The sequence below is a fragment of the Lissotriton helveticus genome, chromosome 3_1 (assembly GCF_964261635.1).
Source record: "Lissotriton helveticus chromosome 3_1, aLisHel1.1, whole genome shotgun sequence".
Classification (NCBI taxonomy): domain Eukaryota; kingdom Metazoa; phylum Chordata; class Amphibia; order Caudata; family Salamandridae; genus Lissotriton; species Lissotriton helveticus.
Genome location: NC_136061.1, coordinates 1,982,528,042 through 1,983,681,474, shown reverse-complemented (window position 1 = coordinate 1,983,681,474; position 1,153,433 = coordinate 1,982,528,042). Strand labels below are relative to the sequence as shown.

At 44.8% G+C, this 1,153,433-nt stretch overlaps 2 protein-coding genes across 13 annotated transcripts; one reads left to right on the top strand and one right to left on the bottom strand.

Moving 5' to 3' along the window:
* Positions 1-332,153: 332,153 nt before the first annotated feature.
* Positions 332,154-807,713, top strand: MEF2A (myocyte enhancer factor 2A). Of its 11 annotated transcripts, XM_078683126.1 has the most exons (12): positions 332,154-332,474; positions 485,635-485,834; positions 504,484-504,687; positions 691,673-691,804; positions 691,872-692,009; positions 698,839-699,061; positions 710,762-710,821; positions 756,792-756,976; positions 764,680-764,703; positions 774,794-774,920; positions 792,164-792,290; positions 804,634-807,713. In XM_078683126.1, exons 2-12 carry the CDS (start codon positions 485,781-485,783, stop codon positions 805,016-805,018), a joined length of 1,659 nt encoding a protein of 552 aa, XP_078539252.1. In that variant the 5' UTR covers positions 332,154-332,474; positions 485,635-485,780; the 3' UTR covers positions 805,019-807,713. The 11 variants fall into 11 exon arrangements, with proteins under 11 accessions (XP_078539252.1, XP_078539243.1, XP_078539242.1 ...); XM_078683117.1 differs by lacking the exon at positions 691,673-691,804; XM_078683116.1 differs by lacking the exon at positions 691,673-691,804 and having other exon boundaries at positions 710,759-710,821.
* Positions 807,714-965,076: 157,363 nt separating this feature from the next.
* LYSMD4 (LysM domain containing 4) lies at positions 965,077-1,061,144 on the bottom strand. Of its 2 annotated transcripts, none has more exons than XM_078683114.1 (3): positions 1,060,953-1,061,144; positions 1,046,437-1,046,724; positions 965,077-968,474 (listed from the first exon to the last, which is right to left on the bottom strand). In XM_078683114.1, the coding sequence occupies exons 2-3, from the start codon at positions 1,046,707-1,046,709 to the stop codon at positions 967,923-967,925; spliced, it is 825 nt and encodes a 274-aa protein (XP_078539240.1). In that variant the 5' UTR covers positions 1,046,710-1,046,724; positions 1,060,953-1,061,144; the 3' UTR covers positions 965,077-967,922. The 2 variants fall into 2 exon arrangements, with proteins under 2 accessions (XP_078539240.1, XP_078539241.1); XM_078683115.1 differs by lacking the exon at positions 1,060,953-1,061,144 and adding an exon at positions 1,060,597-1,060,670.
* Between the last annotated feature and the right edge of the window lie 92,289 nt (positions 1,061,145-1,153,433).

Here is a 1,153,433-nt window from a genome sequence, read left to right as displayed (position 1 = left end):
GCCTTTGCAGAATCCTCACATCCCAAAGGGATGCGCTACGCTAAGCAACTGAATAAATCTGAGAAGGACTACGTGTCTCATGGATATACCAGGCTCTCACAAGACTTGCAGATGTGGCAGCCATTTTGAATGTCTAGGTTGGGTTCTCCTTCTATTCTCTGAACGTTTGGAATCCCTGGACATCAGGAGAATAGCAGGAACTTTGCGATGCTGGGTTCTGGCGGGGGATGGTTGGAACGGAGATGCTGTGTGGAGCGGACGACTGTCCTCACGGTCCTGTTGACTTGTAAATAAAATACTTATCTCTTACCTGTGTATGCGCCTCCTTACAGCCTACAGTAGAAGTTCCTAGTAGATCATAGCATTCTAGCTAGACAATTGTGACACATAGTAGCTGTAGTCGGGACTTGCTATGTAGAAGCTGGAATCCTCCTAACCTGTTCTGAGAAGTTAACAAAAAACATCTTGCAATCAGTAGTATTCTTGCACCTCTTCTGTATCTAGATATATAGTTAGATTTTATATCTTTCTGCTAGCTTTCCATCAGGATGGCAAACTCGTATTTTGTACTTTGTTAGTTTCCAGATGGAGTCTAAAACATTTGCCCTCTGCCAGCTGTCACAAGAAATCTTTCATCAGGACTACCAACAGTATTTGAAATTATTTAATGCCAGGGCACCCTTTTGGGTAGTAGTACACTCTATCAGCCAATTTAACATAACATTTATTTCTCAAGGATACATCCGTTAGGATTAAGTACTCAGTATTCATTTACATTGCCTTTATGTTAGAAGCAGATGGTATATCATCTGACAAGAAATGTATGGTATTGATTAAAAATATAATTGTTGGAGTATGTAGGAGAACCACATGATATTATTGAATTATTTTCCTATTATAGTATTCAGCCGTTGCATTGAATGTAATTTGGATTACAAGGTTAGTGCATATTGGCACAGAACAAGCAAAGTACAGGTTGCAAGAAAGTCATGAACTCCCCTCCAGCAGCTGCAGAGGGGGTTATCATTGTTCCAAAACAGGCCAGATGCTGCAGTTCTGTGATACATTTAACCTATCATCAGAGAAGTAGGTCTCCAATTATAAGATGCTAAATAACACGCAAGAAAACATTATCAAAGAACTTTCAGGTGGGAGTCGTGAGATATTTAAGTAGCCGGACACAATGGCAGATTGTGAGAGAGAGGGAAGGAAAGAAAGTGAGAAAGAAATGAAGTGAGTGAGTGCAAGTGAAAAAAAATGTTGAAACAGTAGGATAAAATGATGGAAAGGATTAAATAATGAATGAAAGGAAGAAAGATAAAAGAAATGAAAGAGAATGAAAAGATTAAGGACGAAAAGGGATGAAAGGAGTAAAGAAAAAAGAAGCAAAGAAGGAAAGAACATGAAAATGTATCAAAGAAAGGAGCTAAGATGAACGAAATGATACAAGGCAGGAAGAAAGGAGATAAAGAAGGATGGAAAAAGAAGAGATGATGGATTACATATGGAAACAAGGAAACAGATGAAGAGAGAGATGCTTGAAAAGAAAGAATGAAATATGGAACAATAGGAATAGGACAACATAGGAAACAAGCAACAAAAAAAATGCTTAAAAAGGAAATATGAAAAGAAGAAAGATGGGAAGAAGGAAAGGAAGATGGACAGCCAACATACAAAAAAACTTCTAATTAGGAAGAAATGTATGTTTTTCAGAATGAATCAAGCTGATATTTTGGGAACAAAATTAGGGTACTGCCATAGTATATTTAGAACCGATAATTGCTAGACCATGTTGTTGGGGGCAGTGCAATCTAGACACCTTAGAGAAAGCGGAGAACACTTTTATAAAGTCATTATTAAATATCCCTCCAAGCGTTCCAACCTTTCAATTCGCTTGGACTTAAACCTTTGACCCATCTCGGACAAAACTGCATTCAGGCCATCAAATACTGGACAAGACTGTGATCCACCAAGGACTTAGAGCCCTAAAGGGAATGGACATTCGGGCTCCTGGCAGTCCTTCATGCGGAAAAGATCTCCTGGCTTGCCCATATAAAAATCTGGCTATTTAAGCTAGGTTTGGAGGCTTTTTGGTTACATCCCTTGGAGCTTACATGACAGGCAGATGAAAAGTTAAAACTGTCCTATTGGAATTTTGTCCTGAGGGTGGCAGCCTGGCAGGACTTCAAGGGCTGCCTCAGGCAGCTTAACAGACTCCTTTTTAACATTCAAATGTTCATTTGAGTTGGATTTTCCTCTAAACATGGTGTCCAAACCCTTTGCATGTGCACTTTATGTCAAATTCAGACTGGAGATTCTACCGTTAGCTGATTTTACTTGCTCATGGAATAAGAAGAAAGACAACAACACAAGCACCTGCCTAATAAGATGTGGGGTAGCAGAGACCCACGAACATGTTTTATTCTTTTGCAGGGCCTACAAAAGGCAACGTTCATGTTAAATCAAACCTCTCTGCACATTATATGGTTTCAGGGAACAACATCTAGCCCTGAGGGAATGCACACCTACACAAGTGGCCATATTGTATTCTCAAATGTGATTTTTTTTATTGGGGATATGGTATATTAGATCAAAAGCTTCTGCCTAGAGATGAGACTGTAGTCCTGTGATATATTTATAGGTTTTACTATATTTGGTGATCTGTCATTTAAATATGTTTAAAAAAATGATTAAACCTTTATAAAGTAATATTTTAAACATCAGCTTTGTAATTGGATTGCATGTATTATGTGTTTATATGAGTGCATGTGTGATGCCTTTTATGGCCTTATTTGAGCTGAAATAAAGGAAACATGATGATGATTGAGCATGTTATGTCGACACATAGCTGATGCTATTTCCTTAGAACCAGAGGACACACGCTGCTATAGTTATTATTTCATGGTTTATGGGGAGGTACTTCCTCATACAAAATGATAACCTTGTTTACGCCATTATCATCAGCAATGCCCTGTGCAAGTTTAATTTAACTTTAAGGATATATCTGCTGTTTGTGCCTGTAACACTTCTGTAGCCTCAGTGGCAACTCTGGGTTCTGAGCCTGTGAAATCTGCCTAACTCAAGGAGTAGCCATGCTTTCTACTGATTTGGCATAACTTCATTTTCCACCCTGCCATTTGCCAGTAGATTCTCAGTTTAATAATTTTTGACTGGAAACTTATTTGGAAAGGACTTGGTGCGAAAATGAAAGGAAATGCAAGTCAGAAATGAAGGAAAATTAAAAATCATATCCGTTCCACCCTGAAAATGGTAGGAGACCATGTCAAATTGCAGACCAAGCTTATTGAACTACCTACAACTTTGTAGGCAATTTCTATGGAAACTGGACTGAAATTGCTTCAATTGTCACGTTTTCTTTTGGTGGTTATGACAGCAAGCGTTTCTATGGAGGATGAGACTTTATTTTTATATTTTTTATTGATCAGAGCAGCAGGAACAATAATAAAAAAATCACCTTTGATCATAACATAATAGTCGCGGTAAAACCATGCCTGACAAGCACATAAGAAACGTGATAATGATACAAGGATTTACATAGGCCAAGCGTTCAATTGATGTAAAACAGCCGTTAAAAGATCTTGAAAGAAAAATTAAGAACATATTCATATCGTAAGCTGGCCAGCAGTACATTCCTCAAATGGATTTAACTTATCCCCCATAACCATCTAAAATGCAATTCCCTGGTTTGTTAAAGAACTAAAGTGCTAAAGTGCAGCAATTGACCTGGCAGCAACACCATCTTCATTTTCGAGAGCAATTAAGTATTTCCAAGTCGCAGTAAACTTTTTAGTTGCGCCCACACGCTTTGCATAAGCTTCTTCAAAAGACCTAGTATGCTTCAGCTTGTTTAACCATTTTTCATAAGAAGGCACGTCTACCGATCTCCAATTTTGAAGAACTAAGGAGCGGGCGACAAGAGTCAAAATAGCTCAAAAAAAGGCCCCTCTGATTTAGACAAATTTGCCCCCCAACTCATTATACTAAAGAGGGCAGCCCCTGCTGTTGGATCTAACGATTTCAAGAGTGCCCGACTTATGGTCGTGAAAATCCTGCCCCAAAACACCCCTAACTTTAAACAGGTGAAAAATATATGCAGCCATCCCCCTTCCCCAACAGCCTGGCAGTGGAAACGTCTATTCTCCACCTCAGGATACATTTTATTCAGCGCTTTAGGGGTCAAATGAGCCATCCAGCGGGACAAGAACGCCATTCTTTTGAAATTGGCGGCTCTTAAAGCCCTACTACCTATCCGGGATAAGGCCTGCCACTCGTGGCTGGAGAACGAGCATTGAGTCTCCAGAGTTACTCTCTCCAAAAAACTCCCCAACAACGGCGACTTGTTTTGGATGCGCAACAGCAGATATCAGTTGCCCATCCCTTCGATGTTTTCTTTAAAAAGCGCATTCGCTAATTTGGTTGGTGAACAACAGGACAAAAGATTACACTTGTTCACAAAATATATAATTTGTAAATATTAAAAAAAACAGGCTATTATGATTGCCACATCTATATCTTACTTCTTGCCAGGTAATCACTCTTTACTGTATAAGTAAATTCCCTAATTCTTCTAAACCACAATCCTTCTAGGTCTTAAGATGGTTAGAATGAATATCGAGGGCTAAAATTTTACACGTACTTAAATTTAACACTTGAAACCCAGAAAAAGCACTTCTTTGAAGATAAGCTGTGGTCTACTAGAAAATTCCAGGAGGGTCTTATATCTGGTCTTTTTGGGGAGTTTTGAAATTTTAAGAAATGTCGAGATCTGCGAGCCCGCTTCTTGTACCATTCTCTCTTAATAAAAAGGAATCATTGTCAAAATATCGACCTACAAAATATCGACCTACAGGAATATCGATGCAGAAATATCGAAGGCAAGAATATCGACATCCTATCTACAACATGGTAAGTACAAAAATATCGAAAAAAATATATAGATGTTAAAAATATTGATGTTAAAAAGATCGTTTTTTTCTGTAAAAATATAAATGTAAAATAAAGTAAATAACACTAATAAATGAAATAAACATAATTCAAAATATCTAATAATGTTTAAAATTAATAAATAATACATATATAATAATAATACCTTAATTAAACATATACATGAAATATATAATATATACATACTTAATAGGTTGTACTAATTAATTTATTAATTTATAAATTCATAAAAAATATTATAAATTACAAATACATTTACAAACATAAAACAAAAACATAAATAAAAAGTAAAGAATTACGTTAAATAAATTAAAAAAAATAAATATACCTTTAATATTTTTAAAATTAAATATATACTACATTATCTAAATTTATACAAAAAAATTAAATAACTAAATAAATAAAAATACTATTCAAAATCAATAAGTAAAAAAAATACAGTAATAAAAATGTTGGATAGCATAGAACTTATAATTACCATTCCCACTCCAGAGAGTGCAACAGTAGAGAAACCGTTGTATAGCGTAGAGGTAAAAATTACTCTTTCAACTCCAAAAAGTGCAACAGTAGGGAAAGCGTTGGATAGCGTAGGGGTAAAAATTACTATTCCAACTCCAAAAAGTGCAACAGTAGGGAAAGCGTTGGATAGCGTAGGGGTAAAAATTACTATTCCAACTCCAGAGAGTGCAACAGTAGGGAAAGCGTTGGATAGCGTAGGGGTAAAAATTACTATTCCAACTCTAGAGAGTGCAACAGTAGGGAAAACATTGGATAGCGTAGGGGTAAAAATTACTATACCAAGGTTTCGCCCATAAAGAGACTTGCTTCTACTTCACCCTCTCAAAATAAACCGTAATGCACTAATAAACATGTTTTGCCTTACTAACAATGCACCACATGACATTTCTAGTAAGTTGGGGAAGCTTAACAATGTGCTTCTTACTAACCGTAACCCGAGTGACCTAATATGGCAGCCGCAACGCGGGAACGTTTCTGTGCATGCGTCTGTCACACTCACGTGACATGACGTACTTTCTGCTTTGGTGGGAAAACTTTGCTTCTGCGCACTAGAACTAAAGATGGCTACTCTATGTTTTCATGTGCTAACGCTTGCATTGCAGCTTTTATTAAATTGTTCGTTCTGCCTAAATTCCTAACGCTGTAGTTAAAATCAATCAATCAATCATTCAATTTGTATAGCGCGCTACTCACCCGCTAGGGTCTCAAGGCGCTGGGGGGGAGGGGTCCGTTATTGCTCGAAAAGCCAGGTCTTGAGTTGCATCCTGAAGGAGAGATGGTCCTGGGTCAGCCGTAGGTGGATGGGGAGGGAGTTCCATGTCTTGGCCGCCAGGTAGGAGAAGGATCTTCCTCCGGCGGTGGCTCTGTGAATGCGTGGTACGGTGGCGAGGGCGAGGCTGGTCGATCGCAGCTGGCGGGTGGGCGTGTAGAAAATGAGGCGGTTGTTGAGGTACTTGGGGCCCAGGTCGTGGAGCGCCTTGGGTGCGTGGGTGAGGAGTCTGAACGTGATCCTCTTGCTGACGGGGAGCCAGTGCAGGTCTCTCAGGTGGGCAAAGATGTGGTTGTGGCGGGGGATGTCCAGGACGAGTCGTGCGGAGGCGTTCTGTATGTGCTGGAGTCTTTTCTGTAGTTTGGCTGTGGTTCCCGCGTAGAGGGTGTTCCCGTAGTCCAGTCGGCTGGTGACGAGTGCCTGGGTGACCGTCTTCCTGGTTTCGGTGGGGATCCATCGGAAGATCTTTCGGAGCATACGCAGGGTGTTGAAACAGGATGACGAGACAGCGTTGACTTGTTTGGTAATCGAGAGGGAGGAGTCCAGGATGAAGCCCAGGTTTTGTGCGTGGTCCGTTGGCTTGGGGTGGTGCCCAGGGCAGGGGGCCACCAGGAGTCATCCCTGGCGGAGGGGGATGATCCCAGGATGAGGACTTCCGTCTTGTCTGAGTTCAGTTTCAGGCGGCTGTTCTTCATCCACTTGGCGACGTCTTTCATTCCTTCGTGTAGGCTGGCTCTGGCGGTGGCGGGGTCGTTGGTGAGAGAGAGGATCAGCTGGGTGTCGTCGGCGTAGGAAATGATGTTAAGGTTGTGTTGGCGTGCGATGGCCACGAGGGGGCTCATGTAGACCTTGAAGAGGGTGGGGCTGAGCGAGGATCCTTGAGGTACGCCGCAGATGACTTCGGTGGCTGCGGATCAGAACGGGGGGAGGCGGACTCTCTGGGTTCTTCCGGCGAGGAAGGAGATGATCCACTCCAGTGCCTTGTCTTGGATTCCGGTGTTGCTGAGGCGCTGTATTAGTGTGCGGTGGCCAACTGTGTCGAACGCTGCAGAGAGGTCCAGGAGGATGAGGGCAGCTGTTTCCCCATTGTCGAGCAGGGATCTGATGTTGTCGGTGGCTGCGATGAGGGCGGTTTCGGTGCTGTGCTTGGCTCGGAAACCGGGCTGTGAGGGGTCGAGGGATCCGTTCGTCTCGAGGAAGGCAGCGAGCTGTTTGTTGACGGTCTTCTCGATGACTTTGGCAGGAAAAGGGAGGAGCGAGATGGGGCGGAAGTTCTTGAGGTCGGTGGGGTCCGCTGTCGGTTTCTTCAGGAGGGCGCTGAGCTCGGCATGTTTCCAGCTCTCTGGGAAGGTGGCAGGGGAGAAGGAGATGTTGATGATGTCCCGGAGTTGGGGTGCGATGATGGAGTCGGCCTTGTTGAAGACGTGGTAGGGGCAGGGGTCGGTAGGGGATCCGGAGTGGATGGTGTTCATCGTGCGGGTGGTGGCTTCGGTGCTGACCGGGGTCCAGTTGCAGAGGGTGGTGGTGGGGGGCGTTGGTTCGGTGGGTGGGTGCGTGGTCTGTGCGTCGAAGCTGTTGTGTATGTCAGTGATCTTGCGGTGGAAGAATGAGGCGAGTGAGTCACAGAGGTCTTGCGAGGGTGTGATGTCGTTGTTTCCGGCGCTGGGGTTGGAGAGCTCTTTGATGATGCTGAAGAGTTCCTTGCTGTTGTGGGTGTTGTTGTCCAGTCGTTCTTTGAATGTTGTTCTTTTGGTGGTGCGGATCAGCTGGTGGTGTATGCGGGTGGCTTTCTCTGAGGGCTGTCATGTTTTCTGTAGTGTGGTCGTGGCGCCAGGCTTTTTCAAATTAATGGGAATAGAGTAGAGATAAGTGGTATACAGTGCATTCATTTATCCTTTGTTCTAAAACTGTTTTTCTTTGACTTTGCTAGTAGCTCGTGTTTGGACCAATCAAGTACAGTGTGTTTCCTGAATAGAAGCTATATCTATGTTATGCCTCTATAGGTATGCTGAGACTTTCCTGACCTTACGATAGTCATTAAACCCTCTCACATTCCATGATATTGACCTCTCTGTGCATTGGCCATAGACCTCTCTACATCTTAATGATTTGTTACTGAATCTTACTATGAAGATTGTATCTTCAATCCATACCACTAGAGTTGTATAAAGAAAGCTCACCCATGTGAACCTGTTAGACCCCCTACTCACCTCCCACCCACACTGTTCTCCACAACTGACAATTTATTTGCCCCTCCCTCCCCTTTCAACTCTAAACTTCACATGTACCACCCTCATTCAGGTGAAGCGAATCAGGCTCCGGGCTAAGCAAGTTGATTCCATCTCCAATGATCATAGCATGGTGGTGTACGCTGCATTAGCATAAAGTCTGATCACAACTCCCGCCTCCCTCTGAAGTTATGCATAAGTGATTTGTGTTTATCACACTGCCCTACATGGCACATAAAGACAATTATCAGCAATAATGTCTGTATGTAGGTGTGTGCAGGTAGGTCAGCCATTCCAATGAGCACCTTAAGAGTGTTGTTAGTTTCAGAAAAAAGAGGGAGTTGGTAGAATTAAAATAGTTGTAGTCAAAATAATAACCAAAACTCCCAACAAATGTAATCATTATCGTCCATGTCGTTCTCTAGTTCTACAGACCGACATGCCCTTCCTTCCCTTCGTGTGTTTCTTGAGGAACTTAAATGACAGCTGTGGGTCTCCGAAGACCAGAAGCTTACCTTCAGAGGTGAATTTTCATCAAGCTGGATACACTCTGCTGTATGCGATCTTCCAGGATTGCAACTCTTGTTTAACAGAAGTGAATGGGGACATGTCCCCTGCTCTGCAGCTGGAAAATGTGCTATGGAGACTACTGAGTAGGTAAGGTCACGTTTCTCATGTATCAATGCCATATCATGATCTTTGTAAGTCAACAGCCGGGTGATAATCGCATCTAGGAGACCCCCAAATATTGTCCTAAGACTCGAGGTCTAAGTGCTTAGCCTATGATGAAAGTTGATGAGAAACTGTCCCATTCAAGGATGTCGAGCAGGAGAGCGTCAACAAATGTTTCCATATTTTCTCTGTTGGTAGACCCAGGGAGGCCTTCTATTTTGTCTGGCCTTAAGGTCCTCATTCTTATAACCTAGGACCTCAAGTATTTTTTCCATCATGAGGATCTTTTCATTCCTTGTTGCATTGACGTCCTCAATCTCTGAGATATGAAACTCACCCGGATCCAGTTCAGTACCGTGTTTATGATGCTCCTTCTTTCGGTCGGTTCGGGAGGGCAACATGTCTATCTTACCCTCTTTTGTTCAGAGATTGTGCCTTATATCCTATACAATGGTTGTAATGTCATTTAAGGGTACCAGAGGTTGAGAGTTTGACGCTCCGAGTGAGCTTTGATCTCTATCCATAATAAATGGACTTTCCGAATAGAAATGAGATTTTGAGCTTTTTTTGATCTGTTTTACCCATATCTGGGCCCCTTTTCCACGGTGGTTACCGAGAACTACTAGGTCCCCAGGTATATAAATCACTGCAGAGTAAATTTCCACTTGGTTAGTTGACTGTCTCTCTCATTCATAGTGTGATTGACTCATCTGTCATCCCAATGGTCTTCCAGATACAGGGCGCCTGCCTAGGTCTGGCAGGCTCGCTCTGTTTCCACTCAGCAGGTGGAGCGTATCTGTAGTTTTACATGGGTGTTTGACAGTTCTATCCTGCACCAAATGTTTTTAGTTATCTAGGTTCACTTTTTTTTTAACAGGCAACCTGAGAGAATGGGCCAATACCTGCAGCCCTCCCCCCTTGCTGAGTCATTTTGTCTATCTCTGGTGGGCTCGCTCAGACCAGCATTCAGCCCCAGAATTGTTTTCTCAGAGCCCGACCTGTAGACCTCCAGGGGCAGCAGTTGCCAGTGGCAGCAGTTTCATGTCCCATTTAGCCTCACTGTACAAAAATATGATATCCCAACTGGTATTAGTTAAAGACAATTTATAATGGACATGTTGAAAAACATTATCAGTAAGGACAAAGGAGACTCATATGTTAGTTATAGATGTGCCAGTGGCATCATATTTATCCAAAACAAGGGTAAAAACAAATTACAGTTGTAGCAGCACTGTAACAATTGGTACAACCCTAATTGTACTTGGTGCTCAATAGGTGCAAGTGGTGTGCACGGTGGCGACGCAAGTGACAATAGCAACAGCAAAAATAAGGTGGCGCAAGGTGACTGGTGCAAAAATATATACAGTGAGTTATTGCAATACTGTGGTTCCATATAAACAAGGGGCCTAGCTCCACCTGGGCAACTAGGACTCTAACATGCAACAACTATGACGCATTTGCTCCATATGGTACATTAGAGTTTAATGCAACTTTATGCATGTTCCTTTTAACAAAAAAGATATTTTACATTGTGTATGTAAATGACATAATCATGAATTTCATTAATATCATACAATTAGGTTTTGCTCATTAATACAATGTGAAGTTCATTTCTAAATATTTGAGATTCCAACCCTATGCATTTCGGGACTGAGTCCCTTCCTCAGGGGTCTCTCTGTGACAGCAAGAAACAATAAAATAAAAGATTACAAAATCTAAGGATGCAAAATATCAGTGCCTTAAATTTTAAACATTACTATTCACAATCTTCGTTAAAGACTACACAATTGTAATTCACACAAGCACCCATGTGCAATACAAAATCCCCAGAACTAAGCTAGAAATCACTAGGTAGTCCTGCTGCCTACTTCGAACTAAATCAAACAAACTAATCATGAGTCACAATCTCGATGAGATATATAAATGAACCAGTTTTCAAAGTGCATAATCTCAACATACCTCAAAAAGGAAAAGGCTACTACATCAAGTGTAGCCACTGTTATCTGTTCTGTAAATGAAATGACGCTGTTAGATTCCATACATTTTAGGTTGTTCCCTAATCTTAGACAAAAATTAAATGCTCACCAGAAGAAACAGGAATATCGTCTTCAAATAACACGATCCTAATCCATAGATGCTGCAATATAAAGCACATCGTTGCTGCCTTGCACTAAGTTAAAGCATCGTTCTACTCGTGAAACGGAATGCTCATAAAGTATACACTCACCTGATGGTCTATTCAAAAAAACGTCATATACGACGTGCTGTCAATCTGAAAAAATGATCAGAGTGTAACCATTACTTAACGCAAAGTCTCTGACATAAACATGTGGCGCCATAATTTAAAAGGCCAACTAATATCTTACCAGAAATTGAAGCAAACGGATGCTCTTTCTAAAACGATTCCCGCGGAAATATCGCCTTGTGGACAGACTCTAGCGGTAGTGAAAAAAATACTGACGTAGGGCAACACGTGATGCGCTAATAACAATACTGGAAGAAAAACTGTCTCCGATGCCGAAACTAACCAGAAACAAAATTAATGTTTCATAAATGTGATTCATGTATTCAAATCACAATAAAGAAATTTAGTTGAGCAGTAAAGACTCAAAACTCTATATGCGCAGCTCTATGTCTAATAACAGAACTGGAGAAGAAACTATCACCGACGCCGAAAATAACAGGAAACAAAAGTATTCATAATGAATGTTTCTTAAATATATTAGCTGTATTCAACTAACAGTAGAGACATTTAGTTGAGCATTGAAGACTCAAAACTCAGTCTATGCGGCTCTATGTCAAAAACATAGAAAGCAAAGAACTCGATCAATGCAGCTCTGTATCGGGAACATAGAAGACGGACTAAAAAGTAAACATCACCAGAAACTCAATGCACTTCAAAGGAATTTTCGTCTCAAGGACAAAGATGACGGACTAGCAATCAACAAAACAATGTGACTTTTGATCATAAAAACAAGACTCTCCTACCTACCATATTTTGTGATTCCAAAAAACATCATAACCCACTGTAATGATCTGTGACTCTAGATCTCAAGCTCGATCCTATTTCTACGCATAGTATTAAGTAAATACATTACCAAACACATTTAAAAAAATTACCATTATACAAAGTTCAACATTTAACAAATCTACTCAAAATATCATCATACACATTACTTAAAATAAATGAATAACCCACATTGTGTGTGTCTACATTTAATGTTGTGTGAAAAATTGTGTGTATCTATCTCTCAGTGTTCTAAATGAGGACTGTGAATGGATACATTTAGAGGAAACACGACATTTCCAATTTGTTGTTCAATCCTGATGGAGTAGGGGTCCGCAATTTTTTTATCCAATAAATTTCTCTCTGCAAAAGTTTTTTTGCATTATTCGCCCCTGGTACTTGGACAACCTGTTTGATTATCTGAAATTTAAGTTGAGCTATCTTGTGACGTTGTTCAATCCAATGAGTTGCAAGTGGGGAAGTCAAATTTCCAGTCCTTATCCTGCTTCTATGTTCTGAAAGACGAGTTTTCATTTTTCTTTCTGTTTTCCCCACCTATAGGAGTCCGCAGGGGCATTTGATCATATATACCACGTGCTCAGAATCACAGGTGGTATAATTCTGTAATTTAATTTTACTTCCTGTTTGGGGATGCAGGAGGATGTTCCCTAGAATGGTATTGTTGCAATGTATACAGTTCCAACATTTGAAAGTGCCAGGTTTTACAGAATTTGTATCCGTTTTTTTACTACCCTTATTTGAGAGAATTTCTTTAAGGTTTTGAGCTCTGGTGTATGCGAAGAGTGGTTTATTCTTGAATAGTTCTCCAAAATCCTCTTCAGTTTCCAGTAGTTCCCAGCGTTTCATTATAATCTGTTTAATATCTCTCGATGCTGTAGAATATTTAGAAACGAACACCGATATTTTTACAGGCAATCCTTTAGTTTTTTCCAATAATTTTTGTCTCGATGTCAATCTCGCTTTTTCCATTTTACTTTGTACTAGATTTTCAGGATACCCTCTGTCTAGGTAGTTTTGTTTTTGTTGAAGACAGGTTTCTTCACAAGATCTCGAATCTGATGAGATACGGCAAATGCGATAGAACTGTGATAAAGGTAAGTTATTTACAAGAGATGGAGGATGAAAGCTGCTGTACAGTAGAGCGTTGTTTTTGTCAGTAGGTTTTTTTGTAAACTCTTGTGTGTATAGCGCCAGCTTTATGTTCTATCTGAACATCAAGAAAAGACAGTGACTTTTTATCTATGTGATGGGTAAATTGAATTCTTGGATCAACAAGATTCAACGAACGTATGTTGTTAAGTAATGTGGCTTCCGAGCCCTTCCAAATTAAAAATACATCATCCATGTAGCTTCGAAGAAAAATCAAACCTTCTCTCCATGTCTCGTCAGATAAGATGAAGTCATTTTCGAACTTGGCCATAAATGTGTTAGCATAGGCAGGCGCTCCCGGAAATCCCATACATGTTCCGTTCAACTGAATAAAAAATGTATCTTTCCAAATTAAATACCTGTTTTGTAAACAGAATTCAAGAAGTTGAAGAATAAAACATTTAGGTGCTTCAGAATTCTCTTGGTTTAATAGTGCCCATTCTACTGCTTCCAAGCCACTCGGATGGGGAATAGAGGTATACAAAGCAACCACATCGATTGTACAGAGTATCCACTCGTCTGAAACAGATTCATTGATGTTGTTTAAACTCCTTAAAAAATCTGTGGTATCCTCAGTATAGCTAATCCATTGTTGGACAAATGGTTGTAGATAATGATCTATGAATCTCCCCGGATTTTCAAATAAAGATTCACAACCTGATACGATGGGCCTAAAGGGAGGGTCTGTTTGACTTTTGTGAATTTTAGGTAAGAAATAAATCCTTGGTCTTCTTGGAAATCAATTTATTACAAACCTTTCTGTTGAAGAATCAATCCAATTCAATTCTTCTGCTTTGTCAAGAATTTCTCTAAGATTCTCTGCAATCTCATTGGTTGGATCTCTGTTTAAGTTTCCATATGTCGTAGTATCATTGACATGTTCCATGGCTTTTATATCATAGTACTCTGTGTCCATAATTACGAGTCCGTCTCCATTATCCGCTTTTTGAATCGTTATCTTTGTGTTCTTTGCCAAGGTGTTTAATGCGCTATATTCCGCCCTGCTTAAGTTTTTTTGTTTTCTTCTGTATTTCAATTTCTTTATGTCTTGTTTGATGAGTATCTCAAAAGTGTCCAACGTCTTGTGGGAAACCGGCGCCATAAAGGTACTTTTAGCTTTGAAGATAGCTGTTTCCTTGTTTGGATCATGTGGACAAACGTTTGTGAAAAAATTCCTTAATCTCAGTGTCCTCATGAATTTAAAGATGGCTATTTCTGTTTCTAGTTCCGATGAGTTATAGGTGTTTACAAATGATATACTTTTGTTGAGTACTGTGATTTCAAATTTTGAGAGTTGCAATTTAGACATATTCACTACCAAACTCATTTCTGTGTTTGACTTCGTAGACCTTTCTTTGGTTTGTCTTTTTCTTTCTCTTTTTCCTTTTCCTTTTCCTCTCCTTGTTTTTTGTCTAAAGGTTTTTCTGATGGTTGTCCCGTTATTACTTCTGGTGGTCGGACTGTATCTGTACTCCCCTCTAAAAAAGACACACTTGGAGATGATCCTGATGGTATCTCAAGTGATTCCTTACGTATATCCGTACCCGTTATTGAGCGACGTACTGGTTGTCTGGATGTATAACGGTCTCGATCCGAATCAACACATTCCTCAGATGAAGTTTGAATATTTTGTTTGGTGAATCTACGTTGGGCGTATACCTCTGCTCAAGTATACGCCTCATTTAATTTATAATCAATAGTGTCTCTTTTGAATTTCCTAAGTTTTGTCTCTTGTTACTCTTTGCCGTATTTGTCAAGTTTTGAATTTAGTTCCTCCAAAAATTTGTCCCAGGGTTCAGTTTCCATTCGTTTGGATAAATCATTAAAAAATTCAATTTACGCATCACATAGATAAAAAGTCACTGTCTTTTCTTGATGTTCAGATAGAACTTAAAGCTGGCTCTATACACACAAGAGTTTACAAAAAACCTACTGACAAAAAGAACGCTCTACTGTACAGCAGCTTTCATCCTCCATCTCTTGTAAATAACTTACCTTTATCACAGTTCTATCGCATTTGCCGTATCTCATCAGATTCGAGATCTTGTGAAGAAGCCTGTGTTCAACAAAAACAAAACTACCTAGACAGAGGGTATCCTGAAAATCTAGTACAAAGTAAAATGGAAAAAGCGAGATTGACATCGAGACAAAAATTATTGGAAAAGACTAAAAGATTGCCTGTAAAAAGATCGGTGTTAGTTTCTAAATATTCTACAGCATCGAGAGATATAAAACAGATTATAATGAAACGCTGGGAACTACTGGAAACTGAAGAGGATTTTGGAGAACTATTCAAGAATAAACCACTCTTCGCATACACCAGAGCTCAAAACCTTAAAGAAATTCTCTCAAATAAGGGTAGTAAAAAACGGATAAAAATTCTGTAAAACCTGGCACTTTCAAATGTTGGAACTGTATACATTGCAACAATGCCATTCTAGGGGACATCCTCCTGCATCCCCAAACAGGAAGTAAAATTAAATTACAGAATTATACCATCTGTGATTCTGAGCACGTGGTATATATGATCAAATGCCCCTGCGGACTCCTATACGTGGGGAAAACAGAAAGAAAAATGAAAACTCGTCTTTCAGAACATAGAAGCAGGATAAGGACTGGAAATTTGACTTTCCCACTTGCAACTCATTGGATTGAACAACTTTACATGATAGCTCAACTTAAATTCCAGATAATCAAACAGGTTGTCCAAGTACCAGGGGCGAATAATGCAAAAAAACTTTTGCAGTGAGAAGTTTATTGGATAAAAAAAGTGCGGACCCTTACTCCATCAGGATTGAACGACAAATAGGAAATGTCGTGTTTCCTCTAAATGTATCCATTCACAGTCCTCATTTAGAACACTTACAGATAGATACACACCATTTTTCACACAACATTAAATGTAGACACACACAATTATTATTATTATTAGTGTATCTTATATAGCGCGCAGCTACCCCAACGGGGTGTCCCGGAGCACCTTTGTGTGTGCTGAGACTTACTTAGGTGACCATTTTATTAGCAGAAGAGGAAAGTTTTCAGTGCTCTGCGAAATGGAGGTTCTTCATGAATCAACCTGATGGAGAGTGGGAGTTTGTTCCAGAGGGAGGAGGCGCATACTTGAAAGGTTTTAACACCGGAGCTTACCTTTTTAAATCTCGGGGTGGCGAAGAGATTTTTTGAGCTGGATCACAGGGATCTGGCATTTCTATAGGGGCGAAGGCAAAAGGAGAGGTGTGCAGAGCCCTTCCCCTTGATTGCCCGGTGCGCCAGTGTGAGGGCTTTAAATTCGGCCCTTTTTTGTACTGGGAGCCAATGAAGCCTTCGTCGATGTGGGGGATATGTTCTCTGAGAGAGATGCCACAGACCAGTCGGACTGCAGCATTTTGGACCATTTGCAGCTGGTGGCAAAGGCCAGAGGAGAGTCCAGTGTACAGGCCGTTGGCGTAGTCTAAATGAGAAGTTATAAGCGCCTTGTCGATGGTTTTCCTGGTGTTGCTAGGAAGGAAATTAATAATTTTTTTGACCATCCTTATCTTAGAGAAACAGGCAGCAGAGACCGTCTGTAGTTGATTGTGGAAAGAGAGGCTAGAATCCCATCTAACCCCTAAGTATTTTACTGATTCCTTGGGGGGGGGGGGTCGAACTCAGGTCGAGTGGCCACCACTGGTTTGAGTCTAGTGGGGACGGCTGGTGGAAAAAGAGGACCTCAGTCTTTCCAGCATTAAGCCGGAGACACTATTGTTGTCCATCCAACGGGCGATGTTGCGGAGACAGTCTTTTAGTGGATCAAAAGTAGACTGGGAAGGCTTATCATAGGAGAATAGGAGCAGAATGTCAAAAGCATATGTGGTTGCTTTAATTCCAGACTGGGCAATCAGCTCTGCCAGGGGGGGGAAAGTAGACACTGAACAGGAGAGGACTTAAGGAGGAGCCCTGAGGGACTCCCCACTTAAGTGGGCGGCTATCTGAGGTAAAGGGAGGGGTGAACACTGCCTGTGTCCGTTTGGCTAGAAATGAAGACAGCCACTCCAAGGCCTTGCCTTGAATGCCCTTGGAATGGAGGCAATCGAGTATCCACAATGTGGGTTATTCATTTATTTTAAGTAATGTGTATAATGATATTTTGAGTAGAATTGTTAAATGTTGAACATTGTATAATGGCAAAGTTTTTTTTTATGTGTTTGGTAATGTATTTCCTTAATACTATGTGTAGAAATAGGATCGAGCTTGGGATCTAGAGTCACAGATCATTACAGTGGGTTATGATGTTTTCTGGAATCACGAATTATGGTAGGTAGGAGAGTCTTGTTTTCATGATCAAAAGTCACATTGTTTTGTTGATTGCTAGTACGTCATCTTTGTCCTTGAGACGAAAATTCCTTTGAAGTGCATTGAGTTTCTGGTGATGGTTACTTTTTAGTCCGTCTTCTATGTTCCCGATACAGAGCTGCATTGATCGAGTTCTTTGCTTTCTATGTTTTCGACATAGAGCCGCATAGACTGAGTTTTGAGTCTTCAATGCTCAACTAAATGTCTCTACTGTTAGTTGAATACAGCTAACATATTTAAGAAACATTCATTATGAATACTTTTGTTTCCGGTTATTTTCGGCGTCGGTGATAGTTTCTTCTCCAGTTCTGTTATTAGACATAGAGCTGCACATATTGATTTTTGAGTCTTTACTGCTCAACTAAATTTCTTTATTGTGATTTGAATACATGAATCACATTTATGAAACATTAATTTTGTTTCTGGTTAGTTTTGGCGTCGGAGACAGTCTTTCTTCCAGTATTGTTATTAGCGCATCACGTGATGCCCTACGTCAGTATTTTTTTCACTACCGCTAGAGTCTGTCCACAAGGCGATATTTCCGCGGGAATCGTTTTAGAAAGAGCATCCGTTTGCTTCAATTTCTGGTAAGATATTAGTTGGCCTTTTAAATTATGGCGCCACATGTTTATGTCAGAGACTATGCGTTAAGTAATGGTAACATTCCGATCATTTTTTCAGATTGACAGCACGTCGTATATGACGTTTTTTTTAATAGACCATCAGGTGAGTGTATACTTTATGAGCATTCCGTTTCACGAGTAGAACGATGCTTTAACTTAGTGCAAGGCAGCAACGATGTGCTTTATATTGCAGCATCTATTGATTAGGATCGTGTTATTTGAAGACGATATTCCCGTTTCTTCTGGTGAGCATTACATTTTTGTCTAAGATTAGGGAACAACATAAAATGTGTGGAATCTAACAGTGTCATTTCATTTACAGAACAGATAACAGTGGCTACACTTGATGTAGTAGCCTTTTTAAGACTATCGATTCCTTTTTGAGGTATGTTGAGATTATGCACATTGAAAACTGGTTCATTTATAGATCTCATCGAGATTGTGACTCATGATTAGTTTGTTTGATTTAGTTCGAAGTGGGCAGCGGGACTACCTAGTGATTTCTAGCTTAGTTCTGGGGATTTTGTATTGCACATGGGTGCTTGTGTGAATTACAATTGTGTGGTCTTTAACGAAGATTGTGAATAGTAATGTTAAAAATTTAAGGCACTGATATTTTGCATCTTTAGATTTTGTAATCTTTTATTTTATTGTTTCTTGCTTTCACAGAGAGACCCCTGAGGAAGGAACTCAGTCCCGAAATGCATAGGGTTGGAATCTCAAAGATTTAGAAATGAACTTATCATTCTATTAATGAGCAAAACCGAATTGTATGATATTAATGTAATTTATGAATATGTCATTTACATACACAATGTAAAATATCTTTTTTGTTAAAAAGAAACATGCATAAAGTTGCATTAAACTTGAATGTACCATATGAAGCAAATGCGTCATAGTTGTTGCATGTTAGAGGCGTATTTGCCCAGGTGGAGCTAGGCCCCTTGTTTATATAGTTTGACATATGCTCAGTAGGCATAGTTCTAACATTGCACACATACCTGGTGAAACTCAGTTTAAAGTTCTAAACAGAATGCGCTTTACACCCACTCTCATCAATACTGTAGTTCCAGCTGAATTATGGTACATTTGGAGGCTGGCAATATTCTTAGGTGAACCACATTGCATGTTCGCGCCATCAATTGCGCTGTATGGTCGACGGCGTTTCGATCCTCCTAATTCGGGATCTTCCTCAGGACTGGGTCGGTTAATGGACAGTGCTGTACAGGGGGGGAAGGGGGTCAAGGTTAGAGGGGTGGACAAGGGGATGTGGGTGCTGGGTGGAGCGGTTGGTAGGAGAGGTGGAGAGCAAGTGAGGGCAATGGAGGGTATGTGTATGGACCGGGGTAAAAATCTAGATGGTTCGATTTGCTAGTGAATACGCTAGTTCATTCCGGGGATGAAGAAATGATTTAGGATGGTTGCTAGATTACAAGGGTGGACCGATAACGTGAGGTCCATGATGGCAATTCGGGCTTGGTCATAACGCGGTTGGAGCCGCTGTTAAAGTTGGTGGTAGTCTGAGGGTGATACATATCGCTTGCACCTACTGATGTGGTGTATAATGTGCTTTGCGGTCTAAGACAGGGAAAAGCCACTGGGAAAGGCCACTCTAGAGCGCTGAGTGCGGTTGTAGGGCCTACATCCCCATGTCCACCCCTCTAACCTTGACCCCCTTCACCCCTGTACAGCACTGTCCATTAACCAACCCAATCCTGATGAAGATCCCAAATGCAATGTGGTTCACCTAAGAATATTGCCAGCCTCCAAATGTACCCTAATTCAGCTGGAACCACAGTATTGCCATAACTCACTGTATATATTTTTGCACCAGTCACCTTGCGCCGCCTTTTTTTTGCTGTTTCTATTGTCACTTGCGTCGCCACCGTGCACACCACTTGCACCTATTGAGCACCAAGAACAATTAGGGTTGTACCAATTTTTACAGTGCTGCTACAACTATAATTTATTTTTACCCTTTTTTTGGATAAATATGATGCCACTGGCAAATCTATAACTAACATATGAGTCTCCTTTGTCCTTCCTGATAATGTTTTTCACCATGTCCATTATAAATTGTCTTTAACTAATACCAGTTGGGATATCATATTTTTGTACAATACTATTTACCCCAATCCCAAGGTAGTTGATGGGTTTTGCTTCTGTAGAACATACAAAACCATTTAGTCTCACAGCACGATGGATAGCTCACCTTCTTATGCTCTCTTTCTTAGAGTTTTGTGCTGCGTTCGTCTCCACTTTTTAGGTCTCGCATAGCGTTGCAGCGCAACACGCTGTTCACTTTGCGAGGCATGCAGTATACTGTATAGTGGTGGAAGCTCCGCCCACTTTCCGTCCATGTTTTTCTTTGGCTTAAATCGGAAATGATGGCTTCTGATTTGTTTTCGGCTTGTTTGTCCCTCCTCCTGACGGCCATGTCGTCATTTTTCTCCTTCCATGGCTATCGGCCTCTTTACTTTGCAAACTCTTTTGTTCCTCTGCATCCCCCTCCCTCCCGAAGTCCGTAACTTCTCTGCCCACCACCCTACCCCCCACTACCGCACTTTTGTTTATAATGCAATAGGTCTCGTGTAGTACGAGTCCTGTTACATTTTTAAATGCTTGTTTCTCCTGGGATTGGCTGGCTGAGTCTTGTACTTTATTTTGCCTGTCCTTTCCTGACGTCTATGTTACGCATGCGTCCAGCAGTAGCTATACAGACACTCCTGCGCATGAAGAGGAAGGTGTTTGCCAGGACCCATGCAGCCACCCAGCAGAGCAGGAAGAGAAGCGTGCTGCGCCTGAACACTCACAGCTGCAGCTTCTTCAGCAGCCCCGGGGGTCACGTAGTGATCTGCGAAGATCACAGAAGCGTCAGTGATGCATGGCAGACTAGGAGCTGCACCGCGTTCTCCCCTGAACAGCTCCAGCACACAGCTCTGCTACCGCCCGCCTGCTTCGCTGGTTGCATCGCGGCTGTCTCCTGCCTACTCGTCCTTAGAAAGTGCAGTGTGGTACTGCACCAAAGTGAACATTCCTTTACGTTTAAGCCGCATAGTTCTGCCTTTATTTATGTGCTGTGAACTCAGCCTCCCGGTCACCAGGCAGCCCGCATTCCTCTCCCTGTCCACCAGCTCCTTCTGTGAGTTTATGCGCAGGAATAAAGGGATTTTCAGTCCGCAAGTTGAGCTGCTCCCTGAGTTCTCTCAGTGTAGGTGGCTGCCGTAGGGCAGCACTGTTGGGGGCAGGGTCCAAGGAAGTATTTGTTCGTGGACGAGGCTCAGAAATCTCCCGGCTCCACACATCTCTCAGGCCATGTCAGCCCATTAAATTCGACATGTGATGAGGCCACAGCAAACTGGGCGCTTCCATTTTTCTTTTAGGTGCTTATTTGTAGGAGCAGCACAGGAGAGACGAGGTGGCAAGGGTGGATTACGCTCACTTAAGGAAAAAAAGAAAAAACTCAGCAGTGACAGACAGGGAATTAGTACAGCGTTTTATTTAGATCCCAATGAGATGGCCACTGCTTCAAACCAATCGAAATAATTTTGATAGTGTCAGATAATTTCGACTCCTAGCGAACCAGGAAGTGGCACATCTAGGTCTCAGAATGTCCCTTCTTAGACACTGACAGGCGATTCAGTCATATATCGATAGGTTGCCTACTGTGAAACGGTTTCGAAAATACACTATAACATAAGATGGTGTCATGTGTACACTAAAGCGAACAATACTTTTGATTGCTCAGCATCCCTACAAATATCCACTAGATGGCCTTCATTGGCAAAGAAAGAAATTATGAATGCTTGATGAGAGTGGGGTTCTGGCCCGTGGCCATTGCCTGAAGCCCCGAAGGGGGTCTGCCTAATAAATAACGCTGGCACCACCTGATTGTGTGTTACATTTCCCATTGACCTCTAGTCATCCACATGAAAATCACTAAGAACAAGTAGATCACTAGGCACTAGCTTGGAGGCGCCTTGAAGTGATCCATTTCATGTTGAAATGCTATACATAGCTCATTTTATTGGAGTGGCACAACTGGCGTTTATGTTTGTTATCCGATGGCGAGAGTTCAGATCAACAGGGAGAATAGGGGCATGGGTTAGCTAGCACGAGAGACTCTGTGCTCCTGTGAGAGGCAATACAAATAGTCAGTTATGGAAGGTGAAGGGGGAGTCTGGTTCCAATGTATCATCATTTGATGCCTGAAGCTGGTGGAACAGGGAAAGTCTAGTCGAGCGCTAGAAAGCCAGAGGCATGCTCCCAGGTATTTCGACCACTGCAGATGTATTTCTTATTCTGTGGTATTTGACTCAACTGAAACTCACTGTTTGCCCCTCAAACTCACTTTGTCTGTCTCATGCGCAGTCCCTTTAAACCCCACGTGCTTCCCTCCACGACAAAACTCTGCCTGTCTCTGTTTTTTAAACTCTCTCTCCCTCACATGCATGCTCCTCCGACTATTCTCCCACCCAAAACTCTGTCCCTCTCGTTCTTCTAGTTCCTCCTCTCCTTCACTCCTAACTCTGTGTTTATCTCTTATAAACTGACTGCTATCCTCCAAACTCTCTGTTGGTCTCTATCTATGCTATCCCATTGTCCCCCACTTTCGGTCCTTCTGCAGAACTGTCTCCTCTGCCTCTGTCACACTGCCCCAAACACTATCCTTAAAGTCTGCCCAAACTTTGTTAGCTTTTTATTCAACACAGCTGGTCTCTCCATTTCATTCTCCTACCCTAAATGTGCTGAATCACTAAATAGGTATAAGGTCCAAAGGCGAGACTGATTGCATTGCAAATGCTTGTTTATGGGGTACCCGTTTGGTCTTCCACTGATGAAGAATACTCCGACTGATTCTTGCCGCTTGTTGCAATTGTGCAACCATTGTCGTATATCACCTAGTTCCCTGACTTGGGACCTTGGATTGCTTTGTTTGGGAGTTATCACATACCCACTCGTCCTTCTTCTGTCAGATTAAAGGCGCTAACTGAATCTTAAACTTAATACATTTAGGACGCAAGCAACTGTTCACTCCACAATTGGCTTATCATGCGGTTCATTTTCCAGTGTTGACAGTATAAAAGACTCATCTTGCCCTGAAGAAGTCCTTTTGATAAGGACGAAACATGTTGGTTGTGTCTTGATCATCCTGATCATGTTTTAAAAAATCTTCATTGAAATAAAGAAGAACTTTGGAAAAATACTTTTGGAAGTGGATTTGATAAAATTCTCAGTCTAAGCTTTTTTGTGGTGCACCTGTGCTGTTGTTTCTAAATTGTTACATTCCTGTATTGGAATTACACCGTGACAGTGGGTGTTTCTCAGTGTGCACACATGTTTCTGGGTATATAGTTAGGGATAGCAAGTTAGGTGCAGAGGCCTATAGGGTTCAACTGTCCAGCCTCTCTTAACTGCCTCTCTTAACTGCTTGTTTATGGGGCTCTGGCTTCCCAGGCCACAGCTGCATTTCCTCCAGGGACCACCACAGACCCCGATGTTAATCTCTTTTTCATCCAGGCACCATTTATCTATGCTGCAGCCTTTTCTTGGTAGGGACGCACCAGGTAGACCACAGACCTCGGCAAAAGCCTGTATATCAACATCAACTGGTTTTCTTTTCCCATGTCAAATATGTTTGGCAGCAGGGTGTCATGGTTTGTGACTCACCTACTTTCAGAGGTGGGATGCATCTTCCAATGCAGGAGGTTTGCACAAATATTGGTGTGGCTGAAAGATCCCCATTCGAGTGTGGTTATCTTTGAAGCCCCGCTGGCTCCGACCCATCCCACTACAGTGGTGGTAGGGTGCTCCCCAACTTTGTCCTGCAGCCTACTCCTATCTCCAACTCATTTCATAGTTACATGATTAAGCCCTGATTTTCTTTACTCATCTGCATTTGTCATTTTGCCCCTGGGCTTTGTGCCTGAAGTACCTCTACAGTGAACTCACACCTGCACTGAAAACGGCACATTAGTCAAAGGTGTACAGACTGTTTGAACATGTCTGTCTGCCTTTTACACAGGTTGTTATCTACTGGCCAACATCATCTGCGCACTCAACATCAACATCCTCTCATTCACTGACGAACACAACTCATAATTTCCTTCTCGGATAAAACTCCAGATACGAGGCACAGATTCATCTCCTGCATGACCGAAGTCACCAACTGGGTGAAGTTCAACTGCCTCAAGCTCAACACCGACAAGACAGAAGTAGTTATCTTCTGCAAGAAACCCTCACCATGGGACTCCACCTGCTTGCTGACCGAACTTGGATTGACGCCCACTCCCAGAACCAGTGCTGGATCATCATTGACAACAAACTGGGCATGATGTTGCAACCAACACTATCGCTGTCTTGGGTTTCTTCTCCCAGAAGGCTCTGAGGAAGAACTCCAAATGGCTTCCATTTAACACCAGTAGAACCATCACTCATGCCCTGCCCTTGTCACATTTAAGTTGGACACAAGAACATCCTCCATTCCAGCATTACCAAGCATCTCACCACAAGACTGCGAATCACCCAGAACTCAGAAGTCAGACTCAATCTCAACCTCCCACACAGAACACATATCACTCCATAGCTCAGTGAGCTCCCGATACACAAATACACTCAGTTCAAACTGCTCACATACACATTAAAGGCACTACACAAAATAGGTCCTTCCTATCTGAACAATAGCATCTTCTTCCACCAGCCATCCAGACACCTCCGCTTTGCCGAACCCCAACTCGCACACGTCCCACACACCCTAAAGCATCAAACAACCTCCCACTACACATCAGTGCCTACTACTCTCTTCTTCAATTTCGCAAAAACCTGAAGGCCTGGCTTTTCGAATAGCCCCCACTCTAAGTTAGGCTAGGCACAACCCTCAGCACAAGGGTACCCTCACGGGTGAAAGCGATCTTTACAAATAAATATAACATAACATAACAGGTGGTAGACCTGGCCTCAGATTCATGGGGGGGTTTCCCCACATGCACGGCTGTGTTTATTGCACACGCCTGTGGGGGAGTGTGCCTGTTTCATCCTTGGAACTAGCATACCCTATCTAAAGATGCTCCCAGAGGGGCACACCTAGCTGATATGTGTTGCATAAGCAGTGTGCATCTCGACTAAACCTGGGCGGTTAAATCTGCTCTGCTTGCGAAGTTTGCGGATTTTTAGCAACTCCGCGTTACGTGTTGAATGCAGAGTTACCAAAAACTCTGTGATCCGCGGCGTAGCGGAGTTTTTCCCTTGTTTGCGCTTTCAAAATGCCTTTTTGCATGCGCCGTAGCGACTTACCGGGATCCCTGCATTCGCCGACGAGATTTTGGTAGCGGCCGCTCGATCCCGCAAGAGTGTGCGATCGCAAACACGTCATTCGTACGCGCCTTCGATATCTGGCAGAAGTTTGGTGAAGCTCGTGATGCAGCGCCCATTTGCGACCGCATGGGCAAGTTTGCAAAGTATTTCCCCATCAGCATGCAAACAGAGTCCCGAACACACAATACACGTTCCTGAACAGGAAAAACGCATCGCGAACGGGCAGAACACGCAACTCCGCATGCATGCGGAATTCTGCGCAGCCAGCTGAGTTTTTTTACCACTTCGCGCAAATCCGTGTAGCGCGACTCCGCGAACTCCGCCCAGGCCTAATCCTGACGTCTTATTTAAGCCCTCAAAGTACCATGTGGTCAAAGTGATCACAGTGAGCAAGGGACAAGCTATAAATCTGCATTATTTGCCCCTGGCGCTCAGTGAATGTAGTGATTTGCGTTCTTCACTACTACTTATGATACACCATACCCACATTGTTCTGTTGGCCTAGAGGTCAAATGAGGCAAGCTGTACCCTCTGATGGAGGCTCCCGGTAGCTATAACTTCTGGGCATTCTATATTATGTGATCTGACCCAATAGGCTAGATGATAAACCCTAGAGACCTGGATTGCCCAAATGAAACTTAGCACAATAAGTTTAAGCAAGGTTCAAGCTTCTCCTAAGAAATGGTGATATACCTGAAGATTAATAAGGTTATCTTTAAGATACAATTGTCTGTCCATCCAGTTCTTAGTTTTCATTCATGCATCTGGTGTGATTTTTCTTTTATAGATGCTGCCACAAGACTCGGGACTTCCACCAAAAAAGGGGTCATAAACATTTTCGAAGATTATATACTGCTGCATTCGAAGCATCAGTGCCAAAGGGAATAGAGCATATAATAGCTGGTGGGCATTTTTGTTTGACCTGATATATCTGCAAAGTTAGCAGGAGGCAAAGTGTATTTAAGCAAATGTGAAGAAGATATTTAGTGATATCCATAAAATAATTTTTTCAATATGCTCTTTTCTGGAAACATAAGTAACAGTGCAATCTTTCTTTGTATGAAAGAGTTTCAAATAGGGATAATATTAACAATTATTTCCTTTTATATGTATCGCCTTGCTTTTTCCCATTTTCTGTAGAATTCAATGAAATGAACAAAGGTGTTATTAAATCATCTTCTTAATATTATGGCATGTTGACAAACTTTGAGACCTCCAATCACGAAAATTCGGAGGGTGAGCCAGGGAAAGCAAACCTATTTAGTTCACCAAATTTAGAGGTGGCATTTGTATTTAAGAGACAGTGAAAACATCACATAATTTAAAACATAAAGGGCTAGATGTACGACCTGCCAAATAGCGACTTGCAAATTGTGTTGCTTTTGTGACACGCAATTTGCAACTCGCTATTTGGCATGCACAACAGTGTCTTGGACACTTTTGCTATTCCAAATGGGGTCGCAAAATGAGAGGCTCATGAATATTATAGAGCCACTCGCATTTTGGGCCCCATTTGGAATGGAAGGCCCTCCCATAGATGGTGGCCTGCAGACCACCATGTCTGGGACTGTTTTTTAAATAAAGCAGCTTTTTAAGGAAAACAGGATACATAAAAAAAAAACGTTGTTGTTTCATTTTTTAAGGGCAGGCAGTTGCCTGCTCTTAAAAAATATTTTAGCATGCATTTGCAAAGGGGCAGGGGTCCCCTGAGGACCCCTTCCCATTTGAAAATGCATTATCATCTACTTGAAGTAGGTGGTAATTTGCGAATGTTTTGCGTGGCTATGGAGTCGCTATTTGGAAGGAAACACTCCTTACAAATACTGAGTGGCAAAACAGTATTTTGCAAGTTGCAATTTATTTGCGACCCGCAAAATACTGTTTGTACATGGGCCCATGGTTTTGAGCTTGCACAAACGTGTCTAAGACCGTTTTCGTATGCTAAAAACCGTCGTACATCTGACCCCTAGAAACTCCAAGCAAAATAGACAAAATCAGCTGTTAGATTTCAAAATCATATTTTCTACACACAATCATTTGTCTATCATAGAACTTTATATGTGAAAATGAATGTACTCTATTTTTTTTTACTTCTTTAGCACATCGGATGGGAGAGCCATGGTGCTTTGTATAGTTGAAAACAGAAACACTGTACGTGATGAGGTTCATTCCGAATGTAATTCCTCAGAATAAATGAAGCAATGAATAATACAAGCGGTAGCCTAGAAAGAATGCCTAGGCTCCTGGTGCAGGCAATGAAACTGACCCCTTTGACTGCTTTTGGGGTAGTAAATACAGTCACTATTTCAGTTCAATGAGCCCCTCAGACCACAATGGCCGCCATCCATGGACTCAGCTCCCTTCCTCACCAGAGCCATGTTTCCTGCCCTATCTGATTTCCCATTTTGTGATGCCTTTTCATCTGTTTTCTGTTTGTACTATTTCTTTTGATAACGACAATAAAGAAGTAATACGTTCAGCATATTAAATGGAAAATAAAAATAAACGTTTGTTTTGATTAGTTGATCTTTCAGTTGGATGGTGAAAAAGATGGTGGGTTGTGGCCTTGAGTGGGCTGTATGTCTATTTGAAAGACAGATGCTATAAATTAATGAACAATGGTTGTAGGATACGGAGGCGGTCACGGCCTTTCAACCCACTCCGGGTATTAGTTTTATGATTACCAAATATCATCTTAGTTTTATTAGCTTAAGATCTAAGAAGGAGCTCCCTGTTGAGTTTGATCTCCTGGCAGCTGAGTATGGTCAGGGCAACTGATTTTAAGCAGCAGCTTTCCAACCTGAAGGGCCCCACAAAGGGGCTTTTATGCAGTCCCTTTTAATATTTACTGAGAAAATATTTTTCGAATTACACATTAGCCACTGATATAAATGCATCTTTTATGTGCGACTCCAGCCCTTAATTTAATTTTCAAAGGGTGAAGATATGAGCTGCAATGCAGGAGACCAGTGTCCTCACAGGGTGCAGTGAGGTCAGTGCTCGCTCCAAGGTTCTATGCCTGCATCTCTAGTACTTGGAGAGAGAGAGAAGGCCCAGGCATGGACGTCATTTAGGGGTCGCCAGGGGGTCGCTGCTGTGACCCCTGGAATGGCACTTGTGACCCATGGCACTACCTATGCAACCCCTAGTGTCAGCAGTGGCCAAATCAGTGCCAGGAACAGAAGCAGCTCGTGCTTATGGGCGTCGGTGGGGCTTCACTGCCCTCGTGTTTTGTCAAATTGTTATTATACTAATAGGAATAATATAATAATAGGAATAATAGGAATAATATTACAATGTTTGCTATTAGTTTAATAAAAAATGGAATACAAATAACTGGAATATGACTTTCCCTAGCAGCTGAGGTAAGTAAAAAAATGCTTTTAAATGTATGTATGTAGTGTGTGTACTTGCAGGTGAGAGTGTTTATGTAAGAGAGTGTGTGTATGTGTAGGCAGAGTGTGTCTTCGTAAACGTGTGTATGTGCAAGCATGTGTATGTGTGAGTGAAAGTGAAAGTGAAGGTCAAAGGGCATGTAAAGTTACTTCCCCTACCCCTCGCATTTTGGTGAATTGACGTCCATGGGCCCAGGGTAGAAAACCCTCAGAGTGTGGCAGTAATAATGGCGGTCACTTCCACTGCAAGGTCAAGGTCAAGAACGACCAGTTTGAAGGTTAACCCTTCCTGGGAGACTTAGCACTTGTGACCCAAAGTATGGTAGCAACCAACAGACGGATAGTTGCAAAGGTAACAAGGTATGCTTAAAAGACCCCAAACGTGGCACAAAAGAGAAACCGAGCAGACTCAAAGTCAGCAGTAGTAACAGTCTTTATTAGTGATTATGTTAATAAATTGCTTCGAGTTAATGTTTTGCATGATGATGAGCCACCTGCCAGCCGAGAAGCAAAAATAAATAATAAACTGCCGCCTTCTACCTCCAGCAGAGAGTCTTCACTGATTTATTAAAGGAAGGGGAGGGGACTTGAGGGGTGAGTCAGGGAGAAGGTCCAGGCAGGAAAGCGGGCATCAAGGGGCTGTCTTGTAAGCATGGTTCCTTCACTCCTCCTACTTTGAGGGTTGTCTGGGCTGAGGCTGGAGAGAAAGTCCACAACGGCTGTCGCCGGTGACAAGCACAGGAGCCTCTGGGGTTTGCCTTGGGTGGTCTTAAAAAGGTCCCCGCCAAACCCTCGACTCCAGTTGCCTCAAGGGGAAGTTTGAACCAACCCCTTAGGCTGCAGCAGTATGGGGGACATATGTCGCAGGCGCCCTGGTAATAACGGCAGTCAACCCTCCACCCCGCAAGACTAAGGACAATGTCGCAGAAACGACAAGATGGAAGGTCACTTCTACCTTTGGGCTTGAGAGGTCAAAGGTCAGATCTACCTGGGGAGACCGGAAGCGAAGCTGTGAGTGGCCGCAGTGAGGACATGGCACGCCTGACCCGAAGTGCCGCAGGAAAACAGTTGCAAAGATAGCAAGTTTGGCCTATAATATCACAAACAGTCACCCCCTTACCACACTTCAAAAGACACACCAAACAGAATCAAAGTCAGCAGTGCTCTCATTCCTTTATTAATGATTATGTAAATACACTGGTTCAAGTTAATGTTTTGCATGATAATGACCCACCTCGGATTGGAGAAATGGATAATAACCTGCGGCCCAGTCTTCACTGATTTATTAAAGGAAGGGGGGGCGGTTGGGATGACAAGAGCGGACTTTGCAAGCACAGAAGGGCGATGAGCAGCGACCTGGCCTCTGGGTGGAAACCATTCTACAGTGCATATAAGGGAATCCCTCTAACCTGCTTGAGTCAGCCTTCATTCGTAAGAGGGTGCCACGCTGTTGAAACACTGGCTTGTGAGAGTAGTCTTTGGAGACAACAGCTGGGAGCTTCACAAGTCAGGAAATGTGAGCACTTCACCTCCCCATGAAGGTGTTGATAATAGCATCTCTGTAGCACAAAGAGACAACTGCTGCAACCTGTTCCTTTAGGGAAACAGCACATCACGGATAGCTGGTTATATGCGGCGGGTTATCGGATTGACACGTGTGATCCGTTAGAAGATCTAAGATTCCTGTTGCCTCATTTATGCTGATTTCATTTAACTCCATCTCTGTGTTTAACAATGACTCCATATTTTCAAAGATGGCAAGGTGTGCAGAGCGCCACCTGCCTACTTCTTTTCTCAGGTAAAAAGAAGACAGCCAGCAGTCCTGGAGGCCAGATGTTATTGGCTTATCCATGCTTACAATGTTTGAGGAAGCGACCAATTCGCCACCGGATGATCAAGCCCGAACACAGCCATCTCACAGCTAAGAAGTGCTTGCCACAAATTGATGCATTTTGGCCATTGCAACTCTGGTTGTGCAACACTCTGGCTTTGCACAATAATAAACTAAGCAGCGCTACCAGGTGTGGGTCGCCAGCCTCATGGCGTTCCTCGTCACCTCGCAGAGACTATGGACCAAACATGGTATGAAAGGATGGAGAAATGCCACAGGGAGTTTGCGGAGGGGGGGGTAAATGTTTATAGTCCCTGTTTTTGATCGGGCTAAGGAAATGCAGAGAACCCTGCATATTATCAGACAGACACTATCCCCATCTGTGCATAAAACGGATCTTGTGATTCATTCAATATATTATCAGGAAATCTTCAATCACTTGCAATACCCTCGTGTGGCCCATAAATAATAAGCAGAAGACTACAAAACTGGCGCAAAGAACTTCACGCCATATGTGTTCGACCAACAGCATGACCCCGGACGCAACGATCAACCATCCTTTGATCTGACAGAAAATAAAATGGTAAAATGATAACGTTTTATATTCTGTAACGATTAAATTCACCAGTTAGACGGAACAACTTGTATGTCTCTGTTCTCTCTTCATGCCCCAAATCAATTGAAGAAGTTTGGGTTATACTTATAAAAATATTAAATAGTGGCTTAGAGATTTATTATCCACACAATTATTTTTAAGTGCCTCAAACCTTTCAGTGACCAGTAACCTGGTTTACGCATTCATGTAAATCCAAGGCCATTCAGGAACCAGCGCCTGGATCTTCTGGCTCTGTAGCAGCCTGAAGAAGCAATTAGGACCTAGAGTCTGTTTTTCTGCCCTTCATAGTGAGTCCTTATCCTCAAAGCTACAACATAAGCACAGTAAGTGCACTCACAAACAAAAGCGGAAACCTCACTGCCATCCATAACATTTTATGGTCTTACATAATAAAAAAACTTTCCAACTTCTCTTCTTTTGTACTTGCAGCTTTACCACTTGGCATCACAAACAATCAATTTAAGCTATATATATCTCTTTACCACCGTCAATTCCTTGAATGCATATCCAGGCGCAGACACAGACCTCAAAGTATGCTTAAAGGATTTAATGCAGTTGCATATGTCATCGTAATGCGTTACGGCTGCAGCAGTGGCCTTGATCACACAAACACGGTGGCGCCATTGTTGGAGGCTATATACATATGGTAAGCATGACACTAAAGAAAATACTATTTCTTCTCTTTTTTTTCAAAGACTTTCTTTGGTGTGTGTGCAATTGGTTTTTTGTGTTAAGTTTTTTTAGCCACATTGTTTATTATGCCATTAAAAGAAAGAAAAAAAAGAATATATATATATATATATATATATATATATATATATATATATATATATATATATATATATATATATATATATATATATATAATCATGCATTTCTGTAAACATTGTAATTTCAATGAACATTAACTTGCATATGTTTTGCATATGTTATATATGTTTCAATATTTACTGTGATTCACATTTATGTATCATTGCCACACATAACAATTTCCTAGTTTATGCTTATCGCTAATTTGGCAGATTCGTTACTTCACGAACAGACATAATTACTTGGCACAGTGTCTTGTATTCTCATCCTTAAACAGGACCTGTTTACTTATATTGCCTCATACTTCTGTACAAGTAGGACTTATAGACATTTTCAATTAATCTAAACTAAGTTGTGGGATGTAGATCACTTAAACACTCAGCAATGTGAACAGAACATAATTTTCCAATAAGGTAATTGGAAAGAAATTAGACAACCCCCCACTCAATGCCTCAAAAACAGTGAAGTCTATTCTCTATGTTCTTTTTTTATTAGAATTTATGTAAATCCTCTTCCATATTCAATCCATTAGGGAATTTGGAATCTAAATTGAGGATACACATGCTCTCCAGCCATTGGAGGGCTTTTACCCTGGCCCATCCTCTGATAGAGTTGGGTATGGTGTCAATCACAAAATAGGACATTTGGGTTACATCACTCTGATGAATTTCGGCACAGTGCCTAGCCACTCGGTACGTCAAATCCTAGTTTTTTGTAGCACGTATATGTTGTAAAATTAGTTTGTCTACCTATAAAACTGTGCTGCCAATATATCTCTTATTGCAGGTACACGTTAACACATAAATGGCAAACTCGTTTTTGCAACTGTATCTACCTTTAATGGGTATTGGGATGTGTGATGTTACAACGCGATCATTTAGATCGCGGTACATTACATCGCTGTTTTTACAACGCAAGTCGTTACAACGACTTACGATGTGGGGCGCAGGACTTAGGAATAGTATGATTTACTATTTCAACTCCAGCCTACGTACAGTAGGGAAGGTGTTTTTTAAAAAACATCCATGTAAACACTTATTTAAACATTTATTCTTCCATCAACTTTTACATATACATATATAACACATATTTATTTTTTAAAAAGACACACATTCACTGGATGGTGTCATCAGTGATGTCATGAGTGATGTCATTGACCATGTCATGAGTGATGTAATATGTGACGTCATCAGCAGTGCATTGCACGCGCAAGTTATAGTGAGTCCAACTAACTATAACGTGGGAATTTCAATGGTTTTATGCGAGTAAAACTTCCAGCTAGGAGGAGGAGCCAAGCTCGCGAGCGTGATGGTCGCCTTTTAGCTCGGCTCCGTCAGTCCTCCGGCCTGACCCGTAGATCCTGATTCATATCCTGTCCAAAGACGACACGTTTTCGAGGAACTATGATCGTGACATTTCGCTCTCACTTACCATCTGATCTGGAAGCTCCGGCGAGCTGAGAATCCGAAGTTGTGCCCCTCCGAAGGGACCGGGGCCTCCGTGGGGCTGCGGCCGGGGCCTCGCCTATGAGATCCGGCCAGGCGTTGTTGAGACCACAGGCCCCGGCCGAGAGAGTGAACCGCTGGTGAGAGCCATTGTGCGAGCATCCGGTTGCCCTGATCCGGGCCTGCCCTGGTGGCGGTGAGGCTGTGCGGGGCGCGGTGCTCCGGGGACTGATCGCGTGCAGGGGACCCCCCGCCGCTGCTCCGTCCGGCGGCCCTGGCCCCGCGCGCTCCGACTCTAATCGTGGGGAGCGCCGGTGGTGGTACAGGCGGCCCCCCGTGTTGGGCGGTGCTCCTCTTTGTGCCAGGGCCGCTATTGCCGGGACCCCCGGGACATCTGTAAAGTCCTGCATTTGTGCACTGTCCCGAGAGTTGCCGGGGGTGGTGAGGAGGCTTAATTTATAAAATGGCTGCCGCAGATTTGGGCTGTCGATCTCCTCGCGATGGCGGACTTGGGTCATTGTATTGCACGGGGGCTGGGACGTGTGCACGAAACTTTACTATTGGAGACGTTCTTTGTGCCTTGCGATCCTGGCGCGCGTCCTTGGCCCCCGGTGCCCCTGGAGACTCGTTGCGATCCGCCGCCATTTTGGGTGGACGCTTCTTCATGACCCCTTCTTGTCCCGGTGATGCCGCTGCCTCGCCCCCCTCGGACGCCGCGAAGCTTGCTGCCGCTGTTCGCCAACGGGATTGTGGGCCGGTGGCTTTGGAACTTCCTGCTCTTCAGTGGTTGGAGTTGGGGGACCTGGATGTGGAGCGGAGGCCCGTTCCTCCCCGGATGCTGGAGAACTATGGTGGACTGCTTCCTGTTGCTGCCTTGACGGAGTTGTTTTTTTCCTTTGCAAGTACACCACTGCTTTTCCGATCTACGAGACTGGCCTCCTATTTCTTGCTGTTTGTGTTACTATTGCTGAGACGTTCGAACTACCTATCTGCACTTTTGTCTACTTGCAGATCAACTGCCCTCCCTGGTCTACGTCTTGCTCATACTTTCTTTCAATTGTGTGCTTGCCTCGCATTGTGTTGCTCATATCAATTTGTCCTGTGGCGGGTGGGAATTGTGGTTAAGAAAGGATTGGGGTGAGACGCATGGCTCCCGGTGGATTATTGGTGTACGGATTCATGGCGCAGTTGTTTATATTCATGGCGCTGTGGGAGACCCCCTGTTAGTCTTTATGGCGCTCGAGATCGTGACGTTCTGGTTTTCACGTAATATGTTTATGGTTGGGCGGAGGGCTGTGGCCGACCGTATTTGTTTCTGCCCTTTTGCTCCTCCCCCACGTACATTTCTTTGTTTTTTCTCTCCTTCTTTTTGTCTCCTTATTCCTTTTCTCTCTTCTCTCTACTGTATTTCGGGTTCAGGTTTAGGGCGACAGGCACGCTGTTTGGAGGGTAGGCCGTAGCCTTCTGCAGGGGTGCAGGGTGGGTTGGGTGGGATGGGTTTTCTATGATGTTTCTTTTTCCTCAGTTCTATGGCCCTTTTGTATTTCTTTCTTGGAGTGCTGCGTCTGTCCTGCCTTCCGGGGCGTGTTTGGGTGGGGTCTGTCCTGTCGCTGTTCTTTTTCTTATAATTGCTGCTTCCTGTCGCGACTCCCGTACCCCCCTCGTTGTTAATATTCCTGCTCTCTTCTGTATCCCTCGCTACGGGATGCTTTTCTGCGCGGCACTCCTTCTTTCTTTCGTTTGTGTTTTTCTTTTCCTTTCTTCTTTCTTTCCCTCCCCTTCCCTTCCCCCTCCCCCCCCCCTTTTTTCTCTTCCTAGGTTCGTATGATGGGCTAGGTTTGGTGAATTCGCTCCTCCGGCCCCTCTGTTCTGGTTCCGCTGTACTTTTGGGTGGTGGGCCGACGAAGTTGTTAATCCTTGCATATTGATTGTATTTATTGCACCTGTTTTTCATATCGATGTATACAGTGCTGACACTCCTGTACTATGGCCCCTTCCCCTCTTTGTTGCCAATGGTTTATTTGGGGACTCCGGATCCTTCTATGTTGTCACTAAGCCTGTCATGCCCCTTATCCCTATATTATAAAATTAACCTTCTTTGCTCCTGTTTGCAGGCCGTGTCGTACTTCCTTTCTCCTTCTCCCCCCTTTTTAAGATTGTATTGCTCATGCTCCTTTCTGATTGATTCTGTATTGCTCTCATTGGATTTTTCGTCTGATTTTCGTATTGTGGCCGGCCAGTTTGGTTGTAGGCCTTGACCTGTATCTCCTTTTTGTACAAATAAAGGTTTTAAAAAATTAAAAAAAAAAAAAACTTCCAGCTAACTATAACTGGTGTGAAACCTATGTTTTTTTCAGTGAATTTAATAGGTTTTTTAAATGCTAATTCCTAACTATAACTGGTGTGAAACCTATGGTTTTTTCAGTGAATTTCGTAGGTTTTTTAAATGCTAATTCCTAACTATAACTGGTGTGAAACCTATGGTTTTTTCAGTGAATTTCATAGGTTTTGTAAATGCTAATTCCTAACTATATATAGGGCCTCAAACCTATGTTTTTTTCAGTGAATTTCATAGGTTTTTGTTAGTTAATTTCTATGGCTATGAAATATAATATTTTTATAATAAATCCTATATTGTATATTTATGTAATACTATTTTTTTTATGTATATTTTTCCCTTTTTTTCTGCCTTGGTAGGCTCCCGGTGCGCGTACCGGTGAACGCACCGGTAAGCGCAGTGTTATGGCGCACCCCGGTGCGCGTACCGGTGAGTGTCCCGTTAGCGCCATTGCCGCGAACGAAAACATCATCGTGACGTATCGCGTAGTCGCGTGATGCGTCTTATGACGCGCGGCGTAAGCACACCCGGAAGCGCCCGAGCGCATACGATCGCGCAACGTAAGCGTCGCCGGGCGCGTAGCGTAAGTGCGTCGGGTCATGTGACCTAAATAACTCTTTTCATTGGTTGCTAACAGTTTTTTTTTTAAGAAGGAATGAAATCCCCACCCATTTCCTTCACTTCTTCTTTCACTTTTGTGACTGCAAGACCTCTCTTTTTGCTGCCAGCTCTTTGCTGAATTAATATCTTGCATTACCATGGCTGTCAGAGCATCCAGCAGTGAAGATGAGTCAGAGGGATTTCTGGATGAAGAGGTTCCTCAGCCGAAAATAAAAGAACACTTCATATGGACGTTTTTTTCCATTCCACCTGATCAGAAAAAAGTAAATGCTCCAAAGGTGGAGTGCAGGATTTGTAAAACTGTCCTGTCACGGGGTGACCCCAGAAAGAAGTATTCATTCGGAAACTCGACGATGATTCGACATGTCGAGAGGAGGCACCCCCAGAACTTTGCCTAAGAGAGTGTCAGGGCTCTGGCACGAGAGGCTCCCAGTGATGGGTCCTCTACTTCAACCGGAGGACAAATTGCATCAGGGAGGAAGCAATCACAAGAACAGATTCCCAACATCCAGCCTGCTTTTAATAAAGGCGTTATTAAATGCAGATATTGCGATAAGTTTCTTTGCTATGGGGAACAAAGTGTTCTGCTCATGGTTCGAGCATTGGATAACCATCGCTGCCGTTCCCAGCCCTAATTTTGTTTTGTTTTTTTGCTCCTGTTGAGCAGTTTCCCATTCACTGTTTTTGTTTTTGTTCTAAAAAAGAAAAAAAGAAGAAAAAAAAAGTTATTTTCAGAACTACCTCCAATTCTCATCAAAGAGCTGTGTTCTTAAAAAAATGAAAAAGTGTAAGTGAAGTGGAGTGCATTGATAAACGAGAAGAAAATGAGTGAGAAAGCACAGAAAGGGACGAGAGGAGAAGGGAAGTGAACTAGGGGGACTGAAAGAAGGTGAGTGTGGGGAAGGAGAGTGAGGAGAAGGAGAGTGAACATGGGGAATGTGGATATGCGAAGAAAATGTAGTAAAGGAACGGGGGTGTGGAAGGGTAAGAAAAGAGCAGTGGCTTAAATTATTATTTTACTGTTTCACTGGGTTTTCCCCATGGTACGCTCCCCGGTACGCTCCCCGGTGCGCGTAGCGGGCGCTGCCCCGCGAAGCCCTTTTATGGCCCCCACATCAAACCTATGGAGTCAGGGGAGGTCTACCCTGCCCCCTTATAGTCATTTCCCCCTTTGCTTTTGCCACCTCTTGTGTCTCGATCCTACCGAGACACAAGATGGCGGCCGCTCCGGACTGTTTGGAATGTTGACAGACACCCGAGAGCCAATCAGCTTTCCGCTCGCGAACTCGCGTAGCGCGCTGGTACGCGCCCCGGTGCGCGTACCGGGGCGCACATATATAGATATATATTTTTTTTGAACCTCAATTACTCAAAACCCACTGGAGCACATATCTTGAGACGTACTGTGATGTCAGCTGACACGCTGTGAGATCGGGAGGCGGCAGCAACAGAAATGTTTAGTGACACGCCATCATCAATCTCGATAGGGCGAGGTAGCAATACAATACCTAGCAGTATTACCAATAACATCAAGGATAAAATGAAAAAACTGGAAAAACTCATGAGGCAGGAGCAAAGCAAATGGTGGGAGACAAGATCCCTGCAGCGATACATAGACGTAGGTAGAATACCAAGAGGGCTTAGAATACTAATTGCATCCAGTTATGAGAACCCAAATCCAAGCATGATGAAGGAATGGGCAGAGTGTAATTTGAACTCATCAAAAAGAATAGTGCAAATTCTAATTAAATATGCTGATACTCACCAATTTGAGCAACAGAGGCAAATTGATAAAAAAAACAATAGAAGGCATTAACAGACAGATGAGACAATCAAACTGCGCAAAGAAATGACAACAAGATTGCGGAAGAAGGAAGACAAAATAAAAGAAAGAAAAACGTACAAGTTTCAAAGGGACAAGGCAGACTGCGAATCAGGACAGATATTCACATTTTCAAAGAGGTACGACTCGCTAAAAATATCAAAGTTTAAACCCAAGGAGGATCAGGTTGCCAGTACATCCACCAACAGAGAACGTTTTATTAATACATCCAATTCCGGTCTAAGTTCAGCTGTTGAAAGCGAATCTGAATCTGACCTAATTCATCCCAGAGATGGTCAACTGCCACAGAAGCTCTCACTTGCGGAGGAATTGGATTTTTTTATGCCAAGATCGGAGGCAAACCCTCCGTCCAAGAACCCAGAGAAACAGAGCAGATCAAAAAGAAACTGTAAACGCTGGCAGAAGAGGAAAGCAAATAGGAAACTAAACCAACGCAAAAAAACAGACAACTGGCAGGTGGAAATGCAAGTGTAAGAAAACGACAAGTAAAACAATCATCAACGTGGCCAATATTGATTTATCTAAAGCTGACGAACAACTTCTAAGTCTGGGCTTGTCCTACTGCCCTGAGAGCAATTTTGACTATGCGTACACAACAATGGACATTTATAGACGTGTCAGAAAATTTAAACTAAAAAAGTATCACCTACTGATGAACAAAGTTCAAACGACAAACAAAGCAGAGGAAGCAAATGCTGAACTATCAGTATTGAACTTGTCTATGTCAGATATACCTCCCCTAAAGGATTTGCAAGATCTAATGGGAGAGCCAGACACAGTATAGACACAATGGGCGGAACCTAACAATGCAAGACTCAATAGTCCAAATGCCACGCCAGCAAATCCAATATCTAATAATAATACTGAATATACACTGTTTAAACCAAAATCAATGTTCAATCCCATCACCCCAAGGGATTCTATAAATATTTTTAATGAGCAGGTGACGTTTCAAATCAAACAACTCAATCGCAAAGTTCAAAATATACCAAGACCAAATATAATAGGTGTGATAATCAATCCCATCAATTGATGACAAAACTACAGACCAACAATCAGATAGTAATTCAAAACTCTGACAAAGGAGGCAACATTGTGATTTGGTCAAAGGAGGAATATACCAAAGAAGTGCTTTCTCAGCTCAAAAACAAGACATGCTACATAAAGAGCAATGCACTAAATTTGAAAGTTATGTATAACGATTTTACACCAAGTTACTGTCCTGGAAGAGCATGGGTCTAATCAGTATGCAGGAGTACAAATTCATAAAAAAGGAAAGCCCAACTGTACCCACTATCTACTTTATCCCAAAAGTGCACCAAAACTCTTTGAAGCCACCTGGGAGACCAATTATCTCTGCAAGAGACAGCCTACTGGAACATACTTCGCAGTACGTGGACTACTTTTTGCAGGAATGTGTACAGTCACTACCATCGTACATAAAAGACACTATTGATTTTTTAAGAAAGCTGAGCAACTTTGAGTGGAAAAATTACTATCTTCTCATAGCTCTCAAAGTAACGTCATTATACACAAGTATAAAGCGATGGAGTGAAGGCATTTGAACATTACTTGTGTAAGAGACCGGCACAAATGCCACAGCACAGCAAATTGTTGGTTGAGATGGTTAATTTTTATCTCAACAACAATGTCTTTATCGTCAAGAATGGTCTTTACCAACAAACTTGACATGCAAAACAGACCACGTCATTTATGTGCTACAGTGCCTGTGTGACCTACAATATTTAGAGAGTACTAAACTTCAAGCACACAGAAGGGTACTCCAACACATGAGTGCAATAGCGAATCAAGATAATACATATCCAGTAGCTCGTCATTTTAAGGATTATCATAATGCAAATATTCAAGACCTAAGCTATTACCTCATTGATGCTGTTCCACCTAGCAGAAGAGGGGTAACAGAGAAACCAAGCCAAGGAAATTGGAGAAACGTTATATCTTAGAGCACGACTCCAAACACCCCGGGGGGCTTAATACATCGGAGGACCTTTACACATTCCTCTAAAATCAGTGTAAATATGATAAATGAATTCTGTCGTAGAATGATAGAGAGAACTCCAGTTTTAGAATCTTTTGTAGCTGTATTGGTCTTAAACATTGGAGTAGGGAGGAACACCTACTTGCAAAGCGAACAATCAAATGATGGAAGTGAAAGAGAATAAAGCTAGGTTCTCGTACTCAACAACGACAGTGTCTAATATAATAGATTGCAACATTAAGCTTTAAAGTTATTCATTGATGGCGGATAACAGGTATTTCAACCAACATTGAGTCACATACAAATAAATTATTAAACTGCCAAAAAGGAATACACGAAAATAAGAAACTATTTTTATAAAAAAATAATAATAAGACAAGGAACAGGAAGTGCTATTATTGTAGGATCTTATTCAGTAACAGTTCAATTTTGAAGTTATTATACATTGCACTTATGCACTTTGACACTAAACTAAAGGGTGATAATATGAGAGGCACTTTCATAAAATTATGTTACATGCACTTGCACTTTATGTGGTCATTTTGCACATGTTCAGTAAACCTGACGGGCTACCGGAAAAGTGCAAACTACGAACACCGACGTTGGTATTTGTGATAGTAAAGACACCTGGGAATTATCCTATTTCACAGATACTCCAAAATGTAACTTGAATGATGTTTTTTTTTTTTGAGCCGATTTGCAGAAAGCAAACAGTGAACAATAATGTGTTACAGATATTTTTAACGCGATGTTCATGCTTTTAGATTTTTACAACATCAGTGTAATGAATGAATTAATAATGCCCCAAAGTTTCTTCTATGTCTATGACTGCGTATTGTTTGCATGTTGCACTTTGCACCTGTCACTTTAAAAAGATCAAATCAAAGCTGCAGCGCTTGTCAAGTGATCAAGGCTTGCAACAGACGAAACGCGTAATGGCTGCATCTGAATAAATAATTGTATGCACTGATTTGGTGGTCCGTGCCCATTTGTAGGAGGAATTGATGATATATATATCTATACTAATATAATAAAGAGAGAGCCCAAACCTTTGAGGCGGGTAATCTCAGGAACCACAGCACCAATCACAACACCCAATACAGCGTTGGAAAGGGCAGTTGCAGGAGAAGGACATAGGCTATGCAGACGCCCACCATATACATTTAAAAGGTAAAAGAACCGTGCCAGCAAAGTAGTCCCTTGTGGGCGTGTCTGCATTGTGCTGTGGGCGTGTGCTGGAGGCGTGACAAATGCTGGGGGCATGTGGTACGTTCCGCCCTTCATGCCATGTCTCATATCGTGTGCTAATCCCACCCTGCTCCCTTTAAATACCCCTGCACCCCATAATCATAACCCACCCTTACTCCTTAAAATACCCCAACACCCTTAAACACTAACCCATCTTAACCCTATAAATATACCCTGTACCCCAAAACCCAAACCTATCCCTAAACCCTAAAAATACCCCTGTACCCCAAAACCCAAACCTAGCCCTAAACCCTTTAAATACCCCTGTACCTCAAAACCCAAACTTATCCCTGAACCCTAAAAATGCCCCTATACCCCAAAACCCATACCTAGCCCTGAACTCTAAAAATACCACTGTACCCCAAAACCACCCCTGAACCCTAAAATACCCCTGTACCCCTAAACCCAAACCTAGCCCTGAACCCTTAAAATACCCCTGTACCCCAAAACCCAAACCTACCACTGAACCCTAAAAATACCCCTGTACCCCAAAACCCAAACCTAGCCCTGAACCCTAAAAATAACCCTGTACCCCAAAACCCAAACCTACCCCTGACCCCTAAAATACCCCTGTGCCCCAAAACCCAAACCTAGCCCTGAACCCTAAAAATACCCCTGTACCCCAAAACCCAAACCTAGCCCTGAACCCTAAAAATAACCCTGTACCCCAAAACCCAAACCTGCCCCTGAACCCTAAAAATACCCCTGTACCCCAAAACCCATACCTATCCCTAAACCGTAAAACTAACCCTGTACCCCATAACCCAAAACGAAATCTGAAACCTTAAAATTCCCAAACACCCCAAAACATATACCCCAGTACCCCAAAACATATACCCATATACCCATACTTACCTTATCCAAACATTAAAAAAAACATGCTTTTACCATTCATGCATTTACAACGAATTTCGTTGTAAATGTATCCCTGTAAAAGCATATAAAATGTTATGCCATGCGTTATAATGGCATTGCGGAGTCATGGTACTTTCGTAATGAAAGTATGTGGAGTGATGTTATGCAGAAAGAAAGTTGCGGAATAATGGGTGTTTACCCTCTCCCGGTAAGTACATTGGTGGCACGGCGGCCCACATCTCCAGCAACATACTCATATTTTTTCACCACCCATTTGAAAAATGCACAGGTCTCTCTCATTGATGGCCAGCACCGACATACACTTTTAGACACACCTTCCGCTACAAGTTCTAAAATTGCGAACTTTAGAGCTGGGGAGCTACGTTCGAAAATCGGCATCAGCTCAACATCCTGTGATTCCAGGCAAATCGCTTTGTCTCCCCGTGCCTACCACAAATGAATGTGTTCTTCTGTAATGTAAATTGTGCTCATGCCATGTTGTCGAGTTCGCGCTATATAATTTGCAAGGAAAAATAAAGTAGGGAAACTCGAATTCACACACTACTGAACGCCCACTCTTAAGTGCCTCAGCAGTGCACTGCGAATCGGAGCGTTTCACAAGCATGTCACAGATAGGAAATGCTATCAAAACAAAATCCTACAAAACAATATACTACTGGCTGGCAGCAATTCATACCCGGACAACGTCAGGACGGGCTTCTGGTATATATATATAACTATATATGCAAAAAATGTCTTCTCCGCCCTCACTTCCAACCATCCTCTTACCCGCTGGCAGCGTACCTGGAGGTGCTAATTCAAGTAACTGCGTCTCTCCATATAGTATGGACTGTCGATGACAACAGGTTTACTGCTTCCTGGGGATGGCCGGCGATCCAGGTAAATTGCCATTGACACCTAGGATACTTGAGGAAGGGTCCCGTTTGCTTGTCACTGGCTGCACACTAAATATGCAAAAAAATCTCTTTCCGTGAAAGTAGACGAGGGGACACGGCGGGGCATAGAAGACTCCATTTATTTAATAACCCGGCATAACGCGTTTCGCCGACTGCCTTTTTCAAATGCCTCGGTTAATTTGGGGTTTCAATTCACTCGTGTAAGCCCATCCTCCTAAGGAAGCGTGGGACACACCTGAATCTCATTACTTCAAAGAGTGCTCAAGCTGTTCAGTGTTCAAAGACTGCAAGTTCCAGCATGCAGTTGGTCCGTGGCACTCATGAGTGTCTATGTCAGCCTTGTTGTTTCATTACACCAATTGAGAGGCTGAATAATGTGATTCAGGCTGAAACCTTGACACAGTGCTGGACGATGAACGGCTTCTCCGCCCTCACTTCCAACCGTCCTCTTCCGCGCTGGCAGCGTACCTGGTGGTGCTATTTCAAGTAACTGCGTCTCTCCATATAGAAAGGACTGTTGATGACAACAGGGTCACTGCTTCCTGGGGACAGTCGGTGATCTAGGTAAATTGCCATTGACACCTAGGATAGGGTCATCTTTGCGTTCACTGGCTGCACGCTATATATAAATGTGTCACACAGGGGAAATAGAAAATAAGCCCAGCGATATTTCTCAGATCCCTGTTACCCCTACAGGAAAGAGTCCATATGTTCCACTTTGATTAATGTTATGAGAAGGACACACGTAGCACTATAAAAGTCCATATAAAGTCTTTATTTCCAAAGTTTCTTCACGTTAAACATTTTTCCAATATTCCCAATGTAAACACATATATTTGACAGCCTAGCCATATATTCGGCAGCCAAGCCAACACGTGTTTTGCGAGTGTCTCGTTTCTTCAGGGCTTCTAATATTGAACTTCAAGTAAGAACTTCCAGTGTTCGATTCTTCCTGTTATCTTGACCAAATCATTTAAAGTGACATTTATCAACATATCTCGGCTGTTTCCATGATCTATTTCCTCTGACGTCCGTGACCACTCACACCACCACTCAATTACCCATTCTGCCACTGAAACACCCACTCACTCACAAATACAGCCACTCACACACATCTCACTCACCCACACAGCTATTCCCACACCCATTTATACACCCATACAGCAACTCACACACACATACACACAAGGATATATATAGTCACACAGCCACTCACATATGTTAAACATAGTATCACTCAGTAGTAGTGCATCGAGTATACTAATTTAACAGTTATAGTTAGCTGGAAGTTTTACTCGCATAAAACCATTGAAATTCCCACGTTATAGTTAGTTGGACTCACTATAACTTGCGCGTGCAATGCACTGCTGATGACGTCACATATTACATCACTCATGACATAGTCAGTGACATCACTCATGACATCACTGATGACACCAGCCAGTGAATGTGTGTCTTTTTAAAAAATACATATTTGTTATATATGTATATGTAAAAGTTGATGGAAGAATAAATGTTTAAATAAGTGTTTACATGGATGTTTTTAAAAAAAATTGATTGGTTAACTGGTTTATTAAGTGTATCTTAGTGAATAAATATATTAGAGAGTAATGTGTAAATATTTAAATACATGTATTAGTGTTTCACTTTGTGTATAAGTGGCTGCATGGGTTGGTGAGTAGCTACATGTGTATGTATATGGGTTATTAGATGTTTTTCTTAGTATCAGTATGAGTGTTTGTATGGTTTGGTGGGGGTATTACTTAGCACATAGATGCATGAATGACTGACTCTCTCTTTGTATGTGTTTTGAAGACAGCATATGTGCAGGACTGTATGGGTGGATGAGTGTGTATATGTGTGTGTTAGTGAGTGAATGACTGTCTCACTAGTGTCTTTATCAGTAACTACATATGTTTTAATGTAGTATATGTGAATATTGATGTATATAACTGAGTATATGTGAGGGTGAGGGATTGTAAGAGTTCCTGCTTAAATAAGTATGTGTTTCTATAAGTGATTGTTTAAGAGAGTAAGTATGTGTAAGTTTCCTTAGAAGTAAGGTGGTAGTGTGTGTATAGCTGCATATGCAAATACATGGATGTTCAATAGTTTATTTGCATGTGTGAGTATGTGTGAGAGTATCTTGTGGATGACTGTCGGTGTGTAACAGGATGTATAGGTGTATCACTACATATGATGAGTGAGTATATGTATGAGTGACTATATAGAACTGTTGGTGAATGAGTGGATGTGTATATAGATGGTGAAATTATTGAATTGGTTGTTGTAACTGGTATGGGTATCTCCATTTTTTTGAAAATTTTACTTTCTATTATTGAATATGTGTTTCAAGGGTTACATTACAGTGAAAGGAGGTCTGTCACTCTGTCACAAGGATGGTGTCATCAGTGATGTCATGAGTGATGTCACTGACCATGTCATCAGTGATGTAATATGTGACGTCATCAGCAGTGCATTGCACGCGCAAGTTATAGTGAGTCCAACTAACTATAACGTGGGAATTTCAATGGTTTTATGCGAGTAAAACTTCCAGCTAACTATAACTGGTGTGAAACCTATGTTTTTTTCAGTGAATTTAATAGGTTTTTTAAATGCTAATTCCTAACTATAACTGGTGTGAAACCTATGGTTTTTTCAGTGAATTTCATAGGTTTTGTAAATGCTAATTCCTAACTATATATAGGGCCTCAAACCTATGTTTTTTTTAGTGAATTTCATAGGTTTTTTTTAATAGCTAATTTCTGAAGCTATGAAATATAATATTTTTTATAATAAATCCTATATTGTATATTTATGTGATACTATTTTTTTAATGTATATTTTCCCTTTTTTTTTTTTTTGCCTTGGTGCGCTCCCGGTGCGCGTACCGGTGAATGCACCGGTAAGCGCAGTGTTATGGCGCGCCCCGGTGCGCGTACCGGTGAGCGTCCCGTTAGCGCCATTGCCGCGAACGAAAACATCATCGTGACGTATCACGTAGTCGCGTGATGTGTCTTATGACGCACGGCGTAAGCGCACCCGGAAGCGTCCGAGCGCATACAATCGTGCAACGTAAGCGTCGCCCCGGGGCGCGCCCCAGGGCACGCACCGGGGCGCGTAGCGTAAGCGCGTCGGGTCATGTGACCTGAAAATAACTCTTTTCATTGGTTGCTAACAGTTTTTTTTTAAGAAGGAATGAAATCCCCACCCATTGCCTTCACTTCTTCTTTCACTTTTGTGACTGCAAGACCTCTCTTTTTGCTGTCAGCTCTTTGCTGAATTAATATCTTGCATTACCATGGCTGCCAGAGCATCCAGCAGTGAAGATGAGTCAGCCGAAAATAAAAGAACACTTCATATGGAAGTTTTTTCCATTCCACCTGATCAGAAAAAAGTAAATGCTCCAAAGGTGGAGTGCAGGATTTGTAAAACTGTCCTGTCACGGGGTGACCCCAGAAAGAAGTATTCATTTGGAAACTCGACGATGATTCGACATGTCGAGAACAGGCACCCCCAGAACTTTGCCCTGCATCAGGGAGAAGCAATCACAAGAACAGATTCCCAACATCCAGCCTGCTTTTAATAAAGGCGTTATTAAATGCAGATATTGCGATAAGTTACTTTGCTATGGGGAACAAAGTGTTCTGCTCATGGTTCGAGCATTGGATAACCATCGCTGCCGTTCCCAGCCCTAATTTTGTTTTGTTTTTTTGCTCCTGTTGAGCAGTTTCCCATTCACTGTTTTTGTTTTTGTTCTAAAAAAAGAAAAAAAGAAAAAAAAAAAAGTTATTTTCAGAACTACCTCCAATTCTCATCAAAGAGCTGTGTTCTTAAAAAAATGAAAAAGAGTAAGTGAAGTGGAGTGCATTGATAACCGAGAAGAAAATGAGTGAGAAAGCACAGAAAGGGACGAGAGGAGAAGGGAAGTGAACTAGGGGGACTGAAAGAAGGTGAGTGTGGGGAAGGAGAGTGAGGAGAAGGAGAGTGAACATGGGGAATGTGGATATGCGAAGAAAATGTAGTAAAGGAAGGGTAGGAAGGGTGTGGAAGGGTAAGAAAAGAGCAGTGGCTTAAATTATTATTTTACTGTTTCACTGGGTTTTCCCCATGGTACGCTCCCCGGTACGCTCCCCGGTGCGCGTATCGGGCGCTACCCCGCGAAAATCGGAAAAAAAAATGTATTTTTCCCCGCGAAGCCTTTTTATGGCCCCCACATCAAACCTATGGGGTATGGGGGGGTCTACCCTGCCCCCTTTTGGTCATTTCCCCCTTTGTTTTTGCCACCTCTTGTGTCTCGATCCTACCGAGACACAAGATGGCGGCCGCTCCGGACTGTTTGGAATGTTGACAGACACCAGAGAGCCAATCAGCTTTCCACTCGCGAACTCGCGTGGCGCGCTGGTACGCGCCCCGGTGCGCGTACCGGGGCGCGCATATAGATATATATTTTTTTTTTAACCTCAATTACTCAAAATCCACTGGAGCACATATCTTGAGAAATAGCAAAGGCACATCGGGCTACCAGTCCCTACAATTTTGCCAAGTTTGGTGGAAATCCATTCAGCCGTTCGGGCTAAAAGTGAGTCCAACCGCCCTATGGAAATTAACATGGGGAAAACACGTTTTGGGACCCCCCCAAATATCTCGGCTCCCGCTTCAAGAATCCCCTCCAAACTTTCAGGGAAGGAGCAGAGCGGAGCGGCCATCTTCTTTGAGAAATTCGCGAAGATTCGTCCACCGGCGCCAAAGTTATTCCCAATAGAATGTTGCGGATTTCCTATGGAAAATAATCCTAACTATAACTACCTACTGACGACCGCCAGTAGGTAATATATATATATATGTGTGTGTGTGTGTATGTATATATATATATATATATATATATATATATATATATATATATATATATATATATATATTGAGAGAGAGAGAGAGAAAACTCCTTCCTCCAAAAAGAAAAGCAGAGGCCAGAGGGGAATCCTTTGAAGACTCTTTATTACATTGGTGCAACAATCAGTGGCGGCGAATGCCTTTCGGCATTTGGTTAGTGCCTTCCTCAGCGCCCTGCACTGACTGGGACCCATCAACATAGACCAATAGTCCTGCTTCTCTCTTTGTATTGTTGAGAGCACTGAGCTCCTCCCCCAAGCAATGTCTGCTCACCTGTTGGTGATTGCGTACCGTGAGCAAAGTCCAACTCCCAGAATGCAACATGTTAATGCATCTGGGTCGGCGGTGTGGGTGGTGGTACCGGAATGGCACAAGCTTCAATGTCTGTGCAGGCTATGGTGAAGTGCCCCCTGGAATCAGACCAAAGTTCAAAAGCGCCTCCTCGGGTCCCCTCGTGCTGATGCAGCCCTTCCGTCCAGGAAGCAATTAAACTGGGGCAGCCATGCAGCAAGATAACGCCCTACCGGAGGTAAAATACCTCTCACCGCTTTGGCCATCCCGGGCATTGTGGCGGACACCGGTTCTCTCGATCCCTCGAGCCTCCAAAGCGCTGCGAAGCAGTGCGGTGCCAGAGTCATCCGGGTCACTTGCGCATCAGGGCCATCTGTACTGCGCTTCTGGCTGGCGCAGAATATATAGAAAACACCTTCCTCCAAAAAGAAAAGCAGAGGCCAGAGGGGAATCCTTTGAAGACTCTTTATTACATCGGTGCAACAATCAGTGGCGGCGATTCCTCAGCGCCCTGCATATATGAAAACCACTCCCGCTTCCTTTCCAAAAAGGAGGCCTGACACAGCTGGGGTCTTGATTAAACAGGGCTTTAATTCCACCTTAAAACACAAAGATTAAGCGTATCTTCAATAATTCTTGCACCTGGGACGCGTTTCGGCGATTGCCTTCTTCTTGCCAGTGCAGTGCTTGACTGTAAGATGTTTAAAATTTCGCTAGGGTTTTTGTTACTTACGGAGGCTTCTGATTGGAGCAGCGCTGACGTCACAGAAAGAGGGCGTGGAAAGTTCCCAAAGTAAATACTGTCCCTCTATCTCTCCTCCGTAATGCCCCTTTGTGTCTATCCTGCCTGTAGAGAATCCCATGCAGTCCACGTTTGTAGGCTAAGGTAAGTACCCTGCCACAGCGTCTAATAGCGCCTACGACTTCGTCGTCCATGGAGCGCTTTGTTCCTCTCTCAGGCAGGAATGCAGGCGGTCTGCCCAATTGCTCATCGACCCTCTCAGCGGTAAATCCACTGCTTTCTCCCCGATGCCCAAACAAGATTTAGGTCGGGGGGAGGGTGTGCCGCGTATATGCATCCCTGCATTCCACCAACAGCTGTTGGCTACTACGGAGCTCCAGAACGAAAGGCGTACCATGGAGCTCCAGAACGAAAGGCGTGCCAGGAAATGCGGAGCCGACCTCTGCCAACATGAACACCACTCCCACTTCCTTTCCAAAAAGCTGCCTGACACAGCAGTATATATATATATATTATACTGTGATGTCAGCCGACACGCTGTGAGACCGGGAGGCGGCAGCAACAGAAATGTTTAGTGACACGCCATCATCAATCTCGATAGGGCGAGGTAGCAATACAATACCTAGCAGTAATACCAATAACATCAAGGATAAAATGAAAAAACTGGAAAAACTCATGAGGCAGGAGCAAAGCAAATGGTGGGAGACAAGATCCCTGCAGCGATACATAGACGTAAGTAGAATACCAAGAGGGCTTAGAATACTAATTGCATCCAGTTATGAGAACCCAAATCCAAGCATGATGAAGGAATGGGCAGAGTGTAATTTGAACTCATCAAAAAGATTAGTGCAAATTCTAATTAAATATGCTGATACTCACCAATTTGAGCAACAGAGGCAAATTGATAAACAAAATAGAAGGCATTAACAGACAGATGAGACAATCAAACTGCGCAAAGAAATGACAACAAGATTGCGGAAGGAAGAAGACAAAATAAAAGAAAGAAAAACTTACAAGTTTCAAAGGGACAAGGCAGACTACGAATCAGGACAGATATTCACATTTTCAAAGAGGTACGACTCGCTAAAAATATCAAAGTTTAAACCCAAGGAGGATCAGGTTGCCAGTACATCCACCAACAGAGAACGTTTTATTAATACATCCAATTCCGGTCTAAGTTCAGCTGTTGAAAGCGAATCTGAATCTGACCTAAGTCATCCCAGAAATGGTCAACTGCCACAGAAGCTCTCACTTGCGGAGGAATTGGATTTTTTATGCCAAGATCGGAGGCAAACTCTCCGTCCAAGAACCCAGAGAAACAGAGCAGATCAAATAGAAACTGTAAACCCTGGCAGAAGAGGAAAGCAAATAGGAAACTAAACCAACGCAAAAAAACAGACAACTGGCAGGTGGAAATGCAAGTGTAAGAAAACATAATGACAAGTAAAACAATCATCAACGTGGCCAATATTGATTTATCTAAAGCTGACGAACAACTTCTAAGTCTGGGCTTGTCCTACTGCCCTGAGAGCAATTTTGACTATGCGTACACAACAATGGACATTTATAGACGTGTCAGAAAATTGAAACTAAAAAAGTATCACCTACTGATGAACAAAGTTCAAACGACAAACAAAGCAGAGGAAGCAAATGCTGAACTATCAGTATTGAACTTGTCTATGTCAGATATACCTCTCCTAAAGGATTTGCAAGATCTAATGGGAGAGGAAGACACAGTATGCACACAATGGGCGGAACCTAACAATGCAAGACTCAATAGTCCACATGCCACGCCAGCAAATCCAATATCTAATAATAATACTGAATATACACTGTTTAAACCAAAATCAACATTCAATCCCATCACCCCAAAGGATTCTATAAATATTTTTAATGAGCAGATGACGTTTCAAATCAAACAACTCAATCGCAAAGTTCAAAATATACCAAGACCAAATATAATAGGTGTGATAATCAATCCCATCAATTGATGACAAAACTACAGACCAACAATCAGATAGTAATTCAAAACTCTGACAAAGGAGGCAACATTGTGATTTGGTCAAAGGAGGAATATACCAAAGAAGTGCTTTCTCAGCTCAAAAACAAGACATGCTACATAAAGAGCAATGCACTAAATTTGAAAGTTATGTATAACGATTTTACACCAAGTTACTGGCCTGGAAGAGCATGTGTCTAATCAGTATGCAGGAGTACAAATTCATAAAAAAGGAAAGCCCAACTGTACCAACTATCTACTTTATCCCAAAAGTGCACAAAATTTCTTTGAAGCCACCTGGGAGACCAATTATCTCTGCAAGAGACAGCCTACTGGAACATACTTCGCAGTACGTGGACTACTTTTTGCAGGAATGTGTACAGTCACTACCATCGTACATAAAAGACACTATTGATTTTTTACGAAAGCTGAGCAACTTTGAGTGGAAAAATTACTATCTTCTCATAGCTCTCAAAGTAACCTCATTATACACAAGTATAAAGCGATGGAGTGAAGGCATTTGAACATTACTTGTGTAAGAGACCGGCACAAATGCCACAGCACAGCAAATTGTTGGTTGAGATGGTTAATTTTTATCTCAACAACAATGTCTTTATCGTCAAGAATGGTCTTTACCAACAAACTTGACATGCAAAACAGACCACGTCATTTATGTGCTACAGTGCCTGTGTGACCTACAATATTTAGAGAGTACTAAACTTCAAGCACACAGAAGGGTACTCCAACACATGAGTGCAATAGCGAATCAAGATAATACATATCCAGTAGCTCGTCATTTTAAGGATTATCATAATGCAAATATTCAAGACCTAAGTTATTACCTCATTGATGCTGTTCCACCTAGCAGAAGAGGGGGTAACAGAGAAACCAAGCCAAGGAAATTGGAGAAACGTTATATCTTAGAGCACGACTCCAAACACCCAGGGGGGCTTAATACATCGGAGGACCTTTACACATTCCTCTAAAATCTGTGTAAATATGATAAATGAATTCTGTCGTAGAATGATGGAGAGAACTCCAGTTTTAAAATCTTTTGTAGCTGTATTGGTCTTAAACATTGGAGTAGGGAGGAACACCTACTTGCAAAGCGAACAATCAAATGATGGAAGTGAAAGAGAATAAAGCTAGGTTCTCGTACTCAACAACGACAGTGTCTAATATAATAGATTGCAACATTAAGCTTTAAAGTTATTCATTGATGGCGGATAACAGGTATTTCAACCAACATTGAGTCACATACAAATAAATTATTAAACTGCCAAAAAGGAATACACGAATATAAGAAACTATTTTTTATAAAAAATTAATAATAAGACAAGGAACAGGAAGTGCTATTATTGTAGGATCTTATTCAGTAATAGTTCAATTTTGAAGGTATTTTACATTGCACTTATGCTCTTTGACACTAAACTAAAGGGTGATAATATGAGAGGCACTTTCATAAAATTATGTTACATGCACTTGCACTTTATGTGGTAATTTTGCACATGTTCAGTAAACCTGACGGACTACCGGAAAAGTGCAAACTACGAACACCGAAGTTGGTATTTGTGATAGTAAAGACACCTGGGAATTATCCTATTTCACAGATACTCCAAAATGTAACTTGAACGATTTTTTTTTCTTTGAACCGATTTGCAGAAAGCAAACAGTGAACAATAATGTGTTACAGATATTTTTAACGCGATGTTCATGCTTTTAGATTTTTACAACATCAGTGTAATGAATGAATTAATAATGCCCCAAAGTTTCTTCTATGTCTAGGACTGCGTATTGTGTGCATGTTGCACTTTGCACCTGTCACTTTAAAAAGATCAAATCAAAGCTGCAGCGCTTGTCAAGTGATCAAGGCTTGCAACAGACGAAACGCGTAATGGCTGCATCTGAATAAATAATTGTTTGCACTGATTTGGTGGTCCGTGCCCATTTGTAGGAGGAATTGATGATATATATATCTATACTAATATAATAAAGAGAGAGCCCAAACCGTTGAGGCGGGTAATCTCAGGAACCACAGCACCAATCACAACACCCAATACAGCGTTGGAAAGGGCAGTTGCAGGAGAAGGACATAGGCTATGCAGACGCCCACCATATACATTTAAAAGGTAAAAGAACCGTGCCAGCAAAGTAGTCCCTTGTGGGCGTGTCTGCGTTGTGCTGTGGGCGTGTGCTGGAGGCGTGACAAATGCTGGGGGCATGTGGTACGTTCCGCCCTTCATGCCATGTCTCATATCGTGTGCTAATCCCACCCTGCTCCCTTTAAATACCCCTGCACCCCATAATCATAACCCACCCTTACTCCTTAAAATACCCCAACACCCTTAAACACTAACCCATCTTAACCCTATAAATATACCCTGTACCCCTAAACCCAAACCTAGCCCTGAACCCTTAAAATACCCCTGTACCCCAAACTCAAACCTGCCACTGAACCCTAAAAATACCCCTGTACCCCAAAACCCAAACCTAGCCCTGAACCCTAAAAATAACCCTGTACCCCAAAACCCAAACCTACCCCTGACCCCTAAAATACCCCTGTACCCCAAAACCCAAACCCAGCCCTGAACCCTAAAAATACCCCTGTACCCCAAAACCCAAACCTAGCCCTGAACCCTTAAAATACCCCTGTACCACTGTACCCCAAAACCCAAACCTACCCCTGAACCCTAAAAATACCCCTATACCCCAAAATTCAAAGCTAGCCCTGAACCCTAAAAATACCCCTGTACCCCAAAACACATACCTATCCCTAAACCCTAAAACTAACCCTGTACCCCATAACCCAAAACTAAATCTGAAACCTTAAAATTCCCAAACACCCCAAAACATATACCCCAGTACCCCAAAACATATACCCCTATACCCATACTTACCTTATCCAAACATTAAAAAAAACATGCTTTTACCATTCATGCATTTACAACGAATTTCGTTGTAAATGTATCCCTGGTAAAAGCATATAAAATGTTATGCCATGCGTTATAATGGCATTGCGGAGTCATGGTACTTTCGTAATGAAAGTATGCGGAGTGATGGTACGCGGAAAGAAAGTTGCGGAATAATGGGTGTTTACCCTCTCCCGGTAAGTACATTGGTGGCACGGCGGCCCACATCTCCAGCAACATACTCATATTTTTTCACCACCCATTTGAAAAATGCACAGGTCTCTCTCATTGATGGCCAGCACCGACATACACTTTTAGACACACCTCCCGCTACAAGTTCTAGAATTGCGAACTTTAGAGCTGGGGAGCTACGTTCGAAAATCGGCATCAGCTCAACATCCTGTGATTCCAGGCAAATCGCTTTGTCTCCCCGTGCCTACCACAAATGAATGTGTTATTCTGTAATGTAAATTGTGCCCATGCCATGTTGTCGAGTTCGCGCTATATAATTTGCAAGGAAAAATAAAGTAGGGAAACTCGAGTTCACACACTACTGAACGCGCACTCTTAAGTGCCTCAGCAGTGCACTGTGAATCGGAGCGTTTCACTAGCCTGTCACAGATAATTCATACCCGGACAACGTCAGGACGGGCTGCTAGTATATATATATAACTATATATGCAAAAAATGTCTTCTCCGCCCTCACTTCCAACCATCCTCTTACCGGCTGGCAGCGTACCTGGAGGTGCTAATTCAAGTAACTGCGTCTCTCCATATAGTATGGACTGTCGATGACAACAGGTTCACTGCTTCCTGGGGACGGCCGGCGATCCAGGTAAATTGCCATTGACACCTAAAATACTTGAGGAAGGGTCCCGTTTGCTTGTCACTGGCTACACGCTAAATATGCAAAAAAATCTCTTTCTGTGAAAGTAGACGAGGGGACACAGCGGGGCATAGAACACTCCATTTATTTAAAAACCCGGCATAACGCGTTTCGCCGACTGCCTTTTTCAAATGCCTCGGTTAATTTGGGGTTTCAATTCACTCGTGTAAGCCCATCCTCCTAAGGAAGCGTGGGACACACCTGAATCTCATTACTTCAAAGAGTGCTCAAGCTGTTCAGTGTTCAAAGACTGCAAGTTCCAGCATGCAGTTAGTCCGTGGCACTCATGAGTGTCTATGTCAGCCTTGTTGTTTCATTACTCCAAGTGAGAGGCTGAATAATGTGATTCAGGCTGAAACCTTGACACAATGCTGGACGGTGAACGGCTTCTCCGCCCTCACTTCCAACCGTCCTCTTCCGCGCTGGCAGCGTACCTGGTGGTGCTATTTCAAGTAACTGCGTCTCTCCATATAGAAAGGACTGTCGATGACAACAGGTTCACTGCTTCCTGGGGACAGCCGGTGATCTAGTTAAATTGCCATTGACACCTAGGATAGGGTCATCTTTGCGTTCACTGGCTGCACGCTATATATAAATGTGTCACACAGGGGAAATAGAAAATTAGCCCAGCGATATTTCTCAGATCCCTGTTACCCCTACAGGAAAGAGTCCATATGGTCCACTTTGATTAATGTTATGAGAAGGACACACGTAGCACTATAAAAGTCCATATAAAGTCTTTATTTACAAAGTTTCTTCACGTTAAACATTTTTCCAATATTCCCAATGTAAACACATATATTTGACAGCCTAGCCATATATTCGGCAGCCAAGCCAACACGTGTTTTGCGAGTGTCTCGTTTCTTCAGGGCTTCTAATATTGAACTTCAAGTAAGAACTTCCAGTGTTCGATTCTTCCTGTTATCTTGACCAAATCATTTAAAGTGACATTTATCAACATATCTCGGCTGTTTCCATCATCTATTTCCTCTGACGTCCGTGACCACTCACACCACCACTCAATTACCCATTCTGCCACTGAAACACCCACTCACTCACCAATACAGCCACTCACACACATCTCACTCACCCACACAGCTATTCCCACACCCATTTATACACCCATACAGCAACTCACACACGCATACACACAAGGATATATATAGTCACACAGCCACTCACATATGTTAAAAATAGTATCACTCAGTAGTAGTGCATCAAGTATACTAATTTAACTTTTGTACTCACACTCACATTCACTTGATAATGTTATCAGTAATATCATTTGAGATGTCATCAGATATATCATTAGTGATATCACTGACCATGACATGAGTGATGTGAAATCTGACGTCATACGCAGTGCATTGCGGGGGAGTAAGTTATAGTTAGCCCAGGTAATTATAACTGCTGAATTTCAGTGGTTTTGCACAAGTCAAATCTGAGCCTAACTCTAATGTCCCTGTAACCTTTGTTTATTTCAGTGAATTTCTAAGGTTTTTTAAATTCTATTTCCTAACTATAACAACCATGTAACCCTTGTTATTTTTAATTAATTTTTAAGGGTTTTCAAATGTTTTTTTTCAATAGTAGTTACATTTGCAGAGTGGTGGAGAAAGGGGGTGCGCCTCCAATCAGCTCTCAGGAATGCTGCTGTGTCAAACTTGCTGGAGGTAGAAGGAGGTTTCGGGACCCCCAAGAACACTCAGCATCCAAGAGGACTTCATTTCCCAACCAGGAGTGCACCAGGAGGTGCCTCTGCAGAGTGGTGGAGAAAGGGGGCATGGCCTCGAAGACCTCTCAGCAATTCCATTGTGTGGGACTTACTGTAAGTATCAGGAGAGCTTGTTGTCCCCCCAGGACACTCTAGAGCCAAGGGGAGTTCATCCCCATCCAGCAGTGCACCAGAAGGCGCATTTGCAGAGTGGTGGAGAAAGGGGGCATGGGCTTCAAAGTCACTGAGTTAGTCCAGCTCCACAGGAGTTATTCATGTGGACAGCGTGCTACAGAACCAGTGGGGCTGGACTAAGCCAGTGACCAATATGTTGTTTCCAATTTACTAAAGTCGACGGACAGTTTATTCATGAATAAAAGCCTGTAATTATGTGATCTACTAGCACTGATGTTTAAGCCTTTTGCCAATTATCTTGGCTCTTCATTCTACAGTCATTTTCCGGGCGGACTCCATACGATCGTTGTACCTTCGGTTGGGTCTACTTTAACAATATATGTTTTATGGAAACTGGTACGGACACTCATATAATTACTGTTTGTCCTAATGATGACCATTTAGTTTTACTATGGTCGAAACGCCGTTGAAGCACATATGTGGCTGAAATAGGTCTTTTTTTGTGTATTGTGTTGAGCGCCTTTTGTCTTATATGTTTTAAGATTGAATTCTTTATCATTGTTAATAAAAAGAAATTCTATGAATTGTATATATTTATACCGGGCTTTTTTTAGCTTTTTTCTCCTTTATCTCTATTCTTTTTCTGTGTGTCCATTGATAAATGTTTCCATATTTTTCATATTACAATGTTTTCTTTAGGTTTTTCGATTTTTTGTTTAAAATTTGATGCACATATTGTATTTACTTGAACCCTTGTTAGGATTCTAGTATTGTTTGCCCCTGGCTCAGGTTTTCAGGGATGCCTCTGTTGTTGATAACTAAACTGAGGAATAGTATAATTTACTATTCCAACACACACCCTGGAGTAGGAATCGTAAATGATACTATTCCTAAGTCCAGCGCGCCCCCTGCAGCAAGTCGATCTAATGACTTGCGATGTAAAGGCATTGAGTTCTAACAACACGGTTGTTTTAACAACCGTCTTGTAATAGGATGCGATGTAATAGCATGCATAGTAACATGCTATATTCGGTACACCTCTTCTGGGACCTCTTACAGATTCGGGCCTGGTCAGGTTGGACCTATGCGATGCGTATCTCACGATCCCTATCTTCCCGCTGCATCAGCGTTTTCTCCAGTTCCAGTGGCAGTCACAGGTTTTCGAGTTTGCATCCCTTGCTTTTGGTCTTTCTTCTACTCCTTGGTGCTTTACGAAGGTGATAAAGCCGGTGGTGGAGCATCTACGCTTACAGGGGATACGGATGATAGTCTATCTAGACGACATCCTGCTCATGAATCAGTGTCCTCCGCGCCTGATTTCCCAGTTGCGTCTGACATTCAGAGCTTTGCTGAGCCTTCCTTCACGGAAACTTTCCAAGATCAAGCACAAACTCAGGTAAATTCTCTCCAAATCCACAATTTCTTTGCACCATCTGGCAAGGATTGTAGGCTTCTCCCCTCATCGATACAGGCCATCTTTCCAAGATTTATCACCTCCACAAGGGCCTGACTTACTCTCAAGTCGTTCCTCTTCCGGCGGAGGCGAGAAGTAAATTCAATGGTGGATTGTGAATATGGAGGCCTGGAACATGCGTGCGATTTTCGGGTCCCAACCTGATATACTAATAGAGTCGGAAGCCAGCGGCTCGGGTTGGGCCACTTGTTAAGGGGAGTTTTACACAGAAGGAACATGGTCCTCCGCCGAGCGTTCCATTCACATAAATTGTCAAGAACTCTTAGTAGGGTCGTTTGTAGTGAAATGCTGGACCAAGGATAGCGCTAAGTGATACGTACTTCCCAAGATGGACAATGTGGCGGCGGTCGGTTATGTCAGTCATTTAGGAGGAACACAGTCTCAGAACTTATCAGATCTGGCTCAGGATATTTGGGAATACTGCCTGACCAACCAGATTGTGTTGTCAGCGGAATATCTTCCGGGAGCTTCCAATCAGGTGGCAGACTGGCACTCCTGTCATTGGTCCTATTCAAGTCTCTAGAAACTTCATCTGAGAGTGTTTCAAAGTCTCCAGAGTCGATGGGGCCCATTTTCGATTGACCTCTTTGCCTCTCATCTGGACAATCAACTGGAGAGGTATTGCAGTTGGCAGCAGGATCCAATCCCTCTACTCCTGTTTCAGGATCTCCTTCTGAATCCCCAGGGGAACGTCCTTTGCCTTCTGCTAATGAGCTCACTCCGACTTATTGCATGGCAAGTTACAGTCAATGCTGGGCAGTGCCAGGAGTTTCAGCAGAAGCTGCCACCTTACATACAAAGGCTTGGGAAGAGAGTACCAACAAGAGGTATCGGTCAGCCTGGACAAGATGGGGGAGTAGGTGCTATCACCAACAGATGGATCCCATGAGGGTAGGAGATGTTCCCATCTTGAATTTTTGGGCGTCTTTAGCATCAGAGGGATTAGCTTACAGGACAATCAATAAGTTTTGTTCAGCTATATCGGCAGGGCACATGCCTGTGGTAAGACACCCAGTGTGAGAACATCCCCTGATGTGCAAACTTCTTAGAGGTATTAGACTGTCTTGTCCCCCGGAACTCGATATTCCGAGTTATGGGACCTGAATACGATCTTACACTTGTTTAAGTCTTGGCACGCAAATACGTACCTTTCTCGAAAGCAAATGTCAGCTAAACTGGCTACCTTGTTGTGACTGATCTCCTGCTGTAGAGTTTCAGACATAAGAGTGCTGGATTTGACAGGTAGACTATTTACTTCTGAAGGGGTTACTTTTCATATTTTTAGGAGAACGAAATATAACTCTAAGACAGTGTCTTATCCTTCCTTTCCAGATGTTCCAAAACTATGTGTGTTGATAGCTCATGAAGCCAATGAGGCTATGACAGATGATGTGCGCCCACATGAAAGTCATCTCTTCATTGCCCTTATGAAAACGCACAAGGCTGTATCTTCACCTACTATAGCCCGCTGGGCTATTCAGGAAGCATGGATCCATGTCTCCAAATGTGGGGCTCATTCAGTACAAGAGGCAATAACCTCTAAAGCCTTCACGCTGGGAGTTCATTTGGAAGATATTTTAAATGCAGCGGATTGGTTGTCAGACTTTACCTTTAAGACGTTTTATTTTAAGCTGGACATTAATCTGGCTTCACTAGTGGTGGTTAAGCTTTAAACGTAATCCTCCGGTCCTGACATTTTTTCCCGAAGTTTTATACAGCGCAAACTTGACCCAAAATCGGGTATCAGAGCACTTTACATGAGCACCAGTTGCTTTACATGAGGACGCATTCATTTTTTTTGTTAGGCACAGGGAGATTAAGTGGTTTGCCCAGAATCACAGAATGTTGAGCGTCATTGCCGAGACTCGAACCCGGTTCCCCAGAGTTGAGGTTGACAGCCCTAGCCGTTAGACTATATCCTCTCCATAGAATGAAAAATGTCCGCGCTTTCGTAAAGGAACGTTTCAATTCTATTAAGGACTCAGAGGCGAGGATTAACCCCCTCTAGTTTGGGAACTACCCTCCCAGAACTGTCCATGTTGAGACTGTCAGTAACCTGTTTTCCTTTTGAGTACCATGCTACTAAGCTATGTTTCGCTCTCTATAGAAATATTGACTTGTTTTTCCAAACAGAATAAAAGATTTTTAAGGCCTGTACTTCTTTCCTGAGGTTAAAGTTTTTCTATTTCTTCTCAGGGACCGAATCGGGCAAGCAGGACAGAAATGAACAATTCCCGGCTGTATTTGTACTCGGGGGACGTCATAGGAGCAGACCAGCACTGATTGGCTGTTGGACTGTATTCTATTACCGGAAGCATCGTGGGAGATGTTGTTTTGTTGACTTATATATGCTTTTAATGGCTGCTGATTGCAAATAAATGAAGAAAGATATGTCTAATCCTCGCCTCCGAGTCCTTAATAGGAATGAAACGTACCTTTACGATAGCTAGGACATTTTTCATTCCTGAGCTTTATTTATTCAGCAACTTGTTCTTAAATGTAGATACGCTGTATTGCTACCTGGAAGGCGATAGGAGGTGGATCCGAATGATTTAACCCAAGAGCTAAAGCACTTCATGTCTAATTCTGAGTTTAACATTCCAGAATTGATCAATTCTATGCCACTTCCCAACGTCAAGAAAATGCTGAATGTAAGGGGTCCCGAAGTCGGAAAGAGCAAAAACAGGAGTTATCAGTCATCTAAAACCTCAGCACAGCACTTTTATAACTGGAGGGTCACAGATGATACTTTCCCTTATTCTCTTGAGATACCTCATAAATTGATATAGCAATTTATATAAAAAAATAGAATTGAGATAGACTCTTCCTGCATAATTAGGGTCTTTAGGGGCAAACTGACTTCAAACAATGGCCAATGCATGTGTGATCTGATGTAAATTGACTGTAGTCTCTTTTTAAAAGAGAGCGAAAAAGTGCTGCACCCTCTACTTTTAAACGGTGACTCTTTTACACAGGATGAAGCATTATCTACTTTATTTTTTAATAAAATTGCCTGATATTGGAGTAGTGTTAGCTAATTACACTGAGATGGCTCAAATAAGGATGTTTTCTTCTGACAGATGCAGGTTCAAATGTAGCCCAGGAACTATACTGATTATTTCCTTTCTGTAGTTGCTGCAGCACAGACACGTTGGTTGTTTCTATCATTTTAAACGCTGTATCACATTGAGTTTGGGAATCAATGTTTGAATGAAATTACTAATGGAATGTGTCTGTGGAATTTCCTTAAACTGGTTGTCTTTTTATTGAGATAAGAAGCTCTTTATTTATTTTCTTTCTTATTGCACTTTACTCTTTCCTCTGATGGTCCGTTTTTACGTATTTGCGCTGTGAAAACAGTCCTTAAATGAAAATGTTTTATTGCATTGAATTGCTTGGAAGCGTTTACACATGTATTAAGGATTAATTTCATTCAGACTATGATTTGAAAATTGGCTAAATAAACAAAAACAAAAATATTTTCCTACAAGTTAAATGAAAGAATTAACCAACCTCTGCTAGTATTGTATCTCTGAGCACTGCCTGGAAAGACCTTTGTCACTGCAGTCGTCATTCTCCATAACCTTACAAAAGCCTCCTTCATCCTTGCTCCCATACATTCTCTAACGTGGTTGATGCAAGTGCAACCAACACACCAACAAAATCTTAATTTCCAGCAGACTACAGTACTTAAAAATATGCTTGGATTCTTACAATCACATTTATGTAGGCCTCTAACCCAAGACCATGGGCAAAGTTCAAAGGGCCAAAAACATCACTACCTGCGTCTCCTTTGGACTGCGTTTCTGTGATCACATCACCGAATTGATAGCTTGGCATTGACCACCGAACAAAGAGATCCTATTTCCAAACACTGTCCTGTATACAAAGCGTGATGAGGAAGCACACTGGTTTTTCTTAATAAGGATGTCTATCTATACAAGAGCACAGATTCCTAGGTACAACCTTTGGGAACACTTTAACCAAACAACACTGCAGAAGCAGAGTAACAGAATATTTTTCAGAGAACAGAGCTATGGAATTGTGACATTACACTCACAGGACACATCCTGAGATTCCAGAGAGGGCTGAAGACCCACATCTTTACCTCTGCCAACTGAAACTGAAAAGCTCCAAAGATCTAAGGGCCATATGTATCAAGCCGTTTTTGAATCGCAAAGGCCGAAATTACGACTCGCAAACGGCCGTTTTGCATGTTTTGGGATGTATGAAACATTCCCAAAATAAGGAATTGCAAAGTTGTGTGATTCCTTATTTTGCCATAGCATTTAGGGAATCGCAATTTTGCGATTCCTTAAATGCTAGTATGTAGCATTTTTGGCTAGCGAAATATGGTTAAGAATTCACAAATTACCACCAACTTTTAGTTGATGGTAACTTGCGAATTCTTAAAAAAATGCATATTTTGGCATTTTTTTATGGTGGCATGTGATGCACACACATGCCCATAGGGCATGTATATGCGCCATATGCACACACATGTATATTTCAGGGGTGCAGCAGGGTGTCTTTGAGACACCCCTGCACCCTTGAAATAATTCTCAAATTGCGAATAGCAAATTGCGAATTCGCAATTTGAGAATTATTTCCAAATCATTCCTATGGGCCTCCTGGCCCATAGGAATGCATTGGAAATTATTCCTTAATTGCGAATTTGCAAAATGCGAATTCGCAAATAAGGAATTTTAAGGAAACGCTAAAAAATTGTGATTTTTTTCATACATACCATTTTGCAATTCCTAAATAGCGATTCCTTAAAATTCGCTATTTAGGAAATGCAAAATAGTTTGTTGATACATATGGCCCTAAAACCTTTGCAAGGGAAGGTTGGAATGTACTCCCTCTTTGCCCTTGTGTCCCATTGCTTGATGCGCTGTGTTCCAGTTCTGGTTGTGACTTTTCGGAGAGTCGCGACTCAGGAATCTACATCGGAACTTCGAGCCTTGAGGGGCTGCGTCGGAGTTGCGACTTGGCTGTGTGTATCCTTGTGGCTCTGGCCTGCTGTCGGGTCGAGCTCTTCCTGCAGCTGCCCAGTGGTGCTCAGTCCGAGATTAGGTGCAGCTTGCGGAGGGGCTGCACACGCTCTGCTCATTAGCTTGTTTGCTTCGCCTGGGACTGCTCCGGCTCCAGCTGCAGGCATCAGGCTGTAGTGAGCATGGGGCGGAGTGGAGAGGAGCTGGGCTGCATCATTTCTTCGCTGCTTTTTCATCTGCCCAGCTGGAACAAGCGATATCAACTGCAGTCGACTGTGACGTTTAAAGCCAGGTGAGCCCCTTGCAGGCAGGCGCAAGGAAGACCAGGTGGGGCCAGTGGCCGGCGTCCAGTCCAGTGTCCGTGGTCACTGTGCCCTGAGGAAAAAAAAGAAACAAGCATTGGAAATGCAATAGGTCTCGCATTAGAAACGTTGGAGCTATTGGTTTTGTAAATGACAATTTTTTTATGTGTTGGTCTTGAAAATAGAAAAATTAATAGCTTTGTCATTTACAATGGCAATACTTTTAACTTTTTCAAATTTGACACCTATAGCATTTGTAATGCAACATGTTTTGTATGTACGTGACTTACATGTATTCATATAACAAATACAAATGGCTTTTAATTTTTTTAAATAATTAATACTTAAATAAAAGTTCTTGTAATTTATAATAGCAATAGCTTAAACTATTGTAAATAACTTTTGTGAAGAATATGTTCAGTGTATTTTATTGTGACGAAAATGCAAGAACAGAGGTGAAATATTAATTGATTTTACAAATAAAAATGGCTTTTAATTTTTTTTCGAATAATTAATACTTAAATGAAAGTTATTGTAATTTATAAAGGCACTAGCTTAAAGTAAATCCTCAAAAACAAGCATTGGGGTTTATTAGTCAAACAAAGATGCATGCACAGTGTGAGGGTGAGGGGGCAACGCAGGGGGCAGGATTACAAACGCCACGGGAGAGGGGAGTAATTGGAGTGCGGCGGAAGCATCAAAGGGCTGGGAATGCGTGGGGGGAAGGGGCACAACACGGTGACATGGAGCAAGCTGGCACTGCGCGCGTTCAAGCTTGCAGCCAGGGAAAACAGGGATAGCAATTTGAAAAGCCCCTGTACCAAATGTCGAGCAAGCTCGACCTAAAAAGATGAGGCAAATTAGTATGCTGCCGCCATGACTATGAAGCAGTGGCCGCCATGCTTGTGCCGGGTGCGGCTGGCTGAGTGGTGGAGAAAGTTGATATGGGCGAGCCCCGCAGAACCAAAGAAAGGCACAAGGCTGCCATTGTAAAAGTTAAAACCTGGCATGGCGCTGGGAGGTCGCGGCCACATGATGTTTTTGCTGCACGGCGACTGTTGATACATCTCGGTGTACTGTGTGTGTGTGCAGTGTTTCTGCTCCTACCTGCCGTAGACACACGCTCTAAAGTGGTGGGGGGAGGGGAGGTGAGGCGAGGAGAGGCACCCAGAATGGCCATCACGTGCGTGCAACAGCTATAAAGAGCGTGCAAGGGATAAATCCTAATCTTAATGGTGGAGAAAGTTGATTTGCGCAAGCCGGCCAGAACCAGAGAAAGGCACGCAGCCGCCATTGTAAAAGTTAAAGCCTGGCATGGCGCTGGGAGCTCTCAGGTCACATGATGTTTTCACTGCATTGCAACTGGTAATGATGTCGGGAGCAAAACAGCAGTGACCTCGGAAGGGTGGTGGGGGCTTGGAGCAGGATTGTAAAAGTTAAAGCCCTGCATGAGTTAAAGCCCAGCATGGCGCAGGGAGGCCATGGCTCACATGATGTTTTTGTCACATAGCAACTGTTAATTATGTTGGGGACAAAACAGCAGTCACGCGGTGGGGACGGAAACATGCTAGAAATGACAAGCAGGGAGAGAATAAAACAGATGTGGAGAAGAGAAGGGGTTTACGCAGGAAGAGGGGAAGTAGGATGCTGCAAGGCGAGGAAAGAACATCGGAAGATGAGAAAAAGAGGGGTGGGGAGAACAGAAGGAGATGAGGACGGATAAGCCATGCTGTGGGGAGGGGGGTAGGGGGGAGGGGGGAGGATTAACGCGAGACACGGCCTGGTGGCCGTGAAAGTGAAAGTACGGCGGGCCGGCCGTGAATAATTAGGGGAGGAGAAATGCCTGAGGCAGAGCGCACGCTGGGGGAAGCTTGTGGTAGGGAGGCTGGTGGCTTTGATGCGTGCACGCGCTTTTCACGGGCACTGCATGAAATCACCTGTTTGGTTAAGCTCTGGTTAAGCCCCTATATGTCTCGCCAGCAATGCGCAAGTGCATTAGCAGGCGAGACCTAAAAAACGAACTAACTAACCAAGAGCAGCAACCCGCCTGGAGTAGAGTGGTTAGAGCACTGGTGCCTGCGATGTGCGTGCTCCCCAGAGCCCCCTCAGATCCTCAGTCTACCCAGTAGGCGCTCCCCAGCGCTACTCAGGACGCAGCTCTAAAACAACCCGAGCAAAGCTTTGAGGGGGGACAGGACAGTCAGGGTCATAGTGCCATTATCGGCAACATCTCCCACCCCCGGTCTGAGCTTGCAGGAATAAATAAATACATAAGACAACTTTGTTATGGGAAACTACTGCTGCAGGTTTATTCCATACAAGAGTATGCAATATGAGGGATATCTTACGAGCGATCCAGTGGGGGGCAGCTGTGCCAACCTATGCTGCCCCCTTCCCGCCTGGTGAGCCAGCACTGTGGGACACCCCATCAGTGCTACCTTTGCTGATCCACTTCCGGATCATGTGACATGTTGGTCTCTTCTACTCACGCCCTTTTCAGAGCGGAGAGTAGCAGGGCAAACCCCCCAGTTGGTCAGGCTGCCAACCACCCGAAGGACTAGCGGGGCTGTGTCGCGGGTTTCCAGGAACCTGCCCTGAGGCTGCTAGTCTTTGGCTCTGGCAGCCCTGCTGTGCCATGCAGGGGTACCCTTATTGTACCGGTCTGCCGCAGAGGTACCCTTACTGTACCCGTCTGCTTCCAGATTGCCCTGTAACTCCGCCACAGCTCTGGAGGCAGATACCATAGATGCCAGAGCCCCCCCACATGCGAGCTATACTGTCACCTACAACCTACTATCTCCAGTGCCTCCTGCAAGTCAAGCAGGAACAGGTCCATCCCCACCGGAGATAAGTGGACCCCATCCCTCTCAAAGTATCCCTCGACTCTGGACTGGATCAGCTTGTGCCTGATGAAACCCAGGCCCCTCTGGTCTGTGAACTTATGCATGGCATCATTGACTCTCTTACGCAAATGTTCGACCGCCTCACTAGACCTGGCCCCGTGTCAATTTCTGCGATGGATGATTTCTGACCACCAGAGTTCGCATTGTCCCATACATTTTCTGATTTCCCCATGGTCAGACTTCATGGTTTGCAAAAGTGCCTTCTTCCCCATGGGAATACGGTCATTGTCCCCCAAATAGATCACCAGGATGCTGGGGAGGGTGCCCTCTAGAGCTAACTGTTGCTCCAGTCTGTTCCTGTTGCTGGTCCATCTCATTTCCGGGTAGCCCATCCAGACAAACTGCGTTTGTGTAAACCCCTACATCCAATTTCTGCGTGCAGCCCACTGAGCCATCCTGTCAATGTATGAATGGCCTGACACCCACACTCGGGAACCTGGTGAATAAACGGACGCCATCTTTTGCAAACTTGTTTAATATCTATTTAATCACACTTTATCAAGAACACTACAAACCACGGCACTCATATTATATTTACATGCTGAGCCTTCATGGGTGAATGTAACGCTCAAAACAGCGTGATTGCCAGCACCCAACCCTCTTTATGCCTTCCTGCTCCATGCCCGCCTTGTATGCCGCTGTAGCCGCCCCAATTCTGAATGAGTGGCTGGAATACTTTTTGTCGGGGCAGGCAAGGCCCGTGTGACCCAGGCAAGCGGCCATGATCCGGTCAGTCTGGAATTTAGTCAGGGGGCCCAAGTCTGCATGAATCAGGAAGTACCCTTGTGCCGCAGGACGCACGGACATGTACTCCCTAACTATGGCCAAAGGGCAATACCTGGGTTCTCCTAGCAGTTCTAAAACTACATCCGCCCCACTCCCTGTCTGATCGGTCTTGGACCTCCTGATACGTATCACTAGCTTGTCCGTCAGTTTGACATCCTGGCTGCTCAAGGCGGCACCAGACTTGTCTGTTTTTGACCTGGCTACCAGCACGCCCATCCTAAGTGCCCCAAAGAATGCCAGGCAGAAGGCTGCCGAGAATAGCTTGGCCTCAAATTGCGAGTCGGTGACCTGGTGTACTACATCTAGCATCCCCTGTAGGGTGGGAAAGTCGATGGGGACCCTAGAGTCCGGGGTCCTAACCTCCTCTCTGGCCCATCCCGTGAGAGCCGCTCTGATCAAGAAGGACTTGGTTGGGTCCTACCCCCTGCTTCAGCTTGGTATCATGACTCACCGCTTCCAGGTGGCCACAGACCCACGAGTGGCTCTTCCCCTGGTCTTTGGCCCATAAACAAACACTTGAACCTGCTGGTCCAAGGCCAGCGAGCCTGTGTTCAGGCTCTCTGTAACGCTTAGAAATGTGTCAAGCTGGGCCTTGTACTTCTTCCTGGTTCCTGGTGCCAAGGAATATTCCCCCAGCGATCCCAGCCACTGCTCCACTGCAGGATGTGCCATTGGTGTACTGGGAAGGGTGTCATCTCCGCTCGCGGCCAGGCCTCCCGGAAACGGAGCCACGGAAAACAAGAGAGAGTGACAGCTGCCACATTTTTGACCCCCTCAATGTGCCTGGCCCTAAACTCGATGTTGCTGCGCAAGCCGGCCCTTACCAATTCTCTCAATAAGCACAGCACTAGGGGGCAACTTGCTGACTGCCAAATGATCGCCTGCACGACCGCCATGTTGTCAGACCAGAAAATTACCTTCCTGGTCCACAAGTGCAGGGCAATCACAATGGAGAACAGCTTGAGTACCGTTATGTCCAAGGTTATCGTACGAGGCCACCATGCATTGGGCCACTTCTGTGCACACCATTCCTCCCCCATTATTGCACCAAAACCCTGTCTCCCTGAAGCGTCTGTGAAAAGGCACAGCTCAGGGTTACCGTGCAGCCCATGGGCATGCAGTGATCAAAGAAAAACTCGGCCTGCCATTTGAACCCTAGGAGGTGCTGACTAGCCGGGTGAACCGAGAGTAGGCGGAAGGCAGACTCAATGTCAGCCTTGGCCAGCCAGGTCCCCTTCCCTGCTCTCCTGACCATGTCCACTGCCATGTTTAGGGAGCAGTAGGAGACTAAACAAGACCCCTCCTCTAACCAGTGGTTCACAGAGTCACCCTCAGGGAAAGACAGGTGGTGGGTCAATCGGTAGGCCCCAGGCTGCTTCTTGGGGACCACCCCCAGCAGGGAGATAAGGAAGTGCTCCTGGGGGGGGTTGAAGGGACCCACTACCCTGCCCAGGGCCACCTCCTTCCAGACCTTCTCCCTCACTACTCCCGGAAAATCCCTGGCTGACTTGAGATTCTCAGCATCCCTGCAACCCAAGGGGCCCTGGTATGGAATCCTAAACCCTTCTATGAAGCGGTGAGCCAAGAGCAATCTGTATTTGTGGATGGGATAGCACCTGAGCAGGGGAGAATGTTCTGTAAGATGATTGGGTAGGGCCCCTTAACATTTGAGGTTAGCAGGCTTGCGCTCGCCGGCATAGGGGTGATGCGCGGGGGTTGGGTGAGAATTCATGGGCGGTTCTGTCTCCTCTATGTAACTGGTTATCTTGTCTGCCAGTGTGAGGCGGGGGTCCATCTCGCCTGACAGTGCATGGCACGGCCGGGTGCGTGGCCCACACTTGCTGCAGCTGTGGGCAAACTTGCAGGCCTTGCCCCAGGAGCAGGACCCCACATTAAACAGCCTGCAGGCACCGGAGTTAATTTTCCTACTCCCTTGCTTCTGTCCCGTTCCCTGGCTCCGTCGAAAAGGCTGTTTGAATGGGCATTTCCCAGACTGCTTAGTCCCTTTCTGATTATCCCAATCCTTCTGAGTCTTGCTCGTCCCCTCGTGTGCTCAGCGGTGAATTTACACGTGTTGCACCCAGAGCTGTATCTCTTTTTGATCCCACCCTAACTCCAGGCATTTGGACATCCTTTTACTGAAGTCCTGATCATAGTTGAACCACCTGACCCCTCCAGTCCCTTTAGCCTCCTGATTTATGGTGTGGGAATACTGCATTAACGCCTCCCCCTGCTCTGGATACTTCTCCTTAATTACTGCTGACAGTATGGTGAACGCCTCAACCCAGTTCTCAATAGTTTGCTTTGGCCAGTGTTGCTATCTCACCTTTTTCTCCTCCTCTTTCCCCCCATTTTCCTAGTATCTGCCCCGTGCATGAGTAAAGTCAGCATATCAATGTATTCCCGTCTCCATATCCCCTCTTTGGTCACCTGGGGCACTTGCCAAGACAGTGAGCAATGCTCCGAGTCTAGGGGTGCCACGGTGACGAGTGGCCGGGGTGTCATCCCCGCTGCTGCTTTGAGGAGTTTGGTGGGGGAGGAGATGGTGCTGGGCTGAGGGTGAGTGGTCGTAACTGCCCCCGGGCCGCTAGTCGGTGGGGGACTCGTTGCGGCAATTTGATTAGTATTTGATGGGGGTGCCACCAGTTGGCTGCCCCTTTGACCGGTGGCAGAAATGGCTGTTGCTGAGGTGTCAGGTACCAACGCTGCGTCGGACCCTAACACTGTAGTGACTCCAGATCCCACCACCCTGGGTGCAGTATTCGCGCAACTTGCCAGGCCCCCCTAAACCCGCAGTATTGTGGGTGCCCCTGGTGCCGCGGGCACTGCAGCCAGCAAAGGAGGCATTGATGCTGTGACGTCTAGCCGCATCTCAAATTGACCCATCAAAATCAGCATATTGTACATCACCTTATCCATTTTCACAAAGTTCTTAGCGCCTGCAGTAGTGTACGGCACGGCCGCCGGTACCCCTGTGGGTTCTGGGTCTGGCAGGGTGGTCACTACCCTGGCTTTCACTCGCTGGTACCTGATCAACAAGTCCCGCCTGTGTCACAGGTGGAATGTCAGTCACCACCCTGGAATCCTCCTGCCCTCTAGCGTCGAGGAATCCTTGAGCATATTCCATCCTTTAGCCTTGGCCATGGCCATGAAGTTTTCCCACAGTCCCTCCTGCGACGTGCTTGGCTGGGACTCATCTACACAGCTGATTTGTGAGAACAGTGGGGCGGGCGTTCCCTGGCTGTCTATGGCTCCAGATTGTCAAATTCACTGTCATGGGCGTGCTCTGAGGGTGCCACCACACTGCTGGGCTGCAAAGAGCCATGTGTCCCCGTCCCCAACGTGTGTCCAACCCACTCATTCCCCAGTACTTACTTCACTTATTGTTCCTCACACCCTAAACTCTTGAACGGTCGCGGGAAGAACGGATCGAAGTGGTGGGTGGTCGGCGCGCTTGTGGGGGTATGACGTCAATGACAACTTCCTGAAAGAAGAACAATTAGCAAAGGCATTCCACGGCGGCTGTTAACCACACCAACCCCCGCCCTGCTCCCGCAGCCGCAGCTGACCCGCCTCCACAACTCACTGATTCCGACGCTTGCGTGGTCTGGTGGGCTCCGTCCGTCCTCCTGATTGAGGCTTGAGCAATTTATCTGTAACCTTGGTGAGAAAATTGACAAAGGTTATGTCCCTACAGGTGTCACCAAGGTGCCCCCCTGTTTTCACGCACCCTTGCATGAAATTTTACGCCGTGGCCCAGTCCACACCTTGTGCCCTCAACCCCACAACGTGCCCCCCACTCTGCCTGTCACCCCAAATACCTCTATGTGTCTGCCACCCAGTCCCGCTTTCTACCTTGCCTTCTGTTGGCCTGCACCTGGAGCTTCCACTCGCTGCACCTGACCAGAATCTCTGGGGAGTGGCAAAGACAGCAGTAAGTTAGGCATTGCAGCATCCTGGACTCCCTCTTGAGTCATGTAAAACAGGTGGCACCACAGAAATATGATTGAAACATCATTTCGGGGGGGGGCCTAGATATCTAACAACCTGGCCACCCTGGACCAGACCCATAATGGGAGGGGGGCATACCTACCCCACCAAGGGGTATGGGATCACCACTAATGCCCTCTGCATACTTCAATCACCGGCTCCCTGGCCCGGCGCGGAGCACAGCCCACACCCCGGAGAAGCCGTCAAGGGTCCAGGTCGTGCCCATCCGAGCCACGGCCCAGACTGTCATCCTGCATGTCACTGTCAGGCACCCAGGGCAAGCGGCTGACCCATCAGGCTGCACCCGCAGCAAGGAGGCCCTGACTGCCGCATGGCTTGTGTCCGACCCTACCCTCGGGGTCTCACCATGAGGTCATGCACACCAAGCTGCGACCTGCCCCGGCCAGTAAGAAACCGGGGGCATGCGTGGCAAAACGCAGGAGAACCCGAAGTGCTCATCCACTACGGCTGACCCGGCAGGCCCGCCCAGCCTGTGGCCAGTCGACTGCCCACAGCCCTCCCTCTCTCTCCCGACCCACGGCATGGCCCCCCACCATACAAAATAACCGGGACGTTGCCCAGTTATAACCAGTATTGGCTGCGGAGCCCCCTTAAAGTGATTGGCATACCAACACGCTACCCGCGCCTGATTCCCCGCTCTGTGTGTGGGCAAAATAGGGGGGGCAGAGGTGATCGGGGGTAAGGCCCTGCGGGTGGACGGGCCAACTACCAGATCCCCACTTCCACCCAGGTATTCACCGGGTATTACGCTACGGTGTGTACCATAAAGGCAGACCCCAGTGGCAAGGCCGCCACCTCGACCACGCCAGGCCAAGCCGCCAGACTCCCCCCTGCCCCTTGTCCCACCCCCAGTAGCAGGACCCCCCCCCCCCGGTCGACGAGCAACCTCGCGAGGACGAGCCCGGGCCCTGTATTGGCACACGGTCCCTCCCGGGCATGGCCCACAAGGCGGGACCCCAGGGGGTGGGGGGTGGACAGGGCAGCAAGTGGTAGAGAACTATCCTTATCACAACAAAGTCTGCCGCAGCACAGTGACAACTTCTTTAGCTGCTCTGTGCCGGACATTGTGTAGAAATGAGAAGCGCCGCTAAAACCTGCAGCCCCCACTAGAGTGCCAGTGCTAGAGTGCCGTGGATCGCGAACTGGCCAGCACTCCAGGGCCCTCCCCACCCATAGTCACCCCCCAGGGTACCCATGCTGTATGGGGTAGATATGGGGTGGTGGGAACGACTAACCTTAAATTCTCACCTCCGACCGACGACACGAGTAGGGTCGTGGCAGCGATCCAACGGCACGATCTGCAAGACGGCGAGGCTGGTGAACAGAGAACGCCAGGAGGGGCGGGGGAGGCTTATATGCCTTCCCCCAACCTGGCGCACCGGAAGGATGCCACAGTGGCGACCTGGCTAGAGGAGTCCTACAGGAGCCCCCAACGACTAGAGCGGCGGTGGGCAGTGCCAAAATGGCACTAAAGGTCCGTAGGGACAGCCGCATTCCGCACTTGCTCCCCCTCCTTAGCTGGCACCTCTGCCCCCCTGCTTATCCCATTTTCAACAGCTCTCAACAGCTTAAGTCATCAACTAGTGAAATTGATAACAATTGGGAACAAAAGTATAAGAACAATAAGGGCACAACAGAGACTGGAAACGGAGAACAGACAAGGGAAACACATAAGGGCAAAAGGCAACAAGCAAGGCAAAGGCAACACAACAAAGCAAAGTCAAAGGCAAATTGTAAAAGAAAACAGTAAGGATCTAAAAGGATAACCGGATAAAAGCTGAAGAAAGGGAACAAGCAGCCTCAATCTACTCCAGCCAAAAACATCAACGCATTACTAACAAAAGAATCTCAAGATCCACAAGGAACTGTAGGGAAACTACAGGAGTTCAAGGGCTACAGGGAGATGAGATCAGGCAAAGAGAGATGGACTGTAACATCTATAATTAACAAAAGGTAAAAAAAAAGAATAGGCTGAGATGAAGCGGTCAGCGAGAGGAAATTATTAATGGAAGAAAACATACACCTTAACCAAACTATAGTAGACGTAGGGCCAAAGCAGAACGGAAGAACCACAAAATGTAGCTACCATTCGAAGATATATACAAAATTCACATTCATTAGGGACGCAGGTGCAGCCTTCTGCACAAGCAACGAAAGCCTTACTGGCCTCCCCTCCCCTTGTGCCCAACTGTACCAGAACATCAACGCCTTAAGACAGACAAGCCAGACCAATGTAAAGAAGAAATTAAAATCAGAGTTAGTAGTACTCAATGACCAGATGGTCAACAAGGGGGGCTAGTCCCCATGTAGAAAACAACTGACTGAAAAGTGGAGACCGTACCAGCTCTCATAATGGCAGAAGCATCTGAGGGCAATCAGTCAATATTATCAAGTGCACTCTCTGTCCGGATTGTGCCGGGGACAAGTCTACCACTTGAACCAAATGTCATCATTTGTCCTGGAAGAACAAATTTGATCCCAACGCTTTTGACAACAACTCTGTAAACATCAAAATAGTGCCAACAACTGCCTCTGGCTTAACCCTCTTATCCATAACTAGCAACAAGGTGCTTGCAGAGCCTCCAGCAACCCTGGTACATGCTCCCATGCTACCACATAATGATGCTATTCATAATGAGAAACAGAAATGAACCGATCATTCAGTGCCACTGTCCTAAAAGGCACTGGAGCTGAAGGACCCAAGCAACTCCAACATGCAGACAGGTCTGGAAACACGGTGCACCCGAATTAGCCCCAGCGGGACAACGAGCATAGGGAACAACGACAATGGTGGGCCACAGGGGGGAACACCAACCATTACCAATTGCTTTAGCACTGAAAGCAACGACTCCCTTGGTTCCCCGAACACACAACTCAAGCAATTTCCTAGTTGCTCAAAAGCCAGCATTATAGTCTTGGGAGCAGGAACCTCGGAGGATTCCAACAGCAGCCGAGGGGATAACTGAAACATGTCTTGAGCAAGGATGGCAAGTACCCCCCCACCCCACACACTTCTGGCTCCAAGCAGGCTAAAGCCAATCCTGTCCATCAAAACTACATCAAAGGTGCAATCCGATTAGACCCAGATAGGCTCTGGGAATCTTAACTGGACACCTTGCAGCTATGGATCTAGTCAATGCAGAATCACTCTGACAAAATGGACATTAATTTACCATTCTTAATTTGGTGGCCAACCATGTTTCAAATATCGACAGCAGACTAGCAGACATGAATAACCTGATCAAAATGGCTAAGGCAGATATGCTTCACTATAGTCAACAAACTTTCCACCATTCCAGTGGTAATGGGGGACAGCCTAGCAGACATCAGGAAAAAATCAATAAATCCAAGCGTAACACCCCAAGAGGCCCATATAAATGGTCCTACAAAAGGATCAATCAGCAGCAACAACGAAATTGGCAATAAAGAATGGGGAGAAGCCCCCAAATCACTTCTCACAACAAAATGTGGACATCTAACCACTCAAACACAAGATGGGCAAACCGTGCCAAAAAGGTGGATGATCTAACAAGCATGGAAGCTGGGAAAGAAGGATACAATGAATCCCACAATACTATAGAACAAAAGAGGGACCCAGAGCATAGCGATAACCTCCACCTGCAGGAAGCATCTCCAATAAAATTACCAATAGAATCCTCCGAGCAATCCCATACTGCGAGAAAAGATGATCCAAAACCTAGCAGCAAACAGAGGAGAAAAGGAAGAAAGAAGAATAAAAAAGTGATGAATTACTTCCAAACAGGAAGCACAACATTTGGGATACAAAGACAAGGTGCCAGTAAAACCACGGAAGTGCCTTCTCCAGAAGGCGCACACAAGGCAAGCGAACTGGCTATTTCTAACTTAGGGGGCCCAGCCCCTAAACTGGATAGGGCAGTGGACGATTCATCTGAGACATCTATAAAAGCATTAGATGAAAGCGTGATGAACGCAAGTAACGCCACTCCAGCTATTGCCACCATGATCAGTCATGCAGAGCCAGCCACTAAAAGAATAACAATCACAACCGCCAGGGTTGACCCCAGAACCCAAGTGGACTTTCTCAATCCCCATCTTCAAGAGGATTCAACCACCCAGACAAACCTTTGAACTGCCAATCATCAAGAATCCAAAAACTGCTCTATCCTGTTTATACCAGAATACAAGTCTAGAGGATGAGGAGACAATTTGAACAGAGGGAATATTTTACAACTAATTCAAGCAATCAGGAGCTTGGCGGATATAAGCACACTGGATCTTGAAAGGATAGAATTTAAAAACATCAAGGAACTCTCTAACAGAGAAATAACAAAGACAACCTGATCCACAGAGGAAACAGTGAGAAGGATTCTCTGTCAAAAGCTGGGCTACCCAGATCCAATGATACCAAAGAAAAGAAAACAAGTAAACCCATTTACCACATCATCAAACACAATCTGTGCTTAACGGCGCCCGCAGCACGGACGCACGACCAACTGAACAAAAAGAACAACAACGAGACCGGAAGACTGAATTTGGTTAGCAAGAACAATACCCAAAAACAAACAACTTCAATCAGGCAATCATCACCTATGAATCTGCTCCTGGAACATAAATGGGTTAGGCAATAAAACATCGGATAGAGACCTTGTAAACTATCTACAAGGTTTTGACCTCATCCTACTACAAGAGACTTGGCTATAAGAACCCTTTCTTCTACTTGGCTTTAAGACACATCACACTCCCGCAGTGAAAGGCTCTAAATTTGGGCACTCAAAGGGCAGTCTGACAATTTACACATCAATAAGTACCATATCTGCAACCAAAGATGTAGACATTATCACTACTTCTACAAATGCAATTAAAGCAATCCGAGTGACCATACAGAATGGTAACACCAAACAACAAATACTATTCCTAAACATCTACATACATCCGCGTGACAAAGTCAAAGGAGTCAAAATGGTGGGAGCAGAATTAATCAGAGTGCTCTCAGAAGAATCTTCATCCAACCTACTGCTGACAGGCAACTTTAACATGCAATTTACTTGGGCCACAGAAGAGGGATGAGCTACTGGAGGACCAACGCACGGCCTAGAATATTCTGCGTCAGGAGCAGAGTAACAAGAAGCAACTATCAGTACTCACAAGGAACTTTGTAAATGATCCGGAACTTCTACGTTTGGTGGCATTAAAGGGGTGCTTCCAGGATGATCAGCCCCTGGGGGCTACATTTCATAGCGCTATCGCAATTAGATTAATAGATTTCACTTTCGCAACATTACCACTTTTCAGCAAGATTGCAAAACCAACCACCCAGAAGAACTGCTGGCTTCAGCAAAGTCATTATGGGGAAATTAGGAAGAGTACGGCTCAGACGTGATAACGCGGTGGGAATCATTCATCAAAACATTTGGAGAAAAGCATACAACAAGCGTTGTTACAGCTCTAACGTCTAGCGGCTCATCTAACCATCTAGTGAACCACTTTTCTATCTCCAAAATTCCCAACCTTCGAAAGCTCAAGAATGCAATAAATAAAACACTACGCAGACTTCGGCATACAGGTCAAGATCCCATTATGCTTAAGGAGTTAACACAACTAAAATCAAAAAAGAAAAAAGTAATTTGGCAGGCGAAAAGGGAATCAGATGAAAATCTGAGGGCTAGACTCCTGGGTGACTCAAAATCGCACAACAGCGCAATATTCTGGCGAACAATAAACAGTCTAAACAACCCAAACGTACAAAGAGTTAATTCACACCTGACAGAGGAAGCATGGGCCTCCTATAGAAGAATGGGTATAAGAACCTAGGAAACAGCTACAGGCTTGTAGCTTTAATCGACATTGAGGCCAAATATTATGCTGGCCTCCTTCTTGATGACCTCACCGCCTGGGCAAAAGAAAAATCAATTATCCCCTTCAATCAAACTGGGTTTTTGCAAAGGCATGGGAACAGCAATGAAGATACTTGCCCTGTCCCTTGTAGCAGATGGTGCAAAATCAGCACAACACCCACTTTTTCTGTGCTTTACTGACTATTCATCAGCCTTCGACAAAATCAATAGGAACAAACTTTGGCAAAAACTGGAGGAAAAGAAAATGCCATCTGTTCTTTTAAATCAGTTAGTACTTCTACACACCAAGACATGGGTCCAAGTAGAGCTGGGAAGTGGAAACATCCTGTTGAGGAAAATTCCAACAACCATGGGGATTAAGACAGGGGTGCGTGCTGGCCCCGTATGCTCTTCAACTTGTACATGGCCTATCTATCGACTTCACTGGACACTTGCAATTCACATGCACCAAGGATGGGAGGGCTCCTACTTTGCAACCTGCTGTACGCAGATGACCTCATGCTAATAAGCCAAACTTCCATCATTCTTCAACACCTACTAGATATGACTAGTAGATACTCAGCAACCAACGGTCTAACTATCAATTATGACAAAACAAAGGTAATGCGATTACATCCCAAAAAGACATCCTGCAATTTCCACTGGCAATTGGCTGACACAACAATAGAATTAGTTGAAGAATACAAATACTTGGGAGTGATATTAGACAACAAAGGCACATTTAACAGGCAAAAAGAAGTGATCAATAGAGAGGCAACTCAATTGCGGCTGCTTTAAAATCTATTAAACACAAAACTGCCGGCCTAAGCCTTATCCCACTGGTATGAGTCTGGCAAGCAAAACTCATCCCTGCCATTAATTATGGGAGTGAGTGTCTGAGGGGAAAAGATGCAGACATTTTAGATAGAATTGTCTCTAGAGCGACTAGGATGATTTTCAATCTACCTAAGTCACCAGCCCAAATAAGGCTGGAATTTGGCTTGCAGGGCCAACAAATCGCCTGCAAAGGAGTCTACGACAAATGCTGGCACAAGATCAAAAAGCCCGAAGCAGGTACACTGAACTCCCACCTATGGAATGAAATTCACTCAAAGAAGGAGTGTGTAGCAATGAGCTACCTGACAGAATCAGTAGACCGTCTGGGCCTTGAGGATCTCTGGGTGGCCTCAGGGAACCATCAATGTTTTAAACAACTGGTAAACAAGACTGCGAAAAAGCGATCCCTACTAGAAGATAATGCGTCTCTCTCCAAAAGGGCCCATGGATGGTTTTCGTTCAGAGTTACGTCAAGTCTTCTCCGCAATTCTATCTAGGTGCAGGATTCAACAGGAGGAAGAAAGAAAAATATCTTCATCTACGAATGGGCATTCTACCATCCCTGCTGCATCTTCCTCCCTGGAAGCGATCTCCAGCCCAGCCTATATGCCGCTTATGCAAAGAAGCTGATGAGAGTGTATTACACAGTATGCATCTGCAGAGCACTGCAAATAGAACGGCGGCAGCTATTAAAGCCCATCTTTCTAAACAGGGAGACAAGAGCCTGCAGACAAGCAGTGAAGGCATGCATTGGAGGTGGGGACGTACAGTTGTTGTGCCGCTTTGTACGATTTATGGAAGCGGCAGGGGAAAAAAACTCTTGCATTAAGTGACCAGCAATCCTCACCACTGCGACCAAAAGACTCTCGTAGGCCCATCTGTCAGTGAACATCATTTATCCAGCTCAAATCCATTCTGAAGATAGAAGTTGGAGTACAACCTGCATCAGAATTACATTACTAGTGCTGTTCTTAAATCATTCCAACATTAGACATTCTTCAGTATTACCCCAATGTTGATGCTTCCAAAATATCCGAAAATAGTCTTGCTCTTCCCTAATAGAGGTCTACACATTGGCTTGTTTTTAGTCTTCGTGATCCATGTTCCTTTCCTAATTCTTTCTAGCTACCCTAAGCGACAGTATCAGTAGATATCTTGGATAGCTGTTTGTACAAAGAATGGTCAATAGACTTTGCCAACTCATGGGATCTGACAAAAATTTACTGATTACTGTACCAATTATTTTTATTTAATGAACAAATGTTTTATGATATGTTCTTTGGATTTTTAACGATGAATGTTTTATGATATGCTCTTTCGATTTTTAATCATAAACGTTTGTTGCTATATCTTTTTTCTTTTTTTTATGGAAATTGTAAAGGTTTTTATTAACCAAACAACAAATCATTCCTTCCTTCCTTCCTTCCTTCCTTCCTTCCTTCCTTCCTTCCTTCCTTCCTTCCTTCCTTCCTTCCTTCCTTCCTTCCTTCCTTCCTTCCTTCCTTCCTTCCTTCCTTCCTTCCTTCCTTCCTTCCTTCCTTCCTTTGTCCCTGAATGAGCTACAAAGGCAGGTAAGCACAATGTGCAAAGAAGCAATGGCAATGCCAATAGATTTGACTAATACATTAAAGTTCCTATTCAGGCACAGATGTGTTCAGGTACTCAACAGATCATCCTGCATGCACTCTGTCACTCATCCTTGCATTTGTGCATCCATTTATACACCTACTGACTCCACGAAATCACCCACTCACCCATCCACAAAAACCACGCACAACTCAACCAGCATATATAAGATAAATTAAAAGAATAAAAGGGGAAATTGAATAAGTAAAAAGTTAAACAAATGTTTTCCCTGTATCTTGCCATTGGTTCTTCTTTTGAAATAAATAAACACATGTGTAGTGGCTTACTATGGTTGATGCCTTGTTCTCCCAGCATCCGTAGTTAGAACCCCATCTGATGTATGTTCTAGATTCTATGTTGGAATGTGGCTGGTTGTCAGTTGCGTGGTTGCTCGGAACTGATGTCACTGCTTCGCAGTACCTGTTCGTAACAATAAATTTTCTAAACAACTTGAGAAGTTTATTCTACTTACTACAATTATGATGGCGACGATCTTCAGGTACTGCAGAACCCATGGAGCAAATGTCACTGAGCAGCGGGTATTTAAGTATGAATTTCCGACCGACAATCTCGACGTGGCAGTCATGGAGCGAGTTCAAGGAAGGTTTGCTGGCGACTACTGAGAATCGTTGTGAGGAGATAAGTAGATTCAAGGAGGAGCATGCGCTCTACTTGAAACATGCAGGACGAGCAGTCAAAGTGCTAGAAATGCTAGCTATGGGCAGCCGAACAAAGGTCAGAGCAGTTCTGTTGGTGGGGCAAATGTATCTGACGCTGACAATAATGAATGTGAAAATATACTAAACAACCAAGATGACTTGAGAGAAATGGTTATGGTCTTATATGGCGGTCAAGTCATTATTGGGGATGCTTCCAATTGTGTTAATCCATACGTTTAGATTGGAGTGGGAGATAAGAAACTTCAGTTATTGGGGGATTCAGGCGCAAGAATAACTATGATTACTCAAGAGTTATTCGCAAAAACTTGGTGTGATCATTCTTTAGAACCCCCTGACAGTGCACCAGTTTCCTATGAAGGGAAGAAACTTGAATTAGTTGGTTTCTTTGAGGACATACTAGAATTTAAAGGAAGAAAAATCCTAGGCAAGGTATACGTTGCTATCAAAGGGTTGTCTATTTTAGACTGGTTTCACCAGTCTTTGTTTCAGATGGTTCTCTGACCTGGTACGAAAGAACAAGTTAGTGTAGTTGATTCATTGGATTACACTGAAAACCTGATTCATGAATACCCCATGGTTTTTGGTGGGGGTTTGGGTAAAATCAAAGGGTTTACACATGGGATAAGAGTGAAGGATGGTGCTATCCCTGTGAAACACAAATTAAGGAGTGTTCCTTTTAGTGATAGAGAGGGCTTGGAAAAAGAACTTTCAGCCACATGCATCAACAGAAGCAATTCGATTCCTAAATAGCGATTTTTAAGGAATCGCTATTTAGGAATTGCAAAAGCCTATGCATGTAGGAATCGCTATAAAAATAGCGATTCCTACACATTCCTTAATTGCTATTCGTAAATTGCGAGTCGCAATTAAGGAATGCTGTCCCATTCATTCCTATGAACTTCCAGGTCCATAGGAATGAATTGGAGATTGCATGAGCAATTTGCGAGTACCAGTAGGTACTCGCAAATTGCTCATGCAATTTCAAGTGTACAAGGGTGTCAAAATGACACCCTGTTGCACCCCTGAAGTTGATCTGTGCACATATGTTGCACACACACATGCCCTAAGGGCATGTGTGTGCGCAAAATGAAACTTTGAAAAATGCACAAAAGTGCAATTTTCAAAGTTTTTGCAAATTACCATGAAGTTTAACTTCATGGTAATTTTCTACTCCTATTGGCGAAATCGCTAATTTTTTTACTTTGATGCATTGCATTTAAGGAATCTCAATTTTGGATTCCTTAAATGCAATCGCAATTTAAGGAATCTCAATTTAGAGATTCCTTAAATTGCGATTTTTGCATTTGGGATGATGCATCCCAAATGCAAAAATACTGGTCGCAGAGGGGCAGATTCTGAGAATCTGCCCGTTTGCGACGGTTTTTTAGCTTGATGCATGTGGCTGTTAAGGAATTGTGTATAAAAGGAATTATTGAGCTAATTGAATATTCTTTGTGGCTTTCACCCTTGGTTGTGGCAAGAAAGAAAAATATTGAATTGAGTGTCTGTGTGGATTTACGCAGTTTAAATAAGAACATTTGCAATGAAGCTGTGTTCATATACAAATCCAATGCATCTTTTCCTAGCCACCGGCCCCAGTGGTTGTAGGCGAATGGCTGTGTATATTTGTTGGTATGCATTCTAAAATGAATACAATGATCTGTTCCATAAATAAGAACATTTGGATTTACTCACATCCTTTACCAAAAATAACTGAATTATTGGCATTGACCAAAGGGTCTCAATGGTTCACAAAATTGGATCTTGCTTCTGCATACCACCAGGTGGTATTAGATCCTTCTTCAAGACATTTAACAGCTTTTGTGTCACCTAATGTAACTTATCAATATTGCAGAATGCGGCAGCTGTTTTTCAAAGGTTGATGAGACATATTTTGAAGTGTGTCTCAGGAGTTGCGGTTTTCCTAGACGATCTCTTGATTTTTGGTGAGACTAGAGAAAGCCATAACAAGAATCTTAAACAGGTTTTGGGAATCATGCAGGACAAAGGGGTTGTTCTTAAAAGTGGGAAGTGTTTTTTTCTCAAGGAGAAATTGGAATATCTGGGTCATGTGGTGTCGCAACACGGTGTGGAGCCAAGATCAGGGTTAGTTAAGGCAATTGTGGATGCGTGTCCACCTACTGATAAGACAGGTTTGAAGTCTTTCATTGGACTTTGTGACTTCTACTCAAAATTACTCAAAGATTATGCATCAAAAGTTCAACCGTTAACAAACATGTTGAAGAAGAGTGTTTCTTTCAGATGGGACAAGAGCTGTCAAGAGGTTTTTGATTGGATCAAATCACAGTTGGTTGGTGACAGGATCCTTAAGCCATTTGATCCAAACAAAAAATTTACCATCACTGTTGATGAAAGTGGTTTTGGGCTGGGAGCTATTCTCACTCAGGCCATTGCTGACACTGATAACACGTTGGGTTATGCCTCCAGGGTACTGTGGGGTGCAGAAACAAACTTTTCAGTTATTGAAAAAGAATTGTTAGCCTGTTGGTGGACTATCAGGAAATTCAATCCCTTCATTTGGGGAAACCATTTTGTTTTGAGGACAGATCATAGTCTATTAGTTTCCATCCAGTCAGGTGAGAAAATTAAAGAGCACACACCTAGAATTGCAAGACTTTCAACTAAATTGCTGTAGTACAATCTTGATGTTGTGTATTTACCTGGCCCTAAGAATGTTGGAGCAGATTTTCTGTCCTGTTTCCCGGTGTCAGAGTCCGACTCAGAATTGGAAAAAGATGATGATCAAGATGACAGTTTTGTTGCCGCAATTGATGTAGAAGATATGTGAGTAAATCTGAATGGAGGAGAGAAATGGCGAGAGATTATGTTCTTGTACAAGTCATGAATTATGTTGAAAAAGGGTAGCCAAAAGAAAGGAATGTTACTTAAGAATTCACAGTAGAAGATGGTATTCTTTTACGGGGAGAGAGGTTGATACCTTGTTATTTATTTATTTATATATTTAGTTCAATTTATAATGCGCGTAGCTACCCAAATAGGGTTTTCCGGCACCAAGGGACAGCCTAAAAGAGGGAACAGAGAGACAAACTGAGTTTACTGCGTGAAAAGCCATGTCTTAAGGTTCTTCCGGAAGCTAGTGTAAGTAGAGGCATTTTTCAGGAAAATAGGTAGCGAGTTCCACATCTTAGGACTTAAATGGGAGAAGGAACGACCACCCATTCTCACTAGTTTAAATCGAGTGATCACAAAGTCCCCGTGAGTGGAAGAACGGAGAGTACGAGCTGGGACGTAAGGATGAACAAGTTCTTCAAGATATGATGGCGCAGAGCCTTGTTTTATTTTAAAAATATAACAGAGAGCTTTAAACTTAATTCTACTGGTGATCCCGAGTCAGTGTAAGTCAAGGAGAGACTGAGAAATGGAGGCACTATTCGATACATGGCAGAGGATGCGAGCCGCGGAATTCTGCACAACCTGAAACTTTCTTAAAACCTCCTGGCATGCAACCAAATAAAGAACATTGCCATAGTCCAAGCGAGAGGTGATCAACGCCTGGACCACAGTTCTTTGGGAGGTGGCAGGAAGCATACAAATGATCTTGCGAAGCCATTTCAGGATGGCAAAACATGTCGCGGCCACTCTCACTACCTGCGGCCGCATGGAGAGGTTTTCGCCGATTATGAAGCCCAGGTTTCGAACCTGCGTGACAGGCATAGGAAAAGGGCCCATTTCCTGAGGCCAGTGTTTGGGGCCCCATAGGTCCCTATGTTTTCCCAGTATTAAAACCTCTGTCTTGTCCCCATTCAACTTCAGGATGGAATGAGAAACAGTATCAAAAGCAGCACTCAAATCAAGCAGAATGAGTGCCATTGTCTCCCCTCGGTCCAGACCGTGACGCAACCTTTCCGTCACTCCAAGGAGAGAAGTCTCAGTGGAGAATTTGGCCCTGAACCCTGACTGAGAGGGGTGCAAGATACCAGAACTCTCCACAAAGTGTGTCAGCTGGTTATTTACATGTTTCTCTAGAATCTTCGAGAAGACTGGAAGCAGAGAAATAGGCCTGAAATTTGACAAATTAGAAGGGTCAGCACCGGCCTTCTTCAGTAGGGGAATAATCATGGCACGTTTCCACTCTGGAGGAATCCAAGCCTCTCTTAATGATAGATTGATAAGTTCCCTGATGATTCCTAATGATTTAGGGAGGAGTTGGCGAAAAATATTTATGGGTAGCGGGTCACGCTGGGAACTGGATTTGATACTGGCTAAGCATTCCAGAAAGGAGTCTGCATCAAGAGGAAGCCAGAGACAAAGCTTTGCCGAAGAATAGGGCTCTCCTCTACAAGTGGAATCAGGACATAGATTAAGTCGACCAGCGGAGGGAGTAGTTTCTAATGTGCTATAAAGAAGTTCTACTTTCTCAATAAAAAAGGCAGCGATGCTGTTACATTGAGTCACATCAAGTATAGGAGGAACAGGAGCAGTGTCCGAGCATGTCAGTTTCTTCACTACAGAAAATAAAGTGTGAGGACAGTTTTGGGCATGCACAATGGTATTTGTAACGTAAATGGCTCTAGCTGTCTTACATAGAGCATGATAATAATTGTGGGCTTTCTTGTAGTCAGATTTACAGGTTGGCGAATAAGATTTTCGCCATCTCCTCTCAAGGGTTTTGCATTTAGATTTTACAACTTTAAGATCCTCTGTGAACCACGGGGCCAGAGGGCGGTGAGGGAGCTTATATTTAATGTTAAGAGGCAGACTAGAATTAACAGTATTAGTAAGGCAATCTGACACAGCATCATCAAACTGCGAGAGGGGCAGGGTAGAATCCGGCAGGATCGTTAATAGAAAGGTATTAAAGGATTACATATTCAGCTTGCCCCAACGTCTAAAGCTACCAAGGTCCTCAGGGGGAACCGTAGCCTTCTCGGAGATTTCTAAATTAAATTGAACCGCAAAGTGGCTGAGCAGTAGGTGGTGCTGTTGTGCAGAACTCGAGAGAACCAGAGAGTCGGAACGGAGCGAGCAGTGTCTGGCGTTTGGAGGAGCTTTCCGTCATCCGCTATACTACCTTTTCACCACCCTCGAGAGAGCGGCTGAAGAGCGGCCACGGCGGGTCCCGCAGTGGCAAGAAGCGGGAGAGCCGGTGAGCCGTGACCCGTGACAAGGGGTGAATCTCAGCAGTGGTCCAGCAAAGCAAAGCACAGCACAGTTACCAGGAGCTGTGTTGTGTTGTGTTGTGACGCGCTGTGCCGTGAAGAGGTAGTGAGGGAGAGGCACAGGCATAGGCACAGGCATAATAATGGTCCGGTAAGCTCTGGGAGCCGGGGCACAGGAGTCGACCGTGCTGAACTATCGCTGAGCTACCACGGCCACTGTGTTAACAATGCTCTAGGGACTACTCCAGGAGACAAGGAGCAGCGAGTGGGAAGGGGGAGTTCGGGCCACACCCCGCCGCCATTCGCACCGTGCCCCCAAGTTCCCCACTACCCTTTAGTGCGTCAAAGGTGCAAGAGGAGCACAGCCCAGGAAGATCAGAGTCTAGACAGAACATCGCCTAAAAACACCAAACACCAAACTGGAGCCAAACTGGAGCTAAAGTGAGAATCCAGAGAGAGCGGCAAGTTCCCAGGTTCTCAAAAAGAGTCTTTACTGTGGGAGTGAGTGCCGTCCACGAGTGGACTGAAGCAGTGGAGGAGTGGCTCTGACTACTACAGACTATAGTCTACGGCCTACAGTAGCTGCTGCGGGGAGCCAGTTGTGAGCTGTTTGGTAACCGTTTGGTAGCCGTTTGGGAACCTCTTTGGTAGTTTTTACTGTTGTGATTCATTCCTGTGAAAGGATTAGGCCTTAAAATATCTTTAACAATTCGAGAAATATTAACAATATTATTGACTAAATTAATTTTACCGACTTCACCAACTTTACCAACTCTAAACTTCTATTTTAAGTTTAAACTGTCTGTGGCCGATAGTGCCGCTGCTGTTGACTACCAGGCCGGGAGGGCTGTCTCACTGATGCAAAGCTGCCTCTCCCTGACGGCAGATGCTCCAGCATTTTAATCTTGCTTACTCCGCCCCACCCTGTACCGCCTTGTATCACATCATAGCTTGAGGCCGTCGGTGGTGGTGGATAGTAGGCGTACACCGGACACAGAGGGAGCAGACAGGCTTGGGAGGCCTGGGAGGTTTTGTGCTCTCAGGCACGAGCAGCAAGCAGCGTGTGAGCGGTGCACCCACAGACTGCCGCCGGTAGGGTGTGGCAGCCTTTAGCCACTGTGATCAGACAAGGTAACACTGTGCCCGGTGTGTACCTATTTTGGGGAGTTGGTTGATGATGATGAGATCTGGTCGTCAGCGCAGGGCTTTGCCTGAGCTAAAACAAAGTCTAAAGTCAGTAGTATCCACCAATGTGGGGTCTTATGAAAAGCAAGCTGAAAATGAGGGGTTTAGAGGGACAAGGAGTACAAGCAGTGTCTGCGTCTCATCAAGGGAACTCCTGAGTGAGTCAGTAGAGTCGTGTTCTACACCTTTACCCCCCATATCTCCCACACCCCTAGGGAAGATCCCAAAAATCTCCAAGACCCATGCTCAACCGTCGATTAAGAGTTTCTTTTTTAAGTATCATAATAGTCAGAACCAAAAACAAAAGTCAAATATAACTGAGAACATTGACTCTATTACAGAATGTGGAGGATTTGACTCATCAGCTTTGGCTCAATGTCCAAAAAATGGTCCGGCTTGTGTATCTACTAAGTGTAAAACTGGCACGGAATGTAAGCGGCATGAAGTAAGTGTTCTTATGGAGAGGGGGCTAAAATCAGACAATGAGGAACAGGATTCAGTACCCCTTGTACTTGAATGTTTTTTGAGGCAGCCTAGTAGGCTGCAGACGCTGACGCAAGCCCAAATCCACTGCCAAATGTCTGTGGAAGACGCAGCAGGGTTAAACCCGGTGGCGGTCCCACAGACTAACAAATCAGTGGAGATTTGCAAACAAAGTACTGAGAGTGCAACTGTTGCTGATCCAGTAATAGATATCTCGTCTGGCCTATTCCAAAAGAGTGCTAGTGATATAGCAGTTGTGCTGGACCTTAATGCTGACAGTTCAGTTCAAATAATAATGGTGGTGTGGTTGATTTAGTGTCAAGTCCTATTGAACAACCTCTGCCAACTGGTGATGCTCGTCCTTTTAATTTCGACCAGTCCAGTATATAGTCTTCCTTTAAATAAGTCTATTCTGATTCCAGGTACGGCTAGCAGGCGTACCAACCCTATGGCAAATACAAACGACCAATGCCAATCCCTTTATGCAACTGACTTATCTTTGTTAACAAAATTTGATGAAAATTTTCAGATAAGATCTAGTGTAGTTGAAAACAATTCCAACAAGCCTGAGCGTGGTGTATGGGACTGTATGCTAAACACTATGGATGCTATAACAAACTCACTTAATTGTCACTCAGACAAACTAGACATGCAGGTGGACATTTTAAATACTTTAGCATCACATGTTGTAGGGATCGATGAAAAGTTATTTCAGCTAACTAAACTGATATCTAATGTTCAAGCAGATAAAGAGAATCAGCTAATATCCTGCACATGTGCTCAATTAATCGATAACATTTCTGACCTGCCTTCAATTGTGGGCTCTATGGTCCACGAAGTAAAATTGTTGTCAGGTAGAAAATCTGAGGGGTGCGATAAAACAGTGATTCCGGGAAATAAAGCTAATAATCCTCAAGTCCGGAAAATTACCCCCGCATCGATTAATAGTGATACAAATACAGGTCCGCCAATGGTAGTTGGTAATATTTGTGTACCTGCTGAGTCTGATCAATCCTCTAATTTGATAGAAAAAGTGGTGGCAAAAGAGGAGCCTGTGGTTTTATCAAAAAGGGCTAGAAAAAGGTTAAGGAAGACTCATAATAAAGCAGCAAAGATCAAAAAAAAACAGAGTGTGAAAGTAATTATGAGTCCCCTTTTAACCACTATTCCTAAACCCGTGGCACTCTTTCCTATTTTTAGATCAACAAAAATCTCTGGACTTAATAAAAAGGAAAATCAATCTTCTAAAGATGGCAGGAGTTTGATAATCGAAGAGTCTGAGCTTATTGTGGGTCTTAAAAACCAGCCCCAAGTATTCTCAGGGACAATAGGTGGGCTAGGCCAGCGAACCGATGAATCGGGCCCCCTGCATGGTAAGCTCCATTCTTCTAACCAGAATTTGACCGGTACCATTCAAGAAATAGTAGGTCCCAAAAATAATTCGCCAAAAATTGCAGGCAAAATTGAGCCAGTCCGACCAATTGATGTTGGAATAACTTCTCAGGGAGACCACTATTCGGATATTGTGAAAAGTGTTAACGCCATCTGTTTACATAATAATCAGTACAGTCTGAGTGAACAGCCTTGTAGCCAAGATCAAAACCCACCTAATGGAAAATCATTAAAACCCGATATGAATGACGAGGTGGATTGGCGTAGCATCCAGGTCCAACCACCCATAAAGCAGGGTGAATATATAAACTTACAGGCTTTGAACCTGCCAACGAATGATAGAGTGATGTTACCAGGCGATTCAACAGTAAGGGGAGACATAGATCACCCCGTAGTAATGGCCGAAGAGAGAAAAGTGGTCTTTTGTCCGCTCTACTCTACGCGAGGCACTCATGATATTTTGAATAGGGGTAACATCCTGAAACTATTAAAAATAATCCCAGATTTAAAGGACGTAGTATCTGCTGACCTGGACTCTGTTGAGTTCAAAATTGATGGTGGTAATAGGGAATCAACTATCACGACTTGGCTAAATAATGATATTGTGATAAAAATATTAGACAATGCCCAAAAAAATTTGAAAGTTGGGGGATTAAGGTAAGGAAACCACAAGGTCTCCAATACCCCACCCCATTAATTCCAACTAAAGCATTGTGCGGTCCAGTAATGAAGAAGGTTGCCCTAAAACCAATTGAGGTTGACCAATTTAGAGTATTGAAAGGCGCTTCAGGGCCAACTTCAGATTTAAACAAGTTATGTGGCATTAAAATTAAAAGTAATCAGCCTGGATCACGTGTGTGTGAGGAGTTAAAGAGGGTCATCGAGCCGGTGGACGATTGGAGTTGGCTCCCATCCACACTTTCAAGAAAAAATACAGTAAAGACAGACTGAAGTCGGGGTACTTTAACTAATGTTCCTTTCTTCAAACTGTGCTCCTGGAATACGAATGGTTTTAACTCACTTATAGATGACGTAAATGTTATAGGCTTTCTAAAATCATTTGATGTGTTAATTTTGCAGGAAACTTGGAATATGTGTAGTACGCCACTGATTGGCTATCAGGAATACTTGAATGCGGCATTTAGGGATGCTGCTTTTGGTCGACCAAGTGGTGGTCTTTCTATATATATTTCCTTAAGTCTTGATGCTAAACACTATGAGATTGACCTACACGTTAAATGGATACAGTGCGTTAAATTGATTGCTAGACATTCGTTAATCCTTATAAATGTGTATTTAAGCTCGAAAAAAAAGGTTCGATCACTACAATTTATCCAGTTATGGGAAATGGTAAAGGTGCTTTATTACGAACATATGGACTCCCACTTAATTATTTCTGGGGATTTTAATACTCATCTTGTGTGTTTTAAAAAGCGAAACATTGAATCAGATCTCCTTACTAAATGGTCTAATTGTGAGTTTATTAAATACAATTTAAAGATCCTGTTCGACAGAGATAATAATCCAACATTTAATAGAACTGATAGTTCATCGATTATTGATTATACAATATTGTCAGATAAACTTTGTAATCTAGTTCAAAACTATGAGGTGATCCCAAGGATCGAGAGTGACCACAATCCCCAAACTATTACTTTTAGTTTTGCCTTTAAGAATCTGCCAGAAGCGAGAATATTAAGAGCTGCCCCCGTCGCTTATAACCTTAAAAGGCTAATATGGAGTGATAAAACCGAGAAGGATATTATTGAGTTTCTTTCTCTCTCAATTCCAGAAGCCTTGGTTTCAGCTCATAAAGGAAACTCGATCGTTGCCCTTTGGCCCTCCCTGTGTGATTCCCTCGTGGATAAATGTTCTAAGCGGAAATGCACAGGGGGCGTTATGTTGAATCCTAGGAACCCGGGCTGGTTTTCTCATCGTTTATTATATTTGAAAAAATCCCTTAATAAAACAATAAGATCTTTTTACAGAAAGGCAAAAGGGACCACCAACTTCTTATTGTCACTTAAAATCAGAGACCTAAAGAGGGGGTATAAGAAGGAAATCTGGAGAGCTAAACAATCATATTACGAAGAAACTTGGGCTAAACTTTATTTTGCTTGCAAATCTAGGGATTTACGACTGTTCTGGGGTATTATTAATAATTTAGAAAACGGACATTCTAGAAGTAATAGTGCCAATATAGATGAATCAAGTTGGATAAGCTTTTTTAAGAAATCAAAAACTGGACTCGCATTTGATGCCTCTTTGGAGCCAGTAGGTTGGTGTGACCCCCCAAGTGTCAGTGACCCTTTAACTTGGAATGATTTAGAGTCTTGGTCAGTGGACACAGTTAAAAAAGTCTTACTTAAGATTAGGTCTAATGGAGCTCCAGGCCCCAATGGCCTGCCGAATTGTATTTTTAAAGCTAAACTTATAAATTGGCCAGAGTTACTAACGTTCCTTTTTAACGAGGTTCTTAAAACCAGTCGTATCCCGGACTCATGGCGGGGAAGCATTATACAGCCGATTTATAAAAATGGCCCTCAGGACAACCCGGCAAATTATCGATTAATAACCCTCACAGATGTTGAGGCGAAAATTTTTGCAAGTTGTCTGTTAGATGAGTTGGAATCCTGGGCGCTAAGAGAAGAATTGATTCCCATTTTTCAAACAGGTTTTAGGAAGGGTGAACCGACTCTGACAAATTTAATTTTATTAACATTGTTAGGCGAAAGAGCAAAATGTAGGAAACAAAAACTGTACATATGTTTTATCGACCTAAAAGTCGCCTTTGATTCCGTTCCCAGGAATATTCTCTGGAAGAAGCTTCTTAATTGGGGTATATCTAAAACTCTTCTAAAAAATGATTAATTTATTGTACTCCAACACTTAGGTCCAGATTAAAATCGGCGACGGCAGACACACCACCCGTCGACTCGATACAAATGTCGGCTTGAAACAGGGGTGTGTGCCCGCCCCTTGCCTTTTTAACTTATTTATGGCCGATCTCCCAGCCCATTTTAATAATGTAATTTCGCACTCACCCAGTGTGATGGGTAAAGAAATTAAATATTTACAGTATGCAGATGATACTATATTACTCAGTCATACTATAATAGGCTTGAAAAGACTAATACATTCATTTAACATATATGTTACCCAAAATGGTTTAACAATTAACGGAAAAAAACCAAAAATAATGTTAATAGGAAAGGGTAAATTAGGGGTAAAGGATTTGACTATTAATGGTCTAACGATAGACTGTGTAAAATCCTACAAGTATTTGGGAATTACATTTGATGATGGACTGTCATTTAGACAGCATTTTAATAATTTGGAGGCTAAAGGAACTTCTCTTGCCTTTGCCTTTCGAAAACTGCGAGATAAGTTACTATGTCCTAATCATGATCATTTACTTAAAGTTATGAGAGCAAAGCTCATTCCCTCCCTGGACTATGGATCAATCATTTTTAAGGGTAAGGACGTAAAGATGTTAGAGGACATAGTTATAAGGACCTACAAATCAGTTTTTAGGATACCCAGACATATCCCGCGTGCTAATTTAAGACTGGAATATGGCTTAAGGAACCAGATTTTGGTCCGCCAAGCCGCATTTTTAAAAACTTTACTGGTATTAGCTCGAGCGGAGGAGGGCACGTTAGCGAGTCTGTGCTGGTGTGAGATCTCGAAGGGCCAATGTTCGAGAAGCTGGCAGGATTACCTATCTGAGTGCCTTTTACGTTTTGAATGCCCAAATCTAGTCGAAGAAGTGAGGAGCATCATGGCATATAAAAAGATGTTGAATACAACTGTTGCTCTTCTGTCAGAAATTATGGATAAAGATGAGCTAAGAAAAAGAACCCACTTCTGGACTATAGCAAATTCTTTTGAGAAATTGTGTGCTCAACCATATTTACTTTTTCATTTAAAACCCTTGCTTAAAGAGAAATTTATGCTCTTACGGTTTGGAATTTATCCAACCAAAGATGGAACCCCTAAGTGGGAGTACAAATGGTCATCAAACATCTGTAGGCTGTGCGGGCTGTTTGAGGAAACGTTGCTGCACATTGTCACACTATGCCCAAAAATGTGTCAGGAAAGGAAGCTAATTTTAAAACCTATCTTTAAAGAATTAGGAGTTAGAACTTGTAGATCTGCATTAATATCCTGTTTAAGTGGCGTTAATTTCTATAATACACAGCAATTTGTACAATTTATCTTTAAAGCTGAAAAGAAATTATGTAAAGCTGATTCCTAAAGTAATTGTTAAATCTGTTGGGTGCGAGGTAATGATTTTATAGTTTTTAGGGAGTATGTGGGCAATTTTAAGGCACTTTTAAAACATTCTAAAACCTTGCGATATTTTAATGTTGTTCGGTAACTTTTGTACCTTTGATCGATTCAATGATTTTAAATATTTGAGTATGGTGCTATAACGTACAGATGAGTTCTAAAATGTATTAGTAACTATGTTATTGTCAACACGCAGCACTTTAGTTTTGCCAGTGGAAATTGTATTGTATTCTTTAGTTGCTGCTGAAAGCACAGGCCACCTTAGTATTGATGTCGGGATACTATTGTATCGCTGTTGCTAATAGTTATAGTCATTTTAGAAATCTAGTCATATTGGTTGCTTGTTTTTAGCATGTTAATCTTAATTTTTATTATGTGAGCTCATTGCACTTTAACTGGAAATTATAAGTTGCTATCATATGTACTTATGCACTTTACCTCCAAAACTGGAAAACGGTTAATCTGATGTTGGGCAAGTTATTTTTAACTGGAAATTATAAGCTGCTATCACATGTACTTATGCACTTTACCTCCAAAACTGGAAAACGGTTAATCTGATGTCAGGCATGTCATATCTTGGCATTGTATTTATATTAGTGCAATCAGACTTTGTCCTTGTTATGAAGAGCAGCTGGCATGCAACCAGGTCTCTGCGAGAAATAGGGCATCGGGTTACTCAGAACTTATCAAATCAAAGATGTCCTTATGTCTGGGGATGGACCGACAATTAATATTCCAAAAGTGAAGGCAGGTCACAGCATTGTAAGAAGTTGGCGTCGATGCAAATATGGAGGTAGGCCAATCCAAAGAACCATCTTTACAAACAATCTTACTGCAGCTCGGAGTACCCAGTGAAAAAGCACAGTGAGGGCATTTGAAGCCATTCGTTGGAAGAATACAAGTGGAACATTTAAAATAGTGAGTATGTCTCAGTTGCTTTAAGTGGGCAGCAGTATAACTCTCAGTTGCTTTAAGTGGGCAGCAGTATAACTCACAGTATAGTCGTTACTCACACAATTTTGTGTAGGGTGTCTGGCCGATGGTCGCGTCAGGGCGCGGACGGGCGCAGACCGGCATGCCTCTGGCGCGCTTGCATTCGCCTTGCATAAATAGGGAATGCTCAAGCACGACTAGGGCGCTAACCTCAAGGAGGTATGGCCCCGGTGTTACCCAAGAAAGTGAGGAGGGACAACCAAACTCGGAGCACGCAATATAGACAGTGCAGGTAATGGCATGAAAACAGTAGAGGAAAAAAAAAACACACGTTAAAAACAAATTAGGAGCGAGTGACAGAATGTAAAAGGGATAAAAAGAATCCCCTGCTTCAATTTTAAGGAGCGAGTGAGAGGGCAGATAAAAAAGTGTCCTACGAAAATCTTAAAAACAGTATAGCAGCAGTACAAAGAGTTGTAATTACAGCAGTCTCAAGTCTCCTGAAAGTCTAAGGATGCGTTTGCTGTATGGTGCGCGTGAAGGGCATTTAGGAAAAACTCTAACTAAACACAGATTGAGAGAGGTGTTCTGGTGGCCACAGATGGACATGGGAGTTGATGAGCTTATTGAAAAATGTGTTCTTTGTGGAAGTGCGGAAAAAGGCTTCAAAGTGAGGACTCCTCCCATGCAACCTGTTGATTTCCCGAGTAGACTGTGGGAAAAAATTGTCATTGATCTTATTGGCCCTTTCAATCTACTTCCTGTGTCTTCTAGGTTTGTCGTGGGGCTATGGATTACTACGCCAATTGCCCTGAAGTTTGGTTCATAAGTGAACCAACCTCTAAGAACATCATTCATTTTCTAAAAGATGTTTTCTTAAGAGAAGGATTTGCGTCTTCTATCGTTTCAGGCAACGGTGTCCAATTTGTCAGTACCGAGTTTCAACATTTTCTGAAACAAGGGGGAATTGTGCACCACAAAAGTTTGCTTTACCAACCCCAAGCTAATAGGCTGGTTGAGCGTATGAATAGTGTTTTGAACAATTTTGTCCAATGGGCCATTGCCCGCAAGTGTTTGGTGCAAAATGCAGTATGTTCCATGCTTTGGTTTTACCGCACTACTCCACATTCTTCTACTAGAATCTCACCTTTGAACTTTTGAGAGGGAGGAAGCCTTCCTCAAAACTTTTCCCAGGTTGGATGTCTAAATGGGTCAAGATGAATATTATGGATGATGTGGATGAGTTAGTCAGGTTGAATGGTAACAAGGCTCAAGGACAGCAGAAAAACTATTTCGATGAGAGGAAGAAAGTTATTTCTCAGAAAATCTGTGTGGGTGATGTGGTGCACATTAAAAGTCCTATTCACATACCTAAGGGGCTAATTAATTTTTCAGAACTTGTTTTCGTTGACAAGGTATGTGGCAATGCCATTAGGGTTAATAATAAGAACTGGTGAAACATTGCCATAGTGGTTACGTTGAAGAATCAGCTGGTGCTTGACAAAAGAGCCGATGTCGATGGGTTTCATGGTTTCTCTGTCAAGAATGATCGTTTGGATTCAGCTTCCAAAAGAATGAATGAAAGTTGCTCTGTTCTTCCTAGAAGTAGCAAGCGACATTGCAATGTTCCACTGAGATTTCGATGACTATATGTATTGTATATTTTACCTGCAATTGTTTCATGTTTTCATGCTAGTTTCTTTTTATAGGGTTTTCTTTTTTTTTAACTCTGCTTAGTGGTTATCCTGTTAGTTTAGTTTTGTTTTATTAAACTTCTGTAAGGAGAATATAATGGAGTGGCTTACTATGGTTGATGCCTTGTTCTCCCAGCATCTGTAGTTTGAACCCCATTTGATATATGTTCTAGATTCTATGTTGGAAAGTGGCTGGTTGTCAGCTGTGTGGTTGCTGGGAACGGATGTGACTGCTGCGCAATACCTGTTCGTAACAATAAACTTTCTAAACAACTTGAGAAGTTTATTCTACTTACTACAAAATGTTGCAAAAACAAATGAAACATATCAGTGGGCCGTGATTTTGGAATTATATTGAACATAGTGTATCATTGTTTTAACATGGCTGTTACATTTAGACTCAAGAGGTAGGCATCGTAGAATGGTAAACAATTATACATTATGCACAATATTAATGCAGGACAGCCCCATGGTAAACATTGCTCTGGGCAGGCATTATTGAATGGTGCGGTGCATAATTTATCATGTAGTAATTATCCAAGGTGGCAACACTTGCTTCCGTTTGCTGTGGTCATCTCTGTACAGTAAAGCAATGATAGACTAGGCACAATAACATTTCAGGATGGCTGTGAATAAATGCTTATGCATTGTGTGGGGCAATACAGATAGAATAAGCAGCAAGTGAGCAGCTGAGTAGCACTGTTTGGGGAGCTGCTGAGTGCTCTAACAAGAAAAGAAAAGGAAAAATAAGGAAAGAGAAGAAAAGGCACTTATAAAGGGAGAAAGAGGTAAACTAAAGGACTGCCCCAGCAGCCATGGCAATGAAGCACACTCATATTCAGGCAGAGGTCCACATGTGATCAGGCTTAATGCTGTCATTTGGACATTCATCTGAAAAATAGTGCACTTCTGTGCCAGTGTTTCCCGGGACAGTCCTTTAGTTTTGTCAATGATGTCCTTTTTCTGCATGTAGATGTGTTGAAATGTGATGGACTGACTTACTTATGTATGCCCCCTACACCTCTTGGGGTATAGGACATCAACCAGCACTCTCCAGCCACCTCTGTCCTGGGCTTTCCTTTCAATTTGACCCCATCTTCTTGCACAGTAGAAAATAAATTCCTAGGCAATTTACATATAATGAAACATCACAGATTGATATATTGAACAATAGTAGTAAGCTCAGTGTACAAGATCAAAAATGTACTGAAAAGACTTAATTTCTGCCACTTTTTGGGTTTTGACTTTAATTTTATGAATATAAATGATGTACTGAATAATTATTAAAATATTGTTTTTAATGTCACCATATATGTATTTGAAAACAATGAATGTTTTCAGATGAATATTGAATTTGATGATTAGAGATTACGTTATTTCATTCAAACATATCTGTGCATTTTTGATCTTTTACACTAAGTTTACAACTATTTTTCAATATATCAATCTGTGATGTTTTATTATATGTAAATTGCCTAGGAATGTATTTTCTACTGTGTATTTACCCTGTTCTAGGAATTGTCTTACCAATTCATCAGGGGGTCCTTGTTACTCACATTCGTTTTAACCATCTCCTTGCAGTCAGCCTCAAAGCCTCGGGCCAGGAGTCTCTTGACCTTCCTCCTTAGCTTTTCCCTTGAAAGTTCCAGGTCAAGGCTTGCCTGGTGGTGTTTGATGCAGGCATGTGAGGAGGTACACTGAGTTGGGACTCACGTGTTTACCTAAGGCAACCAGAAGGACTTATTCATGACAGTCAAGGCTCCTCCCTTCTTATGTGAGCAGCTTTCACAATAAATCCACTGACCTGTGGAAACAAGAATGTCTAGAATGTCAGAGGATGTCAGAGTTAACCATGTTTCTCAGATAAATAGCATGGCAAGCTTGTGATAGGTGATAAGGTTTGTGATGTCTGGAGTACTACAGATTGAGCATCAGTTGGCATGATTGTTCAGCAGTCTGAGGGTGTGTGCTAATTAGTGGGATGCCTATGAGGATGGGGCTTTGCATTGTGAGGATGCTATGCAAGTATTTGTGTGGTCTTGTCTGTGTGTAATTGTGGGGATGCCTATGATGTTAGGTATATGAGTTGTGAGGATGCTATGCAAGTGTTTGTGTGATTTTGTCTAGATGTGATTGTGGGGATGGGCAATGTGTGGTGTTAGTTGAGGCACCTTATTGTAAATATGGTTGTCCTTTGTAGCCAGATGTAATGTAGATAAATAAGGTAGATTTATTGTTAATATAGTTTACATCAGTTAATTACAGGAAGATGGTAAATCCATATAACGCCCCACCAGGAGCAGCCTCTGTCCTGCTCAGCCTGCCACCAACTGACACTCCACAGTTCCTCAAGCACCTAACATTCCATGACTGCATCATACCTCCAACATTCCAGTCACCTTCAGGTACATCCATGCACACACTGGCTGAGCAGTAGGTAGAGGAACCATAGAGAAGGGAAATGTAGCAATAGATTATAACACATCCCCCTCCCTAAGGAATCTAAACATAATGAAGAATAAATAAAGATGCATGAAAATACACTGAACAATTGAATCAAGTACATATAACAAAATGAAAATGTAATCCAATTCAAATGTCAATGAAATCACACACCTTAAGTCACAATAAAAGAGTTTTCGGAAATCATTAGATACAAACAGTATTAATGTAATCAATCCAACTCAACGTAGGTAAAACAAGAAAACCACAAAAAGATTCATAACCAGGTAAAACCTAGGATTGTTTCTACTCAAACATTTTATGGTAAGAAGCAGTGAAAATCCATAAGAATGTGTCATATGTAACACAGTCAAACTTAGGATACTACTTAAAGAAAGTACCGGAAAAACCATATACCCACCAACCAAACAGTGAGTGTAAGCGTAGAGAACTTCATGTGAAGATGTTTACTCCATGCAGACCAAACCACAATAACTAATCAGGAAAACCATTCACTCACCAACCAAACAGTGAGTGTGAACGTAGAGAACTTCATGTGAAGATGTTTACTCTACGCAGACCAAACTACAATATACTCTACGCAGACCAAACTATAATCATTCACCAACCAAACGGTGAGCGACACTTAAAGAAGTGCAGGAAAACCATTCATTCACCAACCATACGGTGAGCAACACTTAAAGAAAGTGTAGGAAAAACTATTCACTCACCAACCAAACAGTGAGCGTACATGTAAAGAAACTTCAAGTGGGAGTGTTATCCCATACGCAGTCCAAATCACATGAACATTCTTTCACCCAAACTAAAGGTGAAGTAGATTGGCAACAAAAAGTCAACCAAATAACACATTAAATGTGAATCGTAACACACAAAATGTAAATCTAGGAAAAACCAGTAATGAGTACTACACCCCAAACTTAGGGCAACCCATAACGGAAAACCACGCCAGACCAAGTACACACCAACCCAAGTATGCAAGTAAGAACAATAAACACAACACATACTCTCCTTCTCTCTTCTCTATAAATTCTTAAACTAACATATAAAATCTTGCAACACTTGCAATATGTCCACATTATAAAACTAAAAACACCCAGAAGTTACTAGGACAAAGCAACTGTAACATAACAAATTAAAACAAAGAACGTGGTCACCGTAGTCTAGGATTGATGAGCGATTTCTCACCCGAAATCCTTGAAAGCTCTCACCCGAAGTCCATGTGGTACAGGTTAGATACAGTGTTTCCATGCAATTGCGTCACCAGTACCACAGTCCAAGTCTTGACAGTAACATCCCAATAAACATCCATCGTTTGAGTGACTTCCAATAACCTTCTTTGGATGAATACAAGATCTCCCAATATAAAGTTCACAAAAGTGGTTTCTATCAGTCTTCAAGGTAGAAGCTCATAAAGTCCAGTGTCGAGTAATGGTAGAATAGGACTACTGTCAATTTACAAGGGACTGAAAAACATCGTGGTTAAAGTTGAAATATCCAATGGCTCGATGACGTTCATAGAACAAACGTCGCGATCCTCAGTAAAACAAAAAGATCTTTCCCAAAGTGAAAAGATGGCCGCCACAGCGTCGTTCTGCGTCGTTTTCTAAGGGAGAAAGGTCACGTTTCCATCTTTATCTTGAAGACACTTCGGAATACCCTCGAATCCTTACGTCAAAGGAATCGCCAATACTCAGGAGAATTCCTACAACGTCATCAGATGGACGCTAGCAGGGGAATTGTAAAGAGCTCCGTTGATCAACCGCCACAACCGTCACAGGTGCAGCATACGGTGAGTTGATTCTCATTGTAAAATGTATTAGTTTATTTAAAATGTCCCAAAACACGTTGCTAGAAGACACTCAGCTCTCGACTTTGCTTTTACAGTCGCAGTTAGTGCGCTTCACTCTTTTGTAGTGCAAAAAGAAAATCTCACCAGCTGTTGCCTGTCAGTTAGATCTCCACAGTCCGCTTTACCATGAACGCCGCCTCCGGTCCCAAGTCAAATCTACACACATGCAGCAAGTCAATTTCTTTATTCACAGCCAGTCCGTTTCACTCGTGTCGCCTCTGATCCCAGGTCAAATTTTAACGGGCAGCGGGACAGTTTGCATGTGAAAGCCATAAATAGTAAAGAGCAGGTTTGTTAAATCCAATTGTAAGGCTGATAAATCCAAATGCAAGGTTGATAAGTCCAAATCTTTAATTCCTTGGAAAACTAACAACTTTAAACGCTCTGGCTGCAGGTTGTTCTGTTAACTAAGAACACTGGTGGGGCTTACCAGAGCGCTTGTTTCAGGTTTCCTTTTTCTTTCTCTTTAAAATTCCTGTAGTTTCTCAAGTCCTTTGTTTTATGGTAATCCAGGGTATCCAGGGTAATGTAGGGTAATCCTTCTCCAACTCTTAGGTAGTTCCTTTGACCTCGTCGCCAGTATTGTAAATATGGTTGCCCTTTGTAGCCAGATGTGATGTAGATAAATAAGGTAGATTTATTGTTAAGACAGTTTACATCAGTTAATTACAGGAAGATGGTAAATCCATATAACGCCCCACCAGGAGCAGCCTCTGTCCTGCTCAGCCTGCCACCAACTGACACTCCACAGTTCCTCAAGCACCTAACATTCCATGACTGCATCATACCTCCAACATTCCAGTCACCTTCAGGTACATCCATGCACACACTGGCTGAGCAGTAGGTAGAGGAACCATAGAGAAGGGAAATGTAGCAATAGATTATAACACACCTCATTAGATCTTAACTTGTAGGTTGTAGAGGAATAGAGGTTCTAAACCAAGGCTCTTACTGGTTAAAAAAAATGCCCAGATCTTTGTCTTTCCTTTGCTCAAACTCCAGGCCGATGGGACATCCTGAGGAGATGATTGAAGTAGGGCGAAGAAGTTATGTCACTTCCTGAAGAAATGGATGCTGGGAAATTCAGTGATACCAATTCCTGTAGAGGTAAATGCTGGGAAATACAATGATGTCACTTCTTGTGGAGATGTATTATAAAGAATAAAGTACTCTTAACTAATTTATTCTTTTAAAGAGGGTTTCAGCGAGAAACCAGTGATGTCTCTTCTTGAAGAGGTGGATGCTGGGAAATGCAGTGATGTCACTTCCTGTGGCGATGGATGTTAGAGAACACCCCGGTCACTTATCGGTAAAATGTATTACCCTTAATCCATCCCATCATCATCACAGTCATAGCAAATGAGGTGATGTCACCTCACAGCAGGAACAAAACAGGAGAAATCTTGAAAGCGGCACCTCTACCAAACCTGGGTACCATAAAGGGCACCCAGAGGATAAAGATGAGTTAAAGGATTGAAAGGAGGGAGGTTGGTGTGCTGTAATGACAGTAGTGAGGAGGGATGGCTAAGGGTAATGAAGATTACCGGTAATTAACCAGGGCATTACCCCCATGTGCCTCGTCCCAGTCATAACAAATGAGGAATACCAAAATTGAAGTCCTTTGACTCATCTCAAAAACATAACAGAGTCATAAAAATGTAAACTCACCAAACTTTAATATATTCAAAAAAGACCAAAGACAGTCACTTTATTCACCATAATGCTGAACTCAACAAGCCTTTTTCCAAATTTCGCTAAGAACCTGAAACAGAACTATGGTGATAAAGCTTCACGAAAGTGTGCTCTGAAGCTCATGTTGCAGCTCTACAGATTTCTTGAATTAATTCTCCCAGGAAGCAGCCATCATTCTTGTGGTTCTCCCCTCGATATAAAGATCCGAAGTATGGTCCTGTAATGCCACAAGGATAATAGACTTGATCCATCTGCTGAGGATCAAGTCTTACCCATTCCACATTGTCCAAATGTCATAAACAAGCTAACAGTTTTTTCGTATTCTTGCATCCTGTCAACATAAATCAAAAGAACCCTTATAACAACAGCTCGGCAACTGTTCCTCAGCATTAGCAGGGGAAGGAAAGAAAGAAAAACATTTCTTAAGACTTATGAAATGTAGAGTTTACATTTGGAACAAATGTAAGGTCAGGTTTCAAAACAACGTCATCATTCATGAATCTAATGTAAGGGGGGAAATGTCTCAGAGACCCCAACTCCCAATCGTATCAGCAGATGTAATGACAATCTGTGGCGAAGACCTTAAATTATAGAAGTTTCAGGCTCAATACGTTCCAACGGCCCAAAAGGATGAAAATGTCATGCATTTATTACTGTAGGACGATCCCAAGAAGGGAAAATTGGATTCTTTATACATCTAGCCACCACAAACTTCTCAAATAGCATAGAAATAAGAGGGTGCATCAGAGATAAAGGCTCAGAAAATGCCATATGATAACAAACCATTGATACTTTAGAGTTGAGACAGAAAGGTTCAAGTGAAAATCATCCAAAAGAAATTGTTACACCAAAGAGAAATTACAAATAGGTGCAGACAGATTTTTTTGAGGAAGACTGCCAGTGCTTTGTAAAGGTCTGCAAAGTGTAAGACCTGCTAGACCTCTGAATCACCTCCACCAAAGCAATAAGTGCTTTGCAAAGAGATTACCTTTTCAACTGCGGCCAAACATCACCAAACTGCCACAAAAATAACCACAAGTGCTCAATCTCATCAATGCCACAAGAAAAGCTCGTACTTTATACTGACAGAAGGGCGCGCTACACACTGCATCCAAAACCAAGTCCATGCATGCGCAAAGCGTACCCGTCCTTCTGCAGATGTGCAAACACTCACACGTCCTCCTACAGCTCCCTCTGCACACCCAGGGCACAGAAGGAGAAAAAAATAGCTATTTCCCCCTGATCCTCAGCCAACTGAGGGATGAAAAACAGCCATTCATCTGAGAAGAGGACGCCTTCAGAATCCTCTCTGCATGTAACGAAGCGTTGGAGGCCTGTACCAGCCCAGGTACTGCAAGGAAAGATAACAAAGGCCCACAAAAAGGCCCAAGCCAGTCAGAGACCTCACACGTCCTGTTTGAGTTATGCAGGAAAACAAAACAGGAGTAGCCAGGAGTACCAGCCCCCTTTCTGGCACCAGAGTGGGGTGGGCAGTGCTGGCTTTCAAAGTTCCTCCTGCTTACCTGGTCCTGTAGTGGAGTGACATCACCTCATTTGTAATGACGAGGAGGAGGGACGTAGGGATAGTAAGGTCTGCTTCTCTAGATTCCCCTTTTTAAAATGGTTCTAGCAGGAAACCAGCCATGTGACTTCCTGTAGAGGTAGATGCACGAAGATACAGTGATGCCACCTCCTGTAGAGGTGGAGGAAGTAAAATGAAGTTTGCTTGTCTGGCTTCTTCCTTTAAGGAGAGTTTTAGTGGGAAACTAGTGATAGCACTTCCTGTAAAGGTGGATGCTGGGAAATGCAGTAATCTCACATCCTTTTGAGCTCGAGGATGGAGAATGAAGTCCACTTGTCTGCCTTCTTGGTTTAAAGAAGGATTTGTCTGTCTCAAGCGTGCTGTGCTATTGGCTGTGGTGCTCTTGTTCTCTCTTCAGGGGTGCTTTAGGAGCCGTCTCACAATGCCTCATTGGGGAGACTAGTATCACCTGTGAAGAGTCTTTCACTGTATGCAAGCCAAAGCAACTGGCTTTACCAATGCTTGTTTAATAGTTTTTCTTTCTTTCTATTTTTGTATAAATCTGCCCTTGATATAAACACATTTCCTTGGAAGGTAAACTGCAAGACTGCCGTGGTAACTTCTTTCATTTTCAGACCAATATGATTTATGACATGCAAATTTGTTTAGCATTAAAAAAAAATGGAGCAGGTACAAGACACACCTCGCCCCCCTGCGGAGCCCTTGCTGGGATTTCATTAATCATCGCAGACATAACAGGTTTGATCCGAGAGGCTGCGGCGTGATGTGCGGATTTATCACGCGGAGCCGGAGAGCAGGTGCCAGCGATCCGCCGTGCCCTTAATTAGACACACATCCGCAGACAGTAAAGGAAGGTTGGAGGAAACCCGAGCTCTCATCACCTTCCCCGCCTTCTGCTGCGGTGTAAAAAAATACACCGAACGAAGCAACTAACACTGTCCAAAGGCTTGCAGGCTTTCTGAATGCTTCTTTTTATTTATACTTTTCATTTGTTTTGTTGGGGTCTGGGTTGCTTTTTCAACCACTGGTCTGTTCCTCAAATGAACATAATAACCATCAAGTGGGCCCATCTCATGTGAGACACCTACCAGATCTTGCACCTGAGGCATTTGTTCACGCACCTGAGGCACATCAACTCCTTTAAGCCCCAGAGTACAGCCAACAGTGCAGTACATACAGCCACTTTAAGCTATAGAGGGATTTGGTGATTCATAATAGAAATGTGTACCTTTTAATAGCACTAACAGGCCATATATTCAACCCATCTAATCTTGTCACCGTAGTTCCTAAGCTTTGGAACTCTCTGCCACCTGAATTGGTGGGATTGCCCTCTCTGGCGCGTTTTCGCAAAGAATTGAAAACTTGTTTTTTCTGTTAGTCGTATTCTTAGATATGTACTCGGTGAATTTGAGACGATCTGTTTAGTTTGTGCGCCTTGATGCCCTTGGGCTAAGTTGCGCGGTATAAATTCCCAATCAATCAATCAATCATTTGTTGTACTTTCTTTGCACAGCTGTGGTAGCGTGCCTCACCCCTTTACTGTCAGCATTATGAGACTTGTAGTTTCTTTGCAGTTTTCCAAAGAATTAGGGTTGCCACGTTGTCCCATGCCTGTAGATCACCATGTATACAATCCTTAAGTCTGATCCTGGTTCTGTTGAAGGAAACAAAGATGTATTAAAGTCTCAGATTGCACTTGTTTCTTGAAAGACGACCTATAGCTGGAAACAGATTATCCTGCTGATACAGTGTTCTACAGCTAAGCCCCCCAGTATGCACACTGGTTAGAAACTAGTGCCCTCTGACACGTGTCACACATGCCACGGGGCCTTTATCTCGATATGTGCTGGTTATTTTTTTTCAACACCACATTTTATTTTTATGCATGGTGGATGCTGGGTTGCATCCCGGAGGATACATATTGATGGATACATGTAATATTACAGATCACTGATTGTAGTTTCTGAAAAACTATTGTAAATAACAAAAACAACATTGCGCAGATCCACCCAAATCCCCTCAAATTATAAATATATTATTGGATATGTAGTCTGAGGGGTTCACGTAGCTCCCCCCACCTGAATAAAGTCCAGTCTCGATACGGGGTCACAATTTATCAGGGGTCTGAGGTGATGCTGGGGGGTAATTCTATGCCACGGTAATCCGCGCGCCCACCGCAGTCATATTTTCTTGTGTATCTGGGGGCATCCCCGAGCTTGAAACACAGCTATCTCTGCATTCATACATTCATCTATGGCCTCATTTGTCGATCTTCGAAGGAGACTCACTTTTTCATTGCTGAGCAATATCCCATTTAGGGATGGTAACCGCTAAAATAAGTGCTGTTTGTATCCCCATTACTAATGTGCTGGTTATTTAATTGGAGAACCGAAGCAGGTGTATGTATTTCAATAAAGACGATGCAGCCATAATGTTTCCCAACTCCCTGCAACGGGGATGGTCATCAATGCAGGCACTGGTGGTGTGAAGAGATCTGCCTGCATAGCTCCCGGAGTCCTCTAGTTCCGGTTCATCAGGGTGACTTTAGCCAGTCCTGGTTCATCATCCATCTGCTTGTAAGCATGCTGGGCTTGCCGTCTCACCCAGGAGCACCTCAAGAGTGAGTTAACCTACCCATAACAACATTAATGTGAATTGGGCCAAGGAATCAATTGAGTGGCGGTCGAACATGCTCCGGCTTTACCCATGCTCTCCCTTTCCAAAATGGCTCTGATACAAAACTTAACGCGTTACTTTTTAGGCAATAATGCATCAATTACTTTGTATATAATGATCTTCTGCTTGTTTAAGCATATGGCCCGGGAATACCGAACATCCCACTCCCCCGCCTTGCGTTTAACCAAGATTTATTAAAGATGGACATGAGAGGGATTTCTTTGGAGGCGGGGGTCATACAACCCCCGGACGGATTTATTAAAACATAAAATCAAATAAAAATTGAAATAAACAATATTTACACATTTTTACACAGAAAACTTAGTATGACATTTGATTACAATAAATATATACAGATATCAGATGGCTAACCTTAACATACTTCTACTACAAGGTATTTCCTATCCGAATCTAACATCTTCATCATAATCATACATTAATTACTTTTCTGCGTATCCTATTTGGGCCTACGGCAAGGTCACTAACTGGTGCCAGATTCTTATCAATTAGCCTGCCCTCCTGTAGGAGTGCGCATGCGCAGAGGGCCTGTTTACCGTGAGGGTCCTTCCCCCCCCCGGTTACCCCCGAATGCTCTATTAACTCCATTAAAGGGGGGCCGTTGCACTCTGGGCTGTTTAGTGATGTCATATGCACGTGCGGGGTGGCCAACCAGCCTGAAGAAAGCGTGACTCCCCCTTCCCCGCACCCATCCAGCCTACCGGCTGTACCGCCCCTGGAGTTCTAGGAGAGACCACTTGTCTCTCTCCTAGGGCGACCCCATTCAAGAATGGTGCCGCCCTCTAAGGACCTTAAATTTACTGCTCACCAATCATGAGCATACCGCCTGAACAAGGAATAGCAATAAATACGACGATTGATGACCTGTAAACGGGAAAAAGTTCTAAGGAACAAAAATAATCGTACGAAACACACGTCACAACCTTCATAACACAAGAACCAATATCTGCCTTAGGGGATGGTGTGTGGGGAAAAAGATTACAGCCTCCTAGAGGCTGGGTGAGGAAGACCAGGGAGCGCAGGTAAAAGAGGCCGACTCCTGCGCTCGCCGGCCTTTTAAACCCCCCTTACTGGCCTGGTTGGTTCTAACCGGCCTGACATCTGCTCCCCCAGTGACCCGGAAGCGATTCAATCGCTTCCGGGCTACTTAGGAGCCCTCTTGGCAAATCCCTGATGAGGCGCACCCAATGCATCATAATGATGCGATGGGGTGCGCCCCACCACGGAGAGCAGGCGGGGGAAGGGGGGCCGGTGCCCCGCCATACTTGCGGCGAGGTGAGGTTCTTTAATTTTGACTCCATCCTACATTTGTCGTCAATTTGTGTTGCCTTTGTGTTGGCCAACTTTTGATTTGTCTGGATTTGATATGCAAATTGCAATTTGTGTAGACAGGTAATGAGGAGATTTTTCTCTATTTGGTTTTGTTGAACGGTGCACGTACAAAAAGTACATTAAGCACCACTTTGATTATAATATTGTATAGTCTGCAATATTTTTGGCATGCCAGTTTCAAAGCTCACATAGAGGAATGTGTTGCTTTATTTGGAAGGTACCATGTTGTGATGTGAAATTAATTAGCCGGCTCTCCTAGAAGGAATACCTAAATAGGTTTAGGTATACAAACATATTTCTTCCTTGGTGATTCTGTATCCCCAGGGAATTAAAATATGGACATAATACATACAAGGATCCTTTGTTCTGTGCAATTTTATGAATGAAGATATGCAGACCGATTTTTGGTGTTCTGCCAGCCAAAGCTAGTGAATTGAGTGTGTTTTGGCTTCTTGGATATGTAGCAGTCTGTTTTTGTAGTCTTTTGGAACACAATTGAGAATCGTTTCTTGTAAATATGACTTACAACTAGTATTTACAAATGGTTTAGTTTAAGTACAGTATGTGGGCTGTCCTTTGTTTCAGGCCTAAGTATTGGTTTGTGGGTTAAATGTGTGTTTAAATGTCTATGTGGTTTTCCCATTAGTGCAATTTCTGTAAGTGAATAGCGTTGGCACTATTTATGAAATGCATGGCTAAAGCGCGCCGTATTGTGTGTCCTGAGTGTTTGACCCCTTTCTGTTTATGTCTGAAATGAGCTCAAATGTGTGTTTGTGTTTCTTTTTGATGTTTTCAGTCGATTAAGCAAAATGTCTAAATGCTTAAAAACTAAAATGTAAATTCACATTCACTAGGAATAAAAAAGCCCCAAAACCGAAATTGGGTGTTTTGTGAAAAATAAATAAACTTACAGCATTTTCCTTAGATACATTGTATTAGATATTAACAGGCAAACACATCATCTGAATACATTGGACCTTGCTGTATTGCAGAAGCATTTTGAAACTTGAAATATCTTAGTTTTAGTTTTAAATAGACAGCCACCGTGCTTATGTTACAAACATTGAGAGACAAGCTACATAAACAGGAATATTTATTCAGCTAGGACTTTGCCCTCAGTTGCACGGGTGAAACTTTGCATTTCAGAATGTTGTTTTAAAAAGGTTCCAAAATTAAGGTTCATTATTTTGTATTATAGGAAGACATTTCAATTAAGGGTTTTCCTCTCTTTAAGCATTTCTGTAAGCATATTCTTGGCTCTGTTGCTAAATAATAATTAACCCATGTAATGAAGAAACATTTAAAAAGAAAGAAACAGTAACAGATGCTGAAACAAGATAAGGCAAGTGCAAGGAAACTAAAAAGTTAACGATGTCTTGAACATTGATTGGCAATTTCAGATAAAGATCAATCAGGGAAATTGCTTTTGCGAGGTCAGTTTCGGGTGAAGAGGTCAGTTTCTTACAGTTTATTTCAGAGTAAATCTGGTTAATGTGTACCACCTTGTTCGCCAGGCTATCTTTGCAGGCCTACGTGGCACAGACAAAAAAAAAGAAAGAAAATGAAGTCAGAATCGAGGAATTACAGAACCTTAATATGTGTAACTATCAAAAATGATTGGGTTATAAAAATAAGTGCTACTAAATTTGTTTTTTACTATTCATGAAGCTTAATACTTATACTGTGACCTCCTAGCATTATAATTTAATTTAAGTTATGTTATACTGCATAATGAGGACATTAGCATATAGAATTTCACTTGGCGCAGGCGTGAAAAACTCATTTTTCTCAGGATTTGCTTGAGATATGTCTAATATCCAATCTCTGCAATTTGTAAAGAACATTCTGAGGATGATTAATAAGTAATGCAATTGTAGGATCTTTATTTTTAAGTGCCCCAAATATCAAGTCGAATTTGGGTAAAATTTGGGCATTTTTGCCATTTACAATAGCTTTAAAATACTTTAGGCTTCAGTAAATGCATACATTTAGGTATAATACAAATTTGCAGGTTGTTCCCATTTGGGTTTGCTTTTAAATGGCTCAGTGAGCCAATGTGCCTGGTGCAGAGGTTTGAGTTTAATATCAGGGTGGAAGGTTTTAACTTTGGCTGGACCTAACTGAGACCTTCATCCATTTAAGGTTGATGAGGTGAGTACCATTGCAAACAAGCATTTGTTCTAAAAACTGGTATGTGTGTTATTGTGTTCTGCGAATTATTCACAGTAACTGTTTTAATAATCTAAGTATAGAAATAAATGGTAGCCCCTAACAGGAGTAATATATATCATGTGTTTTTAAGTAGGGCTGGTTATTGCAGGTTAGAAAGAGTTGGGAAGGTTTTTTGTCTTTTTCAGCCTTAGAGTGAGGAAGAGATAGAGGGCTGAGGAGCCAGCAAGGCAGAATTTGACCTTAAGGTCATTGAGGTAGGATAGGAGTAAGTGTAAACAGATGGAGAAATCATTGCTTGGAAAAGCAGGGCCTCACAGGGTGTTGGCGCACAGGACACGCAGAGTGTCTGTGAAAGAGTTTTTGGGACGTCACAATTAAGGTGGTTTAGCATGTTTTCAAAAGATGGTTGCTTACAGTTGATATTTTGCGTGTTATGCGCAGTGTCAGCAGTATGTTGAAAAAGATGTGGTTTTTTTTATTATGACTTCTTTTGAAAATAAATTTTCGTGTGTTTTACATATTTTTGCATTTTATCCTTTTATGAATTGTTCCTGCTGGTTCTGTGTGTCAGAAGTGACACAGTAAGTTGTGTTTGACAGCCAAATCTCCACTAACTGGTGATCTGCTGTCAAAAGGAGGGTGAGGATTTTAAGCCTGACAAATTAAGCAGGCCTATTCTGTTTTGGGCTGCAGGTTCACAGTGCATAAAGTGCATGCAATGGTGTTGTGTGTTACCGCTTATTTACATATGCTATTGTACTTTGTCTATGCTTTTTGTGCTTGATATACAGCGCGTATATCTGATGGCTTGGCATGTGTGTGTTTTTTTTATTTTATGCATCTTTTTGTTTTATGTTGCTGCTTTAGATACTATTTCAAGTTCACCTGTGTTGTGAAGGGATGTATATCGCTGCACAACAGTTGGGTGAATTTGCGCTGATACTAAATTTCACAGATATGATTTTTCGTGCTGTGAACAAGACCGACAACCCTTCACCAGTGTATGTCAAATTTGGCTATATAGTATGGAAGTAAAATAAAAGAGATATACAGGATCAAAGTGTGTCACCAGCTGTTAGTCACGATACTGTCCTCTTCCCTGAAGGAACAGACAGCCCTAAATTTATGTATCCTGATTGGACGTAAGGATAAATTATAGATTTGTGACTCTTGTACATGGTGACCTAATTTCTATATTACATTAGTCAGTTTTGTTCTGCTTCCTAAGTAGTATATGGCTTTGTACCATAAAGGAAACAAGGCTTCATTTTTCCCTGAAGAAGGAACTGGAACATTAGCTGAGATTACCGTATATGGTTTAGCGGCCAGTGGTAGAGTTAAAATGTGTGAACTATTTTTGATTTTTGTTCACCCAAGTAATTCCTTGTTCTTCCTATAGATTTTTCTTTTGTTACTTCTCCCCTGACCGATGTCGCATCGTGCCTAGATATTGGGGATTTTAGCTGTGTCCTAGTTCCATTTCTCTTTTCCATATTCCTTTCACCAGTTAGCCCTTTTATTATTTTTGTATTGTTCAGGTTCACACTTCCAGATTGCAGTAATGTACCAGAGACACCCATATTATGTATAATTCCCTTTTGTATGACCAGACTGGTTTTCAAGAATTTTCTTTAGGCCTACTCTGATGTTTTCCAGTCTGACTGTCAGGGTAGTGATGGACTGGTTAACTGACTCAATACTATAGTAAGACACGTTTTCCACCTCAATAGGAGACACCTTATGTTTTTTTGACTATGACAAATTCAATGCCTATTCTAATTTGGTTTTTAGTTCTTTTTTTCTGCTGCTTTAATTTTTGGTGGATTAGATGAGTTCCAAATCATGGAAATACCAGGACTCTCTAGTTCTTGTCTTTTGTTTCCACATTTTGATCATTAGCTTTTGTATTGCATAGTCTACCTGATGCACAATTATTAAAGGGAGGTATCTACATGTCCCTGATAATATGTATTATGCGATTTCTCTTTTGAGGTGTTGTAGATAAGGAATTTAGGAACACCTAGACGTAATCATTGAGGGAAAGAAATGTTTGCCCCATTAGACAATGCCACCATGTGTGAGGACATCCATTCAGATAGAATTCCCATGTCGCTATCTACCCTTAGATGGTAGAGGATATGCTCTCACATGGAAACCCAATTAAAGAGGCTAGAGGCACTGTTTTGCCTACTGCCTTTGTCTTTGTATTGCCTTTGAGAATGACAGTGTATTTTAGATCACAATAGTCCCATGGCGTATGGCCATTCCTTTGAAGATTGCAGGCCACTTGCTTGCAGTCCCCTTGTTATACAATGAACTGTTTTTGTACTAAATTGAAGGAAACTAACAACTGTGTCACATTTCTTACGTCACTAGGTTCTGCGGGATTAAGTCATAATAACCTGCGGAACTCACCCCCAATCCCATCAGTGATAGCTAACAGATGAAAAGTCCCAGCACCCAGACAGCGATCGCCAGCGTGCCATCAATGGTATCTCCAAAGTATTGTGCTTGCTTCATCAGAAGGCGTTGAACATCAGAAAAGAAGGAGGAGCTGGTTTTGCCACAAAACCAGAGTTTCAGTGCAAAAGAGCGAAAGAATTGAGGCTTCAGTTTTCCACCTGTCATGTGCTGGTAACCTCTGACAGTGTGCAGTCCCTTGAGCCCCTTGGCCAGAGTTTTGGCCACACACCCCCTTTTCTTTGCTCCAACGGAAGTGCAGTGCACCGGAGGATCCAGGATTGGCAAAAGGCACTACATTGTGGTACCTATGATTAAATGAAAGAGATGCCCGAGCATCCTCTGACACTGAATAGAGAGTGTTGGAGCCTGAAAGTGTTGCTGAGTGTGACAGTCTGTTGCTCTTTCCCGATTAATAGTACTTGGGTCTGTATGAGATGATCTGTGCCCATGACTAATGAAGAGCACAATATCTGTAGTGCCTGCAGCACAGGAAATATTGGTGCACTGCATTGAGACATTGAGACTTTTAAGTGAGCTGTGAGTGTTTGCCAGGAAGGCACTCCAATGGATACTGAAAAGCACCATGTTCATGAAAGGCCTGAATGAAGAGGCCCATTCAGAAGAAAACAACAGAAGCAGATTTGATGGACAATAGAAGCCTGCCAGAGAGGCTTCAACGGACTCTGGGTATTTCCCGTGCGATTGCATAGAATGGGTGTTTGGAGACTGATTCTTATTGTTTTACTGGCATTGTCAATAGTCACTGAAATAACTAGGAGCCCTGAAAATGTTTGCAAAATAATTTTAGGATTTGCTTTTGCCTAGGGTTGTGAAAAAATATGATAAACGTGTTTGTAATAGTGGTCATTACTTTCTTTTGCTATCTGAATGTTAAATGCTTTGTTCTCTTTGTATTCCTGCTGATAGTTTATATATACCTGTTTGTATAAAATGAGTAGAATGCTCACCTAGCAATGAATTAGGATTTGCCTGTGTAATGGCAAAAGGAGGGTCTGAGGTTCTTTAATATTGACTCCATCTTACATTTGTCGTCAATTTGTGTTGCCTTTACACAGGCTGCTCTATTCATGAAGTGTCTCTGCCCTTTGGACTGCAACGTGTTGAAAACCCCCCTCTGTCCTTGCTTTGAAAGCAATCTCAGACACCAGCTGGCCTAACTGCATACAGACATGTTCTGCTATTACTGATTGACCTATAGGTGCTGTAGTTAATTTACTTGTGGGTTGGGCAGAAACACGACGTAAGGGGGACGTTCTGATTATATGATGCTTTTTTTTTAATGTTCTCCTATTGGCTAATATTTTGCAGATCTTGTATGTCCATATTAGGTATTTTGCATGCTTGCAGAAGCTAGGACTGCCCCTTTCTTTTATGTTGAGTTTGTAACCCTAAGCATATAAAAGGCCTCTGTGTTTTGTACTCTTTAGAGTGCCTCATTCAGTTGCTAAAGGCTTCTGTGTGACGTAGTCTCACTTAATTAAGTTTAATAAAGATGTCTTTTCATATTTCAGCTTCTGTGCCAAGTTCTTTGTATTAGTGAGACCACTGAGAATGAAGATTACAGTTCTTCAGAGGCCGATGCCGGCCCCGCCTTTCTCTATGGCCCGGGTCTACTGAACATCCCCCTCCTCCCGCCTTGTGTTTAACAACATTTATTAAAGATGGACATGAGAGGGATTTCTTTGGAGGCGGGGGTCGTACAACCCCTGCCGAATTTATTAAAACATAAAATCAAATAAAAATTTAAATAAACAATATTTACACATTTTTACGCAGAAAAAGTAGCATGACATTTGATTACAATTAATATTACAATTAATATATACAGATGGCTAACCTTAACATACTTCTAGTACAAGGTATTTCTTATCCGATTCTAACATCTGCATCATAATCATACATTAATTACTTTTCTGCGTATCTTATTTGGGCCTACGGCAAGGTCGCTAACTGGCGTCAGAACCTTATCAATTAGCCACGCCCTCCCGTAGGAGTGCGCATGCGCAGAGGGCCCGTTTACCGTGGGGGTCCTTCCCCCCTGGTTACCCCCGTACGCTCTATTAACTCCATTAAAGGGGGGCCCTTGCACTCTGCGCAGTTTAGTGATTGCGCACGTGCGGGGTGGGCAAACAGCCTGAAGAAAGCGTGACTCCCCCCTCCCCCGCACCCATCCAGCCTACCTGCTGTACTGCTCCTGGAGTTCTAGGAAAGACCACTTGTCTCTCCCCTTGGGCGACCCCATTCAAGAATGGCGCCGCCCTCTAAGGACCTTAAATTTACTGCTCACCAATCATGACTTTATCGCCACAGGTCAGCGTAGTTGACCGACTATCTGGCCCCCCTCCCCTCCTACACTGAAAGGTCAAACTTTGCCTGAAAACTAACTAGCCACGCAATTATATTTTCCAACATGATTTCGTTACCTGACCTAGTCAGGTGGACCCCGTCTTTTAAGAAGCACAGTTCCCCCCTGACACACCCATTTGCTATGTTTTGGAGATGAGGGGACCTGAACAATTTCCCTATTTTATTGTTGATCCTGCTTACCGAGTGATTCAACGCCTTCAAAGTCTCCCCCACTCCATTTCAATCTGGGTACCATCTGAGCCCAAACTATCGTGCAGCCCTGGCAAGCCTTAGCTAACCAACCCACTTCTGAGATTATGTCCTCCATCAGGCCCCTTCTACCCAGATTCACCAGATCTTTCCCACCCAAATGCAGGATAACTTTCGTGGGTGGAGGATTGTGTCTACTCAACAGCTCTGTCACGAAAACCCTAAACTGACTGAGGCAGAGACCCCCCTTTACCATGGAAAGAAATCTTGAAACCATCCTGCTCAGCTCTTTGTCTGTAAGTACCTGAAAGAAAAACAGATTTCATACGCCGTACATAGGAATGACCAATGAATGGTTATCAGCAAAGTGTCGCACTGTATCCTTGCATGGTCAAGCTGGAGCCCACCCTGCACATCCTGTTTATTGTGCGCCACCAGTTCCTCAACCCTAAAGGCGCCATAAAAGGCCAGTGAACAGGCGGCTCTGAATAGCAATGCTTCGCCTGTTGAAATGCAGATGCCACCCAGGGCTGCCAGCAGTGATGACAGCCGCTCTAAATCAATTGGGCGTCTTGTGTCCGGAGCAGCCCCTTGGAGGTGCCGCCACCCCTTCAGTGCCTTCCTCACAATGAAACTATTAGTTTGGGTCCCTGGTGTACTTGATTTGTGCGAAGAAAGACACGGCTGCGACATGGCGCCTGGCTGTTGCCGCAGAGCACCCTTCCTTATTCAAAGTGTCTCAATAACGGATGAATGCCCCTGACTGCTGCCAGCTATCCTCCCAATCCTGACCCAAAAAAGCGCAGTAAGACCAAAACACTGCTTCATAAGCCTGTCTGGTCCTGGGTGCTAGGCTAGCTGCCACGAGGTTCTGTAGCTGGGGGCAAAAATCAGCCAGAATACTTCCGGGAAGAGTGTTGGTGTCGCCTCTGAAGAGGGTAGGTGTTCCCTGAAAACCTGCATCTTGAAGCGAGAGGGTGCGTCAACACCCTTATTCAGCACCCCCGGGATATGTTTAGCCTTAAACTGTATGTTCAGCTTTATACACAACAGCACTATCTCTTTTGAGGCATTTTGTTTCTGGGTGAGAAAGGTGGTAACATATGGAGCATGCATGCCTGAATTTACAAGTGCCTTGGGCCCTTGTGCATGTCCATCTATTAAAATCCCAGCATGCCCCTTTTCTTCCCCCACTGTTTCCTGGACTAGGGGCAGCGCCCGCGGTTTGTGGTGGCCGAAAGGACTGAGGCGCTTGGGAAGTGTGACCCTTGTTCCAGTTTTGAACTGCATTGCCCGGCTGTCCTGGGCCAAACTGATCAAACCACGAGATTGAATCGACCCGGTCCCAGGTAAGTGATGGGTCAAATTCCTTAGCCGTCCTGAAATTCATGTCATATTCCTTCCACCCTACGCCCCCATATTTATCATGAGTCATAGTAACCCTGCTCTGGTAACACGCCATTTCTGCTTGCAGATTAGGCAAACGCTCAGCTATTATAGCCATAAATACAGTTGTTCAAGGTCTCCTCCACCCTGAATCTCAACATTTCAACACGCCGTTCACTAGGAAGCATCCAATCCTTCTGTTTCTTGGCATACTCCATTTCACTGTTATCCACAAGCAAGGAGAACATATTGATGTAAGCACCAGACCATACCAATTCCTTCACCTCGCGTGATACATGCCTGGCCAAATGCTCCCTCCTAGAGGGTATACACCCGCGCCCAGCAGTGGCAATGACACTTCCTTAACTATTGCCCCAACTCCAGCTGGCTCCGTCACCTTGTCTTTTCAATTGCCGCTCTCCTGTACCGCTGGTTGGGGTAAAATAGAAGTCCCTGGCCCTTCGCCTGGCTCCCCGCTTGGGGCTGCAATAATCTTAGCCACCATCCTCTGTGCCTCCGCTAATGGGTCCTCCCCTACTTCCTTTGCACCCACCGAAGTTGGTAACATTCCCCCCTTCCTAGCCAAGGGAGAACTGCCGCTATCTGAGCCACTAGCTCCTGTGGAACCTGATTAACAACAATTGGTGCTGAGACTGGAGTGGGGGCCCCTGGATTCAGAACCGGGACCACCGGTAACGATACGGGGCTAGGTGTGGGCACCACAGGAATTATCGCTGGGACCACTGGGATTGATGAGGGAGGCACCAGACTTGGTGTAGGCACGAGAGGGGTATTGATGAGGGAGGCACCGGACTTGGTGTAGGCACGAGAGGGGTAAGAGCGGGGGCCATTGGGACACTTACAGGGATCACTGGTATAGGTGTAGGGCTCACCGGTATCACTGGAACCCCTGAGGGCCCCCCACCCGAAGGAATCTCCCCTAAAGGCTGACTTGGCATGGGAACCTGGTTCTTCCCCTTTGGGCCTAGCCCACCTGGGTGGTGGGTCCAATTCCCCCCTGGGTTTTGGAGGCACTATAGTTCGCTTAGGCCTGTCTGCTGCCCCGCTCTGCCCATCTACTCTTTGTCCGAGTTCTGCTAGGCTCTGCCCCATTTGCTCTACCTTTCCCCATCTCCTAGCCATTGTCGCCATCCTACGCATCATTGATTCCAACATATGTTTCATGCGGGAACGCTTTGCGCCACGTTTACTAGCCATAGTTCCTGGGACAACAATTGGAAGGTAACCAAGGCACTGATATGTAATAACACCGCGAGCACAATGTTACGTGATACCTAAAAGGGACCTGTCCAGGTCCTTACCTGCGCACGTTGGGGACACACAACTGGCCATAAGCACCACGCAACTGGAGCCACGCCACACCAGCTAACCTAGGTGTTGGGCGAACTCTAGCCCGGCAGCCCACAGAAGCAGTTAAGTGCAGGCCTGACTGTGTCCCCTTAAAGCGATGTTCAATGTATCACCTCTGGCTGACCTGGCGTGATGAGTATCCCTGCGTGCACTCCTATAATGAGAAGTAAAAGATTATCATAAGCCCTAGGTACATCAACAATAAAAAAGCACCTGCATTAAACTGGAATCCACACAGTGAGTAGTCGACCAAAAGTGCCCCTCTAATGCAGAGCACATGTATGTTGTAGCCCTATAGCGTTCGCTATGTTTTAATATTTGGCTGGTATGGGGATCCAACTCGCAACCTTGCTGTTATTAACACCACGCTGATCCAACCAGCCAACTGTAGTAAAATGCAGAAAAAATTGGCGCGATAATGACCTCAGACTCCCCGGGCTATACCTGAGGCCTTCCTAAAGCTGTTTTCCGCTCTCCCTCCAGAGATATTGCTGCCTGTCCCACTGATGCAGGCACCCCCCTCCAATACCGGATTTTAAGTCCCTCGCCCGGTCACCGCACCCACATAGCAGAAAGCAGCCTTACCCGGAGCTCTTTTGCGCTGCCTCCTTCCCCTCTCGCACAACCTAGAGTGCGCGCTTCAGATTCCTTCAGCTCCGGCTGGAAGTAGCCCCACACGGAGATCCTGTGCACACGCGCTCACACCCTGTACCTGTACACCGCGCGACAGCACGTGAGCTTCACGATCTCGCCATCCCCCTGCCCACAGATGTATCCTCAGCTGCCGCTCCGGTCCTCCCAGCACACTGTAATCCGAAAGGGGGCGAGAAGCACCGCCGACGAAACCTGCAGAGGGATAACAAACAAACCACCGCGTTGTCGTGATCCTGCTTTCCTCGCACTGGTCCTCATTGGCAAAACGACCTGTAGAGGAAAAGAAAAAGAAAAAGATTACAGCCTCCTAGAGGCTGCGTGGGGCAGACAGGGAGCACGGGTAAAAGAGGCCGACTCCAGCACTCCCCGGCCTTTTAAACCCACCTTGGCCAGGCTGGTTCTAACCGGCCTGACATCTGCTCCCCCAGTGACCCAGAAGCGATTCAATCATTTAGGAGCCCTCTTGGCCAATCCCTGATGAGGCGCACCCAACGCATAATAATGATGCGACGGGGCACGCCCCACCACAGAGAGCAGGAGGGGGAAGGGGGGCCGGTGTCCCACCATACTTGCGGCAAGGCCGATGCCTGCCCCGCCTTTCTCTCCGTTGTGTTGTCTTCTACAGCGCCAAGAAGCTGCAGTGTACGTATGTAATACAAATATCAAACATATATCACTAACATAACCTGTTTTCACGAGCACTCCGAGGCTATTAATTTCACTCTGTAGGCCACACATGAAGACACGTTGGAACACGATACAGTCTTTTGATACGGGCATATTATGAAGCAGCCTCGTGTTCACTGGAAAGACACTGACGCTTTGTTCCTGCTTTTCATGCCCATTGGAAGCATTCCACTCGCGTCCTCATCGGGATCGGTTCGGCATCTCACTTAAAAACACGATTTTCCCTTCAAAGTAGGATAAATCACATTTGGGGCTGGCACAAGGACAAGAGAAAACACCAAAGCCTTGAAGTAACACCGAGAGTGAAAACCATACCTCGAGAGAGAGAGAGAGAGAGAGAGAGAGAGAGAGAGAGCAAACCATACCCCGAGAGAGCACCCTATTTTGTAAATGTGCTGTAAGTATCAATAATGCTAAGTAATTAATTAACTGAAGGCCTCAGATTAGGGCAAGATATGTTTAGGAATAATGCAAACAGGGGTAGATTAATGACTCCAGTCGACAATAAGGTGGACTGCCATACCTTGGCTCCCGAAGGGATGACTGGAGAGGAGCCAGATGTAAACAGTGTTCTCAAATACACATGCCCTGTGTTAAGCGCAGTATGTGGGGGAGATGTGGTTGTGTTCGCTTCATTGACATAGTTCGCCATGTAAGTCATATCTCTACCATTAAAACAAGCATTGATAAATGCTGTAGGTTTCGTCTATATGATTATTAATAATTTTTGGGGTTGTAACTTTTAGCGTGGTCAGCAGGTGTAAAACTGATATGGTAAACTAATATTTGAACGTCGATACCTGAATGCTAGAAGGTGACATACAAATGTTTGTGCATGCCCACTATACATTTAAAGAAAATAATGTTAGCGTACTCTTTGTGGGACACTGTAGGAGAATAACCGAATAGCACAGGGACAATAGAGAGAATGAAGAGGCAAGATAGGCGACTGGTGATAGGAGTGTGTTGGGCGGTAGTACCAGACAGAGGGGGAGATAGGTAGGACAGAGATATACAAGTGAAAAAAAATAGTAAAACAGAGTGTGGTGGTAAAAAGAAATAGGGAAAGAAGGCACTATGTTGTGAGGAGAGAGAAAGGGATAAATAACAAGAAAATTAATAAATGAAAGCACAAGAGAAGGAGGGACTGAGGAAGGAAATAAGAAGATAAGTAAGGATTTAAGAAAAAAGAAAGTGAGGGTCATCGAGCAAGTAAAAAATCAAAGAGAAAAGAAATGAGTGAAATCTGGGTAGTGAAAAAGTAAGAACAGAAATGTGGAGTTTTGGATTAATCAAATATAGGTTTAGGATATTCTGGTCACAGCACCTACTCTCTGGGCAAGATAGCTGCAACCAAGAAGAGCCACTCGCTAGTGCAGCTAGAAACATGCTGCAGCGAAACTGGGCTGTTACGTCGAGCAGAAAAAATGTCAAGCAAGGATGAAGGAAAATCAGATGTTTAGACATCCGAGTAAGTGTGGGGGTAGGAGGGGTACAGCCTTTGGAAGTAGAGACATCAGGGCTACAACCTAAGCACTGTAGAGATGCTGCCCGCACAGGTACAAAGAGCAGTAGTATAAACAAGCGGAGGCACATGCCATAATGCTACAGTGTGCAGAGTTACAGCCAGCAGACTTACATGAGCAGTTGTATATCCAAGTATGTATACACGCAACAAATGTACAGCCCAGCACAGGCGCATAAAAGTATAGATACAAATAGGAGAGGTACAGAATGCAGAGTTACAAATGAGTCAGGATCAGAGGTACCAGAACCACTGGTGATGTCAGTAGAGGTACACAGAGGAGGGTACAACTAAGAAAAGGTAGGCCATGAAGAGGAACTTCCAAACTTTGATACGAGCAACACAGTAAATGTAGGTGATTTTCAGGTAGCAGAGGTGCCATCTAGCAAAGGTACTACCAGACATTGATACAGGCAACAGAGGTTCTGTGCACATATGCACAATGAGCACAGTGCAAGGAAAACTGACTGACCTCATTAGTAATACTGTGACCAATAGTTAAAAATACCTTTGATATGGCCGCAAGCGGAGTCTCTGTAAGTGCAGACCTCTGAGTTGCTCGGTTTGCAAACAAAAATGAGCACTAGAATGCATCCCTGCTACAGCCTGGGGGTCACTGATGAGTGCACTGCTCAGTTTGCAAACAAAAGGTAGCACTAGAGTGGGCACCTACTTTGGTCCTGGGGGAACTGGTGAGTGTGCTGCTCAGTTTGCAAACAAAAGTGAGCACTAGAGTGGGTTCCTGCTTCAGCCTCGGGGGGACTGGTGAGCGCGCTTTGCGAAACCCGAGCGTTGGTTTCCCACAAGGCATGCAGAGGTGCTGACACGCTTTAAAGAAGTTCCATCAAAGCGGATGACACCAGTACTTGGGCATTGGGACACTGATAAGAGAAACACTTGAGGGTCAACAGCAAATAGTATGCAATAGCCAACAGAAACAGAGTAAAAGTAAGTGGGAAGCACTGGAACCAAGAAAAGGTAAGAGCGGGATGTAAGCCCCTTTTAAGATTTATATTAAATACAATACATTTTGCGTCTGCGAAACCTAAAAATGTTCTAGGTCTCCAGCTTAATTTCTACTAAGTCAAAGAAACACTGTGACTGGCAAATTAATACACTAAACAGTTCTATCTAAAAAAGGGACCAAAGCAGTAAATTTTCCTCGCCATTACAGTTTTGTGAGGAGAAAGTTAGAGTAATGTAGAGCATTGTAAGGTGGGAGACAATCAAGGCAAAGTGGTACAATTCATCAGGAGACAAAGATGTGGTAATGACCAAAAATGGAGTATTGATATTCTGGTGATTCTGCTCACTGCATAAGACTCTCCCTGCTGCTGGATGCTATGTCTGTTTAAAGAAAAATTGTGACCCCAATATACCCTTGTAGGCTTGGGCAATAAAATCAATCAAAGTAAAAAGTGTCTACATAGGATTTCACTTGTTCTCCAAGTATTTTTAGTTCCAAATTATATTGTGAGTCAGTTGAATGCAATCAGACTCCTAGGTGTCCCACTAGACAACCAAAGTAAATATAGTTAACAAAGCACAAAGAAAAACAAAGCACACGGATGATCCTAGTCATAGAAAATTAATTTATCTGATTTAGACATGTTAAAATTGAGAAGGGTACAGTTGAATAAAGTAAATATCAGCAAATAAAGTTATGACAAAGATATACAAATGAATTTGAAAACACAATTCATAACCTACGTCAGCTCCTAAATATAACAAAGCAAATATTATCCCAACATCAATAAATATTGCTTAAGAAAAAACATTTTTCTTGGTGTTGGCGGGACTGTCGACGTTTCGGTCTATGTGGCTTCGCTACGCTATGCCACGTTCTACTTTCCTTACACATCTCTACCTCAAACTAGAAGGATACCGGGGGCTGATCACAGAAAATTTGAAATTCGCTGTTTACACTGAATCGGTGTCGGGTTCCCCACAAGTACCTGTTTCTTGTGGAGGATTCTCGCAGACAACGACACGAGCTATCGCCCCCACAACCACCCTACCCTATTCTGGATAAGGAACCAAAACCAGGATAAGGATGGGAGTGAGGAAGGTAGCCAATAATTAGGATCAGGATGGCTTCGGGTAGGTAGTAGCGGATGTCCTTCTGGATAGTCCTTGGGCGCCAGCTAGACGGAAGACAAGGGAACACTGGTTACCAACAATATGCTAACCCAGCATTCACTCACAAACATTCACTCATGTGGGAAAACAGCTCACCTCCTATTAAGCCTCAGGAGCAGTGCTACCATCAAATTATAAAAGGAAGGATAGTTCCAAGCGCGCCTGCGCTAGATGCCAAATGAACCCAGAAGCGCTCCTGCACTAGAACCAAGAGAACGAATATTCCAGCGCTCCTGCGCTATACACATAGGAAAGAATACTATCAGCGCTCCTGCGCTATGCACCAAGGAAAGACTGTCACACGCGCTCCTGCGCTAGAACCAAAGAAAGACTGTCACAGGCGCTCCTGCTCTATGCACCAAGAAACAGAGTAAAAGTAAGTGGGAAGCACTGGAACCAATAAAAAGTAAGAGCGGGATGTAAGCCCCTTTTAAGATTTATATTAAATACAATACATTTTGCGTCTGCGAAACCAAAAATGTTCTAGGTCTCCGGGTTAATTTCTACTAAGTCAAAGAAACACTGTGACTGGCAAATTAATATACCAAACAGTTCTATCTATAAAAGGGACCAAAGCAGTGCATTTTCCTCACCATTACAGTTTTGTGAGGAGAAAGTTAGAGTCATGTAGAGCATTGTAAGGTGGGAGACAATCAGGGCAAAGTGGTACAATTCATCAGGAGACAAAGATGTGGTAATGACCAAAAATGGAGTATTGATATTCTGGTGATTCTGCTCACTGCATAAGACTCTCCCTGCTGCTGGATGCTATGTCTGTTTAAAGAAAAATGGTGACCCCAATATACCCTTGTAGGCTTGGGCAATAAAATCAATCAAAGTAAAAAGTGTCTACAAGGGATTTCACTTGTTCTCCAAGTATTTTTAGTTCCAAATTATATTGTGAGTCAGTTGAATGCAATCAGACTCCTAGGTGTCCCACTAGACAACCAAAGTAAATATAGTTAACAAAGCACAAAGAAAAACAAAGCACACGGATGATCCTAGTCATAGAAAATTAATTTATCTGATTTAGACATGTTAAAATTGAGAAGGGTACAGTTGAATAAAGTAAATATCAGCAAATAAAGTTATGACAAAGATATACAAATGAATTTGAAAACACAATTCATAACCTATGTCAGCTCCTAAATATAACAAAGCAAATATTATCCCAACATCAATAAATATTGCTTAAGAAAAAACATTTTTCTTGGTGTTGGCGGGACTGTCGACGTTTCGGTCTATGTGGCTTCGCTACGCTATGCCACGTTCTACTTTCCTTACACGTCTCTACCTCAAACTAGAAGGATACCGGGGGCTGATCACAGAAAATTTGAAATTCGCTGTTTACACTGAATCGGTGTCGGGTTCCCCACAAGTACCTGTTTCTTGTGGAGGATTCTCGCAGAGACGACACGAGCTATCGCCCCCACAACCACCCTACCCTATTCTGGATAAGGAACCAAAACCAGGATAAGGATGGGAGTGAGGAAGGTAGCCAATAATTAGGATCAGGATGGCTTCGGGTAGGTAGTAGCGGATGTCCTTCTGGATAGTCCTTGGGCGCCAGCTGGACGGAAGACAAGCGAACACTGGTTACCATCAATAGGCTAACCCAGCATTCACTCACAAACATTCACTCATGTGGGAAAACAGCTCACCTCCTATTTAGCCTCAGGAGCAGTGCTACCATCAAATTATAAAAGGAAGGATAGTTCCAAGCGCGCCTGCGCTAGATGCCAAATGAACCCAGAAGCGCTCCTGCACTAGAACCAAGAGAACGAATATTCCAGCGCTCCTGCGCTATACACAAAGGAAAGAATACTATCAGCGCTCCTGCGCTATGCACCAAGGAAAGACTGTCACACGCGCTCCTGCGCTAGAAACAAAGAAAGACTGTAACACGCGCTCCTGCGCTATAACTAAAGAAAGACTGTCACAGGCGCTCCTGCTCTATGCACCAAGAAAAGAATGTCATAAGCGCTCCTGCGCTAGAACCAAAGAAAGACTGTCACACGCGCTCCTGCGCTATGCATCAAGTAAAGAATGTCATAAGCGCACTTGCATTAAACATAAGATAACCCCCATAAGCGCTCCTGCGCCATATACCCTAGCGTGCTGCTCGCTGGTACCTGGGAAGCATGGAGTTCAAGTGCAAGGAATCAGAAGTAACAAGCGCTCCTGCGCTGCTGGAGTGTCCGCGGCTGGAACGGAGATAGGCTACCAAGGCAGGCGCTCCGGCGTCGTTGGGATGGTTCTCGATAGGAAGGAATCCGGGGGCTGGAAACAGGACGAAGATGGTATACGAAGCGCTGTAACCGGGGGAAGCCGCATCTGATAAGCGGGCTTCCCCGGAAGCGCTGATGACGCTACAGTACTTCCGGCCATAGGCTGAAACGCTAACCTGCCGAGGCCGGAAGCGAGGGTGCGTCCCACACGAGTGACGGTATCCACACACACACACAACAGGTAAACGGGAGGGGGAGCCCAGAAACCATGACAATCAGGAGCCTCCAGAAAACTAATAACACTTTTTTACGCTCTCACGATTTGCGGAGAGTTTTACTTGGCCCTTACGTACGGAACCTAGCTATAGCCCTGAAGAAGTCTATGGTTAAATCTTACCAAGACGAAACACGTGTTGGCGGCTAGTGTGTTTTATGAAGAATAACATCAACAATAAAAGACGATATGAAGATTACTCATCTTTCGAAATTTATTTGAAGAATCTTTATTGATGTACTTGCTTAGCTCAGGATATATTCTTATCTCTTCCCTTAAGTCTTGCCTATAGCTGTCTTTTTTTAAATTGGAAAAAAAAACTGAAAAACATACCAAGAAGCTACAAACAATATTTTGTAAGTGTTCGGACAGACAGCATATATCTCTACTGCTGGATCTAACGTGTCGTAATTATGTTGATATCCATAAAGTCTATTGTTGTCAGTGGCAATGTTGTTTTAAAAAATTTGGCAATTCCTTACCTCACTGCACCACTCCTGGACTGAATAAGAGTGTTTCATTAGTCAGCGATGTGCCATAATCATTTTTACAATGTTTAAGGCATAATACATCAGTCTGTCCTGGCACACCATTGCAAGTACAAAAATGATATTTGCTCAGGAAGCAGATTGTAACTTACCATTATACCACCAAGCAATTAACAATGCCATACACATAGGTTTCCAATGCTAGGCATGCGCAAACCAATGCAGTTTATCTGTGTCAGCACTGGCTCATCTGGGACTATAGCTGGTTACACCAGACCATTTGGATATTTTGGCCTAATTGTAATGAAAAAGATACACCAACATATTGCTGTGGAGTGCTTTGTATTTGTAACCGTGACAAACAGGATGCCTATTACATAGCCATTTGATGATTGTATCAGAGTATATGCATGCAATCCATTTCAATAATTTTGTTGCCCAGGAGTAAAGATTGTCTTTCCTTACGATTAATAAGGATAAAGAAAGTAAAGAGAAGGGTGGTATACGCCTGTCCCCTAAATGGTTCGAATAAAACAGTGAACCTCAAGATTTTGACGAATGAGCGATTTTGCTCAAAATAACCAGTAATTTGGTAGAATGTATGTGCTATTTTCTGGAAGACATATTCTTTAACCAACTGTGAAAACAATGACTTTAGCATTGATGAATAATTGATGGCTGCTGTAAATGTGTTTGTACCTAGTTCAAGCAGAGATCAACAAGAAACAGCATGGGAAGCAGAGAAGGGTCCCAGATGGCCGACGGACCTGGCAACATTGGAACAGGGCAGATATTTACATTAGCAATCATCACTTGAAAAATATGCATTCATTTGCCCTTAAGAACCCCAGTGCTTCCCTTCTTCATTAGAACATCGCCTGTTATAGAGCATACAATATATCTAAACAAAGAGAAGGCAGAATTCAATCTTTTAAACAAGAAAGCATGTAGGTGTAAAAGTAAAGCCTGGGCAAGAAGAATCGAGGTCAAAAGAGTAATTTCAGGAACGACCTGCCGAAATTTACAGTGGGAGTGTGTGTGTGGGGGGGGGGGGGGGACGATAGACAGACAACAAGACATGCAGATTGTAGTATATTCAGCAAACAATCTGCATCTTAAGGTCCATTTCAGGGTCAGTATATAGGGCTATTTATCACAGCTGATAAATATCATAGTATTTTCCGGGTTTACTGCACAGTTCAGTTAAAACGCCTGCAGCACCGCTGAGAAGAGGTAATGTCCTACATGGTCAGTGACTGGCTGCCGCCCCCTCCCTATGAAACCACACCAACCCCAGGACACATGGACATGAGACCTGGATATCTTTGGAAGGCGGGGGGCAAAACCCCCCGGCCGTATTTATTAAGATATAAAACAATACATTTTTAATTTCACGATAAACAATTTATACAAAATCCGCAGGACATTAGATACAATATTGTCAACAGGTGTGAGAGACTAGCCTTAACAAAAACTCTAATACAAGTTGTTTCCTAACCGAATCTAACATCCTCATCTGAATTTTGTATACTAACATTTCTGGCATTATGGCAAGGTTGCTAACCGGTGTCAGGTCCTAATAGCTGCGCCTCCCCTAAAGATGTGCGCATGCATAGCCGAGCCCGGTAATTACTCGGTCCACGCCGTGAACTCCATTTACCCACTAAAGGAGGGCCCTTACTCTGCGCCATACGCTGACGTCATGAGTACGCACGCGCAGGGTGGCTACCAGCCTAGGGAAAGCGTGACTACTCCCCAACCCGCGCCCCTTTGAAGCACCAGTTACCTTGCCCCTGAAGTTCTAGGAGGGGCCATTGACCCCTCACCCTGGGCGGGAACCTCCTAGGATGATGCCCGCCCCCTCAGACCTTAAAATAGCTGCTCACCGGTCATGACCTTACCGCATACCCTATTCCTAATAAATACGACGACCTGTGGAAAAAATTCTAAAGGACAGCTACACTGACTAAATTATACATCATGACATAACACCGCAAAGCTACAATGGAAAAAGGCCCTAAACATAATTGCAACATCAATATCATATATCAGTACCAGTATCTAAATGGGAAAAAGGCCTAGGAGAAACATCGCCAACAATATACACAAACTAATACCAATTTTTCTACACAGGTAAAAAGGGGCCTAAATCAAAACATCATTAGCAAATTACACACTACATCAGAATCATAATGCAATAAACCGCGTTGTTCCAGGGATGGTGGGTGGGAAAAACAAGAAGCCCCGAGCACGGGGCACGACCGGTGTGGGGGAGCGTCCAGGCAACAAGGGGGTCACCTGGGCGTGCCCCGCTTCTTTATTTCCGAGGGGCGTGGGAGGGGGCGGCACGCCGCCTCACCCGGCCCCTCCGCAGCACGCCCCTCTGACCCGGATGTCGACTTGATAACATCCGGGTCAGAGAGGGCGCCCGTCAATCGGTGGTAGGGCGCGTCCCCCCCCCCCCGACGTCATCACTGGACGCCGGGAGGACACGCCCCACCACCGAGAGGCACTGGGGGAGGGGGCGGTCGCCGCACCGCCATGCGTGCGGGGGGCCAAGGGATGGACTGGGAGGAGGCGGAAAGCAGATTCAATGTCCGATTTTGCCATCAGTGCCCCTGGCCCCAGTACTCGCAATAAGTCAACAGCCTGGTCAAAAGAAGCATACTTTACACTACAAATACCTTCATCAATCGCATCATTCAAAGACGCCCCTCTTGGCGCCGACAGGTTGTGAATTAGTCTAAACTGGCCTTTTTCTTTCTTGGGAACTACACCCAGCGGTGAACACACAAAGTTGGGGACAGGTACATCATGCCCAGGGACAGTTCCTTCCTAATCTTAGCAGCAACCACTGCAGAATTATGTTTCACCGACATTTGGTTAATGCAATGCGCGCTGCCCGTGTACCCCTCAGCCGGGATCCTAAAACCCTGGGAGAAACCTTCCTGAAGTAGGGTGGCTGCTGTGTGGTCCGGGTATCTATTCAACCATGGTATCATTGCCAAGACATCAATTGGCGTGGGGCCACCCAAGTTGACCACACTACTCTGGCTTTCCCCTCCCCCTCTGACCGTGATTGCCGTTCTTGGACCTGCAAGTTGACTCGGGGTGGGAGGGGTGACCGCAGATTGCACAAGCATGTCTAAATCTACAGGTGCCCGGCGCCCTCGTGCAGGAGCGCTTATTGAAATCCCAGCATACCCCCTTTCGCTCTGACCCCCCATGCCTATTCTTCCCCGGGACCTCACTCCCCTGGGCTGACCGAAAGGGCTGCTGGGGCCTGGCGGAGAACACCCTGACTGCACTGGTGGACTGGGATGGGGCAGTGTTTCCTGAGAACTGCTTATGCCAGGACATAGAGTCAACCTTGTCCCAAGACAATGATGTGTCAAATTCCTTGGCTTTCCTAAAATTGACATCATACTCCTTCCAAGCATCCCCCGAGTACTGTTCGCTCCACCCCACAATCCTGCTCTGGTAGCAAGCCATTGCTGCCAGCACATTAGGGGGGCGTTCGACCGTGATAGCCATCAATACCGAGAAAGCCCTGATCCAGTTGCCCAATGTTTCTTCTACCCTGAACTTAGAACACTGTGCTCGCCATTCACTCGGATGCATCCACTCCTTTTGTAATTTAGCCTGCTCCATTTCCCTATTATCTAGTAACAATGAAAAGATGTAAACATACTTTCCGGCCCAAATCATTTCTTTCACCGCCTGGGACACATGTTGTGCTAAATTTTCACTCCTGGATGGCACTGAGCCGTCACCCAAGAGGGGCAGAGCCACCTCCTTACCATTTCCGGGCACCTGGGTCGGTAGACCACCATCTCCGTTCGGTTGGGCGGGACTGGAACCTGTAAGTGAAGAAGATGAGGGCACTGCAGCACCATCAGCCGCCGTTGCTGCTTTAATCTTTTCGACCAACTTTGCTGCCTCTGCAGCATGGTCTAATGAAGCAGGCCACACACCCCCCTTTTGCAGCCAAGGCAATAAGGCCGCTATCTGCGATACCAGCTCGGCAGGGACCGCAGCATCAGGTTCCTGTGTAAGTGCTGGCACCATTGGCCCCCCTGGGGGCACACCCGGCGGCGCTGGTGGGGTAGGTAAGGGAGCGGCCGGCGGCGGCGGACCCGGGACTGGTATTGGTACCACGGGCGGGGGGTCAGGCCCCGCAGGAGGGGGCGCTGGTGGCAAGGCAGGAGCTGGTGCCACAGGTGCCGGAACTACAGGCACGGGTGTAAGAGGGGCCGCCGGGGGAGCTGGGGCACTGCTCCTAGGCCTCTTGGCCTTAGACCTCTTAGGTGGGGTAGCGAAATCCCCCCTCGACAACGGTGCCATTGTCTGCCGCTTGGGCCTACCTGATGGGCCAGGGGGATCAGCAAACCTCTCATTCATGCGAGCCTCTAAATCATCAATCTTACCCAACCTCTTATCCATGTTGGTCATCCTACGCATCATGGCCCGCATCATAACCTCCATACTGGACCCCTTACCACCCCTTGACCCCGGCATGCCTGCAGACCAATACCCTACACTCTTATTGTTCAAACACAAGTGTACGTGTGCTCGGTACCTTCAGCAGATGGAGGATGCGCAGGGGGCTGTAAGCACCATGCGACCGTAACCGCAATGCAACGGCTTATCCGATTCGTCAGGGGTGAGTAAACTCTAACGTAGACCCACCCGGCGGCCACAAGAAGCAATGAAATGCCAGCCCCCCGCTCTACCCTTACCGACCCAATCCTGCGTGCTCTACCGCCGATATCGGATATGTGACCACCTCTGTCGTCCCCCACTCTGGGCTCACCGTGCACGCGATGCTGAGACCTTGTATTGTTTTGCCTGTAATAGAAAATTTTTTAATATCTAGGAGTGGCAAAGTCAAGCAGCTGCTGAAAACTGGAAGCAAAATTACTCGTGATAGGAGGCTCGAACCCTCGTTGACCACGCCTAAACCACACCTGACTGCTTAATTTAAACTAAATAGAGGAGAAACCTCACCTGGAATTCAGGGATGCCAAGACAGTTGTATGTCCCCTACAGGTCTCCGACCCTGCTTCGCCACCCACACCACTGAGCCTCTCGAGCACCGGTATCCGAGCGCTCGCACAGGCCGGAGAAAAGTGCCCACTAATTATTGTGAGACGGCGAGGGAGGGCAGTGCTAAACCCGCTATAATTCCCTTGCCGATTCCCCTTGCCGATGTGTTGCCCCGGTTGGATGGCTCGCGATTGCCGCTTTGTACTGACAAATTATCACGTTTTTTTCATTACTCAGTGAGGCCGCCGCGGGTGAGTACGACCCTGATCCACAGAGCCCAGGAGCGGCAGCCGCGGGTGAATATGCCCCGGTTGTGCTTTGTGTCGCACCCGCCCCGCAAAATACCTTTGTGTAGGGCAATGCACTCGTCCCTCAGTCCAGACCACTCCGCTGGTGAACGCCGACTCCGGACACAAAGAGGATCGCCTCGATGACCCGAAGACCCGCTGGATCCTAGCACCATACAACTTTGCCCGCACCTCGGCTCCGCGCTCGTATCCCCGACGCCTGATAGGAAAATTTGTCGATACCTGCTAAAGAAAAAGTAAAGAATTACAAAAACAAGAAGCCCCGAGCGCGGGGCACGACCGGTGTGGGGGAGCGTCCAGGCAACAAGGGGGTCACCTGGGCGCTCCCCGCTTCTTTATTTCCCAGGGGCGTGGGAGGGGGCGGCACGCCCCCTCACCCAGCCCCACCGCAGCACGCCCCTCCGACCCGGATGTCGACTTGATAACATCCGGGTCAGAGAGGGCGCCCGCCAATCGGTGGTAGGGCGCCTCCCCCCCCCCCCCGACGTCATCACTGGACGCCGGGAGGACACGCCCCACCACCGAGAGGCACTGGGGGAGGGGGCGGTCGCCGCACCGCCATGCTTGCGGGGGGGCCAAGAGCCCCCCCTTTTCATTTCATGTAAACAGTGGCGTAGGAAGGGGGTGCGGTGGGTACGCCCCCCCCCTGTCAGCACTGAGGGGGGTGACAAAAAGGTAAAAATATGTGTAATATTTTTTTTCCCTTATTTTAATAATTTTAATGTGGGCTGGGGGTGACATGAAATTTTACGCACTGGGTACCACCTGACCTTGCTACTCCACTGCATGTAAAGCCGCTCTGATGAGGCTGGAGTGCTCTTCCATTCTTTCAAAGTAAAGTAATCCGGGCCTTAGTGCGTTCCCCCAGTTAAAGGTAATGGAGAGATATTACATGGAATTGGTTACCCTAACATCTTGGTAGGGCTTATACTTGTAACCTAATCCTTTAATTAAAGATTGTCAAGCAGAAGAGATCTATGTGTACGCCATCAAGTAATTAGAATTAGAATACAATCATTGCTGTCAGGAAGGGTCAGTTATTTCAGTCAAGCATACAAACACTACAAGTCCCAGAATCCCCTAACCTGTTAAACGAAAGCCACGAACGGCATAAGGATTAAGGTTACCAGATGACTCCACACAAGCGCAAGTATGTGTGTCTGCTCTCCAACAAGATCCAAACAACTTTCCGGTGTAAATAGGATACACAACATTGGGTGCAAACAGGAGATTCAAACTAGTGGAGGAAGGTATTGGAAGCCAAACTAGAGCTGGACATTCTAGGCTAGGTGTAAGCTACAAGTTCAAGACTAGGTGTAAACTAGATATTCAAGGCTAATTGTAAACTAGATAGGCTAGGTGTAAGTTGTATAGTCTAGGCTAGGTGTACACTGTATATTCAAGGCTAAGTGTACGCTGGTTAGTGTAGGCTAAGTGTAAGCTGGATAGTGTAGGCTAAGTGTAAGCTTGATATTCAAGGCCAATTGTAAACTGGATAGTCTAGGAGAGGTGAAAACTGGAAAGCTAGGTGGAAAGGGGATATTCAAGGCTAGGTGTAAACTGGATATTCAAGGATAGGTGTAAACTGTATATTTAAGGCTAGATGCAAATTGGATATTCAAGGATTGGTGTAAGCTGTAGTTTAAGGCTAGGTGCAAACTGGATATTCAAGTCTACGTGTAAACTGGATATTCAAGGCAAGGTGTAAGCGGGATCGTCTGGGGTAGGTATACACTAGATATTCAAGGCTAGGTGTAGACTGATATTCAAGGCTAGGAGTAAATTGGATATGCAAGGCTAATTGTAAACTAGATAGTCTAGGCTAGGAGTAAGTGTATTGTCTAGGCCAGGTGTTCACTGTATATTCTAGGCTAAGTGTACGCTGGATAGTGTAGGCTAAGTGTAAGCTGGATAGTATTGGCTAAGTGTAAAGTTAATATTCAAGGCCAATTGTAAACTGGATAGTCTAGGAGAGGTGTAAACTGGAAAGTGTAGGCTAGGTGGAAAGGGGATATTCAAGGCTAGGTGTAAGCTGTATATTTAAGTCTAGGTGGAAACTGGATAATCAAGTCTACGTGTAAACTGGATATTCAAGGCTCGGTGTAAACTGGATAGTCTGGGGTAGGTACACAGTAGATATTCATGGCCAGGTGTAAACTGGATAGAATAGGCCACATGTAAGCTGGATAATCAATGCTAGGTGTAAACTGGAGATTCAGGGCTAGGTGTAAACTGGGTAATCTACCCTAGGTGTATGCTGGATAGTGTAGGTTGGGTGGAAAACGAAATAGTCTAGCCTAGGAGTAAGTTGGATATTCAAGGCTAGGTGTAACTGGATATTCAAGGCGTGGTGTATACTAGATAGTCTGGGGTAGGTATACACTAGATATTCAAGGCTAGGTGTAAACTGGATAGAATAGGCTACATGTAAGCTGGATAATCAATGCTAGGTGTAAACTGGATATTCAGGGCTAGGTATAAACTGGATAGTCTACCCTAGGTGTAAGCTGGATAGTGTAGGTTTGGTAGAAAACTAAATAGTGTAGCCTAGGTGTAAGTTGGGTATTCAAGACTAGGTGTACGTTGGATAGTCTAGGGTAGATATACACTAGATATTCATGGCTAGGTGTAAGCAGGATAGTGTAGGGTAGGTATACACTAGATATTCATGGCCAGGTGTAAACTGGATAGTGTAGGCTAGGTGCAAATTGGAAATGCAAGGCTAGGTGTAAACTGGATATGCAAGGCTAGGTGTAAACTGGGCCGTCTAGGCTAGGTGTAAACTGGGCAGTATAGGCTAGGTGTAAACTGGATATGCAAGGCTAGGTGTAAACTGGGCAGTCTAGGCTAGGTGTAAATTGGATAATGAGCGCCTGATGTACTCGGCATAACCAGGGCCAAGTAAGGGACGTGCACTCAAGGTAAGGTGTAGGCTGGAGATTCGAGGCTTTATGCTCTGCAAGCTGCTTGGAAAAGGATGCTGATCAGCCACCGAGTCTGCTGATGACAATAACCTAGCTTTCATTTGCTTAGCACCAGCGACCTGGCCAGACACAGACTTTAATGAGGTACAAACTGCTACCAGCAAACAACAGATGGTACCTGGTCCCTATTAGAACCCGAACTGAGAGGATCTGTCTTTGCAGGAGGCGCGAGGAAGAGATAATAACTCTACACAGAATATTTCACGCCCAGCAGTCGGCGCAGCTGTTTAAATGCTCTGGCGAGTCTCTAATGCCCGGGTGTAGATGATAGATGATAGATGATCCCAGTTATGGTTTATCAGATTACAGGGCGCTGTGTGTTTGTCAACGTCTGGAATATCAGATACAGTGTGTGTATTCCTTTGGTGGCCCCTCCCCCTTTCTGATCAGCTGTGTTAGAGGGCCCCTGCAGCAGCTGGCAATCTCAGGACTAAACTTACAATGGAAACCTTTTCCTTCCAATGCTGGGAAATACTGTTCGTTATCAGTGAAAGTGAAAGAAGGCTTCACAGACAGTGTGCAAAGTGCCCTCCTCTCACCAGTCTCTTCAATGCAGTGTTCACTCCTTCCGTTTCATTCCCGTGTGTGAAGTCATAAGCAGTGAATACAGCACAAATCTATACGTATGACATCACACACCATCAATGGGGTTCTGTAAGATTCTCCTTTCATGACATCACAGTACGGGGCATATGAATAGACAAACGGAGACGTCAGAAACACAAAAGATGACCCTGGAAGGATTCGAGCGCCCTTATTTTATTTCCGTTTTCAGAAAATCTGCTCTTAACCTCTGACACAGCTGAAAGCCCACACAGCCAAGGAAGGATATGTCTAGGCACCTGGAAAACACACCGGTTTCTTGCATTGCTTAATGAATATATATGTTTTGCGTTTGGAGGTTTGTGGGCGAAACAGATAGAGAATGCAATAAAATATAACACTGAATATTCCAATCAAATAAGATATCAAAACCTCACATTTTCCATGCATTTTTATAAATACTTACACATTATCCGCAGACAGTGAGATCACTGTTGTAAGGTGATATATTTATTGTATAACTAAAATACTTCATCTTGCTCGCGCTTGTATGACTAATATGCCTATACCATCGTGCCCGCATTGATAAAGTCTCTACTGTAATATGCAACGTAATCTTTTGAAAATGCTAATAAAATAGATTTGACAAAAAAAAAAAATTTCATCTTGGAATAGTATTTTCACAAAACAATTGGTTATAGTGTATATGTAAGATTCTGATGAGTCTCCCTACTAGGCCTTCAACTTGCAAATCACGAGTATGATTTTCTGTTCATTACCCCACGGCCTCCATTGACGAGCACCGCACGTGGAATGAGGCTTAAGCATGGATTCTGGCTCGCAAAGAGCAGTCATTGTCGTGGCATGGCTTCCTCCATCGGTGACCATTCAACGAAAGAAGGAGAGCCAATCCTCAACATAGAAAGGAACAGGGTGAAGGCACATTATGCAGGAATGTGTTGCAGAAACACGATGAATCACAGCAGCCAATGAGATTATCATATACATCATATGACTAAAAGAAAGACGGTGATGTTTCTGCATGTGATCCACTCCACGGGCAGCATCCTGTCAAGTTTTGAGCCTTTGCGAGAAGCAGCAACTGCATGCCTAGATTGTGAACTTCTGACTCGTGTTGCAAATGAGACTAGATGCCGATATAATAGGAGGCAAGAGCAGATGTTGAGAATGGAGCAAACAATAGACTGGATCATCTTTGAATCACTTCATGAAGTGACTGGACAATTATTACTTACATCTATACAACAATAGCATCTATCCTGCATTTCTTTGGCTGTCTTGAAGAACTCAACTCTGGACAATAAGCCTTGCATCCACTCATTCTGAACAGAATGTGTAATGCCTTCAGGCTACCCAGACTGCTACAGGTAGAATTACTGAGTAGAGCCTTGTGGCTCATGTCATTCCCATCTCGAGGTTTTTACAATAAAACCCCATCACTTTCTAGCAGGCCCTCCCTGATCCCACATTCTATTATGCATAACATAGCAGGTCACTGTCGTCTCCTCCACTGTTTTGTCCCTCACTTCTTTCCACTTTCCACTGTAGACCCATCAAGAACATGAAGAAATATGACCACCTCACCCAACCCTGATGGAGCCTCCTTGCCGACCTGCGCAGTCTTCAGAACAGCAACATAATTTACAAAGACATCACAACCAGAATCTATCCCCCATCTGGCTGGCAGCTCACCATCTCCAGTGGTTCTTGGCACACCTGCAGCAAGGACATCATGATACTGGAAACAAGTTAGAGTAAAAATAAGAAGAAAATAAGTCAGCAGGCCTTCCCTGTCAATGCATTCCCTGATCTAGAGTGACTTCCCCATACCCATTTGGACTGGCTCAACCTGCTCTAATCTAGGAAAGAGCTGAAGATGTGGTTCACGAAAGAACACTACATGATGTTGCACTAAAAATAAACTTCCACTCTCTGTAAAGATTTCTTCCTTACCTTGGTCCCGCCCCACGCCGGCTCCGCCACCGTGGTTTCCACCTGTGGCTTTGGGTTTCCGACCACGCAAAGGAGTATGAGTGGTTTTCCCTGCTTGCCTCCTTTTGGAAGGTGTCTGATGGTGGAGAACGCATTTACCTATTTTTAAAGAACTCTGATTAGGGGTTTAATTACTGGACTACAGCTTTATCCCTGAACATTACAGTTACATACACATTGCATTGTATTGTTTCTTATCATTCTTTTCCCAATACAACATGGCCGAACCTTCTCTAGGATGATGTCATCTCCTGTTTTCCACTATAAAAGGAGGTCCTGTAAGAAGTCCAGTTGCGTCACAATTGTTCTCGAATCACTGCTTGCTTCTCGGACTCTGTTGGCTCTCTGGTTCCTGTTACTATTCTTCTGTTACATTCCCTGCTGCTGGGTCTGGCGTGCTAGAAGGTTTCTTCTGGTCTCAGTTTTTCTCCTTCTTGCTGGATTATTTTCTGGAGCATTGCTAGACTACGTGTACCATCTGGAACTGCCACTGGAGAGAAGCGGTCATTTCTACGAACCAAAAAGAAATCTCCAAGCGTCACGAAGAAGACCTCCACTGGGGAACAACCTTTATGACGCAACTTTTAGCACGCAGTGCTATTACAACGCAGACTTTAAAACGAAAACCATTACAACGCATTAAACTGGGGGGCGCTCTAGGATAGGGAATAGTTTTAATTTACTATCCAACACCTTCCCTAGTGTCCACGGGGACTGGTGTTGGAATAGTAAATTAAACTATTCACTATCCAGCACCCCCCAGTGTAATGCGTTGTAATGGAATGCGTTTTAAAGCTTGCGTTGTTACAGCATGCGCGGTAAAAGCATGTGTTGTAACAACGTACATCCCCTCCACTTGGCACTCTCATAACTCACTTCCCTCTTGTAACCTTTGTTGAATGTACCTTTGCCTTTGACCCTGCACAGCACATTGCGGACTTTAAAATGTGCTTGTTTCCCATACATACTATATAATTTGCTTGTCAGCATATGAAGATAATTTTATCTTTAAAAAGTTAAAAAAATTCTCTTTTCAGATTCCCGAAAAACTAATATGTAATCAATGTTCATTAGAGCTATTAACAACTCTTTGCTGTTAGTGCCCTCCCTTTTCCTTTCCCTTCATCAGCATATTTTTGTAAGGTGGATGGTTTCCCATAACTCTTTAAATTACATGTCAGGGTGAAGTAGCACCATAAGCAACAAACAACAAAAAAATGGTTTGAGAGCAGTGAACAGCCACAGTCACTCTAACAACCCTAGTGAGATATTGTCCAGTTTGAACACATGTCAAGATTAGTATAGCAGTTTTTTTACTTGGGATAACTTATTCCAACATATTCACACTAAGGCACAAGCTGAAACATGGTGGTGACCAGCATCACACAGTTTAATCAAGTGGGAAAGTCAGTGCACGGGGCTCCTGTTGGCACAGTTATTTGGATGCTAGAATAAGTGTCCTCTCTCTCAGGAGTTTCCAGAGTGCTCAAAGAATTCCTTAAAGAGGACACCAGGTCCAGTGACTTCGACTTTCTTCCAGATGTCATATTGGGTTGCTTCTTCCAGCAACCCCGAGCAAGGCACAAGCAAACCCCTTGGGATTTGTAGCAGGATTTCCCCCAAAAATACTTATAGAAGTGTTACTTCCTGTTCCTTCACATCACATATCAGAAGAATCTTGTTGTTACTCTCCATTATTATTTGTAGCAAACTCTCAGCAACTATCAATGCCATGTCCCTTTTATAACCCATTCATTCCAGCATTAACACGTTGATGGAGACTGCAAGTAACACCCTTGAAATAAGCCTGTTCCCTGAAGTAACTGTTGAAATGTTACTCAATTCGTGGGCCACTCAAATGCAGTGGTTCATATACTGTTTTCTCCCCTCTATGTCACAGATGCTTGTCCCCCATGCACCACTATTTCAACGCACCTGCTCAGCCTTAAACCTCATTGCACAAGAGCTATGTGACCTGTCTAGTCTGCTACTGCCCAGGCCAGGGTCTCCCTCAGTGTAAATTAAGTCAAGGTGTGCCTCCTGTACAAAGTTTGTAAGCCTGTGAATTGCAAAAAGACGGATCTGGCGACTGCAAAGCACTTTTTGAGAATGTATCAAAGTCCTTTTGCATGTTGGAAAAGTGTTTCCAACTCGTCAAAGCCATTTTGTGATCCATTACGAATCGAGGAATTTGGGATTTGCAATGGAATGTATTAGATGTTTGTGACAGCAATTGAGATTACAAACCATTGATCAGTTACCACCCCAAGCTGGGGTGGTAACTGATTTGCAAAAGGGAAGCTGTCCCAGTGTGGCAGATTGCCCTCTGGGAACTGTGTTGCAGCTGCAGGGTGAGTAGGCAGTGCTCTCTCAAGGCATTCCCATAAAGGAAACAAATATGTTTTTAAAACAAATTTATTGAGCTTTATTGATTTAAAAACAGTACAATAAGACACGTCATGTTATGTTAAAATCTTTTATATAGCGCACGTACACCAAACGGTTTCATGGCGCTGATGAGGCAGAAAGAAGGTGGCAGGGAACAGGGATTAAATGTTATATGATTGAGCAACAAACGACTCTTGAGCAGTTTTCTGGACTGTGCGTAATGAGTAATCAGTCTCATCTCCACAGGGAGAGAGTTCCAAAGTTGTGGAGCTGGGACAGCAAATCGTGAGCCTACATGCTTTTTACGTTTAAAAGAGGGAGCGGTCAATGAGTTTAGATGAGAGGAACGCAAATCCTGGGAGGGGATATATCTGTGAATCCTAGACGAAATAAAAGCAGGGCAGTTGCCATGAAGGGCTTTAAAGATGGAGTATCCCAGCTTGAAAACACACCTTTTGGCCAGGGTGGGCGGCTTATCGGTCAACCAATGTAAAGCAATGTCACGCTTAGCCACCAGTAGGGGAGTCCATAGGAAGGACCTCTGCCCCCTTGTTCCTCCAATCCCCTGAAATACCCCAAGAGTATGACAATCACATGCCCAAATCATGTAATAAAAATCTGCAGAGTCAGTGTCACATCGTGGGCAGGTGGAGTTATGCTATAAGCCAGCCCTATGCAGGCGGTGTGAGGAAAGGTAAACTACGGGAGGTAATTGATTTGAATGAAGGGCAGCTTGTCTGAGGGTAATAGTTCTCCTGGAGCCATTAGTGCATCACTCCAGTCCTCATCCCCATTGGTCCCACCCAGCCCTCCTATCGATTGCCGAGGTGGTCTAGTGTCCCTGGAGAGTCAATAATGAGTGTACAGTAGATCTGTGAAATGCCTCCTCTGCTCATGTGATACATCAATAGTTTAGCTTCCCATGGGCTAAATTCTGGCAGGGAATCCAACGGAAGGGAGTGTGTGGAGAAGGTGTGTTTGAGTTGGAGGTATTTGTAAAACTGTGAGTGGCTATATGTCTGTTGCAGCTCATGAAAGGACCATATATGACTCCCCGACCAGATATCTCCCAACCTTGTGATGCCAATACTGTCCCAGCAGCGAAAGCCACTCTGAGACACAGTTTCATTTAACCAGGTGCCCTGCAACAGTGGAGTTTGCCTCATAAGTCTGGTCTCCCAGCGCACGTGCCCCATAGCCGCTCTCCACGCCAGAAATACTGCCTGGGTCACCATAGGAAGTGAAAGGGGGATTGGCACACTGTAAAGCATATTCTGAATCTGGGAGAAGTCCGGCAGTATGTTCCTCGCTGGCAATGTACGAGGACGATACGTGGTCCGGAGTCTTTCTACAGGAATGCTGTCGCAGTCCTATCTAGGGCAGAGAACCAGGTTCGGGGCTACTGAAGGGGCAGATTTTGAAAGGTGTATAGAAATCGTAGAAAAATCATAACTTTATAAAGGACGATACGGCCTAAAGTGGTGAGGGGGAGGGAGCACCACTTGGTAAGATCAGACTTGGCCTTTCGAACCAGAGGCTGGAGGTTCAGAGTCCAAGTGAGTTCGGGAAGTAGAGTGACCCATACGCCCAGGTATTTGAAGTTAAGTCTGCACAAGGGGTTCATGTCCTGCCAAACAAAGCAGTCCCTGGGTGGTGCTAAGGGAACTAAGACAGACTTAGTGAGGTTGAGTCGCAAGCCGGATGCCTCCTCGAACCGCCTGAGTAGTTGGAGACAATGAGGTTCACTCACTGCCGGATGGGCCAAGTACAGCAGGACATCATCTGCGTATAGCCGTACAGCCAATACGGTCTTCGTGTCCTGTCCCCCACTTCCACCCAGTGAATTGGGGGTCCAAGCGGATGAGTGCAGCCAGTGGCGTCATAGCCAGGGCGAAGAGAAGGGGGACAGGGGTAGCCCTGTCTGGTCCCCCTTTCAATGGGGAAGATTGCTGAAAGGGCTCCATTTACCCGAACCTGTGCCGTGGGGTTGGTGTAAAGGACCATCACCATGCCCTGGAATTTAGGTCCGAAACCGGCTTGTTTCAGCACCAATTGCAGGAAGACCCAATTCACTGATTTAAATGCCTTTTCAAAGTCGAGAAGAAGTAAGGCAATGTCGGGGCAGATGGTGTTGGTGCGCCAGGGCCACATGCAGTCATCTGATACAGTGCTTTGTGCTAGGGAGCTCTTAAAAAAAATCAGGGTTTGCCCTGATACTCCTACCGCATCTGGGCAAGGAATCAAATATAGAAACAAAATAATGTGTAGGAACCAATAACAAAACATATATTTCAGTAAGGAAAAAATAAATGAATCCTTATTAATGAGTATTAGATATCTAAACCTTCTTTTATTTTTTGTGACTCAGATACCAACTCCAAGTGTAATATGCAAAAAATACTTTATCTTTTTTTAAATATGTCAAAAAACACAAGCAAAACATATACACAAGTAAATACATACATATACATATTACAAATCCTTACTACCCATTCTTACTTAGTACGGATGCTAGTTACAAAACAAAGAAACTTCATTCAAAGAGCAATCCGAAGAAAGGAAGTAGTCCAGTACACAATCTTGAGGGAAAAACACAACCCTCCACAAAGTACAAAAAGTGAGTAATCAATTTTGTTTTTAAATCAATCATGGTCTGTGCGATTCCTCCATTCTGTAGAATCGACGCATTTTGGCCCATTAATTCGGACCTCAAGAGGACAAGGGCAAAAGGAGTACAACGCCATTTTTTTCGGAAAGATTCAACACTTCATATAAATACTATGGGAAAATTCTCCTCTGAGATGTCTGAATAATGGCACTAAGACTGTAATATGAAGCGTAACAACACTGCTCAGCGAGTGGTGAGGCCTGCTAATTTGGAACATCTATCCCATAGGGGAATACCGAACACTTGGGAAGAATTATTTACAGCTGCTCTTCTTGCGCTGTGATACTACACAATCGAACATGCAGTGGTAAGGCTGGCAGGATTACAAAAACCTTTCATTGGCATCCTAGGTGCCGGGAATCTGCATGAAGCCACACTGGTCTGGGTGCACCAAGATTTTAACTTCCCCGTAGAGGAGCGAGATTAAAGTGGATCGGGACTGCGAATTGGGCATCACCGCTACGGTTGCGGAATCAACCTCAGCCGGGAATGCCCCAACCTGCATAGTCTCATGAAACAATTGCAAGAGATACAGGGTTAGAGTCTCTTGGAATGTGCTATAATATTCCATTGGAAAGCTGTAGAGACCTGTTTTTTTGCCAGGCTCCATTCCGGACAATGAATCTCTGATTTCTTCCGCCATGAGGGGTTTGTCTAGAGCACTGATGTGAAGGGGAGACAGGCTGGGAAGCGGGAGTGAATCAAGGGATGGCACAGGCTGTTGCCACGTCCCTAGTAGTGGTTCTGGCATTTAGGGTTTGGTAGTAGGAAACAAAAATCTGAGCTATCTCTGGTAGGGAGCGCTGAACTTGGCCGTGGATGTCAAGTACCTCCAGGACAATCCAGTTGGCCTGCAGGTGGGAGGCAAACCAGTAAAGTAGTTTCCCATTTTTGCCCTGATCCATATATTCTGGCCGATGTGGCCCGCCATAGGCGTTTGGCTGCCTCAATAAAGTGTCCCTGGATATCTTCCCTGATGAGGCCCAGGCAGCGAGTGGCATCCCCATGTTGGCCCATTGCCAGTTGTTGTTCCAACCGGAGAGCCTTGGCCTCCAGCTGGGTGATCAAAGGTGGCCGGTAGCGTTCCTTTCCTCTGATGTATAGTTTAACTAAGCAGTGTAGTATCACTTTGCTGGCAGACCATAGCGTGCTTATCTTAGCCATGGAACCTACAATGATCGTAAATAACGACTGGAGTTCCGACCGGAAGCTGTGTGTAAACTCTTTGTCCTAAAGGTACCAGGCATTCATGCGCCATACAGGTTGCTGGTTTGACGTCGATGTGTCCCAGGCGAAACAATAGAAGGGAGTGATCCGAAATGCCTCGGCCAGAATCTGGATCTGGGCCAGCTTAATTCAGTCAGGGACGGGTAAAAAGATCATGTCCATCCGGGTATGGGTGTGGTGGGTGGCGGAGGTATGCGTGAATTGCTGTAATCGAGGGTGCCAGGACCTCCAGGGATCACAGACCCCCAAGCCGCTGCACAGTTGACCAGACGGTTGGCCCTGATCTTGCGAGAACTCGTGGGCAGGGGCTGGAGCAGTCTAATTCGAAATTAGGGACAGCATTAAAGTCGCCCCCTATTACCGTGAGCCCTTGTGGGAGACGGTTAAGGAGCTGAGAGAGGTCTGAAGACCTGCCGCGAGGGATGTGGTTGGCATATAGACGCAGATCAGTAGTACGGTTTGACCTTCTAATTGGCCTTCCAGCCCGAGTTAACGACCCTCTGGGTCTTGCGTGATAAGCGTAACTACCAGTGGGAGGGTACAGTGCAGCAAGATAGCGACCCCTTTGGCCCCACGAGAAAACCCCACATGATATACCCTGTGGTAGGTCCTCTGTGCCAAGAAGGGGTAGATATCTCCCATGCGGTGGGTCTCCTGCAACAGGAGAGCTTCCAGGCAATGTCGGTGTGCAAAGGCGAGGGTGGCTGAGCATTTCACTCTATCCAACAGCCCGTTAACAGGTTATGTCCATGACATAACCTGAAAGGTCCTATGTGTGGAAGGGAAAGGTTTCTGTGGGGAGCGCAAGGTAGTGAACCCATGTGGGGATCCTCCCCGGGGTCCAAGGAGGCCCTACCAGGTGCGGCATATCTATGTGTCTTAACCGGAGAGGATGTAAAACAAGGTTAACCGGAAGAGCAACAAACAATGCATAAATATAACCCCGCTCCCAACCCCCACCCCTACCCATACTTCTGCCCCAGAAGCATCTGCCTCCCTACACAAAATGAACACATAAGTAACCAATGTATTCCTTAACATTTTCTGTGTCACAATGACTTTACAAGCAGTCGTTCAAGGTTGGGGCTGCGGGACAGGTCCAAGACGGAGTAGGGAGCAGTCAGGCCCGGACTCTGCAAATTCCATTCCTCCACCACAGGGCTGTTCCCCCCCCCCCTCCGGCGACAGTGTACAGCGATCGCCCGGGTGGTGACAAAGAGATCTCCCAAGTGGTCCCCGAGGAAGATAGTGAGAGGCCCCTCCTCAATCTGTTGCGCAGCCTATATGGTTTAGGGGATTTTGTGACTCCAGGGCCCCAGGAGCATCCTGCCACCGGGTGGGAGAAGTGGCTGTTCCACACGGTGGGCGCTCCTCTGTGAGCCATTGCCAAGCAGATTTGTGTGTATCAAAGAAAAGGGATTTACCCATGTGGAGGACCCAAAGGTGTGCTGGAAAAAGCAGGCAGTATTGGATTTCCATCGCCCTCAGCTTCTGCTTTCCCTCCACTGCTGGACCTCACGTTAATAATCCGGGAAGAGGAGAACTTTGGCACCATCGAATAGGAGGCCTGTCTGCCTTCTACTTCATGCAGGAGGGTGTCCCTGTCTTGGAAGTTCAGGATGCGAGCGATGATGGGGAAAGTTGGAGAGCCCGGTAGAGGCCTGGAGATAAATGCCCGGTGTGCCCTTTCAATGGCAAACCATGAGGACAGTTGGCATCCATGATTTTACCCATCAGTCTACTCGGTCCACCACCTGCCTGGGGTCACCGCCGCCTGCACCGGGACCCCTATGAGGCGGATGAGGCGGATGTTGTTTTGCTAGGATTGGTTTTAAGCATCCACCGCCCGCTTGTGAAGATCTGCCATTCTTATAAGGAGAGTGGAGACCTGTTTTTGGAGGGTGGAAGTGTCATCTTCTGCAGACGAGATCTGGGTTTCCACTTCGGTTATTCTTGCTGTAGCGTTACGGAGATCCTGTTGCAGCAAGACCACATCCATCCGCACCTCCCCTACCTTATTTTCGACTGCCAACTGCTTGGTTTGAATGGCCTGTAATATAGTGGTGAGGTCTGGTTGGGAGGGGCTCAGTCCGATTCCCCTGGGAGGATCTGAGAAGTTTGCAGAGAAACCCGCAGTATATTGATCCATCTTCATCTGTGTGGAGCCTGTGCCGGCCGGCCTGTCCTTGCCCATCATGACGATGCGGGAGACGGAGCGGGCTAGGGGATCGGAGTCGACCCAGGTGCCACCAAGTTCCCTGACCTCTGTGTTCCTGGAAAAGGTGGGGGAGGGGAGCAGGACCCAGGTGCTCACCCCATCAGATCAGGCGTCCGGGGGGGGGGTCGCAAGCGGTGGGGCACCGGAGTCCCCGGGCTAGTGAGGAGTCCCCGCGGGGCATGGATAGAGATTATGCAGCAGTGTCCCCCCAAGAGCCAGCAGAGGGTGTGGTGCGAGAACCGGTTCCCCCGCCGGTCGTCCAGTGGCAATGGAACCCCGTGGCCACCATTTGGGGGGACCAAAGGTGATACTCAGGTGAGTCATGTGGGGAGGCATGCGCAGTTTTGATGAAGAAGTCACGATGAAGGAGGAAGAGGGAGCCCCGAGATGCCGCAGCTAAGGTAAGCTGTTTTCCTTACTTTTAAATTGTTTTTAAAGCTTGTACTTTAATTGTTAATAGGGCGGGAAGGAGGTGGGTGGCACGTAGTGGGGCTACGCGGAGTGTGCAGAGTTTGCTTTCCACTTCGTGGCACTCCGCGTAGCCCCACTATGCCCACCCTTAACTGTGATGAGGCTCTGTGGCAGAACCCGAGAGGAGGAACAAGAAGAAAAGGGGGGCCCAAGGAGTCAGTAGCCACCCCCCTGCTGTGAACAGGGCTCCCGGTCAGGGCACGGGTGGGACAATTGGTAGTTCAGACCGTACTGCCCATCTATGACAAGCGGACGTAAGGCCAAGTTCTCAGGGGCCCCTATGTGGGACTCCGGCACTGGGCCACCCCCTCAGGTGGCAGAGGACAGGGGTGTCCTCATGCACGAGGCCCCAGGGGCTTCCAAATGTTTCCCAGTCAAGCAGCAGAGAGGGAGGGTTGGGAGCCCGCCACCAATGAACGAGCCACAGGCAGGCCCCGCCCCCGGGACCCCACGGACCCACAGTACATCAGTGTTTGGGCCCGACCGGCCCATGTGTGTCTCCTCTCCTCATGAGCCTCCTCTCCGCATCCGCTGCCCGGGCCTCCAAGGTAAAGGGGGAGGGAGTGCACCTCCCCATCCGGTTGGCAGCAATCCATGGGGGGTTGTAACAAGGCCGATCCAGTATCAATGTGGCACTCCCACGGCCACCCGAGGCTGTAGAGAGGGCAGCCCCGCGAGGGCGCTAAGCTCATGAGGCGACGGCCTCGGTTCCCTCTACGGCCGTCTCAGAGTCGCTCAACTGGGCCGAACGCCGAAGTCCAAGGGTGATGAGTGGGGATCCCCCTGCAACGTTCTCCACGCTGCTCACAGTCGCCTCAGCCGCCTCAGCACCAGCTCCAGTCGCCACTCAGTCTCCGGTGAGTGAGTACGGGTCGTCCCACCACTGCCCCCGCCCGGACATGAGATTGGCCTGTAGCTCACTCCCTCGCCTTAGCACGGCCGGGAGACTCTGGGTGGAGCGTCTCCACCTCCGGCACCACTGCTCCCGGGACCAGGTCCAAAAGGGTTAAAGGAGCCGCACCGGACCTCTATGGCTCACAGTCAGACATCGGGACCGCTGGTATGGCTCACTCAATCCTGATTATGTGCATATCTCAGGGATTGAGCTTGGGGCGATGTTAGGGTGCGCCTGCCATGTTGGCCACCTTGTCCACACCCAGCGACTGTCCCTTTAATGGACTTAAGCTGCTTTTTTGTTATTTAAAATAAGTTGCTCATTTGGGAATACAAATGTAGAGATGGATGCACTCTTTTTAGGTTGAGCCTGCCAAACGGCAAAAGCAGTCTGGTTGCAAAAGGCAAATTGAGGACTTACCATGTAGAAGCTTGCAGCCTGTCCATTGCTAACCATGGGTTGGCTTTATTGTTACTCTTATTTGCTCGCTTTCTCTAAGATGACTTTCTTGTTTCAGCCTGTCCATCTTGTGTTTGGCTCAGCAATGGAGTATAGCCTCTTTGCCATCTCTTTTATTGGCTGACTTCTATGCTTCCTCTGTGTGCTTTTGGGGAACTAACTTTGTATTTTTGTTTAAGCAGTCCATGAAAGTGCAGGTGTTTTATAGCTGTCTCCTTCATGTACTTTTCTCCCACATTCACATTGCTTTCTCTAACCCATTTGCTTCTCTCTTTCACCTACACCTGTGTTGCTCTCTTGACGTAAATTCCCTAAGGTCCAACTCCATCTTATGTAGGCCCGACTCCATCTTTGTCCATGGAAGTCGCCATCTTCCTCAACTTAGACAATGGACACCGCCATTATCCCTGATTTATGCAGATTCATTGTCTGGTCTGACTGTAGACTCATATGTCGCCAGACCTTTTCTTTCTAGGAACTGTGGTAGCATAAAAGTTGTTCAGTTAATGACATAGATACAACATCTAATGCAACATTTGTCCGGGTCAAATGTCTACTCCTCATTATGTCAAGGTTAAATAAAAACACAGCAAACGCAAGGAGATGACCTGGCTTGGCATTTCGGGCTGGACTGTTCCCATGAGGAACAGAGTCAAGACTGATTTGCACATGGCTAGGTCTGAACTGGGGTGGCAAAGTGAGCTAAAGAACGATGATAGAGTAAACCCAGATCTGTGACTGCGGGTGAGTGTCTGTAAAGTTTCAGTGCTCTGTCCATCTTCCCCTTGTGTTTGCTTTGTTTGCTCTAAGTTGGCAGGGTATGCCCAGACGTGGATCTCTTGATCACTATGCCACTGGATTCAAGCTAGCCTGACTGATGAGAGGTATTGCCCAGAAACCGGTCCTAGATGCTTGTTTGCAGCTAAAGAATGATGATGTTTTCAACCCGGATCTGTGACTGATTGGGTGATGTCTGAAAAGTTTCAGCGCTCCGTCCATCATCTCCTTGTGTTAGCTTTGTTTGCTCTAAGTTGGCAGGGTAAGACCAGACGTGGGTCCCTTGCTCACTTTCTCACTGGATTCAAACTAGTGGGGCTGATGAGTGGTTTTACCCCAAAACCGGTCCCAGGAAGACATGGCTTGGCATTTTGGGCTGGATTGTTCCCATGAGAAACAGGGTCATGACTGATTTACATATGGCTAGGTCAGAACTGGGGTGACAAAGTGAGCTAAAGAATGATGATGGATTCAACCCAGATATGTTTGCTTGAAAAGTTTCAGCGCTGTTTAATCATCTCCTTGTGATGGCTTAAATAAGAACGCATACAGACATATAAACAAAATAATGTAGTCGGAAATGACATCATTTTACCTTGTATGTTCATAAGAAAACATCTAGGACGCATAGCTTGATGCACATAATCTATGTCAGATATTCCTAAACTTATATCAGAAATCCCAATTTCTTATAAGATTTAGAATATAAGTACTGCCACTTGACCGCTTGTCAGGAGAGTCCCTTTGCCCAGATAATTTTATTTTATTTATTTATTTATTTGTTTATTTATTTAGGGTGTTTTATAAAGCGCGAACATTGCCCAAGGGTATCAGAGCACTGTTCAAAAGATTGAATAAGCATACATATAAACAAAGAAATTGAAAATAAGGAAGAAATAGAAACATTAATAAAAACCTTGATCCAAGCTAAAGATTCTAGTAGTATATGGTGTATAATGTAGAGATACTGAGAAACATCTATCCTTAGTTTACGAGGCACTGTGTTTGATTCTCCAAGATGGTTTCCTGAGATGGTTTCCAAGATTCTGTCAGAGACAGTCTCACCTGCTGCCATTTTACTTCACACTTCATGGATGTTACATCTCCACTGATGAAAGAGGAAGACCGACTGATTGCTGCCGCAGGGGGTGTTTGCCCTTTGTGGGAAACGCTGTCTTCACGCCTCCACTGATAAAGAGAGCCTTTGCTGTCAACAAGGTATGCAGTGCATCTCGTTTTCCTAAGAAACTCTAGACAGCAAGTTTCTCTGCCTTTCATGCTCTCATAGTATATAGCATAGAAGTAGGCATTATGGTATTAGGTTCTATATAAACCTTTATGGGAATGTTAGTAGACCAAAAGCAATACTTCTATATCAATTACACATTGAATAGTGTTTTGTGGTGTCTTTCCCATTCATCTCTGGTGCATTCGACCAAGTTCACCCGTGTCACCCGTGGGTGGGAAAGCACCCCTTGTAGAGTTGTGCAAAAGTCATAACTTACACAAAGCTCTCTCACCTGGGTCTTCTCCACCCACGCTCCATGTTGATCTCTTTCGCCTGTCTATTTCTCCCTTTGTCCCTGTGTTCTCTCCCTCATAATGCTTCTCCTTTGCCTGCTATGTTGCTTCTCCCCACCCGACATGTTGCTTCACCTCGCTCCCGCAACCCACTAACCTGTTTTATTTCTATATATACATATATTTATTTTTTTATCGCTTTCATGATACGTTTTTTAAAAGTGTTTCAGTGCAATTTGTTTTTTACTGATTTATCTCAGATTGGTAAATAAAAAAAAAAACCTGTGTCTTTTTTTAGGCATGCACAGCCTACAATGCTGTATAGCATGGCTAAAAAAAATAGCATCAAATACAATAAGTTACATAGTCAAAACATATTATCATTGTTTATACTTGTTGCTACACTGCTGTCAAAACCGATTTAGTGCTACCTGTGAATCAGACAGTTGACTCGTAGGCAGATAGTTGAGGCAAAGACAGTGATGCTACAGTGCCTTCTGAGTCTGGTTTCTTTGTTCCAAAGAAGGTTGCCACCACTGACTGCTGACCAAGAGAAGCTTGAATATGCCTGAAAAATTAAGAGCTAATTTGTTTCAGGTCTGGCCTAGAGACTGCTTTTTACATACTTAGAAGGGCTTTTAGTTAACCCTCTTCATCCATTGTCTAAGTGTCACTTCGTCCATTGCCGAAGTGTCACTTCATCCATTGTCTAAATGTCATTTCATCCATTATCTAAGTGCCATTCACATTTTGGTGCCTCTACTTGCAGCATACAGCATGTGGGCAATGGGTCAGCCCAGTTCATCTAGTGGCTATTTTGCAATTTGAGTGAGGGCATTTTGTCTGCTCATATTTGTAAAGCACCCTGAAAAGGAGTGAACTTCATTGCCGTGTATGGGGTGCCTGGGCTGCTAAGCCACTCTTTTATATGTATATATATATATTTGTGTGTTTGACAATTATTTTGTATATGTTTACAAAAAAAAGGTGCATGCTTGCCAAGGCCGAACTTGTTTTTGTTTGACTACGACTTTGCAAAGCCGACCTGGGCGATTATGTCCTCTTTTCTGGGGAATTATAGATGTGGACTTTTTAAAAAAGCAAGATAAGTTGTTTGGGTCCCAAAACACGAAATGGCAAAGCATGTATATTTTCTTGGCAGGTAAACAGGGTGGTCAGAGAAGTACTGACAATCAATCAATCATATATTTATGTAGCGCGGCAAATCACCTCCGAGGGGTATTGAGGCACTGGAACTGTTTGCTGCTGTGTGGAGGTTTGATCATTCAAATATCCAGGTCTTTAGTTCTCTTCTGAATTGTTGGAGTGACAGTGCAGCCTTGAGGTGCACGGGGAGGTTCTTCCGGGCTTTCGCAGCCAGATGCAAAAAGGAGCGTCCTCCACTGTTGGCTCGCCGGATCCTTTGGGTGTCTGCGAGGGAGAGGAAAGCTGAGCGAAGGTGTCTGGTTGGTTGGTGGAAGTTTGTTTGTTTGTTGATGTATGCTGCTCCTTCGTTAGGCAAGGCCTTGAATGTGTGGGTCTGCATCTTGAACTGGTATCTCTTCGGAATTACGAGCCTATGTACTTTCTTAAGATTGGGTGTTATGTAGGTCCTTCTGAGGAGTCGAGCATGAGTCTTGTCGCTGAGTTCTGTGTTGTCTGGAGTCTCTTCAGGAGGCGTTTGGTGATTCCTACATAGATCGTATTTAAGTAGTCTAGTCTACTGGTGATGAGGGCCTGCATCACGGTCCGTCTGGTGTTTACTGGGAGCCACATGAAGATCTTGCAGAGTATGCAAAGGGTGTGGAAGCAGGCGCATGGGACTGTGTTAACTTGTTTCTTCATGGATAGCTTTCTTTCCAGGATGATGCAGAGGTTGCGGGCCTATTCTGTTGGGGCTGGATGGTGGCCAGGATCCGTGGGCCACCACGTGTCATTCCATGGCGAGGGGTTGTTCCCAAAGATGAGGACTTCAGTTTTGTCCGTACTGAGTTTAAGACAGGTGTCCTTCATCCAGGATGTGACATTCATCATACATCTATGTAAGCTGGCTTCTTTAATGGTGGAGGGGCCTTCGAGCAGGGAGAAGATGAGCTGGGTGTCATCGGGGTCGGAGATGATGTTGAGTCCGTGTGATCTGATGGTATCAGCCGGAGGGTCATCGACATCAGCTTCTCAGGAATTCTTGGTAATACAACAATGTTAGTATCGCTGCTTACAATGGGCCTGTGTCCCTGTGCCTTATTCACCAGATTTCTCAATTAGTTGGATGAAATTGGTGGCTCATGTAGGTGCGTTAGGAGGACTTGAGAGGTGGACTGATTATGGGGTTAATTGTGTGGGTGATTTATACCAGGATGGAATTTTACTTTTATTTGAGAAATTTTGTGAAGAATTTAATGTTCCTGCTGGACAATTTTTTTTACATACAGCTGTGGTCACCATGATTGAGAGTAATTTGGGGAATGGAGGGAATAAGCCTATAACACACCAAGCGTGCAAACTACTCTGTATGACGACGGCCCGTGTAAATATGATTTCATGCTTATATCATGCAATACATGCGGGTTTCCTTGCTCCCCTCGCTGAATTCAAAATGAAATGGGAAACAGATCTAGAACTCCGGATTGCAGCTATGGACTGAGAGAGGATTCTAGTACATACACCTGGTGTCTCGTGAAATGCCAGAATTAAATTAATACATTTTTACATCTTACAAGATTAATCGGTTTTATGTGACTGTTGCTGCGAAGTGTCCGAGATGTAGAAAATTAGGGACAGAATTGTACCATATGATTTGGTCCTGCCCAGTTTTAGCTGGATCCTCTGAAGCAGGTATTTATTGTATTCATTGTGTAACTTTTCAGGCAATTCCATGTAGTCCCTTAGCCTGCCTCCTTGGGGGATATCCTCATCCTAAAAAGAAGAAAATCACTACCAGATTTATCGATTTGGAATTGATTCTGGTTAAACATGAATTGACAATGCATTGGAAATCTGTGCATGGACCTCGATCCATTAGATGGGGAAAATAACTGGTTAAATTGACTGGACTGGAGAGTGTTGTGTTGTTTCAGAAATTGAAGAGAGGGTGAGAAAAGAGATGAAAGTGCATGAGCATGGGAACGCCTTGTGGACTGTTTGCTAATCCCAGACACAGACTTAGATACGCATAATAGCTTCTAGTTCTCTGATATCTGTGGAGGATTTGGAGATAGAATTTTTTTTTTTATTATTGATGGTTTTATTAATTTCACAGTAATAGATGTCACATACATATTCCAATCGACATTATGGCAATTTACACAGTACAGTAAAGCCAGTAGGGAAGAAATAACAGTTACAGTCATGGTGCAATCATGTGTCGCTCCACGTTGCGTTGCATTTCTATTTCTACTGTAGGGGAAATACAAAAGTCACCCCGGTAGGCATTCCATTTTCCCCATTTCTTGTCCCATTTTTGGGGCATCTTCTTGCTTTAAACACCTCTTTTTCTGCTATCATGTCATATTCTTTAATCCACAGTCTGAGTAAAGGTCTATCCGCTACCCCCCATCTCCTCACAATCTCCTGTTTAACTAAAGTGTATCCCAGTGTTGTCAGTTGCTGTTCAACCTCCGTTAAGTCTGTCTGTTCCCACATGTTAAGGAGCCCCAATTTTGGCGTAAGGGTAAGCTCCTTACCCAGGGCATTCAGAATATGACCCGTGGTCCCTTCCAACACCCGTCGCACACCCCCGGGCAGTCCTAGATCGTATAATAAAAGGTTGCGTCTTGTTTGCAGCCCCGAAGGCAGAGCGCACTCAGGCTTGAACCCATCCTCGCTAGTGGTAGTCTGATCAGGTAAGATCTATGTAAGATCTTGAGTTGGATAAGTTGGTAGCGAAGGGTGATGGCCGCCTCTCGGGGGGACATTAGTGCCGCCTGCAAGTTGTCGTCTTCAATGTGCCCACGGTCCACTTGCCACTTCTCCCGAAGTTTATGGAACGTGTTAGGTAGGTTGTTACATAGTTTTTGTAAGTTAGTGATATGGCTTTAGTGAGCAACGGTCCGTCACGTAGCCTACCTTCCAGGGGGACGACTCCGGTATGTCCGTCATGTCAGGAAGAGCAGTGGTGAGGGCGTGTCGGACTTGTAGATATCTAAATACTTCTCCGTGTGCCATGTCATATTTCTTTCTTAATTCTCCAAATTTGAGGAGCGTGCCCTTCTTTACCAAGTCTCCTATAGTGGAAATCCCAATGAGATCCCACTTATCAAACCCGGGTTGGTTACACAGAAGTCCCAGTTGTTGGGTGGACCACAGTGGCGTGGCTTTGGTGAGGACATTTAGCCAACAAAGACGAGAGCTTGCCTGGTGCCATATTGCCACTGTGTGGGCTGTGAGCCTGAAGTATTGCCCTTTTCAAGCCTTCAAGTATAGTGCTCCCAGGTATCCCACACTCCCCACTTGGTATTTGTCTAACAAGTATGCTGGGTCAACTGGGGAGCGATAGATCCAATGATTCACTACCATCAGCTGCGATGCCCAATAATAGAGTCTGATATCTGGAAGGGCAATGCCCCCATCGTACCACACCTTGGTTAACTTGTTCAAGGCTATAAGAGGGGTTCTACCATCCCATAGCAGTGTCTTGACTTCACTCTCCACCCTTCAGAAGTAAGCGTCTGGGACCGTATGAGGACAGTTCTGCAGGATATAAGGAATTGTGGAAGGGCCAGCATTTCAAAGAGAGCAGCTCGACCCACTAAGGATAGGGGCAGAGATCACAAATGCTGAACATCTGAATGTAGCCGGGCAAGAGGAGTGGCTAAGTTGCGATCATAAAAGAGTTGGGAGCCTGGGGTTATAAAGAAGCATAAATATCGAAAGCCCTCCGTGGTTACCTCTACTGTGCATCCCGGGGGTAGCCGGGGAGCCTCGCCCTTGAGGAAAAACAGTACTGACTTGCTCCAATTTATAGCACAGCCGGAGTATCTCCTGAAATTCATGGAAATATTTAATACCCCATGTATGGATCTGTAAGGGGATGCGAGGTAAAGTAGTATATCATCGGCATATAGCGATAGGTGATCATCATGTCCTTCCGCCCACTTCAACCCTCTCACTATAACGCCACGTCTGACCCATGAGACCTGCGGTTCCAGCACTATGGAGAAAATTAGAGGGGATACAGGACAGCCTTGTCTACTGCCCATTTTTAGGGAGACAATGCTAGATGTATAGTTGTTTACCTGGACTTGCCCCCAAATATCTGTATTTAGCAGCTTTACCGAATCCATGAACTTCGTATCAAAGTCCAGACGTCTCAGAACTTCGAATAAGTATGCCCATTCGATAGAATCAAATGCCATTGAGGCATCAAGGAACAGTACCACTGCGTCTTCCTCAATAAACTCTCGGCGCGCGAGCACGTTATGAAGACGTCCGATATTGAGCGCCGTATTTCTCTCTGGCATAAAGCCCGACTGATCCGGGGTGACTAGCGATGAAATAACCTTGACCAAGCGTAGGGCTAGCACTTTCGCAAGTATTTTCGCTTCCACTTTGATCAGAGAAATGGGTCTGTAGGAGCAGCAATCGACAGCGTGTTTCCCTGGCTTCCGGATCTCCACAATAGAAGCTAATCGCTGATCTTCTGGTAGGATCCCCGTCTCATAACTCTCATTGTACATGGCCCGTAAATGAGGCACCGTCTGGGTGGCAACCATTTTCAGGAATTCTATGGGGGTCCCATTAGGCCCCATCACCTTCCCGGATTGAATTTTACTCATAGCCTGTTGGATTTCAGTGTCTGTCAAGTCTTCGTCTAAAGCTTCTCTGTCGCTATCAGAGAGTGTTGGTAGGTCACTAACCGAGAGGAGTTGATGAGAGTCCTCCGTCGTGTATGAGGTGGATGGGGTGTAAATGCATTCCAGGTGGTCCACGAAGGCTTCCGCTATGTCTCTTGGGTGCGTGATCTGTGACCCATCTCTAAGAGTTGACCTAGGTACCTATCTATCACCCTGCTCTTTCTTCTCCAACCTCTTGTTTAAGCGTCAGGCGATGCGTGGCCTCCTCCGAGAGGGGTTGTAATACTGTTGCCTCCGAGTTGTTGGAGTTCTTCTTCTAAACAGGCTATTTGTTGTTGCCTTTTTCTAGTATACTCAACCTTAAGGGCCAGGGCTTGTCCCTTCACTCCCACCTTAAAGGTTTCCCAAACTATCTTTGCTGAATATACTGACCCTACATTTCCCTTGAAATAGTAGAAGGTCTGTGAGAGTAATTCCTCTTTGATATCAGGGACCATTAGTAACCAAGGGTTGAACGTTATTGTGGCCCGTGACTGGCAATCAAAATTTGCAAGTTCAACCCTCACTGGGGAGTGGTCCAAAATACCTCTTGGTAGAACATGGGGATTGTGGTAGTGACCAATAGATGTCGACTGTGTTAGGAAATAGTCACTGCTGGATGAGCTCTCGTGGGCATTGGAGTAGTAAGTATATTGAATTCCATCCGGCTGCAGTGTACGCCACACATCAGTGAGACCCATGGCTGTGGCAAAGTCCTCCATATACGTATGGGGTCAGGATAGTGGCCATTGAGGATATATGTACCTCTGATTGTCCATAGTCATCTTAAATTCTCCACCAAGTATTAGGGTGCCCATGGGGAGGTCGGCTGAAATCTTCCCAAATCCGCCAGTGCCTCTTTACCCAGCCCCGGTGGGAGGTACACCAAGACATATTTAGCACCCTTCCCTCCCATTGCGCTTCCAATACTGCAAACCTGCCCCGCGGGTCCGCCCATGTGTGTGTCGATGTGAATGCAAGGTTTTTTCTGACCAGGATACCCATCCCACAGGATCCAGAAATATATTCCGCTTGTATCAATAGTTTATATCCCCACCATGTAAGGGCTTTACATTTATTGCCCACCATGTGTGTCTCTTGCAATAACACCAGATCAGGGGCTTGTCATTTTAAGTATTGCTGCACTATACCCCGTTTGATTTTGTCCCCCATTCCATTTACATTCCAGGTCAGCACAGAGTGAAGTTTCCCTATTAACCCCGGTCATCTGGTGTCAGTGAAGATGGACCTGAGTATCCCAGAGCACTCTAGGGCTTGGTGTTTGCAACTCGGAGGTGTGGCCCCACCTGCTCATAATTGCCAAAACAGATGCACTCATATATAGCAACACAGTTTGCATCTAATGTCCCACTTAGGTTACTGTTGATAGTAAAAATGAAACACGACGTCATTTGACTTCTGACTTGCATATTCAAACAATCAAAAGTCCCAACTCCCGCCACCCCAAACTTCCATCCCACCCTCCTCCCTGCCCCCCTGCCAGTGGATTTAGAACTACCCACACCCCAACAAGGCAGAGTGCCTCGTTCCCCCCCCCCCAGATTACTCGTAGGTGCTGGCTAGCAGCTCTCCCTCCCCCGCCTTAGGCGAAATCTATCAAGTCACTCAATACGATAACTAAGGCCCGCTATCCGGCCTCACCCAGGTCACCGCTTAACTCCGCGGTGCATTTAGTACAAACTTTCAAATCAATCATGTCTATCTCCTCACCTGTATCGGCCCTTCACACAAAAGAGGCAGTCAGGAATCACCCCTCTTTCCCCAACCCCAAAAGGTCAGTTATCTGCAAACAGTACAAATCTGTCCAGTCCAAGGCTCAATCTGATCCACTGCGCGTCGTTTCGCCCTTTTCCACCAGGGACGGGCCTTCTCCCTGTTCTGTTCCCAGAGAGGAGTTGTTCGGTCGGAGTCCACCATTGCGCCCCCTTCGCGGGCTGCCAACTCTGCTCCAACCCTCCAACCAGTCCCATGCGTCGTCCAGTGAGGTGAAGATCCACGTCCTACCCTCCGACTCAACCCGGAGTGCCGCCGGAAACAGCATGGCATATTTCACTTTCCGATCTCGAAGCTCCTTTTTCACCACCAGGAAACTACGTAGTTGGGCTTGGACCTTGGCTGTGAAGTCAGGGAAGAATGTGACTACGCTATTGTCCAGTTTGAGCAGAGGATTAGCTCGTGCCATCTGTAGTATAATATCTCGGTCTCTATAATTGAAAACACGGGCGATGATTGGACGTGGGGGGGGCCCTAGTTTAGGGCACCCTCCTGGGACCCGGTTGGCTCTTTCAATGGAAAAGTAGCTCGAAAGTCTTTTAGGCTGCAGCTGCAGATGATTCATTATCAGATCTTCCACATAGAGGTCCGCCGCAGGCCCCTCTGCGTGTTCCGGGAACACACCTAGGAGGCGTATGTTATTCCGACGCGCCCTCTCTTCATAATCGTCGAGTTGTTGTGCCATCACTGCTTGTTGGGATTGTAGTTCGCTCACTTGTTGGGATGTAGGGCAGCCGTCGGGTCCCCTAGATCTTTGACTTTGGCATCCATTTTGCAGAAATCTGCATGGAGTAGGGACACTTCCACTTTCAGTGAGTCAATACGGGCTTCCAGGGAGGTACGTACCCCTGTGATAGCTTCCATTATATCATGGAGCGTGAGATCTTGCTGCATTTAATGGCTGATCTTTTAACTTGAGCTTCCGTCGGTCCTCCATCTTGTTCGTTCCCCGCCTTATTCCAGGCAAATTTTGCCAGCTTAGTTTGGGCCGACGTCTTGGGTCCCTTGCCACTTGACATGATCAACTGTCACACGACGACTGTATTCCTTCAACCGAGACCTGCCCCGGTAGTCTCAGCCGCCTGCCCAGGGGAAAGGACGATCTCATTGGCGGCCTGTCTGCTTTCCCAGGGGCTGACAGCAAAAGGATATTATTGGGGGTAGTTTGCTTATTATATCATCGTTGACCCTCTTTCATCGTTTTGCGTTGCAGAGTGATATGACCCCAGAGCATGCCAATACTCAGTGAAATCTCGAGTGCCTCCTTTAGCATGCAGCAGGGCCCTTGTGTTGTAAATGGGAGGCCTAAGCTCCCGGTCGTCTTCCTCACCTTGTCAGTATGACCGTGTCCCTGGCAGTAAGGTCAGTCCCGTGCCCCCCCCACTTCCAGAAGCATCCAGTCTTTCCCGGGGCCCTCATCAATTGGTGTCTTGAAGTATCAGGCCCGTAATGGCCTCCAGGTCGTCACCTCCTTCGCGCTTGCAATCGCAGTGGTGTCATAGGGATGGGGGCGAACTCCGAGGCTCCTCTGCAAGCACTCTATTTGCGTGCAGTGGTTACAGACGAGCGGCGGTGCTGGCATTGCCCGGTGCCCGTTGCGGGCACCGGGCAATCCCCCGGTGCGCCAAACGGGCGGGGGACGGTTTTGGGCCCCTGGGGGCTGTTTTTGTTACAGGGCCGTTTTTGCAGCAAAATCGGCCCTGTAACAAAATCGGCCGAAAACCGTCCCTGGCAAACAACTCGGCAGCATCCCCAGCCCCCCGGAGGGGGGCCGGTCGGGCACTTTGCAAGAACTGGTTTTGGTTCCCAGTCCGGCCCTGCCGGTGTTCCGGGTCCACAGTGTGATCAAGGGGGGGAGCAATGCACAGGGCCCGTGCCACCTTACACTATACTCATAGGCCCAGCAGGCCGCCTCCGCCGGGGCCTCAATTTTGGCCGGCCGCTCGCGCCCTGCTCCGCTTTCTTCCAGTCACCGCCTCGTTGGCCCGATGATCACACACCACCTACCAGGCTGCCGTCTCTTCATACGCCCCATGATTGTTTAACAGGATCATCAGGGTGCTAGCTTTGGGCATAGAGGCTCCGGAGCTTCCCCACCGCTTCACTCCACTGCCGCCATCTTCACCGCCGGTCTGCCCCGGTCACCTGTCTCTGCAGCGATTTTGAGCACAACAGAGTCTTGCCGCTCAGCATTCCAGGTCCGATGAGTGCAGCGACCTATGGACCCCTTGAGCCCAGGGTCAGTATGCCATTTTAAACAGGATATATGCCGGATTAGTGGCGAGGGTTAGGGAGCCTCGCCAGAGAGCCACCATCCTCCTTGGCTGCTAGCCACGCCCCCCGAGATAGAATTAACTGTCCTTGCATGGATTCTCCGGAATGGGACTATGAGCTACTGAGATGAACTTTAGGGGACTTTGGGCTACTGAGGTGTATATTGAAATTCTGGCCATTAGGGTGTTCTTTATTTGGCTGCTTGACATGGGGCAACTATAGGTAGGGATGTTAGTTATTCATTGCTAGTTGGAGGCTGGAATGATCTAGAGCATGGGTACTCACAAACTTTCTCTCTGGGGCCAAATTTACTGAGTGGTTTCTGTCCAAGGGCCGCACCGGTGGGGGGGGGGGGGGAGGTCAGTGGGGGAGGGGATGAGGCTAGAGCAATAAAAAAAACTGTGACCATGAGGTTGAACACAGACCCCTGCAGCGGACGCCTTCGTCCACTGAGACACCAGACCCGGCATACACATCTCTCTCTCTCTCTCTCTCTCTCTCTCTCTCTCTCTCTGTATCCCTCCCTCTCTCTCCCTCTCCCTCCCTCTCTCTACCTCTCTTTCCCTCCCTCCCTCTTTCCCCTCTCTCCCTCTGTCTCTCTGTCTCCCTCTGTCTCACTCACTCTGACTGTCTCGCTCCCTCTCACTCCCTCTCTCCCTCTGTCTCACTCACTCTGACTGTCTCACTCCCTCTCTCCCTCTGTCTCACTCACTCTGACTGTCTCCCTCTCTCCCTCTCTCTGTCTCCGTCTCTATCTCTCTCTGTGTCTCCCCCTCTCTCACTGTTTCCCTCTCCCTCTCTCTGTTTCCCTCTCCCTCACTCTGTCTCCCTCTCTCTCCTTCCCTCTCCCTCCTTCCCTCTGTCTCCCTCTCTCTCCTTCCCTCTCCCTCCTTCCCTCTGTCTCCCTCTCTCTCCTCCACTCTCCCTCACTCTGAGGTCTCCCTCACTCTGAGGTCTTCCTCCCTCACTCTGTCTCCTTCCCTCTCTCTCCTTCCCTCTGTCTCCTGCTATCTCCTTCTCTCTGTCTCTCCTCCCCTCTCCCTCACTCTGAGGTCCCCCTCACTCTGAGGTCTCCCTCTCTCTCCCTCACTCTGAGGTATCCCTCACTCTCCTTCACTCTGTCTCCCTCACTCTGAGGTCTCCCTCACTCTCCTTCCGTCTCCCTCACTCTGAGGTCTCCCTCTCTCTCCTTCCCTCTCCCTCACTCTGAGGTCTCCCTCTCTCTCCTTCCCTCACTCTGAGGTCTCCCTCACTCTGAGGTCTCCCTCTCTCTCCTTCCCTCACTCTGAGGTCTCCCTCACTCTGAGGTCTCCCTCTCTCTCCTTCCCTCTCCCTCACTCTGAGGTCTCCCTCACTCTGAGGTCTCCCTCCCTCTCCTTTCCTCTCCCTCACTCTGTGGTCTCCCTCACTCTGAGGTCTCCCTCACTCTGTCTCCCTCACTCTGTCTCCCTCACTCTGTCTCCCCCCTCTCCCTCCCTCCCTCTCCCTCCCTTTCCCTCCCTCCTTCTCCCTCTGTCTCCCTCTCCCCCCTCCCTCTGTCTCCCTCTTCCTCCCTCTCCCCCCTCCCTCTGTCTCCCTCTCCCTCCCTTTCCCTGCCTCGGTCTCCCTCTCCCTCCCTTTCCCTCGGCCTCCCTCTCCCTTTCCCTCACTCCCTCTGTCTCCCTCTCCCTCCCTTTCCCTCCCTCTGTCTCCTTCCCCCCTCCCTCTGCCTCCCTTCCTCCCTCTCCCTCTGTCTCCCTCTCCCTCCCTTTCCCTCCCTCTGTTTCCCTTCCTTTCCCTTCCTCCCTCTCGCTCTGTCTCCTTCCCTCTCCCTCCTTCCCTCTGTCTCCCTCCCTCCCTTTCCCCCCTCTGTCTCCCTCCCTTTCCCTCCCCCTCTCCCTTCCTCTCCCTCTGTCTCCCTCCCTTGCCCTCCCTCGCTCGCTCTACCTCCCTCCCTCTCCATCCCTTTCCCTCCCTCTCTCCCTCTCCCTCCCTTTCACTCTCTCCCTCTGTCTCCATCCCTCTACCTCCCTCCCTCGCTCTCCCTCTATCTGCCTCCCTTTCCCTCCCTCGCTCTCCCTCCCTCTCCCTCCCTCCCTCGCTCTCCCTCCCTCTTCCTCCCTTTCCCTCCCTCCCTCCCTCGCTCTCCCTCTGTCTCCTTCCCTTTCCCTCCCTCCCTCGCTCTCCCTCCCCCTCCCTTTCCCTCCCTCCCTCGCTCTCCATCCCTCTCCCTCCCTCCCTCGCTCTCCCTCTGTCTGCCTCTGTCTCCCTCCCTTTCCCTCCCTCCCTCTGTCTCCTCCCTCTACCTCCCTCTGTCACCCTCTGTCTTCTCACCCTGCCTGTGTGTGCCCGGGCTGAGACAGCTTCCTGGGTGCACATACACACACACAGCCACACCGGAGCACTTCACAGGTCTTTAAAAGACCATTTTCATGTTAATGAGGCTTTGTTCACCACTTAGAGCCCCTGCAGCCCCACTCTAACTATGGCGGGAATCGCCCGGCCCCCACATAGCAGCAGAGTCTCTGAGTTGCGCTGCCGCAGGGGTATTTGCTGACACTCTTTAAAAAAACATACATTAAAACACAGGGATGTCTGCAAGGTCCGCGGGCCGCCAGGGAAGACTTGCCGTACTATGAGTACCCGTGATCTAAAGGGATGCTGCAATATATTTAACACTATGATTGTATTTATTGTATGTACTTGTTTTTTATTTATTTATTAAGGCATATGTGTACTTGTCAATTTAAAACTGCATTCTAAATTGTTATTTATAACCAATTTATTATATGCAATTGATTGAACAATCTTATTTTTCTGGACACTTGCAGCTTCTGTTTTCTGTTGTATATTGAAAATAATGAAATTCTTTTAAAAATAAAATTTAGGTGTAGAAGAGGTTGGGGCTGAGGGACAATCCTTGGAGCACTCCGCAAATAATCTTCTTTGGCTCAGAGGTGAACGGTGGGAGATGGATCGTTTTGGTTTTGCGGGTGATGTTTAAGACGATTAATTTGAGACCATCTTCTTGGATCCCACTGTGGTGGAGTCTGTTGATAAGAATGTGATGGGAGACGGTGTCAAACGCGGCGAACAGGTCAGGAGGATGAAGCATGCTGTTTCTTAGCAGTCCAGGAGTGATCTAATGCCATCGCTGTCTGTAATCAGGGCTGTCTCAGTGCTGTGGTTAACTCGAAATCCAGATTGGGAGGGATCCAGGGGGTTGTGGTCTTCTAGGTTTTGGGTGAGTTGCTGGTTGATTGCCTTCTTGAGGACTTTAGTTGGAAAGGGGAGCAGCAAGATGGGCCAGTAGTTCTTCAGTTTGGCTGAGTCTGCAGATGTATTTTGCAGGTGGGGTCTCACTTCAGCATGTTTCCAGTTCTTCAGGATGGACCCCACGGTAATGGTGATGTGCAGGACCTTCCTGAGCTAGTCGCCAATAGTCTTGCATCCGAGGGTAAAGATGGGGTGGGAGCAAAGGCCCGTGGGTGCTCCAGAGTGCACAGAGCTCATGAAAGAGATGGTGTCTTGAGTGTTGAGGGGGCCCCAGTGAGTAAGCAGGACTTATGGCTTTGAGTTCATGGGTGTGAGCTGGTTGATGCTTTTGGTGGCGGAGGGTTAGCAAAGAGAAGGAACAAGGGGAATAAAGCAGGAGAATTCAGGAGAAGAGGTAGAAGAAAAACTTGAAAGCGCAGCTAGGAAAAGAAGGAATAAGTCAAGACGTGGGTGAGAGTACCTGGAGTGGTACAGGAAGGAGTATAGAAGCTACTTTATAATGGTATTTTAATGAGCTCACTACCAAGTGGCTTGTCTCGTAGATGGCCAAGATCTTATCATGGAAAAAGTCAGCAAGGTTGTCACACAATTCCTGGGAGGGTGTTTTTTCGTTCTCTGTGGCTGGGTGACTGGGAAGTCCCTCACGATTGTGAAGAGTTCCTTATTGTAGTTTGTGCTAGCTTTGATGTGGTTTGCTAGGGCGTTCTTCTTGGTGTCTTTCAGTAGGTGGTGGTACTGGTCGAGAATGGTCTTGAAGACGTGCAGTCTTCTGTCTTTTTACTGATGTGTCACTTACTTTCTAGTTGCCGCAGTTGTATTTGGTGGTGTGCAGTTCCTCACAGAACCACAGAATCTCTTGATTGGTCCTTTGGTCTTGACTGTCTTGGTGGGGGTGATGGTGTCAGCGCTTTCTGTGATCCACTGGGAGAAGTGTTTTGCTGCTTGTTCCGGGTCGAACATAGTGTCTGGGAGGCGGGAGCCGAGAGAGTTGGTCCACTGGTTTTCTGGTACCTTGTTCCAGTCTGTGTGTGTGGTTCTGCTGGGCACGGTGTAGGTGAGTCCTGAGATGGTGAAGTGGGCGCTGTAGTGGTTGGACCAGGTGAGTTGTGGGGCATGGCTCTTTCTGACCTGTTGCTGGAGGTGAAGATGGGGTCTAGCGTGCATACTGTGATGTGGGTATGGCTTGTGACGAGTTGCTTGAGGCCGGTGTTGCTCATGCTCTCCAGAAGGTCGATGGTGTTGGCGTCGCTGGGGTCATTGAGGTCCCCCTAGGAAGATGTAGTGCATGGAGTCGACTGTGAATGGGGTGATGAGGTCCTGAATGGCGTCGCGGAATCTGGGGCGTTGTTCTGGTGGTCTGTAGGCAAGGTTGTCTCTGATGGTGCTTCTTCCGTCTGTGTGCAGTTGGAAGTTGAGGTGTTCCATTATTGGGGTTGGATCGTCTGGAATGTATGACATAATATCGACAGACATAATATAGACATACAAAAATATCGACACAAAAATATCGACATCAAAAATATCGAAGTTGTATCTACATAAAGGTAAGTACAAAAATATCAGAAAAAAATATCGTAGTACAAAAATATCGAAGAAAAAAATTCTTTTTTTAAAGTGTTTAAATAATAATGTAAAAATAATTTTAAAATACATATAATTAAAAAAATTATAGATATAAACATTAAAACATATTTAAAAAATAATAACGAATACAAATACATTTAAAATAAATTAAAAACTCTACACATAAATTAATATATATACTTACTCCACATTTTGCATGAGTAGGGAAAGCGTTGGATAGTGTAGGGGTAAAAATTACTATTCCCACTCCAGAGGGTGCAACAGTAGGGAAAACGCTGGATAGCGAAGGGGTAAAAATTACTATTCCCACTCCAGAGGGTGCAACAGTAGGGAAAACGCTGGATAGCGTAGGGGTAAAAATTACTATTCCCACTCCAGAGGGTGCAACAGTAGGGAAAGCGCTGGATAGCGTAGTGGAAAAAATTACTATTCCCACTCCAGAGGGTGCAACAGTAGGGAAAGCGTTGGAGAGCGTAGGGGTAAAAATTACTATTCCCACTCCAGAGGGTGCAACAGTAGGGAAAGCGTTGGATAGCATAAGCATTATATTAACATACTTATCAATTACATATTTAAAAAAAAAAAAAATTTAATATTTTATTTACAAAAATATATTACTAAATACCAAATATTTATAAATAATATTTACTTAAATAACAAAATATTACTTCACACGCTACTCCCCCTTTAACACACAACACACTACACATACAAACAAAATTAATCAAAATATCAATTAATAAATTAATAACAATATTTTTAAATTGATATAATTATAATTTATAAATTAAGTAATTAACAAATATTAATTACCAATTAATAATTAATTTCCAATAATAATTAACAAAAACATTACAATAAGAATAAACAATATTTATTAACACATTATTTATCATTATTATTATGAAATACTTTAAAAAATACGAATTACCAATTAATTAATTAACAATTAATTAATAATAAATACCAATAAATAAATACAATCTCTTTAATTAATTTAATTTAATTATTTCACACCCTATTCCCCTATAAACCCACAACACATAAATAAATCACATCAAAATATTAATTATCATTTAATCACTTAATAATAATTTGATTACCAATTAATTATTGATTAACAATAACAACAAATTAAAAATATTAATACATTAAATCTAATTAATATAGTTAACTAATTAACAATAATTAATTACCAATAAATTATTACAATTAATTATTAATCAATAATATTAAAAACATATTAATTAATTAATTATAATTAAATTACTTTCCACCCTATTCCCCTATAAACCCACAACCCGCTCTGATACTAAAACGCAAAATGTAAACAAAATTACTCATTTCTAAACATTCATTAAAAAACATGTTTAACAAACATATAAAATACATATAAAAATACATAACACTAAACAAAATTTCGATATTAGTAACATCAATATATTTGATATCAATATTACTAACTTCGATATTACTTACCTTAAAGTCGATATTCTGTCCATCGATATTACTGCACACCGATATTCTGTACCATCGAAATTAAAACATCGATATTGTTGTATATCGATATTTTAAACTCGATATTTTGGCTACTCAACGGTCATCTGGGGATGTCGCGCAGCGGATAGTGTCCTTGTAAACGATGTCGATTCCACCTCTCTGTTTGGTTTGGTCGCAGTGTGTCATCTTGTAGCCTTCAGGGGTGGCTGAGGATATGTCAGCTGTGTGGGCGGGGTTTAACAATGTTTCCGTGAAGATGGCACCCGGGGTAAGGGATGAGATTATGTCCCAGATCTCCGTGGCGTGCTTAAAGAGTGATTGAGAGTTGAGTGGGATGCACTGGAGTTGTGTCACGGTGGTCTTGTCGACGTGGCAGATGTAGTCACATTTGTGGTGTGTGTAGTGTTGTTGGTTGCTTCGGTGCTGAAGGTTAGGCGGCAGAACGGTCCTCTGGTGGTGTGGGGGGATGTGTGGCAGCAGAGGTTGCTGGTGAGTCTGGGGTCCAGGACTCGGAGATCAGTGTTGGTGTACTTTTGTGGGGTGGAAGGGTCAGGGGTCCTGGCTCTGGGCACGGTCCAGGATTGGATGGGCGTGGACGTGCTTGCCTTTGGTGTGCCTTCGGCGCAGCTGCGCAGGAGCCTCCATAAGCGCCCTGAAAGGTGGGAGGGGCTGGCAGGGAGAAGGGGGAGGGGCGCCAAACCTGCATCAGCTCAGCTGTCAGTGCGTTCAGCAAAGAAGAACAAGCATTTACAATGCAACGGTTTTGCCTTTGTAAAAGTTAGAGCTATTGGCATTGTAAATGACAACATTTTTATTTATGTGTTCGTTTTGAAAACAGATAAATAAATGGCATTGTCATTTACAATGGCAATAGCCTAATCTCTCGCAAATGCCACCCACACACCCACAGAGAGCCCCCCCACACAGAGCCCCTCCACACAGAGCCTCCCCACACACACACAGGCCCCCCCCCACACACACCCACACAGGGCCCCCCACACCCACACCCACACAGGGCCCCCCCACACAGAGCCCCCCCACACAGCCACACAGAGCCCCCCCCACACAGAGCACCCCCTCACACTGCGAGCCCCCATCCACACACTGCGAGCCCCTAGAGAGTACAATACATAGGACCTGTGTAATGAGTAAACAACACCAACTCCCCCTTCCAGAAAGATGCCACGGAGGTGTTAACTGTTATCAAATACCCCGATCGAACCAGGGACCGTGGCTCTAAAAGAAAACGCTTTCCTTGGCTGATTTCTGCGGCCATCAGAGAGCTCAGGCTGGGCTAATGCAGGTGCGACCTGGAGGAGAAACCCATTAAAGTCCATTAGTAGGAGCAAGAGCTGCTCCCAGGAGAGGCTGCAATGTCTGTGGGAGGAGGCGGGGTCTGAACACTGGTGGTGGACGGGGAGAAAGGAGTGGATAGACAGTTTTTATATAGCGCATTGTCTGACATTTACACTGCCTCGTGGAGCTGTTCTTTCTTAGCCAGGCTGGGGACAGGTTGCCCCAGTTTAAGGTGCTGCTATGGGAAGGGGAGGGGGGGGGGTGGAGGTCTGAGTCCGCACTTTTTTTCTCTTATTATTGTGTTGTAGAAGCCTGGAGTCCTCTTTGACCTCAGGTGTCCTTCCACCCGTTGTCATTGACTTGCTAAACACCCACAACTAAAAACGCAGCGGCAAAAGAGAGAGAGCATCTATTCTAAGCTTGTGAGGACATCTCAGAAAACAATTAGCAGCAATGGACTAGTAAAAAGGTGTGCGTAGTGAAAGCCGAATGATAACCAAGGAACTTTAGATTCACAATCATACATAATAAGCTAGGGCAAATCTGGAGACCAAACATGCTCCACCGCCTGAGGTCAACGACCCCACCAATAATGCAAATGACTGACAAAGGAGGGCACCGAGTAGGCAGGGGAGTTGATGGAGCACAAAGGCATGCCAGAGTCCGAGCTGTCAAAGACCTGGGAGGCCGGCGGAGACAGGAATGCGTGCAGAGAGGTAACGCTGGAAGCATAATGGGGTGGCAGGAATGGGCAGACTGGCTAAGAAGTGGGCCAGCAGGGAGGCAGCAGCACTGAGCAGGCATGGGTAAGGCTGGAGACCGCGGAGAGTCGGGTAGATGTGGCGAGCCGGCAGCAGCCACAGGGGAGGGGTGGGTCTGTGTGCAGTGCCCTGGTGGGTCTGTGTGCAGTGACGTGTCCCTAGCCGGCACACCGTCATCTTTGGGTGTAACATTCAGGGTCATCCAGGGGTGAGGGCTCTCCTGTCAGAGGGGCAGATGTCCAGCTGTGCAAGGGGGGGCTCTCCTGTCAGAGGGGCAGATGTCCAGCTGTGCAAGGGGGGCTCTCGCTGTCAGAGGGACAGATGTCCAGCTGTGCAGGGGGGGCTCTCGCTGTCAGAGGGGCAGATATCCAGCTGTGCAGGGGGGGGCTCTCGCTGTCAGAGGGGCAGATGTCTAGCTGTGCAGGGGAGGGGGGGGGGGTCGGTTTCAGAAAAACAATACAAGGATGAGCAGGGGGTGTCCCCTGACGGCATGGACCTCCAACACCAAGGCTGAGCTACCACCCTCTGCACTTACACTCTCTCCCTGCAAAGAGGGGGGGGGGCTCGTCGTGTGGCACAGAGCGCAACATAAAGAGATGCCATTTTACACACCCTGCATTTACACCCTCTCCCTGCAAGGTGAGGCAGGTGTCATCATACGGAGGGGGGGGGGCATCTCGGGGCACAGAGGGCAACATGAAGAGGTGCCATTTTACACACCCTGCATTTTCACCCTCTCCCTCCAAGGGGGGGGGGCTGTTTTGGGGTACAGGAGCAACATGAAGAGATGTAGTTTTACACACTCTAATATAGAGGCAGACTCCCATATTAGAGAAGGGAGAGGTGTGTGTGTGGGGGGGGGGATGAGGGTGCAATGCCATTTTACACCCCTGACTTTCATAACCACCTACTTCTCCTCAAAATGTTTCCCAGACTTAATGACCAACCCGGGCCAAAAGCACATCCATCAATGGAAACTTTTGGGGCACCTCAGAGGCCCCGTGTGACTTCCGTTTTTTTAAAAAAACAATGACAATCAGCCCGCAGCCAATCAGTGGCTATCTATCCGGACACACGCCGGCTAGATTAGCACGCGGGCTAATGACGCTGCTTAAAGGCACAATGGTCATCTGTTTAGAAACAGGGGTGATACAAGCTCTCCTGCCCCAGTCATCTGCACGTGCGCGCGCACACATCCAGAAATGCACGCGCACGGAAGCCACAAACAGAAGCACACAGATCCTCACACACAGACAAGCACACATAGAAACGCACACATTCGGAATCAAGCACACCTAATAACACAAATTGTATTCATGTGGCGCTTACAAACCGTTGAGGATGCGTTGAAACACACACACACACACGGAATCGGGCACACTAAAACATACACATAGAATCACTCACGGAAACACACACCCACATAATCACAATCACGCACATACACAGATGCACACATACAGAGAATCACACACAGAAGTACCTATACACACTCACAGAAACACAGGCACACATAGAAGTACACACACCTACGCGCACACAGACAAAAACACACATTGTAAATTGTAATACACAAGCTTGTACACACAGAAACACACACACGAAACCACAAACACTGAAACACAAAAACTGCACCCACAAAAAAAAGCAAAATCACGATTACGCACATACAGATAATCACACAGACAGAAACACACACAGAAGCACACATACAGAGAAAGTATCACACACACAGGCGTATATATGCTCAGACAAGCACGCATAAAAACACAAGCACAGAAAGAAGCACACGCGCAAACACAAAACAAAGACAAAAAAAACACACTCTGTACCACACTTGCTCGCACACACAGAAAACGCACAGGTAAAAATGTACCACTCCACAAGGTGTGTGCGACTTTATGTTTTAAAGAGTATTTACTTACATATTGCGTGCAAGTACATTCTGTGCAGCTGGCAGGAGTGCACGGAAGGATGGGTAAAGCTCTGCGAAGCAGCCGTGAGTGCGTTGTATTTTACGCATCCCTTTTATCGAGGACGTAAATGTGCTGCTGATTTACAAACATCACCACCTAAAAAAAAATCTCATCTCCTTACAAATACTAATGTCGGAGCACGCAAAACTACAAATGTTTTTAAAACCCTACCCCAAACTCAGATCCTTCTCGAGTGCTGTGGCCACGAGTTTTTGCAGAATTTCAGAAAATAAATGCTCAAATAAAAAAACACCTTTATACATTTTTATTTTACCGTATGCCACATTATCGATTGTGTGTTTGTTCGGAGACATCTACGTTTCCTTTGCCCCTGCCGTGCTTCGATTATTTGAAATATCGGCGGCGAGCTTTTTATTGCCTCCATCGGGGAATTGTCCGAGCGCTGCCTTCCAACGCATATTATTAATGCTGTCAATACTGTCAAACCTGTCCATTGGTGGGACAGTGCCGATATTTCGCAAAACCACTGCAGTTCATTTGAGGGACAGTACCAGCTGCTGACAGTAAACCTGCTGTGCAGTAGCCGGTCCTAGCGACGCTCTGCCTCATGCTCGTACATTAAGTGGACTCTTTTTAACGCTTCACTACACAATAGCAGCTCTTCCAGGCGCCGGATCGCTGAATGGCTGTTACCAGTACCACCCCTTCTGAACAGAGTTACTACACGTAATAGGACAGTAGCACCACACTCCAACATGCATTGGGCAGTTCCAGCCCTTCCCAGCGGAGCCGCCGTGCAGTACTGGGGCAGCACAGCTGGTCCATCCCAGGGCAGTGGCGACGGCAGTGTGCAGCGGCACAGGGGCAGTGCCTGCGAGCTAAGCGCGTGCACGGCTGGCACGGCTAGTCTGGGACGCCCGGGCTATCTCTCGCGGTCCTGCCCGCCGTGGCTTGGCGGAGGCGTCCAGCGATTCATTTCCAACCCTGACGAATTATTGCAGCATTTCTTCTCGCCCTCTGCCCGAAGGGGGAGGGGCGGCAGTACGGAAGGCAGTCCTGTGACAACGCCCATCAATGGGTGCACATGAAAGACAGAGCGTCTTTGGGTGTGATGGTTAACTTGTAGCGGGGCGGATGTCTAGGAATGCAGCTTGAAGTCCTCCGCAGTGTGGTCGGGGTATGATGGGTGGGGGAGGGGGTGAACCGAGGGTCTGGGGATGGCAGCCTGGCCGTGGCGTTGGAGAGGGGGGGGGTGCGGTTGGGTGAAGGTCTGAGGATTCCAGCCTGACCGTGACACGGGGGGGGGGGGGTTGGTGACGGTCTGAGGTAGCCAGTCTGACCATGGCCCAGCAGGTACGGTGGGGATGCGGTGAAGGTAGAGCCACAGGCCTACCATGGCATAGTGGTTGCGTGTCGATGGAACCCGGCCTAGCCGCGGTGGAGAGGTGACGGGACGCGGATGAGGCTGTGCCAACCTGACCTTGACGTGGGGGGTGACAGGTAAAGGGGATTGCACCGTGCACGGCAGGCAGGGCGCGGAGGGGGGTGGGGCCGGGGCGTCAAGTGAGGATCGGGTGAGCCTGCCTGACCGCCTCAGAGCAGGGAGACGGGCTGAGGCACACCACCACACTGTGCGTCCGCTGCAGGTCTGGGGAGGCTGACCTGAGTACGGGAGAGCAGGGAGGGGGGGCATAGCGTGGGGGTCTGGCCGTAGTAAAGGAGGCGAGATGTTTTGAGGGAGTATTTGAGGAAGTGAGGCTGGGGTACATCATAACACGGGAGGAGAGAACGTGCAGTCGGTTAGAGCCATATCACATAGTATGGGCGGGGCGGTGTCCTGGGGGGTCTCTGAGGAGGTTTGCCAGGCCATGACAATGTATATTTTCTTAATGATTTCACGGAACGATCGATTGATCTGTTTATCTGTTCGGTCCAGTCTGTGGTAGAGTTGGGGTGTGGCGCGTGGGCTCGTTGCACTTTCAGCCCCCCCCCTTCCTTCCCCCTCTTACCCCAGCAGACAGAGCGCACGCGGTGTTGTAAGGTGGATGATTTGTTTACCTCAGGGCGGATTCCTTGACATTCCCAGCGCTCCCATCTCTTATCTGTTTCTAAACAGTTGGTTTAACAGACCTGGAACCGAAAGCATTGATTTATAGCTAGATTTTGAGCTCTGACTGTCATGGGGGTTTATAGGAAGTGGGGAGGGCGGAGCTGAGACTTGTAAGATGTGTGCAGCGTCCTCATCACTGCGCCAGTGACTCAGTCTTTACAACAAAGCCTGCATGAAGCAGAAAACATGCTTTCTGGAAACTCCACATCTTATGCGAAAGCCATTAAAGCGAACAGTGCCGCTTGTAGATTGTCCGTGGGGGAAGGCGGGTGCCCTCAATCCCGGACCAGATTCGGGGGCGTTCCCGGCTTTCGGCTGACGTCGCGTGACGTCGGCAAAAGCCAAAGAATCGCGGGAACGCCCCCGAATCTGGTCCGGCATTGACGGACAGGCCCCTCGTCCAATGGCTAGGCTCCATTTATGGAGCCAGCCAATAAATGACGAGGGCCGACCCAAACCCCACTACAGTTCTCATCAGGTTTTCGCCTGCGCGAAAAAGATGCGCAGAGCGCATCTTTTCGCCAGGCAAAACCTAAAAAGCTCAACGGTGCAAAAAAAAGGGGACAGGGAGAGTTATTGAATAAACTGGTCATCAATACAAGTGATGATCTTTTCTTCTGAACGTTATGTTTTCTAATTTTAATTATGTTGATTGCTTAGAATTGGAATTATAATTTGTGTCTGCTTTCTAAAATTCATAAAATCATCACAACTCATTAAATACCATGCCTGTTCTAATAAGTTTTACAATCTAGAAGAACTTGTTTTCCCTTGACCTATTCCATTTTTATTTATATATGTTTCTGTGTTCAACACTATGAAATCTGCAAAGAAAAGTTACGCATGATTAAGTAGCTTTTAACTTTCTACTTTCGTTCAGTTTGAATGTGTGTTTCTAATATCCCTCTTGGCTCAGACAATGTTTTGCCCTGTGCCACAGAACTGTAATAGCCCAGAGACTGAAACCGAGCCCCGTGCACCACAGGGAGTCCGTTTTTAGTGCGTTAGTTGCATTAAAGCATCACTTATCCCGAGTGTTATTCTCAGCTGACAAGCGACATCACACACCGCTGGAATGGGAGTGGGGGAGCCAGGAAGATGCCTGAGTGGGAAGAGAAACCGGAGAGCCTGGGGACCCATCTCTTCCCATCATCTGCAGCTGCCGAAGGATGAGGCGCGTGCGCTGCGCTCAGCGGCTCTCACAAGCCCCCGGTGACGAACCTGACGTGTGGGAAGGAAACCGAAGGCGCGAATGATAAGCTCCACTTCCGCTCTGCGAAGGATGCAGGTGATACTGCATGAGACGGGGCACGTGAAGCAGAGGGAGCACAAATGGGTTTCCTTCTTCGTTTTTAATGTATTTTTGGTATTCCATGAAGTTCTGTGAAGCGCTCTGACACCTTCGGGTAAAGTCCGCGCTATATAAAATTGCATAAATAAATAAATAAATAAATAAGTTCCAACCTGCCCCTTGCGGATACTTCAAAGAGCTTGGAAAACTTGGAGAAGGAAAGAGGGGAATAAAGCAGGAGACTTCAGGAGAAGAGGAGAAGAAATACTTGAAAGCGCAGCTAGAGAAAGTAGGGATAAATCAAGACGTGTGTGGGAGTACCTGGAATGGTACAGGAAGGAGTATAGAAGCTACTTTATGATGGTATTTTTGATGCGCTCACTACCAAGTGGCTTGTCTCTTGGCAAGGAGGAGATCTTCAGAGCTTGGGCGTAATTAGAAGCAAACTCAAGAATGTCTTATCACAGTAGCAGAGAGTAGTGAAAGTACAACAGCAACAAACAAGCATTGGCATTGCCAATAGGTCTCGCTTGTGGGACCTTATAAGTATTTAGTTTTGCAGCACAATATGATGAGTGGCGTTGCGTGTGTGAGTGGCGTTGCGTGTGTGAGTGGCGTTGCGTGTGTGAGTGGCGTTGCGTGTGTGAGAGGCGTTGCGTGTGTGAGTGGCGTTGATTGTGTGAGTGGTGTTGCGCGTGTGAGTGGCGTTGCGTGTGAGTGGCGTTGCGTGTGTGAGTGGCGTTGCGTGTGGCGTTGCATGTGTGAGTGGCGTTGCGTGTGTGAGTGGCGTTGCGTGTGTGAGTGGCGTTGCGTGTGTGAGTGGTGTTGCGTGTGTGAGTGGCGTTGCGTGTGTGAGTGGCGTTGCATGTGTGAGTGGCGTTGCATGTGTGAGTGGCGTTGCATGTGTGAGTGGCGTTGCGTGTGTGAGTGGCGTTGCATGTGTGAGTGGCGTTGCGTGGATGAGTGGGGTTGCGTGGATGAATGGGGTTGCGTGGATGAGTTGCGTGTGTGAGTGCCGTTGCGTGTGTGAGTGGCGTTGCGTGTGTGAGTGGCGTTGCGTGTGTGAGTGGCATTGCGTGTGTGAGTGGCGTTGCGTGTGTGAGTGGTGTTGCGTGTGTGAGTGGCGTTGCGTGTGTGAGTGGCGTTGCGTGTGTGAGTGGCGTTGCGTGTGTGAGTGGCGTTGCGTGGGTGAGTGGCGTTGCGTGGGTGAGTGGCGTTGCGTGTGTGAGTGGGGTTGCGTGTGTGAGTGGGGTTGCGTGGGTGAGTGGGGTTGCGTGGGTGAGTGGCGTTGCGTGGGTCAGTGGCGTTGCGTGTGTGAGTGGCATTGCGTGTGTGAGTGGCGTTGCGTGTGTGAGTGGCGTTGCGTGTGTGAGTGGCGTTGCGTGTGTGAGTGGCGTTGCATGTGTGAGTGGCGTTGCGTGTGTGAGTGGCGTTGCGTGTGTGAGTGGCATTGCGTGTGAGTGGCGTTGCGTGTGTGAGTGGCGTTGCGTGTGTGAGTGGCATTGTGTGTGTGAGTGGCGTTGCGTGTGTGAGTGGCGTTGCGTGTGTGAGTGGCGTTGCGTGTGTGAGTGGCGTTGCGTCGATGAGTGGGGTTGCGTCGATGAGTGGGGTTGCGTGGATGAGTTGCGTTGCGTGTGTGAGTGGCGTTGCTGTGTGTGAATTGCTGGTTGGGGGAGTGGGGGGGGTGGGCGGGGGAGCAGCAGGCAGATGCGAGTGGAGCGCGCGCTGGAGAGGGAGGGGGTGGGAGGACTAGGCAGCGGGAGAGAGGGAGAAAGGAGCGCGAGGGAGGCGTTTTTAGATACATGAAGCCAAAATTACAAGTGAGCATGTTACAAAAGCAAACGTTACGTTACATGAGACAATAGTGACAGTTGTGCAAGTATCAAGAGCAACAAAATACAAGAGGTAGCAAACGATATGCAATAGCATATCTGAGGGAACACGGCCTGGAGGTAGCAAACGATATGTTCTTAGAGGAAACAAGCTTCTCGGCATTGCTGGTTGGGGGAGTGGGGGGGTGGGCGGGGGAGCAGCAGGCAGATGCGAGTGGAGCGCGCGCTGGAGAGGGAGGGGGTGGGAGGACTAGGCAGCGGGAGAGAGGGAGAAAGGAGCGCGAGGGAGGCGTTTTTAGATACATGAAGCCAAAATTACAAGTGAGCATGTTACAAAAGCAAACGTTACGTTACATGAGACAATAGTGACAGTTGTGCAAGTATCAAGAGCAACAAAATACAAGAGGTAGCAAATGATATGCAATAGCATATCTGAGGGAACACGGCCTGGGGGAAGCTGGCTGGGGAGGGGGAGGGGGAGGAGAAATGAAAGGAAGGCTGTGTTTGCGGGGAGAGAGAGGGGAGGTGCTGGTGTGGGAGGGGGGAGGTGCTGGTGTGGGAGGAGTGCTGCTACGGCAAGGCTGTGTTTGCGGGGAGAGAGAGGGGAGGTGCTGGTGTGGGAGGGGGGAGTTGCTGGTGTGGGAGGAGTGCTGCTAGGGGAGGAGAAGCCCTGGCCGTGAATGCTCGTGCATGTTCACGTGAACTGCAAGAAAACGCCGGGCTGAAACCCCTTAGTTTGAAGAGGATTTTGCCGACCTGAATTCGATCCTATCCATTCCTGCGGAATGGGACAGGCTCGACCTAAAAAGTCGACTCAAGACTTTTACATTCAGAGAAAACCAGGAGGTAGTGACATCCAGCCCCCATATTGGTTGAACTTTCAATGTAAAAGGAACATTTCCATATATTATTTTTAAAATATTCTTTTTTTGTTTTTCACAGCTTCTCGTATACATACTCCAGGATCCATTTCTAACATAGCGAGTATCTTCATAACACAGCATCTAATAGGATAATACTACATCACCCCATTCAGTCCTATAACTGCTGTGTTATGCTTGTAAGTCAAAATACATGATCCACCCTAACTATCATTCATCTATCCATTGTTTCACTTGTCCATCCATCCACCCTCCCTTTCACTAATCCATCCATCTTTTCACTCATCCATGCTTACATTTATCATTCTTTCACTCACACACCCACCCATATGTCCTTTCACTCACTCAATAATTTCAAGTTATTTATGAGTCTTTGTCTGTCCAGTTGCAGACAGAAGAGGCCCATCAAGACCTCCACCCCCTCTATAGCTGCTAAAGCAAGGGGCTGGCCCCTGTACATAAGTACGACCCAGGTAAAAACTATGTACTACAAATTACATCAACGGACGTATTAACATATAGGAAGGGAACAAGAAGGAGGAATATGTTCCAAGGGCAGATAATTATATTCCAAAAGCCGCAAACCACTTACTTCATAGTGACAACAGGAGTGACCATAAAATGATCCCAGTACCACAAACCTACCACCGAATGCAGTCCCACCATACTCACTGGGAACAACCTGTAATCAGCCAGTGAGACCCCCATAGGATTATCAAGCTACACTCCAGCACCCGCACGTAGTGTAACATTCCATGCCAGCCATGAAATCCCTGACGTAGACTCTGATATTGGCTGACTTTGTCCTCTGGACGGTCTTTTATCTGTTTTTGCCTGCAATTTTAGGAGATTTGTGCCATATATTGTGGCAGCTACCGTCTTACCCACACTTGTAGCTGATGAGACATGGGTATCTGCTTGTGCCTTCGCATATGGGCCCATTTCACAAAGGGAAACCTATGCTTTTTTGTAAGTTTACACATTTTTTGGTAGTCTCGAACTATGAGTTTAATCTTACTAATAAAAATTGTATAATTGAGGGGAGGAGAATTCCTCACAGAAAAATATAGGGCGCCTATCTTTTTATGTGCAGAGTCTCTGCCTCAAGTGCGTAGTCTCCACATTCATAAAATTACTATTGTACGAAACAAATCGTAAAATTACATAAAGTGTAAGACACATATTTTACATTTACCTACTGTTTATTTAACTGTCTAGGATGATATTTCATTGTGTTTTACCCTGTCCTAGAAATTACAAGACGTCAGGGGTCCTCGTTACTTTCATATATAGCCCCATCCATGCCAGAGGTCGGATTTCCTCTATCTCTCAGCACAAATTGATACGAGAATCTTTTGTAGATCTCCGAGGTATTGGTGAAACCTCTGCTCAAGGCCTAATAATTGTAGCGCTTTTTGTTTGGATATTATTCCTTAAGAAATCTCATCTGGAAAGATTTCTTGTTTACGAGGACGCAAATGAGGACACGCCTTGTCTATGGATTCACTTGATCCATCACCTTATATGGCATCACGAGGAGGGGTGTTGTTTCTGCATGTTGATGCTACTACCTTGACCGGGCTGTATTTACTCTCTCTAGTCCTGAGGAAGATCCGTTGTGATGTTTTTATGAACACGCTTTGTTGAAAGGGGCGAAACGTCGCCGACATGAATAGGCGTTGCGTAGTATTGTCTTAAATATCTACCATCAAGAAATTAGGAAATATGTTTGAGTATACTGAAGAGTTGTAAACGGACGCCCAATTGAATATTTTTATGTTTTCTGTATACTGTCATGTGTTTTGTATTATGTTACAAGGGCGTAGTGAAGCACCCGCTATGCCAGCTTGAGCGGAGGCGTCACTGGACAGATTTAATTGTTTTTTATGGCTCTTATTTACTTTGAACTGCAAATTCTAGGCCACAAGTCTGAAGCAGAAGCCAATAAATCACACTGCAAGACAGACAATGACACAGTTGTCTGAGGGGGCTTAGAGTGGCACACAAACTAAACCTGGTTACAGTGACACACAACATGTAAATGAGGCAAATGGAATGAAAGTACAAATGAAGGAAGGAAAGAATCCAAGCAAAGAAAGAAATATGGAAGGACAACAGAAAGCAGGAGGTAAAGTAGGCTGGAAGGAACAAAAGGAAAAACAGAAATTAGGAAAGAAAACTAGATCGGAGAAAAGAGAAGGAAGGATATTTTCCTTAGCGAAATAGGAACAACTCCTGCAGACTTTCCTTGAGGGTCAGGATTGCATGAGCCATACACAGAGCCAGGCCAGCGGCAGCCATATAGTTTAAAGTGTATGTGTGAGGGGTTATTTCTTTGGCTACTCCATTGTTATGTTAAATGTGAAGCACACCTTGTATGGCCCCAATTTGTGTTATTTATGTTACATAACAGTCCTGTGTTTTTTTATATGTAACATTTGTGTCTACCACAATATATGAAAATGAATATACCATGCAAAGTACAGCTTTTGTGTCAGTATTGATTATTCTTTATTTCGTTAGATAATATATATGTGTGTCCCTAGTGAGCAGCTTGAGGTGTGAGCGGTCGAGCAGTCGAGTTGTGGCCAGGAGACCACGGAGCCCAGTTGCGGCTGTAACGGCGTCTTTCGGCATACCGCGCTCGTGCGACACCGTGTATACCGCAGTGCCGCAGTACCGTAGTGCCTCTGAGTCCCGGTATTGGTCCTGGCCCATCGCCCCCCCCCCACCCCCCGCGACCTCTCAAGGCTCTCGGAGCGGACGGCTACGGTGCAGGCAAGAGAGAAGTAGAGGGCGGGAGAGGAGGGAGCTGAGGAAGAAAACCGCCAGCCGCGGTTTGGCTGGCCGCCCCTTGCCACCTCTTCTTCTATCCCCATCTGGGAAAAGCTCGACCCACGGAGCGCAGCAGAAAAGCGGGAGAGTGAGCTGAGCTGAGCTGAGCTGAGGAGTGAGTCGACTGACGGACTTACGGAGCTCAGCGGAAGACTCCCAAGTCTTGTCAGTAGCTGCGGAGTGTGAAATGAGGCCTGGCAGCAGCAGACCTGCCCTTCCCTGTATAGGAGTGGAGGAAGCAGAGCGGCGAGGGTGAGTCTTGATCTGCGAGTGCCAAGCCCCTTTAGGAGCTCCTCCCTCTGGAACAGATCATAAAGGGAAAGAGCAAGGGAATAAAGGGGAATAGAAGGAATTGAAATACCCATAGGAGGTGAAGAGACAATTTGAGCTTGACTATATTGACTGTGTACCTTAGCCAGGCCAACTGCATAGGACCTAAGGCCCTCCGCTATCAGTCTCCGACGGCAGGTGCTTTATACCCCTGTAATGGCCCTTATTGTCCCAGAGCTGAGTGATTTACACGACTGCTTGCTTCATTCTGTGCTGAGCTGTGTTGACATTGGCAACGATTCTGAGCAGCCTAGTGATAGTGGCACCAGCGACATTAGCACTGGAGCAGGCATCCCCAATAAATTGTGTGACGGGATCTGGGCATTGGGGTTTGGGCTTACAGAGTAAACAAGCATACAGGCTGGAGCAAGTGGAGGGAACCTAATAAGGGTGTGCTACGACGGTGCTACGGCAGAGTGGGCCTAGAGGGATACAGGAACCAAGTGTGGAACCACACCATTTGGATAACTCCCTCTCAGGCTCAAAGTGAATAAACGGGGTATTGGTCATGAGACTAGCACAAGTGAGTGGCTAAAGAGTTACCACTATTATAAAAACGGTTTTCATTGAATCATTTTGTGTTGACATACCAACTATATTATCAACGGGACAGAATTTCTTGGCAAGCATAATAATAAAAAAGTTAACTGAGGATGCGTTCTGGGAAGGAAAGAACAACTGGTCCCCTGACAAAGCGGACGCTTAAAACTCAAGCACCTAAGGTACAAAAAAAAGTAAAAGCACAGTTAAAAGGATTAAACCAAACCCTAATCTCACCGATTGCTCGGATGTTCGAAAAATCGACAAAAATACCACAGAAATTCGACTTCCTGGTAGATCCGGCCGGAGTACTCATGTCAATGGAATCAGACACATCCAAAAAACAATTACAGACCCCAATTGAACCAATAAATATCTTAGAAGGAAGAAAAAGGGAAATATTAGAAACCAGTGACGAAAATAATATCATAAGTAAGCTAAAACAAAAGGACTCATTTTGTGAAATCATAGAACTAAAAAGGGAACTACTAGATCATAGCCCATCGCAGCCAACACAAGCAGAAGAAATGAATATGGATAAAATTGTGACGGAAGAGATAATACAAAACTTGCAACTACAAGAACATTTTACAGGAACAGCAACTAGGGATATTCCAATACCTTTAGAAGTTAAAATTGAGATAACGAAAAAGCGGAAACTAGTAGATGCAATTAATACCGACACAATGTATGCGGTAGTAGTTGAATCCACACCATTAAAAAAACTTGGAAAAGGCAATGAACTAATAGATGGAAATCTAGAACGTCTCACCCCAAAACTTTTCAAAAAGATGGGGACCTGAATTATGTAAAAACAGATTGTACCATCTCAAAGGGAACAAATGTTGAACGTATAGGCCAATGTGAACACACTGCATATGGTATAGGTAATTATGATCATTTGGCTAAGAAGAAAAAGTTGGAAGGAGTTCATCACATTAATGAAATGGATAATAAAAACCATCCTACTAAGACAAATTTTGATCAAAATACAAAAAATACAATAAGTCAAGATCTAGGAGCCACATGGGATATATTTTATCAAACATCAACCTTAACATTAGAGGCATTGACATATCAGTCAAACAAAATGGACACACAAATTGAAATACTTGGAGTAATGGCCAATGCAGCTAGCGGAATTGACTGAAAATTGTCAAAGTTAAACAACTTAATTAACAAAGCCCAAAAAAATGCAGCTTCCAACTACTTTGAATGCGCTTGCAAACCAATTATAAACAAACTTTCAACTATCCCAGAAGTAGTAAACACCATACTGGAAGATATTAAAGACTTAGTACTCAAAACAAACGATAATAAAAAAGATGAGGTATCTCACTCTCCGGACAATAAACCTGAACATCTTAATAATTCTGGAAGAAACCAATTAGAACTAGTGAAAGGTAACGAATCAATGCAAAAAGAAAAAAGAATAGTCCAGAATGTGGAAATTGAATTGAGAACTAAAACCAAGCAAGAGACCCATGGAAAGATAAATATAAATAAGGAAAATTATCAAGTTAATAAAATAACGAAGAGACAAAGGAAAAAAATGTGTAAGGGAAGAAATAAGGTAAACAATGAAAATATAGTAAAAGTATATCCTAATTTGGAGCAGTCAGGAGAAATGAACCATGAAGGTTCAATACAAGAATAATCAGGAATATAAAATATTGAGGTACTTGGGACCCAGTCCGAAAAGGTGGAGAGTAATGAAAAATATTATGACATCTTTAATAGGTTGGCAAAAGTCCAGATAGATAATAAACTACATGCAACCAATACAACTATGTTAATAGACACTATGGATCAACACCAGCTGACCCAAAGGCAAACCAAATGTAATAAAAGACAACACCTAGATGAAAGAATTCAAGACGGAAAAGTAATAAGAGGTCAAGAAAGGAAACGGATGTATATCTTGGAGCGATGTAAGTGATATCCAAAGTAAGCTGATGGAAAAAAAGAACGAGTTGACCTCAGTAGAATCTAAGACTCTATTAAAGGGGGAAAAAAATCGCTCAGATTTAAGTCTACAGAGAAAAATTTGACAAGATCAAAATAACTCGTTGAATCCAACCACAAATTTCTTGCAACAAAGAAATCATTCAGATCCCATAGAACAACAGTCGGTTGAGCCTGTGGCTAATACTGTTCCAACGGAAAGAAAAAAGACCGACATTAAAGGCCACAAATGTAGCAAGGAAGAACTAATTATTACAAAAGTTGGTCAAGAAAAGCAAATTATCTATAAAAGCTATCAAAATGGTGACATAAAAAAGACAGACTTGTTACCTTTAAAGATGACGCCTCAAATAATTTTTACACCACTATACGACTCAAGAGGCAAAGACGGCATTCTGAATAGAAGTAATATTCTACAACTAATGAAATCAATACCTTCCTTAGAAAAAGTAACAACAAAAGATATTGAAACTGTAGGCTTTGTACAAAATCCGGAAGGCACCCAACCGCTTACACTCTTAACTGTAAAAACAGTCTCCCTAGTGGATCAGATCATGCAGGAACAAGAAGTTTTTCAAAGTTGGGGGATAAAAGTCAGTCAACCTGTATCCAAACCATATCCGAGTCCGTTTATAAAGGAAGAACTTCCAACAAAAAACGGTAAAGAGATAAAGAACAAACCAGTGTATTCAATATTTAAAAAAACCCTAGGTACCACACATCAGGATGATGAAAAATGGATAGAAGAAATAAAAGTTGAAGAAACAAAACAAATAAACGAAAATTGGATTAGGGTAGCACTACATGAGCACTGACAGGATAGAAACCAACAAAAAATAGATCAAGGGAGGGACGATCTGCAACCGATAGGAATATGTTCCTGGAACATAAATGGGTTATGCAAAAAAACTAAAAATGCTCAAATAGATTCCTTGTCAAATCTCTATCAAATCATATTATTGCAGGAGACATGGGAAATTGACCCTTTCTTTTTACAAGGATACAAAGGGTACTATGTGCCTGCAATTAGATATTGCAAATTTGGACGTTCTTGCGGAGGATTGGCAATATTTAATATGATTGACTTGCAAATTGAACATGAACAGTTGGATACAAATAACCCAAATATTCAAGCAGTTAAGATAAAATATGTAACCAGTGAGCAAAAAAATAGAAATACGTTAATATTACTTAACATATATATTCCACCAAGGCATTCATCACGGAAGAATATAAGTGTAGCTCTTGCAGGATTTCTATTGGAGCAAATAATACTCGACCAGACTGTTAACTTTCATGTGACAGGGGACTTTAATATAAACTTGCTGATACAATTAACACGGGACGATTTCATCCAGTCCCAAAATTACGAATGGTCAATCCCGGAACAAGCGCTCGACCTTAGCATGAATACTAAACAAAATCCAATTGGAACAAAACTATTGAAAGATTTGGAAGCACTGGAACTAAGAGTACTAAATGGCAGGTTCCCAACCGATCAACCTGCTGGCTGGTCATTTCAAACGCAAAAATCAAAATCAAGAATAGATTTTACATTGTTATCGGTAAATATTTTTGAAAAAATTGTATCTTATAGATTAAAAAAAAGTGAATGAGAAATGGAAATGGCACTTTCAAAACACCAAAAGTATTCAGCTACATATGGCCAGATCGATACGATCAACCATAGGAAAAATTATTTGGAAACCGGACAATAAAGATGACATGGAAAAAAAGGCCCAAAAATTAGTTCAAGAGTGCTTTAAAGAACAGTCTACGCAGTCTGCACTTAAGCAATGGGAACAATTTACACAGAAGGTAGTCCAATTGAATGAGGTTACTTCAAGTAGTAGGAAAAATCAACAGATTACAATGGAAAAAAGAGACACTGGTATTAACCTTCCGTATACAATTAAAAAAGTCAGGCGGATTCGTAATAAACTGAGAAAGCAGTTAACCACGCTCCCGAATAAGGAAGAAATTCGAAACCAACTTAAAAGCACCAACAGTAACTTGAGGAAATTATTGTGGAATGAAAAAAATAAAATCCGGCAGGAGTTATGGACAAAAATCTTTCACGCAAGTAATCAAGCAAATTCCAGGGAATTTTGGAAAATTATCAATGGCCTGAATAGACCTAATAAACTTGTGGTAGCTTCACCAATAACGGAAGAGGACTGGATAGAATTCCTCAAAAAGACCGTAGACGCTGAATCGCAACCTACGCCTCAGGGTGACAAACAGACTATGAAGGTCGATAAAAATCAAGAAATTGAACTGGCAATTGCTTTCTCGAACACTGAAGTAGCTAATTTAATAAACAAAATAGACAAAAGGGTGGAGCACCTGGTCCTAATGGGATTCCATTTGCACTGTATAAGGATGATCCTGATTTATGGGCTACCTATCTGACAAAGGTGTATAATGTAGTTGTCAGAACAGGACAAATACCGGAATCTTGGAGAGGATCATTAATATCTCCCATTTACAAAAAGGGTAATTGGCAACTACCCGAGAACTACCGTTTGATTACTCTCCAGGACACGGACGCAAAGCTATTCGCAAGTATTTTATTAGCAAATTTATCAGGTTGGGTCGAAGGAAACCAAATACTACCCCCAAACCAAACGGGGTTCATTAAAGGATTAGGAATTTCAACAAATATATTAACCCTATCTGTATTAATGGATAAAGCTCTTCTAGCAAAACAGTCCCTCTATTTTTGTTTCGTCGATTTCAAATCGGCTTTTGATCTTGTAAATAGGAATCTTCTATGGAAAAAACTTGAGGACTATGGAATTCCGGACTCACTTCTAAACCTTATCCAATTATTATATTCCAAAAACTGGGTCCGGGTGAGGATTGGTGATGGCCGAACATTATCCAATAAAATACCGGTGACACAAGGATTAAAGCAGGGTTGTGTCCTTGCCCCACTACTTTTTAACCTATTTATAGCCGACCTCACCATTGCACTAAATGAAGTTAACTCACATCCACTGAGGCTAGCAGGAAAACATATGTCAAATTTGCTGTATGCGGATAACGTTGTGCTGCTGAGTCAGACCAAAGTGGGGCTGCAAAGACTAATTGATCGAACATCGAGATACGCAAAAGACAACAAATGGTAATGAATAAGGCAAAGACAAAAATAATGGTAGTTACAAAGAACAGAAAACAAAAAAACAAATGGATGTTTGAACAAACTCAGCTGGAGCAGGTTGAAAATTATCGGTATCTCGGCGTCTTATTTAATGATAGTGGAAGTTTTCTCCCACAGAGGAAAGACATCACTAGGAAAACAAACAGTTTGGTGAGTGCATTTAGAACCATACAAAAGAAGTTAACTACACTGTCATATGGTCCTTTATTAAAGATCATATCTGCTAAATTATTACCAACTTTGACATATGGCTCCGAAGTCTTAAATGGTAAAGATGCACAGACAATTAACAACGCAGTGGCGAAAACCTACAAGATATTATTCCACTTACCAGGTAATGCCTTGCAAGCACAGGTGAGGTTGGAGTTTGGGATAAATAATTAACAATATGCCCGGAAAGGTCAAATTCTCAAAGTCTGGTATCGCATAAAAAATGACCGCAACAATCAATTATCTCGAACATTGTGGCAAGAAGTAAAAGACAACCGGAAGCTACAAGCTTGGGCATATCTAAATGAAGCAAAAGAAGAATTAGGAATAATACCAATTTGGGAAAACACAATTACCCAGGAAAGTTTCAAAAGCACAATTAAGAAGTTGACTATTCGTCTATCACTGATAAAAGACAAAGAATTATTGGTAAAAAGAAGGCATGCATGCCAATTATAAATGGATACAAAAAAAAGCAAGTCCAAAATTATCTTGAAACTCCTTGGTCACAGCAAAGCAAACAAACTTTTATAAGAGTACGTTTTGGTCTTTGGCCTGGTTTGTGCCATCGGCCACTATGGAAGACTATTGAGGACAATACGATATGTAGGTTATGTAAATGTGGTCAAGAAGAAATTTTACATCTGCTATGTCTGTGCCCTGCAATAGAGGTGGAAAGGAAAGTTACCCTTAAGAGATTATTTAATGCTCGAGGAGTAAGAACATGCAGACAAGCGCTAATGGCATGTCTAAACCCAAATGATGTATTAATGAATTCTGCTTTTGTAAAATTTTTATCTGTGATTGACAAAAATCTTAAGGAAAACATTATTTAGGTTTCTCCTTTTTAAATTATATAATACTAGAATAATTATGCGCATGGTGTTTTAAGGTTTTTACTGCTGATGATATTTTTAAAATGTATTTTTGTAAGATTTTAATTAATCAAACAAATAAACTTGACTATGACTATGACTATATGTGTGTCCCTTCATTCTTTGGTATTTCCTAGGTAATCAGGATGTAAATGGTCTAACCTGAAAGAAAACTGCACCACCCTACAGAACAGATTTGTAAGAGGGCAGAGTTGCAACATTTGGGAATTCAAAAACCTTTACAGAAGCATACTTTGAAAGCTGCTAATTCCTGTTTTTGCATGTGTACTAGCACTTCCACCTATATAAGTGTACATGTTGTACAATTACTAAAGCTGAAATGCCATTATCCTTGTAAAAAATAAAGGTTTGTCCTGTGATGACACCCATACACCTACATCACCAACATTTTTGGGTATGATGCCTTTCCTTTCTAAGCTGATAAGGAATTTGATTCTGCCCTTTGCAGAAGTACATCTCTGACCATTTCCCGATTGGGAATGCTTTGTAGAGGTGATTCAGAATACCTACAAATTCCTAAGTTTGTTTATGTTCCCAAACTTATGATGAAAATCACACCTAGAAATGCCTACTGTCCTCCCCTTGAATAATATATATATATATATATATATATATATATATATATATTCATGCACTCATATACTCATGCACAATATTACAACATCATGGAGGAATATTGTGGGTGAATGAAACAATTTGTGCATTTAAGTCAAACCCATATGTGTATTTAGAGAGGAAGGAACTGTGTGGCTGGACCTTAACAAGGAGGTTATTTAGACAGAATATGGTAAACAAAAATATTGTAGGACAAAATATTGTGTCAAGAATATCAAGGACAAAAACTTTGTGACAGTACATTTCTATAAGTAAGCAATGTTTTAATATATATCTTCAAGGTATGTAGATTTGGAGTTAACAATATTAAATCTATATTTACCTATTTGCACTTACCTTCTCGATATTTTGATCCTCCATATTTTTGACACAATATTCTGTCGCCACAGTATCTTTGCTTCAGATATTCTGTCACTGATCCGCAAGGAGTTAAACACTGTTTACAATTTCTTTAGCCCTTAAAAAAAATGCCCCCACAGTTCTGTACTACAGGAAGGAGCAAGCCACTGTTTGGACTTTTCTTTTACTCAGACACAATCCTAACAGCAATTTACTTCTCTCTGGGGCACAGACCCAATTCTGCATCCCCACACGGAACCAAGATAGTGTTTGGATATTTTTTCTTATGCTCAGATAAAATGAACACTATGCATGGCTCCTTACTGGTGTGTTGACACATCGAGTTCTGCACGTTGTTCCTTGCTGGAGTGGGCATGTATAGTTCTGTGTCCCAGCAAGGAGCCCACCGCTATTTGGATTTTTTTCGTATCTTTAGAAGAAATGCAAACTGTGAAGAAAGTCGTTTATTATATGGTGTGGTTGTACGGCCTCACCATGTAATGAAGTCACAATTTCATATCAGGTACTGTCAGGGTTGTTTGTAAAACCTTAGATCAGTCCTGGGTAGCTGTGGCTCAGAGCAGTCAGGCTACATCGAAGGAACAAGTGTAAAGAATTAGGAAGTACCAAAGCAGTTGAGTACGAAGAAAGAGCAACACCAATTCATAAAAAATGTAGATCATCGGAATCAATAGAATGGTCCTGATGCAAGGCATATAGGATGCTGCAGATGCTCTAGGATGCTGAGGATTCTGAGCCGGTGTGGAGAGATCTTCCTGTGGCCACTCCTCAGTCTCCGATTCCAATGGGGTGTCTTTGGCTTCAGGGGTTGATGTCCCTTGAAGCTCTTGTGAAGTCCAGCCAAAAAGCAGTTGGCACTGGTCTTCAGTTACAGCGCAACCAGCAATTTCCTCTAGCTTGCAGTAACTTCTGTGCTGTGGGACCAAACTGAACTTTAGCAACTCTCTTGGGTCCAGCAGACTCGCATGCAACTTTAGAGAGTTGGGACTTTGTCTCCCAGGCTGCATTTCGGTGGTTAGCAGCAATCTGGCCTTCTTGGCTAACAACTCACCAAGGCAGGCTTCTTCAGCTTTTATGGCCCTGTGGATTTAACAGGGAGTCAGCCAACTGACTCTTGAAGTTACCATCTCTGTCTGGGGCTCAGGGAGGATGTTACCTTGATTGAGGCCCACCAGGCACAGTCATATCTTTGCATAAAGCAGCAGGTGCAGTCCATTCTTTAGTGCAGCCTCATTTTGCTGAGTCCAGGGGACAAAAGGGCTGTCCTTCTTCGATCCTCTCTCTAGTTCAGACGTGATTTCAGGTCTGGCTGTAACTTTGATGCACATTTCTTGTCCTCTGAGGATGTGGCAACCACTAGCCAATAGACTACTTAGGCATAGATGCATCAAGCTAAACACCGCTCGCAAAGGGGCAGATTCTCAGAATCTGCCCCTTTGCGACCAGTATTTTTGCATTTGGGATGCATCATCCCAAATGCAAAAATCGCAATTAAAGAATTCGCAAAATTGCGATTACTTATATTGCCATTGCATTTAAGGAATCTCAAATTGAGATTCCTTAAATGCAATGCATTAAAGTTAAAAAAATTAGCGATTTCGCTAATAGGGGGAGCAAATTACCATGAAGTTGAACTTCATGGTAATTTGCAAAAACTTTGAAAAATGCACTAAAGTGCATTTTTCAAAGTTCCATCTTACACACAAACATGCCCTTAGGGCATGTGTATGTGCAAGATGTACCCATATGCAGATTTCAGGGGTGCAACAGGGTGTAATGCACTTTGTTAAATAATGCATGTGTTAAAGATTGCAAGTGATACTACAGATCCCTTGGTGTATCCTTTCTGTGGGACTGTATGTATATATGTTACCTCGTTTTTCTTCCACAATAATGTGATTGGAACGAGTCTTGATCATTGTTTAGTGACTAACAACTGATTAGCTCAACCATGTACATATTGTACCCTCGATGTTACACTATTTAGGATTTTGTATTCATAGGTCAATTTCAAGGCACTACATATTCTAAGATGGATCTATTCTATTTATGGTTTGACTTTTATCATTCATATTACAACTCTTTTTATGTCACTATGGGCCATATGTAGGTAGCTAAATACCGGTTGGTAACGGCCGAAAATCGGTAATTTTCCCGTTACCGACCGGTATTTAGCCCTTTCTAATGTAGGAGGCAGATTTTAAGGATTCGGTAATTTACCGATTTCTTATTTTAAGGAATCGGTAAAATACCGAATCCTTATTTTAAGGAATCAGTAAATTGCCGAATCCTTAAAAGCTATGTAGGTGGCACTCAAGTGAGTGCATTTTTGCATTCAGGATTCGTTATTTACCACCAACTACAAGTTGGTGGTAAATACCGAATACCTTTAGAAAAGCAATAATTTGCTTTTTTCAAAGTGCCATGTGGCACGCATACATGCCCTTAGGGCATGTATGTGCGCCACATATGCACACATGCACGATTCAGGGGTGCAACAGGGTGTCAATGTTACACCCTGCCACCCTTGAATATGCTCCCGCTATTACCGATTTGGTAAATACCGAATTGGTAATAGTGAATGGCTTCCCATTCATTCCTATGGGCCTCCAGGCTCATAGGAATGAATGGGAAGGTAATCACTATTACCGATTCGGTATTTATCGAATCGGTAATAAGGAATATTACCAAATCGGTAAATATTACTGATTTTTAACATACATCATATTTACCGATTCCTAAATACCGAATCGGTAAAATTCGGTATTTAGGAATCGGTAAAATGAGATTAGCTACATCGGGCCCTATATCCCTTATTGTGAATTTCTTTAATGGCCCTCATGATATACCTTTCAATTGTCAATTAGTTACATTTTTCACTGAAACGCCCCGGTGCCCCCCCCCCCCCCCCCCCTCCTTCAAGGATGTATAATTATTGATTTATATACTTTCTGGGAAAGCTGGGCCCTGAGTGTATACATCTGTTGCACATGACCAGTACTGGTGCTGCCCATGCTGACCATATGCGGGCTAGGGTCACGTGGATTCCATTTGTTGCTCACAGAGTCCTCAATTCAGCTTCTTGCCTTTCTACCGGGGAAACCAGTGGAATTAGTCCTTGTAGGACATAACAATGAATTGTTCCCCATTACATGGTTGTCCTTTGGCTTGATTTAATAACCAGTTGGGCTCTACACTAGAGCCTCCTTGCAAAAAGGGTGAAAGCTTCACCTCGCATTTGCAAGCCCTTAGGTTCTCAACCATATGAATTTTCCATCGGGTGATTTTATGAATGGACAGTCACCTCAATTTCTTTCACTTTCTATTATTTGTACTTTGCAGGATTTGTTTCTTATCAGCCTTATTATTTTTAGTTTAGACCCTTTCCAAGTCAGTTCAATGTAAGTATAAAACGTGTGATTCACACGTGGTTCACCCAGAATAATAGTTTACCACATATATTTATATGCAATATTTCACCGCCTTTTTTCCTGTCAGAGTTCCCTAAAAGTGCTTCACTTGAATGATTGCCCCACTGTAGAGTGAGTACTATGATACCCTACACCTAGGTTACTCACATATGTCTGACATGGTTGTAACCCACTGATATTAATTTGTTTTCCCCTTCTTTGTTACTTTTTTTCAGTTACCAATCAGTTTTGGTTATTTCAAGTAATACTCCCATGCTACTTCTCAGCCTACTGTAGCCACTTGCTTCTACAATTAGTTCCTAATGCTGGCCATTCCCCCTCTTTGTCTCATTCATGAACTGCCCCCTCCACCTTACAGGTTCAGTTCTCTTCCAATTATTCTCTGTCCTGATGATGACCTCAACATCTGCACAGAGATCGAAACGCTGACAACTGTAAAATAATGAGACTCATATCACTATACCTGTCCTGGATCCGCCTGAACTAGAGCCTCTGTTTTATTTATACGCATTGCTCATTGCATCGGGTTTGCTACACTGTGTGATCACTTCTTCTTGAGCACTCAAGGATGAATACATAATTCTAGTGACTGTACAATGGATATGTATTGATTGCACTTGTGTGGCCATGATTGCTTATTTTCCTATATTTTAATGTAATAAGTGAGATAATTGTGAATGATTCTAACATCCACCGTAATTATTGCTTCCTAAAAAGAGTCTACTGTGAAACTTGTCTTCTGTATTACAGTTAATTGCCCATGCTTCCTGGTTGCGTGTTCAGTATCCCTTGTTGTTTACCAGCTCCAGTTTTACGGCATCCCAACGTTAAGTTACCTTTTATTTAGGAAAATGATGCTTTAGCCAAAGCTGTTGGTGCTGTTCTCTCTCGGAGACTTGTAAACACAGAAGCGTTACATCCCGTTGTTTTCTATTCAAGAATAGTATCCCCATTTTAATATTCGTTCAAACTTGGGCGACATTACATAGAAGATGCAAATCATGAAATCACAGTCTAAGCTGAACTTAAAAACATAGGTTTCCTGACATGACTGAGACGTGGAAACCACAGACATGCCAGATGGATGCTTTTTTCCTATTATGTTTTTCGCATCAAGTAAAGCACCTTGACCCTGATTACCGACATGGGAAGGATGATGCTCTTTCCTGTGATTCCCAGGCCTGTAAAGACTTTGAAGCACCTTTGATTTCAGCGCCTACACCTCAAGGGTGTAAGTCTGCGAGTGCAGGTTTGTAACTGTTTTCTGGTGCTGGGCCAGGGGTCCACAAAGAAATCGAAGTATTATGATTAAGGCTCCCTGTTTTCCATATTTACGGATTTTTACAGATCAATAGGGTGTAAGTCTGCGAGTGCAGGTGTGTAACTGTTTTCTGGTGCTGGGCCCAGGAGCCCACAAAGAAATCGAAGTATTATGATTAAGGCTCCCTGTTTTCCATATTTACGGATTTTTACAGATAAATACAGACAGAAAACTCCATGTGTTTTCTATCGGCATTTAATTTTAAAAGTGGATAAATACAGAAAATTGTGGGAGGTTTTAAGTGACTCTCCAAGATGTCTTTCATGATTTGTAGCCTAATAGATGAGCAGATGGACAGCATGGGAAATTGAAAAACAGGATGACATTTCTTTGAATAATGTCATATATCAAAATACATTTGGGGTAAAATTCTAATATTTAGTGGATATGTTGTTACATAGTGTTTCTCTTCCTAAATACCTAAATCATGACAGACCTCAAAGTATGAGTGTGTGTCCTAGCAGTTAAATAAATATTATACAGAAAACAAAATATGGATAATTACAGATAAAATGGCTCAAAAATAAATTTGGATAAATACAGATGGAAATGTCAAAAAATAAATACCATAAATCCGGGAGCCCTAAATTATGATATTGGGCAGCACCAGCCATGTCTGAGTTCTGAACATGTCTGTGACTGTGTTTCACAATATGAGGTTGCGGGCAGCTGAAGACTGAGCCACATGGTAGCGCCTTCATTAAAAACAATCTATACTATGGTAGGTCCGCAATTTTCAAAATGGTGGTGCTCCCTCGTCTGGTCTATCAACTCCAAAATCATCCGTATCGGATTCCGCCCCGTTGGTTTCAGCAGGTCAAGTCGGCGCTGGGGGGGTTTCTGTGGGCCGGGGGACTGGTGCGCGTGGCGCTGCAAACGTGCTTTCTGTCCTCCTTTACTGGGGCGCTGGCTACTTCCGATGTGCTCTCTTACTACCAAGCGGCACTCAATGATTGGTGGTATGGTGATAGGAATGATCCGGCCTATGCGGTTGAGTGGTTTCTCATGGGTTCTGCGTCCGTGCATACTCTGCTGTATTCGGCACCGCTGAGAGGGTGCCTTCCTGCGGCCACCCAAGTGGTGTTTCATGTTTGGAGAGCTGCGCTACGCAGAATAGGATGGTGGAATGTGCTCACTCAGGAGACCCCCCTCTGGCGCAATGGTCGCCTGCCCCACCTGGATGCCCTGTTGGGCTTCGGAGGGTGGGATGCGATAGGTATCTCCACATTAGGGGACGTGATGTCAGGCCTTTCCCTGAAGTCATTTCAAAATTTCCAGGATGAATTTGGGATGCCCCGCTCATAGTTCTTTAAATACCTTCTGTTCCGGCATGCTTTGAAACCTCACTTGGCGGATCTGGAGAGCCTCCCTGAGTTCAGTCCTCTAGAGGCCAAGCTGTGTATTGGAAAACTGCCAGATAAGAAGCTCTCCCGTATTTACCAGTCGTTAGTACACCACTGCACTTCTGACTTACATAGACTTAAGTCCGCGTGGGAGGGGGACATGGGTGAATTGGAGGGAGAGGATTGGGCAGAGGCCCTGGCAAGCCCGAAGGGGGCTGCAATTTCTACACGCCTGCGACGTATTCAGTTTAAGTACCTACATCGCACTTACTTCACCAGGCAGCGTTTGTGGAGGGCGGGAATGATTGGTTCCCCTGCCTGTCTCCGTTGTGGATCGGAGGTGGGTACGTTGTTACACACTGTATGGGGGTGCACTGCGCTATCCAGATTCTGGGCCGGAGTGTTTAGCTGCCTATCTGAGGTGCTGGTCTGGGAGCTTCCCCGGGACCCCAAATTGGCCTTGCTGCATGTCATGGCAGGGATTGGGGGCAACCTGTACAAACGTCACCTCTTACTCTTGGGACTTACCCTGGCCAAGCGAGACATCGCCAGGGCTTGGAAGGCACCCATCGCCCCGCCGCTGGCTGCCTGGAGGAACGGCATGGACTTTTGAATGGGATTGGAGCAGCCTGTGTTTTTGGCCAGAGGGTGCCTTCGCAAACACTTTAAAATTTGGAAGAGGTGGGCAGATTACCTGGGGCTGGACCTGGATCCTCCGCCCGAGAGGGATGCCCTCCCGACGCTTTGATAACTGGAACAATGGTCAACTTGAGAAGTGTCCTACCGAACTTGGTATGCTTTGCATAGATTCTTTCCTTTATATGTGCATTGGCAGCGGCGCACTTGGGGGGGTGGGAGGGGAGGGGTGTTAGTGTTTTAGTATAAGTCTGCTGCAATTATTATTGTCTCCCATTGTTGCTGACGACTCCGGGTCTTGGAGCTCTGCATGATATGTACTTACAGACAAATAAAATCTGTTAAAAAAAAAAATCTATATATATAAAAACGAAGGTATGTCTGTCTGTCTGTCTGTTTGTCCTTTATGCATTACTACACCATTCATCCGATAACCATGAAACTTTGGGAAGTTGTTGAGTACACTCCCGCGAAGGTTTCTGGCATAACATTTTTTTAAACATCGGGCCCCCAGGGCCCTCATAATCTTTCGAATACTGATGTACGCACCAGACGGAAAAACAACAAATTGTGTATCCACAAGCACTCGCATAAATAAATAGAATTAAAACACCATTCATCCGATCGACATGAAACTCTGGGAAGTTGTTGAGTACACTCCCGCAAAGGTTTCTGGCATAACATTTTTTTAAATATCAGCCCCCCAGGGCCCTTATAATCTTTCAAATACTGATGTACGCACAAGACGGAAAAACAAAAAATCGTGTATCCCCAAGCACTCGAATAAATAAATAGAATTAATACAGCATTCATCTGATCGCCAGGAAACTTTGGTAAGTTGTTGAGTACACTCCGCGAAGGTTTCTGGCATACATTTTTTTTAAATATCGGCCCCCCAAGTGCCTCATAATCTTTTGAATACTGATGTACGCACCGGACGGAAAAACAAAAAATTGTGTATCCACAAGCACTCAAATAAATAAATAGAATTAAAACGACACAAATGTTTTCCATATTAAAATGAATAAGTTTCAATAAAAATGACACAATGTAAATTGAATGTTATCATAACGAGTTTCCTTGAATTTCCTTTCTTCGGAGATTGCAGCAACGCACGACGGGTAAGTTAGTTGTATATAAATGATACAGTCACCTATGTTAGTAAATCTTGCACTTATTGTGGGGTTTCTAACTTCAATGATGTAAATTACTGTCACATCATTTATTTGAAAGGTTGGGTCAAGGGTCATATGATGTCACTTCCACTGGCAATTTAGTGAACTGATGTCCATGGTATGTGCCAGCAGAACATTTACTCTCAGATAATTAAAAGTATAATAGAAAACACACCATTTTCGTGTGGATAAGAAGGCCTAAAAGTACAACTGCATATGGAGCCAGCGAGATTTCAAAAGCAATCGGAGATCCCAGGCGTACAGGTGTGTGTGTTAGGCGTAATGTTGCTTGAAATCAGTGTGTTAGGCGTAATATTGCTTGCAATCAGTGTGTTAGGCGTAATATTGCTTGAAGAGGCTTCTAGTTATATCGCTGTTGACACGGAAGACTTTCCCGACTGATAAAAGTAAAAATGCGTAGACAACAGTACACAGATGAAAACCCCTTCTCTGGCCAGAGATGTTCCTTTAGTGAGTGGATTATTCATAAGACATTGCCTTTAATGCTGTCACGAGAAGGGCCTGGAGGGAGACAGGGTGGCAAAGGGAGATCAGCCGGGGCCGACTGAATTCGTCGGGCACTTTACTTTTCTGCCAGGGAGTTGCCGAGGCAGCTTGGCTGAGGCTGTGATATGTGCAGCTCGGGCCTGAAGGGCAGCGCGCCCTTCGCAGGGACTGGTGATGTGCACCGAGGACTAGGTGTGCCGAGAGATGTGACAGCGCTGAGAACAAATGGCATGCCCAGACTCTGGGAGGAGGGGGAGGAGGGGGTGGTGGGCATCTCTGAATCCCGGCTCACTGCAGCTGTCCTCCCTCCATACCCTCGCCCCCATGGCTGCACTTTCATTTATCCAAATGTTTCCGACAGCGCAATGTCTCGACTTAAAAAGATGGAGCGTCTCCAAGCTCAGCTAACAACATCTGAAATCATGGCAATGAACACCCCCAAAAAACCTGAAACTGATAAAAGTAACCCTAAATCTGCCTGATTTTTAAAAAAGGCTCACACCAAACTGGCAACGAGATGTATACAAATGTTAGCAATGTGGGAAAGCAGCTATTTCCTATTGGATTGACACCACGCAGCATGGCTGCATGAGAGAACTGAGTGCACAGAAAGGAGGTTTTTAAAAAAAAATTAATCGTTTAGGGAAGATTTCTCAGCAAGCTTCATACACTAAAAATACAAGAACATTGTGAAATGGAAACGGTGAGATTAAAGAAAAAATGTGCGCTTGAAAAGAGGAATGAGCAAAATGAACAAATGATAAGACGGGATGCTGAACAAAGCAAACATTCCCCCCTAGTCACAAAGATCTGGGTTTAATCCATTGCTATGGCGTCCCAGTTTTGACCCAGCCAATAGGCTAATCAGACTTGACCCTGCTCCTCACGGCAACAGTCCAGCCCAAACAGCCAAGCTAGGTCATCCTTGAACCGGAAACAAGCGTCCTGGGACCGATTTCGGTTTATCACCCCCCATCAGCCAGGTTTAAAATTGTTAAATCTTATTTAATCCCTGGATCATGTAACCCGCCTATCAGTGCCTCGGACAAGCTCTGCGAGCAATTATCCTCTTTCATTGAGGATAAGATATTAAAGATTCATGATGGCCCCACCCCCGTTACCAATTTATTGGAAGTAGCAGCATCCAGTATAAATCTCACTGTGTCTTGCTCCCTGAATAAACTGGAGCGCTTCTCCTTCGCCGAAACTCCATCTGCCCTATTTCATTGCACCTCTGGCTCCCCTCTGGTCCAGGTTCCTCTAGCCCTGTTTAGACTATTCTGCACTTATTTTGCCCCAGTATTAAATAAGCTTTTCAGCTATTCTTTGGAGTCAGCATCTGTCCCAGTTTGCATGAAAAGGGCCAGCGAGATCCCCCATTTAAAAAAAGTCTCTTGCTGATCCAGCTGTTCTGTTTAGCTATCAGCCTATTTCCTTGTTCCCTGCAGACACTAAAATACAAGAGAAAGGTGTTAAATATCCAGCTGTCTAAATACTTGGAGGCCCTTAAGCTTCTCCTTAGTACTCATTTAGGATTTTGGCTGCAGCACAGTATGGAATCTGCCCTTCTCATAATCATCAAGTCCACTTTGGATGGAGGGAAAAGTACTGCTTTAATACTGCTTGATATATATGTGGCCTTCAACCCCATATCCCTGCTCATGCTGTTGCTGCAGGAGAACAGACGTAGGGGCCAGTCCAGTCAGAGGAGGGTGCAGACGGAGCTGCTAAATTAGTGCTACAAGCAGATTTTGAAGTAGTGTGGGGACTGGCATAGGTTTATCTCTCAGCTATTCCACTGCACCCTCCTATACTCATCTACTCACAGAGCTGCATCAGATGTATAAGCTCCACAGGCATCCCTTCATGCGATGCATGTTGGAACCATGACTACCATGACAACCAATGGCTTTACAATCGAGGTATTACAACAAAAATACCTTTACCACTAAAGTCTTATAAAACAAGTTGTTTTTACGATATGCCTTTACAGCGGATTCCTTTACCTCGGAAATGTAAGTATTGTACAGGTAAGTACAACCCCTTTTTTAAAATAATAAAAAAGTGTATATATATATATATATATATATATGTATATATATATATCAAAACAAAACCCTTTCAGGCATAGAGTGACGCATAAACTATGCAAAAAAGAAGGAGAGAACTCTGGGTAGATCTCAAGTTTACGTGGAAAGCAGCTCCTGTTAGAGCACTCTGAACACCAGCGACACTCTAGATCTGCTCACCTCAAATGTCTGTTTTTCTATCAAAGTTTTTAAGCATAGGATTAGCACAGTGCTATCCACGCCGAGATAGAAAATGACAAAGTCTTTTGCCATTTAAACAGCAAAGTTTTTAAGCATAGGACTAGTACAGTGCTGTCCTTGCCGAGCTGTAAATGACAAAAGCCATTTATCACTCCAGGCACAATATTAAAGCTTTGAATTAGTAAAATACCAACTCAAGCCAACCTGAAATGAGTAAAAGCAACCCCTGACGGGAAACACCCATTACATCGATGTAAATACATCGCGGCGCTATCGCACCGCGACGTTTACATCGCATGGGCGTTCATATCGCAGCCTATTACTCCGCATGCTACTACGGCGCGATTGCATTAACATCGCATGCAATGACAACGCATGCGATGTTAGAATGCCATTACATCGTAAAAAAAGTAGAACACACACGGGCGAATAACTTGATAATGATGATGCCACTTTAAAAACGGTCGATTACATGGCAAAAAAATCGAACACAAACGGACGAATAAGTTTAAAAAATGATGCAAGTTGTTATGATAATGATGCAACTTTAAAAACGGGCGATGACAAACGGGCGAATAACTTTAACAAATGATGCAAGTTGTTATGATAATGATGCAACTTTAAAAACGGCCTGCAACTTTAAAAAATGGTGCATGATGTTATTATTTGATGTATCTAAGAAATAACGCATCGATGACACAGAAAGGATGTGGTCTGGCGGATAAGTCTGCCGACTTTGGTGCTGACAACCAGGGTTCGAGCCTCCTATCAAGTCGCCACACTTACAAGTGCAGCGCTACCTTCACTTTTTATGTATGTTATAATGGCGTGGGTGGATGAATGCATGAATTAAGAATGGGGATGGATGGGGAAGTGTGGATGGGTGCATGGCGGCGGATGGATGAATGGGTGGGTGCCTTATGGCGGACTGTATAATGAATGGATGGCTGTATGGATGGATGCATGGATGGGTGTATGGATGGATGCATGGATGGGTGCTGGGTGGGTGGATAGATCGATGGATGCATGGTTGGGGAAGTGTGGATGGGTGCATGGCGGCGGATGGATGAATGGGTGGGTGCCTTATGGCGGACTGTATAATGAATGGATGGCTGTATGGATGGATGCATGGATGGGTGTATGGATGGATGCATGGATGGGTGCTGGGTGGGTGGATAGATCGATGGATGCATGGATGGGGAAGTGTGGATGGGTGCATGGCGGCGGATGGATGAATGGGTGGGTGCCTTATGGCGGACTGTATAATGAATGGATGGCTGTATGGATGGATGGATGCATGGATGGGTGTATGGATGGATGCATGGATGGGTGCTGGGTGGGTGGATGGCTCGATGGATGCATGGATGGGGAAGTGTGGATGGGTGCATTGCGGCGGATGGATGAATGGGTGCCTGATGGCGGACCGTATAAAGAATGGATGGCTGTATGGATTGATGCATTGTCCGCAAAATGTGTTACTTCTTTGTATCATCCTGTGATTGTTAATGTTTTCCCGGGTTGAAGGCCTCCCATAGCAAACAATCCTGCCTGCCTGTCACTGAGGCACAATGCGCTCTCACAGCCTGTACACAGATGGAGCTGTGCAACGGGCCGCCTTAAATTATCAGGAAGTCCGGAATTAATGGATTCTTCCTGGTACTGGAGAACGCCTGGAATGTCCCATAAATAGAAATACATTTCTGCTCATATCAGTTTCAAACATATTTCGCCGGGAGGCGCTCCAGCACTTCGGTTCTGAAATGAATTATAACTTAAATAACGAGGCGCTACAAAAATACATCTCTCATACACATATACAAGGCGCTATGAAAAACATTCATATTTCTGGCTTCTTGTGCACACGGGCGTTAAACACAGATACGGAGATGGGGTCCAACGCGCCGGTTCTGGTAGGAAGCTATAATGAACATATTCAGTGATATAAGGACACATCATGAAGCGCTATAAAAACATGTTTCTTCGCTCTAGTAGCACAAGCATCGGATGGATGCACACGGCCCCCAGGGGTCCAACTCTTTGATTCTGTGATGTGTGTGAGTTCATGCCAATCTTTGATGACAGAACAGACAGCCCCGAGGAGATTACTTGCAGGTGACTAGTTTCAGAGAAGGAGAGGTTGTGGTCCATAAAACGAGGAGCGGCAAATGTGCGGAAATACAGAAAACAACAGACAAAGGCTTCATCTATTTTTTATTTTGTTTATTTTTGTGTGTCTGAAGGTTGTGTTTACAGCAGCCCATAAACATGTTTATTAATAGAGCCTTACACATCTCTTACATTATAAAATATTTAGGTTATGACTAGAGACTGGAACCGGAGACTTGGACGATGAGCACGTGTCTGTCCCATGCCTTTGTTTACCAGCGCCCAGAAACCCCGTCGGTTAATAGCGCCTTGTACAAAGTGTCCGTTTATTATGTGGAATATTTGACATTTAACGTTCGAAAAGTGTGAAACGCGCTTTTTCATTGGAATATCTAGATGTAAAAACCCGGTCTTTTACACAGGCACAAATGGGTGCAGACACGGTGTGCAACACAATATATACAATAACATCGCGTTGTCATGTCGTGCGATGTCATGTCGCCGATGTGACACGCGATCCTAGTTTGTGGGCGCATTTGTGTCGCAACGACGTGCGATGCCAAAATGGCCGGTGTAATTGCATTTGCGATGTATTGGCCGCGATGCGAACGCCCGCGAGGACGTTGCGGCCGATGGATCGTCATACAACCCCCCTGACACAGTGTTTCGCTCTAATTAGAGCTCTTCAGAGAGGTATAGATTTGTCCAGACACAAGGGAGCACCCAGTATTAAATCAAAACAAAACCCTTTCAGGCACAGAGGGATGCATAAATTATGCAAAAAAGAAGGCGAGAACTCTGGGTAGATTTTAAGCTTAGGTGGAAAGCAGCTTCTGTTAGAGCACTCTCAACACCAGCGACACTCTAGATCTGCTCACCTCAAATGTCTGTTTTTCTATCAAAGTTTTTAAGCATAGGATTAGCACAGTGCTATCCACGCCGAGATAGAAAATGACAAAGTCTTTTGCCATTTAAACAGCAACGTTTTTAAGCATAGGACTAGTACAGTGCTGTCCTTGCCGAGCTGTAAATGACAAAAGCCATTTATCACTCCAGCTGTAATATTGTGCCTGGTAACTCCAGTTACGTCATATACATATAATATCACGTGGTGTGCGCGATTGGTATGCGACCGGCGTGTGACTCCTTCTCCCGCGTATTCATGACATATGCGCATTACGGTATGCAACATTTGCACGGTGGCAGGCCCCACATGACGTCATAGACGTGCTGGGGCGCGCTGGGTGCGCGACTCCAGTGAAAGTTTTTATATTCTAAAATGATATGTATTTGTCTTTAATGTACATATTAGGACAAGAGATTATCTAAGGTATTCATAAAAATCATATATTTCAACTTGTTATAAACTTATATTATTTTTAAATATATTTTCGCGGAGTCGCGTGGGAGCGTTCTTCGTGCGCTTTGGGTGCGCGACTTGTGACCTAAAAAAAAGGATTTGATTGGTTCATAACATTTCCCACTGTAACTATTGAATTACCCCACCCATTTTAATCATTCTTGTTGGAGCATCTCCGAGGGACATCTCTTCTTCTACAAGAACCTCTTTGGCTTTTTTTTGGTGTTTTTCCAAAACTTTAATGGAAAATGGCATCAGGACAGCAGCAGCAGGTGCATGTATCTTCAGATGAAGAACTGTTGGAGGAGGCACCACCTAAACAGAGGCCAGAATCTGTTGTCTGGAAGTTCTTCACTTTTCCCGCAGATGAAAAAAAGTGAATGACAGGAAGGTGACCTGCACAAGGTCCTCTCAAGAGGGAGTGACAAAAAGTATTCATGCAGCACTGCCAGCAATTACAAGCATCTGCGTACTCTCCATCCTCACAATCTTGCTCGGGACGAAATGAGGCGAGCTGCTCAAAATCCACCAGCAGCTGTAGCAAGCACATCAGGAGTGTCGTCAGCACAACCTCCTATGGACATAAGACCAGAATTTGCCTTCCTGGAGCAGCACTGTGTAAAGTGCACAAAAAACATCTGCTATGGTGAACAGTCAGTGGATACTGTTTGTGCTGACCATAGAAACCACTGCTGTTAATTTTTTTGTTTGTTTTTTGTTTTTGGAATGATGTTTAATTCCAAAAGTTACCTGTTTACTTTGTTCCTTTTTTTGATCAGTTTTTCGAAAATACCATAACAAAATACAAAATTGTTCAAAAACTACAAAACAAATACAAAGCAATAAAGAAGAAAACAAAAGTTCTGGTCAGAACTACTTTATCTGGTTAAAAAAAAGAACTATAATTGCATGGTAATGTCTGAAAGTTTGGTTGAATATATGCGTAGAGCATGATTGATTGAAAGAATGCATTAGTAGTGTATGGTGAATTTATAAGTGCTGAGGTATTGACGAAGTGATACGATAAGAACATAGTGCTGGATGGGTGATTGAGGAAGTGCATGAGACTGACAGGAGGAATCATAGGCTGCATGGGTACTGCTTCAGTATTTACTGGAGTGTACCAATAGTATGTATCTGGTTACAGGGTTGTAGGCATTGTGCACAGAATATTGTAGGTGTACTTGTGTTAGTGCCTAGGCTATTCCATAAGAACATCACTAGTAATTGGAATGATTACAGTGCTGCAAACAGAGTGCATGGTTAATTTATAAGTGCTTATGTATTAGCAAAGTGATAGGATAAGTAGATAGTGCTGGAGGTGTGATTGGAGAAGTGCATGGGAGTGACAGGAAGATTGCTAGGCTGTCTGGGTAGCAAGTGGGTATTTGCTAGAGTGTATGAATACTATATACCTGGTTGGAGGTCTGCATGCATACTGCACAGAATATTGTAGGCGCACTTGTTTTGGTGGCTAGGCAATTCCATAAGTACATAACTAGTAACTAAAATGATTACTGTGCTGCAAACAGAGTGCATAATCAATTTATAAGTGCTAAGGTATTGACGGAGTGATAGGATAAGTAGTTAGTGCTGGATGGGTGATAGGAAAAGTGCATAGGACAGTCAAGAGGATTCCTAGGCTGCATGTGTACTAACTGGCTATTTAGAAGACTGTTGCAATAGTATGTATGTGGTTAGAGGTCTGCATGCATTGTGCACAGAATATTGTAGGTGTAGTTGTGTTAGTGGCTAGGCCATTCTATAAATACATGACTAGTAACTAGTATAATGACAGTGCTGTTAACAGAGTGCCTAGTAAATTTATAAGTGTTTAGGTATTGATTGAGTGATAAGATAAGTAGATAGTATTGGATGGATTGAAGAAGTGCTTGGGACTAACAGGAGGATTTCTAGGCTGTATGGGTACTACCTGGGTATTTAGTGCAGTGTAGCAATAGTATGTATCTGGTTAGAGGTGTACATGTATTCTGCACAGAATATTGTAGGCGTACTTGTGTTAGTGGCTAGGCCATTCCAGAAGTACATGACTAGTAAATGGAATGATTACAGTGCTACAAACAGGGTGTCTGGTGAATTTATAAGTGGATAGATATTAGCAAAGTGCTAGCATAAGTAGATAGTGGTGGATGGGTGATTGGAGAAGTGCATGGGACTGACAGGAGGATTCCTAGTTTGCATGGGTAGTATCTTAGTATTTACAAGAGTGTTCCAATAATATGTAGCTGGTTAGAGGTCTGGGACCATAGTGCATAGAATATTGTAGGTGTACTTGTGTTAGTGGCTAGGCCATTCCATAAATACATCACTGGTAATTGGAATAATGACAGTGCTGTAAACAGAGTGTCTGGTCAATTTATAAATGCTTAGGTATTGGCAGAGGGATAGAATAAGAAGATAGTGCTGGATGGGTGATTGGAGAAGTGCATGGGTTCGACAGCAGGATTGCTAGGCTGCATGGGTAGTATATTAGTATTTACAAGAGTGTTTCAATAGTATGTACCTGGTTAGAGGTGTGCATACACAGTGCACATAATATTGTAGGTGTACTTGTGTTAGTGGCTAGGCCATTCTATAAATATATGATTAGTAACTAATATGATTATAGTGCTGTAAACAGAGTGCCTGCTGAATTTATAAGTGTTTATGCATAGTGTTTAGGCATTGGCACAGTGACAGGATAAGTAGATAGTGGTGAATAAGTGATTGGAGAAGTACATGGGACTGACAGGGTTCCTAGGCAGCATGGGTACTACTTCGGTATTTATTGGAATGTACCAATAGTATGTATCTGGTTAGATGTCTGCACTAGTAATTGGAATGATTACAGTGCTGCAAACAGACTGCATGGTGATGTTATAAGTGCTTAGGTATTGGCGGAGTGATAGGATAAGTAGATAGTGCTGGATGAGTGATTCGAGAAGTGCATGGGACAGACAGGAGGATTCATAGACTGCATGGATACTAACTGGGTATTTACAAGAGTGTATCAATAGTATGTACCTGGTTACAGGTCTACATGCATTGTGTACAGAATATTGTACATGTACTTGTGTTACTGGCTACACCATTCCATCAGTACATGACTAGTAACTAGAATGATTACAGTGCTGCAAACAGAGTGCATGGCAAATGTATAAGCGCTTAGGTTTTGGCGGAGTAATAGGATAAGTAGATAGTGGTGGATAAGTGATTGGAGAAGTGCATGGGATAGACAGGAGGATATCTAGACTGCATAGTTAGAGTGGTGGTAGTTAACAGCAGGGTGAGTTTATAAGTGCTTGTGTTTTAACAGAGTGATTAGATAAGGACATGGTTCTGTCAAGATGATTGCAGGAGTGGACAGAAAGAGAGTGAGTGTGATTGCTGAACTGCATGGCTACTACCTGGCTTTTTGCAGGAGTGAATCAGTAGTCTGCAGGGGGTTAGGGGACTGCATAGATTGTGAACATTTGATTATAGCACTGCGTCTCTTAATACCTGAGGCATTGTACAAGTGCATGAATAGTGACTGTATAGTTAGAGTGCTAGTAGTTGACAGCAGGGTGAGTTTATAAGTGGTTGTGTTTTGGCACAGTGATTAGATAAGGACATTGTTCTGGCTGAATGATTACAGTATTGCAAGGAGATCACCTGAGGAAATGCATAACTGCTTGGGTATTGACAGAGGTATTGAATGTGTTCATGCTACTAGTAGATGACTGAAGAACTGTATTAGCAGTAACATACTAATTAGTGGACTTTATTGTTAGTAACTGAGGTATTTTAAATATTGATGAGCAGTAAGTAGGTGGTTAGAGGTTTAGATAGATAGTGCACAGGTGAATGTAGTAGTGGATGGATAGTATTTGGATTACTTAATCTTACCATTAAAGTAGTAGATATAAAAATATTCTAAACATTTTTAGCAGTTGTTTTTAAAAGTTAAATTTTTTTTAATTCAAATCGTTTTTATTGAAAAAGAATATATGCAAAGGAATACACACAAGAGTAACATGTACATGAAATAAGTTCACATGCGCTGTCTTAAAAGGAAAGTACATAATCACATAATAATTTAAAATTGCCATTTTAAAGCATTTGGAACTTTAGAATTAGGATCTGTGAAAGAGAAGAAAAAATACAGATATAATATAATTTTTCTGATGATGATGATGATGATGATGAATATATCTTTATTCGGTAAAATTGCTCACCATAAAAGAGTACATTTTACCCAATAAACAATGATTACAATCAGCATTAAAACTCATGGTTAAAACCTACACAATATACATTACAAAATCATTACTACGGACCCCAGTCACACATACTCATCAGTTCATTATATCCTAGTGGTTGGGACCGTCAGTTGCCTCTGATCTGATCAATTGGTAACCTAGAGTGCAACTTCAATATCCTCGAACGCGTCAGCCATGCACTACTCAGATATTTAGCCACCCCACAAACCATAACAGGAGATGTTGAATCTGTAGAGAGCATTCGTAGGGCCAGTCTGTGGCACCTCAGCCCCAACCCCCTGCATACTGGTTTCAGCCAGATCTTCCGTGCCACTTTGTAAGCGGGGCAAGCAAAGAGTAGATGGGCCACAGACTCATTAGGAGCCGCACACCCAGGGCAGGGTCGCGATGGGCCGCCAGAATTAGATCACCTCGCAGTGAATTCGTGCACCGGGAGGGTTCCATATCTTAATTTTAAATAGAGGGCTCTATCTAGCGGCTTAGTTATGAGATCAAGGAAGGGTTCCAGCTTTCTAACCCACTTGAACTCTAAAAACCGTTCGGTGAGTGAACCCCCAGCCCCGATACGTGTTGCCTCAGCCTGCACCCAATCCCAGTATAGCTTCTTGATCACTGATTTGGGCGGCGGCATTTGGGTCTCCCACACATCGCTCAAACCCACTTGGAAAACCAGGTGTCTCACATTGTTCAGCCATCCAATCCTGTTACCAGTGTCAAGCAGTATTAGGTCATCCAACTCTGCAGCATATTTTGCAAGTTCCTTGGTCCTTCTCAGGCGTACCCAAAAGAGCAGTGGGCGCAGCCGCACTAGATCCTTTAGGGCTCGTCTGCCCAAATCTAGCCGCAAAGGGATCAACGGAGTAGAAACAGGGAGAGCGACCACATCCCTCAAAAACTTGTTTTCCGCCTAGGTTAGCTCAGAAACATTTTCGAACCCCCATAGCTCGGAGCCATATGATGCAGCCGGGAGTATCTGGCCCTCATAAATGGCCATGACCGGTGTCACTGGTTTGCTTGTTGACTCCCGATGCTTCCCTCAATGTCACCCCAGAAACTCTTTTGTGGCCAAGTAACATTTTGGCCAGATGGTCCTTCCAATTCGTCCGACTGTTTAACCGCACCCCTAAATAGTCGAATGAATCAACCATCTCCAGGGGGGCCCCATTGAGCGTAAAGTTATTTTTAAATCTATTGGAGGGCGAAAGAGCCATCAGCTTGGTTTTCGAGGTATTGATGGTTAGGCCTCTATCTATGCAAAACGTGCTAAATCGATGTAAGAGCTTTTGCAATCCTACCGGGGATTTGGAGATCAGTATGGTATCATCCGCGAAGAGTAGAGTGGGGATTCTTTCCCCCGCCAGGGATGGTGCATCCGTCTCTTCCCCTCTCAGATGGTCCACCACTCCATTCACAAACAAGGAGAAGAGGGTCGGAGCCATAACACATCCCTGTCGGACTCCACTCCTCACGGGCACCCTATCTGTCAGCTGTCCCTGGGAACCCCATCTGATCCTCGCATAATTCCCCTCGTGGAGCCTTGTAATTAGGCTCAAGAGTGATCCGGGGAAGCCCATTCTCTCTAGTATCATCCACAATTTTACTCGAGGGACCAGGTCAAAAGCCGTTTTGAGATCTATGAAGGCCATGTAAAGGCTGCCCTTTTTGATGGTAACTGTCTTCCAATAGATAACAAATAAGCAAAAGACCTGGTCCATCGTACCCACCTTACGGCGGATCCCTGCTTGGAGGTGGGAGAGGATGCTTTCTTCTTCCATCCAATCGCCAACCCTTGAGATGATGACCCTGCCAACCACTTTCTGGATTACATCTATCAAGCTGATAGGTCTGTAATTGGCAGGATCCTCTCTTGTCCCCTTCTTATAAACAGTGACCACCTCTGCCCCCTTCCAGGAATCTGGCACAGGATGCCCCCTGGCAATCAAATTCATTATAGTGGCAATTAAGTTGGCCCAAGCCAATGGTTCCGCAATCAAGAGGTCCCCTGGGATCCCATCCGGACTGGCCGCTTTCTTTGGGGTCAAGTGTCTAATAGCCACCACTAATTCTGAGGCCGAGAATGGGTAGTCAAACTCCCCTGAGGATTCCTCACCCCCACCACTGGCTACCGTGGGACAAATGGTAACTTCACTTCCGCCATACAAAGCCGAGAAGTGGTTAAACCATTGCTGGCTTGTTATATGGACGGCTAAAGGTTGGGATCTCCCCTGTCTGGCTCTATTGATTAAGTCCCAGAATAACATCGGGTTCCTCGTGCTCACAGCATCTTTTAAGTCCTGCCAATGTTGTTCCTCCCACTAATATAATTTTATAAACACAACATAATTTTAGCATTATATAAATTATTTAGTTTGCCTTTTCTGCTGTTCTCAGAATATATTGAATTTACTTTTATCAGTTCTCAATTTTCCAAAAATAGAATGCAACAAGGAACAAAACCTTTTTTCTCGATTCTCCATAATTTACTGTTGCAGATTTTGTAGAAAAAATACATTTACCACTACATTAGCATAGAAGTTGATACCTGAACTCTTTTCTAACTGATATTCTACAATCTCTTCAATAGTGTCCTTTTTCTTTTTGCTTGGAATCTCAACATTATCTTGATTTTTTTTCTTCTCTTTAACTTCACTACAGATATTCACATATCTTCTTTTTCGACCTACTACACACTTTTCATATACAGGATATGCACCTTAATTGGGAGCATACAGTCTTCTTAACCGATTATACTCTCTTACACAATTTGCATCTGCACTAATCTTTCTCTCATTAAAATCAATCAAATGCAATCCAGATACATTTCTGACTCGGGACAAAGCAACATACGCCATACCCTCTTTAAATACGGTACTTCCAATGTTTACCAAAGCACTGTCTACACTTAATCCTTGAGATTTATGAATAGTTACTGCATATGCCAAAGAAAGAGGAAACTGTTTTCTACGAACATACAAATCTTTAACAAGCAAAAAACAAACTGAACAACGACCAATTTGTTTTACTTCTTCAATTTGATCAAATTCAATTTAAAAAAATTAAATTCCAGCTCTTTTTTGATAATTAACAAAATCAACAACTTTACCCATTGCTCAATTTACTAAACCTTTTTCCACATCCAAATTATGCCGTAAAATTACCCGACAGTTTACACATAGATTTAAATTCTTTTCTAAACCAGCAGTTTTAGATATAGATTTGTCTAAAGAATCCAATTTTGTTTTTAGTTTTTCCTTCAAAATAATAGTGATTCCTCCATGCTCTATTTTATCAATGGCTTCCATTTTTATTATTTGTTCATTTTCCAGCTTTCAAAGTTCTTCATTGAATGTAGAACTCTCTCGCGGTCTCTAGGCAGATTATAGATTTATTTTCTGCAATTATTTTGTATATTTTTTTCAGAAACTATATTTTCATTTGGAAACAAGTTTGTAAGTAGCCGACTTTGCAAAGCTTGTTTGCCATGTTCTGTCAATACTCCAATTCTTGGAGTTCTTTGTTTTCAAAATATGACCAAATGTTAACGTTTCCAACACTTCCGAAAGACTTTCTGGTGTCTTCATGCACAAGCGTTTTAAATACTGGTTGAACTTTTTTCAGGAGTAAGTTGCAGTAGATCATCAAAAACTATCACATGTTTTCCTCCAAATAAGACATCGTATTCTGTTTTTAGAATTTGCTGCATTCTTAAATGCACTAAGGCAAGCATTAATTTTGAGACCATGCTCGCCTCATCAACAATCAGAAGGTTCATTTTCTTTAACACTCTTGAAACTTCATAACAAGCTTCTCCAGATAGCCTGTGATATTCCAATTTATTTTCATGCTCTACAGGTAGCATTAGTAAACGATGTAATATAATTCCTTTAATGTTGTGTGCTGCCAACCCAGTGGGAGCAGTTACAAAACAAGACAAATGTGAGTCAGTTGTTTTCTGTAGGTAACTGGTCATAACTTTAATTAAGAAACGTTTTCCTATACCAGATTGACCACTGACATACATTCGGATAGGTTGAAATGGTGTGCATTCTTTCTTTTTATGAAGAAAACCATGGTTGATCTGTTGTCTCACTTGCTGATATATTTCTTTCTGTTCAATGTTTAGTTGTTCTTCCAAGTTTCCTAAGTCCATAATATCTTCTTGAGCTTGATGCATTGCTGTTTCCACTTCACTGATGGTGATTGTGGCTTCATTTTCAAGAATTGGTTGTCCTTGTGGATCTTGACTCAGTGAAGGAGAAGTTTGACTGTCTCTAGCAATCTCAGCTGCAATAATAGCTTCTAGATGAATTTCTTCATTCAACATTTTGAGATAATTTGCAAAAACCGTGCATTCAATGCTATATTTACATGCATTGAAAGAATCTTCACAGCACTGAAAATCTCCAAGTAATTCCAATTCCGTACGCCAAGGCTTGAAGAGTTGCAAAAATGCTAAATAGTAAAATTCTCTTCTATCAGGAGTATCACAACTCGGTTTTCTATGATTAAACAGATTTCCTTTACTTTGTTTCACCAAACATTCTGAACCAATCACTGCATATTTTCCTTCATTTATGTTTTATGTAGTATTTCTCTTAAAACTGTAATATTGCAGCACTTCATTGAGACATATGTTTTCAAGATGACGACTTCTATTTAGATAGTATGTATCCAACATGTTTGTTTTGACAATATCTGTGCTTTTCGATTCATTTACTGATAAATATTCGATTTCTTGTATAGATTTAAATACTCGATTTAGCGTTGCAGCAAGACCTAGACTCACCCAAATGATTCCTCTTGACTTTGAATATAAACTTGCAGATGACAACCGATCCGAACATTCATATGCTCCAATCTCTCGATGGGATAACATCTTCAAACTAAAACTGTACAATTTCTTACTAAGACTCTTCTCGTGGGAAATTTCTTCCTACATTTCTTTCAACTCTGTCTTTTCTGATTTTGTTAAGTATGATGTTACATACCGAGCAACAGCAAAGGAATTATCCGCAACATACTGGATATCCAAATTAGCATTCCACATTGAGACAATAACTAGATTATAATCATTGATATGCTTTGATTCTTCACTTCTTCTCAAATTGTAAGTATTTTTGGGACATTTTCTAGTGATGGTATGTCTCACTGCTGACATGAAACTGTTTACTCTTCCTATGGATATTACTGGACATGGAAATCCAAAATGACATTTGGTATAAAACTTTTCCTTCGACTTGTATTTTTGCCAACAGTATTTGCCACATCGATGACTTTGGAATCGTAACACTTGTTGCCTTAAGATGTTTTCTTCTTTTCTTTTTGGTATAGCACATGTAACATAATCTTCAATAAGAGATAAAACAGTGTCATCCGAATCATTTCCAAATTTGGCTGCATCCTTGATCCATAACAGTATGTGTATATGAGGAGCACCTCTAGCTTGATACTCCTTTCTCCAGAAGAAATCAATAACTTCTCCAAGAGGAGGATTCTTTTTATTGCAGATAAAAGGCATCATAGCTTCAAACCTATGATTGAAATATTTGCGTACATTTACAAGATCCAAAGAACACAATTCTCCAGGTGTCTTGTATTCAATATTTTTAATATTTGAATTTGCTTCTCGAAGAAATTCAAGTAAATCATCCCAAGTGTATTCAGCACGGCTAGGAGTTCCTAAGTTCCTTAGCATGCATTTAAGTTTTCCATGACGACGATACTAATACTCATTAGTACCACGCTGACATGCCATAAAATTAATCAGTTGAGATTCTAAATGATCGTCTCTCTGATGTACTTTATCCATAAATTCCTTTGCAGAAACATTTTGAAGATATACTCCTGTTTTTAATATGTGGTTGACTGCATATGAAAGTCCAGACAAATCACTCCCAAACAAAAGATGAAATATATATGGGATACATTGTTGAAAACTTGGATCTTCTGCATACAATCTTGTTGTCCGATATTCTGATGCAGGAATCTGCAATGATCATTCATCATATCGACCACCTATTCCAGTTGGAAACAGCTGTGGAAAACGACGAGCTTCCAAACTTATTTCCCATACACTCATGGGAGTCCCCTTCTCTTTCTTCATTTGGAATAATTCAATAGTATTCCCCATCACTTCTTTCGAATGAAGTGGATGTACACTATAATGTTCATAAATTTCTTCACTTTTGGGCATGTCCACTTTTTCAATTTGACCACTTGACGTTTCACTATCATCTCCTAAAAGTATTTCTTTTTCTTCCACATACACATTTTTGTAGTAATCATTGTTTTTTATAAGATATAATGTTGCCTTTTGCACTTTCCTGACATCCATTAATTCCTGCCAGATTTTCTTACTCTAAGGGGACGATTCCGATTCCGGTTGGAAGGGCTCCGAACCATGTTCGGAGCCCTTCCGACCGAATGGGAACGTGTCGGGCGGATTCCTTTCTGACCGAGCCATTCCGATGAGATCGGTCGGAATGGAATCCGACTCGGATTTCTGGATGGCTTTTGACGGGCTCGGAGAGCCTGCCTGCCATCCGGATATCTTTCAGTACTCCCCCGGTCGCCTCTCTTCAACTGAGGGAGGACGATGGCAGTTTTTCACTGCCTTATCGTGCCGGTGTTTCCGGCACGAAAAGGCAGTCGGAAACTGTCTCTGGGGGGCCCCAGCAGGGCCCCCATGGGTGCAAGGCTGCCGAAAGGCAGCCTGGGGGCACCTATGGTGCCCCTCTGTGGATCCCTGCACCCGGAGGCAGGCACCTTGGGGTGCAGGGATGAATTGCACCCCTGATTTTCTCAACGCAGGCATGCATTCCGCTCGGAATGCATGCCTGCATTGTGTTGTATGCGAGTGCGACCGAACCCTGTTTGGTCGCATCGTATTAGGACCGTAACAGCAGGTCGTGACAGCAGGTCGGTCGGTTACGGCTCCCGACCGATGTTGGACGGTGGAATAGGCCCCTAAGTAGGAACGCCATTAACTAGAACAACTAGTGGTTTACTTTCTACATTCTCTACACCAATAGTTTCAATATTTGTCTTTAAATCTAGAGGTAAATATACAACTCTTCGTTTTAATCCTATCTGTATATCTGTAGAAGGTAAATGCCTGTTTTAGGCTCCATATGAACAATAGCCTGAAATGGGTGAACACATTGAATCAGAATAGATACATATATGTTTAAATCTATCAGTTCTGGAGGAATAGTTACCAACTCTAGGTTATAATGGACACTTCTAGCAGGCATTTTATTATCGTCTAATTTGTTATAACAATATTTACAAGTACGCTGATCAGTACCCAAATCAAAGCAATCCTCTACCAACAAATATGTTGCATATTCCTTCCACTTATCATTATTTTCTCTTTCACTTTTTAAATATAGATCAACAGTCCTAGTCTGATTTCTATAGTGAGCTCGCCGGTAACAAATACAAGAATAATTTGGCCTTTCACATGAAATTACCTCAAACTTTGTAATTTGTCAAACTTCTCTGCAGTACTATTTTCCACATTTTCTTCAACATCTACTTCTATTAATGTCTCACTTTCTCCACTCTCTTTTTCAGGACCAAAGTAACAAAACCTTATTCCATCACAAACCTTTTTTACATTTTATTCTGACCCACGCAATGACCACTGTTTAACTCATTTAAAATTATTTCTGGACTTTTTGCATTATACAATCTTCTGACTAACTTCCCCATTTGAGAATGATGTACTGCCTACATTCTAAAATGATGAAAAACACGTTGACATACTTTTCTAGAAAGACAAGCCAGAGAATGACCTTGCAAACCAGTATTTTTTCTCACTCTGCATGGATCTAGTCCTTACAACATCTTAATCTTTTGTTTAACACTTTTTTTACTATACTCTCGTAAGAAATTGCGTAAAATATCAGTAGATTCCTGTTGTATACTACAAATACTACTACAATCCCAAGTATACACATGGGCTTTAGGACGCCTCCGTAGAACTTCATCAGCAATCACTTCTTCTACATTTCTGGGAACCATCTTCTCTTTCTCAATTGGACAACCATTTCTAACCTCATAAGCTCGACCACTGGTATCAACTGCAAGCAATAATGTATTGGTTTGAAAATAACTCTCTTCATTAAAAAAAAGGCTCTGAACTTGAACTGTGTTTCCATTCACCCAAAAAAAATCACAAAAGTTACTTCTGTTAATTACTCTCTTCTTCTTACTTTTGGCCTTCATAAAATATATTGTCTTATCTAGTGATCGAATTCTGTTTAAAACTAAAATGAATAATTTCCTTTTTAATTCAAAAGTCTTCTCAACAATAGTTTCAATCTGGTTCTTCTTTTTATAAAATGCTGGTCTTCTTTTATATTTCTTCACATCTTTCAACAAATGTAAGACAACTCTATTGTAAAACATTCTCTTTCTAATTTCTTCATACTGACTCTTCCTCCTTTTACCATACAATATTTCTTTAGAACAAGATTTCCCATTATTTATGCTTCTTTTCTTCTTCTTTTGGGTTGCTGAGGCATTCTTTGTACTTTCCACAATGTGCACACTGTTTCTAGCCTTTGAAAATGTTTTAATAAATTCTGTTGTTCTCTTACCGCAAGACTTTTCCTTTTTTCCCACATGTTGTAGTTCATCTAATTCTTGCTGTTGTGTTGTCTTCAAATAATAGTCCCTTTTTTATTGTTTCCTCTTTTGTGTTATTCAAGTCATGATACGTTTTTTTAATGATGATGAACAATACCTGTAAAAAAGAAATATATGACATTATTAAAATAAATTTGTAAAATATATTATTGTATTACTAAACAAACACGTTGTATATAAAAATCATTAAAAAACTTATTTTTAAAATCACAATCCATTTACTGCAAGACACAGATACTAACTGGATAATTGTAGAACTGAATAAGTAGTGTTTATGTGTTTAGAGGACTGCATCATTAGTGGATAGATGATTGTAATACTAGATGTATTGGTGCCTGGCTCATTACATGAATACATGGATTCTGACTGGACCATTAGAGTACTGCAACGAAAGAGAATGGTTAATTTATAAATGCATTTTCGTGCAGTGATTAGATAAGGACATGGTTCTGTCAGGATGATTGCAGGAGTGGACAGAGAGTGACAGTGTGATTGCTGACCTGCATGAATATACCTGGATTTTTGCAGGAGTGAATCACTACTGTGCAAGGGGTTTTGGGACCGCATAGATTGTGAACATGTGACTGTAGCACTGCGTGTCTTAATGCCTGAGTCATTGTACAAGTGCATGAACAGTGACTGGATAGAGTGATGGTATTTGACAGCAGGGCGAGTTTATAACTGCTTGTGTTTCAGCACAGTGATTAGAAAAGGTCATTGTTCTGTCAGCATGATTGCAGGAGTGGACAGAGAGTGAAAGTGTGATTTCTGACTTGCATAGATACTACATGCATTTTTGCAGGAGTGAATCAGTAGTCTGCAGGGGTTAGGGGACTGCATAGGTTGTGCACATTTGACTTACACTGCATCTCTTAATGCCTGAACCATTGTACAAGAGCATGGACAGTGACTGGATAGTTAGAGTGCTGGTAGTTGACAGCAGGGTGAGTTTATAAGTGCTTGTGTTTCAGCACAGTGACTAGATAAAGACATGGTTCTGTCAGGATGATTGCAAAAGTGCACAGAGAGTGGCAGTGTTTCTGGGGCACTGCAATAGTACTACCTAAGTTATTGCAGGAGTGAATCAGTAGTCTGCAGGGGATTAGGAGAACGCATATGTTGTGCACATTTTACTGTAGCACTGCATATCTTAATCCCTGAGTCATTGTACAAGTGCATAGACAGTGACTGGATAGTTAGAGTGCTGGTAGTTGATAGCAGAATGAGTTTATAAGTGCTTGTGTCACAGCACAGAGATTAGATAAGGACATGCTTCTGTCAGGATGATTGCAGGAGTGGACAGAGAGGGACTGTGATTGTTGACTTGCGTGGCTACTTACTGCATTTTGCACATAATAACGTACCTGTACTAGTGTTACTGGCTAGGGCATTCTATAAGTACATAACTAGTAACTGGAATAATTACAGTGCAGCAAACACAGTGCATAGAAAATGTATAAGTACTTATTTTTTTATTTTTTTATTTAGAGAGTTTTATATAGCGCAAACGTGACCCTTGGGTATCAGAGCGTTTCACATTCACATGAGGTAGGTTCAATATACATATACGTCTTATCTGGCATGAGGTAGGTTTTATACAAAGCAATATATCAAACATTTCACATGGTATGAGGTAGGTTTGGAAATTACATATGTCTGTATAATTCCTGTCAATGTCTGACTTAAAAGTTTCAATGGAAGTTCTTGGACTAGTCTACTGTACTGTACTTGGTGTATTGTGTCTCAAGTACCAATAGTTTCGAGTTGTCCTATTCCGTGCATTCTACATCCGTAAATCTGTATTAGTATTGTATTGACACCGGTTATCCTCAGCATAGCCTGTGACTTTCTCTTCACTTCCATTTGTTGATCTGTTTTGGAAACATCTATGTTCCGGAGGTGGTGATGCCCTGTCCTGCCTATTTGAGGAACGTACTCTTTAGGAACATCTTAGCTTCCCTCTTGAATGTTGCAGTGTTTGGAATTTTTCTAATATTTGAGGGGAGTGAGTTCCAAATTCTGGGGGCGGCTCCGGAGAAAACTCTATTATACGTTTTCTTCTTCCGGAACATGGGTGGTCTCAGCAGCAGCTCCTTGGCACTCCTGGCTGGTTTGCCTCCTCCAGATAGCTCAATCTTCTGGGCCAGGTATCTTGGTGTTTTATAGGGGAGCGATTTGTGGGTGATACATGCCATCTTCAGTGGGATTCTGGCTTCGTACGGTAGCCAGTTTAACGATTTCTGGTCTGGAGACATATGATCGAATTTCCTCGCTCCGGTGATGAGTCTTGCAGCTGCATTGAGGCATGCTTTTAGTGGAGCTTTGGAAATTTTTGGCAGACCCGCTAAGGTTGTGCATCCATATTCAATCCTTGAGATAACTAATAATTGTACTGCCAGTTTGAGTTCCGCCGTAGAAATGAATGGTTTCACTCTCCTAATGTAGTTCAGGTGAAAACGAGCACTTTTTGCCATTGATTTGATGTGGGCTTTTATGTCAAGGTTCTTATCTAGCGTGATTCCTAGTGATTTTGCTGAATCCACTAGCGTAGGGGTGCAGTTTAGTGCAGTGATCGGTTCGGTCCATTCCCTCACTACTGTTTGGTTCTTTGGTGGTGAAATTAATGATGAAAATTCTGTTTTTTGTGCATTTAGTTTCAGATGATTGGTAGTTAACCAGCAAAGTGACAGTTTTAGGGCCTCATTCATTACCTTGATGTCTTCCAGGGATGCGATATTCATGTAAATCTGCGTGTCGTCTGCGTACATGTGATAGGATATGTTTGCGTCTCGGAGAATTTCTGTGAGGGGTTCTACATAAAGGTTGAAAAGTGATGGAGATACGGTAGATCCTTGAGGGACTCCAATTGAGTTAGGACATGATGGGGATAGTGTCTGGTTGACCAGAAATCTTTGCGTTCTATTCTGAAGGAAGGATTCAAACCATTTCAGCACTTTCCTGACAGTCCCATCCTGTCATGAAGCCTGGCTAGTAATTTCCCATGGTTTACAGCGTCGAACGCAGACGACAGGTCGAGAAGGACTAGTAGACATATTCGTTTGCTATCTAGGGCCTGTAACGCATCTTCGACAATATGTAGGATGCTGTTTCCGTGCTGTGGCCTGTTCTGAATCCCGATTGGCAGTGGTCAAGTAGCATGAAATTAGTGATGTGTTGGCGGCTTAGTTGATTTTGCACACATTTCTCAATTAATTTGGCAAGTAATGGAATATTGGTAACTGGGCGAAAGTTATTAGGATCTGCCGGGTCCGCTGTAGGTTTTTTGATGATGGGGATGACTTGGCCTGTTTTTAGGCAATTCGACAGGATGCCTTGTGATAGTGAGGCATTTATTATTCTAGTCCATATTGGGATGACGATATGGTTGATTTTTTGTAGATATTTAGAGGGGAGTGGGTCACTATAGTGGTTATTAGGTTTGATGTCCGAGAGCGTTTTGGCGATGGTACTCTGGTCGTATAGCTTGAAGGTATCCCACTGTGCTTTGTTCTTTGCCCTATCAAGATCGATTGTCGAGGTGGTTTTGCTCAGTATTTGAGTTTGGTTGGGCATGTTGTCCGCTGCCATCCTGACCTCTCTTTCAAGCGTGTCGGCCTTATCGGTGAAGAAAGTTGAGAATTCTTCACAACTCAGTTGAGTTTTAGTAGTTTCTTGGGCAGATTTTGCCAATTTGTTGGATTGCTGCTTTAATATCTCGAATAGTTTCCGTGGTCTGTTTTTCGCGTTATCCAGTGTCTCAGTACTAACAGGGCAATACCTGCTCTGCAAGGACACTCCCTATAGCATTAAAGTACTGCATACATCTCTACTGATACTTTACCTTTCTACAAATTCTTTTAATATTACACCTAGCCAAACACAAAGCAGAAACATTCACATTTATCTGCTATAAGTCTCACCATATAACTGAAAAACATAAATGAGTGTCTCTACCACAACACTATGTACACCACATAAATTCTCAGAGCAAACTTCAAATTGAAACCAAACACCAAAAATGATGTTGCATATTTTAACTGTACCTCTTTAGAGAATATAAAAACTAGTCTCATCACTAATACCTTAACTCCACATATACTTTTCCAATTTGAAATCAACACCTAAAATTATGCAGTATACTATTAATTTACATATCCACACATTAAAACAATAAGTCTTAATCAGCAATCCTATTCTAAAACACACATAATACTATACAAAGTGTATATTAAATAACATTTTAATACATTACAAAAAACTGCAATAAATATTTCTTCATCACAAAATATATGACAAACTTCAAATTTTATGATTTACATTTTGTGTTTAAAAAAGAAGCCACCACATAGTACAGCTGACAAATTGATAACTCACCTTTCAAGTTGATTTGTAGATTAAGTATCAGAATCACACACCGGATTTTCTTATGCACGCAATAAATATAGTGCACTGCTCTTAGCAAAACTAAAAAATGGCAAAGTTTCCCTCTCATTCACCACACACATAAATGTAAATATCAAATCACATTGCTTCCCAGGTTAATTCAAATTCTGAAACACATTTCTATTTGTTACACATATCAACCCTTGCCAACTGACCTCTAACTGAACCGAAATTGCTTCTGTAATTTTCTGGAGTCGCGCCTGGACTGTGCACCATAACCGATGGAACCGCGGATCCATACGAGACTTAAAAAGTATATTACAAATAATGTTATCTTTTTTTTCATACCACACCACTTCTAATCTTAGCAGTGACTTGGGAAATCTCACTGCAATAACAAATTACTTTAATATTTATAAGAAATATACATTTTAATGCCACACATAACTTCCAACCCTACCCCTATTCTCCTTAATGCCTGTTTCCATAGTAACAGTTCATGGAACACTCAACTGAACACACAGGTCACAAGTTCAGTACACAATGTTGCAAATTCAAACAGCAAGTGTGCTTGACTTTCCAAAATATCAGCTTATCCTATCTAATGTACCTTTCAAACATTTTTAAGTAACCAAGAAGAAACATGCTTTTTAAACACAGAAACATGCACCCTATTTTTCACTCTATAATGTTCTTAAACAGCCAATCATTTCTCTTCGTTTTTAAAACTGCATCTTATCCACCATTTTAGATACCTCTTATTCTACTAACTGACTACTTCACCTACAGACGTCGTTTCAGTGCATCCAGACTTCCCTTCAAGATGCTTAGAGTGTGGATTGTGGGACACAGCTATGTTTTCTGGTGCAAAGGGTATGCTGAAAGCAGAGGTATTGACAAAGTCCTAGCTTTGCAAAATGTAGACATTAAATGGATTGGACAAAGTGGCACCAATTCATGCCATTGGTTAAAACCTTTTTGCATCACCAACCCCCTGACCACATGATTGTCCACTGTGGTGGCAATGACCTAGGCACATTGACTGGGGTAGGTCTGGAAATGCTAATGAAGGACACCTTTGCAGAATTTTATTTATTTATTTTGATGTTATTTTTCCCACATTTGCAGAATTTTCCCCCCAAACTGCCTCTGTCTACTCTAACATATGCCAAAGACAGATATGGAACTGGTCCAATCAATTTTCTCCAGATTGAGAAAGCTAGGAAAAATGTCAATAAAGCTGTTTCTGCTTATCTCAGAGACCATAGTATGGGGTCCATATACAACAACAATCTGCGTTTTAATATGAATGGCATTTTACAGGAGGGATGGTGTACATTTCACAGATAAGGGAAACAGAGTCTTTCTCAACAACTTTAGACTCTACATCGGCACTTACATGTAGCTACCAAATTCTCCCAATTAACACAAGGGCTCTTTTTAGAGCCACCCAAGATCCAAACATACAACCTAGATTAATTATAAAAAAATCGTACATTTTATTTGCTGGGAGTCGGCTAGGAGTCGCGCACCCCTCGCGTTCACACCAGGGGCTCCACTGGTAGTCACGCACACCTCGCATTCACACCAGGGGGATGCGCTGGGAGTCGCGCACCCCTCGCGTTCACACCAGGGGGGCGCGCTGTACACCACGCTATGGTTGCGACTACAAATTTTTGGGAAAAAAACCCGGCTCCTACCAGTAATGTATATTCGTCCCAGGGGCCCCATCCCCCGGGGCCTATCCACTTCGCTGGGGACCGTGGGGGAGCCTCAGTGCCCCCACGGTCGCGCAGGCTCCCCGCGTCCTGCGAGAGCCGGAATCGCTTTTCCACATGGAGAGATGCTGACATGCAGCTCCCCTTGTGGAAAGCAATCCTGCTTTGCTTCATTGAAGCGAGGGCAGGTTTCCCTGCTCTCGCTTCAATGAAGCAGAGCAGTTTGCAAGGACAGGGCAGGAGGCGCACAGCTCCTGCCCTGTCATTGCAAACAGCAGTGTACCGGGGTGGGCACCCCTGGACACTGCAGGAGCCGGCTCTGGGGGTCCCCAGGGCCTTCGAGGGCTCCAGAAGGGGGCCCGCGGCCCCCTCACAACTTTTGCAAAGCCCCGGGGAGGTGGTGGTCCCCGGGGCTCGGGGGTCCAAAATGGAACCCTACATTTTAAGAGTTAGCGCCCCAGTGAGGTGGTGTTCCCCGGGGCATGTGGCCATCCCGCTTTACATTTTCCAAATCCCCCAGGGCACCCAGCTCGTATTCCGCTGTTTTAAAAAAAAAAAAAATGTTGGCCCTTGGTGTCCTTGAGCAGGCCTAGGGGTTCAGGGTGTTTCAACCCTGCCCCCTTTTCTTCTTTCTCACCTTTGTTTCCCTGTTTTCTTCTGACTCGCTTCTACCGAGTCACAAGATGGCTGCCAACACTTCCTGGTTTGGAGTGTTGACTTCCAGTTAGAATAAAGCTCGTAGTCGGGAGGGTGCACAGATTCACTGCGCCTCTAAATATCGAAACTTTTCTTTTTTGATTTTCTCAGCAACTACTGAGTGGATTTATACCATTTAAAAGAAAGGTCCTTTTCTGAACCGAGGGCTACCATTGTGCCAAACTTGGTGTGATTCCGTTCAGCAGTTTCAGCTGTAACCGTATCTAAAGTTTCCTAGGGGAAATTCATTTTCCGACCTCTATTTTTTTAATTTCTCAGGAACTACTGAACGAATTTACACCAATTAAAAAAAGGTCTCTTATTGAACCAAGGGCTACCTTTTTGCCAAATTTGTTGTAATTCAGTTCAGCAGTTCGGGCTGTAGCCGTGTCTAAAATTTCTTATGAAAATTAACATGGAGAAAACACATTCTGGGACCCCCCTTTTTTCTCAGCCCCCACTTGCCGAATAACCCAGAAACTTTCAAGATAGGAGCTGACCGGAGCGCTCCACGAATTTCGTGAAGATTTGTCTACCGGCGCCAAAGTTATTGTGAAAATAAAAAATGCTTTTTTAATAGAAACAACATCCTGACTATACCTACCTACTGGTGACCGCTAGTAGGATATATATATATATATATATATATATATACATATATATATATATATATATATATATATATATATATATATATATACAGGACATCCAGATCCCACAAAGAAGAACTCCGCGGAAGAAGGCACAGGCACAGGTGGTTTCAGGAAACGGCATCACTTTATTCGATCATGTCGCCCCCAAACCCAGGTACAAGAAATGTTTCAGCCTACACAGAGGCCTTTCTCAATCTAGTTTGGCGCCATTAATTAAGCATGTTATATAGCCCATCCCACTGGACCTAGCAATGGAAATAGAAAACACATTCTGGTATAACCAATCGTCCCATAGCCCAACAAATGCATGTGTGTGTGACTGTGCAATACAGCTAGAAGTATGCAACATACCAGGTCCAACATAACGTAATAATAAAAATCACGAAATATGTGCACATGACTGGTAAACTGTCATAATGGAGCAGACAGATTGAATAACACTTATGTAAGGGTTACGTCACAGTGGGAATACTATAGGCAAATAAGATCTGCAACCAAACTCATAATCCTGTAAAGTCTGTAAACTGAAAATGTATAAGAAAATCCGTGCTGCTGACCGGAATTAACGGTCCAGAATATCAGGCATCTAAGTCCCAGCAGGCTCCCATGAGCCGATGATGTTACTTCCGTTCATCGCGTCCTTTGCCCTCAGCTGCACATAATTGCAATTGTTGATACGGTTGCCTGCCACACAGCCATAATTTTTGTGCCAAGATACGATGATACTGGTTACCCTTCGGGGTCACATGTTCCAACATCGACTGTGTTTTGAAATCGACGTCAAATTTTGAGCTAGTGCAACACACCCCTCGGAACTACCAGTCCCATAATGCCACACATTAGTCAGTTGCTGATAGCAGGTATATATATATATATATATATATATATATATATATATATATATATATATATATATATATATATATATATATATATATATATATATATATATATATATATTTATATATCCTACTGGTGGTCTCACCAGTAGGTAGGTATAGTTAGGACGTTGTTTCTATTCAAAAAGCATTATATATATATATATATATATATATAAGATTCTCACCCTCCAACTTCCATACGGCGAATGGAGAGACACCGACCACAGGGATGGTATGGCTTAGATCTTAATTATTCCTTAAAAAAATACGCGTTTCGGACACCACTTTCCCTTGCTCACATTCAGGGATACGCAGTTCACCATGTAGTTTAGATATGCTTTAGGTAATCATCACATGTTTAAATAGATATAGAAGAAATACTTTTTTAGTCTGTTTTCTAATTTGAATCTGTTGGTAAAGGTATTACTTTAACTTCTTAAATATCTTAAATAGATAAAGCATGATATTAACTTAATACATGAATAAATATTGCAAAAAATATATGCGTTCTAAAATGCATATAAACCTAATGCTCACAATCAAGAGTCAATGGTAAAATATTTCAACATTTTCAAATACTTAAAATATTGTAAAACATTTTAAAATATTTTGAAATATTGTGCACAATTATAAAGGCAGGGCCATAACTTAACCTCAGTCAATCTAACATATATATATATATATATATATATATATATATATATATATATATATATATATATATATATATTAGGACACAGAACGGGATCACAGCGCCGCCGGCCAGGCGACGGAACTACAACCCCCAGATCAACTAGCTCAAGAACTACAGTACCCAGAATGCCAAGCCAGTAGCAGGCGCATTGCAAACCGGCATAAAACCAACAACGGACGCAGAGGAAGGCGTCGGATATTGTAGTTCGTAGAGCGAGCCTGCACTTCAGCAAGGTGAGACCTTGATTCTAGAATCAGCCTTTTGTTTGCCCCGCGAGGAGCGTTCCGACGTACTTTGTTGAGAACCGTAGTTCTCAGGTTCAGTCCCCACACGAGGGGTAACGAACATTCCGTTTCAGCAGCTGGTGGGTTCACCCGTGAGGAAACAGGCGAGCCGAACTTGAACCTTGCAGCGCTGTTTTGCCTCCGTCCCCGCTCGAGGGTATTCGAGCGCCGAGACTCGCGCTACAACGCGCTATTTACAGCAGTCCCCGCTCGAGGGTATTCGAGCGCTGAGACTCGCGCTACACCGCGATATTGACCGCAGTCCCCGCTCGAGGGTATTTGAGCGCTGAGACTCGCGCTACAACGCACTATGTACAGCAGTCCCTGCTCGAGGGTATTCGAGCGCTGAGACTCGCGCTACAATGCGCTATTTACAGCAGTCCCCGCTCGAGGGTATTCGAGCATTGAGAATTGCGCTCCAACGCGCTATTTACACCAGTCCCCGCTCGAGGGTGTTCGAGCGCTGAGACTCGCGCTACAACGCGCTATTATTTGCATCAATCCCCGCTCGAGGGTATTCAGGTGCGAGAGGTTCTTGCATCAACTTATTCTTTCAACATAAGGAACACTTGAAGAAACCGGGCTGGATTAAAGCTCGTGTTTATTGCCCTCCGTTGGCTGGTGTCGGGACCAACACTGATGCGGAGGACGAGCCAGGAAACCAAACAGTACTTTCCAACAACGATCGAGTGGCATTATCGGCCACTACTTAGCACGGTACCCTCTGTTGGTGAATGTCGGGACAGACATTCGTGCAGAGAACGGTTGGAAGGAAAGGGCGAAAGCCCCAGCACGGACCCAGCGTACTAAGACTAAGTGTTCGTCTTTTGTTGTGATTAGACCTTGGTTAACAGCATCACTGGATCTTTTGTATCATTGCAAGTAAAGAAGTCGGGGTAGTGTTCTTCTCTACTCAGTCCCGAGGTACCAGGGATTACAATATATATATATATATATATATATATATATATATATATATATACGCTCGAAGTTTTCCTTCCCCCCCCCGAGGAAGGAAGAAATGGCCGCACTCACGTGGTCAAGTTTCAAGTTTTCAAATTTTATTCAGCAAAACAGAACGCACAGAACTCGTTTCCGCATACGTGCCTTTTTCCTACTGTGTATACAATCAAAGCAAATAAGCGCCATTTTTTATACACAAGTTATTGCGTTGTTTCTTGGAGCCACCAATAGTCCTAGGAAGTGGACTGCTATTCGACCTTCATTACGGGCGCCATATTAGAATATGTATATATGCCAGTATTACATATATCAATTTTGTAAACAACATTACTTTCAAAAATTAAATTCATTAGCTTTCTAAAGGCAATTCATTTCACCGTTCTGCAATCTTTTTTGAAAAGAACATAATTGAGCCCTGAATGGGCTTTCTAATTAATCAAACAAATCCTCATTTACTTCATATCAGTCCTTAATTAGATATAACATGATTCTTCGCAGCATGAATTTAAATCACTAGTGACGATCCTCATTAAATCATAACAACCTTTAGATCTAATATTGCAGCATCAATATCAATAAGAAATTCACAGTATTCCATCTCCTTTCTTTACAAAATGTGTGTTTAACCTAGATGTATGGACAGTTCCTCTTCGGTGTTAAGGCCAAATGGAATTATTGTGCGTAGATCAATTATATTACCAACAAAGAAACCTAGGGGTCTCGCAAAGAGGAATACAAGGAAACCTCAATCCGTCATAGACAGAGTCTAGATTGGTGCAGCAATGATAGGAGTGGGATAGACAGTATTTAAACAGAAGATATGTCTGTGATTGTGAATAGAACCTGCTCAGTATTCATAGGATACCCATCAAAGTATTGCATGATCAATTTTATCATCTGGTCATCCCACAGCGGTAATGAGTCTCTAGATCATTGAGACCAAAATCTTACCCTGTAAGAGAGCGGGGTCACTGCCCACAAGCACTTTATGATCAAGTGAGTATGAGCTAATGGGTAGAAGTGCAGTGCAAAAAATCATAAAAGTGGTGAATTAAGATAGGATAGAGGACAGAAAGGAGGACAGTTTTATTGAGAATATGACCTCTTCCTAATTAAAAACAAGCAGAACAGTGCAAGGATGCAGTGTGAAACAAATTACTGCATTAGGGCCAACATGTTTCAGCCTCAATGGGGAAGACCCAAGGCTTTCTTCAGGGCCTCTGTTCATAACGTTGCTACTGCAAAGTGTTAGATCAAATTACAATGAAATGAAACATATAATAAGGCCTCCCCCTTACTCGGGATCTGCTCGAGGCAACGACGGATAGAGCGTCGCCTCATTTAACCCTGAGTCTGAGTCCAGGCGAGGTGAGGTCTATTCCCCGGTAATGCTGGATCAAAATTAGGAACCACTTACACGGAGGAGCAGTAACTAATCTATTGTATCCTTTTGGATCTTTTCACTTATTATATGTTACATACAGGCACATCTATCAGTATCAGAAATCAGATTCTCTCAGTGGGATCAACTGCGAGGTTCCAAACGGGGAGCGAATCAAGTCAAATTTGTAGTCTCTTTTAACTTTGTAAAAATATCATGTTTGTGTGTTTTGTACGTGATTTTACATAGAATTTGTGTGATTGACTAGTATTATTTTTGGTTATATTTCAGGGAATGTGTTTTTGTCACAACACTGAGACGGCATAATGCTGCATTGCAATATCGAATGTTCAGGAGATTGAAAATAACACTGAAAAAGTTATGCCCACTTGGGCAGAATTAGGTGCTGTTCACTACAAATAAGACTCGATTGTTATTTAATTGCACATTTATCCAAAAAATTACATGTTGTGTTCCTTCGAAAACCCAATTGAAATTAAATGCGGCCACTTGGGCAGTACGTAGAAATCTATATTTATAATCGGAGATTGTATATATGATAAGCGGTTTCCAAAATAATTGGGGCACAAACAGAAGTAAAAAGGAGTTGTTGAATAACTTTATTGATATAAGTGCAACGAACACGGCGTGGTCAAGCTGAAATATCACTCGCAAATGAATTTGTTTTGAAAACTAGCTAATAATATGGTTTAAATCTCCATTTGAATTAAGTAAGATACCAGTAAAAACTGAAATTGTAGAGTCACATTCTGACTACTCGACATAATGTTGATGAGAACGGTAGTCTGTTGTTTATGTTATGTTATCACATGTTTTGTATATTTAAACCAATGGAATGCACACAACTTGACTCGTGAGCAAGGGAAGTCTCCCGAAACGCGTCGAGTTACCTTTTTGTTGCCTTTCGCAGAATAAACTCTTTTGATGCAACTTGAGTTCCACATCAAGTAGGATGAAATAAGGGGTTTATTCCTCTCACAACATGTTTCGGCTCTCAAGCCTTGCTCAAGTAAAGGAAAGTGCAACACAAAGTGTCGTAATAAAGAGTTGTTCAAAGTGACATTTTTAGACATCAACAAAGGACTGTCTGCGTTACAGTGGCGGACATCTTGTAGTGATCAACACAGTCTACAGTGTACTAGATTAACAAAGCAACGCGTGCATGCCTGACATTGCATCAACTGATTTCATATATGAAAAGGCGAAAAATCGGAGTGTTACCAAAATTTCAACCACCCGATAACGGCATGGCATCCACATGAAATACATAGGTAATCTTGCCTGCTTTGAATACTTAAAAATGAAATGACAGCATAAGTCATGGAGCGTCAAACCAAATGGCGTAGCGTGATGGACAAATGTCCCTCATTAACATGTGTTGAAAATTCACATACTTAGTCTCATGTGCGTGAACTCATTGCGCTTTCACCAAGTGACTAGCAGAATGAATAAACATAGCTAATGCGGTGTGTAGGCTGCCTTGCACTGTTATATCGACATGCGTAATGTTATGATACACAAATCAGTTACTATGTAAAATACATTGCTCATTGCGCTTTCACCATGTAACTAGCAAAATGAATAAACAAGCTATTGCAATGCGCTAGCTAACATGCTGTATATTGTCGACATGCGTGATCTTGTGATGCACAAGTCAGTTGCTATGTAGAATACATTACTATGCATATTATCTACCAATTGATAAAAAATACAGATGCTGTCTGACTGCAGTGCAGCTTATAAAATGAGGATGTCACCGCCGTCTGGTTACATTCTCTACAGTCCAAATGTTGTAAAACAATAGATGAAGTGAAGAAGTGCTCAGTGTCTCCGCAAGCAGAAAAGGCGGACGTACCCGTGCAAGTGAATACAGTGATGGGCCTCTGCCTCCTCATCTGTAAAATAACAGAGATAAACAAAGAAGCGAATGTGATTAAAAGTTTAAAAACAAGCTAGATTATCATTCTAACATTTCTAATGCAATACATTTAAATAAACTAGAAAAATCAAAAGAGCAATACTGAGAAAAGTAAATAGAAGTGATTCTTCTTTTTGGGGGGAAACTTACTGTTACCATAATGTGTTAACATGTGGGAACAGGCCTGTCTAGTAAAACTTGGGAAACAAAACTCTAGATACATGCGAAGCTGCTCAGGTCAAATATCATGGGCCAAGAAAGAACAGCCCATATCTGATGCTTATGTCCTGAGATGTATTGCTAACTCTTCGTCATGATTAAGTCCCCCCGGATCTTTGGTCTGGAACTGTATGATATATTTAGATTCTCTCTGTCTCAGTCTGAGTTCCCTGTTGCCTCCCCTGGGATGTCTGTTAATTTGTTCTAGGATGAAGAATCTAATTTCTGCTGGATTGGAAAAATGGGTATCCCTAAAATGTCTAGTCACCGGGTATTTTTCATCTTTATGTATGATGGCACGGTAATGTTCTAATACTCGTTTTTTGGCCATCAAAGTTGTAGTCCCTATGTACCACTTTTGGCAGGGACAGACTATCACATAAATGGCATACGTAGTGCTGCACGTCAGAAATTGATTGATGTCCTTCCTTTCCCGGTTGCAATTAAACTGTTTGGTCAACATGCTGTTTTTACACGATTTACAATGGCCGCAGGGGAAGAATCCCTTGAGGCCATGTTGATGTTTGCTTGGATAATTCGTAATGTCGCTGTGTACAAGCATATCCCTTATAGTCCTGTTTTTTCTATAAGTGATGCTGGGTCTGCTGGGAATACTGTCTCCAATGATGTTATCATTTCTAAGGATCTACCAGTTTTTGCTGACCACTTTCTGCACTTGTTTGGATTCGGAGTTAAAGGTCATGATCAGACGTGTGGGGCCATCTAAGTCATTCTTAGCAGCTTTGTCTGCCAATGTGTCAGTTCTACAAACTCCTTGGGCCTTTTCTGTTGCTTTGCGGAGTACCCATTCAGGATAGCCCCGTTCGCGGAATCTAGTCAGCATGGTTTGGCATTCCAATTGGTATGCCCCATCCGTGTTGCAGTTCCTCTTAGCCCCCAGCAGTTCTCCAAAGGGAATACTCCATTTGAGAGGTTCCGGATGACTGCTGAGGGCATGCAGGATGCTGTTGCCTGCTGTGGCCTTCCTGTACAGGGACGTCGTGATTTTGTTGTCCGAGATGGCTATTCTGACATCCAAGTAGTCAACTGTAGTCTTGTTGATGTTGTATGTCAATACAATGTGTTTGTCATTATCATTGAGTGTACTGACAGAAAGTTTGGCTTGTTGCTCACTCCCCCTCCAAATGACGAACAGATCGTCAATGTATCGCCACCACTTGACCACATGTTCGAGGTGTGCTGCACAGGCAGGGTCGGCAATGATCTCACGCTCCCAGCTTCCCATAAAAAGATTTGCGAAGCTGGGAGCAAAGCACGAACCCATTGCGGTGCCAATCACCTGCCTGTACAGCACCCTATCGAACAAAATTTTTTTATTGACCAAGCAGTGTTCCATCATTTTGATCAACATTTTACTGTCTTCCCTAAATCTAAGGTCACGTTGCTTGAGAAATTGTTGGCAAGCGTCAAGTCCTTGTGTGTGATCAATGATGGTGTATAATGCTTGTACGTTGAGTGTGATGATTACCAATTGGTAGATAATATGCATAGTAATGTATTCTACATAGTAAATGACTTGTGCATCACAAGACTCTTGACTCTGGGGGTAAGGCCATCCTGGTTATGTTGGATATGTCGGCGGCTTTCAACACCGTTCCCCACGACGGTCTCCTCTTAAGACTCTGGGAGATCGGTTTTCGTGGGACGGTGTGGAACTGCTTTAAGTCATTTCTGACCGGCCGTCGACAAGCGGTCTGGGCACCTCCTTTTTCCGCTGAAATGCCGCCGCTGGAGGTGGGGGTGCCTCAGGGGTCTATCCTGAGCCCAACCCTCTTTAATATCTATATGGCCCCTCTGGCGGCGGTGGCGGAATCCTTTGGTGCCCGGATCATATCCTATGCTGATGACACCCAGCTCCTTTTTACGTGTAACAAGGATGAGGCCTTTGACGGCAGCCGAATCAAGGAATGCCTGGGCGCTGTTTTTGATTGGTTTCAGCGGAATAGTCTGAAATGCAACTCCGATAAATCGGAATTGCTTTTTTTTGGATGCCCGCCTGATCCCGGTTGGAAGACATGGTGGCCTCAGGACATGTTTCCTCCTGACGTAGCCTCTTCAAAAGCCAAAAATCTTGGTGTCTTGTGTGATGACGGCCTTTCGTTCAGACCTCAGATCATTGGGCTGTCCGGGAAATGCTTTGGCATTTTGAAGATGCTGCGGAAGTTTCTTCCGCTGTTGTCTCTGCAACATAAAAAAATCATTGTTCAAGCTTTGATAGGCTCACGTTTGGACTACGCGAACGCCCTCTACTTCGGTCTGCCCAAATATCTCTTGGCGCGTCTGCAGATCGTGCAGAATTCTGCCGCAAGAGCCATTTTTGGTCTTTATCGTAGGGCAAAAGCCTCGGAGCTGCTTAAGAGACTGCACTGGCTTCCTGTCTCTAAGAGAATTACTTTCAAGGTTTTGAACCTTGCTTTTAAGGCCCTTCATCCGATTGGCCCTAAATACATTGGGAAGCGTATGGCCTTCTACGCACCTAGGAGGACTTTACGCTCGGCCTTGTTGGCCAAAGCTGTTGTACCCTCCATCAGACGCACTCGTATTGGAGGTCGCTCCTTCCGATACTTGGCATCTCGAAGTTGGAACGAGCTCCCCGTTTCCCTAAGAAAAATCAACAGCTTGTTCTCTTTCAGAAAGGAGTTGAAGACTTGGCTCTTCTCCCAATAATATTCTTTCGGCCCTCTGTGAGTTGCTGTGTTGTGTACTTTTTTCCAGTTTCTCTTTGCCAAAGCGCCGGGACGCTCCACGGAGTAGCCGTGCGCTAGAAAAGAGACTATATAACATAACATAACAAGATCACGCATGTCGACAATACAGAGCATGTTAGCTAGCGCATTGCAATAGCTTGTTTATTCATTTTGCTAGTTACATGGTGAAAGCGCAATGAGCAATGTATTTTACATAGTAACTGATTTGTGCATCATAACATTACGCATGTCGATATAACAGTGCAAGGGAGCTTACACACCGCATTAGTTATGTTTATTCATTCTGCTAGTCACATGGTGAAAGCGCAATGAGTTCACGCACATGGAGCTAAGTATGTGAATTTTCAACACAAGTTAATGAGGGGCATTTGTCCATCATGCTACGCCATTTGGTTTGACGCTCCATGACTTATGCTGTCATTGCATTTTTAAGTATTCAAAGCAGGGAAGATTACCTATGTATTTCATGTGGATGCCATGCCGTTATCGGGTAGTTGAAATTTTGGTAACACTCCGATTTGTCGCCTTTTCATTTATGAAATCAGTTGATGCAATGTCAGGCATGCATGCGTTGCTTTGTTAATCTAGTGCACCCTAGACTGTGTTGATCACTACAAGATGTCCGCCACCGTAACGCAGACAGACCTTTGTTGATGTCTAAAAATGTCACTTTGAACAACTCTTTATTAAGACACTTTGTGTTGCACTTTCCTTTACGTGAGCAAGGCTTGAGAGCCGAAACATGTTGTGAGAGGAATAAACCCCTTATTTCATCCTACTTGGTGTGGATTATTGGTTGTCGAGAGCGCACGCTATTTTGAACTTTGTTGTGGACTTTAACTACCGGCGTGCTCCGCCGGCGAGTGCGCCAACTCCTGAGGGGCCCCAGCAATCGGAAGGAGCGTTGTTTGTCGGTATCTCTAATGAGATTGCTACTTGGTCCGGTCCGTTGACCCAAAGAAGCTGACTATTGCTGGAACAAGTCTGAAAGAAGAAAAACGATTTTGGACAGTCATGACAAGAGTTACAAGCTACATTTGTTTATTGTTTCGAACAAGAGTGATTGGAGATGGCGGGTATGACCTACGCGAATAAGGACGAGGCAAATCCCGGCCAGACCGCATGGGAAGATTGACTTTACGACACGGCCAAACTGTAAGATAGTTTTACATTTTCTCTCTTGTTTCGGGCATGTGAATAGATTGATGTGGAGGAGGGACTCTCGAGTTTACACTCATTTATACAAACGTAGGCTCTGAACGAAAACTTTGTCGCGGGACTGTAACACTGTTTGGTGGTAGTGAATGAGAATCCTCACTCCGGCAGCAACAAACCCGCGCCGAATGGAGCAGAGCACTTTTGCAATAAATACCTCAGTTTTCTTCGGGCATACTTTAGCGCAGGAGATTCGAGCTCACAGTGGTTGTTGTGGAGACAATATTTTACCAGTACTGATGGAGAGTAAACTGAGCTATTACTGACTGCAACAATAAAATTCGGTAACTCTCACACGGATTCAGAGACACCGAGCAACCATTCACAAGCAATAAATTTTCAGCAGAACTCTTGACATCGAGTTCAGGAGGATTTTATCAACGCACAGGAGGAACTTACATTAGTATGGACAACATAATCCACACCGAGTGCACACATTCCAAGGGTGTTGCACAACATGGATGATGAAGAGGACAATGAATGCAAGGCAGCTGCCACGCTATTGTTCACAAGAAAGAAAAAACCCGAAATCAATAAAGGAGCAGTGAAGGAAGTATCACAAACCTTTAGTGACAAAATCAACAAGCTTGAAAAACTGAAAAAGGGGGAAACATCTAAATGGTGGGAAGCCATTTCCCTACAGAACTACATCGACCAGGCAATGGTACCTAGGGGCCTACGGATTTTTATCACACTGACTTACGACACCCTCAATCCAGACATGCTCTCTGAATGGTCAGAGAATTCAGCAGCCAGTTCTAAGAGAATGCTGGAAATTCTCATTAAATATGCCTGGATAGACAGGGGAGTCCTACTTAAACAAATACAGGAATTAAAGGAAGGGATCAAGAAAATGACAGATGGCGACACCATAGATAAATCAATCAAAGAGATGAAAGAACGTGTAAAAAAACATGAAGAAGACATTAAAGCACGCAAAGAACGCAAATTGGACAGGGATTACAATGATTATGAGTATGGCAGAATTTTGACCATTAGTCGGAAATATGATCATCTTTATTCCGAAACAAAGCCACCAAACCCTGATCCAAACAAAAGTGCAGGTTGCCATCAGCCAAGCACATCCAGTGCAAGTGAAACAGAATCTGACATATCAACAGAGGGTAACATCCAAACAGAAAATACACATAGACAGGTGAATTTGTTATTGGAATATCGCCATCTGCGCCGTAGCAGACGGACCACGAAGGAGACTCCAGCACCAGCAATGAAAGCGCAGAGGGGACGAAGTGCGGGCCGCGGAAGGCAAAACATGGCAACAGAGGCAAGAGACTCCGACAAAGATGGGAAAGGAGACAAGGCAAAGGGTACCAAAAGTGCAAGCAGGGAACGTACCAGAAGAGGTCGTCAATGAATCAGACATTAGCAAGAGAGACTATCATCAATCTTTTCAGTAAGACCATAAGTGACTCTGAGATATCAGTACTCTGTTTGGGTTTGTCTTTCTGTCCATCCATGCCCTTTAACTACAAAGAATCAAGAATTGATCTTTTCAAATTCACACGCAAGCTTAAATAAAAAAAATGGCACAAATTGAAAAGGCCGGGAGGGCAACTGGGTAATATACCACCCAGTGGTAGTGAGGGCAATGATTTTATCATAGGTGATGTTGATAACATTGTAAATATCTTTCAACTAGACCAAGAAAGCAATGACAATACAGTGTAAGGACTCTGTAAGTGGTTTCCTCAGGAGTGCCAGGAGCCGATGATAGCCCCAACCCGTCCCCCCTACACTGCCTGTGTCTATCAAACACTAGACCACAAGGGTGATATGGAGGGAAAGGAGGGAACAAAACAAGGAAAGTAGGGGGAGACAAAACACTGGACTCTTCGGACACTGCTCTCTTCTGCTTCTATCTGAAGTCGAAGCTACAAGGAAGAATGGGTTAATACAATAACAGTCACCCCACAGTTCCCCAACATCAATATATGAACCTCTCTTTACCTGAGAGCACCAGAGTGAGTCAAGCACTGTACATAGGAACCCGTCTGGAAATTCAGGTGTAATCATGGAATGAGGGACATCCAATGTAGCCTGGATTTAAGGGATGTAAGATATGATCTCTGGTAAAGACCCTGGTACAAACCACTACAGTGGTCAGAATACTTCTTACCTAACTAGAACATCTTTGGGCAAAGATCTGGTAGTGCATTAAATGTCAGGATCACCTCAGTAGTAACCTGAAGAGTCAAAAAATGACATACATCAGCACTATGACTGTATAATAAGAACACAATGTAAATAGAGTGCGCTACAAGCGCTTTACCGGTTCCTCCTCTTCTCAGTACTGTGATGAATGCCAGAATCCGGGAAGTCCAGAAAACGAACAGTAAAATAGGGACAAAAAAGGAAAAATGAGGGATCTCATTTGGCGGACCACAAAGCCCACAATGCCCTGCACACTCCTCACCCCTGCTTCCGCAAATACCGGCCGTTCGGCGGGACCATAGTCCGGCCCAATGACGAGTCCGCAAGATACAGGGTGAAGAATACAACAGTGACACCGGGGAAATGACAGCCGGCACAAAGCGAGGGGACAACTTAAATAGCAAAGCCCAAGTTAAGCAAAAAGGCACTAGGACTTGCTATGAAATGCCTAGATATCCTACTCACACCAAATGAGGAGCGCAATATCTGACGACTCTCGGCATGTGGATCATGCAGGCACAAATGAGCAACAATAACAAATCAGGAACGCTGTATGGGAATTCAGCTTAAAGAGTCGTTAGTACGACCGGGAGCGGTAGGAATAGGAATACCAAAGCTCCTGCAACAAAATCGAAGTAGATAGCAAATACGGCAATAAGGAGCCGAGCACCAAATCAAAGAACAAACGCCCTAACAGGGGCGAGAGCGAGAAATCGGAAGTGGCCAGCGGAAGCAGCAACTCAAAAGAGAAAAACTAGAACGCGAAGCACTGAGTGCCTGGGTTCACGAGCTTAAGTTCCGGCTCGAACCCCTCGCGCATGCGCAATGCTGCGCGGCCATCTTCGAATGGTTTCATTGTCGGAAGTTCGTCCGGACCATCCACGGAGACTAGGCAGGCATGACAGTACATCCCTCCTAAGGACCCCCCCACAGGTTTAGGCTTCTGGGGATGTTGTCTGTGAAACCTCTTCACTAGATTTGGCGAGTGTACCTGACTAGCTGGTTCCCAAGTTCTGTCTTCTACCCCATACCCCTTCCAATGTATGAGATACTGCAATCTTTTCTTGACTCGTCTGGAATCAATGATGGCCTCCACCTCATATTCTAAACCATCATCTACGATCAAGGGAAGAGGAGTGGATGGCAAAATCGTTCCAGCAGCAACAGGCTTCAGTGGGGACACATGGAACACAGGATGAATTCTCATCGTCTGAGGCAGAGCAAGTTTCATAGCCACTGGATTTATAATCTTCGCGATCTTATAAGGCCCAATAAATCTAGGCTTAAACTTACAACACCCTCTCAAACTGATGTGTTTAGTGGACAACCAAACCTCGTCCCCTTCTGTGTAAGAGGGTTCCTGCAATCTGTGGGCATCCGCCCCCTTCTTGTACCCTCTTTTGGCCTGCTCCAAATTATCCTGTGCTAGCTTATGGTTACGTTGGAGGTCTAGTACTAACTCACTAGCTGCAGGAGTTGTGCATGGTGTGGAAGAACCAGGGAGGATCCGAGGGTGGTAACCGTATGTACAAAAGAAGGGTGAAAAATCGGTGGATGCGTGGTGACTGTTATTATATGCCATTTCGGCCAACCAAACAAACTCATCCCATTCTGTTAATGACTGTAAAGCCTGACATCTGATATACTGCTCCAAACATTGATTCACTCTCTCTGTCTGTCCATCGGTTTGTGGATGATGGCTAGAAGAGAGACGCACATCAACAGACAGAAGAGTACATATACCCCTCCAAAATCTAGACACAAATTGAGAACCTCTGTCTGATATCAAAACCGAAGGCAGACCATGCAATCTAACTATCTGTTTCAGAAACACAGAGGTCAGAGTCTTAGCTATAGGCAAACCAGATAGAGGTATGAAATGGGCTAATTTGGTAAAAGTATCCACCACCACTAGCACGGTATTGTTCCCCTTGTTTGTGACAGGTAACTCAACTATGAAGTCCAAGGACACTGTGTGCCAAGGTCCTGGAGGAGTAGGTAAGGGTAGCAATAATCCCACAGGATTCGTCTGTGAGACCTTGCTTTGAGCACAGATGTGACAGGTATGTATATATCTTTCCACATCTTTTCTCATTCCAGGCCACCAAAAAGACCTCCGCAGCAATTCTAAAGTCTTTTTGTAACCAGGATGTCCAGCTAGAGAATGCGAATGACACCATATGAGAGCCTGGTCTTGCAATTCTGTAGAGGGAAGGACTAACCCACAATTCACATAGTAGTAATCTCCCACCTGGACTATATCATGAGATCTTTTGATGGGTTCCATCTTATCTGAGCTTTGTTCAAGACGTACTCTGTCAAGGAATTCATCTTAGAACTGACCCCTCCTATGAATCTGTCTGGTGTGATAATGGGTGGTATTTCTCTGGGTTCTTCATTGGTAATATACCCTAGACGAGATAAAGCGTCAGCCTTCCCATTCTTTTTTCCTGTGCGATACTTAATCACGAAATCAAATTCGCTAAAGTATTGAGTCCATCTAAGCTGACGCATAGATAATGCCCTGGCTGATTTCAGAAACTGTAAATTACGATGATCAGTCAAAACTGTCACTGTGTGGTTGGCTCCTAGTGAATACTGCCTCCATTCTTCAAAAGCCTTCTTAATGGCCAACAATTCTTTGTCCCCTGTACAATAATTCATTTCGGCCGGATTAAACTTACGTGAGAAATAAGCGACTGGGTGGCTTATTTCTGTTTCAGGGTCTGGTTGGGAAAGAACACCCCCTACTGCCTTATCAGAGGCATCTGCCTCTACCAAAAATGGGATAGCTGGATCAGGATGACGTAAGATAGGAGCTTTAGTAAAAGCCTCCTTCAATGCAGTAAAGGCGTAGTCAGCTGCAGAGGTCCATAGAAAAGGAACATCTTTCTTCAGTAATGAGGTGATAGGAACTACCACCCTTGAAAAACCGTCGATAAAACGACGATAAAAATTGGCAAAGCCCAATAAGCTCTGTACATACTTAATGCAGCGGGGAGTGGGCCATTGGTGAATGGCTTCCACTTTCTGGGGATCCATCCGGAGGCCAGAGGAAGATACAATGAATCCTAAAAAGGCAACCTCAGAAACATGAAAAAAGCATTTTTCCAGTTTACAATATAGACTGTTCTCCTGAAGTCTTTCCAACACTTTTTTCACATGATCCTTGTGTTCCTTCATAGAGGAGGAAAAAATCAGTAGATCGTCAATGTAGGCGATAACAAATTCATCTATCAAATCCCGTAATACCTCGTTGATAAAGAATTGAAACGCTGCAGGGGCGTTACAGAGCCCAAACAGCATCACTAAATACTCGTATAGACCGAACTTCGTACAGAAGGCCGTCTTCCACTCGTCCCCCTCCTTGACTCTCACCAGATGGTATGCTCCCCGGAGATCTAACTTAGTGAAAACGGTGGCGGTCTTTATTCTGTCAAGGAGGGCTGAAATCAAGGGGAGTGGGTATCTGTTCTTGATAGTGATGTCGTTTAGGGATCTGTAATCAATACAACACCTCAAGCCACCCTCTCGCTTCGGAATAAAAAAGAGTGATGAGGACGCAGGAGAACGAGAGGGACGTATAAATCCTTGTTTAAGCATGTTGTCTAAATAGTCCCGCCGATATACATTTTCCTTCTCAGTGAGAGAATACACCCTGCTACATCGAATTTTAGCCCCTGCCTGAAGATCAATGCGGCAATCGTATTGCCTGTGTGGGGGGAGACTAGTTGCTTGCACTTCATCGAACACAACGTGAAGATCTGCGTACTCTGTGGGCAAATCAGTTGAATTGGTAAAAGCAATTTGTTTGCCCTTCTCACTCAAAGACACGTGTTCTTTACATGTGTCACTGTTAAACTCTAATGTGCCAGTACCCCAATCCACCCTTGGGTTATGTGACCGCAACCATGGTAACCCTAATAGGACGGGAAACTGAGGGGATTGATTAAATCAAAAGATAGATTCTCTTGGTGTCCTTGCGCTAGGGTAAGGTGTAAGGGAATTGTATGATGAGTGATAGGCCCTGATTTCAACACACTACCATCGATAGTGGTGACATCTTCCCATGTGTCTTTCTCCTTTGCCTCTATGGCATGGAGTCTGGCCCAATCAGTATCCATGAAGTTTCAGGTCGCCCCGGAATCCAGCATGATAAGTACTTCAAGAGATCTATCATAACAAAAAAGAGTTGCAGAAATATAGAAATGACTGGGTGTGATAGAAGAGGTATCGATAGATGAGACTATTAGACCTGAGTTACCCGACACCTTAGCCTCTCCAGGGGCCGGGCTTGTTAGTTTTCCGACTTCTTGATTTGGGAAGGTTTCACAGGGCATTTCCTTAGGAAATGTCCGGATTTACCACAATAGAGACATAACGTATTGTCCCTCCTCCTTTGTCTTTCTTCCTGACTCAGGGGACCTTTCACTGACCCTATCTGCATAGGCTCTACTTCATCTGATGTTTTCTCGGTTTCTGCCTTTCTATGAAACACATAAGGTTTGAAATCAGAACGCCCCTTCTCTCTTCTACGTTCTTGTAGTCTGTGATCTAATTTAACTACCAAACTTATCAGTTCAGGGCAATTGTCAGGAAGCTCCACTACGTGGGATAAGGCGTCTTTTAATTCATCTCTTAATCCCCTGTAGAACAGGGCGCTGCGTTTACTTTCAGGCCAATCTGCCTCTGCCACTAGTCTCTGAAATGCGGTGATATACGCCGAAAGTTCTTTGGTACCCTGTTTGAGCGACAACAGTTCCGTGTCTGCAGAATGTGTAAACGTATGTTTATCAAATATCTTTTGTAATTCCCTTTTAAAAGACCCATAATCGTGTAATATGGGATCATTCCTCTCTATAAATGGGATAGCCCAGTCTGCTGCTGAACCCCCCAAATAGGAGATGACAAAGGCTACCTTAGACTGATCTGTTGGGAAACAACTAGCTTTGCACATAAAGTGCAACTGACATTGGCTAATAAAGGTGGAAAGCTTAGACGTGCCACCCGCAAATCTTTCAGGAGGGGCTAATGGGACTGACTGAGGTGTGGTAACGTGTAATACTGGGGCAACATTGCTGGGTCCTCCTGCGTCTAAACTAGGCTGTCTCTCTCTCTGTAAGTTGTCTACCCTTTGGGATAATACTTGCGTTTCCAACTGGAGGTTGCCCAACATATGGGCCAAATCCTCCTGGGTCATGGCACTCGGGTGGAAAAAGCAACTAAGGCTTCGCGTTCTGTAAGGACTCTGTAAGTGGTTTCCTCAGGAGTGCCAGGAGCCGATGATACCCCCAACCCGTCCCCCTACACCGCCTGTGTCTATCAAACACTAGACCACAAGGGTGATATGGAGGGAAAGGAGGGAACAAAACAAGGAAAGTAGGGGGAGACAAAACACTGGACTCTCCGGACACTGCTCTCTTCTGCTTCTATCTGAAGTCGAAGCTACAAGGAAGAATGGGTTAATACAATAACAGTCACCCCACAGTTCCCCAACATCAATATATGAACCTCTCTTTACCTGAGAGCACCAGAGTGAGTCAAGCACTGTACATAGGAACCCGTCTGGAAACTCAGGTGTAATCATGGAATGAGGGACATCCAATGTAGCCTGGATTTAAGGGATGTAAGATATGATCTCTGGTAAAGACCCTGGTACAAACCACTACAGTGGTCAGAATACTTCTTACCTAACTAGAACATCTTTGGGCAAAGATCTGGTAGTGCATTAAATGTCAGGATCACCTCGGTAGTAACCTGAAGAGTCAAAAAATGACATACATCAGCACTATGACTGTATAATAAGAACACAATGTATATAGAGTGCGCTACAAGCGCTTTACCGGTTCCTCCTCTTCTCAGTACTGTGATGAATGCCAGAATCCGGGAAGTCCAGAAAACGAACAGTAAAATAGGGACAAAAAAGGAAAAATGAGGGATCTCACTTGGCGGACCACAAAGCCCACAATGCACTGCACACTCCTCACCCCTGCTTCCGCAATACCGGCCGTTCGGCGGGACCATAGACCGGCCCAATGACGAGTCCGCAAGATACAGGGTGAAGAATACAACAGTGACACCGGGGAAATGACAGCCGGCACAAAGCGAGGGGACAACTTAAATAGCAAAGCCCAAGTTAAGCAAAAAGGCACTAGGACTTGCTATGAAACGCCTAGATATCCTACTCACACCAAATGAGGAGCGCAATGCCTGACGACTCTCGGCGTGTGGATCATGCAGGCACAAATGAGCAACAATAACAAATCAGGAACGCTGTATGGGAATTCAGCTTAAAGAGTCGTTAGTACGACCGGGAGCGGTAGGAATAGGAATACCAAAGCTCCTGCAACAAAATCGAAGTAGATAGCAAATACGGCAATAAGGAGCCGAGCACCAAATCAAAGAACAAACGCCCTAACAGGGGCGAGAGCGAGAAATCGGAAGTGGCCAGCGGAAGCAGCAACTCAAAAGAGAAAAACTAGAACGCGAAGCACTGAGTGCCTGGGTTCACGAGCTTAAGTTCCGGCTCGAACCCCTCGCGCGTGCGCAATGCTGCGCGGCCATCTTCGAATGGTTTCATTGTCGGAAGTTCTTCCGGACCATCCACGGAGACTAGGCAGGCATGACATACAGCAAGCACATCATCCCAAATAGAGGATCAAAACAGTGATACTCAAATTCTACAATTGGAGAATTTTGTCACTGATGACTGTGCCTTATCCAACTTCAAACCCAAATCCACATTTGTTCCCCCTCTAGGCCATGATTCACTTGACACATTCCATGAAAGTGTCAGCAAAGCTTTGTGTAAATACCATCATAAAAAGAATAGACACAATAACCATAATTTGACGATCAAAGAAAGGGAGGCCTTAAAAACCCTCATGGAGGATGAAGACATCATTATCCGCCCTGCTGACAAGGGCGGAAATGTTGTCATCATGGACAGAAGCACATACATACTAGAAGCCCAACGACAACTAGGTGATGGTATATCGTACCAAGAGGTTTCCCATAAAGTATATAACAACAGTATCACTGAAATGTGGGACAAACTCGTCATGTGGAACGATAGTGGTCTCCTAGAATAGGAGGAATATAGATACTTAAAGAATGATCATCCCATACTTCCAGTACTATATCTCCTCCCAAAGGTACACAAAAACCCCACGAATCCACCAGGGAGACCCATAGTGTCATCCAGGGGCAGTGTGTCAGAACACATATCCAAATATATTGACCACTACCTGAGAGAATGGGTGTTCAAGTGCCGAGTTATATACGCGACACCAAAGACTTCCTCAATAAAATCAAAGACGTAGAGTGGGAGGAGGGCTTTTATCTCATCACACTCGACGTACAATCATTATACACCATCATTGATCACACACAAGGACTTTACGCTTGCCAACAATTTCTGAAGCAACGTGACCTTAGATTTAGGGAAGACAGTAAAATGTTGATCAAAATGATGGAACACTGCTTGGTCAATAAAATGTTCTTGTTCGATGGGGTGCTGTACAGGCAGGTGATTGGCACCGCGATGGGTTCGTGCTTTGCTCCCAGCTTCGCAAATCTTTTTATGGGAAGCTGGGAGCGTGAGATCATTGCCGACCCTGCCTGTGCAGCACACCTCGAACATGTGGTCAAGTGGTGGCGATACATTGACGATCTGTTCGTCATTTGGAGGGGGAGTGAGCAACAAGCCAAACTTTTTGTCAGTACACTCAATGATAATGACAAAAACATTGTGTTGACATACAACATCGACAAGACTACAGTTGACTACTTGGATGTCAGAATAGCCATATCGGACAACAAAATCACGACGTCCCTGTACAGGAAGTCCACAGCAGGCAACAGCATCCTGCATGCCCTCAGCAGTCATCCGGAACCTCTCAAATGGAGTATTCCCTTTGGAGAACTGCTGAGGGCGAAGAGGAACTGCAACACAGATGGGGCGTGCCAATTGGAATGCCAAACCATGCTGACTAGATTCTGCAAACGGGGCTATCCTGAATGGGTACTCCGCAAAGCAACAGAAAAGGCCCAAGGAGTTTGTAAAACTGACACATTGGTAGACAAAGCTGCTAAGAATGACTTAGAGGGCCCCACACGTCTGATCATGACCTTTAACTCTGAATCCAAACAAGTGCAGAAAGTGGTGAGCAAAAACTGGGAGATCCTAAGAAATGATAACATCATTGGAGACAGTATTCCCAGCAGACCCAGCATCACTTATAGAAAGAAAAGGACCATAAGGGATATGCTTATACACAGCGACATTACGAATTATCCAAGCAAACATCAACATGGCCTCAAGGGATTCTTCCCTTGTGGCCATTGTAAAGCATGTTAAAACAGCATGTTGACCAAACAGATTAATTACAACGGGGAAAGGAAGAACATCAATCAATTTCTGACGTGCAGCACTACGTATGCCATTTATGTGATAGTCTCTCCCTGCCAAAAGTGGTACATAGGGAGTACAACTTTGATGGCCAAAAAACGAGTATTAGAACATTACCATACATAAAGATGAAAAATACCCGGTGGCTAGACATTTTAGGGATACCCATTTTTCCAATCCAGCAGAAATGAGATTCTTCATCCTCGAACAAATTAACAGACATCCCAGGGGCGGCAACAGGGAACTCAGACTGAGACAGAGAGAATCTAAATATATCATACAGTTCCAGACCAAAAATCCGGGGGGACTTAATCATGACGAAGAGTTAGCAATGCATCTCAGGACATAAGCATCAGATATGGGCTGTTCTTTCTTGGCCCATGATATTTGACCTGAGCACCTTCGCATGTATCTAGAGTTTTGTTTCCCAAGTTTTACTAGACAAGCCTGTTCCCACATGTTAACACATTATGGTAATCGTAAGTTTCCCCCTAAAAAGAAGAATCACTTCTATTTACTATTCTTAGTATTGCTCTTTAGATTTTTCTAGGTTTGTTTTAAATGTATTGCATTAGAAATGTTAGAATGATAATCTAGCTTGTTTTAAAACTTTTAATCACATTCACTTCTTTGTTTATCTCTGCTATTTTACAGATGAGGAGGCAGAGGCCCTTCACTGTATTCACTTGCACGGGCACGTCCGCCTTTTCTGCTTGCGGAGACACTGAGCACTTTTTCACTTCATCTATTGTTTTACAACATTTGAACTGTAGAGAATGTAACCAGACGGCGGTGACATCCTCATTTTATAAGCTGCACTGCAGTCAGACAGCATCCGTATTTTTTACCAATTGGTAGATAATATGCATAGTAATGTATTCTACATAGTAACTGACTTTTATCACAAGATCACGCATGTCGACAATACAGAGCATGCTAGCTAGCGCATTGCAATAGCTTGTTTATTCATTTTGCTAGTTACATGGTGAAAGCGCAATGAGCAATGTATTTTACATAGTAACTGATTTGTGCATCATAACATTACGCATGTCGATATAACAGTGCAAGGCAGCCTACACACCGCATGAGCTATGTTTATTCATTCTGCTAGTCACATGGTGAAAGCGCAATGAGTTCACGCACATGAGACTAAGTATGTGAATTTTCAACACATGTTAATGAGGGGCATTTGTCCATCACGCTACGCCATTTGGTCTGACGCTCCATGACTTATGCTGTCATTGCATTTTTAAGTATTCAAAGCAGGGAAGATTACCTATGTATTTCATGTGGATGCCATGCCGTTATCGGGTGGTTGAAATTTTGGTAACACTCCGATTTTTCGCCTTTTCATTTATGAAATCAGTTGATGCAATGTCAGGCATGCATGCGTTGCTTTGTTAATCTAGTGCACTGTAGACTGTGTTGATCACTACAAGATGTCCGCCACTGTAACGCAGACAGTCCTTTGTTGATGTCTAAAAATGTCACTTTGAACAACTCTTTATTAAGACACTGTGTGTTGCACTTTCCTTTACGTGAGCAAGGCTTGAGAGCCGAAACATGTTGTGAGAGGAATAAACCCCTTATTTCATCCTACTTGGTGTGGATTATTAGTTGTCGAGAGAGCGCACGTTATTTTGAACTTTGTTGTGGATATATATATATATATATAGCCTTCTGACAGAGTCCGGTAGAACGGGGCTCAAACTTGCGGTGGTCTTGAACGGATCCCAGAAATCCTTAAAATTCGCCACACTTATTACTTGTTCAAAATAATAAAGTTCAGGATACTTCCACAGTGCTCAAATGCTATTTTTGCAGACAGGATAGCCTCGGACCGACGCGTTTCACCTTTACGGCTTTTTCACGGTAAGGAAAGACATGATACAGTTCCGAATTCATACACTCGTGATCTAAACATAGAAACAGGATCTGCATGGCCCAACCTAAGAGTGGAAGACATGGACCATATTGGTTTAAATGTTTTCTCACTAATCACTCTCAGGTAGTGATGTACCATTTCACTCAGATTTCAAAACATTTACAAGCACTTAATTGAGTCCAATGATTCCCATTTGTCTCTCTGATCAGGTCATTTGTGAAAAAACTTTTTTTAAGTTGGTGAATTTATTCTTAGGCTCTACAGTGACACCTCCTTCCTGCAGGAGCAGTTTAAACATTGCATGGTTGCATTGGGTGAATACTAATCAACTCAGACTTAACTCATCCATGAAAGAAATTCTAATCTTTGGGCTTCTGTTGCTCTGGAATTCCAACTGCTGCCCCTGGAATTAGTATTTACCCCAGAATTTGCATTGTCATCTTGGTGTCATGTCTGGCACATCTCCAAGCTCCTCTTTCTTCATATCAGCAAGCTCCTCTTGCTTTTTTTTTTAGTACCTTAGGTCTCTTAAAAAGATCCTGCTGTTTTCCCTCATTGAACATCCTAAATTGTGGTCAAATGTACTACAATCTGTAGACTGTATTACTGAAATCCTCTTAAGAACAGTCGGCCCAAACATCTTCTTTGACAGCTTCAGGTGGTGCAGAATGTGTCTGCATGTCTTTTTCTTAACATCGAGAAATGTTACCTTATCTCTCCCTATCTTGTTGCCCTGAACTGGTTTCTCGTTGAAAAATGTTGTGGGTTAAGGACCATATGTCTGTATAATAGGGCTGCAAATCTTTCCAGTCACGCTTATTTTGAAAATCTGTTCAGTAAATTAAACACTGCCAGAATGTTATGGTCTGCTACTGCCAACCTTTTGGTCATCCCCTTATTTAATGTTCCAGAAGGGGTTGCCACTCTTTTCAATTTTAACTGCAAAATTCTGGAACTCCTCCTCACCTTCTCTTCCCGCTATTGGCTCTTGTAGGGCTTTCAGGAAACTTTTCAAAACCAACCTTTTCTCTCTTTAATGTTACCTTTAGTGCCAGAATACACAGGATTTGGTAACAGTGTTCTTTATCAATGCCCATTTAATAATGTAATTTCATTCCTTCATGGAATAATAAGATGATTGCCTATCAAGAGCCACAGCCAGCTCTTCTGAGATGTGAAACAAGGTTGATAAGATCTGATGAAATTCAGCTGTTCGTCCACATTGAATATGATGGAATTCCATCCAGTTGCCTTGACATGTTGCTTAAATTGTTAAGTGGATGCAGCTATACTGTGTGGTGGCCGATTAAATATAGGCCACCCTTTAATTAACATATTCTGTTTATTCATCAGTCTCCGCTTCGTGGACCATGGCACGTCTGCCATGTAGTGATAGATAATGAACAGGATGGATTTTAAGCATATGGTCAATACTGAACAATAAATTATTACTGCTGAATGATCCACTTCTAAATGCATAGTGGAGACGTTTGAGGAGGCCCTTGCAATAGCAGTGTCAGTGGGTTTGTGGTCAGTTGACACCAGAAAGGTCAAACCAGAGAGACAAGGATGAAAGAAGATGAAAATGCCAGCATCCCCAGTGAGTAGTGATCACTACTGTCTTGATTTGTGAGTATTGCTGGTCTGGAGGTGAGGGCCCAACTGTCACAGGCAATTGAGGCCCATTCTTCGTATGATTACTTTGAGGAAGTATTACCACCAGCTCCATTAACCTGGCATCCAGTGAGAGTTCAATATCTATTGCAGTATCAAAATGTTGGAGGGTAGTTTCAGATGAAAGTGCATCTTTGGTGGCCTAGAGGGCATGTTGACATTCTTCCATCAAGGCCCATGTGGAAGATGATTAAAGTAACTCTCTGAACGGTTCAGTAGGCATTGTAGTATTTCTGATGAAACATGCAATATGTGACCATGTCTAGGAATTGGCACACTTAAGACACAGAGGATGCCTAATATTCTGTACTTTGGTAACTGGGAATCAATATACGGAGAAGTCTACCCTGCATTAAAGAAATTCACACTTCTTTTTATTTAACATGAGGTTAAATACAGTCTTGAATGTGCTTTAGAACAACTTTAAGTCTTTAATTATGCTCTACAATTGTCTTACCCGGAACTAGGACATCATCACCTACGTTATTGACTTCACAGAGTCCTAACATAACTTCTCGATGTCAATTTGAGGGCTCGGGAGCTGAGGTGATGCAGGCCACAACTGGCAGCATGCTTGACTTGGAGCCTGTGCAACCCGGAGGAGTCCTTGCCCCTTTGACAATCTGAGTGGCTGAAACCTGTTCCTGGGAGATACCGTCTGAGCACGGCGACTGCCTAAAGGCCCCCCTGGCCCTTGCCCAACGTGAAAGTGAGGAGTTGATTGCAGGACTCTGCAACCCTACTAGCAATGGCCAAGCTCCTGTGGAAGTCATTGTGGGAAGAGTGGCCATGTCTTGCTGATGGTGCCTCGGAGGCTGTGGGGCAGGACAGGGAGTGGTCCTGTGGATGACTGCAATCGGTTTTAGGACGCTTCTGCTACTACACTGCTAGAACTATCCCTTTAACCTTTAGCCACCAGTGTGTGGTGGGAGCGACTGATCATGCAGGGGCACTTCACATGAAGATCTTCTTACAGGGAATAACACAAATTTTGAAACAATGCCCTATCATGCTCTGCTTGCAAATAGATATTTCTATGTTCTGCTTCTCTGGAATGGATACAAATCACTGAGGACAGTTTTTCTCTCAGGTACAGACAATATACATTCAAGCCTTTTCAAGAAAGACTTCTTGTTGTGTACTCTATATGCCTGAGAAGCTCACTGACACGAGCGGGACATTGCTACAAACACTACAAGTCTCCAGTTACCTTGCTGATTGTGGTTTGAGGAGGCAGGGCCTGTTGCTGTCTGTCACTCTAAAGTGCACCCTACCAGCCCCACTTGTGAGACGCGTCCAGGACAAGAGCAGGTCCGTCTGAACCTGTCAGAGCCTGAAGGAGGCTAGGCCATGCCACCCCTTGTGCATCTTTATAAATAAAAATAAGGTAGTAAGCACAAGGCAGGGGAATCCAAAGACAGAGATGCTAAAAACTCGACCATTGATGGTTTGTCATACGGCAGTAAGGGTAATCTCGAAGGAGATAGAGCTGGCAGAGATTAGCACTGGACGTGGAACCTGCGCCCAAGAGCAAGAGAAATAATAATAAATCTCCCACCATATATATTACAAAGAAGCTTGCCCTGCCCAATACATTTTTAGAAGGACATGGGTCATGAGAAATAACATACTTGACTGCAGGCTTCTTGTTTAATCTGGTTGAAAGCATTGACAATAAAAGATTGCCCTGCTAATGGAAATTTACAATTGTGTGTCCCTGTTCTAAGCTATGGGTCTAGTATCACGGGCTACAAGGACATGAGCAGCCTTCAAGTTGAGGAAAACAGTGTTCTTCACCCCCTTCCACTGAGTAGTTCTAACTATGCTGTTCACAAAGTGTTAGGTGTGGGATACGTAGAGGACCTGATCAGCTTGGCTCCTCTCTTAATGTGGTGCTCCATCCATTGTAATGAACATACTTCTCTGAATACGGATATAATTCAGGACTGTATTTCTTGTGATCAAGGCTTAAAGATCTCGGATTATAATATATACGGCCTGGCCTTGACAGACTGGGTAGGTTCTCCTTGTTAACTAATCCCCAGAAAATAACTAGCCTTGACCAAACACTGATTAAACAGACCTCTGCGGATGTGCAATCAAGGAAGAGAAGTGCATTAGAAATAAAAAAAGCTAGTAACCAGTAATATGTAATGATTCAAACAACTCCTAGAACAGAACCATATTTAGTAGTGGACAGTAATCCCTGGCAATGATCCCTTTATACCAGGTTTAGACTTGGTACTATTAAAGGGCAATTGAGCTTCCATCCGAATCCAGTATGTGCCCCTGTAAAGAAGTTTGTTGCAGAGCTTGCTTAATTTAAAAGAATTTTTTTTAATTCTATGATTCTGTCTATAAAATGTATTAATTCTTGATTTTAAGAGAAAGGGATTTTAAAAAATACAAACCAGCCATGATCTTTCTCCAAATAAATGTTTTCTTCACTGCCAGTGTCTTTTCGTTTTTTTTAAAATCAGTGATTCGTTATCTCAGGACTTTCATATTTTAATTTTCAGATGGATATTAGTTTTAATCAGAGTAATTTAATCTTTTTTAATATTCTCATGTTTTGAAATAGTTATTGTAAGTTTTGCAATTTGATGTGTTATAATATCATGAATTGTATGTGCTTTTATGAATATTATCTAATAATCAAATAAAGTCTTTTCTGATTCTGAACTTCTTGAATGCAGCTTTGAAAGACCTGAACAGAACTCGTGATGCAAAAGTTTAAGCACTTGAACCTTCAGAGTCCAGTGTGTGTTAAAAATAGTGAAGTATAGTTCTTCAGGATTAAGGAATAGTTATTCGTAGCCTGAGTAGAGGTGCATCTTTTGAGAAACAACAGGTTTTTAATCACAGTGATGAACTTGTCAATGGTCAGTGATGGTTGGTGTGAGGTGGCTTTCGTGCTAGATATCAGTGTTCCGCATATGGATATCTTTATGTATATGCACAATTTATTGAGTTGCACAGTTTTCATACCACCACAACAGGTGACACGCTTGTGGTGGGTCTTTTTCCTTTCTTAATAACATCAGTCTTTTCTAGGTGAACTAACTTGGCTGCCACCTTCAACTGCATACAAAATAGACAGTCTGATCATTGCCCAGCATACTTTCATATCTTTCAAGCAACCTATACATTTGAAGTGTAATTAGAAGTTGAAGAAGATGTGGGTAAACTCACATGAGTTGACACTCATGGCAAACTGAATGAGGTGGAGCTTCCAAGAGATGTGTCAGATGATAAGGGTACCTGACCCTGTCTTAGTAACACAAACGTGGTCTAAATTGTCTGTTCATTGTGCTTTATAGAAGGCAACAAAGATTACACAAAGTGGGAGAGGAGTCTTATTTCCATATGCAGAGAAATGGTCTGTGATCGAATTGAGCAGTGGTGGTGATAACTTATATAGCTTCTGTGACATATTATTATAGGGGTAGCAGACCAAATGTCTGTTGTTGGAGATATGGCTTGTAATTGAGAATTGTTCTGGTCTTTTAAATGTGCATAATAACTGTCTATCAATTCATCAGTAGATTGTCTTGCTTGTCTCTGCCTTTGCGGTCTTCAAGGACACAACTACACGTAGAGCCTTGTGACCCTGAGACTCCATTTTTAGATGATGGCAGACCATCTATTTTGAATGGATGGATTTCGTGATAGCAGCATGCCCTCCGTGCCTGGTCAATAGTCAAAATTAGTGGTTGATGTGGTTATGGAACACTGCCAAATCACTCTTCTGCAGGTGATAGTGGCACATGGTCATTGTTTTGTGGTATTTTAACATCCAGGGCCTGACCTCCTTCCTCACTCTTCAGACCACCACGTAGATTTACTAATGGTAGTGCTGCTCTGCAAGATTTTGCACTCCACCGCAGGTCCCTGTTATAGTCAGTAATTAGGCAAAATGCTTAGTGTTGTGGTGCGCCACAATAAGTACCACCTGTTCATTATTGACTCACATCATCTGTCATTTTTGATGAGTCTGCATTGTCAGTAAATGATTGTATTACAGATGGCATTTGTCCATAATTTCAGATCAGCTTCTTGACAGCTAATCATTAGCCTTTAGATATTATCCAGTTGCAGCCCTGTGTGTGTGTGTGTGTGTGTGTGTGAGAGAGAGAGAGAGATGATTTAGGATTAGCTTTTAAGTCACCCAGGCAATTCTAGTGATCTCACATAGCCTGCATGTGCTCATTGGTTGCACACATGGACATCGGTTACTTCAATGTATCCTAGCCTGTCTTCGGCCTCTCTTTGTCTTTGTTTTTAGACAATAGATCGACGAGGCAATGACTGCAGGACTCAGGCCAGATGAGTGAAGTGCGAAGCTCTGGCCTGCCCCCTGCTCGTGCTCCACACGCAGTTTCTCTTTTTCACTGTATGGTGTTTGAAGCTAAGCTCAGAATACTGCTACACAAATGCTTCTGGTGTGTGGACCGGAAGAAACCGCATCAGTTTTTCACAGTCCACTCATGCTCTGGCTACAAAAAGCAGCACAGGCTGGATAGCACAGTGCAGGAGCGAACCAGTGTCTTCAAGAACTATGTAATTCCCTTGGACTAAGTACTCAGTCAGATGAAGGAGCAATATTTCCCCATCTCATGCTCACCCATAACCTTTCATCTCTAATTCTCCTTGGCCTCCATCCATTGCTTCAATTGTATTTAACATTTCACTATAACAGATTTACAGACTACCTATTCTTTGAAATACAAACTTGTGTTGTAATGATCTTGTAGCATGTACTTTAGTCAGCACATGCTCACAGTCTCCATGGTAGTTGGGTCCAATGCAGGGAGTTGGAAACTGGGACCTGAACTGGCAGGCTAGTATCGTTGGTGGTGTCTCCACCTTACTAAATAAACACTTTTGAACAACTTTAACCTGGCATTATAATACTGGCGACGAACTGCGCTAAATTGGGGACGGGTGTGCAATACCACTAATTCCCTTTTTTGGAGCCTTTATGCCTTTATCAGTGGTTTACTGTGGATTGATTTGACTTGGTTGCCCTCAAGCATCATTCAAAGGTACTATTTTATTTGTGAAGTGTTGTGTAGTGTAGCGCTCCAGTTATTACGCGGTTGCGTAATGACGTGGAGCGTGGCCGCCATTTTGTGCAGCATTGAGCGCACTGTCCGAACACTTGTCGGACATGTTCCCGGCGCTCTCCTGGAGCAAGTGAATAAATAATCGTATTTCCTACATCGCAGTGTCCTGTGATTCCTGGGGTGAACACCAACTTTACAGTGGCAATGAGGCCGGGACTCGGCACGCACAATTTCTTTTTTTTTTAAATGGACAAACACGAAGCACCGAGGATTGAACTCAGACACCCAAAAAAAGGGGAAGGAGGCCACAAGTGAGGCAGCATCCAGCAAGACACACCAGGAGAGCGCGGCAGTGGACAGCGCCGCGGCGCAGAGAAACTAACCTAGGCCGCAAAAAGGAAATAAAGCTGCAAACAGCAGAGCGGGCAGGGCCAGGAAGGGGACAAGGACAGGAGTCTCCGCAAGCACCCGGCCACGACACAACCGATGACCGCGGAAGAGGCAGTGAAGCAAAAACCACCCATCGTGAGTACCGCAGCTGCGCTTCCGGAGAGAAGTAGAGGTAGCAAGTGCCCACCAAGCCTACACTACTAGGCCCAATAAAACGCATCCTGCCTGCCAGAGGCCCTGGCTGAGCATGTGCGGCACAGTGAAGAGGGCGAGCCTAGCCCTCAGCAAGACAGTGCACACCAGAGCAGGTCTAGCGCACCAGGCAGCCCCAGAGGAGAGGAGGTGCAACCAGAGAGGCAGGCGGAAATGTATGCTCAAGCATCATCGCTCACGACGCCGGTCCCATTTCTACCCAAGCCCGGGGAACCCTTGATGAAATGGGAGGACTGGAGGGAATACTTTATGAACTATCTGGAGGCCTTAGAGGATGAGAGTGGGGAGGCATTTCCAAGCAAGAGACGGAAGAGAATATTACTCCACAACTTGGGCCCAGAAGGCATCCGAGTTTTCCAAAATCTATTCCCCGCACCGTGACAAGCAGCAGATGATGACGTGTTCCAACACGCAATAGATGATTTAAACAACCACTACAGACCAGCGGTGTGTACATCCATAGACAGATACAATTTCCAACAGAGGAAACAGGCGGTATGAGAGTCCATAGACGAATATGTGTCAGCCTTAAAGAAATTGGCGATCACGTGTAAGTTTGGCACCTTACATAATGAGTTCATCAAAGACCAAATAGTTATGCACACCACAAACACAGCCATCCAAGATAAGTTGTGAGTGAATGGGGATGCGACCCTGAAGGAAGTCATCGCCATGGTAAAGAAGGCGGAACTATCCAAAAGGTATGCAGATGCGGCGAAGAGAGAGACGGCGTCGAGGCCTATGGTTAACAGAATCACTGACCCAGAGCCGCCGGGGAGGAGCAAAGCAGCAACAGCGGAAGGGAAGACACAAGCCAAATGGACGCCCCGGACGGAGCAGGGAGGAAGTCATGCCAAAGAGAACAAGAAAGTGTGCTACAGGTGCTGCAGCCCATCCCATGCGGCATATGACAAACTTCGCCAAGTGCATGTTCTGCGGAATCGTGGGACATTTCGAGAAAGTATGCCGCTGCAAACAGAAGAGACGGAAGGTCAAGTACATAATCCAGGAGTCGGGAGTAGAAGGAGACGAAGAGGAGGACAGCGTGCTGTGCATAGAAGAACATGTACTGGGCATCGACTGCTACCGCTCAAAGAAACCACAATGTGACCTGGTGGTAGGGGGGGTACCGATCAAGATGGTAGCAGACTCAGGGTCCCCGTACACCATACTACAATGCACAGTGTGGAATGAACGCTTCAGATGCGACCTAGGGCCTCAACTAGAACCTCTGGACATTCGGCCGGTCACCTACACGGGAGAGCCCATCCCCATGGTAGGATATTGTGTCTTGAAGTTCGAATTCAGAGAACACAGTGCTGAGTGCAAGCTGTATGTAGCCGAAAAGGGCCCTTCCGTGCTCGGATGGATGGATCAGGGCCATCTAGGCATACAGCTGAACCCGGGAGGTACCACACAAGTTTTAATAACCAGCTCGGAACGTCAACTGGACGTCACAGGATTGAAGCAGGAATTCCCCACGGTCTTTGGAGGCAAAGTCGGGAAGTTGACGAAGTTTACACACAGAATTGACCTCAGGACCGATGCCAAACTGGTATTCCACAAGGTGAGAAATATACTGCTGGCCATCAGAGAGGTAGTACAACAGGAATTGAAGATTGTAGGACAATGGCATCATCGAGTCGATAAGCTGTGCAGAGTGGCTGGCCCCCCTGGTGTCGAGGAAACCCAATGGCAAAGTTCGCTTATGCGTGGACCTGAGGGAACTGAACAAGAACATAATAGTCGAAAAATTCCCCCTATCCAGGATAGACGAGATGCTAGCAAAAACAAAGGGGATACGTTGGTTTTCCACCATCGACCTCACCTCGGCCAATCATCAGATAGCCCTACACCACACGAGCCGCAAGCTCACATCCTTCATTACGCCATTCGGATTTTACCAATTTCACAGAATGCCCCTCGGGCTGGCGTCTGCAGCAGCCGTATTTCAAAAACTGATGTACAGGCAGTTTAAAGATATAGAGGGAGTACAATATTTCCAAGATGACATCCTGGTGATGGGCAAAGATCAAGTTGACCACGACAAAAAGCTGTCTGAGGTGTTGCAGATCTTAGAACGTAACGGGCTCACGGCGGAGTGGGAGAAGTGCCGATTTGGAATGGCATCGGTTACCTATTTGGACCATGAAATCAGTGATCATGGCATCAAGTCCAAACACGCCAATGTCAGAGCCATATGCGAAGCACCCCCTCCGAAGATTAAGGAAGAAGTAAGGTCGTTCCTCGGGATAGCAGAGTATTACAATAATTTCGTGCAGCACTTCGCCAGTAAGACACATCACTTGCGTCAAATCCTGCGTACAAAACAAGTTATGTGTGGACAGAAGAGGCACAAGGAGAGTTCCAGAAGATCAAGGAAGACATTAGCAAAGCCGTTCCCCTGCAAGAGTTCGATCAACAAGAGAAGTCCATACTCACAACAGACACAAGTGAAAGTGGTCTGGGAGAAGTCCTCATGCAGGAGAGGAGAAATGGGGAGTTGGTCACAATCAGCTTCGAGTCCAGGGCACTATCGCCCACAGAGCAGAAATTCAGCATAATAGAGAAAGGAATGTTAGATGCAGTATGGGCCATGGGGAAGTTCTGCCAATTTATGTGGAGAACAAGGTTCAGGCTCAAAATGGACCACAAACCTCTAGTCAAAGTGCTCACGTCCTGTGGGCATGCGGATGCCACCCCACGCATTGCCAAAATGACATTGAAACTGTTAGATTACCGATGTGTATGATGTGGAGTACATCCCGGGAGCAAAGAACAAGGTTGCTGACTATCTAAGCCGGGCCTCAGCCATGGAGGAGGCTCCGCCTTACGGGGAAGAAGAAGATGTCAGTGTTGCATTCATGGAAGACCATGAAAAAGTGATAAGTGAGCAAGAGTGTAAAAACGCGTATGAGGACGACCTAGACATCAAGGAAGTGAAGCGCTTCATACTGCAAGGATGGCCTGAGTAGAAGCATATGAAAGCCGAGCATAGGAAGTTCTTCGAAGTAAAGGAGAAGTTATCCATCGGAGACCAAAATACCTTCTTATTCAGAGGCGACAAAGTGGTCCCCATCGCTTCATTGGTACCATGCCTGCTGGCTATCATACATGAAGGGCACCTGGGCATCGTGAAGACGAAGATGAGAGCAAAACTGATGTACTGGTGGCCGGCGATGGACAGCCTGATAGAAAGACATGTGCGGGAATGTGGACAGTGCCAGGGGGCGGACAAATCACAAACCTTGATGCGCTCCCCATTGGGAAAGTTTGACACCCCATCCAATCCGTGGGAGGAGTTGTCGATTGAAATCCTGGGTCCCGTGCTGGATGCGCGAGGGGTACGGAAATATGTGGTAGTACTCATGGACCGGTATTCCAAATGGCCTGAAATAGACATCCAAGATGAAATGGACACGGATATGGTGCTGAAGTTCCTCACTGCCACCTTCATCCGAGAAGGCATTCCCCGCTCCATCTTGAGTGACAATGCACCTCAGTTCACGTCAGAGAAGTGGAACAACTACATGGAAAGGAATGGCATCAAGATAAAACATACATCCATATATCACCCGGCCGGCAACGAATTGGCCGAAAGGTTTAATCGAGTCATAATGGGCTCCATACAATCAGTGATTGGAGTGTGAAAGGACTGAGAAAAGGAAGTGAAGAGCACTGTATGGGCCTACTGAATCACCCCAACATGCACGGGCTACAGTCCCTTCCAAATCCTGCGGGGACGTGACCCTTTCACGAAAGACAACCTTGCGTGGAAGGAACGCACTATCACGAGCAAATGGTCCCCAGCTGTTGTACATCGTAATTTGGTAAGAGCCCAAAGGATATACACTGAACACTTCAACAAAAGGCGCAATGTGAAGGAGACCAATCTGGAAAGAGGGGAATGGGTCCCAGTTAAATTGGCCCAGCTGAGAAGAAAAGGGGACAGCAAATTCAGCGCACCCTTGCAAGTAAAGGAGGTATACAACAGGGCGGCGCTGCTAAGTGATGGAAAAACGTGGTCCCAAGATTGGATGTCCAAATACAATAAGATACTGCAGTGGGCCCGAGAAGAACAATCACTACCCACGGAGCATCGGGTCCGACCTGAGGACAGTGTCCCGTCCAGAGAAGATGAAGGGAACTCCGGGACAAGGGGAGGAGAAGAAGAAGGGGAAGGAACAGACAACCCCGTCGACGTGGAATCTCCTGGAAGCCCCTGCCAAACTCCAAGGAGAGAGACTCCCCTGGCAAAGCCAGAAGGATGGGAGCACTCCTACCTGGAGAGAGTCCTGAGAGTCACTCCTTTACCCAGGTGAGACGCACCCGGTCGGGAAGAAATGTGGTAAGACCAGCAAGGTACAGAGACTATGAGATGGGGGGAGGCGAATGATCCTGCCAGCAGATAGACTGTGAGACTTTACTTTCAATTGGTGTGTATAATAAAGGAGGGAGATATGTAGTGTAGCGCTCCAGTCATTACGCGGCTGCATAATGACGTGGAGCATGGCCGCCATTTTGTGCGGCATTGAGCGCACAGTCCGAACACTTATCGGACGTGTTCCCACGCTCTCCTGGAGCAAGTGAATAAATAATCGTATTTCCTACATCGCAGTGTCCTGTGATTCCTGGGGTTAACACCAACTTTACATGTTGTTACCTTGGACTGGCGTGAATTGTCTGTGAGAAGGTTTGTGGATACATGCTTTTCTGGTTTGGAGTCACGTGAACATTGGCCGATGCAGCTCGAGCAGCAAGTGTTGGCCATGAGGCAATGGGAGCTAGAGAAGCTATGAGCAGCGGGAGCTGAAGCCCAGAACCTACGTACTCACTGGCTGTTGCAGCTCAAGCAGCCTGAATTACCCACAAGGTTGCTGGAGCCAGAGGCGCCACGAGCAGCAGGAGCCGGTGCTCAGAATGACTGTATGACGGCATGCGTGCTGACTCTTGCACAACTGATGGTAATGTCACACGCATAACCGCGTAGGCCGCTATATTCCCTTGGGATATCACACAGCCTTGCCAGTTTGGCAGGAGCATGCACAAAGAGCCACGGCAACACAGTGATGTCACAAGTATGACTGTGTTGGCTGTCAGTTTTCACTTAAATCACGTTTAGTGCTCAGCATCACAATTCAGCAATACTGGTCATAGAGAGATTGTGCATTGGGCATAATTAAGTGGAGGATCTACCACAACTCCTGTTTCTGTCAGCAGACCGGAGGCACTGCCTGTGTCTTTGTGAGACTTTGTGCTTACTGTGGCTGCATCTATCGTGAGATTTTATCCGTTCTGAGATTATATTTAATACACTGTTATTGACTACTTCTCCAATATGTCGGTCAGCAAAAGGTCACAACCCCTAGCCTTCGTGTCAGAGAAGGGGGAACCCCTGTTGCCATGGAAAAAGTGGAGGAAACGCTTTGATTTCTATTTAGTGGCTCTTGGAGGGGAGACATTCTCAGCCTCTAGGAAACAAGAGATACTGCTGCATAATCTTGGGATTGAGTATGCAAAATATATGAGAGCATTGATGAGATACCAATTAGCAACAGAGACGGAGAGCCTTCCGACGTCTTTAAAATGTCTATCAAAATATCAGAGCAGTACTTTGGCCCACAAATTAATGTAGTTTTAGAACAACATAAGTTTTTCACCAGTGCACAAGAACCTAATGAGAAAGTAGGCAATTAACATTGCGTCGTTTAAAACATTGGCTCGCACCTGTGAGTTTGGTGAACTGACTGACTCAGTCGTGAGGGACCAGTTGGTGAGGTGTACTAATAGCATCAGGGCACAAGAAAAGTTACTGTTCAGGAATCTGACACTCAAGGAAGCCATTGTTGAAGGAGTGGCAAACACGTTGGCTTGAGTAAAAGAAATGAGTAACAATGCTGTGGCACTGAACAAAATTTCCATACCAAGTAGTAGTATTCATAAGATTGCAGATGTGGAAGCATTTAGGGTGGTGAGGAAACATTTTGAAGGTATCTCCCAGAGCTAGGTTGAAAATTTCTCCAGAATTTATACAATCTACACAAACTTAAATGCTACAGATGTGGTAGTTGTACGCATTTATCCAATAGTCTGAATTGTGCTGATAAGGGGTCAGTATGTAAGAAGTGTGGCCTTAAGGGGCATTATGCCCAGGTGCGCTAGTCCACTGAAAAAATGAAAACAGTGGAAAATGGATCTGAAAATCTACTGTCTGTGGTCCTGAGTGTGAGTGATGACAGAGGTGAGGTGGATGCAGGCGTAGTGGTTATGCCTGAGTGTGAAATTGAGTTTGGTTGAAAACCATTTGTGGCGCTGGTGGACCTCCTTTCACCATGATGGGAAACAAACTGTGGGGTTATAAATTCGCTAATGAAAATGTGCACTTGTTTCGCCCTGATATCAAACCGGTTTGTTATGGTGAGTCATATATATTGATGTTTTGGGATATGTTGTTAGGAAGATTGTATTTAAATACAGAGAGACTATAGGAAAAGTTTATGTTGCGAAGAAAGGTGACAACCTTTTAGGGTGGAGGCACCAACGAAATTCAGGAATTATTTTGAATCACAAAGCCCACACCCCTTGGGATCAAGTCTTGCTGATAGACAATTATGGCAGTAGCAGCCTGGTATGGGTGTTCCGTGAGACGGAAAGGTGGGGCGGGGGAGGGATAGGAAGGGGGTTAGTAAACACCGGAATAAGGATGATCGGAGGTAAGTAAACAATTCAATAAATAAAACTAATTTCGTAGCGCGCACTGCAAAGCAAAATGCGATGCAGTACGCGCAACGAAATTCGTTCACTTCCGGGTCACTCAGGTTGTTTTAACCTCACCCGCTCGATCACAGGCACTCACGCCAAACCGGAGCCCGAGTGTTAAATTTCACGCAGAACTTAGTACGGGTGAGTGCTGGTACTATTATTATACACCCTTATAGAGCACGTATTTGGAAGCCACCGTAATGTAATGCTGCATTTTATCTTTTAGTAACACTGCCGTGTAACTTCTGATGATCGGTTGATGTACTACGCTCATATTGCCCTGTAAGTCACATCTCAGTTTATTCACTCCTTGCGCCGGCACACACTGGGTATTGTTAGTGTTTAACATGATAGCACGGGTACGTGGTTCTTTTTTTTCAGTTTTTCATCATTTGCTAAGCGTTGTTTAAATTCCGGCACCAGCCCACCGCACGACCGTGTTGATTCAATAACAATTGTGTAAACAATTGGTAGGATGGTTATTGTAAAGAACCTTTCTCACACACTCCTGTTTATTGTTGGTATACTCTTTTTTCATCCTTTTTTCACATTTGCATTTACCGTTGGCACTCGTCGCAACAACTGGCACGTTAACACGTCTTTTCACTGGCTATTACTCTCACATACTAACAGATCGCAGTACTTTTTTTCCGTGTACTGATACCCAGTTTTTTTCAATATTGTAGACAGAAAGCCCCTGAAGAAAGGCGGTTGCCCGAAATACATTGGGCCAATGGGCACATGTATTTACTTGTATTATGGAAAATTGAAACTGTCGTTATGATGGAATAACACAGAACATTTGAACAATAATAAGAAACATTGAATAAACTCTGAAGGATCTACTTACTTGGATTCATTGATTGATATTGCTTCTTTGAGTGCTGGTTGGGGACGCCCCTCATTCGTGAGGTCAGCACATTCTTGAATTTTCTTGTTTAACCATTCTTGTGCCTTTGCCTGCCTGTGGAATCAACGCCTGGTTTAAACTGACAGGGACCTGTTTGTGCATTTACTCTAGACAGTCACACAAAGGGAGTTGAGGTGTGCCCTGCATATACAGATGGCCCATCACCAGGCTGATGGGCCTTCCTGAGCTAGAGTGATAGGAGGAGCTGTCATCTGCAACTGAATAGGGCTGTGCTTGTCCTCTCAGAATGCTGTCTCCACCACCTGTAGTGTGCCTTGAGCCAAGGTCAGGCAAGGCGAGAACATTTAAACTACTAAGACTTCAAAGACCAATGTCATGGTTCTCCTCCTCCACCCGGGCGCCTGTGTGACAGTGCAGTCATACCCATGCGGGACGCGATATCCTCACTTCCGGTTCTTCCTACTGGTTAGCGGTCCAGCATTCCTTGCTGGAACCGCCATGACGTCGCTAGCGCTTCCGGGGGAATCCACATATCAGCTGCGGTCTTGCCCGGTTTCGACGCTTCGTATTGACGCCTGTCCCGACGTTGGATGCCTGCCTTTGCTCCAGGGATGCTTTCCCAGGTAATTGCCTGCCGCGCTGGAGCACTTGACAGATTTCTGCACTGCTGCACTGGAGCGCTTGCCAGCTTCATGCCTATTGCCACGCTGGAGCTCTTGACAGTCCTCTACACTGCCACGCTGGTACGCTTCATGTTTTGCCCGTGACTTTGTTGCCCGCGCTGGAGCGCTTATTATCCTGTTCATAACTTTGTTTTTCACCCTTTGGTGCCTTTGTCAATGCCTGCATCACAGCGCTGGAGCGCCTGTGTTGATGCTGGTATCTCTGTTTGGTCTGCTGTAGCTCTAGTACTTGTTGCCATGCCCTAAGCGCTGGGGCGCTTATTTTTTCCCCTGCCCTTAAACTTGCCTAATTGCGCAGGAGCACTTAGTGATGTTTTCTTTCCTTTTCATAGACTCACCGCGCTGGAGCGCTTTTTGTTTTGGTGTTCATTATATCATAGCGCAGGAGCGCTTGTTGAATTATTGTACTTAGCACAGGAGCGCTGATTTATGGCAAGACTTCTGTCCTTTCCCAATTGATGGTGGCAGACCTATGATGTCCACGCATGAGGTAACCGCTGCTTCCGCGTGAGTTAATGATAGTGATTGGTAGCAAGGTTGTTTGTGCTGGGTGTAACAGGTGTTCCCTTGTCTCCCTGTCCATCTCGTGTCCACGGTTCATCCGAACAGAGGGACGTCCTCTACTAGCCTCCTGACATCATCCTGCCATTATACCTACCATCGTCATTCCCATCTTTGTCCTAGTTTGTTGTCAAATCCAGAGTGGGGTAAGGTGGGCTTGGGGCGATAGCTCATGTCGTCTCTGTGAGATCTCTCCACAAGAAACAGGTAACTTGTGTGCACCCGACAGCCAAAAGGGGTATAAGTATTGGGCCTAAAACCCCAGACTGTTGGAACACTTCTAGACTAAGAGGACCCTGCCAAGAAGAAGAGCTGAAGAGCTGTCAGGAGGGTACAGTCCCTTTGCTGTGTGTTGCTTTGCTGGGTTGGCCTGCAGTTGCTGCTTAATTCTGTGGGCAGAGGAAAGGATTGGACTTTTTACTTTGCTGTATCCTGCTTATGAAGATTCTCCCAGGGCTTGAAGTAGAGCGTGTTTCCTGTTAAGAAGTCTCAGGGACAGAAAGCCTTCACCTACAGTGCCTGGACTCCATTGCTGGGAGTCCTGAACCTGCCAAGTGGTGACTATGCCAGTTCAGAGCCACTGGAGGTGGTTGAAAAGCATTCCCGAGTCTGTCGCTGATGCTGCTGCCTGCACTGATGCCATGGACACAGCTCACTGAGTGACTGCAGCACCTACCTCGAGGACACCGTAGTCCTGATCTCAGTGACAACGTCGTATCTCACTAAACTTAACATCACTGCTTGCACCATGGCCATGTGCACCACCTTGTCACACCGACTTTGACAGAACCACAATGTTGGCCTCATCGCCACCACCTAAGCACCGTCACTGATGCCCCTATCTGCACTGCATCTGTGGTCACCGCTTCGCCGCACCGCCCTCGGTGATACAGCAGCCTCGGGCTGCAACCAACAGTGTCATCGACTCCGACACCAGAATTCTGCACTGATGCCACGCCATTACCTGCACCAAAGCCACAGACACCCCAGTGTGAAGTGCACGAAGCACTGCCCGCGACAACACCGCAGCCCTTTGATCTGCAACGTGTGCGACTCCGAGGACTCACCAACTTCTGCCCCAATCTGCAGCACCGACGCCTGCAATTACAGCGACACCGCAACGCCTGCACTTCACCACAAGATCCTCAAGGACTTTTTAATTTCCAAGATACTGTTTGTCAGTCTTTTTCAACGCTGTAGCCGGCCCTCAACTCCATCAAGGTCGGATTGAACTGTTGAATTTGTTGGACACAACGCCGAAAGCCCCGGTTGGTGCTATCAACTTCAGGTCACTGTATTTTTGCTTTATTCTTTAGAAATTCATATCTTTGCTTCTGTATGTTGGATTTTTGTCATTTTGGTCTTGTTTTGTTTTAGATACATATTGGCTATTGTCTAAACTGGTGTGGTTTCCATTTTGTTAGTGCTTTCACTGTGTTACTGTGTGTATGCTGTACAAATTATTTACACATTACATCGGAGATAAGGCTGACTGCTCCTGTCAAGCCACCAAGGGGTTATATTGGGTGCATAATCCCCTTATCCTGACTAGGAGGAAGGGTCCCTACTTAGACAAGCCACTGCCAACTGAGAACCCAATTTGTAACGGTGAGAAAGTGCTGACATGGTGGGATTATATGATGTGATATAATTCTCAACTGCGATTTGTAACTAGAATGATACATTTGCTCATTAGAGGCCAATATTACATTTCTCATTGCTTCCTAGGGTGACATTCACTATAAAAGACACTCAAATCGGGGGGTGAGCTAGAGAGTTTTCTGAGCCTTTGTGGATGCTGCCCAACTCTTTTTCAATTTGCTGAACACTCTGGACTTAGTCTATTTCTAGACTCTGCTCATTGTTGCATTTATTTTAATTTACCAAATGCCTTCATGATAGATTAATTCTATGCCTCATGACTGATTTGTTGAACTAACTGGGCCTTAATTTGTCTTATCTTTTCTATATTTTAATAGGCTTTCATGGCTTTTTGCAAATTACTGATGTCAAACTACCTTTTTGAGTCAGTTTTTTCTTCTTTATTTGTTGACTATTAGTTTGAAATACTTATCCTTATGGACACATTGCCTCATTTACGTTTGTGGACAACACCATCCCCAATCTTGCACTGGGAGCTATTGTCATGCAGATTATCTAAGAAGTAGCGCACCCACAGTTTTGGTGGCCTGTACAGGAAAGATTAAAGATAAGATAAAAGATCTTTCACAACATGATTTTTTGTCCTGATCTGCAACCTGGCCAAAATGGATTATTTGCATTGTTACAGAACTGCTCCGTAGCAAAGGAGCTAACATCAGTATTACTAAGGCAGAAGGTATGAGTAGGGCACAATGCATTGTGAGTGATTGAGAGTGATTTTGGCACGTTGTGCATTGTGGGATTTGAAGATGAAAGTGTGCATTTGTGTTGGGTAATTATACTGTGTGTACTCTTCTGCTTTGAGGTTCATGAGGTGGTTTAATTACTGTGATTTTGTTATATTTGTGAGTCAGAAATGTAAGGTTTGATATCGGGATTGTTTCAGCAAAAAGTGATTGATTTTGTGTCTGTGTCAAAAAAATATTGGATTTTTATGTTTAATTTCATTAAGGTAATCATATTCGTTATAATCCAAGGTCTCAAGATATTTTGTTTGTTATTTATCTGCAAAGTGGTGGTGTGTTTTGTGATGTGCCACCAAAAATAGGGATTTTGTTAATTAATAAGAATCTCTTTTGTTGAATACATTTAACTAACATTGTTTGTTGATTCTTTTGTGAACAGAAGTAAACACACTTATCCATGGTGGATTATCACTAGCTGTGAAGCTCCCTTAGTGACTGAGATCTGGCTTTTCCTTCCATCTCTTACTTAGGTTGAGCAGGCCAGGTTTTATTTTGTTTGTGCGAATGTGAGGGAAGACATTGTGTTGATTTCTGTTCACAAAGACATTGTGCTGTAGTTGGCTATCTGACACTGAGAGTCGCACAGGGATTGATGAGAAGCCATCATGAGTCACACTGCCATTGGTCAGTTGCTGTTGTAGACCACCCTGTCATTGGTTGACCACTGCAATTAGCTCATTGTTGTTTGTTTGTTTTTGTGTGTTTTGCAATGATTTCAATTGGGAGAAAAGGGTGCTGGGTTAAAAATGGCTACATTTTTAAAATTGTTCCTTTTACATAACGTTAAAATGTTCCTCCTAAGGATACTCCTTCATTTGAAATTACGACAGACATGGGTTTTCTTAATGATTCAAAATGTGTAGGTCTAGGTTGCTACTTTGTCTCACCTGTTGTATATCTCCGGAAACTCAGCTGTCTAATATTAAAGGTACCCTAAAAAGGAAATTGCACGTCTTTCCCCCAGATGTGAACTCATGCCAGTCTTTTTACCACACCGAGAGTACATCTCATGATTTAAAAAATAAAAAATTAAAGAGACAAAGAAAATGATTCTGATGAGGAGGATAATCTCTTAAATGATCTTTTGGACTCCATTTTCTAAGCTGTCGCCATCTTCTGAGCCTTTCTGGGTGAGTAGCCATATTATGCTTTTCACTTGTTTTCTGCACTTCGTATACTGGTAGAAACTGGTTCTTGTCAGAGGAATGTACTCGCTCTGCTCCGAAGTCATAACAGACACCTGGCCAGCTGAAGATGTGGCCTTGGTACGCAGTGGTACAGAATCCGATGGGAAAAGTGGGCGTGGCTCACAGGAGCCTCGTCTTACGTCTTCACTGGTACTAAAGGGGGTGTCTGGGTCCCGATCACTGGAAGTCCACCACAGGGCAGACGTGCAACTGTGACGGTGGAGCGAATAGTACCGCCCTGTCTCCCGATTTGGCCGGAGAAACAGTTGGTGAGGTGTTCCACTAATTCTTATGTTCCTACTAATCTTGCCTATCTTCTCCTATTTTCAGGTCCAATACATTTATATACATGTAAGTTCTATAAATGTTTTACTGATTGCGTTTAGCAATTGCTTAGGTGCTAGTATGAAGAAGGCCTACTGTGTACTATTTTTCTTTATGTAATAAAAGAAACCCCAGAGTATATGATTATTTGTCTGTGTTCCTTGTGGAGGGAGTATGGGCCCCTTTTTGGCCAAATGCTTGTAGAAGGATGGGTAAGTTCCCTTCCAAGGGTAATTGTTGGTACAGATGGTTGGCAAGGTGCGAAATTCTAATTCTTCCTCCCCCAGCTTTGTTAGGAGAGGTATGCGTTGGATATATGTAGTCCTACCTGGGTGAGTATTCTGTGACCGGAGAGGAGCAGCAAATAGCCTCCCGCACAGCGCCTGTCACCAGGAGGTTTGTGATATTTTGTTGTTGTTGTTGTGTGCGAGCCTCTCGGCAAGAGCTATAGAATTGTACTTATTGTTGTTGTTCCTTTCTTGGGTAAGTATTGTGGAGTGTTGTACCTTTTGGGTTTCAAGAGGGATAAGCTTGCATGTCCTGATTATTGGCAGAATTTTCAGGCCATCACACCTATAAGAAAAGAAATTAATATTGTTAATTTGCAAATTGAATGTGGAAAAGTTTACTGGGTACAATTGATGTAGAAAGACTCCTTGTTTACAATTCAGATTAATTAAAATATTAAATCAGGGAAGCAGCTAGGTGCACGTGTTGTAATTGGGCAGTGATCGGGGTTAGCATTTAGCTGAAGCCATCTTGTTTTCAGCAGCCATCTTGTCTGCCATGTGCTCACCATGTGCTCTGTCCTTCCTTGCTGTCATTTACTCTTGTACTCTGCTTATGGACAGACTATATTTAGGTTCTGCTACTCTGCACTTGCGCAGGAGACACTGTAACTGTTCACATATGTCTTAGTCTGTAACTGTCAGGGTATTTTTACCGCAATTAGCAAACTGCTAATGCTCCTTCCTACTGTTGACTGTGCATTTCTGTATGACCTTTTATGTATGTAAACCTTCTCTTCTGTACTTGTACTGCCTTCTTCTGAGCCCCTGTGTGGGTATAAAAGGACCATGGGGCATATGTATCAAGATTCCGTTTTGCGAATCTCAAATTGCGAGAATTTGCGATTCGCAGTTTCAGATTTGCAAAACGGGATGTATATAAAAAAATCGCGAAAGTTTTGCGATTTCTTAAATATTGCAACAAATTCTAAGAATTCTGTTTTGCGATTCCTCACAGATTTCATGTTATCGCAACTTAAGAAATCGCAATTTTTTGCGATTTCTTATTTTGCGAAGCGATTTGACTCATACATCCTGTTTTCCATATTTTTAGTCACAACAGCTGCTTTTTTGCGAATCGCAGCGTTTGCGACAAAAAAAACGGTTCCTTCTGTTCAGTGTGCTACTTCATACACTACAGAAGGGTGTTGTGTGAATGTAGTTCCACCTCATGAGGTTAATAAATGCTTTGTTTTATATTCCAGTTTCCGTGCCAACTTCTATTCTATTGGTCTGAGGATTTGTGCAGAGAAGGGCGAACCCTCGCACTGGTAGGCCTAGCTAAAGCTCACCACAACACACGAGTGAAGCATATGAAAGATTTCAAGATTTAGCAGAAGAATATGGCATTGATTTATATAAAAGCAGGAGCTTACGTAAAAACTTTAAAATTGATTTGAGTGAGGCTGACGTGGAGAAAATGGGTCTAATAAGTCTGCAAGCTCATATTAAGGAATTGCTTTATTCCATAAAAGGCTGCAGAGATTTAAGGAACTATGAGGACAAGTAGAAGAAAAAACCAAGCATATGATACTGAAAAGAAAATTAATGTGATTAAAAATGAAGCAGAGATGAAAATAGTTTTAACAGAGTTCCCTGTGCGAGAAGTATATGGAGGAAATTGTGTGCATATTCATTTGACTAGGTCAATTTTTCAAAACTGAGAGACAAACCAGATGAGTGCTAAACGGAAATTGAAAAACTATTGACTATTTTAAAGGTGCTTTGGATGGAATTGAAAACGTTATTTGAGATTATTGTTCCCAAATATTTGTGGGCTGAGTGCAAAGCAGCTGTAGGTTGGCCAACAGATGAACTCCAGAGAGTTCAATCTAATGGTCCAGGTGCTCAGGTAACAAAGAAATACAAAGTAGTAATAGAACATTTAAAATAGAAGGTTCCCGAGAAAGAGGTAAATTGGGAAAAAATCATGAGACTCACACAAGAGCCTGTTGTGAACGTATCTAGGACCCTATTTAAATATTCCCAATTTATGCCCTCATGTGGTTATAACAAATCATATCCTTATAAAGGCATAAGAATCATATCCATATTTAGTCATAGCCACTGCAGTCCAAATACGGCAAGGCTACTCCCATAGACTCCTAGAAAGCACAACGTGTTCTTAAACAAACCAAGCCTCCAGCAGCCTGGGAATTCCCCCTGCTTCTGTATTGATTTGTCCTAGAACTCCTGGAGTCTTAAAAAGAACTGCGAGTTCTTAGTGACGTCTTATGTCCAACCTTACGTCAAACTCGGCACCTTCCAGGTATATATATACCAACAGCTGCCCTAGCAAAACACACGGTGGTGTGGAGCAGATCAGCTATCTACTTGCCCGACGCCCTGCTGAGGCAAGTGCCGAAGGAAGCCGACCCTCCCATTGACGCACTGAGAGAGACGCTGTCTTTTCTCCTGCCGAGAAATCCAGCTCCAGTGTTTCCAGTCACCCTTGCGGGTTGCTGGGAGATCAAGTCCTGAGAACGAGATACAAGACCTCCTTAATTCTATAAACAAGGTATGGAGCTGATTAGACCCTTAGAGAATTCTTGATTCAGCCACTTGGCAAAAACTATCTTAACTTAACTGCAGCTCACTTACTCCTTCCCACGTACTAGGCTTAGGTTAGGTACACCGGGGTAGGCGTATTTTAGAAGCACCAGTTGAGTACGTTTAGTCAATGATTTTATATATGCATATATTTTATCTATTTTAAACACGGTATGGCTTAGAAACCGTACCATGCTTTTAGAGTATTATTTCATAATATTCCTGTACGCACTTTACTTTATGTCAAGTATTGCAATTGTGGCAACTCACTTCTCTTGCATGAGAAAGATGACTGTTCAATAAATAACCACTTTTTTTGAAAACGCCCGTCTCTCTATTTCTCTGCGCTTCTGGTGAAACTAAGCATGCACGATTGACTGAGTAAAATAGTTATCTATTGTTTCCGCGACTCTGGAGATATACTCCTTATTCTGGAGGGAGCAAAGTTGTCATGTTTATGCGGTTGTCAGAAACTAATCCCTTCTTGTCTATTCAGGAAAGTTAACACCTTCTTGTTTACTCGAGAACGTTTCTAGTGACCTTTGAGCTAGCTGGCATTCACAATTAAGTCTAACATATTCAATAGAGACCTAGTCGACCTCAGTCCTACGTCTAAACTATCGTTTATGTTATTCCAATGCGCAGAGCCTATTGGAAATATAGGAACTACACTACATGGCGCCCAACGTTTGGTAAGGCGATAATTTAACGCTAGATACTAGAGTAACTCAGTCGTGCTTTTCACACAGACCCCTTTTTCACATAAATACTCCAATAGACGTCTGGAGTGGGTGAAAGGTTAAAATCCGCCAAAACAATGTGCACCTAATCTTTGTTTCCTTGATACTTCCTCTGCAAAAACTTTCTGTCAGAAAACATGTCAGAAAGTGACGACGAAAGGGAGAGAGCTAAAATAGCAGCTCAACTTTTAGCGGATACAAAAGGGGGTGGTGATGGACGGAGCATCTGAACCAATCAAACACTCACACCCAGTCAAAAGATCTGGGTTTGATCCATCACCGTTCTTTATGCCACTCTGCCACCCCAGTTCAGACGTGGCTATATGCAAATCAGTCTGACCGTGTGCCTCATGGGAACAGTCCAGCCCGAACTGCCAAGCCATGCCTTCCCTGGACCGGAAACAAGCTTCCGAGGACCGGTTTCTGGCATTACAGCCGTCTTCAGCCCGGGCTTGCTTGAATCCAGTGGCAAAGTGAGCAAGGGACTCATGTCTGAGCATACCCTGCCACACTTATGGCGGCCAAAGCGGTACAAAAGGGGGTGGTGATGGACGGAGCATCTGAACCAATCAAACACTCAAACCCAGTCAAAAGATCTGGATTTGATCCATCACCGTTCTTTAGCCCACTCTGCCACCCCAGTTCAGACATGGCTATATGCAAATCAGTCTGACCCTGTGCCTCATGGGAACAGTCCAGCCCGCACTGCCAAGCCATGCCTTCCCTGGACCAGAAACAAGCTTCTGAGGACCAATTTCTGGCATTACAGCCGTCTTCAGCCCGGCTTGCTTGAATCCAGTGGCAAAGTGAGCAAGGGACTCACGTCTGAGCATACCCTGCCACACTTATGGCGGCCAAAGCGGTACAAAAGGGGGTGGTGGTGTTTGTTCCTATATTCCCAATGCGCAGAGCCTTTTGGGAATATAGGAACTACACTACATGGCGCATAACGTTTGGTAAGGCGATAATTTAACGCTAGATACTAGAGTAACTCAGTCGTGCTTTTCACACAATCCCCTTTTTTCCATAAATACTCCAATAGACGTCTGGAGTGGGTGAAAGGTTAAAATCCGCCAAAATATTGTGCACCTAATCTTTGTTTCCTTGATACTTGCTCTGCAAAAACTTTCTGTCAGAAAACATGTCAGAAAGTGACGACGAAAGGGAGAGAGCTAAAATAGCAGCTCAACTTTAAGCGGATACACAAGGGGGTGGTGATGGACGGAGAATCTGAACCAATCAAAACCTCACACCCAGTCAAAAGATCTGGGTATGATCCATCACCGTTCTTTAGCCCAGTCTGCCACCCCAGTTCAGACATGGCTATATGCAAATCAGTCTGACCCTGTGCCTCATGGGAACAGTCCAACTCGAACTGCCAAGCCATGCCTTCCCTGGACCGGAAACAAGCTTCCGAGGACCGGTTTCTGGCATTACAGCCATCTTCAGCCCAGCTTGCTTGAATCCAGTGGCAAAGTGAGCAAGGGACTCACGTCTGAGCATACCCTGCCACATTTATGGCGGCCAAAGCGGGACAAAAGGGGGTAGTGATGGACGGAGCATCTGAACCAATCAAACACTCACACCCAGTCAAAAGATCTGGGTTTGATCCATCACCGTTCTTTAGCCCACTCTGCCACCCCAGTTCATACATGGCTATATGCAAATCAGTCTAACCCTGTGCCTCATGGGAACAGTCCAGCCCGAACTGCCAAGCCAAGCCTTCCCTGGACCGGAAACACGCTTCCGAGGACTGGTTTCTGGCATTAAAGCCGTCTTCAGCCCGGCTTGCTTGAATCCAGTGGCAAAGTGAGCAAGGGACTCACGTCTGAGCATACCCTGCCACATTTATGGCGGCCAAAGCGGTACAAAAGGGGGTGGTGATGGACGGAGCATCTGAACCAATCAAACACTCACACCCAGTCAAAAGATCTGGGTTTGATCCATCACCGTTCTTTAGCCCACTCTGCCACCCCAGTTCAGACATGGCTATATGCAAATCAGTCTGACCCTGTGCCTCATGAGAACAGTCCAGCCCAAACTGCCAAGCCATGCCTTCCCTGGACCGGAAACAAGCTTTTGTACCGCTTTGGCCGCCATACGTGTGGCAGGGTATGCTCAGACGTGAGTCCCTTGCTCACTTTGCCACTTGATTCAAGCAAGCCGGGCTGAAGACGGCTGTAATGCCAGAAACCGGTCCTCGGAAGCTTGTTTCCGGTCCAGGGAAGGCATGGCTTGGCAGTTCGGGCTGGACTGTTCCCATGAGGCACAGGGTCAGACTGATTTGCATATAGCCATGTCTGAACTGGGGTGGCAGAGTGGGCTAAAGAACGGTGATGGATCAAACCCAGATCTTTTGACTGGGTGTGAGTGTTTGATTGGTTCAGATGCTCCGTCCATCACCACCCCCTTTTGTACCGCTTTGGCCGCCATAAGTGTGGCAGGGTATGCTCAGACGTGAGTCCCTTGCTCACTTTGCCACTGGATTCAAGTAAGCCGGGCTGAAGATGGCTGTAATGCCAGAAACCGGTCCTCGGAAGCTTGTTTCCGGTCCAGGGAAGGCATGGCTTGGCAGTTCGGGCTAGACTGTTCCCATGAGGCACAGGGTCAGACTGATTTGATTATAGCCATGTCTGAACTGGGGTGGCAAAGTGGGCTAAAGAACGGTGATGGATCAAACCCAGATCTTTTGACTGGGTGTGAGTGTTTGATTGGTTCAGATGCTCCGTCCATCACCACCCCCTTTTGTATCAACTTTTAGCCGAGGACACAAATCTCCGGCAAGATGACCCGGAGGCTATACTAATACCAGTCAATGTAAGGAAGCGTGTAACTTACAAACTTATAGAAAATGGAGTATCATCAAGAGGTGGTACAGTCATATTTGTGGTAGAGGCCCATGAATATCGGCAGACAGAGATATTCTATTCCTGGATACATTTTCCAGCAGCACATGCTGTGACACGCGATTGTCACTACTACAAAGTAGGGGAATCTCCAACGGAATACGTTCCTTACAAGGACATTGAAATTCCACTAACATACCAAGAGCACCAGCTCTGGTTAAATGGCGCCCTAAAACATCAAAATCACTTCACCAGGCTCGGTCTACTAGGTAGACCAGGAGCCACATGGCCGGTTCTAGCCAGCTATACACCACATCCTGACAATGAAAAAATGTCAAGTGGAGAACTTTTAGTTCAGCTAAAACAACTAATAAAAATACATAGACAATTGGTCCAATATGTCATGCAGACTTTAACAGTCCAACCAGCAATAACAATTCCACAGCACACCCTTCACCAGGGGAACACAAATAAAATTACACCACAGACTATACAATCAGTCATTGGCAAATTACCCGCAAAACGGGAACAAATTCCGTTCTGGTTAGCTCAAAAAATTACTCAGATAGAGGCAGTATTTCCTGCTACTACACCTAATGAGAAACACAGAATTCTGACAATTTGTCTACCAATGGGGATCGCACCACATGTGGAGGACTGTGATACTTGGGGAACAGTCTTTGCTTCCATATACACAAAAACACATGGTGTTCCGTCTATGGCGGTTATACCAGACGTACTAAGACAGATTCAAAATGAATACGGTTCAGAGCCTGCTTTAAATCTAGGTATGAAATTACTGAAAGACTTTAAGCAAGTCTCGGCTATACTATTAGCCAACATAAAAGGAGAAGCAGCATCTGTGGCGGTCCGCCAAAAATTTAAAGAAACAGATATAGCAGAACAACCTTTTGAACTTGCCAGAATAATTGAAAAATCCTATGAAGAATTAGGTAGAGATAGTTTGGGTTGGAAACCACTATAACCCCAACTAACTGAAAATCCTGAAAAAACCTTTATTAAAAATAATCTCATTACTCCAAAAAAGACGTGGGAGGGTAACAAACAAACCACTCCCAGTGAAAAACAGTTCCAGTCCAGAGGAAGGTCTCCCCAACGGAGAAATAGATCTCCAGAAAGGGGGGCAGGTCTCCACAACGGGAGCCCTCTGAGAAAAGATACAACCTTAGAGATAGGGATAAATTAAGAAAACCTGACAGATATCAAGATATTGATACACGTCCCTCTCGATCTTTTCAGACTTCCTCACAGATATAGGAAAGAAGAGGACGGTCAGAACACAAAGAAGAGCACGTCAAGTCCAAAGACAAGGAACCTGCTCATCAAAGTAAAAAATTACAATTTCCAAAAAAGAAGGTAGCTAGTATTAAAATAAAACATGCCGAGGATTCTGAGGACACAACTCAAGAACGGAGAATGGGCCCAGACAATGCTAGACAGCGCAGCAGAAGTGACCATAGCTCGCAAGATCCTGATGAATCTTCTGGAGACAGTGGACACGAATGAATACATTCAGGTGGAAACTGCAGACACCAGGGTTAGTGTACCCCATAAATATGAAATAACATTACGTATAGAAGGGGACAAAATTAGGAAAATAAAAGGTCTCTTTTGGGAGAACCTATCAAAAGGCTATGATATCCTGCTAGCAGAGAAAGACTGGCCACCAGAGTTTGTCAGGGAGTGCCCACATGGCGAAGAAATGATTATGCCTGCCTTCTCAAATCACATCCCAATTCGTAAAAAATACACATTTGCTAGAAAATGGGCAGTGGCCCAAGCACCTGCATTATATAAAAATCATGTAGGGTGGGATGAGGATTCTCCTCACCATAAAATTCAGTTAACAAATCAACCTACTGCACAGAGGCATTATCCTGTTAAGCAAGAAGCTAAAACACAAGTCAGGGAGATCTTAGATCAACTTGAATATCAGGGGGTGATTGAAACATGCACCTCACAAATGAACAATCCTTTGTTTCCTGTCTCCAAGCCAGACGATTCATATCGTCTAGTTTTGGACTACAGACACCTAAACTCCTGCTGCAAAACATTTGCAGTACAAAACTCACACAGTGCAGCACTAATGAATAACATTGTACGCAAAAAATATAAAACAACATTAGATATTTCAAATGGTTTCTTCTGTCAAAATATTGCACCAGAAAGCAGGTATTTAACCGCTTTCTCCTGTATGGGGGCCCAAAAGCAATTTTGGCGTCTCCCACAGGGATTCAAGAACAGCCCAGGATTGTTTTCAGCCAGGGTAACAGAATTACTACAAATGTATGATGATGAGGCATTATCTTATGTCGATGACATCTATCTTACAGACGATGACCTGGAGACACACTTGAAAAGAGTGAACACCATTATACTTGGGTTCGCAGCTGAAGGGTATAAATTCAACTTTAAAAAGTCCAGAATTGCCCACCTCACTGTCCTATTTTTGGGATATGAGTTATCAAGTGAAGGCAAAAGCCTAGCAGACAACTTCTTAGAGAAGTGTGCAGTACTGCAAGCTCCAAAAACACTGAAAAACTTACAAACAATTCTAGGTTTCCTGAATTTCGGAAGAACGTACATTCTAAATTACGCAGAGAGGGTTAAACCACTCTATGAATTAATAAAACCTGATTTCAGACCAATTAATTGGACTCAGAAACACACAGAAATTTTACGATCATTACAAACAGACATGTTAACTAAAAAAAACTGCAAACACGTGCAAACAAACACAACCTTGTAATCCAAGTCATCCCAGGAAGATGCGGATTCACATACCTGACCTCTAATGAGGGAGAAACGGTACCAATAGCTTATAAATCACACTTGTACACACAAGCTGAAATAAAATTTAGTTCTACTGAAAAAATACTAACTGCGGTTCAAACTGCTGTAGCAAAAGAAAGAGCCCTAGCCCAAGGGAAGAGCATATCTGTTTTAACAGCAGTATCAGCCCTTGAGGCAGTAACAATACCAAGCATCCCGAAAGCTAAACCTTTTAGATCCAAAATGGATAAAATGGGAAAATTCTCTTGCTGCAACAGACGTGAGACACGCATTTGATCCAATAATGAAAAAATTAGAAGATCTGGAATACGAACATGAATGTCCTCTGTCAATCGAAATTCTGCCTCTCGAACAGTACTCGTGTGTAATATACACGGACAGATTTGCACAACACTACGTTGTGGAAAAACAAGTTTACAATGCAGCATGCGCGATTGTTAAAGGTCGCTGGCGCTTAGGTAAATTCAGACCGATTGTCACCAAAACTGAATCACTCACAAACTGTACAGCTCAGCGAGCTGTAATAAGATCTTTAAAGATGGCGCTTGAAAATGCTGATCGCGAATTCCCCACACTAATAGTGTGCGATTCACATTACTGCGTCCAGTCTTACAATAATGACATGCAAACCTGGATTAAGAACGATTACAAAGATGAGACAGGTGCCACAATAAAGCATAAAAAACTTTGGGAACAAGTAGTTCTTTTGCAGAAAGAACTACAAAAGACTCACGTGATACATACGCAGAGTCTTCATCGTGATGGTGTTCATGTTGCGGGGAATTCATTGGCTAACAGAGCCACAGCGGCAGCTGTCAAACCGGCTTCCGTAGCTACAAAAAAGCGTTCTAAAAAACAAATAGATGGAGAAACGCTACTAGCAGTAAAAGCCTCAATGGAAGGTAACTATGCGGCGTTACCTCTAAATTATCCACTCGGAAATATATACATAATTGATGCGAACTCCGTTCCGTTTGCTCGAATCCCTGGAGTGGGGGACGGAGTAATTCCAAACATGAACCGGAGAGCTTACTTGATTCAAGAAGCACACATGGGAATGGGTCTGAGACACCAAGAGATCTTGAAATCTCTAATAGAATTGCAATCACAATACTGGTGGCCGGGGATGAGCGTGCAAATTTACAACTTTGCAATGAATTGTCAGGACTGCAACAGAGATCGCAGTTGTGGAGCGGACCAGACACCAGCCCAGACACCTCTATTAGACAGCATTAGGCTATCTATACGCAGACATCCAGCAGGAAAAATGCGATCCCATAATTATTAAGACGAGATTCATTTGGATGTGGCCCCAGCGCTCGGCTGATGCCAGAACTGTTATAAAAGATTTGCGAGTCTTTATCGCACACATACGCAATTGGCATGCTACATTCTGACCAGGTTCCTGCGTTTAGCTCTCGAGCTTACAAGGAGGCCATGGCCAGCTTGGGCATTACATTGCGGTACTCTAGTCCATTCCATCCCGAGGGAAATGCGGTAGTGGAGAGAATAAAATGTGACATAAAGCAATCTATAACAGCGAGGGTATTAGGTTTGGGTGACGGGTGGGTCAAACATCTAACAAGTGTCCAACGTAGTCTTAATAATCTGCCAAGAAATTCTCTGGGGAGAATCACTCCGTATTAACTTTTGTTTGGTACTAGAATGATCATCAGTGACCTTGATTGTCAGACTTCAGTGGTGGAACGAAAAACCTTTGATATCAAAGATCGTTTGGCTGTTTTACAGGACTTAAATGAAACAAGAAAAAGTCTAAGTAACATAAAGCTAAAGCCAACGGCCACTGAAGAAAAACCATCGGTCCCAGCAAGACCTGTCTGGATTCCAAAGATTGGGGATCTGGTCAGAGAAAAGATTGCGGTGAAGAAGGAATTTGGGCCTTCTTACAGAAAAGCAATACCTGTCTTAGCTGTCAGCGGAACAAGATCAGTAGTACTACCGCCCCTTGCTGGTAGAAAGGAGAACAGAGTTGTAATCAATCGACCTGGTAAAACCACAATCATGTGGCCAATAACAAGTAGTAGGCCCAGTGGACTCCCAAGAAGTAGCGGAAGACCAAACCTTGCTACAATTCAAGAGGTTCAAACTGAGAGACTAATCACATTTGATAAACCTGCAGTGAATAAAAAAGGACTATGCAACAAAGCCATGGAACTTGTGCCTCTTGAAACCCAAATTGCAACAGTTTGTCAAGAAAAACCAATCTACAATGATGTAGCCTCTGACTATATGAGTGCAAAGATTAATGAAAATCCAGAAGCAATTCCAACAATTGACAGAACTGCATCTGGCTACTTCATCAACTTCGATGACTTTTCTGATGATCCAAGTGAACATGAAGAAACGCCAGCAACTAAAACTTTCAAAGAAAAAATGACTGAACTCTTTCATCAACTCAAAGAAACATATCTGATTTCACCATGGATTGAATTATGGATTGTGTTAGGTGTACTTGTCCTCCTACTCTGGCTCATTTTGGTTTTAAGCTTGGGAAAATTCATTGATGGAAAATATAGTACAATGGACACAGCAAGTCAGAACATCAACTTGGTCCTAAAGCCTCACAGATCTTCTCACATTGAAAAAAGAGAACTATCATCAGTGAACATCACAGCCATTCCTATACCTGGTGGTGTAGCATGGGACGCTACTGATTACGAAATTTATGGCCCGGTTGAACTCTTGAAATATCCACATAAGTTCAAGGTTTCGTTGTGACTTTGTATCACCTAGTACTTTCTCTGATGATTGGGACTTTGAAACTATTAATAATATGATGTCAGATTTAGAAATATCAGCAATATTTACAGAACATGATTATTTAGAAGGCTCATCAAATTATGAAGAAATGTATTGCTATAATCATTATGGTCATCACTATTTGTATACATCTGCTAATCCTAGAAATGTTTTTACTTATAATCAATGGGAACATTGTCCAACACCGCCAAAAGGCAGCTTGAAAACATTTTATGAGAAATTCCCATACTTCTCAGGGTTTAACAACACAGATCCAGAAACGTTTTATTTTAAAATGTTAAATAAGACAGGAATGAAAAACATGTTGACAAACACTAAAGTGATATATTCCCAAAATGTTTATGAAAAAAATGTCTACATTTGGTTTTGAATTTTGGAAAAACAACATTGAAACAAAAACCATTTGGGGTACAATGATTGGCAGGTACAAGGTCTATAATCATTATTTAGAGCCTGCATGATCCCAGAACAGATAATATTCCTGAATGACACCATTCAACAAACAACCTGTCTTGGCCTAGCCAAGATAAAGGACTTAAACAAACCGTCTACACCAAAGCCCATACCTGATAGTAATAGCACTACAGATGTGGAAACAGACGTATCCCACATTTTACACCAAAACAGAACTTATCCTGATTGGAAAAAGTGTTGATCTGGCCCACAGACACTAATAACTGTCAAGATAGATTCCTGAATAAAAAACAGGGGTTGTAACAAAACAGGCCAGACCCAAGATATTCCCAGAGACAACATCCAGGGATGGTTACAACATACAGTGTAGGAAAGCTATGCCTCGAATGGCTACAGAAATCCACACTGCCTGAAATTAAGCAACACTTGACTTTACTTAAAGAAGGTGCTGACTTGCGAGATTTCATAATGGGACCTCGCAAACAGCGTCAAAAACGTTTCATATACGCCGGTATATAGGCTGCTTACAAAGAAGCTTGGAAAGTAATGCAAATTGAAACTGCTGAAATATACGAGAAATTGATCGTATTAATTTGGAAAAATCACTGTCAGTAGTGGACAATGGGTTAACGACTCTGTCCTCCAGAATATATTCACTGGATAGCATTGTATCATCTGCTATTGATATAATAGAACAGGATATGCTAATGTTACAACATGGCCAGTCCCAATTACGTTCTATTGTACTGTTAGGCTGAACGTTACAAAATCTGCGTTCAGGCTACGCGTCTAATCGACACAACGTCATTATTTTCTATCTTTAACCTTACAGATAAACAAATCTCTTTGGCACAAGAAGGAGCAGACTATACGGGGCTGAGCATTGAAAAACTAGAAAAATTACCATTAACAATGTCAGAATGACCTGTCATTGAATGGATAATACATGGTACAATTACAATTCCGATAACGACTTTTCAGTTTCAATATTGCCAAAAGCATATACCAGCAGGCCTGTATGAAAGGTTGGGTAAAGGTTACATCAAGTCAACCTGGAATCTACCTTATACACATAGATGTTACAGTGAAGGGAAAAAAGAGTTATTTCTTAGTGGTAACAACTGTAAAAATTCACTAAGCGGTACACTTCTGTGTCAAGGTATTAACTTGCATGGAGCCTGCGAAGGTTCATCAAATAACCTTTCATGCCACCTGCACGGCACCCCTGCTACACAGACAGAGCCTTTTTTCAGACAACTTTCTAACGGCAGCTACGTTATAATAAGTGACCACAGCTGTTGTGGCATGGTGCCAGGAACGGCCTATCTCGTGAGCGTTACTTCCAGGGTCATTTGCTGTATGCAAGTATTGTATCCAAACAGCAAACCAGACAAGGAGGCAGCAATATGGCCTTCTCTGACTATCTCTTCCAATCGAATTGATACTTTAAGCAGAATGAAGTCTATTCTTTTACAAACAACTGTGCCTTTAACCTCGTGTAAAGAAACGTATGATCTGCAAGTTGCAAGGACAGCGGCAGAGATAGATGCATTATTATCAACAAATTGCCCCTTGCATTTCGTAGAAATGTTAGGTCAAATTTTAAACATGTCTGATACCAGTGGCATCGCACATGTATTTAAGACAATTTTTTCGGGACTATTAGCACCCTTTGAAGCAGTACTGAGCATCTTCCCGAATTTCGTGCACTCTGTGTTTGGCGGCCTGCCTCTCATCTGGGACTCGTAGCAGGAATTTTATTTTTGTTCCTTCTGCTCCGATATGGCAAATCCAGCCACAAACAAAACTCAGGCAACCATGGAAGAAACAATCCTAGCGATGATATACCGAGAAAGAATAACTAAAGTACTCGGCTTAGCTCGGCTAAGAGATCTGAATACCACATGGTTTCTTTCATTCAGACCAATCTGGCAAGATTGCATCCTACCTGTTCTACGATGCCTGCTATGCGGAGAAGAATGCGTGTTGGATGTCTGTCTCACACTACCATCAGCAGTAACTATGGATATCGATACTTTGCTTGGTTCGGTAACGGCTCATGCAACGTGTTGTCCCCAGCGGCTACCTATTCTGATGACGGCATTCGTTGAGACCTCACCATTACGATTAGGTGATGGTGAGGTACGAGATGAAAGCGGCACACAGGTACAACCTTCTGTGACCATTGCTGATCTAGACACCGATGATGGCAATGCTTCTCATATATGCACTATTTCTACTTTTTCGGACTTGGTCCAACTTTCACCTACTGTTGTAGACAAATTCTTTGCCAGCCTATCTGAGTTAATGTTCTCTCCTAACAACGAGAATAACTTTTGAGCACATAGCGTTCCCTGAACTCTGAATTCGACCTTCAATTTTGAAAAACAAAAACTTCTACAAAAGTGTGGAACTAATTTTTCCTGAAAGCGAAACTATTTTTCCCCGTTTCCAAAATATTTACTTTTTTTTGGCACATGATACTCTGCTTAAAGTAGAATTATTCTTACAGAACAAGATTTCTATTTTTGAAACTCTAGAGACAATATTTTGACTTAGCCTCTAGAACATGTACAGTCTTGTATAAATATGTGATGAAATGGTCTCGACCTTCTCTTCTGTATTAAGAGCCATTTCATAAATGTAATTTTAGTGATTCATTCAGCCAATATTTCAACGTACTATATATGCATTACCTGAATGATACCACTGCTTGAAAACGTACAGTATAATACTAATTTTTCGTGTACATACCATTTCAAATGCATTTTATGTATTTTGGGGTGGGCTGGAAAGCACATGCATAGTTGTATGTTTAATATTGCTTAGTATTTAGTAATGATGGACATTAAACGTGGAGTGGGTGTTGTGAACGTATCTAGGACCCTATTTAAATATTCCCGATTTATGCCCTTATGTGGTTATAACAAATCATATCCTTATAAAGGCATAAGAATCATATCCATATTTAGTCATAGCCAATGCAGTCCAAATACGGCAAGGCTACTCCCATAGACTCCTAGAAAGCACAACGTGTTCTTAAACAAACCAAGCCTCCAGTAGCCCGGGAATTCCCTCTGCTTCTGTATTGATTTGTCCTAGAACTCCTGGAGTCTTAAAAAGAGCTGCAAGTTCTTAGTGACGTCTTATGTCCAACCTTACGTCAAACTCGGCACTTTCCAGGTATAAATATACCAACAGCTGCCCTAGCAAAACACACGGTGGTTTGGAGCAGATCAGCTATCTACTTGCCCGACGCCCTGCTGATGAAAGTGCCGAAGGAAGCCGACCCTCCCGTTGACGCACTGAGAGAGACGCTGTCTTTTCGCCTGCCGGGAAATCCAGCTCCATTGTTTCCAGTCACCCTTGCGGGTTGCTGGGAGATCGAGTCCTGAGAACGAGATACAAGACCTTCTTCATTCTATAAACAAGGTATGGAGCTGATTAGACCCTTAGAGAATTCTTGATTCAGACTCTTGGCAAAAACTATCTTAACTTAACTGCAGCTCACTTACTCCTTCCCACGTACTAGGCTTAGGTTAGGTACTCCGGGGTAGGCTTATTTTAGAAGCACCAGTTGAGTACGTTTAGTCAATGATTTTATATATGTATATATTTTATCTATTTTAAACACGGTATGACTTAGAAACCGTACCATGCTTTTACAGTATTATTTCATAATACTCCTTACTGTACGCACTTTACTTTATGACAAGTATTGCAATTGTGGCAACTCACTTCTCTTGCATGAGAAAGAAGACTGTTCAATAAATAACCACTTTTATTGAAAACGCCTGTCTCTCTATTTCTCTGCGCTTCTGGTGAAACTAAGCATGCACGATTGACTGAGTAAAATAGTTATCTATTGTTTCCGCGACTCTGGAGATATACTCCTTATTCTGGAGCGAGCAAAGTTGTCATGTTTATGCGGTTGTCAGAAACTAATCCCTTCTTGTCTATTCAGGAAAGTTAACACCTTCTTGTTTACTCAAGAAAGTTTCTAGTGACCTCTGAGCTAGCTGGCATTCACAATTAAGTCTAACATATTCAATAGAGACCTAGTTGACCTCAGTCCTACGTCTAAACTATCGTTTATGTTATTCCAATGCGCAGAGCCTATTGGGAATATAGGAACTACACTACAAGCCAAAGGAGTCATTACATATATACTACAAGATGCGTATGCAGGGCAATAGAAAGTATAATATCTATTTGTCATAAATTTGTTGATTATGCTATGTCAAACTTTAATTAAAAAAAAGATCTATAGAAAATATAGAGGAAACAAAGATCCGGCAGAAGAAGGTGTGAGCGCAATTGTATCTGCTTTTGTTTTCAGTTTGTATCTGGAGCTTAGTTTGCATATTTAGCAGACTGTGATGCGTGAGCAGACCAAGAATATTGATGAGATTCTCAAGTATGCCAAATATTGTAATGACTGTTTCAAAGCAAAGCACAAAAATATTAAAGATAAGCTGATAGTTGCACAAAGGAAGCAGCTAGAGAGGGGTGGTAACAATCAGATGGTGAATTTGGGTGCTGATCCTGGTCTAGTTAATGGTGCAAATTCAGATGCAAATTTGAATTCTGGGATGCAAGGAATGCATGGAGTTGGTGTGCAAGGGAAAAACATGACGTCTGCACATGTTGGGAATGTGGTGCCATTGGTAGAGCTAGCGGATATTCGAATACTCATGTGAATGTTAATAAGCTCAAGAAGAGCAAATACTGTTATCTCTGCTGGAAAATTGGGCACTAGAAACACGAGTGCAGACAGAATGGGGATCAAATTTGAAATGATTGTGTTCCTCACATGCAGCAAAATGCCAATCACATGACACATTTTGCCAACCCAGCCAAACAAGATCCAATGCTGAACATGCAGAATAAAGAGCTACTTCATACAAATATGCTGATCGCTCCAGTGTTGCAGAAAAACATGAGAAATACAACGCCATAGAATTAAGGCTTCCAGCAGAATCCAGAGGAAGATCAGAGTGGCCCATAAGTAGATGGAGAGGTTATTGGTCACCCCATATCATTTTTAATCAATACTGGTGTTACCCGCACAATGGTTTGTTCCATGGAGGTCCCCAACCTACCTAGCTCAGGAAGAGAAATCCAAGGTACAGGAGGAATGATGAGCATTAAACAGATTACGAATCAGGTTTCAGTAAGTGTCCCTGTAGAAAATAGACTCTGTGGAGAATGATTACGAATTTGAGTCCTAATAATGTGCTTGGCAGGGATTTACTTTGCAAAATGAATTGCATGAGTCACTGTACACTGGATGGTGTTGCAATTTAAACTCAAGATGAGGATTCACCATTTAACATAAAATTACAAGAGAGGAGAGTTTAATTATTCCCACTTCTTACAAAAGATGATTTGTCTCTTGATTTAAGACACACAGTAAAAGATGAAGTATAGGATTTCATGTACAAAGAGATTGGATGGATAAAAAGTGCAGAGCCAGTGAAAATTACTGTTAAGCCAGATGCAGTTATCCCAAGAGCAGCAGAAGGAGGAATGAAGACTGTTATAGAAAAAATTATAGAACAGGGTATCTTATGAGAGGTGATTGGTAGTTCTTGCAACTCTCTTATGGGGTGCATTAAAAAACAAGTAGTAAATTTAGGATAGTCCAACATCTTTTGAAAATATATAAAATTGTATGTCCATAATGTCTGGAAGTAATGAACCCTGCTGTGATTTTGTTTTAGATTCTGCAGATGCAGATTGGTACACAGTCATTGTCTTGTGTCAAGTGTTCGTTTCCATTCCTCTAAATGAGGATAGCCAATACATTTTCGCATTTCGATTCCACAATGAAGCCCTCATTTGGTGTTGAATCCCACTGGGGTATCCAGAAAGCCCTTTAATCTTTAGTCAAATTCTAAGGAAAGATTTGGAAGGTCTATAGTTGCCCTGTAATTCAATATTGGTACTGTACATTCATAATTTCTTAGTTGCTACAAAAATGAAAGAAACTTGCAAAATGGATACAATTGCGCTATTTAACCATCTTGCACGCAATGGGCATAAGGGATTTTGCTCTTGTACATGAACTCAATCCATAACAAACAGCTGCCTACCAAAGTATATTGGCAGGTGATAGCAAATCCATTAGGAGATGTAATACCTTGAATCCTGCAAAGCTCCTGATCATTCCAAACAATGATGAAGACGATAAAGTCCAGGACTATGATGACATCAATGTAACAGAGTTGTGTAAAACCAAGACCAGACATTAACGATACTTGGCAAGTCTAATTTTTTTCATCATTGTATGTATCTTGCCTGAGAAACTATCAAACGATATTAAGAGTACCTTATGTAGTCTGATCCATTTCGCATAAGGTCTCACCTACAAAAATGCAGTATTGTATGAAAGAAGTGATTTACATTGGTCACCATCATAAGAAAGGGGTAAAAAAGTGTCCAAAGAATGCATTTCTTCAATACTGAGACTCAACCCTACGACTACCTAGAGGGAAGTGTGGATGCTTCTGGGAATGGTTGGCTATGGTCATCTATGGATTTCAAACGTTTCCTTAATATCAAAATCTTTATTGCATATAGTCTAAAGAAACTGAGAACTGTGCTTCTTTTTATCATTTTGTTTTAATGTTTTAATTGCAATAATTTTTGTTAATCAAGCAATAAAGAATCAATACTTACTATCAAAATCTTTAGTAAGGCTTACTCACAGCGATCTAGTGAAAAGGGTAACTTTTAATAACGAATGCATGAGCACATTCCTAGAACGCAGATAAAAGTTGTGCATCGCACCAGCTTTGGGAATGCCTAATTATGATAAGGAATTTAGGGCCAGAAATCAGCCGTTTTTTGCAGTTGCTAATGGGAAATTGGCCCGTTTGTGACCCAAAATAGGTCTGCTCTATTCACAACCCCTATTTTGTGAGTTGGTAACCTATTACCAACTCGCAAAATAAGGTTTGTGACTCGATATTAGGAAGAGGCGTGCCAAGGGGATTTCTTCCTAATAGCGACACGCACTTCAATATAAGATTGTTACGGCAACAAAACACACACAGTTTACCACCCATTTCAAATGGGTGGTAAGCCACTCTCAAATGAGAAGGGGCCCCCAGGGGACCCCTTCTCCATTGTGACTGACATTGAAAATATTTTTTGAGAGCAGGCAGTAGGCCAACGGACCACTGCCTAATCTTAAAACATTAAACACTAACATTTCATTTTTCTTTTTTAAATGCATCCAGTTTTCCTTTAGGGAAAACGGGCTGCATTTTTTAAGAAACTGCTGTATTTAAAAAGCAGTCACAGACATGGTGGTCTGCTGAGCTCAGCAGGCCACCATCCTTGGGAGTGCTAGCCATTTCCAATGGGGCCGCAAATTGCACCTGCCTCATGAATATTAATGAGGCAGGCAATTTGAGACCCCCTTAGGAATTGCAAACAATGTCTGAGACACTGTTGCAAATTCCAATTTGCGACTCGCAAATCGGAAGGGTCGTACATCTGGCCCTTATTTTATTCTGCTATGAAAGAGAAGGGTGTGCACTCTTTCTTCTTACTCAAGAACATAGTGGAGTAAAGTGGCCTATCTCTTACTGTGCTGCATTAGATCCAGTAGCTGCAGCTCTTCCTGGTTGTCTGAAATCCATAGCAGCTGTTTTCCTTACAATCAAGCAGAGTAAAGGAATTGTTATGGGCAATACCACTCTAAATACAGACCAGGCCTATTCAGGTGCTAGTGACAACTCTTCCCACTGCTCTGATTGCAGCCCAGGTCTATTCAGCCCAGCCCTGACTCATCCAGACTCTCTGGAGCCACTGCACATCCCCAGCCCCTGTCACTCCACAGCCAGACAGACGATCGTCCAGATGGCGTTGGTGTGACCAATGCTTATGGTGCAGGGCAAGACAGTGCTCACTGCGGTGCTGGCAGGTTGCGGTGCAGCTACAGAGCCAGTTAGCGTGAGCTGGCATCGGTCCGACCGGATGGCTGTGTGGAACGAGGCAGTGCGTTGTGAAACATACGAGCGGTTCCCCCAACCACGATGCGGTCACTGGTGTTGAATTCAGCAGCAGCGAAGGTGTCGGTGAGACCGGGATGGCGAAGTGCAGAGTGCGGTACCCACAGGTCATGGTGCAAGCAGCGGCTCGGTGGCGGCAGTGTCTGTTGTCGGTGAGACCAGGGTTGCTGTGCGAGATGCGGACGGTGCGATCTGCGGTGCAGTCAGGACACAGAGCCAGCGACGGAGTCCGTGACAGAGTCGGTTGCGTTTCCCTTCTCTGTGGCAGCTGAATCAGCGGTTCTAGAAGCGGTACCCAGAGGTTGGTGAAGTCTTTGCAGTCCCTGAGACTTCAGAACAGGAGGCAAGCTCTATTTCAGGCCCTTGGAGATACTCAATAAAGAAGTTGCAGAAAGTTCAGTCCAGTCCTTTCACTGACTAAGACAGAAGCAGCCACTGCAGGCCAACACAGCAAAGCACTCAGCAAAGTGATAGTTCCTCCTCAGAGCTTCTCCAGCTCTTCTTCTTGGAAATCTTCTTGGTCCAAAAGAGTTCTAAAGTTTAGGGGCTTGGGCCCCACTTTTTATAGCCCAAAATCCTTTGTCCTCTCAGGCAGAGAGTGTCTGTGCTTAGTCCAAACCAGTTTGGTCCTCTCTGGACCAGCTTCCAAGCAGAAGGTGGAGACTGCATTGTCCAAGGAAGACAGGCCTATTCCGGTGCAACGGAAATCTCCTTCCACCACTCTAAATACAGACCAGGCCTATTCAGGTGCTAGTGACAACTCTTCCCACTGCTCTGATTGCAGCCCAGGTCTATTCAACCCAGCCCTGAATCATCCAGACTCTCTGGAGCCACTGCACATCCCTAGCCCCTGTCACTCCACAGCCAGACAGTCAATACATATCATAGCAGAGGCACACTGGATGGCTAAGCAAGAAAATATCTAATTCTAAAAGTGATATTTTCAACCACAGAATGTAAAAATCACTCACTAAAAGATGCATTTTTACATTCTGAGTTCAGGCATACAAAACTTTTATTTTCCTATCTGGTCCCAATGGGAAGTCATATTTATAAGATGTTATAAATTAACTCCCATGCTTTCCTAAGTGCCAGATAGCTTTTCAATAGTGAAAAACGAAATGCACTGTCATTCACTAACAGAACATGCCACACATCAGTGCTTGTCCTACCTTTCAAATAAAATGCACCCTGCCCTCAGGGTACCTTGGGCCTACCTTAGGGGTGGCTCACATGTAAGATAAGGGAAGCCCTGGCTAGTGGGTGCACTTGCTAAGTCGACATGGCAGTTACAAATTGCGCGCAGACTCAGCAGTGGCAGATCTGAGTTACCTTTTCAGGGCTACTCATATGTGTGTGGCACAATCAGTGCAGCAGGCCCATTAGTAGCATTTGATTTACAGGCCCTGGCACCCTCAGTACAATGTACTAGGGACTGACAAGTAAATCAAATATGCCAATCATGGAAACACCAAGCCATAATACAATTTACCCAGAGAGCATAGGTACTTTAGCACTGATCAGCAGTGATAAAGTACCCAGAGTCCTAAAACCAACAAAGACAGGTCAGGAAAAAATAGGAGAAAGAAGCAAAAAGTTTGGGGATAACCCTGCAAAAAGGGCCATCTCCAACAATATGAAATTGCTAGGTAACAAGCTCCTGAAACTATAAAAATCAACTAAAAAGAGAAAGAACCGCAATCACAACAGAAATCACAACAATGTGAAACAGACAGAAACAGATAATACTGATAATTAAATTGTTTTTTGCTGAATTTAATACAGGTAACACTAAGTAAGTGAACTCAGAGAGCTCCAAGAGAAAGTACCAGGGTGTAAAAAGAAAAGATGAGAAACAGCTGGCTGTAAGACAGATTACAATGATCTATGGGTAGCTCCAGATCACAAATATAGTCTTCCAAATTCAGTTCTACCAGATTTGGCCAGGTTAAAACATGTCTAAACACAAATTGGGAGGGACAATATGATGAGAGTATTTAAAACATATTGGCGCAGCACAACCTTTCGAGCTGTAGTAAAATATGTTTGTCAAAGATGTATTACTAGTCAGAAAAGAAATCAAGTAATGTGTACATTAATGACCAAGAGTCATAGAGTAGGGTAAAGTCAGAAAGGCCATTCACTAGACTTCAAGGAGATTTCATTCAAGTGCATGTTTATAATGGGCTTAAATATATATTGGTGATAGTCAACTTGTTTTCTAAATAAGCTGAAGACTTTCCAACTAGGAGAAGCGACAGCATGACTGTGGGAAAACTACTGTTAAGGGAATTGATACCAAATTTTTCCATGTCTATTTCTATTGAGACTGACAAAGGTATCCACTTCACAAAGTTGTAAAACTGCATTGCATGGCTTTATAAACTGAACAAAAGTTCCATTGCAGTTATAGACCCGAGGCATCTGGTGTAGTTGAGAAGATGAATGGCACCATAAAACTTGATCCTGCAAAGATATGTGCTTCAACAAGCTTAAAATGGCCAGGTGCACTATTGTTTGTACTGATGAGCATTAGAAATACTTCAAACAAAAAGACTGATCTCTCTCCACCCGAGATCCTCATTAGTAGAGCTATGAGAATCTCATATTTTCCTTCAGCAGCACTTGTATCAATAAGTGATGATGTTGTATTGAACGGGTCTGGCTGATGTGGTGAAATCTGTCTCTCATCAAGTGAATGTAGCTATGCCGTAAACAAAAGAAGTCCAGTGCCCACTCATTACAGTCTGGTGATTGGGTACTAGTGAAGAAACACTTTTGCAAGAACTGCATGGAATCACGGTGAGAAGGGCCACATTTGCTGATACTTGTGATTAACACTCTTGTAAAGTGTGATGCAATCCCATAGTGGAGCCATGCAGCTCACGCAAAGAGAGTGAATACTGCAGATGGAGAAGTGGTGAAAAACTCAAATTTGCTAGGTGGATCCATAGTGCGGAGAAGCAGAAGCTGCTGCTCTCCCAAACAGGGGTGAAGAAAACAAAATCAATAATCAAGAAGAAGCATAACATGGACAAGTAGCAACTGAGACTGAAACTCCAGTTTATGAGAAGGTGTAGTTGAGAATTTGAGTCTCAACAACCCCCAAAGGAAAGTGGTTCGCAGTGAGACAAGTTACAGATGCTGATCAAAGTACAAAGCTCAGCTATAAATTTGGAAGTTTCAGTAGTATTCACAAGAGAAACAGATTCTAAGAAAGTCCATTGAGGGGATAAGTGGCCTAAGTCTGTTAGAAGTAGTAAAAGGTTACATTGGAAAACTCAGAGACCAGACTCAGTCACAGAACAGCCAGAACAACTGAAGCAGACTCTGAAAACAGTAAAAGGGAATCATCTGTAGCCAAAAGATTGACAAGGGAGAGTGTGCCAAACAGAAAGTATTCTTTGTCTGAATAGACTTATTTAGCATCTGTTTCTGTAGATGAAGGGTTGGGTGTGGAAGTTTTCTGATTTGACAAATTGTTGTTAGTGCATCTTTGAGTATGACCCAGAAGAGGAAGAAACGTGTGTTCTTGATTAATCTTTTTAGTTATCGTTTTTTAAAAACATAAGAATTAATAATTGTATTTAGTATTTTGCATATTGATACGAAGATAATAGTGTATCCTGAAAATGTATGGATTGAGTTAATGAACTGAACATTGAGGAAGCAAAAACAATGAAGGCAGAGTTTTGATTCCATTGTTTTTCAAAGTTGAGTTTTCCTGTCTCATTTTATTTTTGCTTAGAAGATGGCTATTAGCAAACAAGGATGCAAACAAAAATTTGTGTTTTGATAGTGATATGAATTGCATTAATTGGTCTATTATTGTGTTTGATTTCTCTAGTCTGATACATTTTTTTCCACCAGTTGAATTAACTACTATACACAATGATATAGTACACATGAAGTTAACACAAAGAGATAGGTCTCTAAGTAACTTTAGAGAAATTATTTATTCAAAGGTATGAAATGAATATATTGATATTAAGAAAGTAAAAGCTTGTTTTGTCTGTATATACTTACCATCCTTGGTATCAGAGGGTGCAACTTGCTTTCAATTGCCCTCTCCTATTCTCTTTCATGTAATGTTTTCTTTGGTGTATTTTATAAGAGGGAGTTTTTATTGCCATATCTTTTGGATTTCAGCATTTCGCTGGAAGAAATTCCTACATCTGAAGACTAAGAATTGTAATTAGTTTTCAACGCACTTAAAAATAACTACACAACCTAACTTGAAAACTAACTTGACTAAAACTAAGTTTGGCAATTGCCTGAATGAGGAATAGCATGAGTTTATTAATTACAGGAGGGTGAACATTTGGGAAATTGGGAAGCTGCAACTGAATGAATGAAATTTGTGAGGGACAGTGAATGTGAAATTAATGTTGTTGTTGACAATGAGTTTTTTATTGGCGAGAAGCCAATATTTAGAACAGTTTATTATGTTTGTGATAAGACTGGCTATTTTAACCTACCTCATAATTGGATAGGGGACTGCTACCTTGCTTTGGTTTTCCCTTGGGTTTATCATGTGAATGAAATAAATGACGTCGTTGCTTGTGGGTGCAAAAAAGGCCAGCATTGACTATGAATAAAAAAGAAAGAGATTATTTTGAGCCTGAAGATGTTAAAGCACAAGTTTATGATGCTATATCAAGATGTTGGAAGAAATGAGACAGGAAAGACAGAAAGTGTTACTTACTGTATAATGAATGTAATAGTAGGATTTAATGATTACCATAATCATCAGAGGTGGTATTTGGTGGGAGTTATTTTCTGGTTTAAATCCTCTCGGTATGTATCTATTCCAATTGAAATGAAACTATTAGGATGTGTATAAGTGTTTTTTCTGGCCTTTGCTTTACTAGGCCTTGACTCCATTTTGTTGAACATGGCTGTTCACTTCAAAATATTCATTGCGTGTTTATATTTCTCAATTGACACAGCACACGGCAAAATGTGCACTGTTTGTTTTGTCATAATATGCTGGTCTCAAAGAACTCTGGTTGAAGCCTTTTGTGACTTTCACGGCTCTTCCTGCTCACTTGCTGAATGCAGATCAACTAAGACACCTCCAATGACATTAGGTCACTAAGAGTTTAGAATATTCAAATTAGGGGATAGTGCTAACATGGATGGGATTATATGACATTTTATAAGGCTAAAATAATGATACATTTGCTTCATCTGATGCCGACATTGCATTTCTCCTTGCTTTCTATAGTGAAATTCATTATTGTAAGACCCTCCAATTTGGTGGTTAGCCAGACTCTTTTCTGAGATTTCTAGATCTAGGGATGCTGCCCAATTCTCTTACAATTTGGACTTAGCATATTTCTAGACTCTGCTCATTATTGCATCTATTTTGTTTTGGTAAATGCATTCATGATAAATTATTTCTATGCCTCATGACTGATTTATTGAACTAATTTAGCCTTAATTTGTCATCTGTATGACAATGTATTATTTTAATAAATCTTAACGGCGCTCTTTAAATTACTGATCTAAAAATTCCTTTTTAAGTCAGTCTCTTCTTTTCTTTATAATGACTGTATATTTGAAGGCTATTTTGAATCTTCTCCTTAGGGGCAGATTGCCTCTGTAGGGGTGTTACTGAAGGGACCACGGAATACGCCATGTAAGTTTGAAAAGGAGTTTTATTTCTTCTTGATATTCTCCTTTCTTTTGGGTTAATCTCAGGCAGTGAACGGTAAAAAGAAAAGAAATCAGAAAAGTCTTTACAACAGGGAAGGTGTCGCAAGACAGAGTGGTCCACAGTTCCTCTTGGTCTTCTCTTCAGGCCCTCAGGTTTCGTGGCTTCTGGGTCCACCCGGTCATTTCCTCAGGTCCAGTTATAGTAGGGTAATGAAAGAAAACAAACACAACCAGGGATTACTGCCAAGTTACAGGTCTCTCCCTTGCATGCTACAGTCGCCATGTGGGAGGGGAACATGAGGGAAAACCGACGTGGTGCAGATTTTTTAAGATAACACTCACGTGACCTAGTTCCCCGTGCCTCCCCACCACCCCCACCAAAGGACCCTCCTAATGGTACCTGCCTTGAACCCGGTCCGTGTCCAGGGCTGTGGCGTAGGGGCCCGAGGCGACCTCTATCCTCTGTGAGCCACGGGGCTTGGTTGCAGTATACAGTGCTCTCTCCTGGATCTCTGCCCTCTCTCCTTCGTCGTCCTCGTCTTCCTTCTCTGGCTCATCCTGCTTGCTCGTCGGCTCTTTCCTCGCCTTCTCCGATTCCGCTCTGGGACCCTCGAGTTCCGTCTCACCGCCTTTTCTTCCGTCCACCGCCAATAAAGTCAGGAGTTGTTCCTTGTTTTCCCCTGCCGACGCTAGACCGCTCACCTCATCCGGTCTGTTTAGCGATTCGGCACTCTCCATTGGACAATTCTGATGCGCTCCGTTTCTCTTCTCACATATCTCCCCCCACAGGAATGGACGTTGGGGCCATTCGGAGAAAGGGTGCCATGACAGATAGTGGGCATTTATTTGCTTCGCCCCCGGCATGTGTTGGTCCGGAGTGAGAAAGGTTGTAGGGCTAAGAACCAGCGATGGATGCGGGAGTTGGTATCTTTGTTGTTTCCCAACCATGTGAGAGGGGCATGATCAGTGAGTACAAGAAACTTGCGTCCCAACAGGTAATTCTGTAGGTCCTCTATGGCCCATTTCATGGCTAGGAACTCTTTTTCGATGGTGGAATAACGTGTCTCACGTACAAAGAGCTTTCTGCTTATGAAGAGGAGTGGTTTGAGGTCATTGATCATGTCAGGTTGGTATAACACAGCACCCAGACCCAGTCCTGAGGCATCAGTCTGTAGGACGAATGTTTTATGGAAATCAGGGCAATGTAACCCCAGAGCCGTACAGATGGCGTTTTTCAAGGCATAAAAGCTTCTTTCGTGTTCAGGGGTCCAGGTGTATATGTAGGTGGGGTGGGCTAGCCAGGGAGGAAAAGTTTGGAAGGAACCTCTGGTAGTACCCGATGGAACCCAAAAAGGAATGTACCTCTCGTTTGGTTTTGGGGGACAGGGATCACCATAATCGCCTTGACTTTGTCTATTTGGGGTTTTATAAGTCCATCCTGTATAGTGTACCCTAGATACTGAATGGTGTTTGTACCTAGTAGGGATTTTTTGGGGTTTATAGTGAGATCTGCTCTATGAATGGCGGTGAACACAGAGCCTAGATGTGGTAAATGGTCTTCCCAAGTTGGACTGAATACGACTATGTCGTCGAGGTACGCAGTGGCGTACTCACTGTGGGGCTTCAGAATCCTGTCCATTTAGCGTTGAAATGTGGCAGGTGCCCTGTGTAAACCAAAGGGGAGCACCTTAAAGTGAGAAGGACCAGAGGGGGTTGAAAAGGTGGTCTTCTCTCTGGCTTGAGGTGACATGGGGATATGCCAATAACCCTTGGTTAAGTCAAGGGTTGACATATTCTGGGCCTTTCCTAGTTGTTCGATTACTTTGTCTATGCGAGGCATAGGATAGGTATCAAATTTAGTTATTGCGTTAACTTGTCTGAAGTCTATGCAAAAGCGTAGGCTGCCATCGGGTTTGGGCACAATCACCACCAGCGAGCACCAGTTGCTCTGAGATGGTTCTATAATGTGAGACTGTAGCATGGCCGTCACTTCCCTCTCTACTGCCTCCCTCCGGGCTGCTGGAATCTGGTAAGGCTTCTGTTTCAGTACTTTCTTATCTAACAATACTATATTGTGTTGTACCAGTGAAGTCAAACTGGGGATGGTGGAAAAGAGCCCTGGAAAGGAGTCTAACAAACCCCTTAACTGAGCGCTTTGTGTGGGTGACAGGATGTCTCTGGTGGGTAATGTCTCTTCTCTGGATTCCTGAGTGGTTAATAAGGGAATGTCTATGTGTCTGTCGGTGCTCACTAGGTCTACAGGTGTGCCTGATATACCTGTCTAATGGGGTTCCTCCCATTTTTTTAAAGTGATTTATATGGTATATTTGCTTACCCCCAGCCCGCAAGGGCAAAAGAACGCTGTATGTAACTGGAGTGACTTTCTTGTCAATGATGAAGAGTCCCTGCCACTGGGTCAGCAACTTGTTCTTGGTGGAAGGTAATAAAAGCAACACCTTATCCCCGGGACTGAACTCCCTCAAACTACTAATCCTGTTGTGGTATGTCTTTTGTTTTCCTTGAGCCTCCTCCATATGTACATGTACCAACCCCATAACTGGGTTAACATGTCTTTAAGGTCAGCTGCATACTTCAACAGGGGTGTTCCTTCCTCATCCTCCCCCTCATCCTCCCCCTGTTCCACAGCCAAGTGAAGACTGGGGTTGTCTTCCGAAAAGAAATTTGAAAGGTGAAAAGCCAGTCGACCTCTGTTCGTGTGATCTTATCGCGAAAAAAAACAGGGGTAGTTTGTGGTCCCCGTCCCTCCCTGATTCCGAGAAGACCTTGCGGAGCATGATCTTAATGGTTTTGTTGTACCGCTCCCGTCTGTTTGGGGGTGGTACTGATGTGCAAATTCTATCGATCCCCAGGACCGTACATATCTGTGCCATAAGGCGAGACATAAACTGGTGTTAGAGGGAAATTTATTATGGGGCAGTAGGTCAAGGGGCTGGGCGCAATGGCTCAGAGAGCCTGCGCTGGGATGATCGTGAGAGTGAGCTAGGGACAAAGGGGGTACCTTAATTTGTACCAGTGTGTCCTGGAACGCTTGCTCTAAAAATAGAAAAAACAGATATGTGAGCCTTGGAAACTGAGGCTGAAAGTTTAACAGTTTTATTATGAAGATGCAACTTCAAGAAACTTCAATATAAAGGCATAAAAATCACATTAGGTCTGGATCCAGTGGTCCGCATTCTCAGGTAGTTACGTGGACCAGATTTCATTCACTGAACATTGCATTTACTGAATATTGCATTTACTGAACACAAGCTTCTAAACTGCTAGAGAGAAACAGTCTAAAACTTTAAAGACACATTTATCATTTGTGGCAAAAATGCATTCAAAAAGCAAAGTACATTTTATCTGGGAAGACTCACATCTGCCTATAAGTGAGAAATCCTGCAATTACAAGTTAAAACTTCAAATGTAATAAGGAAAAAGCAAGGTTAACAGAGTATATAGCAAATGCAACATTTTATAAGACAGAATATAAAATAAAGCAGCAAATTTAAAGTACATGTACAAGGGCTCTCAAGTAACCCTTGGGAAGAACTCACTTACGAGGAGTAATTCAAAGAGGTCTTTGTGGACCTCCTTTTTATATGCTTTAAGGCGGTGAGAAGTCTATGGTAACGTCATCTCACGCCACCCCATGCCACTTATCCTACCTATGTCACTTACGGCCTGGTCCGTACTTTTCCCATCCATACATTCAAGTGCAACCCTTCCTGTAACTGCGGCACGTATGCTCTAGACTAAAGGTCATGCCTCGTAGAGTGGAAGTTTGTCATAAATTTGCTTTGGGCAGCAGAAAAGTGTTTTTATTGCGCAAAAAGGATTTTATTTATATGTGTATGTACCAATCTGTACTTCCTGTTGCCACATCCATCACTCCAGCTTGACGTGGCAGCGGTGGGAAGTTCCCCTTTTCTCATGCACAATCTTAGGATGTGGCCCATTATGTGTTGAAATAATAGGGGGTGGTGTTGAACCTTAACATTCGTGTACTTAGCACACCAGTAGGGTGGGGGCTTAACTGGAGCGAGAAGCCTCGCAGTCGGTGGAGCTGAATACAATCTTGATCAGACATGCCTTCTGTGCTTGCTTAATAAAAAATGGCCGCACTCTGGCCAATCTAACCAAGGCATATAATTTTGAACAGAAGGGCCTACACAGGGGTTCATGCTAGCTAAGTGATAAGAATGTCGCAGGGTATGTATATGGTAAAATTGTTCCCTCTCACATCTCCCCCTTTTTGTTCATTTATTGAACACCATTCGAACCGCATGTTTAGCTGGCGCCACAGGTAGGGGCCATGGTGAGTCATGAAGGACCGGCTCTTCGGGGCTTTTGTTCAGGGCAGCTCCTAAGTCCTCATGTGGTCCCCTAATTGGTCACACACTGTCTCATAAGTATGTACCAAGTCTCTCCCAGAGGGAAGTGGTGGGCCACTATGCACCTGGGCCTGGTAGTTACTATCTAGAGGAACCTGTACTGTGTGAGAGTCAGGGATGGTAAGCTCTACTATATTTAACATTGCTACTCCTTCCTCGTCCCCTTGTTCCCTGCGATTTCCCGTGTACACTCCTGAGTCTGCATAATTCATTATACAACAATTGTACAAGGTTCCCCCAACTGTCCTAGAGCTGAATCTCTTAACACAATGCAGCAATATCTGTGTCCCGAAACACAACAGCAGCAACACACAAAATATTGGCATTAAAAATGTTAGTACTGCAGACAGCCATGAAGGCATCCATTCCAAGTTGGACCAATTAGGTAAAACATCTGCTTTTGCACCTCCCTCTTCAGGCATCTGTCTCCCCAAATTGTCCAAGTCTTCAATGGCCTTTGTAAGTGTTCCGTTATCTGCATCATTGGCCAATATGAAAGTACAGCAGGACGACTTTCCCACTTTGGCGCATCCACCACCATTCATTGCAGTTAGCTGGTCCAAAACAGCGGTGTTCCAGAACCATAAGCCGCAGAGGTCGTAGTTCTTCTTTCACGGCGTTGAACCCATCACGGGTGTTGTTGACGAGCTGCATTAGTTCATATCTTGTGAGTTGCAGCCAGCGGGCATTGGCTTTGGTCTGGAACAGGGGGATAACGCCCCCGAAGAAAAGTTCAGCATCGTTGAAATGGTGGAATTCTTGTGGAATCTCCTGAAATGGGCCATGTGAGAAATACTTCATGGCGTCTCTTTTTCGGTGGTGGAGCAGGGTGACATCACCTGTCATCGGGTGGGTATGAATGTGGGAAATGTTTGCTGCTGGAACAACCAGATGCAGTTCATGCATCGTGACGATGGAACAAAGTCCTTGCCAGTGGGGAGGCAGATGCAGGTAGATGTGCTCTCCGCAGGCCCAATAGATGTCCATGAGGCTGGAGGTGCCTTACTGAAGGTCCGAATTAAAAATAGTGTTGCTGCAATTAGTATTTCAAACACAACAATGATGGACAGAATGTGGATCAATGTCACACATTCACCCCAGTCCAAAGATCTGGGCCCAAATCCATCATTTTTCCACTCCACACCACCCTGGGTTAGACAATGGCGATATGCAAATCAGCGCTGACCCTGTGCCCCATGGGAACAGTCCAGTCATTGTCTAACCCAGGGTGGTGTGGAGTGGAAAAACGATGGATTTGGGCCCAGATCTTTGGACTGGGGTGAATGTGTGACATTGATCCACATTCTGTCCATCATTGTTGTGTTTGCAGTTACCGCAATTAGTATTTCGACCCACAGGAACTGTTCCGTTACCTAGGAAGCAAAGGAGAGGAGACTTTAGCTTGTATGCTCCTTTTGGTTTATATGGTGTACCCTTATTGAAAGTGCATCTTCTAGTTTCCCATATCTCAGCACACTCCCTCTCAATATCCTCAATGAAATAATGTTTGTGCTCTTGTCCTACAATTGTCCTACAATTGGGCTACCTAAGGAGGCTACCTTACATATTACGTCATGTGGGCCATTCCACTTGCTGTTGAAATAAATATTGGCCTTCGGGTGCAGGATTGGTCTCCACTGACAAGGGCATGTGTCATGGGTATGGTTAGCTCGTTGATGTTCGGGTGAGTGGCATTTCGATGGGGGCGTTGGGAAGGTGAAGTACCCTAGTATCTTATAGTGATATTCCCAAACATGTATTATGTCGGCAGGCACTTTCATATCACGGTAAACCTCTATTCTCCTTTCAAATTCCAATGGATTAGTGACGACCGTAAATGTAACATACTTGTCATCCCACTCTGTGGCGTTTACAAATTCATCATCTATTTTGGCTGAGTGGAGCTGTATCTGACCATGTATGCGGCAAAGAAACAGGTGTAGGAGGCATTTGGCAGTGGGCGGTGGGACTTCTTTAGGAAAGAGCAATTTATCTGCGCCTACAGTGTGAGGAATGTGTGAACATACAAAGCAGGACTCATTTGTGACCTTTCTTCCAACCTCCCTCATGTCTCTGTACCACATGTTCTCTAATAGAGCGTTGTGAATCCCATTATCCTCTGCTGTCTTACTAGGGCGCTGGGAGTAGAAATCAGGCATAGAGTGCTGGTCGAAGGTGTAAAAAACTGTGTTTTGGAGATTACTGACCCAGTCTGAAATTTGCGCAGCCTGTTCTTTCTTACGTTGGGTACGAGAAGTATATCTGACTGGCACTTTCTCTCGACCCGTTTTATCTCTTATACTTCGTTTATTTTGGCGGGAACTTTTAGGGGTGTCTGTCACAAGGGGATTCAGGGTGAGATCAGGTACCATGTCCCATTCTGTGGGGTCAAAATGGGGTATGGAAGGCATCGAGATGGGTGGCACATGGGTATCATAACTACTGCTGGTGCTTATCCCAGTTTGCTTGTTACCAGGAAGTGTCTTGAACATGGGGTGCCCTGTTGTGGTGGTAACTCTAATATTGCTAGTAGCACCTCTCTCTCTCTCTGAACGCACTGTAAACCATTGGAATACAGCTATTGAAGCAACAAACATAACAAAGAAAATAATGGCGACTGTACATATCTTTTTCAGTGAAATCTTGGTGTGAGGGGTGGGCCTGTTACTGCGTTTTAGTCCATAGACCACCATACGATCTCCATGCTCATGTACTTGGATAGTCAGTGGAAACATGATGCCTTCTTTTCGGTCAATGTTCAGATCTCGGACGGTGCCGGGTGGATCCTCATGTGGCTTCGATGAATCCATTCCTTTTTGGCTATTCGGACAGCTGTGGGTGAAAAGTCCATTTGCAAGTGTCCGTTGAATTTGAGGTCTCTCCACTTCCGGACTGCTTCCTTTACAAAGATGTGTGTCCCAAGGCAGATAGGCGGAAGTTCATCAGAAATAGGACCCTTGTTCTTTGTCTTTGATATCTGAATGGAAAGGAACTTTAAAGCACACATTAGGGCACATAAATGAACAAACAATTCAGCTTTTAGAATATCAGAAGAAAGCTTAGCGTCTGGTTTAGGTCTGGTGGAGAGAACAACCATATTCATTGATCTATCAGTGACAAGCTGGTGAGGTGTGAGGTGATGATCAGAACTGGGAGTCTTTCTGAGTGTAAACAGGCCGTTGAGTCACTCACAAATACCATTGCTTTGGGGGTGATAGGCTGAAGTCAACTTATGTTTTACTCCTAACATTGTGGCAATAATGTCAAAAATGGTGTTTGAAAAATGGCTGCCAATGTCACTGCGAGTCACGGCGACTGGCATCCAGTAATCCCCAGCGACATATGACCTCATGAAGCAGGAAGGTAGCTGCAGCCTTTGTGTCACAATGGACACATGGTCTAGCTTCAATCCACCGTGAGAAAGGGCACACCACTACAATGAGGTATCGGTAATTCTGGCACCTGTCAATCATGTCTACATAGTCAATGTGGAGCTCTCTAAAAGGACCCTTGGGCCTTGGTGTTGTTGATGCGACTGTTTTCATAGCTGGATTTAGGGGAATACTGTTGACAAATGAGGCATTGATGAACAAAGAGTTGTATATGCTCATATGCTGTGGGGATGAACCACTCTGTCTGCAAAGTTGCGGACATGACATCACGAGGGACATGTGTAGGAAGGTGTAAATGAGTGAGTGCTATTTGCAAAAGAGCCTGTGGCATGACAGGCTTTCCTGTCTTTACCTGTCTGTAAATAAAATCTGAAGCATCCTGTTGTACTCCCCTCTTCATCCACAACTCTTTTTCTTCAGGTGGGGCACTTCCCTGTATCTCTCGGAGGTGCAAATGTGCAATGAGATCATATTGCTGTGTATCATCGATGGTGTATGGAAGTGTTGGCTCAGGTGTGTCTGAGAGTGGCGATTCACCTGTGTCCTCAGCTGTATTTTGTGTACCTTCCTGCACTGCTGAGGGTGCATCTTGGGCAAGCAGAATGTGGGCACAGTCATTTTGTGCTGGGGATAGAGATTGTACAGGTCGGGGCCCTCTGGCTGCTGCTTTTGCAACCCAATCTGCCATGGCATTTCCTCTGGACACGAAATCTTGGCCATTTGTGTGTGCAGCACATTTTACTACAGCTACTTCTGTGGGCAATGTCAATGAGTCTATTAGTTCTTCAAAAAACTGTCTAACATGCCACTGAAGTATGCAATATTTTGTGGCCCATGGGGTACTTTTGGGGGAGAGCTGCTGTCATGACCAGTCCATTGCAGTGAGTGAACAGATAGAATTCCTTTGTGTAGTCAGGAGAGCCTAACACTGGGGCATTTGTAATCTCATCTTCCAATTTTACAAAGGCTGATGACATTTCAGGTGTCCAGTCAATCTTGTTATGCCTATCTTTAGCCACTTTGACAGCTTTCGGTGGTGGTGCAGTGACAGTGAAATAATCAAAGACACACTGTCTGAAGTAGTTCACTAGTCCTAGGAACTTTTGCATGTCTTAACTGTCTGAGGTTCTGGAGTGTTCCTGATTACTTCTACTCTTCCTGGTGTAACTCTTCTCCCAGATGCTGAAATCATCTGACCTAGATACTGCACTTCTTCCTGACAGTATTGCAGTTTTTTTTCTTTTTTTTTCTTTTTCTCTTCCTAGTAACCTCTCTGTGCTAGTGTTGTAAGTAGAGCAGTTGTATCTTGTCTGCACTCTTGCTCTGTGGGGCTACAGAGAAGTATGTCATCGACATATTGTAGCAGAGTGCTGTCACATTGGAAGTTTGACAAATCAACTCTGTTGAACACACTGGGGGACTCACAGTAGTCTTGATGTAACCCTTGATATGTGAACTGCCTATTTCTGAATGCAAATAAAAACTGACTGTCAGCATGCAATGGGACACTGAAGAGGGCATTCTTCAGGCCTATGATCAAATAATACTGCATATCTTGAGGATTTTTTGTTTGACAGCCATCATTCTGGTCGGTGGTGTATCGGGAATGGAGAAAGTCATTGTGCCGTTCTCATGAAAATATATTCTCATATTTAATTTGGCCATGAGATCACGTCCCAAGAGATTTAATGGGGACTGTGTTGTGTAAAGTAGACGCTGCTGAATACATTTACCTCCTATTTCTATTGGTACTGGCTCGGTGAAAGGGACCCTTGTAATTGCCCCAGAGAAATCCAGTGTGTTTGCACTTTGATTGGAGATGGGCAGTGCTCCCTCCCTGATACAGGAAAATGTAGCACCTGTGTCAATCAAGAAACTATACGTGTTGTTGTTAATCATGACATGCACAACTCGGTCCTCTCTAATGTTTGTGAGACATGACAACACGGGACACACTAGAGTTATCTGTGGGCTGTCCTAACTTGAATATCCTCCAGCCTGGTACTGCTGGATGGTGCCCTGTGCAACCGAATTGATGGGGGGCAGTACTGTAGCTCCCTGTGGTACAAGGGCTTGTGTCTGGGGCACCATTTGGTACACAGGCATGTGTTGCTGAGGTAGCTGTGGTTGTATGTGTTGTGCTGTTACCTGGGTGTTACCTCCTAGTACATTCAAGGCACTTTGTGGAAAACTCATTTGACTCACTGGTGTGGCTACCGTAACTGCGTCAAGAGCCTCTCTTTCCTTTAATTTTTGCTGTACTAATTTAGCACCTGTGTTTTCAATTGCTAATTGCCGTGTTTGTGACATTAGAGATCCGATGTCTGGGACATCGGAAAACTTCTGGCGCAGTTCATTCCATAGCGCTGATCTTATTTTATTGAAAGGATCACCATCTAATTTTGTATTAGTGTTGGAAAGTCTTGTGTCGATGCATGTAAACATATCCTCTGCATCCTCTCCAATCAGGGAGGTGAGCAAATTTTCACATCCCTAATAGCCAATGACACACCTGCAGTGTGCTTTTCAAAGGCTTGTATCCACTTTCCTGAACCCTCTGTGAGGGGTGGGAGTTCACTTTTCAAATGTTCTTTGTCCATTAGGGACCAAGAGACAGAGATGGTGGGGTCATTGACACTTTTGAACAGCAGGGGCAGCTGGTGTGTTACCCCTGTATGTCTTGTGTGACCGTAATTGCGTGCGTATTTCTGCCAGACCCTTAGGCCTTGGCGCATGTACTCATAGTCCCAATCCTTGTCTCCTGCCCCCTGCACAATACACTCTTCAGCAGTGGCAATTTCCTCTTGTTTAAAAGATCCTTCTCGGGGCCACACCTTCATTTGAGGTGCATTAGCTTCTGTCCAGCCTGCCAAGTTATCTGAGAATGGATTGACATAATAGTCAGACCCTTCTCCAAGTACTACTCTCTCACTTGGCATTAGACCATTAGTCAGTGGCGGTCTTGACCTGTTAAGGGTCGTGCGATACAGTGCTCTATATCTGGTGGTGCGCAGATGTGCTGTACCTGATACATCATATTCCTGTGAGATGTCCTCAGGTCGCCCATCGTTACCTAACACTGAAATATTTTCTATCTCTGTTCTTCTCTGTCTTCTCCGCCTGTTTTCTGCCCGTTCAAGCACATTTGACAGATCCAAATGATCTTAGTCTAGCTGTGGCGTTACTGGCTTACGTGGTGTAACTACTGGAGGTGATGCCTGGGTGTTGTAGTGAATAACTGATGGTGGAGCCTAGGGTTTACTTAAGAAGTTGGCTGTAAGAGAAGGTGCTGTGTTGCTTTGTGGTGTGGCTACACTTTGGGCTTCCTGATGTAAGTCTATCCATGGCCCTTGCTGTGGCATGATAGTTGGGACCCCACCACTGTGTGACCCTGCTAGGTTTGCAGCACCTGCTAATTCATTGAGTGCTGGTTGTTGCTTCTTACTAAATTGGTCCAAGCCACCCATCAGTTCAGTCCTTCTATCCTCTACACTGCCTATGTGTAATGACAGTCGCTGGAGTGTTGCTGTATTGCCAGTGGGGCTTCTTGAGTACTGTTCATGTGACATGTCCCCTGCTTCTCTACACGTTCTTTGGCATAGGTCGCGTTCTGTCCTCCACCTGCCACTATCTCCCTCAGTGACTACCTCAGAGGGATACTGTTCGCTGTCTCTTTTTTCTTCATTGAACTGTGGCAGGTGTTCTTCCTTTCGCTTGGGACCAGTGTTCAGGGGCTGCCACTCATTATAGTGTGTCTGTGTATTGTAATGCTGCTGGCTAGGGGATCGGAATGGGCCATAATGTCTAGTTCTTGTTCTTGTGGTATTGTGATCCCTAGTGATGGATGCGGGGGCTGGGCGGTTAAGTCTGGGGAGTGGCATGTGGGAGCTATGCTGTGAACCGCCAGAGGCCCCATCGCTCTCTTGGTCCTGTTTCTGCTGGGTGGCTGCAGAGTTGGAAGTAGGTGTAATTTTTATTGTAAATAGCGTGTCAATCTTACCTGGCATTCCTGATGCTGAGCCCTGCAGTACTGGGCTTTGGGAGCTTAGGGATAGCTGGCCCTGTGTACTCTCTGGCCTACTGTCTCATGAATCATCTGAGATGTCTGGGACTGAGATATCGTCATGGCCTATGGCTGCCTGGTCATTTGATAAGAGTTCTAGGTCAGTCTTGATAACCTGTCCTGGATACATGCCATCTGCGTCATAGGCTGGTGGATGTGCTGTGGGTGTTGGCATTATTCTTCTGCGTTGTGTGTAGAAAGGAGTAAGGGTTTAACTCCACTAGGTGCTATTGTCAGTCTCACCCGCTGCAAGTTTGTTGTGTCAATTCCCAGGGCTGATATTAGTGTCCAGATGACTGTATGCGTTAGGGGAAAAGACCTGAACAGATGATGGTGTTAGATCCTCAGAAAGGGTAGTAACACAGTTGTTTTCTAAGTGTACCGTGATCTGTAGTCTTGTGTTTCGCGTGGGCTGTCTACTCGTCCCCTAGAGTTATCTTTGAGGTGGCAATTGGTGGCAGCGAATTTGACAATATTATTCTCCTTTTACCTGGCTGTTTTGTAAATATGCTTATATGTTTTGTAACCATGTATTCTATTCATTTGTGTGAAAAACGCAGTTTAAAAGAAAAACATTTTCTGCAGACCTAAGTGACACGAGGGGTCAGTTGTAGGTAAATCTCATTTACCGATTTATAAATACCGAATTTTACAGATTCGGTATTTATGAATCTGTAAATGAGATGTAGGTAAAAATTCTGTATTTTTTACCGAATCAGTAAGATTCGGCCTTGAAGCCCATAGGATTCAATAGCAAATACCGATTCGGTGTTTACCGAATCGGTAAAAATACCGAATTGCTAAGGGGGACAGGGTGTCACTTTGACAGCCTGTTGCAACCCTGTAACTGGCGTTTGCACCATGTGGCACACATACATGCCCTTAGGGCATGTATGTGTGCCACATGGCACAGGTGTACATGCACAGATGTGCCTGTACACAAGAATTCGTAATTTACCATGCAATTGTATTGCATGGTAAATACCGAATTCTAAAGGCCCTGTAGCACTGTTAGAAGTGCTACCTACAACACAAAATACATTTTCGGTATTTTTACCGAATGGTAAATTTACCGAATCTGTAAAATTTACAGAATCGGTAAATTTACCGATTCTGTAATTTTACCGATTCTGTAAAATTACCGAAAATGTTCGTTTTTCTAGCCCCTACATCTCCATAGCCCTTTACCGGTCGGAAACGGCCGAAAATCGGTATTTTCGGCCGTTTCCGACCGGTATCAATCAGGTCAATCAATCAATCAATCAATCAATCAGGTCATTTGTAGAGCGCACTACTCACCCGTAGGGTCTCAAGGCGCTGGGAGGGGGGGGGGGGGTGCCGCTACTGCTCGAACAGCCAAGTCTTGAGCTTCTTCCTGAAGGAGAGGTGGTCTTGGGTCAGGCGCAGATTGGTCGGAAGTGAGTTCCAGGTCTTGGCGGCCAGGTAGGAGAAGGATCTTCCTCCTGTTGTCGCTCTTCGGATGCGGGGGACGGCGGCGAGGGCGTGGTTGGTTGATCTGAGGAGGCGCTTGGGAGTGTAGAAGTTGATCCGGTTGTTGAGGTAGCTCGGGCCTTGGTCGTGTAGGGCTTTGTGCGCGTGGGTGAGGAGCCGGAAGGTGATTCTCTTGTTGACCGGGAGCCAGTGCAGATCTCTCAGGTGTCCGGAGATGTGGCTGCGACGGGGGATGTCGAGGATGAGTCTCGCCGAGGCGTTCTGGATCCGCTGGAGTCTCTTCTGGAGTTTGGCGGTGGTTCCGGCGTAGAGGGCGTTGCCGTAGTCCAGTCGGCTGGTGACGAGGGCCTGGGTGACCGTCTTCCTCGTCTCGGTGGGGATCCACCGGAAGATCTTACGTAGCATGCGCAGGATGTTGAAGCATGACGAGGAGACGGCGTTGACTTGTCTGGTCATGGAGAGGGAGGAGTCCAGTATGAAGCCCAGGTTGCGTGCGTGGTCCGTCGGTTTGGGTGCGGTGCCCAGGGCGGGGGGCCACCAGGAGTCGTCCCATGCGGAGGGCGTGGAGCCCAGGATGAGGACCTCCGTCTTGTCTGAGTTCAGTTTCAGGCGGCTGGTCGTCATCCATTCGGCTACGTCTCTCATCCCTTCGTGCAGGTTGGCTCTGGCGGTGTCGGGGTCGTTGGTCAGGGAGAGGATCAGCTGGGTGTCGTCGGCGTAGGAGATGATGTTCAGGTTGTGTTTGCGTACGATGGCCGCGAGGGGGCTCATGTAGACGTTGAAGAGGGTGGGGCTCAGTGAGGATCCTTGAGGGACGCCGCAGATGACTTTGGTGGCCTCTGACTTGTACGGTGGTAGGCGGACTCTTTGTGTTCTTCCGTCGAGGAAGGAGGTGATCCATTCCAGTGCCTTCTCCTGGATTCCGATGTTGCTGAGGCGCTGTACTAGGGTGCGGTGGCAGACCGTGTCGAAAGCCGCGGAGAGGTCCAGGAGGATGAGGGCCGCTGTTTCTCCGTTGTCCATCAGGGTTCGAAGGTCGTCGGTGGCGGCGATGAGGGCGGTCTCGGTGCTGTGGTTCGCTCGGAAGCCGGACTGTGAGGGGTCGAGGGATCCATTCGTCTCGAGGAAGGCGGCCAGCTGTTTGTTGACGGTCTTCTCGATGACTTTGGCCGGGAACGGGAGGAGCGAGATGGGACGGTAGTTCTTGAGGTCGGTGGGGTTTGCTGTAGGTTTCTTGAGGAGAGCGCTGAGTTCGGCGTGCTTCCAGCTCTCAGGGAAGGTGGCGGAGTCGAAGGAGGTGTTGATGATGTCCCGCAGGTGGGGTGCGAGGACAGCGTCGGCCTTGTTGAAGATGTGGTGAGGGCAGGGGTCAGTCGGAGATCCGGAATGGATGGAGTTCATGGTGCGGATGGTGTCTTCGGTGCTGATCGGGGTCCAGGTGCGGAGGGTGGTGGTGGGTGGCGTCGTTGCGGTTGTGGCTTGCGTTGGTTGGTTGTTGAAGCTGTTGTGTATGTCCGTGATCTTGTTGTGGAAGTAGGACGCGAGGGAGTTGCAGAGGTCTTGCGATGGGGTGATGTCGTTGTTTCCGGCGCTGGGGTTGGAGAGCTCTTTCACGATGTTGAAGAGTTCCTTGCAGTTGTGTGCGTTGTTGTCCAGCCGGTCCTTGTATGCATTTTTCTTGGTGGCGCGGATCAGTTGGTGGTGTTTCCGGGTGGCGAGCTTGAGGGTGGTCATGTTGTCCGTGGTTGGCTCCCTTCTCCAGACTTTCTCGAGGGCTCGACAGTTCTTCTTGGAGCTCTTGAGTTCGTCGGTGAACCATGGTGTTTTTCTGCTGCAGGATCTGCTGGGTGGGGTTCTCAGAGGGGCGAGTTCGTCCGCGCAGTCGTTGATCCATTTCGTGAGGTTGTCGGCGGCCTGGCTGGGGTTCGCTGAGTTGGCGGGAGGGTGCTGGCTCAGGGAAGCGGCGAGCTGGTCGGCTGTGATCTTGTTCCAGCTTCTTCGAGCAACCTGTTGCTGGAGGTGGTGGATCGTCGTTCTTCTGAAGGTGAAGTGGACGCAGCTGTGGTCCGTCCAGTGGAGTCCTGTTGCGTGGCTGAAGGTGACGTCTTTGCTGGATGAGAAGACGGCGTCGAGAGTGTGTCCGGCGAGGTGGGTGGGGGTGGTCACCAGTTGCTTGAGTCCGAGGTTGTCGAGGTTGTCTAGCAGGGTGATGGTGTTGCGGTCGTTGTTGTTCTCCAGGTGGAAGTTGAGGTCCCCCAGGAGGATGTAGTCGGCGGAGGGGAGAGCGTGCGGGCTGACGAAGTCGGCGATGTCCTCGCTGAATCGTGTGCGTGGTCCCGGGGGTCGGTAGATCAGGGTGCCTCTGAGGGTGGTCTTCGGGTTGGTGTGGATCTGGAAGTGCAGGTGTTCGGCGGTGGTGAGGGTGTCATCGGTGTTGGTAGTGATGCGGATGGTGTCTCTGTGGATGATGGCGATGCCTCCTCCGGTCTGGTTGTCTCGGTCCCTCCGGACGATCTTGTAGCCTTCTGGGATGGCGATGGCGATGTCTGGGGCTGAGGAGGCGTTCATCCAGGTCTCGGTGATGAAGGCAACGTCGGGGGCGGTGGTGTCGAGCAGGTTCCAGAGTTCTACGGCGTGTCTGTGGACGGAGCGGGTGTTGAGCAGGATACACTTGAGGTGGGTGCTGCTGGAGTTCGGCTTGGCGGGTGCAGGGAAGGTCCGGATGCAGGTGAACTTGCAGGCGTTGCAGCTGAAAGGTCCGTGGGTGTGCTTCGGGGCGGCTCGGTGACATCCTGGGATGTGGCCGGTGTTGAGTGCGATGAGGTCGGCGGCGCCGTAGGTTCGTCGGGTCGGCTTCCGTCGGTGGGGGCCAGGGGTCCTGGCGCTGGTCGCGATCCGGTCGCGGACGGGCGCAGACGGGCTACCTACATCTGGCCCTTAGTTATTTTAAATGACCCAGTGAATGTTCTCTGGCTTTTTCCTAGCAAAGTCTGCAGTGCTGATGAGGGGTGGGGGGGCAATCCTGAATGACAATTATGCACACAGGAAAGTAGCAGCATTAAAATAGTATATCTGTGACAATTGTGGCGATCAAGATGCTTTGGCTTACAGAATCTCTTCAGTTAATCAGTGGCAGATCAATACACATGGAGATACATAAATGCATTTACAATCTCCCTAGTTATTGAATCTCACTAATAAACCAGTCTTCTGCATTTGGCAGTGCCCTTCAATAATGTTCACAAAATATTTTGCAGCCGCATCCTACAAGCGTGCCCTTACCCTTAAATGATGGCATTGGTATGGGGCCAGTCACAAAAATATTCTTCTACAATCAATGTACATGTGATTATAATCAAACAAAGAATCAACAAAAAACAATCAATGTGCACCTACATATTATGGTCTCACTAAAGTCAGCCTCTGTACCAGCCAGTGACTTCCAATACAATGACCATGAAAAACACTAATCACAAAAAAGTTATGCTTTTGAACCTAATAAAAAACCTCTATATATCTATACCACTAGGCTCTAAGCAATAACATACAGTCATGGCAGTGCGTATTAATTAGCGAACATTTGTACATGTGTTTCACAAAAGAAAAGCAAATGCAAATATTTTTAGTGTTTGCACTTTTTAACCAACAATTGCGCACTTCGGCCACTAGAGGGCGCTAAAAGTGCTTCCTATGATAATGGTGTACACCAATGGCTCCCAAACTTTTGACTCCTGAGGACCCCCACTGAGTCCCCACTGGAAGCCGGGGACCCCCAAGCAATTTCTATGATTTAAATTTCAAACATTGCACACAAAACAAATACTCGAACTACTAAGGATTTTAGGGGCATATTTAGAAGCTCCTACCTCCATGGGAACATCGCTTTTTGCAACGTTCCCATGGCAATAGAGGCTTTGCCTTATTTACAAGGCAGCGTTAAGCAACTTAACATGGCTTAACGCTGCCTTGTAAATAAGGTCCCTTGTCACACAATGCCTAGCGTGAAAGGGCCTGTATAACAGTCCTTTTGTACCACAAAGTAGGGTCCTACCTGCTCCGGCTCTTGGTCCTGAACGTTCTCCCAAGCATGTGAAAGCATATTGTCCTCCTGCTGGGCCGCATGAAAACTAATTGGGGTTGTCTCATCCGTATCTGTGAGAGAAAGAGGAACGCAGGACATGGTTGTCGTTAACGGGCAAAGTTCCATTTCTCCCTCCGTCTTTCTTGTCTACTCTTTTTGTCTCTAATTCGTGAGGTTTCTATGTCGCTGCTACTGAAGGGTGCATTTTGTAACCAAGCACTATGGGCCTCCTTAGTTCCGTGTAAGTAGTGTCTGAACTTAGGATGATCTGTCCCCATAATGACTGCTTCGGGGCGGGATCAGATGACACCCACCTTCTTTAGGTGGGGATCGTTTTCTACGTCCAACAGGACTTCAGCTACTGGGTACGTTTTAGTATCCCCATGCACACATGTGATGGTCACTTGTTCCTTTTCTCTCATCTGTGGTTGGGGTATTAACAAACTGTCTACCACTGTGACATGACACCCAGTGTCCAAGAGAGCCTGCTGTTTCTTTCCATTTAAGAGGATCTCCTTCCTATATTGTTGATGCCCTTTCCCTGTCATGTATATCCGCCCTCTGGAGTACCTATTTACATGGGCTCGGTGGTAGGGGCTCGATGAGGGCACTGCCGGGCAATGTGTCCCCACTCTGCACAATGATAACATTGCAGTCCTTGTCCGCTGGGTGTAGGGGTAGAAAAGGTGGGTTTAGGGGGCATTCTGGGACATATTTGGGGTCTAGGTTCTGGTTGGCCTATGCTACGTGAGGGGTTAAAAGGGGGCCAGGGTGCATTAGCCCTGAAATCCGGGGACCTGTGAAAGGCTCAGGCCAGTTCAACCGCAGTGGTGGAGGTGTGGTTGTGGTGTTGCTTAACCCATGACCTAGTGTTGGAAGGTAAGGCATCCAGGAACTTCTCCAGGTACACTTTCTCAGTGAGTTCCTCTGTACCGGATGTATGGGGTGTCAGCCATCTGTTACCCATATCCTGTATCCTGTAATAGAGGGCGCGTGGATTGTCTCCCGAAGTCCATTTTTCTTTTCTGAACTTTCTGTAATATTCCTGGTCACAACCCAGGCGTTCCAGGATGGCCTTCTTCACATCCACATACGCTTGGTATGCAGCCTAGAGTTCTCCAGATAATAGGGGGCTACGTACCGGCCCCACCTCTCTTGGGGCCATGCCACTGTGGTCGCTACTTTCTCGAAATTAATAAAGAAATAGTCTGGGTCATCCCCTCTTGATACTTTTGGAGGACGGATCTCGGAACATTAGGTCTCACCCTTGTGTTCACTATGGCATTGGTGAGGTGCAGAATTGCGGTGTCTTAGACCTGCTGGTCATTTGTAAGCATGTTGGCCTGCTCCTTTAATGCCTCCTGGAGGGCTTCCCGGTCCCTTTGTGCTGTTTGTGTTTGTTGTTCTAACACCAGTTGCAGGTGCCGCTGTCCTTCAGCCAGCTGGGCTATTATGCCCTCTACAGGCATGGGTTGTGTCATGATTCTACACAATGGCCAGTGTATCCTACTTCTGACACCACTTTGTAGGGGTGTGACTGAAGGGACCACGGAACACGCCAGGTTATAGTAGGGTAACGAAAGAAAACAAACACAACCAGGGTTTACTGTCAAGTTACAGGTCTCTCCCTTGCGTGCTACCGTCACCAAAAAAACAGGCAGTGAGGGAGGGGAACGTGCAGGAAAACCGCAGTGGTGCAGATTTTTAAAGATAACACTCATGTGACCTAGTTCCCCGTGCCTACCCACCCCCCCACCAAAATGACCCTCCTAATGGTACTCGCCTTGAACCACGGCCCGTGACCAGGGCCGTGGCGTAGGGACCTGGGGCGTCCTTTCTCCTCTGTGAGCCATTGGGCTTGGCTGCAGCATAGAGTGCTCTCTCCTGGGTCTCCGCCCTCTCTCCTTCATCGTCCTCGTCTTTCTTCTCTGGCTCGTCCTGCGTGCTCCTTGGCTCTCTCCTCGCCTTCTCCGATTCCGCTCTGGGACCCACGAGTTCCGTATCACCGCCTTTTCTCCCGTTCACTGCTGATGGCGTCAAAAGTTCTTCCTTGTTTTCCTCTGCCGACGCTAGACCACTCACCTCATCCGGTCTGTTTAGCGATTCGGCACTCTCCATTGGACACTTCCGGTGTGCTCCATTTCTCTTCTCCTCCTCACAGCCTCATTTACTTTTGAGTTCAACACTGTCCCTGTGTACCGAGGAATGATAGGCAGGAGGCAGGATGTCTTCAAATTAAGTAGAGACTTTTATTCAAGTCTTGAAAGTATACCAAATAACGGACCCACAGCAGAACAGCACGTCTCAGTAGGAGCCCAGAGAAGAATGAATACAGAGTTCTAGAATAGAAGAATTGAAAGAGTAGAATAGAAATAGAAGAAAGAAGAGATACAAGAGAATGTTACACATCTTCCCCTTTTTGGCGAAATAATAAATGATACATTACATGAAACATCAAATAAATAATGTATAAGAATGCAACATTTAAAGAAATAAAATATTAAGATAAGACAAAATCTTTAAATCGGACAGGTAATTTACAAATCCTTTTTGAAGGTAAAGAGGAAGTAGAAATAGAAATCATATCAGAAGCATCAACAATATTTTCAGTAGTTGAAACAGAAATCATATCAGAAGCATCAACAATATTTTCAGTAGTTGGAATAGAGACCACATTTCCTCTTGAAGTAGAAGATGTGGAAGCAAAAACGTTACTATGCAAATTGGATGATGTTACATTTGAGGAAGAAGTAGAACCTTCAAACAAAATATAATCACCCAAATCATGATTATTAGCAGTTTTTTTTATAAATCACAGCTTGCTCATCAGAAATAGGAACAAGTCTATTCTTGCTCCACCATCTCCCATCATGAAGTAAACAAGAACTGAGACCAACTTTTGAAATTTTATAAGGAAAGGAAACAGAAGATTCTCCCTTCTTGACATGAAAAGGTTTCTTGATGAGGACATACGAGCCAGCAATAAAATCAGTTGATTTAGCATGTTTGCGAATATCAAAATGATATTTTTGCTTGCTTTGTGCTAAAGCAACAGATTGTTGTAAAACAGACGTGTTACTACTGGTTACACCACTTGAGGAAGAGTTAGAAGAATGTCGCTCCAACCAAGATGGAAGAAGCAGAGTGCGGCATTTTCGACCTCTTAACAACTCAAAAGGGGTGAAATTAGTTGTTGAATACGGAGAATTGTGATATGCATTGACCTTATTTTTAAGAAACAGATTTACATCTAATCCAGAGGATAAAGCGGTCTGAACCCCTTCTTTGAGAAAACGGTTTGCTCTCTCAACAAGTCCATTAGCAGCAGGACTGTACAAAGCAACCTGAATGTGTTTAATGTCCATAGACTTCAAGAAATCTTGCATTGCATTAGAAACAAAATGAGTACCGTTGTCCGTAACAAGCTCTCTTGGAGGACCTTCAGCAGAAAAAACATTTTTAAGGAATTGTAAAACAAAATTGGTTGAGGCTGATTCAACAAAAGAAAAATAAATCCATTTTGAGAAATAGTCAATCAAAACTAACAAAAATCTGGACGAGGTAGGTAATAAATTAAAAGGTCCAGCAAAATCTAGAGCAACTTTTACCCATGGACCTTCAGGTAATGAAACTGGACGTAATGGGTTTTGTGTTGTCCTCCAATAAAACTCGAAACTTGAGAATTTATAGAAGGCCACCAATAATTCTCTCTGAGTTTCTTACAGGTAGCAGTGACTCATAAATGTCCTGAATGTGCAATTGAAATAAGTTTACTCCTAAGAGAAACAGGAGGAATAATGCAACCATTCCTTGTACAGATGCCATTCTCCAAAGACAACTCTGAGGAGACTTGAGCAAATGGTCTAAGATTATGTGGAATATTACGAATGGGAGGCCAACCTTTAACAATAAAATGTGAAATTCTATTCAAATCATGATCAGTGGAAGTAGCTTCAAGCCAATCTGTTTCAGAAATGGCTCCATTAGATGAGGAAGAAATATCAATGCGATCCTTACCCAAATTATGTTGTCCAAAAACTGCACCAAGACCATTCAAACTGGCATCAACAGTAACTGTGCAATGATGACCATGAACAAACGGGCTGAGCGCAGGAGCATTGACCACCAATTGTTTGATATTTTGGAAGGCAGTATTAGCATCATCTGACCAAATAAAACTAGTACCCTTCTTGAGCAAATTTCTTGAAGGTTGAACATATATGGAATACTCATTTACAAAACGAGCATAGTACTCGCAAAGACCTAAAAAAGATCTAAGAGTATCTTTATCAGAAGGGGGAGGAGCTTTAAGAATGGCCTCAACATTGCAAAATTTGGGTTTAATACCTTCAGGGGTGATAGTGTGACCTAGATAATCAATTTGTTGTACCAAAAATTTACATTTGTCTGGTTGCACTGTAACCCCTCTTAATTTCAAAATGGAAAAAAGTTTATGCAAAATGCACAAATGTTCCTCCTTGGTCTCTGTGAACACAAGAATATCATCTTGATATGCCGGAACATTTTTCATGTCCTTAAAAAGGACGTCCATGACTTTTCGAAAAACCGAGGCTGCCGAGGCCAAACCAAACGGCAGCCTCAAAAATTTGAAAGCTCCGAAAGGAGTAACAAACGTTGTAAGTTCTTGAGACTCGTTAGTAAGTAATATCTGGTGATATGCCGAACGGAGATCAATACTAGAAAAATATTTAGCATGACCAATGTTGGCAAGCATTTGTTGAATATGCGGGAGAGGATGACAATCCACAACGATATTGCGATTGGGAGACCTGAGGTCCACACAGAGACGAAGATCTCCATTTTTTTTTTAGCAAGAACAATGGGAGATACCCACTGAGAGGAATCAGTTGGAGTGATGACTCCATCTACAGTGAGTCTCTCCAATTGTTTTTCTAAATCACTCCTGACACTAATCGGAACAGGTCTGACTTTGTGAGTGACTGGTGTAGCATTAGGTTTTAGCTTAATAACATGTTCAAAACCTTTTATTGTACATATTTTGTCATTAAAAACAGAAGAAAACTCTTTTTTTAATAATTTTTTTTTTTTTTGTCTTCAAATTAAGTAGAGACTTTTATTCAAGTCTTGAAAGTATATCAAATAACGGACCCACGGCAGAACAGCACGTCTCAGTAGGAGCCCAGAGAAGAATGAATACAGAGTTTTAGAATTGAAAGAGTAGAATAGAAATAGAAGAAAGAAGAGATACAAGAGAATGTTACATCCTGACACTGCACTGGGTGCTTTTATCATGAAAATTATCTAAGAGATAGCTTGCCCACAGTAAGCTTTTAGCAAAAGAGGGAGGCATTGCCATGCAGCAAATGTTAGCTTATATTCCATATTATTGTAAAAGTATTACTAATTATGTTACCATGACTAACATTGGGAATAAGATTCACCCATTAGAAGAACGTGGAATCTGTAAAAATATATGTTTGTCAATTATGGAAGTAGGCAAAGACATTTAGGTAAAGACAGTTGTTTCATTAGTAATAGTAGTTAAACATTATGAGTATTTCCTTAATCTTTAACTTTTGTGGCTCAATTTGTGTTGTGGGTTTTAGATGTAATTACACAAACAAGAAGAGGATGGTTGATGAATGAAGAAGTTGCTCTTGACTAAAAAAAGGCCCAGATATATACGATGACCTGAGATCGTTGCATGGGAATATCCTTCCAGATCAGTAATGATGATTGAGTTGTAAGGTTTGTGGTGTGATAATTTTCAATTTCATTACAAGACCGGAGGCTACCATTATGCATATTTCTTTTAATGCTAACTCCAAGCAGCCACTTAGAAGCAATACATCATAAAGTGAAACAGATCTAGAATAGAATTTTCCAGATGTACAATAGCCATGCACATAGGATAGTCTGCCTCTGTTAAATGCAGCTCCAGGCAGATAAGTACACTTTCTCTTCACTTTCATGTATTAACCATATCTTCTAGAATGAGCAACTACATGTATATGTATGTTTTCTCAACTTCACTTTCATGTATGATCTGCATCTTCTAGAATGGGCAACTACATGTGTATTTGTTTCTCAACTTAATTTGTATAATTTTCTGAATAGACTTGCGCCCTTTTTAACTTAATTTGTATACTTTTCTGAATAGACTTAGTCAAGTCAAGTCAAGTCAGAATTTATATAGCGCACTACATACCCATAGGGTCTCAAGGCGCTTGAGCAGGGGGGGGAGGTTTACTTATCGAATATCCATGTTTTAAGTTGTTTTCTGAAGGCTAGGTGGTTTTGAGTAAGGCGGAGGTGGATGGGAAGGGAATTCCAGGTCTTGGCCGCTAAGTAGGAGAAGGATCTTCCTCCCATGGTGGCTTTGTGGATGCGCGGAACAGCGGCGAGGGCTTGGTTGGACGAACGCAGCTGGCGGGTGGGGGTGTAAAAGGAAAGGCGCGTGTTGAGACAGTCAGGTCCAAGTTTGTATAGGGCTTTGTGTGCGTGGGTGAGGAGACGGAATGTTATTCTCTTGTTGACGGGGAGCCAGTGAAGGTCTTTCAGGTGAGCGGAGATGTGTTCTGTGCGGGGGATGTCTAGTATGAGTCTGGCTGAAGCATTTTGGATGCGTTGGAGTTTTTTCTGTAGTTTCGCGGTGGAACCGGCGTAAAGGGTGTTTCCGTAGTCGAGACGGCTTGTAACCAGTGCGTGGGTGACCGTTTTTCTTGTTTCTGTGGGGATCCAGTGAAATGTTTTTTTGAGCATGCGTAGGATGTTGAAGCATGAAGACGAGACGGCGTTGACTTGTCTGGTCATCGAGAGTGAGGAGTCCAGGATGATGCCCAGGTTCCGTGCATGGTCCATCGGTATGGGGGCTTTTCCTAGGGCCGTTGGCCACCAAAAGTCGTCCTAGGCGGAAGGGGATGAGCCTAAGATGAGGACTTCTGTTTTGTCCGAGTTCAGTTTCAGACGGCTGTGCTTCATCCACTCGGCTACTTCTTTCATCCCTTCGTGTAGGTTGGTTTTGGCGGTGGTTGGGTCTTTGGTGAGTGAGAGGATCAGCTGAGTGTCATCAGCGTAGGAGATGATGTTGAGGTTGTGTTGACGTGCAATGGTTGCGAGGGGGCTCATGTAGACGTTGAAGAGGGTGGGGCTGAGAGATGATCCTTGCGGGACGCCGCAGATGACTTTGGTGGCCTCTGACTTAAAAGGGGGGAGGCGGACTCTCTGAGTTCTCCCAGCGAGGAACGAAATGATCCAGTCCAATGCTTTTCCTTGAATTCCGATTTTTTTGAGGCGTTGTATCAGGGTGCTATGGCAGACTGTGTCGAATGCTGCGGAGAGGTCAAGGAGGATAAGGGCGACTGTGTCTCCGTTGTCCAGTAGTGTTCGAATGTCGTCTGTTGCTGCGATGAGGGCGGTCTCGGTGCTGTGTTTCGCTCGGAAGCCAGACTGTGAGGAGTCGAGTGATTTGTTGGTTTCGAGGAAGGTGGCGAGCTGATTGTTAATGGCTTTCTCAATGACTTTGGCAGGGAATGGGAGGAGCGAGATGGGACGGTAGTTTTTGAGTTCGGTGGGGTCAGCTGTGGGTTTCTTCAGAAGGGCGCTGAGTTCGGCGTGTTTCCAGCTTTCTGGGAATGTGGTGGAGTTAAGGGAGTGGTTGATGACATCTCGGAGATGGGGTGCGATAATGGAGTCTGCTTTGTTGAAGATGTGATGGGGACATGGGTCTGTAGGGGCTCCTGAGTAGATGGAGTTCATCAGGCGAATGGTCTCTTCTGTGGTGATTGGGTTCCACTCGAGAAGGATATTTGGAGGAGGTAACGGTTCGGAGGTGATTGGGGTGGACTGGTTTACAGGTTGGTTGTCAAAGCTGTTATGGATGTCGGCGATTTTGTCATGAAAGAATGAGGCAAGGGAGTCGCAGAGGACTTGAGAGGGGGTGATGTCGTTAGAGCTGGCGGTGGGGTTGGTGAATTCTTTGATGATGTTGAAAAGTTCCTTGCTGTTGTGGGTGTTGTTGTCGAGTCGGTCTTTGAGTGCTGATTTCTTGGCTGTCCGGATTAGTTGGTGGTGTTTGCGGGTGGCGTTTTTGAAGGCGGCTTGGGTGATAGTGTTTGGGTCTGTTTTCCAAGTTTTCTCAAGGGAGCGACAGAGCTTCTTGGATTTCTTAAGGTCATCGTTGAACCAGGGGGCGTTCTTGCTTCCTTGCTTGATTTGATGTTTTTTCAAGGGTGCTAATTTGTCGGCGGTTTGGGTTAACCATTGTGTGAGGTTGATGGCGGCTTGGTTAGGGTTCGTTGAATAGGCAGGGGGTTTTTGAAGAAGCGATGTTGAGATCTGGTCGATGGTGAGTTTGTTCCAATTTCTTCGCAGAGTTGGTTAAGGGTGGTTGTGGATCGAGGTCTTATTGTAAATGAAGTGGATGCAACTGTGGTCCGTCCAGTGGAGGGGTGTGGTATGAGTGAAGGAGATATGCTTGCTGGAAGTGAAGATCGGGTCGAGTGTGTGTCCTGCATAGTGTGTGGGGGTGTTAACAAGTTGTTTGAGTCCGAGATTGGCGAGGTTGTCCAGAAGGGTGGTGGTGTTACTGTCGTTGCTCTTTTCTAGATGGAAATTGAGGTCTCCAAGTAGAATGTATTCTTCCGAAGGGAGGGCGTGTGGGGTGATAAAGTCAGTGATGTCTTTGTTGAATTTTGTACGGGGTCCTGGTGGCCTGTAGAGGAGGGTGCCCCTAAGTGTTGTCTTGGGGTCGGTGTGGATCTGGAAGTGAAGGTGTTCGGCGATAGCGAGGTTTTCATCTGAGCTGGTTGAGACGCGGATGGTGTTCTTGTGGACGATGGCGATGCCTCCTCCTGTTTGGATGGGGCGGTCCTTATGGATGATCTTGTAGCCGTCCGGGATGGCTATGGTGATGTCTGGGGCTGAAGAGGCATTCATCCAGGTTTCTGTTAGGAAGGCGATGTCAGGAGAAATGGTGTCGAGTAGATTCCAAAGGTCGATGGCGTGTTTGTGAACCGAGCGGGTGTTGATAAGGATGCATTTGAGGTTGTTGGTGTTGGCTCTCTGTTTGGTGTTTGTGGATTTGGTTTGGGACTTGACGCAGGTGAATTTGCAGGAGTGGCAGGTGAAGGGTCCATGGGTGTGTCCTGGTGCTGCTTGGGCGCAGTTAGGGATTTGGCCGGGGTTGAGTGCAAGGAGGGAGGAGGCGTCGTATGTAATGCGGGGAGGATGGGTGAAGCGGGGAACAGGGGGTCTGGCGCTGGGCGCGGTCCAGGCGCGGACGGGCGTAGACGGGCTTACCTTTGGCGCACCTTTGGCGCGGCCGCAGCGCGTGGACGCTGCGCGTGCAGCCATCTGATCTATATGGAGAGGGGGGCGGAGTGTAGGAGGGGCAGCTGGGAGGCGGGAGCGAGGTGGAGGGAGGGCTCGGCTCAACAAACAAGATGGCAGTAACAACAACAAACGCTGCAGGCAGGGCGAGATTGGGGCACAGCCAGTTAAATACAGTTAGAGCGCTATTACAAGTTATACTCGGAAATGCCCAGATAAATACAGTCAGAGCGCTTTTAAAATAAATACAGTCAGAGCGCTTTTAAAATAAATACAGTCAGAGCGCTTTTAAAGTTCTACTTCAGTAATGCACAGTAAAATACAGTCAAAGCGCTATTACAAGTTATATTCAGTAATGCACAGCCAGATATAGTGCCTAGAGGCGCGCGCTAGCGGAACGACTTGCAAATCAGAGATAATTGCTGGGATACCGGGAGTGTCAGGAGAGGAGGATGCGAGGGGAGCGACCTCTCGAGTGAAAGGCAAGATGGTCACAGCTCTTCGGTAGGGAGAGGACGGCCTGTAGCTCTCGTGGGTAGGAGGGGCAGCTGGGAGGCGGGAGCGAGGTGGAGGGAGGGCTCGGCTCAACAAACAAGATGGCAGTAACAACAACAAACGCTGCAGGCAGGGCGAGATTGGGGCACAGCCAGTTAAATACAGTTAGAGCGCTATTACAAGTTATACTCGGAAATGCCCAGATAAATACAGTCAGAGCGCTTTTAAAATAAATACAGTCAGAGCGCTTTTAAAATAAATACAGTCAGAGCGCTTTTAAAGTTCTACTTCAGTAATGCACAGTAAAATACAGTCAAAGCGCTATTACAAGTTATATTCAGTAATGCACAGCCAGATATAGTGCCTAGAGGCGCGCGCTAGCGGAACGACTTGCAAATCAGAGATAATTGCTGGGATACCGGGAGTGTCAGGAGAGGAGGATGCCTCTTTGACATCAAACTCCTCTTAAATATCGCCTCACACCTAACGGATTTCCAATTTACGGAAATCCTGCTCCCCCCTCTCCGCCATCTCCCCAGAGCTCACACTGCGTGTTCACCCAATTACGGGCTACCCCGAAATACAGACAAGTAGGGAACTCATAACAAAAATCAATAATTAAAATTAAAAAAATAAAATAAAATAAATCTTTATCCCGTCTGTAGTTGAGGGGCTACCTGGGCAATGCAGTAAATCAACAGCTGATCGATCGCAAGTATATCCGATGTCAGGAAGTCTGGCAGTTGGACACTTGTAGTAATGTATTAGTTTTGCTTGGGTTTGGAACACTAGTTGTAGAGGTTATTGCATCGCTTAGAATGTATATTTAAGTAAGAACATTGAAATGTTGAAGGATTATTCTTGTGTCTATGCTGAAGTAGACAGCACCCTTTTACTTGCTTAATACTTTTAAATAAAGAAGATTTATTTACATAATTCCGTGTGAAGAATTACTACAGATTTGGCGACGAGGGACCAGTGATCAACCTATGTGGGATTCCTGTGGCAAAATTTACACCCAACTAATTTTTCAAGGATTGGTTTGGACTTGTGTATTTTCAAAATAGAGGAAGAAATAAATTTAAGGCTGGTAGTTCCTGTGATCACGAACACAGGTGCGACTTGGATCCTGTTACGCTGCTCACAGAACTCGTTTGCTCATATCCTGAAAGAAGTGCAGAGCTTTACTTACAATTTCATAAGGGTCGCTACCGTTTTAAGCACGCACCATCTTCATTTTAAAAGGTGAATTTGCCACGCTCCGACGCAGCAATGCACATCAATTCCCCATGAAAATTCTTGTCTATGCCAGGTGAACCACCTGTTTCTTAGAGCGACTGGAAGGAATATTTTCTTAATTATATTGGAAATCTGGAAGATGTTAATGGTACATTTTCGCCTGAAAGAAAAAAAAAGAATTCTCATTTTGTGTTTGGGTCCAGAAGGTCTTTGTGTCTATCAATTACAGAAACAGGACAGAGTTGGAGGTGACATGGATGTGTTCAAAGCAGCTATTCTGGATCTTGATGACCATTTTTCGCCAAGTGTGTGCATTACAGTTACAAGACACTCCTTCTTTCAAAGAAAACAAGACAAAAATTAGAGTATTGAAGACTATGTAGCAGCATTAAGGAGACTTGCCGTCAAGTGCAGATTCGCACAACTACATGATGAATTCATTCGGGATCAGATTGTTATGTATACTAAAAACAAAACCATACAAGTTAGGTTATGGGTAGAGGGTGAGGGTACACTAAAAGATATTATTGCAATGGCAAAAAAAAGCTGAGCTATCAGAACGATGTGCTAAGGCTTCATTAGCTAATGAAAAAAAAGATAGTGAGGTTGTGAATAAAATTTCAGATAGCAAAGTCAGCAATAAATCCAACAAAGATTTTTAGTGTTTAGCAACAAGAAAGAACATGTTAATTTCAGGAAAGACTCTGATTTAGTTTGTTACAGGTGTGGTAGTCGTTCACATCCAGCTAACTATCCAAAATGTCCTGCAAGATCTACCAAATGTTTAGTATGTGGCATAGTAGGACACTTTGCGAAGGTTTGTAGAAGAAAAATGCACAAGAATACTAAAGGTAAAGTATCCTGCATTCAAAAGAAACAGAACTTGATTACAGTTCCTCGTCTAGTGAAGAGGGTGTATAAACACAAACCACCATGAAGAAGAAAGTCGTTTTAAACCTATCAGACGTTTCTTCCACTAAACCCATGTGACAAGTTTCCTTAGGTGGCGTATCCATCCAATTAGCTGCTGACTCAGGGTCGCCATATACTATTATTGCTCAACATGAATGAGAGGAACACTTCATTTCTCAACTGGGGGGTTGCTTGGAACCTCCTGATATCTCTCCGGAGAGCTATACTGGGGAGAGAATAGATATTCAAGGTTTCAGAATACTTGTCTTTAGATTTAAAGGCAGGCATGCCACTGGAAAAATTATATGTCTCTAAAGAAGGACCATCCATCTTAGGATGGAAAGACCAAAGAAAACTGAATATCATTCTAGATCCTAATAGCAAGGAGCACATATTGGTCTCGTGTGAAAGTGAAGACACAAAAAAATGGGTTCTAGATGAATTTCCCTCTGTTTTTTTAGGGCGAATGGGTAAACTTAAAGGTTTCACTCAGCAAATTCGACTCAAAGATGGTGCTGTACCTAAGATACATAAAGTGCGTCACATACCATATATCATAAGAGATGAAGTCAAATTGGAATTGGACAAATTGTTAAGTTCAAATGTTATTGAAACAGTGGAAGCAGCAGAGTGGGTTTCTCCATTGGTTGTCGCACGTAAGGCCAATGGAAAGGCCCGCTTATGTGTGGATTTGAGATACCTAAATATTCACATACTAATTGATCAATATCCACTCCTTAAGATAGATGAAAGGCTGTTATTGACAGGAGAAGCCAAATGGCTTTCAACATTGGACTTATCAGCAGCATATCAAGTTGTCCTCGATCCTGATAGCAGACATTTAACAACATTTTGCACTCGTTTTGGGTGTTTCAGGTTCAAGCGTATGCCGTTTGGCTTAGCGTCAGCGGCTGCGGTTTTCCAAAGATTAATGTCTAGGGTTTTTGGTCATATGTCTTATAGTCTTTTCTTTCCAGGACGACATTCTTATTATGGGAAAAGCAGATCACATCACAATAATATTCTCAGAGAAGTTCTTAAAGTTCTAGAATACAATGGTTGCTGAGTTGAACAAATGTAAGTTTGCAGAAAAATCGGTTGCATACTTAGGCATCAAACCTAAGCCAAAATTGGTTGATGCTATCATTAACTCTCCAGCCCCCAAATCAAAAGATGAACTGAGATCCTTTCTAGGAATAGTGGAATTTTATTCAAAGTTCGTCAATCAATTCTCACAGACAACGTATGAGATGCGTGTGTTGATGAAAAATAAGACACCTTTTGTTTGGAGTGATAGGTGTTAGAATGTGTTTCGTTAAATAAAGTCTGCCATTGCTAATGCACCTACATTGCAAGGCTTTGACCCATCGGCTGATACTTACCTCACCACTGATGCTAGTCGCACTGGATAGGAAGTGTCCTCTCACAGTTGTCTCCTCAGGGTGCAGAAGTTGTCATAGCTTTTGCCTCGGGCTCACTCTCACCGTGTGAGGAGAAATATTCTGTCATCGAGCACGAGACTTTAGCTTGTGTATGGGCAATGGAACACTTTTGCAAATTTATTTGGGGTAAAATGTTTACTCTAAGATCTGATCATAAATCTTTAACCAAATTGCTGACAACTGAAGGTTTGTGTAGGGCATCAGCAAGAATTGCAAGGATGTCCATGAGACTTCAGGACTATGTGTATGAGGTACAGTATGTTCCTGGAGTCAAGAATGTAATTTCAGATTTCCTTAGCAGACTTTCCCTACCTTTGAAGGAAATTGACCATAACTCATGTAACGATTGTTGTGTTGCTGGAGTATTTTCTGACTCACGTGGTTTATCTAAAGATGAATGGGAACTAGAATTTACAAACGATTTAGCAATCCAAATCTGATCCACAAGTTAGACCGTTTTGGGAAGTAAGAAATTAATTACGTGTGGATGAAAATTTTGTATGTCGTGGTGAAAAGCTCATTCCACCTAAAAAATGTGTCCTAAAATTATTATTATTGGAGATGAAGGCCATCCTGGGATTTCCAGAACAAAAAAAAATACTAAGGCTTTGTACTGGTGGCCTGGAATCGATTTAGAAATTGAAAGATTTGTTCGAGAATGTGTCACTTGCGAATGTGCAGACAAAAGTACAAAAAACTCTCAATCCACCAATGTCTTCTTTAGATTGTCCCAGGTTACCATGGGAAGAACTAACATTAGACATTATGGGACCCATGGTATGGCAAGATGGTGTGTGTAAATATATTTTACTTTTAGTGGACTTGTTTTCAAGGTGGATTGAGGTAAAAGTAGTTGAAAGAGTGGACACTGAGATTGTAATCAGATTTTTGGATGAATGTTTTATTAGAGAAGGATTGCCTGCTTCCATTTTAACTGACAATGGTGTGCAATTCAAATCAGATGTCATGAAAAGGTTCATGAAAGCCACGGGTATTAAACAAAAGTTTACAGCTCTGTACCATCCCAAAGGAAATTCTGTTGGGGAGCGAGTGAACAGAGTCATAAAAGGAACTTTGCAATTAGCTAAGAAAGGGAGGAAAAATTGGAATGCAGAATTAGATAAAATGATATGCTCATACAGAATACCGGTCCATGACACTTGTGGGGAAAGCCCTTTTGGTCTCATGAGAGGCAGATTTCCATATTGCAAAATTAATCCGGTATGGATTGGCAGAAGTAAAGAGTATGCATGGGATTGCAATAAGGTCAGAGAAAACCTATGTAAATCACAGAGTAGGAACAAAACGTATTTCGTTACAAAACATGGCACCAAGAATGTAGCAATGAAAGTTGGTCAGTTAGTAATAATTAAAAATGTAAAGAAAGTTGGAAAATTAAAACCACGTTTTTCTGTTCCTAAGACATTCACCAAGGTGATGCGAAATACTGTGATGTTAGACGATGTTAGCGTTCATCACATGAGTCACATTGCATTGGCTAGACTTTCTGGATTAGGAAACATTACTAACGAAGGAGGAGTGGGTCTTGACTACTGGTGGTTAAGTCCTATCTCGAGTTCTGATTCTGTTATTGGTCAAGACAATGAGTTTAGTATTGACAACGGTGAAAGGGAATCTTGTAATACTGAATTGGACCCTGTGGTTGTACTGAGTCCAGAAGTGCAAGATTCTTCGTCATCAGGGTCCACAGGGGAATCTGCTTGTGGTAATGATAATCATCCAGTGTTTACCAAATCTGGTAGAAAATTAGTTGCACCTAAATTTTTACAAGATTTTGTTTATGATTAGTATACTGTTTTTTTAATTTTATTTATATAATTTCATTGTAATCCAATTTTTAGAAAGGGGGTGTGTAGTAATGTATTAGCATTGCTTGGGTTTGGAACACTAGTTGTAGAAGTTTATTGCATCATTTAGAATGTATATTTAGGTAAGAACATTGGAATGTTGAATAATTATTTTTGTGTTTATGCTGAAGTAGACAGCACCCTTTTACTTGCTTAATACTTTTAAATAAAGAATATTTATTTACATAATTCTGTGTGAAGAATTACTACAACACTCCTGTGATCAGCTGCTAACTGCGACCGCAGGTACTCAAAAGCTATTTTTACACCAAAAACCTCACTTTATAGTAAAAGAGCATAAAATGTAAAAGACCTGATGTAACAAAGCCTTCATTTACATAAGCTCCTCTAACAAAGCCTTAATTTACTTAAGCTCCTCTGAACCTTACTAATAAGTCAGGTTGCCTGCCTTCTAAGCCATGTATATAGATTACTAAGTACTACAACCTGTAAATGAGTATAAAATCTAACATGTCTGACGTAGAATCATATGGTCTTGAGGTATGTTGTGATGATTACTTACTTGGAATCTCTGGTATGCTTCCATGCTAGAATGTGAGGCTGACTGCACTCGATGAAAGTCAGTTGCAGCTGATTTCCGGAGGTGGTCGGACACTAGGTTGTGTTCTCTACTAAATATCTTTACCAAAGTATCCAGTCTTCTTTCCAAGATTCATTACAACAAGGTACCTACTTCTAACAATAATAATGAAGAAATGAAAAAGATTATTCAACAAGAGATGCACTCCTGCATGCACAAAACACTCAACTGGGTCATGTCAACCAAACAACCCTTAATTGAGGAAGAAGATGGCACTATTGAAACCCAGAAAGGCCAAAACGGGGAATGCAATAAAAAACGGGGCAAAAGATTAAAGAGAAAGAACATTGAAAGAACAAGCCCCATGAGCCCATTGGGATGCCTAAGCACCTCAAACAATTTGGGAGGTCCACGCACCTCATCATATAAAGGAGGTCTAAGCACCTCAGACTACAAGGGAGGTCTACGCACCTCAAAAGTATCAGGTGTCCTTAGCGACACAACCTATCAAGGTATCCAAAGGGGCACACAATATCTAAGTGTTCGCCATGATACACAAGATCTTGAAATTGAACCACAAGGGGACCAAAACATGAACCCGTTGGATGAATATATCCTTGACCTAGACCAGGATGATCTAGACTTTGAGAGTCCCCTATCAGAGGAAGAGCTCCCTTCATCCTCGAAAGAAATTATAATCAACCCACTGGGTGAGGTGATGTTCTCTCCACATAATATCAGACACCAGAGGAGCTCTGAATGGTGGCCCCAAGATCCTGTAGCCGCATTCATAAAAAGATGGATTAGGAAATCCCTTCGAAAGAGAAACACGAAATATCTTAAGGGCAGACTGTCCCAGACAGGTGGTTCAAGAAAAGGTATGCCTGATACCCAACTTCGACCCAGAATTAATCAAATTCCTATTCAAACTGGGTAGAGACCCCAGGAAGCACATGAAAAAGTCAATAAAGGCCTGCCATGATCGCATGCTTGATATTTTAGGCCGGCTGACTAGAATATTTGATATGGCGGAAGACAGCTACATTAACAGTACACCATTAGACTTAGACCTACTGAGCTAAGAGGATGGAGTAGGAAAACCCTGATCCTATTAGGGAAAGCGAATACAGGGATAAATGCAAGCGACGAAGAGTAGTCCTTACCAAGATCAACCCTAAGCTGAGCAACATGGCTGACAAAGAACCCTCAGCAAACCCCAAAGGACTCCTATCTGGAAAGGACATGATCAAGATCTTAGGCAAGTATGTTGCAACTTTCACATCCCTAGACAAAGCTCAGAATAGCATGTCAAATATTCAACCCTAGTGTTTTTGCCAGGGCTGGCAGAAGGGGCCGCTCTACCGGCCGTGCCTACCAAAGGCCCTACTACAGACAATGAGGATTAGATCGACTCAGATTTCTTTTTTCAGACTTGGAAAACAATTACACAAGACCCCTGGGTTTTAGAAACCATTCACGGCTTCACAATAGTATTTTTTAAAACACTGACACAATACTCACCCCCAAGAAACCTAGTACTGATCACAGAACAACAGAAAATAGTAGAGGAAGAGGTAATGTCCATGATAGAGAGAGGAACAATTATATAAGTATGATGGGATGGAATAAAATTCATAAGCACTCTCTTTCTGGTAGAGAAAAAAGACAAGAGTTGAAGAACAGTCATAAACCTGAGAGAATTGAACAAATCTCTCATCTACAGACACTTCAAAATGGAGGGTATCTACCTCCTGAGAGACATGCTTCTAGAAAAGGACTGGCTAGTGAAGTTGGACTTGAAAGATGCCTACTTCACAATCCCCATGGCTTCAGAGTTCTAACCATACCGCCAATTCGCATGGAACTGTTGTCTATTCCAATTCCAAGCTCTCCCCTTTGGGCTATATTCTGCTCCCTGGTGTTTCACCATGGTAATGAGAGCCATAGCATCCTTCTTGAGAGAAATAGGGATAAGACCGATTGTCTATCTCGACGACATTCTCATTATGTCCCTGCACCACTCTCAAATTCTTCACGGCCTGAATACAGCAGTAAATCTCTCAGAGAGCCTTGGCTTCATAATAAACCAAGAAAAATCTATCATGACCCCCTCAAAATCTCTGTAATTATTGGGATTCATTGTAGACACAGTAAAATCACTTTTGCTAGTCCCCAACAAGAAAATCACGAAAATACGCAAAGAAATACGACTTGTATTAAAACGAGACCTCTTGTCCCTAAGAGAACCAGCCAGACTCCTGGGCCTCCTATCTTCCTCTGTCCAAGTTTTATTTCCGGGACTTTTACATTATCTAGCCCTTCAAAGAGTGAAGGCAAAAGCCCTCCGTGCTGGACTATGGTACAGAGACAAAGTAACCCTAGACCACGCAGCCAAATCAGAACTGAACTCGTAGTTAGAGAATTTAGATGCCTGGAATGGCACAGCCATTTTCGGAAACTCCCCAGAATTCATTCTAGAATCAGATGCAAGCCATCATGACTGGGGAGCATGCTTACAGAATCAGAACACGGGGGACTATGGTCCTATACAGAGAGCTCACACCACATAAACTACCTAGAGTTAACTAAGTCAAGTCAAGTCAAGTCAGGTAATTTATATAGCGCACTACATACCCAGAGGGTCTCAATGCTACTGGCTTTCAAGTCAGGTAATTTATATAGCGCACTACATACCCAGAGGGTCTCAAGGCGCTTAGGAGGGGGGAGGAGGATTACTTCTCAAATATCCACGTTTTAAGTTGCTTTCTGAATGCTACAGGCTTTCACTACTGGCCTTCACGCTCTGATGAGCTTCAAACAATCCCTACATGGTAGATTGGTTATTCCAAAAATGAACAACATATCAGCTGTGGCATACATAAATTGCTTAGGGGGTACAAAATCCTCAGACCAATTGAATCTAGCCAAAACCTCTGTATTATTTGTATAGAACACAAGATAGCTCTAAAGGCAGCATCACTGCTGGCTGCAATTCAAGATTCCTCCTAGACCACAGCAACTGGAAACTAAACGTGAAAGCCTTCAGAACTTTAAATCAGTTTGGGGGCCCTCTGGAAGTTGATTTTTTCGCAAGCAGCCTGACATTCCAACTGCACAAATATTTCAGCTGGATGCCAGACCCCAGTGCTCAAGCAGTCAATGCCTTTCTCCAGCCATGGAAAAGAATTCGCCTGCGAAATACCCTTTCTACTTCCAGCAGCGTAAGGTCTTTTAAGAGACATAGAGGGAAAGGAACATTCCCTTGTCCAGATAGGGACTTTGAACCTTCTTGCCTGGAAAGTGTCAGGAAATCTAATGAAATCACAGATCTTTTGAGACAAGCTACTACACTCCTCCAAGAGTAATGGGCTCCAGGAACCCACTATAGATGCAATAGCATCTGGAGAACTTGGGTACGCTAGTGCCTGGAGAGGAACCTGGATTGCGTGGAGGCTCCTATCGTACAAGTAGCAAACTTTTTAGTTTAACAATATGAGAGAAGGCTTACTTACAGATCAATTAATTGCTACATATCAGTTATTTCAGCAGGCCACGCTCTAATAAATGGCAAGACCATAGGGAAAAATTCCATAATATGAAAAGTATCATACTAAGGATGCCACCTAAACTTAAATACGAAACCCTATGTTATGTTAAATTACTACTATACCCTTTCACTACGTGGCCTGAGAACAGATACCTTAGATAAGCAGAGACTTTCCATAAAACTAGTGTTTCTTCTCTGCCTAATCTCCTGACATAGGGTATCAGACGTTAAAGCATTAGAAGTAACTCAGAGTCTATGATGCCTTTGGTGTCAATTTCGAGATTATTAAGAGAACTAAGACTATGTCAGATACAATTTTCAACACAAAGTTTAATGCATGCAAAAAACATTGTGTGGTAGAATGTATGAAAGAATATGATGCAAGAATGAGCGAACATCATTCAAATGGTGTTAACCAATTACTTACCTCTTTTGTGAAACCCTTGGAACCCATTACATCAGCTTCTATAGCAAGATGGGTTAAATGTGCAATGCAATCAGCTGATATTGACCTAAAAAGGTTCCAGGCACATTCATAAGGGGTGCTATGGCTAGCTAATCACTTTGGAAAAGGGATAAATCAGATGACATTCTTAAAGCAGCTGATTGGTCAAATTCTAACACTTTTGCTAAACACTATTGTAAACCTATTGAACATATGTCATATGTAGTGTTACTGAACTACCAAAATGCATAATGGTAGCCTCCGGTCTTGTAATGAAATTGCGATTCTCCTACTAACAGGACAAGAGAGTGTCTATTTCCAAATGCTGAAAGTTTCATTTGAATAACGCTGCCGGCCCTTGGGGTTGTAGGCTCAAAGCTGTGTCCTTGCAGAATGTGACAATAAAGGTTTTTGAACTTCAAACAAAAAAAATAACAGGACAAGAGAACCTAGATTTAATTAAAGAAACGGAGGCTAACTTTATCCCACCCTACCCCTCCCGTGGGTGGATACATGAGTAACTGAACAATAGATGCATAATTTATGGTACAACCTTTATTCAATGTATTGTTGAACATTTCAAACAACCTTTATTCAATGTATTGTTGAAAGTTTCATACAACCTTTTTTCAATGGATTGTTAAAAATTTCATATAACTTGCCCGCTTTGATATTACACCTTTCTCAGGTACATGAGAACAAAGCACCTATACTCTTTCTTATTTCAGATAACTCAACATAACTGATTCATTTATACTGCTGTTTCTACAAGGAAGATGTTCAGAAAGAATTAACTCTGTGTCCCCTTCATTCAATCTTTTTTATTTCTATAAGTTTGGAATGCACAGGAAAAAAAAAAGAAAGAATGTGTTATACAGAAGAAGACTTACCATATTACCTCACATTTAAAAGAAGCAGACTATCCTATGTGCATGGCTATTGTACATCTGGAAGATTCTATTCTAGATCTGTTTCACTTTATGATGTAATGCTTCTAAGTGGCTGCTTGGAGTTAGCATTAAAAGAAATATGCATAATGTTAGCCTCCGTGTCTTTAATGAAATCTAGATTCTCTTGTCATGTTATTAGGAGAATCGCAATTCTCAAAGGGAGGACTGTGAGAAATTAATTTTTATCATAAAAATGCTTAACATAAGTTGGTTCAGTTAGCATAATCAGGCAACACTAGGCCAGATTATGAAAAGTGTATGTTTAAATGTGCATGACCATTGGTTTAATTTAGCTTTTCAGAAAATTGTTGCAATTCAACTGCAGCTATAGTCTGTTTCTGTATGTTTAAAGGAACATTCTACTAGCTTCCTCGGCTGAAGGAATGTACTTTTGAAATATTACTTGGTTATGTGCTAAATCTACAGTTGCTGTGTTCGTAGTGCAGAACACACTGTTGTATTAAATTGAATTTCTATTGTTTCTGTCCAATGAAAATCATTTGCAAGAAGGTGCTTTGGAAATTAGTAGTTTGATTGGTTTACTTTAACAAGTAACATTTTAGTACTGCCTTTCTGCATAATGTCACGCCATGAAACAGCAGGCTGTTCCTGATTAAACATTAACAAGCATTGGCATAGCCAATAGATCTCGCCTTTGGGACCTTATAAGTGTTTAGCCATGCAACACTTGATGTTGTTGCACCAAGGATATTGTGCTGGATAACTAAACACTGATAAGGTCCCAAAGGCGAGACCTATTGGCTATGCCAATGCTTGTTTTCTTTGTCTTCTGCGTAGGACGCCACCCGACTGTTGCTACCTCATCAATACATTCTAAGGGGTGTCCTGGTTCAAAATCAACTGATCTCATTGCATATGAGGGCAATCCAAGAAGAGATAGGAAGGGTCCAGATTAAACCTGCCTTCCAATCTGTAATATGGAGATTTAACTACTTCACCCTTCACGCCCCCCCCTAAAGCTATTTCACAGGCTCCTGAGTTTCATTAGCAGTTGCCTATCATACCACAGATTGCATAGGTGTGTTCCCAGCTACCGCAATATAAAAGCAGTTTTACCAGCCACCAAGATACGCAAGGCCGATCTTCATAAAAACTCTTGCCCTCAGCCCAGCAAGATACAAATGTTAAAAGCAGGGCCACTGGAATAGTGTGACAGGGGAGTACCAAATTATGTGGCAAGGTTGACTAAATTATGCAGCAAGAAAAGGCAAATTATGAGGCATAATGTGTCATAGTTTTTGATATTATTATATTATTATTGTGAGGTTTTTACACACAGTGATACTGTCTGGGCAAAGATTTCCCATCATTAATACCAGTTTATCAACCAAATACAGAAATAAGCATCTAAACGATGACCAGTTAACCTTTGTGAAGGGCCTTTCACTGTACGGGAACACGTAGCCACGTTTTTATCATCTTTCGATATATTTGATCTAGAAATGTTTGGGGTTCAAATCTGCAAATTATTTAGCAGAGGATGGATTATGTGTCAAATGTGGCACATCCATAATTATGCAGAAAAAAAAATCCCTGCACCCACAAGGCTCTACACTATGAAACTCTTTAAAATATGATTTTTTTTTCACAAAGCGAATTTCCTGAAGTAATGAAGAGATTTCAAAGTCACGTGTGCAGCCAAGCTTCTAGGAATGTGCTTGAAAGTTGCACTACAGCGTTAGGGGCCCTATCCCAAGTACAGAAAGAAATCTAACTTTACTATTGTTTAAGACACTTTGCACCTCCTAACAGATTAATCACAAGTGCCAACCACAAAAGTTTTAATTGGAGAAATATAACTCACCTGAATGTGCAAATAAAGGAGACAGTAAAAAGGAAGTTCTGAAAGTGTATTTATTTACTTGAGCTACAAAATTGTATTTTGACTTACTGTATACAACTCAAGAAACGCAGTATAAAAGATGGACGCACAATTGGAATGACAAACATTCAGGGAAGGCACATTTGAGGCATGCATGTGTATAATTATGGAGAGACATAACAAAAACTGATATTAAAACCTACAGAGAACATACACATGCATTATCGTTGAGCTGAAATATAGGGTTAGGAGAGTTTACACTAAAAAAAATTAGTTGTCATTTGTCTCAAGGTTGAGTGAAACCTGAGCGCAATCTTAAAATCAGATATGCTGCCAGACCTGTCTTGTCTTCTACTATGCCTGGATCGTAACCCATGTGTTGAACTAAAGGGGTGCACAGGCGCACGGAAGCATGCATACACACACACATACACACACATTCTTCCTACTTGTGCCCATACCCAACACCAGGGGCTCTCAAGTGTCACTTCTTCACAGCTCAACAAGAGTCAGAAGTATTGTAAAGTGCCTTGCGATCAGGCCCAGGGCAGTTTAAGGAGCCGCCTATTTGTCAGGCAGTGAGTCCATCAGGCACCATATTGTTTCCTCTCAAGTCTGTAATTGTTCTTTGTTGGGTTGCTTGGCCACTCCTGCATGGGGGACGGGTCATTGATGCCAGGCTCTCCCTCACTCTCCATCGCTTTTAGTTTACAGGATGTGTGCAACAGCTGCCTGTGAAACATATTGAGTTGGAACTTTTTCGCCATATTGCCCCCTCAGCAGTAGACCGGTGATGTCATCTGAGCTGCCCCTTCAGTTATATAGTCTTGGCGTGAGAAGAGGAAGTGCGCGTCCAGATGTACACCTGTGCACATGTGACTCGGAGGCGGTTTAAACCGTTCAACAGTATAATTTAGTATTCGCTTGTAAAAAGGAAGCCCCCCCCCCTGTTAGCAAGTAAGGTACGTTACAAGACCGAACACGCATCTTCACAGTTGGAAGCCCTATCTATATACATGAAATTACAATACAATTAAAATACAGTCTATCGTGCGGGACATGCATTTTAATACTATTTTTTCTGCCAACTCGTTTTTTAAGATTTCACAAGACTGCAAAAAAAGCTGTTAAAACCAGCAAAAGACAAAAACAGGAAGTAACAATATGTCTTTCATTAAAAACTATTTTTAACAACGTATTTGAGGCATCGACTCAGCGTGACAGTTTATAAAAATAAATTTTGCCTCAGAGTTAAATTAAAAGGCAACTTACATAACATATTTATTCAAAGAATTTGAATAAATAAGGCATTTGATTTTCGCTGAATAAAAAAACGTATTACTGCTTCCAGGGAGCGTGCGGCGTGGCATCCAATTCAAAGGCAACTGACACGCCCTGCATCCCAGACACACACAGCATTTCCCTTGCGGGAGCGAGCAGGGGCACCATCTGTTTGCAAGATAATTACAAACAGATGTTGCTAAAGCTCTCTTCCGCAAGGGAAATGCCAAACGTGCACGCGTTGTAATACAAAGCAATGCAAAACATGCATGTTTTTGCCCAAAAAGCTGATTGATTCCAAAAGCTCCCCTCCTATGCAGCGCATGTGGGCTGCGTAGGTGAGACCTAAAAAGGATCTGTAAACATGATGTCATTAGATCATGTTTGCTTTAGACATTCAGGCATGTAGACTTTAGGATTTAGATATTTTGCATTGTAGTATTGCACATTTGAAAGTGTTGTTTTAAATTAGAGGCATTGCTCACATGATTAAAACTTTGTATTCACTCACCAGAGAAGGCTAGATGCTTTGTGGTCATTTTGTATTAGGGCTTGTTATTATTAATTTGACTGTGGCCATATGCGCTCCGGCTATTTAATTTCTAATTCTACCTAGCTTTTTGCTTTCAGAAATGATTAAATTGACAAATAAATCTACAAACTGGATACTGGAAGTAGCCCAATTGTGCATATTTTTCAGTAACTGTTTTATTTTAATCCAGGATTCTCCTTTTCCAGCACATCATGAAAATAATTGACCTGGAGCTTCAATAACAGATCACCTGGCATGCTGGTGAATGCCAAATCAATGTAGCATTTCGACTAAGGTTCAAACCCCACTTAAAGATATTCATTTTAATTTAAAACCTATTTAAGTTGGATTATTTGGAAACGCCCACTGGCACTGTCTGAATTGTTTGTAGCACAAGTAGTCATGAAACAACGGGTCAGGAATCCGTGGCATGCCACATGTAGCATGTGTCACATGCCAGACTGGGGATCCAACCCCGTTGTGTTCCCTCTCACCAGCACCTGCTTATCCCCCCTTTCCGCCCCCACACAAACAGACACACACAAAACATTTGGAGCCTAAAAGCAAAGCGAGACGGCGCATGTTCTCCAGAAGGTTAAATAATGCTGTTTATCGCGACCCTCAGTTAGGGCGTCAACGTCCGTGAGCATTAGACAGATAGGTGTTATTCCAAGTCACTCAGTAGCGATAATGATCTGAGGACACTCGTGACATATGTGATGTAGAAGAAGGGGTCGTCGTAAGGTGATTTAGGCTTCAAGTTTGGTGGCAGAACTGAGAAACCACGACTCACAGAGCCCCAAGCTTGTGTTTGTAGCAGCGGCCGCGCACGGAAGCGGAAGTGGCTGGCTCCATCGCTGGTTTGCGGGCGCGCGCGGCTCCTCACACGAGCGCGCGCAGGGGGCTGGCGGCGGCTCGTGCGAGCGTCTCTACGTGAGTGCGCGACTCTCTGTGTTAGCAAGCCTAGTGACGCCGACAGAGGACGAGAGGTCGACAGCGGCTGGAAGCCCCCACAAGCGGGTGGAAATAAGGAGCCAGGGACCAGTAGGAACGTGCGGGAGGATCGCAAGCCTCGAGTCAGACAGGCTGTCCGATCACCGGCGTTGGTGTGGGTGCTGCCTGGGTGCCGAGAGAACGCTGCGAGAACTACTGTCAGATTGATGATGCCACAGACGGCTTGAAGCAAGTCATGTCCGGCGGTGAGTGCCTTTGCGATCCTTGAGTAAGTGGATCATAGGAGGGGGGCGGTGAAGCACCTGCCTGGCATGTGAGAACAAGTATTGAAACCCGCCCACACTTTGAACCAATCTGCAAACTTTTGTTTGTTTGTTACAAGTTCGATATTTCACGATGTTAATAAGCATGTATAGATTACGCTGTCAGTTGTTCGAAATGTTAAATCTTTATTGTACATCCATTGGTATTGGCATTAACATGTTTTCATTTCACTTTAATTTTCTGGAACAGAAACAGTTATATTGTTTTATATGAAAACATTTCTATTGATATGTGAGGAATGGTATATTGGTGATGTTAGCGATGATTTTGTTACCGCCATATATTTGTGTCTAGATGTTTTGTTGGCTTTTAATATAGATCTCTTTAAACATTAGCGTCTATTTTCCATGACACCCATGCGGGCCAATGCCAGCACTGGCCAGGGGGATCACACCTCTGCTATGCTTAAATCAGTATATCTGACAAGTCCCATGTCACGTGCGACATATTCAGCCAGTTCTGACTTTTTTTGGCAGAAAGGCATTGCGCTTGGGACTCGTAGTTTCTCAGCGTTAAAAGAAATGTATTAATTCCCCCCTCCCGCCCCAGCATCAAAGAGTAATCAATACTTAAAAAAGCTAGGACTAGCTAAAAATGACATGCATAACGTGGAGCAACTGAGCAGGTATGCGTTTGCAAGTCTTTGATCGATGGGGATGGGAGATTTGGTGTATCATTTTCGGGGTCAGAAATGCCTTATAACTGTATTGTAAATGCTCAGCCGAGCAACGACAAATAGGCACTGGTGTCCAGATCTTATTTTTTTTAAAGGTTTCTATTTTTATACTACGCATAATTTAATGCTTTCTGCTATTAAAGACGTATAAAATGCAAAACCTAATGGACATAGATGAGGCAAGTCCCTGTCTCCTCTCTGTGTGGATTGATCATAGCCCTTTGGGGAGGCTCCACAAAGTCTTGCGCCTGACTGTGGTGCGGGATCCTAGTGGCCCCTATTCACATTGTGCTGGCGGCCCCGTCATTCTGAGTGATACCAGAGGGTTTGTCTTGGAAGACGGAACGGTGTGTCTGAACACAAGGAAATGTAGCTTTAGCAAACGTTTATTTGTGCAAATGCATACTCTAAGCTCCAGTGTAAACCATATTGAGTGTCTCTAGCACCTTCAGGAAGGAGTGAGGCTCTGGCAGTGCACATTCATACACAGATGCTCCAAATTTCACTACCACGTTGAATGTGACACCTTCTGATTTCTAGTTCCAATGAAAAAGTTCAGAAATGTTGAAGTTTGTGATCTCGGCAAGCTAGCTTTAATCACAAAGAGGGATAGAGTCGGGATCTCCAACTGGAGAAACTAGCCACTGCAGCTCTTGCCCCAAGGATCTCTTTTTAGTCGTCTTTGAAACCAATCACATCTGTCTCGTTTGATTCTGTCTATGTTCAGTGTTGCCTGTATGGGTAGCACCTGGAGGCCACGTGCGACGACGTAGCTCTCCATAAAGACGGACATTTATAATGTCACGCGTGGATAGAATGAACTGTCAATGTGGCAGAAGTCTGATATTTTACCCACACTCCTAGCATGAGTGTCCTGCCTGAGGGCAGCTCTAGGACCCTACTGCTGGACAAACTTTTGAAGAGAGAAAAGACAGCGGGTGTTTGTGTTCAGTGCATCCAATTTATGGAATTATGGTGGGTTCCAAAACCACACTAGAAATGTGGGTGGATTTGATATTCACATTTTTTAAAAGTGTCAACTGAGCCTGACAGGTGACTGGCTTCTCCAATCCCACTTGCCTTTAAGAAACTCTGGCCGGCCTGCAGGATGTCATCTTGTCATTGACTTATAATTTATGTGAAGTTGGAATACGCTGAGAACTGTGAAACTAGAACTAGTTAAATGAATCATTTAACATCTCAGCTGGAAAATAAGTGTTGAAAATCTATAGAGGAGTAAAAATGCGTATAATTCACCAACACGCCTACCAGTGGCCTCTGGGCACAAAGTATACAGTTCAAATGGAATACCCCTTATTCACTTAACTTGCAGCCTGTTATCATATACATATAATTTGACGTTGTGTTGGCACGGGGTCCTTCATTGATGGCATTGTAATGGGCGAAATGCTTGAATTTTCACTAAGTATCTGTGGCTTTAGGGAGTTTCTAATACTACAGCCATGGGCATGGTTAATTTTTTTAACTGATTTCAGAAGCTTCCCCATGCAAATATTTTATGTGTTTCCTATTAAGTGTATTCAATTGACCCAAAACTTCATTCAGTCCTTTCCGACACAATCAAATTCGCAGGCATTGTTGGAATTTTTACTTGTTACTTTAGGTATTAAGAAGTAGAACAAACACTTGAACTGCATGGCTGATCTTCTATGTTACCCGGGTTGTGGGGCGCGGGAAGGTGGAGTATAACATTGAGAGCAGAGATCAATTCCTTTTCTGCTTCTGAGGAGTCTCTACAGCAGACCGCTGAACTGGATGCCCCATTCTCTGCCTCCTCCAATCTCTGCCTCCTCCAATCTCTGCCTCCTCCTTCACGCCCCAGTATTACAGGCGTGAAGGAAGAGGTATTACATGGAGAGGACGCTGTCATATTTATAAACACTCATAAAAATCTCTTTAGTGCAATCTAGCAAACACGCTATCCAAGATTCTCAGAACCTTCTTCACACCCCTTAGTGAAAGACCATACCTCTCTTCCATCCCACATAATCTAGCATGGCTTTTTGAACTGCATGCTCACCCGATGATGACGGGGTTTCTTTTTCTGGCCCTATATAACAGATATTTGTTACTCAAGGGCATGCCTTTTAGAAACACTGATGGGACCCACCAGTATTCAAACAAAGCTGTGCACATGCCGCCACACCCTGATTGTGTAGTGAAAGTAGTTGGCAGACCCTGCCTAGTGCACTGAAGTGTGGAAGACATACGTCAGAACGAGTAGTTAAAGTAACTTCTTTTACTCCCCTCGCAGAACAGCTATCCACGATTCTGTCCTGACAGACCCTCTGCAGATTTCCAAACACCCAGTGCTTCCTAACCTATGGTTAGATGACCTCCGAGAGATAGATCAGCCGCAGCCACTCTTGTGGGTGATCCTTTTATATCTCACTTTGACTTCTATCTACATATGTGACATGCTCTCACATGAAACCTGGAGATTAATCTACAGTTTGCTGTTTAAAATTCTCCGGTTCCCTCTCTGTTAGGGTATTCCCGATAAATACATTTAATTCGCCTCCTCTACCAAGCTCCATTTCACCATTAAACTGAATCCGAATAGTTTTGTGCATCTTAGAAAATAAAATGGAGTAGAAAAATCACAAATGCAAGCCACGGCCCGCCTTTTGGCGTGTCGGTGGTTGTTTTGAAATGTGAGCTCATTCCAAAATACTAAAACGTGGGTAAATTATAAATATTTATACAGAGTTGTACAAGTCTTACTTTTGCTTTCTCCAAAACATCTGGTTTTCGTCTGGGATCTGTAGTAAATAGCTGGAGACCACAGATGTACCACAATAGGTTTATTGCAGGAAGACAGCATAGAGCAACCTCAACACAAGCTGGCCAGGCACAAACTCTCACCACCTAGAACACTAGGAGGAGTCAGAGCCATCTACACAAGCTGGCCAGGCACAAACTCTCACCACCTAGAACACTAGGAGGAGTCAGAGCCATCTACATTCTGGAATGAGTGACACAGGTAAGAACCATGATAGAGCATGGAAATAGAGGAAAGATAGATATACAACAGGATCCTGGCTTTCTATGCACTCGGGATGTGAGCGAAATATACAGCAAGCAACAAGTGTGAGCAAATGAGCAAAATTATGCCTCCGTTTCTGGTACTTTCAGGACCGCTCAGTAGGTCGACGCACCTGCACCAAAGTATATGCTCTCAGTACTTCACAGTTACAAATCTCGTTGGGGTCACCTTAGATTTGTTTCTTTCAAGATAAATAAACCGGAATCATGCCCGCCTATTGCCTTCTGTTGGTTGGCTTTATAGTCACTCTCATTTGCTTGCTTATTACTGGCTTTATTTGTCCTGGGTTGTCCCTCCCCCGAAACATATCATCTTTACCTTCTTTCTAATTGGCTGCCACCCCGACACTAATGTCACCCTGTATGCTTAAAGCGGTCTTGTGTTCTTTTTCCTCTTGCCAAACTCTCCTGTGCTCTGTATTGCTTTATTCCTCCTGCACTTCTCCCCCGCTCTCCATCTTGCTGTCTCCTTGAGTGCTGCTTTCTCCTCCCCCTTTCGTTAGCTGATTCACCGGTGCTCCCAGCAGCCGTCAGCCATAGGTTACTGATCAGCATTGGCCTGCATATCACTAACCACGACCATCTACGAAAATTGAGAGCCCACAAGGCCCAGCTTTCAAGTCCTCAGCCTGAAGTTTTCTCGCTGTTTTCACCGGTGCCCACTACCTTCACTCACCTCGGTCCTAATGAAGACCCCCACCCCAAGGCGCACAGTTTGCTGTTCGATATAGGGGTCGAATCGTCGACAGTGTTTTGTTTTATTATCAAACATAGATGACAGAGAGTGTATATCTGCATTTATTCAACTATGTTATGAATGATTTGTCATTTATGTATATGCCAGGCATCTGGCTGGATAGGTTGTTATTATTGATTGCTGATGTATATATGCGCGCTACCGTCCCTTTTCACAAATCCCTCCCATGCACTCCCTCCCATGCACTCACACTCCACCTTGTGTGCACGTCTTTCATAAATATCTAAATGTGATGAAATAAAATCACATCCATTGTTGGAATGATTTAATGGTGTGTTCGATTTTGATTATATAACGTAGACCATTTCTTTGTTTCTTTATGTATTGTGACTGTTCTCCATTGTGACGTTATCCTTTATACCACGCATTCTCCTCCCCAGCATGCTCCACATTCCTTCCCATCTCCCCCAACCCCTGTTGCTTCCACCCAGCTTAGTCTTTTTTTTATTTTATTTTTAGGAATCCATCTCAGAGCGGAAATTAAAAAAAGAAAAAAAAGTTTCTCATTTCAGTTTGGAGGCACATGGCTACATACAAAATAATGTGGCTGGCAGAATCATCGTGCCTTTTGGGTTTTTTATTAGATCCTACAGCATCACCAAAAGGCATTGGCAAATCCAGTAGGTCCAAAGAGAGAGACCTATAGGTTTTGCCATGTCTTTTTGTCCTTTCTGTAAGCGCTCAATCAGCATTACCTTGATGACTCTGTGACCGGGCCAACTTTGGGTTATTGACCTTCTGATTGAAATGCATTACTCTAGATAGCACTGCTTGTTCAAGTACCGTCTTTCATAGTTCATTTAATGCTCAGCGTGTATAGGATGGCATACATACCATTACTGAGTGTATTTTTATACCATATCGAAACAGACGAGATATTTCTCACAATCGTCTGCTGTGAATCTGTCAAGCGCTATTGCAGTCTGTGCCTATGCTTTCAGTGATTTATTTTTGTTCCCCAGTTAAAAATCTCTAATTCCACACCACCAGACTTCGCTGAGCACAACTACAATCATATGTACACAGCACACTCAATTAGGCAGGAAAATTTGAACTCTATGCTATGTAGATTTGTATAGGTCGCTAATCACCAGTTAGGATCGCAGATGCAGCAATCAGTATTAGACACTATATACCACAATCCACTCTTATTCACCAAAGCTTATAAAGATATAGTTTTAAAAAGACCCCTGATGTTCTCCAACCAAATGTCTTTCACAATCTAGAAAATGCTTCTTTGCGTCCATCTTTAGAAGGGGCACACCACAGTCTTCGCTGCAGGGGCCAGTGGATTTATTTTGCGGAGGATATGTAATGGGGCACAATATATCATGGTATTAATTCTTTTGATGAGTCTAGTGGCATGATAAATTCAGCCCCAGCCACCTCACACTTGTGAAACACTAGGGGCCAGATTCCTAATGTGTTTACTTAGGGGAGTGGTAATGCATAAACCAAATTTGACCGTGCACAGAATTTGATGCTTGTGGGAAAATTGATGTGCATGCATTTGCACTGTTGCTCAAAATTTGCACTTGAGGTATGTCAAGCGGTGTTGCTGCACAGATGTGTTAATAGCCTTCCTCCAGAGAGAGAGAGAGAGAGAGATGTCTAAAAAATGCACTTGCTACCTTCCCTTTCTCTACAGTAGTCTACACCTTTTTGCTAGTCTCCCCAAGGGTTAAGCACAAGTCAGGCACATGTAATTCCCCTGTCTGTACTAATGCTTATGGCAGAAATTAGGTCTGTGTATAAGTTTACAATCTTATGCCTAGTAAGAAGGTTATTCATTTAATTTGTTTCATAGCTCTTTTAGCCCAGTACGCGGTGATGGGGTCCATCAGCGTGAACTGAGGACCTCTTGGCATCAGCATGCCTCGTTACGTGTGGCTCATTGGCTGCCAGAAAAATAGTAAAGCAGTGGTGAATGCTCTCTGCTTTAATGCTCGTTGGGAGACAACCACGAGCAGGCAGCACAGCATCCCTGGCCTGTCCTATGAACTGGGACCAGTGCGCCTCAACCCTGTGAATCGGGCCCTCATACTGTTGTGTAGCATTATCTGATTGGGTCAATTATTATATAAACTGTTTTAATCTTGTTGTATAACGTTGTCACCTCCCAGACCAAAAAACGGAGTCCCACTGTAGGCAGTTTACAAACCCTGCTTGTTTAGAACTGTACTATGTTTTCCTTATAATTGCAATTAAAATGTAGCCAGTTCAAGTAAAATTCTGTTCCGGTACTACACATAAGTTATCATGCTTTTTCCTATGCGGACTCTGGAGTTAGAATATAGTGCTTTACCACATGGTTATACTAATAAAATATATTTCTAAGTATGCAGGGAACACAACTTGTACTTTTTTCGACCTCAATTGTGCTATCCTCAATTCGATTTTAAGTGGCCCTTCTTGGAGCCTGCACTGCTGTAGTTTGTACCAGACTTTCTTCAAATGAGTCATCTTTGGGTTTGTTGGAAACAATACGTTCCTCCTCATCCAGCCTTCCAGCCAAGTGTGACCACAAACTCCTTCACCGGTACATTTTCTTGTTTTGTTCTTTTCTTTCCCCAGATTGCCCCACAATCTACCAAAGCATTCTGTTCTCCCTTCCTCAACCCAACAGGGTGTTGGGAATCAAAGAGGCCATCAAAAAGTAGAATATTCGGACAAATTAGAGGCTACAATTTAGTCTGGTTAGTAGGTGCTATTTTCCAGGACTTGTATCTCTTACGAAGATGCTAATGTCTAGTGTAGGAAGGAATACAAAGTGCGCAGTGTGAAATGGCATATATAATGTATCCTTATTAATATTATATAAAAAAGGAAGTATAGGAAATCTATTCTTCACTGGAAAGCCACACGATCATTTCAACTTTGTATTATCTTTCTGCAACAATCCTTAGTGTTGATTTGCAGAATAGCGTTCAAACATGTACATGTAGATTAATACCCCTATACTTGAATGCAGATGACAAAAAGATGAAAGTAAAATCTAAGATTAGTAAGTGTGTCCGTACAAAGGGTGGGCTTTTTTCGTCTGGCTGGACTGCTGCGCTCAGTGACTCCTTATGTTTTCACCAGAAAAATAACTTTTAGAAGCCTTACAAGAGAGAGGAAGAAGGAGAGGCTCCGATTGCACTCACATGTCGATTCCCTTGAGTACAGCATTTGACTGGAGGGAAGTTCTGTAAATCCTTTAAAGGAAAAAAGAATGGCTGTGTTTCACTTTTTGCCTTGTGAGGAAGCTTATATTTAATAAAGCTTGACTAATTTGTTTATGATGACAAGCCAATGTTCAAGGCTATTTCCCTGATCTGTTGTATTATGAGAGGTTGTGATAAAAACAGTAGGATTAGGCGTTTGTGAAAAGCATGTGTTGAAATCAATGGGCATTTCAGTGTGGATTGTTAATTTCACTGTGTTAAGGCACATAGAGAGGCAATTTGTTGCATGGAATCTCACAGATAACTGCAGTAGGCCAGGGTTAGGGTTGGCTACTGGACTGATACACCCTGTGAGTGTAAGGTTTGCTCCATGAGAATCCTTGTTGGGCTTTCTTAAGACGGTTGTGTGTTTGTACCAACAGTAATTTTGCTCATATTTGTAATTTTGGGACTGTATGCTTGAAGACTGTTTTATGCATCAGCCTATGTGCATTAAAAGTCGACTTGGGTCGGTTACAGTGACGAGCCAATAATAAGTGCTATGGACCAGTTTGATTAGTTGGGAAGAGTCATGTCAGATATCAGAGCTGTTTATTATGAATAGTTTTTATCATAAAGGAAGATGGTCTCCTTTATTAATTATGAAAGCATATGTTAAAGTGAATAGGTCTTAATGAGCAGGTTTATATTCCACTAGTTTAAAGCCTGTAGACAGGTTTTCGGTTACATGAAATATCTCAGAAAATTATAGTGAATAAGGGATTTGGTGATGGTCACTCCCTATGGCAAACACTGGGGGGAAATGATTTGCTCTGTGATAGTCCCTAGTTATTTCAACGCAACTTTAATTTTGTATACATTTGTAATTTTATGACTATGTGCCTGGTGGTTGCCTTGTTGGGAATATGGTAGGTAAGAGCTGATTTTGGTGACAATCCAGTGTAAGGATTTAGATCTTAATGGTCCAATGGGAAAAGTTATGTCAGATGCTTTCTTTTTTTGTAGAATGATGTCCTTTCCAATAGAGGTAGTAAACTAATTTATATTTCAATGCTTACAGCTAGATCTGATATTTAAATGTGGTACATGTGTGAACTTAAAATTGGCATGCTCTGCAAGTGATTATGCTCCAAAGCCTTTTTCACCGGCAGGGCTTTAGCTGAATCCTAGAAAATATCAAAATACAAAATATAATGTTTAACCTGTAACTTTTGGAAGCATGTAAAATAGTAATTTAAAGTGATATATAAATCTCAAATTCATTGGTAACGTTGTTTTTTTAATAAATATTTGTAAGTAATCTTTGTAAAGTTACCTTTTTTCCTGCCTGATGCCTCTTTAGGGTATGTTGCATTAGGTATACAACTGCTGCCCAGACTGTGCTGGACATTAATGGGATGTGAAAACTGCTCCCAAAGTAGGAACAATGGCCTAGATCTGGGGAGAACCGGGTAAGGTGGACCTAGGAGTATCATTAACTTGTAAAGGGGCCTGCACTTTCACAAGTGAATGTGAGACCTGGGGAATCAGCCCTTTGTCCTCTAAGCCAGGCTGGCACCAAATCAGGTGGGAGTGGAGCTACTTCGAAACCGCTTTAGAGTGACCATAGAGGAGGTGATTACTCATTTTTCTGCGCACACCTCTGGGTTGCCACACAAACCCTGAACAAGGGAGAAGGTGTTTCTTCATTTAGTATTTTAGTAGTAAGGTGCATTTCTTTCTAACAGCAACAAATCTCCATTTGTGTGTGATGGTTGGAAAAGGGATGTTTGCTGTTTGAGTGGGAGTGAGCAGTATAATATATTATGTGAGATACTTTTTTAATATATGTATTTTACATTTTCGCCTTATTTGATAATGAGTTAACTATAATTGCTGCTAAATGCTGCTTAAGTGCGCAAATAGTTTTTTTTATGTACTTCCCTACTAATACAAAATATTAAATATTGAAACTTATAACAAAGATAATAGGCCCAACTTATTGTGAAAAGCATTTGCCAAAGCCAGTGGACCTTTAAGGATTATACTTTTTCATTATGTAATGGCTGTAGACTGGTATTTTGTTACACAGAATCTAACGCAGTACTTTAGTAGACAAAGAGTTTTGGTGTTTTTTTACTACTCTGACCAACACTTTGGGTTGAATTTTTACAATGTGATTATCTTTGCTAGGCCAGTTTGACATTGTTTAATGTATTTTTACCTAATGTAATGTTTTGCAATTTTTTAAATTTTTTACTGTATCCCTGTTAATTATCACATTTTTAGCTCTATTTATTGTACCTTAGTTGGTAATGGTGACAAGTCAGTGGTAAAGTCAAGGGTCCTTATTGTTTCATCAAGCCCATGTGTCTAATCTGTTGCTTATAAAAATGTGGGATGGAGATTATATGACTTACATTTATTGTGCTACATGTAAATAACAATAGGGTTTTAATGGTGGCATTATGTAACTTTGTATTTAAGTCTCTATATGAGTATTTTTGGGCCTCATGTTTGACTAGTAAAAAGAAATCCTAAATTGCGACAAATATCGATTTGCAATTTACTTAGTAGGAATGTATTATAACGGATATGGTAGAAGTGATTTCAATTTGTGCACTGACTTCTACAGAATGCATTGGAGTTTTATGAACTAACATGTGTTAATAGGTTAGTTCAGAAAATATTAAAACGTAGTGGGTCGCAATTAGACACATTCCATGAAGATGCAAATTGTGACTCACTATGTTCGGCTAGAGTCACCGGCATGATGGACTGCTCAGTTCCGCAGACTAAGTGTCTGAAAGGTTTTGAATAAAACACATTTTTCCTTAAATGTAGCCGTAAAGGAAAACTGGATGAGTTTAAAAAAAAAAGGAAATAAATACAAAAAAATCAAATGTTTTTTAGGAGGAAGCAGTGGACACGGGCCACTGCCAGCTCCTAAAAAACATGTTTTTGTATACATTCACAAAGGGGAACTTACCCCTTTCCATTTGCAAATGACTTGCATCTTTTGAGGAGGTAGTAAAATATTAATGTTTGCGACTGGATTTCAGTTGCAAAACATTAATACATAATTTAAGAATTGGTATTTGGCAGCAATAACCTTTATAAACCCCTTCCAAATACCAATTAGGTATCTACTCACAAACCCAAATTGCAATTCGGTAATGTTACTGAATCGCAGTTTTGGTTTTGTATTTTAAAAACAAAAATCAATTTTCCAGGTGCAAATGCCCAGATTTGACCCTTGTGATAATAAAATTGCTTTGTACCTGAGAGCCTTTTTTTAATTGGATCGCACAGATTACCTTAGTAGGCAACGCTTCATCTATCAAACCTTGTGATTTACATCGTGATAATCCTTGTTGGGGGACTTGTGGCAAAGCTCTAGTGCAATACGGTGAACTTAGGTTGGTTATGGTGAAACAGCAATGATAAAAGCTCTAGGCTAATTGGTTAAGTGCAGGGAAAGGTATATATGATTCCATAACCTGATCTGTTTATAGAAAAGTATGAGAAAAGCAGTAGGCCTGACTTAATTTTTGTGTGTAAAATAATTTGAAGGTGATTTTTTTTTGTTTTGTACTCATACAGCAATATTTTGGAATTGGAGGTGTCGGGAGTAGACTTTCCCTTCCGCTCTGATCGTCTGGGATTTTCGGGATTTCTCCAGGGTGGGCGCAACGTGTGCGTGGAGAATTTCTGGCTTCCCTCTGTGTTTAAGCCCCTTTATGTACGCTTCCGGCGCAAATCGATTGTTGGTTGAGCTAGTCATTTTGACTACTCATTCAAGTTTCCACTTGAGGCATTACTGCATTGCTTAATCATTGGACCATACAGAGTTCGTAAAATTTGATTTTGCCCAGATGGCCCAATATGCATTTCTCCTACCACTTTGTCCACTTATGTCTAGTTTATATGTTCTTTGTATTGAGAATAGCCACTCTTTATGTGTTGGAGGTACACTTTTTACCCACTAAATGCATATCTCTCTCCTTGCCAATAGAATCAAAATAAAAAGAATTTTCTCTTGATCTTTACTCAGCTTTGGACTTGTTCCCTTATCGTTTATTACCCCAAAAATAACCAAGTCTATACTCGCCTCTATCTGCCGTCCCAACACCTTAGACAAAGTCTCATCCGTATCCTTCCAGAAATCCTCGAGTTGGGGGCACTGCTGAAACATGTGGAGATCCTCGGCACCCTTCTCTCCACATTTGGGGCAGCTTCTCTCCCCTTGGCCTTTGAACTTTGACAGCCTCCTTGACATCCAATATGCTCTGTGAATAAATGGTTTCTTCTAACGGTGCAGATCTCTCAATTTTACAACCTGTAGCTACAGATACTTGCCAAACATGGTGGATATCTTCCTCCAGCAGTACTCCTCCCCAGATCTCGCCTGGAATTTCGTCCTCTTCCTCCCCTTCCTGAATCACAGCCCAGTACCATTGAGCTAATTCCTTTTTATAGATCTTGTTCCCCTGCAGCATTTTTTCAACTTCTCCCGTTCCTTCTTGGTTATCCTTTACATTTCTAACCCAGCTGGACAATTGGTAATACTTAAATCGTGAGATTGATCCTTTTGTTTTTTTTCACTCCGCTTTTAAAATAATTTGAAGATGTTAGGGAATAGACTAATAGAAAAAAGCAGGGATGTGTCATGTCAAATGTTTGAGGTAGTTCTAATATTCACTTTGTTTTGAATGCTGATATTATGACAATAACAAGCATTTTGATTCATACGATTTATCTATGAATAGTGTGGAATAATCATTTATTGTAAAATACCAACACTTTTGGGCTAGGATGGGGATCCATATCTATATATCTATATCTATCTATATAGATTATCTCCTGGCAACTGCCAGTAGGTAGTTGCAGTTGGGACCTAGTTTCCATAGGAAAAGCTTTTTTTCATTTGCCAATAACTTTGGTGTTTGACGAATATTTGCATAATTTTCTAAACAAGTTTGTCACTAACTTTAGCTGCTGTCTTGAAATTTTCAGGGTGATCTTTGAAGCGGGGGGGGTAGGGGTTGGGAAAAAGGGGATTTCTCTATGTTAATTTCCACAGGAACTTTAGACACGACTACAGCCCGATCTGCTGAACGGAATTACCACAGATTTTGACAGAAAGATATCCGTTGGTCCAGAAAGCAACCTTTTTGTTAAATGGTGTAAATCTATTCTGTAGTTGTGAAGTTATTTAGAGTGATTTCCAGGGGGGGGGGAGGTTGTGTGTGTGTGTGTGTGTGTGTGTGTATGTGTGTATATATATATATATATGTGTGTGTGTATGTATATATATGAGAGATGCGGAGGTTCAGCGACCCCTTCCGATCTGATTGGCCGCCAACACTTCAAACCAGGAAGTGTTGGCAGCAATCTTGTGACTTGGTAGAACTGTCACAAAAGGAGGCCGGGTAGTAACACCCTGACCCCCTAGGCCTCTCCCACAGAGACCCTCCAGGGCCAAAAAAGCATTAAAAAAAAAATCAGCTGGAGTCACGCTGAATCCGCAAATCCAGCAGAATTGTTTTTACTAAAACAAAGCACAGGCTCTGCACTTAGGTATTAATCTGCCCCTGGGTGTACCAGGTGCTGGGGCATTGTATGAATAAAGGAGTGGGGTGCATGAGCCCCCCTCCTCCTTGGGCCCACTACCTCCCCAGGGTCTTGTAGTCCAATGGAGGGTTGGAAGGGCACGTGCCCTTCCCCCTCCTGGAGCCATAGATTTCTCTGGGGACCCCTCCCGGGCCGGCTCCAGCATTGTCCAAGGGTGTTCCTCCCCATCCCCCCCACCCCAAAGACACTGCTGTTTGCTATGGCTTGGTAGGAGATTTACCACTCCCGCCAAGCCATAGCAAACGCTGCTCCGCTTCTTGTAAACAAGAGCAGAAAAAATTCTCTTGCTTACTGAAAGTGGAGCGGAATTGCTTTTGGACAGAGGGAGCTGCATGTTAAGCCGGACCTCACTGTGAGAAACTGGGTGAGACCCTGGCATTAAATAGTTTGGCCATGCCCCGAAGGGATGGGATCCCTGGGGCCAAAATAGTCACTGGAGGGTGCGGCCCAAAAACACAAAAAAGGCAGGCTCCGGGGATGGGGTCCCTGAGGCCCGTAATGATTCTAAAAAAGCAACTGGCACGACGCCAGAGACCCTCCCCCCTTTCTGCACAACTCTATCGCACCTCTTGGTGCACTGCTGGTTGGGAGATAAAGTCCCCATAGCTGCTGGGGGTCTTTGGGGGCCCAACAAGATCTCCTGTTACCTCCAGTAAGTCCCACAAGGCGGGATTGCTTAGAGGTGGTCAGAGGCCACACCCCCTTTCTACACCACTCTACAAACGCGCCGCTCAACGCACTGCTTGTGGGGGAATGAAGACCCCCTTAGCTCTAAGGGAACAACAAGCCCTCCAGTAAATCGCAAACAGCGGAATTGCTGAGAGGTCTTCGGAGGCCACGCCCCCTTTCTCGACTACTCTGCAAATGCCCCTCCTGGCGCACTGCTCGTTGGTGGATGAAGTCCTCTTGGATGCTGAGGGTTCTTGGGGGCCAATAAACCCTCCTGTTACCTCCAGTAAGTCTGACACAGTAGTATTCCTGAGAGCTGGTTGGTGGCCCGCCCCCTTTCTCCACCACTCTGCAAAGGTGAGTACTAGTAAAAAAACAAACAAACGTTACTGGGATGTTGTAGTTGGCAAATAGATTTTGAAAAAAGTTAGAAAATCACTGAAAATGCCAAAGGTTACAGGGACGTTCTAGTCAGGCTACGATTTCACTTGTACAAAACCAGTGAAATTTGATAGGTGCTGCTTATGACGTCACATGGTGCATCACTCATGACCTGGTTAGAGACCTCACTGATGCTATCTCAAATGACCATGTTTTTCTGGTATCCTTCATTTTATTAACTACATCTGTCCTTTAGTCCCCACCCCTCCCTCCCTCTGAGTGATCCTTTGTCAGTAATGGGAGAAGGGACTTTGATGGTTATTTGGACCCCTTGGAATCCCCTCAACCTTCAGCACTTATTTTAAGCCAGGAAATGAGTGAAAAAAGACATGACGTATGGCCCATTATAGACTGTCACTAAAAAAACAACACTTTTAAGGAGGTTCATCTCTGTACCTTCGGGCAGGGTTAGGTGTGGAGTGGGGGCGGTCAAACATGAACGCCTGGTCTGCTCTACCATAACCTCCCATCAGCAGTGTGGAATCTTACTAAGGTTTTAGGTACTCCTTCCTTTGGACAGCGGGAGCCTGTGATGGGAATTTTGAAATGTTTTGAAGTACTGCTTGCTGTGCACACCCTGCCCTACATATTTGATTGTTTAGTTAGTGGGGAAGTTGGCCTTGCAAGGAATATTCTAGTCTGTAGAACAGACCTTGATGATCCTTTAGGAATCTTTCACCTTACTTTTCTGTCCCCGTTTGCCTGCTGGTACCTTTCTTTCATGTGCCTAGTCAGATGTTATTATAGGCTCATGGGGTCGTCTTTCACTACAGCATTCCAGAGAGCACAGTTATTTACAATCTAGCTTTTCCCTGGCGATCTTGGCTACTGGGTGCCTTCTACGTGAAATCTTGCTACCTTAAGTGAACCTCTTGTTGTAAGCATGCTAACATTATCAAGGGCTTTTATTCAAAATGATGTCAAAAATTTGAAAGTGCCTTTTGATTTTGAAAGTTGTGTGGAATAACATGTATAGCCTTTTTTTCCCTTCCGTATGCTTACTGAAAAGGGAACAAGCAATTTTATTTTGTTGTCATTTGGTTGAATGTTTTTTTACTTCTACTTTTTTGACCCAATAGTATGACCTTTGGTAACAGTATTTGCTAAGAAATAGTGGTTATTAATGTAATCAAATCGCATATATTGTTCCCACCACAATCAGAAGCCAACTATTTTTATCCTAAATTATATTTAGGATAAAAATAGGTCGCCTTCAAATAGGAGGTGTCCAACTCCCTGATACTTGTTTTATTGACCTCGGAAAAATTCAAGCGGTGAGTCGGCCATGCTGAGATTTGAAAGTATGACCTGCAGCGAGTGTTATCCCAATGCATTGTAACACAAGTTGAGGCGCATTGCTTTTGGTGACTTATTTGGGACTTTGTCAAGTATGATAAAATGTATACAAGTCGAAATCCTTTAATTTTCCTCAGATTCAAACGCATTGCTAAATCAGATCGATTTTTTAAATTCTGTGTCAGGACCGGAGGCGAGGATTAGGCTTTAAGTTTCAATGCTTTATTCTATCCAGAAGCCATTTTAAAATCAGTAAACACACTACATTTCCCATCAAACCATGGGATAAACAAAAAAGTCAAATCCACCAATCCGGGTGGCCGTAGTCCTTCAAGAGTTCGTGTTGCCGCTCTGGCCTCTTCTTTCTTTGCTGCTCCAACAGCTGCAGATAATTGTCAATTGCCTCTGTCATCTCACGCCTTGTGTTTGCTGTTGTGCTTTTAGTTTGGTGTGATTCTGGTTTCAATTGTTTCCCGCACTACAGGCATCCTTGCAGAGCTGTTTTGCCCAGTATTTGGAACGCCTCAATCCCGGGAACAGTTTACGCTCCATCGCAATTGCGGTGCCGTCCTTTAAGAACTGTCTGCGCCGTTGGGTCTTATGACCGCCAGGGGATCACTCATTTCTCATTTTTTGCGCGCTGCGCGTCTTAACCCCCGGAGGCCAGCATGTGTCGGTCTTCCAACTGCTGAACATTGCAGAATGCAAGACAAATGCCGGCTGCGATCGTAGGCTCACACTGGGGAAGAGTTATTCTTAATATGACGCCTTAATAGGCGTCTGAGCTTTGTGTGTGCATTTCGTGGGAGAATGCCGCCTGGAAGCGTTACACCAATTCTGCGGGTAAGATAATTGCTGAGAATTACGGGGACTCGCCCAGGCGGTTAAATTCTACACATCCTTCAGACACTCAAGGGAGAAACAGTTCCCAGGCAAACCAATTATTTTTTGAGGTTGACCCAATCTGTAAAACCCTGATACAATTTGGCCCCTCTTGAGACTCACTAAGAATGGAGTATGGGACTACTATGAGCAAGAGGAGGTCCAGTACCTTCCTCTGGACGATTGATGGATATGTCTATTGTTAAGGCTGTGACACAGGTAGTGGGGCCTTTGGAAAGGAATATTCAAGAATTGCAGGCTCAGTGCCCAAAACCCCTTGAACAAAGTGAAGAACCTACTGGGTCTCAGACCACCATACTTCCAGGGCAGTCAATAACAGACCCTCTTACCCAGCGCAATGGCCCAGCAGAGGTTGGGGTGAATCTAAATGCATTCCAGCGCCTAAGAAATGCCTTCATGGAGTCCCAACCCTCTGCCCCTGCCTGATGTATTGGGGGGACCCCTCCCTGCCAGATCCTACCCCTCAATCAAGGGGTGCGGGGGATTCCCCCAATACCTTGGATGGGGACCCTGGGAGCTCCTGGCGTCTTTCTGGTGGAAGAATGATGCCCTCTGTGACCAACTGGCAGGATCTTCCGATATGCTTGACCCAGAGGATCTTTTACACCTAAGTTTGGATGAGCTGGTGCCTGCTCCAAAGGTGGCCTCGTATATAGCCGTGCTGCTGCGCAAGACATTAGATAAGGAGGTACGCAATTGTCTGTGGGCGGAGTGCCCCAGACGTCTTTCAATGGCAAGGAGATTGGTTCCAAAATGGTGACCTTTCACACTAAATTTGTTCGAGAACCCAAAAAGGGTAGTGACCGGTCCTGGCAATCTTGCCAGGACTAGTTGCTGGATGTTGTAGGCCCGCTCTCCAAGATCTTGGATATGGCTGAGGATACCTAGGTTTCGGGGTCGAGGCGTTGTCCAGCTGGGCTCAGCTGGCAGTCATTCTGTCAGGGAACACAAATTGTGCTCTCTCTACCGCGCGTCGCAGATCCTTGTTAATAAAGGTCAACCCCAAATTGGGGAAGCACTCGACCTCTGAGGCAGGCACCATTGCTGAGGGACTTTTATTTGGCGACCCTTTTATTAAAGGATTAGGGAAATTTGTGAATACGTTCACATCCTTGGAAAAAGCCTGTGATGCAGACACGCAGAGTTGGCCTGATAAGGAGCCGATGACGCGACCGCACAGCGGGCGCACGCAGCGGGCGCGCCTAAGGCAAGCCCGTCTGTGCCCGACCGGGACCTAGGGCCAAGAACTCTGCCAGTTTAAACAACGGAACAATTGTTACACTACCGAACAGCTTAAGTTTTATAGAGAAATGACTAAAAGCAAGTGCATGTATACCATGCCACCTGATAACAATGCCTCACAATCTTCCCGCTGTGGTTTCAAACTATGTCCCTCCTCTCGAATACCTGATACCCTACTTGACAAGAAGGAGTTTAAAATGTTTCTTCTCAATTGTCGCTCCCTCCCCAAGCACACTTTAGAAATCCACCTCATGTTAGAAGATGATAAACCAGATTTCCTATTCCTTAGGGAAACATGGTTGAACAAAGAGACTGATTATGCCATTGTACAGGCGCTCCCATCCAACTGTTATCCAGAGGCTGGATCGAGACGCTGGTCGGGGAGAGGGTATTGCCGTTATTCACAAGAGTGAATTCAAAGGCCGTATTACCACTAATCCCATACCCGACTGCGAAAGTATTTCTTCTCGATCTACCTGTGCAGGTTTTCTTATTCCGGCCTCCAGGCCGTCTTGGCCAATTCTGTCAGTCTATGCCAGACATTGTATCCAACTAAGCTAGTACCCTTCCCAACTTTACCTTATTGGGAGATTTTAACATGCACTTTGACAACACACAACTTTACATTACGTCAGAACTGGCTAAAGGGTTAGCGGCGTTTCAGCTCAAACAAAAAGTAGTCAGCCCAACCCACTCTAAAAACCACCTGCTGGACCCTATATTCTCAAACATCCCAAATCTTTTGGTCTCTAAACCCATTCCACTGCCATAGTCTGACCACTTCCTACTCCCATTCACCTGGGTTGTGCAGGATACCAGTACCCCAGCGACAAGAATCAAAAAGCTGACCTGCACCTTGTCAAAACTACGTTGGAGCTATGGGTGACAAATTTGGAGAATACCAGACCAGTATCTCACCCAAATCCTATTATCGCAATGATCACCTCAACAGATGGCTGGAGTACTCACTTAACACTGTTCTCCCTAAAAAAGAGACACACATAAAAACAGGAACCAATAGAACCCCCTGGTATTCTCCCAAACTTCGGAAACTTAAAAAAACCTGTAAAATAATGGAAAGAAGATAGAGAAAGGACTTCTCAGCTGTTAATAAAGCCATAAATAAGGATGCCATAAAACTCTACAAATCTGAAATAAAACTCACCCAAAGTTGCTATTACCAAGGTAGAATCACATCGGCTGTAAACTCCCCACTTGAAATTTTCCATATTGCAAAAACACTCCTGACCCCCCCCCCCTGCTCTCCCCCTCCCAACTTCAGATAATGCCCAACTTTGGTGTAACCAGATAGCAGAATTGTTCTCTGCCAAGATACAAACTATATATACGCTCTTTCCTCAGGAAACGGACCTATAAATGGTACCACTAACAGACTCGGTGAAGGAACAGGACCTCTTGGAGGAATTCTCCCCCTTAGATTAAGTCTCCTTGCAAAATATATTCTGAATCACATAAAATCTGGCTCTCCAACAGATCCAGCCCCCCCTACTATTTTAAACAAGATTGTTGAGACCATCTCTCCGGTCATACTGGACTTGATTAATGCCTCTCTTCTGACGGGAATTGTGCCCCTGCTTTGGAAACAGGCGATGGCCAAAGCTCTTTTAAAAAAACCCGCTTGGACCCAGAAGAATGGGCTAACTATCGACTCATATCTCTGTTGCCGGGCATGAGTAAAATTGCTGAGAAGCATGTGAACTCAACCCTCTCTGTATTACTGGAAAAGAACAACCACTTCTATCCCTCACAGACAGGATTCAGATCACAGCAAGGCACGGAGACCGCACTACTGGCAAAAGTGGAGGAAACTAAAAAAATCATGATGGCGTAGGCTGCGCAGCACGGATTTTGTTAGACTTGAGCGCAGCCTTCAACATGGTGAACCATTCTCTGCTGATCAGTAGAATCAAGGATGTAGGAGTGACAGGAATAGCACTGAAATGGCTGCAGTCCTTCTTGGAAAACACTCTTCTCAGTCTTTGAGGATGAAATTTCCTCAAAACAACTTCCTCTTACATGTGGAGTTCCCCAGGGATCTGCACTGAGCCCCACTCTATTTAATATTTATATGAGCTCCCTGGCCGAAATAGTTACTCCGTATGGGGTTCACATTGTCACCTATGCTGACGACACTCAATTGGTTGTCTCCCTTAATAAAAATGACAATTCTGAACCGGGCATAATCTCCTGCCTAAAAAAAAGTCTCCAGAGGGATGGATAGCTCATATCTGAAGATCAATGGGGCAAAGACTGAGCTTATGCTCCTTGGCAATTCCGCCCCTTCCAAAATAGATCCATTTTGGCCTAACTGTCTGGGCCCTCCTCCTGCCCTGAAAAAGCACATTAGGAGCCTGGGGTCTGGCTTGATTGTAACCTTGACTTTAAGGAGCAAGCTCGGAAAGTAGCATCCAGCTGGTATGGCCTTTTGAAGATGATGAGGAAGATCCTCCCTTTACTACCTTTCACGACCAGAAGACTGCTAGTTCAAGCTCTGATTCTTTCACGGCTTGACTATGCCAATGCTCTATACTTAAGAGCTCCTCACTCCACGACCAAAGTACTGCAGACAGTACAAAACTATGCAGCTCGTCTGCTCTTGAACATTCCTAAACGTCTCTCAGCCAAACCTGCCCTGACCTCTTTGCACTGGCTCCCAATTCAAGAGAGAATCCAATTTAAGGCCATGTGCATCGCACATAAAGCACTTTCTGGAAAAGGATCTTCAATGATTTGTTCTATGATCCGCCCATATCGGCCGAATAGAGCTTAGAGATACGAAAGTAAACATTTGTTGACAGTCCCAAAAATAAAACTGTTTAGAAGTGGAGTCCGTCTTTTCTCGTACAATGTTGCTAAGACATGGAACCGCCTCCCCCTCTATATCCGTTCACAATCAAACTACCTGAATATTCGCAAGGAACTGAAAACTCCTTTTCCCTTGATATGTTTGGAACCGGTGTGGGCGCTACAATTAGCGCTGGGATGCCCTCGGGTAACCAGGCACTTTACAAAGGCTAAAAAAAAGCCCAGACTTCTATTAAGCGCATTTTCACCACACTTGTTTTTGCTGGAGCCGGTTGTGATAGGGGGCGCTCGACCGGCCACATCTTCTATCAGCCTTCCCCAAGAGGAGGAGATAACTGCCGTGGCCATTGGCAGGACCCGCCGAAATTCGGCACCTTCTCCAACACTAGGAGTTACGCCAAGGCTCGAGAGGAAGGGGTAATGGCCAACATCCGAACCAAATAGGTAAGAGTTCAATCCTCACCGGGGGTACACCTGGGGGGGCAGGTTGGGAGCCTTCCTCGACAATTGGCAGCTCCTCAACTCAGATGCTTGGGTTCTACAAACGGTCCAAAGGTTTCTGATAGTGTTCTGGATCCCCCTCCTCCAACGGTTCTCCCAAACTTATTGGTTTTTCCCCCAGAGCAATCTGCCCTGATACACAAGGAAATTCTCCAGTTAACACTCCATCCCTTTGGGTTCCTCAGCAGCGTCTTCCTAGTGGAGAAGAGGGAAGGAGGGTATCGCTTGGTGAACAATCTGAAGGAATTCAACGGGGCTGATATATCGCCATTTCAAAATAGAGGGGATTCACCTCCTTCGAGTCCTCCTTCTTCCCCGGGATTGGATGGTTCGCTTGGACCTCAAAGATGCCTATCTCACAATTCCGATATGTCCTCCTCATTGACGTTTCCTTCTTTTTCTATGAAGCTCTCAGGTGTTCGAATTCACCTCCCTTCCTTTTGGTCTATCATCCATACCATTGTGCTTCACAAAGGTCATTAAGCCGGTGATCAAACACTTGTGGGCTCAGGGAGTCTGGCTGATCGTCTACCTCGACGATATCCTGATTGAGTCCTTGCCCTTCCCTCTTAATCCAATCACTCCAGATGGCAATAGATCTGCTGGAGTCTCTGGGTTGTGTGGTGAACGAGGACAAATCGTACTTTTGGGGTTGTGGTGGACCCTCTAACAGCCACCCTCTGTCTTCTGTTGTGCAAGCTCATGCAGATCAGACATGTGCTCCATCAGACACTGTCGAAACCCCCTACTAACCTATGCCACCTTGTCAGGGAGATGGGTCTGCTTTCTATTCAATCTATCTTCCTTGGTCACCTTCACTACAGGGAACTACAACGCCTGAAGATATCTCCTGTTCGGCGCGGCCTCAGTTTGTCTCAGGCATACCTCTTTCGGAGAAACTGCAATGGTAGCTGAATCATATAGATGCCTGAAAAGGCAGAGCTATTTTCGAATTTCGACCTGATTTGGTCATAAAATCAGACACCAGCAGTTCAGGCTGGGTGCCCGCTGCGGGGAATACTCGACTGGAGGAAAGTGGTCCTCCGCAGAACAATCTCTCCACATAAACTACTTGGAGCTAATGGCGGGTTCATTTTCAGTGAAATGTTGGACCAAAGACCAGGTTCACTGTTGTGTCCTTCTGAAAATTGACATTGTGGCTGAGGTTCGATATGTCAATCCTCTATGGGTACCCGGTCCAGGACGTTGTCCGATCTAGCAAACGCTTTAGAACTAGTGCTTGGCCAATCACGTCTCTGTCAGCGGAACATCTACTGGGTCAGTTCAACTGGGTGGTGGATTGGCACTCTCACCACTGGAGGGACATCAGCCTTTGGAAACTTCATTCTGCGGTCTTTGCCGCACTGCAGAAGAGTTAGGGACCTTTCTTGATCAACCTGTTCGCGTCTCAACTGGACCACCAACTGGGGACATTTTGCAGTTGGCGGCTAGGTTCTGGGGCAGTGGCTTCCGCTGCCTTTCTCCAGGACTGGCAAGTAGAGAGGGGTTCTGCTTTTCCCCTGTTCACAATGCTCATGAGTCTCAACCCCGGTACGTCAGCAACACGTGGACTTGGTAGTGGTCACCCCAATATGAAAGTCTCATGCCTGGTTTCCAGTTCTGATGGAAGTTTCTTAGGATTTTCCAATCCCTCTACCCCTATTTCAGGATTTTCCAATCCCTCTACCCCTATTTCAGGATCTTCTATCAGATCTCCAGGGGAACCCTCATCCTCACGCGCTCTCTCGGATCCTCCGCCTCATGGTGGATTACAGGGAACAATGGAATGTCTCTGCCATTTCAACTCCGGCTGCAGCCCTACTTACCAAGGCCAGGGCAGATGACACACATAAACGATACCGATGTGCTTGGCTCAGGTGGTCTTGATGTTTTCAACCATAACATGATCCCGTGGGGCAGATGTACATGTCCTCATTTTTCTGGTGCACCTGGAAACCGCAGGTTTGGTGTACCGTTCAATCCATACCTTCTGTTCAGCAATCTTCACCAGTCATACTTTTGAGGACGGTCATCCTATTGGGGATCATCCTCTTGTCCGTAAAAGTCGTAGGGGTTGTCTACTCCTCCGGAACCACGCAATACCCAACTGTAGGATCTAAACATAGTACTTCAGTTGCTCAAATCCTGGCCATCCAACAAATATTTTTCTAGGAAGCAGATGTCTGCCAAGCTGGCTATACTGCTCTGTCTGATTTCCTGTAGGAGGGTATCTGATATAAGGGTGCTGGATCTTGCAGGTAGAGTTTGTACACCGGAAGGGGTCACTATTCACATTTCCAGATGTACGAAATGTAATTAGAGAATGGTCTTATCCTGCTTTTCCTAACGTTCCTAAATTATGTGTGGTGTAAGCACTAAAGAGGTATGAAAATGTGACTGAAGAAATCCGCCCTTGGGCGAACAGCAGTTGTTTATTGCCCTTACAAAGCCTCACAAATTGGTTATCTTCCCCCACTATTGCAAGATGGATTAGATGGGTTTTGCAGGAAGTAGGGATTGACATTTCTAAGTTTGGGGCTCACTCTGTGCGGGGAGCTATTACTTTCAACGCGTTTTCCCTGGGAGCATGACTGGAGGACCCTCTCAACGCAGCGGATTTGTCCTCTGACTCTACCTTTAAGAGATTTTACTTTAAGCCGATAACACTATTGGCATCTCTGGTGTTAGAGAAGATTTAAACTAGCCGAATCCTCGCCTCCGGTCCTGACAGAGAATGAAAAATGTCCTAGCTATTGTGAAGAAAGGTTTCAATTCTATTAAGGACACAGGCGAGGATTAGCTCACCCAGTAGACTATATTTCGCTCTTTACACCCTTGAGCAATGGTTCTTCCAAGTTCTGACTATTTAATTACTGGAGAAATGTCTACCTGTTACCTTTTTTTATATAGCTTATACCATGTTCGTTATGGCAATTGTGTTCTCTGCACAAATTGGCTGAATCTGGCTTCTCTTTAACAGAAATTTTGGGAGTGAACTGTCACGTGTGCAGGCCTTGGGTTTGCTGCAATACTTGCAAAACCACCACCCAAGCTGGGTTATCTTTGGTGTCCGCAGATGAAATATATTTATAATTGTTTTACAACATGCAGACACGAGGACAGGCATTCTGAAGTTTGTGATAATCTGGCTACAGTCTCTAGACCCACGCACACTCAATTGTTAGCCTGTGAGCGCTTTTTAGGTCTCTCCTACGCAGAGCGCATGCACTGCATAGGAGACCTTTAACCCTCATGCATCTGTTTTTCCAAGCACATACTTGTGGCGGCATACGCCTTGCGGAAGTGCGCAGCGGCGCGCCACAAGCACGAGTATGTGCTTTGAAATAGAGCAAACAGCTGCTGCTTAGAGCATACGCACTCCCCCCGCCCTCCTTCCACTTGCTTTTTCGCCGTCTGCATCTCCGCTTTCACCAGCTGGTGTGCCTGTTTCTGTGCCTTCTTAACTATCTGCTCCTGTTTCATCGATAAAGGCTTCTGTTGTGCTCCCCACAGCCCCCCGCACATATACCCGCCTCCTTCCTCCTTGTGCTTAGAGTTGTGCTCAGTATTTCAAACTCTATTGTCTATGTTGCATGTATTTTTTTTCTCAGCAGAGCATTCGCTCTCAGACAGCATTCTCTCGAACTCTTCCCGGGAACTCCTGCTCTGTTCCCCCCCTGCCCTGTCTCTTGTGTCCTCTTCCTACCCATCTCTTCCACCGGACTTTATTTCACAGTGACTGTCAATCAATCAATCAGAGTACTTGTAAAGCGCGCTACTTACCCGTGAGGGTCCCAAGGCGCTGAGGGGAGAGGGGGGTCCTGCTACTGCTCGAAGAGCCAGGTCTTGAGGAGTCTTCTGAAGGCGAGTAGGTCTTGGGTCTGCCGTATGTGGGTAGGGAGGGTGTTCCAGGTCTTGGCGGCGAGTTAGGAGAAGGATCTGTCGCCGGAGGTCGTTAGTTGGATGCGGGGGACAGCGGCGAGGGCGAGGCTGGTGGAGCTGAGCCGGCGGGAGGGGGTGTGGAAGCTGAGTCTTCTGTTCAGGTAGGCTGGTCGGGCGTTGTGGAGTGCTTTGTGTGTGTGGGTGAGGAGCTTGAAGGCGATCCTCTTGTCGACGGGGCGCCAGTGTAGATCTCTCAGGTGGGGGGGGGTGATGTGGCTGCGGCGGGGGACGCTGACGATCAGTCAGACGGAGGCGTTTTGGACGCGTTGTAGTCGTCGTAGGTGTTTGGCTGGGATTCCTGCGTAGAGTGCGTTGCCGTAGTCCGGTCTGCTGCTGACGAGGGCCTGTGTCACCGTTCTTCTTGTTTCGGTTGGGATCCACTTGTAGATCCTGCGGCGCATGCAGAGGGTGTTGTACCAGGAGGAGGAGACGGTGTTGACCTTCTTAGACATGGAGAAGGTGGAGCCGAGGATGAATCCTAGATTGCGTGCATGGTTGGTGGGTGTTGGTGCTGTTCCCAGCAGGAGTCGTCCCAGGCTGAGGGGGTGGGTCCGAGGATGAGGACCTCTGTCTTGTCCGACTTCAGCTTCAGACGGCTGCTCCTCATCCAGTCGGCGACGGCCTTCATTCCCTCGTGGAGGTTGGTTTTGGCGGTGTGTGTGGGTCCTTGGTGAGGGAGAGGATGAGCTATGTGTTGTCAGCGTAGGAGATTATGTTGAGGTCGTGATGGCGGGCCACTTGTGCGAGGGGGGCCATGTAGACATTGAACAGCGTTGGGCTGAGCGATGAGCCCTGGGGGACGCCGCAGATGATGTCCGTGGCTTTGGATCGGAAGGGTGGGAGGCGGACACTCTGGGTTCTGCCGGAGAGGAAGGACTTTGTCCAGTCAAGAGCCTTCTCTTGGATTCCAGCTTCTAGGAGGCGTGTCTTTAGAGTGCGATGGCAGACCGTGTCGAAGGCGGATGACAAGTCCAGGAGGATGAGGGCTGATGTTTCGCCGTTGTCTAGTTGGCACCTGATGTAGTCTGTGGCGGCGATGAGGGCTGTCTCGGTGCTGTGGTTCCGTCTGAATCCGAACTGGGACGAGTGCAAGATGTTGTTGTCTTCCAGGTGGCGGGCCAGTTGCATGTTGACGATTTTCTCAATGACATTTGCCGGGAACGGGAGCAGGGAGATGGGCTGGAAGTTCTTGAGGTCCTTGGGGTCCGCTTTGAGCTTCTTGAGGAGGGCGTTGATTTTGGCGTGCTTCCAGCTTTCCGGGAATATCGCTGTTTTGAAGGAGATGTTGATAACCTTCGGTAGTTGGGGTGCGATGGCTGCCTCTGCTTTGTTGAATACGTGGTGTGGGCACGGGTCAGACGGATATCCTGAGTGGATGGAGTTCATGACATTGCGTGTCTTGTCATTGTTGATGTTGGACCAGGAGGTCAGGCGTTTGGCGCTGGTGGTGTTCACAGGGGAGGTGGAGTCTGGCGTAGTCAGGGCTGTCGTGGTGTTGAAGCTGTCGTGGGTGTCAGCTATCTTGCGGTGGAAGAAGATGACTAGTGAGTCACACAGTTCTTGTGAGGGCAGGATGTCGTTGGCGCTGGGGTTGGAGAGTTCCTTTACGATGCTGAAGAGCTCTTTGCTTTCGTGTGCGTTGTTATCCAAGCGGTCTTTGAAGGAGGATCTCTTGGCTAATCTGATGAGGTGGTGGTGTCTGCTGGTGGCGTCCTTGTAGGCTGCGTGGTTGTCCGGTGTGCGTTCATGGAGCCATGTCTTCTCCAGTTTCCGGCATGCGCGTTTAGAGGTCTGGAGCTCGACGGTGAACCAGGTGGCTCTCTTGTTGGCGTGGCTGTTGGAGGGTTTGAGCGGCTGTTGGAGGGTTGAGAAGCTGTTGGACGGTTGAGCGGGGCGAGGGTGTTGGCGCAGTCGTCGATCCACTGTCTGAGGTTTCGGGCTGCGGAGTCTGGGTTGGTGGGGTCGGTGGGTGGGTTCTTGGCGAGGGAGGTGATCAGCTGGTCTTCGGTGACTTTGCTCCAGCAGTGGCGAGGCAGCTGTTGGGTGCGGTGGTGCATGGTTGGTTTCTTTAAAGGTGAAATGGATGCAGCGGTGGTCGGTCCAGTGGAGTTCGGTGGTGTGGTCAAAGGCGACATGGGAGCCTGTGGAGAAGACTGGATCCAGCGTGTGGCCGGCGGCGTGGGTGGGTGCAGTGACGAGTTGTCTGAGGCCGAGGTTGCCTATCAGGGTGGCGGAGTTGGCGTTGTTGTTGTTCTCGAGGAAGTTCTGGTCCCCGAGGAGGATGTAGTCCGAGGAGGTGAGTGTGTGGGTGCTGGCAAGGTCGGCGGTCCGGGGGGTCTGTAGATGAGTGTTCCTCTGAGGGCGGTGTTGGGGTCGGTGTGGATCCGGAAGTCCAGCTGTTCGGCGGTGTTGAGGGGGTCGTCTGCGTGGTTAGCGACCTTGAGGGTGGACTTGTGGACGATGGCTATTCCTCCTCCGATTCCGTTGGTACGATCCCTGCGGGTGATCTTGTAGCCGTCTGGGATGGCTATGGCGATGTCGGGCGCCGAGGAGTCGTTCCACCAGGTCTCGGTCAGGAAGGCCACGTCTGGGGCGGAGGTGTTGAGCAGATCCCAGAGCTCGACGGCATGTTTGCGTGCGGAGCGGGTATTGAGAAGTATGCAGCTAAGGTGGTTGGGTCCAGTCCTTGGAGGTTTGGTGGTTCTGTCGTAGGTGAAGCTGCAGGTGTGGCAGGAGAATGGTCCGTGGGACCGTTTCGGGGCGGCCTGGAAGAAGGTGTGGTTTTGGCTGGCATTGAGTGTGTGGAGGGTGCTGGCATCGTAGTGGATTCTGGTGTCGTGGCATTCGCGGGGTCCAGGGGTTCTGGCGCTGGGTGCGGTCCAGGCGCGGGCGGGCGCAGACGGGCTTGCCTTAGGCGCGCCTGCTGCGCGCGCCCGGTTCGCGGCCTGCATATGAGGTGGCTTGGGAGGGAGGAGCAGCTGGGAGGCGGGAGCGGGGAGGCGAATGGGTGTGCAGGGGGGGCTGCAGGAAAGCAGCGGTGGAAAAGGGCTGGATCGGGAGAGGCGGGGGAAGGGGGAACTGGCACACAGGGCAGAGGGGAGGGAAAAACCCAGGAAACAAGTAGGCAGCGGGGAGGCAGGAACCAGGCAGTCGGGTGACGAGCAGCAGCATGGGGGCGACCTGCCTGCGAGCAGGGTCAAAGGTCACAAAAAAAGCACAAGAAAGGTCACAAAAAACGGGGGTAAACGAGGGGCACAAAGGTCACAAAAAATGGCAGAAAAGGTCACAAAAAACGGGGGAGAAACGAGTGACACAGAGGCAGAAAGGTCACAAGAAAGGGCAGAAAGGTCACAAAAGACGGGGGGAACGAGTGGCAGAAAGCTCACAAGAAAGGTCACAAAAAACGGGGGTAAACGAGTGGCACAGGAGGCAGAAAGCTCACAAGAAAGGGCAGAAAGGTCTCAAAAAAACAGGGGGAAATAAGTGGCACAGAGGCAGAAAGGTCCCATGAAAGGGCAGAAAGGTCACAGAAATGTAGAGGCAGCTAAGCAACAGAAGGCAAAACGGGCAGAGAGACACGGGGGCCGCGAGGGGAGCAGAAGGAAAACCGGGCAGAGAGACACGGGGGCAGCAAGGGAGAGAACTGGCTCAGGCGGTGCTGTGCGGAGGGGGAGCGACCTACCTGGAAGGGTCAAGGGTCGCTCTCCTCACCGCGCAGCGGCCGGCCTATATGGGGAGGTGGGAGGAAGGAGCAGCTGGGGGGGCGGGAGGTGGGGTAGCGAATAGGCAGTCAGGGGGGCGGGGACGCAGCGGCGAGGGGCGACGAAAGAAACAGAAGGCAAAAGGTCCCAAGAATACAGGGGGAAGGAAATGAGTGGCACAGAGGCAGAAAGGTCCCAAGAAAAGGTAACAAAAACAGGGGGAAACGAGTGGCACAGAGGCACAAAGGTCACAGGAAAGGGCAGAAAGGTCAGAAAAATCGGGGGGAAACTAGTGGCACAGAGGCACAAAGGTCCCAAGAAAGGGCAGAAAAGGTCGCAAAAAACGGGGGGGGGGGGGGAAACATGTGGCACAGAGGCAGAAAGCTTACAAGAAAGGTCACAAAAAATGGGGGTGGGGGGGAAACGAGTGGCACAGGAGGCAGAAAGGTCCCAAGAAAGGGCAGAAAGGTCACATAAAACGTCTCATACTGGCCTAGCGCCTGTCTCTCACCTTTGTCTCCCGTCTGTCACTGCTGCAGCGCGCCTGCTGGCCTCGCAGCTTGTCTCTCAGTACAGTGCACCCCCTAGGAAACGAGTCCCTCTGGAGCCCGCCCTGCCCTACCAGCCCTGCTGTCTACTTTCTATCAGACCCTGTGAGTCCACGTCAAACTCTTCCTCTGCCCAGTCTGTCGCCTCCTCTTCTTCCTCCCATTTCAGCTTGTCTCTTCAGTTCGTACCCTGTACCCCAGTCTCCGTCTCTTAATCTTCTAGCGGCTGTGTCTTTCACTTATTTCCCCTCTTCCAATGCTGCTGTCGTGCTCGGGCACTCAGTGCCCTTGTCTGTCACCTCTCCTTCTCTCTGCACTGCTTCCTCTCCCCTCTCTTCCCTCAGTCTCGTGTACTACTCCCTCCCCCTTGCTCTTTCTCCCTCCCTCTCTGCCTCATTCTACTCTTTCGTCCCCCACCACCCTACTCTACCCTCTCTCCCTTTCTGTCCCTAAACCCTTTCGTTCCCTCTTAAAGTTCATGCACTTTGAAAAGCGGTTACATTCGCCAACAATACTTGTTGTTTACAGTGTTTAAACAAGCATTGACATAGCCAATAGGTCTCGCTTTTGGAACCTTATAAGTATTTCGTTATGCAGCACAATATCCTTACATCAACTGCTGCATGGCTAAACACTTATAAGGTCCCAAAGGCGAGACCTATTGGTTATGCCAATGCTTGTTTATTTAGGGCTTCCAAAATGGTTGAGTCCGAAGGTTAATGGGTTTGTTTATATGCAGGTGGCTGCTGCATACCTTTCTCCGTCCCTCCCCAAAAAGGAGGTCAAAACAAGAAAGGATAATGCTTTGCAGGCTGTAAATAAATATCAGTCATGATAAATGAATAGCAATAAAGGGAATCAAAACTCCTATTTCAAAACTCAATTTGCTTTTTAATCGAAATTTTGGATTACATTGAAAATGAATAAGGCTTGTTCCTTGTTTTTTAAGGAATGGCTGTGGATTAAGTACAGCAATCCATAGAGGGGAAGTGGTTTGTGGCCAGAGTTGCCGACTTTGGAGCTGGGGACCCAGGTTTGAATCTGTGTTGGCTCAACAGCCTGTGAGTCTGAACAAATCACTTAATCTCCCTTTGCCTAAAAAATAATGTTACCTGGTGTAATGTAACTAGTGCTTATGTAAAGCGTTTAATTCAATCCCTTCGGGTTGGTTTGCACTATATATGACTACAACAAAATATCCAGTATATCATGTACTTTCAATAATGCTTCTGTGTTCTAAAGTAGAAGACTTTCATCATTGAATAATAATGATAGCACTGTGCCCCTTTGATATATTTTCAAATGTAATTTTCTTTTTAATCCATCTCACAGAATCTATGTGAATGTTTGGGTTACAGGTGGTTACCGGGGTGAGGAGTTTAAAATGTTTAAGATCAGTAGGTAAGATGTTCCTGGGAACACACGATCTTGGAAGATTCGATGTAAAGCAGTCCTAGTTGTGGTTGTTTCAGTGTCTAGGACGCAGGGTCAAATCGTAGTGCATATGTCTGACATTGTTAGTGGTAACAGGCCAAGTTTGGAGTATGGTGCATATCACAAATCGGTTAGCCTTTGTTCTTTGTGTTATCAAAGTGAATGGTTCTCCATTTATCAGCCTTGCAAGCATACAGTCAACACTGCAACGACTTAAGGTGTAGCTCTTGGGTCACACCCGTACCTCTACAGTGAGTGCTCACCATAATAATAATAATAAAATGAGACTTGTAGAGCGTGCGACTACTTCAGCTGAGGTGTCCCGGCGTTAATTGCGAGTTCGGAGGAGGAGTCCTTGCTGGAGAAGTCCACTGTACATTGACTGACTTCATAATGGTTACTGAGATCATAAAAAGAATGATGCCTCTTGTATATGATGTTTTACTGTCTCCTGCTCCCTAGAATGTCCCTACTATGACATTCCTTAGCCTTATATTGGACAGAAATACTGTGTGAAAATTCTATTTTTTACCATGCTGATTTATTCCGTTTTTTTCATTTTCTCCATCCGATCTTTTTCTGAGTGCTAGCTCACTACATGGGTGAGGAACGAATATAAGTTTCGATTAAGCAGTAGAGTGGTGTCAATTTCTCTTCAGCGATACTGTCCTGGTCTATTCAGCTGTGCTCCCTTATGCAAACTGACCGAAATACTACTTCTACAACTGTGGCTGTTTGTAAGAAAGAATTTGATGCCAACTTTTGCATAGCATAGTTTTCAGTAATGGAATGTACATCAATGACATTTACATCGCATGAACTATTTACATGTTCTAAAGAGCTTTATGCCACTACGAATGCCCAACGATTCCTGAATGCATTGTTGCTCTAGAGGTGGGGTAACCCGTAAGTAATTTGAAAGATTTCCGGCAAGTCGGCTCCTTAAAGCCAGTGAAGGTGGTCAAGGGTTAGTCGCCAAAGACATCTGCGTGTCACAACATAGTCCTCTGTTCCTTTCACATGCCTCACTAAGGATGTTTTTTTTTTTAGACCGCCTCGTTACACCAGTCCAGTGTCCCATACTTTTTAATATCCTCTTTTCCGATGGATATTTATAACCGTTGTGAATATTCTGAGGCCCAATAGTGGTGCATGAAACTCAAAAACCTGTTCTTGCATGCCCGTACTTGGCACTAAACGGTTCTGCACCAACTCTCTGGTAGTGATGAAGGCAGCCACATATATATATGCCGCCTATGCACATGGACACCCGTTCCTTTCTTTCCCTGCCGTCAGACGCGGAGCTCCACTCCTCTTTCCCTTCACTTTGTGAAGTGATTTCCTTTTTTTCCTCCTTTAAAAAAAAATCCAGTGTGCAAGTGAACATGTCACCCCACCACCCCCCAAGACTACGAGGTTAAACACTTGTAGGGGCTATCACAAGCAGATGCCACAAGATGTGTCTCGAGTATTTTCGTTCGGCGCACGACTACAAGGACTGCAACAAGATCAGTCTGAAGGCCATTTGAGGAAGCAAAACTTTGTGGTGAAACGCCGCAAAACTTCATGCAGGTCCTGCTCCGGGTTCAAGCAGAGTGTGGACCTACTCCTGAATTTGTTCCCACGGCAGATCCTCTTTGCGCTCGAAGTTTTTGGATAAGTCTAAGAATAAACACAAGAACTCTTGCTTTCCTGAGAAGGCACAAAGGCGTTACAGTGCCTCGAGGTTTTACTCCCATTCCACTGAGGAGACGATTCGGTCTTTGGTCTTGATACACCGGAGTTTGTGTCCATTGGCAACATTGCAGCAGGTTGAAGCCTATTTAGAGGTCATGCTGCACATTTTTGATCTAACGCTGGCTCCCCCTGGCGTTCCTTCGGGCCCCAACACTTCACTGATTATCGCTGGTGTGTTTTCTCTCAACATAGTCTGTACCCCCTGAGCCTTCTACGGGGCCCAAACTGGTATCCGTGCTGACTTTGGATTCAGCGCTTAACTCTGCGTCTGTCCCATGGACGACAATGCTGGAACCATTATTGCCTGATGACGAGTTGAAACACGTCAGGTTCTCTGATCTGAATTCATCTCAACCTCGAAAGAGACCATGCCCAGATCCCAAATTTGCGCAGCCAATACTCAATGCCTCTGCCTCCGACACTATTCCACTACTGTGCGTTGCGCACAGTCTATATCTACATTTGGCTCTGACCAGAGTCAGCCATATAGAGACAACCGTGGAGGGGGATGGGGAAGAGTCTTCCACCCCCCCCCCCCTACTGACCCTCTCTTATGAAGAATACAATAGGTACATAGATAAACAAAAGGCCAGTTGGTTAGATACCTCCCTCACTACTGGGTTGGTGTCCACCCTTTGACTAGCTACGGTAGAAGTTACATCTTTTGCCTATGTGATTCAGAGAGCTGCTGAAGTCCTTGACCTTCACGCCTCTATGGAGATAAAAGCAAATGTCCTCACTGAGGTCTTTCAGCCTGTCCAAGCTCTGACTGAACCTCTTCTGCCCTTCAACGAGGCCCTCACGGACAGGCTATTGGGCAAAACCATTTCTGTCCCTCTGGTCCATTGACATGTCACCCGTCACTAAAGACCAGCTACAGGTGACCCTGACGCTTTAACTCTGCATCCAAACCATGAAAGTCTGGTGGTGCAGTTGTCCACCAGCAGAGTTTATCCAAATGTCTTGCTGATGACTTCTGAAATATACATGAACAAGTTTCTAGTAACTACTCCAGTTGAAGCCCTGAACAGTGGTGTGCAGGTTGTTAAAGCAAATTACCTTTTCAACTAGTTCTGTCATAATTTTAACTTGCACCCTAGGAGATCTTATCATATGCTCTTCCCACTGTCTGGTCATTCAGTTGGAGAGCTCAAAGATGAGCAAAGGCATAAAGAGCTTGCACTGCTTCTGCCTTTGTGATACACATGTTGTATCTTTTTATAGCTGCTGAAGCACAGCATCCCATCACAAAAGCTAAAGCGATTTGGGTTGTCATTTCTTTCTTGTTGGTTGTTATGTCCTGTGAGCACCAGCAAAGAGGCATTGTAGAGTATGCTATAGAGATCAGTGGCGGCTGTTACTTAACGGTGGTGAGGGGGGTGAGTCGTGAGGGAGCATGTCGAGGGAGGGAGAGAATAGTTAAAAAACCAAATTCTTAAATCACTTGCCTGCGTGCCAGCCGCAGCCTCTCGGTCCTCTTCGCCCGCTTCCAGTACTCATGGGGCAGGATCCGGAACTACAGACTCCCCATGCCCATCACGACGCTGCTGATAGCAGCGTTGTGATTGGTCTAAGAGCCATAGTTAGATGCTCAGATTTGGACTAGGAGCCTGGGCTTGTTCTCCACCCAGGCTGTAATGCAGCCTGGTGGAGAACATGCAAAGTGCGCATGACTGTTTGCCCGGCCCAATACGGCTGGCCAAACCATCATGTGCATTTACAAGTGTGACACCACTCCTCCCCTTGCTCCTCTGTTTACAGCTCAGCTCAGCCCGCCCGACCCAGTTGAGCAAAGACGGAAACATTTAATGATAATAACAATGCGTTACCATTTTATTTTTTCCTTTTGGACCTGCTCACAGAGCAGTGGGGCAACGCTCCTCCGCCTGAGCGGAGGAGCCACCCCTGATCGAGACTTCTTTAAGTAAGATGATGACCACCTCCCATGGAGTGTTACTCTACTCTGAGTGTGTCGGCTGCATTACTAAGAGCCCCAAACCAGAGGAAACCTCTTCTATGCATGACTTTGGCTCACCAAGTTTCGTTTAAAATGATGCTTCCTAGAGCTTATGCCCTTATTTTGAGATTTTCGTGGCAAGCTAAAAAAAAAAAAGGATGTGCTCCTCTCTGAAGATGTGTGTGTTGCATAGCTTTTATGCTTGCGCCATGAAGTTGTAGTGAAATCATAGAAGGATGAATGGGAGGGTAGATGTTGACTGCCTCTGTGAGGTATTTAGGTTATCGCAGAGTATGTATGTGTTAAAAAAAAAATCCTCTAGTTTACCTCCTTGCTTGCTTCTATCTAATCTTCAGAAGTTTCTCTCTTTAAAAGTGTGAATACAGTGAAGCCTGTGCTGGAAGGAACATAAACTGCGTTTGATGGGTAGGCGAGTGTTTCATGAAGCCACCCACATGCCAGATAATAGATGGAGAAGGCCCAGACGCTCTCTTCCTCGACCTCCCTCGGCCGTGGCTTTGCTGATGTAGGTGAAACCCAATAGCCACGGTCTCAGCTGTCAGCAGCCAGACGTCAGCCTTCGTGGGCTCAGCTGCCGGAGCTCTTCAGAGGGCCAGGAGCAAGGCAGGCCTCCATGCTAGCTCCCAGATCTGTCTCATCCTGGTACAATGATGGATCCACAGCAGTTGCGCTCTGGCACGCGGCGTTTGCTGGCGTAGGGTCACAAGATGTAAACAGCCCCTGGGAGCTGCTGCTGCGATTCTGCGTTGATCTGTCCCCTGGCCACAGATCTGACGGTAAGACAGATCTACTATTTTCCAAAACTAGGGTTGAAGCGCAGATTGGTGTCCTCAGTTTGTACTTGGTGTTGTCTGTAGTGCTCCAATCTTGTTGTGACTCCAATCTTGTTGTGACTCAGCACTTTAATTGCAGACTTTACTGTTCGACTACTCCGTGCAATCCTTTTGTTGTCCTGAAACCTGGATCTGAAGCTGGGTGTTCACTTATTTCCCCAGTGGAAGTGACCTTAACGAGTGCACTGAGCCGGCTTGCTAGTATAGGATTAAACATTTCTGAATGCCTGTCCGGATTTTTTGTTTCTTTTGCCTTGTTTGATACATTAGTTGTATTTACTTTATGCAGAACATCTGTTAATCCTTTTGAAAACTTTATAGCTTTTAGGGAGACCATGGCTGTATTAATATTAGGCCCTTAAGGAAATTTTAATGAATTCCGCTTGCATTGTGGAATTTTGTATCATGCATGTTAAGTGTCTTACCAACAATTACATCAGTCATATAATGATGCCACTATTCGAGGTAAAAATATAGCACAGATGCGCAGCGACAATGAGAAAAACAAAATAAGAGTGGCTGTTGTCTGCAGTTGTGTTTTAAGACTTTTATGCGTGAAATGCGCGCTGGTGTGAAATTGCACCAGACCCATTTCGTGCTAAAATATAGCACTAAACGACGGCTTTACATTTCCTGTAATGGCGCATTATTACTCCGGAGCAAGTTGTACATATTTCAATCACCTCTAAATTTCTTGGTAGCAAGCGATCAGCTCACTGAGCAGTGACAGAATGCAACAAAGACACATTTGCAACAGATCAGAATGTGAGCATCTACCTATATAAAGTATTTTGAGCACTGCTTTACTACTCAATCTCTTATGTGTTTCTAGGCCCTCCCAATTTTTGGAACTGTGGCAGCGAGTGTTGAATTGTGGCTCATGCAGTCTGATCAAGTGGAGGAGTGTGGATAAGAACTCGAGCTTTATGGTATCCTTTGGCCCTGTATGCAGCTTTCCACATCCCAACCTGTTTTGACTGCTCATACCAGCATCTTTAGACTTTAGAGGCCCTTCTTGATGTCCACATTCTCCTTGGTCGTTCCACATCTTAGTAGCCTCTGTGAATCACAAGCTGTTACACAGGACTCCTTGCATGTTGTACGGCTGAACGTTTTCTCGCTTGATCTCCTGATTTTCAAGGTTGAAGGCATCTAATGTATTCACGTGTATTTTGTTAAATTGACTTCGTTATGATTTATAATACCCTTTTTTGAACATTGCTGCGTTTCTCGTCAGTCTCATTTGCTTGCTTTGTATTCAGTGACTATTCTTCGTGTAGGGAAGTCCATAATAACCACACAGAGAGCAATTGTTATTCCTGGATATTTATTCCATCTTCTTCCATCAAGTTTCAAGTCGATAATGCCTGATCACAGATCACGAGCATAACCGACAACCATTGCTAGTTCAAATCACAACATGACGTTATATTAACACGAGCTTGTCACGAGCGACCCGGAACACTTGACTGCTCGTGACAGCTCGTGTACATATGTACAATCCCTACACACCTTCCCCCCTTTAGAAAAAAAACATTGGAAGAAATAATCTAGTTCATTACAAAGTCATTAAATCGAACAGGTAAACGGTGACAACGTGTTGCTCTAGTGTTGTTAGTGCTATTTTCTTCATGGAGATGTTCCACACTGTCATTCTGTTTTCCAACATCAAAAAATACATTGCTGTCGACATCATTTATTAATTGACTGGGACCTTTAAACAATGAAATTCTGCTTAAGTTCCACACAGAACCACCATCAACCCTGACTGCGTTTCTAAAGACTTCAATAACTTTCTTAGGACTTGACCAAACCGGTAAACCTTTACTTACACCTTCCTTTCTTTTTACCCGGACATAATCACCCACTTTAATGGAACAACAAGACGTAGAACCAATTCTCTTGACCATATTATGTTTCATTTTGTTTTTATACGATTGAACTCTGTTTTTAACTGCTTCAAAATCTACTTTCAGATAGTTTTCAGTACCAGCTAAATTTCCTTTTAACCACCATGGAACTAATTTTGTACTGGGCTTCCGTCCTCTTAGCAGCTCAAAAGGTGTGACTAAAGTCACTGAATTAGGTGATGTCCTATAAGCCAACAACATGGATTGTAATGCATTTCTCCAATTCAAATTGCCCTTGATAGAGAGTTGTATGGCTTCTTTAATTACACGGTTGAACCTTTCAACCTGGCCATTGGCTTCTGGATGGGAAACTGCAATTTTCCTATGAACAATACCGCACTTTACAAAAAATTGTTCTATTTCTTTGCTCACAAACTGCGGACCATTATCGGTCACAATCTCCTGAGGTATACCTTCCCTGCTAAAAATCTCATCTAGGAATTCTATTACTTGACACGAAGTGACTTCCTTCACCATCTTGACCTCTGGCCATTTAGAAAAATAGTCTATAAGTACTATGCCAAAAGCCTCTTGTCTTGGTAAACAACTAAAAGGTCCGATGATATCTATCCCTAGTTTACGCCAGGGACCTGAAGGTAACTCGACGGGACATGGTTCAGGACGTAAAGCGACAGCTGTCTTGTCACTATTTGAGCAATGAGAACAAGAACGTACAAATTGTTCCACACATGAGTCAATGCCCGGCCACCAAAAGGACTCCTTCAAACGTCTTCTGGTGAAAGATATCCCCAAATGTCCTTCATGGGCAATCTTAAGAATAGAGTTCCTAACAGTAAAAGGTGGTACAATTTTATCGCCTCGAAGAATCAATTCGTTCTCTACTGCAAGTTCTTCTTGAATTTTATAAAAACCCATTAAATTCCCTGATAACTTCCTCTGTTCTGGCCAACCATGAACAAGGTACTTCTTGACACTGCACAATTCTATGTCCTTACTCATCTCTTCCATCCAAACTTCTTCTTGTAATGACATTTGTTCACCATTCACTAAATTAATATCGTGAAAAGTAAAAGCTACTTCACACTCTTCTTCATTAATTGTTGCAAAGGTATCCGAATCAGAAATCAATCTGGACATGCAATCGGCATGCATATTCGCCTTTCCTTGAACATATTCAATAGTGCACTGAAAAGATTGTAATCTTGAAGCTAATCTTGCAAGACGTGCCGACATATTTCTGCCTCCACCTGGAGCCATGAGATATACTAAAGGCTTATGATCAGTCTTTATTAAGAATCTTGTACCCCACAAAAAAGGTCTGAAGTGCTCAGCTCCCCAAACACACGCCAGTAACTCTCTTTCTATTACAGAATAATTCTTTTCTGCATCCCTCAGAGCCCTCGATGCATAAGCAACTACCCATTCTCTCTCATTATCTTTCTGGAGAAGTACTCCACCCAAACCAGAAGAACTAGCATCTACCATGATGATACATTTCATGCCAACCACAAAGGGTTTGAGACACGGTGCATTAACAATAAACATTTTTAAAGATTGAAAAGCATTTGTCATTTCTTCAGTCCAATTAAACTTTACATTTTTTTTTAACAGGCACCTGAATGGGTCAACTTTTACAGAAAAATTCGGGATAAACTTGGCGTAAAATTCGATAAGGCCTAAAAATGCTACAAGTTGTTCTTTTGAAGTGGGTACTGGAGCATTTATGATGCTCTTGACATGATTTTTCTTAGGTTTGATTCCCATTCCACTTATAGTATGTCCGAGATACTCTACTTCTTTTTGTTTAAATTTGCATTTGTCAATACGTAGTGTTAGTCCCTTGTCTGCTAATGCAGCAATTACACATTTTAAATTGTTGTCATGCTCAATGTCATCTTTTCCATATACTAAGATGTCGTCTTGGAATGCTATGGCCCCATTTAAACCTTCTAAAGTATCCCTCATTAATCTTTGGAACACTGAGGCCGCACTCGCTAAACCAAAAGGCATGCGACAGAATCTGTATAACCCTTCAGGTGTGATAAATGCAGTTATGTTTTTGGATTCTTCAGCAAGTACTACTTGATGGTATGCACTGGCTAGATCAACACACGAGAATACTTGTGCGCCAGCCAGTGTCGAGACCATCTCATGTAGATTGGGCAAAGGATGTGAATCAACCCAAATTGCTGCATTGACACTGCGGAGGTCAATGCATAATCTGAGTTCCCCATTGAACTTAACCGAAATAACAATGGGGGAAACCCAAGGTGATGACTCTATAGGTTCAATAATGTTTTTCTCACAGAGATCTTTTAGCATTTATTTAAGTTTGATTCTGTATGATAAAGGAACATTCCTTACTCTATGTCTTACAGGAATGGCGTTTTCATTTAACTTGATAACGTGTTCAAATCCTTTATACTGGCCTAACTTACTACTAAAAACGGTAGGAAAAGAATCACGCAATTTCTCTACTATTAGTGAACTATTCTCAGTGACATTTGAAACATTTAATATTTGTTCAACGTATACAGGTGGGTTGGCCCTGGGATCAATTTTCATTCCTAATTCGTATTGGTGTGGCCAATTTAGGAGTGACAATCCAGATCTTGACACATAGATTTTTCCTGATATGTGTCGGTCAGAAAATTGTATGTTTGCTATAAAGTAACCAATTAAGTCAATTTTGTGGCCTGTGTATCCACCAGGGGAGACATCAGACTCAAGTAATTTTCTGTTCGGGAATTTGTCTCTAAATACATTTAAGGAAATAATGGTATACCATGCGCATGAATCTACGAAAATTTCTAAACTCACTCCATCAATATTTATAATACATGATGGGAATTTTTTGCAATCTTTATCCCCACATACATTGATAACAGTATTAACCTGAAACCTTTCTTCATTATCTGATTGGTAATCATCACAGTATTCATGTATACAGTTCATTTTCCCTTGTGCTGATCTACAGCATTTTGTGAAATGGCCTTTCTTGTTGCATTTTGAACATGTTTTTCCTAAAGCAGGACAATTCTTATAGTCTGCTAAATGACCTTCACTGCCGCATCTAAAACATAGTAGTTTGGAAGTTTTCCTTTCATATTTCTGATTCTTAAATTTGTTATCACTTCTAGAAGGGTATTCGTTTCTCTGAAAAAAACTTTTCTTAGACTTATCTACATCTTTAGTTATGTTAAAAACATCACCTTTATCATTGCCTCTAATCTCTTTGACAAATTTCTCTGAATGTTCTATAGATTTAGCGATATCTATAGCATTATTAAGTGACATGTCAGATGTTGTCCAAAGACGTTCCTGTACTTTTTTGTTGTTAGTTCTCATTAAAATTTGGTCTCGTAACACTTGTTCATATGATATGTGTTCGAAATCACATGTGACAGCCAAAGATCTCAAGGCTGATACAAAATCCTCTACAGGTTCATCATTTCGCTGTTTGCGAGAATAAAATATAAATCTTTCCATGACCACATTCTTTTTCTTTCCATATCTTAAACTTAACTGTAAAGAAGCATATTCATATACATTAATGTTCCCTGGGTTTACTAAGGCTGGTAATGTTTTGAATTCTTTCAAAGCTATCCCACCCAAGCAATGTTTTAGGAGTGATAGTTTTCTTTCTGGCTCACACTCCCCTTCTTCTAATACATCAACATAAGTAGTATAGGGTGCATACGATCCATCACCATTCATTTTTTGACAGGTGGGAACGCCCCCTGGAAGTGACGTAGAAGCCGGAAGTCCCGCCCCGGAAGTCCCGCCCCGGAAGTCCCTCCCCGGAAGTCCCTCCCCGGAAGTCTGGGGCCTGAAGTCCCGGGCCGGAAGTGTAGGGCCGGAAGTCCCTCCCAGGAAGTCCAGGGCAGGAAGTCCAGGGTCTGAGGGCTCCCCCCCCAGAGGGGCAGTGGTGGAAGTGGGGCAGGTGTAGGGTGCGAGTGCCCTTCACACAGGAATTAATGGATGCGTGTCAATGGATGTAGAGTGATGGTGTGGGGGTAGCTAGGGATAGTGGCAAGGCAGGCAGTAGGGCCTACAGGAGTGTTTAGGGTTGTGGGAGCAGGGACTTACCGGTGTGCGCCATGTTGATCGGGTCAGCAGGGACATGTCTGGGCATGCAGAGAGACATGTCTGGGCATGTCCGTTGGCTAGTTGAGGCTGCAGGCTGATGTTGCATGAGCAGCGTCGTGGTCCATCTGTGGACTGGGATCACTAGAGTGTTGCAGGGTCTTTTTTGGGGGATAGGCCAGCCCCTAGGAGGCGTGTCTGATGGCGATGGTGTTCCTGAGTGGTGGCCTGTTGTGTAGGGGGGCGTAGCCATAGCCAGCAGAGGGCTGGAAATCCATTGGCCGCAGAAGAGGCGGGAACCTAGACCTTTTGTTTGCTGGGGCAGTAATTTTGCCGCCTAATTTTAAAAAGGCTCTGATGGAAAATTACAGCAGTTATGAAAATAAAATAAAAAATAATAAAGACAAGTGTGCAACTATGGCTTCTTTCTGTGTGGGAGTAATGTATTAGGGATGATAAACATGGACAGTATGTAATCCAGCAGCTGGGGGCCGTGTAACATGCCAGGGCACTGCATTGTAACATGGTGGAGTGTGCTGCAGCAAGCCTAAACATGTAGTTTTCCAATGCTATATTTTGCACAGCCTAATAGTAAAGTCTCTGGTGTAAAATGATGCCTATTATGAAATGGAAAATAAATAAAATAAAAAATAAAATGAAGACCAGTTTTATGCAACTGTGGCTTCTTTCTACGGGGGAGTAATGCGTTAGGGCTGATAAACCGGGGACCACTATGTAAGGCAGCTTGGGGCCGTGTAACATGCCATGGCATTGTTCTGTAACATGGAGGACGGTCCTGCATCAGCCCCAGACTGCTATTTTGCCAGTGCAATATTTTGCACAGCCTAACTTTTAAAGTGTCTGGTGTAAAATGACACTAATTATGAAAAGAAAAATAAATAAATATTTTAAGGTCTCTGATGTACAAGGATGCCTGTCATGGAAGCCATAATAAAGGAAATTTTAAAATAAATACATAAATAAAGACATTTGTTGTGCAATTGTGATTTCTGTCCTACGGGTGTGTAATGTATTAGGGATGATAAACAGGGGGGCAAGTATGTAATGCAGTTGTGTAGGCTATGTAACAGGCCTGTGCAGGGTTCAGGTAATGGGCTGTACAGACCTAAACTGTAAGGTTGCTGGTGCAGCACCATGCACAGCCAATGTTGAAAGCCTCTGCTGTAAATGCCATTAATTATGAAGGAAAAGTAAATAAATATTTTAAAGGCTCTGATGTAAAATGATGCCTATTATGAAAAGGAAAATAAAATATACACATAAATGAAGACAAGTGTTATGCAGTTGTGGTTTCTTTCTAAGTGGGAGTAATGTGGTAGGATTGATAAACAGAGGTTAGTATGTAAGGCATCTGGGGGCTGAGTAACAGACACTTGCAGGGTTCCTTAACAGGGTAATGTGTTGTCACAAACCTAGACTGTAAGTTTCCTGGTGCAACACTATGTACAGCCTATTTGAAAGTCTCTTATGTAAATGACACTAAGTATGAAAAGAAAAAATAAATAAAGACCTGTGCTATGCAACTGAGGCTTTGGCTCTACGTGTGAGTGTGGGGACATGGCTGAGAAACATGGCACTCTTATACAGCATGCGTTAGGGTTCAGAAACATGTATGGGCATATTTTTGCAATGGTAAAATAGGCTGCTGCAGCCCAGAAGTGGGATGGACGGAGCAAGTTCCACAAAAGGCGGCAAACCAACCCAGCCTGGAGATATAACCTGGTGAAGAAAAAATGCTTTTTCAGCCCCAAAAAGAGCGGGACGGACCAAAGTTTCATAAGAGCGGCAAAACCAAAAATGTAAGTGTGCTGATGTAACATTTTCAGCGCCTAATTTTAAACCGCCTAAAAGACTGCTAAGAGACGAAGAGTCTTCTACGTGGGGAGAGAGCTGGCATGAACTGATAAGCATGGAGTCTTGCAAAGGGTGGCGCCGAGGGTCTGGAAATATGCACAGTCATGATGTTCTTAGGCAGGGAGAGGCCGGTGAAAGTATGACTTTTTTAAGGCACACTTTTAACACCTTGGGAGTGTGCAGAGAAAAAATTGAAATAGGGACGTAACTACACTTGCACTCTGAAATTTGTTGGAGCACCTAATTATATCTTTGCGGGTAAACAGGCTTTGCAGAAGACTACAGAGTTAACATGGCGCAGAGGGGAAACAGCCACGCTGATGAAACACACTCTATACTTAATGTAAGTAGCTATGGATTTTGTTTTTATTCTATAAGGCAGTTCTGGTATTTGTTAAAAACTTTAGACAAGGAATAACTGTAAAATAAGCATGCATATAGGTATTATTGTAGTACTATGTCATAGAGACCTAACAGCTTTAAGAGGGTAAAAATTACAAATAAAACAATGCCTTTTATACACATACCTTAAGTGTTGGTGGTCTCCGGCATCTGATGTATTACAAGGTGCCAGTTGTGGTAGGTGCACTGGCTGCTGCTCTGCGCCCTAGTTCTACCCCAGACACAACATTTTATTGACTGCTTGCCTTCTCCTGCTGCATCTTCTGGGAGCACACTCCTCAGCATACTGATACACGATCTTTACTAAACACAGCTAGCATTCCAGTACTTGTAGTGCTGGCTATTCTCAGTCTCATACTGTTTAGGGGCAGTACAGTAATGTTATTGGGAAATCGACAATGACAATACTTCCTATCAACATTCTATGCATGTTTGCATTCATTTGAGAAAACTATTGATGCTTTCAGGGTGAGTGTGAAAACATCAGTTGATGCTGTTAGTCTAGTACATTTGTATTTACAGCAGCCAGGGTACAAAGTGCACAGCCCAGGGCTCAGACAACACCATTGCATTTAATAATTACAGACGTGGCATTACAAACCTCAGCACCCTGCCATTGTATCCCCTTATTTGGCACCGCTGCTATCCTCCTCGTGATTGTCTTCTATTCAATCCACTGCAGTATTGACAACACTTGTTTATTGTAGCTTTACTGCTTTGAGTCCATGTCTCATGGATACACAGGTTTTGGCTCTCTTGATCTCAGTTGCAAAACTGGTACGCTGTCGACCATTCTTTGCAGTGGTTAATTTGTAAAAAATAAGGGCTGGGGTTCTTATCAGGAGGCAGCCTGCACCAGCCCATTTCTCCTGTTAGCACAGCCTAAAACAGAACCAACTACCAACCACGAAAGTGGGGAGAGGATGTGGCGTAATGGCCAGAGTTGCTGACTTCAGCACATGGGAACCTGGTTTGAGCCACGGTATCGGCTCAACATCCTGAGATTCCGGACAAATCACTTAATCTCCCTATGCATAAATGAATGTGTCCTTAACTGGTGCTAATGAAAAGCACTGGTGTGGATGATTAAGCGCCGGCTGAGCACTGGAAAACACCAGCTCAAATTAAGCACTGATTCCTATGCTTCTTTGTGCTAGAGCTAAAACATACATGAACCTGTCAATCTGTGGAAACTATTCCTAAATGAAAGTGCCTTGAAGTACATGTGCTGATGCAGGAGTACAGATCCATACTCCCATACACAGAGTATACTCCTTGTGTTGTACATTCCCAAAGGTACCATCCAGTGTAGATAGAAAAACACAAACTTCTTTTTGTCCACACCTATATCACTCACAATTTCAACAACTGGCGCCCCCCGGGTGTTGGAACTAGGGGTGCAGCAGGTGATACAGCACCACCAGACCTGGAAGGAGTTAAGAAAGGTGATGGAAAACAGTGAAGCCTTTCAATCTGTGAAATTTTCAAACAGCATTAGCTGCGTGCTCAAAAGCAATGAAAGATCAACGTAAATTAAGGAGAGCCCAGAGAACAAAGGTATGCCGCTCTTGTGAGAGTGTGATATCAGATTACAAGAACGAGGCACATAAAAGGCACTAATGTAACCAATAGCTCATTTTTAAAGTTTGCCAACATCGCAAACAAGAATCATTTGAGTCTTTTAATTGGGAAATGTGGAGACAGACATGTGTTAAAGTAGGGTGCGAAAACAAACCAATCCACAAATTATTTTACCCTTGCGTGCATGCATGGCTAAAACCACTCCGATTTATTAATGGTCTCTTCTAAGTAACTCATTTCTTTAATATTTGTTTTAAAAATAAATTGACACAATGTATTCAAATGTTTCATAATATCGCACCATAATGCAAACTGAACCACATTTTCACTAAAAAGGTCTCAGAATATCATTCACCCGATTCCATCCCTTCAGCTCCCCACTTAAAACTTTTTGTCATGCTCATTTGATACACTTGCTTGTTCAGTAACAGAAGGATGCTCTTAGAACACCTACAGTTTTAGTGTGCTGAAGCCCCTGGCCAGCATTCTGAATGAGAAATGTGTTCTAGCATAACTGATGGCTTTTCAGAGCGCATGTGACATTGTTCACCAGATGACCCCTTTCAAGCTCCCTGGGAAGCAGATCCCACATTGGTTTAGGCTGTAGAGCACTTCTGCGGATGAGTCTAGACCTTCCATAATCTAGATGACAGAAGATTTTTGTTTTCCAAATCCTCGTGCAATTAAAAGTGTCTCAGACCACGGTAGACCTCCCTCCATTGCCATAACGACCTTTAAAATCTACATACTTAGTGTGTCAAAATAGGACTTTCTGTGGTGTATTGAGCCGAAGAAGAAAATGGACTTGGATATCCAGAAAGCGAGGAAGTAAACCTGATACGGTGTTAGTAGCAACTGTGCAAATAGGAAAGGACTCTTTGTTATGTTATGGTAGGTGTTTTTATTTAGCCACTCTACACTGTTTACATGGTCTGTTAACACCCTTAAGTGTTATGGCAGTTTGCTCTCCAACAGAAGGTTCATTTATTGGGGGAAATCAGACTTGTGTATTCCTGATTTGTTGTCAGTGTATTTGTGGTGGCTTTGCTCAATTTGCACTGTGGTGGTGTGTCTCTATCCCTGAGCCTCGAGGTTATTGTTTGTCCATTTGTGGATGTAAACAAGCAGATGCCTCTGGGTAAGGGCTGAATGGTTTGCATTATATTTTTATATTATACTACAGCTCTGTTTGGCCCAGCAGGGTGAGGTTTTGCTGGAAGAGTTTTGCTATAATAGATGGTTTATACTAGATGTTGAACACCCTCATTTTCTGGGTAAGACTTGTGTCTTGCTGTAACTTGTGTAAAGAAGCAGGTTGGTATGGTTTAGACTGATGTGGTGTTGCAGTGGGTGGTGTAGGGTGGTGTGGGGAGTCAAGTGTGTTTTTGGCTATTGTACTACAATGAATTGTATAGTAATTACATTGCAATTTAGTGTGGTAAGGTATGGTGCTATAATGCATTTGGTGATGTGGTACACAGACATTTAAGGTGAGATGTAATGATATGTTGTGCCAAAGTCTGAGAAAGTGTGGCATGGTGTGGTATTGAGTGTGTTGAGAGTGGTGTGGTACTGAGAGATGTGGTGTTGAAAATTGATGATGATGTGACATGATGGCATATGTTAGTGTATGAGCTGTAGTGAGGTAGACTGAAGTGGAGTGGTGCAATATGAGATTATCTTGTGTGGGATGTTGGTGTTCGCTGGTGCAGTGTGGTGATATGTACTGATTGAACTTCGTTGTTGTATAGTTCTGCTGTGATGTGCAATGTAATGGCTCTTATATGGATAGTTGTGGTATTGAAGGGCACGTTTACTGCACGGTGTGGTGTAGTCTGATGTGGAACCATAGGGAGCTGTGGGAGGGGCTGATGGATGTGTGTGGTGCAATATGATAGCATGTGATGTGGCTTGGTATAAAGTGTGGGATGTTGTAATCTGGTATAAGTATACTTGTATCCGGTGGTGCAATGTGTAGGATGTTGCATTTTGGTGTGGTGTAGATTGGTGTGGGTACATTAGTGTGGTGTTAGATTTTGTGGTGCTATGTGGCATATGTGGTATGGTGAACAGGGAAGTGTGTTGTGGTACAGTAGGGTGTGTTGTATACCATAGAATGTATGGTCCTGTGTGGAGGTTTTAAGTCAAGGAGGATGCTGTGAGGTGCGGTGGCGTGACAGGAAGAGTTTTGTCATAATAGATAGATGGTTTATACTAGATGTTGAACAACCTCATTTTCTGTGTCTGACTTATGTCTTGCTGTAACCTGTGTAAAGAAGCAGTATGGTATGGTTTAGACTGATGTGGTGTTGCAGTGGGTGGTGTAGGGTGGTGTGGGGAATCAACTGTGGTTTTGGCTATTGTACTACATTGGTTGTATAGTAATTACATTGCAATTTAGTGTGGTATGGTATGGTGTTATGTGGCATTTGGTGATGTGGTACACAGACCTTTAAGGTGAGACGTAATGAAATGGTGTGCCAAAGTCTGAGAAAGTGTGGCATGGAGTAGTATTGTGTGTGTGTGTGTGTGTTGAGAGTGGTGTGGTACTGAGAGATGTGGTGTTGAAAATTGATGATGTGACATGATGGAATATGTTGGTGCAGGATATAATGTGCTGTAGTGAGGTAGGCTCAAGTGAAGTGGTGCAATATGAGATTGTCTTGTGTGGTATGTTGGTGTGTTCGGGGGTGCGGTGTGGTAATATGTACTAAATGAACTTTGTTGTTGTATAGTTCTGCTGTGCTGTGATGTGCAATGTAATTGCTCGTATATGGATAGTTGTGGTATTGAATGGCATGTATACTGCATGGTGTGGTGTAGTCTGATATGGAACCATAGGGAGCTGTGGGAGGGGCTGATGGATGTGTGTGGTGCAATATGATAGCATGTGATGTGGCTTGGTATAAAGTGTGGGATGTTGTAATCTGGTATAACTATACTTGTGTCCGATGGTGCAATGTGTAGGATGTTGCGTTTTGGTGTGGTGTTGATTGGTGTGGTGTACATTAGTGTGGTGTTAGATTTTGTGTTGCTATGTGGCATATGTGGTATGATGAACAGGGAGGGGTGTTGTGGTACAGTAGGGTGTGTTGTGTTGTACACCATAGAATGTATGGTCCTGTGTGGAGTTATGAAGTCAAGGAGGATGCTGTGAGATGCGGCAAAGTGATGGGAAGAGTTTTGCCATAATACATAGATGATTTATACTAGATGTTGAACACCCTCATTTTCGGTGTCAGACTTGTGTATTATGTAAAGAAGCAGGTTGGTATGGTTTAGGCTGATGTGGTGTTGCAGTGGGCGGTGAGGGTGGTGTGGGGAGTCAAGTGTGGTCTTGGCTAATGTACTGCATTGGATTGTATAGCAATTACATTGCAATTTAGAGTGGTAAGGTGAGGTATGGTGTTATGTGGCATTTGGTGATGTGGTACACGGACCTTTAAGGTGAGACGTAATGAAATGATGTGCCAAAGTCTGAGAAAGTGTGTCATGGTGTGGTATTGTGTGTGTTGAGAGGGTATGGTACTGAGAGATGTGGTCTTGAAAATTGATGATGCGACATGATGGAATATGTTGGTGTATGATATAATGTGCTGTAGTGAGATAGACTGAAGTGGAGTAGTGCGATATGAGATTGGCTTGTGTGGTATGTTGGTGTGTTGGGTGGTGCCGTGTGGTGATATATGTACTAAGTGACCTTTGTTGTTGTATAGTCCTGCTGTGATCTTGCATGTAATTGCTCTTATATGGATAGTTGTGATATTGAATGACCTGCATACTGCATGGTGTGGTGTAGTCTGATGTGGAACCATAGGGAACTATGTGAGGGGTTGATGGATGGCTGTGGTGCAATATGATAGCATGTGATGTGGCCTGGTGTAAAGTGTGGGATGTTGTAATCTGGTATAAGTATACTTGTATCCGGTGGTGCACTGTGTAGGATGTTGCGATTCGGGGTGGTGTAGATTGGTGCGGTGTACATTAGTGTGGTGTTAGGTTTTGTGTTGCTATGTGGCATATGTGGTATGGTGAACAGGGAGGTGTGTTGTGTTGTACACCATAGAATGTATGGTCCTGTGTGGAGGTATGAAGTCAGCGAGGGTGATGTGAGGTACGGCAACGTGACGGGTTATATGGTCGTAGTGAGTTGTTGTGTGAGATAAAGGGTGGGGGTCTCATTTAGGATTTCCACCCTTGTTCCACAGCCTCTGGGTGCTATCCGGTAAGGTGTGAATTGATCTGGACTAACGTTATGTGATGCGAGTTATAATGTGCTGAACACATTATAGTGTGGTGTTAAGCTTACTGATTATATTGTGTGCCAAGTGTAGTGATGATGTAGTATGGTACGGAATTGGTTGGGGGTGGTGATGTTTTGTGGGAGGCAGGTTGATATTGTATAGTCTGGAGGTGTTTTGGAGTGTGCTGTGGCGAATGCTGTTATCATATAGCAGAACAACAAAAACCCTTTAACTTATTTTAGGAGCCCGGAAAACATAGCAGTCTGAGTCGAAGACCAAGTTATACTGGAAACAGAGTTAATTAATTATATAATTACATTTACAATTGGTGTGTTACCCCTTCTACGCATGTGCAGGTAGTGGTAGAAGTGGGATTGAGGATGCTTCCGTTGTAGACCCAACAGTGTACCAAGTGGCAGTAGGTCAAAGACATTTTCAATAGCTCTTAAATAGTATTCTCAAAAGGCCCTACAAGAAAGCAAGCTTTTTCACATAGCCTTCACGGCCAAACTGCTAGATAAGCACAAAATGGCAGTGCAAAAAATATTGCCTTAGTCTAGCAGTTGCTAAATCCAAAGTACACCCTAAAGTACCATCTGCCATCTTACAAAAATAGGTTCCAAGGAAGTACTTTACTTATGTATTCATTCATTTTGAAGGTGTGGCTAAGAATGCAGCCTCTTAGGCAATATTGTTGGGCCAGTATACCTCCTTTATCAGCAGAAGTCCAAGCGGCAAGTCAGGATGCTAAGCCTGTGAGTGCCACATCTTATGAAGATCTTAAATAAGCCATTATAGCGAAAATTGGGCTCAATGAAGAGAATTACTGAGTTGTGCTCAGAGAGAAATGTGGGTGTATAAGGAAATCCCTAGGCATTATTCTTTAGAGTCAAAGACTGAGGAGAAATATGGTACTGATGGGTTTGGCTAGTGAAGGTTATAGATAACATATATATGGAGTCATTCATAGATATTTTACCTTCTAGTACTGTAAGATGAGCAAAGCAACGTACAAGGTTAGGCCTACAGGAAGCCATTAATATAGCTTTCGACAATCCTTGTGCTCAAGATTGGAAATTGGGAAATATCTGAAGTTAACACCCACTCCTAATGTCTGTAAAGGCCCACTTATTTCTCCAAGAATATATTTTTTTCTAATGGCTCATTATTTCAGAGAAGATCACCTCCAAAAATAGGCCCCCCTTTAATGTTAATCTCTCAAGGACCACAATGCTTTAACTGTGGTGAATGGATCATCTTGTTTGAGTGTGTCTTAGGAAAACACTAGCAGGAAGGCACGCCAAGGAAGGTTAGTGTGCTTATGAATGTTTATGCTAGTGTCCTAAGACACACTCAACCAAGATGACCCATTCACCACAGTTAAAGCATTGTGGTCCTTGAGAGATTAACATTAAAGGGGGGCCTATTTTTGGAGGTGATCTTCTCTGAAATAATGAGCCATTAGAAAAAAATATATTCTTGGAGAAATAAGTGGGCCTTTACAGACATTAGGAGTGGGTGTTAACTTCAGATATTTCCCAATTTCCAATCTTGAGCACAAGGATTGTCGAAAGCTATATTAATGGCTTCCTGTAGGCCTAACCTTGTACGTTGCTTTGCTCATCTTACAGTACTAGAAGGTAAAATATCTATGAATGACTCCATATATATGTTATCTATAACCTTCACTAGCCAAACCCATCAGTACCATATTTCTCCTCAGTCTTTGACTCTAAAGAATAATGCCTAGGGATTTCCTTATACACCCACATTTCTCTCTGAGCACAACTCAGTAATTCTCTTCATTGAGCCCAATTTTCGCTATAATGGCTTATTTAAGATCTTCATAAGATGTGGCACTCACAGGCTTAGCATCCTGACTTGCCGCTTGGACTTCTGCTGATAAAGGAGGTATACTGGCCCAACAATATTGCCTAAGAGGCTGCATTCTTAGCCACACCTTCAAAATGAATGAATACATAAGTAAAGTACTTCCTTGGAACCTATTTTTGTAAGATGGCAGATGGTACTTTAGGGTGTACTTTGGATTTAGCAACTGCTAGACTAAGGCAATATTTTTTGCACTGCCATTTTGTGCTTATCTAGCAGTTTGGCCGTGAAGGCTATGTGAAAAAGCTTGCTTTCTTGTAGGGCCTTTTGAGAATACTATTTAAGAGCTATTGAAAATGTCTTTGACCTACTGCCACTTGGTACACTGTTGGGTCTACAACGGAAGCATCCTCAATCCCACTTCTACCACTACCTGCACATGCGTAGAAGGGGTAACACACCAATTGTAAATGTAATTATATAATTAATTAACTCTGTTTCCAGTATAACTTGGTCTTCGACTCAGACTGCTATGTTTTCCGGGCTCCTAAAATAAGTTAAAGGGTTTTTGTTGTTCTGCTATATGATAACAGCATTCGCCACAGCACACTCCAAAACACCTCCAGACTATACAATATCAACCTGCCTCCCACAAAACATCACCACCCCCAACCAATTCCGTACCATACTACATCATCACTACACTTGGCACACAATATAATCAGTAAGCTTAACACCACACTATAATGTGTTCAGCACATTATAACTCGCATCACATAACGTTAGTCCAGATCAATTCACACCTTACCGGATAGCACCCAGAGGCTGTGGAACAAGGGTGGAAATCCTAAATGAGACCCCCACCCTTTATCTCACACAACAACTCACTACGACCATATAACCCGTCACGTTGCCGTACCTCACATCACCCTCGCTGACTTCATACCTCCACACAGGACCATACATTCTATGGTGTACAACACAACACACCTCCCTGTTCACCATACCACATATGCCACATAGCAACACAAAACCTAACACCACACTAATGTACACCGCACCAATCTACACCACCCCGAATCGCAACATCCTACACAGTGCACCACCGGATACAAGTATACTTATACCAGATTACAACATCCCACACTTTACACCAGGCCACATCACATGCTATCATATTGCACCACAGCCATCCATCAACCCCTCACATAGTTCCCTATGGTTCCACATCAGACTACACCACACCATGCAGTATGCAGGTCATTCAATATCACAACTATCCATATAAGAGCAATTACATGCAAGATCACAGCAGGACTATACAACAACAAAGGTCACTTAGTACATATATCACCACACGGCACCACCCAACACACCAACATACCACACAAGCCAATCTCATATCGCACTACTCCACTTCAGTCTATCTCACTACAGCACATTATATCATACACCAACATATTCCATCATGTCGCATCATCAATTTTCAAGACCACATCTCTCAGTACCATACCCTCTCAACACACACAATACCACACCATGACACACTTTCTCAGACTTTGGCACATCATTTCATTACGTCTCACCTTAAAGGTCCGTGTACCACATCACCAAATGCCACATAACACCATACCTCACCTTACCACTCTAAATTGCAATGTAATTGCTATACAATCCAATGCAGTACATTAGCCAAGACCACACTTGACTCCCCACACCACCCTCACCGCCCACTGCAACACCACATCAGCCTAAACCATACCAACCTGCTTCTTTACATAATACACAAGTCTGACACCGAAAATGAGGGTGTTCAACATCTAGTATAAATCATCTATGTATTATGGCAAAACTCTTCCCATCACTTTGCCGCATCTCACAGCATCCTCCTTGACTTCATAACTCCACACAGGACCATACATTCTATGGTGTACAACACAACACACCCTACTGTACCACAACACCCCTCCCTGTTCATCATACCACATATGCCACATAGCAACACAAAATCTAACACCACACTAATGTACACCACACCAATCAACACCACACCAAAACGCAACATCCTACACATTGCACCATCGGACACAAGTATAGTTATACCAGATTACAACATCCCACACTTTATACCAAGCCACATCACATGCTATCATATTGCACCACACACATCCATCAGCCCCTCCCACAGCTCCCTATGGTTCCATATCAGACTACACCACACCATGCAGTATACATGCCATTCAATACCACAACTATCCATATACGAGCAATTACATTGCACATCACAGCACAGCAGAACTATACAACAACAAAGTTCATTTAGTACATATTACCACACCGCACCCCCGAACACACCAACATACCACACAAGACAATCTCATATTGCACCACTTCACTTGAGCCTACCTCACTACAGCACATTATATCCTGCACCAACATATTCCATCATGTCACATCATCAATTTTCAACACCACATCTCTCAGTACCACACCACTCTCAACACACACACACACACACAATACTACTCCATGCCACACTTTCTCAGACTTTGGCACACCATTTCATTACGTCTCACCTTAAAGGTCTGTGTACCACATCACCAAATGCCACATAACACCATACCATACCACACTAAATTGCAATGTAATTACTATACAACCAATGTAGTACAATAGCCAAAACCACAGTTGATTCCCCACACCACCCTACACCACCCACTGCAACACCACATCAGTCTAAACCATACCATACTGCTTCTTTACACAGGTTACAGCAAGACATAAGTCAGACACAGAAAATGAGGTTGTTCAACATCTAGTATAAACCATCTATCTATTATGACAAAACTCTTCCTGTCACGCCACCGCACCTCACAGCATCCTCCTTGACTTAAAACCTCCACACAGGACCATACATTCTATGGTATACAACACACCCTACTGTACCACAACACACTTCCCTGTTCACCATACCACATATGCCACATAGCACCACAAAATCTAACACCACACTAATGTACCCACACCAATCTACACCACACCAAAATGCAACATCCTACACATTGCACCACCGGATACAAGTATACTTATACCAGATTACAACATCCCACACTTTATACCAAGCCACATCACATGCTATCATATTGCACCACACACATCCATCAGCCCCTCCCACAGCTCCCTATGGTTCCACATCAGACTACACCACACCGTGCAGTAAACGTGCCCTTCAATACCACAACTATCCATATAAGAGCCATTACATTGCACATCACAGCAGAACTATACAACAACGAAGTTCAATCAGTACATATCACCACACTGCACCAGCGAACACCAACATCCCACACAAGATAATCTCATATTGCACCACTCCACTTCAGTCTACCTCACTACAGCTCATACACTAACATATGCCATCATGTCACATCATCATCAATTTTCAACACCACATCTCTCAGTACCACACCACTCTCAACACACTCAATACCACACCATGCCACACTTTCTCAGACTTTGGCACAACATATCATTACATCTCACCTTAAATGTCTGTGTACCACATCACCAAATGCATTATAGCACCATACCTTACCACACTAAATTGCAATGTAATTACTATACAATTCATTGTAGTACAATAGCCAAAAACACACTTGACTCCCCACACCACCCTACACCACCCACTGCAACACCACATCAGTCTAAACCATACCAACCTGCTTCTTTACACAAGTTACAGCAAGACACAAGTCTTACCCAGAAAATGAGGGTGTTCAACATCTAGTATAAACCATCTATTATAGCAAAACTCTTCCAGCAAAACCTCACCCTGCTGGGCCAAACAGAGCTGTAGTATAATATAAAAATATAATGCAAACCATTCAGCCCTTACCCAGAGGCATCTGCTTGTTTACATCCACAAATGGACAAACAATAACCTCGAGGCTCAGGGATAGAGACACACCACCACAGTGCAAATTGAGCAAAGCCACCACAAATACACTGACAACAAATCAGGAATACACAAGTCTGATTTCCCCCAATAAATGAACCTTCTGTTGGAGAGCAAACTGCCATAACACTTAAGGGTGTTAACAGACCATGTAAACAGTGTAGAGTGGCTAAATAAAAACACCTACCATAACATAACAAAGAGTCCTTTCCTATTTGCACAGTTGCTACTAACACCGTATCAGGTTTACTTCCTCGCTTTCTGGATATCCAAGTCCATTTTCTTCTTCGGCTCAATACACCACAGAAAGTCCTATTTTGACACACTAAGTATGTAGATTTTAAAGGTCGTTATGGCAATGGAGGGAGGTCTACCGTGGTCTGAGACACTTTTAATTGCACGAGGATTTGGAAAACAAAAATCTTCTGTCATCTAGATTATGGAAGGTCTAGACTCATCCGCAGAAGTGCTCTACAGCCTAAACCAATGTGGGATCTGCTTCCCAGGGAGCTTGAAAGGGGTCATCTGGTGAACAATGTCACATGCGCTCTGAAAAGCCATCAGTTATGCTAGAACACATTTCTCATTCAGAATGCTGGCCAGGGGCTTCAGCACACTAAAACTGTAGGTGTTCTAAGAGCATCCTTCTGTTACTGAACAAGCAAGTGTATCAAATGAGCATGACAAAAAGTTTTAAGTGGGGAGCTGAAGGGATGGAATCGGGTGAATGATATTCTGAGACCTTTTTAGTGAAAATGTGGTTCAGTTTGCATTATGGTGCGATATTATGAAACATTTGAATACATTGTGTCAATTTATTTTTAAAACAAATATTAAAGAAATGAGTTACTTAGAAGAGACCATTAATAAATCGGAGTGGTTTTAGCCATGCATGCACGCAAGGGTAAAATAATTTGTGGATTGGTTTGTTTTCGCACCCTACTTTAACACATGTCTGTCTCCACATTTCCCAATTAAAAGACTCAAATGATTCTTGTTTGCGATGTTGGCAAACTTTAAAAATGAGCTATTGGTTACATTAGTGCCTTTTATGTGCCTCGTTCTTGTAATCTGATATCACACTCTCACAAGAGCGGCATACCTTTGTTCTCTGGGCTCTCCTTAATTTACGTTGATCTTTCATTGCTTTTGAGCACGCAGCTAATGCTGTTTGAAAATTTCACAGATTGAAAGGCTTCACTGTTTTCCATCACCTTTCTTAACTCCTTCCAGGTCTGGTGGTGCTGTATCACCTGCTGCACCCCTAGTTCCAACACCCGGGGGGCGCCAGTTGTTGAAATTGTGAGTGATATAGGTGTGGACAAAAAGAAGTTTGTGTTTTTCTATCTACACTGGATGGTACCTTTGGGAATGTACAACACAAGGAGTATACTCTGTGTATGGGAGTATGGATCTGTACTCCTGCATCAGCACATGTACTTCAAGGCACTTTCATTTAGGAATAGTTTCCACAGATTGACAGGTTCATGTATGTTTTAGCTCTAGCACAAAGAAGCATAGGAATCAGTGCTTAATTTGAGCTGGTGTTTTCCAGTGCTCAGCCGGCGCTTAATCATCCACACCAGTGCTTTTCATTAGCACCAGTTAAGGACACATTCATTTATGCATAGGGAGATTAAGTGATTTGTCCGGAATCTCAGGATGTTGAGCCGATACCGTGGCTCAAACCAGGTTCCCATGTGCTGAAGTCAGCAACTCTGGCCATTACGCCACATCCTCTCCCCACTTTCGTGGTTGGTAGTTGGTTCTGTTTTAGGCTGTGCTAACAGGAGAAATGGGCTGGTGCAGGCTGCCTCCTGATAAGAACCCCAGCCCTTATTTTTTACAAATTAACCACTGCAAAGAATGGTCGACAGCGTACCAGTTTTGCAACTGAGATCAAGAGAGCCAAAACCTGTGTATCCATGAGACATGGACTCAAAGCAGTAAAGCTACAATAAACAAGTGTTGTCAATACTGCAGTGGATTGAATAGAAGACAATCACGAGGAGGATAGCAGCGGTGCCAAATAAGGGGATACAATGGCAGGGTGCTGAGGTTTGTAATGCCACGTCTGTAATTATTAAATGCAATGGTGTTGTCTGAGCCCTGGGCTGTGCACTTTGTACCCTGGCTGCTGTAAATACAAATGTACTAGACTAACAGCATCAACTGATGTTTTCACACTCACCCTGAAAGCATCAATAGTTTTCTCAAATGAATGCAAACATGCATAGAATGTTGATAGGAAGTATTGTCATTGTCGATTTCCCAATAACATTACTGTACTGCCCCTAAACAGTATGAGACTGAGAATAGCCAGCACTACAAGTACTGGAATGCTAGCTGTGTTTAGTAAAGATCGTGTATCAGTATGCTGAGGAGTGTGCTCCCAGAAGATGCAGCAGGAGAAGGCAAGCAGTCAATAAAATGTTGTGTCTGGGGTAGAACTAGGGCGCAGAGCAGCAGCCAGTGCACCTACCACAACTGGCACCTTGTAATACATCAGATGCCGGAGACCACCAACACTTAAGGTATGTGTATAAAAGGCATTGTTTTATTTGTAATTTTTACCCTCTTAAAGCTGTTAGGTCTCTATGACATAGTACTACAATAATACCTATATGCATGCTTATTTTACAGTTATTCCTTGTCTAAAGTTTTTAACAAATACCAGAACTGCCTTATAGAATAAAAACAAAATCCATAGCTACTTACATTAAGTATAGAGTGTGTTTCATCAGCGTGGCTGTTTCCCCTCTGCGCCATGTTAACTCTGTAGTCTTCTGCAAAGCCTGTTTACCCGCAAAGATATAATTAGGTGCTCCAACAAATTTCAGAGTGCAAGTGTAGTTACGTCCCTATTTCAATTTTTTCTCTGCACACTCCCAAGGTGTTAAAAGTGTGCCTTAAAAAAGTCATACTTTCACCGGCCTCTCCCTGCCTAAGAACATCATGACTGTGCATATTTCCAGACCCTCGGCGCCACCCTTTGCAAGACTCCATGCTTATCAGTTCATGCCAGCTCTCTCCCCACGTAGAAGACTCTTCGTCTCTTAGCAGTCTTTTAGGCGGTTTAAAATTAGGCGCTGAAAATGTTACATCAGCACACTTACATTTTTGGTTTTGCCGCTCTTATGAAACTTTGGTCCGTCCCGCTCTTTTTGGGGCTGAAAAAGCATTTTTTCTTCACCAGGTTATATCTCCAGGCTGGGTTGGTTTGCCGCCTTTTGTGGAACTTGCTCCGTCCATCCCACTTCTGGGCTGCAGCAGCCTATTTTACCATTGCAAAAATATGCCCATACATGTTTCTGAACCCTAACGCATGCTGTATAAGAGTGCCATGTTTCTCAGCCATGTCCCCACACTCACACGTAGAGCCAAAGCCTCAGTTGCATAGCACAGGTCTTTATTTATTTTTTCTTTTCATACTTAGTGTCATTTACATAAGAGACTTTCAAATAGGCTGTACATAGTGTTGCACCAGGAAACTTACAGTCTAGGTTTGTGACAACACATTACCCTGTTAAGGAACCCTGCAAGTGTCTGTTACTCAGCCCCCAGATGCCTTACATACTAACCTCTGTTTATCAATCCTACCACATTACTCCCACTTAGAAAGAAACCACAACTGCATAACACTTGTCTTCATTTATGTGTATATTTTATTTTCCTTTTCATAATAGGCATCATTTTACATCAGAGCCTTTAAAATATTTATTTACTTTTCCTTCATAATTAATGGCATTTACAGCAGAGGCTTTCAACATTGGCTGTGCATGGTGCTGCACCAGCAACCTTACAGTTTAGGTCTGTACAGCCCATTACCTGAACCCTGCACAGGCCTGTTACATAGCCTACACAACTGCATTACATACTTGCCCCCCTGTTTATCATCCCTAATACATTACACACCCGTAGGACAGAAATCACAATTGCACAACAAATGTCTTTATTTATGTATTTATTTTAAAATTTCCTTTATTATGGCTTCCATGACAGGCATCCTTGTACATCAGAGACCTTAAAATATTTATTTATTTTTCTTTTCATAATTAGTGTCATTTTACACCAGACACTTTAAAAGTTAGGCTGTGCAAAATATTGCACTGGCAAAATAGCAGTCTGGGGCTGATGCAGGACCGTCCTCCATGTTACAGAACAATGCCATGGCATGTTACACGGCCCCAAGCTGCCTTACATAGTGGTCCCCGGTTTATCAGCCCTAACGCATTACTCCCCCGTAGAAAGAAGCCACAGTTGCATAAAACTGGTCTTCATTTTATTTTTTATTTTATTTATTTTCCATTTCATAATAGGCATCATTTTACACCAGAGACTTTACTATTAGGCTGTGCAAAATATAGCATTGGAAAACTACATGTTTAGGCTTGCTGCAGCACACTCCACCATGTTACAATGCAGTGCCCTGGCATGTTACACGGCCCCCAGCTGCTGGATTACATACTGTCCATGTTTATCATCCCTAATACATTACTCCCACACAGAAAGAAGCCATAGTTGCACACTTGTCTTTATTATTTTTTATTTTATTTTCATAACTGCTGTAATTTTCCATCAGAGCCTTTTTAAAATTAGGCGGCAAAATTACTGCCCCAGCAAACAAAAGGTCTAGGTTCCCGCCTCTTCTGCGGCCAATGGATTTCCAGCCCTCTGCTGGCTATGGCTACGCCCCCCTACACAACAGGCCACCACTCAGGAACACCATCGCCATCAGACACGCCTCCTAGGGGCTGGCCTATCCCCCAAAAAAGACCCTGCAACACTCTAGTGATCCCAGTCCACAGATGGACCACGACGCTGCTCATGCAACATCAGCCTGCAGCCTCAACTAGCCAACGGACATGCCCAGACATGTCTCTCTGCATGCCCAGACATGTCCCTGCTGACCCGATCAACATGGCGCACACCGGTAAGTCCCTGCTCCCACAACCCTAAACACTCCTGTAGGCCCTACTGCCTGCCTTGCCACTATCCCTAGCTACCCCCACACCATCACTCTACATCCATTGACACACATCCATTAATTCCTGTGTGAAGGGCACTCGCACCCTACACCTGCCCCACTTCCACCACTGCCCCTCTGGGGGGGGAGCCCTCAGACCCTGGACTTCCTGCCCTGGACTTCCTGGGAGGGACTTCCGGCCCTACACTTCCGGCCCGGGACTTCAGGCCCCAGACTTCCGGGGAGGGACTTCCGGGGAGGGACTTCCGGGGCGGGACTTCCGGCTTCTACGTCACTTCCAGGGGGCGTTCCCACCTGTCAAAAAATGAATGGTGATGGATCGTATGCACCCTATACTACTAACATAAGCTAAAAAAACAGGTTCCCAAATCTCCCAAGTCATGGGTGGTTCACCAGGTGATGATAAAAATGAAGGTGGAGGTACAATGCCTGACATGTTAATTCTCTGTTAAGCACACTAAGTATAATATAATTTAAGCACACTAAATATAAGTTAAATGCAGGGTAGTAAAGGAAGTAATTTAAATGAAGAACATTAAATTATTAATTATTAATGTTATTAAATTTTAAATTGTGGGACACGCAGTGTGCGTGTCACTGAAAACCTTATAATGGGTGAGATCTTCAACGCGATGTCTCTTGAAGTTGTGGAGTTCACAAATGATTGTTCAATAATTGTTGCGCGCTGTGGCTTTAAAATTCAGGAAGTGTCTTGACTGGGTGAGTAGTCCCGGAAGAACAGTCTTCAGGAATCCGTCTTTACTGCTTCCGAAGGTCGCGTGATGACATCAGCGCGTTATTCAGTGCTGACTCAATTGCCCATGCGCGAGTCTTTCACGCGTATCTCGGCAATGAAAGCTCGAGCGTTGGAGTCGGCGGTTTCCACATAAAACGCTACAACAAATAGTAAGTTATTGCTCTTCTGTAGGTCGTAGTCTTCCCTCTATCGCTGTGTGTTGTGATCCAACACTGTTATTTAAATTTTGAAAGTGCTGGTGAATTTTTTTTTTTTGTAGAATTGCAGAACGAAAAAAAATTACAAGAAGAAAAAAAATTGCAGGGTAGTAATTCCTTATCTTCTTAGATGTAGAATCCGATCCCGATCGTCGCCAGTGTAGGGAAGTCCATAATAACCACACAGAGAGCAATTGTTATTCCTGGATATTTATTCCATCTTCTTCCATCAAGTTTCAAGTCGATAATGCCTGATCACAGATCACGAGCATAACCGACAACCATTGCTAGTTCAAATCACAACATGACGTTATATTAACACGAGCTTGTCACGAGCGACCCGGAACACTTGACTGCTCGTGACAGCTCGTGTACATATGTACAATCCCTACACTTCTGTTTTTCCTTTCCCTGAAAAATTGCTTCTTAACCAGCCTATTGATTGTATGAGTTGTATCCTTCCCTGGGTCACATAAGGCAACTACATATTCGCTTGGCCATGCTTTGGAATCCATGTCTTTTTCTTGCACACACCCCATGTACTTCTTGCTCACCCACGTGCCCCTCCAAAGCCCCCCCCCCCCCCCCAATCAATTCGATGCACTTTGTGTTACCACCCCCAGCCTATTTGGTATATTTTCTTAGGGATTGACTAAAGAACAGACTTTAAGGGTTGGATTTGTTTCAGCTCCTGCATTCCACCTGTTGCTTGAAAGACACGGCCTTTGCACTCACATGCAGCATGTATGGTGCAATGGGTTCTGTGGGCTGCTGTATTCAGCTGGCATTTGAGGAAGGAGTTGTCATTGACATACCTGAAATGTAGGTTTCTTTTCTTATAGAAGCCCACCAGGTAGAAGTAAATGAGTCATTGGCAAGTGTTTTCATTTATATACTGATACTTACTTATTTTTAAATACTGGTCAGCTTCTTGAGAGAGAAGTCTTTGAAAATTAAACCATGCCTTTTATGAAGTTTGAAAACAGTAAATTCCATGTACAGTTTCGAGATACATTTAAAATGTCTTTTTTTCTTCCAGTATTTGGATTTTTTTTCTTGACTTTTTGACCATGTAATAAAAACGAGCAGTGGCAAAGTCTATCCCTTGGCATTCATACTATAAAGGTTTGTTTTATTGCCTTTTCCAGGGCTTGTTTTATAATGTTTCTGGCCGTTGTTTTGAGGCGCATCTGTTGAGGGACTTTCTGTGCTAGCTAAATACTATGAAATTGTATTAATTGACGGCAAGTTCAGCAGTGAAATGCATTCATGAGTTCTAAATCTCAGAAGGTGGAAATGATTCCAGGTTGATGTAGTCGATCCGTCCTCCTAATTAGGTTGTTGAAGCTGCCCAGACATGAACCTCCTCGACGCTACATCACCGGACGTCGCCTTCCTCACAGAAACCTGGATGAACGCCTCCTCTGCACCCGACATCGCCATCGCCATCCCGGACGGGTACAAGATCATCAGGAAGGACCGCATCAACCAGACCGGAGGTGGCATCGCCATCGTCCACAGGAACACCATCCGCATCACGACCGACGCCAACGACTCCTTCGCCGCAGCCGAACATCTCCACTTCCAGATTCACACCGACCCTAAGACGACCCTCCGAGGCACCCTCGTCTACAGACCCCCGGGACCACGCACACAATTCAGCGAAGACATCACAGACTTCATCAGCCCGCACGTCCTCCCCTGACTACATCCTCCTCGGGGACCTCAACTTCCACCTGGAGAACAACAAGGACCGCAACACCACCGCCCTGCTGGAAAACCTCGCCAACCTCGGACTCAAGCAACTGGTCAACACCCCCACCCACTACGCCGGCCACACGCTTGATCCCGTCTTCTCTTCCAGCAAGTACATCACCTTCAGCCATGCCACCGGACTCCACTGGACTGACCACAGCTGCGTCCACTTCAGCTTCAAAAGATCCACGACCCACCACCACCCGCAACAGGTACCTCACAGGAATTGGAGCAAGATCACCGCAGACCAGCTCACCACCTCCCTCAGCCAGAGCCCACCCGCCAACACAACGGACCCCAACGAAGCAGCCCGCAACTTCACACAGTGGCTGACCGCCTGCGCCGACGACCTCGCGCCACTAAAGAACCCTCCCAGCAGACCCAGAAGCAAGAAGGCAATCCTGGTTCACCGACGACCTCAAGGACTCCAAGAAGACCTGCCGCACCCTCGAGAAAGCCTGGCTCCTCGACCGGACCACCGACAACATGACCGCCCTCAAATACGCTACCCGCAAGCACCACCAGCTCATCCGCACCACCAAGAAGAAATCCCTGAAGAACCGACTGGACAACAACGCCCACGACAGCAAAGAGCTCTTCACTATCGTCAAGGAGTTCTCCAACCCCAGCACCGGCACCAACGACATCACTCCGTCACAAGACCTCTGCGACTCCCTCGCCTCGTTCTTCCACCGCAAGATCGCCGACATCCACAACAGCTTCGGCGCCCCACCCACGCACCCAACCGTCGAACCAATGCCCCCCACCGCCACCCTTCGTACCTGGACCACGGTGACCACCGAAGAGACAGCCCGCACGATGAACACCATCCACTCCGGATCACCGACCGACCCCTGCCCACACCACGTCTTCAACAAGGCCGACTCCACCATCGCACCCCAACTCCGGAACATCATCAACGCCTCCTTCAACACCGCCACCTTCCCGGAGAGCTGGAAGCATGCCGAGATCAGCGCCCTCCTGAAGAAACCTACAGCGGACCCCACCGATCTCAAAAACTTCCGCCCCATCTCGCTCCTCCCTTTTCCTGCTAAAGTCATCGAGAAGATAGTCAACAGACAGCTGACCGCCTTCCTCGAGACGAACGGATCCCTCGACCCCCTCGCAGTCCGGCTTCAGAGCCAACCACAGCACCGAGACCGCCCTCATCGCAGCCACTGATGACATCCGGACCCTGCTCGACAAGGGGGAAACAGTGGCCCTCATTCTCCTGGACCTCTCCGCTGCGTTTGACACGGTCTGCCACCGCACCCTAGTCCAGCGCCTCAGCAACATCGGTATCCAAGAGAAGGCACTGGAGTGTATCATCTCGTTCCTCGCCAGAAGAACACAAAGAGTCCGCCTCCCCCCGTTTCGCTCCAAGGCCACCGAAGTCATCTGCGGCTTCCCGCAAGGATCTTCACTCAGCCCCACCCTCTTCAACATCTACATGAAACCTCTCGCAGCCATCGCACGCCAGCACAACCTCAACATCATCTCTTACGCCGACGACACCCAGCTGATCCTCTCCCTCACCAGAGACCCCGACACCGCCAGAACCTGCCTACACGAAGGGATGAAAGACGTCGCCGAGTGGATGAAGGACAGCCGCCTGAAACTGAACTTTGACAAGACGGAAGTCCTCATCCTGGGATCTTCGCCCTCCGCCTGGGACGACTCCTGGTGGCCCCCAGCCCTGGGCACCGCACCCAAGCCAACCGACCACGCACGCAACCTGGGCTTCACCTGGACCCTCCCTCTCGATGACCAGACAAGTCAACGCCGTCTCCTCATCGTGCTTCAACACCCTGCGTATGCTTCGCAAGATCTTCCGCTGGATCCCGACCGAGACCAGGAAGACTGTCACCCAGGCACTCGTCACCAGCCAACTGGACTACGGAAACGCCCTCTACGCCGGAACCACAGCCAAGCTACAGAAAAGACTCCAGCGCATCCAGAACGCCTCCGCCCGACTCATCCTGGATGTCCCCCGACGCAGCCACATCTCCAGCCACCTGAGGAACCTGCACTGGCTGCCCGTCGACAAGAGGATCACGTTCCGGCTCCTCACCCACGCACACAAGTCTCTCCACGACCTGGGCCCCAAGTACCTCAACGACCGCCTGACCTTCTACACGCCCACCCGCCAGCTACGGTCTACCAGCCTCGCCCTCGCAACCGTACCACGCATCCGAAGAGCCACCGCCGGAGGAAGATCCTTCACTTACCTGGCTGCCAAGACTTGGAACTCCCCCCCCATCCACCTTCGGCTGACCCAGGACCATCTCGCCTTCAGGAAACAACTCAAGACCTGGCTGTTCGAGCAGTAGCATACCCCTCCCCCCAAGCGCCTTGAGACCCTCCCGGGTGAGTAGTGCGCTATACAAATGGCATGATTGATTGATTGATTGATTGCGCCCTACAATGATGAAGCAATGATTTATTTTCAATCCATGGTATGGGGGATTCTAAATCTTTAGTAATAATACGCGTCTTGTATTTGTCTCAATGATCCCCCCCCTATTTTGTTTTAATAAACAAGAGACCGCTTAACTGCTTTTGTGGGCAGTGCCTTTTCTGCAAATGTAGTCCTTTTTTTGTACTTTAGCTTGATGACTTTAATTCTTGTCAAGCCACTCTTACTGAGAACATTTTATGGGTTGCTCTTTGTGTTCATTGATTGGTAGCAATTTCGGGTTGTTGGGCTATTCAAAACACTGTATTATAGTCCTCTCCTCACTGGCATGGCATTTTAGAAGACGGTAAGGAGAGTTTTAGTATTTTGAGATTCCAGATTACGCTGCAAAAAAGTAACTATACCCCCTCTTCAGTGCGGTTATTTTTCTCAAGTAAAACTGTTCTAGGTGAAAACACAGGCAGATGCCAGTCCTGCGACTTGCCCACTCTAGCCTTCTTTTACATCAGCAAGAGTACCCTCCCATATGCAGCCTTTCTAGTGCATGCAAGTGTAACCTTCTGGAGAAGTGTATGAGTTGTCAAGCTTACAAAGGATGTGTCTTGAAAAACATTTAAACATTCTACGTGTAGGTTTTTCAACTGCTCAAGGTATCCCAGCAACAGCGTGTACATGCTTTGATGAGCTTGGTTTCTTTCATTGCATTATAGGAGAGAATGAATGGTGGCATAGCATTTTTGTTTGAACTACATATTGAGGCTAGTAGAGGTGACGAGGCAAGCCCAATGTACTAAAAGTTGCGGGCATCAGAAGCGTAAGGTAGAACAGTGGTTCCTTTAACCTCATAAGTGCTGCGCACGACCAACGGCCTACGGCACCACTACCTCCGTAGTGCTGCCGTTGAACGTTCCAACTGCACCTGCGTAATGGAACGTCCAGCACTGGAGCTGGACGTTCCATCGCAGCTAAGGTGTTAATAAGTCCTTTTGTGTCATATTTCCAAAAATAATAGTCATCAGATCCTCCCAACAAAATTTTACAAAAACCTTTAAACTAGAAAACAAACGAGAAATGACAAAGCCAAAAGGTCCTCTTCCAGTGCCATTGTCATTGCCAAGTCCTAAAACTGTATATGGTTCTAGTAAATATTGATAACTGCGTGCTTTTTATAATGTAAAAGCTGAAAACTAAAAAGCATAATTAGTACAGAAAATACAATCAATCATTGGACTATGAAGCGCATTGTACCAATCAGTCACAGCCTGAATTTGTGAGGAAACACTCTTAGAAAGGGTTAAAAGGAGTTATTGCTAGATGCCACTTTGCCCATTACAGGGTCGGTCATCACGTCTCTGTATCTCCAGCCAAACTTGCTCACAGAAGCTTGATTTTCCTTGAGAATTGATTGGGTACAGGGCAGAAAACCAGAGTACTGGATAAATGCATTTTTTTATTCTGCTTATGATTGTGTTAAAACGTTCTGATGGGGGCGTGTGGTATAAAATATTTAGTACTGTTGTACAATTCTGCTGGTGAGATGTTCAGCACTGCATGTTTCTCAAGGCATATGTATGCTGTTGTACGCTTCAATAGTATGCGAAGTTCAGTGGGAGACAGATCTACAGCACTACATAGTTTGTTGCTTTGCAGGAGTTTTCTGGTGACATAGGTTAACCAGTCAGTGTTTTTTTTTTTTTTTTAAACTTTATTTTTGTGCAGGGAGGCAACGAATCAGGCGCGTCAGGCCCCATACCACATAATACTGTTCCAGTAATGTCACACTACCACAGCCATCATGCCCACATCCCTGAGGCCGGGCGGCAACTTCGGATAATGCATGAAATGTACGGTAATGTTAAGGCTGACACTCCCCGCATGTATCACATCAATCCTGCTTTTCGTTTTCTACCCGCAACTCCCCCCCCCCCCCCCCCCCACCCCCCTTTACGAATCAAAACAACTGGTAGCCGGTCCCATTAGAAGGAAAAACAGTCAAGTCTATCGACTCCCAATCAAAGAGCCATTATTCCATTCGTGGCTAATACGCATAGGTAAACAGTAACTACGCCCTCCATCCAATTTGCTGTGCAATACTCAACGTGGGTAGTACCTCCCTTATCCCTGGGTCACAGCCACTCCCCAGTCACACATCACTTCCAGGTGTTCCCCTCTACCCCTCTCCGCCTTCCCCTCCCTCCCTGTGTCGCCTCTGATCGCCCACTTCCAAGCCGTGATACTGTCTCCACTTGCTCCACACCTTTCGGAATTTCTTAGGGCAGCCCCTCGCCTTGTATGTCACCCGTTCTGCAGCCATATAGAGGTCCAGCCCTCTCCTCCACTCCTCCATGGTTGGCCTCTCAGCCACCCCCCAGTATTTCGCAATATCCCTTTTGGCCACCACTAGTGCCAGCACCAGGAAAGTGATCAGCGGGCGCGGCAAGTCTACCTCCGTTACCAACCCCAATAGTGCTAGTTTCGGGTCTAGCGTCAATTCCACCTCCAGCACCTCCCCCAACTCAGTGAAGATGTGTGACCAATATACTTGTATGTCTGCACACGACCAGATGGTGTGGAAGAAGTTTCCCTGGGCTGCTCTACATCTAAGGCAAGTGGCGTCCGTTATCCTGCCCATCCTGAGGAGGCGCCTTCTATCGAAATATGTCCGATGCAAGATGTTCAGTTGGATCAGCCTCAGTCTCGATTTAATAGCCACCTCACGTGGGTGCATCAGTACGAGCTCCCAGTCTAGGTCCTCCATTTCTCCTACATCCGCCTCCCAAGTCCCTCTGAGTTTCGCCAGTGTCCCCAACATATTGTTCGTGAGTGTCTTGTACGTGAGGGACACTGCCTGGTGTACCATCTGTTCCTGCAGGAGTCTCCCTTCTAGTGGTGAGTATTCTGGCATGTCGTGCAGTGATACCTTCTGAGCGCCCCAAGCATGCGCTAGCTGTAAGTGTTTGTATCGTTGTGTGTGGTGTAAGCCATATTCCGCCCGCAGCATCGCGAACGACTTCAGCTCACCGTTCCTGATCACATCCCCAATAGTCGATATCCCTATGTCGTCCCACCTGGAGAAGCCTCTCAGTTTTCGAAGTTCTGTGAGCCAAGTGCAGTGCCATAGTGGCGTCTGACGAGTCAATCTCCCCTCCCACCCCGTGGCTTTCGTGGCCCTTGTCCACGCTCGGAGTGTAATCGCTGTCGCAGGCAATAGCGGTCTCCCTGCCTTCCCGCCGTATAGATAGTGGAGTATACTGTGCGTAGACAATTTGTGCCTTTCCAATGCGTATGTGGGGTGGTCCGCTGGTGCATGGAGCCAATCATTTACGGGCGTTAGGTGTTCCGCCCAGTAATAAGCCTCCAGATTTGGTAACGAGATCCCTCCGTTATACTGGTGCCGTTGGAGTGTCTGAAGTGCAATGCGTGGTTGTTTGCCTAACCATATGAAGGTGCGCAGGTCAGAGTGAATTCTGGAAATGGTGTTGGCCGGGAGTGGATAGTATTCATTCTGAAGCGCATAGAGGAATTTGGGTAGGGTTATCATTTTATACATCGCCGCTCTTCCCAGGATGGTGAGCGGCAACTGCCTCCACCTTGTCATATCCTCCACCGCCTCCATCATTATTCTGCCCACATTCTTCTGGAAGGAGACCTTCTCGTCGACTGAGATATAGACCCCAAGATAGTGGAATCCCTCCACAGTGGTGAGCAGGCGGGCAGGCAGTGCTACCCCCTGTGCCATTCCCCGCGGTGTGTACAGGACAGACTTATGCCAATTGATGGTGTGGCCCGCCATTGCCCCAAAGCCCTCCAGCTCTCTGAACAACGCCCCCACCGTTACCTCTGGTTTCGTAATGTATAATAACACATCGTCTGCATAGAGTGAGATTTTCTCCTGGGACCCCCCTATCTCACCCCACGCAAAACCATGAATCTCCGGATTTTGTCTAATTCTGGCGGCCAATATTTCTATGGTGAGTGTGAAGAGCAGCGGCGACAGCGGGCATCCCTGTCTGGTGCCTCTCTCTACTCTAAATTCCCGCGAAAGGCATCCATTCACTCGCACCCGCGCCTTCGGTGCCGCGTAGAGCAGCCTTATCCACTTCCGAAAGCTCGGACCAAAGCCAAACCGGCCCAGTGCCGCCATAAGAAATGGCCAGTGCACTGCGTCGAACGCCTTTTCAGCGTCCAACGACATGAACCAATGCGGCTCCATCCTATCCTTCACCTCTTGAAGCCAATTGTGCGTTCGTCGAAGGTTGAGTTTTGTCGCTCTTAACCAGTCAGTGTTTGCCTGTATGCAAGCTGAAAGAAGTCTTCGAAATATGGCTCTGAAGGTAGGCGGTGCTGTTGCCAACACGTTTTGAAATTCGCCGCGGTACCAAGCATGTAGGCTAGCCATACCTTGAAAAAGCTGATTTGTTCTGCTGTAGACTTAGGATATGCACGTGTTTCAAAGATTTCATTGTACAGTTCTCAAATACCTTGCCTTAACGAGTTTGTGCACATGTATCCGTAGGTCAGAACTTGCAGATGACAGACTCCATCTTTTCCTTAATTCTGTAGCTTCTGTGGTGAAAAGCCATGCGCATTAAGACAGTAGGAAATCGCAGCAGTCTTGCTGGATTCTGTCTAAATTTAGACAGCATACATTTTACTGTCACTTGAGCACTTCCTTCTTTGTGCCTGGTGATCATAGTGATTTTCTACTCAATATGCATTTTTATTTATCTTGAGATCTATTATATTTAATTTGCTACCAATGATGTTCCCAGTTCCTCCTCTTATTGTCCTTTTTTAGGTCTCGCACCTGCGAACCGGATCGCAAAGCGATCCGTCGCTGCGAGACTTATTGTGATCATTCTGCCTTTCAAGGACTGAAAGGGAGAGGACAAGAGACTGGCACGCGCACGCATGAAGCAGCCTGCCGGGATCAGGTCGCGCGCGTCAACACGCGCTCCGATTCCGGCAGGCTCTTCAGTCACCATGGATCACTCTCACGCACGCGCACACATGTAGACACACTCCCGACCCCCCCTCACCAACTCACCGTGCTCTACACACAGACACATGTACACAGACACATGTACACAGACACACGCACACACATCTCCCCACTCACCGGTCTCTTTCTCCGGGTTCCGTGTCTCTCTCTCCCGCACTGGTATCTGCTGGTCTTCACCCGGGCCCCCTCGTCTCTTTCTCCGGGTTCCGTGTCTCTCTCTCCCGCACTGGTATCTGCTGGTCTTCACCCGGGCCCCCTCCTGGGACCCGGGACTTCAGCTGCCACTTCGTTTTCGCTCCGGGGCTCGCTCCTAAAAACGAAACTTTGGAATGACGCGCATGCGCAGGCAGCCCCCGCCCTCAGTTACAACCCAGTACTGAGCTGCTTTTACTTTCGTAGTCTTCCGTGTTCGCTGCGGTGGCTGCTGTTGTTTGTACTTGTTTGTAAGCCGCTTCAAACATTTACCATAATGAAATGTCCAATTATAATTGTTTACATCTCCTCTCAGAAGTCCTTTGTTTATGTCACCGGTAGAAGCCAATTGTCTTTGTTAAAAACTTCAACTCCCGGCATGCCATGGCTACACGCACGCGCACTGGTGCCCGCGCCATCTTTAGCATCTTTAGAACCGCAGTTAGGAAGGCTACCCCTGTTGTTGTGTGTATCTGCAAGCCACTGGTTCACCGATGCTCCCAGGGAAGGTGGGTACGGCTCCTCGGGGGAATGGGAGGAGAATCAAGTTGGCAAGGCAGCGCCCTTTGCTTCTCACAGGCTGCTGCTTTATGTCTATGTGGGCATAGATGGTAAAGCTACCCCTGTCACTGAGCCATGGCGCCCCCTTCTCCTAGTCACCAGAGAGCTCCGTAGTTAAATGTCAGACCTGCTGGATAACGGGTTACCTTCAACATTATCTGACAGTCCTGCCGACGGAATATATGACCTTCCTCAGAGCCAACCTAGTGACAGACGTCTGCCTACTGTCCTCCCAATGATAATCCTACATAATAAATTGCCTCAGTTTCCTCACAACTCTTCTTCCGATCTACTGCAGTGTCCAGCCCAATATCCCCATTGCTTCTCACAGTCATCCCGATGCTCTTGAAGTCTTTCCACTGCCCATAAACATTTTTATATTGTCTGCCCCTCAAGACTTACGCTGCATAGCCCAGCTGCTCCTCTCCACGTCAGTACTGCTCTTTCCCCAATTTACATGCACTTCTCTGCCCTTCAGTCTCTCTTTCTAGCCGGCCTCACCCTCGCCGTGCTTTCTTGGCATTTTCAGTGCTGCTACCCTACGCCAATGTTTTGCTTTCCCTCCCCCTTGCGCTGCTCTCTCCCCAGACACTACTCCCTGCATGATGTACTTTAGTAGATTGTCACTAGGGTTGTATGAGCTGAAGGGGACGCCGTTTATGTTCCTGTGTCAAGGCTTTTACTGGAATAAATATAAGCGCTTCGACGCATCGTCAGGGGTAGTAAGAGCTATGTAAATGCAATTTACAATTTCATGCTCGACTGACACGTGTGAGACCAAGTCTTTACACTTCACTACGCTGCCCCTGTTATCCCTGCCGCTCTGCACTGCTCTCGCTCCAAGTACTTCTTTCTTCACTCTAGTTCTTCGCTGCTCCTCCCTCCCCCTTCTTTCTTAGCCTCTTCACTGCTCTCATCCACAGCCCCTGCACCGCCCCTTCCCTGCGGTGCTTTCTGGCCTCTCTTGTTTTTTGCATTCCCCGCCTCCCATTTCTGTACTCGTCCCCAGCTTCCGCTGCGTCGCCTTCTACATATGTTTGATGCCAGCGGCGAGCGAGTCATGCAAATGGGGTATCGGTGCATAGGTTTGAGCAGGCATGTTCAAGGTTAACACCGAATAAGCAAAATACAGGCCACTTGCATATCACTCGTGGAAACCATCACTTTGAAGCTCAACTGGAGTTCACTAGTTGGGAGAAGTCCATCCCTTCATACCCTGTAACTTGCTTCTCTAGGGAGGAAGCAGTTCTGTGACCTGAATGCAGGAAGATGCCCGTGGTATGGCCAACACTCCTGGATCTGAGCAGGGATGAGTGCAAGAGGATTCTGCGCAAGTTGGGTAAGATAAAGTGTTTTGCATTTGTTTACCTGCTGTTGGACATGTTGTAACTCCTTGTACGTTCCCTGTCTCAGTTGTGTGTTGTAATTCGATGGCAGCGATCGTATGTGATTTGAAGTGCCTTGTTCCAGACAAATCTGTTTCAATCCAGTGTCATACACGAGCAGTAATTATTGCACATTGCGTGTGCCTTTTCGCAGGCGTTACATTGAAATCGTTTTGATCAGCCTTTTCCTGATGTTTGGGATGGAATGCAAATTATTTTTTGTCATAGTACGACCATGGTTAGTTTCGTTTTTTTTCTAGTTCCTGCCAGTTAAGTGAGAAAATTCTTGAGGTGCAGGGCTGTAGTTGGGCATCCAACCTCCTATAATGCTTTGTATCAAACCTGGTCTCTGGAACACTCAGACGATACGCAAGTTTTGAAAATGGTATGTGTGTGTTAATAGAACTGGGGAAGATAAGTGCAAAAAGGTTTTGCAAGCAGGTTTTTTTGTATAATATTAAAGTATATCTGTCTACAAATCAGAATCCCACAGACCTACTGTAAGTTATTTTAAGGATTGTTCCTTTCCTTAAAGTGTCTGTAGATTTTGAAAAGTTTGTCAGTTGCCTTAGGTTTGCACCAGGTTATGGTCTAGCAGCCCTTTTTGTGGATGCTTGATTAGGTGAGATATCAAATTGAAACTGCTGTAATTGAGTGAGTACAGTACCTGAACCTTGGTGTTACTGATGCACCTCCAGAGTTGTATAATCCTGTTCTTGTGCACTTCTGTAATTGACCACTTCATGTCAACTTAATAGAAACTGCAAGATGGTACAACGATTTGGGAGGTGCATGTGTTTGGTTTTTATTTTTATTTTATCTATTTTTTGCTTTCGGAGTCAAAGGAGACAGAAGAATGATGAAAGATGTGCATGTGGGTATAACCTATTTAACCATAAACATATTGGTGTCTTACACTAGTCATGTACTGCTTATCTGGATACATTGCGATGGAGGATCTTATTGGTGTCCTTCATTTCGGGTAATTGGTAGGACGCGTTGTCTTTGACAATGGATATTTGCCTTCAAAGTTTTGTGTTACCTAGGTCCTTTTTAAGTCTCGCCAGAGACAGAGTGCTGTCTCTTCGAGTCCTTTAGTAAGTGGCTTTTAAAAGTGCCTCCAGCGGCTTTTGCTGGCCTACAGCTTGCATTCACGTGCAGAGCTGCTATCTGTGTTTTTAGGTCTCGCCTGAGACAGCGCATGCGCTGTCTCTTAGAAACATTTAGTAAGTGGCTTTTAAAAGTGCCACCAGAGGCTTTTGCTGGCCTACAGCTTGCGTTCACAAGCTCGTGCATAGCTGCCATCTGTGTTTTTATTGCTGTAATCGTGCTCCTCTGCTTGCACTACCCCCCTCCCTTCCCCCCCTCCCTCCTGGTCAGCTTCATTTGTGTCTTCTAGCTGTGAATCATGCTCCTCTGCTCGCACTCCCCCTCCCTCCTCGTCAGTTTAATTTGTGTCTTCTATCACTGTGAATGCTCCTGCTTCCACCAGGCACACACACCATCAGTCGTCAGTGCATGCTTTCACCAGGCACACACACCACCAGTGCACGCTTCCACCAGGCGGCAGTGCACGCTTCCACCAGGCACACACACCACCAGCCGTCAGTGCACGCTTCCACCAGGCACACACACCACCAGCCGTCAGTTCACGCTCCCACCAGGCACACACACCACCAGTTGTCAGTGCACACTCACCAGGCGCACACACTACCAGCCGTCACGCACTACCAGCCATCGGTGCATGCTTCCACCAGGTACACACACCCAGCCTTCAGTGCATGCTTCCACCAGGCACACACACCACCAGCTGTCCGTTTCCACCGGGCACGCACACCACCAGCCGTCCGTGCACGCTTCCACCGGGCACGCACACCACCAGCCGTCCGTGCACGCTTCCACCGGGCACACACACCACCAGCCGTCAGTGTACGTTTCCACCGGGCACACACACCACCAGCTGTCAGTGCACGCTTCCACCAGGCACACACACCACCAGCCGTCCGTGCACGCTTCCACCGGGCACACACACCACCAGCCGTCAGTGCACACTTCCACCAGGCACACACACACCACCAGCCGTCAGTGCACGCTTCCACCGGGCACACACACCACCAGCCGTAAGTGCACGCTTTCACCAGGCACACACACCACCAGCTGTCAGTGCACGCTTTTACCAGGCACACACACCACCAGCCGTCAGTGCAGCAAGCAGGCTCTTGGTAAATATGTGTTCGATGCCTGGGAGCGAGTGGGTCGAGTTTCCTTAAACCATGCTGAGTATGCAGGTGCAGTGCATGAACTCCTGTGTGAGTGAGTCATGCTGCCTGGGGCTCACTCACTCCACACTTGTAAATTGTGACTGCACCAGGCTTTTTCTCATTTGCAAACTTCGGCACGTGCGCACAGCTATGCAGCCCCCACACCCCGGGAATGACTGCTTCCTACAACCAGAATGGAAACAACATTCAGAGCAATGAAAACAAGTTCAATTGATGCAAAGAACTGTTAACAAAAAACCATGTCCAGCTATTGTAGATCTGGCAACTTAATCAACAAAAAACAAACGAGCATTGGCATAGCCAATAGGTCTCGCTTTTTGGACCCTATAAGTATTTAGTTATGCAGCAGAATATCCTTGGTGCAACAACACCAACTGTTGCATGGCTGAACACTTTTAAGGTCCCAAATGCGAGACCTATTGGCTATGCCAATGCTTGTTGTGTTATTACTTTTAAACTCGGACGGACTTTTCAAAACCAGTCATTGCAGTCGAGGTTAATGCAGAAAGAAAGACAGATATCCACTTGCTACAACCTGATATTGGCATCTTAATGTGTGTGCTCATCTCCATTCCTCCTCCTTTCGCCTCAAAGGCTGGGCTGAGTTCATGGGTAGTAATGCGCCAACCTGGAAGATCCGAACCCTGCTTCTGCCTCTTGTTGCCAAACAACCCCGGCATTGTAGATTTGTTGTCCGCACATGGGTTTGCTCGTAGACGGGCAGGGCCAGGTGTTAAGAAGCGCACCCTGGCTCCTTGGATCTATCTCATTTTCTTAATACCTGTATATTAAAGCTACCTGTAAGAGCAAAGATGTGTCCTGCACATTGAGGAGTGCTCAAAAGGAAATAAAAATTAAAGTACTCCTCTCCTTACTAGATGCCGGGCATATAGCTTGCCCAGGTCCACTTTTCCCCATCTAAAAGCATCTAGCCATATCTCCGATAATACACCAAAAAACAGTTTAATTTGAGTAAAATTACATTCTGTTCTCCATAACCTGGCAACTCAACATTGTTGCCTTTTGCCATGTTGCATTTCTAGAAGTGGCTGCCTTTGTTGAACATGCTGCTAAATCCTTCGTTGCTGGTTGTCAAAATTTGAAGTGGTAGTTTTACAGGAGAAAATCGCGCCTTTTTTCGGTCGTAATTGCTTCTCTTCATGCCCCAACTTCCTGTGTTATTTATTTGGACACGGGACGTGATAATCTACATTGTTTTATATGCTCTGTGGCTTCTTGACACCATGTGCCGCAGGCAAGTCTGTCTGTGTCCTTGACATGTCCAGAAGCATTTGGAAATGGAGGTTCCAGCAGCTGATGACACACACTTAAACTGTGGCACCAAATGGTGTCACAGGTAAGCCCAGGGAGAGTTTAAGTTCCCACTAGTAAATGCCATGTGGATTCTGTCTGTGTCGAATGTGCTTTACCTAGCAGTGTGCTTAACTTGTTTGCAAAAACCTTATATTAAAGTTTCTTTGCACCTCCTTTGCTTTCGTTTTTGAAATGGTATTCAAATGAGGGTGATCACCTCCCAAGTTCATGGTGTGACTAGCCTCCAGGTCATGAGATGGTTTTGGCTGCCTTTTGTGGTGATGTGACTTTGCTTCTTTCTATTTTTTGTTGAGGGGGGCCAGCTACTGCCAATGAAATTACCAGGCTTTTCATATCTGTCTGTCATTAATGATATGGCTTTGGCTCGTGTTTCGTATCTTATTTTTGTCCTAATTGCTGTGATCAACTTAAAAAGAATGTGCCAGTAGACACTGTATAATACTTGTGTGTGAAATGTACTTATGAAGCATGTGTACGGCTTTACTGTTATCACTATTCTGATGACGAATATGCACCGGAGGGTGAGAGTAGCTTTTCCAATTCCTTTGATTCAAAATCTTACCTTGAAGTCGCAAGATCTACCAAAGAATGGCAGTCACTTAACTGAGATTTTTATGTCTCATCTGAGACAGTGTAGATGACCTGCTGCTTGCAACAATCTATTTAAATAAAAATAAAAAACTTCTAAAAAGGGAATTTTAGCCCGCCTATTACTTACCAAAGGTTGGCTCCGTTGTCATTCATATTTTTAGGTCTCGCCTACGCAGCGCGCATGCGCTGCATAGGAGGAGACCTCTTGAAATTGATTAGCTTTTTCTGCCAAAAACGTGCACGCATTACATTGCTTTCAATGGCAACGCGTGCACGTTTGGCGATTCCCTTGCGGGAGCGAACTTTGGCGACATCTGTTTGTAATTAACTCTCAAACAGATGGTAGCACTGCTCGCTCCCTCAGGGGAAACACTGTGTGTGCTCTCGCCGCACTCCCCCCTACTCCCCCTTCAGCGTCTACAGGCGCGCAGGGGCCATATATTTTTTAAATTATTGCACACCGTACCCGCCTTCACTTTCATAGAAGCAGGCGCGCTGTCCCAGACTCGCCAGATACCTCGTCTCCCCGCCCCCTCGTCTTTTTTTTAGGACTTGTGCCCTGGCCGGGACGTATATCAGCCAAGCACCTTCACACGTAAGCTAACCACTAGGACTGGAAGCTGACCCTCAAACCCTCCTTATATAGATAGTATGATAAAGATCCAAAAGCACAGCCCAGCTGTGGCATTGCTTGCGTCTTCAGCACGGCACTGTGGTGTCCCTGGAAGCCTTTTGCCTCCATGTGCTGGGCACGCCCTGCGTCTTTCTTTCCACCCACTGCATACAACCCCCCTCTTCAGTGGCAGAGATTGGCTACACCCCCTCTTCCTGGGGTGAGCCTGGGGGTGAGAATCTGGACCCCACGGAGGAGGTGGGGCACTCAGTACCCTCACCTAGTCTAGCGCCTCACATTCCTTGTACGGCGGGGGAGACCAGGGCTGTAAAAAGATGCCCCGCCAGGGAGGGAACTAGGAGGAGGGTGTTCCCAGGCAGACCAAGGAGCCAGCAGGTGCCAGTGGGCAATAAAGGTGGGGTCAGGCGGCCCTCAGGTGAGGACATAAACCAGCCTCTCCCCTTTCACTGCTTGAATAAGCTGGGCTCAGATATGCATGCAGAGGGAGAGAGGGTGGGGGTTATACACACTCAGCAAGGTAAGGTATTGAGATAAGCTTCAGGGCCCGCTCCGTGCGGCCATAAATACTGCACCTGACAGCCTCCTTCAGCACATGTCACGTCTCCACATATTCCATCTGACACATGCCGAGCTTCGCTTCTAAACTATTCATGGTTTCTGCTTCGCTCCTCGCTCTATGCACGCATGTGTGCTTCACACAGACCTACTGAGTGTGCACACATGCACCCATCATAGATAAGAGCAGTACACATCACAAACTCCCATCACTGCGAACCTCTCTCGCACCCCGTATTGTCAGGACAAGACCAGCTTCCTGTTACAACAAGATGCTGTGAACCATCAGTGGTCAAAAGCATGTTTTTTAATTCTGAAATACGGCAAAACAACTAAAGAGACAGCAAAAAGTAGTCTATACTAGTGGCCCGTAGACACCTGGAGTTTCGAACATGCCAGGGCCGTGGTGGCCTACACCCCTCACACCTGGCACTCCCTGGTACTAGAACTGCCCCATCCAGAACACATCCCACCGGCCCTTCTGTGCACTAGAATCACCACTTGTCCCTCCACGTCGAGAATGGCCACACCCAGAATGAATCCCAAATGCCCCTCCTCCTCACTGGAACCAGCCCATGTGACCTGCCTTCCCTATGTGGCACTAGAACCACAACAACCACGCACATCACCCACAGTTCTTCATGGTGCTAGAACTGCACATACACAACACATCACGCCTTTTGCTCCATGACAATAGGAGCACCACATCTACATACATCACACCTTTCTCTCCGTACCACTAACTCTACCTTAATGGAGAACACATCATACCTGTCCCTCTCTGGCACTAGAACCACCACATCCACAACACATCACACCAGGCTGTCTGAGGCACTGAAAGCCTCCCAGGCACTCCTGCCTCTGTTACCAGATCACCCTATTTTCACAGTTCTCTGCACAGCGAAGCGTGGTTCTCTGGCTTGTGTGAGGTGTAGGTTGGTGTTCAAAGCTATGAAAGATGTTTTAGGGCTAGAGCTGGCCTTGCTTCACCTTTCTAGTGTCATCAGTGTAATAGTTATTTACTGGGGCTGGCTAAAGAGAGCTTAAGCTGTCACTTTAAGTTGCAGCAGTGGCAAGGTAATGAGAAATGGACTCAAAGTGCGCACAGACCGAGGTGAAATTCCTAAATCCGGTGCATCTGTCTTCCTTTTGGCTTAAGTGCATTAGTCAGTGCTTACTTTGAGCCGTGTTTGCAAGTGGGAACAATCTGCACTTACTTTTAGGGACTGGCTTTAAATTTTGCTCGACAGATTTTTGTCCAGAGCTATAGCGAAATTAAACACATAATTGGCGGTGAGAGGAGGGGGCGGAAAGAGGACCAGCATTGGCATAGCCAATAGGTCTCGCCTTTGGGACCTTATAAGTATTTAGTTATGCGGCAGGTCCCAAAGGCGAGACCTATTGACTATGCCAATGCTTGTTTTTCCTTTTCATTGGTGAGCATGCGTCTGCATGTTGACTTTGTCTGTGATTTTGTCCTCTGGAACATGCACCAAGTACTGATTGATTTCTTGATTAGTATTCTACCTATGTCTTGATTAGTATTCTACCCTGCTGCTTTTGCTCAGATTATGGTGCTTTTCTTTTGTGAGTTTGTATTGTTTGTATCGTATTGTTACATGCTTCTATGCTGCCCAATCTCATTTTAGCTGCTTTTATGTCCCTATGTTTTTACTTTTGTCTTGGGCCCTCCGCTCCCCTTGCTTGATTGTTTCATACTATGCAATCCAGTCACTTTCACCACCTTTTACATCTGCCCATTCCATACCCTCAAGTCACTCTTACTTGCCTTTACTACATCTACCGCTGAACCCTCAAATCATCACCTCCTCCCGTTACCCACCCCTGAGCCCTCCAGTCACCCTCTCATGCCTTTATCTCTACCCACCCGAGTCCTCACACCACCTTTGCCTCCCTTTATCTCTACCCATCCCTGATTCCTCAGGTCACTTTCTCCTCCCTTTACTTCTTCTCTACCAAACCCTCAATTCATTCTCACCTCCCCTTTATGCAGTGCACCCCTCACCTCCCTTTACCCCTACCCACCCCATAAGCCTAAAATCACTTTGTTAAAAATAAAACGTATACTATTAAAAAAAAGTCTTACCTGCATGGGAAAGTGCCTGGTGGTAATCTTCAAATATTTAAACGAACTGTGGGGTCTTGGGCCTGCTTGGTAAAGGTCCTGCGTGATAGAAGCTATTTCCTCTCAGGTAGGACACACATGTTTTGAGGGCACTGTTGGTTGTTGTATGCCCTTCAGTATATTTGGTAGGCACCTTTGCATGTTTGCCGCCTCCTTCCCCCTCCCTCACACTATAGACCTTGGGTCTCACCTGAAATATTGCATGCGCTGTTGCTTGTGAGGCATTTTGTTTATTGGGGGGGTGCTTAGGACCCACCCATTGCTTACCATTGGTTAGCTTCTCATTACTGTCATTTCCTTGCTTCTCTTTGGTGAGCAGATGCTGGCTTCACATCCTTTCATGTCTGTCCCTAGCCTGGAGCATGACCTACGTATTGCTTCCCTTGCCCAGTGTCCTTCCACTGCTCGCCACTCTGAGGTACTTTTTTTCCTTTTACTTGCATCCCCTTTCTCCCTCCTGCATTGTTTCTTGCCCAGCTTCCCTCCCCCTTCCTGTGTTGTTTGGCTGGTCCACCCCTCCCCTGTAGTTGTTTGCCCTGTCCACCTCCCACACCCACCCTCACCCTCTTTGTTGCTTGCTTCCTCCTGTTCCAACAGATTTACAAGTGCATAAAAGTCACACCAGCGGGTGTCAAGGTGCTACAAAGATTCAAAAGGCTCTGAGCTCACTGCTCTGCATGACCTTTTTGATCCTGTCTACATGCGAGTTCAAACGGGAAACTTCTTCTCGGACGTTAAGTAATAAAAAAGTTTTTTTTACGAAGACAGAGTAATCCCATTGTAAGAAAACATATCACTACCCCTCGTGGTCAGTGCTGGCCGCATCATAGCGATTTTGTTTCCCTAACTTTCAGCTATGCTGCGCTGCGCTAAAAGAAATTGTCAACGCCATTAGCACTCCCATAGGCGAGATCTAGTGGCTTTGCCAGTATTTGTGTATTTTAAAGCTAAACCTTGATGCAGTTGGGATCTGTCCAGTCTAAATCTGGCCAGTCTAAGACGTGATGAGAACCCTTCTTACTCTGAAACTTTGGTAGTAGTAGGACACATTTCCGAGCTTTGCGAAGTTGTCTGGTGTAAACTTGAATACTAAATAGTCTTATGTTGGCCAAATTATTTAACCTCCGTTTGCCTTAGTTCTTTTACTTGTCAAAAATTATGAGCACACAGAAGTGAGTTAAATACCATTATTGAGTCCTGTATAAATAGTTGGACTTTACATTTTAAGTCCTGTATAAATAGTTGGACTTTACATTTTAAATTGGCCAGTAATCTGCATAGATTTTGTTTAGTCTGTTGTCGAAGTTTAAAGTCTTGAGTTGGTTTTCAGTCTGCTTACACAACAATAGTTAGAATTCTACTGAGTTAATCTCATACCATTTGCAGCAAACCCTCCCTTGTTCTGTTCCTTTCTGGACAGCATGATTTGCGACTTGTTGATAAAACCCAAACTGGGATATGTGCTTACAAGTAAAACCGAGGCCTTCTCAGAAGGCATGCCTTTTTTTTTTTGCTGACATTTTGTGTTTAGTTCTGGATTAAGACCACATTTAAGGCATTCAAAAGCCTGGCTGGTCTGAAAGGCTTTACTGACTCCTACGCAAGGCAACCTAATACGTGCCTAAAAAGCCCTGTCTTCCTCCGTGGGGGTTTTCTGTGAATTAAAAAATCCTTCTGCATGTCAAAGGTGTTTATGCACCAGAAGCAGTCTTCTGCAAAACGCAATAATGATCATCGCATTACTGGCGTACTAGCATGGACTTCGATGCTGCTTATAATAAACAGATGTATCTTGGAGAGGGAGCGGGTGATGAATGATGATCCTGTATTATGATGATGAAGTCACGTCTGTGGCCATCGCTCAGAACAGCAGAAAAATAGCTTCCTACCTAGTGCCACAAAAATTGGCAAACCATCTCCAAGGACCCTGCATCATTAGAGGCAGTTGTGCGCTGAGTGGAAAAATGAATACACGCAATTTGTATCCCGCGAGGGATCCTTTAGTTTACTATTAGTAGAGATGGTAAATGCCATCCACTGCTGGTATATTTATGAAGTGCATTTCGTTGTAGCAAAATAATATTCCCAAGAAAAGCAGTTCACATTAGAAACAGGCGTGGATCGAGTAGAGGTCTACAGTAAAATTATTAGCCAGAAGGCACACACCCTGTAATTTTACGAGCAGCTTTGCAGTCTTTATCTGTAGGACTACAAAAGCGCATTTTGTGCATTATTTCATTAATATAAAGGAGACATCGTAAAGTCAGCAGTTAAAAAATGAATCGAACACACATTTAGTCTAGACGGCATTGCATCTTGGACCAAGGTTAAAATGGATTGCCTCATATTCGTGTCATGGAACCTGCCTGACACACTGACGTAGTCTCGGTAGGCAAGACTGGGCTTACGGGCTCTGTGACGACGTAAATGATTTCCTACGGGAGTCGAAAGTGGAAAGGATGGTTTAGAATAAAGAGCAGGCCAAAGACAACTTAAAACTGACTTTTTTTAACTACCTGTCATTTCAGACCCCGACAGCAGTGGTAACATCCCTTCCCCTAAACAATAAGTTCACAACGGTTTTGTGTCCTCTGGTTTTAGAGTAAACTTGTCAGTGGGCAGAGATGTTGAAAACCGTATGTGTTTGTGCCATTCAAAAGACGTGAAGTTCAGAAAATGTGGTCCTTGCCCTTATGTTACAGCACATGTATGGCCTTCCAATGGCACAACATGCTTTTTTTCTACTTAGAAATGAATCAGAAATCTTGTTTGCACTCCATTACGTGCCATTGGGTTGATTTTCTTACCCATTTGTATGGGGTACCTGAGCTGAGTGAAGAGTGCTGCCTGTGATGAGCTCTCGTGGCGATTCGGTTAATTCGCTCTCTCTCTCTCTTTCTCGCCCTTACCCTTTTCCCTCGAAGTGTATATGTATAAATAAGTTCCATCAGGCAGCAATCAAACAGAAAACCTTGGCTTCCAATCTGTGGTGGGTGGAATGGACTACAGCAGATTCTGCATTCTTGCTTCATCAGGAATATTTGCTTGCAATGTACTAGATCCGGAATATTAGATTTCGCTGTAATAACTAACCAAGGCTATGTCCTGCACATTTTTGTGCACACTGAGTCAACCAATCGCAACGAGAGAGGAGAGCAAAGCTCAGACTTGTATGGAAGAAGAATATCTGAAATGTAATGGAAGACTATGTCTTTAACTTATTTCTTTTGTATGAAGCTATGAGCAGCTGAACGTCACTCAGGACACTTTTCAATGTACTATCCAAACACAGAAATGAACATAGAGTGGCTCTAGTAAGTTGAAAGTATCTCTGGGAAGATGAACTGACAGTGGAAACGCCTGACATTTCTTGTGGTGCTTGAAGAGAAGTACTCTTGATTTCTGTATAGACTGTGTCCCATTTGTCTACATCGCCCAGGGAGTGATGTTGGAACATGCGCCATTAGAATACATTTGCCGTTGCTGTCCCAAATCGTGTAAGAGAAGAAAGTTCAATTGCTAGTGATACGGCTGCTGTCTCTCCTGAAGCCACGACCAGATGTATGGTTATCTTTTACCTGTGCCAGCTTCTAATAAACATCCTGGTTAGTTAGCTGGCTTTTCTTGGAACCCACCCTTGACCAGGCTTTTTCTTCACATTCCTAAAGTTGCATCCCCAGGGCATCCTGAGACCAAGTGTATCGGAGGATAAAGCTTGACTATTAAGTGACTCCCCTGTTTGGGCCTTGGGCTAGAAGCCTTGCAATGCCAAGTTACACTACTCAGAACATAAAAGATCCACCATCTTCAGGATCTACAATAGTCATGTGTCACCCATAAAGGCCATGGTAATATACAGCATTGTTTAATGCTGTATATTACAGCATACTCGTACCTCTTATATCTGTTTACTAGGCAGATGGCTCATCTCTCGCATCTTGGGTGGACCTAGTGGGCATTTATATTGCTTCCTCTAACTAGTGCTTACCATGTGCTTCTCCTCTGTCCATCCTGAGTGGATCAAATGAACATTAATGTGGCTGTCTCTAACCAGTTCATTTTACGTGCTGCCCCCCTCTGGTTCCTGGACACTGTATTTGACACCTATCCTAGCTACCTGTAACCTGGCATGCCAGACTTCATCTGTTGCTCCCGCGTGGACCCAAGCAAGCAAAGCCTGATAGCCTGGCACGGTCAACTGTAGAGACACAGGGTTGCATGCCAATAACAAGATGGGCGTTCGGATATAGCTTCAACAACTTTTTTCTTAGTGCCTTCTTTTGCACCTCTTATTTCCTCACAGTCTCTTCACGTAACCTAGTGCTGACACTACAAGATGTCTGCACGGTGGTCTACCTAATAATTTAGCAATTCCCTGCTTAAACAGGTCATCTCTGTCTCACTTGAACCCAACTTCATGGTGGCTTGTCACTGCCATATTGACTCTCCTATTGAAGTTTCTTATAACCTAAATTACAGGGTTTTTAATATAAGGGAAAAATGGGCGCTCAGCTAATGTAAACGCAAAGGTTTGTAAGCGCTATAAATAATGGGTGTTGGTGCACTGGGTGAGAGGATAAGCCCTATAACCCCTCGAAGGCGTGTGTTCAAAGAACAAACGTTACAGAACAAAAAGCAAGGTACCTAATGCACACAACAAGAGAGTAACGCAGTAAATATTTTTCTCTTTCTCTAGACCGCGTCACAGTGGACACATATGTCAATCAAATATAGCTGTCAGAGAAACCACAATGTCTTATGAGAATATCTTCATTTAATGTCTTTTGCAGCCAGCCGACACGTGTTTCTTCGCATAGCAATGCGACTCCTCAGGGCTGTGTGGGAGTCAGTTATGGACTCTTGGTTCTATGACCGATACGAGAACTCGTGTTCGCGTTATATGCTAGTTCCGTTCAGGATCTGATTGTGTATGCGCACTGATCAATGATGGCGGCGGGGAGATTAGAGCTCAGTAAAGCTAATAGAAAGTGATTCTGCCAGGAGGTTCCGCCGACAGCCGGTAAGAGGATGAAGTGTGCTCCCTTTCGTGAGTGTCCGAGTAGTAGTCAATAGTGGTGCTTGCAAACTGCCAAAAATGCCGAGCGGGATCCCGTGTTCAGAACATGTATCGGCTGGCTGCAAAAAAGATTTAATAAAGATATTCTCATAAGACATTCTATTGAAGTTTCTTGGTGGCTTGGCAATTCCACCAGGGTTGGATTTCTGTCACTGCTTTATTGACCTCATGTGTTTCATTGGTACCAATACCAGCAGTTTATAACTGTACGCTTACATAACTACTTACATGAACGCTCACATAATCACTACAAAACTGCAAGAGTAGTTGGTCACCTGAATGATTGCCTTCATGACATTACCTCTAGAGGACATAAGGTATGGCAGGATGCATGACCTTTTGTGATAGTTATATGTAACTGATTTAATGGATGGTTTCTATAGCACACACCTGCCCAGTTACAGGGTGTCCTGGTGCTGGGGGACAACTGTGAATGATCCACAGAGCATCGAGAAGTAGAAAACATGCATTTCCAATGATCTGCAACAGCAGGCAAGAATTTCAGGACCGTGCAAGGGAAGAGGAAGATCATTCATTCTAAGCTTTGACGCGGTCACTGAAAGGGCATGACCACCAGACCTGGATCATTGAAATCTGGAAACTGGTAGAAGATTAGCATTCAGGGGAAGATAAAGAGTTTGTAGATTTGTAGGAAGGAAAGAGTTTCTGCATATCAATCGTAGTGTACAGTTTCATACTACAGAGTGCCTTATAAAGGCATTCCTTTCAGAATTATGAGGTAAATAAATCGTAAATGGTGTCTGTATACATGAACGAGTTGGTACATCACATAATCAATGGATAGATGTATGTGTGTGTAGACTTGGAAAAATAGTAGCCTTTCACATTTGCCTAGACATGGGGTTTTGCCTTTAACTTGTTGTTTGCATGTGCTATGCAGTGGTGAAAATCACACACAAAACCCTTCACATTCATCCCCACAAATACCTAAACAGAAAATGTGTTCAAGCAGGACGCGCCAGAACTTGGAGAAGCTCTAACTCACTTCTTCTCATCCCCCCGAAATTGAAAAAGAAATCCACTCAGTCCCGATCCATTTCGGGTAATGTACCCAGGCTGTGGAACGCGCTCCCTATTAAACTCCGATGCAACCTCTCCTTCCCCTGCTTCAAAAGGGACCTGAATCTCCTTCTCCTTGACAAGTACTTTACTGACGAAGCCAACCGAACCAAACTTTGACAACCCAGTTGACTCTCCTTACTACCTTGACCATCAAGGATTGGTGGTTTGCCCAACAGTTTTACTCACCTAAGCCACCTCTCGACTCACCCCTCTAATGTATTGTCTCAATATGTTTATTTTCTTATGCATATCTCATCTTGTATCCTTATACCATGTTTTTCAGTACTCCAGTTATATTGTAAAGTGCTCTGATACCCCCGGGTATAGCCAGCACTATATAAAACTTCTAAAATAAATATTGGGGCCATGGGTAAAGTGTGCGTTCCCCACAGCATATGCACAAGTACACACAATGTGATCTGTGTATTTAGTATTTTTTTGTTTGCAATTATGGCTACTTCAGAGGAGGTGGAAAATAGGTAAAACAGATCAGTGAGGATATAAAAAAGGTGGGGTTTTGGATGAGGGAACTCTGGTGTGTTGGAAATGGGCGAGAATGATAATTGAGAGCATGGGAAGTGCAGATTGGGAGAGAAGAGGGTTGGGGTGATGTGTGGGATGTTGTGGAAGCAAAGATGTTTTGTTTGATATTTGTTTATAACATTTGAGCTTAGTTTCACGGTTTAGTTGCAAAAGATGTAAGGAATAAATATTGCAACTATCCAAAAATTAATGATGTAGTCTTAAGAAGCAAATGTAATGAGCACATTGAAGCAAAAATAGGAAAGTAAATTATATAAAGAAAGAAGAGATGCATAAGCCTTTGAATTCAACATTGAGGTGACAACTGCCGAAATAAATATGCAGGACTTGTTTACAAGGGAAACCTATGATTCCATTGGATTCAAACACCCTTTCTTATTTCTCAGGGCAATATAGTGTGTATTATGAGATTGGTTTGGACTGGGTAGTGATGTACGTTTTTTCAAAATTTCTATTCGATGCGTTTTTAACTGATGTATGCCTATTTTGATATACTGCTGTTACTTAATGAGATGTATACTTTAATGATTTTATCAAAAATCAAATAAACTGATGATGATTGGGTAGTGTCTCTTATATCTGACGAGGCCCCAAAAAGTACCCAAACGCTTTTAAAATAAAATCATTAAAATAGTTTGCATGAAAAATAGTTTATTTATTTGAGTTTTATATAGTGCTGGCTGGACCCGGAGGTATCGGAGCGCTTTATATGAGGTTCCACATTGTTACAAAGTTACATCAGTTACAAACTTACATCTGTTGCAAGAAAACATTTTAAGAGCATAGAAGACAAGATGATGGGGCGTAGAAGGGTAGGGGAGTAAGGTAAAAGGGTAAGAGGGAGATACGAAGGAGAGTCTGCCCAAAGTCCGGCTGGGTAGGTGACGGTCGAGGGGGAAGTCCACAGCCCATCTCCTCTATAGCTATCAAGGTAGCTCCACTGGGCATCAGTATAGTGCAAGGTCTCAATGGTCGATGGCAGTGTCACAGATTCAGTGGTAGGGGTAGAGCCGAGGATAACTATGTCCAAAGTCCGGCTGGGTAGGTGACGGTCAAGGGATGACCCAGAGCCGATCGTAGCTCCACCAGATATCGGCCATGATAATCGGTCTCTTTGCGCTTAGGAGTTCATGTAAAAGTCAGGCGTTGCCCTGGCCCGTTATTACACAGGACATCCCGGCCTCAAAAAGCCCCCAAAATAGGGTGCCTTTGCAATGGGGGAATCAGTGGTAATGTCCTTACAGCTTAGTTTGGGAGTGCCCCGGAGTCCCAGGAGCCCCCGCGGCGGTAATCAAGACTGGTTCCAGCCGCCATCGTAAGGTCAGGCATTCCCCTGAGAAGGCTCTGCAATGAATATTTCGGCCTCTACAATGTCCCTGGGGCAGATGGTTGTGTATGGGGGAATTCCGAGTAATGCCCCCACTGCTCCTTACAGAGGAGCTGTCAGCACATCGCCTGTGAGAGACAGTCAGTGCCCCCCGACCTCCTCCCCTCAGCTTCAAACTATGTTATGCACTCACCGGTATAGCCTTGTGTTGTAGTCCAAACGCAGGTCTCCCACACTCCTGAATGTGGAATGACTGTGTGAGTGCCGATCACCCCTCCTGAGGCCCCGACTGCAGCCAGGCTGCACACCGCACCATAGCTTCCGGTTCCACAAGAAGCCCTCGTGGATACGCCTTCATCCAGATTCCGACTCGTTGGGTGCTCGGAAGGCAGAGGATGGGCCAAGTCTCCCAGCGGCGTTCCTCTACAGCCGCAGTCCAAGTTCATCACTTGCCAGGTAGCATCGCTGCGATCCTCTGATCACCTAATTCCTTAAGCCGCCATATTGGGGTCAGGGCAGCACGTTCTCGATCCCTCCCCAAGTCGTCCTCAGGCCGTTACTGCTGCCGTCAATGAAACCGCTGTGCTCCAGGATGCTTCCGACAGCAGAAACCGGCTAATGTATTTAAAAACAAATATTCAAAATAAAAAGTATTTGTGGAACCCATGTTAGGTTGGTCAGGGTGTTAGTTTTACTGTTATCAGAACCATCTTACCTTGGTTTCTCCAACAAACAAAAAACTGAAAGGTCCTTAAAATTGTAGGTCGTTAAGAAATAGTGACCTATCCAGGGGTGGGGGTGGAAGCTCAAATGAGACAATTGCATTTGTCATTAATTATGCATAGAGATGGCTTTAGCTGCATCGCCACCCTCCTGATTTCTCAAATTCCTAAATTTAAATACATGGCTATATGCAAACATGCATACAGGGGCTTTAGTCCGCATACTTCATCCATTTGTTTGTTAAATTGACATTCACGTTTTGCTTCTGCCCACCATTGCATACACTTAAATCATGTGGCAGTTGATCAGTCCACTAATGCCATTTTATGTGATGGTCTTTTGCTTGTTTATTATTCTTTCGCGAGGGCCTAGCAGCTATTTGCAGGCATTTTTACTTCCTTAAAGTGTCAATATCAATTGCATATGTTTGCAAAAAAAAAAAAGCAAAAAAAATCAATTGCAGGCTTACCAAAACAAGACCTCTTGTCATTTGCAGTGCTGGTTTTTTTTATTTGATCTGCGACCATAAACTGGAAGCAGGGTGGAAGAAAAGGAAAAAAGACAGGAGGGTCAGAAATTGAATTAAGGAAACGAAGGTGAAGGGAGGTGTAGTGTACAAAAGAGATAAGAGCAGGTATGAGAGTTCAGAAGTTGCCCCCCCGCCTCCGCCCTCCAAAAGAAGGTGCAAACTGCCCTATGGCATAGGAAGAAATCAAAAGAATATATATATATATATGCTCAAATTTTGCACAATCTGTACAAAAACTCGCACTCACGGGGGCACGCGATCATAGATTTTAATGCAATACAAAGAAATATATATTTTAATTGGTTGAAGGAGTGGTACGTCAGTGGTCCACCACTGAAATATAAATGGATATAGGTAAAGGAGGCAGTGAGAGTAGGAAGTCAGGGTGGGTGGAAGGCAAAGGAATTAGGTAAGGGACTTAGAGGGTTATTCCTAAGAGCGGAAGTTGCGTTTCTTTTGTGTGAAAAATTAACAATTGACGGGGCATGTAGGGGGTTGAAGAGGCACTGGGTCAATGCCATCATTGCAAAAAAAAACCCCAGAAAATATTTAAGATAAATGGCTTTATAACTTTAAAAAACGCATGCACGCCAATGTTGAAAAAGTAATCGTTCTGTCAATTGATTTCTACCAAATGATATATACATATTAAACAGTTTCCTCGAAATGGTTTGTCTCAATTGGCATTTTATGAACTTAGTTTTCTAAGAGATCGGAATAGGGATTAACAATTGAGGGACATTGAACAAAGTCTTTGGTTAATAATCATCTCTACTAGAATCTCGCATTATCCATGTATATTTCGCCTGTTTTTTTCGTTAGTTCCAACCTGTTGCCTTTTGTTCACTTCAGAGCACTTGCCGAGACCGTCAATTTCTTAACATTGTCTTGCTTCAGTGAATACGTACTGCACTTAGTTTTCTTTCTTCTGATTGTTAATGGGCTGAGTAGCGCGTGTCAATGTATGAACGTGTTCAGCGTCATCATTCTTGGCATAGATCTTCCAGGTTACTTGTACGCCTGCTGTGTAATTCCCCCTTTACTACCTACAACGTCTGCCTTTAAGTTTTAGATGCACTCCTCTTAACCTTTAATCCCCCAGAACGTGATGTGTAAGCACATGTAAAACGCTCTGGTGGAGGACTACAAGGTCCTAGTGACTTCCACCCCTTCCATCCAGCCCCCAGTTTGTCATGGCTTCCACGCTTCCTTGTTGCGAACGTTTCTGCACCCGTGTACGTCACGCTAATTATTTGTCCATGTAGGATCACTTTTTAAGACCTCCAGTGTCAAAAAGTGACCATGGTATGCTTTTGTGCAGGGAGAGATTAAATGCATGAAATTGTTCCCTCATAATTGGAAGCCCCCTACGAGCGACCAGGGACCTGAGATCTAGTGGCATCATGTCACTTCAAGTGGATTAACACTAGGCATTTACGAAAATGTTGTTAACACCGGGTGATTTCTCAAATTTTCCCTACTTCAAATGGGCAGAGTTTTTTTGCGATTTTGCATATTGTGAAGTTTTTGTTTTTGCCTGCCTTAGATTGGTTTGAGTATAAAATACGTCAATGAGGGCCTTTTTTTCCACCCTGAACAAATCTCTTGCTGGTTTCCCTTGACTGCCCCAAGAATTTGGGGGTATGGCCAAGAATTTGTTTCTCGACGCAAATTAAGAAACTCACCGGAGTGTGCTTTGGCACTCTTAAATCCCTAAGACAATTCTTCCCTCTGCTTCCCAGGCCAGCTAAGGAAACGGTCACTCGGGCTCTTATCCTTTCTCGCATTGACTACACCAATGCTCTGTACATCGGCATTCCAGACTATCTGGTTAAAAAAAACTGCAGACCATACAGAATGCCGCGGCTAGACTTCTGTTTAACATCTCCAGAAGATCAAGCGTAAGACAGCACCTGCGAGATCTACACTGGCTTCCTGTGGCACATAGAGTGCAATTCAAAGCTCTCACTCTGGCCCACAGAGCCCTGCACGGCCTTGGACCAATGCACCTTATGAAGCGTTTTGCTTTCTATGCTCAGAGCAGGGCGCTGCGCTCAGCCACCCAACGCCGATTGGCGACTCCCAGATTCCGTAGGATGCGGCTTGGAGGTCAGTCCCTCTCCGTGAAAACAGCTAAAGCATGGAATTCTCTTCCTTTGGAATTACGTGACATCCATGACTCTAGGTTATATAAAAAACAACTCAAAACCTTCTTCTTTGACCTTCCAGTTTAATCTCCTTTGCCCCGCCAGGTCATGGTAACTTTGCGCGCCAGGATACTCTCGAGTAATTGTGCGCGATATAAAACTTCTATAACATAACATAACGTTTTGGACAGTGGTATAACCTTACGAATAAAATATATTTTATGTATTGTGCTTAACCTCTTCAGTGCTGCGCGAATTTCGCTGCAGTGCTGAAGGGTCATAAATCACATTGACTCATGACGGAATTGTTCCGTCATCAGCACCGGAGCACCGACGCTGATGACGGAACCGTTCCGTCATGAGCATGGAAGGGGCTAATGAGAGTAATTTTGAGTAAACTGAGCAAATTTAATCAGAAAATAATTGCACATTTTGTAAACCCCTATTAACTCTATACTGAACCCCTTGCTACATCCTTGAGTGTTCCCTTACACCATCAACTCCTTTGGAAGCACTGGTCAATTGCTTTGTGTTAACAAGTTTACAAAAGCATAGACAACAGTGTTTAGCCCAGGAGCTACACTATGGGACCTCCCTAACTTAACGTGATACCTGTACCTCAGTTATCCAGTTTCGTCATAAAGCACAAGATGATTCGGCAAGGCCTGTAATGTGAACATTTGTGCACAGATAGTTTAGCAAAACAAACATTGACAAAGCCAATAGGTCTTGCCTATCTGAGAGCTATTGGATTTGTCAATCTTTTAGCTATGTTGTACAGTAGCACGGCTGGTGTGTAGCAAGGCTGAAAGTTTGAAGAGAAAAGAAAGTGGTATGATGCTGCCAGGGCTGGTTGTGTCATAGTGCTTTTTTTCTACCAGAAGGGATGGGGAAGCAACACAATGCAAGGGTGTATGTGGCAAGCAACACAACATGGGAGGGTTACAGGGCAAGCAATGACTGGCAAGAAACCGCGCAGGAGGGAAGGGGCAAGCAGCGATGAAGAGACAACAGCACAGGAAGAGACAGGTGCAAGCGACAACTTAGGTTGGGCGTAGGAGAGACAGCCTGCAAACACATGCACTTTTATTGAGGTCTGTAACTAAAAGAAAATAGTAGTTCTGGAAGCATGAGCACTGGAAGAGCAAAGAATATGTACTTGGGCCACGCTGTGAAGAGTGACTCCTGTTGGAGTGCTGTCTCTTTAAGAAATGTGCCATTGATGGGTGTCCAAGGGGGGCGGGATTCCCATCATATGTTTTTCTTTAAAAAAAAATGTGTATACCTTTATTTTTCAGTTTTGTATGAAACAGACCCCAGCAGTTGAAATATAAGACCTACAGCATAGCGGGCATATTGCGGGGCATATTGCAGGCCACATCCGGGAACCAAACCTCCCATTCACGATTTCTGAGAGCCTAATCAGGAAATAGTATCTCTTCTTACATGGGCACGCCAAAATGTTCCAAAGCTCTATGTGGAGTCCACTGCACCATTCGCACATGAGCCAACAACCCTATCGTCAGCCATGCTGTCGCTATCTGAGGAGGCTGCAGTGGCCTCTGGTTGTAGGGGTATGTCGCAGAGGTCCATTCACACTGTGAGGTCCTCAACACCTTGTCGTCCCGCCTACTTGCAGCAATATTGAAGGATAATCTAACACTGACTAATTACATAAATTATCTTTCAAATGAATATGTTACAGTACATTCTTAAGGGTATGACAAGAAAATCTAGCATGAGCACGGGTTTCTTTGAACAAACATTGGACACCCTTATAATTGTGTTATTTTATCAATTGAGCAAAACAAAAACAGGCGCAAGAATACTTGCAGAATTTTGATTTGTGAGTGCAAGCAAGCACAGTGCCCTTTTTTTAATGAAATATTTTCTCAAAAGTAACATTTTGCTTAGTTAAACCTTGTTGGAGCGTGAAGTACAGCTTATTGTATTTTCTTAAAGGTCTGCAATTCAGAGGCGTTTCGAAGAAAAAGCACGGAGGGGTTAATGAGTAAGCTCGAAAGGTATCTTTTTTTTTTTTTTTTTTTTTTTTTTTGTAAGACCTTTATTCACAAAGAGCAATTGACACAGCATGAGCCTACAACCCGGAGGCCGGCCCGCCATTCCATATTGTTTGTTCAAAACATATATGTTCAGTGTTTCTTCCACGCATGTTCTTCGTAGGTCTCATAGCACGCTGTCAGTCTGAGTCTTACATTTTACATGTTATAAACAGTAAAGGACAACATTCCCCAACTTAAGACCTAACTGTATCCACATGCACACCCTATACAGTGAGTGAGATCGTGTCTCGGTATCCCTAGTGTAGCCCACAGTCGTCTCCAACTCTCATTCCAGACAGCACTCATTCCAGCACCCTCAGTGTATCCGCTAGTCTTCCTCGGTGTCCTGCAAGGAGTTCAGATAGTCTGTTAAGAATCCCCACATGTCCTTGGGTTTCGAGTTGGCTGGTAAGTCCTCCTCATATGTTTGGAGTTTATCTCGACATATGGACATATCATGCAGCCATACTTTCGTGGTTGGTACCCTGCGACTGTGCCAACATTGCGCCACCTGTCTTTTGGCTAACAACAAGGCGACGGCACAAAATTTCTTTTTCAGCGCCCTGAATTGCGGTATAATACCTAGTAGACAGATCTGCGGAGTGCACTTCACCTCATCCTCTAACATGAACGTGAGTGCGGCAGTAACCTCCGTCCAGTAATCAGCCACTTTCGCACACTGCCATGCCAGGTGTACAAAATCCGCACCTTCCCCATTACAGCGCTTACATCTGTCTTCCTCTTGCAGCCCAAATTTACGCATTTTCACAGGAGTGTAGTAAGCTTGGTGCAAGAACTTGAAATGAATAATCCGCAGATTCCCATTTGGTGTCAGTATCTGCGTTAGTGCGCATGCGCTGCACCATTCTGTGTCTGACAATGAATTATCCAAAAGCACATCCCATCTTGCCTTAGCCTTGTGTGTGTGTCCTGCTATTTCGGTTTGTGCAGCAGTGTACAGTCGGGACACCAGGTGAGAGAGGTCTGTCGTAGTGATCAGCATTTGCAAAGGTGTTAGGGTGTCAGGTTCTGCTGGAAATGAAGGGTAGTGTTCACGTAATGCCCTCGTCAGTCTGTAGTATGTGAATCTAAACATGGGAGTCTGATTTTGGATATAAGCCAAGTCGGTAATGTCCAAAAATTTGCCTTCTTGAAACACATCAGACATTTTGTTGATCCCGACTTTGTGCAGTAGAGATATCCCCACTTTTTCGTTAGTGACCGACAAAGCCTGATGGTTCCGTAGTGGCATGTCCGGAGCATATAATGGGGTTTTGTGAGCCAATTGCCCCAGTTTGTGCCAAGCTTTGATTGTTGTGTCTACAGTGTTGATATCTTTCATGTGAAGCGGCGGTCGTTTGTGCGACAATATCTCAGATAGGGGGACAGGATGAGCATCTCCCTCCTCAATGGCCACGTGAGTGATATAGGGGACCTCATGGAACCAATAAGCTGCGTACTGTGCCTGAGCACAGAGGTAATATAGTAGAAAATCAGGCACCCCGAATCCGCCCTGCGCAATCGGGAGTGTTAGTGTCTGTAGATCAATACGAGCTTGTTTACCTGCCCATATCAGTGTTAGAACCAGGGACTTTATGCGACGGAAGATCTCTTGTGGAGGTGTAATAGGTATGTTGTTAAAAAGGTACAATAACTTAGGCAGTATGTTCATTTTTACGATCGCTATGCGATCAGCTATAGATAATGGTAAGTGGATCCATCGATGGACCTTGTCTTCAAGTTTGGAGAGGGCCACACCATAATTCGCGCGCATTACTTCGTCAGGATCCCTGTGGAACATGACCCCCAGGTAGCGGATCGGGTCTTGTTGCCATTCTAGTGGATAGTCCACTTCAAAAGGAACGGTGGCGTCAGTGAGAGGGATGAGTGAGGACTTGGACCAATTAATAGCTAATCCCGAGTGTCCCCCAAATCGGATATACTCCCGAAGCAGCGGGTTCAGATGTACCCCCGGATCCCGTACGTACAGCAGCATATCGTCTGCGTAGAGCGATATATGTAGCGGCCTGGACACAAATTGCAATGCCGATTCCTTGTAATTTTGACGCACTATGCACGCTAGTGGTTCTAACGCCAAAGCGAAGAGTAGAGGTGACAGGGGGCAGCCCTGCCTCGTACCTCGCCCAATATCGAAAGGGGCAGAAACATAGCCATTGATGCGGACCCTCGCACTCGGTGCAGTATACAATAAGGTGATCCACTGGACAAATCTTTTAGGGAAACCCATCCTGTTGAGGACAAGCAACATATAACGCCATTCAATGGAATCGAACGCTTTTGCAGCGTCGAGTAGTACAGCCACCGCCCTAACCGAGGGCTTCAGGTAGTGTGCTAGTGCAAACCGGGATCTGGTATTGTGTGAGGTGGATCTGGTGGGAACAAATCCCGCTTGGTCCGGCAGCACCAGTCGAGTCATCAGAGGGGTTAACCTAACGGCTAGTAATTTCGCGAGAACTTTCGAGTCCACGTTTATGAGGGATAGGGGTCTGTAGGAGTCGCAGTTCTCAGGATCCTTGGAAGGTTTGAGGAGTGCTATTATCATCGCCTCTCGCAGTGTGGGAGGGAGCAATCCATTATCAAAGGAAGTACCATACATAGCCACTAAGTGTGGGGCAAGGATATCAACAAATTTTTTATAGAATTCGGATGTGTACCCGTCGGGACCCGGCGCCTTACCGTTGGGGAGTGAGGCGATTACCTCAGTGACTTCCTCTACTGTGATTGGCCGAGCTAGATATTCCCTGTGGGCATCCGACAGCCAGCCAATTGCCACATCATGTAAATAGGCGTATGTTTCATCTGTCGTAGCTGTGGGTTGAGATTGGTACAGTGCACTGTAGGAGTCCACAAAACATTGCACTATATCCGTGGGTTGTGTACGGAGCATGCCATCCTCGGATTTGATACGGAGTATAGCCGATTGTCCCCGCCCCTCACAAATTTTACGCGCGAGCACCCTACCCGGTCTACCCCCTTCGCCAAAAGCCCTGGCCGTGTGTTTGCGATCTAGGTAATTGAGTTCCGACGTCAGGAAGTCAGCATGTTCGGAGTTTAGTTCGCGCAATTTGGGTAATATTAATACGTCCTGTGTTTTTTCGTACCGCAGTTCTAAATCCCTCATTTGGCTTTCGCAGCGGCGAATTTGGCCCCTGATGTCTTTAAGTATACCTATGGTAGTGCTGATGCAGACGCCCCTCAAAGTGGCCTTAAAGGCCTCCCATAGGAGACATGGGTCATCAGTAGTTTGTGCATTATCAGCAAAATAGTCTTTGATTGCCGTAGTCACTGCGGTAGCATAAATAGGGTCTGTGAGGGCCTGGGAGTTGAAACGCCATTGAAAGGGGGGGGGTGCGTAATGAGGGATATCCAGCTGCAATAGTACCGGGTTGTGGTCTGATATTGTGCGCGGTAGTACCTGCACCTTTCTCGCCCACAGAGCAACGTCCTTAGACCCCAACCAATAGTCTAGTCTGGACCAACTATTGTGTGATGCTGTGATGTGCGTAGCGCCTGGGTCGTTCGTGTGGTGCAGTCTCCAGATATCCGCTAGCGCCAAGTCCTCTAACATGTGACCCACCATCTGTCTCGACTGTTTGTGCTGTTCTACAGATTGTAAAGAGCGGTCTAGACCGTCCTGTAGTGTCACATTCCAGTCTCCCCCGCATAGTATGTGCGTGCTCGCATGTGTCTGTAAGTGGCCCCAAACTTCACGGTAGAACTCCGGTGCATCAATATTTGGTCCGTATACATTAAGGAGTGTTATGTGTTGGCCCCTCAGTGTGCCCGTCACCAGCACATACCTGCCAGTGGGGTCCTGTAGTACGTGCTTCTCCTCAAAGGCGATCCCTTTCTTGAGCAGTATTATCACCCCCCTTGAATAAGATGAGTATGAGGCTCTGTAGGATGAACCCGCCCATCTCGACCCCAATGTAGCGTGAGTGTTCGGCGCTAGATGTGACTCTTGCAGGAAAGCTATATCTATATTCCATCTAGTGAGGCTGGCAAATACCTGTCTGATTTTCTGAGGGCGCGAGAGACCCCGCACATTCCAAGTAAGAACGTTTAAACCGTTTCTGCCTGTGTTACTAGAACCTGTGTTCCTCAAATGATATAATACCACTCATACCTGTACTCTCCAAGAACACACCCGGAGTCCGACCCCATTCATCAAAGTCATCGTAAGTTACATTCACCACATCTCTCAGTGTATATCCAAATAACGTGTACATTTGTGATACTATCGGTCTTTCCAAACAGTCAAATACCCCCCCATCCCTCATCCCGCCCACTCCAGCATCCCCAACCTGCCGAAGCCATATCCCTTCAGAGCACATTCCCTTCAACCATTTAAACAACAACTTGGTGCTCATAGCAAAACTCATGTCGGGTATTACCCTCATGGAGGACCGCTAGAGGCACAACTTACACCCGGTGTACAGGTGCGGGCGATACTAGTAAGAATCGGGATAGTCGCAATGTGTGTGTCCATTAAACCATTGGCCCTCCGACCCTCCCGCATCCCCCATTCAGATGCAGGCAGTGAAGCAGTCATACAGGAGATATAGCCGTACGTAGCGATGAGCAGGCACCCATGGATGGGATGTGACCTAGGAATGCTACAGTAATACACCCCCCCCACATCTCCACCGTCTGGCTATATAGAGTACGCTAATCAGCAACTTACAGACGCTATGCATTTTCATTTGTCCATGCCCTGCAATGTGAAATGTTTCTCAACGTTCTAAGGTTTATCACCACCTACGATGTTCCAACTATCCAGAGGTGAAAGCGCGGCAACAAGGCCCAGCCACGGGTAGCAGTTATTGTTCAGTGCAGGGGTGTAGTCCAGTCCTCGACAACCCCGCCCCCCCCCCGCCTGACCGATTTCCAGTGGCAAATGGCAACGCATACACCTCACCTCTGGTGGATTCGTAGCCGGCCGCTTCTCGCAGTTCAGTAGTAGTACTCAGCGGCCATCCGATTAGATGCACTCGTCGCCGTAGTTTGATGCCTTCCTCACGCCGTATCAATCCGAGTCTCTATTCTGATCGTTTTGGGATGCCGACCTCGCCTCACGCTGTGCTGTCTTAACAAAGTCAAGGGCCGCTTTGGGTGTCGCCAGTATAACCGCCTGTTCCTTCCATACTACTCGTAGGCGGGCAGGGTATAACATAGAGTATACAATATTCAACTCTCTCAGCTTAGCCTTTACTGTCGCGTATTCTTTACGTGCTTGTTGAACAGCAACTGTGTGGTCGGGGTAGAACTCCAGAGTGTTGCCTTGGTGGGTGATTCTGCCCTTCTCCCTTGCAAGCCGGAGGATCGTGTCCCTGTCTCGATAATTGAGGATGCGCGCCACAATTGGCCTGGGTGTAGCACCGGGCGGTGGTTTGGGGCCTAGCGACCTGTGGGCTCTTTCCACAATGAAGATCTGCGACAGGGCTTCCGTCCCAAAGATATCCTTGCACAACCCCTCTACGTAGTGTTCCATACGGCCTGTGTTGGTCGATTCCGGCAGGCCCGCGATTCGCACGTTGTTACGCCTGGAGCGCGCTTCCAAATCTTCCTCCTTCGCTCTTATCACCTGTAGAATCCGTTCCATTCCGGTGCATTTCGTGGTGGACGTTCGTGCCTCATCCTCTACAGCTGATATCCTTGTTTCGGCCTCATCTAGTCGTTCACCATGTTTTTCTTGTCGAGCCGCCATGCCATCCATCCTGCACGTCAAATTGTCCAATTTGCCATTAATATCCTGAAGATTTGATTGAATGGCCAAAAGTATCTTCTCCATGTTAGTGGTTTGCGGCGATTCTGAAGACCCTCCGGGTTCTGCCAAATCGTCTGCAGGTTTCGACGCTCTCCTGTTGTCGAAGGTAAGTTTCTGCTGCTGCTTGTCCGGCTTCCCCATGATAGTGGCCGGTGACTGTACTTTCTTCCGCGCGGGTCCAGACGCCCTCGTGATTCTGACCGTCGTCGCCGTGGTTCCCTTACAGTGAGAGCCCGCAGCAGCAAATGGGGACAGGTGCGCGTCCGTTCAGGTCACCACCAGTTGATTTTGCGCCAGAACGTGACGATTGTGTATATCATGCGGTCAGTGGCAGCCCAGGAGCAGCCCAACGTTGTCCGGATAGCTTTGGTCGCATTAGTGGGGTGCTCTGCCTCGCCCCCAGTCCCACAAATCTCCCGCCAGCGCCCAGTGCAGTGGGAATCCACTTCTCAAGATGTGAGTGCGGGTGGGAACAGGACGTTAGTGTGATGTCATCCCCAGACTCAAAAGCCACATGCTAGGGCGCCCTTCAGTCCTCCACCGAGCATCGCTGGTCCGGTAGCGCGGAAAGCACAACAGTAGCCCGCCAGCTTCATTACAAAGAGCCCGCCATTTCTTCAAGAGGCGCCGCCATCTTGTCAGGCACCCGGCCGGAGATAAGCTCTGCTCTGCCGGCGTTTTCAATGACAGCGGCAACTCAGAGCAACAACGCTGAACTGGGCAGTATTCGCTCACCTCCGGCTGTGAATTTCGGGCTATTCTGGCATTCAGCTGCGAGCTCCGCGCTGCAATCCTAGGTGATGTCGGTTGCCGGCGGCCATTTTGTCAGGCAGTCCCGTTCCTCCGCGATGTAAACGGAATATTCCTTCACGGCGGGAGCGGACACCGCAGCGGTCCGGGTCAGTTTTTGCTCCCTATCTTCCCATTTATTTTGGTAGTCGCGTTGCGAGGGATGGTGGGTTTTCAGCGGCAATGGATCACATTGTGTGTGATCGCCCGGCGGAGCTGCATGTCAGGCAGCCATTCCGCTGTGCGCCCCCTAGCGCCTCAGCTCGAAAGGTATCTTAATGAAGTTTTGTGACACCCTAAGGAATAAATTGAGCAAAGACCTATGACATTGCAAACAAATTACTCCCATTTACGTGGGTGGTCAGGAATAAGTATGCCACCTTAAATACGTTAGTTGTGTATCCCACAGTGTCTGTGCACCCAGTTTGGAGATATTGTTTCACCTAAGTAATTACTGAATTAGGAGAATGAACAGGATGACAGTAATTAAAAATAAAATAAAAAAATTCCTATTATCCCCGAAGCGGATTTGAAATGGAGGCATTTGAGGTGAGCTGCATTTGCTGAGAAAATCACAGAAACTGTCCATCAGTAGGACAATGAATGGAGCATATAGAGTAATAAAAATGAGGCGATTGGATTGAATGGCCGCAGAATATACGTTCATTAACCCGGTATTGGCACTAGTCTCATTGATTGAAAGTACGGAAACCTCTTTCCACTCACTTTGGGGAACTGAATTTAAACGTGATTGTAAAAGACAATTGGGTTTGCCTTTCTGAGCTGCAGTCAAAGGCGTGAAAGGCAGCTGTCCAACAAAAACATATGTGCTTTTGCTTAGTGCTTGACTCTAAAAAAATACACATGAATGCCATAAATTGACCTTTGACTCCATGCTACTTCTGACACTGTCAGAATTGGTTCTTTTTTAGGTCTCAGTCTTAGACGAGATCTAAGAAAGAAAAGAAAAAAGTTAGACCACTAAGTGCACAATGAGTTAAAAAAAAAAAGTATTGTGCTTATGAAGCTATTCGTTAGTACGACAAGGAATGGAGGAGAGCGAGTGAAAATGAGGAGACTGGATTGATGTACCACTGGATACTCGTCTGTTAGGCCGCCATTGTCAGAAATCAGACTGCTTGAATGTACCGAAACCTCTTCCACACAGCACTGAAGTTAAAAGTGGATTTAAGAGACTTGATCGTTTGCCTTTCTGATCTGCAGTCCAAGACAGGATAGCTTCGGTATCCAATGAAACAATTAGTGCGCGACTCGAAAGAATGCGAAAGAAAACGAAAAATAGAACCTCAATCGACACGAACAGTGGGAGGACACTAATAAAAAAAGCAACGGAGATGGAGAGAAAAAAGTACCACAAGCCCACTGGGACCCGCGGAAGGACGCATATAAATGCATCAGTTAGCACTTGGTTCATGCTCCTATCAAAGTGACAAAACAAAGAAGAAAGTAAAACTGGATGAAATGGCCAATCTGGATCAATCAAATGAGTGAGTATGAAGTTTACCAATACTAAGCAAGAGGCAGGCTCCAAATCCGTCTTTGGAGTTTTTTAGGTCGAGCCTGGGCAGCGTATGCGTTGCTCTGCGAGGCATGCTGTATTCAGGTAGGGACTTGAAGCTCCGCCCACTCTCTGCCCACATTTTTCATTATCTTGTGCCATTGTCCAATATAAACTGTGGCTGTTCATTGGTCAATAAGCTTAGTAGTCCCTCCTTAGTACCATCTTGTCTCATTTTGTATCCTCCCATGACAACACCTCCTGTTACGTGTGTTACTCGGTAGGCTTTAATTACAGCCTCCGAGCACTATTTTCTCACATAGCTGAGTCCTGCCTGCTGTTGCAGGAAGGACATGCACTCTTAACGCTTTTTAAAAAATGTATAGCACGGGCGCTGAGGTCTCGCATTTGCGAGAGTTTAAGCTGTTGGCATTGTAAATTACAATGCCTTTTTAATTTTTCTGATTTAAAACCACATAGATAAAAAGCATTGTCATTTACAATGCCAATAGCTCAAACTCTCGTGAATGCGGACCTATTATTGCAAATGTTTGTATATAAATGACACCGCCTGCTGGATAGCTGCAACCGCCACCCTCCTGCGTGAGCAGTCTGGAAGGCTCTAAAAGCTTGAGGCTTCCAGCTCTGTCTCGCGGATCCTGCCCCTTTAGCCGTTACGCAGTACTCGCCCGAGCCTGTCCAATGGCTCCGAGAGGCGGGGTTTCTATCGCCACAGCTTCATCCCCAGAGTCACAGCGTGATGTGAGACATGCAAAGTGGGCTGTCTTTTTCCTGTGACGACCTCTTCTTCTGTACCTGTGTATGGTGGTCAGAGTTAACAATGTGATAATTTATCTAATCTTCTATGCTAGAAATGTACCCACAAAAGGGAGAAGGGTGCGTTTATCCACATTGCATATTAAAAATAATCGTGCATTAAAGGGATGGGGTCAATGTGAGTAAAGTATGTCCATGTCTGTCACACAGACGCTAACCTTTCGGTTTGCTTATGTGTGACCCTTCCACGGGTCTTTTATTGTTTAATAATAAAACAAACAGGTGCCCAATATGTTCTTGAGAGGCTGCCGCCCATGTCACCAGTGGTGACCACCACTACCTATCTGGATACCCTCAGTTTGCTTAACATGGGGCTAGAAATACAGTAGAATAGTACATTTTAAAGCCCAATTCTCATTTGAATTCGCTACAATCTTGAAAATCTGAAAGGGCACTCATGAAATACTTCAGTACTTTATTGGTCAGGTGTGCGGGGGAGGCTGGAGTTTTGGAAAATATGCCTTGTACTACGTGATCATATAACATATTAAACATATATTATGTCGCAAAAGGGACCAGAACAGTGTAAAAGCATACTCAGAAGAAATGAATTGAGCTAAATTAGGTAATCCACTTGAAGGAAACACCTGTCATTGATGGGAAAATACATTCTCCCGATTATTTAAAAAAAAATAATAATAATATATATATATATATATATAGATATACATATATCTATATATATATATATATTCACTGAAAAAACCATAGGTTATAGACCATATATAGTTAGGAATTAGCATTATAAAAACCTTATTTTACTCGCACAAAACCATTGAAATTCCATATATAGTTAGTTGCACTAACTATATATCGCGCCTCGGCCAGGAGATCCTAACGTAGGGTGTAGCCGGAGGAGAGGCCGAGGCCAGCGGGACCCGGCCAGGGGATTGCCTTTACAACGCTGAAGAGTTGCAGGGGGGGGAATGTCTCCTCGACCCTCCCCTCTCTCTCCCAGTCCGGCCGCGGTGGCCCTTGACAGTTTCAGGTAGTCCCGCCACATGCTCTTCCGGTCCGGCCACCAACGGTCGGGGGGCCGAGGCCGACAGGATCCGGCTGCAGCCGATAAACCAAGGAACCCGTTCATGGGGCCAGAGCCAGGGGCGTCCGGCCGACATCCACCGGAAGCCCGGCCCGAAGACGGACGGGACACTTCTTCTTTCTTGAATAATGGCTGCGACAACACTGGGGGGGGATGTCTTGCACATGCCTCCGACCCCCCCCCTCGTCCTCATCGCCTGGTCCGGCCATAACAAATCTCAAGCGAGACGCCGTGGGGTGCACTGGGAGGGAGAGACGGTGCGAACAGGCCTCTCCCGCCTCCCCAGGTGGAGGCTTCCCAGCTGCATCCTCAGCGCTCCAGGCGCCCGGAAAAGGGTTCTTCCACTGTGGCCATGCTGCAACGTCTCGCCCGGCAGGGTGGAGCCCGTCCGCTCATTTGACCCCGCGATCGCCAGTAGCTACCGAACTCTCAAAATGGCGGTCGACCTGGCAAGAGCAGGCCCAGCATAAAGAAATGGCCCGGTCACTGGTTGACTCCACCACCGTAGTCCTCCACGACCTTGAAGATTCTAGAGGAGCCGCGGGAGTCTCCGACCCCCGATGGGGAATGACTGCCATGATCGCCCGTGGAGTGACGAAACTGTATCCGCGGGACGTCGGCGCTCCCATGCTGGCGCCAGCCTCACTTTGAATTACTAGAATCCTGCAGACCTCAGTTCCGGTGAAAGCACAGTGTGACCCGGTAGGAAAAATTGTTGCACCCCCTCCCCTTTTTGACTGATAGTTCAAACCACCGATCCTTTCCTTTGCCCTTTTAACGGAACTTTGGACTGCCTCCCCCTCTTTTACATTTTCTAGAGAAAACAAAACATTAACCACTACATTAGCATAGCAGTTGACACCAGAACTGTTTTCAAATTGAAAACCAACAACATCTTCAACAGAATCCTTTTTGTTTCTGCTGTGACCCTGCTACAGCACAGGCATTGTCCCCAGCAGTAATTCTGCAATGCCGGTAAGAATAGCTGTGGTGCCTACTGGACTCACTCACCCCCGCGGCGCCCCACGCCGTTATTTGCTGGGCGGCAACTTACTAGAAATCACTTTCGTGCCATCTAGATTTCAGCGCGTTCTGCTGCCTTGGAACTATTCGCACAACAGACTGCTACTGACGACCCACCCCCAGGCAACATCTTCTGAATTTTCATAATTTGAAAGAACTAGTAACATGTCCTCATCAGGAATTCAAAAGAAATTGCCACGGTCTCTTCGTTGTTTAAATGTTTTTACTGTTTTTGTTTTGTTGTATATATTTATATGTTATTAAAGTTTTATATTCCTACTACTTTGTTGGAGTGCTATATATTTTTAATGTGACACATAATTGTAAAAACTTTGATGTACAAAGAGTCATTCCTGGAATCTTCCGCTTCAGGCTCGGTCCCCTCCCCAATCACAATACAGGATGGTTTTCAGATAGTAGGAACACGTGTGGTGTGACGGATCTCATCGGGTGTGGGCCTTGATCTACTATAACTCCTTTGAAGAGGGGTGATTCTTTACAGCTGGAGCCATAAACTACATCTGCAGGGCTAGCTGATAGCCTGGACAATCGGACACAGAGGAAGAGGAGTGTCAGAGGGTGCGGTAGTGAATAGGGCGAAAGGGAGGTGTCGGGCGGGCACAGAGTGTGATTCTCAGGGAAGAGCAGCGCAGATGGGGGGAGGTTTATTGCCCATGCATAAGACAGAGAGCGGGGGTGACCAGTGCCTGGGAAAGATGCTTGCGAGGGTGGGGAGCCATGCTACGAATCGACAGCGTGCAGAGAGTGGGTCTGGTCAAGGCATCTAAAATGGCTGCCGGCACAACAAAAGTGTGGCATTTCAAAAAAGGCAAGATGGCGCAAACAATGTTTTTCAACACTTCCTCATTTCCTTCGAATCGAACGTTAGCAGACGTTGGTGCATATTACCAAAGTTAAGCGATATTTATCGCTAACGATGCTTACCAACGAATTTTTTACCGCTAAGCATCGTCAGAAATTATCGAAGATAAACCTTGCTATTATCAAGGTTTATCGCAAATGCGATAATAAACGGTCGCAATGCATGAATATCGCTAAAAAGTCAGCGATATTCATGCATTACCGAGCTAATGCTCTTAGCCATTTTATCCACCTCCCATTGGATAACATGGCTAAGAACTGCTCAGGGCAGGTGTTACTTTTTGGAGATATTCGCGCTTAGCGCGAATATCTCCAAAAGTTGGTAATAGGAGATAGATATCTTGCATGTTGTAATGCAAATTATTGTGGTATATGGAACTCATACCATAATCTCTCAGGAAAGCAGAAACTGATCCTTTTGGGACCGCCTGAAAAGGCCTAGGGGGTGAGGGGTACTCTACTTTGCCCCCTTTTCACGTTCCGAACTATTTTATTTTACTCTCTTCTGTAATTACACAAAATAGCAGCGATAAGATGCATCGGAGACACACAGTGAGAGAAAGGAGGCCGGAGATGAAGAAGAGATGTCAAATACACATTGGAGATAATATAGTGGCAGAAGGGAAGTAAATATGAGTAAACTTACCATGTAACATAAAAATGTTGCACTCTATACTATAAGTCTCATTTTATACTACAATCACTTCGCTACAACCTCATAAATTAAAAATAAAAATGAATAATGTCTCAAACAATTTTTGATTTCTAAATATAAATTTATTCTTCAGAATTTTCTAAATTTGAAAGAACTAGTAACATGTCCTCATCAGCAATTTCCTCATGAAAAGTCTGCAATGATGATTCTTGTAACTCTATGGTCTCCAAACATTCGATAAATTCGCCATCAACAGATTGATCAAAAAAATCATTCAAGTCATCTCCTCCTTGTGACAATATTTCATTATTGGTGCTGTCAATTTCAATCAATGTAGTGGAATCATTCAAGTCATCTCCTCCTTGTGACAATATTTCATTATTGGTGCTGTCAATTTCAATCAATGTAGTGGAATCATTCAAGTCATCTCCTTGTGACAATATTTCATTATTGGTGCTCTCAATTTCAATCAATGTAGTGGAATCATTCAAGTCATCTCCTCGTGACAATATTTCATTATTGGTGCTCTCAATTTCAATCAATGTAGTGGAATCATTCAAGTCATCTCCTCCTTGTGACAATATTTCATTATTGGTGCTGTCAATTTCAATCAATCTAATGAAATCATACACGTCATCTCCTCCTTGTGACAATATTTCATTATTGGTGCTCTCAATTTCAATCAATGTAGTGGACAATTCAAAAGAAATTGCCACGGTCTCTTCATTGTGAGCCATTTTATTTTGAAATTGCTTGCTGTAAATTGCAGAAAAAAATAATCACTTTCATTTATCGTTTTTAGTAATACATAATATAAAACTAACTTTATCAAGTATTTAGTATAACAGAAGGACTGCAAATAAATAACAGAAAACATTTTTCAAATTATCTTCAAGTGTACAACATAGTTCCCCTTACAAATTAACAACTCACCTTTTTAAAAGTAGGAGAAGTGTTAGTACTGTGTAAATCAAACACCAGAAATTCACCACCAAAAATTCCTCACAAATGTACCTCAGACAGTAGTATCACAAAATGGCTGTGGTTTCCTCTCATTTGACATATATACATAACCAATTAACTTTCATCACACACAAATACAAAACCAAACATTTTAATTGGTTCTAAATTTCAACACTTTCAAATGTGTTTTCCCCATGCAATTTTCCATAGGACATTTACATACGTCTACAGCCTGAATGGCTGAACGGAATTACACCAAACTTGGCAAAATGGTACATCAAACCTAAGAGGTCAGGAAGGATCTACTATGCCCCCTTATGGTCATTTGCCCCTTCGCTTTGGCCTCCTCTTGTCTATCGATCCTACCGAGAGACAAGATGGCGGCCGCTACGGACTGTTTGGAATGTTGACAGACGCCGGAGAACCAATCAGCTTCGCAAAGCTCCGTAACGCGAAAAGTACGCGAAGCGGAGCGCTGTTACAGATATATATCTTTTTTTGAACGTTAATTTCTCAAAATCCACTGGAGCACATATATTGAGACCTAGCAAAGGCACATCGGGCTACCAGTCCCTAATATTTTGCCAAGTTTCGTGCAAATCCATTCAGCCGTTCGATTATTGACATTTAGATACGTCTACAGCCTGAATGGCTGAACGGAATTACACCAAACTTGGCAAAATGGTACATCAAACCTAAGAGGTCAGGGAGGATCTACTATGCCCCCTTATGGTCATTTGCCCCTTCGCTTTCGCCTCCTCTTGTCTCTCGATCCTACCGAGAGACAAGATGGCGGCCGCTACGGACTGTTTGGAATGTTGACAGACGCCGGAGAACCAATCAGCTTCGCTTCACAAAGCTCCGTTGCGCGAAAAGTCCGCGAACCGGAGCGCTGCCCGGTCCGCTGTTACAGATATATATCTTTTTTTAAACGTTAATTTCTCAAAATCCACTGGAGCACATATATTGAGACCTACAAAAGGCACATCGGGCTACCAGTCCCTACAATTTTGCCAAGTTTCGTGCAAATCCATTCAGCCGTTCGGGCTAAAAGTGAGGCCAACCGCCCTATGGAAAACTCAATGTTAAAAACACGTTTTGGGACCCCCCTTTTTTCTCGACCCCCCCCTGGATGAACCCCCCCCCCAATTTTCAGGGGCTGCTCAGAAACAAAATGTGCCATTTTCCTGAAAATTTCAGCCAATTCCGTCCACAAACGCCAAAGTTATTCGACATAGAATTTTCAAAAACACCATAGAGAAAAAATCCTAACTATATATACCTACTAGCGACCGCCAGTAGGTAATATATATATATATATATATATATATATATATATATATCTATATATATCTATATATATCCTACTTTTAAAATGTAGGCTTGTAGCTATCATTTGTTTGCTTCTTGTTAGCATGGATACATTTCTTGTGTCCTTCCACTGCTTATTTTTCAGCACTCATTTTTTCTTTAGGTGAAAGCCTACCAGGCAGCTCAGATGTCTTGTTTGCTAAAGACATCTTGGGGACATTCAGGAAGCTGACTTGGGAATACGCTTCACCTGTTGCTTACCATTGGTTTTATGGTTTGAAACTCTCATTTTCTGGCTTTCTATTTGCTAGCTTTATTTGCTTTAGACTTTCCAGCTTGAGTTTGTCCTTGCAGTTGCCTAAACCTTATTTGCTATATTCATGCACTACCTCACTACCAGTAAATGGGCCTTTAAATCTTGTTCTTATCTTGTCTCACTTGCTGTGCAATCAAAGGCAGAGGTCAGGTTCTCTTCCAAGGGAGCTTGGTGTTTACTTTTAATTCTCTGACTTCAAAGTGAGAGAATTTATGTGACAATCTTGCTGAATATCCATGTAAGTAGAGAATAAATAAATTAACAGTGCTTAGAATTAAACGAGCCAGACAAGGTGGGAAGGCCCTATCCTATCTGGGTCCCTGTCCCTGTCACTGGAACAAACTCCCTGTGCAGCTAAGACATTGCACGGAACGTCTCCACTTTAGGAAACCGTTTAAGACCTTCCTTTTCACCTCTGATCTCTAGCAGATAGTCTTCCCTTACACGGCCCGTCTCGAGCGCAGAGATACCCCTTCAGGGGTCGATTTGAGCACTTTATAAATAAATAAAGGTGTTGAACAAAAACAAAAAAAAATGAACTGTGCTGATGTTTCAGAATCTATCAGAATTAGCACAAATGAAGCACATATTTTTATAATTCTGAAGAGTGTGGAAACAAATGTTTCAATCCGATTAGAACACCTAAATACACTAGGTGATAACATTTGCACACATTCTCGTTTGTGTGCAGGTAAATATTGTGGTGCAAATGTAATGGTCATTTCAGTTAAAATGTGTTGTCTGTAAGGGCAGTGTGCTACCACACCATGCATACTCCACACTATGGCAGTCTCCTGTATGCCTTTCCACTCAATTCCATGCCACTCCATTCTACGAAACTCTACTCTACATGCCATTCCAGTCTACTCCACTCTTAGACACTATATGACACGCCACTCCAATCTACGCCACTCACTCCATGACACAACACACCACTCCACTCTATGCCCCTCCCTCCACACCACTTAATCCACTCCAGTCTACTCCACTGAACTCTACCCCATTCCACTCCACTCTACTTCATCCCAATCTACCCCACATCACTCTATCCAACTCCACTCAAATCTACCCCATTCAAAACTACCCCACTCCTATCTACCCCAATACTATCTACCCCAATACTATCTCTCTCTAATCTCCTCCACTCCACTCCAACCCACTTCACTCAACCCACTTCACTCCAACCTACCCTACCAAAAGCCACCCAATCTATCCCACTCCAATCTGCCTCACTACACTCTACCCTACTCCACCTTAATCTCCCCCACTCAAATCCAACCTACTCCTCTCGACTTCTATTTACCCCACTCCAGTCTACCCCAATATATCCCACTCCACCCCGAACTACCCTACATCTACCTATCCCACTCCAATCTGCCCTACTCTAATCTGCTCCACTCCACCTCGAACCACCCCACTCCATTCTACCCCACTCAACCCCCACTCCACTCTAAGACTATGTACCCACACTCCACTGTACTCCAATGTTCCAATTCCACTCTACCCCATCGACACCACTCCAATTTACCCCGCCCCACTCCACTAACTTTTAGCCATGCTGACCAGCAGCCACACTGGTGTACATAATGCCTTAAACACATTGCCACATTGCCAAATCATTGCTAGAGCCATAGCTCTCGCATAGGTGAGACATATTGGCTTTGCCAATTTTTGTTTCAAGATGCAACAGATCTTTGCCCAGCAACAGCGCATTCGCTATCTAAGGCCAGACCTAAGAAGGCAGGTGGAATTACATTTCCTGCTAGCTTGCATTAAAACGGAGGAAGTTTAAGGGGGAAATATATAAAATAAATAAAATCACTTTATTTTAATCTGGAATGTTTTCATAACGGCTCCTTGTTGGAGTTAAGCAAGACCTAATGCAATGATTCTAAAAGATATCCATTTGTGTATTTAATATTTTTCCATGAGCCCGTGCGACTAGAGTTAGTGGAGCACTGAATGAAAATATTTCAAAATATATATTTATTACGCATATTTTTCAGGTAATGCTTCCAAACACAGTCCTAATATTTCATGGTGCTCTTAATAGCGAGTGTAATATTTGTCCTGCTTATTGGTGATCCTTTTGTCGACTTGAGAATGAAAAAGCTAAACAAGCCGCATTGAGATTCAAACTTGTGGTAAGTGGGTGTTAGTGGATACATTAACCAACTATAAGCTTGTGTACAAGTTGACATTCTTTGAACCAAAAAGAACTTGCCAAACAATTGTGCTGTGGAAAAATAAGTAAATTTCACTCAACATATATTTGAACTCTTCTAGTGCTCTTGGTCAGCTAGATATATCTATAGTACATTGCCTCCGTAATGCGCTTGCAGGACTGGTTCATCAAGCTCCTTTAAAAAACAAAATCTGCTTCAAACATCAGTAGGGTTTTCCGTTAAAGAAATGTCAGGTCGCAAGGGTAAATCTTCTCCCAGGTCCCAAGATTTTTTTTCTTCCAATCACTGTGATGCGCAGTGTGCTGATTTCAGATATTACAAAAAATAAAATGGGGAGGCTGTCCCTTCAAGCCACACTGCCACCTCTAAAGTTCCCAACAGCCTTTTTGCCCCCATGGCCTAGCCCTTGAACATCCTCATCCCCATGGTAAGAGAGTGCACATTTGGGTTCTTTTCAGCTTCATTCTTGACATGAGTTATCAGAGAAGGGTTACATTCCTGTTTTCATGGTGAATGACCACAATATTCGGGCTCCTGGTCAGCCAGTAATCAGGGAACCCTATGAACAGTGAGCATTTCTGCAAAGTAGAAACTGGGGCGAATCCAGGGTGGTGTGGCTGGCATGGATCTTGCTATTTATTTTACCTAGAATGCCCTGCAAACGTCAAACTGTGTGTAAATTCATGAATGTCCTCGCATTTCTGTGACTGGGAAGTTCTGGGATCTAAGGCGATCCACAATATTACTGCCTTCTAGCGTTCTCACACATCTCACTATAAAAACGGTACCTACCTGTGTGGCTTTGCCAGTTTCCTGGGAAGAGAACTGATCATACCAGGGACCACGCGAAGACCACTTTGACGTCACATGGTGACATTTAGCAGCGGCGCTCATGCACTGCCCGCTCTGCGAGGCATGCTGTATTGAAATATGGGGAAGGCCCGCCCTCTCTGCCCATATTTGTCATTGACTTGTGGCATTGTCCTTCGTAAATGCTGGCTTCTGATTCGTAAATAAGCTTGTAAGTCCCTCCTTGGTACCACCTTGTCTTCATTTGTAACCTCCCATGAGGACTGGCCCTTTTACTTCTGCTACATGGTACGTCGTCTTTAGTCTGGAAGCACTATTTTATTTAATGCCTTTCTCCTGCTGCAGGCACAACATGCTTTCCTTTGCGCCATGAGCGCTTTCACTTTTAAAGCAGCCCGATACCATCGCGGCCGTTCCTTTTCAATGAAATGGGTCTCGTTAAAAATGTTAGAGGCTTTACCTACGTGTTATCGACATCTGTTTCAGTCTTTCCTTGGGTGAAGATGGGCACGCGTCGCTCAGAGGGTGGTGAAATAATTTAAACAAAAGTGATCTAGCCACAACCTGAAACTTTTGATCCACTTATCAAAGCCTTGAAGCGAAATTACAAATTGCATAATTCTGCTAATGCTACTTTTTAATGTAGCAGCAGCAGCAACTTCTCAAAACTGCTCACTAGGGACCTCTAGCCACAGATTGCGGTACTTGTGCTTTGCTCATTAGGTACCCCTAGAGTCTAGGAGCAGCTTGCAGGACTGCACCCAGATATGTAGTGCTGTTGCCTTGCTCACTAGGGACCTCTAGGAGCAGCTTGCGGAACTGCAACTAGACAAGCAGTGCTGTTGCCTTGCTCACTAGGGTCCTCTAGGAGCAGCTTGTGGTACTGTACAGAGAAATACAATGCTGGTTCCTGGCTCACTACACAAGCATTTGCAATGCACTAGGTCTGGCATTACTGAAAATATGAGCTATTGGCTTTTCAATGCAACGCCAACTCCTCAGACTTGCAGTAATGCGAGACCTATTGCATTGAAAATGCTTGTTCATCCGTTCTTGTCGGTGATAGGCATTGAAAATGCTTGTTCATCCGTTCTTGTCGGTGATAGGCATACATAAGAAAGTGTTGTACTGTTTTTATTACGAAGTGTGTGGAAACTTTGGGTCGTATTGACTTTGTGGTTCCTTGTAGATTCTGGAAGTTTTCCTCACAAAAATATGAGGACAATACGTTGCTTAAGACACAGTTTTAAGTTTGCAAGGCATTGTGGGTAAGAAAACATATTGGGGTCCATGTAGATAATACCACCCTGGACTTCCCTGGGTGTCCTGTTTTAAGATATGTTTAGTTTCTTTGCGAAATTGTGATATCTACACAAATGACCATTTTCAGCATTCTGTCCACTTTTATTTTAGAAATGTGTAGCTTTTTGAGTTCACCCATAGGATTCACACCTGTTTCAGCACAAACTGTAGGTAGATAGAAACAACAAAAATAGGAAAAATGGACTACCACTTCCAATAAAGCAAAGGCTGTTGTAATTTTTACAACTCCTCTTATTCTTGGAAGCTGGGAATATTGTGATCTTAGCACAGCAAACCTTTTCTTGATACAATTTTTTGAAAATATTGTGCACAGCGCTGGTTTCCCATTTTTCATAAAACAGCCACCCTCCCCCCACCCCATTTTGGTTATTTTCTCTGTTCGCTTCAGGGAAATCCTCACAACCTGCATACCTTCAGAATCCTCAATCTGTGTGTTGGGGTAATATATCCTTTTGTCTTGTGTATCTTTTGTGGAAAAAAAGCTATGAAGGCTTGAGCACAAAGTGCCCCAAACATCAAACAGTTGTTGGAAAATCTTAGCAGTTAATGGATTAAAGAGACCGATACTGTTATATAGTTGTTCTTGCAAAGAAATGATTTAGTGGTATCCTATAGGACGCCTCATAGCACGTGGTTTTAGAACCTTTTGGCAACTGCGGGACTTCAGAACATATTTAGTCAGTGTGTGACTCGCTTTGTTGAGAAGTTCATTGTAAATCAAATGCATTTGGCATAGTTCACCAGGGTGGGCGACGGAACAACGGCTAAACTTTGCAATGATTCAACTTTTACCCTAAAAGGCAAATGGCCTTAATCTATGATTCTTTCACAGTTTAAGCTGAAATGGAAAAAGTTTGGGTAGCCAGGGTATTGGAAACAGAGCACAGAGCATCGTTATCACTGTGGGCCTGCAGTGTAAGAGTGCTGGGACCGAGTGTTCCCGAGAGCTTTTAAGCATGATGTTCAAGTTAGATAAAACAGCAAGAATTCCAAGAAGATGCTCTCCGCAAACTAAAATGCTTTCAAGTTTGCAGCAGTAAGTGCCTTTAATGGTGCAAGCAAAATGTACTAAAGTAACTTGGTTATCATCCAAGATGTGAAGTGCTTAGAAACACATTAACTGTAGGTTTAAGTGCAATAATCGATCATTTAATTGCATGTATGTGTTGAAACCGGTCTATCCACCGGATTTTAGCAAATGTAAAATGCATTCACCTATGGTAAAAAGAAAGGCTAAAGTCTGATACATCTTTTGGTTGTCCGAGTGTGTGCTACAGTGATCAACATTAACCAAGTAGTCCCAAGTTTGGTTCGCTTCAAGGTGTGGTCAACCGTACACATTTTGTCAGTTGTCTAATAAGTACCACTTAGTTGAGAATTAATGTAATGTAACATTATAAGAAGTTTTAGCTTTTTCAGCCCTGTAAAAAAGGTGAGAGGACATGGTCTTTAATGTGACCTCATCCCTGGTGGATTCACAGCCTAAACCCAGTCATGGACTATTCACATGGAAAAGCACCAAGATTCGCCAATATGTAGAAAATAACCAACTCTACTTGAAAGCCATCTCTGCTTCAGACATCCAATGCCTCCAACACTGGGTGCACATCATCCAAACTTGGATGCCCATCGCCTACCTCATGCCCAACCCAATCAATACTGAATTCCTGTTAGTTGCTAAAATAAGTAACTGTACACACCTGACTCAATGACATGAACCTTGACGGCATTGAACTCAAACGTTATCTGAATGCCAAGGCATGAGCATTTACCCTTGACCTCTCTCTCAAGGAACACATTGCAAAAATATACAAAGAGGGCCTGGTACAACCACTCTTGCAAAGAATGTGAAATAGTTTCTATAGTGACTTCCGAAGTGCTGTCTAAGCCCTCGTACTTTTGCATCTGGATGGTCTCCCCGACTTCAGTGGCACCCGTAAGGACTTCCTGCATGTTTTAGCATGTTTCGTTCTGGCCTTGAAGAAAGTGATCCTATCAACCCCATTCTGATGGTACTCCATCGGCTTCCCTTGCTGGCTCGCATTATCTTTGAAATAAGCTGCATCATTTGAAAACACATCACAACCATCACCTCCCACTTATCTTGCAGACAATGTCATTATCTCTGATGATTTTTTGGTCTACCCACAGGCAGGATAGACTTCGTAAAAGAAAAGAGAAAAAAAACAAGGCTTCACACCTGTACCATCTATGCACCAACATCACCTTATCCGTCAGGACTGCCTCAACACTGCTCCAAATTAGGAAAGTGTTGAAAATGCACCTCTTTAAACAGCACTATATCATAATCACAGTCCACAACTGAGCTACAGCTCCTATTTATTTATTTATTTATTTATTTATTAAGATTTATATAGCGCAAACTTGATCCCGAAGGATATCAGAGCGCTTTACAATTTGAGGCAAAGGAAGGTAACCGATCACAAGAATCAAATGTGTAGAGCTAATTTAGAACAACTTTAATAATCAACCTTGCTATGGTTTTCTTCTGGCTGGCTTCCCAGGAAACCCTTAAGCCTTTGACAAAAAATTATTGTGTTTTGTTTTATCTAAGTGGATAAAAATGTGACCTTCAAAATATGCAATTCTCTTCGCAGCATGCAGTTTAAGAAAAATGAAAGGAAATGCATAGTTTCAGGAGAAGGTTACATCAACTAAGTGAAAACCTCATTCAAGTTCCATGAGGGTGGTGACTTGATGCTAGTCTTTCACCCTGTATAGCACTATGCTATCTTTTGGCTAGGCTTCTGCTATTAAAATACCACACATTTACATACATACCATCTCCTCCTGTTTATGATATCAATTGAAGAAACCTTGTACAATCCATGCGTGTATTAGTAACATGGAGCAGTATGTGGATACAATACAAACCTGTCTGCGACACGAACCGTGACAGTTTTGATCCCCAACCTTCACTGGATGCCAAAACACTCCGATATACCTTGTGCACCGACCTCTCCCACAAAGAACGCAAAACAAAAGTTGCCAGGCCCTGGAGGGTTTACCAGGTTTCATTAGGGATGTTATGACTACTTCACTCATCGAGGATGTTATGACTACTTCACTCATCGAGGAAGGAAGAATCCCCACTTCCAGGGACTCCTCAAAAACTTCCCGTAATACCTGTGCCATGACGTCAATATAACATTTATAAAACTCGGCAGGCAAGCCATCAAGGCCCGGCGCCTTTCCATTCTTCAAGGACATGATAGCCTCCCTGATCTCGTCGATCTCAAATGGAGCACTAAGAAAGTCCCTATGTACATCGCTAAGCCAACATAACGCTACCTCCCCCCTAAAGTCATCCAGATCCACCTCTGCATGGTTTTGTGTGGTGTATAATTTAGCGTAGTATGAGGTAAAAGTTTCCAGGATCCCTACGGTGTCTCGGCAGATTCCTCCCTCTGGTTGATCTATCTCCAATATACTATTTTTAAACCGTGGGCAACGTGTAATCTCAGAGAGGGCCTTCCCCGGTCTTTCCCCGGTCTTTCCCCTCCCCCGTATCTTCACGCCACCCAATACCGCCCTCTAAATTTAACTTCCCTGGCAGCCTCTTCTTCATACTCGGATAATTTGGTCCTAAAATCTTTTTGTACTTGACCTGTTTCCCCACTCAGCATGCGACCCTCCAGCCGCTTCAGTTCCTGCTCCAATTTCCTCAATGTACGTTGTATGTCTCTCAGTACTCCGAAGCTTTTGGAAATGCAGTAGCCCCTCATCGTAACCTTAAAGGCCTCCCATATTACCTCCACACTATCTACGGACCCTTTATTTCATGAAAAGAAGTCTGTTATCTCCTCACCAAGTTCAGCCTGAAAGACCATATCCAACAATGCAGTTGGTTGCATTCGCCATTGTGGCCTGGGCCTATCATACCCAAGGACCTTGACCGTGATTTTTACAGAGCAATGATCAGAGTAGGTCCTGGCGAGATGTGTAACATTACAAAGGCCTTTTACTAACCCCCTGGAAATCAAGCAATAGCCGCGCCCAAGTCCCAGTGTATGATGTGAAGTGTGTCCCCTCCTTGTGCAGCGGTTGTAGTCGACGCCAGCTGTCCACTAGGCCCCTCTCATCCACTATGCCCACCATCACCTCACAAGATTTGTTATGATAATGTACTGCAACATCAGCTCTATCCTGAGTAGGGATCAAGGCAACATTAAAATCACCCCGCCACATAATGTGCGTAAAACCAATATCCATTATCTTACCCCACAAAGGTGTGAAAAATGTAGGTGTATCTACATTGGGGGCATAGCAGTTCGCAATTGTTAAAGAATCCCTGGCTATCCTCCCCCATACAATGATATATCTCCCCTGTGGGTCCGAGATGGTACCAGCAAGTGCAAAAGGGACATGCTTTTTAACCAATATGGCAGTGCCTCGCGCATAAGAAGAGAAAGCTCGGACACTCGCCCATCTGCTGGCAAAAGTATTGTGGGACTGTGGGTGTATACGCGTCTCTTGCAGCAATGCCACTTGCATCAGCTGCCTATCCAGGTAGGCCAATACCTGCCTGCATTTCCTCTCATTGTTCAGCCCTCTAATATTCCATGACATCACTTTCAAATCCGAGTTTTCACCCCTCCCTGCTGTACTGCCCTATGTGATCATTCTGACAATCCTGTAACATAGAATGCCATAGCACAACTCTCGGCAATATGCCATATGTCATAACTGTATAATATATATTACTGTCATCAACTTTGCAAACTTCCCCCCCCGCCAGCCACCCCCCTCCCACTGAAGCATCCCAATTATGCCAGCATTAGTCAATCCTACCCCCCTCCCCCCCATCAACCCAATAAAACAATACAACAGGGGTACTTCCATTGGGGGCTTCCCACCAGGGGACTCACGGGAACCTTGCACCTGTCCAGGAGACCGACTACAACTGGTCAGTCCTCCTTGAATCGGCTAGGGTGTCCGGTTTTTCCTCATCTGACTTGTTCCGCCCAGCTGCGCCATTCCCATTTAGAGGCCCACAATACCAGGCTCCCATGAAAAAGCATATGTGGTGCGCAGAGAAGGTCAAGCAACATTGCATTTCCAGCAGTATTTAGTTGAACGCAAAGTGAGGTCCCAGCACCATTCCCAAGGAGGATCATTCCACATCAGATATCTGCGCCTCCGCTGTGTCATCTTGGTCAAGAGTCGTATCCTTCCGTTGTTTGATTTTCTTAAGGAATTCCTCCACGTGCTGCGGCTTCAAGTAAATGGTTTGAGTGCCCTGATATGTGACTCGGAGACGCGCCGGATATAAGAAGGCATAATCCACCTGTTCCTGTTTCAGTTTCTGTTTCACGGCGTTGAACTTGCGTCTCTCCTCCTGCACATGTGCCGTGAAGTCTGGGAAGACAGTAAATGAGACACCATTAAAGTTGAGCTGTTTCCTCTCCCGGGCAACTCTCAATACAGTGTCCCAGTCCCTATAATTCAGGAGGCGCGCTATGATGGGCCTAGGCGCACTTCCAGTTGGAGGTCTCGGGCTAAGGGATCTATGAGCCCTCTCCACGATGAACTGAGGGGAGAGCGAGCGCGCCTGCGTCAGTCACCGCAACAAGCATCTTTTCAACATAGTCCTCGAGCTTGCCCGTATTTGTGCTCTTGGGCACACCTAAAATACGTACATTATTACGCCGGCTTGTAGCTTCAATGTCCTCATTTTTTGCATTGATGATTTTCATCAGTTTGTCCATTTGGGTCACCGCAGTTTTCAGTTGCTCCGTGACATCTTCTGTATCTGATATTCTTTGCTCCGCCTCCTTTAGGCGTGTATCATGCCCATCTAGTTTTCGAGCAATGGCGTCCAGGCGGGTAGCAAGTATATCCACTTTATCCTTGACGCATTTCCGACAGGAGTGTTTGCATGTCTTTGCTAGACCCAGCACCCTGCTCAGTGGGTGCCTCCACCGTGCCATTCCCCACCTCCGCATCTTGTTGGCGCGTGTTCTTTTTAGCTCAAAAGTGAGACGCAGCTGACGTGAATCCAGTCTCCCCATCGTGCAAATTCCAGTCAAAGGAGGGTGCCGCAGAGTCTCGTTGTGTATACAGGGCACAGTGTCAGTGTGTTCGCACTATATTGCAGTCACAGCTTTGGCATCGTGCCATCTCAGATTATGAGATTGGTATCAGCTGTCATACAACAGAGGCCATTGACACAGCAGACCATCACCAAGTTCATCACCTGTATAATCCACCTGATCAATCCTGGTGCCCCTCTGCACAGTAACGTCCCACCCTATAGCACCATCAAGAAGCCAGAGTCCTTATTTCACTTCGGGTATACAGCGTGATTGCCAATGGCGGCTCACCGTCCCTGCCAGCAGTCAGTCGCTTTCCTAGGCCCAACTGCCTCTCCCGCCAATCCTTCAGGGGTAATCGAGCAAACCACCTCACAGCGCCATGACTCGCTCAATACTAAAGTTCCAAGCAGTTCCCAAAGACTGCGCAGCAGGTCTGGTCTATACTAGCTCTCCGCCAAGTTATTCACAGCGTGACGTCCTAGATGTAATCCATGTGTTTGAGCCTTCGCAGCACAAGTACCCACAATGTGCAGTCGCAGTATCTAATGTCGTTATGTTGTAGTCTCGCACTGACCGCCTATGTTATATATCCTGTCCATCCAGTAAGCCACAACCCACTAGTGGCAAGCGCTGCACTGTCCAGCATTAGCGGCCGCCATCTTGTCAGTTAGGGTATGTGGAGGCAGCTGGCACTCACCCGATCCATCGTGTCTGCACCGCAGCGGCAGACCAAGGGCTCCAATATACCACTGAAGTGTCTACGCCCCAAAGATACCTTGATATGCCTCCCCGCCGCTCGTGTCGTTCACCGGCAGAGTGCTCTCTCTCGTGCGCAGTCGTCCGGCTCACTCACCACATGGCCGCCGCGACTCTCACGTAGCTCCTTCCTCCCGAGCACTGCTCCAGTCCGTCCCAGGTGTCTCACCGCTCAGCAGCTGGCGGAATGCAGTCGCCGCGTCTCGTCAGGCGGCAGATTTATCACTGCTTGTGCCCCAGAGGTCAGCGCTCTTAGTAATGCATCCAGAAATCCTTTATTACAGACGAGAACACAGGATAAATGCAGGATTATTAACCTGACTGCGGGAGCCTCATGAAATTGCGGCCATTCCGCTCGTGCGCCACCTAGCGCCCTCAGTAAGCCTGTTTGAATCAAAGTACGTAACACTAATCTTTGTATGGCTGATTAATGAAGTATTGAAAAGTTCACTTGTGCACTCCTCTGATTTACTTTTTTCTTTTTAAGAGATTTTAAAATGTGACTCATTTTCCAGAACAAATTACAACATTTGCAAGTTCCTCTCGGACTTAACTTCACATCTGCTGATAGTCTTAAAAGCAGAACATTCGCAGGTGAAGACCTTTTATAAAAAGCACTTTTGCCAGATGTATGAATATCTGCTTGCAAAATACTGGTCGCAAATTTCAAACAATATTTTTGCCACCCCATAAGATTTTTAAGAACTGGCCTAAGTACCAATAGGTCGTCCTAAAAATTCTCCAGTTTTGCATCTTTCATAAATCCACATGCTTGTATCTTCCCCAGCGTCATAGTGGGAGTCTCACGGTAACAGAATGACCATAGCAGTACTAGAAAAACTGCATAGAAAAATCCCTTAGGGAATCGCATTATTTGGTAACAAAGCCACATCATTATTTGGTCCAAAACTCAGCCAATCAGCTGCCAGCCCTGACATCACACTCCCCAGCAGAGCCATCATACCTCAGATTTCCAACCGCCTTCGTGTGAGGAGTCTGTATCCCTGAGCGTTGCTCAGTTTTGCTCCTGAGTGAACTTTTGACCTTTCCAACTGCAAGTTCTTTCTTCTGAATTTAAGGTACTGTTTTACATTTTTTACCTATTATGGCTGAAAGCTCTAAAATGAGGCATTTCAGGCCCTGCAGATCCTGTGGGAAACCTAGACTGTATTCTGAAGTTCCCCACAAGGACTGCTTGTATTGTCTTCACCCTAAACATGTGCCAAAAGACTGCAAACACTGCAGAACCTTTTCAGCAAAAACTATAAGAGACAGGGAGGCACGTTTACTGTTGTGGTTTCAGAAGAAGAAGGCCACTTCAGATTCTTACTCTGAGGATGAAGTTAATATCCAGGCTTCCAAGAAGAGGAAGTCTTCTGCTCCTGAGGAAAAAGTGGAATCTAAAAAGCAGAAAACTTAAGACAAAGAGGCTTCTTCGTCTTCTCTCCCTCACACTCCACTAAAGAAGCTCTCAGAGTCAAGGGAGGTGTCTTCAGCTCCGTCTACAAAGATTGGGACGTCGCCCGGCACTGATTTGTGACCACGTCGATGACACCGACGACTACAATCTCGACGATGATAGCTGCGTCAAACGTCGATGAGTAGAACGTCGCCGAAGAAAGGTTAGTCGACGGCCCCATCGACAGGAAGAGCCGCGTCGACCTCGCCGACGACTCCGTCGACGACTACTTCGTCGATGACGACTTCGTCGACGTCACCTTTGGCGTCGACGATTATACGTATTTCTTCATCCACGGGAACACCAATGACAGGAGCTCCGTCAACGACGTCTTTTAAGTCCCCAAAGGCAAAATCATTGATATCCTTGAAGTCCCTTCCACCGTTGACGGGCTCGTCGACTGTGAAGAAATCTACAGATTTCACAGGCTGGACAAAAATGTCTCCGCTTCCTCCATCAAATCTGCTAGAATTGCAATCAGAGGATGAAGAGTCGATTGGAGTGGCTTATAGCCCTTCTCAGCTTCAAAAAAAAAGTCAGGACACTGATGAAGAAGAATATTAGGACGTTCAAGAGGTATTTTCATTCCAACATCGTCCAGTGCCCGAATCAAAAAGGTATGAGTCTTTACAACAATCATATGAAGAGGAGATAGAAGCACAGCCTGATGTGAGAGAAGTCTGTCTCAATGCCAAATTCTCCTCCTGACTGACTTACGTCACATGATCAACAACTATTACCGTCGTTTTCCTGAAGCGAACGCCCCAGCCTCGAAATCTTCAGCCGGTCCTACTCAAGCTCCAATAGCTCAATCTCCACCTTCACCTTCAGTGCAAAAGGTTCGATCTCCCCCAATTATTACAATTGGGGATAATTTCATGGCGAGTGATGGAGAACAACCAGAAGAAGGAGAACTTCTTCAGGAGAATCCAGTTGGGATAGAATGGGATCAGTATATTTTACCTACTACGCAGTCTCCATCGCCAGAAAACTCTCCTCCACAGGATATTGGAGGATTCCATGACATTATGGAAAAAGCCTCAAAGAGTTTTGAACTTCCACTTCAGGAAACTGAGTGTTTTCTCTACGATTTTAAAGAGGAATCAAGAAAATCCATCAGGGCAATTCCTATTATCGATCACATTTGGCACAAGGGATTGAAAATAATGAAGAATCCGGCCTCAGTCACAGCCTCAGTGCCCAGGATAGAAAAAAGTATTGGGCCCCAGAATCTTCTCCGGCATGCTTAATCGGACACCCACAGCCAGAGTCAGTGGTAATGCAAGCCGCTCATACAGTCAAAAAACCCAGTTTCAACTTCTACAGCTCCTTCTGATAAGGAAGGAAGACGAATGGATGGTGCGGGGAAGCGCTTTGCTTTGATGGCAGCAGCTTCTATTAGAGCTGCAAATGCTTTAGCTCTCATCAATGGGTACAATAGGCAGATGTGGTCAGATATAGCACCGTTGTTGGCCCATCTGTCAGAGGATAAAAAGGAAGAAGCTGCCGCCATATTACAAGATGAGGCTAGGGCGGCATCTGAATCCATAGATATTGCGATGGATATGTCTTCTGTGGCATTCAGACGAATGGCGGGTGCAGTGGCACTCCGAAGACAAGGATGGCTTAAGGCCACTTCTTTCAGACCGGAAGTCCAAGCGAAGATAATAGACATGCCGTTCGACGGAGAAAATCTCTTCGGAAAACATATTGACGATGCTCTCCAAGGTATCAAAGCTGACACAAACACAGAGCGAGCGTTGGGCTCTCTGCAGCAGGGCAGATTCCAGTCCTTTCGGAAGAGAGGAACTAGAGGCCAATACAATCAAAGGTCGTTGTATCAGTCCAGCAGATACCAACCTTACAGTCAGCAGGGATATTGTCAGTTTTCAAGCAACCAACAATTTCGATCCACCAACATCCCTTATCTGCAGTCCAAAGGGAAGACTACTGCAAGAGGTGAATCGCAGCAATCTAATAGAAGGCAGCGACTCTGTCAAAGCGCCCGCCACTTGCTCAGACCTCAAGGATCATTACCTTTCTCTCTTTTATCAGGAATGGCTGTCGATAACAATAGACAGATGGGTACTGGACGTGATACAGCAAGGCCATACCCTGGAATTTATACAAAAACCTCAGAATCAACCTCCTGTTCACAGGAAGCAACAACACCTGTCAGCCCTCAAGGCGGAGATTTGATCTCTTATACAAAAAGAGGCTATAGAGGAGGTTCCGCGTCTTCAACGAGGGAAAGGCTTTTATTTGCATTTCTTTCTGATAAAGAAAAAACACACATCGAAATGGAGGCAGGTAATGGACCCGAGAAGTTTGAACAAATTTATAAAAAATATATCTTTTCGTATGCTATCCCTGCAAGAAATACTCCTACTTCTCTACAAAGATTACATGGCATCCCTGGACCTCTTACATGCGTATTTCCATATTCTGATTCATATAAATCACAGAAGGTTTCTACGTTTCATGGTGGTGGGGCGGCACTACCAATTCAAAGTCTTGCCATTCGGTCTGAAATCGGCGCCAAGGGTTTTTACGAAGTGTATGGCGCCAGTAGCAGCACACCTGAGACTTCAAGGTCACCAAATCTTCCCATATCTGGACGATTGGCTCATAAAAGGTACTTCGTGCCAGGAAACCCCGTGCTCTCTGCAATGCTGCATGGATCTCTTCAGTCGTCTGGGTCTAAGGATCAACCTAGAAAAGTAGTCTCTCATTCCATCTCAGTCCCTTCAATTTCTGGGAGCGATGCTTTGCACAAAGGAAGCAAAAGCTTATCCTTCAGAGGAGCGTTCTCAGAAAATCATAAGCCTAGCGTCACATCTGCAAACAAAGAGTGCACTTCTGTGAGAATCTTCAAGTCCTAATTGGAGATGATGTCTTCATGTATCCCCTTACTTCCCAGTTGCAGATTGCACGAGGCCTCTCCAAGAGCTTCTAGACAAACAATGGATTCAATCTCAAGGGTCCTTTGAAGATCGGGTCACCAACACTCCTTGGATCCAAAAGGCCCTGTCATGGTGGAGAATCAGAAAACATTTGACAGAAGGTCTACTCTTTGAACCTCAACATCACAGTTCTGTTGTGATGACAGATGCATCACTACAAGGTTGGGGGGCACATCTCCAAGACCCCGAAATACAGGATCATTGGTTCGACCAAGAAGCTCAACTTCACATCAACCTGCTGGAGCTAAAAGCAGTTTTCTTGGGCTTACAGGCATTTCTTTCCCAGAATCCACGATTCTACAGTACTAGTCAGAACAGACAGTACAACAACAATGTTTTACCCATACAAAGTCAAAACTCCTGTCAAAACAAGCGCAAGAAATTTGGAGGTGGTTACTACTTCACAACATCTCACTTCAAGTCCAGCATGTTCCAGGTGTGAACAACACAGGGGCAGATATCCTGAGCAGATCCACCAGTGTTTCACATGAGTGGGAATTAGCTCAAAGTCAACTTCTCAGAGTATTTAGTCTATGGGGCACCCCATCGTTGGATCTGTTTGCGAACCACCTCAACTCGAAACGCAAACACTTTGCAAGCAGGTTTCCTCAAAAGGGATCGTGGGGCAATGCACTACAGATGCACTGGACAGGGATGTTTGCATTCCCTCCGTTTCCTCTGATAACGAGGGTGTTAGGGAAGATGAAATCAGAACCGTGCCACTTCATTCTCTAGCCCCGGCATGGCCGAGACAAGCTTGTTTCTCAGAGCTTTTCAAGTTATCAATGGTACCCAGAATACAGTTCCCATTATTGCAGGACCTGATCACTATGAACAAAGGACAAATTCTCCATCCAAATTAGAAATTTCTGAACTTGTCAGCATGAAACCTCACGAACATGAATTCCAATCCTTAAATATTTCTCAGGAATGCCGAGATATACTCTCACGATCTTGGGCAATCTCGACGAATAAGACATATACAGCAAAATGGAAGAGATTTTGTCAGTGGTGCGCATCTCAAGATCTGCATCCCTTTAATGCCTCTTCAGAGCAAATTCTTCCGAATCTTTTGCATTTGGCTAAAACTGGTCTTTCTCATACGTCTATAAAAGTGCATCTGTCATCTATCTCAAGATATAGGAGGGTTCCTAACCATCCATCTCTTTGGTCACAAAGAGTGATAAAAGAATTTCTCACAGGGTTCTTCAGAGTGTTTACCCCGGTGCAACACCCGGTAGTCTCTTGGCAGCTTAATACGGTTCTTACGTGTTCATGAATCCGCCTATTGAACCAGTGCATAAAGACAGCCTTGCTGTTATCTCTCACGTCAGCAAGGAGGGTCAGTGGAGTTCAAGCTTTCTCAATTGCAGAAAATTTTCTCCAATTCCGACCGGATAAAGTTATACTTAGGACAAATCCAAAGTTCATTCCTAAGGTTCCGTCCATTTTTCATCTCAATGAGCCTGTAGTGTTACCTACATTCTTTAGAGACCCATCTTCGACTGCGGAAAGAGCCCTACACTCTTTAGACATTAAACGTTGTTTAAAATTCTATATTGACAAAACAAAATCTTTCAGGAAAACCAACTTTTAGTTGATTTTTCTGGACCCAGAAAAGGTTTGGCACTGTCCAGATCTAGAATTTCGAGATGGATAACTTCGGCTATTTCCTTATGTCATGACCAAGCCGGAATACCTCTGCAATCCAGGGTGCACGCGCATTCCCCCTCCTCCTGCGAATATCTCTGTCTCAACATTTCAAGTAAGAACCTATCAATCTGTAAACTTCACACCTTTTACCACCCACCGGGAAATAATCTCCCTTTCATTGAGCACTTAATGGATATCATCTCGAGCAATGTTGACTCTGCAGTATCACATCTTCCTAGGGGATTTCAACCTGCACTGGTCCAATCACAATGACCCAGCGGTATCCTGCCTCAAATCATTTCTACATAACAATTTATCACAGCTTTGTGACCAACCCCCACACGAAAGGGGAAATCCTTGACCTTCTCATCTCCAAGGATCAGACCATCTCCTTAGATTCCAGAACTCCTTGTGATTGGTCAGACCATCACAGCATCCTTTTCTATATTAACAGGGAGGTGATATTGAGGAAGGCTCAACCTACTAAATCAAAGATTCTGAAACGAGATCTCAGATCAATTAACCATGACAAACTAGCTACTCATTGTAAATCCGTCCTTGCCTCCCAAGCTGATCTGGTTCAGGTTCAATCTCTCACTACAATTGGAGCATTGCCAAGATCTTGGATGACATTGCCCCACTCAAATTTAAAAATACCTCATCAAAAATTTCCAAACCATGGTACAACGAAAACTTAAACTCTGAACGTCGCAATCTTAGAGCAGCTGAAAGATCATGGCGCTCCAATCCTTCATCTGATCAACTAAAAGGCCTTTACAACAAACCGATCAAGAAAGCTAAGGTTAACTACTTCAGATTACAACTAGACCAAGCGACAAATAGCCCCTAGAAACTATTCGAACTGGTCAAACCGCAATCTTTTACTGCTCTATGCCTCTCTGATTTGAATGGCATCTTACCCTCTTGCAATGAATTTGATGCGTTTTTCTCGGCGAAATCACGACTTCTCTCCATTGACCTCACCTCTAAGAAGGCCCTTCATTAGCTGCCTCGCCCTCCGACTTCCTTGAAAAGCGTTTCCCGACTATCGTCGATGCTAAGAATAATGCCTCTTGGGGCTCCTTTTCCCCTTTTAGTGAATAAGATATTGGAAAAATTCTCCAGACTCCGGTCATCTTCAAGGAAATAAAGAGCGCTCTCATCCCCACTTGGACCAGGATTGTAAACACCTCCTTATCTCAAGGCTTGATCCCCGACTGCCTAAAAGCAGCCCAGGTTTCACCTATTCTAAAAAAAAAACCAACGCTGACAAATCGGATCTCAATAACTTCCGACCTATCTGTCATCTCCACCCTTGCAAAACTTCTTGAAAAAATGTGTCCAATCCCAGCTCTGTGCTCATATTGAGAATAACCAACTTTTAGACCATCATCAATCAGGTTTCCGGAGGGGTCACAGCACTGAATCAGCCCTTGTACACATTTTTGATGAGATTCTGAAAATGCTTGATAAAAACTAATCCTGCCTCCTGATCCTCCTTGACCTTTCCTCTGCATTCAATACAGTCAATCATGACATCCACCTATCCATTTTACAAATCAGAATGGGTCTCTCTGATCAGGTGCTCCTCTGGTTCTCATCTTTCCTTCTACACAGATCTCAAAGATTCAAGTCAAACCACTCTCTCTCTCAGCCCTCCGCAGTACTTATGGGGGTCCCCCAAGGATCTGCCCTTTCACCTATCCTCTTCAACATTTTCTTGGAACCTCCCACTAATTTACTTAACTCAATGAACATTCTCTTCCACATGTAAGCTGATGACACTCAACTCTATTTGAAAATGTCATCCCCAGATAACATAATTTCGCTAAAATCTATCCTCATGTCGACTCAAAATTGGTTAATGGAGAACCATCTCCTGCTCAACACCTCCAAAATGGAATTCCTGCTAATCTCCCCGCAGAAACACATCCCCAAGATCGAACTCTGGATGCCTCACCTCACGGCTCTCAACTGCACTCCAATCATCATAGACTCAGCTAAATCGCTCGGAGTCATAGTGGACAGACAACTGAATTTGAAGACTCATATCAGCAACGTTTGTAAGGGAGCGAACCACTTGATGAGGACTCTCAGAATTATCAAACCCTTCTTGCCACAAAAGGATTTCAAGCAGGTAGTACAAGCTCTTGTCTTACCAAGGTTAGTCTATGGCAGTGCAACTCTCTGTGGCCTTCCTAAATTTGCCCTGGCTCCACTTAGGGCCCCGCTGAACTCTGTAGCAAGACTGATTACAGGTTCTAAACGAAATGAGCACATATCCCCAGTCCTTAAATCTCTCAACTGGCTACCCTGTGAAGCACGAATTCAGCTAGAGATTGCAATCCTGACGCACAAAGCCCTCCACTACAATACTCCCACGTACCTTGTGCAAAAACTTGAATTATCATGTTGGGGGAGGGCATCTAGAAGTCTACTCCTGAAACCTATCATCCTCAGCAAAAAGAGAATGTGTCACCAAGCCTTCTCTGGTGCTGCCCCTCAAATATGGAACTCTCTTCCACCGGATGTACGTATACTCTCCTCGACAACAGCCTTCAAAGTTGAAGCTAAAAGATTCTTAATGAGCAAATTCTTGCCATAAGGGGATGGGGCACCTATAAGGCATCTATCTCTTTGTTCCTCGCTCCATGGCACAACTAACAGTCACAGATGTATCCTCTGCATAATATTATACATTATATTTGTACCATTGTTTACTGTTTAGCATTTTTTTCTTCCTGTTTTTCTTCTTTTCTCAATTACTATGTTTATTTCATGTTGTCCTCCCTCCCAGTTTATTGTAAAGCGCTCTGATATCCTTTGGGATCTTGTTCGCGCTATATAAAACTTTATAAATAAATAAAAATAAAGATGGCAACTTCTATGGCTCTGTTTGCAGGAGTGTCTCTGCCAGACATTTGCAGGACAGCGACGTGGAAAAATGTGCACGCCTTCACTATTGTCTATACACAGCATGGAATGAGGATGTAGCAGTAGGACAAGCAGTTCTACGCCATTTATTTCAATAAAGTATTTTTTTTTTGCAGCAACAACATTTTGGTTTAATTACTTTAGGATACACAAATATTGGTGTAATCGAAATAGCAAAAATGTCTGAACTCAAAACAACAAGCAGTGACAATGAATAACCGGGTTAAGGGAAAATGTTTTAAAGTAATTGAAGGTAGGGGAAGAATAGTACGTCAAAAATTATAAAAGTAAAGTAAAGTCCACATTTGTAAAGCGCACAATCACCCGTAAGGGTCTCTAGGCGCTGGGGGCCGTCGGGAAGATTAAGCGAGCTATTGCCCAGAGTCACATGGTGCTGGGCTAACCTGCCGCCGGAGCCGGGGATCGAACCGTGGTCCCCAGATTCCAGCGTCAGTCGCCCTGGCCGCGGCGCCACACCTCTCCCACTATATATGCCCACTTTCTGAAAGAACCCTAATGTGATTTCCTGTCCATCTGCACATAAACACACTCCCCCGCCAGCTCCCAGAAATCCTCCAGATCAACAATCCAACGGGGAAAGCAGGAAGAATGGAAAAAACCGGTATGTTACTTTTTTTTTTTTTTTTTTTTGTAAAATCTTTTTTTTTAAAATATATTTTTATTTGCTTTTTTGAAACATGGAAACATAACATGCATGTCACATAAGACTGTCCACAACATCCTACCCCCCTCCACCCACCACCCACCCCTCCCCTCACAGAAACCCATACACATGGATACGGAGGTGCTCCACCCAACACAGCATTCCACAGTTCCATCCATAATCTCCCCCACATGTACCGGGACAACAGGGTGGCCTGACCTCCCAACATCAGTCCTCCATCCAGGCCATAGTACCGTCTCCATTTCCCCCAAACTCTATAGAACTTCTTGGGGCAACCTCTAGCTTTGTACGTGACCCTCTCAGCTGCCATGTAGATATCCGTCCCCCTTCTCCATTCATCTAGTCGAGGAGGGATGGGAGCGCCCCAAACTCTAGCCACATCTCTCTTAGCTACCACCAGGGCCAGTGTAAGGAAGATCAAGAGGGGGCGAGTCAGATCCACCTTGGTTGTGATACCTAGCAGCACCAGTTTAGGCTCCACCGGGAGGGACATTTCCAGAATATCACTTAATTCGCTCAATATCTTGGCCCAGTATTCCTGAATGACACTGCAGTTCCAAATGCTATGATAAAAGTCTCCCTGCACGCACCCACATCGCAGACCGTTTGGGTCACTGGCTCGCCCCATCCGGTGCAGACGATGTCTATCATAGTAGATCCCATGGAGGATTTTAAATTGTATAAACCTTAGTCAAGACTTTATCGCAACTTCCCTAGGGTGCATCAGGGCTGTCTCCCAGTCAAGAGAGTCCATCTCTCCCAGATAGAGTTCCCATGTGCTTTTCAATTTCCCCAGGCCATCAGGCATATTGTTAGTCAATGTTTTATAGGTCAGGGACCCCAGTTTAGTCGGGACGTGCTCCTGCAGCAGACGACCCTCAAGCGGTGCATACTCCAGCAGGGGATCCGAAAGCGCACTCTCCGCCCTCCATGCATGACGTACCTGCGCATTTTTCAAGTACTGAGTATGGTGCAATCCATACTCCAACCTCAACGCCTGAAAGGACTTCAGTGCTCCCCTTTTCAGCAGATCACCCAGAACCGAGATACCGATGTCATCCCACCGGTGGAATCCCTTTAATTTATGCAAGTCCTTCAGCCACGTACAGTGCCAAATTGGCGTTTGTTTTGTCGGTTTGTGCGCCCATCCAATCCTCTTAGTCGCCCTCTCCCATGTCTCCACCGTCACCCGCGTCGCAGAGAGAAGTCTCTCCCTACCCCTTCCTCTATACAAGTCATGTAGACAGGTGCGCTGTGCCATTGTCCCTCTCTCCAGTCTATATGTGGGGTGATCCGCCGGGGCATGTAGCCAGTCATTTATTGGCGATAAATGTTCCGCCCAGTAATACGCCTCAAGATTGGGTAAGGAAATCCCACCATTATATTGATTTCTCTGCAAGGTCTCTAGGGCTATTCTAGGATGCTTCCTAGCCAGAGCAGCGACCGTATCTCATCATTTATAACTTTAAAAACCTGTAGAGGAAGGGGAAATACTCATTCTGCAGGGCGTACAGGAACTGCGGCAGGGTTATCATTTTGAATATTGCTGCACGTCCGAGAATCGTAAGGGGAAGGGTCTTCCATCTAGTTGCGTTGCAAGCAAAGTTTGTGAGCACTCGGTGGATATTCTTCTTATACGAGAGTGATCGGTCTTTTGTCACGTATATCCCCAAATACGTGAACCCCTCTCTCGTGACCCAAAGAGCTTCAGGTAGAGCAGGCCAAACCTCCTCCCCTCTGGGGCAATACAGAAGTGACTTATGCCAATTTCTCGTGCAACCCGAATGAGATCCGTAGCGGCCCAGCAAGGTGAATAATCGTGGTTTCGAGACCTCTGGGTGGGTGACGTATAGATTTCAATAAGGTATTTATCAAGTTATATATGTTCTTGTATACATATTCACAAATATATTTGTGTATTTAAGCATTTATTTTCTTTCAATACTTGAATGTTGGCTTTGCATAAGCGTTCTTTATTACAAATCTCTTCAGATAGATTAATTTTAGGATTGTTAATATCCTGGAAATAGGAGCAGAGCCCGCAGAGAATGTGGGGTTCTATCCTGGAAACGCAATTTGGTACAAATACTGCTCGCTATTCTGATACAAGCATGTGAATCTATGAAAGATTCAATACTGGAGAAAAAACTAGTTATTTATCTGTACACTATGGTTCTCCAGTATTATCTTTCATAGATTCACATGCGGCCCACCCACCTCCCCGTTTCTCAGGTACACCTTTTTATCTCTAGATATATCCTTGTGTCTCACTTGGGGCTGGAAATCTGAGGTATGGTGGCTCTGCTGGGGAGTGTGATGTCAGGGCTGGCAGCTGATTGGCTGAGTTTTGGACCAAATAATGATGTTTGGTTACCAAATATTGTGATTCCCTATGGGATTTTTCTATGCAGTTTTTCTAGTACTGCTATGGTCATTCTGTTACCGTGAGACTCCCACCATGACGACGGAGAATATACAAGCATGTGAATCTATGAAAGATAATACTGGAGAACCATATTGTACAGGTAAGTAACTAGTTTTATCTAAATCGTAGTGGGTTATAGTCAGACTTACCTCATCAATATAAGGACGGTTGCAAATTGCAGTTCACTACCATTGAACTCCATCGCTGGAATGGTGGCCTGGCTTTCTAATAAATAATTTTTTTTTTATGCAGCCTGCTTTTCTTCAAGGAATTCAGGCTGTGCTTAAAGAACTTTACTTTTTTTATTTACGTTTGAGAGTTTGCAAAGGTCTACCAGTAGCGGCTGACAGGGAATGAGGGTGGAGAGGCAGGTGGCTGGCGGGGGTGGGGAGAGCAAATAAAAAAAACCACTTACCTCTTCTGCCGGCCGTTTCTCTCCTCCACTTCTCCAGCGAGTGCTGGAATCAGGAAGCAGCCAGGCTCCTCATTGCCAATCACAACGCTATAATGCAGTGTTGCAAATGGTCTGAGTACCGTGGATCGGAACTCAGATGGGGACTGGCTGTGTAATGCAGCCTGGTGGGGAACATGCAAAGTGCTCATGACTGTTTGGCCGGGCCAAGACCGTTAGCCAAGCAGTCACGCGCAATTGGAGTGTCCAAACCACTCCTCCCACTGTTTCTTCAGCCCCGCCCCATCCCAGCCCCGAACCTGCGAAAAATAAAATGATGATAACTAAGTTATAATTTGTATTTTTCCTGCTCAAAGAGCAGTGGGGCCTTAGCAGAGGAGCTGTCCCTGCTGCCTAACCCCACGCAAACTTTGTTTTTAACTCTTCAGAAAGGGGAAAGGAATCTCTCATGGATCCGTTCACTTTTGATAATAGGTTACCACCCCAACTTGGGGGTCAGTAACTGTTCAATGATTTATGACTGCTTTTTAGATTCTAACCTTTGGTACATATTGATAGGAATCACTATTTGGAAGGAATGCCTACAGCCCTCTCCTTCCAACTAGTGATTCCATGCCCTATTCAAACCGATTTTAGGAGTCGCTAAAATGCTACTGGGTTCGTTGCACTACTAAAAGCAGCTTTTCTGATGCAGACTACGAATTGGACCGTTTGTCACCGGCAACCTGCTTTGTACATCTGACCCTTAATATTTTTTTCTTCACTCATGATAGCTTTTGTCCGTGTTTAAAAATCCCTTCGAACACATCTCCATCTCAAAAAATGGAAGTGTTGTGGCTCCTTCCATCATTGTGCGCCATGTATGCCACTTTGAAGTAGGTGAATTTTGAGTAGTGCTCTAATTGTGGAATATATATTAAATAGAATACTTTAGTATTGATTCATGAGATGAGAAATCTGCAGGTAGAAGTATCTATCCGAAGAATAAGTTGCTTATCTTCGGTATCTATATTTCTGGTGGATACACTATCTGCAGATTCCTCATCCACCCCATCCATCCCTGGTTATGAGGCGTATTGTATGTTTAGTAAGGTTCCAGGATAGTTTTTTCAGGACTATATTGCTGTTACTTTCCTCAATCTCCTCTCTACCGCTAAGGATGTGGAATAAAGGAAAGTAACATGTGACAGAATATCAGTGTGGCGCCATATATGGCTCTGTGACGTCACGTCTGGGAAGGCACAACAGTATAATTGAGGATGTGGCATCACCTGCCTATAGAGGAGAGCTATTTCAACTTTCCAGGATCCAGCCTGGCACTTGCAGGAGATTTTAGATCCGGAATCTACAGGTAGATAGCATCTACAAGAAATATTGTTTCTGAAGGCAAGTAACTTATTCTTTTGGTAAGAACTGGTTTGTTAATTAAGTTTTTTAATGCAGGTTCCAAGAATTTATTGCTGTTAATGTTTGTTGTTAATGTCTATTGCTAATTTGCTTGTAGCATGTAGTTTATGGGAGCTCTCTACGCCTAAGTGGCCAAGGATACCCTCAGACTACGGTACTATGCCACTGGAAGCAGTCTGCACGCGACTTGGGTTCAGAGAGGGCCTGGCTTGACAGTTCGGGCAGGACAGTTCCTGTTGGAGCAGGAGCGAGACTGATTAGCATAGGGTCGGGTATAATCTGAGTTGCTTGGTGGGTAAAATAAATGGATTGGATTGCTACACTGAGTGATTACCAGTAGTCCGGCTATTTACAAGCATTCCCCTCTTTTGTGTATTGGAAAGAGTAGAAGAGTGTGGACGTCTGCTGCTGTGTGCTTGCCCTATATTAAAGGCATAGGGATAACCATGGTGGAGTTCGAAGGTGAATGAACAACAAAAATGCCTTGAAATTGAACACACAGCAAATGTAACAAGATAAAGACACAAAGACGGATGTCAAATGTCAAGCTATATCTTCTGACAAATTGCTGCTATTAGTTTAACATGGAGATTGGTGTTACTATTCGTTTGCTGATAGTGAAGTAAGGGGATTTTGTAAATGAACTATGTTATGTGACAATCTTGTCGAAGTGTGAAAGGAGTGGCTCTGTTATGCCATTTTATTTCACTAACAATAAAATGTAAATGCATGTAAATGTAATGTACAATTATTTCAAAATATCGTAGTAGTAAGAAAAATCACACATGCAGCACTGTTCTTATAATTCTGAAGTGTGATGGAGCCAAAGGTTTTGAATAAAATCTAAACCTATTAAGACAATTTAGTTTGTGATGTGCAAATTATAATTAATGCCTGAAACCTGCTTTCCATACGTTGTTTGTGCGATATAGTTTTATCAGTAAAACTACACGTCTGTGAAAATGTAGTGGTTATTTCGATAAAAAAAAGTGCCGTTTGTAAGTGACTGTTTGCTAATATGCCATGTTATATTTGATATATTTGTGTCCGTGTGCTCCAAAAAGCACCATCGGCTGCATACCACACCCTTAACACTCCTGCTAAATGGGTGTGACTCATTTGCTACACTTGTTCTTTGTGTGGCCCCCTGGATTTTTCACAATACCTATGACTATTTTGATTTAACAGTGATGGCAGCACCCGCACTCTGAAAATTGTTTCAGCATCACTGATTAAAGGCTGCTGCAGTAGTCCGTCTGTTGTGTTTATCTTTAAATCCCCACCTTGTAGGTGGCATAGACTGTATGAACGTGTTTGATGTAAAATTGTGAGTCGGATCTTGGAGGTTTGACTCCACTTAAGCACCTTTCAGTGTTGGTAATCATGGCAGACGACATTGGAAGTCTTTCTTCCATTTTCATGAATTCCAAGGTCACCACGTGACCGGTTACCATGACTCCCTCCACAAACCAGGAAATGCGGCATTGATCGGCTGCCTTCGCACGGAGCTCTCTGATTCATTCCCATCGAGTGAGTATGGCTTCGCTCATTGTCCGCCTCCCGCCTTAAATTATACCAAAGTGGTCTGTTTCTTTACGGTCCCTCTGTTCTTGCCCCAACAGACAAACCACTGATTTATTCCGTGACCGGTTACCATGACTCCTTCCATAATCCAGGTAACGCGGCATTGATCGGCTGCCTTCGCACGGAGCTCTGATTCATTCCTATCGAGTGAGTATGGCTTCGCTCATTGTCCGCCTCCCGCCTTAAATTATACCAAAGTGGTCTGTTTCTTTACGGTCCCTCTGTTCTTGCCCCAACAGACAAACCACTGATTTATTCCCTACGATGTTTGAACTTACCGTATCCTGATACCTAACAGGACGCTACCAGCGGTAAGCACGATTTCACTGTTCCCAACCGGACATTGTTGTAATCCTCTCGAATGTCTGCTCCCCGATAATACAGATATGTGATTAATGTACGCTCATCATTTCAGATGCAGCTCCACTGTATTCCAATCCTTAATAAAGACCACACGGCGGACTTTTGACCCTGTGGTATGTTTTTTATTCATGATTTTTATTAGCTTCTGGACTCTTGTTAATTGTTAGCCCTTAATCTGAGATTCCCTGCTTCTATTGAATGCCTATTGCGAGTGGCGGGCCGCCGTGTAACATGCTGGTTTTCCCACTCAGACGCCCTATTTTCTCAATTAATAAGGTTTTACCCTGTTCCATGTCTCGGACCCTCCGAAACATAGTAGATTTCATTTCTTTATAATTAACTATCTAATAGACTTTATCCTGGATTTTGTTCGTATCTACCTGTGTGATAATTAGAGGCAGGAATAGCAACCCTCTAATTTCAATTCAATTTATTATACTTCTATTAGGTCCTCTGACCCACCCCCTCGTCCTGATGAAGACCCCACAGCAAGGTTAAACTATCCTGCAACTTCAGAGGGTCGAAACGTCGACTGTTTTCTCAATTGCGGCAACCTCACGCCAATATTCTGTATATACATTGTACCTTGTGTTGTATGCCTCTTTCCAAATAATGTCGCCATGTTTGATGGCAGTTGTTGCTACACTTATTATAGCATAAACAGGTCGTTGAAGGATTGATTTTACTGTCACTTAATCCCATCACTTCCCTTACCTACTCACTATCACTTCCCCTTTCCCTCCTTGGGGCACTGTATGACTTTTAATACAGTTGATTGTATTTTATGCACTATATATTCAATATACTGGATCCCACTGTGAATAAACCTTTGTGGATCTAAATACTTGTTCTTGATTAACTCACTTGAATTGTATTGAATTGCTCCCTGTATACACTGGGACCCCTTCCTCTCAGTGCCCTATATTAAAGGCATAGGGATAACCATGGTGGAGTTCGAAGGTGAATGAACAACAAAAATGCCTTGAAATTGAACACACAGCAAATGTAACAAGATAAAGACACAAAGACGGATGTCAAATGTCAAGCTATATCTTCTGACAAATTGCTGCTATTAGTTTAACATGGAGATTGGTGTTACTATTCGTTTGCTGATAGTGAAGTAAGGCGATTTTGTAAATGAACTATGTTATGTGACAATCTTGTCGAAGTGTAAAAGGAGTGGCTCTGTTATGCCATTTTATTTCACTAACAATAAAATGTAAATGCATGTAAATGTAATGTACAATTATTTCAAAATATCGTAGTAGTAAGAAAAATCACACATGCAGCACTGTTCTTATAATTCTGAAGTGTGATGGAGCCAAAGGTTTTGAATAAAATCTAAACCTATTAAGACAATTTAGTTTGTGATGTGCAAATTATAATTAATGCCTGAAACCTGCTTTCCATACGTTATTTGTGCGATATAGTTTTATCAGTAAAACTACACGTCTGTGAAAATGTAGTGGTTATTTCGATAAAAAAAGTGCCGTTTGTAAGTGACTGTTTGCTAATATGCCATGTTATATTTGATATATTTGTGTCCGTGTGCTCCAAAAAGCACCATCGGCTGCATACCACACCCTTAACACTCCTGCTAAATGGGTGTGACTCATTTGCTACACTTGTTCTTTGTGTGGCCCCCTGGATTTTTCACAATACCTATGACTATTTTGATTTAACAGTGATGGCAGCACCCGCACTCTGAAAATTGTTTCAGCATCACTGATTAAAGGCTGCTGCAGTAGTCCGTCTGTTGTGTTTATCTTTAAATCCCCACCTTGTAGGTGGCATAGACTGTATGAACGTGTTTGATGTAAAATTGTGAGTCGGATCTTGGAGGTTTGACTAGGTAGACGTTGGCCTTTCAATATAGAACTTAAATAAAACCATTTAAACCCACCTTCTTCGTAAGGAGCTATTGCACTACAGCCTGAGCACTGCATGATTTGAGTGCATCAATTCGTCAAAATGTGTAAGTTGCATGAAGGACAGCTAAGTATTCCTGCTTCCAAACAGATTATTTTTGTATTTTAGATTAAAAGAAAGGGTTGGTCTAGTGAGGTCTGTGATGACCACAGATAATACGAAAACAACATGCCCAATGGGAGAAGAGACCTGTATTGGCTCTTGAATGTAACCTAACATATTGCTGTTTGGCCTCGAGCTGCTCAGCTCGCTTCGGTTTGGGCTTGCAATAGAGATGATTCAGAGACCTTTTCAGCGTCATCAGCTTGGTTGGCACTGTGGAACCAGAATCCGGCGGCATTCGCGCGGTAGTAAAGGTGTTGTAGGAAGCCTCTTCACCAACTCAGCATTCCCACTGACAGTGTGAAATTGTACCTGAGTTTCTGAAATTCCAACCCTTTTGCAAGGAAAGATGTCACAATGGTGTGAGATACTGCACTGTGTTGGAGACCGACTATAACGTAGTGTTTACCCTGCTTCGTTCTTCGGTCACACACGCTGCGGCAGCAGGCGGTGCCGAGCCCTGTTCTTTTCTAAACTACTTTCGAAAGCACTGGAGAGCATTCTCCAAAACCGCATAGAAACGCGACAGGGGTCAAAGTTAAACTCGTGTTCCCATTTGCGCCTGTTAGGGTTTGCAGCTCTTTCTCTCGAAGACTCCAGCGATATCTAATTTCCAAGTTAGTTTAATAACACATTTTAAGGAACTTAATTGTTTGCATCTTATTGACATTGTACTGGCTCGTTTCGTCAGGTTTGCCGTACGGTGCCAACACTTATTAGTAAAGTTTCCATTCTTAACTACACTTACCAGGGCCTGCAACCTTTTTATCAACAGGTCTGCATTGCTTTACTTGCATTCTCAGCTGGGCTGGTGTATTTTACGAGGGGTACAAGAAAAACACATTTCTCTCATTGACCACAGTGAGATATAATTCTTATTTACTCTTTAACATTTATTTGAACAGAACATGGGTGACAAACGCCCAATATTCATTTATTCTTTTTATAAAAGTTTTATTTATTTATTACTTTTTCACAAGGTATTCTCTTTTATTTCTTTTCATATATATTTTATCATTTTCTTTCTCTCATAAAGATTTATAGTACCTTGTATCTATGTTCATAAACAATTCATAAATATAGAACATGAAGTTTCATTACAAATTCATACAGGAACATTTTTTGGGGGATTTAGCTATACACATGATAAAAAACACCAATATACAAAAGAGATTACATTTCATAATACAATTACAACCCCTGGATAACACCAATCTCCATCAGTCAGTCTTATACAATCATACCCTCACTACATTAATTCAAACAAAATCTGTACAAGGGCTGGCTCTAGTTGGCAGAGAAATCACTGCCATAGATAAATCTCAGACCACAGTATGAGATTCCGCACTCGGTCGACGCGCGTTTCAGTGGTACAAGGCCACCTTCCTCAGGACCTTTTCCAGATTACACAACCACACTTGTCCAGGGGACCTATGAATACATAAAATATGTCACCACACATAAACTCCAAAAGAGGAGGAATATAAGACACCATAATTAGCATAAACCCAACACAAAACTCCCCATGTGACCAACCAACATGAATTTCACCTACTAAATAGGAGTTCAATGTAAGAAAACATGATAAAAAAGAAGAGAAAAAAGAAACATAGGTAGTGGAGTTCTAAGATATAGAGTTAATCTCCTATATGACACATCGCCTGCATAATTTAAGAACACTTCAATACTTAAATCAAATAAAAAGCCACTATTCTTGTCCAATATCAGAGAAGTCAGCAGTTGGACCCCGCTACAGTATACAATCTATAGGCCTATAGAGTGTAGAAAGAGCTACGTAAAAAAATTGGGAGACCACAGTGTCAACCATTAGTATCAGGTCACCTCAAAGTTAGACCAAGAATCGCTTAGTAGGGTACACATATCTTACCCCAAATATCGTAGCGTGGCCTACTGTACAAGATCAGTTCAGGTTCAGTCCGCAAACATCTGTCTCATTAGCTACAAGGGGACAACCACAAGATGGTAAGAGCGAGGGGTTCACACGATTTAGAAGTGAAATAAATGGTTCAATAATTGCTTCAATGAATTGGACCCACCTTTTTATCTCCCATTCGATTTTATATCATATATATTTCCTTATGGCCCATTGTTGTATTGCCCTCAATATAACAACATAGGTGTGGCTACCGTCTCAACCTCTATGACACCCGAGGAGGGAAACAATGCTACGCGTTATTACCTTGAATACCTTGTGAAAAAAGTAATAAAAAAACTTTTATAAGGATAAATTAATATTGTGCGTTTGTCACCCATGTTCTGTTCAAATAAATGTTAAAGAGTAAATAAGAATTATATCTTTGCTAAATCACTGTGGTCCATGAGGGAAATGTGTTTTTCTTGTGCTTCTTCATTCCCCTCTTTCCCTGACCTGCTGTAGTTTTGAGGGGGTCCCATCAATTGTGCTATTGGTATTTTACGAGGGGTGCCACCACCTAGAACTAGCAAGAACAAGGTTGAATCCATGACAGTTTTTTTGGAAAACTTATAGCATAAATGTACATATAATGACTCCATATGTTACACCTTTATTTGTCCATTGTTATTATGCCCTCGCAGGACCATATTCAACACCACTACTTTAGTAGCACGTCTGTAGAGCTGCAGTATCTTAAATTTTTCTGCAATTTCCCTTTAGAAATATTTTAGAGTATCTTTATAAGAAAATGGTAATTTTTCCAGCCATCCGTCCTCTGCTTGTCCCGCAGAGAGACGGCTCCCTTTAATGGACTTAATTCAGAAGGCTGAGAAACGTGATGGGCCAAAAAGCGTTGCATGCTCATTGTTTGTTGACTTAGTCACAGATTCCAACACTCGAAGACCAGATTCTCACGTCACTAGCTTTTCCCTCCAACATATAGCTCACTGGTAGTCCAATCTCTTAACATTTTACCATTCTTTTGGACCGAATTAACTGTTTAAGGACCATAACGGTACACTGTAAATTAGATGTAGTCTTTTTGAGGTCATACCACTATAGATGGAGGTTTCCTCGTGATCGATTTAATTGTTACATTTGGGCTGGCCTAATGGATAGGGTCTGGTCAATTTGACCAAGCCAGACCTGCTGAGCCTGGGTTTAAATTTGTCACATTATTCCAACAGCCTCTGTGAATGATACAAAGTCCCATCATATTTATAAAAGCTGGCCCCACACTACATTTCTCAGTAGAAACGCTTGGTCAGCAACAGAACTCCTGCTTCTACATCACTGCTTCAACCATTTGAGTGTAGAGGAGATTCCCTGGGAGTGTGGCGTCTAAAGGTGTGGAAACCTATGGACTTTCTCGGAGCCGAAGTCAACTACTTACGATTCATAAATATTTAAAATTTTAATTTTTAAGCAAACACTGGCATAAGGCGTGTCCAGGGGCTTACGACTGAAAAACGTTTGAAACGAAAACCAATCAACCCGACTGGACTGTTAACATCCTTTGCCTTATAATTTTTACACTGTGAATACTTTTGTTTGTTATTGAAATGTACATGGTTGTGGAAACTGTGCCTGTGCAGTGCAGGTGAAAATGAAGACTGGTGCCTCGTGTATGGCTTCACCTACCAAATCTGGTTACTAATTTTCCATGAATCTAAATTTTTAAATTAAGTTCTGTGACCTTTCTTGTGTTCTATACTGCTTGAAAATGTAGCTCCTTACTCAGTGATGTATGTGTTAGCCACGTACTCAGAGCCTTGCGCTATGAGACTTATCTGGGTGGACATACCTTTTGGATTTGTTGATCCTACATCTGCTTCTAACAAGCAGCTATTGGAGTACTTCATAATTTCATTGGCAGAGTCCTCGTGTTTGCAGAATTAAATGGAAGAGGGTTATTTAAATTGTTAAAGGACTAAGCATGTTAGAACTATGATCCCAGTAACTCTGAAAACCCAGATTTCTAATTGAATTGTATTCTAATATTTCAAGGCCTCTTGACATGCCTACTTGGTTGTCGAGCCCTGTATTCTGGTATCCTAGCGAGATGCAACCTATAGCCAAGAAGTGTCTGCGATTCGCCAACATGGCGCAAATGTACTTTCTATTGTTTCTATTAGTATTCCATCTAGGAACCATAAATGATTTGTTTGTAACACAACATCATGTGCACAACCAAGCCAGCATGTGGACAGTTTGTTTTATCAATAGCAGACCTGTATAAGCAGACCGCACTATGTGCCCTCTTGTTGCGTCACTCCAGTGGAGTTTAGATTTCTGAACTGTTGCCGTAACACTACCTAGAGCAAAGCAATGTGTATCCTGATCCCATTTAGACACCGTTCATACCTGTACCTCCCTATACCTTTCCGATGTGTAGTCGTTGACAGTGTCTGATTGTTTCTTCATACCGTAATTCTTATACACTGCTTACTATGAAAGAGAAAAACAAATTAATACATTTTCCATGCCATTCAGTGAGTGTGCATGTACTTGAACATTACCAAATTAAGTCTTCAAATATGTAATTTGAAGATGGTTCAGACTCTAAAATCAGAATCATGGCTAGCTGCATGTTCATTTAGCATCGATGGACTTAACAGTGTAGGGAAAAAAAGGAGAATATATGATCAGGTTGGGAACTGACATCTGTTATGGTAAAAACATTACTAGTCCCTACACATCGAACACATTTGGCCCTTTGCTGTGTCAAGAGATCCTCTGGAACAATCTACATGTGGATATTTGTTTTCTCACTTGTTACTCCAGCTTTAGAAAATAAAATAGAAAACTTTGCTGTGGAGGAAATCTTGTTTAAGATGGTTTCTGAGAGTCTTGCTAGCTATCCATCAAAATGCCATGCTTTTTCCTTTATCTCTAAACTGGACAGGTGGTTAGCGCAAACACTTTTAAGAATCATACCACTACTATCAAGGGAAAAGAAGGAGTAGATAAAGGCCTCTTTTATATTGAATATAATGTGATACGTTTTTTGGGTAGCACACGTTTAGACTACTTGTTCTCTTATGGCTTTTGTGTGCAGCCTATCTGTGAATGTGAATTTACACATGGGGTGAGTGCTCAATGGAAGATGTCACTGCGAATTGAGCAAGTGTGGCGGATACCTGCAGATGGGGTCTGTGGTGTTTGAAGACCTTAAGAACTGCTGTTGTAACCTGGGTTAGATTGTCTCTACGCGGTGCACCACAGTGAGGGTTCAGCTAATTCTTATATTCTGCTTAAACTGAGTTTACTGTAAAATTGTAGCCTGATGGCATAGGATTCTGCCAAACACATGAATGCACACACACTCACTACCTTTCCTATGTGTAACCTGGTTGATATGCTAATGGTTTTCAAGCAGTGAACCTGCAAATAGGCTTTCTGTCGTTATTCAGTAGCTTATCCTTTATTGTGGGTATTAAGTGACCTAATATTTTCTTTAAATATGATTGGCTATGCTGTTTAACTCAGCATAGTTTTTCCTGGGGTTCGGAATAGTATTCTACCTGGGACGTGGACTGAGTTTCCCTGTATTAGTCTTACAATTCTCAAAGGTCCGGCAATCTTCCCTCCCTGGGGTTAACTCCAGTTTAATTGTTTGAAGGTTTTCCCTCTAATTCATTGCAGTGCCCAGCTCCTATACCTCTGTGGTGTTCAGAAGTGAGCTCTTTGTATTATTTGTAATGGTGTGCTCGTCGTGTGCATAGAGATCTGTATGGCAGTCAGTGCATCAGTTCAGTTCGAGAGTCATCATTATCTCGATGTGTCAATTGATACAAACCTGCTGATGATTCTACACCAGTGATCTACAAGCTTTATTATCTTGAGGCCACATGAGCACAATGTTTTGAAGTCGCCCCCCCCCTCAAACTTTTCAACTAGGCAAATCCCTCAATCAACTTCCTCTGCAAAGCACCAGACGCCACCTGCAAATCCCTACCAAGCCCTGTTCTACAGACCACCATTCAGGTATTCTTTATAAAATTCCATTCAGACATCAATCTTCAAAACACCATCCAGATCTCCCATGAAAAGCTCCAACTAAAATTCCCCACAGCTGTATCTTTTATGGAGCCATAACCAGCCCCTAACTTCAGGCCATCGATCAGGTTGTGACTACCTGGGCGACCTTAATTTGAAAGGGAGTGTACCAGCACGTCTCAATAGGGAACAGTTACTGTGAGCTAGTGCATACATGCACTTTTATATTTCCACTTCAATCACTGCCAGTCTCGAAATCCCAATTCTTGAAATGCCCACCTAGTACTATCCTTCTCCATAAGTCATGTACATTCTTTTGCTTGGAAGCTGTGGCCAGTACTTCTCTTCAAGGCTACCCACCACCCCAGTAAACCTGTTTTTACCGGCATGATCATTATTTTAATGTCACTGCTAGTACAAAAATTAACTTAATTGCCAAAGGCTGGTCTTTTTTCCTTTTATCACATATTTTGAACAGTAATTATAAGAAGAAAGCACTTTAAAGTGCATTCTAAAGCAGACTTAACGACCCCAGACTGATAATTAAAGTATACAAGGAAAAGTCAATTTTGAATGTGATTATAGGTGCTTTTATATAAAGTTCTATTTTAGTACTATGTCCGGGCCTTTGTAGAACCTTAAAACGTGAACATATCAGTATTTTTCTTTGCAAAAGGTGTCAACATTACCCATTTCAATCAACCTTCCCCACGTCCCATGCAGACTTCAGTTCTCTGCACATTAACAGATGGGCATGATCCCACTAATGCCACATTGTGTTCTGTTTTTACTGCAAATCAGATTTTCTTTTGTTAAAGTCTGCAGACACCTGTAAAAAGAATTGCCAAGTGGTTTCTTAGCACATTGCATCTAACCATCTCTCTTTCTCACTGAGTTTCTAATGTTTTTCCAATGGGCACTGTACACATCGAGAATGAGCAACCTGCAATGCAAGTCCAACTGCCTTTTAGTAAAATAAGTCAAAGCACACAATATTAATACATTACTCAAAATAAACAATGACTGAATTTCATTGCTGTAGGACTCGCACAGAATTGTGGGTGTGTAGACCTAAGCCCCCCTCTGAGGCCCCTGCACATCCCTTGCCCACAGGGGGGAAGGCCCCAACAGTATGAAGACTACTGCTCTACACAAATGGTTTGTCCAATAACGTTCAGGTAGGCAGCTCTGTAATCAGTTTGGATTTGCTCAGTGCACTGATATTCAGATAATCTGTCTCACCTCAGATCCTCTGCTCCCACCGTGGTCTTGTACCCTTGGCTTGTCACCCAGATCGCCTAAGTCACAAAGTCCTTGGGTTTCCTAATTTTCTCAATTCTATAATTGATTTGGTTGTTTGTCTTTTTAGGTCGAGCCTGGGCAGCGCATGCACTGCTTTGCGCCATGCTGTATTGAGGTGTGGCGTACAAGCTCCGCCATTTCACTGCCCATCTTTTTAATTGGCTCCTGTTACTGTCCTTGCTAAATGGTTGCTTTTTATTTGTGAATAGGCTTGTTAGTTCCTCCTTGGTTCCGCCTTGTCTGCATTTGTTACCTCCCATAACGACTGGACGTTTTACTGGTGTTGTTACATGGTCTGCTTTATAAGTCGGTGAGCACTATTTTCTTCATTGCTCTTCCCCCTATTCCACCCACGTCATTGCAGCCCCCACCCACTTTGATTTTAATAATTATATATTTATTCAAATTACTGCACTGTCCTCTTTATGTATAGCAGCCACGCTTAATTATTTAATATACAGCGCAGTCGTCTTTCACTTTAGCGGCCACTCTTATTTAGGTACCAGCGCGGGCTGCTTTAATTTTAGCGGCCGCACCTATTTATTTATTTATTTAATAGCGTGTCTGCTTTCACTTTAGCCGCCGCGCTACAGAACCTTTTGAATTTTGGTTTTTCACTTTGGGGGAAAGCGACAGTGCTTTCACTTTAATGTTGGCCGTACCCCTTTCTTTAGACGTTGCTCACTGTAACATGGATACGGGAGCAGCGTCTAAAAAAAAAAAAAGAGCGCGGTCGTCATTAAAGTGGTCTCACATTTGCAAGAGTTAGAGCTATTTGCATCAAAAATATTAATGCCTTTCATATGTGTTGCTTTTAAAAATGCATAAATAAAAGGCATTGTCATTTACACTGCCAGTAGCTTAAACGCTCGCAAATGCATGACCTATTGCATTGTCTCTCTCTGCAAAGAGACGGAAAGGAATGGGAGGCCAAATCTTTTTTTGGCATGGTTTTAATAGGTGCTAGTCCAGATAGAGGACCAGATCCCAGTTTGTCTTCCACTCCTCTCACTTTTCCAGGTCCTCTGGGAACAAAAGGAAGAAGCACAAAAGGCATGGTTCTTCCAGGAGACATTTCGGATCAAAATGTAGATTCCCCACCTCCAGCGGCTTCCTCTTCTGAAACAGAACCGGTGGATATTGAGGCTCAGGAAGTTCTTTAGATTCTGTTGCCATCCCTGATGCAGTTACCTCCAGCGGCTCCGATCACAGTACCAATGCTGGCCTACACATAGTTGCAGCGTTGGGTGCTAAACCTCCATGTTCCTTCAGGTTGTATTGGAGGTTTTCAAGAATGCGACAGTCTCCTTTGGAGTGCAGTGAGGCCCCAAGATACCACATGGGCCTGTGCTCAGGAGCTTGCCAGTGGGTTCTCCTTTGGCACTAAGCATCACTCTGATCATTCCATTGCAGCCTCTGCCAGCAACGTATGACATACTCCTGGTGTCATATCCCATGGGTTGTCCTTCAGCCTTGGCACCTCTGCTGCCTCTCCCACTGCATCAAGAGGTCCTGCAGGTCCCAGTTAAACACCAACAGTCTAGGAGGGAGGCACAGCATCTTCTTGAATAGTAATATGCAGAGGGTCGTGGTGACCATTAGCAATACTGAGAGACGATCTGTGATATTTTTGCACAAACTCAGAGCTTATCCTCTCCGAAGCTTCATGAGATACAGATGAACCACCACCTCCTCCCTGTTCTGTAGCTGGCAATCTTCCAACACTTCCAGGATACAAGTGGCCTTGACATATCCCGATGTATAGATGCGTCCCAGGGCCCTGCCACAGCAGAGATGGCTTAGTTTCGTGCTGTCATGAAAAAAGCTGGGGAGTGCTAGCGTTGCTCCTCCCTTTGGTCGAGGTTAGGCAAAATAGCGTAGCTCATATACCCAGACCCTTCACAACTTCGTCAGAGCCTCGGTCTATACGACCCCGGTAATGTAGGTTGCTTATATATATATTTTTTTTATAAGAATATTCACCAAGTCCCAGGTCAGCGGCACCAGCTCCTTTTCTGCCTCTTGGAATGATAACAACATATCAGTTTTCAACTGTTGGAAGAAGACTTTATAAAATGCTAAAGGTCATTATCCAGGCTGGATGCCTTACCTATTGCCAATGTGTTAATAGCTTCTTCCAACTCGTCTAGTGTGATAGAAGAATCTAGTTGCTCAGAGTCCTCCCAACTACGGCTCTTCTCGCAGAAATCATGCATCAAGTACCACCACCCTCTGTATATAGATCTTCATTAAAGGACCTGAACACTGAGAGAATCTCGGAAGGTGTCTCCACTAACCTTCCTGTCGGATCTTCCATAGAGGCTATCCCTTGATTGACCTCCTTATACCTAACCCTTTCGCCAAGCATCTTCCTGTGGCCTCCCCATATTCATAACAGTCCCTTCTATATACATGATTTTTACAAGCAATCTCTTTAGACGAGTGTGAATTAATCCTAGCCCTATAGCGTGCAACCTCAGTTTGTGACAGAGTAGTTGACACATTGTTGTGCAGCCATTGTAAAAGATTCTGCTCGGCCCTTCTAAAATAGACATTTAAGCTCTGCATCAGGAGCTTATGCTGTCTCTGTTTATGGATACCAAAACTCAGGATTTTTCCGAGCCCTGTCTTCAGAGTATCCCATACCACCGTACAGGTAGCAGTATTACGGTTAATTTCCCAAAATTGCACAATCCACGGTTTGATATGACTAACAAACAAGGTATCTAGCAAGAGTTTCCTGTCGAAAGAAAAAGATCTTCGGGCTGAGTGAAGCCCTGAACAGGAATATTAAGCAATAAAAGGCTATGATCAGACGAGACTCTGGTATAAATCTGAATTTACTACAGTAGCATTAGGCCTGTCTAATGTTGGAATTTTTCAATGTTGAAGTCTGCTTATGTGCCCTGGGAGTGAGAAGGATCAGTAACACACAAGTCTGAAAATGCCCCCGGAGTAACATACCAATGGGTTTTTATTCAACTGTTTTATTAATGTTTTTCAATAAATAAATAACGCAAAGTCAAATTCATTCGTATTGAAGTCAAATGAAAGCATTGTGTTCAGCAGTTACCACTGGCTTTGATGTCTATTTTTTCTGAAAACGGTTGAAAAAATTCCAGTGTCATGGGATCCGAAGGTACTGGTCGATAGTTAGATTAGTGTTGAAATTGCGCACTTAAATAAAAAAAACGCACTTAAATAAAAAAAACTATCTCTGGAACTATCGGTTGTGGAAAGCAATTGCGTATAGATTTCCTCTTCAGATGGACCAGGCTGTCATGTTGTGGGGTTATGGGTTCGCTAAACAAAAGGATCATGAATTGTGTACATGCTCTGCACACACAGTACCATGGAACTTGGTCTGTAGCGAGTCCGTCTTAACGACTGTCTGAGTTGTATTGGTCTTCAACCTCAAGGAGGATCTTTGTAATCTAAGACCAAATGGTTCACAGGCAGAATTGACAGAATTCTATTTCTGGGTGCAGTTATACCAGCTCTGCAGTTGGGACTTTCAGCATGCAGCTTGTACCCACTTGCAGGGTCAGAGGAGTCCTAGTATGCCTATGACCTACTATAGGCACCTACCTCAGGGCTTCGAAGGACCAAAGTTTGTATTACTCTGGATGGAGCTTAGAGGGGGCTTGGGTATTGCATTGATGGTCCTGATGCATTAGAGGGTTCCCTGTTTCAGCACTGGAGTTTTCTTGAGCTGAGTCATTGCTCGCCTGCACTTTTCTGTAGTTGAAAGGTAGCTCCCTTTCTCTGGAGGGATGAACAGTGAAGGCCTTTGACTGATGTTGGTGGTTCTCAGGTTTTGTACTGGATGGTGCTTCATTGGGTAAGCCCTCTAGTCCGACATGCAGACGAGCATATTGTGTTTGTGGTGCAATACATTCCTGTTGTCGTGAACAGAGTGGCAGATTACACCAGTTGCACATCGTTACCCACAAGAGAAATATCAGTTAACCAATAGGTTGAATGCTGTGTTGCTGCATTGGATAATGTGGTAGAAGAAGTGTTCAATGGAGATGAATGGAGGAAGTACTCTGCAAGTGACAAGATTTTGATCAAGGTGAAGCAATGTATTGAAGGAGGATGGTTGGTGAATAGGAGTATCGAAATGTTTTAGGGCCGGAAGGACAAATTGATATGAGAGTGAACTGATGTTGTCGGGTGAATGCATGGCCCCAACCTAGAAGTTGGGTACTCTAGGTTTGCATGAGGGATACCTAGGTGTAGTCAAGTTGAAAAGGAGGGTTAAAGATGCCTATTGGTGACCAGGAATAGCTGAGGATCTATTGACTATTGTTCAAGTGTGTTTCATTTGAGAGTGTAGGTAAGTCCCAGGTGACTTTAAGACCCCACCCCCTTTGTGTCCGAGTACGTTCCCCAGCATACCTTAGGATAAGAGTAACCTTAATGTCATGGCACCTGTGTGTAAGAATGTTGAGATGCCATGTACTTGATAGTTCTGCTATCTCTCTTCTCCAAGAGGTCGGAGGTGAAAGTTGTCAAAAGGTTGGTACAGAAAGAATTATACAGTTCATGGATGGATTTTTTCAGAGCTGAGGGTCTTCTGAAGTGTATTGGGAGTTACAGCGGTCCTCAATTCTGATCTAAGATGATGGGGATTTTTTTTAAAGAGGCTTAAGCACAAGTCTGTGAAGTCAAGCAGATGCTGTAGGCCTATCATTGTCTTCTCCAACACGTAGCTCGTGAGCCAGTGGTAGCTCTTCAGCTGCCTGTTTGTAGCTCTCCTGTGTACAGCCCAGTGAACTAAATAAGATTTGCTTGGTTGCATTAATATACCCATACCAAAATCAAAAAATGGTATCCAAGACGAAGGTATGTGCATTTTTAGAATTCATAAGCTGATGTTTCGAGAACAGGGGCTGACTTTCCAAAATATATTTAAAGCTGGTATTTGAGTAATAAAAATCAAATGTGTTGGGGAGACTTGGTGCTAGGAGCATTGCAGCTATGGCTACTATGAATTGCCATGTAGAGGCATTCCACATTGGCAAATAATTTTATGTTACCACTGACAATTGTGCCTGATGCACCAAAGTGATCTCTGCTGGTAATTTTGCACATGGTGTGTAGTCTTGTCTGATGTCTTTACTATTATGCCTCTAATAATAATAATAGCTTAGCTGGATTCCCAATAAACATAAGTAGCTCTTACAATAGAAATGGTTGGAGGCCCCTAGTCTATAAGGTTACCCCTAATGATGGGTCAAGACATACCCCTTTTGAACTAATGAGAGAGCACACCTTTCTCCAGGGATAAGGGGCTGGTGGAGAGAGCTAAACATGCGTGATGTGTTCCCGATGAAGTCAAGAAACCTATTTTGATCTCAATCTGTGTGTGAGAGAAGGGACGTTAATGGTAGCCAAACAGAAGTTGCGAGACTGGATATAAAGGTACTGAAGAGGGAAAGCAAATTCCTTGATCCGCACAAGGTTGTGGAGGGGTTTTGTAATTCTACTTTGTTGGAGGATGGCAAGATGTGGCATTTCAGTATTCAAAAAGGAAGGGTGCACAGGTAGTGAGGTTTGCTGGCGAGATATGTTGGTGAGCATGGGAAACAGAATTACACTTTGTATAAGATGAGTATGTAGATACAAGTAGTGATAACAGTGAAGTGTCTGATGGCAGTTAGGTGCTGGTTGGGGATGTCTGTTTATGGTGGTAGTGCAGATGACTCACTTGGTGGTGAAGGTGGCTCTGGTAGATATGGCAGAAATATCGCTGGGACAAAGAAGTTGGACATTTTAGGTTTGTGAATTCTATTCCATTTTGTCCTTGTAGCTGCTGTGTCCCTTGTATCTACTCACAATGGAGGAGATGGTGTGTGTGTGTGTGTGTGTATATATATATATATATATATATATATATATATATATATATATATATATATATATATATATATATATATATATATATATTTTTTATATATGTGTGTGTGTATATAGGTGTGTGTGTGTATATATGTATATGTGTGTGTGTATATAGGTGTGTGTGTGTATATATGTATATGTGTGTGTGTGTGTGTATATGTGTGTGTGTATATGTGTGTGTGTATGTATATAGGTGTGTGTATATATATGTATATAGGTGTGTGTATATATATGTATATAGGTGTGTGTATATATATGTATATAGGTGTGTGTATATATATGTATATATGTGTGTGTATATATGTGTGTGTGTATATATATGTGTGTGTATATATATGTGTATATATGTATATATGTGTATGTGTATATATGTGTATACTATTCCCTTTTGTCCTTGTAGCTGCTGTTCCTTCCCCGTTCCTTTATTACATTGCGTGTAGTTGTCCGGTCTCTTCTGGATTTTCTTTATTGGGTAGGGGGTGGAGGTGCATTGTTGTGGGGTGTATTGTAGATCTGTTCTCACTATCTCCTTGGCAGCTGTAATGTTACATGCCGCGTATTCCCTTTCTTGCATCAATTGCTTTGTTCTAATGTGCGCTAGGCAGTTGGGAAGGAGCTGCATACAGGTCTAGGATTCTCCAATAAAGAATTACTTCCTGCACTGAAATTGTGTATTGTGATACTACTCTACAACTTCTTTTGAGTTTGATAAAGATGTTCTTATGCCGTCTGGTTAACAAATGTTTGCCTAGTGTCCTAATTTTTGTTTCACTAAAAACGAAGCACTGCACTCTACAAAGCCGTTTTTTCTGTGCATGGCCAATCTAGACCCAAAACTTGGCCAAAGTATTTTCGACTCCACCTTGAATTTTGTGCATAGGTGCTTTCATTTCTTTTCTAATGACACGTAGCAAAATGTGCTGTAATAAAATGCTCTATATTCAAATGCTGTTCTTGAAGATCTCTGGAGGAATCTTTCCTACTAAATGTACCTGTTTAAGCCCTTCCTTCCCTACCTGTTCTTTTTAGGTCTAATCATTCAGTGAGACGGGCATTGTTTTGTATGTAACTAGATTTGTACTGCTACATCCGATGACATTAGGTCAAGAGGGGTCTAATACATATTCATCGAGGTGTTGGGATGGTGCTATGTACTGTTGCATTTCATTTTGTATTATGATTTGTTGAGTTTCATTACGTTTAGTTCATTTTATGCTATGTTATTTTTGCTGTATGTATTTATTATAAAACGGCCTAAAATTTGGAGGTGTGCCAGGTCTGGTTTGACCTGCCTCTCGAAGGGCGTTCCCTTGTCGGTCTGTCTCTCGCTTAGCACTATATTCCCTGTGACTTGACTCTGTCATGCCTCCTGAGGTTTATGCTAACTCCCTACCTATGGATTATTATGCATATTAATTTATCATTTTTGCCATCTGTAATGCACATTAAATATTTAATAAACCTTCATGGTTTCTACCTTACTCATCTCAAAAAAGCTTATTTAATTCATTATGCTGTATGTTTGATCTCTTTAGGGGCATACTGCTTCATGTTCTTGAGGATTACACAGCCTCGATCTTGGCGAAGGGGCTTTGATATATTTTACGAGATTATCAAGGACAGGGTCCTTCTAAAAAAAAAAAAATCAACGTTTTGCTCTTTTGGCACCAATTTTACATTGAAATTTCATTTTGACAATATTTTCAGTTGACTGTTCGATATTCTCTGGTTTCAAGTTCCCAACCTGGCTGGACTTTACTATACCACTCATCAGCTACCACACAAACACCGTCATTTTGTAACTCTGTCCTTGCATTCCTGAAATGCATTTTTATTTTCTCATGATTGCCTGTAAAGCTCCCTGGTGCCTGCCTGAGTGAGTCTGGTTCTCACTACACAAAACTGCAAATAACAGCAATGTTAATTACATGAGAACTCCAGTTAAAGGCAATAGTGGATTACTGGAGGAAGCTTTCATAGGACCAGCACATATTTGCCTCTCTGTGTCGAATGTCTTGCCTCTTGCTGATGCACAAGGTGTTCCTTCATAAAATACTTTCTCTTGGCGTATTAGCTTTATCAACGGCCATTGGTTGATGCTTAAAAAACGGCAACATGATTGATTAATAAGCGTCATAAAATGTGAAAATGGGGAACTGTTGATAGGCCTATTTTCCCCCAACCAGTTGAATACTGTGTGAAGCCTAATACATCACCTTGTTATAGATGTTGTACTATTGCTAGAGCCGTCATTTCAAATCTACACATTAATGATGTAGGCGCTAATATATCATTCTTTTTCTCTAGGCTGTGTCAGGAAGACTGGAATCTCGTGTGGAATGCTGGCAGGGGAACGCTGTGAATAACGATATACCATGCGCTAGGACACCCCTGAGCTGCTGCGATTGGGATTAAATTGTTTGGGTTGTAATCTGAGGAAGAAAGAAGTGACAATGGGACGAAAGAAAATTCAGATTACGCGGATTATGGACGAACGGAACAGGCAGGTGAGGAAATCTGGCCATTAAAGTAGCCACGCGGGAGTTTTGCAATGTATTATTTTGAAGTGCCTTTGTGCTTTACATTTTTGTTGCTGCTGATTTTTCCTGGTGCTGCACTCGCCATTTACATGGACAGGTCTTCTGTTAGTTTATTATTCCGTAGATAGTATCGACAAGGAGTTTAGATTTTCTTCCATCCACCTATTGCACGCTAGTGTGATTTCAGTCTTGTGTCTTAGTTCTGCTTGTAGATGTCTCCCAGTGTTGGGGCCTTTCCAGTGTGTTGGACATGTCTACTGTGTCGGGCTTCTCTTTGTGTAGTCCCAGTTCCTAGATGGGAGTTGGGCCTGCACCCCACCTGAGAAGTCAACATCAACAGACTCTCTCTTGCCCCTGCCCCTAAAAAGATTTATCTAGTCTCAGTTTAGGAGAAAAAAAGCTGTAATCCAAATTTTCCCCAAATGCACATAAAGCAGTGGTGTTAACCTTTATCCGAAACGGTTCACATATTTGAAACCTTGGCAACCTACATTGAGTAGTTCTGCTAACGTTATAAATCGAGAAACCTAATCGTGAATTGTTCATTACTCTAACCAGAACTCTGTTAAAACACCTAAGCTTGTCATTCACAAGGATTTGTTATACATTCATTGCATATTGAACTAAAATCTGATAAAAAATAAAATGGTTACAAACAAGAATCTGTGCATTGAAATATTAAGTGGAATTGTAATTTATTTAGTAGACCGCCATGCGAAAGGTTGTTGCTTCAACTTCACTCAGTGCTTGAAGAAACTTAATGGGAATATAAATCATATTTGCTACATTTCCATCGGTTTGCTTTTGAAAACTACATTTTTAAAAAGGAAGGTTTAAAATGTGAAATGTACGAAGAAAGGAACTGGCAGATAGATAAGAACTACTGCGAAACATGATTCATTTTTAGCTTTAGGCAGTCATTACCAATTTTCCAATATGTCTTGTGTTTTAAACCAGTCATGCTTCAAAATGAACGGTTGGACTCCATTTTGTCCACAAAGTGCTGCCTCACCACACAACACCGAGGGCACATTCTTCTGTGCTTCTTGCAAGTTTTCATACACTTACACCCAACACCACACTGACAGGATTCAACACACCACTCTGAAACTCATGCAGTCCTGCAATCATCCTACCAACAATCCACACTCGCATGCTTGCTCCTCAACTCCCGCTCCCTCGCCAAACACAATCTGAAACCTGCTGCATGACAGTGGACCTGACCTATTTTTTCCCCCACGGAAACCTGGCTGAACCCTGCATCCCCACCTGACATCTCCAAAGCCATCCGCCCTGGCTACAAGATTTTCAGGCATGACCGACATTACAAGCAAGGAGGCTGAATCGCCGTCAGCCACAAGAACATGATCAGCTGCACCACAGACATGTTATCCTCCAACATGGACCACCTTTCAGTCAAGCTCACTGTCACAGCCAACTTCACCCTAAGCGGCACGGATATCTGCAGACCACCACGACTGGTCATTAACTTCACAACACCATCACTGACTTTATCGCACCACTTGCCTCTGATGCTAGCAATTACATCCTACTCTGAGACCTCAACTTCCACCTGGAAGACCACACCAACCCCAACTCTAAAACACTCTTTGAGGACCTTGGAATCCCAGGAGTCACCCAACAAGTAAAGGGACCTATCCAAGACACAGGACACATCCTAGGCCCTATTTTTACCAATTTTGTCAACATCTGAGTTGACACCAGTTCCCTGGACAGACCACCGCTCTCAACACCCACCGACCTGAACACAGCAACAGCCTCCCCAAAGACATAAAAAATGACAATTGGATCACCTCCTGCACTGACTCCCTGAGACCCCCCCTCAAACACAATACAAGAACATCCAGACCCTAGATCACTTTGTACACGGAGGGATTCAGACTGAAGAAAAGATGCTTCAAACAACTTGAGTGCGTATGGAAAATCAGCCAGGACAGTGCAGACAGAAGCACATTCAGATCCGTCCTGAGATGCTACCACCAAATGTGCCGTTCTGGCGGACCGCATTGATGCCAGCTCCAACAGAAGCAAAGAAATATTAGCTATTGTGAAAGGTTTCATCGCCTCATCCAACTTGGTCACTCCCTCTCGGTACCTCTGCAGCAATCTCTCTCAATTCTTCAGCAACGTACTAACGGCCATTACCAGCAGCTTCAGCTCGCAACCGGACCCGCCAGATGTCAAACGCCTCCCGATCTTATCCAAAGGACCAATGCTAACCACATGGTCTATTGTCACCCCAGAAGAAACTGCTGCCATTATGAATTCCAGCCACTCAGAGGTCCCATTGGACCACTAACCAACCCCTCACCCCCAACACTTACGCCAGAGGACTGCAAACCATCATTGCCAGGCTCCCAATCTTTCTGAATGCCTCCACCTATTCCGTGACTTTCCCAGTTGCTTGCAAACACGCAATTGTCCTCTCATTGTAGAAGAGACCCGCTGTGGAGTATTCCATGCTTGCCAACGCTTGTAAACACGCAATTGTCCTCTCATTGCAGACGAGACCCGCTGCGGAATCTTCCATGCTTGCCAACTACAAGCTGATCTCCCTGCTACCATTCCCGGCCAAGGTGTTTGAGAAAATCCTCAGCAGACACCTCACCGACCCAACTATAGAATGGAAACTGCCCTCATTGCTATCACGGATGACATCTGCATGGCTCTGGACAGAGGAGGCACTTCAGCCCTCGTCCTCCTGAACCCCTCCACAGTATTTGACACAGTATCCCACCCCATCTTCATCCAACACCTACACTACATCAGAATCCAAGGACACACACACTGGATCTACTCCTTCCTGACTGGAAGGACCCAGTCAGTCAGCTTGATACAGTACATCTTTGATACCAATGACCACCGCTGCGTAGTTCCCCATGTATCCTCTATGAGCCCAACCCTGATCAGTGCCTACGTGATCCCTCTTGCCAGCTTCATCCCCTCTCACGATATCCATGTCCTCTTCTTTGCCGTCGAGACACTATTCATTTTCTCCCTCAAAGACTAGACTCCCGGTACCCGCATCAGGTTCAGTGCCTATTTGACTGACATCAGCCACTGGATAAAGACCAACTGTCTAAAGCTGAACACAGACAAGACCAAAATTGTGATCGTTGGGAAAACCACATCACTATGTGACTCCACCTGATGGCCAACCGAGCTAGGCCTGACACCCACTACTCATTCAAAGGACCTTGGACAGCATACTTAACATTACTTCCCCAAGTCCCTGCCGTCACTGTTTCATGCTTCTATATCCTGAAGATACTGAGAAAAATTTTCAAAATGGTTCCAGTCATTACCCGGAAAACCATCATTCACGTCATTGTCAAAATGGATTACAATAACACCCTCTATGGCTGGATCTGTAAAAAAACTCACCAGAAGGCTGCTGGCAATTCAGAACTTGGCGGCCAGAGTCTCTCTCGACCTCCCATGTCGCACTTGCATTACACCATCCCTTAAGGAGCTCCATAGGCTCCCCATTCGCAAAGAGCACAATTTAAATTCCTCACCCACACGTTCAAGGCACTACATAACTCTGGTCCAGCATACCTCATCAATTGTATCAGTTTTCCCAAACCTTCCAAACCTCTCCACTCATTAGGACTTCCCTTTGTAGAAATCCCATGCATATGGAAAGCCATATCCAGTAGTCGAGCCTTCTACATCCCTTCTAAAGCATGAAACAACTTGCCCCTACACATAAGAGCCTGCTCCTCAGTTATGGAATTCCGCAAAAAGCTGAATACCTGGCTTTTTGAGTAGTCCCACTAGGCGCTAGGTATGCCTAAACTCACACCTGCTCAGTACCAAGATACCGTGCTGGGTTATAGTGTACTTTAATAATCTGTTTAACATAATAATTTGACTTTTAGATTGGAAGTGTGGCTGTTGGCTTGTATAGTAATCCCTATATAAAGCCAGTTACTGTTCAATGTAATAATCCCAGGTAGTTAACTCATTCTTCCAAGAAAGCTGGTATGTCCTTCTGGTCTCACTGTAAACTGACTTTTGAGCTGTTTCATAACTAAACTTTGTCAAGTTGGCACTACAAACGCATGTGCACAGCCTGTTTACTGTTTCTGCCTAACCCCTCCCCTGTGTGGAGACTGAACACGCACCACTGTCCTGCTAAACGAAGCCAATAATAATTGAATTCATGCACACTCTACTCGTTATGAATTTATTCTTATCTATTGGGGATTTGCACCATTTTTAATACATTGGATTATGCTGTCTGCTTTTTCTTTTTTAAGTTTTCAGCATTGAGTCGTCTTGTAGTTATTCACTCTTACTTTCTTGCCTGGCGATATTGCAGTCCGTTAATATATGGCGTGAGTGGTCTGTTAATGGCTATAGGCACAGAAGAATAGTATGCTCCAAACTCTGTTAGAGCACAGCCCTATTGCCCTCTTAAACCCTTTATTTTTCCAAAGGAAACAGTGCAGCCGATAGGTAAAGTCTGTGTGCTATCGGGGAACTAGCAAGAGAGCTTTTATATTATACACACAGCGTAGAGGGGGATGTCTTCTGTTATCTCCATGCTGCTCCAATCCAGTCAATGCGCAGTTCACCACGTGCTCTTAGCTGTCGAGACCAACGATTGAGCCAAATTGAAGCTTTGGGGTGAATCATTTCAGTGTTCTTTTAAAGCGAGAACATTTCTGCAGCAGGTGAGCCAGACCCGATCTGTACACAACCAAAGTGTGTTCTTTTTTGCTCATAGTCTACATTCCTCCGTGAGCGATTATTTCCCAGTCACCTTTGTTACTCTTGGCTGTCCATTGCACATCAGTTTAAACTAATAGGGCAATTCTGGGTCAAATGATTGCCACTACTGTCTGCTCAGTACATGTCAATTAGCCTTTTGTTGGCTTAAAATGTTCCAGAATCGCCTTATTAAGTTAAGGAAGTTCTGCTGGCGCCACCTGAAAGCCAATCTGATTATCAGAGCCTTATTCATCCTCGCAAGTGCCCTTTTTAGGTCGAGCCTGTAACAGCGCTCATGCGCTGTTCTGGCGAAGACTTTATGTAAGGGCTTTCAGAAATCGATCACAAGCTCCCTTGTGTGCTTGTAGTTTTGCCCCAGGCTATTGTCATTTTCGTGCGTCTTTTAAAAAAAGACTGCGCGCAATTGGCCAAAGCCTCTTTTGTGTCCCACCCATGTGCACGCCCACGGCCTAATGTTTGCGGTTACGCGCAGCATATGTTTCCAATTATTGTGCCCAGACACGGGCGCGATAATTGGAAACCTATGCTGCTGCTCGCAACCGCTCGCGCACACCAGCAGCTCCTGCATCTCAGGGGCGACATGTTTTAAATTATCGAGCCCTGGGGCTCGCTCTCGCGTGCACCATTCGCGGGCTTTTTTTTTTTTTTTTTTTTTTTACAGTGCTGGTTATCACCTCGGCACCCTTTAGCCTGTGCAGAAAAGCAGCCTGCAATTTTTCATAGTTCTGAACAGGTGACTTGTTTGTGCTTAGAGCTGGGAGGCTCAGGTGTGCCCTGTGATTTGCCCAGGTGCCTCCCGTGCTCGCCCAGCTGAGCGCCATCATATCGGCATTAAAAGCTTGCCTGGCGCGCTCTGTTGTAACCAAGAGTGGAACATCCATCTCTGTGCCCGCAGCGATCTGTCCGATTCTGCACATCTGCACCGCGCTGGCACTGGATGGGCCCCTTATCATATTAAGCCAAGCCACAGTGTGTGATGGAAACTGTATTCCCACCGTGCATCAGAGCCAGTGTATGCAATCCCAGAGAGCCCCTTCTCAGCATGGCTGACAGCTCCAATTACCCTCCGCCGAGCGACAGATTACTGCTGAGCTGCATTACAAAGCAGCAGCCCCTGTGGTACCCTACCCGTGCCCTGCTCCGGCACTGAAACATATTACAGGCTTCGGGGGAAAGAGAGGCCCTCTCCCCCTTCAGGAAGAGTTCAAACGTGCCTGCGCATGGGGGAGAGCGTGGGGCCGATGCTACAGTAAAGCTAAGAGGCTCTAGATTTTCCCAATAAGCATTTTTCATATCACTCTATAAGCATTTGTTTAGCATTTTCTGTGCCATGGTTGTGACTCGTTGGCAGGCCACAATGATGGGGCAAAATTAGTTTTTGTTCAGAGGTGACACATTCTTGGTATGCATGGATCCAGAAATGTCACTCGCAAAGATGATATTTGTTTAGCGATGGCTAAGCAGGGACCAAACAATTGGAAGACACCTAGAATGGAAGGCAGTAGTCGAGGACGTGCATACCCATGGAACAAAAGTACAGAAGAAGGCATGAAGTACAAGCCAAATGGAAATGCATGCACAGAACAAACGAGATTCATTGTGTATACCTGTGGAAGGGCAAATGTTAGTTAAACCGTACAGAAAACTGTGCACAAATCATACATGGACTGCCATCAACTCTTTTTCCTCCTAAGGCATGCAATTCCTGTCCATGTTTTTGGGTCTACTGGACATTTGCACTTTACTTCCCTGAGGCGGAAAGCCGGGGAAGCTTGGCAGCATTTTCTATCTGTGTGATTTTAATTGCTTTTAACCTTTACTTTGTCTTGCTGTTTACCTGCTCTTTGCACACGGCCACCTCTTTGCACATACATCAGACCGCGCAGCCGATTAGGCGCTGTCGCGGCCTGATCCGGGGGGTGAGCCTCCATCTTACAGGGAGGTGCAGGGGTCGCGGTCTAGTCTTTCCGACCCTCCTGCCCTCTTCCCGTATAAATGTGTATCATCTCCCGTCTGCGCCCGTCCGCGCCCATACCGGTCCAGGGGCCATACCATCTGGACAAATCCAGCGGCCTAGACTTTGCTATGATGCCGACCAGATCTTTGCTCTTAGGCCCATGAGGGATCATATGACGGCCAAGTTTAACATGCTGGACCAGTTCCCACAATGCTGCCCTCACTGTTCTTTTCATCTGGATGTTCCGCAATTATGTCGTAGCCTGCACCACGAGCGGTGGTTCCTTCTCTTCCTAATCATACCTTCTTTAGCTTGAACTGTCGATCCTTGCCCAAACAAACATGAGATTTTCGACCTTCTTACGGACGAATCTCCTGATGCACTTGTCATTACGGAAACTTGGCTCCATGACAGTTCTGGACCTGATATTGCAGAAGCTTTGCCTGTTGAGTATGCTATTGTGAGGAATGATCGGCCCAGGAAAACAGGGGGCGGTGTGGCAATAATATTTAAAAAAATGTATCAATGCCAATTTGATCCGGTCCCCTTAGGCAGTTGTGAGGCAGCGTATTTTAAGCCCAAAAACCACCCTCTCTGGACTGCTAGTGTATCGTCCCCCAGGTCCTGTTAACTCTTGGCAGGCACAACTTTCTGAATTTATAGCATCAGTCCTCACATCGTCCAGCAACTTTTTTGTTGTCGGCGATCTCAATGTGCATTTAGAGGATCTCAAGGGCAGTATGGCCTGCAATCTCATTGCGGACCTTGCCTCCATGAATCTTATCCTACAAAACACGGGTCCTACCCACAGGGGAGGACACTTTTTTGGATCCAATCTTTTCTCACAGTGTCCAAGTAAAGTGTTCTCCGGCGGTGTCGGTCATCTGGTCTGTTCATTATCTAATTAAGTTCACTGTCACGAGTAATGAGGTCATATTTAAACATAGACCCGCCGTGAGTACACGGAAGAGGGACTGGAGAAAACTTGACGTTGTTGCTTTTAATAAAGCCTTGGCTGATCTTGAGCCCATTAATTTATTTGATTCTGATGACATAGATGCGGTGGCTAGCTCTGTGAATGCTTGGCTCCTTGAAGCCATCAATACTTGTCTTCCTTCTGTTAGAAAGGGATAATTCATAAATCTCCCGCCCCATGGTATAACGAGACACTTCGCATCGATAGATCTAAATGTAAGAAATTAGAACGTGTTTGGAGGAAAGACTATTCTTTCGCAGCCGGTATCACTTATAAAACTGAGCTGAAACGTTATCATAAGGCGTGTGCCCTAACAAGGGCTAATCATGTCAACAGAATAATCAATGAAGCAATGAATAAATCCCAAACCCTGTTTAACGTGGTTAGAGAGCTTGCTGGTTCACAGACCACGGAGGTACTCCCTCCTTTATCTAGCAGTAAATGCGACGAGCTCGCCCAGTATTTCATCTCCAAAATTGTGAATATACACCAGGACATTTCTACCCAAGGTAACAATGTTAATTTGACGACTTCCCTCCTGACTAGGGGGAAGGATGCTAACTCTTTAGTGTCCCCCTTGGCTCAACTTTAGTCCTGGCAGGATCTCTGCCCCTCAACTGTCTTGGAGATTCTGAGCAAAGTTAAGTCAGGCTCGCCGTTGGACCCTTTGCCTGTCCCGATACTATGCTCTTTGGATTCCCCACATCTTTCTACAATCTGCAAAATGCTGAACCATTCACTGGGCACTGCCATTGTCCCCAGTTGTTGGAAGCACGCAATGGTTACCTCGCTATTGAAGAAACTCTCTGCGGATCCCAAGGTTGCCTCTAATTTCCGTCCCATTTCGTTATTACCAGCATTTTCCAAAATCTTAGAAAGGCATATTTATGTACATTTGTCAAAATTTGTGACAGAAAATAGTCTTTTGTATCCCTCCCAGCCCGGCTTTCGTCCGGGTTTCTCCACGGAGACTACCCTTTTGGCCGTCACTGATTATCTTCGCCTGCTTTTGGATCGAGGAGAAACGGTTGCGCTGATTTTACTCAATCTCAGCGCAGCCTTTGATACTGTATTGCACAGTATCCTTCTCAGATCCCTGGCTTCCATTGGCATTGGCGGAAAAGCCTTGGACTGGCTTAAGTCTTTTCTCTCTGATCGTACTTTCCAAATCTTTTCTAATTCATCCTCTTCTAAAAGTTACCCCTCTCCGCACGGTGTGCCCCAGGGATCAATCCTTAGTCCCCTCCTTTTTAATTTGTATGTTACACCCCTGGCACATGTTGCACAACGTTCTTGATTCCCAAATTGTTTTTTCATTATCTCAAACAGATTCCACTTCTCCCTCCCCCTGCAAGCAGGCCTTAGCGAAATATCCGGTTGGATGAATCGCAACCTGCTCAAATTAAATGGTGGAAAGACTGAGGTACTGGTCCTCGGAAATAAACCTGACCTTTGGGGCCTGAGACATTGGCCAACTGCCATGGGTTCCTTGCCAACACCGTCAGAACGAGTGCGGAATTTTGGAGTAATTATTGACTGGGGACTATCTATGAAAGATCAGGCTAATAAAGTCGCAGCCACCTGTTTTATCATCCTACGGTGGCTACGTAAAATCTTTTGGATACTTCCCTCCAACACTCAGAGATCCGTTGTGAATGCCTTGGTGACCTCGAGGTTGGACTACGGTAACGTGCTCTACCTGGGGTCTACCAAGACCGTCACACGCCGCATTCAATTGGTACAAAACGCTGCGGCACAGCTTTTTGTGGTTGTCAAACGAGATCACATCACAGAACGCCTGAGGGAGCTTCATTGGCTCTGTTTTGAAAATCGGGTAAAGTTTAAGGCCTTGAGCTTTATGCACAAGATTAAAATCGGTGTAGCTCCCCTATACCTTCAGGCCCTTTTCACTCCCTACATCCCTGCTCGCTCACTCCGCTCCTCGTCGCATCATCTCTTTAGTGTACCTAAGTTTAGGCTCACTAGAATGGGTGGAGGTTCCTTTGCGAACTTAGGACCCAGACTGTGGAACTCACTTCCTTTGGACATTCGGATGGAGAATTGCCACACGCGTTTTCGCAGAGCTGTGAAAACTTGGCTTTTCGACCAATAACATCCTTGGCTGGAGTCTTGCTGCATCTGTCTTCTAGCGCCAGGAAACCCTCATGGGTAGCTGTCGCGCTCAATAAATCCAATAAATAAATAAATTGCAGTTGGGGTCTTGGCGAATAGGATGATGTCCGTTAGAGAGGCGGTGAATTTTATGTATGTTGTACAGTAACAAGTAATCCAATGAATAATGCAAGGGATGAAGATAATAGCCACAGCCCCTCCCTAGCACAGAAAGGGCTGCCTGGTAGGGCATTGCCGGAGAATTGCATAGAGCAGACTTGGCATGCAACAATGGAGGAATAAGGGATGATTTAAGCTAGAGGCCTCGAGCTGAAATGAACCTAGAAAGTGGCGTGAGGATAAAAACAATGAGATCCCATTAGGAATTGTTTCTGAAATAGCCAATAGGTCTCGCCTTTGGGAACTTATAAGTGTTTAGCCATGCAACAGTGATGTTGTGGCACCAAGGATATTGTGCTGGATAACTAAACACCTATAAGGTCCCAAAGGCGAGACCTATTGGCTATGCCAATGCTTGTTAGTAAATCTACAGTCTTAAAACCTTACTTGAACAGTATTGTCTTAGGCCGCTATAAGATTCGGTATTTAGGCATCAATAGGCAACTTGATTATTGGGAGTATGCAATGAAAATCTCAACGGGATGTGGGAGCACACCTCTGACCTCTCAGGCAAGGTTCGCCCCTGGCATTCTGGTAAATGCAGTCTCTTGTAGCTCGCTCCGACATTTTTGAGTATTTCGCCAAGATTGGCGCATATAGTGTGCTCCCACCCCTGTTCCTCAATAAAAATCTCAATACACAGAAATTGCATACAGTGGTATAGTGAAATGCACCCAGTGTTCAGTTCGCTCCTAGTGTCTCTTATCACTTTCCAGTCCATTGCAGGTTTGTGATTTCAGATATTGGGGTTTTATTTGGCCAAAGGGGGAAGGCTGTTTTCAGAGACACTTGGTGTAGTTTGAGTTTTGGAGAAACTCCATTAGTTCTCGCACCCTGTACTCTTGAGATTGGGTGGGGTGTTTGAGCCCCTTGTACCCACACCTCCTCAACCCAGACTCTTCGTGGTAGCAGCATTAGTAGGTTTTGGGGTGGAGCAGCTGCACCCACGGGTAACGCCTACTAGTAAATAAGTCCCAGTGCCAAGGTGCAGATAGTGGATCCTTCGTAGTTGTGTTTTTGTATGCTTTGAATTGTTCAGATCTTTATAAACATTGTATTTACAAAAAGGATCACAAGCATTGGAGTGTATGCACGCCGGAAATGCTTGGCAAACAAAGCGGTTCACATGTTAAAGTTGCACTTTGCAATTCTGACTGCCTATTCAGTTGTGACAATAGCAATTGCAAGATTCTAGTATGAATGTTACTCAAAGAGAATAATAGACCACTCCTTCCACATACTCTCCAAATTCATTTGTGTCCAGGATCCCTCGCACCCGGCACAACAAGAGCCTTGTTTGATAGTCTCTTAACCCTCTGTGCTTAGTTGGTTTGCTCCAGAGTACCTCTGCACTCTCCCCAATGAAATGCTCATTTTAGAATATTATAGATTGAAAAGTGATATTGGAGATGTACTGGAGACTATGCGGTTGTGGCTCTAGTTTCTCTCTGTAGAAAAAAACGAGTGTGTCTTTCTGGGTTTTATGGTTTAAAATTAATCTTTAACATTTGGAGCTTTACTTCCACAATTGCGATGAGCGATTTTTGTGAACCCACACTTCTAGCTACCTCTGCATTGCATGTTTCCTCCTATTCAATTTTACTTCTGTAGTACAACATCTACAAAGGCTCACTCGCTGCTATTTGCAGTGCCGCAAACTTAAGTACTACCCTCAAGATGTTGTGGTGAATGCATTTTATTTCTGCACTACTTAAGGATCGTTGCAGTACCTTGATATCAAGATAGTCCTGAGATGTGACGGATTTTTCATGTTTTTAGACATTTATGCTCTCTTCTTAACTTCGAAGGAGCCACTGTTTTTATCACCTGTGCAGCCTTCTACTCTGTTTATAGTGTACCTTTCAAATTCTCTGTCGTCTAGTGCCTGCGTTCTTCAGTGAGCTCCAAGCATGGGCCTTGTTGGGCCAGCTGAGTGCCATTCAGGCAGGCCTTACTGCATTGTCTAAATGGAGCAGAGCACCATTGTTGCAGTGTTAGGCACGGACTGTGACTGACGCTACACAGCAATGTTCTCCTTTGAGTGTCTTGCATGTTCTACACTGCGTGGATCGCACGTGTTGGAGTTCCATTGGCTCACATCTCTGCCCATGTCTCCTGCTGTAGAACATCGGAGATATGCCTGATTGTGAGGAGGACCAGTATTTTCATTGAGCACTGCAACAGAATTTACAATAAGGTCATTTTGTACTCTTCCTTGTCCTACTATTGGCCATTCTACACGTCTGTCTTCCAAAGGAGTACTGACATAGAAGAAGGACCACTCCCGTTGAGAATATTAACACTAAGAAAAGACTATACAGTGCACTACCTCTCAGGATCAAGGCGGGATATTATAGGAGCTGTTCGTGCACTAGTTGATTTTGGCAAATTGTCAGGCCTGCTTGTCAACTGGGGTAAATTGTGTGGATATGCATTGCACACCCCTGAGGGCGTTGGAGACAACTTGGGAACTGGGGTCACGCTCAGATGGGAACCAACCACTTTGTGATATCTAGGCATCTATGTCTCGATTGGAACAACTCTTGCTGTAGGGGAATGTATTTGCTACCTTAACCTTCTTGAGACATGCAATTCGGTTACAGAACACACTTCTCATAGCGGTCATTGGGAAAGTAGCTCTTTCACAAATGGTGATGCTCCACAGCTTGCTTTAATTTTGTGTGTCCCTGCCTGTACACATTCCAAAAGAGGTCGTTTGAGAAATAGGCCATGTGAAAATTAGTCTGATTTGGGATAATCTGTGCCGTGGTCTTGCCATGACCAAGCTGACACTGCTGACCGAGTGTGAATTCGCTGCCCCTGAATTTGAACTTTATTATGTTGTTATATCGCTGTGCAGCTACAAAGGGCAGGCAAGCGGAGAGCGGTATTTTGGGGGGCGGAAGGTGGGGAGTCATGGGGCAAGATGCAAAGAATGGTTAGGGATGTGCCTCCAAAGAGACTCCTGACTCTGCTAACGTTTAACTCCTTCAGAATTGATTTCTTTCAATCTCATGGCAAAACGCTGAGGACCCTTGGCCCAGAGCTCTCCCAAAAACTTGCTCAAGGGTACCTTATATGATGGATATCCCCCTGGCTTCTCTGGCATTCCTGACTCATAGCAGCAGCTAGTCTGCATTGGTAGACTGGGCTGCGGACGAGGGCAAACCATGATGTTTAATAACTTGCAATTGGCATATGTTCTATTGCCAAAGCACTTTCTCTTCCACTTGTGACCTACTGCTGAAGGTGCGTAACTGAATGTGCTTCTCGCCATAGAGTCACCGGAACATTGTGGGACAAATGGGCTATGTATATATATGTCCCCAATTGCTGTTGGTGACCCCATTAGAAAAACATGACTGATCGTACCCCATTGGAAATACGTGCTACAGACATGTTCTGGTGTTTGTAGAAATTTCAGATTCAAATTAATACAGAATTGTTACCTCCACTGCTTCTACTTTACACCTAAAAGAATCAAACATGTGTACTCCGAGGCAGCTGCGGAGTGCCCCAGATGGGGCGAAGTGGGGGCAGACTTCCATTGTGGTCTTGTCCTCCACCTCAATTACTGGGTATTGGTCTACAGTCCTTCAATAAGTCTCCTACGCTACGGCTCATGATCTGTCCTCTACACCACTCAAGTGCCTATTAGGCTTGTTTCCAGAACCAATGCTACCAAAGTAACTGGCAAATAATAGATCTGCAGTTAGTACTGGCTAAGCACCTGATATCGGACTTGAAAGTGCCCAGGGGCCCCCTAGATACTCCGCTGGGTGGCTGAACTTATGAAATGGTCCACGAGGAGCTGTTAGACCTACAAAAAGAGGTTCATAGGGCGCAACGCCCCCTTGAGATCCTTTAAGTGCCAATACGTTGTTGGCTGCCAGTTGCAACTTTTGAGATCAAGTCATACTTTCATCATGTAGACTCTCATCCTTCAGATGCTCTGCTTTTTAGATGGGTACACTGAATCTGTATTTAAGCGGTTTGTGAGTAATGTGCTATGTATGTATGTGTACCATTTTCTGTATTTGCCCGATGCGCTTAATCACAAAACAATAAAAACTATTTTACCAACAATCAAAAACTCATTTTGAGTTGCTTAGAGAACCTGTATCATGGTGTACTCCTTGGCTACGGACACATCTTAAGAAAAGAAAGCAAAACAGTTGAACTGGAGAGAAAGGGTTAGAGCAAGCGAACTCGAGCTTCAGAGTAAAAGAAAGGAACAATATGATCGTCACAAGGTGGTAACAAGTTTGAAGGTTAAAGTGGGAGATAGTTAGTCAGTTTCATGAGTCTCACTAGGCTCTTTTCATTAAAGCTCATTATAGCAAACCTCACAGAGTGATCAAAGTATTCCTGGGAGATGTTAAATCGAAAAATGGAAATATATATTACTTCAATAGATACATAGTCCATAATAATGTTCGCATTGTTTCTTCTTGGGGTCTTTATGATTGTTTTCTCTTTTCTTTTCTTTAGGTGGAACCATGTGTCTTTTTTCTTATCTTGTGTTGTCTTATGATGTTCTTCTGTAGAAGACGGGTAGTATTTAGTTGATTTGCTCCGGAGTTCTTTAGAACTCGCCATAATTAGATGTTCCTTTTAGAACGCTATAGATTGAAATGTGAAGCTAGGTAAAGCTGTACCGGAGACTATGCGGTTGTTGCTAAAGTGTCTGTCTAGAGTAAACCTATTTAGCTTTTATGGATTCCATGGTTCAAGTTTCATCTTTACCTTTCCGAACCTTACTTCCACACCCATCTTCTCAGGTCAACGAAATGCAAATGTGTTTCTTAGCGAGACATATCTTAGCAAAGTTGTATATAGTTTTCATTTTTGTATGTAGTCTTTCAAGACTGTGCCCTATGGGAGACTGCTTTTCATATATCTTCTAGTGATGTTATGAAAATAGAACTATACTACTCCTTTCCTAACAGATGCCAGTCCCTCATTTCAAGCATTGTCTTCTGCATCTCACACTCCAAGACCAATGAACATACAGCGCAGTGCAGGTCATAATTGTTGGGGCTAAGAATCATTTGCTTCTTTATATGTGCAATGTGTCTGAAGAATGTGAGTTATAGAGTATTTGATAAATCTAAAGAGAATTTAAGGATGTTATATTGTGCTTTTATGATGTGGTATTTTAGAACTCTCGAATGGATGGATTTGCGGATGAGGCTCATGCATTTGGCGAATGGATGACAGGCAGCTACTGCTGGTGGAGTGCTTACATTGTAGGAGATGGAGTTCCATGGTTTGTTTTCATTGAAGCAGTATGATCAATGGGAAGCTGGAGTTCTAATGTATGGAAGTTTGAAATTTAAGAAGTGGATGTATTTGAGGCCGGATTTAGTCCTTTCCATTCCTACCAATGCGGTGATTATGAGAGAATGGGTCTATAATGTGGGATCTGCTCCCCTTTTCTTTGACTTGGCTGCCTTTAGTTCTGCCCCCTCAACTTTTTCGGCCACTGCAAAAAATACTACAATTTCAGGATGAAGCTTGTATTCTAGAAATTAATGCAGTAAGATGCTTCTAGCTGTTGCTGCTTTGTCGTCTTCCTCCGTCCATTTGTGCATGGATGAACCCTATAGAAAAGCTTTCTGCGTCTCAGTAATGAGGCTGTCGAGGTAGCAAGGTATTTTATTTTTATTTTGCCACTGCAATTGAAGTGATTAGGTTATAATAGAAGCAAGTTGTACTTTTCTTTAGAATATGAACAGTTGTTGTTGAGCTTGACTTGTCTCCTTGACAGCAGAACAGAAGGCCGGGATAATACATGTCATAATTATATTGCATATTATGTGTATGATTCCCGAAGCTATTATGCTAAAACGGTACTGAGATTGATTCGTAGCCCCACTAATTGCTTTGCTGTGAGTCAGTGACATATTGCCTGGCATGTAGAAAAGATTGCAACCAAACAAACATCGTGACAGAGTGTTATCTCCAGTGAAGGTTAATAATTCTTCATCTTAAGCTATCAGTTAACGTAGTTCAGTCTGTCAACTGACTGTTGCTGAGATCTGTATGAAAGCTATATTCCCTAGTTAATAGAATGTGTACTATTGAATTGGGACGAGTGCATATATGACTTGCAGTGCCTCAAGATGGCTAGCCTGTGTTGGGCATCATATATGCTGCAGCAGTGTTTACTGCTCAGCTACAGTCTGTCACTCTAGTTATTCCCATGTTACCGTCTGTGTGTGTGATTTCTTGTTATCACGCTCATGTTTCAATGGTCTTGTTAGGCAGTTTGTGAGGAAGGTTGGTGGCCATCTTATGCCTTTGGCATTAGTATTGTAGAATCTTTTCTCCAGGTTGTGAACAAATTGATAGTACCCGGCAGTTTCAATATTTGGTACTGAAACTGCCTACTGTTGCTTGCAGCAGTTAGCAAAGATTCCCTTATTTTTATTGACACTCCAGCTGTAGGATTTATTGCACAATCATAGCGGTCAGGGGTATAGGGCACGATATGACATAAATCAAAAATCTCAGTTAGTTTGGTGACGCCAGTTGCGGTCAATATCCGCTTTTTTTTGTTGTGCTGTGTTTTAAACTTGTGTTTGCACAATAGTAACTTGGTGCCAAGCGAGTTTTGGTCAGGATAAGAGATGCTCAGTGCCAGGTGCATTTTGGAGCCACCAGTCTCTGTAACCATACTGTTAATAATCGAGGAAGCAGTTTATAGATGGAAATATAAAGGCAAGCAGTTGTTGACAAAATGTGTTATGTACTTAACTCCTTGTACTCCGCAGGTAATGAGCAAGGTTTATTAGGTCCCTTACCTCCTCGGGAAGACCCCGCAAGTCATCTGTCACACGTATTGAGTGAAAATGCACTGCATTCATCACCCCAAGGAGGATCAGCACCAATTGTGAATTACTGAAGAACTAAAGGAGAGCAAGTAAAAAAAAAAAAAAAAGCTTAAGCTTAATTTATACTCCTTAAGCTTCCCTGTAAAATCGTGACATATGCGTTTTAATGGTTTGTTGGTGAAGGGAAGGAAGCTCATACAAACTTTGCACAAAGATTCTTGTGTAACAAGTGTGTTCTTTAAAAAAGTACCTTATTAATCTAACAGTTTGTGCCATTTTAATTGCAAATAAATTGATGTGGAAATAAGTAGATCATTTTGTCCAACATAGGAAAAATTATTGATGACCAGAAAGAAAACCTCTCATTAAATTGATTTTACACAGCCTGTCGAGGGCATGTCTCCAGACAAGTTCCTAAGGATCCAGCTTTACTGACACTATTTTTTTTATAGAACTACTTTCAGTTTTGCAAGTTTAAGGCTTGTATGTAGATGTTGAGCAAATAGCATCCTTAAATAGAAACCGTACCCTATGGGCCCTTGAGTTAAACATCATACATTTACTGTGAGTCAAGTTGAGTTAGTGAAATTAGTTTTTTTCATTAGTAACAAAACACTGTCACAGCTTGCAAATTGCCAAAAGCAAATAGCGTGATAGTCAATGAAACATTACATATAGTACCATATTCTCATATACAGATTACATTACAGTGAACATTGAAATATTAGGGTGTCGACTCTCCCAGGGACGGCTATGCCGGCAATGCTGGTGGTTCACAGATGTTGCCTCTGTAATCAGTACACTTCCCCCATATTTGCATCCATTTCTTAGGGCAGCCTCGAGATACATACACTATTTTTTTCATGGTACATGCACCAATCCATGTCACTCTCCCATTCCCTTAGTGTCGGGGTTGCGCAAACCCCCCCCATTTTCTTGCTACACTACTCTTGGCGACCATCAATCCCAGAGTCACCAAGGTTTTCTCTTTGCTACCCAAGTCTATTGGCCCCCATATATTTAGGAGACATCGCTTGGTCTCCATAGTTATTGTCTGACCCATAACTTCCCCCATACAGGAGTGAACCGCTCTCGAATATCTAGCTAGATGTGGGCATTCCCATAGTATGTGAAAAAAAGTGCTGTCCTGGCCACACTTTGGTCGACAACTAGTATCAGTGCCATATCCCATCCTGACCAATGTTGGACCAGTAACATAGATTTTGTGCAGTATTTTCAATTGCACCAACTTAAACTTAGAGGATATTGCCCCTTTCCTTGGGAAAGCTAGTGCTTCCATCCATTCGTCCTCGTCAAGCTCTAAGTCCCTTTCCCACTCAGCCCGAAGTTGCGGAAGGGGGATCAGGTGAATGATTTATGAATTTCAAGTATTTCAGGAAAATTGCCTTTTTGGGCATGTAACCCTCCAAAAGCCTATCCTCCAGATAGTCTTTGGGAGGGGTCTCCCCCCTTGAATTGTTTGCATGTAGTGCATGCCTGATCTGAAGATACCTCAATCTCTCCGATTCTGAAAGTTCATATTTTTGTTGGAGGAGTTAGTGAATTTTTTGACTGGCCATGCTGTATAGTAGCATGTGGGGGTCTGCCATGCCATTGTGTGCTGACACTTCCTCCTGAACTTGTGCGTCATATGAGATGGTGAATCTGACTTCATAATGGTCAAAGCAACATTTCAACACAAAGGGCAAACAAGTCTTTAAAATAATCTTTAAAATAACACTGCCATGTTTCTCCAGAACCTGGATGGTAAAAACCTAATGTCTCCTTTTTTTGTAGGTCACCTTCACTAAGAGGAAGTTTGGGTTAATGAAGAAAGCCTATGAACTAAGCGTTCTCTGCGACTGCGAAATTGCTCTGATTATCTTCAACAGCTCCAACAAACTGTTCCAGTATGCTAGCACAGACATGGATAAAGTTCTTCTTAAGTACACGGAGTACAACGAGCCACACGAAAGCAGAACCAACTCTGACATTGTTGAGGTAACTAATGCTTTCTTCAGCTCACTGTAACAAAGGGTACCTTTATGTTTTCCATTTTTGTTTTTGGTTTACATTCAGTTCAGCTTGAACCACTGCAAAAATCATTTTTGGGGAATTCTAGGGTTTGTTCCGAAGACCAGGCTTCTTAGATTTGGCTTGAGGCACATTGTTTTATTTTTGTCCAGAGGTATTTAAATGGTATGTTCTGCACATCATATGCTCGAACATTATTTTTATTTTTTCTATTTTAAAATGAAATGAAATAAAATGTAAATACATCAGTGATAAAAGCAACAGACAAGATTGAGATCATCACAAGTAATCCATGAAAGGCATCCTAATTTCCTTGTAGGTAAATACCATTGTGAGTGGGTCTAAGTTTAGCAATAACATACTTGAAAATGGTATAGCCACGGCCACTGGAATTATGCGATTGTGTAGCTGCAGTGTCTATCGCATCGTTATGGGGGGTCGCTATACTGTGGAATGGACTCTTTTTTCCTTCTAAAAATATACCAAATTAGAGATCTTCACACTGGCACAAATTTGTCTTTGGGCTCCATGTACAAGGGCGCGGATGGACTCCAGAAAAACTAAGTGCTTGGATGGTGCCTCGTTGCAGCTCCTGCCGTCACTTTGGCGCGGATCGAAGTCTGTGTGGAGCTTCACAGTGCCACCTACTGGCATGCAAGAGCTATGCTAAAAAATCTTCCAGATCAATTGGCGCCTGGGGATTTTCTTAAGGTGAATAATCTGCGGTTAGAGTGCCCACCACAAAAAGCCTTACCAAAGTTAAGTATCTTGTTCATTAAGAACGTCATTAGATTCAATTGCATCTCCATCAATATTGTTAAAGGTAGTTATGGCCCTGAAAGCAATTCGTTTTTTTTTAAATGTGACAATTTGTTTTCTCTGCTAGCCTAGAAGGCTTATTTTATCTTTGAGTAGGCATAATCTGCTTTTCTTTCATTTTCTTTGCCATAGGCCTATTTTGCTCATAAATCTTTGTAGATCATCAGCATGAAGCGTACGAGCAATAAGGGACACTGCCTTTCACTGAGCTGCTTGCATGGGTGCTTTCTTTCTTCCTGAGGCAGTGCCCAAAATATTTTCTCTCAAGGCCTTCGCATGATTCGCAAACAATCCCTCAACAATTTTTTAGTTCTAGAAAGACCTTAACATCAACTACAAGCACGTACTAGCTTTAGCTAAAGGCATTAGTCAACTACAGATTTGACCAAGAGAAGTGAGGTATTCAAATGCCATTTGGTTAGAGCATTCAAAACATTGCATTATGAAAGCCAATGCTAAATGATGTAAGTTTGCTCTTATGGAGTATTAAGTCTCGCTATATTGAAGTGCTGAGCGAGAACAGCTAAAGACTGCGTTGCAGGGCTGTCTATGAGAACCTAGATTATTGTACAGGTAAGCAAGTAAAGCAACTACATTTGGACATACGCTTGTTTGGTTTGCCTTTTATATAGTGCTAATTTACCAAAGCAATGGCCATTACTACAGGCAAAACAAGTTCTAATAGCTCTTTAGAAAATAAAAAGTATATCTGTGTTTTGAGCTTCTTAATTAAGTTGAGCTGGTTCTCGTTTTAGCACATGTTCCCTGGAAATCTGTTGCATGTTTTCTGGACCAATACCACAAAGGCTTTAACCCAGTGCACAGCTGCTGGCAACTGAAATGTAGAAACTTCAGAAGAGAAGGCCAAGCTCAGAATACTGAAAGACTCCTTCAGGAACCTTCGCAACTCCTGAGGCGGAAAGCCGGGATATAGGCTCTAATTGTTTTAAAATTGTCTAAAATTGTTGTTATGTCACTTGAGTTTCCCTACTGATTTTAAAAGTATTACTCACTTGGCCTCACGAACGCCCAAACAAACACAGCGCCATTTCCGGCGTGACGATTGGCCACGCCCCCTTGGAGGCCACGCCCCCTCCCTCTCTACAGGTATTTAATCGCTGAATACAAGCGCCGCCTGTCTGAACCTTCGCAACTCCTGAGGCGGAAAGCCGGGAGATAGGCTCTAATTGTTTTAAAATTGTCTAAAATTGTTATGTCACTTGAGTTTCCCTACTGATTTTAAAAGTATTACTCACTTGGCCTCACGAACGCCCAAACAAACACAGCGCCATTGCCGGCGTGACGATTGGCCACGCCCCCTCCCTACCTGCTTCTCTCATAAAAGTATGTGTCTATACCGTACGCGCAGCGGACGGGCGCAGCGGGTGCGCCTAAGGCAAGCCCGTCTTCGCCCGCCATCGCCAAGTCATCGCCTCTCGCCACCCCCCCTGCCCAAAATACGCGGACAAAATACTATTATGACAGAAATCATCTTTTTGCTCTTAACTCGAACCAACGATGTGACAAATTGGAGGGATGCATTGGACAGACTGCTCTCCAATGTAACTCCTGTAGCCTATTCATACCTGCGCCGAGACTACTCTGTCACAAAACCACCAGTAAGAACCTCTCATCGCTCTTAATCGCTCAGCTCAACGTCAGGTCCCTGGTTAAACACCATGCAGAGATACATACTCTACTAACAGATGAGAACCCGGACATATTATTCTTATGTGAAACCTTGCTCACGGACGATCTTACCAGCATCCCCAACCTAACTCTACCAGATGGATTCTCTATGACCTCCATCAATAGAGGATCAAGGGGTGGCGGCATTGCCGTCATCTATAAAACATCTTACACCTGTACTTTTGTAAAGGAAGACATTACGGGCTGTGAAGGCGCACGGTTTAAAATCACCACAAGCCCTCATTTCTCCCTCTCAGGCCTCTTTATCTAAAGACCTCCGGGCCCCTCCTCGAAATTCATTGAGGAACTCCTAGAAATAGCCCATGCCCTGATCACTAGCTCCGCTAACTTTACGATCTTGGGGGATTTAAACCTCCACTTTGACGCCATTTCAGACCTGACCATTAGCAATCTCTTAGCGGACCTAACAGCCTTGCAGCTGACCCCTATCATACAATCCTCTACACACTCGGCTGGTCACTTACTCGACCCGGTCTTCACGAACATCCTAGAAGCCAAAGCCGACCCTCCTACTCCTATGGGATGGACGGACCACTTCCTTGTATCCTTCGTGATTCCGGCAACTACTCAACCTAACAAGACAACGTCCACCGCCTGCCTTAGACGGCCTTGGCACAAGCTCCAAAACATAAACCTGCCTGCCAGTTTAGGAGAACCTAATTTTGAAAGCACGAATGACATCAACACGCTATATGCCTCCTTTCAGGAATGGATCACCAAAGGTCTGGATACCATTATTCCAGCGAAATGGACGAGAGGACGGAACACCCCCTCGAATCCATGGTATGATAACAACCTAAAAATTCTTAAGAAAGAATGTAAAAGAATGGAGCGCAACTGGAGGAAGGAGTATAGGGACACCGACAAAGCATCCTACTTGATCACACTCAAGCGATACCATAAAGCTATACGCTCTGCCCGTGCGTCCTTCTACGCCAAAGAAATTGATTCCAGCCCCAACCCCTCAAAAACTATTTTCAAATTGGTCCAAAAATTACAAAACGGCGGCAATCCTGCCACAGGCATTTCCTCCACTCAGCAGTGTGAGGACCTCGCCACCTTCTTCACAGAAAAGGTGAGAAAGATCTATAACACCTTCCCACAGAATTCCTCTGTTCCTGCCAATCCTCTCCAGATCCCTGCCAAAGGCCCCGGCCTCACTTTTCTGCCGCCCATCTCCCATGAGGAGCTAGCTAAGCTCTGCAGAAAGGTGAAATCCGGCGCCCCCTCTGACCCCATGAGACCAGCCCAGTTTCTGGACTACCTGGAATTTTTTCTTCCCTCTCTGGCCATGCTCCTTAATCTTTCTTTCTCTTCTGCCATAGTACCCACTCGTTGGAAACAGGCCTGGATTACCCCCATCATTAAAAAACCCACTCTGGACCCCACAAAGCCGGAGAATTACAGGCCCATCTCACTGCTGCCCTGGGTGTCCAAACTGGCAGAAGCCCATGCGACTACCGTACTCACTGCCCATATGGCCGAAAATAACATCTTGGACCCTTCCCAACACGGGTTCAGGCCTGGCCACAGTACGGAGTCCGCCCTCCTCTCCACTACCGAACATCTTAGGATGATCTTGGACGCCGGTCAGAGTGCTGCGCTGATATTACTGGCTCTCAGCGCGGCCTTTGACACGGTGTCCCACGAGATCCTATTGAGCCGCTTGGAGGGTATCGGGATCAGGGACAGAGCACTAGAATGGTTTCGATCATTCCTCTCGAGCAGATCCTTTCGTGTGTCTGCCCCCCCTTTCATCTCCCACTCTCATGAGATTAACCAAGGAGTGCCACAGGGCTCTGCCCTCAGTCCGTCCCTCTTTAATTTATACATGCAGCCCCTGGCGGCACTGGCCAAAGTATGGGACCTCACGCTGGTGTCGTATGCCGACGACACACAGCTAGTCATCACCCTAACGGAAATGCCCTCTACCGCGGCCACAAAATTTAGAGACGGGCTGGCCGCCGTTGCCACCTGGATGACTCAAAATTGCCTACAGCTGAATGCAGGAAAAACCGAGGTACTACTGCTAGGCAAGAACCCCAACCACTGGAGTGACCACTGGTGGCCCCCTCTGTTAGGACCTACCCCCCCTCCCAAAGCCCTTGTCAAAAACTTAGGAGTATGGCTGGATTCCGCACTTAATTACCAAACCCACACCAAAAAGGTAGCAGCGACATGCATTGGGTTACTGAGAAGCCTGCACCCCATTCTAGGCTTCTTTGACCCCAAAACACGGCAGCTCGTTGTCCAAGCCACCATCCTGTCCCGTCTGGACTATGCGAGCGTTCTACTATTAGGCGCTAACAAATCCGAAACTACTAGGTTCCAGCGAATACAGAACTCTGCGGCCAGAGCAATTGTAGGCCTCCCCAGAAGGTGCTCCGCTGGAAGCACCATCCAGAGACTACACTGGCTTCCGGTGGTAGCTCGCATACAATTTAAGGCCCTCACGACTGCTTTTAAAATCTTGAATATGGAGGGCCCTGAACTCCTACAATCACTGCTTACTCCCTACACCCCCAGCGCAATTTGCGCTCGATAGGTCAACATTTAGCAGTGGTCCCCCGCACAAAGTTCAGCCGCATCGGAGGTCGCTCCTTCAGACTCCGGGCGGCAAAACTATGGAACTCCCTACCCCTCCACATCCGTTGTATCGACAACCTACTCACTTTCCGCAAAGTCATTAAAACCCACCTCTTTTCATGTTGGTAGGTCCCCTCTCCCCTCCCTCACCCCAGTAGGTTGTGCTATGGTTCTCAGCGCCGGGACGCCCCGTTGCTGGGGCAGCTGTCGCGCTCAAAAAACCCCATAACATAACATAAGTGGGGAGTTTACCCTATAGGAAAAGAGGTACAGTGCTATACAATGCCGTGTTTACATTAGGAATAGGCTTTGTGTAATCTTGATAGAAATAGATCCAGCAAACATTTATTACCCCATATGTACTAGTACCAAGATACATGCAGCCCTCTAAAAAGTGTGAGCCACAGCACTCTGAACCACTTGTATTTGGGGCCAAAGCCTTGGGGACAACCCTAAGTAAAGGCTGTTTCTCAAGTCCATGTTTGAGCCAATTAGAGCTGTCACAGCTTTGTTTCTGAATAAATGGGTCTCACAAAGTTGGAACTTTTATAGCAGTGTGGTGTTGGCCACACTTCTATTTGGTACGGTTAAAGTTTCAACACCATATGTCCTTACTGTCTCCAGAAACTGATCTTGGGCTTGTCAGTGGTAAGTTTGAGCCAGTGGATAGATATCTACATCTGGACCATCATCGCCCGAAATCTGGCTGCTACCATACCCACATTTCCTTCCAAACAGGCTAGCGCCTGGGCATTGGTCCCCTAGATTGAAAACGTGGACCATGATCAGGTGAGCCTGATGATCAACAGAGGTATTTAATCTACTGCTGAAGAACAAAGCCCACTGGCAAAAACGGAATGTGCTTGGTCTAGGTCATGGCACTGAGACAGTTTTATGCAATATCTTGGGCAGCATCAGGCAGATGGCCTATGAAGGACCTTTTGATCTGCCATCTCTGTTTGACGCTTTGGACGACAACAGTCTGTTCGGCTAAAAGCAGTGGGTGGGATCAATGAACCAAAATTAGTATTGATTCACTCATTTCTTAATTAATGTTATCACCATCAGAAGGGCCTGTTCCAGCCAGCAACTACCAAAGTAAGGTGCGAGGTAACACAAGGTTCCCAGCACTCAAAGTGCTTGTTTCACACCTATATCAAGCCACTTTGTAATGAGTTCCAGAGCAGAGACCCTGTGTTCCAGAATGATGGTAGGGATTCCCGGCTAGTTGTAGATGTTGACCCTCCCCTTTCCAGCTGGTTCTATTCCAGTTGAATGTCTTGCGCATCAGCAACTGGTCGAAATTAAAACTCTCAATTAGCAAACAGCAAATTCTCTGACCCCTCTCCCACGTAACTCCAGCTTTCTGAGACTTTACTGACTATACACCTTTGATTGCTAGTCGCAAAATCCTTTTTACAAAATCTAAAACACTGGGGTGACTTTTACCCAGTTCAGGGTAAATAGTTAGGTCAGTGCTGAGGAAAACCACATTTATTAACTCTCGGCTACCTAGATGCAGTCATTGGTTAGTCTGCTTCATGTTAGCCTGCTGTTTCATTATGTTTTCACGGCGGTAGAACACCTCCGAACAAGTTGCAGTTGGCTCAAAATGAACTCGTTCGATTGGAAAGATGACTTTAGTTATGTTATGTTATGTTATGTAACATTTTTAATGCGCACAGATGCTCCAGCGAAGGAGCGTCCTGGCGCAGGGAAAGGCAAACACAACACAACACTAAAGTAAAATGTAACTTAAATAAATAAAGTAATAATAAATTAATTAATAAATAAAGTAAATAAAGTAAATAAATAAAGTAATTAATAAAGTAACTTTAGTAAAATGATCACCTGACAGAAGTGAGAAAGAAGTTACATTGGGTGTGTGATGAGAACAGAATTAAGTCTGTAGTTAATGCAGTACGTCACAGATAACTAGGCTATGGAAAGAATGGAACCATTGCTTCTAGCTGCCTGCTTAACATTGGATTCCACAGGCTCCTACTGACAAACCTCAGTAGGTGGAGGAAATGTATTAGAAATACATTCATGGGATGCTAGCCTTGCAGCCCTTCGCTGCTGCTTATGAACCAGGGGTTCGCTTAGCGCTAAGACTCCGGTATTCGAGCACTGTAGTAAATTCTTACTTACTTGAACCTTGCCCTGCAAGATCAAATACACCACCACCACGCTGCATACCTGTTCATCCTAATTGTTACTTCAGTTAAAAGATGCTCGCTGCCTACAGATAAAATTGTGTGCTAAATAAGTGCATTCTCGATCAATCCTATGGCGAAAGAAATACCATCTGGATTCAGTGTGTATGAATTTACTGGAATTTCTTTTTTTTAAACGATGCCCATTATTTTTCAGTGAAATAGAGATGAAGGCTTTGTGGTCCTTGACTATCTGCTGCTAGGTACTGATAGCAAACTAGATCTTGTCAAAAAAGGAAGTTGGTTAGCTATCGTCACGCAGGATCCAAACATCTAGTAAATATTTTTTTTATTGGCAAATTCCATTTTAATAGGTTCTGAACGTACTTGGTATCACATTAAAGTCACTCGTAAATAAGTGAAATCTAAAACTAAATGCAGTTTAATGTAATTAGATGGGTCGTTGTGGCATTAGAAAGATCAAGTTATGATGGGTTTGTTTGTGGCTTTCAAATTATTGAATTTTTTGTGTCATTCTGTGCTTGGAGTTATCTAGTACATTCGGTTCATACAGTGATTGTAATGGTTACTTACAGTGCTCATTTTAAGTCACATTGTCTGATTCTTCCTTGGTTTCCAAATGGATTTATGAAGTTATTCTGTATTTGTATGTTTTTTTATTTGACCAGTTGTGTAATTTTAGGCATGTTTTTATTTGTGGAACGTGAGTCTTTTTCAGTTTCGTACCTATTCTGGTGGTGCCATAATAGCTTGATTTCCTGAGGGCTGTACTTCATCTTCCATCATTATGGATACATGTCTTTAATGTGTTTATATAGCGAAATATATGCGCTTTGGTTGATGTCGGATCATTTAGATCCCTGTGAGTGTGCAAACATTGCAAAGTAGAAGCGAGATTCAAGTAGAAGTAAATTTAGAGATCAGTGCCCATCAATGTTTATTATTTTTAGATTTGTTTTATTGTATTTTCACACAAACATAAAATAGCTGCTATGTGGTCAGCCACATGTCGAAGAAAAATTGCCACATTTTCAACTTTGAAAATTGTATATTTACTGTTAATAAGGTTGTATCGAATGACCAGATGACCATGCCTGATATTAAAAATAAGTAGCATAAACATGGTCAAACCTAATAATTGAATTCTTATATATATATATATATATATATATATATATATATATATATACGCTCTACCCCCAGTATTTAATGCAAACTTGTGTTCTCTATTCTAACCACATGTCCAATTTTATTTATTTGAAGAGTTTTATAAAGCGCGAACATGACCCTTGCGGGTATCAGAGTGCCGTACACAGAGGCAGAAGCATGCATGAACTCAGAACAGCCGAGGTCAACAATGTAAAATAACAAGGAGTAAACAATCAAAGTCAGATACCTACTAGTTCAGTTTCTCATATAGTGCAAAATATTTCCTGTAACATTCAGTGAAACAATCATATAGTGGCTTGTCACAGCATAGTAGAGTAAATGACAAATCTGTAATCAGTCCACGAAGTATTCTTCAATTTTAGTTCTGAAAGGGCCCTAGAGTAAAATAACAGTTTAACAACCAATCAAAAATACGTAGTCAAAGATACGTTGGGAAAATTGTCAAATCTGTCAACAAGGGGACTAGAGAAAATAGTACATTAAGATGCAGTTAATGTCCACTCAGGAAAAACCATTTGGCCTGTTTCTTGAAATAGGTAGTGGAGGGATTGGTTCTCATCTCCGTAGGAAGAGCTTTCCAAATTCTAGGCGTAAGGCTGGAGAAAGCTCGTTTGTACGTACTTTTGTTTTTGAATTTAGGGCAATTGGCAAAAGTTGGCATGCCACTCGCTTCCGGCTTTGTCACATTCCATATTATCTGCAGGGTCTAATTAGGCCTGGTGTCCTCCTTGGCCTTTATTTTAAGTACCATATCATCCCACATCGTCACACCAGTTCTCCCTCCATCTGCCCGCTGCCTGTCGTGCTGCGCTTCACCCTCTGCTCATTTCAGCAGTTCTGAGGACCAAACTTTCAATTGGCGCCTCTGAACCGGCTTTAATGTCTTTGCTATCTCTACCTTATCCAGGAGCCATACCAATCAGCAAAGCTCTCCTCCAATTTATCTAATTATCTTAATTATTGTATATACACCAAGTATGTTAGTCTCTAGCTAGTGCGGGTAATCCCAGTTAGTCATCTCCTTTAGTAAGTCATGTACCGATTCCCAGTAACTGACCAATAATTAACTGTGTCAGAACATTTGAGTCATTTCCGCCTCAGGGCTCTGGCAAACAGGGCAGTTCCCAAATGCATTGAAATATGTCCTATGCTCCCTGAAGGGGGTGGGTACGCGCTCTGCAAGATCTTAAATTGGATTAGTTTAGAACAAGCATTGCGAGATACCTAGGAAGGATATTCCAGCATCACCACTTGTTCTTTGGAAGTGAGCTGTTTATTAGTAACATTCCCAGAGGTCAAACAAAGGAGCGATGTTAACCTTCAGTTGTTGGCCCAAACATCTGTATAATGTTGTGATGGCCTTTTTTCTCCCTTCTGTCTGTAAGAAGACAATTGGGTGTGGTGTGTGTGTCTGGAAGATTGTGCAGTACCCTGATTCCAAGTTGAACTAAGACTCTTAACATTGAAAATTGCCCCTTTGGGACCCACACAGTCTGACAATTTTGTTAGATGTTATCAGTACTTGCTCTCTGAACAAATCCCTCCAAACCCTCACTCCAGGCTAGTTCCAACATTCCTTATCACTTATAGTTCCGATCTCACTCCGGCTTTTATATAGCACAATGGAAACATTGGAGAATATGCTGCAAACAAAGCAGCACGGCTTAGACATCTCTTCCAGCGGTGCCTGGCAACAGTCAACAATTTAGATCCATTCTCAGCCAGAAATCTCCCTACATCCGCCAAATCACCCATATACTCTCGCTCTGGTGTGACCACATTCTGCAACCCATAACAGCTAAGCCATTTAATACAGTTCAAAGTCGGTCACTGCCAACCCCTTCTTGCTGTAAGTTACATAATGCCCCCTAGAACCTCTCTCCTCCCACCCGCCCCCAGATCAAATGCAATGGCAATTCATGAACCTGTTTGAAGGCTCTTGTGGGCACCTGGACAAGGAGGTTGGAATAGAAGTGAAATTAATCTAGGCAAACGCACTGTCTTTGCTATCCCTAGTCTACCCATTTCTTACAGCACAGTTTAGTCTAGAATCGTTCAGACTACCTGACCACTCCCACTAACCTTGCAATGTTACCCTCTTGTGTATCAACATCTTCATGAATGATTTGGATGTCCAAATATGTTTTGGAACTAGCGTTCCACTGCAGCTGGGGTGGATTTGTAACCAGAGTCCCAGCCTTCAGTGGGAAAACAGAGGACCTGATCTTAGTCACCAGGAAGCAGATTGCCTGCCAAATGCTCCAACTGAGCCAACATCACTGACAGCTCCAACCCAGGATCTCACAGATATATTAAGACATTCTCCGCTTAGTGGCACCATTTGTGTAACCTTGCTCTGTGACTCTCCTAGGGCATTCCATCAGCCTAGGCATTGTTGCCATTGGCTCTATTGCTAGTGCGAAAAGCAGGGAGAAGAGGGAGCAGCAATGGTGTGTACCCCACTCAATAACCATTGCCTCAGGCATCATCCAATCTGTCCATTCTTCGCTGTGAGTTTTGCATACATTAATCTCACCCATCTCCCGAATCCCACCCTAAACCTCCTTTCCTCCAGTATCACTTGAAAGATCCCCCCGGATTTCTCCATATCTATCATTAGAGTCTCCAGGTCCCAGGATGGGGCTATTTACCAAATGGTTGACCATGCAAATATTTGGTGACATATTCCTACCAGGAATGAAGTCTGAATAGTGCACCCCGACTAGTCCTAGTAGCAGCGGTGATAAACAGGTCACTAGTAGCTTGGCTAGGATCTTGTAGTCTACGTTCAATATGTACAAGGGCTGATAAGAGCCCACGTCCGGGGGACCTTTTCTTGATATTTAGCAAACCCTCATTCCTGCATGATCATGTACCTTCAAAAGACTGGGAGCCAACTCATTCCAGAAATTTGCTTGATATTCCGAAGGTATTGCATCTCCACCCGGAGTCTTCCCCATCGCTAATCCCTTTATTGAAATTGCAAGCTTTATTACTTCCAATATGATGGGAAGCTCAAGGATCTGCAACAAATCTGCTGGCAAACGAGGCAAGCCAGCAGCATGTACAAATCAACGCTGCTCGTGTAAATCACGGTCTCCAACCCACCTATATAATGCAGTGTAAAATCTATATACCTCATTTAGCCCAACCTGAGTTGAAACTATGCTATGAGTTGCTTTGTGTATGCTAGTAATTGGGTGGTGCGCCCCTATCCTACTTAATCAGCCGGACCAGCAACCTACCAGCTTTATTGGAGTCACTGGCTCTTTTGGCAGCATAGACTTTATAATGGTGATGACTTTACCTATCCAAAGTCTTTCTGTAATCCTAGTTTGCACAAGTTGCAGCATTTTCAGTGGATCATTGTCACCAGCCACCTCCATCATTTTAACTCGTTCTCAAGCTTACTGATACTGCACTCCAGATCTGTTCGCTCACCATGTCATACCCGTACACAAAGTATTTATTGTGACCTTAAAGGATTAGCATTTATTCTCTACACCTCCGGAAGTTCCATCATTCACCCCCAAAAATGTGTGTCTGCATGATCAGAGAGTTTACCTATAGGGTGCATCAAGCAAAGTCACGGACTGGAGAAACCACAGTGCTACTCTGACATACACATCCCACTGCAATATTTTGTTAAGATATTCCGTGTGCTGGAACTCCCCTTATTGATGTGCGAAGCGCAGTAATAGATCAGTTCTAGTGTGTAATGTGTGTGCATGCAAATAAAATGAGTAATCCTGCTCAAGTTTTAGCATTATGTGCCAAAAGTTCAACAACTCCTAATCAGCAAGCCAAGAGGTCAGTCTGGTCTACAGCGGAACTGCCTGAGTGACTGGCAGAGTGGGCAGAGACTTGGCCAAAGTCACTGTGGGAGCTCAATTAAAGTCTCCTCTTCCACCCCCAGAGCATCATCCTCGGGTACAATCTCGGCGGTCAAATCAAGAACATCTGTCTGTTCTTCATTGGGGCATAAAGGTCGACCAGTCTTATCAGCTGGCCATCCAGTCTTCCATTTAGAATCTTAAATCTACCCTCAGTGTCACTCCTGTGACCCACCAACTGAAAGGACATTCTGGGATCAATCTGGATTAAGGTCCCTGTAGCATAAGTGGTGTATGTCATGCTAAACCCTCCACCGACGCCGTAAACTCATCTCACTCCAATAAGATGTGTCTATTGGAGAAAAGTGACCTGTTCACCTCTTCTCTTTACATATGCTTGCACTTTATTTCCTAGCCTGATTACCCAGCCCCTTTACGTTCCAGGTTAGGAAATTACATTGTTGATCGCCCATTGTCCTCAAGATTGTCCTCAAGATTGCAAAAGCAGTTAAACCACTCCTCCCTCAAACACACTTCATAAACCAGACTTTTGAAATTCTCCTTACTCAACCCAACATTAATCTAAACTCAGTGGAGCACACATTCCTTCCTATGCGTACTAATCTTGTGCTCAGTCGAACACACAATATAACTAACATCCACAACTGTTCCCTCCCTAGGGCCCAGTTGAAACAGTGTCCATCAACAACCTAATCATACTACGCAACCGATTGTGTGACTGACATGAGTATGGGGCGGGTGAATGACCAATAAAAACAGGTGACATTAGATTCTCTGTTCTCAGACGTTTTTACTGGCATGTCATACGGCCAGCCCACTGACTTCTCTCCTTCTCAGCCGCCCATCTATTTAGTGCCCACAGGCTTAAACTCCCAACCTCTACCTAATGGTGGTACACCCACCTGAATTTCTATCCCTACTTTCACTAAGTAGGGATAGAACTTCTCCATAACAATATTTTCAAAAGAAACAGAGGCTTACCACCTTTTTTGTTAAGTAAATTATAGCGAACCCCAACTAGTGAATTGAGTAAGAGGCGGGACCCCTGAAGGGACTCTATCAGGCAACTATAACAGTATAGGTGTTGTGATGACATCTGCGCCTCATGAGATCCTCTTCATCCTCCATTCCCTGTAGTTTAGAGTCTAAGTGGGTATCGTCTTCTTGGTCTCTTCACAGTCATCGTTCCAATCGGCCTGTCACATTCAATGCATCCACTTTCGCAGCTGATATTTGTTCCGTGGTGGGCTTAGTAAGCCTGGTCTTCCCAGTAGGTCTCCGTCTCCTTGTTCGGCAAGGTCTCTGGGGCAGCTCCTCTACATGTGTGAAGCCGTGATCTGATGCCCATTTGTTAGCCTAACCCCAGGCCGCATTCTTTTTAGAGAAGCAAAGTGTCACATCTAGGAGTATTATTTTGAGCTTAGTCTGAAAGCGCAGCATATATTTCACATCCAGTTACCGCAGCGGCGCTTAGCCTCCAAGAGAGATTGCCCCTTCAGCTGGGCTGCGACTTTGTAATTGGAAAGAGAAAGACTTTTTGGTTATCAATGGTCTATCTGGTCTATCTTTCTAGTAGATTGCAGGAGGTTGTCTTGATCCTGATAGTTGAGAAGTCTAGCCACTACTCACTGAGGAGAAAGCTCAAGGCACCTGACACCACTGGTGCCCTGTGTGCCCTCTAGATAACGAATTGCTGCAACAATCCTTCAGGAGCCACTGTGTCCATCATCCGTTTCTCAAAGTATCTAATCCTGTTGCAACCATCAGCATGCTCTGGAATGCCAACAATCTTTACTTTGTTGCAGCGTGACCCCCCACATCTTTTGCTTGGGCCACCACACCCACATCGTCCTCTGTACCTCAGTCATCTGAGATCAAAGATTATTCCTCAGTTTGGAGTTCATCCAGGGTCTGTTCTGCTGCCACTACCCTCTCTGACATTTTATTGTGGTCAGCTCTGGGCTGTGTCTGCCATTGCATGTGTTTTGCGTTTGATGGCCTTTCTTTCTTAATTATAGTCAGTATATGATCTAATTTAATCGGCTCTTCAGCAGGTTGCTTCATCAGTGAGGTAGCTGGAGGACCCTACTTAAGTGTCTGCAGGCTACCTACCAAATCAGCACGTTTACAGGGCGCCATGCTACCACATGACAGATTCATCAGTACAGCGAAATACCAGCTGTCCAGTTTTACTTACCAACTCCCCCAGCAGCGCACAATGTTGCACTAACTTAGAGTGCAGAACTGTAGAGAAATTGTATTCACATTTCAACAGGATCTCCTCCCCTCACACATTGGTTTCATACTCCTCGACACCTGGGCTTTTCTCCACAGCTCTCATAAAGTAAAGGTCTTGCACACCAATCAAGTCCAGGCACCCCTAGCTAACACTTCTATTCACATTGGTCTCCGTAGGCAGCACTCGAGTCACTGTCCTAGTCACTCCAGGACTACAAAATGTGGGTCACAGTTCCTAAGGGTTATCTGCAGCGTCCAGCATGAGCTTTGCAGCGAGGGAAACATGCCAGAGCAGGAATAGCCGCACCTCGAGGTACTCCTGTGCGGTTGCAGCTCCGCATCGCATTCTCTCCTCTCCACCCCGTGTTAGGCCCAGATCAGCTCAGTTCTGTTGTTGTTCACCACACCTCTTCCAGCGGGTTGTACTTGGCTTTAATTCTTTCCTCCCGATCGCTCTGAATCAGCCGAAGTCGCCTGCTGGTTATTGCGACTCCCTCCCCATGTGAAGCCCTTCTGTGCCTATTTTCCTCAGCTCCAAACAGTGGGTTCGATCAGTGCTGAAAGCTGCGCCGAAGACCATGAGGGATGGGTCACCCAAATTCTCATTCTGTCAGTGTGGTAACCTCTAGATTTTCGTGCTGAAGTATGGAGTCGGATTGGACCTCTCTCAGTGAACGTCCGGCTCCATCATCAGTTGGACGTCAGTGGGTATAAACTCACCGGTGATCTTATGGTGTATGTCCTGGAACACCCCAAGAACATCCTTTGTTTCTCCCCAACTCAGAACGCCCAAGGTCAGCAAAGTTAACTCATTGAAACTAAACAGCTGGATGAGTAAAGAGCTCATTCAGAAGTCATCAGCTAAGCACTGCTCCCTTGAATGTGGATCCATGTCCATCCATTCCTGCTTGTTGCCTATTGGAAGGTTGGACGGACGGATGATAAACCTTTGTTTCCCATTTTAGGTTGGCGCTGGGCTCCATTGGGGCTTTCTCACCATACCTCATGACCTCGCATTCTTTCACTTTGCAATGCATTAGTTATATGCTTATGCTGAAAGGTGGAAGAATGCAAACTCGCATCCGGTTACGGTTTACAGTTTTTCAGTGGGCGAAGACACTTGCGGTATACTTTGGACTCTGCTGGGCCGTGAGCATCTTGGGCTCCAGTGAAAAATAATCTTTGCTGTTTTCATGGAACTGAAAAGGGGTCAGCATGGTATTTATCTGTAATGATGCAGTGGGGGTATGTTTGTTGTTGTTGTTTTTTAACCTTTCCCCACTGTAAACACAGACCTGCACCACTTATGGAGTTATGTACTCGCTTTGAGCCACTTACTAAAAGTGGGCGAGTATGCACAGAATGTGCGCCACTCAAGATGCAATACTCCTGTCGCGGTAGGATAACTGTGGGTATAATGTAATCAACATTATGAACACTGCACACGTCTCTGGGATGAGACAGTCAAACTCGACGTAAGCCATGCGCATGTGGAGTTCTCCGATTCAGCTTTTGGAACTGAATAGTGCATAAAAGAAACCAACATGGACATAGGTTTATTCTGGTGAAATCTATGCATATTTTATACGCAAAAAACTTCCAATTCATCCTTCCATAAGACTTTAAGGTCTGGCATTTAAGATAGCTTTTAGCTGCTTCGCCAGACTATAGTTTTTCCCAAAAATTTCATGCATAAGATAAATGCCTAGAGGTGCTTTGGTCAACAGGGTTCATCTACTTGACTGTTTTAATTGCCATCACGTTTTGCTTCTGCCTACCACAGGACAGAGCATTGGGCCGCTCCTCGTTACCATTGTTTCCTTCACTTTGAGTGACTGAACAAATCCTGTGCACGTCGTTTAAGTTCGTCTAAAATACATCCTTTCTATACAGTGACAAAGCTGATTTGTTCTGTTTTTCCTTTTAAAAATAAAATCTAAATATTCACTCAAATGCCAGCTATTTATTTTGCAAGCTGTTTGGGTGCCTAGACAGATAGCGATATTTTTCGGTCTCCTTTTTACATTTTCTCCTGTAAAGTTTATAAGTAAAATTGTAGCTGCCTACCATTTACGTGTTTGGTAAGGGGGTGATTTATTCTTGTCTGCTTAGCAAGTAATACAAATAAAATAAAAAATACATGGTACAAATGAAAGTATTGGTATTTAAAGAATACTACTAGTAAAACGGCTGCATCCGTGAAGGTTTTCTAACTCAAAAAGTTATTGCATGCATATGGCTCCCACATTTATTAGTTTTTATTTTTGTGGCATATGCTTGCAATAAAAACAAATTAACCATCTCACCAAATTATCTAGACCACACCTATTGTTTTTATCACGGTTTGTTTTACACTCATCTAAATATTAAACGTGCAGTACATAGGTGGTTGGAAGGAAGTCGCTTAACATTGGCTAAGCCTCATGGTAACAATCGCACTTTATTCACTTGTTTGGATTGTAAATAAGGAGCGGTTGATATAAATTGCCTCCCTGCAGACTGCATTAGTGTTGTGTTCACCATGGCCACCACACACATCTGAGACCTGAAAGGAGGTAAGGATAAATACAGCCCCTCAGCAGAAGTCGAAAAGAAAATTTAGTATTTGCAGATACAAGCTAATGTATTCTTGTTTTTATCAATCGTTTGGTACATATGCTCGAAAGGCAGCTACAGACTCGTATACCAATTCAAGATATTGTACGATCGAAAATAAATTGTATAGAAAACTAAAACGCACAGATTGTTGGCAAAAGGTATAATAGTTTTTTTTGGTTAAGGACTTTATTATGCACTTATTAAAGGGCAGAGTATCTCCAGTAGCTCATACAGTTGAGCGATTTGGTCATCTATGTATCACGTTGATTCCTCTCTGCTACGGTCTAGGCAGACTCCTAGCATATAGTGCTCGTTGGACTAAGAACACGTAGGCTCTGACCATCTGGTGCTTTCCTTGCATTGAGAGATACCTGGCCCCAACCCCTTAATGCTGCTTGCTTGTATTGAGAGATACTTAACACATGCCACCATTTGCTGCCCACTTGGGCTAAATATTCCTGACTTCTCCCATCAGTTGCTGCCTTTGGATTGGGCGATACTTGAACCCTACCACCTAATGCTGCGTGTGAGAGGTGGCGCTCACCTGTAGGACACAAATGGTACATAGTCTCTAGGTGTCCTCTTACAACACTACTTCCTTATCGCGAACAGAATAAGCAATACCATCTCTCAGAGATGTGTGACATTAGATACATTCATTCTGTCATAACAGGACGGCATCCGATGTTTTTCAATCCATTTCAACCTGCCTTTGCTCTTTTCTGTTTTACTCCCAACTGACCACTGTCTTTGACTTTGCAAAGTGCCAAGACTTAAAGCAGTCCTCTTGTACCACCTTTGTCAGTATACCGAGTGCAGTATACAAATGAAGGCTTTCGGGAGAAAGTGCCCAGTCATCTCTGTTAATGAGTACATGATCCTGTAAAGTGCCAGCTGGTGATTGTGCAAGAACTGAAAGAGTATCAAGAGCAGAACAAATATTTGGGAGACAGAAAGGACAACAAAGCCAAAAGATTCCACTTTGTTGAAAAGATCTTGAGCGCCCAATTAGACCGCTCCCTCTCCGGATTGCATGAGAGCTGCAGAGATCTCTCCAATCCTGTAAGGCACAAGTATATTCTGGTTTCATGTTATTGGAATGAGTATTGTTCAGTGAGACAAGCATAACTATTACTTAGAGAAAATTCAGTCCGAGACATGAGCTGTTTTTATCTGGTGGATAAGGAGCAGTAACCTTGACCGTATCTAAAGGAGTGGGTGAGGGCTACCGAGGCTGGTATCTACTCTTCATCTGTGTGCCTAGATCAACATTCTGATGGTTCTCCAGGCAACCTCTTGTAGGTTGATCCTATAGCGGAGTCCCACTGTTAGTCGAAACAAGAATCCAGCACATGACCTTCTACTCCCCTTTGTGCTCTTTAATCCTCAGAAATCACGGTGTACTACGATTGTGTATCCAGTAATATTGGCTCCAGTAATTCACTAGTATTTTATTCATATTTGTATACTGTCTATGTTGTAAGCTGCACCCATCTCACTTTTATCCCTATTATTCAATGATCGCTACCTCATTCGGCTGTTTCATTCTGGTAAGCTGCTTCCATCTCACTTTTATCACTATGATGCACTGATTATTACCTCTTATATTTCGTTAGTCTTGTAAGCTGCACCCAGCCACTTTCTACACCTGGATTACACCGTTGCTACCTCTTACATTATGATGTGTCAATTTGACTCCACCTAACTGGTTGCTACCTCTCATATATTGTACATGGTGTAAGCTGATTGCTACCTCTCATATATTGTACATTGTGTAAGCTGCACCTACGCACTGTTTGTTCCTAGATTGCACCGATTGCTACCCTTATATTTTTGGCTACTTTTGGCCACTCACTAGTGTCACTCCTGTGCCCTGTAACCTACGGCTGACAGTTTTATTGTCGTCTTTCCTCCCACACCCAACGTTACAGCCATCCGAACATGGATCTCATCGGTAAGCACACATATAGAATCAACTACCCTTCCACTCTCACCAAAAAAGCTGCTAAACGCTTTAAACATAACTTCTTGAGGTCGTACCCTGAAACACCCTTTGCCGACACCTACTTCTCACCGGGCAATGGAGCCCTGAACATTGATATCATCTTCCACACCTCACGCAGAGCCCAATGGAGAAAAGCGTTCCTAACCCTACTCACCGTCTCCACCACCAGGAAAACAGCTCATGGCCTAACTCTCTCTATCACACCTTCCCAACTCTTCCCTGGCAGAACCACCATTACTATTTACAATAATGGGATTGTCCTAATTCAATCCACAGACAAGAACCTGGAACTACTAGACAACCTGTTCCCCAAGTTCAAAGAGCACCTTTCCAAGCTGCGGACCTCCACCCAGAACTCCACCAGCACTATCACCCCTGACGTCGCAGCCCTCACCCACAACACTTCTAACATAGGTCAGCATCGGATCCACACGCACCTCACCTCTACCCCCAGCACCCTAGTCAATCGCCCACCTGCTGTTACCGCCCCACACTCCCCAAGCGCAGTCACAAATCTCTCCCTCTCATACACTAGCCGCCCCTCTAACACTACCCCTTTGACCCCCACTCATACCTCTCCCATCCCTCTCTCCTCTGACATAACAACTCCCACCCACAACACCTCCTACCTAGATCAGCACCAGAACGGCACGCACAATGACAAATCCCACCCTTTGTTCCCCCCCTCTCTCAGTCCCCACGTGAGTACACTCCCCCCCCATACATCCTCGATACACCCACATCCTCGATACCCCCACGCCCCCTTCCCCCCACGCTACACCCCCCACGAACGCTTCTGAACACACCACCGTCCGGAGTTCATCTCCCCCCCCACCCCCCCCCCTTCCCTCCACCCCGCGGCAGATCCCTCTCCCTCCCCAGCTCCCTCCCCACTCACGACACCCCCACCCTCCCAACCAGTCCCACAGAACATACCGCCTCCCTTACCTTAGCATCCCCCCTCTCTCCCCTCCCATTCTCAGCCCCCACTACCTTCCTGCCACCCCCATTGTCTCCAGCCTTCACTCACTCTTCAACTCACCGGCACCGTCTCCCACTGACGGCACTACCTATGCCTCCCACCCTCCCCCTACCTCACCCACACCCCTCGCCCACAAATCCGCCCACACATCGAATGCCATCCCACTCATTATCGCCGTAGAACCTTCCAACAACGCTAGCATATCCCCCCCCTCGATACCCTGTTCGCTTTCCAGCTCACTACTCAACCACTCACCAATGGCCCTCACCACCAACCCCATCTCCAATCCACCTCTTGACTTGACTTTATCCACCCTCCAACAAGTCAGAGGATCTCCTACAAGTCAAAAAAGATCTCCACGCAATCAAAGACCTTCTCTTCTCACAGCCCAGTCTACCTCCCACCATCCCACTACCCTACAAACAACGTACCCTCCCTACATACCCTCGCCTCCAACGACTTCCGCGCTGGCCGACTATCCCCGCTCGCAATAACTCCCACCGCCCCCGTCGTGTCCTCAACTCACTGTCGGACCGCGACCTATGCTCCCTCCTACGCTCTTATGGCCCAGGTCCGGTAAAACACATATCCAACACACACATCCCCATACCCACAATTCTCACAAATCCTCTGAGGCTCCCAACCCTTAGCAACAGAGGTTCCGTCCCCAACAACCTCAGAAAAGTCCCCCTCTCCCTAGAAGGCTCGACCACCCTTCTCACTCCCAAACTCAAATGCATCCTACTCAATTGCAGATCGGCCCAGAGACACTCCTCCGACATCGCTGATCTCGTCTCAGCAATGGATCTGGACCTAGCCATTCTGACTGAAACGTGGCTTACTGAAGCCTCTACCCCGATAATGGACATACTAGTCCCCCCCAATTATCACATCATTAGACTGGACAGGCCTGGCAAGACGGGCGAGGGAATTGCATGCATTTTCAGGAGCAACCTCTCCGTTACTAAAGCCACCTCCCCCTCCCTTACTTCCTGTGAACTCCTCTGCCTCGATATCACCAGCAAGGGCAAACAAGTTTGTGCTTTACATCTCATCTATCACCCGCCTGGTGACAACCTCATGTTCACCCAACAACTCATGGACATGATCACATCCAATGCCGGTCGGCAGACCACCCAAGTCTACCTGGGTGACTTTAATCTCCACTGGAACGATCAGAAAGACACAGTGGTGAATAGTCTCAAAACTTTCCTTAAGGCGCTTGACCTCACCCAAATATGCGATAGACCAACACACGACAAAGGCTCGATACTCGATCTCATCATCGCCAAAGAGGACTCTACCCAACTGGAGGCGATCCAACCCTGCGACTGGTCAGACCACCACATTATCACCTTCTTTATCAACGAAAAAGTTAAACCTAACCCGGCTCAACCCACCAGATCCAAAACCTGGAAAAGGGACATGAGGAATCTTAACCCCACCACCCTGCCTCCCCACATCGGCAGTCTCCTCCTTCCCCCTTCAGGTGCCTCGGATGTTCAATCACTGACCGATTACTACCTTGACTCTATGAATTCAATAGTCAATGAAGTCGCCCCATTGCAACTGAAGAGTCTCCACCAAAATTTCTAACCCCTGGTATGACGGCAGACTCGATGATGACAGGCGTACTATGCGAATGGCAGAGCGTACCTGGAGATCTGACCCCTCATCACTGCATCTCAAAACGCTTAAGAACAAGAGAAATGCCTACATTAGGAAAATAAAGCACGCAAAGTCGGACTTCTTTAGCCGCCAGTTGGACCAAGCAAAAAACAGGCCAAGAAAGCTGTTCGAACTAATCAAGACTCAAACAAAGACACAACCCTTACAATCAAACAGCACAACAAGCGACACCCCACACTGTGAAGCCTTCTCTGCTTTCTTTAAGCTAAAGACCGACAACATAAGAAATGACCTCATCATGGATGTAAGCCGATTCCCCAACCACACCAGAATGTCTAACACTCAACCTAAAAACAAGGCATCATGGCTGTACTTCGACACCTACTCGGAAGAAGCAATACACAAACTGCTCTGCACCTTGAAGCCCTCTAATCACCTCATAGACCCCCTACCTGCTAATGCTGTAAAAGACTTCATCCCCCTGCTCCTCCCACTTTGGACCCAAATCATCAACAGCTCCCTTCAACAAGGTCTCATTCCAGACTCCCTCAAGGTGGGGCAAGTCACGCCTATACTCAAGAAACCTACAGCTGACCCGTCTGACCTGAACAATTACCGCCCTATCACCAATATCCCCACCCTGGCCAAACTGCTGGAAAAATGTGTCCAACTAACAAAACACATTGACCAATTTGACCTCCTCAGCCATCATCAATCAGGCTTCCGAGCTAAACATAGCACGGAAACCGCTATGACACACATAATTGATGATGCCCTCCAAATCCTTGATCGCAATGAGTCCTGCCTCCTCATCCTTCTTGACCTCTCTTCAGCATTTGACACGGTCAAACATGAGAACTTACTGGAGCTGCTAAGCTTTAGAATGGGTCTATCGGGAACTGTTCTCAAATGGTTCTCTTCCTTCCTTCATAACCGGTCTCAGAAGTTCAAGATCGACAATGTGCTATCTACACCTGTGCCTGCAGATCTAGGTGTTCCACAAGGATCCTCCCTCTCCCCCACACTGTTCAACCTCGTCATGGAACCGCTCGCCACCTTGCTCCAAGCATCCAATGTTCAATTCCATATGTACGCCGATGACACACAACTTTACCTAAAGTTACAATCCCCGGAAGATATCAAACTTCTGAATTCCACACTTAGTAACACTCAATCTTGGTTGGCCGATAATCATCTCAAACTAAATGCTCTGAAAACTGAGTTCCTACTCATCTCACCTCCGGCGAAAATTTCCACCACCCAAACCTGGCTCAATAACCTAACAGCACTCAATGTCCAACCTACCATCGTGGATTCTGCGAAATCCCTAGGCATCACACTCGACGCCAAGCTCAACATGCAACAGCACGTTAGCAAAGCCACAAAAGGAGCTAACTTCCAAATCAACACACTGAGGAAACTTAAACCCTTCCTCCCTGCCAAAGACTTCCAAACTGCTGTACAAGCTTTAGTCATCCCTCGCATAGACTACGGAATTGTGGCCCTCAGCGTACTCCCGCTATCCACAACAGCACCCCTAAGAGCCTCCCTGAACGCTGCCGCGAGACACATCACTGGCTCAAGAAAACATTCGCATATATCCCCAGACTTAAAGTCTCTAAAATGGCTGCCTTTTGAAGCCAGAATACAGCTAAAAATCGCAGTTATGACACACTCGGCTGTGCACCACAAGGCACCCAACTACCTCGCTCAAAAGTTGTCTATATCAGGAGGTTCGAGATCCAATAGAAGTACAAAAAATCTACTCCTGAAACCTCGTAGATTCCGGAAAGAAAAAACATACAAGCGCTCCTTCTCAGGAATGGCACCCAGGATCTGGAATGCGCTCCCTCCTGAAACCAGGCTTATCACCTCCACTGCACTCTTCAAGAAAGAGGTGAAAACCATCCTTCTGGCCAAGATCTCCTGAACTTTATAGATGCTGGATCAGAGACTCTGCATCGCTTTGTATCATTGATCACCTTGTCTCCTGGCACTATACTCTTACTTGATTGTGACACTACTACGCTACTCTCTTACTACCGACCAATATATGATACACTTTAGTTTATTGAATAACCCTCCCGATGCCCCCACCCCGTGTTCTCTCTATCCTAAGAAATTGGTATAAGCCATCCACACATCTAAGGGTTACCTGAACCCTACTGTAATGGGACCAATGACTTGTGCCGTCCTATATTACTTGTTACCTGATTGTATATTGATATGTTTTCTGTACGTTACTGCCCCTACCCTTGTCTCTGTGAAGCGCTCTGATATCTGTAAGGATCTTGTTCGCGCTATATAAAACTTTGAATAAATAAAATAAATAAATAAATAAATCCAAACTTGTGAAGCTACCTTCTGTGTACCCCGTTGGGAAAAGGCATTGGGCTACACTGAAGGTAGGAATATGAACAATTCAACTTTAAACAGTCAACCTGTAGTCACTGTCTTATTGCTGATTTACTGCAAGTCATATATAGATCTTCTCAGTAAAATCATTTTGTAAATCTTTAATACACATGAATCAATTTTATTCAAAATACAATCGACCACACAGTTGCAGAAGCAGGTTACTTACATTTAAAACCCAATACCTGTGGGTTTTTGTTTTCAAACACCACTGACAAAGAAAACATACCTGCAGGGTACACTGTGAAGGTGCTCAAAGTTAGAAGATTAACCAACATTTACATTGTTTTACTACTTACAGGATATGTACAGATTTGGTATTGTGCGGGACAAAATAATAGACGCGTTCTTAAACTGATTTGCAAGAACATATACAGACAAGCTCAACATATAGATTATGATATATCTGGAGCAAATAATATATGGGATAGCAAACCTGCAAGCAAATTCACTGTTCTGGCAAGTAATGTCTCGTTAAAAAAAACACAACTATCCAATGTGATATGCTACTGAAAATATCCACTCCATAAGGAAATCTGCCCATGGATACATCCCATTATAACGAGCAAGTTCTTCCCAAAATAGATGTATGTGTAAAATGTTGGGAAACATTTTTTCGGCCTGTATTAGCCACGACCAAGAGGGCTTGCTGAAACACACGCATTTATATACACACACATATGTATATATATTTAAGATTTGCACTACAACTTTCCGGTTTATGCCTTCCTCGGGTAGTGCAAGAGTGTTTGCTCAATGACTGCACATCTAACACTGCTGGATTTTCAAAAAGAATCTAGAGTGAATATTTCATTTGGAATGAGGCATCCGTGCTTTCCTGAGATCTCTTGAGATATGCAGTAGCCAGATGGTATTGTCAGTCCTCCTGTATGTGTGTATGTGTGTATGTGTATATATATATATCTATATATATATATATATCTATCTATATATATCTATATATATTTAGATATATATAGATATAGTCTCTCCCAGACAAACGGATACGGACCACGTTATTGTGCCAAAATGTCTTTATTTTGTGCTTGGTTCATGACGCCAAGCACAAATATATATATAATCTCCCAGCAACCCGTTTTCAATCAAAAAATAGGCCCAAACATGCTCCAGTTCTTTTCAGTGGTTTAATGCGGCTTAAGGTAACTCGTTTCGACCATACCTACGGTCTTCACAAAAATGCCCCTTCGCCATTTTGTGCCTTTAATACTTCCCCAAACATTTAACGTGACTGCACATTTTCTGCTCATGGTGTGCAAAACAAAGACGTTTTTCATTGTCCAATTAAGACTCAAATAAAACTCCTCATTGTTTTACAAATCTAGTTATTGTGAATTGTGTTGTTTAAAACCCTGAGCCTAAACAGATGCACAAATAAACGTACTCTATTAATAACAAAACCGTGTTTGAATCCCATTCATACCCTGTGTGTCTGAATCATCTGAAGTAGGATTGAGTACTTCAGAAGAGTTGGTAGTGCTTAAGCATCGATTTACAGTGACTCCATTTTCTTTGGTAGCCCCAAATAGCATTGCAATTACTCACGGGCTTGGAACTTTAAATTAATCCCAACTCGCCTGCACATTATTGTTGCCATGATTTGGTCCTCTATATAAAGTGCATAGTGCAATTACAATCCTCCCCTATTGGTTTCTACTGATTAATACTCAAGATGCATTACATTAAGAGCAAGTGTTCTAACCCCATGAAGCCCTTCAGATCAATTATAGCAACCTCTCATTGGATTGAGTGTCGGACAACAGCAACCATAGTTTCGCCACGCACGTTGTAAATATGTAAAAATGTATTCAGGATAAATGTAGAATGCACATTTTTTATTTTCAATAACCAATTTGACTGTCCATTTTTATTAGGTCGAGCATCGAGACCTATTGTTGCCCGTATTTGGGAATGTAGACACGAGAGGGGCACGAGCGCAGATTTCACCTTGTGGGCGCGCACGGCGCCGTGCCCCTCTCGTGCCTCATATTCCCATGCGCAAACACACTCACACAGCCACACTCACGCATGCGCACATACACAGCCACACGCATACACAGGTACACACACTGCATACACACGCACCCCCCCTTAAACAGACCCATGCGCACACAGACAGACACACGCACAGACACACTCGAACACACACAGACACACGCGCATACACCCCTCCACCCCTCCCCCTCCACTTCCACTTACGGGGCTCTTTCTGCGTGTCCCTCGGCAGCCAGCATTCAGCGTGCAGGGTTCCTGGACGTTCTCCCGGCAGTTCCTTCCTGTTTGTTTGCAGGCCCCTCCCACGTCCCAACGAAGGCTGCCTGACTTCTGCTAGTTTCTTTTGGAAAGAGCACATTCAAACACACGATATGAGCACTACGGTCTTTTTTTCTTGTAAAGAAAAACTCAATTAATGCGTTGGCCATCTCCGATTGGGTTTATAGTCCCCGAACGAGGCAATGCTAGTCCTTCGTCCCCGACGGTGACGTAACCCTCGCTACTGCCCCTGGTGGCGCTGTTCTCTTTCTCTCTGCTACTGCAGGATTCACGCTCTCCGGGTAAGATCATGGTCGGCCCTTCGTTCTCCCTCGTGGGTTTGCACATGGTGGTGGGTTAAGAGAGGTGGGACGTGTTTTAATCTGGGTGGGGGGAAAGTAGCCGCAGGCTGTGGTCGCTTCTGAATTGGGGTGTGTTCTGTGAGAAGCTTGGGCTGGTTAAGACAAGAAGGTCAGGAAAAGAGAAGTGGCATCACACAGCCGACTGTCATTAGGTGTTGGTCATACAGCGCAAATTCCTTATTCAGAAACCTAGAGCCCGTCATTTGTATGTTTTCTTTGTTCCTAGTGAAAGAAATCGAACGCGTTTCCCTGATTGCAAAATGCTCACGGGCGTTTTAAATTATTATAGTTCTTTGGTTTTGTCCCGTAAGGCTTGGTGGGCATCTGGAGAAACTTGCACATTGTAGTCAGAATATGGTTGACTCGGGCTGTAAGAGCCGGTGCACGAGCCGAGCCTTGAATATTTGGCATGTCAGCCTACAGCTAAGACATAGCTGCCAAGTAATCAGATTGCTGGTCTGTGACATTAAGATATTTTCCGTGTGGTTAATGTGTGACATTCAAATGTTTTTGTGAATGACACCAAGTAATACTTTAGGGCAGTCGTCATGCGAGTAAAACAAAAACAATTCTGAAAAATATTGGTTGCCACCTTCGGTCATTCATTATTAATATTATTTTTCTTTTTACAACAACAGTGCATTCAGGGATTTGTCGTTTTGTTTTTAAAGCTTGCAGGAGGGTTAACAAATCAGAACGAGCTGAAAGTGACACATATGGCAGCAGCACGGCTACATATTTCTGTACTTTATGGCTAGACAGGGTGAGGGGAACTACAGCTTTTTGTCTGCTGGTGTAAGATGTCAATCTTGTGTCACCTGCTGCGCGCTTAGGTCAATCGATAAACCCCTGTTGCCTTTATGGGCAAGTTTACAAAGGCCAAAAAACAGCAGTCCCATGTTTTTAACCACGCTCTCTGCTAAGTTACTACTGCTGCTTACAGTGCTGGCATTTATAAATGAGTTATTGTTATTCAGTGAAAAATTAACTGAATAACATTTCCACTCAGATGGCTGTTTGCTCGGTGCCATATAAACATAGAAAAACTACTTTCAGCAGTGCAAATCTCTTAACATTACTACCAAACTTGGGGTTTTAAAATGAAAAGTAAAAATAATATGCTAAAAACAAACTGAGCAGATTGGAAAAGAAAAATACCCATTAAAGCAATATGTGTGTGTTTTGCAAGTGACAAAAAAAAAATCAAGCAAGGAACACAGCTGTTTCAGGACTTAAATGTAGCAGTGGAGGGCAGAGAGACACTAAACAGCGAGATGCTGCTAGCATTGAATCGCTCCTCCAGCACAGACACCGGCATCGCGCCTGTAAAGCACCTAGAGGAAACGTGGAGGGAGTGGGGCACTACTACATTTGCGGGACATTGCATTTCAGTCCAGTGATGTGGGAATATGCACTGAAATGAGTCAGTCTAACCTTCGATGTTTGGCACTTAGCAGGGCTGCAAAGAACATGTTAGGAAAAAATAAGGTGCCTTCTAAATGCAATGAAATCACTTGCTTAAACACGCAGAAGCGTCTCAACTTAGTAAATCAGAATACATGCTATCTATTGAAAGGGAAAGTTTTAATTTACTACGATTTACCTCATTCATAAAATTATCTGTGCTCTTTCTTTGATATATCCTAAATTCATGAAACTGCATAATTTCCTGTTAAAAAATCCTACTCAATTATGCTGGTTAAACTCTGGAATAATAGCTTCCTCTTCGCAAACAATTTAGAGCGAGAAAATATGATACATTAATGTACCTTTTGCTCATCAGAAAGGTGACGTAAGATCACGTTGTGTAAGGGCTCATTCATCTACGTGTATCCCATCAGGTTTTCGTATGCAGAATGACCTGCAAACTACAAATTTTGGCCAATATCTCACAGTTTCCTCACATTTCAGTGCAGGGAAAGTTCTGAAAACCGCCAGGAACCATATAAGTACTACCACCCAGCCTTCCCAGGTTTTTTACACAGTGTATTGGGTTGGAGCAGCTCAGGAGGCTGGAAGCCAAAAGGTGGATTCATTCTGCTGTTATTGACATTGTTGTGTGCCTGGTTCACAGGAAGCTGTCTTGCAGATGGAAGTAGCTTAAACACTGCGTGAACATGATTTGGTTCCCAGTTTTATTTAAGAAGCAGAGGTAAATCTGACATTGTGCATGCTATTGCTCAGTTATCTGAATCAGTGGCACATGTTGAAATGATTGAGCTGCAACAAGGGACTCAGGTTATTGGGGTTTATATTTCTCTATCTATCTATCCATTGCCCTCTCTCTATCGTCCTCACTCTATCGCCCTCACTCTATCTGTCTATCGCCCTCACTCTATCTGTCTATCGCCCTCACTCTATCTGTCTATCGCCCTCACTCTATCTGTCTATCGCCCTCACTCTATCTGTCTATCGCCCTCACTCTATCTGTCTATTGCCCTCACTCTATCTGTCTATTGCCCTCACTCTATCTGTCTATCGCCCTCACTCTATCTGTCTATCGCCCTCACTCTATCTGTCTATCGCACTCCCTCTATCTATCTATAGCCCTTACTCTATCGCCCTCACTCTATCTATCTCCCTCACTCTCTATCGCCCTCACTCCATCTATCTATCTATCTATCGATCTATCTATCGCTCTCACTCTATCGCCCTCACTCTATCTCTATCTATCTATCGACCTCACTCAATCTATCTATCGCCCTCACTCACTCTATCTATCTATCTATCGCCCTCACTCAATCTATCTATCGCCCTCACTCTATCTATCGCACCACCACAGCATCACTCGTCGCCACCGAAACATCACTCGGCGTCACCACTGCATCAATCTGTGCAACCATTCAACATTCAACAACAACTGGTTCAAATATGTTCTTTCAATGTTTCAAACTTTATTACAAATGTCACAAAAATATGTTAATATTTCACTTCTGTTCTTGGATTTTTGTCACAATAAAATACACTGAACATAATCTTCACAAAAGTTATTTACAAAAGTTTAAGCTATTGCCATTATACATTACAATAACTTTTATTTAAGTCTTAATTATTAAAAAAAAGTAAAAGCCATTGTTATTTGTGATATCAATACATCTAAGTCACGTAAATACAACACATATTGCATTACAAATGCTATAGGTGTCACATTTGCCAAAGTTCAAACTATTGGCATTGTAAGTGACAAAGCTATTAATTTCGCTATTTTCAAAACCAACACATAAACAAAAAAAGTGTCATTTACAATACCAATAGCTCAAACTTTCCTAATGCGATACCTATTGCATTGCAAATGCTTGTTGATGTTCTTGTGGACACTTCGATACAATACCTGACTAAATGCATGAGCTCTAAACTCTGAATAAAGTGCAGGGTGCCTTCTTGTTCAAACTAAAGTGCTGCTTGCAGAAATGTCTTTGACCATCAGTGTATGAATAGCCAGCCCATCTTCTAAGAAAGTGCCATGTACTTCTTTCAAGTATTCTGTACAAAAAAAGGACAAGTGCCCCAAAGTGCAATATGCTTGTTGTCCATTCCTTCTGCCCCATCTTCAGACTATTTAACATTATAAAGTGCAAGGTGCCCAAAAATTAAAACTTGATCTCCATCATCTTACAAATCTCTTTCACAGATTGCCTTACAGTCCCGTTTTAATATATATGATTAAGAAACTATATATGTACATGCAGGTCCTCTTAGATGTTGAGACCTGTAGGGGCCTTCGTGTGAAATCTTAGAATGTGTTTTGATTCCAACTGTCTCAGGCACCTTTCCCTGTTTCCTCCCCTATTACGGACTGGTACCTGATCTATGGCAAAATAATGCAAATTCTCCAGGTTACTGTCATGTGCTTGTTCAAAGTGTCTTGCCACTGGGTAAGAGGAGTCTTTAATGACAATCGCCCTAATATATTGCAATACTCAAGTGGACACTTAAAATTGTACTGCCTATTTACATCTTTTGGCAAGTACACCTCAAAACATATACTACATGATCACTTTTGCAGTGTAATGGATGTCAAATTGTCCACTGTTGATTTGTCAGGGGTGTTGGCAATTGTCTAATGTTCACTCAATATTTACATACTTTGCATCTATGACACCTTGTGAAACCTCCTCTCTCACTCAACCACGATCCACCTACCCTCATCTCTGGGCTGCTTGCTACCAAGTCATCCCTCATTGATCTTGCCATACGAAATGTCATCAAGGGTGTTTTGCCTATTCTCTTGCCAATGATGGGGTCATTTAGCAACAAATGCCAATTCTTCCGAAAAATCTGTCTCACTGTCTTGTGTCCAGTATTAAATATGATAAATCTCAATTTTTGTTCAGAATTATCCTGCACCTACTCGGAGAACAACAATTTGTCTTTTTCTCTACAATTTGCTTTGGCTCTGGCTTCCTTCAGTACTTTCTTATTGTATCCCCTCGCTGCAAATCCCTACCCTAGTTCTTGTTGCATGACCTCTGATTGTGTGCCTGCACTACAATTTATCCGCATTCTTCGATTCTCTGCATAGGGAATACTATATTTTTAGTTGTTCGGATGGAAACTCTGAGCATACAAAGCAGTGTTCCCTGCTGTGCTTTTCCTGAAGATTTTCGTATGCAACCTTCTCTGTTCTATATAGACAATTAGATCTTAAAACTCTGCTGATTGTTGGCTTATGTGCGAAGAGAAATGCAAATTGAGAGTCTTGGTATTTATCTTTTCCACAAATTGTTCAGCTGAACTCAAGGAACCTCGCCAAATGATAAACATGTCGTCGATATAACGTGACCACAGTATTATATTGTCTAATATTTCTTCTGAACATGTGGCGGGTTGCACCTGTTCCTCCCACCAGCCCATATGCAAATTTGCATAGTTGGGGGCGAAGCAGGCAGAACAGATCTGTGCCAAATAAAAAAGATTTATTTGTAAGGCACCAGTGAATCATGTATAGAATCATTTCTGTGTGTTGGTATAGAGTCATGGGCCTAGAGCTTAAGAAATGCCTTACTGCTCTGATACAGTCATCATGGGAGATAGTAGTGTAAAGTGATACATCCAACGTCATTCGAATGTAATCATCCTCCCAATCAATATCATAGATCTTCCACAGAAAGTCCCCTGTATCTTTGATATATAAAGACAGTTTTTTAAGTGACTCCTGGAGAAAAGAAATCGGCAAATTGTGACGAGTTCTCAAATAGACTGCCAATGGCTGAAATGATGGGTCGACCAGGAGGGTTTGTCATGCTGTTATGGACCTTCGGAATCGGGTAGAACACATGAAGCACAGGTTCATTAACCTTGAGAAAACAGATATATATATATATATATATATATGTGTATATATATATATATATACATATATATGTATATGTATATATATATATATATATAATATTTATTTCTGAAAAGGAAAAAAAGCTAAATTGACTAAATATTTAATTGAATGTCATTCACAACCTTAAAGTTCTGAACTAAAAAAAAAACCTGAAATTCACCAGTTATAGTAAGCAGAGCTAAATAGAACTTGTGCCCCACCATCTGCTGTTTATGACCTCACATATGACATCACTCATGGCATGTTCTGTGACATCATTTATGTCCTCACTGATGACACCTCACATGACATCGTCCAGTGAGTCTTAGTTTTATAGTTTACATAGTGGCAGGTAGCTACCATATTACTTCCTAATTGTGTACAGCCTGTGTCCATCTAATGGATGTAAGGGTTTATAAAACATGTGTTTCTAATGCATCATAGGTGTGTAGAGTTATTTAACAGGTTATAAATCTTTGTATTGAAGAGTAACTCTGTGTACTGATTACTGTTGATGACTTGTCTAGTGTGATCCACACAAGTTTTTTGTTGTACAGAAAATATTTCCAGCAGGGCAAAGATCTTATGTAGTAGATACTAAGGTCCCCATTATGATTGCGGGCGGATCGGCGGTGGCGATCCGCCCGGTATTACAACCCCATTTACCCCCACCATATTACCATGGCCGGGGGTACCGCGGTGGACGGAATGACAGTCTGCCGCTTTTCCGCCGGAACTCGGGCACAATATGGTGGTGGTGCCTGGAAGGCACCGCCATCCATATCATGATGCCTGGTTGTTCAGGCCTTTTCATGGCATGGAAAGGCGTGCGGGAATTGCTGTGGGGGCCCGTTGTAGGCCCCTGGGAGGATGGGAGAGCTGCACTTGGGGGATACCTATGGTACCCCCCTTCATTGCCATGTACAACATGCCTATTAGGCATTGCGGCGGTGCTGCTTACAGCAGCACCCGCCGGATTGATAAAGATGCGGGATGCGACCGCTAGGGTGGCGGTCCCATCCTAATTGGCGGTGTGGGACAGCCGCACCCCTGGCGGCCGGACCAGCACCGCTAGGGTAGCGGGCGGATCCTAATGGGGGGGCTTAAGTATTGTAAGCAGCCTTGAGTTAATGATCATCTCAGCAAAGATATTTGTACATAACGTAGAAGACTTTGTACCAAGTACTAACCCAACTACCTGCGCTTCTTTTGCTTCAGAAGATGGGCTATCTCTGAAGTTTTCACCATAGTATAAAGGCTGCAGGTAGTATGATCTTTAGTACCTTAAGACTTTGGTTATTTGAAGCGAATAGTGTCATTTGACAAGTGTTGCTTAGAGTGTACACTATTCGTAGCAGATACTTTGAAAATGCACCACAGATTGAAGAGTTTCATTGTCTGCAAAGAGTAAACTCTCTCCACAGAATAAATACTGTTTACAGTACCCCCTTTTCAACGACATTTCTCAATGTAGGTTCGGTCGCTGTGAGGGTTTTGATAAAGATAAAGCTGTCCATATAAGGGGATTGATTATGGAATAGACGTTGAGTATCTTGAGGAACTTGGCTTTCTCTGAACAGTTGTATACATATTGAGCACCGTGTGCAATGAGTATTTCCCATATAACTGTGGTTGATTGTTGATGTGAACTAGGCAACCCGTGAAGTGTGACATGTAGGGTCAGTGTTGCACATAACACATGCTTGCTACACTTAAGGGAGTTGTATGTGGGATGGCATTAATGATTCTTTATATTATTCTATGCTATTTTGTACTTACTTTCAGTCCTCTAAAGCCATGCTAGTTTATATAATGTGTACAAAAGAAGCGTGGATTATGTCATCAGTGATGTCACAAATGATGTCATAGAACATATCCTGAGTGATTAAAATGGGATGAGGTCATTAGCAGTGCATGAATGGGCTCAAATTATAGTTAGCTCTGCTAACTTGTCATCTATAACTGGTAGATTTCTGTTGTTTTTTTTGTTAAGAAAGTTAATGTTGTGACTGACCTACTCGCCGAACTATAACGCCCCATTATCCTTTGTTTTTTTTCAGTGAATTTTCATGAGACACATGAAAATTAACTGGAAAAAAAACAAAGGATAATGGGGCGTTATAGTTCGGCGAGTAGGTCAGTCACAACATTAACAATATGTCAGTTCACTTCAGCACTGGCTAGCTTTGCTGCGAGTGAGTGACCGCATTTTACTCTTTCACTTACCGCACATCTTCACAAACTAGTTCCCTATGTTTCCAGGGCCTGCTATGGCAAAGTGTGCTTTGTGAGGCCCCCCAAAAAAAATTTCTTTCAGCCCCTGTTTATTTTTGTTTATTGGTGTAGGGCCGGAAGTGCCTCGGAAATACATTTTACAAAAACAATGACAAAAAAAGCACTGACAAAACAGAAAGGCTGTCATTTGATGCCACATCTGTTGGAACAAGAACTCAGTACTAGTAGAAGCTGAGGGTGGTAGTAGGCCACTTGCTTGAAAATCCAAGGGTTGAAATGTAATACTTTTTTTGGCAGGGGCGGGAGCCAGCTATTACTTACCCCAGTTATCCCTATAGTCACCTTCTTCTGTTCTTGCTCTGTCCCCATTCGTGGGGTTTTCCTGCATCTCATCTTTCAAAAGGCTTTTCATGAGCGTTTCTCCTTTTTCCTAACGACAGAAGTATGAACACACCCCGTTTTAGCTCGATTTCTCCCTCTGCTAGAAGCTGCCTGCTTGTTATTTGTCGTTTTGTTTTTTTTACTTCAGATTGCTTTTGCTTTATCACTGTATAATAGGCAAGTGTTTGTGGGTCTAAGTATTCTTATTTCGAGCTGACATCTCGTAAATAATGCACAGTTAAGTCTACAGCAAAACCAAGAGACACCTGGGTCGAGCATCAAAGTTAAAGCAGCAGGTGCAGCCACAAAGGGAACTTCCAAAACGGTGCAGCTTGCAAAGCGTCAACCTAGAGTGTACCATATTCAGTGTGCTCAGCAGATGTAGTAACCAGACATCCTGTTAACATCCAGGGAAGCACAAAGAGTGTTTCTAACGGATCTCTAAGCCGAAACATTATTTCCTTATCACTCTCGTCTGGCTCAGAGTCTTAAAAGCCAACAGCTGGCACAGCACTGTTGCCAGGCACGTCTGTGTGTAGATCTAACGCTTTCATTTGGGGTTAAGCTCTTTGTCTCTCCTTGCCTGCTCTTGTTGGCCTCGATGACAAGTGCCTGTCGCTCTTGGTGCCCTCGTACCAGAGAATAGCTCCACCTGGTCTTGGGTCGTATTGAAGAGATGTTGCAGATCCATCACATTTCTGCTGCACTGTTTATGCACGTGCGGAATTATAAGAAATGAATCACAAACTATATTTGGTTTGAGTAAAATGCACACAGGCACTGCTACATGACGTCTACTATACATTGGTAATCAGTAGAACAAATTATGCTCTTGGCACACTTACAAAAATCTACCCTCTTTCTCCTGTGCCTGATGACATGTGCCACATTGTCCTTTGCATATCTGTGCAGATGGCTCCTTGCATACTTGGTGACATTAATCCATAGCTACTCCAGTCAGATGATTCATTTGGCATACTTGACTGATGCCCATTTAGTTCTCTTTAACAGATGGCACCCAGGTACCTGAGCTGACTGACTGTCTTGTCACCTACACCACATGCCCCTTGGTTAGTTCGGCAAAGAAGTTGTAGATTCTGTGTTTTGGAAGTGCCATATTGTTGACCCTACTACCTGCCTGAGGAACTATGCCAGAGGGCTGTTTGGACTCCACTGCCCAATGGCCTCTCCAATCTTCTGCGATGAAAGGCAATTTACCTAGTTTTTGCTACCCTTTCAATACAGGAACAGGCATGATGGAGTAATATCTTGTAGTCCTGTACTCTCAATTACCCAGTTTGTGGGGAACGAAGTAGAAGGCAGTGTTAAGTGTATGTTCTCTTTAGACTGTCAACTTTGCAGCCATTTGTTACATCCACTACCGTGCCTGGCTGTGTTTATTTGGGTGCCCTGAATGTAGTTTGTGCGCGTTTTCCATTTGGAAATTTGGTTTCACCTAAAGGCCTTAACAAACCGGAACATGTTGTTGCATATGCCCCCTTGTGTACCGTTGCATATGCCTTGAGCATCAAGTACTTCATCTTAATGTACATTGTATTGCAGCATTTATATATCAACTCATACACCTGGCGAAGCTGCAGAGTGCTCCAATGAACGTCATTTTATGGGTGCTTTTTTCCTAGGGTATCTTTTAAGGGCGTTTGCTGTATGTCCTGTGGCTGAGATAATGGTTGATATGCCAAACATGATGCAATACGAAGCATATTGTATTGTGGAGAGAGTGTTGTGGTGCATCCACATATATCTACTTATCAATTTGTGTGGTTCAGATTATGTATCTTGTTGTTATAATGGTGGGATGCGCCATGTTTTTAATACTTTCTGGACTTAAAGGTGATCGTCAATTCTTATTAGAGCGTGCATTGAGGTCCAAAGTTTGCCTGACCGGCTGGGAAAAGACCTTCAGTCAGTTTGTCTATTTGGAGGGAGACACCATAAGTAGTGTAGCTAGCCTAGAGTGCAGTGTTCTTGTTTGATTATACGCGCGGAGTGTTAGCTGAAGAAGGATTGTCCCGTCCCTTGGATAGCTCAGTGAAGCATGCACATCGATTTCTACGTGATCCTTTTCGCTGTTTGGGAGCCAGTGAAGGGAAATGAGACAGCACTTGAAATGGGTTTGAATCGGTAGGTTGATATGCTAACTGACTGCTGCTTTTCTGTGTTTTCTGAAGTTTGTGTAGTATCGGATGAGGAGATTAATGGTATTTTCTTGTGTATGTCCTAGATAAAGGCTCAGGATCACCACTAAATGCATCCCTTGAGCTGGGTTGGTGGTGGGCCGGATTCGGTGATTTGTCTACTTGCCACATGCAAGTATACTTGTTTTGCGGCAAAGTCTGAACAGAACACTGTGTAAAGACTGAGAGGAAGGGTTCTAGGGAGAGGTGCACACTGAAAAGAAATGTATTAGTAAGTACAAAGCGTCTGCACCTTTATTTGCTGAAAGATAACTCTTGCTGTTAATCACTTTGCAACGTTCTGTTGCTGTTCCTGTTATTTTAACAGGTTAACAATTGGCAGGTGAGATGGAGATGTTCCTTGTGCTTGTCAAAACATAACTGCAATATTCCCAGCCTTTAATCACACCTTTCTCTGCCTTGCGCAACCCCTTCTAAATCCAGAAATTGGGAGAATAGAATGTGTGTGTACACTGACTGAGATGCTGTTGAAGTATGCTCAGTTTTAGATATGCAATACCACCATCATCACTGAGGGCGTTTAGGGATCTTACTACTGAGACGGCACTTAAATTACTTATTCAGTGCAAATCTGGTTCTCCTTTGGATACAGTCTCGCCCAAGGTATTGAGTAACCTTGCTCCCCTTTTGATTGAGCCCCTCATTTCTATCTGGAATTCCTCATTACATCTGGGCCAATTTCCAACGGCTTGGAAGGAGGCCATGTTAGTCCCCATCTTGAAGAAGGCTGAGGCGGACCCGGCACAATTCTGTAATTACCGCCCTATCTCCCTCCTTCCTAAACCAGCGAAGGTTTTGGAAAAGGCAGTTCAATTGCAACTTGCAGACTATCTTGAGACTAATTCTCTACTACATGACTCCCAGTCGGGTTTCAGAACTGGTTTCAGTACTGAGACAGCGCTCCTGGAGGTCTCTGAGACCATTCGAGAGTGGGTGGATGGGGGCGAGGAGGCCATGTTGGTCCTCCTCGACGTATCCGCCGCATTCGATACGGTCTCCCACATAATACTGTTAGATCGCCTGCAGCAGATTGGATTTGGGGGGCCCCGCCTTGTCTTGGATTAGTTCCTTTCTTAATGGAAGAACGCAGAGGGTTCTTCTTAGTCCACTCCAATCAGAGAGTAAGCCCCTTGTTTGTGGAGTCCCGCAGGGCTCTGCGTTAAGTCCTCTATTCTTTAATGTCTATCTGGCACCACTGGCTAAGGTGGTTGAGTCGTGGGGGGTCAGAGTGATCTCGTATGCTGATGATACTCAGCTGATGTTCTCTTTTAGAGATCACTCTGACTCCAGTTTCACCAACTTCAGACACTGCCTTGGCGAAATTTGTTCTTGGATGACTACCAATCATTTGAGACTTAATACCGATAAGACGGAGGTCTTGTTTTTTAATCAGAAAAGCCCATTACCTCCTAAAATGTGGTGGCCTTCGGTGCTTAACCCCCCTCCCACTCCTGCCCAAACTGTGCGCAATCTGGGCTTTCAATTTGATGACGCCCTTTCGTGCAAAGCCCAAATTAACAAGGTTACTGCGGCCTGTTTTTGGAAATTGCGTATGATGAAAAAAATCTTTTTATTTTTGCCCATTGATGCTCGCCGAACAGTCACTCAGGTCCTAGTAACTTCCCATCTAGATTATGGCAACAGTCTTTATGCTGGGGCTCCCTTGTATCAAATTGAGCGACTTCAGATCGTCCAGAATGCGGCAGCAAGGCTGATTGGCAATATCCCTTACCGTCAGTCGGTTGCAGCCTACCGCAAAAAGCTACATTGGCTTCCTATCTCTAGTCGCATCCAGTTCAAGATGCTGACTCTAGCCTTTCGGGCCCTGGGCGGGTCAGGACCGAGCTACTTACAAAAGAGACTTGTGCTCTCCCAATCTGTTAGATCTTTACGGTCTAATAACCTACGCCGTCTCATTGTACCAAGGTTCCGCCGCTCCAGAATGGGAGGAAGAGGTTTCACAGTTATGACGGCTAAGCTTTGGAACAATCTCCCTCTCGACTTGAGGTTCACGCCGTCTGAATCACTCTTCCGCAACCGATTGAAGACCTGGTTGTTTTCCTCTGTATAGGTTGTGCTCCTGCTTTTCTAGCATGTGGTCTACAGCGCCGGGACATCCCTTCGGGGGTAGCCGTGCGCTTTATAAGCTTTAGAATAAATAAAATAAATAAATACCGATCTCAAGTCCATGAACTACTCACCTTCTGTCCTTTTAATGATCCGTTTGCCTTTTTAGGTGTCCTTTAGGTCGCTTTTCGTGAAAGAACACTTGTGGAACATACTCAAAAACTTAGTGAGCTTTGTGGCAGCCCATTACTTACCATTGTTATTTTTGTCACTTCTATTTGCTTTCTTGTTCTGTGGCCTTGGTCGTCCTTTTCTGCTTGTCCCTCTCCTGAAGCTTAGCTTCTTTACCATTCTTTTGATTAAATAACTTATCCTTTCACTACTCTCATTCAGGCAACGACTTTTTTTTTTCTTCTGCTATCTGCCTCTCATGTGCGTGCTCTAAACCGCCCCACGTGCTCAGTGTTTCTCCCTCTTCTGTGCATTCCTTCCCCTACCCAAGCTTTTTTTTAAAAAAGATTTTTTAATATATATCTCCCCCTGGCTCCCCCTCTCCCCCACCTCCAAGCTCATTAGTTGCACCCTGGCCCACTCCCTGTTGATTTCCCTGACATGCTCCTCTATTGCTTCCTCACCCCTCACTCTCCTTAAAATATATTTAAAAATTTGGGGGGCGAGGGCCCATCAGCTGTCAATCGAAGCTGATCCAGTCCCATAAAAAATAAAAATACAAAAAGCCTTTCAGGGATGTAACAAATTTACCTTTTTTTTAGGTAGAGCTTAGAGCCAGTGCGCATGTGCTGCTCTACGAGACGTGTTGTCGTGGAGTAGGGAGTAGAAGCCCCGCCCACCTTAGAACTGCCTCCTCTTCATTTGTCACCTACCATGGCGATTGGCCCTTTTACTTCGGTTGTTACACGGTACCTGTTACTTAGTTTTTAAGCACTATATTCTTCATCCAGTTTCTCACGTGCTTTGGTGCCTTCTTTACAACACCGCCCTCCCTCCCGTTGTCGGTGATGCCTACCATTTGCAATGCCATAGGTCTCGCATTCACGCTTTATTTATATTTTGGTTTTTAGAACCTAAATAAAACGCATTGTCATTTACAATGCTAATAGCTTAAACTCGCGTAAATGCGAGAGCTATTGCGTTGCAAATGCTTGAGATTTTTTTGTGTATGGGTTGCAGTGTCACAGGACACTAGGTGAGGTGGCTTAGGGCCCTGGTCGCTGTGACCGCGGGACGCGCCCTCTTCGGGCAGACAGAAAGCGGCAGACTCTGGGATGGCACTGTGAAGTCAGTCTCTGCTGTTGGTGACTATCGGCACCATCGCCTTCCTGTACCTGGGTGCCTTGTGGCTCCACAAGCTATGTAACTTAATTCTCCGTCTCCGCCGACTGCCTGCTTCTAGTCCTCCAGTCTTGCTACAATGCAGGGGGATGCTAGACGGAAGTAAACAGCAGAAGCTGCATTAGACATGTCATAGTCCATGTTTCAACTTTGAAGACCTGTATTTGTTTTTTTATTTAAACGTCCTTACCCCTTTCAAAAAACAGGTGTGGTACCTTCAAGCATTAGAAAGATTTTCTAAAGTATCCACTAAAATACACGTGGGTAGTTTTCACTTCTTCCCTAAACAATACATTCTGCAGATCCTGCATTGCAGACTAAAGAGCTTTTAATATGTGTAGTACAAATCAGCACCAAACAAATATTAAGACTCCCCATCGAATTATACGACTAGATTTGCATAATTAATTTCCAAAGTTGTAGTGCAAAACAAGATTTTGTTTTTCAATAAGAGGTGCACGTCAAATGGGAGACCCTCCTCAACATCTATTACTTTTGAGGTCACCGCAGCCAGAGTGGCGGTATATCAGAATCAAAATAATGAAAATTGCTGGTCAAGCTCTTTATATGGGCGGAGGAGCATCTTTTTTTGGAAGGCGTGAAACCACAATTGTGGTTTCTGTTGTTCTCCAAAGAAATCGCGTGGTTTGTGCAAATTCCTAAATCTCCATGTTCCTCAGATTCTGATTGTGTGATGCACATGCAGGGAAAAAAAGCATTTGCAATGCAATAGGTTTCACATTTGCAAGAGTTTAAGCTATTACCATTGCAAATGACAATGCCTTTTATTTATCTGTTTTAAAGACCAACACATAAAAAAAGGCATTGTCATTTACAAAGCCAATAGCTCAAACTCTCGCAAATGAGAGACTTTTTGCGCAAATGCTTGTCATTTACTGCATCCGCCATCTTGGAATGGTAAATAAATATTAATAAAAAGGGTACCTACATCATTCCATAGGCTTGCTCATGTTTGGTGCACTGACCAATGGTTTGAGATGGATGCCAGCAGCGTCATGATTCATACGAGCAAATGTGTGCTTTTGTGCCATTGCTGCTTTTTTTCCTTTTTGCATAGCATCATCAAAAAAAGCAATGGCAAAACAATAGGTGAAAAAGGCAAGGTTTATTGGCTTAGTAAATTCTAGTTGGCTGTGTCTAAAATCAGCTTTTGTTGTTTAGATCAGGCGTCTCCAACCTTTTCTGTAACAAGAGCTACTTATGTTCAGTGAAAATCATCCTGAGCTACTAATATTAGTGTTGTAATAGTGACGACATCAGAAAAGATTAAATTGATGGCCATCCTATGCAAGGTTACCCGCAGTGATCACCTTAGTACAGTCGACAGGGTTGCCAGAAGCAATATTAGAAAAGCTTTGAGTTTTGCACGCCTCTGCACGAAAAATGCATGACAGTCAGTTGCAATGCCTGTGGCACCAATGTTATGATATAGTAATAAGTCTGCCATAAACCACATGATTTATCACTCAAATATCAGCTTTCAATATATTTTGAAAATTTAGTCATTTTCTCCAAACATTCAGCATATGATTTCAGAATATACATAAATTATGATTTCAAATATTCGAACCAAATGTTGGTATCCGTATATTAATTCAGCCAAGCAAAAGCTTCTAACTTACTAGTCTGGTCTGCACGCAGAAGAGCTACTTACAGTTAGCTGGAAATCTACCAGTATCTCAGGAGCTACTTGTTAAAGAACATTTTTAAAAAGCACAGCAAGTATAGACAGAGTAAGTAAACGTTGTATCCGCCTCCTTAAGACTATATTTTTCACTTGTTTTTCCAGGTTTGCCATTGCTTGCATGAGCTGTCCAACACAATGGCATTTCCACAATTTGTGTTCCCGTTGAGGTTGGTGATGGGGTTCAATTAGTACTTTTGTTAGAGTAGAGCTAGTGTGTGATCTTTAATGTATTTGCTTTGCTGACATATTGCTTTTTTGTTTAGGAAGTCCTTGCTGTTCTGATGGATTATTCTGTTATGAAGACCACTCTAATCACTCAACTACATTGATGTGTTTTTCTCTGCTGCCATAACATTTTGTTGAATTTACACTTTTTGTTCATGAAGTGTGTGTGCACCCTGGCTGTCTTAAAGATGTATCGAAAATATTGGCTCTTTGCCAAAAGTATCCACTAGGCAGAACTTGCCGCTACATTTTAAGTTCACCACTTAAAATGCAAGTTCCTTTTCTGACTTATTTCCATAACACTCTTGCTTTCCCATTCTAATGTAGTCTGTTCAGGAAAGGGACCATTCTTCCAGATACCATGTTGCTGTAGTCCAAGATGTTGTTTCATTATGGGATTTAGACAATAGTTTTATTTGTGCACGAGACAAAAAATAGTAATGTAGACTAATACCTCAGTGGTGAGTTAAGAAGGGTCGCGATGAGGTTCTAGAGCACACTCCCAACGACTATGTGCAGTACTAACAGTCAAACCATTACCCAGATTCAACCAATGAATTGGTGACACCTAATGACTTCTAACTAGTTCAGATGGTATTTTGAATGTAGACCTTAAAATGTCTCTGAATTTTCTGTAGTTCACCTGCAATAGGAGGTTGGGTAGACTAGTCTTAAGCTCTGTACGTGTAGGTACTTCTTGCTGTTGTCAAATAAGTTTTCCCAGCTTCATTCATTCTTAAGTAATGACTCCAAAGTGGACACAGTAGAGACTACATTCCAAACAGAACAAGCATTTTCAGTGCAGTAGGTCTCGCATTAGTTTGAGCTATTGGCATTGTAAATGACAATGCCTTTTATTTATGTGTTTTGAAAATGTGCAAGCGGTTTGTAAACACACACTATGTACTTACAGCCGTTGCTTGCGAAAAGCAAGGCTGGCAGTAAATGCGCCTCTTTTACTGCCAGCCTTGCTTCTCGAATGCAAGGACTACAGGTACAAAGTGTGCATTTACACACCACTTGCAGGTTTTCAAAACACAAATAGACGCCATTATCATAGCTCAAAGTCTTGCAAATGCGAGACCTGTTGCATTGCACTGTAGCCTCCTGAAGCTTGGGAACAGTTGTAGAGTAACAGGGACTCATTGCAGAAACATAACTTTTGGCTTCTGTGTAGTATGACAGAACCATAAGCAAAATTTGCCAAAGCAAATCAAGGAAGGGCTAAGGACATGGTGGATAAAGAGAACTCTCCAACGAATGGCACACAAGTCAACTTCAGCAATGTTACGATGGCTGAAGCGTCTCAAAGCAGCCCTGAAAGGTGACAGAGTAGAACCCTGAAATAAATGAAAGTTGGTCCGAGGGCAAAGGAAAATAAATATGCAACCACAGTGCTCCAAAACTAGTTTTAAATATCGCTTTCTAGGAGCAATGCACTCTAAACGAAGGAGAAAAATACGATACAGATCATTAGGCATTGTATTTTAATATAGACAGCAGCGGCTTTGTATTGTATATGCATTTATATAGCGTTTACTACCCCTGACGAGACATCAAAGTGCGTTTCCGGCGCAGAGCACGCTACTCCGTTAGCCTTCTCTACCACACTGTTGGCTCTGTGATCTAGGAGGTCAGATAATTTCCTCACTCCTAGTAAAACAAGAGCATATGCCTTACTCCTGGGAGGACACAAAAGACAAATAATCAGCTACTCCATAATAGTACAAATGAGGCAGCAAAATGGTCTTCTTTATGCCTTCTAAATTATTTTTAAATGGGTAATTAAAAGTCCTATTTATAATCGTGTCACAATATGGACATTGTCACCTTTCGGTTAATTTGTATACAGGTCTATCACTTCCTTTTCATTTGTTGTAATCCATACCTGCACCCAAACCAGAAGATCTTTTTGCAAAGGGCAGCAGTGGATGTGTGTTGATCTGTAGATTCTGTAATTTCACTAAAATGTGTCCTTCATTACCTCAACCTCGCCTAGAGCGGGTCATTTAGAGACGTGGCAGCAGCCCCTTGGGTGGCGAATAGGCCCGGTGAGAATAAATCTAGGTGGGACTGCCCCCCATTATAAGTAAGCACATGCAGAAGATAACATGAGCGGCGTGCCTACTTAGAAGTATTAACAGACTAATCTTCTCCAGCAGGACTACCGCAGCAGGCATTCTGCTAAGCTACACCTGTTTAATAAGAGCTTAGCGCGGTGTCCCTGAAGGGGGCGCCGTGCTCCGTATGACATTTTAAAAATAAATAATAATAAACAGAGCGTGGTGTCCCTGAAGCGGGCACCACGCTTAATATTAAATAAAAAAATGATAAAAAACTGAGCGTTGTGGCCCTGAAGTAAGCACTGCACTCCGTATTAAAGTTTGAAATAAAAAAAAAACAGAAAACAAAATGCAAATTAGGTTAGGAAGCGGCTGCCATTGCCGAAGCGGCCCCCCGTGCGTGCTGTGTCCCTTAATTAGGTTAATAGTTCTCGGTAATAAAAGCTCCTGAGTTAGGACACTGTAAAAGATTGAGGCCTCATGGGTGGTAACAAATGGAGACAAGGCGGTAACAAGGAGGGACTAAAAAGCCTCATAATGAATCTGAAGCCAGCATTTACCAAGGACAATGACACAAGCCAATGAAAAGTATGGGCGGAGAGTGGGCGAAGCCTACACAGCATACTCTACTACTGCATGCCTCTCAGAGCAAGCAGTGCAGGTGCGCTGCCGCTAGGCTCGACCTAAAAATAGGACCCATTTTATTCTCGACATACAGTATGAGTTTAGGATGCAATGTTAATCTTTGGCAATTTCAGCACTGTTCATGGTTACTGTAGGATAGAATGAAAACATTTCGAACTATCTAGCCAATTTTTGTTTCAGAATGCAGCTATTTGATAAAAAGTCAAATAGTTTTCTATTTTAAAGGGGCATGTTTGGGGGAAACTTGATATTAAAGTATTGATTTTTTTTTTGCATGTGTTATGCCCAGATGTATCTGAGTAAGTGATCTGATAGGTGGCTTGGTGTTTCGAATGCTTAAATAGTTGGGTTTCTGTAGGAAAAATGCATGGCTGTTTAATTTTACGTGTCATTTTTTAAGTGTCATTACAAATGCGTATCGCTTTCCTCATGCTTTTTGATTCATCAGTTTTATTTCAGAATTTGTATATAAAGCTTTTAGAAACCTTATAAGTTAAATGAAACCTGATGTGTGTCATTACAACTGTTGCCAGATGATTTGTTTTCTTGAGGTAACATTCTGAATCCAATACTAACTTGGGCGCTTACAGGTATGTTTGCACACTAATAGAATAAATTGTTTGTGGTAGACAGTATGTCAATATTTTGTGAATTGTCTGCATCTTTAAAGTTGTGCTCCACTGTCTTTATTTAAAAAATTTATTTGCAGTGCTTTTCTGTAGCTCAAGTGGTATTAAAGCGCTATACATTAAACAAAGTTACATATTACTTACAATAATAGGAATGCAATTCAGTTTCATGGAAGACGAAAGGGTTAACAGATATAGTGGTGAGCGTGAGTGGAGAAGTATGATATCATAGATACAGATCTTCAATGTGGTGATCCACTGAAAAGGATAAAGGTGTTAGGGTATTGTAGAAGTTTGGCTGGGGTAGTTTCATCTTAAGTGCTGCCTGACAAATGATTTTTGAAAATGAAAGTCTTGGTTGGATGACGGAGTTGCATGTCATGGGTGCAGCTCCAGAGAAATCTTGATTTTGAGCCATCAGTGTTTTTGAATTTCAGGGTTTCTAATAGGGGGGAAGCTTTGCTTCATTGAGTTTTTGGATACCGCCTGAAAGTTTCAGCGATTCATTGAGGTTGCTGTGTCTTCCTGTACGGAGGGCTTTTAAGGTAATGCATCCCATTTTTAAATTGATTCTGGCTTCAAAGGTGAGATATGATTGACCGTCTTTTTTTTGGTTGGAATAAAACAGGCTTTCGAGTAGAGAATCGCTTGGGCGGGAAAAGAGCCTTGGTTGGTAGCCCCCGCAAGTATGGTGTTGCCACTATTGCTTCTGGAGGTCACTAAAGCTTGGGCAGTGCTCAATTTGAGCCAGTGATTTCCGGTGCTCGGCAAGGCACTTAATTGTCAACAACATTTCTAGTGAGATTCCACCACATGGTGGCACGGTCTGCTCAATTTCGAGACACAAAAGCCGTGTTTAGGAAGTCAAATCGCATTAAAAATAAATAATATCCGCCTCTCATGCCATTATTATAGCTTTTTGTGGCCAGAAATAGTCTGAACTGACACATTTGTGGGAGTGCGATTGTTAAGTGTTCTGTTATTACTGTCACGGGCAGCACGGGTAGGGGCAATGAATCGTGCAGGTTGCAGTGGCCTTTCTAGAAGGGCCTTCACACTTAATTTTTGGAAAAAATTGAGCACTACTTGAGCCACAATTTTCAGTGGGTCAGTTGATAAAAGTTTTATTCTTTCTAGTCCTCTTAGGTGAAATGCTATCTTGCTTATAATGTGGGGGTATCAAGAGACCGAGCTGATTATGAGGCCTTTGTGAGCTTGAATTTGCTTTTGTAATTTTTCCTTACAGGGAACTGAGGTATGGGTGGTTGGTCCAGAGGAAGTGGTGGTGTGTCTCCTGTCAGTCGGCAATCTGGGTTATCATCCCCAATAATGTATCCACTTGCTTTTGTAGAGCTTGTGAAGATGCATCAAAGTCCTGCTACAGATCACATTGGTGGTTTTCTTGTACGATACTTGAACTGTTAACTACGTAAAATGTATTTTGCACGCAACAAATCTTAGCTCACATAGAGGGTTTGTGTAAAAATGCAGCCTGGATCTACTACACTCTGGACACCCTTGATGTAATTTGTGATTATTGCATGTTGTACAAGTAGGTCAATCCACTTGTCCATGTTGTTGAGGTTTTACACCTGTTGTTCCCTAGATGTTTGCTTAAAGCATATCCCGATAGCCCCTAATCAAAAGAACCAAGTGAATACTAACATAAGTGCTCTCCTGGTGAGCTCTAGGTTGGTGCAGAGAAAAGATAGGACCACAAATAGATTCCCCGTTGTTTACAGGTAGGACTGGGTTCTCCCACTTTTGTCCTTGAGCGTCAAAATACCACTGCCCTCCTCCCACCGTCACTTGCTTAAGATAGCTATAGCATTGATTGTTGTTTTCCGGAGGTACAGTGTGGCTGTATCCGAAAATGTGAGGTCTTCAGACTCCATATTTAACCGTTCCACTAATGGGTTTGAGGGCATCCCTTCAGCACATGTGTGAGCACAGTAACTGTTTGAATGTGGTCTGTAAATCGGAGGTGTGTGTTTTTGTGGCTGTCTTATTGTTTGCTTTTTGTTGGAGATGTTCTTAAGCAGTACTTCAGAGTTATTGTCATTTCTTACGGAACGTCCAAATTATTTCTCGAGTGTGGGGTATGAAAAGGTGTATAGCACTGCTCAGTAAAGTGATGGGAGACTCAAGTAACTTGTTATATATTAGTGGATGGATGCATCACCTTAGTGCAAAATATAAAGCACATTGAAGCCTGTAGCAACATTAAACCCAATATTTAATATAATTGTTGTCAATCTGGTTGTGAGGATTGTTCGACTCCTCTTTAAATAACAAAGCTACTATACATAGACGTGTCTTGCATAAAAAATACAAGCTGCATATTGGCGTGTTTATTTACACAGTACAGCTTTTAATACATTCTAGTAATCAGAATTGATATTATCTCTCACAAATGTGGCTCTCAGTTGTTTTACTCGTTTTTCAGAAGGTCAGAAAAACGTCTGTTTGTCTGTCTTTATATCAATCATGACTGCCAAGCCAATAATATATACGTCTACTGAGCGTCAAGAGTTACAAAAAAAAAGGGACAAGGTTTTCTAGCGAAGCTTTAAAGAGCTGCAGTTCTGCATGTATTTCTCCTAAAATGCTAATGTTTTCATATTCAACAAACAAAAAGGTGAAGGATGGAATGCTTATATTAATCCCACTAGTGCTTTTCCCATTCAAATCCATTGTTTTCGTCCTCCAGGCCTGCTTTATGTGAATCATTGCCAACTCCGATCCTCATGTTTGGTGTAGGTTAATTTCTAAGGCACAGTGAGCACGGGACCCATATCTGGGCATTCCTGTTGCACTAAAGAGGTCAACTGCAACAAACAAAGTGACGGTCAGAATGTTAGAATTCATCTCATCTGCTGGTGATGGCTTCAGCCTTCCAGTCCATCGTTGTTTGCCCACCATGCCGCTCTAGACACTACTGAAGTGCCTCAACCAGGGCAAAACTGGTCGTTGATTGCTTCTGTTCTGTTTCAGAGAGTATCGGCCCGGCAGTCCGAGTTGGAGCTGGGTCAAGACTGAGTTGCACATGGCTGCCTCCAAACTGAGATGGCTTGATGTGCCAAATAGCGATGGACTGGGATGCGGCCCAAGTAATTACCAGTGTCTGAGATTATATCAAGCTTTCTATCTGTCGCTTTTTTGTACAGTTCAATGTTTGCATATGAGTGGTTCATCATAGTCTGAATGTGTTCTTATCAGTTAAATACAAGTGGATATATGCTAGCTGCAGTTTCATGTTTTCACAAGATAAATATGGAAAAATTCGAATTAAGTTAGCAAAAAATGTGTACAGGTTGGAAATATTAAAGATAGTAATATGTTGCAGAGAGAGCCCAGTTCATTAAAACAGGCATGATGCCAGTGATCTTATAATGGAGACGGAGAATGAGAGTGAATGCACCCATGCATTAGAAGTCTAATACTCTTCGCCTTATGTTAAATGGAAATTGCAGAGACCAAAGTTCAATGTCATACGAAAGATGCTTTACCTCTGTTCTCTTTATTATCCCAGAACGCCTCTGTGACTTCAAGTAACTGAAGAACATGAGTGGGTACTATATGCTTATATTTGTTTTTAGACTTTTTAGATGTTGCTTGTGCCACTGCACAGCTGCATTTACATACATCCTTTGCAAATGCATTTGGATGTTGACAGTGCTACTGGATCCTCCCAACTGCATGTAATGTGTTTGACAGTATGCATTGCTTGGGTGTACGAGTAATGGAACCTTCTCAGTGGATAGCTTTACTGTGAGGTGATTGATGGAACAATGGCATTGAAGAATTAGAACAGCTCTTCTTTGTGTGAAGATGTTGATTAATTCTAACTAAATGGGATATATTCTCTGCAAGGGTATGTAGATGTATGTTGGTCATGGAGCGGGGATTCTTGAATCTAAAACTACAGATGTAATCGTTATACAAACCCTGCCATTGATTGTATGCACCTTTGTTCGTAAATGTGAAGAGGTGACTATTAGCTAGCATTAACATATATTATCATAAACGGTGAAACCATTAGGCTCCACAGGAAACCACAAAAAGTTGAAGTTAATTTAAAGATTGTAATTTAAGAATTATCCTGATAAAGTCCATTGAGAATAAGGATTTTAAATCATAAATTTAAACATACAAGAACACATTGTTTAAATGCCAATATTTTAGTATAAGGCAAAACATCGCAGGTACCAAAATGATAAAAAAGAATACAGAGTATCCAGGAAGTGTGTTCCAGAAAGAAAAACACCTCATCTAAATTAAAGGATAGGTCATGGAAAAGGGCATTTGCTTAAGCATATAAGTTAGGTGTTAGCTTCAGTGCACCAAATAAAGGTTCTGATGAGAGAATCCGAATGCTCATAAATGAAGCCTTTGCACTCAAATTGTGAAGGTTTGCAGAGCTGAGAAACATTTTGTCAGTTTGTGCACTAGAGAGATGCTCGCTGACTTCAGAGAGTGCAAGAGACCTCAAGCAAGAGTGTCCGGAGTCCATGCATCCCTAGTCTAAGGAACTCTAATATTATTCAACAAAACTCTAGTTGCAACATTTCAGTAATTTCCCACTCTCAGGAACCATTTGTTCTCCTCCAAAGGCTGGAAGCAGATAACCTTGCTCATAATCTGATACAGACATCTAACTGCAGACTCCTTACCATTGAACTTCCAGATGTCCGGCTGGATCCGAAAGGTTTTTTTAGCAGTTCCCCTGCATGCCTGTAGGTGGTGTCGGTCGACTTCACGTGATGTCGTCTGCATCGTGTTCATCATCGTCGTGACGTCCATGTCGTCAATATAACCGACACTTTTCTTTCCGCGCCAGCCAGCGCCGATCCGTTGAAGAGAGCTACCCCCTGTAATTTTTTGACAGACTTTTCGACGTTTTGTCGACTTCGTTGGTATGTTTAGGAGTCCTGTTGAGCAAGAAGACTTCATAGTTCAAGCCGTGTGGTGCCTGTAACAGCGCCTTGTTGGTCACGGACCCCCATTTAGTTTGTCTCTGGTGCCAGGAGCGCAACAATGACTCAAAGTTGTGCTCCGACTGCCAAGCCATGGCGCCAAAGACTTTAAGGGAGCGGTCCCCAAAGCTTCTCGCGACCCAGCGTCCAGGTCTCAGTCGCAAGGAAGGTCTGAGCACCCCTCTGGTGAATCGAAGTCCTCTTCGTTGAAGTCGTCGAAGTCAGGTAAGAGTCACCACAAAAAGCACAAGAAGATGAAGCGTGCTTCGACTTCGCCCCGTCCATCACGTGGCGTGGAGGAGGAACCTCTGCGTTGGGGAGCAGGTGCCTGGGTCGGCTCCGCGTTTCCATCCCTGTCCGGGAGCAACTCCCGCCCAGCTGAAAGAGTTTTGACCCCATGTGTGTAATCTTAGGGCAGCCTGAACCTGCTGGCGTGCCTTAGGGCCTGCAGATTTAGAAGACTGAGAGGCCCCTGTGGTTCCTATGCTGGCGGCTCCGGCACCACGGCCTCCGATTGGACCCATACCCGGATCCGGACTGACGCCGGTCACACCTTCACAGTGACCTTCCCCGGCATTGCGTCCGATTTACCCATTCTCGCACCTATCCGATCCTAATTTCCAACAACACTGAGCCGGTCCGGCGTCCTCTGATGCCCAGACAGGCGCCAACGGAGCCGTACAGCTCCATGCTGCCCACCCTTCCCTATTCTGTAGGGTTAGGGATGGAGGAGGAGGATTGGAAGGGGGCAGGATCCGTTAGAAATCACGCACCAACAAGATGTGGGCTGGTACGAGGAACTGGGTGATGCTAGTGGTTTGGAATCTTCCCCAGACTCTGGCATTCTCTCCCCTCCTACCCTGGCTATGGAGGAGAGAGCATCTGTAGCCATTGTAGTGCGTAGGTCCTCAACCTTCAGCTTCCTAGAGTGGTGATCAAGACTAACGTCTTGACCTGCAGCCTGTGAAATCTAGCTTGGAACCCCCTACTGCCTTTCAAGGAGGCCTTAACAGACGTCCTTCAGGGAACCTGGTCCAAACCCTGCACCAGGGGCTCCTGTGAATAGGACGAGCGCCCGCCGCCATCGACCTGCACAGGGTCACCCACTTTTCCTCACCACGCACCCCACCCCTCAAAGCTTGGTGGACCAGGCTTCCACTTCTCGTGGCGCGTTCCCTTCTGCACCCCCGGATAGGGAATCCAATAGACTAGAGAACTTCGGAAAGAAAATGTTTTCTTCCGCCAGTCTGTCATTGCGGTCGGTGAACACCGTGTGCCTTTTGGGCAGTTACTCCCATTCGATATGGGATATGGTTGCGCAGGTGCTGTCCAGAGTCTCGGAGGAGGACCGGGCTCACTCTCCCAAGCTATCTAAGACGAGAGAGACACAGCTAAGTTTGCCATCAGATGTGACTTGGACACAACGGACTTGCTAGGTAGAGCGATTTCCACGACTGTGACGGTTCGTCGACACGTCTGGTTTTTTGGGGATGTCCAGGCTCATCTCATGGACGTGCCCTTTCATGGCTCCCTTCTCTTCGGAAATTAGGCAGAGGCTGCCCTTGAGCTCTTCATAGACTTGCGGGCCACAGCCAAGTCTTTGTGCCTCATCACAACGCCTAGGGCCTCATCTTCTTTACGCTCCTTTTGTGGCTACCGAATGGTCTATCGGCTACCCCAATCCTCTTCAAGTTCAGCAACCTCTGCGGGCCGTGGACGCGGTTCACCCTGGCCCGGTGGGTCGGGAAATCAGAAGTTGAGCCAAGCCATGGTCCCCTTCTCCACTGCAAAGCCTTCCTAGTCCGATCCCCCAAGATCACTCTCAGCCAGTCAGTGGCAGAGTACGCCATCATTTCCACCACTGGCCAGACATTACTTCGAGCAGGTGGATGTTGCAAATAGTCCGAAGGGGCTATTCCCTCCCCTTCGAGACTGCTCCTCCATCTATAACTCCAGTGTACGATCGGCTGACGGAGGATCACCTTGCTTTAATTCGCGAGCAAGTCAAGACTCTCTTGACCAAGGGAGCTATAGAGAGGGTTCCCGGGCCCGAAATAGGCAGTGGTTGCTATTCCCACTACTTTCTGGTCCCCAAGAAGTACGGAGGCCTGCGTCCTATCTTAGACCTCAGAGCCCTCAATTACTTCCTCAAAAAGGTGAAATTCAAGATGCTCACTATTGCTCAGGTTTTGTCTGCCTTAGAGCCAGGAGACTGGATGGTAGCGCTGGACATGCAGGAAGCCTATTTTCATATCTCCATTCTGCCTGTCCATCGTCGCTACCTGCAGTTCACGGTGGGCCACGAGTACTTTCAGTATGCGGTGCTCCCCTTTGACCTCACCAGCGCCCCTTGGGTGTTCACAAAGGTGATGGCGGTGGTCGCAGCCCATCTGCGGAGATCGGGGGTTTCAGTCTTCCCCCTATCTCGATGACTGGTTGTTTAAGGCGGCTCATCCTAAGCAGTTGTCTCCCACCTCTGGGCTACAGCGAACCTCTTGCATTCGCTGGGGTTCACTATCAACGTGCAAAGTCACATCTCACTCCCTCAGATGCTCCTTTTCATTGGAGCAGTTCTGGACACAGTGCAGTTTCAGAGCAATCCTCCTGAACGGCGAGTCCAGGATATTCAGGCTATGATACCAATGTGTCATCCTCTATCCTGGATTCCATTGAGAGTACTCTGAGGCTGTTAAGCTATATGGCCTCCTGCATCCTGCTAGTGACTCATGCACAGTGGCACATACGGACTCTGCAGCGGGACCTGAAATTTCAATGGGCGCAGCATCAAAGAAATCTCAACGACCTGATTCAGATTTCAGAGGGCACTGGGAGAACCTGCAGTGGTGGCTAATAGACCGCGATTGGTTCAAAAGCAGACCCCTCTCCCTTCCCCACCCAGATCTCTCTGTACTGACGGATGCGTCCCTTCTGGGATGGGGTGGCCATCTGGGGGAGGTGGAGATCAGAGGACTCTGGTCTCGGACGAAAGCCAATCTCCTTAGCAATCTGTTGGAGCTTCAGGCGATCCGACTGGCACTGAAAGCCTTTTTGCCATCACTAAAGGGAAGAATCGTACAGGTGTTCATGGACAATACTACCGCCATGTGGTTCTGCAACAAACAGGGTGGAATGGGGTCGTGGACTGTGTCTCTTGACTTGGCTGGAACAACAGGGCATTTCCCTGGTGCTTCAACACAGACCTGTCTATTGACCCTCTATCTGCTCCTTTATCTGAAGTCCTACTGTTTATACTTTCCTAGGCCCAGCAGCGCTCTGCTCTGGGCACATTGAAGGGCTATCTTTCGGCTTTTTCCTGTTTTCTTTGGCTGCCTGATCAACCCTCTCTTTTCAAATCTCCTCTGGTGCAGAGATTCGCGAAGGGGTTAGCCCACTTGTTTCCTACTACACCTTTTATTATGCCGCAGTGGGACCATAATTTGGTTCTTAACTTCCTGATGTGTGCACCGTTTGAGCTGTTGCACAACTGCCCTCTGCGGTTGCTCTCCATCAAGGCAGCTTTTTTGGTGGCAATCACCTCTGCCAGGAGGGTGAGAAGACTGCAGGCACTGTCTTCACAGCCTCCTTTCCTGACAGTCATTCCAGACAAAGTGATGCTCTGCGCAAGAGCATCTTTTCTGCCTAAGGTGGTGACACCCTTCCATATGGGACAGTTGGTTACTTTACCCACCTTCTATGCACCTCCGCACCCTTCCAAGGAAGAGGAGCGTCTTCATCTTCTGGACCCAAAAAGAGTGTTATCGTTCTACCTCGATCGAAACAGAGTGTTCCTGGTGGATGACCAATTCTTTATATGGTACGTGGGTGCAAAGAAAGGCGGTGTTGTCCAAAAGAGTGCTATATCCTGATGGGTTTTATCCTCTGTATAAAAATCTATTATGCCTTAGTGAAGTAAGATATCCCTGAAGGGCTTAGAACCCATTCCACCAGGGCGAAGGCGGCCACCACAGCTCTTCAGTGTGGTGTTCCTGTTTCTCATATCTGCCAAGCTGCCACGTGGGCATCTCTGTACACGTTTGCCTGGATTCCTGGTCTAAGCTGTTCCGCAGTCCCTCCTCTGTGGATATTATTGTATGGGTATCTGTTCAAAGGTAAGGAATCTACGTCTATATGTCTCTATCAAATGGACAAGTTACTTAACTTCGCTAGCGCCTTATCTGGTAGAGACATGAGCTAGTCTCTGCTTCCTTACCGACTCACCCATCCTCCCAGCACTGCGGAATTGGTTTTACGTGTCAGAGATGTTCCCCTTCAGGGCCCTACCTGTTCATTTTTTAATACACCATGGTTAGTCACTTCATGGCTTTGCGCTTCTGGCGTGGAAAGTGGTTAAAAGTACTGACATCAGCGTGCCAGAGTGGCGGTTCTATTGACGACGCGGACGTCATGACGAACATGCCGACGACGTCACGCGGAGTCGACCGATGCCACCTACCGATGCGCAGGGGTACTGCTAAGAAAAATCTTCCGTATCCAGCTGGAAGCTCAAAGGTAAAGAATCTGCAGCTAGAAGGTAAGTAACTTGTCCTTCACACGTCTTTACAGTGGTTCATGCATGGCTACGTTCTGAGGGCAGAATCTTTGGTACAATTGACTCTTGCTAGAAAGCGCGCTTTCTGGCATCCTCTCCTCCCGGTGGGAACCCCACCATCAGTCGTCGAATACATAAACTCCTATCCACTAGCTATAGAAAGCTTCTTGAAAAATACAGCATCTGCAGTGGTAAGAAAAAGGAAACATCTTGTGCAAAACAACTGCGAAAGTATGTCAACAGGCCTCTTAGCTTTAAGCGTCAACAGTCAAAATGATTTAATGTTGTTAGTCTAACATGCATGCATTACAAACATGTTAACTCGCTTATTTACTTATAGCTAAGTGTAGTTACCTACTACAAATTAAATAGGCACATATTTAATGTTGTAAATTGCATTTTGTTAATGTGTGAGGTTATTTTTCAAAAGAAAATTACACTCAATTGGTTTGTACAGCTATACAAATTACTCTGTCTACTAATATGCATCACCTCAGTGAAACCAGTCTGTTATCTCAGTGTATTGTAAAATTTGTTGCAACATAAGGAGCACTGAAAACAAAAGATTGAATCAGGAAAGCAGGGGACATGAAACCTCAAGTCCAAATGAATTGCAAGCCATTTTCAAACAAGACCGTGAGTGTTGGACATGTTTTTATTTACAACTTACTAAAACCCTTCCTAACCCGCTAAACATTCCAGTGTCCTGGTGAGGCTCGACACTACACCCTAGATCTAAGAATTGCTGTTACTCCAGCCCAAACAGATACCATTTAATAGCATTAATAGATGTTGAATCCAAATGCTTTGCGAGCCTGATATTAGCAGATTTAGAGGTTTGGACCCACAAAGAAAATGAAATCTCCTTTAATCAAGCACAATTTAAAGCAATGTCCAGTACTACAAACAACTTGGTAGCTCTAGCAATGCACAAAGAAACAACTTCTTTATTCCTACTTTAACTTCGCCAAAGCATTCGTTGCAAACAGAAATTTACACTAAAACAGTAGTTCTCAACCTGTTTACTTCTGGGGACCCCCCAGTTAATACTTACTGGATCCCTGGGACCCCTACAAATTGTTGGAATCCGGGGACTCCCCCACTGAGTCATGACTGCTAGCCAAGGGCCCCAGCCTAAGACTTGTGGATGGTACGAACCACAAAATAATACAGAAAAAACATCAAAATCAATACACTAATGACGACACATGTTATTTAATTTGAAAACACCTATAAATAAATAACCCTACATGTTTATTTTAATATGAAGGTTGGAGCTTTTCTAAATTTATTTGAGGCCCCTCATCATCCATACTATATTTTGTTTGATGCCTTTGCACTGCTCCCACAAATCAGTCTGATGATGCTACTTTAACTTTTAGCCTCCAATTTCAAATTCCTTCACATTCACAGTTAATTTAAAAATGTTCTGTTGTACATTTAGCTAGTTTATTTATACACACTTTATGAATCTGCTTATATTATTTCATTTTCTAATTAGTCGCGGACACCCCGAGGAGGCTTTGCCGAACCCAAAGGGGTCCCCGGACCAAGAGGTTAGGAACCACTGCTCAAGAAAAAACGGGCGAAAATGCATACTCCTGATAAACTATTACACGTCATACAACTTCTGTACACAGATACACGGGCACAAGTTAACAAACCAGGCACTTTCACCCAAGACTTGACTGAGAGGGCAGAAGCAAGGTTGTGGTCTTGCTCCGGTGCTCTTGAAGCTTTTCATCTCTGATTTGTATGTACAATTGGATGCAGCTGACTCTCATCCGCCCAGAAACTTAACCCAGCACATAACATTGCTATAATATTCAGACTACGAGTTTCTTTTGAATAAAACAGAGCTGGCCTCCAAAAACTCTTAAACCTTTGAACAATATGTTGTAAAGAAAATCAAATGACTGCAGATTTTGAAAAAAACAAACGTAGTAGCTATGGACGAAAATTAAAAAATAAAAGTGATTTGGCATGCGGAAGACTGCCGCCTCACTGAAAACAATGAATACATATATCTTGGGGCATCACTAAATGGCTTGGGAGGTCATTTATTACATCTTGGCGCGTTAAAATCCAAGATCTTCTTAATTTTTGCCAAGCTCAGCTCTCCTACGTAAAAAACAGAATTAGTCTCTGAATCCTATAATAAAAGAAATCAAAGCAAAACGTTTTGTCACGCTCACGTTTCGAACCGAAGCTTTTACCGGTAAATGTGGATCCTTTATCAATTGATAACTTTATTTCGGTCAATGACCATAAAAGTGCACATAAAATACAAACCAGCACAAATTATTAAAACATTAAATAACCATTATACATTTAAGAAGATAATTAAACTATGAGTTATCAATTAAGAAAACAATAACATTTCATAATTACTAACATTTAGGTTAAAAATGTTTGTCTCCTACGCCACATACTAAATAGGTATCGAGATACAGCAAACACAAGGGGGGGATGGGTATCGTAAGTCAATATTCTACATGCCTGGATAAAATGCAGAAATTTAAGGTTCTTACAGATTGGAGTCAGCCAACAGTTTCTAATTGCAGAATAAGCAGGACAAAAGAACAAAACATGTGGTACATTTTCAATTTTGTAGTCACAGGTAGGGCAACCTTCATTATTAGTTTTGGACCACTTGGTTGTAAATGACCTAATGGGTAAAGTGCCATGCCTTAGCTGAACATACAACTTTCTGGCAAGAGGGGGTTTAATTACATCCATGAATTCCTCAATTTTGAATTCCAGTTTAACTAAGAGGAACTCAGACGTTAGCCTGCCCATAGTTGCAGAGCTCAAAGATGCTTGGCAATTCTGCATACGTATCAGAGCATGGAGTTCACGTTTTGGTATCCCAGGGCAAAAAGTCTCCGGTTTTTCCCACAAATCCGGGAGACCCAACCGGATACTGTCTGCCCTAATGTGCTCCAGCCACGATATCTTTTTACATTTGAGAGAAGTCCAAATCTCGGATAGTTCTGCTCTGTAATCAGCCAATTCTGGGACTGACCACAACCTCTTCCAATACATAATTGGTCTTGCACTCACAATTTCCTCTATTGACTCCATCCCAAGGTCCATTCTAAGGGGGATCAAGGGTGTACTAGCCGGTAATCCAACTAGATTCCTCATGAAGGATTTTTCCACCCTTGAAAGGGTCGATATATATTTGTGCCCCCAAAGCTCCGCCCCATAGATTACTGCAGTTCTAGCCTGTCGACAGTAAATTTCTAAGGCCGGGGACACCGGCTTAAATGTTGACCCCTTAAATACTTTACTAATACCCCCAACTAGCTGTGATAGTTTTAGTACCGACTTGGCAATCTGTGTGTTCAACTCAAAGTTCCGTGTAAGGGTAACACCCAAGTAAACAAATGTCTCAACCCTCTCAAGGGGAATACCATGTAGGACCGGATTTGGGCGTGTCCGCTTCAGGGGGGTTGAATATCATAAACTTTGTTTTTTCCATATTGATTTCCAAACCCCGGAGCGCGCAGAACTCTACAAAGCCATCAAGTGTTTTTTGGATGCCCGACGATGTTTTAGACAACAACAGAGTGTCGTCTGCAAACATCAGAGCGGACACCTTCCCCGTGGCCAGTTTGGGGGCATCATTGTCTACCACACCGTTCAGATGGTCCACAAGTCCATTAATATAAAGGCTGAATAACGTGGGAGCCAATACGCTCCCTTGGCGAACCCCTTTTTGGACAGGGAATTGGTCCGTAAGATCACCATGCCTACCACACCTAACCTGGGCATAGTTATTTGTATGGAGCCTAGACAGAATAGACAGCAGATAAGACGGAAGTCCTAGATCTGCCAGTACCTTCCACAATTTCGCTCGGGGAACTAAATCAAAAGCTGCCCGCAGGTCCACGAACACAAGGTAGAGGCTGCCACCCTCCACCTTTGCTACCTTCCAGTACAGGACCTGCAAGCGAAATATCTGATCTAAGGTGGAAGTGCCGGACCTGAAGCCTGCCTGGAATGTAGTCAGGATCTCATTCTCGTCAATCCACCCACGAATCCTGTCAAGGATAATCCTCCCCATTAGCTTTTGTGATGTATCAATTAAGCTAATTGGTCTATAGTTCGAAGGGGTAAGCGGACAACCCTTTTTAAGGATTGGCACAATCTCAGCCCCCAGCCAAGTAGGGGGCAGATCAGCACCCTGGAGAACCCCATTAAATAGTACGACCAAGTAAGGTGCCCAAATTTTGGGCTGTGTTCGAAACAGATTCCCTGGCAATTTGTCTAACCCTGGGGCCTTGTTGGGCAGCAGTTTACCTATTGCTGCATCAACCTCTCTCAGTGTTGTAAAAAGTTCAACCTGGGGACTATAGTCATCCTTCCACACTCTTCAGGGCCAGGAGCATTTAAAATTTGTTGGAATTCAAAAGTATCACAAGTTGGAATATCAGCCTCAGAAATTCCATATAGGCCACCAAAGTGCCTTTCCCAAATTTTTGGAGCAATATTAGGGCCAGGGACAGAGTTGAGGCCGTGAATACCTGTTGCAACAATAGACCAAAATAGTTTAGAGTCCCTAGAAGTAAGTGCAGCTCCCAACTCCTCCCACAGGAGAACCTCCCATTCCCTCTTAGCGTCACAAATTGCCTTCTTATACAGATTACGTTGAACCTTAATGGCTCCAATGTCATTCGTTTTTAATACTAATAAGGCTTTTTTGGACTTACGGCATGAGGCATTAAACCACAAGTGCTTATTGGCCCGGGGCTGTCTAGTCTTTACCAAATCCTTTATCAACATCAAACAATGTTAAGTATATAGTCTGCTGTTGAGTCTTTCTTTGAGTGTCTCGCAAGCTCAGATATGGGTGGAATTCGGCTAAATGAGGCATAAGTTGGTGCAAAACATATATACATATTTATAGCAAGAAATACAGAGAATTCAACCTTAAAATCGTAAATTTAGGAGGATGTTCAATCCGATCTTAAAACTAAGAATTTATAGTTATCATTCCTCACCGCAGCCCTTTGCTCTCTGAATGCCGAACTTCTGTTGGAAAATAAGCCGCCGTACAGCCTTTATAAAACATTGCTTTATTTACTAGCAAATACGACTTGCTTTACCACAACAAAACAAATAAGCAAAATAGGCCACTCTTGGCTAACATTACATTTCTACAAAAAAGTTACCCCACATGGGTACCTTGTGGAAACTTTCAAACGTCGGCTTGTGCTCTACGTTTTGAACTGTTACCCTCCTATGATTTGCTCTCAAGGTTGTCGGATCGACCACCCACTGAAAGCTGTAGGCTTTGTACGTAGCATAACAAAATGCTGGATCGTCTACTCTATCTCTACAGTGCTTCTGTAAGAACGTAGACTTTGGCTATGGAGTGCTTTCAATCATTATGGTATTCATACATGTCGTCATGCTATCATTTTTTGCATGCCAAATTAATTTTCGCATGTTGTCTAGTTTCATCCAATTTATGAACAATGTTGAAAGGCTGCTGCGAGATAATCCAACAACATGGTTGACTGATCCATAAATAGGAAACCAAGTCATAATTTCCTCAAAACTAAGCATTTTTAGAGGCCCTTCCCACATTGTGCTCTAATGTAGGTGCATTATGAGTTTCATTATGATAGTCTGTTCATGTGCACTTTGGTGGTCCTGTGCTTTTTGAATATTTTGCAGTGTTTGCCAACTTAAAAAAAAACACATATACATTGGCCAATTAAAAACTGGAAAGAATTATTATTATTTTTTTGCTGGAATTTTTGGTTAGCACGCTAACGTTTTTTCCAATCTTAGGATTTTCTTCTCCGCATCAACCTTCTGTAGTATACTCCATGCAATACAATGCAGAGTGACTGAAGTGTGAGTTTTTCTCTTATGTTTATTCCACATCTGTCAAGGAACATTTTTTAATGTCTGTTTAGCTGGTGTTCAGCTTGTGTATTTTGTTTTCTTTGGAGTTGATTTTTTTTGTCTTTTCATCATTTAAGTTTGAAGGTGTGCAGACTTCTCTGTCCCCTTCTCAACTTCTGATTAGAGTTTGCAGGTTACCCGCCTTGCGTTTACTTTCTTCTCTCTAGGAGAATGTGCAAAAATCTCCCAAGCTAAGGAGTCCTTTTCTGTCTTGAGGTAAATATACTTCCTGAGTAACAGACTTGGTTGGATTTTCTCAGAATTAACACAAAAGAAAAAAAGTTCAATATGAGCATTCCTTCTAAAGCACAATTGACCCCCAGCCCTTTTCCTAAATAGAAAATAAATTATGACAAAGTCATGAATTTATCACAATTTAAACAGCTTCCAAATGTGTCTGCAATGTATGGATTTGTGTTACACCGAAATGTCTATTTTAGTCCTCTAACTCTGCCCAGAGTTCCCAAACTTTAACAGGGGACCCAACATTGGCTCACAAGTATGTGAAACTTTGAACTGAGTTTAAGAACCTTATGATTCGTTGCCCGCCACAAGTTTGCAAACGGAGGATGGAGATCCTTGTAGTTTTTTAAAATTTCAGTTTGGACAAGGGATGGGGGCACTGAGAGCATCGGGATCCATTTCCGGTGTCCTGTAATAGCTGTTGCAATAGAAATATTTCTGTTGGGACCAACCAGTCAAATTGTTAGAGTTTGCAGATAGGACTAAGTTTGGGCACAGAAAATGGTCAACAGGGGAACAAGGTCACTCGTCTACTTTGATTAGTTTATCTTTTAATTTGAACACACACAGTATGCAAAATCAGTTTTGCGAACTATAATCTAACCTTTGGAAGCCTGTCCAACACTTTTTTGTAATGCAAAGTTCAAAATACTAGTGAAGACATGCACACCAAACCAGGCTAAGCACTCACTACTCTGAGTAAAGTTATTGTTTCGTGTCAAGTTTGGTTATTTCCATTCAGATCAAGGGGAGACTTTCTGAAGTGTTGCGGGGGACGGGGTGGCAGCCTCATTGATACTCAGTTGATAACCTAAGCACCAAGCTGCAAGTAGCGTCTGGTTTTTGACACTAATGTTTTGTGATTTCAGGTGAATGGCATTTCCTGAACTCTTCTACAATCGGACATCATTAATGGTCGAAAGCGTTGGCATATTTAGAGCCCTACTGTCGTTAGAAAGCAAGCCTAAAAGTAGTTCATTCATAAACAGACTTTGCACAGGAAAAGCCCGTGAATACTCAAGGATATGAGGTTAACAAGACATGGTATGTTGAGTATAATGAGAAAGATGTGTGATCAGAGCATTGCTAGAATAAAAACCCTGGTCCTACGAGAACTCTGGCATAATCAGGGAGGCTGTTATCATGAATGATGCCCTAACTTGACACTTCATTACATTGCACGAAAAGGGGCAATTGGGTTATTTTTAGTAGTTCGTCTTTCTGTAGAATGTAACTCCTTGGGCAAGTAAATATTTATAGAATTTCACACCCCTGTAATCAACAAATCATTTTTAAAAATCTCATATCACAAGAATATTACAATTTAAGGCTTTTTACTGTAAAAAAAATTCGATCTGTTGCTCATTTTTTGCATTTGTTGGTGTGCCATATGTCAGTAATTGTCATGGTTTGCAGAACAGGCCACCCTGCTGCCTCAGGAGTTGTGCTGCAGTATTTACCAAGAAGTTAATATGTAGATTCTTCACTGGCAGTGTCAAACTCTGGAGACTCCCTGATCCCGCTCGTTTAGCTGATTAGCCGGTAATCTCTTACTTTAAAGTTACTGTAATCTGAAAGAGCATTTTGAGGGCAAGCGGAAAATACTTGCCTGCACTGTGTACTTCCGTAGTCACCTGCATGAAACGAGTTCTGTAAAGGAAGAGCCATGCTTCCAGTTTCTGCTTAAATAATCTTCCTCTGAATTGTCCCTTTATAGAGTCTTTATTTATAGACCTATATTGGCAACATGCTTGAATGTTTTTTTTCTTGCAAATATATGCATTCTGTTGAATACATTTCAGTGGGCAGTAGCAGCCTGTTCCCCATCATTCTGCAAAGTATCACCCTTTTCCTGTTGGAAATAATATCGCAAAATGCCAGGATTAGCTCACTAGGTTGAGGGTGAGATTCTCTGATGGGTAGTGGCTCGTGTTAGACTATTGTGTATAGGATAGAGCCTCGTTCATAAGGACCATTCTTTCTACACTTAAAATATGCGATTGGATTGTACTGCAGAATTCTGCCTGGAATCTGTCGACCAGTCCTTGCAACTTTGCGTCCATAAAATGAAGCTGGTTCATCCGAGTAATAATTGCTATTATTTAAAAGAAGATTAAGTAAAGAAATTCAGTACATACATGCTTATTCCATCTATAAACCAATTATTTCTATTCTTGGCTAAAAGCCACATTCCTTGATTGGAAAAAATCATGCAGTTAACTTTTCTATTTCATTGAAAAAAGAGTACAAATGCAGCCTACAGCTGAGGAAACATAAGTCGATCCCTCTCTGCCCCATATGCAGATGACATTGTTGAGCAGACTCCTTTTCCCACGTGCTATTGTCATTTCCACTGGGCAGTCGGCCCAGCTGCTTAGCAGATGCCTTCACTTGGTATAAAAAGGAGGTGTAGGTGACCTCCTGCCCGTAATAGAGGGTACTTTTGTGGTCTCTTTGAAGAAAATGGATGTGGTGCCTGTGGGTCCCTTTTATACTGCTGAGTCTTGGCGAGACAAAACTGTGCCCTTCCCACACACTGCCCACATTTAGACCAGCCAGGTGCCTGTACATATCCTATAACTAAAAGCAAGGGTTTTATGTAAACATGGGACTGAAGGCATTCAATTTACAAAACAATATTTGGAGAATCCGATGGCTATGTGAGGCTGTTGCTTTTATTCATTTTCACCTTGGTACATCGTTGAAAATAATTGTGAAGATGCATGTAACAATCCCAAATGGACACCATCAAATCAAATGAACTTGGGCACTGTAAAGCAAAAGAGATTGCTGGCGAGGGTATGTATCTTCTATTGACTCTCAAAGTCTGTTCAATCAATAGAACCTCTCCTTCATTTGACAGATTGCTTTCCTGTGCCTCAAGATCATTTACAAAACTTGACCGGTCCAAAGAGATTGGTTGGCGGAGTCTACGCCAGATGCCTTTGCTGTGCCGAGATCTTAGGTATGGGCAGCACAGCCTGCAGGAGACTTGAACAACTGCTCAAACTCGTGCTCTGCCATGGCAGCTGCATAAGGAACTTGAGTTCTGACACTATATCCATGAAAGAAACCCTCTGCCATGCACATTACCATTTATTTTGCCTTCCTCCAAAAAAGTTGCGTTAAGGTGCTGCATTGTGTAGCTCCTGAATCTTGTACTAGTCAAGAAATTATTCACCCACTGGGGTGCATTGTTCCTCGGGTCACAGTGTCCGTACTGAGACCACAAAGAGGGTTCAACAATTGCTTGTAACTGGTTGTGAACAAGAACCAGATGTATAATCCTATATTAGTATTTGTGGCTCCTTGGCTGGATTGGTGAACGGCACAGCTCTCGAGGTCGCCCAGTACTATCAGTACATATTCTGTTCTCGACAGTAAAAATCCAACCTCCTATAGTACCATTGGCCATGGCATGGGGCCTTGGCGTGGTTGTCCTCGATAACTTTCTGTGGTATTCATTCAGGGTGTTATGTTCGTGTTTTTTCTACAGTACTGAGCAATCCCATTGTTGGGTTCCAGAATCTTCTGCGTTATAGAATGCAGCTCATTACACGTCGTTCAAGGCATTTTCACTTTCAGCCCTTATTGAGAAACTTTAGAACAGCGTTTTTTCAATCAGACTTAAAGAAATACCCAAAGTAAGTTTTTTCTTTTCTTTTTTCTTTTGAGTGTGTGCCCCATATATTTACTTACATTTGGAGAGAATTATATTTTCTGAGTAAGCTCAAACGTTACCTTTCTTAATGTGCATTTTCAGATGGGTAAACTAAAAAAAATAAGAAAATTAGAAGTAAATACCTGAAAAATGATTTGGCATCTTACAGGTTCTAATGTAGAAATGACCTGGCTGTGTAGATAAAGGTGCACGTTTTGTGCATGCAATATTAACAACATAGATACCCTGCAGACATGGTTTTGTCTTGAGAATATAAACGAGGTTATCAGTTTCATGCGTAGAGCGAATATATGCACTTGGTTCCCCTGGGCAATGAGGCTTCTCCCAAGGGGATCCCTTGTTTGACCCAGATACAGACGTCTGATCCATAGCTACTGTTTGAAAAAGCGCTTTCTTTTGCTTGCTGGGTAAAGATTAATGAGCCGATCCTTCGCTATCCATCTGGTAGTGAGCAGATTTAACGGGAAGCAACTTTAATGCTTAACATTAACGTGTTGTTATAATAATTTTTTTGTTTAGTTTCTCTTTTGAATTAATATTTTACCTGTTTTGTATGGCGTCGGTTGTCACTTGATGGCTTTTTCAGAAGATGTTACGGATGGTGCAGTAAATGTGGATAATTTGCTTCCTGTAACATTTTGGGGCGGTAAAGTAGCTGTGAGGTGATCATTTCGGACAAGACCATGTGGAAGGTTCTAGATAGAATACTCTGTAGCAAAGCAGAGGGTGAGGACCATCTGCCCTCCCTTCAGAAAGTGGTAGTCCGTCAAACCTCTCTAGGGGAGTGGACCACTTGCTGCTGTTACACATTCTGTGCTTACTGTAGTTACTGTTTATAGGCCACTATCGAAGCAGATGGTTTTTCAAGAGTTTGAGAGATTTTTTTTTTTTTAGGCTGTCAAGACTTCAGATGTTTGATTGATTTAGGCTACCTACCTATTCTGCTTTTCGTTGGGCCCTTCCTACTTCCCAGCGCGTTGTTAAATGGCTGCATTGCAGGAGTGATCCAACGAATACTCCACTAAATACCCATTCTTTTACAAGTATTGTAGGTACGGCTAGACAGCACAGCTTTCCACATACCTATTGTTACCAGTTCTGTAAAATACTCATAGGGTCCTTTTGGCTCCGCTTAGAAGAGTATTTCTCTCAGCTCATGCCATTTGATATTTGACTGTTTGGTTGCGTCGTTCCGCCGCCTGAGGATTGCTTGTATGTAAACTATTGTACAGAACAAAAGTATTCTGAATCCTTATACTTTTAATTATTAATGGAAAGCAGACAAATTTGTCTGCTGCCCCCTCCCCCGAACAGGTTTTTAAATGTTCTACCCAAGCCTCAAAATGCAGACCAGCTTTAGTGGCTTTAACTGTGCTTGTTTGCAAAGCATCTAAGAGGAGAGTCTTTCCATGCTGACTGGCCACAGTAATTACACATGCATCCCCAAACGCTCCTGCCAATAGAAGGCTTTTCTAGATTTGTGGTGATAAAGGCAGTGCTTAATTTGAGATGGTGGTTGCAGATGGGACCCACTATCAGTCATTTTTGGGAGCCAACACTTTTGTTTCCTCAACAGACTTTGACTCAGAGCAAGAGAGAGAAAAATACAAAAGACAGAAAGACTGAGGAAGAGAAAGATAAAAATAGTGGCAAAAGCGGGAATGAGAAAAAACCTGCACGAGTGAGATGAAGTGACAATGAGTGTATAGTGGAGGATGAAAGTGGCATGAGGTTTGTATCAAGACTACTTGGGTTTGTGGGAAAAACGTTGGGTCCCGGCACTTATTGATTTACAAATGAAACACTGGATACAGAAGCTGGTCCTGTACCCCCAGAAATCTAGGAAAGCATTCTGTCCCTCCTTTTTTTGGAGGGGAATAGGAGGGGGGGGGGTGTCCGGTGTGGCTGTGTTAAAGTGTTGGAAACATATTTACTGATGGTAAAGAATCGCACCACTGAGTGAGACTGGGAGGGGTCATTCATTCTTTATAAAGCTGTATGGCTGCTCCTTCTTCATATGTTTTCTAATGTAAGTATGTAGTTATTACATTGTTAACTTACATTTCGTCGTCAAATGCAGTACAAAGAACAACAAAGACTATACTTAAGTCAGAGTCCGCTGGAGTGGATACATAAAAAGGCAGCAAGTGTAATGTTTAGTAAATTAAAACAATAACTACGTAATAAACATGAATGACTTCTGTTTACAGAAACTAGTAAAGCATGTTATGAGAAGAATGTCTAGGAGTTGGTTAATCATTAGGAGTGTACCTTTAAGAGGTACTTGGAAGGGGATCCTTTAGCACATGAGGTGAAACATCATACACAGTTCTGCTATCAGCAGTTCCGTTGGAAGGGCCCCAGTAGATTGATGGAGGACACAAAAGGAAGTTTTGGTGAAAAGTTTTACTTGCCAAGTAATGGTTGGACTTTAGCACATATCCGATGAAGGATTCGGAGAGATGCATGGACAGGATATCCTTTGTCTTCAAATGCTAAAGCCATACTTTTCTGTAGAGTTCATTGTTGTGCTCTCGACCATCCAGCCTGGGTCAATATAGCTAGGATGCACTGCCCTGAGCCATGGTGCACCTTTAACTGGGTGCGCCAATGGCACTTTCAAGTGGGTACAGTGGGACCAGGCCGAGTCACTACACCTTATTGCAATGAAAGCTCTGCCCCATGCAAAGCTGCAAAGTCGCACATTGCCTAAGGATAGCTCTTTAGTGAAAAGATTCATCCTGTCCTGCATTTTAATGGGGGCACAAAGATTCTCCTGCAGGCGGTTGTAGTAAGTGGCGGCATCTGCCTGCAGGAGGATTTCTGAGAGCTCAGTTGGTGCCCTCACCTGTCCTTCACCCTCTTGCAATGGGTGCCCTCGAGTGGCTGTACAACAGCTGTATATTATGTCACTTATATTATAGATAATTGTGTTGATAGAGATAGTGAAGTTGGGAAATGTAATTCTCGGTCCCATTGTAGTGAAGGGCATAGAAGACTGATTATAGAGGACTGAGTAGGATGTGTGGGTCTGGCAGTTAAATGTCTGGCATGTTCTACTACTTGGAAAAGAAGGGGACATGGGTCACCTTCACAGGGAGTGTAATGGTTAGCAGTCATTTTTTTGTAGCAGTGATTTGATTACTGCTGTTTTAAGCAGAGCTGGTAAGTACTTGATGTTAGGTAGTGATTCAGAAGTGATATAAAGAGGGATGCTGTATGTGAGGACCAATAGCTTGATAAATTGCACGTGTAATATGCCATAATGAGTATGATAGGTTTGATGAGTGGAGAAGTGTGGCTCAATGGTTAGAGCGGCAGACCCTGATGCAGAGGTCTGGCCCGGGACCAGGGTTCAATTCCCCGCCTCGGCGGGTCTTGGGCTCAAAAATTCCACGGACCTGATAATTCTCGCCTCGGTGCCTATTCTAATCATGGGTCCCACTCTGCAACTCTGGGCAATAGCTTGCTTAATCTCCACAACGGCCTTGAATGGCACAATTCTCCAGTTTCATTTTTTGACGAAAAAAGGTTCTTTCTTTGGGCAATGTAGACATTTTTCTTTTTGGATCAATTAACTATTTTGAAGTGCTCGTCCTTTTGTTTTTAGGTTTCCTTTACATTGACGGTAGCCTCGTCAGAGTGCTTTGCAAGGAGAGGGGTTCCCCAGGGGAAGCGATGGAAAGGGACATTTAGTTCTGCGACTTCTCGCTAGTCATGCAGGAAGTTGTCTGCTATTCATACCACAGGCCTGCTGGGCCAGGGGAATTTTCGTTGCTTTCTGTGAAATTTCACAGGGTTGCAGGACAGAACTCCAAAGGAAGGGCCTTGTATATTTAACGTTTAATGCTACGCTCACCGAGTGGGATAGAGTTTTACGCTAAGGATGCCTGGCCTCCACCTTGGGGGTCCCCAGGAGTGGACACCTCACAGGGAAAGCCAGGATGGGTTCCACAGCGGTATTCGTACAAGCGCCTTGAGACCCTTGCGGGTGAGTAGTGCGCTATACAAGTATCAATTTTATGAGTAGTGTAGGGATTCATTCTATAAGGTCTGGGGAAATAGACAGAGTTGAGAAGGATTGATGAGGACAGTCTGGGAGTAGGAAGGGTCATCCTGTCACCATAAGACACAGTATCACAGTGCAGGGGTGAAGGAAGAGTACAGAAGGTGAGCATTCAGTCATTGCCATCAGTAACATTTAGATTAATTTTTCGTCGGTTACCTAGGATGCTTTTCCCACTTACTCAAGAAATAACCAACTAGCCTAGAACCTTTTAGTGCTCTTCAAAAGGCTGGAATCGAACCTTCAAAATAGGTTTTCGTTACACCTATAGAGTTCTCAGACCTTTAACAGTTGCTTCATACTCTGTCACCTACTGTCTCCTAGGTTCCCATGACCGTGTTTACCCCTACACCTGCGCTCCATGCTGCACTTCTTAAATATGTTTTTTGTTTTTTTTTAGGAGTTTATATAGCGCAAACTAGACCCGAAGGTATCAGAGCGATGTACATGAGCACTGGTTTTGTTACAGACGGACACATTCATTTTTGTTAGGCGCGGGGAGATTAAGTTACTTGCCTAGAATCACAGAATGTTGAGCGTACCTGCCGAGACTCGAATACTGTTCCCTGGCTCCGAGGTCGACCGCCCTAGCCGTTAGGCAACATTCTCTCCCCTGATATTATTGACAATTGTGCATGCCTCTGGCCTGTAGTGGTTTAACTCACTGTGATCGCAATTCATTTTTTAGCTGACATATGTATGAGAGACTCTGCCACCAGGCTGTGGCATTCTCCCACACTCCCTAGCGCACCCTCCTCTAAGTTGTTACTGAACTTCCTAATGATATATGGAATGTTTATAGGTTCAGGGAATTCTTGGGAAAGTTGTATCTGCATTTTGACTTTGTTGCATTACTTTCTTTGTAGGGTGTATGTTTTTCCTTTTTTAGGGCTCGCCTGGCGTTGGAGCGCGAAGCGCTCCCGCCAGCGAGTTCTATAGTCACCTTCCTCCCTGTCAAGGGAGTAGCAGCTGTGAACGAGCCCGACACAGAGCTGGGAACGAGCCGACTCAGGTCCGTGAACGCGCGGGAACGTCAACGTGCACGTTCACGCGCGTCACGCTCCTGTCCTCCCGCTTCTCTGCCGAGGCGCGCTCCAGGCCGACTTGCGGTTGCGGTGTGCGTCACAGCGTGTTCCAGCGGCCGGAGGTAGGTAAGTGAGGGACGGGGGGGCGGCGGGATTTGTTTGCTTTGTTGCTAGCTTGTTTATACTGTAATAAAATGGAAAGCATGTACGGTATGCTGCGTGTTTGCTGGAGGAAAGCCCTTTCATTTCTCTCGAGGCCTGGCTTTGGTTTGTGCAGTTCATATTTATGGCTTTGCATTCCGTGTTTGTGAGCGCTGCTTTGGTAACTGGGTGGACAAATAAGACTAGATGAAGAAAATAAAATGCTGCAAGGCCTTGAATGGCACAATTCTCCAGTTTCATTTTTTGACGAAAAAAGGTTCTTTCTTTGGGCAATGTAGACATTTTTCTTTTTGGATCAATTAACTATTTTGAAGTGCTCGTCCTTTTGTTTTTAGGTTTCCTTTACATTGACGGTAGCCTCGTCAGAGTGCTTTGCAAGGAGAGGGGTTCCCCAGGGGAAGCGATGGAAAGGGACATTTAGTTCTGCGACTTCTCGCTAGTCATGCAGGAAGTTGTCTGCTATTCATACCACAGGCCTGCTGGGCCAGGGGAATTTTCGTTGCTTTCTGTGAAATTTCACAGGGTTGCAGGACAGAACTCCAAAGGAAGGGCCTTGTATATTTAACGTTTAATGCTACGCTCACCGAGTGGGATAGAGTTTTATTTTTGGAAGCAGCTCCACGCGCCTCTTCGACTGACGGGTTTGCAGTAGTTTTAGGTTTAGAGGGTGGAGCTACCGTGCGTGGCTGTATGGAGTGGGTATTACCACTTGAATTACGCCCTTGGTGTGATCGGATGTAGGAGTATTGACAAAATCTCAGAGTAGAACTTGTCTTCTGTTGACACCTTCTTTTCTTTAATAGGCTGTACCCCATATGTTGCTACGGCTGCTTTTCCCTGTCAATGAGACATACCAGTGAGATTGGTGATATTAGGATTTTTACTTGAACAAAATCTGTTATGCTGCGTGGTGTAGTCTTTTGCGTTTCGCATAATAACTGTAATGCAAAGTGTCAGAACATCTCTGAGGTTACCCCAACATAAACAACATTGCTTTGGAGTTTAATATGTATGCCTCTTTTGTGCCGTTTATGTGCTTTGAATCTATAGTGAATTGAATAGGGCGCAGGGATAAACTCTAAAAATCTGGACTAGACCATTTTGTTACATTATGCTGTGTAAATCCTTTCGAGTGCAAGTGCCATCCCTCCCTTTCTACCTCAGCTGTAGTTTCTCTGTCCCTAGATTAGGCTTCTCCAGCTAGTAGTTCGGGAGCTATTGGTAGCTTTCCAGTTACCTTTAAGTAGGCTCAGTCTACTAAATAGAAACTATTGTTTGGTTGAATTAATGTATGCTTATCACAATTGAAAAGCATATATTAGAGACAAAGATGTGTGTGTTTTACAAAACTCGTAAGCCGATGTTTGATACAAAATGGTTGTATTTCCAAAATATATTTAAAGTTGGTATTTGAGTAGTAAATCCTGCAGCACCTGGGAGACTTATTACTCCAATTATTTCCTTGGGGCTAGGTGTATTGCAGCTTTGGCTGTTGTGTATTGCCCACACTACAGGCACTCCACTTTGAGAAAAAAACTTTTTACATGAGTGCTGGAAACCCTGTCTGAAGCTGTGTTGTGATCACTACTGAACATCTTGTATATCGTGGCCACTTGCGTAATCTTGTCTGTTGTGGTCACTTTTACAACACTAGCGCGGGATCCTTTTCATTGAAGATAAGTAGCTCTTAATAGAGAAAAGGTTAGTGACCCCTGCTCTAGAGTCAATGTGGTAGACCTCTTCTTCACTGTGTGTGCTCCTAAGTAAACCACCACTACAGGAGTGTAATTCCACTAAAGAAAACAGCAGGGTAGTATTGGTGGGTCAGTAGAAAGGCATTGGTTGCCCTGCTGGGTCAGAAGGCAGTCGCTTCTGTGGACACTGCACATAGGGAAAGAGCTGCCTGTTGTTAATATGCCAGGACGCTAAGTGACATCACCTTCAGTAAAAGCAGTGGTTTTGTTCAAAACCTGGGTCTGTCTCAAATCTTACACTTCTATGTGCAAAGAAACGCTTCTCTTCTCGTCGCATTTAAATATATTGTTATTGGTGCCACTGTCTGACTATATTACATGCCTGTAACATTTTTACAGATAGACTTAGTGTATTGTGGTTAGGGAGGTTGTAAGTTACATTTATTGTATAATGTAAATACAAGTAAGGACAATTAAAATCCATACCCCATTTATACTTTCATCTGAGAGTAAATCATTTTGATTTCAATCATCTTCTCACAAAATCGAATGATTAAAGTTGTAGTAGATAACGCATTATCTTTTCCTTTTTGCAGCTTAGGAGTTTTTGTATTTAAGTTGCAGCTAGCCTAAGACTTCTTAGAAGAAGTCGTCGCAGAGGTTTAGCTGCTGGCTTTTCAGCTTCCATAAAACGTTGTTAATTCTCCAATAAAAGATCTGGTTTGTGTGGTAAAGCAGCAGTTTATTACTTACCTATTTAAATGTTGGAAGTAAATATTTCCTCTGTAGATTTTGGCTTTAGTGCTTCGTTGTTGTTACATGTGCTGCGTGTTTTTTTGGAGTAATATTGTGGTTTTTTTTCCATTATAAAATATAACCGGTCTTGATCAATCCCTATTAGGGCAACAGTGTTACCAATGGTTGAACATCCAGGATGGAAACCAGTTTGACTGATAAAAGGTTGTTATCAGTCACCCAACTAATTAGGGTTTTCAATATATGCTTGGCAAATAGTTTGCCTTCTGCGTCGAGTGAGTCTGTCATTTGAAAGTTCAGCGGGTTGTCTTTGTGACCTTTTTTGTAAATTGGCTGAGTTTTAGACCCCTTCCGTGAATGTGAACTATGCTCAAGGTTTAACACTTGTCCTGTGCATCTTTACCCTACTCAAGGGCCTACTACCCTCTAGTCTGGGTATTTATACTCTGACACTAGTAGTTAAGGAATTGTTGATTTAATTCCAAGTCATTATGAAGTTGGGTAACTTCTCTCATCTATAAGGTGGAGTTGTAGTCTGAAAAGTGATATGTTCTGACCTCAGTTAAAAGCAAAAATATGGGGGGTGGGGGGGGGGAAACTAATTTGACTCCAGCAATTTGAGAAATTATTGTCCGATGGCTCATTTATAATGGCAGTGAAAGATATTTGATAATAGCCGTTCACCAGCAGTGGAACTATGCAGAGGGTGCAGCTGCTGGGCTCCTGGCTATTATTGGGGTTTAAGCAGGTTGGGGAATACCATTTTCTTTGGTGACTAGGATTGATGGTATGTTGGTACAACAGATAAAGCACTGCCAAATAAATGCATTATTACAACTTTGAAACATTTCAACACTCCTTGTTGAACCTAATGACACTTGAGGACTTCGGATCTGTTATCTATTTGAGTAATATTGTGTTTTTTTAGGTCAAGCAATTTATTGCTCTGAACGTATTACATGTGACCAAACTCTGTTGAACAAGCGGATTTCTCACAATGCATGTTGTGTACTGGAGCGTGAAGCTTCCCCAGGCGCGCGCTTTGCCTCACTCACACCCCATATGCCTGCTCCCCGCCCCCCACGCCTCGCACCAGACTTGATTGGAATGCGCTCCGTGCATTCTCCCCTCCCTTTCAGCCCATCCTTTTTGAAGTCTGCTCGCATTTCCCTCCCCCCCCTTCTGGGTCCTTGGCTCCTTGGCATTCCTCCTCCCTTCTCGCCCACGCTTCTTATTAATAGGTCGAGCCTGACCCACCATCTAACATGCTTCTGGTATAAAAACACGGTTTTCAAGAAACTGCTCAAAATCTCTTACATAAACCAAAATGTTACCAGCAGTTTTGGAGTGGCCTCTTCCCTAGTACAGCTTCTGGGTCTTTAAAGCGCACTGCTGTCAGAGTGAATTTCCTGCAAGGAAAGAACACTGCCTCCGCTGTGGGAGCACGTGAACGTCAATGCTCACTTATTATTTACCGGAGCACTTCACAGAAGTTCCTGCGCTGCTGTTAAATCCTGGCTGGAAGCTCTGGTTGTGTGCGCGAACACACGTCTGCTAGCGTGGCATGGGCAATGTACCTTATATATGATTGCATTTTCCCAGGCCGTCCGATCTAGCACAACCTCACCCCCCACCCCCACCCCCTCTTCCCATCCATCCATCTCCCCATCCATCCATCTCCCCATCCATCCATCTCCCCATCCATCCATCTCCCCATCCATCCATCTCCCCATCCATCCATCTCCCCATCCATCCATCTCCCCATCCATCCATCCCCCCATCCATCCATCCCCCCATCCATCCATCCATCCATCCCCCATCCATCCCCCCATCCATCCATCCCCCCACCCATCCATCCCCCATCCATCCATCCCCCCCCATCCATCCCCCATCCAACCATCCATACCCCCATCCATCCATACCCCCATCCATCCCCATCCATCCATTCCGCCACTCCATCCGTTCCCCCACTCCATCCGTTCCCCCCACTCCATCCATCCCCCATCCATCCAACCCCCCCACTCCATCCATCCCCCCACTCATCCCCCCCCATCCATCCATCCCCCCACTCCATCCCCCCACTCCTCCCCCACTCCATCCCCCATCCATCCACCCCCCAGTCCATCCCCCCACTCCATGCCCCCCCACTCCATCCATCCATCCATCCCCCCCACTCTATCCCCCCACTCCATCCATCATCCACCCCCACTCCATCCCTCCCTGCCCCACACTCCATCCCTCCCCGCCCCACACTCCATCCCTCCCCCTCCCCACACTGCATCCCTCCCCACACTCCATCCCTCCCCACACTCCATCCCTCCCCACACTCCATCCCTGCCTCGCCCCACACTCCATCCCTGCCCCGCCCCACACTCCATCCCTGCCCCGCCCCACACTCCATCCCTGCCCCGCCCCACACTCCATCCCTGCCCCGCCCCACACTCCATCCCTGCCCCGCCCCACACTCCATCCCTCCCCACACTCCATCCCTCCCCTGCCTCACACTCCATCCCTCGCCCACCCTCCAACCCCCGCCCACCCTCCAACCCCCGCCCACCCTCCAACCCCCGCCCACCCTCCAACCCCCGCCCACCCTCTATTCCTCGCCCACCCTCTATTCCTCGCCCACCCTCTATTCCTCGCCCACCCTCTATTCCTCGCCCACCCTCTATTCCTCGCCCTCCCTCTATCTCTCTCTCGCCCTCCCTCTATCTCTTGCCCTCCCTCTATCTCTTGCCCTCCCTCTATCTCTTGCCCTCCCTCTATCTCTTGCCCTCCCTCTATCTCTTGCCCTCCCTCTATCTCTCGCCCTCCCTCTATCTATCTCTCGCCCTCCCTCTATCTATCTCTCGCCCTCCCTCTATCTATATTTCGCCCTCCCTCTATCTATCTTTCGCCCTCCCTCTATTTATCTATCACCCTCCCACTATCTATCGCATCACCACAGCATCACTCGGCACCACCACAGCATCACTCGGCACCACCACAGCATCACTCGGCACCACCACAGCATCACTCGGCACCACCACAGCATCACTCGGCACCACCACAGCATCACTCGGCACCACCACAGCATCACTCGGCACCACCACAGCATCACTCGGCACCACCACAGCATCACTCGGCACCACCACAGCATCACTCGGCACCACCACAGCATCACTCGGCACCACCACAGCATCACTCGGCACCACCACAGCATCACTCAGGGGCACCACAACATCACTATACGCTACCACAGCATCACTGAACGCCATAGCATCACTCGTCGCCGCCACAACATCATTCAGAGCCACCACCGCATCAATCTGTGCAACCATTCAACAACAACTGATTCAAATATGTTCTCTCAATGTTTCAAGCTTTATTACAAATGTCACAAAAGATGTTGATATTTCACTTCTGTTCTTGGATTTTGTCACAATAAAATACTCTGAACATAATCTTCACAAAAGTTATTTACAAAAGTTTAAGCTATTAAGCTATTGCCATTATAAATTACAATACCTTTTATTTAAGTATTAATTATTTAAAAAAATTAAAAGCCATTGTTATTTGTAATATCAATACATCTAAGTCACTTAAATACAACACACATTGCATTACAATGTCACATTTGCGAAAGTTAAAACTATTGGCATTGTAAATGACAAAGCTATTAATTTCGCTATTTTCAAAACCAACACATAAGTAAAAAATGTGTCCTTTACAATACCAATAGCTCAAACGTTCCTGATGCGAGACCTATTGCATTGCAAATGCTTGTTTTATATTGAGGATGTGAATTGAAATGCAAGTTCACGATTTTGATTATTTGAAAACTATCTTGAGAGGATTTCCTTGATAATTGAAGGGCGCACACTACTTCGAAGTCCAAATTAACATCATTCTGTACAACTAAACACTGGCAAAATCGCTTAGCAAAGTTTTCCATCTGTGTGGCCTCAGATGCTGCAGGGCCAGCAGTGCCACATTCTCTTAGTGCAAGCGGATAGAGTTGAACCGTCAGAACCGTCAGCAAAGCCTTGTCCTCAAACCCCGAGAGCCCTCATGACTTGCAGGTGGTTCCTGGGCGGGTGTGTCCATGATACATTTTCATGGTTCTGAAACCCGAGCTGCACTGAACGGTGTACTAATTAGCATAACAATACTGTCAATTACTGAAGGTGTTAATGCTGTAAGACAAAATACAGAAATATTTTAATTTTTCTGTTAAACAGTTGCTGAAATGGGTATACTTTTTTTTAACCTATTTTCATAATGAGTGCAGGTTGGTTCGAATCTAGGTATACCGTGTGCTTTGCTGTCGAAGTATGATGTCGTTTTTGTGCAAATCCGTAAATGTTTTGGTCTTGGCTATTGGTCTCATTTATGGTGTAAGCTTGTTCCTAGGTTCGCATAAACTCAGTTTTTGCTTTAGATTCAGATGTTTTCAGTTATTCATGCACTGTAACAACCTTTTAAGGAGTTTTCCAAATGGTTATACCCACACTTGCAGGTGGTCAATCGGACATTTCCTGTTTCCATATATTGGCCGAATTGTCGTAGTTTTAAGCCCAGATAAAACTCATGCATAAACCTGCTTTCCACGATAAAGGGATCATCGTGATGCCAAATGATACCTCCCCACTGAGTATGGGCTATTGCCTTGGGTGGGCCTCATGACAAGTGGGCAATGGTATGGGGGCACCTGCCATTTGTGTTGGTCCACACGTCCAATGCCACCACCGTGAAACGTCTTGTCCTGTGATTTGGTGCTTCATACAAGCTAGACTACGGTGCTGAGGACCTAGTCTTTCAGTTCCATAGTTCTATGGTCACAATAACCACTTGTGACAATTGAAGACCTGGTCAGCGGCAGCCGTGTTGCTATTGTCGCAGCAAAGGAGGATTCACCAGTATCTACTTGTCATCTACTGATGTGCTTGTGGTCTTTGGTGGGTGGAGGAGGCGGCAGTGCACGAGTCCCTTTATTCATAGGCACAGCTGATCCTGTTAGGGAAGGAGTAGGTTAATAAGCATCTTACGCTAGGGATTAAGGAGGCTGTGGGAATGGGACTGGATAATTAAGAAATAAGTAGATAATGACTTTCTTCATTCTCCGAGAAAGGTGGGGAGATATTAAAGCCCACATGACTTGGAAGCATTGGAATAACAAATTGCATACCATATTCTCCACATTAACAAGCATGAATATATCTAATATGTTTAGGCATGAGAAAATCATTGTAATTGCTATTTGGAAACGTTAAATCTACCTCCCATATATTGTTAAAAGAGGAAATTTGGCTGCAGAGTTTTTTTAATCCCAGATAACCAACCAGTGGTGATGTGCTTTTTATGTAAAAGTGGGCAGCATCTATGTTTCATTATAACTATATTGTTGGAATTGTAAGTCCAGCAGCATTAGGAAGCACAGGCATGTAATGCACGGTTAATGTTGTCCCTTCAGTTGCCATTTTAATTTCCTGAATTTTAATTAAGATTAGGTCCTCTATATGTAACTATTACAATCTCAGTATGTCATTATGCCTGCCGAAGAGTGTAAAAAGCAGATCAATCTGGTTTTTATTCTTCCATATTTTAAAAGAACACGCCTAAAGCTTGCTAAAAATCACTTTGTGCCTGCGTGTTTTTAGGCGTTGCCAAGAAACCTCTTTTGCAGTCATGACAGGTAAATTAATATAATAAAAAAAAAAATTTAAAAATGTACATAAAGAGCTTTGGGTCAGCACTGTTCATCCATTGGTATGTACTGCTGTCATTTACATTTTGCTTCAGACCCATCACACACATATCATGGGGCAGTGGGTCAGCACACTTTAATACCCCAGAAATGTACCCGCCAGTATGCCCACAATTCTATGAATCGAAGACTGTGTTAAGACTCAGCTTCATGAGTAAAAGTAACTGAGTTTAGGCACGACTCATCACATTAAATATCAGAAGTACAATTAATGAATTAAAACTCAATACTGAGTTCTTAGCAGAATAGTGAAAGGGCTTTATTACAATATTCAAAAGTAAGGCAATACACGAAGGCTCTCAGAAAAAGGGCTATACAGACGAACGCAAAATCAAAAATTAGCCTAAGACTTAGTGGGCATCAATATCGGGGGAGAAACACACAGCGTCTCTAGTAGAACAGGGAAGTCTCTGGCCCAACACCCCCCCCCCCCCCCCCCCCGATAGAAGGGTTTTTATTCATTATTTTCTCATATGAAATTAATAAAACTGCATACAAATCGTGATATGATAAAAAAATTACATTCATAGAAATCAGACCATGGTCTCGTTAAACGTCATATTGCCTTAACACTTGAGCACTACCCCCTACATGAATAATTATTCTACCCCCTCTATGCAAATGTCATCCAGAAATGGTGGAACAAACTAGATACATGAACAACAGTGTGCCCAATTAATGAATGGGGAACCTTGATGTATGGGAAGCAGATAGTAATAGTTGCAGTTTTGTGACTGAGCCGGGGAAGAGTCATTAAGAACAGCAATTACAGTGGATAGAAATAATGTTCTGCTTGACTGCTGCAAAAATGACAGACAATGAGATATGCAGGAGAATGCAAGTGACATCCACTTTGGAAAGCATGGCTTCTGGGCCTTGGTTGACCACGAAAACGCCCTACAACACATTATATAAAATTTGTTTCAAAAGCAATTTGCATGTTATTATTGCACAAAACATAAATGCACAAATAATTTCTACCATCATGTGTGCACATCTGCCTAAAAAAACAAATTTCAGTGTCCGGGCTGGGGGTTCATAACTTTTTTTAACCACATTTCTTTTTTATTTCTATTCTTAGCCTGTGTTCTTATTCCGCATTTGTGTAAACCGTCTCATCAGGTTGCTTAATTCGAAGCCATTTCTTACCTTTTCTTTGCGCCAGTAAGAATCGTGGCATATGCTTGGAATATATTTATGAAAAAGTTACACACTAGTTTGTCCATATCAGGCCTATTGGCTTTGGCAGTGCTTGTTTATTTTAATGACTGAAGTTTTCCTTCTTCCCGGACTTCATGGGGGCTATTCCTTGTCAGCCTGTCCTAAGTGTTTGGTTCGTTTAATCCAATAAAGTGTATGTAGGAACGTAGAAAAGGTACTGTAGCCAGTCACCCTTGTCTGCATGGTAACCCCCAAATAGTTTTTGCCTTTTTCTGGACTCCGATTTTGCTGACTTTAGAATCTGCACTTTACCACTGCTAAACAGTTGCAAAGTTCTTGTCCTTCCTCTCTAAAACCTGTGCTGCTGAACATTGGAATTGCCTATTTGGCTTATTTACCTTTCCCATAAGTCCATTGTAAATGTTGTCCTAAGTGCATCTGTGACATGGAAAGTAATCTGTGGTGCAAATTTACACTCCCCAAATATGTGGCAAAAACATATTTCTGTCATGAAGGCCACTCTGCGCTGGCTAATGTGCTACAGTGACACATGGCATGGAAAACTACCTTTGCCGTGAAGCAAAAAAAAAAAAAAAAAGAAATATTCATGAGTCACCCTGAAAGTGTGCCTTAAAAGCCACAGGGCAGGTGCTAATTTATAATAATAGGGCACACTAGATGTTTGGGTTAGTATGCCTTCTCAGTGAAAATTAAGCCAAAAGCTAGTTCACTCTATAGGCCTGGGTAAACCTTCAACAATAGACCTTAGTGGAACTAAATCTGTATTTTCCACTCTTTTTAGGAAAGGGCTAGAAAAATGTTTTAGAGTTGGTCCCTGCTTAGTTTTTAAAATCTGACTTAATGATGAAATTCGATTCTTTAGAATGTCAGCAGAAAAGTTAATTTGTAAAAGTATACTTTAGGCTACCTGAGCCAGAACTGGCTTAAAATCAGTGTTGCCTGTTGTCAATCCTCCAGAACAGGAATACCCATCCTTGGCTGGGAGTAAGACAGGGAAAGAAACAGATAAAACAAAGACGTTTTTTTTCGGAATCTAATAAGATACTGAAGGCTGCGTAACTCTGAGCGGGAGAGAGCTCCAGGCCTTCGAGGCCAGATGGGCCAGCGAACTACCACCTTTTCTTTTCAGGTGGAATCTGGGCATGTTTGCCCTTAACATGTTTGAGGAGCGCAGATGTCTACCGGGGACGTAAAACTGAAAGCGCTTCCTAAGATAGACGGGGCCATAATCATACAGAGCAGCATGGACCGTTACCAGGGCCTTGAACTTAACCCTTGTTCTCAGAGGAAGCCAATGAAGACTACGCAGATGTTGCCTGACACTTGTTCGTTTGGGGAGGCCAAGGAGCAATCTAGCAGCGGCGTTCTGGGCCACCTGAAGTCTGTCCAGGAGGAAGCCAGGAAGACCTCCATAAAGTGCATTAGCATAGTCGATCCGGGAAGTGACAAGCACACAAATAACAGTTTCTTTGGCTGCTAAGGGGATAATAGGCAGAAACTTTTAACCACATCGATGCTATGCATTTTCCCGCTGTGTGCTGGAATCAACAAAAACACATGTTACATGACGAGCTGGGCTCGTCATGAGCGTAGCAGGAGGCTACCTCATGACGAGCCCAGCTCGTCATGAGTGTGGAAGGGGTTAAGTAGCTTCAGAATACCAAAGCAGCTGCGGGTCAGCTTACTGATTTGGCTGCTGAAGCTAAGCTTTTCATCAAACTAGACCCCAAGATTCTTGACTGGCAGGCCCTGCGGAGAAGGCTTAGAGGACTCATCTGGCCAGAAGGAGTGCCAGAACAAAGTTGGAAAAGCGCCAAAGAATAAGATCTCGGTATTATCTTAATTGCACTTGAGCTGGGCGGAAGTGAGCCAATTAAACACAGCTGCAAGACAGGTTTTAACATGAGCAGTGGAAGACTCATGCTTCTTCCAGGTGAACAAAAGTCGAGTATCGTCAGCATAGGCGACAACTTTGGCCCTAATTCCTCTGCCAGCTGAATAAGAGGAGACATATAGATGTTAAGCAAAAGCAGGCTTAACACTGATCCTTGAGGAACCCCTATCCGAAGATCTTGAGTGGTGAAGGTAAAAGGGGGATCCAACCTCGCCGAGTTCTGCCTTACAAAAAAGATTTAAGCCATTTAATAGCAGAACCCATGATGCCCAACTGATGCAAATGGGCCAGGAACAGTGAGTGGGGAACCGTATCAAAAGCGGCAGACAGGTCCAAAAGGACCAGTACTGCCCTGCCCCCATATTCAAGATTTCGCGAATGGTTTCAGCAATTTCCACCAGTGCTGACTCCGTACTATAGGATGCTCTAAAGCCAGATTGGGCTGGATGAAGGAGTCCGTGTTGTTCAACAAAGGCGGTCAACTGCTTGTTAACCCCTTGCATGCTGATGACGAGCTCAGCTCGTCATCAGCGTTACCTGCCGTGTGCTGATGACGAGCTGAGCTCGTCATGTAACGCGGTAATTTTTAAAATGCCGCATACTGCGGGAAAAGCCGCCGCACGCATGCGGTTAACCATCTTCTCACAGTTTTAGCAATGGCTGGGAGAAGCAAAATCGGGCGGTAGCTGGCGGGGAGGTTAGGATCGAGAGATACCTTTTTAATAAGGGGAATAATCAAAGCCTGCTTTAGGTGGGAGGGACTGTGGCCGAAGCCAAGGAAGTGTTAATCAACTGATTCAAGAAATGGTTGATTACAGTGGCAGTGCTCTCCAAAAGTATGGCAGGGCATGGATCACTGGGGGAGCCTAATTTGAGAGTGGACAAAGCGGCCATGGAATCCGCCAGAAGAATTACATCAAAAGCGGATAGTGGCCTCAAAGAAGATGGGTCTTAAAGAAAAGGAGGGGTCGAAATGCCCTGGGTATCCAAATTGCAGAAGTGAGATTGAAGTACTCTCACCTTATTAATAAAAAAAAATTAGAAAGTTCTTCACACCATGAAAGTGATGGAGCATGGGCATTGGTCATGGCTTTAGGTGTCATATAGCTTTGTACAATATTAAAAAGCTCTTTAGCATTGTTGCCAGATAAGGCAATACATTCAGTATAGTGCAAGCGTTTAGCTTGCACAATAGTAGCGTAATAGGATTTTTGAGCCGTATTGAGGGCCGCTTTGGCCTCAATACAGTAGTTCAGTCTCCCTTTCCTTTCTAACCTTTTGCAATGCTGTTTCTGCACTTTAAGCGCGGGCGAGAACCATGGTTTAGAGAGCGACACATTCAGACGTTTGGGTTTAGTTTGTGGCGTAAGGTGCGACACCGCCTTCACGATCCAGTTATTGTTGTTCTCAAGAGCCCAATATAAGTCCTCCAGAAGCTGAGGCTGACATTCAGCCAGGGCTTGTCTAAAGGCTACAGGATCGATTCTATGGGTGGCAGTCCCCAGACCGTCCCTACAAGGTCCAGCCAAAAGTGCTTTGCTAGCAAGTTGCCATGAAAAGAACAGCAGATAAGTGTCAGACCATGTTATTTGCAGAGGAGGCGCCAATACCAGTGAAAAGCTGGAGCAGATCACATCCAAAGTGTGGCCCCCACAGTGTGTAGATGAAGTTACATATTGTTGAAGTTGTGCAGATTTGTAATAAAGATAAAAAGAATTGCGTGTCTCCCTTCTCAGTATTATCTATATATATATATTAAAATCTCCTTGGAGCAAGAAGTGCGTGTATCGAAGGGCTCTAGGCTTAATCAAGCCATTAAGGAAGCTGGGAAAGAGTTCAACGGGACCAGGGGGTCTATACAGTAAAATCCCTCCCAGAGAAAAGTGAGGTGAGATCTTAACTCAAAAATCCATTGCTTCAATATCTGGTGAATCCACCAACTCATTACATTGGCACTCCCATCCCCCCCCTCCCCCTCGTACGGATTTACGATCCACTCTTAAGATTTTGAGATAGATTTCAGCTTCCTCATAACCTATTCTGATCTTGTTGTATTTTTGTTCATTAGGGTTTTCTTTAGTTTTATTAATTGATTTAGGATTTTTTTTTTGTTTTGTGTTCTTTACTTTAAAATTATTGTTACTGCTTAAACTTAGCAGGCATGTCTCTGAGGATTGCTTTTGGCTTCAGCCTTCGCTACCAAGAGTTGAGTAGAGATTCTCTCAGAAATGTGTTTTGACCTAACCAAAGTGTGTTTATTAAGTTGGCAGGGATGCATGCCCCTTCCCAAATTAATATCTCTATTTCTGACTTGAATGAAAGTAGATTGTCGCGTAGGTTTGTAAAATTAAGAGTACTTGGGTTTTAAACATGCCCTAAATTTCATCTTTTTTGGGATAAACCATTTAATTGAAATTGTACAAGCGACAAACTGAACATAGCATTGTGTCACTGTGACATATTGATCTTTTCAGCACAATCACATAACTTTCCCCCTTCAAGGCAGGTGTAGGCCCTGATAAAATCTAGCATGTTCCCCAGCACCTGCTCCCCCCGTCCATGATCAAACAGCCTGACCAGTCTAACCACTTGCCCCATATTCGCCCGTGTTTGGACGGACAACCTCGTGCTTCATAAACAGTTTTTTCTTGGATGGCACACCAGTCCACTCCCTTGCGCCATTTTGTGAGAGGTGGCCACTGAGTCCTTCCACACTGCTGCAGTGTCTCTTTAGGCCACCAATGCGGCTGTCCCCAGGAGTAACTTATAGGTACGGGGACCATCCAACCCATCCATTCCCCCCAGGAGAAGGGCAAGAGGACTATGGGGGATCTCCCAAACCCATTATGTCACTCAATTCTGCTACGATAGACCTCCAATATTTGGAGAGGATGACGCTGGACCAGACCATATGGTAAAAATCCGCTGATTCAACCTCACAGCAGGGGCATTTAGGGGACGGGATGAAGTTCGCTTTATGAAGTTTCATCGGGGTAAGAATTTCACAGTGGCGATAGTAAATTTGAATGAGCCGGAGCCTGGCCGATATGGTTAGTATCCTGGGGGCCATCAATGCGTCTCTTCAGTCTTACTCCTCTAAGGGGTCAACCCATTGTTCCAGTCTAAGGGAATCTAGTGTGGATGGAGTGTTGTTTATCAGTGAGCAGTAGACGCCTCCCTTCCCCATGAGGAGTTTAGCTTCCATAGGACTAACTTCTGGGGGTGCCGTGTGGTCAGGAATGTGGAGGGCGAGGGCGTGTCGCATTTGGAGGTACTTGTAAAACTAGGTGTGTTGCAGGGAATATGTTTGCTGCCGCTCTGGGAAGGAGGACAAGTACTCAACCTTCCACACATCTCCCAAGCAAGTGACCCTGATCAGATCCACTTTTTTAAATCCCGCTAATGTTCCAACCTCCCGCAGCCAGGTCGCGTGCCAAAGGGGCATCTACAGTGTATGTTTGCAGCCCCATTGAGTGTGTCGCAGCTCGGATTGCCATGCTAGGAGGGCCGTCTGGGTGACTGCTGGTAAAGTGTGTGGGATTGGTGCCCCATATAACATGGCTTGGACCTGTGGGAATGCAAGGCTTTCTAATTCTAACTGATAGGCCGGATCGGACCATCTGCCATTGAACCAGTCATGGATTACCAGGAGGCGGGTGACCAGGTAGTATAAAAAAGTTTGTCATTCCCATTCCCCCATTGTATGGGGGCTGTTGACCTTGTGTAAGGGCCAGGCGTGGTCTCGAGCCACCCCAGAGGAAAGTCGTGGTTACTCCATCGAGTCTACGGACTCAACTTCGAGGGAGGTGAAGTGGGAGATTCTGGTGTACATATAGGAGTCGAAGCAGAACCATCATTTTGAACTGGACGATCATACCAAGGAGGTTGAGTGGGGAGGGCTTGTCAATACCAGGGGTCGTCTTTTGTATGTTTGATTAGTGCGTCGACATTGAGGGTCCAGGTCAGCTCTGGGAGAAGGGCCTCCCGTATGCCGAGGTATTTAAAAGAAAACCTCCGTAAGGGAATGCTTGTTTCCCAGTCCACACACACTTGTGTGACATGTAGGGGCTCTAAATTAGATTTAGCCGGGTCAAGACATAGGCCTGATGCTCCCCTGAAGGGTTGGAGAATCTAAAGGCACCTTGGTCCAGAATGGGTCCAGATTGGGCCCAGATTGGGCTGGATCAGCCAGAAAGAGCAGGACATCATCTGCATACCGTGCAATCAGGTCTCTGTGGGAGCCGTGCCAGTGCCAGTGCCACCCACATATCTACCTATCTGCACGTATGATGCAGGCCAGAGGCTCTATTGCTAAAACAAATAGGATAGGTGGGAGAGGGCACCCCTGTCGGGGACTCCTCCTGTTGGGAAAGGCGTTTGATAACTCCCAGTTTAGGATAACCCTGGCTGCTGGGTTGGAGTACAGGGCCCCCACCAGTTTATGATAATGAGGACCGAAGCCCACCTTCTCCCTCACACTCCTCAAGTAGCTCCAGTCAGCCGTGTCAAAGGCCTTTTCAAAGTCAAGTAGCACTTAGGCTAAGGATGGAATAAGAAGAAGGGGATGAGCGAGGGCCACGTGGAGGCGTCTCAAGCAGTGCTACGACATGGCATGAAGCCACATTGATCGGAGTGTAGGAGTGTGTGTATCACCCGCTTCAGCCAGGTGGCCAAGAACGTAGCGTACATTTTAATCTGTGTTAATTAGCGAAATTCGGTGGTAGTTGGCGCATGAGACTGCGGATGGGGGGTCCATTTTGAGTATGACCACGATGATGGCTCTGTCTGCGTCAGGGTGAAAGGTGCCTCTCTCCAGCACCTCATCAAACAGGGTGTGAAGCAGTGGGATAAAAGTTTCCAGGAACGCCGCATAGTATTCCGTCGGAAGCCCGTCCAGCCCAGGGGTCTTGCGGGTAGCCAGTGCCGAAATCGCCTCTTATTTCCTCAGAAGTAATGGGCTAGTCTAGAGACCTCGCATCCCTTTCTGGGAGTTGCCGAAGGGGAACATTATGCAGGAAGAGGGAGTCTGCGGTTGACGTGCGCGGACGGTCTGCTGTATAAAGTCCTGCATATTAGTTCGCGAAGGTGTGCGCAATGTCAGCAGGGGTGCGGAGGACCTGCCCTCAAGGGTTTCGAATCTCAGGGACTATCCGGTTGGCAAGGGGATGAGTAGCAGGCCAATGGAGTAATTTGCTGTTTTTGTCTCCCCAGCCATAAACCCAGGCCACCGATGATCGCCAGATCATCTTGGCAGATTCAAGAGAGATAGTCCTGATCTCTTCTTGCACTAAGTAAAGTTGTTGGTGATCTGCCTCCACGTTCTCCCCTTATCGCTGCCCTTTCCAGGCAGAGGGCCCTGGCATCAAGCTGGTAGAGATGATGGTTCTGAGCCGGTCGTCTGTGTTTGAGAAACCATTTGGCGTACCCGCGGATTGTGGCCTTCCCCGCCTCCCAGAAGGGACCCTGGAGTTGGACCGTGCCCTCGTTCTTGTGGAAGTAGTGTTTCAGTTCTCCCTCAATCGCTTGCTTATACTCTTGGTCCTGAAGGAACCATGCATTCAACCTCCATATTGGACATAGTGTGTCCTTGGGCCCCCTCTCTGTAGGAGGAGTGGGGAGTGGTCTGATACGCCTTGTGCCGGGATATGGACCGCTGGAACTTAACTGCAGTCTGCGGCGGGTATGAAGATGAGTAGTTATGGTGTGCAGCCAAAGTGTGTGTATATTGTAGTGTTCTGAGGTGCCAGGTTTGCCAGACGTTGCAGAGGCCCAGTTTGGAGGACCAATCTCCGCGACGTTTAGCCCCAACTTTTCTATAGGAGGATGATGTGCCTGTGGCGTCTTTGGCTGGTTTGCTTACCATGCGGACCGGTGTGAAGGGGAGTAAGTGTCTCAGCAGGATTGCCGTACTGCGAGCCCCTCTAGCAAACCTTGATTGCCACACCCTGGCGAATCTCTGATGCGCCAAAAAGGTGCATTGATTCCCCATCAAGGGCGTCTACTGCAATAAAAAGACATCTGGGTGAACCCTCCGTGCATATTTTAAAATCGCAGTCCGTTTAACTGTATCTAAGAGTCCGTTAACCTTCCATGAGAGGACTCTAGGGGGTTCACACCGGCTATAGGGTTGTGACATTACAGTTTGTTTGTGACGTGTGTGGCCAGAGGTCTGGGGCGCTTAGCTGTTCCCAAGGGTTAGGCTTTACGGGTGGCCGAGGGCACTCCACTGTATCCTTCAGACTGTACGGGGAACCAGATTAATGCAAACCAAAGCAAAAGCAGGGAGAATATTCCCTACCCCGAATCCCAACACTCCCTCCTCCCCATACTTCCCAAATTAAAGCATCTGTTGCCCAGTAAACAGAGACTGAAAGTGTAAGGAAATTGACTAAGGTATAGTGGTGTAAGTCGATGCTTTGGACCCCTCTACAATTAAGGATTCACGTTCCTCCAGTTTCAGTCATTAGTACTATTGATACTTAAGTTCAAATATGAGGGCTGCTTTAAAGGTCGGTGTCCTCAGAGCTTGGCCCTGGAGAGTCTATGGAGCACAGCTCGGGTGTCAGGTCTGGTCCCTCAGCGTTTCCCTGGATTCTTGCCGGCTCTTGAGATCTTGATGATCTGCTCCTCTCTCAAGGGGATGCTGCAGGCGAGGCAGAGGTTGTGCCGCCGGCATTACACCTTCTGCTGGATCCAGTGCGCCTTGCACCGGTGCCCGCTGTTGCGCCCACCCGCAGTCCCTTCTGGGGCTCGGATTAAAGGATGCCTGTCAGTGGGAGGACTGGGCGTTTTTCGGTCACCCAAGTCCACACTGCCTTCAGTGTGCCAAAGAAGTGTATCCTTTTCTGGAATATCACCTAGTGGCAGGCCGAGAAGAGGAGTCTGTATTGCAGCTTTCGATGAAGGTGTTCATTTGCAAGGGCTCTGTCCCCTCAGGAAGACCCACCAGGCGCAGATTATTTCGACGCGATCTGTTTTCAGCATCCTCTGCCCGCCTGCGAGGATCAGCCGTGTGGGATAGGAGCTGCTTTACTTACGTCTTCAGGGTGGAGACATCATCCTTGACTTCAGAGATGCGGGATTCAGTGTCGGTTATGTGGGCGGTTGCGTTACAGAGGTCCTGCGGAATGCGGGCCATGTCTACTCGTACCTTCCCGATCTTTGTCTCCATTAACTCTTGCCAGACCTGCAGGATGGTGGCCATATACCCATCCGGGTGGGCTGTCGCAGGAGGTGCTGACTCGCCATCACCATGTCCATGGTCTATGTCCAGGACCATTGACTGCATATTGCGTAATTCGAGGCTGAGCCGACGAGGGTTTAGCTCCCCTGTCCTTCCCCATGGTTGGGCGGTCTCACCAAGAGGGTGGTCTGAGCTGGTCATGCCTTCGGCGTTTAGGCTTCAGAAACGTTGGTCAGTTTTAGCTGTGCAGGTGGATCTCATGGACTCAGTGGGGACTCTGCTGGCTATTGAGGCTGGAGCACCTGGCTCATTGTGTCTACCCACTCAGGTCTCCTGCTAGGCTTGGGATGCAATGGATAGGTAAGTCTGACAGCTCTCCCTTGGTGGGAAGCTGGCCCGTGCGAGCTCTCGTATGCGCTGGAGTAGAGACCAGGGGCCCGAGAGGGCTCCACGGGACTACCCGGGGCCTTGGTGTCCCCCAGTTGTTGTCGCTGCTGTGGGTGCCCACCGGTGGCTTAGTAGTGCTGTCTTCAGCAACATTGGGCCTTCAGTTCTGGATGGCCGTCTGCAAGTTGGCCAGTGTCTGGCGTCGCACTCATCTGCCGTCTCTGTAGGGTCAATGTGGCCTCTGTCCACCCTGCAATGTCGCACCCCCAGTGGTGGCCACTGCTGGGTGCAGCGCCACTCTGATGTCATCCACCCGTCAGCGTGGGTATCTGTGGGCCTGGTGTCTTTTCGGGCATAGCCTCTTCCTACATGCAGGACTCTACCTTGGAGGCGAGGGGGACCCTCTTGCAGGCGAACAAGAGTTCCCGCCGGTTGCGGCTCGAGTTACATCTGCTGCTCATCCCGACCCCCATGGTGTCCGAGCCCGCCACCCCAGGGCAAGATGTAAGTCGCCAGGCTTCTCCTCACTCGAGGATCAGGCAGGCGGCACATCGAAGCCCGCAGCTGTGTCCTGTCGAGAGTCACAAGGGGGCTCTCACTGCAGTCCTGCTGGACCTGCACAGCGTGTCTCAGCCCCGCAGGCCACCCCAGTCAGTCACATCAGCTCGCCCCTGGGAGGCGGGGGATCGGGGGAGGCGGCAGAGGTCAAGTCCAGGGGGCGCCTACCACGGGGCCTTGGGTCCACCCGTAACTGCCAGCGGATTAGGCCGCGTCCTGCACCATCTATGTGTTCTCCTGATGTGTCCTGCTGATCGCAGGTTGGTTACCTCTAATTAATCCGGGAGCAGCTCACCAGTCGGGGATCGTCACTGTCCCGGGGGAAATTGTAGTAGGACGCTTCTCTTCCCCCGACTCCTCCACCCCACCCTGCGTGGCGTCTTGGGCCTCACCAGGCCACCTCACTAGGCCACCTGAGCTTTAGGCCCTCGCACGGATTGCCGAGTGACCCCAAGCAACCAGGGGGTAGATGCGGGACAGTAGCGATCCCTGCCGATCGCGGGGCAGACCGCACCCGTGCCACCAATAGCGGGCCCGGAGGAGGCGGGATTCGGCACCGGGGGACTGCCGCTAGCTCGTGGTCCCCCGGATGATTAACCACCCGAGCCCAGATCTCTCGCCAGCCACCGATCCGCCCGGGGCTCCTCACTGGTCACGGGCCGGATATGTCTTATGGCTGCTCCTCACGGATCGCTGGGGGTCACCGCTGATTTTGGGGGTGGGGGGACAGCGCAGGAGTCCTGCCTCCTCTTTCAGGGTCCCCTCCTCCTCTTTCAGGATCCCATCCAAGGCCGGACTGGCCATAGCGGGCACCTTGCGTTTCCCTGGTAGGCTGCTATGGTGGGGCAAGGTTTTGGGCCCCTGGGGGGGCAGTTTTTGTTACCAGGGGTCTGCAATATCTGACCCTGTAACAAAATCGACCGAAACTGCTCGGCTGTACTCACCCCAGGGGGGCGGTGGCTGAGCAGCTTCCCAGAGCCGGTTTCTGTTCCCAGTCCGGCCCTGCTAGAGGTCGTGCCTAGAATGAGCCTATAGTTCTTTCAGGGTTGGGTCCTGGCGGTACATAGATCTTTCAGAGCAGCCCCTAACCAAGAGCTCACTGGGGAATAAAAAAGAGGCAGAATGGGCAGTCGGGGCACACTGGTTATCTATGCATTATGGAGTGCAACATAAGTACGAAAACCAGCCATGGCCAATGGGTCGCAAATTGCGACCTGCCTCATAACCCATTGGGAATCGCAAACAGTGTAAAACACACTGTTGTACATAGATGTTTGTGATTTCCTAATAGCAAATCCCCAAATCCTCTATTAGGAAATCGCAAACAGAAGTCCATGTACATCTAGCCCAAAATATCTAGTCCCAAAACTCCCTGCCTAATAAATATTCATTAAGCAGGTCACTATTTGTGACGCTCTGTGATTGGCTTCAAATACAGCAATGGTGGCAAGCATGGGAACAGCAGACCACAATCCCTTTGCCTGTATTACCAAACGGGAAACATTTTTTCATTAAAGCAAGCCATGTTCTTTAAAGGAACCAGTACTGCTTTAACAAAAATATACATTTCCCATTTGGGAATAAATCAGTAGGAGTCAACATTGCTCAAATGCCTGCTCCCAAGCCGTCGTTGCCTAGCAGGATTCACAAAGAGAAAGCTGTCCCGGGCCGGACTGCCCGTACCGGGCACCGGGCGTTTCCCTGGTGGGCCGCCAGGGTGGGGCTGGTTTTCGGCCTCTGGGGGGGCCTTTTTGTTACCGGGGGTCGGCAATAAAGGTCCCCTGTAACAAAATCTGCCGAAACCGCCCCTACCAAACAGCTCGCTGCACACTCCCTCCCCTCCAGGGGGGGCTGGCCGAGCAGTTTTCCCAGGCCAGTTTCTGTTCACAGTCCGGTCCTGGTCCCCTCCTCCTCCTCTTTCAGGGTCCCCTCCTCCTCCTCTTTCAGGGTCCCCTCCTCACCTTGTATGACTGCATAGGTACCGGCAGTCTTTCTCATGGGCAGGCCTCAATCTCCGGCATTGTGGCTTCGCCAGCTTCACCAAGCCGCCGTAGGTCGCGGCGTGGGGTGAATCTTTCGCCTCCAGCGCTTAGTCAGCAGGCTATGTAGCTCAGTCCGTGCTGATGCGATGGTCTTCATTGGAGTCACAGAGCTGGTATCTGGGGGATAGGCCTGGCCTACGCCATTTTTGCTCATCGGGTCATCGCCGCCGCCAGCTTCCCATGGCGGTTATTTGCCTCCGGGCTGCTGCAGGGGAGGGCGCTTCAAGGCTAAAGTTGCTCCAGTTGAAGGGATGTCACTGGAGGAGTGTCAGGATATAGACGGATCTTAGAGGGGTCCGAAACATTCTGAGTGCGTCCGCCATCTTGGATCGCCAAGCCACACCCGGTTTGCATATTTTAAAACACCTCAGGACATGTCACTGGACCTTGGACATCCGAGTTATAGAAGTGGAATGTGCAGAAAGTGCTGAAGATAATACAAAATCGAAAAATAAATCACACCAAAATCTGGGTCACATAGGTACCGACTATATAACATCTGCAGGTGTCCTGTGTGGATAAAGTATCATCCTAAAGTAGTGGAGCCCAGCTCTTCTGCTGTGTGGAAAGAGCCGTCTCCTCGTGACTCAATGGGCCGCGCATACTGTTCTTGGGACATTGCTGCACAGCAAAAGCCTCTGCCGGGCCCAGGGCTCGAGTCGGGGTACCACGCGGGTAGACGTCGTCCCCCCACTTATTTTACCGGGTGGACGCCGTCCCCCCCTGCCCAAAAGCTGGACTTTCAATTATGCCGTTTCTTGCCTGCACAGCCGCCTCGTCGATCTCTCCAGCACAAATCAGTTCGATTTTACCACTAAAGATCTTTGTGAGTTTGGGGTATGCGTGGGTGTGCCGAAGGCCTTTGCTGTGATACTGTGAAACCCCCTTGCCTCGCCTCACCTCACCAGAGAGCTCAGGGAAGTCACTACATGAAGAGCAGCGCGGTGTCTGATCTCCACTGATATGTAGTGCACTCTGTAATGAGAGGTGACTACCTTTCCTGGCGTCACTATCTGTCGTGACGTCACTTCCGGTGACACCACCTAACTTTGAGCGTCCCCCCACTTCTTTTTTTAGGACTTGTGCCCTGGCCGGGCCTCATCTGAAACTCGGGTCCTCCTCCTTTTCAGGTCTGAGATGCAGCAGGTGTGCCATCACTCTGGGCCTGCTCTGTGCTCACAGACCCCCCTCTCCACCAGCGTTGTCCTGCTGCTCCAATGCTATTGTGGCCCTGTGAGTTCGGCCTTTGTTCTAGTTGGACCCAGCAGGCTGCCGCTCGGGTGCTTCAGCAGAAGTGCTGTCGAGGGAGGGTACACGCACACCTGCAGCCTGGCAGTGGCAGATGCTAACCCTAGCTGGGAGACTCTGGAGCACCGCCGGGGCTGCACCACGCTGCCTGCCCCGCAGACCCATGATTACCCACCGCAGGCCGGTCTCTTCAGGCCATTAATATGAACCCGCCATTCTGGTTCCCGAGCACTGGTTGAACCGACGTAGAAACCCAGACTCCCTAGTAATGTGCGTGAGTGCAAAACTCCCCCATATCCACTGTGATGTCAGAAACGCGGGTGATTTTGTTACTTTCATACCCAATTACATGCATTCAAATCTCATCTACAAAGGCGAAGCCCACAGCTATGCAACATTTAACGTGCTGTCGTGAGATCTGGGGCTCGGTTTGTTGGACCCGGGGCACCAGGACATCTGCGGTACTCGGAAATAGTTATCAAACCGTATGCGTTCCTTCTGGGTCGCTGTGGGAGAGAAGCCCGTGGGCTACAACACACACTTCATCACTCTTCATAGAGAAAAGTGGGTGTTGAAATGTTTAAGATCAGGACAGTAACAATAAATGGGCTGTCAATAGTAGGTCCTGTCGTTTCTTGTGTTAAGGAAGCCGGGCATGCGTTTCCTTGTTGCTTCTACCTGTCACTGTGCCCTCCTCCATCTTGTACCCTGCAAAATTGAATACATCCATGTAACGCTAGTTGTGCGACCAGAGTTTGAGTTCTGGAGTGGCGATCACTTTTAATTCTTGCAGCACTTCTAACATTTTGATTTGACTTTGATAATGAAGGTGCGGTTTAGGTTGTGCCTTTATGAGGATGCTCTCTTGCGCGAATGCACAAGAATGAGATTTGAAAGGTTTGAATGGAAAGTTCACGTAAGAGAAACATGTTGATGTGAGCCTCCATTAAGGCTCGTGTGCAATTGAGACCTTTCTAGTGAGTTAGAAGTGCTCCATGATGTGACATTCACATCCATTGCGTGTGACACTAGGTTTCGGCTAACGGAGGCTTGCTCATTGTGAAAAACGTAAAACTTTCTTAACTCGGATAGTATATTATTGGCCTAATATTGTTCATTTATTATTGTGGAGGAAAGACTATCATTATTTTACGAAGGCTATGCAGGGAGGCGAATTAAGCCCAGTGGCTTGAGTCGAGGCTGGAGAACGCCTTTTTACATTTAAAAATGTATACAAACTTGTCATTGGACTCTCATGGTGACACTTTTCATTAGAAGGGTTACTCTTGTGTTTGCAGCTCGGCGATGCCTTGATTGATTTCACAGTGTAATGGCAAGCATTGGTCACTTACAAACTGTTAAGCAATAAGCATGATTCTCCTGTTGGGTGCTCGTTATTTCATGAGGCATATCCAGACATGCATTTTTTTTGCTTTGCAGTATTTGGAGCTCTACTTATTTCCTTCAAGATAGGCACCTGCAGCAGCAGCTTGCACCTGCCACGGTACAGCTCTTCGAGGCCCACATTTCACCCTTTTGCGTCACTATCCTTGCGGTTTCTTAAAGCCTCATCATAGCCTTGTTGGAGCATTAAAATTTAAAAGTAATGAACTGTCCAACCGCACTTCTCTATTCTTGCTGTTAAAAATTAATTATAAAGTTATCTTGCAATGGTTGTTGAGAGTCCATGCTTGCAACCTATCATTTCAACCTTTTTATTTTCCCAGTGTGAAAGTGATTTTCTGAGTGCAAACACTATTAACCGTTTGCATGCCATTCACAAACTGAGAACTTGCCTTGGGTCTATCAGTCTTACAGTGCCGTCTGGCCATGTTGTAACAAGGAACCAGGGACCGAGAGTAAACAGTATGTTTACACGCGACATAGGTCCCTACAAAAGAACATGAAAGTATAACCACAGAACTATGAATTCGAGCTGTGTTAGTGTATCCAAATGGTATGGTTTGTATTTATTTAAACATACAGTAAAAATGAATTAATTCATTGTTTATGGCTTGCATGTGAGGTCAACACATAGCAGCAGTGAAGCACCCTTAGTTTACATTTTAGTGAATTGTAAATGAATATAAAAATAGCTTTATTAGTTTGGAGTGCTTCTCTAACCCCCAAACCTCTCCATTCCAGGTATGGAAATCAGCAGATTTCCAGACCTCAGGCATTCACTTCAAAAAGTGACGTTAGCGTTACATGTTTAAAATAGTCACAAACAACTTGTGCTCCTCATAAATCATCATACAATAGGAATCACGGTGTGGGTGTCGACTTTTCAATCCCAGCTTAAAATGGGGGGATCATCATCAGGACTAGAGATGTATGAATACCTGAGCGAGCCTGTGTCTCATAAACCCGAGTAGGAATGGTATCCGTGTAGGTTATCCTCGGGAGGAGTCCAATGACCAACCAATGGGTCCAGGAATATGAATTGCTGAAGGAAGGTCAGGAACCGATGTCCTGCCTGTGCAGTCGTGAGCCAGGGTGGGTTCTCCCGGGCTCACGACTCCTGTAATGCGGATTCCGGTCAGGAGCACTCTTGGCCATCTACATGTGCTCCCTCAGCCGCTTCCCTGTACGCGGACCACAGGCCTGCACAGGTAGGACATCGGTTCCTGACCTTCCTTCAGCCATTGCGCCCGTTTCTCTCTTTTGCATCCATTCTTCCCACTGGTCCTCACTTCTCTCGTCACCTTGACTACCATTCTTCCTCTTCTGGCCTGTATCATTCACTCATCTGCACGCAGTATCCCTTCACATCTCCTAGCTCTCTGCAGCCCTACTTGCAGCACCGCCATTCACTATTTGCGTGTCGTTACTATCATTAACTCCCTCTGTACCTCCCCTTGCATCCTCCTCTTTACTTCGATTCCTGCCGTTTTCTCTCCTCTCCAGCTGTTTGCTTTGCGTCCTTGAGTGAACACTTGTCGTGGGCTAATCGTCTTTACTACCCCTCTTTGCTTCCGTTCCAGTCATGTTCTAGGCCAGTTTTGCACCCTCTCTGATTCCCAAGCCCTCCGTGCTTCCGGCTCGTGATCTATATGTGATGTTTAATAGAAGTTCTCGAAGGGGCGAACGGTGGTGTTGTGTTTAATTCAGAACATCACTGAGTGGTTAGGAAGTATCGACAAATCTCGGACGACTGGACGGCAGCGCCATTGTGGTCCGGATCGCCCTCTAGCCGCAGTCACCTTTGTCAGTCGTCTGTTCTCTTTTCCACGGTGTCCTCTACCCACTGGCTGTCCCTTTGCTCCACAGCTCTCCTGTCATCTTATCTCTGCACCTTGCTCTATTGACCGCCTCTGCCTCCAGCCCATAAATCACATCTGAAATCCACCGCAGCTGTCGCTCCCCAGCAGGGCCTGCCGTGTAAATCAATCGGGCGGGTACAATATCGCATACTTCCCTGAAAACCCTGATAAATTATGTACAGCGCTTTACTGACATCCAGCAATTTGGTAATATACTCTGCTTCCATAATCAGATGCATGAAAGATTTCACTGCCCTCCCGTGCCTGTTTATCTTCCTCATGTTTTAACAGGTGACAACGTTTATCGCCTTTCTCGGGATTGTTCACCATAGGGCACTTCTGTAGTGTTGCAGCTTCACGGCGCCTCCTCAGGGTTACGTTTCTGCATTCCTGGGTGGCGTGGCGTTATTCCTGTGTAGTCTGTCGTTTTCACTAGTGTCCAACATGTCATTTAAGAATGAGTTTACAGCACGCTTCCATCTACTGTGCTGACCAAGTGTTCTGCAAGTAGTAGAGTTGTGTAGTTAGTGGTTTGAGGCGCTGTTTGCTTCTGCAATATCACTTTTGTATTCTCTGACCTAAAATGACCTTTAACTGCCCCTTTCACCAACACCACACCCATTGACATAGTACGGTCATTACTTGCACAGATTTGCCTTGTAGACCTACTTTTGGTATTCCAAGCAGCTTGGACACGTTTCCACCTAAGAAAAAGACCCAGCAGCTGTGTAATAGTCAGCTCTTTGATTGGCTGCCCAGAACGAGTTTTCAGAAAAAACAGATGTCTGGTAACTCGGAAATCCTGTATTCCGATTTCCCTTCTTGTTCCTAAACTTCTGAATGCGGCTGCAGCTTCTCCCAGAATTCTTGTCTTGAACTTCTGCATAAGTTATGCTGCTGAAGTGATGCATCGCTATGGGCCGTTTTGCTTTGTTCGCCCTAACTTGGCAGGGTATGCTCAGAAGTAGTCCCTTGCTCACTTTACCACTGGATTTAAGCTATCCTGGAAAATGAGGGGTGTTACCCCGAAATTGGTCCTAGGATGCTTGTTTCCAGTACAGGGAAGACTTGGCTTGGCAGTTCGGTCTAGAATCTTCCCATGAGGCACAGGGTCAAGACTGATTTGCATATAGCTGTGTCTGAACTGAGGTGAGGAAGTGAGCTGAAGAATGATGATGGATTCATCCCAGACCTGTGACTGGGGGTGAGTATCTGAAAAGTTTCAGCGCTCCGCCATCATCTCCTTGTGTTTGCCTCGAAAATAAAGTGGCATCTCTTTTGAAGCATATCCCCTCAGCCACAGAGGAACCTCTATACTGCTGGCATAAGAGAATACGGAATGCTCAAACACTGTAGCAGAGACAGGAGGCCAGTAAGGAACCCGAAAAGAAGGAAAGCCAAGTCTCTTTAACAAACATGGGGACTGCAGTTTGTAATCTGGCATGAACAGCCTAAGAACATGTGCTGACTGGGTTACATAGATGACAAAGAAATGGTGGACTTGGCTTGGGACTAGGGAGAAATCCACAAATGAGGATCAGAGTTTCTCTAGAAACACGGAGCAGTGGAAGCGATAAGTCCTTTCTCCACCATGGCACTGAGCTGATTTTCTCCACATTGATCGATTCCCAGATGAGACGTAGCACACCTATAAAACTATATTTTATTGCCCTGCTGCGATATAATTGTGCACTTGTGGCGAATATTGGTTCATATCAAATCTTTTTTTATTTTTCCAGGTACTAGTAGTATAGTTGTCTGCGTACACAAGATAGTTGATTATGTACTATGTTGAAATTTCACAACCTTGTCGACTGTTTTCGGTCTGCACCTATGCCTAGATTTTATTGCAGCTTCACAAGGAATTTGGTTTATAGTTGTGCCTGACGCACACAGGCTGTTTAACTTGCTCCTCAGAGTTCCCCTAGACACTAAGTATACAGAAACATGAGGTAAACCATTGCATTACAAAGTGACCTGGCGAACACCCAAGTTTCAAAATAATCAGCACAAGCATACTGCAGCGATGCGGAATCTCCAAAGATCACGATCGACTGTACTGAAGGTTGTGATTTAAGGGTTGATATAAGTTTTCCTTATGTTATTTAGTGATCTATTGTTGAAGCCTGGAAAGGTCCTCCGTCTGATTAGTTTGCTGTTAATTAGAATATTCTCAATTCCTCGATGTTTACTTGTTTGTGATTAATGCCACATGCTCTCAATTGGTTATGAATTGAAGGTTGTTTATCAGTTGAATTCTGATATGTATTACTATATAGTACTTGCATACTATACTTCTCTGGGGTGCTGATGCACTTGCCAATGGAGGTAGCACTGTAACACCGTATGGGTGTGTATTTGGAAGTGTTTTGTCTTTGCTTTGGGCCTTTAAGGGACTGTTTATCTGTCATGTTTGATGATCACCGAGGTTCAGTTATCGTATTGTGGACACATCGCTTCGTGGTGTGATGGATGAGGAAGTATGAGATTTGCATTCCCAAAAAATGATGAAAAATTATGGGTTGAAATGCTACCCCAAGCAGTTGCGAGTGGTTAAAAAATGTGCAAGCATTCCTCCCATCACCTTCATGTTGTCTCAAATGGAGATAAGTGCTTTGCTTTCTGTCGCTGTGATAGGCTGATTGGTGGTCAGAGGATAAGGAGTTAGAAATCGGTCTATTATTGCTCTGTTTGGTCTTGTTAATTATCAGTTGTATGTATGATGATTTTAGTTCTAAAGGAAAAATGCCTTAGGTTAGGGACTTTCGATGATATTTATTGTTATTGCTGTTGAGGTTCATCCTATGAGATTTTACATTTCATTGCAATGTTAAACCACTCCATTTCAGTAGCTCATTAAATTCTGTGAGTTGAAAAGGTGGGTGTATTTTTTTTCAGTGAGCTCCCATATGGAGTTGTTGAAACTGTTTTCCCTTTTATTTAGCAGGCGTGCCTCTATACCAAGTGAGGTTAAATTATCAGCAGTTTAGTTGGAGAAGTGCTTAGTTTGAGGACTTGATGTTGTAACCTTCTGATTACAAAATTCTGACTGAATCTTGTATAGTTCATTTGAGGAGCATTTGACTGTGGTATTCCTGTTTGAGTTTTGATGGTTTTTTTCCGTTTGATTTGTACATCCTGTTACGTTTTTATAGACCTGTTTCATCCTTCATCCAAGGTTGAAGAGAGGATGAGTCATGGTGTCTTCTCAACATGTGAATCTAGGCACATCACTTAATCCCACCATGCCTAAAGAATAAATGTGACTTTGTGTAATGTCACTGGTGCACATGTAAACTGCTCCAATACCTTGGGTCAAGTTTGCTTTGTAAAACTGTAAAATAAAGTTACTTCTGTTTTCACATTCTCAGGAGGATGATTCAATTGAAGGCCATGTTCATTCATATAGCTTCACTGAGTTTATCTGAGCCATCTTTGCTTATTTTTGTGAGGTTCACCTCCAGTTTCTCCATAAATATATTTTTCCATTGTAGGTTGTCACATGAGCCAGGGAGTTAGTGAAAGTTTTTGGGGGAATATTATTGGTCATCAAGATAAGGAAATGGTTGAACATTGGACTGGAACAACTCTATATTACAGCAGCCTTTGTATTGTATCGAGGTTGTGTGAATAATCTGCATTATTGGTTTTGAAATATTGAAGCTTAAATACAGTTTAAACACACAAGAATGGCTATAAAAGGAAATAATCAACAATGGAAAGAGTTAAAAGGTTGGTAGATTATTGCCCCCTCACGCCCAAACTGAACAGCACTTCTTTTTAGGTAGATGTGTACATATGATCACTGGAAAATTCCATCATACTCAGTGCAAAAGTGCCAGTAACTGAAGTGGTCCCACCCATTGCTAATGTTGTATGTTCTGGTGGGAGGAAATAACATATGAACAACAGTTGAAGTAGTTAATACATTTAGAGCGCTGACCCAAATCTATATGTACGTATATATAACAAATGCTGGAGTGAAGGGATCATTAGGCCTCTTTTTGTGGGAGTATCCTGTCTGGGATCCATCGGGAGACTCGCTTCTAGATGCGCGCTTCTGGATGCAACTGAGGGGAAACAAAGGCTCACATTTTATCACTTCACAGGTACTTTAGAGAGAAGTGCTTTTGACTTTGTGCAGTTCCTGTATATAAGAGAGATGCATACACTGGAAGAATGTCAGACGTTTTGGTCACGCCTGTATTTACACAAATAACAATTGAAATACCACTATTTTGTCTTATTTATTTTATAGCGTTTAGCACTACTCATCGCAATGCAGGGTGTCAGAGCGCTTTGCATCACACATACAGATTATATATTTACAATAAATCATGTGTGTACATCAGTATAAAGGATCTATTACATAAGACAGGGAGGGTTCTGTTACAGAAGATAGTGAGTGTTACAAGGTGCATCAGCCACATGTCCTACATATCTCACTGTGCTATATTGGAAAGATTACAATTCATGAACTGCAAGTAACAAAAGGATCTCCTTAATAAAACCAGTAACCCACTTGTCCATTTAATTAAAATAGAAATCTGTCATCTTACATAATGTTATTTGCAGTTAGGCATATTAAATTTATATGTGACTATAATTCAAACCTATGACTAGGCAAAACACAGATCTCTCCAGCAAATACGTTATCCTCCAGAGTTATGTTACCATTATTATTAGTCCCTGAAATTTAGCTGGCACACAAAGATCTCTGCAGCAGGTGCATTAACACCGTTGGATATTTAAAAATACAGGCATTGCAACCAATTAAGCAGAACAGATGTACTGCCCCGTTTCTCCTTGTTGGCAATTTATTTGTGGCAGGGTTAAAAAAAAATGTAGAAGTTGAGGCCCAGATTTTGCGTCGGGGTTGCATGAATATTTTGGCACAACCCCAATGCAAATTTTTTTTCACAACAAATTTTATTGTTGACAAACACAAGAGCCCTGGCGACACCAGGGTAATACATTATATAAGTATCATGGCACTGGTAAAGATGTCCACTTCTAGAATATACAGTTGTCAAAAATCGGAATATGCAAACATATTAAGCACAAACAAACATTTGAAACTAGAAACATCCGTGCCCCAATGCAAAATCTAATTATTTTAAATATTGTAATGCACTCAAATGTACTCCTGATAGACCTGGTAAACATATGTGAGGTCTTAAGATCTGATGCAGCTTCATTTAAGGTCCCAGGTTGTGCTGTCACTTCCTGTGCTGTCGCGTGCTGTGATGTCACGTGCCGTGTTGTCACACCCATTCTGCTTAACTTGGTGAGCCCACCCCCTTCCCCTCACATTTTTTTTTTTTTAACACGAGCCCTGGTACTCAACGGCCAAAAATAAACTACGGAATAGAAGCACTGTCCGTGTCCCTGCATGTTTACTACCAAACTCTTTTTTAAATGCTTTGGAGAAATTGCCGACCTGTGCAATCCTAAGAATGAGTAGCTGTGCTCAAGCGGAACAATTTTGGATACTGTCAGACCTTAGAACTCATACATCCCAGTGTGTCCGGCAGCAGAGCGAAAAAAGCGTGTCTTTGATTTGTCTGCACACTCGACAACATAATTTCTGTGGAGCCGAGGCAGGCCATTTAAAATGTTATAAACTTATGGCAATTTGCTTTCCTTCAAACATTTGGTAATACATAGTGACATTAACAGGCGACAAAGTAAGTTTTAAACCACCTCAGCATTTTTGCCATCCTTAATGATCTGTGTCCCGTTTAAAAACATGTCGGAGCGACTTACTCATCGCAGCGCCAGTAGGAAACGATTTACGAAAATGTCAAAGTACTGCTGAAAAATATGTTAACATGATGACACCAGCGGATAACCGAGGCTAGAACCCCTCTCCCGCCTTCTCCCAGAGGCATAAGATCTGCTTATGTGTTTTTTTTGAGTTATTTAAATGACTCCTTCCCATCCCCAGTGCTAATTGTTGTGGATTGTTTTTGAATAGAAGAGCACAGACTCAATGGGGTCAAAATCCGAGGCATTACGAAGAACATAGCTTCCTTTGCCGTAATAATTGGAACTTATGTTTGCTCAGCTGTGTAACGCAGCACTATAAAGACCGCCTTTTTAAGTTGGGCCTTGGGCGGAGAGGTTTCTCCGGATTTCCCCCAATTTACAGCATTACCGCCAAATCATTTAATTTAAAGGCCGGTGATGGCAGGTTATTTTTTGCCTTTCCAACAGACTTTCTTTTCGATTCAACGAGTCAATAAATTGAACTAGTCTCAAAATATTTGATGTTTGCCTCCTTTGGCTTACGGCCAATGCCTGCGATGCTGTGTGACTAGAACTTCCAACCCAGTAGTCTGTTACTTAGCAACTAAAAGTAATTGCTGACTTGTACAATTTAATTTTGAATACTTAAAACTCCAAGAAACCAACTTGTTAACTTGCACTTTACTTGTTATTGTATGTTGTGGTGTTTTATGTGTACTTTGTTGCTTTATATTCTCTTCTGTTTTTTTATGTACCAAAAGATGAAAATAGCTATCCACCTCAAGATGTAGTTAGAATGAAAAACTGCTACTATGATCGAAGCGCCAAACACACCCTTTACAGTCAGTCTTTGAAGATGTAGAAGTGTTTTAAAGGTTTATATTTGTGTGTATTACTAGCAGTATGTAGTATGCACTCACACCCGATTTTATATCTACAGAATGAATTAACATAATTGATTTTAAAGCAAATTTCCTAAAATTGGGTGTCAAAAACATGACGTACCTTTTTCTTCCAGCGTAGGCAATGCGATCCTGGAATCAAAACTCAATGGAATTTAGGCATCTAAATCTATCCAGAATAGTGCCTACTTTTAACACTTTAAATAGTTCAAACATATACCCAGAAAATAATAATCTAGACTGTAGCATTTTGCATGTGCATTTTTAAGCCAGATCCATACATCTCTCAAATGATGAACCACGTTTGGGACTGTTCCATGTGACGCAGACTATATACTCTGCAAATAAAGATGATTATGAGTGGCTAGCACCAGTGGCGGCCCTCAACGGTTTCAATAAGTGCAGCACCAAGGCTGATATTGCACAGTGTCGAGAGTGTGCATTGAAAACCTTTCTGAAGAGGTTGGCACCTGTGTGCTAGTCTCTAAAGCATAGTTACCTAGGCTGTTTTTGTGCTTGTCCAATTAACAGTGACCTACTAGTTCATGGCTACATCTCAATACGTCACACCAAGGAATAAACCCAAACAGCAGGCCTCCAAGCAGGACTTTCAGAATGCTGACGTGAAATATTGCATGAATATGGTGTGAAAACTTGCAAATGCACTTAGTCATCCACCTATATATTCGTCTCAGCGAGTTAAACACCCATGGATCTGTCTCTAACCTACATGCTACTCAGGCCTTCATTGTACATGTTCTGTGAAAGCTTGTTCAGGTCTGCTCTTTGGTTTCTGCTCTGGATGGAAAATTGCACTTGGTGAGTTCCGTGAGAAAAAAGCCCGCTTTGGTACTGCCATGTTCTGCCTGTTCTGTGAGGAAGCACAGCTTGTGCTGCTGCTGCCTGATTTGTAGGTGTCTAGTGATGGAGAAAGCTTGTGCTGCTGCTGCCTGATTTGTAGGTGTCCAGTGATGGAGAAAGCTTGTGCTGCTGCTGCTGACTGATTTGTAGGTGTCCTGTGATGGAGAAAGCGTGTGCTGCTGCCTGATTTGTAGGTGTCCTGTGATGGAGAAAGCTTGTGCTGCTGCTGCTGCTGCCTGATTTGTAGGTGTCCTGTGATGGAGAAAGCTTGTGCTGCTGCTGCTGCTGCCTGATTTGTAGGTGTCCTGTGATGGAGAAAGCTTGTGCTGCTGCTGCCTGATTTGTAGGTGTCCAGTGAAGGAGAAAGTGTGTGCTGCTACTGCCTGATTTGTAGGTGTCCAGTGAAGGAGAAAGCGTGTGCTGCTGCTGCTGCTGCTGCCTGCTGTCAGGAAGGTGACTTTGGCGCCATTTCCCATCACATTCACGGCGTCCTTGGCAGAATCAATTTTATGTTCAAGCATCTTTGGAAAGCACCACTCAATCAATGTGTGTTTTTTACCACCTTGCTGCAGCAACGCCTGATTCCGAGCGCAGACAAATTAACGGTGGACTATGGGAGGGGCGGGGGGTGATATTGTGGTTCCCCAAATCGGAAAAGGTCATTTGCTATCTTGTCTTTAAATTTAGCGTCCTCAAGATGTACGCCTAGTTTGTTAAACAGCGAATGACCTAATCCTAGGGTAATGAACACTTCATATATACTTTTGTTTACTTTTTGTTTGCGTCACAAAGTTCCGCTAGCCCATGCCTTAAATATTTCCCATATAGCCCGAGGACGTTACTGTTAGCTCAGTGATATGGCCTTCAGAATGTGGAGACCTTTTGAATCTGGGTGGTTCTAGTATTAGAGATTTAGCACTTCTCGAATCCCTTCCGCCTCCTGAGAGCTTGATCCTATATGCCATGTATTGAGGACTATAGTTATGGAGGGCTTTGTGTGTTCTTACTTGGATCCGAGCTTGCTCGGATTCTGAGCCAGTTGAGGGTTCTGAATGATGGTGAGATGTGGTCATACCGATGCCTACATCATCATCAGGCTTAGTCTGCAGACTCACAAATCCACCACATTAGTCCGCTTAGGGACCACTAATAGAACAAATGCGTCTTTCTGAATGCAATAACAACTCTGTAACATTACTGTCAGACGGCAATAAAACATCTGCACCATTAGTCTTCCTAGGGCCCAGCAAAATCTATATCACTAGAATACTGACCAATGACGCATTTGCAGCAATGCTCTGCAGAGGCCTGCACCAACCCACGGCACCACACATTATTCACAGAGACGGAACCTCGACCATCTGGATTTATATTCCAGTAGACACAGCATATAGGTAAATGGTTAAACACCTCCCACTGTACAGCTCGGTGTGGATTGTTCCCCAGCCCCTCCCGACGTGCGTGTGAGCAGAGTATCTCAACATGCACTGCAATTAATTGAATTGTAAAGTAACATTTGTCACTTTCCCACCTTTGAATAAGGCAGTTGCTATTTGGTGCGTGATGAACTTTGGTGGGCCTGGAGATCCACAGATATATGGCGGGGCTTCTGCTCCACCAAACTCTAAATGAGGCCCCCAATCCCATAGCAGGTTCTCAACAGAGGAGTGAAGACTGCCATGAATGCGAAGTACGCTCTCAGCAGACAGAAACAGTGGTTATCAGTGCATGGGTAGCCCTCTCTTCACTGTGAATAGAATAATCTATCTGCAGATCATGAAGGAGGGCCCGGGGTGCATGTGATTTTCTTATATGGTTATTTATTTTACTTGATTAGGGGGTCTATCAAACTTTTTCAACATATCTTGAATTAGGTTTGAGAGCAAATGGGATGCCATCTTTCATCAGACCAGAAAGAGGAATCCTAATCAAATGATATCTGCGGAGAGGATATTGGGTATCGAGGGATCACAGTTGGCAGACCAGGAGCAGGGTTTACGGGTATATCGAAAGCCATCTCAGCTGACAAGGAATGGGAAGGTGTTGATTGTGACAAGAGTTCCTGTGTGGAGGGGGATTTCTCGTGGCGGACCAGGAATGAGACCACTATGTACATGTGATATTATCTATCTGACCAGGAACAAATATGATGGATTTTTGTAAATCCTAGCAAGGAAAAGGGATCCTGAATACTCGGAAAGCTTACTCTCCCAAAGCACTAAGATCAAGGATGCCTGTTGAAATGGCAAACATTCAGCAGTCCTGGAGGGGGGATCATGGGAGCATGGGAGTTCTCCTTCAGCCAGCCAAGTATAAGGACCCTGACTGCATGTGAAACAATCCCTTAGCAGACTAGTAAGAAAGATTCTGGGTAATTCCTTCTAAGCAGGTGAAGAGCCCAATAAATAGAAATTCCTTTTCAGCAGTCCAATAGACAGGATGTTGAATTGAGAAGCTTAACGTTCATTCTGGGACAGGGTCTTTCATCTGTGTACCTTCATCGAATTACAGAGAATCTCAAGGTCGGTCCTCAACAGAGCTAACCCTCAAAAGAAGTGCATACAGCCTCAACTATGAGCAGGGTTTGACCAAAGAACAGTGATTGCAGCTTTAACTTAAAGCAGAGGCAGCTGCTGCCTGGTGCCTCTTAAGCATGTGGATGGAAAATCTGTGTTTTATCGATTGGCTTCTTTTTTGAAGTAGAAGAGGGTACATTTCTCTTTGCTCACCCAAGCAGGAAAAGCACGAGACTGCATGTATCCATTCACATTCACTGGGCTGTTAGACCCTGAATTTGCGTTATTGTTAGAAGTTTTTTTTATTTTTTTCCAATTGATTTTAACCTACTAATGGTATGAATTTGATCTGCATGTCTTTGGTATGCTTTTAACTAGGTGTTAGTGGGAAGTCTTTTCTAGTTTGAGCAGCCATTTGGTCCCATTAAACAATGCCATCTTGGAAGGTAGTGGTCTAGTTGCTTGGGAGGAGATGTAGTCTCCCCTTCTAACCAGCAACGCAGCGCCGACACGCTTTTAGTCTTCCTGCATCAATTTCCATACACTGGGATGTTAGACCCTGAATTTGAGTTTTCGCAAACGTTTTTTTTTTAACTTGTTTTTTTATTCAATATTTGCACCAATATCACATTACAAGTTGACCCTTCAGGCCGCAAACAATGAAAAAAAGAACCACAAGTTACCTTACACACCAGGTAAGCAGTCTAAATGTTTGCCCATATGCTCCGCTCACAAATGTCATTACTGGGCACATATCGTCATGTGTGACATACAAGACAACTTCCAGAGAAAGAAATTATGCGCAAAAGAAAAACCATCATAATAATCAAAAATCATAGGCATTCGAGTGATATTCTCTAAAATACAAAAGGGGAAACAAAAAAAAAATCCTCAAGCCTCAGGCCGGGAAACCAGTACGGACGTGTTCAAAGCCCCCAAGTTCCCTAGGGGCATTGCTGTATTGCATCTGAGCAGGGGCAAGCAAAATGCGCACCTGGGGTAGTGACCAGGAGCAGCTCAGCCTGCTGAGATAAATATAATTCAGATGTTCCATTATAACAATTAGGGGTGTGTGTAAGAAACCATCCCTCTTCCATCGCCCCCCTCGCCCCGAGCTCACACTCCTGGCCTATCCCGCAGTCTGCTCAATCTCCAGTGTTCCTTCCCACGCATCCAAAGACTGCACACCAGCTCAATCAGCCAAGCAAGAGGTTATCCTACGAGGTTGCACACGTTTTTTAACTGATTTTAGCCTACCAACTGTATGAATCTGATCTGCATGTTTTTGGTCTGCTTTTAACTGGGTGTTAGTGGGGGGAAGGGTTTTCTACTTTGAGCGGCCATTTCGGAGCCAGCATGTCCCGCCATCTTGGAAGGTAGCAGTCTAGTAGCTAAGGAGGGGATGTATTTTCCCATAAGCAGCACTGCAGCATGGACACGTGCAGCGGGTGCTCGGCGGGCGTGCTAATGGCACACCAAAGGCAAGCCTGTCTGCGCCCATCTATGATCAGCCCCTGCCCAGCACCAGCTGTGCTGATAAATTTACACCCCATAGTCCCTCGTGCAGATCTTACTCTGCTCATTATTTTTCCCTGCTCTGCAAGAGCTGGATACAGGCTGACCAATATCAGTGGCCCAGAGTTTGTGGTGAGTGTGAGACAGACCTTACATGTGTGGATAGCTCGTAGAGGGTGTCTGTGGCATCTAGTCAGCATGGAGGACAAACCCTGACCTTCTGGCAATTTTGTTAAATGTCTGATTCTTACATAAAAACGCCTTACACATTTTCGGTTTACTCAACAATGAACAGATAGATTTACTATTCTTAACTGAGACCTGGAAACTGCTACCTCTGTCCTGGATATTTCTCTAACTGTACCAGCTAACTACTCTATGGTTCACGTAGAGACCTTAAGCGGCAGAGGGAGTGGTGTTGCTGTTGTATTTAAAAATAGGCTTAAGTGCTCCTCCGTTTCGCTACTCCACCTTATAGGCGCTGAGGCTCTAGAGTTCTGCTTCTCTATCTAATCACAACTATCTCTTGCAGGTACCTTGGTCTTCCTGCCCCCGGCGTACCCGGAAGACTAGGTCTCTGGATGATGCTATTGCAAATCATTCCAGAGTCAAGGGAGAAGCTGTGAATATGCATACTGGCACTGCAATAGCCCCTTTTATTTGAAACAGTGTCATCTTAGACACTGGCAACACCACGGAACAGCATCTGCATTACCTGCTGAACCTGTTCAAAGCAGGGCCCGACATTGTAGTGTTGCAGGCGCTCTACTTAAATTAAACCAACCGTTAGGCAAAGGATGGGCCCTGGGGTGTCAGCATATTGTTTTTCCTTTCTCACTTTCTTTTCTAGCACAGCTACTGCTTTCATTGTTGTCCTAGTTGATGGCCTTTGCATGAAATGTGTTTTCCCAAGGAGTGCTAATATTGCCCATTAGCAATGGCATGTCCACATCTGCATTTGAAAGGCAATCTGCCCTCCCTCCCGTGTACTGTTTAACCCTTGATTGCCAACAAGAAAATGGCAGAAGGTCGGGAACAAAATTTTATTTAGCAATTCACAAATCTTCCAAGGAGCATTGTGACATGATGCCATCAGCCATCATGATGCCATCAGCCATTCTTGGATTTTCAGTTCAGCAAACTGCGTGTTGCATTTCTGAGCTTACCTGTGTTTATGGACTCAAAACGCTGGCTGTTAAGGAAGCCCAGGCGGCGTACTGCGCAGTTCATGCAAGATGTAAAACTTAGGGGGTTGCGGCCGGCAATGCGCGGACGACGGCAAGGAGGAGACACCGTGGCGAAGAGGAGGGCAGCCCGCAGACGACAGGAAAAGGTAAGTGTTTTTTTTTTTTACCCTTTTTGTTTAATTTTTTTGTGGGGCTGGGGCAGAGCGGAGTTCCACTGAGGTTTTTTTTTTGTTTTTTTTAACTCCGTGGAACTCCGCGGAGTGCCACTCCGCATACTCGGTCCAGGGTTACGGTTAAGTACTGTTGGCAAAAAGGTCAGAATTAGCAAAAGGCGTTGTACATGACATGGATTTGTCAACTGTTTTAAGATTTTACAGAGTCGTCTAGTTTATGTGAACAACTGCTTGCTTTATATGTAGATTCAAAAGTAAACAAACTCTGCTCATGAATTTGCGAGGGTTAAGTCTTTCATTCACACCATGCATTAAAAAAGCATTTGCAACGGGAACTGTTTTGTATTGTGTATCTGAACGTTCTAAAGCAAGCTACACAACACATCAAAGGTACAGCAGCAATGCAGGCAGACTTCCCTAACACAAACAATATGTAAAGAGCAGTCTGCAGGAGTAATATCACATGATTCACTCACATATGCTGGACAATTATGAAAGAGACCGTTCTCCAACACTAAAGAGGGAGTGAGAGGGGTTAAAGGACTGTGGTATGTTGCCCTCTGTAGACAAACATACAGAAACGGCAGTGTCTTAAGGAATTGCCACACATACATTTCACTTATTCACATAGGATTTTAAACCCTTGTCTACCTTGTGCGAGTACTACTGTTCATTGATTGTTCAGTCTCCGAGTTATGGGATCCAAAGTTTAGGAGAGGTTATGTCCCTTATGTCGATATTTTTGTTATCATTAAACTGTGAGACCTATATTAAATGGTGTGTGGGTGAGTTTAAATTACTTTTACTAATTCATACGTACCACAAGATTAAACATAGTCGGGTCAGGCACAAGCCCCACTTTTCTCTTCGAGTGTTTTGGGACACAAATACTGCCCGAACCGGCCTCGGTTTTTCATATCAAATATCGTTCATTCAATACAGAATCTGTTTTTCGTAAGATGGGCCAAGACTAGTGGAAACACTCCTTCACAGAACAGGTAAATCTTGGGCAGATACCGCGCAAGCTTCTCTCCTCCAAAGGTCAGATACACCTGGGGCAGCAGCAGCAGCACAATCTTTCTCCATCACAGGACACCTACAAATCAGGCAGCAGCAGCAGCACACGCTTTCTCCATCACAGGACACCTACAAATCAGGCAGCAGCAGCAGCACACGCTTTCTCAATCACTGGACACCTACAAATCAGGCAGCAGCAGCAGCACACGCTTTCTCAATCACTGGACACCTACAAATCAGGCAGCAGCAGCAGCAGCACAAGCTTTCTCAATCACTGGACACCTACAAATCAGGCAGCAGCACCAGCAGCACACGCTTTCTCCTTCACTGGACACCTACAAATCAGGCAGCAGCAGCAGCAGCAGCACAAGCTTTCTCCATCACAGGACACCTACAAATCAGGCAGCAGCAGCAGCAGCACACGCTTTCTCAATCACTGGACACCTACAAATCAGGCAGCAGCAGCAGCAGCACACGCTTTCTCAATCACTGGACACCTACAAATCAGGCAGCAGCAGCACACGCTTTCTCAATCACTGGACACCTACAAATCAGGCAGCAGCAGCACACGCTTTCTCCTTCACTGGACACCTACAAATCAGGCAGCTGCACCAGCAGCACACGCTTTCTCCATCACTGGACACCTACAAATCAGGCAGCAGCAGCACAAGCTTTCTCCATCACAGGACACCTACAAATCAGGCAGCAGCAGCAGCAGCAGCACAAGCTTTCTCCATCACTGGACACCTACAAATCAGGCAGCAGCACCAGCAGCACACGCTTTCTCCATCACTGGACACCTACAAATCAGGCAGCAGCACAAGCTTTCTCTATCACAGGACACCTACAAATCAGGCAGCAGCAGCACAAGCTTTCTCCATCACAGGACACCTACAAATCAGGCAGCAGCAGCAGCACACGCTTTCTCAATCACTGGACACCTACAAATCAGGCAGCAGCAGCACACGCTTTCTCCTTCACTGGACACCTACAAATCAGGCAGCTGCACCAGCAGCACACGCTTTCTCCATCACTGGACACCTACAAATCAGGCAGCAGCAGCAGCAGCACAAGCTTTCTCCATCACAGGACACCTACAAATCAGGCAGCAGCAGCAGCAGCACAAGCTTTCTCCATCACTGGACACCTACAAATCAGGCAGCAGCACCAGCAGCACACGCTTTCTCCATCACTGGACACCTACAAATCAGGCAGCAGCAGCAGCAGCACAAGCTTTCTCCATCACTGGACACCTACAAATCAGGCAGCAGCACCAGCAGCACACACTTTCTCCATCACTGGACACCTACAAATCAGGCAGCAGCAGCACACGCTTTCTGATTCCAGATCACTCTTCTTGGGGACTTTAATATACATAATGCTAATGCTTCAGATGTGCAAGTAACTACTTTGCTGGAAAAGCGGTCATCCCAAATTTTGAGTCAATTTGTTAATTGTCCAACTTATCAGACAGGCCATTTTCTCGAATTGGGAAGTTAGTTCGAAAAGTAGATTACAGAATTTATTTGATCATGGAATAGCTTCTATTTTACTTGGGACAATGATACGGCCCTTCAGGAAAGAGATGCTTGAATGACCCCAGGTTATTCCAGGGCATGGGCGAAGGCTAAGGTAGTCAATATGGAGTCACTGTTCAGGAGTTCGAAGCCCATATTAACTGGAGACAAGGAGGCTGATAACTTGGCCTCGAATACATGCCTCCTAGAGACTGTAAACAAGGTGGCCCCCAAGAAACATAGTGGACAACAATGTTGCCTTCCTCCCCCTTGGTTTTCTTTGGCACTGGCAGCAATAAAGAAACTATCTGGAAAGGCAGTGGAGACTGCATTACTCACTGGAAGATAAGGAGATTAATTGGCTGGCATTGAAGCATTATCACAAATTTATAAGACCGGCTCAGACCACCTTTTTCTCTGAATGAATACTTTCCGCAGGTAAAAGCCCATGTGAAGAATTCAATACTGTTAAATTTTTTCTCCACCCTTCGTCCCTCTCACAGCATATTATAGCATTGGCCACCCTGTAGGGATCTCTCAAGTCTTTTAGAGAAGACTGTCAAGATTGTGACCAACCTAAATCTGAACAGGGCTCTATATAACATCGAGATTACATTTATAGGCAGTATGCCGGCTAGCCCAGATAAGCTGTGTGAATTTTCTCAGATCTTTTTCCAGGAGTCTGAACAAGCCATTATGACATGCAAGTCTGGCTCACCAGAGGATCTTTGTCCTCCCCAGATTCTGGCTGATGTGGGTAAATCCATCAACCCCATTTGTAACTATTTATTCAATCTTTAGCTTTAATCAGCTAGGTTCCCATCTTGCTGGAAAGTAGCAAGACTGACTCCCTGTTAAAAAAGCCATTGGCTGACTGAACACCATTTGTTTATTGTGTTACTTCCTGCTGCCTCGAAGATGTTTGGAAAGCTAATTAAGGCACAGCTATCCTCTTAGAACAACATAAACATCTTGACCCTTCGCAGTCTGTGTTTAGACCACGACACAGCAAGGAGATTGCACTGGTTGAAGTGGCATACTCTATTAAATTGGCTTGGGTCAAGGTAAACCGGTCGCCCCGATACTGTTGGATTTAGCAGCATTTAATACTGTTTCCCAGACCCTCCTGGTGGGTCTATCAGACATTGGTGTGGTTGACGCTGCTGTGGTGTGGTTCTGTTAATTTCTGGAGAACTGCAGTCAAGCAGTGTGGTTGGCTCCAAATTCCTCTGAGGCAAAAAACTTTTAAGGTTACGTACCTCCGGGATCAATCTTAATCCCTACTCTTTTTAATATCTATATGACACCCCTGGCCTCATTAGGGAAATCCTTTGTGGTCCATATTATATCTTCCTCAGTTAATACTCTGCTCCTTCTTTCTGTGGACAAGGATACCCAGAAGTCCTGCGAAGCTTTTCAGAGATGTTTGTCTGCTGTTTTTATGTGGATTGAGGCTAGCATTGTTCATACTTTTGGGGTTTTTCGTGCCAAGTTGGGACCATGAATGCTGGCCAGAGTTTCTGACCCCCTTGACAACCACCACTCTGGCACGGAATCAAATAGTTAAGTTTGTTTATATCTCTTCCATGCGCTCATAGATCTCTACTGTAGTCCGGATCATGTTGTGCCTTAAGATCATTAAAAAAATTCTGAGACTGCTCCTTTCCAGGCACAGAGGACAGTAATTAATGCTGTAATTATATCATGCATAGGTTATGGTAGTATCCTCTGCATGGATGCCTTTGCCCGAGTATCTGCTCAAGAGATTGTAGATTGTTCAGAACGCAGCGGCTAGACTACTAGAGTGCCTAGGCGTTTGCCAATTGCACCCCATTTGAAGGAGCTCCATTGGCTACCTGTTAAGGAGTGAATTCAATTTAAGGCATTTGTCTTAGATCAGAGATTTTTTATGGCACAACCCCCCACTAACTTTCGGTGAGGCTACAGCATTATCATCCATCTAGAGCCCTCCGTTCTTCTGATGCAAACTTTCTCTAGGTGCCGAAGATTTTTTTAAAGCAGCGGGAAGTCATTCTACATCTTGAAGCTCAAGAATGGAACCAATTCCTGCTCCATTTCCCCAAGATCAGGAAGGAATGTTTCTTTTGGAAAGCAGTGAAAACTTGGCTATTTGATTGGGCCTTTTAAGGGCTTTTCTCGGTGGATGGGATGAAAGGTTGCAGTTCATTTAGTGCGGGGACACTCTAGTAAGTGGCTGTTTACACTTTATAAATGATTAATTTACCAGCAAATGTTTAGTATGTGCAGCCGAAAACAAATCTTCAGTTTTTCTCTAATTCCCAGTTCAATTTTTGTTCCAGTGCACTGTTGACACCCACTCACGCTGCTCATTCCTACCTTTTTGGAGTAGTGTTGCTGTTTGCTCCCTTAACCCCCATTCAATTGTAATCAGAAATGCTATCTATTTTCAGATAACATTTGATTTCTTTTAGTTCTGTAAATTCATAAAAGCATTGATAAGGGCTAGCTTCCATGAAGTGTCGCAGTGTACACTACCACTATCTTGAACCCCTTGTGATAGGTGACCTGAGAGGAATGCAGCCTCTGCTGCCATAACTTCGTACTGCTTGAGATATTCAAGATATTTAGGCAGTTCGAAACCTTGCTTTACTAGTTTCTTCTCAGTCGATTTGTATAGCGCAGCTTAGTCACACAAGAGAGTATCCAGATGATTGCTGGGGTGCAAGAGACATATCTTAAGCGCTTTTCAGATTTCCAGTAGAGAAGGGGAGGTATGGAGCTGCAAGGGGAGGCCATTCCATGTCTTCACTGCGAAGTAGGAGAAGGAGCACCCTCTGCTCATGCTTCTGTTGATGCAGGAGTATGGGCAAGCGAGAGGGAGGCGGAGCGTGGTTTTGTGGCTGGGTAATGGTTGTTCAGGCAGTGGTTGATGTAGGCTGGACATAGGTTGTGTAGGGCCTTGTATGTGTGGGTCAGCTACTTGAACTGCCATCTCTTCTGTACCAAGAGCCGGTGGAGCTACTTAATGTGAGAGGTGATGTGGGTCCATCACGGGAGGTCTAGGTCAAGTCCGACTGGGGTTTTGTGAATTATCTGTAATCTCTGGAGGAAGTGTGTAGTGATCCCAGAGTAGAGTGCATTGCCAGAGTCGAGTCTGATAGTGATGAGGGCTTGTGGGACAGTGCGTCTAGTGTTCAGGGGGAGCCACTTAAAAAAAATTGTAGCATGCGCAGACTGAAGAAGCAGGTAGCGGAGACTGCATTCATCAGGGACTTCATGGTCCGCTTGCTGTTGAGGATGATGCCCAGGTTTCTTGCGTGGTCCACCGGGGAGGGTGCTGGTCCTAGTTCAGCGGACCACCCAGAAGCATCCCAGGGAGTGGTGGTGTGGAAGATCAGTACTTTGTCATTGAGCTACAGGCAGTTGTCTCGTCCAGTTGCCAATGCTAGTCATTCACCTGTAAAAGCTAGTTGGGTGGTGTTTAGGTCCATTGAGAGGGAGAGTATGAGTTGTCGTCTGCGTATGATATGCAGAGCCCACGGGATCGGACTATGTTGACCAAGGGTGTCATGTAGGTGTTGAAGGTGGGGCTCAGGAATGAGCCCTGGGAGACACTGCAGATTTCCTTGTGTTTGGAGGAGAGCGGAGGTAGGCCGACTTTGCTCTTCCAGTGAGGAATGCGGTGATACATCTGAAAACATTACTTTGCATGCCAATGTTGTGTAGCCTATCAATCAGCATGTGGTGGTATTTGATGTTGAGTGCTGCTGAGAGGTCGAAGAGGATCAGGGCCGCCATCTCTCCTTGGTCAAGGAGTGCTCGGATGTTGTCGGTGGCTGGGATCAGGGCCGTCTCGGCGCCGATTGCTGCAAAATCCTGACTGGGAGGTGTTGAGAAGATGGTTTTGCTTGAGATGTTTGGTGAGTTGTTTGTTCATGGCTTTCTCCAGTACCTTGTCCGGGAAATCGAGCATGGAGATGGGCCAGTAGTTCTTGAGTTCGTTGGGGTTTGCTGATGGCTTCTTGAGTTTGGGTTTGAACTTGGCATGTTTCCATTCTTCTGAGAACGTGGCTGATTGTCGAGCAGGAAGGGGAATTCATGGCTGATTCTGTCACTTCCAAGGTTGAAGATGTGGTGTGGGAAGGGGGCAATTGGGGCCGCCTGAGTGGATGTAGTTCATGAAGGCGGCAGTTTCCTTGGGGGTGAGCAAGTTCCTTGTGGTCAGTTGGTGAGGGTGCATAGGTTGAGGAAGTCAGTAGGGTTTGGGATTCGAAGTTTTTGTAGATTGTGGAGATCTTGTTCTGGTAGAAATTGGCGAGGCTGTCGCATAGCTGCTGCTAGGCAGTGATGCTTTTCTCTGTTCCTGTAGGGTTGGAGAACACCCTGAGGATGTTGAAGAGTTCCTTACTGTGGTTGGAGCTGGAATCGATGCGAGTAGCTAGGGCACGCCTTTTTTTCACCCTCAGACTGTGGTAGAGGTTTAGGGAGGTCTTGAAGGAAGTAGTCAGTGATGTCCTTGCTAGTGTGCCAACTACTTTCCCGCTGTTTTCAGATGCGTTTTCCTTTTCTAAGTTCTTTGGTCTGCCAGCTGGCCCGTTTTGTGGATCTTCTGTGATGAGCTGTCTTTGATAGGGATGACTTTACTGGTGCAGTTTGTGACCCAAGTGTTGAAGTTCCTGAGACCCTGGCCGAGGGATGTGGCAGAGTCACGATTGGAGCCATTGAGGGCATCCGTCCATTGGGTCGCAGATATTTTGATCCATTTTTTCTATAGTGGTAGTGCACTGGATGGTCTCTTTATAAATTATGGCGATTCCTCCTCAGAGTTTGTTGATGTGGTCCCTGTGGGTGATCTTGTATCCATCCGGTACTGCTGTGGCGGTATCTGGTGTGTATGAAAGGTGGAGTCTGGTCTCAGTGAACAACCTCAGGTGCGAGTGTGGAGATAAGATCCCATAGCTCGGTGGTGTGTTTGCACAGTGAGTGCATGTTGAGGAGGATGCATGCAATCTCATGGTAGTGCGTTGTTGCAGCTTGGTGGGAGGTCAGCACGGTGCTGGGAGGTGCGCGATGGGTGTGCTGGTTCAGGAAAAGCCGAAGTGGGTGCAGGTGAAAGGGACCTTCCGTGGTGTAACGAGAAAGCACGGCAACAGAGTTCGCTAGGGGGTCCAGAGTTCAGGACGCGGAGGTCGGCTGCTGTATAGCAGTGGAGTGGGGGTGGAGGGAGGGCTTAGGACCTGGGTTCCTGGCCCTGGACGCAGTCCAAGTGAAGATTGGCTTGCCTTTGTCGCCTTCGAAATGTGTGAAAGAAGCGGTCGCACTGTGGGCACTTAGGAGAGAAGTCTGCATTTGTGTCAAGAAGTTATGGGAAAAAGATGTCCTGTATATCTTATTGACATGTGTATAGCGCACATTCAGCCATTGGCATGGCCTTGTATCACTTTAGGACTTTGGGTAACCCCGTACATTCAGCGCTCATTCAATACATTCACCTTGCGAGCTCCCAGGTGATGTGCTAATACACAGACACGCATAAACCTTGCTGCAGGAGTGCACAGCAGATGTAGAGCGAGTGCTTATTTCTCACCATCAGATCCTGCTGGGTTTTTAGGTCTCGCATAGCGTTGCAGTGCAATGCACTGCCATCGCTTTGCGAGGCATGCAGTATACACTATAGCTGGGGAAGCTCCGCCCACTTTCCATCCATAATTTTCATTGGCTGCAATCATAAATTCAGCCTTGTGATTGGTTATTGACTTCTTAGTCCCGCCTCCTGACAGCCATATCGTCAGTTTTCTTCTTCCGAGGATATCAGCCCCTTAAAAATCGTTTTGTTCCCCTACTTCTCCCCGTTCCCTCCCACAGTCCATATTTTTTTTTTTTACCACAGCCACCCCACTACCCCCTCCCATTCGTGCCTTCTTTACTGACCATACTAATGTTTAAAAAGCAATAGGGCTCACGTAAATACGAGTCCTATTGCATTTTCAGTGGTTGTTTGTGTTCTGATTGGTGGCTAAATTTGCACTCTGTCTCGCTTGAGTGCGATGCCTTGCATCCTACGCATGTGTGACAAAACACTGACGATTCACTGTGAGGCAGAGACAGCACAAGCACCGAAACGGAGGCCGGTCTAGCCAGTCACCGATCGGTGCTGCTTGTTTACTCTCCTTCCCGTTGTCTGCGCGCCCACACTGTCTACATTATTATTATTGTTTTTTAAATCATCCAACTGGGGCCCCCCTAGTACCTCATTTAAGCAAGGCGCCCGTTTAATTTAATATGCACAATACTTTTTTTTCTGAGTACCGTTTATTATGTGGGGTCTTAGCAGAGTGGACGGGAGCGAAAGCCCACTACTCTGCCGTTAGATCAGAACGTTTAAGGGTTAAAAGTCGTGATGCAGGTACACCGCGCACTTTCTTTTTTTAAAGTATTGTATATGCTATCAGCCCCTCCTCCCCTCTGCAGAAAATCTTCCTCTTCAAAGGAGAGATTTTGTCTGTATTAAAGGGACACAAAACCAATTAACTCCTAAATTGAGTTGCTATCGTTGTTCTGACACTCCTGAGCTCATGTTACATCAGTTCTGAATGTTTTTTTTACCAGTCTCTACCGTGGAAACATTGAACATTGTCCGGCTCTCACTTAGCGTCCTGCGGATGAGACGCACATACTTTGACTCAAAACCAATTTCCATGTCTTGTTTCTTTCCTTGATCTCCTTATGCCTCTGTTTCTGATCGATGTTGTCAGCGCTGGGCCCAGGGCCTGTGTTGGCGCTGGCACAGTCCAGATGGCATCTCTACCACCCCGAATAAAAGCGGGAGAGGGCAGAGCTTGCAAGAGTTACTGCACAGTTAGGCTATATATTTGATTGGCACTTTTATGTAGCGCCAACTCGGCCCAAGGTTATTTCAGAGCTTTACATGAGCACTAAATTCCAATACGCAAGGTCAGGTTATTTTAATTTTGTTTGATCTACAAAACCCGACTGGGAATTAATGTACTGAAATGTCCTTTGTGTCCAGGAAATGGGGAACAACTTCACCTATAAGGCGATTCACATGGACAAACCTGATTACCTCGCTTTAAACATCCGAATCTGCTAGAAACAAAACTTTAAAAGGTCAACCTCCGCTCAAGCTGGACAGATTCAGAAGGTCTTATACCCTGAAACAGGCATACTCTGGAAGGGCCCCAGCGATCATATTCGACAGGCCCCATCAACCTTCGCTTTTAGAAGGAACTTTCAACAGCACTTCTGTAAGAAAGAACTCTTGTAATCTGTACTCACCTGCTCTGGTCTCTTGTAATCTGCACTCACCTGCTGGGTCTCTTGTAATCTGCACTCACCTGCTCTGGTCTCTTGTAATCTGCACTCACCTGCTGGGTCTCTTGTAATCTGCACTCACCTGCTCTGGTCTCTTGTAGTCTGCACTCACCTGCTCTGGTCTCTTGTAGTCTGCACTCACCTGCTCTGGTCTCTTGTAGTCTGCACTCACCTGCTCTGGTCTCTTGTGATCTGCACTCACCTGCTCTGGTCTCCCGAAACACGCACTACATAGATCACAATCTGTTCCTGAAGCTTAATTTCCCATTCTGAGATCCTAGTTTTTATTTGTTCACTGTTATTTCCATACCAAGCTTTGTGAATCGCTCTGCCATCCCGCACACAGTGTTTTGGCATGCCGTGCTGTGTCTACAACCTAAGTACATAAAAACCAATATCTTTAAACCTATGTAAATAAAAGGGAATACTTGTCATGGCGAGGGTGTGTGTAGGGGGGCGGGGAGGGGGGGTTAGAAAGGTGTAACCTGTTTATGGGGTGAGGCTGTCTTGAATTCAACCAGAGAAAGCATCTTTACTCCTATGACATGACAATATGACGTATGATTGCACCCAAGAACTATGGTCCAGAGAAATAGCTAAGTTGTCTCTGCATTTTAGTATTTGTTATTTGTACCCACCTCCCCCTGTTTATGGTGTTTGAGTGATATTCTTTTTGACATCTGGATTGGCTGGGTGGCATGATATTTTAACAGAGACCTTCACATTGGATAAAACACATCTTGGGACCAGGGCACCATCCATAGGGAATAGTACAATAGTTACCATGCTATTGCTTGTTATTTTCGTTTTCTTTAAGCAGAATTTTAGTTTGTATTTGCAAAGATCCTTATTCATTGAGCTAATGCAACTTTAGTGTTCATTTTTAGGTTGAGCCGGGGCCAGCGCATGCGCTGCTCTGTGAGGCACGATATAAACAGGTAGGGACTTGAAGCTCCCCCCACTCTCCGCACATGTTTTTATTGGCTTGTCATTGTCGACAGTAAACTGTGGCTGGTCAATTGGCTTAGTACCGCATTGTCTAATTTTGTAACATCCCATGGCGACTCTCCCTGTTACGTGTGTTGTTACTCTGCAGGCTTTAATTACAGCCTCCGAATACTATTTTCTCAAATAGCAGTCAAGCTCTCCCCTAACGCTTAAACACATTTTTTTATAGCATGGGCGCTGAACGCATTTGCAGTGCAATAGGTCTCCCATTCGCAAAAGTTTAAGCTATTGGCATTGTGCTGTTACCTCTCATTTTCCAATGCGAGTCATAGAGGTAAGCTATGTCATTGCATTTAGCTTCCCATCTGAGGTTAGAGAGGCTTGAAACGCACGCTTCACTGGAAGTTCCTCCTTGTGACAGCGTGCGCCGGAAGTGCAACATCGGCGGTTGAAGTGTGTGCTGCTTGCAGCTTACACTCACGGGAAAATGCCTGGGGCTGTGATTGCTGAGAGTCCGGAGAGCTTCCGGGAGATGCTGGAGCAGAGCAAGGAGCAAGAGCTGGAGGTAACGCAGAATTGTGACACAAACTATTTGATTTGTTGTTGTAAGGGCAACTCTCGACGCGGGCTAAGATGTAATCGTTGTGCCACACGAATAGGCAATTGTGGCGAACTCAATGCAGGTTATTTACACGTATGTGTGCCTTTTTAGAATCCATGTCCTGCTACATGACAGAATGTTATAGTTACTAAATAAATAGTCATACTTGCTTTCAAACACCTGGGACTTGATCGATGCTTGTTTGTAGTTATTTTTGCACCTTTTTAGGTCACATGTACATACTGGTTCTTCACTCATTTCTAATGGCAGGGGCGTCATGAGGGAGAAGGCCACCCCTATGAATAATGTGTCGATCCTCTGTCACTGAAACAGACTTTCAGGGCCAATAAAGACAGGCTGGTTAATGGTCTGTTGGTGAACTGAAATGTCTGCAGCCCTTCCTGTGCATTTTTCCCTGGTTTGATTGTATGTTTCCACTTGTTGCACAGCTGTAGTGAAACAAACTATAGAAAGTCAAAGTTATCTTTAAACCTTTTTACGAAAAAAACAAAATGTGATATTGATATTGATAGCTAGAAGTGCTCTTTAGTTCAGACTTGAGAGAACAAGTTTATCCTGTCTCAGCCTGCTGATCTAGGACACACTATTAGTAGCACTATTTAAATATGTACGTGTTTATGAACCAACAGTAGACCGACTCCGAGGTCGACATACATGTTGTTTTCTAGAACACTCTTACGTACAAGAAGCGAGTTAGAGAATATTTGCGGGGTTTTCTACTTAGCAAGTAGCCTGGTTAAAAATGTAAAGACTTTAATATCGTCTCAAGGTTGTATTTTCAGCAGTTTGAGCTTGGTGACAAAGATTGCACACAAAATTCTGGCTTAGACGTGTAGCCAATAAAGTACTTCTACAACAGATTATAAATGTTTATGGTTGGGGACCCCTGAGATCTGTCTGGGAGTAGAATTCTGATTTCCCCGACTTTCAGTGCATGGACAGTCATGCAAGATGGGTCCAGTGTATTGTTACTGGACTTCAAACTATATACTGTGGGTTTGGCTCTGCCTCACCTAATAGCACGTAGTGAGAAGGCAATACTCGCGGTTTGGTGTATGTTTTCACCTCCTACGGTGTACATGTATTGCAATGCACGAGGCACCCTTTTACTTCTCAAAAGTCAATTGAATCATCACACATTGCAATCTCATGTATGCACTGTATACCAAAAGAAGTCTTTTATTATATTTTTTTCACTGCAAGAGGTTTTTAAAAACATGTTTTAGTCTGACACTGTTCCTGATCAGGGCAAGGTGGGCCTGAGGACTCATCCCACCTTTGTCAACAAGGTACTGAAAGAATTCCTTTTGAATGTGACTTTTTAACCTACCTTGTTTTCATGTCTTTGCGCTTCCCTGAATGAAGAGTCACTGCACCTTCTTAGGTTTTAACCTTGTGAAATCAAAAGCTTCCTTAGCTATTGGCAAAAAATTGTTATAACTTTTGTAGCAATGATGCAGCCCCCTTAAGACAACATTAACAGATGGACACTTCTTATATCTCTTACCTGCAGGACTGTGTGAGTCTGATCCTCAGTCCATTATCAATTGGAGCTAAGATGGCTTTGGTGGTACTCTATAGGGACGTACATATAGGAGAAATGAGCATGGCAAATGCTTACCCCCACCATCCCCAAGGTAGATGAATTCTGCAAGCATTACATTTTTTAGGCTCCCACCAGATCAAAGCATAGTTTTGTCTAGAATGTCTTCATAACCTTTTGTCATAGGCCCTCAACATCAATTGGTTGCTTTGGTTGCCTCCAGCTGTTGCTTGGTGAACGTTTTTGACTTTCTTGGGTCAGCTCACACAAGTATTTGGCCATGCGGTGTATTAATCCACCGAAAGAGCTCTTTTATTGTTATGCATTATAATGGAGCACACCACCTTTCTTACTTCCATCCTGTACTTACCTCTTCTGTCATTCGTACTCCTAGTCTGTCATGTCACTTATCCCCTCTTCGATCACTGCTCTTACTCAGAACCGCTGCTCTGACCCAGTGCTTATTTCTTCCCCTGTTTCTACCCTTAAAACTGGTGATAAACATCCTCCTACCCTTGCTGACTCACTCATATTCCTAATCATATGCCTAATTCTACTCTTACTCCTGCTTATTCATATTCGTACAGATTATGCCTACTCTTACTCCTGCTCCAGCTCTTGCACTTACTCTTATTCTCATTCATGTTTGACATTCTCCTTTCTTTCGTAACATTCTCTTGTAAGCTTTCTCAAACTTACTCTCGCTTCGCCTACTCCCACTGGTTGTATTTACTGCCACTTCTACTCCTACTTAGACATTTTCCCCCTACTTCTTATATTCCTACTTCTAATCCTGCTCTCTCGTACCAAATCTTTTTTCCTGCTGATTGCTAAACAACTCTTCCTTTGTGTATTTTTCTGCCGGTCTTATTTTTCAGCTTACTGGTTTTGCCTCATTAACTCTACTACTACACATAATTCTACCCCTTCTCTCCTACCATCTTTCGTACTTCTGTGCTTCTCTTGCCTCTACTTCTCATCAAAGTCAATCGATGTTGCCACCTATTCGTCACTGTATCTGATTGACTGCAGAGCAAAGAACAGTTATTCTGTGGAACTAGAAGCAAAAATATCTCATGTGATTTACTCAAATGATTTTATGCAGCTTCATGTAAAGGATCTCCCTAAATATCAAAACTGGCTTTTAAACATTGTCATGTTAGTAATTTGACTCTGTGGAACTCCTTTCTAGCGCCCAACAACCCTACAATACGCAAGTTAACTCTCCGCTGTTCATCATAACCAACAAACTCCTCAGTGTGCACTTGTGTCCTGTAGCCAGCTCCCTATTTTAATTTGGCCATCTAACATGGCAGATGTCCATTTAACATAAAATATCAAAGAAAGGCGTGGGGAGAACATTTCGAGTGGCCCAGCAATGATTTGCAGCTTCCAGGTTCTCTTAAAGTGTATATATGTGTGTGTGATATGGCTAACATTGTGGAGCAAGGGAGGAACAGCAAAGTGGTGGGGAATTAGAAAACAAAATAATAATCCCTGATTGGAAACATGATCAGCAGAGGAAGGGTAGAAGTCCACCAGCAATAAACTGAGATCGAAATGCTAGGACTTGTCTGCTTCCGCTTTAGGCCTTTATTTTCTGTTCAACTGCCTCTATTGAACTGTCTTTATGGAAAACGACCAGCAGAGTTTAGTAAAATAGTATATGTTTCTGCACCCAGGCTAATCTGCATAGCTAAATACATTTACGGTCCCAAAGGCGAGACCGATTGCATTTCAAATGCTTGTTGTGGCTGTATTCGCTACACTACACTCACAAACCCACCAGTGCTGTTGACTCTGGACGGAAGGGTGCAACGTCCAATCTTTTTCGCACGCCAGCATTCATTCCAGGTAGTTGTGCTCAGACGCTGCAAGTACACGAAGGGAACCCTTTACCCTCCGTTAATTGCCGCCAGAACCCGGCTGTTGATGCGCATCCCTCCATTCAGAGGGCGAGTTCCCGTCGGCAGAATGGCGCGTGCCTGCTGAGGGCCCTCGATGCTTAGCACACGGCAGCGAGAGCTCTGCTAGACTTGCCGGTTACCTGGTTACTGCCAGCAGAGCTCAGTAAACAGCCCAGCTGACGTCAGCGTTGTTTTCCTGGTGAAAGTTCAAGTGACTGTTTTCTTCGGTCAGCCTTTTTTTTTTTTATCCGTTATACTTGGTAAACATGGATCCCGCCGTACTCGTGGACAGACTAGCAAATTAAGAGCTGCTCGCAGGAAAAGTTTTTTTTTTCTTGTTTTTTTTTTGGGGTCAATTAAACTGGAATGTGATGACACACGAGTCTTTCAGCAGTTATTTCCCGAAAAATTGGAAAGGCAATATATTACTCTTAAAAAAAAAAAAAAAACCTTTCTTAATTAATAGGCTTTTATTATTTGTATGTTGCACTTTTAAAACAAAATAATGCAGTTGGACAATATGGAACGTAAAAAAAGCTCAGTGAGTTAAAGCGTCTGCTGCAGACATCTATAGCACGTCGCTGTCATAAAGTCTGACATCTTTAAAACGAGTACCATTTAGCAGGGGAGAGGTACATCGATTAACGCCGCTTAAAGACGTGAGTAGTGTGGTCGTATTTTAAGCATCACATTGTTCTAAATTGCGGTTATGTGTATCTGGAGAGTAGCATTGCTGGGCCTCCTTTGAGAGGGTTGTTCAGAAAATTCTCCAATGAAAGTCACTGTGTAGTGTAGGTGACAACTGTTCTTCCTAAGCCTAAAAGGACGCAGAAGTCAACTTTGACTTGGATCAAAGTTGCATATTCGTGCACCAGATTCTAAATTAAAATAATGAGCTGACCTCTTAATGTGGCAGCTGCTGGGTTAATTTATTGAATTGTTAATACTTTGAAGGCTCTACATATTGCAGAGTTCTAATACAACAGGCTGCGATGGACGTTTGTGCAGGTTGACTGAATGAATGCCACTATGTAGCAGAAAATGCCATGTTTTCCACCTCACACATCCATATCCCACTCCAAGTGGTGTACCACTAGGGTCTGTTCTCGCCTTTCCCTGCTGTTCAACCTATATATGGAAACTCTGGAAGACCTCCTGAGCAATCTTGAAATTGGCAAACATCAGTATGCTTTTGACGTTGTACTTTACCTCAAAATAATCTCTTGTGCAGTTGCAGCCTTTGTTGAAAATTGCCTAAACCAATTTAAACTCTGTATCAACCCTGCCAATGATAAATTCTTACTGCTTTTACCCTCGGATGACCACTGCCCAGCACAAAACTGGCTTAAGCTCCTCGCTCCTCTAGGAATCTAATTTGGTAGAGTAAAACATGTGTGAGTTTCACACTATATAATAATCTACACGTTGACACATCAAGAACCTAGTGAGAAAGTCTCAGCAAGATTGGTTTGAAACTATTCATCGCAAGGAATACTCAAACTAGTGGTTCAAGCATTGATTCTCACCATGCTTGATTACAGAAACCTGCTCCTCATTGGACTCCCAGATCAAAGCAGTGCTGCGTGCCGCCACCGCTTTGAGGCTGGAACAGGTCATACCACTGTGGTGTAAAATGACCTCTGGTCGCTCATCTGAAGTTAGCATGTCAAGTTAAACTTGCTGGTTTAACGTATAAGGCTGCTCATTTAAACACTCCCACACGCTTGGCACATATGCCGATCTCTGGAAGTACATACTCCCCGAATAATGGACTATTCCTGGAAAGCCCCAAAAGCCTGAAACAAGTGACACCTAAACACGCTTTCTCTGGACCCGCTCCTATACTCTGAACTTGCTCTGGGCGCAATTTCTACTTTGAGTATATTGAACAAAGAACTCAAGAACCTTCCAAGGAAACCTGTGATTCTGTCAATTATACAGAGTAACTCTGTTACAGAAGGCCTTCCTCGATATCCACTGAACTAGACTGTTCTTGATCTAGCAGCATTGTACTTTGGATGTGTTTTGCTTAAACCTTTAACAACCCCATTGGCAACAAATGTCTCACAGTGTAAGGGCATGACTAATATTTCAAGGTTCCCTGTGTCATCTGTTTAGTTTCCCCATTTCTGATGCTGAATTTTGTGATGGTTCTAAATTATAGCTGTACCAAACGCATGCTCAGCCCTCTGATACCTGGTCCACTCGATATAAAACACAAATAATTAAGGTATGTGAAGTTCATTCTCTTCATGCTCTGGGGACGCTTTCCTAATCAGAGGTCTGAAGCTCTTCCTGAATTTAGCTATTGATATTCCCACTTTGGTACGACATGACTTTGTACATGGACTGCCTGGATGATAGCTAGTAGGCGTACAGACTGTGCAGAGACAGGAGTGCTAGGTGAACTAAGCCGGTCTTGGGGCAGTGCCCAGTGTGCACATCGGTAATCGCTGGTGCTCAAAGATCCAGATTCACAAAGCTGCTAGTTTTAGACAATCTATATGCCATTTGGCACTGCATGGGCACGTTTGCTTGATGTAGAGTACAAGAATGTGGTCTCTTGTCTGAGCTGTTCTCTAAACATAAGTATCCAATGTATGGTGGCAAGGAATGACCATGGAAATGGTTTCTTGCTCCAAGGCATGTTTCCTTGGCTAACACTGTTCCTAAATCTTGGCTAAACATTTGTGATACCTTATCTGCTTTGTGGTCGAAGCAAAACAGGAGAATGATGAAATAGAGCTGTTTACGATTGATGTATTCAATTTTCTATAGATCTGCGTATAGTTTCTATGTAATGCATTTAGTAGAGCCGGTTTCATATCCCATATTTTAGATGTCGACGTATTTTTTGTTCTTCCTGAGAGATTTGGTGCGTTTTTGGAAGTCTGTGTCAGTTGAAGCATTCTGCGCTCCCTTTTCTGCATAGGCTGCAAGAGCAGTGGTGAATAGGAAATGTTTACAGATTACAGGGGCCTATGAGTGCATGGAAGATGACTTTGGTACTATGCTAATAGTGGTAACAGAGCTGTGCCAGTATCTCCAGGAAAGGCAGAGGCGTCAGACTTGTATTAGGATCCTCACAAGGAACCATTGTTTTTTTTTGTTGTTTTTTTTTAGTACAGACGTCCCACAATCTGTTTTTATATGGTTACTTTGAAGGTTGGATGTGTCAGAATGCTATTTGGCCATCTTCCAGCCAGTGAGGTGACACTTGAGCGCGTGGATCGATTGTAAAGATCCAGTGCTTGATATTTGAAGAACCCAGTCTGCATGTCCTCCTACCAAGCTCTTGTATGTGCACTCATTTATTTAACCTTTGCCACGAGAGTCGTAGTTCCTTAATATGCATGCTTTGCTTGTGAAGTAAAATTGTGTTGTAGCACAGCGTAGTGTGTTATTGAAGTATTCAATATTGTTCACGGATGCACCTGAATCATGCCCTGTGTGTGGTTAGCACTGGTACAGTATTGCACTTCTTGATGCTTGTCAGGTGTTTGGTTTGTAAAAAACAAAGTTCGCTGATCAACTGGAGCTGGGGTCAACTGAAGCCTGTGAAGATAACAGGTGTGAATTGTTCTCCTTTAACTACCAGTAAGCAGCGAATCCCAGCACCAAAACTTGTAGGTGGCAAAGGAGCCAACCGCTGAGGCCTAAGGGATGCAGTGGTTGTGTAGGAAGCATTCTAAGAAATTATGAAATTGGGGTATGTTGTTCTAAGTCAGATGTTCAGTGATGCATATATCGGTGGTTTAGGTCTTAGGTGCCTACAGGATCAATCTCTACCTTAGCTGTCTTCTCTGGCTTTTGGTGCTCCTTCCCCAATGTTATATTGCTTTCCTACTCAATGAGAAAATTATCTGTGACTGACCCTCAAATCTCCAATCTGGAACATTGTCACTCCGATAATGATATTTATATAGTGCTCTCTACACATTTATTTATTTATTTATAAAGCGCGACATTCATCCGGATGGCTTGAAGATGTTTTAATGATAATTATAGTATATAAAAATGTGTTCACTTGACCTTAAGGCCAACTGCATGTGTGGGTTATTGTTTCTCTGTACTCACCTGTTGATTGTGTGGCGGTGAAGATGCCTTTTAATAGACATGGTGGGCTCAAGTATAATTCTAACCTTCATCCCCAATGAATTTCAGGTTCAGGGGTCGACGTGATTTGTGTTCGTTATTTCAAACTATACATGGGTCAGCTAAATAAACTTTTAATTATTCTCAATAGAGTTCTCTTGAAACAAAACACATTACTGTCCCCTTCATTGGTCTTAGACTTTCTAGGGGATATTTCGTCTACATAACTAATTTTAAAAAATGGTTGTATTTTTTCAAAGCGGTCTGTTTTAACATGGATAAAAAAAATACACAATACACTTCAGCTGCAGTCATTGCCCTAGAGAGTGACGCACTTTTTAAACGTCAATATTGTTCGGTCATTCTGTCGATCTTTTGTTTTGGTTTTGATGCACAGTTGGTTAAAAGGATTAACCATGGACTTTAACGGACTTACTTAGTCATCAGTGGCACTGGACACAGTACGATTTAAATTGTAAATGTTTTTATTGATTTTTTTTTCTCTCAGATTTAAACATCATTTTCTTTTTCTTCACCATATAACTTTGTCATTTCATATTAATGTATGACCTAAAGTCAGGTAGGGGTGGGCAGAGTTTGATTCCACAGAATCACGTGGAATTACATTCAAATTCTGCCAGATTCTTTGGAATTCCACGATGAGGCGGAGTGGGCATTTAGTGCTATTTTCTTTGCGCAAAATGCACCCTCAGGCCCAAAAATGTAGGTTAGGAAGCATTTTGCCTAACAAAATAACCCAGCCAAATAACACTCAGTTGAACTTTTCTAATTTTTTAAAAGTATTAATGTGTCAAAACTGAAATGCGCATGTATGTTTTTTGTATTTAGAAATTGTTTTGATTACTTGCGGCTGGTAAGACTTCTTAAGCAGGCTTGAGTCATAATTAGAAATGAGGAATGTGCGTAAGACAGTACACGAGGTAGAATTAATCTGCCAGTGCCGGCGCTAAAGAGCCTATTTTGGGTTAGATACTTATGTGGCGCAAGAGTGTTTTAAAATGAACATCAATAAATGGTGTGGATTAGTGAGTACCTGTGCTAAGCAAAGGAAAAGCAGACTCTCTTGGAGATCTGTTGTTCCCGCTGTATGAGCTTCTCTCATAACTTTGAGATGATAGCTTGTATTGCAAGGGAGAAGGGTGTGTATGGGTGTGCATATGACACACACTTTATGTATACCGGAGTTGTGAATGTATAAGGCAAACTATCATTTCTAATAGGTACATCTTTCCTCGATGCTTTTCTTTATGAATATTTCCCAGGTGGCAAGATGGGTCTGAAAAACTTTTTCACCAACAGCAGCTGTTCAGTGTCGCCATATAGCACGGGGAAGCTTCAGAAGCAACACTGCTTACCAGCTGTGGCATCAGTGTGTATTAGACCCCAACCGGCGCTCTTACTTCAGTTTCTATTTTATGAAAGAAATTACTCAGCTTTTCAAAAGTGATTAGGCCAAAGGTTTCCTCCTATGATTTAAGGATTAAAACCCTGTTGCAGATTCCACAAGAGATGTCCTTGGAAGACCCAGATGACGTCTGCATGCAGTGTCTTGTACCGACGAACGAATACTCGGTTTGGAAATTCTGTTTCTTAATGCACACACAGGCCATCAGGGAGTGAGAAGCCATGTTGTTTTTAGCTAAATCCCCTCAGGGTCATGCCAAAGAATTATTTTTTCCCATCAGATTAGTCTTTTGATGTGGGAAAATGTCCCAAACGACCTTTCCACAAAAAACACGAAAAGTGCCATTCTGACATCAGAAAAGAGGAAGCTGGCATTTCCAACTCTATTGGTCGACCTGTGGAGTTAGAGGTCATTTAGTTGTTTTCCTTGATTTGTTCAGTACTGCTCTGATGCCCTTCATGCATCTCCTACATCTTTGACTAGGTGCTTCTCAAGTCCATGCCACTGCAGGCGCTGGATATTTAAGATGGCGGCAGTGCCCTCCAAAGTGCCGCCTTCAGATCGGTCTGTGCAGCCTCCTTTAGCACTGCTTTCAAAAACTGCAAGATAATCTGTGTGGTAAAGGAGAAAGCTAAGCCATGTTTTGCTGACCTGGCAGAATGTCTTCCTTGGGCCCAGATATGCGACTAGTTGGACAGCTCTTTCGGTCCAACTCCTGTGGCCTTACCATTCTTGATAAAGGACTATGACTGTACAAAATACGATGATCTGAGTCGAACAACCTCCTCTCTCGTTCAACATTGATGGGTGAACACCACATGCCTTCTTGGCTGGTATGATCACACTCTATGGTAACTGTTAATTGACTGTTGCCAGTTCTAATCCACACGAATCTTTTTTTTTTTCATAAAACGGGTCAATGATGGTTTGCATGATTTGAAAAAGATCATGTTCTGTGGTCTGGGTTCCATCAACACCATGGCTTGATCCGTGGCACTACACTGACATGCTTAGATATCTTCCACTGGCATTTCTGGAAATGACTGAGCTACTCCTAAGGTGATTTCCCTTGATAGCAAACACCTATTCTCCTGAAAGCTGACTTTCCCCTCTGAAATGCTTAATGAATAGCAGATCTACAGTAAGGTTTTCTGGGTGTAGCCTACCCTGAGAAGAAGTTCCTTAAGTAGTGCAGAAAATTGAGAGGCTAGTCCAGAACTTAGCAGTCCCAGCAGTCACAACCTTCACAGTTGATCCAGCTGCCCCAACAGATGTACTCCTCCTTTTGAGACCGGGGTGAATTTGGGATTTGCCTTCATGAACAGAAGCAGCAGATGCTGTTCTTTCAACTGATTCTGTTTCTGTTGAGGATCATACCACAGTTGTGAGAAGATCATAGCTGATTCCGATTTCCCTTGGATAAGATGAGAAGTATCGGACATGAAATGTTGGTGCTCTGTTATTGGCCACCACTTCTGCACCGGGTTAATTGCTGACGCTGCAGGTTGGTCCGGTCCTTGATCAGAATCCCCAAACGCTGTGGCTGCATGTGTGGAGATTGAGCAGTGCCAGCTGGTGTTCTTTTATCTAACATCTGGAGTTGTGAATGTCAACTTGGTTTGAAAAAACACTGATATGGGGTTCTGGTACCATATATTTAATGCAATGTTCCCCGCTGGTCTTTAAAATTACATTTTTGTTATGAAAACACTCTCCGTAGATAACATTGCGAGATTACATTTATATAGAAATGTCAGGTCAGGAGGGAATGATTTTGTGAGGCATTACAAGAAAATAAAAGGGCTATTATACTGAAGTAGTATAATATACAGTGACAAATATCATATTAAATGCCCAGACCCTTGCTTACAAACCACACCCTTGCCTTCCATTTTGCCTTATGCTAACTAGATGGAACTTTCACTGGGCCATTTACTCTGATTAAAGTTTTCACTTTTATTGAAACGAACATAATTTTGCTCTCCCATTTGACCGTGTAACCGCGCTTTTGTTTTGATATGTAAATTATTAGTTGTGTCTGTATGTATGTAGCATTTCTAAAGCTGGAACGTAGATATAAGACAGCAGCACGATGTACATGGTCAAAGCCAAACTGTTATGCACTTATCACAAACCGGTTCTCCTCCTGGAGCAATACAATTAAGTTGGAGAGCGTGGACAAGAGTGGCTGTCTGTATGATAATTTATTTAATTTGTATGTTTGTTACGGTTCTGAAAATTAAAGCTAGGGTAAAATTATTTATACCGATTATGTTGACGGGTGTCGGGGAGAAGAAAGAGTATAGCGCATGTGCTGGTAAAACGCGTTGCTCGAAGGTGAACTTATTCACTTGGTAATGCTCTTTGAGCAATTCTGCATGTCTCCCGGTATTGTGGCGTGTCCATGTTATGGGTTTGGTGGCACGCGCATTATGCGTCCTGTGAGCTCACTGTAGAGTTGCCCGGGTTGGATTTGGATGTCACTTCGTGCAAAGATCGATCATATTTTTGTTCTCGTCTGGTACGCAGAGGAGGCGGCCCTGCAAGGTAGCACGTGGGCCTCTGCTAGTGTATTGTGCGCACAGTCCGAATCAGCACGGTTTTTGTTTGCCTCCTGAGAATTGTGACATTTGGCTTGAGTTACATCGGGTGACGTCGAAGTGCGTGACCTAATTTAACCCGCCCCGCATTACTCGAGCTGAGCCCATGCATCACGCGGGGAGCTTCGAGCAAGACGGGCTTTTATCTCCTCGGCCTGTGCAAGCAGGTCAGGTAGCGCTCAAGAGCTGGCTCTGCTCCGGGGCTGTGTTTACGTAAGTGTACATCTGATGCTGCGCCACCACCCCCAGCACCTCTTGCAAAGGAAGATGTCTGCCAACAGCCAGCGTTCCTGGCGGGAAACAGCTGCGGCCTCCAATCTGGGACCCAGGGCGCAGCTAGACCCGAACTTCCGAGGTGGGTGGGTGTTTGGGTTGTGTGGGGGGCTACTGCTCCCAGCCAGCGTTGGCCCTAGCACTGGCCGCACACGGTGCAGCAGTCTTTTTTGGCACTACCACTCTCTATAGCAGCTTTCTGACAAACATTTCATTTTTTTATTGTGCTACTCATAGTTTACTCGCACTCAATTCTGTGATCTGCATGGCACATGTTCTTTATACTGTACTGAGGGTGGCAGGAGTGCCCCTGTGAGTGCACGCCGAGCGATTTCACAGTGTGAGTGTAGGGTAAGGTGTGACTGCAGGGTGAGTGAGGTGACCATATGAATTTGGGTGTGGATGTAAGTGCAAAGTGGGACAAATTAATGCATGGTTAGTGATGGGCTTGTTTGAGTGAGACTGCAGTTTGAGCAGTGAGGGGGACAGGTGGGTGAAGTGTCGCATGGTTGCAGGGTGAGTAGTGTGCTCGTGTCACTGCAGGGTGAACAGTGCAAGTGCATTGTGAGTGCAGAGTGATCACTGAGTGCAGGGTGAGCAGGTGAATGGTGTGAGTGCATTGTGATCGCTGTGAGTGCAGGGTGAGCGTGAAAATGAAGGGCGAGAATGAGGAGTGAGTTGTCTGACTGCAGGGTGCATTCCCAGACACTTGAAGTAAGTCAGCTTGTTATCCCATCCCCTGCTGGTGACGGAACCACTCCGTCATCAGCTGCGGTCACGCTGTGCTGATGACTGAGCGGTTCCGTCACGGCCCGCTCTGCACGCCTGCGCGGATTCCGCGCCTGCGCTGAGCGTTCCATGGAGCGGGCGGGCCGTGACGGAACCGCTCCGTCATGAGCACAGCGCAACCGCGGCTGGTGACGGAGCGCCCCCTTAGCACTGCAGCGGAATAGCCGCCGCAGTGAAGGGGTTATTGACGACAACTTAGGGTTTCAGATACAAGTTAAACTATTGCTTTTATTGCATTAATCTGCGATCGAGGGTGGAGTGCTGATCCTGCAACAAACTTCAGTCTCATGATTAGGGTTGCCAGCTTGTTATTTTGATGTGCCAGACGGTACAAAAATAAGCAGTCACCTAAAGCCGTATTTTCAGCACTTATCTGTGCATACTTCGAACAGCTAATATAAATACAAAGCACTTTTAATTGTGTTGTAGGGCTGCCTGAATGATCCATGACTGATAATTAAATGGAACAAAGACAGAAAAGTCACATTACAAAAAAATACATACTTTTTTATTTATTAACCTATTTAGTGTCAAGACTAGGTCTTTGCAGGCTCTTTTAACAACAAATGGCTAGCATTTTTCTTTTGGCAACCCTACGTTATATTCCTTTTCATGAAATGCAGTCTCACACTACCACAGGTATTGAAGCCCTTTTAGCCCTATGGTTTTTGCGCGCCTGATGGGACCAGAGTACTGTTGTAAGTTTAATCTTGTTCACAAGTTGTTACAAGGCACATTTGAGTTGCCGCCTGCAGGTATAGCATGCTGTCAGATTGAAGCTACTGAATACTTGCAAATAAGAGGTTAGGCGGGATGGCCTCCTGAGGTCCATGGCAGTGAAACAGAGGGGTGCTGGCCCTTTCCACCCATGGTGGGCCCATGTGCACAGCTACCACCCTAGTGGAGGAGCAACACTAGGATTCTGTCCCTTCTATGTCACCCTGGGTCTGAAATGGCCTGCTGCATAGTCTTTGCATAATGCAGTGGCTAACCCATACCAGCAGTCTTTAGCTTGGTGCAATGAAGCCAGTGGGGCAAACGACAAAGGAGGGTGTGTAGCATCATCTGTTAAAGAGAGCACATCAATAAGCCCTGAAGTAGCTGACATTTTACGATGCTCTGAGCTAGAGGTGGACAGGCCAGGAAGCCGAGCCAAGAGTCTGTCTTGATTGTAAGAGTCAGAGTACCAGCGAAGCCATCAAAATATTTTTTTTGCAATACATCCAGCAAACCTTCTTTAAAAATAAAATAGTCATCAAAACAAAAAAAAAAGTATTTCTTTAATGCACAGAAGCGTGTCACTTAAGTGTATATATATGTGTATATATATGTGTATATATATGTGTATATATATGTGTATATATATATATATATATATATATATATATATATATATATGATTATATCACTTAATCGGGTGCCATTTATTAGAAGAGATACTTTCTAAAAATGAGCTTTGAAACCTTCATGAACTGCCCAGAACTAAGAGACAAGTCTGGCTATCATGTGCCATCGACACTGGCTTGTTCACGTCTTGCTGTGTCGAATATCAACTACTTTGGTGCGCTCTATACAATACTTGTGCCAGTGTCCGTGTACTTTATAGAATAAATGCTGATATTAGCCAACTTATATCATTCAGTTAAGAGATCTTTGAAGGATGGAATGCTGATTCAACCATGTCAGTATTCAAAATTGTGTCATCCAGAACACACTACATTTGTCAGCGGTGAACAATCAGTTTACTGACCTGCCTAGTGCTTGAGTTCTATAAATTGTTTCTCCATGCCTATCTCTACTCATTTCTCTTCATACTGCTTTCTGTCTACACCTCTTTCCATTGGCTGAATCCTGAGCCTACAATGTTACTTAAGCTTGTAAAGCCCTCTGGTATCCAAAGAAGGGTGTCATATTACAGAAGGCCTTCAGATGAGATCAATACAGGAGCAGCACCGGGGGCCTGAGGAGTAGCACCGGGGGCCTGATCTGATAAGTGGGCTCACCTACACCGGGGGGCATTTCTTCCTGTTAGTTCCCCCTCGCCGCCGCAAGTACATCAGCGGCAGGAGCGCGAGGGGTGGGAACTACAATCCCCAGACGCCCCAGCTTCTCGCCGGACACGGGATTATCGCGCCAGGAGGCGCCTGAAAAGGACAACAGCCCCCGCATCGCGGGATCGCGCGCGGGTCGGCGCCGGGCTAAGCCCGGGCAAAGGGCGGGCCCTCTGTGGCCTTCTGAGGACCGAGGAGGACGGGACGGGCCTCCCCACTTGACCCCACCGAGGGAGGAGGTACAGATACTTTACATCTTCTTATTTTCCCGTTTTGACTATTCTATAATTGTTTCCTGGATTTCTGCTATTTCATAATTATGTCCATCTGGGAGGAGTTGAATGCCCTGTGTGGCACAAACTATTCACCGGAGTTATCAACCCCCCCCATAGTGGGAAGAGACATTGACCAAATAAATTGCACTCCCCAGGATGTACCTTCATCTCCCCAAAAAATCCTTCTTCAGGCCAACATACTGTCCCGGGGTTCAACCAGTGAAAGGAAACATGATGAGGCTATTATCGATCGAATGTGCTGTAGCCCCTCTTTATCCCCCTCCAATCCTACGTTATCAATGACGGATAAGGCTGAGACTACAACCAATGACTCTGTGTCGCCCCTCCAATTGACCCTATTGGCTCTAATCGAACGAATGTTAAACTCTGCATTATCACCTCTGGCCACTAAAATCAACGACCTGGGGGACAGGTTGTCCAGTATCGAAAAAACTGTTAAAAGGATTTGTCCAGTGCCTGAAAACTCTGCTATACCTACATGTCCTGCTTTCTCTACCAACCTTGAAAAGGCTAAGACAGTTGAAAGCAGGAAAGCTCAAACTATTGATTCCCCTCGTACCACACCAACTCCAAGTGGCCGCAATGTTACCTCTAAACCTGAATATGTTCCTCACACAACTCCTAGAATTATTCAAGAAGGGAGGCATAACATTAATTTACCACCTGAAGCCGCCCCATACGTGACGGTTCTTTCTGGGGTCCCTGTACTTAAACGGGGCAAATTGGAAACACACCAGGATCTGCTGTGTAAAGCCATCTTTTGGCTCCAAAATAATAGACCGTTACCACCTACCCTAGATGGCGGAATTTTGAGCGTGAGGAGGGTGGGATGGCTAGGCAGGTTGCCTAAAGATATCCCGGGGGATTTGATATTAATTAAATTCAAACACAGGAACATTGCCCCTTTCTTACGATCTTCTCAGCCCAAATTTAGAGATGGTCCCATCTGTATCTGGGATTTGCATGACTTTTATCCTAGCCCCCAACAACTGAATTATAATATCTGGTGAAAGGGGATTGTGTGCATTCCGCGTATTACTCTGATTACTTGACTCGTTTTTAGCTTATTTTAAATAGATGGTTTTCTTTTAACTTTGTAACGAATTGTTGAGTTATTTATGTATGTATGTATTTTTCTTTGTTGCTTTCATGGTTTTAAACTTAAAAACCGAATAAAGCTTATTTGATTTGATATCAATACTGTCAGGAGACTGGATTAGGTGGATGTGAAAAGCCAGATCTTCAGTTTCTTTTGAAAGCAGAAGTTTTCCTGCCATACTTAATGTGGGGGAAGAGTGTTCCAGAGCTTTTGTTAACAGAAATAGAAGAATGTTCCCCCGCAGCAGGAGCCATTAATTGAGGGGAACACATAAGAGAAAACTCTTAGCAGATTGCCAAAGGTTGGCGGGGCGATATCCACAGATACATTTTTGAAAGTAGCTCAGACCAGAACCATAGGTCAATTTAGTGGATAAGGCGAACTGATTAGAAGGTGGTTGTTTTCCAGAAAGGGAGCCAGTAATGGTAGTTCAAAACAGGGGAGATGTGTGCATGATAGGGCAGATTGAAGATAGCTCTGGCTGCGGTGTTGTGTGTCCTCTGAACCTGAGTCATGAGACTAGATGTAATTCCCATATAAAGGGTATTCTTGTACTCTAATTTGCCCCAAGGCTCATCATTCAGCCCCACCCTTTTCAACGTCTACATGGCACAGCTCGCCAACATCGTCCGCTCGCACAACCTCAACATCCTCTCCTACGCCGACACTCAACTGATTCTCTCACTTACCAAAAACCCTGCCACCGCCAAAATCGACCTCCATGAAGGCTGTCGCCAGCTGGATGCAGACAAGCCGCCTGCAACTTAACTCGGACAAGACAGAAGTCCTCATCCTCTGTTCCACCCTCTCTGCCTGGGACGACTCCTGGTGACCTGCCGCCCTGGGACCCACACCCACTGACCACGCATGCAACCTCGGGGTCATCCTGGACTCATCGCTCTCAATGACCCAGCAAGTCAACGCAGGCTCCTCCTCCTGCTTCAACACCTCCCCATGCTCCACAAGATCTACAGATGGATCACCACTGGAACCAGAGGGACAGTTACACAGGCCCTCGTCAGCAGCAGACTGGACTACGGCAACGCCCTCTACGCACGAACCATGGGCAAACTCCAAGAGAGACTCCAACGCATTCAGAACACCTCCGCGCACCTCATCCTCGACATACCCTGCCTCACCCACATCTCCACCCACCTGAAAGACCTGCACTGGCTCTTAGTCAACAAGAGGATCACCTTCAAGGTCCTCACCCATGCCCACAAAGCACTCCACAACGCAGGACCAGCATACCTCAACAAACTTCTCACCTTCTACACCCCTAACCGCCAGCTGCGCTCGGCCGCCCTCGCCACCGTCCCATGCATCCACAAGACCTCCACCGGCGGCAGATTCTTCTCCTACCTCGCCACCAAGACTTGGAACACCCTCCCCACACAGCTGTGTCAGACCCAGAACCTGCTGACCTTCAGGAGATTTCTCAAGACCTGGCTGTTCGAGCAGTAGCTGATTGAGATGAAACTGTTCTAAGGGATCTGGAGTACTGAAGAAAAGGAGAAGTAGATGCCAGTTTTCCTGGCAAATAAGATTGGGTATAGTAAATAGTCTGAGAGCCAAGCAGAAGATTGGATATAGTAAATAGTCTGAGAGCCAAGAAACTATTGGGAATGTGCCATGAATTAGAGCGTGTAACATTTTGAACGTCTCTTCAGATAAGTTGTTCACTGTATTGATTTTATGTAAAGTATATTTGTCTAGTAGAGCAGATTAACTTGTGGTGTAAACAAGAAGCTGTTATATAGCTCTTTTTTGTCTTCAGTAATATTCCTGGATTGCCATTTGCATTTCAGCGTTATGCATAGCTCTTCATTTAAAAATGGGCTGACAGCGATTGTCGTTTGTTTTTGGGGAGACAAAGAGGAGCAGAAATGGCCACTATCTCAAGCATCTCATTGTTGAAGTTGATGACAGGGACATTGGGGTCAGTCTCGTAGGAAGGGAGGGGAATGGGAAGATGATAGAACGACACTGGAAATGACACTGGAAATTACTCTAGTATAGTCCCTTAGGAGTTTGTGATGTGGGTGGAAGTAGCGAGAGAAAGATTTGGCCTAATATAAGTAATAGAGAATCTCACTGCTGAACAGTCAGTCAAGGTGGGAGCAGGTGTGTCCATGGAGATTATTTAGGGAATATTTGAGAAGACTGGGTCGACACATGGCCCGTTGTGAGAAAGGGAGTGGTCCCTCTGTTAGTCCCTGGTTATTTTTCTACCTCATTTGGTCTTCCTCTTTCTTATATCTTCCTCTCTTTATTGCTTTTTCTCCATTTTTCCTTCTCTTTTCTCTTCATTGTCTCCCATTGTATCCCTATTATTCTCCCTCCCTTTCTCTCTATTTATCCCACTTTTTAATTAATTTTCCAGATTATTTTTCTTCCCCAAATCTTTTCTTGATTCTTCCATCATGATTTTTCTTTTGCTCTTATGTTCTCTTTATGCTCAATATTGTGTCCTTTGACCTTAATGCAGCTTTCTGTGAGATCCTGCCCACTCTTGCTATCGTTACCATGGTTCCTATGTTAGTGCCAACCTATGGTGGTTGTCTCCTTTCCAGGCCCGGTTCTAGTGGGTGTGCCGGGTGGGCCAGGCCCACCCGAACATGAGCTTGGCCCACCCAAACAGGAGCCTTGGCCCTCAGCAGTGAGGGCTGGAAGGCAGGTGTGCAACGCTCAGGTCGTGTTTGTCAGCTCGGGCCGAGACAGATTCCCGGGCACGCACACAGAGACCGTTTTAGAGATTATCGCAGCCCCCCACTTCACAGGTCTTTAAAGACCATTAACATGTTAACAAGGCTTTGTTTATTTTTTCACCCCTTCACTTCATCTCTGCATGGCGAAAGGTGACAAATCCTTTCTTTGACGATGGTAACCTTTGGTAACCTTTGCCTACTGTCCTGCTGCGTTGATATTTCTTTTTCTGCGCAGCACAGGAGAAAAGAAGTTTGTTTATTCTTAGTCACCTTTCCTACCCCTGCAGCGGCTTATCACATCAGGCTGTGACACAAAGTTTGACTAATGGGGTAGGTAACAGAATGTGTTACTACCTCTTTTTTTTTTTCTTAAATCTGCACAGGCCCAGCAGGACACATACTTCGTGTGTGCTTAATTTAAACCGTTTTTATCATTATTGTGGCCAATGCAGGACAACAATAAGACAATACAAAATGCCCAGATAACGCTGGTGATTAATGATCCTGCTGGAGAGCAATCATTTGTCTGTTAGTAGTTTTTAAATGCAGATGAACTATTTTATGTGGATAGCTCAGTGGGTTACTGCCTTTGTCACAGAGATCCTTGTGTTACTTGGAGTTCAGAAGTTACAATCGTATCATACGACAGTGACCTATGAACTGTCATTGAAGAGCAGCCTACAAACATGAATGGTATAGTTAGAACTTCGCTTTTTTTTGTGATATAGTTAGAACTTCCTCAGTCTTTCATTATTCTAATGTTGCTAAAATGAGTATGTTTGGGCAGATATACATTTTTATCAGTAAAGCTGACCCCCATGGAATACTCTTTAAAACCTAAGGTTGTGTTTCCCCATACCAAACCCTTAAAATATACTGCCCACCAGTATGGGTGACGTGATTTATACACCTTGTAATCCTCATTGGCTTATGTGACATTCCCTATAGGCTGATTTACATACTTGTATGATTGATTGTCTCTGTATAATGTGTGTGTGATGTAAAGTACTGACACACTACACTGATATGAGTAGCGCTATACAACAAATGAAATACATATGAGAGAGGGGCTACGTAAAGATGAGGGGCACTGTTGGAGGGTGGCAGTAAGGGAATCCGAGGAGGAGGTAGTGGGAGGGGCTATGGAGCGATGAGAGGCACTGGTGGAGGAGGACAGTGAGGGAATCCGAGGAAGAGGTCATGGTGTGGAGTGGGAGCTAGGGAGAGATGAGGGGCACTGGTGGAAGGTGGTAGTGAGGGAGTCAGACGAGGAGGTCATGAGGGGGAAGGGCTACAGAGAGATATGGGGTACTGGTCTCCGAGGAGGAGGTCATGAGGGGGAGGGGCTATGGAGATATGAGGGGCACTTGTGGCGTGAGGCAGTGAGGAAATCCGAGGAAGAGGTCAATAGGGGGGGTAATGGAGGGATGAGGGGCACTGTTGGAAGGTGGTAGTAAAGGTATTTACGGAGAAAGAGGTTATTGGTGTGGCTCCAAAAAAAGACTTTTTCATCAGCGTTAAATCCTTTCTGTTTTTGTTTAATTAGGGTCATAAGGGCTACTGTGGAACATACTTTAAAGTGTGTGCTAATTATATTTACTGTTCTATTCAATGTTTTAAGTTTGAAGGTGGTTTTTCTAATGTTTTTACCGGGCAAAATTAAAGTGGAGCCCGATGGTGCCTGATATGGGGCTGGGGCCCAAGGTCAGCTGTGAGATAAGGTGCACTGGAGAGGAGTAGTGGATATTCAAGCCTGTAAGGGAGTGTGTTGCAGAGTCTGGGGTCAGGTGGAGGTAGTAATGAAGAGGGATTCTCCCTGAAGGCTCACACAGAGGGAGCTCGAGAAGTGTCACTTGCCTGATACTCCCACCTCAGAAACCTCCTCTTCCCATCAAAGGAACATTACATGGAAAAAAGACTTTTTGAGAGTGATAACATTTAGAAAGAGATTTGGAAAAGAGTGCATTTTACTGGGCCTTGCAAGACTAAGACGAGTTAAAGGAGGGCCCTGAAGCAGACATGCTCAGAAGTATATGCGACAAATCGAGCCCCAGTGGCCCACCGAAATGCACCCTTGGCCCACCTAAATAAAAATTCCTGTAGCCGGGCCTGCTCCTTTCTCTTCTTCGCCTCTTTCTAGCCCTGCTACCCCTCGCATGCACTGCTCACCGCCCCTTCTCTCTGATTCTCGCCTTACTTCCCTTATATTTGTCACTTGCTGTTTCTCTCCTAGTCCGTGCTTTCCCCTCTATCCTGGCTCACCCACACTTTCTTTCTCATGCACTGCCGGTGAATCCTCCAACACCCCCACCCCAACCCCTCTCCCGGGCCTTTATCTCTGGCCCTCTGACCAGCACCGGTTCCTCGCTCTAATTCTGACAGAACATGCCCCGCCTTCTTTGTCACTGGTTCCTCTTTCTCTCGCGAGCACGCAGAAAACGTTGTCACTCCCTTCCCATTGCTCGCTCTCCAACATGGCGTAGCTTCTCGTTCTCTCTTATCAAGGTGCAAAAAGGCCGCGCCTGGAGACTATTCAGTTCGCGACACATACGTGAAGTGCAAGCAGCAACAACACGCACAATATCGTGTGCTTCCCAGTTCCAAGGTCGTCAGCTTGAGGCCGTCTTCTCTGTGCTGCCATTCTTGCCATCTGTACTGTAGAATGTCTGTCAGACCACAGGCATGTTCATGCCCTCTGAGCAAGGGCTGCGTCTGTTGCTTCTCTGCCTGGCGGCTGCCCATACTGTCTACTAATGTGTTATGCTTTCCGAGCAATAATCCCCTGGCCCAGGCGTGGCCCTTTTCCGAATGCTTGCACTTTTTCTTACGCAGGCTCTCTCAAATCCATGTCTTCTTTAAAAGCATTGAAATTATCTTCACATCCTATTTTCGTGCCTTCGTTAAGCCTCCCCATGCCAGATCTAACGTTATAACACCGTACAAAACGGAGGCCTCCTCGTTATCTTTTTTTTTTTTCGATTAGGAGTTGCGCACGTTTAGGTGCAGTCGAGTTTTTTTTACTGTTGTTCCACGCTGGGTCAGGTGCTACATCTTACTTCATAACCAGTCTGTTCTCAATTTCAGGTAGCGTTAGCTTTACACATGAAAACAATATGGTGTTAGGTGCCCACATGGTCGTCCACAATGCTTCTGTAACATGGTGTGCAAACTAGAATCCTGCAGCAGTAAAGGGCTCGAGGTGTGTGGCAATATTCACTAAATTATTCTCCATGGAAGGCCATATTATGCAATTAAGTTATGCGCCACTGTGTGTCACTAATGTTTGGTATGTTTTTGACATTTTAGCACACTTGTACACAAATTATAGTATTATGAAATATGTAAAAAAAAGAGGTCTAGGTGCCTTCCGCAGATCCTGTTCAACATGCTATTCACCAAAAATAAATCTGAACTTGCATGGAGGCACAGAGCACCATTTTATCAACTGTCATTTTTACTTCCCTTAATAAAATACTTACTGTGTTGCAATTAGCAGGAAATAACCCTACTATTACACAATTTGTGTATTAAAACATGTGCCTCATTTAGTTGGTCATTCCCATGGGTATTCCAAAACTTGTTTTCATTTTTAGATTTACTGGTTGTACATGCTTTAGTCATAGGGACGGACCCAAGGGGTCTGTCGGTGCCCGCTGGTAGAAGTCCAGTTGGAACCTCTGGCGGTTCAGTGGGGCCTGAAGGAGCGACCGGGAACTGGAAGCGTCTGAATAGCTCCATCATGTCAATTTTGAAGGCCACGTTCTGCTGCGTGGTCGATGACAGCTCGGAAAATGTGGTGTATAGTGGAACCAGAGCCACATTAGAGGCTGAAGATGCTTGGGTGTTACCTTTCAACTAGCACAGGTGGTCCTATTTGCCATATCAAGTGGGGGATGAGGATGATGCCCAGGTAGCCTTCTTGCACGTTTTAGACATATAAAGGAAGACTTTCGCAAGAATGGGCCTTTACACAGGACTAGGTCTGTGAATGAGATTCTGACCAGCCTCACGGCGTGGAGTGGGACTTGTGTGTCGACCACGGTGCCCTCTTATGTTCTATGAAGAACAGTTTTAATTTCACTTTTACTCCTGGATTGCCTTCTGATGCTTGAGGGACCTACTTATCATACAACTTCGACTTGAAGCTTTTCATTTTTGAGGTAGACAATTTCCTTGGCACACAGTTTGGGTTAAATTTTGAAGTTGTCTGAAAGCTACCAAAGGTTGAAACAGAACTGCGGATCTGCATTGAAATGTATGGGGAGAAATGAACGGACGTCTGCATGCTAGGATAGCCCTTACATGCGGCTCCACTCTGTCACTTCCAGGGTGGTGTAGAGTCATAGTGGCACCATTTAACAATGGGTGGGAGCACTGATGTAAAATTCGCTGGATCCAGTCTGCTGCCTAAGGATATTCTAAAGATAAGTAATCTGCAGTTAGAGTATCCTCCAGAAAGAATGTCACCAATATTACGTAACTTGTTCTTTTGTTTAAATCTCCAAATTACACAGAAAAGGGTGGATTTATGTGGCCATTGTGGCAGATTTGTACAGACAGAAAACTTCCATCACATTTTTACAGTGCTTCAGGCTATAATGTTGTTTTATAAATGGTTATGTTTGACACCATACTTCATTCATGTTAATAGCATGCCGTATCGAGTTAACTTGCGTCCCATCATTATAGAAAACAGTAACCTTGTTGTGTAAAGTTGCTTCTACATTGTACTTCCTGTGTATTTTATTATGGGGCTTTTGTTGCATTTGATTCCCTTTGAGCAACTGTATAATTTAGTAGTGTTAAACTTCAATGTGCATTCTAAATGTTGCAAGGAGATGCAAATAATTGTTGTCCTTCGGCAGCCAGCCCTCCATCATTAGTGGGTATGAGGTGGGCGTGCTTGTGTTTTCCACGCAGACATGGTCTGCAGTAGCAAAGAGTTAGACACATCTTCAGTAATGTGGCTTAGCTTAGGCTAGCCTCAGCTAAGCATCAGTTTTAACCTCGCCGTCAGACGTTTTAGCCCATGGCACTACATTCTGGAACCACCATACCAGGTCGTTACAGGTCTGCAGAGATATAATGCTTACAATTTTTGGAGTGGGCCTGAATATTCTGACAGCAGCTACAGCCAATCAGTTCACATTCATCTTAAGAGTTTAAAAATACAACTAGCCATGTTTGTTGTGGTTGTCCTTTCCCATAGAGTTTGCTGTATATAGTAGGCATCCCCTGCTCCCAAATGTCTAATAATGATCGGTCTCTACATTACACCAGGCAAGTACACTGCCCAGGATTCCTCTCTGGTGGCAAATGTATTGCTTTCTGGGCCTGCCATGGCATTAGACAAGGAAACGTGGGTGGTGGGATGTCCTTGTTTCTCTGTGGGAAACCAGTTTCTGATTTGCTCTTTCTCAGGGTACACCAAGGGTGGTTCTGAGCTACACTAAATTTTCAGTTACGCCTGTTGGTGACCTCAAACAAAGCCAACTTCACAGATAAATGAAAATATGGCTGGGTGGGATAACTTTTATTGTCAACTTTTATTGTCAGCAGAGGACATTTGTTATCATAGTCTTAATCAAACCGTAACCTACATAGATGCTAAGTTTTCATTTTAGTTGATAGTATGTCCAACTTTAATGCTAATCTCATTAGTAAAAACGAGTGCATGGGTCAGGGTTTTGTGCAGAGTGCTTAGCAGCACCTGCTGTGCTCTATATTAGAAAGTTTGCTTGTGCTGGTCAAGCTTATTTTCTGAAGGGAAACACCACTGCAGCACTTATTTGGCGTTCTTTCTATAACGTATGAGGCTGCTAGATAAACTGTTCACCTTGAAGGTCAAGGGCCGAGAAAAGAGAGCTTAAGATATTTGGGCTAGGATATAACAGCACTATCAGACTAGATGCAAATATGAGGTTGCAATGTTTCTGCTAGAATTAAATGGAAATACGTGCGGGAGAAACTTAAAATGCATTTAGTCAAAGTACACAAGATGTGTATCATGTTAACATGTATCATTTTACCATGAATCAACAAGCATAACGTACTACTATTTTCAAGTTTGCCACGTTTGGCTAGAAATGATTCAAGGTTGGTGAAGGTTTTTGTCATGGTAGCATTGTTGTGGTGGCACCTTGGCCTGCACATATGTTACAGTGGAGTTGTGTATTGGTACCTTCCATAAGGTAGATTTCCCTACACTTTCTATAAAGCAGAGCTGTTGTCGATGTCCTGTATAGTAGAGGACCTTCTCCTAAATCGGAGAATCCAAACGAGCAGCTCGGCACCATTAAATTCACTGCAGCGTTTACCCAGAAATGACCACTGAACCGAATTTGACCCCGAGCTGCAATGGAAATGTTTATAAAGTCATATCCCGTCCTGGACTACTGAAAGGCACTGCGATTTCATATGCAAATGAAGTCACATAACATGCGAGTGGCTGAAATGGAGTTGAAGAGATAGGAGCTCCTAGTCTGTAGTCCAAGTGTCTTCTGGTACCCAGGACAGAGTTGCATCACACATACCAAATTTACCTTTAAAAAAATTCCAGGAATTCTGCGCTAAATGTTCGTGCTTCAACCTCAATCAGTTGTACATTCAGCGTCAAACTAGTGCACACAAAAGACAACCGAATGACCAACTTGAAAGTGCTTGTGTCTGGGTGGTGCATAGATATAGTTTTGGTACGTGTACTAGTGTGCATCACACTGATCTGAGTGGTGGACATTTTTCTTATGTTGCGTAGTTGAAAAAATGTTTGTGTATTTAACATGGGCTGATATAATATTCTGTGGGTTATACAATATCCGATGCTGATGTAATGCTCGATACTTATTTATTTATTGCACAAATATTAAGATTCTTCAGTAGTTTCCGGAACTTCAGGACTCGGCAAGTTAACACCATTCAATATATTAATAATTTGCTGTGTTCCCCCACACCAAGTGGCCTTGAGCTGCTCACAGAAGACAGGGCAAGAGTTACTGCTCACAAGATACTACTGAAATATGTATGGTAACACGGCATGAAGATGTGTTTCCCTTAGAATGGGAATAATGTGTGCAGTAGAACTATTGGTGTAGGTCTCATGAGTGTATCTTTAAGATGGCTGATGTCCTAAAGATGGTAGCCCCACTAATGTTGTTTCAGCAGGATTAGCTTTTTAGTTTGATGTCTCACCGTGTGTACTGGTGTAATTACTTCATGCCTGTGGAATCTAGTTGCGGTGGCAAACCAAGCCAGACCGATGTCTGCAGGTGTTATATTTTCATAGTGACAAGTGGTTTAAAAGCATATCACTGTTAACCATTAGTCTATGGTCCGCCTATGGTGCCATCTGAGTTTTCCTTGTATAATCCTTTGCATCATCTACTGATTTTTTTTTTGGTCACCTCTCTTTAGTGCTCTAGCTTGCAACCCCTTTATTGCAAGAGACTGCCTTCAATGTTTTTTGCCGATTTACCTCCATCTCTCTGGCATCTGATGCCCAGCTTTACTCGTTGGAGAGGACAGTGGAAATGCAACATATATTGGAAACGGTTCAGGCCCGGCAATAAGACACTGTTTTAGCCAGACAATGTAAACAGCCAGGACAGCGATAAGCTTTCAGACTATAGATCTTCCGGTTATGATTGCAGTGAAGATTGACTGGCTGCCCAAGAGAGAGAGCTAATGTAACAATGAGTTAATGGCCTTCCGTGGATATTCTTCCCGTTGAGCAGACCTTTTAATTTCTTGAATATTTCATAAAATGCTGCAGTAGGTAATAGTGGATAAAATAAATTGGATCATTTTAGTGATTGGCTAAACTCTAAGGCAAGAAACGATGCAGTGAATAATTGCAGTGCTAAGCAAATTGTTACTTGCAACAAACACTATCCCACCATACAGACCAACATCTCACAAATATGAACTGAGTTTGTTTACAATATGTCCCCGTGCCGCCATGCCAGCGTACAGTGTTTTCATAGAGGTGCACATTGTTTTTTATAGTTTTAAATTGCTAAAAAGGATTTCGTAATAGATTAATAAGATAACAATCTACAGGTTTTTTTTAGAAGGTTTTACTAACCCGAATAAGTTTTGTTAGCTGTTTACATATTTCAATGCAAATCTTTACCAAAACATGCACTACCCTATTTTGACGAGTCAAGAGGCCTACTCTACTTAAAATTTTAAAAAGTATGTGAATGTAAAAAAATGTAAAACAGGCCAAATTTTATTGAACAACTTACAAAGGTATGATTTATAATTCAGTTACAAGTGTACAGACACCAAAATCCAATGGTATTGCTGAGGTTTTTGCCAGGAAAGTGTGCATTTATGTGTTTGCAATATCAAAAGTAATATTTCAGCCTTACAAATTGGATTATTTCCCCTATCAGTATTATACTGAATCGGGGATAAAACGTACTTACCCAATAACCATTTTGCTGCCTAAATCATATACTTAGCCGGTAACTTTTTTTGGCTGTTAATAATATGTTACATTTCTAAGTGATACTGTGTGAGAATCGGCAAGACATTCTAAGGGTGCCTGAAATTGTATTTCTGCAGCTGAAATAGCAGAATATAAAAAGTGTGAAGCGGACGTAGGGTGATTTGGAGTCTAGCAAGTACAACATTTTGGAAAGAGGGCACATTTATACCTAGACAATAACTTCATTCTGAACATCTCAGTGTTTGTGGTGGTTTTCCCAACTCAAAGGTGGACTATTTCAATTTTTTTATATGATCATTTAAAATGTACCATTTGGACCAGGCCTTTCAGAATTTGACATAATTGTTGATGTATGTTTTGTACATTTCGGTCTGTAATCACCGTGCCCTCTCCTTTACGAAGTAGTCTTTTTAAGTGTTGCTCTGTTTCATACCTATTTCGCCCCTCCAACCTCCCTTCATGAGGCACATGTCTATAAATTGGTTATGGGTAGCCCATCTGATAGTTTTAGAAACCCTCTAAAGAGTGACAGAGTTGTTTTTCACTCTATTTTCTTCTATGCCCATTGAGTGGAGCCCCCCGTAGTCTGTGCTTGGATTATCTGATCTACTAGGATCTCCATCTTCCTTTAGAACTCAATTTTCAGGTTCTTCTCTGTACTAAATTCTTCCAGATACCCTGGGCACCAGCTTTTGGCCTAGTCTTAATTCAGCGACTTCGAGAGCCTGTACTTTCATACTAGCCCTAACAACATGTAGATTCACTTGGCCATATATTGGGACCATTTTGCTTGATAGCATGGCTTAGAACTCTAAACCATGCTACCTGCTGTCTAAGATGCTAAACTTGTTCTCCCTTCCTGTAGATCCCAGCGGTACTAGCTCATGCTTGCTATGAGGTGTAGCTGTAGACTTTACCTGGCTGAAGAGTCCCACACCCCAAGCCTGTTGGCCTGGCTTTGGAATGACTGCTTAGTCGGTGGGAGTTTGTAAGTGAGGGTGTAGCGTTTTTTGCTATATTTAAAGAGGTGAGGTCGTCCTCTAAGCTGGGGTACCGGGTCCAAGTCTCACAGGGACGCTCAACATCCTTTGATTCTGGGTAAATTACTTAATTTCCCCGTGCTGCTCGTGTAAAGTGCTCAGATACGTTCCGGTCGAGTTTGCGTTATATAAAACTTCCCAAAAAAGACTCCTCTCTTAAAATTCACACCACACTGTGTGGTGAGAATGTAGTTAGTTATGATTGGCCTAGATTCCCCTTAGCGGGATGCACTAGTACATGCTGCGACTTCTGACTGGAAGGCAATCTCTTTGGAGCAAATGCATGCTTGCCCAACCCAGAGACACCAGCCTGAGTATTGACCTGTGGAGTTTGCTTTGGAGTAGTAGATCCAGGAGATCAAAATGACTATGACAACATGCAGGTGAGAACCCGTGAACAGCCTGACTTTTTGGTGAGCCTAGTTCCCTGCACTTTGCCACTCTTCCTTCACATCCACGCACAAGCGCTCTCCCCCCTCTGGCCACACATTAGATACCCTCCATCTTGTTGGTAATAAACGTGAGCCCATTATCTGTTATATTTTCTGAAGACACTCCAGTCATTTAGAAATGGGTCTTGGATGAGGATGGTGGCACATGACCTGTACTAGGTGTGACTGTGAGGTTCAGCAAATGGTAGCTTGTTTTCCAACCCCGTGAGCTCCTACGAGCCTGCTAAGGGAACTCGGGTGCCCTTTGCTCTCAAACTTTCTGTAACATTTTCCAGGCGAGTAGGGATACACTGATGAAAGTATTTTCTAGCCATGAATTACAGATCCAAAAGATCCAGTCATTTGAAGTTTCCCCACAGAATCTTACTTTTGACTCAACTGAGCTAGGCATCCCACAGCACAAAAAATTATTGACTGCAACCAGTCACTTCTCAGATGCAGGCTTAAGTCAAGTCTCCGTGTTGTCACTGACCCGGAATACGATGCACCGCTATCCAAGGGCTGCCTGGCAAACTTGACCAAGATTGGTCACTTTTGAGCGTACCGCCTTTTTGTCCCCCTGCTATTGCCAATAGAGTCAATGAAGTATCTGAGGCACCAGGGAACGAAAAAAAATTGTGGTCCAAGTATACCAAAGAAACATTTTATTCTATTTATTGCAATAATATTGAGGTTTTGGCCGAAAACTCTACAGCGAAATCCAGTGAGCTGCCTTGGAATTCTTTTGCACAGCATATGGCAGTTAGTGGATGGTTTAATAATATGTAATTAGTTTATTGTGAAATGTGTATAGCATACGAATATTGCTGTTATTTCACATGCACATAGTACAGTTTGTCTAGTTGAGGTTTGCCTTTGAGCATTGCGTGTGGGTAAATTGGTAGCAGTGTATCACACCCAGCTTTGAAGAAGTTGATAAAAGCAATGTGATTAGGCTGGCCTGATGAGTATGCATTTTGGGTGGGGACCGCAAAGCAAGAATAAATTCTGTCCGTTTCTATGCGCAGATACCGCCATAGTTACATGTATCATATGTTGGTCCGTTTAACATAGAAGCCTGTTCATTTGAAACACAAATGCATAACTGTTGGCTTCGTCAGTGCTTGTTTTTATTAAGTTTTAATTTCCGAGTGATATCAGTTCGGAAATCGACAAAACTGCAGGAAGAATGTGGCTCCTCATCTCCTTGCGTTGCTGAAAGAGCACTTGCATAGTAATGCATGCATTATTAAGTGTTTGCCGGGTGCAGAGGTGACACAGTGTGTCCCTTCTAGAAATGCTTCCCATTTTGAAACTGAATCTCTACATCGCCTGAGGCAAGTCATGCATAGAGCTGTTCTGAGGAGTCCTGTTTATTTAAGGACCCTCCAGAGAATGTGTGAGTACTGCCATCTCGTAGCGATTTTTGTTTGCACCTTAAGGCACCTGGTTGTTTTGTGGTCTTAATGCCATTGAGGGTATCTCATGTGATTTGATGGTGATTGAGGTTCGTCTACCGGTAAGTAATGGGATGCATTTGATGGATCAGAAGAAAAAAGTGACAGGCGGTGCCAAAGGTTCTTCGCTTAGGCGGAGAGTGTAAGAGTTTTGTGTGATGGGGTGTGTTTTTAACAATGCACTTAGTTCTGGGTAACCTTATTGTATGGAACCATGATCGAAAAAGTAAGTGTACAACTCTGTCAGATTGTCTGTATGTGCAGAGTGCAGCATAGTCGGCTCTGAAAGTTTTACCTACGTATATTTTAAAATGGAAGAAAGTTTGAATTTTAAACGTTTGACATAGATGTACACCGATTTCACAAAGGTTTCACTGTAAATCCATTACATGGATCTATGATGCCACTAGTTGTGCTTGCACCTTGACTTGATTATGCGATTGTATAGGTGTGTTTACATAATCAGCACTGATCAAATATGATAATGCCACCAGTGTGACATCAGGGTGGTTTGAACACTGCACCCCTAATCAGACTTTCAAGGGGGATGTATGATGGAACAACGCATTGCATTTGCCGAACAGTGCCTTTGCCAGGCATATAAATTTACTTAAACATACCTGCACTACACAAGGTAGTAGATTTATTTTGTTAGTAACTGTCACCATCTCCGTTTTTTTAATTATTTTGCATTTTCCTTATTTGGGCAGACCTCGCAACCCACCACCCCCTTTTTTAGTTCTCCCCTTTTAGACCTTAACACTCTATATCCCTACCCTCCTGTAAAACCTAAAACCACCCATACCATGCTAGACAAAGCTATACCCCTACCCAACCATTAACCTTAAAAAAACTACCTCCCTATACCCTAACCCACCCCTAAACTCTAAAATGCCCTTACCACCCACCCTACACCCTAAAAACGACCTTACCACCCTATACCCCTACCCACTCCGAAACCATAAAATGCCATTAGTCCCCTACACCTTTACCCACCCTTACCCCGAATACCCCTACCCACCCCTAAACCCACCATACCCCAATACCCACCCCTAAACCCACCCGTACCACTCAATACCTCTACACACTCCTAAATCCATCTTTACCACCCTTTACTCCTTCCCATCACTAAACCCTAACAATATGCTTACCTCCCTATACTCCTACCCAACTCTAAGCTCTTAAAACACACATACCACCCTATAACCTTACCCACCCCTAGACCCTAATTTATATACACACACTCACTCACCTTAACTACGCTTGCTGTGCATTTTTAAGGCATGTGTGGTAAAGGTATATGCGTGTTAGAGGCATACGTGGTGAAGCACTGCGTTGTAAAAGTGATGAGTGGTAAATGATGCATGGTTAAGGCAATGAGTGGTGATGCCTGCGTTATAAAGACTGCTTCCATGGCAAAGGCCTCTGATATCTCATTCTGAGATCGGACATGTCCCAAAGCCTTGGAAATGCACCTCTTTGCTATTTAAACCTATATCGCTCTACCAATACTAAGATCTTCTTTAGGCATGACATGTCAGGATATTTCTCAAGACTGACACATTTAAAGAGTTCTAAGTAGGCACTGGGAAATCCAGGGAGCTCTTTTAAAGCATTTCTGTATGAACAGGTATTCTGTGCTTGGATAGCTGCTCCTATATTGTAGTACCCCACTGGTTTAGATGTTACCATTTACTGATATTGAATTCCAGTAGTAGATATTAAACAGCTTTAAGTAAACGCCTGTGTATTCACCTGCACCATATTTAGCAAACCACTACTATCACATCCACAATGCTCCTATAATGCTCGTTATTCCTTACATCGGGTACTGGTATCCTAGAATCAATACATTCATAGAACTCTTACATGCACCTATATTCTGGCCAGGAACATGCACAGCTATATCACCACTGAGACTTTAAGACAACCCACTTCCATTCTGAGTAGCGGTGTGCAAATTTTGTTATTTCGTCCACGGAATTGGAGGAATTTAGTAATTCCAGGTTACTCTTGCAATGTGGATTACTAATCAATTCCACTGCTCCACCAGCGGAACTATTCAGCAATGTTTGAACAGGGCTGGAAGAGGGAGCAGTCCTATATGTTTAAAAACCACTGCAGATTAAACTTTAATAATCTACAGTGGTTTTTAAAACAGAGGAGCAGAACCCTCTTCTGGCCCTGTTTAAAAATCATTGACTCCACTACTGGACATATGCCTTCGCACTCTAACATACTCATAGTATATAAGACCTGTATACTCAAGAGTATGAGGGTGCTGATAGGGTATGAACAGCATTGTATATCCCTCAGCGCCATTATATTCTCTGCAGTGATTACTGCATTTTTATGGAAGAACGCTGAGGTGTATGCACAGCCGTGCCAATTACCAAATGCCTTGTAGTGCATATCCCTCAGCACCCATACATACTCTGCAGTAATGACTACCGAGTATGTAAGGGCACCGAGGGATATGCACTCTAAGTGCATTTGGTATTTGGATGCGCTATTTGGTATTTCTTAGCACAAAATGCATTCTGGGATGCAAGGGTGCATTTTGTGTTCAGAAAATAGTGACAAATGCCCACTTCGACCCGTTGCAGAATCCTGTTGAATCTCGCGGAATTTAATGTTATTTCATGGAATCAAATTCTCCCAATCCCGCCCACCGTTCTGACCAGCACCATGCGCTGATATCACAGTGCTGAGATAAGGACTGGTACTTAACCTGCACTAATATCCCAGCCCTGAGACACTTGGAGTGCTCTCTGCGCCCCTGATACTGACCTGCTCTGATATTTATTTATTTTATTTATTTGTGCGTTTTTATATAGTGCGGACTTTACCCGAAGAGGTCAGAGCGCTTCACAATAGGAACAAAACTGGTACATGAGAACATTACAAGTGAACAAAATACAAAAGCATAGGCCACTACCAGATCCAGGCAACCTGGGACTTAAAGATAAAATGCCCATAGATGTCTCAAGGGCTTGGGCGTCAGCCTGTGCTTCCCTTTGCCTGCCAATGGGTGCTTGCTCTGTGGAGAAGCCATTCTTCGCCTATCTCGTCTGTCCAGCTCTGTTGTTCTAGCTCTTGCTTTTACTGCATCTTTGCTTCCTCTTGCTCTTGCCTTCCAACCCCCTTTTTCGTCTCGCCACTTTCCCTTTGTTTTGTTCCCTCTCTCGCCCTCTCTACCTGTTCCGTCAGCTCAGGTCCCTCTCCTCCTTCTTACCCCAGTACATCCCCCCTATGTTGCTGCCTATGCTCGGTTGTGTTCAATACATCTTGGTAAATGCAAACAGTCGAAACGATTGCCACGTTTATTCATTCTGTATTGCTTTGCACTTATCGCACCTCCTCAGCTTTAGTTTACAGAAGAGATTATTACAGTTTACCCAGCCCACAAATCATCCCTAAAGATTTCTTAGCCACATGTCCTACAAGTCAGGGCACTACAGGATCTCTTTGAAATGTTCTAACAAGTTAGGAGGTGGTGACAGGTGGTATTCGTGACACTCCGCCCCCTTCATTCAATCGCACCGAGCAACGTTTGTGGGTTAAAAATAGCTGTTGCCCACACCCACTATTGTATCTAGAGCTATAGAGCATGTTATTTCTAACTGTCCCTTGGCGAAGCCATTGTTTCGTGGCAGTTCTATTTAGTTAAAACTTTGAATTTATTCGTAGAATGCCATCGGATAAAAAATAATGCACTAAGTGATTAAGGGTCCTTTTTCAAACACTAGGATGATAGGTGAGGACGAGTATTTCCTTCAAACAACAAACTTATGCAAGCCAAGTTTAGTGTTTGAATGGAGAAGTGTACCAACGCGTTCCTAACGTGTCTATTTCTGGTTATCATGTGTGTGCTGTATAGTGTCAGTAAAACTGTATGTCTGTGCACATTCAGTGCCCATTACAATGGACAATGTGCTGTCAGTAAATGATACTGCACTACAACACAAGCTTTAGTTACATTAAAAAAACGCCTACCTCATGTCCATCAAAGGTAAGCGAGTCACAAAAGATTGTCTTTGTAAAAACTGGGTTGTGGTTTTGAAAAGTTTCGGGAGCACTGGTGTAGATTTGTTTTTATCCACACGTTTTAACTTTGGTGTAAGTTGTAAAATAACAGGTGGATTGAACAGTCTATACATTTTATCTTCCATAGTTTGCCAAATTCTCATCCGCCGAAGTGATTGCTATGATTCTCCATAATGCATGGGGCATGGTCCTCTTTGCCTATCAGTAAGTTGTCCACCTTCAGCTTTGAGAAGGCATTGCGCTGGAAATTGAGGATAGGAAACACCCTGGTTGAAATTGCAGCCTGGCATAAATAATGCAGAAAACAAATATTTGCCCACCTATTTCATTTGTTACACACATCAGTTAGGTAAAATATCCTGAAAAAAAGGCTATGAGCATCATGATCACAAGTTGAAACTGGTTCACCCCGTTTCCTGGATGAACTAAAAATCTTGTATACCTGTAGGACCGACATATATTCAGTTGAATGTTCTATTTTCATGTGTTTTAAACATTAATGTATCAATAAAGCTGCTTTGTAGATGGGGCTTTGCGAAGCGTGAAACATTCGTATCTATAATCTCTGCGAAACACTTGTCGCCAGACACTATGGATCAGTGGTACGTTGGAATGATATATAGCTGCTAACAATGTAGTGCATAACTCAAAATACTTAAAATGTTGCGCGGAGTGATACATAGTCTCTGAAAAAGGGGGCGTGGCTTGGCAGCCGATGGAGGTAGACGTGTGAGCGCTGAGCTCCGCCGTGGCCTCCTCCATTAATCCTGGCGCTGGTGATCCTGTTGGCCTTGGAGCCCCGAGTTTGCCCGCATCTCCTCCTGTGTGCCTGAGGACCTGGCCGGTGACAGTGGAGACGGATCCCCGACTGCGCGGAACCCGCGCTGCGCCCGGTGTTCGGTGGGCGGCGCCGGCCATCTTGCGGCCTTGACGCTCGGCCGCATCCCCGGCCTCGAGTGATCCGGGGGCCGGCCCGCAGCGGTTCCTGACCGGCCGCCGGCCACCACGGGACCCGGAGCCCTAGATTTTTGAGCCCGCCGCGGCGGCGGGGCTCGGACTACTTCACCGCGGAGCATCGGCGGGGGCACAGCGGGGGCATCTGCAGGTGAGCGGACCTGATACCGCCCCGGCCCGGGGGGGCCTGCTGCTGGCCGGACAGGGAGCGTGTGGCTGTGCTTGGACTTGGGCCTCTCTCAGCGCGGCCTACCAGGGTCGCGGCTGCCCGGCGCTGCCCCTTGCCAGCCTGACTTTGGGTGTTCCCATTGTGCGCCAACTGTGGAGCGCGGGCTTGGGGTGCAGACCAGCCCTGCGCGACCCGGGATTGGGCTGGGACCGGACCCTGTGCAACCGGCCTGAGTGGGGGTGGTCCTGTGCTGATCCCTGGCCTTCTGCTATCGAGGGGCTCTGCTGCCACCGGGGAGCCTGGTGACCTGGCTCTGAAGACCCCCCGGGGGACCTGTTTCTAGGCGCCCGGGCGCGCCTTTTCCTACCCCTGCTTCATTGGCACCCTGGAGACCCGCCCCTGTCGCCAATCTGGGCTGGTGGCCTTGTACATTGCTTGCAGACTTGGAGGAGCGGTGCACTCAGAGGGGCTCCTTGTGCTCGGTGGGCTGCGAGGCGACGAGCGGGGCCCGGGAGCCATCGAAGAGCTGCTGGTTTCGGGGGCCGGCGAAACCAGGGGACGTGCCGTGCGGCGAGCGACCCCGAGGATTGCGGCCTGGTGAGTTGGACGCAGGAGTAGACGCCGACCCTGTTGCTGCGAGGGCGAGACGCGACCACCCCCATGGGGAAGCGCCCCCTAAAGCCCCCGTCGGAAGCTGCTGGGGGGCCGGTGGATGATCGGGGCCCCACTCTGGATCCCATCCCGGCGGCGGGCCTACCGCAAAGCCAACTGGAGCAGATCCTGAAGGCCATCGCTGACACCAGGGAGGCCCTGCATCATGACATCGGGCAGGTGTCCACGAGCCTGGGCCTCTTGCGTGCAGACCACGGCAAGTTGGCGGATCGGGTCAAGGAGACCGAGACCCGGATTGCTGAGCTGGAACTTTCGTCGAAAGCGGCGGACGCCTTGCTGGGGGAGCTGCAGCAGAGGGTGCACATTCTGGAGCAGCGGGCGGAGGATGCAGAAGGGCGCAACCGCCGCAACAACGTTCGTGTGGTGGGCCTACCGGAGAAAATTGAAGGGGCCGACATGTTGGGCTATCTGGAGGCCTGGCTGCGAGATGTGGTTGTTCCGGAAGGGCTCTCGCCGTTCTACACTCTAGAGCGTGCTCACCGCGTGCCGGCTCGTCCCCCAGCCGAGGGCCGGCCTCCCCGCCCGGTGGTGGCGCGGTTGCTGCATTACAGAGACCGAGACCTCATTCTGCAGAGGGCGCGAGCTCTGGGACCCTATCGAGTGGACAATGCCCAGGTATCCATATATCCTGATTACTCCTTGGAAGTCCAGAGGCAGCGGTCAACTTTTCTGGCGGTCAAGAAGGCGCTTCGGGAGGAGGGCATCCGCTACTCTCTCCTGTTCCCAGCCCGCCTACGGATCATGCTAGATGGCAAGTCTTCCTTCTACGACACTCCCGACGACATTTGGAACTGGCTGGAGCTCTACAAGACCGGCGCGGATGCTCTTCATGCGACCGGGGAGCAGCGGCGGGCGCCACCACGACCCAGGCGGGGCAGGAGATGCAAGAAACGACCACCAAAAGTTCGGACACCCACGGTCTCACAAACTGAGCTGGAGCGCAGAGATGCCCTCCAGGCGGTCTCTGACATCTCCCGAACATTGGACTCCGCGACAGCTATGGGGTCGGGATCTCGAGGTGGCACCGACGAGGGGTCCTCGGAGGAGTCGGTGATTGGAGACCCCGCGCCACCCCATGTCACGCCTGGAACTGCAGATGGTTTGCTGGACGAATGAGGCTGATGTTCCCCCGGCAGTGGTATCGTATAGCCTGGTGTGTTCCTGCCCGGGGATTGGGGCTGTGGCGGCATTGACCTGTTGGGCCTGAACCTGGAGTTGGGCGGCCAGCCTCTGAGGTGATGGTCGCCTTCCTTGTGGAGGAGATGCGGGACACTTGGGGCATGAGGGGGAGGCCTACCTGGCTTGATAGAGTGAGCTGCTTGCGGTCTGCTGAGAAAGGTGACAAGCCACCCCCTCTTCTCCCACACCTACTGTGGGACTCTGGTAGTTGCCAGAGACTGTTACTGTTGGGACTTGCTCATTTGGATGGGTTTCTGCTGTTGGGGACCTATTATGGGGAGGGGTGGGACATGGGGTTGTTGGGGACTGTCGGGGTTTATTTCTTGGGGAGTGGCCAGTGTGCGTGCGAAGGTTGCTTTCTTTGGGGTTGTGCTTGTCGTAGGGAATGGGGACCCTCCTTGAACTGAAATGTGTGACCTGGAATGTGAGGGGCCTGAATTCCATGCTGAAACACCACAGGGTTCATGCCCATCTTGTCCGCAGGGGGGTTCAGGTTGCCTTCCTGCAGGAAACCCACATTGATCTAACTGAGGGGCGGGCTCTGCAGCGCAGATGGCGGGGGCATCTGTTTTACACCACCTACTCGGCCTTTGCGCGGGGGGCTTTGATAGGGGTCCGGGCGGGGGTTCCTTTCCAGCCTCTGGTGACGATAGTTAATCCCGAGGGGAGGTTTGTTGCTGTGCAGGGCCGCCTAGATGGGAGGGACGTGACGCTCTGCAGCGTCTACGCCCCTAACGTAGACCAGCCTGCCTTCTTTGCGCGACTGTCTGTGAAGCTGGCGACTGTCCTGGCTGGTACGGTCCTGCTTGGGGGGGATTTTAACTCAGTGCTGGACGTGGAACTGGATCGCTCTCACCCGCCCCTAGCGCAGGCAGCGGCTCACAAGTTGGCGCAGAGTAGGAGAGCGTGGCAGGGTAGCTGGGGCCTTGTCGATGCGTGGAGGACCCACCACCCAACGGAAAGGGATTTCTCCTTTTACTCCCCCCCACACGATCTGCATGTTCGTCTAGACAGCATTCTGTGTTCACTGGACATCCAGAGCCTGGTCCGCCACAGTGAGTACTTGACTAGGACGGTGTCTGACCACAACCCTTGCCTGGTGACGATACAGTGGATGAGGCGACGCCAAGCTATCCCGACGTGGCGGTTGAATCCGCTGACGCTGGAGGACCCAGCGTTTAAGGCCAGTGTACGTAGCGGGGTGGAGGGATACTTTGACACCAATGTGGGCACGGCCTCCAGCCGGGCACTGGAATGGGACGCCTTTAAGGCGGTAATCCGGGGGTCTGTATTTCGGCTACTGCGGGTGTCCGTAAAACCCTGCTGCAGGATATAGAGCGCAATGAGGACCGTTTGCGCGCTGAGGAGAGGCGCAGCCACACGGACCCTGAAGCTCATGGAGCGGTCTCCGAGGCTCGAGAGGTAGTGGCGGCAGCGCTGGAAAAACTGCGCTGCTTTGATTATAAGGAGTTCCTGGTCCGGGCTCACGCCGAACGCGACAAAGTGGGTTCGCTACTGGCATGGTTGGCCAGCCCTGGAACCCGAGGCTCCCCTATAGTGGCGCTCGCCACTCCGGAGGGGCGCATGGTCTACACGCAATTGGACATTAACGACCAATTCCATCGGTATTACGAACGTCTTTATGGGAGTAGGATGCCGGACCCCCCGGCGGAGCTAGAGGAGTTCCTGATGGCGGCGCAGCTGCCCAGGCTCGATCCGGAGCATGCGAAACAGTTGGGCGGTGATATCTCCGTGGGAGAAATCAGGGTGGCCATCAAACACATGGCCCGCCGCAAGACTCCGGGTACGGATGGGCTCCCGATCGAATTTTATGTGGCCTATGCGGATGTGCTGGTTCCGCGACTGCAGGAGGTTTATCGAGAGGCCTGGAACTCGGGGTGCTTGCCGGCGTCTACGCGCGAAGCCTTAGTGATACCCTTACTGAAGCGAGACGGTGATGCGAACTGCCGTTCGGCGTACCGCCCGCTCTCCATGCTCACCACGGATTACAAGATCCTGAGCCGGATCCTCGCGACACGGCTCCTCACCCACATGCGCTCCTTGGTGCATAGCGACCAGGCGGGCTTTATTCCTCAACGCACCACTGCCACTTGTGTGCGCCGGTTGCTGCGGATCATGGGAGGGGAGGCCGCCGACTTTCCGAGTGCCGCGGTCCTCTCGATTGACATCGAGAAAGCATTTGATAGCGTCGAGTGGCCGTACCTGCTCCGTGTCCTAGAGGCCTTTGGACTGGGCGAACGCTTTGTGAAATGGACTGCCTTGCTGTATGCCGCGGCTACGGCCCGTGTCAAAACGGGGTCCACCATTTCAGCCTCTTACGCGGTGGGTAGGGGGACCCGACAGGGGTGCTCTCTATCCCCCTTGTTATTTGCACTGGCCATAGAGCCACTGGCTGCGCACGCCCGGCTGGGCCGAGCGTATGCAGGGCTCCCGCTGAGAACCGACACCCACTACATCTCTCTCTATGCGGACGACTGTCTGTTGTTTCTAGCGGACACGGACGACTCCCTGCGCGGGGCCGAACGGCTCCTGGCGGATTTTGGTCATCTTTCAGGGCTGAGAGTCAACTGGGGGAAGTCTTGCCTCTTCCCGCTGACTCCGGGGGCCGGTGACGCCCAACCGGAGGGTGCCTTGCGATGGGAACACCATTGCCTCCCCTATCTGGGCACTTTCATCTACCACTCCCCTGCGGTCCTCCTAGACGGTAACGTCAACCGGGCAATTCGGAATCTACAGGGTTGCATGGGTTTCTGGCGGACGCTGCCGCTCTCAGTCGCGGGACGAATCGCGTTGCTGAAGATGGTGGCACTTCCCCGACTGTTGTACCTGTTTCGCACCCTGCCGGTCTGGATTCCTGCATCTGTTTTCACCAGACTCTGCTCCCTAACGACGGGGTTCATCTGGGGTTCGGGTAGACGGCGGGTTGCGCTGACCACGTTGATGCGCCCCAGAGCGGACGGGGGCCTTGCTGCCCCGGATTTTGAGTGGTACTACCTGGCGGCTCAACTGCAGTGGCTCACCCAGGCGGTGGCTTTGGAGTTCCGCGGCCCGGACGATGTGTCGGGCAAATTGTTCCCGAGACACTTCCTCTCCTTTATAGTCTTGGGCCAGAAACTGGACCTGACTTAGCTCACTTTGGAGGAACGGACGATTCGCAGCTGTTGGCTTCGGGCTCACAAGCGCTCCGGTGCCGTTCGCCCTTACGCCCCGGAAATTCCGCTCGGGATGTGCACAGCCTTCCCGCATGGCGGGGACTGGTCAGCACTGGCGATTTGGGAGGAGCTTGGCCTGCTGATGGTCGGCGATCTTTACAAGGATGGCTCGCTGATTCCGTTTCAGGAGCTGCGAGACTCTTACGATCTGCCGAGGGGTGGGTATTTGCTACACGCTGCATTAGTGGCTGGTATTCGCCGCTACTGGAAGTGTGGGCTCACCGAGCCGCAGACGTCGGAGTGCTGTCAGTATGTGGTGACGGCCGCTGGCACCTACAAGGCTGTCACGTGCCTTTATCGACGGCTATCGGCTGCTGCCCTGCGACCCCTGGATGGGCTGCGAGCCAAGTGGGAGGGGGACATGGGGCGGTCTATTCCTGACACGGCGTGGCCACAGCTACTGCGCAGGGCATGGAAGGGCACGAGGAACGCCAGGTTCCAGTTGGTCCAGTTTTTTACCCTGCACCGGGCGTACCTAACACCGACTAAGATCTCGCAATACTTCGAGGGTGCTTCCTCGCTTTGTCCCCGATGTGGGACCGCGGATGCGGACTTCGCCCACATGTTTTGGACTTGCATCAAGCTGACGGGTTACTGGGAGGCGGTAATGTCCTGCCTGAATGCTGTCACGGACCGGCAGATCGCTCCTGACATGGGTACATGCCTCTTACTGTGGTTCCCTCACACCCCTCGCACTCGAGTTATTAGCAAATTCTGCGACCTGGGTTTGATATTAGCTAAACGGGAAATCTCCATGCACTGGAAATCTACTCAAGGCCCCAGCTACACGCGGTGGAAGACCACTCTGGAGCGCTGGGCGAAAGCGGAGAGCACATTGCGGCTGCGACAGGCTAGGAGCCTAGATAATGACAAGGCGCTGGAGGTGGCCAGGGCGTGGGAGGCCTTGGTGGTAGCGCTCCAACAGCCAGATGGAGACCAGAGTGAGGATGAGGGAGGGACTCCAGGGTGAGGGCACTGGGACCGGGCTTTCTCACACATACCAAGGCGCACACACTACTTACTATTACTGATGGCAACCATGGGGGTCTTGACAACCCGTTGAATGACACCACTTACCCTTTACTGAGGTCCCTGTCCAGGACGGGCGGGGATAACAAGTTGATGACTGGAAAGGAAGAAAGCGGCACACTGGCTACGGGGGGGGGAATGCAGGGTGGGGTGGGCACGTTGGGGACGGTTCTATAAAAAAGGTATCTTGCTTGAGCTGAGCTGATCTACCGCATCGTTCACTGATGCCTGAGTTGATTTTATGCTGTATTGTGTCCTCAGCACTTGATTGCCAATAAAAAATGTTTTTACAAAAAAAAACATAGTCTCTGAAAATGTAATGTCATGGACTAGAGCGATCTGGGATTGTGGTAATCGATTGTGTGGCAACTTGAAAAAAATTAATCTGTACTTGAAGAATATGATTTTTGATATTACTGTGATTGATGCTTTTTGTCTGCTTTCTGATGTCACATAAATATTCTTGGCTTGTAACTATGGGTTACCTAAAGGCAACTTGTCCTGTTATCCCGAAAAAAATTGTTTTCTGAATATCGGGGTGGATTGAATCGTGCTGCTCTTGAGGTCAGAGTAAGCAGCACAGGTCTTTGTCACCTCGCACTTACTGTTAGTAGGGCTTGAGGCCTTGATCTTGGAACGTGTCTGCCAAAGTAGGGCTTTTCATCCTCCTGCCTATTTCATGTTGAGCTTGGCATGGTCTGTGGGCATGGATCAGATACAAGCCCTACCAGTTATTGAACTTCCATTCCAGCTTTTCGTAGGTCGTGAAAAGAACTTAATTCCAACTTCGTTCCAGGGCAAGAAACCCCACGGTTCCAGATATAAGTGCAGGGAAATGTACATCCCAGGAAGGTGGAAAGCATTTCAGCTTCTAAGATTGAGAGGAGCTTTGTGTACATTTTGTTTACATTTTTAGGTGGCTGGTACCATATTCATTTTTTTGTGGGCTCTCTCCACTGTCTAACATTAGAAAGACGGGTTGGTGAAAAGAGATGTGTATTCTAATCCAGTATCATGTCAGAAAAGCAATTCTTCATAAGGTTAGTAGATGCTGGTAGTGGCTTAAGCGAGGCGTAAGTTGCCATATGGGAATCCTAGATCACTTGATTAGAATCTTTCTACTGTTTGCTAGAGGGTACATGAGAGGCACTGTTATATCTAAACGGAGGGACCATTGTAAATGTTAGCACTATGTGAAGAGTTAAAAAAATTAATTAATGAGACCACTTCAACCGGTTAGGGGGTGAGTGGGGATACTCATTTGGTTAAATTGCCTCTACATGTCCATCAGTGCCCTGCTCTGCCACTCCTCAAGCTAGTCCGGGTCTAGGGCTATGGTGTTGAGTGCTAAGTTGGTTCCTTCGTGATATCTGTGGGCAGACACTACGAGATGAAAACGTCTAGTAAATGAAAATAAAAAGAACCACAGATTGGGCTTCATCCTTTCAGTGCACGAGATCTTGCATTGTGGTATATGTACTAATTGAAGGCACCCTTCCAGCAAGAACCATAGCTTGTGTTTTATGCATCTCTTCTAGGTGACCTTTAATGTTGGCCGATACCCAGAGACCATGTTGGTTTGATGCCCTTATAAAGATGCTCAGTTCATATTTGCTGGATCTCCTAGAGTGGGCATAGCCAGCCAGTCAGCTCTCTGAGGAATCGGTTGTCGTCCAACTGCTGCTGAATTGAGAGGTCAGTGCCCAGCACAGCCGTCATGACCACCTGCCTCTAAGAACATCCACACTTTTCGTGCTCGAGTCCCATCCTGTTACCAAACTCTTACTCTGAGATTGCCTTGCAATTCAGGCCAGATGCTGCTATGGTTTTTGCTTTTCGCTGTGTACATCCACGGTCGGACTGGCTTTCAGGGCAATCTTGCAGTGCCCGAAGGCTGGTCCAAAAGGTCAGTGTGTGGACCTTTTTTTTCTTTTCCTTTTTTTCTCTGCTTGTGTGCCTGTATATGGTCTGGTAGGCTGTTTACTGCCAGCTTCCCTAATATTACCACACATATAACCTGCAGGGAGTGCAGATGTTGGCAGTCGCCCATACTTTGCAAAACACCATGCCTTTACATGTTAAAAACTGTCGAGTTGCAAATATACGAGCTTTTTTTTTTATCAATCTGATTCGCTAATGGTGGGTGTGGTGGTTTTTTATTTTGGTGTCTCTGCCCTTTTTTTTGGGTGTCTCTGGCCTTTTTTTCTCCTACCTCGACCATGTCTAAATCACCGGCTGCTCAACCTTATCCACCCCACCCTGCTATGCCGAACTACACACGCATTTCGAAATTCGAAGTTTGTCTCGTGTATAAATTATTGTAGTCCCAAAATCGCATTTAGGCGGTCGGGGTGACCCCTGTGTGACACGGGCCCCTGTGTGACACGGACCCCTCTGTGACACGGACCCCTCCCCTGCTAAATAGTACATTCCAGTCGCTGCGCCGGGGCACTCTGCCACCCTGCTCTTCAGTAGCGCCTGGAAGGCTGGGCAGCCCTTTTATGGTGCTCCGCTCGGTCCTTCGTAGCAGCGACATTTCGCGTTGGACTGATAAGGCGGCCGAGGCCCGGGTATCGGGGCTGGAGCCCGTGAGTCACTCATTATCTGTAGTAATACAGGCCAGCCCTCGGGGCATTCACAATGACAGGAACCCATACGGAGTGAGGACTTCCAGCGCGCAGGCTGCAGATACCGAGACGGGTTCCTTCCTCTCGCCTCAAGGCAGGGTTAACCCCATTGTTATCAGGACAAACAGGGGCCCTCCTGACCGCCCGAGCCATCATCTGCACGCTGCAGACTGCGAGCCTTCGGACAGCCTCATTATATTTAGCCTGTTTCCTTCAAAGCCTGCAGGAAGAGGAAGCAGCTTTGCTGCAGTCTTCCCAACAAGCCCCAGGAGCTCGGGGAAGAATTGTAACCCATTTCACCGCAGCATTTCCGTAGCTAGTGTTTCAGCACTGAATCTTAACGACCCCTCACGCGGGGAAGTTAGCTTTTTGTTATAACAAATGGAGTGCGCGGGGAGGAGCGTTATTCCTGTTCAGATGAGAGAGTCCGGAAAACAACCCCCGTTTGCATTTTTTTGTAATCTTTCTTCTTCTTCTCTCTATTCTCTACTGCTCCCTCTCAGACCTCCTCTAGCTCTCAGACCTCCTCTCTGCATGTCTCCACCCCTCACCCGTCTCAAAGTGGTATTTATTTTTTGCCGTTTTATATAGCGCGAACTCGGCCCGGAGGTATTGAGCAGAGCACCAGTTACATTTTTTTTTTATTTTTGTTTGATTTTTGTTTGTCACGGGCAGGTTAAGTGATTTGGCCAGAATCACAGGATGTTGAACTGACGCCAAGACTCAAGCCCGTTTTCCCAGCTCCCAAGTCTACAGCGCTGGCCGTTAGACCACATCCTAAGGGGCAGGGGTGGGCTTCATAAGGGTACCAAGAACCCTTAACCAGAAGCATGGCACTTACATGGCCGCGTGGTACGCCTGGTACATGCAAGTGCTATTGTGTGCTTGACCAATCACGAAATGACCTTCCTGGGCAAAGAAAACTGCATGTAGGTGGCAACAAGATACTTTAAACAGTTGACATAGCCCCCGTGTACTGCACCGTAATAAATAAAACACTTGATGGTACATTTAAAAGTAAGCTCCTTCCTATCGCGACCTCGGAGTCATGGCGCAGTTGTTACATTGTAATGAAATAGTATCTCGGGTACTGGGACACCAATTTTATACCGTATAATGCACAGATATTCTGAAACAAGCTACTGCCACTTACTCCAGAGGGGAGGCCACTGCAACAGTGGGAGTGCCTAGAAACCAGCACAGCGCTTACTTCAGGTAGTGAGTGCTCCTAAAAAACCTTAATTACAACCTCAGTAAGGTGGGTGTTTTACTAGGATGGTTTATCTTACTTTCAGAGCTTAGTGGGTGTAGTTGCAAGATCACCAACAAGGCACTTTTTAGTCTCAAGTTCTGCCTTTCTCTCATTAGAAATACAATAAAAATGTGAAAACTATATTACTGTCAAAGCATAACTAGCAGTGTAAAATGGATTCCACAAATCCTTGTAGTTAGAAAGCTGTACTTGTTGACGGTATGCAGGGCTGATTAAGGAACACATCTTGCTCTCCCGGGACTGAGGCACTCACTTTGTGCTCAGAGGACTTACGCCCATTAAGTAACAGTACCTAACAGTACAATATAATGCAATACAGTGCCATGTGCCCAGCATGTTTGATTAGTTTTTAAAAACCTCCAATCTTTTTAAGAAGTATTACAAAAAGTGATGGATAGAATGCTTGAATTAATCTCAGCCACTGGTAATTACTTTGGGCACATCCCAGTCCCTCGTTATTTTGCCCACCATACCACCTCAATTTGAACCCAGCCATATTTAAATCAGTCTTGACCCTGCTCCAGTAGGAACAGTTCAGCTCAAACTGTCAGGCCAGGTTTTCTTTGTAAACTAGGATTTCTGAAGTTCGCTGGGTCAACGTACAGCCATTAAACTAATAAACACTGCCATTGGCAAAACCAGTGACCTCATTTCCCCCTATTTATTTTGGTGCTGTTGTGCTTTCTAAGTTCGAGGTGACATGGCCTGCCTGCGCATCTTTACTTTCTTTTTATCTGTTGATTCTGGACAGACAGATTTTTAATCCTGTTTTCCAGCTTTGCATTACCACATTTGTAATGCATCACAGAGTTAAGGGAGTAAACAAAGTCCACAAGAAATAAATATTCACAGGAGGCCGTGCACATGTATTATAGCTAGGCCCACCAGGTGGTGAACTCCGCTCCCATTGCTGAGTTTTCGGATCTATGTGGAGTTCAGAAAAACTCCGCTCCGCATAGAGGAGTTTTCCCTCCCTCATTCGCCAACGGTAAGTCGGCGAGTGAGGAAAAACCAACATGAGGCAGCTTCCCAGCGAGATTTCTCAACATGGGCAGTCACAGATAGTCGCTACTGCTTCGCTGAGAAACCTTCCTTCGCGTTAAGGAAGCTGCAGAACGAGTAGAACTTTTACTCGAGCTGCAGAAAAAGCAGCACCTGCTTGCCCTGCGCGTGATGCAGTTCACACTTTTTGTACAGTGCGGGAAAAATCACCCGCCACTAATAATCACCACGAACGGCATAAGCTAATGCACTCCGCTGCGTACGCAACTCTGCGTAGCTTGGCGGAGTATTTTTGTCACTTTCGGAACTCCTTGTACTCCACCCAGGCCTAATCATAATGCCCTAAGAAGCCCTCTTGGAAAACAGCAACTGCCCTGCCTGCCGGCCCCATTGTGTTTCTGCATTAGGCACAACAGCCGGGAAGGTCGGAGAGTGGTACCTTCTTTGCAGGCGCTGAAAAGGCTGGGAAGCTGAGAGCTGTTCTCACATCAGAGAATTAATGTGAGAACGTCACACCTCTTGACTACATCTATCCAAACAGAACCACTTGCCACCCTTGGAGTGGAGTGTGTGCCCTGACATGTTGGAGTGTATAGGGGCAACACAAGCCCCTCTGTTGTGATCAGGATCACTCTATAAATTCACTCCATCACTGAGTGCCCCAGCTTCACTTGAAAGAACAGGGCTATTTAGAACAAGCGCGTAAAAATTAAATATTTTACATTACTTTTTCATTTACAGATTTAACTCTGTAAATTAAAAATAAAATCACCTATGTGATTTTGTAGCCCTTTTTCTGTAGTTTGTTTGGTTCAACCATGCCATACAGCATCAGGCAAGCTGGACATCATAGCTTAAAACCATTGGCAAAACTAATAGTTACCAAAGGCCACCTGTTGTCTTTGCAAATGCTGGTTTGCCTTGCAGTGGTTAATCAGTGGGCCACTTAAAGCGTTTTACTTATCCATACATCTTTTCCCATCTCCTTTATGATTCACCTGTCATTTCCTATCCACCTGGGGCTTACATGCTGGCCTTTTTAGCATCTAAAATGAAATAAGTTTGCATGGAGGTCAGTCAGCCACTCACTGCTAAGAATCATCATCACCATTATTATTTTTTCAGCAACCCTAATCCCAACCTTGCTCCCAAAAGAGTATGGCAGTTGGAGTTCGATCCTCTCGTTCATATCCTGTTTTTGCAGCAGGTGCATTAACCATTGTGCTCTCATTGGGATGCCATCAAGGGTTAGTTACACACTTCCAAGAAGGACTATACCTACATTCCTGTATTAGAAACGCAGCCTTCCAGTTGCCCACAGATGTCGGCTGCATTGAATTGACCCTATGGTGCCTCACTGGTAGACCCTGGTCGGGCCCGATTGAAGGTACCGTCTGCTCGAGTTAATAACCGAGGGCACGCCGGCACTCCTAGAGTTAATCCGTTCCCCGCCAGAGTCTGGCAGCGCGGCCTGGCAGCTGCAGCTGCCGAGAGAGCCGCGCGAGGACGAGCGCCGACCTTCAGAGCCCGCGCTTTCGGCCCATGTATGGCCAGCACATGGAAGCAGCCGCTGGATTGGCCAGGCCGGGGCGAGGCGAGAGGTGACAGGCGTTCCTCAAGGGTACACCTGCTCTGTTCTTCTGCTGACCCAGTCGTGTGGCTTTAAAGGTGTCCCAGGCCTCTTGTTTGTGGGACACACTCACGTCACACGCTGGGAACGTTTGGCAGCGAGACCAGTGTGATATACCGTGATTTCTGTCCAAGCTCTGCCGAGTGTAAGCACTGGGCTGTGGTAATACGATGCCCCTGTTTTACTCCAGAGCTCTGGGTCGTGCGGGATGCGGTCCTGGGCCCGTGTCCCGGTGCCTGCATTCCTTCGGATGACCTGAGAAACGCAGCATACCGACATGGCGGTCAGCATATTCACACATGAAATGGATGTTTGTACAGCACAGTGTATTCCCTCGCGTCTTCTATATAGCAGCTATCACAATAGCTAGCACAGTACACGCACTCCGAGCTTCTCTAAGTTGTTTTAAATTATTTGCTTAAATATAAAGTAAGACCTTTACAAATAATTGCCTGTTAGCTTTTATTTAGACGGCCTTATTACCTCCCGCTCTGGTACTTATTTCACATACCTAATAGGTCCTAAGAAAATTAGCGAGCGGTCTAATTTGAATGTCTAATGAAGTCACAAATAGAGTGATGTTGCATGAAGGAACGCCGCATTCTAGAATATCTCTTATGTAAAAGGAATTGGAATACTTCACTCAAGATACTGAAGTATTGCATGTACGTGTGTGTGTATATATATATATATATATATGTATACACAGTATTTGTATTTATATGTACAGTAAACAAAGCTGCAAATGTCTTAGACCAGCGTTTCCCAAACCTTGGGTTACGACCTACTCGGGGGTCGTGAGCTGATTTTTGGTGGCTTGTGAAAGACTAAGTAAAAAAGAAAGATGCCTTTGAATTCTGTATTTATTTTATTACATGTGCTGCCCTGCAGTGACGTAGGTTAAATGTCGGGTTATGTTTTCTGACTATTTGCTGCTTATTTATGTTTTCTTAACATGGGGATTGGTATATCCAAACTCCTCTCACTTTGCTGTCAGAGAAAGAAAAATAAAGTGAATAATATGAGAATCGTGCTGGGGTACAGAGCGTGCGAAACGCTGTAGGATGTCATTGAATGTAACATACAACGACTGAAACCCTATTTCCACTCATCATTTGTGTGGGATATAGGTTTATCATTAAAACTATATCTGTGCACATTTAGTTGCCATTTCAATGGAAAATATGCTGTCTGTAAATGAAGTGTGCTAACACACGATGCTTTAGTTACATTTAAAAAATCACCTGCCTCGTTTATTAAAGCTAGGTGGGTTGCAAAAGTTTGTCAAGCTATTACGTGGGTTGTGGTTCTAAAACGTTTCAGCACCACTGTTTTAGACAATTAATGAGTCTACAGTGAAATCATAATCCATGAATTTAGAAATATTTAATCACTTGCTTAGTATGTATTAATGGACTACATACCACATATACTTGAGGTACAAAAAAGATAAATCTGGGGATTAAGAAGCTTCTTGACCTTAATGTTGTCACACATATTTAGATCTAATGAGGTTGGTGACATGGATGAAATGATACTAAAGCAGCACTGTTTTCTGGGGATCCTTGTAATTTGGTCCCGATCCAAAGTAAGCAAATGTCCCGGGCTGGTACTGCCTGACTTTGTCCCATTGAAGTACTATCCAGGCACAGGAATTTGGTGGTCTTTGAACAACCTGTCACCTGAAATGCCTAGAATGGAGCCTCTGATAACACAGACCGGACATGGAGTGAGTGAAGAAGGCAGTGATTCACACTTCACCCCTCTTTGGTTAAGTTTTGGACGCGGCAGTTTAGTGTGTATGAGTTCATAATGTACTGTGTGTGTACTCCTACAGGGGGGCCTGGTTGCACAGTGGGTTCTGTACTGTGCAGTGTGTTCATGCATAGTTTATGAAGCATATTCTGTTTCGGGTCTGTATACAGTTTAATTATCTTATACCACACAGGATCTTATACTGAAGAGGCATGATCATGCTGTGTGTGGTACACCTTATAGAGGGCCTTTTACATTGCAGATGGAAAACAAATCCTAGTATACAGGGGCTTCTACTCTTTTGGAGTTTCATACACTAGAAGGGCTCAACCTGTACTTGGGGCAGTACACATCTTCACAGCTCCCTGTTCCTTTTTCCCACCCACTCCTGCATAAGACGTCCTTCAGTTGCCCGTCTGTACATCCCACGTTCCTCCATAGGCGCCTACCCAATATTCCTCAGCCCCCAACAGCATGCCCCAGGCTGGAGTACAATCTTGCACTTGAAAGTTAACTGTAAAAGTTAGCAGCCATCTCAAATATACAACCAAGCATGAAACAGGAACATAGGTGGGTGGGGCTAAGGAGGAGAGCGAGTAGAAGGCGTGCAAATATAAAGTGATAGGAGGTGGGTCACAAGGAAAAAGGAGCGATAAGGTACAAGACAAAAAAGGTAGATGATGGGGAGTGTGCAGTGGAAGAAAGAGAATGGGGAATTGATAGAGAAGGCGCACGTGATATGGCAAAGAGTTAAATAAAGCAAGCTGCATAACCTGGGGACAAGAGAAGGTTGAGTGAGGAACTACAAGGGAGAACAAGATAGAGGCAGAGGAGGAAATTGAGAGAAGGCAAAGAGAGAATTATTGGGTCGGAGCTAAAAAAAAAATGTGAGGGACACTTATGGGGCCAGTGTGGAAAAAGAGACGGGGAAATAAAGGGGAAGAGCAAAAGGGACAGGAAAAAGCAGAAGAGCTGGGGACTAAAAACGAGAGGGAGCTATAAAAAGGGCTGAATGAGTTGGAAAGAAATAGATATGGTGATAGTAAAAACGAGCAGGAGAAAGATATATCGTGTGCAGAGATTGCACAGGAGGAAAGAGCTTGTTAAATGGAAAAATAGAGGAAGAGGTAAAGAGATAAAGGCGGGGGGGGGAAAGGAGACTAACGATGAAAGGCAGAAAAAGAAAATATATAAAAGATTAGAGAAGTTGCAGAGAGAAAGAACAGTAGCAGAAAAGGCAGGAGGAGAGGTGGCACCCACTGGGCAGTAGTTACCCTGCCCCCACCCCGTCTGTGGGAGTGGGCAGCAAACTACAAACACAATTAGAAGAGTTGTGTGCTCTGCTAGGAGGCAGCACTCGGGTCTCTGCAGCAGGCAGATCCAGTCAGTCACTGTGGAGCATTGTGGGAAGCAGAGGTGATCTTTGAGATGATCTTGTAGTCGTTTGTTCGAGGGATCAGAAGTTGTCATTTATTGCTATGCTGACGATGTGCACTTTAAGACCGCTTTACTAAATGACGTCATATTTCTTCGACCGTGCCTCTAGACTCCAGTAGTTTATGCAGGACTACCTTTTCATGTCGAACCGGCAAAAACAGTAGCTTCTTTTGCTCTCCCATAACCCCTTGTTTTTTTTTTCTATTTTAGGTCACTGCTTATAATGCTTTTGCACTTTTATGTCCGTTAATGTTTTTCTCTTTGTATAATGTAATTCTCATTTATTCTTACAGTTACGCTACTGTGTTCTGTATGTTTTTGCTGTTGATATATTCAATCAAATATTTTGAGCTAAGAAAAAACGAAATAAGTTAGAACCCGCATGGAATCTATGCTTTTAAGCCACAGGAGCACGTTTATGGGACTTGCTTATGAACAACATGCAGGCGTCCCAGTTTCTGTAAGTTAAACGGATAATTCAGTATTGTTTGGTATCATGCAGCTTTGAAATCTGAACAAATTGGTAATGAAACGTACAGTTGTTCGTAACAAGGGATCCCCAAAATTCTTACCATAACCCTGACAGGGAGGCATTTGCTTTGGGCTGTATTTAATCCCCCGTTTTATATGCTGCTTGTTGCGCGGTTTTCACTCACTTGTAACCGCTACCTTGTGAAGCGCACCGATGCCTTTGACTTGATCGCAACATGGAAACTGTAACACTTCCCCCACTCGATCAAACATTGTTGCCTTGAACAAATCGCTTATATCCACGAGCACTTATTTGTTCACCAGTGAGAGTTTCAAATGGCGAAGTAAGGGGTGCCTTGGTGTAGCGCAGTATGCGGAAAAAGTCATTGCACTTTAAAGAAATGAGATAGGTTGCCCGCTCATCTTCTGTGTCTTGGGGGTGTACTGAGACAAGTGCTCAAACTGCGGAAATTCGTTCTGTAAACAGGAAATAACCCAGAACACAGGCACACCATCTGGGGGAAAATGTTAAAAGTACAACCTAACACATTTCTGAATAGAAAACAAAGTATTCGGAAGATCTCATTTAGATATTGACGTACTTATTTTACAGTTCCATTCCTAATGTAAGTTCGATATTATTAAACTTGATTTTTGAAAGAAATTGTGTTTGAAATAAAGCGCTATTAATATATATATATTTTTTTTTATTTAGAAATTTTTTTTTTATTGGCATACAAAAGAAGGTAGTACAAAAATATATATATACAGGTCTGAGTACAATGGTGGCGGTCATATCTATGGCAGTCCGTTCGTGGCAGCGCGATTGTTCTCCCTCCACTGGAGGAGAAAAGAAAGAAGAAGAGGAGAAGAGAGGGGGGGGGGGGGGTGCGCACGTTATTGTCCTTTATTGTCCTTTATTGGGTCTTCCTCAGGAGCTCGTCGAGCGGGTCCCACATGTGCATCTTGGCTTTATGTTCTTTTGAGAAAGTGCCTGTAATGTTGTCGGCTCCTCTCAGGAAGGTGACCCAGTTGATCCATGTTTTGAAGTTTGCTTTGGCTGTGTTTTTCCAGTTCGTTAGGATTATTTTAAGGGCTGCTGTGAGTAGTAGGTCTAGGAGTTCTCTCTCTTCTCTACTTTTTAGGTTCGCTGTTAGGTGCTCAGTCACCAGGCTGACGAAGCTGATTTCCAGATCTGTTTTGAGCATATCGTTCAAGAAAGTGTTGATTTGTGCCCAGAACTTCTTGACTTTCACGCAGGTGAAGATGAGGTGTTCGAGGGTGCCTTCCTCTTTCTGGCAGTTCCAGCATTTGTCTGAATCTGCGATGCCGACCCTGTGGAGTTTGGATGGCGTCCAGTAGGCGCTGTGGAGTAGCCAGTATTTTGTTTGCGCTAGCTGTGGGGTAATTTTGTTTGTTGTCGCTGAGCTCCACATTTTTGCTCGCTCTGTTTCATTCAGTTGCCTGCCCAGGAGCGTCTCCCATGTGTTAGTTGCTTTTTTGTTCTGCGCCAGCTTGGATGGGCTCAGGAGCTTATAGATCTTTGCCGTTTGGTGACCTGCTGAGTTGAGGAGCTGCAGGTACTTGATGATTCCCGGCTCTCCTCCGCATAGGTTGGCCTTTGTTATTGCTGTCTTAATTTTTAGGAAGTTATAGAACTCTTGGTTCGGGAGGTCATGTAGCTGCTGTAGGTTCTGGAACGTCAGCGGTCTTTGCCTGGTCTCCGTTTGGCTGGGTGTGCTGATGCCTTTCCCGATCCACGTGTCGTTATGCAGTGTCGCTCCCTGGTAGGTCACTTTAGTGTTGAACCAGATGGATTCCCATGTTGTGCCTTTCAGTTTCTGCGCCATGTGCCTGTCCACTTTCAGCAGGGCGTCTCTCGTGTGTTTTAGTATGGCGCTGGCTTTCAGTGGGTGCCGGTTCGCTGTTAGGAGTGCTATTGGCTTGAGCCCTCCCAGGATGTCCTGCTCGACCTCTAGCCATACTGGCATGTACGTTTGTGTGGCATCTACCCAGGCGATACCCTGTCTCGCCAGACATGCCGTCTGGTATGTCTTGAAGTTCGCCAGGTTAAGGCCTCCGAGGTCTCTTGACAGTCTTAGTTTTTGTAGGCTTATCCTTGGTTTCTTGTTTTTTCATAGAAAGATATTTATGAGTTGGTCCAGTTTTTTGTGGAATATCTCTGTCATTGGGAGTGGTAGCATTGTTAGCGTGTAGTTTATTACCGGTGTTATCATCATTTTGATCGTTTCAATGCGTCCCCACCAGCTGATGTACTTTGGTGACCATAACTCCAGCCTCTCTTTTATCTTCTTCAGCGTGAGGTCTTCGTTGTGTTGCAGCGTTGACGTGAGGTCTCTCCCAAAGTGGAGCCCTAGATATTTCAGTGGTTTCGTCTGCCATGCCAGGCCGGATTCGCCTAGGACTTCTCTTGTGGTGTGGACATTCATTGGCTTACACTCCGATTTCTCCTTATTGAGTTTGTAGCCTGAGGCTTCTGCGTATTCACCTATTGTGGCCATCAGAGCTTTTATTGACGTGGAGGGGTTTGCTGTTGTGATTAGGATGTCGTCGGCGTATGCCGCTAGTTTGACGGTCTTCTTCTTGAGCTTTACGCCCGTTATCTCAGTATTGTCCCTGATTCTGGCTAGCAGGGGTTCCAGAGCGAGCAGGAAGAGTCCGGGGGAGAGGGGGCATCCTTGTCTGGTGCCTCTGCCCAGCGTGAGCGTTTCGGATGCGCTCCCGTTTACCACTATTTTAGCTTTCGGTTTGTTGTAGAGGGCCATGACCATTGCCGTGTACTTCCCGCCTAGGCCAAAGGCTCCCAAGCAGTTACCCAGGAAGGGCCACGAAACTCTGTCGAAGGCTTTCTCCGCATCCAGCGCTATCATGACCGCCTGTTCGTTGCTACTTGCTGTGTGGTTGATCAGGTGGCACAGTAGCCTTGTGTTGTCCTGCGACAATCTGTTTTTTATGTATCCCACTTGTGAGGTGTGGATGATGTTTGGCAGGATCCTGTTTAGTCTGTTGGCTAAGACCTTTGCATAGATCTTGCAGTCGACGTTTATTAGCGATATTGGTCTGTAGTTCTGGGGATATTGTGGGTCTTTCCCCTCCTTGGGAATTATGGTGATGTTGGCTTCGCACATGGACTCCGTCATCTTCCCGTTTTGGATGCATGTGGAATATGTTTGCGCCATCAGTGTCTTAATGTGTTCGCTGAAGGTTTTGTAGAATGTTGCGGAGTAGCCATCCGGTCCTGGCGCTTTGTTCCGTTTCAGTTGGCATATGGCTGTTTCAATCTCTTCTTCCGATATGTCGGCTTCGAGCGACTCCCTCTCCGCCTCCTTTAGTTTCGACAGATTTGTTTTACTGAGTAGATCTCGTCCTGCGTCTTTGCTTAGGGTTTGATCTTCAGTGTACAGTTCTTGGTAGAATTGTCTGAAGACCTCTAGTATTCCTTTGTTCGTTGTTTAGGATGTGTTCGTGCGATCAGTTATTGCCGCTATCGTGTGTTGCCTTTGTTTTGCCTTTAAGTAGGACGCCAGCTGCTTCCCTGCTTTGTTTGCTGCGCATAGGTTGACTGACTTCAACTTCGTCAGCCAGGAACCCGCTCTTTCGCTTAGGATCTTGTTCAGCTCGTATTTCCTTTTTGTGAGCAGGGTGAGCGTGTTTTTGTCCGTTATGTTTGCGCAGTGTCCTCTTTCCAGTGCTGTTATTTCCTCCTCGAGCTCAAGGATTTTCTTGTTTCTTCCTCTGTTCATCCTGGCTTTGATGTTTATCAGTTTCCCCCTTAGTGTCGCTTTGAGGGCGTCCCATACGGTGTCTTTCCCTACTTCGCCATTGTCGTTGTGTTCGAGGTATTCTTTGATTGTGGCTTCAATTTCTTTGACGTTCTCTCTGTTCTGGAGGATGTCATCATTCAGCCTCCACCTCCTCGTTGGGTTTTCGTTGTGTTTCCCACTTAGAGTGAGTGTTATGTGAGCATGGTCCGAGACGGTGATTGGGGCTATCTCCGTTTCCTCTATGAGGTGCGTGTGTGTGTTGGACATCAGTATGTAGTCTATCCTGCTGTAGGAGTTATGTGGGTGTGAGTAGAAAGTATACTCTTGCGCTGTCGGGTGTTGGAGCCTCCATGGGTCTGCCAGTTGTTGTTTAGCGCATAGGTCTTTCAGGGTGTTGTTGTTGTTGTTGGAGTTATGGCTTGGTCTGTTTGGGTGTCTGTCTGTTGCCTGGTCCATTGTCTTGTTCATGTCCCCAGCTGTGATCAGGAGGTCCTCTTGGGGGAGGTCTGATAGTTTGCTGTCCACTCCCTGCCAGAATTGCTTGTCTTCCGAGTTAGGACCATAGATATTAACCATGTGGATTGTATCGCTTCCTCTCTGGACGCTTGCTATGAGCATGCGGCCATCTTCGTCAGTGTCCACTGCTAGTGTTGTTAGGTTGGCCTTCTTGCTCAGGATGGTTATCACCCCTCTTTTTTTCCCTTTTGCCGGCGAGCAGAGTACCTCCCCTATCCATCTAGCTTTGAGTAGTTTCGCCTCATCTTTAGAGAGCTTGGTCTCTTGGAGCATGTATACATCTCCCTTTAGTTTCGACAAGTAGTCCAGGATTTTCCTTCGTTTGACCGGGTGGTTCAGTCCTTTAACGTTCATGGACGCTATCTTCAGGTCGGCGGACAGGCCCGCTCTTGTTGGGTCTGTCATGGTGGTCTCGTTGCATCGCTTGTGCTTTGCGTTCTGCGCCCCCCCCCCCCCCCCCCCGGGGTGTTGAATGGGAATAGAGAGATAGGAAAAGTATAGGGTGCCTGTGGAGAAAGGCAACATTCTAGGTCCTTTGTTCGTAACACAAACGGCGGCTCTGCCATGTACTGTCATGTCCGCCGACTTCACTCCCCCCCCCCTAGCCCGACCCCCTCCCCCCTCCCCCCCATCAGTAGTAAACCGGGTGTGCGACAGCAAGGGTCCTCACACTCCCTCCCCCCCCAAGTTCTTCCTGAGTCTTTAGTGTTGGCCGACCCCCCGCCCTCGTGGTTGCTTAAAAAAAGGATATGGTCGTCGGTGTCTTGCCTGTTCTTCCCGTGGCCGCGGTGGCCTTGCTGAGGTAGGTATGATTGTTCTTGCTGTGCGATTGCTCGCGGCTTATTGTTCGTGTCTCGGTGGCTGTGGTCTATCTTGTTTTGTGACTGTCTGAGGTAGGATGTTGTTGTTGTTGAGGTAGGTTGTTGTCATATTGTTCGTGTCTCGGTGGCTGTGGTCTATCTTGTTTTGTGACTGTCTGAGGTAGGATGTTGTTGTTGTTGAGGTAGGTTGTTGTTATCAATGTCAGAGTGTCCATGCATGGTTGCGCATGCTTGTTACTCCAAGCCTATTGTTCGTTGTGATCAGAGTCTCTGTGGCTGCGGTTGCTCTTGTATATGGTTGTCTGAGGCAGCTTGTTACGTTCAGAGTCTCGGAGCTTGGTTGCACATGCGTGCTACTTCAAACATTCCTTCTTATTCGCCTCCTTCGTGTGTTTCGTCAGAGGATGCCCTTCTCTTTGCCCCAGGGCTCGGCAGCTCCATCTCTTCAGGTTCCGGGCCTTGTAGGTATCGGTGTAGGTCGTTGGGGTCATCGAAGATTCTGCTTCCGTGCCCATCTGTCACTTTCATCTTGGATGGACCTGCAAATGTGAATGCAATGTTCTTTTTTCGCAGATGTTCCCTTTGGGCTAGGAAACCTTTCCTCACCTCGACTGTTAGTTTGGAGAAGTCTTGGGTGATGGTTACTTTGCTTCCGTTTATCATCATCGGACGGCCCTTCCTGGCTACCGCGAATATCGCCTCTGTTTGATTTTCTCTCAGTGGTTTGCATATTATGGGTCTGGGGGCGTTGCTGTTCATTTGCTTCCTGGCCGGTATGCGGTACGCTTTGGTGATCTCCAGCGGTTTGTCGAAGGTGAGTCCCGTTATTTTAGGTATTAAGGCCTCCAGCATCAGGGCGCATGCTCCCGGTGTATCTTCTTCCTCTTCGGGCACTCCCAAGAGTCTTATGTTCCCCTTGCGGCTCCTGTCCTCTTGCTCCGCCACGGCCTTTTGTAGTGCCGTTGTTCTCTTTATCACAAGCCCCATGTCCTTATGTGTTATGTTTGCGTTGTCTTCCAGCACACCAATTCGCTTCTCTGCCTCGTCAATTCTGCCATTGGCTCTGCTTTGCTCGGCTCTGATTGCTATTAGCTCCATCTGAATGCTGTCTACTGTTTTTTTCGTGGCTTTTGCCAGCTCGTTCCCTTCTGTTATTTTCTTCAGGAGCATGTCCAGCGTTATTGTGCCATCCCCATGGTTGTTGCGCTCTTTGCCCGGAGAGGGCGGTGTCTCATTCTTGCTTTTCTTCAAGTCGTTGGCCCCTTGTTTCCCGTCCCTGCCTGCCATGGCTTCGGTCCCTCTTTTGGCCTGGTTGAACTTGGGCCTCCCTTCTGTTGGCGGCTGTCTTTTTGCGGCTTTGTCTCCTCTTTCTCCCTCTTTGTCCCTCAGGGTGCTTATCGATGTTATGGGGTCGTCTCTGAACCTAGGTGGCCACTTGACCACTCTGGTTTTAGTCCTATGCTCCGCCAGCCTCCTGCGCTGTACTTTGCTCTGGTGGTACTCCTCACTGTTTCCGCTCCGCAACTCGCCGTCGTCTGCCTGGGCTTGTTTCTCACTACGCCGCTGCTGTTTCCTAGAACTTCTCTTCTGTCTTAAGATGTCTTAAGATGGCCGCTGTTGTTGTTGTTGTGGAGCCACAGCCTGTGTCTGCCACTTACTAGTTCCCGTGGTTTGCGCCTTGTTGCGCCCCTTTTTTTTTTTTTTTCTTTTTTCCGCAGCTAGAGGGGTCGCCACTCTTGCCTTGTCACCTGCGCTGGTCCTCCGCCTGCCTCTTACTGCTTCGACCAGCCGCTGCAGCAAGTTAGCCTCTCCGTGTCTCTTTCCCTTTCACAGAGACGGCCTCGTCGTTGTTGGCCTACATGTATCCCCCCCCTCTGTGCATGGATGGTCGCCCTCTTGACAGCTGCTCCGCGGCGATATTTGTCTGAAACTCACGGTTTTGCCTGTGCTCCCCCGCGAGCTTGCACCCTGCTCCTTGCTGCTGCCTCCGTCTGCCTGCTCTGGCCGCTGTTCTGCTGCGGGATGCTACAGCAAGATGGCCGCTCCGTGCTTCTCCTCCTCTACAAAGATGGCCGCCTTATCGATGGCTTCCCTGCTGCCGCCGCTGTGGTGTGCGTAACTGGTTACCCCTTAGTTCTCCGCTGCCATCAGAAATTGCGAGTTTGCCGCTCTGACCTGCTCGCACTATTTGTCGGGCTGTCTATCGCCAGGGGTGTTCCGCTGTGAGGAGCTTTAGCTTTAGCAAGATGGCCGCCCCGTGCTTACTCCCCCTCTACCAAGATGGCTGCCTTGTTGTTGTTGTCTTCCCTGCTGCCGTAGCAGCTGCCGCTTCCCGGGCTGCGTTTAATTACTGCCCTTTTGGCCTTCGTCAGAAATTGTGAGTCTGTGAGAGAAACGGCCAGCTCGTTCGTTGCGCTGACCTGCTTGCGCTGTTTGTAGAGCCGGTACTCACTTGCTTGGTCGCTGCGTCCAGCAGTTGTGCCGCCCGCTCCGGTAGCTCGCCGTGACTGCCTCTCTCTCCCTCCTTCCTGAGACGGGGAGGGGGTGCCGGGGCGGTCGGGTATTGCGTTCTGGGTTGATCCGCCTGTCGCTTGCGCGGCTTGCTGTCTTCCCGGTCTTCTGACTCACGCCGCCATCTTGGGATCGCTCCTCTCCCCCCCTGGCCGTTCGTCTTCTCCCTGCCGTCACCTCGTTCTTGGTTCTTTTTGGTCGCAGAGCCTCTCGTGGGGTGCCGGTTTGGTTCCCTCACACCTCCTTTGCTTTTGGCTCCGTTTCTCTCCGTTGGACTATGATGCGCGCCGCTCGTTAAACTTGGGGGTCGGGAGCTCCGGACTTAGGTCTCCTGCCTCCTTGCCATCCAAGCCACGCCCCCGCGCTATTAATATTTTTAATTGGAAGTGGGAGAGTGGGTCATGTTTGACAATGGTAGTGTGGTGCTTTTAGGAAGCATGACGTCATAGCAAAGCAATAACATTACAGTTTGTAGTTATTGAATATCTAATTGTATGGTTAATGCTGGTGGAATATACACTGGATGAAAAGATGAGCCTAAATTCATCTACATCTAGCCACAGATTCCTTACCTTTGAATTTCCCAGTCGTCAGCCTGGAACCTGAAGAGTTTCCTTCGAGTAGTACCCCTGCTCGCCAGTATGTGGCGTCCGTCGGCTCTGCGTGATGGCGGCATCCAAGCCGGAAGTGATTTCTGCGTCACCTATATAGACGCCACCTCGACGTGCTGGTGTCAGTTGTCTTATTTTCTGTGCCAGCTAACCGCTGATCTGTGAAGAGAGCTACCCTCTGTCACTTTTTGATAGGATTTTTCTACCTTTTGTCGACCCCTTTTTTTGGTCCGTCAAATGTTCTTCGTAGGACTTTGGGATTCAAGTCATGCGGCGCCTGTCATTACGCCATGGCAGTGACTGACCCCCATTTGGCCTGTATGTGGTGTCTGGAGTGCTACCAAGACTCAGTCGTGCTCCGACTGCCTGGCCCGAAGGCTTTGAGGGAGACGTCCCTGAAGCTGCTCGCAGCCTGGCAGTCAATACCATTCCTGACTCCTCCGAGATTACGATCCTGGTGAAGAGGAAGGGCCCGGCACCGCTCCAAAAGTCCCAAGTCCTCTTCGTCCCACCAAAATCGTCTGGGCATCCAGATAAGAGGCACACCAAAACAGTTGAAGAGCCAGGTCTTCAGTCTTGACTCTGAAGTCTGCCAGCGACGGGTCTGTACAAAAGTGGAGGGGGAGGTCGTTTAATGTCTTAGCTGCCACCACTGTGATGGATGCGGGGTGTGTGTACGAGGCCAAATGAAGGAGCGCAAGTGTCAAGAGAGCTGGTGAAAGTTCCGTCTATAGTTGATGTAGGCAGGTCCAATGTTGTGGAGGGCTTTGTAGGCATGTGAGAGGATCTTGAACTGGCATCTCTCGTGGATGGGGAACCAGTAGAGGTCTCAGGTGGGGGGCGATGTCAGTTCGTTTAGGGAGGTCCAGGATGAGTCTCGCTGCAGTGTTCTGTATGGTCTGGAGTCTTCTGAAGAGGTGGGTTGAGATGCTGGTGTAGAGGGTGTTGCCATAGTTGAGGCGGCTAGTGACGAGGGCCTGAGTTATGGTCTTTCTGGGGTTGGTTGGTATCCATCTAAAGATTCTGCGTGGCATGCGAAGTGCGTGGAAGCTGGAGGAGGCGACTGTGTTGAATTGTTGTTTCATGGTCAGTTGGCTGCTAAGGATGATGCTGAGGTTGGTGCATGGTTGGTCAGTGTGGGTGTGGGTGTAGGTCTGAGTTCTGCAGGCCACCAGTTGTGGTCCCAATACGGAGGTGGTCTTTCTGAAGATCAGTACTTCAGTTTTGTCAGAGTTGAGTTGCAGGCAGTTGTATCATCCATTTGGGTACGTTGGTCATGGAGTCGCAGAAGCTAGTGAGCAAGAGGATCAGTTGAGTGTCTGCATAGGAGATTGTGTTGAGTCAGTTTGATCTGACGACGTCTGCGGGGGGGAAGGAGGTCATGTAGATGTTGAACCCGGTGGGGCTGATGGATGATCCCTGTGGTATGCCGCATTTGATGTCTTTGGGTGCGGTAAAGTGAGACAGTTGGATGCTCTGTGCGTCCTGTAAGAAGGAGGTGATCCACTTGAATGCATCTTGCTGTATGCATATGTTGTAGAGTCTGTTGATGAAGATGTGGGAGACGGTGTTGAACGCTTCAGAGAGACCGATGAGGATAAGGGCCACAGTTTCTCCCTGGTCAAGGAGTGTTCTGATGTCCTCTTTGGCAGCAATCCCTGCGGTCTCTGTGCTGTGGTTTGCCCGAAATCCTGAATGTGAGGTGTCCAGTCGGTGGTTTTGTTCCAGCAAGTAAGTGAGCTACTGGTTGATGGCTTTCCCAAGTACTTTTGCCAGGTAGGTGAGCAAGGAGATTGGACGATAATTTTTTTAAATGCTGGGGTCAGCGGAGGCTTTCTTTAGGAGGGGGTCTGACGTCTGCGCCTAGCCATCTGTATGGGAAGGTTGCTGTGGAGATGGAAGTGTTGAGGATGTTGGCGAGTTGCGTGTTGATTAGGTTCATTGTGAGGTTGTAGAGGTGGTGGGGCAGGCGTCGGGGGGAGCACTGGAGTGGATGGAAGAGACATGATGGTTGAGGTGGTCCAGGCGGTGGTGAATGGAGACCAGGTGGTAATAGTTTGGCTGATGTTTGCTAGTTGGTTGAGGTCGTTGGGGTTGAGGGTTGTAGTTTGAAATTGTTCTAGATGTTGGTAATCTTACTGTGGAAGTAGTCAGAGGTAGTCATAGAGTTCTTCTGGCGAGGAGCAGATGGTGTTCTCTATGGCTGTCGGGTTGGAGAATTCTTTGACAAGTTTGAAGAGTTCCTGTGTGTGGTGGCCTGCGGAGTCGATGCGGGTGGTGATGGCTGCTTTCTTGGCTTCTTTGATGTGCCAGTGATAGCTGCTAAGGGCTGTTTTGTGAGATGCCTGTCGGTGGAGTTCTTGGTTGTGCCCATCCATTCTCGAGTTGATGACAGTTGCACTTGGTGGTCCTGAGTTCTGGGGTGTGTCAGCTGGCATATTTGGAGGTCTTGTTGGATTATGTAGGTTTCAATGGGGCGACTCTGTTGGCAATCCAGGCGGCGAAGTTCTGGACGTCCTGATAGAGTTCTGTTGAGGCCCAAGGTTGGAGAGTGGTGAGGGCCTGTGACCACTGAGTTTTGGTGACCTTGCTCCAGCTGCGGTGGGAGAAGATTTGACGCCTGGTGATGGTGTCCTGGGCATCAGTGATGGTGAAGTGTGCCATGGTGTGGTCAGTCCAGTGAATCCTGTGGTATGGCTGGTTTTGATTCTGTCTCTGGAGGTGAAAACGAGGTTGAGTGTGTGTCTGACTTTGTTTGTGGGTTCGGTGACAAGTTGGGTGAGGCTGATGTTGAGGTTCTCCAAGAGGGCAATGGAATTGGCATGGTTGGGTTTGTCAGTGTGGAAGTTGAGGTCACAGAGTAGGACGTAGTGGTGAGAGTAGATTGCTGGGGGGTTGGGGATGCCTCGCAGATTGTTGCTCGAGGTCCCGGGATCTGTAGGTGTGGGTGTCTCTTATTGTGGTCTTCGCATTGGTTTTTAGTAGGATGTTGAGATGTTCCATGAGAGTTGTGGGGTCGTCATCGGTGTTGGTATATCTGATGGTTTGAAGGCGATGGCGATACCTCCGCCTTGGTTTTTGGCGCGATCTTAGTGAATCTTCTTGCAGGCTTCAGGAATGGCAACGGTGATTTTGGGGTTCGATGAGGGGTTGGGCCAAAGTTTGGTGATGAAGGCAATGTCTGTGGAGAGGGTGGTGATGGTGTCCCAGATTTCCGTGGCATGTTTGCAGAGTGCAAAAAACCACCACTGGGTCTGGGCTTCTAACAGCAAGGCTGAGCCACAAATCACAATTGAACAAAAAAATGCCAGTACGGTCTCGAATTTTAGTACTCAATCCTGAGCACCACACGAATTATACACTGTGGTACCGTGACCTGGTTGTGTCCGAGTAAATCTTTTATTTTATTTTTAGAATTTTCTCAAAAAAGACATTTGGTTATTAATTCACCAATTCATTGTACATTACAAGACCCCCTATACACTATATATCATTTTGCACAATATTTACAAACAGACCTTTATACAATTACAAAAATATAAATTTGTTATATTCAAAAACCAATCGTACTCTCATACACGCACAGCCATTCATCACTAAATACATATGGGGCAGGCATTTGGGGGTATGCCAATGTTTCTACATTGCAGGTGGCAGAAAATATCTTTCTTCGGTACCTGTTGGCAGTCCCGGGCAGTGTTTCCACCCTAATTTGCCACACACAGAACTCGGTGTTCCGTACTTGAAAGATATAGTTAAGATTCAACCAGTCTTATTATGGCATAGAGTTTGGACCACTGAAAGATGTAATGAGTATCGACAATGCCAACAAAATTAGATGGCTGCACTATGTCAAAATGTTTTTGTCACAAATAGGCCACTTGGAATATTTTAACGATCCCCTATTAATGCTACAGGTTTCTAGAAAGGCACTTAAAAACCTTTGCATGATACACCTGAGTGACCTAAGAATATTTAACGAAATGACTAAACCCACAGTGGTAGCACATCACCTCACCCTGGTTACTTGTCACATTCAACCTTACATCTTGCTACCTATAAAGAATTTTGAGAGGTTTCTACTAACACGCCTCAGACTTAACATCCTGCATAGATCCTTAAGTTTTCCTGAAGTGGAAGATTGGTCACGATCACTCTCTAAGTGTCCTTGTGATGATCTGTCGGCTCAATCATACATGCATGTTTTATTTTTCTGTACATTTTACATGGTACCGAGGAAAAAATGGATTGCCCCACTACTAAAATGGAAATAAGACTATGCCGCCCTGCATTCTTGGCAATTCAGAAACTGGATAAAGTACTAAATGTTGCCTCTGTCACTGCCTTTCTAAAGACTGTTTTTAGATTTCGGAAATCAATTATAATATTAAATTTATTATACATGTTTTTATCATGTGTAACTTTACGGTTCTTTCTTAAATATGAATTTTGATTGTGATAAGACAATTGTACTTTTATGGTTATTTTATATGTACAATAACCGAATAAAGTTATTTGATGATGATGATGATAATGATGAGTTGAGCCTTTTATAAGTTAAGTGGTAAGTTAAAGGATGTGCCCAGAATCACTTCTAGTGACGTCGTTTCTGGTGCATGATCAAAGAACTGGAGCCTAAGTAAAGTGTAAAATGTTGTCACAGGCCACGGAAGGTCTAACTATAGTCCGATTCCTTCTCTGCTGCCAAATAAAGTATTTTTGTGTACAAATGTTATCTACTATGCCACCGTGTCCTTGCAAACCTTCCTAAGAGTGTGCTCTTGATCGACATGCCGTAATGTATGAATGTAGAAAGTATTTGACTTTGAGATCCTCACTCTGATGTTCGCTCTCTATATGGATCACATTCTCTTCCAAAGCCAGACGTGGTCTATCTGCATTTCTTTGATTTATTACATTCACACTCAAAGCCCACATGTAATATTCTATGCTTTATAGGTCTGGCTTCAGCCAAGACCTTTTAAATTTACTAAAATACTATTCATAATATTGTAATTTATAGGGGCTTTCAGTCAGTCCTCTTCATCCTTTGATTTGTTGTCATTACCATATTTCTTCCACCCACCACAGCATACAAGGGGCGGTAGGGCAGCCCATTTCAGACATTGGCTAACTTGTGGGTGACCACATTCTGTTTTTTCTCAAGGCACATAGCCTCAGACATAGTAGGTCCCTTCATTGTCAGTGTCTACTTTTAGTAATGTGTGATTTTGACATCCAAACAATAGTTTTCCTTTCGGGCTTTTTTTAATATTGGACAGGGCCCAGCAGCTCCCCCAAATGTTAAGTTTTTGTTGTTGTTGCTATGAACCTACTTCACTGCACTCCAGCTAGACTACATAAACTGAACTTACGGGAGAGTGAATTCTTGCTGGAATTGCAATAAGGGGACTGGCTCATAAAAACACTTCTTTTCCAGTGTCCTCTTCTTACTCAGTATTGGGACGAAATTCAGACTCGCCTATCAGCTAGCTATCTTCAATACCCCGATCCTATTAGATTTATCCACGGTGATCTTAGGTCCATGGACCTCTAGGAATAAGATGAACCTTCAAACCATTGAGATAGCACTACTTGATCTCCTAATGGCGATCGATGTGACGGTCATCTTGTCTGAGTAGAAATCCATTAATAGTCTTTCTTTCCACACATGGTGGGCTTGGGTTTTTTTCTTTAGCAAGAAGAGCTCATGGGTCTCAAGCCAACTGACCAATATATCCCCAGAACTCCTCTGCTGTCTGGTACTCTCTTGACAAGTTCGGTGTTCTGGAGAAAAGCAAGCAGTTACACTTATCACCACCAAACTTGGGACCTTAGGTAATGTCCGACATCTAGACTGTTATCCTACTGCCCTTACTATTTCTCCCCTCCTTTCCGCCCAATCCTTTCCCCGACTTCTCTCTTGTTTGCCTTGCGTACTCCTTATGCCGCAGACATATCTTATACTACAGATATATATATACAACTTTATTCTCTCTTCTCCTATCTTAGGGGGGAGGGACTTATCTCACCAAGAGAGGAAAACCACGTGTGCACTCATTTTAATTTCGTTACCAGTACATCTGTTTCATTTAAATTTTGACTGTCTGCTGATTCTCATGTTGATCGAAAGGTAAAGTTTTACAAAAAATGACAAAACAAGCATTTACAAAGACAAAAGGCTGGCAGCCAACGCCAAACCTATTGGTTTTGCCAATACTTGTTTTCTAGTAGAGGCACATATATGGGTAGCGTAGTTGGGAATCTGTGCTTTATAGTAACAGAAAGGTCCCTAGCAAGGGCTACCACTGTCTAGAGCCAGACCCGTGAGCCAGTGTTTTACATCTGCAAGTGGCTGGCACGGGCGGCCCACGTTGACGCTGCCAGTCCAGGCAGATGAATTGTCTTAAGTGATTCGGGTTGTATTGCATTCAGACGTTGCCCTCTTGTTCGAAGAACTCTAAGATTTGGTGAGTGAGTATTCCATGAGTGTGAATTTTCCAATTGTATTTTCAGACGTTAAGGAAAAAAGGCCTCAATGGTTGTGAGAGCCCTGATGCTGACGATTACTTTGAGCACAGTCCACTCTCGGAGGACAGATTCAGCAAACTAAATGAAGATAGTGATTTTATGTTCAAGCGAGGCCCTGTAAGTACTTTTTTTGTTTTCTCTCTACTGTTATGTGTTGATCCTTTTTATTAACTTCGTCATTTAGGCTCTGAACAAGAAGGAACACCGTGGGTGTGACAGCCCGGACCCCGACAGCTCCTATGTGCTCACTCCACATACGGAAGAAAAGTATAAAAAAATTAACGAGGAGTTTGATAATATGATGCGGAATCATAAGATCGCAGTGAGTACGAAAGTATGGCTTGTGCTTTTATCTTGTGCATGAAGAGGCGCAACCACCCCAATCCCATGCACCCCCCTGCTCTGCCATGCAACAGCAAGGGCATGCCAGTAACATGCGTTTTCAGAAGTAGCAATTCCACCTCGTTTTTATCACTTTTATTTCGATGTAATTTTTTTATTCACATTTTTGTTTGTTTTTGTTAGAGCGATTATAATAGAAATTTCTGTTCTCGTGGACCTAAATAAGTTCTGGTTAGGGAACTCTAAGCACACCTATAAGCTGGTAGTTTCTTTTCCTGATCTGCCTTCTGTTTTTTCACCTCCCGCCCCCATTAGAGGAGATGCTTCCATTTGTCTTTTCCTAAATGTATATAGGTAAAGATAAAAGGGAAAAGCAGTGAGTGAACTTCCAGTGTTCATGGAAGGACAGGATCACAGAGCTTGTTCCGAACCCATCCCTTAGCTTACCTCAATCAGAGAAACCTGCACTGCTGCATCATTCCCCCATTACCACTGAAGTCTCATTTCCCGAGTTATCAGCTTTATTAAATTCAAAGCTTCTTTCATAGTGAAGTTTTCCTCCTAAGGTGGTGGTAGAAACTGACTTCGTAATTGAGAAGCAATTCCCATTTATTTACCACTGCCTCCAGCTGCAACACTAGAGCATTCTTCTATTTCTTTGGGAGTCGATTGTTGCTAAAATCAGTGTATGAACTGGTGTATTTCGTCTTTCAGGGAGCCTCATTGTGGATGTCTCACAACGTTCTCAGAAGAAAAGGGAGCTTGACTGTTTTTCTGTATTGTAAAACGTAGACAAAGATGCCAATCCAGAGTCCAAAATGGCCTGCTTCAATATACATATGTAGCTTTAGATGGTCTTTTTATAAAATTTTCTTTAATTTTAGTGATTTAAAGATGCCAATCCAAAGTCCAAAATGGCCTGCTTCAATATACATATGTAGCTTTAGATGGTCTTTTTATAACTTTTCTTTAATTTTAGAGATTTTTAGTTCTCATAATTTTTTCCCCTAGTTTATTTATTTGCCAGTTTTTATCTTACTTATGTGTATGTGCAGGCGTCTGTTTGCTTTGCTATCCTGTGATGCCATTGAAGCAGGGGGAGTTTGGCTAATAGATCTCAATAGACTTCAATTTCCTTCCGCCTGGATCAACACTGTAATTTATTGAAGTGAATTTACTGTGCATTTACACATTCAGGAAGTGACATTAGTGAGGAAACACACACACCCACACACCACACACACCCTCTCAAAGTATAAAACTTACACATACTTTGAGTAATTGTATACTTTACATGTGTGCCTAGAGTGGGTTGAATGGATTCACATATGCTGTGTTCTTGGCACCCAGAAGAGTGACTAGTATTGGATGGAAGGTTGCAGTCCTCCATTGCAGCACAGGTGATCTCACGGTTTGCTCACCTACATCAAGTCCTTCCAAAATGTTTCAGGTTTCCCAGTCCCACACAGCATGCCCCACCTCCTCAGTCTGTTTCCGTCTGTGTGCCTGAAGCTGCTCCCGTTGTCTGTCCACGGTCTGAATAATGCAGTTGAAGCCATCACACTCTCTGCCTCTGTTCCCTCTTATAAATTACCAGCAATACTGCTGTTCTCCAGGCCCCTTTTCGGGCACCCACTGCAGACTGATGAGGGTGGTCTGCAGGTCACAATGAAGCACATTGATCCAGTGTGTAGAAATTTGACATAGTTGCTCCAAAAAGTGAATAATTCTAGGAGCATTGCTGAACATAAAACCATTCTTTTAAAAGATGAAAATAATTAATAGATATAACAGTCTTGTACAATGCTAACTATAGCCAAGGCGGTACAAAAGGGGGTGGTGATGGACGGAGCATCTGAACCAATCCAACACTCACACCCAGTCAAACGATCTGGGTTTAATCCATCACCGTTCTTTAGCCCACTCTGCCACCCCAGTTCAGACATGGCCATATGCAAATCAGTCTGACCCTGTGCCTCATGGGAACAGTCCAGCCCGAACTGCCAAGCTATGCCTTCCCTGGACCGGAAAGAAGCTTCCTAGGACCAGTTTCTGGCATTCCAGCCGTCTTCATCCAGGCTTGCTTGAATCCAGTGGCAAAATGGGCGAGGGACTCACATCTGAGCATACCCTGCCAACTTATGGCGAACAAAGCGGTACAAAAGGGCGTGGTGATGGACGGAGCATCTGAACCAATCCAACACTCATTATAGCCATGGCGAGAAACCTGATTCGTCTTAGTACTATAGTTTATGGAAAGCTTATTTTTGTAATACTAATCTGTTCTAGACTCGTATGCTGTCCATTACTTTCAGTATCTAAGAGATTCATCACTATTTCAGAAAATTGTATTGAGTGTTTGTGTCTTGTGCCTTGACTCAAACAGTGTTTGACATCCATGAGGCATCTGCAAAAGGCATGCCTCCTTTTTCATGTATCTTGTGGACCTCGAACCCTGTGCTGATCGACCTGTCAAGCTAATCTGTAAACTCCTAATTGAGCACAGTAGACCAGCATGTTACTCACTGTCCTTATGTGCGGACATCTTTACTTATCATGGCTCATGTGCCTTGTATTCTTTAACACCTGCCACCGCTATCACAGTTTCTTTAATGTAGTCTGGAGCGACCTGTCCTATCCAGGCAGACTGCAGTGGAGTAGCACTGCAGTTGGAGTAGCAGTTAGACCTACTTCCACACATCATGGATTTTTAAATATTCTACCGAGATAAGTTCTGCAGTGGATGATGAAACTGAGCCGCATGACATGAACCAGTCAATGGGCACCGCTCAGAGGAATCAAAGGAAGATGAGTGAGTGACCACAGTCTCCTTCCCTATTTTATCTACAAAGGCAATCCACCTCAAGAACTTACTTTTCAGTAAAAAATGTTTTTCTCTTCAGCCCACTCATGAGTTGTCAGAGAGAGATCAGATATATAACATACAGGAATGGACAGTTCGCTCCATTAAGATAGTCATTGCATAGGAACCCGACCAACACATTCAGCATTGTGGCTGCATTTAAAGTAAGCTTGGGCTTTATGCTGTTGAGAGACGAACACTACAGCTGTCATGTTGCCAACTTCTGTGGATGGAAGTGTATAAAATTTTACCTGCAATATCGCTGCCAAGTTGTGGTGCTGCCCCCGTTTCAATCAGACTTTAGATGTATCAAACACAGGGTGCCAAAAGGATCCGCGCTCAGCCTTGTGCTGTTTAACATATATATGAAGCCCCTAATCTCTACTAAAAACGCATAATATTTGCTTAGTTAATTATGTGGATGACCTACAACTGATACTGTCTCTTAACAGTGGGATGATGGAAAAACTTTTCAGTCCTGTTTAGTGGACATTGTACAGTGGATGAGTGCAAACTCCCTTAAACTAAACGGTGACAAGGTAGAATTTCTGTGTTATTGGTGATAAAGATCTCAATGCCACTACCCTCAAATCTTTGGCCATTTCTGACTGAGCTGTCTTCCTCGGAGGCAAAATGAAACTTTGGAGTTATCTCTGATGACCGTCTGTCTTTAGGGAAGCATGCCAAAAAAGCGGTTGGTGTCTGCTTCGCTATGCTTTGTGGCCGCAGAAAATTGTTTCTGGTTCTACCTGCTCAAGCCTTAATTGCGCGGAGTGTTATTCCCAGTAGACTGGAATACTGTAACAATTTTCGTTTAGAAGCCCCCGATTACCTGATCAAGAGGTTATACAGTGTCCAGGTGGCTGCAGCCAAACTGACGGTGAATAGAGCAAGGAGATCCTTAGCCTCCAGTGCTCTTAGGGAACTTCATTGGTTACTGGTAGAGCAGTGGATTGTATTCAAATCCATGTATCTTGTGTTCAAAGCCCTACAGAAGGGTCAAGAACCCCTGCAGCTTAGATTGAGAAGATATTCATTGGTCACCAAATGCGAATCTTACACAGGAATATAGGTTCCAAGAAGATTAGACAAGGGGGTAGCACTTTCACAGTGAAAGCTGCAATGCTTTGGAAAAGGATACTGTCCATCCTCAGATCCTCAGCAGACTTGCTGAAATTTAGAAAAGCCTTGAAGACCTCGCTGTTCCCCCAAATATGAATTGTTCTTGATTTTCCTTAATAACTGAATGCCTACGTTTTGGCACGGTTTGTAATTTTCTCCCCACTGATAGATAATTGCTGCACCTAGCGCCAGGATACCAGTCTGGTCACAGTGAGTTCTAGAAATACTATAAATAAATAAGAAGCACACTACAGCAGTCATGTTGCCACCTTCTGTGGCGTATTTCTCTGCAGTGACCGGGTATGGCCTGTACAGTAGTGAGTGGGTACTTCAATGACCTGCAAGGTTTCCGTAAACCAAGGCCTTTTTATGAGGTTAGCCGGCATCAATCGATCAGCATTTGTAGGGTGCGGCACTGTCGCCCCTGAGGTATCTGGGCGCTGGGGTGCAAGGTCTCCATTGAAAAGCCAGGTCTTATGGAAACGGTGAGAAGAGGAAAGAAACAAGCAGAAAAGGCAAACGTGAGAGCAAAAAAACGAGCAGAAAAGGTAAAACAGAGTGTAGAAATGGGCAACAAGGGCAGAAAACGAGCAGGAAAAGGCAAAACCGAGATCAGAAAAACGAGCAGCGAGGCAACACAGGGCAGAAAAGGCAAAACACAACAGAAGAGGGCAAGATGGGGCAGAAAAAAACCTAGCAGGAAGGAAAAAAAACAGAGGGCAGAAAAGGCTAAACCAGGCAGAAAAATCAGCAGAAAAAGGCAAAACAGGACAGAGAAATGAGCAGAATAGGCGAAACCGCAAGAAACGAGCAGAGGATGCAATAGAGCTCATTAGGTAGACAGGCAGCAGAGGGTAACAGACTTGCGGGCAAGCTGAACAGGAGAGAGAGCTGTCACAGGGGAAGCTGGCATGAGCATCCTGTCTATTTGAAGGGCTTGTTGATAATCCATAACTCAAGTGAGCTAGTTCATTCCAAGGTGCATTAGACATGCCTGACTGGCATGATTCCCCAGCCAAGGAGGATCGTTCATTGCATTGGTTCACTGAGCCAGATGTGCTCTAGTGGCGTGAAAGGGCAGGAGAAAAAATTGCTTATCTTACTGACCTGCAGGAAAGGCTGCTCCCATTTTAATTTTAAGTCGCAAGTTACTAAAGCTACACGTTTGCCAACTCTAACCCAGTATTGATGCATTCTGGGTTAAGTAGACTTTGCCTAACTTTGCACATTCAGTTTTCTCTTTTCTGTGATAATAGCTCACGGTACAGCAATTTCAAGCTTACACTTATGAGGAATACAGTATCTGCCTCAATAATAACACTGCCCGCCCGAGTAGGAAGATACCTACTAACTGCTTTTTTTTAATTTCATGTCGTATGATAAAGTATGTTTTACATGCATGTTAATTTATTTTTGAAAATGTTCTTCTTAATCTGGTCTTGAAATGTGTTGAGTTTGCACTGTGGCTTTGTGAGATTTTGTACTTTTGTGAGATTTTGCTCTGTAACAGATTATTCAATCTGCTTTTAACTCCTTCCATGCTAGTTACGGAACCACTCCGTCACGAGCCACGGGCGCGCTGTGCTTATGATGGAGTGGTTCCGTCAAGCCGCGGCCGCTCCGCCCACGCGGCACTGATTCCTCGCCTGTGCGGGCGAATTAGTGAGTGGGCGGAGCCGTGACGGAACCACTCCGTCTTAAGCACAGCGCGCCCTTGGCTTGTGACAGAGTTTTTCCGTCACAAGCATGGCGGCGCCATGCGACCCCCCTCAACCCCAGCGCCGTGGCAGAATTACCACTGCGGCAAGGGGTTAAAGCATTTGCTGTCTGACCAGAGTTTAAATGTCACTTTACACAAGACTAGAAAAAAGTTGTTTGCTTATATTACAGACCGTTCTTAATAACCAGGTGCCACCATAATATGCACTGGCGAAGGCCCCATTAGAAAGGTTCTTTGCCCTTGTGTTCGAACAGCAATGCCCACATCTTAAAGATGGTATCAGAAGAACTTTTGTTTTTGCTTAAAGTGGCCCTTAAAACAGTTTGTACTCCAGTTGCTGCAAACTTTTGAAGATAGTTTCCGTTTGTAGACATTTCGTTTTTTTGTAGCTTGTTGAGGTTTGTAAGGTCCCTCCACACAGTTGGACAGAACCATATGTCCTGCAAGTGTGCCTGCCTCTATGTGCCAGCCCAATATTGCTGCTGAGTGGCAACACATGGACTGCCTGCAGGCAAATCATGCCTCAAGAGGCCTTTGGAAGTACACTGCCTATAGATTACATTATTCTGAGCTTTTTCTGGAGTCACCATGCCTACAAAGTGGGAGAAATCTAAAGAAAAATTGCATACCCCTGATTTTGCCATATGCTTTATATTGGGGTAAAACCCTTCCATAGAGTGCAGTGGAGGCTTCTTAGTTTTGTAGATACATCAGAATTCCTTACTTAAACTCACAGTGGGGATTTAAGCGTTTTGTTTACTTGTGGTGTCAGAGGTTTTGCCTGGTCACTCTTCAATGCCTTTATCAATAGAGCACTACTGCTTCAAGATAGGAAACGCAGTACTGCGTCGTATACAAATGTAGGATTAGTGTTTTTTATAGTGTCTGATCTTGTTTCTAGCAAAAAAGATAGAATGGTTGCAAGAGTAGGGAACTAGTCCACTGTGCCCTGGGCAGCAGCAGGTTGGTGTGCATAATTTAGGCCCACTAATGTTACTAATCTGCCTTCTACTGATGTCTAATGAACACGGTGATTGCCGACATCTTGATATTATTGCATGCTTTTTTCCAGCCATTCTAATCTTCGTTTTATTTCTATTTCAGCCTTCCTTGCCCCCACAGAACTTTTCAATGTCTGTGACTGTGCCGGTATCCAACCCCAGTGCACTTTCCTACAGTAATCACGGGTGTTCCCTTGTCACCCCATCTCTGGCCTCCAGCTCATCATTGACAGACACAAGCATGCTCTCCCCGCAGCAAGCATCCATGCACAGAAACGTTACATCTCCCTCTGCCCCTCAGAGACCTCCAAGCACAGGCAACGCAGGTAAAGGGTTTATTTAACCTTCATGTCCCCATAATGTTCAGTCTTTTTTCATAAATGTGTTGTGTTTTGCATATCCTTGTGACTGTGGGCTCCATCGTACTATGAATAATGTCCTGCAGCGGTTTATAGTACCCCCATTGACCAACAGAGATCTGTTGTACTCCATGGTATCCTGGGTAATGACTGAACTTCTCTTTACAACTCATTGTTCCATAGGAAGGTCTGAAACAAAGCCTTGTTTCATGCTGTATGAAAAACCATTGGATATATTATCTGCCTACCTTAATTTTAAAGTATAACACCAGACGCTGTGGGGAGGGGTTGTTTCCATACAGAACAGTCCAAATGGCAACTTCCTGGTAGTATCAGCATATATCTATGCTGCCTTGAAGAAATCCTAACCATTGTGGGTTGGTACCTTAACATGTGGTTTCACCTCTTTCAAAACCTTGCACATTCGGCCCAGGCAGTACCTTGCCTTTGTAATGTTGGCTCAGTTTCTGTCTTCCTTGATATGGACTGGTTGAAAGGATGTGTTTTTTTTACCTGTATCTTAATATTTTATTGGTTGCATTAGACTCCTTTTTTGACCTGGTATAATTTGAATGAGTTGGTATGTAATGAATGTACTGTTGATGTGTTATGTTGCTGTAATCTACTGCACTAAAGATTTCATTTGTACTGTGAGTATTTATATTGTAAAATACAAAATAAGAGATTGTAGGTTAAATGACCAAAACTGTCATATGAGCTTCAAGAGGATGAATTACCAGACACAGATGATTTGAGTAGCCCCTGGCTCAATGAATACATCCAATCAGCCCACCACTTTGGCGGAGCATCGTTATTTGGGAATTAATGGAATGAAGTCTGTGTGCCCATACCAGGAGTAGAAGGGCGATATAACACTAGACTTCTTATCCAGTAGTTGGTTCAGCCAAGGTGCTCCCATATAAATGGTACTGATGGTGTGGAGTGCAAAGTGAGTGTAATAAACTAAAAATGACTATAGGGACAAAAAATATGTTTATTTGAGATTGTCCGAATGTCAAGACTAAAAACAACCAGACAGTGTGAAAAAATCACTATCATTTGGCAATAGGTGGAAGGTCAACCTGTTTCAGCCGTAGAGGCTAAACATGTCAGGACCTAAGAGTGGAAGGAATGCTACTGCAATAATATAGATATGGTTTGACACACTTGTCAACTAAATAGATCCTAAGAAAAATTATACATCAATGGTAGGTCCGTATGTAATCTTCTTTCCTAGTACATAAACATAAATACATACATTGTGATTAACAATATATCCTCTTTGGCAAAATATACAGCTCGGTAATTGTTTTCTGAAATAGATAAATAGATGGGCCCAAAAAGTACCCAACATGACCAGTTCCTTCATTGCCTGATTATATTTGAAAAGCATTGTAGTACTCACCCAGCTTTTTGTGGGAGTAAGCCTCACCTCGCCCGGCAACTGCTCGGTGGCTGAGGCCCCGCTCCTGTTTGTGAGTAGAGTGAAAGGAACACAGGTCAAAAGCTCAAAATGTTCCTCATAATACAACACAAACGAAATTTTAATTGAAAAACCTGCATTGTTTGTATGATTCTAGCGATCTACCAATGAACTATAGATCGTCCAGGAAAGCCTTGAAGTATATGATGATGTTCATGAAATCAATAGTGACTGTACACAAATCAATGTAAAGACTATAGACTCCCAGCAGGTCTCAAAGTTATCAAATTAGGTAGACACATAGATCTGAACACAGGATTCATAGTTTAAAGACCCTGTCCTAACATTGAATAGACAGGGTACTCTAAATAGAATAACCTGTTGCAAACCATCAGAAAAACAACCATAGTCTACCTAAAATTAAGGGACTATTACATGTTAGTTTGTAAGTAAAGAAAACAGGCTAGTGAAGGAATGCGCTAATGGGCTGCATACCTGTCCGTCGGTACCTCCGGTGTGAAACCAAGCCGAACGGAAGGACAGCCTTCCTTAAATACAGCCATTGATTGGCTTAATTAGCAAAGTGGTAACAAGCTGATTGGTGGAGTAAGGCCCATAGCGCAAACACTATCCATCTGCGCGTATCAGCGTGTCAGATGGTTGATGTCCCGCGCATGCCCAGAGTAAATGTAGACCAGTGAGCATGCGCGCAGTATGCATCACTTCCTTCGTGGACCGCGCATGCTCACAAGTTGTCCCATAAGTGAGGAGCGCGCTTGCGCATCAAATGGGGATCAGTGCGCCAAACAGCCACTACTCTCTTCAAGCCGGCTCAAAACGGCTATACAGAACAGGTCTATTTAGTCATACCGAGGGCTAGCACAAGCTGAATAACCGGTGTAAGGGAAATCAATTGTTTGTTTTTATATTCTGTCTCTACGTATCAGTGATGATTGGGCCCTCTTCTAGTGTATAATACAAGCTCATCGAGCACATTATTCTACATCATGTATACTTTTGGCTAAAAAATCTTAACGACACACCCATATTCACAAATTATGTTCAACTAAGCGGTTGCATTACAAAAGCATAAGCGTATTAATCAGTAATGCACTATATAAACTTCCTTGAATGAGAGTATAACAAGTAAAGAGTATGATTCTTAGCAAAAGGCACTTTTATGTTATTCTAAAAGATACACATATAGTCCAGTAACCTCCTACTGTATTACATTAAAATAGGAGAGGCAAATTGTGCATACCAAAGATGGCATGTAATATCTTTCATACAATGATAAAATTGTGGTACATGTAGAGATGGTGTGATCAGAGGGAGACCCACGGAATATTATCATTTAGACCGTTGGTGTCACATTTCAATTTAAAGATCCATTTTTGCTCTTTAATAAAAAGACACCGTGAAACGTCACTGACATGCGGTGGAATGAACGGGCGTTCTTGCACAAGCCACCTCATATCATCTGCTTTATGTTTCAAAGCCAAGAAGTGGTTGGTAAGGCATGTGGATTGGTTATTACAGCGAATCGTGCTTTTATGCTTGCTGATTCTCAGTTTGACTTTCCGTGTAGTGTGTCCAATGTATCTCGATGCACAAGGGCAAGTGATCATGTAGATCACTCTCTCTGAATTGCAATTGGTATGAGTATTCAGGATCCATGGCTTTCCTGTGCCAATGTCCACCAATTGTGTCTTACATGTCTGTGGGCACACACTGCACGACCCACATGGATAATGGCCACTGACTGGTGGAAGGTTCCATAGTGTACTGGTGGAACCTTCCACCAGTCCGTGGCCATTATCCATGTGGGTCGTGCAGTGTGTGCCCACAGACATGTAAGACACAATTGGTGGACATTGGCACAGGAAAGCCACGGATCCTTAATAATCATACCAATTGCAATTCAGAGCAAGTCATCTACATGATCACATGCCCTTGTGCATTGAGATACATTGGACACACTACACGGAAAGTCAAACTGAGAATCAGCAAGCATAAAAGCACGATTCGCTGTAATAAATAATCCACATGCCTTACCAACACTTCATGGCTTTGAAACATAAAGCAGATAATATGCGGTGGCTTGTGCTAGAACGCCCGTTCATCCACCGCATGTCAGTGACGTTTCACTGTTTCTTTTTATTAAAGAGCAAAAATGGATCTTTAAATTGAAATGTGACACCAACGGTCTAAATGATAATATTCCGTGGGTCTCCCTCTGATCACACCATCTCTACATGTACCACCATTTTATCATTGTATGAAAGATATTACATGCCATCTTTGGTAAGCACAATTTGCCTCTCATACTTTAATGTAATACAGTAGGAGGTTACTGACCTATATGTGTATCTTTTAGAATAACATAAAAGTGCCTTTTGCTAAGAGTCATACTCTTTACTTGTTATACTATCATTCAAGGAAGTTGATATAGTGCATTACTGATACGCTTATGCTTTTGTAATGCAACCGCTTAGTTGAACATAATTTGTGAATATGGGTGTGTCGTTAAGGTTTTTTAGCCAAAAGTATACATGATGTAGAATAATGCGCTCGATGAGCTTGTATTATACACTAGAAGAGGGGCCAATCATCACTGATACGTAGAGGCAGAATATAAAAACAATCAATTGATTTCCCTTACACCGGTTATTCAGCTTGTGCTAGCCCTCGGTATGACTAAATAGACCTGTTCTGTATAGCCGTTTTCAGCCGGCTCGAAGAGAGTAGTGGCTGTTTGGCGCACTGACCCCTTTTTGATGCGCAAGCGCGCTCCTCACTTATGGGACAACTCGTGAGCATGCGCGGCCCACGAAGGAAGCGCGGCATACTGCGCGCATGCTCACTGGTCTACATTTACTCTGGGCATGTGCGGGACATCGACCATCTGACACACGCAGATGGATAGTGTTTGCGCTATGGGCCTTGCGCCACCAATCAGCTTGTTACCACTTTGCTAATTAAGCCAATCAATGGCTGTATTTAAGGAAGGCTGTCCTTCCGTTCGGTACCTCCCCTTCGGCTTGGTTTCACACCGGAAGTACCAACGGACAGATAGGCAGCCCATTCGCGCTTTCCTTCACTAGCCTGTTTTCTTTACTTACAAACTAACATGTAATAGTCCCTTAATTTTAGGTATACTATGGTTGTTTTTCTGATGGTTTGCAACAGGTTATTCTATTTAGAGTACCCTGTCTATTCAATGTTAGGATAGGGTCTCTATACTTTGAATCCTGTGTTCAGATCTATGTGTCTACCTAATTTGATAACTTTGAGACCTGCTGGGAGTCTATAGTCTTTACATTGATTTGTGTACAGTTACTATCGATTTATGAACATCATCATATACTTGAAGGCTTTCTTGGACGATCTATAGTTCATTGGTAGATCGCTAGAATCATACAAACAATGAATGTTTTTTATTTAAAATTTTGTTTGTGTTGTATTATGAGGAACATTTTGAGCTTTTGACCTGTGTTCCTCTACTCACAAACAGAGCGGGGCCTCAGCCACCGAGCAGTTGCCGGGTGAGGTGAGGCTTACTCCCACAAAAAGCTGGGTGAGTACTACAATGATTTTCAAATATAATCAGGCCATGAAGGAACTGGTCATGTTGGCTACTTTTTGGGCCCATCTATTTATCTATTTCAGAAAACAATTAACGAGCTGTATATTTTGCCAAAGAGGATATATTGTTAATCACAATGTATGTATTTATGTTTATATACTAGGAAAGAAGATTACATACGGACCTACCTGATACCACAGCATTTACCAGGTTCTGGTAGGATGGTTCAAAACCATTGATGTATAATTATTCTTAGGATCTATTTAGTTGACAAGTGTGTCAAACCATATCTATAATATTGCAGTAGCATTCCATCCACTCTTAGGTCCTGCCGAAAGCTGGTCATTGCTACCTCTACGGCTGAAACATGTTGACCTTCCACCTATTGCCAAATGATAGTGATTTTTTCACACTGTCTGGTTGTTTTTAATCTTTACATTCAGACAATCTCAAATAAACATATTTTTTGTCCCTATAGTCATTTTTAGTTTATTACACTCACTTGATATTTGATATTTGATATTTATATGTATTTGTAAAGCGCAGGCGTTCGCTCCCGAGGGAGCATCATGGCGCTGGGCAAGCTGCGGAGGGTAACTGAGTGCGATGGAAGAAAGAAGATTAGATGGCAGCCAAAACAGAGGAGTCTGATTGTTGATAGACCCATGTCTTGAGAAGTCCTCTGAAACTGTTCTCGTTTTCTATAAGTCTAAGGCTAACAGGAAGGTTGTTCCAGGCCCTGGCTGCCAGAACAGTGAAAGATTTCCCACCTTTAGTCTTATATTTGTATCTTGGGATTATGACAAGGTTTGTCCCGGAAGATCTCAAGCAGCGCGGGGGGTTATAGCGCGTGAAACGATTTACAAAGTAGCGGGGCCCTGTATTATGAATGGTTTTGAAAACTGTAAGAAGCAATTTGAAGAGGATTCTTTTATGCAGCGGCAGCCAGTGCAGCAAGTTCAATGCTGCAGACGCAGATGACCTTCTAGGGAGTTGTAGAACCAGCCTAGCTGCTGCATGTTGTATGCTCTGCAGCTTTCTGAGGGTAGATTTTTTCACTCCGGCCATAAGACCATTGCAATAGTCAAGCCGGGAGAGAATGAGGGCAACCACGACTGACTTTCTGGCTGCAATTGGAAGGAAGTCAAAGAATTTCTTCAGGGATTTTATTTGTCCAAAACAGCGACCGGCAGTAATCCTAACGTGATCATCGAAGGAGAGAGATGAATCGAATTGCACGCCAAGGTTCCGGGCTGATGATACTGCGCTGGGAGGGGCTTCCGATCCTAGGGGCCACCAGTCTTTCGGACAAAAAGACAGATCTTTACCCAGAGGAATGATTTCTGTCTTGGCGCTGTTGCATTTTAGGTGGTTGGTATTTAGCCATTTAAAAACATCAGAGAGACAATTTTTGAACCGGAGGTCAGCGTCAGTCCACTGTTTGTCAATGGTGACGACCAATTGGGTGTCGTCAGCATAAGACGTGACAAGGATCCCATGCGATTCTATCACAGCTAAGAGGGGTGCCATATAGATGTTAAAGAATAGAGGGCTTAAAATAGACCCCTGGGGCACTCCAGATGAAATGAGTTTTTCGTCGGATAGAAAGGGACCGAGGGACACGGTCTGGGACCTATTAGCTAGAAGAGATGAAATCCAGGCTAAGGCTGTGTCTGTCACGCCAATCTCTCGCATTCTATTTATTAAGATGGGATGCGAGATGGTGTCGAACGCTGCTGTGAGGTCGAGCAGGATGAGGACCGCTTGCTTACCCTCATCCTGCAGGAATTTGATGGAATCAGCAAGTTCGATCAGAGCTGTTTCGGTGGAGTGACCGGAGCGAAAACCCGATTGTTGAGGGTGCAAGATGTTATGGGCCTCTACAAATGTTTTGAGCTCTTCATGTATTAAGTGCTCCGTGATTTTGCCAAGGACAGGAAGCAAGGAGATGGGACGCATGTTAGCCAAACCGTTGGCGATTTTTTCTGCTTTTTCAATAGGGGTTTTAGGGTGGCCTTCTTCCAGTCATCAGGGACAAGTCCGGAATCGAGGGATTCGTTAATAATGGCATTTATATATGGATTTACTGTCTCTATCAGGTGATGCAAAATGATAGGGGGACAGGAGTCAGTGGGCGCTCCTGATTTGCAGGCCCGAATTGCCTTGCCAGTTTGTTGCATGGAAACAGATTTAAAACTGGAGAGAGGAGGGTAGTTGACTGTTACCTCTAAGGGATATGTCGGAGGGGGAGGAAAGTCTTTCTGAATGTTGACAATTTTGTCAACAAAGAAGTCTGCAATTTGGTTGCATAAGTTCTGTGAGGGAGGTATTTCAGTGGTGAGGGCTTTCGGGTGGGTGAAGGACTTAACTATGGCAAAGATAGTTTTTTGGTTTTGGTGGGCTTCTGTTATGAGCTTGGTAAAATATTCCTTTTTTGCCGTTTTTATGTCAGCAAGGTATAATTTCCTCTGTTGTACATAACATGTTCTAGAGGCTGTGTCGTATGTTTGTCTCCAGTGTCTTTCTGATTTCCGACATAGAAGGTGACTATCGGCTAAGGTCTGAGTGAACCAGGGAGCATTGGGTTTTTTCTTCTTTGGACCTTTTCCCTGATGATTTTTGGGCTCGGTATTGACCGAGACAATTTGATTCATCCAGATATGGAAGTTGCAGGAGTCAATTTCAACATCTCCAGTGATTATAGGGGATGGGGGAAGTGGATTGGACTCCAGCTTTATGCGTTCGGTCACCTTCCTCCAGTTGACTGTAAATGGAGCTGGGGTACACCTAGTGTTGGGTAGGGTAGGCAGGGGTATCGTAATGTCAAACGGGATAAAGTAATGGTCAGTCCAGATTTGAGGTAATGGGGAGGACGTGGAGAGGGTTGTGAGATTGGAACAAATGCCATCAAGAGTGTGTCCGGCTCTGAGTGGCAGTAGTGATACATTGGAAAAGTCCAAAGATGTTTAGGGAGTGTAGGAAGGAAGTGGTGTGGGTGTCGGTGAGTGATTCCATATGAAGGTTGAAATCACCTATAAGAGTGAAATTGGGGTACTGTAGTAAGAGCGCTCCAAGGGCCTCATCTAAAGAGTTAAGGAAGGAGGTGGGATTTCCGGGAGGACGGTATAAGAGCCCCCCCGAGAGAGAGGAAGAAGCGTTGATTTTAATTGAAAAACCCAAGCCTTCAGTATCTTTGAGGTGGTATAAGTCAAATGTATGACAGGAAAAAGTTTCCTTAATGATTAGAGCGACCCCGCCGCCGCGACCAGAAGGTCTGTCCCTCCTGAAGATGGTAAAATCCGGGGGGAGGGCAGTAGCCAGATCGGGATTGGAAGAATCGTTGAGCCAGCTCTCAGTGATGAACAGGGCATCCAGTTCATGGCTTAGTATTAAGTCATGTACGTCTTGGCTATGACAGGCAAGGGACCTGGCATTAACAAGGCCTCCCTTGAAGTAGGTGAGACAATTATTTAAGGGGGGGTGCACGTCAATAACATCATTTATAGGCACAGGGGGGGGTCCACTTACAACGGAGGCATACAAGGGGGCTAGCAAGGGGATCAATAGAGGGACAGTCAGAGCAGTGGGGAGCGAGTGGAGGACGTAGGGACAGTAGATAATTGTTGTCATACCTAATAGGGTGGTGCAATCGGGCAGCATGCCCAACGCCCGGCGCGGTCCGGTCGCGGACGGGCGCAGACGGGCTTGGCTTAGGCGCGGCTTCGGCGCGCGTCCGGCGCGCCCGCTGCGCCAGCCCGCTGCGCCGTCTGGCCGGTTTGCACATGTTTTAGACAGAGAGGGAGGCGGGAGGACGGCCCGACTTGAGCGCTGTCCCCGCCTGACTCAAAGATGGCGCCCACCGCGGCCGAGTCTCGGCTAAAGCGGTTGTGCCGGTAGAAGGGTTGAAGGAAGTGTACAAGTGTCAGTGTGCCTAGATAAAATATTCCCCTTAGCTATTCAGGCCCCCCAAAGCAAAAGCGGAACAGTAAGGTAGGAGGTGCACAATCACACAAATTTTATACTTTAAAAACGCTACAGAAGCGGAATGAATAAATCACAGGGCAGGTTACAAAGCACAAGAGGAAAATGCTCGCAGCTCGCAGCCCTCTCACTGGGGAGAGCTCCTAAAGGGCACCGAGCGCGGGGGAGAGATCCCTTAAGTAAACAAATTAGGCAGGAGGACGGCCCGACTTGAGCGCTGTCCCCGCCTGACTCAAAGATGGCGCCCACCGCGGCCGAGTCTCGGCTAAAGCGGTTGTGCCCGTAGAAGGGTTGAAGGAAGTGTACAAGTGTCAGTGTGCCTAGATAAAATATTCCCCTTAGCTATTCAGGCCCCCCAAAGCAAAAGCGGAACAGTAAGGTAGGAGGTGCACAATCACACAAATTTTATACTTTAAAAACGCTACAGAAGCGGAATGAATAAATCACAGGGCAGGTTACAAAGCACAAGAGGAAAATGCTCGCAGCTCGCAGCCCCAGTTCTTTGCACTGCACACCATCAGTACCGTTTATTTGGGAGCACCTTGGCTGAACCAACTACTGGATAAGAAGTCTAGTGTTATACCGCCCTTCTACTCCTGGTATGGGCACACAGACTTCATTCCATTAATTCCCAAATGACGATGCTCTGCCGAAGAGGTGGGCTGATGGGATTTATTTATTGAGCCAGGGGCTACTCAAATCATCTGTGTCTGGTGTTTCATCCTCTTGAAGCTCATATGACAGTTTTGGTCATTTCACCTACAATCTCTTATTTTGTGTTTTATGTATCTGATTAGGGGCATAGAGATTGTAGGGTCGTTAAAAATGATCCCTTAGACCCCCGTTTCATATCGTGTATTCCAGTATTTATATTGTGCCTGTCAGTCAGGTAAATTGTGTTCTACCTTCCTCGTATACTTATGTTTCTTGTGTACCATTGCTAGTATTTATACTGTGGCTGTCCATTATATGACATATAATAGTTGTCTTGTAAATATCTGCTGTACTTTAAATATTTGTTGTGTGTGACATTCGTAGCCACTCTACGGTAGCTATCTCTTCTACTTTCCATATCCATCGCATTGCACATATCTGTGATCGCATTGACTATGGATATCGATTGTATTAATATTCACTGCATTCCAGATATTTGCTGTATTGCAGATATCACTACACATCAGTTGTGCTGTGGAGAACCATTGTGCTATGGCTGTCCAGTATACAGTGTGTTTTCATATTTGTATGCATTTACATTTGTACTAAAAATAATGTGCTGTGCATTATAACAAAAGTGGTGCAAGAGAACATACAAGGGTACACAATAGTGAGTGAATGTAACAAAATGTGGATTTCCAAATCTAGAATAAAAACATCCTGTACATTATGCTCCAAGTGGTTTAAGGGGCAGGTTCGATTTGGTGTGGGGAGGAGGGGGAGATTTGAAGAGATTTTGAAAAATAATGGGTCTTCGTCTGTGTAGCCTCAGTCGGGGAGGTTTTTAGAGCAGGCGTGAGCAGTGAGGAGGTGGCTGCTCGCAGATCTTGTAGGAGCAAGCTCAAATGCATGGGTACTTACAGCCTAGAGGGCCAGAGTCTCTACTTAGTGCCAGATACGGTTGAGTTGGCTTGGTGAGTGGGCAGATCCAAGGTTTGATGGTGCGGTGTTTTGGTGAGGAATGTTGGGAATTAAAGTGATGTCTTGTTTACCACATTAGCAGTTTGTGAAGGGCCCAGCTATGACAGCTAGGCAGCCAGCCTCATACCTGTAAAGTGAGGTGGGCATGTAGGGAGGTTCAAAGGGGTAGGTATACTGAGAGAAGCAAGCAGGACTGCGCTTTAGGGAACAGCAACTGGATGAAGAGAGTAAGGAGCTAGACACTGTAACAGTAGATTAACAATCAAACACTGACCTTGTACTTTCAAATGTGGGATGTATTTAGAAATGGGGGATTAGAGGTCGAGTTGCACAATTGTGGAAGTTTGTGATGTGCACAAGTGATACATTTCATCACTTTAGAAAGGGCTGCTTCTTTGTATGAAAGTCTCGTTTTCTAAACGAGACAGCAGGTTGATTAGGGCCTGTTTGGAATACCCATATGCTTTTTTCTTCTATATTCTAAGTCTTCTTTAAGTCTGCGTGTTGCTCTAGAGAAGCATTAAATCGCACATGCTTTCTGTAGTACACTCTTTTCTCATAATTTAGAAATAGCTCACGCCTTCCATGTATAACTGTCCTGAAGTCTGTTTTAATTGGAAGTCTGTCTCACTGCAGCATCTGGTGTAAAAACTGGCTCAATATCATGGCAGAGAGTGAAGAAAGTGCCCTGTTGACGGACAGTGTGATCTAGATTTCTCACCTGGACTTGGACATTTGTTTTTCATTGGGCCTCTTTTTGTGAATGTACTTGCATTTCCAGAATAGTAAATCACTATTTCCCATATTAACATGCAGTGTATTGCCAATGCCTGCCTTTCCGTGATGTTTGGGTGTCCTTTATTTGCTACATCGGAATGTCTCCCCACAAGTTAAATGACTAGAATCCATTACATAGGCAAAATTGCTCACAAACTAAAAACTTCCTAAACGTTAGCACCAGCTCTCCTTTTTGAAGATTCTTTTAACTGGAAATAGATCTATTTAGAGTTTACATTAAATAATTCCTTGTTTGTTCTAGCAGGTGGCATGTTGTCTTCTTCCGACCTCTCCTTGTCGAATGGAGCTGGTAGCAGTCCCGTTGGTAAGTGAGATTTCTTTCTGAATTAATGTACCACACATTAAAACCTTTCCCTGAGCCATGGGTTTTGGAGTGTTGACGCATTTGTAAAACATAACACTTCTGGCACATCATTTCAGTTCTCTTGCAAACCTGTGCACCTTTCTTCATCATGGCAGTTTGTTTATTCAGTTTAATTTTCACTGTGCCACTTGGCTATATGACCTCTAAAATCCATGATAATGCAATGAAGTGCCTACCCACTTGTGACAGTATATAGCAGCCTAAATCAAAGTAAAACACTGGAGAATCGTGGTATCTAGTGACTGTGCAGGACATCCTTAAGAGAGAATGCTGAAGAAAATCTGACAGAATGTAGTCTGAGGTGCCCACGGTTGAGACGTATGTAAGAGGACTGCTATTAATCCCTTCAACCAGTACATGGACCACTTAGATTTAGTGCAAAGCTTACTCTTTTTGTAAAAAGTGTTTATTGTGTATATAATCACTTTTAATTCTTTTTGACAGTCCTTCTTCAGCATTATCACATTGTATTTTAACATTTTGTACAAGACACCTACTTTAGGTCCTAAGTAGATGTCACTATGGCATTGTTTGTTTGTATTATGGTACAATATCAGATTTTATTACTAGAGTGTGGCACAGGCGCTGAACCATGAAGAATGTGGTTCCATTGGTCATTGCTAGAGGTTCTTGGGGATTTGAGAAAACATACTTGATGTGCCATACAAAAGATCAACGAGTTATTTCGTTGTCTGGTAGTTATTCAGTGTGTAGATGAGTCCGTGCCCTACCGTTTAACATATGCCCGGGCTACATAGCCCGGTTCAGTCGAAAACGATTGTATCCATGTTTATAACGGATCACAGTAAGCTATCAAGATCTCCCCAACGAAAAACGAATTATTATTGGCATGTGCTTACCCAGCAAAGTTCAGGTGTTCATTCAGTTGCAAAACATCCCTAGCTACAAAACAAACAAAAAAACAACTCAACACCACCCTCTCATTAAAAAACATTCTGGCTACAAAAGAACATGTGTATCCGTGTAAATGAGCTCCAACTGCGAGGTGGGTCTAAGAGGCCATATATATGCAGGCCACAACCACATTAGAATGCAACACTATAGAAGCTAATTCTGCTGCGTTTCCAATTGTTAGTAGATATGCATGTTTGAGTATGCATGTTTGTGTATATGTATAATGTAAAATCCCCAAACCCTTAATGAATATTTTACCTATTATAGGTTTATTTAATACCATTTTTTTTGCCATTGAAAATCATGCGATGATTAGGAGATAAAAAATAAGCCGTTTGTATTTATTTGAAATATTCCTAAAAGTATGGGTATAGAAAGCCATCTTACCCTAGCAGACTAGATACATATTTGTTAATTTGTCTCCAGTAAATTGATAATGTTAGGCAATCGACAAACAGATCTATTATATCTGCTGCTGGAAACTGACATCTGGGACACGTCCTATCTCCCCTCCATATTTAGCTGTTTTATCGGGATTATAACAAGCTAAATATTGTTTTATAATGCTGCAATCGATATTTTGTTGCAGATTGTATGGTAAGTAGGCAGAGAAAAGATTGACGGAATTCATCTGGGGATGCGGTTTAAGTCTGAAAACATTTCTCTGCCTACTTATTTAAGTCCGCTGTAAATGGATGAAAAAAATGGTAGTATTCAGAAATGTATATAGATTGATCTAATCCAAATGTAGTTTACAAAAATGGTTGCAGTTTGTTTGCTAACACTAAAGAGGGCAGACACTTCATTCTAGTCAGGAGACTTGAGGGGCGACCATTCACCATTGCTATGGTATACACACCTAACTCTGCCCAAAACTATTTTAATCAACTTCTTAGAGCACCTAGTGGAAGTAGCCAAGGGCGACATTGTTTTGGCAGAGGTCATTAATATGGTCACTATCATCGCTGCCAAATCTGCGCAAATGGCACCATGTGGTACGCCTGAGGGCGCAGCCACTCAAGTTGATTTTGTTGCCTCTCGAGTAGATATTCTATCAATCTGCAGACCTCTGATTGCGACTGGTCATGACCACACTCCTGAAAATGAGACTGTTATAGAGGTTCCTTTCAATGATTTTCTCAAACTATGCTAGCCCTAGTAACAGAGTTACCTCCAACGTGCACCTTTTGAGGCCTTTCCGACTCTCTAGAGGGACGAGGCAGGGTTGCCACTTGTCGCCCCTTATTTTTGCCCTATTCATAGAATCCCTAGTGCGCCTAATTCAACAAACCGGAGCAGTGATGCAGATTAAATTTGGACTGAAAGAATTCAAAATCTCCTGGTGATGTACTCTTGGCTGTGAGCCCCATGCACTTCATTCCCAGCAGTTGTGGTTATCCTAGAAGCCAGTGAGTCAGCATCCGGCTTCAAAGTTAACTGAGATAAATCCTAAATCTGACACTTGCAGCAGAGGAAGTGGCGGGATAGTCGTATCACAGTCAATATAGATGGGCCAACTCCTCAAATATCAAGTCGCATAATTCCGACCTCTGCTTGAGGCCATTACGAAAGATTTATACTCATGGGAGAATATGATGCTCTCCTGTTTCGAAAAAATGAATGGAATTGAAATTAATATACATCTGTGCCACCTTTACGTGTTCCAGGCTCTTAAGATATGGCTGAAGCCCCACTTACATGAAGTTTATCCACTGTAAAATCAAGGCTTTTATATGGAAGGGGAAGGCCCCTATAGAAACCTGTGAAACAATTAAAATTGACAGGGGGAATGACAGTATGACTCTGTGACACCGAAAACCTTTCCGCAATATCTGGTCACTTACGGTATTTCAGAGTCTTAGCGGCTCCACTATGCACAAATTAGACATTAGTTAATCTCCCCCCAATAATTCGAGCAAGGTTCTACCAGAGCTTAGACTCTGTTCACACACCAGTTCCTCAAACTGATGGGCACTGGGAGCACAATATTGAATATAGTATATATAAACTGCTCTTACCGCACGAGACCTCGCAGACATAGTGACACAATGGTGAATGGGAACGCACCCTGGGAATGCCAGTGACATCTAAAGGGTGGGACAAACCACATAGAGACATAACTCTTCCTCTGTTCACTTTAGGACATGAAATTCCTATAAAGTGTGGTTTGGCTAGCATTTTACCCCCATAGAGTGCTCCTCATGTACCGAAATGCCTCTCCTAGATATTGGAGAGGATGCGGGTCATTGCGCGACGCACTTCATATCTGGTGGGACTGCCCATTGATTCAACCCTTCTGGGGGAAGTGTCAAAGCTGCTCCAGGGGGTTCTTGCTTTTCCTATCCCCGCAACACCAGAAGTAATGTTGCAAGGACATAAACCTCCTAATCTTGCGTGAGTGACCAAAGACAAATGGTACATGAGCCTACAGTGATCATCATACAATTGGAAGAAAACGGAGTGCCCCATAATCCCCCCAGTCTTACAGTGGCATCAGAGACTATAGGCCATTCTCGCTGTGGAGAGGCTGACAAATAATATACAGGGGTCACATCTAGCATCTGAAGCCAAATGGAAACCCCTTGTGGCATACCTGAGCTCGGGGACATCCAGCCTAGCCCTCCTGCTACGTTGAATGGCATTGGGCTTCTTTCATTGACATTGGGGGGAGGGGAGAACCAATCCTGTATGTCGTCCCAAACTGCAGCAGTTATAGGGTGGGCTCAGGTGTAAGCTTGGACATCAAAACTGGCTTGTGGTACTCAGGCTTGTCTAAGTGGACATATGGACTTTTTAACATTCTGCAGAAAGGGGGGGGGAGAAAGGGGAATATGTAGACAACGCTTGGAGGGGATTAGAGCGGTGCACCCCATAAAGATGGAGAAATGTGCTTTCTGTGACCATTTCTAGCAGGTTGCGCCTGCCACTCTGTTCAACCTCTCTTCAGCATTGTGCTTCTCTATTGGATTGTGCATGTTTCACTTGAAAATCCCAATAGGATGAAAAAGTTACCTAGTTTGCCTAAAATCTTTCTGGCAGCTGACTTGCTTACTGAGCTCTAAGGTGCTCCCATGACGCTCCAGAAAATGTTCAATAACTATTTCTTGCTTAACTTAAGACTATACTTTGGAGTATACATAAATAAAGCTTTTATATTGATTGTTGTCTAAGAATTTCACCTCTTACTTTGTCCTGATAAAAGCTCTGATCAATTGTTTTTTATAGTCCTGTATTTTATAAAAAAACGTTTTTCTAAATACCCTCCCTCTCCTGCACTTGAGTTAATTTATCTTAAGGCGTATTTAACTCATTCACATTGCCAACATAATTTGAGCACTTAAAATGTCAGTGGTTGTTTCAAAATTATTTATTTTGAAATTATGAATGAACGCATGTTGCTTTCATATTTTCCTTTAAAACCCAAACTGTCTAATGGCTGCAAAACTCTATTGGAGTTTAGATGTTACTGTACACTAATCTTTACTTAAAAATTAATTCAGCTGCTTCACCTCTCACATCACATCACATCACTCATTCTGTCTGCGTCGTCGGAAATTTGCTTGTCAGATTTCTTAGATCGGATTGTCCTGTCCATACAATAACAAAATAAATAAAATATGGGAGCGTGACCTTTATTCCCCCCACGTGCAAGGACAGGGTCTTAATTTAGCTTCAGTGCTAAACAACAAAGACCGTGTTATAAACACGGGTCAACCCAAGAAGTCACTGGGACCTGGGCAATATAGCAGTACAAACAAAGTGGTCCCAGTTATAGAGAACAAATAGAAACATTCAATCACCAATAAAAATAAATATACAATTAATTATAGCAGCATTGTTTTTAATCACAATGTGTCTCAAATCACATTAATTCATTCAATACATGTACAATATATCACTTTTCAAAAATGCCCCTACGAAAGTAAGAAAGGGAAGGGTAGTGTTGGGATAGTGAAAGAATAAGATCTTCAAGGAAGGTCTGCAAAACCACAGTATAACCAGTTGATTGTATACAGAATTAAATCATCTTCTATTAAACAAAATCATGCCTCAATAAAAAACAATACTAATAACTGATAGTCGAGGCTGAACATAGAAGGAAATGTCGACGTTTCGACCCAAATGGAGTGCAGGTGTGGATAAACCTTGCTAGAGGGTCTTCATCAGGACGGGGACGTTGAGGGGTGGGGCAATGGATCTGCTTGTAGGAAAGGCTCGCTCAATGTTCATGCAAAAACGGTCATCAACACGCACCAGGGGCCAAATTCAACAGGAGGGGGATGTCGTTGCCAACCCTGAAGTGCCGCTTCTAGTTGACAAGTAGTAATAACCCCTACAGGGTGATTGTTCTGTGTTTAGCAGAAGAGGCTCGTTCTAACATGGGCGGTCGTCTTCACGTACCGTCTGCCAAGGTCGAAAAGCGGCGAAATAGTTGCCGACCTTGGGGTGATCAAAATGACCAGCTCCCTTGAATGCCCGGGTTGGAGGCTTCGTGATCAGCAGTCAAGAGTTTGAGCGTGGAATTCGGTCTGACAGCCGGCGTCTATAAGTCATGGTCAAAGACCAGCCACACCATCCTCTTTACGAGAATTCTATACTGCCTGCCCTGCAAGGTCAAACAATGAGATGGAGCAATACCTAGCTCCGATTAAGACCCTGACACTGGGGAGGGAGTAGTCGCAGGAACTAGAAGCTGACCTGTGATTGACTGAAATCCAGGAGGCAGAGTCAAAGCTGCGTCCAGGAAAGACCCCCGGCTCCAATGGACTCCCGGCTGAATTATATAATTGATGCATGTACCTCTTGTCTTCCCATCTACTCAGGTCTTTGTGGACGCTCATGAGGAAGGTATACTCCCCCCGGACCTCAGAATGGCAAACATAGTGGTAATAAATAAAGACCAATGACCAATGTAGTTTGTACAGATCTATTTCACTGTTAAACACTGAAGTGAAAATGCTGGCCACAATCCTGACAACCCGACTGCTCCAGTACATCACATCCCTAACACTTGATGACCAGTCAGGGTTCACGCCGAGCCACTCGTCTAAACCTCAGACCAGGGGCGGCTCCTCAATGTGGGCATCGGAGCGTCGCCCCACGTAAAATGGTATGAATACCATTTTACTGTTCTGCTTCTCACACTGCGAGAAAGCTGAAGAATGTTATGCCTGGTTGGGGGTGGGTGGGTCGGGAGGAGTGGCTAGCCCAATGTTATGGGCACAGACTGTTGGGCCGACCAAACCAGTGATAGCACTCTGTTTCCTTCATGTAAGCTTCTGCGCAGCCTGCATAAAGAAAACGGCCTCCTCATAGACGCCTGTAAGGACGTCGTCCTAGCCAATCACAATGCTACCATTGCAGCGTTGTGATTCGCTGAGGGGAAGAGAGGGAGGCTGCCTACTTCTGCTTCCTGTGAGCAGAGAGCAGGCGGCACGACGCGGGAGTCCGGCACCGGAGGCGAAGGTAAGTTTAAAAAAAAAGTTTATTAAATTAACCCCTCACTCCCTCCCCGCGCGATTAAAGGGGATTTCGTCCACACAGCAAGGGCTGGGCATGCCCTGAAATTCAGACTTAGTGGGATACTATAATAGGGACCTTGGGGGGAATACTGGGAACCATGCTGCCAGTCCAACAGAAATTTGCCATATTAGGAATTCGAGTGAGCTGGACAGAACGAGGAAACAATTGATCTTCGCCTCATTAGGACTAGTGGTGGTTCAGATAGATGTGGCTAGAAAGTGGGGAGTGACAGAGAACCCGACAGTCCAAGAGTGGACAAATGGAATGGACCTTTACATGGCAGGCGAACGCACCACATACCACAGCAGGGGTTGCCCACAAAATATTTTACAAAATTTGGGGGCCGTGGAGATGATATTTTGGGTTTGATCTAATGGATGACACGCAAGAAGACATGACTCACAATTTTCTGGGGCTCTCAGGACACAATGAGGAGTGGCTCTTGTGACAAAGACTCTAGGTCCTCTCTTGTTTCAGGTCCCTCCAGGGTGGGTCGTGAGTTCGAAACGACCAAGTATACTATATAAACTCAACATACAATGCCGGGAAATGAGGGGTTGCTATCGAACAGGGCGAGTTAGGCATGTGACCAAAGTTTGTAATTCTGCTTTTTTTTAACTGTTGACTTAAACAAAATAAAAAGATTAATACAAATACAAAAATGTAGGTTTAGTGTCCCATCCTTCATTGACGATCTTCATTGTTTATATTATCTCCTAAATTCGGGGTCCGATGTATACTAGAATTAAGGTTCCACAGCCAGCCTTTTGATGACACCTGATGATTAACAGCTATTCTTTCCGTCCATTCTCTTTCAGCGACTATGACGGCTATCACTTTAATGATGTCACATTTCTGGAGCAGATTCATGAAAAGAATCATTTTATTGAATGCCCTTTTTATACTGTTTCAATTAATTTATTTGAGAATATTTATGCCAGTATTGCCTAGTTTGCTTGTATAATGTTAGGTTAAAAAATAAGCTTTAGTTAAAACATAGTTGCAGCCTCTATAACCAAACTCCTCCTTAAGCTGGTCAACCGTAGAGCTGTGCTATTACTCAAATTGGAGATAGTAGACCTGATTAGTCACCTGTTTTTCACACTGAAAGAGTAGGTCCGAAATAGACTTCTAAGCATTCATCGCTCCCTCATGTCTTTATGGTGCCTGCCTTTTCAAGTGACATTGTTTTGCACAGCATCAGCATAAATGCTTTTCTTTTGTTGTTTAACTCTTCCACCTTTACTGTATAATTTGTGTTGCAGCTAATGCCACCAAAGACTTGCTTCGTGTAATGCAGACGTACTGGTGGAATGCCTGTTCTCCACCAAATTTGCAAAGAAAAAAGCAAAATTCAAAGAAAAAAGTAGTGGTGTGAGAAATTGCATTAGTTGAATTTGTGTAATTACTCAAAAACTTGGGAAAATTATGGGAAATTATAAATAATTGAGAAATGCAGATTCCTAATTTTGCAATATATCGCATCATTTTTTGACACACGCTCCCATTTTGCAGCAATAAAATAGCGCAAAAAGCATAAGTGATGCAAGCAACAGTCACTTGTGTTCTAGCTGTTCACGTAATATGGATACAGTTTGACCACAAACGCCTGTGGCGTAATTTCTAGAATTTACGTGCAATTACACAAAATTGATGTTGGGTGAGAACACCTGTATGGTGAAAAGAAATTCCTTTACATGCAAGAGGAAACAAATAAGTTGGAGCAACCTCAGTAAACGAAACAAACCCCATGTAGTTGAAGGATTTTGCAGGTAGACACGATGCACATTGTTTTACGTTACGGATCCGTTGAAAGCTCTTTGGCATCATTAACCTGAAAAATAATTTGTCTTTTGATTTCTTTCGTCAAGGGATTAGGCAGGATCGTATTAACTGCACATGCCAGAGAACCAGTGACATGGGGAGGCCACCCCTTAGCTATCTGCTGAGTTTACAAGGTACTAATGGGGACTTTTGTAGCATTTGAAAAACACCCATAAACTTTAGTTATCCGAAATGTTTGTTTGGTTGAAATGTTCAAAGGACGCTGAAGAGACTCCTTGGCAGTGGATCACTGATGTAGGGTGAACAGACAACACCAAAAACAATGCAAGCTTCCTTGGACGTACATAATTAAGAGTATTGGATCCCGAGACACTTTCTTTGACCGAGCTTGTGGCCTGTCCTCCAGTTTACAGTTGTATCTCCATCATTGTTGATTTCTCAATCAATGGCCAGGGACCTTTTTCGAAGAACTGCTGGTTACTGTCCGTCCTGTCGTCTCTGCCATCACTGCCCTCCACTGTGTCGCTTCTTCTCTTTCACCATTGACTCGCAGCTTCTCCCACACGTGGGCACTCCCTGCAGTTTGAGGGCTTTGAAGATAAGGGCTTAATTTGGTCAGATGATGCATTCAGCTGTAGACCAGGGGACGGGTCTGACCTGATATCGCGGGAGAGGGTGAACAAACTTTATAAAGACAAGCATTCCCCCACCAGCCCTTGGTCCAATAGTATTTTGGGCTGTTGTTTGTGTTTCTTTTCTTGATTCTTTAACTGAATTCAAAGGTAGCTACTGTGCCTTTCGTATCACTGGATTTGAGTTGAAGATCTTGTAATGTGCATTGATGGCACACTCGCCTCCACATGTAGAAAACATGCAAAATGGACTTTTTAGCGTGCATTGTAACAAAAAGTGTATCTATTGACCGCAAGGATGTGTGTTGCTTTCTGAAACTTGTGATGAGGTGGTCTCTTCAATGAACGTGAAAATAGATTGTTATAAACAGATACTCTAAATTGAGGATGGCTTCTAGGGAGTCTAGATTTATTTTCTTGCTTTTTCCTCTAAAAACATTTATAATCCAGCATGTTGCAATACAAACTAAACGCTCTCAAGAGGTGCATCGTCTTGTGGTCCAATCGTGAAAATATTATATTCATTCAAGGATGCTTCATGTAGTTTACAGATAGGGTCTCTAAAAGGAGACCGGTCCCAAGCAGTCGTGCCACTAATTTGTAAACTAATTCACCCTCTCCAGAAATTAAATACATAATATGTTTCACACATCTTCAATAGGAACTTAACATATTGGTCAAATTTGTAAAACGTAATCCAGTTTCACGTTTGACGCATTCTGCTCTTTAACCAAGTAGGTATTCTTTTGCAGTATTTTTTTGTCCAACATATGAGGCTTTTGTGCAGATCTGTATAAAAATCGAACCTGCTGGGCAAAATGAAAAAATTTACATCTTTGTCCAGGCTGACAAAAGAAGTCCAACAAATGTCTGTCTCGACCTTTGGTGGTTGTTCGTTAGGATTCTTTAGATCATGTGGCGTGTGTGAGCATGGGGTTGGGAGTTTGGTGGCTAAGATGGGCAGACTCATCTTTCCAGTTAGCATAGGCTTTTCTGCCCCTGTGTTTGAGGACTCTTCTCTACACACTTCCCACTTCCACAATTATTTCTGACCCCTCCTTTCCAATTCTGTGTAATATTTCTTCCATGAATTTGTTCCACCTGCTCTTCTTGAAAGGGTTTTTTCCCTGCGCTAATTCATCATCGTTGAGTGCTTGTCACAGAAGCAAATAGGTCTTGCCTTTGATTAAGTTAAAGCCATTTGCTTTGCTAATGGTATTGTATAGCAAAGCCAATTGCTTTAACTTAATAAAAGTCGAGACCTATTGCATTGTTTATAGGAGGTACGAACCCCCTGTAAGCCCCTACACCGCGGGGGAGGGTCGGACGATGCTATACATTGACTATCCCACACGAACACTAAACCCAACATTCCACACACAGGAGCAACCTTACAGAAAAATAGTGACTATTGAACAAAAAAAAATCCCTTGAGCTCGGCTCATATAAAAAGACATTGCTTGCATTGTGTGTCCGAGAGTGACTCTCGCGTGCTCAGAAGTGAGCCTTGGAATAGCTGTGCAGTTTATTTTTTTCTTTCTTGCACAAATCTCCCAGTGCGGGGAAGCACCTCTCCTCTGCCTGCCATTTTGAGACTGTTGTATGAAGTGTATGTAGTGCAACCTACATAGCACATCCTTAGCGGGGAAGTATCGCACAGCTAAGTAGGGACAATTACGGTAACCTTCCTAGAACAAGCTGTTGGCGTTATGCGGAGCTGAAACTTTAAAAATAATAACAAATATAGTCCTCGCAGTCCCGAGCCGTTGACCAAACCCTGCGAATTCAATTAAGGAAGCCTTTCACACAACACGCGCTTCTGCGTTGCTGAAACTTTTAAACAAAATAACAAATCTAGTGCTTGTGGTCCCGAGCCGCTGACCAAACCCTGCAAATTTAATTCAGGAAGTGTTTCACACAGCACGCCCTGAAACGTAAAAAAAAATAACAAATATAGTGCTTGCTTTCCCGAGCCTCTGACCAAACCCTGCGAATTTCATTCCGGAAGTCATTCACACAATACGCACTGAAATAAAAAAAATAACAAATATACTGCTCGCGGTCTCGAAAGCAGATTGCGAATGCAAATTACAAAAAATAAAAAATATAGTGCTTACTGAGTAATTGAAGGAGGACGTGTCCCTCCGCAAGTAAAAGATCCAATCCCGGTGGGTGGGGCCAAAAGCGGACAGGGTGGCAACCCTCTGTGTAATGATTGCCTCCGGTGCAATCAATACACTATGTTTTGCATAATCCATGACGCAAAACGACACGCTCAGATCAAAAATGCAGGCGGAGCAGCGACACGACTTCTGGAACTTTATTGATTCCAAGAAGCCCCCGCATGGTGAGAGCAGCGCATGCACGTTGCTAACGCCAGGCGAAACCTAAAAAAAGAAGACTGCTATGGCCCTGTTTTCTCCTTTTTTTAAAAATTGTTCTTCCCTTTTTTTCCCTTTCTGACCCTTCATTGAAGTTTGCAAAATATTAGGAATATTACTTGTTTTTTAACATTTTTTATGGAATTCATTACTGGATTCTTTAGTCATCCTGACATTTTGTCAACTTGCTTTTGGTAAGGCAGTTTTCTAACCGGTTTCTACAGGTCAGCATTTTTTTGGAGCCCACAGTCTGGGTTTAAATGTCTATTAAAGATTTGCTGCCTCATCTTGGGCATAGCGAAAACATTTACTAGCTGGGTTGACTGTTAAATGAAAGCTTTGTTTACATGATCGCTTTATACGGTTATACTATTTTCCTAAGGCTTTGGAATAAACAGAAGGCTTGCTTTTCCAACAGTTTAGCTTGGAGCAGGAGATCTGTCATGGTGGTTTTTATCCTCCATTTTTACATTCATAATTGAATCCCCTACCCACAGATTGCTCACTTTATAAATACTCCTTCCAGGCTTCAGACGACCTGAAATAGTTTTCCTTAGCAGTGACTCCATCGCCTCCAGGTTGCACCACATGGCTAGAGTGGCAACTATGCCTCTGTCCACATGTAATGTTACAGAAGTATATTAGTTACCAGCCAGCATGCTGTTAGGGCGAGCACACTAAGGAAATGTAGTGAGCTGTGAGTTCAGCTTGCATTACTTACAGTGGTTCCAGTTAAAAATGTGCACAGATGTTTGCAAGATTAAACAACTGGAATTAATTAGAATGCTTCTAGAATACTATGCTCCCATACCATGTGCAAATGCATGTATGATCATGAAAGCAATATTTATTTGCTTTCAAAATAAAGACAGCTCTGTTGGCAATTTCTTCAGTTCATAGGGTCGGATAAAAGTTAGTATCTGTTTATTCGTCTTACTCAGAGGTGTCTGCTCAGACTACTACTGCACCATCTTTCTTACTACCTCCATATCCAAACAGGGAGGAGGAACATATGCATAATCTTGATCTCAGGTATGCAGTGCCATAATACATGGACTAGACACAATAGTACAGAGTTGATGACGAGGTTTTTCGTGGATTCACTGTGCTAAAAAGGGTAAGGCAGTGACTAAACAAACTATCTTACATTGGATCAGCTTTTGTATCAATATCTAGGTGTTCCTTGGTCAAGAGAGACCCTTAGAATGGCATTCATGCTTGTTACGCCATGCTGTTTACAGGTCTTTCTAGGAGAGTCCCAGTTAAAGACCTCTGCCGGGCAGCTAATGCCTTGCACCTAAGTGCATCAGTGTTGTAATCACAGTTTTAAGAAAAACAGTTTTCTTTTTATTTTGGAAGCATTTATCTCTGCAATCTGTCTGGACTGTTCTGATTTTTGTCTTTGTGGTTTAAAGGGAGAATAAATTCAAAAGTAGTTAAGAAGTCCTCCCCTAAATGGCCTAAAAGTGTGTGTGTGTGGGAGGGGGGTTGGGGGGGGGGCGTGAGCTCCCTAGCTTCACCACACTATCCTGCATCAATCCTGTGAGTCTCACATGGATATCCTGCCCTGTCCCTGCGGAATGTGTCGCCAGACTGCAGCGGAGCCCAAATACAGAAAGAATGGATCTCCCACCTGCCTTCTTCTGGACAGGACCCAACCAAAGCTATTGTTCGATCTGAAGAGGTACAAGTCTACAGAGGCTACCCTGGAGGATGGGGCCAGCGAGTCAGACCCGGCTGGAGAGAACCAACAACAAGACATTTGCGGGCTATTGATAGCCATGGAGAAGAGTTTGCAGGGGGAACAGCCTCCTTGGGAACCAAGATGGACGTGCTCACCTACCGGATGGACCGCATGGCTGAGAGGTTAGATAAACATGCAGAACGCATCGACATGTCCAAACGGAGGTTGACTGAGGTTGAGGAGGCCCATACCACCCTGGACTAGGAGCACAAGCAGCTGGACAGGGTCCTCCAAGTCATACAGGACAAGACGGAGGACTTGGAGGCCCGCTCTCGGAGATGCAATCTCCGTATAACCGGCCTTCCGGAAACAACCTAAACGGGGAATATGGAGCTTTTTATAGAACGCCTTCTGAAGACCCTGCTGGGGGACACAGCCTTCTCTGGAATGTTCGTGGTCGAGAGGGCTCACCGATCCCTGGGCCCGAGACCGAAGCCGGGAGCGCCGCCCCGACCTATAATTGCTAATTTGTTAAACTACAGGGACCGGGTCACAGCACTCTGACTCGCCAGAGAGAAGCAGCCGTTACAATACGAGAGGTCGACGATTTCTCTATTCCCGGACTATACGGCCAGAGTTCAGGAGGCGAGACGACCGTTTATACCAATGAAACGGCAACTGCGCCACATGGGGGCTGACTACGCGATGCTTTACCCTGCGAAGCTGCGAGTCAATCGCCAGGGGTGATCAATGATCTTCACTGACACTAAAACACTACAGAAGGCCCTTAAGGAATGGCGGAAGGAACAATGACCCTCACCAGAAAGGGGGCTCCTGGATAAGGCAGCGGGAGGCTGCCTCGACGAGCAGGACTAGGCTTGATGCCCGACCCCTAACTGCTTAGTACTAGTAGAAACAGTTGTTGGACTGAGTGCGCTTACACGGTGACTGGGTGGTGTGTCTCCACCCCACTGGGGCCTATCGTCATCATCCTTAATGACTTGATTGGTGCGAATTTGGTTGGGGGCTTGGCGAGGTGGGGAGAGGGACTGAAAATGGTATATCTCAGTTCGTAAAGTTGGTAGATTTGTTGCAATTCTGTTTTGAGGTGTGCCCCCCGTGGGGAGGGGGGGGCGCAGTGGCTAACTGTGGGAATCACTAAGTGGGTACGGGTGTAGGAATACTTTTGCGCTACAGTGCGGCTCGAAGTGTATACACTTGGTGAGGCGGGGAGGATGATCGTCCTTGCTTAGAGGAGCGTTTTTGATTTCAGCAGGCTACCTCCACCCCAGTGTGAATTACACTGGTGGAATGTTTTTTGTTTCCGAGGGTTGTGGAGGGAGGGGGGGCTGGTCTTTATTGAGAAGGAGAGGATTCTGCGGCCAAGTTGGGGTTGGGCAGGCGTGGGAGGGCGAGGGGGGGCTACAGGGGGAGGAGGGGAAGCGAATTCTTGTCCTATTGGGGGAATGTTTCTTTGTTTATTCTTGTTGCATTTGTTAGCACTATGGCACTGCTAAGGCAAGGCATGTACTGACTACCTATACTTGCGCTACCACACCGTGACACATGTACCCACTTCTGACCCTTCGGTGACTTCACACATGAAGCCCCTAGACTCGCTAGTTTTGTTAACATGGAATGTGCGGGGTCTTAACGGTCACCCGGAAGGTTCTGCACTACCTTACCAGGCATAACATGGACATTGCAATTTTGCAGGAGACCCACCTACGCTCGGACAGCCCAATTTTACGTACTAGGGGTCTCTTGGGTAACGTTCACTCGGCAGGATTTACCTCACATGCTAGGGGGGTAGAGACGGATAGAGAGGGGCGCTTCACTATTTCTAAATGCTGCGGCAAAGGCCTGGAGATCTGGAGTTCTGAACATTTATGGCCCTAACTTTGATCACCCTGCCTTCTGTACATCACTGGCGACTAAAACCCAGTTATACTCACAGGGCTCTGTCCTTGAAGGGGGGGGGGGATTTTAACTTGACTAGACTACCAGATATTGACAGATCGGTTGGACCTGACAGACGCCCCTCAGCCAGAGTGCTTGAGACGTCAATGATGAGACTTGACCTGTGCGCCGTATGGAGACACAGACACCTAACTCAGGGAGGCTATACACATTATTCCGCTCCACATGATATCCATACTCTAATTGACTATTGGCTGGCCTCCAATCATTTAATTCAAAATGTTCGTGCTTGTACGATATTGCCTCGTACTTACTCGGACCACTCGCCGCTTTTACTGACTTTAGAATCGCCCAAGAAGCGTATCCCCCCCGTTTATGTGGCGCTTTCCGCCTTATTCCCTGCTTGATTGCGCCTTTAGGGAGGAATTGGCCATGTCCATAGAGTCGTTCTTTTACACAAACGTGGGTTCGGTTGACTCATACCAGACCGTGTGGGAAGCCTTCATGGAGTATATTAGAGGGATCGCCATCTCTAAACATGCTGGGGTGCTTAAAACGATCCGAGGTCGGCTAGAGTAATTGGAGGCAAAGCTTAAAGAGTTAGAGGCCCGGCGCTTAACCGACCGGAGCGAAGTGCTAGCACAGGAGCTGGCGCAGACGTTGCAAGAGTACCACGAGGAAGCGGATGCGGAAATAAAACATCTTGGGAAATACGCCACTGCCAGAACTTATGGGGAGGGGGAGCGTCTGGGGACGGTATTGGCTCAGTTAGTTCGACAACGACGTAACAGAACAACGATCACGGATGTGAGAGCTGTGCCGACGGATCCACCTCTTACCGAGGCACATGTGGGGGAGAGGTTCCAGGAGTACTCTGCTGCTTTGTACGCCTCCCGAGGTCCTGCTCCTGAGGAACGCATCCTAGATTATCTGACCCATATTGAGTTACCGTGGCTAACGAACCTGCATCGTGAATTCTTGGCTCGACTGATTGAACAAGAAGCGATTGTGTGGGCCTTATCGGCTATGAAGGCTGGCAGCAGGCCGGGTAGCGACGGCCTTACTGTCACCTTTTCTAAGGCCTTTTCTGACCTGCTGATCCCGCAGTTACTTACATTATTTGAGGACACCTGTTCTTCTGGGGTGATGCCGCCTACTATGCGCGAGGCAATATTGGTAGCGATTCTCAAACCTGGGAAGCCCCCAGAGGAATGTGCCTCATACAGGCCTTTATCGCTGATGAATGTTGATGCGAAGATATTTGCAAAACTTATTGCTAATCGCCTTTGCCCCTTGGTTACCACGCTGGTCGCACCGGATCAGGCCAGCTTTGTGCCCAATCGCAATCTCACCTACAACCTTAGGACGGTGTTTGCAGCCATGCAGCACACATGTCCCGAGGTCCCCGCGGTAGCACTAGTCCTAGACATGGAAACGGTCTTCGACTCTGTCGAGTGGTCTTTCCTGCGGCAGGTTCTTGGCCGTATGGGGGTTGGGACGCTCTTCCTTCAACTCCTAGCTACGCTGTATTCCGCACCCACGGCTCGTATCCGGATTGGAACTTTGATTACCAACCCTATTCCAATCTCTAGGGGCACGAGACCAGGCTTTCCCCTATCCTATGTGTTAGCGGCAGAGCCACTTGCTTGCGCCTTGCGCGAATACCACGGACATAGGGGCATACGGTTCCTGAACTATCACCTCATTGTATCCACATATGCGGCCGACACCCTCCTATACGTTCGGGACCCTGAGGTTCATCTCTCCCTAGTGCTGCGTGAAGTGGTGATGTTCAGCTCTCTATCTGGCATTAACGTTAATTGGAATAAATCCATCATGTTTCCACTCACGCCAGCTATGGCACATGTGGACCCTGAGTATCCATTGCAATGGACCACAGATGCGGTGCGATATCTAATGATCCGGTTACCTATGGATTGTGATGTAGTGCTGAAGGAGAACTACAGCGTTGCCATCTCCAGGCTGGAGGACGACATCGAAAGGTGGATTGCCCTACCATTGTCCTTGATGGGGAGGGTTTCCCTTATGAAAATGATTGTACTGCCACGTCTCCTCTTTCTTTTTACAAATATACCCATGGTTCTTTCAAAAACTTTCTTCCAACAGTTACCCTTGCTGATGATCCGATTAGCTTGGACGGGCAAGCAGCCTATGGTGGCCTGGAAAATACTCACTCATCCTTATGCGGCAGGAGGCCTGGGCGCTCCTGACCTGGAACTCTATTATAGGGCGGCACAAAGTTCACAACCATATCACTGGATACATGGGCCAGCTGAGGTTCCACATCTCTGTATCGAAACTATCGTTGCTGATCCGGTTCCTCTACCCGCGCTCCTGTTTACACACCGAAATAGGCGCACCGGCATAATAGACTCCCTAAATACGGTCACGCACGCGTGGCATCATATGTTGAACGTGCAAGCCGGCAGCTTACTGTACGCTCCGTTAGCTCCTAGCCATTGGTGCTATTGGCTCGTCCCATGCAGGGAGAAGGGGGTAATAGCAGCGCTGAGAACGCTGGGAATACACAATATAGGGGACCGGTTTACTGATGGCACTGCTCGTTCCTGGGATCAGGTGGCGGTGAAGGGAGAGCGGTCTTCGCTAATGTCGCGATTTCAGTTCCATAGGGTGCGACATGCAATTAGGGGCCTCTTGGGTGAGGACATGATGGAGCCATCGGAGTTTAAGGCATTCACTTACATTATTCAGGCTAATTCGCCCGCTAAACTGGTATCCCGGCTATACCGTATTGCCCTCTCTAAGAAACACGTTGAATACACAAAGTCGCGACTGGAATGGCAGAGGGATCTTGGTGTGGAAATGACCGATGAGAAGTGGCTATATTGCTGCTCGAGCACCAAACGTATATTACTTAATGGACGCCATAGGCTGATCCATTTCAAATTTCTTAATAGGGTGTACTATACCCCTGTAAGACTTCATCGATACTGCCTGTGAGAGAACCCACAGTGTGAGAGGTGCGGAGTGATGGTTGCCGATTTTCTACACATTGCTTGGTCTTACCTGGGGAATGCTCACTTCTGGCGCCAGGTGTATGCGGAGGTGAATCGGTTCACTGACCTCACACTGACCCCAGATCCTCCTCTGGCTATTCTCGGCTATTCTAAACCCCTCCATAAGGACCTTAGACGTCTGGTAGACATGTCCTTCCTCATGGCCAGGAGATGTGCTGCTCTTTTCTGGATGCGGGGCCCGACGCCTACTTTGGAGCAATGGACTAAGGAAATGCTCTATTGCAGCACACAGACAGAATTATATAGTGAATTAATGTATCAATGGATATGTGTCATTTTATGCTTCTTGCCTATGATCACATACTCTGTATGTATATGCCAATGCCTTGATTTGTTGATTCTCGTTTTTCCTTTTTAGGTCTCGCCTGTCGATGCGCATGCGCATCGAGCAAGCGAGACTATAGGGGCTCATCCAGACTTTATCTAACTTGCAAGGAATCGTGGCGATTCCTTGCAGTGCCCGTGACTTTTAAGCTCAATGCGCATGTGCATTGAGCTTAAAAGCGCGTGCACATGCCCCCAGCCGCCTGCCTTGCCTACTCTCTCTCACAGCCTCCCCCAGCTCCGCCCCCTCACTACTTGATTGCACGGCCGCTAGGCCGTGCCTCCCCTACTCTCCTCCCCCCTCCTCCTCTCCTCCCCTGCCTGCCTGCCGCTAGGCCGTGCCTCCCCTACTCTCCTCCCCCCTCCTCCTCCTACTGCCGTGTCGCACCTCTCCCCTCTCCGCCCCCTCCCCTGCCAGCCGTGTTACGGTGAAAGGCTTGTTTTTTATGCTACAGACCGCACATTCACGTGCTTCGCCTCGTGTTTTGTTGTTATGGATCGCCACATGTCGCTAGAGGGCAGACCCCGAGGCCATATTAGCAAAAGCCCAACGTAAATAAGACAGTTTACTACCATTGCTCAAGCACATGCTTAGAAAAAAAAGCCTGTCATGGCCCTCGAAAATAAAAATCGATTAGCTGCCACACTCTCGAATGCACCTCACAAATCTTAAATACGTTAACATATACATGTATAAAACACCGTATTTTGGCACCAAGAGATGATTTTGACAGTGCATATGTTTAGTGGAGTTTATTCACATTAAATAGGACATACCAGAGCATTAGGATTTCGGAGGCAATCCCGCTTTTTTTCCCAAAATATTACTGTTCCTTATTTTTTACTGTATTCCTTCTGAAATACCGACCACTTCAAAATTAGGCAATATTTATCTGCACCTCTTGGGTGTGTAACCCCGTCCCCAAGTGACTGCGCGTCACTAGTACTCTTTTAATCCACTTTTTTTTTAGACAACATGATTTTGTGTTCTAGGACTTGGTAGTTCTAATGTTTACTATTGTATATATAAATACTGAAAACTCACAGCATGAAACGTACTTTTTTGTCCTTTGTCAAGTGTCTAGAGCCTGGCAGTAAAAGGTTAAGAAATCTCCGGACGGAACCTTTACAATTGTTTGAGATGGGGGGTGCACTGTCAAAATCTCAAACTGCTGTTGACAGAAACCTAAACAGCTCTTCCTATTTTCCCCCCAAAAATCTGACATTCAGCTGGGAGCTGCCACGTTATGCAAAGTAGGCTGCGAGGGGGAGGGGTGGGCCATTTAAACTTTAAAAATCAACATCGGCGTCCGTTGCACGCCCCTCCACATGGCTGCAGCTGCGCGATGCTCTCACGGCTCTGTAACGTGGCTCAGCTGCTGCTGGTTTCCCCCTCACACTTCCTGTAGCCCGGGGGTAGCTTGGGTGGCTCATATCCGGTGCACTTAAACCCCTCTGAGTCACTGGCTGGCTGAGCACACAACAAGCCAACCGTCTGAAGGCAGACAGGGAGGGCTCTCACACCCTCTCAAAGAATGGAATGTTTCTCTCGCGCGCTCACAGGCACAGCCCGCCCTCCTGCGTAGAGCGCCCTGCACGAGCACATGGCGGGAAGCGCACTCTTGAAAACCGCTCCATTGCCTAAATAAATCAAAATATCGGGTAAACAATAACACAGCCAACAGCGCGATACTACTTAGTGTAATTTTTGGAGGAAGTGGAGCAGGGTGCGCTGACGCGTTGTATGTTAGGTGGGATTTCCACGCACGTCAGACTTTGAAGCTGGGTGAATCGGGTTCGAGTCTGGCGGGAGGCTTATGCATCCTGTGATTCTGGGGCCCGGGCAAATCACTCTGTGACTAAAAATGAATGTGTTGGTCTGTAACGCAACAGGTGTTTATACAAGGCGCTCTAATATCTTCCGGTTGAGTTTGCGCTAATTAAAACTGCAAAAAAAAATAATAATAAATAAAGACCAGGTAGTATTGCCTTTTTTTCCAACTTTATAATCGTCAAATGTTTTTTTTTAAAGTGAATTCAAGAGGGTTGGGGGGTCTAGATAATAAAGTACTAAACGCACAATGATGATTTTAGTTTATATCTCCCACCCAAATATAGCTCAGCTGTACAAACTTGTTGTTTGATACGTTTTTCTGTTTTCTATTAAACATTGTCGTGTGTCTGCGCCCCTCAATCAAACCACATTTTAAACGCTGAGACTCACGCGCATCTGTCCCTCATGTGAATCACCCTTTACAGGAAATCAGTTGTATTGTCAATGGATGAGTGTCAAAAAACCTGAGACTGTTTTACTCTGCATTTGCATCGTGTCTCGGTGACTCACTTCAGCTGCAGCAGCTTTGTGTGAAGTTTGCTTGGCTCGGCCAGCCCCCAGCAAGGAGGAGGAGGGGGGGTGGAGGCTTTTGTTCGTCGTCACGTCGGTGGCCTTTCATGTCGGGCTGTAAAAGCTTCTCGTTGAACTGTATGGCAAAGCATTCCCCCACACAGAAGACAGCAACCGCCACTGCCAGGGAGACAAAGAATCCAGCTCTCACTGAGCCGCCCTCTTAAAAGTTATACCCTGACATTTAGAGCAAGCGTGTATTTTATTATTAAACAGTTGCGGCCAGCATGGCTTTTACAAACAAAACCATGAAAACATTCCAACTGCTAGGCAGTGAATGCCAGGACTTGTAGTTTCCTGCCTACTAGGGTTTTATAGTTTTTACGATTAAATGTTTAAAATTACTTCCAGGCATTTTTAAGTAAAAACGTTTTATTTCTAGAAATTCAAGTGAAACACGTCCCCAGTTCCACATATGGGCCTGATTAGGAGTTTTTGTAGTTTAGGTTGGACTGGGATGCAAAGTAGCACCCATACCAACCCCAGAGATCTTCTTGCCATTCCAGCTTCGCGCGGGTTCTCTGTCCTGCCACTGTCCCAGTGCGTTTCTACCCTGGGAATGCCCCACCGTGCGCCGGTCACAATATCTCACACAGTTCGCACCTTGCTGTCTCGCTGTGGTGCTCTCTCTGCCCTGCAAATCTCTGGCCGTTTTCCCGCTCTATCAACTCCCAGTGGTATTTATGCTATAGCCCCCTCCTGTGGTATTTCTGCCCCCCATAGCTTTGCGGTCCCTCACTCACCCTCAACCCCTCACCCTCACTCACCCTCACCCTCACTCACCCTCAACCCCTCACTCACCCTCAACCCCTCACTCACCCTCAACCCCTCACTCACCCTCAACCCCTCACTCACCCTCACCCTCACTCACTCACCCTCACTCACCCTCACTCACCCTCACCCTCACTCACCCTCAACCCATCACCCTCACTCACCCTCACCCTCACTCACCCTCAACCCCTCACCCTCAACCCCTCACCCTCACCCTCACTCACCCTCAACCCCTCACTCACCCTCACTCACCCTCAACCCCTCACCCTCACTCACCCTCACCCTCACTCACCCTCAACCCCTCACTCACCCTCAACCCCTCACCCTCAACATCAACCCCTCACCCTCACTCACCCTCACCCTCACTCACCCTCACTCACCCTCACTCACACTCACCCTCACTCACCCTCACCCACCCTCACTCACCCTCACCCTCACTCTCACTCTCACTCTCACTCACCCTCAACCCCTCACCCTCACTCACCCTCACCCACCCTCACTCACCCTCACTCACCCTCAACCCCTCACCCTCACACAGTGGAATAGGTCTCGGGAGCATTTGAGTTAGAGCTTTTAGAAATGTTTATGTTTTTTTTTTTTAATTCTTTAGCATTGGCTACAGGAAACAAAAATGCTAAAGATTTACAAAAAAACCCATAAACAATTCTAAAAGCACTAACTCTAATGCTGCGAGACCTATTGCATTTCCAATGCTTGTTATTTTTTGTTCTGTTCTCTGAAATGCCAATAAACAATTTTTTTTTTTTTTTTAAAAGCCATTTCAGTGAACCCTGGGGATAATTGGTAATATCTTTGCGTGGAGGTGGTTGCTATTTTTACAATATTAATATATCGCATAAATGGCTAGAGCAGCATTTTCTGAAGGAGTCTGTAGTACTCTCCATGTCTCATCGCCCAAGGAGTGTAAGAGCTGCCGTAATGGCATAAAATATTGACTTTCTTTTTTTCTGATCAAATTTTCTTTGCTATGTATAACTCTCTCCTTTGTTGTATTATTTGTGGCTCTGTTTAGTTGAAAGTCTGAATTTTATGAAAGAAAAAAGTGAGGGTTTTTCGGAACGAATACTTTTCAAGTTGGTATGTTCCGCCAAGATCGGAAAATCCAAGCTGCCTGTGCAGAATGACACGTTTTCTGGTTAATTTTTTAACAGTAGGCAGTGGCCCATGGGACCACTACCTGCTCTTAAAAATATATAGTTTTTCATTCTCATAAGCAAAGGGATCCCACGGGGACTCCTTCCCTTGTGCAAAGGCATAACACCAACTTCGAGTATTTGGAAGGGAAGCCCTACACACGCCCCTTCCAAATCCATATTCGTAATGCCAAATTGCGAATCAAATTTGGGCTTTGTACATTCGAAAATGTCTTTTTGCATTCGCAAATGGTCCGTTTCTCTGAATCTGGCCGTTTGCAAACGCAAAAAAAGCTTCATACAACTGGCCCATTGTTACTAGCCTGATGTAATTCCAGGTGTCGCAGAGAAATGGCGGCTAATGGCAGCTGTAATTTTACCTATTGAAATCCTGCTTACAGATATCTCACGGAGCCGTCTTCATTTAACCGAATAAGACGATACAAAGGATAGCGGACAACTTGTTTGTTCCGCCTCCGGCAGCTGCTTTTGTAAACGGCCTGCCCAGTCATGTCACTGCCCTCAGTCTTTTTCTAGTTTGATTGGGTCATCATACTTATGTCCCCGATCCTGAAAGAACGCATGTTATTTTGGTTTATTTATACTACAGTGGTTCGCTTTGACATGTTTAATGCTTTGTATATTATGTAGAGTTTGCTCCCACACTTCTTCAAGGCACAGATTTATTTATTTTTTATGATAAAAATAAGTATCACACTCGCCCCCTCTCCCCCATGCCTCACACCAAAGAGGGCTGAGTTTGCTAAAATAGATACTGAGGAGGGGGTAGAAATAAAACGGAATACGACATTATCCAGAATAAAATGGGGGCGCACCAACTATTCGAAAAGTCGGTCGCAGTTAGAATGTGATTCAGCTTTCTGTCATCACACAAACTTCGTGCGATATTAATGCACATGGATTTAAGGTCTGCTCGTGGTGAGGAATCCAACGTGTAATGTACGGCTCAGAATAATTATTACATTAAGAGGATTGGCGCGTGCTTCTCTTTGGCGCGAGGCCAACGCATTGCGTCATCCTGCGAACATTATCTCCTCCAGGCTACCAGCCGTACTCTGGGAGACAGCGCTCTCGTCTCACCTTTCACCACCCTCCCTTGTAAATTGATTTTCCTCCGCATGCAGCATATCATATTTTGGAGAGCATCATTTTGAAGCGAGATGCATCGGTGGCCCATGAATGGCTCTGCTATTCCTCCTCATTCCCGACAGTTTCCCCCCATTGGAATACTCGAGGTCATTAATGACTGAATGTCATTGCCGTCTGGTACTGGAAAGGAACAAAACAAGTGAATTTACTTTCATTACTGTTTATTTTCCTTAGAGAGAGTGCGACCAGGGAATGTCTCTAAATGCTGTCTTACCTGAGAGGGCAAAGGTTCATACATGAAGAACTTCTTTATTTTACAATCTGGCCAGGGGAGCCAAGGACGACTTCGAAGAATAAAGATGACCGGTAATGGCTGCTCTTTAAAAAGCCTGCATCTCGGGCAGATTTGTGGCTTGGCAGTTCAGTCATTGGTGCTAATGACAAACTGAAAGATGTTCATGGTATGAACTTCAGAAAGATGAAAGTCGGACCAAAAATCAGTCCTTGGTCAGCCTATTTACTGCATAATTAAATATGAGCAGCTTTACGTCTGAGGCAACTTGACTAATGGGAGGGAGGGGAACGGCTAAGGCGCTCGACCTCGGACCTGGGGAACTGGGTTCGAGTCTCGGTAACGACGCCAAAAACCCCCTGTGATTCTGGGCAAATCACTTAATCTCCCCGTGCCTAAAATGAAAGTGTGTCATGTAACGTAACTGGTGCTATGTAAAGCGCTCTGATAACTGATTCGGTTCGGTTCTAGTTCGCGCTATATAAAACTCAGCAAAAAAAAAAATGGGCCCCATTGCATCTTCCAAGTATATTCATAAGCATAATTCACTTGGGATTTGCTCAAGGTGGCAAATTTGAGGTCGTTGAAGACTGTTCCACTTCTTTCTTACCACTAGCACATTCAGCAAACCTGAATGTTTGTTATGTGCAATCTTTGGACGGTAGATTAAGTCGTCAAACCACCTCCAGCTTGAACTGTGATAAAAGTTTGTGTTTTTGTAACTTCTGTTCCAAATTCCATTGTCTACTTTTGCCCAGAGCTAGGTAAGAGGGTTAGAAGACGCAGCTTTCTCCCTCTGCCCTCCTAGGTTAGGGCACAAATTACACCAGCAGAGAAGCATGGGTGTCTTGTACTGCTGCCGCCCTGCTGTCCCTGGTTTGTAGAATGGTGAATAACAAGTGGAAAAACAAAATGGGATCATGCATCCTTCGAACGTGCTTTTTCAGAAGCATTAAAAGCCACAAGCCCGAAATTTTGGTAATGTATGTATCAGGATATTCATGAATACATAGGTTAATTTATGCAATTCTTTGTTTTGGTAGGTGAACATACACAGTCTACTAAACCTGCCGTTTTATAGTGCTTATTTAATGAATACCACAATAAGATAAATGTTTATAGTTTTCATGACGACACACTTTTTTTTGGGGGAGTTTTATATAGCGCGAACTTGAACCGAACAGAATCAGTTATCAGAGCGCTTTACATAGCACCAGTTACGTTACATGAGGACACACTCATTTTTTTTAGGCACGGGGAGATTAAGTGATTTGCCCAGAATCACAGGGGGTTATTGGCGTCGTTACCGAGACTCGAACCCAGTTCCCCAGGTCCGAGGTCGAGCGCCTTAGCCGTTAGGCAAACCCCTCTCCACTTAGTTTTTAGTTTTGTTAGACTGTGTGTATCGCAAATTCCGCCTTACTGTTATATTCTCTACACCTTTCCTCGTTGTTTCTCGCCACAGCCCAGTGGACTTGATTATCCCAAGCATATCTCTTGCATGCGTTTACCTCCCCACATATTTAAGCCCCCAACATAGATTCTATTCATTCAACGGTACTACTTGGAACGTAACATGGTGTTTGTTGCTCCTTCAGATTGAGCATTTGTTAGCAAAGTCTTTAGAGTACCAGTCTGCTAAAGTGTTCGTTTGCTCTTTCATATTATAGTTGGAGCATTGGTGTCCACATGATTTTTTAGGATTGTGTTGAAGGTCTTTATAGGGTGTGGACTTGAGATGTGGAGGTGGCAGGGTAAGAGTTGAGTTTGTACTTTAGGTGGATACATTTTTGAAAGATTTGAAGATTTATTCTCTTTTTGGGTTGATCTCCATGTGTTTGGTGGTGTTGAGCTAGTCTGTCTAGTCCTGGGGTATGGGAGGCTTGTATTTGATGGATGGTGATGTTGAGATGACTCGAAAGAGGATGTGACCTTTTGAGTGTGTTGGTTGTGTGGCATGTTGTGTCATTTTGAGGAGTGTGCCTCTTGTCTTTTTTCATGCTTGATATATGAGGAAGGTTGAAGTTGCCAAGGATTATGGTGTAGGCATGTCCTATGGATGAGATGGCAAGAAGGTCCGAAAATGTGTCTATGAAGTTCTTGTTCTATCCAGGATGCCTGGTATTGGAGTGGTCAGACTATGATTTAGAGAGTGAGAAGCTGCATGTTAGGAGGCCCATTGAGTTTATGGTTGCTCCCTTGCCTTTGGACTAGGGTGATTAACAGATGATTGAGAGTCCTCCTTTCTTGGGGCCACGGTCTGCATGCTGGTTGATGTAACCTGTGTGAACAAATACATATAGGATAAGCAGGATGTGGGAGTGCGCCATGTGTTTGTGGTGAAGAGTATATCAAGGTTGTGATATGTTTTGAGGTCTGCAATGCCTGCATCCTGAAGTTCTGCAGATCATGCACTGCTGTAAAGAAAAGGACCCCCTGCTATTAATGGCAGTTCAAAGGACAGGAACAATGCTATTGTACTCAAAAGTCCCTCTGCAACTATAACTATGAAAATAAAAACTCACAGTTGACGCATAAGAACCAAGCAAACATGAGTTTTTAACTACAATTACATACCCTGAATTTCATATTTTTAGGGTTTAATGACAATACGATCTTGCGGATATATTCTAAAATCATCATACAACACAACAAATTGATTATATTTTTGAATGAAAGAGCTAACAATACTAGCCACAACCTTTTTCTAAAACGAATGTATTGGCTCTACTTAGGAATTGTTTTTAGATCCTTTTTGTGTAAATATTCATGTAGTATGTTATGTTCAGTTTAGTTTTTGCATACCAATAAACAGTCATGTTTGCCTATTTATGTGAAGATACGATGTTTGAGTGTTTGTGTGAAGGTATGACTGTTGTGTTGTATGATGATTTTAAGATGTCAGCAAGACTGTATTGTCATTAAACCCTAGAAACATGAAATGCAGGGCACGTAGCACAGTTTCTTTCCTTGGTATGTCTTAGTAGCGCTTTTGGACCTTCATTGCTTTCCATTTTTCTACAGACGTGGCCATTTCAGAGCACAGCTTGATTACGCTTATGATTATGTTATGGGTCGTCATCGTTGTTGGGTGGCTGTGTTTAACGGTTATGGCCTAGACATCTCATAGGTCGATAGGTAAGCCCATTACCTAACCAGGAAATGCCTGTAGCAATCATTACGACTTGATGCCAGGCCTTTAGGTTTTCACATGCTTTCAGAGGTCTTAGTGCAAACCTAGCTAGAGTAGAAATCGAGTGCTGTGTGTTACACCAATAGAATCAAATCCTAGTTGGTCCTGTTCTACAGATGTTCACATGAACATAAGTGAGATAAGTATTTAAAAGCAGTGATGCTGCAAAATGAATTCAATTAAATCAAATGGCGATCCATAATAATTGGAACAGTAATAATAGTTGGCAACCTCAGAAGGACCGTAACAAATCGAGCTTTTCTGTATGGTCCCACCCAGATTTCTTTGCCTTTTTTCGGAGCCCAATTTTGCTGACTGTAGGAGTCTGTGCAGTTTACCAATGGTAAACAGTAGTTAAGTGCTCGTACTTCCCTCATAAATCATGTGCTGTACATTGGCACTCCCTAATTGGCCTATTTAACTCCCCTAGAAGTCTATTGTAGAAGGTGCCTTAAATGCACCTATAGTATACAAACACGTGATGGATGGAATGCTTAATTAATCTCGGCCACTGGTTGGTACTCAGGACTGCATCCCAGTCTATCATTATTTTACTTACCATGCTATTTCAGTCTGGATCCAGCCATATGCAAATCAGTCTCGACCCAAGTCCAATGGGAACAGCCCAGCCCGAACTGCCAGGCTAGGTCCTCCCTGAACAGGAACACAAGCAACCTGATTGGCTTCACCCAAATCGGGGCTCATCAGTGCTGCAGTTTGCACAGGACCCACGTTTTAGCATACCCTTTCCACTTTGGTCGACTGACTAAAGTATACACATAATTGATGGCTGAAATGTTTGCATTAATCTCAGTCATGGGTAATTTCTCAGGCCACTTCTCAGTACTGGGTTGCTTGTCGTTTAGTTCAGTGAGGGCCTGGCTGGTTGGGTTGGCCTGTTCCCATTGGGTCAAGACTGAGGTGGCATGGTGTGCAAAATAAAGTATGAAAACCTTGGCTCAGCCAGCTCCCCCACAGTTTCTTTTGGTCTGATCTGATGTTCCAAACAAACCCATACTTCCCTGCTACTCTGATTTGCCTCTTGCTCAGTAGTTTAATCATTGACTCAACCAGGTACATGTATGTTGGGCTACACTGCTCTAGCCAGCACATCCCCTCTTGTCTCTGTTCAACCTTACAACGCTCTCACCCCGCATTCGAACCACCATTTTGTTTAGTGTATATAGTTTAGAAAAATATGCATATAAAGATAGATAGAAAACAAGAGTATCTCTCTATCTAAGTAGAGGAAAACCTGCATGGCACTCCAAAAGTGGATCCCAAAGTTGTTTATTTTGGGTATGCGCTAGTCAGCGAGTTTCGGTTACTGCTTGCAACCTTGATGACTATCATTGTGATCAAGGTTGCAAGCGGCAACCGAAACGTGTTGATTAGCCCTCACCCAGAGTAAATGACTTTGGGGGTCCACTTTTGGAGTGCTGTGTTCGTTTTTCTCTACTTAGATAACGAGAGAATCCTTCATATTGTGAGGGATTGGCGGACTCTTCTTTCACGGCGGCACTACCGGCGATTTAGCAGCACGCCAGCATCCGCCTGTTTTTTCGACGTGTGTGTGTGTGTGTGTGTGTGTGTGTGTGTGTGTGTGTGTGTATGTATATATGTGTATATATATATATATATATATATATATATATATATGTATATATATATGTATATATATACACATACACACAGTGTATTATCTCTGGAAGTCTTTTATTGGTCTAATGGCATCGAGTTCAAGATTTTTTAACTTTGCCTTGAAGTCTGGAAGCGAATGTGGTGCTTATAAAAGGTGTTGCATTGAGGATGCTGAGGTCTGAAGTTCTGTGTGTGTGCCAGTGTTTACTGGCCCATCTGCTTATATTAATTCCTGCTACCTGGTTCTTAGGTTGTACACCAGTGCCTATTTTTCACACTAATTACACCTGTTCACTCACAACCAGTGCTGATTTTTCACACTGCCCATCAGTGACACCTCTTTATTCTGCCCTGGAAGGCCTTCCCTACATGCTAGTGCCTCCTCATACTGCCCACCAGTGGCAGCTTCTGGCACTGCTCCGCATTATCCACTCAGTGTCAACCAGTGGCGGCAGCTTTCACTGCTGTGAGCTTCTCACTGCTTACCAGCAAATGGTGCACCTGCCGACTGTCGGTGCCTGCTACTCCCACTGCCTTCATGCGTACAGTAAACCTGATAAGATCGGGGGTCAATTGAGAACGAACCCTGACAGCCTGATAAAATAAACTGCTCTCTCCACTGTATGATCAGTGACACATTTGTTTAGACCTGCTTACCCTTTTGGCTTTTGTGGGCCTCCACTGAATTATTACTAGAAGCTGGGTGTGGGACCCCATCCTAAGAAATGTATAAGATTTCAAAACAATACACAAAAATACAGAAACAGGCATGCATCACACAAAAGCATAAATTATGAAACATTTTTAGGATTAATAAAGAAGCAATTTATGCAAGACACAAACCATCTGGGAGGCCCTCTTACTCATTTAAAGCTGAATTGAACTTTTTGGCTGCAACAGAAACACCTGGGACCTCACCTATCTGAAAAACGAAATCATCATCTTGCTCTCCAACTATCTTAACGTAGGGTGTCACCTTTAGCTTTTCGTATATAATGAACCTACCCATGTTTGAGTTAAGTCTTTTAGAATAGCATTAAGCCCCTTTCGTGTTAGCCCAATAGCTCTCTTAACAGTACAACGGATTAACGCATACAGCTGATGCTTTCTTGGTAGAAATTGTTCAGTGAAACACATAGCTATTAAAATAATTTTTGAAAATAGGACGGTGTGTTAAAACCGGTGCTTAATTTGAGCTGGTGTTCAATAAAAACGTTTTCAAAACTTTCATGGGCAGGTTGGAGCTTTTCAAATGTTTGTTTTATTTCCTTAGTTTTATTTCTAAAAGACAAATTGCATGCTCAACTCCAGCTTATCAATTTTAGTTTTTTTGCTTCCAGTGCGTGCTCTCTTTCTGCAATGGCACATATTAGCTTTTAAATTGAGCCAGCAATTGTCCATACTAGAGTGCAATTGCTGTGTTTGCGCAGCTCCCACTATTCAAGCTACCAATTTCTTTAGTGTGTACAGAGCAATTTGAGATTTTACATTTTATTTTCAATGTATGTCAACGTTATTACTCTTAATAATTTTATAAACCGTTACGGGTTCCCTGAAAAAACGCCCCTTCAGGCAAAAGTAATGGACATAGGAAACATAATCATACTCACTACCATAGCAAGTTGACGTCTTTGGGAGGGGGTTCTCTTTTCCTTCAGCAGCATTTTGGGTTGCCGTAGAATGAAATTCTAGAAATCCATTATACATATAAAAGCTTTTGAAGCTACGGTTAACCTCGGTTTTCTTTTTCTGTTGGGGTTGTCTTCTGTCGTGTGAGAGGAACTGGAATGCCCGTGTGTGCCTAACTTTCTAAAGGTGGTCTTCCCTTTGATTAAAGACTGAATAATTGGATTAGTTGAAGGTTTTAGATGTCGCCTTGTGTGCAGCGCAGGCGATTAAGTTGTTTACGGTCATTGGTGCTACGACAAGACCCCCACCCCCAATCGTTGCCTTTCACAGTAACACAGGTTGTTGTAGTGTACTGTCTTCTGCAGGACATTGCCTGCTCTTCATATACATCCCTGCATCCACCTTTTAGTTGGGAAGTACACAGCATGCTGCTAGCTCGCGCTTAATGGGCCCACCTGTTCATTTTATGGTGTACATCTAATTTGAGCGAGTTCCACAGCACTTCATAGCAGTTACATTTGGAGTCACTCGCTTAATTTGATAGTGACTTCTGCTCAATATAGTAAATGATAACAGGAGTATAAACCATAGACCAGGTTGAGATCCGGGTAAGTAAGTGACAATAAGCAACAATGTCTCAACCAGATTCAATGAGAAAGGCAAATACACATATATGTACACTACATTACAGAAAGGAAAAAGTGCAAAAGACTGTTGTTCAAAGGTGCTCATGGCATCATACATTTGAAATCGCAGTTTATACAGGACAGTTGTATCAGCACTGTGGGTCCTACATTTCAAAGGCAACCCAAACGAACTAGGTGCACGTTGTGCTTGTGACATAAAAAGTGAAGGTGCAAGTGACTGTGTATTCAAAGGGGGATGGAGGCGCATCAGGGTGGAGAAGGGTGTATTTTTTTCTAGACCATCCAGTCGTAAACAAACCCATCTGGTGTACTTGTCTCAAGAAAAGGCCTCTCTGCCTGGAACTCACTCATCTGTCCATATCTTTTGGCATCTTTGCTTAGGAAAAAAAGGTCTTGTGATACAAATATGTCGCGTAATCATCTTTTACCAATCCGCAAAGGGGGTACTCCTGTTCGAATCAGTGTAGCATTAATTTAATGGTAGCAGCAGTTATCGTAGTCCTTTAGGTCGAGCCTAGCAGACAGCACAGGATGTCTGGTAGCAAAACCTACTGTGGGCTTATTAAGAGCTTAACTGGCTTACAGCCTGCCCCTTGCTTATCATTAGTTGGCTGTATTGTTACTGTTGTTTACTTCTTATTTGAGAACTTTCTTTGTACCATCTTGGGTTTTTCCTTTCCTGGAGCATATTCTCTTTACCATCTCTAATTTGCTGTCTTCTGTTCTTCCACTGCTCACTTTTAGAGAACTACTTTTTGCCTAGGCACTTCATGAGTGTATATATTTTCCACCTCTCTCATGTGCATCTTTCTCCGTGCTGCCAAATACCTACCCTCCTTGTTGCTGTCTGGCTCGTGTTGCCTTTCTCTCTTATGTACCTTTGTGTTGCTCTCGCTCATGTGCTGCTTCTCCCCAATTCCGTATCCTTCTACCCCATGTCCACAATCCTTTTTGGGGGTGGGGGGAATAGGGGAAAGTTGGACAGGACCCGACAGCAAATTGATGCCAAGTCTCAAAAATGTAAATAAAAAAATAAAAAACGAAAGCGATTTTGTGCTATCCCTTTAACATTTCTTTATTTTCCAATCCATCTCGGAAAGGTAAATGAAAATAAAAGGTGTCCGTATCATTTGGTAGGCGAGCATGCGTAGCACATGCTTGCACCAACAAAGGAGTGGCTGCAACATAGGGGCTTTTTTCCTTCAGTTTTGAGTCATACTGCTAAGCATCTTGCCCAGTGGTGTGGTGAGCATCGCCAAAATGCCTTGGCAAAGCAAGCAGGTCCCAAAGGCGAGACCAAATGGCTGTGCCAATTCTTGTTTCCTTTTGTGTAATGGCTGTGACACAGCTATGGAACGGACAATAACATGCTTAAATTAGTATTTTCAGTGGTAGTGTCCAATATATTATTTTTATAAAACCAAGGATGAACTCTTCTATATTAAGCACATAACATAGCAAGCCCAGCCGTGAACTATTGTACGGTTAAGTGGTCCTCGCCAAAATTCACTTAGTAGGATTCAAGGCCATTGGAAAACATTCAGTAAAAGTGAGTGAATCGGAGAAAATCGAGATATGAGCGGTCAGACGAATGGTGTGTAGTAAGTGGAGTGAGAGTAGTATGGTGTATAGTAGTACTACAAGAAGTCTTCAGCTCTTAACCACAATAGATTAATAAGCAGGTAAGCAGACGTACAGATCGGCGAATGAGTAGTAGATGATTGAATAGGTGACTAGAATGGGTTGTAAGTCGAAAGAGGAAGAGGTGGGAGGAGAAATGGGTAGATGGATGATAGTGCAGCGACAACTCATATTCCTGTCTGCAGAGCGGACTGTGTGTAGGTGTTGTCGATCCTCAGTGGTACAGAAAAGGCTCAACAGTTTCAGAGAGGCACGCCTTATTGTGTTTTTATCTAGGAACCTAAAATCGATATTCCTATTTTATGCCCTTGTACGGTTATAATAAATAATATCCCTATAAAGGCATAAGAATCATATCCATATTTAGTCGTAGCCCATGCAGTCACATTAAGCAAGGCTACTTCCCCGGACTCCTAGAAAGCACAACGAGTTCTCTAAACAAACCAAACCTCCAGCAACCTGGGAAATCCCCATTGCTTTTGTTTTGATTTCGTCCTAGAACTCCTGTGAAGCACTGTAAGAACGGCCAGTTCATAGTGACATCTTTATTGACGTCTTATGTCCAACCTTACGTCAAACCCGGCACCTTTCAGGTATAAATATACCAACGTTGCCTTAAGCAAACACACGGTGGTGGTTTTGGAGCAGAGCAGCTATCTACTTGCCCGAGAGCCCAGCTGATGCGAGAGCCCACGGACGCTGCCCCTCCCTTTTGACGCACAGAGAGATGCTGTCTTTTCTCCTGCCGAGAAATCCAGCTCCGGTGTTTCCAGATACCTTCGCGGGTTACTGGGATATCGAGTCCTGAGAGAGAGATACAAGACCTCCTGCTTTCTATTACCCAAGTACGGAGCTGACTAAAACCTTAGAGAGAATTCTTGAGTCCGATTCTTGGCAAAACCAACTTAACTTAAACTGCTACTTACTCCTTCCCACGTATTAGGCTTAGTTCAGGTACACCGGGGTAGGCGTATTTAGAAGCACCAGTTGAGTACGTTAGTCAATGAATATATGTATATATATTTTATCTATTTTAAAGTATCATATGGCTAAGAAACCATATCAATGCTATTACAGTATTATTTCATAATCCTCCTTTTACTGTACGCACTTTACTTTACTATGAGTATTGCAATTGTGGCAATTCATTTCTCTTGCATGAGAAAGAAGACTGCTCAATAAATAACACCTTTTATTGAAAACGCCCGTCTCTCTTTTCTCTGCACTCTGGTGAAACTAAGTATGCACACTTGACTGAGTGAAATAGCTGTCTATTGTTTTCACACGACTCTAGAGATACACTCTTATTCTGAGGGAGCAAAGTTGTCATGTTATATGGTTGTCAGAACTAATCCCTTCTTGTCTATCCAGGGAGGTTAAACTCCTCGTTTATTCGAGAAAGTTTCTAGTGACCTCTGAGCTAGCTGGCAAAAACTTAAGTCTAATATAGTCAGTAGAGACCTAGTCGACCTCAGTCCTACGTCTACACTGTTGTATATATTATTCCAATGCGCAGAGCCTATTGAGAATATAGGAACTACACTACAGCCTAGGGTAGAGGCAGAGGCAACAGCATTGATGTCCACAACTAGAATTGTTTTGTGCAGCACGCCTATGCTAGTGGCATACTCAGCTGTACAGATGCCAACAACATATAATCCCTAAGAAGCAAATCGTGGTGTCACAACAGAAGCATACATTTACTCCTGCTTGTACTAGCGGTCAAGTACTCATGGCCTAGCAAGTCACATTTCCCCCCCAAAATAAGCAACTCTTTCCGGTCGAATATATAACCTAATTCACTTTGCACTTCACCATGTGAAAATTCCCTGCTCAGGGTTTGACACAGCCTGTTAACCAACATTCAACGTTTCTGTAATCTCCGTAGTTTTTCATGTTTAATTTACACATTTGCGCGAGGCGATGTATGTGAACTATCAAAATAGTGTCATTTATACATAAGAACACGTGTACAATATGCGTGCCTTTGTATATCTGCGGAACATATATCCCTTGCTCGCCCCACAATTTACTGTATACATTTGCACACCAGACAATGAACTCTAAAGGGAAATTGCCACTAATTCACTGGTTTGATATCAACTGCTTTCAGTAATGTTTTCTTTAGTGGAACAGACTGTAATCTTTTTAAAGCAAGTGTATTTTTGAAACATTTCCCTTAGAAAAAATAAACGTTGCGAAAAAAAGGAAAACATTTGTGTGACTGGGCTTCACATTTTTCACTGAAGTATAAATACTATTTTTAGGTCGAGCTGACGTTAGCATTCATGCGAAGCATGAATGCTGTCAGCTCGACAACTAATGTGATCCGTTTTTAGGAGAGTGGACACCAAAGTGTTACGAGCGTTTTCAGTGCCGGATTTCACCTCGGGAGCGCGCAGCATTGTCTGCAGTGGCAGTGTCAGTTTCGCTTTTTTATTACTTTCGTTTTTCCCGAGGCTGGCTGAGGCTGGCTTGGAATGAACAGGCTTGCCCCCGCGCATGCGCAGAGTAACTCACAGCCCTTGTTTATATTTGTTTTAGTTCCGTGATGCTCCGATCTTTGCCCCTTCCGAGTGGAGCTTCCGAGTGGAGCTTCCGAGTGGAGCTTCCGAGTGGAGCTTCAGAGTGGAGCTTCAGAGTGGAGCTTCAGAGTGGAGCTTCAGAGTGCAGAGTGGAGCTTCAGAGTGGAGCTTCAGAGTGCAGAGTGGAGCTTCAGAGTGGAGCTTCAGAGTGGAGCTTCAGAGTGGAGCTTCAGAGTGGAGCTTCAGAGTGGAGCTTCAGAGTGGAGCTGCAGAGTGGAGCTGCAGAGTGGAGCTTCAGAGTGGAGCTTCAGAGTGGAGCTGCAGAGTGGAGCTGCAGAGTGGAGCTTCAGAGTGGAGCTTCAGAGTGGAGCTTCAGAGTGGAGCTTCAGAGTGGAGCTTCAGAGTGGAGCTTCAGAGTGGAGCTTCAGAGTGCAGAGTGGAGCTTCAGAGTGGAGCTTCAGAGTGGAGCTTCAGAGTGGAGCTTCAGAGTGGAGCTTCAGAGTGGAGCTTCAGAGTGGAGCTTCAGAGTGGAGCTTCAGAGTGGAGCTTCAGAGTGGAGCTTCAGAGTGCAGAGTGGAGCTTCAGAGTGGAGCTTCAGAGTGGAGCTTCAGAGTGGAGCTTCAGAGTGGAGCTTCAGAGTGGAGCTTCAGAGTGGAGCTTCAGAGTGGAGCTTCAGAGTGGAGCTTCAGAGTGGAGCTTCAGAGTGGAGCTTCAGAGTGGAGCTTCAGAGTGGAGATTCAGAGTGGAGCTTCAGAGTGGAGAGTGGAGATTCAGAGTGGAGATTCAGAGTGGAGCTTCAGAGTGGAGAGTGGAGATTCAGAGTGGAGATTCAGAGTGGAGATTCAGAGTGGAGCTTCAGAGTGGAGCTTCAGAGTGGAGCTTCAGAGTGGAGCTTCAGAGTGGAGCTTCAGAGTGGAGCTTCAGAGTGCAGAGTGGAGCTTCAGAGTGGAGCTTCAGAGTGCAGAGTGGAGCTTCAGAGTGGAGCTTCAGAGTGCAGAGTGGAGCTTCAGAGTGGAGCTTCAGAGTGGAGCTTCAGAGTGGAGCTTCAGAGTGGAGCTTCAGAGTGGAGCTTCAGAGTGCAGAGTGGAGCTTCAGAGTGGAGCTTCAGAGTGGAGCTTCAGAGTGGAGCTTCAGAGTGGAGCTTCAGAGTGGAGCTTCAGAGTGGAGCTTCAGAGTGGAGCTTCAGAGTGGAGCTTCAGAGTGCAGAGTGGAGCTTCAGAGTGGAGCTTCAGAGTGCAGAGTGGAGCTTCAGAGTGGAGCTTCAGAGTGGAGCTTCAGAGTGGAGCTTCAGAGTGGAGCTTCAGAGTGGAGCTTCAGAGTGGAGCTTCAGAGTGGAGCTTCAGAGTGGAGCTTCAGAGTGGAGCTTCAGAGTGGAGCTTCAGAGTGGAGCTTCAGAGTGGAGCTTCAGAGTGGAGCTTCAGAGTGGAGCTTCAGAGTGCAGAGTGGAGCTTCAGAGTGGAGCTTCAGAGTGCAGAGTGGAGCTTCAGAGTGGAGCTTCAGAGTGCAGAGTGGAGCTTCAGAGTGGAGCTTCAGAGTGCAGAGTGGAGCTTCAGAGTGGAGCTTCAGAGTGCAGAGTGGAGCTTCAGAGTGGAGCTTCAGAGTGCAGAGTGGAGCTTCAGAGTGGAGCTTCAGAGTGGAGCTTCAGAGTGGAGCTTCAGAGTGGAGCTTCAGAGTGCAGAGTGGAGCTTCAGAGTGGAGCTTCAGAGTGCAGAGTGGAGCTTCAGAGTGGAGCTTCAGAGTGCAGAGTGGAGCTTCAGAGTGGAGCTTCAGAGTGCAGAGTGGAGCTTCAGAGTGGAGCTTCAGAGTGGAGCTTCAGAGTGGAGCTTCAGAGTGGAGCTTCAGAGTGGAGCTTCAGAGTGGAGCTTCAGAGTGGAGCTTCAGAGTGGAGCTTCAGAGTGGAGCTTCAGAGTGGAGCTTCAGAGTGGAGCTTCAGAGTGGAGCTTCAGAGTGGAGCTTCAGAGTGGAGCTTCAGAGTGGAGCTTCAGAGTGGAGCTTCGGAGTGGAGCTTCAGAGTGGAGCTTCAGAGTGGAGTGGAGCTTCAGAGTGGAGCTTCAGAGTGGAGCTTCAGAGTGGAGAGTGGAGATTCAGAGTGGAGATTCAGAGTGGAGAGTGGAGCTTCAGAGTGGAGCTTCAGAGTGGAGCTTCAGAGTGGAGCTTCAGAGTGGAGCTTCAGAGTGGAGCTTCAGAGTGGAGCTTCAGAGTGGAGCTTCAGAGTGGAGCTTCAGAGTGGAGCTTCAGAGTGGAGCTTCAGAGTGGAGCTTCGGAGTGGAGTGGAGCTTCAGAGTGGAGCTTCAGAGTGGAGCTTCAGAGTGGAGAGTGGAGATTCAGAGTGGAGATTCAGAGTGGAGAGTGGAGCTTCAGAGTGGAGCTTCAGAGTGGAGCTTCAGAGTGGAGCTTCAGAGTGGAGCTTCAGAGTGGAGCTTCAGAGTGGAGCTTCGGAGTGGAGTGGAGCTTCAGAGTGGAGCTTCAGAGTGGAGCTTCAGAGTGGAGAGTGGAGATTCAGAGTGGAGATTCAGAGTGGAGAGTGGAGCTTCAGAGTGGAGCTTCAGAGTGGAGCTTCAGAGTGGAGCTTCAGAGTGGAGCTTCAGAGTGGAGCTTCAGAGTGGAGCTTCAGAGTGGAGAGTGGAGCTTCAGAGTGGAGCTTCAGAGTGGAGCTTCAGAGTGGAGCTTCAGAGTGGAGCTTCAGAGTGGAGCTTCAGAGTGGAGCTTCAGAGTGGAGCTTCAGAGTGGAGCTTCAGAGTGCAGATTCAGAGTGGAGCTTCAGAGTGCAGATTCAGAGTGCAGATTCAGAGTGCAGATTCAGAGTGCAGATTCAGAGTGCAGATTCAGAGTGCAGCTTCGGAGTGGAGCTGAGCTTCAGAGTGGAGCTTCAGAGTGCAGAGTGGAGCACTCTACAGCACCCCGCACTCTACAGCGCCCCGCGCTCTACAGCGCCCCACGCACTACAGCGCCCCGCAGCGCCCTGCACTCTACAGCGCCCCGGGCTCGACAGCGCCCCGCGCTCTACAACGCCCCGTGCTCTACAGCGCCCCACACTCTACAGCGCCCCGCACTCTACAGCGCCCCGCACTCTACAGCGCCCCGCACTCTACAGCGCCCCGCACTCTACAGCGCCCCGCACTCTACAGCGCCCCGCATTCTACAGCGCCCCGCATTCTACAGCGCCCCGCACTCGACAGCGCTCTACAGCGCCCCGCACTCTACAGCGCCCCGCACTCTACAGCGCCCCGCACTCTACAGCGCCCCGCACTCTACAGCGCTCCGCACTCTACACCGCGCTCTACAGCACACTGCACTCTACAGCGCCCGCACCGCAGCCTACAGCGCACCACAGCGCCCCATACTCTACAGCGCCCCGCACTCTACAGGGCAACGCGCTCTACAGCGCAACACACTCTACAGCGCAACGCACTCTACAGCACTCTACAGCGCCCCGCACTCTACATCGCCCTGCACTCTACAGCGCCCCGCAGCGCCCCGCATTCTACAGCGCCCCGCACTCTACAGCGCCCCGCACTCTACAGCGCCCCGCACTCTACAGCGCCCCGCACTCTACAGCGCCCCGCACTCTACAGCGCCCCGCACTCTACAGCGCCCCGCAGCGCCCTGCACTCTACAGCGCCCCGGGCTCGACAGCGCCCCGCACTCTACAGCGCCCCGCAGCGCCCCGCACTCTACAGCGCCCCGCACTCTACAGCGCCCCGCACTCTACAGCGCCCCGCACTCTACAGCGCCCCGCACTCTACAGCGCCTCGCACTCGACAGCGCCCCGCATTCTACAGCGCCCCGCACTCGACAGCGCTCTACAGCGCCCCGCACTCTACAGCGCCCCGCACTCTACAGCGCCCCGCACTCTACAGCACCCCGCACTCTACAGCACCCCGCACTCTACAGCACCCCGCACTCTACAGCGCTCCGCACTCTACACCGTGCTCTACAGCGCACTGCACTCTACAGCGCCCGCAGCGCACCGCAGCGCACTCTACAGCGCACCGCAGCGCCCCATACTCTACAGCGCCCCGCACTCTACAGCGCAACGCGCTCTACAGCGCAACGCGCTCTACAGCGCAATGCACTCTACAGCACTCTACAGCGCCCCGCACTCTACAGCGCCCCACGCTCTGCAGCGCCCTGCACTCTACAGCGCCCCACAGCGCCCTGCACTCTACAGCGCCCCACAGCGCCCGCACTCTACAGCGCCCCGCACTCTACAGCGCACCGCACTCTACAGCGCACTCTACAGCGCCCCACACTCTACAGCGCCCCACACTCTACAGCGCCCCACACTCTACAGCGCCCCACACTCTACAGCGCCCCGCACTCTACAGCGCCCCGCACTCTACAGCGCCCCGCACTCTACAGCGCCCGCACTCTACAGCGCCCGCACTCTACAGCGCCCCGCACTCTACAGCGCCACGCACTCTACAGCGCCCCGCACTCTACAGCGCCCCGCACTCTACAGCGCCACGCACTCCACAGCGCCACGCACTGCGCCCCGCACTCTACAGCGCCCCGCACTCTACAGCGCCCGCACTCTACAGCGCCCCGCATTCTACAGCGCCACGCACTCCACAGCGCCACGCAGCGCCCTGCACTCTACAGCGCCCCGCAGCGCCCTGCACTCTACAGCACCCCGCAGCGCCCTGCACTCTACAGCGCCCCGCACTCTACAGCGCCCCGCACTCTACAGCGCCCCGCACTCTACAGCGCCCCGCAGCTCACCGCACTCTACAGCGCACCGCAGCGCCCCATACTCTACAGCGCCCCGCACTCTACAGCGCCCTGCGCTCTACAGCGCACGCACTCTACAGCGCACCACGCTCTCAGCGCCCCGCAGCGCCATGCACTCTACAGCGCCCCGCGCTCTACAGCGCCCCGCAGCGCCCCGCACTCTACAGCGCCACGCACTCTACAGCGCCACGCACTCTACAGCGCCCCGCACTCTACAGCGCCCCGCACTCTACAGCGCACTCTACAGCGCCCTGCACTCTACAGCGCCCCGCACTCTACAGCGCCCCGCAGTGCCCCGCACTCTACAGCACCCCGCACTCTACAGCGCACCGCAGCGTCCCGCACTCTACAGTGCAACGCAGCGCCCCGCACTCTACAGCGCCCCGCACTCTACAGCGCCCCGCGCGCAGAAACTTTTACAAATAATAGAAATCCCACCATCGACAGTAGTCAATTTATCCACGAAAGTATTGACAAGGGATGAGGAATCTGTCCTCAATCTAGGTTTAAAATGTGTTCCCAGTCAGCAAACATACAAGGCAGCTCCAATAATATCCTATTGGCGAGCTAGTCCTGACAATAGTGAAGAACGAAATTAGCAGTATTTCACTATCATGACATGTAATACATACCTACACATGTCCCACCTTTAACATACACTGCACCCTGCCCCTGGGAGTGTCTTGGGCCTACCTTAGGGGTGTCCAACATGTAGTAAAAGGGAGGCTTAGGGCCTGGCAAGAGACTGCACTTGCCAGGTCGACTTGGCAGTTTAAAACTGTACTCAAAGGCACTGCAATGGTAGGCTGGAGACACGTTTACAGGGGTGCTTATATGGTTGGCACAATCACTGCTGCAGGCGCACTAGATGCATTTGATTTACAGGCCTTGGGCACACACAGTGCACTTTACTAGGGACTTACCAGTAAATCAAATATGCAAATTATGGAGAACCCAGCAGAATTAAAAATGACAGAGGTAGCATTTGCACTTGAGCACTGATTAGCAGTGGTAAAGTGTACGGAGTACATAAAACAGCAAAAAAGAAGTCCAGCATAACATCAAAAATACAGGTGGTAGAGCAAAAAGACAGAGGAAAACACGTCAAGGATGCCAGGTCTTGCAACTGCTTAGAGATCTTTGAGTGATGACAGGTCACATTGCCTCTCTCTCATCGTCTCATGACCCCAAAAGACAGAGGTCAGTCGCAGGTGTCTAGGGATAATTGGTGCACCTGAGCCCACTACAAGAGAGCGCTTCGATCCACGAGAATCCACTGCAATAATCAATCTAAATTACACCGCGCTGTGTTTGTTTACACTTCCTCTCTCGGGTGGGTTCTTTTCAGATGTGATCCCATTTGTAGCTCAGCAGACAGCAGCTTACCCTGACAGAGCAAGAGAAGGATGATCCGCACTCTGCTGCTTTTGGTCCAGCTCTCTCATTTATGTGTATTTTGTTGCCTGCGAGTGTTGTTTTTGTTATCACAGGAGAGGGGCTTGGCCTGATTCTACTCCCCACTACGAGCAAGGAGCCACGTGAATATCACCTGTGTATGTCCATTACGAAGTGATGCTAGAACACGTTTTATTTTAAAAATGGATTAGGCCCCAGAAGGTGTTCAAACAATTTCGAGGCATGGTGCTCATCTTCTCAGCATGAGAAGGATGAAATGCTGAGCCGAACTTGCTTTGATTCCAAACTAGTGGCCATTAGGTTGCAGTTGCATCATTGTAACAGGTGCATCAACCAACTGAGCTAGCTTGAAAAATTCCGGAGTGCAAACATACTAGATTAATAATGTAAGGTTCCTTTTGTAACACCTGCTTAGGACAGCTGCTAATCACCAAACATCTGATGCAGAGACACGCATTTTTTCCTTGACTGAAGCAACTATAACGATGATGCATATGTCATAAGTACATAGAAAGCTCACGAAAGTAAGCATGTGATGCTGAACATTTAAAAACATGATGGAATAACAATCTAGTATTTTAGCTATTCATCTTAACAAGACCAATGCATTGAACACCGTTACGTTGGCTGATAAAAGCGCATTTTATTTACAGTAGTCTAAAAGAGCAAAACTGCAGGAAAATGACCACTATACAAAATAAAAATAGCACTACTCTGCGCGCCGCCACTCCCGTGCACCATTTTAATTATGAAGACCCGGCCCGGCTCCAGTGCGTACCACTACCAACTATTTAATTAATTTTAAAAAGGCTCAGGCCAGGCCGGTAGGGCGTGCGCACCACGGCACCATAATTAATGTTTATAGGCCGGGGCCCGTTACCATCCGTCCCTGGCGTGCGTTGCGCACTGTAACTATTATAATATAGGCTTGCCTGCTTGCTTGCTTCAGCAGCAGCCGAGGGCAAATGGAGCAGGCGAGGAAGCAACAGGGGTTGGGGGGCTGGTTGAGTGCAAGGGCGAACCCAATATGGAGGGAAGCGGCACACAGGCAAGAACAGAGAGCAACACTGAGTGCGGCCCCGGGAGCAAAGAAGTACAGAAGCGAGAAAGCATGTTCTATAGGAGGGACAAACACGAGTGACAAGTTGGGACATAAATAAGAAGCAGGCAAATGCGCGACAGGAAAGCAACTAATTAGTGCACGCAGCAGGCCTGGAGGCAGGCAGCCAGCAGCAGCCCTGCCCCGCCGGTCGGTGACGGAGACGGAGTGACAGACTCTGAGTGACTTACTTTGGTCTTCGGACTCGGATTCGGAAATCGGACAGGGCAGCTCAGCGTGGGCGGGCCTGGCCGCCTGGCTGCTTTGTCTTGGACTTGGAAGGCAGTTAAGTTCGTAGTTTTCGTTGTTCTTCTCTTGTCTTCTTCTTTGGCTATGCGCGCCGCCTGCCGCGCCCCATATGCCACGCACAGGGGCTTACTGCTTATTGGCCCGCATGATGTTGTGCGTGCCCTGGGGCTGCCTGGCATTGCTCACCACCACTCAGCAGCAGCCAGCCCTGCTGCCCACGCCCCCCACGCACGCGGCACGCGCATACGCGGCGGCGGAAGTGCGGAACGGAAAGTGAAAGAAAAGGATAAAGGCCTGTCCCGCGTCCCGCCGCCATTTCATAGAATCAGGCGGGCTTAGACTAAGATAACAAAAAGTGCCTTACACACTGTGTAAGGCACGGTTTGTTATCATTGTCACTTTTGCCTCATGTAATGTAACGTTTGCCTTTGTATTTTGTTCACTAGTAATGTTCTCATGTATCAGTTCTGTTTCTATTGTGAATTCGCTCTGACACCTTCGGGTGAAGTCCGCACATCCCTTCTTACTCGGCTTGCTTAGCTGGCAGAATGGTGTTGCAGCGTTGGCTAGGAGTTTATTATAGTTGAGCTTTTTTCTTTCAGTCAAACAATAAAGTAACATTCATACAACCTAAATTCAGGATGCTGCCTCCCTGCCAATGTTTTAGTCATCTCTCTTTTTAAAGTCGGGAACATTCTGTTAAAACAGCTGTTTAGGATGTAAGGTATTACTTCTCACGAAACAGACTGATTTTTGATAATGTCCTGAATGCAGCAAGGACCGTCTGAATCAATGTAAAGAATTGCAGTGTTCCTAATGTTCTATATGCGATTTGCCTTCAACTAGTAATTACCATTGGATCATTGTGTGCTGTCTCACTCTTAATGCCTGTTTAAAAAGAGTGCTCTATATGCTGGACCCAAGTATGTTGCTATTTAAACAACACCAGCGATCAATGCACGCTTCCACCACACGCACACAGAACCAGACGTCGGTGCACGCTTTCACCAGGCGCACACACACACCACCAACCGTCAGTGCACACTTTCACCAGGCACACCCCATCAGCCATCAGTGCACGCTTTCACCGGGCACACACGCCACCAGCTGGCAGTGCACACTTCCACCAGGCACACACACCATTAGCCATCAGTGCACATTTTCTACAAGCACACACACACCACCAGCCATCAGTGCACACTTTCACCAGGCACACCCCATCAGCCGTCAATGCACGCTTTCACCGGGCACACACGCCACTAGCTGGCAGTGCACACTTCCACCAGGCACACACACCATTAGCCATCAGTGCACATTTTCTACAAGCACACACACACCACCAGCCATCAGTGCACGCATCAATGGTTAGCACATCCACAATTAACTATTGTAGCAATCGCAGTATGGCGCACTTTACTTCTAAACATGTCAGTGCACGCTTTTCCACCATGCACACACACCATCAGCCATCAGTGCACACTTTCAACAGGCACACACACACCACTAGCCATCAGTACATGGTTTCATCAGGCATACCCACCACCGGCCGTCAGTACACACTTTCAACAGGCACAGACACCATAAGTCATCAGTGCACGCTTTCACCAGGCACAAACACCACCAGCCGTCAGTGCACGCTTTCACCGGGCACAAACACCAACAGCCGCCAGTGCACCCTTTCACCAGGCACAAACACCAACAGCCGTCAGTGCACGCTTTCACCGGGCACAAACACCACCAGCCACCAGTGCACCCTTTCACCAGGCACAAACACCACCAGCCGTCAGTGCACACTTTCACCAGGCACAGACGCCATAAGTTGTTCGTGCACGCTTTCACCGGGCACAAACACCACCATCCGTCAGTGCACGCTTTCACCGGGCACAAACACCACCAGCCAATACAGAGTTTGGAAAAGAATTCATGCAACACATTGTCATATACAATGCCAATAACTCAAACTTGAATGCTGCGAGACCTATTGCATTGCAAATGCTTGTTTAAATGCCGTTGTTCGGTGTATTAAGGGAGGAGCAAAGCTCATCTTGCATATTTTACGAGCACATGGTGGTAAAAAAAACTCTTGCTGTTTGCTACAGTTCTGTGGTGGTGCGGGAGAGGAAGGCGGGCACTTTGGCTGCCAAAGAAACCTACAAGAACTTCAAAAACTTGGAATAAAAAAAAATGGGAATGAAAAATAATTGTGCCCAAAACGTTACACGTTGGAGTAAGGAGGTCTCTCAGATCTACTCATTCTCTATCATGTATGCAGTTCAGTTCAGTTTATAACTTTATTCGGATATACATCATATCCATAAAAGTACAATAGCAATATTGGTAAAAGGAGAAAAGTAACAATATCATGTATGCAACTTTATGAATGTAAAATGATGTATGAGATGAAGTACCCCCTTCTGTACATTTTAAGAATATTGTAAGTCACTGAGGAACACTATGACCAAATATGGCCGAGTCCCTGTTTAAGGTCATGGAACTCTGAGGTGACTTGCAGTATCCTCCTAATGTTCAGCAGTGGTCACTTTTATACAGAGATTGCAGACTTCCTTGATTTATAATTGGTTAAGTCCAGGTGGCTTCACTCCTGCAAGGTGAGAAAAGGTGTTGCCGTCTTGTCCAAGGTGTGCTCTGCTGCAGCATTACAGGGCCAAGTATAGATCCACCGAGATTTGAAGTGTCTCATATTGGTGGAAATAATCCATATGCTAGCTAATGGTTCTTCCGAACTCTTGTACACCTATGCTGCAGTGGTCTGTTCAAGCTCCGGCGGTTCTTACTGGGGTGAGAAGGAGGGCATATGATTTATTTCCTTGCTAGATAATTAGTTTGTTCGTGTGGGTGTGCTGGATTTTATTATTTTCCTCCATTTTCGCTTTTAGATGACTGTTCATTGGTAAATCTGGCCTTATGCTGCTGGAGCTTCCCTTTTAAACTCTCGAGTGCCTACAGCAGTGCCAGAATCTCCACCAAATTTGCAGAGAAAACCTGGTCAATGTAATAAACAAGAGTTTTACTGTTTCAGATGCTTGCCCCCATAATACTTAATGCACGCGATGCTAGCAGTGTTTTTCATTCAGCTGATATTGTACTTATCTGTGAAGTTTGGTGTTGAGAGTGGTAACACTATCTCATGTGTTTTTTGTTTCTTTTATCTCTTCCCACAATAGGAAATGGGTTTGTGAACGCCCGAGCATCTCCTGGCTTACTTGGAAGCACAGGTGGCAACGGGATAGGCAAGGTGATGCCGTCCAAGTCGCCACCCCCACCGGGAGGAAGTCTCAACATGAACAGTCGTAAGCCGGATCTCCGCGTGGTCATCCCCCCTTCCAGCAAGGGCATGATGCCTCCACTGGTGAGTCAGGATCCCTCTGCGTTGAACAAGTTTCATGAATGTTTTTATGAATGGCAAATTAGCCCATATGGAAATCAAAGAATTCCTGACAAGCGAGGGCATCTTCATCAGCTGTGAAGTTAGCAGAAGGATCAGGCACATGTCTGACAGAGGCCTGTCTGGAAATCTGATCTTCTGGTAAGCAGCCCTCCTCTGTTCATTAAGTTGTTCTATTATAGAGGAGGGAGGGATGGATGGAGAGACCAGGACAGTATCCCTACACAAAAAGTACCAGACATGATTCCCACACAAAAAGTACTGTTTGTGTTTAAATCATTAGGTTGCTTTCCGCTGTATGTAGATGCCTACTGTTTGAGGTAGTTTAGGTTTCACCTGGTGCAACCAGGCCTGTTACATTTAATCTCAATATAATCATTCTTACTTTGGCATATCCCGAAAAGGCAGGTGAAGGTCAGCATGTGATGAGGACTAGCGTCAATCGATCCTTTCCATTGATGCCTTGGGTCATGAGTTATTCATCCAGCTCCATCTTTACCATGCACTTCTCTCCCCCATTCATCTTCCCTCTAGCCGACTGAATGGCAGCAGTTGGTGGTCGAATGAAGATCCTAAGCCCAGTACCCTCGTTTTAGCATGAGAATGAATTATTTTCTGTCTTCTCAGCTGCTCCTTCAGTCATCCTCATCATCGTATTTGGATTGATTTTAGCTCAGGTGGACATATTACCACCATAAGCATATCTTCAGGAAGGTTGGATTCATGGCAAATATTCGACATAAGTGCATAACATACTTTTACATACAAATAATCCCAGAGCAAGAGTAGTTATGGCTACACATGGTCACACAAGTGCTAGTCGCCTATGCTTATATTAGTTATATTGTTTCTGTTTACATTTAAATACAATATATATATATATATATATATATATATATATATATTTTTTTTTTTTTTTTTTTTAGAGAGAGAGATACAATATATCAAAATGAAACTCCCTTTCCATAATTGTTGATTATCCTGACATTCAGTTGTAGATCCTTGGCTCCGGAATCTGTTGGACACATCGGCTTTCCAACATTGGCAATGATAGCATAGTGTTTAAAAAAACAAATGTGTATCACAGGGGAACGATGAACAAATACATATTGTGCATTTGGTGGAGCCCCAAATATTTCTTTTTTTGGCTGCTAATAAGGTAGATTAATATTCTACCAACCTTTAGTAATGTGGGGCCATTAACCCGTAGCTGCTGTTCATCAAAACTTACAGGAAGCCTTTGGGCACCATTGAGAGCACACCTCGTCTATTGCTTTTTACCATAAAAGTGAGCAGAGAGACTGAGGTCCTAGTATTAGGTGAAAATTATAAAAAAAGACGCAGAAAGTAATTAAAACTTAGTGACTGGAATAGTCGTTAAATATTCGACCTCAGCGCCTTCCCAGCCTCCTCTGCGACTTTTGCGTAGGCTGAAGCAGACTCCAGTACAAGCACAGTATGTAATAACATTAGTTATTCTGTGCCTCTTAATTAATTTGAAACTCACACTATGTATGTGGGTGGTGGAAAAAAATTGAAAAGAAACCAGAAATACAGGGGGGACTGCAAAGCACTCTAGTGTTAAGACAAGAACCCTCAGATTGTGTCCTTGATACAGTAACCCAAATACTTAAGGTATTACTAAATAGTAAATTTGGGACTGAATCTGGTTCACATCATGAGTCCGCTAACTCAGATGTGAAAGTGAGTAAAGACAAGAAGTCCGTAAATGAGTTCGAAGGTGTACCTTTAGCCTTAGACATAGCTCAAGTTGATCAAAATAAGTACTCTCAAGATTCCAATGGAAAAAAATAGGGGTTATCTCGGGGAGTAATCCGGCTGGCAAATTAAAATCAGCCAGTGGCAATTGTATTGCCGAACTTGATGAGGAAATAGAAACCCTGACCGACCCCGATAAAATGTTAAATAAAGATCTATTTCCAATTTTCACACCACAAATAAATAAAGAGAAGGAGGTTATCGTAGATTTTTTAAATAAGGAGAAAAGGGTAGTAATAGCCAAACAAAAAAAGCAAAGAGAAAAAAAGAGGAAACCAACTCGTAGATTCTTTAAAAAAAGGCCAAGAAAAATGTATTTTGAAAAAAACTAGAGATTTCGTCTGAAAAAAATTCGCCCCAAAACTCTGTATCAAACTTACCTCAAGAATTAATTGGTCAAACTAAATCTGACAAAGTTATCATGACCATTGATCCTTCAGGGCTTCCCAATTACCCTGAGTATGAGGAACAGATTATTACTGCAAATGGTTCAATACCAGTTCTTAACCCTTTAGCTACACCCTTTCCGGATATGATTGAAATTGAACATGTCCCTAAATCCACCATTTCTGAAAAGGATAGTGTTGATACTGTTTTTTTAGATTTTGTACCTCTTTTTGATTTTGATTTTATTTTAAACAGATCTGTACTCCTTAATTGCTTTCGAGAGATTGAAGGTTTGAAATTAATTCAGTCAAATGATATAGATGTTGTGTTGCTTTTAGACCTTGATGTTGGGAAGATATCAAGGGTTAAATTTTATTCAAAACTAGTATTGAATCATATTCTACGATGGTCTGAAGAATTACAAATAAGGGGGATTGATGTTACCCCTTTCTTCCTTGTGGATACACGTAATAAAATATCTACAAACTTGTCGATAGTCCATGGAGTAACCACAGGCATCACAGATCGGTCCTCAATAAAAACTGAGGAATTAAAAATCTGTGTATCGAAAAATGAACGACAAGTGATTTATAAAAATCCTTTACCCTCCCAACCAATTTTGGTAGAAGATGATTCCAAATGGAGCTGGTTACCTGGTGTTCTGTCAAGTAAATCCATCTCTGTTCCTAAACCGTATTCCAATTTTTAACATCGATTTAAAAATAATCTCATGGAATACGGCTGGATTAAAAAATAGTCCCGAAAAATTGTTATATTTGCATACCTTAGAAGCGGACGTAATCTGCCTACAGGAGACTTGGGTGGATGGGAAATTCTTGGCGGAAAAGGATTATTATGTGTTGGACGGTAGCGCAGATCCCTCGAGGAGAGGTCGTGCGAAGGGAGGACTGGCTTGCCTACTTTCCAACAAGATCAAATGGCACTATACTCATTATCTAGACCCCAACAATCTGTTCCAGGCAATAACATTGTTAAACTTAGTTAAGAATGACTCACGGAAATCACTTGTACTGATAAATGCCTATATCCCCCCTGATGCCTGCTTTAATGTAGGTTTAAAGACGACGTTCTCCTTCATACAGAATCTTCTTGACTCTGAGTCCCCTCCTCACATTTTGTTACTAGGGGACTTTAATTGTAAAATTTCAAACTGCAGCCTTGATTTGTTCAGGAATAAACTTAAGGAGGAATCACTTCAGATACCGCGTGCCCTATTTCCTGGGAATATCAAGACCAATAAGAGAGGGAAAACACTTTTGGAGGGAATATTAGAGGTAGATAGTATAATAATAAATGGAAGGCTCCCCTCGGACATTCCGGCTAATTTCACACATAAATCTAAGAGCAGTGAATCTATCCTCGATTATGTGGTAGCAGGTAATACCCTTTTCTATCTCCTGAAAGATCGGTTAGTATGTAATACAGAACTTAGTGACCATAAGGTATTGGTTCTTATTATAAACTTCAATCCCCCTCCTACGGATACATGGCACATTAATAGTGATTTGGTAAATTTTGGAGCCATTTCTGGGAGATGTTACTGGAATTTTGGGGCTATTAGGAGTTTAGCGAGTATTTTGGAGTCTACTGTGGAGAATTTGTTGCAATGGGATGGAAATGAACTACTATGCTTTGGCAATTTTTTTAAAGTAGTCATCGCGATAGCAAAAAAACCTCATCCTGCAAAAAAAAAAACAAGTACTCCCAAACTGTCTTCGATATTGAAATAAATAAATTGGTTAGGGATCAATATCTTTTTTATACTCTTGAAAGATATCATAAAATAGTTGTTCTAAGAAGAAGGAAAATGAGGATGACGGCCAGATTGAAGAGAGAGAATGAAGATTCCTTGTGTATTAAACTTCGGGAAGCCTCCTATAGGGGTCAAGCTAGGGTATTCTGGTCGATAATTGGTGAGGGTTGTGGTCTAAGATCTAGACCCTCTCCAATTTCTATAGATGAGCAGATTTGGGTTGAATACATCGAGCAATTATATAGTTATAATGATTTGACCCGTGAAAACGATACACTATACGTGGTTAATCATTTTTATGGCCCTCCGTCCGAGAAGGACGTTGAACTAGCCATTAAGGGCTTGCGTTCTTCGGGCGCGATGGGTCCGGATAAGCTCTGTATCTCGGTGATAAAACAACAGAGTGAGCTATGGAGTAAAATGCTCTTTCCAGTTTTTAAATTCTGTTGTGTTAGTGGAACTGTTCTTCCCTCCTGGAAAGGGAGCATATTAGTCCCCCTCTTTAAGAAAGGAGCTAGAGACTTGCCACAAAACTACCGTCAAATCACTCTTTTAGATGCTATAGGTAAGGTTTTTGCAAAATGTCTTCTTAACTCGATTAATGATTGGGTGCTTAAGGCTGAAATCTTACCCCATGAACAGACCGGGTTTAGGCAAAGGCACGGCACATTAGATAACCTGACTGCATTACAGGTCATAACTGAGAAATATGTCAAGGTTCGTGGAGGGGGAGTTTATGGTGCCTTTATCGATTACTCCACAGCCTTTGATAAAGTGGATAGATCTATGCTGTGGAGAAAGTTACTTGCTTTAGGAATGCCTCCTATTCTCATTAAATTAGTTCGCGCCTTGCACTCAGACCCTTGGTGTAGAGTGCTGATGGGTGGGGAGAGAGGGTTATCTAGAGTGATTTTCACAGCAAATGGGTTAAAACAAGGTTGGCTATTGGCTCCTTTGTTGTTTTCCTTGTATATAGCTGATCTCCCACAGGTTTTATCTGCAAGTAAAGGTATTGTTCCGTCCTTGGGGGGGTGCCCCAATTGCATGTTTAATGTATGCAGACGACATACTGATTATGGACCTTACTCCAAAAGTTTTGAACAGTCGCCTGCATGCTCTATATAAATATGCGGAGGTGCATCATCTGAAGATAAACACTGCAAAAAGTAAAGTAATGTGCTTGATGGGTAGGAAAAAGTCAAAATATGCGAACTTTCACTGGTCTGTGGGGGGTCAAAGACTGGATGTAGTACATTCTTATACTTTCCTCGGAAAAATAGTCACTAGCAATTTAAGTGAAAAAGCACATATAGCGAATAACACACGGAAAGCTATTGTCCCAGGGAAGAGTTTGATTTCACTTTATAAAGCTACTGGTAGAAGGCACTTTGCGACATTGCTGGAGGTATATCGAGCAAAAATTCCTGCATCTCTACTTTATGGTATGGAAATAGTTGACATGAAAAGCTGGAGCTTTCTGAATGCAACGAAAGGCAAAATTCTGCGTAGTCTAGCTTCGGTCAATACAGCAAGTTCAACTGCTTCCCTAAGACAGGAATTTGGTTTACGCAGTAGCTGGGTTCAAGGATTAGAGGGGATAGTGCGCTGGGTTTTTAACTTGGCAAAGGGAGATCCTGGCACTTTAAGGTATTTTATAAAAACTGAGTTATTGGGAAATTTTAATAAACATTCGCTAATTGTAAAGAATTTCAGAACTGCCGCTGATCTTTTGCAATTAGATGAATCAGTTTTATTTACTTTATCGGCACACCAGCTGAAATCCACTCTGAAGTCGGCCTCCTGGGAATTAGGTTTTAGACTGGATAGGGAGGCTTGCATAGCAAAGAAAGGTATTTCTCCAGCCATTGACTTTTGCTTAATGAGGAAAGCCCAACCATATGTTTTTTGGAACCTCCCTCATGGAGTTCGGCGCTTACTGTTTTTATTAAGGCAGGATTTACTCCCTTTGAACTCCCTAATGTCCAGATGGTATGGCTCCTCATCTTTATGTGACTTCTGTAACATCAAAACTCAGGATATGCATCATGTTATTTTCGTATGTCCGGCCCTAATGGTGCATAGGCGCAAGTGGTTAAGACCAATTTGTCTCCAACTGAGTATTCTTTCAGCTACTGCTTTCCTTGATGCTATTCACAACCCTCCAAATGAAATGTTCTGTTTTAAATTGTATAACTTTTTTAAATGTTTCTTAGTGATATACTAGAAGGTTACAAATGTCTATTTCTCTCTATATTGTAATTTCGATTATATGTCACTGTATTAAATCTGTTAATTCTTTTATGTGGATCTCATCTGAGTTCCGAAATCATAATTAAAATAAATTTGATTTTGAATTTGATTTTTGAAGAACCCTCACTTCCCCAAAGGTGACATGCTTCATCATTGGGTCCCCTCTTCACTCTGGGACCTCACGGTACCAGTATGGGCTACAACTCTCTTGCAAGAGAGTAGCGGGGGTTGTCACTAATTCTGCAGATATTATTTCTTGTGTGGGGAGGGAGGGGGCAGAGTGTACAAACAAGAGAAAATAGAGTGGGTGAAAACTATCTCTTGGTGGGCAAAATAAACTTTTATTTCGGTGCCCCCAATGGATAGAGCTAAAAAAACAAGCTAATGGTCAACAATTTAATGGTCAACATGTTTCTGCCTTTTTTTTGTGTGGCGTTTTTATAGCTCAAACTAGACCCGGAGGTATCTGAGCGCTTTACATGAGCACCAGTTACCTTACAGAAGGACACAATCATGTTTTTTGTTAGGCACGGGGAGATCAAGTGATTTGCTCAGAATCATAGAATGTTGAGCGTCCCTGCTGAGACTCTAACCCGGTTCCCCAGCTCTGAGGTCAATCGACCTAGCTGTTAGGCCACATTCTCTCCCTCGACTACGAGAGTTCATGGCATTCCTCAGGACCAAGATCTAAAGTCACTCTGCTTAATAATTAAAGATACAAAAAAGGGACCATACTTTCACAGTATTGGTCAGTTTTGTGGCATCATCCTCGGGTATGATCCACCAGAATCAACTACAATGTATTGAGTCTACTACACCTTCATCGGTCCCTTCAGAGCGTATCTAAGCTAAAAAGTCTCAGAACGCCACATCGCATGAAAGGCTGGCGGGGGGGGGCCTTGTAATTAAATACCATCTCCTCCTCTACGGGAATAATACCATTAAAACCACATTTTTTATATCTTCAACAAGTAATTGTGCATACATTCATTAACCCCAGTCCGTCCATGCTTTTGGCCTATTTCATAGTGCAAAAACTTCAGTCCTGCGAGCAGTTTGGTGCACATTTGTGTCTTTTTGTTCTCTAACTAGGCTCACATCAAAGGGGTCATTTTACAATGTACACATATATGTACATCACCGGTGTTTAAGATAGTGTCTGTATAGCAAGAATATGACTATGTGGTTGTTTTCCCTTTAAATGTATCCATTGCATGAAGACAGAACATTGTCTTTCACTGGTGGCACATCGCCTGTCACCCAGGGCCAAGTTCCGGGGGGGAGGGTGTAAGGGCATGTATGCTAATTGACCCAGTATAAATTATTCTGTGATGTGTGCATGCCCAGAAGTGTGTGTGTGTGTGTGGGAGGGGGAGGAGGTGAGAGTGAGATCAGATGGTCGTTATCGTCTCTTTGCTGCACTATAATGCTGAAACTGTGTTTTAGTAATCTGTCTCCCTCTTGCTTGCGATCACAGACGGAGGAGGATGAGCTAGACTTGGTGAGTCCGAGGTCCTGCCTCATGAGCATGATGTAGTCCCGTTTTACATTTTATAACACTTCACTGCACGGTAGACATTTAAATTCGTGGTTACTCTGCATGAACTCACTGAACTAGAACACTATCCAAAATTTTCCGTTGACATTCAGTTTGAGGAGAAAATATTTTCCACCACTGCAAGCCATTGCCCATGGTGTTAAGACATTGATAACACTTCCGAGGAGAGGCGACATTCCTTTGTGTCGTGTTTTTTTCTGTATTTTCAATTGATGACTTCATTGTCGAAGTTCCTCCCATTGTGTGAGCAGGGCAGTGCATCTGTGCTCCTTTCGAGGCAGTTGCATCAGCCCTGGTGAGGTCACCTTCTGTCAGGAGCCGGTGCAGGCCTGACTCTGTGCTCCGCCGCGGTCTCAAACCACAAGGGCCTTTCTTTTCCTGTTTACAGGCAGAGCCTCTGCGCCGCAGCGGGCCGGCGAGTCGTGCAAGCGGCGGCGGCCATTCCCTTCCAATGGCAGCACAATGTGCCCCGCAAGCACCCTGGCCTCGACCCCGGTGAGTCGGGTCACGATGAACCTGCCCTGCCCTACGGCCCCGCTCTTCCACACGGCTACACCGCACATAGAAAATTCAGTGAACGTAAATTAAGCCCCGCGGCATGACGTCACACGTTAGTTGAAACGCTGCCTTGACTTTTCCCTATTACGTTTTCACTTCCATGTGTATAATCCTGGGCAAAGACTGCATGACGTCACGGAGCTGTGTTTGCATGCTTGTTAGTGTTTGTGGCTCCTTGAATTCATGGTTTTAGGAAGCATGCTTTTTTTGTCGTGTGATTTCATTTCTCAAAAATGTCAATATAAAAATAAAATTGTAGTAGTGCCAAACGTAATCCTTTACCCCCTAACTTGTGCCACCGCTGTCTTTCGCCGCAACTTTAAATTACCAAACCAGATGGGCGTAAAGCTGTTGTGTAGCTCGAAGGTTAATCCCTTGGTTATGTCACCTCATGCTCATTTCATCTAGTTAACGAGGAATAGTCTACCTCGGAAAAGCTCAACTAATTCAAAGAACTGTCAGAGATCAGCTTGTTTAGACTGCCTTTTCACAGCCACTTGCCGCCATGAGTGTTTTAGGATTTGTTTACATGTCACCATGATCACACTACGAATCTTTCCTATTTACAATTTGCGAGTTTTGCTTATTTCCACGGCCTTATGTGACAAATGACAGCCACTGACATAATTTCAGTTTTTCATTCTCCGTGCTGAGTACAATGATAAGTAGTGAGCGTTTAGGGAAAAATCAGCTGTTTCGAGCTTCTTGGTTTTATTATTTCCGCAAAATTCTGCATTGATTTTAGCATGGTTACGGCGCCCTCTTGTGGTTTTCTTGTTGACTTTATTGTATCTAACAACTACACTGCAAGTAAACGACACGAATTTGCAATATATTGAGACGCCCGCACACAATTCTCATTAGCGTCCACTATAAATTAAATTTATACAAGGATCAGATGTTTTCAGCCAAGTAACTAGGATACTCCAGTTTTGTAAAAAAAAAAAAACCTAAGCTAAACGGATCAGTGTACCGATGCCGTGGATGTCCCTCGCATAGAGTGCAGCAGTTCCCGAATCATATTCTTATAAAAATGCTTTAAAAATGAGTTTCAAAATCACTGCCCTAACGCCTTGTTCAATTTGACTTATCTCCAGTACTATCGGGATAAACTGTTATTCGTAGAAAAAGCCCCATCAAAAGGAATTCACTAGCTTACATCCTATGCGTAGGTTACGTTGACATCTGTTCCTTTGCAGGAATGGTTCTAGCGATGTTTATTTGCTGCATTTCCAGGCTGTCTTCATTTACTCCGAAGCCCTCAGAGTCCATGGGGCCAGAGGTCAGTGGGTGTGCTGCTGGCGGCTCGGCTGTGTCTGGAGTCTTAAGACTTCAGCACCAGGCTTAGTTTTTAGGTCTCCTGCCTAGCGATACACTGCCTCCTGGACTGGGTGGGTCACCTCCTGGACTGGGTGGAGGAAAATGACATCATGACTCCCCTTCAGGCTGGCTTCAGAAAGAACACGTCGACCATGGATCAGATCTTCCGCCTTCTTCTCCTATATTGGAAGACTGTCACCATAGAGGGTGGAAGACTGTACATGGTCTTCGTGGATCTGAGGTCAGCCTTTGACCTAGTCCCTAGAGGGAAACTTTGGGAGGTTTTGCAGAAGCTAGGAGTGCCCCCACACCTTCTTAGTACTATCATCAGGCTCCACGAGAACAACTATGCCCAAGTAAGGTGTGGGAGGGATGGTAAGCTCTCAGGCAAATTCCCTGTCCTTAGAGGAGTCAGACAGGGCTGTGTCCTGGCGCCAACCCTCTTCTGCCTCTTCATTAACAGTGTCATTCAACATCTTGACACTGTCGAGGACAATGACGCCCCGGTTTTGGCAGGCAGGAGGGTTCCGGCAATCATGTTTGCTGATGACACCCTCCTGCTTTCCAAATCCCCCATGGGGATCCAGAGGATTGTAAATGGTTTTGGCCTTTTCTGTCGGCAACACGGGTTGGAGGTCAACACAGAAAAAACTAAGTTTATGATCTTCAACCCCCCTGCCAGAACCAGACCCAACCCAAAACTGGGGGAAGTTAGTCTTGAGAGGGTCTCGACCTTTGTCTATCTGGGGGTAACATTACAAGAAAACCTGGCCTGGGACTGCCAGATAGCGAGATCAAGGCTGAAGCTATCCCAGCTAGCGGGCGCACTCCTGAAGGTGGCAAATAAATCCACCTTTAAGCCTGTAAGCCCGGCCCTTGAAACCTATAGAACTCAAGCGAAGGCAGCAGCCATGTATGGCAGCGAGCTGTGGGGTTACAAAGCAGGGAAGGCATTGTTAGCGGTGGAAAATACATTCTTGAGACGCCTACTTGCTCTCCCGCAGGGAACGCCACTCCTCCCCCTAAGATTGGATTTGGGCCTACACTCCATCGCTGAAGATCTTCTATCCAAACCCGTGAAGTTCTGGCATCGGATATGGTCCACTGAGGAACTGTATCACTATAGACAGGACCTTATCCATGTACTGAGGCTGAATGGCAGTAACAAAATCCCCTGGCTGGCTTTTATTAAATCAGAATTGTCCAGTTTGAACTTGCCAGACCTCTGGGATGATCCAGTTCAGGGTTGTCAAAGGATCACACGCAAAACTCTTGCCCAGCTGTACAAAAACAAAAATCTGGCTGACATGGACAATGCTCATAGTACCGGCACCCTGACGAGTCGTTTTATGGAGTCCAAAAATTCTTACCTCTTTGAACCTTTTATGGATTTTATTTTTCCTCTTTTGGCAAGGAAATTGTTCCTGCAATGGAGGTTTGGCACACTCCCCACCAAAGTATTTACCCACAAATGGCTCACTGGGGGTGACAAATTCTGTCCTTGTTGTAAAACCAAGAACGAAGATGATCTGCACATAATGTTTGTTTGCCACGCATACCAAAATCCCAGGAAGCGTTGGATTGCACCGCTGTGCCGAAACCTGGGTTTTCGGGAATACCTACAAGCATACAGGGTTATGAAAAACAATACCCTGGGACATATTGTCTTTGCGGTATCAAAATTCCTAATGGCAGCTTGGTTAATAAGGAAGAAAATGTCCCCCTGAACTGGTGCCACTGTGTTTCCTTACCTCATGCAGACCTAGCCTTTTTATATGTAAATATTCTCTAATACATGCATTCCATTTTACTGTGTATTTATGTACTGTATTTTATTGCATCTTTTATGGCCCATGTGGCCGAAATAAAGAATTTTTGGAATTGGATTTCATTTCTCAAAAATGTCAATATAAAAATAAAATTGTAGTAGTGCCAAACGTAATCCTTTACCCCCTAACTTGTGCCACCGCTGTCTTTCGCCGCAACTTTAAATTACCAAACCAGATGGGCGTAAAGCTGTTGTGTAGCTCGAAGGTTAATCCCTTGGTTATGTCACCTCATGCTCATTTCATCTAGTTAACGAGGAATAGTCTACCTCGGAAAAGCTCAACTAATTCAAAGAACTGTCAGAGATCAGCTTGTTTAGACTGCCTTTTCACAGCCACTTGCCGCCATGAGTGTTTTAGGATTTGTTTACATGTCACCATGATCACACTACGAATCTTTCCTATTTACAATTTGCGAGTTTTGCTTATTTCCACGGCCTTATGTGACAAATGACAGCCACTGACATAATTTCAGTTTTTCATTCTCCGTGCTGAGTACAATGATAAGTAGTGAGCGTTTAGGGAAAAATCAGCTGTTTCGAGCTTCTTGGTTTTATTATTTCCGCAAAATTCTGCATTGATTTTAGCATGGTTACGGCGCCCTCTTGTGGTTTTCTTGTTGACTTTATTGTATCTAACAACTACACTGCAAGTAAACGACACGAATTTGCAATATATTGAGACGCCCGCACACAATTCTCATTAGCGTCCACTATAAATTAAATTTATACAAGGATCAGATGTTTTCAGCCAAGTAACTAGGATACTCCAGTTTTGTAAAAAAAAAAAAACCTAAGCTAAACGGATCAGTGTACCGATGCCGTGGATGTCCCTCGCATAGAGTGCAGCAGTTCCCGAATCATATTCTTATAAAAATGCTTTAAAAATGAGTTTCAAAATCACTGCCCTAACGCCTTGTTCAATTTGACTTATCTCCAGTACTATCGGGATAAACTGTTATTCGTAGAAAAAGCCCCATCAAAAGGAATTCACTAGCTTACATCCTATGCGTAGGTTACGTTGACATCTGTTCCTTTGCAGGAATGGTTCTAGCGATGTTTATTTGCTGCATTTCCAGGCTGTCTTCATTTACTCCGAAGCCCTCAGAGTCCATGGGGCCAGAGGTCAGTGGGTGTGCTGCTGGCGGCTCGGCTGTGTCTGGAGTCTTAAGACTTCAGCACCAGGCTTAGTTTTTAGGTCTCCTGCCTAGCGATACACTGCGCAGCAGTGTTAGCGCAGCGAGAGTCCTTTTGTCCGGGTTTTGAAAATGGACCTGGGAAATGCACGCGCTCGTGCGGGTGATTTTACCGTTGCGGCCTGCTGTTGGCCTTTCCCTGCGTCTTGTTTTGTTAAATAGCACACAATAGGCCAGAGGCGGGCGCATAGCTCCGCCCCTGGCCTATTTGTGTCTATTACGCGCATTTCCTGCCATATGCTTTCAATTATGGATCAAACGTTACTAAAATGCAGCAACTCTTGTGGCTGGACAGTGGGAAGCCCTTCACAAAGGTTGACTGGTCATCATTTTGTTGCTTCTTGCTGTATTTGGGTGGCAGACTGGTACTGAGAGAACACTTTTGCCCATATAGCATTACTGTCATAAAATGTGCAGCATTAAGCCACATAATTTGACTTTTCTTGCTGCATAAGTTAGTAGACCCTGCCACATGATTTGGTCCTTGCTGCAACATCATTCCAGTGGCCCTGCTCTTAGTTCACTAATATAATTACTCTGAGGGCAGGGGTAGGAATGTTTCTCAGTTCATGTTTAAAAACTCTCCCTTTTATTACATTTTTCAATTTACTGATATAATCCAATGTACTAAGGTAAAATGTTTCTGTTAAATTTTGATATATCTCCCCTTCCTCCTAGGTGAGTAACTCTTATTCGTGATGGACCGGATTCTTTTTTTTTAATTCAGCCCTGCAAGGCCCCCAGCTCTTTAATCAGGAGCAGGGGCAGGGCTAGCTTCACACCTAAGGGCACTTCAAGCACCCACCAAATCACTCTTATCAAACAGATACAGCAATTACATTTCTGTAGCTCTTTTAGCATAAGACTGCGAAGCCCAGGGTAGAGATGGACCCTGCCTGCCTATACTGAGCCTTGTTGAGCTGCATCTCTGCTGCTCCATGTGTCTAACAACACTGGAGTCTTCATAAAGACTGTATTCTGATGAGGCCCCAGTGATTTTGAGCTGGAGCGGGGCCCTGGGCATCTCCTTGTGTTTGCTTTGTTCACCCTGAGTTGGCAGTGTATTTCCAGGCATGGGTCCGTTGCTCACTTTGCCACTGTATTCAAGCTACCCTGGCTGATGAAGGGTGTTAACCAGAAACCTGTCCCAGTATGCTTGTTTCTGGTTCAGGGAAGACCAGGCTTGGCAGTTCGGGCTGGACTGTTCCCATGAGGCACAGGGTCAAGACTGATTTTCATATAGCTGGATCTGAACTGGGGTGGCGAAGTGAGCTAAAGAATGATGATGCATTCAACCCAGATCTGTGACTGGGGGTGGGTGTCTGAAAAGTTTCAGCGCTCCGTCTATCATCTTGTGTTTGCTGAGCTGTCCACAATGCCCGTCCCTGGTGCCCGCCCTGTTTCTAAAGACTGTTCTCTTTTCAGTATATTTCTGTAATATCTATTAATAGCGTTTTCCCCCAGATTGTATGTACCAAGTGCTCTCATTTAGTCCCTGTTTTGGTATTTTGCAATCTTTAGTCTGACCTAATGCCTCTAGACAAGGCTTTGTCTCTTGGTGCCATTTAATGAGCCTGCTACAGGCTCCTGCGGGGCAGTCTCATCAACACATACAGCACATATTAAGATCATTTAAGACCCTGTGCTCCTAATTGTGTTGTAATTGCATTTATATAGCGCTTATTACCCCATACAAGGCATCAAAACGCTACTCCGAAACCCATAAAGGTTTAGTGATGAATTAGTATAGTGAAGTATGAAAAAGATTGAGAAGGAGAGTGGAAGGAGAGAAGAGGGAAAAGGTTTGCGTTTATATAGCACTTGCTAACCCTGATAAGGTGTTAAAGCGCTTTTTCGGCGGGTAGCAGTGGTTCTTGGATTAATTTAATGTAATCACAAAAATTTTAGAACAGAGGCCAGACTCTTTCTCATGTGCGACTTGAGGGCCTGGTCTGGCCAAGGATCTCTTTAAAATAAAAGGTTCCTAATAAGTGGCGTACATTTGCTAATTTTTGTACCCCAACCATATAGGCTGCACATTCATCTCAGTGTTTGCCCAGGTATTTTGTGCTCGCAGAAAAGCAGATCATCCAGTTTTGATTGAATCTCATTCTGTAGTAAAGCGGTCACTAGTCCGGCGTGGTTTCCTCTGCAGACTCATAGTCAGACTTCCAATTATCTGCCTTGAAGGATTCAAATTCATCATTTAATCCTCACTGAAGGGGTTTTAAAATGTCTTTATCACAATTGAACTGTGTGCTGCAGTAAAATTAACCTGGTTTGACATCTGGATCCAGACCTCTAAATGAGACCTTCAAAATTCCCACTGTACCATAGATGAAGCATTCTATACCACAAACAATACTGCTACGGTGGTGGCCCTCTCCAGGCTATATTCCATCCAAGGCTTCCAGAAGTGGACCTAACTAGATATTGGTTTATGTCTGTGTTTGCTGCTATTTTCTAGCATGTCTCATTAGATTCATGTGCTCTGCATAGTTTTTAATTAATCTATTGGTTTGACTCGTAGCATAGTTTCTCCTGTTTAAAGTCAAGAATTGGTCACAGGCATGCTTTGAATTACCCACTTTGATGTTGAACCAAAGCCCACATCTCTCCACACCTTTGACCCCTTTGTCTTGAATAGACTTATGCAGTTGGTCCCTTGTCATCTGTGTAACAACATACAGACTTAGGGATTCAACGCAAGATGTTTCAACGTAGCGAAAGAAACGCTGGGAAATCTGTGCAGTTGTGTGGGGGTTGTCTAGTTTTATGTAGGTTTTGGAAACTCAACACAAGGAGCCAGTAAGTGACTCAAAACTAACCTCACAATCTTGAGGCGGTAGGAACTCAGAAGTAACGTGTGATATACAAGATGACGACTTATAGGAACGTTCACTGTATCCTCATGAGACTGCTTCTCCATGACAGTTTGAGTAAACTGAAAGCCCTGCAACCCACAGCTGAGATCAGGAGATCATCCGAGCATAGAGAAAGCAGCAATAAAGAAGGCATAATGTATGCACAACAGTGGGGCTATCTGCCTTGTGGCACCGAATGATATTCTGCCTGAAAATGAACCTTTTCAGATTTCTGAAGAAAATTGTCAGGGTGGGTTTGTGAGTTGAAGAAATAGCCAACAGAGTGCCAAAGGGCGGGGTATTGATGAAAAAAGTGTACCTGAAACCCAGTGTAGGACTATTCTTGGAAATGGGTAGAATGCAGCCATCTGGAAGCAGATTGGAATTTCACAGTTCCTTCTGTGGGCATGGATTAGCTAGAGCTTGTGCAACGGGAGGCTAGGGCAGTGAAAAAAGCAGCAGAACTGATATGTTTTCTACATTGAGTGTCTGACCCCGCAACACTTGCCAATTCGAACTAGCAGTGGTGTGTATTTCCATTTTCATGAAGGCTGTGAAGATGCAAGGAAGACACATGTTCAATATTTGTCATTGGTTGAGCACCTGCTAATTAAGACGAATCAAAGCCATGTAACTGACTGATGTAGAGTAACAGTATAGAGTCCAGTTAAAGTTGAAAAATGGTCCTGAGAATGTGCTTTGTTCTGTGGGTATAAGCTCTGCCTTTCTAGGTCTGGCCTTGAAGCAGCTTAAGTTGTCTTGCGAGTCTTGATTTGTGGGAAAACAAACCAGAATAAAATACATACATATATATATAAAAGTAGGGCTTTTAGTCAGCCTTCTTCATCCATTGGTGTATTTAAGTGTCAGTCACATTTTGATTCCACCCCCACCTGTACCATGTGGAAGTCATCCTGCTGCAGCCATTCATTCGCTTTACTGTGATTGACAGCACATTTCTTTGCATGTGCGCCTAAAAAGTAGTCCACTCCATTGCCACGGCTGGTAGGCTAGTCTCCTCTTACATTTCTGCTTTCATTTTGTTTTTAGATTTATCTTTTCCTTGGGTCCTTTTTAGGTCTTGACTGAGACAGAGCATAGGTTGTGGCATGAGAGGTTGCTCTTCAAGAAAAAAAACACACGCAAACGAAAAGAGCTTAAAGGGCTTTGAGCCCACCCGTTACTTACATCTGGTTGGCTTCAACATCACAATGCGATTTGTACTTTTTATTACTTTTTTATTTTTTACTATTCATTGCATATGTAAAAAAAAAAAAAAAGTTGACTTGCTAAGTAAGGCCTGATCTACTGGCATTGCTAATAGTTATTTTTAGTCATTCAAGCCAAGATTCTTAGAAACGTCTCAAAGTCAATATTCAATCTATGATGCTGAAAACCCCACAACAGTTGAATATTCAACACACATTTGCAAAAGTATTCTATTTTCTTTCTAAGCTATGCAAAAGACTGTGTGTGTACATTGAAAAGAACCCGGGGAAAGGGATGAAGCCTGTCCCACAATAATGTAAAATTGGAACCATAAAGTTTCCTATTTCATGTATCTTTACATTCCTGTCCATTCACTCGAATGCAGCACATAAAGGAGAATTTTTCTGCGGCTGAAAGTCCAGAGTAAAAACCAGTCATTTCAAGAGAGCCCGTTCTGCTGAAGATGTTTGATTTCAGGAGTTTAGCCTGTGAATCTGTAGCGGCTCACGGGGTAACGAATGGAAGCATTCTGCTTCAATTTAGCGAATAAGGAGACAATAAAATAAAATCCAGTGGTTTTTGATGATTGACCGAAGTCGGTGACACATTTTAATTGTGGCATTTATGGCTTTAAATATATTCTTTGAGTGCTCATTTAGGTTTTGTCAAATTGGTTGTATACCACAATACCATTTCATATATGCAACGTGAAATGGGAGCCCCATTTTTCTTCAATTCTGTTTTAAAATGTATTTTATTATTCCAGGAGTGTTGATTTCTTTTCATATTCCTCCTATTTTTTTTATTATACAAGATATCCTGCTTTGCATTAAAATATAGATTCTCCAAGTTCGTGTAGAGAGAATCTGGATTTCATTAAAGACACGGAGGCTAGCATTATGCGTATAACCTTTATTGCTAGCCACTTGCAGCACTTCAAAGTATTACATCAGCAACACCCAAAACATTATTTGCATTAGAATGCAATTTTTGATAGAATGACCTCAAGTATATTTTACTACTGTTCCAGAATGTTGAATGTGATTTTTATGTTTTTTCAGAACACCCAAAGGATAAACACGTCTCAGTCTGCACAATCTCTTGCTACTCCTGTTGTGTCGGTGACAACCCCAAGCTTGCCCCCACAGGGACTGCTGTACTCTGCTATGCCTACTGCTTACAACACTGGTAATGGATTTAGAAGTGTGCTCTTTTTAGATGCTGACCATGACTGTTATTTCACACTTTTGAATGCACCTAAATGTGAAAATGTACTTTGTGTGGTATAGATTGCATTTTTAAGAATATTGTAGATTCGTTGATATTTATTTTTCTTTCTCCATTACTTTCCTGAGTCTGTCTCTTGCTCCCTTTTTCCAATATTTGACTTGTCCATTGTATTAATGATATTTTCTGTGTGAACTGAGACTCCAAGCAGGGTTTCAGGACTGCACAGAATAGGAGCAAGATAGAGAATTCGGGAGCAGGTTTACAGGACATACAGTGCTCAAACTCTGTCGTTCAAAAGAGCAACTTTACTTCAGCATTGATTGGACTTAAGCTCTGATTACCCTTTCACACCCTTTCACACCTTTTTCCACACATGCCTTTGGCTACCTTCAAATGGGACTTTTATCTTTCTTAAGCGAATGTGTGCTGCTGATGCCCTTTGTCTATTTTATATTATGTAAACACTGTATCCTGCTCTAGGTTTTTCTGACATCTGTAGCAACGGATCACATTCTAGTGCAGACTACATCTCCACAATGCACTCCTTAAAATTGTCACGAGATCATTACCACTACCTCCGGAGGTGCAGAAAATTTGGACATGGATCTAAGCCAGGAACTTGTCAATAAAAGGAGTTCAGCAGATGATGCGGCTTGCAGTGAATTGAAATGCCCACTTAACCGCACCACTCGGACAACTGGAAACTTCGATCCAACACCCGTCTTTGAGCGGAGAGGAACCTATTGATCCTGATAGGGCTGCCGTGTGGACTGAGTGGGCGTCTTGTGCAGCCTTTCCCTGGATGGGCGTGCAGCTCTTAACATTTGCGGGCAGCAGAAGCTCCCATTGCTAGTTCTCCCGCATACCTACGTGTCTAAGGGTACACCCAGAAAAGTGGCAGGAGAAGGGTGTTACCGGAGCTGTCGAGGATTGATGTGCCTGCAGGGGCGCAGCAGTGAACTCTTCCTCTGCTCCTATGCTCAACCCACTTCATGGTACCAAGGAGACGGCTCCTGGGTGTCTCCCGAAGGCCTATTGCAGAGGAGTCCCTGTGAGACTGCCAATAGCTCCTGCTGCTGGGGTCGTAGCGTGGACCCACTAATTATATGTTGCAACTGCCTGAGAGACTGAGGCACTAGCCTGCAATTACAATTTTCCTGACACTGCAACGGCTGTCCCTTGTACTTGGACCTCCACACATAGTATTTTTACTTGCTGGCTCTGCCCTGGAGTTGCTGCTGAATGCTGGGAGTCTCTTGAGGGCCTCATGTCCATGTGCCCTCCACTGGCAACCGACTGCTTCCGCTTCGCCGTCCCTATGAGTTCATTGACCATAAGATGTGACTGCCTGTCACTCTGAGACATTGGCCCAGTCTGCCGCCACCCTCTCTTCATTGTTGCTGACACTGTCTCTTGTGCTTGAGCATCGCCTGAAAATGCTCTTCTCTGCTGGCCTGGCCCTAGGCCACCTTAGATCGTATTGCTTGGACTACCCACATTGTGCACTTAAGCGAGTACCACTGGGGTACCATTCTACTCTTCTCTTTCTCCTATCCTTGTTCCAGCATATATTGCCCCCTGTGGACAACTACAGAGACAATGAGCCACGATTGAGCAAGTCTTACCAGCACTAAACTATCGTTTTACTAGTGCAAGGCCTCGAAAGATCCCCATGAGGCACCATTGTCACGGGATGACATTGCATCAGCACCCATTGAAGATACTACACGCCTATTGGTTGAACTGAAGGTGTGTCTTGTGCCATTGATGGAAAGCTGGACAAGTACACTACACGACTAGACAGCCTCACTGAACCAGTGGATAGGCATGCTACAAGTGTAGATGGAGCAGATCAATGCATCTCTGAACTGGAGGACCAAAATGAAGACATTTAAATAGACTGCAGGCAGTGAAGCAAGGACTGTTGGCGGTGGCTGCCAAGAATGAGGACCTCGGGGCACAGTCGCACCGCAACATCCTGAGAATTGTGGGAATAGCTGAAACCACCAACATGACCTAGATGAACTATTTAAGGAGCATCTCTTACTAGAACTATTTGGCCGGGACAACTTCACCAGTATATTTAGGGTAGAATACACCAACCGATTAGTTGTCGCTCGGCCGGCCCCTGGCACGCTGCCGGGACCCATCATAGCGAGCCCCTGAACTGTCAAGAAAGAGATGTGGTACTGCACCTTCTCAAGGAGGAGCAACACAGACCAGGGCAAACCAATAATCTCCAGGGTACCTAGGTGAAGTATATACACACACACATTCCCCCTGAAGAAGGAAAACTATTTGAACTTAGTCATTCACTTAGAAGGATTTGGTGTTATCAAACCATACAATCCCATAATAAAAATATTTAAAACCGCATTACATACATCAAGTATGAATCCATGTTAGGTGCGGGGTTGAAAAATCTAGAGAATCTGATCTTGTGCCTAGACCAAGTGGCACTCCGGGCAGTCACCAGACTAAAACAACTACAATAGAACGCATAAGAGTGGCATGTAAGTAACTAAATGTAATATCTGAAAGAGACAGTTAATTATGGATTCCTCTCCTTCGAATTGACCCCAAGCGTCAGACTGGATCTGGTGTATTTTTTCCTCCGCCGTACCTCTGCGCATCAATAGGTGGCATCTGTCTACTCCGCGTTTGTCGTTGCATCGTGGATGCTGGAATGGCGTTGCAGTATCTACTTAGCTACTGCAACGTCATTCCTCCTGCTCTGTCAGTTCTTCCTTTTTCCGTGCCAGCCAGCGCAGATCCGGAGAGAGGAGTACCTAGAGTCACTTTTTTACTCCATTTTTTGCGACTTTTGTCGACACCTTTTTTGACTCGATCGACTCCTGGTGCACATATGGATGTCACGTCGGACCGACTTCCTGTCACAAATTGATGTCGGTCATGGACCGCACCTCGTGTGCCTCTGGTGCCTAGAGCGCTACCACAACAGAAGTCGTGCTCCGTCTACTGGGCCATAGAACCCGAATCTTTGCGGGAGCGGTCCCGAAAGCCTCTAGAGGCCCGGCAGTCCGTTCCGTGCCATTGGAGGTCCCTGTAGAGAGGGAGGTCATGGGACCACCACCACCATTCGTCATCGAAGACTTCGTCTAAGTCGAAGCACAAGAAAAAGGTGAAGAAGCATTGTTTCTCTTTGCCTGTTCCCCGTCAGTCAGCCGGCGGGACTCGGGAGGTAGTCGTTCGGCTCCGCCCGCAGTGGCGAAACTACAGAAAGAAACCAGCTGAGCGCCCCACCTAACCTTTTCGCTAAAGCCTTCCAAGCACCTCTCAGAGCCCACAAGGCTGTAAGCCCCTGCCTTCATTATGTATATACCAGGAGCATTTGTGATTTGCTCAGGCAGAGCTGCCTGGCAATGTTAATGTTGTGTTGCTTTATGCAAGTTTCTATATTTCAAGAAAATTAACACACTAAAGTGCCACACGGGAGGATAGTGCAAAGTGTTTTATTAAGAAAGAGTGAATATGTGCTAAAGTTTTACAGGACACATCTAATTCTCTATGAACGTCTTGCTTATTTATTGAACTGGACTTATGGAAGTTATATAACGGGTGATTTAGGGCAGAATAAAAGCGCAGCACACAGATGCTCTTTGCACAGCATGAACTGCCTTTCTGAGAGCACATTCCATGATCAAGGGCCTCGCTCCATGGGGTACAGTAATATTTTCCGCTAATTCTACAAAAGAATTCAAAAGGAGATAAAGTCTTCTACAGTTGCCCACCTCACACTGCAGTGGGGCAAATTTGTTAATGTTAATATTATTGAAATTTGTAGAGCGCAACTGTTACCCAAAGGTGTCCTGGCGCTGTGTGAAGTCCTAGGGTGTGAGTAGCGCGAGCACCGCGCTGGTGGCGAGAGGCATATTTTTGTATAGAGAGACTGGTTGAGTGAAAAACTGCTCTTTCCGTGATACAGAAGTGTTTTTTAAAATCTTTTAAATTCGATGTAATGTAATACTGTGTGGGCTTGCTTCATTTTGCACACCTCCTTACACTTACCCTGATTCCCGTCAATCCCCGGTCCGTCACGGCTACTGGTGCCGGTTGAACGGAGGGACGCGACTCTTCCCCCTCATTGACAGTTAAAAGCTGAGGGGAGATAGGCCTCGCTGGTGTGAGTAGCGCGAGCACCGCGCTGGTGGCGAGAGACATACTTTTGTACAGAGAGACTGGTTGAGTGAAAAACTGCTTTTTCCGTGATACAGAAGTGTTTTTTAAAATCTTTTAATTTCGATGTAATGTAATACTGTGTGGGCTTGCTTCATTTAACACACCCCTTTACACTTACCCTGATTCCCGTCGATCCCCGGTCCGTCACGGCTACTGGTGCCGGTTGAACGGAGGGACGCGACTCCTCCCCCTCTCTCGCCCCATTCCTGGTCCCTCCTCCTACAAACAGACATGGGGGCGAGGCAGCGCAGCGGACGTGCGCAGCGGGCGCGCCGATTGCGCGCCAAAGGCAAGCCCGTCTGCGCCCGTCCGCGGCCGGTCCGCGTCCAGCGCCAGCCACGCTGCCGGTGAGTGCAGGGAATATAAGAGGGTTGTCTGGTCTAGGTCGGACCTTCTGGCGATGAATGCCGTCAAGCCGTGCCAGGCGACTAGGCTGGACCTGGCTAACTCTGATTTACCGCTGTCCTGTCTGCTCTGCGGTAAGGTACTTTGTGATGGCCCTATATCAAACAACTCACATTCAAAAATAAAAAATAAATCTACAGTTAACCCCTCCAAGACTTTATTTAGGGCTGGCCTATTGAACTGCAGATCTCTCCCTAGGCATGCTGATGATATCTGGCTGTTAGTGGCGGACTCTGAGTGGGACGCCTTATTTCTTACAGAAACATGGCTGAATGAAGACAGCCTGGCCTCCATTGCCCTGGCTGTCCCGATGCGTTTTAAAATGAGCTTCTCGAATAGAGGAGATGATAGAAGGGGTGGCATTTATTTTCAAGGACAAATACACACTGACGTCCTCTACACCTACTACTATACCCGGCATAGAGGGGCTACATTTCTGTCTGCAAATCCCCAACTGTCTTTAGCCGGGCTGATTATTTACAGACCCCCTGACTGTGCCTCAACCAATACTTGCGAACTTATGGACTTCATTGTCCAAAGCTCTTTAGCGCATTCACACTACATTGTAGTTGGTGATTTTAATGTCCATGCAGATAGGCCTAGCTGCCCGCAGGTCATTCAACTTATGACAACGCTGAAAGCAGCTAATTTAACTCAAATTATTACTGGACCTACACATCGGTCAGGTCATATGTTGGATCTGATTTTTCCCAACATACAGGATACCACAGCCAAGACCCCGCAACCATTGCTCTGGACGGATCACTTTTTAATTCCCTTCCTAATATCACTGCCATCTCGCAATCAGACAAAAGGGAGACGCTCTTATGTGCGCAGGAAATGGAATAATATATCAGCAGACACCCTTTGTCCTGCCCTTGCAGTTGCTACCCCAGCTTTGACTACAGACGTGAATACTGACGCGGTGGCGCTGAATCTTTGGATAGGCAATACTGTGGAAGCTATCGCTCCAGCAAAACTCGCCACATCTCGCAGAGAATCCCCTTCTGCCCCATGGTTCTCCACAGAGCTGATGGCTGAAAAAAGCAATTGCAAGAGGCTGGAGCGGGTATGGCGGGCAAATTATTGTGAATCAGCAAAAATTTGCTATAAAAAAGCCCTCCGCGGTCTTCACAAATCTATAAAAAAAAAAAGCCAAAAAACTATTCATCGTGACTTCCATTCAGCAAGCGGAGCAATCTAGCAAAGAAGTCTTCAAAATTGTCCAATCCTTTTTCAAACCTAGGGTTATTGAGACTGAAGTCACTCCTTCGGAGAGACTCTGTGAAGACATCTCGGACTTCTTTGATAATAAAATCTTGAAAGTCTATGAAACTTTCACTAATCCTGGCTCCACAGTAATGGCGGACACGGTTGAAAATGGGTCCCCCTCCTCTTCCTTAGTTCAATTCCATTCTATTTCCTTCTCCGAGGCACTGGAGGAAATAAACAAATGCAAATCAGGGGCCCCTGATGACCCCTGTCCGCCCAAACTCTGGAATATGATGTCTGACGCAATTGTAATGCCACTCCTACATATTTGGGATAGGTCCATTGCATCAGGGGTGTTCCCTGAGTGTTGGAAACATGCTACACTTCTTCCTTTGAAAAAGAAACCCAATGGTGCCCCTGAGGATCTGAGCAATCTCCGCCCGATCTCCCTACTAGCAGCCCCAGGCAAAATGCTTGAAAAGTTGATACAACGTCAATTGAACAGCTTCATTGAGGAAAACGGGATTTTGCATGAAACGCAATCTGGTTTTAGATCAGGTTTCAGCACCGAGACCGCCCTCATTGAGGTGGCTGAGTCGATTAGGTGGTCCTTAGATTCAGGAGCATCAGCTATGTTGGTGCTCCTGGATCTATCAGCCGCGTTTGATACGGTGGACCATGGCAGACTGCTGCAACGGCTGGAGGATATTGGTCTGGAGGACAAGGCACTGAGATGGCTCCACTCATATCTTACAGATCGCTCCCAGAAAGTTGCCCATGGCACCTTCTCCTCTAGGCCAAAACGCCTCTGGTGTGGCGTTCCCCAGGGGTCTGCACTTAGCCCTTTACTTTTCAATGTTTATTTAGCCCCACTCTTCACCTTGATTGCCAAATGGGGGGTCAAGGCGATTTCGTATGCAGATGATACTCAATTAGTCTTCCCCTACTCAGAAGTATCGGAGGCAGCTTTTAGTAAAATGAGGGGCTGCCTGTAGAAAGGTAGGGCCGAATTCGACCAAGAACCCTTCAGTATTTGCCCGGCGTTAGCCGCCTCTCATACCATTCGAGTTTATCATACAAAGAGGCAGGCGCTGGAGACAGAAGGCAGGAAACAAGAGTTTATTCCGACGGAGCAGAACACGTCAAATCAGACAACAGGGTATCTTCTCGAGGTGCTCTAGACGCATCCTTGAGGCCTGGCCTCTTATACACAGGTTTATTGCTTTATTACATAAAACACATTCTTGTCAATACTTTGATGTACGGAAAGGCATCCTCGGAATCCCCGCTTCACCCCCGTTCCCACGCATATTTACAGTAGAGTTCCCACCTCAACCTCAGCATGTGGTGGTTGTCGCGCAGTTAGACATTCCGCTGGGAACGGGAAAGTGGGCGATCAGTCGGATCTGGAGGTGTGAGGGTATTGATTAACCACCGCTCCTTTGATGTGAGGCGAGGTCCTACTGTAGGGGGCAATAAACTGCATCTGTCGGGCTAGGTGATGGCCTGGGATCGGGCTGGACAATCGGGCAGGGAGGAAGAGGTTATCAAAAAGGGGCCTGTTCTTTGAATGAGATGAAAGAGCGAGGGGGTTCAGCACGGGATGAGGCTCGGAGACAGGGTCGCGCTAGAGGTGCGCTTATGGCCCAAGCTGGAGAAACCGGGGGCTGTCGGGGTGCGGGGGAATGCTTGCGAGGCTGGGGTGTGAGGGGGAGAGACGCGCAGGCTATTGGCAGTGGGCAGAGAGGTCGTGACACAAAAATGGCTGCCACCTACTTTCGCGATGGGGCCTAAAAGGGACAAGATGACGTGGCTACTGTTTTCATGGTTGTCGCTTTACTTTCAACTGTGGCTGTGGTGAACATAAATGAACGCCGCTTATGTATACCGATTTTAGTCATTTTCCACAGTCCCCAGTTTTTATCATGTTAGTTCATTTCTGTTTATGTCTGAGGTAAGGACGTACAAGCTGACATCTAGTTATACTATTAAGGGAAGCATGTGGCTGGGCTGTCTATTGAGGTCTTTGGTAGCCCATATGCATTACGGGCAGATGGAAATAATCCTGCTATCAAATGTTAACAGAATCGTACATAACCACATGTAGTCGATGCGATAGGCGAGGAGGCAGTGCATACAAAATTACATTAGCTGTGTCATATGTTAGACCTTGGAGACAGGGATATTATTTAGACGATGTAGGAAATTCGTTCGAATACAAACATGATGTCATACAAAAATGTTCCGGCCAAATAAGGGCTATTAAGTATATTTCTTGAGGTCTGGACTTCATGGGGGTCAAAACTAGACAGTATGCTCATGTGCATAACTGGTGTTCTACAATCATCATGATACAGAGTTAACGCTTTCTTAGTTATCCATGTACAGTTGAAAGTGACCGATGTAAGGTTTCGAAAGCTCAATTGGGTGATAATCAATACAAGTGGTTGGGAGAGGAATTCAACTTAATACAAGGGACAGTCAAGGGGTGGCAATGTTCAAAAAAAGGGTTCGTCTGTCCAGTGTCTTTTTACAGCGAGCCATCACTGGTAGGCTCTCATTGTTTTTCTTCTTTCGTTGGCACTGTTGTGCACCGGCGGTGGAGCTATGCGTCCAGCTCTACTTCAGATCTCGCGTTGCAGGGTGTGGCCATTCTTTGCTCTTGGACCACAGTCCTGTGTTTGTCCTGTTCCCTAACTAACCTATCATAGGTACCTTAGGCGGGGTACCCGCATTCCGTTCTTCCTTCGAGACAAACCCTATTCTATTTTTTGTGCTGTCTTTCTTCTCAGAGTCCAGTTCAAAAATTCCATATGAAAAAAAGGGGGGTGATGGGGGCGTGCTTTGGGAGGCCGAGGGAAGAGAGGGTGGAGTGGGATCAGATCTGAAACGGACCAAGGAGGACAGAAATTTCAAGCAAGTGGGCCAATCAATCGGGCACAATGGGCTGGGACTTTCGGCACGAGCTCATCAACGTGCAGGGGCTTCTGGGCGGCCCTTCTTTCCTTCACTTTCCACGCTGAGAACGGTGCCTTGTCCCGCAACTCTTTGCTCTGTGGCTCCACCTTGGTCGAGGTCATAGATATTCCCCGATCTGCAGCCAGGCTGTGCGCCACATCCGGCCCCTCTCCTCCGACGGCTGCACGTTATCCTTAAATGAGTATAAAAAAACAGTTTTTTTGAGAATTGGCAGGGGAAGACGTTTACACACTTTAATTTCTCTCCCAACCCCAAGTAGTGGGGGAAACGTTCATTGGTCACGATAGGGTGGATGCTTAGTAATCCTTACATCGGTGTATGTTGTTAACTCATGCATCATTGCTCCTGCTGTAGTGCAGGTCGGCAAGCATTTTTTTTTTCTTCAACCAACATGTCTGTCCGGCGTTTTACTCTTGCTATATTTGCGAACGTGGCAAGAAGTCTGACATCTATAAAATTACATAGTTTATCGAATTCAAACCGGCTCCTTCAGTAGAGACTCGCATTTGTCTAAAACAAATCCTGTTGAGCTATCTGTTTCTTCAAGGTCTGTTAATTTAAAAAAAATGTGAAATGCTGTTATCATGGGACTATAGCTACAGTCTTTAAGATTTTCTGGGACGGCTGGTACAGAACTGGGACCATTCTGGAGGAACGGGGACGTATCGGACATTCTATTTTTGTACAATGGGCGGTGGTAATCCGAACGATGAGGGTGGTGTTACCAAAGTACTTAAGACAAAAGCCACTGACATATAGTTCCCTTTTAAGGGTCAGATTAGGGGACATCAGTCGTCTCACCTGTCCTTTCTTTCTCAGCCAATTAAGTTCCATCATTTTACAGAAAGGAGAGGTAGTAACATGGCTAAATTTTGTTTCTGTCAATTTGTTCAAACACTGTCGTGTCTAAAGCCAATTATACCTGTACCGGCGAGGTACAGTGTCGTCATTTTTTTTTCCAAGGGAGCCCTCAGAGGGAGAGAGCGTCGTGCGTACCAAATAGGCTATTAGTACACGTACAACATAAAAAGAGAGAGCGAGAGAGAGACGTGTATAATAGGCTATTCAGTGCACACACATATAGATCAGTACGGGTCAGTTTCACGTATAAAAGACAAGCTGAGGGAAAACATAAATTCATAGTTTACGTATACACAAATACCAGATAGGGTGCGACAGTCCATACATCAAGTACGAAAACTTAAGATAAAACAGAGGGCTATTTTTGGCGAAAGAGCCTTTTCATGCGTGTTGCATATTTTCAGTACTCCATTTAATTCATTTGGGGGTCGAGCTCTTCGTTCTCCTTCCTTCTTAATAGCAGACAATTTCTGTTGGTAACCTCGCTTCAATAAATACTTACTCCTTTTAATTGGTCGGACACTGGTCCAGTCGTGCTTATACTCACGGTGGGGTCTTCCAACATCTAACAAATGACGATCCAAGTTGAGGTAAAGGAGGGGTGTCTGTCGGATGTGCGATGGTGCAATTCTGACTTTTCTATGAGGATGGAAGAAGAGGGGGTGAATCTAAAACATGACAATATCCCTAATTTCTGGGCTGGGGGGGTTTTGGATGAACCCCAACCCGGGGTATCCTTAACTTTTCTCATCTAGTCCGCACATTAAGTTGACTCACTGGTGCGCGTCATTTAGGGCGTTCATTTGGGATATCGGTTGGGGTTGGGTCCGTCGTACTGAAATAGGCCTTCGAGTTTCTGGCATAGGCCACTCCCCCAGTCGTTCGCTCCAGAGAGAGTCGTTCCTAAGTAAGGAAAGTGCTATATCTTTATTCGTTTTTCACATGCAGGTACCATGTTCGGGCTTAATTTTCCTATCCCATTGACCGTTCGATCAACACCTTAGTCATACAAAAAAGCATTTGTTCGTCAACCCAGATGTGCGCCACACATAAGCATTCATACGACACTAATCGGGGCCCACGCGCACATTCACACCATACAATTCTTCTTCTTTCTGCGTGGAACACGGTGCATTCTGGGTCTTCTCCATACTTCAGCTGAAATTCCGATATTAACCTGCAGAGAAAGAAAAGAAAGGGGGGGGGGCGACAGCGTTCAAAGCACATCAGCGCGCAAAAACACGAAAATGTTTTTACCTACCTAACTTATCTTCTTTGGGATGCAGTACCTAGCCTCTCGGCCTTGAAGCCCAGAGGAACTGGTCTATTGTCCTATTCATAGATATATCTAAATATCAAGATCTTTTACCTATTGTTTATGCTGCAGAAATCCAAAACACGACAGATCCTGACTATTCCTTTCGCATTATTTCTATGTACCATGTCTTTCTAATTTTTCATGACCAAAATTGCTTCATTTATCTTGTCCCTTTCTTTATTCGAGAACCTACCAATCTAAGCGACTGTTATGAGGCTAGTTCCATATATTTATTTTGTGAGGATGTCAGCATTCAAATACGGGCCTCCAACCATGTAGGCCAGCCACGGGGCAGACGGGAAACGCATGAGGTAAGAAGACATTACACTGTAGTATAGAAGTAAGTAAAGGACGAGCCATTTAATGAAAAACTAAACGCGACTAACGGTTGTAGGACCGGTGTAGGTTTATTTTATGGTTGGAAATATAACAAGATCAGTTACAATAAAATCGTCCATACGTACACCAAGGGCATGTATCATCAGTAACATCATTTCAGGGCTTTAATAATACAAAAATGACAAAGAAAACACATCGATAGGGTTGTTCGTATGTTCAGTCCGCACCCTTTCCCGCCCGCCACGTGTACAAAGACCGCATACATATCCCATAACATCAAGGTTTAGGCAACTAGAACGTCACAAGGAATTGCGAGTCCCGCCCATACTGGCGCCATTTTGGTCGAGGCTGGGCGGGCCCAGAGCATAGTCCAAATGCCTCCAATAACAAGTGGTCGGACCAGAACCCCTTTCGGTAGTTCAAAAGATTCCGTTAGTGCCAGCAGAGAGGGCAGGCGGCGTGGACTGCGGCTTAAAAGGCGAGGAAGGCAAAATCTTCCCTACCGGGTCACGCTGAGGTCCCACCGGAGCTGATCGAGTTGGCAGTCTACAGTATCTCCTAGTAATTCGGACAAAAGGCCGGTGTCAGCATGAGAGCACCACCATCTTGTGACAACGTTGTGGCCACTCCGGAGAGCGGGACAGCAGGTGTATCCCTCCACAGATACGTTGAATCAGTCTTTCCTTCGACACCAGATGTGGATAAGGTGGCGGTCGCCCGGGGCAGTGGCATATCCATGGGGGATAATCGAGCAACAGTGGTGGTGGCCCCCACCGGAAGCCTGCGGGAGTCGCGGGCCAGTGACTTTCGTAGAATTTTTAAAACTGAGAGGGCGTCTTCAAGAGTGGGGCTCATGCCCGAGCAGGCAAGCATCCGAGTTCCAAGGTAGCCCAGAGCCATTCTAATGGACCAGGCCCAAATCCGGGGTGTCGGCCGCCATTTTGAGCGTTCCGCAGCAGCAGCCGCTCTTCACCCCGTCCACCGGAGCGGGTCCCCCGGTCATCCAACCGAGTGGAACGCCAATGGCAGTCCTGGTGCAGTCGTCCAGCAGGTGAAACGTTAAGGGTCGCCCCACTGCAGCTGGCCGGCGAGTGAAACGCTAAAGGTCGCCCCACTGCAGCTGGCCGGCGAGTGAAACGCTAAGGGTCGCCCTACTGCAGCTGGCCGGCGAGTGAAACGCTAAGGGTTGCCCTGCTGCAGCTGAGGAACCTCCCCCCTGGGGAGGTGGGGGAGGACCGTTCGCGTCGCCTCCCCCCAGGGCACCCCACGCCATCTCTTGGCGCAGCATTATAGGATGGCTGGACCAGGCCATGGCGCGTTGGGTAGCCTCCGGCCTATTCGCTTAACGGGCCGCCACCGACGCTACCTCGCCGGCTGATGGCTTTTGTAGACTTTTTTTATAGCCCAAAGCCTACTAAAAAGTCGCTCAAAGTAGCCCAACATTGAAGGCGGGACAGGAACAGCGTTAAGCAGACGGCGAATGCATTTGGGTTTGTTGTTGCAGCCGCTGCCATGTAAATAGTTGGTTAATAGAAAGTTTTAAATAGTTGTTTAATAAAAAGTTTTAACATGTTACTTTGCTGGAGTGTTGTATATATTTATAATATTTGCATATTGTTTGTCGTTATTTGGGCGGGGTGGGCGGTGGAGCCGAGCTGTCTTGCAGCCATCATGGCGTCGAGCTCGATTCTTCTCACTAGTTTCATATTTCTCATGAGGGGTTGTTCCTAATGTTTCTATTTTAGCGAGGTCAGAAAAAGAGATCCCATCAGTGGCCTACTGATTTTGCTCGATTCCTTTTGTTTTTCCTAACGATTTTTATGTTTTTGTTTGCTAGCACGATACAGCGGCTAACCCGCTATTTTTTTTATATATTTATGTCCTTTTTATTAGGGGCGTCTTCCGGTGGAGCCGGATGATCTACCTCTAATAAACGGTCCGGGCTGAACCAACTACCAACAAACGGGGCAAAGATAGGCATGACGGGTTACAAAGGGGACAAAAGTCTGCACTACCTATCCTTCACTATTCACAAAGACTAAACAAACAAAATATTTGGTTCAATGTTTACAGATCGTGCAGAATGCGGCTGCGAGACTGATAAAGCACATTCCTTTTAGACAGCGTGTCTCTCCGCATCTGCGCGACCTGCACTGGCTCCCAGTGGCTAGCAGAATCAAATTCAAAGCCTTGACCCTGGCGTTCAGAGATCTTAGGGGCACTTGCCCTAACTATTTAAAACTCAGACTTCCTCGCTACCATCAGGAGAGGCTCTTACGTTCAAATTCCTTGTTTCAGCTACTTGCCCCACGAGTCAAAAAAGCTCGACTCGGAGGCAGGTCCTTTTCTGCTGGCACGGCGAAATTGTGGAACGCCCTACCGCCCTCCATCCAATCTGCCACGACTGAATCTGGATTTAAGAAGCAATTAAAGACCTGGCTTTTTATGCAGAAAATCTAAGCCTCCCCTCTGCTATTCGCTCTGCTTTACTGCTCTCATAGCGCCGGGACACCTCCTCGTGAGGTAGCTGTTCGCGCTCTACAAATATCAGTATTATTATAGAGGCCTAAAGACAGAGTGACTATACTCGGAATTTAAGCAGAGAAGAGTCATGTTTTTAAGGTCTTCCTAAATGCAAGTAAATTAGGCATGCATCTAAGCTGTAGCAGGAGACCAATCCAGGCCTTAGCTGCGCAAGCCACAAAACTTCTGCCACCCCAGCTGGCTTTACGTACCCAGGGCACCCATACTAGTTTTGCCTCTGCTGAACGAAGTGATCTATTTGGTACATACCAATGAAATTGTTGTTTAAGATACTCAGGGCCAGCTCCTTGAAGGTCTTTATAGACTATGCACAGGCTTTAAACTGAATTAGTTTCCTTACATGCAACCAATGAAGCCTTCTAATCTCAGCCGAGATAGAGGCATATTTTGGTATACCGGTAAGCAGTCTAGCCGCTGCATTCTGTAGAAGTTGTAGTTTGTTCATAAGCCCTTCCTGAAGGCTAATGAAGAGGCTATTGCAATAACCCAGCCTAGACATGGTTAGGGCAGTGATAACTATTTGTATACTGTCTTTTGGCATGAATGGCATTATTTTTTACAGGATATATGAAGTAGATAAGGCCACCACATTCACATAATCTTTAAAGCTGAGTTTATTGTCTTTCCAAACTCTCAGATTTTTTACCTTGTTGTTGAGAGTGGGTAGAGGACCCAGAGTGTCCGGCCACCATACAGGGGTCCAAAAGCTGGCGTAATATTGCCAAACAACACAACCTCCGTTTTTCCTGATTTGAATTTAAGGCAATTTTGAGCCATCCAAATTCCCACAGCTGTCATGCAGTCGTGGAGCCATGATGCATTTCCCAACATCATTCCTGGCATCAGCGATACCACATTTTGGGTCGTCTGCGTAAGAAGTCAAACTAAAGCCAAAAGATTCAATCAGAGGAGCCAGCGATGATAGATAAATATTAAACAGTGTCTGGCTCATAGAAGAACCTTGAGGGACTGCACTAGACAGTGAGAATTGTTTGTCAGAAAATTTGCCCAGTGCAACCGTTTGAATTCTATTAGAGAGGAAGGATTCAAGTAGTTTCCAGGCGGTGCCTGGATTAAAGTGCAATACTTGTTTTATAGAAGCCCAAGTGTTCTGCGTGTTAAAAATGCATTTCCCAAGGTGCCGCTTTTCTAGTGACATCACCAGCGTAGATTTGGACTTGCTATCCCGTCTCATACTCTGAAGCACACGGATAATGACGACAATTATATGATAAGGTGATCAGTTAAACTGGCCAAGCTAAGGAGCTTGAGTTGCTAAAACATTGCATTGCTACATAGTACTGCGCCTGTGTTTACTTAACGTACACCCACTGTACATTTCTTCACTGAGTTTTATATTCATACCTTGCTGTCTCTGTTCACTTACCTTTGCATTTCTGCTGTGACACCTGTGTTCGCCTAGCTTTTTATCTTTGCTGTTGTCTGTGATTGGCAAGCTTTGCTTACATACCCCTGCCAAGTGATCATCTTAATTATATCCAGAACACAGTGCTTATCCACTCATGCCTATCCACTTGACTTCATGTGTCTCCTATCTCTACATGCTATGATGTCTCTGTTCACTCATGTTTAGATTCATTATTCATGCCATAGCGCCTGTTTTTAGGCTTTACATGCATTCTGCACTGCCTGTGTTGAGCTAACTTTACATCCATGGTGCTGGGCTTCACTAAACTGCACCCTCGTGACACAGTACCTGATTACATGTATCTTTACCATATGGATAGCAACGAGCACTTGACCTAGGGTACCGGGCCTCACCGATGCACAGAAGTTGAATCGCTGCCGAGCTCGAGAAGGAGAACCAGTGAGGAGTCCTGATTTGGAAGCCTCGCTTTTGCTTCATGCACCCACTGAACTCCTTTGTACGTTTGTTTTAAACTCTGTGTCCAATCCGATGAGTTGAGAAAGGAGAGAAATAAGGAGATTGGGTGAAGCCGCAGGAAGACGTTCGCCTCCCTGATGGCGTGGCGGAGAAGTAATGGTACAATGGTTGGTTATGGCGACACACTGACGGGCAGTGTGTAGGAGTATGGCCACTCACTTTGGGATGCCGCACAACCGGTTGAGTGTCCTTAACAAAAAAGGAGGTAGCAAACTGAGACGGCACTCGCAGCTCAGACCCCGCCAGACGGCAGGGCATAGATAAGACTCACACAGTAGCAAGTTGGGGCCTAACTACAGGTGAGAAGTTACCCCTCACAACCAAAGGGCGTGAAGACCAACCAAACAATGGTCCCAGAAGGGACAAGAAAAGAGAAAGGACTACAAGGAACTAACCAAAGAACGTTCTGTGCCATTGACGAACTAGTGATATGCATACAATATATCCCAAAATAATATGTATGACATGATGAGTATATGATTTATGACCCAAAATATGACAGTTGGCAAATGATAATTTGACATGGGGTCATACAAATTATAACCGAAGTATATGTATATAATCCTAATAAACTCTGGCCAACAATGACCACTATAACCACAACGCATGTTGGCTGTTTAACACAAGGTTGGTTTGTTTGTAATGCATATACACTGGAATGGGCACAGTGCGGGGGGTTATGATCACTCATGATGATGATCACTAATGTTTAACTCCATTAGCCATGCCATAGCAACTGTGTTTAGGCTTCACATGCATTCTGCGCTGCCTGTGTGGAGCTAACTTTACATCCGTTTTGCCGGGCTTCACTAAACTTCACATTTGTGACACAGTACTCGATTACATGTATCTTTACCATTTGGATAGCAACGAGCAAATGACCTAGGCTGACCTAGGGTACCGGGCCTCACTAATGCACATATGTTGAATCGCTGCTGAGCTCGAGATGCCGGTGAGGAGTTCTGATTTAGAAGCCTCTCCTCTGCTTCATGCACCCACTGAACTCCTTTGTACGTTTGTTTTTTAACTCTGTGTCCAATCCGATGAGTTGAGTGTACCTGAAAGGTTACCAGTCACGCCCTGCACTGTTTCTATTAATGGAATGGAAATCATATTGAATGTGTTCTGCTTGCCGTTGTTCCTATTTGTTATAATCTGAAAGCCACACTAAGTATAGATAAACGGAAATGAAGGTTTACAATAGTAGTTGTTGCTATTCTTTATTAATTTTGTCCTCAAAGGAAGAATGCACTCTAGAGGGATTTTTTAAACGGATTCGTAATAAATTGTGTAACTGCTTGTCTATGTCACCAAAGCAGCGAAGAAAAGTATGTAGGGAGGCATTCTGTAAACTGTGACTGGCATTTCTTTCTGGAATATATTAAATAAAATACATGCGGTCGTATTTGAATTTGTTGTATTTCGGTTTCTTTTCAGATTACTCCCTAGCTACTGCAGATCTATCAACACTACAAGGCTTCAACTCACCAGGGATGTTGTCTTTAGGGCAAGTGTCTGCCTGGCAGCACCATCATTTAGGACCTGCCACTCTCAACTCTCTTGTGTAAGTGTTGTACCTAAACAGTGCATTTCAGAATTGTATATCTCACCGTTAGAATTCAGCTCTTTATCAGACGTCCGTTCCATATGTGGGCAGTAAAGAGCATTGTTTTTATTTGGCTTTTTATAATAAAGTGTACCTTGTTAATCAAAGTAAGGTGTGAAAAGTATATTGAGTCATTTGAAGAACTCCCTGGCAGACATCCTTGGAGAATGCTTTCTTGTACTTTAGATGAGTACCCACAACACCCGAATCCAGCTGTTTACAAATCTGAGAAATGGCAATAGCTTCCTTGAAGTACTGTGCTCTCACCTTTAGGTATTGGATCTAATCACAAGTGTTTAGTCCACTCGTTAGTGGGACGCAAGAATTAACACGCCGTACAGTTAAAAAAACAAATGTACCAAAGAGCCACACAAGAATGTTTAGCTAAAATAGTAGTATTCACAACAGTGCTTGTTTGAAATGGGCCAGCAAAAGCAATTAAAATGTGTACCTATCTTCATTCAAAGTTAGCCCTAGTTTCTCAGGAGTTTCAGTTTAAGCCAATGTAATTGTTGGGGCATACACAAAGTGAACATATCTTCTACATCCAAATATGGGTCTTTTTTAGGTGAACGTGTTACAAAGGCGAGTTGGGCTGCAAGCAAATTAGTATGGCAATTGCATGGGACCAAGACACATTGGCAAACATTTTCTTGAACCCTAGCTAAAATCACAGGAGTGGGAGCCGATCAGCAACAGTATACTCAACAAAAGCCATAGGAGAAGACAGCTTGTGCAAGAAGGGCCTTTCCAAGGACAATGCATGATCTGTTGTCTTATTTTGCGAGTTGGGAGAATCTCCTGGTCATCTGCCAAAAAGACTGCAGTGCAGAGGAAATTTCACTCCAGTTTGGAGAATGTCGTGGCTGATATCTGGCTGATATCTGACCAGGGTTTCATGGCCTTATTATCTTTCTGGGAGCCATGTTCAGTTTAATCTGTTTTCAGCAGTTCTCAGCTAGTTGCATTAGGTCATGCTTTGATTTTCTTGAGGATTATTCGGACTCTCCTTTGTTTGGAACCACTGCATAAAACGGCAAGGATGATGTTGAGTATGATAATTTACACCGTGGGGAAGTTGTTCTCCAGGTTGGCGAACGTGACAAAAGAGATCCTCTAGAATAAAGTAAATGTTAATGGGAACTGTGTTGACATGTTATTTGATTCAGATGCTAAAATATCTTTGATACCTAAGGACTTCTATAAGCGTAAGCTTTCTGGTCAACCTTTTCAAACCGATATCTGTTAATTAGATTATGGTGGGCAACTTATTCAGTTTGTAGGGTACTTCAGTGGAGTTTTGGAATACAAAGGGTATTTAACTGCTGGGAATATTTAGGTATCCTGCAGAGGAGACCGTATTATTAGTTGATTCCACCAGAAAGACTTGGGAGTCATATTAGAACCCAGCAGTGAACCGAGTATAATTTTGAAACAATTGCCTGTTGCTGAAGCTGATTTAAAAAGAAATGGGAATGGTGTACCTCCTGACCCACGTCCGGAATTTAAAGAGGTTTTTGAGGAGAAGTTGGGATGGTTGACTGATTACACACAATGAATTGTTCTGAAGAATGGTGTTACTCCTGTGGCATGCAAAGCGCTAAGCACACCCCTAGCTTTGAAACAAAACATGCGGGTTGAACTAAAAATTCAAGAAGAGGGGATAATTGTCAAGACTGAGGCTACAGAATGGGTTGCGCCTGTACCACTAGTGTGCAATGCCTCGCAATAATTCCTTTTGTGTGTTGATCTGAGAGCTCTCAATAGAGATGTGGTGGTAGATAAGCACCCACTCCCGAATATATCGGAGATGCTTACGCAATTGAAGGGAGTTTGTATTTTCTCAACTTTAGACCTTAAAGCAGCATATCACCAAATTAAGCTGGATGCTGACTCCGTGGATTTGATTACATTTATTAGGCAATTTGGCCTGTTCATATTGATTAGACTATCGTTTGGGCTCAATTCTGCCGCAGCAGATTTTTCAGCGAGCCATGAAGGTGGTGTTAGTGTTCCTAGGGTGAAAATCTATCAGGATGATTGTTTATGGAACTAATCAAGAAGAGCATGCTTGTAGGTTAAAGTTAGTCTAAAAAAGGTTTAGGATGAGAGGCTTGACATTGCAGAAGAATAAATGGAAGTTCAACCGCCCACAGGATGACAGGAAAAACGTATGTGTTTTTTTTAGATAACCCTTAAACACCAGGGTTGCCCCCTTGGTGGCATGCGTCGTCATCGGGTGCTTCACGTTCCGCTGTGGAACGGGGCATGCTGCGACCTACGAAGTGCGCGGGCCCCGGGGGATTCAACTAGCTTAATATGCTGAGGTGCCGCTTTGGTGTTAGTGTGACTACAAGCTTACCTTGGCACTGGAGGACCCATGAGCACACAATTCGGCCATTTATATGTATTAAGCAATATGCCAAGTTGGTATTGAGCAACAAAACAGGTGCGATCAATCCATATTCATTATTTTAGCATGCAGTGTGTGTGTTGGAGTAATATTTAAGTACTACGTTAGGGATGGAATCAGGACGCTAATTTCCTTGGCCTTGGAGATAAGCTTGGAAATTGTAGATCCATAGGAAGGCAGGTACATTATCACCTAGACTTCCCACTTTTTCTCTGTTTTTTTAATCGTACTGCCTAAAGGATAGAATAAAGGATTCAGGCAGGTATTTTAAACCTTCTACACAAGACCCCTCCAACTCCTATTCACTTTCATCATCCCATTTTACTATTCAGTGCTCCCGCATAGTTCGTAGGTTGAGGCACACCCCATTCCGCAGTGGAACAGGAAGAACCTGATGATGAAGCATGCCACCACGGTGCAACCCGGGTGGGTGAGGGTTATCTAAAAAAAATAACATAGGTTTTTCCCATCATTCTGTAACGGGTTAATCTACGCCAGGACAGATAGGCCTTCATTTGTTTGTTGCAACTTGAATCGGTAGTAGGTCGAGTCTTTTCGTCAAGTTTACCTCTTACCTCTTACCTCTTACCTCCCCCTGTGTTTTTTGATAAATCTAAGTTCAATCAAATCGAAATCAACTGCCTGGGTCATAGGTTAACAAGAGAGGGGGTGAGACCCAAACAACAATTGGTTAAAAGCATAGACAATTTACATGTGACCTGTTGACTTTTCTGAATACTATAAAAAGTTTGTGCTTTCCTTTGGCAGCCACACACAAAATAGTTTTTAAAAAAATTTAAAAAAGGGGGAGTTACTTTTATTTGATACTCTTTATGTGAACAAGTATTCTAGTATGTAAAATCAGCACGTAGTAATGCCCTATCTTTGCAAAGTTATGATGTTAGAGACCACCATTTTGATCACCGATCAAAATAGTGGTCTCAAAGGGGTTGGGCGCGGTACTGAAACAAACTGAGAAAGGAATAGAAAGAACTATCTGATAGACATCTAGCCGCAGATTCCTTAACTTTAGAATGATCCCAGGCGCCAGTCTGGATGCAGGGAATTTCCAGCAGTACCGTCCTGACTTCGCCCATGGAGATAACTTCAGTGGAGCCATACATGTCCCTCCCGGCTCGCTGACGTCCTTTTTCTTCTTTTCCGCATCTCCACACGGACTCGGGAGAAGCGGTTCTTTTGGCTTGATTTTGTTTCAGGCCTTTTCGACGGGAACAGTGTGTGATGCCTTCAGGCTTCAAGTCGTGCACGACTTGTTTGCGTCACATGTCGGCGACGGATCCCCACGAGATCTGCATTTGGTGCTTTGGAGAGCACCATCACTCCGAGGAGTGCGACACCTGCCAGAAGTTGAAACTGAAGTCGGATGAAGTTGTTGTCCGCCGGGATATCCCAAGAGGAGTCCTCGCACCGCTGGTCTCTATCACAAGCAATGGCTCCTGTTCGGGACAGGTCACAGAGACGTTCCCGTGGACATCGCTCGTCTGACGCTGGTAAGCACAAGAAGTAGTTGACCTCACATGAAGTAGTTGACCTCACATAGACGTTACGTCAAGGCCCACTGTTCTCCGTCTTCACCGGACAAGGGCCCCCAGGAGTCGGCCCCACACCAACCCTCCATTTCCTGGTGCTAGGACCCAGATGGAAGCCTATTCGCGGGCTTTACTGCCCATCTTTGGGTCACCCCCTCTACCTGGCGCGCCTTCGGGCCCCACAGAAGGGGTAGGGTCTCAGGTTCGGACTTGGCGGCGGGTTTGCCCTCGGCGCCGATCGAGAACCCTGACTCCGGTTCCAGAGTCGCTGCGACGTTGGGGCACAGCCCAGAGGCGCATCCCAGTCTGACGTCGGACCTTCCTGTGGCGTCTCTGCACAGCCCTGTGAGGGGCTCTGCACCGACGCTGGATGCGGCTGTAGCGCGGAGCTAGACTCCGAGTCGCTGCCGTTCCTCTCCGCAGTTCCCCATCTCGGTGGAGGTAGTCGACACCAGTCCGCCGGGCGGACGATTCTTCGATGGTCGTTGACGTTGAGGCGACACCGGAGCCGTCCACTGCTATTCCTCTGTTGGTGTAAGAGGATGAGGCCTGTGAGGGCTCCCAATCACCAGGGTTGTTTCGATGCTCCGCAGAGCAGGTGCCCATGGGGCACTGGCAGGCCTTTGGACATCCTCGGGCTGTGGAGCCTCTCTACCATTGTGTGGAAGGGTTAACCTATAACCGTCCCCTACAGATGGCTTATTGTCGCCACATAGAATGGCCATGGAGGTTAGTGCTGCGGTTGCAAGGGCTGTTCGCAAGGCTGCAGATACCTTACAGATGCAGCCTCCCTCAGTCTCTCTGCATTCTGAACCCTTGTTGGATCTACTTCACCAGGGCTCTGTGAAGGTGGAGCCCTTGCTGCCCTTCTGTGGGTCATTATATGACATTCGTCTTGGGGCTTGGGCAAGGCCCTCATCGGGGGACCCTGTGGGTCGTGCTATTGCACATAGTCATCGCCCAGCTCCAGATGACCCAGTATGTTTGCCCCTCCATTCTAGGGCTCAAGGGCTGGTAGTCCAGGCAGCTTCAGTATCTCTACCCTCCTTCCCTCCTCTGCTACTTCCTTCCTCTAGGGAGTCTCGCTGGTTGGAGTTGTGTGGTAGTCATGTCTTTGCGTACACTAGCTTGAGCCTTTGGTCACTGAACACATCTTGCGTGTTTGCACAAGCTACTTTTGCCCTTTAGGACTCGGTCGAGCATCTCCTTACATCTTTCCAAAGGGCCTTCGAGCTACCCTGGTTCGGCTACTTCATGATGGCTGGGAAACAGCACTGTTTTCCATTCGGTTGGTCATGGACGCTACTGACTCTGTGGGTTGGGCTTTGGCCAGGTCAGTTGCTCTGTCGCCATGCCTGGTTGCGCGATGGCAGTTTCCCTGAAAATGTTCAAGAGCGTCTTAGGGATCTGCTCTTTGATGAGGTCATTCTTTTTGACAGTCACGCTGACTCAGCGGTTCAGCGCCTCATGTCTGGGTTCCCATGACTTCCATGGTTTATAGTCCTCATTGCGGACTTTTAATTTCGTTTGCGGTATTGTTGGTGCTTTTCTGGTATCCATCTATAGATTCAAGACGTTATTTCCTGGACGGACTGTACGGCTAATCAGCCGTTTTTGCCCTTATTTGGTACAGCTAGGCAGGTTTGCATTTCTGTTCAGTTTTGAAGGCTCCTGCGGAGTCTTCTTAGGATGGTTATCATCTGTCGTTTTGGGGAATTGTCCTTTGGGTCATACTGTAGGCTTTTCACTTTGTTCCGCTTTTCCTACTGTGTGGGGCATCCCCACTGGTGAGAGCCAGCTGGATGAAAGACAGCTGTTTGAAGCTCAACTCAGAAAAGACCGAAGTCCTCATCCTCGGACCCTGCACCTCCTCCTGGGACCACACCTGGTGGAAAGTTGTTTTCTGAGACCAGCTTCCTGTTGGTTAGGTTTGTACCACCTGACATTTGAATGTCCGGTCTCCCCCTTGGTGTGACTCCTGATACTGTTCTCATTTGTCTGATTATTGCTTTCCCTTCCAATTGTTCAGGAGGCTGTTATCTCGCTTCTGAAATAATAAAGATCTCAAGTACTAGCAATATCTTTCCTAGATAACGGCTCCCATCAAGCAGTTTTTCTAGTTGACCATTCACTCTGAGGGTAAAGATATTATATGATTTTGGAGATTTCAAACCATATTTCCAAAGGAAGTGTTAGATAAAGTAAAGAATGTTTTGTCGATACACAGCTCCACAGGATGGATGGTTGATGGCACACTGGATATTTGGGACTATGCATTAAAAAGTAATATTTAACTAGGCGTACTCACCCAAATACCAAGATAAAGATAGACCAGATAAAGATAGACCTTCATTTAGTGTATGGAAGAGACTGATATAAATATGAAATGTATCACTGGATTGTAGTTGACAGATTGTGCTTCTGGTAGCAGATTCCGCACCTTTTGAATATTCCCCAGGGATCAGAGTGGATCTGGAACCTTTTCAGAAGTACCTCGGTGTGCCATCAGTGGCTCAGCGCTGATGCTTTTACTCTCTGGAAATTACATGTGGGGCTCATGTAGATTCCACCCCTGCGCGTTGTCAGTTCCTTTCTTTCTGCGCCACCAGTCACTAATGCAAAGATCCGTCTTTCAGATATTTTTGTGTTGTTTTCCTCCAAAACAACCGATTACAAGCCCTGTTGGGACTGTCGCAAACAAATGTCTGTGACAGATCCCCCACCAGGTATGCCTATGGTGTCTGAAGTCAGGCAACGACTCCAAGGCCTGCAGTGACTGTGTGTCAATGAAACAGAAGCCCATCGGGGAACGCAAGGGAAAGCTCTACGACATCTAGCACAAAAAGACATCTTGATGGAACTGCTCCAAGTCTCAGTCCACATCCAAAGTTTGGTCTCTAGCCCTATCTTGCTACCGGAGTCATCAAAGCTTCTTGAGGGATCGAACTTCCTCACTGTCAAAATCAGGTAAGTTTAAGAAGCAGTACTAGAAATCAAAGCTGGATTCCATTCCCTCGCACCACTCTCATTCGCCTGAGTGGGGAGGGGGCTACACACTTCATTTCGCTCCTGAAGACAGACTACTTCAGAGCCAATCCCGCAGTTGGTTCTGACACAGAGTTCTGTCCAGCCATGCTACAGTTAGTCGGATCCTTTCAGACTTCCTCTGGTGCACTTTTGTATCCTCAGTAGTCGATAGACCTTACATCTGAAGTAGCGCCTGCGAGCTCTGCCCCGACGCCAGTTGGGCCATATGAGCCCATCTTGCCTCTGCCTCCACTTCGACCCTGCTTCCAGCACCCGCCAGCTCCATTAATGCTGGTGGAGGAGGTCTAGATTGTTCATTCTGATGCCAAGTTGACGCAAGTCCGAGAATACATTCCCGTTTTGGGACGGGTTAAGACAATGACTATTACCTGGGTGATGAATTTGCTCAACCCTACCAGGGTGATAATTGTTACGAGAACCTGTTGGAAGTTAGTGGTCTCAATATCTTTTCTGAAATGGGTCTCCTCTCACCCTCTAGACCTGCCACAAAAGAATCTGCTTACTACGCCATAGTGATGCGTAGGGCAGCTGAAGTCCTTGTCTCCCAGCTACCCACCATGGAGGTTAAGACCACCGTCTTGACAGAAGTCCCCCAGCCGGGGCAAACATTTTCTGATCCTGACACTGATTGATACCCTACTGGGGGTGTGGGCCAAACCTCGCTCTGCCCCCCAGTCAGTTGACAAATTGCCAGAAGCCATCACCCTGCTCTAGATGACCCTGCTTTCCTTTCACAGCCACCTTTGCCCTACAGTCTGTTGGTGCATGCTTCCAAGAGTTGTTCAAATCCTTCCCTACCATTCCCCCTGATAGAGAATCTGAACATGTAGAGACGTTTGGCAGACGTGTATTTGTGTCTGCCAGTCTAGCCCTCCGATCAATTAACAGCAGCTGCTTAATGGGCAGTTACTCCTACGCCCTTTGTTTTTCATTGTCACAAGTCCTCACTGGTGTACCCAGAGACCTTCAGCCTGCTCTCGCTCAGTGGATTCAAGAAGGTCGAGTTGTGGCCAAGTTCATGATTTGTTGGGACTTGGACACCACTAATTCCATTGCCATTCTGTACCGTGCATGGCTGTGATCAACTGGGTTCTCAAGCAATGTTTAGTCCTCACTGATGATTATGCCTTTTGCTGAGACCCTTTTGTATGGGGATGAACCTGATTCCACTTTAGTGCTTTTTAAGGGGAGCAGGGCTACTGCACGCTCTTGGGGACTCTGCCTCACCTCACCATGTGCAACCGATCCACCACTCAATTCGTGACATTGTCCATGGTACTCCCTATTGTCAACCTCCACAGGTAACCCAGTGGTGTTGCAGTCAAGGTCCTGCTCAATCTGCGCCCCTCTGCCCCTGCAGCCCAACATGCCAAACCTCTTTAGTGTGCCATTACTAGAGCACAGTCACCCAGTTGGAGGCAGAATCCACCGATTCTTCCCTGACTGGCAGGCAGTAACTTCGGACAGGTGTGTTCTACAGATTGTTCGCCTGTGCTTTTTTTTAACCCTTACTTTCTGCCCTGCTGCACTTTCCAACTCCCCCATCCCCAGCAAGTGATGGAGTACCAATTCTCGATTTTGTAGCAGGAAGTGCTACCCCTTTTGACCTAAGGGGCTGTCAAGAGAAGTGCCAGAAGTACTTTGTGGTTGCTATTCCTGCTTTCTGGTGCCCAAGAAAGATGGAGGCCTGCAACCTATTTTAGATCTGCGCCCTCTCAATACCTTCTTCTGATCGAGGAATTCAAAATGCACACAGTGTTCCAAGTCTTGTCTGCCTTATACCCAGGAGACTAGGAACTGCAGGATGCCTGTTTCCCTATACCTGTCTTACTGGTCCATCCGTGTTACCTACAGTTCATGGTAGGAAAGAAGCTTTTTCAGTTTGTTGTGCTCCCTTTTGGCTTCACAAGTGCCCCTCTGGAGTTCCGAAATTGATGGCAGCACATTTTCGGAAGTCCAGGGTGCCAGTCTTCCCCCACATTGACGACTAGCAGGTGAAGGCAGGCTGCCCAGGCAGTCCTCGTCTACCTCCAGACTACAGCATTTTGTGCATTTCCCCCAGGAAAGAGTCCAGGACATTCAGGCTGTGATCCCGATCTTTCAATCTCAGTCCTGGATTTCAATGAGCTCTACTATGAGGCTTTTGGGACTGATGGCCACCTGCATACTGCTGGTGGAGTGGGCTAGAAGGCATATTTGCGCTACACAGTGGACCCTGAATTCAGTCGGCCCAACATCAAGGGGACCTCTTTGACCATCTTCCGATTTCAGAAGATACTACAAAGGATCTGTATTGGTGGTTGCTGGCCCACAATTGGGCCTTCAACACATCCCTCTCCCACCTAGAGCTGACTGGGATGACCGAATCATTTCTTCAGGGCTGGGGCGGCCACCTGGGAGAGTTAGAGCGCAGAGTCCTCTGGTCTCCATTGGAGTCTATATAAATGTACTGAAGCAGAGGGTCATCCGCTTGGGACTAAAAGCCCTCCTTCTGTCCACCAAGGGGAAGCTGGTTCAGGAACTCGTGGACAACAACACTGCCATGTGGTACTGGATCAAACAGGGCAGGGTGGGATCACAGACGTTTTGCCGGGAAGCCTTGCACCTCTGGAAGTGGCAGGACAGCCAAGGAATGTTCCTGATGGTGAACAATCTGTCAAGATCTCTGAATGTCGGGGTGGACGAGTTCAGCCACTGTCACTAAGTGGATCATGAGTGGCAGTTACACCCGGAGGTGACCCAGGGTCGGGTTGCCACCCCCCAGAACGTGACATGTGCTTCTGTGTGTTGGAATTTTCAAAGCGTATCTCGCTCAGAAGCGTTCCACCTCAAGTGGAACTTGGGACTCCTGAATGCCTTTCTGCTGATACCGCTCCTGCCCAGAGTTCTCAAAAAGATCGGCACTGACTCGACCCCAGTAATCCTACTACCTATTGGTTGAGTATGGCGAGTATGGTATCTAGAACTCCTGGGCTTGAGCATCTGTCCTCCAATAAGGCTGCTCCTCTGGAAGAACCCGTTATTGGAGCAGCAGGACAGAGTTCTGCACCTGACCCTTGGCAAATCTCCATCTTTGTAGTGATTTCCCTTCTGGGACCAATTTGGTTCTCCCTTGTTTGCACGTGTTAGCTGTTTTAGGCTGCCACTGCTTTGCACAGCCACACATAATACATTTGTGTTTGTGACATTATATTATTTTAGAAGTACACTGCACATATTATTTGCTATTCAGTGACTCTTCTTGGGATTCAGTCTGAATATTTCATATAAGGTCGAACAACATGGCTACTGTTTTCTTGAGTCCGGTCAGCAACATCTCCTAACATTTTCAAACACAACACGGTAGCACAGCTGCCATTTCATAGCACAATAGCTCTTATCATATAAACCATGTCTCGCTCCCTTGGAGAGCAGAGAGGAGAATTACAGCAGAGAGACCAGTCCTAGAAGGGAGGCCAGCACCCTTCTAAACTGAGTTTACACTTATGATGCGGGCCATCTAACTACACACGCCAGGTATGGGGTCTGGTTCTAATCCCAGAGATCACTAATCTATCCTTGTGCTCACACAGTGATGGTAGTCCTAGATAGATCTTTAGTTGCCGTGGTCGGGTTGTTCATTGTTTACAGCCTGCTATTAGTGTTGATTACTTTGCTAAGTTGTATTTGTTTACTAATAGCAGCACACGTGCTTCAATCAAAATAGACTAATAAAGTTTCAATAAAAATATTGTAAACTCCTTTCAGGTCTGTCCTTGTTTACTATGGACATGCATGAGTGAGAACGAAAGGTGATAATCTTTTTCCAGAGTTCCCTTAGGGACTAGAGGTTCATGTTCTAGGGTTGCCAGAATCACCTGCTTCTCTGGAACGGTTAGGAGTTCAGGTAAGACACTGAGCTATTCTGATTTGGGCCTACAGGTACTGACATGGTAGAGACTCAATCCCTACATTCTGACATCCTGTTCTCCCAAGGCACAATTCTGCTTCCCAGCAGAATCCCTGCAACATCTTCGTGCTTCGAGATTGTGCAGCGACTGCTGAACACCTTCGACTTTCTTCCAGAGGTGTTTGATGTCATCTTGGCAGCCAGGTGTCCCTTGAAGAAAACTGTTTATGCTTGCCATTGGGACAGATTTGTAGTCTGGTACGGCACTCCCCAGATTAATCCCTTCAGGTACGGCATTCCCCAGATTAATCCCTTCTAAGCCAATTTATCTGACATTCACTTGTAAAAACAGTGGACTGTAAGGTGTTTGTGGGGTTTGCTCATGGGAAAAAAAGGCAAATCTGAGTAAATTAGAACCATCTCCTGCTGGACCATGCTCTGCATACAGATCGGCTAAGCATGGGCCTCAAAAGCAGCCTGCAGAAGGACTGTGTACTCATTCCACAAGGACCAAAGCTGCTCCCACTGCGCTAGCGTACAGAGCCCTTGTCTTAAACATATGCCAGGCAGCTATGCAGGCGTTCCTCCATACATTCACAAGGCACTATTGTCTGGACAGTCAAGTGCGCCGAGAAGGGCATTTTGCCTCTTTGGCCCTGCAGGACTTTCTAGTTTTAGTCCATTCACATACCTGCCTCCATCAGGTGCCTATTCAAAAGTTGAGGAATCTGTAGTTAGAAGTCTGTGTCAGAAGAACAAGATACTTCCCTTCGGTAACCTTCTTTCTGGTAGAGCCTATCTAGCCGCAGATTCTTCCCATCTCCCTGGTCTGTGATTAAATTCAAACCATTAATAAGATCCAAAGTCTAGTAATCTTCACACTGGTCGCAACCTGTTCACTCTTGGGCTTCTGCATCTGGGGGTGCGGACAGCCTTGAAAGCAATATTATTATAATATTGTAAGGCAAGCTATTTAATAGGGTAGCATGTATCCTTGCATTGACCGCAACTAGTACATACTTTCTTTTTGTCATTTAAACAATGTGAATCCTACCCACACTCTTCTCAAATCAAATTTTTTCATTCTCTACCTAGTGCTTTCCTGTCTGCACAATTCGTGTATGAAATGATTTGTGCTGATTTTTATTCTTACTGTTCATTCCTATTTGCCAGTGCTTTTAGTCTTTATTTCCACTTATTTTCTCTTAAGTTCATTGCGGATTCATTTTTATCGTCCTTTCTTTGTACACCTCATATTTTCCCAGTTTTTAGAAATCCTCTGTCTTGTTCTGCTTGTCTTTGTCAAACGATTGTCATCATTTAGAGCACTGATTAAATGTTCAATTACAATTTGATGCAGAACTATTTGTAATCATTTTGTCTTATCGTCTTTCTTTGCAGAGCTGGAGGGCAGTTACCTCAGGCATCAAGCTTATCCATTAATACCAACCAAAATGTCAATATCAAATCCGAACCGATTTCCCCTCCCCGGGACCGCCTACCACCATCTGGATTCCATTCGCAGCAACATCAGCCACTACATCAGCAACAGCTTCAGCAGCATCAACAGCATCAGCAACATCAGCAGCTCCACCAATCTAGGCAGGAAATGGGACGTTCCCCAGTCGACAGCCTCAGCAGCTCCAGTAGCTCGTATGATGGCAGTGATCGGGAAGATCCAAGGAATGATTTCCATTCACCCATGGGGCTAGGAAGACCCTCCAACTCCGACGACCGAGAAAGCCCCTCCATGAAGCGCATGAGGATGGACACCTGGGTGACTTAAGACCTCACGTGGTTCCATACTTTTGGTTTCAAATATAAACTGTCCAGAGATATCCAAGATGATAAATAAGGACATGAGACAAATCTAGTTACACATATACGCATACACATGCATAGGAATATAATATACATGTGTGTTTTTGTGTGTGTTTGTGTGCGCGTCATGCACGGACTAACGGATACCTACTGCGAACTCTTGACATGTCTGCAGAGGCTTCCCGGTGCTTGAAAACGACCTTAGACTTTATCTGGCACTTATATGGATTTTTTAATAAATATATTGCAATTTTGCAAATAAACCTTTCCACTCCAATGTAGTCCTACCACGCCAAGGACTGAGCAGGACTGCTCAGATGGATTCCTTGAATTCGGACTCTGAGTGTGGTTGAGCTACGAGGCCGCGTTGGAACAGCAGAGTCGCGCGGGGTTGGATTTAAAAAATGCAGGAAACTAAGAAAGCAATACTGTAGATATATCACATAACCCTACATATAGCCTCGGGCTATCGTGCACAGTGTGTGCATGAAAAGGGCTGATGCTACCAAATTTGTTTTGCACGTGCAAGGGAAATAGAATTTGCAGGGAAAGAGTTGAAGAAACAGTTTTTAAAAATTAGGAATAAGCACGCAAAAGAGAAATATAGAGAGCACGCATGAAATATTGAGAAAATAGTAGCCTAGACACAAATAGAGCATTAAAAGAAATACAAATTAATATATTAAGTTATAATTGGAACATGTTGGAGATGTCTTTTTACATCTATATCTTAAAGAGATAAAAAATGGATTTTAGCTCCTGTATATTTTATATTAAAGAAGACTATACCCCAATGAATTGATGACTATATATATATAAAGTTCTATACTTTTAAAGATGGCATTCTGCTATGAATTATTTATATAAGCCAAAGCTGTACGTTCTAGCTTTTTGTAGAGTATAGATTTATTCTGTATCAACTTTTTTAAATGTTTGCTTTCAAAAGAGAAAACTACTTGCAGGGAGATGCTTGGGGGGGTGGGGGGAAATGAAGCCATGAACTCTTGTTACTCTATTTGCAAATTAAAATGTGAGCCAAACTCTTCTTTTGTGCGAATATAGTATCATATATTTAGCTATATATATGTATGTATATATCTATTTATATGTTTATCTTGATCCTCTTTAATGTAGTTAGATAGCTACTATATCATCACCATATTCAAACTTGTGTGGGTTTATTGCCTACTTGAAAAAATCAGGTGAATTCACAGTTTTTAGGCAGCGTGTTAAATGTTTTATATTATCTTTTATTTTGAATACCGTGCTTTCTTTGGAATTTAATTATTGATGTTATTTTCCAGAATTTTATTAGAGTTGCACACAGGTTTGTCCCCTCACTACTGGTAAATGTGTGATGTGCTGTTGTGATCTCTGTACTATATTGTTAAGGCTTGCTTGATGTTTCTCACCCATGTATGTACATAAAATGGCAAATCCAATCTGAGGTTTCATTCGTCCCACAAACCTAGAGTGCTGTAGCTGAATTTAGAAATATACTGCTATGTAATGACTGCCTTCTAAATAGAAACATTCAAGTGACATGGAAAAGGCAAGTAGAAGAGGGATCATCCCTCAGTTATCCATAGAAGAGAGATGGAACGGGTTTTGTTGGTACTTCTCAAACACATTTTTCTGCTTCTCGAAATTCAGATGCAGACCACTTCAGCCTGAGAAATACGACGTCTTTGAATGAAAAGTGAAAGCAAAAACATGTAGTCCTCTCAAATGGTGTTTAGGGGATGGATGGTGGCTTGTTCAAGTGATTGGCATTGAGTTGAGTGCACAACCCCCGAACTCTCACTTCACCCATCTTTAACTATTTAAGGATCACGGAAAAATAAACTTGTCTGCCTTTCCCTCAGAACTATGGACTGTAAACTAGGGGTGCTGTGAAAGAGGAATACAGAACCTTGCAACAAGTGCACCATTGATATGGCCGTACAAATCCATGTGCCGACTGTTATATCGCTCAATCAACACAAAATGGCACTGTAAATTCTTCTGTTCTGATGCAGTTTTTATCACTTGACCGAACACACGGATGTGTCATACCGGTAGCATCTCTGGCTTAATAGCGCAGGGTTGCCACCTGTTCTTTACGGTGCCACCGAACTGCCTAGAGGCTCTGATTATGATGTTCTGGCTACCTGGTTGTTTTAGTAAAAGCTTGGATATTATTTTGATTTCTGCCCTCACAGCACTGCTCTGAAAGGGTGTGGGTCTGTAATTGATCTTATGTCCATGGACCTTCCCATTCATGGAATAGTCAAAGGATCTGCGCTCTTGTAGGCGTTGCACAGCACAGTCTCCCGCTATCATATGTATTCCACTATTTACCTTGTAATGTGCAAGAAATATCAGTACTGTCTTGGTTTGATGCAGTTCAACTCTTTCACAGGCATTTCTTTTTTTTGGTAGGTTATAAACATGCACACAAAGGCATACAAATGATCATAACTTGACTGGAGGCATTGGGCAAATATTATACTTGTTAATTTATTAAGTCACTCTTAGCGCAGCAGTGCTGTTTGTCAGTCTTTTGATGACAACTTACAGTGATATTCACTTTAAAATATGCGATGTAACTATTTTATTTTTCATTTTACTATGTTTTCTGTAAAATATGTTTTAATTAAAATGTCATTTTCAAAATAAAACAATTTGGTTTGCTCATAGATATAGAAGGGGTTGTTCTCTTCCAACAGATATCCGACTAGTATTAGTATTAGTATGGATAGCTTATGGACATATGAGGAATAAACTGGTTTAAAACCTTGAGTTTTACAGAAACTAAAAAGAAATAGAAAATTATTGAAATCAGAAGGCAACAGTAAGGAGAGAACCAACACAGTCGAATTGCACATTGTACGCAACATTACCTTAGGCTGCACGTCTAAAAAAACAAAATACATTTATTTCTTGTCTTTCTGGATTTTTAGAGAACTAGTTCACCTCATATTTTTCACACTGAAGTACATAAAAATGTGCTGAATGGAATGCTTGAAATAATCCCAGCCACTAGTAAATACTGTGGGCCGCATCACCATGCATTGTCATTTTGCACACCATGCAACCTCAGTTTGGACTTAGTTATATGCAAATCAGTCTTGATCCTGCTCCAATAGGAACAGTCCACCCCAAACTGCCAGGCCAGGTTCTACCTGAGCCGGAACACAAGCCGCCCAAGACCTGTTTCACAATTGGTAGGGCTCATCAGTCTGTGTAGCTTGATTACAGAGGCAAGGTGTACACTGGTCCCACATCTGAACATACCCGTCCCACGAAGTGTCACACTGAATTATACAAAAAAGTCATAATCTTCACACATCACAATTCGTGGTAATTTCAAGGTTAAGTCCTACACTGGAAATCCTTGATATATAGAGAAACATTTCAACGCTTTTTCCACACCAACTCATGAAAATAGCCGTCCGCACATTGTAGAATTGGTTTAAATATTAGCAACCCATTGGATCTGCACGTATTGGAAAATCAACTTCTTTTCATGAATCACACATGGTCCTTAGCAGAATCGCAAAACATTTAGGCCTACATTTTGTCATTTGCAATTAAGGAAAAGTATAACTATCTTAACTTGAAACACCCAGACGAAAATGTAGTAGGAACTGGCCACAAAGCCTGCAAGTCTTGTATTTGAAGCCTGGCATAATTTTAATTACTCCAAAGTAATTGGAGTAATTTTACATTATTCTTGTGATGGAAAATTACCGAAAGTGATGCAATTATGTGAGTTCGCATTATTCTGAGTAATGTGGAGCAAAAATGGCTTCCCAAGAGAGGCTGCAGCTGTTCTTGTTCTGTTGCATTTAGTGCTGTTTTCTTAGCACAAAAGGCATCTTGAGTCCATTTTGGCACTGAAGTGCATATCCAGGTTATACTCCTTGCGTAATATCACTTAATTATGCTACAGCAAATTATGACTTATGCCCACCCCTAGTATTTTTAACCCTTCACGTAAGCAGTGAAAAATATTTTCAGGTTTAAACTATATCTCTTGTCATTCATGCGGGCCAGAGGTAAAAACTCTTTAGCATCCTTATCCCTTTTATGAGCACACTTTGTACTAAACCTGGGCACTGCTGTCCCCAATGAGATGGGGAGGTCCGGACTAGGGAGTAGCATAAGAGTATAGTTAGGCTCCCACATTCCTTCACTGGAGCGATTTGAAGAGAATGTTTATTTTCTGTTCATGCAGGATAAATAATATATAATATATTCGTAACACCCAGTAGTGTAGTGCATTTTGATGTGAACCCACAAACTACACTTATTAAAGTAAGTTTCCTTTTTGGGACATCTCAAATTTTCGGTGTCCTTTATTTTTTCATTGTCAGCAAAGTAACACTAGAGTGGGCACACTATCTAAGTGATCATCATAGACAATAGAATTAGGAAAGAAAAGCGTACTGACTGACTGTTTTTTTGTGTGCCTTAATATATGGCTTTGTAGATTGTCCCTACAGTCTCACTACTTCTATGCAGGGTTTTTAGCAGGTGCTCGCTTCATAGGACTTTTATGTCTTGTGACTATGTCCACAGAGCTGCACTCCTGAAGGCCAGACGCCCCATCACCTGCCTCAAACCGCCTAAAGAATATGTGATTCCTGTCTCATGACTGTTAAGCTTCAGCGAGTTTTACTGTTGAGGACTCTGGCAGGTACAGGTGCAGAAGCAAAGAAGCAACTAACTGTTTGCTAAACTATTGCATCTGTCCATCCAAGATCTATCGAGTGATATACCCTTAATCTCAGATTACCTTTCCCGTGTGAGAGAAAAAAACACTAAGCAAGACTCAAATATTATTTTTGGAGGCATCTGTAAAGTGTTTGCTTTTGTAAAGGAGGATGATAACGGAACAAACTGTTAATTTGATTTATTAACCAAAAGACAATACAAAGTGTGGCATCTTTTAGTCAATTTCAGTAAATTAATCTAATCTATACAAGTCACTTTTTGCAGTCAAAAATGAGTTTCCTGTTCATACAATGTTAAAATGACAAGCCTTAAACAAATGGTGTGTGCTTTAATTGGAAAGAAATGTATTGAAAGGAACAAAGGAAATGATAGCCATACACGTTGCAAGTTGGTATTGATTAGTAACCAAGCATTAAATCGATATTCGAAAAAATTTAAAACGACACCTGCTGTTAATTAGTTGTGTTGGGGGAGGGGGTGGGGGGTTGGGGCATAACTTCGGGTCCATAAGAGATTTTACAGACATTTTCCGGTGTACGTTTTCTGCAGCCTGTTTTATAATAATTCTGCTTTGGTTCTGAAAATAACGTTTTAAACCAGATTGTGCATTTCGTGTAAATACGTTGTTGCAGTTCACAAAGGAAGCTGTTAGTGGTTAATTGACCTTCAACTCATGGGAGCTCGAGCAGGACTTGACTGCCATCCAAGAAAATGTAACATTTTAAGAGACATTTTTTCCAATTTTTTTTTTCCTTTTCTCTACTGCTGACCTTAAATATTGTAGTGGACATTTTATCAAATGGTTGAGTAAATGCTAGCGGTTGTTGTAAAATATTTGTATCCTGCATTCAACTAAGTAAAAATACTACCTTCTCTGTGTAATACTGACTCCATTATGTTTAAGTAACCAACAGCTCCCTCTTTCTTTGCTCGTTTTTTGTTTAGCATGCTATTCTTATATGGCTATGGTTGCTCGTATTTTCTCATTTTGAGCCAACAGTAGCTCCTTCCTACTCGATCCATTCTTGTGCGGGGATTTTAGGTGTGTGGGCAGTTAAAGCACTCCTTGAAAAAATGATAGTAGCAGAAGTCTCTTTATTAAATAGGATATTGAGGCTTTCGACTACCAACAATTTCTGTTTGGCCTGACTCTTTCCTTCTAGCAACAACTGGACTGCCGCGTGAGCTAGAGTCGTAATTGAGAGCTGCACCCACACCAGCTCCTTGTTTTCAACTGTTTTCTGAAGACAGGAACCTGCCTCTTTTTTTAGAAATGATTGTTATTCTTTCCATGGTGCCTTCCTTGCTTTTTACTTTTACTTTTATTTTTTTTCATCGCCTTCTTTCTTCTACTTTAGGATAACTTAATCAACAATTATCTAGTTTCAAGGTGAGGGTGGCCACACCAGTGGTGGAGCTGGACATGTGGATCAGAGCTCCTTTGTAATCAGGCCCATAATCGTAGTGATCCTTGGAGGACTGTGCTGCATCACCCCACATGCTACTGCCCACGAGTGGGTGAACCCTCTGGGCACCCAAGGGACAAACTGCGCCCACCCCGGAAATGTTCTAGGAATGCCAAAGGAAGGCCATGGCCTTGCTGTGAAGTTAAAGATGCCGGTGCCTGACAAAACGAGCAGTGACCGCAGCGGCAGAACTGGGTCTGGTGCCAATGACCTGGAGTGGAGGAGAGGCCCAAGAGACACACACCCCCTCTACGTGTAACCAGGGAAACAGGCTGACTGTCCAAAACACTCCTCACAGGCTCAATGCCACACCTTGATCGGCCTGTGCCCTGGTGCATGAGTAGGCAGGAGCCAGAGGCCTCAAAGCATCGTCCTCCCAGCATGCACCCGTCCCAGTGAGGTTGTCAAGCTCCCTCTGAAGTATTGGTGACACCCTTCAAGAGAGAAACGAGGGCTGGATGCACCCCACAGTGATACTCTGGAGACCTAGCCCACAACAAGCTGAATGTCGGAAATGCATTCCACATGCAGTAGGCAGCGCAGAGTGCGCCAGCAGAGAGCAGAAATGCTCCATATCTTTGTAAATATGGAACATTTTTGCTGTCTCCCTTTCACACAACGCAGTGCAGCAACAGCGCTTGCAGCCCTGCGCTGTGTGAAAGTTTAGTAGGTGTGCCCCAATTCTTTGCTCCAACACTAATCAGCATAGATCAGTGTGCTGAGAACACAGTTCTAAATGTTTTTGTTACAAATTGCAAATCAAATAGAAAGCATCATTCTGTCCATTTCAATCAAGCATCTAAAATATGTGTATAACTTTCAAGTGTTTGAGTGAGTAAAATGGACAACCCCTCTAAATTGCCTGATTTTGTATTCCTCAAGCATAAGAAATGTGACTAGGATGAGAACCCATGTAATAGTCTTAATGTTGGACTTTAGGCTTTCACCCTTGCCAAATTGCAATGGAGATAACATATGAACATATATATGTTACCTTATGTGTATTTGTATTGAATACACCTGGGATGATGTCCTGGTGATATATATGTGTATATATATGTATGTGTGTTCTTGTTAGATCGGCTATGACCGGTGATTTCTTTTTTTATTTTGTGCAAACGTTAACGTTTGAACGAAAAATAACCACAAAAAGTCACTGGTTATAGTTAGCCGATCTAACTTTAACTTGTGTCCCTGCCATGCACTGCTTATGACCTCACATATGACATGTTCTATGACATCACTGATGACATCATCCAATGAGTGTTAGTTTGTTTCACAGTTTACCAAGTAGCGGGTAATTACAATATTGCTTTTTATCTAATTGTGTACAGCCAATGGGTGTAAGTGTACAAAAAACGCGTGTGCTCCTAATGCATCATAGGTGTGTAGAGGTATTAAACACATTATAAATCTTTGTATTGAAGAGTTACTCTGGGTGCAGGTGACGACATGTTCCACACAAGTTTTTTGGTTCTGCAGAAACAGTTTCCAACAGGGTTAAGATTCTACGTATTACATACGAAATATTGTAAGCCGCCTTGAGTTATTAGACAGGATTGCCTCAGCATGACAGTTTCTACTAGCATAGTAGACTGTGTGCACCAGGTACCAACCTATGTACATGTGCTTGTTTTGCTTCAGAAGATGGGCTATCTGTAAAGTTTTCAAAAAGTATGAAAGCTGCAGGTAGTATGATCTTTAGCACCTTCAGACCCTGGTTATTTTAAGTGAATAGTCTATCTTTGGACATGTTTTGATAGTTTACACTGTGGGTAATATATACTTTATCATACTCTATGATGTATTTCTGATGATAGGCTAACTGTGTGGTACAGACTCTCTCCTTAGAGTACACTGTGTGCAGGTTAGGTTACCCATTTATCTGTAGTTCATAGTCAACATGAACTCGGCTCCCCATGAAGTGTATGTTCTAAGGTCTATGTTAATGTAAAGTAATATTTAATTGGTGGTACACGAGGAACTTGGGGTGCCTTTCTTAAATGATACACTGGCCATCTGCCCTTAATGTTCTGGTTAAAAACCTGGTTGAACAAGGACCTGACTCTGAGTCATATGATTTTAAAGGAGTGTATGACTCTCGACCGTGCGCTCTGCATCCCTTGGCTCAAATTCATTAAGGATAACTTTGAAAGACTGAGCTGAGGTGAACTGTACACCGACCCTGTTTTAATAACCAAACAGGTTGTGGAGACAATAAGGAGTCCCTCGGCAACCTCAGGAGATTGGAAAGGGAAGAGCTGGAACTGTGTAAACCCAGCGTATGTAAATTTATAATGTTAAAGACTACATTATCAATTGAGCCTTACCTACTGGGACCTTTTAGCGCCTATGAACAGTTTTTACTGTCAAGGTTTCGATTGGACCTTTTTCACCTCCTGCTCGCCGTACCTAAGGGGAGTAGTAGAGGGCAAGTGTTAGCACCCTGTAGCTGCGACGGAGAGTCTCCATAGGATTTGCTACACTTTGTTTTATTCTGTAGCTTTTACATGGTCCCTAGGAAGTTTTTTATTGTGCCGATATTGAAAAGGATGGATTTTAAACAGGCGCGTCCAGCTCTCCTGTTTTTACAATTATTAAAGGAGGAGTGTATTTCTTTTGTTCTTGGGTATCTGAAATCTGTGGTAAAATCCAGGGCCTGTCTTGATTGACTATTGACTGCCGATAGGGGTCTAGGTTGTTTTAAAAATCAATTTTAGGTATGGGCGGTGCAATCATGTTGCCAGATAATCAACTTATTGCTTACGCATATTGATACATGAATTTTGTAGTATTATCTATTAATTTTTTTTATGGAATGTCGTGAAATATGTTCCATTTGTGACAAGATGTGATTTTATGTAATTAACATGTGAAAATAACTTTTATGGTTTTATATTTTTGAAACAGAATAAAATTGAATTGAATAGAATATTTAATTGCCAACAGTAAATGCAATTCCACGCAGCGCATGGTCAGGTCATGCCTTGCCTTCGCAGAAAACACACAGGCGACACAATTCTGTTTTTGAAATCTAACAATGGAGGGGCATGGGGAGTGGATGCCTAGTCTATTCTGTGGCCTTGCCAGCTTCTGTATGTCTTCTCTCCGTTTGCCTTCGCAGAAAATACACAGCAGACACAATTCTGTTTTTGAAATCCAACAATGGGGGGGCATGGGGAGTGGATGCCTGGTCCATTCTGTGGCCTTGACAGCTTCTGTATGTCTTCCCTCTGCTTGCCTTCGCAGAAAACTCACTGCAGAAACAATTCTGTTTTTGAAATCCAACAATGGGGAGGCATGGGGAGTGGATGCCTGGTCCATTCTGTGGCCTTGACAGCTTCTGTATGTCTTCCCTCTGCTTGCCTTCGCAGAAAACTCACTGCAGAAACAATTATGTTTTTTAAATCCAACAATGGGGGGGCATGGGGAGTGGATGCCTGGTCCATTCTGTGGCCTTGCCAGCTTCTTTGTCTTCCCTCCGCTTCCTTTAACCCCTTCGACGCTCATGACGAGCTGGGCTCGTCATGAGGTAGCCTCCTCGCACGCTCATGACGAGCCCAGCTCGTCATGAATAATGGGTTTTTTAAAAAACGAGCACAGGGGCAGAATTTCGCTAGCGCTCATGTGGTTAACAAATAAATTGTAGGTAAACATTCAGAGGGAAAGAACCGAGATAGTAGTGGTGGAACCTTTTTGGCCCAGGAGACTGTGGTTTCCCCTGCTTCGTTCAATGTCTCTTCTACCTCATTGGAGAATTCCTCTGTTCCATTCTCCTCTGGTTTCTCAAGAGGTTTTCCCTCTGACTGCTGTTTCTTTCAGCCTGAAAGGGATGGGTTAAGGAGTAAAGGGGTCCCTGATCATCTGGCAGCTGTAATTCAGCATTCCATGCTTCCTGCAACTCTCTTACTATTCGAGGTATTGAAATAACTTTCAGAGATGATGTGAGCGGAATCGGTTCTCTTTCTACTTGTGAAATTCAAGCAGTGTTGCAATGCCTATTGGATGGTTTTAATAAGGGCCTTTCCGTGGCTACTTTATGACGTCAATGGGCTGCTATTCAGACTTTTCATAGTCCCCGTGGCGAATTCCCATTTAATGGGGTTTGGTAGTTTTTTTCTTCCTTAGGATTTGCAGTTGGTTCTTACTTCACTTCAGGGTTTTCCCTTTGAACCTCCTTCAGAGGAGTTAAAGTGGCTGACTCTGAAGGTTGTCTTTTTGGTTGCAATAACCTCAACTAGGTGTATAGGGGGATTAAGGACTTTACTGTGTAAATCTCTTGGTTTAAGGATTCTAATTGATGAGGCCATTTTGAGTACAGATCCAGGTTTTCCTCTTAAAATCCTTCCCTGCCTAATAGGGAGCAGGACGTTTTTCTCCTTTCCCAATACTTTTGAAGCTGAAAGGTTGCTCCATTTGCTAGATTTTAGGAAAACTGTATCGCTTTATTTGGATCGTACCCTGGATTTCAGAAAATCTGATAACTTGTTCATTACTTTTGGGGACAGACTAACCAAGGTGGCATTTAGTATTTCCATTAGTCGATGGATCATGGAGGCTATTTCTGTAACATACAAGTCAGCTAATGTTTGCATTCCTGCCTCTCTATTCAGGGACGCTCCACTAGAGGGGTGGTGGCCTCTTGGCCTAATTTCAGTGGTGTTTCATTGCAGATTTGAAGAGCAGGCACCTAGGCCACTCCACATACTTTCTTACGCCACTACTAGATTGATGGAGTAAGGTTAGGTAAGGATTCATTTGGTCACAAAGTGTTGGAATCCGTTTTGGACTTTTCATGATTTTTTTTTTATTGCTGTATTTCATGAGGGTTCTGCATTTTTTAATCTTTTTTAAAATTAAACTAAATTGTTTTTGCAGAATATCTGATTACTGTGATTCTTTGGCCAGTATTAGCTCTGATATTTCTCACAAGTAATAGACTGTGACTAGAACGTAGGGATAATTGTTCTTCATACTGGTTACTGGCCTTCGGCCATGCGCAGTGGGAGGTTGATCACAAGGCCTGGCGTGCTGCCAGGCCCTGTGGCCAAACTCTGTAAAGGCAGCCAATCCCACAATACGCAGGGCCTTTGGTCGTGCACAGCGGAAGTAGGGTTGGCGGCAGGAAATGACCTGCAGCCAACCCCCCTCATGCAGCCAACTCAATGCTGTGGCAATGCCCTGTAGCCATCCCCCAAGACAGCCAACCCCACATTGGACACTGCCTTCAGCCATGTGCAGTGAGGGGGGCTGGCCATAAGGCCTGGCTCTAGTGACCCCATCACCCAGGTCCTTTTTTGTAATTTATATGCAACTCCTAAGCCCCTGGGGACCCCATCCATCAAGTCTGTATTTAGAAGTTAAAAGGAGAGGTGGCGGTCGTGGGGGTGGTCCCTGTCCTAGACATCTGCCATTGTCTGGATGGTCAGATTCACTGGGGCCTTTCGGCCTGCTCAGTCATGCAGGACTTTTTGGTTTCCAATAGGTAGTGCTTTGGTATCTATTCAAAAGGTGATGAATCTACGGCTAAAAGTCTCTTAACAGAAGAACAAGTTACTTGCCTTCGATAAAGCTCTTTCTGGTAGAGACTCAAGCTGCAGAGTCCTTACCATCACTCCCATCCTCCCCATTTTCTGATTGGACACAGCATTGTAATAATATCACAAGTCTAGGAATCTGGCCTTGCTTTTGATCAGTATCACTCTTGGGGCACTGTGTCTAGGGTGACGGACAAACTAGAAAGCAACTTATGTCTGTGTGCACCGGTGGTGCTTACATGGGTTCTGCACATCAATTCAGGAGTGGAACCGCATCAGAGGGGACCCACATGGCACCACCTATTGGTACACAAAGATACTGCTGACAAATCTTCCTGATTCAGTCTGACACCTGGGGACTTTTCAAAAGGTGAGGAATATGTGGCTTTATATGGTCTCTACCAGAAAGAGTTTTACAGAAGGTAAGTAACTTGTTCCTTTAGCACATAAAGATTCTCTGTAGGCAATAGTTCTAATCGTGCTTCTAGGGTGGCAAGTAAGGGCATCAAAAACTGAAATAGCCTTAAAAAAAAATTACACCAGACAGTTTTAGTCCACAATATTGTTAGTTTCTAAAAATTCCAGTGTAACTCTAGAGATGGAACTAGTAAAATTCAACCCCCATTATTTCTGAGTCAGACTCCCATTAATTATTAATCAGTGGAGCTATGCACTGACATAGTGTATTTATACTGGAGCTACAAACCTAATCCAAATATGCACATCCTTAAAATACTCCCCAACTCTGGTGCTTCAGGCATATGTCTTTTCAAAATAATCCATCATTAAATTGCCATAGAAGGAATCAAAATATGTTCCTGCTGCTGAACTGCACAACTGTAAAATAATAACAATATGTTTCATTGAAAAATGTGACACTATAAATTGAGCCATTGTAGAGGGAAGAAACATCCAGAGGAACAAAAGACAATCATCCGCAATAGGCAAGTGTAGGAGGCCGGCTTATGTAAGTGTAGCACCCTGCACTAATACATACAACACATATGGTGATTTTAATGGTCTTAGACAACCTTAGAAAGTGTTCTAAGTGGTAGCTGCGGAGAGCAGCCTTCACGCGTAGTCCAGAAGGGGTGTAAAGCAGGTTTTACCAGTACTTAATCTTTTTGTGTGGCTCAAAGAAAAAGAACTACACAGTGTAGTTCTACAAATATGTATTGACTATAAACACTCACTAACACATTGCAATATCTCCTAACCTGAGCTATACCACAAAACACATACTTTAATAATAGAACACATAAGTAGCATAAATACAAAGTGGTCTCCAGGGGGACTCCAAACTATATACTAAAATAGTGGAATGCGAACCACGACCTAAGTCGTGACTGGACCCAGAAGACGTAGAAGAGTTGGGGACCTAAGGAACCACCCAAGGCCAGTACACCCACAGAGGCCGTATGCAGAGTGGGAACATGACCGCAGACTCAATACAAGTTGATGGGTAAGTCGCCATTGCAGTTTTTAAGAAGGACCCTTCCCAGCAGACCCTGAAGAAAACCTGTGGAAGATGGAAGGTTGAAGAGTCATCCCACCCGTGGATACCTCGGGAACCAGAATACCTACATCAGGGAAGCTGGGTGCGAAGTGGCGCCAGAAACCGCTGTAGACTACAATGGAGGACTTCAGTGAAGATGTGCTTGTAATGAAGGTGAAAGAGTCCGATGGAACCCAAAGGTGGATTCAAGACGAGTGGTACCTGCAAGCAGAGGGGACAGCGTCTATGCCACTTAGAAGTGACCCGGATGCATGGAAGATGAATGCCCACCGATGTCGAAGCTACAGGTGAGTTAACGGTGCCCCTGAAGTTGCAACTGTGCGGACCAGGCACTACTGTGGAAGATCAGGAGCCGTTCTCGAGCCGTCCCCGTTGAATGTCAAGAGCTGGGGGGGGGGGGTCAGTGTCCGGCAGGGACGCCAACCAGCAACAGCAAACAACGTATTAGACAAAAAAGGTACAGTGTCTGGACCAGCAAGGTCCAAATGACTCACCATGAGCAGGTAAATCAGAGCAGGCCCGAGCAAGCAGGGGAGTCCTCTGGATCCAAAGAAGACCCTCAAGAGGCCCTATGGGCCGAACTCACAGGAGTCGCAAGAGGGCCTTGAGCAGCTCACCAAAGGATGAAGGCCTACTGTGCAGAGGATGCGGTGCAGGCGAAGATCTTTGCTGCAGGAGATGCTTGAGGCTGGAGCTTCTTCGTGCCTGAAGATCTCGGATGAATAGTCAACAAACATTGGCAACGGCAAGTCAACGCAGTGCACAGGGGTACTGCTCTAGCAGTTCAGACGAGGGATTCTGTGAAGACCGGGCAGGCCTTGAGGGAGTTGCAGAACCACCACCTGTGTTGCTGAAACTTTCGGACTCCGTTGGAGCTCAGAAACAGCAGACCGGTCAGCTTCGTGTGGTGCCTGCAGATCCAGGGAATACAGGGAAGTGACTCCTTCACTTCATGGGTGATTCCTTTGGGTGTTTGGGTGTCCACAGGCCTGTAGAAGAACCTCTATGCAGAATAGCCACAGAAGACTGGCAGGATGACGAGTCCAGGAGCAGCAGGAGTCCTCCCAGTTGCAGTTTCGGCTCCCAAAACGAAGTCCAATAGTGCCCAGATGGTTGGAGATGAAGTTATTTTGGATCTGAATCTTGTCCCATGACGAATCTAAGGAACCACCCACAGGTAAGCCCTTAAGTACCCTAAGGAAAGGGTTGGGACGATTCAGAGGACCCTCCCACAGGCGGGGCTGGACAGTGGGGAGAATACTACCATGTCCTATGTCCAGTTTCGTCCCAACGCGGGAGCCAACTGCTCTCTGAACTGGTTCCAACTGGAGTATGCAAGGAGGGCACCAAATGTGTCCTTCAAAGCATTCTAGTGGCGTAGGCAAGCTCCCTCACCCTGTCCCAATACAATAAGTCCTCTCTGGGAAGTGGTCAAATCTCCCTATGACAGGAAACCTATTGTCCTGACTTCCCCTGCTCAAGCTTGGAGGGCAGAATTATCTCTGGTTGGCATAGGTTTCTGTCCGGGTCTAGAAGACTGGTACTGGGAGCACTGAGGGCCTCCTGGAGGAGCGTTATAGTGCATGGAATCATACCCCAACACCGTAAACATGGAGTCATACCTCCAACACTGTTTACGGTGTTGGAGGTATGATTCCAACATATGTGATTCCAAACACGACAGAGTTCGTTACAGCCAGATTCAAGTTAGCCATTGCTTTTTGAGGTATGGCCACTCTATATATCGTAATGGCTGATGCACTCACAACCCTGGAGAATGTGCTCTGGCAGGGGCACCCTCACATAACCGAGCACCCTGCCTTCAGGATTGAAAGGCCTGCCTTAGGGGTGACTTATAGGTTTTAGGTTCATTGACCTCAGATATAAGTAAACTTATATCTGTTGTAAGTGGTGCCAGCACCATCTTACACAGGCTGGCCTGTGGTCACAATTTGAGTGGCCTCCCATTGGTGGCATAAAACGTGCTTCAGCCCACGGGGGACCCCTTAGTGCCATACACTAGGGACTTACAAGGGTACATCAATAGCCAATCTGGGGTGTAGTTAAGCACTCACCATGTCCAATTTAGGGAAGAAGCACAGAGACTGGTGTCCTGATTAGCAGGATCCCAGTCAGACTAGTCTGAAAAACAATGATACCAGCAAAAATTGGTGCTGACTATTAAAGCAGATCCTACTTTCCTACATCAAGTTAATATGAAATACTGTGGGCAGGGCTCCCCTAGGGTGCAGACTTCGGACACAAGAATGCAATTATTGCCTTCTCCAAAACTCCATATCATCTGCTGTAATGAGGAATATCAGAAAGGTTAGCCAATTATTATAAATAGTTCTGCCTGAGGGCAGGCTCAAAGGCCAGAAGCTAATTCCCAGAATTAGAACTAGCTCAAACTTTCAAGACTATACAAAGTAGAAGCACCCCTGCATAAAAGGAACTTTCAACTTACTTTTTCAATACTTGACTGAATTTGAAATGGCCTATTACTCTTGTATATATCCATAGCTATGTGTTCATCCCCTAAATTTGTGCTATAAAAATCATGCTATGTTCAATATTCTCTAATAGTTATTACCCCTCTCCCCCTTAAATGTAGAAAATAAACTGTATGCGACGTGTTGGTGATGTAATGTGATGGCTCCATGATCATATCAATTTTGGTCCCCAAATATCATAGCATGCTTTGTGCAGGCAAAACTACTAAACTACACAAGACTTTCTTAAAATACACCCTTCTCTTCCCTGTTGTGGCAATGACCCTAATTAAATGTAATTGGTGCATTAATAAAGGTCACTATAATCCCATTCCACAGCACAGCAGGCTGTTAAAAGGTGGGGAGAGATGAACAAGGGAAGCATAAGCAAAAGGGTATGTCAGGGTATTCATAGTCCATAAAATGTTTGACGATTAGGTGGAATTAGCTTAAAATACAGTTGGGAAGCACAGCAAAACTGGAATTAGACTATAGTTCAATACATAATGTACTTGCTCTGGTGATAGTCACAGCATCATATAATCAAGTGGTAAAGGATAGTATGATACTGAAAAATGGATTTAGCATGGTGGTCACCAATATAATTCTCTTAAGTCCAGATTTCTCTAGTTTGTACGACCACCAGTTACATTTTGTACAGCTTCCCGTGAAGAATTGAGGTGAGTTAAAAAAAATCTCTTATTAAAGGCTAGCACGGGTAACTCCCACTGCTGTTATGGCTCTGGGGTGTTGTGTTTAAGGGAGGACTTGACGGAAATTGTGCAGGAATGCAAATTAAGTGCAAAACCCTCTTTGGTTCTGGAATTTGCATTACGGCTGCGGTGCTCAGTAACATTAATTAGGCATTCAGTCCAAAACTGATATTTTGCTGAAGGCAAATCTAAATCCTCTGAATCAGCGGAGATGCTGGCCGCTTATGGCATTTGAACATTTCACTGTGTTGCAGAGTTTTCTTGGGGTCAAGGCTCTTGAATCATATCTCACAGTGAGTGCCAAGTATCTTGGCTGACGTCTGTTGTTGTCAAGATTAACCAGAAAGAAGGGTAGACAGTTAATTACAAGCCTAATGCCTCCCCAGAAGCTTGTATTAGCTAAGCCTGGGTTATCTAAGAAGGATGGTGAGGACGAGGAAGGAGAGTGGCCATGCCGAGGGGGAGGCAGCCACGGCAGGTAAGAGCCTTTTTTATTACTTTATAATTACTTTGGGAGGGCACGGAGCGAAGTTCCATGGAGTGGTTTTCCAACTCCGTGGAACTTTGCGTAGCGGCACTACGCCTGCTCCACCCTTAGTGTAAGCATTTTGTAAAGGCCAGGGGGAAACATGGGAAACCGGATTTGAAATAGAGAAACCATGGCTTGTTTATCTCGCATTCTGAATCTTCAGATTGGACCACCATGAATTGCTGCTCTGGGTGAAAGCCAGTAGAATCAGAAGCTACCAACTTGCAAAAGAACACCGGATAGGCTTGCTCTGGAAAATCACAGAGAATGCAATGGAGCAGGTCTCTGAAAGAAAAAGGAGTTGTTCAAAACAATACAGCAAACAGGAACAGCGAGAGTCTGAGGAAGAAGTCTGGATACCTGAAGGGATGGCAAACACAAGTTTAGGCAAGAGTGAGGCTGAGTGCTGGCAGGAGTGTTCATACTGCCCTATAGAACCACACCCACAACTCTCCTATTGTTTGAGTCAGAGAAACTCCTCCTGCACAAAGACGTGGCACCTTTAGCCTAGGCTGAACCCAGACCCTTGCAGCAGCTCAATGGCCTTGGGTACGCTCCCTGAAACAATTGATCCAGCTAAGTCTTAACAGTTGTACAGCCTATATCTGAAAGAAACACGTAGTGATAGATTCCTTACCTTAGAATTACCCCCAGGCGTCAGACTGGATCCGGAAAGTTTTTTGTCAGCAGTACCCCTGCGTGTCGGTAGGCATCATCGTGCGGCTTCGCGTGCGTCGTTGGCGCCGGGATGACGTCGCCGGAGCTACTTAGACGCACGCTGACGTCAGTTCTTTCTTTTTCTGTGCCAGCAAGCGCAGATCCGGGAAGAGCAAGGACCCCCAGTCAATTTTTGACTGACTTTTTCGAGGCCTTTTTGTCTCAATTCTTTCGAGTCGATAGACTCTTAGTGTCGTAGGAATGCCCGGTTTCAAGAACTGTGGGGACTGTCATCGCACGATGCCAGTGACTGATCCCCCAGCGCGTGTGTCTCTACTGCCTGGGGCGCGACCTCGACCCCAAGTCGTTCCCCGACTGCCGGGCTATGGCGCCGAAGACTATCTGGAAGCATTCCAAGAAGAAGTAGAAGAAGCGTCGTCGCTCTTCGACTTCCCGTCGCGCGACGCGGCTGAGGGTGCGGGCGGTGCCACCCCCGCGGCTCCAGCTGAGCCTGCTAAGTCGCCTCCAGTCTACCCCCTCTTTCCGGGTGCGAGGGGCGACGCCTGCTCAGGTGAAAGAGTTTCTTGCTGCCAGGGCCCGACTCTTTGGGCCGTCTGGCCCCGCTGGTGCGCCTGCGGGCCTGACAGGGGGGGTCCTACTTTACCAACTCCGGTGGCTCCGGCCCGACGCCGCATGCCCCCCAGGGATCTGGGATCGTACCCCGATCAATGCCGGTCGACCTTGTGACACCTCCACCGGCGCCGATCTCCCCGGCACCGCTTCCGCAGTCGCCAGCTCCTCGGGACGACATCGTCCCCAGGTTCAGCCCTGACCCGGACACTGTGCCCGATCGACGTTGGCCGATACCGACGCCGATGTGACCCTTGGTGTCCTATGTAATTCCTCCTTATTTTGAGCTTGTTCCACAGACTTCAGAGGACTGAGAGGGGTCTGAGAACCCTCTAGCACAGGACTGTGCTTATGATGCCGACTGGGCTGAGGATTTGGGGAAGCCAGTGGTCTTGATACCTCAACTGACCCTGGCTTTGTCTCCTCCTACCGTGGCTACGGAGGAGGGAGCCAGTTACGCAGTGGTGTTGCGTAGGGCAGCCAAGGCTCTCCACCTTTAACTCCCTACGGTGGCCGTCAGGACTAATCTCGTGACAGAAGTGCTCCAATTGGCGGCTACCTCTTCGGAGCCCTTACTGCCTTTTAATGTAACACTGACAGACGTTCTTTTGGGCACCTGGTCCAGTCTCAACACAGGGGCTCCTGTGGATAGGAACGTGGCCAGACCCCCCTCTTCCTTACCCAACACCTTACCCCTGAGAGCTTGGTTGTCCAAGCCTCAGCTTCCCAAAGCGTGTTCCTTACCGCACCTCTGGATAGGGAATCCAAGAAGCTGGATCAGCTTGGCAAGAAGCTGTTTTCATCTGCCAGCTTAGGGCTGCGGTCAGTGAACACCGCATGCCTCTTGGGCCGTCATACCCACTCTCTGTGGGACAAGGTTGCGCTGGTGCTGCCTAACTGCCCGTAGGAGGCCCAGGCAGTTCTCACTCAGGCGATTGCGGCCGGGAGAGATGCAGTGAAGTTCACCATACGTTGTGGGCTAGACACCGCCGACTCACTAGGCAGGATGATTTCCACGACGGTGGCGCTTCGGCGCCACGTCGGGTTGAGGACAACTGGCTTCTCAGGGGATGTCCAGAACACCTTGATGGACATGCCCTTTGATGGTATTCGCCTTTTTGGCAACAAGGCAGACAGTGCGTTGGAGCGCTTCCAGGACTCCCGGGCTACGGCCAAGTCCTTAGGCCTGTTGGCCGCTCGGCCTCCTCTGCCCTCTGCTTTTCAATCCTTTTGTGGCCATGGAATGGGCGCCCAGCAGCGTTCGCAGAGCCACAGGCCACAGCAGCAACAATCTCAGCATGACTGCAGACGTGGGAACCATCGAGGCGGTTCAGGGGGCCAGCGCGCTGGCCAGTCCACCTCTACCCCCACAGCATCCACTTCCAAGCCTTCCTAGTCCGTCCTTTCAGGCTCATCAGACGCCAGTGGGTGGAAGAATACGCCATCATCTCCACCACTGGCGCGACATCACTTCGGACAAGTGGGTGCTGCAAATTGTCCAAAGGGGCTACTCCCTCCCCTTCGAGACATCCCCTCCATCCATGCCACCTCAGTACCACCGCATGTCAGGGGATCACTTGGCACGTCTCCAGCAGGAAGTTGCATCCCTCCTGGCCATAGGGGCCATTGAGCGCGTTCCGACGCCAGAAGTAGGTCGTGGTTGTTATTCCCACTACTTTCTGGTTCCAAAGAAGGACATGGGCCTGCGTCCTATGTTGGACCTTCGGAACGTTAATCGCTTCCTCTGGCAGGAGAAGTTCAAGATGCTCACCCTTGCTCAGGTCTTGTCTGCCACAGACCCACAAGACTGGATAGTGGCGTTGGCATAGCAGGATGCCTATTTCCATATCCCCGTCCTGCCTGCCCACAGACACTACCTGTGATTCACAGTAGGCCACGAGCATTTTCAGTTCACCGTGCTCCCCTTTGGCCTTACTAGCGCCCCTCGGGTGTTCGCAAAAGTGATGGCGGTGGTCGCAGTTCTTCTCCGCAGATCAGGAGTTTGTCTTCCCCTATCTCGACGACTGGCAGTTGAAGGTGGGCTCGCCCCAGGCAGTTGTCTCCCACCTCCAGACTTCGGCTGATCTCCTGCATTCGCTGGGGTTCTCAATCAATGTGCTGAAGTCGCACCTGATTCCTCGCAGAAGCTCCCTTTCATCGGAGCGGTTCTGGACTCTGCGCGGTTTTGGGTTTATCCTCCCGAACAGCGGGTCCGGGACATTCAGGCTATGATTCTGATCTTTCAGCCTCTGTCCCGGGTTTCGGTCAGGATGACCCTCCGGCTACTGGGCCAGATGGCCTCCTGCATTCTGCTTGTGGATCATGCCAGATGGCATATGCGGGCTCTGCAGTGGGACCTGAAGTTCCAGTGGGCACAGCATCAGGGCAACCTGTCCGATCACGTCCAGATCTCGGAGGGCACTGCACGACAATTGCAGTGGTGGTTCACGAATCGTGATATTGGTCAATGGCAGATCCCTCTCCCTTCCCCAACCGGATCATACAATCGTGATGGATACGTCCCTTCTGGGATGGGGCGGCCACATGGGAGAGGAGGAGATTAGAGGCCTCTGGTCTCCGGCGGAGTCCAAGCTCCATATCAACCTTCTGGAGCTTCGGGCGATCCGAGGTTAGATCTGTTCACCACTGAAGAGAATGCGCAATGTCATCAGTTGGAATTTCAAAGGCGGCACTCACCGTCGCGAGTGGAGTTGCGGTCTGTTGTATGCTTTTCTGCCTATCCAACTTCTGCCCAGAGTGCTGAAAATCGGGCGTGACCGGGCCCAAGTCAACCTTGTGGCTCCGGACTGGCCTCGAAGAGTATGGTATCCCGAGCTACTCGGTATGAGCATCGATCCCCCGATTCGTCTGCCTCTTCGGGAGGATCTTCTGTCGCAGCAGCAGGGTATGGTCCTCCACCCGAACCTGTCCAGTCGCCACCTCCTTGCGTGGAGATTTTGCGACGGCAGTTGAAGTCTTTCGACCTGCCTCCCGGAATCTGTGATGTTATTCTGGCAGCCAGGCGCCCCTCCACAAAAACGGTATACGCCTGTAGGTGGAATAAGTTTGTGGCATGGTGCACAGCAAAGGCTGTGGATCCCCTTTCTGCCCCTCTTTCAGAGGTCCTTCTTTTTCTTCTCTTTGGCCCAGCAGGGCTCTGCTCTGGGCACTATCGAGGGCTATGTCTCAGCCATTTCTGCCTTTCTAAAGCTCCCAGATCAGCCTTCCTTTTTCAAGTCCACTGTTGTAAATAGATTCTTGAAAGCCATCACGCACATGTTTCCTCCTGTTCCTTTTGTGATGACTCAGTGGGACTTGAATCTAGTTCTTACTTTCCTGATGTGCGCTCCCTTTGAGCCATTTCATAATTGCCCTCTTCGTCTTCTAACTCTAAAGACTACTTTCCTGGTTGCCATCACCTCTGCCAGAAGAGTGAGTGAGCTCCAGGCTCTTTCTTCGAAACCTCCTTTTCTCTCTGTCCATCCGGACAAAGTTGTTCCGAGGACTCGTCCTTCCTTTCTGCCAAAGGTTATCACCACCTTTGACATGGGGCAGACCATCACTTTCCCCACATTCTTTCCGCCTCCGCATACCTCTAAAGAGGAGGAGAGGCTCCACCGTCTGGACCCAAAACGTGCGCTCTCTTTCTATCTGAATCGCACACAACAGTTCCAGGTGGATGACCAGCTCTTTGTTGGCTACGTGGGCGCCAAGAAAGGTCGGGCTGTGCACAAACTAACCATCTCTCGGTGGATCGTTCTGTGCATAAAGGCTTGTTACTCCTGGCTAAAAAGGAGCCTCCGTTGGGGTTGCGCGCCCATTCTACCAGGGCGACGGCAGCCACTACTGCTCTGGGATGCGGCGTTCCCTTGCAGGACATTTGTCAGGCAGTTAGGTGGGCCTTGCTGTACACGTTTACCAAGCACTACTGCCTGGATCTTGGTTCGCAGACCCACCACCTGGGTTGGTATTGCTGGGGTATCTATTCTAAGGTAAGGAATCTATCACTACGTGTTTCTTTCAGATGCTCAAGTTACTTACCTTCGGTAACGATATATCTGTAAGAAACATTAGTAGTGATAGATTCCTTACCGTCCCACCCGTCCTCCCCGTTCTCCGAACTGATTTCTAGAGTTAAGGTCATCCCTTTCAGGGCCCTAGTATCATGGCACCAGTGGTCAGTATCTTGCATGGCTCTGCGTTCCTGGCGCAGAAAGTTGTGTACAGAACTGACGCCAGTGCGCGTGGGCTTGTCTAAGTAGCTCCGGCAACGTCATCCCTGCGCCAATGACGCACGCAGAGCCACATGACGACGCCTACCGACTCGCAGGGGTACTGCTGACGAAAAACTTTCTGGATCCAGTCTGATGCCTGGGGGTAATTCTACAGTAATGAATCTATCACAACTAATACAAACTTACAGATATATCGTTCCCGAAGGTAAGTAAATTGTGCATTAGGACCTGTCTGAATTTCAAGAATTTTCTCACTAAGGTGTTGCAGTGGAATTCCTGGCAGCTCAGAGTGTGCACTACATTGCAAAATCTGACTTTGTGATGCAGTTTTTTAATGTTTTTCCAGAGATTTAGCTTCTGTTGACCGCCTTTCGCTTGTGTTGTGTGGGTCATTTTGCTTTAAAGATTGCATTTCTGTTCTTTCATTCAAGACAGTGGAGGTGCTATCTCTTAAACCTTCAAGGTGAACATCAATTGCTAGGGATGGAACTCAGATGTGAACAGGGCAAGCAATAGAAGCTCCAATTTTTGTGGATTCAGTTTTAAGTTCCATTGGGAAATTCGCTCAAGTGATTTTTCTGTTGTGATTTAAAGGCAAGGCAAATATCTGTACATTGGTATAAAGAAACGCCGGGCTGCTGGGATTATCATCCTGCAGCAGCAGCATTTCCTGCATGCTCCTGGATGTGTTACAGTAGCCTCACAATCCAATATCTGACCATAATTGCACACAAAAAAATTCTAGCTCAACCCAATCAGAATTTTTAAATAAAAAGTGACATACATATTTCAAATCAAAGGCTGATCTTTGGAATTGCCGACATGCCACTTTTCAATTGCTGACTGCTGTATTCATGTGTAAACCGTTAATACGATCTGGGTAAAACTGCACCTCATAATTAATAGTTGTTAAAATGGCAAAAAAATACTGCTACAGCAAGTGCCCCATAGTTTGTCTTGTTGCCTCATTTTGGCAAACCTGCCACATAATTTGGTCCTTCGATGCTGCATTATACCAGGTATTATTCCATTGTAGGTGTCCCTGGTGGCCAGCCAATACAGTAATTTCCTGGCCTTATCTCCGTGCTCATACATCCACTGTGTTGAGGCCCTCGAGCATTGTCTGGCCTCCTCCAAGGTGAGTCCTGTCTAAGGTAGAGCCTTTCCAGGTGAAGAATGAGGGATTCAAGTGTTATCTCCTGCGTCTTGGCTTTCTCACCATGCCGGACAAAGCTTTTGGCCAAGCCTCAAGTGGTGGCCCTGCTGGCTGCTGATAGCTTACTAGGCATAGACAAACAGCCTTCATTAGTTTGTAATTTTGTGTTTCAGTAGTTAGGAATTCCACGCTGTCATCAGACAAGTGACAGGCGTTGAATCACCAGGAGGGTCGTTCTAAGCTATAACCAATTTCCCCTCCCCCAACCCACTCACTGGGTCTTGAATGGCCAGATATACTCCGGGGAAGGATCTTCACAATGTCAACCTGAAGGGTATTGGTTGTCATCAGGACAAAGAGGTCTATATGTGAGATTGTCTTGTGGGCAGCTGATGTGTTTGTATTTCCTGTCCCGGGGATGACAGACACAGGCTCTCGGGCTCTCTCTCACTCTTGCCTAGTTCAGTCATCCAACCTTGTAGATGCTTGAATTGAGTTATGCGACTGGTCAGGGAAAGGGAGGTGTGGTCTGACTCCTCCAGGCCCAGATGTAGAATCGCACTGAAATCCTCTCCATATGATTGTTGTGCCCATTGGGAATTTGGATATAACTTCTACAATCGTCTGGTTGGGGGGGGGAGTATGTAAACATTGAGGAGGTTGTATAGTTGTCCCTCCGGGAGACACCCCACCCCAATATATCAACCTTGGAAGCTGAGACTACTGACCTGACTGCCAAAGGGAAGGATTTATTAAGACGTACTGCTGCCTCCCTGGACCTTCTGGTAAAACCAGCGTTGAAGAAACTGGGAGCCAAGGAGGTGTGTCTCTTGTAACATCAGAATAGACGGTGGGACTTTTTGGCATATTTCAGGACAACTGTCCTTTTGAAACGTCTGAAGACCGTTAACATTCCAGGACAGAATTGAGTGGGTCATCTTGCAGATGAAACCAATCTCGGTGTCTGCCCAACCCTGTGGGGATCGGTTCCGGGGTAGAAGGGATTAGTCAGGATGGCCTGAGGGATGTGTGTCGGATGCGTGCTGGATATTTTCTCTGGTGCGTCGTGTGGTGTTGTGGTGGAATCCAGGATCAGTAAAACAGTAAACAAACTACAACATAGAACCTTGTCCTCCCCTTTCCCCACACTTCCTGCCCAGAAGCATCTCTGGCTATGAATGTTCCATAAAACAAAACGTGTACACTACAGGTGTGAGGGTTACAGAGGTGGACCTCCTCCTGGACTAGCACGAGCAGCTGTAAGGTAGCAGGCAGAAGAAGCTGCGCAGTGGAGGGATGAGCTGACTAATTTGAGTGGAGGAGTGGGTTTGCACTGCCATGGTGTGCAGTGTTGCAGACATGCACGGCTCGCTAGAAAACCTCATCTTCTCTTTTGTCTACCTTGGTGCAGTGAGGTGGGTCTCCATACATGACAGGTGGTATTGCATGCACCACCCCTTCTCACCTCCGTTCCCCCGGTCCTCGGTGTTCATCATGGGGGATTTTCATGTATACTCGTGAGCACTGAGTAGTCCCGCCCACATGTGGGGACCCCGGAGCACTTTTTCCAAATAATTTCTTTTTTTTTTTTAATAGATTTTTATTATACTTTCAACACACACATTATACAATATACCTTGAACATTTTTGTTTCATTCACAAACACTATATCATTATGTTGTTACAGAACAGTACAAAGAGAAAAAAAGAAGTAACTAAACAAATTAATACAAGTTATGAGCAAAATAAATAATGATAATAGCTTTACCCTATCCCATCCCTCCATTTAGCTAAGGGTTCCCATATTCTTACACCCCGAGCTCTTCCTACCCTTCCCTTCCTAGCGTATATAGGTTTTTCCAAATTATATGCAGCTATTAAATTTGCTAACCAAATTTGCATATGTGGGGGCGTCGTATCTAGCCAAGCCCTTGCTAAGGTTAGCCTAAAGACTGCCATTGCCAAAAACATAAAATCCACATGAACAACGTAATTTCCCTCTGTTCCAATTCCCAGCAAAATCCAGCTGGGGGTTAAAGATACCTGTATCCCCAATGATTTATTCAGAAATCCCTTGACATCTTTAATTAAGGTATATAGTTGGGGGCAGGTAGCGAACATATGTATAATATCTGCCTCGGGGAGATTACATCTTGGGCAAGTTGTCCCCTCAGACCCCCCCCCCCCATTTGGCAATCCTTGCTGGCGTATGGTACAGTGAGTATAATGTCTTATAATGCTGGGATTGAAGGGGGGCTGAACACAGGATAGTGCGACCCAGATCTAATGAGTCTTGAAAAGCCTGATGTTTAATCCCTAGTTTCTCTACCCACTTGCTGCTATATTTCTCTATGTCATCGGGTTTACCCCTTACTAAAAACGCATAGGCAGATCTTATTGTAGTCACACCGCCAGCGATAAGATTCTCCATAAAATCATTACAATTATAACCAGCTGGCCCCCCTTGTCTGTTAGATAGAAAACTCCTCACCTGTAGGTACTTAAAGAAACCTCTTCTATCTATATTATGCCTTCTTACTAAGTCCTCAAATTGTACTATTCCATCAGAGTTCCTTAAGTCGCCAATCTGCATAATGCCTTTATCCTCCCAATCGGACATTACTGAGTCAGAGAATATTTCTGGAGGAAAGGATTTATTGTTGTACAATTTAACATATCTATTATATCTACCCAAACCAAACCTTTTCAGAAAGGCGTTCCATATTTTAAGAGCTGCCCCAATAGTTTGGGCCGGTTTCCTTCTGAAGTATCCTAAATCAACATGGTGCAGAAAACAATTTTCTGCCTCTGAGCCTAATACAACTGCATATACTTCTGTGGACATAGCTGTTACTTTCTGTAACATGCCACCCCCTCCAATCAACCCCTGCATATATTGTAAAGCAGCCGCCATGTAATACAGCCTAAAGTCTGGAACACCCCAACCTCCTCTTTCCCTTGGCAAAGACATAAATCTATATGCCCTCCGGGTTTTCCCGTGGGCCCATATAAACCTATTTAAGATGCCTTCCAGTGAATTGAACCATTTAGATTCAAAGAAAAGGGGTATCGATCTAAATAAATACAAAAATTTAGGTAGGATGACCATTTTCACTACATTAGTACACCCAACCAACGAGAGATGTAAATTATTTGTCCTCTCTAAGTCCTTTTTAACCTTAGTCAACAACGGCACCATATTGATCTCCACCATATTATCCAGGTTCGCAGATATTTCAATCCCCAGATATGTTGCTGAACTAACCACCCTCGTATCAATACATCTAATAAACTGGTTCTTAACTATTTGTGTCTTAGATTTATTCAGACTATACCCCGACAAATATCCAAACATATGAGCCTCTATTTCCACCCACCTAATAGCTACATCTGGGTCTGGAGTAAGAATGGCGACATCGTCAACATAAGCTAGAGATTTGACTGTACAGCCATTCAAAGTCATTGGTGGAATCCCACTGCATCTTTCTAATCTAAGTAATAGTGGCTCAAGATATAGTGCAAAAAGGAGCGGGGAAGATGGACACCCTTGCCTCGTACCTCTTGCAATATTCACTGTCTCTGAATGTCCCCTGTTAACTCTAATCTTTGCAGATGGATCCTTATACAAAGCTTGGATGGCGGTTATAAAACTTTTGCCTATCCCACTCCACTTCATTACTGCCCATAGGAAATCCCAGGCGACCCTGTCGAATGCCTTCTCGGCATCAAGAAGTACCGCAACAGGATCGCCCGCGACCCCTGCAGCATCAAACATAGTGATTACTGTTCTAACGTGCTGAGTAGTGCTCTTGCCAGGTATGAAGCCATGTTGTGATGGGCTTACTAATTTTTCAATGTTCCCTGCAAGCCTTTTTGCCAACATTTTGGAATATACTTTCACGTCTGAGTTCATCAGGGTGATAGGTCTATAGGAACCAGGGAGTGTTGGAGGCTTCCCTTTTTTTAGCAATAACAACAATGTCCGCTCCTCCCCAAGACTCCGGGGGTACCTCCCCGCTTTGTGTACGCTGCATAATATCAAACATATCTACCAACAGTACGTTCTGGAATACCTTATAGAATTCTACAGGGATTTGGTCTGGACCAGCTGCTTTCCCTGAGGGAAGACTAACCAAAGCCCCAATAAGCTCATCCAAGCCCAGTGGAGCATCTAATTACTCCTTCTCCTCAGGAGACAAAGAAGGGGAGGGAATACCGCTAAGATACCTATCCAACTCATCATTGCTTCTTATCAGCCCGAGGTGTATAATTCCACATAAAAGTTTCTAAAAACTTCCCTTATTAAGCCTGAATCTGTAACTGAATCTCCCTGTGAATCCAAAATCTCCCTAATGTCAGCTGCAGCAGTACGTTGTCTAGTTCGGACAGCAAGAATATGACCAACTCTCTCACTCAGTTCATATACATCCTGTTTTTTAACTAGATAGTTTTCAGCCATTTTCCTACCAAAACCTTCTGTGGCTTCTCCTTTAAGGGCTATAATTTTAAGCAGAAAGGGCTCAAGTGGAATATTCTGTCTGATCGCTGTTGCAAGATTTCCTTCTTCTATAATCATTCTTTGGCGGACTTCTTCTATTTTAATTCTTTCCCTTTTACGTCTGGCCAACACAAAACTCAGTGTTTCCCCTCTAACACCAGCTTTGAAGCAATCCCAAACTATTCCTGGGGATGCAGAACCTCTATTAATATCCCAGAAACATTTTATCCAGGCTTCCATATGTTTCTGGTAGGCCCCATCCTTTAATAGAGCGCGTTCGAAAGTCCACTGTGTGTTCCTACTCTGAACCATAGGTATAGTAACTGCTAGCACCAAGGGGCTGTGATCTGAAATAATCCTAGGATGTTTTTCCACTTGGACACCAGGGATTAGAGATTTGGAAATTAAGAAGTAGTCCAATCTAACCAGAATTCTATGGGGGGCGGAAAAGAACGTACTACCATCTAAGAGTGGGTGTCTTTTCACCCATGGGTCAACTAAAGAGTTATGCTGAGACTAATTAGCTAATGCTCTGTATGACTTTTTCTTCCTCCCAGTATAGCTCCTGCCCGGTTCTGTAAAAGAGCTTCCTGGGTCATGGATGTTAAAATCCCCACAACATACAATGGGCTCTGGCCACAAGGCCAGCTCTGTATCCATAAAGTGCCAGACATCAGGATCATCTTCAGTTGAGCCATAGATTGTGACCAGAGTAAATTTTACTCCTTTGAGAACTAATTCCACTATAACCCACCTACCCCATTGATCCTGCTTCTTCCGATGGACCACAACATCCCTATGTCTCCCCAAAATTGCCACCCCTCTGGTCCTAGTCCCTTGTTTCGTGGCTGCTAATACTGCGAAGCCTAATTGTCCCAATAAGTAAGCTTGTGTTGCTTCTATATGGGTCTCTTGGAGACATACCAAGTCTAAATGCAGAGCTCTCAATAAACCTGCTACTTTCGATCTCTTATTAGAATCGTTGAGGCCGCATACATTAATTGAAGCAATCCTACAGGACATTAAAAAAATTAAACAGGTCTCTGCTCATAAACTGTTCTATAACAAGAAAAAATGAAACAAATCTATGAAAACAACATCTTGCAATCCCAATGTACTTTCTGTGCTGCCTATACAATATCTGCCAACCAAAAAGAATGTGTGTTATTTCACCAAAAAAAAACATAATTCTAGCCATTTTTGCAAACCCCAGTACCCACCCTGGTCTACCCTCCCCTACAGACCAAATAATTTCTTTAAGTGTAAATGTTCGTCTTTATTTGAAAAGGCCTGAAGAGCCACTTAAGAAAGAAAAATGTTATGCAGCTTAAAGGAGAAGGCTACAGTAGCTAAATTCTTCATTTTGTAGATAAAAAGGTCCCAGAACTGTCTATGAAAATAAATGCATGATGGCTTTGTAAAACAATAGAAATGTCTTTCACAAACCCTTTTTAATAGAGTATATAAATGGAGTGTAGTACAGTGTAGCCCCATAGGATGCTATTATAAGAGCTGAAAATTGATGTTGTGCCTTTAACCCCATCGCCGCGGGGTTAATTCCCCCGCGACGTGTGGGGTAGGGGGCCGCGTGCGGTGCTGATGACGAGCTCGGCTCGTCATGGCCCGCCCGCTCAATGGAACGCCCAGCACAGCGGGGGATTTATCCCCGCGTGGTTGTTCCGCGGAGGCCATGACTAGTTCAGCTTGTCATCAGCACAGCGCCACCGTGCTGCATGACTAGCTGAGCAGGCACCTCCAGTATCAAATCATGCTTAGCTAGAGGCAGTTAGCTCAGTTCTTTTTTCCAGCACCTGTTGACGGGACCTAGAAGCACTGAACTCAGCCTTTCTAAGTCTTTTTGCTTCAAAATTCACTTGTGTATTTATCTTTCAGCTCTCCCATGCATTTTATGCAATTTTCTGACAGGAGTGTTTTGTCTTTAAAAATGCAATCCTTATTTGGTAAATGCCCTTTCTGTGGGAGAAAGAAAGCCAAAACAGACCCCCATGAAGTCTGTATTATTTATCTTCTAGTAAGTCATCTTCCTGAAGATTGTCAGCACTGCAGGACCTTTTCCAGCCGAATCCTACATGCTAGGGTGAAGAGTAGCCTCCAGGGCGCGGAAGAACAGCACAAAAAGCAGATGCAGTGTGCAGGTGATCCTACAGAGCGAAGAGAGGGTCAATCCAGTACTAGGGCTCTGTCATTAACCTCTGGTGGACATGGAACATACAAAAAGATTTTCAGCTCAAAAATTGCATCATTCCCCGTTGACGTCAAGAACATAGGTTGGTGCCGTACATTGTCTTGACATCTGTTTGCAGTCAAGAACGGGTGCAAAGTCAATAAAGAGAAGATGGACATTGAGACAGGGTAGGTCGACGTCGAAGACTCATCCGCCGTTCAGTTGGTTGATAGACGTTTAGGGATACAGTCCTTCGACAGTGAGAAGCAGATCACTGTCTAGGCATCACAGGCGGTCTACGTCGAGGAGCAGGTCGATGTTCAGAACACGCCAAAGGAAGAGGAGATGATTATTCCAGGATGTACTCTTAATCTTCACGTAGAGTCTTTCCAGCCTCTCCTTCACTTCCTCCTTCTCCGCCTTCAGTGCCAATTCCATCTGCTCCAACACCTCTTTCGGACCTATCTGGTCCAAGGCCACAATCTCATTCCCTAACGCGCCATCGTTCTTACAGCCACGATAGGTCATTAATTATAAAGTTGACATCATCGAGTCTGTCACACAGATCACAATCTCACTATCATTCCAGATATTCATCCTTCACCTCTACAGGAAGCTACACTCCTACCCTAACAGACTCTGCCACCTAGAGTCTCCCTGATAGATGACATTACCACCTTTCTAAAGGGCTTAGTGAGAGGAGTAGCAAAATTAAACCTCTGAATGTCGGTGCCTACTCCAACTACATTAGTGATACTTTAGACGCTCCACCAACTCACAGTGTCCAGACCACTCCTTCCTCGTGTGTCCGGCCTCTAGGAACGGGCAATGGAACTCTCCTTGACTCTGGCTTCAGCCAACTCGGCTCTGTCGAGGGAGGCTGCCAAAAAACAGTACAGGCCTCCTGAGCAGTATCCACTCTTTCTACGTTCAGACCCTCCTCCAGACTCTGTAGTCCTATTAGTAGCAAAGAAACACCACGCTACTACGACAGCCTCCTCAATTTCACTTGATGAGGGCTAGAAGTTGAATTCAGTTGACCGCATAGCATGTGGTACTGCTGCCACTTCCATGAAAGCAGCAAGTGCAGCTGCTCTTTTCAGATGATACGTCAGGGCATTGTTCGAATCTGTCCAGATGTTTGATGAATATTTGCCCAGAGCCAAGCGTGAGGATTTTCTAGAAATAAAGAACAAGGGTTCGATGTCCTTAAACTAGATAAAAAGTGCGGTTGATGATTCCTCCATCCTATCAGCTCACAAATATTCCCACTGATGCCCTTTTAAGAAGCTGGCCTGGTAAATGATGTCCTCTAATGTAAGTGGGCACCTTGCACCAGTCCAGACAACCCTTATGGTGATTTAAGAGATCTTAGACAACCTTAGAAAGCTCTCTAAGTGATAGCTGTGGAGAGCAACCTTCGGGCTTAGTCCAGAAGGAGTGTAAAGCAGCTTGTTTTACCATAATGCAATCTTATGGTATAGATTAAGTGAAAAAGAACCAAACCAAGTATTTATAAAAATAGGTATTTATTATATTATACTCTCTAGTATGCACCAATATTTCCTACACGGAGATAAGCACAATGCACACAATACTTTAGGAAAGAAACACAGTAAATAGCACGAAATACAAAGTGGTTCCGGGGATGGGGGCAAACTATATACTAAGAAAGTGGTATAAGAACCACGACTCGAGACAAGACTGTGTCGAGGGGATGTTGCTCTGTGCCCCTGGTGTGACCCCCCCTCCGCTCCCCGCCGCTGCTCCCTCGCGGCCCGCCCCCTTTTTCCTTTCTATTTCCCCATTGACCACCCCGCCTCCCAGCTGCTCCTCCCTCCCACTTGGCCCTAAATGGAGCCCGCACGGCGTAGGCGAGTGTGACCTGTCCCCAGGACACCCCCACGCTGCACGGCCCACCAGCTGAAGGCGCGTCTCTCTCCCAGCGCCACAGGGCCATACCTGACCTTGGTGCCCCCTCGCTGCTCCTTGCTCTTTTTCGCCGTTTTGCCCCCTTCTGTGCCTAGTGTCATTGTCATTGTTTTATTTTATTTACTGTATTGTGATTCTGTATTTTATTTACTGTATTAGTACTTTCTTTCCTGTTAGTAAGCTCTGTTGCGCTTCCCCTTTTGCTCTGTGCCCCTGGTGTGACCCCCCTCTGCTTCCCGCCGCTGCTCTCTCACGGCCCCGCCCCCTTTTTCCTTTCTGTTTCCCCATTGACCGCCCCGCTCCTGCCTCCCAGCTGCTCCTCCCTCCCACTTGGCCTTAAATGGAGCCCGCGCGGCGTAGGCGAGTGTGACCTGTCCCCAGGACACCCCCACGCCGCACGGCCCACCAGCTGAAGGCGCGTCTCTCTCCCAGCGCCACAGGTCCATCCCTGACCTCGGTGCCCCCTCGCTGCTGCTCGCTCTTTTTCGCAGTTTTGCCCCCTTCTGTGCCTAGTGTCATTGTCATTGTTTTATTTTATTTACTGTATTGTGATTCTGTATTTTATTTACTGTATTAGTGCTTTCTTTCTTGTTAGTAAGCTCTGTTGCGCTTCCCCTTTTGCTCTGTGCCCCTGGTGTGACCCCCTCCCCGCTTCCCGCCGCTGCTCCCTCGCGGCCCGCCCCCTTTTTCCTTTCTGTTTCCCCATTGACCGCCCCGCTCCAGCCTCCCAGCTGCTCCTCCCTCCCACTTGGCCTTAAATGGAGCCTGCGCATATGTGCAGCGGTCACGCGCAGCGGGCGTGCCGATTGTGCGCCAAAGGCAAGCCTGTCTGCGCCTGGACCGCGCCCAGCGCCAGGAGCCCTGGCCCCCGACGACGCCACACCACACGACTGACCTATGACACCGCCACCCTCTACGCACTCAACGCCGGCCGATCCCCCGCCTGCTACCGAGCCACCCCGAAACACACCCACGGACCCTTCACCTGCCAAGCCTGCAAATACACCTGCCTCCGGACCTGCGCCGCACCCAACAAGCCGAGCACCAGCAGCAACCACCTCAAGTGCATCCTGCTCAACACCCGCTCAGTCCACAGACACGCGGTCGAACTATGGAACCTGCTCGACACAACATCACCAGACGTCGCCTTCCTCACAGAAACCTGGATGAACGCCTCCTCAGCGCCTGACATCGCCATAGCCATCCCGGACGGATACAAGATCACCAGGAAGGACCGCATCAACTAGACTGGAGGAGGCATCGCCATCGTACACAGGAACACCATCCGCATCACGACCAACTCCGACGACACCCTCACCGCTGCCGAACACCTCCACCTCCAGATACACACCGACCCCAAGACCACCCTCGGAGGCACCCTCATCTACAGACCCCCGGGACCACGCACCCAATTTAGTGAAGACATCGCCGACTTCATCAGCCCGCACACCCTCCCCTCTGCCGACTGCATCCTCCTAGGGGACCTCAACTTCCACCTGGAGAACAACAAGGACCGCAACACAGCCGCCCTTCTGGACAACCTCGCTAACCTCGGACTCAAGCAACTGGTGAACACCCCCACCAACTATGCCGGCCACACGCTTGACCCCGTCTTCTCCTACAGCAAGCACATCTCCTTCAGCCACTCCACCGGACTCCATTGGACTGACCACAGCTGCATCCACTTCAGCTTCAGAAGAACCACAACCCACCGCCACCCGCAACAGATTCCTCGCAGGAGCTGGAGCAAGATCACCGCCGAGCAGCTCACCACCTCCCTCCGCAAGAACCCTCCCACCAGCACAACGGACCCCAACGAAGCAGCCAGCAACCTCACACAGTGGCTCTCCAATTGCGCAGATGACCTCGCACCACTGAAGAACCCTCCCAGCAGACCTGGCAGCAAGAAAGCCCCCTGGTTCACCGGCGAACTCAAGATCTCCAAGAAGAACTGCCGCATCCTCAAGAAAGCCTGGCGCCACGACCAGACCACGGACAACATGTCGGCCCTCAAGCACGCCACCCGTAAACACCACCAGCTGATCCGCACCACCAAGAAGACAGCATTCAAAGAATGACTGGACAACAACGCCCACAACAGCAAGGAACTCTACAGCATCGTCAAAGAGTTCTCCAACCCCAGCGCCGGAAACAACGACATCACTCCCTCGCAAGATCTCTGCGACTCACTCGCCTCGTTCTTTCACCGCAAGATCGCCGATATACACAACAGCTTCAGCGCACCAACCACGCACCCAACCACCGAACCAACGCCCCCCACCACCACCCTCTGCGCCTGGACCCCGGTCAGCACCGAAGACACCACCCGCACGATGAACACCATCCACTCCGGATTGCCAACCGACCCCTGGCCCCACCATGTCTTCAACAAGGCCGACTCCATGATCGCACCCCATCTCCGGGACATCATCAACACCTCCTTCAACACCGCCACCTTCCCGGAGAGCTGGAAGCACGCCGAACTCAGCGCCCTCCTGAAGAAACCAACAGCGGACTCCACCGACCTCAAGAACTACCGCCCCATCTCGCTCCTCCCTTTTCCTGCCAAAGTCATCGAGAAGACCGTCAACAGACAGCTCGCCGCCTTCCTCGAGACGAACGGATCCCTCGACCCCTCGCAGCCTGGTTTCCGAGCCAACCACAGCACCGAGACCGCCCTCATCGCAGCCACTGACGACATCAGATCCCTGCTCGACAACGGGGAAACAGCGGCCCTCATCCTCCTGGACCTCTCCGCAGCATTCGACACTGTCTGCCACCGCACCCTAGTACAGCGCCTCAGCAACATCGGAATCCAAGAGAAGGCACTGGAGTGGATCATCTCGTTCCTCGCCGGAAGAACCCAGAGAGTCCGCCTCCCCCCGTTCAGATCCGAGGCCACCGAAGTCATCTGCGGCGTACCACAAGGATCATCACTCAGCCCAACCCTTTTCAACGTCTACATGAGCCCTCTCGCAGCCATCGCACGCAAACACAACCTCAACATCATCTCCTACGCCGACGACACCCAGCTAATCCTCTCCCTCACCAACGACCCCGCCACCACCAGAACCAGCCTACACGAAGGGATGAAAGGCGTCGCTGAATGGATGAAGAACAGCCGCCTGAAACTGAACTCAGACAAGACGGAAATCCTCATCCAGGCATCATCACCCTCTGCCTGGGACGACTCCTGGTGGCCCCCTGCCCTGGGCACCACTCCCAAACCAACGGACCACTCACTCAACCTGGGTTTCATCCTGGACTCCTCCCTCTCGATGACCAGACAAGTCAACGCCGTCTCATCATCATGCTTCAACACCCTGCGCATGCTTCGTAAGATCTTCAGATGGATCCCCACCGAAACCAGGAAGACGATCACCCAGGCACTCGTCACCAGCCGACTGGGCTACGGAAACACCCTCTACGCCGGAACCACAGCCAAACTTCAGAAAAGACTCCAGCGTATCCAGAACGCCTCCGAATGACTCGTCCTGGACATCTCATGACACAGCCACATCTCCGGCCACCTGAAAGACCTGCACTGGCTCCCCGTAAGCAAGAGGATCACGTTCAGGCTCCTCACCCACGAACACAAGGCCCTCCACGACCGGGGCCCCAAGTACCTCAACAGCCGCCTGACCTTCTACGCGCCCACCCACCAGCTATGATCAACCGGCCTCGCCCTCTCCTCTGTACCACGCATCCGCAGAGCCACCGCCGGAGGAAGATCCTTCTCCTACCTGGCAGCCAAGACATGGAACTCCCTCCCGATCCACCTCCGGCGGACCCAGGATCATCTCTCCTTCAGGAAGCTCCTCAAAACCTGGCTCTTCGAGCAGTAGCGGACCCCTCCCCCCTAGCGCCTTGAGACCCTTCCGGGTGAGTAGCGCGCTATACAAATGTCCATAATTGATTGATTGATTTGTAAAGATTAAGGCCACTTCCCAGTGGACCCTGAAGAAACCCCTTGGAAGACAGAAGGTTGGAGAGCCACCCCATCCGTGGATACCCTAGAACCCACTTTACCCATCCCATGGAAGCCGGGCACATACGTGTGAAGTGGTGTCGGAAACCGCTATTGAATTGCATGGAGGACTTCAGGAAAGAGCCGCTGCTGGAAGAGGAGAAAGTATCCATGGGAATCCAAATGTGGATTCTTGAAGAGGAGTCCCTGAAAGCGGAGGGGACAGAGACTATGCCACTCAGGAGTGATCAGGAGACTTGAGGACGAATGCCCTCCGATATCAGTGCTTCAGGGGAGATGACGATTACCTTGACTCTGCAGCTGTGTGAACCAGGCGAGGCAGAGGAAGACCAGAACCCGGAGATGAGCTGTCCCATGAAGGATGTCAAGTGCGAGGGGTCGATGTCCGGTGGGAGCACAAACAAACCTTGGCAAAGGCAAGCCACACAGGAATCAAAGAAGGACCAATTTCGGGACCAGCAAGGTCAAGGGGACTCAACAAAGGCAGGCCACGAGCAATCGTGGGAGCCCAAAAGTAACAAGTGTGACCCTCCAGTGGACCCGGAGGCACTGGAGTCGCGAGAGGACCTCAAGCAGCTCACCAAAAGATGCAGGCCACTATGCACACGATGCAGTGTGGCTGAAGATTCTGGTCACTGGAAGTGCTCGATGTTGGGGCTACTTGAAGCCCGAAGTTCTTCTTGAAAAGAAGCCAACAAGCCTTTGCAACTGCAAGTTGAACGCAGTGCACAGGGGTTCGGTGATTGCAACGCCCACTAGGCACAAGGGATACTAGCCGCAAACTTGGTGAGAGGGCAGGGCAAGCCTCGGGAGCTGGGGGAAACCACCACCTGTGTCGCAGTGCCCACGGAGTTCGGAGGAGCTCAGGATCTGCAGACCAGTCAACTTAGTTGTGGTGCCTGCAAATGCAGGGGAGTGACTCCTTCACTCCAAGGGATATTACTTCAGGTGTCTTTGATGCTTCACAGGCCTTGGAAGGTTCCTGTATGATGCACAGGCACAGACTATATAGCAGACTGGAAGGGAGATGAAGTCAGACTCAAACAAAGTCCAGAGTGCACAGACGGTGGAAAGGGCAGTGGTGCCTGATTTGAATCTTATCTCACGACGAATCTAAGGACCTACACCCAGGTAAGCCCTTACGTACCCTAGGGAAAGCTTGGAAAGATTCAGGGGACCCTCCCAGTGGAGGGTCTGGACAGGGGGAAGGGAGGGTTACGCCCATATCCTTTGTCCAGTTTCGCGCCAGACCTGGAGCCAACCGCTCCCTGAAACTGGTTTGAACTGGACTATGCACATGGACACCAAGTGTGCCCCTCATGCAGACTTTCTGGCGCTGCACCCACCCGGTCCCAATACTGCCTGGGAGGTGTCACACCTGCATGTGACAGGATGCCTATTGTTCCACCTTCCTCTTTTCGAGCTTTGCTCAGCAGCAGGAGGTGCAGAAATGTGTGTCTGGTTGGCAGTAGCCATTTTGTGCTGTCCGGGTCTAGAAGACTGGAACCGGGAACACTGAGAGCCTAACAGAGGGCTCTTCCAGTGCTTGGAATCATACTTCCCACACTGTTTACGATGTGGAGATATGATTCCAACATGTTTGATACCAAACATGATAGGATTAGTTGTAGCCGTTTTCGAAATGGTCATTATGTAATTACGCTGTGCCCCTCTATACAGTAAATGGCTGCGTCACGGACAACTTGGGAGAATGGACTCTAGGCTGCAGGGGTGTCCTGCTCATGCAGGGTCACCCTCTCACTTAGAACCTAACACCCTGCTTCAGGATTGCACAGGCCTGCTACAGGGTTGAGTTATAGGTTTTGAGTGCAGTGACCCTTAGGTATAGGAAACCTATATCTTAAGTAAGTGGTGCAAGCACCAACTTACACAGGCTGCAATGGCAGGCCTGTAGATCCATTTTGCATGGTCTCTCATGGGTGGCATAATAAATGCTTCAGCCCATGAAAGACCTCTGTGGTACCTATGCCCTGGGTACCTTAGTACCATATATTAGGGAGTGATAAGTGTAACCCAGTATCCAATCTGGAATGTACCAAAGTACTCAACACACAAATTTAGGGAGAAAGCAGATAGACTGGGGTCCTGATTAGCAGGATCCCAGACAAATTAGTATTAATACAGCTTAGCACCAAGCAAAAAGTGGGGGTAACCATATAGGTAGATAATACTTTCCTACAGTCCTCCACAGACATGCTTGGCTCAGTCTTGCATTTTAAAAACTGGTGTCACAACAATGTATACTAAATCTGCATTTGTCTGGTTGTACCCTATTTATCAGCCACACGGATAATAAAATGGCTCGCAGGAAAGCCGAAATAGCCACCCTTAAGGCAGTCAGCCTAGAGAGGCCCAAGAAACAACGTAAATTGTTTCGGCCTTACCAGAGGTGATAGTACTCTGAGGGTTCCAACCCCTTCATGGTATCATGGGCGACAGAAACAACACCAGTGACCCCATACCCAACAGCAAAGGCAGCGTAGAGGAAGAGGCTCTCAAAAGCCAGCACACAGCGGAAAGCCTACCACAAACACACTCAAGTAGGGGAAAGTATTTCCCATTTCCTGACCAAGTGGCACAAAAAAAATCACAAAAGACGCTTGGGTACTGGATATTATTGCCCATGGATACTGTCCCAAGTTCACAAGCCTTCCCTAGACTGTCCTGCCAAAGACATCCAATCACCATCTGAAGTTGTTACGATCAGAAGTCAACATCTTGCTTCAAAAACATGCGATATAGGCCGTTACCCTCAACGGGGAACATGCATTTCTCCAGTATTAGGGTGTCTTTCATAGATTCACATGCCTGAATCATTCCCCGTCGTCGGAGTGGGAGTCCCACGGTATATAAAAAAGCAATAATATGCTATAATAACATTGGAAAAACCAGTAATTCCCAACCAGGAAGTAAAGTAGCCCAAGCTACAGTAGAAAAAACTTCCACACTCATGACTATCCTAGTCATTTTGTATAGTCCAAACTACAGCCAATCAGGTGACAGCACCCACCAGAATGTTCTCCCCAGAGGCTCAGGCTCTCAGATTTTCTACCGCACGTCGTGTGAAGGGAGTCTCCCTGAGCTCTGCTCAGTTTTTCTTCAATTTTCATAGTTTTTCTTCAATTTTTTCTTCAATATATCACAGTTTTGTAATGTCTTCTTACATGTCTACCTTCAGGCCCTGCGTGACTTGTGGAAAGCTGAGACTTTTTCCTGTGAACCCTCATGAAGAGTATATGGACCAGCACTCTGCCTGTTTCTGACATGGTAGGAGGAGAAGGGGTTGTTCTTGTGCTTAGACTATACCCCCCTTCTGATGTGGGAGGATTTTTTTGTTTGTCCTGCACGTTAAGATGTTAAGAGATGCTTCTCCTCTACTTCACCAGCTGAAGTAACATCACAATTAAGGGGTCTCTGGCCTTCTTTGAGTCTGTGCCTCCCACATCTACGCCCACGAGATTTACTCTCAGGCGTCTAGACTCACTCTGCGCACTTTTCTACGTAAAAATGTGCCAGCTTGTCGACGATACGGTCGATTTACTCTCAGAGGACAATCTCTGCAGTCATAGGTGCTCTGCAATGACACCGCCTCCAGGCTTTCGTCGACGACAGTGAGGACAGTGCCCTCTTGTCGACTGCAGGCTCGTCGACCACTGGGAGTTTTGTCGATGTAAATGTCTTTGACAGTGGGCCTCGTCGACGGTAGGCTCGTCGACGGTAGGCTCGTCGACGGTAGGCTCGTCGACGGTGGCCTCGTCGACGGTGGCCTCGTCGACGGTGGCCTCGTCGACGGTGGCCTCGTCGACGGTGGCCTCGTCGACGGTGGCCTCGTCGACGGTAGGCTCGTCGACGGTAGGCTCGTCGACGGTAGGCTCGTCGACGGTAGGCTCGTCGACGGTGAGCTCTGTAGACGGTAGGCTCGTCCATAGACGGTGACCTCCTTAGACAGTGACCTCCGTAGACGGTGAGCTCCGTAGACGGTGAGCTCCGTAGACGGTGAGCTCCGTAGACAGTGAGCTCCGTAGACAGTGAGCTCCGTAGACGGTGAGCTCCGTAGACAGTGAGCTCCGTAGACAGTGAGCTCCGTAGACAGTGAGCTCCGTAGACAGTGAGAGCTCCGTAGACAGTGAGAGCTCCGTAGACGGTGAGCGCTCCGTAGACGGTGAGCGCTCCGTAGACGGTGAGCGCTCCGTAGACGGTGAGCGCTCCGTAGACGGTGAGCGCTCCGTAGACGGTGAGCGCTCCGTAGACGGTGAGCGCTCCGTAGACGGTGAGAGCTCCGTAGACGGTGAGCGCTCCGTAGACGGTGAGAGCTCCGTAGACGGTGAGCGCTCCGTAGACGGTGAGCGCTCCGTAGACGGTGAGCGCTCCGTAGACGGTGAGAGCTCCGTAGACGGTGAGAGCTCCGTAGACGGTGAGCGCTCCGTAGACGGTGAGCGCTCCGTAGACGGTGAGCGCTCCGTAGACGGTGAGCGCTCCGTAGACGGTGAGCGCTCCGTAGACGGTGAGCGCTCCGTAGACGGTGAGCGCTCCGTAGACGGTGAGCGCTCCGTAGACGGTCAGCTCTGTAGACTGTGGGCTCTGTAGACTGAACTCCGTAGACGGTGGGCTCCGTAGACGGTGAGCTCCGTAGACGGTGAGCTCTGTAGACGGTGAGCTCTGTAGACGGTGAGCTCTGTAGACGGTGAGCTCTGTAGACGGTGAGCTTCGTCAATATTCAGCTTCGACGCCAGTTGACTTCGTTAACGGATGACCCTGTCAACTGTTGGATTCGTCGACGTTTGAGCCCGTTGATAGTTGGTTTCACACACTATTGACTTTTATGCACAGTGCTTTTGTAGACGATTTATTTCGTCGACGGCAGCTTTCTGCTACATCCACGTGATGGCCTTTTACTTCCGCCATTATTCTTCTTGGAGAATATTGGAGGTTTTCCCCTCCTTATGAAGAGAGCGGCGAATCGGTTTTCCCCTTTCCCCTCGTCCTGGGGAAACCACAGAGGCAAGTTCGTTCACTTCCTATCATAGACTTTATTAGGAAGAAGGTGTTAAAGTCATGCATGGGCCAGACTCTGTGCCAGTGTTTTTTCCACGCCTTGACAAGACGTGTGAAGCTCGCCACTATTCACCTGCTTTTCTAGTCTCTCAGCCTACCCTGACTCAGTCATTACTCAGGCGGCTCAGCGATTATCTTGCAAGCCAGTGGGCAGGTATGCCGCCAGATGTGCTCTGACATGTTGGCGCTAGTAGAACGTATTCCAGAATCCTCCAAGCCTCACACTTTGAAGATCCTGCAGGAGAGAGAGTAGTGCATCAGAAATAATACACTGTGCAGCGTACATTGCGTGTACAGGTTTTCAACAGCTCGCAAGAGGGGCAGTCTGGTGAAGACATTTTTGCTTCAATGCTACGTCTTTCGCAAGGAGGTTCCAACTTCAATACTTCACTTGCCTTTTGATTGAGGATCCCTTCTGGCCAGCACACAGATACTGCCCACACCCTCTGGATATAGAATCGCAGCCTTTTCGTGGTGCCGAGCACGTAGATCCACGTCCTTTTTTCAAGGGAGTTCCATCCAGTATTGGCTCCTACAATCATAACCAACTGCGTTACTCAAATCAAACACAGTCATATGGGCAAAGTACCAACAGTTCCTACAATTCATCGTACGGCCGAGGCAACTCTTCTAAGAAACAATGGATTACCTTGAACCCACCTTTATTCCCTCCAAAAACGTCGGAGGTCTAATATCTCACTTTTATTCCAATTGGTCAAAGGTGACAGAAGACCGTTGGGTTTTTAAACGTCATGCCCAAGGGCACGCTCTAGAATTTGTCAAATTTCCCTTTTTCTACACCTCCAAAGGGACCTCCACCTTTCTCATCTACGGGAGTCGTTTGCACAAGTGTCTATATGGATACAAACAGGGACCGTCGGAGTGGTTCCGAATCTCCAACAGCGTTAGGGTTTACTCTCAGTTCCTCCTCAACAAGCAAATCAGGAAAGTAGCGCATGATTTTAGATCTTTGCGCAAACTTTACCAATGTTGTACCTCAAAGTCCTAAGGTTCTTATGCCAGAACGACTTTATAACTACATTCAACCTCCAAGAGGTCTATTTTGATGTGCCCATTCTTCCTAAGCACAGGAAGTGGCTACGCTTTACAATAGGTACAAAACATTTTCAATTAAAGCCGTACCTTTTGGACTTAGGTCGGCTTCACGTGTCTTTACGTAGATCCTGGCACCAGTGGCACCCTATCTACGTCTGCAAGGCATACAAATTCATCATTACTGAGACAACTGTATAATAGGGGCTCGCTCTTATTTACAAGCAGTCCAGCACACCCAGACTTGTCAGTCACTGTTTCAAAACCTGGTTTTCAATAAATCATGACAAGTCCTAACTAGTACTAGCTCCGATATGAACGTTTCTCGGAGCATCAATCCGTACAAACCTAGCAAAGGTGTTTGTCTCACACGAACCACGGGCCTGCAGCTCCTACTTGGTGGTGCTTCTACAGATTACACATGAGAAAATTGCTAGAGGAGCTAGACAAAAGTCGTTGCTGGTCTCCAGTTCAATCGAAGATCTCATTCTAATCACTCCTCGGATGCAAGAGGCCTTTCTTGTTTGGTGGGTCCAAGAAAGAAATTTGTAGAAGATGTGTGCGTTTCTTTCAAGAAGCGCCAAAATTACACAATCACTACTGACTCATCCCTCGAGGGTTGGGAAGCATGTCTTCAAGTGCTGAAAGTCAGCGGGAAATGGAACCCTCAACAAAAGGCTTGGCACATCAATCTGCTAGAGCTAGGTGCCATCTTCTTAGCCCTCAAATCCTTTTGTGCAATCATTCAAGGGGCCACAGTATTGGTTCGCTCAGACAATACTTCAAGTATGCATTACAGGGAAGAACGAGGTTGGTTCTTCTATCTCATGAAGCCCAAGAGGTATGGGCTTGGGCGATGCCACACAGGATCAATCTCTTGGCTGTTCATGTGCCGTGAGTTGCAAATGTACTGGCGGACACCATCAGCAGGTCAACGGTGTCCAACAACGAATAGGAATTACATCAGCCAACAGCGGATCGAATCTTCCAGCAGTGGGGTCATCCCGATCTGGACCGCTTTGCGACCAAAAAGAACAGCAAATGCCTGTTTCTTTGCAAGCTGGCTTACCCACAGGGACTCGCAAGGGAAGGCATTTTCGATAAACTGGTCTCAAATATATGCTTACGCCTTTCCTCCGATACTGTTGGTTCTGGGGGTTCTCCGGAAGATGAAAGAGCCGTGTCGCTTGATTCTCTTCGCCCCCAGGTGGCTTCGCCAATTCTGGTCCACCAAACTTCTTCTCCTCTCTGAGTGCGATCCAATACAGTTTCGACCAATACCGAATCTCCTCTCCATTCAGAATGGTCAGATGTGCCATCAGGATCCGGCTTCTCTAAAAATTTGTAGCTTGGCGTTCTGAGCACCTTGAATTAGCTCATCTGAATATCTTGACGGATTGTAAGGAGGTACTGGCTTACGCGAGAGCACCTATTAAAATAAAGACTTACAGACTTTAATGGTAAAGAATCTGCATTTGGTGTTAATCTGCTGGGGTTCACCCATTTCATGCAACGCTGGACCAGATATTACCTTTTTTCTTGCACTTGGCAAGATCAGGCTTATCTCATGCATTGTTGAAGGTCTTTTTGGCAGCCATTTCAAGGTAACGTCAGGATGGGTCCATCTCTCTTTATTCTTCAAAGAATACAACAGTTCTTTAAGGGACTATTCGGACTGTTTCCTCCTGTACGTCGTCCGCCTCCATCATGGCTTTTTTAATGTAGTTTTAGCGCAGCTCATGCGCCACCCATTTGAGCCAATTCACAGGGTGTATTTCATAATCCTAACATGGAACGTTTCTCTTTTGCTAGCATTAACTTCATCTAGAAGAGTCAGTGATGTTCAAGCTGTCACCATCAATTCACCTTTCTGGCAATTCACGTCCAATTCTGTGGTGCTAATACAAACCCAAGGTTTATGCCTAAGGTGCCTACGTTTTTCCACCTGAACTAACCAGCCATCTTAAAGATGTTTTTTCCTAATTCGCAATCCCCTGCGGAGAGGGCATTACATACCCTTGACATCAGAAGATGTTTAAAATTCTGTTTGCAAATGACCTCTGCCATTCGCAAATCTGATCAACTGTTTATTGCCTATGGTAAGATAAGGCAAGGACAAGCAGTGTCTACACAAACCATAGCTAGATGGATTTCTGCAGCTATTGACTTTTGCCATCTTCAAGCTGGAAGACCTTTACAGACAATTCCAAGAGCTCACTCTGCAAGAGCTGTTTCTTCCTCGACTGCTCTTTTCGCTGGAGTTCCTCGTCAGAAAATCTGCAGAGCAGCGACTTTGTCCAGCAGACATACTGTCACCAGGCATTATTGTTCGGATGCTGCCAGCGAGGCTGATACGTCAGTGGGTCAAGCGGTTCTACGCAATCTTTTCAGATAAGATGAGCCTCTGTTTTTCCCTCCTCCTCTGTACTGCTTTCCAGACGCTTATTCCATGCCTAAGTTGGGTGCATTCTCATGTGCTTGCAAGTTTTTTCATGCATATATGAATGTTGGCATTTTATTATTTGAATGTATATACCTGCTATGTACAAACTTATGTTACAAAAAGCGTCTTCCAAGCATTATTTCGGTACTGCTATCTACTCTGATTCAGGCATGTGAATCTATGAAAGACACCCTAATACTGGAGAAGAACAATAGTTACTTACCTGTAATCTGTGGTTCTCCAGTATTGGTGTCTTTCATAGATTCACATGCAACCCGCCCACCTCCCCTCTGAGGCTCTTTAGGCTAGGATGTTTTTAGCTTCACTCCTGTGCGAGAAAATCTGAGAGCCTGAGCCTCTGGGGAGAACATTCTGGTGGGTGCTGTCACCTGATTGGCTGTAGTTTGGACTATACAAAATGACTAGGATAGTCATGAGTGTGGAAGTTTTTTCTACTGTAGCTTGGGCTACTTTACTTCCTGGTTGGGAATTACTGGTTTTTCCAATGTTATTATAGCATATTATTGCTTTTTTATATACCGTGGGACTCCCACTCCGACGACGGGGAATGATTCAGGCATGTGAATCTATGAAAGACACCAATACTGGAGAACCACAGATTACAGGTAAGTAACTATTGTTCTTATTCCAGGTATTTTCTGGTACAGAATAAAGGCAAGTACGAATTCAGACCCATTCTCGAACTCAAATACGTCAACCAATGGATTCGTTGTGAAAAGTTCTGGATGCTGTCCTTACAACAAATCTATCCCCTACTCCACCAAGCGGATTGGCTCTGCTCCACCAACCGGATTGGCTCTGCTTCATTGACATCCAGGATTCTTATTTTCACATCCCAGTTGCAAAGAAACAATCAGAAATTCTTGAAGTTTGTGGTGGGGCAGGACCAGAACCAATACCGAGTGCTACCATTTGGCCTAAAGTTAGCACCTGGAACATTCTCGAAATGCATGGCAGTCATGGATGCCCACCTCCGAAAACACCAGGTCTTCATCTATCCATATCTAGACTATTGACTCACAGAGGCGTCAACTTTAAGGAAGCACAGCTTCATTTCAACTGGGCATGCAACCTCCTACTACGCTTGGGGCTTCATGTCAATCATAGCAATTCACAACTAATCCCTGTTGAGACCTTGCATTATCTGGGAACCTCCATCAACAACGTCCAAGTAAAAGTGTCTCTTTCAGAGAAGAGATGCTTATCGATCCTTCGGAAATGTCTCTTTCTTATGACAGCATCTCACTCCAAGGTAAGGAAGGTCTCATCCCTCCTCTGTTCGATGGCCTCCTGCATCTTCCTCACTCCAAATGCTAGCCTCCACATGTGACCTCTCCAAGAATGTTTATAGGACCAGTGGGATCAGCTAACTGGCAATTGGGATGACAGGATTGTACTGTCCCTCCATGCAAAACATTCCCTCAACTGATGGTGTTCCCCAAGGAATGCCTTTTCACCAACTGGTTCCTTCTCAGACCTTAGTGATGGATGCATCACTTCAGTGGTGGGGAAGACCACGTGGATCATATACAAATTCAAGGCATGTGGTCACCAAAGGAGATGTCGTATCACATCAACCTCCTTTAACTTCGAGCGGTCGATCTAGCTTTCAAAGCCTGTCATACATCATTCAAGTGACTGACCCTGCTTGTTCAGACAATATCACCACAATGTACTATCTCAACAAGTAGGGAGGGACGAGGTCCAGGTAATTGTCACTAGAAGCCCAGACAATATAGAAATGGTTGATCGCCCAAAGCCTACAATCACAGCAACTCACCTTCCAGGAGTGCAGAATGCACAGGCGAATGCCCTCAGCAGAATTCTGCAAGAAATCCATGAATGGATTTGGACTGTGGGAACGCCCAACATTGATTTGTTCAGTACTGCACAAAACAAAAAATGGCTGCAGCGTCGCCTCGAGGTACTACCAACCAGGAACACTGGGGAATGCCCTATGGATCAACTGCTGTAGCAAACTTCTTTACTCCTTTCCACCAATTCTCCTGGGTCTGGTGATTTTAATCAAGCTGTCTGTGGGAAGCTGGCTTAGTATTTGGTGCTCACTTATGTAAGTGTAGCACCCTGCACTTATCCAGATAAACCTTATGGTGATATTAGGTGTCTTAGACAAACTTAGAAAGATCTCTGAGTGGTGGCTAGGGAGAGCAGCCTTCATGTTTAGTTCAGAAGGAGTGTAAAACCTCTTGTTATACCAGTACTTAATCTTATGGTAAAGGTTAAGAGAAAAAGAACCACACGGTGTAGTTATAAAAAAGATGGCTTTATTATTAACACTTACTAACACAATGTATGATCCCCTACCAGGAGATATAACACAATACACACAATACTTTGTCAATAGAATTCGTAAATAGCACAGAATACACTGTAGTCCCCAGGGGGAGACCAAACCATATACAATAATAGTGGAGTGTAAACCACGACCTAAGTCGAGATTGGACCCAGAAGACGTAGAAGAGCATGTGACCAAAGGAACCACCCAAGGTGAGTATCTAGGAACCCCATGGAGGTCATGTGCAGAGTAGGAACACAACTGCGTGCTCAATGTTATTCAATAGATAAGTCACTGTTGCAATTTTACAGAAGGACCCTTCCCAGCGAACCCCGAAGAAACCTCGTGGAAGATGGAAGGTTGGAGTGTCACCTCACCTGTGAATATCCAAGGAACCAGGATACCTACACCAGGGAAACCGGTGCATAGGTGTGAAGTGATGTCAGAAACCGCCATAGACCACAATGGAGGACTTAGGAAAACATAACGCTGGCGAAGAAGGTGAAAGTGTCCGGTGGAACTCAAAGGTGGATTCAAGGTGAGAGGTACCTGCAAGCAGAGGGGACAGAGTCTATGCTACTCAAGAGTGACCAGGAGGCACGGAAGACGTATGCCCACTGATATTGGACATGAAGGAGAGTTGACGGTGCCCTTGAACTTGCAGCTGTACGTACCAGGTGACGCAGCAGAGGACCATGAGGCGTGCACAAGCTGTCCCACGTCGCATGTCAAGAGCCAAGAGGTCAGTGTCCAGCAGGAGCTCCAACAAGCCTTGGCAACGGCAACCAACATAGTTTAAGACAAAAGTGCGGTGTCTAGACCAGCAAGGTCCAAGTGACTCACCACGAGCAGGTAAGTCAGAGCAAGCCCCGAGCAAGTAAGGGAGCCCACTGGAGCCAAATAAGATCCTTGAGAGTACCAACGAGCCTATGGTACGGAAGTCACAATAGGACCTCGAGCAGCTCACCAAAAGATAAAGGTCCACAGTGCCGAGGATGCAATGGAGGTGATGATCTTGGTAGCAGGAGATGCTTGAGTTTGGAGCTTCTTGGAGCCCGAAGATCGCTGGAGGAGAGAGTCAACAAGCCTTGTGTAGTCCCGCGCTTTTCACGAACGGGCCTTTCAAGATGGCGCCGGCGACTAGACCGCAGGAAGAAACCGTATGCGGTCTAGTCTTTCCTGAGAACGATGCACCAAACCAGGAAGAGAAAGTACAAGTAGAGGAGCCAGCGAGCAATTCGGTGTTCTACACTGTTCCGGAGGATCACGGATCCGGAGCAGCCGACAGAACCGCGGTCCAGAAGGACGACGTCACGAGGACGGAGAATTCTACAATCGAACTGCCCAGTGGCAACGCACACGAGTCCAGACGACCCCAAGAGGAGGAGAAGGGTGGCAAGGCTTCGACAGCCACGACCCAGGAGGGCTGTGGCCGGAGGCAAGTACCTCTATTTAATTACCTTACGGTGGGCTGGTGGAGGGCAGGACAGTGAATAGCCCCCTAACCCACTACTATTTCACCTTTCTTTTCTTTTTGTTATCACGGGCCTCACTCATTGCACCAACCCTCACTTTTTCCCGACCTGTATATACTCCCCGGTGGCGGTATATTCACCAGCCTGTGTTTCTGGTCTCTGACCCAGTTGTCCATTCTTGGTCTCTTGAGGGTACCGGCCACCTACAAACACCGTGACAACGAGGAGGATCCAGCTGACAACACTATAACTTCGCTCTGCCAGGAAGACCTTCGGAGTATCCCTCCCTGAGATTTAAAGACTGAACCTGAGTTTAAGGAACTTTTTAGTCCCCTATTTGGTTCTTCCACTCCTGGACTTCCCCCTTTCCGCTATTTGAACTACCCCAAGCCCACAATTAACAGAATAAATAAAAGAATCCTCACTCCCACTGGTGTCTCTGCATCCTGTTACCTAGGGGAGGGGATCACAGTGGTGTCAGAAGTGGGATATTGTCATTAAAGCCACTATGACCCAACCAGTCACCATGGAGGAAATAATCGCCCAATTAGCAGAGGGGCAGAGATCCCTACAATTGGTCTTGGAAAGCCAGATTCAGACAGCTCAGAAAGACAGAGAAGCCTTTCACTCTGCCCTGAAAGAACAAGCCACCCTATTAGTTACAAACCAGCAAGTCCAGGACACAGCTATATTACGACTAACCAACGCCAGCCTGAGTCATCATAACATTCCCAGCGCAGTACTCCAAAAATATCAAGAAAGGGAAGCCCCCGACTATTTTTTTGTATACTTCGAGAGAGTAGCCACAACTGCTAGCTGGCCTCCTGAGCGATGGGGGCCAATATATAGCTCCCCTCCTGTCCGGCGAATTGCAAGCTGCATACCAGGCTGCTAACCCCGCTGGTCTCACACCATACCCAGAAATTAAGAAAATGATCCTCGAAAGGTTAGGATATGATACAGAATACTATATATCCAAATTCCGCAAGGAGAAGTGGGTGGTGGGTAATAACCCTAGAGCATTGTACTATCGAGTCAGAGACTTGGGGGGGGGAAAGGTGGTTACAGCCTAGTAAGTTCACCATGGAGGAAGTTGCAGAAAAAATGTATCTTGAGCAATACCTGGCCGCACTCCCCACTAACACCAGAGCTTGGTTAAAGCAACACCCCCATTTAACTTCTGCTAACAGCGGTGGACTTGGCCTGTGCCCACCACTGGTCCCCAGATTTGAAAGCACAACCTATAAAAACACCCCCCTCCCACCAGAACATCCCTCAGACTGACCGAGAGTAAAAACCCCAGCATAGGAAGGGGACTGACGAAGCCACCGACACAACCCTTACCTTCCATCTCCAGACCCCAGTGTTTTAAATGCACGGAGTGGGGAAATATAGCTAGAAACTGCCCAGAAAAGAAAGAGACAGTAGAACCCATGGAGATTGTATTAACCCGGGGAAGGGTATTAGCTACAGGAGGAACTGAGTCCAGATACAGAAAGACTATCCGCCTTAATGGCCGACCCATTGATGCCCTGTTGAAAACGGGATGTCATCACACCACAATATCCCGAGACCTTGTGCCCCTTAATCATTTCAGAAGTGAGGCTCAGATACAAGTGTCTTGTGTCCACGGGGACATCCGAATGTACTCCGTAGCTAATGTTCTTATGGAGACAGATGGGGAAACATAGGTACGATTGGTTGGAATAGTTCCAGCCCTCCCAGAGAAAGTTATATTAGGCACGGATCTTCCCCGGTTTGACGAATACTTGGCCAGCATGTCTAAAAAGTCCCCTGAAACAGAATGGCTACAAGAAGCACCCTTTTCGACCTCTGAGTTCCCACAGAGTAAGTCTAAGATCCCAAAGTCAAGGTCAGAGAAAAGGAAGGACCTGATAGCTAATGCAAAGTCCCTATGTCCCCCCTGTTACCTGTCTTCTTTCCTCCCCAGAAGAGAGCGAGTGGCTGGCCCGTAGCTTCAGGACAGCCCAACGAGACAACAGCACTCTGACTCATGCGTGGAATCAAGCCTACAAAAAAGTTCCAATAAGGTAGGACCATATTTCTTTATCAAGAGGGGTCTCCTTTATCGAAACAGTGGGTCTTCTTCTAGAACGGAACAACTCCTGGTTCCCCTTCTGTTTAGGGAACAGGCTTTACACATAGCACATAGTCAGGCCGGGGGTGGACATTATGGACAAGCACACACACTACGCCTGTTACTAGAGATATTCTACTGGCCTGTGATTTATAGGGAGGCTGCTCGGTTTTGGGCCTTCTGTGTCAGATGACAGTTAGTTAACCCAACCACAGATAAAAAAGGTCCCATTGAGACCCTTACCGATAATCGATGTCCCTTTCAAACGGGTAGGCAAGAACCTGGTAGGTCCCCTTTTCCCCCCCCCTCATCCCAAGGTCATCGATACATACTAGTCCTGATCGACTATGCCACCCAATATCCTGAAGGGATACCCCTTTCAGGCATGACTACTCCTGTGGTTGCTCAAGCCATGATCTTTCTTTTCAAGGGCTGGTTTCCCCTCAGAGATCTTAATCGATCAAGGGACCCCATTTAGTTATTTATTAGGAGGGCAGAATTGTGTCTCTGAAGCCATAGTTTGCTGTCCAAGTCTAGAAGACTGGTACCGGGAGCACTAATGGCCTCCACAGGAGCTTTACAGTGCCATGGAATCATACCCTCAACATGTTTCATACCAAACATGACAGGGTTTGTTACAGCCAGTTTAGAGATGGTCATAGCGTAACGACGCATGGCCACTCTATGTATCTTAATGGCTGATGCACTTACAACCCAGGAGAATAGATTCCAATGGTTGTAGGGGTGTCCTGCTCATGCAGGGGCACCCTCACACTTGGAACAGAGCACCCTGCCTTCAAGATTGAAAGGCCTGCCATAGGGGTGACTTATAGGTTTTAAATAAAATGACCTTAGATATAAGGACACATATATCTGTTGTAAGTGGTGCTAGCACCAGCTTACACCGGCTGCAATGGCAGGCCTGTAGTCACAATTTGAGTGGTCTTATGTGTGGCATAATGCATACTTCAGCCCATGGGAGACCCCTGGTGCACATATGCCACTGGATTCAAGCTAGCCTGGCTGAAACCTGTCCCAGGATGCTTGTTTCCGGTCGAGGGAAGACATGGCTTTGCAGTTCGGGCTGGACTGTTCCCATGAGGCACAGGGTCAGACTGATTTGCATATGGCCATGTCTGAACTGGGGTGGTGGAGTGAGCCAAAGAATGATGATGGATTAAACCCAGATCAGTTGACTATGGGTGAGTGCTTGCAATGTTTAACACTCCATCCATCATCCCCTTTGGTTTTGCTTTGTTCACCCTAAGTTGGCAGGGTGTGCCCAGACGTGGGTCCCTTGCTCACTAAGTTCTCACCATGTCAAATTTAGGAAGAGCACAGAGACTGGTGTCCTGATCAGCAGGATCCCAGTCAGACTAGTCAGTAAAACATAATGACACCAGCAAAAAGTGTGGATGACCATGAAAGCAGATCCTACTTTCCTACACTGTACCAGACAAAATGATCCTCATAGCGGCCATGTCAATGGTGGTTTCCTGGCCTGCTTCACTGGTCATACAGTCCACATCTCAAGCTCGCATGCAGACCTGACCTGCTGATGTGTAGGTCTGATGGTACCCCCAATGTGTCCTCCTTGAATTTGGCTGCATGGCTCCTGGGCTAGTGCAGTATTGACATTTAAACCTGCCACAAGACTGCATGGAGATCCTTAAGGGGGCCAAGCGACCATCCACCCAGTTACTATATGCCTTCAAATGAAAGAGATTTTGAATTTGGTGTTTCTCTAAAGGTTTGGATCATGCGACTTGCCAAGAAGATGTCATTCTTCCTTACATATTACATCTTGCAAAATCTGGAATGCATTTCTTTCACATTAACGTTCCCTTGGCAGCTCTTACTGCATACAAGAAATGTTCTTCACAAACCTCTTTTTTCAAAATCCTTGTCATCAAGGATTTCCCAGAGGGGTTAAAGAAAGTTTTTCCTCCAATTAGGCACCCTTCTGCTTCATGGGAGCTTAGTATAGTCCTTTCATGCCTTATGCAGGGCCCATTCAAGCCCATACTCAAGGCCTCTCTCTAACACCTCTCTTGGAAAACAGCTTTCCTTGTAGCAATAATATCAGCAGCTGGGTTAGCAAGATTCAAGCATTATGTTCTCATGAATCATACACAGTCTTCTACTCTTCCAAGGTGGTTATGAGAACTCACCTGAAATTCCTTCCTACGGTTATTTCGGATTTCCATGTTAACCAAACCATTTCGTTACCCACATTCTTTCAGAACCCCTCTACTCCCGCAGAAAGGGTTTTAAAGTTTTATCTTGATAAAACACGGGACATGTGCAGATCAGACCAATTATTTGTTAATTATGGTCCGGTCTGTACAGGTCTAGCCACATCCAAACAGTCCATTTCGAGATGGATTGATTCCTGCATCCTGTTATGTTATCAGAAAGCTAATAAAACACTCCATGCCAGACCTAGAGTACATTCCACTTGGAGGAAAGCAGCCACTGGTGCCTTAATGAGGAATATCCCCAAAACAGACATTTGCAAGGCACCTACATAGAGGTCTGTTCACACATTCACCAAATATTATTGCCTGTACCCTGATGGTAGGGCAGATGCCAAAGTAGGGCAGGCCTCCCTCAAAAATCAATTTGCTTTAAGAGTTTCTGTGGTTCACTCTGTCTTCTCCACTGCTTTATGTAGGGACGGGCTTGCTATACCATTCAGTGCTCATGACCATGCATGGAAATCCCCCATGAGAGAAGAAATCATTTCTATTTTTTTTTTTTTTTTAAAGACCTTTATTAGTTATGAATGCAGAATTAAACACAGCATATCGCCTACAACCCCTAGGGCCAGCTTTTTCATTTGTGGTTTCTATTAACCAAAAATATCTATACACAGCCTTTAGGCCAGCAACCCTGAGGTCCGGCGGCGTAGCATGTAATCATTGCATAGAATATATTCTGTGTCATAGGTGGCAATTTGTAGGTCTAACATGTTTATATTTGAATTCGTAAACATAACTCGTAACTGAGGTCAAGATAAACGATTATACTGCACGTTCGGTATCACATTTGTACCCATGCTCTGTGTGGTTCTCTATGCATGTAAAGGTGTATCCGGAGGTATGTCTAGAATGTGGTGCATCGCCACTACCCCCTCCAATCATATGACCCCTCCGCCCCCTCCTAATCCCCGCCATCCTCTTCTTCTGAGTTTGTGTCATCATCTTCTGGTAAAGGGTCGCACAACTCCCCTCTGTATATGTTCCAAGCCGACCACACTTTATTCCATTTACGGGGGCAGGCCCTAAGTAGATATACCGCCCGTTCCGTAAACATTAGCAAGTCCATATTCCTGCTCCACAGTGAGACCGTGGGTAAATCAGATGCGCCCCACTTCTGCGCTATGTCTCTTTTGGCTACCATAATGGCCAGAGTTGCCCATATTTGGCCATACCTGATCAGGTCGGTCGGATCCCAAATATTCAGCAGACATTTACGCGGTTCAGGTAGCAGGGAAATTTGGAGAGCCTGTGAGATAGTGCGCATCACCTGTCGCCAGTATTCAACCACAAGAGGGCAGTCCCATATTGTATGGAAAAGTGTACCCTCCTCTCCGCAGCTGCGAAGACAAAATGGGTGTGGCGCTCTATGTATCTTGTGGAGCATATACCTGGTATAGTATACGCGATGTAGGATTTTGAGTTGTACTAACCTAAATTTTGCTGAAATGCCCACCTTTTTTGGGGAGGCCAACGCCTCGTTCCATTCAGTATCGTCGATGTCCCCAATGTCTCCTACCCACTTCTCTTTCAGTGTCAGTGTGGGTTCTGTTAAATTATTAAGTAGTTTCCTATAAGTAAGGGAAGTTGCGCCCTGTTGCATATAGTCTGTGAGTAGCCTATCCTCCAGTGGTGAGGACTCCGGTACTTCAGTGTCTGGTGGTATTGCCTTCAACAGTGCGTGTCGTATTTGCACGTATCTATAGGTTTCGTTCGGGCCTAAACCATATTGTTGCTGAAGTTGTGTGAATGGGACCACCGTATTTTTTCTCCCACAGATCGCCTACTGTAGAGATACCAATGTTGTCCCATTGTGCAAATCCTTTACTGTGTCTCAAGCTCCCTAGTGCTTTTGTGTCCCAGAGCGGGGTAAGTTTAGTGATCTTCCCCTTCCATCCCAACTTCACCTGCACTGTGTGCCAGAGTGTGGTTGTGTGCCGTGTGGGTGCCATCAGTTTCGCTACCTGGTGCTTATTATAAAGCGCTGACAACATACTGTCCGTCCCTAGCTGTGCCCAATCTGCTCTAAATGCCGGGTCCTCCCTCGATGCATGTATCCACTGGTTCACGATTTTAAGTTGCGCCGCCCAGTAATACAGTTGCAAGTTCGGCAAAGCAATCCCCCCATCGTACCAGCTTCTGTTCAACTTAATATACGCAATGCGGGGTGGACGACTACCCCACAGTAAGTTGGAGACTATCGCGGCAACCCGCTGGAAGTAGTGTGGTGCGATTGGGTATGGTGTATTTTCCAGAGCGTATAAGAATCTCGGGAGCGCCATAATTTTGTATAGTCATTTTCATATAAACAAGGGAGCCCAAAAAGTACCTTTGGACCATGGGTGATCAACTGTTACAAACAACAAGGGTCCTCAGGAAATTTTAATTGAAGATGAAAATGAAATTACAGACCACAATCGGTACTATAATCAAGTTTCCAAACCCAGCCGGGTAAGGAAATGTTTAATTAAAGATAAGAAGGAGTCTTAGGTGACCTAGAGGTGGTCAAATGTAAATGTAAATGTAAATTGTAAATGTGCTGGACTTGTAAAGCGCACAGCTGCCCGTGAGCGTCCCGGCGCTTGCTTAGGGAACCCGTCCTGGTATTCCCCTGTGAGAAACCCCGGCAGGGTGTCCACAAGGTGAAAGCCAGGCATCCCGCCGCGAGGGGCCGTAGTGGAGATTAAGCAAGCTATTGCCCAGAGTCGCAGAGCGTGACCCCGTGAGTTGAGTAGGCACCAGAGCGAGAATTGTCGAGTCCGTGGAATTTTTGAGCCCAAGACCCGCCAAGGCGGGGAATCGAACCCTGGTCCACGATCGATCTCAGCTTCCGGGTCTGCCGCCTCTAACCACTGAGCCACGCTTCTCCACTACAAATATAAACATTATAGATAGGGCACAATCCTGTACCTATCCTGCACAAGAGAGAAATATAGTAGAAGAAACAGGTAAGAAAGGAGGGTTTTTCAGGCAAGAAGTTTGGAGCCAAAATGTCGCTTGTAAATTAATAATCAATTAAACAAGTTTCGACATACAGTATTTACAGAATGGAATACAATTGAATTTTCCGTAATACTGTTCAAGCGTCAACGTTTTGATCCCCTGGCTCCTAATGAACCGGGATCATCATCAGTACTAATTTAAATCATTTGCCTGTTTTAAGAATGCCTGCCGGATACCGTGCTAGGTCCTGGTCAGGCGCCTTGGCGGGTGGTCAGGATACCGTGATGGAGCGGTACCTGGTTGGGGCGAGGTAAAGTGGCCTCGCAGTCAAGAGATCCAGGCTGTCCTATTCGAAGATATGGACTGTGTCCTTAAATAAGGGCCAAAGTATTTTCAAATTACAAAACCCGGTTACCTCGTAGGGCCTTGTGAATCGGGGCGGGTTGGCGGTAGGACTCGATCGTCTCTCTCCGCATCTCTTGCAGTGAGAATTTGAAAATACTTTGGCCCTTATTTAGGACCAGGACCTAGCACGGTATCCGGCAGGCATTCTTAAAACAGGCAAATGATTTAAATTAGTCCTGATGATGATCCCGGTTCATTAGGAGCCAGGGGATCGAAACGTTGACGCTTGAACAGTATTACGGAAAATTCAATTGTGTGCCATTCTGTAAATACTGTATGTCGAAACTTGTTTAATTGATTATTAATTTACAAGCGACATTTTGGCTCCAAACCTCTTGCCTGAAAAACCCTCCTTTCTTACCTGTTTCTTCTACTATATTTCTCTCTTGTGCAGGATACGTACAGGATTGTGCCCTATCTATAAAGTTTATATTTGACCACCTCTAGGTCACCTAAGACTCCTTCTTATCTTTAATTAAACATTTCCTTACCCGGCTGGGTTTGGAAACTTGATTATAGTACCGATTGTGGTCTGTAATTTCATTTTCTTCTTCAATTAAAATTTCCTGAGGACCCTTGTTGTTTGAATCATTTTGTATAGAGCAGCTCGTCCGAGCAGGGTTAATGGTAGGTTCGCCCAGTGCTTCACGTCAGTATTGAGCCGGTCTAAAGGTGGTTTAAGATTCTTATCGAAGAAGTCTGAAGCATTTTCAGTGATATGTATGCCGAGGTACCGAAAGGATCCCGACGTCAGCAGCAGGGTTGCGGTCCCTTCAGAATATAGATCACCGACTTGGACCAATTTAGCGTGTATCCTGACGTCTTACCGTGTTTGTCACATATTGTAAGAAGCGCCGGAATGCCCCTCTCAGGGTCCGTCAAGTAGATCAACATATCATCCGCGTAGAGTGATACACAGTCTTCCCACCCTTCCGTCCAACGAATTCCTCGTAATAACGGTGTCGTCCTAATCAAGATCGCCAGTGGTTCCAGAAGAAATCATTTCTTACCTGTAACACCAGTTTCCTTGTAGGCGAATTTCCAGGATATGCCATAAACAGCCCTACCTCCTCCCCTGTAGGTTAGACTTTATGTTCATGTGTGCTATTGTTAACTTGCCTGGTATATGAGTATTATTATAATGCGTTTATAATTTTTCTTTGACTTCCTTTGGTGTCAGTGACTCTTTTTATACATGTGTTTGAAGATCCATTAATCTGTTTCGAAGTTTGCCCTAGAGGTGGCCATTCCCAATTAAATAGGGGACTAAGTGTATTCCGAACAAATACCCTACAGAACCAACTGTTATCCATACCAAGTATCTACTTCTGTGTGCTTTCACCATGCCCATCATTCATTCCTTGGCTTGCCTTTCAAAGTTCCTTTGGTAAAGGCTTTCCATTTGTCCTGCCTTTAGGTTGGTTTGTTCCTGTTATGTGTTAGTGGTCTAGTAGCTGGGTGGGAGGAGTTAGGTGGGCAGGAAAAGGAAGAGGCGGAGTGGGGACAGGATGAGGGCAGATAGTGTAGGGACAGGGTAGAGATAGGAAGCATACAATAAAGCTCCTTCATAATAAACCTAGTGTCTGTCATCATTTACCTCAGACACTACAACTGGCGACGAGGGTGGGATGCGACATTCCCCACCGGTAGCGAAACCCCGACAAGACGCCCTGTCCCGTGTGGCGCTTGAGAAGAGGAGCGCTGTTGCTGAATCCAGCGCTGCTGCACAAAGTAAGGAGTCAGTAGCTGGTGACCCTGCTCCCAGCTTAGCCAACGAGCGGGAGTTGAGAGGGGCCGAAGGAGCGAGTGCCGACTCGCTTAGGAAGCCAGGAACCCGTTTATCTGGTGGCGCCGAAATCGCGCCTCACGCCGGATGCGTGAGGTTTAGCCGGGCAGCGCTAGTCGAGCGCGCGGAGCTGCGGAAGCGAGGAGAAGGGGCCCACCTGACCTTACCTGAGCCCAGCTGCCGAGGCTCTGAGTGTGGGCACCGAAGGAAACCGTGATTGCCCCGAAACCAGCGACTGGTGAGTCCCCTGTGCTGAGTGGGGCTGACTGGTCTGTGAAGTGAACCTCGAGGGCAGCCAGTGACGGCGGCCATCTTGGGGTCAGGCAGCTGCGGGGACAGACCACACGATCTCTATGGGGCGGCCTTCTTAAAGTCAGGCAAAACAATAAAGAGCCAGATAAAGAGCAAACAAAAGTGAATAAAGCACAACAAGCCACAGACAACGCAGTGCAAGTGTAACACAAGTAAACAAGCACGAGCCAAGCCAACCAAACAGACATTCAGAAGCAAACTGCGCAGAAGTTTGAAGTCAAACAGTGCCAAAGTAACCAGAGCAGGATTTTGCGGTACCACGATGTCGACATCACCGCGACGAGGCGAGGCCAAGCCCATCACCGCAGGAGGGTCGCATTTGAGGGCTCCAGAGCCAGTCACCCTAACGACTGGTGGAAGCCTGGGCCCCAAGTGGCAGGAATGGCTCGAAGACTTCGAAGACTACATCGAGGGATCCAAAGTGACCGTTGACAAGGACAAGCTGATAGCACTCCGGAATCTGGCGGGGCGTGAAATAAGTAAACTGATCAAGGTTCTCCCTGCTGCGGATACCGGAACGTATGACAAAGTACGCGACGCACTGAACAGGAGATTCCTCCATAAAAGGAACGTGGACTATGAGCGTCATGCTTTTCATCAGGCACGGCAAGGGAAAGACGAGGTAATGAGCACATTCATCACTCGCCTACGGCGACTATCGAGGCACTGCGAGTTTGACAATTTTTCAACCGACGCTGCCATCAAGTCACAGATCATAGAGGGGTGCCACTCAGAATCCCTCAGGAGGCGACTGCTGAGAAAGCCTCAGGAACTGGACGACATTGAGGAACTGACTTGCGTCTACGATCAGGCTGAGGAACATGCCGCGACCATTGAATCTGGGCGCAAAGTAAGCCATGAGCAGGCACATCGAGTTCAAGACCATGGTGGCGGTCGAAGAAGCTCGAGAGATAAACAATGAAAATCGCGACCGTCGTCTCGCTCGAGACGCTCAGAACACAGAAGGCGGGAAACCGGCCGGAGAGAGAGGAGGCCAGAGAGAGCAAGAAGGTGCTACAGGTGCAGATATGACTATCCTCACGTGGACGTCTGCCCAGCCATGGGCCAGCGGTGCAGAAAATGTGGTCGGACGAACCATTTCGAGGCAATGTGCGGCGAGTACAACAAAGAGCGGCGAAGTGGAACTGGGAGGTCGTCCCGGTTGGGCACCAGAAAGCACCACATAAGAGCCGTCCATGAAAAAAACGCAGGGTCCTCCAGCTCGACACACTCCAGCAGGGAGTCGCACAGATCGCGATGGGAGCGCAGATCTCCGTCCCAGGGCTCCAGATCTTCATCTCGAGACTCCGAATACACGACCCACCATGCATACATGATCGCGGACCCAGATCAACTGAAGAAGTATCCTCGGCTACACATAAAAGTGGGGAATCATGACACTAAGTTTGTAATGGACAGCGGAGCTTCGCTGAACTACATCCCCGTCACTGAGTATGAAAGGATGCGACCCGAGCCCCCACTTGCTCATGCACCCGTCCAGGTCTTCACCTGGATGTCCAAGAAGCCGCTGCAATGTCTTGGCAAATTCCCGACTACACTTGCACATGACAACGTCACTATTGATGCAGTCATTCACGTCATCAAGGGCCCCAAAGCTGACTGTTTGCTCAGCCTGCCGACTGCGGAACGTCTCCGTCTTGTTGAGATCCTTTTCAAAGTCTGTGATGACCAGAACATCGTCAACCGTTTTTCTCGCCTTTTCATCGGGCTGGGGAAGTTGAAGGACCGTCAGATTCATCTGCACGTCAACAAACAGATTAGACCCGTCGCTCAGCACCCCCGGCGTGTTCCCTTCCATCTTCAAAAAGCTGTCGAAGATGAGATCAATGACCTCCTGTCTGCCGACATCATCGAGCGCACGGACGGTCCGACCCCGTGGGTTTCGCCAGTGGTCGTTGTACCAAAGAAGGGCACAGCCAGCAAAGTAAGACTGTGTGTCAACATGCAAATACCCAACACTGCGATAGAACGTGAGCGCCATCCAGGGCCACTTCTATGTGACATGATCTCAGCCTTGAACGGAGCCAAAGTATTCTCTAAATTGGACCTAAACAAGGGCTACCACCAGCTGGAGCTGGATGCCCAGTCACGCCCCATCACAACTTTTGCAACACACCTAGGACTCTTTAGATATAAGAGACTGAGTTTCGGTGTATCATCGGCTGCCGAAATTTTCCAAGAGGCTATTCTTCAGATCATCCAGCACATCCCCAACACGCTTAACTACAGCGACGACATCCTTGTATATGGCTCCGACACACGTGAGCACGACATTGCACTTAACCGTGTCTGCCATGCCCTGCTGGATGCGAACTTGACTCTGAACAAGGACAAGTGCGAATTTCACCAGTCAACATTAAAATTCTTCGGACATATCTTCTCAGGAGCCGGAATTAAACCTGATCCGGAAAAAGTGGCAACCTTAAACAACGCCAAGTGCCCGCAGGACGTCAGTGATCTAAGATCTTTCCTGGGGATGGCCAGCTATTGTGCCCGGTATATCCGGGACTACGCGACCATCAGCCACCCGCTCCGCACCTTGACCAAGCAAGGACAACCTTTCGAATGGACTCCCCAGTGTGAGCAAGCATTCACAGAGATCAAGCGGGCCGTGGAGTCCGCCGACAACCTTTCTTACTTCAACCCCAGACGTATGACTGAAGTCACCGTAGATGCTAGCCCCGTAGGGTTGGGGGCCATTCTGGCACAATATGACAATGACTCTGACCAGAGACGTATAGTTGCTTATGCCAGCCGCAGCCTGTCTGACCCTGAGAAGGCGTACTCACAGCCCGAAAAGGGGAGTCTTGCAGTGGTTTGGGCATGCGAACATTTTCATGTCTTCCTCTACGGCAAGCACTTTACCCTGATCACTGATCACCAGGCGCTAGTCACAATCTACGGCAACCCACGATCTAAAATGCCCCCTAGAATTGAAAGGTGGGGCCTGAGGCTTCAGGAGTACACCTTCACGATTGTACACAAGCCGGGAAAGTCTGAAAACCCGGCAGACTACATGTCTCGGCATCCGCCTGCATCTACCAATTCTTGTCCTTCAATTGCAGAGGAATATATCCAGTTCGTAGCCGATCAGGCGCTACCTCCTGCCATTCCCATGGATAAAATCCGAGACGCCACCGTGCAGGACGCCGTCCTGAAAAAGGTACTCCGCGAGATTCAAACCAACAGGTGGAGGCATGACCCTCATGATGAAGACAATGATTTGGACACCAAGCAAGAGCTGCAAGCTTTCCGGCACGTCCACGAGGAACTGTAAGTGACCTCAGATGGAATCATACTGCGGGGACAGCGGATTGTGATCCCCAGTAACCTACGGCAAGGTGTTATCGATCTTGCCCATGAAGGCCACCGGGAAGTCGTGTCCACGAAGCGAGCACTCAGGGAACGTGTGTGGTTTCCCCTACTCGACCAAATGGTGGAATCCACCCTGAAAGACTGTTACCCGTGTCAACTGACAAGCAAAGGTGATTCCCCGGCCCCAGTGCAAATGACCACCTTACCGGCTGGAGTATGGCAAGAAATTGCTGTGGACTTCTATGGACCATTACCTTCCGGCAAGTATGTGTTAGTCATAATCGACGAGTATTCTCGCTTCCCCTTCGCACAGTTCGTGCCTTCCACTGGTGCCTCCAGTACCCTTAAGGTGTTGGATGAATTATTTGCAACCTGGGGTGTCCCCAGAAAGGTGAAGACAGATAATGGTCCCCCCCTTCAATGGACATGAGTTTGGTGCATATGCCCGACACTTGGACTTCCATCACAGGAAGGTCACACCCCTCTGGCCACAAGCAAACGGCACTGTTGAACGCTTCATGGCCACGATCAAGAAAACATTCCAGCAGGCCTGTGCCGAAAAGAAGGACCTACAGATAGCTCTCAACGAGGTCCTCAGAGCCTACAGGACAACTCCCCATTCAACCACCGGCATGTGTCCTGCCACGCTGATGTTGGGTCGTCCCATGAGAAACCGAATCCCAACCTGGGATGGAGCGCTCCGAGCTGTATCACCCACCCACAACCATCTAGAGATGACAGAAACGGACAAGCGCAACAAAGACAAGATGAAGTCATACGCAGACGCCAAGAGAAGAGCAAGGTCACCTTCTTTACATGAAGGAGACTACTTATTGGTGAAACAAGACCAACAGAAGAAAACTGACTGTCGCTTTCGCGATGAACCTCTACTGGTCACTCAGCAGAAAGGCACTATCCTGACTGTGGAGTCTGATCACCGTAGAATTACGAGAAACGTGTCTCACTTTAAGAAGTGTTCCAGAGACTCAACAGGATCGTTGCTCGACCCAGCTGCGTCACTCAGTCCTGAAACCCCTGAACGGGACGCTCCAGAGGATCTGGGCCAATTGGGTGTACCCCAGACTGATGTGAACACTGATGAAGTGAACGCAAGGCCGCGCCGAAATGCCCAGCGACCAAAGAGACTCATTGAAGAGATATGAAGGCACACGTCGTTTGTTTTGTTAAGAAAGGGGGAGATGTTATGTGTTAGTGGTCTAGTAGCTGGGTGGGAGGAGTTAGGTGGGCAGGAAAAGGAAGAGGCGGAGTGGGGACAGGATGAGGGCAGATAGTGTAGGGACAGGGTAGAGATAGGAAGCATACAATAAAGCTCCTTCATAATAAACCTAGTGTCTGTCATCATTTACCTCAGACACTACAGTTCCCTCCCTGGAGACTGGCCCTGTACATGGACCGGTCCACTTATGGCCATTTATGTAGGTTTGGTGCACTACTTTTTCTTTTGCCTCAGCTTGCGGTTCCGTCCCTCGCTGCGTTTCCTGCTGGGGACTGCTACTGCATGCTCGATCATCTTGTGCGCACGACTTTCTGTAAACATGGCTGTAATTATTGAGGTAGCATATGATTTTGGAAGCTTTTATTTTTTCAGCTTGGTGCCCACTTCACGGCGGCCGTGCATCATGTTTTAGCCGCGCATCAAGTTTTATCTACATGATGCGGTGCCATCCACCCCCACCTGCCGCTAAAGTGCAGGATCCGATTCGTACAAGCTGAGGGGCTCCGGTCCGTTCAGTCACATTGAACAAGACTGAAAACGAGTTGCGTGTGTCCCATCCACTCCCTACAGTGGGTGACCGAACATGGTGTGTTCTGCACTGGCTAAACATTTTTTAGACTACCTCTCTCTCCATTCAAGGCCATTCTATCCACCTGTATCGCTTTCCCTTTGTTCTTTGTCTGTTTGCACTCTGCCTGTCGGCAAACCCCTTGCTAGCAGCATGTGCCACTCTTCAACTGTAAGTCGGTCTCTCTTTGCTCTTGTATGACTACATGCCTTTCTCAACATCCTCCCTCCCACTCTCAGTGAGCACTTCTCTCTGTCCCTGTCTATTGCTTCTGTGCCTGTCAGTGTTCACCCTCTGCCTCCCACAAGCATGCCCTTCCCTTTAATTTCTTCTCTGCTGGCTCACCCCCTCAGTCCTCACTGACTCCCACCCCCATACCAGCTTGAGGGCGTCCCTCACGCCTCTCCTCCTGGCCTTTCTGCAACTGGCATGACCCACCTCCCTGTCTGTTCCTCCCTTCCCCTGCCTGCCATGCTTTCTCTCACTCTAGGTTTGCATGGCTCCCTCCCTGCCTGTGCCTCTTCCTTCATGCCTCACCTTTCTGTATATTTAGTTGGCCCCACCCGCCACCTTTGTTGGCCGTTTTTCTTTTCTGAATGGCTTACTCATCTGTCTCTCTTTTTTCTATGCCTTTGTCTCGCTGAAAACTGCCAATCTTGGTCCTCACTGTGTCTGTCTCCCAGGGCACAAGTTCTATAAAAAGAAGTGGGTGAACTGACCAAGTTAGGCAGTATACATGTGACAGCATGACGCGTGCCATCACAGCACATGATGTCACGACGTGTGACATTCCACGGTGCATCACAGGACGTGACATCAGATACTAAGCTCTCACACATGTTTATCAGGTGTATCATAAGTACATGTAAGTGCTTTATGATATTTGACAAATGAGATTGGGAGTCGGTAGTGCCAAAAAGGTGGTGCAATTCTGACGCAAAATCTAGGCCTCAACTAATTTAAAAAAAAATCTTTAAACCCTGCCATACAGAAATTAGCAACAAGGAAAGGCATGGTAGTAGATCTGTTCTGATTAATTGGTTGCAAAGTCTGCTTTTGTACATATTTTATGGGGTTAAGGCATCTGCTGCAGAGGTGCCCAATAAATCTCAGGGAATAATAATAATGGTGAGATAACTCTGGAGGTTTACTCATTTGTTAGAGAGATCTGTTTTGTGTAGTCCTAAATTTGAATCAAAGTAGTTAGAAGATTAATTTGTCTTCTGCAAAACATAATCACCCAATGTTGTTGGCGGGGAGGGGGACAGGGCGGGCGTTTGGGGATTGTTGAACCTCTATTTTGTTGCTACCCTCTTCGGGTTTATTATTTGCGATATCGCATCACCCATGGTGTGCATTTTGTACAATGTTGTGAGCATAGATGTACCACTTAATTATGCAATAGTGCCCGGATATGTGTATGTTATAACGTATGCCAACTGAAAATGCAATAAATGTTTTTTCTCTCTCAACATGTTGTCTCCTGCAAAGCACATGTAACATGCAGCTCATAGATTTTTATTTTATGTAGATAGGTAAGTGGATTACTGCTTTGAACACAGAGATCATTTTGTTACTTGCAGTTCATAAATTGTAATCCTTGTAGTAGACCACAGTGAGCAATTAAGGGAATTTGACTTCTACACCTTGCAACCCTGACTGTCTCAAGCAATACGTCTTGAACATTGATTTGCACACTTACATGATTTATTTTGAATCGATAATGTGTATGTTAAGCGCTCTAACACGGCATTGGGATGAGTAGCGCTACAAAAGAAATTAAATACTGCTATTTAAATTATTTGTGTAAATACTGGGCCAGACCAACCCATCTGACATTCTTACAGTGCATGTACTTATAGTAGGGTGACCAGATTCTCAAAACAAAAAACGGGGACAGTTCATAGACATAGAAGTAGGACTGCAGTTTGCAGTAACTGTTGACATAAAAGTAGGACTATTTGACAGCTGTCATAGACATGGAAAAGGGACTAAAATGACAGCCGCCGACACAGATGAAGAATTACAGACAAATCATATGTGTGACACAGACTTAGCCGAGAGAGACGTCGAGGTTTCAGTGACCGTCACCCGGGTGACCCGCTAATTGCACAGTGTGATATCCTTACTTGGAGGCACTCATGGCTCCCTGTGGAGTGCAAAGTATGATTCACTGCACAGGCTGGAATACACGGCCTGGAGGTGCGGTTTGAGCAGCAAGCCCGAATTGACGGGGCACGCAGTGGCTCGCGGCTTGAGCCTACCAGTGCCTGCAGCCTGGCCAGCCTTGGCAGAGTGTGTTACAGCCCAAGTAAGTTTACGTTTTAAGCCTGGGTCCCAATGGCAGCGGGCAATCAGGCAGCTGCAGCGCCTGGCGTGTTACTCAAAACTGTGAAATGGGTTGCAAGACTGGCACCACTTGAAGTGTGTTTTATGTTGTTTGGGCCTCTCTGACATAGGTTCCCTGTTGGGCCGGGTCACTCACATGATGTCAGAGTGGCCCCAAGTCCTTATGTTCTCCTGACTTCTGTTTTCTGGGAAGGAGGGGGGCACCACAAAGGCTAGCAATCTTTATGTTGTTTCTCTGCTGGCATATGCCACAACAGTAGCCACCTGAGTGTTGTTAGCAGGTCCTTGCTCATCCTGTTTGGGCTGGGTCCCACCTTGGAAAGAGGTCCTGGTCTGAGTGATGCTCTCTGCGCAGCATCATTAATTACGAGTGAGGAACCAGAGGGTCCAGTATAAGTCAGCAAAGGCTGAAGGTACAAGCCTAAAAAAACAAACAAACACAAACAAAACCAGCTCCTGACTTAGTGTGCAGAGAGAGCCTTGATTTAATATGTTGCAAGGGAGTTTCCTGATATTCGTATGATTCTAAGTATATTTCCTTAGACATGAGAATAAATGAAAGTTGTTTAACCATTATTGCTTACGCTTTGCAGCAGCTAACATAGTTACTAGTTGCTCAAATGGGTGTCATATCTGATATTTTTAAGTTTCCCCCGTTTTAATATCTTGATTTTGCTCGCAAGAAAGTGCCACTCATAGTCATTAAATTGTCACTCATAATTACTCTGAAATTATGAAAATGTCACACATAGAAATCTGAAACCTTGGCAGCTATGCATGTAACATTACACCTACAACAAGCCAGGGCTATTTGCTTTGTCAGTTGTTCTTAGCTGCATAAGATAAATAAGCAACAAACTTGGGCTTCGTTGTACATAACATTAAAAATACTTCAGTTCTGGGATGATGAGACTGTGAAAGAACTATAACGGGTCTCTTTGAAGGCAGTGAAGGGTGGTATTGCTGCAGCAGTAAGATTGTTTTATCCTGTGGCAAAAATGGACATCCCATTAGAGACCCTTCTCAGCACCTGTGCTAAATAAGCAGAGAAATGTCCTGGTTTTTAAATAGTGTTTTAGTGCGAGACACTATTTAAAAACCGGGTAATTTCTCTGTTTAACCCGGGCACTGCACAAAAAACGGGACATTTCTGTAATTAGGAGCAAAGTGTCGGGACACAGGGACAATGCTCCGAAAACAGGGACTGTCCAGGGAAAACAGGGACATCTGGTCACCCTAACTTATATGCAGGGACTGAACCAAGTAAAAAGAGTGAATCTCTTAAGTACCTGTGAAGAGATAACAAGCACTGTGCTTTTGTTTCTTCTCCTATGCATTTAAGGGTGAGGCACCAGACCGCATTCGATCTGATAATAGATCAAAAGGAGGCCTGATGGCCATATAACTTCTGTCTTTATCTGTGGCACCGCTGGAGGTGGAAAGATAAGGCCCCCTCACCACCTGCATGTTGCTGCTGGGAATGGAAAGCAGGCAATGTACAGGCACTGCTGAACATGTCCTGGTGTAAGTTCAAGATATTTCTGTGGGGCCCACCTTCTTAGTAGGGGGGTGTCTACCATCTGAAAATAGTCGGTGGACACCGTGGACCCCCAACTCGTGCCCTGCTGTATACTACCTCCCCTGTTCCTCCATTGTCTGCTGGCTTCTTCTCCTTCCCTCGCTCTACCTATGACAATCTGTTGTGGTCAAACCCAGGGTCACTTTCTTCCTGTCTACACTCTGTCTATTTATCTCTCCCTCCCAACCGTGTTCGTCTCTCTTTATTACTCTCTCAACTTACTGCTCTCATACACTACCTTTTTATGTCGAGCCTAGAACAGTGCATGCGCTGTTGCTCGACTTTTAGTAAAGGGGATCTCGAAAGTGCTACCCAGGCGTTTGCTTGCTGGCTGGCTACAAGCTTGAGTGCACATGCACTTGCGGCCATCTGCCTTTCCTTTGTTGTCATGGGTAATTAAGCGCCTCTCTCCAGGCACCCTTTCATGTCCGGCGAGCAGGGAATTCCACGTCGACAATAAGCTGCACAACGAATAACATAATCACCATCTTTTAATTGTATTTTACTGATTCGGAAACAATCTTTTGTATTGATTTTCTGCCGTTATCGGGAAAATCCAGCTACTAAGGATACACATGCTAGATTGTTAATGTTTCTTTACTTATCATGCAAGATGTTACATATGCAGCCAAAAGCTTACTCCACCATAGTTGCACCCCTTGTTGTGATGCCATTCTATAATGGAAATGTAGCCTCAATTGACATTTGCGAGATGGCGATGTGGTTTTATGTATACACTACACTTCTACTACATATTACTACATGGACTTTAACACACGCCCACGAGCAGTAGCAATTTAAAAACAGTCTGTCTGACAAAGATACTGGATTTCGAAAACAAAAAATTGACTTGTGTGACTGTTTTTTAAACGTTTCCTCAACAGGTCCTATTAAGGGGTTAATATCTCTCTTTAGGGCACCGAGGGCTTATTGAAACCCCCATCATTCTGTAGCTCATGGTCTGACAAGATTCTGTCCCATAATTACCACGAAGTACGCGGAAGTCACCTTAATAACATGACTTGGCGCTTTATAAAACTCCATTAATAAATAAGTGAATAACATTTGGTATCTGCTCCTCGTACCAGGATTCAGAGTTAACACCCAGTCTACTGTTCTGGGATGGCAGGGTGCCCTACACACACCTACAAACCTCGAGTTGGACTCATATTCTTGTTTCCAACGAAACACATGCCTACAGGGGTTCAAGGGTTGCCGTGGGATCCCAAACATGCTCTGCCTTGCAGCATCAACTCTCTCTTTCACGCACACAAGCGCTCTCTCTCCCTCTCACACATGCATGCACGCACACATACACACTCTCTCTCCCCCCTCTCTCACTCTCTCTCACACACACACACACACACACACCCACACCCACACACACACAGGCACACAGGCATGCATGCTCTCTCTCTCTTTCTCACACACACACACACACACACATGCACGCTCTCGCACTCACACACACACAAACTCATAAAATGCAGGCTCTCTGCTCTCTTTCTCTCTCCCCTTCTCTCATACACATGCACGCACAAATGCACGCTCTCTCTCACATACAGACACGCACACATGCACATTCTCTCACTCACACACACATACATGCACAAACACATGCACTCTCTCTTTCTCTCACACACACCCAAGCACAGACACATGCATGCTCTCGCTCACGCATGCACGGACACATGCATGCTCTCTCTCACACCCACACACACACCCACGCGCATGCTCTTTCTCTCTCTCTCTCCCTCCCTCTCTCCCTCTCCCTCTCTCCCTCTCTCGCACACACACAGGCACTCACGCACCCATGCATTCTCTCTTTCTTTGGTGTGTAGAGCCGAAGCACCATTGATTCCTGCTACGCACAGTGAGTCATTTATTGGTGCTTTTATTATAATACAAGGACCCCTTGCCCCTTGCCAGGCCCCCAGCACTGGTGGCGTGGTGGGGGTAGTTACAGTAAGACACTGGTGCTTTTAGCTTCACTGTGGTATGATACAAGGACCCCTTTGAACCCTTTCAGGCCTCCAGCACTGGTGGCGTGGTGGTGGCAGTGTGCAGTGCCGAAGCACTTTTGACTTCTGCTATGCACGGTAAGGCATTCATTGGTGCTCACTGCTTTCAATAGGGCCATGGCTTGACAGCAGGCAGGCCTCTGATCCATGTCAAGTCTCCAGCAGTAGTGGTGCATCATTCATTCCAGCTGCTCAGGGCTGGTGCCTGTTAATGATTTTCCTGCAGCTGCGGATTCAGCAGTGGGTGCGGTTGTGAAAGGCTAGGGTGGTGTGTGTGCGTTCCCTCACACCTTTTCCTGCTCTACTCCACGCTTGTCCCTCGTGTGTATATTACAGAGGTCAGAAAAACACAGCATTTGAAATACCTAAAACACGAAAAGATTGCATGAGAACCGGTGCTGTGGGGCGCCTTGATATAACCGCTCTCCCTACAACTCTCTCTTTCATGCACACAAGCTCTGTCTCTCTCACACACGCATGTGATCCAGCGCTCTGTCTGAAAAACTGTCTCAATAACGCTACCTATCACCTCAATACTCACCATAAATCATGAAACACAAATAAGGCCCATAACACCAATGAGACAATTTTTGAGCGACTGAATCATGTGGCCTGTTTAATTAAGTCTACACTTATACTATTTGCACTATTATATACAACTGCAGTTTAACTGTTCTCACCATGGTTTTAAAACATTTATCATTTATAAACAAGCCACTAAAGGCGATTGGATCAGCTAATAGGAACTAGACCATGAATAAACAAGACCAGCTTGTCACTTCAAAACTAATTTTTATTAACTTTATTTTTCATAAGGAAAAAGGCATTTACGTTTAAAATCTTTATTCTAAAAGCAAATAAGAAAGCAGCATTTTAATAAGGAAGTGATTTATTAAACTGACATTATCAAAGCAAATTCAGAACCATGAAATATTAGCAGAAAAACAGTTTCCATTCCCTAAATCTATTTCCCTGTCAACTTCTCTCATTACCTAGAAAGAAAATTTTTTTTTTAAGTCTGCTGTCCTTACGTGCGCCAAAAGTCCGACAGCATGTCACGTCATTCAGGAATCGGAAAGTAGAGAGTTTTTTCCTGCTCTAAATGACAGGTTTTATACCTTTCTTTCTAGCTAAACTTTCTACATTTTACATACTTTCGAGAGAATCCGAGTGTTTCATTGGCTGTCCAGTGTCAGGCCACGATAAAACATTTAGGTCATGTCCAACTCTTGACCAAATCCAGGCTTCACATAAGCCCTATTGTCTTTCACTTCCACGACTTTCAGCTTCCTCAAAAAGGATACTTTTCCCTTGAGTTTCAAACTTTAACTTCCTAGCTTTGGCAGACACTTTAAGTTCCTGTCCTTGAGCCTTCTTCTCCGAGAGCACATTTTATTCAACCATAGAACTGCTTTTTCAATTATTGTTGACTATGCGGCAAAAATCTCCACAGCTACGCATGTGCGAAGGCTTTACTCTGGACAAGGCTCGCGTCTGCAGCTCCATCAGCCATATTTTCTAGGCCTCACTTTTGGAAACTATTATTAAACAAACCCAAGACATCAATTAATTAAAGAATTGAAACCCATTCTGTTACCCACCCCCTAAACTAATTAAACCCGTTAATTATGTTACCTAGCAGAAGCACATACAAGCAGCATCATAATTACTTTTACTTCAGGAACCCAACAAACTCCTCGAGCTTTTGTCACAGAAAAGACATAACATAAGCACACAAAATAAGCACATGCCATTAGTTAAACAGCCGCATTTAATACTGACAAAGACAATAGACAAGGTTAATTTATTATTTTTCTTTTGCGTTTGCAACATAAAGCACATTAGTTTATCCCACGTGTATAAATGTTTGCATTTTTAAACTAAGTTGATTAATAATTTCACCACATGCTTATTAATTCAGTTATTATTATGGAAGATTAACTTCGCAAGTTTGAACATAATTTTGTTCTTCACCTTGCTTCATCAACATCCTCATCTGGTGATTTCTAAATCACCAAATAATACCCAAAACATTTATAATTTTTCAACCCTTGAACATGTTTTGGACTTTCTTAATATTAGTATCTCTAAAGTTTGGTTTCATTTACTTTTCTGCAACTTTCATATTGAGTTCTACGAAACTCTTCTAATTCTATTTCTTTTTCTTTCTCCTTTCTCAGTTTGTAAATTCTTTTCTTTTCCATTACATGTTTTCTTCTCTTGTGTAACATGCAACTCATTTTTAACAAAAGTATTACTATAGCTATGACTATTAAAGGAAAAACTATTTTACCTATAATTGAACTACCAATCTCTTGAAACCAGTTTTTAATTGTTGCAAATCTTTTACTTAAACGTTCTGAAAAACTTTCGTCTTCTAAAGGTTCTACCTCATCATGTAACTCAGTTGTATTTTTAATATACATTTCTATATCCTTACTCTTGTCAGGAATATATGTACAGCAATGTTGAATATGCAAAATTCCACAGACTCCTCCCTCTTTTGCTAGCAGAATGTCTAAAGCAAGACGATTCTGGATTACCATGGTTCTCATAGCAATAAGCTCTGTATTTACTAATTGAAATCCACTAGCAGTATCTGTTGACAATCTATCAACAATTGTAGACATTTTTCTAATTTTGTTTGCATTCAGAGTTATTCCTACCATAGGTATTAGTGCACCAAAAATGTCTCCCATTATTTCTGAAAAGCTTTCCCTTTTAAATCTATTCAGGTGATTGGCAATTTAAAATGTACCTTTTGCATTTCTATCTACATGAAAAAAATTTGGAAAAACTAAACCCACATAGCATGTCCCATACCAGTGGTCTGGAGATTGTAATAAGCTTTATTCCCACACACAAAATAAATCCCAGGAAAAATTGGATCTTTACCTCCTTTAAATCCCCATCCCCCTATAATACGATATGTGTCTTCACATTGACTGGCACCAACAAAATAATTATCAAACAAAGTGTTCTCTTCTTATGCACAATTTTCCACTAACAGGTTTATCTATATGAATTGCAACATTTTCATTTCTACCATTGAGCTTATCATCTTCCATCTGCCAAAATTTTGACTTAGTTTGTTTCAGCATCTCATTTCGCTTGTAAATTGCCCTTCTCTCTTCCACCATATTTAAGAAAGTTTTTTCTTCAGTTCTCAATTTACATGTTAAATTATTTCTAAAAGCATACTCATAAGTAAGTTCATTAGTTACTAGGAAAAATTCCCTTATCTGTTTAGCATGTTTCACTTTATTCAAGCTATTTTCAACCTTTAAATTCGCAAAAATTTCATTGAAATCTGAGTAAAAAAAAATCTAAACGACCTGTTTGATAAAACAAACTAGCTATTCCACTACAGGTTACACCATAAGTAAGAGGAAGCATATTATAAGTAACACCTTCAGATACAGAAGTAGGTAACTTCACACAAATATAGCAATCTTTTGCATCCATCACCTTAACATATTCAGATAAAAGTCTCGAAAAAGTATTACTAGAAAAATCACCTACAGATCTATCTTGATGAATTTCTGGTTTGTGTACAATGATTTTATCAGATGTTTCAACTTTATCATAATTAACCACAACTTTACTAGTCATATTTGTTTTATACATCTCTATCTATTCCAAAAGGAAAAATGACAGCTAAAATTAACCAGACTAAAATTATCAAGATTACACATATTGAAGACAATGTGATGTATTCCTATAGGTTCTGTATCGATCCCCCTATTCCTGACCCTGTTCTGGTTAACAAGTTAACTAGCAGCCATCCCATGATGCAGAAACCGTTATCTGATTAAGCCACACCACGGCACAGGAACGTGTTATCTGATTATGTCATAACGCTTGCCATCTAATTAGACAAGCGATATTCCTCCAGCCCCTGATAAGGCATACGATGTTCTCAAAACAAATCTATGACAACCTGGGAAAAACCCTGCGGCCATTGTTTTGATTTCATCGAGAACTTCAGCAAAAGAATGTGCTAACGACCAAGTCGTATGACATCCTTATTGACGTATCTATGTCCATCCTTACGTCAATCTCGGCACCTTACAGGTATAAATATTACCGGTATTGCCTTAAGCAAACACACGCGGTGGTGACGAGATCGGAGCAGCCAGACTTGCCGAAGCCCAGAGCAGAGCAGAGCCCGCTGGCGCAGCCCCGCCTTCCTGACGCGCTGAGAACGAGACGCTGCTTTCTCCTGCCGAGAAATCCAGCTCCGGCGCTTCCGGGTAGCCCTCGCAGGCAGCCTGGAATATCGAGACCAGAGACGAGAGATACCATCCCTCATTCATCCTAGATTCCAGGTACATAACTGAATAACCCCTTGCAGAGACTTCTTGAGTCAGTCACTTGGCAAAACAAAACTTAACTTAAACTGCTACTTTCTATTCCCGCCCACGTATTAGGCTTAGGTCAGGTACACCGGGGTAGGCGTAGTTAGAAACACCAGTTCAGTACGATTAGTCAAATGTATATGTATATATATATTTTTTCCATTTTAAACCTGCATATGGCTTAGAAACCATATAAATGTTTTTACAGTATTATTTTATACTTCTGCTTTTATTGTATGCACTTTACTTAACCATAAGTATTGCGATAATATCGATCCATTTCTCTTGTATGAGAAAAGAGACTGATCAATAAATACCATCTTTTATTGAACACGCCCGTCTCTTCCTTTTCTCTACAATCTGGTGAGACTAAGAATGCACGTACTGACTGAGTAAAATAAGTTGTCTTTTGTTTTCACACGACTCTAGAGATACACTCTTGATTAGGGGAGAGCAAAGTTGTCATGTTCTATGGTTGTCAGAAACTAAATCCCTTCTTGTCTATCCAGGGAGGTTCAACTCCTCCTTGCCTATTCGAGAAAGTTTCTAGTGAACTCTGAGCTAGCTGGCAAACCCAAAACTTTAAGTCTAATATCGACAATAGAAGACCTAGTTAACGTCTGGTCTAGGCCTATACTATTGAAGGTATTATTCCAATGCGCAGAGCCTATTGGGATAATAGGAACTACACTACATGGCGCCCAATGTTTGGAAAGGCGATAAAACTAACGCAAGACATTAGAGTAACTCAGTCGTGCTTTTTCACTCAGACCCCTTTTTTCCCATAATACTCCAAAGACGTCTGGAGTGGGTGAAAGGTCATATCCGCCAAACCTCGCAGGAGGAAACTCCTATGTATGGTTCTTGGTTTAGTCAACGTTGAAGGATACACTGTTCCAAAATATTGTGCATCTAATCTTTGTTTCCATAAGAAACCTGATCTGCAAACAAACAAAATAACCTTCCTGTCGGTAAAATGGTAGACAGTGATGAAGAAAGAGAGATAGCTAGAGTAGCAGCTGAACTCGTAACAGCTGATAATACTATGCAAGAAGCAGACCCGGATTTAATACTCATCGCGATCAACATAAGGAAATCTATAACTTTCAAACTTATAGAAAATGGACTGACACCTAGAGGTGGCACAGTCATATTCGTAATAGAGGCACACGAATATCGGCAGACAGAGGTATTCTATTCATGGATAAACTTTCCAGCAGCAAACGCTGTAACAAAGGTCTTCCACCATTACAAAACAGAGGAACCTCCTGAAGAATACACTCCTTTCGAGGAGGTGGAAGTACCACTTAAATTTCAAGAGCACCTGCTCTTGTTTAATGGCGCCCTAAAACACAACAATCACATCACCAGGCTCGGTCCACTAGGTAGACCAGGAGCAACGTGGCCGGTCCTAGCCGGATACACACCACATCCAGACATCGATGGGATGTCTGCAGCAAATCTTTTAATACAACTAAAACAATTAATAAAAATACATAGACAATTAGTCCAATATGTAATGCGGACTTCAACAATCCAACCAGCAATCAAAATTCCACAGCTGGTCCCTCATCAGGGGAACACAAATAAAATTACACCACAGAACATACAGTCCTGCCTAGGTAATGTACCAGCTAAAAGGGAACAAATACCATTCTGGTTAGCACAAAAAATCACCCAAATAGAGGCGGTGTTTCCAGACACCACTCCTGTGGATAAACACAGGATTCTGACTATCTGTCTTCCAATGGGAATCGCACCACACGTGGAGGACTGTGACACTTGGGGTACAGTCTTTGCTTCCATCTACACAAAAACGCATGGTGTTCCATCCATCTCGGTAATACCAGATGTGCTAAAACAAATTCAAGACGAATACGGTCCAGAACCCGCTTTAACTCTTGGTATGAAATTACTGAAAGACTTCAAGCAGGTCTCGGCTATATTACTGGCCAATATAAAGGGAGAAGCAGCAAACGTGGCGATCCGCCAGAGGTTAAAAGAAACAGATATAGCAGACCAACCAGCTGAAATTGCCAGAATCATAGAAAAATCCTATGAGGAACTAGGTAGAGATAGTTTAGGTGAAATACCAGTAAAACCCCAACTGATTGAAAGTCCTGAAAAAATATTTATTAAAAATAATTTAATATCACAAAAGAAGAACTGGGATGGAAACAAACAATCCAATCCGAAAGAAAAGAGATTCCAGTCCAGAGGAAGGTCTCCTCGGCGGAGAGAAAAATCTCCAAACCACGGACACAGGTCCCCAAAGTGAGCCCTCTGGGAAAAAATACAACCTTAGAAATAGGGATAATATAAAGAAACCGGATAGATATCAAGATTTTGATACACGTCCCTCTCAATCTTTTCAGACTTCCTCGCAGAAATCGGAAAGAAGAGGACGATCGGAACCCAGGGAAGGGCACGTCAAGTCCAAAGACAAGGAACCTGCTCATCCAAATAAGAAATTACAATTTCCAAAAAAGAAGGTAGCCAGTATTAAAGTATTCAACAATGCCGGGAATACTGAGGACACAGCTGAAAAACGGAGAGTGGGCTCAGACAATGCTAGACAGCGCAGCAGAAGTGAGCATAGCTCGCAAAGTCCTTATGAATCATCTGGAAACAGTGGACACGAATGAATACCTTCAAGTGGAAACTGCAGACACCAGAGTTAGCAAACCTCACAAAATATATGAAATAACATTACGTATAGAGGGGGATAAGACTAGAAAAATAAGGGGACTATTTTGGGATAATCTCTCCAAGGGCTATGACATCCTTCTAGCTGCAAAAGACTGGCCACCAGAGTTTGTCAGGGACTGCCCTCATGGCGAAGAAATAATTATGCCTGCCTTCTCAAATCATATTCCAATTCATAAAAAATATACACTTGCAAGAAAGTGGGCAGTAGCTCAAGCTCCTGCTTTATATAAAAATCATGTAGGATGGGATGAGGATTCTCCTCCTCACAAAATCCAGTTAAAATCACAACCTACTGCACAAAGACAGTACCCAATTAAGCAAGAAGCTAAAAAACAGGTAAAAGAAATACTAGACCAACTAGAATACCAGGGGGTGTTTAAAACTTGCACCTCACAAATGAACAACCCTTTGTTTCCTGTCTCCAAACCAGACAATTCATATCGTCTAGTTTTGGATTACAGACACCTTAACTCATGTTGCAAAACTTTTGCAGTACAAAACTCGCATAGTGCAGCACTAATGAATAACATAGTGCGCAAAAAATACAAAACAACATTAGACATCTCTAATGGATTCTTCTGTCAAAATGTAGCACCAGAGAGCAGATACTTGTCTGCGTTCTCAATAAATGGCGCTCAAAAACAATTCTGTCGGTTACCCCAAGGGTTCAAGAACAGCCCAGGATTATTCTCAGCGAGAGTAACAGAATTATTACAAACATATGACGAAGAGGCATTATCATATGTCGACGACATATACCTAACAGATGATGACTTGGATACTCACTTGAAGAGAGTGAACACCATAAAACTTGGGTTCGCAGCAGAGGGTTACAAATTCAACTTCAAAAAATCCAGAATTGCCCATCTAACAGTCCTGTTCTTAGGATATGAATTATCAAGTGAAGGCAAAAGCCTGGCTGACAATTTCCTAGAGAAATGTGCCGTACTCCAAGCACCTAGAACACTAAAAAACCTACAGTCAATTCTAGGCTTCCTAAATTTCGGAAGAACATACATTGCAAATTACGCAGAAAGGGTCAAACCCCTTTATGATCTAATAAAACCAGATTTTAAAAGAACCAATTGGACTCAAATACACACAGAAATTCTGAGATCCTTACAAACAGATATGTTAATTAAAACAAAATTAGAAACACGTGATAACACACGCAATCTTGTGATTCGAGTCATCCCAGGAAGATGCGGATTCACATACCTGACCTCTAACGAGGGAGAAAAGGTACCAATTGCATTCAAATCACACTTGTACACAGAAGCTGAAAAGAAATTCAGCATTAAAGAAAACATTGTTCATGCAGTTCAAACCGCAATAGCTAAAGAAAAAGATAAAGCTGACGGTAGACACATCACAGTCATAACAGCAGAATCAGCCTTTGAGGCATTAACAACCCCGTGTAATTTACCAACCACAGCATTGAATCCAAAGTGGATACAATGGGTGAATTCAATTACAACGGACAAAGTATACTACTACTTTGATCCAGAACTAAAGGAATTAAAAAATCTAGAATATGAAAGAATATTCCCTCTGCCGGCCGACATTCTGCCATTACGACAGTACGCCTGTGTAATCTATACAGACGGACATGCTCAACCCTCCGTTTGGGGAGAACAAGCATACAACCCCACATGTGAGATTACAAAAGAAGTGTGGCGCGGAGGTAAACTAAGACCTCTATTAACAAAATCACACTCAGTAGAAACTAATTCAGAACAACAGACTGAAATAATAGCATTGAAAATGGCGCTAGATAATGCAGATCGCGAATTCCCGACACTTATAGTGTCCGATTCATATTACTGCGTCAAATCATATAACAACGATTTGCAGAAATGGATTCAAAACGGTTACAAAGATGACACAGGTGCAACAATAAAGCAAAAACTGCTTTGGGAACACATAGTTCTGTTACAAAAAGAACTACCAAAGACTCACGTGATACATACACTGAGTCATCAGCGTGATGGCGTTCACGTTGCAGGGAATTCATTGGCTGAGACAGCCACAGCGGTAGCAACTAAATCGGCTTCCGTAGCTAGGAAAAAGCGTACAATGAAAAACATTGACGTGAAACAGTGCTGGCGGTGAAAACGTCATCAAAAGGCGACTGCTCAGCGCTACCGATCAACTATCCACTCAATTATACATACATAATCGATGCAAACTCCGTCTCTTTTGCTCGAATCCCTGGAGTGGGGGATAGAGTAATTCCAAACATGGACAGGAGAACTTTGTTAATTGCAGACGCACATATGGTCAAGGGTCTCAGACACCTCAAACTAAAAGATTCTCTGGAAGAACTACAATCAGTGTACTGGTGGCCAGGCATGAGCCTGCAGCATAACATTTTTGTAAAAAAATGCCCGGACTGCAACAGAGATCGCAGTGGCGAGAGAAACCGTATACTACCTTGGCGTTTCACTCCAGAAAGAATCGACAGTAAAAAGCAAAGCGTCCGATTAACATATACAGGCTAGTTTCCACTTATAATGTAGATCCCCAGCACTCGGCTGACGTCTGGACTGTTATACAAAGATTTGCGAGTCTAAATGGCATATACGCTAGGAGCATGCTACGTTTGACCAATGTTTTCACTTGAGCCCTCAAGCTTGGGGGAAAGCTCGGCCAAATGAGCATAGCATAGCGGGATTCTTCTCACTTCCTTCCTGAGGGATACGGGATGGTGTAAAGAAAAAACCAAGGCATAAAGCTATCTATAACGGAAAGGGTATTAGGTTCGGGAGCTGGGTGGGTCAAACAATTAATAAGTGTCCAACGTAGTCTAAATAACTTGCCAAGAAATTCTCTGAAGGGATTCAGTCTGTACGAATTATTGTTTGGAACTAGGATGTTAGTCTTAGATCTTGACAGTCAGACTTCAGTGGTGAAGGAAAAAAGCTTTGATATCAAAGATCGTTTGGCTATTTTACAGGACTTAAACAAAACAAGAAAAGACCTGAGCAACATAAAGTTGAAACAGCAGCCAACAACCACTGAAGAACCACCACCTGTCCCAGCAAGACCTGTCTGGATTCCAAAAGTCGGGGATCTAGTCAGAGAAAAGATCGCGGTAAAGAAGGAATTTGGGCCTTCTTACAGAAAAGCAGTTCCTGTCTTGTCTATCAACGGGACAAGATCAGTTGTACTACCGCCGCTTGCTGGTAAAAAGGAGAACCGAGTTGTATCCATCGACTTGGTAAAACCACAATCATGTGGCCGATGACAAACAGTAGGCCAAGTGGACTCCCGATAAGTAGCAGAACACCAAGGTTTGCTACAAATACAGAGGTCCAAACTAAGAGGCTAATCACATTCGAAACGCTTACAGAAAAACAACAAGGACTATGCAACAATGCATTGGAACTCAGACCTCTAACAACCCAAATAAAAACATTTAGTAGAGACACACCGACCTACAATGAAGTAACAAACGAATATGCAAGAAACAGTAATCCTGAAGCAATTGGAACAATTGACAGAACTGCATCCGACTACTTCATAAACTTCGATGATTCCTCTGAAGACCTAAGTGAATCAAAAACACAGCCATCATCAAAAACCTTTAAAGATAAATCTAAAGAACTTTTGAAACAACTGAAAGAAACATATCTGATTTCTCCATGGATTGAATTTTGGGTGGGCTTCGGTGCATTTATCCTCATACTTTGGCTCATCATGATACTAACTTTGGGACGCTTCATTGAGGGAAAATATGCTAAAATGGACACAGCAAGTCAGAAAATCAACTTGATCCTCAAGCCACACACATCTTCACACGTCGAGAAAAGAGAACTTTCTTCAGTCAACTTCACAGCCAATCCTATACCAGGTGGGGTAGCATGGGACAATACTGACTACGAAATTTATGGTCCGGTTGAAATCCTGAAATATCCACACCAAATCAAGATCTCGTTAAGTGACTTTGTAAAACCAAGCTCGTTTGCTGATGATTGGGACTTTGAAAACATAAATGATATGATGTCTGACTTAGTGATGTCTGCTAAATTTACCAAACATGATTATTTGCAGGGTTCGACTAATTATGATAGTATGTACTGTTACAACCACTATGGTAACCATTTTTTACATAAATCGGCACAACCTAGAAATGTTTTAAATTATAATCAATGGGAACATTGTGCGACCCCTCCAAAAGGAAGCTCAAGAACCTTTTACGACAAATAGTCATACTTTTCAGGGTTCAACAGAAGTAATGCTGAAACATTTTATTTCAAATTGTCAAATAAGACAGGGACAAAGATCATGCTAACAAACACGAAATTGATATATTCAGACTCATTTTTTGAACAAATGAATACTTTTGGTTTTGATTATTGGGACAAAAATCTTGAAGTAAAAAGTGTTTGGGGTACAAAAGAATGGCAAGTACAAGGTATAGAATCATTGTTTAGAGCCTGCATGATCCCAGAACAAATTATATTTTTGAATGACACTGTTCAACAAACCACCTGTCTTGGCTTAGCCAAAATCAAAGACTTAAATAAACCGTCTATTCCAAAGCCAACAATGGACAGCAATAGCTCTAGAGATGAAGAGATAGACGTAAACTATGTATTAAACCAAAACAGAACACATCCTGATTGGAAACAATGGTTGATCTGGCCCACAGATACTAATAACTGTCAAGATAGATTCCTGAACAAAACACAGGGGTTCACATTGACCAGGCCAGACCGTAGATATTCCCAAAGACAACACCCAGGGATAATAACCACCTACAGTGTGGGCAAATTATGCCTTCAATGGCTACAAACTTCCACACTGACCGAAATTAAGCAACACATAACTTTACTTACTGAAGGTGCTGACTTGCGTGATTTCATTATGGGACCGCGCAAACAGCGTCAGAAACGTTTCATTGCAGCCTCTGTATATGCAGCTTACAACGAGGCCTGGAAGGTGACTCAAATTGAGACAGCAGAAAGAATACGGGAAATTGACCGTATTAATTTGGAAAAATCACTTTCTGTAGTGGACAATGGGTTAATGACTCTGTCCTCCAGAATTTTTTCTTTGGACAGCATTGTGTCTTCAGCAATCGACATTTTATCGCAAGACTTACTGTTGTTACAACACGGTCAGTCTCAATTGCGTTCTATTGTACAGCTTGGCTGGACGTTACAAAATCTGCGTTCAGGCTATGTGCCTTGGCGTTTAATCAACACAACGTCACTATTCAATATCTTTAACCTTACTGATAAACAAATCAGTATGGCACAAAAGGGTGCTGATTATACAATCCTGAGCATTGAGAAACTCGAGAGATTACCAGTGACAATGTCAGAACGACCTGTCAGTGAATGGATAATACATGGGATAATTAATATTCCAATATCAACCTTCAGGTTTCAATACTGCCAAAAATATATACAGGCTGGCATGTACGAAAAATTGGGAAAAGGGTACATTAAGACAACATGGAACTTGCCCTATTCACATGCATGTGTCAGTAATAAAGGACAGAAAGTGTTTCTTAGTGGCAATAATTGTGCGATGTCACTAAGCGGTACACTTCTGTGTAATGGAATTAGTTTGCATGGAGCCTGTGAAGGGAACTCGAATAACCTTTCATGTCACCAGCTAGGCACACCTGCAACAGAGATAGAACCATTTTTTCAAAGACTCTATAATGGGAGTTACATTCTAATTGTGGACCGCAGATGCTGTAGTCTTATGCCCGGGACTCCTTATCTCATAACTACGACTGCGAAGGTCAAATGCTGTGGACGCTTATTGTTCCCCAGCTCCTTTCCAGACAGGGAGGCAAGGGCATGGCCCAACTTGAAAATTACTTCTATTCGAATAGACACTTTAAGCAGAATGAAAACAGTGCTTCTTCAGACGCCAACCAGGCTCACGTCATCAAAAGAAACGTATGATCTCCTAGTCGCAAGGACGACTGCAGAGATTCACTCATTGTTATCAACTAATTCCCCCATACATTTGGCAGAAATCCTGAATGAAATCTTAAATATTTCTGATACCAGTGGAGTCTCAAAAGTATTTAAGACAGTATTTTCGATGGCATTAACACCATTCAAAGCCATACTGGGTATTTTTCCAGACTTCGTCCATTCGATTTTTGGCGGACTTCCCCTCATTTTGGGACTAATTGCAGGAATTCTGTTCTTAGTCCTTATATTTCGTTATGGCAAACCGTGTCACAGACAAAACACCTGCGACAAGGGAAGAAACAATCCGAGCCATTGGATACCGGGACCGGATATCAAAAATCCTGGGACTAACCCGGCTTAGAGACCTGAACATGACTTGGTTTCTTTCATTTCGACCAATGTGGCATCGATGCGTTTTACCTGTATTAAGGTGCTTGCTGTGCGGAGAAGAATGCGTGTTGGGCACCTGTCTGACGCTACAATCGGATGCGCCTACGGATGCAGAAACATTGTTGGGTCCGATAAAGGCTCATGCTTTGTGCTGCCCTCAACGGCTGCCAATCCTGATGACGGCATTCGTGGAGACTTCACCGCTATGATTAAGGGGTAGTGAAGTTCAAGATGAAAGCAGCATCGATCAGGTACGACCTTCTGTCAGCAATACTAATCAAAACGTCAATGGAGACAATCATGCACATGAATGCATGGTTACATCCTTTTCCGAGTTAGTGGAACTCTCCCAGGTAGCTGTTGACAGCTTTTTCGACAGTCTAAATGATATGATGTTCTCACCAGAGCAGAAATAGAGACTTTTGAGCAAGCTAGCACACGGCGTTCCCAACACCCTGAATTTGGCCTTCAACTTTAATAACAAAATACCATGAACAATTTCCCTCCAGTTCACGGACAGCAATTTTTTCAGCAGCCCCAAAATATTTTTACGATTTTTCGGGACACTTATCTTCTGCTTAAAGTAAGAACTATTCTTAGAGAACTAAAATTTCTACTTTTAGATACTTTATAGACATTAGCTGCCCGCTGGTATGTTCATAATTATTTTATTCTGTGATGGAATAGTCTCGAACTTTTTCTTCTGTCTTAAGAGCCATTTCATGTGTAATTCTCATATTCGATTAGTAATAATGTATACATATGCTTGATTACTTTGGCATTATTCGACAGCTTGAGTGCATATAATACATGTGACTATTTTTTCGTATATTAGATAAATTCGAAATGCATAATATGTATTTTGGGGTGGTAAGGTATACACAATACTCTACAGTATGTTTTACTATGCCTAGATTCGTAAATATGGCCATAGTTAGCGTGGAGTGGGTGTGATGTATTCCTATAGGTTCTGTATCGATCCCCCTATTCCTGACCCTGTTCTGGTTAACAAGTTAACTAGCAGCCATCCCATGATGCAGAAACCGTTATCTGATTAAGCCACACCACGGCACAGGAACGTGTTATCTGATTATGTCATAACGCTTGCCATCTAATTAGACAAGCGATATTCCTCCAGCCCCTGATAAGGCATACGGAGTTCTCAAAACAAATCAAACCTATGACAACCTGGGAAAAACCCTGCGGCCATTGTTTTGATTTCATCGAGAACTTCAGCAAAAGAATGTGCTAACGACCAAGTCGTATGACATCCTTATTGACGTATCTATGTCCATCCTTACGTCAATCTCGGCACCTTACAGGTATAAATATTACCGGTATTGCCTTAAGCAAACACACGCGGTGGTGACGAGATCGGAGCAGCCAGACTTGCCGAAGCCCAGAGCAGAGCAGAGCCCGCTGGCGCAGCCCCGCCTTCCTGACGCGCTGAGAACGAGACGCTGCTTTCTCCTGCCGAGAAATCCAGCTCCGGCGCTTCCGGGTAGCCCTCGCAGGCAGCCTGGAATATCGAGACCAGAGACAAGAGATACCATCCCTCATTCATCCTAGATTCCAGGTACAGAACTGAATAACCCCTTGCAGAGACTTCTTGAATCAGTCACTTGGCAAAACAAAACTTAACTTAAACTGCTACTTTCTATTCCCGCCCACGTATTAGGCTTAGGTCAGGTACACCGGGGTAGGCGTAGTTAGAAACACCAGTTGAGTACGATTAGTCAAATGTATATGTATATATATATTTTATCCATTTTAAACCTGCATATGGCTTAGAAACCATATAAATGTTTTTACAGTATTATTTTATACTTCTGCTTTTATTGTATGCACTTTACTTAACCATAAGTATTGCGATAATATCGATCCATTTCTCTTGTATGAGAAAAGAGACTGATCAATAAATACCATCTTTTATTGAACACGCCCGTCTCTTCCTTTTCTCTACAATCTGGTGAGACTAAGAATGCACGTACTGACTGAGTAAAATAAGTTGTCTTTTGTTTTCACACGACTCTAGAGATACACTCTTGATTAGGGGAGAGCAAAGTTGTCATGTTCTATGGTTGTCAGAAACTAAATCCCTTCTTGTCTATCCAGGGAGGTTCAACTCCTCCTTGCCTATTCGAGAAAGTTTCTAGTGAACTCTGAGCTAGCTGGCAAACCCAAAACTTTAAGTCTAATATCGACAATAGAAGACCTAGTTAACGTCTGGTCTAGGCCTATACTATTGAAGGTATTATTCCAATGCGCAGAGCCTATTGGGATAATAGGAACTACACTACAACAACTTGCAACATCTTTTGAAAATTGAGCATCTCGAATTATTATTAGTATAAGGCATCTTTACTTACAAACAAGAGCCTTTGAAAAAAATATACTCCCCTCCTTTTTTTTTTTTAACAGATAATTATTTTTTCTAACAGCTTTTCTTCGACCTTATGTCATACATCAATGTGTTTTCCAGCTAACACAATTTCTTCGACATTGTGTCACCTAACACAATTTCTTCAACCTTGTGTCAATTAATGAACAAAATTAATCATTGTCACTTGCATCATCTAAATCTATTTGACTAGTATTTACTTCAAATACTGGTGGAATAATTATGTAGGTCCACTCCGGCGATTTGTACTTCTGATTTGGCTTTATCACTCTTTTTGCCCTGCTGTTTATCACTTCAATTTTCTTTCCTGCTTGTTTTTTCTTATTAGTGTTTTCTTCCTTTTGACTTGAAATATCATTGACTTGCTCTTTTGCTAATTTAAATTTTAGGCCTTCATTTTCATTTGGCCAGTTATCTCCTTTTCTTGATAATTTCTTTTTCGGTTCGGCAAGATTATACTCCACTCTCCAAGCTCTTTTTCTTGATCTTTTCACTTTCAATTCATCTCCACTTTCATCTGTTTCTCCTTCTGTGTTATCAGCTTTAGATTCAGGTACTTCTTTACTTAGCAGTTTCACTCTGTTAGGACCATCATCCTTATAGCTGGTACTTGGAATTTCTTCTTCTTCTTCAATTACTTCCAATTTTCCAGTTTCAGAATTTTCGTTCCTGCTTCCAGAGCTTTCAATCTGCTTTTCAATACTCTCCTGATCTTGATCTTGAATTACTATTTGTTTAGTTTCCTTTTCTGCTTCTTGATCTAGCAGATCTTCATCATTTTCAGAATCTTGTATCACGATTTCTTCATTCAATGCCTCATTTGCATTTGAATTCTCCAGATGTCGACTTCCTTGTCGATCTTCAGGATCTGGATTTCTTTCAGGTTCTTCTTCTGAATCTGAATCAGCTGTTGTATCACCTTCGTCAGGATTCTCAGGTGCTGGCACACAAATAGTATGGCTAGCATGAATCCATCTCTTCTATCCTCTACACTTTACTGCATTTGTTGTGACTAATATCACCTGTCTTGCCTTCTGCCACCTTGGTACTAGGCAATTTCTTCTCCGGTGAACTTTTGTCCTCACTCAGTCACCTGGTAACAGGTCATGAGCTTGTTCTTGCTCTTTTGTAATTACTTCAGTTCCCACCTGATGGAACACAGAAGTCACCACATCAGATAGTTGTTTGCAATAATCCATAATGACGCTATCATTAATGCTCAACAGTTTATCAACTGGAACAAATGCTTGCCTCATGACCCTGCCCATAAGAATCTCATGAGGGCTCAAACCTGTTTTCTAACTGGAATGCTTCTCAAAGACATCAAACAAAGTGGAAGTGCGTCAATCCACTTCATTCCGGTTGCTAAACACATTTTTGCTATTCTGTTTTTTATTGTACCGTTCACTTGCTCAACAACACCTGATGCTTCTGGTCTGTAAGCACAGTGTAATTTTTGTTTTATATCTAGTGCTTCACAAATCAATTTTAGCAATCTGTTTTCAAAATGTGTTCCACGATCTGTCTCGACCGTCAATGGAAATCCATACCTTGGTATGATTTCTCTCAAAAGCAATTTTGCCGTTACACGGCTGAGGAATCCCGGCAACTCCTGGACGAGATGTGTCTCCCAACTGTGTCAGACGAGGATAGACTGGCCCTAGACGCTGACATCACGGCAGAGGAACTAACTACGGCACTATTTGCCGTTAACTCCGGCAGGGCTATGGGTCCAGACGGGGTGCCTATTGAGTTTCTAAAGGGCATGGCCCCGGACGTTATCCTCCATCTTTGAAATATGTTTATCAAAAGTAGAGAGAACGGAATCCTTCCACTCGCCCAAAGGCTGGCCTCTATAGTGGTTATTCTTAAACCCTCTAAACCACCCACCGAATGCGGCTCCTATAGGCCTATCTCCTTGATCAGTGCGGAGGCGAAGGTTCTAGCTAAGCTATTGGCGACTCGCCTTCTCTTGGTGCTCCCCTCCTTGATTCATGATAACCAATCTGTTTTTTTACCAGGTCGCAATACAGCGTTGAACCTTCGCAGGGTTCACAATGTATTGAGTCGGAGGCCCACAATACAGCACGATGTGGCCATCTTGTCCCTTGACGCCACTATGGCATTTGATTCGATCGAATGGCCATATCTCTTTGAGGTCCTTCGCCGCTTTGGCCCCCAATTCATTAGCTGGGTGCGACTTCTTTATACTGACCTCTGGGGCCAGGTCCGAGTTAATACCCATACGTCCAGGAGGTTTCCGCTTCGTCGGGGCACCAGACAGGGCTGCCCCCTCTCCCCACTGTTGTTTGCCCTCACCCTGGAACCCCTAGCCCACTGGATCCGCACAGACGCCTCCATTAGAGGCCTGCAGTGGACTGATGACGTCACGGACAAAATTTCCCTATATGCGGACGACATATTAATATACGTGTCATCCCCTCGTTCCTCAATTAATAGCTTGTTTCATGTGCTTACTAATTTTGGCAAGTATTCCGGATATTCCATAAACTGGACTAAATCTGTGCTTTTTATGCTACATGGACCCTTGCCCAGATTGCCAAGAGGGTTTGCCATCGCAGAGGCCAAGGAGCGCTTCATGTATCTAGGCATCTTTGTCACGCCAGATTCCAGGGTGTTCTATGATCGCAACTTGTTGGCCCCCCTGCGTAGGCTTCTCAATGACGTTGCTCACTGGCGCTCCCTCCCACTCTCGCTCCCTGGCAGAGCTGCGCTGTTTAAAATGTTGGCACTCCCGCGCTTCCTCTACGTCCTGCAGAACTGCCCCTTCTTGGTCCCAGACTCTTACTTTCGCACAGTTGAGAGTGAGCTTCGACTTTTGCTATGGGATGGAGGGGCCGCCAGGGTTGCCCTCTGCAAACTCTTCCAGAGCTGGTATGACGGGGGCATCGCCCTCCCTAACCTTCGCCTCTATTACTGGGCCTCACAGCTGGTTGCTGTGAACCACTGGATACACGGTTCGCCCTTAAATCCGGCCTTCCTCCTGGATAGGTCTCAAACTGGTCGTGAGGGATACCTGGGGGCTCTCTATGGTAAGCCCTCTAGAACTAGGTATGTTGGACCGATGGCACACACAGTGGCTATTTGGCACAAAGCTACTAAATGTTTGGGGTGGGCGAATAGGTACACTAGAGCGACACCCTTGTGGTCCACACAGGGCCTGGGCTCCCTCTGCTTCAGTCAGGGTTTCGATAAATGGGACATGCTTGGGATCTCGGAGTTAGGAGACCTTGTTCATAAGGGAAAAGTGTTAACTTTTAAGGACCTTTCAGACTAAATATGCCCTTGCGCCTACTGAATTTTTCCGATATTTGCAAATCACACATGCTTTTCTTGCGGCTGTCCCAGATCTTGCCAACCTTCCTGTGACCTCTCCTCTTGAGGACAGACTACTGTCGGAACCTCTCCCAGAAAAGGCCATCTCCCTCACCTGCCGCAAGCTATGCAATAATCTCCCCGATCCCTTTCAATCTCTGCGGTCCAAATGGGAGGCTGACTTAGGCCCTTTAGACGAGGAAGATTGGCGCTCGTCCTTAATGTCCCCGAGAGAGTCGGCTATCTGTCACAGATTTAGGCTGATCCAACTGAAGGTGCTACACAGAGCATACATGTCTGCCCTCACCTTGGCCAGAATTGGACGGCGCCCTGACACCCTGTGTCTACGCGGATGTAGCCTCCCTGGTACCTTCTACCATGTTTTGTGGGAATTCCCAGTAGTGCAACTGTTTTGGGCTGGAGCGATCCGAAAAATGAGTAGCTCCCTAGGTAAACCACTCTTGCTGACACCCAAAACATGTGTCCTTAACATCTGGGGGGCCAATGACCTGACTGACCCTGAGCTGCAATGGGCGGCACTAGGCTTCCTGTTGATCAAGCGCTCGATAGCGATGAAATGGGATACGCCGGACGGTATATTGGTGGTGAGCTGGGTGGCTGAAATGGATCGTTGCATGATCGCTGAAAAAACAGTGTACAAGGTTCGAGGATGCCCCAAAATGTGGGACAAGAAATGGGGACACTGGAATGTGTATCGGGGGGAGCTATGTGATTCTCCTACTATGGAACTGGCCATGTCCCGGGATGGCCCTATGAGAGGACCTGTACTGTGAACTTGTATCTTTATTTGCTTTGTGTGTGACTTGATATGTAATGCAGGGCTTGCGACTGTTTTCCGACTCTGCTTTCTTTGTTCTAGTTTTACAAAAAAGAAATCCAGGTAGCTACTACATCCTTGTGTGCACTGATAGTTCTGTATACACCTTCTTCTGCGACGCCGCCGGAACCCAGGGTTTTCGGCTGAAGGGCTGTGTTGCTTTGACGTAGTTATGATTGTGTCTGCCGGCCCCTGGGTTGTAGGCGTTGACATATGTCTTACAGAACTGCAAATAAAGGTTTTTCAAAACAAATTAAAAAAAGCAATTTTGCCACAGTAGCTGAATCATTGTGACGTGTTGGGAACGCTTCAACCCATCTTGAAAACAGACAGATTATCACCAAGACATATCTGAGTTTGTTGTGAGGTGGCATGTCAATGAAGTCAAGCTGCATTCTGGTAAATGGACCACCCTCCCGTCCTATGGTTCCCATGCTTACAATAGTTTTTCTATTTGGGTTGATCTGTTGACAGATCAAGCACCTCTGACAAAAAGATTCTGCAATTATTCTGAATTTTGGATTGTACCATGTTTGTCTAAATAACCTAATCATTGAATCTCTCCCAATATGTCCTGGACCATGATACATGCGTGCTATATCTGAAATCATACTGTCTGGCATTAATGGTCTGTCATCTTTGTAAACCCAAATCTCCTCCTCTTCTCTCTGTCTGCATCCTGCTTTTAACCATGTGTCTTTCTCATCATCATTTGCCTCATCTTGCAACTGTTTTACTCCCTGCCAAGTTTCAACTACAGATGTTAGCATAAGTGAGTTCAAAACATGTTCATTTTCCTGATTAATTTCCACATTTTCTTTTGCACAGAACTTTGCTATTGTGTCAGCATATTTATTTATTTATGAGGCTTGTAAAGCGCACGGCTACCCCCATAGGGGGTGTCCCGGCGCTGTAGACTGCTGACTTGGAAAGGAAAAGCATTTTAAGAGATAGAGTACAGCCACATTTTCAGTTTACTACGAAAGAGAGATTCAGAGGTAGTAAACCTAAGATCTAAAGGGAGGCTGTTCCAGAGTTTAGCCGTCATGACAGTAAAAGCTCTTCCGCCCATTCTGGAACGGCGGAAGCGAGGAACAGTCAAAAGACGAAGGTTGTTCGACCGCAAGGATCTGACCGATTGGGATAGTACAAGTCTCTTTCTCAAGTATCCCGGGCCCAACCCATTAAGGGCCCGAAAAGCAAGAGTCAGCATCTTGAACTGAATGCGACGGGATATAGGAAGCCAATGTAGCTTCTTACGGTAGGATGCGACCGACTGACGGTAGGGGATGTTGCCTATCAGTCTCGCCGCCGCATTCTGAACCATCTGTAGATGTTCAATTTGGTACAAGGGGGCACCGGCATAGAGACTGTTGGCATAATCCAAATGTGACGTGATCAGGGCGTGAATGACAGTTCTGCGGGCGTCCAGAGGAAGGTACAGGAAGATCTTTCTAATCATACGCAGTTTCCCGAAACAGGCTGCCGTGACCTTATTAATTTGAGCTTTACAGGAAAGAGCGTTGTCGAGTTGAAAGCCCAGATTGCGAACTGTTTGGACAGGAGTAGGGGGAGGATTGAGCACAGTTGGCCACCACAAAATAGCAGGAAGGGTAGTTTTCTGATTAAAAAATAAGACCTCCGTCTTATCAGTGTTGAGCCTGAGATGATTAGAGGTCATCCAGGAGCATATGTTGCCAAGACAATGGCGAAAACTGGCGAAGCTGGAGTCAGAGTGATCTCTAAAGGAAAACACAAGCTGGGTATCATCAGCATAAGAGATCACTCTGACCCCCCAGGATTCCACCATCTTAGCCAGTGGGGCAAGATACACGTTAAAAAACAAGGGGCTCAGCGCAGAGCCCTGCGGCACGCCACAAAGGAGGGGTTTACCCTCTGATTCGAAAGGTTTGAGAAGAACCCTCTGAGTTCGTCCTTTAAGAAAGGAGCCAATCCAAGACAGAACAGCGCCACCCAATCCAAACTGCCTCAGACGATCCAAAAGTATCTCGTGGGATACCGTGTCAAAAGCGGCAGATAGGTCGAGGAGGACCAGCATGGCCTCCTCGCCCCTATCCACACACTCCCGGATCGTCTCAGAGACCTCTAAAAGAGCAGTCTCAGTGCTAAATCCAGTTCTGAATCCCGACTGCTAATCGTGTAGCAGTGAATTGGATTCTAAGTAGTCTGCCAGTTGTAGCTGCACAGCCTTTTCCAGGATTTTCGCCGGTTTCGGGAGAAGGGAGATGGGGCGATAATTGCAAAATTATGCCGGGTCCGCATCCACTTTCTTTAGAATGGGAACTAACATGGCCTCCTTCCAAACAGTCGGAAATTGGCCCGTTCGCAATGATGAGTTCCAGATTGAGAGAAGTGGTCTGACCAAAAGGGGAGCCAAGTTGCCCATGACCTTAGCAGGGACTGGGTCTAAAGGGGAGCCAGATTTGCACTGAGTAAACAGATTCAATGCAGACTCAGAAGTAATCTCTTTAAAGGACACAAATGACGGTAACACAGGGTCCCGAGCACATGAAATAGGTGGGGTCAAAGTAGAAGGAAAAGAAGACGTAATGTTGTCAATTTTGTCTTGAAAGTATACCGACAAACCATTACATAAAGCCTGGCTCGAGACATTCTGAGGCACCATAGCGGGGGGATTAACAAAGTCCTTTACAATGTTAAAAAAGAGTTTTTGAGGAGTTATCTGCCTTCTTGATTTGTAAGGCAAAGAAGTCTCTCATCGTGGACCTTTTTAGTTTTAAAAAGTTTTTTAAAGCAGACTTGTAAATAATTTTAGACTCTGAATCATAGGTTTGCCGCCAATTGCCCTCTAATTTTTTGCAACGGCTCTTTTCCTCACGCAGGGCAGGAGAGAACCACGGGGCAGATGGTCGGTATCTTGCGGAAGTAATACGTTGTAAGGGTGCGATGGCATCAATGGCAAGCAACAGAGCAGAATTAAGCTGAGCCACGCTAGTATCAATATCATTAGACAGTGGGTCAGGTTGAAAAGCGAATAGAGGATCTAAGGCAGTACAGGTAACTTTATGCCATTTTCTCCCACACTCCCTCCCGAGCGCTACCGGGCTAGGTACCGAGGGAAGCGTGAGGTCAAAAGGGAGAAGGTGATGGTCCGACCAAGTGAGGGGGAGGGAGGAGTGTACTATGATACCGGGATGATTAGAAAATATTAAATCAAGAGTATGGCCCGCAGCGTGAGTCGGGCCCTGAACTAATTGGTTCAGGTTCAGGCCCTGCATAGTCTCTAATAGTTGAGTAGCCTGAGAGCAAGAAGAGTTTTCAGCATGAAGATTGAAATCCCCAAGCACTATAATTTATATAATTTATTAGAAATTCATTTATATGAATTTCCTTTTGTTATGTAATCTTCACCTTTTTTATGTGCTGTGCACTTTACCACTGCAATTTTTTCTGGTAACTGAATTCCGCCAATTAATCTTTTTATCAACTGTGCATTTCTGATTGGTGATCCCGCAGAAGTTAAATAACCTCTTTGAGACCAGAGCTGACCATAGTCATGGACTACGCCATAACCATACTGACTATCAGTCACTATGGTAATCCTTTGCTCTTTTCCCAATTCACATGCACGAATCAAAGCAATCAATTCTGCTACTTGAGCTGAACGAATTCCTTTGAGACAGGAGGCTTCAATCACATCTGCAACTGTGCATACTGAATATGCTGCATTCAGAACACCTTCATCCGTTCTTCGACATGAACCATTAACAAATAAAACAAAATCTGATTCAGCTAATGGGACATCTTTTATATCTTGCCTAGGTTTAGTGCAATATTCTAATACATCTAGACACTCATGATCAACCTCATCTCTGACTTCTGTTTCAGTACCATCCGGTAATAATGTGGAAGGATTTAAATTCACACATCTCGCAATTGAGACATTGTCTGAGCCAAGAATAACCTTTTCATATTTTGTTAGCCTATTATTTGTCAAATGAGTGTGGTACATAAACTTTTACAGGAAATCCCATCATTATTCCTTCACTTTGTTCCAAACTTACACTTGTTGCAGCTACTGCTTTTAAGCAACCTGGTAATGCTTTTGCAACAGGGTCAAGAACAGCTGTGAAATATGCTATTGGCATTCTCAGTTTTCCATGTCTTTGAATCAAAACTGATAATGCACGTCCTTCTCTTTCACTGCAATACAGCTCAAACTCTTTTTCATAGTCCGGCATTCCCAATGCTGGAGCTTCACACACACTTCTTTTTAACTGTTCAAAAGCTTGTAAATCAGTATCTGTTAGGCTAATCGGGTCTTTTATGTCAGCTTTTGTCAGTCTCTGCAGTGGCTTTGCAATTACTGAAAATCCACTAATCCATTGGCGACAATAACCTACCATTCCTAAAAACATTCTAACTTGTCTCTGTGTTTTTGGAGGTTGCATTGCCTGAATCATATTTATTCTTTCTGTTGTCACTTGTCTGACTCCTTTTGCAATTCTGTGACCAAGATATTTCACTTCTTGTTTGCAAAACTGTAATTTTGCAGGAGATACTTTATGTCCCTCATCTGCCAGATGATTTAAAAGAGTAATGGTATCTGTTGCACAATTATCTCTCAATTTTGCAGCCACGAGAAGGTCATCAATATATTGCACTAACGTAGATTTTCCAGGTAAATCTAGATTCTCTAAGGATCTCTTTAGCAACTGATTAAAAATAGATGGACTTTCAGTGTACCCTTGAGGGATTCGACACCATGCTACTATGCGCTCTTTGAACCGGAACGCAAAAATCTGCTGGCTTTCTGGATGCAATGGAACAGTAAAGAATGCATTACACAAATCAATAACTGTATACCATTCTGCATCATGCAGAATCTGATATAAAATTACCGCTGGGTTTGGTACAATTGGGCAACATGGAATTACAATTTTATTAACCTTTCTCAGGTCTTGAACAATCCTGAAAGTTCCATTTGGCTTTTTAATTCCCATAATCGGTGAATTACATGGGCTACTCTCAATTTCTTTTAGAACTCCTTGTTTTATGAATTTGTCTATTACAGGAATTACTCCTTCAATCACTTCTGCTTTCATTTTATACTGTGGAATGTTTGGATAATCTGCTCCTTGTTTTAATGATATTTTAACTGGGTCTACATTTTTCATCAAACCCATTTCATCTCCAGTGAAATCCCAAATTTTTACATTCACTGTGTCTTTTAGTTCTTCAGGTAGATTATTCTTATCAAATACAGGAAATAATTTACTTTCCTCTGCCTCAACCATTAACATTGTTAATTTGTAAAGCCCGTCTTCTTCTGGAGTTTGAAGCTCAATACCATCCGGTGAACAAGATATTGCACAATTCATCTTACAGAGATTTACAGGACTGCTGTCACAAACTATGAATCTGTGCATGTCTTTAAATTTACTAATTTCAACTTCAACTGGTTCAGTTAAATCTGTTTTTATTTGCTGATTAGCTACACCTACTACTTGGATCTTTTCACCAGAGAGAGGAAGGTTTTCTATTTCCACTGATCGAACAGTAGAACGGGTAGCACCTGTATCCACTAGGAAAGTAATTTCTACATCATTCACTTTACCATTTACAAATGGACCAGACTGATCTACCTCAAGAGTGGCTCCAAGCACACAATCTTCCTCCTCTCTCAGGCACCGTCAGAAGTAATCCTCAGCTTCACTCCCCCCATCCTCTTTCAACCAAAATTGTTGAGATACATTTGACACATTCACTCTTGGCGATCTGTTTACCTGTTCACCTCCGCTGAATCCTGTTTCTGCACTGTATCTCTGCACATTTACACAGTTTGGAAGTGGCGGTTGTGGTATCTGACTTTGCTGAAACACTACCTGTCGCTGTAGCTGTTGCTGCTGATTTATCTCATTCTGCATCTGTGGATTTAATGATGCATTTTAAAAATTTCTCAGGCGGATTCTTACATTCGCGCTTCCAGTGTCCAATTTCGCTGCAATTAAAACATGGGAGTTTTTGTTTTAACTCTTCTATATTTCCCATCAATTTTGGCTTATTATAATTACCTTTAAATTTTCCTAGATGATAGTGATCAACATTTTTATTTCCTAAAGTTGCTATTTGTTGCTCAGCCACTTTTACCTGTGCCCACATAGCCTTTTCTTTTAGCTTCTTTTGTTTTGCGTCTAATTCATCACTACAGTATTTAGCTTTTCTCAAAATGTCATCTACTGTGAGTGATTGCCAACCAACTATTCCAGATCTGATCATTTCACCAATTTCAGGTCTCAAGCCATATACGAATCTGTATATGAAATGGCTCATATCTTTTTCACTTAAACTTTCATAACCACTGTATTGTTTAAATACCAGCAGTAATCTTTCATAAAATGAATGTACTGATTCTTTTGGCTCTTGGGTTGTTCTATCTATTTTAACCCAATCTATCTCTTTTGGGGGAATCTTGTTTTTCAAAAACACAATTACCATATCGTACATTTTCATTACGTCTGATGAAGTGGCACCTGTTACTTTATGTCGAAGAGGTTCTTCTTTTGGCCAATCTATAGAAATTTTACATTCTGTCCATAGATCTGATGGGACAACTATGTCCAAGAATCCATCAAGATTAACCCACAAAAATTTTGAAACTTTCACAAATCTGTCTACCTGTCGATACCATTCTACAGGTTTTTCTCTTAATCGAGGAAAATCATTTGTAAACAATAAAATGTCCTGTCTTGTCCAAGGAACATGCACATACCCTCCTCCCGGTATTTCTCTCATAGGCAACTCATTAACTACTTCTTCCTTCTTTTCTCTGATAGGAAATGCTAAACTTGTTTTGCCTCCATCTCTTTTCTTTGTCCATTTTACTCTCCATTTACTTAATTCACCCAATTTTCTCAAAACCACAATTACATCTTTTATATGAATGATTCTTCCTGTAGTATTCATATTTTCAATGTCTTTTTCTGAAAAATCCACCCTATAATGTTTTTGCAAATTCTTCTGTTTACTTAAATCAACTTCTAATTCAGTAGCCATTTCCTCTAATTGATCATATTTGTTTTTCGTTTTCCATGTTATGCTTTTGCAAAGAAATAATAATTCATCATCCTGATATAGCTTCAAACTGTCAGTCCCAATTGTTCCAATTATTAATTCCTCTAAATCTGCTTTCAATTTTGCAACATCAAGTAATTTAGATTCTGGGGTTTGTGTTAAATCTATTTTACTCAGGTTCTTTTCCGGTGTTCCAGAGTCAGATTCTGCACCAGATGGAGTTTTAAACAACGAACCTTGATTAAAAGTTAAATCAGGCATCATCATTTTTTCTCTATGAATTTCAGACAAATCTGAATAAAATTTTCCAGTCACTTTCTGTATTTCTGCATTTAATGGAACAGTTAAAGCTGAATGTCTAACCTCTTTTTGATCAAATACTGGAAGAACAGGTCCAATCGTTACTGGTACTGTTACTGCTTCCATGTTTTTAGTCAACTGCTGTATTAATTCATCCTTTGAACGAAAATATTCTGAGGTATTTGGTAATTCCTCACACCTTTCTGTTCTTATTTCATATCTTGGGGTTACATTTCTTTGAACTGGAGTTTCAGCATAATTTCTATTTTCTCCTGATATACTAGAATTACTTCCTGATTCTTCTCTTTCAGGTGTTTTTCTATTATTTGGATTTGATCTAGGAGGTGTCTCATCAATAATTTCTCTTGGAGGGACAATAACTTCTCTTGGAGGGGCACTTGGGGAAGACCATGAATAAACTGGTTGATAAGGTGGCGGTTTTCTAGTATAAATTTCTTCTAATACCGCATCCTCTTGATCACTTTCTTCATTATTTTTATTATTTCTCTTTTGAGTACTCTTTTGTCCAGTTGCCTCATTAACTTGTCTCACTGGGTACAAACCATCACACATGTCTGCACTTCTCCATCGACGCATTCTATCCTCATGTGTTTCTCTATCAAGACCTAATGTCCCCCTTGATTTTCCTCTATCCTCTCGTTGTAATTCAAACATTTCATCCTCCCATTCAACTAAAGCCTCAAATTGAGTAGGTCTAGGTTTTGGTACAAGATTCATCATCTTTTCTCTTAAATTTTTCAAAACTGCCATATTAAATGATCCATCTTCTAGCCATGCTAATACACCATCAATTTCAGTGTATTTCATCCAATTCTCAATCCAAAGACAAGTATGGTTACCATATTCACCCAACATATAAGCTGTAGGTGTTTTGTACTTAAGAATTAATCTTTCACCTCGGGTTGCAATTTTCTTGTCAGGTTTAATTTTATTTTTTAATTTCTGAAACCATGAAAGCTTCTTTTTCTCCTTCCTGAAATAGTAATCCGTCTTTTTAACAATTTCCTTTACTTCGAAGAAGATCGTAACAACTTATAACAAGGAAGTTGTTATTCCGCAACACCAACCAATCCGTGCGCGAAACTCACTAACCAACCAATCGGGTTAACCTACGTCACCATTTTGCTCAACCAATGGAATTACTGGTTTTCAGGATTAGCCAATCAGCTGCAAGCTTACCTTAGTCACGTGAACCAATCAGTGCGCGAACACTGTGACGTAAGTTAGCCAATCACAGCGCGACTCTTGAGACGTATGCTGCCGCTTCTCTGTCTCTCACTCCGCTCCTTAAACTAACACCTCCTTTACAAAATATTTTTCACAACACCATATTTACAAATCCTTCGATTGAATTCAGTTAGTAACTCCACATAAAACAAACCATTTGATTGTTTCACTAAAATAAAGTGATAGCTTTCCAAACATTCAAGTATTCTTTTCGCGTGAAATAGACATCGCTATTTTCACACAATATTTTGATTCGTTGATAAAGTAAGGCTACTTTACCCTTCTAGCAAGTAATAATAACGAACTCGTTTCTCTCTAAATGCACATACAGAGATATTTTATACCTCCTTAGAGACAATTCAGAGTTTAACTCGATCGTTCATTACAAATTCATTTACGCACATCCATACAGAGAAAACCCTAATCATGCATATATAAATCTTTGGTAGGACTTTAACCCACTAACAGAAATCCCCACTCGCCAGTAAGATAGAAAACGCTTCCTTACCCTTCACTCAAGCTCAGATAAAATCTACTACTCTTTTCACAGTGAGTTTTAAAACAGGACAATAGTCCCTATACTCGAAAGCTACAATTTCACAATCCTCACTATACATTCTACCTTGCACACCTAAAATCCCTAAACTTGTGCTGTACGTCCACAACACTAGTGATATATACGGCGATACCACTATTTTGAAACCGAACAAATGCACTGTGTAACTTCACCTGTCACACTTCTCTTGCCGGCAAACCAGGAATTTTAACACTGCTGGAAAATACCTTTCGACTACATATAACAACTGAACAAACTTAACATGTTTTAGACATCAATCCTATGTATTTACCATGTAACATGCTAGTTACCATAGCAACCGAACTCTGCTACCAAGAAATTGATCCAGCGCTCCGTCTGAAAAACTGTCTCAATAACGCTACCTATCACCTCAATACTCACCATAAATCATGAAACACAAATAAGGCCCATAACACCAATGAGACAATTTTTGAGCGACTGAATCATGTGGCCTGTTTAATTAAGTCTGCACTTATACTATTTACACTATTATATACAACTGCAGTTTAACTGTTCTCACCATGGTTTAAAAACATTTATCATTTATAAACAAGCCACTAAAGGCGATTGGATCAGCTAATAGGAACTAGACCATGAATAAACAAGACCAGCTAGTCACTTCAAAACTAATTTTTATTAACTTTATTTTTCATAAGGAAAAAGGCATTTACGTTTAAAATCTTTATTCTATAAGCAAATAAGAAAGCAGCATTTTAATAAGGAAGTGATTTATTAAACTGACATTATTAAAGCAAATTCAGAACCATGAAATATTAGCAGAAAAACAGTTTCCATTCCCTAAATCTATTTCCCTGTCAATTTCTCTCATTACCTAGAAAGAAAAAAATAATTTTAAGTCTGCTGTCCTTACGTGCGCCAAAAGTCCGACAGCATGTCACGTCATTCAGGAATCGGAAAGAAGAGAGTTTTTTCCTGCTCCAAATGTCAGGTTTTATACCTTTCTTTCTAGCTAAACTTTCTACATTTTACATACTTTCGAGAGAATCCGAGTGTTTCATTGGCTGTCCAGTGTCAGTCCACGATAAAACATTTAGGTCATGTGCGACTCTTGACCAAATCCAGGCTTCACATAAGCCCTATTGTCTTTCACTTCCACGACTTTCAGCTTCCTCAAAAAGGATACTTTTCCCTTGAGTTTCAAACTTTAACTTCCTAGCCTTGACAGACACTTTAAGTTCCTGTTCTTGAGCCTTCTTCTCTGAGAGCATAATTTATTCAACCATAGAACTGCTTTTTCAATTATTGTTGACTGTGAGGCAAAAATCTCCACAGCTACGCATGTGCGAAGGCTTTACTCTGGACAAGGCTCGCGTCTGCAGCTCCATCAGCCATATTTTCTAGGCCTCACTTTTGGAAACTATTATTAAACAAACACAAGACATTAATTAATTAAAGAATTGAAACCCATTCTGTTACCCACCCCCTATACTAATTAAACCCGTTAATTATGTTACCTAGCAGAAGCACATACAAGCAGCATCATAATTACTTTTATTTCAGGAACCGAACAAACTCCTCGAGCGTTTGTCACAGAAAAGACATAACATAAGCACACAAAATAAGTACATGCCATTAGTTAAACAGCCACATTTAATACTGACAAAGACAATAGACAAGGTTAATTTATTATTTTTCTTTTGCGTTTGCAACATAAAGCACATTCGTTTATCCCGCGTGTATAAATGTTTGCATTTTTAAACTAAGTTGATTAATAATTTCACCACATGCTTATTAATTCAGTTATTATTATGGGAGATTAACTTCGCAAGTTTGAACATAATTTTGTGTACAAAAGCACACGCGCACTCTTCCTCACACACACACAAGCACATGCACGCTCTCTCGCACTCGCATACTCACACATGCAGGTTCTCCGCTCTCTTTCTCACACACACACACACGCACACACACACACACACACTCTCTCTCTCTCTCTCTCTCTCTCTCTCTCTCTCTCTCTCTCTCTCTCTCTCTCTCTCTCTCTCTCTCTCTCTCTCTCTCTCTCTCTCTCTCTCTCTCTCTCTCTCTCTCTCTTTCTCTCTCTCTCTCTCGCGCAAACACATGCACTGTCTTTCACACACACCCACGGACACATGCGATCACTCTCTCTCTCACACGCACACATGCATGCTCTCTCTCCCTCTCTCACACACAGACATACACACACCCAGGCATGCGTGCACGCTCTTTCTCTCTTTCCCTCATGCGCACACACACAGGCACTCACGCACACATGCATTCTCTCTCTTTCTTTAGTGTGTAATGCCGAAGCACCATTGATTCCTGCTACGCACAGTAAGTCATTCATTGGTGCTTTTATTATGATACAAGGACCCCTTGCTCCCTGCCAGGCCTCCAGCACTGGTGGCTTGGTGGGGGTAGTTACAGTAAGACACTGGTGCTTTTAGCTTCACTGTGGTATGATACAAGTACCCCTTTGAATCCTTTCAGGCCTGCAGCACTGGTGGTGGCACTGTGCAGTGCCGAAGCACTTCTGACTTCTGCCATGCACGGTAAGGCATTGGCGAGCGTGGCAGTGCCTAACCTGAACACCTTCAGTGCTGTCTCTTGGAGTACTGAAACACTGCTGTGAATAGTCACAATATGTTCGTAAGTCCTGCATGTTCGCGCTGCTTGGCATGCCAGTTTAGGGCCTAGCACTACTGTGGTAGTACTGTACAGTAGTTTTTTTCCTGTGTGCTTCTACCCGTTCCACGTTGCTCTCTTTATCCTGTGTCCTTCTGCTCTCACGTGCTTCACGTTTCTCTCTCTCGCCCTTCTTGTCCAGCCGCCATCCGTGTTGCTTCTGACCCCATCCTCTGTGATCTTTCCCACACCAATACTCTCCGTGTTGCTTCTGAGCCCTGCTTTTGTTATTTCCCTCCACCCGCCTTAAAAAAGAAAATCTTTGCCACTGCTTTATTTTTCTTTATTTACCAGTACAACTTGGATCAGTAAATAAAAAAAAAGAAGAAAACTTCACACGCACGCTGTAGGTGCGTTCATGTGTTGTGCTTTTACCTACAAAATGACACAGCTGCTGTGACTGCATAATAGCATCTTTTTTTTTTAATGGGGGGTTCCTCTTTATCCATGCTGCACAACATCGCTAAACAAGCATTGGCATAGCCAATAGGTCTCGCCTTTGGGACATTAAGTGTTTAGTTATCCAGCACAATATCCTTGGTGCAACAACATCAACTGTTGCATGGCTAAACACTTATAAGGTACACGGATTAGCCATGCAACAGCTGATGTTGTTGCACCAGGGATATTGTGCTGCAAAACTAAATACTTATAAGGTCTCAAAATCGAGAGCTATTGGCTATGCCAATGCTTGTTATCTGCTTATATCGAGCCGCTCATCTGTGCTTGTTTCTGTCCTCGCTCTGTTTCGGTCTCCACTCGGCAGCCTCTACCCCCCCATCTTCTTGTTATGTTGTACATTCTATGCTCAGTAAGTCGGAGTGTAGACTGTGGATGCTGTGATGGGAGCATTGAGGTGGATTCGGAGGCGGACGACGCACTTTTTTTTTTTTTTTTGCTTACACCATACCTGTCCCTAAATAATACACCACCCACAGGCGCAAAGGTGGAGATACCCAAGGAGAAACATGGCAACCCATGAAAAGCCCTGGTTACCGTTTCAAAGCTGCTATTATAATGGGCACAGACATAACCGAAAGCCTACAGCAGAGCTTTCCAAAGTGTGTGCTGCGACACCTTACTGTGTCGCCTCCACTCTGTGGGTGTGTCGTGTGACAATTACACCCCCCCCTCGTGTGTGGCAGCCCGGGCTCAGACAGCTCCCTGGCCCACACACAGCCGCATCCGAGCACTTCACAGGTCATTAAAAGCCCGTGTGCTTGTTAAAGAGGCTTTGTTGGTGTTTCACCCCTTCTAAGAGTCCCTGCAGCGCCACCCTACCTACTGCTAAATGGTTCAGCCCCCCCCCCCCTGAAATGTGGCTCTAGTTGCGCTTCTGCGCTGGGGGGTGTCTGCTGCTGTTAATATGCTCTGTAGCGCCTCCCTCCACCCTGGGCCCAGCAGGCACCAGTCTCACCTGCCAAGCACCAGCCTTAGCCAGGGGCACCGGCTGCTGCGAACATGATTCCTGCTCCTTGACCTTGTCGGACACCTGGCAGTGGCAGATTTCGAGCAGTTTCGAAAGGAGTCTCTGCTTGGCGCACTGGTTCAAGGCGCTGCATCTTATAAATTAGAAAACTCAGGCGTTAGCAGAGAGGTGGGGACTCTGTCCATTGTATTTGTCTATTTTGTTGAATTTATTTCTCACTAGTTGCATTTAATAATAATATCACAACCAACAGCTCCCTGTAATGCACAAACAGCAGAGGCAATGCTTTTCCAGGGGCGGCTCACGCGAGAAGTTGAAAGGGTGCCACAGAGATATGGGGGGGGGGCAGAGATAGAGGGAGTGATAGAGAGGGAGAGAGCGAGAGAGCGGGGAGAGAAAGAGAGAGAGAGAGAGATACTGAAGGATGGAGACAGGGGGCGAGAGACATACCGATGGAGAGAAACAGAGAGAGAGAGAGAGAGAGGGGGGGGAGAGAGGGAGAGGAGGGAGAGAGGGAGAGGAAGATGAGTGGGAGGGAGAGGGAGAGGAGGGAGAGGGAGAGGAGTGAGAGGAAGAGGAGTGACAGGGAGAGGGAGGGAGAGGGGGAGGAGGGTGAGGGAGAGGGAGAGGAGGGATAGAGGGAGAGGAGGGTGAGGGAGAGGGAGAGGAGGGATAGAGGGAGAGGGAGAGGAGGGAGAGGAAGAGGAGTGAGAGTGAGGGAGAGAGGAAGAGGAGGGAGAGAGGAAGAGGAGGGAGAGAGGAAGAGGAGGGAGAGGAGCGAGAGAGGGAGAGGAGTGAGAGGGAGATCGAGAGGGGAGAGGGAGAGGATGGAGAGGAAGAGGAGTAAGAGGGAGACGGAGAGGAGGGAGACGGAGAGGGAGAGGAGGAGAGGGAGAGGAAGAGGGAGAGGAGGGAGAGTGGGAGGGAGAGAGGGAGAGGGAGAGGAGTAAGAGGGAGAGGAGTGGGAGAGGAAGAGGAGAGAGAGAGGGAGAGGAGCGGGAGAGGAGTGAGAGGGAGATGGAGAGGGAGAGGAGGGAGAGGGAGAGGAGGGAGAGGGAGACGGAGAGGAGAGAGAACCCCCTGTAGGAGGTTCGGCTCGCTCGCTGCGCTCGCATTACCATGTCACAAGATGAAGATTGTCGAAAAGGTATGTCACCGACGTGGAAAGTTTGGAAAGCTGTGGCCTACAGGCATTGCAGAGCCGCCAACTTAATCGTAGAAAATTGCGAGAGTTGAGTGACCAGTCAAACAGTAGCAGAAGCGCATTGCCAGGTCGCGCTTACCCGTGTTGGACACTGTGAGGATTGTGAGGAGCAGTTTTTAAACCTCGCCGGCCATCGCGTGGAGGAGGAGCTGATCGAGAGTTCTTCCAGGGACAAGTAACTACTCACGGCAGAGGGCTGCAGGGCTGCGAGCGTACCAGGGACTCCAATTCCCAGGAGTCCCTGACTGACCGCTGACAACATCTGGTCCGCTCTCCCTGCCGGCCCGCCCACCGCCCACTGGAGGGCTTTTTAAATCCTGTGCAGCATTACCCTGTTGGGTCACCAGTCAAACAGTAGCAGAAGCGCATTGCCAGGTCGCGCTTACCCGTGTTGGACACTGTGAGGATTGTGAGGAGCAGTTTTTAAACCTCGCCGCACCCGCTCCGCGGGTGCCGCATCGCCGGCCATCGCGTGGAGGAGGAGCTGATCGAGAGTTCTTCCAGGGACAAGTAACTACTCACGGCAGAGGGCTGCAGGGCTGCGAGCGTACCAGGGACTCCAATTCCCAGGAGTCCCTGACTGACCGCTGACAACATCCGGTCCGCTCTCCCTGCCGGCCCGCCCACCGCCCACTGGAGGGCTTTTTAAATCCTGTGCAGCATTACCCTGTTGGGTCACCAGTCAAACAGTAGCAGAAGCGCATTGCCAGGTCGCGCTTACCCGTGTTGGACACTGTGAGGATTGTGAGGAGCAGTTTTTAAACCTCGCCGCACCCGCTCCGCGGGTGCCGCATCGCCGGCCATCGCGTGGAGGAGGAGCTGATCGAGAGTTCTTCCAGGGACAAGTAACTACTCACGGCAGAGGGCTGCAGGGCTGCGAGCGTACCAGGGACTCCAATTCCCAGGAGTCCCTGACTGACCGCTGACAACATCCGGTCCGCTCTCCCTGCCGGCCCGCCCACCGCCCACTGGAGGGCTTTTTAAATCCTGTGCAGCATTACCCTGTTGGGTCACCAGTCAAACAGTAGCAGAAGCGCATTGCCAGGTCGCGCTTACCCGTGTTGGACACTGTGAGGATTGTGAGGAGCAGTTTTTAAACCTCGCCGCACCCGCTCCGCGGGTGCCGCATCGCCGGCCATCGCGTGGAGGAGGAGCTGATCGAGAGTTCTTCCAGGGACAAGTAACTACTCACGGCAGAGGGCTGCAGGGCTGCGAGCGTACCAGGGACTCCAATTCCCAGGAGTCCCTGACTGACCGCTGACAACATCCGGTCCGCTCTCCCTGCCGGCCCGCCCACCGCCCACTGGAGGGCTTTTTAAATCCTGTGCAGCATTACCCTGTTGGGTCACCAGTCAAACAGTAGCAGAAGCGCATTGCCAGGTCGCGCTTACCCGTGTTGGACACTGTGAGGATTGTGAGGAGCAGTTTTTAAACCTCGCCGCACCCGCTCCGCGGGTGCCACATCGCCGGCCATCGCGTGGAGGAGGAGCTGATCGAGAGTTCTTCCAGGGACAAGTAACTACTCACGGCAGAGGGCTGCAGGGCTGCGAGCGTACCAGGGACTCCAATTCCCAGGAGTCCCTGACTGACCGCTGACAACATCCGGTCCGCTCTCCCTGCCGGCCCGCCCACCGCCCACTGGAGGGCTTTTTAAATCCTGTGCAGCATTACCCTGTTGGGTCACCAGTCAAACAGTAGCAGAAGCGCATTGCCAGGTCGTGCTTACCCGTGTTGGACACTGTGAGGATTGTGAGGAGCAGTTTTTAAACCTCGCCGCACCCGCTCCGCGGGTGCCGCATCGCCGGCCATCGCGTGGAGGAGGAGCTGATCGAGAGTTCTTCCAGGGACAAGTAACTACTCACGGCAGAGGGCTGCAGGGCTGCGAGCGTACCAGGGACTCCAATTCCCAGGAGTCCCTGACTGACCGCTGACAACATCCGGTCCGCTCTCCCTGCCGGCCCGCCCACCGCCCACTGGAGGGCTTTTTAAATCCTGTGCAGCATTACCCTGTTGGGTCACCAGTCAAACAGTAGCAGAAGCGCATTGCCAGGTCGCGCTTACCCGTGTTGGACACTGTGAGGATTGTGAGGAGCAGTTTTTAAACCTCGCCGCACCCGCTCCGCGGGTGCCGCATCGCCGGCCATCGCGTGGAGGAGGAGCTGATCGAGAGTTCTTCCAGGGACAAGTAACTACTCACGGCAGAGGGCTGCAGGGCTGCGAGCGTACCAGGGACTCCAATTCCCAGGAGTCCCTGACTGACCGCTGACAACATCCGGTCCGCTCTCCCTGCCGGCCCGCCCACCGCCTCGGACACTGTCACTACTATTTCTGGGGCAATCCCTCCCGCAGCGCGGGACGCAGCCCGGGACAAGACCGGGCTAAGAGCGGGCCGTTTGAGGCCGTTCGAGGACGGCAGTGGACGGCCCCGGCCCATAATCCCTGGCTAGCTGTGATATAAGTAAGGTAGGCGATATTGTGACCCAGTGCTGGATTGGCCATCAGAGACTCTGTACTGACTGTGCGAACATCTAAGTTATTATCTCATTTGTACAAAGAGCGTGTTTAGTTCTGATAACTAAAGTTGATGATAATTTGAAATTATGGTTTTAAGATCTGGTAAAACACGCAATGTCCAAATCCAAACACCCACAGGTGTGGTATCGGGTCCATTGGACGCTTTTATTACACGTGCCACGGGTATCCTGGAAAAGGAAATAGCAATGGTGGAAAAACGTCTTTCCATTGACTTAGTCAGCGGAAAACGCTCTTCACTGGGTAGGCTGGCCAAGATTCCTAGTCCCGTGTCTCATGCACAAGCACATGCAGCTTTTAATTGTATACACTTAGACACTACGGAAGCCATAGTTCATATGGATAATGAGGGGATTGATCTTCCTGTTCATATTACACCTTTTCCCAAACTCCTCTTGGACGACCATGAAGAAACTGGGGAAATTGAAACTGGGGATATTGAAACACAGGATAGCCAACACTCCGAACTTAGTTCGGAATCTGTTGACTTATCCCTTGACTCACCTAAAATAATCTCTAATGACCCAGTCCCTATAGACTCCTTAGGTATAGACAAGGTTTCGAAGAAGAGAAAACAAGATATAAGTGATAAGGGAGGGAGAGAACGCAAGATGCCTAAACTAAAAGACACCGTTGGTAATCCTACTTCGGCATTAGGCTATCCCAGCGAAAAACAATGTATTAACACACTGCCTAATGTCCTATGCCCCTCCCTCATCTCCTTAGGCTCCTCGAACCCATGCCCAACATGCCTAAGCAGCGATGATTCCCTGTTGGCAAAGATTGAGGCCTTAATGAAAAACCTCCTACTACCTGTCTTGGAGCGGACTAGATTAATGACATCGAAAATTGATTCATTGGAGGCTGTAGTTAATGCGAATTCTGCCATATTATTGTCTATACCCGGTACCAATCCAGGGGGGGTCAAACCTCCACCTCCGGCCCCAAAAACATCTAATATTCCAACTAGTCTCATCGATAATTCCAGTAATCACAACCCCCCAGGGCTAGCAACTGATATATCAAACAGGGGTGGCATTCTCAGAAATATTCCAAGCAAGGTACCAGACGCTCTGCCCAAACGTAGTCATATGACGAAGCCCATGATTAAACCGGATAGATCAACCCCTGCTAGACGTCACACAACTAATCCACCCCCTCAGGCAAAACCCAGTACAGTCACCCATAGCCTTTCTTCCCATGGCCCCCCAGTAAACCATCAAAGTACCTTAAATCCTCTGGTAAGGAAACAACCCAGGCATCCAACGCCCCGGGTTGACATCCCCATAGAGGCAACACCATATACTATGGTATTGACCGGTGTAGCCCCACTGCAATCTGGCAAAAGGGAGACCTATGGTGACCTGCGTAACAAGGTCACTTTTTGGTTGAACAAAAACAGACCCCTACCCCCATCTTCGCCAACAGAAATCTTATTTGTAAGAAGGGTTGACTGGGTGGGCCAGGGTATTAAAGATTTGGAGGGTGACTGCATTTTAATATCGTTTAGGGATTCCTGGGTGGTGGACACTATTTGTAGAGAAGCTAGGTTTGCCAGGCAGGGGGACGTCCAGACACTAGACCTTTCATATTTTTACCCACAAAGACAGGCTCATACCCTGAAGGCCCCCAAACAGGCTCGACCCACCATTAGGAGCTACCCCATGCTAAGGATACCGCAACTACCGCTATTCCCACCCCTTTTCAATCACTTTGGCCCCCTGTCTGATCTGGAAGCCATTGATTGACTTCAAAAACCTTCTCAAATACCGGAATCCGTAGAAAATGTTGACCTCGGGGCAGGGAGTAAGAGGCAGGGTCAGGTGTCCCCCCAGTTCACAATCATGGCAGAGGAGTGTAAGAGGGTCCCAGCACCAACAGGGAGGGACATACCATCTGTGAGGGCAGGGGTAACCTCCTTGTTGCTGACTGAAAATAGTCTGAACATCGCTAGGAGATCTGAAAATGGGTTGGAGGTTGGGGCTGGACAGGACAAGTTTGTAGTTTCAGAGGTGGTGGCCCCTACTGTGGTACCTACTTCGGAAACTCTTGCCCTAGTGTCCTGGAATATTGCTGGGGTTAAAAGTCGTATCCACTCTGGAGACTGGCTGGAGTTCATGGACAAATTTGATATCATCTTACTCCAGGAAACTTGGGCTGTTGATCCAATATTTAGGCAGGGTTATGTAAATTTACACAAAGCTGCCACTCGAAGCGCAATTGGAAACGCTAAAGGGAGAGCCTCAGGGGGGCTACTGATCTGGGTGAAACAATCCCTGGGATATTATATTACGGAGATTTGTGTACAAAACCCGGATCTCCTTATTGTTAAACTGAGCAGGACTGGCTATCGGGACCTGATCCTGTTTAACATATACGCACGAGGTCTGCCAGGCGGTCGTACGCCACCTTTGCTGGAGGTATTGGATCCTATCCTGGCAGCCCTTGATAGCAACAATGTTACTCTTCTTGCTGGGGACCTAAATTGCTGCTTCGAACCTTTATTAGACCCAGGGGACTGTTGGGGTTCCGTGGAGGACGCAGTATGGGGTATACCCGATCTGCTGTCCGTCAAACCGGTACCCGCCACAGAGGCAGCAGTGAATTGGATGGCCTTTTGTTTAAACAGTGGCTTTCGGGCCTGTAATGGTCGAACAAAATCTGACCAGGAAGCCAACTGTACCTTTGATAATGGGTTAAGAAGAAGCCGCATTGATTATATTTTGTTGAAAGTAGGAAACTGGTCCCTGTTGGTGGATATGGAGGTACCTTCCCGCCCAGAAAGTGACCACAACCCCTTGTCCTTGCAACTGAGGTTGCCAGGACTTGTGAGATTAGCGGAACCCGGTACCTCACAGACGGGGGACACTTATCTAACAAATGATAGGAAGAGGGTAAAATGGTCAAAAATTGAGGGGGATGAAATATTGAAGCAAAAGGTCATTAGTGTGGTTAATAATACTTACAACGAAATGTTGACCCACGCCGAGTTGGGGGACAACCCCGAAACAGCTGACCTTATCATAAATCTTCACAATCGTTGTTTTGACGATTTAAAATCTCTGCTTTCGCAACCCCGCCGGCAGGGAAATAATCAAGCACCTACTCGCCCTCATAAATGGTACAACAAAAAATGTAGGGAAGCCCACACCGACCTGGTTAAAGCAGTTAAGTCTCGAAATATGGGCTTAGTGAAGGCGGCTAGACTAACCTATAGGAAAATACAGGGGGAAGCTAAACTAGAGTGGGAGGACAAGTATTGGTTAGACCTCTTGGATGCCTCCCTGTCCAATAACCCCATTAAATTTTGGGAAATAGTTAAGTGGGGGAAGGACCCAGATGGACGCATCCCCGCAAACCATGTGCCCCCCAATGAGTGGGTGACTTTCTACTCAACTCAGTTCTGTGCTGCGAATTCCATGCCTTCCAGTACTTTGGAAATGACATCTCACCCTACCACCCAAAGCGAGACTATCATCTTCACAGAAGGAGAGGTCGAGCTGGCACTAAATCTTACCATGCGAGGGAAAGCGCCAGGTATGGATCTTATACCCACCGACCTGTTTAAAGCAAATCCCGCCCTGTGGATACCATACATTATCACGGTGGCAAACTCCATAGCTGCAGGTGCGAGAATACCCAAATCCTGGAGGGGGGCGGAGATCCTACCGATTTACAAAAAGGGCAATAGGTCTAACCCGGGTAACTATCGCCCGATTAGTCTTATTGACTCCATGCAAAAGCTCATCGCTCGCATGGTTCTGGGCAGGGTCCAAGGCTGGATCGAAATGGAGGACATTCTATCTCCAATGCAGGCGGGCTTCAGATCGGGAACAAGCACCATCGACCAGGTGTTCAGATTTTGTCTGATCTACTGGAAGGTGGTGCAGCTGGGCGGCGGTACCATCTTTGCAGCGTTCATTGATCTGAAGTCCGCCTTCGATCTAGTCCCGAGGGATAAATTATGGGGAGTTTTGAGGAATCTAGGAATGCCAGTAGAACTGCTCGATTTGATAATTAAATTGCATGAGGAGAATTTTGCGAGGGTAAGATGGGGAGGACAGGGCCAAGTGACAGAATCCTTCCCAGTCACCCGAGGTGTTCGCCAGGGGTGCGTATTGGCACCCACCCTTTTCTTATTGTTCATCGACCAAGTGGTCAAATTCTTTGAATCGACCCCAACAGATGCCCCTATGCTGGCAGGACAGCGCTTCCCAATGCTCATCTTTGCTGATGACACCTTACTCCTCTCTAGAACACGCAGCGGATTACAGCAGGCCCTGGACCGCTTTGAGGAGTTCTGTGCCATCAGCGATCTTAAGGTGAACGTTGGAAAAACCAAATTTATGGTGCTAACCAGGAACCGCCCTGTCCGGAGCTCAGTTAGTATGGGAGGAGTCAAATTGGACCAAGTAGAGAATATGACTTATCTGGGGGTCATGCTAGATAGTCGTTTGAAATGGAAAACACAAGTTGATGCCCAACACCTTAAGCTTGCCCGACTTACTGGTTGCCTCCTTGGTGAGCAAAGAAGGGTTACACCAGCTCTTAAAATCTATGATGCAAAAATCAATCCTGCGATCCTATATGGCGCAGATCTGTGGGGCCATATGGATCTTACGGGTCTGTTTAAAATACAGTGTAAATTCCTCCGTAACTTGGTAGGCCTGCCACAATCGTCCCCCTCCATTCCCCTCTGTCTGGACTTAGGATGCCCTCCGATTAATGAGATGGCCAGATTTAGACTGGTTGCCTTTTGGAGACGCCTATGGACCTCACCCGACCTTACCCTATTTGCAAATGGGGTATTAGAAGTTAGGTCAATTAGGGGATCGGGGAAAATCCCCTGGTTCCGAATGGTAAAATCCATCCTGATGGATATGGGTCTAGAGCAGCTTTGGACATCCCCTGCCACCAGCACCTTTCCTACTAAATTGGCATTTAAAGAATTGTACTGGTCTATGCTCCGTTTGAACAGAATCAATGCCTCCAGTTCTACCAACCTCACGGGTAGGTTCCTCTGCTTTAAGTTGGACCCCACTCGTGAACAATATTGGGACACGGTTTCTAAATCCTTAGACAGGAAACTTTTCCACCAGTTCCGGGTGGGCTCATTGCCGTTGAATACCTTTACGAATAATTGGTCATCAAGTAATACGGATCATTGTAAATGGTGCCCAGGCCAGAAGGAAACTGAGGGCCATTTTTTGTTTGCCTGTCCTAGATACCATGCACCAAGGGCCAAATGGCTAAAACCACTTTTTCAGCGCCTGCCCATTAGAAAAGCAGAAGAGGCCATCTATGTATTAAAAACTAACACACTAGAAATTATTACAATGTGTATAGCCAAATACCTGGGCTGGGCCTGGATACTCAGGGCAAAACAATAGCTTAACCATGGATTGTTTTAACATACTGTTGGATCGTGCATTTTTTTTTTTTTTATTTTTTTTTTTTAAGCTTGCTCATTTGCTCCTGTTACTGATTACTTTCGATCTATCAAATATTACTGTTTGGAATTTACTTGTAATCCTTTTTCCCCTAAAGGAAAACTTGTTTCAGGACTGTCTTTATACTGTTTAATCCTTTTTTACTGTTAATGATGAGTATTTATTGTCATTTAATGTTTGTTATTATTTGTCTTTTATGATTTTTTTTAAATCGAAATAAAGACTTAAAAACCTGAACCTGAGTGACCCAGGTTGCCCATAACATGCAGGGTGTAATGTTGGGGGGCCCTGGGCCCTCATTGCTAAGAATGACTGACACGGACACAGTCAGGTACTGGTACAACTGGCCTCGAGCACGTGCGCTCGGCCCCTTTTATTAGAGCTGTGTCACCTGACCAGTGACATCAGTGGTGGGTGGGTGTCTAGTGTAGGGCACACAAGAAACACTAGACTGCTGGCTGTAACTCTGGATCAGTACATCCCTCCCAAACTTCGGGAAAAATGAAAACAAATGAAAGTCCAACCTGTGGAAGAAAAATGCAGTTTGCAAACCCCACGATAAAGTTCAACCTGTGGGAATGAAAAATGTACGTGCAATATAACACTGGACTCTGTAAATTGAAATGAGTCTCTTTGGTGGATTGCAGATCGCAGATGGGGTAGTTACTGCATTCAGGACTCATGAGTCATTCTGACATGATTTGCCGTTGTTCAGCGGGTCCTATTTTCTATCTGCGCCGCTTGGACATTGTTCTCGGTCTTGCCTTTGCTTGGCACCACTGGTGACAGTTGGTAGTTTAGATAGAAGGGTGACGTGATCCGAGTATGGGTTGTCTTCTCGGTTCTCCTCTTCAGTCCTGGTCCCTGGTGATGTCTCTGGGCAGGCTTCAAAGTATTTCTGGGCAGATGAAAGGAGTAGGTGCATACATCCCTCTCACTAGGATGCCCCTCTTCGCCGGTATTCCTCTCTCACAAGATGTCCGGGAGGACCTCTTTGCCAGGCTTCCACTGGACTGGTGTTGTCGGTCATGTTGCTCCACCATAGCCTTCGGGCCGTGAGCGGGGCGCTCCACGATCTTCACCGTTGTGTCCGAGTTCCACCTGAAGGTTACGCTGTTGACTCTTTTCTTGCACGCGAAGCTTCCCTCAGTGGGTCGTGCAGACGCACCGTCGTGGATCTGTCTCTCTTGCGGGACTTGCTGCCACCAGAGTCCCTTGAGGCCTTTGATTCTTGGGCTGCCACGGGTTGATGTGGAGTGGTCAGTTCCTCAGCCGGATGTGTGAGCACTCTCGCCATTCAATCTTCCGCTCAACCCCAAAGGTAGAATTGTTGTCAACAGTCCAAACTTGCTCTCTTCTACGATCGCCACATGGATGGATGGCTTGTAGGTGGATATCTTTGACTTGTGCCGCCGGTGTTCATGCCAGGCCTTGTTTTCTGTTGCACTCCGGTGTTCTGGTGCATGTCACCATCTTCTTCTGATGGGTGTGTGAGTTGACTGGTCACACCTCTTCACTTCTTGTGGTCTTCTAGTGGCACTCACTACCCTTCTCCTCCATTCCTTTCACGACGTGGTCGGTCCCTTTCTTTTCTTCAAACACCCAGGCCATCTCCGTGTGGCGTGCACTCCACACGAATCTCCCTGGTTGCGTCCTACCCTTAGGACACGCCTCCTCTTCTTCCGATGGCCAAACCAGGCATCGCACCTTTCTTCCTGTCGCTCCTTCTTTACTGCGGGTCGGTGTCATCAGACCTCTTCTGGGTCCCGTCCATGGACCTCTTCTTTATCTATTCAGTTGCTATGCCTTTGATCTTCTGGCATGTCTTTGCAGTCGTGATCTTCTGACTGTCCACTTCTCCTTTCTTTTCCTTCCGGGTGACCAACGGCCTGGTCATCTTCTCCTTTTCTTTCCGGGTGACCAACAGCCTGGTCATCTTCTCCTTTTCTTTCCGGGTGACCAACGGCCTGGTCATCTTCTCCTTTTCTTTCCGGGTGACCAACAGCCTGGTCATCTTCTCCTTTTCTTTCCGGGTGACCAACAGCCTGGTCATCTTCTCCTTTTCTTCCCGGGTGACCAACGGCCTGGTCATCCTCTCCTTTTCTTTCCGGGTGACCATCGGCCTGGTCATCTTCTCTTTTTCTTTCCGGGCGACCATCTGACTGGTCCGCATCTGGCGGTGACTTTTTGGCAAGTCATCTTCGCTGTGACCTACTGACAGGTCTCCGAGGACGCGATCCCTGCGTTACTCGGTCGTGGTGGCGTGGAGTTCCTTCACTCCTTGCGCGGTCCTGCGCAATGCTGGTTGGTTCTGAGGTGTGGAGTTCCTTCACTCCTTGCGCGGTCTCGCACAGTGCTGGTCTGTGGCGTTGGTGTGTCGCTGGGCAGCGTCACTGGGCGCTCCTGACTTCTGGCACTCCCGGCGCAGTGCTGCGCTGTCCTGACGTGTTTTGGCGTGTTCCTGCGTTGACTCCTGAACACTTCTTGCGCTTCCTGTGGTTCTGGCGCGTTCCTGTGCCGTTTGGCGTGTTCCTGCAGTTCTGGCGCGTTCCTGCGCCGTGCAGACCTTTGTTCCTTGCTTGGCTCCTTGCGTGCTTTGCAGCCCGTTGTCCCCTGCTGGGAGTCTATTGTCTGGGTGCCTCACATTGTCCTGGGGCACGTTTAGTGCTTTGGCAGCCTTGGGCTTGCTCCAGTCTCTTTACAGGGTTTTGCAGGTGCGATTTCGACACTTGGCCTGCAGTTTGGAGGCTTCGCCACTAGGTGGCAGCGTTGGATAGATCCTGTTGGCAGTCTACGTCTTGGTGTGCTTCTTTAGAGCTTAGTTCGGTTTTTCCTAGTGGGGCTGAGCTGCCAGTGCTGGGCTGTGAGCTGCTTGGCCTCCTGTGTCTCAGGCCAAGACTGGAGCTGGATTGCCTGGTTGGGGCTGCGGGTCAAGTGACGCACGGCGCCAGTGGGGTACTACCCGAGGGTCCTTTGGTGCCAGGTGAGTCGCTTCACTTTCTTTTAGCTTTGGGGCTATAGGCACATGTGTGTTCATGGAGCGAGGGGGGGGGGGGCAGGGCCCCCGCTGATCGGCGATGCTCCTATCCTTTGCGCTGGGGGCTACCGGCCGCCACTCATGCCTCCTGCCTCGATCCTCTGCACCCTTGCTGCCAGGACGGGGGTGCTTGGCCTCAGTCGATACCGGCCGCTCTGGACGGCCTTATGCTGCCGCTTGTCTCTTACCTCCCCCTCACTGTGGCAGCATTACTAATTCACACGCTGCGCGGGGGGGTGTGAGGAGTGTCGGTGCTGCTTCCCGGTCACTCTGCCTTGCCGCCTCTGTTCCTCTCAGTGGTGATGCAGGCGGTCTCCGCGGGACCACTTTTCTTTTGCAACCGCGGTGAGTTTATTCTTTGGCTGGGCTGTGCCGGGAGTGCTGGTGCTTCTTTTGTCGGTCGCGGGCCGGGTGCTGGTTGCTCACTCTTCTCCACCCCGCCGCCGCAGCTCCACACTTCACACGCGGCGCGGGGGCGATCTCGCTACTCGGTGCAATTGCGGGTGGGCTCCGCTTCATTCCTTTCACTCTCCCCGCCCGCGACAGCTCCTCTGCACACACGCTGCGCGGGTCGGGGGAGAGAGGACGCTTGCAGCAGGCCGCGGGTGGGCTCCGCAGGCTCTGCTTTGTTTTACAGTTTATTGTGGGCACACTCCTTCTGGCAGGCCGCGGGTGGGCTCCGCGAGCCTTGCATTATCACGGGGCAGTTTGCGGCCAACGCCGTGTCGCTGTAGGCGGGCCGCGGGTGGGCTCCGCTGGCCTCGCTATACTGGGGCACAGTTTATTTACAGCGGGTAGGCTCCGCTTTGTGTTTTTCGGCGGCGCCGGCTGGCGACCGCCATTATGGCGTTTTGACTGTTGCGGGTGGGCTCCGCTTTCGGTGCTTGGGCTCACCTTTGTGTTCGGCCGACGGGCCTTCCTCCTCCACGCGGGTGGGCTCCGTGGAGGTTTCACCGAGCGGTGGCGGCCGATGCAGGTGGGCTCTGCACGGCTCTCTTCCTTCACCCCAGGCAGGGGCGCATTCGCGGCCGACGCGGGTAGGCTCCGGTCGGTCCGCTCTTCTTTCCCCTCACGCCGGAGGGCTCGTGCTGGGCATGGAGGTGCGGGGTGGACTCCCGGTCACCTCCTCATGGATTTTCAGGCCCGGGGCACAGCACACGCCCTGCGGGCCTCTCGGCGGCCGGCGCCGCTTCCCCAGGGGAATGCTCTGCACATGGGCACTTCCCTTCTTCTTTCCCGGGGATCTTCAGCTGCGGCACGCGTGGCTAGCGTCCGCCTCGTCGCCAATGTAATGTTGGGGGGCCCTGGGCCCTCATTGCTAAGAATGACTGACACGGACACAGTCAGGTACTGGTACAACTGGCCTCGAGCACGTGCGCTCGGCCCCTTTTATTAGAGCTGTGTCACCTGACCAGTGACATCAGTGGTGGGTGGGTGTCTAGTGTAGGGCACACAAGAAACACTAGACTGCTGGCTGTAACTCTGGATCAGTACACAGGGGTCTGTGCCCCCAACCCGACCCACCTGAAATAAACACCCATTTGTTGGACAGTTGGGAGACTTCTGAGCATGTGATCTGCGCACTCGTTCCTCAGCTTTTTGCAAGATAGCAATAATAAAACGTTATTGCTTGAAAAGATACATTTTAATTTAAACCAAGTCCATGAGTACGGCATTTAAAAAAAAAAGTTTTAGACATTGTGGAACATTATTGAACATACGAATGGCCGTATAAGATTTGTCTGTGATTGTTTGATGATACTGGCTAATACACCATGCCCACATTAATACCATCTGACATCCGCTCATGGCTGTTGATTGCCGTTTATAAGTGAAATCCCGCCAAATTCTACCCCTGCGCACAAATTCTGAGGGCGCCTGTTTACTTCGAATATTCATAGAAATGTGCTGCTTGCATTCACGTGAACATTAAACCCATGTAAATAAATAAAACATGGCTTGCAGTCATCTGACTACTAAAGACAGCATCTGCTGCCCTCGCATTGTGTCTGCTGTAATTACAGTGGCATCTCAGCAGACCTGGCCATTGACCCTTTGAGGGCCCTTCTAAGTGGATTAGGGAGTTTTTGTTGTTTTATTTGACAATCCCTCTGATCTGGCTATGCTTAGTCTGAGCCACTGGGACAGCTTGCAGTAGAATATGCTGCCTGCACTGCATTGAGGTGTTCAGCAGCAGCAGCACACTCCAGGCAAAGGCCTACAAGGAGATCACATTGAGCCCCTTTCACATTCAGGGACGCAGGCCAATTGGTTTGGAATTTACAAGCTTTAATCAAATGCCCGATCCTTTCATCTTGGGAGGGCAGGGTAAAGAGAGGACTAGTGAAGTATGTGACTTTTTAAATTGTATTTTTTGTTATTCCACCCTTTATATACCCACCATTCTGACAATGTTGTTGCTGTAAAGCTTTGCATGTTCACCAAATGCTCTTGCTTTCATTAATGTATTAATGGGAGAGGTGTGGCGCAGCGGTCAGGGCAGCTGACTCCAGAGCGCAAGGCTTGCGGTTTGATCGCGGGCAGCAGCTCAGCACCATGTGACTCTAGCGAATAGCTCCCAGCGCCTTGAGACCCTTAGGGGTGAGTAGTTCGCGCTTTACAAATGCTGAGTTTAGTTTGAGATATATATATTTTTTTAATGTTTCCGTATTACATATCTCTTCCCAGTGTCATGCTGCATTAGACTCCTTTTTTTATCTCTGTGTCACCGGACTGATTGGTGGGCCTTCCATTTCTGGTAATACACTATAAAATGTCAGAAAGACATTTGCATGCCCAGATTGAGTCTTGCAGGTATATGTGAGACCTCATTTGCCCTTGTATTTCCTCTTATACTTGACGGACGAAGCACATATTGCCAGTCGGTTTCCGCATTTACTTACTTATTTCATATTGCTTCATGAATCTATTCAGGCTATTTCTGTTTCGTGATGTACACTTTTCTGCTATTAAATAAGATGATGAAGTTATGAGTTGGGGCTGAGAATTTAAAAGCAATGCTAGAATATAACATTTGATGCCAGGATGATGTGTACAACATTGGCAGCTTTTTGCATTTAGCATATTTGCCCAAGGACCTTTTGTGATATTAGCTGTATTTGCATATAATAAAATGACCTTGTCTTTTCAGAACAGCTACTAAATCACTAATGTTGGGCTAGCTATGAGTCATACTCTGTGAGTGCAAAGCCACTGTTTAACTGCATGTGAAAGCTTATCCGTGTATGCTGCGCACTACCTATAAACTCTTTACAGCAGTGCGCCAGTGGGGTGGGGGGGGGAACCATTTCATTTCTTTCACCCTAAGGAATACCCAGGACTCCTGTCAAGCCAGTAGCATAGGGCAGAAACCTGTTAATGTTTTAACATTAGGGTCAAAAGACCACAACATCCTGTTTGCCCCGTATAATTATTGTTTTTATCCCACCACCAATAAAGGGATACCTTTGGGTGGATAAGGAATTTTATCTAATCTTATATCAATCAATCAATCAATCATTTGTAAAGCGCACTACATACCTGCGTATAACCCCCAGAAAAACAAAACTTCTTCAGAGCTTCCTGGAATACGGTTGAGCTCACCCTGACCTTTAGGAGTCAGGTTGAACCCGATGATGAAGCATGTCACGACTTGAGTGGGTGAGGGTTGTATAACAAAGATGTTCCTGTTTTCTGCCACCGAGTGTGGTGGAGCAGAGGTGTAACTCTTTGTCCTTCCTTCCTTACCATACTGCCACCCCTAAGAGGAGGATAGTAGACAGGTTGTTGTAGTTCATGAGATGCCTGGGGTTTGTTTTGGCAGAGGAGTGGGTAACGGGTCTGATTTCTAAGTTAGCGCAGTGTGATTTGAGGGCTCGGCTCAAATTGTTCAAACCTATGACGATCTCTGTATTAATGAGTGAGAGCTGTCTTTACCAGGAGAATGGAGGTGTCAATGCATGTAGCTGCCAACACGAATGGAGTTTACTTTTGTTTAGCAGCTGGGCTCTTTGGGGTGACCTTGATGTTAGTAGTGGAACAGTCAGTTCTGAGAGCATTGTTATCAGTATTGTTACTGGTTCCTCACAGCTGATTGGTGCTGCTAATAACTACAGGAGCTTGGGCTTTCGGATTAAGGCTGACATGAGTGTGGGTTGAAGTTCTCTTAATAGTGACAGTATCAGGTATGAATTGGGGTCTGTGATTTTTCAGGGTTGGTTTTGGGGCTCAAATTTGGAAGATGTAGCTATGGTAGAGTTTAGAGTTTTTTTTGTTTTGTAGAGCGAATCTGTCACCCCCCACTGGGGTGCCATGGTGCTTAATAAAGTTCATAACTCCATTTCCAAAGCAGGGCTTTGGGCTTTTTGACCTGGGCTTTTTAAGAAGCTTTACAAATACACATGTTATGTTTATGGAACTAACGGATGAAAACATTCAATGCAGTCATTGATTACTGGTTCTTTTGAAGAGGGGCTGTCCGTTGTGGAGATTAGAAGGATTGTTTGGCCTCAATGGCATGATTCATATAGGGTGCATGCCATTTTGTTTGTAATCATTTACTCCTTCTGAATCTTGTTTTGGCAAGATTACAGCTGAGCGACTAATCCTGCCTGCCTAAAATAGTGTAATTACGGAATTTAGAGTCCTTACAGTACCTTTAGAATTAAGACCAACTAACATTTTTGTTGCTATTGTTTTTCTAAACCAATATGATGAACATTTATTATGACCAGATGTTACAATAATAGTGTTCAGTATATGAACAGATATACAGCAATCAAAAACAACATGGACGGACTCGCTGATGAATCCACTTACCAGGACGACTCAGTACCATACACTGGAATGCAAGAAACCAAATAGGGGTGCAGCTCGTAGCAGTTTCTTTGCTGGGACTTGGTGGTTGCTGCCTTTCACTGACGGGACTGCGAGGACCAGCAGCCCGTGCCTGGTTTCACCTGTGTCCTCTTCCCGCCCTCTGCTGCTGCTACTAATACTGCTCGCGGCCCCCGCTCCGCGAGTGCCGCTCGTAGCAGTTTCTTTGCTGGGACTTGGTGGTTGCTGCCTTTCACTGGTGGGACTGCGAGGACCAGCAGCCCGTGCCTGGTTTCACATGTGTCCTCTTACCGCCCTCTATCTGTTGGTACTTATCTGTGCACACCCCCCGCTTCGCGGGACGCGCGCCGGGCGAAGCCCGGGCTTAGCCCGGGCAAAGGGTGGGTCCGTTTAAGCCCGGAGGAGACCGGGCCGGGCCACCCCTCTCATCTGGCCTCTTCCACATTGCGGTTGTCCAGGCGCTCTGTAAGTACCTGTTTCAATTACTTCCAGTGCAAAAAAAATGTTGTGGCGTGAAAGCAGAAGCAAGGCGGTGACTCTGGGTGGAAACCTAGCAGGGACGCTGGATAACTTTTTCATTAGAGCTAACACAGTTATTGATCATGAAATAATCCTGATGGAGCGTCGCCTCTCCCAAGATCTTGCCACAGCCAAAAGATCCTCCATGGGTGATTTCGCAAACGGCCGCACACCAGAGCCCAGACCATGATCAGCTATTGCCGAAGTTCCTGTGATTGTACAAAGCCCAGAGATTACCCAGGACCAGGGGCACACATCCCTAGCTGGTGAGTCCCAGCTATTACCAACAATAGAGTCTACTTCAGTGTCTATAACAGCCAGCACCCCGGAAAGGCCCAACACCCGGCAGCTACGAGGGAGACGAGAGGGGGCGATACCTAAAAGGAAGAGAGGGGCGGCTACAGCCGCTGGTGGTAGGAAGTCCAAGCTCGCAAAGCGCACCATTAATGGTGAGACTACCACCCCGAGCCAGGTCACAGAGGTTCCGAAAGTGGCGGAGAAAAAACGATATACCACCCCTAATTGCAAATACTCTAGTAGCTGCGAACTCCACCATCACAACAGCCACAATGGTGGATCCATTTCTCTTAAGACTGGGCCCTCTCCTAAGGTCATCACTCCAACCCATCGAAACTAGACTCTCGCAGATCGAGCTACGGCTGTCTAATATTGAAAAAGTAACTTCGGCGACTGTGGACTGTTTAAAGTCTAATAAAGTGACTCTGGGAAATGCACAACCTAACAAAGGTCAGGGGGGGATACCACCACAAAAGTCTGTATCATCAGCCGAGTCGCTTTCTGTTAATGTGGCCAGTACAAAGCAGATAACACCAGTGGCTTCACTTGACAATGTACCAACGGGGGTTAATAGTGAAAAGCCAAATGAGGATTGTCAAGAGCAACACGTTAGTGGCTCTTCAAAGGAAATCGGATTTGACTTGCCCCCAGAATCGAGCCCGTACCTTGTGGTCTTAACAGGGGTCCCCGAATTAAGTGATGCTAGTAGGGAATCCTTTGTCGCTAAAAAATAAAGTTTCTGCTTGGCTTAATAAAAATAGACCGCTTTCAGGTCACATAGCAGTGAAATTCTGATGGTTCGTAGGGTGTCTTGGGTGGGGCACAGGCCAAAGACTACAAAGGGCGATTGTGTGCTGGTAAATTTTAGGGACCCATGGATCGTGGCGCACATTTGTGAGTGGACGCATCATAATACTGGGTCAGCTATCCAACCTTTCCCACTGTCATACTTTTACCCCCTGTCCCATATACTAGACATGGACCGTGACTGGGCGCTAGTAGTGTCCCGAGGAGTGGGCAGGGTAGACAGGTGTAGGCTTGCACAACCTCATGCATCCAGTTACATTCGTACCCAAAATAGATACAGCTGCCTGGACATGGTAGACTGACTGCAGCACAACCGGGCGGGTTCTATGGGGAGTTCCCTAAGTATGAGTTATCCACTCCATGGGGGAGTTACGGAGGTAGGCTGCAGTCAGTCAACCCGGGAATTTCGAGAGATACACTCGCCCACTCCAGGTACTATTATTGGCAGTAGCGATGAGCCATCAGGCAGAACTGTGATAGGTCGCATACTGGATCCCCTGCCGACAAGTCAGTGTGAAGAAGGCCTAGTGGGGAGTGGTGATACTAGTGGCAGGGATTGCAACCTAGGCTCCCTAACAATAATATCCTGGAATGTTGCAGGCCTACCCAATAAAATAACTTGTCCAGAGTGGGGATCTTTTGTAGACAAGTACGACATCTGTCTCTTACAAGAGACCTGGGCTAGAGAGGAACAGCTCAGTGTAGGCTATGCTGCATTTCATGTCCCCGCCCGCTGGGTGGGAAAAGGGCGACCATCAGGAGGTCTCACCACCTGGGTCGGTTCGCATCTGGGTTGCACTGCCAAGTCTATGATCACTTATTCGGAAAATGTCCAGTGTGTATTTCTTCTATGGCCAAATGCTATCAAGCTTGCCCTTGTTAATGTATACTCACGACCTGTAAGCGTAGCCAGCGAATCAAGTACTATCGAGGAGCTGTCGCATTTTTTGCATACCCTCACCAGTGACATTCATCTTCTGGTAGGGGGTGACTTGAATTGCCACTTCGAGCCTCTGTTGGGGTTGAAGGGTGGCGTCCTAATGGCGGAGGGCGAACACTGGGCAATACCACCGACCCAGTCTCCATCACCAAAGACATGGTCTCCCCTAGCAATCCAGATCACAGCCCTAACTCTAAATCGTTCTATCAGGGCTTGTAATGGTCGTGCGCCCTCTGACACTCCAGCTAAGTGCACATTTAATAAAACTGGACAGGAGTCACGTCTCGACTATATTATGGTCGAGATGCGGTTGTGGCCCAAGGTCATCGACTTCAATGTAATTCCAAGAGTCGAGAGCGACCATAATGCCTTAATTCTGGAGCTGGTTTTTCCCGGCCCTAGTAAGAATGGCACAACAGACCTGGGGGACCCGGGTGACAGGATCACACTATCAAATGATAGACGCAGAGTTAGGTGGGACAAATTAGTGGCAAACCCCGAAGAACTCTGCAAAGTATACAAACAAATTGTTCCTTTGTTTGTGGAGGTTGATGCCTTAAACACCCAACCGCCGCCTCCCAATTATGATGTTAAAATGCAGGCTCTCCACATGGATTTAGTATCCAATTTAGTAGAGGTTTTTAATCCTCAGGTGGAAAACAGGAGAAAAAGGGCTCGTGCAAGTTCATGGTATAACACAGCATGTCCGAGCTAGTTCAGGCCCTAAAGCTAAGTAGCAACAAACCCCAAATTCAAACTAAGAGACTACAGTATAAAAAGGTAACTAAGCAGGCAAAGCAAGAATGGGACCAAGAAAACTGGACAAGCTTAACCTTCGCTCTTGCTACAAGGGATGTACGTAGATTTTGGTCAATAGTCAATACAGGTTGCGGGGAACCGAAATCGGCTATTGAACCTAATATAGATGCTAAAGTTTGGGAAGATCACTTCCAGGCCCTATATTCCATAGCGGAAGGTATGGAAAATACACTGGTTCTCTCAGCTCTCACCCCCCAGTCTGATGAGCTAGAGTTTACTACAGAGGAGGTGTGTAGCGCAATTGCTAAACTTGCTGTGGGCAAAGCCCCCCAGGTCTCGATAAACTCCGGGGAGACCTCTTCAGACATGAACCGAAGATCTGGGGGCCGTACTTACAAATACTTTTCAACGCAGTCCTGAGGGGCATGGCGTTTTCCTGCACTTGGCTGGGCGCTGAAATTGTCCCTATATTCAAGAAGGGCTGTCCTCTGCTCCCAGCCAAATACAGGCCCATCAGCCTTATTGATGTCCCGCAAAAAATTTTGCGCGACTCATCTTAGATCGTCTCGAGGACTGGATCAAGGAGCTCGCAATCCTTAGCCCGTACCAAGCAGGGTTCAGGAAGAACACCTCCACCATGGACCAAATCTTTCGCTTAGCATTACTATTCTGGAAAACGGTGAGGATAGAGGGTGGCAGCCTCTATATGGTGTTTGTGGACCTTCGCTCTGCTTTTGACCTAGTTCCCTGGGGGAAACTATGGAACGTGCTCCTTGAACTGGGCATACCGGTCCAACTTCTAACCATCCTGATGAGGTTACACGAGGCGAATTTCGCGCAGGTCAGATGTGGGAAGAATGGGGCACTGTCATCTAGATTCCCCGTTGACAGGGGTGTAAGGCAGGGTTGTGTTTTGGCTCCTACCCTGTTCTGCCTCTATGTCAACGGGGTAATCGCTCATCTAGACGGAGTACATAATAATGACGCCCCGAAGTTGGCAGGCAGCAGGGTGCCGGCGATCATGTTCGCAGATGACACCCTGCTGCTGTCTAAGTCTCCCATGGGGATACAGCGTATACTGGATGGCTTTGAGGAATTTTGCAGAGGCCGGGGTCTGGAGATAAATGTTGACAAAACCAAATTTATGGTCTTCAACCCACCCGCAACAACTCGCCCAAATCCCAGCTTAGGCTCAATTAGACTAGAAAGGGTGTCGACTTTTGAATATCTGGGGGTAACCATTAACGAGAATCTGTCATGGGGCCCCCAGCAAATCAAGTCCCAAATGAAATTGGCACAGCTCGCTGGGGGAATCCTCAAGCTTTCCAATTCGTCAACATTTAAACCCGTTGGTCCCCCTCTGGAGATTTACAAAACTCAGGCTAGCGGTGCAATTTTGTATGGTGGTGAGTTATGGGGACACTCTTGTAGGCCCGAAATTGTCAAAACTGAGAATACATTTTTAAGGCAATTGCTGGCCCTTCCACCGAGTACCCCGCTCCTCCTTCTGAGGCTTGACTTTGGGCTGAAATCTATCGATGACGAACTAGCACTCAAACCCCTTAGGTTCTGGCACAGGCTCTGGATAACCCCAGAGTTGCTAAGTTATAGGCTAGAACTTAAAGAAATACTAATCCATCACAGTGCCGTTAAAATCCCTTGGCTCATGTTCATAAAGAACGAATGTGCAAAGTTGGGACTATCAGCCTTATGGAATGATCCTGAGACGAGTTGTAAAATGGTCTTGCGTAAGTCTCTAAGCAGAATATTTGCTGATAACAAACTTACTGCTGCTTTGTCTAACCCTTATGTCGGTACCTTAACTGATTCTTTTTTAAGGATTAAAGGCTCTTATCATTTTCAGCACTTTATGGATGATATTTATCCTATTTTAGCTAGGAAACTTTATGTTCAATGGAGACACGGTACTCTACCTTTAAGAGCCTTTACTAGTAAATGGTCCGCACTTGCAGCGAGGAATTGTCCTGGGTGTAGCTGTGACATAGAAAATGAACTGCACATTTTCTTCTTTTGTCCAGCTTACTGTAAGTACAGGAAGTACTGGCTCGTACCTTTGTGCAAGAATATGTGTTTTGTACAGTGTAAGCATGCTTTTAGAGTCTTAAAAACTGATACGACCACACACATTGTATTTGCTGTTTCGCAATTTCTGGCAGCTATGTGGCACAAGCGTAGGCATCTTATTGTTAATCTATGATAGTGATTACTTTCCAGCTGACATGATTTGCCTCACTGAAATTATGTACTATTTTAGCACACAAGTTTTTAACTACTCAAACATGCATGAAACAATTAATTGAATTATTATCCCTGAATACTGTTTTTTACTTACTCTACTCTTTTATGGCAAAATGCCGAAATAAAGATTTTTTAAAAAAAAATAGGTTTGTAAGAAGAACCCTCACCCACCAACCTAGTTGGTGGCATGCTTCATCACTGGGTCCCCAGCTGGGCTGCCTATTGCAACCCTGCTGTGCTTCAACGTCTGAGTTCCAGCAGAGCGGGTTTGGGTTTTTGGTGTGATATGTCCTCAAAGTGGTGATGTTAAAATTTTCTCTGGGATCCCCCACTGATAGTGTTTTATTCCTGGGGCCCTAGGACACAGTTAAAAACAGAGTGGGGAAATAGTGAAGATGAAAAATTGGTCTTCGTTATCCCCTAAACACTAGTCGACATGTTTCAGCCTCGTCAACAATAATGAGGCTTTTATCAGGACCATACAGTGTGAAATGTGATGTGGCAAAAAAATGAAGCCCTGTGAATTTTTTCATTACACACGCTAAGGTATGCTGTGCATGCAGTGGTATAGCCGTACATACGGACCCCGCCTTCTGGTTAAAATCGGGAAGACAAAGCACAACATAAAGGACATACAAAACATGTAGAGAAACATAATTGTAACTGTTCCTTTGTAGCTTCTTTATCCGTTTGCTCGTGAAGTGCTTACATATGCATTCAAGTGCACTCAGTGAGTCAATTTTAGGATTCTTGACAAACATATAACAAGATATACAGCACACAATGTGAAACAATCAACCTTTACATAGAGCGTCATGGCCAATCTTATTTTAAAACGCAGTACAGAATGTTTAGCAGCTAGTTCAATGCATAAACATAGTTGCCCATGACAAACCCAATTACGAAACAGCTATTCCAAACAAAAGTGATGTTCGGTAGTCATGCGCAGTGACATCTACATATCTGCGCCTCTCCGATCCTGAGGAGTGTACTCCTCGACAACTGTGGACAGCCTCTCTATTCTCCTCGCCCATCTCTTTGCTTATTATGTATACTTGATATGGTACCCAACAATTTTTGGGTTGGTTTTGTGGTGGGAGAACGTCACTATATGTATCTGATTGGGTGTTACAATAAACCATGTTCGTATGCCAGTCTTCCACTGTCGGGACCTGACCGTGGGCCCATCTCATCGCCACTCGGCGCTTAGCTAATAAGAGGCCTATGGCTATCAATGGCCAGGTTGTTTTCTCAACTTCTAAATCATAACTTAGCATAACCCAGTCTAGTTCTAATTAAGTACTTGTTATGGCCTCTAATTCTCGGAACACTTTTCCCCAGAACTTGTGCACTCCCGAGCATAGCCAAGCAATGTGCAGGAAGCCAGCGTCCTCCTCTCCACATCTCACATAAACCATAGCAATATAGTCTCCCTGGTGTGTAGTAAGCCCGATGGAGATATTTGAAATATATCAGCCTATGTTGCACATTCGTAGAGATTGATTTAGTCCTAGCACAGCAGTACTGCCATTGCTTATCACCGAGAGGGCCCCTCCAAGTCATGATGCCAATTTACCCTGACCTTCAACATTCGTGGCCTGCGTGTGTCCTGTGAACACGTGTAAAATTTAGATTTTAGTTTCGCTCATACTTGGAGCTTCAGCATGCCCTCCCACAATAGTTCTTGCGTCATGTGCCTGACCCTGTGGTAACAATACTGGACCAGTGGAGAGGTAGGTGAAGCTCTCTCCTGGATGTGCTCCCAACCTCTTATAGCACCCTGAGTGAAGAAGTCCCTCATAGTATGTATGTTTAGTGACTGGAGCGCGCACCTAGCCCCTCCCTGGGGGCCCATTGAGAACCCCAGCCACCACCGTTACGGGATATCTGGTGAATATAAGAGAGCCCCCTCTCCTGTCTATCTAATAGTGCCCGCCAGGCTTGCGTCGTAACAGCCAGAGTCAAATACCTGTGTCATCTCAATGGGATATGGAAGAGGGTCTGAGGGAGAGTGTAAGGATCTGCAACATCTCCTCTAGGTTCAGGTGGGGTAGGCATGGAGGACCATGTATCTAATAGTCTGCAAATGTGCTCTGGGCAGCCCTGTAGTACATCTCAAGGTCAGGAGCATTAAGACCACCCATATGCTATGGTTGAGTAAGTGAATCCCATTGCACTCTGGGCTGATTCCCAGCCCAAGCCAGTCTAAATATTAGCGTGCATAGTTTATGAAACATAGTGCGCAGCAACAGTAATGGTATGTTCTGAAACAAGAATTTAAAAAAACTGGGCGTGACAACCATTTCCATTATTGCTACACGCCCCACCAATTATAGCAGGAGTTTAATCCATGTGTCCACATACTCTGTGAGCTTTTGTATTGCCCCCCTGTAATTCTCAAGTAAGACCGCCGCAGGGTCTGTGTGAATTTGGGTTCCCAGATAACGCACAAATCTGTCATCCATTGCAGAGGGTACTCCAGGGCCGGAGGGGTCATCACATGAGTGAGAGGAAATGTAATTGACTTATTCCACTTAATCTGGAGGCCTGAATGTCCTCCAAACCGCACCACCTCCCTTAGTGTAGGGGAGAGGTTGATATCTGGGTTATGACTGTATAACAGAATATCGTCTGCATTTGCTGATATTCCGAGGTTATATCTTTGAAAATGCAGACCCATGTTGCCATGATACTCGCAGAGTGCACAGACTAGTGGCTCCGCCACCAAAGCATATAATACTGGCGACAATGGGCAGCCCTGTCAGGTGTCTCGAGATGGTGATAATAGGGGAGACTGTCACCCATCTGTATTCTGGCTAAAAGGGCATGTATATAATATTGATACAAGTCTAATAAAGATCTCCCCAGCACCTATTCTGCGAAGCACCGTGAACATAAACCCCCACTCTATGGATTCAAATGCCTTCTCTATATCGAGAAACGCAGCCGCCGGTTGAAGCTCCGGATTTACCCTCTGCATGGTCCCGAAGTGTGTTCTCAGGTTATGTGTCAAACTGCAGCCAGGGACAAACCCCGCTTGCTCCGGACGCACAATTTCTGACAATAACAATGCTAATCTGTTGGCTAAGATCTGTGCATATATTTTAGTGTCTACATTGAACAAGGATAGTGGTCTGTTGGAAGAGCAGAGATTGGACTGTTTCCCTGGTTTTAGTAATGTCCGCATCTCTCACGTTGTGGGGGGCATTGTTCAAGTCTCTACCATTGTGGTACCAATAGGTCTGGAAAAGCCTCTTAAAACGCCACTGTCCGGCCATAAGATCCTGGTGCTTTCCCCGATTACATGCTCGGATGGGCGGTCTGATTTCTGCGAGCTGCAGGGGGTGCCATCAGGTGCTTGTGTGTTCTGTAGCCATTTCGATATGGGCTAAGTAATCGGTTATCACTTCATTATCTAGTGGGAGTCGTGAGCGTCTCATCGTCTACAAGTTCCGTAATCATGTCAGATACCCTCCCGGGCCTCAGTATACCTGCCAATGTTGTCCCCGGGTGATCCAGCTCTCCATATGCTCTTGCTGTCACATACTTGTCCATATGTTTAACCTCATCATTAGCAGTCTCATGAACGTCTACTCATTTTTGTTTAATATCTGCGAGAATGTGGGAGTGAATACCAGCAGTTAAATTCAGTTCGAGTGTAACGGGCATTATTGATTTACCGTTGCTACCGTACATCCCATTACATAATAATGGCTTTTTGAGTTAGGAGGAAAAAAATGCTGCTGGTGCGGTGTGGCACAGAAGGCCAAGCAGAGATGAACCTCGCTGCTGGTGCAACACAGACTGCGGAGCAGAGATTCATAATCCTCATCAGCCAGGCTATCTTGAATCCAGTGGCCAAGTGAGCAAGGGATTCACGTCTGAGCATACCCTGCCACACTTAGGGCGAACAAAGCGATACAAAAGGGGATGATGGACGGAGCGTTTGAGCAAATCAAACACTCACCCGCAAGATGCACCTCGCTGCTGTTGCAGCGCAGACTGCGGAGCAGAGATGCACCTCGCTGCTGGTGCAGCACAGAAAGCTGAGCAGAGATGTACCTCGCAGATGGTGCGGTATAGCACAGCAGGCTGTGCAGAGATGCCCCTTGCTGCTGGTGTAGTGCAGAACAGCAGACTGTGCAGAGATGCAATTCACTGCTGCCAACGTTTTCTCATGGGAAGTAGTCACAATGTAAAATACAAAAGACAGCAGTGTCTTTGTACTGTTAATTTTCACCTTTTTGCCATATGCTTTTTGTAGTAGAAGGCCGTGCCGCAACAATATGCACTGCTTGCAGCACGCTAACCTGCTGCGACAGCTCTTTATTTATACATGTGAAATACAATCATGCACACTTTATTTACTGTTTAAACGTCCTGGTTACTTTTCCTCGTCCGAGGGTAACTGGTTTACAAATGAGCTTTCATTACTGCCAATAAGTGTAGTAGTAAAATAGAATATGTCACGGTACATCGATGGAATGATTTTTCATCAAATGATATCATTACAAAATATAACCCCAACGTAACTTATTTTCAGAGTGTGACGTCATTGCAAAAGAAGACCGGTCCTCTGGCCAAGATGATTCAGCCAGAGAGGAGGCAAACACACTGGTACTCCGGTGTAGAACAGCTTTGTGTGACTTACGCGATCTCCTGCATTCTTTACTTGACATCAGGGTTATTACTCTGCTTTTCTTGAGTAAGTCTGCAAGTGTTGACGAAGTGCTGGATTATATTGTTCTTAAATGAAACCAAATAAAGATGCTATGTTGTTAAACACAAAATGGTGGCAGTGGTTTTGAAGAAAGCAGCCAGCACCTCTGTTATGTTTGCAAACGTAAGAAAAGAAATTGTCTTATAGCGTGCTTGACGTAAACACTGTGCCACCCACAGTATTGCTCAGTGCATGGAGAGAAAATCCTCCGTACACATCAAATATGAAAGTTCAGACAGAGCACAGCACAGTAAAAAGTTTCAACTGACTACAATCAGTCAGTAATAGATTTAATTCCAAAAGACAAGCAGTAAATAGAACACAGTCTTGATCATAGGTGGAACAGTTTTTCAGATTGTTGACACGTAGATGATGCGAATAAACAGCGACACGTGTTTAGTCGTTAAATGACTTTCTCAAGGCTGTTAACAAAACAATATGATACACAGCTTAGTTCTAGTATCAGGGGAAGTTCTTGCCTTCAACTTAAAACGTGCAACACTCAAATGGTCAAGGGAAACGCCAAAGAAAAAGGAGGTTTTTCTTTGGCATTTCCCTTGACCAATGCAATTAAATCTATTACTGACTGATGGTAGTCAGTTGAAACTTTTTACTGTGCTGTGCTCTGTTGTCTGAATGTCTGAATTTTCATAAAGATGCTATGATGATGAAGTCTGAAAGTGTTTCAATGCAGGTCATTCCAGTTTGAAAACTACCACTTTAGTCGTAACTTTTGTGAACCTTCACCACCTTCTCCCCATACTCGCACCCATCCCACCATCTTGAGTCTATGGGGCCGTTTGCGGGGTGGGGTGTTTGAAAAAGCTGCTTTACAGATTTTCGTAAAAAAAAGGACACCGGCTTTCGCACATTCCTTATGCTATAATCGCACATTCCTTATGCTATAATCGCTCCTCAACAGCATGAATAGACCAGTACTGAGGAAGCCAGTTGCTTCGGATTTTAGACAGTGGAAATGCGCTTATCATGCTTCACTAACAAAACAGAGCATTGAAGGCTTCAGGTGCACAGAACAGTTGCACTTGCTGGGCTGGGCGGGCCAGGGGATTCATTTTCCTGCAACAGTGTGTGAAATGATGCTAGTAGTAACGCGTTGGCTGTCCTGTGCACTTTGAAAATACGAAAATAAAAATATATTTTTTGACATAATTCTGGTCCTGTGTTACTTTGTGCTTGGTGCTGCCTCCACTCTTCTCCGATGATGCTAGTAGTAACCCTGGGCAAACCACTATGCTACGCTCGCGTAGTTTGCGCAACTTCGCACTACGCAAACTGCACGTAGCACAGTGCAAACATGCGTAGTGTAGTGCAGCGGTCATTTTTTGCTTGCTCGCGGTCCTCACCGTCAAGTTGGCGACCGCGAGCAAGCAAAATGACATCCTCGCAAGACTTTTTCCTTGTTCGCGATCAGCAACATCAAGTTGCCGATCGAGAGCATGGAAAATAAACCTCCCGGCGAGATTCTCAACGCGGGGAGGTCAGGTTTCTCATTGAGGGTGGTTGCGCATGCTCGCGATGAGAAACTACGAGTCCACGTTGAGAAAGCTGCAGCTCAAGTAAAAATCTACTCGAGCGGCAGAAAAGTACAGCTCGCACTGTGCAAGATGCCGTTTTCAATGATTGCTCAGTGCGGACAAGCATCCGGCACTGTGCAATCATTGAAAACGACATCTTGCACAGTGCGAACATGCTACTACGCAGTTCGCATAGTGCTACGCGTAGCGCTACGTGTAGCTTGGGTAGTGCGAAGTTCACTTTGCGTATCTTCGCGTAGCACTACTTCGCGAACTACGCCCACCCTTAGCTAGTAGGCGATGATGAATGTCGCATTGCTTTTTTCCCCAAACATTGAGGTTTTTTGTATGCCCTTCACGTTGTAAAGCACTTATTGTGTGCATGTTTCACCTTTTCTTTTTCTAAGGAAGACTAAGATGCAAAATGAATCTGAGGTAAACTAATCAGAATAAAAAAGAAATGGATGTATGTTACACACAGTGACCTCAAAGAGTGCATCTACAGAGTAACCTGTGCAGATGGGGTGAGGGTGATAGTATGTATGTGTGTGTAGGTGAAATTCTGCATTTATGTGTGTGTATATGCGTGTATTGTACTGTGCTTGAACGAATGGTGCTGTGAGGCAGTAGGAGGCGGCACTGGGACTGCTTGGGGGGGTTGTGGGAGGGAAGGCAGTGCTTGCACTAGCTGTAGTGCACCCATGCCAAGGGAGTGGGATGTTGCCCCATGGATTGGTTTGTGATATCCCAGCCCACTGTGATAATAGGTACCCACAACATCCGCCCACTTCGTAGTGTCTGGCAATTGTACGGGCAGCAATGAAGGTACTGCTGCTGGTCAGGCTTGAGATGGGTGCATGAGAAGGAACGCCCAATCTGAAGAGATATCTGCTAAGGATGCAAGTCGATACCTGGTCAGTGCAGCACTCCACTACAGAAATGCATAGGATAGACCATGTACAGGCAGTGGTTGAAGTGGGGGGGGGAAAAGTAGGGGAACTCTAGGCAGAGAATCAGAGGGCAGGAGTAACCCGTGGATTGGGTCAGTGGGCGGAGTCAGAGGTGTGGCAAAAAGAGCAAAATATCCCACTTTTCAGTATTTTTTTCTCATTTCACTAACTGGTTACAGCTTATTATGTTATTTAATCTAACAAATAGATACACATGTTTATTTAAGGTTTAATATGAGTTATTGACATTAAAATACACTCACAAAGTGGGATACGTTTCCAATCACTAAATGTCCCAAATATCCTTAAAAATGGAATTGCATGCCCTTTGTCCTCTAGCCATTGAGCTTCTGTCATCAGCCTTTCTCCTCCCTTTTTCCACAAGAGCAGTTCAAAAATGAATGGCAAAATATCCTAGTTTTCAAAATATTTTCCACATAGCTATGGCATTGCCATATTTGCCACATAATACATCATCTGCTGCATAATCTGATTATTTTAACTAATACATTTTTTAAAGCTCAAACGGATCAAAAATTACTAAAAAATTTGACTTGTGCTGCTGTGAAGTGGAGGGCCCTGTGGAAAGGTTGACTGATCACCTTTCTCACTGCTGCAGTTGTATGTTCCACTGTTACCAATAAGGAAACATCTTTGCAGAGACTGTTAGCATGTGTAAAAATGTCAAAATAACAAAGTATCAGAAAATGTACAGCCCCACTAATACCAGTGTAGGGTGTCAGATCACTTTACATCACACATATTACACAGAGACAATCATTCATACATGTGTAAATCACTGTATAGGAAATGTTATAAAAGACAAAGGACTACAAGCTGTAGGAGACACATGACAACTGTTGTAAATAAAAATCTTCAAGATGCCAAGTTGTAGGTTCCAAGTTATATCTTTATTCGTAATTAAGTTACAAGAAGCTTAGGGTAGAGCCAAGATGGTAATTAAGCATGAAGTACGCCCCACCAGGAGCAGTGTCCTTACTGCTCAGCCTGCAGGAAGACAGGGTGGAAAGAAGGAAGAGTAGGAAAGACCTTATAACAACAACCCTACTAGTAGGCCGTATAGTTTAATAGTGATTGGTCTGGAGAAACACAAACTCAGAATTTAAAACGTAATACCATGGTTGGGGGTTCTCTTTAATAATCACAATTTATTTCTACCCAAATGAACCCTTTTTTGCAACATTAGGATAATCGAAGACTGGGGAAAAACCATAACACTCTAATTTATACCTTGGAGTTTGCATGCTGCTCTTACATGACAGTTAATAGCTTACGGTTCTATGTTAGGATTTTAACTTATTAACTGCAAGTAACAATAGGGTCTCTCTGACAAAGCAGTAACCCACTGACCTATTCACATTAAATGCACTTTGTGATCTGCCTGGCATATGTTCTTAGCAGCATGCACATTAAACCTCTGCCATTCCTTTTCATGAGTCAAATCTTCCACTAGACAAAACACCATCTCTCTCAACTAGGTTCAGGTTCAAAATACTTTATTCGGTTAAAAACAAAGAATAACCATAAAAGTAGCACGAAAAATACAATTTACAATGGGTCAGGTGATCATTATTTAAAATCTCAACAAAAGAACATGTTCAGGAACATAGATACATCATAAAAATTAATTCATGTGAAGGGTTTTACGACACTTAAAAACTAATTAAAAAAATTCAGAGTGACGATACCATAAAAACAGTTTCCATTTTTTTGAAACTCTAAAAACGCTAGGCGACATCTATATACATTTAAGTCTTTGAGAATAGGGATAATGAGTTTTTTGCGATAAAAAATATAAAATTTACAAAAGAATAAAATATGAATATCGGATTGCGGGGACACATCATCACATGGGCATGGACATAAGTCTTTCGACCAACAGTTTATCACAGGGAAAGATAATAACTTAAAAACGATGTTAAGTCTAAACCGGGTTAAAAGGAAACGTTCATGGTTGGACATGTATAAAGTTAAATATGGCTGTAGTTTTTCTCCAATTACAATTTCCTGATGGGCAGAAACAGTCTTTTTTTTCACCTCCTCCTAGTGTCTTTTTTCCATGAGGTGAGCGATACACACGTTTTTTAGTCCTCTTCTTGAGAGGTGTACCATAGATAATGGATCCTCAAAATATTGAGCACAGCTTAGTTCCTCAAGAAAATTTCTAACATAACATATCCATTTAAAATTATTAATATTATCCAGTGCTAGGACGTCCTTTAAAATTGCCCGGTTGACCACACAATCGTCGTTTGTCCAAACCCTGTGCCAAAGCAGAATCGGCTGGAACTTAATTGTGTCAGTAACAAACACCAAACCCAATTCAGCGTGGCATATAAAGGTCGCAGTACTTTCAGGGATTGACAAGATATGCCGTAAGAACTTATTTTCCATGGTTTGAATTGTACTGACATTTGAGTAGCCCCATAATCCAGAACCATAAGTAGCTACTGCTATACAAGTGGCATTATAGATGGTTAAAATCTCTCTTATGGTTTTTTTCCCTAACTTTTTTATAAAGCACTGTAAAGCCATAACAGTTTTAGAGAATAACAGGGTTCTAGCATTAATTGCACTAGTCCATGAGCCACTTTCATGAAACAAAATGCCCAGATATGGGAAAGTAGAAGTGTTCTCTAAGGGATTGGAATTTATGAAAATAGGCTTCAATTGCGTGCTTGTTCTTGTCCCACAGTACATAGACAATGTCTTGGAGCAATTAATTTTCAAGTCCAAGCTAAGCATGAAGCTATTAAAGGATGTAACCAAAGTTTGAAGTGTCATTGGGGTGCGTGCCATCAGGACTGCATCGTCCGCGTACAGTAGGGCAGGGACCGGCCTCCCACCCACCATAGGCATGTCCCTGCCCTCCTGCACGAGGCATTGCTCCAAACCATTTGTGTACAACAGAAATAAAAAGGGTGCTAAAACGCACCCTTGGCGTACACCACGGCCAATCCCAAAGTGTCTGCTACATTCTCCCTCTTTTCCATACCGGACCGTTGCAGTGGCCCCAGAATATAACTCTCTCAGGAAGCATATAATAGCATTATCTACCCCCAGTTCGGCCATTATTACCCACAACTTGTTATGGGACACGCAGTCAAAAGCCGACGATAAGTCGACAAAAGTGAGGTATAGACGTTGTTTTTTAACCCTTATATACTTCTGTTGCAAGATAAATAAATTTAGCCCTTGCTCTATAGTCCCTAAACCCCTTTGGAACCCATATTGGAAATCACTTAGCACCCCATTTTCTTCTGCCCAGCATTGCAACTTAACTAAAACCACTCTCCCAAGAATTTTTATGGAGGAATCTAACAAAGAAATTGGCCTATAGCATGTGCAGTTCTGCCTATCACCTTTCTTAAAAATCGGGACTATAATTGATGTAAACCAGGTAGGGATTAGGCCTTTTGCCAAGGCAACATTAAAAAGCTGGACTAGCATTGGCCCCCATAAATCAATATTGGCCTTATAAAGGTGGGCTGGTATGCCGTCAGGTCCAGCCGCCTTACCCCCCTTAGTTGCCTTCAGGCTCTCAAGGACTTCAGGAAGAGTTACAACCAGAGCTTTAGGTAGATCTATATTTACCATCGTGGAATCATGGCCTGTACCGAGCACTGGTTCAACAGCCGTATAAAGGGAGGAAAAATGAGCCACCCACTCATCTTCTGTAACGGCAATTTCCATGCATGCTTTTTTGTCATACAGGAGCGGAGTATTTATAACCCTCCAGAAAGCAGCCGGATCCTTCGATTGTGACGCCGAACGTAGTTCATCCCACGCCTCCCTTTTTATCAGGTCCTTCCTATCCTTCAGTGCTGTATTGTAATTCCTCCTTAAGTCTCTAATTAGAGTTACATCCCGCGGTCTCTGGTGGATCGCGTGTCTAAGATTTGTTAAGGCTTTAGTGCACTTCTTATCAAACCATTTCTTATTAGACTTTAGACAATTTTTGCGTGTAACCCACAACACCTCCTTAATTGTGGTAGCAATAATATTAAAATGGACTAAAATATCATTACTCTCTGCATGTTCATCCAAACAAATCAAAAAGCTATTCATACATTTTTTCATCACTTTGGACAAAAAGTCGTACGGGACCACTTTGCTCCATTTAAGAGTATAACCATGTTGGGAACCTAACTTCACATCCTGCGCCGTATACTTAGAACTTGCTACATTTTCGGATGGGACAAATAGATTCTCCATTTTTACTACCTGTGGAAAGTGGTCACTTAGTGCTAAGTCCATTATGCTAGAGCTAATCAATCTTCCAGCAGAGCTATTTGTACAAAGACTAAAATCGATAATAGTCGAGGCCCCCCGACCCACAAAAGTTGGAACAAATGACATTGTGTGGTTGGCTATCTCATTCGTAAACCCAAAATCATAATTAAAAATCATCTCATTTAATGAGTCTCCAAGTAGGGTATGTTCAAAGTGCGTTAAATTAATATCCTGTTCCAACATCAGGCCGCATATACCCTTTTGACCCTTTTTGCACAATGTACAATTAAAATCACCCCCCCATAATATCATTACTTCGCCCCTTTTTTTCTTGTCAATTTCAATCTGCATATCTTCAGTTATTGATGCGAGTACTTCCTTAATCATGCTACTTGGAAAATTATTATAAAAGTTTAAAAAGACAATCCTTGGGCCCTTCCTTGTATCTATCACTATTTTCTGATAGTAGCTGGATCCAGGGAAGAAAGAAATCTTATCATATACTAGCAGGTTAGATATATATGTTATCAATCCACCCTTGGGTCTTCCATATAAACCCCCTACCGCAGGAGTAAAAAAGGTTTTGTAGCCATTTAAATGTATCGGTGCAATGGCCCAAGTTTCTTGTAGAGCTAGTATACCTACGCCAGTAATTACATCATCCCAAGATGGATTGAGAATTTTTTGTTTTATGCCTGCCACATTCCAAAAGACCACTTTACAAAATTGTTCTTTAGGCGACACCTCTACAGCAGCTCCAGCTTGGCCACCCAGCATCCCTTGTGTTATCATAGCCTCCACTCGAGTTTCATGTGACACATCATACCCTGATAGGTTAATCTCCCCCAGGCTTACAGGAGTAGAAGCCTTGAGAACCTCTTTGGCCTCAAGGAGTCAATCCAACATTTCTAGACAGTCAAAGCGATTATGGCATGGAATAATGGGAGGAAGTTGCTGATTACCAAACCATCCTGGATCATACCTTTGCGGGAAAAAGTGAGGAATCCTCCCCCTATGTTTCACCACATTCCATCCATCTTCATTCACCCCTCCCCATTGTGTGTTATGCTGATTCCTATCGTAATCCACACCACTTCTGCCTCTTGGATATCGGTTGTCCCTAGTCCATCTCCATCCATTGTCCGGATGTTCCCCATCAGTGTAAAAATAGGCTAGTGCCCTAGCCACAATGGACAGGCCATGGTTTCTAGGGGCCCTCGTTGTGATGTATTCCGCAGTACGTGGGTTCTCAAAAGTAATCACCACACAGTCACCCTGAGCCCTTTTTTTATTATACCCGATCCATGGTGCCCTTTCTGCCATTAAGATGTTACTTTTAATCGCTGGCGGGAGAGGGTAATTATTATTAAGCCAATGGATGGCCTTATTTATTAGTGCCCCGTTGGTTTCAATTGATTGAGCATCTAGTTCCGGTACTCCAGTCAAAACCACAACATATGGTGAGGCTTTTGGGGGTAAGTTTATACTTCTGCGCACATCACTTTTAACTGGTTGGCCTTTGTCAGGTAATTGAACAGGAGTTTGTGGAGCTGATGCCTCCTTGGCAGATAGGGCTGAATTTTTAGGTATTGATGCAGTTTTTAACGATTGATTATTAAGGAGTTTTCCTTTTTCAGGATTAGTTGTACCTAAAGAGGTGCTATTTGGGACACCCTTTGTCAGTATGGGGCCAGATTTATTAGATGATGTTACTATAGCTCGAGCCTTGGACGCGCTTACATTGACTATTTGTTTAGCCAGGTTCTCATACTGCATATTTGTGTCTCTTTTCAGATCTTGAATTTGTTTCTCCAACTGCTTAAGAAGATCTATCAGTGGGGTTAATAAAGTTTTCATTGAGGTCTCCAGCAAATATAGCATTGTACTCTCTCTTGCCCTGCTAGCATTAGGGCTTCCCTCAGGAGAACTATTTCTAAAGCTATTGGAGATTAAGTCAGCCATTGAATCATCCAAAATGGTGTCATCTGGGAGGGCTAGGCACACTGTGTTAGGGGGCAGGCAATCTTCTCCTTGTATATCATTGCCATTAACAATAAGTGCATTACTTGTGTCTATCAATGAATCCTTGCCACATGTGTTAGTAAGCATATTTTGATTTGTCCTCTTTTTAGGAATTGCCCCTTCCTTTATCCCCTGTAACATGACATTTTTGTCTTTAGGTGTGGCTGCTATATGTATCAAAACACTAGTGGATGCCTGGGGGGATGTAAAGGTTTGAACTAAGGGAATCTGAGTACTTTCAAGAAGAGTTTGGGAAACAGCTGTACTGGTCACATCCATAGATAAAATGTTATTCTCTCCTCTGTTTGGACTCCGTACATTAGCAAAATGGCCCATAGAGGACCTTTTTGCATGTTCCAGGTCCTGCGAAACCCTTCTTTCCATCAAAGAGATCCCCTCATCAATCAATATGTTAGTTCTTACAATAAAATCATCTAAGGTGCCTGTTAATTTCTTCCCCCCCGCTGCTGCCCTGCTTCTTGTCTCACGCATCTCCATGCTATTAACAGAGTGATATTTTGGGATGTTCGTAGGATAAAAAACCTGATCAGTAAATGCAGTGAATAAAAAAAGGATATAATCACAATAAACACACCTTTTTTAACTTATAGATTGGCAAATGTCAAAACTAGATACCTCAACAGCTTTTAGGGCAGAATAACTGGCCCAGTCCAGTCTCTTCCTGCCGTAGAGGGCCCGCCCTTTGCCCGGGCGTCCCGCTCGCGTCCCGCGATGCTAAGGGCTCAAGGATTTATCCGCCCCTCCTGTCGCTATGCACGCATTAGGGTAGCGCGCCGCCGCAAAGGCTGCCGGGATATGTAGTTTCCCAGAGAGGCGGCGCGATTGGTGGCACAAGGACCTGGTGCTGGCGCTGCAAAAACCTCTCGCTGGTCTCTCCCGCTGCTTGGCGCTGCAGGTAAATTCTCCTGTGTTTTGTGGTTGTCTCAACTAAGAACCTTAATCACTGGAGTTATCATGACATTTTTACTGAAAATTGTCGGAGGCCAGGAAGGTGGCAGCAAGTGCTTATTATTATATTTACAAACACGATGCCCCCACCCGAAGTTAGCCCCCGGTGGCGTCGCACTGCCCTAGAGCCACCGTGCTCAAGGGTCCTGTGACCTCCGTGACAGAGTCCCTGCCACTCTATGGTGTGCTGCTTCATAGGTCTGTCCCCAAGACTGGAGGTGAACTTCATGGATTGTGGTGGACAGGCCTTCAAGGCTAATCCACACTTGCCACCGCTAGGGTTCACCTGCTGGTGCTAAGACACCAGGGATTTTAAGATCTTGCTGCGCCTTCTAAGGTCTAGCATGGGAATGTGCTCCCTCAGGAGAGTGGTCTGGGAGCCTGGTCATTAAGGCTGAAACTGGTTCCCCAGTTCCACATCCTCTCCCCCACTGAACACCATACTGCCCCTCTTAGAGAAACTTGCACTGCACTGACCCGCTATAAACAACTGGATACGACTCCATTCAAATTGCGCACTAGACAAGAGCAATATGCTGCCTAAAAAAGTTAACAACATCCTAGAAAAAGCAAACACTCATTGGGAATGCAAGATTAAGTAAACATGTGAAATGTAAGCAGGAACAATATGGTTACCTTTTTCCTTTTCCACCCATTATTCAGAAATTAGTGAGTGCTTTTACTTGAGAAGTTAAGGCCATGACTACAGGGCCCGGAAGGGACCAGTTTCAGTGCCCATTGCTCATATCCTTACAAAACATAAGCAGTATGGTTTTCAAAAAACACGTTGGTGAACACACAGCCGCTGTACACATTTTGATTTCCAATTCACCCATCAAGCAGGTATTTCAGTACCTCCAGGAAAGGTGCACTTTCCCACCCAGGGAAAACAAGGTTGTTGAAAGAGAGAAGAGAAAACAAAAGTAGCACTTCAATGGCAAACACTGTAAAGTGGCGCAAATGTGTTAGGTGGGAATACATAAATCTGGCCACCTTACAACCACTCTGTCTTGCTTTAATTAGTTAGTTGTTTATTTTTCATATTTGGAATGTTTTATTTCTCTACACCCCGAAACTGCACGTAGATTTTGAAAAATGTGAGTAAAAGACAATGTTTCCAGCAAAAATATTTTTCTTTTTTGGATCCATTTCAAAAGGGAGCAAATAAACTAAAGGAGGAAAGAGAGGGTAATACCCGTTTCTTGAAGTCTCGTTTTTCACTAACTGAGGAGAAGCGAGACAGAAAGAGAGGGAAGAAGGGAAACAAAGAGGGGGTGGGGGCAGCTGCCAGCGGCAGGAGAACTTGACAATGTCCTTGGCTTCTGTGGGCACGAAGGAAAAGACAGAGTCCCTTTCCTTCTCTGCCCGTTCCATCTGCCCACAAAAGCCGATGTTTAACTATCGGCCTTGGCAATTTCTGCCATCCGGGAGGCAGGGTCGGATTAGGATAAAAAAATTAGCCCAGGCACCCCGAAAAAAAGTGGCCCACAATTGCACTTCGCAAACCTTCATGCCAAAAAAAAAAAGGGTGTTTCTTGTTCTCTGCTCTCATTCCATTGCACAGTATTTGAATTAAACTCCTAACCTCAATGAGAGAAAACTGGCAGCAGGCACCCGAGGCTTGTCTGTCTGATGGAGCGGAGGCTTGTCGGTCTGATCCTTGTGACCTGCTGTGGGGGACAAAAGCTTCCTCCTCACACTGGCGACTTATTAATTGCACTGCTCAAAAGACACACCTCTCTCAAAGGCTCACTAACACCTTCTGCGGCCCCGGGATGGAAAGAGGTGCACCACATATGCACGTCCTCTTGATGCCGTGTTGTCATTCCACAAGTAACAATTAATGGCCTCCTCAAATTGCCCTGAAGCTGGAAAAAGGTTGGGAAGTTGAACCCAGTTATACAGAGTTGATTGAGACACAGACTAAGAAAATCGGCCACACGCTTGCATTTGCCACAGGCCCCTCGGGCACGATTGCCCGTCCTGCCAATCCGACCCTGCTGGGAGGCATGTTTAAAATAAGAAAGTAGGGGGAACGGAATCGGTGAAATTAGAGAAGTAGGGGCACGCCGTGCCCTGCCGATCCCGCCCACTTTGACCACTGTGTACAGGTTTACAGAAAGCGAGGTAGAACCAGTCACATGCAGATCCGCAAACTTTGAGGAAGTACATGAGAGAGGCGAAGTACTGTGGAGGTCATGTGGCCTAACATACTGTTTGCCTTTCACGGGTACCTGACTTACCCTTGCCAAGCAGTCTACACACTTTTGGCACGTGAGATATTGCTTTAAATGGTGATTGGCAGTTGTGTGCCAGGTAGTGTGTATGGGCACACTGACCCCCACATACCTATCGCTGCCCATGCCAGGGTGCAGCACAGGTGCCATGGTCTCTGAAACTGCTGGGAGCAGAGCAAGAAAGTAAGCTCACCTGAGTCTTCCCCTCAGTAGTGTTTAACGTCTTTAATAACAGTATGATTACATTAAATAGGTAAAATAAAATAAGGTGCTCCATGCCTGCATGGGCACAGTTTTTTTTTTGCATTATGCTCCTAAAAGAGACTGCGTTACAATGAGTTTAAAATTATGTATATGCACCAGTTCACCCCAACATTTACTTGGACCTGTAAAAAATCAGTTTACATAGAGTTCATCAGTCGCTGTTAACAGGTCTAACTGAACCCCCTTCGAGGACCAGCTCTCTCTTTTAGTCTGTTAGGCCACACTGCAGGCCCCCAAGTTAAGTAACTTCCACCATGGTTGGGGCGCCAGCTGATTTGATTACTGGAGTAATGAAGCCCCCCGGTCTGCAGCCTGTTGCTGGGAGTCAAGTGCTATTCTTATTTGGTGAGTAAACTTGCCGACTCTAGCCCGTAGGCAAGTATTTGTTTCTGAAAAGCACTAATGTGAAGCATCCCTGCACATTCTCAAGCCCTTGTCCTTTAGAGCTGGGTGCAACAGACGATGACGGTCCGCAGCTAGTTTTAGGCAACAGCGTAGAAGGTGTAGCCAGGATTCTCTGTGGGAATTACATAACCGACAAGAAACATTATTGTCTTTTCGTGCCCATTTTGAGTTGAAGTCCAGGATCCTGAGGGAGGCAAGAGGAAAAACTAAATTTTCCTTCTGGCTTGAGCTGAGAGAGAATCACGCATGTAAGGTTGAGCTTTCACCGAGAGTGTCTGAGTTGTTTAGCGGCAATGTGAAAGAATTGTACACGAGCGAGGATTGATCCAGTTCAAATGAGAGTCTGAACTTGGCGCTTCACAGCTTTAGCCCAAGCAAAATATTGGGTTTCATGGAGAGGTATACTCTCTGCCTCTGTTTTTTTCCAACTTTTATTTATGCAAGAATAAAAGGCAGTCATTATTTCTTTTCATGTACAAATATAGTCCACACTGTATACACTATTTGTCACCTTCTATGTATATTACAAGAATATGTACACCTGATCAATTGCATATACAGCGTTACAACATTCAGTATCATTTGCATTTGGCTATTCCAATTCCTGAGTTATAAGAGGCAGTTCGCAGATATCTCCTCTATATATGTGTTCCAGCCTTCCCATTTTTTTATCCACTTTTTGGGACACCCCTATGAATATATAGTCTTTTCCGCCACCATGGCCCTGTCCATATCCCTGCACCATTCCGCGAGTGTGGGGCCATTGCCCCACCCCTGTGCCTGGCAATATTCATCTTGGCTAGCATAATACCCAGGGTAGCCCAGGTCTGTAATGTTGAATTCAGGTCTGTCGCATCCCAGATATGGAGTAAACAGCATTTGGGCTATGTAGGGACTAGGTTTCCACTCACCCTCATGATAAGGGACATAGCTGATTCCCAGTGTGATGCCACTACAGGGCATGTCCATATAGTAAAAAAAAAAGTACCAACCTCCCCACATGGTCGCAGGCAGAGCGGGTGTCCACTCTCCCGATCTTACAGAATAGTTCTGGTGCAATAGATTCTATGGAAGATCTGGAGTTGTACAATATGTAATTTAGATGCAATCGCCATCTCTAGGGGACGCCAGCGCCTCCTGCCAATCCGCATCATCTAACTCTCCCAGGTCTGCCGCCATTTGTCTTTTAGCTTCTGAACCGGATTTGGCATGTTGTTAATAATTTTCTGATAGTTCATAGAAATTGCTTTTTTGTCCATGTGATCCATCAGTAGCCTATCATCTAGTGGGGATGCCTCAGGTAGGGTGGTGTCAGGGGGAATTGCCGCTTCAAGGGCGTGCTTGATCGGTCGGTAACGGAAGTGCTCCGTTGATGCCATTTTGTACTGCGTTTGGAGCTGTGTAAATGTGATCATTTTTCCCCGTACCCAGAGGTCGCCCACCTTGGATATTCCAATAAGGTCCCCGTGGTTAAAACCATTACTTTGGTCCAATCTTCCCAGCCTGTCCGTGACCCAGATGGGTGTTGCTTGCATAAGTATGTTATGCCACCCTAAATTTTTTTGCAATATAGTCCAGAACAGGAGTGTGTGGTTTGTGGGGGTCCAGTGCTTGGTAAAGCCCGTCTCACCCAACTGCAACCTGTCAAGGGTATAGGCTGGGTATGTGTGGGGGACATGAATCCAGTGGTTAATCACTATCAGCTGAGAGGCCCAGTAATAGGTCTGTATGTTCTGGAGTGCGATGCCCCCATCGTACCAGGTGCGGTACAGTTTCACCATAGCTATGCGGGCCGGCTCATTGTCCCAGAGGAGTTTCGTAAGGTCTGCCTCAATGGCGCGGAAGTAGGACTGGGGGACTAAGAAGTGTGCATTTGGAGGGCGTAAAGAAACCTGAGGAGCGCCATCATTTTGAAAGGCGCCGCATTTCCTAGGAGTGACAAAGGCAGCGACTGCCAGTGCTAGGTATCCCTTTCCAACCGTTTCAAAGGGGCTTGAAGATTTAGTGTCAAATACTTCCGGGTGATGGGAATCCCTAAATATTTGAAGGTGTCCTCCACTATTGTTACAGCGCAGCCAGCCGGAAAGAGTGTTTGGGGACTGTCTTTGCCCAGTTGATCGTATACCCTGAATAACGTCCATAGGAGCTACAAATATCTAATAGACAGGACAGGGAGCGTCTGGGAGAGACATATATAGGAGGATATTGTCCGCATAGAGGGATATTTGATCCTCATACCCCTCAGTCCATCTAAGCCCTCGGATGACCGGGTCCTGTCGTACCCAGGCCGCCAGAAGCTCCAGCACCAGGGCGAAGAGAAGTGGCGACAGCAGGCAGCCCGGTCTCGTGCCTCGGTGCAATGGAAACTCACCTGATCTACGCCCATTGACCACTACGTGGGTCAGGGAAGCAGAGTATAGTAGCCTAACCCGGGAGCAAAATTTCGGTCTGAACCCCAATTTTCGGAGACCAGCGTAGAGCAAAGGCCACTCAACTGTGTTGAAGCCCATGCGCAGGTCTAAGGACAGCATAACTGCTTCTTCCTGAATGGTATGTCTACGGCCCAACACGTTGTGGAGGCGCCTAAGATTTAAGGCTGTATTTCTCCCCGGCATAAACCCGGTGAAGTAGGTAGACCAGAGGCTTGTTGGAGAAAGGTAGGTTGATTTATTTAAGTAAAGGTTTCCGAGTGGAAAATATGTGGCTCTCCCTCTGGCTGGTCAGCTGTTAACTGCCAGAGCTTGGAACAGTCAGCCACAGGAGAATGTGGAACGCACTAGGCACAGTGCTCCACAATCTAAGGCTGACTAGTTAGATTACAACATATCCTCTCTCTTTAATAAAACAAAATAATAATAAGATAAAACACAAGCAAAGCAAGAAATACAACTCTATAACATTTCATAGAATATGAGATTAACTATAGATGAACATGTTCATCTATTTACATATGAAATCTTTCAGATAACCAGGAGGAAAGCGATTTCTGTACAACCTTTCCTCACAAGTGGGTTGACTCTCAACATTGGAATCTATAGGAACAGAAGTAGAAGCAGAAGCAGAAGCAGAAGTGAGAGCAGAAGTAGGAGTATCACATCCACCCTGTAACACACTATGAGAGGAATGAGGTTCATGAGGTTCAGAATTGTGAATCAAGTCACCATCAGACATGGACATAAACGTATTGCCACTACAATTGTTACTTCCCTTGTTCTTCACTAGTACTTTAGAACTACTAAGACTCTCTGAATGTACATTACCTTTCTGGTATAGAGCTACCCGCCTGTAATTCCATCTTTCACCACTTTCCAAAACCACACAATAAGGCAAAGTGAGTTTCCCTTTAAATGGACCCAAAAATTTTTTAAACGAAACACCAGGTCTTCCAGAGCGTACTTTTACCCAATCCCCCGGACAAATTATTCTAGTTAAATTCTTTTTGCAAATCTCTTCATCATGTGTGTGACTTGAAGTCAAATTAGTGGGCAACACATCCTTGCCTACTAGTTCTTTTAACCATGTGGGAACTAATTTCGTGTTGGGAAGCCTCCCACGCATCATCTCAAAAGGTGTTTTATTGGTAACGTTGTGAACGCTGGAGCGATAAGCCCAAACCATGTCTGACACCATGGAAACTACATTCTTTCCACTAGAAATGGCCATCTGAATAACTCCTTTGATAAGACGATTAGCCCTCTCAACAATTCCGTTCCCTTGTGGATTGTAAAGGGAAGTACGGCTGTGCCTAATGCCACACGAGCACAGGAATGCTTTCATTTCTAGAGATGTTAATTGCATACCGTTGTCAGTTAACAGTACAGAAGGTAAACCTTCGTCTCTCCAAATCTCTTTTAAGACATTAATAGTGGTTGAAGTTGTTATATCTTTTGAAAACTTAACTACTAACCATTTCGTGTGAACATCTACTAACACAATACCAAAGCGTAAATTTTCTTTCAGGCTATTCATCGGACCTATGAAATCCATGCACACAGTGTGCCAGGGTGCGCCTGGATCAGATATATGACCAGAGGACGTCTGTAAACCAACTTTTAAACGTTTATCACTCTCCTTGCATATTTGACAATTTGCAATATAAAGATTCACATCAGAATCCATGCCTGGCCACCACCAATTTGTTCTCAACCTCTGTTTTGTACGAGTCTGTCCCAAGTGTCCTTCGTGAGCTAATGTGATTAAATTCTGTCTAACAGAAACTGGAGGAATGAATGTGTCTCCTCTCATGATTACCATATCTTCACAAATAGACAATTCTTCCAGAATTTTCACAAAAGGCCTATTTGTGATGGAAACAGTACTCTCTCTTTTACACCCTTTCCTTATCAAATCTTTGAGTTCCAACATGGCATTATCAGCAAGCATGGCATTGGTCCACACATCTCTATCTAGAGCTTGAGGTTCACACAAATTCAAAGCATCTTGGATAAATGCGACTGCCCCCTCATTCTCTTTTTTCAGTACAGCATCTTTATCAACCAATTCCCAATCCAGTGACAATCTTGAGAGGCAATCAGCCTGTATGTTCCTCCAACCTTGGATGTGCTCAATATTGTAGCAAAAGTCTTGGAGACGGGAGGCTAACCTAGCTATTCTAGCCGAGCACTTTGTGTCTCCCCCAGGTAGCAGTACTCTTATAAGGGGTTTATGGTCAGTTTTAAGTGTAAATTTTGTTCCCCATAGATAAGTTCTAAAATATTCACAGGCCCAAGCAGCAGCTAGAGTCTCACGTTCTATGACGGAATAATTGCTCTCCGTAGGAGTTAATGTTCTTGGTGCAAATGCTACAGTTCTTTCTTCACCATTATGTATTTGGGCTAAAACTGCTCCAAGACCAGTAGCACTTGCATCTACCGTAAGAATGGATTGTAATCTCGTGTTAAATGGCGTTAGAACTTCCGCACAACAAATATCTTTTTTTATGTTTTCAAAACAGGCTTGTTGAGTCTTTTCCCAAGAAAAATTTACTCCCTTCTTCAACAGAGATCTTAAGTCAGCTGTTTTAGTGGAAAAATCCTTAATAAACTTGGAGTAATATTCGATTAACCCCAGAAAAGACCGCAATTTGTCTTTGTCTAAAGGAACAGGAGCTAATCGAATAGCATCCAAAAGATTCTGTTTGGGCTTAACTCCTTGTTCTGAGATTTCATATCCTAAATAGTCCACTTTGTCTACTAGAAACTTACACTTTTCTCGTCTAAGTATGAGACCTGATTCTCTGATTTTAAACAACGCCTCACGAAGAGTATGGTTGTGTTGTTCTACTGTATCTCCAAATATCAATATGTCATCTTGAAAGAAAATGATGTTCTTAAGACCTTTGAACAAAACATTCATCATTCTCTGAAATATACTGGCAGCAGAGCATAGCCCGAAAGGCATTCTAACACATTGATAAATACCCTCCGTGGTAATAAATGCTGTTAACGGTTTAGAGTCGTCAAGCAATTTTATCTGGTGGTAAGCATTTTTAAGATCCAACTTTGAAAAGAATTTACCACCACTTAATGCCAAAACTAATTCATTTATGTTGGGAAGAGGATATGTATCTACTATGACATTCTGGTTGAGAGATCTGAGGTCAATGCAGAACCTAAATTTGCCATCGGATTTCTCCGTGATAACCACTGGCAAAACCCATGAAGAACTCTCAACCGGCTCAATTACACCAGAATCGAGCATGTCCTGAAGCATTTTTTTAACTGCTTCTCTAGCTACCAAAGGTGTTCTGCGTGCTTTATGTTGTACAGGGATAGCATTGGGTTTCAACATTATTTTATGCACATACCCCTTAAAACAACCTAAGTCTTCCCTGAATACACCTTTGGCTTCAATCAAAATATCCTCTAATGAAGGGTCTTCTACTACCAATACTTGTGTAGGAGCTCTGGGATTTATAATGATATACAAATCAAATTGATGCATCCATCCCAAAATGGGTGGACCATCTCTTGCTACATATACTTTACCATCAATTGTTCTACCTTTAAACTCAATGGTAGACTCCATAAAGCCAATAATATCAATGGTTTCACCCTGGTACCCCCCAGGATTGATGTCTTTAGGAAGCAATTTTTGGTTAGGCCACAACTTATCAAATGTACATTTTGGGATGATAGTATACATTGAACCACAGTCAACCATCAGGTCTACATTAACACCATTAACTTTAAATTCTGCTTTAGGTCGATTTTTTCTACCAACTTGGTCTTTAGGATCATCAACACACAAAATTTTATCTGACGGTACAAATGCGTCCTCAATATCAGCAAGAGCAACACTACTATCATTATCAATGGTCGCAACTCTCTGTTTGAAAGATTTCCTGCACATGTTGGAAAAGTGACCTTTTCGTCCACATTTCAAACAATTTTTATCTATGGCTGGACATTTATAGTAGTCAGGATTATGAGGACCTCCACATTTGTAACATGACCTAAACTGTTGCCTTCCTCTCTGAAAATTTGTTCTTTGAAAGTATTTTCCAGGTTTCGATATAGCTGCAACTTCTGATTCTGCACTCTGTATTGAAGAAGTATTGTTATGAAAAGTTTCTTCTCTCTTGTTCATCTCACGCATACAAATTTGTGAGTGTTCTACAACTTTCGCTATTTCAATGGCATCCTTCAAGGTTGGGTTCTTGGCCGCCCAAAGTCTTTCTTGTGTCTTTCTACACTTGCACTGTACAATTAGTTGATCGCGTACCATTTCATCCGTCATGGCACCGAATTTACATTTCAAGGATAATTCCCTCAGTTTGGACACAAATTCATCTATCGATTAATTCTCACCTTGTTTGTGAGTGTAAAACTGGTGACGATTCATCACTATGTTAACCTCCTTTGCAAATCTTATTTCTAAACGTTTTTTTGCTTCATCAAACACATTCTCAATAGCATTACCATTGGGTAGAGTTGCAACTGGTAAGTATTTAAAAATACGTTGTCCTTCTTTTCCAAGGTTGTTTAATAACAAAGCTTTTTTTCTATCAGCACTAAATTTCGATCCATCTATCGCATCAATGTAGTTCTCAAACATAGGCAACCAATCTTCCCACTCTATTGCAAGTGGTCCTGGAGAAGCCAAGAATATAGGTGGAGTAACTATGGTGCTTTGAGTTGCCATGTATTATAGTTTTGTGGTTGCTATGGACACTAGTCAACAATGACAGAAGAATATTAAAAAAAAAAAAAATAATATTATGTTATGCGATTTGTTGATGCAATATAATCGAGAAAAGCAAGAAAAACAAAGAATACCTCTCAAAAGTTTCTTAACTTGGAGCTTTTCAATGCGAAGACTGTCTTGATGCTGATCGATATATTTTCTAACACAAGCCGATTTGCGAGAAAACAAAATGGCCGTCACGTAGTTTGCACGTGTTTTTGAAAGAAAATCTGCCTTGTTGTGGCTACGTGATGAAGGAGGTTTGCGTCTTCTTTTGACGGAGGGTTGAGCGTAGCGCTACTAGGGCGCAAGCACAAGACTACCTCTACGTCATGTAAGACTGCTCGCGCCTTTTACAGTACACTCTCGCGCTCACAACTGATTAACGTCCAACTTGAGAAGAATAAAAAAAATAAAAGTGCTGAAATGCTTGAAGACAGTGGCACTCACGGCTTGCTGAACTCCTTCTAAATAGTTCTTCACGTTAACGCTGTACTGCGCTGTATTTCCGAGAACAATTCTTCGTCAAATCCGAAGTTGCGATGTCACGCTGGGTTTCAGCCACTTCCACTGCGGAGACTGCAGCCAGATCGTCGCCAAAATGAAGTAGGTAGACCAGAGGCTTGTTGGAGAAAGGTAGGTTGATTTATTTAAGTAAAGGTTTCCGAGTGGAAAATATGTGGCTCTCCCTCTGGCTGGTCAGCTGTTAACTGCCAGAGCTTGGAACAGTCAGCCACAGGAGAATGTGGAACGCACTAGGCACAGTGCTCCACAATCTAAGGCTGACTAGTTAGATTACAACACCCGGATTGATCGGGATGTATCAGCACTGCTAGATGCGGCGTGAGTCTGTTGGCTAGGGTCTTGGCCAATATCTTGGCCTCTGCGTTGATCAGAGATATGGGCCTGTAGGAGGAACACTCCTGTGCGGGTTTGTGAATGGCCACAATTGTTGCTGTTCTTTGGTATTTTGGTAGGTCCCATCTGTCCAAGCTGGCCTCATACATGGCTACCAGATACGGTGTGAGTGTCGTTGCGTTACGTTTGTACCACCCTACCTCTATTTTCAGGCGATGAATGGCTTGGTCCCGCTTAACGAGCCACGGGGAACCCTCGGAGATAAAGATCAGCTTTAAACAGTGTTTGAGATTCTTTTCTGGCTCTTTCTATGCTCTGATGCAATATTTTATCAGGTCACCCTGGTCTGGTCTGTTTAGGCCCATCTCCAGCCTTAGCCTGGTGTTTCTAGCATGTCGGGGTGCCTGCAGCACTGTTTTGTATGCTTTTACCTGCGCTGCATTGATAACATTTGTTAGAGCGCCTGGAAAGGCTAAGTGACAGTCAGTTGTTGCGTGCATTAGTTAGGCCTGGAGTAAAGTCAGCATGGGCTCTATCGATGGACTAGCTAGACATAAGCTTAGTTGTTTTAGGGACAGATTTATTTTGTTAATTCTTGGCCTTAGCTCCCTTATATGTTTAGATGCTGTGGCCCACTCTGTTAACCATACCCCCAAATAGTTATAAGCAGTAGATGTTCTGATAATTATCTTTGTTTTGTTTTCGTTAATTTGCAGACTATTTGCCTGGTTGTAGACTGCCAGACGTTTTAACTCTCTTTGGAGCCCCACCCTTGTGTGATCCATGATCAGTGTCATCTGCATATTGGAGGGTGCCCAAAGTCATCTGGCCAAATCTTGGAGGTACTAAGCAAGCATCTTTCAAAGCGGGTCCCAGATCTGCCATATACAGATTGAATAGTAGAGGGGCCAGAACACAACCCTGCTTTAGCCCAGTGTTAGTGTTGATTCTTGAAGTTACAGATGTTGTGCTTAGTTGATCATGAACCCATGCCCCCTCATAAAGAGCTTTTATGGCTTTTAAAAGGGAGGACTGGATCCCCCAGGCTGCAAGCTTTGCCCATAATCGAGCGCAATTAACTCTGTTGAAGGCCATGGAGTAGTCTATAAAGCAGCAAAACAGAGGCGGCTTGTTGCTCGTTACCGCTTGCTTTGAGAGATAGGATAGCGCTAAAATGTTGTCCATAGTGGAGCGGTTTGCCCTGAAGCCAGTTTGGTAGGGCGGGAAGATGCCGTACTTGTCCACCCAGTCTTCTAGATCTCTTAATAGTAGGCAGGCGTAGATCTTTGCTTCAATGTCAAGCAGGGCTATGAGTCTGTAACTGGAAGGGTTTGAATGATAACCCTTCTTGTATATAGGAAACAGAATGGAGCCTTTCCAAGATTGTGGAACTGTAGCAGTGAGATATGAGTGATTGAATAGTGGGGAAAGGGTGGAAGCAAAAAAGGCTGAAGCTGATTTAAAGACCTGGGTCGGAATGCCATTTGGTCCTGGGGCCCATTGGTTCTGGTAGCCTTGATGGTCCTGGCAATCTCACCCTCTGTATACACATCGAACTGACTGAGCGATATAGGTTCTCCCTAAGCCTTTTGTGGCTTATTAACTGTTGCTGCGACCTGGCCCCAATCTAAGCTGGAAGGGCCCTCAATACAAACCAGCGATCAGATGCTCCTTGTCGAACCTCATTGTGTTTGGGTGTACTGAGCTGTGTGGTGGTATTTGGGTCAGCAAGTACTGTGGAATCATTAGCATGTCATCAATACACTCTTCAAGTAGGTAGTGAAACACGTACAAATGTACCACACGGGCCAATAACACATTGCAGCTGTTGGGTTCTTGGAAATAACTAAGCAACAAGTTGAAACGAGAGCAGAGCTGTGAATGAAACCAAAAGTGATCCAGGGCTTAGCCGTGCAGAGCCTCCTGCTGCCTCACTTGATGCACACGTAAAGGGAGGGAAGTGAATGAAGCAGCAAGGTGGCAGGGGAAATCCTTTCACTTTGAAGTCAGAAATAAGATCTCAATTTACTGACACCATTGCAGTGGCGCCGATTCTTATGTGGCATTCAGTATGGCGAAAAGAGACCCTTGCCTTAACAAGAGACATTATAAAGGATGTACTGAAATTAGATGGGGTGGGTAACATCACTTGGTTAACCTATGTTGAATCCACATTGAAAGCGGTAGGGCTACATCGCCTTTTTTTGGACCCTACCACATGTTGATCAATCTCAAAAAAAGACCTAAAAATGCAATTGCTTTCTAATCGGCAGATAAAAAGGGAGGCTAAAAATTTTAATCCGACGACAGTAAAGACATACTTGACTTCCCCCAGCACAATGCAAAAAGATACAAATACCACATAATTAACTTTCGTCACTAACGTACAGCATAGGTACATTCTGGTGAGAATTTGTCTGAATTATATACCTCTAAAGTTGGGTTTTCTTCATAAAGTTTATGTTGCTTCTGCTCTCCCATTTTGTCCACGTGATCAGCAATCTGCTCAGAATGACCTGCACTTTTTGTTTTTCTGTAAATTTTATTGTGATGCAAGGAAGCGATTTATAATCCCCATTATGCGTAAGATAAAGGTCAGACAGTGTTGTGTAGCCCTTCAATCATTACCTGACCCTTTTGTTTGTTGTTCTTTTGCGTACTTTTTGCTATCTGCATTAAAAAAGAGGCGTACAATTTGCTAAAATTATACACCGAAAAATGAACTGATTTTATTGTATTGTGTAAATAATTATGAGTTGTATTTTATATTACCATTTTCATATATTATATCCATACTGTAATGTTGTGATACACTGCAATGTCTCTTTTTATTGTGGTATAGTTTTTATGCCTTCATTGTGTTGGCGAAATAAAGTTATTCTGAATGACTGACAACACTCAATTTACAAAAAAAAGTCCCTCAGCCAGTAACCAAGATGGGACAAGTGGAAGCCACCAAGAAATGGTGGCCTACTCCATGGGAGGGAACGAACAACAAAAAAGGGGGACGAATAGGAAAAATAACCACTTGGAAGCAAGGTTTTTTTTAAGGACACTGACAAATGAAAGCAGGGGTGGGCTTTAAGTCCACAAAATAGAATACAACAGGTCTTGAAAAGACAGCGCAAGCGCAGTCTAGGCTCGACCTAAGAACAACTACTTTGCTAACACCCAGGACAACAAGTAACCACTTGCAAAGAAATAAATGACCAATGGTAGTTTATCATAAAATTTTATTACCTCTTGTATTAAATTAGATATTTCGTACCAAATCTTACACACAAGCAATTAGCCTTCCTTCACAGAAGAAAGAGTGCAAACTTTTTTTCTAATTAACACTTTCATTTAAATCAGCCATTTGGCTTCGTTACACTCCAAACATGTCAACGTGCCTCGAAATGAGGCACATTTGCAAAAACTGGCACATTTACTGTACATTTTGTGATGGCCAATTGGTTTAGAGAGGTGCCTTCAAACAAAGTGGGTTCCTAAATTTCACTCTATAGCACACTGGATTTTTCTCAATATGCATAACTCTCTAGAAGCTGTGTTTGAGGCAGAAGAAAGGGGGATACAAATTGGACACAAAATAGGGACAGAGGACAGGAAGCAAGGAAGAGGCCAGGGCATGCGAGAAAAAAAAACCAGTCACCATGGTATTTTCAATCCAACAGGTCCAGGAAGCAGACTGAGAAGTCTATAAGTGTTGGCTAACGTACTGGGTGCCAGACCCTTAAAAAATATAAAGAATGGCAGTCCAAACGTGTAAAATGTAACCTTGACATTTTACAAAATCGGAGATAATGGACTACGATCACTACTAAACCAACAAATAAAGTCGATATCCAGTATCCGCCCCTCAATGGGAAAACGTGTAGAATCTGATGCCTCCTAAATCCACTACCAAAAAAGCTGGATGCTACTCTCCTCCAACAATAAAAGTTTGTGGACTCCATTGTCCTTACATGTTCCTCGGCATATACTCAGAAGATTCACTAGTCTCTCTTGATGCCTCAGCACTTCGGGAAAAAATTTACTTGTGCAGTCTAGTCGGATTGCACCTTCCATATGACTGTACCTTTTCCCACTCTTCCATTCACATCGGTAAAATATCTTATTGTTCCTCACTGGCAAATACACCCAATTTACCCTGCATCAATACAGTCTGCCAGAAACACCTATTCTATCTCTACAATATCACTATCACTGAAAGAAAAATATTTTCTTTCCTAACCAAAAAAGCAAACATTTGTTCTCCTGCTCCTATACCTCACCAACTAAGCACTCTTATCCAAGTCCACCCGAACCCCACATTCTCATTGCTGTTACAGACGGCCAATAGAAAACACTGCGCCTTCAATAGATGGCAATTTTTTTCCAGGGCACCCAATGAAAATATATTGAAAATATTGCACATCATAAAATAACACAAGAATAGACACATCATCCCAGAGACCTAAACAACAGTTTCTGATTGTTGATAACTGGCCGATAACTGGCCAATACTGGCCGTGGGTAGCTCATGGACTTTGACACCTTTCAGCAGGAAGCACATTGTTACAAATCATGTTTCTCCACAATAGCATCAATACAGCTGGCAAAGGAACATTGCACCTGGTCTTTTTACCTTCCAAAGGTGCCACTATCATAACAATATACAATAGAATACTATTATATCAGGTCAGTTATAATTCATTTAAAAGAAAACACCTCTATTATAAACATTTACTTTTGACATATACAGACCTAGAAAGCAGTCTTAGGAACTAATTGTTCCATGTACAAAGGGGCTAACAGCAGCATTATTAATGGCATTATGTTCCTTTGTTAACACTGTATCTGCGTCACTTTTAGTACAAATACGCATAAGGGTTTATATCCAAATGAACCCCAATGAGTACGTTCTAGTCCAAACCTGCACCCAAACATACACACAGGTGGCAGCCATCTTAGAGATAAAGTTAAGATTCGTCTATCGACACTTGTGCACATAAACTGTACAGCCCCGACAATAACGTCTACTGCACAAAGACCAACAGGCATAGTGATTAGCAGAGGACTATGGGCACGGGGCTTTGCTCACTTAAGAGATGTTTGAATCATTGATTTCATAACGACTTAGGACTGCTTCCAAGAGAAATGATGTCAGCCAATCCGCTGCATCTAAGCGACACCCTGTTGACCCCTGAAAACTTGCAAGACTAGAAACTTTTTCTAAATTCAGGTCTGCTGCTCTTCTCAGGATAGCGAAATACAGGCAGAATGAGCATTTCAATGACGCTGTGGGGAGTGCCTCTTCTGAGTGTGGATGGAGGGAATGACTTATTAGGTAGCTAAAGCATTATTTTTGTGTGTAAAGTAATACAGACGGATCGGATAGGAAGAAGAAGGTCCCACCTGTAGTCTAGAAAGATTTTCTAGTACACTCTATGCCTGCTCTATTCTTGACCAAAACGCTGCTGAATTTGCATACTGCCCAGCCTAATGAGCCACTGGATAAGCATCAACATGAGATTCATTCTTAAAAGTGGGCATTATCACAACAGTTTTTGGCACGCACTCAAACATATTTATGTACAGCCAACAACTGTTACTTCTTCGCCGACCTGAATGACCATCGCACTGACTCTTTACTAAAGCATCTTTCAAATGGACATGCAACAATTTTTCAGAAGCGGAGAAACACTGGAACACAGCAGTGGAAAGAATGTCTTGTATGTGCTTGTCAAGGAGCCCCACCCATCGGGTGAACCCACGCTTACAAACTTAGGCTGCTTACTGTTCATGCTTGTGGACTCTGATGAAAGCTTGATAGTTCAGAGTGCCCTCCTTTCAGTGCACTAATTCCTCATCCCTTATCTAATATTTGTGTCTTATGTGTCAAGCTAGAAACTGAAGTGAACGTTTGCCTTTTTTTTATGAGCTTTTGGTTGCTGTGCAATACAAAACAAGTAAAATAAACAGGAATAAAAAAAATCGATTTACTTTTCACGGTGTATATTCCCACAAAGCACGGGAGTCCCACAGTGAAATTAATCTTCTTTCTCCCATTGTTTTTTTTGCAGAATTCGAGTATGATTAGAGGGTCTGACCCTATGTATTATTTAAAATAGGTTTACAGCACCAACAGCAAAAAGAGCATTAAATGGTACTAAACACATCAAAATGAAAAAGGTCATGAAACGATACTACCATTTAACTACAGTATGGGGTAAACGGAGGCAGACCGACTTAACTGTAACTTCAGAGACTTCCCAACATGAGTTTAGGGGCAAGTCAGTCATATGTCAGACAACCACATAATCTGACTGTTCCAGTTCTACAGCCACTTTGGGCCAGAAGACGTTTCTCCAGATTTTTTCTATTGCAGTGTACATCTGGGGAAAAATGAAAAAAGCATGTACATAAGGCGTGCTGTGATCTGCTGTGATCGTGATTTGAAGCAAAACAGAAGTCTGGTCTAGGTAAGTTATTTGTAATCAGAGAGGGTCTCGATAGATTAGTTGGATGGTGACAGTGGACTCTGAACCAATAAAGATCAGTGAGCAGTAATCCACTGCAAATCAAGAGCTCCATGCCACCCCCTAGGAGAACGACCATGAATCCTACACCGAGGATGGTCAGTGGTGCCATATGGGGATTTCAAGTGGATAGAGGAGCCTTTCCCGGTTATCAACTGTGTCTTTCAATTTACAGCTCTGCCGAGTGTAAGATCAAGTTTATGATGGATATACTAAAAAAATAGAATTTCACGTATGGGCATGCTAAAAACCATCTCTAATCATCTTGCAGTTTAAAAGTCCTGCCTTGATTGAAAGCTTTGAATTCACAGAATAGGATTCCCACGTTTGGTATAAAACAGCTACAAGGACACTTCACTCCTGCTGCAAACGAGACTCCTGGTGGCACACCTAAGCATTAAGGTATTTAGAGTGAATATGTGACGTTTTCCTGCAAACAATTACCCCGCATATCATCACTCCGCAATTATTATATCGCAATCACATTCACTCCGCAAAATATCCCACTGCAAACTTTTACAACAACTATGCCTTTACCACGCATGCCATTACAACGCAAAGGTAATGGCATGCATATACCTTAAACATGCATGTTAAAGGTATACTCATTGTAAAAGTTTTAAAGGTAAGTGAGAGTACCCTACCCTACCCCACACTACACCCTAATGTAGTACCCCTGCACAACCCACCCTCGACACCCAGTCCTTTTCCTACACACTCCCCAGCACGACCCCCCAACACTACCATAAACCACTTTTCTTCCCTACACAAACACTACAACACTACCTTAATACACTACCCCTGCATGACCCTACACAACACAAACACCACATCACTACCCTACACTATACAAACACTACCCTCAACCCTAAAACACTACCCTACACTACACACACACTACAACACTACCCTAAACGCAAAAACACTACCCCCAGCATGACCCTACACTACACAAACACTACCCTAAACCGTAAACCACTACCCCCAGCATGACCCTACACTACACAAACACCACACCACTACCCTAAACCCTAAAACACTACCCCAGCATGACCCTACACTACACAAACACCACAACTACCCTAAACCCTAAAACACTACCCTACACTACACAAACACTACACTACCCTAAACCACTACCACCAGCATGACCCTACACTACATAGACACCACAACACTACCCTAAACACTACCCCAGCATGACCTACACTACACAGACACCACTACCCTAAACCCTAAAACACTACCCCAGCATGACCCTACACAAACACCACAGCACTACCCTAAACCCTAAAACACAACCCCAACCCTACACTACACAAGCACCACACTACCGTAAACCCTAAAACACTACCCTACACAAACACTACACGACCCCACACTACACAAACACCACAACACTACCCTAAACCACTACCCTACACAAACACTACAACACTACCCCCAACACAACCCTACACTTCACAATCACTACAACAGTTCCCTTAACCCTAAAACACTACCCTGCACGACCCCCCAACACTACCTTAAACCCTAAAACACTACCCTACACCCTACACTACACAATCACCACAACACTACCCTAAACCCTATAACACTACCCCACCACGACCCTACACTACACAACCACATGAACACTACACTACACAAACACTACCCTACACTACACAATCACTACCCCAGCACGACCCCCTCACCCCTACAAAATGAACCAAAACCCCCTTACCTCTCTCTCGTCGTGCTTCCTCTCTCCTCCTGGTTCCTTCTTCATGAAGTCTGTATTTTTTCACAATGCGTATGCATTTACCATACATGCCTTTACAACGTAATGCGTGGTAAATGCACACGCGTTGTGAAAAAATGCGGCGTGATGGTATGCGGGGTCAAGGACCTCGCGGAGTAATGGTATGCGGGTCAAAGTCCGCGGAAAAAAAGATTTGTTGTAAACGTGGATTAAGATTTAGAGCAACAGGAAATTAGATGATAGCCTCAAGGTTCCTCCCAGGAGACGGGACTGCACTGCCATCAGAAGTGGAGGTTTTGGTGAGACTTCCAGAGAACCCACAATGAAAATGCCATGTGCTTGAACTGCTCTTTCACCTTTCCATCCTCCATAAGCATGGACAAAAGTTAAAGCAGAGAAGCTTGCACCACTGGGGAATGACCAGTCTACAGTGCCCTGAGATCACCCCTCACTTCACGAATACTAATACCATCCAAGCAAATTCTATACCACACTCATTCATTTACAGCACTGTAAGCCACTCTCGAATGACAATCAAATAACTCAGTTCGCTTTTAGTTAAAGAATTCTATCTAAGCTTTTGTCACCAAGGTGCCTTACAAAAGGTTTTTTTGGTCACTTGAGTCAGAAGATTTAACCTAGGCTCAGAGCTCAGAAGAACACACATGTAAACACATGCAACTGTAGACACTTATATGGAGCTTCCGAAAAAACACCCAATACAGAGAAAGTAAAGTGAGGTAGACTTCTCACCACATTACTCAAAATGTTCAGGATCACACATACACAATATAAAAAATAAAATCTCAGCTAAAACACATACACTAGCTTTTCAGGTGAAGGCATTTGGTGAAATGAAGCGAGGTAATTCGTATAGCTTATGCTGGTTGCTGTATGTGCCAAACACAGATGTATTTCCCGTTTTAAAAGGGCAATCTAACCTTGTTATCAACATTTCAAACTTTTTTTTTTAGTTTTAATGAATTTTTAATATGAAAATGTGCATGTATTTCGCAGCTTGCACACTCTCCCTGCCCTTGGTATCCAAGATAAGATTTTAAAACGTGGTGTTGACAGAAAGTGGGAGACACTTCCCTCACTCTCAATGGAAGTGTCAAGCTGATGAAATGAGAGTCACAGTGACAAGTTTTTTGGTGGAAGTGGGTATGATACTTAAAGGAAAAGGTACATGGAAACATTACTGATTACACTTTAGTTAAAGAACAGAGCAGCGACCAAGACCACACCAGGCTTTTCAGAAATAGTCTCACTGCTGTACATTGTTACCAGACACACACGGGCATATTTAGGAGCCCCTTTGCATTGCTCTAGAACCACGCAACATGAAGCAAGAGTGGTGCAAACTTTAAAAAATGAGATTTATAAAGCCAAGCAAGGACACCCTGCATGGGCCTGTGTGGCATTTCATAAATTTGAAGTAATGTAATGCACGGCAAATGGCTGTGTTGCATTACTCTGAACAAGGGGGGCATTTACATGGGTTTTGCAAGGGTGTTCCAACACAACATCCGCGACTTTGACGCATTCTTGCTGCGATATGCCACTTTTTCATAAAGATAGCCAACAGTTTTTAATCTTTAGGACTCAAGATCATGTCACATATTTCTTAAAAACATATTTTTTCAACTACTACATTAAAGGATTCGAAGCTCTTTCCTAGGAATCGGAAGAACATGTAAATACACTTTACTTTCATAACGGAAATTAAATACAATTTCGATAAACATATGCTATTACAAAATACCCATTTTCTCTAGGATGGGTAGAGACAAATATTACATTGTAGCATTCCCAATGAAAAGGGTGGACATTAAATGCTGCCATTTTTAACAAGCGAAAAGTTAATAAGTGCAAGAATATTTTTTTTAAATTCCATTTCTTCTCCCACCCTGAGAACAGAAAAACTGTACTATGGCCCTAATTACGAGTTAGGAGCAAATATGTGTCAAGAATTTTAGTTGCCAGCATTACAGTTTCTGATATTTGCACGCATTTTACTCCCATTTCAAATGAAACCCCACAAAATGGAGACTAAATGGACACAGATTTACTGGGCGGTATTATGTATGATATTCCTTTTTCCATGGGGTTTAACACACTGATTTAAACCTGCTCTGAGCAGGAAGTAAATCTGTACAGGGGCTTTGGGGTCTGGTCTGAGGTGGAGTGGGCACAGGTTGGCTGGCATGAGAGGATCACATGCACTCCCCGTGCCTTATCTAAAAGTAAGGCTGGGGCCAAGGTATAGGTCCAGACAAAATTGACGCCCTTTCTCAATAGGGATTTTACTGGCAGGATTGTCTAGTCAGTTAAAATTGGGCCTGTAGTTCCCGCGCCCAATAAATCGCTGAGTAAGAACAACAGTCCACTCATGACTGAAAGGAGCAGAATTCCACGCAGAAATATCATTTAACTCATAATCAGGAACTGTGTGTTAGAGTTGTTAGTGCTTGGATATTGGTTTGTAATGCCCCCTCCCTCGCACTGTCTATGGAGATTCTATTTTTCAACACAATGCTGTATTTACCTGCTACAAGAGTAGCAGCTAAGTAAGCACAACTAGATAGATTATACCATTCGGGGAGCACATCTTGTAAAACAGTGGTTAGGGCTACTGATATTGCCTTTAGAGAAGCCCAAACATTGCACGGATAGAAGGGAAGGCCTTAGAAGAAACATGCACTTAAGTCGTGGCAAGCTGTAGGGCATCAAGGAATAAGGCAGATGGAGAGGATTATGCAGGGATAACCAGGAAGGAATGGGGAGCTGCCGGAATTCCGCCTGCCCGTTCCTATCCTGACCCTTATGCCTCCATTCGTGTTTCGGGTCAGTATGTGTGCTGCCTCTGTCCCACATCTTGGGGAGTGGTTGGAGTTGTTAGGTGAATGGGAAGGCTTAAATGTCAGTTCAAATAATTGTGAGAGGAAAAGACTGGTGAAAACAAATACATTTAAATAAGAAAATAAATACTGATAGCACCAATCTTACAACGAAACTACCTTGCAGTCAGTCCGTGAGCTTAGGGGCACTGCGCAGATTGTTTTTCCAAAATGAAAAAAGATAAGAGACCCAACCAGTAGTGCAGTAGATAGAATACACCACTACCACATGGCTACAATTGTAATCCACAAGTCTGCTGGATAAGAGGCATGTTTCCAGTCACATATGTCAGTCAGCACCCTTAATTCTGGTCTGTCAGCCACTTCAGTGGATAAGGAAATGGCTTATGCCAGATGGAGAGTCAGGCAGTTGGCACTTTTGCATCATGGTGCGTTGTGTAAACAAATTACCACAGGGAAAAACGAGTAACTGAAAAATTAAGAATAACAGTGAATAATCACAATTCAAAGGTATATCAAAATCTCATTAGTAGTATAGCAGCTTTAGACAGTATAAGGATTCAAAGTATTTGCAATCCTTGCACTCATAACGGAGATGTGCTAACACTTTAACCATCATGACCCTGTGTTATGACAAAGGTGCTTTGTAATGCCTCACTTTGGCACTCTTTATAGAGCTCAAGAAGAACTGAACATACTGTCACACCACGGAGCTAAAACAAAAATCTTTTAAAACAAAAACACAGAACAGATCAAACAATACCAAAGCAGGGACTTGATTAAGCTACAAACATGTGCCACTGGGAGCAAACTTTACGGACTCAACCAACTCCTCCTTTATGTCTTTTGTTCCTCCTGGCTTGTGTATGTGTCATTGTAATGTTGTGCTCTCTCCGAGTTGGGAATCCAGACCCCCTTACAGCAGGGGTATGTGTCCACAGTCTCTCTCAGCGAACTGTTTTTGTGTGGTAAGCTATTGTGGTGTTATTCCATATATGTTCCGCATTGGTGGAGCTTGGAACCTCTGCGAAGCCTTGGGTTTCCTTGGCTGGGCTCCCCTCTTGAGTTTTAAAATACACTATGTAAAACACTGGCAAAACAATCCCTATCAAGAGCATGAAGAGAACAGCATTCCACCATCGGATGCCACAGTCTGCACCAGAGGTGCCGCTCTTCGCAGGAAAGGAGCCAGGGGAAAACCCGGTGACAAGGTGGGAGGGAAAGGTGGCTGATGATTGTTCTGTAGACTGCACCGCTGCTTCAATGTTTTGATCAATCTCCTTAAAATATTCTGTCAGGTCCGCCCGACTGTTCAGGTCATCGACGTCTGGGGACTCAACCAGTTTGAGTCCTAAGGAGGAGACTGTGGGCTGCAGAGGTCTCAATTCGGCCCGCCCCTCGGTCAGAATCCCATTGGGTTTCACGGGGATCTTGATTGACTTTAGAGCATAAATGTCCTGCTCCCTGATGAAGTTGTTCACACGTTTGATGTCAGCAACCTGTAAGGAACAAAGAAGGGAGTAACTCCATAAGACACATCGTAGTCTCAAATATTCCAAAAACATGCTTTGTCTACAGTACCAAGAATACTAACATTGGCCTCTTACAAAACATGCATTGAAAGGCTGGAAAGAGGCAACCTGTTTGGAATGGAAGATGGTCAAGAACGGGCGATATGCAACACAGGAATTATAAGGCAAGAGCACACATTATGCAGCAGGGCTGTATGACTTATGCTACAAGAAAGCTCAATACATGTGGAATATTAAAAGAGAAAAATCATTAATGCTGGTTTTTCTTGTGAATGGTTATGTAACTACTATCCATAGATACTGGTACTAAATATTAAACTGCTGTTCCTCACTCCCCTCACCAAAGAAAAATGTACTATCTACAGATTTAATACTACGAATTGTGCTGACGTATGCAAAGGACGACCCCTTGCAGCCTCTGTGTAATTGGTTTAGGATTACATCTGAGAAGTTTTCTTTAGTTTGTCCCCGTAAATTCAATAAAAATGACTTTCTAAATACAATTGTTTTTTCTTGATTTAAACCATAGGACCACCGTTCACTTACTAGGGTCTTCAGCAAATCATCTCTTCCTCTAAAAGTAAATTAGTTCGAATAAACGATATACAGCCCACACTTTGTATGTAAATCTATGTGTTCACACACCTTTAAACACTCATGTCATATTTTAAAATCTGCCACTACACTTATGTACACAGTGTATGACTCATCCCTTGTACAGAGGTGTCAAAATCAACATTCTCCTAGTTCCTTAGCAAAAACAGCCTCAAGAGTCCCACTAGGGTGCTCTTTAAAATTAAATAGAAAATTAAATAAGTAATTGGCTGTTTATTAAAAAAAATCTGTTTTAGAAACGTGGCAGAGTAACACGTGTTAACTACAGTGTTGAAATAACTCGTTTAAATGAGCAAGAAATACATTATACAATAAAAATGGAGAAATCTGGCACCAACACATTGACCTGGATGTGATCATGTGGATAGATCACATACCTTGTTTGGCCTTCACATGTTTTCAGCATAGCTAACTCTGTGTGTCCTACTAGTGTTTTACTTGAGAAATCTGAATATGAATAATGTGATCTGCCCTCCAGCAACACATTTCTGATATACGGGATCAGGGAACTGTTGAACATGCAACTCTTCTTTAAGGTATGGATGCTGGCAGGTGACATTTGCTTGTTTGTTTTTAGTATTTCCACCCGGAAGAAAATTCATTAGATCGCAAGTCCCCCATTGTGCTCGATCTGCTGCGGCTGAAAAACACACAAATTTGAGTGAATCTGGAACCGATTTTGGTTTGAAAAAGGATTTTTATTTTTTCTGTTGGTTCCACTTTCTATAAAATATATACAAGGAGTCTAACTTCAAATAGAAGTATTACACAGGGTTGCTGGATCAAGCATCAAGGTGAATGGTAGGTATAAATATATTTATTAATGTACGATTAATTAAAGTCATTAAAAAACAATACATTCTTTCTTACCCACTCCCCCAACCCAAAGTGCAAAGTGTAGGATATTATTACCATCTCCTCCGCCTTAAAGGCTATGACTTATTTTAAGAGCGAATTTTTAAATGCTTGTAAGCTTCCGCTCCACTTGGTAACTACACTAAGCAGGGAACCTCCAGTCTGCACTTCCACCGTTCTGGCATTTTACATATATAAACAAAGAAACCCCAAAGTGCAAATGGCAGGGGATTTGTCTTAAAGACGAGCTTTAAAGTGCTTGTAGGCGTTCAGTTCCACAGGGGACCATGCTAAATTGGGAGCCTTCCTGTTCCACATCAATCGTTCTGGAGAGTGTATCGTTGTCCTTGCCACCCATGAGGTTATAATATCAATGAATAGATTATTTTTAAGATTTTATTCTGCCCTGCAGTTACTTTGATCTGGTAACTGGCAGGATACGTCCTTTAGGCAGCCCAGAACTGAGGTCTTACAGGTTTGTAGGTTTAGAGCACGAAACAACTGCGCAACCAAAATACCCCCAGGGCTTTCAATTCTTCGCAGATGTATATCACAGGAATCAGTGACTCCTTCGCTTGATCACATAGTCTGCAACGGTTGTTGGTTTCTCACTTTTTATGTCCATACCAATAGGTTCATAGTGGGATCAGGACAAATCCGAGTCACATAAGCTTGTATTGGGACTGATTTGGGAGTGGCAGACTCAAGTATTCTCGGACAGAGCCGAGTAAGTAAAAGTTTACTACCCAATTGCCATGTGCTTTGGACTCTATGCACCTTAGATCTTGTTCCGGTGAGATTATCTTAGCATTTTCCATTAATGATTTTGATGTGAGGCTAATTGGGAGATAGCGCTAAGTATCAGCCCCACCTTCAAGGCTATGATTGAGGTTGCTAATAAAGACCCCCACGGGGAGTTAGGATCCTGGATTGTCTTTCAAGGATGTTTCATTGTGACACTTCCGGAGGCTTTTAATTTTTGGCAGTACGACACATACTTTGCACAGAGCACCAGGTCCTGTTTAGCAAGGTTAAATTCCAACCTGATTTGTACATGGTTTGTACAATCCATGAGGGCAAATAGCAGGCGGCAGCTCCATAAGAGATAGTGGGCATTAATTTGTTCACAATTAACGTCAAGACTTTGGAGTTTGACAAGCCAGTTTCTTTTTTAGGCAGCCCGTTGAGCATGTCATGTTTGTGACTGCTGCCTTTAGGGAATCTAGTTGCACCCCTTTGCTACCCATTCCATCTAGACAAATGCCCAAGTATTCTATAGCTTTTTACTCTTTCTAGCCACGTGTCCCTAATGAACTAAGCATCTGATTTCATTAGTTTGTTGCCAAAGATCCTTGTTTTCGTTTTAGAGAGGTTGCTGGAGATAGCATTGTCTGTGTAGTAGCAGGCTAAATCATTCAGTGACCTCCGGCGGCCCAACCGGGTGCGATCTAATAAGTCTATGACATTGCATATTGCAGGATTTGGACATTTTTCTTGGCTAAACATGGGGTGTACTTCCTGATAATGTCCAAGTTTGTTTCCATGCCGGTCATGTATAAAGTTGAAAAGTAGGGGGGGGTCAGGATACATCCTTGTTTACGACCTTTGTTCGTAATAATCTTTTCAGAAGTGAACCAGTTTGCTGCTACCTCGATTTTTACCCACGTCTCACTATATAGTGACACAAGAGTTTTAGCAGTAGCATTGAAATTCCCCAACTGCTTGTTTTTGCCTATAGACAGCCTCTTGGAATGTTATTGAAGTCCTATCTAAATAAATAAAAGCCACATATAATGGAGGAATTTTGCTAATGAGGCTTCATCGATCAAAGTAGTCAAGGTTAACAGGTTGTCCTTAATATTACAGTTCCTTTGCAACCCACTTTGGAGCCATGGGATCAACTGCATGTCTTTGGCCCGAATGTATGACGGTAATCCACATGTGTTTATCCCGCATGCCTTGGGAACGCCGTCACACGAACGAACTTGTATTTAGCATGCATTTGTTCTACCTGCAAGTCGTTATAACGACTTGCCTCTGGGAGTGCTGGATTTTGGAATAGTTTAATTTACTATTCCAACTCCAGTCTGTGCAACAGCAGGTAAGGTGCTGGAATTTAATTCCAACACCATTCCACCAATGCGCCCCCCTAAAAAGCAAGTACTTGTAATGACTTGCATGCAGAACAAATATGTGCTAAAGATGCGTTCCTTCTGTTGCTGGCTCTGTGAAGTCACAGTGTGATTGGGGCTTCGTCATAAAGGACGTTTCTCCTTTGGCCCACGCTTCAACCCCATCATTCAGGGGGCGAACATAGCACTTCCACGTCCAGTAAGGCTATCATTTGTTAGTTTTCTGGGTACTTGTTACTTCCCTTCTTATGCATTTGAACCAAGATGGTCCCTCTCCAACTATCCAGAACAGCACTCGATAGAAAACAATTCGTAAAGGCAAACGTTAGTATCAGGGTCCAGAAGTGAAGCTTGCAGGGCATTTGGCCTGTAGCCCCTGATGTTCTTAGCTGTCTTAAGGTTTTGCCCACCCGTTGTTTGTTAGGCCATGTGTTAACTCTAGATGGTTAATTTAACTTTGAGCTTGCAGGGATTGTTGGTATTGCAGCCGTTTGAGTGGATTCTGCAAATGTTTATAATGTCACAGGCAGGCCATTTGGTCCAGGAGCCTGACACTACTAGTTGGCTTAAGGTTTTCTCCACCCATCATTTGTTAGGCATGCATTAGCTCCAGATGTTTCATTTAAATTCTAGCTTAAGGGACTGCAGCAATTTGCATGGACTCCGACCAATATAGTTGATTTATATATTCAGAACACTGCTTTGGGGAGATATTACAACCAGTAGATTTTCTGATTTGATTGGGATAATTAAGAAGGCCTCAGAATTTCATTGGGTCTTTTGACTGAAGTGTGGTATGAGGTTTTGCCCAGCTCATCTCATCTTTAGTTTATTCAGCTATCTGCTTTCAGAATGCTTGCCTCAGATGTTTAACATTTTCTTTCAGCCTCTTTGGTGTTAAATTCCTATAGCTGTAGCTTCGTAGTGCTTTATTTAGCTGTTTTTTTAACCTACAGGCTTCCTGTCCCCACTGGATTGGTGGTTCTGCTCCTTTGTGTTTTTTTTTGTATTTATCTCTATTGTTATGGCTCTTAGCTCTACTTTGTAGTGTTATTACCAGTTTTTGACAGCCCTCATTTGCATTCCTATTGCGCTTAAATCCCCCCCCCCCTTTTTTAGTCAGACTGTAGTCTTGGTTATTTTTGCTTGTGGGGGTCTTCTCCAACTTCTAATAGATTCATTTGATGTGTGCCATATCACTTTGTTGACCCATGAGCATCCATCCTTATATTAATCTTGTATGTCAAAGCTGCGTGCTCACCTGAGTTTTTTGGAGTTATATGGAAATACTTTATGTTGTGAAAATACTCTACACAAATCCATATGTAGTCTAGAGTTGCCAGTCTAAATGGTGACATGTGTGAAGGCAGCAGGGCTGTCAGTTTTGACCCTGCCGTTCAAACACCACATCCCCAGGGCTTCTAAAGAGTTTGCTAGTTGTTCTCTAAACACCTCTTTTCTCTGGGTTTGCGGAATCACCGGGTATATGTTCCAATATGCATCGTCAATTACTTTCAACTCTTAATTACTACTGGACCAGACTAAATTTGTATTAAAATCTCCTCCGATCATCATCAGGGCGTTTAGATAGTCCATCTTCAAGACTTCTAAATTTCTCTGCAATATCCTTGCAGAGTCTCTTTTTCTCTTTGTGCAATGATGTAAATACATATTTCCAATGATTAGCATTTGCTGCTGCCCCTTATTGTTTTTACAAAAATAAAATTGCCTTTTCCTGCCATAGTTTTGATGCATTGGCAGTCAAATAATTTTTTATCTGTTAGTCAATTCAATTCAATTCAATAAGCTTTATTCGGTTCAGATAAAACAACCATAAAAGCACATTTAAAACAATTATTAAAAACCAATACAATTCATTAAATTAATGGAATACAATCATGACTGTTAATACAACTTAAAACAACATACTTTTTTCCTGGCATGAATTGATCTCAAAATAAATGTTGCAGTATAAAAACAAATATCAGGCTCTTGCATTGTAAATAGCAGACTCATAGCAGCATTCATAGTTATGTGCAGTATTTTTTAAACAAAAGTTTAAGGAAAGCAGTACGGAGGTTCAGATACAGATCACATAGAAGGAGAAAGTGCAAAGTGCTTTGTTTGGTACGTCCATCACATGGGCAGTGGGAATCAGGATACTTTTTTACACAGGGAAATGCTACCAAGTGATGAACGAGGCCTAATCTCATTCTTGCAAGGACAAATCGGTGCGATGATCTGGTTACCTGGCTCAAGTAAGTTTGGAATCCCTCAGTTTCTAAATAAGAGTAATAGACTGGCAAGTTCTTAAATGCCTGCTACTTTTTTCGACGTGCATACTTTCTCTCCAACAGAAACGTATTTTTCAATTCAATTTTAGGCGTTTCTATTGCTTCATTAGGGTTTTCCAAGATGTTTATTTTAAATACATCCTTAAAAGTTTGTACTATATATTTGAGCCAAGGGATCTTTAAACAATTATCTAATAGAAGACAATCTTTAATAATCATTCTGTTGAATGTGGTCTCTTCTTTCAGCCATATAGATCTCCAGATCAATAATGGTCTGAGCCCAATTAGGTCTGTCTGGTAATTAATCCCCACTTCGCTGTGTATTAAATCAGTGGACGCTGAAGTGGGTAAACAGAAAAGCTTTTTAAGAAACATATTTTCCTCTGTTTGCAAATCACCATGATAGTGATGACCCCATACCCCCGCACCATAAAGTGCGATTGAGGTACATCTCGATTGATAAATGTGCATTAAATCTTTAACTCGACGGTCCCCTATTTTAGCGGCAAACCTAAAAACCCAGTGTACACTTTTTGCCATTTTAGACCGAACATTCGTCATCTCTTGCGACCATTTACCATCGCCAGAGAAAGTTATCCCTAGGTAACAGAACTTATCTACTGTTTGTATTTTCTGCCCTTCTACAAAAAAGGATTTGATTCTCCCGGGCTTCGAACCACAGACCATAGTATACGTTTTAGTCTTATTAATCTGCAACTTTCTTCCCTTAATAAAATCAGCAAACTTATCTATTAACCTCTGTAGGCCCATAGGTGTTCTCGATAAAAGTACGACATCATCTGCATAAAGCAGATCCGGCACATCATGCCCCTCCACCCGAGGTGCATCTGACTTTACTAGTTTAAGTGCTGCGTCCACTTCATTTATAAATAGTGTAAAAAGCAAAGGAGCAAGGACGCAGCCTTGCCGGATGCCTGATTTAACTTCAAATTTGGGGGTACACTCATTCGCCCCTTTGCCGTACCGCAAGGATGTTAATAATTTACATAAAGCCTTGTCAGAAAGAAAATATTAGACTCTGGGGCACCAAGACCTAGTAAAATCGTCCATAATATGGCGTCGTCCACTAAATCAAATGCGCTGCTAAGGTCAGCGAAACATAGGAAAAGGGACCCTTGCTTAGCACGTGTATATTTTCCGATTAATAATTCCAGATTAATACACTGTTCAAGGGTTCCCCGCCCTTTCCTGAAGCCATATTGGGTCGGAGTTAAAATACCGTTATCCTCAGCCCACTCCTCTAACCTGACAAGTAGAACCCTACTCATAACTTTGATAGAAGAAGCTAAAAGAGAAATCAGCCGGTAGTTTTTGGCTTCAGATATGTCCCCTTTCTTGAATATGGGAATAATAATTGATTCGCCCCATGTTGAGGGGGCTCCTTCCGTTACAGCGGCGTTAAAAACTCTATTTAATAAGGGACCCCAGAGAGCAGGTAAGGCTTTATAAACATCTATTGGGACGCCATCTGGGCCCGGGGCGTTCCCTCCTTTGCTGCTATTGATGCCTTGTTCTACCTCCGCTAGTGTGATATTTAGAGGTAAAATCGGCCAGATACTTGAATCAGTTCTAGTTACATTTCCTGGGTTAAAAATGCTAGAGAAATGTACAACCCATGCCTCACTACTGACATAAGATGTCAGTTCGGGGACCTCCTCATTTTTTAAGAAAGGTGAATTAACTGTTTCCCAAAACAGCTGACTGTTAGATGTATCTACAGCCAGATTTAATTTCTCCCAGGCCTCCTGTTGGAGCGCTCTCGTTCTCTGTTTTAATTGTAATTTATAAACCAGTCTTAAATTCTTTAAATTCTCCTACTAGACCGTGCTTGTTTTAGCTGGTTCAAAGAGTGAGTACAGGCATGGTTAAACCATTCTCTATTCTGTTTATGTTTCCTATTTGATGTCATAGTCAGAATACTATTAATAATTCCATTAATTTTACAAAAGTTCATTAAAATCTGGGCTGGTTCGACATTAACATCCAAATTCTCAGAGATCTCAGTATAACAATCGGTGACAATGTTTTTTAATACATTGTCCGGATTGACCCCTTTCCATTTTATTCTGGTTCCATTTGGCCTACATGCAGCTATATTGCCAATTGTAGTTTGTATTACTGGGCATCTATTGCCCCATACAGCTAATGGCATAATAATACAGTTATGATCACTAAGTAATAGGTCTTCGATCCATGGTGTGGTACAAAGAGAAACAATATTTGCTGAGACCAATACGTGATCAATAATGGTATTTGCGTTTCTACCTGTAAAAGTTGGGATCAATTTTCCAAAACCATCTCTTGCACACTGCATTGTGTCCAGGTCGAATTTAGCCATCAATGTATTTAAAATATCTCCGTAAGGGTTATGTGGGAAGTGCATACTGTAGGAAGGTAGATCCCTGACTATGGTTGCCCCCAACTTTTTGCCTGGTGTTTTGCTGGTTTTCTGACTTAGTTGACCTGGGGCCCTGCTATTCAGGACCCTAGGCCTACTGCTCTCTCTGTAAAATGGATTCCATGTACCCTAGGTACATATCTAACTGGATACTGAGTCACCTTATCAGTCCCTGTACAGTGTACCTTAGGTACCCAGGGCATAGGTGTACCCAGGGCCTACCAGGGGCTGCAGCATGTATTATGCCACCCCTGGCTGGCCATCCAAAACTGACACAACTGGCTGCACGACAGCTGGGGCAAGGTGGTGTAATCACCCTTTGCTTTAGATATAGTATACCTATATCTAACCCTAAAATGGACACATATATTCCTATCAGTCACTCCTATGGCAGGCCTTAACAATCCTGAAGGCAGAGTGCGTGGAATAAAGTGAAATGGTACTCTGGCATGAGCTGAGCCCGTTTGCAGCTTGCGGAACCAAGTCCTAATAGCTGTTCCATGATAACGCTATACCATATACTCTTAAGTGCATTATGTACCTCGCGGTCATATGCTAACTTTGGTATAACATTATCAAAACATGTCGAGTAAGGTGTCATACGAATTGGAATACTAACCCCTCGCCAATTCTGGCGACGGGGTTAGCATTCCACCCTTCTAGAGGGACACGACATGTTGGTAACCTGTAACCCCGGTTAAAGTCAGACATAGCCACAGCTCCACAAGATGGATGCTGCCACCGAGACACAAGTCTGCCCTCCTGCTCCTGGGAGTCCTCCCAGCGCAGGAGGCAAGGACAAAGGGTTTCCTGCCAGGGGCGGTGCCAGCACCGTCCCAGACAGGATTTTGTGTATCCTAGGTAGGCAGGGCTTTAGAGGAAGGTGACTGCAAGTGGCACCCCGGTGCTCACTGTGCATGAGCCGGCTTGAACCAGTTCCAGGGGCACTCCAGCCCCTGATCTGGGGAAAAGCCCGGCAAAGGAGAGGGGTGTAACCACCCCCCTCCTAGTCCCACCCATAGGGCAGGACTTAGTCGCGTGCCAGCCCCCTTTTGCAGGATAAAGGTAGGAGCAGGCCCCCTTCCAAATTAGATCATCTTTGAATCCTGAAACTACTTTCCACGAAAGGAACTCAAGACTTCTTCCTAAGATTTCTCCCTTGTGACTAAGGAGTAGTCACCCTGCAGCAGCAGGCACCAACCAAGCATCGCGGTCTGCTGTAAGTCTCCTCACCGGATCAAGACTGCCCAGCTCGACGAGAACCGGCTTCCCTAGCACCTCTGACCTCTACCTGCATCATCAGCCCAGCTGTGATTCGTGGGTGTGACGAGACCTCGAGGGACCGGCCATCTTCCAAGACTGCACGACGCTTGACCAGCACGACTCCCGAGTGACCCTCGACCGAGTGCTTTGGGGTAAGAGAAGCCCCAACCCTGAGCAGCTCCAGCACCGAAGTCCAGCCCCCTTGCATCCACGAGATCTGCGTGGGGCCCTTCTGCTCTTTGCTGCTCACCGCGTTGTCCAGGTCACTTGCCCGTTGGCTAGTGGCCCTCCTGACGACGAACTTCGACGACAACACCGCTGGTCTGGTTGCTCCAGACTGGCCCTTGCTTCCCTCCATCAGAGAAGTACCCTGGACCCTCCTGGTCCACTCCAGACGCCATTTTAAGTCCACAGCGTGGGCTTGCATTTGCCAAGACTTGTTGCCCCAATCCCGGGTCCAGCGACGTCTACAGCAGATACCACCGTGGGACAGCTCGCCCCTCCATCCTGGTCGCCGACAACGCCCCCTGGTCCGAGAGACTGCAGAGCCCAGCGTCGCCCACTCACCTGGTCGAGGTGACTTTGCCTGGTGCCATCCTGGTGCCCATCTGATCACTGGCTAGTGATTCAGAACTTGGTCCCCTCTGCTTACAGGTATCCATCTTCACTGATCCAGGCTTGGATCACAACGAACTTCTTCACTGGTCGCCTGCCAGCAACTTCTTTCTTCAGGCTCCATAGACTGCAACGAGGATCTCCGACGTCTTTTCAGCCCTATGCAGCCGCAGCCCCTGGGCTAGGTAACCTGAGCATTTCGGTGCTCCAGCATAGTCTTACTATCTAAGTGTCAGGATCCACTGTCGTTTCAGCTCTACTTAGTCGGGTTCGCCCGAGAACACTAACTTTGCTTTTACTAGCCTCCATAGACTTTTTCCCGCCTTACGCGTGAGAGTTCCCACTCTGCACACGACGTCCCTAGGCCTCCCACTTGCAATCTAAAGGTTCAGGGGATTAGCCCTAGCGATTCTAAAGCCTATGAGAATAGTACTTACCTGCTAGTAATTTCGCATTCCACTTGTTTAGTATATTGTTTTTCGTGCCCCTCGGGCATTTGTGTAAATTGTGCGACTTGAAGTATTTTCGTAAGAGTTTTGTTGTGTGCTTAGCTCCCTGACTCATAAAGAGTTCAGGGTAGTCTTGTTATAAATAAATATCTGTTTATTTCCTTAACTTGTGTGGTGCCCTTTCACTTGGTGTTCAAGGGGTAAATGTGATGGTAAAACAGCTGGCTTAACACGCCCTCTAGAGTTTAGCCTAAAGACTGCACGTGTCCATGCTACTAGGATAGCTGGTCTATCAGGTTGACTTACAACCAGACATCAATAAGGGTTGTTTGGACTGATACAAAGTGTTCCCTAGAATAGTGAACATTATATATCAGGCCAACTTCTCACATTGGTGAGCAGCGGTTGGGATTTGAGCTTGCTGTTGTTTTACCACACGTATCCTAAGAATATCATTTGAAAGATCACATAAGTACTAAGGTACATATAACTTAGCTTAGAATACTCTGGGTTCTACTGAACCAGCTGTTGTAGCTCCTAGGGCTTAGCACACCCTAAACTACAACTCTTAGCAAGGGATCAGTAGGCAAACAAATAGTGTAGGTAAGTGCACCACTTACACCTCACTAGAAAAGCATGTCTACCCATGGAGAGTCTTCAGAGACTCCCCTAGTGGCTAGTGACCCTCCACAGGTCATCTCAAGATATGCAGCTCTCAGTTTCCAGGAGTTGAGACACTTGTGTACCTCCAGGAAATTGAAACAGGGGTCTAACCCCACCACTCCCTTTCTGTTAGGTCTCTTAGAGACATATGATGCTAGGAAAGCCTCTCATACAGATGGGAGTATGCCAGCCTTAGAGGGTGCCCTTGGTGATCCAGACCTCCTTGACACTGAAAATGCAGTTGAGGAGGAGGAAGAAGAGGAACTCTCTGGGGATGAGGCAGACAAGAGCTCTGAGTTAGTCAGCAGACTTACTAGGGCCAACTTAGACCTACATAGGGGAGGATCTGGGGGACCCCCAGTACTGACCCTAATGAGGCCTAACCTTGGAGTTAGAAGAGATAGATCTCATTCTAGGGACTCCAATAGATCTCTGCACTCTAATGCCTCTTCTCAGAGGAGAAGGATTTCTCCCCAGAGGAGATTGACTTCCCCTCAGAGAAGAGAGCATGTAGCAAGGATGAAACAGGCTAATCTGAGGATTGAAAGGGAAGAACTTGCCCTGGCCAAAGAGAAGCTTGCCTTTGCTAGAGAGCAGCAGATGAGTGGGGTAGTCCCCACTGGTGGCAGCAATCTCCCTAGAGATAAAGAAAGGAGTTTAGATACTAAACACCTGAGTAAGATAGTGCCCCCCTTTAAACAAGGGGATGACATCCACAAATGGATGGCTGCTTTGGAGAGGGCCTGCACTGTCCAGTGCATCTCCCAAAGTCAGTGGGCAGCTATACTGTGGCTCTCCTTTGAAGGCAAAGGTAGAGATAAGCTCCTCACTACTAGAGTTGAGGATGCTAACAATTACCAAGTCCTGAAGAATACACTGGTTGATGGGTTTGGCTTAACAACTGAACAGTACAGGTTGATGTTCAGAGACACCCAGAAAACTCAGTCTCAGGATTGGGCTGACTTTGTTGATTGTGCCACTAAGGCTTTTGAAGGCTGGCTACTGGGAAGTAAGGTTACTGATTTCAAAGGATTGTACAATCTAATTATGAGAGAGCAAGTCTTAAGTAATTGTCAGAACCAGTTATTACACCAGCACCTGGTAGACTCTGATCTGACCTCTCCACAAGAATTGGGTAAGAGGGCAGACAAATGGGTCAGAACCAGGATTAGGCCTAAGAACCAGGGTGGTGACCAAAAGAAGGAATCAACCAAGCCTCAAGAGAAGGGTGGGAATAAATCTTCTGATCAAACCCCAGGGCCCCAAAACTCCTCTGAAAAGGGTGGGTCCCAAAATCCTTCCAATGCCCAGAAGAAACCTTATTGCTATACCTGCAAACAGGTAGGCCACTTGAAAACTGACAGCAGTTGCCCAAAGGCCAACAACAATAAGGAGAACATACCCCCAAGTAAAACTTCCCAGCCTCCTGTTACTACTAGTAGTAATCCCCCAGGTGGTGGGAGTGCCCCTAAGAATTTGGGTGCATTTACTTTGGGAGTTCCTGGGGACTCTGGCCTAACCAGGTCCCCTGACTTAGATACTCTTGTCTGTGAAAATGGCATGGGGTTTGCCAACTTCACTGCTTGTCCCAACACTTTGAGCAAGTACAGACAGGAGCCCCTCGTCAATGGTATAAAAGTTGAGGCCTATAGAGATACAGGGGCTAGCATTACCATGGTGACTGAGAGTCTAGTCCCCTCAAGGCAACTTTTACCTGGTGCCACATACCAGGTGACCAATATTGATGGAGTACAGAGAGATCATCCCATGGCAGTGGTAAATCTCAGCTGGGGAGATGTCACTGGCCCCAAGAGAGTGGCAGTGTCATCAAACCTGCCTGTAGATTGCCTACTGGGGAATGATTTAGAGATCTCAGCCTGGGCTGAGGTAGAACAAGAAACCCATTTGAAAATGGTAAACCTCCATGGTAAGGTTAGTGGGGCAGTGATAGCCACAGCCCCAGTCCAAGATGTCCTCCCTGAACAGGTCAGGAGAGCTGTGCCAGTCACAGCCCTATCCCAGAAAGATGCCTTTCCTGAACAGGTTGGCAAGGCTGTGATGGTCACAGCCCATACCCAAACTGAGTCCCTTCCTGAAAAGGTTGGTGGAGTTGTGATGGCCCCAGCTCAAACTCAGACAGATAATAGTGTTGTGAAGCCTGAAACTATGGATCACTCCACTCAGACAGAGAGCATTGAGGAGGAAGAGAAATCTCCCTCCCACCAGACTCTAGGAAAGGATCAGCCTCCTCAGGGAACTGATCTGACCCCTTGTGAAGGAACTGCCCCAGAGGTAGTCAGGCCTAGCCTGACAGAGCCCCTGATGTCAGTGGACCCTTCCAAGGTGGGACCCAGTCTGGAGCAGGTAACCTGCCCCTCTCTACCCTGCCTCAGTCAGCCCAGGGCTGTAGAGGTCAGGGAGGCCAGTGCTGGACCCCAAAGGGCCCCCTGTCCAAAAGAATCCCCCAATCAGCAGATTAAGGGCACTGAAGCTAGTAGTCCTAGCCAAGTGAAAATAAAACAAACTCCTGAGGGATCCCCCTTAAACCTAGTTAGGGAACTCCCACAGATGGACACTGTTGGGCACAGCCAAACCTGGGACCTGAGGGCCCCAAACCTGACCTGTCCCTCCAGTAAGCCAAACAGAGGGACCCAACCTCCAGCTGTAGGTAGCCAGAGGTTGACCCTGAGAGCTCAACACAACTCAGTCTTGGAAAGAAAGGCCTCTATGGTGGATAATGATTGGAGGAAGCGGAGCCCAAAATTAGTGGAGCCTCACTTCAGTACTCCATCTCAGCACCAGCCTTTTACTTTGCCAAAACACACCACAGGTAGAGATTCCCTATGGTGGAGACCCTCAGACACCCTTAGGGTGAGGGATTGCTTAGTGGACCATGAGATAGGGGGTAACCATGCCAGTGCTGGTACTTCCTTATATGGCCACTTAGGCAATATAGGCTTACCTGTCAAGGATAGCCTTATCTCCTTTCGTTTGGGGGGGGGGGGGGTTATGTAGGAAGGTAGATCCCTGACTATGGTTGCCCCCAACTTTTTGCCTGGTGTTTTGCTGGTTTTCTGACTTAGTTGACCTGGGGCCCTGCTATTCGGACCCCAGGCCTACTGCTCTCTCTGTAAAATGGATTCCATGTACCCTAGGTACATATCTAACTGGATACTGAGTCACCTTATCAGTCCCTGTACAGTGTACCTTAGGTACCCAGGGCATAGGTGTACCCAGGGGCTACCAGGGGCTGCAGCATGTATTATGCCACCCCTGGCTGGCCATCCAAAACTGACACAACTGGCTGCACGACAGCTGGGGCAAGGTGGTGTAGTCACCCTTTGCTTTAGATATAGTATACCTATATCTCACCCTAAAATGGACACATATATTCCTATCAGTCACTCCTATGGCAGGCCTTAACAATCCTGAAGGCAGAGTGCGTGGAATAATGTGAAATGGTGCTCTGGCATGAGCTGAGCCCGTTTGCAGCTTGCGGAACCAAGTCCTAATAGCTGTTCCATGATAACGCTATACCATATACTCTTAAGTGCATTATGTACCTTGCGGTCATATGCTAACTTTGGTATAACATTATCAAAACATGTCGAGTAAGGTGTCATACGAATTGGAATACTAACCCCTCGCCAATTCTGGCGACGGGGTTAGCATTCCACCCTTCTAGAGGGACACGACATGTTGGTAACCTGTAACCCCGGTTAAAGTCAGACATAGCCTCAGCTCCACAAGATGGATGCTGCCACCGAGACACAAGTCTGCCCTCCTGCTGCTGGGAGTCCTCCCAGCGCAGGAGGCAAGGACAAAGGGTTTCCTGCCAGGGGCGGTGCCAGCACCGTCCCAGACAGGATTTTGTGTATCCTAGGTAGGCAGGGCTTTAGAGGAAGGTGACTGCAAGTGGCACCCCGGTGCTCACTGTGCATAGGCCGGCTTGAACCAGTTCCAGGGGCACTCCAGCCCCTGATCTGGGGAAAAGCCCGGCAAAGGAGAGGGGTGTAACCACCCCCCTCCTAGTCCCACCCATAGGGCAGGACTTAGTCGCGTGCCAGCCCCCTTTTGCAGGATAAAGGTAGGAGCAGGCCCCCTTCCAAATTAGATCATCTTTGAATCCTGAAACTACTTTCCACGAAAGGAACTCAAGACCTCTTCCTAAGATTTCTCCCTTGTGACTAAGGAGTAGTCACCCTGCAGCAGCAGGCACCAACCAAGCATCGCGGTCTGCTGTAAGTCTCCTCACCGGATCAAGACTGCCCAGCTCGACGAGAACCGGCTTCCCTGGCACCTCTGACCTCTACCTGCATCATCAGACCAGCTGTGATTCGTGGGTGTGACGAGACCTCGAGCGACCGGCCATCTTCCAAGACTGCACGACGCTTGACCAGCACGACTCCCGAGGGACCCTCGACCGAGTGCTTTGGGGTAAGAGAAGCCCCAACCCTGAGCAGCTCCAGCACCGAAGTCCAGCCCCCTTGCATCCACGAGATCTGCGTGGGGCCCTTCTGCTCTTTGCTGCTCACCGCGTTGTCCAGGTCACTTGCCCGTTGGCTAGTGGCCCTCCTGACGACGAACTTCGACGACAACACCGCTGGTCTGGTTGCTCGAGACTGGCCCTTGCTTCCCTCCATCAGAGAAGTACCCTGGACCCTCCTGGTCCACTCCAGATGCCATTTTAAGTCCACCGCGTGGGCTTGCATTTGCCAAGACTTGTTGCCCCAATCCCGGGTCCAGCGACGTCTACAGCAGATACCACCGTGGGACAGCTCGCCCCTCCATCCTGGTCGCCGACAACGCCTCCTGGTCCGAGAGACTGCAGAGCCCAGCGTCGCCCACTCACCTGGTCGAGGTGACTTTGCCCGGTGCCATCCTGGTGCCCATCTAATCACTGGCTAGTGATTCAGAACTTGGTCCCCTCTGCTTACAGGTATCCATCTTCACTGATCCAGGCTTGGATCACCACGAACTTCTTCACTGGTCGCCTGCCAGCAACTTCTTTCTTCAGGCTCCATAGACTGCAACGAGGATCTCCGACGTCTTTTCAGCCCTATGCAGCCGCAGCCCCTGGGCTAGGTAACCTGAGCATTTCGGTGCTCCAGCATAGTCTTACTATCTAAGTGTCAGGATCCACTGTCGTTTCAGCTCTACTTAGTCGGGTTCGCCCGAGAACACTAACTTTGCTTTTACTAGCCTCCATAGACTTTTTCCCGCCTTACGCGTGAGAGTTCCCACTCTGCACACGACGTCCCTAGGCATCCCACTTGCAATCTAAAGGTTCAGGGGATTAGCCCTAGCGATTCTAACGCCTATGAGAATAGTACTTACCTGCTAGTAATTTCACATTCCACTTGTTTAGTATATGGTTTTTCGTGCCCCTCGGGCATTTGTGTAAATTGTGCGACTTGAAGTATTTTCGTAAGAGTTTTGTTGTGTGCTTAGCTCCCTGACTCATAAAGAGTTCAGGGTAGTCTTGTTATAAATAAATATCTGTTTATTTTCTTAACAACTTGTGTGGTGTCCTTTAACTTGGTGTTCAAGGGGTAAATGTGATGGTAAAACAGCTGGCTTAACACGCCCTCTAGAGTTTAGCCTAAAGACTGCACGTGTCCATGCTACTAGGATAGCTGGTCTATCAGGTTGACTTACAACCAGACATCAATAAGGGTTGTTTGGACTGATACAAAGTGTTCCCTAGAATAGTGAACATTATATATCAGGCCAACTTCTCACACATACAATCATCTCCTGTATCGTTCCTAAACCCACAAACCTTAGTCGTGGAGAATGGGCATATTTGCGTATTAAAATCACCCACCCAAATTATATCAAAATTGACACCTTCTTCGTTACCCAATTTATCAATTGCATTCTCCAGTACTGTAACTACCTTATAGCATGTACTATCAAACAAATTATTGTAAAAATTAATTAACAAAACATCCCGAACATTTTTTTGATGTAGTCAAAGTACCTGTGAGTGGCAGCCAACATTTATAGACATTTTAACTTCTATTGGCAGATTATTTGACATAGGTATTAACAGACCCCCCCCCCCCCCGAACCAGGTTCCCCTCCTTCAAAGTAGACAGCTTTGGCCATTACGCTACATCCTCTCCCCTGGCTTGCTTGCTCAAATGGCAGATAAACAAGTTTCCATTGCTGGCAGTATTACTGCACTGGGTATTCAAAACCAAGAGATTATATAAACTACAACCTCATATTTTTTTTAATATGCAGGCAAAAAAATGCTCCTTTTAAAAGTAGCCCACACACTTGAACACTATAATCATTCATTTCTTAAGTGCCACGTTTTATTATTCCTATACAAAGCCACGATATATTAGCTTACGTTGTTAAAATTATGCAAATTAAAAATATTTCCCCTTTTTTAAAAAGATTAAAAATGGCTAAGACCTATTTAAATAACTGGGAAATTTAGCCTTGGCTTGGTATAATGTAGAACGTCTCGAAGTATCAGACAGTGAAGTAGCCCGTGGAAAAGCTGTCCTTGAAGGCATGGCCGATACTTTGAACAGAGGACAAGGATTGAGACAGATTGCTGTTTGAAGAGGCGGAGCTGCTGGGCACCTTCCCTGACTCCTCTCAGAGATATCAGGTTGCATGCACGACTGTTATTGCATTCCTGAGCCCATGGCGGAAATTTGCAGACATCAGCGTGAGCTGGTTAAAGGCGAAGGAGCCACCGAATCCACAGCATACTGGGCAGTGGTGGCTGGTGAGATTTGAAAGTGGTGTGGCGTAAAGTAATTATTGTACTGCACTGCAGCGAGCGAGCGTTTCCCAACAACCTAGAACGCTTACAAAAAGGGTGGGATACAACCTTTCTGTTTGGGAAGTCATTTTAATTTAAATAATCAATAATCTAAGCACACCGACATCCAGAAGGCGCTAGAAAAATAAATGTTTTGTGGCTCTTGTAAACACAAGGCACACCACACATACACTACCCTGGCACTGCATTTTCTCTCTGCCCATTCTTTGCACTGCACTTCGACTTTCTGTGCACATCTCTATTCCCTCTATACTACTCACCTACTCTGATCACTGCAACTTTTCTCACCTCATTCTTTGAAGCCCTTTCTACATAACTACATTTACTGCAGCTTTCAGTTACTTCTATGCACTGCATCTGCATTCTGTGTACTTCATCTATGCTCTCTGTAGCTAGAGGTCGTTCTCTGCACTGTGCTCTCAGTGAATGTCTCTGCATTTTCTTCGTTCACTGGGCACTGAATCCCTAAGTTCTGCAATACATCTATTATGTGTGCCCTGCAGTGCACAGACACCACACACTGCACGTTGCGTCACCATGTTGAAAACTCCCCTTTACTCTGTGCACTTCCTCTCTGCTCTGCATCCACATGCACACTACGCCATCACGTTGTGCACTGCATTGGTGTCTCAGCGCACTGCACGGCCACTTTGAGTGCAGTGCATCCGATTCCCCACTCTACTTGCACTGCAGTTCTGCTGTCTGAAATTCGTCCCCACTCTGCACTGTATCACACTGTGCTCTGCATCTTCATTCCCTGAACTGCACCCACACTTTGTGCACTGCATTCTCTGCATGAAGTCTACGTCCACTGTCTGAACATCTTGTCCCCCGTGTCCTTTATAATACCACACTGCATCCTCCGTCGAGGCACTGCTTATCAACACTGTGTGCACTGCATTCTTGCGAACACACGCACTGTATTCTCACGATGCGCTCTATAACCCTATACAATCCTCCCACTCGGTGCCCTCCATCCCACTATAGGTGGGCATTAGTTAAAATGGGAAGCACTTCGACGCCTCGGCAGAGGTAGTAAGCACTATACAAATACAATTTTACAAAAAAACTTTCAAAATGTGAATTAGACCAGCGATATGTGGGTGTCTGCCTGCACTACCGAGTGGGGAGATTGGGGAGCGCTGAATCCACTTCAGAGTCAAAGATTTGGGGTTACGGTATCCGCTTCAAAGAGACATGGGTACACGTGCCCACTTTAGAGATAGTATCAGAATAACCCACAGTAAATACCGCCTCCACCACAACACTTTCCTACTGTCAAGCACAATGTACCCCGCAGCCACCTGCAGCAACCTTGAGCACCTCGTTAGGCATCCCAACGATCCAAAGGCAGCGGGACTCGGGAGATGAGGCCGGAAGAATCAGTTGGCTTGAGCCCGCAGATGATGATGACCCGGTCTTCACAGTCAGCCTGCAGCCCCTCTTGATCCGCCATATAGAAGGCCCCGGGTGCGATCCTCTCCCGGCTTGGGAAGGGCCATGCTAGTGGCACTCCACGACCTCAGACTCCAGCGGAGAGCAAGGCAAAACCAGCAACCACCCAGGATCAGGGCCCCTCTGCCACCGCGCCTTGGCAGCCAGGCCACAATTCAGGGAGGGAGGAGGGAAGGATGATGCGAGGCTGCGTGGTGACTGCTCTCAGCCAATCCTGGTGCTGCAGTAGCTGCGCCATGATTGGCTAAGAGCAGGGTTAGTGCCTGCCCATAATGGGACCAGGGGGCCCAGGTCCCTCGCACCCTGACTCGCTGTAGGGGAGGGAGGGGAAGGTACTGTACCGTGTGCGCATGCGCCAGCCAGTCCTAAAAATCACTAGCCCAAAAATCGACATGCGCACACTGCAGCTGCGCTGTTTCTGCAGACTGCTGTGCTGCGTTGTCAATCACTGCCACAGCCCCGCCCACACACCTTCCGCGATGACGGGCATGTCCTGGTAAGCTGAGCTGAGCTAGCGTTGCGGCAGAGAAATTTGCGAGTGAGCTCACGCTCAGTTTATTATTTACATTTAACCTGCCTATTCAGCGTGACGGTTGTCCATGGCTAGTGGGGCAACGCCCCAACGCCCCCAATGGACGCACTGCCACTGATTACTGGGATGAGGGTTAGGGGATGGCAGCCAAAACAGTAGCCTTCTTCCTGAAGCTCTTTGCAGCCGCTTTCTATGCCATTACCTCTTTCCTGGTTTTGTGGAGAACAAGTGCATGCTGACGTGCTACGTGTGAGGCTCGAGCCAGGGATGTTGCACAAGAGCTGCCAGCACTGTACTTTGAGCTCCTATTACCCTGGGGAACGGGATTATTCCATATCACTGATTCTGCCCCAGCTCCTCTGTGTGCATTAGAGTTTTATGTGGGGCTCTTGCAATAATAAAACAATGTTTTTTAACCCCTTTAAAGCTAGTAAACAAACCTCCCCAGTGCTGCGCTGTCCATTATCCGGTGCTGAACTGGACGTCCAACGGTCGTGCGCAGCACTGGGGAGGTAGTGCCCGTGACGACCGTTGGCCGACGGCAGCACTTAAGGGGTTAATTGTGGAAAAATATATTTTTGCATTTCTATTACAAAGAGGTACTCCGGCAGGTGACAGTTATTAGGCTTTCCAGCACTCTTACATAAGTGTTCTCAACGCCGATCTGTTCTATGCAGACGTTGTCATAAACCCCCCTTTTTAAAAGGAGTATAGAGTCATTGTACATTTTCACAGCGTCCATCTGACCTTAACGAAATATTTGAACTTCCCTGGAGTCTGACATTTTCTCAGACTCATTCATGGTTTTTATGAGTATTCAGAGTCCTCGGAAACTAAGGGGCACATAATTACAATGTCGTGGGAGTGGAACTACCCGACCAGTTGTCGGCGGTGCCACTTCCTACCACTCCCCCCTCCACCGTGTTTCAATGCGACTTTGGAACATACACCCAGTGTTTTCCGCAGAAGAGCAGCAATTGAAAAGGGCATATTTTTAAAATCCATGCATGTGGTGCCTGGCACATGGTGCCCGGATTTGGGGGGGGGGGGCACCCCGTGTCCCCCAGGCCCCATAGTGGAGGCCCAGGGGGGACTGGGGCCCTGCTAGGGGCCCACAAAGTCCCTTTCCGTATGCCCTCCCTTCCTGTGCCTGCTGCTGCCCTGCGCGTGTTTCTTCTAAAATAAAACTTTACGCAGAATTTTAACAGCTGGGTACACATATCTAAAGTCTACAATAAACCTGCTGCTCTTCCCTTTCAGCAGACAAGTGATTTATGTCTTCAGATTACAAAAGGACCGCTTTACAAATAGATGATAATCAGCAGGAATGTGAATGGGAAGCAGAAACCGTGAAAAATAACAAGCCTCTCGTGTCTTACCGCACCTTACTGAAGTGCCAGCCCTGAATGGAGGATCGTACGTTTGGATTTTTCTTGCAGCGTCATCATGGTGTCTTATAAGGTTATGGTGCCCTTTCAGGCAGAGTAAACATGCAGCACTATAAAAAGAATGTACTCCTTTTGAAAAATGCAATTGCTGAAAACAAAGTAAGGTTTGAGGCTTGTGTGCATGCATGGGTTGGGAACCTAAACATCGGGTGAAGCATCTGTTTATTTGTTCCACATTGAACTGCGCGAGTGAACCAGTGTTTCTCTAAGAAACTCCACGCCTTGCCTTAAAATTCCAATCAGCATAATTTCACTGAACGCCACATACTTCCACACCACATAATTCAACTCAACAACACAATTACACAACATACCACATACATCCAATCCACACCACCGAATTCCACATCATACAACAGAATTCAACAGCACACCACATAATTAAACTCCACATAATTCCAGTATACTCAATACCACATAATTACTATCCACATCTTTCCATTGCACACCTTGCCACACAATTCCACCATACACAATTCCACAACAACTCCAATCTAACCCACATAATTCCACTCTGCACCACATACATCCACACCACCTTAAACCAAAACACATGGGTAAAAGACTTTGTCATTTACAACGCCAATAGCTCTAACTCTCACAAATGAGAGACCTATTGCATTGCTGGTTTCTTTTGCTGTTAAAGAGACCCCGCTGCTGGGATGTTTTCCACGTGGGGAGGGAATTGCTGGTGTTGCAAATTCTATATTTTCTTTGAGGGGCTCCGGATCCAACTGCCAAGTTTCTGGAGGACAAAGGACATAATTCTCGACTAGTTTGTCAATGTCTCTTTTCTTATCATCATCCCCGAGATGCCTCTGCCTTTCCAAAAGCATATAGTCATCTCTTTTGCATTCACACATAAAACTTCTTTTTCACCATTAGGAGTATCAGTTTAGTTCTCCTGCAAGCCACTCCCAATTTGAGAGTGGACGCTTTTCCTGTTCCAGGCATTGCCATGCCCTGATAATTCAGGTCCCCTCAGCCCTAAGCAATTCGATCATGCGGTGTGATAAAACATCTCAACAAATCAGAACGAATCAATCTGCATGTGAGAGTGGAGGTGGCAAACCAAGAGAAGATAACAGTGGGACACGGAAAGAAATGCCACAGTCAGATTCTGACAGTCTTTGAAAGATTCTGAAAACTATAGAGAATATATGAGGCACCATATCGGTAGAGGTGAATCTTCTATGAGTAGACCTCTTCAAGGTCAAGAGAGGATCTCCGAAGACAGAAAAAGACAGTAGACACCCTCAGGTGAAAAGCAGTAAATCTTAAATCCGTGGTGTGTTCTCTTTCAGAACTGGGCCGACTACTAGAAAATCAGCTGGAGGACTGTAGTGTTGGTGTAGGAAGCAGGAATCAGACGAAGTGGAAGGTTAAGGTATTTATTCCAAGTTAAGTTACAGGTATAAGTTAAGGAGAAAGGAGAAAGGAGAACCCCACCAGGAGCAGTATGTTACTTGCTCAGCCCAGTTATCAACTGACTCCTAGAGTCCAGTCCTAGCATTCCATGACATCACATGAATGATAACATTCTATAGGATAACTAGGCAGGCATTGAAGAGATGCCAGACATGACACATCTTCCCCTTTATAATGAAATCGAAAATGCAAAGTATAACCACAACAATTTTAACTTAGATTGGGCGATGAAGAAAGAATATTGTAAGGAACTAAAAGGAAGGTTATAAGGAATGATGAAGAAAGAATAAGGTAAGATACTAAAAGGAAGGTATAAAGGATGATGAAGAAAGAATAAGGTAAGAAACTAAAAGGAAGGTTATAATAGGAAGAAGACATAAATGGAAGAAGACACTACACATCTTCCCCTTTATAATGGATAGAAATTGCATAGAATAATCATAACAATTAAACAGATTAGAAAAAGAATGTGTGGTGAAAACTATAAAGAAGGAACATCAAGAATAAGAAGAGAAGATAATTAAAAGTATGTAGAATTTAATGGAAAGAATAGAAAAGGTCAAAAGTATTTATAATAAAATGGAAAGAATAGAAAAGGTAAAAGAAGTAAAAAGAGACACATCTTCTCTTTCAAGGACAAAAGAGAAGTACTCAAAACGTTCAAGGTTATAGTAAAACACACCAATTGGCCAGACTGGTATGAAGACATGAACCGGCGAACGGAAGATAATGGAGAAAAACACAAAAAGGATTACAAGAAAAGTACTTAAAACAGGAGAAAATACAAGAATCTCCCGGAAAGAAAACATAAAGAAAGGTGAAAAATTACACAGAACAGGAATAAGAACAATTAGAAAGAGAGAAAAAAACAATTGCCAGTACATTCTAGACAGACATTTCTAGAAAGAAACCCTTGCGCAAGGTAAAATAGAAACTGGCAGAACATTTTAAAAAAATCATTCAGAACTGTTGAAGAAAATTCATACAGGACTTTAGGAAAGAATAACAAAGAGAAGCTCCATGAATATACTGATGTCAGTAACAAAGTATGACACACGAAAAGTGCTACAAAACTTTTGAAAAAAAATTACAGGAAAAAACTCCGTGCACATACTGATGTCAGTAACAAGGTATGAAACACGAAAATTGCTACTCATGAACATCCACTCACATAAAAGAGAAATGGAAATTACATCACATAGTATAAGCAGTACTCAACTACCAACTGTTATTCATGAACATCCATTCACGCAGAAGAGAATTGGAAATTACATCATGAAGAATAAGCAGTAATTTTTTTAAACATTACTTAAACTGCAAAAGTTACTAAAGAACATCCACTCACCTAAAAGAGATATGGAAATCACATCATGAAGCTTAAGCAGAATATTTTAAACATTACCAAAACTGCAAAAGTTACTCAAGAACATCCACTCACCTAAAAGAGATATGGAAATCACATCATGAGGCTTAAATAAGGTTGCACAAGAACATCCACTCACATAAAAGAGATATGGAATTACATCACAAAACCAAAGCGATGTATTTGAGCAAACTGAAGACCTTTAAGCCAAAAATTGAAATATAGGCACAGAGGGGAACAATGGAAAATGTGCCTATCATTATGAATAAATAACATGAAACTGTTATAGGTAACCATAATGAAAAACATGCCCATCGCTGTAGAAAAACAGTGGTGAAATAAACAACTGTAAAATTAAGCGTGCCTATCACTCTGATGAAAATGTAGGAAAGCATTTTGAAAAAACAAACAAGGCGTGCTTATCGCTGTTGTAAATGCTTAAAAGCAGAAACCAAATGTATTTCAAAGCGTGCCTATCGCTGTTGTAATTACTTAAAAGCAGAAATAAAATGTATTTCAAAGCGTGCCTATCGCTGTTAAAATTGCTGAAATGCGACAGGTAAATTTATGCAAGAGCGTGCCTATCGCTGAAAATGCAGAAGTGCGATAGACAAATTATAATAAAGCGTGCCTATCGCTGTTGAAAATGTTGAAATGAAATAGGCTAATTAATAACAATGCGTGCCTATCACTGTGTTGAGGAAGTTGATATGACGAAGGGATGAAAGATGCCAAATTAAAATGGTTACACGTCGACGTGAAAAATGCTGAGTGGCTCTAGGTGTCAGCGTGCTCCAAAGAATTCCGGAAGTGGTAGAAGGCTGACTCACGTCATAGAGGAAGATCACGGTGGCACAAGAAACAGGCGAGGAGGCGTGCGCCAGTGCATGCGCTCCATGTGAAGCTCGAGCGCATTTGAAATTGGCAAGGCGGTTAAACAGCCGAGAGGTAGGGCATTATGAAAGTTGTAGAAAATGAATAAAAATAAGTTAAAAGTCAGCGCAATGTGCCGTGCCACAGCGGTTGTGAAAACACACAAACACTTTGCTGCAGAAACAATTGTAGGGGCCTCCTCTGGTTGTAAAAATACATAAACGCCTGAAACGCTGCCGCAGAAACAAACGGAAAAGTCTCTTCTCCACCAAACAGAGCAGGTTAAAGTTGAAGGTCATTCATTCACTTTTCCTTCCCCTCCGGTCCTTGAAGTTCAAATTTGCCGCTTTCGAAAATACACCTTCTAACTATATTAGCTTCAAAGTTTACTTATGCCCCGAAATGAAAGTAAATGGCACTTATTTTTTTTTTTTGGGCAAGAACGCTATGCCAGCAACTTCAGTGGAATCATTAAAGAAAGAGGTTTCGCATCATGACGGTAACTGCATGAGAAGCAAACAGACCAGTGTGGCAGTTGGTATGAGGTACATCTCACTGCCGCTCTAACATCTTCCTGTCATGCTTAGTAACACTTGCGGCTTCAGTTTTCTCACAGCTCCGGTTCAAACACGAGCAGGAATACAGGAAAAGGTAGTAAAGTAGAATTCTCTAACTCGCAGGAAAGTTACATTATGAATGTTTGAACCAGAAATAAAGTGCAAACTGACGCAGAATTTAAGTGGAGACTGGCACTTGAAGCATGTGGGCGACAGTTAGAGTGGTCACTGGTGGGGTTCGCAGGGTGCCATTATGCTTATGAATTAGTAGATTGAAGAAAAGGAAGTTCAGTACCTTGAAGTTTCTTTAATCTTAGAAGTCCTTGGAGTAGTAAGTAGAATTTCACCATCCTCGTCGCCAAAATTGTAGTGTTGGTGTAGGAAGCAGGAATCACGACGAAGTGGAAGGTTAAGGTATTTATTCCAAGTTAAGTTACAGGTATAAGGAAAGGAGAAAGGAGAACCCCACCAGGAGCAGTATGTTACTTGCTCAGCCCAGTTATCAACTGACTCCTAGAGTCCAGTCCTAGCATTCCATGACATCACATGAATGATAACATTCTATAGGATAACTAGGCAGGCATTGAAGAGATGCCAGACATGACAAGGACGTAGAGAGTAGATCCAGAGTGGGCGGAATGTGGAACCCAGGAAGTCTTAATAGAACAGTGAATTAAAGAGATCCTAAAGTCGAACGTATTTTCCCATGTCTTTATAGCTGAATGCGCAGTTAGAGCCAAAATCCTAAACTATCGTGATAGGGATGCCAAACTTCAGCATGCCAGAAAAGAAGCCAACCCTGTGTACATTGACCACACCATAATAATCTTTCCAGACTGCACCAGAAAAAGCGAAAATAGAGTCATTCATTCAGGGCGGTAAAGTATAAGCTCAGGGTCATATAACAAAGTATATGGTTCTGTCCCCCGTCCCTCCTAAAACTACGTGCTACATGACGATGGAACCCATTTCTTTACAAGTTGTGAGGATGTATGAGAATGTCTCGAGATAACAGATCGATCCAGTACAGTCTCATTGTGTAGGTGGGAAGCCAAAATACACAAAACCATTGGCTGCTCAACAAGATTTGAGGTGGGGCTGGGCTGCCAGACCTGCACATAACCGTTGAAGAGGCATTGTCCAACACAGTGGTACACTAGGACTAGAAATCAAGATAAATCCTACATGATGAACCATCCACTGGATAGGTCCCTCGAATCAGTGAAAAGAATGGTTGCAGAAAAGACTGGACCGTCAATGGAGCTAGCTAGGGAGAAAGAGACTTGCCTTTAGTGAGGCAATAACTGACTGTAGTGGGGTGGGCAGACTTCCAGCGAATCGTGAACGATCAAAATCAAGAATATGATATCAATGGTTGGCTTATGTTAAAACTACAAACATGATCAACTGATTATTGAGAATAAATGGTAACTTTGGTATTACATATGTTTATTGGTGGTACAACAGGTGGCTATACAAAATTGACACTTAAAAATGACAAAACCGTCCGGGAGCAGACCCGCTGAGCAGTGTTGAGGAATACACAAATCCTGATCACGTTATGAGCAAGCAAACTTATACACAGCAAGCCGCCTACAACCCAACCAGCTACTATACATAACAAGGGAAACCCAAAGTAGCAATAGGTATGGGACCTTGGGGGTATGCAATATTTCGAAAAACAGTGGTCCCAAACTTCAATCTCAATTTAAAAGCAAAGATACAAAAAGACCAAAATTGGAATCTTTGTTCAATGTCCAGCCGGACATGTTTTAATAATAAATACGATCAGATGTAGCGAATTTTCTAACAATTTCTCAGTGGGACACAAGCCTGCGTCCAGCTACCATATATACACAACCATAAAAAACAAACAAATACAAGGCAAGAGAAAGGTCTGTAAATTAATCTGAAAATTAAAACAGACAATTATTAATTAAATACACTTTCCGTGATTTTCACAATAGAAGAGTATACAAATCATCAAGTGTAAAGTGTCGACGACGTTTCGATCCTTATTTAATTCGGGACCATCATCAGGACATATCAATACATGCCTTTACTGAATATTTAAAAAGTTGCCATACATAAATAACACCAAACCATACATTGAATGAGAACAACACAGTGCAAAAGAATGGGAAAGAAAAAGAAAAAATCCACAAATTAGTACATTTCAGATTTACCAGTAATATCAATTCATTTAACAGAAGAAAAACAAGACAATCAATCTCTGTACATTGAAGTATATGCAACTCAAAGCATAGAAATGCAGGGGCTTAGAAACATGGTTAAGCTAACACTGTAAACCGGAATCTGTGCATCTCAGGATTTACGGCTATATAGGCATCCATACGAGAAAAGTTTAAATATCAGGCCACCTACAGTGTGTTTAAATAATCTAGTATAAAGGGAAGGAAAATAAGTCACTATATTTTATATGGTAAATAGGCGCCACGTACCTCTAGTTGTATTTCGCTCTCCTAATGTTATTTTAGGTGAGGGTGACCAGTTTACATCTAAAAAGGCACAAGAGCATGGCTATAAGGGCAAGGAAATATAAATGCGTGGCCATTGGTTATTCAAAAATACAGATAACCACTAGTTGCTTACCAAACGTGGGCTCCTCAGATTTAGTAAAGGGGTAGTGAAGCACGGTCGTCGATAGAAAAACAAATGCTTTTACGTTGCACTCTTGCAGAAAAAAGAATGCAGGGCGTGCTGAGTTTAAACTACTTCAAAAATTTAGTAACTGACAATACATTACTCAGAGTCCCTCTTACCAGTAAATTAAGGTGGCGGTACCAAAAAATGGGGAGTCTTGTGCGTTTTGTCGACGAAAAAGAAATAACTAAGTGAGGCTTCCACTAGAGGAGATGCTCGATAATTTTCGGTTAATTACCTACAAAGCAAAACAAGACAGGCCCGAGGGGCACTCAGTGTCGGTGAATTAAAAACTCATTCGACACTAACAACTCATAGTGGGGTAGGCAGGAATACGTCTTACCGGTAGCATAGAGTGGAGCTCCCGTAATAGGGGGTCTGATGCATCCGATGAGGAAATACTCAATCCGTGCACCGCGGCAGATTACGTTGTTTAAAGGACGCCTAATGTCACATGATAAGGGTCATGTGATGCGCACGGATAAAGGAAAGGTATCCAATGATCCCAATAGGTGCCATCTTGTAAGGGGTAGTGACGAATGAAATTATAATATACAAACATTTCCCATACAGAGGAAGAGGGCACTCGGGCTTACTGCTGCGCCAAATTTTCGTGCTTCATACCAAGGATCTACAATGTAATATTTAATCGTGATATAAACTAAAGAAACGGTTAAACGCCAAATTTATAATACCACATAGGGGCTGACGGCCACCTCAGTATCAAGTTAACGAGGCTCACCTCGGACCATCTGTCAAACAGATTGAGTGTTTAAGCAGCCGTTTTTAGGTGAAAAGAAACAAGCACAAAATGGGGACAACACATTCAGTTACAGCGGCCATTTTGTAGTGGTGAATATAGCACCCACAACATTCGTGAGTGGCCCGTTCAAAGTACAGTTCTGTTGTTATTTACCACAGTCACAACTAAAAAACAGATGAAGAAAAAAATTCTTGAATTAAAGCATATTACATTTAGAATACCTTATGGAACCAATTAAAGTATCAGTGTGAAGTTGCCTCGTGAATTCAAAATAAAGGAAAGATTACCCTTAATTTAGACATTTTTGCAAGAATCCTAAGTAACAATTTCTCAGTAAGCTAGCCACCTCCACACGCCTAGGGAATATTTATGCGTTAACACGAATTCATAATCACAGTTTGCCATCTCCATATGTTTAAAACAACAAAATTACTTTGGCCAGATTATGGAGCAGACTGAGCCGAAGACTTGTATCAAATATTGGGATTCAAAGTTCAGTATACATTAGAGCAGAGGTCTTCAAACTTTTTGGCTCCGAGCCCCCCCTAAGCAAAATGTTTTAAAGTGAGGCCCCCCCCTCCAAAACCTTACGGTAATGATTGGGTGAACGGGAGGCATAAGGCTGAAGGCAGGGGGCATGGCTTATGAGATCATTTCAGGAGTACTTTTACTTTTGCTCATAAACCAAACTCAGGGCCTGATTATGACTTTGGTGTTGCAGCGCCGGGTCTGTCCCGTCACAGCACCGCCAAAGCTGTGGTCACACTACCGACCAGATTACAAGTGCAACTCATGTCTGGTGGGCTTTTATTTTGATGTTCCCACAGTGGTGCCTGATAATGGGCACCGCAATAGGAAAGCCAAAAACAGTTCCCGCACAGCATGGACTGAAAAGTTTATACTGTGCACGAACCAGGGTACATGAACAAACAGGGCACATGATGTGACCCTCTGCATGCATCCCTGGGCACAGAAGCACAATGGGGCCCCTGTAGAAACCCTTATGTTTCCTCTCCACCAAGGTTTTCATGAAGGAACCGCCATGAAAACCATGGCAGAGAGGCGACTCCTAATATGTTTGGCAGGACTGTGGCAGTCCCACCAATTATATTGATGCCTCCTAACTGCTGCGCCACTGCCAGGGAACATCAGTACCCTGGTGGCTGTTGCGGGACAATGGCAGCCCGACCCCCTAATCATTATAGGGTCCTAATGCATGAAGGATAATAGCCATAATTCTGGTTGTTACGCTACATCCTCTTATCAGCCATTAAATGATTGAGTCACGTAAAGCCAGGGCCACTGGAATTATGAGTTTCTGAGGTGGCAGCGTTTTCCGCATAGTTGTGGGTTTATCACATTTGCTACATATTTCATCAACTGCTGCATAATCTGCAGATTTTAACTAAAACATTTGATTCTAACACAAACTAAGCAAAAGTTACTTAAAAAGTGGCTGGCGACGTGTGTTCCGGGGCACTAGAAGGCCCTTCATAAAGGTTGATTGGTCATCTTGCAGTTGCTTATTGATGGATTTAGGTGCAAAACTGGTAATGATGAGGTATAATATTTTGCATGACAGTTTTACCATTAGTAAAAATGACGAACAATGTAGAAAACCTAACCACACAATGTGCTGGATTACGCCGCTTAATTTACCTTTCCTTTTTGCATAATTAAGTCAACCCTATATTTGGTAGGAACATGTTTTTTTATCTCAAACACTGCATCATTTTGCAGCAGCCTATGTTACAGTGTGTGTAATGCAAGGTAAATATATTAACTTACATGTTATCAGTACTTTTTGTCACAGGCTGGGACCACGCAGCACTTTCAGTTTAAAAGGTCACTATTTGCCAAAGTTGAACGAGGGTCCAATTACGTGTTGCTCAGGTTTCAGACTCAGGCATCTGCAGTGACCGTATTTGCCAACTACAAAATACCTAATCTACTTATTTTCTATTCAGCTATATTCTTGACACTTTATGACCTCTTCATCCGAATCTTTCTAGTACCAAATTTAAAGGGCTGCGTGTAAATAAAGACAGCCTAGAAATGCGGGAAATGAACCAGGCAGCAGTTCCAGGCAATCGTCATTTGCATGTAACTGCAGAGGCATTCGCGCCCCCCTTGGAAACCTTTCACGGACCCCCAGGAGTGCGCGCCCCACAGTTTGAAGACCTCTGCATTAGAGCAATGGGGTCCAGTCCTCCAAACGATTCAGGCCAGTATGGATACTTTTGGTCCTCAAGATCCATTTTAATTCCTCCTTATTGAGTAGACAACCAATATCACCTCCCCTTGGAGGGCGTTTTACTGCATCAATGATTGTCCATTTCAGTTCGGATTCACTGTGGTTTTTCTCGGAGAAATTATTCACTAGCGGTGCGTTAGGTGTTTTACACCGAATCCGGCTCTTGTGTTGTCCAATACAGAGGCGGACTTTTTGTGTAGTTTGTCCTATATATATTAAATTACATGGACAGAAAACCGCATATATAACATTAGAGCTGTTACAGTTTGTAAAATGTTGTCTACGGAAAATTAACTGTTGAAACACAAAATCTTTTCCTTCTATTGTACTTTCACAAACAATACATGAACCACACTGTGCATGACCTGTTAGTCGTGGGAGGCCCCATCATCCAGTGTACTCCCAATTTTTTCTGCTGGCAAAGCCGCCCTCACTAAATGCTCCTTGATATTTTTTGACTTCTTGAAAGCAAATAGTGGGCGTTCCAAATTAAGAGACCCTACATTAAGTGTATGCCAGTGTCTACTCACACTCTTTTTCAAAGCATTTGAAATGGGTGAAAAGGTTGTAACGCATACAATGCGGTTCTGTGTAGCCTTCTCCTTTGGCTCGAGCAATGTATGGTTACTTTGATAAACTGCAGGCCATTAGAGCTGAATAACAACTCTAATGGCCTGCAGTTTACCCTATCTACCAACAAACAAGAAATACCTTTTTTGGACTTAAATATTTTCCATCATAAGGGAAGACTAATCACTAGTCTGTATAGAAAGCCCACTGAGCGTAACACGCTGCTCAGTTATCAAAGTAACCATCCTAGGGCTTTACGTGACTCTCTACCCTTCTCCCAATTTCTTCGGTTGAGAAGAAATTGTTTCCAGAAAGTTGATTACTTTAGAGAAGCTAAGACTCTGTCTATTAAATTGCTAGCGAGAGGGTATCCCAGAAGACTTATTCGAAAATCTCTTAAAAGGGCCTGGTATTCCCCACGAGAAACATTGCTCGAGCCAAAGGAGAAGGCTACACAGAACCGTATTGTATGCGTTACAACCTTTTCACCCATTTCAAATGCTTTGAAAAAAGAGTGTGAGTAGACACTGGCATACACTTAATGTAGGGTCTCTTAATTTGGAACGCCCACTATTTGCTTTCAAGAAGTCAAAAAATATCAAGGAGCATTTAGTGAGGGCGGCTTTGCCAGCAGAAAAAATTGGGAGTACACTGGATGATATATGGGGCCTCCCACGACTAACAGGTCATGCACAGTGTGGTTCATGTATTGTTTGTGAAAGTACAATAGAAGGAAAAGATTTTGTGTTTCAACAGTTAATTTTCCGTAGACAACATTTTACAAACTGTAACAGCTCTAATGTTATATATGCGGTTTTCTGTCCATGTAATTTAATATATATAGGACAAACTACACAAAAAGTCCGCCTCCGTATTGGACAACACAAGAGCCGGATTCGGTGTAAAACACCTAACGCACCGCTAGTGGATCATTTCTCCGAGAAAAACCACAGTGAATCCGAACTGAAATGGACAATCATTGATGCAGTAAAACGCCCTCCAAGGGGAGGTGATATTGGTTGTCTACTCAATAAGGAGGAATTAAAATGGATCTTGAGGACCAAAAGTATCCATACTGGCCTGAATCGTTTGGAGGACTGGACCCCATTGCTCTAATGTATACTGAACTTTGAATCCCAATATTTGATACAAGTCTTCGGCTCAGTCTGCTCCATAATCTGGCCAAAGTAATTTTGTTGTTTTAAACATATGGAGATGGCAAACTGTGATTATGAATTCGTGTTAACGCATAAATATTCCCTAGGCGTGTGGAGGTGGCTAGCTTACTGAGAAATTGTTACTTAGGATTCTTGCAAAAATGTCTAAATTAAGGGTAATATTTCCTTTATTTTGAATTCACGAGGCAACTTCACACTGATACTTTAATTGGTTCCATAAGGTATTCTAAATGTAATATGCTTCAATTCAAGAATTTTTTTCTTCATCTGTTTTTTAGTTGTGACTGTGGTAAATAACAACAGAACTGTACTTTGAACGGGCCACTCACGAATGTTGTGGGTGCTATATTCACCACTACAAAATGGCCTCTGTAACTGAATGTGTTGTCCCCATTTTGTGCTTGTTTCTTTTCACCTAAAAACGGCTGCTTAAACACTCAATCTGTTTGACAGATGGTCCGAGGTGAGCCTCGTTAACTTGATACTGAGGTGGCCGTCAGCCCCTATGTGGTATTATAAATTCGTCGTTTAACCGTTTCTTTAGTTTATATCACGATTAAATATTACATTGTAGATCCTAGGTATGAAGCACGAAAATTTGGCGCAGCAGTAAGCCCGAGTGCCCTCTTCCTCTGTATGGGAAATGTTTGTATATTATAATTTCATTCGTCACTACCCCTTACAAGATGGCACCTATTGGGATCATTGGATACCTTTCCTTTATCCGTGCGCATCACATGACCCTTATCATGTGACATTAGGCGTCCTTTAAACAACGTAATCTGCCGCGGTGCACGGATTGAGTATTTCCTCATCGGATGCATCAGACCCCCTATTACGGGAGCTCCACTCTATGCTACCGGTAAGACGTATTCCTGCCTACCCCACTATGAGTTGTTAGTGTCTAATGAGTTTTTAATTCACCGACACTGAGTGCCCCTCGGGCCTGTCTTGTTTTGTTTTGTAGGTAATTAACCGAAAATTATCGAGCATCTCCTCGGGTGGAAGCCTCACTTAGTTATTCTTTTTCGTCGACAAAACGCACAAGACTCCCCATTTTTTGGTACCGCCACCTTAATTTACTGGTAAGAGGGACTCTGAGTAATGTATTGTCAGTTACTAAATTTTTGAAGTAGTTTAAACTCAGCACGCCCTGCATTATTTTTTCTGCAGGAGTGCAAAGTAAAACCATTTGCTTTTCTATCGACGACAGTGCTTCACTACCCCTTTACTAAATCTGAGGAGCCCACGTTTGGTAAGCAACTCGTGGTTATCTGTATTTTTGAATAACCAATGGCCACACATTTATATTTCCTTGCCCTTATAGCCATGCTCTTGTGCCTTTTTAGATGTAAACTGGTCACCCTCGCCTAAAATAACATTAGGAGAGCGAAATACAACTAGAGGTACGTGGCGCCTATTTATCATATAAAATATAGTGACTTATTTTCCTTCCCTTTATACTAGATTATTTAAACACACTGTAGGAGCCCTGATATTTAAACTTTTCTCGTATGGATGCCTATATAGCCGTAAATCCTGAGATGCACAGATTCCGGTTTACAGTGTTAGCTTAACCATGTTTCTAAGCCCCTGCATTTCTATGCTTTGAGTTGCATATACTTCAATGTACAGAGATTGATTGTCTTGTTTTTCTTCTGTTAAATGAATTGATATTAATGGTAAATCTGAAATGTACTAATTTGTGGATTTTTTCTTTTTCTTTACCATTCTTTTGCACTGTGTTGTTCTCATTCAATGTATGGTTTGGTGTTATTTATGTATGGCAACTTTTTAAATATTCAGTTAAGGCATGTATTGATATGTCCTGATGATGGTCCCGAATTAAATAAGGATCGAAACGTCGTCGCCACTTAACACTTGATGATTTGTATACTCTTCTATTGTGAAAATCACGGAAAGTGTATTTAATTAATAATTGTCTGTTTTAATTTTCGGATTAATTTACAGACCTTTCTCTTGCCTTGTATTTGTTTGTTTTTTATGGTTGTGTATATGTGGTAGCTGGACGCAGGCTTGTGTCCCACTTAGAAATTGTTAGAAAATTCGCTACATCTGATTGTATTTATTATTAAAACATGTCCGGCTGGACATTGAACAAAGATTCCAATTTTGGTATTTTTGTATCTTTGCTTTTAAATTGAGATTGAAGTTTGGGACCACTGTTTCTCGAAATATTACAACCCAACCAGGGCCGGCCGCGTCATAGACATAACGTGGGTGGTGCGCTTCCCTGAGGTCTTGCTACTCCCCCTCCCGCTGGAAGGCCAGTAGTCCTGACATCTTGTATTACTGCCGCTGAAAGTCCAGCACTCCCTCTTCAAGTGCTGTCGTGTGCTTCTACGGCTTATCTGCCACCTGAAGACCCCCATCCTAAAAGTTCAGTAACCAACTCAGAACAAAACAGAAAAGAAAAGAAGGGAGGACCTGTCGTAGACCGTCTCAACTTCTCTCGAGCCCTGAACCCCTGTCCCCCCCTCCCATCTTCCCCCCCTCCCCAAACTCAGCCCGCCCTCCCTCCCTTGGTCCATGGTCCACTTGTGCCCCAGCCTAGGGCCTACAAAGTCTTCACTGGCAGGTCACTGTGATTTTGGCTCCGTTCCGGTGTCTGTCAGTCTCAACAGCCGGAGGTACTTGGGACAGGTCACCTCCGTGAACTCAGACGCCAGTAGGGACAAGAATGGCTTCCACAATTCCGCATAACGCGCTCCCTCCCCCGCTCTAGATAATGACAATTTCTCCATGCCCAGAACCATCCATAGGCGATGTAGCCATCCCTGATATGTGGGGACATGTTTAGATCGCCAGTGCGCCACTATGTTCTCAACCGCTGAGCCCAGTGCGATAGCTATCAGTCGTCCTCTCCGTGATTTCAGTGGGTAGGTCAGTGCATTAGGCAACCCCAGAAGCATGTAAGTGGGGAAGCGTGGAATGTCTATTGCAAAGTGTGTGTCTACCTCCCCTAATATCTGGCTCCAGTATTCCTGTAGCAATGGGCAGTCCCAAAGTACATGCACCAATGTGCCAATCTGATCGCAACCGCGCCAGCACCGAGGATCTTGTTTGCTATCCATTTCGTACAGGCGTTCGGGGGTGTAATACCAGTAGGACGCGATTTTCGTGAGTGTATCTGTGAGGCCCATGTGGTAGGCAGAGTGTCGCGCTGTATAGTAGACTCCCTCCCACTCCTTGTGTGTCAGGGTCCTCCCCAGCTCCCGCTCCCAGCGCACCCTGCCCGCATTATACGTGTATTTGTGTTTCTGCATGAGCATCTTATAGAGGTCTGAGATCAGTTGTTTGTCGTTGGTGCGGGAGATCAGCAGTGTTCGAATTTGGTCAGGTGCCTGTCCGCCTCCGACCTCACTGTGGTGTTGAGCGCCCAATGCCTAACCTGGAAGTAACGGAGCCTTTCCGTCTCTGGGAGGTCAAATTCCTGTTGAAATTGCTGGAAGGGAATCACCCCTTCTGAGTCGTAGACGTGGTGGAGAGCCCGACAACCGGCAGGCCTCCAGCGCGCAAACGACTTCTCATCCAACCCTGGGTGGAATTCCGGATTCCCTAAGATGGGCGTAAGGGGGGAGGGGTGGATGGTGAATTCCTGACTAATCCCCACTCGGTCCCAAATCTCCAGGGGGACCCGCGTGATGAGGGATGCGTAGAGATTGGGAGGCCTGTGTTCTCGTCTCATAAAGGGGATTTCCTGCAGAGTCCGTTCCGCTACAGCCTGGTCCTGAAACAACCAGCGTTTCCCAGATTCCCATCTCACCCATTCCACCAGAAAACGGAGCTGGGATGCTTGAAAATACGTCGCTAGGTCTGGTATCCCGATTCCGCCTTGTTCAGGTGCCAGCATGGCGATCTGGCGCTTCAGGCGGGGTTTCCGCCCGTTCCATATGAATTGCGACAAATCTGACTGCGTCTGTTTTATCCAGCCTCGAGGTGGTGCAAGAGGGATCGTTCGGAAGAGGTATAAGACTTGGGGGAGAATTGTCATCCTAACTGCCGCCACTCTACCCAGCCAGGACAGCGGATAGTGTTTCCATCGGCCCAGCTCGATTCTAATTTTCTGTCGCAGATTGGTGTAGTTGATGTCTACTGAGGTCTGAAGGGAGGGTGCCAATTGAATCCCCAAATATGCGGCCGTGTCCGTCGTCCACGGTATGGGGAACATGGCCTGTAAATGAGTGCGCATAGAGGGGTCCAGGGAGAGGTCGAGGGCCACCGATTTGGACATATTGACTTTGAAGCCAGAGACGCTGCCGAATCTCTCCAGAACCGCAACGCACGCCGGCAAGGAGCTCCGGGGCTGTGAGAGGGAAATCAACACATCGTCAGCGTACAGGCTGACGGTGTGGACGTCGTCCCCACATTTGATACCCTGCACCTCCGGATCGGTGCGCAGGAGGTGTGCAAGAGGCTCCATATATAGGGCGAACAAGAGAGGGGACAATGGGCAGCCTTGCCTGGTGCCGCGTTCAATATCAAATCGGGGAGATGTGCACCCATTGACTCGGACTGTTGCTGTCGGAAATTTGTAGCAATTGAACACCCTATTTCGGAATTTAGGCCCTATCCCTGCTTTTAGTAACACCTCTCCAAGTAGGGCCAATGTACTCTATCAAATGCCTTTTCGGCGTCAATGGTCAGCATCATGTATTCACCCTCCGTCCGCGCGGCTTTTTCTAGGAGGTGAAATGCCCGTTTAGTGTTATCCGAAGTCTGGCGCTCCGGAATAAATCTGAATTGGTCCGGGTCGATCAGCCCCCCCCATATACGGTCCTAATCGGGAGGCCAGGATCCCTGTATATAGCTTGAGGTCGACGTTCAAGAGGGAGATTGGTCTGTATGCTCCGCACTCTACCGGATCCTTACCCGGCTTAGGTATCACTGCGATGGACGCCTCCAATAGATCCCTATGGATCGCCCCCTCTTCTGCAAAAGAGGTAAAGAGTCGAGCGAGTAGCGGGGCTATTTGGCTGCAGAATGTCTTATAAAAGCTTACCGGAAAACCGTCCGGTCCCGGGGCTTTGCCTAATTTGAGCTGGGAGATGGCGGAGATTACCTCCTCTGGTCGGATGTCTTTTTCCAGGCAGTCTATTTGTTCCTGCGTCAACTCCGGCAGGGGGACACCTGCCAGGAACTCAGTCTCCGCCTCCGAGCAAGTAGGGTCGGCCTTGTACAAATCTGCATAGAATGTACTGAAGGTTTCCGCTATGGCTTGGCTTCCGTCTACCGTGATACCATCACTCCTTCTTATCTCTCGCACTTCTCTGCGCTGCGTGACCTCGCGAAGTTTGTGTGCCAGCAGGCGCCCACACCTGTCCCCGCCCTTGTAATAAGCATGGCGCAGTCGTAGTGCTGCATACTCTGCTCTATCTAGGTCGAGTGCTGCGAGCTGCTGTCTGACCGCTTTTAACTGCCGCCATATTCTCGGGGTCCCCGTCCTCCGGTGCATCTGTTCTAACTCTCTGGTCTGCTGTGTAAGTTCTTCTCTCTTAACCTGACGTTCTGCATTTTCTGGAGTCGAGAGTGAAATGAATTCACCCCTGAGAACTGCTTTCAGCGCGGACCACTGCGTCGAAAGGGTGGTGTCAGTGTTGCTGTTATGCATCAGATAGGCAGTGATCGCGCTTTGGATTTTGGTGACCACCGCTTTTCTCTGCAGCAGCGAGTCTCGGAGGCGCCAAATCCTGCTTGGGCGCTGGGTGTCAGGCATGGAGAAGACTGCCCTAACCGGGGCATGATCGGAGAGTGAGGCAGTTCCTATGTCGGCACTAATGGCGAGCGATTTTGTGGCAGTGGAAACTAGCAGATAGTCAAGCCGTGCATATGTTTGGTGTGCAGCTGAGAAGTGCGTGTAATCTCTCTCACCAGGATGCAGCTCACGCCAAAGGTCTGTTAATCCTAAGTCCTGCATTCTGACTTTGCCCGCTGTAGTAAGTGCCCCCACCTGTGTAGTGCGTTGACAGGATCTATCTAATGTGTTGTCGAAAACTAAATTTAAATCCCCGCCCAAAACTATGTGATGATCAGTGGTGTCGGTGACGTCCGTGAGTGCTCTATGAAGAAAGTGTTTTTTTTTTTTTTTTTTTTTAAAACCTTTATTGTACAGAAAGCGCTCACAGATACGGGCCTACAACCCATCGGGCCGGCCACCACAATGAAAAAGGCATATCAGGCAGTACAGAAGCACCAAGAGGATATCACAGCAATCCATACAAGAAGCAAAGGCAAAAAGCCACTGAGCAAACATCACGAACAGGATGAGAGAAGGTTGATTTTATAATAGAAGAAAGGGTGTCGCAGAATAATGGTAATCCGTAAAGTCCAGAGGGCCGTGGTGGCCGCGAGCAAGCAGAAGTATCAAACACAGGAAAATTCAAAAAGAAAACAGTTACATTTTGGTAAAAGCAGAACGTGAGTCCCACAATAATAAGCAATTGCAACCGCTGCCCAGCGCCCTCCCACCACTACGAAAACACACAATAATACACAAAACTAAAATTAGACTTGCAAAAACAAAGAGCCCTCTGTTGCAACAACCCGGGGAAGAAAAGAAAAAAGGGGGAGAGGAGAAAAAAAGGGGGGGGGGGAAAGACATAGGAAAAAAAGGGGGAGAGAAGTAAGAACGCAGCATCACTGTACGCGCCCCACGGCTAACAAAGCACTCGAGAATAGACCGGTACATGGAACTAATGGTAACAAGGAGGAATGAATGCGCAGTAAACAGTAACGGCAGGAATACCAGAAGGACCATGCTAGCAAACACACCCCAGGGGGCCACACGCCGACACCGCGTCTCGAAAAAAGGGGGGGATACATAAGAGCCATAGAACCAAAAAGAATGAGGGGAAAACACAACAGACCCCCGCCCCACCCCGCACATCCCACCCTGCACCCCTGCAGAAGGCTATGGCCTACCCCCCGGCAGCGTGCCTGTCGCCCTAATCAGAACCCGAAATATAGAAGAGATAAGTAAGAAAGAACCACAAAGACAAAAAGAAGAAGGGAAAACAGGGAAGGAACATCGGGAGAGGAGCCATATTATCAAAACCCCATCAGCTCCCTCCCCCCGTCCGAAAATACTCAAAGCCCACGGGAAGATAGTAAGCACAAGGATAAACTCCAGGAACATGAAGGAGAATCGAACATAGTCATACAATCACAAACGGATCATCCAACCATACCGCAAGATAATAGTCCACCGAGGCAAGTTCATCTCATCCCTGTCCTTGTTTATCACAAGCTGTAGTCGTCCAACACACAAGGAACCAAATCATGCGAAACAGGAGGTGAATAACAGGGAGTCCGATCGGCAAGCCACACAAGCCATATCGAGTGCGATCCGGATGAACAGGAAGGGACGGCAACCACCTCAGGCTAAGCAGGCACAATTCCGGCGACAAGATGAGGAAAGCCGATCCGGCGGAGCAATCACAGGATCTTCGTTCGGCCATTCGAGGCAAAAAAGGAAAGGGAGGTCCAACGAGGACGGTCCGGACGGGACCCGGCCGGCGGACCCCCGGCACAGGGGGGAGCTCAGGATGAAGGCGGGCAGCAGAGATCCGTACACCCACTCCGACGGCGGCCGCCGGGCCCACAACCTCCAGGAAAGTTCCAGCAGCACACAACAGAGATGAAGCCGCACCAACCAAGGGGGGCCCCGCAGGCCCGGCAAAATGATCCTCCTCCAGGTCAATGATAGGTGCGGCCATGGGAGCGCCCCAGGAGCGCAAGGCGGCGAGGATGTCGCCAAGCGTAGGATCACCTTTACGGTATTCAGCAAACGTGCCATGCAGCGGACCAGCATCGCCAGTCTCGGCCAGGCCGAGAGACATGGGGCCGGCCGCCATCTTAGAAGCCCGGCGGGGCCGCGGCAAACTCCGACCCCCGTCCGGGCACCAGCGGGGCAAACAGGATACAGCCGACCACCCGCAGAGGCACCACCAGAGCAGGAAGGGGGGCCACCAGAAGAAGGCGAGTCGCCGGCTCCCCACACGCCACCGGCTCCGTTCTCCAAGTCCGGGTGGAGGGACTCAAAATGGCCGGACCGGAGAACAAAGGGGAGACGAGCCACATATACGGTCAACCCCGTCCATGGAAGGCAGCGCCCCAACACCAGGCCGCAGGACCGCCGGACCAGGCCCGGTTAGCCGTTACCGGTCTAATTGCACATCGGCCTCTCCGACCGAGCCCACACCGCCACCAAGTGCCGGCCACAGCGCTCCGTCCCGCCCGGGTGCCGCCAAGGAGTGTCAGGCCCGCTCGCTCCGGAGGCCCCGAAGCAGACAAGGGCACAGCTCGGGATCCGCGGCACCCAGGAACAAACGGATCAAACGGTAAGTGCCTGTGAAATGTCGTAGTTCCATAGTCTATCAAAGAATACTTCCCGGGGCAGGATAAAACACAGGATTTTCAACTCATTAAAGTTGAACGGTGACAAAACGGAGGTCCTGGTCTTCGGCAAAGACCAGGAAATGTGGTCAGGTGAGTGGTGGCCTTCATCCTTAGGCATCTGCCCCACACCCACACAATCTGCTAGGAACCTAGGCGTCATTTTTGACACCCGGCTCTCCATGGAGCTGCAGGTGAATAGGACAGTGGCCACCTGTTGGGGCGTCATCAGGATTCTGAAAAGAATCGCGTACTATCTCTCCCCACAGGCACGAAAACAGGTTGTGATCGCCCTTGTTGGCTCAAGGCTGGATTATTGTAATTCACTCTATGCCGGGGCCAACAAGGGCTTTCTTCAACGCCTGCAGGTTGTGCAAAATGCCGCGGCGCGCTTCGTTTTGGCCCTGCCGTGGATGTCCTCTGCGACCTCGGCAAGGAAGAGTCTTCATTGGTTGCCTATCCCTTTCAGAGTCTCTTTTAAACTTCTCTGTCTTACTTATAGCGCCTTGAGGGCAGGCCCGACTGATGCCTTGGGTTCTTTGCTCTCTAGGTATGTTCCAACCAGATGTCTTCGCTCGTTAGAGCTTAACCAACTGGTAGTCCCACGCGCTAAGATGGCAAGATGGGGGAACAAGGCCTTTTCTATCCTGGCGCCTCAGCTTTGGAACACTCTTCCCTTGGAGATCAAACTACAGCCCTCACTTGATCTTTTCAAGAAAGCTCTGAAAACTTGGTGTTTTTCCAAAGCTTATCAGTGAGCTCGTGTCTCTGTCTGCCCGCAGCTAATTTTTTGAGTTAGGCGCCTTGACGCCCAGTGGGCATAGTAGCGCGTGAATAAATCATATTTCAGGATAGACGTTCCAGACAGGAAAGCGAATGGAGCCGAGCTAAAACGCGGCCATCTCGGACGCGAGCTTGGCTCCTCCCCCCGAAGAAAGTGTTCTTGACCGTCATTGGGCCCGTGTACCGAACCTATCGGGAGTGTCCTGACGCCTATTGCAAATCTGTAGACTAGCAGGCGCCCCTTGGTCTCTGCCAACTTCCCCAACACTTTGCCCCTGAACTTTTGTGCCACTAAGATCGCAACTCCCGCTTTCTTATCCGGGCATGAGGAGAAAAATTGATGGGGAAATCTACAGGACCTCAGCCTATGACAATCTTTGGTCAGAAGGTGTGTTTCCTGTAAGAGGCATATGTCCGCTCCGGACTGTTCTAGGTGGAGTAGGATCGCCCTGCGCTTAGTGGGGTTATTAAGGCCGCGTACGTTCAGTGTGAGGATAACCAGCTCATCGCCCTTCATCTTGAGGTTCCAACCCACTCCCTGTCCCTTGTGTAGCCCTGGAGTAGCCGGGGCCGATAACCCCCAACTTGCCTCTGCGTCGTAACTCCAACCTCCTGACCTAGTGTCGTCCCTACCAGTAAGCAAACTATGGACCAGTTTCCCTCCCCAACCCCAACTCCCCCTCCCTCCCCACCCAACAACCGCAAATTGTCATTGTCTCTCATCCAGTGATGAAAAGAAGAAGAAGAGGCAAGTGTAAGGTAGTCTTACTAGTCTGTGCGGGAGTGCCTTCCCGCCAACAGCCATGCGGCCAGAACGGACATCCGGGTCATTAGGCGTCATTAGGTGCTGTTATCCGTGGCCACTGCATCCACTGCGGCGCGTTGACCTGCTGCGATCTCCGTCGCCGGGGGTTTCTTGACTCGTTTCCGTCTTCACTGTTGGCTCAACTGCGATTTCCTCCCATCTGTTTCTGGCGCGGATCCCTGGGCCTCGGATTCGTCCTCGGGCTTCTCGATCCCCAACAGCGTGCAGGCCTCCGAGACCGAGCGGAGCTGATATTGCTTATTCTCCAGCCTGAAAATGAGGCGAAAGGGATGGCCCCAGCTGTATGGGATGTTGTTCTGCTGCAAAGGAGTCGTGACTGGTTTGAAGAGTTGGCGCTTGTGTAACGTGAGCGCCGCCAAGTCCTGGAATAACAGCGGGGATGTGCCTTGGAATGCTATCGGGTGTTTCTGGCGCGCTTTCTGTAGTATCTCCTCTTTGGTACGATAGTCTTGAACGCACACCAAAATATCTGGGGGGGGCACCGTCGCCGCGCGAGGCGGTCCAGCCCTGTGAGCCCTATCCAGCTGTAGAGGAGAGTCCAGCGGCCGTCCCAGCACGTGGTTGAAAAGCTCCCTAGCGTAGCGAAACGCATCTTGGGTGGCATCGGACATGGCCACATTGCGAATGCGAATGTTATGACGTCTAGAGCGATTTTCTAAGTCTTCCAGGGGGAGCTGTAGGTCTACCTGCTGGTCATGTAGCCGAATTTGCTCCTGCTGCTGGGCCGCGTGTTCCGAGTCCCTGTCGTCACTTTTGGTTTCTAGGTCAGCCACGCTCTCCCCTATGCCATCCATCTCGCGCCGTACCTCACGGATTTCGCTGGCGAACTCCGTCTTAAAAGTCTGGATATCATTCCGCAGGGACGCAAAGAGGGACTCCAGAAAGGCCTTTGTGATGGGTTCCGTCCCGCTGTCGGAGGCCTGTTCCATCTTCTTCGGTGCCGGGGCCACTGCGTCTTTCTGTGGGGGGGTCTGCGTTTTAGCGAACAGTTCCTTCACTGTTTTGCCTCGAGGGGGCCTGGCTGTCGACATCCCGCTTCACCGGCGCCCTTACCACCAGGCGTTTCGATCTCCGTGTGCTTCCCCGTTATTTGCAGACCTTCACCGTGCACTGGACTGGTGCTGGGTCTCCACTGGGCCGGCGTGTTCTTCCCGGTCACCCCCGCAAGTGCTCCCCCGTCTTGGCTCGTTCCGTGCGCGGTCAATCGCAGGTTCGCGCCCAGTCAGGCTCCGCTGCGGGCCGCTTCCCCTGCTCTGCATAGGCGGGCCTCGCCTTCCCTTAGGATCCCAGCCGCCACCTCTCCTAGCGACCGTGAGAATCCCCTTTGCGCCGCATCACACCCACATCAGATGCTAGAGACACTTCCTGCAGCTGTGCTGGGGTGGGCGCCTCTCGGCGTGAAGCGCGTCAACTTGCCCCGGCTGGAACCAGCTTTATGCCCCTACTCGCTGCTGATCACCAAGGCCCCACGATGTCAGCCGGGCCTCCGCCAGGGATGACTCTGTCTAGGCGCCCCAGCTACCACCGGGCCGATATGCCCGCCGAGGGGTCTCTCTGCCCTTGATCCCCACTCGCTGCTTGGCTTGGGACTCACCACCTCGCCGCTCGCGGCTTCCCGGGTTGGCTCCCGCCTCTGGCCGTTTCTCCTGCTGCCCGCCTCTTCCGACCTCTGGGCCCCGCGGCGTCCCTGCACAGCTCCGCTGCCTGCCGGGCCGACCGCTCATCGCCGGCGACCTTCCGAGCGCCTCCGCCGTTGCTGCGGGCCTCGGAGCCGCTTCTTGGTGATCGCTAATGTCACCCGCCTCAGGCTACACCGACTCGCCGAGGCAGAGGCCCTCCGCCCGGCCGCGTCTTCCTTCGAGGTCGTTGCGTGGCGATACACGTCCGCTCACTCCGCCATCTTGGCCACGCCCCTAAATGGCAACTTTAGAGGGTGGTAATGGGGGCAGGTGAAGACAACCAGTAGAAAATAGTTAACAGGCACACACTCTCTGGAAATAGGGAGCACAAGATTTTGCTAGGATAAGGGAGGGAGCTCCTCATGGCCGTTTCACACACAGAGAACACTTCGGGGGCTGTGGCCCCTGGAAACAGCATTCAGGTTTTTACTGATATAGAATGTACCACTGGGAGGGTTAGAGTTGCATAACTGGCTGGTAGGTTACATGGGGAGATACCCACAGTTCTGTTTGCAGTGTTTACCCTGGGACTGGAGGGGGTTTTGTTACAAGTTGCTTACTACATGACTCTCATAGTGTAGTGTAGCTCCTATTTTCCCAATAGGCTCTGCGCATTGGAATAGTACCTACAGCAGTAAAGGCCTAGGCCAGACGTTAACTAGGTCTACTACTGTCGATACTAGACTTAATTTTTGGGTTTGCCAGCTAAGCTCAGAGTTAGCTAGAAACTTTCTCGAATGTTCAAGGAAGGATTAACTTCCCTGATTAGACAAGAAGGGATTTAGTTTCTGACAACCATAGAACATGACAACTTTGCTCTCCCCTAATCAAGAGTCAATCTCGAGAGTCGTGTGAGCACAAGGCAATTATTTTACTCAGTCAGTACGTGCATTCTTAGTCTCATCAGAATGTAGAGAAAAGGAAGAGACGGGCGTGTTCAATAAAAAGGTGTTATTTATTGATCAGTCTCTTTTCTCGTACAAGAGAAATGGATCGATATTATTGCAATACTTATAGTTAAGTAAAGTGCATACATTAAAAGCAATAGTATAAAATAATACTGTAAAAACATTGATATGGTTTCTGAGCCATATGATGTTTAAAATGATTAAAATATATTTACATACACATATACATTTGACTAAACGTACTTAACTGGTGTTTCTAAATACGCCTACCCCGTGTACCTGACCTAAGTCTAATGCGTGGGCGGGAATAGAAAGTTACAGTTTAAGTTAAGTTTGTTTTTGCCGAGTGAATAACTAAGTAATTCTCTGTGAGGGGTTATTCAGTTCTGTACCTGGAAGTTAGGATGAATGAGGAATGGTATCTCTTTCTCTGCTCTCGATATTCCAGGCTGCCTGCGAGGGCTGCCCAGAAACGCCGGTGCTGGGTCTCTCGGCTTGAGATAGCAGCGCGTCTCTCAGCGCGTCAGGAAGGCGGGGCTGCTGCCAGCGGGGTCTGCTTCTGCTCTCGGCTTCGGCAAGTATGGCTGCTCCGTCTTGTCACCACGCGTGTGTTTGCATAGGGCAAGGTCGGCAATATTTATACCTTAAAGGTGCCGAGATTGACGTAAGGATGGACATAGATACGTCAATAAAGATGTCATACGACTTGCTCGTTAGCACATTCTTTACTAAAGTTCTCTGTGAAATCAAAACAATGGCCGCACGGATTTTCCAGGTTGTCATAGGTTTGATTTGTTATGAGAACGTCGTATGCCTTATCAGGGGCTGGAGGAATGTCGCTTGTCTAATTAGATCTCAAGCGTTATGACCTAATCAGATAACACGTTCCTGTGCCGTAGTGTGACTGCGTCAGATAACGGTATCTGCATCATGGGGGTTTTCTTGCCTCATGGGCTGACTGTTAGTTAACTTGATAGTTAGTTTAACCAGAATAGGGTCAGGAATAGGGGGACTGATTCAGAACCTATAGAAATACACGACACCCACTCCACGCTAACTATGGTCATATCTACTAATCTATGCATAGTATAACATAGTACAACATACTATAGAGTATAGTGTATACCTTACCACCCCAAAATACATAAATGCATTTCGAAATTTTCAAATATACTGAAAAATTGCAGTCATATATATTGTATGCACTTAAGCTATGAATTAAATGCAAAAGTAAACACGCATTTTTATGCATTATTGCTTATCGGTATATGAGAAATACACATGAAATGGCTCTTAATATGGCTATACAGAAAGGAAGTCCGAGACCATTTCATCACATAATAAAAATATTTGTGAACCTACCAGCGGGCAGCTAAAGTCTATAAAGTATCTAAAAATAGAAATTTTAGTTCTCTAGGAATAGCTTCTTACTTTAAGCAGAAGATCAGTGTCCCGGGAAAAAATATGTAGAAAAATATTTTAAGGGGCATGCTGAAAAAATTGCTGTCCGTGAACTGGAGTGAAATTGTTCATGTGACTTTATTTTTAAAGTTGAAGGCCGAATTCAGGGAACGCCGTCTGCGAGTTTACTCAAAAGTCTCTATTTCTGTTCTGGAGAGAACATCATATCACTCAGGCTTTCGAAAAAACTGTCAACAGCTTCATGGGAAAGTTCCACTAAGTCGGAAATAGGGGTAACCATGCCTTCGTGCGCATGATTGTCTCCATTGACATTCTGATTCGCATTGCTGACAGAAGGTCGTACCTGTTCGATGTTGCTTTCATCTTGAACTTCACTACTCTTCAATCGTAGTGGTGAAGATTCCAGGAATGCCGTCATCAGGATTGGCAGCCTTTGAGGGCAGCACAAAGCGTGAACCTTGGTAGGAACCAACAGTGTATCTGCATCCACCGGCGCATCCGATTGTAGCGTCAGACAGGTGTCTAACACGCATTCTTCTCCGCATAGCAGACACCTTAGTACAGGTAAAACACACCTTTGCCACATTGGTCGAAATGATAGAAACCAAGTCATGTTTAGGTCTCTAAGCCGGGAGAGTCCCAGGATTTTTGATATCCGGTCCCGGTATCCAATGGCTAGGATCGTATCTTCCATTGTCGCGAGAGTTTGATCTGTGACATGGGTTGCCATAACGAAAAATAAGGACTAGGAATAGGATTCCTGCAATTAGTCCCAGGATCAGGGGAAGTCCGCCAAAAATCGAATGGACGAAATCTGGAAAAATACCCAGTATGGCTTTGAATGGTGTTAATGCCATCGAAAATACTGTCTTAAATACCTTTGAGACCCCAGTGGTATCAGAAATATTTAAGATTTCGCTTAGGATTTCCGCGAAATGTACGGGGGAATTAGTTGATAATAATGTATGTATCTCTGCAGTCGTCCTTGCGACTTGTAGATCATACGTTTCTTTTGATGACGTGAGCCTTGTAGGCGTCTGAAGAAGCACTGTTTTCATTCTGCTTAAAGTGTCTATTCGAATAGAAGTAATTTTCAAACTGGGCCATGCCCTTGCCTCCCTGTCTGGAAAGGAGCTGGGGAATAAAGAACGTCCACAGCACTTGACCTTCGCCGTTGTAGTGACTAGATAAGGAGTCCCGGGCATAAGACTGCAACATCTGCGGTCTACAATAAGAATGTAACTCCCATTATAGAGTCTTTGAAAGAATGGTTCTATTTCAGTTGCAGGTGCGCCTTGCTGGTGACATGAAAGGTTGTATGAATTCCCTTCACAGGCTCCATGCAAACTAATTCCGTTACACAGAAGCGTGCCGCTTAGTGACATAGCACAATTGTTGCCACTAAGAAACACTTTCTGTCCTTTATTACTGACACATGCATGTGAATAGGGCAGGTTCCAAGTTGTTTTAAGGTACCCCTTTCCCAATTTCTCGTACATGCCAGCCTGTATATATTTTTGGCAGTATTGAAACCTGAAGGTTGAGATTGGAATATTTATGATTCCGTGGATTATCCATTCACTGACAGGTCGTTCTGACATTGTCATTGGTAATCTTTCTAGTTTTTCAATGCTCAAGATTGTATAATCAGCACCCTTTTGCGCCATACCGATTTGTCTATCAGTAAGGTTAAAGATTTGGAATAGTGACGTTGTGTTGATTAAACGCCAAGGCACATAGCCTGAACGCAGATTTTGTAACGTCCAGCCAAGCTGTACAATGGAACGCAATTGTGACTGACCATGTTGTAATAACAGTAAGTCTTGCGATAATATATCGATTGCTGAAGACACAATGCTGTCCAATGAAAAAATTCTGGAGGACAGAGTCATTAACCCATTGTCCACTACAGAAAGTGATTTTTCCAAATTAATACGGTCAATTTCCCGTATTCTTTCTGCTGTCTCAATTTGAGTAACCTTCCAGGCCTCATTGTATGCTGCATATACAGAGGCTGCTATGAAACGCTTTTGACGCTGTTTGCGTGGTCCCAGTATGAAATCACGCAAGTCAGCACCATCAGTAAGTAAAGTTAGGTGTTGCTTAATTTCAGGCAGTGTGGAAGTCTGTAGCCATTGAAGGCATAATTTGCCCACACTGTAGGTTGTTATCATCCCTGGGTGATGTCTTTGGGGATATCTAGGGTCTGGCCTGGTCATTTTGAAACCCTGTGTTTTATTCAGGAATCTATCTTGACAGTTATTTGTATCTGTGGGCCAGATCAACCATTGTTTCCAATCAGGATGTGTTCTGTTTTGGTTTAATATATGGTTTACGTCTATCTCTTCATCTGTATCAGAGTTATTGCTAAACATTGTTGGCTTTGGAATAGACGGTTTAATTAAATCTTTGATTTTGGCTAAGCCAAGACAGGTGGTTTGTTGAACAGTGTCATTTAAAAATATCATTTGTTCTGGGATCATGCAGGCTCTAAACAAAGCTTCTATACCCTGTACTTGCCAATCTTTTGTACCCCAAACACTTTTCAAATCAACATTTTTGTCCCAATAATCAAATCCAAATGTATTCATTTTTTCAAAGAATGAATCTGAATATATCAATTTTGTGTTGGTTATCATGGTTTTCATCCCTGTCTTGTTTGACAATTTAAAATAAAATGTTTCAGCATTACTTATGTTAAAACCTGAAAAATATGAATATTTGTCATACACGGTTCTAGAGCTCCCTTTTGGAGGTGTAGCGCAATGTTCCCATTGATTATAATTTAAAACATTTCTAGGTTGTGCAGATTTATGCAAAAAATGGTTACCATAATGGTTATAGCAATACATACTATCATAATTTGTAGAACCTTGCAAATAATCATGTTTTGTAAATTTAGCAGACATTACTAAGTCAGACATCATGTTGTTGATACTTTCGAAGTCCCAATCATCAGCAAACGAGTTTGGTTTTGCAAAGTCACTCAAAGAGATCTTGATTTGGTGTGGATATTTCAGGATCTCGACCGGACCATAAATTTCATAGTCAGTGTTGTCCCAGGCTACCCCACCAGGTATAGGATTGGCTGTGAAGTTGGCTGAAGAAAGTTCTGAAGAAAGTTCTCTTTTCTCGACGTGTGAAGATGTGTGTGGTTTGAGGACCAAGTTGATGTTCTGACTTGCTGTGTCCATTTTAGCATATTTTCCCTCAATGAAGCGTCCCAAAGTAAATACCATGATGAGCCAAAGTATGAGGATAAATGCACCAAAACCCACCCAAAATTCAATCCATGGAGAAACCAGATATGTTTCTTTCAGATGTTTCAAAAGTTCCTTAGCTTTGTCTTTAAAGGATTTTGATGATGGCTGTGTCTTTGATTCACTGAAGCCGTCAGAGGAATCATCGAAGTTGATGAAGTACCCGGATGCAGTTCTGTCAATTGTTCCAATTGCTTCAGGATTTTTGTTCCTTGCATTTTCACTTGGTACTTCAGTATAGATTGGTGTGTCTCTGCTAAATGTCTTTATTTGGGTTTTCAGAGGTCTTAGTTCTATTGCATTGTTGCATTGTCCTTCTTGTTCTTCTGCAGGCGTTTCGAATGTGATGAGCCTTTTTGTTAGGACCTCTGTACTGGTAGCAAACCTTGGTGTTCTGCTACTTATTGGGAGTCCACTGGGCCTACTGTTTGTTATCGGCCACATGTTGTGGTTTTACCAGGTCGATAGATACAACTCGGTTCTCCTTTTTACCAGCAAGTGGCGGTAGTACAACTGATCTTGTCCCGTTGACAGACAAGACAGGAACTGCTTTTCTGTAGGAAGGCCCAAATTCCTTCTTTACCGCGATCTTTTCCCTGACTAGATCCCCGACTTTTGGAATCCAGACAGGTCTTGCTGGGACAGGTGGTGATTCTTCAGTGGTCGTTGGCTGTTGTTTCAACTGTATGTTGCTCAGGTCTTTTCTTGTTTTGTTTAAGTCCTGCAAAATAGCCAAACGGTCTTTGACATCAAAGCTTTTTTCTTTAACCACTGAAGTCTGACTATCAAGGTCAGAGATCAACATCCTAGTTCCAAATAATAATTCGTACGGACTGAATCCCTTCAGAGAATTTCTTGGCAAGTTATTTAGACTACGTTGGACACTTATTAGATGTTTGACCCACCCAGCTCCCGAACCTAATACCTTTGCCGTTATAGATTGCTTTATGTCACGGTTTTTTCTTTCAACAATTCTGTTCCCCTCAGGGTGAAATGGACAAGAGTACCGCAATTGCACGCCCATGCTGACCATGGCCTCCTTATAAGCCCAAGAGCTAAAAGCAGGACCATTGTCCGAATGCAGAATGCCAATTGCGTATGTGCCGATGAAGACCCGCAAATCTTTTATAACAGTTCTGGCGTCAGCCAAGTGCTGGTGATATACATTATAAGTGGAAACTAGCCTGTATATGTTAATCGCAAGCCATTCTTTTTGCTGGTAATATTATCTGCCTTGATACGACGAGGTATTAAACTGCTTCTCTCCCCACTGCGATCTCTGTTGCAGTTTGGGCAGTTTTTTACAAACATGGTGTAGTGCAGGCTCATGCCTGGCCACCAGTACCGTGATTGTAATTCTTCCAGAGAATCTTTTAATTTAAGGTGTCTGTGACCCTCGCCCATGGTGCGTCTGCGATTAACAAGTTTCTCCTGTCCATGTTTGGAATCACTCTATCCCCCACTCCAGGGATTCGAGCAAAAGGGACGGAGTTTGCATCTATTATGTATGTATAATTGAGTGGATAGTTGATCGGTAACGCTGAACAGTCGCCTTTTGATGACGTTTTCACCGCCAGCATTGTTTCACCGTCAATGTATTTTAATGTACGCTTTTTTCGATCTACGGGAGCCGGTTTAGTGGCTGCCGCTGCGGCTGTTTCAGCCAATGAATTCCCTACAACGTGAACGCCATCACGTTGATGACTCAGTGAGTGAGTCACGTGAGTCTTTGGTAGTTCTTTTTTCAAAAGAGCTACTTGTTCCCAGAGCAGTCTCTGCTTTATTGGTGCATCTGTGTCATCTTTGTAACCGTTCTGAATCCATGTCTGCAAATCCTTGTTATATGCTTTGACGCAGTAATATGAATCTGACACTATAAGTGTCGGGAATTCGCGATCCGCATTATCTAGCGCCATTTTCAAAGCTATTATTTCAGTTTGTAGTTCTGAATTAGTTTCTACTGAGTGTGATTTTGTTAATAGAGGTCTTAGTTTACCTCCGCGCCACACTTCTTTTGTAATCTCACATGTGGGGTTGTATGCATGTTCTCCCCAAACGGAGGGTTGAGCATGTCCGTCTGTATAGATTACACAGGCGTAATGTCGTAGAGGCAGAATGTCGATAGGCAGAGGATACGTCTTTTCATATTTTAGATTTTTTAATTCTTCTAGTTCTGGATCAAAGTAGTAGTATACTTTGTCCGTTGTGATTGAATTCACCCATTGTATCCATTCCGGATTCAATGTTGTTGTTGGTAAATTACACGGTGTTGTTAATGCTTCAAAGGCTGATTCTGCTGTTCTGACTGTTATATGTCTACCGTCAGCTATGTCTTTTTCTCTAGCTATTGCGGTTTGAACTGCACGAATGATTTTTTCTGTATTACTGAATTTCTGTTCAGCTTCTGTGTACAAGTGTGATTTGAATGCAATTGGTACCTGTTAGAACCGGGCGTCTCTGGTTGGCAAAGGTAAGTACCTTGGCCCAAGTAGGGACCCCTAGCTCCGGTCAGGGCAACGGAATAACCCTCTGAGATAACCCCTGCTCACCCTCTAGGTAGCATGGCGCGAGCAGTCTAGGCTAAACTCGGAGACAATGTGGATAACATTTGCACTTAACACAACAATAATCCCCAATCCACCACAAACTGAGACCACACAGGTAAGTATATATAAAATATAACTTTATCTAGTTTCAGCAGGTAAATGAAGCAGTTGCACGATAATCACTTCTTTAGACCAGCTAGCATTTCTAGTTTAAAGGTTGCACGTTAAACACTTCACCTAGAACAAGGTTGCACTTAATTCTTAATTGGTCTTTCTTAATTTCAGGAAGTTCTCAAAACCAATGTCTCTAGTCTCTTAAATCAGCACTCAAAAATATGGCCACTGATTTATGTTATCAAAAACGCTCTCCAAAATGAGCAAGCCAACAATGTTAATGTAGAACAACTATCCCCCAAGGGTCCCCTGGCTTCAGGGACCACAAGCGCTTCTTGCGCGGCTCACCCGGTATCCCGGGCGAAGGGGGACTTCTTTCCTTGGACTTGTGGTGACGCGGGTCCCCCAGGGGCACCTCGCGGGTGCCGGCTCAGTATTGCTCCCGCCCGGCCGGTCTCAGGACGCTCTCCGCCCGCTCTGGATCCTTCACAGAGCAGCGGGGAGCAGAGACGGCAGGCCAGGGGCTGGAGCACTCACGGAGATCCCTCGGCGGGGTCAGGCCACGTCTTCCCGGGCCCGGCGGTGATCGCGCTGAGTCCTCGGCTTCGTCAGCTGCCTCAGCGAAGGCAGCCAATCCCCTCGCGGCTCCTCAGGCGAGCCTCCACAGCACCCGGGAGTCAGCCAATGGCAGGGCGGCTCCCGGGACAGTACGATGACGCTCCGCAACTCCGGCCAATCACGGCCCAATACTGCTGATGACGCTGCGCCGCACGGGCCAATCCCGTCGCGGCGTTAGTGAGGGGGCTCGGCTCCCTCAGCCAATGGGGTCGCGGCGGCTTCGTTCTTCGCCGCGGCCGCTCCTGGTCACAAACAGCCACTTCCAGGGGTGATCCTGGCCCCGGGCTGCGACGGTGATTTGGCGGCCAAGGGTTTCAAAGGGCGCTGGTCAGAACTAGACCCCCCTCTCGACCTTGCCGCCACCTGGGAGCAGATTTCACGAGGGGAGGCTCCACAAGCCTCCAACCCTCACGATTAATGTGCCGATGAGCACACCGATCTCCTCCTCACGCCCCGCAGTCCAGCACCACGCGTCCTGGGTCCCAACAGCACGATTTTGCAGCTGTTTCCTGGGATAGCTTTAGGAACCTTTAGCCCTGGGTTCCCAGCAGGAGGCCAGCTCTTCTCAGGCCCTTGGAGATTCAATTGTAGACACAGCTCACAGCAGAGTCTTGGCAGTTTCAAGTAGGCAGGGTCACAGCACTTCAGCAAAGTCCCTTTCTTCTCCCTAGCTTCCAGGTGGACAGCAGAACAAGTCAGCCCTTAGAGCACACAGCAAGGCAATCTTCCTTCAGTTCTCTTAGCTGCCCTCCTTCCAGCGAGGGTTCCTTCTTGCTTGCAGAATTTCAGAATCTAACTTTCTGCAGACAGGGGTCCTTTCCTTATACCCCCAATGTCTTTGAAGTTCTTGGTGCATGGAGGCCCTGGGTCCAGTCTAAACCAGTTCTGGGGGTTGCGGAGCACTGAGGTGTCTCTGGCTTTCTTCTTCCTGTCAGCTTCAGGGCCAGGGGGGTCAGTTGACCACCAGGAGAGAGCTAATGTGGGGGAGGTAGGCAGGCACAGCCCAGCACTTATCTGGCATTCCTTCCTCCCTCCTCCCAAGCAGGCAGATGTGCCCTTTCATCCCCGGGATGGCTCCGACCCTCTCCTCTGGGGCTCTGCAGCCCCTTCCTGTCACATCCAGACCAGGCAGACATTCCACAAACCCAGGCACACAGAAAAAGGTTTAGACAAGAGAACAGCCACTTTCTAAAAGTGCTATTCTCCAACACAGGATTTAAAAACACCCTTCACTAAAAGATGTGTCATTAAATTCTGAGTCCAGGGATATCTTTCACTTATGTCCCATCTTGTTCCTATGGGGAGATAGGCTGGTATCACATGGGCCCAGCCCCCCTCCATGTTACTCTATGGAGCAAGATAGCCTTACAGCAGTGAGCACACAAAAATGGCTGTAGCCCACTACCAGAGCATAGTGCCTGCACTAGCACATGCTCTACCTTATCCATACACTGCACCCTGCCCAGGGGGGTACCTTGAGCCTTCCATAGGGGTGACTGATGTGCACAGACAGGGAAGGATTGGGCCTAGCCAGTGGGGACACTGGCCAGGCTGACATGGCAGTCACTGACTGCACACAGGCTCTGCGCTGGCAGGCCCGAGTCCATTTTAAAGCTACTCATGCGGGTGGCGCAATCTGCGCTGCAGGCCCACTAGTAGCATCTGTCATCACCAGCCCTGGCACACACAGTGCACTTTACTAGGGACTTCGTGGTGCTACAAATATGCCAATCAGGTATATTCAGTCAATATCACAATTTACAGAGGGAGCACTTACCCTCTGACACTGATCAGCAGTGGCAGAGGGTCCAAAGCATCTAAACCAGCAAAAACGAAATCCAGCACAGCATCAAAACACATGAGTCAGAGGCAAAAAGATGGGGGAAGAACCACGCCAAAAGGTGTCAGGTCTAACACGTGTCCCCTCCAGCTGAAAGTGGGGAGAACTACCCAACCTCTTGGGAGTCCTCATCACTAAGGCGGAAGAATCTGGACAGACCGTCAGCATTGGCGTGTTCTGTACCAGGGCGGTGCTCCACCGTAAAGTCCATCCCCTGTAGGGAAATGGACCACCTCAACAATTTTGGATTCTCACCCCTCATCTGCATTAACCATCTGAGGGGCCTGTGGTCGGTCTGAACACGGAAGTGAGTCCCAAACAGGTAGGGCCTCAGCTTCTTCAGAGCCCAGACCACAGCGAAAGCTTCTCTTTCAATGGCACTCCATTTTTGTTCCCTGTGGATTAGCCTCCGGCTAATGAAAGCCACGGGTTGGTCTCCTCCCTCATCATTGATCTGTGAGAGCACTGCTCCCACGCCTTGCTCTGAAGCGTCAGTTTGCACGATGAACTCACTTGAAAAGTCAGGTGCCTTAAGCACCGGTGCTGTGCACATGGCAGTTTTGAGGGTGTCAAAAGCAGTTTGACAGGCCTCAGTCCAATTCACTTTCCTGGGCTGATTCCTAGATGTCAGCTCTGTCAAAGGGGCCACAATGGTGCCATAGCCTTTGACAAACCGTCTGTAATACCCGGTGAGACCTAGAAAGGCTCTCACCTCCGTCTGGGTCTTGGGGGGTTCCCAAGCCAGAATGGTATCAATCTTCGCCTGTAGGGGCGCCACCTTGCCGCTCCCCACCTGGTGTCCCAAGTACACCACAGATCCCTGCCCTATCTGGCATTTACTGGCCTTGATAGTGAGGCCTGCCTTCTGCAGAGCCTTCAACACTTCAGTTAGGTGTTGCAGGTGTTCCTCCCAAGTGGAGCTGAACACCGCAATGTCATCCAGGTAGGCTGCGCTGAATTGCTCCAGCCCTGCCAGTACCTGGTTGACCAATCTCTGAAATGTGGCGGGGGCATTTTTCAACCCAAAGGGCATGACACGAAACTGGAAGTGTCCTTCTGGCGTTGAAAATGCTGACCTCTCCTTTGCCCCGTCAGTTAAGGCAATCTGCCAGTACCCTGAAGTCAAATCAAAAGTACTCAGGTACTGGGCAGCTCCCAACCGATCCACCAGCTCATCAGCTCTGGGGATAGGGTGCGCGTCAGTCTTCGTGACCGCATTGAGCCCACGGTAGTCCACGCAGAACCGAAGTTCTGGGGGGCCACCGGGGGTAGCAGCTTTCTTAGGCACTAAGACCACTGGGCTAGCCCAGGGGCTGCTGGAGGGTTCAATAACCCCAAGCGCCAACATCTTGGAAACTTCTTCCTTGATGCTAGCTCTGACCTTGTCAGCCACCCTGTAAAACTTCTGTTTCACAGGCATGCTGTCTCCAGTGTCCACGTCGTGGACGCACCACTTGGTGACACCTGGGGTCAGGGAGAACAGTGGGGCGAACTGACCCAAGACTTGGCGACAGTCCTCCTGCTGTTCTGGGGTCAGGGTGGGGGAGAGGACCACACCATCCACCGACCCATCTTGCTCCTTGACTGCCAGGAGGTCAGGGAGAGGATCACTATCCTCCTCCCCTCCAACATCTGTAGCCATGAGCATAGTCACTTCAGTCCTCTCAAAGTGGGGTTTGAGGCGGTTCACATGTAGCACTCTCAGGGGCTGCCTGGGAGTCTTCAGGTTAACCAAGTAGGTAACCTCGCTCTTGCGCTCCACCACCTCATATGGGCCAGACCACTTGTCACGGAGCGCACAAGGCTCCACTGGCGCCATCACCCACACCTTCTGTCCAGGTTGGAACTCAACCAGAGAAGTATTCTGGTCATACCACCTCTTCATTTCCTCCTGGCTAGCCTCCAGGTTCTCTTGCGCGAGCTTCCTGAAGCGCTTGGTCTGGTTGCGAATGGCCAGCACATAGCTGAACACATCCTGAGGGGTTTTCCCACGGGATTTCTCCCACCCCTCCTTCACCAGAGCCAGAGGTCCTCTGACAGGGTGGCCATACAGCAACTCAAAGGGACTGAACCCTAATGATTTCTGAGGCACCTCCCTGTAGGCAAACAACAGGCATGGCAACAAGACATCCCATTTCCGCCGCATGGGCTCCTCCAGGCCCATGATCATGCCCTTCAAGGTGCGGTTGAATCTCTCAACCAAACCATTTCCTTGAGGGTGGTAAGGAGTGGTGAATTTGTATGTCACCCCACACTCACTCCACAGGGACTTCATATATTTAGAAATGAAGTTTGTCCCGCGGTCCGAAACGACCTCCTTCGGAAATCCCACCCGGGAAAAGATCCCCATCAGGGCACGGCCCACCACTGGGGCGGTGACTGTCCTGAGCGGAAGGGCCTCCGGGTACCGAGTGGCATGGTCCACCAAGACCAGGATAAACCTGTTGCCTAGGGCTGTCTTGGGATCCAGGGGCCCCACGATGTCAATGCCCACCCGCTCAAAAGGGGTGCTCACCACGGGAAAGGGTTGGAGGGGTGCCACGCGCTTCCCTCCACTCTTGCCACTGGCCTGACAAGTCTGACAAGACTTACAAAAGGCAGCGACGTGCGTCTTCATCTGGGGCCAGTAGAAATGTGTGACAAGCCTGTGATAGGTCTTGTCTTGCCCCAGATGTCCTGCGAGAGGCACGTCATGAGCCAGACCCAGTAGGAAGTTCCTGAAGCGCTCCGGTACCACCAGCACACGGGCTGCGCCGGGCTCAGCGAACTTAGGCTCACTATAAAGTAAGTCATCCTCCCAATAGATCAAATGCTCCTTGGACCCCAGGCCTGCGGCCTGGTCAGCAGCCTGCTGCCGCACACCAATGAGAGAAGGGCACTCCTTCTGAGCCTGGCAGAATTCCTCCCTGGAGGGACCCCCTTCCTGCTGCCACTGGGACAGCTCAGGCAATTCCCCTAGTTCGGCCACCTGCTCCCCCGTCGGTTCCAGGGCATCCCCTTCTGGGTCTGCCTCCTCCTGGACCGTGGGAACAGTGGGGGCCGGTTTCCCGCGCCCTCTACCCCTTCCTCTCTTGGCAGGTCCCTGGGCCATTTTTCCAGGCTCCAGCTCTGTTAGACCGCCCTCTCTTGCTGTCATTGCACGGGTGGACACACAGATCCACGCAGGCAAACCCAACATCTCCAAGTGAGTCCTGTGCTCCACCTCTTTCCAGGGGGAGCTCTCCAGGTCATTACCTAATAGACAATCTACAGGCAAGGCATCACTTACTACAATCTCCAGAATACCGGAGACTCCTCCCCATTCAAATGGAACTTTCGCCAGCCTGCAGTAGCGCACTGAACTGTCAGCTGCCACCACAGGCCGGAGTACCTGGGGAACAATTTGCTCTTCAGACACCCACTGACACCTAACAGATGTCACGCTGGCCCCTGTGTCTCTCAGAGCCTCCACCACCTGTCCATTGATGGTCACCTTCTGCCCGTATTTCTTAGTGTTTTGGGGCAGCAAGGTTTCCTGGGCCATCTCTCGGTCTCCTAAAGAGACAAGGGTCATCACTGCTAACCCTTCCTCCCCACTAGAGATCAAATCCCCTCCCAAAGCTACACTGGCCAATGCCGGTGCTGGAGCACCAGAGGGTGCTGGAGGTTTCTTTGGACATTTGGGAGCAATGTGCCCCACCTGCCCACATGTAAAGCAGGTAGGTGGGGGCCTGTTGTCCTGCTTGCCCTTACGGGGCCAGGACTTCTTAGCCTTGGGGGGTTGAGACACCTTCTCCTGGGAACCAGGTTGGGGCCCTTTAGAAGACTCCTTTTGATTACCCGTGTCCCCCCCACTCTTCTGCTGGGGACCCTGTCCACCCTTGGCTGGGGTACTTACCACCCCCTTGTGGACCCTGGTGCTAGTCCACCGGTCCGCCTCTTTAGCAAGCTCACTGGGATCAGTTAACTTACTATCCAAAAGATGCTGGCGCAGCTCTGGGACACACAAACTACTTAAGTGCTCCCTACTAATCAAGTGACACAACCCCACATAATCAGTAACTTTGCTGCCCTTCATCCAACCTTCCAGTGCACGCGTGTACATACTCACACACTCCACCCAAGTACTTGAATCAAGCTTCTTGAAGTTCCTAAACTTCTGGCGGTACTGTTCAGCAGTGAGCCCATACCTGAGGCACAAAGCCTCCTTCATGGCGGAGTAGGACAAAGCATCCTCTGCTTCTAAGGGTGCCAAAACATCCCTCCCAGAGGCCTCAAAATGCTTCCACAATCCTGCTCCCCAATTCTTCTCAGGCACTTCATTCATCCTTAGGGCTAGTTCATACGCTCTAAACCACGCATAAATATCATCACCCCCCTGATAATTCTGTACCAGATCCTTAGGTATGTATACCTTACCCGCCTGTACTGGTTGTGCGCTGCCACCATTAGAACTGGGCACCCTCTCTTTATATTTGATGGCCAATTCCTTCATGCCCCTCTCATGGGCCAACTCGAGCTTCTTCTCCTCCAAAGCGAGAGCATCCCTTCTCTCCTGCGCCGCTCGCTCCTGCGCCTGCCTCTCAATTTCCAGGCGCAGTCTCTTCTCATCGGCGTCCGCTCTGAGTTTCAAAAGCTCAATCTCATGGGCCCTAGTTCTCTGATTCTCCTCCACTTCCTCTGGAGAAATATTCCTACTGGAGTGGGTGCTGCCGGCCCTAGACGCTGGCTTCGCCACTGGCAATTCACTGGGCCAAAACCCAATCTCCTGTGCGCCACCCTCTTCCATAGGAGCTTCTGGGACACCATGTTTGGCCTCCCACCAGGCCCTCAGAGCTGTCTGTAGCTCTTCCTTATTTGCGCCGCCCCTCACTGGGCATTCAAGCTGTTTGCAGACCTTTCTCAGTTGCTCCTTGTTATAGGTTAACAACTTCTGGATTTCAAATTCCACCTCCACGTCTCCATTCACGCTTGGCGCTTTTCGAGACATGATGCTTCCTACCCCCTTTTCAACTAAAAAGGTTTCACCAAAAAGAAAAAATCCTGCGCAACCTGTTCCGCTAAACTAGACTAGTGATGTACAAGAAATCACTGCCGGTCAAGTGCAATTATTAGTTCAAAATCCGCACCGCGAGCCACCAATGTTAGAACCGGGCGTCTCTGGTTGGCAAAGGTAAGTACCTTGGCCCAAGTAGGGACCCCTAGCTCCGGTCAGGGCAACGGAATAACCCTCTGAGATAACCCCTGCTCACCCTCTAGGTAGCATGGCGCGAGCAGTCTAGGCTAAACTCGGAGACAATGTGGATAACATTTGCACTTAACACAACAATAATCCCCAATCCACCACAAACTGAGACCACACAGGTAAGTATATATAAAATATAACTTTATCTAGTTTCAGCAGGTAAATGAAGCAGTTGCACGATAATCACTTCTTTAGACCAGCTAGCATTTCTAGTTTAAAGGTTGCACGTTAAACACTTCACCTAGAACAAGGTTGCACTTAATTCTTAATTGGTCTTTCTTAATTTCAGGAAGTTCTCAAAACCAATGTCTCTAGTCTCTTAAATCAGCACTCAAAAATATGGCCACTGATTTATGTTATCAAAAACGCTCTCCAAAATGAGCAAGCCAACAATGTTAATGTAGAACAACTATCCCCCAAGGGTCCCCTGGCTTCAGGGACCACAAGCGCTTCTTGCGCGGCTCACCCGGTATCCCGGGCGAAGGGGGACTTCTTTCCTTGGACTTGTGGTGACGCGGGTCCCCCAGGGGCACCTCGCGGGTGCCGGCTCAGTATTGCTCCCGCCCGGCCGGTCTCAGGACGCTCTCCGCCCGCTCTGGATCCTTCACAGAGCAGCGGGGAGCAGAGACGGCAGGCCAGGGGCTGGAGCACTCACGGAGATCCCTCGGCGGGGTCAGGCCACGTCTTCCCGGGCCCGGCGGTGATCGCGCTGAGTCCTCGGCTTCGTCAGCTGCCTCAGCGAAGGCAGCCAATCCCCTCGCGGCTCCTCAGGCGAGCCTCCACAGCACCCGGGAGTCAGCCAATGGCAGGGCGGCTCCCGGGACAGTACGATGACGCTCCGCAACTCCGGCCAATCACGGCCCAATACTGCTGATGACGCTGCGCCGCACGGGCCAATCCCGTCGCGGCGTTAGTGAGGGGGCTCGGCTCCCTCAGCCAATGGGGTCGCGGCGGCTTCGTTCTTCGCCGCGGCCGCTCCTGGTCACAAACAGCCACTTCCAGGGGTGATCCTGGCCCCGGGCTGCGACGGTGATTTGGCGGCCAAGGGTTTCAAAGGGCGCTGGTCAGAACTAGACCCCCCTCTCGACCTTGCCGCCACCTGGGAGCAGATTTCACGAGGGGAGGCTCCACAAGCCTCCAACCCTCACGATTAATGTGCCGATGAGCACACCGATCTCCTCCTCACGCCCCGCAGTCCAGCACCACGCGTCCTGGGTCCCAACAGCACGATTTTGCAGCTGTTTCCTGGGATAGCTTTAGGAACCTTTAGCCCTGGGTTCCCAGCAGGAGGCCAGCTCTTCTCAGGCCCTTGGAGATTCAATTGTAGACACAGCTCACAGCAGAGTCTTGGCAGTTTCAAGTAGGCAGGGTCACAGCACTTCAGCAAAGTCCCTTTCTTCTCCCTAGCTTCCAGGTGGACAGCAGAACAAGTCAGCCCTTAGAGCACACAGCAAGGCAATCTTCCTTCAGTTCTCTTAGCTGCCCTCCTTCCAGCGAGGGTTCCTTCTTGCTTGCAGAATTTCAGAATCTAACTTTCTGCAGACAGGGGTCCTTTCCTTATACCCCCAATGTCTTTGAAGTTCTTGGTGCATGGAGGCCCTGGGTCCAGTCTAAACCAGTTCTGGGGGTTGCGGAGCACTGAGGTGTCTCTGGCTTTCTTCTTCCTGTCAGCTTCAGGGCCAGGGGGGTCAGTTGACCACCAGGAGAGAGCTAATGTGGGGGAGGTAGGCAGGCACAGCCCAGCACTTATCTGGCATTCCTTCCTCCCTCCTCCCAAGCAGGCAGATGTGCCCTTTCATCCCCGGGATGGCTCCGACCCTCTCCTCTGGGGCTCTGCAGCCCCTTCCTGTCACATCCAGACCAGGCAGACATTCCACAAACCCAGGCACACAGAAAAAGGTTTAGACAAGAGAACAGCCACTTTCTAAAAGTGCTATTCTCCAACACAGGATTTAAAAACACCCTTCACTAAAAGATGTGTCATTAAATTCTGAGTCCAGGGATATCTTTCACTTATGTCCCATCTTGTTCCTATGGGGAGATAGGCTGGTATCACATGGGCCCAGCCCCCCTCCATGTTACTCTATGGAGCAAGATAGCCTTACAGCAGTGAGCACACAAAAATGGCTGTAGCCCACTACCAGAGCATAGTGCCTGCACTAGCACATGCTCTACCTTATCCATACACTGCACCCTGCCCAGGGGGGTACCTTGAGCCTTCCATAGGGGTGACTGATGTGCACAGACAGGGAAGGATTGGGCCTAGCCAGTGGGGACACTGGCCAGGCTGACATGGCAGTCACTGACTGCACACAGGCTCTGCGCTGGCAGGCCCGAGTCCATTTTAAAGCTACTCATGCGGGTGGCGCAATCTGCGCTGCAGGCCCACTAGTAGCATCTGTCATCACCAGCCCTGGCACACACAGTGCACTTTACTAGGGACTTCGTGGTGCTACAAATATGCCAATCAGGTATATTCAGTCAATATCACAATTTACAGAGGGAGCACTTACCCTCTGACACTGATCAGCAGTGGCAGAGGGTCCAAAGCATCTAAACCAGCAAAAACGAAATCCAGCACAGCATCAAAACACATGAGTCAGAGGCAAAAAGATGGGGGAAGAACCACGCCAAAAGGTGTCAGGTCTAACAGTACCTTTTCTCCTTCATTAGAAATCAGGTATGTGAATCCGCATCTCCCTGGGATGACTCGGATCACAAGATTGCGTGTGTTATCACGTGTTTCTAATTTTGTTTTAATTAGCATGTCTGTTTGTAAGGATCTCAAAATTTCTGTGTGTGTTTGAGTCCAACTGGATCTTTTAAAGTCTGGTTTAATTAGATCATAAAGGGGTTTGACCCTTTCTGCGTAATTTGCAATGTATGTTCTTCCGAAATTTAGGAAGCCTAGAATTGACTGTAGGTTTTTTAGTGTTTTAGGAGCTTGGATTACGGCACATTTCTCTAGGAAATTGTCTGCCAGGCTTTTACCTTCACTTGATAACTCATATCCTAAGAATAGGACCGTCAGATGGGCAATTCTGGACTTTTTGAAGTTGAATTTGTAACCCTCTGCAGCGAACCCAAGTATTATGGTGTTCACTCTTTTCAAGTGAGTCTCCAAGTCATCATCTGTTAGGTAAATGTCATCAACATAAGATAATGCTTCATCATCATATAGTTGTAGTAATTCTGTTACTCTCGCTGAGAATACCCCCGGGCTGTTCTTGTACCCCTGGGCTAACCGACAGAATTGTTTTTGAGTGCCATTTACTGAGAATGCAGTTAAATATCTGCTCTCTGGTGCTATGTTTTGACAAAAGAATCCATTGGAGATGTCCAAGGTTGTTTTGTATTTTTTGCGCACTATGTTATTCATTAGTGCAGCACTGTGTGAGTTTTGCACTGCAAAGGTTTTGCAACATGTGTTAAGGTGTCGGTAATCCAAAACTAGACGGTACGAATTGTCTGGTTTGGAGACCGGAAACAAAGGATTGTTCATTTGTGAGGTGCAAGTTTCAATCACCCCCTGGTATTCTAGTTGATCTAGTATTTCATTTACTTGTTTTTTAGCTTCTTGCTTAATTGGGTACTGCCTTTGTGCAGTTGGTTGTGATTTTAACTGGATTTTGTGAGGAGGAGAATCCTCATCCCATCCTACATGATTTTTATATAAAGCAGGTGCTAAGGCCACTGGCCACTTTCTAGCAAGTGTGTATTTTTTATGAATCGGTATTTGATTCGAGAAGGCAGGCATAATTACTTCTTCGCCATGAGGGCACTCCCTGACGAACTCTGGTGGCCAGTCTTTTTCAGCTAGAAGGATGTCATAGCCTTTGGAGAGGTTATCCCAAAATAGTCCCCTTATTTTCCTAGTCTTATCTCCCTCTATACGTAATGTTATCTCGTATATCTTGTGGGGCTTGCTAACTCTGGTGTCTGCAGTTTCCACTTGAAGGTATTCATTCGTGTCCACTGTCTCCAGATGATTCATAAGGACTTTGCGAGCTATGCTCACCTCTGCTGCGCTGTCTAGCATTGTCTGAGCCCATTCTCCGTTTTTCAGTTGTGTCCTCAGTATTCTCGGCATTGTTAACTACCTTGATACTGGCTACCTTCTTTTTTGGAAATTGTAATTTCTTTTTTAGCTGAGCAGGTTCCTTGTCTTTGGACTTGGCGTGCTCTTCTGATCGTCCTCTTCTTTCCGATTTCTGCGAGGAATTCTGAAAAGATTGAGAGGGACGTGTATCAATGTCTTGATATCTATCAGGTTTTTTAATATTATCCCTATTTCTAAGGTTATATCTATTCCCAGAGGGGTCACTCTGCGGTGACCTTTGTCTTTGGTTTGGAGATTTCTCTCTTCGCCTAGGAGACCTTCCTCGGGACTGGAATTTCTTTTCTTTAGGATTGGATTGTTTGTTTCCATCCCAGTTCTTTTTTGGTGAATTATTATTATTAAAAAATATTTTTTCTGGACTTGTAGTCAGTTGCGGTTTTACTGGTATTCCACCTAGACTATCTCTGCCTAGTTCTTCATAGGATTTTTCTATGATTCTGGCAATTTCAGCTGGTTGGTCTGCTATATCTGTCTCTTTTAACCTCTGGCGGATCGCCACGTTTGCTGCCTCACCTTTTATGTTGGCTAATAATATAGCCGAGACCTGCTTGAAGTCTTTTAGTAATTTCATACCAAGAGTTAAAGCAGGTTCTGGACCGTATTCATCTTGAATTTGTTTTAGCACATCTGGTATTACCAAAATGGATGGAACACCGTGCGTTTTTGTGTAGATGGAAGCAAAGACTGTACCCCAAGTGTCACAGTCCTCAATGTGTGGTGCGATTCCCATTGGGAGACATATAGTCAGAATCCTGTGTTTTTCCAGCGGGGTGGTGTCAGGAAACACCGCCTCTATTTGGGTGATTTTCTGTGCCAACCAGAATGGTATTTGTTCCCGTTTAGCTGGAACTTTACCTAGGCAGGATTGGATGTTCTGTGGTGTAATTTTATTTGTGTTCCCCTGGTGAGGGGTCAGCTGTGGAAGTTTAATCGCTGGCTGAATTGTTGAAGTCCGCATTACATACTGAACTAATTGTCTATGAATTTTTAGTAGTTGTTTTAGCTGTATTAATAGCTCTGCTGCAGGCATTCTTTCGATGTCTGGATGTGGTGTGTATCCGGCTAAGACCGGCCACGTTGCTCCTGGTCTTCCTAAAGGACCGAGCCTTGTAATGTGATTATTATGTTTTAGGGCGCCATCAAATAAGAGCAAATGCTCTTGGAATTTGAGTGGTACTTCCACCTCCTCGAAAGGAGTGTATGTTTCAGGAGGTTCCTCTACTTTGTAATAGTGGAAGTACTTTGTTACAGCATTTGCTGCTGGAAAATGTATCCATGAATAGTATACCTCTGTCTGCCGATATTCGTGTGCCTCAATTACGAATATGACTGTGCCACCTCTAGGTGTCAGTCCATTTTCTATAAGTTTTAAGGTTATAGATCTCCTTTTGATGACCGGAATGAGTATTATATCCGCGTCTGCTGCTTGCATGGTAGCATCAGCATCTGCGAGTTCAGTTGCTAATCTAACTGCCTCTCTTTCATCATCACTCTCTGCCATTTTACCGACAGGATGGTATTATGTTTGTTTGCAGATCAGGTTTCTTTATGGAAACAAAGATTAGATGCACAATATTTTGGAACTGTGTATCCTTCAACGTTGACTATACCAAGAACCATACATAGGAGTTCCCTCCTGCGAGGTTTTGGAGGATATAACCTTTCACCCACTCCAGACGTCTTTGGAGTATTTGGGAAAAGGGGTCTGAGTGAGAAAGCACGACTGAGTTACTCTATATGTCTTACGTTAGTTTTATCGCCCTTTCCAAACACGTTTGGCGCCATGTAGTGTAGCTCCTATTTTCCCAATAGGCTCTGCGCATTGGAATAGTACCTACAGCAGTAAAGGCCTAGGCCAGACGTTAACTAGGTCTACTACTGTCGATACTAGACTTAATTTTTGGGTTTGCCAGCTAAGCTCAGAGTTCGCTAGAAACTTTCTCGAATGTTCAAGGAAGGATTAACTTCCCTGATTAGACAAGAAGGGATTTAGTTTCTGACAACCATAGAACATGACAACTTTGCTCTCCCCTAATCAAGAGTCAATCTCGAGAGTCGTGTGAGCACAAGGCAATTATTTTACTCAGTCAGTACGTGCATTCTTAGTCTCATCAGAATGTAGAGAAAAGGAAGAGACGGGCGTGTTCAATAAAAAGGTGTTATTTATTGATCAGTCTCTTTTCTCGTACAAGAGAAATGGATCGATATTATTGCAATACTTATAGTTAAGTAAAGTGCATACATTAAAAGCAATAGTATAAAATAATACTGTAAAAACATTGATATGGTTTCTGAGCCATATGATGTTTAAAATGATTAAAATATATTTACATACACATATACATTTGACTAAACGTACTTAACTGGTGTTTCTAAATACGCCTACCCCGTGTACCTGACCTAAGTCTAATGCGTGGGCGGGAATAGAAAGTTACAGTTTAAGTTAAGTTTGTTTTTGCCGAGTGAATAACTAAGGAATTCTCTGTGAGGGGTTATTCAGTTCTGTACCTGGAAGTTAGGATGAATGAGGAATGGTATCTCTTTCTCTGCTCTCGATATTCCAGGCTGCCTGCGAGGGCTGCCCAGAAACGCCGGTGCTGGGTCTCTCGGCTTGAGATAGCAGCGCGTCTCTCAGCGCGTCAGGAAGGCGGGGCTGCTGCCAGCGGGGTCTGCTTCTGCTCTCAGCTTCGGCAAGTATGGCTGCTCCGTCTTGTCACCACGCGTGTGTTTGCATAGGGCAAGGACGGCAATATTTATACCTTAAAGGTGCCGAGATTGACGTAAGGATGGACATAGATACGTCAATAAAGATGTCATACGACTTGCTCGTTAGCACATTCTTTACTAAAGTTCTCTGTGAAATCAAAACAATGGCCGCACGGATTTTCCAGGTTGTCATAGGTTTGATTTGTTATGAGAACGTCATATGCCTTATCAGGGGCTGGAGGAATGTCGCTTGTCTAATTAGATCTCAAGCGTTATGACCTAATCAGATAACACGTTCCTGTGCCGTAGTGTGACTGCGTCAGATAACGGTATCTGCATCATGGGGGTTTTCTTGCCTCATGGGCTGACTGTTAGTTAACTTGATAGTTAGTTTAACCAGAATAGGGTCAGGAATAGGGGGACTGATTCAGAACCTATAGAAATACACGACAATAGGATGGGTCTTTCATACCACAAGACATATATATCTTAATGGGTGACACAACATTTGAAGAAAGCTTACGCACAACCAAAAATATTTGCTAAAATCATCACTATGTTACTGAAATAGTCCGTACGGATTTAGACACAAACTATTTAGTTAAAGAGATAAGCTTAGATACATTGAATGTAAAAGACCTTAACTTCTATGTAAAAAGGTATAGAGTTCACCCATACTTGCGATGGCACAGAGTAGACTGCACCTTACCAGGAAAACGCATCTGACTGATGCAGTAAAATGTAAAGTACATACAAAAAGAGGGAGCAGTTGTTTTCTTCAATATACTCATCCAAGGCAAGAGGAGTGTCAGGCACTAATCCAGAGCAGACCGATGAGAAAAGCATATTCATTTACAGTCTTTTAGATGCCAGAGATATGCCTTGTTAATCTGTTTGCACCTAATTTAGATGCGAGAAACTTCTATTAGAAACTGCTAGAAATAGTAAGAAGCCTTTATTGATATTCCAATAGCATGGGCTGAGGAATGTAAATGTATAATATATGGTAATATTGACAGGCATCTGCCTAGGTTGCTCACGAAAACGGCCGCAGTGGGAGCACTCATTGAGGTCATGGCTAGAACTTAGTGCACTGATATATGGAGAGTATTACATCCTGCAACCAAAGAGTATTAATGCTATTCAGCGACTCATAACACATATGGAAGACTTGGTTGCATACTAGCCTCACAGGGGCTGGCTGTAAAAATTCAGAAGAACCAGTAGCTAAACAGATACCTCTCTGATCATTCTCTTCTCATGGTTGAGTATAACAACATTCTTGTTTGGACGTGAAATCTGATTTGGGAGACAGGTCCTAAGGGACACAATCGCAAATCTATGCAGATTTGCAGATGTATATATTGAGGGAAACTGGGGATCCATAGCTACTAGGGCAAATGAGTGGGAGGCACTAAAGGTGGTTTTGAGTGGATTGCATGAGTAGGATGTACGAAATCAGACAACTAGAGTGCTGCTTGCCTCATTAAAAGGACAAGGTAACTCATCTCCCAAAAACCTGGGACATCGTGGACATGTTCACTCTTAAAAAAGTTAGAGAGAAATTACACAGAGAGGGAAATAAGTACAGCAACTTCTGGCCTGGCTCCTGAAGAGGAAAGGTTGCTCTCTCTTATTCTGACACTAGATAGAGCAGACGGGTGTTGGGTGGTGATGCAGGCTGATGTCAATGAAGTTAAACGCAAATATATAGAACATTTATACAAGCAACCTATTCAATATTTAGGGCCAGGGATCAGGTTAACACCAGTCAAGAATCCAAACGCCCCAGGTTCAAATGGGCCCCTCTCAATGAAGAATGTGGGCATTAAAATGTCAAACAAGGCCGTAGCAAATAGATTGCTGTGGGTAACCGGATCGCTGGTGCATGAGTGACAACTTCTGTTTTATACTAGGGCAGGGTACTCTTCTGAATCTCAGAAGATCAAATCATGTGATACATACCACTCAACCTTCTAAGACAGACGGTGCCCAGTGGTGCTAGATCCTGAAAAAATGTTTGACACCTAATTTGCAATTTATACTGCCCACACTTGGAATAGATTTGGCCTGGCGTTTTGGGTTAGGTTAAGTTATCTTATGCAAATCCAGTGGCCCAGGTGAAATCTGGAGGGATAGTATCAGATTTGTGGACGATACAAGAGGGTTATAGGCAGGGCAGACACTAAGGCATTGGGAGAAAAGGTAGGTTACTGTTGGATGTGGTGATGGATGTGGCCCTCTGCCCGGAGTGCTCCCAACTGCAATGGTGTCTGGATCCCTGGTTTTGATTTCTGTTGTCATGGGCGAACATAGATCATTCGTGTATGCCACGACATAGGTTTGTCTCATGGATTGCAGGCTTTTTGGACGGAGAGGATAAACACATTACCCTCAGAGTGGTGAAAGGGTACTACCTTTGCCAGGAGTTAATCAGCATGATAGTGTAGTGATCAATAGAAGCGAAAAGGCATTTTTACCTGTGTCACTACAGTGAGGCCTACTGGCTCACTCATGTAAAGGTCCACTGCTGTGTGCTTAACTCACCCTTGGCCTAGATCAGGTTAGCAGGTAGTGCTGCACAGTGCATGTGTATTATATGCATGTTATGCGTGCCCGTGAATAGTACACTACATGAAAAGATGTGGTGCTGTGCAGAGTGTTTGTGTTATATGCATATGCTGGATGCATATGTGCCTGTGAAGGGTAAACTGCATGGAAGATTCTGGGTTCCATTTTGGGAGACCCAGGGCTGACTGGAGGAGCATTGAGGTGATGGAGGAATATCCCCCAGACAGATGTGTGGATTGCTGCATTTCTGTGAGCTGGGCTTGACACACTGTAGTAAGGGAGAGCCAGGTTCTTAGTATACTTGAAAGGGTGGTTTTTGATTCAGAGTGAGGTCGCAGGAAAGGGGCCTGGTCGTATCTTTGGAAGGAGATGGGGCTGATAAGAGGATCAAAGGGTAGGTCTGAGGCCCTGGGGTAACTGTTTGATACACATATCACTGTGCCTTGACATCCAAGTGTAAACCTCTAGTCACTCTAATGGTCAGTGTTGTGTCAGAGTTGGAGTTGCTACTGCTGTGACAGACTGCTTTTTGGAGGAAGGGCAGGGCAGAAGAAAGGGCACTTCAAAAATCACCTTTGGTGTATGGAAATGGACAATATGACGAGGAGCTAAAGGCCCCCTGAAACTGTCAACTGTCAAGCGGCCAGTCAGGGTGTGCAAGGTGGAAAAGCTTTGAAAGACTTCTCCCTGTGACCAGGAATGGAGGCTAAGGCCTGCCAATCTCCCAGCTGGGTGAGGGGACATCACACAGGGAAACCAAGACCACCTGCCCCTCAAGCCAGGAGCACCAGTGCATGCCAAGACTAGTGTACCCCGTGAGGAAGAGGAGAGCCTTGAAAGGAGCGAGGTCTAGTGGGAGATCCTGTCAATTGCAATTCTGAAGCAAGGTGTGAGAAGATGGCTTCTGCACCGATCAGGTCGAACCCCATGTGCAGAAGGATGTTTGCAGCCCCATAGGCCGTCAAGATTACTGCTGTGCCAATCGGGCCACAGCCTGTGTGCGGTGTGACGTCAGCTATCCCCTATGCCAGGTGGGACCGCCGTGAAGATTAGTGCAATGTCCTTCGGGCCATAGCCTGTGTGGGGAGTGAAGTCGGTGAGCCTATATTCTAGATGGGGCTGCCATGCCACTCGGGCCATAGCCTGTGTGAAATGTGAGGACAATGACGACGCATGCCAGGTGGGGCCACCTAGAAAAAAAGTGGTCTGCTTGACCCAGGCTACCGCAGACAGTCAAGTGCTGAAAGGGTACATAGTAGGTCGGGTCCTGGGACATCAGGAGTAAAAGTCATCAAACCCAGGGTTGGGCCCATGAGCTTCCTCTTGCCCCATGGATCTCTGAACGGGGTTCTGACAGTGACTTAAAACACATAGCATTGATGTATGCTGACGAGACACTGGTGTACCTATAAGCGACAACCTCAGTTCCCATATTGGTACAGAAACTGGAAAGTTTTGGCAAACCTGTGGGCTGCATATTAACAAGCAAAAGATTGTGCTATTCCCTCTGGAAAGAATGTCACAAAAAGGCCCTTGAAGAGCTCACTAGCAGAAAACTGCAATGGGAAATGGATGGATTTCGATATTTAAGAATGCAGATATCACACTCTGAATATTTACTTTTCTTGTGAAAAGTAAATATTCACACAATATGGGCAGATTTCTCCACAAATTTAGTGGAAATAATTCTGGAATTAATTTCCTATTTCTTTCATGTGTACACATGCAATAGCAACAATCATTTGCAATGAAATAGTTCTTGCACTGGTGAAAGTTGAGCTATTGGAGTTGCAAATGCAAACGTTTTTAACCCACTCTGTCAAGAGGCTGCAGCTGCAGTTTGAGAGGGTAGGTAACTGCGGCTACAACGGAAACAAACTGGAAGATTGCAAGGTATGTGGCTTAAAACCTGATTACATAATGCAAGGTGAAAAGGCTGCAATTAAAAGCATGTGAATGTAGAAATATGGTATAGGAATAGGAGTTAGGAATGCTGCAGTTACGGTGCTTTTTAATGATATATATATACATATATATATATAAAACTGGCGCCTGAGCCATGTGTGTAATGCGCAAGCATTAGGATGGGCTGGTTGTAATGAGGGGCTGAGTGCTTGTTTTCCAGGAGATGGGCGATTGCGTTTACTTTGCTTGTGCCTCCCCTGTCTCCTGGAAATAACAGGCTTAACGGTTTTGAAAATGCTGTATGAAAGTTCTAAAAAACCTAGATTTGAGTAGAGTACAATGAAAAAAAAAACCACACAGACGCTATTCTTAATTATTATTTGCGGTGTGCATGGACTTAATGTATTTTGGCATGCTGCGCACAACAATGTAAACGATGCGCAGCCGCTATTATTAAAGCTTAAGGGGGTCATGCGTTTTCGCCAAAACACAAAAATAGAATGGGTCCTTCTAATTTGTAGAAATACAGTTGTGTGAGCGGGGCACAACAAAACACGGGTGGACGCGATTTTGAAATATTATTCAAGGCATGCCGCACTTCCAAAAAACTGGGAGGAGGATGAAAGCACTAACTGGAAGGAGGATGAAAGCACAAAAAATATGAAAAATAGGATTTGTCCCACTAAAATGCCAAAAATGTGGGTTTTCTGACAAAAGTCTGCCTGATCATGAAAGCTGGGAATATGCTGATTTTAGCACCGCAAACTCTTTGTTGATACCTTTTGCAGGGAAAAAATAGATGATTTCTTCTGCAGCACTTTAAAAAAAAACTAGCAGTATTTTGGCCACTCTCCTGGTTCCCTTCAAGGGAATCCACAAACCCAGGGTACCTTTTGAATACTCAAGATGTTGGAATAAAAGGATGCAGATTTGGCGTGGATACGTTATGCGGACAAAAAGTTACAGTGGCCGAAGCGCAAACTACCCCAATTAGCCAAAAATAGGCTTAGCAAGTCGGGTGAATTGGGCTAGCAGTGAAGGGGTTAAGCGTTAATCCGTTCTTGTGCCTCCTGTTGCTTGTCACTCCTAATACCTTCACTCTCATGTCTATACTCCTTAACTCTACACTCTATTTTTAGTCCTGCTAAGCCCCTGCGATTCCTTTTTAGGTAAACTCTTCATGTTCAGTTTGTCACTGCGCACTCAAGTTTATAATTTTGTTTAAGATCTCGCATAGTGGACTGCTTAATCTATTACCTGTGTTTGAGCTTGACCACAATTACGTTTCATTATCTCCACTGATTAGTCAAAGCTTGCGACTATGTCGCAGCTGTGTCCTTATCCTATTTTATGTTGCAGCTTTTTAATCTATTCCTGTGCACTTCCAACTGGAATTGTAGAGTACTCTCACACCTTACTTAACAGTTATGTGCTTTCTTCTGAAGATCACTAGATCTGTGCAAGTACAACTTTTGAAATTCAAAAGAGGGGGAGGTAGAGGGATAAGCTAGGTCCACCCTCCTATTCTAGTGGTAGAAACAAAAAATAAGAGGTCTCGGATGCTTCACCATCCGGTCTCGAGGGAAGCCCAGTAGGTAACTGGCAAGGAGAGAATCTTTACAAATCATTTGCGGAACTCTCTAGCCCCTCGATCTGATCATGAGGCTCAGTGTAGCCTTTTGAAACATATCTACTGAACATTAATATATGTCACATGTATATGGTTTCTATTAATGCTCATTACCTGGCATTGTGTGATTAATTTTTCACTGCACTTTGGAGTGGTACACACAGGGCTGGTCCCTGTGGTGTCCTGAGGAAGAGCTAGGGGGTAAGCTCGAAACATGTTGGCACTCTGCTAGGACTCCTGACTCGTTACTAACCAGGCAGACCTAGAGACCCACCCCACTTTCAATATATCAACTAGGAGCAAGAATAAAGTAATTTCGCCCACTAGTTAGGTATTTTTAAATCACTCCACTCCACATACACCACCGCACCACACATAGTTCCTCACTATAAGTGCGCCTACATATTTTCGCAAGTAGTAGCACGCCTTAACCCGCAGCGTGTTATGATGAAGCATGTCACCGTGAGGAAGCTCCGGTGAGTAAGGGGACTCAAGAAAGGACATTTTTCCTTTTAAGATTATATCTATCACTGATGAAAATCTACTAGGTTCCTTATCCGTGACCTCGGATTTTTTGTTTCTACCAAGTACAACTTTCTACAGGAATGGGCGCTGCGAATGTAACTGAATGGGAAGCAATTCAATATAGCTACAGTAAATTAATCTTACTAAACTGCAGATCCAGGGCATTCATTTGCAAGAGATCAACACTGGCAGATAGGAGGTCCTACTCATTCATTGTATTTAATTCCCTAAAACTGGGTAATCCAGGTGGGAAAAGTGGTTCCAGATGATGTTTGGCGCAGGTCTGTAGTGCATTATGACCACTGCTGTGCTGAACTGTGGCCCTAAATGAGGTTTTTGTAACAAATTTTGCGGCTAGTCTCTTTATGAGGTGGTCGGTGTAACAATGGGAACTTTTGAAACCAACCGTTACCTTTAATGAGATCTTGTCAGAAATATTTTTTTCCAGCACAGACTTGTTCTTCTAGGCACAGGCTAACACACGATGGACCGCAGCGGTTATCTCTGCACAGCTGCTCACTCTACTGAGCCCATATTAAATCATGGACATAATATTTATATAGACGTGATTGTTCCTACACAAGCGTGTGCACATACACAGGCACTTGCACTCGGGTGCAGTTACAAACGTTCTGCCTCCGCGATCCCCCGTGTCATCAGCATCAACTAGAAGTTGTTCACTGCACTGGACAATTTTACTTTCAATACATTCATGAAAAAAGTGTAGTCTACGTAATGCGAAGGTTAGAGTATAGTATATGATTAATAAATGTATAGTCAATACCAGTACCAATATCATGAAACTCTTTCTAAAGCTCATCAAGCAAAGTTAAATTATCCCACTAATATATGTTTGCTCTAAATTGATAGGTCATCTTTTATCATTGACAACACCGGTCCCACAATTCCGGATAACACGTTGATTTAATCGCTACACCACAGCTCACCACACTTCCTAACGGCCATCCATATTTTCAAACAATCCCACAGCTGCTTTCAAATGATAAATCATTCTTTCTTTCTACTTAAATGACACATATTCTGCAATGTGGTTGACACATAGGGGTCGATTCCGATCCGGTAAAATCCCCGTCCGTACGAATCGTATCCGGAGCCGTTTCCGTACGACTCGTACGGACGCCGTACGACCGGACGATTCCGATCGGCCGACCCGGACGCGATTCGTACGGTACACTTCGATTCGTACGGAAAAGCGCACGATCACCTACACACCGTACGGCGCGTACCCCCCATGATCGCAGGGGTACGCGCCGTACCCCTGTGATCATGCGGGGTACATGCCGTACACCCAGCGTACATGGGGTACGTGCCGTACACCCACCGTACATGGGGTACGGTGCGTACCCCATGTACGGTGGGTGTACCGCACGTACCCCGCATGATCACAGGGGTACGGCGCGTACCCCTGCGATCATGGGTGGTACGTGCCGTACCCGGGGGTGGCGTTCCGTACCTGTTTCGGCGCGAACTCTGCGTTTACGACTGTTTTCGGCTCCCGTAGGAAAAGGGTCGTACGGCGCGTACCCGACACGAATCGTACTTGCTGGGTCGTAAAAACCAGCCGCGAACCGTAGTGATGTCGCGTACAGCCGGTTCCGAGTGAAACTCGTACGGAGATTTGAGTCGTACGGAGTCCTGTACGACTCGTACGGAGTTTGGCACCTGGTACGGATCGTACTTCGTCGTACGTACGGGACGTCTACGGGTACGATTCGTATGGGGAAAAAACTCTCCGTACGACGATTCGGAGCGCATTTTACCGGATCGGAATCGACCCCATAATTGACACTGAGCATCAAGATGGATTAAGCAGGTTAAACAATGTATGCTACTGACATGTATGTGTTCTGTAGTCCAGTTTGAATCCCGACACAGAGAATTCAAAATACCATCTTTCAGAGGTCGACACATTGAGTAACATTACGTTAGGGAATAATAACAGCAATTAATTATGTTTGTATGTGAAAAAAGATCCCCTACAAAAAAAGAAAAACTACAAATATAAAGCGTTAAAAACGTTGCACCAAAAATGTCATGGCTAACATATATTTCCATTTTTTTTTTTACAGAGGTAGAAGTCTAAATCTATACCATGTGATTGTTTTTTTTGTTTTTTTAGACTCCGATTATTGGCATTTATCAGCGTGGTACACGCAGCACACCAACAGAAGCAACACAGGACCAGCAAGCGGGCAAGTTTTACACCAAAGAGAAAGATTCCCCAAACTCTCCCTCACCCCCCACCATGTCATTGTTTTTGGCACCCTTTTCCCTTCGGTGTCTTTTACTTTTCAATCAGTCTGATCTTCTGCTCTGTGTGCCATTTTTTAATATCTGAAGGGGAGATACTCCTAGTTTCTACCTTCTATTGACCATCCTAATGCATTAAGGTTTTCTCTCTCTCTCTCTCTCTCCAGGTACACTACTCTCTCGCTTATTTGTCCTACCTCTTTTCCTCTCTGATTTTTTAGGTCAGGCTTGATAGCGCAATTAACTGCGAAACCTACTGTTACAGATATTTTAATATATACATGGAAGGGGCTTTAGCTCTGCCCAGAAGAGTACTGTTTGGTGTATCACTACGCTGCTTGAATGTCTATGTAAGAGGGACTATTTTACATTTCAAAAGTACACTTGCTTATCACATAAGTTCTTTTTGGCATAAAAGTATTGTATACAGAACGTAAGCACTTTTTGTCACTGCTAAGGGCTTTTTAAAAATGTTTTAGGCAGACTAAAATTGCAAGCACAACATATTGCCTTTGCCATTGCTTGTTTTGCTGTGACCTACTTGCTCCATTTGCCGTTTTCAATATCCAATCACATTCGCTACCATGACCCATGTCTGCTTTGCTCTCCACTTCTGTATCTTCCTTCTTTACGCTCATTTTTTACAGAACTGTTGCACTTTCTTCATCCAGCACAGTACGCCGTTCTCCTGCTTTTGGGCTATTTGAAATGTTTTGACCTTTCCAAGTGGATTTTATTTATATTTTTAAAACAAATGAGCATTTTAAAAATACTTTACACTGTTTCCCAATATATAACTTTGTTATTTTTTTGTTAGCTTAATAATTGTTAACTTTTTTGATACACTGTTGTAGCACACATTTTTTAGTCTACTTTTTTGCTATAAACCATATGTACTGTGCTAAACAACTGAAAAATTGTTAAATACAAAAACGATGGGGTTGTCTGTGGCTCTCTTACTATGGATAAACTCGGGATATACTTTGGTGGAGGAACTTTAAAACAAAAGTGTTTCTTACAAGATGAGGAAAAATAATTTGCTGAAGAGTGATTGTTGACTCTAGGTAATATTTATGTTTGTCACTCACAAAGGTGTCAGCAACATTTTAACTATTCTTAGACTTAAATCACTGATGATACAGTACAAAAACATTTTAAGGCCATGCTACTCGGCAAAGCACTTCGGCAGAGAGACACCACCTGTCCAACTCGTATCAATGCTGCAGATGCCAAGATGTTGGAGAGGGTAAAAGTGGGCAAATACTTGTTAGTAAAAGCAGCATGGGAAGATATACTGTACAATGAACTTTCAAGTATATACATATTACTATTCGCACTGTCAAACCAGGCAGCATGCTGATGACTGCTTACCATACAACCATACTGCAAAGCAAGTTTGTTTAGGTTGTCTTCTTCTGTGATCTCTCGCTCCAGAAGCATCACATCTCCAGGTCGATGTTTGGAGTTTTTCGGCCTTTGCTGATCTTTGACTCTGGCTCGCAGCTCCATGACATCAAATTCTTCTTCGGATGAGTCTTCTGAATCAGACTTGTTATTTCTGAACATATAAACATGGCTGCCTTGGGCCGCATGGACACTAACCGGGGCCTGGAAGGTTTGGGCTGACACTTCTTTCAGCCTCATTTTTCATGTGAACACCTGCAAGGGACAATCCGAATTAATATGATGTATTATGTTATACAGCGATATAAGAATAAGGCCTTTTTACTTTTCAGAGGTTTCATGATGTGTTATGGATGCCTTAGAGGTTAATAATTAAGCTGAAGGTTTCAATGTATGGCTGCTAGATAAACCACTGGAACCCCACCTCTGCCACTTAAATACAGACAGTGCTGACCTTGTAGTGTCACACTCATTTTACCATTTAACTACCACTTGTAACTAAGCTCACCTATTACTTGCCCGCATATTTGTAATCTAGTTGTTTGCAACTATATATTAAACAAATTACATGAAATAATTTGACATTCATTAATAAAATGACTGGATCTAGTAACACTAACACATGCCATACAATCCTTAAAGAACGAAGAAAGATACAACTATGCAAGAGCTACAATTAGTAATAATTGTGCATGCGTGAATAATATAAAATTTAAACAATGAAACGCTGTCATAGCACAGGTGAAATCAAGATCAACGAGTTATTTATACTTGGTTTATAATAAAAATGTGTTAAGACAACTATAGTAAAATCCAGAAGGAGCAAATATTCAATGCACTGGAGGGCAAAATCAAGGAGTCTGGTCTAAAGGATATTCTGCTCAACTTACACCAAAGCAGATGTATTTTCATACATTTCACCCCTCGATTACATTTGCCCACAAACAATTTGTATAAAGTCTGTATTAAAGCTCTCCTTTTGAGTATGTTTTAATAATGCTCTAAGGCTACGGCTACTGCATGCTCACAATAAAAATGTTTTAAACCTTTCCCAAATGTAATTAAATACATCTCTTATATCAAGCTACTTTTTTCAGTAAATGCTTCAACACATCTGTTTATTGTTTTTGTACTTCGTAAACAAAACTGGAGATAAATCCAAAGTATAGCATCAAGGCAACACATGAGGGTTAGCAAGATTAGTCTTTGTGTGAAGACCCGCTACTACCACTATGGTACAGGGATAAATTACAATGTGCAAGCCTTAAAAGTTTGTATGACCAGAAAGCTACAAGCCCTAAATCTTTTGGTTTAAGAAGCGCATCGTTGCCATTTGTAGATACATTTTTCTGGTCAGCAACAAAAGTACATTTCCTCAGACCCGTGCAGGCCTCAAAAAATCTACTCACTCACTCACTATGGCGTGTCAGATTTCATCAGTTCGAGCCATATTTAGGACCCATTCACCCGTTCTGGCGAGTTGACAAAGAACAAGTGTTCTGTTCTGTAAAGGAGTGAAGGAGCAATAAAGATGACTTTAAATCTTGTCTTGTTTTTAGCTTGTCACATTTGCTCTGGGTCCAGAGACAGAAGTCAATTTACAATTACTTTTCCTTCTCTGACTGCAGAGTTCCATGATTTTGAAAAGTGAAAAAAGTGAACTCTCCGACCTGTTGCAGGAAGAGTGAAATGAAAGACTGTAGGGTATCAGGTGTTTACCAATATACATTTAAATAGCTAATAAGTCAACTGTACAAACATTTCAAAATATATTTTTGTAGTTGTGTGTTTATTTTTTTTTAAATAGGATTAATAACAAAGCAGAACACTTTACTTGGTGATGTGCAAAGGATTAATATGTTTTCTAAAACCCGATTTTCACAGATTATTGTTACTACGCTATATTGCTTCATCAGTAAAGCTGCAAGGTAGAGGGATGGTTATTGGCCACTTCTTTGTCATTTAATGTCTGTAAATGACAGTGGGCAACCACATCATGCTTTAGTAACGAATGTATTAAAAGTGAGTGTTTAAACATGAACTGAGAAACACTCTCGCACCTTACCTGATGGCAAAGTTATCAGTAAACTGAGAGACAAGTCAGGGATCATGTGTACCCCTATATGTTGGCTACATTCTATTACACGTGGAGCAAACGGTTAGTCTATTTAATCAAACAAAAGAGTTTTGTTTTCTACAGAAGAAATGCTGAACGCATATTTGAAGGTGCACTCATATGTGAGAATGAAGAAACTCTGTCAAATAAAATATTTGTCAATGGTCACACATTTTGAGTCCAGTTTATGGCTCTAGCACATTACAGTAAGGTCAAGTAGATTATTCAAGTTACTCTGCCTGCTGGTCTAGAAACATTTTTATGATTTTGAGAGGCCTGAATCATAAAGTACATTGCCAAATCAAGTGGGCTTCTTTTCCTGTCCTCAGACGCATCTCACTAATCATCCAGATTGGCCAGACCATGAAAAGGTAATAGGGATCATAAAATCTAGCAAGAAAGGTGCTGCTCCAGGCCTGATTAGTGGTATCCAATCAAAAGTCTAAAATACAAGCCAGAATGATGAGCATCCATAATGTACACCGTTTTGCAGCAAGCTACATAAATTAAGCAATCTCTGAATCATGGAAAGGCTTGCTAATGTACTCAATCCAAAAAAACGGCGCCAAATCGAACCCAGACAATTCCTGAATTATAGTGTTTCTAGAAGTGGACTCAAAATGTCATGCCATGTTACTATTGAGATGAGCAAATGGCCAGATCAAACCAAATAATTTAAAAATAATTCCTAGTTACAAACTGGATTCAAGGCAAATAATAAATCCACATTCTTCTGGCTCTTGGTCTACTGCCCTCTGAGTCCCCGGACTAGGTTTATCGAGGATTGGAGCCTCACATTGGAACCTTACATCACTTGTCCCAATTTAACTATCTTGGGTGTCGTTAATTTCTTTCTGGAGGAGACTAGTTGCAGTCCAAGAGGTGGTTGGAATTGATGAAGGACTTTGGTTTACCCAAGTTGTTGATTTACCTACTCATACAGCAGGACACACTTTAGATGGTATCTTTGTTAATAATGAGGCTCTGCAGATGGGCGATCTTCTCCCGATGTGCTGAGCAGGAGACTTCATTGTGGCTACAATTAACAGATGAAGCATATTTTGGAATAAAGTGACAACAACTAAATTCCCCAATACTTAGCAGCACAGCCCCACGTCACAAACCAAAACCTCTGTCATGCAGTAACTGAAAATGTAATGGCCATTGGACTTTGTGTCACATATGACTGTTTTAAGAACTTCCTCAAGATGAACCAGAAAATGTTCTCATTTTAATAGCCAACAGCTACTTTTATCATGTATTACCTCTATCCTGCAAAACCAAAATACAATATCCTCACTTGAGATTTGATTTATTAGAAATAGGAATCTTGGAAGTGTATTGGAACAGATTTTAAATGTCGTTTTCGCAACTTCAAATTTTAAACTTGGTACATGTAATTTGGTGTTGCCCTACTTATTTGACTGTAAAATAATTTAACGTTCATCAATTTGAGGACTTGATCTCCAGTTGTACAGAAAAACAATGGCACTGTGTTTTAACAGAAACAATAAAGGCCTTTTGAGCAGCTTTGTAAAGTTCATGAAAATGTTAACGCCCGAACTGGACCAGAAAGACGTGAAGAAATTATGCTTCCGAGTTGTATTCCTCTTTTTTATGCCATAAACAGGCAAATGTTGTAACTTGATATTTTTTGTGAAGTTTACAAAGAATTCTCAAATACAGACATATGCTTATTAGATTGAGGTTTAATAGCTCATTCTCCTGTTTTTGTTAAGTCCTTACTTCTCGCTTTGCGTAGATGCATTTGCTGTTCGCTTTATCTTCTAGTAGAAAACTGACATGGTTTATATTCGACTGCTAACAATGGTTTTTATTATTAGACTTATTCTGTTCCCTTTTTATAAGCTATGCCAGCATATTTCTAGACCTATCCCCTTCTCTGTGGAGTCTCTGTCGATAAGCTTCGTATGAATATTTATCTACTCTGATAGATACACCTCCACAGCCCCCTTCTTATGTAGAAGTTCCCTGTTTTCCTACTGCGGCGGTGGCTCATGATGATCTAGAATGTTTATACATGTTTCCCTGGAGTGTGGAGCTTTATAAAAAAATATCTGCTTGTCCTTGGGATGGAGTGCTTCATAAATCTACATATCCTGTGAAAAAAATCAACTTGTCACTTTGGTGCCATACAGCGAGGTTGACACGTTATGGTAGCAACCTCATTGAATCAGAGCTCTCAAAACAGCCTCTATGATTTTACCAGGATTCAGAATCTAGCAGGGTTTATTTTCTAGGAATGTCCATATTTTTCCACCTTTGTACAAACCTAAATACTACAGCTGGATGTAGCGAGAAGTGGTAGTTCCAGGGTTGGATTATCCGTTTCTGTCTATGCATGCCTACAAACTTGCACGATTAAGGGTTTTTACCAACTCTTCTCTAATCTCTTGCCACACGTTGGAAATTATTCCAGACAAGGGCAGAAGTAAAAGCTTTCCCAGGGTGGGAGGAAAACAAGAGTTGCAGGAAAAGGGAAATTTCAAATGCTCAGCAGATTCTCGCATGAGCAAACAGACATATGCATATTTGCTCATGTAAAAGTGCAGTTTACAAAGGAGAACAAATTTTAGTTTTGTAAATCCTTATGAATTAATGAAAGGGTGCACTTTTGTGACTTTCTTTAATAAATAGGCCCCTAATTATGTCTGGTGTTAGCCAATGCCTTTTACTTTAACCCGTTGGCTGCTTCCGCGATTTCGCGGCAATTTTAAAAAACGGGCGAGGTTGCGTCGGCCATTGGCCGACGGCAGCACCAGCGAGGTAGTGCTGCCGTCGGCCAATGGCCGACGGCAGCATGGAAGGGGTTAATAAAACTTTATATATAAATTACACAATGGAGGTTGCTACTCTTTTCTTTTTAAACAAATTGTATTTCTTTTTTAGCTTTTACATTCATCTTCATAAATACCAGTTCTCGCATCTTGTAACATGTTTCGTTCACGTCTTGGATACATTAGTATTTAGGTAATCAGCATACTGTTTATCGCTTATATTGAACATTTCCCACATCAATTCCGCCCTCCCTCTCCCCTACAGCAGGTCACAATTAGTAGTTATCTATATAGGTTGTCACTTCTCCGGGAGGTCACTAGCTCCTGTCCCTGTCCCTATATTCATGTTCTACCATCCACACATCCGTCCTTATATGTTTTTTTATTTTTACACAGCGAGGTGTGCCCACTCTGCTTCTCTTTCTGGATCTTGGCATACTGGGCTTCCCCGCCGGGACCGCGCTGATTCTGACTCCGGGTTTCTCATACTCCCTACTAGTGCTTCCCTTCCTCTGGCTCTTTCAATCTTGCCTATCCCCGCGTGCATTCCTAAGTAGTATCCTGCTCTTACAACCTGTCCAAGCTTACAATTCCTTTTTTCATTCTGCTATTCTGGGCCCCCCAGGGGTCTTCCAGCATCTTGTGATTTCATGCTTGGCCAGTATGAGAGCAAGGTCCTGAAATCTATCAGTGACCCGTGATTTAGATGTGTTGGGAAATAGGCTCACGTGCGCAGGGGACCTAATGTTCAAGAGGTCGCTACTCTGTAGTTCTAGTTAGGACATAAATTCCGTAGGATGAGCATTTTCTGATTTACTAATAACTTTCGCATCGTTTGACAAATCTTAATAAAACTTTTCCCAAAAAACGTTCATCCACCTCAGCTCTTTCCTGTAATATTTTGGGGTGATCTGTCAAGTGGGGGTCAAACAAATGGGGGAAAGGTCCCAAATCACAATTTCCCCAGTGAATTTTGAACAGCGCTACAGCCTAAAGGTTGATTTGAAATTAAAGAATTCAAGCCTTCTGCTTGGCTGAAAGTCGTTTTAACTTAATTATACTAATGTGGGGTGGGTTGGGGCGTGCATTTGGCCCCCCTTCCTGAGCGAATTCTGGGCCCTGGAATTTCATATGCCCGGACCTGACACAAATGATGTGTCCCGGGGGACTCCATTTCCTCGGGACAGCAGAGTACTTGAGTCTGGCGCATTTAAATCCCTCCACCACCCGTGTCTGTGTGATTGTCTTTTGGGGGGGGAGGAGGAACAGGTCACCCAAGCAAATTCAATATGGCTAACCTGAGTTTGAGTGACAGTATTTTGCTCTTTCACAAGGAGCGTATCAGCACACCAATACGTTTCCTTCAGTTCCAGGGCCAACTATGGCACTGTGTGCTTTTTGAGACAAACAAAACAAAACAATCTCCTTTTACACAAACTATGTCACAACAAAACACATTGAAAAAACATAAAAGATTGGCAACCACTGCCAGAACGATTGTTTTGGCCAATGCTTGTTTATTTTCATGTTTCCCATAATCTTGCCAATATTAATATTTCAGAAAATTCTAGCATGTATCAAACACATTTTACTAAAGAATGCCTCAAAGTAATGGTACCTAAAAGTGCACAGGTTAGCAAAACATTTTTCTTCCAGTTGCTATTTTGTATACATTTTATTTTGAAAACAAAGAATCACTCTTGTTTTCAGGTTTCTGCGAGTATCCGCATTCTGGGAACATTTTAGGTAGCCTTAAACTGTTCAGCTTTGGAAATTTGTGTACACATGTTCTTATTCAAACCACTGCCAGTAGCAGAACACACAGCATTTCCTTACAGCGCTCACCCTATTAATAAAGACTTTGTATTAATAAATCCTGCTTACAAGTTTGAACATCATGAAAATATTAATGCAAATCTTACTTCAACTGCAGACAGTTCATGATTACATAGATCAGTAACGTGGTACTGTGTTAGTCAATAAGTTTGTGCTGCAGGGAGCTGGGCCTACTTGTCAAAAGGACAAAATAAACATTAAAACGTTATGTCCTAGACCCTAATAGATCCTGGCTGTTAGGTAATAGGAATTACACACCTCTGTTGTCCTGCTGACTATTTCTGTGCAGAGCTGGCCCATCACCTCAACTGGCTTACCAGTAGCAACTCCCCCGATCATTACTTTCATTGCCTCCCAAATTGTGGCTCCCGTTTTGTGTTGTGGCGTGGTTTACATCTAAATAGTCTGCAATGTGCAAATTATTGTAGCAAATTCTGTGTCCTGGATTACCGCTACTGCCTTGTAGGGAAACGGGGTCTTCCACATCTCTGGCCATACGTCATTAAAAGCAGGAATGGTCCGAAAGCAGCCTGCCTCCATATTCCCTATCCCTGAGGTCTGTGTATAAGTAATGACTGACAAAGAAGAAATCAAGCCTATTGTTGGAAAGTGTGGAGGCAAGTAAAGAGAATAAACCAATATTCTGGATGCCCAGTGTGCCATGCATCAATAATCTGAAGTGGGTCTACAGTTTAAATTAGGTGTAAATATAAGTTTTGTCCGAGGAGCCTGTCTCGCCAGATATTTATCTTTCTCAGATGATATCATACAATTAAAATCCTCAGACCAGATCACTGGGGTTCCCAAACGGGGGATAATTAAATCATGTAACCCGAGAAAAAAGAAAAATGTTCCTTGTCGGCGGCATAACATTTGAGCAACACCAGTTCAGACAAGGTGCAAATAATCAAAATATGAGTGTCCAACGGGGTCACTTATTGCATTTTATTAGTTTGTGTGTTTCGTAGCCAGGACCGGCTTTTGCGCTGGCGGCGCACGGTGCGACAATCATTTTTGTCGCCCCCCACACCACATGACCGCCTCCTCGGATTCTCTTACTACCACAGGGCAAAAGTGCCCCTCATCTCTCCAATCATAAGTTACTGCTAAACACAGTGCCCCCCTCGCCCCTGAGGTTGGTGCCCCCTCCACAGTTCAGCACCCAGTGCAGCCGCACCAGTCGCACTGCCCTAAAGCCGGCTCTGTTCGTAGCTTTATAATTCCTCGTGTTTGTGATGCAGCAGCAGTCACATTGTTGTGCCAGCTACTATTGCTCCCTCCTACTCGGCTCCAGTCATGATTCAAGGTGACTGTTCTCCAACTGAAGCACCAAGAATAGAACCCAGGTCCTCTCGGCAGAGCAGAAACTTTTTCCACTCATGTGACAGCATATTCTCAAGTGTTGACACTGCAGGAATTGTAGGCGCAGCATATGAAAGATGCTTAGCTACTCAGAGTTTGCACAGTTACTGTTGTTCCCCCTTTCGTGCTACCAATAGAGCATAGTACCCTTCTCTGTCCAAATGGTGAGCCCCACGCGCCCAGCAACGACACAATGACAACATACCCCAGAGCAGCATCATGGCACACTCAGAGCAGCATTAGGCTTTGCCTTCTAGAGCTCATAAACTGACTACTGGCCTCTTTCTGTCAATCAGTAGAGGCTGCCATCCATCCCAAGACAGCCGGGCCATCACTCCCGCTGTTCAGATATGCCGCTGTTCACCACCACCCTGACTGCTGCAGTCCTGATCTTCCAGGAGAGAGGTATACTCCGCTCTCCTCTTCTCAGTGCTCCTGCTGGGCAAGCACACCACCTCAACGTACCTCACTGGGTTTACTGCGGATGCCTCATAGGACATCCTCAGTGAGGTCAGGTACAGCGCAGGACCTTCAGCACGAATGGTGACCATCTCCGGAGCCTCAAAAGCTGCCTGCCAATCCAGGACAGCCAAGCAGCTCTTCTCTTAGGGTGCCACAATGGCAAAGGAGCAACACTGATCTCTTACAACAGCAAACACAGCCCTAACAAAACAGAGGCTATCATCTAGATTTTAGGCTTCTCGTCCGGTCCGGGGCTCTCATCAATTATTCTGCTTCATAGGCAAACTAAACAGCCAGGCAGGATCCTGGGTCATTTCGGGATATTCCTATAGTTATCTGGTTCCAATATCAACAATGGTGCTGGATTCTGGCAGGAGTATTATTCAGATTGAATGGAGCAGTTGAATTCACATCATGTCAGCCATCTTGCTGGCTAAGCCCGCGCACACTTTCTTTCTTAAACTTGAGAGGCATATATTTCTGATAATCAAAAGCTACTTATTACAACCCAAGTGGTAACTACAGATAGGAAAGCTGCCGGTTGTTAAAAAAATATTTACCGTCACTTGACTGACCATCATGTCTTCTATTTTGGGAACGGTATGACAATCAGCCAAAATATTTTGAAGTACCTTAATGTCCCATAAAAATGCAACTACATTTGACTTTTTCTTACCCGCTGCTATCAGAGAATACAAGAGTGAGGAACCAACAGCTTTTATGAATGCCATTGCTACACATGTGGTGCTAAAGTGCTTACACTTTGTTTTGTGCTGCACAGGCATATGCCTCACTCTGGGCTGAACCTGCAGAGGGCCGTTTTATTCTTGAAATATTTAACGCAACCCAATATGTCAAAGTAATATTCATTTCAAGCTTATAGTCTGGCCATAGCCAATGATATATGTTGGATATCGAACTGAATGATCAAGCTACCCTGATTGTACCAACTTAAAATAATTTGGCCCTTCCTGTCAACATGTATATTTGCTAAGATATCTCGTTTCTAAAACAACACATTTTTGAAAATATGAAAACTATATGCCCTCATGTGTTTTCAATTTGCAATTCAATTTCGTTTGAACCCTTAATAACTTTTGCAAAATAGCCTGTCTTTTACATATACTTCACTGCTTGTTATTTCAGGATGTTTTGCTGTTAGCTATGTGCAATCTTCATGAACGCTTGGAACAACCAATAAACGTACAGATTTTCTGTCACCCAATACCTGTCTCCGACAACCACGACATTGCGCTCTCCTTTCAGCATCGCCCAATGACTAGAACTAGCATCTCCGCTAGAGGTGTCCCTATTGTTCAGTTCATACGTACACTGAATGGAATGCTCCGATTGCTTGAACATAAATTACAGTGAGTCCTACTTTTCCTCATCACGGCAGTTTCGAGGAGCCTATTTCTACACTGCAGATAATCCATATGAGTCAGGACTGGCGACTGGGATTGTGCAGTATGTAAATAAACCGACAATAACATGCATGCTGCAGCGTGTACCCCCAGTGATGCAAGGCACCCAAAGTAGACCAATATAAATATGAAGACTTCCAATTGTTCAGCTATTCAAGCGATGTGCGTGAAACCTTATGGGTATATACTCACTCTGCAACGTACAGAGTTTCTTTCACTTACTAAAAAAAAACCTGAAACCAAAGTGGTACACAGAATCTGTCGAGACAGTCAAAATGGTAAGCAAATAGCCAGTGCTTGGAGGCCAGGTGCAGTAACAGCATGAGCACATTGGCTACAACTGAAGACGGCACCACAAAGGAGGCACATATTGCGTTACAATGATCCTGGGATTCCTGGCAACTGAATTTGACATAGATCTTATTATCCATTACGACAGTGTATCATCAAAGTCTTGTGTTTTTCAATTCCTGATATTTAGAGATGGGCAAGCCATCGTAAGCTTGAGATAGCTCGAGGTACTCTAGGACACTCGAGTCGAGCCTCTTGCAGCCTCTACTTTCTACCCACACTCTAACCTCATGGGCAAAGAATTAAACACAAAGCAGCGACCTTTGTGGTTAAAAAAAAAAAAAAGGAGAGAGAGAGAGAGAGAACTAGATATTCATCTTGCTGCTTAGTTATAAAATGTGAAACCAGCTAACGTGGGACCAAACCTTGCTTACCGGCTAGACCAAAACTGTAAATTGGTTTTTGGACCAAGACTTCCTTTTCTTCCATATTACATATGACAGCACTTTCAAATACTTGAACTCAAAATGTGTGCTGTACAAACACCTCTTATATTTGATTTAATAGGCTATAATGTTGCTTCATGCATAGAAAGCTAGGCAACGTACAGGGTACAAGTCAACAAAGTTGCCTCTTAGTTTACTAATGCCATTGTCGTCATGGGGGTGCAGGAATGTTTCTACTTTCATGTTCAAAAACTATCACTTTTAATAAAAGGTCTCTCCTTCCACTAACATAATCGGATGCACTAAGGTAAAACACTTGTGCATGTTAAAGAAAAACACCTTTAATAAATTTGAAGAGACCTGGTCATATTTTTACATGAGGTTTGTTGTGAGATTTACATGCAGAATATTTTTGTGGCTCGTGTACGGGAGAAAAGCACTGCTCCACATCCCGTAGATAGGGTTTAACGCTTTATTGGTAACACAACCTGGCATCAGTCCTTCTCAACACCAAGGCAGCAACTGCCGATCTTGGAATTCCCTCAACCTCACAGTCTAACACAGAATGTAACTCATGGAACATATGTAGATGAATGGAACTTCAGGATGATGTGTTCACATCATCACACTCGGCTCATGCCCTTACGAGTTGGAGCCGACCCTTAGCTCTGCTCTGACTGGGTTATCCCTGTTAAATTGTTTGCTCGCCCACCTCTAGTAATATTGTGCCATTCAAGAAACATTAGTGAGACCAAACGAGTGTCTTCACAAATACCCTGAACTAAACGTTTGAGCTGGAAAACAAGGCCGCCGGGCAGACACTGTATGGCCACGACTGACTGGACACCAATTTCATGATACAGTGCAGTGGGAGAAAGGGTATATCAGGAGCCCTTATAGCAATAAGGACAGTACTAGAGGCCAGGAGGCGCCAGATTTGTTGAATTATTTGGTTGCTGCCAAATAAAGTGACGACAATGACATTGAAAGATAAGTACACAAGGTCCAGTAGGATCATGCGCCCACACCCTTAAACAACACTTCAGAATGCCATTGCTTTTCGAAGATCCACAATGAGATGACAAAGGAGAGCTGCAGGCAGGAAAGTGGGTTGACAACGGAACACAGTTAACAAGAGATCATATATAGATTTGTGAAAATAGTCTGGTTTATACTAATTAACTTGAGCAATTATCCAACCTTCTTTGGTATTTCCTCAGAGATCTCGTACCGCAAACCCCCCTGACCATTTAATCTAAACCCCAGGAGCTATTCTAGTGCACAGCTGATGTTTGCATCCAAATCCCTATAGTCTTAACCGAACGGAGAGTGACTGCGTCTCACCAAATTAGAGAGGCTACATTCAGAACCCTTCGACTGCAGTACCCCTCATTAAAGATTGTCCTGTAAATACTTGCTCTGCATAGAAAGTTGTGCGGGGAAGCAACTTTACAATCATATCAAGGTCAACTCCCTCCTTGACGAATTCCAATCTGGTTTTACCCAAGATTGCAGTACTGAAAAAGCCTTACTTCAGGTGAGGGATGATGCCCTGCGAGTACTTGACTCTGGTGAATCTTGTCTTCTGATCCTTCTTGATCTATCCGCAGCCTTTGACACTGTTAATCACAACACTCTTTTGAACACTTTAAAACTAAGAATGGGTTTTGAAGGCACAGTGCTCAAATGGTTCGAATCATTCCTCTCTGGCAGATCCCAGATGATCAAAATAGCTCATTGTCTCTCCACTTCAATGGCTGTTGGACAAGGTGTCCCTCAAGGCTAGATCCTCGCGCCAACTCTGTTCAACCTCTACATTGAACCTCTGGGCAATCTAAAAAAATCGGGGATCCATTATCACCTATCTGCAGATGACACCCAAATCTACCTAAAGGTTTCTTCCATTCATAACATTTCAATCCTCAACACCACTCTCAACTCCATCCAGCACTGGCTGTCTACTCATCAACTATTACTAAATCCCTCCAAAACAGAATTCCTTCTCCTCTCGTCCTCACTATCTCCTCCTCCTATCCAATCTTGGATGAACAATTTGAACATTCTCAACAACAAGCCTATCATTGTTGCACTGGCTGTCTACTCATCAACTATTACTAAATCCCTCCAAAACAGAATTCCTTCTCCTCTCGTCCTCACTATCTCCTCCTCCTATCCAATCTTGGATGAACAATTTGAACATTCTCAACAACAAGCCTATCATTGTTGCACGCTACGAACTGCGCGTTCGCTGGGGGGTTCGGCACTTCTTTCCTGAACAAGACCTAAAAACCTTGGTCCAATCATTGGTTCTTCCCAGATTGGACTGCTGCAACTCTCTCCTTGCTTGAAGGCCTCCCCAAATCCCACCTTTCCCCTCTAAAATCCATCCTCCACTCAGCAGCTCACTTCGTATATGGGGCTAAAAGAAATGATCATATCACAACAATAAAGCACAGTCAGTTTACAAGACTGCCTGTATCACCCACAAAGCCTTGCACACCTCCACCCCACACTATCTGGCTAATAAACTCAAATGCTCAAAAGGCTCTAGACCTTCTCGCAATGCAGAAAACCTACTGCTCAAACCTCCTACCTGCAAAAGGGAAAGATTTATGGCTCAATCCATCTCTGGTAATGCAACCAGAATCTGGAACTCACTTCCTCCATCCCTCTGAACCACAACCTCTTTCCGGACCTTCAAAACAGATCTTAAAACTCTCCTCCTCCAAAGACACTTCCTGGAATAACCTAACCCATGTCTTGACCATTATGACCATCTAGCACTCATATGAGGTCAACTTTGTAAATATGTATTTTACTCCTGTTTCAACCTAACACTGACACCTGTTATATTTTTTTTACAATATATATATGTAACTTGATAGCGTTGAAACAAAATATATTTAGCTTATTAGCATGATCAGCCTATCTTGCGTACCTGTATATATGTAACTTGTTAGCGTGTTTAGTCTATCTTGTGTACCTTTTGTATTTTACCTGGCACTTACATGGGGTCAACTTTGTAAATATGTATTTTACTCCTGTTCTAACCTAACGTTGACATCTTTTATATTTTTACAATATAAATATGCAACTTCTTAGCGTTTTAACTGCATATGTGTAACTTTTTAACGTGTTTAGTCTATCTTGTGTACCTTTTGTAACTTACCTGGTTCTTTTGTAAAGCGCTCTGACACCTTTGTATAAAGTTTGCCCTATATAAAACTGCATTAAATAAATAAATGTAATAAATCACCACACAAATCTCAGCATTTCGTCCTCACGTGTTTTGTTTCTTCCTATATCACATAGCCTGGCCCGTTTAATTAACGCCTGTTGACACTTATTCTGGTGCCTCCGCTTCCACGTCTATTCGGAATCTAATTACTGACCTGTAGCCCAGTCTCCTGTGCATTTCCCCCTCTATCTTTGCAGTCAGTCACTCTTTCCGAATCACAGACCTGAATCAGTGCCTCTTTCCTCCCTGCCACATTAAGTACATGTGCCCTGCAATGCTCTCTCTGCCGTGACTTCTCTACAATGCCTCCCCAACCTCTGCTGCAACTCTGTCTCCTGTTCCAAATTGGCACACTTTTCTATCCGACGTCTGTCTTCTGTATTTCTAAATCCCTAGCTCTCCTGTACCTCACTTGCCCTCTGTTGAGCCGTTTTCTCAATCGGTTAGCGATAACATCCTACGCACCAACTTTCCGGATCCAGGCGGAATGTTCCTGCATGTGAGCCTTACCTGAAAACTTCCAAATGAAATTCACAAACATCCGGGCGTCTCTACTTTAAATCCATTTCTATTCAACTTCAATTTCCAAAACAAGAGAAGATTATCGGAAAACTGGTGTTAAACAGATTGACAGGATGATAGGCGGAGCTCGGAGGGTCTTTGTGGCTGTATTTTCCAGTTTGCCCTGCCATTGGTTAGAAAACACATAACCCGCCCCGAAAAAGGTGGGCCAGCCAACCTTTCTGCAGCGGAAGAGGTCTCTCCTCTAGCTGCCCCGGAACTGACCCTTGATTATCAGCAAAGAACGACCCAGCCGCACAGGGCCGGCGTACGCTGAGGTCCGCGCTGCCACGCACCACTTTCTGACGAATGGCCCTGTGGACTCTGGCACGCGGGAGGACATTGGGGGTTCTCGTATAGAGGTCTATTAACTCACCGCAGCGAGGCCTCCTGTAGCGCACTGGGAGCTGCTGGTTTTCCGGTGCTTTTCTCGTTCCCTCGCTGACATGGGAGCTGGGGCTATCCCGTAAGCTCCCAGCGCGTCAGCGATAGAGTGTCTGACTTGGCACTAAGAGCAGTGTTTAATGTATTTAAAAAACAACGTGTCTATGCCCGAAGCTCTGCTCAGAAGCCCGCGGTTGTACCAGTAAATCTCGTCTCGCCTGATATCGAGGCGGATGGTCTTAAATACAGGTCATGTCTCATTAATCCACTGCTAGACAATTTACATTCCAACCCTCCCGGTTCAGATCGAAGACTACTGATTTCAAAGCTACCCACCAGATAACTGCATGCAGAAACCGATTTGAAGTTTTGTAAAACTGGCGAACAAAATGTTATGGACTGTCACTCCCGCTCCAATCGACCCCTTCGAGAATTACCTATGAGACATATTTGTTATTAATTCTTGAAGGGGGAAGTTGGAGCATGACAGGCCTCAACATTGTATTTTTGGCACTTTCACATAGCACAAAACAAAAACAGAGTTTAGAACTCCATTTTTGTTTGCACTATTTATTAAGCTGCCAAAAATGAAGGGCCTAATTTACAACAAAGGGCGGCACTGCAAGCCCTTTGGCTGTGCCACTCTGTAGCACTTTCAAAGTACAGTGATGCAACATATTTACCATAATATGCCGCATCCCTGTGCTTTCTCCTGCGCTGGTGCACAATTGGCTGCCATGCACCAACGCAAGCACTATGGCGCAAGGATGCCTGTGTCACAGGGAAGATTGTTTATGTGCTGCACGTAAACAATCTGAAATGGAGTTAGTCAGCTTCTATGTGTGTTGCATTAGCACACATAGAAGTTGAAAAACGTTTTTAATGATTGTACACATCCTGCACATAAACAATCACAAGAGGTGATTTCCTTGTACTGTGTGTGCTGCAGAATGCAGCACGCATAAAAAGAGGAAAAAAACTAGGACAAATAAATACATTTCTCCTTGTTGCACCTCCCCTGGTGAGGCGTAGTATTTAGACACATTTCCAGGTTTACGATTTCTCATGAATCTGGAAATGTGAGCCACAAAGGGTCCCTTTTCATGTCCTTGTAAATATGGGGCAGTGAAATGTGCAGCACATGCGTCACAAATAGTGAGGCATCATTGACGCATGGGGCTTGTAAATAAGCCCCGCAATGCTGATTGCCTGTCACCATACATACCAATAGACCCGATTCAGGCAGATTGCCTCTGCTTAAGTATGTCAGTGGGGAAAATACATTCTCCCAACTATTTTATTTAAAACCTCCCCCTTGCCTGCTCTAAAATGTTGTAATGAATGAGAGAATAAAAGTTACACAAATGATGGACGGAATGTGTAACAAATCAAACATTCACCCCAAGTCAAGAGATCTGGGTTAAATCCATCGTTCTTTTGCTCACTATGCCACCCCAGTTTAGCCATATGCTAATCAGTCTTGACCCTGCTCCTTTAGGAGAACAGTCCAGCCCGAACTGCCAAGCCAGGTCATCCCTGGACCAGAAACAAGCATCATGGGACTGGTTTCGGGGTATCACCCCTCACCAGCCAGGCTAGTTTAAATCCAGTGGCATAGTGAGACCAGGACCCACGGCTGGGCATACCCAGCGCACTTAGGGCGAGAAAGCAAAAGAGACACAATATTTGAATGGAATGCGGAACAATTCAAACATTTGTCCCCAGTCAAGAGCTCTGGGTCCATTGTTCTTTTGCTCATCATAGCACCCCCGTTTGAACCCAGCCATATAATCTTGACCCTGCTCCTTATGGGAACAGTCCAGCCCAAACTGCCAAGCCAGGTGCTCCCTGGACCAGAAACAAGCATCCTGACACTGGTTTTGGGGTATTCCCCCATATCAGCCAGGCTAGCTTGAATCCAGTGACACAGTGAGCCCGGGACCCATATCTGGGCATACCAGGCGTAATTAGTGCGAGAAAGCAAGAAACACACAAATGATGGATGGATGGTGGAACAAATCAAACATTCATCCTGTCGAGATACGAGAGCCATATGGCTGGGTTCAAACTGGGATGGCTTAGTGAGAAAAAGAATGATGGAGTTAACCCAGATCTGTGACTGGGGGTGAGTGGTTGAAAAGTTCCAGCACTCTGTCAATCATCTTGTTGTGTTTGCTATGTATGAGACACTCTCTGTCCCTTTATCTCACATTAGCAGGTTCCTGCTTTTTCTCACTTTGTGACAGTTTGCCTTCATTCTGACCTGTGTGTTTTAACCTCTCTTGTGCTTGGTAAATATCTGTTGTGGACAAATAAGTACTGGTGGCCCTCACAGGTGAGGGAGCTCTGGGCCTTATACTGTAATCTCTTAGACAAGTCGTTAAATATTTCTTCAGACTGATCATATGGACCTTTATTACCCGACATGAAACATTGAAAGGGAGAAGACATCAACAATACATTTCTACCATGTGAAGGCAATGTGACACCACAGTAAGGACCTGAAATCACTGAATTTGGTTAAATGGTTTTATTTGAATTACAAATCAATCGGGTATGTATGCATACCAAAAGTATGTTCAATAAGTACATCAATACAAAGGTAAGCTGAACTATCTCAATAGATTAAGGTGCAAAAGAATGAGATACAGAATTGTGATAGCCACAACAATACAAAAACAAATTAAAGCAAACAGGTGTTCCATAAAGAAACTTCCCTTCTCTCTTCTAAACATAGGTTAAATATAGAGTCATCTATTAATAGTCTGTAGAGGTCCTGGAAAAAGAAAATAAGTGTTTAGCATAAAGCTTCACACTTGCAAGAATAAGGCTGGCAGAGAGGTCTGTACCTCTCAAAGTCTAAAGGAAATCTCAGGTGACTAACTGTGTGAACACCAATTTAAAATAAAAGGAGATTAAGAAACGTCCTTATCTCCTTTCACACCACCAGGGGCCTATCAGACCATTACTTGCGTGCATCTGCAACATCACTCAGATTTCCCATCGCATCAAACTGAGACTACGGTTCTCAATCTTGAAAATCTAGCTATCCTATTACATGATGAACAGGATGCCTATTTTGACCATTGTTTCTCCATGTTCACTGCCAAGTTTTCCTCCAGGCTTCTCTTTCAACAGTCTAATACAGACAATAAGGTTTTCTTTAACTAACAAAATGAACCTGCAAGAAAAAGGAAAACATGCTGGCAAAGCAAAATGCCTTTCCACTGAGGCCTGTAGTCAGGCTAACTTTAACTAAGCATTAAATGTGCACTTTGAATATGTGGTTATACATGCACTGGTGTAACAAAAAATACAGTTAAAACGTGAGTTATAGAGTACGTTTACATATTCAAATATAACAAAGTGCAAGTGTAAAACGTGAATAAAGAATGCATGCTTTCATGTTTAAACTGAACATTAGTGCACACATTTATAAATCTCTAGACTCTACAGTGAATACATTTAAGTGGGAAACAGCCGTTACCACACAGTCGGAACCCTGAATTCCTTTACCACGCAAGTCCTTACAACGCAGGATTTTACAACGAATATGCCTTTACAACAAATTTCGTTGTAAAGGCATGAATGGTAAAGGCATATATGTTTTACACTTTTTAACTGTAAGTATTGGTAAGTTTTATTTGCTTTTTATTTTAAGTGTTTTTTAAAAATATATATGTATGTCTACATACATATTTGTGTGTGTTTGTATATATATATATATATATATATATATATGCCTACATACATATATATTTGAAAAAACACAACAAAAAAATTAACACTTACTGTTAAACCTTTACAATAAATATATGATTGCCATTCATATAGATATATATATATATAATATATATCACCAAAAATCTACTTAACACTTTGCAGAACGGGTGCTTCCTTAGTCGTGTATGGCCACGTGTTAATAATTAAATCCAAACACTCAATCAGGAGCAAAGAGGAAAACGCTTTGTTTGAAGGCAGGTGCTGTTCGGCTGGAGACCCCTTTATCAATGCCAATTACATACACAGTGTCTAACTGTCCTTTAAACCTCGCTGGACTCGCTCTCATTGGGGGATAGATTGTAGCCATCAAGAGCGGACTGTTCATTGTCCGTAGGTGATTTCACTAGCATGCCGCCATACTTAATCAGTGTTTTCAGACTCTCAATAGTCCCACTCATGGGACAGAGATATTTGTATTTCCCAATTTGGCCAAATTGTTGTATGTTATTATGGCACACCACATATATGATATCTCTCTTACCCCAAAGAGGTGACTCATGCATGCTCAAAGAAGCACTTCGCTACCCTTCATTCGGTTCATATTGCTATATTGCTGTTTTGCATATCCACATACAAGGGAATTTATAGGGTTTATGGTGGGGGTGGGTATGGGTTTTTGGGTGACAAGCGGGGTTCTAGGGTCTATTTGGTTTCTTGAGTGGTAAGGGTTTTTTTAAAGGATTTTGGTGGGTTTGGGTTTTTGGGTGGCAAGGGTAATTTTAAGGTTTAGGGTGGGTATGGGTTTTGCGGAGGTAAGGGGGGTTTAGGGTGGGCATGGGTTTTTGGGCGGCATGGGAATTGTTAGCGTTTAGGGTGGGGTATGGGTTTTTGGGTGGCAGTGGGTGTTTTAGGGTTCAGGGTAGGTATGGGTTTTTGGGGGACAAGGGGGGGGTTTTAGGGTTTAGGGTGGGTATGTGTTTTTGGGTGGCAAGGACATTTTTAGGGTTTATGGTGGGCATGGGATCTTGGGCGGCAAAAGATTTTTGTAGGATTTAGGGTGGGTATGGGTTTTTGGGTGCCAAGGGGAATTTTTTTTATTTTGGGTGGATTATGTTTTTTGGGTGGCAAGGGTCATTTTAGGGTTTGAGTTGGGAATGGGTTTTGCATGGCAAGGGAATCTTTAGGGTTTAGGGAAGGTATGGTTTTTTGGGCAGCAAGGGTAAGACGAGTTCATGCAGGGAAATTCACCACTATGATTGGCTGCCAACACTTCAACCAGGAAGTGTTGGCTGTCATCTTGGGACTCGGCTTCACTGAGTCCCCCAAAAAGGTGAAAATAAAGAAAAGAGGGCAGGGTAGGAATACCTTGACTTCCAAGCCATGGTCTTAGGGTCCCCCTGGTACCATGCCACGGCTTAACAGCATTTTAAAAAATAAAACATTTGCTGCGATATTCGCAAATTTGCGGCAAAAAAAGTAAGCACAGGCTCCAGTGCTTGATTTTAGATAATCTCTGGGTGGGCCAGGTCCTGGGGCATATAATAAATATAGGATGGGGGGCACACTGGCTCCCCTCCTCGGGCTATTCAAAGCCCTGAGGACTGCCACCTCCCAGGGGCAATTTTGTTTATTAATGCGGGCGGGCCCACTGGGCACGCCTGCACCCCGGTGGACCGCCACCTACCCCTGCCTATTTCCTCGCTCACCCCCTACCCCGGGAACCACCACCTCCCTGGGGCTATTTAAACAATATGGCGGGAGCTTGCGGCTCCCCTCTGCCCCACAGGACCGCCACCTCCCTGGGGCTAATTTACATAGTATGGGGGAAGCCTCGTGGACCCCCATGCCCCAGGGACCGCCATCTCCTCGGGGCACATTTATTTTTTAAGTAATGTGGGGGAAGCCGCACGGCCTGCCCCGGGGCTAAAATAAATAATAAAGGGTTGGGGGGGCTCAGCCCCCCATGGAACCCAGGGGACTGCCACCTCCCTGGTACACACATATATTAATTAAGGGGTTTTGTTGCTGACCCCGGGCCCTGGAGACCACCACCTCCTCGGGGCAAATTTGAATACAGGAGGGGGCCACGCTGCCCCCCTCCTGGAGCCCCACTTGGCCCTGGGGACCGTCACTCCCCAGGGCCGGCTCCAGCAATGTCTCATTGTGCCCACCCCCAGGACATTGCAGTTTGCCATGGCTTTGTGGTATGCCATAGCAAACTCTGGTCCACTTAGTGGAAGCAAGAACATTAAAATGCTCTCGCTTGTGATCCAGCGGCTCACCAGGAACAGGTACTCCGATATCATATACTCACCTGGGCCCATAAACACACACACAACACATAACTGCTGGAGTCAAAGTTTATGATTTTCTACCATCTAGAGATTAGTCACTTCTTATTCTCAACTAATCTTTCACTGATCAAAAAGTTATTTCCTCTGTTCAATGGACCATTAGTTGAACTAGTTGATTGTGAAATGACATAAAATAATCTTATTACATATTTAAATGACCACAGACTCGGGAAATATTTTAAATTTTTATCTAAATCAATTTCATGTGAACCACTTACAACGTATAGTACAGTCTCCGTCACTCATAGGAAGGAAGATTCAATTAATCAATCATCAAATACATACTTTATACCTTGCAATGACATGCTCAGAAAGGAGAGGAAAGAGAGAGAGAGAGAGAGAAGAACATTGGCACTTACACAGAAATATAGTTACCTAGGGTGGTGTGAAAACCAACCCCCTGGCCAAGGAGCAGGGAAGGGTCCCCTGGAAAAGATCAGGCGACAAAGGCTTCAGAACAGGAATCAGTACAGATAGATGACCTCTCTACCACAGACGCTTGTGTAGCACTCCTCTCTGACACTCTTCCTCCTCGAAATTCTTCTGCGATCTTCTTCTAAGTAAATTAATTTAGGATATATGGTTCTGCATTCAATTCTTCATCTGCATCTCTCGTCACTCCGACACATCCCGAGCTCTGCAGCATTCAGCAAATCTCCGTCTATCTAACTCACTAAGACTACCTCAATTATACTCTTCAAGATTCATGTACCACTCATTAATGTTTCAATATCGTAAAAATACTAACTCTGATTGGACAGGCAAGGAGGGATGATCATCACACCATGCTTATTTTTGATCTTAGTCTATTGTTCATAAATCCAACCCCTTAATTGTTATTCAAAAATCTTTAATCCCACCCGTATTCACATCTTATTAGAAACAAATGTTACATTTTCACGCATGTCCATTCATCCAGGAGTTTAAGATGCTAGTTCCCAGGGTATGTATCTTTTGTGTCCTTGGATGACGTTATAGAGTCTCGTCACTCTTCTGGCTCAATTTCACTAGGCATGCGTGGAGGTTAGGTGGTTAACAGACTCTAGACTCACACGAAAGGCCCAAAATACGCATTAATAAAAGAGTCCAAAAGACAAGTGTTAATATAAAAAATAAATGGTTTCACTGCATACCACCTATCTCTACTCTAATCCCATTTAATTTATTAATGCTTTCCCAGCAATAGCATTAGTAAAATAGCTTGTGTTAGTTTTAGCAAAGCAGATGCTAAGCATGTGAGCTTCCAAGCCGCCATCTTAATAGCGTCTGCTCATGCGCAAGAAATTACCTCCAAGCGACAGCACGTCATACTGCGTAGGTACAGCTGACGCATGAAAATAAAGAATTCCCGTAGCAGCCATTTTAAAATTTCACTCAATTTACTTACTAATAAAACACGAAAGCAAGCTTCTCTCTCTTTTATGTTCAATGTGGTGCGTATTACTTTTACATAATACGTACTTAATACACTATTAGAAGTCAAATGAGAGGATTGCTTTCGAGCAAGTCTCGTTTCTACGAGTCCTTGCTCCATCAATCCCCTCTCTGATGGCATTTGTGAGCCATCACAAAAAAAATCACCCATCCCAATCAGATGCCAACTTTAACATGTCTCATTTTCTTTCCCTTTTTCGTTCTTGTTCTCATCTTTATTCTTCACGTCTTTCATTCTATCACATAATTTTCCCTTCATTTCTTCTAGCTGTATCTCTTCATATTTTCTTTTCTTTCCCTTTCCATTTACTTCATATCTTCTTCTTCTCAATTTATTTGTGCAATACTTACACCATATTCCTATTGTTAAAACTATTATTGTTATACCAACTAATGGAAAGATTATTTGACCTATTATACCTTTCCCAAAATTAGCAAACCAAGTCCCTATTGAGGAAATACTCTTTGTTAGTCTCTCCCACACATTGTCAACCTCCAGTGGTTTCAATTTTTCTTGAAGTTGTGTAATATTCCTAATATATCCTATAATTTCTTTACTTTTATCAGGTATGTAAGTGCAACAATGTTGCACTTTCAACATTTTACAGACACCTTCTTTTGCCAATAGTATATCAAGCGCAAGTCGATTTTGCAAAACCATAGACCTAATTGCAACCATTTCTGTATTACTCATCAAGAAACCTCCAGCAGTATCGGTCGAGAGACGATCAACTACTGTTGACAATTGACAGATTCTATGTGAATTTAGAACGACTCTCACTGAAGGTATCATTGCACTAAATATGTCACGTATTATTTCTGAAAAACTAGCTCCCCTTCTTCGTGTTAGTTCATTGGTGTTTTCTTGCTTCCAGTGATTCTCTTTACATGATATATCTTCAAAAATACTATTCCGAAGTAGCAACTCCTGTATCACCGTGCAGGCAGCTTATAGGAAGCCTTATTTCCACACACATAGTAAACTACAGGAAATACTGGATCTGTTCTCCCTTTTAGTCCCCAACCTCCTAAAATCAGGAATTTATGTTCACATTCACTGGAACCAATAAATACATTGTTATAGTCTGTCTTTAATCTATGGAGGCGGGTTTTCCCTGTCTTTACAAAGTCTAGGGACATCGCAGCATGAGCTTTGCCAGCTGTATAAATTCCCTCTTTCTCAGCCCAGGGTGGTATATGGGTTTTCTGTTCAGCAGCTTTTCTTTGGAAATCCTATCTCCTTTCTTCAACTAAATTCAAAAAACACTTTCTCTTCTTCACGTAATGAGCATGTTAGGTTATTCTTATGTGCCTTTACTATAAATAATGACGTCATTGTTAAGAAAAATTCACCCATAAACTGTACATCTAGACTACTAAGCACTGGATTCATATTCTTTCGAATAGGAATTTCTGTAAATACTACATCTAGATTTGAATAATAACATTGAAGTTTTCCTGTTCTATAAAAGAAACTTGACAATATGCTACATGAAATACCCTATGTTAAAGGCAAATGATGGTATGTGACTCCTTCTGCTTCAGAAGCCGGTAATTTCACACAAACATAACAAGCACTAATCTTCATTGTGTCTACGTACTGAAACAATAATTTTGTAAATACATTTAAAGATGTGTCATTATCTGTTACTGTGTGATGTAAGTCTACCTCATCTGTTGCTTCTAAATCTACTCTATCTCCTCTCATAGTAGCTGTCTTTTCATTAGTGTCTGTGTCATTCTTCTTGTCTATTATCATAAGATAAGGTACTGCTATTGTAAGAAATAGCCATACTAAGATCGCTAATAAAATACTACATATGCAACCCCTACAGCATTTCTTTATACAGCTTCGTTTTGGTCTTTCAGCAACTCTGTCTTTAACCATTTTGACTTAAGAAGATTCCTCTTCTTTTCTTTAGTTATGAATCAGAATCTTTAGTACTTGAAGGAGGCCTCACTTTCCCTTTGTCAATCTGTTCTGCAATTACTTCTTCATCTGTCTCTTCATTTAAATCTAGATTCTCAAATTCTTCTAGTATCACATAGGTCCATTCAGGATCCTTGAACTAATTGTTCAAGACTTTCAGTCTTGGTCGGGACTTCTCTGAATGTTTTTAGCAATTGACTGTTCAGACTAAGTTTGACTGGTAACCTCATTCACTTGTTCTGGGTTTTCATTTACATTTCTCAAATAATATTTTAGCCTTTTGACTCCACCTGGCCAATTATCACCTTTTCTGACCTTTTTAACTTGCACTGCACTTTCACCTTCTTTGTCTTTCTCAAGAGCTCTTTTATTCTCGTTATGTTGTGGCACAACTTGATTTTTCCTTTCCTCAGTATCGCTCTCTATCTGTCCTTGTTCAGGTCTTGTTAGTGTGGCTTTTTCTGCCTGAACGTGTTCTTCTTCATGTAACTGTTCCTGTTCGGGTATCATTTCAGACTGTTCTTCTTCAACCCAAACCTGTTCTTATTCTCCTAACTGGTCCTGTTCAGGTCTTACTACAATTGGTTCTTCTGCTGCCTGAACGTGTTCCTCTTTACCTGTCTGTCCCTGCTCAGGGTTTTCGGCTAATTTGTTTACTTGAGTATGTTCTCCTGTCCCTGTCTGGTCCTGCTCAGGGTCTCCAGTAGCTGTGTTCTCTTTCTCATGAGCGTGTTCTTCTACATCTATCTGATCCTCATTAGTTTCTTGTCTTTCTAATCTTGTTCTACTTCTTGTTTTAATAATCACCTCAGGTATGTCGACCACTGGTATCCAGTCCTCCTGACTTGTACTCGGTTGTTGTCAGTCCCTTCAGAATCTGTTCCTCTAGATTCTTCGACTGTACAACCTTCAGCAGCCTCAACTGTTCTAGTCAGTTGTGGTCTCTTTTCAGCAGCGGCTAGAACCCTTTTTGTGGGGCTGGCATGGATCCAATTGGGCAAACCTGCACACTTTACTTCTGTAGTAGTGACCAGTATGACTTGCCGTGGATTATCCCACCTGGGTGCTAGGCACGACTTTCTGGTGTGCTTCTTCAGTACCACCCAGTCTCCAGGACTCAAATCATGCGCCTGAGCCGGCTGCCTGGCAACTGCGTCCTCTCCAACCTGGTGAGAGACAGAACGCACTAGGTCAGCCAATCCTTTACAATAATCCAATACCAGATCATCAGTTTTATTCAGTAATTTATGTCCTGGTATAAATGCTTGTCTCATTGCCCTTCCCATAAGAATTTCATGGGGACTCAATACTGTGTTTCTGTCACAAATACTTCTGAGTCCCATTAATACAAGAGGCAATGCATCTGGCCAACTCAGTGATGTGGATGCACATACCTTTGCCAGTCTTGACTTGATTGTGCCATTCAATTGCTTTACCACTTCAGAAGCCTCTGGGCGGTATGCACAGTGCCGTTTCTGTTCAATTTTGAATGCTTCACAGATTAATCAAATTACTTCATTATTAAAATGAGGTCCTCGATCTGATTCCAAAGTTACTGGAAAACCAAAACGTGGAATTAACTCTCTCAACAATATTTTGGCACCTGTTATGCTGTCATTTCTCCTTGTGGGGTATGTCTCTACCCATCGTGAAAACAAACACACTATGACAAGGACGTACTTCATTCCCCTGCATGGTGGTAACTCTATAAAGGCAAGCTGTGATCTTATGAATGGTCTTTCTGCCTTTCCGATTTTTCCCCAAGTGACCACTGTCTTCCTGCTTGGGTTTTTTTGTTGGCATACTAAACATCTCTGGCAAAGACTCTCTGCGACTATCCTAAACCTTGGGCTATACCAATCTTGTCTAAATAGTCTGATCATAGCGTCCCTGCCCACATGAGTGTCTCCATGATACATTCTTGCAAATTGAGAGAGCAGTCTGGCATGACTGGTCTTCCATCAGGGTACACCCAGGCGCGTGCTGTGGGGGGAGAGCTCATGCTATAGGGAGGCAGCAGGGCTGGTTATTTCTGCGCGTGCTGTGGGGGGAGAGCTCATGCTATAGGGAGGCAGCAGGGCTGGTTATTTCTTTTTTTTTTTTTTTGGTTAAAAACTTTTATTGAGCAACAAAATCAGGGTTACAGAGACGGGCCTACAACCTCGCGGGCTGGCCGCTAAAATCAAGGCACAATGTGGGAAAAACACGTGCGGCCACTCCGGAGGTCAGGCACAAATCGGATACAAAATGTCGCCCAAAATATAAAACAAGATAAGGCATTTTTCTTTTTTATACACACCAAAAAGAAACAACAAACAACAAGAAAGGCGAATGCATAATAAACGGAGTCAGCCCAGAAGGAGGAGGGGAAACCCACTAATCAGGAGTATGAGATCATAATCAGTAGGAACAAGCAGGGTGGGGGGGACAGCGGGGAGGACAGGCAAATCAAAGGACAGTATACGAAATTTCAGGAACGCCAGCCTAGGGCGATAAGGTAACATCGGGGGGCTCAACTAATGGAGGAGCACAAATATCTCCGCGATAGGCGTTCCACTGACTCCAGATCTTCGTCCATGCCCTAGGTCTGCCCCTGGCTGTATAGACCGTCTTTTCGCGGAACATAGACCAGTCCATGTTTTCCTCCCACACAGAGGCAGTGGGGGGCCTGTACGAGCCCCAGAGTTGCGCTATGTCCCGCTTCGCAACCATATATCCCAGGGTCGCCCATCTGGTCTGGGCCACCGAATAGTCGGTAGGTTCCCACACGTTCAACAGGCATCTCCGGGCCTCAGGCTCTAGGGCAATGCCAGTCACATCAGCCATCACCGCAAGTATCTCAGTCCAGTATGCAGCCACCCTCGGGCACTCCCAGATAACGTGAAGAAATGTAGCACTCATCCCGTATCCACGCTTGCATAAACCATCCGGGGAAAAACCCATCACAACCAAACGAGGACCAGTAACATACACCCGGTGGAGGATCTTGAGCTGAACCAGACGGAGACGGGCAGGAATGGCGACCTCTTTCGGAGAAGATAGTGCCGACTGCCAATCCTCGTCATCCAATTCCAGCCCGTCGCCGACCCAAGCCTCCCTAAGTCGGACAAGCAAGTCAGCGCGATTGTGAATCAGCTTCTTGTAGATCAAGGAGATAGTGCTATCAGGGAGGTGGCCATCCAGGATACGATCTTCTAGGGGGGAGGACTCAGGGATGGCGGCACCAGAAGTCAGAACAGAAGCAAGGGCATGGCGTACCTGCAAATATCTAAAAAATTCCCTATCACTCAAGTCATAATCATTCCGAAGGGCCTCGAAGGACTTCACCGCTCCATTCGTACATACGTCACCCACTCTACTTATTCCAATCATATCCCAGCGGTCAAAACCCTTCGTCGTCCAAAGACATCCCAGACGCTCGGATGCATAAAGCGGAGTCGCCAGTGTCATGCGATCCTCCCATCCCAGGCTTACATTCGCAGCTCGCCACGCACCAACCGCAATCCTGGTCGGTCCCGTAAGATGGCGCCCAGCCGACCTGGAGTAAAGCGCTCTATTAAAGTCCCCTCCCGGCAGTTGGAGTCTATCCATTTCAAAGGCCGGGTCCCGACCCGGGGAGTACATTGAGTGGTTAATGGCAGACAGTTGGGTGGCCCAATAATATCTCCTGATATCGGGAAGTGCTATGCCCCCGTCATACCAAGGGATGGTAAGCTTCGCAAGGGCGATACGTGGACGCCCGTCCCAAATCAACTGTCTTTGTAGACTCTCGACCTCTCGAAAATAGGTAGCAGGGATGTCATCATAAGAATTCTGGAGTGCGTAAAGGAATCGCGGCAAGGACATCATCTTAAAAAGGGCAGCTCTGCCCAGCGGAGACAGAGGCAATTTACGCCAGCGAGCCACGTCCAGCCTCAGTCTAAGAAGCGGGGGAAGGAGATTACGTTCAAACCGGAGCGATGAATCAAGTGTAATAAAAATCCCCAGATATTTAAAGCCAGACTGAACAACCTGGATAGGAAATCTATTCGGCAACGGGGGCAGAACCCCCGAGAGAACATATACACAGGACTTAGCCCAGTTGATAATCAAATCAGAATTTTTACCAAACGAGGTGAGAACGTCGAATAAAACATTTAAAGATTTACGCTGGGAAGTAAGGTAAAGAAGAATGTCGGCCGCGTAAAGCAAAACGCGGTCCTCAAAATCTGGGGACCAACGTATCCCCTTGAGAGAAGGCTCCCATCGAAGCCACGCAGCCAGCGGCTCTAACGCGAGAGCAAAAAGTAGCGGAGACAAGGGGCACCCCTGTCTGGTCCCCCTACCGAGGGAAAAGGGAACAGAAACTCGACCGTTAACCACAACCTGCGCCAGGGGGTCGGTGTATAGCAGCTTCACCCATCCAATAAACCCCGGGCCAAAACCAAACTTCTCAAGAGCTGCCCAAAGATAGGGCCACTCTATCGTATCAAAGGCCATCGAGGCGTCCAACGAAGCCAAAATGGCCGGCTCCGTCAGAAGCCCCGCCCTCGCAATGGCTCCGTGGAGGCGACGCAGATTAAGAGCTGTGTTACGGTGCGGGATAAAGCCGGATTGGTCCGGATGAATCAAGTCACTAATGACCGTCAGGAGGCGAGTAGCCAAGAGCTTTGCAAGAACCTTGGGCTCAACATTTAACAGGGAGATGGGTCTATATGACGAACAAAGATCCCGGGGCTTACCCTCTTTAGGAATTACAACGATCGTAGCCAGGCGCTGGTCATAGGGGAGAGCACCCCGTTCACGGGACTCCAAAAACATTGTTAGAAGATAGGGCGCAATCTTATCAGGACGCAGTTTGTACAACTCGATGGGCAATCCGTTCGGGCCCAAAGCCTTGCCCGAACGGAGAGAGCGAATGGCAGTCGCTATTTCGTCCGTAGAGAACGGGGCCTCCATAGAGACCTGCTCCAAATCGGAGAGGCAGGGCAAAGCTATATCACGCAGCAAGAGGCGAGAGTCGCCTGTATCCCGTTCTGACACAGGGGAATAAACCGCACGAAAGTAGTCCGCAAAACATTCCACTATTTCAACTGGGTCCGTCACTCTCACACCATTCGAAGTCTGAATCACCGGCACCACTCGATTCGCCCTCTCCTTCTTATCCAACCAGGCAAGCAATTTACCCGCTTTGTCCCCAACATCATACAAACGACCCTGTTGCTCTCGAAACATCATTTTAGCCGCATCTGTGACCAGAGACTTATAGGCAAACTGTTTCAGACCCAGGGCATGGAGTTTGCCAGGAGTAACAGTCGATTCCAGGTCAGCCTCCATCTCAAGTATTTCCATCTCAAGATCCACCACCTCCCGATTCCTCGCCTTTTTGGTTTCAGCAATGAGAGACAAGGCCTGCCCACGAATCACTGTCTTAAAGGCCTCCCATAGGGAAACCGCAGAGGAGACGGACCCCTCGTTGTCTAAAAAATAATTGTCCAGGGACTTAATCAATAGAGCACGGGTCCCAGGGGTGGTCAGGTACCAAGGGTTGATAGGAGCCACCCGGCCCGCCGCCTCCACCCCCACATCAAAGCAAAGCCAGAGCGGAGAATGGTCCGAGATGCCCCGGGGAAGGTGTCTAATCTCCCGGACAGCCGATGACTGTGCAGCTGGCATTAGGAAGTAATCCAGTCTAGACAGACTCCCGTGGGCCCCAGAATGGAAAGTATATTGAAGCTGAGTGGGGTGCATAAGTCTCCAACAGTCCACCAAACCAAAAGTATCCAAAAAACCACTCAGCCACAGTTGAGCCAAAGGAGTGTCCCTAGGGGGGTAACGATCACTCAGACCGGAGAACACAGAGTTAAAGTCACCAGCCATGAAAAGAGCGCCATCAGGGAGGCCCAACAGCACTCGGCCCAAATCGGAGAAGGTAGAGGTCTGCATGCCGGGGGGCACGTAGACGGCGAACAGAGAAAGGGTCCGGCCCTCATATCGTCCCACGAGGACGGCATAACGCCCCCGATCATCAAGGATCACATCATCTATCGCAAGGGGAAGGGAAGCCCGGACCAGGATGCCCACCCCCCTGGAACCCGTAGTAAACCCTGAGTGCGCGACAAGGCGATATCCCCACCTATTCATTGCACAACAAGTATTACCCACTAGATGGGTCTCCTGCAGAAAAACAATATCGGGAGACAAACGTCGCAGGCATTGCAACACCACCCCCCTTTTTATACGATCCCCCAGACCATTGACATTCCACGAAATAAACCTCAACCCGCTACCCCCCATCCCACAGAGTAATGCAGGAACCATCCCCCACTGAGCATGACATTGAAAATTCCATTAGCAAGATAGAGTCGCCTTGAAAAAACAAAACACGAACCTCAAACACCCCACCAACCCACCCCCCAACATCCAAGAAAACACCCCCCACCCTGCACCCCTGCAGTAAGCTAAAAAGCCACCCCAACATGCAGTGTGCCTGTCGCCCAAAAACCCCCGTTCTACAAAAAGACCCCGGAGGAGGAAAGGCCCCGTCCCACCCGCCACCCCGACAGAGCTAAAGGGAGAAGAGAACGCACAGAAAATAGAGGCACTCAAGTATGGAACCCTGGGAGAATTCACATGGCACGGAGACAGGGGCATAGACCATAAGTTCAGCTCTCTACACCACCCTCGGCACCACCCGGGTGTTCGGTGGGCTCAGTCCAGTTAGGCCGGTCCGGCAGAGAGTCCAGCCAGTCATTTACCGAATCAGGCCGATCAAAGAAAAGGGTCCGTTCATTGTACTCAACTCGCAGCCTGGTAGGAAAAAGCATGGCGTATCGCAGTCCCAAGTCCCGAAGACGCTTCTTGACTCCACGGAAGCCCATACGTTGTCTCTGCACAAGCTGTGAGAAGTCCGGGTAAAAGTTCACCATGGCATTCTCAAAGGCCACCGGGCCCTTAACTCGCGAGGCCTGCAGGATAGCGTCTCGGTCCCTATAATGAAAGAGTTTTGCAACAATGGGCCTCGGCGGGGCGCCCGGCTTGCCCTGTCCACCCGGAACACGATGGGCACGTTCCACCGCAAAGAATTTGCTCAATCCAGATGGAGAAAGGTAGTTTTGTATCAAGTCCTCAACCAGGAGATCAACAGAATGTGGGCCAGGATTTTCCGGAACGCCAACCACACGCACGTTGCAACGCCGTGCTCTGTTTTCAAAATCCTCCAAGCGCCGAGTCATGAAATCATTCACCTTTCTGAGGTTGCCAATCTCCGTCTGTATCTCCGAGACGTCGGCCGTGAGGCTAGATGACTTGAGATCCAATGACTTCACCTTCTCATTGGTTTTAGATAGGTCGGCCCGAATCAAGTTCACATCGATGGCCACAGTATCTATTTTGTGGGCCAGAGCTTCATACTGTTGGCCAATGGTTTCTCTCATGCCAGAAATGGCGCCCATGATGTCCTGCAGGGACGGCTCCGCCGAAGCCTCCAAAGGGTGCCCAACTGCACTCGGGCCAGGCAAGGCGGCTCCAGGGGACCCCTTTGATTGTGTGTACCGGTCCATGATGTTAGACTGGACCGGGCCCCCGCGCAGGGGCGTCTTGGTCTTCCGCCTCTCTTGGTCCCCTCTGCCAGTCATAATGGAAACCGCGTCCCCGAGGGACCCACGCGACCTGGTGAAAATGGCCGCAGGAGGACAGGGCGCCGGAGCCAAAAATCAGAGCGAGGGCACATCGAGGTGTGAACCGGTCTGGAAGGATGCGAAGCAGGCAAAAGGTGCCACAGCAACCTCGCGTCGCTGGACCCAACAACGGCCAGACACCTCTGCCGGAAGACGTAGTCTGAGGCAAATCGAAACCGAAAGTTAAGAGGGGGCCCCACAAGTCGAATCCCCCTGCCGCTGTTGTTCAACTCAGACACGGCAACAGAGCCTCACCAAGACCCGGGCGCACCACCGGGGCGGGCCCCGAAAGTTCGAGTCGACGTAACTTCGGTGCCCCTGGTTCAATTCGAAATCCAAAAACGGCATTAAGATCAGCCCAGGTTCCTCTACAAGAGCCCTCGTAATTAATCAGGATATGTTCAGGATATCATGCCGGGAGTGGCGGGGGTCCGGAGAGCACTGTGCTCACGCGGCCATCATGGATGCCCGCCAAGCTCCTCCCCCAGGGCTGGTTATTTCTGCGCATGCTGTGGGGAGAGAGCTCATGCTGTTAAGGCTCACCTTGCTACGCGCTGCGCTGTGGCTTTCATGCGCATTGTACTTTTAAATTTCCCGTTTTTTTGTCTTTTTATTTAATTTAATTTTAAAGCACTTCGCCCCTGTTTTTATCTCACTCCACTCACCTGCACCATAATTGTGCCATCCACCGCGGCTTCAGCGGGTCTGTCCAAGCGAGTTTTCGCGCTCTCCATTATCATAGGCGCCATCTTGGGGGTAGCTAGGATCGCCAGTCCAGGGAGCGCTCTAGCGGTCAGGCTGACGGGCTAGAGGCATGGCGAAGCATACCCTATAAAAGGGATAGTTGAAGGTGGGTCTGCCTGTTAAGGCTCACCTTGCTACGCGCTGCGCTGTGGCTTTCAGGCGCATTGTACTTTTACATTTCCCGTTTTTTGTCTTTTTATTTAATTTAATTTTAAAGCACTTCGCCCCTGTTTTTATCTCACTCCACTCCCCTGCACCATAATTGTGCCATCCACCGCGGCTTCAGCGGGTCTGTCCAAGCGAGTTTTCGCGCTCTCCACTATCATAGGCGCCATCTTGGGGGTAGCTAGGATCGCCAGTCCAGGGAGCGCTCTAGCGGTCAGGCTGACTCGCTAGAGCCCTATTTAGACGCGTCATGCAAGCGCGCGGCGTGTGCGCGCGGCGTGTGTGCCGCAGTAACGCCGGAGTCACGCCAGAGTCCAGCCCGTCTGCGGCCGTCCGCGCTGAGGACGAGCTGGACGGCTGGGAGACTGGACTTGCTGACGGTGAGTGTACGGAGATCAGCTACTCTTGGCAGGAACTGCTGAGTCTCAAGCCACCCTTACGGTCCTGCCACCATAGGTACGCCCCTGAGTCGTTTCTGACCCCCTTGGGCTGTCACTGCTTCCGGGTTACCCTTATGGTGCCAGTTCCATCTGCGGCTTTCATACCGCCAGTATCGAATACTAAATCAGGAATCTTGATGAGGAACGATCAAGGGTTTCTCATAAATGCGAGGTACTTGATTAAGAATAATCTTGCTTTCAAGGATTTCGTTATGTCTAGACAACCCGCATGGGTCTTTATCACCGAAACGTGGGCCAAGGCTTCTTCGGGACCTGATTTGGTTGAGGCAGTACCGGATGGTTACCTGCTGGTGAGAGAGGACAGAGTGGGACGTGTTGGGGGAGGGCTGGGCATCCTCTATAGAGACTGCTTTTCCTGCCACACCATCCCTCTCTCCACACCGCAAAGTTCCTTTCAGGTCCTCCAGTTTTCTATCAACGGACCTTATGCAGTTCCGTTCACGGGCCTCCTCATTTATAGGCCACCGGGTACCAGGACAGTTTTTAGCCAACATATGCTCAACATTTTAGAGCCACACTTTGGCTGTGAGCATTTTACTGTCCTGGGGACATGAATTTCCATTTGGAAAATCTGGAGTCAAAGGATACTCTTTCCCTATTGGATACTTTCTCTGGATGTGGGATGAAACAACTAGTTAATGATCCCACCCATCAAGCAGGTCATGTGCTTGATGGGGTCTTTTCTAACGACCCCCGGCTAACTACCGGGACTCCCATCCCTCTCTCCTGGTCGGATCATTTTGCGATTCCTTTAGAATTAACATTCCCGACTGCCAAGAGTAAGGGGAATGAGCCAAGTAAAATGGAACTGAGACGCAACCTCAAAAACATTTCTAATGATATGCTTGCCCCTAGACTGCCCAGTCGGCTGATTACCTCTGAGGAGGACGTAGGGAAAACAGTAGACAGATTTGATACTGCTATTAGAACTGCCATTGATGACCTGGCCCCTGCCTCACTTTGCTATTCCGCGAGGAAAAGCCCATCGGCGCCGTGGTTTTCGGAATCATTAAGACTCCTTAGACAGGGAGTTCGAAGACAGGAACGCCTTTGGAGGACTAGCTGGGATCCGCGAGAGAGGGATAGTCACAAATCCCTCCTAAAGGAGTATACAACTGAGGTGATTAGGACTAAACAAGAGTATTTTACCTCGTTGACCTCCTCACTCTCCTCGCCGAAAGAGCTGTTTAAGATCGTAGACACGCTCACCTCTTTGAAAGTACCGGACCCCGTGGTTAGTTCACAGCGGCTCTGTGACGATGTTGCACAATTTTTCCAATCAAAAATTGTGGACATTTATTCGTCCTTAGAATCTCAGAGGTCGGCATTATCTTCCTCTCTGAGCGTTCCTGTCCCTCCATTAACATCTTCGGAGGAGATACCGTTAGGGTGTTTTTCCAGCTTCCCCCCCTCTCCCTGAAGGAACTTGAAGTTCTCCTTTTGAAGACCAGGTCAGGGTCTCCTTTAGACCCTTGCCCTCTAAAACTTCTTAAACAATGCAAGGAGACTCTCTTGCCCTGGTTGCTAGAGACCATGAACAGGGCAATGAGAGAGGGGACCTTCCCGCCACAATGGAAAAGAGCGGTGGTTAAACCACTGTTAAACAAGCCTACTTTGGACTCGAGCATTCTTAAAAACTTCCACCCCATTTCGCTGCTCCCAGCCCCAGCAAAGATGTTGGAAACCCACCTCAACCAGCATCTTGCTGCCTTCCTGGAAACCTCTGGCCTTTTAGATCACTCGCAGCATGGATTCCGGAGAGAGCACAGCACGGAGTCGGCCCTTACCATGGTGCTTGATAACATCCGTACCAGAGTGGACAAGGGCCTGACCACTCTCCTTATCCTATTAGATCTTACGGCTGCGTTTGATACCCTGTCTCCCTCAGTGTTAACATCTCGTCTGAGGGAGATAGGGGTGGAGGGGCCTGCACTTAGTCTGCTATCCTCCTTCCTTGGCCAGAGGGAACAGAGAGTTAAGCTGGGGGAGTTCCTATCTCCATCCCTCCCTGTGCAGTGTGGGGTCCCTCAGGGGTCGGCATTAAGTCCGACCCTTTTTAACATCTATGTGACCCCACTTGCCAGGCTTATTAGATCTTACGGGATGGAGGTAGTCTCCTATGCCGACGACACACAGATATTGATGTCTCTCACCCAACCTGTCATCTCGGCTGCCTCCAATTTTAGACACTGCATGGAGGCAGTGGCTCAGTGGATGATTTGCAATTCATTGAAGCTCAATGGCGAGAAGACAGAAATTCTGGTGTTCGGAGGCAAGGAGGATATCTGGTCGGCGGAATGGTGGCCTCCATCTCTGGGAGCGTGCCCTACACCCACTGTTTTGGCTAGGAACCTAGGAGTCATGATTGACCCTTATTTGGGGCTGGGCCAGCAAGTAAGTAGGAACATTTCCACCTGCTGGGGCATAATAAACATCCTGAGGAATATAAAACATTACCTGTCCCCCCAAGCAAGAAAGAAAATAGTAGTTGCATTGATAGGCTCAAGACTAGATTATTGCAATGCCCTATACCTTGGCATTAACAAGAGTCTTACAATGCGACTCCAAATGGTGCAGAATGCAGCTGCAAAGTTCGTACTAGATCTTCCCAGGCGGGCCTCTGCTACGGCTGCCAGGAAAGCACTGCATTGGCTTCCAATCGAGGCCAGGATCTCATTCAAGTCCCTTTGCTTGATCTATGGGGCCCTGGCCTCGAACAAGTCAGGAGGCATAAGGGATCTGCTAAATCCTTATACCCCCTCCAGATCCCTGCGCTCGGCCAATAAAGCCTTGCTATCCATCCCCCGTGTCCGTAGAGCTAGGTGGGGTGGCAGAGCCTTCTCAACTTTGGCCCCAAGGTTGTGGAACTCTCTGCCTTCTGATATTAAAACTCTTCCCTCAAAGCAAGCCTTTAGAAAGGCCCTTAAGACATGGCTGTTTGCCATAGCCTATCCTTAGCTTGGGTTCTGCCTTTTTGATTTAACTTTGTTAGGCGCCTTGATGCCTACGGGCTTAGTTGCGCGTTATAAATTTCATTTCATTCATTCATTTCATTCACCCACACATCATCTTCTGCCCTTCTTTCACAACCTGATTTTATCCAATTTTCCTTTTCACTTACTTCTACCTCATCCTGAAACTGTCTCACCTCATCCCATGTTTCGAAAACTGATAATCGCATACGTTTACAGCTGATTCCACTTGTTTCAATTTTCTTGTTTAATCAAATATTATTTCTTGCACAGTAATGAGCAACCTGGTCAGCGTATCGATTACCAGCCGCTACATAGACATCTCCTGACTGCTGAGCAGCACACTTGACCACTGCTATTTCCTTTGGTAATTATATTGCTTACAATAGTTTTTTCGCAAACTTCCCGTTCCTTATGGGAGACCCTGACAAAGTCAGAAATCCCCTCTGCATACAAAGCTGGCCAAAGTCATGCACAACCCCATAACCATATTGACTATCAGTAAATATGGTCACTTTCCAATTTTTCCCAATTTTGCATGCTTTTATTAAAGCTATCAATTCAGCTACTTGTGCAGATTTGACTCCCGGTAAACAGGATGCTTCAATGATCCCAGATATTTTGCAAACAGCATAAGCTGCACTTAGTCCTCCACTCGCAAGCCTTAAGCAAGAACCATCAACAAATAGTTCATGGTCTGGCTCTTTCAGAGGATCTTCCTGTATGTCGGGGTGGGGATTAGTACACATTTCAGTTACATCTAAGCAATCATGAACTACTTCATCTTTCACTTCCTCACAACGTGAGTTTGGCAATAGAGTAGCAGGGTTCACCATAGTACACCTGATCACTGTCACATTTTCTGCTCCCAAAATGAGTCATCCGACTAGGAGTAAGATGCTGTGTTCGAGTTCTAATTAACAGAATCTCGACTGAATGTGGAACATAAACTTTCACTGGATGTCCCGTCATAATTGACTCACTTTGTTCTAGGCTCATACAAGTAGCAGCTACTGCTTTTAAGCAGCCAGGTAATGCTGAAGCCACAAGATCCAAAGTAGCAGAAAAATATGCAACTGGGCGTCGGCTTAATCCATGTCTTTGGGTTAGGACTGAAAGTGCACAACCTTCTCTTTCACAACAGAACAGTGCAAATTCTTTAGAATAATCAGGCATACCTAATGCAGGTGCCTCACATAGATAATTTCACAATTTTACAAATGCTTCCACACTTTCATCATCGCAAACTATTGGATCCTACACTCATTTCCGTGTCATCTGAATCAATGGTCTTGCTAATAATAAAAAACCCACAATCCATTGTCGACAATACCCCACCACACCGAGAAATGTTGTGATTTCTCTTTGTGTCTGTGGTAACTGCATTTGCTTGATTATTTTAATTCTTTCAGTGGTCACTTTCCTCACTCCCCTTTCTATTTGGTGACCCAAGTATTTGACTCCTGTTCAGCAAAATTATATTTTTTCTGGGGACACTTTGTGTCCTCCCTCAGCCAAATGATTCAGTAATGCAATGGAATCAGTAACACATTTTGCACAGTAAATCTCTTCCCAATAAATTCACTGAACTAAAATCGCAGACCACAAATCTATGCATGTCTTTAAAATTTCCAATATGCACCTCCATAGGTTCTGTAATTGGGGTTCTAATTTGTTGATTCAAAACTCTGACTACTTTGATTGCTTCTCCCGAGAAGGGTAGGTTTAGGATGTCTGCTGTTCTCACAGTGGAACGGGTAGCACCAGTATCGAACAGAAAAGTGATATCATTGCCTTCCACTTTCCCATCAATAAATGGACCTGACTGATCTACCGGCAAGGATGCACCAAGTACGCGTTCCTCTTCCTCCCCTCTCAGGCACCGTCATTGCTCATCTTCCCTTGCATTATTATTCAGTAAAAGGTATTGTGAAGTCACAGAATTTTTCTTACCACATCCTTCTTGAAATCCGGCGTCTGCCCAGTACTTTGGCTGATTCACAAAATTTGGCATAGAGGCAGGTGGCACCTGACTCTGCTGATTAGCTACCTGCGGCGGTTGATTCATAAGCACCTCATTCTGCGTCTGTGGATTTAAATTTTGGGTTGGCCCATTATTATTCTGAATATTCTTACATTTGTTTTTCCAATGTCCAAGCTTTCCGCACGCATGACACGGAAACTTCTTCTTTGCATCCTCTTTATTCATTCGTCCTCTTGATTTATCACCATTCACCACATGATCACTCTGACTCTGTTCTTTTATCTGACCATCTCCCTAACTATTTAATTTAATCTCTTGTTGTTCTGCCAATTTCAATTGTGCCCATATAATTTTTTCTTTTAACTTTTTATGCCTTGCCTCAATGTCGTCCCCACAATATTTCGCTCATTTTATAATGTCATCAAGGTTCTTTCCCTGCCAACACTCAAAGTTACAATAGTAACAATCCCTCATGACCTAAATTTCATTAGCTTGTGGCCTCTAAAAGCTCAAAACACGGGGCACAATAATGTTCTCCACAAAAGATGATTATTTGTTCTTTACATATTTTATTTAATTTTTTCTTTTTTGTTTATATTTTATATCTTTTAGTATTCCTTTCCATTATGTAACTAGTATCATCTTTCAAATAGTGCTGTACCAAAGATTCAAATAATTTTTGACACTATGCAGATCATATACAGTAAAATGATACAACACTAATTCAATTCATCCCCACACATACTCACACCTCTCTCAACTATGCATCCATATCCCTTGCCTTCAGTACATTCACACTCTGCACCCCAGAACAACACTGCATGCACAGATGGAAACACCGGGTGATACAATCAACCCTCGATTGCTGTGCTGTCACACTCTTTCCGGTCGACATACGTTTTAATAGCATAATTGTTTAAAAAACCGTCTTCTTCAGGACATGCTATTTCATTTCTTTATAACGGGTGGAAGGTAGGGGGGAAAAAGTTATTTATATGTATTCTGTAACCCCTATTTATATTGAACTCCCTGGGGTTTCTGGTCTGTTTAGTGAACAGTTGTCAGAAAAGATGCCTTTACACGATCGATCATTCTCCTCAAAAGTAAGACTCTGATGGTATCTTATTTCTTAGTATCCTGCCGGGAAGTCTATATGGGTCAGCGACACCACTATGCAGGTAATCGACCCATCTTGAAGCCGGCGAAACGTCATAGAAATCCTTTCTTAAAATGTTCTTTATGTAGGTTAGTCTTAATCAGGCTTTGATATATCCTATTACCGACCACTCAGGGTCTGTATCGGTCTTTCTGCTTGTGTTGTGTATCAGAGAGACAAATTTGTCTTCTCTATGGTGTTTTCTAATACAAATTGCGGCTCGATCTCTCATATCGCTGCCACTTGTCGTGTTATCTTCATGTTCAAGTTCAAGTTCAAGTTCGTGTATTTATAAAGCGCACTACTCACCCAGAGGGTCTCAAGGCGCTGGAGGGAGGGGTTTACTTTTTATCGAATAGCCATGTTTTCAGTTCTTTTCTGAAGGAGATGTGATTCTGAGTAAGGCGGAGGTGGGTGGGGAGTGAGTTCCAGGTCTTGGCAGCCAGGAAGGAGAAGGATCTGCCACCCATGGTGGTTTTTCGGATGCGCGGGACTGCGGCGAGGGCTTGATTGGATGATCTTAGTTGGCGGGTGGGATAGTAGAAGGACAGTCGGGTGTTGAGGCATTCGGGTCCTAGATTATAAAGGGACTTGTGTGCGTGGGTAAGAAGGCGGAAAGTAATTCTTTTGTTGACGGGAAGCCAGTGGAGGTTTTTTAAGTGACCGGTGATGTGCTCTTGGCGCGGGATGTCTAATATGAGTCTCGCTGATGCGTTTTGGATGCGCTGGAGTTTTTTCTGCAATTTTGTTGTAATTCTGGCGTAGAGTGTGTTGCCATAGTCCAGTCGACTCGTGACCAGTGCATGGGTGACAGTTTTTCTTGTTTCGAGGGGGATCCAGCGGAAGATCTTTTTGAGAATGCGAAGGACGTTGAAGCAGGAGGACGATACGGCGTTGACTTGTCTGGACATTGAGAGGGAGGAGTCTAGAATGAAGCCAAGGTTACGTGCATGGTTTGTGGGTGTGGGCGCAGAACCCAGCGCGGAAGGCCACCAGGAGTCGTCCCAAGCTGAGGGGGAGGATCCTAGAATGAGCACCTCCGTTTTGTCTGAGTTGAGTTTTAAGCGGCTCTGTATCATCCATTCGGCTACTTCTTTCATACCTTCGTGAAGGTTGTTTTTGGCGGTGTTGGGGTCTTTGGTGAGGGAAAGGATTAGCTGGGTGTCGCCGGCGTAGGAGATGATGTTGAGGTTGTGTTGGCGTGCGATGGAGGCGAGGGGACTCATGTAGACGTTGAAGAGGGTGGGACTGAGTGAGGAGCCTTGAGGTACGCCGCAGATGACTTCGGTGGGCTCTGAGTAGAATGGGGGGAGTCGGACTCTCTGTGTTCTCCCGGCTAGGAACGAGATGATCCAGTCCAAGGCTTTTCCTTGTATGCCGATGTTGTTGAGGCGTTGTATGCAGGTGTTGTGACAGACAGTGTCGAAGGCGGCGGAGAGGTCGAGTAGAATGAGGGCCACTGTTTCACCGTTGTCCAGGAGTGCTCGGATGTCGTCGGTCGCCGCAATGAGGGCGGTTTCGGTGCTGTGTTTGGCTCGAAAGCCGTTCTGTGAGGGATCCAGAGAGTTGTTGCATTCAAGGAAGGCTGCTAGTTGGCTATTGACGGCTTTTTCGATGACTTTGGCCGGGAAAGGGAGTAGGGAAATGGGTCGGTAGTTTTTCAGATCTGAGGGGTCTGCTGTTGGTTTTTTCAGAAGGGCGCTGAGTTCGGCGTGTTTCCATATTTCTGGAAAGGTGGCGGAGTCGAAGGAGCAGTTGATGACATCGCGGAGTTGGGGAGCGATGATGGAGTCAGCTTTGTTGAAGATGAAGTGGGGGCAGGGGTCGGAAGGTGAGCCAGAGTGGATTGAGTTCATGAGGCGGATGGTGTCTTCAATGGTGATTGGGTTCCAGGAGTTGAGGTGGTTAGTTGGAGGGGTGGGATCTGAAGTGGGTGGGGTGAGTTGGTCATTGGGGGTATTCTTGAAGCTGTTGTGGATGTTGGCAATTTTGTTGTAGAAGAAGGAGGATAGCGCATCGCAGAGGTCTTGGGAGTTAGTGATGTCGTTGGATGCTGCGGGAGGGTTGGGGAATTCTTTGACGATATTGAAGAGTTCCTTGCTGTTATGAGAATTGTTGTCGAGACGGTTCTTAAGTGCCGATTTCTTGGCGGATCGGATCAGTTGGTGGTGTTTGCGGGTGGCTGTCTTGAGGGAGTCCATGTTGTCTGAAGTTGGTTCTTTTCTCCAATTCTTCTCCAGGGTGCGGCATGTCTTCTTGGATTTTTTGAGGTCATCATTGAACCAGGGAGCTTTTTTGCTGGATGATTTCGACTGGTGTTTTTTCAGGGGTGCTAGTTCGTCCGCACTGTGGGTAATCCATTGCCTGAGGTTGGTGGCCGCTAGGTCTGGGTCCGTTGCCGGGGTGGGAGTGTTTTGGCTGAGTGATGTGAGGAGTTGTTCGGTGGTGATTTTGTTCCATTTTCTTCGGGGAATGGGTTGTGGACGGTTGTGGGTCAGGGTTGTTTTGTAGCTGAAGTGAACACAGCTATGATCCGTCCAGTGGAGAGCTGTAGTGTGATCGAAGGAGATGTGCTTGCTGGAAGTGAAGATAGGGTCGAGCGTGTGTCCGGCTATGTGAGTGGGGGTGTCAACAAGTTGTTTGAGTCCGAGATTGGACAGGTTGTCCAGAAGGGTGGTGGTGTTGTTGTCGTGAATGTTGTCAAGGTGGTAGTTGAGGTTTCCTAGGAGAATGTAGTTCTCGGAGGCGAGGGCGTGCGGGCTGACGAAGTCCGTGATGTCGTCACTGAATTGAGATCGGGTGCCTGGGGGCCTGTAAATGAGGGTTCCTCTAAGTGTGGTCCTGGGGTCGGTGTGGATCTGAAAGTGGAGGTGTTCGGCGGTTGCAAGATTTACGTCGGAGCTGGTTGTAATTTTGATGGTGTTTCTATGGACGATGGCGATGCCTCCTCCAGTTTTTTTATTGGTGCGATCTTTTCGAATGATCTTGTAAGTGTCCGGTATGGCTATGGCGATGTCGGGGGCAGAAGATGCATTCATCCATGTTTCAGTAAGGAAGGCGATGTCAGGTGACGCAGTGTCGATTAGGTCCCAGAATTCGGTTGCATGTCTGTGGACCGAGCGGGTGTTCAGTAGGATGCATTTCAAGTCGTTGGGTTCGGAGCTGTGTGTGGAGGAAGTGTGTTTGGTGAGGGTCCTGACGCAGTTGAACTTGCAGGAGAGGCAGGAGAATGGGCCGTGTGTACGTCCTGGGGTAGCTTCGCAGCAAAGTGGGGTGCGACCGGCGTTGAGGGCGAGGAGAGTAGCGGCATCATAAGTTACTCTGGGGTGTTGGGAGCGGCATTGAGCAGGGGGACGGGCGCTGGGCGCGGTCCAGGCGCGGACGGGCGTAGACGGGCTTACCTTTGGCACACCTTCGGCGCGGCCGGGACGCGATCGCTGCGCGTGAACGCTGCGCGAAAAGGCGTTGGTCATATGTGTATAGAGGAAGGGGAGGGGCGAGGGAGGGTCAGCAGGGAGGCGGGGTGTAGATCGGTGGAAGGAGGCACAAACAACAAACAAAATGGCAGTAAGCAGTCGAACTGCAAGCAACACTGGGGCACAGAGTAGGCGATCGCGATGGCAAAGGCGGTCAGGCAGGTATGCAAAGTAATTGAGGGCGCAGGTCAAACACAGGCAGAGATGTGCCAAACAGCTGTACAATTAGCGCACTACACTCGTCAGTCGTAATGAGTCTGCAAAAAGTAAACAGAGCTGCTCGGCGGGCGGGGCACTGTAGCGCTACGCTCTGGCTGCAAAGGAGCTGGAATGAACAGAATATTAAATGAGGTCGATCTCTATCGTAGTACGATACCGCTATGAGAGGCTTCTGTGAGGCTGGGAGCTGCGTGAGGAGCGGCCGTTTCTGCTGAAAGCAGGACGGTCACAGCGCAAGCGAGGAGGGGCTGCGGGGTCAGTATCAGTGGGAGGGAGGGTCAGCAGGGAGGCGGGGTGTAGATCGGTGGAAGGAGGCACAAACAACAAACAAAATGGCAGTAAGCAGTCGAACTGCAAGCAACACTGGGGCACAGAGTAGGCGATCGCGATGGCAAAGGCGGTCAGGCAGGTATGCAAAGTAATTGAGGGCGCAGGTCAAACACAGGCAGAGATGTGCCAAACAGCTGTACAATTAGCGCACTACACTCGTCAGTCGTAATGAGTCTGCAAAAAGTAAACAGAGCTGCTCGGCGGGCGGGGCACTGTAGCGCTACGCTCTGGCTGCAAAGGAGCTGGAATGAACAGAATATTAAATGAGGTCGATCTCTATCGTAGTACGATACCGCTTTGAGAGGCTTCTGTGAGGCTGGGAGCTGCGTGAGGAGCGGCCGTTTCTGCTGAAAGCAGAAACGGCCACTATGTCACTCATCAGTCCACTATGGATCAGAAGATAACACGACGAGTGGCAGCGTTATGAGGCATGTTCTGTCAACTTCTCATGAAACATTCTTGAATTTCTGGTTATACTCCTGCATATAAACAACAACTCTTCCTCATTGTAATTGTTTAATCTATCTATTCCCACATTTCCAGCTATCATCTCTTCCAATTCTACTTTCAGTTTGTAAATATCTAATATCTTAGGGGGTGAACTTTTCTATTCCCTGTGCCCATGTCTCCAAATCTTCTGGAGTTACTTCTTGCTCCAGGGGATACCACTGATCTTCCTTCTTTTGAACTAGTGGGGGTAACTCTTTTTGGGGTTTCCCTTACTGTGTCTCTTATTGGTAGATCCATTAATGAAATTTCTGAATTGCATTCACTGGCTTGATCGTCTATTATCACAATTTCATTTCTGGGGTTACTTACGGGAGCTGTTACAGCAGGTGGTTTAGGGCAATTTGCTTTGTCTCCATACAATGGAACCACAGGACCTATAGTTACTGGTTTTGTCAATGCTCCAGGGTTCAAATGCAATTGACCTATCTTCTGTATTAATTCTTCTCTATTTTTATTTAACACATCTTTTTCCCTATCTTGAAGTGCCCTATTAATGCTTGGATCATGTAAAATTTGTGGAATCTAGGGTGTTTCTAGTACTGGTGCACTTGGCGTGAATCTACTTGGTCCTTCTTGGTACGGTGGAGGGTTTTTAGTTAAAATGTCCTCTAGCAACTCATCTTCGGATTCACCATATCCTGTCGTGTTCATGTGTTTCAATTTTTCTTTACACTTACTCCCTGACTGTTCCTCAGCCACTAATACTGGGTATAAACCTTCTGATACCATTGCTTTTCTCCATTGCTTCATCTGACCTTCATGTGTCTCCCGCAAGTGCCTAGGAAAATGACTCATATATCTTCCACTCCGATTTTTCTCTCGCTCATATGACTCAGTCTCCCATTCTTCTAATGCTTTATACTGCGTTAACTTAGGTCTCAGATCTAAATCATTCATCCACATCCACAAATTCTGCAAAATTCTTCCATTAAAGGTACCATGTTCAGGATAAGCTAAAAAACATCATCTTTCATGTATTCTATCCAATTATCCACTAAAAACACATGTATGCTATCCTCTCTACATCATCGTAAATGAAGCAGGCGTTTTAGGTGGCAGAATATGAATTCCCTCTCTGGTCAATACAGGCTTATCTTTCTTAAAGAAATTCTTAATTTTCTTTATAAAGACACTTTTTTCTTTTCTCCATACATACTGGACACTCGATACATAAAACAATAATCTGTAAATCCTTTCTATCAGGGCGACTCATACCAAAAAGGCAAATGGGAATCAAGTATACAAATTTTCGTCAACCAATCCAAAAACAGCTTTCATTCAATCATCCAATCAGATTGCGGCTCGCGCTTGTGATCTGTCCAATGCCAGCGCGGCCTTTCCGATGTCATCAGTTCTGCTCCTTACTACTGACCCCTCCTTTACAATTTGCGTCAGTCACACGCCCGCTGTTTCAACCTTTCCCAGCGCGGCTCTCTGTGACGTTAGTGCAACTCCGGCAACTGATCCTCCCTTCACAAGGTAATATGAAAACCTATTTCTTTTACTCTTCTTTTAAATAAATTCCGTTAGTAACAACGTTAAAACATTCGCTACTCTGACTGTTTCACTAAACAAAGGATAGATTTCGACTTATTCTGGAGACTCAGAATTGCTCCTCTTTTACTGCGAGTAAAACCTTCCGTTTACCCTTCATTCAAGCTCAAGTGAACCTGTTACTCCTTCAGTGTTACCCTTTCTAGGTGATATAAGACCAAAGTTTCACCAGGGAACCTTTTTGCTTTCATTCACACTCAACTTTTATACAAAATAATCCCTAATTTTAACACTGCCAGCCCTGGGCAGCTTCTCAGTGCTGTTCCAACAGACGAGTAACCTCACTGGCTTCTCTCACCACAAGCTATTCATTTTCCCCCCGGAATTTTCTGGACAACAAAAAACGGGACGCTAACTCTTTTGTTAAACATAAATTAATAATCAAAAATATTTATCACCAAACTAGTCAATAATAGCCATAGCTCTGCTACCAGAAAACTGATCCAGCGGCTCACCAGCAACAGGGACTCACCTAGGCCCATAAACACATATACAACCTGACAATAACCGCTGGAGTAAAAGTTTATGATTTTCTACCATTTAAAGATTAGTCACTTCTTATTCTCAACTGATCATTCACTGATCAAAAAGTTCTTTTTCTCTGGTCAATGGACCATTAGTTGAACTAGTTGATGGTGAAATGACATAAAATAATCTTCTTACATTTATAAATGACCACAGACTCAGGAAATATTTTAAATACATTTTGAGTACAGTCTCTGACACTCATAGGAAGGAAGATTCAATTAGTCAATCATCAAACACATACTTTATAACTTGCATTGACTTGTGTTCAGAAAGGACAGGAGAGGGAGAAGAACATTGGCCCTTACACAGAAATATAGTTACCTAGGATGGTGTGAAAACCAACCCCCTGCTCAAGGAGTTTGGAAGGGTCCCCCGGGAAAGATCATATGACAAAGGCTTCAGGACAGGAATCAGGACAGGATAGATGACCTCTCTATCACCGACACTTGCCTAGCACCCCTCTCTGACACTCTCTTCCTCCTCGAGAATCTTCCGTGATCTTCTTCTAAGTAAATTAATTTAGGATAAATGGTTCTGCATTCGATTCTTCATCAGCATCTCTCGTCACTCCGACACATCCCGAGCTCTGCAGCATTCAGCAAATAAATCTCCATCTAACTAACTAACCAAGACTAACTCAATTATAGTCTTCAAGATTCATGTACCACCCATTAATGTTTCAATATCGTACAAATACTAACTCTGATTGAACAGGCAAGGAGGGATGATCATCACACCATGCTTATTTTTCATCTTAGTCTATTGTTCATAAATCCAACCCCTTAATTTTTATTCAAGAATCTTTAATCCCACCCGTATTCACATCTTATTAGAAACAAATGTTACAGTTTCACGCATGTCCATTCATCCAGGAGTTTTCGATGCTAGTTCCCAGGGTATGTATCTTTTGTGTCCTTGAATGGCGTTCAAGAGTCTCGTCACTCTTCCGGGTCAACTTCACTAGGCATGCGCGGAGGTCAGATGGTTAACAGACTCTAGACTCACACGAAAGGCCCAAAATGGGCACTAATTATAGAGTCAAAAAGAGAAGTGTTAATTTAAAAAATAAATGATTTCACTGTATACCACCTATCTCTACTCTAATCCCATTTCATTTATTAATGCTTTCCCAGCATTAGCATTAGTAAAATAGCTTGTGTTAGTTTCAGCAAAGCAGATGCTAAGCATCTGAGATTCTAAGTCGCCATCTTAACAGTGTTTGCTCATGCGCAAGAAATACCCTCCAAGCGACAGCTCGTCATACTGCATAGGTACAGCTGACACATGCGCAATAAAGATTTCCACTTAGCAACAGTTACTTATTAATAAAACATGTAAGCAAGCTTCTCTGTCTTTTATGTTCATTGTGGTGCGTATTAGTTTTACACAATACGTAATCAATACACTATTAGAAGTTAAATGAGAGGATTGCATTCAAGCAAGTCTCTTTTCTATGAGTTCTTGCTCCATCCCTTTCACAAAGTCGAGCAGAATTGTTTTTGGTCAGAGGGAGCTCCATGTTAGCAGCTCCCTCGGTCCAAAAGCAATACTGGCTCCCTCAGGAGGTAGGGAACTTGGGGAGCCAGCAGTGACCACGGGGGCTTCAGGCTCCCCTCGCGGTCCCTCAAGGAGAGGCCAGGCTCTGGGGGTGGGGTACTCGGGACCTAAATTGGCCTGGGATAGGGGCTGTGTGGCCCGCTCCACTTAAAAAAAAACAAAACAAAAACAAATATATATATATATATACCTGCCCCCGGGGGGAATGGGGTCTCTGGGCTGAAATCTGTCACAGGAGGGGGGCTGCGCAGTTCCCCTCCTTTTTTTTCAAAAATTAAAATAAAGGGGCTGGCTCCGGGGATGGTGTCCCCATGGCCGAAATTGGTCCTGAAGGGGGCTGCTCGGCCCCCCTCCCTTTGTTTATAAAAAAAAAACAATAGAGGCCGGCCCCAGGGAATGGGGTCCCCGGGGCAAACCTCCCCCCTCGCTTTTTTTAAAGATAAAAAACACAAAAATGGCCCAGTTAAGATGGGCCACACAGCCCCTTCCTGGCATGCTCCTGGTTGGGGGATGAGGTACCCTTGGCTGCTGAGAGTCCTTAGGGGCCAACAAGACCACCGTTACCTCCTGTATGCCCCACACAGTGGGATTGCTGAGAGGTGTTCGGATGCCACAACCCCTTTCTTCACCACTCTTCAAACGCACCTCTTGGTGCACTGCTGGTGGGGGGTGAGGGTGCCTTGCCTCCTGAGGGCCTCAGGACTAATGCGGACTTCATCCCCGAAGCAGTAGTGCACCAGGAACCACGTTTGCAGAGTGGTGGAGAAAGGGGGCATGGCCTCTGAGCTCCACTCAGCAGTGCAGCTGTGTGGGTCTTACTGGAGGTAACAAGAGGGGTAGTTGGTCCCCAAGGACCCTGAAGAGCCAAGGGGACTTCACCCCACAACTAGTAGTGCGCCAGGAGGCGCTTGTGCAGAGTGGTGGAGAAAGGGGCAGTGGCCACCGAAAGCCTCTCAGCAAACTTACTGTGTTGGACTTACTGGAGGGAACAGGAGGACTGGTTGGCCCTTAAGGGCCAACTGGAGCCAAAGGGACTTCCTCCCCTAACTAGTAGTGCGCAGGGAAGTACGTTTGCAGAGCATTGGCGCGGCCTCTGACAACTTCTCAGCAATCCTGCTGTGTGGGACTTACTGGAGGTAAAAGGAGGGGCAGTTGGCCCGTAACAACATCCTTGGGGGCAACTACCCCTCCTGTTACCTCCAAAAAGTTCCACACAGTGGGATTGCTAAGAGGTGTTCAGAGGCCGTGCCAATGCTCTGCAAACGTACCTTCCTGCGTACTACTGGTTAGGGGAGGAAGTCCCTTTGGCTCCAGATGGTCCTTAAGGGCCAACCAGCCCTCCTGTTACCTCCAGTAAGTCCAGCACAGTCCCTCACCTTCCCTTTTCTTACATGTCAGCCACCCCTAAGGTAGGCCCAAGGTACCCCTGTGGACCGAGTGCAGTGTATGTGAAAGGTAGGACATGCCCTGGTGTGTGTGGCATGTCCTGATAGTGAATTACAGCCAAATTTGTTTTTCACTATTGCAAAGTTACCTGTTCCACATAGGACAGAATGGGGAGTTTGTTTATAATATCTTATAAACATAACTGGCCCGGTGAATTAGGTAGGAAAATAAAGTTTAAGACGCCTGAACTCAGAATCTAAAGATGCATCTTTTAGTGAAGGTGATTTTTACATTCTGTGTTTGAAAATACCACTTTTAGAAAGTAGGTATTTTCTTGCTCAGTCAGGAAAGGTCTGAATAGACCTGGACCTCAATTGGGGAAGGGGGAGGAGATTTCCTTGCACCTCAAAGGGCGTGGTCTGCCTTCCACCATGTCCTCTCCACCTCCTGCCAGGAAGTCACACCAGAGAAGGCAGAACTGGTTCTGGCTGGGCACAGACACTCTCTGCCTAGGAGATCAAGAAGAAGAGCTGGAGAAGCTGTGAGGAGGAACTACCACATTGTTGTGTGCTTTGCTGTGTTGGCCCGCAGTGGCAGCTTCTGTCTTGGGCAGTGAAAGGACTGAACTGGACTTTCTGCAATCTACTTTTGTGAGTTTCTCCAAGGGCTTGAGGTAGAGCTTGCCCCATGTTCAAGAAGTCTCACGAACAGCAAATACTTCAAGCTCTTCTGCCCTCAGCAATGGGAACTGTGTGTTTTGTGCTGCAACAGAAGAAAAGCAATCCAATGCCGTCTACAACACCGCTGCCTACTCCGTGTCCTAAAGGCACCGAAAAGGGCACTGCCGCAACGCCATAACGCGACCCTGGTCTCACCAACGATGCCTGCTGATGCCACCACCGAGCCAATGCTCGCACCGCGACCTGTGAGCCCCACACTCCACACCCCCTCGCTCCACGACGACGCCTTGGTATCCCCGACGATGAAGCTCTACGCCAAAATCGACGGCGCTGCTTGCACCGTGGTTCGAGGGCACCGCTCATAAAGTTACACGACGCACTACTCTGATCCTGCACTGCAGCCTTGGCCTACCAACTCCGGCGCCATCAACTCCAGTTCGTCAGCCAACAAAAGCGCTTCAGCAACTACGCCACCGCTGCTTGCACCGCGACCTGCCAACACCGCGACTTGCACAGCATTCACTTTACACTGCGACCCTGGTCTCACTGACGCCGTCATCTGACGCCACCATCGAGACGCTGCTCGCACTGCGACCTGAGGGTACCGCACGCAGCACTCTGTACTTCGCACAGCAGCACCCGAGGCCTGCCTATACCAGCGCTCCTGGCTTCAACAAGGAGGAGTTCGATCTGCAACGCCTGTGACTTCGAGGGTTCCGACGACTCCTGCACCGACCTCCGGAACCGACGCAGTGCTTTCAGAAACTCAACTAGAGGTCGCAGACGCCCTGTATTTCTAAAAAGTACTGTTTGCATGTCTTCCCAACACCGTAGCTGGCCCGCGACACTGTGGTCAGCCAGAAATGTTTGGATTTGTTTGCTCACGACTCCTTGATAGCCCAGACGGAGCTATCGACATCAAGGACCTGTTTTTCAAGCATATTTTGATAACCAATGTTTTTTAAGTACTATATTGTGGATTTTCATCATTTTTGGTCTTGTCTTAAGTATATAAAAATATTGGATATTTTTCTAAACTGGTGTGGTGTACTTTTGTAGTGCTTACACTGTATTACTGTTGGTTAGGTGCAAATGCTTTACACACTGCCTCTAAGATAAGCCTGACTGCTTGTGCCAAGCTACGAAGGGGGTGAGCTGGGGTTATTTTAGGAGTGTAACTCCCTTATCCTGACTAGAGTGGTGGTTTCTGCCTAGCTTTTGCACATGCCCTAGCCTACCAAAAATCCAATTTCTAACATACAGTCACTCATATATCCCATCACTCACCTATGCTGTCTTTAACATACCCAGTTATTCTTCCATATACCACTGACAAATCTACTCACCCACACAGTCATTAACACACTTGCCCATAACAGCCCTCACACACATACTCACTAACGCATACCGCCACTTACTCACCCTCTCACTCTTCCATACAGGCAGTCATACACCCCCCCTCCCCCTACACAGGCAGTCAAACACCCATACAGGTACTCAGATAGCCATTCACGTACCCACTCACACACCCATACAGCTCCTTAGACTCCAACTGACAGACTGATACAGAAATTCAGACAACCTAGCCAGTGACCCATACTTTCACTGAGACACTGAGACACCTAATCACTCACTTATACAGTCAGTCTCGCACCCACTGAATCATCGATACAGGCACATATATATATATATATATATATATATATATATTTAACATTCAAACATTTTAAAAACACTGATGCCACTAACCATGTCATAAGTGATGTAATATGTGAGATCATAATCAGTGCATTGGGGTGCGCGAGTTATAGTTAGCTCAGCTAACTATAACTGCTGAATTTCTATGGTTTTGTAAAAATGAAATGTCAGCCTAACTATAACGTCCCAGTAACTTTTGTTTTTTTCAGTGAAAATAAATATATATATATTCAGCAGGCTGCTGCACAATAAACGCCTGTCTCTTCTTCACCCCCGTGAGTGTGGCGTGTTTTGTTAACACAGGAGCCCCAATACTTCAACTGTCCGCCACCGTTTTTCTGCACCCGCCTTAAGAGTGCATGGACATCTAGGCGGAACAAGGAGCGTCGCAGTGAACCTGCATATGCCTAGCACCGCCACAGTACCAGCCTGATTTGGAACCTTATACCGGGAATCATACAGATTCGGAAGGAGACCGGATATACACCACTCCTTCTCCATGCTCAGCTGTTACCGTGGTAGGCGAGGGGGTGCGGAGCGGGTGATTATCAGCGGCAGAACAGGATCCCTGTTTAGGACTGCGATATATGCACTAATAATAAAGACAGCCTACCTGTTCCAGCAGACACCGCGGCATCAGCCCAGCCCGCTAATAGGGGCGTGTCATGTATTTAAACTGGACTCGTACCTGATCAACACCATATGTGATGTTCGTCATTTCCCTGAGGAAGAAGGAACAGAACCTTCGAAACGCGTCGGAACTTGCAAGACGAACCCTCGGCCTCTGAATCCTCTGAGGCTGTTTATGGACCCTGTAGCTATTCAGCAGGCTGCTGCACAATAAACGCCTGTCTCTTCTTCACCCCCGTGAGTGTGGCGTGTTTTGTTAACACAGGAGCCCCAATACTTCAACGGTCCGCCACCGTTTTTCTGCACCCGCCTTAAGAGTGCATGGACATCTAGGCGGAACAAGGAGCGTCGCAGTGAACCTGCATATGCCTAGCACCGCCACAGTACCAGCCTGATTTGGAACCTTATACCGGGAATCATACAGATTCGGAAGGAGACCGGATATACACCACTCCTTCTCCATGCTCAGCTGTTACCGTGGTAGGCGAGGGGGTGCGGAGCGGGTGATTATCAGCGGCAGAACAGTATCCCTGTTTAGGACTGCGATATATGCACTAATAATAAAGACAGCCTACCTGTTCCAGCAGACACCGCGGCATCAGCCCAGCCCGCTAATAGGGGCGTGTCATGTATTTAAACTGGACTCGTACCTGATCAACACCATATGTGATGTTCGTCATTTCCCTGAGGAAGAAGGAACAGAACCTTCGAAACGCGTCGGAACTTGCAAGACGAACCCTCGGCCTCTGAATCCTCTGAGGCTGTTCATGGACCCTGTAGCTATTCAGCAGGCTGCTGCACAATAAACGCCTGTCTCTTCTTCACCCCCGTGAGTATGGCGTGTTTTGTTAACACAGGAGCCCCAATACTTCAACCGTCCGCCACCGTTTTTCTGCACCCGCCTTAAGAGTGCATGGACATCTAGGCGGAACAAGGAGCGTCGCAGTGAACCTGCATATGCCTAGCACCGCCACAGTACCAGCCTGATTTGGAACCTTATACCGGGAATCATACAGATTCGGAAGGAGACCGGATATACACCACTCCTTCTCCATGCTCAGCTGTTACCGTGGTAGGCGAGGGGGTGCGGAGCGGGTGATTATCAGCGGCAGAACAGGATCCCTGTTTAGGACTGCGATATATGCACTAATAATAAAGACAGCCTACCTGTTCCAGCAGACACCGCGGCATCAGCCCAGCCCGCTAATAGGGGCGTGTCATGTATTTAAACTGGACTCGTACCTGATCAACACCATATGTGATGTTCGTCATTTCCCTGAGGAAGAAGGAACAGAACCTTCGAAACGCGTCGGAACTTGCAAGACGAACCCTCGGCCTCTGAATCCTCTGAGGCTGTTCATGGACCCTGTAGCTATTCAGAAGGCTGCTGCACAATAAACGCCTGTCTCTTCTTCACCCCCGTGAGTGTGGCGTGTTTTGTTAACACAGGAGCCCCAATATATATATATATATATAGATATATATATACTTCACTTGGCAAACAGTTTTTAGGCTTGCAGCAATGAAAGGCACACTCGGAGTAGGTTGTAAAGCTAAAAATGCTTTATTCGGAGCTTGAGCCCTCTCCCCTTCTATCGACAGACGCGTTTCGCCTCGCGGCTTTTTCAATGTCGATTACCCTTTAGTGTGCACAAAGGAAGGTATTGGATCCTGTCACTGGCTAGCCTGGACCTCAACAATTGATAAACAGAACAAAAAATGGCTAGTCAGGTTTCTTTTCTATTGAATTAGTACACACCCAGCCAATTTGTGCGCGTGAGACAGACGTTTTGGTTTTAACTCATCACAGGTGTTGTGTGATAGGCAGGCAGTCCAATTCCATCACTACTTCCGCCTGTCCACTGGTATTTAAATGAATAGGACTGGTCTTCTATGTGTTCCAAATTTCTTCATTGAACTGTTTATGTTTCAATTCATTTTGAGTCTATTTGTCATGTAAAAAGTTATGTTGGTGTCATGAATTTTGAGCATCTTCTTTGAGCATCTTCTTTAAACTTTTGTACACTTGTATATATTGTGCACACAACTGTATGTTATTGATTCGACTTTTTGACAGTGTTTCCTTTGTAGTCATGTGGATGAACTAATGAAACTTTAGCATAAATGAAAATAAACATTTTTGTAAAACAAAACGTCTGTCTCACGCAGCACAAATTGGCTGGGTGTGTACTAATTCAATAGAAAAGAAACCTGACTAGCCATTTTTTGTTCTGTTTATCGATTACCCTTTAGTGACACAACCATTTTAAACCCACCATACGTCATCATAGCCATGAAGACAGAAAATGAACATTTCACCAGCCTCAACAATAACAATTATGCGGCGGCCATCTTATAGTGGGTTAATAAAATGCAAAGATATCAATTACATTTATAAAGTGCAAGTGCTGAAAACTTTAACGAAAATATAAACCAAAATTAAGGATTAAAAAACATATTCTGTAAACAGGTGTAATTTTGTAAGCAGAAAAAATTCATTACCTGCTATACACATTCCCTGTTATTAATCCTAATCCCAACAGGAACAAAGAAAGATCACTTTAATATCTACTCAATTAGTAAACATTTAGATCAATTTCTTGTTGTCGCAAGACCTGTTGCGATAGCAAAATTGTGCCCTGAATGGGCTCATTGTTGTATGTGTATGTCTAGCTAAGCTAGCTGCTATAGGACATTCCTATTATTCTCTTTTGATGTAGTGCAGCAATACGTAGCGTAAGGAGTTAGAAGATTAAAAGGATATAAGTGTCTTTGCGTGTATGTATTACATATTTTGCATTACATCCTATTATCTTTACAATGAAGCTATTTTTCTAAATATAACACTGCCATTAGTTAATCTAGGTGTGTCCAAAGTTCCTCATCGTTATTCAGTCCAGCCGGACTCATACTTTGGAGCTCTATGATATAACGGGACTCTTTGGCTCTGAGTTTCTTCAGCCTGTCTCCACCCCTTTCGTGTTTGTCTACCCCGTCGATGCAGTAATATTGCAACAGATCCCTGTTACTTTGATGGTATAATTCAAAATGCCTTGCGACGGGGTAGGTAGGGTCTTTGTTCGAAATGGCCCGCATATGTTCCAATATTCGCTTTTTTTGTGGGGTTCTTAGTACTGCCAATATACCTTTTATTACACGGGCAGATGAGACAGTATATGGTATACTCAGAATTACAATTATAGAATTTATTGATTGTTCTTATTGGCCTAGGGTCCCCTGGTCCACCTTCAAAAGTAGTGATTTATTTACTAAATCTGCAGGCTTTGCATTTCCTGCAAGGAAAAAAGCCATTTATTCCTAGTTTGTTCTGTGTGGCATTGGATTTAGTAAAGTGGCTGTGTATAAGATGGTCTCCTATTGAGGGGCACCTTTTGTATGTGATAGGCGGGCGTTCTGGAATGTGTGCTCTTAGTACATTATCGGTTTGGAGGATGTGCCAATTCTTTTTGAAAATCTGGACAATTTGTGCAGATCTGTCATTGTACGTTGTGATCATTCGTACAGTGTTGTTCTCATCTTTAGATTGTTTAGGTGTGATGTTTTTAGAAGATAGTAATGTTTTCCTCTCAATCTCCTGCACTTTTAGTTCAGCAGTTTTCAAGTGTCCTTTCCTGTAACCTCTATCAGAGAAGCGCGATAATGCATCATTTTTAGCACTTGTATAACTCTCCTCGGTGGAGCAGTTGCGCTTTAAGCGCAAAAGTTCCCCATAGGGTATACTTTTAATTAGGCTTGTTGGATGGTGACTGCCTGCGTGCAGAACTGCATTACCCGCAGTAGGTTTTCTGAAAAGACGGGTTAATAGGACATTATTCTCAATATAGACCTGTAGGTCCAGATAGTTGACCGCGCTATTGCTGATATTTCCTGTGAATATAAGGTTCAGGTTGTTATTATTTAGAGATGCGATATACTCCTCCGCCGAGGGTGGATCGCCTCTCCATATAATAAACAGGTCGTCAATATATCGCGACCAAAGCACGATCCTATCTAACCATTGGTCATTGGCCTCCCCCCAGGCTACGTGCTTCTCCCACCAGCCAACGAAAAGATTTGCGTAGCTGGGGGCGAAGCACGTACCCATCGCTGTACCTCGGTTTTGCAGGTACAATTGTCCGTCAAACACAAAGATGTTGTTGTGAAGACAATATGCACCATCTGAAGCAGCATTTCATTGTGTTGTGTAAATTTTGGATGTTTTTGACCTAGAAACCATCTTATTGCATTTAAACCATCGGAGTGACAAATACAGGTGTATAAACTTGTGATATCCAAAGTTATAAGCAGTAACTTCTCTTCCCATCTAATCCCTTCTATATGTCTAAGAAAATCCTGTGTGTCCTGTATGTATGACGCCAGGTTTTTCACAAAGGGAGATAGAAAAGAGTCCACATATATTGCCGTGTTCTCCAAAAGGCTGTTGTTTGAAGCCACAATAGGTCTCCCTGGTGGATTTTTATAATGTTTGTGAATTTTTGGCAAGTGGTAGAATGTGGGTAAAGTTGGTTCTTCGCAAAGCAGGAAGGGATACTCATCATTATTAAGCATGCCCTCCTCTTTCCATTGTCCCAATAATTGATGGTATTTGATTATACTTTCCACATATATGTTACGATGAATTTTATTGTAACATTCAGTGTCTTCCAGTTGTCGCATTGCTTCTCTTTGTTAATGTTCTTTATTAAAAATCACCATGTTTCCAACTTTGTCTGAAGGTTTTATCTCTATAGACTTGTCACTCTTTAGTGTTTGTAATGCTTCCCAATATTTCCGTGGAATATTGTACTGTTCAATTCCTTTGTGGCTTTTTTGGCCAGATTTTTTAAGTCTGCGATAACAGCTTAGTTAAAAACGTCTATGGCATCAAAAGATGTATGTGGAATTTTTCTCGATTTTCTTTTGAACTCACTGTTTTAGCTTACTTGTTTGATTCCTGCATGTTCTAGGTAATCTTGTGTGCTGGGTGCTGTTGATTCACCAGCACCCAAGCTTTCCAGTGCTTGCATAGTTGACATAGCTCGAAAAGTATTAACTGTCGGTAAGGTCTCTATTGTTTCCTCTTCGACAGTAGCGGAATGTAGTGTTGATGTTTCACATTTTGGATTAATCAAGAAAATCTTTTGGAACTTCAATTTGCGTATGAACTTGAAGAGGTCTATGCGGACACCGGCGTAGTCATATCCTGTGGTTGGACAGAAGGTGGGACTAATTCTAAGACTTTCTGTTCTTCTTGCGTTAATGTTCTGCTAGAGAGATTGACCACAGTCTGTGCCGGTTTTTCATTTGGTTTTTGTTTTTCTTCCGTTGGCTTCTGGTTTCTCTCTGTGTTGGCATTTCTTCTGCCTCCTTTCTTACCCCGCCTTGTTTTCCTTTTTGATTTTTCGATTTTTGCTGTACTGGGGTGTGCGTCTGGTGTGTTGTTCTTTGACGACTTTCCCTGATGAGTTTGTATTCCCAAAAAAACGGGGGGTCTGTCTCAGTTTCCACGTTCTGTCCACTTTGGCCACCTTCTCCAGTTGGTTGTTCATCCTCGGATAACTCTACTTCTGACTCCGATGTTTCCTGGCCTTCGGTGACAGCTGCTCCAGCTTTATTTAGTTTTTTCCGGGCGTTGTCATATTTCCTTGCGAAGGTCAGTATGCGTCCTGTCGAATAGTCCTGTTCATCACGATCAAACTTGCTTTGTTTTCTTCGTCTGATCGTTTGTTCATAATCCTTCAATCTCTTAATCATAGCGTTTTTCAAATCGGCTGCATTCACAGTGTCCTGCTCTTTCCCGATTAGATCCTCCAATCTTTCTATCTCGTCAAGAGCTTTCTTCCTGTCACTCCAGGCATAGTGAACTAACATTTTTACCATGCCTTTCGCTGATTCAGCAGTATATGCAGCCCAGTCTTTGAGAAGTTGGGGGTCCGGGTTCTCATAAGCCGGTACTGTGTAGATTCTGAGACCCCTTGGTATTCGGTCGCAGTCTACATATCCCTGTAAAGAGGTGGCTTCCCACCATTTCCTTAATTCCCTCTCGGGGGCTTTTTCTAATGCTTGGAAGAGTATAGTTAAATTACTGGCAGAAGTCGCTGTAGTTGACTTATTAGTAATTTGTTTAGGCCGTCCACCAGAATTGGGCTTAAACATCCCTGTTGCCATTTCTTCATGTTCCTTAACGCTAGACATCTCGTTTTTTCTTTTGATCTTTTAACGTTGTAGGCGTGATTAAATAGCGCCCTCAGTAGCACTTTCACTGGTTGTCAAAGACGGGGAAGGGGAGAGGGTTTTAACGCACCGTTTTCTAACTCCTCGGAATAGAGGCTTGGAGCTTTAATAATTAGCAGTCACGGAAACACACGATGAAGCAAAGATTCACCAAGGTCGGCGCCGCAGCTCCCTCACGGAAGTCGTGTCACTTTCCAGCCGGTTAGTCACCGCAGCATCAGGTTCATTAGTCTGCTAATCCGCAAGTTCTTTTCCACGGAAATCGCTCTCTTTTCACGCCCGCATTTCCCTTGGCGTTCATGTAGATTTCAAAGCCTCCGGGCTGGCCGCCATATTGATTTACGAAACAGAACTTCACCACCGCCGCTCCGTACTTCCGGGTGCACACATCTGCGACGGTGACTCAGTAAGTATTACTTCACTTGGCAAACAGTTTTTAGGCTTGCAGCAATGAAAGGCACACTCGGAGTAGGTTGTAAAGCTAAAAATACTTTATTCGGTGCTTGAGCCCTCTCCCCTTCTATCGACAGACGCGTTTCGCCTCGCGGCTTTTTCAATGTCGATTACCCTTTAGTGACACAACCATTTTAAACCCACCATACGTCATCATAGCCATGAAGACAGAAAATTGACATTTCACCTGCCTCAACAATAACAATTATGCGGCGGCCATCTTATAGTGGGTTAATAAAATGCAAAGATATCAATTACATTTATAAAGTGCAAGTGCTGAAAACTTTAACGGAAATATAAACCAAAATTAAGGATTAAAAAACATATTCTGTAAACAGAATTTTGTAAGCAGAAAAAATTCATTACCTGCTATACACATTCCCTGTTATTAATCTTAATCCCAACAGGAACAAAGAAAGATCACTTTAATATCTACTCAATTAGTAAACATTTAGATCAATTTCTTGTTGTCGCAAGACCTGTTGCGATAGCAAAATTGTGCCCTGAATGGGCTCATTGTTGTATGTGTATGTCTAGCTAAGCTAGCTGCTATAGGACCTTCCTATTATTCTCTTTTGATGTAGTGCAGCAATACGTAGCGTAAGGATTTAGAAGATTAAAAGGATATAAGTGTCTTTGTGTGCATATAAAAAAAAAAATATATATATATATATATATATATACATACATATATATATATATATAGATATATATATATATATTTATATATATATATATACATATATATATATATATGTATATATATATATATATATATATATATATATGTATATATATATATATATATATATATATCACGAAATCCAGAGACTCCCCAACCTCCAAACGGCGATGGAGAGACACACGAACTCCAGTTGCTGTGATTTCGTTGTTTTTATTTTCTGCTTCTGTGTTCCCACAACCTGCCATTCCGCGTTTCGGCCAGCCAAGCTGACCTTGATCACATGTAGTTCAACCTACGCGAGATTTGACATTAAAATGCACACCCAACCAGTGTCACATGGTTCAATGATAGACATAGAAAAAACATTCTGCATGAATCTACCAGTGTCTATATTCAAATAGACATTTTTGCCTCAAATATCTCTATGTTTCCTGGCATACTTTTCGCTTTGCTTATAAAACAAAATTATATATAATACAAGTCATAAACAGTACAAAATACTGTGAGTATGCCGGGGTCCTAGTACCCATCAAGACTCAAGAAATCATCACGCTGAAAGGACATGTTTCCAATGTGCAAAATTGAGCAAAACTGTGCAAAATACGCAAATATAGTGCAAAACATAATGATGGAAAGATAGCTGTTAAAACTTTCTGATGGATTACAGTACAAAATACTTTTTAACTAGTGCAAATTACGCCACTGCAAAAAATTGCGAGTGTGAAAAATACGCAGTCCTCAGTTTAAAACCAGAAAAAGCCAATTCATGATCATGAGCTCAGGAAGGGATGCAGTATATATGTCATACACATTACAACAAAACCATGCTAAAAATTGTGATTTAAAGTGCAAGAATTTTTTTTTAAGAAAACAGTATGATAATCGGGATGTCTAGTAGGCTATTAAATTAGAATCTAATGTCCAATGAGATCTATCTTGTCCGGAGATACGATCAGTGAACTTCAGAAAACTCCTGGAGTGGACATCTCATCTACAAAAGATAAAAAGTATTGTGTTTGTCACTTAGTTTGAAATACAAACTAGCAATTTAAGTTTACAGAGTTTGTAATCAAAGGCACATATACTGACGTCTGACAAGTCCACTACAGGTCTGCCAATAAAATGAAAGGAAAATAGTCTTAAAAGATGTCTCTAACGCAAAGTGAAAATGTTGGCATATTTGCTTTTTAAGATTCAAAGGTAAGTAAATCTGACAACAACGATTCATAGAAAATTGTGAAGGTCTTCAGTATTATTTAGACCATTAGGAGCCTCACTGTCAAATTCCAAATGTATTGGGATTCCAGCTGTCTAAGAAGTCTTTCTCTATTTCCTCCTCTATAAAGGGAGGGAATGGCATCTATCACAAAATACTTTAAGCGATTGAGATTGTTGGCATGTGCTTTTTTATATATATATATGTCCTCAAATTCACTCGGAATAGTGAAAACGCACTCGAAAGGTAAAAGTTTCCCAAAAGTCTTTATTTGCAATAAAGGACGCCCAGGTTGACAACCGACGGGTTTCGTTATCACCTGATAACTTGATCACGGTTTGGATTGCATGCATTCAATTCAACCAATAAAAACATTTTTACACACCATGTGACTCGTGATAAGAGCCAAAGTTAATATAGTGTATTGTGGGGTTTGTAGTTTCTAAATGCATTTGTTTTCAATGATTTTTGTGCACTATTGTTTTACTTGATTTAGGCTGATCATATTTGCCTCATGTCGATAAATACAAATTTATACATGTGAAGACGTTCGGTTTCTTACTGGCCAGTATTGAAATAACCTCCTTGTTTATGGCATTATTTCCGCTGTAATTTGTTAAACGTGTAAACAAAAAAAAAATATATATATTTTACCTACTGGCGGTCGTTATAGTTAGGACCAAGTTTCCATAGAAGGATTTTTTTTTGTTTTGCTTATAACTTTGGCGTTGTTTGATGAATCTTCATGACATTTTCCAAACTAATTCTTTGTTCATATCAGCTCCTATGTTGAAAGTTTGGGTATGATTCGTCAAGGGGGGGCCGAGCAAAATGGGGGGTCCAAAAACGTATTTTCTCCATGTTATTTCCATAGGAAAATTTAGACAAGGCTACAGGTTGAACGGGTGAACGGAATTACCCCAAATTTGGTAGGGAGTAGGGTCTTGGTCTAGAAAGCACACTTTTGTTTATTTGGTGTAAATCCGTTAAGTAGATTTAGAGAAATATCGAAATTTACAGATATCGATATTTGGGAATTCTGCCATCTGATTGGCTGAGGCGTTACGAGCACAAGCTTGCTGCTTTTTGTGTGCAAGCGGTGGGATCAGTTACAAATAGGAAGTGCAACCATTTTGTGATTCTGTTGAAATGAGTAAGGGGAAAAAGGGTGAAAAGAGTAGGAAACAGGAGTATAGGAGCACTGTAACCTCTATGGGGGAGTGCGAAGTGAAGTAGTCACTCCTACCGGTCTGAAAGTGCGGTGTTGCTCAGAGTGACATGGTGCTGTGATGAGATGCTGCTACACTCGGGTATGAAACCGAGAGCCTAAACTGTGAGCTCATTGCTGTAAAGTAATGTGCTCTGGTCTTTGTAGCATACGTGTGCAAGTAGTGTTAGTAGGCGTTTATACCATACAGGGAGTGGGAAGCGAAATACTGACCCATACTGTGCATTTATACTATACCGGAAGTGGGAAGCGAAGTACTCACGCCTACCGGTTTGAAGACTCGGGGATCAAACCAAGCTGATTGCTGTAAAGTGATGGGCTCTGGGCGCTGTAGAATACTGGCCGCTGTAGTATAACTGTGTAAGTAGTGTTAGTATGCGTTTATACTATACAGGTAGTGGGAAGCGAACTACTCACCCCTACTGGTCTGAAGGCTCAGGGATTAAACCATGAGCCTAAATCGTCAGCTCATTGCTGTAAAGTAATGTGCTCTTGGCGGTGTAGCATACCTGTGGAAGTAGTCTTAGTTTGCGTTTATACAATACAGGGAGTGGGAAGCGAACTACTCACCCCTACCGGTCTCAAGACTTGTGGATGAAACCATGAGCTCATTGCTGTAAAGTCATGTGCTCTGTGAAGTATTCTAATGTAAGTCATAGTAGAATGTTAGTATGTAATGCTCGTAGAATGTAAGTATGTAATGTTAGAATGTAGGGCTGTCATGAGGGGAACCTTGGGGAGGGGAACCTTGGGGAGTGCTGGAGAAGACGGTTGCCTTGCTGTTTGCTCCTGTTGGTGGCTGTTTAAGCTGTCTTGTTTTCCTGCAATAAATCTACTTATCGGGTCCACTGCTGTCTGCCTCTTCACTACATAAATTTGGCGACGAGCGGGAGAAGGTAAAATGAAGGCAGCACTCACCATATTTCGTGCTTGCTCGGGTTCTGCTGAAGACCCGTTTTCTTCGTGAAGCTGTTTCTACTCATCCCAGGGTCGTCGGCTCATTGAACTATGTCATCCGACCTCTGGTAGGATTTATATTTTTGGATTTTGAGCTTGCTCTGCCTCTTCATTACACTCTGGTCGCTGTACTACACATAGGCAAGTAGTGTTAGTATGCGTTTATACTAATTCTGTAGTTATGCAGTAACCAATGCATCATGGCCCTAGGGAGCGCCACCTCCCAGTCGCAGCCCATACAATGTCCCGAGGTGTGCATCTGCGGGACATTTATGTTTGCTATTACAGGGCGGGTGCATGGCTTACACCCTGTGATAGCAAATCCTTGTTTGCCTCGTTGAAGCTAGAGGAGGAAAACCTTGTATCGCTTTAATAGAGTGGATCCGGATGGTAAAAATGGAAAAAATAAATGAAGCTGGGTCTCACCCGTTCATTTAAATGAGCCCCCTGGTGGGTAATGTTCCGGGGCCAATCCTATTATTATATTGCGGGGTCTCTGCAGCACTGGGGACCATAATCTCACATGTAAATTAGGCGCGGGAGGGCACAGAGACGTTTCGCAGCCTAGGGGATCGCCATGTCCCTGGGCATTGTTTACTAATTGTTCAGGGGCTTCGAGGCCAACTCAAGTCTGGGGATCCCCACCCTCTGGGGCTTTACCTAAATATGCAGGGTGGGCCTCGCCTGTCCCTGAAGCCTCGGTGGCCCTAGGCAGTGCCTTATTGGTTCTGTAATCACTGGGGCAGTACTCATGGTGTTATAAAGTGATATACTCATAGAACCCTTGCAGTTGTAGATTTATGCAGTAATGGTCTGTTGGTTTAAATTTGGTAGGTGCACCACAAAATTACAAATGTTTTCCCTCATAGCCTCCTATAAACCGCCGATTTTCACAATAAACTACAGACAAGTGTTATCAGAAAAAGAAGATATGAACACAAGAAGGGGTGGGGAGATTAGAATACACGTGCAACACGAGACAGACAAAACAAATCTGTTTTGAAAATTAGGTTCTCAAAACACCCCTCTTGGTACTGCTTGTGCCAACATGTTTCGACCAACTTACTGTGCCACAAATGTCACCCCGGTCTTCTTCAGGACGTCTATCGCTCCCTGTCCTGGTATTGGCCCAACCACAGTTCGGTCAGTGTGCGAATACTAAAAAGTTTCTCTTGATCATAACTTGATCATGACGTGTGGAGGAGATTCCCAACAACACGGGATGCAACGTACTGCAAAGAAAAAGAAGACCCATACACTCACTTATTTATTGGTAAAAAAATTAACCTTTAATAAAACAAAACAAATAAATGGAAACGCAACTTTATTTGAACAAACAACCGTATAACATGAAATAAGTGTCGGGATTTGCTCCGCAGGATCCGAATGACGTAGAAAAGGGGTCCACCTCCCGATGTTACCAACACCCATAATATACAACACAGGGTGTTCGAACAATCAGGCGAGGGAAAAAAGGAAAGGGAAAGGGTCAGCTGGGATAAGGACCTGAAATGACAAAAAAAAACAAATGTATAAACATAACCAATGATAATGACTACACTCATGTATTCTCACTAAACCCTGTGTACCTGATAGAAAACAACTCCAATCATTCTGTATTCAAGCTGCTTGTCGTCTATATTCAGGTCCCTAAAGACAAGCACATCATATTAATGGTTGTAACTCATAAGAAGTGCAAGAAAAGGTTTTTAGTAAGGAATTGTTCATTAAACGCACCATCAGTTGTATGGTATATTCAAAGACCCTGTATGCATTACTTCTCTCCTTCCCTATACTATTCTGGAGTAGAGAACTAACATCTACCCTAGGCGTAACCCTTGGTAGGCCAAGACGAGAGAAGTTTGTAAATAATGTCCCAAATGAATGAAGAAGAAATAATGAAATGAAAGCGTGAGGTTGCGACTACCAACACACTTCGCTACAATCACCATAAACAAGATGCAGTACTTTATACTCAAGATACGGTAGCAATTTCCACAATCAAATTATGCCAAGAAATACCGGTAGCGTGTGGTTGCGATCACCACCACGCTCCGGAGTTAGTCCTACCAATTAGTGCCAGATTCGGCACACGGCAACATGTAGTGACCCCACCACCATGCTCCGCTGCTAATCACCACTCTCACCAAGTATCATCTACGGTAACACGAGGCAGCCACCTCTGTGTTCCGCAGAGCAAAAGTCTATAAAGGACAGAAGGCAGCGCTAGTTAAAAAGCCACTAAGCGCTCCGAACGAACAGCCACAAAGTAATCCACAAGAATTCTCCGGGGGCTTCTTCTCCAACCTCTGATCTCGGAAAACCCCTTACTGGACTCTCTGGTGGACTTGAAGCACCACGAACCTCTCAGCAAGGAATCCGACCGGGGAACGCCTGATCGCTCCAAACACCGTCGGTAACTGCAACCAGGAAGAAGAATTACGCGCAACAGCCAATCGCGCAGATACATAATATACTTCCTGGTTGCAAAGGCTCATGGGATTTGTAGTGTAATGTTAGGCAGGCGCGATCCTGGGGATTCCTGACAATAAGTGGGTGGGACTCTTCCGGAAGCAGTGTACAAAACCTGCAAGACAAAAAAGAAACATAAGTATGTGTGCCATGTCCAAGAGAAAAAGAAAGGTATTCAGAATGAAAGGAAGCTAGTGAGAATGGGACAGAGAGGGAGTGGGTGGAGGGGAGAAAGGGAGGGAGAGTCAAAAGAACAGAGGGAGGAGGAGACAGAGCATCAGCCTACCGCACCCAGCACTCACTGTTCACCTCCCGTCACCCGTGTATCTGGGACGCTGGGGTCCCCGAGAAAGAGTGTGGTCCAGCAAGACCTTAAAATGAAACAGATATGAATGAGGCCAGAGATTACATTATTATCTACGGCAACATCGCTTGCCTGCACCTGTGCACCTAGGCTGCAGCACCCCACCCCCTTCCCCTGCCCTGTGCTCAATTGCAGCTCCTGCGCACCGAGGCTTCACTGCTCACCTGCCACCACTGGTGTGTTCAACGACATGCCGGTGCAAGCTCTGACTCCGGAGTGTCTCTCTCAGGGCGGCACAGCAGGTCTCAGGTCGGGGACGGTGTCTTGATACCCCGATGGAAGGTGTCAGAATGCCCAGGGCATCATCACGGGGTGAGCACCCGCTCCGCCCATTTTGTCGCAACCAACTCAGTGTCTGAAAAAGGATAAATAATATAATGCTGGAAACATCTTGAGGTAAATGAAGGTTTATTTTAAGCTCAATAGAGAACACCAGTTGAGTACATCCTTCCTTCTTGAAGTACGATCTACCAACTGTTAGTGGTAATCGTGGTTCAAAGAGGAGTTGGAGTCCACGAGAATACACAAGGTTAAATAATAATATGTTATGCCAACATTCACATACAAAGGAACAGAGCGCATGCTAGAAGCATAATGTGCACGTGTAATGCAGTGGTGCAAGCTTGTGCGCATGTACCCATAGTAATTAGCTCACTACAGTGTTCCAAAAGCCAACGCCACATGTCTGTAGGGCAACGCTGCTTCTGGCTCAGGCCTATAGTACGGTCCAGCAGGTCATTAAAATGAGAGAGAGATGTGACTGAATAAGGTCAGAGATCACATCATTACGCACAGTAACATCGCTTGTTCGCACCTGCATACCCAGGCTGATGCACCCCACCCCTCCCGCAGCACCGTACTCAATTGCAGCACCTGTGCACCCAGGTCCCACTGCTCACCTGCTGTCATTGTTGTGTGTCCAAACACGACGGCCAGCAGTATTCACAATTCATATACAGTGTTGATTGCCAGGATGGTGTACACCTCATGGATCCCTTTCCTAACACGATGGCCAGTAGGGTTCACAATTCATATCCAGTGTTGATTGCCAGAATGGTGTACACCTCATGGATCCCTTTTTTTTATTGCGCATTGTGATATGCGAGGTAAATGCGGCCATATCACTTGAGGCAGTGTGGAAGAACTGGGACATGTGGCGTCGTCGTTATCCTTTGTATACGTACGCAGAGTAGGCTGGGCTTGGGTACGCCATGCCAGTGTAGGGGTGTGAATAATTATTCCGGGAACCTTGGCGTTGTTCAGTTCCTGCCTGGCCAGGAAGTGTACTTATGTGTGTGTCCCTGTTGTAGTTTTGACGTCGCAGAATGCGCAATTTACATTATTGTAGCATGTACCGTAGAGGGCGGCAACTATCACTAATGAGATGCTGTTTGAAAACATTGAATGGCCAACATCACATGTCGTTGTCAAGCTTGTGGATATGCGCAGACACGCATGTCAATGGTGTGCAGTATTATTGAAAGTGTTGCTATCGCGAAGCGCACATATGTGAATGTGCTCGGATGGAGGGAGGATCAGCAGTGATTACGCTCATTACAGTCAAGCAATGCATGTCAAACGTGAATCTGAAAGTCTCACATATGACAAACTACTATACTGGTAAAGCCTGATAACAGAGCATACTGCAACACAAATCTACACATTACTCTTTACTGTTTGTCACATGTGATCTAGGATGTGCACTCTGCCTGTGGCTGATGATACCCCTTCGAGCCACCAATACCCAGGCCGAAAGGCAGCACAATAACGCACACACACAAACACCAGGGGCATTGTGTAACACACATTTGTTTTTTGATGTAACGTTTCAGAGGCATGGCTATCACACGTGGAAGGCTAATGTACAGCCCATGAATATTGATCAAGATGATCGTTACATGTTGTGTGTAGGATAAGATATGTGTGCACAGCAAAAAACTTTTCAAAAAAGCTCTCTAAGCAGAAGGGGTGTCTCTCATTCACGCTGTAGAGAGAATGACTAAAATGGGTGGGGTCCTCCAACTGTTACAATGGGAAATGTTATGAACTAATCAAATGCTTTTTTTAAGGTTGCATGTCAATCGCGCATCGAGTGCGCAAGGAGGCCGCACCCGACGTGATTTAGAGAAAATATATTTATCATAATATACGTTTATTACAGTTAGAAATATATAAATGTTTAAAATATTTTAGATTATCACATGCTCTCATATACACTTTAAACTTATTGAGATATAGTTTTGAGACATAAAAATAATGAGGGAATGGCGTACCCGGCATGACACCATACGTCTAAGATGTAACACAGGTACTGGCAGCGTGCACTTGTTGCATACGCAACGCGCAGCGGGCGTGACCCCATACGTACATGACGTAAATCGTGGCTTGGTACTGCGCACCCGTCGGATACCAAAGTAGCAGCTGGCGCGACCTGATACGTATATGATGTTACGCGGGACGCGGTGCCACAAACCCGTCGGATACGAAAAATGCGCATCATTTACGAGTTTAGCAATATGACGGATAGGATTCGCGTGGTGATGGAGCTTGGTACACTACCGGTATGGGACTGCAGTTGTCTCAAAAAAGATATACATATTTTTTGGGGAAGATATAAAACATTACATAATTTTTAAAGTAAAACAAAAAGGATAATAGAGTTCCAAAATATTACAAAAAATAATAGAAAAAATATAGGTTTTATAAATATTAAAATATGAAATTAACATTTAAAAAAAACTTCAAAATTCACTGAAAAAACCATAGGTTTTACAGACGTTATAGTTAGGAATTAGCATTTAAAAAACCTTTGAAATTCACAAAAAAACATAGGTTTCAGGGACGTTATAGTTAGTTGGACATTTCACTCGTACAAAACCAGTGAAATTCGCCCATTAGTTAGTTGAGCTAACTATAACTCGCGCCCCCGCAATGCACTGCTGATGACGTCACATTTTACATCATTCATGACATGGTCAGTGATGACATCACTGATGACATCTCAAATGACATCACTGATGACATCATCCACATGAAAATCTGATGCACCGCCTCACACCCTAATATAACCTTTGATACACCCACTGTAAAATACAGACTACCATTTTCGAAATCATCGACACACCAATACCAGTTACTACATACGCACTTACTAATTCCTAGGTCTACACACACATCCACTCATTCACCCATACAATCACTCATACATGCAGTCTCTCATCAATACATTATCATATGCACTCATACACCTATACAGAAACTCACACACCACTCATCCAGAGTTACTCACACACCTAGTCAGTCATGCAAAGAATCAATCTCACTTCCATTTACTCACCTATACAGTTATACACACACCACATCAATATTCAAACAGAAACAAACGCATACTTAATCTCTTATACAATCACTGATACAAGTACACACTCATCCTTACAGCCACTCTCAAAATCACTGACTCTCACATATAGACATTTATATACTCGAACTCTCACATATACTGCTGTTTCCATATGTAGTTACTTGGGCATGTACCACTAAGACATCTATTCACTCACCAACACACCCATACACACACTCACCCACCCATACAGCTGTTTCCACATGCACTCTTGAACCCATACATCCAGTGAATCAACGACTCAAACATCTATGCACAACAGAGTCACACACCTCCCACCCACCCCCACACACACTCAGGCATCCATACAAATACTGAGGCAACCAATCGATAACCCATACAGAAACTCATGTAGCTACTGACCAACCCATGTAGCAGCTAATACGACAACAGACAGACTGATACCGACATTCACACAGTTTAGTCACTTACCCATGCATTCAGTAAGACACATGTAATCACTCACTTAAACGGTCAGTCTTGCATCTACTAAATCCTCCATCCAGACACTTATACACTCACTCATTCTTCAATACACCTTGGCATATATATAATACTTATTCAAACTTTAAAGAAACACACAGTCACTGGATGATGTCATCAGTGATGTCATTTGAGATGTCATCAGTGATGTCATCAGTGAGGTCAATGACCATGTCATGAATGATGTAATGTGTGACGTCATCAGCAGTGCATTGTGGGGGTGCGAGTTATAGTTAGCTGAACTAACTATAACGGTGGAATTTCACTGGTTTTGTACAAGTGAAATGTCCAACTAACTATAGCATCCCTGAAACCTGTGTTTTTTTCAGTGAATAAATAAATATATGTGATATGTAAGGGTGGTGTCCAAATTGCACTGCTATACCAGCAACCACCAACTCAAATAAAGCACTGGCAGAGACACTGTAGGAACCTTCCTACTGCTGTGCTGTATGTGAGCTGCTAGTTTGAGCCACTGCCAAGTTGTCAGCTTTAGCTTATGGCCGGACATGAATCTATCCTATGATGCGGCGTCAGGTTTGCAAAGGGAATAGCGATACTGGACGGAATAACGCTATACAGCAGAAATGCATGAAACCCAGTACACTTGTGAATACTTACCTGATGCATGCTGGGACCCGCAGTTCAGCCGCTGCGGGACCAAGTCCACTTGGAACTAATTGAGAGACACACCTATCTATGATTAAGGTGGAAGTAACGCCGAAACGCGTCAGGACTATTTAATGTGTGTCATTTGCTGCATTGCTCGAGACGAATAAAGTCAGCTTTTTGCTGTAAGACGAAGTTGGGCTCTGTCGTTGTTGTTGTGAAGATTGAGCGGTAGGATCTCCATTCCTGCCTTCAAGAGCCGGCCCTGCAGAGTTGGAGCTCCCGGCAAATGGAACTTTTTTGGAATATATATATATATATATATATCGAAAAAGACCGCTAGGTCGAAACGCGTCGCCAATAAACGACTTACACACGGACCCTGGAGTGCGAGTCTTTTGCGTTTCCTAAAAACTAGGATTGGGAACCTCTTCCGACATATATATATATATATATATATATATATATATATATATATATATATATATATATATATATCAATCCGGTTGTGGTTCAGTTTTGCAACGCTGGCACTCTCAGTAACGCGCGGTGCTCCTTTCCTTAAATCGACAGAACCAGTCGATATGAAATGCAAACAAGTCCGACTCATAGCCGGCAGGCAGGAAAGGCACTCACTCAGGCAGTGATTTCGCTCATACCAACAGCTTTATTTTGCTTGTCTCGTCAATAACCCAACGCGTTTCGCCTTCAGCCGAAGGCTTGATCACGGGTATATATATATAAAGTTATACTTATCTGGTGTTTTTTGTGACATGTAAGAGTGGTGTCTAAATTGCACTGCTACACCAGCAAACACCAACTCAAATAAAGCACTGGCAGGGACACTGTAGGAACCCTCCTACTGCTGTGCTATATGTGAGCTGCTAGTTTTGAGCCACTGCCAAGTTGTCAGCTTTAGCTTATGGCCGGACACAAATCCATCCTCTGATGTTACAAGATACAGAATGTTTAAGACCAATCTGTGAAGGGGAAAGCAAGGCACATTTTCTGGGTAATGGGCACAGTGAGTGGGGTGGTCCCTGCAGCTGTAAGGGGCAGTGATGGCGTCTGGGTACAGCAGAAAGTTGCATAACAAACCGTATGTAGGTGTTATTGCTCAAATTAGGTGCACGAGCTTTGCAGTAGACTGTAGCATTTTAGTTGTTGCCAAGAGGCAGCAGACGGCTTCAGTCAGTCCTGGAGACAGTATGTTTTCCCAAACCAGTGGTCTCTGCAAGACCAGTTATCCTAATATTATTTCATTTGAACTTTTCCTCTATGTCCTCATTATTAATTTTGATGGACTCTAGTAACTTTTCCAATTACAACACTTATTTCATGTTTCACAATCTCTTCCCCTTGGCATGAAATCTGCCTTTCAGTCATGCCAAGTCTAACAGCGTATTATCCATATATTTTCAATATCTCTCTCATGCTATTTTGCTTGAGAGACTATACAGCCTTGGGATTCAGGGTACCCCTCTGTCCTGGATCAGATCTATTCTAAATGGCTTCACTCAACAGGTCTCCCTTCAGCCATTTGTTTCCGAGGAGAAACCACTGAACTGTGGAGTCCCTCGGGGCTCAGCGCTAAGCCCACTATTTTTTAATGTATATGTCTCTCCTCTGGCCTCAGTGGTAGAAGCTTGTGGTGTTAGAGTGATTTCCTATGCTGATGACACACAATTGGTGTTTTCCTTTATGGATCACTCTGAAGCAGCCTTCTCTAATTTCAGACGCTGTTTGTGGAACATCTCCACCTGGATGGCATTAAACACGCTTAGACTCAACTCTGATAAAACCGAGGTGCTGTTTTTTAATTAAAAGAACCATCCCCCGCCTATATTATGGTGGCCATTGGAGTTGAACCCTCCTCCGGAACCTGTGGACTCAGCCAGGAATCTTGGATTCTGGTTCAACAACGAGTTATCCTGTACATCTCAAATTAACCAGGTTTTCTCAGCGTGTTTCGGTAAATTTGACATGATTCGCAAAATTCTTCTTTTGCTTCCTCGGAAATCTTGCCGGACCATCGTTAATGCCCTGATCACCTGACATCTGGACTATGCTAATAGTCTGTACGCTGGGGCTCCTGCTTACCTAATCAAACGTTCAGCCATGTTGATCTATAACATCCCATATCCCCACTCGATCTCTCCCCACCTGAAGAAGCTCCATTGGCTTCCAGTGACCAGGCGCATTCAGTTTAAGTGACGGATTTTGGCTTTTAGAGCAATGTAGGGTCAGGGCCCAGCCTACCCTAGAGCTCGACTGAAGCATGCTCAGTCTAACCGCTCACTCAGATCAAACCTTCTCCGCCTTTTGGTGAATCCCTGCTTTCGCCGCTCTAGAATGGGTGGCAGAGCTTTTGCAGTGATCATGCCAAAACCTGGAACAGCCTGCCAATGTCCTTGCGGATGGCTGAATCTGAATCTATTTTCTCGACGCGACTGGAAGACCTGGCTGTTTTCCAACTCTTAGCCCCAATGGGTACCCGTATCTGCCGCCTCTCTTAGCGCCGGGACACCCCCGTTGGGGGTAGCTGTGCTCTTTACGAGCTTCAAAATAAATAAATATAAAATCTTGTGAAAAGGTTGTCAGGTTTACCAACTATTGTCATCAGTCTATAATTTACTGAAGCAGCAGCTGTCTTGTGGACGTTGTCTCATCTTGGTTGTGCGCTTATCCTGTACCCCTTCCGTGGTTGTGGCTTGTTGTGCCTTTTCAGTACACTTAGGGTCAAAGGACAGCTTGCTTTGGCATGTGCCTCTCTTTCTCATATTGCATCTCCCACTGCTCACAGGTCTGATTCATGCAAGTGTCTTTCACATTAATAGAACCGTTTAGGATTTGTGTGATGGGGTAGTCTAATTGCCATCCTAATTCTCAGTCTTTTAGTACTTTTTATCCTTAAAATTTTGCTGGGATATTTTTCTACTATCCAGCATGGGATATGCTTTACTATTATGTTACCCACTTATTTACAGTGCCACATGCTGACTTATGTTGGCAGAGGACACTATCCCAATATATTCACCAAAGTTCCCACCAACATACTCATCCATTGTAGTAGAAACCAATGTGAGGCTTCATTTTCCATGAGGGCACTACTGCATGGAAAATGAATAATAATCCACATTTGTAAAGCGCACAATCACCCGTAAGGGTCTCTAGGCGCTGGGGGCCGGCGGGAAGATTAAGCAAGCTATTGCCCAGAGTCACAAGGTGCTGGGCTAACCTGCCGCTGGAGCCGGGGATCGAACCGTGATCCCCAGATTCCAGCGTCAGTCGCCCTGGCCGCGGAAGAGGTGTGGCGCCGCGGCCAGGGCGACTGACGCTGGAATCTGGGGATCACGGTTCGATCCCCGGCTCCAGCGGCAGGTTAGCCCAGCACCTTGTGACTCTGGGCAATAGCTTGCTTAATCTTCCCGCCGGCCCCCAGCGCCTAGAGACCCTTACGGGTGATTGTGCGCTTTACAAATGTGGATTATTATTCATTTTCCATGCAGTAGTGCCCTCCATACTAGTTTGACCAACCGTCCGTAAATTTCACGGACCGTCCGTAATTTGGACCTCACGTCCGTGAGGATCGCTTTTAGGGACACGTTTTGTCCATAATTTTGGGCCTTGCAGGGAGCAGATCTGTTCCCCTTTGAGAGGCCTCAGCTCCCTGATGGGGTCTCCTCGCACTCATCTTCGGAGCACAAGAGCAGCCCCACCTGCCCATTGTCATCCTGTATGCGGCAGATGATTGTCACATACAAAATAACATTGGGCCAGTCTGGGCTTTTACAGCATCTGGTGTGCCTCCTCCTGCCTCAGAGTAGGGCAGGGCATTCTGTTACGGTAAAATGGAAGAAATGTACAAAACAAATGTACAAAAACGCCCATGCTGCAGTGTGCCAGGTCATGAAAAGAAGCTGGCAAAACAAGTTAAAAAGAAGAGGTTACAGTTGTTACACAGTCTCATCATTTCAGAGCTGAAGCATTTTTAAAAAATATTATATACAATGAAGCCATAGTTGCTGCTTTTTTTTTTTTTTTTTAAGAATCTTTATTTGTTACCTCAGAGAAATACACGTATGGGCCTACAACCACCCCGGCCGGCTGCTAGTCAAGTTGTAAGTACAGCGAAGCAACATAGGAGAATACAGCAACCCGAGAATCAGGGTCCCACAATAGTCCAGGATATAACTTGTAGTCGAGCGTACAATACAAAATTCAGGATTCGAGAAGGTTCATTTTATAATAAAGAAAAATGCAGAATCAGTGTCATACGATCATACAAGGTCCTACAATAGCCAGCATAAAGCAGGAAATCCGCAAATAGTGCAAATACGTGCGAAGTATTGGGGGTAGGGCAGACAAGTCAGGATAAATGTACATAACAAACACGTTACGCCATAAGGTTGCGCCCCACCCCTCAAGACGAAACATACTGTAGGAAACATGAAAAACAGCGACACCAAAAGGAAAGACAGACAAAGGGCCATAGAAACAAAGAGAGGACAAATTAACAAACCCCGTCCCCCTACCCCCCACCCTGCATCCCTGCAGAAGGCCACGGCCTATCCCCCCCCAGCAGCATGCCTGTCGCCCTAAATATAGACCCAAAATACAGAAGAAGAGAAAAAGAGAAAAAGAGGAGAAAAAAGAGGAGAAATGGAGGGAAGAGCCATCGATCTAGCCACCCGGCCCCCTCCCCCACCACCGCGCACAGTATACATTCTAAAAGTAAGGTCAGGATAGCAATGGAAAACAATAATCTCGAATAACACAATCAATAACATTCCCGCTGAGTGTCCCCCAAATCACCGGCAGCCAACAATAAGTTCCATCATGTCCTAGACGATTTCACCCCTGGCCTTTTCTATCAGTAGTACCAACATACATCCACTTATCAATCGACACACAGAGCAGCGTGGGGGGTCCAAGAAGTCCTGGCGGACCGAGCAGTGTTATTACTCCATGGGACCTCAGCCCCCAAAACCCAATCGAATATGGATAGCGGAAATCCAACTGTGTCTGCAGCAATCCCGAAAACACCTTCCAGTTTGAACACAGTCTCGCCAGCCAGGGAAAGAGTCACACCATCCAACAAGCGCTGAAACGCCGCCGGGGCAGCCCAAACCACAGAACGACGTTGTTCACCCAGCCGCGGAGCAGACAAGGGCCCCGACGAGGCACCCGCATGTACAGCAGATCTGTCCGAAGCGATCTCATGAGCCGGATATTCCGGCGTCTCCACGAACCGAGGTGTAGCTGGAAAACCCATCACTGACGCAGAGGCAGGCACACCGGCGCTTTCTTGACATCGAATTATGTCCGTGTGGAACGGCGGTACAACAATGGCGGCCATCCGTCTTCCCAGATCTCGGGCGTCCCGGAGAAGGGTCATGTGCAGGGTTGTAAGCGCCGCCAATATATCTCTGGACGTGGGCATCATCTCGTGTTGCCAGACCACAGGACTCTCTCTCACAGCGGTTTCTCTGTCTGGATGTGGTCTGCGCAAGAGGGCACCATCCGCCATCTTAGCTGATCCGGCCTCGCCCTTCTCCATCTCACCTTGGGACCGGCCCCACACCGGGGCGCAACAGGATTCACCATGGGGACCCCAAAGGTCAGGGTAGGCTTCTCAACGAAGGGTCACCAAAGGGCTAAACAAAATCTCCGCCGCTCCCCGTGAGCCGCCCGTCAAGTCCGGGAAAAGTCAGTAAACATGCCCGGACACAACACTGGAGAGGGGGCCAGGTATCGCACACTCCCCTCGACCCTGCTTTACCGCACACCTCACAAGGCACTCCGCTAGGCGCATTGGGGCAGCACTGTCGCCAGCTACCCATCGGACCATTGGTGCCCTCCTGCCGACTCCCACCTCCACCAGTGGCCGCTGTTGTCACAGTCGCGGCCGGCTGTGCGCCTCACTCGACACCCCGGTCCCAGCTCCGTGAAGGCCGCAAAACAGGCGGGGACATTTCCACGGGTCTGCCGCACGTAGAAGCCTCAAAAGCATACGGTGAGTGAAAGTTATCCTTCGTCTACTTGAATATGTCGATGCGACTCAGGATATTTGCCAGGATATATGTGCGGGGTGAGAGGGTTCACGGAGCCGAGCGTCTAAGCAGCCATCTCGGTCGCCAGCTTGGCTCCTCCCCCTAGTTGCTGCTTTTTAATTTATTTTATGCATCTAACATCCAATAACAAATTTAATAGTCACGGCTTGTTGTATCTAATGTTACTGAAGGCAATGATAGAAACAGCAAAATACTAGTTCGGCGGCACATTATGCTCAGCACATATTTTTAGCTTAGGTGTTTTAAGCAATGCCCTTAATTACATCAGACACACCCCTTGGAGAGACCCCCAGTTTTTTCATCCCTCTTAAAGCCCTGGAAACAACACCATGTTTCAGTCACCTCATGTCCTAGCACTATGCATCATCCATGACTCCTGACTTCCAAGTTTTCATATTGCCTATGTGCAGGGGCATAGAAAACCCTCACCCACCCCTTGCTTTAGGAACTACAGGGAGGGTGAAGTTCTTTATGGGCTTCTTCTGTCTGCAACTAAGTAGACAAAGGCTCAGCTCATAATTAATGTGAAAAGGTGGGTTAGTGAATAAGTGAAGGAATGTGTAAATTGCTGGATGGATTAGTGAAAGGATGAATGGATGAGTGAGAGGGTGAATGGATGGATAATAAGAGAAAGGATGGATGGATGCGTGAGAGGAAGGATGGATGAGGGTAAATAGATGGATGTATGGCTGGAAGGATAGATGGATGGGTAAAAGGATGGATGGATCAGTAAAAGGATGGATAGATGAGTGAAAGGGTGGATGATGGGTGAGTTAATGGGTGGATGGATGAATTGATAAGTGAAAGGGTGAATCGATGGATGGATGAGTGAAAGGGAGATGTAAGGATGGACCAGTGAGTGAAAGGGAGGGTAGATGGACAAAAGTATGGATAGATGAGTGAAAGGGTGGCTGGATGAGAGAAAGAATGGATGGATGAGTAAAAGGATGGCTGAGTGATAGGGTCAATGGATGGCTTCATGAGTGGATGAGTAAATGAATGAGTGGGTGGATGGGTGAACGGTGGATAGAAGGATGGGTGGCTAAGTGAAAGGGGAATAGAGAGAGAAGGGAGGAGGGATGGAGAGATGAGTGAAAACATGGACAAATGATTGGTAGAATGGATGGGCGAATGGGTGCAAGGATGAGTGAAAAGAAGAATGTAAAGCTGTATGAGTGAAAGAATGCATACATTGAGTGAAAGGGAGGGTGGCGAACTGGATGAAAGGATGGATGGATGGATGAGTGAAAAGTTGAATGGGTGGATGGATGAGTGACTGGGTGGATGAATGAGTAAGTGAAAGGATGGCTGGATGGGTGAAAGGGTAAATGGTTGGATGGATGAGTGAATGGATGGATGGTGGAAGAGTGGCTGGATGAGTGAAAGGATGGATTGGGTGAAAGGGTGGATGGATGATGGATGGGTGAGTGAAAAGGTGGATGGAGGGATGGATGAGTGAAATGATGGATGGAAGGATAGATGATGGATAGGTTTGCTAATGGGTGAAAAGTTTTGGATATGGATGGGCACACAGATGGAAGGACAGAATGAATGATGAAAGACTGAAAGATGGATGAACGAATTAATAGATGACAGAATGTACATTTGAAATGGTAGATATCAGGGGTTTGATGGAAGGATGAATGGGTAGATCCTTGGACAAAAGAGCTCTTCTGGGGAGGGTTATGATGACTTACTTTGCTTTCTTGGTGCCATTAGATGTTCAGTTCAAAGTGGGAGGTATTTACATTTTCTGGCTACTCCCTTGCCTATGTGTTACTATTCTGTAGTTGCTGTATGCTTATGTGTGGGATCTATACATCATGCATATGACATTTTGAGGGACACCCAACTGCTACTTCAATGCTACACTAGTAATTGTAAATTATTGCATGTTTTGTTTTAGGTGTAAGGTTTTAGGAAGAAACTCATAATGCCATGAGCTGTGCTTGAGATGTAAATTTTGTGTTTGTAGCAATAGGCAAGGCGTCAAAAATAAACTATGTAATAGAGTATTGACTGTGCCTTCTTTAAGAAAGCTGCAGGGAAAAGCACCTTTGTGACTTCGGTCAGCTAGTGCAACTCACTGCAAAGCCCCCACAAGCAAAGTCAGATTCCATATTTTAAGTTCCACTTGCGGAAACACCCATAATGCGTTCCCTATAGTGGGTTCATCACAGCAATCCTCCCTTTAGTTCACTAATGCGTGCAGCTCTACATCTCACAATGGCACTCAGATATGAGATGCTAATAACAAATTCTATCTGAGCAAAGCTTCCTGATCACTTCTCTCACCAAACATGCCTGCTCAGGACTATGAGTTGTAAACAAAATATCAGACTTAGCAACCCAGTGCAGTAACCATATAAAAAGATTATTATCATGTGAAATGCCACAAAAAGACCTGCACAGTTGCTCAAAGCTGCGCACATACCGAAAAACCGTGAAGTGCACGATTGTCTCAACCGAATATAAACTTATTTTGACTTGTACTTAAGTGGTTGTCTATTTTTACTTTTATACTATGGCGCAACTTCCTCTGATGTGTCTGTAAAACTTACTTTTTGTCCTGAATGTTGACCCTTTGTCCTGAATTTTTACACTTACTGTCCTGAATTTGCACCCATGCCAGTTGGCCACCCTACTCCATACTGCAGTAGTTCATGGGAAGTCTAGCATCAAGAGATCAGCAAGCTGCCTTACCTCTTTATCACTAATCATAATATATCACTTTTGACTCAGATCCGCAAGCTCATCCCCTTCATCAGCATCTCTTGTTTCCCAGCATTCCTCTTTGTCTCCCTGTAGTCAGCTGAGGTGGTTTCTGGCAAGGGTGCTACCACCAGGCTGCCCACCACCAATCAACATGCGCGCAGTTGGACCCTTAGGCTCATCAGTGGCTCCAGTCATTGCTGGGCATCCGAGGATGCACTACCATTCTTGCTTTCATACAGCTAGACTTGCTTCTCTCACCACCTCTCTCATTTCTGCATGATCCCAGAGTCAATCTTATTTAGCCACAGGGTGTTTTATGTAATTGTTGCCTTGTGTGAAGGATGATGATTTATTATGTAATTGTTGCCTTGTGTGAAGGATGATGATTTATGAGGGCCGAGAGGCACAGAGATCAACTCAAAAGTCACACTTTCATGTGCTCAGCAGGCAATAACCCCAGAGAGAGCTTTAGGCAAGGTGAAACCCTCTCCCCTTGTAACTGTTTGTCCTTATCCAGACTTTTGATTTTGCATTATTTCTCATGGCTTACTGGTATGTTTAGTACGTCGTTTCTGTAATTGATTTTAAACAAAGTGAAGTTCTTTGTACTATTTCCTGTCACTTACATTGTAAAATTTGCAATTACCTTTGTCATAAAGAAGTTGGAGAAACAAATCGAGGCAGGCCCATGCAGGCAGGTTAGCTTAGAAAGGAACAGTTCGTGTGGGAGCATCGGAGACATTCTAAAAATAAAGCACACTTGGGTACTCAAACCAAACCATGTTGGAATTAGTGCAATGAACCTAGTTCTACACCAGAACTCAGAGCAGCTTCTGATCGAATGCTGAAAGGCAAAACACCAGGACGTAACAGGTCACTTGCTGAAGTGTAAGCTGTTTAAACGATTATCTGGCTCTGCAGTTTCTGACACTGTACAAATATTGTATGAAAAGTGGTTGAATCCTGCTATTCTCATACTTTTGGTATCTAAGCCCTGAAGCATTCTGCTCATTTTGGGCTTCGATGCTGAGCAGTGGTGGTTGGTGACATTTGAAAGTGGTAGGGCGTAAAATTGTCGTACTGCACTGTGGCAAGCGAGCGTAGTGAGCGAGCCCGAACCAATTATAGAGGGTTCAGGGGGAAATTTTGAAAAAAGAGTGGACAAATGGTGCATTTTCAAACAAATTCAAGCAGTAAGGTTAATAACAAGTTTTCAGAATCACCATAAAGAGATTCAGTAACTCCTTAACAAGGGACATTCCCTCATAAATCCGAAACCTGCTGGGATTAGTCAGTTGGCAAAGTGACCCCAGCAAGTTACCCTTTGTGGGTCCAGTCTCTTAAAGAGAGGAGCATGACAATAGGGAGGCTGCATGTGTGTTTTCACTAAGTCAGAGTTCGACAACAGTATTAGGGATCCCACAGATCCCAATCCCAGATCAACAGGACCAAAAGACAATGGGAAGCAGTATTTGCAGATAAGGTCCGCAATGTGATTCCACATTCCTTCCCTGAGCAGGCGGGAATAGAGAACTGTTTGAAACCTTGTGTAAACGGTAAGAACCTTTTTGTGCTATCAATTGATTTTTTTTTTATGTAAGGCATACATCGCCGTCTGCAGCTTTATAACCCTTATCCACAGTAAACCATAATCTTGGTACTGAAATAATATTACCAAATGCAGAATAAGCTGCAGTGTGACTGAAATAAAATATTTATCAAACTAGTATGTTTGTTAACCATGATTATGTGTAAATATTTGCAGGGATATGAATACTCCAAGATGGAGGGCTGAGCACACAATCGTTTTAGAAACAGCTGGCGCCAAGCACAGCAGCTTTGTTCTTTTGTTGCCTCATTGACAATCCGAGGGGTTGTGTTTAAGAAATTAAATTGAAAGTACACATAAGCAGACACTTTTTGGCGGGTGTGCCTATAATACAGCATCACAGGGATGTACGTGTCACAGGGTAACAGCGACCACATGTGTCTGTGAGTGGTGTGAGCGTGTGAAGAACTTTCAAAAGGGAAATGAAGTGCGTTGCGATATGTGCAGTGATAGCCCAGCAGCAGTGTCCTGTAGGGAGTTCCCTGTCATGATCTGGGCAGGTATGCCGTGAGCAGTGCTGCAGACACTGTTGAACATATTACAAGCAGACAAGTCTTTCATGGGTACATTAGGGAACTTAAAACGCATTTTTTAAATGTATTTATACACGGTTTAATGTAAACAGATCACACTTGGTCAAGGTCTGATTTAAACAACCTGGGTCCCAGGTAACACAAAGGGGGTAAATCTAAAACTTTTTTGACATACGCCTACCGTCAGACACCTAATGTCCAGTCGCAATCGCGCGGGGAAGGGGAGGGTCACGCGGGGCGGGGGTCACGCGGGTATGTGAAAGAGGTAAGGCGCTTTATCCATCAGGCTGGATTCTTTTCTCTCACGTCAATGTCGGTCTGAGTATACACTTTTTGTATGCTTTTCTGCCAACACATGGCTCACTGTATGCACCTTACACTACCTTGCATGCCCTGCAATTGGTCCAGTGGGATGACTGTTGCCACTACCTACTTTGAGAGTCGCAATCGTGGGGTGGGGGGGATGCGGTGGCGAGGGAAATTAAATATAAAAAAGAAAAATTACCTCACGGCCGGTCCGCGCCATCTCTGCTCTCCTTGGCTCCTTCCGGAACAGCACTGGAGTGGACTGGCTACCCCTGGCTAAGGGCACGGTTACTACTCACCCGCCTGCCCATTAGGACATTAGGAGACCGAGGTTTGAGCCTTTGCTCAACCCTCGTTCTCCTAATGGGCATGCGCCAGGAGAACAGACACTAGTGTGCATCCCCACTCATGCGCACTTGTGTTGTGCTGCTGCCTGTTGCCCCTGATCTGACAGTCATGTCGGGCACCATGACGTCGGACCGCCCACCCCCTTCAGACTCTGAAGGGGGTGGGCGGTCTGACATCATATTGACTGACATGATTGTCAGTTCTCCACTTCGCCACTTTCTCAAAAAGTTGTATTTCCAAACCTTTCCAGTTGCGGCAGATGCAAAACTGTTAAGCCAACATACTGTGTAAGCTAAAGTAAGGTGAGACAGGGAAAGAAGAGTAACACTAAGTACACTTACGCAGCCATTTGACTGGTGAAGGCATGGCTTCTTATATGTTATATCGCATCATAGCTTAAGAACAGAATTCAATGGAGAGTTGCATAAGTAAATGTTTAATGGTAGCAAGATAACCAGACATGATCCTACTGTATTATCTATTTTGCACAAAGCACAAAAGAGCTGGAAGTTGAGGATGAAGTCCTGAAAGCACCCAGCACCTCCACTGCTGGCACGGGAGCAGTTTAGCAAAGCAAATGAAGACTTCTGCCTCCCCCTCTGAACCCTTTCTTTATTGTCCTTCACTTAAACTCCTCTGTGTAGTCGTTAACACTCGCTTGGTATGCAGGGCTCTGCCATGCAGAGTTTTCTTTGGAATAGTTACCCCCATAGCTACAGTTGGATTATCAAGCTGTTAGCATGTCAGGGGTGCATCAGGGAATAATTAGGCTTTGTGGTAGGCTGACTGCCTTGAATTGATCGGGCTAAACTCCATGCATAGGATGTGCCTTTGTAAGCATATAGTAAGCGGAGCTTGAAAGGGTCACTAGCAGCACAATTACCTTTTGGTGCCACCCTGTAGCTACTATAACCACATTTACCTCTTCAACATCTACATGGCCCCCCTAGCAACCATCATACTTGGCCCCAGCATCGTATCTACGCCAATGACACCCAGCTCATCCTCTCCCTCACCCGAAATCCCATCACCGCCAAACTCAATTTCCAGAAAAGAATGCAAGAAGTCACTGACTAGATGACAAACACATGCCTGAAACTCAAGGCCGAGAAGACAGAAGTTCTCATCCTTGGAACCACCACTTCAGCATGGGACAACAACTGGTGGCCAACAGCCCTCGGGAGCCCACCCACCCCCGCAGACCACGCCAAGAACCTGGGTATTATCCTCGACTCATCACTGATCATGAACCAACAGGTCAACGCAGTCACATCCAGCTGCTTCAACACCCTCCGCATATTCACCAAGACCTTCAAATGGATCCCCCTGGAATCAAGGAACACAGTCACCCACGCACTCATCACCAGCATACTGGACTTTGGAAATGCTCTCTACGCCGGCATCACCAAGTTCCTACTTCGCAAACTCCAGACAATACAGAACACCGCAGCCAGACTCATCCCTAGCATCCCCAGCCATGAACACGTCAGCCAACATCTACAAAGACTCCACTGGCTCCCCGTAGAGAAAGAGAATTACCTTCAAAATCCTCACCCACGCCTACAAATGCCTACACAACAACAGACCCGAATACCTCAATGACAGAATCAACTTCCACATACCCAAAAGAAGCCTCCGTTCCTCCAACCTCGCACTAGCTGAAACCCCATGCATCCACAGAGCCAGAGCAGGCGGAAGATCCTTCTCCCACATCACAGCCAAGATTTGGAATGAGCTACCAGCAGATCTCAGACATGCCCCCTCCCTGAAACACCTTCAGAAAGACCCTCAAAACCTGGCTCTTCGGCTAAGCAAAATCAGCGGACCTCCCCCCACCCCCAGTGCCTTGAGACCCCATGGGTGAGTAGCACACTTGCAATTCCCTTGATTGGTTGATTGCTTAACAAGAATATATTTAGGGCGCAGATGTCTTATTAGAACAATTTTTAAAGAATTAGCCACTGGCAATAAAATTAAGGTGAAAGAGAAGCACCCACAGCTAGTGATGATTTCAGGTGAAGCCATTGTCTGCTGGGCATCATCTTGAGGTGCAGGGGCGACTGGTGACATTTGAAAGTGGTGAGGCGTAAAACAATTACCGTACAGCACTGTAGCGAGTGAATGTAGCAAGCGAGCTTGAACCACCTACGGATGGTTTGGGGGTTCCCCCCAAGAACATTCTGAAAAAAGAGTGTGCCAATGGTGCATTTTCAAGCTAATTTGAGAAAGAAGGAAGGTGACCGATGACCACATAACCTAAGTGCACAAATATTCTTTTCACATATGAACATCTCTAGAAGCATGTGTTTATTATACGGTTTGCAACAAGGGCTGCCTTAATTTACCACCAAAGACCTGAAGCAGGGCCAGTCGAAAATGCTTTGTGATCCGGCCCTCAGAGAGCACCATTTGAAAAATAATTTTTGGGTCTATTTGATAAAATTGTTTACAATATTGAGCTGTACTTTAGAGCACTGTGTGAATTACACAGATAAAGATAATTCTCCCAACGTCCACAATGGGTTAAATTTAGAAGTACAGAGATTAACTTTACAAAGCTTCCTCAAATTTCCATACAATCAAACCTGCAATCTAAGTTATGGAAAGCCCAACTGTGTGCTCTGCTGAGATTTTGCAAGGTTACAGGCATCAGTAGTGTGTCAGGCCTGCTTGCTTCGAGCATCTCTCAGTACACACCAGACCCTCTTCCATTATCATTTAAGCTGCTTGCCCCTTAATCTTATATGCTGGGTTCCATTTATTTTGCTTTAAATGGAAAGTCGTCCCTCTGACCGAGTCTGTAATCATGACAGTGCACAACAATGCAATAAATTACATTCATCCCCAAACCTCAAGCCATCTACAAAAGCGTCCACAGATACAATCCCACTTCTGCAATGAAACAGCCGCATGACATTATGTACCCAAAGGCAGGACTCATGGGCAAACGCCGCAAAGCAAATTTACGTCTCAGATTCTCTGAACGAAGACAACTTATTTCTCTCCCAGGGATCGCCACGCTTCTATTTATTTCTATTCACAGGGTAATATCAAAAGCAGTGACAGTAAATTCTTAGAAAACGTTGTCAGTGACCTTTCATCTTTTAATAAAGCAATCAGGTATGACCACAGCTTTTAAATTAGCATAACGGCATGTGCATAATGCACCGTAACAGGGACACGGTCACCCACATACTTGATTCCCCCGCACCTATATTCATTTAGATACAATCTCCAGAAATCCCATTTGCTGTAATAAACAGTGCAATGCCCTACACGCACTTAACATTTCTCTCTCTTCTATTGCTTTGTATTCAGAGACAACCTAGATTGAGACTTAAATCAACAGTCACCATATGTGCTATTCAAGCAGAACAAAAAAACTGTAATAAATGCACAGTGGGCAGAGCGAGGCTCTGAATATTAAACAGACAAAGGGTGCTGACGTAACAGAATAGGGTGAAATAAAATTCAGATCATGCTTTAAAACATGCAATTTTTAACACCAACTGAAGAAAATATTTTGGTTACAATTATCTGCAGTTCACAATGCCCTCCAGCAACTTTGTATGAATTTGAAACAAAAAGGAAAAGCTACTCATGGTTAAAGTTAACACAGCTGTCAACTTTTTTTTGTGATGTTCAGAGAGCAGCTTTTTCAAGAACGTTTAAGAAAAAGTGTGCTGTGGACAGTCGGGACTGAGGAGGAAATAAAATCAAAAGAAAGTGTGCTTTTCAATAAAGGTCGAATCCGAGCGTACAAACAAAAAATGTATCTCACAAGTATCAGGCAATTCATTACCCTCCTCCCCTTGAACGGAAAATTAACTAACCTACCCAACTGTGTAGTAGAGGTTTCACTTCAGGCCTGTGCACTCCGCACGAGCAGTGTGTCTTACTGCATAGCTCTCTTAAGAGGAAGCGTGAGGCCGAAGGCTCCAAGGGGGACTGGTGCATCCAAATCCTGAGCAGAGACCCTCCGTCTGGTCACCATGGCACCCTTGGCCCCCACCACCGAGGAGAAGTACGGAGTGGGTGTGTGAGTGCGAGTGAGCGCCTAACATGGGGCAGCGAGGGCGTCCTGGCACTGCCAGCGCCATTGTTTCAGGACTCGGTCTCAGCCAATCCTGACACTGATCCAGCAGTTCCAGGATTGGCTTGAGCAGTAGTAGTGCGCATGTTTTGTTTAGGGCTTAAAAAATGTTGCGACTAGCCCGAACATGCGCACTAGGCTGCTCATTAGAAGAGCGGCATGGAACAACCCTCGCTCTTCTAATGAGCAGCCTAGTGTGCATGTTCGGGCTGGTGCAAAATTCTTTAAGCCCTAAACAGAACATGCGCACCCCTGCTGTGCGCTCCACCGACCAGCACCTGGCTGATACATATTATCGATGTCATGATGATGACTCATGACAGACACTTGGACTGAACTCCTGATGCCCGCCCCATTCTGAGCTGACTGCCTCCGGGGGCCTGGGATTTAAATAAATGTGAGTGAGAGACTGACGGCAACCCTTGTTACTCAACTCGAGTCGACGAGTGCCTCAAATTAATTGGTGAGGCAACGCCCAAGCGCCCTAATGGACGCACCGCCCCTGTTGAGGCGGAAGAAGTTGAAACAGCAGGCAAAGTTCAAGTAGAAGGCCTTTCTCCAGAACAAAACGTCTTATCAGTTGGGGACACCAATATTTAGACTGGACAAGAGGTAAAGACCAGCTCCAGACCTTGAGGTCTATCAGCTGGGGACATAGCTATTCAGACTGGAGGAGACCTAACTAAATATACAGCACCAAAGCAGGCAGCCATCTAATACACCCTACTGGTGGGGAATCAGCAAGCAAATTACGAGATGAGAGGGGAGGAGTTTAAACCGAATAGCTAGACCAGATGAAATTCCACCATGAACTTCTTGAGGTTGTAAGAACACAAACCAAACATGGGAATGAGAGGACTTCTATTGTCACACCTGGGTATCCAAAGTTTGAGCAATGATGTAACATTAGATTTAACTGTATCAATGAATGTCCTTCTGAGTGTAGGTCTCTACATATGTTCTGAATGGTGTCACTATGCTTTGTTCCTTTGATGGGTTCTCGATTGATTCTTGATTGATCAAGTCAAGAAAGTATTTGATGATACAATCTTTCCCTTCATATTTGTCATGAATAGCTAGAATCATATTTTGAAAACTCATATGCTATAAATAATTAGCACTCTTTTCACATTACAGTTACTGGGGTGGGCTATGTAATACCTGTAAAGTCTCTAGCATAGACACACACACACCCACAATTTATAAGTCAAGCTCCTTGGCAGTTCACTCTGTCTTGTTGCTACACTATACTTGACCTACTTTCAAGCATTTATTAAAGAGAAGACATTGGAATACTTCACTTTGCCGTAACAGTAGTAACAGGGAGTGGTGTCTCTGTGCTTGTATATACTACCAGTATATCAGTCGCCAGGAGTGTGTTCCTGCTACGGACAGGGAAATACATTATTTCTAAAAGAGAGATAAATCTGAAAAAAGGCAAGAAAACAGTACCAACCTTAGCACTGGGATATATTTAGGCCTACTCAGTGCTCAATTTATAAAAGAACGAGTGTTGGTACCCAGTGCTCAGTTTAGAAGCCTGGCGCTATAATATGCTGTCAAATGAGTAAAATGATGCCAAATGACAGGTGGAACAATACCCATGCAGTCTTTTAAAGGCTGTGATGCTGCCTGCTGGTGCACAAATGCAGCTCTTGAGAGGAGAACAAAGTTGAAGGCTAAAGAGATTGGCGACCTGAGCAGAAGCTACACAATCACAATCATTGCAGATTTCGCCTATTCCTGCTAGGCTGAACGGGGCTAATAGTTTGAGCAGAGGTTCATGCACCCGACACCCTTCATGCTACCAAAGATTGATGAGCACCTGTCATGCAAGCACCAGTTGTGTTATGGCTCAGTCTCAGGTCAGACTAGCACTAGCACATGTGCTCTACTGAGTCCAGCAATGTGTCACAAATAAACAACCTACAGGAATGGACTACTCTTCCACATCCACCCAGGAACAGTAGGGGAGCACCCGCAAGATATGCTCTGGTTAGAGACAGTCACAGCAATGGCTAGAGGCAGCCAGCCACCCATAGGCGGCAGAGAAAATAAAACCCTGAAGTAGTGCACTGGTTACAGGCAGACATGGCATATGTTCCAGGGAGTCTACTCATGACTCAGAGAGAAGCTGACTACAGGAAAGCACTGCAGACTTCATCCAGGAGGAACAAGTGAGCGGACTGTAGCAATGCACTGGCTGGGGGTAACTGTAAGTCCATCAAGAAGCAGCAGGGGGACAGCTCACAGGAACTTATTGAACGCGGGCAGCAGCTAGGGGATATTCTCTGGAATCTCTGCAGAGCCCACCCAAGAGTGACAGGGTGGAGCAGGAGCAGAATATATCCGGAGCACTCTGAACGAATACTATTCGGTTCTGATTCCAATGAAAGACAGGAAATTGGGGAATAGGGTGTCTGCCTGCTAGCTGAGGCTCCGGAATGTTGTTATTGATGTGTGAGAAAGAGATCAGGGGTAGGTGGTGGTGGGCGGGGGAGGGAGGGGAGGGTAAAGTACAGGTCACAACGGGTGGCCAGAAGTAGGCCTTCGACAGGATAATACACACACGCCTGTGTACACAAATTAATGGCAAAGGTACGCAACGCAACTGCAATGCTTGGTGGTTTTACAAATATGTCAAGCCAGACAAAGAGCTCTAGGCCTGCTGACCTCAAGGGCTAGGAGTGGACTTCTAACCCATGGCTTGAGTGAAAGAGAAATGAGGTACAAGTGTGTCCCTCCCCTAGGCAGTGCAGTGATGCTGCTCTCGGGGCTCACGGCTCGAAGCTCAGGGGCAATCTCCACAGCTGCTGGGGTGCTTCTTTTGGTATGGAGCGTTGGATATATTTATGATAAAGGTATACCTTTATTGCAGTGCAGCGAAAACACTTGTTACATGGACTAACACGACTACTGCAATCAAATGCTGAGATTTCATGATGATGCTCATCAACAAAAGCGCTTGCCTCATGTCCGTTTTTACACAAGTTTCTTTCTATACATATACATATATATATTTTTGCTGATCTTTTTTGTTGTACATAGGGCGGCTGAATACTCAAGCTGTGTCTTGCCAGATCTAAAGACATTGACTGGTTGAAAAGATGATTAGGATCAGTATCAATGTGTCGCAGAGACAGATTTATTCACCAGTTTGAAATTATCAGTATACCACATGAACACACGATGGCGGTGTTGCACAGCATTACTTTCATGCGCTGTTTAGTTAACTGTTCTTGGAGATCTGAGGGAACGTGTCTACTAGGGCGAAAAGAGAAAGCTCAATGTAGAAGTGCGCGGGGTTAAGGGGCAGCTCTTCCGCAATGGAGCGTCGCCTCACCGGCAGAGCTAGCACCTAAAAAATAAAAAGATATTCGATTATCATTTTAATTTTAAGCAGCTGGCTCAAGCAGCATGTACAAGGATGGGCGGGGCCGGTGCATGGGAGACCACAGTTAGACCCCTATCCTTAATATGTAATATGTAATATGTAAATATTGAATAGAGTGGGGCTCAGAGAGGAGCCCTGTGGGACCTCTTGACGCACAGCGTGTGTCTGAGAGCCAAAGGGGAGGCGGGAGGGGCGATCACTTGAAAGCAGGGTTGGATTGGGAATGAAAATCGGCCCACATTTGCATAATGCCATTCCTCAACTGACTGCTTCGGCGTAATCTTATAAAAAAAAAAGCAGGGGGGTTTAAATAGTGTAATGCACACGTTTGTTTACACTGCTGAAACACACCTGGAAACAAGTGAGGCCACTTCTACTCGGGCCCCTGCCTCCCCCCCCCCCATCAATATGTGCACACGTTAATGGCCCGACCAGCTAGACAAAGGGAGTGACACCTCTGTGAGAGAGCGCAAACTGACTTAAATGTATGAGTACATCACACTTACCTGTAGTAAGCACAAATCATGAGGAGAAATGCCATGAGTGCTAATAGTATCTGTAATTATATTCTGAATGTATAGCTAATGTAGAGATTTAAGTAGAAGTGGAACTAATACAGAAATGTGTGACATTATATGATTTTAGTAGATGTGATTATTTCTGAATCCATGTCGTGTAGCTGTTAAAATGTAAGATGGTATGTGGTTAAACGCAGAATGTGGTAGGCCTTAGGGCCAGAGCTAAAAGGGAAGGTGTTTCTTTTCACGACACAGATTGTATTAATGTTTTGGTCATTGCATTAAATGGGCCATGATTTATAGAGATGTTTACTGAATAATAGAATAAGAATATTAACATGCTTTAATTAATGAAGAAGTTGAATGCTATAATCATGATGAGAAATATTGTAGGCCTGAAATGTTTAACATCGATTTGCACGTACATGTCTGGGCTGAGAAATGTTGCAAGCCTTTTTTGGAAGTCTATGAGAGTTGGGTTCTTGGCTGCAGATATCTGTCTGCAAAGGAAAAGGGGGGATCCAATTATAAATGAATGAATAGAGGTCTGTTCAGTAGACGGCCCAGACATGGAGGAGGGTTCCGGAATGTTTAAGGGGTATCAGCGGGCCGGAGAAGAGTCTGAGAAGCAAGGTCAACTCTAACGTATGAGGCCCAATACAAAGCACCATGGAAAAAGCCAGAAGCTACACCACGTGAGGGGCGTCTCGCAAGGGGCGTCTCAAATGTTGTTGACTGTTTTGTATTAGGGACAGCACCCCTGGGTGGAGTTAGAGCAGATACCTGAGGACCCTTTAGAGAGCGGATGGGTAGGCAGAGAGGGGTCATGACTGGAGAACTATAGGTTTTCACCAAGAGACTTAGAGTGAGTGACTTCCCTTGGGGGTCATTCACTGCTGACACCTTTGTTAGGTTGGGACTTGGTTAAGTAGGGATACCATCTAGAGCAGGGTAGGGACAGCCTAACCTGTGCGTTTTCCTCCAACTTAAATGAAGGAGAGATATGCGTCAATGCTGATAGCTTTATTATTCTTAGAACTTGTGTTAGTAATTTCCGTTGCTCGTCTGAGGGCTTTCCGAGAGCACATGTATGTAATTGGACCTGTGTATCTCGTGAATCTCATTCTGAGATGCCTGTATTTGCAGCTTATCATATCCTTACAATAAACTTTTGAAAGCTAGAAGTTGTTTGTGATCTTTGGGAGCAGAGTCCTTTATTGGGTGAACTAGCTTGCAGAGAGGGGCACTTTCTTCCTCCAAGACAGGCAACAAAGGTTCAGTCGACCAGATCGAGGTTTGGATCAATAGTGATGAGGTATCGATCAAAATCTCGCCCTTCCAGTTGGTAGCTATAGAGGATGGTTGCCTTCTTGAGGACGGTGACCTAGGCCAGGTTAGCTTACCCCAAGGCCCCTAGAGATCGATGATCGGAAGAACAGCCCGCTGAAGAAGATCCGGATGACGTGAGACAGAAAAGGCAGCAGTATCGGTCGAGAGTGAGTATAAAGGGTTATGCGTGTTAGATTGCGGTGTTTTGTATTGTATCTATGTTGTAATGTCTGGCGGAGTTGAATGTCTGTAGAGTGACTGTGGAACAGGTTGTGAGCGCGCGCAACCGGTGGAAATCTTAAGTTCAAGGAGAGCTTAAGTGGTTCGGGTGTATCGGACACCCAGAGTAATCGTCAACTAGTGTGAAGGGGGTCATGAGGTACCATTGATCACCCGAAAGACCGAGATAGGGGGACCGTAAGAGTGAGTGCGTGAGTAACGGACGCTGGTCGGAAGTTACTGTGTGTGTAAGCAACCTATCAGAGAGACGATAGACATTTCGTCAGTTGTGTTGACAATTACATATAGACTGTGGACGTACAGTCGAGAGAAGTGACCGCTTGGTCGGAAGTAGTCATTTTTCGGTGTATGAATGGGACGCATGCATAACCGGGAGACGAGTTGAGAAAGGAGGGGTGCTGCTGCGAAGCGGAGAAAAGTGACGTCAGAAAGTGTCGCGACGTGATTGGCCGACCGAAGAAAGACCGCGCCGTGATAGGCCAGCTAGAAAAGACGTCAGAAAGGGTCGCGACGTGATTGGCCGACCGGAGAAAGACCGCGCTGCGATAGGCCAAGCTAGCAAAGCCGCGACAGGATTGGTGGATTGTCATCAGGAAGTAAACAGAGTAGCGAGGCTGGATATTGTGCGCATAATTATGAAGTGTTTTAAATGGCTGAGAGCGGTGTTTAAAAAAGAGAAGCGGGGATCGTATGAAGGGGAAGAAGCCCCGCCGGAGGGTACGCCGGCTCGTTATATGGCAGTGAATGTTGGGCTGCATACGATCCTTTGGATATCAGAGTGGAGTAAGATTACTGAAGGAAATGAGGAACTGACGTTCCCGAAGTACGGGACGTTCAGATTAGAGGTGTTACATCGATTAAAATCAGTCATGACCTCAATGAGACCCTTGCCTAGACCGACCCAGTTTGAAGCTCTTGATGCATGGATTAGGGCAGCGCATGAAAAGAATATGAACAGACGACAAGAAAGGGTGAAACGATCGGTAAGGGCAGTGCAGGATGCCAGGTGGGATGCGGATGCTAAAAGATGGAGAGTGCATAACATGGAAGTAAATAAACTGTACCCAGTGTTAGAGGTGCCCGTAAATAAAAGCCCCCTAGAAGAAGATGATGAGAGCGAAACAGAGGACAGCCTGATAAACAGATTACTGACAGACAGGCCACCCCCGTATAATAGAGCAGGGGGAGAGGTCGAGCATACAGAAGGAGAAAAGGGGGGCAATGCAGGAGAGCATAGACCGCTTCCCAGTTCAGAGTGGGATCCTGAGGCAAAGAAAGAGCTGTCCCAGCCTAGTCAGGTGCAACAGGTAGTCGGGAGGTTTGTGGTACAAAGAGCGCCGGAAACGGAAAGCGCCACATCCTACGCATTACCAGATGCACTACAGGTACCTGTTACCATAGGTCCTATAATATCGATATATGACCAAGAGAGAGCAAGAGGGGAAGAACGGGTACGGAAGGACAGAGAAAGAGCAGAGAAGGCAAGAAGGAACGATACGATCAATTCCCCAAGTCAGATGCCGATACCGAGAGAGTGGAGCACCCCGATGCACACAGCAGGGGACCCAGGAGGAGATCCTGGGGGCCCTAGATGGCCAGTGGATCTGAGGGGATCTGGACGAAAATCCTTTCAAGAGCTAAATGAGTACATGAAGCAGTGGGATGAGGCAGTGAAGGCTCAAAAGAGCATCGTAGCTGCGGAAGCTGAAAGAGAAAGTCAGGACAGCCGAGCTCGGACTCACTGCGGGGCTGGGGAGAGCAGCCCGGAGTGGGACTGTAGAGAGAGAGATAGTAGGGGAGTCACCCATTGGGCCCGGAGAGGAGATAGAACAGACCTGGAAAACGGGGGCCCCGGGAGTGGAGGGGTGGCGCGCCCAATACTCAGTGAAGGGGAGAGGAGAGCGCAAGAGTACAGAAACAGCTTTAAGTGTCCACACTGTGTGCCCGGCACCAGAGAACTGAATGGGAGTTGTGAGAGGTCGCGCCATAGTCCCTGTGATGACGGAAATGAGCGCAGCCCAGGGAATATGGGGAACCAGGAAGGATCGTATCAGATACTGAGCGATACTAGGCAAAGAGAGAGTAGAGACCAGAGGGAAAATAACAGAGAGGTGTGCGGTGAGAGGAGAGAAGAAGAAGAGAGTGGGCAGAGCAAGAGTAGGGGTAACAGGCCCGTGTTCCATCACCTTCCAAGATCGGATGGCCGAGCATGGGACCTGGAGAGATGGGAGCAAGGGAGGGCACCCATTAACTCTCCCGAGCCCAAACGTAGAGCTCGAAGTTGGGATGGTAGGGAGACCAGTGAGCCCCCTTCGAAAGACATATTGCGAGCTGAGATAAAAGCCAAGAGACTCGATGTCGCCAGTTTAAGGTCAGACCTGGATGATATGGTAGATGGTACCCTGCCTTTAGAAAGAATGGAAATGTATGAACAGGATGAAATACTGTATATGGCAAAGGACATTACTCGAAAAGCGAGAGCAGTCCATGAGAAGTTAGTCGAACTAGCAGGCAAATATATGGTGGACTTGTCAAGAACCAAAGCATTACAGGGTAACCACAGGCTACATTATACAGATCGAGACCTAGATGAGAGGAGAACGATTGGGCTGAAAACGCACATAAGGGAACTGATCGCTGGAATAAGGACATGGAGGGCACTAGATAAGTGGGAAGAGAGGTGGTCCAAGAAAGGGACCGGCAGGAGAAGCACGCTTGGTATGACACCAGGAGGACAGCAGGGAATAGAAGCTTACCCTTTGCGTGAAGTCGCAAATGGGAACTATGTACATGTCCCTTGGAGTAGGGGAGATTTAGCTGCTTTTACCACCTCCTTCCCCAAATTACGGGAAAACCCAGTGGAGTGGTACAAGCAAGTGGAGAGATTTGTAAAAATCTCAAAGGTCCTATGGATAGATCTGAACACGCTGTTTGACATTGTAGTACCAGGAGATCTGTGGACAGCATGCAAGGTTAGCGCTGAGTGGCCCACAACGGAGCCAGAGAGAGATGCTAAGACTAATGGGCCGTCCGAGATTGTGATGGCAAAATTCGAGAGAGTGATGACTTGGCTGAAAGAGAAAGTGCCAATGCAAGACATAGATTGGGTCAGAATAGACCGAACAAGACAGGAACCCAAAGAGACAGTCCACGAATATTACGAGAGATTGCTGAAGGCGTTTAAACAGTATAGCGGCTTGGATGTAATGGATCCAAAAGACATAGGGCAATTTGTGTCCAAGTTCGTCCTGGGACTGAGACCGGATATTAGTTTAATGATTCAGCAACACTCGATTTGTTGGCAAAGTAAACCCCTAGACGAAATACTGAGATATGCCAGGTACTGCTGTGATGAGATAGACTCCAAGGCTAAGAAACTAAAAGAAAAGTTGATGGTGGTACAGATGCAGGCAGCAGGAAAGGGGGGACAGCAGCAACAGCAGCAAGGGACAGGTACAGGAGGAAAGAAGCAGTACAGTCAGAACAAGGGCAATGAGGAGAGTTCCACCTTTAGACCCAGAATAGATATAGCTGCCTTGAAGAAAACGACTAGGTGCCACCAGTGTAACGAGGTGGGGCATTGGAAACGCGAGTGCCCCTACAATGTAGAGATAGGAGAGCAAGAGATAGAGGAGGAAGAGGTCCAGAGCGCGCCTACAAGAGGGGTGACGCCATACCAAGGAAAGGTGCTCAAAGGGGGGGGGCTCCTCCCCGAGCCCAGTTCCCGCAACCTCCTCGAGTAGGGACTATGGGTAAGACCTATAGACAGATGCCCCTGTTTGTAGAAGGGGAAGAGTGCTATTATGTGGACCCATTAACCGGACAGAGAGTGGAAAGAGAAGACTGCACCCTCGGGGCAGCATTGGAGGTGGACCAGAGGGGACCCTATGTGGAAGCAGAAGTAGCAGGGTGCCCTACGACATTTCTGGTGGACACAGGAGCCACTAGATCCACGATCAGATCAGCTGCAGTTCCAGACCTGCCCATGTCTGGAGAGACCATACAGGTGGTGGGGGTCGCAAACAGGAGAATAACCAGCCAATTGACAGAACCGGTACAGGTGAAAATAGGGAAGTACAGCGATGAGCACCAGTTTGTGGTTTGCGATTCAAGTCCTGTGTGTCTGCTAGGAAGAGACCTGTTGTGTAAATTGAATTGTACTATATATTGTACACCTCAGGGAGTGGAGGTATTGACCAATGATGATGATGCAGACTTCAAAGTTGCAAACTCAAGAATATGCGTGGAGCTGTATCCTACTTTAACAGTAGATGAGCTCCCCTGGGACTTGAGAGAGACAGTGGCACCAGAAGTATGGGATTTCACTGGGGAAGAGATAGGATTGGTAAAAGGGGTGGACCCAGTGAAAATTGTAGTGAAACCGCATGCTGAGTTCCCAAGAACACCCCAATATAAATTGACTCCAGAAACGATTGCAGGCATAAAACCCGTGATCGAGTCCATGATTAAACAGGGAATACTGAAAGAAATCGTGGGTAGTCCATGCAACTCCCCGATTATGGGTCTGCAGAAACCAAATGGGAAATTTCGGATAGTACAGGACCTTCGAAAGATTAATAACATAGTCGTTTCGTGTTGTCCAGTGGTACCGAATCCATCAGTGATACTGTTTCAGATTCCATTCCAAGCTGAGTGGTTCACTGTGATCGATCTTTGTCAGGCTTTCTTTTCGATCCCTCTGGACGAAGAAAGCCATTTTCTTTTCGCATTTAAGCTGGAAAATCGCGTCCTAACATGGTGTCGTATCCCTCAGGGGTATACAGAGAGCCCATCGATCTTTAACCAGCTTTTGAAGAAAAATCTTGAAAGTCTAGTACTGCCCCAGAAGTCAGTTCTGGTCCAGTACATAGACGACCTCCTCGTGGCGTCAGAAACAGAAGAAGCTTGCAGGGAGGACTCCATTGCTTTGTTAAATCACCTAGCTGCCAATGGGCACAAGGTGTCCCCGGGAAAATTGCAGTACTGCCTGACAGAAGTGCAGTACTTGGGACACAGAATAGAGAAAGGCAAACGAAAGGTGTCACCAGACAGGATAGAGGCGATCATGAAAATGAATGCGCCTAAGACACAGAGAGAGGTCAGGATGTTCCTAGGGATGGTGGGTTATTGCCGACAGTGGATCGTGAACTTTTCACTGAAAGCAAAGCCCTTGCAAAAACTGACGCACAAGGAGGTGAGCGATCCGGTACCATGGGACAAAGACTGTTTGATGGCATTCCTACAGCTGCGAGAGGACCTGTGTCGTGCTCCGGCATTGGGAATGCCTGATTACAATAAACCATTTTTTCTTTACTGTTGTGAGAGAGAAGGTTGCGCGTTGTCTGTGTTAGTCCAAATCCATGGGAATGCCCGTAGACCAGTTGCTTATTTCTCGGCTACTTTAGACCCAGTAGCCGCAGCGTTGCCCGGATGTCTCAAATCCGTTGCTGCAACGGGTGTCAGCATTGAGAGATGTGAAAATATCGTCATGGGGCACCCGTTAGAGGTGTGCGTGCCCCATTCTGTTGAACTGTTGATGACCAGGACCAAAACACAGCATCTGACCAACAGCAGGCTCACGCGATATGAGCAAGTTATTCTTGCTGCAGAGAATGTGACCCTCAAGAGATGCTCTGTTTTGAACCCTGCTACCTTGATGCCACTCCCAAATGATATCGAGGATGATGATGAATGTACAGACCATGACTGCCTCGATGTGACTGAACTATGCACCAAACCCAGACCCGACATCGTAGATGAGCCACTGACCGACCCAGACGAAATTTTCTTTGTCGATGGCTCATGTGTAAGAGACGAAGTTGGGCAGTTGAGAGCAGCTTATGCTGTTTGTACAATTGCTGGAGTTGTGGAAGCTGGGTGCCTGGAAGGAGTACACTCCGCTCAGGTAGCCGAGATTGTTGCCTTGACACGTGCGTGCTTGGCCAGCAATCAAATTCGAGTCACCATATACACCGACAGCCAATATGGTTATGGGGTAGTTCATGATTACGGGCAGTTATGGTCTCAAAGAGGCTTCATGACCTCTTCAGGCTCTCCCATTCGCAATGGAGAGTTTGTGCGCCTGTTGTTAGAGGCGTTGCAATGCCCAGCAGGTATCGCAGTTGTAAAGTGCACCGCACATACCAGAAATGAGGACTTCGTTTCGAAAGGCAATAGATATGCTGATGAAGTTGCGCGGTATTGCGCGGAACAAGGGTACTCTTTCACAGAGGTGGAAGTGGGTGGAATAAATGTAAGGTCTGAATTAGCCATGATACTGGAAACTGTTGATACTTGGGATGAACTGTCAAACATGCAAGAAAATGCTCCTGATATTGAAAAAGAAACATGGGAAAAGGCAGGATGTGTAATGGGTGAGTCCCATTTTTGGGTCTCAGCAGACGGCAGAGCAGTGTTGCCCAATGAGATGGTGAGTCCAATGGCTAGACTCATACATGGTCCCGTACACTTAGGGAGAGATGCTATGCTGAGAGTGTTTAGACAGACTTGGTACAATCCTAAGTTTAGAATAGCAGCAGAAGCAGTGTGCCAGCGTTGTGTAACCTGCCAGCAGCTGAACGTAGGAAAAAGAACACCAGTTGCACTGAGCCACATAGGAAGGTCTGGAGGTCCGTTCAATAGAATGCAGATAGATTTCATTGAAATGCCAAGGTGCAACCGCCTCCGCTATGTCCTGGTGGTTGTTTGTGTGTTCTCCAGATGGGTTGAGGCATACCCTACACGTAGGTGCGACACCCTCACAGTGGCCAAGTTACTGCTTAGGGAACTCATTCCGCGCTTCGGGGTGCCGGCCTTTTTGGAATCAGATAGGGGAACACATTTTAACAGCGAGCTTGTGAAAATGATTTGTGCAGCTCTGAATATCGATCAGAAGTTGCATTGCAGTTACCGACCAGAAGCCTCAGGAATTGTGGAGCAGATCAATGGCACGATCAAGGCCAGAATAGCCAAAGTTTGTTCCTCAACGACCCTGAGTTGGCCTGACGCCCTGCCATTGGTTCTCATGAGCCTTCGTAGTACCCCAGACAGAAGAACGGGGTTATCACCACATGAGGTGTTAATGGGGAGAGCAATGAGGCTGCCATCTGTCCCAACTACTGCACTGTTAAATATCACAGATGATATGATCCTGGACTATTGTAAGGGGCTGTCTGACGCCATTCGTTCTGTGTCCCTTCAGGTGCAGGCTGCCGAGGTTCCATCGTGCCAGGGCCCATGCCATGACCTGTACCCTGGGGACTGGGTCCTGGTGAAAAAACATGTGAGAAGAAGCTGCTTGGATATTCGTTGGCGTGGGCCCTTCCAGATCATCCTGATCACGAACACAGCTGTGAAGGTGGGAGGCCTGCCCAATTGGATCCACGCGTCACATACGCGAAGGGTTCCAGCACCTCGGGAAGAAACAGCTCCTCTCTCGGATAGACGTCCAGAAGAGGACCGAGAAGCCATAGAGGGGGCTAGCCAAGCTGTAGAGGTGCCAGCGGAAGCAGGGAACGAGTCTGACCAAGCTGAGGACGGTCAGTACAACAGCGAAACGGAAGACGCTACAGAAGGGGAAAGTAGCTGGGAGTACGAGTCAGACACTGACAGGTCTGACAGAGAGCGAGAACAGACAAGAAGGAGAAGGAGTAGAAGGGCACGTGGAGAAGCTAATTGGCCGCAAAGAAGGAGCTCTAGCCTGAGGTCAACTCCAGAGGTAACCCTTCCTCCGATATCAGAAGACTCAGACCCAGAAGAAGGTGCTCAGGGCGCTGAAGCACCCGACCGAAGAAGGTCAAGAAGAGTGCGTGTGCCTAACAGAAGATACTCCACACCTGAGTGGACATATCTGGCGACAAATGTCTGTGAAACCGGAGACGGGGAGGATCCGAGCGGTGGTGGTGTCCAGTTCTGAGCCCATTGTCACCGTGGAAATACGACTGTTGGTACCCGGAGTCGAACAAGAAGGGTCACTAACATTCATGCTCCCCAGACCTCCCCGCCTCAGCAAGTTAAAACACATGTTCCTTTCAGAATTGCAATTCCCCGACTTTGGTACAACGATAACAGCACATGAAGAGCACAATCTTCGTTTGGAAATACTGAACTATGCTATTGAAGCTACAGGCACAAACCTGATAGTAGACTGTTAAAGGACTTTGTAAATAAAACAAGCAGAAAAAGAAGATTACCTAGCGCCCAGGAAGCAGAGAATTTTAGGGAACTTCCCTTGAGTTGATGGAGAAGGGCTAGGGTTGTCTTTATTGAACTGTTAAAGGACTTTTGCGAAGAAGGTTGTCAGCTTCCAGACAAAAGGATTAAAAGAGACTGTAAAGGAACGAGAGGAAAAGAACTTTTTGCTAAGATAAGAGAGAGCCATATTGTCTGACGAAATGGAGGCCGGCACCCAGAACCGCAGAGCTAAATGTATAATAGGTACACTAATAGTAGGAGTGATAATATTAATAGCTTTAGTGGTAACAATTTCTTATGTAAAGGGACATGAGGAAGAGGCAAAGGTAACTGATGTGAATTCTGTAGAAACGCTTACACCTACTGTTGCTGGTGAGAAAAGGGAAAACACTCAAGAGAAAGCGTTATTAGCTGCAGAAGCCCGCAGGTTACACGTAGATGAGTCCCAAGGAGACTTTAGGTCAAATGCTTATGCTAAACTCTTATATGAATACGTGGATGCCATGGAGGTTAAGGATTGTTACGTCTGCATGCAGTTGCCGGCGTCTGTAGATGAAGGCATTAGATACCATCACCTCCCGCTGACATATGGCATTACATGTAGCTTATTGCTTAGTATATTTTATGAGAGAGATAGTTTCGAATACTATTTCTCCAATTATGATTCAGTGTTGCCAGAAGTCCCAAATTATAAGCAGATGAACAAATGGGACTACTGGAAGAGTGAAGACAGATTGGCCAAGTTCTTCATTCCTTGGATTACCTTAGATACTTCACATGCCCGTAGAAATAACCTGACATGCAAGGTGTCAGAAGTCGAGAAGAAGTTCATAGGGCAGGTGGATGATCGTTACAGGAGACAAAAGATTTTGAAAAAATCAGGACAATGGAAAACAGATTGGACCGAGGAAGAGAAGGCACACAAGAGAAAGGGTAGTAGTGGTCCAATAGCTTTAGATAAGACGCAGAGAGGAAAGCTATGTCTTCACCGAGCCAAAACGTATTATGAAAATGTATACGTGGGAGAAGTCGACTGTGAACATGCTTTCAATATAGAGTACTATACTAAAGATTTCCTGAAGGGAATGCAAGTGATTCCAAATGTGTATTTTGTATGTGGAAGAAATGCCTACGTGAGACTACCTGACAACTGGTATGGATCATGTTACTTAGCAATTGTCTTCCCCAAAATATATCATGCACAAGACTTAGTGATCATTGAGGGCAAGACATCATCGAGGGGAAGGAGAGATATAGGAGATGCAGAAATGGTTGGAGATGTCTTTGGAGCTATGTTCCCTCTTTTGGGAGTAATCCTTAATGATGTTAAAATTAGACGACTGGCAACAGTTGTCGACAGGTTGTCTGCCAGCACTGCTCAGTCCTTAATGCTGGTAGAAGGAGAGATGCAATCGATAAGGGCTATGGTTCTTCAGAACCGTCTTGCGTTAGATGTCCTACTAGCAAAAGAGGGCGGAGTCTGTAAGGCTTTGAAGGTCCAGGAATGTTGTACTTACATTCCAGACAATTCGAAGCCCCTTGAGAAAGTTATTAGGAACATAACTAATATTCACAAGGAGATCGAAGACTTGAGTAGAGAGAATGTCTGGGAAAAGGTGGGCCACGGAATGAGTGAAGTTGGAGGGTGGATTTCCACCTTAGGCAAAAGCTTTGTGTGGTATATACTAAAACCTATCATCATAATATTGATCTGTGGGATTATATTGTGGGGATTGGTGAGGGTATTCAAATGGTACAGAGCAAGAAGGTCAGAAAGGGCCCAAAGAGAACAGCTGCAGAGATTGGCTGCCATACAAGATAATCAGTACAGGAGCCTGAGGGCTCTGGAAGCGCAGAGACAAATCATGCCAGCAATAACTGCAGTCTAAATGTTAGTGATGACCCCGAGAGGTCATCAAAGGGGGGAACTGAGAGAGCGCAAACTGACTTAAATGTATGAGTACATCACACTTACCTGTAGTAAGCACAAATCATGAGGAGAAATGCCATGAGTGCTAATAGTATCTGTAATTATATTCTGAATGTATAGCTAATGTAGAGATTTAAGTAGAAGTGGAACTAATACAGAAATGTGTGACATTATATGATTTTAGTAGATGTGATTATTTCTGAATCCATGTCGTGTAGCTGTTAAAATGTAAGATGGTATGTGGTTAAACGCAGAATGTGGTAGGCCTTAGGGCCAGAGCTAAAAGGGAAGGTGTTTCTTTTCACGACACAGATTGTATTAATGTTTTGGTCATTGCATTAAATGGGCCATGATTTATAGAGATGTTTACTGAATAATAGAATAAGAATATTAACATGCTTTAATTAATGAAGAAGTTGAATGCTATAATCATGATGAGAAATATTGTAGGCCTGAAATGTTTAACATCGATTTGCACGTACATGTCTGGGCTGAGAAATGTTGCAAGCCTTTTTTGGAAGTCTATGAGAGTTGGGTTCTTGGCTGCAGATATCTGTCTGCAAAGGAAAAGGGGGGATCCAATTATAAATGAATGAATAGAGGTCTGTTCAGTAGACGGCCCAGACATGGAGGAGGGTTCCGGAATGTTTAAGGGGTATCAGCGGGCCGGAGAAGAGTCTGAGAAGCAAGGTCAACTCTAACGTATGAGGCCCAATACAAAGCACCATGGAAAAAGCCAGAAGCTACACCACGTGAGGGGCGTCTCGCAAGGGGCGTCTCAAATGTTGTTGACTGTTTTGTATTAGGGACAGCACCCCTGGGTGGAGTTAGAGCAGATACCTGAGGACCCTTTAGAGAGCGGATGGGTAGGCAGAGAGGGGTCATGACTGGAGAACTATAGGTTTTCACCAAGAGACTTAGAGTGAGTGACTTCCCTTGGGGGTCATTCACTGCTGACACCTTTGTTAGGTTGGGACTTGGTTAAGTAGGGATACCATCTAGAGCAGGGTAGGGACAGCCTAACCTGTGCGTTTTCCTCCAACTTAAATGAAGGAGAGATATGCGTCAATGCTGATAGCTTTATTATTCTTAGAACTTGTGTTAGTAATTTCCGTTGCTCGTCTGAGGGCTTTCCGAGAGCACATGTATGTAATTGGACCTGTGTATCTCGTGAATCTCATTCTGAGATGCCTGTATTTGCAGCTTATCATATCCTTACAATAAACTTTTGAAAGCTAGAAGTTGTTTGTGATCTTTGGGAGCAGAGTCCTTTATTGGGTGAACTAGCTTGCAGAGAGGGGCACTTTCTTCCTCCAAGACAGGCAACAAAGGTTCAGTCGACCAGATCGAGGTTTGGATCAATAGTGATGAGGTATCGATCAAAATCTCGCCCTTCCATCTGCCTGTTGCTAAACAGAAGGTAACGAGCGCCCATCTGCCTCTAGAAAGGCCACTCAGACACCCACTGGCCCGCTGGCTGTTCGAACAATAGAGACACCAACCAAATCGGCCCCAGACTGCTCAAAAAAGCAGCCCACAGCAGAAATTCGGACACCGGCCCCTCGGGCATTGCCCGAATGCCCACGTTACCAATCCAACGCTGCTTGAAAGGATCTCTCAGCTAGAAAGGTTGAGAGCCAGTCCAGGGACGCACCTCCTACACCACTATCTTTTAGGTGCTGCAGAAGGATCGGATGAGACACCGTATTGAATGCAGCGCTAAGATGATGAAGGATCAGAGCTGAAGTGAGACTTTCATCCAGGGAGCTCCGAAGAAGTTCGGTGACTGCCAGTAGGACAGATTTGGTGCTATGACGTGGTTGGAACCCATTCTGCGAGGGGTCCAAAAGGTCATTTGCTTCTACAAAGGTGGAAAGAATGGAAATGATCTAAGATTCATTAATTTTAGATAAGAAGTGATATTTGGCCAAAAGGTTTCCGCTTGGAATTATCCAAGGTCGATTTTTTGAGTCGGGGGATCACCTTGGGATGTTTCAAGGAAATGTGGACTACCGCAGAGGACATGGACACATTCATTAAGAAAGAGGGGAGAAGCTGGGGTAGGGATTTCTGGAATTGATCAGGTTTGAGGGGGCCCACTGGGGATCCTGGTTTCATTTTATTGCAGATGGTGAACATTGCTTCCTGGGAGATTGGGGGGAAAGTGAGGAGGGAAGGGACGGAGTTAATCGAAGTTAAGGGGCCTGCCTTGTTGATGGTGGGAGGGAAAGCTTTGTAGATGTCCTCCACCTTCTTAACAAAAAGAGAGTTGAGTACCTCACATTGCTGGTTGGAAGTGAAGGAGGATTTATTGGAATGCCCTGAGGTTTTGAGATGTTTTAACAATGAGAAGATGCATCTTGCAGGAATTCTGCTATTGTTAATTTTGTCCGCAAAATAGTTTGCTCTTGATTTCCTGATGGAGTTATGGTAGTTCTTGATAGCCACCATATATTGTATTTTAAGGAATTGGTCATATTGCTACCTGCTTGGCCGTTCTAGGACCTTACAGGGTTTCCTGGCCTGGGCCAGACTCCCATTAAACCATCGACTGGACTGTGTTCTACGGCAGCGGCACAATTTGGCGGGGTTGCAAGTATCGAGGGAGTGAGCCAGTCAGACAAAATGCTATCCGCCATTTCAGAGTTATCTGGGAGGTTCGGCCTCTGACTGACGAGGTGGTTACGAAAGTGACTGACATCTAGTTTATGCCAGGGGCGTTTTAGGACGGACTGCCAAGGGGCATCCTGGGGAGGACCTACGCCCTGTAGGGTCATAGAAAAGAGGTGGTGGTCAGACCAGCTCATGGGAAGGGGCTGACTGACGTTTAGGGCAGATAGGTTAGTAAAAATGGGGTCTAACAGATGCCCTGCAGAGTGTGTACTGTTGGAGCCACATTGGATTAATTGAAAAGCTGCGAGATCCGCTAAGAAATGTCCAGTTTCCTTGTCTTGGCTTGCTTCTAGTTGTAAGTTTAGGTCGCCAATAATATTGAAATTTGCCGACCTAGTTGCCAAAGTGCCTGTTAAAATAGTTAAAGCTTCTCTGAAGTCTTGTTATGGCCCCGGGGGCGGTAAATCAGTAATCCTGACAAGGTGAAATTACAATTGATTGTAATTTTAAAAAGTGCACTTTCACAGTCCACAATGTCCTCTATAGTAAAGATGTAGTTATAACAGGTTTTAAAAATAATTGCAATGCTTCCACCTTGGCCCGTTCTGTTCAATGTCCTTATAGTGTAGCCTTCGGGTAGGGCCAGTGCCAGCTTACCCTCCGTGTATTTAGTGAGCCATGTCTCTTTTAGGAAGAGGATGCCGGGTACCTTATCCTGTATTAAATCAAAAACCTCAGCGAAGTGCTTTACAAGGGAGCGACAGTTTAAACTGAGGAACTTACAGGCACATGCATCAAAGCATTTTGCGATTGCAAACGGTGCAAATCGCAAAAATCGTCCGTTTGACTTGCCAAAATAAGCTTTTGGGATGCATGAAGGGTGAAGGCCCTCGCAATTTGAGAATTCGCAAATATTTGCGAATTCTCAAATTGCGATTGCATTTAAGGAATCACATTTTGCGAATCCTTAAATGCAATGCATGAAAGTTTAAAAAATTGCGATTTCGCAATTAGGGGGAGCAAATTACCATGAGGTTGAACCTCATGGTAATTTGCGAAAACTTTGAAAAATGCACTTTTGGGCATGGGCATGTGTGTGCACAACATATGTGCACAGATTGATTTCAGGGGTGCAACAGGGTGTCCTTTGGACACCCCTGCACCCTTGAAATCGCATTCTCAATTTGCGATTCGCTAATTGCGAATCGCAAATTGAGAATGTCTTCCTATTCATTCCTATGGGTGTCTAAGCCCGTAGGAATTAATGGGGAGGTATTCCTTAATTGCGACTCGCAATTTCCGAGTCGCAATTAAGGAATGTTTAGAAATCGCAAAATCTTCAGCGATTTCTTCATGCATAGGCTTTCGCAATTTCTTAATTGCGATTCCTTAAAAATCGCAATTACGAAATCGCAAAAGCCAACAATGATGCATGTGCCTGTTAGAGGTGGGAGGGGGAGGTAATGTGATAGTCGCAGCATCCTTGGTTTTAAAACCGCAATGCTTGCTGTGAAAGGGGCCTTCCAAAGGGGCCTATTTCTGGTTGGCGCACTGACTGATCCCTGTTCGACTGGAGAGAAGGACGTTCCGTGAGTAGGACTGTCTTTGAGGGACCAGACAGGCAGCATGTCTGGCGCTGTCCAGGCACTGACGGGCGCAGATGGACTTGCAGTTGGCGCCAGCAGCGTGCCAGCGGCCTGTCCGTGCTGTAGCTGGCATAAAATAGCCGGGGGGGGGGACAACTGGCTCCTCACTGTCTTGCTCCTGATTGGTTAGAGACCCCCTATCAGCGCTGTGCCTGCCCGTAACAGGAAGTGGGAAGTGAGCATCGGGGAACAGATTAAAACAGCAAAATACGTCCTAAAATTGTTACAACAGTTAAAAATGCTGGCAGAGAGTAACAGAGAAGCAGCAGGTACAGTTTTCCTAGAAGCAATGAGAACTGCTCGTCCGTGCTGTGGCTGGCATAAAGTAGCCGGGGGCACACTGGCTCCTCCCAGTCTTGTTCCTCCTCATTGGTTAGAGACTGCCAGTAGTGCTGTGCCTGTCCATAAAGGGAAGCGGGAAGTGAGGGAACAGCATATCACACTCAGATCAACAATCCTAATTACCAGAGCAATCAACTAATCGCTGGACATAAACAGTGGTTCATGGTGTCAAGGTTCCAGTCCTCACAAACCCTACTCCAACTGAAATTATCAACATGACCAGAACAAGAAAAAAGCCCATATGATCTTCCAGTTGAACCAATAAACATTTGTCATGCTTCCTGATCAATTTTAGATCTGTAACAAAGATTGGCAATCATGCTGTCAACCTACTAAGTAATTCCAGCCCTGGCCTGCTCTTTAGCACAGAAATTTGGATGGAGATTGAAGCTCCGGCCATTCTCCCGGAAGCCACACCCAACAGATACCTAGCACTTTGCAGAAACAGACCAAACAACAGGTGTGATGATGGCTAGCTATAGACTGTAGTCTACAATATCTCCGTAGCTACTATCTTGAACAAAGGTTGCTCAACACCACTGTGCAAATTCTAACTTATTCATAGTTTACCACCTTCAAACTTCATTACCCCATGCCTTCTGATCCATTGACCCAGCAGATCACATACTGATCCCAATTTATGTGTATAACGATATGGAATTGGCAATTGTTTAGTAAATTGTTCAGATTCCTCAGATATCAGATTTCCTAGAGAAAAGGAACCTCCTCTGTTTCCAACTGAGTAGAGAAATTGAATAAACATTAGTTGAAATTCGGGAGATCCTCAAGAACACAAAATCATACTCAAAAGACTAAAAGATACAGGGACACAGGCTACAGTTCTAACATTGATTCTGTCCTACCTTACAGACTGAACGCAAATTGTATCAGCACTATTCCCTTAAAAGGTAGG

Excerpts from the sequence above, each read along its gene's own strand:
- MEF2A (XM_078683126.1), top strand. The coding sequence starts at position 485,781 with ATGGGACGAAAGAAAATTCAGATTACGCGGATTATGGACGAACGGAAC. Across the intron at positions 710,822-756,791 it reads AGCTGGTAGCAGTCCCGTTG|GAAATGGGTTTGTGAACGCC; the intron begins GTAAGTGAGATT and ends TTCCCACAATAG. Across the intron at positions 774,921-792,163 it reads GCCTACTGCTTACAACACTG|ATTACTCCCTAGCTACTGCA; the intron begins GTAATGGATTTA and ends GTTTCTTTTCAG.
- LYSMD4 (XM_078683114.1), bottom strand. The coding sequence starts at position 1,046,709 with ATGAGGCTGAAAGAAGTGTCAGCCCAAACCTTCCAGGCCCCGGTTAGT. Across the intron at positions 968,475-1,046,436 it reads CTTTGCAGTATGGTTGTATG|GTTGCTGACATCAAACGTGT; the intron begins GTAAGCAGTCAT and ends TGTTCCTTACAG.